Source organism: Oryctolagus cuniculus, chromosome 11, assembly GCF_051225735.1.
Source record: "Oryctolagus cuniculus isolate XC-2025 breed Fujian yellow rabbit chromosome 11, ASM5122573v1, whole genome shotgun sequence".
In the NCBI taxonomy this organism is placed as follows: Eukaryota; Metazoa; Chordata; class Mammalia; order Lagomorpha; family Leporidae; genus Oryctolagus; species Oryctolagus cuniculus.
The window spans coordinates 110,958,264-112,111,696 of NC_142877.1; the positions used below are offsets into that span (position 1 = coordinate 110,958,264).

At 47.5% G+C, this 1,153,433-nt stretch overlaps 5 protein-coding genes, 1 long non-coding RNA gene and 1 other non-coding gene across 13 annotated transcripts; 3 read left to right on the top strand and 4 right to left on the bottom strand.

The window, feature by feature from the left end:
* The first annotated feature begins 98,348 nt into the window (after positions 1–98,348).
* Positions 98,349–105,095, top strand: LOC100353258 (protein HP-25 homolog 1). The gene is made up of 3 exons (XM_008257100.5): positions 98,349–98,493; positions 102,936–103,082; positions 104,373–105,095. The coding sequence occupies exons 1-3, from the start codon at positions 98,451–98,453 to the stop codon at positions 104,813–104,815; spliced, it is 633 nt and encodes a 210-aa protein (XP_008255322.2). The 5' UTR covers positions 98,349–98,450; the 3' UTR covers positions 104,816–105,095.
* Positions 105,096–116,471: 11,376 nt separating this feature from the next.
* LOC100353009 (pleckstrin homology domain-containing family J member 1) lies at positions 116,472–117,126 on the bottom strand. The gene is given in 4 exon segments (XM_070053192.2): positions 116,472–116,634; positions 116,636–116,777; positions 116,780–116,854; positions 117,042–117,126. Coding segments are annotated over 4 exon segments (465 nt in total).
* A 2,410-nt stretch (positions 117,127–119,536) lies between these two features.
* LOC100352752 (protein HP-25 homolog 2) lies at positions 119,537–125,529 on the top strand. The gene is made up of 3 exons (XM_008257099.5): positions 119,537–119,629; positions 123,517–123,639; positions 124,801–125,529. The coding sequence occupies exons 1-3, from the start codon at positions 119,587–119,589 to the stop codon at positions 125,259–125,261; spliced, it is 627 nt and encodes a 208-aa protein (XP_008255321.2). The 5' UTR covers positions 119,537–119,586; the 3' UTR covers positions 125,262–125,529.
* A 25,239-nt stretch (positions 125,530–150,768) lies between these two features.
* Positions 150,769–184,120, bottom strand: LOC100352491 (protein HP-20 homolog). Of its 2 annotated transcripts, XM_089307591.1 has the most exons (4): positions 183,808–184,120; positions 163,718–163,819; positions 152,789–152,926; positions 150,769–151,728 (listed from the first exon to the last, which is right to left on the bottom strand). In XM_089307591.1, exons 2-4 carry the CDS (start codon positions 163,752–163,754, stop codon positions 151,298–151,300), a joined length of 606 nt encoding a protein of 201 aa, XP_089163717.1. In that variant the 5' UTR covers positions 163,755–163,819; positions 183,808–184,120; the 3' UTR covers positions 150,769–151,297. The 2 variants fall into 2 exon arrangements, with proteins under 2 accessions (XP_089163717.1, XP_008255320.2); XM_008257098.5 differs by lacking the exons at positions 163,718–163,819; positions 183,808–184,120 and adding an exon at positions 153,794–153,918.
* Positions 184,121–254,363: 70,243 nt separating this feature from the next.
* LARGE1 (LARGE xylosyl- and glucuronyltransferase 1) lies at positions 254,364–818,985 on the bottom strand. Of its 6 annotated transcripts, none has more exons than XM_051846588.3 (16): positions 816,533–817,079; positions 740,403–740,485; positions 664,215–664,402; positions 557,237–557,538; positions 541,792–541,874; positions 527,206–527,329; positions 485,493–485,664; positions 377,427–377,531; positions 342,277–342,389; positions 340,399–340,524; positions 309,703–309,858; positions 290,770–290,933; positions 282,213–282,491; positions 263,608–263,754; positions 257,452–257,647; positions 254,364–255,861 (listed from the first exon to the last, which is right to left on the bottom strand). In XM_051846588.3, the coding sequence occupies exons 2-16, from the start codon at positions 740,429–740,431 to the stop codon at positions 255,664–255,666; spliced, it is 2,382 nt and encodes a 793-aa protein (XP_051702548.3). In that variant the 5' UTR covers positions 740,432–740,485; positions 816,533–817,079; the 3' UTR covers positions 254,364–255,663. The 6 variants fall into 6 exon arrangements, with proteins under 6 accessions (XP_051702548.3, XP_051702549.3, XP_051702551.2 ...); XM_051846589.3 differs by lacking the exon at positions 816,533–817,079 and adding an exon at positions 766,238–766,464; XM_051846591.3 differs by lacking the exons at positions 740,403–740,485; positions 816,533–817,079 and adding an exon at positions 818,717–818,985.
* On the bottom strand, positions 609,649–609,784 carry LOC127491248 (small nucleolar RNA SNORA76). The gene has a single exon (XR_007919834.2). It is a non-coding gene; the product is annotated as a small nucleolar RNA SNORA76 (small nucleolar RNA).
* On the top strand, positions 817,894–822,203 carry LOC149123618 (uncharacterized). Its single transcript, XR_016216305.1, has 3 exons — positions 817,894–818,083; positions 819,171–819,314; positions 821,574–822,203. It is a non-coding gene; the product is annotated as an uncharacterized LOC149123618 (long non-coding RNA).
* The last annotated feature ends 331,230 nt before the right edge of the window (positions 822,204–1,153,433 follow it).

Sequence of the window (1,153,433 nt, forward strand, 5' to 3'; positions counted from 1 at the left end):
GGTGGTGATAGTGGTGATTGTAGTGTTTGAAAAGGGTGTTTATTTTTGAAAAGAATCCAGATCTGCTATTCTTAACAGTTCTAAAAAAAAATGAGCAAACCCTCTTGTATGTAAATTTTGTGATTTGCAAAGCACTTTCCCATAAATCCCTCATTTCATATGCACTTCCACGAGGTAGGAAGAACAGAAAGCATTCCCAGTTTTTAGATCACTATAATAATAATTATCACTCACTGAATTAATACTGCCAAATATACCAGCCCTATTAAGGACACATTATTAGCTCCATTTTACAGATAAAGAAACTGAGGCTTGTCCAAAGTCTTATAGATAATTATATATCTGGGGTGAGAATTTGAATTCAGCTGTGTCTGACAGTAGAGGCCATGTGTGCTTCTAACACTTCCTGTCATGTAACACACCTGGTGAGTGACAGAGCTGTTACTGGGACCCAGGTCCTAATTCAGGATGGTTTCCCTCTCATTCAGCTATGGCCAATCCATAACTTACCAACAAGGGCTAAGTCATTTCAGTTGTTCATCCATGGCAAGATAGGCTTTTAACAGTGTCCCCTAGCAATCGATCAAGATGCCTACAGTCTGCACAACTCAAGATGACTTGTTAGGTTTAGAAACTGATGGTGCAGGGCAGGTAGGACAAATGCCAAAATGCCTCGTGGGCTGAGATGCTGTTTCATTAGATGGACGAGTAAAGGGGTTCTGAGTCTGTCCAAAGGGCAACAATGAGGAAGGGAAAAGTAGGAGAACTTTTCAACTTCACTTGTTTCCTATTTGGATTTTTTTAAATTTTATTTTTATTTGAAAAGTTGAGTCATAGACAGTGAGAGAGAAAGGTCCCTTCTCCATTGGTTCATTCCCCCCCCCCCCCCGCCAATGGCTGCTACAGCTGGTGCGCTGCACCAATCCGAAGCCAGGAGCCAGGTGCTTCCTCCTGGTCCCCCATGTGGGTGCAGGGGCCCAAGCACTTGGGCCATCCTCCACTGCCTTCCCTGGCCACAGAAGAGAGCTGGACTGGAAGAGGAGCAACCATGACCAGAACCCGGTGCCCACATGGGATGCCGGCGCCACAGGCAGAGGATCAACCAAGCAAACCATGGCGCCAGACCCTCCTATTTGGATTTAAAACATCTTTTAAGAAGACAGGAAAATCAAGGACAGAACAAAGGAAGAATCTAAAACATTAATTCAATCCTCAACACAAGGCAATTCATTTCATCTCTGACTTCTGGAAGAAAGGGAGTGCTTAGCATTTCCTAATGTTTGTGGTTCTTTTCTAGAGTTCCTGAGTAAAGGCTCAGATGTAACATGGTCCAGTCTGGAGTTGAGGTGAATTCTGAGCTGAAGACTTCGGGTGGTTTTGGGCTTGCCCGTTTGTAGCACATTTTTGCTGACATTGCAACGGATTGTCATGGCAACCACAGAACTAAGTTTCCAAGTCCTTGGAGTCCCCTTAAAGGGAGGCAGATGTCAGTGGGTGTTTCTTTGTGATTGAGGGTGCTTGAGGGGTTTTATCTGTACATGTCACTCTCAAGGTGCCGTTCCAATACATCTGCCCGCAAGGCTTGCCCAGAAGCAGCCACAGTGAGGCAGAACAAGGAGCAGGTACCATGGAATGGGTGATGAAAACACTTTGACAGCAGTTCTCACAGCCCGGTGCATGCTGGTGTTACCCCGTGCTTAGCATGCGTGGAATCCTCACCCCCTCACACCCCAGTCCCATTCACAAGAACAGGGAGTGGGGCCAGGATACCCACAGGTGTATATTTTGTCAGCCTTCCAGATGACACTACAGTGCAGCCAAAGCTGCGGCTCCCTGAGCTGGGGTGAGAGTCCCAGATCCACAGCTTCTGGTCTTCCTGTGTGGTCTTGGGCCACCCTCGTGGCTTCACCAAGCGTTGGGTTCTTTCTTCACCTGTAAAGCAAGATAATTTAACTAGGCTTTCAGAACCACTGGGAAGCTTAGACACAAGAGTTCCTGGCAAATACCACAGCCTCAATATTAGTGCGTTTGTACTAACCCAGAGGCACTTTCTTTTGGATTGAAATCTTTCTAGCTCTCCACTGCCACTGTGGGTTCTCCTGAACTTTCAACACAGGGACACAGCCAAAATGCTAATGCCCCACTTGTCTTGTTCATTCCAGCCTAAATCTGTGTTTTCACCACTCTGCATATGTTGGTCTCCAGCTAGACTCCTGTCATTTCAACCAAGCTCAGTTGTCAGAGGAATAGCCAGGCAAGACTGAAATAGATTTCTTTACTCTGATCTACATGGACAGGCAAGTACTGTTGTGGTTAAGGCATGGAAGCCTGAATTAGGCTGTGTTTGAATCCTTGCTGTGATGTTTTTTACTTGTATGATGCAGGGCAAGGCCCTTGCCTCAGATTCCACGTATATAAAATGTGGCTGATAATAATAACTATTTCTGCGGTAGTCGTGAGGATGTCTGTTAAAACATACAAAGTTCGTAGAGTTGTGCCTGGAACATAATAAGTCCTTGTTATACATTTTACTTGCATCTAAATGATCAACTCCCTGATTTTCAAAAAAACTGAACACATACATCATATCATTTAAGACTCAGACAATGAGGACACCCCGAGAGACATTATGGGGGAGTGTGACTCAAAGTGTGGATCCCAGCCTTCCACATCCTGGTTTCTGTCCTACTCGTCCTAGGTCAAGGCTGTCACACTGGTGAGGGGCATGGGTTATACATCTACATTCGCCAAGTCTGGCATCTGCCAGGCTCCTCCCCTGCATCCCTGCAAGAAGCTCTAAGATAACAACATGCGTTCTTCTTGTTCCTCCATCTTCCACCTTTTTTCTCTTTGCTCCAACCGCTGTGTCCTTCCATCCACACTGGTCTTCCCTAACAGCCACACATATCCTAGGAAGGTCCCTTGGAAACCCTCAGAACCACAGGATCCATCACCATCATCTCCATCGTGGTGGCTGCTATGGAGGACTTACATTTCTGTGCTGAGCATTCTATAGTCATTTGTTCATTGATTCCTCCCGAGAAACCCGAGGGGTAGGCAGGTAGTATAGTCCCATTTCACAGATTGTGAGAACTGAGGTCTCAAGAGGTGCATCAACTTGCTGAGATCACAGGGCTATTACCTAAAGGACCAGGCACTTAAGTACATGACTCCATACCTCTGGCCACCACGGCCTCTATCTGGGTCCCTGTGCTATGGTTATCAGCCCTTCTCTCCTTTCCAGGGATCCAGGCCACGTTCCCTGCCTTTCATGCTGCACCTATTTTGTTTCCCTGATCCTTCTCTTGCCAGCTATGACTAGTGCACAAGGCTCACTCTCCCAATCTTCTCTGACAATAACCTCAACTCTCCGTGTTATTTCAGATAGGATAAACTCTGGTTACTTCAAAGTAACAAAGACTGGGAAGTCAGGCAACGTTTGGAATCCAACCAAGTCCCCATGTTTGAGCTGTAGCCTAGTAAGGAAAAGGAAAGGACTTTGAAACCAAGCAAACCTTTGTTTGGGTCTCAATTCTGAGAAGTTCAGTGCCTCAGCCACCTCATCACAATAGCTGTGTCTTGGGGTTGTTGGAAGATGAATTTGGCAGGGCTGAAGGGATCATTAGCCTGGTAACCCTCGGGATGAACTAGGTGGGGGCCTTTCTTCATTAGGGGTTGACTACACTCAGAGAAGTCCAATGTAGGATATTCCTTTATCATTTTCCAATACCAACCAGTCACTCAGTTTGATTAACTGATCTATTCTCTCCTTGTTTCTCTGAGCCAATTTTAAAAACCACCTTATATTGAGTATGCACTGTCAGTCTCTGCCAATGGACTTTTTTTTTTTTTTGGACAGGCAGAGTGGACAGTGAGAGAGAGAGAGAGAGACAGACAGACAGACAGAGAGAAAGGTCTTCCTTTTGCCGTTGGTTCACCCCCCAATGGCTGCTGCAGCTGGCACACCGCACTGATCTGACTCCAGGAGCCAGGTGCTTCTCCTGGTCTCCCATGCGGGTGCAGGGCCCAAGCACTTGGGCCATCTTCCACTGCACTCCTGGGCCACAGCAGAGAGCTGGACAGGAAGAGGAGCAACCGGGACAGAATCCGGCACCCCAACTGGGACTAGAACCCAGTGTGCCGGCGCTGCAGGTGGAGGATTAGCCTGTTGAGCCGTGGCGCCGGCCCAATGGCATTTTATATATTGTATCTCACAAAACCCTTTGAAGATGGCAGCCTTGGTGCTTGGACAAGTGAATCGGTGAACTTAACTGTTTACACTTCTTTGTTGGCTGAACTGATTAGTTAATGATTGCTTCTATGTTGCCCCTCTAAGACAGCATGTTGGTATTTCCCCAAGAGCCTTCAGGAGACAGTGTTTTACCCAAAGCAGGAGAGGACCCTCAGGCATGGCTGCAAGCTGACTGTGGTTGGGTTCTGAGTTGAGACTCTGAACATCTTTCATGTCCTTCAACATAAGTTTAACCATTCTGTGTATGATCTGTTTTCCAGACCCATCTGCCTCTGACATGCGGCATTATTGAATTAAGAAGATATCTTATCTTATTTCCTCTGCATGCGGGAGGAATCACTGGCAGGAGTAACCCTCAAGAGACCAACGTGCATCAGGAGAAAGGATGTGAGGCCATATTAACATTTTAACTGCTTATATCCTGTGACCCAGCTATCTTCCCTCCAGGAACCTCCCCTAATGATAGATTCACTCAAGTGCACAGTATAGCAATATCCACCCCAGCAATGCCTGAAGCCCTCTAACATTCATCAACAGGGAAATGGCCAGACTACAATGGCATATCTGGAATATCAGAAAACTACTGAGAAGGTGGCAGATCATCTGTGCTATAATGGCTAAACCACATTTCTGAGTGTGTCCATAACTTGAGGAAAAATGTGAGACACACATACACACACACTATAAGAGCACAGAAAGTACAACCCGTGGTGATCTTTAAGAGTAGCAAAGAGGATCTCACTTTATGTATGTTTGTGTGAGTGAGTTTCAAAGGAGATCTGTGGTTTTAGCTATAATAAATTTCTATGAAACTACATTGTTATTGATATAATTAAGACAATTGAAAACTCAGATTCTTGCATTTTCTTTTTGTTATTTGAACAATGCAGTAAAATACCCTTTTTCAGAGATTTATCTATCTATTTGGGACGTAGAGTTACAGAGAGACAGAGAGATAGAGAAATCTTCCATTCACTGGTTCACTCCCCAAATGGACACAACAGCCAGAGCTGGGCCAGTCCGAAGCCAGGAGCCAGGAGCTTTTCCCAGGTCTCCCACACGGGTGCAGGGAGCCAAGCACTTGGGCCATCTTCCACTGCTTTCCCAGGCCATAGCAGAGAGCTGGATCGGAAGAGGAGCCCATATGGATTGCCAGTGCTGCAGGTAGAAGCTTAGCCTACTACACCACAGTACCGGCCCCTAAATATTTTAAAACGGGAGATTTTTAGTTGGAAATCTGAAATGACGTTCCCTATTAGATGCTAAGCAGAAGGAAGAGAACTGTACTGGAAGTCCAGAGGTTTGGCCGTGTGACCTTTGGCGAGTCACTTCCATCTCTGGGTCTCTGTTCCTCCTGTGAGAATAAGGGGTTTGGAGCTGGTCCATGGTTTATAACAGTTCTTCACTGTGCATTCACTGTGTGGCAGGGAGTGAAGCTTGGGTAGATAGAGAGCTAGATAAAACAGAAATAGGAAAGAAGGGGGAGCACAGAGAGAAAGAGCACTAATTTTTTTAGAAGAAAAAAACATTGTATTGGGTATGATTGACATTCAAAAGAGAGAGAATTTCTAAGCTTCCATTCAGCTCAGCTATTTTAGGCACAGGCATGTAACAGCAGAAGCCAGCCTATTGGATTTACACTGTTAGTGTGTGTGTTGTGGGGGAGGTGGTGGAGAAGGTGGCTGGGGTGTTGCTAAGTTGTCATCAGCAAGATGGACTCAGCCAGTCATCTGGCCATGCATTAGGGCCTCTTTGCTGGGCTCTACATAAACCAAGGTTTCCAGGTCAGTATGAGGAGCAAAACAAACACGAAAGGAGGACCAGCCAACCGACCCTTCCTAAGCCTCTGGGAACCTGGACGCTGAGTTCCAACCACCCTGGGGATTTCTCCCCCTTGGGCTGGCTCCACTGCGCCGAGGAGGGAGCACCCTGTCTTGGATTTCAGACCCACGGGGGAGCAGCAGGGCTTAACTTCCAGAGGCAGAGAATCCCTTTCTTCAGATCCACCTTCACCTGGACATCAAGGGCGTGTGCCTCGCATTCAGTGAGAGAACTCAAGCGAAAGTGCTTCTAGGTCTGCAATGCTGTGTAGAAGTCAAGCATGGTTCTCACCAGCATCACACAAGAGCAGCTGTCAGAAGAATAGGTTCTTAACACTGTTCCTTTCAAAGGAGGAATAAAGTCATAGCAACAAGTTGCCTAGGTGTTACCAGAGTCCTGGATTCAAACTCCATCTTCACCAACTAAGTGGGGTGTGTGACCCTAAGCACTATGCACTGGCCTCTGTGCTGTTTACTCTCTGTTATCTTATTTATCTCTTTAGATGACATTGAGACAGATGCTAAGATACCCAGTTTGCAGACAGAGAAAACTGAGGCCCAGAGAAGCTAAGACACTGACTCCAAGTCATGCTCTATAGATGGCAGAGCCAGAAACTGGATTGGAATCTACATCACTTCAAAACCACTCCCCTTAGGCATTCTAAAGTTCTCCCTACGACGTGCTGAACTCCAGTTCTGTTTGGGGGCCCAATTGTGGAGACTGCCTGGAACACCCAGGATGTGGGAAGCTCATTTAAAAGTAGGTGGGGCAGAGGAAACGGCCATTTTTATCCCATATAGGGGGGAATCTTTTATTAGTGGGGCTGAAACACCTCTGTGCTTGTGATTCTTGTGATGTCACCTCAACATGGGTAGATGAGATTGTGCACGATTCCCTGAGACTGCACAAAAAGATTGTGTCACCTTCACAGTGGAAACTCCCTCTTCCCCAAAGGTCTCCATTAGGCTGCTCTACACAGGTTCTTCCAAAAATGCATGAAAACCTCATATTATGAAAAACTATGCATGAATTTCAAAAAAAGTCTGTACCCAAATGAACATGTTTTAATTATGTTTTGCTGCAAATTTTTTGAAGTGCCATCGTATTAGCAAGTTGGGAAAAGCACACCCTGGATGGGTGGAGTTAGGGACTCTGCAATGCCCTTCTCTGGCTGTGTTCACTACTCCCTGTGTGCATTTTTCTGCTCTCCACTCATTGCTCCTCTGGGAATGGCATCTCCAATGCTGTGTTGCCAGGCAACCAAACAACACTTGCATCAGGAGATGAAAAGACCAATCAAGACACTTGGAGAAGAAGCTTTACTTGGCTGGTCTCCAAGATGGAAAGAGGGCTGTACAGGTCAACTCAGGACCAGGGGTGCTGGAACTAACACGAGAGCTAAAGGGAACTTGGGAAGTTAGGAATCTCCAATTTTGGATGGCTGAGTGGCTGGGTAGGTGGGAAACCTTCAAGGTCATAAGGAACCTCTATGGAGGAGCCAAAAGGACAGGTTATAGATATGACGGTGCAGGTAGCTCTTTGAAACAGTAAATATGGACTCAACCAAGGTGTCCACCATCAGACGAAGGAATAAAGAAATGTGATACACATATATAATGAAACATTATTCAGCTATAAAAAGAATGAAGTTCTATCATTTGCATCTGGAGATCATGTTGAGTGAAATAATTTAGACACAGCAAACAAACGTTGTATGTTCTCCCTTATATGTGGGAGCTAAAAATTAAAAAAAAAAAGAAAATAAAGAAATTTCTGTGTATATCAGTTTTGTTGAAAATACTGTGTTTTTTTTTTAAAGGGGGTTTATTTATTTGAAAGGCAGAATTACAGAGAAGCAGAGGCAGAGAGAGACAGAGACAGAGACAGAAAGACACACAGAGAGAAACAGAGAGGTCTTCCATCTGCTGGTTTACTCTCCAAGTGGCCACAATGGCTGGAGCTGTGTCAATATGAAGCCAGGAGCCTGGAGCTTCTTCTGGGTCTCTCACATGGATGCAGGAGCCTAAGGACTTGGGTCATCTTCTACTGCTTTCCCAGGCACATTGGCAAGGACCTGGATGGGAAGTGGAGCAGCCAGAATTCAAACCAGCACCCATATGGTGGGTGTAGGTAGCAGCTTTACCTGCTATGCCAAAGCACTGGTCCCAAACACTATACTTTGTCAAACTTTTTAATCTTTGTCAAAAAATTTTTTAAGAAATCTATAGCTTTAATGATTTTGTGAGTATTTTAAAATTTATGTGAGTGAGGGGCCAGCGCTGTGGCACAGTAGGTTAATCCTCTGCCTGTGGCACTGGTATCCCATATGAGTGCCGGTTCTAATCCCAGCTGCTCCTCTTCCAGTCCAGCTCTCTGCTATGGCCTGGGAAAGCAGTAGAAGATGGTCCCACTCCTTGGGCCCCTGCACCCATGTGGGAGACCCTGCAGAAGCTCCTGGCTCCTGGCTTCAGATCGGCACAATTCTGGCCATTGCAGCCATTTGGGGAGTGAACCAACAGAAGGAAGACCTCTCTCCCTCTCTCTCTCTCACTGTCTGTAACTCTAACTCTCAAATAAAATAAATTAAAAAAATCTTTAAAAAAATAAAATAAAATTTATGTGCGTGAAGTTGAAAAGAAAAAAAAAAGGACAAGTTGGACGTCCTAATCCTAGCCTAGTGTCCCATCACAGCCATCATCTCAGGTGTGGTACCATTCTCGTGTCAGGCCTTCTGCTTGGGGATGTCGGGGTGACAATGGTGAGAGGTGATTCCTTACCTCCAACAGCTCCTGTCAAGTGGGACCAAGACATGTGCAGGACCTGTGACAATGAGAACACAGAGCGGAGGCACTTGAACAGCTGAGCCTTCCTGTGGAGGTGATGTCTGAGCCGAATCTTCAAGGATGCGTGCGAGCATTGCAGGTGAATTACAAGTATGCTGAGAGAAGTTGCAGGGCTTGGAGAACTACAGTGGAAGAAAACAGCATGAGCCAGGGCTTGCAAGAAGGAAGCTAAAGTGCAGGAGGGAGAGCGGGGAGCAGAGGCTTGGGTAAGAGATTGTTTTCAGCCATGTGAGTCAGAACATGGAACTTGTACATAATGTAGTCAGGCAAAATTCCCCAAAGTCTGTCTTCCTAACACTATTCCTCCAACATAGGCAGGGAGGGAAGGAAGGAAGGGAGAAAGGAGAGGAGAAACAGAGACAAATAGATGATGATCAAATAAGAATGAGAAAGCCATAATACCATCACCCACCCTTCTGGAGACTGACAAAGCATTTTTTTTTTTTGTCATACAGTCTCTGACAAGTCCTGCATTAAAGAAACTTGATTTATCTCATTCAATGTATTCTAGAGCTTTCAAAAGTATTCCATCATTAAGACATTTTTCCCAACACCTATCTACTAGATTGTGTAGTCTTCTGTTTGGGAAGAGGACCCACAGTTTAAAGGAGAACTTTTTATTGACTGTCTTTAAGAATACAATGAGTGGATTGTGTTTCAGGATTGTCCCTCCAGCCCTTGAGTGGAGGTAAACAGAGCAGGTAAGATGTATTTAATCTCAAAGTTTCATGTTATGATTGATTGACTCTTGTATGTCTACCCCACTAGAACCTGGACCCCTCATGGTAGGGAATATGTTTGTTAAGGATTTATCCCAGTGTAGCTCAGTCTGACAGATGATAGGCACTCACCACATCTGTTTTTCTTCTAATGACTGGATATTGTTTTTAGAGCTTGTGCAAGACAGTGAGGCAGAACAACCCAAGGGGCAGGCCCTGTTCTCACACAGTTCATAGATGAGCAAGCATATAGTAGGCTCTTTATACACACTTACGGACTGACTGAATGACTAGCATAAAAAAGAAGAAGGTGTTGAGGATCGGAAATGGGGCAGGGCCTGAGAATGTGTATTGTACTGCTATTTAATGTCTAGGGACCCCTCTTGGGGAACCAGTGTCCTGCTAATTACAGATGATGTCTCTTGGTGGCCAAACATGATGAAGCCTCAACCTTTGTGCCTGCCTTATTCTGGCTTCTTGCCACTTGATGGCTTTAAGTCACTGAGTTATCCACCTGCTCCTCCATACTGAGCTACAAATACTACAGTTCCTTTGTAGCCCTAACTCTGCTTGGAGCCATCGGAACCATCTCTCTCCTTCATGCTTAGTGGGACTCTTGCCTCTGATGTCTGCCTCCTTGCACTCACGACTCCCAGGGCTGTCACACCACATCCCAGGGTCTATAAGAGTCCTACTTTAAGACCTGCTTGAGGACATTAATACAGCAATGCATATTTGTGGTGTTTCCCTATTATATGTCTGCTGTGTCCACAGTAAAGCTCTGTTTGTCTTCAATGTGCAAACTGAAAAAGAAGAAGGCTGTGTGTAATTTTAAGAGAGACTGGAAGACTTTATTTTGTCCTGGACAGAATTTCCTGTGGATATTTTTAAAAAGTCCTTTCTGATTGACAAGAGTTTGTGGCAAGGAGAATCATTTTCTTAGATGACTGGTCAGAGAAAGGAGACATAGTCATGATTGACTTAACCTGTGGCTCTCACATTCTGGCTGGTAGATAAATTCCACTGGAATCATCCGAGAAGCTTATCAAATGTCATGCTCAGGCCTCAGTTGAGATATTTTGAATCTGAATCTCCAAGGGCAAAGTATAGGGATGTGTATTTCTAGAAATATTCCCTGGAGACACCGATCCACAGTCTGGATCTGGGGGGTGCTGGGCGAATGTGGATGGGTGGGTGACAGACCACTTCTCAGTTCGGCACCATCTCAACCTCTCATTAAAACAGCTCTGACTCCAACTGTACCAACTCTAAATCCAAGCTCAGCATTACCCTCCCAGGCACACGTCATAGCCCCAAGACACTTTCTCATCACTTCTTTGACCCAGCTCACACGGGTGAAGGTTTCTTACAGTTCTGGCTGTCAAATACTGGCCTATGAAACTCCAGACCTGGCCTCCACTCCATCTGAGAACACAGCACAGGCAGGCATTTCTGGGCAAGGGAGGAACCAATTTCTCCTGCAGCTGTCTCTAGGGATATACATTTCCTATCATTACAGTTCATAATTTTCCTGATTATAGAAACATCATGTCAACTCTCATCTAATTTAAAGAGGTCATCATCCTTTGACCAACATTTTTCTCCCATGGGGGGAATTGGGATAGTGGTAAAATGCCTCCTATTTCTGTTTAGAGAAAGACTAAAGATTTTGCTTTACTCCTTGTAAACTTCAATCTCAAAGTTTAAATAAACTTTGTTGACTTTTTCTCATTTGCCTCCAGCAACAACTCTTTAGCAGATTTTTTACATAGAATAAAAGGGCTGGCTTGTCCTAATCTCTGGCTGAAGTTCTACAGGTCAGTGTGCACTTACGTAACTCTGATTATTGGACCCTGGGCCAGTCTCTAAATACCCAAAGTCATATTTTAAGAAGTCCGATCTAAGGGGCTGGCATCGCGGTGCAGCAGATTAAGCCATTGCTTGAGATGCCAGGATCCACCCCCCCCCTTTTTTTTTGACAGGCAGAGTGGACAGTGAGAGAGAGACAGAAAGAAAGGTCTTCCTTTGCCATTGGTTCACCCTCCAATGGCTGCTGCGGCCGGCGCACCACGCTGATCCGAAGGCAGGAGCCAGGTGCCTCTCCTGGTCTCCCATGGGGTGCAGGGCCCAAGCACTTGGGCCATCCTCCACTGCACTCCCTGGCCATAGCAGAGAGCTGGCCTGCAAGAGGGGCAACCGGGACAGAATCCGGCGCCCTGACTGGGACTAGAACCCGGTGTGCTGGCGCCGCAAGGCGGAGGATTAGCCTAGTGAGCTGCGGCGCCGGCCCAGCATCCCTTTTCTGAGTGCTTGTTTGAGTCTGGCTGCTCAGCTTCCAACCCAACTCCCTGCTAACGTACTTTGGAAAGCAGAGGAGGATGGCCCAGGCGCTTGGGCCCCTGCCACTCACAGGGGATTCTGGAGATCCTGGCTTCTTGGATTCTGGCTTTGGCCCGCCTCAGTCTTGCCTGCTGCAACCATTTGGGGAGTGAACCAAGAGATGAAGGATGTCACTTGCTCGCTCTCTCTCCCCTTCTCTCTCTGTTTCTCCCTCTGTCACTCTGCCTCTCAAATAAATGAATGCTTAGTTTCAAAAGAAGTCCAAGATGGCAATGAGAAGAATTTTTAAAGAATTTTACATTATGGCTGGTTGTTTTGAAGACCAATAAAAAAGATCTGTTTTATAACCAAGATCAACTTTCAAAAATCCCCTCTAAGCTTCCCCTGCATCTTCTCTCACCTTGTGGATGCTCTCCCAGACGCTCCCTGACACCCAACCTCTGCAACTTTCATTATTTCCTCTTGACCTTTCTCTCTGAATGCACATTATTTTGAATTTATAACACAAAACCCAAATACCCTAAATACCAAACTGCACCTATTACTGAAAAAGGAAACAAAAAACTTTTAATGGGGATGGAGTAGAATATATGGAAACAAGAACATAAGCATGCTGATAAATCTACCACCCACATTCCAGATCACAGTCCTGCACACAGAAACTCTACTATATGCCTCCAACCCTCTCATGGGAACACAAGAGTGCCCAGACTTCCTGCCTCTCCTGATGAGAGATTTCTTCCTGGGTCTCTCTCTCCATCTCATCTTAAGCTCTTCCAGGCTATTAACTGTTCAATCTGGTGATTCATATTGTATTCCTACGCTCTAGACTGATGTCAACAGGAAATCAGGCTGACTGGGTTGAATCAGCTGAGTTCTAGCTTAGAATTTGCAAGTGTTAGGAGGAAGGCACATGTCTGAGTTTCATGTCTCTATTTTAGCCAGGGTCTTCTGCTCCTTCACCAAGACCCTTATTCACCTCTCATTCCCCTCCATAGAATTTGATTGCTTCATACTTTGTTATATTATATATAAAATAAAATAAAATATATTTTATAGGAATTCCCTCCATAATCCCGACTACAATATGAGCCATCATCTGAGCAAAGAATATCCTTAAGAAAAAAATAATAGACATGGGGTTGCACGACAAGCAGATCTACAGAGGGGAAAGGACCTATTGTTTAGTCTTACATCTGGAAGGTAAGTAAAAGGGGCATGTACTCTATGGGATGAGACTACTTTATGTCTGGTCCAGCATGTTCTCTGTATACATGACTTTTATTGAGCCCTGTTGTATTTCAGATACCATTCTAAATGCTTTACACCAATCAGCATTTTAATGATTGTAACTTATCAATGAGATAGTTATTCATATAATCTTTGCCTTAGTGATGAGGGATTCCAGGCTCAGAGGACTTAAGGAACTTGCCCACAGTCACACAAGTAATAAAGGATGGTACCAGCCCAGCCCATGGCTACAGCCTGCGCTATTAACCACTATGCGACACCTGCTTCTTATCTTGTAGTCCAAGTAGTTAACTGGATTCTTTATCACTGTGGAGTGATAACTACTATTCCAGTGAAAAAGCTGTATTTATTTATCTTGAAGAAGTGAAGGCTTTGGAAAGAGTGGTAGAGTAGCTAATAGGTGATAAAAATGGGCTTGAGGTCAGATTTGACTCCAAATACTATGGTCTTTTAACATTAGGATAGCTGAGGAATTTCATTTGTAGTGGGAAGGAAAATCCTTCTGTCTATAAAGATGATTTTTTGATCAAAAAATATTTTCCAACTCTTAGAAGGGTTAGTCACCTGTGTCTCATTTCCTCTGCTTCTGACTCCCTCTATTCTATACCATGTGTTGGAAAACTGTCTCAGTATTCCTCCTGATGCCCCAGTGAGGAGTCATAAGTAAAACAGTCTTCATTATACAGACGAGATGACTGAGGCTCTGAGAATATCAGTAATTTTCCATGATTACATAGCTAGTAGGTGGTAGAACCTGAATAATTGGTGAACAGATCTTGGAGGAGAAAGATTTATGGTGCTCCTTATTTATATCCATAGAGACTTCCTTGAAAAGCTTTGCACTATCATAATAAATATGGACTTGAATGATTAAATCCACATTTTCATCTCCCTTCACAAAATCACATTCTTTCCCATCCTCTCATAGCTGTTTTAATTGAATAGACTCAGGGAATCACAACAAATGGAAAGTTTTCCTTTCCTGAGCTCCAGGGACTATTCACCTAAAATGTGTCTTCCAGACAAGATGATGTCATCCAGATTAGACAAGTCCTTAGAGAATGATAACACGCTTACTGCGAGTGAGTCACCTTCCTCCGGGATGTCAGAATTAGGAAGTATCAAATCTAATAAGCATTGATAGGCCGGAAAGAATTCTAATGTATTCAATGAGGTTAAAGAAATTCAATGTCTAAGACAGGGGCAGTAATAACTTGGATCTGATTGTCCTCTATATAACCTTGAACATTATTTTTAACCCATACTTTTAAACACAGGATATAGTGAGTAATAGATATTAGGAAGTACATCTCCCTAGCTGACTAGATAAAGTATATCACTGGAATTTAAATCAGAGTCCCTGTTTTCCCCCCTTAACTTCTATTTAAGGAATCAACACAGTCATGTCACTGAAGGTATACACAATATTCTGTTTGATGGTGACAGTACACTTGAGATGGGATTCAATTATAAACAGGATAGCTCTAGGAACTTGGCTGTTAGCTTCAGCTATGCGGCCTTATGAATGCAATTTTCTCTCTCTGTTCCAGAGACTTGTGTTTGGTAATTTCTAGGACTCTTCCAAAGATATATACATATATATATATGTATATGTATATATATATAATTTATTTTATTTATTTGAAAGACAGAGTTACAGAGAGAGGTAGAGACAGAGAAAGAGGTCTTCCATCCGCTGGTTCACTCCCCCAGATGGCCTCAATGGCCGGAGCTGCGCCGATCCGAAGCCAGGAGCTAGGAGCTTCTTCCAGGTCTCCCATGTGGGTGCAGGGGCCCAAGGACTTGGGCCGTCTTCTACTGCTTTCCCAGGCCATAGCAGAGAGCTGGACTGGAAGAGGAGCAGCTGAGACTAGAACTGGCACCCATATGGGATGCTGGTGCTTCAGGCCAGGGCTTTAACCCACTGTGTCACCCTAGATATATTTTTTAAAGATTTACTTCTTTATTTGAAAGGCAGAGTCACAGAGAGGTAGAGGCAGAGAGACAGAGAGGTCTTCCATCCACTGGTTTACTTCCCAGATGGCTGCAACAGCCAGAGCTGTGCCGATCCGAAGCCAGGAGCCAGGAGCTTCCCCCAGGTCTCCCATGCAGGTGCATGGGCCCAAGGACCTGGGCCATCTTCCACTGCTTTCCCAGGCCACAGCAGAGACCTGGATTGGAAGTGGAGCAGCTGGGACTCAAACTGGCATCCATATGGGATGCCAGCATTGCAGGCAGTGGCTTCACCCGCCACACCACAATGCCAGCCCCATTCCTAAGATATTTTAAAACAACTAACTGGATGTGTGCATGTCTATTCTGACACACTAGATCTTCACAAATTATGAAAGGAATGAATTTCAGATGTGCTCCAATTGTCAAGGAATTTATCTGCTGTCCATGGTTCTGACTAATACAAGCCATTAGGATTCCAAATGTGATGCTTTCAGTGTGGGGGAGGGGAGAGGGTGAAAGAAACAAAATTATTTTGACCTAAAGATTGGGGAAATATTATTTATTCATATGCATATGTGCAAAAACCTTAAAAGAAATAGTTTACCTATAGAAATTATAATTTTGTGCAGGAGAGACTCTTTTTCTCTCTTAGACTTGTATCTCAAGCGCTGAATTATTATTTGGTCCAGAGTAGATTCTCAATGAATACTATTTTGAGTGAATGGTGAATAGATTCACCAACACTTCTTTAAGAAGTGAGTATAGATTTTTTTTTGACAGGCAGAGTGGATAGTGAGAGAGAGAGACAGAGAGAAAAGGTCTTCCTTTACTGTTGGTTCACCCTCCAATGGCTGCTGTGGCCGGTGCACCACACTGATCTGAAGCCAGGAGCCAGGTGCTTTTCCTGGTCTCCCATGTGGGTGCAGGGCCTAAGCACTTGGGCCATCCTCCACTGCACTCCCAGGCCACAGCAGAGAGCTGGCCTGGAAGAGGAGCAACCGAGACAGAATTCAGTGCCCCAACCAGGACTAGAACCCAGTTTGCCAGTGCCGCAGGTGGAGGATTAGCCTATTGAGCCGCAGTGCCAGCCAAGAAGTGAGTATAGAGATAAGGTTCAAGAGTGATGTCTCTACAATCAGACTGCCAGGGTCCCATCCTGATGTACTACTCCATAACTGTGTGTCTGTAGACAAGTTACTTTACTTCTACCCAAGAGGACAATCCTGAAGGGTTATTGTGAAGATCAAATGACTCATCATACAAAAGTCCTCAAAACTGAGCCTAAAACATTGAAAGTCCTACATATTATTATTACTGGTGCTTCTTCCCATTCCCTTTGTTAAAGAGATTTAATTTTTTGTGCAAAATTTTAAAATCTATGCATAATTTTTTTATTTAGTAAATATAAATTTCCAAAGTACAGTTTATGGATTACATTGGCTTTCCCCCCCCAATAAGTTCCCTCCCACTTGCACCCATCCCATCTCCCGCTCCCTCTCCCATTCCATTCACATCAAGATTCATTTTCAATTCTCTTTATATACAGAAGATCGATTCAGTATATATTAAGTAAAGATTTCATTAGTTTGCACCCACACAGAAACACAAAGTGTAAAAATACTGTTTCAGTACTAGTTATAGCACTACTTCACATTGGACAACACATTAAGGACAAATCCCACATGAGAAGTAAGTATACAGTGACTCCTGTTGTTGACTTAACAATTTGACACTCTTGTTTATGGCATCAGTAATCTCCCTAGGTTCTAGTCATGAGTTGCCAAGGCTATGGAAGCCTTTTGAGTTCACCAACTTCAATCTTATTCCGACAGGGTCATAGTCAAAGTGGAAGTTCTCTCCTCCCTTCAGAGAAAGGTACCTCCTTCTTTGATGTCCCCATTCTTTCCACTGGGATCTCACTCACAGAGATCTTTCATTTAGGTCTTTCTTTTTTTCCAGAGTGTCTTGGCTTTCCATGCCTCAAATACTCTCATGGGCTCTTCAGCCAGATCTGAATGCCTTAAGGGCTGATTCTGAGGCCAGAGTGCTATTTAGGACATCTACTATTCTATGAGTCTGCTGTGTATCCTGCTTCCCATGTTGGATCATTCTCTCCCTTTTTGATTCTATCAGTTAGTATTAGCAGACACTAGTCTTGTTTGTGTGATCCCTTTGACTCTTAGACCTATCAGTGTGATCAATTGTGAACTGAAATTGATCACTTGGACTAGTGGGATTGCATTGGTACATGCCACCTTGATGGGATTGAATTGGAATCCCCTAGCACGTTTCTAACTCCACCATTTGGGGCAAGTCCGATTGAGCATGTCCCAAATTGTAAATCTCCTCCCTCTCTTATTCCCACTCTTATATTTAACAGGGATCACTTTTCAGTTAAAATTTAAACACCTAAGAATAATTGTGTGCTAATTACAGAGTTCAACCAATAGTACCAGAACAAAAAAATACTAAAATGGATAAAGTATTACATTGTACATCAACAGTCAGGACAAGAGCTGATCAAGTCACTGTTTCTCATAGTGTCCATTTCACTTCAACAGGTTTCCCCTTTGGTGCTCAGTTAGCTGTCGCTGATCAGGGAGAACATATGACATTTGTCCCTTTGAGACTGGCTTAATTCACTCAGCATGATGTTTTCCAGATTCCTCCATCTTGTTGCAAATGAACGGATTTCATTGTTTTTGATTGCTGTATAGTATTCTATAGAGTACATGTCCCATAATTTCTTTATCCAGTCTACTCTTGATGGGCATTTGGGTTGGTTCCAGGTCTTAGCTATTGTGAATTGAGCTGCAATAAACATTAAGGTGCAGACAGCTTTTCTGTTTGCCAATTTAATTTCCTTTGGGTAAATTCCAAGGAGTGGGATGGCTGGGTTGAATGGTAGGGTTATATTCAGGTTTCTGAGGAATCTCCAGACTGACTTCCATAGTGGCTTAACCAGTTTGCATTCCCACCAACAGTGGGTTAGTGTCTCTTTTTGCCCACATCCTTGCCAGCATCTATTGTTGGTAGATTTCTGAATGTGAGCCATTCCAACTGGGGTGAGGTGAAACCTCACTGTGGTTTTGATTTGCATTTCCCTGATTGCTAGTGATGTTGAACATTTTTTCATGTGTCTGTTGGCCATTTGGATTTCCTCTTTTGAAAAATGTCTATTGAGGTCCTTGGCCCATCTCTTAAGTGGGTTGTTTGTTTTGATGTTGTGGAGTTTCTTGATTTCTTTGTAGATTCTGGTTATCAACCCTTTATCTGTTGGGTAGTTTGCAAATATTTTTTCCCACTCTGTCGGTTGCCTCTTCACTCTGCTGTTTCTTTTGCAGTACAGAAACTTCTCAATTTGATGCAATCCCAATAGTTAATTATGGCTTTGACTGCCTGTGCCTCCAGGGTCTTTTCTAGGAAGTATTTGCCAGTACCTATATCTTGCAGAGATTTATTAATAACATACAAAACTATGTAATAATAATTAAAATGTATGGAGTGCTTTTTTGTGAATATTAATTTCTTGCAACAGAAAATGCTATAGGTATAATTATTTCTATTATGAGGTGAGAAACCTCCTAGATGGAGTGCCTAAATAGATTCTTAGGGTCACATAGTAATTTTAGAATTCAGAGTTGTATGTAGACTGTCTAGAAACCTGGCTTGTATTTAGATTGCATAAATAAGACTAATAAGGCAAAATAATGTGACCCTTCATGGCTTCTCAATATTTGGTTTCTCCAATGCTTGTAGCATAAGGAGGAAGCTGGATATGAAAAGAGCTTTCTGTAGGTGATAAAGTAGTTACTCAAAGAGATTTTTTAACTCAAAGAGAGTTTTCTAACTCAAAGAGAATTTTTACGTTAAAGAATTTTCTCCAGTGTTGAGCCATAACTGCCTTATATAAAATAAAACAAATTACAATAATTTTAATCATTTTCCTTGAGGTAATAGGAAGGAAAGAGTGATTTGCTCATCCCTTTTCCAATTAGTACAATTTTCATACAGATTCCAAATATATGCAATGTATATTTTACCTGTGAATCTAGACACAAAGATTGGAACATTTTGTTTATTATCATTAACTAATTTTATCATTAAAATAATTTTGATAATTCTAAGGTTGTTTGGTCCATAATCTAAATCCAAATATTGGATATTCTCCACTTTCTTACACACTGAGTACAACTCTTTGGCTTGTGTCCAATGAGGATGAACACGTTGACCCACCATTGTTTTGTTTCCATTTCTTTTCAAAACTAGACTTCTTTTCAGAGAAATATGAATTGCATTTTTTGTTTTGCAATTTGCCACAGAAGACTGGCATAAAAGAATAATGAAAGCTGCATTATTATTGTCACAGAAAATAACTGGTAATGGTGTAATAAATTTTATCAGGGTTATTTCTTTTCTCCAGTTTTGACTGTTCTACCTTCACCCACCTGAATGGGAGAAACACTAAGCACATGCTGATTGCTGTTGGGCAGGGACTAAATTACCAAGAGCAGTGCAGCTTTACAGATAAATTGGTTTATGTCTTTCAGTCTGCCTGGTTGTCATCATTCAGCCATATTCATGTGGGGCTCTTTTCTCATTACTCAGTGATAGCCTGTCAGCGGTAGGCATAGCTGGAATACACCCTCAGTGAGAAGTCTGCCAGGAGGCTCTGACAAGGGGAGTTAACGTTTATTGAGGATTTACTATGTGCTAGCCCTTAGGCAGATTTTTTGCCACATTATCTTATTTAAACCATGCAACAACTCATTGCAACAGCCACTAGCATTAGCCCCATTTTGTAGATGAACAAATTTATGCACAAAAAAATGAAATAAAATGTCCCTGGTCCCATATGTTAAGAAAATTGCTGGCTGGAGTTCGAAGCTAGGCAGTCTAACTTCAGAGTCAATGTTCTTTGTCACTATATTCCACTATCTTCTATGTACCCACATTACTTAAACCATTAGAAGTCAACTTAGTAACAGTAAATTAGCTTTTGTTTTGTGTCACCAACTGTACAAGACACTGGTCTTGCTAAGATTATTAACACATAGTCTCTGTCCCTAAGGTCCCCAAGGCTGGATGTGAAATTTTTTGTAATAAAGGCAGAAAGGGTCAAAGGAGAGCAAGTGGCTGCCTCAAAGGGAAGGGTTGGAGGAGAGATTAGAGCAAGCTGCATGGGTAACAGGGCCCTTGGTTTAAGTTTTAAAACATCAGTGGAAACACCATGTGCAAACGCATGCAAGTGTGAAACTACAGAACACTTACAACAGGTGAGAGACAGCACAGCATAGTAATTAGCAGCAGGAATGCTGGAGCCAGCCTGCTCAAATTTGAATCCTGGCTGGACTGGTGACTGGAGGCAAGTTCCTTAGCTTCTTTGTGCTTCAGGTTCTTACCTACATAGTGGGGATGATAATACTAGTGACTCCCTGGGAGCATGGCTTGAGGATTAAATGATTAAGGAAATAAAGCCCTTAGATGCATTTAAGGTATGTGAAGCCCTGGCATATTATAAGTACCTAGCAATAGCTGGTTACTGCTCTTATTACCCACAACCTTTATCATTCTTTAAGCTTATTAATACCCCATTGTCATGTTGGAGTTACTATAGATGGGCCCATGCACTGTAATTTTCTTTCAAGCCTCTCTAAGCTTTCCAGAGGCATCCACAAGGTACCTCAGCTGCCTCACCAAGCAGCTGGCAAGAAATGGCCTTATCTGCACTTTCAGCATGAAGCGACCATGACATCTTGAGCTGCAAAGACTGCTTGGAACTTTCCCTAAAGGCAAAAAACTTTGTGCCCAAGAAAAAACAAGAGGAAACGGTGGGCAAGGCTTTTCTGTAGAGGAGAAACCCATGAACATGGATCACAATCCTTTTCTCTGACAATGGCATTGTTAGCCTGATGGGTGGTCCTGCTCTTGCATGTGTTCAAGGAACTACTCTTCCAGAGGCAGAACCAGAAATGACAGGCACGTGGCAATAAGGCTGATGCTGATCCCCACCCCCGCCGCCCCGAAGTGTTTGCTTGTAGATTTGGGAATAACGAAACACGATGAAAATCACAGTCCCAGTTGCAGTCCTAGTTTTGATGCTCATTGAGTAATAAACATTGCAAGCACTTACATGGTGCTTCCTGTGTGCCAGGCACTTTCTCAACATGTTACCTTCACCAACCCGTTCACCCCCTACAAGAGCTCAGTGAGGGTGTAGGTGCTCCTTAGCCAGGCCCACTAGGTTTTGCTGTGATAATCACCACCAAATCTCAGTGGTTGTATCTCATTCTGTCTAGTGGGGATCCATGGGCATTCTGTTCCATGCTGTCTTAACCTCAGGATCCAGGCTAATAGAATGACATCCATCTGGAATGTTTCAGATTTCATGTCAAGGAGAAGGAAAAAACAAGCCACATCTTGGTTCCTAAATGCTTCCACGTGGAGATGATGGTCACTGCAGCTCACCTTTTATATTTCATAGCCCTGCCTGATTGCAAGTGGGCTCAGGAAAGATGTCTTACTGTGTGCTTCGAAGGAAGAAAGCATGAATATTGCCGGATAGCTTTAATGGCTATCACAATAAACAATTAGCATCAGCACTTTACAGATGGGGCAACTGAAGAACACAGAGGTTAAGTAACTTCTCTAAAGTTCCATAACTTTTAATTGCCAAAGCTGGGATTTTCTGTTAGGTAGCTAGCTGCAGAGACAGATCTTAATTGTTTGCATAAATCTTTTCAAAGATATTGAACTGTCCATTTTCACATTCTCCAGCTGCAAAATGGAAAAAAGACCTCTTTCTGCTATACTTCACAGCAATTCACTTGGAAGTCAATCATCCATCCATCTACCTTTCCACCCACTCACCCATCCATCCATCCATCCATCCACCCACTTATCCATCCATTCTTGCAGGTATTGGCACACCCACTATGTGCCAGCTATTGTTGTAATTGTAATGAGTCAGTGGTGAATAAAACTAAGAACCTGTATAATGGAGGGGTCAGTCTACTGTGCCCCACAGACACAAGGGAATGAATCAATGAAGAAGATGGAAATAGTGCTCTGAGGCCTACAGAAGTTATTGCTATGGACTGAGCTGCAACCATCCAGAATTCACATACTGGAGCCCTAAACCCTATTGTGAGGTAAGTGGGGGCTTTGGGGGGTAATTAAAGTGAGATGAAGCCATAAGGGTGGGACCCTCGTGATGCTTAGCAGATGTCGAAGAGGAAGGGAGAGAGGTCTGATCTCCCGCTGCCGTGTGAGGACACAGTGCAGAGACAGCTGCCTCCACGTCAAGGAGAGGGCCCTATCAGGCACCTTCATCTCAGACTCCTCACCTCCAGAATGGTGAGATCAGTGTCTGCTGATTAAGCCGCCGAGCTTGTGCTGCAGCCCAGTGGAGTCTGTGCAGACTGAGACAGATCTGATAGAACGGGGCGGGGCAGAGTCTGTAGCCTGAGAGGTCAGGGAAGGGAAGGGACATTGAGCTGGGTTTATCATGTGCTGATCTAGAGAGCAGAGAGAATCACAAGGAAGGGACTCTGAGGCTGGGGTGGCCTTGGTGTGTTTGAGCAATGGAGAAGGTTAGGGTTGCTGAAGACAGAGAACTGAGAAGAGAGTCAGCAGATAATGAAGACACAGCGAGAGGCAAGGCCTAGATTACAAACAGAAAGATTGTAAACACCAGGGATTTTCAGCCTTTTTAAGGGGTTACAAACCCCTCTGAAAAGCTGCTGAAAGCCATGGTCATGTTCGCCAGAAATGACCACACCGATGCCATATTTTGCACAAAATATCAGTTTTCCAGCCCCATACCCTCATATCCAACCAGATCCTTAGATCAAGAACCTCTGACAAGAAATAAAGCTTGGAAGAGTTCGGAGGGAAAGTGATGGGAGAAATAAATGATCATTAGTTGCACGTTTTCTCTGTGTTTAGAACTTTGCCATTTATGATAAATTATTATTTAGCAGATTTCATAATCCCATGTTACAAATGATGAAACCAAGACTCAAGGAGGGTAAACAACACCCTTTTGGCTTAGCAGGTAATAAATGAGAAATGAAGAATTTGAATCAAGGTCGTCTTCACGGTAGAGATCTATTCATCACTATTATTGTTGGTGTAGGGACTGGTGTCTCCCTCCCAAGGTATTTGTATTATTAGGCGAAGGGTCTGCATTTTCAACAAGATGAAGCAGTACCCATTTCCTTCTCGTTGGCTCCAGTGGAGGACAGAGCAGCTTGGATTGCACATTTCCATCTCTCTCCTGCCCTGCTGATGAGAACATCAGCCTTCACTGCTCCCCGCAGAGCGGAGAAACTCAAGTGCTGCAACACTACCGATGAAGACAGCATCGGCTCCGTCCACACGTGTGGAGGTCAGCAGATCTGCTCCCTGACTTCCAGCGGTTTTGTATGCTGCACAAAGGAGTCATTTGCTGATCATCATCTTTCTTAATTGGGGATCTAATGCGTGCAGTCAGTCCTTGAAGGAGAGGAAGACGGAGGTGGAAAGGAGGCGTGAACATTCGCTTCAAGGTAATCAGCACTAAAGCTGCCTGACAACTCATATTGACTTCCTTGCGCCTGGCAAACCTCCTGAGAGAGGCTTCCGATCCAGCAGGCTGAGCAATCACTGTGTTTACTTATTCACTCCCTGTGCCAGGCCAGGAAATGGCCTGTGATGCAGCGAGCAGGGAACCACCTTCTCCGAAAAACCACATACACGAGGGTGACCGGAAGGCCCCTCCCAGATGTAAACAGAGCATGCACAGACAACTTCCAGTAAACTGCTCATAACCCACTTTCCTCCCCTCACAGCCTCAAGCAGAAGCTGATCCTTGCAGATGATCACCCTTTAGAGAGTATACTCTGTCTATACTATCTCCAGCATCAAAACACTCTCAGTTGTATCTCTTTCATGAGAAAATTAAGGCTCAGTGATGTTAAGTTACTTGACACAATGTTACAAGGAAAATAAATGCACGAACCAGGAAATAAAACCCATGTTGATGCAGGTCTGCAGTCTTGTTTTTTTCCTTTATACAAGGTTGCCTCTCTTTCCTAGATACAAATTTTCTTCCTCTGGCTTTGTATTTGCTGTGATTTTTGAACTCATTAAATCGGCATCATTCGGAGGTAAAGACCCTGCTGGAGGAACTTGGCTTCCTCGGGTGTCATATTCAGGTAGTTACAGGGTGAGGCCAAGCTCGATTACAGTTCCACCCACGGCCAGCAGAGGTCAACCTCTTCTCTAATGTGATTATTTGAAAGTACTCACTGAGCACCTGCTATGTGAAAGCTAGGGTTACAGTCATGAACAAGACAGTCTCTACCTCATAAAGCTTACATTTCAGTGGGAAAAGTCTGAGCTACAAAGAAATACATAATTTTACATCAGAGAGTGATCAGTGGAAGAAATAAATGCTGAAATGTAAGGCTTCAGCTCTGTGAAATGAACCAGCTAGTGTGTTTGAAATACGTTAGATGAGAAAGGCCTGTATCTAGTGGCATGAAAACATATAATATAAGAACTCCTTTTTTTGGACAGGAAGAGTGGACAGTGAGAGAGAGACAGACAGAAAGGTCTTCCTTTGCCGTTGGTTCACCCTCCAATGGCCGCCGCGGCCGGCGCGCTGCGGCCAGCGCACCGCACTGATCTGATGGCAGGAGCCAGGTACTTCTCCTGGTCTCCCATGGGGTGCGGGGCCCAAGCACTTGGGCCATCCTCCACTGCACTCCCTGGCCACAGCAGAGAGCTGGCCTGGAAGAGGGGCAACCGGGACAGAATCCAGTGCCCCGACCGGGACTAGAACCCGGTGTGCTGGCACGGCAAGGCGGAGGATTAGCCTAGTGAGCCATGGCACCGGCGAGAACTCCTTTCTTGAAAGAGGTCCTTACCACTGACTCTGTTCAGCCAACCACTAAAAATGATCATAGGTGGGGCTGGGGTTTGCCTAGGGACTGGGATGCTGCATAGCAAACCCACATCCTATATCAGAGTGCCTGGGTTTGCATCCCAGATCCACCCCCAATTCCAGGTCCCTTCTAATGAACACTCCGGGGGTTAGCAGTAACGGCTCAAGCAGTTGGGTCCCTGCCACCCATGTGGGAAAATTGGATTGAGTTCCTGGCTCCTGGCTTCAGGTTGGCTAGCCCCAGTTGTTGCAGGCAATTGGGGAGTAAACCAGTGGATGGGGGTGCTCTCTCTCTGTCTGGTTTTCAAATAAATAAATAGAAAAAAAAAATCCAGAAACTAGATTTGTTCTTTCACTCCCTCACTGAGGCATTCTGGAGAAGCAAAACATCCTGGAATTGAAGTTTGCAGGGTTTACTGCCCGAGCCTCCAACTTCAACCCTTCCCCATCCCCTCGAGAAGTCTCAATCCTAGAACTGTCTACTGGGTCCTTCCTGATCCAAGTTGTTCCCCAGCCTGAGCTCTGCCACATCCTCCCATACTCCACACCCTAGCAAATCAGAGATACTGTTGTTTCCCACTAGCAAACCAGAGATACCTTTGATTCTCCCACACGAGTAAACAACATCACTCCTCCAGGCCGCTGTCAATAACCATCACTCCATAGGGAAGTCATTTAACCATTTAATTTTTTTCATTTGCTTAATGCTTGCTTGTTTTAAAGACCAAATCCAGTTATTACCTCCTCTAAGAAGGCATCCTGTTTTCCCCACGCTGAGTTAAGTGCCCTTTCTGATACTTTTTCAACATCTTCTTACTTGGGTTCCACATTGTTTTTTGCAAGGGGCTGTTTTTGTGTTTAGTTTTCTTCTGGAGAGAAGGAACTGGGTCTTCTTTTTAAAAAATTATTTACTTGAGAAGCAGAGTTATAGATACGGAGAGAAAGAGACAGGGAGAGAAAGAGACATAGAGAAGCGGGTACCACAGCTCACTAGGCTAATCCTCAGCCTGTGGCACGGGCACCCTGGTTCTAGTCCCGGTTGGGGTGCTGGTTCTGTCCCAGTTGCTCCTCTTCCTGTCCAGCTCTCTGCTGTGGCCCGGGAGTGCAGTGGAGGATGGCCCAAGTGCTTGGGCCCTGCAACCACATGGGAGACCAGGAGGAAGCACCTGGCTCCTGGCTTCGGATCAGTGTGGTGCGCCGGCTGCAGCACGGTGGCCGCGGCGGCCATTGGAGGGTGAACCAAGGGCAAAAAAAAAAAAAAAAAAAAAAAAAAAAAGGAAGACCTTTCTCTCTGTCTCTCTCTCTCACTGTCCACTCTGCCTGTCAAAAAAATAAAAATAAAAAAAATCTATTCTTGATAAAAGTAGAATCAGATACCCAAACTGCTCCAAACACATTTAAAAGTTTTCTAGAAGCTGAATTAAGTAGCAAAGTGTTATTTTCATTTAATATTCAAGTGCACATTGATAAAATTCACTCAACAATTTTTAGAACAATTAACTGGACTTTGAAGCTAAAACGGGTTTGCTTGAAACGGATGGCTGTCTGTGGAGAATCCACCAACTCTCGTGTCAACTCAGTGTTAGCATGGGACTCGGAAGGATATTGCATAAATTAGAACATAGCCTTAAATTTACCAAAGCCAATAAAATGTTCTTCAACTTCTTGTGTTTTTGTGATCAGCCTACATAGTGCAGTCAATTAAAAGCTTCTGAAGACTGATTCCCATTTATTATAAAAATGAGTAACATTACCATTATTAATTTGTATCATGAAATTTTTAATTCCAGCAAATTCTCATACTGGTCTTACTTAATCAGAAATGAATTTTCCTTTTCTATTAAGCTTCAAATTAAGCCTGTTCATATGTGGTGTAATACCAGCTAGGAAGTGTTAATAACACTGCCATGTTTTTGTCATTAATTTAATGAGCTTTTTCTCAAGAAAATCTTAAAGTGAACAACACAGTAAATTTTTCTTAAACTGCCCCACAATTTGAAAAAAAACTACAAGATCATGAATTTCAATTGTCATCTCTTCTGTTCCATGGCACCATAAGCTGGCAGTAGTCCACATTTACATGTAAAGACTAAAGAATTTTAGCATTGTACACGGTACTTTTCTAGAATATGCTTTAGAAAACTGAGATCATTTTGATGGGTATCAGACAGCGAAATGAAGCCATGGAGACAGTACCAGTCTGTTGCTCAAAATTCCAACAAATATAGATGTTTTTAAAATATCTGAAATATATTGTTTACCAGGATAGAAACATTTCTTTCACAGCAAGTGAAATTCTTCTTTGACAGATGCACAAAATTTGAAAATATTTAATCCATATATTCCATGTCTCAGTGCATAGAATGAGTGACATTTTTTTTTCTTTTGGTAAATTCTGAGACAGCATGTACCTTAAGTATGATTGGGCAGTATCTCTATTATTTCTCACCTCACTTAAAACTGAAATAAAGTACTTGCAATTTTTCATATCTCAATGAATTATTCTTTGATGTCGCTAGAAAGGCCTTGCATTCCATTGTAATTGTTTCATGGCTTAATTGAAGGCCTTCTACTTTTCATAAAATGTGATGCTGTGGTATTTTATCATTTTGTAACAAAATTTTCCATAAATGAAATATGAGGGCATTTCAAAAACTTCCTGGGAAAATGGGATTAACAGATGTTTGTTTTGGTGCAAAAAAAAAAAATCTTGAAATTCATGAATAGCTTTTGTTAAAAAGCTCATGAGAATGTGTATTAATCATGCATGGATTTTAAAAATTGTTTTCACTAAGATAAACTTCTTTTAATTTCATTTTCTATGAGCTTTTTGAAGTGTCCTCTTAACTCATTTTACTATCTATCAAAAAATGGTCTGTACATCTCTGTGGGTATGTATAAGAATCTAATCACTGAATAGCTGGCCAGAATACAGGCTCAGATTCTGTTAAAAATCATTTAAATTTTTGATTAATGCTTAATTCTGATGTCAGGTGACCTATTTTGTCAGTTATTTTTGACTGTTGAAAAGGAAGTTATCAAATTCACTAAGTATTTGCTATAAAGTGAATGTCTCTCAATATTGACTTTTTTATAAATAGGGAGTATTTCTGTTTTGTTCTGATTCAGTGAACTGCAGTTATTATTCATTGCAAAATTCACAACATGCTTTCTCCCAGGGTCTAACTTTCTTTTCTATTTTAATCACCCTAGGTTCTGTATCTCCACTTAATTCTGCATCAGTAGTTTGCCTTCATTGAAACTGAAAAAAGTATCCATTTTTAACACTAAAATATGACTGAATTGTATTATAATTGAAACAATAGCAAGCACTTCAATTAAATTACCAATTAAGATTTACTTAGTTATCACAATAAATGGAGCTGTTAGAACAAAATAGTCAAAGATACATCTTGCAATGTTGCATTGCTGTGCAGAAAAAAAAAATCATTTTAACATAATCCATGGATCCTGCCTCGATTAGTGATCTGTTTGTATGTAAGAGTGTAGTTTATAAGTAAGTGTGTTCTCAACAAGTGCATTATTACACTATAGTTTTATCTTATGCAATATAAGGGTTACAGTGAAACAGTTGTACCAAAACAGTAAAGCTATGCTTAATAAAAAAATATTTGGTTGGAATGCAAATTAGTATGGCCATCATAGAGAACAATATGGGAATTCCTCAGAAAAGAAAAAATAGATTTGGCATATGAGCCAGCTCTCCTAGTTCTGGATATATACCTGAAGGAAATAGATATCAGCCTATCAAAGAAGGATAACAGCACTGCCGTATCACTGTGGCACTGTCACAACAGCCAAGATGTGCAGTGTACCTGGGAGTCTGTCAGCGAATGGCTGGATAACGTCACACACACACACACTCATTCACACGCGCATTCAGGAATATTAGCCATAAAGAGAGGACATCTGACATTTGCAGAAGCATAGATGGAAGTGGAAGCCATGTTAAGCGAAATAAGCCAGACACAGACAGACAAATACTCTATGTTCTCTCTCAAATGTGGCAGTTAAAAAAAATCGGAACTTAGAACAGTGTTTACTAGTGGCTGAGATGGGTGGTGGAAGGTCAAGTAGAGGCAAGGCTGGTTATGGGTATGTGAGAACCCAGTGAGCCGGGAATGTTAAACCCCAGTGTTCTGTAGCACAGTGGGCAACTACAGTTCACAATGATGCGTTTTATTCTGTGCAAAGAACTGGAAAAGGAGAGCCAGTAATCTTCAAGCATAAAGAAAAGCTAAGAAAGCAGAGATGATAATTGTCTGATTTGATCATCTTTTACTGTACACCTGTGCATACGGTACCCCCATGAAAATGAATGAGTATTATGCTAACAAAAACTTTAAATAAAACAAAGTGAGAGAAGAAAGATATCATATTCATTCCATTTTAACATTCAAATGAATAAAAATAAATAAAAAGTCAGGTCCTCAGTGATACTCACCATACGTATCTGGTCAATGGTCGCATGTATCTATGTGACTATGGTACCAGATAACACTGGCACAAGGCATTGTACACAGTAAACAGATAACCTGCGAATAAGAGGAGCCATCTACATGTCTGTCCCCCAGCTTCACATTTGGAGACTGGAAATTAAGACCCAAACGTGGTTATGTCACAGTCAACTCCTCTCCAACCCTACATCAATTACCCTGATTAAAAATCCCGTTTTAAATCAACTGGGGGGATATGAGAGGTTGCCGTGGTATAGACAGTGCAGCTGTGGAGAAAAGCCTCAGGCTACAGTTCGAATGGCCGGGGCTGGAGTCCCCACCGCAGAGCTCATTTGCTGAGATAGATTTCCCCCCTTCAACAGAGCCTGCTTATTGTACTTCACATGTTTGCTGTGAGGATGAAAGAAAAACATTTCTATTTGTAAGTTTAAAAACACAGTCCAAATGTTAGTGTTTCTCTCTCGTCTGTGCCAGTGGGAAATCTGTCTCAGGCTGAATGCCACACTGTTCGGAAAGTGTCCGTGTCACAGACAGCAGGCTGGCTTTGCTGTCTACTTAGGGAAGCCCTGGCAGAGCAGGTGTGGGCGCACACAGTCCAGAGAGACACCTTCCCGCCAGCCAGTCACAGCTTTACACAAAGGCCAGAGACCAGTGCTGGATCAGCCTTTCCTTCCTTCCTTTCTTCATATTTTAAGTTATGAAAATTTTCAATTAGTTTTTAACAGATTCAGTGTGCTTTGCAGTCACAATTCTAAGAACATTACAATATTCTCTTCCTACCTCCTTCCTTCTTTTTTTTTGTTTTTTAGTTTTTGAGATAACATATGCTAAATTTACACTACAGTAAAAAGGCTTAATACTTCACCAAATAAGAAGTTTAACAAGTAAAAGGCAAAAAGACCCTAGTGTAGTGGGGATCTAGAAGTTGATAGTTAAGAGTACAGGCTTGGGGCCAGTCTCCCTGGCTTGGAATGCCCAACTGCTGGGGGATTTAAGATTAAGGGTTTCACAGTTTTATGGCTTAGGGCACATTAATGAACTTGTCTTCCACATGTTTCTTTTCTGTGAAATGGAGATAATACTGGGTCCTATCTCTGGGGTTGGTGCAGTGCGTTAAGCCGCTGTCTGTAGTGCTGGCATCACCATGGGCAACGGTTGAAATCCTAGCTGCTCTACTTCTGATCCAGCTCCCTGCTAATGTGCCTGGGAAAGCAGCAGGAGGTGGCCCAAGTGCTTGGGCCCCTGAACCCACATGGGAGACCGGGAAGAAGGTCAAGAATCCTGGTTCGGCCTGGCTCAGCCCTGGCTGTTTTGGTCAATTGGATAGTGAACCAGTAGATGTAATCTCTGTCTCTCTCTCTCCTCTGTCTCTATAATTATGATTTTCAAATAAAATAAATAAATCTTTTAAAAAAATAGTGGGTCCTGGGGTGGGTGCTGTGGCATAGCAGGTAAAGCCGCTGCCTACAGTGCCGGCATTCCTTATGGGTGCCAGTTCGAGCCCTGGGTGCTCCACTTCCAATCCAGCTCTCTGCTGTGGCCTGGGAAAGCAGTAGAAGATGGCCCAACTCCTTGGGCCCCTGCACCCATGTGGGAGACCTGGAAGAAGCTCCTGGCTCCTGGCTTTGGATCAGTTCAGCTCCGGCCATTGCAGCCATTTGGGGAATGAACCAGGGGATGAAAGGCCTCCCCTCCCCCATCTCTGCCTCTCCTCTCTCTGTGTAACTCTGACTTTCAAATAAATAAATAAATCTTTAAAAAAATAGTGAGTCTTATCTCAAAGGATTGACTAAAGAGTGAGACAATCCTTGTATAGAGTATGAAAGCAGGCATCACGGATACTAATTGCTCAATAAAGGGTTTATGGTTATTAGCATCATGCTGTGGTCACCATGATGAAGCTCTGGTATTTGTCTTTCTGTGGTTTCTCTCCTTTTACTAACCCCTCTGTGCTTCACCAGGGTCCTGGTTCTTGCCTAGGACATCACAGTGCCTTGAGAGCCAGCTCTGCAGATGAAGTATCTGTTACAACAACCCCTCTTGCTGTCTTTGACCATCAAGTTCATCTCACAGGCAAGTTTGGATGTTCTATCATGCTTGGTTGTTTCTGTCTTTTCCTAGGCTTACCAAGTAGCCTCCTCTCAGGGGAGTGAGAATGAAAATAAACCTCATTCATTTATTCACTTACCCTTTCTACAAATATTTAATGAGGACTTAGTGTCAGATGCTGTTCGTGTACTTGAGAGTCAACTGTGGACAAAAAGATCAGAGTACTCCTGCCCTCATGTAGCTGAGTGGGGCAGACGCACATACAGGACAGCATAACAACAACAACAACAACAACAACAGCATAACCTTGTCTGTTAGGAAATTATATACAGAGTGTGAGACTTGTGCCGATTAAGGGGACTGGAGGTGTGGGTAATAATTTTAAAGGGAATTCTCAGGGCTGGTCTTATCAAGAATAGGGTCTTTGGGTCTATTGGAGGAAGTCAGGGATTTGACTGGAGGGTGATGGGGTGAAGAGGTGACAGCCACTGGGAAGGTCCTCAGGTGGGAACACAGCTGGACTACTCGGCACAGGAAGGGAAGAGGGGCAGAGACTGGCCATAGCACAGGGCCTTGGAGGGCATCATAAAGACCATGGCTCCTTCTTCTGCTTAAAGCTGCTTAAGGGCATATGATATAACTGCAGCTGGAGTTCCTGATCGCACAGTCATTTCCAGGCAGATTTGGGCAGGGCAACCACAGTATAAAATAGACCACAAAATGAGATTGAGCTGTCAGAGGAGCTGAGGTCTGCCTATCAGTCCTTGATTCCCTCCATAGCCTTGCTATCATATAGTCAAGTTTCCAGTTCTTAGCCATCCTGGGCACAAGGAGAGCTTTCTTCCCAAGCCAGCTCACCTCTCTGTCTCTGCCTGGGAGTAAAGTCTCCTTTTTATTGAGCTGACATCTGTCTGCCTGTCATTGCCACCCATCCATCATCGTTATTTCTAGCCTCTGGAGGCCTTTCAGGATAAGTGTAATCTCTTCTCCCCATGACAGCCTGTCAAATATTTGAAGATGGCAGCCATGTCCCTAGAGCTTTCTCCTCCCCAAGCTGATCGACTCCAGTTCCTGCTGTCATTTCTCATATGACAAATCTATCTAGCATCTGAGCTCTCTCCTCTGACTCTTCTCTGGGTATGTTTTTTTCATGCCAGAAGGAAACCAAAATGTGCCAACCTGGGAAAGATTAGGTCTGAATCATCCCATCTTTAGTCTGAGCCAGGTTCCAGACAGCGGTGGGGGAAAAGCTTTGGAATCAGATAAATAAGGATTCCGAGGCCAGATCTTTGGTGTTATGTGAGAGGTGGTTTTATCTTTTTCTATGTCTGTGAAGAGGACGTGGTAAGACAGACGTTGGAGAAATGTTGTGAGAGCTGAGGGACTCGATGTGTTTGCAGTTGCCTGGCACTTCGTGCAAGTTCAAAGTCCTTTCTTTCTCCAGGATGTGCCTGAGGTTTTTCCAGTCCTGTATCCTTTGCAGTACTCAGTTCACCCTGACTCCTTTAGCTTTAAATAGACATCTAGTGTTTCTGATACTAGAGTGCTCATAACTAATTCAGGACCTTCCTGTCAGTGAGTGTAGGAGTGTGGGAGTCCAGCTGGGGCCCTCATTCCCTAGGGCCATTGGATCCTGCCTTCCCTCAACAGTGTGGGGATTTTACTATGCAAATCTAGGCACAGGATAAATCTCTAGCCCATTCTGAAACAAACCTCCCCCAGCCAACCCTATGTTGCTCTGAGTTTTATTTCTTTACTTGTAAAGAGGAGATGATAACCAATTTCTCATGGTTGTTGAGATAATGAATGTGGAAGAAACTGATGAAGCGAATGTTAGTTATTTAGTATTCAAAATTCATTTTGACAAACACTCTATCTCTGTATTCTTACCCCATGGAGAATGAACTGGCAGCTTCTCCCATCAACAGGTACATCTTATCTCTTTATTACTTGACTATAACCTTGGCCTGTGATTTTTCATGGGCCAGTAAGATGGTGGAAAACATGATGTATGCACAGGTTGAAAGTACTTGGATATTGGTATTTGCCCTTGTGGCTCTTTCTTCAAAGTACTGGACGCCACTTTCTCTTTGGATAGTCCCAGGGTTCTGACTATCTTTGGAGTCCACGGGTTTCAGATGTTCTGTGCCTCACTGTTAGTGCCATATTCTCTTTTTTAATGGGTCTATTGCTTCAGACTATGCCATTACTGAGAAAATGAAAAATTGGCGATGGCTTGAGAACACTCTCTCTGAGACAAGGAGCACTTTGCATAGATAGTCTGCAAGAACAGCCTGAAACAGTGCCAAATTATGTACATTAATTAGATATACAACAGAGGTGCCATGGCTCTCAATTAACCTTGACTTAGAAAGAGATGTTAAAACTTTTTTGCAACTGATGCCCACAAAAGTCCCATGGAGCAGTATGGAGACTCTATTATCATTTATTTATAAAGAATTTATTTATTTGTAAAGAATAAAGGTCCTGAGTGCTACCTTTGACTTGCTCAAGGTCACACAGCTAGCTGGTATGTCAGTTTTTGCTAGGTAACACCACTCCAACTCTTAGTTTGAAACAATCATTTATATGCTGTGGGTTGGCAATTTGATTTGAGATCCCTGGGGTGGTTCTGCTCTGACCTGGTTCACTCTTGCAGCTGCTGTCAGCTGAGGACTGGTTGTTTAGGAGAGTCTCACTTATCTAACAGTTGGCATTAATTGTTGTCTGGGGGTGGTAGTGATGATTGAGCCAATAGTCTCCAGTAGACTAACCCAGATGTATTCACCTAATAGTTGCCACAAAGTTTCTAAGAGTCACCAGATCACTTATGTTCAAGCGATTTTTCAACCTGTGCTTACATTGTACTTCCTGCTCTTGCATTGGTCAATGCAAAGCATATGGCATATGGCCAAGGTTATAGTCAAAATATAAAAAAAGGAGCCTTTACCTCTCTATGAGAGGAGTTGAAATGTCACCTTACAAAAGAGAAAAGAATATGGGTGTTGGAATATTGGTGTCTATTTTTCCAACCTACTATATTAAGTGATAAATATGGAACAGGAACTAAAAATAACAACCTCTTGCTTTGGCAAGGATAAAATAATGAGCCTAATATATGCTCAGTTGATGAAGGTGTGTATCCCTCTCCCTCTCCCTCTCCTTCTATTCCTATTACTCGAGGTATTATAATCACAATTCCATGTTATGTGTATAGTACAAGTGCACAAACAGGTTTGTGTTTCAGTCTCTGCTGCACAAATGAGGGCTGGTTGTGAAGAGGAAGCATGAAAAGTGTAAGCTCACAGAAGGTTCAGTGACTCATCTATCTCAATTTAAGTCATTACATTTTTCTTGAGCCTCTATTATATGGCAGAGGTGTTTAGCTTATGATACAAAGATGATGAATAACTCCTGATCTAATTATTCAAGAAACTCTCAGAAGTCTCCTGAAAGACAAAAGCATTGAACAACACCAATGTGACAGTGAGGTAGGCAGAGAGACATGCATAGTTTTATGACTGCAGAGTGATTGATGGCTGTATTGGGAAGGAAAAACCAGAGACAGGGAGAACAATCGGGAGGCTATTGCCAGATAAGAGGTGATGACAGACCAAACTAGGGTACCACATGTGGGATTGGAAAAAAGATAACAAATTCGGAACTCTTTTAGAGGAGGACGTAGTGAATGATTGGGGATGACAGAGAGGGATGGAGACTTCAAGTTTCCTTTTTGGAAACTAAGCCAGCAGAAGCTGAGATAATGGAGACTGGCAGAGAAGCAGGCCACAGGAAGTGATGGAAGAACCCAGGAAGAGGAGGAGGAAGAAGATGGAGGGCAGCTCCAGGTTGCCATATTCCTTCGAGGGACCACTGAGGATCTCCAGAGAGACCAGCTAAGTAAGTCGCTGAATAGCCGGGCAGAAAGTCAGGAGGCAGATATGGGAAGGAGATGCCCAGCTGGAGATCATCCACATGTGGACGGAGAATTTGTAAGAATGTGAATGTGACTGATAGAAAGTTCACTCAAGCTAGCTCAAAACAAAGCAATCAGAGTCTGGGGTTCTGAATTCTGTTATCACTGGGAAGTTCCAAAATAGCCATGCTCCAGCACAGCTGGCCGCAGGGGTCCTGGGGCTGTCATCAGGGCGTTATCTCACTCTCCATCTCTTAGCTCAGCTTCCCTCTAAGCAGAACTCATCTCAGGGACACTTTCTTCCCTTTTATCTCAGCTGGTAGAAGCACACCCTCGGTTGATTCCATCCAGATGCAGAGGAGGTAGTTCGAGGACTTCTGCTGGGCAAAGCCACAGGCATCTCTAAGGGACTCTCTTGAAGTTTCTGTGCTCATTGTTTGGGAGCCCTCTGGAAGATCTGGAGGAGGCTAGTGTTGAAATTCTCTGAGTCCATTTAGTTCTATGCAAGCCACAGTTCTGCTTCTGAAGCAGGTTGGCTTTAGCTCTGTGCTGATAAGGTTGGGGTCTCTCCAAAGAAGTCTCCTGAGACGTCTGGGGCCAGGACTTCCAACAAAATGGAAGGAAGAGGGAGTGTATAGTTAAATGCTGCCCCTGAGCGACCTGAGTTCTTTGTGCCCCTCACCTTGGGCCCTTTTCCTTGTCTCCTGAGATGCCAGACGGATGTGACAAGCCACAGAGGGAGCCCAGCACCAGAGGACGTGATGGCCAAGGAGCATCCACATTCAAGGTGTCACCAAATAAAATAAAATAAAATAAAATAACAGCCAAAGCAAATGAGAGAAGTGAGAGGGTCTGGAGAAGAACCCATGCAAAGCTGCTTGACTTGCACTCCTTACAGAACAGCAGAATGATCACACATCCTCGTCTCCAGCTTTCTCCTCTGCCCTCTGGAGTCCTCTTTAGCAGACAGCTAATTTCTTTTAGAATGTTAAATACTCCACCAATTGTATAAACAGCTCCAAGGTGCACATCCAATACCTATTGTGCAGATTAAACTATTAATATTGTGGAAGGGAACAGCAAAAGAGACAATCAAATTCAATTCAATTTTTGTTTCTGGCCACGAAAAGCCTAAGTCAGTACACAGCATTGGATCTTAATAGCCTCTGAATAACCCAAGAGAAATAGCTCAAAATTTTCTCTGGATCTTTGCATGAGTAGCTCCAGCACCTCCTAAAAGGAGATCTTTGCTATCCTGATGATTTATAGTATGTCTAGAGCTAATTCAAGAATTAAGAGTTTAGGTCAAGTAAGAAAAGGCGCTAATGCTTTTTTTCTGATTGTCAGTTTCTTCATTTAAAATAATGGATATAATACCACAGTTCTCTCAATGTTGCAGAGAAAATTAAATGACATAGTGCTTGTCAAGCGCTTTTGGTGGTCCTGGTATATAACAAGAACTTGATTATCTGGTAGCCATTACTGTATAACTACAAACATGAAGCCATTGGAATGAATTTTCCATTTTTCTGTCCCTAGCACTTAGAATTTGCCTTCATGAAGCTTTTGTGGAAGTGAGACTACACACAAATGAGTGAAATATTTAGCATGTGGAGATCAAAGTACACCACCCAAAAATGTGTCACTTTGGCGTAAGGGTTATTTTGAAGGGAAGAAATTTATGATTCAACCGAGGCAGACACAGGCCTTCCTGGAGCTTCCGTTTTCAGCAGAAACTCCTGTGAAACGGGCACACCTCTCAGTCACATCTCCCAGGGAAGATTTACAGCCATGAACCTGAACCCACAAGCCTTACTCTACCAGTTTTCCCATATATTTACTTTCCCACTGATGCCCTTCTGGAAGTCTGAAACCTTTCCCGCTGTCTTATCTCCTATTTACACATTGATTATTCTTTGTTAAGATGGCACAGAAGCCCAAGTTTCTAACCACCCCTGGCTTTACTTATTATCAGGTTTCTCCTAGGTGTTAATAAATGCTATTTTTCTCTTGCTAATCTGTCTTTTGTCAGTCTAATTTGCAGGGCCCTAGCTGGAGAAGCTAAGGAAAAGGTTTTCTTTTCTTTTCCTTCCCTGCTCGCGTCAAATAGGATAAGACAAAATAAGGCTTGGGCAGTGGATAAGGGCTGTGAAGGGAGAGGCTGGACAGGAAGGCTCGTTCTTGGCAAACACTTCTCTCCTGTCATTTACGACTGAGGGCATCCCCAGACGGCTGCCAGTGAGCATGGTCGTAAAGCCAGAGAGGAGGCTACAGACGTGATTACAGGGGAGTGCACAGGCTGCTGGAGGAACATGTAATGGACCAGGCAGGCCACGAGATGGGTCAGGTCCCGGAGTGCCTTCTGGGCTGCATGCCTTACCCCCTTGGATGCTCTGGCCCAAGGCAGGAAACACAACATCCTTCACTGTGTTCCTTTAGCATGGCTGTTTTTGAGACTGGACTTTTTTTCCCCACAAGATTTTACAAAGGATCATTGAATTCTGGGGCCAGTATTGTGGCACCTCAGGTTAAGCTGCTGCCTGTGATACCAGCACCCACATATGGGCGCCAGTTTGAGTCCTGGCAGCTCCACCTTCAATCAAATCCCTGCTAATGTGCTCAGGAAAGCAGTGGAAGATGGTCCAAGTGGTTGGGCCCCTGCCGCCCACATGGGAGACCTGGATGGAGTTCCAGGCTCCAGGCTTTGGCATGGTCCAGCCCTGGCTGGTGCTGAAGTCATTTGTGGAGTGAACCAGTGGATGGGCAATCTCTCTCTTCTCCCTCTCTCTCTGTAACTCTGCCTTTCAATAAGTAAATAAATCTTCAACAAAAGGATTATTAGATTGAGAGGAAAAGCATAGGGGCACAGTAAATCTAGATTCTCTGCTGTCTGAAACCATAGCCATTCACTGCACGAGGCTGTTTAAATCTACATTATCAAAACTATATGCCGGCGCCGCGGCTCACTAGGCTAATCCTCCACCTTGCGGCACCGGCACACCGGGTTCTAGTCCTGGTTGGGGTGCCAGATTCTGTCCTGGTTGCCCCTCTTCCAGGCCAGCTCTCTGCTGTGGCCAGGGAGTGCAGTGGAGGATGGCCCAGGTACTTGGGCCCTGCACCCCATGGGAGACCAGGATAACTACCTGGCTCCTGCCTTCGGATCAGCGCGGTGCGCTGGCCGCAGTGCACCAGCTGCGGCAGCCATTGGAGGGTGAACCAACGGCAAAAGGAAGATCTTTCTCTCTGTCTCTCTCTCTCACTGTCCACTCTGCCTGTCAAAAAAAAAACTATATAAAATATCCACTTCTGTATGGCCCATGTGCTTAATAGCCACAAGTGGCCTAAGTGCTTAAAAACCACACATGGCTAGAGGTTACTGTACTGAATCATGCAGACACAGAACCCTTTCATTATTGCAGAATTCTGTTGGACAGCAGGGGCCGAGGTAATCTGGGTTAGAGTGGTGCGACTCAGAGTTTGATGTGATTATGAATTAATGGGCGATCTTGTTACAAAGCAGGTTTTGATTCATTAGGTCTGGGAGTGATGCCTAAGGTTCTGCATTTCTCAGAGGCTCCCCAGTAATATGACGCTGCTGGCTCATCAGGCACCCTTGAGTGTCAAGGACTTAAAGGTCACCACACATTCTCCTGTGCTTGTAGAAAGCAGGCGGTTCCAGGGAGCTCTTTCATTAACTCCTTCCTTATGTATTTTGAGTCTCAATTCAGTATAATCACCTCATTGCCTCTTACTAACGGTTCATAGCTTATGGTGAGTGTATGGCCTCAAGTACCTGAAATACCTCTGTTACATTCCTGGCTAAAAAAAATTTACTAACCTTGTGAATCTGAGCCATCAGTTAACCTATCTGTGCCTTGGCATCTATCATCAAAAGAGGGAAAAATAATAGAATCTTGTAATGTTCTTTGAAACTGTGCAATTTAAAGTTTAGTTGCTACATTTATTAATAAAAGAGGTTTGGTTGTGATACTCTTTAAAGGTTTGTTGTTATAGTTATTAATCAAATAGGGTTGGCTGCAAGGCTGTTTTTCTTTTCTATTCTTTTTGTGCAAGGCATGAGGGACTGCACAAAGGATCAAGTCACAGTCCTTGGCCTGGAAGGGTTCCCAGGTAAGATTCTAGATCTGTGGATAGGCATGGGTCTCTGGTGACGAGATCATATACATTGTGTTTAGTAAGCAGCACAGACATCTCACTCTGTTAGATGGCACATGTCTCTGAAGATGTCTGCTTCTCTTTGCACCTGCTGCTCTGTGTTTCTGGCTTACACAGGGCAACCTTGCTTAATTAGTAAGACAAAGTACCTACGTGTGCAGCCAGAAGATATGTCACGGGGTCCAGTCTCTGCATGTTGTCACATTTAAAGAGAGACAGCCCAGAAATAAACATTATTACAGGCAAATTTATGTTTTCACTGTCTTCTTTCAAAGAGCGTCCTTGGGGGATACAATTTGTAATTCAAAGTCGTGCTTCTTAAAATCTTTCCTTCCCTTTTACTCTGAATTTTCTTTCTCATTCTCATCCTCCCACCAGAGCCTGATACTTCCCTGCCTGTTCCCCACCTGTGCAGCAGTGCTGAGCTTCACCTCCCTCTTCCACCCACATCCTCGCTCAGCAGCTGGTTGCTGTCACTTCCTTTCCCCCCCTGCTGATGGTCACAGACCCCGCTGCCTTGCTAAACACCCATGCTCCTTCCTCTTTCCATAGCTTGTAACCTCCTGGGAGAGGAAGTGTGGCTCTCACTGTATCTGGTCGAAAAAAAAAATCTGCCCATTTTCCAGATACCAAGGACAAGTAAGAAAAATGCCTCTTCCCTCGACCGGAGGCTGGAGACTGGGAGGAAGAACTCTCAGACACCCCCTAGAATCCCCGTTCCTGGTGTGCACCCTGGCAGATCCCTGAGACTGTGAACATGACAGCCATCACATCTGTGTGTAATTGGGTTTGTATTTTTTAAATTTGTTTTTTGTTTATTTGAAAGTCAGAATTACAGAGAAAGAGGGAGAGACAGAGAAAGAGAGAGATCTATCTATTGGCTCACTTTCTAAATGGCTGCAGTGACCAGGGCTGGACCGGGAACCTGGAACTCCATCTGAGTGTCCATGTAGGTGGCAGGGGCTCAAGCACTTAGGTCAACTTCCACCACCTTCGTAGGCACATTAGCAGGGAGCTGAATCAGAAGTGGAGCAGCTGGGACTCGAACCAGGATTCGTATGGGACACCAGCATCTTAGGTGGCAGCTTTACCTGCTGCTCCACAACACTGGCCCCATGGCTGGGTTACATTATCATGTGACACATTCACTTGGAAAAAGAGAAATCATTCGAAGTGAGCTGGACTGCATCAGATGAACATCTTAGACGCAAAAAGTTTTCTCAACCAGTCACTGAGGAAGAAGTCAGAAATGAACTGTTGCTGGCCTAGAACTGCCCTTGGGGCCATACGGCAGGAAATGAGGGTGTCTTCTAGAAGGAAAGAGAAGCCCTGATGAAGAAATGGGACAACAGTCCTATAACCTGAAGGCACTGATGTTGATCAAAAACTCAGATGAGTTTGGAAGTGGGTTACTTTCCAGACTATCCAAAAAGTAACACAGCCTTGCTACTGATACTGTGATTTCTGTCCGGTGACACTGAGCAGAGGGCTCAGCCATGCTATGTCGCATCTATGACCCACAGAAGTACGTGTTGTTTGAAATCTTTCAGTTTGTAGCAATTTGTCCCCTGGAAGCAGGAGGTTAACACGGAGGGCCAGTGAAGACAGGTAGGATACGACAGCGCCGGCAGGAGTCCTTTCTGTTTTCCTTACAGCTGGACATATGATGAGTCACACAGAGCAAAGGTCAGGGGTTGACAGAGGACAACAGAAAGGGGTCCTGTGGTCTGGGGATAGTGGGAAATACCCGTATGAGAGATGGAACGTGTTCCAGGGACACATGGTAGGATGTGGGTGGTAGGATTTGGTAGCTGGAAGGAACACGGGGAGACTTTAGGGAAGGGGAGTGACTTACGCACAGAATTGGGAGCAGAAATAGGTGAGTTGTGTTCTAGGAAAGATGAGGAGGCTACTACAGGCCCACCACTCTGCAGCGGTCATTCCACACAAGTCCTTGAATGTATGATGCATTTGCACATGACCCTTCTTCTGCCTGTAACTCCTCTTCTCATTTCTCCACTTCTCCTTCAAGATCCAGCCCAAGGCTCTTTTCAGGCACACCCTACACTTCTCAGTGTCAGCATCCCAAGCCCAGGGTCTCATGGCTCCAACTGAAGCTGGGACCCCAATAGACTTGCTCTTTTTATTATTCCACATTATTAAAATTAAAAAAAAAAACCTCTTTGCCAAGTCAATAATCAACCTCAGATCCATCTGTTTGTCCTAATCCTCATGTCTAAACGTCAGATTTCCTTAAAGCAATGCCTCTGTCACCTGGCCGGCTAGCAGCCCCAGTTCTGCAGCTGCCCTTGCCTGTGGGTCTCCACGGAAGCTGAGGCTGAGAACTTCCCGAGGTCCCCTCAGAGAACGGAGGGCCCCAGGCTCTTCCCACAGATCCTTGATCCTGTTCTTGTTCCCTCCTCCAGAAACGTGGGGGCTAAAATAAGCCCAGAAGCTGAGGAAGGGGTGAGTCAGAGCCGTCAGGGTGGAGCAATCGCTGCTGCTCCTTGTAAGAAACACGCTGTGGAGCTGACTTGTTCATGCCAAGAGCTGTAAGCACAAAATGAGCTCTCCCAAGACAGGTTGGGAGTAGCCTCCCCTGCCTGGAGGTGGCACGGAGCTCCATAGCCTGGAGGCTCTCTCTGCCAGTGTGAAGGCAGGGGCACCATCCCTCAGGGGAGGGGAAGTCGGGACAATGCAGAGGGAGCCTGGCTGGAAGCCAGGTGAGAGGAGGCTTTGCCCCAGCGTCACCACCTGCAAATGAGGAAACACCCTCAACTGCTCTGTTTCCTTTTTCTCAGCTGGGAAGTGAAAATGTCTGCCCAGATGATTTTTGAGCTGCTCTCTGGCCCTGGCAATCTTTTTTTTCTGTATTTGAGGAGCTCCCCATGTGTCAGGTCCCCCAGCTCACTCCCAGGCTCTGGATGATGTGCGGTGTTGAGGGCAGAGGAAGGATCTGTGATGTGGCTTAGGGCAGCTGTCGCTCAACCAGGTCAAGTTCAATCAGCACTCGCTGATTGGACAGCTCCCCTGTGCCAGGGATCTGGAAAATGGCTGAGGACACAGAGGTGGAGAAGAGAACTTCAGTTGCCACTTGTGATGCCCACATCCCACAGCAGAGCGCTCCCAGTTCCAGCTTCTTTCTTACGTGCACCTGGGAGGCAGCAGGTGATGGCTCTATAGTGCTTGGATGTTTGCCACCCATGCAGGAATATGTGACTGTGTTTCTAACTCCTGGCTTCAGCCTGGTCCAGGCTCAGCTACTATGGCCATTTGGGAAGTGAACCAGCAGTTGGGAGATCTGTCTCTGTCTCTTCCCTGCCCCCCTGCCACCTGCTTCTCAAATAAATAAAATGAGTAAGTTAAAAAAAAAACCCTCACTATCCTGCAGGTGAGGGTATAGAGAATGTGGACAACAGAAACATGATCAGTAGCACGGGCTCCTGGAACAGACGTTCAGAGCAAGCAGCTCAGGATGAGCAGTGCCTACAGCAGTCCAGTTGAAGGGACCTTCAGCTGGGGATTTGATTCTGTTAACTCATTCCTCCACTTCTCACCAAAGTTTCATTGAGAAAAAGATCAGTGCAAAGCATCCAGAAAAATCAAATTCTTTTTTTTTCCAGAAAATGTAGCATTTTAATAGCTGCATGGCTTTCCACAGACAGCAGGAATGGCTCGGGTTGGATAGTATCTCACAGCTTCCCACGCTTGAGGAAGGGTCATTCACAGGGATGGGGCTGCTCAGCTGAAAAACTCCCAATGCCAAGAGCAAGAACAACTCCTACAGAGTTCAGGCTATGTCCTGATTGTGCTCTCTGCCTCCTAGATTTACCACAGCCACACTTCCAAAATCTCATTCAGCATCTCAGAATATCAATTCTCATGCTTGTGTTTTAAGTCACATTTAAAACAAACATTAAGATTTATTTTGAAATTTTTCAAATATCATTTGAAAAATGATCACTTAGTATTATGATTTTCTCATTGAGATTTTATTTTCACTTCAACTTTTTGGTTAGAATTAAGCAAGTGAAATTTGAGATATTGCATATACAGAAGATGAATAAAATAGTATATAGAGTAAACACTGGGCAACCATAACCACACATCAAGTTATATGGTCACATATATTCTCCTCCTTATCTAAACTCTTCTAAATTGCATTGTAATCATCACAGTAACAGAGTCCATTGAAATATCTAGGGTGATGGGACTGGTGTTGTGAGGTAGAAGGTAAAGCCACCACCTGGGATGCCAGCATCATACATGGGCTTTGGTTTGTGTCCTGGCTGCTCCACTTCTGATCCAGCTTCCCATTCTGGGCCTGGGAAAAAGCAGTGGGAGATGGCCCAAGTGTTTGGCCATCTTCATGTGGGAGTCCCAGATGAAACTCTTGGCTCCCAGCTTTGGCCTGGCGCTGTGCTGGCTGTTGCAGCCATCTGGGGAGTGAATCAAGAGTTAGAAGATATTTCTGTGTGTGTCTCCATCTCTCTAACTCTGACTTTCAAATAAATAAATATTTTTTTTTTAAAAAAGAAGTATCTATAGTGCTACCTGGCATACAGTTGGTGGCTAATAGATAGTCATTCTGATTATGATCCACGGGTTCACTCAAGAAATATCCACAGAGTTCATGTTAACCAAGAAATAAAGATGACCAGGATGTGGTGCCACATCCCAGAGCCACAAGGAAGCAGATGCATGCATGTGACCGAAATTGATTCTCATTCATGTTCACTGAGGACTTTGCCCCATGGCTCCGGGGCCCAGGGGAGAGAGTGATTTGTCCACAGGAGAAGGAGTTTGCCCATGAGGATAGTGGAAGGACAGGTGGTGTGGTTGTTGTAGCACAGGGGACCTCATGAGTCGAGTCCTGGAGGCAGGCCCGTGTGCACACTGGGGAGGGCAGGCTGACACACAGGTGAGGGTGGGTGGGATCAGGGAAGGGGTTGGGATTTTTCTTTGGGAAGAGTGGAGCCAACTGAGTCATAAGTGCCTCAGATCTAGGAGGTGTCGCAGTGGGGGTGGAAGTTTGGGGCTTGTGTAGAAATATCTTCCATCACTGCACGTGAGAACAACAACAGTAATAGTCGCTAGTATTTACAGTCTGTGAGCACTGTACATGCACTGTGCCATTTAAGCCCCTGGGATATCTGCTATTATAACTGAGGGGCAGTGCTGGTTCCACACTTAGTAAACACGTACTTTCAGGCAAGTCACTCAACCTTTCCAAGCCTCTGCTTTCTTATCTTTATAATGGATAATTAAAGAGGGGTTAATACAATGCACGTACGAGGTTCTACCTGTGCAGTGTTTAATGTCTGTCCAACACACGGTATTTAATGAGTGTCGTCTCATATCGACCCATTTCACAGGGGAGGAAGCTGGGACTTGGGGGTCCCCTTTGAAGGTCACATAGCCAGGAGGCTGGAACTTCCGGATTCCAACCCAGGAGGTCTAATTACGAACCCACGCTCTTCCCCAAACGAGCCAGTTTTGGTTGCTTGAGAGTGAGTTTCCTCTGGTAAGCTCCTGACTTTAGGCTCTCTCTCAAGCACTTTCTTACATCATCCTTTACCAAAAGCCCAGCTAGAAGGGGTGAGGAAACAGTCACCTATTTGGTTATTCCCACTTTTAGGAACTTGATCTGTTAGTTAATGGATTCATCAAAGATTCTTCACTTCCTGAGCCCCTACTAAGTGTCAAGCGAGGTGTTTTATTGTTTCAGACAAGTTCTCCCAGGCACTTTCCACCATAAATCTGTGTGTGTGGGTGGGTGGGAGAGAGAGAGAAGATGCCCATTTTACACATGGGAACACTGAGGCTCAGGGGAGTTGTACAACTTGTCCAAGAGCACACTACTGCTGTTGACTTCCCAGAGCCTACTCCACACCATCTGCAGGGGTCAGGGCCTGATTAGTCTGGGTCAATCAGGGAATTTGCACCCCAGGTCTCAGCTGGAGAACTGCAGCCTAACCTTGTTTGTGGCCACAGGGATTAGCTGAGAAATGAGCATAGACTTAAATCAAAAGTTGCAAGAGAAACGTTTCTGGGGCTTCTTCAAATACTGCTCTCCTCTTTAGAGAAAGCATCTCACCCTGTGACACGGTTGTGTGTAGATTAGAGGCCTGGGGACGCTGCCACCACCTGATCACTGGTCTGAGACCAATACTGAGGCAGGTGTGGGCCTGACCAAGGAGATAAGCCAATGCTGAAGCTTCCAGCTCTGTGGGCCAACCGATGTCCTCAGGGTTACAGCCAGTCTGGGGCTGATTCAGGAACACCCAGCACAGCAAGGCTGAGCTCCAGGCTCCAGGCCCAAAGTTGGGCTCTCCCCCAGTCCATGCCTTCCTACCAAGCCTGGCCACAGCTGGGATTCTTCCACTCTCCAACTGGCAGGCGGCTTTTTGGCATTCGGCTCTACTAGCAGATTTGGCCATCAGTCACGACGCCAAGCCGAGGGTGGTTTGAGTCATTGTTTCTCTGCAAGTCTGAGTCTTCCATAATAAATATGTATTGCTTAGATAATGAAAACAGCAAAGGGGAAAATTCCATGTGAGGCAGAGGTAAACAAAATGAGCTCTCCCGAGAAAGAAGGCTTAGAAAGGAACAAGCTGCACGATGCATGTTTCATGCTTTAAAGAACGTTGAACTGGATAGGGTCAAGGTCAGAGCAAGGCACGGAGCCGTCTGTCACGCCACTAGATGCTAGTAACCTTGGAGAGCTCGTGAGTAACTAGAAGAGTTGCTTGTGGTTATTACCAAACCTCTGTGATTCCCCCCAGTGAATGGGTGAGGAGGGATGGGGAGAGGTAGTGAGAGCCCTCTGAGGCCACTCTGGGTCCTGGTTTCTCGGGATTCCTGCATCTCTCATTGAACTCATTTCTGCTCCAGAGCAAGCCTCCCTCTGAGCCTCTGAATCCTCAGAACTGATCCGAGCGCCTCCTTGTTGCTAAGGATGTATCATCTTGCTGGACTTTGCCCCGGGCATTAATAAAACAGCTCCTGTGGTGATAGTCACAAATGTAGGCAGGGAAAAGACCCCGATTCTGAAAGCAGAATACCCACTTTCCTGCGGGAGCTGAATGCTTGACCTTCCCGCTCCCAAAGGCGTAGGCGTAGAGTCCTTTCCCCACATGGACTGGATGAATTTCAGCCTCATTGACGATCCTGGCTTCCAGCCATGTTCACCTGCTGCTGTCTGCAACCTCAAAAAAAACACATTGGCAACAAGACCCGGCGGAAAGACCACAGTGTCTGCTGTCAGATGGACATGCGCACTGCCATCTCAGCCCGTGCGGGAGATTGCTGACCGCAGGTTACTTAGGGTCAGCTTTCTCATCAGCCTCCTTGTGTGCAAGGGTTGAGATGAATTAAATGCTGCAACCAAACCTTTACAAATGCATGAGATTCCCTGGGAAGTTCACGTGCTTTTGAAGAAAGCATGGGGCAGAAGAGGAAGAGAATTTATATTCTCCCAGGGATGAAGGTGGAATGCAAGGAAGAGTGTTCTGGCTGAAGGAACAGACAGAGCAAGGCCCAGGGACAAAGGAAGTCCACAGGGCTAGGACATAAAACTTTAGTGGGGATGAAGGCTGGTGAGCTTAGGCTAACGCGTTTAAGGACTTAGCGCATCTTCATCAGGGAAACGAGGAGTCACTGAAGAGTTGTAGGCAAGGGACTACTTGGCTTATTTATGTTCCCGAAGCTTCACTTTGGCCACAGACGGACTAGATTGTGGAGAGCTGAGGGGTCCAGGCAGCCCAGCTAGGAGACTGTGAACTCGCCCAGGTGAGGGAGAGGAGCCTGCACCGTGCAGATGGAAGTGGGCTACAGAAGGGTGCTACTTGCTAGTGCTGTGACTTCAGGGAAGTTGCTCTACCTCAGTTGAGCTAGGTTAACCTTCCCTGCTTTCAACCTCCTTGTTGTAAATTATGTATGAAAGACAATTCCAGCCCTTGCATCCTGGAGTTTGTCGGTGGGGGGAAAGGCGAGGATGCAGGTAGAATGTGCAGCTCAGTAGCCGGGGCATACAGAGCACGGACGAGATGGGCACGGTTGTGGCCTCTCTCAGGGCAGCGGAAGCTGTGTCCATGCAGGGAAAGCCGCTTGAACGAATGAAATAACCGGACAGACCCGGGACACAAGCAGAAGTCACTTTCAAGAATGAAACCTTGGTGTGAAAGTACAAATAATGCAGGAGAGAAGAAAGCACGGCGGGAAGGCTTCTTGTCCGCAGAGGTGAACGTGAGCCCCCGGAAGGCACAGGGTGCTCCTGCGCGAAGGGCGGGCGGCTGGAGGAGGCGCAGGGCGCAGGAGCCGGCCAGCTGCGCCGGGTGCGTCCCGGCAGCCGGCAGAAGCACCGTCCCCACACCCCGATCGCCTGCCTTCCCTGCCAGGGAGCCAGTCATCATGTCAGGACGGCAGCTGTCAAAACTGGGGAGGTGGGGAGGGGGTGGAAATACACATCCGAGAGACAGAGCTGAAGAGAGGCGAGAGGGTGGCTCGCAGCACACCGAGTCCCAGACAAGTGCCGCGGGAGGACTGACTTCACGATGGGAGGCGCTTTCACCAGTTCTGAAGGTTTTAAAGGAATGTGTGCTCATTATGAAGCGCTCAGGCTGTCACCAGGGCCGAGTTTGGGCACTAACCACGTGGTAGGGACTTGGCCTAATATCTATGCACATATGTGTATCTGTGTCAGTTAGTTGCCACCCATTTTACAGTTGGTGAAACTGAGGTCAAGCGAGGATAATGGCTTGCCCAGGGTCAGGTAGCCAGTTCTGTGACTTGCTCATCTGGGAAAGTTACTGACTCTCCCTCAGCCTTGTTTGCTTCAGTTTATGGGAGATAACGATCCGAGTTCCAGGTCATTAGATGTGCGCAGACTCTGGAGCTGCATTCTACCTTCAATCCTGGGTGTTGGGCTTTTTCATTTGGGTTTATTTATTTATTTGAAAGGCAGACTTACAGAGAAGCAGAGGCAGAGAGAGAGAGAGAGAGAGAGAGAGAGAGAGATCTTCCATCAGCTGGTTCACTCCCCAGATGGCCGCAACTGGGCCAGTCCGATGCCAGGAGCCAGGAGCTTCTTCCTGGTCTTCCACATGGGTGCAGGTGCCCAGGCACGTGGGCTGTCCTCCACTGCTTTCCCAGGCACAACGGCAGGGAGCTGGACCAGAAGTGGAACAGTCAGGACTTGAACCAGCGCCTATATAGGATGCCAGCACTGAAGGTGGTAGCTTTACCCGCTATGCCACAGCACCGGCCCCTCAATCCTGGTTCTACATGTCACAAAGGCATGTACCTCAGTTTCTCTTCTGTAAGCTGGGGGGTCTTTGTGAAGATTGAATTACCTGATGCAGGCTAAGGACCTGGACTAGTACCTGGCAGGGAGGGACTTCCAGCTGAGGGTAACCTCACTGGCAGTAGTAGCACATCTATCTTGCTTTGCTAGGACTGCTTCTCTTACGCTCGCAGGATTTATTACAGGGAAAGGCATGAATTTTAAGGCAGGTGGATTCTGAGGATTGAAAGGAGCCCATGAAAGAGAACTTTGTGAGAAAGTAGTCAGCGTGCTTACACAGAAGTTCAGCTGTTATTATCTTGAGTTCTAGAGCGAGCTCTGAACTGAAATTTGCCCTTTGCTCACATGACATTATTATGCCCAAAGAATTCCATCATCCAGGGGTAGTGATTGTTCCTAGTTTTGTGTGTGTCCTTGCATGCTTCTGAAATGGCATGTACTTGCTTCTACGGGATATGCACTGTTGACCTTGGGTGAAGCACAATGATGTGAGTTCTGGCTTTGACTCCAAGTAGCCACTTAACTTCAGGGTGATTGCTTATCTTGTCTACATCTCAGTGTCTATCTGCAAAGTGGGAGCAAGAATATCCTGCATGCATAGAGTCGGGGTGAGGACGAAGTGTAACATTTTAAGGCCCATAGAACCTTGTCCCTTAGGTTTAAAAAGAAGTAGTGGTTTAAAATAGATATTCCAGGGGCACAGCAGAGTAAGCTGTTGCTTGGGATGCCTGCAGCCCTTATGGGAGTATTGGTTCGAGTCCTGGCTACTCCACTTCAGATTCAGCTTCCTTCTACTGCATCCTGGGAGGCAGCAGCTGATGGTTCAAATGCCTGGACTCGCGCTACACACCTGGGAAACTCCGATGGAGTTCTGGGCTCCTGGCTTTGGCCTGGCCCCAGGCCTGGGTGCTGTGGGCATTTGAAGAGTAAACAAGTAGCTGGAAGTGTTCTCTCTCTCTCTCTCTCAGCTTTTCAAGTAGATGAAAATAAGTAAATAAAACGTTAAAAAACAGATGTTCCACACAATAGCCAGAGTAAGCCTTATAAACTGAGGTTGTGCTGCTTTCTTGCTTAAACTCTCCAAATTTTTCCCATTGCATTCATAAGTAAATTAATATACTTTACCTTGGTTTACAAGAGTGTTTTTGATGGCCTGAAAAATGTATGTCTATGCCCTGAGTTAAGAGCAGAGGGACTGTTGATCAATGTTTGATAAATTTGCCTGGAGTACAAATTTGTGTGAGACAGCTGTGGCTATGTGCTCCAATCATCTCTGAAAAAGTTCAGATGTTGAAGCCCTAATCCTTACCGGGCCTTTAAAGAGATAATTCAGGCTCAGTGAGGTCATTGGGTGAGGCCCTAAATTTGTATAAGTGGGGTCTTTACAGGAAAAAAATGTTGAGGAATGTGCTCAAAAGGAAAGTCCATGCAAGGGCACGGCAGAAGGCAGCCATCTGCAGGCCACGGAGAGAGGCCTCAACAGAAAACAAACCTGCTCACGCCTCCATCTCAGACTTCCATCCTCCAGGGCTGTGAAGGAATACCTTGCTGTGACTGAAGTCACCCAGGCTGTTTCTACAGCAGCCACGGCAAAGGACCGTGGCAGGTGGGCCAGGATGGCACCTGAGAAATAATTCTATTTCCCAGGGTCAAAGGCAAGTTCAGAGGCTGCCTCTGTAGGGGCGTGGCCTTGTGGAGTCTACACAAGGAGGAGCAGAGAGTGTTTGCCTCCTGGTGTAGCCTGGATGCTAAAGAGGAGAGAGAGGAAAGACTAGGGGCTCAGTTCACACATTAAGAGGCATGCATTAGACGAGTCAGTACATCCCATGAGAAAGGATAAGGGAGAGACGGAGAGCCCAGACCTGTTACTCCACCCTTCATGCAGGCATGAGAGCTGGGATATGAATGTCCCTGGGAAGAACGCGTAAAGGCCTGGCATGATCTTCTTCTCGACGCTCTAACTTCATCTCACCTTCCCTGTCCTCGTCCTCCTCCAGGGCACACAGCTCACCTCAGGGCCTTTGCAATCCACCTGGAATGCGATTCTCATTTTCCTCCTTAAGGTCTCATCCCAGATGTCCCCTCCTCAATGGTATTGTTATGAACTAGTCTGGCACTCACAATGGTATGTGCTGATAAAAGCAATTTCAAAGAATGCCAATGAGCAGGCAAGCTTACTCTACGCCAGCAATGGAACAAGATAAAACAAGACCACAAAAAAAGTCACGTTTTCTGAGCTGTGTGAGTGACTGCTGCTTCTTTTCCAGTTATATCTTTGGCTTCTCTCCCTCTAGATGAGATTTAAGATTTTTCAAGTATAAAATAATTTCTAATTTCTAACTTTCTAATTCAGAGCGAAGTTCCACTTCTTAAAACCCTCCCCCAAGTCACTCAAACAAAGTCAAATCCTAGAAGTTTTTTCTGACACCCACTGACTGAGACCCAACAGTTCCCCGTATTGCTCATGGGAAGGAGCAAAAAACTCAACTTGTCCGATGGCAGGTGTCGTCCTGAAGAACACTGACAAAGTACGTTGGAAGCCCCAGAACTCAGCTAACTTCAGAACCATCTGGAGCTAGGGACCTAAACAATGTCAGGACACTTTATTTTTGTGATTTGAGCCAGGTTTTCTCTTTTAAAAAAATTTTATTTTGATTTTTAATTAGTTCTTAACAGATTCAATGTGCTTTGTAGGTACCATTCTAAGAACAAGAGGAAAGAAGGGACTACCGAGCTTCCTCTGATGTCGGCTTTTCTCCCAGATAGGATCTGTCACTCCAGCAGGTCAGATGGCCACTGGCACATCTAACCCTACACCCTTAATAGTCCATGATGCAAAAGGAGAACAGACATGCTGTTCCCCAGTGACCAACAATTGATACTGAAGATTTTCTTTTGGTTTCCCTGAATGGTTTAGGAGACAATTCCTGGGCTGACTGTTGTACTGGGAGGAGGGGTACAGTAACAGGCCAGGCTGAGTCACTAGGAGTGGACAAAGTGTTCTGTGGTTTTCAGTCCTGTGAGATTCACAGGGAGAGAGTGGACTGTTTCCTGTGTTGGAGCTTAGACAAGAGAATAAAAACACTGTTTTATGATTAGTAAATGCATTTAACGTAGAGAATTAGATGCCTATAAAACTAGAGTAAGAGGTAGAGGGAAAAATATCAAGGGAAGTCTCAACTAGATTTTAAGGAAGCAGGAAAGTGTTGGACTTCATCACACTGCTCGTAATGACCACAGGTGTCTTCAGAACTGTGTTGGGTGCATCACAGGAAAGTGCCTGTAAGATACTCAACATCTCACACCCCCTGAAATGTTGCTTTCATAAGAGCAATGGTTATCTGTCTATGTAGTCTACCTGCCTATCTACCATCTATCTACCACTTACCTTTCAACCTACTTATCTAATTCTGGTCTTCCAAATTTGTGTGAATTCCTTGCATTGGCAGACTCTAGATGACGGACTACTGGTTCACTCTACAGATTCCCATAATGGAGGAGTGAGTCTGGGCTGGACTGAAGCTGGCAGCTGTGAACTTAATCTGGGTCTCCCATGTGGGTTGCAGGGACTCAAGGGTGTTAGCCATCACCTGCCTCCCATGGTGCAGAGCAGTAGGAAGTTGGAATCAGGAGCAGAGCCAGAATTGAAACCAAGACATTCCAACAAGGGATACAGGCATTCAAGAGGTATCTTAATCACTGCACCATATGCCCACCTCCAGGGAAGAGGATAGAAAGGAGGGATGGTATTAAGCTGCCAACAGATAACCAGACGCAAATCCTCAGAGTAAGGGATATTAGATAAACGATCTACAGCAGTGCCTTTGGGTTTACACATTGTAAATAATTTTATCAAGATTAAAATGTAAGGACTGAAGGGAACTTGAATTGTTAGAATAGCTTTGGGGGTCTTAGAGGCATTGAGGAGACTGGGGATGGTCAGAATATAGGAAAATTTGATTTTCAAATCAACAAGGAAAATGGAAGTCACAAGCTTATTGAACTTAGTGAGCTTGGTGTAAATTTTGGGGGAGGTCAGATGAGAATATCAAGAAGATGGTATCTGAGGATTTTGAAAAAAATTCCAGTGCTCAGTGCTCACAAAGAGGCATGAGAGGTTCACTAGAATAAGTCATACCTAAACCACCTTGCTTATTTATTAAGGAATGATTGAGGGATTGCTGGAGACATAGATCATATGGATTTTTTTTTATTTTTTTTTTGATCATATGGATTTTAATATGACATTTACCAAAAATCTCATTATGTCCTTGTGAATAAATGGCAAAATATTGATGGCATTACTGCCCAGTGAATCATAACTGAATGCTGACTAATGGACCATGTGAACTTGGGGAAAAAAGCAATCCCTGTGAAGGAGTTCTGGCTTGGTTTTATGTGGTTAAGCATTTTTATCAATGTTTCCTAGGAGGGCAGTGATAGCTCCCTAATCAAATCTGAAAATGCACCAAGGCTGGAGGGAGAACAGATTGTATAATAACATCAGGAGTCACCAAACCATCAGTAGCCCAGCATGAAGGGCATAAAGGAGCAAGTTAAAATGTACTAGAAATAAATCCAGAGGAGCCATGTTGTGGCATAGCAGGTAAAGCCACAGCCTGTGATGCTGGCATCACATGTGGGGACTGATTGAGTCCTGGCTGCTTTACTGTGATCCAGCTCCCTGCTAATGGCTTGGGAAAAGCAGCAAAGATGGACCAAGTGTTTGGGCCCCTGCACCCACATAGGAGACCGAGATGAAGCTCCCGGCTCCTGGCCTTGGTCTGGCTCAGTACTGGCTGTTGTGGCCAGCTGGGGAGTAAACCAGTGGATGGAAGATTCTTTCTCTCTCTCTCTCTCTCTCTCTCTTGCTGTCTCTGTAACTCTTTCAAAATAAAATTTAAAAAACCTTAAAAAATAAAAGAAATAAGTCTAGAACATTACCTCTCAGACTTCCAAACAGTATATAGTCAAGGGGAGGGAGAGGGTTGGCTTAATAGCAGTGGCTTTGAAAAGAGACTAACATCTCATCTTTATAGTAATCAATTTTATACTCTTGGATCATATTAAATAGTCAAAATAATGAATTGATTCTTGAGGTTGAATTTACAGAATTGTTTCTAATACAGTAGTGCCAGGTACATCCTATATCCTCAACAGTTACTATTTAAAGTAGTGTACAAATTAATATTTTTTCCTGGAACTTTATGTTGAGTTACTCATTCATGCATTTATTAACCAAATATGTTTTAGGAACTAGATTCAGTCTCCGGTTAGGAGCTGGGTACACATAAATGAAGGAAACAGGCAAGATCTTGATCATTTATTGAGAATGCAGTATGTATCACACATTGTACTGAGAATGTGAAGACGAGTAGAGTCCCTGTATTCAAGTTCTTGTTAGTGGGACATACAATCACAACCCAGAAATGTTCTATACCTTTAATGCTTTAAAAGAGAGGGGGTACAGTTAACTCACTAGAGGATTGTACCTGGGAAGGAATTACAAATCAGACAAATCACCCTTATTTACTTGCTTGTTTATACCGTGGGTATAGGTGGATTGTTCTGTGTGTGTGATGAATAGGTATTTGCTTATAATTGGCACCTGCCTTTAACGGTTGCCCAGAGTAAGATAACAAGGATTGGAACCTGTATCATACCAGGTGATAGTGAGAGAATGTGGATTTTTTCTTTTAACCCGGACATGAGAAATCATAGGGTGGGAATGCTGAATGAGCATTTGCATGTTAAAAGTTGCTCTGTCAAATGTGCTGTGTGGCCACAAAGGATGTCCTTAGCATCTAGCTGGGAGTGTCAGGACAGCAGTTTCTGACAGAGCACTTTGGGAGCTGAATCATTTGTGAAGCAGGGGATTCCTTGTCGGGAAGCCACCCAAGCAGAGCGGGAGAGGCCCCTTTGAACCTGTGGTGAGGAATCACCCATCGCTTTGTTTCTTGGGCTGAACGGCCACTGAGATCATGTTAGCTCTGCAACCCCCCACCTTATGAACTTTCCTGGGTTGTAATTTTAGATTTGCATCATGCATTGCTATTCTGCTTTATGTGTGCGAATTGATGCTTATTTAATTTAATGATGGACGTCCCAAGAGCTGAGCAAATGGCTGCATGGTCAGTTGGAGAACTCATGGATCTGAAAACTTTCCAGCACCAGAGGCGGAATCTCTTTTGAGCAGGCTATTCATTTTCTCTGCCACTCAGCTTCCACGTCTGCAAAATGAACGTGATGAAAAACCTAACTCCTGTTGCATGACCGTGGCGGTCAGGATTAATGTGGGAGTGAAGCATCTTGCGTCTACCAGTGCAACAATGGCTGTGCATTTCATGATAGTTATATTCATTTAGTCCTCATGGCCTGCTCCCACTTTGGTACCTGGTATTGTAGAATGCACAGGCCAGTTGTGTCTCCAAAGGCACTTATTAGGTGAAAGCCAACTGCTTGCAACACTGCGGCCTAACGAATCAGAGAAGCCACGATCAGAGGATCGAGCTCTGTGTTCTCCGAGCTCTCCTGCTCCGTCTTTGTGCCATTCCTTCCCTGGCTCTCCAGGGCTTGCTTTAGCTCTTGAAGCTGCTCATGTTAGCATCAATGGATTCTCAGCACCCTCTAGAGACAGCAGAGGGATTTGTCTCACTTGTGAGAGATGGATTTTTCTCACCATGTAGTTGCTGGTGCAAGAGAAATGTGCCAGCAGCAAGTGAGATGTGGGGCAGGGGGGACAGGAAGGGAAAGTCTGGCTTCTCCTATCTAGCCCACCCCTCCCTGCCACTGGTCCTGTATGGCTTCCCTCTCCTTTCTGTCCAGTCCCTGGATGGCCCTGCAGGCACTGAGCCACCCAGGATTCAGGGAGATGATTTCCCTGTATTCCTGGTTATAGGCGGTCAGTTGAGACTAAGTTCCAACGGGAGCTTAATTGAAGATCTGGTGAATTCTCAACAGTTCAGTGACTCAGGGCAAGGGTTAAACTCACTAAATATGATACCTGACTTACCTCCTTTGACAATGCAGGCAATGTGTTCTGCTAACTCATCGGGGGGTGGGGAGAACTCACTGAAGCACAGGGACCCCCAGAAAACAATGTTTTTTCCAGATTTGTACTTATTTTATTTATTTGTAAGTTGGGGTGGGGGACACAAGCTCCCATCTACTGGTTTACCCCTTAAATGCCCACAGCAGCTGGTGCTGGGTCAGTGTGAAAACTGGAGCCTGGAACTCAGTCCAAGTCTCCCACAAGGTAGCAAGGACCCAACTACTTGAGCCATCACCTGCTGCCTCCCAGGGTCTGCACTAGCAAGAAGCTGGAACTGGGTATAGAGCTGGGACTTAAATGCAAACACTCTAATATGGTTGCAGGCACGTATACCTGCCTCAATCTACAGTGCTTTCTTTTACTCGATTCTTTTAAAGTTCTGTGCCACTCCTGTTCCTAAAGAAACTTAAGGAATAACTTTCCTGTTACTAATATAGAGAAGACAGTGAAGGCTAAGAGAATAGGGACTAGGGTGAGTCGTGTCTTGGATACTTACAAAAGTTATTGACTGACCAGCTGGAATATCAGGATGCTTATATTTGTTTTTGAAAGAAAATGATGCAATTTCCTGAAGTCACAAAGTAAGATATCATGAGAGAGAATTAGAACTTCTGATACTTGGAACCATGTTTTGTTTTTTTTTTTTTTCAGTCAGGAGATCACTCATGTGAATTCAGGCATGTGTGTAGTTTGCATGACTTACTGAGCAGTTAGAATGGGCTTGAGTTGTGATAAGTGTGCCCTACACAATTCTCATAAGAGTTACACAATAGGGACAGCATTGTGACTCAGCAGGTCCAGCCGCCACCTGCCAGGCCGGCTTTCCATATGAGCACCAGTTTGAATCCCAGCTGCTCTACCTCCAGTCAATCTCCCTAGTAACATGCCTGGGAAAACAGCAGAAGATAGTCCACATATCTGGGCCCCTGCCACCCACATGGGAGGCCCTGATGGCGTTCCAGACTCCAATCAGGCCCAGCCCTGGCCATTGCCGCCATCTGGAGTGTGAAGAAGTGGATAGAAGATCTTTCTTTCCCTTTTATGTGTGTGTGTGTGTCTCTCTCTCTGTAACTTTGCCTTTCAAATAAATATATAAAACTTAGAAAAAAACCAAAGTGAGCAAATGAGAGAGACAGAAACATAGCCGAGATTTGAATTCATGTCTTTCTGGTTCATATCACTTCACTTTAATTATTATGATGTATTAAAATGCACTGTATTAGACATGTCAGATGATAAAAAGAAGTAGACAACTCAATCCATACTCTCAAAGAGCATGACATCCATGTAGAGGGAATTGTGTTGTAGAAGGGAAATTAGTTTGAACAAACTGAGCAGGAGGCTTCTGAAGAAGAATCAGTGGAAAGAGCAGGAGACGATACTAGTTACATAATAAGAGCAGAAAACTCACGAGAGAATAATGTTAACCCATAATAGCTTGTCATATTGAATCATCAGGAATCTGTCAAAGAGACTAGAGTCATGCCAAAAAGGTTCAGAACGCAAATACAAGAAAGAGACTCAACCTGATCAAAGATGAATTAATTTGAACTTCAATAAGGACACAGCTGTCAATGAATTGAAAATCATGAATATATGTAAATCCATAATTAAATATTATCCAAATCAACCTAATTGATCACACTCAAAGGATGAGGGGAAATTAATTAATGAGCTTGAAAACTTGTAATAAGACAAAATAAACATTTAATCCTGATTTTCCTATGTGAACTTTACCATTATTTGAACAAATGGTAGATGAGAAGCATATGTTTATAGAATTATTCTGAATAATAGACCTAAAATAATAGAATATTCTCATTTTTAAGCTCCCAATAAGTTCATTAATCTATAGAAACTGAGGAAAGGGAAAAATACATTATATGCCACTTTTGAATACACTCCGCAGCAACTATAATTCTGGTAAAGGGATTGAACCTCCATTTGATAGAGTGTTTAGACCTAGCTGTCATTTTTACAGGAAATACAGAGGTAGGGGGAACATATTGAATTGTCATCCACAAAAACTAGACTACAGGAAACTATCAATCAACCAGCCTGAGTTCTTCAACTGAGTTAGGACAAGCCAAGAACAGGAGGAAGTGAGATCCTGTTGATTAGAAATGATGTAAAGGACATAGGCAAATGAAAACAAATCTCAGTAAAATAAAACTAGAGTGTGGGATGCAAACGTGGATGACCAAATCACAAGCAACACAGGAGAGTAATGACTATAAAATCAGTATCATACTTGATTCTGTCGGAGGAGGATGCAATAGAATTGGGATGGGGTAGGGGTAATTCAAGGGGCTTTTGAGATGGCTGACAAAGTTCAATCTCTTGACAAGTGGTAAATAAAAGGGTGTTTGCCCTTTAATGAAAATTTGAGTGTACACGTGAGTTTTTGCAGCTGTGTTTTTTCTGATAAAAAAAAAAGGCTAAAAATACAATGCCTTTCTCTTAATAAAGCTCACAGGAGAAGTCCAATGTAATTTTGTAGTGTGTTTGAAATAATTCCGCCTTTTATCTCTATAGTACACTGTTGTCTCTTTCAGCTATGCTTCCAAATTCCACTCAGTAAAGCCTGCTATAGTCCCGAATACCATAGGAGCGCCACTACTCAAATTTCCTCACCCAAAGTCTTAAGCTTGTCTTCTATGAGTTATTTGATAGTCTGGTTTATTCTGGGTAAGTCATTGCTATAAACCCATAGCTACAATCTCTAAATACAACCAATGAGATGAAATACTGACTTTGCTTTAAGAAAATGGTAGCGCCCCAATCACATCTCGAAAACCTTGCACTTACATTATTATGAATTCTTGAGCAATCCATGCTCCCATTGGCTTTAACCCACATCTAGTCTCAAAAGACCAGGTCTGATTGCCTTGCCATCAGTTTCTATTTCTAAATTTAGCAGGCAGCTCATTTTAAATATAAGTAAGCCTAGATTATAGTGGAAAATGCCTGGGTTAAGAGATTCTGCCCCCTTAATAGCTGAATTAAGTGATCTTGGGCATTTTAACTCATTCCTTTGGGACTCATTCTCCATTTGAAAATAGCTAAAATAAAATTTTCCCATAGTATTTTTATGGGTCTTAAAATGTTTTGGAAACAACAGCTATTAAACTAATAGCAAAATAATATGTCCCAGGTACTTTTGAAAATATCATTTACAATTTCATTATATGAAAGCATTTCGTTAAATAATTTCATTATCAAAATTGCATTTACAATTTCATTAATGCATTTACTAAATAGTATCACATATACATGCTGAATTAATAGTAGTTTCCCAATGACCTTGTGTGCACTGAGGGACAAGTTCCCAGTCCAGGACTGTTTGATCTATACTATGATTCCTCTCTGGGAAAAAAATTAAAGATTTTATTTATTTGAAAGAGCTATAGAGAGAGGCAGATACAGAGAGATAGAGAGATGCTCCATCCGTTGGTTCACTCCCCAGATGCCACAATGGCTGGAACTGCACCAATCCGAAGCCAGGAGCCAGGAGTCTCCTCTGGGTCTTCCACACGGGTGCAGGGACCCAAGGACTTGGGCCATCTTCTACTGCTTTCCCAGGCCATAGCAGCAGGCTCGGAAGAGGAGCAGCTGGGACTAGAACCAGTGCCCACATGGGATGCCAGCGCTTCAGGCCAGGACTTCAACCCAGTGTGCCACAGCGCAGGCCCCAGGGGAAAATGTTTTGTGTGACCTTGGATTAGACCTAGGAACTAAAGCCTTAGAAATGAAACTTAGTGGAGCTGCTACTGTGGTGGAATAGGTTAAGCCTCTGCCTATGGCATAGGCATCCCATACGGGTGCTGGTTAATGTCTCAGCGCTCCTCTTCTGATCCAGCTGTCTGCTAATGTCCTGGAAAAGCAGTGGGAGATGGTCCAAGTGCCTGGGCCCCTTTGTCCAGGTGGGACACCCAGAAGAAGCTCCAGGCTCCTGGCTTTGGATCAGCTCAGCTCCAGCCATTGTGGTCTTTTGGGGAGTGAGCCATTTGAGGGGTGAACTAGCAGATGAAAAATTTCTCTGTCTGTAACTCTGCCTCTGAAATAAACAAATAAATCTTAAAACAAAAAAGTGCAATGAAAGCTGAATTTTTATCTTCCTTTTTCTTTATAATTTGTATTAATATAAAGAGACGGCATTTCATGTCTTTCATAGGTACAGTTCTGAAAGCTGCCTTTTTATGGTTTGCTCTTCTCTGTGGCATCAGCTGCTGTCCCTGGTGGCCCAGACACCTGTGGTGCAGACAGAGCCAGGACACATGGCCTCAGTTGAGCGAGTGGTTGACTATTAACCTCCTTTGTGTCTCTGTTTAAACTGGAGGTAAATATTTGAAGAGGCAGTTTCATATCACTGAATAGTCTCTTCCTGGCATGAACCAGTGGTAATGAGCAAGTCTCAAGTTTGGCATTCTGCACACCAGAAAGCCTTCGTGCCGAGAATGTGCCCCACAGAGAAAAAAGACCTAGAAGCACAAGGTGGGAGGACAAAAGGCTGACGGGCATGGTAGGGGCCTGGTGCAGGCTGTGGGGCAGGTGGACGGCCTTCAGGAGAGGGGTGATCTCCCACTCCTAATCTAAGGATTGCTTTGAGGGCAATGTCCTTTCCATTCCCGTCTAGGTGGAAGGAAGCAATGCAGGGAATCTAGCCAGCCCAAGCTGCACCTTACACATTGCTTAAGTACAAAACTTGGCTGGGGAAGACAAACAGAAGAACCAAACTGGGCAGAGGTGGATATCCATGAGTTCATGCACTCCATTTGTTCAGTGAGTCAGTGGAAAAAGTAATTATTAAAACACAAATTGAATTAAGAGAGAAAAGATTTAAGACCTAGCTCTTTTTACTCTTACTAGCTTTTGAATGTTGTCAGCAAATAGAAAAACAAGTTTTCTTTTTGCTAATGAATATAAAATGAAATAATACTTCTAGCCTGCATATTTGAGGCAATACTTATTATCTTTCTTAATAATAATCAGAATAAACTTACATAAATATTTACATGCTATCAATACAGAGATGAATCAAGAATAGAGAAATACTCATAACTGATGTCTATTGCTAAGTATGTGCTAAGATGTAGGAATTAACAAAACACTAGAGCTCAATGAGGTTAACTTATTTGTTAACAATGGTTAATAAATGGGTTGCACTAAACCCAGATGTTCCTGACTCCAGAATCCATGTACTTCTGTCAATGAAGCTTCAACTCCCCACCTCGCATGCACCCACAAATAATTCCTCTTTGCTTTCTCATTTGAGAAATCAGAATACTGGTCACGTCTGTCCTAATGGCAGATGTCATCTTTGAGCAAGTAGTATGTGTCGGATTGCAGGGACCTCCTGGTTTACCAGGTGAGAAAGGTTTCTTTGCTCTAGGTCTTCATTTCCTATCCTTTTTCATTTTTGGGGGATTGAGGATTTCAAAACCATCATGGGCTTGGTAGCAAGTAAGGACTCAAAAGAATTTGGGAAGACAGATCTGTTGCAGGCTCCTTCAGAAGACAGACCAGGAGATGAAATTATCTTCCATTTACTGGTTCACTCCCCAGACAGTTGCAGTACCCTGGCTACTACCAGGACCAGTCCAAAGCCAGGAGCCTAAAACTCCATCCACATCTCCCACACACATGGGCCATCTTCTGGGGGCTTTCCCAGGCTCCTATCAGGGAGCTAGATCAAAACCAGAGCAGACAGTACTTGAACCAGGGCTCTGATAAGCAGTGCTGGCATCACAGGCGTTGGCTTAAACTGTTGCATTACTACACAGCTCTAAGATCTGGTCTGTTTCTGAGTCTCAGCCTAGAAGCCAGGGGTTGCATTCTGGTAACAGGAGGTGCTAGTAAGACTTGGAGGGTCACTATCATGGATCTGATGGTCTCAGACCTGGAGGAGGGAAAGGGGTCAGCATAACCGCAGTAGAATTTAGAGCCCAAGGAGAAAGAACAGGTGTGATCAGAAGGAGCAGACCAAGATCAGATGCTATGAGAAAGTAGGCACCCGGTAAGCACAGGGATACGCGAGTTCTCTTCTTCCTAGGGCCTTCTGATGCACTACTCAGGAGGTGCTGCCTGTCTGACAGGTAGGCATGGGATGAGATGATGCCCAGTAGGTGGGCTCAACGCATCAGTGCTTGGAGTTGCCTGAAGCTAGGCCCAGTCAGGCCTTTCCGAGGGGCTCACATCACACATTTTGCACACCGTCTTGTGGCTCCATTTGCATCCCTATCCTTAGATCAAATGTCCTCGGGTTTAGCGACTTTAAGGCTCACTAGACCACAGATTAAAGATGCAGGCTTTGTTTTCAATAACTACAATAATAATATTATTGCCTAAATGTGAGACCCACCTGAGTAAGGGGAAAATGAGTATTGTTCAGTAAAATGACAGCATGTGGTTCTGTTGCTGTATTTTCCCAGTTACGTTTTCCTAGAAATTCCCAGGGATCACAATGTATCTAGTCATGAAGTCAGAGACCACATTTTAATAAGATAATATTCATGTTTGCGTACTATATGCCAGGCTATGCTAAGAGTATTACACGTATTGTTCTATTTAAGCCTGACCACTGGCTAATGGGTGAGTGTTGTTATTGTCCCCGTTTTATGAATGAGGGAACAGAGGAAAGAAGTAACTTGAGTGGGATTACATGTTACAAATACAATGTGCATTCAATTTTGTTAAAAGCCAGAGCCAATCTCTAAATCATGATCTCATACTCTTAAAGTGGCATTTTGTTGATACTGGTCCTTACCATGGACCTAATATAGATTTATTGCCTTAAACACTGAATGACCTTCTGGGGAACAATGGGGAAAAGAGCATGGTGAGCAGAGTTGGAAGAATCCCTAGGGAAATGCAAAGACCTTGAGTAACAAAGCAGAGATACAGAACCTTGATGGGGGTCAAGAGAGTATAACTCACCCGTCACCAGTGGGTCAAGCACTCAGACCATGGGCCAACTGACAGAGGGGAATATCAGCAGATAGACTGAGGTATGGAAGAAAAACAGGACCAAGTGCACCACCACAGCACTGGTTATACCGAAGACTAGGAGCAGCTACTGGAGTACAGAAGGAAAACCTTAGCCGGCGCCGCAGCTCATTAGGCTAATCCTCCGCCTTGCGGTGCCGGCACACCAGGTTCTAGTCCCGGTCAGGGCGCCGGATTCTGTCCCGGTTGCCCCTCTTCCAGGCAGGCTCTCTGCTGTGGCCAGGGAGTGAAGTGGAGGATGGCCCAAGTACTTGGGCCCTGCACCCCATGGGAGACCAGGATAGGTACCTGGCTCCTGCCATCAGATCAGCGCGGTGTGCCGGCTGCAGCGCGCCAGCTGTGGTGGCCATTGGAGGGTGAACCAACGGCAAAGGAAGACCTTTCTCTCTGTCTCTCTCTCTCTCTCACTGTCCACTCTGCCTGTCAAAAAAAAAAAAAAAAGAAAACCTTAGTCAGCAGTGGCTCTCAAAGTCAACTTGTAAAATGATAGCATAATAAAATGCCCTTTAGACTGCCACTAAGGAATACTTTTCTAGTAACTGTTCTCCATGGTTTCTAGATCCTCAAGGGCATAAAGGGTATATGTATGTATATATATATAGATAGATAGATAGATGCGCTCGACTTTCTTTCCATTCATCCATTAAGAGGCATAAGTTGATTCCATATCTTGGCTATTGTAAATAACGCTGCAAAGAGTACAGGTATCTCTTTGACAAACTGATTTCAAATGCTTTGGTTAATACTCAGAAATGATATTGCTGGATCATGTGCTGATTCTGTTTTTAGTTTCTCAAGGGACCTCCATAGAGTTCTCCATAATGGTTGTACTAATTTATATTCCCATGAACAGTGTGCAAGTGTTCCGTTTTTTCCAAATCTTTGTCAACAGTGGATTCAGGAAGCTGTGTTACTTGAAGAACATCTTGGTTGCCTTGGAGAACATTCTTTTTTCCTATTTTCCAAACACCAGGCTAGAGATACCTTGAGGATACTTCCAGAAGTTTGTGGGGAATGGAATTAAAAGATAAGTTCACTTTGATGCAAAAAATTTGAAATCTATGCATATTTGTACATGGGTGTGAAACATTACCATTTACCATCACTCCAAATGTTCCATTTCTAGTTCAGTTCTCTCAGGGCGTAATTTTCCTAATAATTCTCTTTGTAATTTAAACTGGAAGTTCTGTCGAGCTCTTTTGCACATTTCAAGAGGGCTGGAGCAGCAGCAGAGCAGTCTAGCTATTTTGAAAATGAGTAAGCCAGCTCATTTGGACCAACCTTCCTTTTGCCACAACAGAAAGGGTGGCAATTATATTATATTGTTGAAATAGCAGCAGCTTCTGAAACAGATAAAAGCCCAACCTCAAGAGGCTAACAGAATTCTACTTGTTACTCACGTCAAGTTCAAATAAATGTTCATGATTGGAAGGTGAATCTCTTTGAAGAGATGATTCAGTGTCCCAGTCTCCTTCAATTTCTCATTCTGTTGTCTCCAGCATGTGGCATCTAAAGTGTTCACAATCAGGTCCGACGCTGTGGCGCAATGGGTTAACACCCTGGCCTGAAGCACTGGCATCCCATATGGGTGCCGGTTCAAGACCTGGCTGCTCTGCTTCCTGTCCAGCTCTCTGTTATGGCCTGGGAAAGCAGTAGAGGATGGCCCAAGTCCTTGGGCCCCGAAACCTGCGTGGGAGGCCTGGAGGAAGCTCCTGGCTCCTGACTTTGGATCAGCGCAGCTCTGGCCATTGCAGCCAATTGGGGAGTGAACCATTGGATGGAAGACACCTCTCTCTCTCTCTCTCTCTCTCTCTGCCTCTCCTCTGTTTGTATAACTCTGACTTTTAAGTAAAATATATAAATCTTTAAAAAAATAAAATAAAGTGTCCACAATCAAGCAAAAAGACTACACAGGAGTGACTACCATGGGAAAGATGTGCAATTACCACACAGGACTTCCATTTAATTCTACTGGGTAGAACTCAGTCATATGGGCATATGTCACCATAGGAAGCTGGAAAAGATGCATATGTGGCTACAGAAAATAGAAACAGTTTTGGTGAGCAGATAGAAAATTTACATGACAATTCCACATTTGTGCCAGGGGATTCCAATACAATCCCATCAAGGAGGCATGTACCAATGCCATCTCACTAGTCCAAGTGATCAATTTCAGTTCACAATTGATCACACTGATAGGTCTAAGAGTCAAAGGGATCACACAAACAAGACTAGTGTCTGCTAATACTAACTGATAGAATCAAAAATGGAGAGAACGATCCAACATGGGAAGCGGATACACAGCAGACTCATAGAATAGCAGATGTCCTAAATAGCACTCTGGCCTCAGAATCAGCCCTTAAGGCATTCAGATATGGCTGAGGAGCCCATGAGAGTATTTTAGGCATGGAAAGCCAAGACACTCTGTAAAAAAAAAAAAAAAAAAAAGGCCTAAATGAAAGATCTCTGTGAGTGAGATCCCAATGGAATGAATGGGGCCATCAAAGAAGGAGGTACCTTTCTCTGAAGGGAGGAGAGAACTTCCACTTTGACTATGACCCTGTCGGAGTAAGATCGAAGTTGGCGAACTCAACGTGGTGCGCCTGCTGCAGCACGCCAGCTGTGGTGGCCATTGGAGAGTGAACCAACGGCAAAGGAAGACCTTTGTCTCTCTCTCTCTCTCACTGTCCACTCTGCCTGTCAAAAAAAAAATCAACTCTATTAATCTTTATATTTTAATTGATGTATACAGTACACTTACATTGAATGTAATCACTGATATATTAGGATTTAAGGAATCTATTTTATTGTTTCTTCCCTTTGTTTTTTGTTGTTTGTTTCTCTGTTTCTCCTTTTCTGACTTCCTGTGAGTTACTGGAGCATATGTTTTAAAAAATTTATCTACATATTTATTTGAACGGCAAAATTAAAGAGAGAGAGAGAGGTTTTCCATCAGCTGGTTCTCTCTCTAAATGCATGAAAACAGCCAGGGCTGGGCCAAGCTGAAGCCAGGAGCCAGGAGCTCCATCTGAGTCTTCCACGTGGCTGCAGGGATCCAAGCACTTGCACTATCATCTGTAGCAGGAAGCTGATCACAAGCAGAGTAGCAGGGACTCTAATATGGGACAGAGTGTCAGTTTAATACATTGAGCCACAACACCAGACACTTGGACTTTTTTTTTTTTAATTTGACAGGTAGAGTTATAGGCAGTGAGAGAGAGACAGAGAGAAAGGTCTTTCTTCCATTGGTTCACTCCCCGTATGGCCACTATGGCCGGTGCTGCGCTGATCCGAAGCCAGGAGCCGGGTGCTTCCTCCCGGTCTCCCATGCGGGTGCAGGGCCCAAGCACTTGGGCCATCCTCCACTGCCCTCCCGGGCCACAGCAGAGAGCTGGACTGGAAGAGGAGCAACCGGGACTAATACCCGGTGCCCAAACCGGGGCTAGAACCCGGGGTGCCAGCGCTGCAGGCAGAGGATTAACCAAGTGAGCCACGGCGCCAGTCCACTTGGACATTTTTAACATTCCATTCTGCTTTATTCAAAGTGTTTTTGTCATGTTTTTAGTGGTTGCTCTAGGGATTACAGTTTCACTTATCATAGTCTATTGCTATTGATAATGGAACTTCATATGAAGTACAGGAATATCATCACCATTTATTTGCCTTTATTCTCCTCACCTTATAATTTGGCAGGAACAGTCAATTGGGCTCTCACAGCTGCCTCTAAGGCTCTGTTTTAGCACCAAGCTGGAGTCAGGAGCTGGAACCAGGTATTGACCACAGGCATTGGGTGTGGCATGTGAGTATCTGAATTGCTCGGCCAAATGCCTACACCTATTAGCAGGTTTTGAAGGTTATGTGTGTATTTGTCATCTGGGGCTGCTATAACAAAACACCATAGACTCGGTGGTTTAAATTTTTTTTATGTAATTCTGGGAGGCTGGAAAACCCATCATCAAGGTGCCAACCAACTGGGTTCCTGATGAGGAGTCTCCTGATCTGCAGATGGCTCCATCTCACGGTGTCCTTGCTGGCTTCCTCTTTTGACACTGTCTAATCAGATTAGGGTTGATATCATCCTGAAGATCCTGTCTCCAAATACAGTCACACTAGGGATTAGGACTTCAACAAAGCAATTGAGGGTGGGAGCTGCACGGTTCAACCCACAGCATTAAGCCCTGAGCTATGGCTTCCTTTAACTATACTTCCAGACCCTTCCCCTCTACCCAGGAACACAGCCTCCTATGAGCCGGGCTGATGGCAACCATACAATAATTGTTAGTCTTTAAGGAACATTTCTATTTTACCAGGGAAATCCATCTCCCTGGCTATGTCCTTGTTAATTCTGTGACGAGCAAGGCTGCAGCTTTCTGGAAGTAAGATTTCAAAATTGCTTTGCAGATTTCATAGGGACTTACTTGATGCTCCCAATCAAATTCTCTGGATCCCTGGAGCTTTTCTCTGAGTTCCTCCCACTCCCTCTCCCCGCCAGGGTCTGCTACAGCAGTACGCATTGGTTCCCATGCACATTAACTTAAATAATTTCTGTTTCTTGGATAAGAGTTAAACCTACATTTTTAAACTGGGCACACTAAATTTTATGGCCTTTCTCTCACTCGTTGATGTTGTAGAAAATGTGTGAGAGGGAAAATTTGCTCAATAATTCATACTTACAAGAAGAAGGCAGGAGGGGCTGGTGCTGTGGCACAGTACTGATTTAAGCCTCTGCCTGCAGCGCTGGTATCCCCTGTGGGTGCCAGTTCGTGTCCCAGCTGCCCCTCTTCCAGTCTAACTCTCTGCTTATGGCCTGGGAAAGCAGCAGAAGATGGCCCAAGTGCTTGGGTCCATGTACCTGCGTGGGGGACCTGGAAGAAACTCCTGTCTCCTAGCTTCAGATAGGCTCAGCTCTGGCCATTGGGGACATTTGAGGAGTGAACTGGCAGATGAAGGACCTCTCTCTCTCTCTCTGTCTCTCCCTTTTTCTGTCTGCAACTCCACTTCTCAAATAAATAAATATTTAAAAAAAGAAGGCAGGGCACAGCTAACTCCAACCCATCTTAATGTCTGTAGAGCAAATATCAGAACAGTTTCAGCAATGCCTTTACCACATTCTGTTTCATTCAGCTTGGATCATACCCATACTGTGTCCTCCTCCTCCAGGGACGCAGGGACAGTCCCTCAACACGTTTGTTGCTCTCTGTGTCTTGGATGTGCTTTGCTCTGACCTGGATGCCTTTCCTCACGAGTCCTATCTTCATAGATTTCTGAAAATGTCTGATGTCAAAGCAGAAACTGTGCACACCAGGGGTGGTGCACTTGAATGATCCAGGATCAGATTAAAGCGGGACGGCTGGTTATACAGGGATTCCTCGAAGGCATCGGGCTGAAAGGGCTTTGGGGGGCAGGAGTTCATTCAGCTTTGTGGCAAAGGCAGACTTTGGTGGGGATGGGCACTTCTCATGGATTCCAGGAAGCCTTCTGGAGTCCTGGTTCTCCTGCAACACCTGGAGGTTACTCCCTGGAGGTCCTACCCTCCAAGGCACACAGACAGAGGAAGGAGACGATCTGGACCCAGGCATTGTATGGTCAGCATAAAGCTTTCTCCCTCCCTTCCACTCACTTCTTTTAGTTCACCCTTAAAGGTTCAAATTAAATATTTTCCAGGATGTTCTTCGTGCCTACCACAGATAACTTCTCTCCACTGTGCTACAGAAACAGTGGCATCTGGATCTACTCTCATCACAATGATCTATAGTCCCTTCCTTGGTATCCTTGGTACTTGACTATATTTGTGCCTTCTTAAAGTTATACATTGGAGGTAACATGCAAAATGCATTTTCTGATTAAGTACAGATTGTTTTATTTAACACAGCTCACAGGCAGAGCCATATGCTTTCTTTGCTATAAACTCTGTAAGCAAAGGCCCCTTACTATAGGAATTATTAGAGGAAAGTGGAAAAAACCTCTGTGCTATTGTTAAAGACCGCAGATCAATGGCCCTGAACTCCACTTAGACCCAAAGTCCTCTGAAACATGGTCTTGCCTAACTCCATTTGTTCTGCATCAGAAGTCCTGGAGATGGGGCTCAGCAACCTTCCTGGCTGGTGATGTGTACAGGTTCATCTGATGGAAGTCACTGACCAAGGGGTCCATCTGGCCCTCAGTCGTCCAGCAAGCAGAGCAAGTGTTCAGAGTCAAATGGAGGTCTCTTGGTTCCTAGCTTATTGCTATCTGATGAGCAACTTATGACACACATACACATTGTGCACTGCCCTAGTGTAATTTTATGGACTTTTCTGTGATGTTGGAAGAGTTTTAATGTCATATTTATCATTGGCAGGGAGGAAAAATCGAGGTCCAGAAAAGGGAAGTTGTTGGGCCTCTTGAGAATACGAAACTTGTTCTGGAATATTCTTCCCCTGTTAAGTGATTTTTGCTTTTGTTTAATTATAGACTTGGCATCCATCATGGCTGGAAATTAGTGGAATACTTTATATATTCAGTCTAAAATATACTGACAGACAGATGCCCCCGCACAAATCAAACACACTCAAAGAACTGACATAAAAAAAAAAATTCAATACAGGCTACCCAGTATCATCAAAAAGGAAGTTTGTTCCTTTCTCAATATTATAGCATTGTCCTCAGCATATATTGAATTATATTACACCAACTAGAAAATAAAACCACCACTGAGTTTACTGTAGTGTGCTAGTAGAGATTGTTTTGCTTATCTTACTCACTGTTCCCATATGTATTCCTTGAATTTCTTCTTCCTGTCTGTATTGAAAATTCTTAAAGAAAATGCATTTCCCATGTGGACAATCTGAACTACATTTGAGGCCATGTTTTGCTTTGTCCCCTAGAAATCTCAGAATCAAATTTTCAACTAAAACTGAAAAGGAGCCAGTGCTGTGGTGCAGTGGGTTAACGCCCTGGCCTAAAGTGCCAGTATCCGATATGGGTGCTGGTTCTAGTCCTGGCTGCTCCTCTTCCCATCAAGCTCTCTGCTATGACCTGAGAAAGCAGTAGAAGATGGCCAAGTCCTTCAGCCCTTGCACCCACATGAGAGACTCATAAGAAGCTCTTGTCTCCTGGCTTCGGATCAGCACAGCTCTGACCGCTGTGGTCATCTGGGGAGTGAACCAGCAAATGCAAGACCTCTCTCTCTGTCTCTACCTCTCTCTGTAAATAAATAAATAAAATAAATCTTAAAAAAAACTGAAAAACTGAGCAGGTGTATTCACTTTCATTTTCACTGAACCATTTAATATGTTTTTTTGCTTTTATTTACTTTTTAACCTCCTTCTAACTCTTACCAGCTTCTATTTTCCTATTTATTTTATTAATTCATATAAGATACTTCAAATAGTCCAGAGATAAAGACAAAGAGCTAGAGCTAAAGAGTTAAGGGGAGGGAGAAGATAGTGGATAGTTAGAGAAATGACGACTGCATTATATTTGGTTTTTAAGTTGGATACAATAAATACAGCAAATAAGAAATCCTAATCTCTTATTGTACACGGTTAACTGGTGAGGGAGTACAGGAAAGAACAAATCGGGGTTAATGAAAATGTGTGGGGGAGGGAGAGAGAGAACAGAGAACCAAAAAAAGTATTAAAGGAGAAATAAATGAACAAGAGAAAACAGAAACACTCGGCTGGATAGTGGCGAAAAACAAATGGCAGAGCCAGCAGTGAATAAAGAGGGAGGGAAAGCGTCTTGGGAAGTGCTGAAAGGAATCCTGCCTCTGATTCAGACCACTGGCATCAGAGCATTAAATGGAACACACAGTATATTCCAAAACAATTTATGAGGACTGTTTCATTGTTGGCCTTTTTGTCACAGTCCCTCTATCCCAATGTGTATAACAGGAGTTAAATAGATTCCATTCCTACTCACTTTCAGCAGTGGAAAGGCAGGAATGAAATTTGTACCTTTAACAAATTTATGGGCAAATGGTCTCCCAGAGTTGGGGCCGGTGCTGTGGCACAGCGGGTTAATGCCCTGGCCTGAAGTGCCGGCTTCCCATATGGGCGCCGGTTTAAGACCCAGCTGCTCCACTTCCAATTCAGCTCTCTGCTGTGGCCTGGGATAGCAGTACAAGATGGCCCAAGTCCTTGGACCCCTGAACCTGGGTGGGAGAGCCAGAAGAAGCTCCTGGCTCCTGGCTTTGGATTGGTGCAGCTCCGACCATTGCAGCCAATTGGGGAGTGAACCATCGGATGGAAGACCTCTCACTCTCTCTGCCTTTCCTCTCTCTGTGTAACTCTGACTTTCAAATAAATAAATAAATAAATAAATAAATCTTTTTTTAAAAAAATGGTCTCTCAGAGTTAATAGAGTGATAACATATTATGCATCTAAAGGCAAAAGAAAGAACTATAAAAAATTATGAGAGGTTTAATTAAGAGTGGGTATACTTAGCAACCAAGAGCATAGCTTCCCCTCTGGGCCCAAAGATCATGGTGTTATGGGCAGAAGTCTACTGAAGATTGACTTCTCAGTTATCATGTATCTGTCTTACTTTAATGAATTTTGAAGCCTGAGATTGGATGAGTTGATTTCTTTAAATATTTGGTCTTCAGGTCTTTCTGGAGGCTAGTATCTGGTTAGATTTTGACCAGAGAAAAGTAACAGCAGATAGCACTCACTGTGAACCAATGCATCCATGTATTTCTGGCTGAGTTTACTTGGAGAGATCAACGCTCACCCTTTGGATACCCAGACATTCTCACTGAAGCTTTCAGAAATGGTTACTTCCTAACTCATCCAATGGACCTCACAGTCAATACTCCAGTTTCAACAAAATATCAGGAAACCAGGGCTGGACTGATAACAGAACCAGATTATGAATGGAGGACATGACTCAACTTGACAAAGACTTGGCCATACAACCTAAAATAAACAGTATACTTCTTGATAAAAAGCTGAATGTTTTCTCCCTAAGGTTGGGAACCAGGCGATAATGTCGCTTCTCACCACTCCTATTCAACATTTTACTGGACGTTCTATCTGGCACAATAAAGTAAGAAAGGAATAGAAAACGAGAGGGAAAAATAAAATTGTCATTGCAGATGACATGATAGCCTATGGAGAAATTTTTTTGAAAAATCAATGGGAAATATCTTATAAAATTCCTGGTGCTAATAAGTGAGTTTAGGAAGATTGTATAATGGCTGGTTGACATATGAATTCAATTGCTTTCCTATGTACCAGCAACAAAAAATTATAAATTGAAATTTTTAAAAATAGCATTTATAATAGCACTCAAAAACAAGATATGCAGGTATAAATCTAGCAAGATCTGTATAATATATACACAAGGAAAACTATATAGTACATTTCTAATGGAAAATCAAAGAAGATATGGATAAATGGAGATATATTCCATTCCCTTGGGTGGTAGGCTCAGTATTCTTCTCAACTTGATCTATAAATTCAGTACAATCTCAACTAAAATCTCTGCTACTATTTTGTGGTCTCAACAAATTGATCTAAGATATATAAGGGCAGGATAAAGGACTAGAATAGTCAATACAATACTGAAGAATGAGAATATGAAAAACAAAGTTGAGGGATGCAGATTAATTAAGTACAAGACTTACTATAACATTACAATAAATAAGGATGATATTAACAAGAGGATATAAAAATAGATCAATAGAATGGACTAAGGAACCCAGATATATATCCATATAAATGCAGTCAATTTATCCTTGGCAAATGAGCTAAGATAATTCAAGAAATTTACTATAATGATATATGTAGAGAATGAACCTAAACATAAGCATGTGCCTTTCACAAAGGTTAACTCAAAATGGATTATAGAAAATGAAAACTTAAAAAAATTCTAGAATAAGACATAGGAGCTAACATAAATGGCTATTGTTTTTGGTGAGTTTTTTTTGAAACATTTAATTATTTATTTATTTACTATAAGGGAAGAGTGACAGAGAAAGAGCGAGAGAAAGAGAAAAAGTTCTCCCATCCATTGGTTCACTCCTCACTTGGCAGCAATAGCCAGGTCAGGGTCAAGCTGAAACCAGAAGCCAGAAACTCCATCCTAATCTCCTATGTGCATGGCAGGGGCCCAAGTACTTGACCCATCATCTGCTGCTTTCTCAGGTGCATTAGCAGGAAGCTGGATCAAAAGCCTGGAGCAGCCAGGACTTGAACTGACAGTGTGAAATAGGATGCTGGTATTGTAAGCAGTGGTTTAATCTACCATGCTACAGTGCCACCCTAGCTTTTTTTATAGGCTTTAAAACAGTAGCAAAATCATAGGGCATGAAAGAAAAAAAATTACTAATCTGGATTTTATTAAAGTTAAAAACTGTCCCATGGAACATACATATTAAGTGAGTCAAAAGTTCATCCATAGACCAAGAGAAGCTGCTAGTAAAAGCACATATCTGGGTTGCCTGGATCCCCAAGATGTCAGCTTAACAACAGGATGGTCTGAGTCACAGGGGCAAAGTAGATAGTTAAAAAGGAGAGAAGATACATGCCAGAGACAGAGCCACAGGAAATTCATGACGAGAAGCCTAGGAGGCCAACACAGACCGGGCAGGTTCATGCTGAAAGAGCAAAACAGTAAGAGAAGCAGAGGAGATGCAGTGGAGGCGCAGGTTGGGGCAGCTGGTGCCGGCCCCCAAGAGACCAGGTTAGACTAGAAATTGTGGGTCCATGGAGCTGTGAATAGCAGTGTGTGGGGGATTTTAGTGAACTGCTTTTGAAGTTCCACGTAGCGAAAAAAAAGACAAGGTACAGAAATGTAAACAGAGAGGTCGGGCATTCCCCAGTCCATCTCCCTACCTTCTCCACCCAGACCTGCAGCTGGCTGAGAGAAGCCATCTTGAATGTTTACATTTTTGAAACTATGCCTTAGTGACCCAAGCACACATCCATCAATTGTGGGGGCCACCCCCCTATACCCCCTACCAAGGAACAAGACCTACAACATTTCAGAAGTATTTCTTTTCTACTATATAAGCTGTACAAGAAAAAGTCCTGAATAAAAAAAACTTGAGGCTGGCACTATGGCTCACTTGGCTAATCCTCCACCTGTGGCGCCGGCACCCCAGGTTCTAGTCCTGGTTGGGGTGCTGGATTCTGTCCCAGTTGCCCCTCTTCCAGAACAGCTCTCTGCTGTGGCTCAGGAAGGCAGTGGAGGATGGCCCAAGTGCTTGGGTCCTGCACCCGCGTGGGAGACCAGGAGAAGCACCTGGCTCCTGGCTTCAGATCGGCACAGTGTGCCGGCCGCAGCACACCGGTTGTAGCAGCCATTTGAGGGGTGAACCAATGGAAAAGGAAGACCTTTCTCTCTGTCTCTCTCACTGTCTAACTCTGCCTGTCAAAAAAAAATTTTAAAATAAAAAATAAGTAAATTAATAAAGAAAACTTGAGCCTAGTCCATCCACCATTAGAAGTGAACCAGGTCTCAGTAGGTGGGGCTAAGTGAACCAGAGTTCATACCTGCTTTCAGCATGATTGACAAGTGAGCAGGGCTCTAGGGGATGGCATTCTGTGCTTCTACTTGAAATGCACAAACATACAGCAGCTCAGAATAGATGAGACAGAAAAAAAGGTATAGAACTAGAAGACAAATTTCTGGAAATATTTTAGTCAGACCCCCCCCCAAAAAAAAAAACAAAGAAGAAGAAATTAGAAGACTTAAAAACACAGTTGGAATCTACAAGATACTATCAAGTGACCCAACACACAGATCCTAGGAGTTCCAGAAGGCATGAGAAGAGAGAAAGGATTGGAAGGCCTTCTTAATGAAATAATAACAGAAAATTTCCCCAATGTGTAGAAAAAAAGAGAAATCCAATTACAGGAGGCACACGAAACCCCCAGTAGACATGACCAGAAAATATCTTCACCCCGAAACACTGTAGTAAAATTTCCCACAATAAAACATAAAGAAAAGATCTTAAAATGTGCAGGAGAGAAATGCCAAATCACATTCAGAGGAAACCCAATTAGAGCCACTCCGGACTTCTCATCAGAAACCCTATGGGCAAGGAGAAAATAACGAAATATATTCCAAGTCTCAAGAGAAAAGAACTGTCAACCCAGAATATTGTACCCTGCAAAGCTCTCATTTATGAGTAAAGGAGAAATAAAGATCTACAACAAAAAGAAACTGAAAGAATTCAGAACTACTCACCCAGCCCTACAAAAGATGCTCAAGAATGTGATGACCCAGTAAAAGCACAAAGAAAACTCAAAACTCAAAATGTGAAATTATGACTATTTATGGAAACATGGCAGCACAAAGTTGGTACTTAACAATAGTCACCCTGAATGTAAATGGTATCAACTCTCCAGTTAAAAGACACAGACTGGCTTAATGGATTAAAAAAGAAAAAAAAAAAACCCAGAAACACATCTTACCAACAAAAATGCATACAGACTGAAAGTAAAAGGATGAAAAAGGTAATCCATGCCAACAGAAGCCAAAAAAGTGCTGGTATAGCCATCTGAATATCAGACAAAACAGACATTAACACAAAACTATTAAAAGAAACAAAGAAGGAACTATATAATGATTAAAGGATCAATTCAACAGGAAGATGTGACTATTATAAATGTATATGCACTTAATTACAGGGTACCTGGCTATCTAAAAGAAATGTTAATAGATTTAAATGGAGATACAGATTCAAATAAAATAGTAATGGGGATACTCCACTGTCAGTAATGGACAGATCAACTATACAGAAAATCAACAAGGAAACAGCAGAGTTAATCGACAATATAGAACAAATAGACTTAGCAGATATCTACAGAGCTTTCCACCCTACAGCCACAGAATACACATTTTTCTCCCCAGTGCATGGAACTTTCTCTAGGATTGACTACATGCTAGGCCATAAAACAAGTCTCAGCAAATTCAAAAAAATGGAAACTGTACCATGCATCTTCATGGACCATGATGTAAATGTAATGAAACTGGAAATCAGCAACTCAGGAAATCTCTAGAACATATACAAACACATGGAGACTGAACAACATACTCCTGAATGAACAGTGGGTCATAGAATAAGCCAAAATAGAAATAAAAAATTTCTGGAAACAAATGAAGATGACAATACAACATATCAAAACTTATGGGATACAGCAAAAGCAGTGCTAAGAGGAAAGTTTATAGCAATCAGTGCTGACATCAAGAAATTGGAAAGGCACCAAATAAATGAACCATCAATGCACCTCAGGCATCTAGAAAAACAACAACAAACCAAACCTAAAACAAGTAGGAAAATATAAATATTTAAAATTAGAGAAGAAATCAACAAAATTAAAAAAAATACAAAAGATCAGCAAAATGAAGAGCTGTTTTTTGAAAAAATAAACAAAATTGACATACCACTGGTCCAACTAACCAAAAAAAAGACAGAGAGAGAAGACCCAAGTCATTAAAATTAGAGATGAAAAAGGAAATGTAATGACACCATAGAAATAAAAAGAATCATTGGAAATTACTATGAAGAGCTGTATGCCAAGAAACTGGGAAACCTAGAAGATTCCTGAACACATACAACCTACATAATCTGAGCCATGAAGACATAGAAAACCTAAACAGACTCATTACTAAGAAGGAAATTGAATCAGTAATAAAGAGCCTCCCAACAAAGAAAAGCCCAGGACCAGAGGACTTTACCACTGAATTCTAACAGACTTTTAAAGAAGAACTAACTCCAATTCTTCTGAAGTTATTCAAAACAGTTGAAAGAGAGGAAATCCCCCCAAATTCTTTCTATGAAGCCAGCATCACCTTAATTCCTAAACCTGGAAAAGGTACAACAGAAGGAGAACTACAGACGAATTTCCCTGATTAACATAGATACAAAAGTCCTTAACAAATTCTGGCCAATCGAATCCAACAATACATCAGAAAGATCATCCATCTAGACGAAGTGGGATTGATCCCTGTTATGCAGGGAGGTACAACATTCACAAATCAATTAATATGATACATTTTATAAAATACAACACACTTCTGATGAAAACTCTAAGCAAATTGAGTTTAGAAGGAACATTCCTCAATACAATCAAGGCAATTTATGACAAATACATGGCTAGCATCCTACTGAATGGGAGAAAAGTTAGAAGTATTCCCATTGAGATCTGGTACGAGACAAGGATGCCCACTCTCACCATTGCTATTCAATAAAGTTCTGGAAGTTCTAGCCAGAGCCATTAGGTAAGAAAAAGAAATCAAAGGGATTCAAATTGGGAAAGAGGAAGGGAAATTATCCCTATCTGTAGATGACATGATTCTATATATAGGGGATCCAAAAGACTCTACCAAGAGACTATTGGAACTCATAGAAGAGTTTGGCAAAGTAGCAGGATATAAAATCAATACCCAAAAAGAACAGCATCTGTATACACAGACAATGCCACAGCTGAGAAAGAACTGTTAAGATCAATCCCATTCAAGGGCCGGCGCCGCGGCTCACTAGGCTAATCCTCCGCCTTGCGGCGCCGGCACACCGGGTTCTAGTCCTGGTTGGGGCACCGGATTCTGTCCCAGTTGCCCCTCTTCCAGGCCAGATCTCTGCTGTGGCCCAGGAGTGCAGTGGAGGATGGCCCAAGTCCTTGGGCCCTGCACCCCATGGGAGACCAGGATAAGTACCTGGCTCCTGCCATCGGATCAGCGTGGTGTGCCAGCCGTAGCGCGCCGACCGCGGCGGCCATTGGAGGATGAACCAACGGCAAAGGAAGACCTTTCTCTCTGTCTCTCTCTCTCACTGTCCACTCTGCCTGTCAAAAAAAAAAAATCAATCCCATTCACAATAGCTACCAAAGAACCAAGTACCTTGGAATAAACTTAATCAATGAGTCAAAGATCTCTATGATGAGAATTACAAAAAATTAAAGAGGAAAATAGAAGAAGATACAAAATACGGAAAAAACTTCCATGTCCATGGATTGGAAGAATCAATATAATCAAAATGTCCATTTTTCTGAAAGCAATTTATAGATTCAATGCAATACCAATCAAAAGATCAAAGACATTCTTCTAATATCTAGAAAAAATGCTGCTGAAATCCATTTGGAAACACAGGAGACCACTAATGGCTAAAACTATCATATACCACAAAAACAAAGCCAGAGGTATCACAATACCAGATTTTAAGACATACTACAAGGCAGTTATAATCAAACAGCCTGGTACTGGTTCAAAAACAGATGTATAGACCAATGGAACAGAATAAAAATGCCAGAAATCAATCCAAACATCTATAAATACCAACTTATATTTGACCGAGGAGCTAAAACCAATCCCTGGAGCAAAGACAGTCTCTTCAATAAATGGTTCTGGGAAAACCGGATTTCCACATGCAGAAGTATGAAGCAGGGCCCCTACCTTACACCTTACATAAAACTCCATTTAAAATGGATTAAAGACCTAAATCTATGACCTGATACCATCAAATTATTAGTGACTATTGGGGAAACCCAGCAAGGCACTGGCATAGGCAAAGGCTTCTTGGAAAAAAGTCCAGAGGGACATGCAATCAAAGACAAAATTCACGGGGTTGGTGCCATGGTGCAGTAGGTTAATCCTCCACCTGTGGCACTGGCATCCCATATGGCACTGGTTCTAGTCCCGGCTGCTCCTCTTCCAAATGTCTTTCATACAGAAATCAACAAACAATAAATGCTGGCAAAGATGTGGAGAAAAGGTGCCCTAATGACTGTTTGTGGGAATAATAACTGGTGGTTAAGACATTTGTATACCACATCAGAGTACTTGTGTTCAATGGCTAACTCCAATTCCTGACTCCAGCTTCTTGGTAATGCAAACCCTGGGAAGCAAGGGTGATGGCCCAAGTAATATGGTTCCTGGTCAGCATCTCTGGCTCTCCAGTTTCAACCAGGCCCTGCCTAGACCATTGCACACATCTGCAAAGTGAACCAGCAGATGGAGTTCTCTCTCTTTCTCTTGGTTTTCCCCTCTCAATAAACTAATTTATTTTTCACTTTTACATTTTTTTTTAACTTTTATTTAATGAATATACATTTCCAAAGTACGAATAATGGATTACTATGGCTTCCCCCCCATACCGTCCCTCCCACCCACAACCCTCCCCTTTCCCACTCCCTCTCCCCTTCCATTCACATCAAGATTCATTTTCGATTATCTTAATATACAGAAGATAAGCTTAGTATACATTAAGTAAGGATTTCAACAGTTTGCTCCCACACAGAAACATAAAGTGAAGAATAATAGATGATTTTTTTTTAATGATGATGAAATCAGATCAGACCTATTGTCATGTTTAATCCCAGTGAGAGTCAAGTTGGGAGTTGATAGTTTCTTTTCTTTTCTTTTCTTTTCTTTTTTTTCCTTTTTTTTTTTTTTTTACAGAGGATCAGTTTAGTATGCATTAAGTAAAGATTTCAACAGTTTGCACCCCCATAGAAACACAAAGTGAAATATATTATTTGAGTACTCGTTATAGCATTAAATCTCAATGCACAGCACATTAAGGACAGAGATCCTACATGAGGAGTAAGTGCACAGTGACTCCTGTTGTTGACTTTACCAATTGACACTCCTGTCTATGGCATCAGTAATCTCCCTATGCTCCAGTCATGAGTTTCCAAGGCTATGGAAGCCCCTTGAGTTCTCCAACTCTTATCTTGTTTAGACAAGGTCATAGTCAAAGTGGAGGTTCTCTCCTCCCTTCAGAGAAAGGTACCTCCTTCTTTGAAGACCTGTTCTTTCCACTGAGATCTCACTCACAGAGATCTTTTGCCAGAGTGTCTTGGCTTTCCATGCCTGAAATACTCTCATGGGCTTTTCAGCCAGATCTGAATGCCTTTAGGGCTGATTCTGAGGCCAGAGTGCTATTTAGGGCATCTGCCATTCTATGAGTCTGCTGAGTATCTCACTTCCCATGTTGGATCACTCTCCCCTTTATTTATTCTATCGGTTAGTGTTAGCAGGTACTAGACTTGCTTATGTGCTCCCTTTGACTCTTAGTCCTTTCATTATGATCAATTGCGAACTGAAATTGATCACTTGGACTAGTGAGATGGCATTGGTACAAGCCACCTTGATGGGATTAAATTGGAGTCCCCTGGTATGCTTCTAACTCTACCATTTGGGGCAAGTCAGCTTGAGCATGTCCCAAATTATATATCTCTTCCCTCTCTTATTCCTACTCTTATGTTTAACAGGGATCACATTTCAGTTAAATTTCAACACTTAAGAATAACTGTGTATTAATTACAGAATTAAACCAGTCATATTAAGTAGAACAGACAAAAAAACTACTAAGAAGGATAATGTATTAAGTTGTTCATTAACAGTCAGGGCTATGCTGATCAAGTCACCATTTCTCATAGTGTCCATTTCACTTCAGGAGGTTTCCTTTTTGGTGTTCAGTCAGTTGTCACCGATCAGGGAGAACATATGGTATTTGTCCCTTTGGGACTGGCTTATTTCACTCAGCATGATGTGTTCCAGATTCCTCCATTTTGTTGCAAATGACTGGATTTCGTTGTTTCTTACTGCGGTATAGTATTCTAAAGAGTACATATCCCATAATTTCTTTATCCAGTCTACCGTTGATGGGCATTTAGGTTGGTTCCAGGTCTTAGCTATTGTGAATTGTGCTGCAATAAACATTAGGCTGCAGACCGCTTTTTTGTTTGCCAATTTAAATTCCTTTGGGTAAATTCCAAGGAGTGGGATGGCTGGGTCGAACGGTAGGGTTATCTTCAGGTTTCTGAGGAATCTCCAGACTGACTTCCATAGTGGCTTGACCAGTTTGCATTCCCACCAACAGTGGGTTAGTGTCCCTTTTTCCCCACATCCTCGCCAGCATCTGTTGTTGGTAGATTTCTGAATGTGAGCCATTCTAACCGGGGTGAGGTGAAACCTCATTGTGGTTTTGATTTGCATTTCCCTGATTGCTAATGTGCCTGTTGGCCATTTGGATTTCCTCTTTTGAAAAACGTCTATTGAGGTCCTTGGCCCATCTCTTAAGTGGGTTGTTGGTTTTGTTTTTGTGGAGTTTCTTGATCTCTTTGTAGATTCTGGTTATTAACCCTTTATCTGTTGCATAGTTTGCAAATATTTTTTCCCATTCTGACGGTTGTCTCTTCACTCTCCTGACTGTTTCTTTTGCAGTACAGAAACTTCTCAATTTGATGCAATCCCAATAGTTAATTTTGGCTTTGACTGCCTGTGCCTCCCGGGTCTTTTCCAGAAACTCTTTGCCTGTGCCAATATCTTGAAGGGTTTCTCCAATGTTCTCTAGTAACTTGATGGTGTCAGGTCGTAGATTTAGGTCTTTAATCCATGTTGAGTGGATTTTTGTGTAAGGTGTAAGGTAGGGGTCTTGCTTCATGATTCTGCACGTGGAAATCCAATTTTCCCAGCACCATTTATTGAATAGACTGTCCTTGCTCAAGGAATTAGTTTTAGATCCTTGATCAAATATAAGTTGGCTGTAGATGTTTGGGTTGATTTCTGGTATTTCAATTCTGTTCCATTGGTCTATCCATCTGTTTCTGTACCAGTACCATGCTGTTTTGATTACAACTGCCCTGTAGTATGTCCTGAAATCTGGTATTGTGATGCCTCCGGCTTTGTTTTTGTTGTACAAGATTGCTTTAGCTATTCGAGGTCTCTTGTGCCTCCATATAAATTTCAGCACCAATTTTTCCAGATCTGAGAAGAAGGTCTTCGGTATCTTGATTGGTATTGCATTGAATCTGTAAATTGCTTTTGGGAGAATGGACATTTTGATGATATTGATTCTTCCAATCCATGAGCATGGAAGAGTTTTCCATTTCTTGGTATCCTCTTCTATTTCTTTCTTTAAGGTTTTGTAATTTTCATCGTAGAGATCTTTAACGTCCTTGGTTAAGTTTATTCCAAGGTATTTGATTGTTTTTGTAGCTATTGTGAATGGGATTGATCTTAGAAGTTCTTCCTCAGCCATGGCATTGTCTGTGTATACAAAGGCTGTTGATTTTTGTGCATTGATTTTATACCCTGCTACTTTGCCAAAATCTTCTATGAGTTCCAATAGTCTCTTGGTAGAGTTCTTTGGGTCCCCTAAATAAAGAATCATGTCATCTGCAAAGAGGGATAGTTTGAGTTCTTCCTTCCCAATTTGTATCCCTTTAATTTCTTTTTCTTGCCTAATAGCTCTGGCTAGAACCTCCAGAACTATATTGAATAGCAGTGGTGAGAGTTGACATCCCTGTCTGGTCCCAGATCTCAGTGGAAATGCTTCCAACTTTTCCCCATTCAATAGGATGTTGGCTGTGGGTTTTTCATAGATTGCTTTGATTGTATTGAGGAATGTTCCTTCCAAACCCAGTTTGCTTAGAGTTTTCATCATGAACGGGTGTTGTATTTTATCAAATGCTTTCTCGGCATCTATTGAGAGAATCATATGGTTTTTCTTCTGCAGTCTGTTAATGTGGTGTATCACATTGATTGTCTTGCACACATTAAACCATCCCTGCATACCAGGGATAAATCCCACTTGGTCTGGGTGGATGATCTTTCTGATGTGTTGTTGCATTCTATTGGCGAGAATTTTATTGAGGATTTTTGCATCTATGTTCATCAGGGATATTGGTCTGTAATTCTCTTTCAGTGCTGCATCTTTTCCCGGCTTAGGAATTAAGGTGATGTTGGCTTCATAGAAAGAATTTGGGAGGATTCCCTCTTCTTCAATTGTTCTGAATAGTTTGAGAAGAATTGGAGTTAGTTCTTCTTTAAATGTCTGGTAGAATTCAGCAGTGAATCCATCTGGTCCTGGGCTTTTCTTTGTTGGGAGGGCCTTTATTACTGTTTCAATTTCTGTCTCAGTTATGGGTCTGTTTAGGTTTTCGATGTCTTCCTGGTTCAATTTAGGTAGGTTGCATGTGTCCAGGAATCTATCCATTTCTGATAGGTTTCCCTGTTTGCTGGCATACAAGTCCTTGTAGTAATTTCTGATGATTCTTTTTATTTCTGTGGTGTCTGTTGTTACATTTCCTTTTTCATCTCTGATTTTATTGATTTGGGTCTTTTCTCTTCTTTTTTTAGTTAGTTGGGCCAATGGGGTGTCAATTTTGTTTATTTTTTCAAAAAACCAGCTCCTCGTTTGGCTGATTTTTTGTAATGTTTTTCTTGATTCAATCCTGTTGATTTCTTCTCTGATTTTAATTATTTCTCTTCTCCTACTAGATTTGGGTCTGGTTTGCTGTAGGTTTTCTAGATCCTTGAGGTGAATAGAAAGCTCATCTATTTGGTGCCTTTCCAATTTCTTGATGTAGGCACCTATTGATATAAACTTTCCTCTTAACACTGCTTTTGCTGCGTCCCATAAGTTTTGGTATGTTGTGCTGTTATCCTCATTTACTTCCAGAAAGTTTTTGATTTCTCTTTTGATTTCTTCTATGACCCATTGTTCATTCAGGAGCATGTTGTTCAATCTCCATGTGTTTGCGTATGCTCTAGGGATTCCTGAGTTGTTCATTTCCAACTTCATTCCTTTATGGTCTGAGAAGCTGCATGGTATGATTCTAATTCTTTTGAATTTGCTGAGACTTGCTTTATGGCCTAGTATGTGGTCAATCCTAGAGAAGGTTCCATGTACTGCTGAGAAGAATGTATAATCTTTAGCTGTAGGATTGAAAGTTCTGTATATATCTGTTAGATCCATTTGGGCTATAGTGTCGTTTAAATCTACTGTATCCTTGTTGATCTTCTGTCCTATTGATCTGTCTATTTCTGAGAGTGGAGTATTGAAGTCCCCCAGTACTATTGTATTGGGGTCTAAGTCTCCCTTTAAGTCCGTTAACAAATCTTTTAGATAAACCGGTGCCCTGTTGTTAGGTGCATATACATTGATAATTGTTATATCTTCCTGTTGAATTGATCCCTTAATCATTATGTAGTGTCCCTCTTTGTCTCTCTTAATGGTTTTTGTGGTAAAGTTTATGGTGTCTGATATTAAGATGGCTACGCCTGCTCTTTTTTCATTTCTGTTGGCATGGTATATCTTTTTCAGCCTTTCACTTTCAGTCTGTATGGATCTTTGTTGGAAAGATGTGTTTCTTGTAAGCAGCAAATAGATGGGTTTTGTTTTTTAACCCAATCAGCCAAACGGTGTCTTTTAACTGGACAGTTCAGGCCATTCACGTTCAATGTGACTAATGATAAGTGGTAACTTTGCCCTGCCATTTGCCAAAGATAAGTTCTAATATATGCTTTGAATTTCCTGTGATCTTTTGCTGTGAGCTTTCCTTCCTTGGTTTCCTTCCTTTACCTTCTTTCATATTGATGACCGTGTTTCTTTGTTTCTGTGTGTAACACATCTTTAAGCATCTTTTGCAGGGCTGGACGAGTGGCAACAAATTCTTTCAATTTCTGTTTGTTATGAAAAGTCTTTATTTCACCTTCATTCACAAATGATAGCTTTGCAGGATATAATATTCTGGGCTGGCAGTTGTTCTCTCTTAGTACCTGGGCTATATCTCGCCATTCCCTCCTAGCTTGTAGAGTTTCTGATGAGAAGTCAGCTGTGAGTCTGATTGGAGATCCTCTGAGAGTAATCTGACGTTTCTCTGTTGCACATTTTAGGATCTTTTCTTTATGTTTCACTGTGGAGAGTTTAATTACAACGTGTCGTGGTGAGGGTCTCTTTTGGTCGTGTTTATTAGGGGTTCTGTGAGCTTCCTGTACTAGGATTTCTCTGTCCTTCTCCAAACCTGGGAAATTTTCTGCTAATATCTCACTAAAAAGGCCTTCTAATCCTTTCTCCTTCTCCATGCCTTCAGGAACTCCTAGAACCCGAATGTTGGGTTTTTTAATAGTATCCTGAAGATTCCCGACAATATGTTTTAGATTTCTAATTTCCTCGTCTTTTCTTTGGTCTGACTGTATCCTTTCCTGTTCTCTGTCTTCTAAGTCCGATATTCTCTCTTCTGCTTCTCCCATTCTGTTTGTAAGGCTCTCTATCGTGTTTTTCATTTGATCTATTGAATTCTTCACTTCAGTCACTATCCCAGTTTCCTGTTGTACTAGTTGTTTCGTTTCATTTTGATTCCTCCTTAATATTTCATTTTCACGAGAGAGATTTTCTATCTTGTCCATTAAGGATTTTTGTAGTTCAAGAATTTGTTTTTGAGAACTTCTTAATGTTCTTATCAATTTTTTGAGATCTGCTTCTTGCATTTCTTCTAACTCATCATCCTCATAATCTTGAATTGGGGTGTCTTTTTCATTTGAGGGCTTCATGGTGACTTCCTTGTTTTTATTACCTTGGTTTTTGCGTTTGTTATTTGTCATATTGGAGATATTTGGTTTCTTCACTGTGGTGCTTTTTCTTGTTATACTATGACTCTAGATTAAGTGGACTATCTGTTTTTGATGGAGCCTTAGGGCTTGAGATGGGTGTGGCCTGAGAGCTCTGTTTGGTGTGCCAAAGGTGACACTCCCAGGTTAGGCATGGTAAACCTCTCTCTCTCTCTCTCTCTCTTTTTTTTTGATTCAACAGGGAAGTTATTCTGCACAGCTGAACGAAGTTGGAGGTAGTTAGCAGGCAAATGATATACCCACAGGAGCCAGAGATCAGAAGCTCTTTCCCAAGGACCACACAGGGAATCTGTTCGGCCCTTAGAGTGGGCTCAAATTCTCCTTCAGTCTCCCACTGGGTTGCCAAAGTTACAGAATTGTAGCGTCTCTGGAGAGTGCTCACGTGAATTCCGTGAGTTCTCTCCCCCACCGTCTCTTTTTTCACAGTCTCAGTTCAGTAGCACCATAAATTTACTAGGTCCTAATCTCCTGTTAATTCGCCCCACCCAGAGTCAGGTTTTACTGCTAGGCTCAGGGCCGGTGCAGACCTGAGGTCGCTCTGCTTATGACGTATGTCCAAGATGGCGCCTGCTCTTTGTCTTGCTCGCCCTTGAGAGGTGAGCGGAGAGAGAGAAACCCGTGTCCGTACCAGTCACCTTTTTTTTTTTCCCTCTCTCTCTCTTCCAGTTAGCTTGGTGAAGTCCCCCCCGCCCCGGGGGTCGTTCCCTCTAGTCTCCTCTCTCCGCTTGCCTGCCGGTGTCTCGGGTTATTGAGGTTCGGCTCACCTCGCGTTCCAGCGCTGGTGTGTTGAGTCTGCCGCTGGTGTCCCGAACTGTGGGCTCCCACGCTCTCCACGCAGGTCTGCTCCCCTTCCAGCGCTGATGTTTGGACTCGGAGCCCTGGACGTCCCAAGTCTCCCCGCTGTTGCACTCCCCTTCGAGCACTTGCGCGCAGACCCTGCAGCTTGCGCAGCTCAGTCCCGCGGCTCGGCTTCCGCGGCTCAGTCCCGCAGCTTGGTCCTGCGGCTGGGCTTTCGCGCGCGGTGGGCGACCTTGTTCTCCCAGTAGGTCCTCCGATTCACGCCCACTGGATCCAGAAGAGTTTTGTCTGCAATATTTTCCTGGTTCTTTTTTCTGAGGCTACCGTAACTCCCCTTTTATTAAACTAAATTTTCCCGGACTATCGGTGCGCGCCCTCACTATTCCGCCATCTTGGCTCCGCCCCCTCTTAGCCCCACTTTTACATTTTTAATACAACTGACAGATAACATTGAATGCATCTTTTGTATTTAATGTGATATTTTCAGGAATATAATCATTGTGGAATGGTAATGTAGTTAATTGACAAATGTATTCATTCAGATAGATGTCATTTTTATGGTGAGAGTCCTTTGCATCCACTTTCTATAATTTTCAAGAATATAATACTCATAGGCCAGCACCGTGGCTCACTAGGCTAATCCTCCACCTGTGGCGCCGGTACTCTGGGTTCTAGTCCTGGTTGGGGTGCAGGTTCTGTCTCGGTTGCTTCTCTTACAGTCCAGCTCTCTGCTGTGGCCCAGGAAGGCAGTGGAGGATGGCCCAAGTGCATGGGATACCTGCACCTGCATGGGAGACCAGGAAGAAGCACCTGGCTCCTGGCTTTGGATCAGCGCAGTGCACTGGCCTTAGCGGCCATTTGGGGGGTGAATCAACAGAAAGGAAGATCTCTCTCTCTCTCTCTCTCTCTCTAACTCTGCCTGTCAAAAAAAGATAATATAATACTCACATATCATCATTAACTAAACAACACCTTAGATCTTGAACTTATTCCTCCTCTCTACCTCTAATTGTGTATCCTCTGAGGATAGCAGCCACTAATGTCATCATAGACACTCTAGGATTGACTCACATGCTACAATCTTCCTGGTTTATGATTGGGAACTAGTCAGAGGAAGTGACCTCAAGTCTTTTTTTTAACAATTTATTTGAAAGGCAGAGTTACAGAGAGGTGGAGGAAGGGAGGGAGGGAAGGAGGGAGGGAGGGATTACCAATGTCTGTAAATTGTTCTTCATTCCTACCCCTATCTGAGTAAGCACTCCTGTGGTCTCCTGTTTTGAGGGCTGGCTAGTCAACGACAGGTAAGATCCCCTGGGGGGCCATCTAAGGCAGGCACAGCCGCATACGGAGACCACATGAAAACGGGGTCAACAATGGTATGGCCAAGAATCATGCCTCCCATTGCTCAAAAATAAACAAAAAGAGGGAAATGTGGTGGAAAGAGAAGGCCATGCCAAGATGGCCACTGGCAACAGAGCCTGCCTGGCAACAGGCTGTGACTGGATGGCTTTGGAAACCACATGGCAAAGGAGCCTGCCTGGTAACAGGCTGTGATTGGTTAGGGCATAAACCACCCCTTGACTGGATTGGCTGTCTTGGCTATATAAGCTGCTGTACCAACTGAAATAAATGAGTCTGCGGGCTGCTCGCCTCAGGCCTGCTTTCACCCGACTCCCCGGGTCTGTGTGGTGACTCTGCACCTCTTGCCCCCACCACGCTCCTCCTCTCAGAACGAATCCACAGCAACACACAAACACGTAAGACATATTCTTGTCTTCACACAGCAGCAGGAGGTGCGAGATGATCCAGAAGCTCAGCATCTGCAGCCATCACAGTGAACGCAGAGATGCCCCCACTTAGGATTTTGGTGGTCCCACTGGCTCCTTTCAGAAGCTGCTCATAGGTACATGCCTGCTGAACCAGGGCCAGGAGTTTCTTAGTGAAGTGGGTATCTGCAAGGGGGTAGGACTTTAGATTAATGTCAGCCTCAATCATGGATTTGGTTTCACAGGCTATTAACTGTTGAAGGACAGTTGCCAGCTTTCTTTATCCAGTCTCCTGTTGATTGACATTGTGTTGTTTCCAGGTAGGAACTCATGAACAAATCAGTTATGAACATGAGTGTGCAAGTCTTTGGGTGAATGTATGTTTTCATATCGGCTGCTCTGCTTTCAATACAACTCCCTGCTAATGCACCTGGGAAAGCAATGGATGGGTTTTCAAGTACTTGGGGCCCTGTCACTCACATGGGATACTAAGATGGAGTTCTAGACTCCTAACTTTGGCCTGCTCATCCCTGGCTCTTGTGGAAATTTGAAGAGTGTATCACTGGATGGAAGATCTCTCTCCCTCCTCCTGTTGCTCTGCCATTCAAATAAATAAATAAATCTCGAAAAAGAAGAGAATTCACAATGTTGAGCATAGACATGGCACATGAGTAATGATTGCAGTGTGGTGGATGATGACAGAGGAGTTAACAAAGGGTCAGTACAGAGTTTAATATGCTCAATTAGTTGCTGTCTGGTACCTGTCACTTGAACCCCTATGTACTGGGTTTCAGAGTGAATGTGATTTTAACAGACCAAGTTTCAGTTCACCAACACAGATTGCATGCACAAATAACTCCTCTTTGGTTTTGACCATAGATGTGTGGCGAGCGGCTATCTCTGTCCTCGTGGCAGTTATTTTCAGGGGGCAAGTCGGATGTTATGGACCCCCAGGGCCTCCTGGACTGCCAGTTCCTGTTAGCAAGAAAACCCTCACTTCTGCCTCTTTACTTCCCTCCCCTCTTTCTCTGTGGGTGTGTGTCATAATCATCATGGAATTGGCAGCCACTAGGAATGAAAGAACCCAGGGAAGTGTGTGCACTTAACAAGGGCTTCTTTGTCACAGGCTTCTTTGCCCAAATTGCGGATCCTATGAGGTTACAGCATCTGGCCTAGGGCCGGCCACAGGCAGCACTGCTCCATAAGGTTAAGAAAAGGAAGGGGAGACCCCAGAAGACTTATAGTTGCAGAGGTGGACTTGTGCACAGGATAGCATTTCTAGTAAAGGGGAGAGAAAGGGGCTATTTTTTTTTATAGAGTACTGTTTTAGTACTAGTTTTACTGTTAATTCACATAGTACAACACATGAAGGACAGAGATCCTACATGGAGAGTAAGTGCACAGTGACTCCCGTTGTTGATTTAACAATTGACACTCTTATTTATGACATCAGTAATCACCCAAGGCTCTTGTCATGAGCTGCCAAGGCTACGGAAGCCTCTTGAGTTCACCAACTCTGATCTTATTTAGACAAGGCCATATTCAAAATGGAAGTTCTCTCCTCCCTTCAGAGAAAGGTACCTCTTTCTTTGATGGCCTGTTCTGAGAAGATGATCATTTGACTATAAACACTGAGCAAATCCAGATATTATGAGCAGGTTGGTGCTTAGTGAGTGCTGGTTGGTCTGGTGTCATAGATTCACTGCAGATCCTTCTGATGGGGTGTGTGGGGCTCCTCATGGGCTGCCTGCCACTTCCAGGTAGGTTCATGATGGATGAGCCAGAGCCAAGGTTCTTCAGTTCTTCCAGTGTTGTTCACAAGCCAGCAGCATCAGCACCACCTGAGACATTCGCGTAAAATCGGATGACAGTCCCTTCAATTGATCCCCACTCTGAGAAGCCCTGGGGACAAGGAATCTCAGTGTTAGCAGGTTCCCCGTGTGGTTCTGATGCATGCTGAAGTTTAAGAGCTGCCCACAGTGGGGAAGACATCCTGCGTTGTGGTTTGCAGCTAAGTAATGAGAGGCCAAAAGGGCCCCTTGGAGAGTCTCCTATATTTTGAAAAGTTTCCTGTAGGATCATCATCATCCCTGAGCATCCATGGGTCTCTGTCCTAGGATCCAGTCATTCACTTGTCTTCAGAATAGGAGATCTAGACTCTCTGATTCAAGACTAGTGTCGTTAAGTAAACAGTAGAGCCACACAAGTGGAACAGAAAACGTTCACCAAATGAGGGCATGCAGATTTGTCAGTCCTTTTATTATTACATTTTCATAAAATTTCCCAAGCAGCCAAGATTGTAATTGCAGACTTAGAAGCCAGTAGTAATGATATACGTGCATCTGATCATGAACCCTGAGCCAAACACAGATATCACAGGACAGCTGGTGCTCAGTGACAGCAAACATAATATTGTATGCTAACTGTAGGCCAGGAACAGTTTCCCAGTTAGGGAACACTCTCGTGGTTTGATTTTTTTTTATTTGACAGGTAGAGTTATAGACAGTAAGAGAGGGAGACAGAGAGAAAGGTCTTCCTTCTGTTGGTTCACCCCCCAAATGGCTGCTATGGCCGGTGCTGCGCTGATCCGAAGCCAGGAGCCGGGAGCTTCTTCCTGGTCTCCCATGCAGGTGCAGGGGCCCAAGCACTTGGGCCATCCTCTCGTGGTTTGCTTTTATAGATGGTTATGAGAGCAGTGTTGTTTGAATGAGTTAATTGTCTGATTCTGATACCATCTTCAGGGCACTACGTTTTTTAATCCATATCCAGATGATATTGGTGGCCTAATATCTAAATGAAGAAAAACTAATACTTGCACTTTTTCTATTTTTCAGTGAATAGGAAAATGAATTATTCATCTTTATAATATCCATAATGCTGAAGTAATTTTATTTCCTACCATAATGTCTCTGAGTTAAATTCAAAAATTTTCTCTTTTAATTGACAAGTAATAACTGTATATATTTATGGGAAGCAATGTATACATTGCAGAATGATTATATCAAGCTGTATATATCCATCATATCATTACTTATATTTTTTGTGGTGAGAACATTGAAAATGGACTCAGCAATTTTGAAATATATTATTAATTATAGTAATTATGGCTGAATAGCATTCCATAGTGTATATATACCATATTTTCTTTTTAAAAAAATATTTATTTAGTTCTTTGAAAGTCAGAGTTACACAGATACAGAAGGAGAGGCAGAGAGAGAGAGAGTGTGTATGTGTGTGTGTGTGAGAGAGAGAGAGAGAGAGACAAAGTCTTCTGTCCATTGGTTCACTCCCTAATTGGCCACAACAGATAGAGCTGTGCAGATCCGAAGCCAGGAGCCAGGGGCTTCTTCCGGGTCTCCTGTGCAGGGGAAAGGCCATCTTCTACTGCTTTCCCAAGCCATAGCAGAGAGCTGGATTGGAAGTAGAGCATCCAGGACTCGAGCTGGTGCCCATATGGGATTTTGGCACTGCAGGCAGTGGCTTTACCCACTATGCCACAGCACCAGTCCCATAACATTTTTTTTTATCCAGTCAACAGTTGATGGACATCTGTGTTGATTCCACATCTTAGCTATTATGAATTGAGCTGCAATAAACACAGGAGTACAGATAACTCTTTCATGTGCTGACTTCATTTTCTTTGGGTAAATTCCCAGGAGTGGAAAGGCTGGGTCATATGGCAGACCTATTTTCTGCTTCCTGCAGAATCTCCATACCATCTTCCAGAGTGACTGTACTAGTTTGTATTCCCACCAACAGTGAATTGGGGCACACTTGACCCCACATCCTCATAAGCACTGATTGTTTTTTTATTTCTGTATGTGAGCCATTCTATCTGGGGTGAGGTGAAGCCTCATTATGATTTTTATTTGTGTTTCCCTGATGGCTAGTGATCCTGAGCATCTTTTCATGAGTCTGATGGCTCTTTGAATTTCATCTTTTGAAAAATGCCTGTTAAAGTTAGTGAAATAAGCCAGTCCCAAAAAGATAAATACCACATGCTTTCCATGATCTGTGGTAAATAATAGTTAAAAAAGGAATAATTATTTGTATTGAAATCTGCATAAAATTATTCCTATGCATAAACCATTGAGAGGAAATGGCTTAAAGTCTAAAGTTAGCAACTCAGGAATCTGTAGAGCATATGCAAACACATGGAGATTGAACAACATGCTCCTGAATGAACAATGGGTCATAGAAGAAATCAAAAGAGAAATCAAAAATTTTCTGGACGTAAATGAGGATAACAGCACAACATACCAAAACTTATGAGATGCAGCAAAAGCAGTGTGAAGAGGAAAGTTTATATCAATAGGTGCCTACATCAATAAATTGGAAAGGCACCAAATAGATGAGCTTTCAATGCATCTCAAGGATCTAGAAAATCTGCAGCAAACCAGACCCAAATCTAGTAGGAGAAGAGAAATAATTAAAATCAGAGAAGAAATCAACAGGATTGAATCAAAAAAAATTACAAAAAAATCAGCCAAACACGGAGCTGGTTTTTTGAAAAAATAAACAAAATTGACACTCCATTCGCCCAACTAACTAAAAAAAGAAAAGACCCAAATCAATAAAATCAGAGATGAAAAAGGAAACGTAACAACAGACACCACAGAAATAAAAAGAATCATCAGAAATTACTACAAGGACTTGTATGCCAGCAAACAGGGAAACCTATCAGAAATGGATAGATTCCTGGACACATGCAACCTACCTAAATTGAACCAGGAAGACATCGAAAACCTAAACAGACCCATAACTGAGACAGAAATTGAAACAGTAATAAAGGCCCTCCCAACAAAGAAAAGCCCAGGACCAGATGGATTCACTGCTGAATTCTACCAGACATTTAAAGAAGAACTAAACTCCAATTCTTCTCAAACTGTTCAGAACAATCGAAAAAGAGGGAATCCTCCCAAATTCTTTTTATGAAGCCAGCATCACCTTAATTCCTAAGCCAGAAAAAGATGCAGCATGGAAAGAGAATTACAGACCAATATCCCTGATGAACATAGATGCAAAAATCCTCAGTAAAATTCTGGCCAATAGAATGCAACAACACATCAGAAAGATCATCCACCCAGACCAAGTGGGATTTATCCCTGGTATGCAGGGATGGTTTAATGTGCGCAAGACAATCAACGTGATACACCACATTAACAGACTGCAGAAGAAAAACCATATGATTATCTCAATAGATGCCGAGAAAGCATTTGATAAAATACAACACACTTTTCTGATGAAAACTCTAAGCATATTGGCTATGGAAGGAACATTCCTCAATACAATCAAAGCAATTTATGAAAAACTCATGGCCAACATCCTATTGAATGGGGAAAAGTTGGAAGCATTTCCACTGAGATCTGGTACCAGACAGGGATGCCCACTCTCACCACTGCTATTCAATATAGTTCTGGAAGTTTTAGCCAGAGCTATTAGGCAAGAAAAAGAAATTAAAGGGATACAAATTGGGAAGGAAGAAGTCAAACTATCCCTCTTTGCAGATGATATGATTCTTCACTTAGGGGACCCAAAGAACTCTACTAAGAGACTATTGGAACTTATAGAAGAGTTTGGCAAAGTAGCAGGATATAAAATCAATGCACAAAAATCAACAGCCTTTGTATATACAGGCAATGCCACAGCTGAGGAAGAACTGCTAAGATCAATCCCATTCACAATAGCTACAAAAACAATCAAATACCTTGGAATAAACTTAACCAAGGACGTTAAAGATTTCTACAATGAAAATTACAAAACCTTAAAGAAAGAAATAGAAGAGTATACCAAAAAATGGAAAAATCTTCCATGCTCATGGATTGGAAGAATCAATATCATCAAAATGTCCATTCTCCCAAAAGCAATTTATACATTCAATGCAATACCAATCAAGATACTGAAGACCTTCTTCTCAGATCTGAACAAATGATGCTGAAATTCATATGGAGACAAAGGAGACCTCAAATAGCTAAAGCAATCTTGTACAACAAAAACAAAGCCGGAGGCATCACAATACCAGATTTCAGGACATACTACAGGGCAGTTGTTATCAAAACAGCATGGTACTGGTACAGAAACAGATGGATAGACCAATGGAACAGAATAGAAACACTACAAATCAATCCAAACATCTACAGCCAACTCATATTTGATCAAGGATCCAAAACCAATCCCTGGAGTAAGGACAGTCTATTCAATAAATGGTGCTGGGAAAACTGGATTTTCACGTGCAGAATCATGAAGCAAGACCCCTACCTTTCACCTTACACAAAAATTCACTCAACATGGATTAAAGACTTAAATCTATGACCCGACACCATTGACTGTATTTCTTTGAAAGATTTTATGAATGACTAATTGATAAAAAATCTATATACAGGTAAATGATTATTTTTTCATACAATTATTGTTAATAGCTGTTGTATAGAGTATTTTTGCTATTTACTTAAACTTCTTATTTGTCGAGGTATTAAGCATTTTTACTGCACTGTAGATTTAAAATACATTGCCTCAAAAAATAAAAAAAAAAGAAGAAAGGTAGAACGAGAGAGGGTAGGTGGGTGGGAGGGAGGGAGGAAGGGCATACCCTGTTCTTGGACTTGTATTATGAATCATTGTGGATCTGTTAAAACTTAATTAAAATAAAAAGGAAATTAACATTGGTATAAATTACTAGTTAAACTCAGGAACTTATTTAGATTTCAGTAATTTTTTTCTGTTGCAGGATCCAATCTAGGATATAAGTATAACATTTGTATTTATTTGTATTTATTTTTTTCTGTATTACAGCCTAAAAGACACTAGACTAGACTAGGATCAGTGGAGATAGAAGGAAGTAGATATATATTTTGAACCCAGCAACAACTGACAAGGTTAATGAATGGATATGAGCCACCATGCAAAGGAAATGGTTAAGAATAATTTATGCTTTCTGTTTGAGGAACTCTGGATGGTGGTGACTTTGACAAAGACCTGAAGACTTGAGATTGGGATGGGAACATGTTTAGAAGGAAAACCATGAGTTCCTTTCCAGAATTGTTAAGATTGGAGTATAATATCAATGTCAATAAAACATTTAGATGTAAATGCTTAACATGTAAATATTTAGATCAGTGACTGCTGCATACTGAGTTTTCAATAAATAATAGATCTTCCGGGTATCTGTACCCCCATATTCATTGCAGCTCTATTTACAATAGCTAAGATACGGAATCAACCTAGATGTCCATCAACTGAAGACTGGATAAACAAATTATGGTATATTACACTATGGAATACTACACAGCAGTAAAAATGAATTCCTGTCATTTGTAGCAAAATGAATGCAACTAAGTTAATTATACTCAGTGAAATAAGCTAGTCCCAAAAAGACAAGTAACCATATGCTCTCTGATCTGTGGTAACTAGTAGTATACCTAAAAGGTAATCTATAGGAGTGAAATTGACACTTTGTGATGCAATGATTTTGAGTAGCCCTTGTCTTAACAGTTGAGGAACAATACTTATTGTTTGTGTTCGTTTTATTCCTTTTTTCTTCATACTATTTGTTGAATTCTACTTAGTGTAGGGTTAATCTTATCATTATAAAGTTAACGAAGTAGATCTTTCTAAAAAGTATGCATGAGAATGGGAGAGGGAGGAGGAAGAAGGGTGGGAGTATAGGCAGGAGGGAGATGGGGTTCACTATGTTCCAAAATTTGTATATATGAAAAACATGAAGTTTGTATTCCTTAAATAAAATAAAAAATAAAAAGCTAGCTCTTCTGAGATACCCATTATCATTATCATAGCAATCCTTATAATCTGGGATGAAAGTGAGAATAAGGTGCTCCAAATTTTTGTTGCCATTCACAACCAATGAAAAACAGTAAAATATTTTACATCCTGCCATTTGCTTTATACAGAGAAAAATAACAGCAAATTAATCCAGCTGTGCTAAAAATGCAGGCCACCTCTGCTAGTATGAAACAAAAGCATGTATTAATAACACTATGGGACATTTTCTTTGTTTTGCACACAGCCAAAAGAAAGGACCCAGGCTTTGCCAGTTACATGATTTGAAAACTGCATGTTCCTACTAGCCTTTGTGTTGCTCTAAGCTATTCTGATTTGGGTTATGAGGCTTATATTTCTTCTTGTGGTGGGTTCATTCTTCAAGTGCCTTGAAAATCACGGAGGGACAACAGGCAGCTTTAATGTGGCATTGGATGTGAAACAGGAGGTGAATTGTAAACGTATCTGCTTCTCTTCACATACAGTGAAAATGGGTTAGACGGCCAACCATGTGATGGGAGGTGGCTACATTTCTGTTGGTAAAAGGAAATGAAACAAATGATCAACCACTCCTTCAAACTAGGAACATTCATTTATACTCTCCATATTTTCCCCGGGACTGGCATTATTGGGATAATATCTGTTATCTGGAATTATCTCACTGCACAGACACAGCTCCTGAGACTCACTTTTCTATAGATTACTGGTGAATGACACAGAAAGTACTGGAGCTGAATTCACTTGCACTTTTGTTTATGGTCTTACAATAGATTTGATCTCTTAGGGCCTTGTGTATGTCTTTTGTTTTGTCTGCTTCATACTTTATTATTCTGAGCAATGTACATGATAGGCTATAGAGAATAATAAATTAGTTTTAAAAGCATTCACAAAAAATTATAGTAATTCCACTATGCAGTAGATCACTGAAATTTATTTCCAGTCTAACTGAAACATTTTATCTTTGAGTAACATCTTTCTTTCCCATTCTGTCTTCAACCTCATTAAATATTTTACTCTCTCTGAGTATGACACTTTTTCTTATTTGAAAGGCAGATGTACACATACACACAAACCCGAGAGAGAGAGAGAGAGAGAGAGAGAGAGAGAAATTCTCATCTACTTATTCACTTCCCAAAAGCCTGGGAGCTAGGAACTGAATCCAGGTCTCCCCTACAGGTGGCAGGGACCCAATTACTTGAGCCATCACCTGCTGGTTCTTAGGAAGATGGACTTGAATCCAGGCACTTCGGTATGGAGAGCAGGCATCCAAAAGCCTGCCAGGAGTTACACTGTTTAGATTCCACATTTACATACTTAAGGGAGGTTGTGCAGTATTTGTTTATTACTTTTCTAAGCCTGGGGATTGCCCCAGCTTGGAATCAGTCACTATCAACCACCAATTGATCAGAGATTCTGCTTATCCGAGATCCAGGGCATTTCCAGCTCTACCTTTTCCGGTGCTTACAGACCATTGTATTCAGTCAGGAGTGACTTGGCACTGCTCTTTCTGGCTTTTCCTGAGCTTGAAAGAAGACTGTGCACAACCTTCAGATCACCCGGGATCAATAGGATTTATCAAAGCCCTTCAGTGTTCCATGGTCCTGCTTTCCCATTTAAATTCCTGGCTGCTCTAAAATCTCAGTCTAATTACCATGTTGGCCTGCCCTGGCCCTTTGCTATTTAGGACACTATTAACTGTGGCCATGCCTCTGGGCTTAGACTTGTACACTTTCTGTTCAAGATCAGGTCAGTCCCCTCTGCTGTCAGTCCTCCCAGGCTGCCCCAGCCTAGTAGAACTGTGCTGTCACGCAGCTGGAGGGTAAAGGAGAGGAACCTCAAATGAAGACAGCACAGATTTCTACAATTCTTACTGAGATTCATGGACTTTTTTTTTTTTTGGTAATTTTCAAAATGTACTAAATGTTTGTTTTGGGTATTTTGCCCAGTGTCATTGTTGCCTTTTGAGGAGAGGCTTGCCAAGCTCTTCGTTCAACCATTTTCAAAGTCTCACCCTCAATTAATTCCATTTTGATTAAGTGAGGCTCACCTTGGCAAGCACAGTGGGCCTGTGTGACACATGCAAAGGTGTCAGTGTGGGGCTGTTACAGTAAAGCACGAATACACTGGAAGATGGGGAGAAAAGCAGGAGAGAAATTCCCAGGCTCCAAGTTAGGGGAAATTTTTCATTGTCTTGTAGTTAACCCTAATTTGCTCAACTAAACTATTTCTTCTCCCTGGACTCCTGTTTCCAGCCTGTAATTATGGATTGGGGTTACGGGAAATGGGGTTTATTCCCTTCTTTACATTTCTCGTGCTCTGAACTAGTCAGAGATGGGGTCACAGGGTGATGTTGATGAAGTAACCAAGAGGGAGGGGACAACCCAACGAAAGTTTGTCAGCTTCAGAGGCCAGGGTTGGCCGCGATAATAAACAGTGGCTACCAGAGGGACCGTGAGCAGAACTGTTTCCGTTTGAATGTCACCACGTCAGCTTAGCATGTTTGAATGTTTAACTGCTGTGGTTAAAAGTTAACTTTGACTTCAGCCTTAGGAGACTGGAAAATGAAAAATTGAGAGAAATCAGCTTAATCAAACCAGCAGCACACAGTTTCAAAAACCAAGCAGATAGGAAGGAAGGAGCAGGTAAGGTGGTGATCCCTGAAGGACCATTTCGATGCCTGGGCCGCGAGGAAGAGTCCTCCCTGTGGGCACGGAGGGTAAGTTCTTTACAATGTCTATTGCAGTGAAATCCACCCACGGAGGCAGCACAAGGAACCTTCCAAAGCACTTCCTTCTCCCTGCATTAATTCTCTTTTTCATTTACATTTCTCATTACATTTTGCATTTACATTCACAATTTACATTTTTCATTACAACCATCCACAATACTGGACAAAAACAGAGACACCTGATTAACCTTATCAGTTGGCTACTGCAAACAGAAGGGAACAGGAAGAGTTGGAAGTCCAACGTGGGGCCTCACAACTCTTGCTTTCCATTTGGAAATAATGTCACACTTTCAAATTAAATCAGCATCATTGGGACATAACCAAATAAAAGTATGAATGTTAAACTCCTTTATATACAATTTACAATCAAATGTTTTATTGAACATTATGATGCTTAATGTTAGAGTGAACCAGTAGCACACTGCATTACTCTGCATGCTAAGTCTTCTCAGTGTCCTAGCCTTTCTTGGTATTTATCTCTGCTTCTGCCTTTTCTGTCTTGATTTTATCCCCAGATTTCTCTTACTGTAACTATCTCTGTGTTAACTGTTTATTCCCTTTGGTTCTGTTTTCTGTCCCTTTGCTATCTCTTCATTATTTTATGCTTTTTCAAATGCTGTATTCAACTTGTCTTACCTTCCTTACTACTTAGCCCTATCAACCATTAAGCAATCAGAGTAAATTCTTGGTAGTACTGACTGTCAATGATTATCGTTTGAAATGCCAAGTCAGTATTTTAGAAGTAATATGGTTGTTTGCTTTGTTGCCCCATCTACTATCTTGTAACTCTCTGTGATTCCACAGAGTATTTGAAGAAACATCCACATGACTTCATATACTATCATAACACAGTATAAGTAGACACGGGAGGATAGTTTATACACACACACACACACCTTACACTTCTTGTACAGCAAAGGCCAAACAAGTTGGCTAAATATAAAGACTAGAAGAAGTAAGATATAAGTATAAAGATAGATTTTGAAATTTGGATGAGAATTTGGATTTAAGCTTGGTATGAGACAACAAGGAAAAAAATATGGTCACTTACAGCATTTATACTTTCTGTGAATGTCAGACCTGCCTCTTTGGGGATTTTGACCTTGAGTCAACAGGAAACTTATGTCGACAGGAAACTATCCTGAATTATTTTATGGACACTGAGTAAGATAAACCACAAAGTTCTCATCTACTTTCCTGCAATAAATGGATTTCCTATGAAATTCAGTGTATTATTTTCACATAATATTTTGAGAATAATGCTGTTATTAGGTCAACAACAAACAAATTCCCTTTTCTATTACTAAGGACTCTCCATGAATACAGTTCTCTGTTTAGCCTTTGGTTATGTATTTGATGCTGTGTAGGTGAGTCTGCATGGGTATGAATGAATGCTGTGGGCAGGTGGACTAGGGTGAGGGAGCCAGAATGGGATCAGTGCTGGTGCTGTGGTGTGGTGGATTATGCAGCGCCGGCATCCCATATAGGCATTGTTCAAGTCCTGGCTGCTCCACTTCCCATGTGGCTCCCTGCTAATGCACTTGGAAAAGTGCTTGGGCCCCTGAACCTATGTCGGAGACTTGGATGAAGCTCCTGGCTCCTGTTTTTGGTCTGGCCCAACCCTGGCCAATGCGGCCATTTGGGGAACGAACCAATGCATGGAGGACTTTTTTTCTCTCTCTCTCTCTCTGCCTCTCGCTCTCTGTAACTCAGCCTTTCAAATAAATAAATAAATAAATCTTTTTGAAAAAAGAGAGAGAATAGGAACAAAAATTGTTGCTCACCCATTTCCACTGAGACACAGACGACCCAGCACCAGGCTTGTATAACAGCATGAACCATCTTAGAGTCTGGAGACATGGGTTTCATGTCAACCCTGGTTCTATCCTCAAAAGCAATATATAGAAAGGGCAGTCACTTTCTGCTCTGGGCCTCAGTTTGTCCTTTTCTGTAATGTTTTCTACAACACCACACCCCTCACTATTTTCTAGAGGAATTTGAGAAATATAAGCAACAGAATGTGCCAAAATGTTCAAAATATACTCACGATCATTTAAAAATTGCTTGGAGATAGATATGTCCTTGGTATTTATACGACAGATTATCAAAACTCTTGCAAATAACATTCTTTCCAGTATAAAAGTCAGAATAGCAGTTCCCTTAGATGGGAGAAAAAAGAATAAAAGTAGCAAGAAATAACTTTTCATGAAATAAAAAATATATGCTAGACATCCTTAAAATAATTTATATACATCATTTTTAAGATTTATTTAATATTTGAAAGGCAGAGTGAAAAAGAGAAAGCAAGAAAGGAAGGAGAGGAGTAGAAAGGAAGGAGAGAGAGAGAAAAAAAGAGAGGGGGAGAAAGAGGGAGAGAGAGGGAGAGGGAGGGAGGGGGGAGGGAAGGAGGGAGGGAGGGGGAGAGAGAGAGAGAGAGAGAGATTGAGATTGACTCCATTCTCAAATGGCCATAATGGCTAGGATTGGTCCAGGCTAAAGCCAGGAGGCCATTGCTTCATCTGGGTCTCCAAAGTTGGCCAGGGACCAACTACTTGGGCCATCTTCTGCTGTCTTCCCAGGTACATTCATTCGCTGGGAGCTGGATCAGAAACGGAGCAAGTGGGATTCAACCTTGTGCTGTGATATGGAATGCCACGCTGTAGGCGACAGCTGAGCACCACAATGTGGACCCCTATGTATATCATTTTTAAACAGTAAAACTATCAAGGTGACCCAGCACCATTATATAAGTGTGGCTGGAAGTCAGGTTACTTGATGAGATTACTCAAGTTGGAGGAGGCAAATTTAAGCTTTGAATCCACATCAACTGATTTTAAAAATATTCATTAATCAGTATTATATCCTTTCAGGTTTTCCCTTCGGCTTCAGAATGGCATCACTTGAAGCAGAAATTAGGGCAGATTTTATGCTCAAAAAACACTGTAATCAATCATGTAAAAATTGATTGTGTTTCTTGAGATGAATGGCTATAGTAGTAGTCTTTATTGTTTATTGTTAAAGGTGGACAGGAGAGCCATTGCTGACTTCAAGGATCTGATAGTCTCACCAAGGGGACAATAAAACAAGAGCATTAATAGGAGCAAGTACAATGAAAGTATATTGGGGCCGGCGCCGTGGCTCAATAGGCTAATTCTCCGCCTTGCCGCGCCGGCACACCGGGTTCTAGTCCCGGTTGGGGAGCCGGATTCTGTCCCGGTTGCCCCTCTTCCAGGCAAGCTCTCTGCTATGGCCCGGTAGTGCAGTGGGGGATGGCCCAAGTCCTTGGGCCCTGCACCCCATGGGAGACCAGGAGAAGCACCTGGTTCCTGGCTTCGGATCAGCGTGATGTGCCAGCTGCAGCGCGCTGGCCGCGGCGGCCATTGGAGAGTGAACCAACGGCAAAAGGAAGATCTTTCTCTCTGTCTCTCTCTCTCAGTGTCTACTCTGCCTGTCAAAAAAAAAAAAGTATATTGGTATGATTGGCTTGATACCTTAGAGTCAAGTGGAGGTCCCTATGCTAAATATGAGTCCTCAGGGCAGTGGAAGACAGCCTCTGGATAATTCAGTGTTGAAGTATTTATTGATTCATTCACTATCAAACACCTATTCATACAGATAAAGATGCAGCAATAGCAGTAAGATTTATAAAGAACAAAACACAGAGCACGGCAGGTGCCTAATCATCATATGTTACTTGACATTACTCAAGTCAATTGTTTAAAGATAACTCCTGGGCCAGCGCTGTGGCTCAATAGGCTAATCCTCCACCTGAGGCACCAGCACACTGGGTTCTAGTCCCGATCAGGACACCGGATTCTGTCCCGGTTGCCCCTCTTCTAGCCCAGCTCTCTGCTGTGGCCCGGGAGTGCAGTGGAGGATGGCCCAAGTGCTTGGGCCCTGCACCTGCATGGGAGACCAGGAGAAGCACCTGGCTCCCAGCTTCGGATCAGCACGGTGCACCAGCTGCAGTGGCCATTGGAGGGTGAACCAATGGTAAAGGAAGACCTTTCTCTCTCTGTCTCTCTCTCACTGTCCACTCTGCCTGTCAAAAAAAAAATAAAAAAATAAAGATAACTCCTAAACAGATAGCAGGAGGCTCCAAAAGCACAAGAAACAACCTCTAGAGCTGGCAAGAATTTGAGAAAAATTTTCTATTTTCAAATTGGATATTATTAGCTGCTTTTCTCAGATTTTTTTGGTGCCCAATTGGAAGGCATCTCAACTGAAAGTGACTCATAGCCTTCTCTGGGTGACTGACAGCACTGAGGCATGTGGCATTGGTTGGAACAAAATACCAACACAACATGGATTTCTTGAAATTGGGAAAGTGTGCTGCTACTTGGCAAAGCTGAGAATCCGATACCTTCAAGAAGAATGGCTGATCTGTCTTCTAATCCATTTGAAACTTTGTCCATTTCTTTCTACTCCAGGTTTCCAGATTTTGGCCCTCTTCACTCTGTTACTTGCAGCTGGTATCACATCTTCGCAAGATCCTAATCAATGTGGACCTCCAGGGCCTCCAGGAATTCCAGGGCCCCCAGGGCCTCCAGGGCCTCCAGGACCAATGGGTCCACCAGGTTGCAAAAAATTATATTTGTTCTTTTAGCCTTTTGTAGTTTCTTTTTGATTGAAGTGTTTCTAGGTTCAGTGAATTTTACCAAGTGATCTGCTGAGGGCCACTTGCTGAGTAAGCCATTTCCTGGTAACATGTGAGCATGGATTCTTTTCCTCAGCTCTGAATAACCATAAGCTATAGCTGCTAACTCAATTTCCAAATCCCAAGAAATCTATATGTTTAAAGAGTTTTTGTATACATTTGACATGTGGTCATAACTGAGACTTAGAACTGCGATTCCATCAGTGTGGCATCACACAATGAAAGTGTAAGTGGAAGTTCGCACAATAACGCTTAGGCACTTAGGTCAGCAGATCTGTGAGCCTCCCGCCCTCTCATCATTCTGCTGAGGGGTGTGTTGGATGAAGCTCAGATGCAGGCATAGTTCTGAACCCTTCACTTGAACCTCTAGGCAATGGCCTTCAACATGAATGAGACCAGCATCCCCCATGGAGTTGTTAAACATGTGTGGTCCTGAACTCCATTTTGAAGGTCCTGATACTAAAGGGCCTTACTGCAGCCTGACCCTGAGAGATCATCAAGTGGAGTGGGAATGGGGTGTGCAGAACCATGCATAATGAACAGCATGCTTGGCTCCCACTGCTCAAACTTCCAGTTACCTTCTGGAACAATGGGATCCCTGAATCTGGGCAAACTCCTCCCAATAGTGATCCCGCAACCTTACAGTGAAAGATGTTGGTGCATATTTGAAGATTAATTCACACAAGGGCTTTAAATTGCTCATGAAAAAATGATGTATATAAATAAGATTTTTGGCATCAAAATGCAATTTACCTTTTAACTCTATTCTTCCTTGAAACTTCTGAAGCACTCTCATATAGTCTCTCAATTATTCATTTACGGAATATACATATTGAGTGCTAATTTTGTAGCTGATGCTGAGGGTGACATTTAGAAAAAAAAGTTGAGGGAAACCTTGGTCTCTAGTTTAGACAAAGAAATGGCCACTTATGGAAAGATCATAATTCTAGTTTGTAATTCCTTGTAGCTATGGCAACAGTAAATACAGATTTGGTATTCTAAAGGAAAGAAATAAAATTCTTAAGACTGGAGTAGATAGGAGGGGGTTTTCAGAAGCAGTGGTGTCTAAATTCTGCCCTGGTGGCCAAGGAGAAAAGAGTTGAGTGGGGGATAAAGGCAGGAGAGAGAAAGAAACCCAGGTACAATAAATACAAAAAAAAAAAAAACTTGAAAATACAGGGTTGTGTTTTCTGTTTGTTTTGGAATCTAGGATTCATGGGTATACCTGGACCACCTGGGCTACCTGGGCGTGTTGAGAAGTGCCCACCAACATCCGCATTTTCTGTGAAGCTGAATGGGTCTTTCCCAGGACCCCTGCAGCCCATTGTCTTCCAGGAAGCTCTGTACAACCATCGGGGCCACTTCGACCTGGCCACTGGAGTGTTCACCTGCACTGTTCCTGGTTTATACCACTTTGGCTTCGACATTGCCCTGTTTCAGAATGCTGTAAAAGTGGCTCTCATGAAGAATGGCCTCCAGGTCAGGGACAAACAAGCGGAAGCCAAGGACAGCCACGAGCATGTGTCAGGAAGTTCCATCGTGCAGCTAGAGAAAGGGGACCGGGTCTGGCTGGAGTCTAAGCTGGACAAGGCAGAGTCTGAAAAAGGAGCCACGCCCACTGTCTTCTATGGGTTTTTGCTCTATAGTGATTAATAAGATCAGGAGTACCAGATGCTTCTCCACCTAAGGAGCTCAGAACTTAAGAAAAGCATCTTTCGATTAAAAAAAAAAAAACAAACAAAAACAAACAAACAAAAAAAAACAAACAGGGGAAGGCAGGTGTAATTTGTTGATTGCAATAAATACATGATGCTCTTATAAGATGTTAATAATGGGGGAATCTGGGTGTGGGCACCTAAGAACTCAATGTTATACAATTTTTGTTTTGTAATTTGAGACTATTATGAAATAAAAAAGATTACAAAGAAGAAAAGCAGCTGTTCCTCTCATTCTGAATTTTTCCTCTAAGTCCACTGAATGATGGACAACTCACAAAAATTAGTAATGGCCACGTTGAGCAAAATGAATATATTAGTGATGACAAAAATTTAAGAAACCAATCTAAACAGAGAATACTAACTACTAGATCTGGGAGGGGAGAGTCGAGATACCAAATGAGAATTCGATGGGAAGGAACAGCTCCTAATGTCACCTAGCGTGCAGCGCACAATAACCTAGTACATGCTTTGTGAAAAAGCAGAAAAAGGAGTTCTGAGCCTCCAATCACAGAGTAATGTCAAAGAAGGGAAAATGCTCACTGCTCATTCGATCAGTACCTATTGTTACAGGTGTTGAAATGTCACATAGACACTGTTATTAATAGTAAATTTCAAAATAATAATGATTACAATAATTTTAAAATAATTCCTTATTTGTCACCCTCAAGCTTCAGTACACCAAGGGGTAAAAGCGTGGAGAAAAAAACAAACTACCACCACAAACAGAACAAAGTGGGAAGCTACCCAGCCATTCTGCCCTTAATACACTGTGAATACTCCCCTTCCTTTATTAGCTTTCTCTCAAGGGAACAGAATCCTTGCTCAAACCCCTAAACCTGCTTTGGGAATTAAGTATATGGACACAGAAGTAAATATCTCTGCAGGAGGTAGCAAACTTGTTTAAAAGATCACATGAAAATGCTTCCCATTAGATGATTTCCCTAGAGAATTTCTGGATGGGAGGCAACCAGAGGCAGTAGGCTACTAACTTACCCACCCAATACTTACTTACCCAATATCCATTTTCCCCTTCTTCTACCTAATTTATATTCTCATTAATTTCTATTCGATTTCTAACTGGCAGATTCATTTGAGTTGTCGAAATGACCCCAGCCAAAATATGCAGTTTACCAAGTTCTATTTCATTCAATATGGCCATAAAAATTATCCTTTCCAGTGACATGTAAGTGAACGGTGCTCTCAGGATTTATATTTGAAGGAGGAAAACTCAATTGGCTTGTGTTTTCTCCTTTTGACCTCTGCCCTTTGCTTTCTCCAAATTTAGATGCAGTTGTTGATGCTTTAACGATCATCTTGCAGGCATTCAACTAACATCACAGAGTCCATGGTAGAGCAGGAGGATGGATCTGTCCAAAGTCTTTGATGATTGCCATGAGTGTCCAGGCCAACCTTATGTTACTTGTGACTGGACTCAAAAAGAAGGGTCTTAGCATATTTTTTAAATTATTGAAGTATACATTGAATTCAGAAAAGTGTACAAATCTATGGTGCAGGATCTGAAGAGTGTTTGCATAGTAGGCATATAGGCGTGGAGTTATCACCCAAGTCAATATGCAGAACATTTCTCTCACCCTAGAAGTTTCACCTGGGCCCTTCTGGTCTACAATTACATCTGTGAGATGTAAGCTGTCATCCTGACTTTCAACACAGCCAAGTATTTTTGCCTCTTCTCAAGCCTCATATGAATGATATCAAAATAAATTTTGTGTCTAGTACTATTTTCGTGTGTCTGTGAAATCTGTCTACACCGTTGTGTGTGACAGCAGCAGTAGAGAACTTTGTTATATGAAAATGTCTAGCATTCCATTGTGTGACTATATCACCATTTCTTTATTTACTATTTTGTTGGTGGCTAATTGAGCTTCTTCAGGGGTTGGCTCTCAACACCAAGGTGCTACATACCTTATTGTACGTGTCTTTTATAACAGACACTCTCCTTTCTTTCATGTATACAATGTCTGAGTGCAATTTGAGAGTCACTAGGTAGATACATATTTAAAATTGGTGAAATGGATTCAGACTTTGAGACAGTAATCCAATGTATAGCGCCAATGACAATACATGTCACATCCACACACACCTTGGTATTGTCAGTTTTTAATTTGAACCACTTTGGTGACTGTATTTGGTATAACTTGATATCAATTTTTCCTAGGTAGCCATTAAGGTTACAATGTTTAAAGTATTTTATTTGCAATAATTCTGACCACATAAAAGTTGCAGAATAGTAATGAGAGTTTCCACGTACCCTCACAACATCTCTCCACTGATGGTGTTTTACGTAAATTTAATGTAATTATCAAAACCAGAAAATTGACATTGGGAAAATACTGATCCAGTTACAGACCTTATTTTATTTTCATGTTTCCGCACACAATTTTTGGTGGATAGTCCTACGACATTTTATCACATACACATAGCTGCCATCAGAATCAGGATACAGGACTGTCTCATGATTCAGTAGAAAATCCCTCGTTCCAACCCACATAGTAGACCCCAATGTATCCCTGAATACCTCTAGTCTGCTCCCAGTCACTGTAACTTTGTCACTCTGAGAATTAATGCAGATGGAATGATACAGTATGTAACCCACTGCAATTGAGTTTTTCACTCAGCATAATAGACGGAAGATCCATCCAACTTATGTATCAGTAATTCTTTTCCTTTTGTTGCTCTGCAGTATGCCATCTTGTCGATAAAACAGTTTCTTCATGCCTTCAGTCAGTTGCTCCATATCCTTAATGCCATTTGGTTATATTAATATTATTTTAGCTATCCTAACAGGTGTGAAGACATGCTGTAATTTGCATTTCCCACTCTGACTAATGCTATTGAATATCTTTTCACGTATTTATTTACCGTATCTATATCCTCTGTGGTAAAATGTTTATCCAAGTCTTCTGCCCATTTTCCAATGGCATTGCTGGTCTTACTAAGGTTTGAGAATGATTTTCAACTACATTCTCAAGATAAGACCCTTGTCAGACATGTGATTTGCAAATCTTCTCTTCTGGTTTATGTCTTGATTTTCACTTTTTCTGTTTCACAGAGAAAATTTGTAAATTTTGCTAAAGCCCTCCATATTGCTTGTTTTCTTTTATGAAGTATGCTTTTGTGTTACTGTAAGATGAGCTCTTTGCCTAACCCGTGTTCAAAAATATTTTCTCCCAAAGTCTCACAGTATTACATTTTACATTTAGATCTGTATTAGCTTTCTATTGCTGCCATAACAAATTCATAGAAACTTGCTTTAAAAAACTAATTTATTGTTTCATGTTCTATAGGCCAAAGTTCATTCTTTCATTTTTTTTTTTTTTTTTGACAGGCAGAGTTATACAGTGAGAGAGAGACAGACAGAGAGAAAGGTCTTCCTTCCCTTGGTTCACCCCCCAGATGGCTGCTATGGTCGGTGCGCTGCACCCATCCAAAGCCAGGAGCCAGGTGCTTCCTCCTGGTCTGCCATGCAGGTGCAGGGTCCAAGTACTTAGGCCACCCTCCACTGCCTTCCCGGGCCACAGCAGAGAGCTGGACTGGTAGAGGAGCAACCAGGGCAGAACCGGCGCTCCAACCGGGACTAGAACCCGGGGTGCTGGCGCCGTAGGCAGAGGATTAGCCTAGTGAGCCGCGGTGCTGGCCCAAAGTTTTCATAAACTGAATTGGTTTCTTTGCTTTGGATTTCACAGAACTGTAATCCAGGTGTTAGCTGGCTGGACTCTTTTCAGAATATTCTGGGAAGAATAAAATTGCAAAAGAGACTTTGTGGAAGTGATTAAACTTCAGGTCTTTAACGTTTTTGGCAAAAGCCCTGGTCGTTTTGGTTGCAGGATGGAAGTCTCTCTGTCCTGGTTGGCCACTGATCAAAGGCACCTTTAGTTCCCAGAAGCCTCTCCAGACTTTGCACCTGGCCCCTGGATTTCAGACCTGCAACGGCTCATTGCATCTTTCTCATGCTTAGGATCTGTCTGAATTTCTCTTCTTCGGTACCTTTCTTCTGTCTTCTGCTTCTGCCGGTTATCTCTGACTTCAGCTAGAGAAAGTTCCGTGTTTTAAGAGCCCATGTGGTTAGATTGGCCCCACCTTGATAATCCAGGATTAAACTCCCCAGTGCCAAATTCATAAACATAATCATTTCTACAAAATCTCTTTTGTAATTTTTGCACAATTGAATTGCATATCTACAAGTTCCGGAGATTATGACATGAACATCTTTGGGGAGCTATCTTGCTTACTACAATACCTATCACTCATTTGAATTAGTTTTTGCATAAACTGTGAGGTTTAGGTCGCGTTTCCATTTTTCCTAGGGAAATCCAATTGTTTAAACACCATTCATTAAAAATACTGTTCTTTCTCTAATAAGTTGCTTTTGCACCTGGTAAAAAATCATTTGGTTTTTGTATTTATGAGGATTTGTTTCTGTTCTGTTCTATAGATATGTGCACATACCTCTTTGTCATGCCAGACTCTCTTGATTGAGATGGCTATATAATACGTCTTTCAATCCTGTAGTTTTATTTATCCAACTTTTTCCTTTTCTATCAAAATTGCTTTACCTAGCTTAGATCCTTTTCCTTTCAATAAAAATTTCATAATCAGCTTGTCTATATCTCAAAGAAATTCTGTTTCTATTTTGATAGGAAATGCAGTAAGCCTACAGACCAATTTAGGAACAGTTGACATCTTTACTGGGCTGAGTCTTCCAAAACATTAGGTATTTTACGTCCCTCCATTTACATTGGTCCTCTGATTTCTTTCACCAGCATCCTTGTGTTTTAGCATGTATTTCCTGGATAGGTTTTACTACACTTTTACATAAGGATTTTATTTTGGGGGAGGTAGAATATATGTGTTTTATTTCAATTCATAAATGCTCACTGCCAGTATATAGAAATATGATTCATGTGTGCGTGTGTGTGTGTGTGTGTTCGTTCTTGTTGATCTTACAGTAGTCTGGCCTAATTTACTTAGTTACAGGTAGGTTTTTGTAGCTCCCTTGAAATGTTAACACAATTATGTCATCTATTTTATTTCCCCTTTTCCAATATACATGACTTCCTTTTAATTGCTTTATTCCATTGGTTATGACATCACTGAATATGATATTAGCTTCAGGATTTTGTAGATACACTATCAGATTTAGAAAGTTTAATTTTATTCTTAGCTGTTAAAATATTTCATTATGAACAGGAGCTGAATTTAGTTGAATATTTTTGTGAATCTATTCAGATCACTCTGAGATTATCATCAAGCTGTTAATATAATTGATTTTTACATACTAAAATAAATTCACATTTCTACAGTTAACCCTATTTGATTATGGTGTTTTATACTGCTGATAGTCTGGTATTACTGGTTTGCAGTTTTTTCATTTTATATGTTTAAAAATTATTTGTCTAAAGAAAATAGATTTCACACATACAATTTTAAGCCCATAATACAACTTCCCTCCTTTTCGCTCTCCTTCCCTCCTTTTATATCTCTTTCCCTCTCTCCTCCTTCCATCCCCTTTTTTCTTTTAATTTGTACAATAACATACTTTTTTTTTCTTTTTGGACAGGCAGATTTAGACAGTGAGAGAGAGAGAGACAGACAGAGAGAAAGGTCTTCCTTCCCTTGGTTCACTCCCCAAATGGCCACCACGGCCAATGCGCTGCGGCCGGCGTGCTGCGCCGATCTGAAGCCGGGAGCCAGGTGCTTCCTCCTGGTCTCCCATGCAGGTGTAGGGCCCAAGCACTTGGGCCATCCTCCACTGCTTTCTCGGGCCACAGCAGAGAGCTGGACTGGTAGAGGAGCAACTGGGAGAGAATCTGGAGCCCCAACCGGGACTAGAACCTGGGGTGCCGGCGCCGCAGGCAGAGGATTAGCCAAGTGAGCCGTGGCGCTGGCCCACAATAAATACTTTCAAGTTACTTTATAGTTACAGCCTTAATTCTCCACTAAATAAAGAATTCAACAAGAATAAAGTAGGAAGACCACCGTTCTGCAGGAGTATAGAAAAGGGCTGTACATAATAACCAAATCTCACGATATCCATTCCACTCATATATGTTACTTTTTTGTACTCTATATATTAGCCACAAATCAGTGAAAACTTATGATACTTGTTTTTTAGGGTCTGGCTTATTTCACTAGGCTAATAGTCTTCAGTTGCATTCATTTTCTTGCAAAAGACAGGATTTCATTTTTTTAAAAAGACAAAGAGAAAGGTCTTCCATCTGCTGGTTCACTCCCCAAATTGCCACAACAGCCTGAGTTGGGCCGATCCAAAGCCAGGAGCTGAGAGCTTCTTCTCAGTCTCCCATGCAAGTGCAGGGGCCCAAGGACTTGGGCCATCCTCCAGTGCTTTCCCAGGCCATAGCAGAAAGCTGGATTGGAAGAGCAGCAGCAGGGACTTGAACCAGTGCCCATGTGGGATGGGGGCACCACAGGCAGAGGATTAACCTACTGCACCACAGCACCAGCCCCCGGACTGCATTATTTTTAAGTCTGAGTATCTACCTGATTTGGAAATCAGGGCAACGTTGGCATCAGGGTTGGGGAGGAGATGAGAAGTAAAGTGTTTCCTTGCCTACCTTCTGGAAGACTGTACAGTACTGTGTTTATTTCTTTCTTGGGCATCTGGTAACATTTGCCAGTGATATCATCTTGGCCTGGGGAAGTTAGTTTTTCAAGGGATTTTTAACTACAACTTCAACTTACTTAATGCCCTTGCAGACATTTAGGCATTGCCAACTCTGCCAGCTCTCGTCAATTTACAGAAACTGGGAAGTCTCCAGTCCAGGTAGTTTCCGTATTTTTATTTTTTATTTTTTTGACAGGCAGAGTGGACAGTGAGAGAGAGAGACAGAGAGAAAGGTCTTCCTTTTGCCATTGGTTCACCCTCCAATGGCCACGCAGCCAGTGCACTGCGGCCGGTGTGCCGCGCTGATCCGAAGGCAGGAGCCAGGTGCTTCTCCTGGTCTCCCATGGGGTGCAGGGCCCAAGCACTTGGGCCATCCTCCACTGCACTCCCTGGCCACAGCAGAGAGCTGGCCTGGAAGAGGGGCAACCGGGACAGAATCCGGTGCCCCGACCGGGACTAGAACCCGGTGTGCCAGTGCCGCAAGGCGAAGGATTAGCCTATTGAGCCATGGCGCCGGCCGGTAGTTTCCATATTAACACCAGTCATGGTGGGCAGAACAAGTCTTTCTCCAAGAAACAACCAGCTTGCATGCCTGCATCAGCTGCAAATTCACCACTGACTACAGTATCATTTCTTTTTTCTTTTTTCTTTTTTTTACAGGCAGAGTGGACAGTGAGAGAGAGAGAGAGAGAGACAGAGAGAAAGGTCTTCCTTTTCCGTTGGTTCACCCCCCCAATGGCTGATGCAGCTGGTGCACCACGCTGATCCGAAGCCAGGAGCCAGGTGCTTCTCCTGGTCTCCCATAGGGTGCAGGGCCCAAGGACTTGGGTCATCCTGCACTCCTGGGACACAGCAGAGAGCTGGACTGGAAGAGGAGCAACCGGGACAGAATCTGGTACCCCGACCGGGACTAGAACCCAGGGTGCCGGTGCCACAGGCGGAGGATTAGCCTAGTGAGCTGCGGTGCTGGCCTACAGTATCATTTCAATTAAGAGATTCCCCCAGGGGCTAGGGGCACACTGCCTGATGCCAGCTGGTTCTAGCCAAAATGCTCCTCTCATCTGGCCTGGACAGTATTTTCAAAAGAAAGCTCCACCTTTGCTCCATGACACATAGTGAGAGATTGCCTTAGCATTGTGGTGGCCACAAGAACTCACTGGTCCTGAAACACCAGCTCATGCTGAGACATGAGAAATGACAGGATCTCTGTGGTTTCAATGGTGAGCTGAATTCTCACCTATTGAAACAGAATTTTTATTGGGTATAAAATTTGCTAAGTATTGTCAAATGTTATGCTGGGTTTTATTTTAGTATTTTCAGTTTATCCTGAACTGTCACATGAATTTCATATTATCTATTGAGAATTGAGCTGTTACTCATATTATTTTTGCCTTAAATACAATTTAGATCCCTTGGAATAAATTTGATCAAGGAAGTGAAAGGTCTCTACATGAAAATTACAAAATAGTAAAGATAGAAATAAAAGAAGACACAAAAAAGGGAAGAATCTCCATGTTTCTGCATTGGAAGAATTAATATCTTTAAAATATCTATACAATCCAAACTAATTTACAAATTCAATGTGATACCAATCAAAATACCAATGGCATTCTTTTCAGATCTAGGGAAAAATGCTAAAATTCATATGGAAACACAAGCAATCCCAAATAGCTAAAGCAATCTTAAACAATAAAAACAAAGCTGGAGGCATTACAATTCCAGTTTCAAGACAACTACAGGGCAGGCAGTTATAATCAAAACAGCCTGGCACTGCACAAAAATAGACATGTAGACCAATGGAGCAGAATAGAAACTCTGGAAATCAATCCTTGATTCTACAACCAACTAGTGTTTGACAAAAGAGCTAAATCAATCCCTGGAGAAAGGACAGTCTCTTCAACAAATGGTGCTGGGAAACTTGGCTTTCCGCATGCGGAAGTATGAAACAAAACCTCCATCTTACACCTGATACCAAAATCAACTCAAACTGGATCAAAGATTAAATCTACAACTTGATACCATCAAATTACTAGAGGAGAATATTGGGTAAACTATACAAGACATTGGCATAGGCAAAGACTTCTTGGAAAAGACCCCAGAAGCACAGACAATTAAAGTAAAAATAATGCAGAAGCTTTCATAGGACAGTTTCTTTTTTAACTTTTATTTAATGAATATAAATTTCCAAAGTACAGAATATTGATTACAATGGCTTCCCCCCCATAACATCCCAACAACCCGCAACCCTCCCCTTTCCCACTCCCTCTCCCCTTCCATTCACATCAAGATTCATTTTCGATTCTCTTTATATACAGAAGATCAGTTTAGCATACATTAAGTAAAGATTTCAACAGTTTGCACCCACATAGAAATGCAAAGTGAAAAATACTGTTTGAGTACTAGTTATAGCATTAAATCACAATGTACAGCACACTAAGGACAAAGATCCTACATGAGGAGTAAGTGCACAGTGACTCCTGTTGTTGACTTAACAAATTGACACTCTTGTTTATGGCCTCAGTAATCACCCTAGGCTCTTGTCATGAGTTGCCAAGGCTATGGAAGCCCCCTGAGTTCACCGACTCTGATCATATTTAGACAAGGCCATGGTCAAAGTGGAAGTTCTCTCCTCCCTTCAGAGAAAGGTACCTCCTTCTTTGATGACCCATTCTTTCCACTGGGATCTCACTCGTGGAGATCTTTCATTAGGTTTTTTTTTTTTTTCTCAGAGTGCGTTGGCTTTCCATGTCTGAAATACTCTCATGGGCATTTCAGCCTGATGCACATGCCTTAAGGGCTGATTATGAGGCCAGAGTGCTGTTTAGGACATCTGCCATTCTATGGGTCTGTAGTGTATCTCACTTCCCATGTTGGATCATTCTCTCCCTTTTTGATTCTATCAGCTAGTATTTGCAGACACTATTCTTGTTTATGTGATCCCTTTGGTTCTTAGTCCTATCATTATGATCAATTGTGAACAGAAATTGATCACTGGGACTAGTGAGATGGCATTGGTACATGCCACCTTGATGGGATTGAATTGGAATCCCCTGGTATGTTTCTAACTCTACCATTTGAGGTAAGTCAGCTTGAGCATGTCCCGAATTGCACATCTCTTCCCTCTCTTATTCCCACTCTTATATTTAACAGCGATCACTTTTCAGTTAAGTTTCAGCACTTAAGAAGAATTGTGTATTGATTACAGTATTCAACCAAAAGTATTAAGTAGAACAAACAAAAAAATACTAAGAGGGATAACATATTAAGTTGCTCATCAACAGTCAGGGTGAGGGCTGATCAAGTCACCGTTTCTCATAGTGTTTATTTCACTTTTACAGGTTTCCTTTTTGGTGCTCAGTTATAAGATTTTCACTTTATCTTTGGTTTTCAGTAGTTTTCCTATCATGTGCCTGTGTATCGCATTCTCCAATTCAACCCTAATTCAGCTTCATTGAGCTTCTTGAATACATTGGTTGATAAATTTAATGATATTTGAGAAATTCCTGCCCACCATCACTTCATATGATTTTCTCCCATTCTTTAATTCTAAAAATACAGTGTTAAAAATAAATATCACATCCTATATACAGCATGTACTTTATTCTGTTGCTTTTCTTCTGTTAATTTGATCTATGTTTCAATTTGGTTGTTTTCCATTGAGTTGACTTTACGTCCATTAGCCCATTTTCTGCTTTTATTGTTCTGTCCTAAGAACCTCATATTTTGAAATTCTAGATATTTATCATAATGTTGTACATCTCTTCTATTTTCTTCTCCATATTGATCACAGAATTCCTTCTCAGCTAACAATCTACTTCCATTGAGTACTACTATTGAGTCCATTGGTCTAATTCCATTGAGTGTTTGTTAATTATCAATAATATTTTCTTGCTCCTTTGGATATCTGTTGGTCTTTTAACGCTACCAACATTGCAAGTGATATGTTATGAGTGATGTGGATTATATTTTTTTCTGAGCAATTCATTTTTCAAACAGCAGTAGTTAAATTACCAATGAAATACTGATCATTTCAAGGCTTAAAAAAAAAAGCATCATTGCAGTGAATTGATTATATTTTCCAATGAGTTAGCATTTAGCATAGTAGTTAAGATGTCCATGTCCCACACCAGAGTGCCGGGACTGAATCCTGGCTCCAGCTCCTGTATCCTACTAATGAAGACCCAGGGAGGCAGCAATGAAAACTCAAGTAGTTGTCTTGTAAGGAGATCTGGATTATGTCCCCAGCTCCTGGCTCTGGTCCCAGTCATGCCCTGGCCATTGTGGCTATTTGGGAGTGAACTAGTAGATGGTAGTACTTTCTCTCTAGTCTCTCAAATAAATATAAAACTTCCCCTTTCTTCATGAGGTGTTATTTTCTTTAAATGAGAAATACAACCCGTGTTTCTCAACATCAAGTCCAAGATTCTTCTCTTTCTGTGTGTATTATATATATAATATATATATTTTCAAATACATATATATTTGAAAGAGAGAGAGAGAGAGAGAGAGAGAGAGAGAGAGAGAGAGAATCACTTCCCAAATGCCCACAACAGCCAGGGCTGAGCCAGGCTTCCGTCAGAAGCCTAGAGCTCAATCCAGGTCTCCCATGTGGGTGGCAGGGACACAAGTACTTGAGGCATCACCTGCCGCCTACCAGGGTGAGCATTAGCAAGAAGCTGGATCAGGAGTGATTTTTTTTTTTTTTTTTTGAAAAGGTGGTCCCTTTATTGAGCACGGGGACCCTGGGGCCAGAGCATCTGGGCTCGCCTCGGCCCATTCACAGCATGGTCTAGCTCCGCTCCTACATTCAGCCTGTCCAGGACGGCCGGTGCCGCCAGGAGGGGGCCTCGCAGGGTGGGAACCCCCAGAGGGCAGCCCCTGCCTCAGGCCCTGACGCCTGTACGCCAGGAACCCCTCCCACGCGCACCCAGGCTCGGCCAGGCAGAGGTCAGCCCCGCGAGTCCAGCCCGGGCCCGGTGCCCGCCGGTCGCCCGTCGCCGGGCGCGCTGCTGAGCTGGAGGCGGGCCTCCGCGGAGATCCCGAACGGCTCCAGGGGGTCCTTGCCCCTCATCGTCTGGATCTCATTCCGGTAGAAGATGCGGCGCTCCGCAGCTGGCCCTGCGCAGCGCCTCCGTCCACTGCCGTCACTGCTTCTCGCTGCCGCCCCCCAACAGGTACTTCCTCTCCGGGCCCTCCAGGAAGCCGATGGAGGAGCCCCGCGCCTCCTCCTGGGCGACCCCGCAGCGCTCCAGCAGGGCTCGGCCTCGTCCGTGCGGAAGCAGAAGAGGAAATTCACCACCAGCTTTACCAGGCGCCGCTTCAGCACCGGGGCTCATCCCAAGCAGTCTGATATGCATGTGGTCATCCCCAGTGGTGTCTTAACTTCTGTGCAGATGCCAGCTCCATTCATGGAATACTTCTAGTATTACAGCACAGTATTTCTTCCCAGAGTGTGATCTTCTATGACCTAAATTAAGATCTCTCCATTTTCTCAGACACGGTTGGAACATTTCCTCACCCTCTGTGATGGCTGGAATGTCTCCCTTAGCTCTTATGGTCCTGGGAACAAATCTCTGTCGGCCTCCACATGCCTGAGCTGACATCACTTCTTAGTGAACCAGGAACTTGAGGAGGATATTTGCAGACAGAGATCCCTCTGTTTGACCTCCTATTCTTTGGCACTTGCCCTTCCAGTGCCAACTTCCTAATAATCTCCAACTTTAATCTGTTTTCTCGGACCAGAAAGCTCACCATTCTCCAAATTTTGCTGTGTTGCATTGTGATGTTGTCTTAGAAAAGCTCACAGGCACACATCTGAAATGGACATGTAGCCTGCATCTTGTCCTTCCCTACCAAAATCATAGTTTTGCACTGGTTGCTACCCAGTGCCTGCAAAGTGTTGCTTACTCTGTTTTATAAACTACTGTAGTTGTTAATGACAGAAGGTTAAATCCGATGTTAGCTAATCTCTAATAATCAGAGCCTTTGGACTTTTTGTTATAAGAAAAAAAGTAGACGCCAACATTGTGGCATAGCGGGTAAACTGCTGCCTGCAGTGTTGGCATCCCATATGGGTGCCAGTTTGAGTCCGGGCTGCTCCAGTTCCCATACAGCTCTCTGCTATGACCTGGGAAAGCAGTAGAAGGTGGTTCAAGTCCTTGGGCCTCTGCACCTGCGTGAGAGACCCAGAAAAAGCTCCTGGCTCCTGGCTTTGGATTAGCCCAGCTCAGGCTGTTGCGGACAGTTGGGGAATGATCCAGTGGATAGAAGACCTCTCTCTCTTTCTCTGCCTCTCCTTCTCTCTGTGTGTGACTCTGACTTTCAAATAAATAAATAAATCTTAAAAAAAAGAAAACAAGTAAATTTATTTTTTACTGCACTACCAACATCTTGTTGATGTTAAACAGAGGCCAATGCAACATTAACTAAAATACATCTTTGTTTATTCCTTTGTGGATGTGCATTCTCTGAGATCCATTACCCTTCCACTTTCTCCTGAAAAATTCCCCATCACTCTTCCTTCTTTCTTTCTTTCACCTATTCAAGGATTACAATAAACTATTTTGTTTTTGTTGGGTTATTTGGGTAATACTTATCTATAAAATGGTAAAACTGGGCTTTATATATACTTGCACATGTAAGATACACAGTTAGTATGGATTAGTCTTTAGTAACTATTTCGACATTTATCAAGTCAGAGACCAAAATCACCATATAATCATGGTAAAGACACTAAACCCATCTGTGCTTGATGGTTTCCACATAAAAAAGCCAAGATATTGACCCACTTCTGTTCCCAATCATCTTATTGAATCAGAATTTCTCTTTAGTCAATCTGCTATCTCCCATGTGACCTTTTCAAGATAAAAATCCTTTCATGCTTAAAATCCTTTAACAGCTTCCTATTTCCGTTCAGGTCAGATCTCGAAGTTCTGCATGACTTGCTCTGTTGTGCATGGCCTGGCCCCTCTATTTTCCTCTATTTGTATTCAAGTCTCTTCCTGGTAGTTTCAGCTCTAGCGAATCTGCCCTTTGGTCTGCAAATAAACATGCTTGTACCACCACAGTCCCATTGCACATTCGATTGACTTTGCATAAAATCACCTCCCCCACTTCTCTATACTCCCACCAACAATGCTGCGTTGTAGATGCTCTCAGAATGTCCTCCTTACAGAGACGATAGAGCTACCTTGTGACAATCCTCATTTCTTATATTATTAACACATTGGGATACTCTCCTTTAAATGCTAATCATAGCTTTAATCCTATAATTAAACCGACAGAAAATCTCATAGCAGTCAGAGAAAAATAATATATTACTTAAGTGAAAATATAATAGCTGATTTCTCAATATAAATCATGAAATATTGATTGAAGGCAATGGATTTGTATTTTGGAGTGCTGAAATAAAAATTTCCAACCTAGATTTGTATGTGCAGTAAAAATTATCCTGAAACATCAGGGTGAAGAAGGAAACTCAGTTTTCCATGAAGTAATGAAAAAGAGTACATTAGTAAAACAATATAAAATGTTCCTCATTTCATTACTTTAAAAGATGATTATTGCAAGAAACAAGACAATGTATTGTGACATTTAAAAGATGTGAGTAAAACATACACCAAAAATACAAAGAATGGAAGGAGATGAAATACTGATTCAATGTTTTTATCCACTCAGTGATGTGATATAATATCATTTGTAACTATAGAGTTTTAAATTGAAAATGTATAAGGATTACAACAATGTGCTAAAAGTATAGATAATGAACCAATAGTGGAAATGGCTTTTAATCACAAAAAATCCTGCTCAATCATTGCAAAAGAAGTGGATAAAATTTAAAAAAAGAAGAAATAACAAATGGAGCCTCTGTTTGAATATCAGTTGGTGTAAGTTTACTCTGGATAAAAACCAACTGAGGTAACTGGCCTTAGATAAGGAAAAAAACTAAACATTAAGAAAAATCAATTATAACGTTTCTCGTAGCTTTGAAAGACAAGCAGGGGAGAGAGGAACAGAAGAACTGAAGACACGTTCACCACAAAGACGCACATCTGCATTACAGGATGCCCGGGAAAGGAGGGAGATTTCTCTCGGTGGCCATGATAGGTACGTGCAATCCATCCTGGCTGATAAGGAATGGGGCCTCATCTGTTGGTACAGAGAAGAATCCAAAAGGCTGCCTCCTGTTGTCACTTGGCATTCGTTTTATCATCACAACAATCCTAAATACAATTTTTCTCTAACACTGGACAAAATGATAGATTGCATGTGAGCCTTCTTAAGAAGATATGCAGACAGGGGGAGATGGAAATTGAAGTCCAATGTGGGCCAAAGCCTTGTTGCCAATATGTACTTAGCACAAATAAAGCAGATGGGTAGAAAATGCAAAAATGACATACACGTGAGTATGGGATGTGTGTTCTATGTTAATGCTCTAACATATCACCAAACACTGATGTTCTGATCCCTATACTCAAATATGTCAACACCTGCAGAGTCTCTGGGCCTGTCTTTTTTCCCACCTGTTTTTCAGGCACTCCCTGTCTCTCTGCCCACCTAGAGTTGCTGGGATTCTCCCTGTGTCACTATCTCCTCTCTGATTTTATTTTCAATGTCTTCTGTCTGTGCCTTTCCCATAAATTCCTCTCACCATCTCCTGAAAATGGTCTGGTTTCTTTCACTAGCTAACCAATTATAATAGAGAATTAAAATCCAACTTCTGTAATATTTGTTGCAATACTAATTTCAATTTGAAGTTCTAGTCTTTGCCAAAAGAAAAACAGTTGTACCTATTTCATTTACAAACATACTTACTCTCTGCTGTGACTTTCTTCTTCCCGCTCATCCTTTGCTATGGAATATTCAAAATCATTTATGTGCAGCCATAATATATATTAGAAAAGTATTACTACATAAAAATTAGGAGTGAAGGAAATGAAAAGACAAATAACATAAATGCCCATGGTAGATTGGCAGGTTAAAATGTACTTGCAGTAACTAAATGACTCCTCTGTAGATCAATTTAAAGTTTTAGCTGAAAATTTGAATCTGAGATTCCCAGTGGTGAAACCATTCAAATCTTAGAGGGAAACAGAGAAATCTATGTAATTAACATTTTTCATAAAAGAAGGACAGACCAGTTACTTGAAGACCTTGAACTTAGAGCAAAGTTAAATTTTTCCCATTAAGTTTTCACTTAGGGGACTTGAGGTGGCATAATCAGCTTCCTCAATAAATGCCTATGACAGATTCAACATTAGGCTTCATATTACAGTTAAAGTGTCCCAAAAATATATGTTGAGTTCAATGTTATAAAATTTGCATGAAGTTGATGCGTTGGTTTTAGTGAGACCCTAATTGAATTCTGTTTTGTTTTAGGACTTTAATGGTCCGTGTGTGTGTGTGTGTGTGTGCGCGCGCGCGCATTAAGGAGAGTTGGAAAGAGGCTGATTTATGAGTTTGGATCTCCATTTGGACTCAGGCTCCCCAGTAATATTGAACAATTTTTTAAAAATCAATTAAGGGTCCAGAAAGTGAGTTTCCTACTTGGTTCCTTGAGACCTGACTGACTTGGGAGGAGTCCGGCCACTGCCCCTTGCTGGGTTTCTGATTCTTCTCTATAGGAATGAATATAACACCAATGTCTCCTCCTCTTTACAAGCTGTCACGGTTAATGGGATGAGGCAGATGAAGGGGACATGGAGACTCCACATTTTTCATATCTACCTTAAAACTATTCTGACAGGTGCTCTGGGTTGTCATGTTAGGGATCGTTAATATCTTGGGTCACAGCCTTTCTCTGTTAGAACTCTGTGTGGTCATGCAGGGAAAGGTAAGAAGAAGCGGGGGTGGGAAGCACTGATTACATTGAGAAAATACACCCTGTGTTCCAGCTACGGTGCTGACCCTTCCCACGCACCTACTGCACTGCCCTAGATGAGAGCCTAAGGGGAACGGAGGTGGTCTGGGCTAGAGCTATCAGAAAAGTAGCAGATCTATGATTTGAATTTTTGTAGTTCTCTCGGCAAGGCTTTGGAAAACATAAAAAATGAATGTGACTTTCTTCCTCATGACTTTTCTTCTCCTTTATTTAAAGCATCAGAAAAATCATCAGTCAGAGCCAGTTGGCTCTGCTGGTTTGCTGGTCTTCAGGAAGGAAAAAACATGGCTGTCTTGGTCTGGGAGTGGGAATGGGTGATGACCACAAATGGACATAGGAGGGAGACAGAAATAGTCTAAAACTGGATTATGCTGGTGGTGGTTCCACACATTTCAAAATGACTTAAAAATCACTGAATTGTACATTTACCTTGACAGAAGTTAATAATATGCAAAGCCAACCTCAATGAAGATTTTCCATAAAAATGATGTTGTTACCAATTAAAAGGTTAACATACCAATGAAAAGGTTAACAGTTGGAGGTCAATACTTACAGGAATTGTTTCATTATATTAGGGGACTATTTCCTACAGCATCTGTATACAATGGTCACTCATGAAGAGAGGTGCATGCATTCACAGATTTTACTCTCACATCTATATCGTACATAACTGCATGTTCCATTGCAAAGGAACTTTGAAAGACGTGTAGAAAAGTGGAATTAAAAAAAGGATTTATATTGGTGCACAAAGATACAGGAACACTGATTTGATGCTAAGGATGGGATGTGCTACCTTGAGAATCATTGAACCCCTACTGCTGATGTCAAACAGGCAGAGACCCATGCGTCGTATGAATTTCCATGAACTTTTTGAAAGTACCTTCACAACGTGAGTAAAGGAACTGTCATTCCATGGCAATACAGCATTTGTATATATTCTCAGTTATTCATGGCAAGTTTCCTTATACCCAACACTGTATCAAACACTTGCTGTAAATGATCACTGATGCTCACTACAACTTTTTTGGGCAACCTTTGCTTTCTTCATGACACAAGTCAGAAAAGAATGTTATTAGAAATTAACTAAATGACTCAAGTTCTGATATTTTTTGCTATACAATACTACCCATTTATCAATTTGTCACTTCAGCTTAGACTATATTTTCCATAACCTGGCATAACATTTGGAAATGAAGAATGATATGCCTTGACTAAAGTAGATAAATTAGCCAAACCCCAAATACCTATAGTTTCCAATTACCATCTTTTTATTTCAGCACTTCAGAGTAAAATAAATGTCTTTGGCACAAAAATAACTGAATGCTATACCACTGTATGTCATGAATTTGTTCACTGTGGGTAATTCACTTTACAGGTTCTACTTCCACCCACCTGGAAATAAGTACAACAGTAAGATTTAATATAAAATGCAATATGGATCAGTAGTTCCTTCTTTCCTGTCAAGTGGTTCATTGCCCCATTAAAGGGAGCAGACACATCTATAATTCAAACACCCTCCCATGTAGTAAATGTAACAGGAGGAGCAGATGAAGAGTTGAAGCAGAAGACACAGCACTCCCTTGAAGAATTGTCTGGGAGAATTCATTAAAAGGAGCGATGGTGCAACTCTTTCCTAATAAACGTGAAAAGAAGTTCACCATGCAATGATGAAGGCAATTTTTAGCAAGTGACGAGCTATGTTGAAACTCCTAAGTGGCTTGTTTGAGAGAATGCTCCATGCTAATTTGTGTGGGTCATGGAGCATCCCCCTCGTAAGAACAGCCCCACCTGCAGCACTCTCCTGAAGAGACAGGAGGCTTGAGTGTCCTAGAGAAAACCCCAGGGTGCCACGAAGGTCAGTTTTCAGTATGCAATCTTAACTTCAAACACAAGTGAATTATAGATCTCCTTTAGTACTGAATTTGTTCTATCAAGAAAGAAGATGGAGAGGGGGCCCGACATGACCAAGCTCATACTTAACTTTATGCCGCCGTGAGAATGTGCTGCCCTGTACGGTGTCAGGAACGTAATCTTAGCATGAGGAGTAGCAGAATCTTTTCACTTATGTCCATTTTTTTCTATTGATTCCCTGTTGTAAATGTCTGGATTTCAGCTTTGTCTCTTGTATCAGCTGTGGCTGATGTCGGCTCTCCAGAAATGTCAAAGTTCTGCAACAGACCAGGATTCCCAGGAATTCCAGGGATCCGAGGGCCGCCTGGTCCAGTTGGAGCACGAGGTGAGAAAATGTCTCCCTTCAGGTTGCACTGGTCATGCCTTGCTTCCCTTTTATTGAAATAGCCACAACCCCAGTGAAAACATATAGGTGCCACTAACCATCAGTAATGAATGAGACAAGAATTCTTTGGAGAAAAATTATCATGGATTCTCATTCCCAAGCACAGCTGTACCTGAAAATAGATGCTGAAGGTTTACTCCAGGGGAACTTCAAGAGTGTGTTCTGAAGAAGCCACTGCTTGAGGTTAACCTAATTGAAAAATGAGGGTGTGTTGAGATAACATTTAGGTGTATGTGCTCTTGAAATTGGCATAGTAGTTTTGTATAGTGCATAATTACCAGTGGTGCTAGGTGGGCTTCCAGTAAACCCAGTGAAAGCATGGTATCACAGGAAGCACCAGAAAACACAACATTAAGAGCTCACCCCTCAGTTCTGAGAGCTTCCATGGCTGCATGAGCCTCACTGGAAACAGCTCACCCACCTGATCCCTCACCTGTGCTTCCTAAACCAGTCTGTGCATCAGAGTCACCTGCATTCCCTTTTCAACCCATAGATGTCTGTACTTAGGTCCCCTGCCCCCAGTCTCTGATTCAGAAAGTCACAACCTTACTAGTCAGGCCACTGTAACACTCACGGACTTTTGATTGACTCTAACACAGTCTAGTTGAGAACACATTGCTCTAAATCCCCTTTGTCTCTGATACGACACACTTCCTCAATTACTGTCAATGCTTCCAAAGAGGAGTCCCTAACTGCCATCTGTGATAATAGACACATGTGATCCCTACATATGAAGTGAATTTGAAAGAGCAAGCTGGCAATTATTTATACAATCATCGCTTCAGAAAACGCACCATGAGTACCAACTCAATGCTGGACACTGAGGTGGCACTTTGGAAAGAAAATGAAATACGCACTGGCTCATAATATAGATAAGGACATGAAATAGACACTGACAGGAGAGATTACTATTCAGTGTGATAAGCATTGGGTTCTGCTGTTGATATGGCACCTAGGAGTGAAAGACATCCTTGGAAAAGGGATGCCTAAGATGGCCCTCGAAAGGCAGTTAATAAGAATAAGTAAAGTGAAAAGGAACCCATGTAAGAAGTGTGAACTTCAAATCTCTTATTTCTCCCTTCTCTTTACATGGATATTTAGGACTCCCTGGCTTTCTAGGCCTACCAGGCTTTCCAGGGGCTCCAGGAGACATCACAAAGTGTTCTTCACCCAAACCTGCCTTTGCAGTGAAGTTCAGAGATCTCCTCCCAGGCCCCTCCCAGCCCATCATCTTCAAGGAAGTGCTGCTTAACCATCAGGACCACTTCAACCTCACCACGGGAGTGTTCACCTGCACCCACGCTGGCGTGTATCACTTTGGCTTTGACATTGACTTGTTTCGGCAAGTTGTAAAGTTAGGGCTCATGAAAAATGGTATTGAAGTCCTTGAGAAGGAAGCCAGGGCTGAGGACAACAATGGGCATGTTTCTGGAAGTGTCATCTTGAAGCTGTTAGCAGGAGACAGGATCTGGTTGGAATCCAAGCTAGACACTACAGATACTGAGAAAGGATTGATTCAAAGTGTGTTCTTTGGGTATTTGCTCTATGAAAATGAGGAGTAAGAGCACACTTAGATTGCTCCAGTAGATAGAAATTTCAGAACAACCCTCCACCCCATCTTTCCCCCGAAGTCCAGTGAATGGCTATCATTTGGAAGAGCCCAATTTACCAATGTGAATGTACTCCTAAAAGCAGTAAAGATGCATAACCCATCAACTGGTCAACCATTTCTTATTGAAAGTCATCAAATTTCCAGTATTCTACTATAAAGGGACTCAAAAGCGTTTGTGCAAAAGTGTGATTAAAAGATACTTGTTTTTGTTCAAAAAAGCTTTGAAATTCACACGAGTTTTTCATAATATGTAGTTCCAGAAATTTAGAAGTCCTCTTGTGTATCTTAGAAACTATGGGGAGATAATACGCCAAGAAATCCCATCTGAGTGCAAACCCCACATAAGAACGTGAAGCCACATCACTTCTTTGCTAGATCATGGCTAAAACTTTCCTGAAGAGTAAAGGAAAAACTCTTGATAATAATCTTCAACAATTTCTTATGTTCAAATTTGGATTATAGTTAGGAAATCAAATATCCCTTGGAGATGTAGAAACTTTGCTTAAAGTCATACTAAGTTTTGAATACATGTGTTCACATGCATATTTTTGCACTGGGTACATAACATCTGTTTGAGCACAGTCTGAACAGGAAGAAGAATATGGTTTCGGGGAGCACTTGCTGTTGCTTACTCCTCCTCAGCTCCTCCTCTCTGGGTCCCAGACTTCGACCTCATTCTTCCATCTGGAGCAAATCCATTCCATCTGTCTGCACCCACAACCAGCTTCTTCCTGAGAGCCATCGTGTACCCACAAGCCCACTCCCAGTCTAGCTTAATAAAACTTCGCCTCTTTTGTAACTCAGAAAAGATGCTTCCAAGCCCACCTGTTTGTCTGGTGTATGCAATTTCAATGCCTCCTGTCTCCCACTGTACAGGTGACAGTGACCATCTTACCGAGATCTGTTTGTCAGAGTGTGCCCTACCCAGACTTGAAATGGCCACTGAAGTATGTTCTGAGTGGAGAACTTAGATCTATCCAGTGAGTCAAAACTGAGCTTTAAACAGTTTTTTCTTTTAAAATATGTCAGCAGGACAGATAGAAGTTTAACACATCTTAAAGTAGAAAGGGAAACATCAGAACTTTTTAATTTGACTGAGGTAGAAAATGAGGAGGAAGAGTGTAGTCTACAAGCGATTGAATTGCTTGGTGAAGTTCAATCATTTTTACCTGCAGAATCAAGTCCATTTGTCCATTAAACAATTCAATGAATGTCGGGTTCTCTTGGGACCAAAGCACCAATCTATTTAATGTTATTGGTAAAACTCTTACTTTTTTACTTGTATTAGTTCAATATAAAAACTAAATACAATGGGATAACTTCAAGATTTACACTCTGTAATTTAGAATACTAGAAAAAATAATACAAAGAAAGAGAGCTGGAAACATTACAATAGCTTTTAAATGGAGTCATGAAATATATGAAACAAAACGGGTCAAGAAAAATGGAACAGAGGAACATATAATAAATGAAAAAGAAAAAAAGCTAGCAAAATGGCAGACTAAATAAATACATAGAAATAATTACATTAAATGTAAGTAGAGCAAGCACTTAGAAGATATATCAAGTTGGATATAAGAAAGAAAACACCAAATATCAGCTGCCTAGGAGAGATACATTGTAAACACAGCAACACAAATAGTTTGAAAGTCAAAGAATAGATAAAATATAACAGGCAAGTAGTAGACACAACAATATGGTTTCAAAATTAACTGCAAATAAAACACAATCAAATTTTACTAGATGCAAAGATACCAATTTTACTAGATACAAAGCATGGCCCAGCCATGGTTGCTGTGGGCATTTGGGGAATGAACCAGTGCATGGAAGATCTCTCTCTCATTCTCGCTCTTTGTCTTTGACTCTTTGCTTTTCAATAAAAAAAGCTTTGATTGTGCACATTTACAGTATATAATTTGGGGATTTTATATACATATAGATTGTGAAATAATCATCACAATCAAGTGAATGAACAAAACTTTCACTTCATGGGGTTACCATGTCCCAGCCCCACCTCCTCCTCCCACTGAGGCAAGAATGCTTAAGATCTACCTTCTTAGCAAAATAAAATATCATTAACGATAGCCAATGCTGTATGCTAGATCTCTAGAACTTATTCCTCTCACTTAACTCAAAGTTTGTACCCCCTCCCTTTAAAAAAAAAGATCTATTTGAGACGGACGAGGCAAGATGGCGGAATAGGAAGGGAGCACACTGATAGTCCGGGGAGAGACAGTTTAATAAAAGTGGAGATACTGCAGATTCAAGGAAGAGTAGGGGAGGAAACAGCAGAAGAAACTCTTCCGGAACGCGTGATTCACAGTGGACCTGCGTGGAGAGCATGGGAGCCCACAGATCGGGACACCAGTGGCAGACTCAACACACCAGTGCTGGAATGTGAGGTGAGCTGAACCTCAATAGCCCGAGATACCGGCAGGCAACCAGAGAGAGGAGACTAGAGGGAACGACCCCCCGGAGGGGGGGAGTTCACCAGGCTAACTGGAAGAGAGAGAGAGAGAGAGAAAAAAAAGGTGACTGGTACGGACACGGGTTTCTCTCTTTCCGCTCACCTCTCAAGGGCGAGCAAGACAAAGAGCAGGCGCCATCTTGGACATACGTCATAAGCAGAGCGACCTCAGGTCTGCACCGGCCCTGAGCCTAGCAGAAAAACCTGACTCTGGGCGGGGCGAATTAACAGGAGATTAGGACCTAGTAAATTTGTGGTGCTACTGAACTAGACTGTGAAAAAAGAGATGGTGGGGGAGAGAACTCACGGAATTCACGTGAGCACTCTCCAGAGACGCTACAATTCCGTAACTTTGGCAACCCAGTGGGAGACTGAAGGAGAATCTGAGCCCACCCTGAGGGCAGAACAGATTCCCTGTGTGGTCCTTGGGAAAGAGCTTCTGATCTCTGGCTCCTGTGGGTGTATCATTTGCCTGCTAACTACCTCCAACTTCATTCAGCTGTGCGGAATTACTTCCGTTTTGAATCAAAAAAAGAAACAAAGAGAGAGAGAGAGGTTTACCACGCCTAACCTGTGTGTGTCACCTTTGGCACACCAAACAGAGCTCTCAGGCCACACCCATCTCAAGCCTCTAAGGCTTCATCAAAAACAGACAGTCCACTTAATCTAGAGTCATAGTATAACAAGAAAAAGCACCACAGTGAAGAAACCAAATATCTCCAATATGCCAAATAACAAACGCAAAAACCGAGGTAATAAAAACAAGGAAGTCACCATGACGCCCGCAAATGAAAAAGACACCCCAATTCAAGATTATGAAGATGATGAGTTAGAAGAAATGCAAGAAGCAGATCTCAAAAAATTGATAAGAACATTAAGAAGTTCTCAAAAACAAATTCTTGAACTACAGAAATCCTTAATGGACAAGATAGAAAATCTCTCTCGTGAAAATGAAATATTAAGGAGGAATCAAAATGAAACGAAACAACTAGTACAACAGGAAACTGGGATAGTGACGAGAAATCATAATGAAGTGAAGAATTCAATAGATCAAATGAAAAACACAATAGAGAGCCTTACAAACAGAATGGGTGAAGCAGAAGAGAGAATATCGGACTTAGAAGACAGAGAACAGGAAAGGATACAGTCAGACCAAAGAAAAGAAGAGGAAATTAGAAATCTAAAAAAGATTTTCAGGAATCTGCAGGATACTATTAAAAAAACCAACATTCGGGTTCTAGGAGTTCCTGAAGGCATGGAGAGGGAGAAAGGATTAGAAGGCCTTTTTAGTGAGATATTAGCAGAAAATTTCCCAGGTTTGGAGAAGGACAGAGAAACCCTAGTACAGGAAGCTCACAGAACCCCTAATAAACATGACCAAAAGAGATCCTCACCATGACACGTTGTAATTAAACTCTCCACAGTGAAACATAAAGAAAAGATCCTAAAATGTGCAAGAGAGAAACGTCAGATTACTCTCAGAGGATCTCCAATCAGACTCACAGCTGACTTCTCATCAGAAACCCTACAAGCTAGGAGGGAATGGCGAGATATAGCCCAGGTACTAAGAGAGAAAAACTGCCAGCCCAGAATATTATATCCTGTAAAGCTATCATTTGTGAATGAAGGTGAAATAAAGACTTTTCATAGCAAACAGAAATTGAAAGAAATTGTCACCACTCATCCGGCCCTGCAAAAGATGCTTAAAGATGTGTTACACACAGAAACACAGAAACACGGTCATCAATATGAAAGAAGGTAAAGGAAGGAAACCTCACAGCAAAAGATCACAGGGAATTCAAAGCATATATTAGAACTTATCTTTGGCAAATGGCAGGGCAAAGTTACCACTTATCATCAGTCACATTGAACGTAAATGGTCTGAATTCTTCAGTTAAAAGACACCGATTGGCTGATTGGGTTAAGGAACAAAATCCATCTATTTGCTGCTTAAAAGAAACACATCTTTCCAACAAAGATCCATACTGACTGAAAGTGAAAGGCTGGAAAAAGATACCATGCCAACATAAATGAAAAAAGAGCGGGCATAGCCATCTTAATATCAGACAACATAAACTTTACTACAAAAACTGTTAAGAGAGACAAAGAGGGACACTACATAATGATTAAGGGATCAATACAACAAGAAGATATAACAATTATCAATGTATATGCACCTAACTACAGGGCACCGGCTTATCTAAAAGATTTGTTAAGGGACTTAAAGGGAGACTTAGACCCCAATGCAATAGTACTGGGGGACTTCAATACTCCACTCTCAGAAATAGACAGATCAACAGGACAGAAGATCAACAAGGATACAGTAGATTTAAACGACACTATAGCCCAAATGGATCTAACAGATATATACAGAACTTTCAATCCTACAGCTAAAGATTTTACATTCTTCTCAGCAGTACATGGAACCTTCTCTAGGATTGACCACATACTAGGCCATAAAGCAAGTCTCAGCAAATTCAAAAGAATTAGAATCATGCCATGCAGCTTCTCAGACCATAAAGGAATGAAGTTGGAAATTAGCAACTCAGGAATCCCTAGAGCATACGCAAACACATGGAGATTGAACAACATGCTCCTGAATGAACAATGGGTCATAGAAGAAATTAGAAGAGAAATCAAAAATTTTCTGGAAGTAAATGAGGATAACAGCACAACATACCAAAACTTATGGGATGCAGCAAAAGCAGTGTTAAGAGGAAAGTTTATATCAATAGGTGCCTACATCAAGAAATTGGAAAGGCACCAAATAGATGAGCTTTCAATGCATCTCAAGGATCTAGAAAAACTGCAGCAAACCAGACCCAAATCTAGTAGGAGAAGAGAAATAATTAAAATCAGAGAAGAAATCAACAGGATTGAATCAAGAAAAACATTCCAAAAAATCAGCCAAACGAGGAGCTGGTTTTTTGAAAAAATAAACAAAATTGACACCCCATTGGCCCAACTAACTAAAAAAAGAAGAGAAAAGACCCAAATCAATAAAATCAGAGATGAAAAAGGAAATGTAACAACAGACACCACAGAAATAAAAAAAAATCATCAGAAATTACTACAAGGACTTGTATGCCAGCAAACAGGGAAACCTATCAGAAATGGATAGATTCCTGGACACATGCAACCTACATAACTGAACCAGGAAGACATCGAAAACCTAAACAGACTCATAACTGAGACAGAAATTGAAACAGTAATAAAGGCCCTCCCAACAAAGAAAAGCCCAGGACCAGATGGATTCACTGCTGAATTCTACCAGACATTTAAAGAACTAACTCCAATTCTTCTCAAACTATTCAGAACAATCGAAGAAGAGGGAATCCTCCCAAATTCTTTTTATGAAGCCAGCATCACCTTAATTCCTAAGCCGGAAAAAGATACAGCATTGAAAGAGAATTACAGACCAATATCCCTGATGAACATAGATGCAAAAATCCTCAATAAAATTCCCACCAATAGAATGCAATGACACATCAGAAAGATCATCCACCCAGACCAAGTGGGATTTATCCCTGGTATGCAGGGATGGTTTAATGTGCGCAAGACAATCAATGTGATACACCACATTAACAGACTGCAGAAGAAAAACCATATGATTCTCTCAATAGATGCCAAGAAAGCATTTGATAAAATACAACACCCGTTCATTATGAAAACTCTAAGCAAACTGGGTTTGGAAGGAACATTCCTCAATACAATCAAAGCAATCTATGAAAAACCCACAGCCTACATCCTATTGAATGGGGAAAAGTTGGAAGCATTTCCACTGAGATCTGGTACCAGACATGGATGCCCACTCTCACCACTGCTATTCAATATAGTTCTGGAAGTTTTAGCCAGAGCTATTAGGCAAGAAAAAGAAATTAAAGGGATACAAATTGGGAAGGAAGAAGTCAAACTATCCCTCTTTGCAGATGATACGATTCTTTATTTAGGGGACCCAAAGAACTCTACTAAGAGACTATTAGAACTCATGGAAGATTTTGGCAAAGTAGCAGGGTATAAAATCAATGCACAAAAATCAACAGCCTTTGTATACACAGACAATGCCATGGCTGAGGAAGAACTTCTAAGATCAATCCCATTCACAATAGCTACAAAAACAATCAAATACCTTGGAATAAACTTAACCAAGGACGTTAAAGATCTCTACGATGAAAATTACAAAACCTTAAAGAAAGAAATAGAAGAGGATACCAAGAAATGGAAAAATCTTCCATGCTCATGGATTGGAAGAATCAATATCATCAAAATGTCCATTCTCCCAAAAGCAATTTATACATTCAATGCAATATCAATCAAGATACCGAAGACCTTCCTCTCAGATCTAGAAAAAATGATGCTGAAATTTATATGGAGATACAGGAGACCTCGAATAGCTAAAGCAATCTTGTACAACAAAAACAAATCCAGAGGCATCACAATACCAGATATCAGGACATACTACAGGGCATTTGTAATCAAAACAGCATGGTACTGGTACAGAAACAGATGGATAGACCAATGGAACAGAATAGAAACACCAGAAATCAATCCAAACACCTACAGCCAACTCATATTTGATCAAGGGTCCAAAACCAATCCCTGGAGTAAGGACAGTCTATTCAATAAATGGTGCTGGGAAAATTGGATTTCCACGTGCAGAATCATGAAGCAAGACCCCTACCTTTCACCTTACACAAAAATTCACTCAACATTGATTAAAGACTTAAATCTATGACCTGACACCATCAAATTATTAGAGAGCATTGGAAAAACCCTGCAAGATATAGGTACCGGCAATGACTTCTTGGAAAAGACCCCGGAAGCACAGGCAGTCAAAGCCAAAATTAACATTTGGGATTGCATCAAATTGAGAAGTTTCTGTACTGCAAAAGAAACAGTCAGCAAAGTGAAGAGACAACCGACAGAATGAGAAAATATATTTGCAAACTATGCAACAGATAAAGGGTTAATAACCAGAATCTACAAAGAAATCAAGAAACTCCACAACATCAAAACAAACAACCCACTTAAGAGATGGGCCAAAGACCTCAATAGACATTTTTCAAAAGAGGAAATCCAAATGGCCAACAGGCACATGAAAAAATGTTCAAGATCACTAGCAATCAGGGAAATGCAAATCAAAACCACAATGAGGTTTCACCTCACCCCAGTTAGAATGGCTCACATGCAGAAATCTACCAACAATAGATGCTGGAGAGGATGTGGGCAAAATGGGACACTAACCCACTGTTGGTGGGAATGCAAACTGGTTAAGCCACTATGGAAATCAGTTTGGAGATTCCTCAGAAACCTGAATATTACCCTACCATTCAACCCAGCCATCCCACTCCTTGGAATTTACCCAAAGGAAATTAAATTGGCAAACAAAAAAGCAGTCTGCAACTTAATGTTTATTGCAGCTCAATTCACCATAGCTAAGACCTGGAACCAACACAAATGCCCATCAACAGTAGACTGGATAAAGAAATTATGGGACATGTACTCTATAGAATACTATACAGCAGTCAAAAACAACGAAACCCAGTCATTTGCAACAAGATGGAGGAATTTGGAAAACATCATGCTGAGTGAATTAAGCCAGTCCCAAAGGGACAAATATCGTATGTTCTCCCTGATTGGCGACAACTAACTGAGCACCAAAGGGGAAACTTGTTGAAGTGAAATGGACACTATGAGAAACAGTGACTTGATCAGCTCTTGTCCTGACGGTTGATGTACAATGTAATACTTTATCCATTTTAGTATTTTTTTTGTTCTAGTACTATTGGTTGAACTCTGTAATTAACACACAATTATTCTTAGGTGTTTAAATTTTAACTGAAAAGTGATCCCTGTTAGGAATTTGGAAAACATTATGTTGAGTGAAATAAGCCAATCCCAAAGGGACAAATACCACTTGTTCTCCTTGATAGGTGACAACTAACTGAGCACCAAAAAGGAAACCTGTTAAAGTGAAATGAACAGTATGAGATACGGTGACTTGATCAGCCCTCACCCTGACTGTTGATGAGCAGCTTAATATGTTATCCCTCTTAGTATTTTTTTGTTTGTTCTACTTAATACTTTTGGTTGAATACTGTAATCAATACACAATTCTTCTTAAGTGCTGAAACTTACCTGAAAAGTGATCGCTGTTAAATATAAGAGTGGGAATAAGAGAGGGAAGAGATATGCAATTCGGGACATGCTCAAGCTGACTTAGCTCAAACAGTAGAGTTAGAAACATACCAGGGGATTCCAATTCAATCCCATCGAGGTGGCATGTACCAATGCCATCTCACTAGTCCCAGTGATCAATTTCTGTTCACAATTGATCGTAATGATAGGACTAAGAACCAAAGGGATCACATAAACAAGACTAGTGTCTGCAAATACTAGCTGATAGAATCAAAAAGGGAGAGAATGATCCAACATGGGAAGTGAGATACACAGCAGACCCATAGAATGGCAAATGTCCTAACAGCACTCAGCCTCATGATCAGCCCTTAAGGCATGTGCATCAGGCTGAAATGCCCATGAGAGTATTTCAGGCATGGAAAGCCAAGACACTCTGGGGGAAAAAAAAACCTAAATGAAAGATCTCCACGATTGAGATCCCAGTGGAAAGAATGGGTCATCAAAGAAGGAGGTACCTTTCTCTGAAGGGAGGAGAGAACTTCCACTTTGACCATGGTCTTGTCTAAATATGATCAGAGTCAGTGAACTCAGGGGGCTTCCATAGCCTTGGCAACTCATGACAAGAGCCTAGGGTGATTACTGATGCCATAAACAAGAGTGTCAATTTGTTAAGTCAACAACAGGAGTCACTGTGCACTTATTCCTCATGTAGGATCTTTGTCCTTAGTGTGCTGTACATTTAGATTTAATGCTATAACTAGTACTCAAACAGTATTTTTCACTTTATGTTTCTGTGTGGGAGCAAACTGTTGAAATCTTTACTTAATGTATGCTAAACTGATCTTCTGTATATAAAGAGAATCGAAAGTGAATCTTGATGTGAATGGAAGGGGAGAGGGAGTGGGAAAGGGGAGGGTTGCGGGTTGTTGGGACGTTATGGGGGGGAAGCCATTGTAATCAATATTCTGTACTTTGGAAATTTATATTCATTAAATAAAAGTTAAAAAATGAAAAAAAGATCTATTTATTTGAAATGGAGTCAGAGTGCATGTGTGTGTGTGTGTGTGTGTGTGAGAGAGAGAGAGAGAGAGAGAGAGAGAGAGGCAGGCTGATCTTCCATCTGTTGGTGTATTCCCCAGATGGCCACAACAGCCAGAGCTGAGCCAGGCGGAAGCCAAAGTCAGAACTAAATCTGGGTCTCCGACATGGGTTGCAGGAATTCAAGTATTTAATCTATTATCTGCTGCCTTCCCAGGCATATTCACAAGGTGCTTGATTGGAAGAAGGGAAGGCAGGACTTGGACTGCCACTCCAATATGGGATGTGGGCACCCCAAGTGGAGGCTTAACCTGCTGTGCCACAATGCCCACCCCAGAAACTCTGTACCCCATTCATCACATCTTTCCATTTTTCCTCCTCTAGCCCCTCACAGCCACCATTCCACTCTGTTTCTATTAGTTTGACTATTTTAGATTCCACATACAAGGAGATCATAAAGTATTTGTCATTCTGCAATGGTCGATTCACATAGCATAATGTGTCATCCATGATGCTGCAAATTGCAAGATTTCCTTCTGTGATACAGCTAAATAATATCCCATTATCTGTGTGCATGTGTGTGTACATGTATATGTATGTATGCATAAATGCATATATATGTATGCATGTGTGTGTGCATGCATGTGGGTGCTAAGGTTTGTTCTGATCAACATTTACAGAGGCTTCTACTCCCCAGTGTGGCAGTGTCAGGGGGTGAGGCTTTGTGGGAAATGTTTCCTTTATGGGGGGTGGCCTCGTGAATGGGTGAGCTGCAGTGACTCTGGCCCCCTGTTCTCTCTTCCATGTCAGCTCATTTGCCTTCCACTATTTGGCCACATTAGGACACAGAATGGGGCCCTCACCAGATTTGAACTCTCAGCCTCTAGAACTGGATATATATGAATATGTGTATATAATGTAGTACTACATTACACATGTTTACTATAATATTAAAATATTATGCCATAGTTTTGTTAATTTCATGTATTTCATATATACAGATTTAGGAACACAGTGATACTTCCCTACCCTCCCACCCTTCCTCCTCCTGCCTTTCCTAGTCTCTCTTAATTTTTACAATGATCTACTTTATAATCATAAGATTATATGATTTACTTCATAATCATACTTACTTTATAATCATAAGGTCAACCCTACACTAAGTAAAGAGTTCAACAAATAGTAAGAAGAAAAAAAAAAACACTGTTAAGGGTTGTAAGCAATCATTGAAGCTCAAAATGTCAATTTCAGTCTTATACATTACATTTTTGGTACTCTGTTAGTTACCACGGATCAGGGAAAACATAAAGGATTTGTCTTTTGGGGACTGGCTTATTTCACTAAGTATAATGGTTTCCAGTTCCATCCATTTTGTTGCAAAAGACAGGATTTCATTTTTTTTTACAGCTGAGTCATATGCCATGGTGCATATACACCATAATTTCTTTATCCAGTGACCTGGTTAATTTTTAATCAGAAACAAATTGAAGGGGTTTAGGGTTGACTGTTAACCTGGGGCACATCTCCCTGAACCAGTGGTAGAGACCCAGAGCTAAGAACCAGGCTCAGATTCATGGTGGAATCTGGTTTTTTACCCTGTGGGCTTTGCTCTCAATATCCCATTGTCAAGGTTGCTCAGGTCTGGGGGAGGTTTAGATTTTTACTTCCACCTTTCAGATTTGTTGAGGGGAACCTAAGACCTGTGCTGGGAAAGGCATTTGGCCTGGGTTTACAGAGCTGGCAAAGCTTAGATGGAGGGTCCTCAGAAGGCTTCCTCTCTTCATTTACTTCCCATCCTCAAGTGCGCAGACACCCAGGGCATGCAGTTCTTTCTTTGTAGCTTTTTCCTCCAATATCTTTCAATTCCCTAGTCCATGTCCTTGTACTGCCAAAGACAACACTCTAATTTATGTATTCAATTAATGAACAGCTTTAGCCTATTAAGTTGAGATAGGGAACTAGCACGATGTTATTCTGTGCCCCAGTTCAAAGGCAAATTGTGGGGCCTCTTCTTCACATACTCCAGGCCAGTGAGAGAAATGAGCAGACACCAACTGTACCCATGGTGGAGATGGATGTAGTCTGCTTTGGAATGTAAATAGAACAATGTTGATTCTTGTAAAAGGTCTACTTTATGCATGGTAATCCAAGACACTGTGGCAAGAAAAATGACCTAAATGAAAGATCTCTGTGAGTGAAATCCCAGCGGAAAGAATGGGCAATCAAAGAAAGAGGTACCTTTCTCTGAAGGGAAGAGAGAACTTCCACTTTGATTATGGCCTTGTCTAAATAAGGTTGGAGTTTGTGAACTCAAGAGGCTTCCATAGCCTTGGCAACTCATGACAAGAGCCTAGGGTAATTACTGACTTCATAAATAAGAGTGTCGTTGTTAAATCAACAACGGGAGTCACTATGCACTTACTCCCCATGTAGGACCTCTGCCCTCAATGTGTTGTACTATGAGAATTAATGGTAAAACTACTACTCAAACAGTACTCTATACTTTGTGTGTCTTTGTAGGTGCAGCCTGTTGAAATCTTTAGTTTATACTAAGTTGATCTTCTTTATATAAAGATAATTGAAAATGAATCATGATGAAGAATGAGATGGGAAAGGGAGTGGGAGATGGGGTGGTTGCAGGTGGGAGGGAGGTTATAGGAGGAAGAGATGCTATGATCCAAAAGTTGTACTTTTAAAATTTATATTTATTAAAGTTTTTTTAAAAAGGTCTACTTTATGGATATGCTTGGGCTCATTTTAAGTTTCTTTCAATCTGCCCAGGCTACAGGTCTCTTCTGAAAATCCATTTAGGCAAACAGCCAGTAATTAAATAGGGCATTTCTTTAACTGGCTTTTAGAAAATCGACTTGTAGTGAGTTAGTCTGTCTCCAATTTCTTTTTCACATAGCTAACCTGTTTTAAGAGCACCTCTCTCTGATGTCTTGATAAAGGAGTGGACATAGCTCCCCAATGCCTACAATGGTTGAGTAGAACACAATTAGGAAGGGAAATCTAATTAATTAACTGCTATTACCCATGGAAACTCACTGAATAGGTACAAGCTATTTTCTTCCTATTTCTCAGTATTCATGCACTGACAAAAAGAAATAGAAATATTTTGATGAGGACACTCCAAAGTATGTGGGGAGGGAACTGGGACAGCACTAAGTGCTGTATTGCTCCAAGACTCTCATGACAGTTTAAATTCACCAGCTCCTAGGTCTCAAGTTGATGAGGAAGTCTTATCATTTCCACAACCCTAGGTCTGCCTTGTTTTCTACCCCAATATTAACTGCTTTCAGGATGGGATACTTTTTTTTCTAATTGTGGGCATATTTAAATTTTTTTAAATTTATTTGAAAGGCAGAATGACAAAGATTTTCCTTCTATTGGTCCACTCCCCAAATGCCTGCAACAGGTGAGGCTGGGCCAGCCAAAGCCAAGAGCCAGAAAGTCCATCCAGGTCTCCTACATGGGTGGCAGGGGCCCAAGTATTTGAACCATCACCTGCTGCCCCCAGGGTGGGCATTAAGCTGGAAGCTCAATCAGGAAGGAAGGTGGGACTTGAAATCAGGCACTCTGATATGGGATGCAGGTGTCCCAAGCAGTAACTTAAGCCTTTTCATCACGATGTCCACCCTTTAAGGACAACCCTACCACTAGTGTGGCGTGAGTTTCCTGATATCCCAAGAGCATGGTCACAGACTGTGTCATTAAACTGTTTCCAAATCTGAAATTTTTGTTCTTAAATGATACTTATTGTTGGGTTTCCTTGTTCTCAACCCAGTCTCCTGTTATGTTCTCCTCACCAACATCAAATAAAGATAAAACTTGTCCTGTGGACTGATCTTGGATGAGAATTCACATAAACTAAGCTATAGGGAAAAGACTACCTTTTTCTGAAATGATCCAGTTGTTCTAGTGTAGTAATTTTCATTATATAGGCCAAGTATCCCTCATTCAAAATGCTTGGGACCAGAAGTGATTTAAAGGTCAACATTTTTCAGATTTTGGGATATTTGATGTGCATGAGTTATCATGGAGAGGGGATCTAAGACTCAGCATTAAGTTCATTATGTTTCATGTTAATGAAGTCATATATACATAGCCTGAAGGTAATCTAAAACTTTGTGTTAGACACCTTCATTCTGACTGTGACTTGTCACATGAAGTCAGGCGTGAAATTTTCCACCAGTGGCATCAGATAGACTTTAGTAAATTTCAGACTTTGGAGAATCTTGGATTTCAGATTTTTGGGTTAGGGAAGCTCGAACTATTATTCATTTCCTCTCGGGTCATATATTATGCCATGGAAAAACCCTGTTCCAGTTTGAATACAAATACTAGGATGCTGTGTCACAAACTATTCAACATTCTCAAGAATTTTTGCTACCTTAATTAATCAACTTCTATCACTATTTTATTACAACCATTTGGATTCAAAGGGAGTATAGCATGTTGCTTAATGCAAAAAGGAATGTTTAACAGAAAGGGAATAGCAAGAAGGAAAAAGTAACAGGGACTTAGCAAGATCAAGGGACAGAAAGGGGATCAATGTTCCTGAAGCAGAGTCAGTGTGGTTGGCAGCAATGGAAGTGGAAGTCAAGACAGCATGGACCTGGGGCAGGGGAGAGGAGCAGAGACAGACTGTGCTAGCACCAGTGGGCAGCTGGGAGGTCTTCTGATGGTCAGTGAACAGGATGAAAAGGCAGTGAAGCTTTATAAGGAAAGTGTCATGACTTGAATTCTGCTTTAAAAGGATTATCAAGTTACAGTGATGGACATAGATTTAGTGTTAATATGAAAACAATGACACTCAATTTGGGGCTATTGACAATATTCCTTCCAGAAGTAATGATGGCTTACATCAAACTGCTAACAAGAACAGCAAGAAAACATTCATAAATAAACAACATGTTACTGAATGACCAATGGGTCATTGAAGAAATTAAAAAGCAAATAAAAAACTTTCTTGAAATAAATGAAAATGAAAATACAACATATTTTGCTGGAATATAACAAAAGCAATATTAAGAGGGAAGTTTATAGCATGACATTCAAAAAGAAGAATGTCTCAGATTAAAGATCTGAAGATGTATGTCAAAGACTTAGAAAAACAAGAACAAATCAAATTCAAAATCAGCAGGAGGCAAGAAATAATAAGGATCAGAGCAGAAATAAATGGAACTGAAACTAAAAAATATACTAATGATCAACAAGACAAAAAGTTGGTTTTTTGAGAAGATAAACAAAATAGAAAAACCTCTAGGCAAACTAACAAATAAAAAAAGAGAGAAAGCCCAAATAAATAAAATTAGAGATGAAAAAGGAGACATTACATTAAACAGCAATGAACAATTTGGGACATGCTCAATTGGACTTGCCCCAAATGGTGGAGTTAGAATCGTGCCAGGGGATTTCAATTCAATCCCATCAAGGTGGCATGTACCAATGCCATCTCACTAGTCCAAGTGATCATTTTCAGTTCACAGTTGATCACACTGATAGGTCTAAGAGTCAAAGGGATCACACAAACAAGACTAGTGTCTGCTAATACTAACTGATAGAATCAAAAAGGGAGAGAATGATCCAACATGGGAAGCGGGATACACAGCAGACTCATAGAATGGCATATGTCCTAAGTAACACTCTGGTCTCAGAATCAGCCCTTAAGGCATTTGGATATGGCTGAAGAGCCCATGCGAGTATTTGAGGCATGGAAAGCCAAAACACTCTGGCAAAAACAAACAAACAAACAAAAAAAAAAAAAAAAAAAAAACCTAAATGAAAGATCTCTGCGAGTGAGATCCCAGTAGAATGAATGGGGCCATCAAAGAAGGAGGTACTTTTCTCTGAAGGGAGGAGAGAACTTCCACTTTGACTACGACCCTGTCAGAGTAAGATCGAAGTTGGTGAACCCAAAAGGCTTCCATAGCCTTGGCAACTCATGACTAGAACCTAGGGAGATTACTGACGCCATAAACAAGAGTGTCAAATTGTTAAGTCAACAACAAGAGTCACTATGTACTTACTCCTCATGTGGGATCTGTCCTTAATGTGTTGTCCAATGTGAAGTAATGTTATAACTAGTACTGAAACAGTATTTTACACTTTGTGTTTCTGTGTGGGTGCAAACGGATGAAATCTTTACTTAATATATACTAAATCGATCTTCTGTATATGAAGATAATTGAAAATGAATCTTGATGTGAATGGAATGGGAGAGGGAGCGGGAGATGGGAGGGGTGCAAGTGGGAGGGAAGTTATTGGGGGGGGGGAGTCATTGCAATCCATAAACTATACTTTGGAAAAGCTACTATATAAAAGCTAAAGTTAATAAATTGGAAAACCTCAAAGAAATCAATAAATTCCTGTATACATATAACCTACAATGATTAAATCAGTAAGATATAGGCAATCTAAACAGATCCATAATAAGTACTGAGAAAGAAGCAGCAATCAATCCTTACATCAAGGAAAATCCAAGACCTGACCATTTTACTGTTGAATTCTACAAAGCATTCAACGAGGAAGTAGCTCCATACCTTGAAACTATTCCAAATATGGAACAGGACAGAACTCTGCCAAACTCTTTTTATGAGGCCAGCATTACTTTGATACCAAAAAATCAAGTAAAGACATAACATGAAAAGATTTCGCTCTAAAATGCGTTTAAGTGTTTTCTTTTTATAGTTTTATTTTTTAATTGACAAAAAATGGTGTGTATTTATGGTGTACAGCTGTGCACCACATGTATGCTCAAAGAAATCCATAACACCAACCAGCTAGATACACTGGTGGGAATGTACCAGCTAGAGGATGAAAAAGCTCCAGAGTTGCTCTTTTTCACTAGGAACCTTGAGCATACTGGAAACAGAGTTCCAGCCTGCTGATGGTTTATCCTAAGTGAATGTGTGATTGGTGAAGCATGGAAGTTGGCCATGTAAACATATGGCCAGGACACGGTGACTCTCGAAGTGCAAAACCTGAGACCCTCTCAAAAGTAAGCAGCTCTCCTGTCTTAACTTGTCCCACTCACACAGTTAGCAGGTGGAACCACCCTCTGAGATCTAACCACAGCTCAGTGTGGGAAAGGAGATCCAGTGAGCTACAGTTGATAAACTCAGGACCTGCCAGATCCCCATCGTGTTTTTGGTTGCTTCTTTTTTTAATTTTTACTTTTTATATTATTTATATAAGGTGAATCAATTTCATGTATTTCATATATGCTGATACTAATGGTACTTCCCACCCTACCCTCCACCCCACCTATGCTCTCACCTTACTGCCTCCTTCCTTTCTTATTCTTTAATTTTTACAGTGTCATACTTGCAGTTTATTTTATACTCATAAGCGTAACCCTCCACTAAGTATTCAACAAATAGTAAGAAGTAAAAAACACTGTTCCTCAACAGTGGAGACAAGGGCTGGAAACAATAGTCAAATCTCAAGATGTCAATTTTGCTCATATATATTATATTTTTTAGTACTCAGCACAGATCAGGGAAAAATATATGAAATCTGGCTTTGGGGGACTGGCTTATTTCACTAGGTATAATGATTGCTTCTTGTAAATGCTAGTGGCTTGGACAGAATTTGTAGATAATGTGGCAGAGTTTGACAACTCAGAACCGTAGAATCTGATGTCTAGAGATTTGGCCCAGAGATAGCCCACTGGGGACTGTTAGCATCTAGAAGTTATTTGAAGGGTAAGAGAGCATGTGTGGAATAAATGAATGCAGAGCAGTAAAGGAAACCTAAAAAAATAGAGCGTATCAACATTTCAAATATTTAAATACGAGATTCACTGAGGATAGTGAATAATCAGGCTGGATCCAAAATCCAAGCAAGGAAAAGGCCATTGGTCAATGATCAGATAAGTCAGGTCCTCTGCCGTCAAGAACGTGTGCATCTGCCCACCGGTGAGACTGAGACCAGATCTTTCGTTGGAGTGACAGGAAAAGTTCAAATGAAGTAGACTTAAGAGAAAATAAGAGACAACAAGTATAGACGAGTATAGTCATTTGCTAGCACCGACATTAAAAAGTACCATAGACTGAGTGGCTTGGCAACAGAAAAGTAATTTTTTCACAGTTGTGGAGGCTGGAAGTCCAGGATGGAAGTGTTTTCAGTGTCTGTTTCCTCTGAGTCCTCTCTTGGCTTACAGATGGCTTTTCCTCTGCACCTGTTTTCAAGTTTCCTCTTCCTATAAGGACACCAGACTGGATGAGACATCCTGATGACTTTAATTATGTCTTTAAGGTCTCTGTCTCCAAATACAGTCACATTTTGAGATACTGAAGTCTAGGATGTCAATTTATGCATTTCGAAGGGAGACAGTTCAGGACTTTAAGAAGAATTCAGGTAGAGAAGAATAAATCCCCCAGTGTCTGTTTGGTATCATGAGGACACGTTTTCTTTGAAGATGTGACAGCAATGTAGTTCTATACAACAGGAATAACTCATAGAAAACAATATAAAGCAGATGAGTGAAGGAAAGCTTACTAAAATATGTCCAAGAGTGGTTTAGGGAAACAGGACCAAGATACACAAGAGGCGTTCCTGCAGGGACAGGCAAACTGAGGAACAAGAAAGAGGGCACAGATGCTGACCTGCAGGGAAGTGGGGTGGAGGGGCTTTGAAAACTCACTTCTGGCTGGCGCCGTGGCTCACTAGGCTAATCCTCTGCCTGCAGCACCGGCACCCCGGGTTCTAGTCCCAGTTGGGGTGCTGGATTCTGTCCCAGTTGCTCCTCTTCCAGGCCAGCTCTCTGCTGTGGCCAGGGAAGGCAGTGGAGGATGGCCCAAGTGCTTGGGCCCTGCACCCGCATGGGAGACCAGGAGGAAGCACCTGGCTCCTGGCTTCGGATTGGCGCAGTGTCGGCCGTAGCGGCCATTTGAGGGGTGAACCAATGGAAGGAAGACCTTTCTCTCTGTCTCCCTCTCTCACTGTCTAACTCTGCCTGTTAAAAAAACAAACAAACAAACAAACAAAAAAACACAAAAAAACCTCACTTCTAATTGCTTCTTTTTTTTTTTTTCCTTGGCAAAACAGAAAATGTTAACAAGTGGAGTGTTGATGCTAGAGACTAGGGAGACAGGACGAGAGTGTAAAAGACTAAATGTGAATGCAGGAATATGGCATGGGGTTGCTAAGCAACATAAAGGGCATGATTTGACCAGTGCTCCTAACATTAGAGTGAAATCAGCATTGTTGCATGTGAAATTCTTTTTAAATTGTGAACAAATCACTCAGACCAAAAAAGGACAATGCAGTGAGTGAGCGATATAAACGATGATTAAAATAGCATACTGAGTAGACCATAGCACCTCCTTCAAGAACAAAAGGTCCTTTTGTGGAACTTATTTCCATCTTCATTTTAATTTCTGCACCTACACATGAGTCATCTTAAAATGTCACTTAGGTTTGCATGTTGATGAAATTTATAAAAATGGGGCCTGATGGTAAGTGCCTTCTATAAACATTACTCTCACTTCTATTATTTACAATCCACGTAGGCAACACTGATTGAATTTTACTATTGGGTCAGGACTATTTTTTTTCTATTTCACTCTAAAATGCTTCTAAGCGTTTTCTTTTTATAGTTTTATTTTTTAATTGACAAAAACCTGTGTGTATTTATGCTGTACAACCTGATGTTTGATACCTTGTAGAATGGCTACAGCAGCCTATCTATATGGATAAATTAACATATTTATTATCTCATGCATTTGTTCCTTTTTGTGGTGAGAACAGTTAAAATCTACTCTATCGGTTTTCAAGTATATAATAAATTGTTATTAACTGTAATCATCATGTCTTACCATGGAAGCCCTGAACTTATCCATCCTGTCTATTTGAAATGTTGGAACCTTAACCAACTTCTCCCATTTCTCTGGTCTGCCCCTCAACCCCTGGTAATCACCATTACACTCTCTGTTTCTATGAATTCAACATTTTTCTATTCTATATGAGTAGATCATGTGGTATTTGTCTTTCTGTGCTTAGCTTAATTCACTTGATATAATGTCTTCCAGTCTTATCCATGTTTCACAAATGACAAAATTTCCTTCTTTTAAAATGCTGAATAGTATTCAATATCTTTAGCCTGCCACCCACCAATAGATACTTAGGCTTCTTCTATATCTTGGCTATTGAGAATAATGTTGCAATGAACATGGGAGTGCAGATATCTTTTTGACACACTAATTTCATTTATTTTGGATGTATATCTAGTAGTGGGATTGATGAAACATATGTTATATAGTTATTTTTTTATTTTTTTACACCTCTACATACTGTATTCAGCTGAACAGCTTTTCCAGGTAAAGTATACTTTATCAGTCTTTTAAAAATATCTTAATATTTTGAATACATTATCCTACTCCCTCCTGGCATGTGATGTTTCTGTTGTCTGCTGCTAGCCATATGGTGACTACCTTGTAAGTGATATCTCTTGGTGCTTCCAAGATTATCTCTGGCATTAAATATTACAATTATAATGTATTTTGGAGTATTCTTTGGTTGATAGTTCTTGAGTCCTTTGAACTTCATTAATTTGGATGTTCATTTTCCTCTTGAGACTTGGGAAACTTTGTAGAAGAATTTCATTAATAAATTTTCTTCCCCTTTCTCTTTCTCTTCTTCTGGAATTTGTATAACCCACATATTCATATGCTTGGTGATGTCCAATTAGTCTCTTATGCTTTATTTCTGTTCCTCCAAATGGCTAAATTCAAATGACCTCTGAGTTTTTAAAATTCTTCTTCTGCATGATTGAGTCTTCTGTTAAAACTCTCTAGCAAATTCTTCAGTTCTGTCAATCTATTCATGAACTCTGGATTTCTGCTTGAATCTTTATGACTTATGTTTATTAAACGTCTTTTGTTCATGCATTGTTTTCTGAGTTTCATTTACGTGTCTGTGTTTTCTGTCATTTCATTAAGCTCATTTAAGATGATTATTTTGGGGCCGTTGCTGGGGCACAACAGCTTAACGCTATGGCCTGCAGCACTGGCATCCCTTATGAGTGCTAGTTCAGGTCCCAGCTGCTCCACTTCTGATCTAGCTCCCTGCTAACGTGCCTGGGAAAACAGAAAATGATAGTCCAGGCCCTTGGGCCCCTGTATCCGTGTGAGAGACCCAGAAGCAGCTCCTGGCTTTCTCCTGGCCCAGCCCAGTTATTGCAGCCATTTAGGGAGTGAACCAACAGATGGATGATCTCTCTCTCCCCCCAACTCTCCCTCTATCACTCTGCCTTTCAAGTAAACAAATAAATATTTTAAAACTGAATATTTTGAATTCATTCCTTTTCCCCATTCCTTTGGAGTCACTTGCTAAAGTTTTATTAGTTTCCTGTGATGCTGCCTTGTTTGCCTGACTCTTCACTATCTATGCAGCTTTGTATTGCTGTCCGTGAATTTGAATAAACAATCACTTCTTTCAGACTTTAAGAAGGGTTAAGACCTTCTGTTGGGTTCCAGGACTGATGGAGTTGTCTCCCAGATCTTGGTCAATGGGGTTAAAGCTGGGTCACATGACTTTTGCTGGCTATGCTATGGGTTTGTCATCAGCATGTCTATTATTTGGAACTCCAGGTAGCATGAATGCGGCCTGGTCCCAGAGTGGACAGGAGCATCCCCAGGACCTTGGCCCATAGGAATAGCACTGGGATAAGGGCCCATTTCAGGATCTGTCAAAGCAGGCCTGTTACCAGGTATGCAGAAGTGTGAGGTTCCCTCCAGGTCATGGGAGGGCTCCTGCTAGATTACTGGGTAGGTCTCTGGGCAGGCAGTGCTGCTCTTATCCACTGAGGCCATCAGTGAGTCTGAGGGCTGTCTTAGGGTCTACGCCCAAGACCTAAGTCTTTAGGATTGTTTATAAGGTCACAGTTGGCTAGATCTCCCTGTGGGCCACTGGGCAGGTAGGCCTGCTCTTAGATCAAAGTTGAGCAGTGAATTACAGAGCTGTTTCAAGATTCACAGTGGGACCAAATTCAGCAGGCAAGGCTGAAGGGGAACCCAGGGACTTGTCTCACTCAGGTCCCTGTGTGCCTGGACTGGTTTTACACTACCGCTAACGGTCTGGCGTCATTTCTCAGAGCTACTTCAGGATCTTCTGTGGAAACTGAGTCGCCTGGAGAAGGAAACACAGACAAACATGTATCCCTCCAGTTCCTGGGCATGTAGAACTGCTTTCTGCCCTCAGCTGGGGCTGAAAGCCAAACCTGCCCCAGGGACACCTATGAGTGTGACTCCCAGAAGGCCCCCAGCTCAGGACAGCTGCTCTGCATTTGCAGCCAGAAGGGGCTTGAACAAGCCAGAACGTTGTTGCAGGTGCACAGCTGAGAAGGTCGGTAGCTCTGTCTCCCAAGGCACTAAGGTGTGTGACTCCTCCCAGCCCTGCTGAAGAATGGCTTTGGGAGTCAATTATGGCCGAGAGGACAGTAGCCAAGCTACGATGTGGCCATTTCTGGAACTGGTTCTCCAAGATCATGGTCAGCAATCTTCCACCTGAGTGTGGGTCTGCCCTTTCTTTTTTATTTATTTATTTTACAGGCTGAGTGGACAGTGAGAGAGAGAGACAGAGAGAAAGATCTTCCTTTTGCCATTGGTTCACCCTCCAATGGCCACTGCGGCCGGCACACCGCACTGATCCGATGCCAGGAGCCAGGTGCTTCTCCTGGTTTCCCATGGGGTGCAGGGCCCAAGCACTTGGGCCATCCTCCACTGCACTCCCTGGCCACAGCAGAGAGCTGGCCTGGAAGAGGGGCCACCGGGACAGAATCCGGCGCCCCGACTGGGACTAGAACCCGGTGTGCCGGCGCTGCAAGGTGGAGGATTAGCCTAGTGAGCCGCGGCGCCGGCCTGGGGGGCGGGGGGTCTGCCCTTTCTAAGTGACTGCTTAACTCCTGGGCTCCAGAATTCCCAACTTGAATCCCAAGGCTCCCACAAAGCAACTTTTTCCATGGATGGCAACAAAAATACTGCTTCTGAGGGAATATAAATAGGGAAGATTTTATTCCATCACCTTGCTGATGTCACCATCCACCTGAGTTGGTTATGTTCCTTGACTGTGGTAAACATTCCTATTTTTCTGTTGAATATGTTACTTAAGGCCAAACTCTAAGCACAGTACATGCTTACAAACTCACACTCATCGTCTTTTTTCTTTGGAAATACATTGATTCTATAAGTCAATTTGGAGAAAATATTGAGTTTTCCATCCCTGAATACAGTTGTTCTTCATTTATTTTCTTAAAAATCTCTCGTACAATTTCATATTTTCCTTCATAATAGGCCTTGCAATCTCATTGGGTTTACCTCCAAATATATTGGATATTTCCTAAACTGTTTATGTGATACTGTTTTGTTTTATATTCTAATTGATTCTGACACATAAAATATAATTGGATTTCTTAGGTTGAATTTATATACAAGATATTAGTTATCATTAATTCAATAATTTATAAATGAGTTTTTTGGCTTGAATTCACACACTGATATAAAAAGCTTTTTATTGTTCCTTTCGAATTTTATGGTCTAATGTTTTCCCTGCATATAACATGGGCAAGGCCCTCCAGTACAGGGCTGATTAGGATTGATAGCAGGCACACTAGCCTTGTTTTCAACATGAAATTTTAGGTTTTCTGAGTGATATACTCTGCAGGTAATTTGGGGGAGGGGAATAATTCTATCAGGCTAGGAAAATTTCCTGCTGTTTTTTATAAGAGTTTTTTAAGGCAACCTGTAGAAGTGAAATTGACACTGAGAAGCAATGACTTTAAACATCCTTTCTCTTGACTGTTGAGGAACAGTGGGCTTTTTTGTTTTGTTTTGTTTTCTTTTCCTTTATCTTATTTTACTTATTATTATTTCATACGAATCCTAGAACTCCATACTTAACAGAGTTAACCACATGTGTATAGAGTTAATTGAGTAGATCTTAGCAAAAAAGAAGAGTGAGGATAAGAAAGGGAAGAGAATGGGGGGGGGAGGTTAGGAGTATGAATGGGAGGGCAGGCACGGTAGGAAGAATTGTCACCATCCTAAATTTGTAATTGTGAAATTCATGAAGTCTATAACTATAAAGCAGTATAGTTCTTCACACATTTCTATGGACTTACTTCTAAGGGTACAGTTTAAAAACTTACCATGGGACCCCAAATTCCCTTAAGCTGGGAGGTAAAAATAGCATTTCAAGTGTTAAAGGGATCACATGGATAGAATTAAGTGGTAAAGTGACTATATAGATAGGATCAATTGTTAAAGTGATCACATGAATAGCAATGTGTTTGGTAACAATAATAGAACTAAGAAGGAGTGAATGCTCCAACAAGCAGTCCATACAGCAGACTCATAGAATGACAATTGCCTTAAGTAGCACTCTGACCTCAGCATGAGCCCCTTAAGTATTATGGTCTGGCTGAAAAGCCCAGGGGAGCACTTCAGGCATAGAAATCTAGGGCATGTGGCAAAAAAAAATGTTCTACATGAAGGATCTCTGTGGATGAGACCCCAGTCGAAAGAAGCAGTCACCAAAGAAGGAAGTGGTTTTCTCTGAAGGGAGGTGAAAACTTCTGCTTTGCTTATGGCCTTGTCGAGTTAGTGGATCCAAAAGGCTTCCATAGCCTAGGCAGCTCATGTCAAGAGCCTCAGGTGATCACTGACATTATACATAAGAGTGTTAATTGTTAAACTAACAACAAGAATCACTGTGCACTCTCGTCTCATGCAGGACCTCTGTCCCCCAAAGAGTTGTATTTTGAGACTTACTAGTAAAACTTGTTCCCAAAGAATCATTTACTTTTAGTGTATTAAGCAGAGGATATTATGTTTTGTAAATTATAGTTATGTCTAAGAGCCCACAAAAGATGGATCTTTCTTGGTTCTTCTTTAAAGATAATTAAGTTTCTAAAAGGAAAGAGGGGAGAAGGAGTGAAGAAGAGGGAGAAGGGAAGGAAAAAAACAAAATTACTTTCGAGGTGCAATAACATTGAACAGCCTTTGTCTGGACTGTTGAGAAACAGGGTCTTTTTTTCCTCCTTTTTCTTCCTTTTCTTTTTCTCTCTCATACAAAGCGCTAAACTCTTTACCTAAAATAGAGTTAATCCTCTGTATATAAAGTTAAATGAAAATAGATCTTCGTAAAAAAAAACCAAGACAGGGAACAGGAGAGGGAAGAGGAAGCAGGGTGGGAGAGTCGGTGGGAGGGCAGGTACAGTGGGAAAAATCACTATGTTCCTAATGTTGTATTTATGAAATGCATGCAAATAAATTTAAAAATGTTTTTTATCATTGACAAGTTTTAATATTTTATAAAATGTTTTTATTTTTCCTTTTCCTTTTATTTTAAATATTCATTTATTTTCTTGAAAGGTAAAGTTACAGAGAGACAAGAAAGAGAGAGAAAGAGAGATCTTTCATTCAATGATTCGCCCTCCAAATAGCAGCAGAGACCAGGGCTGGGCCAGGCAGAAGCTGGAAGCCTAGAACTCCATCCAGGTCTCCCATGTGGATGCAGAGGCCCAAGCACTTAGACCATCTTCCCCTGCTTTCCCAGGGGCATAAGAGGGAGCTATATTGGAAGCAGAGCAGCTGAGACTTGAACTGGTGATCATTATGGGATGTTGCCATTGCAGATTATAGCTTAACCCAGCTACAACAACAAGCTGGCCTATATTTGCCCTTTTAAATTTAATTGTCTTATTTAATTTGCAAATGTGGTGAAGCCAATAATTGAGGTTTGAGAACAAGGAGAAAGAATGACCTTGGTAACTATGAGAAGAGTGATTTTTAAGTTAATAATTCCTTGATTTATTTTTTAAAATATTTATTTTCATATTATTTGAAAGACACAGATTGAGAAGCAGAGACGGAATGATAATTCGAGATCTTCCATCCACCAGTTCAGCCAGAATCACAGAGCTCAATCTGGGTCTCCCATGTTGGTGGCAGGGACCCAAGTATCTGAGCCATCACCAGCTGCCTCCTCGAGGGTGCATTATGAAGACGCTGAAATCAGAGGCAGATCCAGGACTTGAACCCAGGTACTCTGATGTAGGATGTGGGTGTCCCAGGCATCAGTTTAACTACTGCCCAAAACACCTGCCCTTTAACTCCTTAAAATAAAATTCTAAGACACAATTCCACCTGGACTACACCTGCTTGTTTGTTCATGGAAACATATGATTTATTTACCAAAATTCTGAGATCTCAAAATCCTAAGGCGAGTAGGCTTAAGAGGTCAAGATACGGTATACAGCAGCTATTTACTTGTTTGTTTTCCTATCTGTGTAAGCAGCAGAATCATAAGAGGCACATTTGTCTTATATGGAGACAAAACTATGTCAGGAAAGCAGAGAAGTAGACTGTAGCTCTTGCTTGGTCAGGATCCTCAGGTTCCACTTGTGCTTCTAGCCACACCTTCTCACCTATGCCTAGTGGCAGGATCAAGGTGCCAGCGAGGTTCCTGTACTCCTTGGTAGCGACCTGACGCTTTTCCAAGACTGCAGTGTGGTTCTTCTTCAGCCAGACAGTCACATTGCAGTGTTGAAGCTCCACGTCAAACTGGAAATGGTAATTTCCTGGGAGTCTGCAGGTGAAGACCCCAGTCTCCTCCTTTAAGTCCCCCTGGCCATTGTACAGCACCTCTGTGTAGGTGACAGGCTCAGCAGGCGAAGGCAGCTTGCCACTGAGCTTCACGGTGAAGGCAGACTTTGTGTCACATGGGCATTTTGTAGTCAGTCCTCGAGGTCCCCTCATTCCTGGTGCACCTGGCGGCCATTGGAAATTGGAGAAGTGTCAGCGGGGAGATCAAGAAGGCGATATTTCAGTTGCTCTGGGAAACTTCCCGAATTTTTGTTTAGATATCATGGCTAAGAGATGGACATTTGGTGTGTGATTCAAGTGGTTGCAAACCTGAAATTGACTGGCTATGTGGTCTTGCTAACGTCAGTTAACCTTGCTAGCACTGTGTTCCACACGTAAAGATCAGGGACTTCTCACATGATTATTGTGATGTGATGACGCAATGCACTCGGAACACTTAGCAAAGTGACTATCAAACATTAAAACATGACTAATGTGACCCAGTATTACTCTTGTTTGACAGGACCCTGTGCATCCTGATGTCCTTTAGGGAAAGTGTAGCAGTAAAGACAGAGCAAGGTGATTTCCTGACACTGTTTTAATGATATTGAGCCTATATTCCAGCCAGGTGGGACTCATTCTTACTAAAAGACCATAGTCTTGCCAAGTTTGATAAATCAGAGTCTGGATGTCTAGTTTTGGCGGTTGGAAAACCTTTGCATTGCCAGATCCAACCTTCACAGATACCACCCAATGCCAATTGCCCCTTGGGAGACAACAGGGAGTTGTGAGCTTCCCTGGGAGTCCCTTCTTGGTCCTGGGTGACCAGCAAAGGACCTACAAAGGACCTTGATGCCCCACATAGGTGTGCACTCTTTCCACTCTAAGTGTGGTTTGAGCCCCAACCCCAGTGAAATCTTGTTCTCTGTTGATGGTGAACTTACCTTATTCTCCTTTCTTGCTGTTTACTGGAGAGCCTACCTGCAGACACTGACTCTAAGTAGCACCTTCTCCCACCAGGCCACTCATGTGGACCACAGTTCCCTGGTCTAATCTAGAACCAGGAGGGTTTCCCTTAAGCCCTGAGATTTAGGCTTCTGTCCCCCTGCTGTGGGATCCAATTCTACATGGTCATTGCCTCCAGACTTTTTCTATCCATAATACCTGATGCTCCTGGGTGAGGACCAGGGCTTCCCCATGGAAAATACAGGAGCAAATAACAGGCAGAAGAGACACATTCCTCACCTGGGAAACCAGGAGGTCCCACTGGACCAACGGGTCCTCTTGGCCCAGGGGGTCCTTGGATTCCTGGAGGTCCAGCACAGAGTCCTTTCTCAAACACAGCAGTTGCCACCAGGATGCCGTTGACCAATAACCAGACACCTTATTAAGAAATCAACAAGGAAGTCAGGTTGCTCACTTGCTTCTATTTTGATAGGAAGGCTGCATTGGTAGAAATGAGACAAACTGAACTTTCGGCCCTGCCCTCCAAGCAAATTCAGGAAGTTGAACTCTGACCTACAGCAGTAGCAGGCAGTAAACCCACTTGCATCTCCACTTTTTATACAGCAAGAATCACTCAGCTAAATACATTTCTGCCCCTGCACTGACAGCTTTCTTTTTCATCCATCTTTGTGTCAAAAAAAAAAAAAAAAGCACATAGTAAGCCTTTGATAAGTTTCTTGAATGAGTAAACGGTTTGTTCTTCCTAAGGCCCTCTAAACACTGAGTGCTTACTAACTAAGCAAAAACATTGTGCAAGAAACACTAAATACTCAATACACCCGTACTGGATAAAGCTGTGTTCCACTGAACAGATTAGAACTTTGGGATTCAAATAAGTGGAATTATTTATTTCCAACTGGCTTGCTGGTTGGAGCCCGAGAGAGGATTCTAACTGTAAGTAACCATAAAAGTATTTTAAATTAGTCAATTAATTGTTCCCAGGCATCCCTGTCATCTCATTTCTGCAAACTCTCCCTCTGCCTCGGCCTTTGTTTGCTTTTCAGGTCAAGCCTTAACAGTCGAGCAGCCCACAAGAGGCAGTCTTGACCCAGGTAGCATTTTTTCTCTGCTTATTCCATTCCCCGCCCCCCCGAGCAGTAACCCCAGGGGACATAATGACAGAAAACTAACATCTGTGGCACCAGGATCTTAGTGCCTAAATCAATGAAATGATACCCTATCCCTCTTGCAAATATATGAACCAAGAGACCATCCATCTGCTCCCAAAATCTGTCAGTCTCTTACCAGCCATTCCCAGGACAAGTGTTTCTCCTCCTTGTAGGTGACCTCTCAGATTTCCTTATGAAAAGCCTAGTTGTGAAGCCCAAGGGTAGGACCCCTGTCACTGTTGGCTCTATCAGGCCCCTAACGAAATGGTACAGTTGTCTCTCCAAATATTAACATGTGGGTCAACCTGCTGACAACAGATTAATGTTTAGCCTCAAGCACCCCCTCTAGCTGGCTCTTGATTTCAGGCTGGGTAGGACTGTAGGCTACATCATAGGTTTTTCCAGGATTCTCTTCCAGCATGTCTTTTCCTGGAATAGCTGTCAATATAGGTAAGGCTCAAGTACAAAGGCCATCCCACCTCCTGCGCTGACTTCTTTTTTAATACTGATTGATTTATTTGAAAGGCAGAGTTACAGAGAGGCAGAGAGGCAGGGGGGTGGGGGGAGTCTTTCATCCACTGGTTCACTCCCCAGATGGCCACAACGGCCAGAGTTGTGCGGATCCAATCAAGGTCTTTCCTATCGGTGCAGGGGCTCAAGGATTTAAGCCATCTTCTACTACTTTCCCAGGCCATAGCAGAGAGCTGTATCGGAAGTGGAGCAGCTGGGACTTGAACCGGTTCCCACATGGGATGCCAGCACTGCAGGCAGCGGCTTTACCCATTAAGGCCCCTCTGACTTCTTTCTTATGTGAAAACTTACTCCACATAGCTTACCTTAGATTAGGAGTTATCACAAACCGCTTTCTGATCAGGATGTTCATTGTAAAGCAAACGTGTAGGATAGAGGGCTATTTCCAAGGAGAAAAAAATGTGGAAAGGAAAAGCAACAGTAAACGCTACACATTAAAATGAGCTAATAAACATAAAGCAGGTTGTGCTAACTAGGATGGATCAACTGATTTGAAAGGCAGAGTGACAGTACAAGAGGAAGAAATACAGAGAGAAAGAGATCTTCCATCTGCTCATTGACTTCCGAAATGTCTGCAACAGCCAGAGATGGGCAAGACCAAAGCTAGGAGCCAGGAGCACCATCTTAGTCTCCTGCTTGGGTGGCGAAGGCCCATGTACTCGGGTCATCGTCCACTGCCTTCCCAGGCACATCAGCAGGAAGCTGGATCAGAAGAGCAGCTGAATAGCATCTTACCTACCACACCACAACACCGGCCTGCTAGTCACTATTCTAACACACAACCACGTCTTTGAATGCTCACCACGATCACATAAGGACCATACCTGCATGTATGTTGCAGTTCATACCAGGGAAACTGTTTGCAAACACTCCATGGGCTTTTCCGTTGCCTTTATTTTGTTCTTCCTGCCTGGCATTCTTGAGTCCCTGATCTTTGATGAATCTATCCACTTCCCAAGGTCTAGGTCAAGCTTCTCATTCAGTCTCTACATCACATGTAGAGGAAGAGGTTTTACAAGAAGATCCGGTAAGCAAATCCTGAGTTGGGGCCATCATGGACTCAGTAATGAACACAGCAAAGCAAGTGAGCTGTAATTCAACCATGAACGATCCCTGGATCTTGTCCTAAAAACCTCCACTTGCCCACAGGACACAAGAAACACAGTGGTTTTCAAAGGGAAGAATACAATTGCCCAGCCCACCTCTGGGTTGTAACAGCTTAAGGAGCAACCTACAGCATGCAGGTGAACCAAGCCAATGAGTACATATCCAGACGATTTTTGTAAGCAAGTATAACTTGCCATTGAGATTAAAACCAAAACCAAACTTACCCCTTAACAAGGGGGAGATGTTTTTACTCTGTAGCAAAGTCACATGTAACTGAAGGTAGTCAGGTTTTCTTGTTCAAATACGGGTTGGACAAGATCTTGTATATAAGGCAGTGGGGAGATAGTTCATCTCCTTCTCATGGATAAGTCCTACAATTCTGCTTGTAGACAACATCACTTGTTAGGAGGAAAGCTTTGCTACGAACGTGTGTTTTGACGTGGGTTGCAGTCATTGCCAAGGCCACAGAGAAGACAGCTAAGTTAACATTTGAGTGTCAGACACGACATTCAGGCTGCTAAAATGACATTTTCTTAGGTTATTTTTTCCAACTAAATTTCATCTCTAAGTCCCAAAACTTAGTGAAGGAAGGAGAATCACTGAATACATAACCTAGAATTGTGAAAACGTCTTGAGGTTTTACATAGCATTGAGACACAGGATAGCCTCTTCTGAACTTCAGATCCCTGTCTCTTGAAGTCACTGCTAAGGTAACTGCCATGGCTCAAATGTTTGTGCTCCTTTAAAATTCCTGTGTTAGAATCCACCCACCGGTGTTACGGTATTGAAATGTGGTGTCTTTGAGATGATTAGATCATGAGATGAGATCAGCCCCCTGATAAGAGAGGTCTCAGACAGCAAGCTCACCCCTTCAACCATGAGAAGACGGTGAAAGGCGACATCTATGAATCAGGATATAGGCCCTCATCAGACACTGAATCCCCCAGTGCATTGATCTCTGCCGAGAAACCAGCTAAGCCTTGCTACACCCAGACTTCCAATCCTGGGAAATAAAGGAGTGCTGTTACACCTGCTGTCTCAGTCTGTTTTGTGTCTCTATACTAAAATACCCAAGGCTGGTACTTTATAAAGAAAAGAGGTGGGGCTGGCCCCATGACATAGCAGGTAACACTGCAGCCTGCAGTGGCGGCATCCCATAAGGGTGCTAGTTCGAGTCCTGGCTGCTCCACTTCTGATTCATCTCTCTGCTATGGCCTGAGAAAGCAGTAGAAGATGGCCCAAATGCTTGGGCTCCTGCACCCACATGGGAGACCTGGAAGGAGCTCCTGGCTCCTGGCTTAAGATCGGCCCAGCCCTGGCATTGTGGCCATTTGGGGAGTGAACCAGCAGATGGAAGACCTCTGTCTGTCTGTCTGTCTCTCTCTCTCTGCCTCTACCTCTCTGTATCTCTTTCAAATAAACAAATAAATATTTTAAAAATAAAAGAGGTTTGGTTAGCTCACAGTGCTGGAGATTCAAGAGCATGGCGCCTGCACCTGTTGGCTCTGATGAGGGCCTGACAATGAATGGTGTTACAGTTGACAGGCATGTGTGTATAAAGGCCACTTGGTGAGGTAGGAAGCAAGTGAGGGAGAGTGGAAAACACAGAACTCACTTTATAACCACTGATTCCTACAGGAGATGTTCCAGTATTACAAGACCTATGGTGTTCCTTTCCCGGGGTGATACCCCATGACCTACAGGCACATGGAGTGTCAGGGGACACACTCAAACCACACAGCTCATCAATATGTATGCATTCTCATGGGAGAAATCAAGACCCCCCACCCCACCCCCAGGACTTGCGGTTTCTTAGCTTTCCCATCAGCATGCTTTAACTCTTTAGCCTCTGTCCTGTGAATGTCAGGGCAAAACCCAAGCTGACCCAGTGAATGCCTCTGGTCCTATTCTAGAGGGGTAGGGCAAGCTAGGGGGATGTAGACCCCTACTCTGGAGCTGGGATTTGGCCGTAGGTGAGACTGAGGGCAGAACCTACTTCTTAAAACAGTTTAGATCCTGCTGTGCAGCCAGGGACTCATTCATTGGCCAGGGTGTGTGGAGCAAAGCGTCCCACTTGTAATACCCTCAATCTTTTCTGGAAAAACATTAACCAGGCTGTTTAACCTCAGGAGAGATAAGAATCCAAATATTTGTTGAAATCAATTAATCAACTCAGCCAAATGACATTTCAGAATGAAGCTCATGAGAAAGAAACAGGGACATCACAGAGGTTTGTGGTTGTGTAACTCAGGATACCTGGAGAAGGATGAATGATTCTATGCTAAATATTTAATTTATTTTTTATTATTTTGTTCCTATAATATTCAAGATAATTTACCATGCCACTAAAGGAATATATACACTTTTTGTAGAGTTGGTTATTCAGATAGAAGCTAAAGAAAATAATTGCAGATGTTTTAAAATATGTTATATAACCATTTATGAAGAAATAATAGTTGTAAAAATAATTTCAACAACACTAACAGCTAACATTTTTTGTGAATTCATTAAGTGCCAAGATTTAAATGTTTTTTTTAATTGAATATCACAATGAGCTAATGGTGTAGGCTACTAACATCTTTCTTAATTGAAAGACAATGGAACTGAGACTAAGAGATGTCCAGTAACTTGTCTGGAATTCAACTCTTGGTTTTGGAACAGGGGTTGTAACTCCAGGGTCCATACTTTTGTGTGTTATTTTTAGAGGTTTGTTTATTTATTTGGAAGTCAGAATTATAGAAAGAGAGGGAGAGAAAGAGAGAGGCATATCTTCCCTCTGCTGATTCACTCCCCCCAGATAGCCATAACAGCCAAGGCTGACCCAAGCTGAAGCCAGGAGCCAGGAGCTTTTGCTGGGTCTCCCACATGAGTGGCAGGGTCCACACATTTGGGCCATCTTCTACTGCTGTTCTCAGGCCATCAGCAGGGAGCTGTGTCAGAAGTAGAACAGCCAGGACACAAACCAACACCCATATGGGATGCTGGTACCATAGGCAACTTACCCAGAGGACCACAACACCATGCCCAGGGTCCACATTTTTAAATGATTCTGCTCTACTGATTTGTTTCTGTACTTATCTGTAGCTGCCATTTACTGTGCTCTGTTTAATCCATTTCTTGTGAAAGAGACAGATGTTTAGTGAAATTTCTATCTAAATCTATACATTCTCAGGGGCCAGTGTTGTGGCCCAGTGAGTTCAGTTGTTGCCTGCAACACTGCACCCCATATGAGCACTGGTTTGAGTGCTAGCTGTTCCCCTTCAGATACAGCTCCCTGCCAATGCACCTGAGAATATTCAAGTGGGAGATCTAGATGGAGTTCCAGGCTCCCGAGTTCAGCCTGGCCCAGCCCTGGCCTTTGCAGCCATTTAGGGAGTGAATCAGCAGATGGAAAAATGTGTCTCTCTCTCCCTCTCCCTCCCCCCCGTCTGTAACTCTTTCAAATAAATAAATCTTTAAAAAAGAAAAATCTCCATATGAATTTCAGTATCATTGTTTCCAGATCTGAGAAAAATGTCTTCAGTATTTTGATTGGTATCCCATTGAATCTATAAATTGCTTTTGGGAGAATGGACATTTTGATGATATTGATTCTTCCAATCCATGAGCATGGAAGATTTTTCAATTTTTTGGTATCCTCTTCTATTTCTTTCTTTAATGTTTTGTAATTCTCATGGTAGAGATCTTTAACGTCCTTCCTTAAGTTTATTGCAAGGTATTTGATTGTTGTTGTAACTATTGTGAATGGAGACACAGGAGACCTTGAATAGCTAAAGCAATCTTGTACAACAGAAACAAAGCCGGAGGCATCACAATACCAAATTTCAGGACATACTACAGGGCAGTTGTTATCAAAACAGCATGATACTGGTACAGAAACAGATGGATAGACAAATGGAACAGAATTGAAACACCAGAAATCAACCCAAACACCTACAGCTAACTTATATTTGATCAAGGATCCAAAACCAATCCCTGGAGTAAGGACAGTCTATTCAATAAATGGTGCTGGGAAAATTGGATTTCCACGTGCGGAACCATGAAGCAAGACCCCTACTTTTCACCTTACACAAAAATTCACTCAACATGGATTAAAGACTTAAATCCATGACCCGACACCATCAAATTATTAGAGAGCATTGGATAAACCCTGCAAGATATAGGTACCAGCAAAGACTTCTTGGAAAAGACCCTGGAAGCACAGGCAGTCAAAGCCAAAATTAACATTTGGGATTCCATCAAATTGAGAAGTTTCTGTACTGCAAAAGAAACAGTCAGGAAAGTGAAGAGACAACCGACAGAATGGGAAAATATATTTGCAAACTATGCAACAGATAAAAGGCTGATAACCAGAATCTACAAAGAGATCAAGAAACTCCACAACATCAAAACAAACAACCCACTTAAGAGATGGGCCAAGGACCTCAATAGACATTTTTCAAAAGAGTAAATCCAAATGGCCAACAGGCACATGAAAAAATGTTCAAGATCACTAGCAATCAGGGAAATGCAAATCAAAACCACAATGAGGTTTCACCTCACCCCAGTTAGAATGGCTCACATGCAGAAATCTACCAACAATAGATGCTGGAGAGGATGTGGGGAAAAAGGGACACTAGCCCACTGTTGGTGGGAATGCAAACTGGTTAAGCCACTATGGAAGTCAGTTTGGGGAGTCCTCAGAAACCTGAATATAACCCTACCATTCAACCCAGCCATCCCACTCCTTGGAATTTACCCAAAGGAAATTAAATTGGCAAACAAAAAAGCAGTCTGCACATTAATGTTTATTGCAGCTCAATTCACAATAGCTAAGACCTGGAACCAACCCAAATGCCCATCAACAGTAGACTGGATAAAGAAATTATGGGACATGTACTCTATAGAATACTACGGCAGTCAAAAACAATGAAATCCAGTCATTTGCAATAAAATGGAGGAATTTGGAAAACATCATGCTGAGTGAATTAAGCCAGTCCCAAAGGGACAAATATCATATGTTCTCCCTGATCGGTGACAACTAACTGAGCACCAAAGGGGAAACCTGTTAAAGTGAAATGGACACTATGAGAAACAGTGACTTGATCAGCTCTTGTCCTGACTGTTGATGTACAATGTAATACTTTATCCATTTTAGTATTTTTTTTGTTCTAGTACTATTGGTTGAACTCTGTAATTAACACACAATTATTCTTAGGTATTTAAATTTTAACTGAAAAGTTATCCCTGTTAAATTTAAGAGTGGGAATAAGAGAGGGAGGAGATATACAATTTGGGACATGCTCAATCGGACTTGCCCCAAATGGTGGAGTTAGAATCGTGCCAGAGGATTCCAATACAATCCCATCAAGGTGGCATGTACCAATGCCATCTCACTAGTCCAAGTGATCAATTTCAGTTCACAACTGATCATAATGATAGGACTAAGAGTCAAAGGGATCACACATACAAGACTAGTGTCTGCTAATACTAACCGATAGAATCAAAAAGGGAGAGAATTATCCAACACGGGAAGCAGGATACACAGTAGACTCATAGAATGGCAAATGTCCTCAACAGCACTCTGGCCTCAGAATCAGCCCTTAAGACATTCGGATCTGGCTGGAGAGCCCATGAGAGTATTTCAGGCATGGAAAGCCAAGACACTCTGGCAAAAAAAAAAAAAAAAAAAAAAAAAAAAAAAAAAAAAAAAAGAAAGAGAGAGAGAGAAGACAAAGAAGGAGGTACCTTTCTCTGAAGGGAGGGGAGAACTTGCACTTTGACTATGACCCTGTTGGAATAAGATTGAAGTCGGTGAACTGAAAAGGCTTCCATAGCCTTGGCAACACTTGACTAGAGCCTAGGGAGATTACCGACACCATAAACAAGAGTGTCAAATTGTTAAGCCTACAACAGGAGTCACTGTGTACTTACTCCTTATGTGGGATCTGTCCTTAATGTGTTGTCCAATGTGAAGTAATGCTACTAGTACTGAAACAGTATTTTACACTTTGTGTTTCTGTGTGGGTGCAAACTGATGAAATCTTTACTTAATATATAATAAATTGATCTTCTGTATATAAAGGGAATTGAAAAATGAATCTGATGTGAATGGAATGGGAAAGGGAGCGGGAGATGGGAGGTGTGTGAGTGGGAGGGAAGTTATGGGGGGGGAGCCACTGTAATCCATAAACTGTACTTTGGATATTTATATTTATTAAATAAAAGTTTAAAAAAGAAAAAGAAAAATCTGTAAATTATCATTAATTAATTTAACACAGACAACTCCAACCAAATTGATAATATCTGACTCAAATCTAATCTTGTTCCAGATTCTACTTCATGTTCCAAATACCTTCCAGCAAGGGACAATATACTACATTTGTCTTATATTCTCATGCATTAGCTTCATGCCATCCGAGGCCACATAAAAGCTGACATTTCTCAATGATCACCTGTAATAAACTTCCCAATCTAGTACTGTGGCATCAGCAGGATCCATTATTCCAAATGTTTAGACACTCATGGAAAACTCAAGACTCAGATGTTGTGTTGTCTTTGATGAACCATCATGTCTCCAATTCTTTCCCACACTGGGCAGTACCAGACTGAGTTTTGAGGCAATACTGTTCATGGATAATAGAGACAGGCACTAAGATTATGGCCTCCATTGCTGCAGATCAACAAACTCTCAACATAGTCTCTTGTGTTCTCTCTCTGTCTTAGTTATAAGGAACCACCCAAACTCCTTTCTCTTCCCTCAGACCACCATGCCTCACAAAAGTAAACCTCTCCTGGACTTTGATATGTAATTCTTGGACAAAGCCAGCAAGTGGAATTCAGCAAATACATCAATATCAAGTGGTATTTATTCCAAAAATGTGAAGCCAGTTCAACATTTAAAAATCAACAAATGCAATCCTTACATTAACAAAGTACAAGAAGAGATCCATACAACCCTCTCATCAAAAGTGTTCGCTATTGTCCAAAAGCCATTCTTCATTACAACTCTCAGAAAACTAGGGGCAGGCATTGGCACTGTGCTGAAGATGCTGAGTGGCATGCCCACATTTCATGTAACGATGCCTGGGTTTGAGTTCTGCTTCCACTCCTGACTTCAGTTTCCTACTAGTGAACACGTCAAAAGGCAGAAGATGATGATTTAACTAGTTGGATCTCTGCCACTCACGTGGGAGACTTGGATTGAATTCCAACAAACTGCTGGTTTTAGCCTGGCCCAGCCCCCGCTGTTGTAGGCATTTGGGAAGTGAATCAGTAGATAGAAGATCTCTGTCTGTCACTCTCTCTCTCTCTCATCTCTTTGTCTTTTCAGTAAAAAACGACTAGAAAAATCTTTCTGAAAACTAGCAATGAAACTTTCTGAATCAAATAGAGGCTATTTACAGAAATCTTATAGATAACCTCATCCTTACATATAGAATAGAGAACACTTTCCACTGATAAGCAGAGTCTGAAAAAAATTTGTAATATTCTCAATTCTAGTTAACATTATTTTGTCTACTGCAACAGGAAAATAAAAATAAGCATAAGGATTGAAAAGAAAAAAGTAAAATGTATGACAGATTATAAATACAGAAACTTCAGAATAACCTAGAAACAGAACTGATAATTAAATTTAGCAGAACTACTGGATATAATGCCAAATAACAAAAATATTGTACTGTCTCTAGCACCAATTTTTAAAATATTCATTGATTATTATATCATCAGAAAATATCAAATATGAGGCTGGATAAATCTACAGAGTGATTAACAAGATCGCAACCCTGAAAACCACAAAACATTTCTGAGAGAAACTGTACCATATTTCAGATATGTAAGATTCTATGCTACTGTAAACATCAATTTCACCAGAAATTGATCTGTACACTCAATGTGATCTTATCAATATCTGAAGCAATCCAATTCTAAAAGGACTTAGGAAAGTAAGAAGATCTAGCATAGTCAAAGAAATCCTAAGCAAGAAGAACAAAGATTGGAGAATCCACATTACTAAATATCACACATCTTATACAGTGTGGTGCCTGTGAACATTCTTTCTGCCTACCACAAGCTCACCTCCTATAACACAAGGATTGGAAGCTGCACAAATGGACCCATAACAAGGAAGTAGGAAAGCACAAGCAGATAAAAATCTGCAAAGGAGAAGATGCAAATATATTTAAAAATTAAAACACAAGAGAAAGCAAACAAATTAATATTTTCACTGAAGGCATTTATATGGCTTTCAGATTTGAACATTTGGACCTGAGATTCCTTATGATCAATGTAAACAGAGAGATGTACTAGAAAACTATTGGTACCAAAATACTGTAAAAACAATGATTCCCACCCCCAGGAAACTCTTGCCTACGAGAACAAGCATTTGTCCCCATGCTCATTGGTTTGCAGGCTGGACTTGGTTAACATTTGGTTAGCTTACCTTCAGTATATGAGCACGGCTTGGTGATGGTCCACATGCCTTAATTTGGGATCCACAATGAGGCAAAGCAACAAAGTAGAAAGGGAAACTCTTGAAAGACCACTGGAGCACAGCAAACAAGATCAACAATGTAAACATATTTTAAGCCTCTGTTCTAACTGCTAACATCCAAAGTATCAAAGCAAGTCTAAGATCAACCCTGCAGTGCCAAATTGTGAGTTAATCTGCTTATCATGAGACCATGGAAAGGGTATTGATGTATAATACCAACAGAGGAAAGAAGAGGATTGGAACCAATAACTAGGTCCATCTGCAGTCTACCATTTTAGCAAAAATTACTCAAGTCCCCTTCATTCTCAAAACAAAATCCTATCATCTAATCACAATATCAGAACATGCAGATCATTTTCATACAGTGATCTACAAATTAAAGACAAAATACCTTCATAAATGGCCTACCTATTATTGTAAAACACTGAAAGAATAACAGCAAAGAACTCTCATTTCAAAACAGGAGGAATGTGAAGTGCTTATCAACAGCTGGTCCAAAGCAGTTCTGAAGTCGTTCTGGGTGAGTGTTGTCATCCTTATTTGGTGGGCTTTGAGCATAGCTCTTCATGCCTCAGCTCCTCTTTCTGGGAGCCTCTTTTTCCATTCTTGCCCTTGAGATTTGGAAAATGTGAAGGGTTCTTAATGGGTGGAGGTGGGATGGTGTGAGCAGCCACTAAGTGTGAAAATGTTCAACTCAGAATTGCCCCCTTTCAGTTTCTGTTTATCTGCTGGTTCAGGATGATCTGCCTTACTTGGATCACCAGGGAAAAGAGAATTTCCAGGAAATATTGAAAAATGTCCATATATCAACAATGCATTGAAAAATACAGCTAAGTGAGCATCCATAGCCTTCTCCTCACCCACCATCTTCAAGGAAGCCATGCTTGGATTTGATTGTAAGAAGCACTAAAGGAAATCTTTCAGGATGAGCTTAAGTTATACCAGACAGTAATATTAATTCCCAGATGAAAAACAAAGAAAACAGATAAAGATAACTGTCTAGGTGTTGCAAAAACACAGTAGAATTGCATATACCTTCTCATTATACTCTTAACTAATTGTAAAAGTAATTGTGTAGTGTAACACCAACATAACTGGATCAGAGGGTCTCAAACATGCAGACATTTCTATAACATGAGGTCTTTAACATGTTCATTGAAAATGCTATTATGAGAAAATGATGGATGGATTTTACAAAATTTTTTGCACCAAAATACACATGTCCTTAATTGTTGTAACATGTCTTTTTAACTTTTATTTAATGAATATAAATTTCCAAAGTACAGCTTATGGATTACAATGGCTCCCCCCCCATAACTACCCTCCCACCCACAACCCTCCCATTTCCCGCTCCCTCTCCCCTTCCATCCACATCAAGATTCATTTTTAATTCTCTTTATATACAGAAGATCAGTTTAGCATACATTAAGTAAAGATTTCAACAGTTTGCACCCACATAGAAACACAAAGTGAAAAATACTGTTTGAGTACTAGTTATAGCATTAAATCTCAATGTACAGAACACTAAGGACAAAGATCCTACATGAGGAATAAGTGCACAGTGACTCCTGTTGTTGACTTAACAAATTGACACTCTTGTTTATGGCATCAGTAATCAACCTAGGCTCTTGTCATGAGTTGCCAAGGCTATGGAAGCCTTTTGAGTTCACCGACTCTGATCATATTTAGACAAGGTCGTAGTCAGAGTGGAAATTCTCTCCTCCCTTCAGAGAAAGGTATCTCCTTCTTTGATGGCCCCGTTCTTTCCACTGGGATCTCACTTGCGGAGATCTTTCATTTAGGTCATTTTTTTGCCAGAGTGTCTTGGCTTTCCATGCCTAAAATACTCTCATGGGCTTTTCAGCCTGATTCGAATGCCTTAAGGGCTGATTCTGAGGCCAGAGTGCTGTTTAGGACATCTGCCATTCTATGAGTCTGCAGTGTATCCCGCTTCCCATGTTGGATCATTCTCTCCCTTTTTTATTCTATCAGTTAGTGTTTGCAGACACTAGTCTTGTTTATGTGATCCCTTTGGCTCTTAGACCTATCATTATGATCAATTGTGAACAGAAATTGATCACTTGGACTAGTGAGATGGCATTGGTACATGCCGCCTTGATGGGATTGAATTGGAATCCCCTGGTATGTTTCTAATTCTACCATTTGGGGCAAGTCAGCTTGAGCATGTCCCAAATTGTAACATGTCTTAACAGGGTCTAGTTTGAGGCACAACAGTGGATAAAATACCAGTCAGAAGAGCTCCTATCAGAGAAGCATACATGCTGCTAAAATTGTCACAAGAGCCAACATCAGATTTCTGGTGAAAGGTGGCTGGAAACATGGGGATCTCACCTGCACTTGGATAGTGTAACAGGTACAATGCTCCTAAAGAAATAAGAGGTTTACCAGGGAATAACTCACTTTAAGAAGGGATGAGACGATGTTGAGGCCGAAGTCTAAAGCAGCAGACTATCCACATCAACTTGCAAGGAAAAAATTGATCATGTCTGTGCTCAAAGTGAAGGAAATCACATTTTTTTTTAAACAGAGCATTTTTTAGGATTCATTTATTTATTTGAAAGGCAGAGTTAAATAGAAGAAGAGATGGAGAGACAGAAATCTTCCACCTGCTGGTTCACTCCCCAAATGGCTGAGTCAAGCAGCACTAGGCCAGGTCAAAGCCAGGAGCCAGAAGCTTCATCCAGGTCTTCCACATGGGTGCAGGGGTCCAAGGACTTGAGTTATCTGCTGCTGCTTTCCCAGGTGTACCAGCAGAGAGCTGAATCAGAAGTGGAGTAGCCGGGACTCGAACCAGCACCCACATGGGATGCTGGCAGTACAGAAAGCAGTCTAACTTGCTGTGCCAAAGGACTGGTCCCATGGGAACCAACTATTTTTTAAAATATTTATTTATTTATTTGAAAGGCAGAGTTACAGAGAGGCAGAGCCAGAGAGAGAGAAAGAGAGAGAGAGAGAGAGAGAGAGTGAGAGAGAGAGGTCTTCCATCCACTGGTTCACTCCCCAGATGGCCGCAATGGCTGGAAATGCATCGATCCAAAGCCAGGAGCTTCTTCCAGGTCTCACACACAGGTGCAGGGGCCCTAGTACTTGGGCCATCTTCTACTGCTTTTCCAGGCCATAGCAGAGAGCTGGATTGGAAGTGGAGCAGCCAGGACTTGAACCAGCACCCTTATGGGATGCCAGCACTGCAGGCTGCAGCTTTACCCGCTACACCACAGCACCGGCCCCAGGAATCAACTTTTAACAGCAGAAACAATAGATATCTCAATTGGTTCAGCTTACACAATTCTGGCTGAAAAATTACAGTGAGCAAACTTTCTGCTGGGTGGGTGCCAAGACTGTTTCATCCAGATAAACCTCAGACAAGAGCATAGCTCTCAACAGCAATTTTAAACAAGCAAGCTCAGGATCCTGAAGCATTTCCTCAAAATCATGGCTTGACCAGTAGGATCCTGAAGACAAAGCATGGACAAAGCAGTGGCTACCGAGGGCAAATAATCCAGTCAAAGGGGAAGTGGACCTTTCGAGAGCAAAGGTTAAGGCAACAGTTTTGAGGATTTTTTTTTTTTTTTTGCAATGCTCAAGGCATTTTGTTTATAGTCTGTTGAGGTCCAAACAATGACATCATCTACTTATTGAGAGTATTTTGAGATAGTAGCCAAAGCTTTAGCAGCAAAATTCCCAAAAGAGCTTCAGCAGAGAGTTTTCCACTAGAACGATGCTCCTTCGAGCTCCTTCCATCAGAATGAAGGGGAAATTATGCAAGTTTTTAAAATTTTATTTTAGTTTTTAACAGACTCAATATAGTTTATAGATACAATCCCAAGAAAATAGTGATATCCCCTTCCTCCATCCCTCCCCTACCCTGGTTCACTCCTTTTCCCTTTCCCCTTCCTTCCCTCCTTCCTTAGTTCCTCTTTTCTTTTTTCTTTTGTTTTTTGAGATAATATAATTGAAATTGAAATTACAGTCAAAGGCCTAATGCTTCACTTAAGAAGAAGTTTAACAAGTAAAAAGCAAAAAGACCCTAGTTGCATGGGAATGTAAGGGCTGTAAATAATAATCAAATGTAAAGATGAGCATTTCACCCAAACATGGTAAATTTTAAAGCAATCGCAGATCAGAAGCTTCTGAGTGTGATGTAATCCATTCGCTTAGTTTTGCTTTTGTTCTCTGTCATTTGAGGGTCTTATCTAAGAAGCTGTTCCAGCAACTTCATAGTCCCAGATCTTAAATTAGATCTTGAATCCATCTTGGTTTGATTTTTGTATATAGTGAGAGTTATGGATCTAATTTCATTCTTCTATAAATGTACATCCATTTTTGCCAGCACCATTTGTTGAAGAGGTTCTCCTTTCTCCAACAAGAAATTGGAGGGGCCAGTGCTGTGGTATAGCAAGTAAAGCCTCTGCCTGCAGACCAGCATCCCATATGGGTGCCAGTTTGAGTCCCATTGCTCTACTTCCAATCCAGGTCTCTGCTATGGAAGCAGGGGATGGCCCAAGTCCTTGGGCCCCTGCACCCACATGGGAGACCTGGAAGAATTCCCAGGCTCCTGGCTTCGGATCAGCCCAGCTCTGGCCACTGTGCCATTTGGGGAGTGAACCAATGGATGGAAAACCTCTTTTTCAATGCCTTTGCTTCTCTGTACCTCTGCCTTTCAAATAAATAAATAAATCTTTTTTTAAAAAGAAAATGGAAAGGCATCAAATAAATGAGCTATCAATCTCAAGGACCTACCACAAATGTAATATATAAGAGTGAAATTGAAATTTGAGATTCAATGATTTTTTACAGACCTCGTCTACTGTTGAGGAACAGTGCTTTTTTTCTTATTACTATTTGTTGAACTCTTTACTTAGTGTAGTGTTACTTATTAATATAAGTAAACTGGAAGTAGATCATTATAAAAATTAAGAGAGGGAAAAAGAAAGGAAGGAGGAAGAAGGGTGGGAGTGTGGGCGGGAGAGAGGGTAGGGTGGGAAGTATCATTATGTTCCTAAATCTGAATATATAAAATTATATTTGTTTACCTTAAATAAAAAAATTAAGACATGAGTCACATTAACTAGACTTTAAAAGACAAACAGAAGGAGGCATAAGGGTTGACTACAGTCTCCATAAATATCACTATATATTTTCAAAAGGACAGAAAGAAATCAAGGGTCAGTTGTGGGATGAGTAGAAAAGTTGCTGTGTGGAGTCGGGGAAATTAAAATGTATGAATCTAAAATCTGGGTGTTTTTTCTTACTATTCATGTTTGTGTTTTCCTTTCTGACCTGTAGTAACAAGTCTCCTGGACTTGAAGAACATCCTGAAGGGCCCACTCAGTAAATGCCTAGTGATACAGAGACATGAACACAATGAAGACAGTAGGGGCCACGTGTGTCAGACCACTTAGACAACACACTAAAGTTCCAGAAGAAACAGGTGACCCAACACGATGTCTTACCAGCACTTCCCAGAGGATGTGTAGGATTCTACAGAGGCACAGCATGGTCTATACTGAAATACTCACTGTCCACTTTCCCACTGACTTGTCAAATACAATATTTATTTTCATATCTTTAGGAATCATAAATTAAATTTAGTTTAAAGATTCAACTGATAGAATAATGACAGTTTGAAAGCCATTGTACAGGAGTCTCCACCAAAAGCGGATGAAATAAGTTGTTTCGATTGGTACATCAGTGAGCTCAACTCATCTAAGATGAAAACTTGCTCTTTTCAGAAGTGGACACTTGGCACGGTGGTTAAGGTACCCGCATCCTGTAGTGGAATGCCTGGCTTCAAGTCCTGGCTTCACCCCAGTTACAGCTTCTTCCTCCTGTGCACCCTGGCAAGCATCAGTTTATAACTCAAATAGTTGGGTTTGACACAAGGAAACCTGGGTTGAGTTCCATGCTCCTGGATTTGCCTGGCTCTTGGGACATTTGGGATTTGAATCAGTCAATGGGATATCAATTCTAATTGTTTAGACTATATAAATATATATTATATTATACATATATAAATCTTTTAGAAGAAAACAAGGAGAATGTCTTTATAACTAGATGTAGACAAACATTTTGACGATAAGGCATAAAGTAACCATAAAACAAAACAAAATAATGATGACTTTATTAAAATTAAACTTGTTCCTGAGTAACAAATTCTGCAAATTATGGTGGCTTAGAACAACATGTTTTTTATCTCAGAGTTGCTACGAGTCAGGAACTTGGGCATGGTTTAAGTGAGTCCTCTTCTACAAGGTTTCTCGCAACTGCAATCAAGGAAGGAGATAGGCTGTAGTCATGTTTAGGCTTAACCACAGGAAACTTAAATGGTTACTGGCAAAATTAGGTTCTTCAAGCATTGTGTCCTCAGTAACTCATTGCTGGGGGTAGCATTCAGTTCCTTGCTATATGGATCACTCTAACATGGCAGCTCATTTCACCAAAGTATGCAACCATGAAGAAAACAGAGTTCAGCAAAGTCAAAGTCATGGAATTTTGGGAGTTAATCGTGGAAGCAATAGCCATTGCCTCTTCCATATTCTGGTTTCCGCTTTTGGTTAAAACAAGTCACTGGATTTAGCCTCTGTTCAAAGGAAGAGTTTATCTGAGTGAGAGTACCCCTCGGACACCATTTGAATAGGGAAATACTAGTTTTTAGAAGTTTCTATAGTTTGAAAGTGTGCCTCAAAGGCTCATCTGCTGGAATCTTGGTCCCCAATGTGGAACTTTTAAATAAGTGAGGCCCAGTGGAAGTAATTAGGACACATGTCCACACACCCCAGGGGGCATTAATGCAGGCCTCCAGGGTCTGGATTAATTTCAGAGAGAATGGGTTGTTACTATAGAGCCTGGCACCTGCCCGGTACCCCCCTACCACATGCACTGCTAGTCATTCTCACACATGCCTTTGTCATTGCAAAGAGGACCTCACCAGAGCCAAGTAGTGCTACACTCTTGAGCCTCCTGAACCATGCCCTAAATAAACCTCTTTTCACAATAAAATACCCTGGATCTGAACAGCAACAGTAACAAGACTGAGCAGATATGATAATAATATTGGGGTTATTTTTAAATAATAATTTTCTTCTTAAGTATATATATATAAATATGATAGCAACCTGGAATTAGCTCATAGTAACAAGAGAGATGAGTGGAAAGGATGAATATAAAGAAAAGGAAAACTTTTCCTTTTTTAAGATTTATTTATTTATTTATTTATTTGAGAGGCAGATTTACAGAGAGAGAGAGACAGACAGAGAGAGGTCTTCCATCCACTGGTTTACTCCCTAGATGGCTGCAACAGAGCTGGGCTGAACTGAAGCCAGGAGCCAGGAGCTTCTTCTGGGTCTCCCATGTGGGTACAGGGCCCAAGGACTTGGGCCAACTTTTACTGCTCCTCAGGCCATTAGCAGGGAGCTGGATCAGAAGTGGAGCAGCCAGGACTCGAATTGGCGCCCATATGGGATGCTGGTGAAACAGGTGGAGGTTTAACCTATTATACCACTGCGCCAGCCCCAGAAGACTTTTCATGAGTTGATAACTACAAACATGACTAGGATATAAAACTATCATTATAATAACTACTTTTCTCATGAATAACTATGGCATTTTCATTAAGACATCAAAAATGAAAGAATTGTCTCTTTTTCTGCCAGTGTCCACATAACATAATATAATCGCTGCTACTCAGAAAACTCACGGATTACAAAACATCTTTATTTATAATATACCACCCTCTCCCATCCCTTAAACATCTAGCTCCAAAGGATCTTCATGATGAAGAAATGGAATATTCAGGGTGGATATTTGGTGCAGCCATTAACTCACTCACTGCTTGATGACTGTATTCCATATTGAAGTGCTTGGTTCGAGTTACGGCTAACTCTGCTTCTGATCCAGCTTCCTGCTAATGTGCATCCTGGGAAGCAGCAAATGACAGCTCAAGTATTCAGGTCCCTATCACTCTGATGGAAGCCACATTGGATGGGATCAAATCCCAGTTTGATGCATTGCTTGCATCTTTGGAAGATTCTACATCCACACAGAGGAGACATGAACCCCTGAGGAACCAAGGGTCCGATGTCTTTTGCTTCTTTGATGTAGGTATCTGGATTCTGACCTTTCCTATGCTAATGGCTGCAATATGTTCCGGAGATCCTAGACCTTGTGAAATTCAAGGATTTTGAGGGCCTCCAGATACCCTAGGTTGTCGTCTTCTTAGTATTCTTGCTATTTGATATGAAGGTCCTTGGGTCCAGGGCAAACATGATGGACAACAATTGTCAACATAATCAATGGATAAAGGGATATGAAACTGGGGAGCTTCATCTTTTTCCTCATTGCCCTTAACCATGAATGCATATTTAAACACTTGAAAAACATTTTAAAAATATTTCTGAACCAAATCCCTACTGCTACTGTCATGAAAATGCTCACAATGAGCCAACCAAACACAAGAAGTCTAAATGAAAACCCATACAGTGGAATATTCTGATCTAAGTCTGCAGACCTGATAAAGTAGCTCAGCTGCAGAACTGCTGAGCCTGGATGGGCTTTAAACTGTCTTCCTTGTGTTCCCTTCTGGGGTCCACGACAAAAGAGCAATGGTGACCAGAAGTGTGTGTTTCTTTTGGTGAATCTAGAAGCTTAAGAGAATGAACCCAAGAGACCCCCGAAAGCCTATGTTTAGAACTCATACACCATTACTCTGTTCACACTGCCATGACCAAAACTTCATATGACCAAAGCAGCCGCAGTGTCCTGGAAATATATGCCACCCACTCTAGTGTACTTTGGGGTCACATGGTAGAGAAAAAGGAAAAGACTGAGATGAGAATGCATTCTGTGACTCAGATCAATTGAATCACTGTCTCTGAAAGTGCATCATAATCTCCATGTTTTTAGAAGACTCCAGACAAGCATCACTTTATTATTATCCATGAATTTAATGTCATAGAGGAAAAAATTATAAATTTTAACCTCCACATTTCATAAATAACAAAAAGAATTTGAGTGGATTGGCATGGCTGTAAGAATGTTTATAATGCATCTAGAGGTATAGTTTTTTCAAATGGAAAATTCCTTGTAAGGAAATTTTAGAAAGGAAAAGCAATATGTGATGTTGGCCAAAATATTACCTCAGCCTGTACTTGGGCCATGCTTTCCATAAGATAGATCATGTTACCCAATCTAATATATTTTATGATCCAGCCATAGAGTTCACATGATCTCATAGGCCTTTATATTAATCATATATAGGCAGTGAGGATCATGTCTTAGTACGGTTTATAAGCAGCACTACATGGTAAACACCAGTTCCCCTGATTTCTAGTCCAGTCTTGGAGAATGAGCATCAAAGTAGGGTACAAGTGCAAATCAGAGTAGTTCAAAAAGACCATGGAGAGGCCGGCACTGTGGCTCAGTAGGTTAATCCTCTGCTGTGGCGTCAGCATCCTATCTGGGCTCTGGTTTGAGTCTCAGCTGCTCCGCTTCTGATCCAGCTCTCTGCTGTGGCCTGGGAAAGCAGAAGAAGATGGCCCAGATACTTGGGCTCCTGCACCTGCGTAGGAGACCTGGAAGAAGCTCTTTGCTCTGGCTTCGGATCAGCTCAGTTCCAGCTGTTGTGGTTATCTGGGGAGTAAACCAGTGGATGGAAGACCTTTCTCTCTGTCTTTCCCTCTCACTGTCTGTAACTCTCTCTCTCTCAAATAAATAAATAAATAAAATCTTTTAAAAAAGATTATAGAAAATGTAAAGTATGAGTGTATTTTGGCACAAAAATTGAAACCCATGCATAATATTTTCATAATGTAAATTAGCTCCGTTATAAAAATTATATCAAAATTATTTTCACCACAGTAAACTCAACTTTTAATTCCAGTTTTCCAAGAACTTTTTGAAGTTCCCCTATAATTTACTACAGTAGATACCATATTCATAGTGCTTATTCTTACATTTAAATGTATGAGCTACATTTAACTATTTATAGGTTCTTTGAGTAAGTGTCATGGAAAGTACAGTCAGCCAGAAATCAAACCCTGCCATAAACAAGCTGTGTGATTTTAAGAAAATCACTTCACTAAATTATAACTTGCTTTCACATTTTAAAAATTGCAATTTCCACGAAGAAATCAACTACATGACAAAAATGAGCACTTGGATCTTCAAAATTTAAATCCAGAAACTGCAGATAAAGTTGTGTTTGTCGATCAAATTCTCTGAAAGGCTGCAATTTGCTCTGCTAATCTGCATTTATTCTATGAAGCTTGGGCTGCTTGTCTACTAGGGAAAATATGAAGATGTGGATGTTTATGCTCCCTAATGCTAAATTTAAGATTCACGAACAGCTGATCATACATAAGTTTCTAAGTTATTTTCTTATTCTCTTATGTACGTGCTCATTAGTTTTGTCCTGCTTACTTTCAGATTTACGAGGCAAAATATAAATTGTTGGATTTTAAAAATTCTACATAGTTTTTCTGGTATGGGCATGTTTTTCCAATATCAACTTATACTCCATAATAAGATGTAATGATGTAGGTCAATATTTCAAAGAATTACACAATATTCACTATATATATTCTATCTGACTCCTGAGAATCGCTGGCTTCAATAGATAATTAAAGCAATGCTTCCCTTAAAATTCCTATGACTCATATTTAAAATGCTAATTTTCTGACACTACTCCCAAAGATCCTGACTCCTCCAGTGTATGATAAACTTTTGCCACAATCATCTTTAACTCCCAGGGCTGCAGTAAGAAAATGAAAATTTCATAAAATAAAAACATTTCCTCCCTCTCGTCTTCCCTTCTACTCTGCTTTCAATCTTCTCTCATTCCTTCTCTTTCACCTTTTTTCCCATCTTTATCTTCTAGTTAGCAAACAGGTCATGGGTCATGATGTCCTGTGGCGGGCATTTGGCCTAATGGGTAAGAGGCCCAGTAAAGACACCCCTGTCCCACATCAGGGTATCCAGGGTTGACACCTGGCTCCAACTCTAGCTCCAGCTCCCTGCTAATGTATGCCTTGGGAGTCAGTGGTGATGACTCAAGCAGTTGGGTTCCTGCTACCCACATGAGAGACCTGGATTGAGTTCCTAGCTCTGACCTTTGGCCAAACCTAGTCCTTGTCATTGTGTGCATTTGGGCAATGAACTGACAGATGGGAGTGTGTTTTCTCTCTCTCCCCCCCCTCCCCATATCTCTAATAAATTATTTTAAAAAAATATGGGTTTGGTGTTGTGGTGCAGTGGTTTAAGTCGGTGCTTGCAATGCTGGCTTCTCATGTCAGAGGGCTGCTCCACTTCTGATCCAGCTCCTTGCTAATGCACCTGGGAAAGCAGTGGAAGACAGCCCAAGTGCCACCCATGCATGAGACTGAATGGAGCTCTTGGCTTTTGGCTGTCGCAACCATTTGGGGAGTGAACTATTGGATGGAAGATCTTTCTCTTTGTCTTCCTCTCCCTTCCTTAAGAGAGCCTAATTTGAAAACAGAATCTTCCTACTCCATACTACACTTTAAAACCAACCATTTCACGTGTGTGACCAAAATGAATGTTTTCATTCAGTTGTCAGCTATTTTCTGTTAACTGAAAATATGTTACATTAAAATATGTCCCCTGCCTCGAGAGTTTAACATAAAAGCCAGAATATTCCTTGTCTATAGCATACTTTAATAGTAATCACTGTAGGGGACGGCACTGTGGCACAGAAGGTTAAGCCACCACTTGCAACTCTAGTATCCCATGAGCGAGGGTTGCCACAATTCTGCCATACGGTATCAGAGAGCCAGTTGCAGTCCTGCTTGCAATCTACCTCCCTGCTCATGTGCCTGGGAAAGCAGAAGGTGGCCCAAGTATCTGGGTCCCTGCCACCCATGGAGGAGACCTCAATGGCGTTCCTGGCTCCTGGCTTCAGCCTGGCTGTTGTGGCCATTTGGAGAGTGAACCAGTAGATGGAAGATTGATCTCTCTCTCTTACTCTCTATCACTCTACCTTTCAAGTCAATAAATAAATCATTTTAATCTTGACTTGTTCCCACTTTAGGGCTATTCCAAACAGTACTGCTTCTAACATACATGTCCATGTCTTGTGGTTTATATAGGCATGATCTTCTAGTTCATCAATTTCTGTAAGTGGAATATGTCATGTTTAGTTTAGTTTCCATAGTCATAAATAATTTGTTTTATTGAGTAACACTCATTGTCAGACCATATATATGTATATGTACAACAATTTGCATCTCATATGACATGTGCTCTTTAGTTACCCACTGGAAAGTGAGCCTGTTAATATGGGAGGACCATGGCTTGATTAAGTAGAGTATTCGGATTACAGGAGGCCTTCAGTGAATGGTAATTTAAAGATGCCTTCATTCCTGTACTACCTACTTTACAGAGCTATATAAAATAAAAATCAGCTATTATTTGTGAAAACATAATAAACTGAAAAATAGTTTGAAAATGTACCATTTCATTGTTTTCGTCTTAAAAGTACAGGTATTCAAATCTCAAATTTTAGCTGCACTGCAGTGTGATTTGAGGCAAATTAATTTGCCTCTGTGAATTCATGTGGATCATCTTTCTCAACTTCGATTCTCAATGATGAAAATTTTGAGCTTTGGAGGTGCTAGGAATGCCAAAAATGATTGCTGTTATTGTCACAGCTGGAGGAAAAAGCATTCAACAATCAGGCCATTTTATTTTAGTTGTGGAGAACTTTGTGAAAGATTATCTTATATTGTGGTCATATAAGTGTAAAATCTACTTGTTTTGTATCTTTGTTTTCAAGGAAAGCAACATGAATGGTTTCTTTTGATTTAGTTTGTTTTTTAAAGCGTGCGACATTTGACTTAGTGTTCAAGTCACAGTGGCTGCTGTGGTCTGAAATTCCCCAAAACTCCTATGTTCGCGACAGTGACAGGGAAGGTATCGGGGGTGTGCTTTGGGGGAGGGGATTAGGTCCTGACAGTGGAGCTCTCCTGAATGGGCTCAGTGCCCTTAGCAAGAGGCCCGGGGGCCGCTACCACCTGAGAATGCAGGAAGTAGATGCCATCTATGGAGCAGTACAGTTGATCTTCTGTGTCCCTGGGTTCCTTGCCTGGGGATTCAACCAACTACAGATCAAAAATATAAACAAAAACCCCGTGTATGAACCATGTGTGAACCCTTCTTATCATTATTCTGTATATAACAATCATCTACATAGCATTTTCATTTTATTAGATATTGTAAATCTAGAGATGATTTTTAAAATATGGGATAATGAGTGTAGGTTTTTGGAAATGCTGCACTCTTTTGTGTAAGGGACTTGGATATGGACAGATTTTGGTATATGCAGAGTGTCCTGGAACCCATACCATATGGATACCAGGGGATGGTTACAAATAAGTGCACTATATAAAAATTAATTAAAAATTACAAATCACGGCCGGCGCCGTGGCTCACTAGGCTAATCCTCCGCCTTGCGGCGCTGGCACACCAGGTTCTAGTCCCGGTTGGAGCGCCGGATTCTGTCCCGGTTGCCCTCTTCCAGGCCAGCTCTCTGCTGTGGCCAGGGAGTGCAGTGGAGGATGGCCCAAGTGCTTGGGCCCTGCACTCCATGGGAGACCAGGAGAAGCACCTGGCTCCTGCCATCGGGAAAAAAAAAATTACAAATCACAACAAGATAGCACTTCCCTTCTAGTATGATGGTTCTATCAGAAAGAAAGACAATAACAGATTATGGCAAGGATGTGGAGAAGCTAGAATACCATTCCAGCATGTTGCTGGCGGGGTATAAAATGGCACAACCACGTTGGAGAGTATGTTGGCAGCTCCTCAAAAAGTTCAACATGCAGGTACCAAATCATTCCACAGTAGCACTAGGTATATACCAAGATGCTGAATACACACACAGTCCACACGAAAACTTGTCTTAGCCTATGCAAAATAGTAAAAAATTAGAAACAACCAAATATTCATCAACTGATAAATGGATAAACATACTGCGGTATCCATGCAATACAATAGTATTCAAACAACAGAAAGCATTAATACATGTTGCAACATGGGTGAGAACTGGAAGCATCATGCCAGTTGGAAGAAAGCAGGTACAAAAATCCCACATATTGTATGATTCAATTTATATAAAACCTCCGAACAGTCAAATCCATAGACAGAAAGTAAATCAGTGGTTTCCAGGGCTGAGTGAAGGAAGAATTTGGAGATGAGTTTCTACCCAGTACAGGGTTCCTTTTAGGGGAAATAAAAGTGGCCTGGAACTAGAAGTGATGGTCCCACAGCTTTACAAATATTCTAAAAACCACTGAATGAGTGCATTTATCATATAGACACTAGCTCAATGTTTTTTAAAGGTTATGATTCCTATGAAATAAAAGACAAAAGAATGGGTTAGGGGTATCTGGAGTGGATTGGATAAGAGGCTTGAAATTGTATTTATTTTCAAAAATATTTATTTGAAATGCAAGTTAGAGAGAGAGAGAGATAAAGAAAGAGAGAGAGACATCTTCCATCCACTGGTTCACTCCCTCAATAGCCACAGTGGCCAGTGGCCAGGCCCAAGCCAGGAGCCAGAAGCCAGGAGCCAGGAGCCAGGATCTTTCTCCAGGTCTCCCACGTGGTTGGCAGGGGCTTTCCCAGGACATCAGCAGGGAGCTGGATCAGAAGTGGAGCAGTCAGGGTTCAAACCAGTGCCCATATGGGACGCCCACATAGCAGGTAGTAACTTTTACCTGCTATACCACCACGCCTGCCTCCCAGGCTTGAAATTTTAAATAGATAGGGTGGAAAGTGTCATAACGTTCTTAAAACTGTGTATATGAAATTTATTCCCTTTATATAAACTTTTAAATTGGCATAAAAAGAGATATTTTAAAAAGAGCGGTCAAGATTGTTCTCATTGAGAACATGTAAACAAGAGTTCAGAAGAGGAATGCAGTATCCGTGCACTGTCACCTTGGAGAGGCATTGCAGGCCAAGCAGAGTGCCCAGCGGAGCAAACCCATGTTCTGCTGGGTACTGTAAGCAGGAACTTAGGCTTTTACCATGAATGAATGAATGAATGATTGAGGATCCTGAAGGGTTGAGCAAAGCAGTGGCCTGGTCTAGCTTACATTTTAGCTCTACAAGAAATTTATTCAAGTGACAGAGATAGAGAGGCACTGACAGACCAAGCTTCCGTTCACTGGCTCACTTCCTAAATGCCTGCAGTGGCTGAAGCAAGGAACCAGAACTCTATCCAGGTCTCCCACATGGATGGCAGGGACCCGAGTATTTGTACAATCAGTGCTGCCTTCTGATCTCTGCATTAGCAGGATGCTGGAACAGGAAGCAGAGCCAGGCCTTGAAGCAGGCACTGCAACATAGGGTGTGACATCTCACCAGGGTTGTAACCACTAGCCCAATGCCTGTCCCCAGCCTGTATTGTACAGGCTGGATCTGGCTGCCGTACCAGGAAGCATAGGAACTGTTGATACATTGGGTGCTGAGATCTGCTTATCCTGAAGCCCTGGGAGCCTGGAAGAGAACCTTACCCCCATTCCAGCCACTCCGTGTATACAAGCTGCCCTTTTTGTACTGCCTCCCATGGTATCAGGCGGAGTTTGTGCTGAGTTCCGTGAGAGTGGTGTGTCTCCTTGGCCCCCAGCAGTTCCTGGGAGGGACAAACGGTGGTGATCTCCTCCTCCCCCCAAAAAAATCAGAACCAGCCTGGAAACCATCAGCCAGTTTTACTTTCTTAATTTAAACAGACTTTAAAACAATAATTTCAGGCTGGCGCCGCGGCTCAATAGGCTAATCCTCCGCCTAGCGGCGCCGGCACACCGGGTTCTAGTCCCGGTCGGGGCGCCGGATTCTGTCCCGGTTGCCCCTCTTCCAGGCCAGCCCTCTGCTGTGGCCAGGGAGTGCAGTGGAGGTTGGCCCAGGTGCTTGGGCCCTGCACCCCATGGGAGACCAGGAAAAGCACCTGGCTCCTGGCTCCTGGCTCCTGCCATCGGATCAGCGTGGTGCGCCAGCCGCAGCGCGCCGGCCGCGGCGGCCATTGGAGGGTGAACCAACGGCAAAGGAAGACCTTTCTGTCTCTCTCTCTCACTGTCCACTCTGCCTGTCCAAAAAAAAAAAAAAAAAAAAACCAATAATTTCATTAATCTCTAAAAGAGCTATTATAAACTTATATTTTACCCTGAGCCAACAAAGGAGGTTGCAGAATTCCTTAGATTTAAAATAACATCCACCTGGGGAAACTTGTCAGAGAAACAGATGACCTGTTGAGAATGGGCAATTCATAGTGGCTGCTCAATAAGCAATAGTGCTGTGGTGCAGCAGGTTAAAGCCCCAGCCTGCAGCGCTGGGATCCTGTATGGGCACCGGTTCGAGTCCCAGCTGCTCTACTTCCTACACAGCTCTCTGCTATGGCCTGGGAAAGCAGTAGAAGATGGCCCAAGTCCTTGGGCCTCTGCACCCGTGTGGGAGACCCAGAAGAAGCTCCTGTCTCCTGGCTTCGGATCAGTGCAGCTCAGGCCATTGTGGCCAAATGGGGAGTGAACCAGCAGATGGAAGACCTCTCTCTCTGGCTCTACATCTCTCTCTCTAACTCTTTCAAATAAATAAAATAAATCTTTGAAATATGGAAGCCCCCAAATTCCTGATGCTTCATCAGTTCCTGCCATCTGACTGCCTTAGAGGCTAAGGGCCAGGGGCCTGCTGACCCTTCTCTTAAAGAAGAGCCAAGGGGCATTGTGGGAAGGAAAGGTAGCAGATAGGAACATGGTGTGGATGGGAGGGGATGTTCTTGGCCAGCGAGGCACTTAATAGGAACTGGCAAGTTCTTGTCCTCCTCCTGCTGGTGATGGTTCATTTCTATATGGTAGCCATGTAAAGTGGCTTCAAACAATAAGTCAGTCAAAGTCTAGGAAGGGATCTCTGAAGTTTATCAGACAAACTAGAACCTAGAAAAATAGACTCTAAACTGTGTGTGTGTGTGCGTGTGTGTGTATGTATGAGATGGGAGGGGGAAGGAGAGAGAAACAGAGACGGGGGGAAGGGGGAAAGGGTCGATAGAAAGAGAAAATGAAATGAGAGGGAAGACAAGACTGGTGATTCCAGGCCCTAATTGAGAAAGGCAAGCTCCCTCTCTCTCCTCCCCAAACAAAATTAGATTTTTCTGTATTTGTCTCACTTCAAGCTCATTTTATTTTCTACCCTCTCATTAAAATTCCGAGTGCACCACACACAATTTTACCCACTCCTGGGTCTGGATGATTACAGCCTCATCTCCCAGGAGGATGGTTGCTGAGAATCTGCCCTCAAAATCTGCCCTTCTCCTTGGTGGGTGGACAGCACCACCCAGCGTGCAGAGAACTGGACCCACTGAGCAGGGGTCCTTTCTCTGGGCTCCTCCACACCATGTGCAACCTACTCCCAGGTGTGTAACTTCATGCTGATTGGCTATGGCTGCAAAAGCTCCCACAGCTGTCATTGTTTTCTACTGGTGAATGGAGGAGTTGTTGATAGGAAGGAAAGAGTGGCATGAGAGAAAGCCAGAAAGACAAGCATGGGTGATGGCATGCATGCTAAGGCCAGACTCCCAGGGAATATTCCTTATTGTTTCTCTAACATTTCAAGCATTTTAGGTTTCTGTGGGTTTGTCCACACCGCGATCTCCTTCTAGAATGCTTTCTGCACCCTCTAGCTTGTGATGGTCTCTGCTGGTCTAGAGATTCTGCTGGAGTGGTGCTTTCTCTAGGAAGCCCTGCCTGATTGCCGCCCCCCTACCCCCACTTTGTAGAATCTAATATCCCCTTCTGCCCATCACACCTTTTGTCCCAAACCTCTTAAATGTGTCTCGATGTTTACCTTTATAGATACAGTATAGACCTGGTAGTGTGACCAACCTTGTCTTATTATTCTGTATGTGCCAGTGGGTTAACTGCAGGGAATCTTGCAATTAATATTGTTAGGAGCATGCATGCATGAGAGAATAAACTAACAAACTGAAAAGATTCACATGCCCTGTGGAACAATCAGGTTAAAACCTCCAAAGACAGAAAAATCAATGTCATTAAGAGGCAGAAATGAGGAGCTAAGGGCAGCTGAAGATGGACACACATTGTAAAAAGTGACTCATTTCACTGCCAGAGAAAAAGCTACTTAGTACTAAATAAGGGTGATTATGCTCATTATTTCACAGGCACGTGAGTCTCGGAACGGCACATGCTGGGATTAAAGCTCACAATTAAAATCACTGAAACCATCCAAGAGCCTCCCAGCCACACACTTCCAGGCAAAGTTTGGTTTGTTCCTTGAAAATGCCCCACTGAATGGACTCATCAGCTTCTGAAACCAGAAATCTTCAAGACAGCAAGCCTTCCTTTTCCCTAATTCCAGCATGCAACATATCATCTTTCCCCAGAACTGTCTTTTAAACGCAGCGGTCCCTGCCTATGCACCGTCAGCCCCTGGTTCACTCCTTCATCCCCAGGATGGTTTTCAAAGTCACCGCCGCTTGACTGCTTCCCAGTCCATCATGCACACTCTGCCAGAGTGCTCTTCCTAAAATAGCAAACCTGCAGCAGTCTCCGGGTGAAAATCCTCAAGCATCCACAAGATGAAGCCCAGATTCCTAGGGGTGCACAGGATGTCTATGAACTCCCCTTGGTCACACCTTGACCTCACGGTCCACCACTTTCCACCGTGGAGGGCATAGCGCTTAATTCAGTGCTCTCACCATCCACCCCTCTCCGACCCCCTCACCCTCCCACAGCTCCACACCTTTGAGCTTGCTCTTTCCTCTGCCAGGAACGTCCTTGCGTCCCTTTTCAAAGGTTAAATCAGAGTCTTGCTTCCAGATTCACCACCTCCTTACGGCAGAGTTCGCCGTTCCTCGACTGTGTTTCCTCTGTGCACTGAGGATACCCTTGTTCCGGTGTTTGCCCAAGCCTCTGTTACAGAGAAGGCTAGAGAATTCTATTGGGAATATCCTGCTCTGCTCTCCACGGAAAGCTACCTGAGGGAGGTACACAGTCTTCATTTCTAGCACAAGGATGAGCTGTAAGAAACTCTCAGACATGCTTATGGAATGAAGGAATAAATAATCAAAAACAAACTAATGGGCAAGTGTGAAGCAAATATTAAGGAGGAAAAGCAGAGACCAGTCTCTGTAGCTCCTGGTCACAACAGCATTTACTGGTCACTTCCCCAAGTTTTCCTACTTCCTCCATCTTTTCCCATTATTTCCAAGCAAAACATGACACATTCTTGAAGATCTAGCCAGCCTCCTTCAATCTCGGTCCATAATTAATTGAATTTCAGCCTTTGGCTTCTACACAATGTTCACATGACACTCGTCACGTTCTACATTGTATGAGAAATCAGCCATTTCCAAAAATTAAGGAACTGCTATGTGCCAATACTCATCAACACTGAGCATATAGAGTCAAACAAAATAGAAAATGTCTCTGTTCCCCTGAAGCTTCTATTTCAGTGGATGGAGTCAGACACAAAATAAACAGAGTTTCAGTTCTTTAAGGACAATGAAACTAGATAATGAAATCAGCTGGTGGAGTTCTTTAGTAGTCTCATTTGCAACCAGCTGAACTCAATTTCACAAAAGGGGGGATTTATTAAGCAATATGTGTTATTCAGCTTTTGTCACTATTACAAATGCCCAAGGGAAGCGACTTATGAAGGAAGATCTTAGCTCATGGTTCTGGAGGTTCACAGGCCACGGCTGGGTGGCCCCACTCGTCTGGTGTCAGCTGAAGGTGGGAAATGGCAGGGGAGAGAGGATCCTGTGGTGAGGCAGGCAGCAGAGAGAAGGGAGGACGCTCATCGCCATGTCCCTGGGTCTCTTTCTGAACACCCTCACATGCAGATCTGCAGAAAAGCACAGCCCAGTCAAAGGCACCCCTTCTCCTCCATCCTAACTCTCTTTGCATAACACTGCTTCTGTGTCTAGTATGAGACTTGCATAAGTAGCAACTGTTTATTCGGTTACAAAACAAAATGCTTTTGTTTTCTCCTACCAGTCTTCCAAGGGTGCTGTGGCCTCTTCCAGATCTCACAGGTGGTGTTAAAATGCCCAGGCCAGTCACCATGTCCAGCACGAAGCACCTCCTCTCTCCATGAGACCAGACCCACCTTGCACCTTGGGAAGCAGACCTATTTGCTTCTCTCTCCTGCCTCCTCCCCTTCCTCCTAATGCTTTGGACTTCCCCAAGATCAGAACCTGTGTCAGGAGCGGGAAGGGGCGGAGGAGGCGGTAGGGCTGTGCAATGGGAGGAGAGTGGAAACGCGTGTCTACTTGCAGGTGTTGATGAAGCTTCCTCCCTGGCCATGGTGACTTTCAAGTGAGGGACATATTTCAGTGTTCCTGAGTCCCTGGGGCCTCCCCACTGCACACCTCTCCGCTGGGGGACACCCCTTTGATTCGCTCTCCTCCAGCCGGCCCCGCCCACCTGCCCCAGGCAACATTCTCTGAGTACCTTACTACTGACTGCTGCTCCTCACCTGCTGGCCAGGTGAGAGGGAGGCGCACTGAGAAGAGGAGCTCAAAGCTGGCCGACTCCTGACATCCACGTGACCCACAGAAAACCCACAGTCCTTGCTGCACCGCAGAGAACATAGGTCCCCTTGCTCCCAGCTCCTCTCTGCCTCCTGCCATCACATTGTTCTATCTCCTGGTTTGTTTTTGTTTTCAATCTCAAGCAGACATGGAGGGAAGGCTGGCAAATCCCCTGCTCCAGCAGATATCGAGCCAGGCCAGAGGGATGCCCGGCTCGCCTCTCAAGGACACGAGCAATCTCTCCCAGCAGTCCCTTCAAAGCATCCTCTCCTTTGACCTGGGTGGAGGGTGAGCACCATGAAGGATGGGAGGGCGAGGGAAACAACAGCTTCTCTCCCCTGAAAGCAACGGCTCCATATTTGAACAAATGCCACTTAGTTGATGGTCTTCTCTTTGTCTAGTAAGGGTGGGTGTTGGCCGCAGTATGGGCCTGGCCACAGTGCACTGAGCCTGGAGAGGAGGCTGTCTTTCCCTTTATAGTGCAGAATGCTCAGGGCTGGAGCATTTGCTCCCAGTCTCACCAGCAAGGCTGTTGACCAACCTGCTAGGTTTGCTTACATGCAGGCGCTCTTAAAAAGACAGACAAGGGGCTGGCATTGTGGGGTAGTGGGTAAAGCTGCTGCCTGCTACACCAGCATCCCATATGGGTGCCAGTTTGAGTCCTGCCTGCTAATGTACCTAGAAAAACCATGGAAGTTGGCTCAAGTGCTTGGGCCCCTGTACCCACGTGGGAGACCTGGAAGAAGCTCCTGGCTCCTGGCTTTGACCTGGCCCAGCCCTGGCCATTGTTTTAGCTTAGTCACCTCTTTAAAACCCTATCTTGGCCGGCGCCACGGCTCACTAGGCTAATCCTCCACCTAGCAGCACCGGCACACCGGGTTCTAGTCCCGGTCGGGGCGCCGGATTCTATCCCGGTTGCCCCTCTTCCAGGCCAGCTCTCTGCTGTGGCCCGGGAGTGCAGTGGAGGATGGCCCAAGTGCTTGGGCCCTGCACCCCATGGGAGACCAGGAGAAGTACCTGGCTCCTGCCATCGGATCAGCGCGGTGCGCTGGCTGCAGCACGCCAGCCGCAGCAGCCATTGGAGGGTGAACCAACGGCAAAGGAAGACCTTTCTCTCTGTCTCTCTCTCTCACTGTCCACTCTGCCTGTCACTGGAGTGAACCAGGGAATGGAAGATCTCTCTCTTTTCTTTAAAAAAAAAAAAAAAAAAAAAAAAAAAAAAAACAGTGGAATGGAGGGTGAGGATCTTAGAAAACAAAGGCAAAGGCACCAAGCTGAAGAGCTCCCTCTATCTTCTCCTCCAGGAAAAGGACTTCTCTTTGCTTTTATCTCACAGATTTTAAATTTCAAGCAATCTAAGCTTGGAAACTGCTGGGTCTCTTAACAGTCAACAGGATAATTGCCTGGTAAGCACGCCAACAGACTGAAACAGGATTCTCTGATGCACTCGCTGCATGCCAAGCTTTCCAGTGTAACGGCCCCTGGAAGTCTACAAGCCTCCTGCTAGCAAAGCAGTAGCAAGCAAATCTACGGTTGCCTCTTTACAGCTTCCACGCCGAGGTAGCAGGAGGGGTACACAGCATTTTGTATCCACCACTGGAGCTCTTCAGAGAGGCTCCCACAGGGTCCTACATAAACCGGGTGCCTGGGACTGGGCATTTAGCCTAGGCGTTAAGACGCTGGTTAGGACACTTGCATTCCCTATTAGAGTACTGGATTTGCATCCCAGCTCTGCTCTCAATTCCAGATTCCTGCTAATGCAGACCCTGGGATATAGCAGCTGATAATTAAAGTGGTTAGGCTCTTGTCATTGATGTGAAGGATGTGGACTTAGTTCTCAAATCCCAGCTTCAGTCTGGCCCAGCCCCTGGTGTTGTAGGCATCTGAAGATTGAGGCAGAAGAGGAGAGCTAACAGTAAGTTAAAAAAAATTTTTTTTTAGTGGCTGCTTTGTGGACATGTTTCAAATTGAATTCAAATGTAGGAAAGTATGATGTGGTGGGGTTGGTTTTCCAAAATGCATCCCCTGCATTCCTTTATTATGGTTAAAACAAAAAAGCAAGCTCTCAGAGTGCATTTCACTTGCAAGTCAGTGGATAAATCCTTGTTCTGTGCACAGTGTCTGGATTCACAGTCACAGCCCACAGTCATGGCTCTCCATCATACCCCGAGCTCTTCATTCAAAGCTCAGGGTTGTGCAGCCAGCATTTCCTGAGGGTGGGGCCCAGGCATCAGCTGTTTAAAGCGTTCCAGATGTTTCCGGTCTGCAGCCACGTTGGGAAGGTCATTAAGAGCTGTGTGCCCAGGCTGCAGAGTCCGTCGCTTTTAACTCTTTCTCAGCATTGGTCTGTGAGGCCAGGATCCTTGCATCATGAGCCCCCACCCCAAGCACCCATAGGCCTCTGGGGAGCGGGGCCTGGTCCCCTTTGCCCTCTACGGATCACAGCTTTGGTGGAGATGGACGCCAGGGGTGGCACAAGGGTGACATCTAGTGGTTTTTTTTTTTTTAAATGAAGCTCTTTTCAGTCGTTCCAGTCCCTGAAAAATGGCACCGAGGGAGCCCTGTCTGTGTGCTCCTTGGTTTGGCTCAACCCAGGTCCTCTGTCTTGTATAACTGCCTTTGCTGCAAGATGATCGGGGGGCTGACCCGCATCCCAGGAGGCTTCCGAGGGGCAGGTTTTGATCTTCATTGAGCTTCGCCTTGGCCTTTGCGATGTTTAATTTGCTCTGCCAGAAACCCACTGAGGCAGGGTTCCGCCCTTTGTTTCCTGACAGATGTGGCCTTCTTCAGGCTTGCAACCCACTCCACACCTGCCTCACTCCTTGAAGACCCTGAGCAGCATCCGATGCCGGCACCCACACTGGCCACTCACCTGGCCAGGGCCCTCCAGCGGGCAGGTGGGCACTCTCTGACTCTCCCTGTGCCCTATTGCCTCACAGCACTGGTACTACTACTGCTCTCCCAAAATGTGCTGAGCGGATGCCCATGGTGGTTGCATTCCTTAGCTCTGCCTTCCATAACGAAGTGCCAGGGACTGCAGGCTTAAACAGCAGAGGTATATTTTCCTGTGGCTCTGGAGGCTGGAAGTCCAAGACCAAGGTGCATCAGGGGTGATTTCTTCCAAGCCCCTCTCATGGGCTTGTAGTTGGCCATCTTCTCCCTAGGTGTTCTCTGGGTCACCCTCTACAGGTGTCTTTGTCCTAATCTCTTTTGATGAGGATGTCAGTCATACTGGAATTGCCCCCCCCCCCCAAAGACCTTGTTTTAGCTTAGTCATCTCTTTAAAACCCTATCTCCAAATACAGTCACATTTGCAAGTGCTGGGGGTTAGACGGCCAAGATCAAGATCAAGTCTCGCCGGCGCCGCGGCTCACTAGGCTAATCCTCCGCCTAGCGGCGCCGGCACACCGGGTTCTAGTCCCGGTCGGGGCGCCGGATTCTGTCCCGGTTGCCCCTCTTCCAGGCCAGCCCTCTGCTGTGGCCCGGGAGTGCAGTGGAGGATGGCCCAGGTGCTTGGGCCCTGCACCCCATGGGAGACCAGGAAAAGCACCTGGCTCCTGGCTCCTGCCATCGGATCAGCGCGGGGCGCCGGCCGCAGCGCGCCGGCCGCGGCGGCCATTGGAGGGTGAACCAACGGCAAAAGGAAGACCTTTCTCTCTGTCTCTCTCTCTCACTGTCCACTCTGCCTGTCAAAAAAAAAAAAAAAAAAAAAAAAAAAAAAAAAAAAAAAGATCAAGTCTCCAGCATATGGTAAAGATCTTCTCTCTGCACCACTGCCTAGAAGCCAACAGGGCGAAAAGAGAAAGGACGGGCTATTTTTGCATTGTGAAAGAGATGAATCCCTTCTTCAAGGCCTTTTTATAATGGCATTAATCCATGCCTGAGAGGACGGTGCCCCCTCAGCCAGTTGCTGTGCGTGCGCACAAGGGCTTCAGCAGCTGCTGCTTATGCCCAAAGTGGCGCCCACCCTCTCTCAGCCAGGCACCGGGCACCACTGTGGGGAGGATGGAGGGAGAGAATTATGCCTGTTTTTACATCCACTGGGTCTGCAAGTGCCCTCTAGCCCCTAGGGCTCCAGGCCGGGCACACAGCACCCTCTCCCTCCAGCTATAACGCCATGGGTGCTGCAGTCTGCAGTCTAGTCTTACCTCCGCCTCCAAGCTGCTGCTCACTCCAGCTGCTACGGTTGTGTGCTGTGTTCCTATTTGTGTTTGTGCTACATGTCCACACCTTGCACACATGTCCACAGTGTTCCTTTTCCTTTTATAGAATTTCTAGCATGGTTTTATCGCTAATTCTCTCCTGAGAGTACACTTCCTACACTTTTTTTTTTTTTTTTTTTTTTTACTGTTTATCCCTAGCCTAGTTCAGTACATCGCTCCTTATTCTGCCATCTTGGGATCCCTTATGCCTCAAGCCTTATTTCTCAGCATAGTTGCACTTATGGTTAATTTTCCAACACGTGGATTTGGGAAGTCACAGTGAAACCATAGCACATGGTAGGATCAGTACAGGAGCAGGAAGACAGAACATGGTGCATGGTACAGAGAGCAGAACTAGACCCAGGCACATGCGGAAACTCAGCATACGACAGAGAGAGCACTGGGAGGCAGTGCAGAAGGAATGTTCTATAAAAGGCATAGAGACAACCGATCACCCATATGGAAAAAAAATAAAATTGGATCCTTTCCTTCCACCATTTAAATACCAATTCCAGTTGGATTAAAGATCTGAATTTTAGAAGCAAACAGAATACTCTATGACTTCATGTTATAGAAAGATGTTTTAAACAAGACCAAAAAATTGAGTCACCATTTCTTCTACATTGCATTTAAAATTTCTACTCAGGAGGACATCATTAAAAACTGGAAAGTTAAGCCATAAAACTGGGATGAAGTATTTTCCACATGTATAAATAATAAAGGGAAACATTCAGTTTATATAACTGTTACAAATTAAGAGAGAAACAACAAACATCCCAATAGAAAAATGGGCAAAAATAGAAGCACCTTGTTAGTGGAGAAAAAAAATTCATACAAGGTCTATAGCCAGGAAGATGGTGCTTTAGTCTGGGTTCCCTCATTAGCAGAACATGAAATAAGACATTGTGTGCAAGTTGCTTATCTAAAGGTGATGCCAAGAATCACTAGGAAATGCAGATAATAAGCCAGGAAAATGTAAAAACAAAAGAAAACAAAACAAAACAAAACACCTACAGAACAAGAGTTAATGATGAGTTTGCCACGGGGAAACGGGAAAAAGCGCCACTGAGACACTGCCATCCCACGTGGAACTCAAGGTTCTCACAAGAGGAGCCATGCCACCTGCTGGGCAAACCCCCCAGGGAGGAGAAGAGAAATGGATGCAGGTGATGACAGCGGAAGGCGTCAGAGCACTGGGACGTGTGAGAGGCCAGAGCCCAGTGCAGCTACGGCTTGGAGGCAGGGGGCATTTGCGTCAGGTGCTCAGTCTCATTAGTCCTCCGGGAAATGCAGATCACAAGGAACATGTCACAACCAACTAAGGCACCTGACAGTCCTCGGTGTTGGCAGGGAACAGGGAGCACTGGGGCCTCTTTAACGAAGGGTGGAGAGTAAGCAAAGCACAGGACATCGGTCGCTCATTAACAAGAGTGTGAACAAGCAGTGCCTCTCCCGCACGTATGCGTCTGAAAGCCAAGTAAAAACCTACCCATAGGGGCCGGCGCTGTGACGCAGTGGGTTAATGCCCTGGCCTGAAGCGCCAGCATCCCATATGGGCGCCGGTTCTAGTCCCGACTGCTCCTCTTCCCATCCAGCTCTCTGCTATGGTCCAGGAAAGCAGTAGAAGATGGCCCAAGTCCTTGGGCCCCTGCACCTCTGAGGGAGACCTGGAAGAAGCTCCTGGCTCCTTGCTTTGGATCAGTGCAGCTCCGGCCATTGTGGCCATCTGGGGAGTGAACCAGTGGATTGAAGGCCTCTCTCTCTGTCTCTACCTCTTTCTGTAACTGTCTTTCAAATAAATAAAATATTTTTTTAAAAAAACCTACCCATAGTAAGAGAGTAAGTCAATGAGGGGTGGCAGAGTCATATACAGGCACAGCAAAGAGGGACGATGAATGAGCAGCACCTCCCTGGAACTGTCAGCGCAGCATCACCTGGAACCTGACAAGAAATGTAAGTCCCCGAGACCTCCCGGGTCAGAAACCCCGGGGTGGAGTTCAGCAATTCATGTATTAACAAGTCCTCCAGGTAGATACCGAGGGGCTGGTGTGGTAGTGCAGTGGGTTAAACCCTGCTTGCAAGGCCTGCATCCAATCTGAATGTGGGTTTGAGTCCCGGCTGCTCTGTTTCTGATCCAGCTCCCTGCTAATGTCCCTGGGAAAGCAGCAGCAGATGGCCCAAGTGCTTGGACCCCTGTCACCTATGTGGGAGACCCGGATGGAGCTCCAGGTTCCTGACTTCAGCTAGCCCAGCTCCAGCAGCTGTGGTCAACAGGAATCAACAGATGGAAGTGCTCTCTCTCACTCTCTCGCTCTCTCTCTCTCTTTCTCTCTTTCTTTCTCTTTCCCTCTGTATCTCCCTCTCTGTAAATCTGCCTTTCAAATAAATAAATAAATCTTTAAAAAAAAAACAAGTAAACAATGAATTTTGAGAAACACTAAATTAGAACAACAGGAGCACACATGAGTCTCCCAAAAATAATACGGTCAAAGAAGCCAAAGCTACCACAATGCCTTCCTATGGCCCCATGAGATAAATGCTTACATATGCAGCAGTTCTGTAGGTAACAGGTCCCCACATCTCCCGTTCATCTAGGTGAACAGTCTTGAATGGAAACCGTCCTGGGCTTTTAACCATCAGAGAGAGAGAGAGAGAGAGAGAGAGAGAGAGGTAAAATAAAAGGAAATGCACAGCAGTGACCAACACCCGATAGAGGCTGGTGGTTTCCTCTGGGAGAATGAGCAGGCAGGAGTAAGATACACTGACCACAGGGACAGACACGGGACTTCAACTACATTTGATAATGTGCTGTTTCTTAAGTGGGTTCTCATCAATCTTGCTGATCTTTTCAAAATACCAACCCTTAGTTTTTTTATTTTTCTACAGTTTTTTCATTCTGCATTACATTTATACCTGCTCTCATTTTCGTTAGTATTTCCTTCTACTGGCTTTGGGTGTAGTCTCCTCTTTTGTCTAGTTCCTTGGCGTATGAAGTTCCATTGTTGATTTAAGGTATTTTTTCCTGAATAATGTAAGCATTTCCAGCTATAAACTTCCCTCTTAGCATTTGCTATATCCCACCAATGTATACATTTTAATTATTAAATATGAAAAACGCATAAGTTCATCCATCTTTGTTATTTCATTTGTTCCTCACAGAATGTCAATGAGGTAGAAAAGTTGAGAGCCTCTGGGGCAGAGTTGGCAAGAATTCTGCTCAGAGTTCAACACTCTTGTAAGGTTCTCAGGCCTAATGAGGTGGGTCCAGGATTCAAATCGACGACTGATTCAAAACCAAAGTTCCGCCCCCTCCACCGGGCAAGCCTGGAGAAAGCTCAAGTATTGCAACCTTTGAAGGTGTGGCCATCTGGAGTGATAATCTCGGTCTACACGTGGCCATCTGAGACCTCCTCATCTCTTGCCTGGACCTCTGTGGGGCTGCTCAAGAGGCCCTCACGCCTCCAGGTCGCCTCATGCCAGGTTAATGATCTTGAACCAAAGCTTTCTAACAGTTCTCCTTTATCCATAACTTCTTGCTTGGCTTCTTGAATTCTTCATCACTGATCTAACATTCAAATCTCCATCACTCACCTGTAGCCCAGTCTGTTCATTGTCCACTGCACATTCTTTGATGTTCTTCTCAGCCATGCCCTTACATTATACACCCACATGCACAAATCCTATCCATCCTTAAAAACCTAGTTCAGTCAATCCTTTGAAATCTTTGATTCCAATGTTTGCAAGTGGTCTCTCCCTCGTCTGAACACCGTGACACTCTAGCTTCTCCTCAGAGTTATAACATCCCATTACCTTGCTGTCTGTCCATGCCTTGAGCTTCTTGGCAACAGAGTTCATAATAAGAAATAATGCAGTATATTGGATACCTACTAAGTGCCAGGTAGTGTACACGTGTATGACAATTATTTGCTCCTATGACTATTTTGAGGTTGGTACTGTCAACTGTGTACATTAACAGTGAGATATAGAAAGCCTCAGAGACACAGCCAGGATGACACAGAATGGCACAGGCACATAGTAGCTGGGAAAATTTATCTTTTCCTTGACATAGTAAAGACTGGTGGCTTGGAGGTAGGTACCGGGGGTGACTATTTCACAGTCACCTTGCATCCAAATGGGGCAAGTGACTAGTTCTCACCTCTGAATCCAAGTGAGAGTGATGTGTGTTCCTTCCAGGCAAAGGGAGGAGGAGTCAGATGCGCCTTTCCCCCACTCTGCCTCCATCTGCTATCTGGGTGCCTGAAATTCTAAAGTGTAGACAGAAAAGGAACCCCCTAAGTCTCCTAACTATACTCAGCACCAGGAATATCCCCCTAGAACCACTACCTAAGAGAAAAACAAATCCACATGAAAACACTGACATTTTGGTTTTTACACAGCATCTGGCACTATCTTGAGGAATTCAAACAGCTCATAATAAATGGAACTAGAAGTCAGACCCAGTAAAGCTTATTTCACAGGCTTTGGTTTTGATTAAAGGAATAACATAAGGATACAAACCTGTATCCACAAAATGCAAAACTCTACACTTTGAATGATGAAGCCAGAATACCTCGTACTGCCAGCAAGGGTCACTTTTACAAGGAACAGTCTACTTGCCTGTAAAAGATGTAGACATAGGACCTATCCCAGGTCTTGTGAATTAAAATATTTTTTAAAAGATTTGTTTATTTACTTGAAATGCAGAATTACAGAGAGGCACAGAGAGAGAGAGAAAGAGAGAGAGAGAATCTTCTATCTACTGGTTCACCCCCCCAAATGGCCACAATGGCCAGAGCTGGGCTGATCTAAAGCCAGGAGCCAGGAGCTTCTTCTGGGTCTCCCATGCGGGTACAGGGGCCCAAGGACTTGGGCCATCTTCTACTGCTTTCCCAGGCCATAGCAGAGAGGTGGCTCGGAAGTGGAGCAGCTGGGTCTTGAACTGGTGCTCATATGGGATGCCAGCTCAGCAGGAGGCAGCTCTCTCCTTATGCCACGGTGACAGCTCAGCAGGAGGCAGCTCTCTCCTTATGCCACGGTGACAGCCCTAACATCTTTAGTCTTTGTGAAAAAAAAAAAAATATCTGCATTACTACTAAGTCCCCAGGAAAATCTAGAATATGCTAGATGTTGAGAAAACTTCTCTGAGCAATATTATCTCTCCCCTAATTGGTAGCATAGTGTTTTACACAGAACAGGAGGTTCAACTACGTTGCATAAATTAACAAACAAAAGCAGGAGCCAAAAAGGACATTTGTTTGAAAATGGACTCTCAAATCTTCAAACTTTCTGGGCTCTAACTCCTAAGTCCCATTGGATAGAATTCCTCAGCATTCCTCCCTGCTTTAGGAAGGCCCTGAGCCATGGTGAGAAGTGGCCTTCTACCCCTCTAGACTTGTGAGGTCATCTTTCAGGCCACCAGGATTCCAACTCCAAGCCTGGTAGACTTTTTGTCCCACCAGCCCAAGTGATCAGTCTGACACCTTGTGTGACAGCCAAGGTCAAACTCCCCCACTGTCACAAGGGACAGCTTGTTCCCAACAATCTCTCTCACAAAGGACCCAGCATCCTCTCGCTCAAATCACCGTATTCCTAGAAGAGAAAAAACATCTTTGAAATTACTTTCTATTAAAAGTCCACTGTAACCTTGATTTTTGTCGCAGCGTTGTACAGGGACTGATAACCGCTGGGATAATACAACTGATGGTGAATTGGATTCAATCCTGAATCGCACTGCAGTGGGCCCTGGGGAGGGCTGCTAACCTGTCTTAATGGACGAGGACAAAGAAAGGCCTCTTTGGATACGTGAAGTCACACCCTGCCCAGGCGGCCTGAAATTCATTGAGTTTGCTGCCAGCAGAGCCATTTTCTCAAAATGACCATCTCTCTGGGGAGAGGTACCATGCTAATACATTAGCAGTTCTGAAGTTAAGTTATTATAAAACAGCCTGTTTGTCATTCTGGCAACTTTGCTTTTTGGTTTTAACACTTTTTTGAAATATGAAAAAACTTGGAAGAAAAAACAACAGAAAATAATAAGAGGGATAAAGAAAGAAAAGGAAGCACCAGAATGAGAAAGAGCGGAGTAAATAGGCTGCTAAAGGAACAGGATAGAGTGAAAGGAAGAAAACTGGTCCCTGCCTCCCTCTTTTTCCACTTGAGACAGCGTGGCCATAAGCTCTTCACTTTCCTGACCCATAAAAATTGTCAGTGACCCTGTTTTTTTTCCTTCCTCTGAGCCAGGAACAGGTATTGAGGGATAATCTTAGAAAGTCTTAAACGCCCTGCGCACAGCACAGCGGCTGTGCAGAGATGCCTGTGAGCCTACAGCTGTTCCGCAGAGGAGGAAGCCACAGAAAAAGAACAATCTCTGGATCTTGTACGTTTTATCTGCTGTGGCTGGCTGCCCGCCTCCCGCTCCCACAGTCCCTGGAAAAGCTTCCGGCTGAGTCCTTCATACTTGGTCTTAGATAAGCAGCTGCCGGCTGTTTGGGAGACAGAGAGGCGGCCTCGCAGGGGTAGAACCAAGATTCTGGCTGTGATCGTCCCAGTTCTCCTCTCTCACTCCCACAGGAAGGCGTCCCCACGAAACTGGAAGGTCAGGGAAGACTTTGAGATGATCCCTGGATTCCCGTCACCACCCACAACATACACCTGGAAGCAGACGGGTAGGACACACAGGTCATCTTCATCCCATTCAGAAACATACAAGGGCCCTTTATAAAGTTCACAAGAATAGCATTTAAAGATAAGTTTATTTTGGTACAAGACAATTTGAAATCCAGGCATACTGAGGGTCTTCCAAAAGTTCATAGAAAATGCATATGATACACCAAAATAAAATATCCTTATTTTTCATTTAGCTTTATTTTTTAACACCAAAATAAGCTTATCTTTCAATTCCCTTTCCCATGAACATTTCTGAAGTTCCTTTGTTCAAAATTATAAGGTCTGTCTGCCCTCTGCTCAGTGCCTTCCCCTCATTTCTATGCTCTATTCTGGTGACAAATCGTGTGCTGTTCACATCTCTAGCAAGATTGATTATGAATGTCTAGAGGCGTAGGCATATGGCCTCTTCCTCGGTCCTCGCTCTCTCTCCCCTGCCCATCTTGATTATTCCACAAGGGGCTTCCCGATGAGTCAAGATCAGAGCATTGTTCTTAAGTCAACGTTTCCCTGCTTCTTTTCTATGAAACAGATGAATTATTCAAAAACCGATATACATCTTCAATGTTGCTATTGTAGGATAAAAACACCCAGCCAATGTTGATTCATCAAAGGAAGTTTGCATTTACCACTTCAATCACTGAGGGAAAAAGACTGAGGAGATGTAAGCCGGAGATCAGGTGGCTGTGTCCTCAACCCTGGGAGATCCGGCATCCCTGCCCCCAGGTCACAGCCTGTGGGAACCTGGAACCCTTCTCCCATGTCCTGCAAATTCTGGGGGTCCTCCTTCTCCACGCTGTCCTCTCTCCTCGACACTGACTCACCTGGAAGCCGCCTCTCTCCTGGGCATTGGGCTGACCTAGGTGTGAAACTCAGCACTTCCTGAAGTCACCAGCCCCCAAACAGATGCCAGCCCACCACTCATTTGAGAACACAGAGGGTTTCCTTAAGAGTTTGGAAAGGAAGGAAAAGTTGATACCCTAGCAGGTGGAACACCACAGCCCTCAACCTCCTCAAAATATCTCTGGGCTACCGAGCAACTAAACCTCTGTAGTGGCCGCCCGATGTGGTCCCCTGCTCTGCCGGCTCTTTGCCGCGTTTCCCCCTCACTCCCTATCTTTCCCTTCTCACCCCTTCCTGGAGTATTAAAATGCACTTGCCCTCCATGTCCACAAAACCTGGGTTTGAGCCAGCTCGTGGCATGCATGGCCAGGAAAGACTCATCTCACACATCACCTTCCAAATACATCTAAGAAAAAAAGGACCTTCCTGTGGCTCAGGGATGCAGCCTCTGCCAAGAGGAGGGACAGCTGGGGATAAGGGCGAGGGGTACAAGAGGAGGTTACCTGTATAAGCCTCGGGTCTGCACCCCCAGAAGGAAGAATCTACAGGGCATTTATCCTCCACTGTTCATGTTTTCATGTTGTGGTGTTTTGAATGGTGACCCTCAAACAGACCACATCCTAACCTCTAAAATCTAAGACTGTTCCCTTTGGACAAAGGGCCTCTGCAATGTAATTAGGCATTGCCACCCTCGGGACAGGCATCTGGAGCAGTGGTTAAGACACCACTTTGCAGGCCAGGATCCTGTATCAGAGTGCTCAGGTTCAAGTCCCAGGTTTGCTCTCCATCCTAGCTTCCTGCTAAGGTGCACCCTGGGAGGCAGCAGACGATGGCTCAAGTACTTGGGTCTTTCCCATCCATTTGGTAGATCTGCACTGAGTTCCAGGCCCCTGGCTTTGGCATGGCCCCAGCCCTGGCTCTTGCAGGCATTGAGTAAGTCAGCAGATAAAGATTCTCTCTCTTTCAAATTAATTATTTAATTTTTGAAAAACCAACTGTCTTAAATACAATAGATGACATCATCCTAAATTATCGAGGAGGGCCCTACATCCAACGGCAAGTGGTTTTGAAAGGGGCAGAAGAGGAGACACACGCAGAGGGGGAGAGAGCCATCTGTCTGTGGACAGACTAGAATGACACAGCCACAAGCCACACAATGCCCAGAGCCACCAGAAGCTGGAAGAGGCAAGGAGCAGGGCTTCCAAGGGGACTGTGGCCCTGCTCACACTTTGACTTGGGCCTCTGGCCTCTGGACGTGAGGTAGAACACACGCCTGGTGTCTTTAGCCACTGGTTTGCACTAACGTGCTGTAATAGTCCTAGGAAAGTAATTGACGTGTGCAGGCAGCTCTGTTGGAGTAACATTCCTGCTTTTCCCCCAGAGCTGCCATGGCCTACTCCAGAGTTTTCAGAGCCTCCCTGCCTCCTCTCTGTGGGATCTGCCTACCTGCAAACCTTCCGCCCCTGCTCTCCGCCACGCTGTGCAGGACCTGCCCCTATGGGGGAGACCTGTGAGGGGGAAGACATCGTGCAGTCTGCATGAAAAAATGTGCCTTATTCATGGTTAAATAGCAAGACTCCTGACCAAGACCCCTGGTCTGCTTTCCTCCAGTTCCTGCAGAAATAAAACCATCGGCTCTACCTGTCTGTGCAGAAAATCAATTGTGACTTGTTCACTTCCTAAAACTTGAAACCAATCCAAGGGGCAAGGCAGAGCGCCAGGAAGAGAAAGTGGGCCAAGACATTGATGGTGGGAAAATTCAGGTGAAAAGGAGCAGGGTGCCCGGTGCTTTTGCCAAAGGTGCCCCTTCAGCAAGGCATTTTATTTCCTTCTGCTGGACAGTGGTCACTGTATATAGAGTTCATTGACATTTGCCTGGAACCACCACAATTCAGGTACAAAACCTGCAATGTCCAAGTGAGAATGATGTTCTCCAGGGTTGTGTGGTACCCAAGCTGCCTACAGCCCATCAGCAAATGCTGGTGTCCTACACCCTATTAGGGGAAAGAGAGACACCCCTACATCAACAGTCAACAGAAGTCACCCCCACGTATGTCAATCCTCCAAAGGCTACCTGTTGGATTAGTCTTGCTCTACCTGTGACTCATTTTGGTCTCAAGGAATGATACTTTCTACATTGATCCAAACCCAAGTTCCATGTAAACTAGTTTCTAGCATTCCTATTTTAGGTCTCTCGTCCCAGGCCTTCTTTCTCAGAGCCACGAAGTCCCCATCCCTGCCGCTTGTGATATGCAAATGTTCTTGTCAAAGGCCTCCTGATCCCAGGACAACTCACAGCTGCTCCCCCTGCCCAGCTCCTGGCTAGCATCCTGTGTGCTCATCAACATTCCCGCCTTCTAGCTCAGCTGTGAGTGGCAGGTTGGGGCCATCAACCCCAGAGAGAAAACTCCAAATGCCATAATCGTGCATGCTGGAATCCCAAAGATCATAACCCCTAAAGTCTAAAATCCTAGAAGGCCAAAATCCCAAGAACATAATTCTGGAAAAAATAATTTAGATTTTGTTTGTAAAAATTAGATTAATATAAAGAGAGCCGATTTCATGTTTCATAGATGCAGTCCTAAGAAGATAACCAGACTTCCCTTTCCCTCCCCTTTCTCCCTTTCCTTCCTTTTATCTTTTAATTTTTGCAAAAATATGATTTAAATTTACTTTATAGTCACAGGCTTAAAGCACCACTAGCCATAATGTTCAACAAATAAAAAGTAGAAAGACCACTGTTCCACAGGAATATAGACCAAGGCTATAACAATAATCAAATCATAAGAAGTTCTTTAAGTATATTTACTTACATATTTTAAAAGGGATTTGTCTGATATACATATAAAAGCACAACAGATTACCTCATAAACCACTTTATGCAATAAAATAGGCAATCAGAACAGGCATAATGCTTAAGACATCCCTTGGATGCCTTCATGCAATATTGGAGTACCTGGTTGGAGTCCTGGTTTTATTTATTTATTTATTTTAAAGATTTATTTTATTTAATTGAAAGTCAGAGTTACACAGACAGAGGAAGAGAGGGAGAGAGGGAGAGAGAGAGGTCTTCCATCTGCTGGTTCACTTCCCAATTGGCTACAACGGCTGGAGCTGGACCAATCTGAAGCCAGGAACCAGGAGCTTCTTCCGGGTCTCCCACATGGGTGCAGGGGCCCAAGGACTTGGGCCATCTTCTACTGCTTTCCCAGGCCACAGCAGAGAGCTGGATCAGAAGTGTAGCAGCCGGGACTCGAATCAGCGCCCATATGGGATGCCAGTGCTTGAGGCAGTGGCTTTACTCACTACACCACAGCGCCAGTCCCATGAGTCCTGGTTCTAATCTCAATCCAGATTCCTGCTAAGGGACACCTTGGGAGGTGGAAAATGGTGGCTCCAATGCTTGAGTCCCTGCCACCCACATGAAACCCGGACTGTTTCTGGCTCCTGGCCTTGTGACCATGCACTTCTGCAGAGTTATGTGAGTGCAGATGTGTAGGGTGAATGGGAAATTTGTAAAACTCTGTACAATTTATGCTCCCAGGACTGGAAATGATGTAAAGATAAAAAATACAGCACAGCGTACTGTAACAAATAATGCTGGCATCCTTAAATAGTGTGGGAAAAAATAAGGCAAGGAAAACAAACTGAACAAAAAATTCAGCATGAAAAAGTGAATTACGGGGACAGATCATAGTCAACTGCATGGCTGTGGCCCATAGGAGCTGGGCAACTTTTGCAATCATTAACTATATTTTGAAGCTCGCACCACTACGTATTTCTGTGGGGCATGGCTCGTCTCGGTGGGTACATTTGCATTTGTCTTCTACATGACTCATGTAGAATTATGGAATTTGGAAATTCTATAATTTGATATATACTGACCTGAGCATTTCCTATTCCATTTCCCCCTTACTTCTGTGTCATTCTGGGTGTGGGGGAAGCCATGCTGCAGGCACTCACATCCAGACCACGCACATGGCAGAAATAGCTCTGGTGCCCCAACAGCACTGCTGCTGCCTTCTGGTCCTACTGTGCTCATCATTGCTTCCAAACCAGCCACTGATTTTGCTGCTTGATTCAGGCAAATGCGGCTTTTAAAAAAGTTAGTTATGCATTTACTTGCAAGGCAGAGAAAAAGATAGACTGTAGAAGACTGACAGATGATAGCTAGATAGACAGATGTAGATAGATACAGATGACAGAGATAATACACACATAGATAGGGATAGATGATAGATACATAGATAGGATGGAATGATGGAATGATGTATGGATGGATGGAAAGAAAGAAAGAAAGGTAGGTAGGTAGGTAGGTAAATAATGCCATTTAAGACATACAAATCCCATGTCAGAGTACCTGGGTTTGACATTTGAATATGCCTCCTAACTCCAGCTTCCTGCTACTGCAGACCCTGGGAGGGAGCAATGATGGCTTTAAAAATACTCTAAGAAAATGATTACACACAAGATCAAACATGTGGCCCAAAGCATACACGTTCAAAACTCCCCGCTGATGTTTATCTCTGAAAACCGAGTGACTGCCTTCTTTGTTGACAAATCCTTAGCTAACATGGACTCAGAGCCAGTCACTATCCCAATATTGGCTCTTTCAGTCTGGCACCTACTTTTATCCCCATCTGACAGATGAGAGCGCTGAGGCACAGAGCCTGGTCACACAGCACAGCAGGGTAAGATTTAACCCAGGTAGCCTGACTCTGCACTCAGTGCTGTAGCTGACAGTGGTCGCCTTCTGCACAGAGGGAGGGCCAGACCCTGAAACAAGCCCAAGCTCACCCAGTGGAGCCTTGGGGAAGAAACTGTTGGATGCATCCTCTCTTCCCACCATTACGGGCTCAGAAATACTGTAGTCCAGACATGGAACCCCTCCATGACTGACATGATTCAATCATTCTTCAGACCAGTCCGGCTGGAGGTTCTCTCTATTGTTCCTACTACAACTGAGAAAACTGAGGCACAGTAAGTAGTGAAGCTTAGATTTGATCCCAAACCTGTCTGACATTTTTTAAAAATTGGGCTCTCGGCCAGCGTCGTGGCTCACTTGGCTAATCCTCCGCCTGAGGCGCCGGCACCTTGGGTTCTAGTCCCGGTTGGGGCGCCAGATTCTGTCCCGGTTGCTCCTCTTCCAGTCTAGCTCTCTGCTGTGGCCTGGGAAGGCAGTAGAGGATGGCCAAGGTCTTTGGACCCTGCACCTGCATGGGAGACCAGGAGAAGAACCTGGCTCCTGGCTTTGGATCGGTGCAGTGTGGGCTGTAGTGGCCATTTGGGGGGTGAACCAATGGAAGGAAGACCTTTCTCTTTGTCTCTCTCACTGTCTAACTCTGCGTGTCAAAAAACAAAACAAAACAAAACAAAAAAAACCAAAAAACTGGGCTCTTTCCACCGTCCACAGATGTTGACAGGTAATGGCGTGCTCATTTACGTAAGCACGGGGGTGTGGCATCAGGACACCTGGATTTGCACACAGCTCCTCCATGGCCTGACCTTCACAATGGAACCTCCCGGATCCTCAAGTTCTCTGTTGTAAAGATGAAACGGGATCATGCATGTGAAGGATTGAGAGCAGCACCTGGCACGTAGGTAGGAGCTGAACTCATGTGAGTTGTTGGATTTATTATTACCAGTTGCTAACCATAACAATAGGGACCAGGGATACAAATAAGAGACAAATGTAGCATGGGCACGCTTCACATTAAACCAGTGCAGCTGCAAGCGCACCCTTCCCAGAAACATCACACAGGAGTAAGAACGTTCCCACCACGACAGCTCCGTTTCCTGACTAGTACCCAGGAATCAGAGCAGCGCTAAGGAAGCTTTGCTGATGTGGATCCTGCAACTTCTTTGAGCATTGGCTCTGTCTGAAAACTGAGCGCTTCCAACCCTGGTGAGGGCAGCTTCTGTGGGATAATCCAGCACACTGAGCCCACGTCACAGGGCTTTCTGAGTGCAAAACATATAGGCTAAATGCAAACCGGGGGGGAAAAATGACACACTGTCTTTCAAATCTCTGTGTTACTGCTTTGCCATTGCCCTTCATGGTCAGCTCAGAAGGAATAAAAAGAAATCCCTAAGTAGGAAATACTTCAAACATCCTGAAGCTGCAAATCTGGGCTGGAGTACAAGTAGGAGAAGCTGCGGCACTGGTCCCAGGAGTCACTGCTCGTACGTCCAGCTCCGACGATGCAGTGACTGGGATTCTTACAGCTGTGGGATGGGGTGAAATGAGACAGAGTACGGGCCCTTGACGGGAGCCTCGACGGACTATGGCATCGATTAAAAGGGGGAAAGCTTCCATCTCCAGCTCAGGGAAGATTCTACCTGTGAGTGAGAAAATGAAGTCACCATAAGAAAGAGAATCGTCAAGGCTGGAGGATGTTTGGTGGGTATCTGAACTCACAGTGTTGGCACAATTCAGAAAAGACCAAGTAAGAAATACAGGCAAAATCTATTGTGGATTTAACATGGATCACCAGGGTCTTAGCAGCTACTAACTCAAAACCACCTTGTAAGACAATTCCAAGACCTGTGGACCTCACACAGAAGAAACAACACTGTGAACATGAATGTCATTTCAAATTGTAAATTAAATTTAAAAATGAATCATCATGAAGGAAAGTCAGCAAGTAATAAAGTAGCACCTTGCAAAATACAAAAAAAGAGAACACTTCAAAAACATATAGTAGTAACACATAAAATAGACAACATGATAAAACAGAAGTCATAAAAAAGAAGTATGAAATAATAATATGTATATTTGAAAAAGAATCAAATTATGCTTTGAGGAATAGAAAACAGTCATGACAACTGAAAATAGCATGATGGATTTAAACAGCAAATTAGTCATAGGTGAAAAGAGAATCAATAAACCAGAAGACAAACATAAGGAAATAGAGAATGTCACAGGAAAATAAAATTATGATATTTGAAAATATGGACATAAGAAGGTACAAGGACCCATCTAATAGCAAAATCAGAAATACGGAATAGAAACATTTTAGAAGAAGAGAATAGAGAAGACGGAGGGGCTGGTGCTGTGGCCGCCGCCTGCAGTGCCACATCCCATATAGGCGTCGGTTCGAGACCCGGCTGCTCCACTTCTGATCCAGCTCCCTGCTGATGGTCTGGGAAAGCAGTGCAGTATGGCCCAAGTCCTTGGGCCCCTGCACCCACATGGGAGACCTGGAGGAGGTTCCAGGCCCCTAGCTTTGGATTGGCCAATTGCAGCCATTTGGGGAGTGACCCAGTTGATGGAAGACCTCTCTCTACCCTCTGCCTCTCTGTGGCTCTGCCTTTCAAATAAATCTTTTATAAAAAAAAAAAAAAGATGGAAAAGAGGTAACATTTTAGGAAATAATGGTTGATAATCTTTCTGAACTTGAAAAAGAGATGGCTTGAAAAAGTAAAGTGAGTTCTGAGAAGAAAAAAAACAAACCAAATCTTGACACATTATGGTAAAACTTCTGAACATCAAAGGCGAAAAATAAAACCTTAAAAGCAGCAAGAGATTAAAACAGATTACCAGCCGGCGCCGCGGCTCACTAGGCTAATCCTCCACCTAGCGGCACCGGCACACCGGGTTCTAGTCCCCGGTCAGGGCACCGGATTCTGTCCCGGTTGCCCCTCTTCCAGGCCAGCTCTCTGCTGTGGCCAGGGAGTGCAGTGGAGGATGGCCCAAGTGCTTGGGCCCTGCACCCCATGGGAGACCAGGAGAAGTACCTGGCTCCTGCCCTTGGATCAGTGCGGTGCGCCGGCTGCAGCGGCCATTGGAGGGTGAACCAACGACAAAAGGAAGACCTTTCTCTCTGTCTCTCTCTCTCACTGTCCACTCTGCCTGTCAAAAAAAAAAAAAAAACAGATTACCACACAAAAGAATCACATGGAGGTTGACAGTAGTCTCATAAACAGTGGAGTGCACAGAACTGTGGAACGCTTGGAATGAACCTTCTAAGAGCTGCACCCTAGCCCTAACCCTCCAGAGCAGTGTGAGCACTGCTTCCCAGAGTGACGAGAGGCTTTGCTCTCACAGCGCCGCAGGTGAAAAGGACCCTGAAGGTCGGAGCAGAAACCGACACTTAGAGACTTAGAACTTCCCATGGTACTGGGTCGTTTCACTTCTAGAAAAAGGAAGCTATTCATGGTGGATAAGTTTGGAGTAACTTTAGGTTCCTTTTCTAAAACTATTTATTTACCACAGGGGCAGAGTAAGACAAATAGAGAGGGAAATGGAGAGCAATCAGCCATCCAGCAGTTTACTCCCCAAATACCCTCGACAGGCAGAACTGGGGCAGGAGCTATGGACTCACCCCAGATCTCCCTTGTGGGACCCAACCTCTTGAGCCAGTACTGCTGCCTCCCAGACTGCATATTAGTGGAAGTTGGAACCTCGAGTGGAGCTAGGACTCCAACACAACTTTTCCAATACAGGATGTGGGCAACTGAACATTTGTGTCTTAACTGCTAAGCCAAACACCTGCCTTAGTTTTAAGTTCTTAACCTATGCCAACCTCCAAGAGCAAATCCTTCTGTAGACAGCCTGGGCTCTTTGTTTTTTTAAGATTTATTTATTTATTTGAAAGTCAGAGTTATACAGAAAAGGAGAGGCAGAGAGAGAGACAGAGGTCTTCCATCTGCTGGTTCACTCCCCAATTGGCCACGATGGCCGGAGCTTGGCCAATTGGAAGCCAGGAGCCAGGAGCTTCCTCCGGGTCTCCCACGTGGGTTCAGGAGCCCAAGGACTTGAGCCATCTTCTACTGCTTTCCCAGGCCATAGCAGAGAGCTGGATCAGAAGTAGAGCAGCTGGGACTTGAACCGGTGCCCATATGGGATGCTGGCACTGCCTGCAGTGGCTTTTTACAGCCCAAGCCTGGGCTCTTACAATGGAAAAGTGATAGGCCTCAGCCTGGGGAGCCGGAATGGAGAACAAACATGGTCACATGGATCTGGAGACCCTTGAAATTGCCACAGATCTCAGTGAGCTTACGAAAACCCAGGAAGGAGTTTAAGTTCATCATCAGTATGAGGAGCCAATGTGCTCTAAATGGTCTGTAGTTCAGACTTCATCAACATTCTAGTCTCCTCCCCACCATGCTCTGTCATAACGCCTCCAATGTACTTGTCCACTACTCCCAAACCATCCCTCTCCTAAAAATGGCTGGACTATTAACTATCTTTTGGAAATAAGTCACATTTTAAGAAATGGGTATTGTGTAAGTATCGGTTGGCTGTTTGATGAGCTGACTGCTTGAGTAAATAAAAGCATCTCATATCTCCTTATAGCATGACATACCAGCTGTGCCGAACAACTGTTGGCAGATTATGACACCAGATTGTACATAGAAACATAAATAATCTTCACTACCATAAAAGTCATGTGCCCTAACTTCCAGGTTGTGACAGCTTTCACTAGAGCACTGCCAATCTATAGCAGAGAAAGAGTTTCAAAACATTAATGTGTTTAATCAGGAATAGTGTTGCAATGAGGATACACATACCATAGTAAATTACATGAGGTTCAGATAAGTGGAGGTTTTTCTTTATTTATTTTTAGATTTTCATTTATTTATTTGGCAATGAGACAGGCAGACAGACAGAGTGCCCATTCACTAGTTCACTCCCCAAGGCCTGTGATGGCCAGGGCTGGATTGAGGTCAGGGCCAGAACCAGAAATACAATCCAGGTCACCCACGTGGGTGCAGGAACCTAACTGCTTGAACCATCAGCTCTGCTTCCTGGGGTCTGCATTAGTGGGAAGCTGGAGTTAGGAGGTGGCACCATGACTTGAACACAGTCACTCTGGGGTAGGACACAGGTCTTATCTGCTGGCTTAAATGCCTACTCCAGGGGCTGGCACTGTGGTGTAGTGGCCTGCAGGGCCAGCATCCCATATGGGTGCCGGTTTGAGTCCCAGTTACTCCAATTTTGACCCAGTTCTCTGCTAATATGCCTGGGAAAGCAGTGGATGATGGTCCAAGTCTTTGGACCCTGGAGCTTGGCCAATTGGAAGCCAGGAGCCAGGAGCTTCCTCCGGGTCTCCCATGTAGGTGCAGGGGCCCAAGGACTTGAGCCATCTTCTACTGCTTTCCCAGGCCATAGCAGAGGGCTGGATCAGAAGTGGAGCAGCCGGGACTTGAACCGGTGCCCATATGGGATGCTGGCACTGCCTGTGGTGGCTTTTTACAGCCCAAGCCTGGGCTCTTACAACTGAAAAGTGATAGGCCTCAGCCTGGGAGCTGGCTGAACATTTGTGTCTTAACTGCTAAGCCAAACACCTGCCCTGGTTTCAGGTTCTTAACCTATGCCAACCTCCAAGAGCAAGAGCTCAGTCCCCCATGAGGCATGGGAGACTCGGAAGAAGCCCCTGGCTCCTGGTTTTTTATTGGCCCGGCTCCAGCAATTGCAGCCATTTGGGGAGTAAACCAGTGGAAGGAAGATCAATTTCTCTCTTTCTTTCTGCCTCTGCCTTTCAAATAAATAAATAAATAAATCTTTTTTTTTAAAGGCCTTATCCCAAAGGTAGGTTTTAAGGGCAGAATATCCTCCATAAGATATTTTGAATTAAAAATCCTTGGCTTCAAAAATCAATCACGACCGGTGCCGCGGCTCACTCGGCTAATCCTCCGCCTAGCGGCGCCGGCACACAGGGTTCTAGTCCCGGTCAGGGCGCCGGATTCTGTCCAGGTTGCCCCTCTTCCAGGCCAGCTCTCTGCTGTGGCCCGGGAGTGCAGTGGAGGATGGCCCAAGTGCTTGGGCCCTGCATTCCATGGGAGACCAGGAAAAGCACCTGGCTCCTGGCTCCTGCCATTGGATCAGCGCGGTGCACCGGCCACAGCACGCCGGCCGCGGCGGCCATTGGAGGGTGAACTAATGGCAAAGGAAGACCTTTCTCTCTGTCTCGCTCTCTCTTTCACTGTCCACTCTGCCTGTCCAAAAAAAAAAAAAAAATCAATCACAAGACTGATATCAGTCTAAGATTCAGCAGGCAACTGGTGAGCAGATACCCTTGCTGTATTTTTTGGGTAAGTGGTGGTGGCCTTTGGTCTTTGTGCAAGGTTGTAGTTTGGACGGAGTCTTCTCTGATAGGTCTCGATATCAGGCATACTCATGATATCCCCTTCTTCCTAACTTTCCAGCTCTATTTATTTTTTTATTAAGGATTTGTGCAAGTGATGCCACTTTGATTCTGACAACTTTTGCTGCAGTATGTACACTACAGGAGTTTAGACACAAGCTTTGTCAGATCTCCTGAGTTCTAATTGTGATTCTGCAACTACCTTTATAACCTTGGGTAAGATACTAAACTTATTCATGCCTCAATACCTAACTATAGGAATAAAATCAAGATATATTTTATAGGGTAATTGCAAGAATTTAATGAAGCAATATGTGTAAAATTGAAATGTGTTTGATACGTAGCACATGCTCAGTATAAGTTTGCATGGATTGCTATTATCTTTAGTAGCAGTTAAATCACATAAAACAAGGAAGAAACATCTGCTATGCAAGGTAGATGTTACTGCAGGTAGGGAAGGGTCCAAATGAAGATTTGGAGAGGACCCCGGGCTAGGCCAGATAACCCAGGAGTCAATAGGTGATATCACCCAGGTGATCATACTGTAGGATGTGGACACAATGAAACAGCCTGACGATGCATTTCTCAGAACGTATAGCCATCAGTAAGCAACGCATGACTGTAGTACTCCTACTGTAATCTCTACTGTCACAACAATCACCCCTCTTACTGCAGCTGTGCCAGCCTCACTGCAAAAACCATTTATGATGCAACAACTTTGCCCCAGAGAGTAAAACAGCATTGCCTCTAATCATTACAACAACCCTGAAAGACGTGTGTTTTACAGATGACACAATCAATTGTTAACCAGTTGGCTCACCACTCACAACCAGAAAGCAGAAAGGTCAGGATTCCAACCGAGATCTGGTCCCCAAGACCATGCCTTTCTCTCTCCCCAGGCTCCCTCTCCGCCTAAAGCACATTTGACCACAATGCAACAGATTTTTTACCAAAGTTTACAGCTGTTTCTCTCAGTCTGCAAAACAGATTGCTCCCAGTGGTGGAGCCTGAAGCTCGGTGCCAATTTGTCAAAATGCCAGTAGTGTATTAATGATTTAGAAAAGCACAGGTCGATGGATAGCTTTTCTGCACCCAGCAGATGCCTCTGTTCTAAGAACTGGAACAGCATCAAAGGGGAGTGCACCCACTGACTTGCAATGTTTCCCACAAGTGACAGGGCCATGGACGTCATCTGGGGACCAGGAGAAGAGGAACAAAAACATGACCAAGAGAAAACCCCCATGAAGCTGGGAATCTGGCAGAAACTGAGCTGATCAGCTCACGATAAATCCCGCCTTCTTCCTGGTCTTTGGAAGACCTTGAACCTTCAGCTTCCTCGTGTGGGCTCCTCTGTTCCAGCTCTTGTCTGGATCATTTTGATGAAGTGTGTCCCTACTGAATGTCTCTCTGGAGCTCAGCTGGCAGCAATGAAAAGCAAAAGAGAGAAGAAGAAAGCTGCATATCACAGAAGCTGCAGATAAATGGCGCCTATTGGCAAGGCAGGGTGAAAAACGGGGGAGTAATGGCTACCATTTTGCAAGGTGCTTGACTTGCGGATGCATAAGTCTTTTAGACGTGGTGATTGCGCTTCAAAACGATGCAGAAAAATGAGCAAGTGACTGCACACCACATACAGCCCACCTTTCTGAGAACAGGGAGCAGGATCCCGCGCCCATGCCTCGTGTGATATTTCTGTGCACCATACATCAACCAGGCTGGGGCACTCAGCCCTCCAAAGCCACGGCAGAGCTTCAAAGGAAGAATGTGCTTTGAGTTCTGAGTTATTACAGCTCATTCAGATTCTCATTTTCCCAAGGACTGCTAAACCTCATTGGGAGGTTGTTTTTAAAGCAAGTGCAGACATCTGGGTGTGCAAGGAGAAAGACCGAGGCACCAGAGTGAGGGTGCTGGCGGGGAGGGCGGCAGCTGTTAGGTACAGAAAGTTGCGTAAGGGTGTTTACCATGATGACAATGATGACAATGACAATGACCATGATGATGATGATGATGATGAAATAATAGCAGCAGATACCACTTGCAGAGCACATAGTCTCTGCTAAGTCTGTGCTAAAAAGCCCTGTATGTGCACATGGCCTGTGTCTCCCGGGGACATGCTTGCTCCCTACCGTTCGTCACACCTCATGATTTTGACTGAATCCACCTGCCCCTTGTGTTTGGTCTCAGGATTGAAAAGTCCAGGCTGTGAGGGGGGCCTCAGACCATGGAGGATGCATGAGGAGGTTTCCTGAGACAGAGATACTGTTGAGAAGGTGAGAAAAGAGTTCCCAGGTGAAGACAAAGGGAGAAGTGACACCAAGCTTCGGCGCTGGTGAGAGTCCCCGGGGAAAGTGCCTTACAGCGTGGCACCCCCAACCCGAAGTGACTGTAGGCACTGGTCAGGGCTGCCATCACAAAGCACCACGGGCTGTGTGTGCTCATGCTGTCACGATGATGGAGGCTGAATGTCCAAGCTCGAGGCCTCAATGGGACTGGCTGCTTCTGGGGCCTCTCGCCCCGGCTTGTAGATGACCGTCTATCCCCTGTGTGTCCATGCAGTCTTTCTTTGTCCTTCATGATGTAATTTTAACTTAAGGGCTCTTAACAACCCTGTCTCAAAGTATAATTGAAATACAGTTGAGGTGCTGGGGGTTAGGACTTCAACACATGAGTTTTGGGGAAACACAATTCAGCCTCTTACAATGCCCTAAAGGAAAATGGGCATAAAAGACCACAACCAGTTTGACGAACAGAAAGGAAAAGATGGAGGTTTTGTGCCATCTTTGTTTCTCAAATCGCACAGCAAAGCAGCAAGGCCCCAGAGTAGAAGCAGCTGTGTGTCCTAACTATGCAGATGAGTGTGGGCTCACCTCTCAAAGCCGCGCCCTCTGTACCCAGACACAGCATAGACAGGCAGAGGATCTAAAGACTCACGTCATCAAGACAGGGGAAAGTGAAACAGTCACATGTTCCCTAAGAGCAGACACACACAAGGACATGACAGGCACAGTAGATGGCAACCAATCCTGCCAAACAGCATGCAATACTCGGTGAGTGTCAGGTGCTGTTATAACTATTTCATTCGAATTTAAATTGTTTAATTCTATCATCAACTGTACCTAACAGCTAGTATTGTTACCCTCATTTCAAAGATTAGAAAACCAAGTCATACGGAGAACTTGTCCAAGATCATAGGCTGGCAAATAGTGGATCCAAAGTTCAAACGTTAGGTTAGTCTCTTAATTGCAGCTAATATTCAATCACCACTCAATAATATATTCACATCGATAGCAAAACTATCAAAACACTTCAACACATGCTGGCATACAACTTCTGGTCCAAGCTTCTGGAATGTCCTCCCGCTGTCTATCTCCAAGGCCTCTTCTCTGTAACCCTCAGACTGGAATGCACAAACTGAAGGGTTAACTTTGGTCCCCCAAGCCCTTACAAGCTCCACCATTCAGATTGGTGTCTGTGTCATATTGCTTGTTAAATATTTTGAAAATTATGCCTGCCTAATTCGCTTACCTTATATTGACTTCTATAGACGACAAGGGCCCTCTGGCCCTAGGAAACATCATTCAAGGAGGCAGAGACAGACCCCACATCCAGCAGACTAATCTACAAGTCTTGGTGGTGCTACATGTTCAGGATGTGTTGCAAGGGGTCTCTGCTGGTTGTAGTCACTCAGGAGCCCAGAGGATAAAGCTTTCACTGTAATGTGTCTCTGTGCAGTGAGAATGCTAGCAGAATGAGCCTGTGTCATATCACACACCAGCTCCTGATACTCCTTCAGGTACTGACACATCACATCTGCTTACATCCCTTGACCAAGGTGAACACATGGTCATGCCTATCTCCAAAGGAGAAACGGCTGATGAAGAACACTGATGACCAATCACTTGCCTAGCACTTAGTGACAATGCCAAGGAATTTGAGAATCTCAAATGCTCAGCAACTGTGTCTATGACAGATAGGACTTATAATACAATCATAATAATTCCAATAAAATAAGTTAATTACAAAGACCCGAGTTTCTCATTTGAAATTTGTATATGCTATCTATAAATTATCTCTTCAAATAAACACAAAAAAATTTTGAAAGAAATATTTTACCCTCCATTTTATAGATGATGAAACAGCTCAGAGAGGTTAAGTAGCTTGTGTGAAGACACTAATAAATGCTACAGTTGAGATTAGAATACCTGTCTGCTTTTTTGTTATTGTTGTTATTTCTGAAGAGCACCAGACTTCCCAATCTTGGGGCCAGGGAGCTGACTCTCCCTTTTGCTCAAATGACTTTCCCCCCAATTATACACCTGGATGGAGCTGTCCTATCTCTACTCAGACTTTCAGCATGTGATCTCATCTTATAGCACCTGCAAAAGTAATTAGTTCCAGTCATGCTGGATTGGGTTGGGTCCTAGATGCAGTGACTGGTGTTCTTGTACGGCGCCCTGCAGCCATTCCCCCTCCTCTCCTCTCGCTGTCCCGCACGGGCCTGTGCAGACTCCACCCTACCCGACCTCACTCTGCCCCCACCCCGGGCTACATTCCCACCTTTCAGCCTGGCGACTGGGTTTATCCACAGTAAAATGAGGCTGCTCCGAAGCCACAGTGGAGCGGGCCCTACCAGGGGATACTGACCACCCCCACCGCGGCCAGGCTCAGAGGGCAGCCCTGGGCGACATTGTACTGCGGTAGAACGAGTGGCCTCCCCCTCGCAAAAGGCAACCCCACAGGACACCCCACCCCCGCTCCGGTGACACACTCACGAGGGGCGTCCACGAGGTGACTGTCGTGGGCAGTGTCCCCAGTACCTCCTCCTGTCCTCATAGTCCTAGACTCCTGTTTCCGCCCTGCAGAGTTCACCTATCCCAGAGGTCCTGCAGGAACGCATGACCCCCCATAGCTCAAGCCGTCTCATCTCCAGTATAGACACACACACACCCCCCCCCCCAAATCCTGGCTCCGGGTCTACACCCGCATCAGCAGGAAGTAGCCACTCAGTCAGGAGTGACGGCACGGGGGCACAGCCACAGCAAGGTGTGGAGCCCTGTGAAGATGGTGGCAGAGATCAGTCACTCACCTGTAACTCAAGGGATGCCAAGGGCTGCCGGTGACCACCAGGAGCTGGAAGAGAAGCACAGGACAGCATCTCCCAGGAACCCCACAGGAGCAACCAACCCTGCTACACCTCAACTTCAGATTTCTGGTCTCTAGAACTGTGAGGGAATAAACTTCTGTTGTTTTATGTTTTCAAGGTTGTGGTAATTTGTTATGGCAACCTAGGAAACGGATACGTTGGCAGAGAAATAAATCCCACCTTCTGTGATGGGAGTGTGTTAAGGTCACATTGTAGCAGAGAACAATGGGGGGGGGGGTACTGTTGGGGCCAGCTTTGGAACAGACCATCTGCTACCACTGTTAATAACTGTTATTGCTCCAAAAGCAATGGCAGCTTCGGTAGCTAGCAGCTTGCTTTTCTCCTCCTTTAGTAATTCACATGTTCTATTTCTATTTCTGACCCACACTCTGTGTGTGTGTGTGTGTGTGTGTGTGTGTGTGTGTGTGTGTTCTTTGCTGTAAGTCTCTATATATCTATCTTCCCTCTTTGGAAAGTGTTAGAGTGTGGACAAACCAACAACATTTTCCCCTGGGTTAGTAAGCTTGTACTTTCAGAGTAACTCCAAGTTCCCCTGATTGAATTTCAAACCTCTTTCTCCGCAGGATGTAAACACTGAGCTCAAGCGTTGACGATTTCTGGGCCTCCACTGTTGTTGAGATCAAGGTGTAATTAGTCACCAAGGTGGTAGTGGATGCTGCTGCTTCTGCTCCCACAAAGCACCCGGGCCAGTCCAACCCAAAGATCTACAACCAGAGTGACAGCTACGAAAGGCTCTCGAAAGACGAGGTCTGTCCCAAGCATGGGAAAGGGAGACTTAAACAGGTCTCCTGTGCCTTCTGACCACGCCTCAGGGAAGATGTTCTCCAACTGTTACAAACAAGAATCTGAGAGTTAAAGCTAGAAGCTTCAAGACCATTGTATTAGCGGCTTAACGGTGTCCTGTGAGACAGTGGATGGGGACAAGCTTTGAAAAACATAGCGAATATAAGACAGTAGAGATTGTCAGAGATGGTGGAGTTAGACCATGGTGGTCTTCAAGCTCAACACTTACAAAATCCTTCCAGCACATCCCTGGACATTATGTAGTTTGGCCTGAATCCTTCTACTCACAGAGAACTCATGATTGGGTGAACATGTTAACGGCCCAGCTATCAGGTTAAGCTTGCTATCTGTTCATAAAATTTAGTTGTAGGATGAAGAGTTTAAAATAAAATCATACCTAAAATACTAAAATCTTCGGCCTTCGCCATGCATGAATCTAAGAATGAGCCATATTACCAATCTGGTGAGAAATCCAAAGCTGAAAATCCAAAAATGAAATTAGTCCAAGATGACTGAAATGCCAGAATTCAAGGAAAAATATGGAAAAAAAAACCTGAAAAAAATCAGTGCAGAGGGGGACACTTGGGCCTAGTTGTCACAATACCTACAAAACCATACTAGAGTCTCGGCCGGCGCCGCGGCTCACTAGGCTAATCCTCCACCTAGCGGCGCCGGCACACCGGGTTCTAGTCCCGGTTCGGGCGCCGGATTCTGTCCCGGTTGCCCCTCTTCCAGGCCAGCTCTCTGCTGTGGCCAGGGAGTGCAGTGGAGGATGGCCCAGGTGCTTGGGCCCTGCACCCCATGGGAGACCAGGAAAAGCACCTGGCTCCTGGCTCCTGCCATCGGATCAGCGCGGTGTGCCGGCCGCAGCGCGCCGGCCGCGGCGGCCATTGGAGGGTGAACCAACGGCAAAGGAAGACCTTTCTCTCTGTCTCTCTCTCTCACTGTCCACTCTGCCTGTCAAAAAAATAAAAAATAAAAAATAAAAAATAAATAAATAAATAAATAAATAAAAACCATACTAGAGTCTCAGCTCTAGCTGCTGACTCGAGCATCTCACTAACGCAGGCTCTGGGAGGCAACCGTGATGGCTCCAGTGACTGGGCTCCGGCTCCTGCCCCCTGTGTGAGATGTGGATTGAGTTCCTGGCTCCTGGCTTTAGTCAGCCCAGCTCCAGTCATCACAGGTACTTGGGGAGTGAACCAGCAGATGGAAGTCAGCCTCTCTCGCTCTTTCTCTCCCTCTCTCTCTCTCTCGCTCTCTCTCACCCATGACCATTTCTACTTGTTTCCTGCTCAATCTGTGCCCCACCCCCTGTAACCGCCACTTGTCACCACTTAACCTCAGGTTTGCCCCAGTGCTATCCCTGTCTCCGAAGTTTCTTACTTCTCCTCTAATCACCAATGTGCACCTTAGCTCCGAGTTCTTGCCTTGTCTCCTTCTTCCTGGCTGAATGTAGCTCAGACCCTGCTCTCTATTAGGATCTCGGATGTGGCATCAAGACCATGTCCAGCTTCATTTCCAGATTCATCAAGATCATTCCCAGCTTTAGTGGGCTGCCATGGAGGGCACGCCTTGTACTCCCAGGAAGAGCTGCCTTGACAAGCCCCCAAGCAGTTCAACGTGGCATATAGCCCTTCAGATGGTCAGGCTCCTTCACACTTCTTTAGCTCCGTCACTAAAACCCACTGTCCTACATTGCGGACTCAGCCATAACGAGCCACACTCAGCTCCTGGAGCGCACATGCTCTCTTTCATCTCTGGACCTCTGCACGTGGTGTTACTGCTGCTCAAAACTATATGCTCCACTAGAGACACCCACCCTCCTTCCCAATCGCTAAGACGTCTGCCCTCCTTCTTCAGGGCTCCTGGCTGAGATGTCCCTCCCCTGTGCTCTCCTAAGGAGAGCTTGCAATTCCTCATAGTAGTGCTTTTCCATCCCACCCCTTAACGGCAGGGACTGGGTCTTTCTCATTGTTGAGTTTCCAGCATTTAGTACATCCCCTGGCACAGACAACAGTCTCCATCAATATGTGTTGAGTGAGTGGACAAATGAGAGCACATGTGGTCTGTCTGCTCAAAGGAATACCATTTGGCCCTTCAAAGGGGTGAAATCCTGCCATCTGCGGCAACGTGGGTGAACCTGGAGAAATTCACGCTGAGAGAGAGAAGCCAGGCACAGAAAGACGAGTACCACTTGATCTCACTTGCATGTGCACTCCTTAAAGGTGGGACTCAGAAGCAGACAGTAGAGTGATCACTTCTAGGAGCTGAGGGAGGGAGGGGGGATGAGAAGACAGCAGATGTTGAATGAGAGTTCCAAGTTTTATTCAGACAGGAGGAGCAGCTTTAGCGATCTATTGTGCGGAGTGATGACTACCATCAAGGAGAAGGCAGTGTCTATGTCAAAACTGCTAGAAGAGCATGCATCAGATGTTTTCACCGCAAAATAAATAAATAAATAAATAGGTGAAGTATGGATTTCTTGATTGGCATGATTTAGTTATTCCACATTGTAAGCACATGTAAAAACATCACATTGTACCCTCTTAAACATATCAATTATTGTCAATCAAAATAAAATTAAAAAAAAATGAGCAATGACTTTAAAAGTATGTCCATAGCATACTCAAAGGGAGTGGGAACTCTGACTCACTAAAGACCTCATGGTGGTTAGGTACCTGTGGTAGAGACAGGTGATTCATTCCACTCCCGGCACTTGCCAAAAATACCTCCTATCCAAATTCTATTTATATGAACCCACCTGTCTTCTAATCATAATGCACCTCTCCAAGTAGCTCTCTCAACTGGACCTGAACTGTGCGTGCTGCCTGGCACATTCTGGCTCTATTGGGCGACAGACTACACACTATAAATGAATATTTTGGCTCTATATATTTTTAAGCTCCCTCATATAATTTGGGTTAACATGGATACACTCTCAGAACTCCCTCTGGGAACTGAGAGAAGTTTTCCCCCTTTTTTTCATGTATACATTCTCCCAAGGGGGGCAATTCTTATTTCTAATGTTTTCCCCACAGTCCCTGATGATGTCCAATAACCACACGCTGAATTTGACAGTTAGTGAGGCTGAGAACTAAACTTTAGGGGAAAGATTAGTTTGCTAGGGTTTCAGGAATAATGTCCCATGCACTAGAGGGCTTGTCAGTATAAATGTACTGGAATATCCCAAAATGACTGTGGGAAAAGGAAATTAAAAGATAACACACATTTTCCTTTAACTTTCTGAAGAGCCCCTGCCCCTGTATTTTCTCATGGTGCTAGAGGGTAGAAATATGTAGTATTAGTAGAATAACTAACTCATCTATTTGTTCACTTTTCATAGTGCAGAATAACTCACTGAAGCATTTCATTATTCCTAGATATCATTTATTAAATGTTTTGAAATTATTCATCAAATACTTATTTTTTGCTAACAGTTTTCTACCTCTGGGAATTGGAGATGTTTTAAATGTATGAAAATTCCTTTAGTTTCTTCATTTCTTATTTAATGAAGTTGTGCTGAGGTAAACAATTGTGATTTGTGGAATTTTAAAATATGGTCCCTCCTCTGTAGCCAAATTCAAATGTCTGTGTTTTAAAGTTGTTAGATTTAGGGGCCAGCATTGCGGCACAGTGGATTGGTTAAACTGCCGCCTGCAGTGCCGGCATCCCATGAGAGAGCTGGTTCGAGTCTCAGCTGCTCTGCTTCTGATCCAGCTCCCCGCTAATGTGCCTGGGAAGGCAGCAGAGGCTGGCCCAAGTACCTGAGTGCCTGCCCCCCATGTGGGAGACCTGCATGGAGTTCCAGGCTCCTGTCTTGGCTATTGCAGCCATCTGGGGAGTGAACCAGCAGATGGAAGATCATTCTCTCTGTCTCTCCCTCTCTCTGTTAACTCTGCCTTTCAAATAAATGAATAGATCTTTTTAAAAGTGCTAGATTTAATAATAAATGTAAATTAGTGAGAGCATTCCCTGTTTGAAGGCCTCATTCAAACATAGCTATGATTTTGACTTCCTTGTTTAAATAAAAAGAATCTGTTACAGAAAACAAAACACAATTGGCCAGTGCTGCGCCTCACTAGGCTAATCCTCCGCCTGCAGCGCCGGCACCCCGGGTTCTAGTCCCAGTCGGGGCGCCGGTTCTGTCCTGGTTGCTCCTCTCTGCTGTGGCCCGGGAAGGCAGTGGAGGATGGCCCAAGTGCTTGGGCCCTGCACCCACATGGGAGACCAGGAGGAAGCTCCTGGCTCCTGGCATCAGATCGGTGCAGCGCCCTGGCTGTAGTGGCCATTTGTGGAGGTGAACCAACAGAAGGAAGACCTTTCTCTCTCTCTAACTTTCCTGTCAAAAAAAAAAAAAAAAAAACACAATTAAACAAGGATTAAAATTATAAAACAGAAATAAATGGTATCAGCAGAGCTGTTTCCTGTCGAGGGCTACGAGGAAGAATGTGATCTGTGGCTCCCTGCTCACGCCTGGTGACGTGTTGGCAATCGCTGGCACTTGGGGCTAACATCATCCTGCCCCTGCCTTCGTCTTCACATGACGTCCCCTCAGTGTGCTTGTCACTAGATCCACATTTCCCCCTTTCTTAGGGACATCGGTCATACTGGATGAGCCGGGCATGCTATTCCAACACGATCTCATCTGAACTGGCTAGTCATATCTGCAGTGATCCTAATTCCAAATAGTCACAATGTAAGGTACCAGGAATTAGGCTTTCACTATATGGACTTCGGGAAAAACCATTCCATGAATGGCAAGACAGAACTAACACTAGCAATTAAAAACTTCATAAAGGGTTTAGATCAAAATATAGTTATAAAATAAGCATTCTTTATATAGGATGTATATACAGCGTAAGAGTAGTTTGATGATCTTTGACAAATGTATAAAACTATTTAACTTCTTAGCTCTCAAGGTATAAAACATTTCAAGCACTCCAGCCATATGCCATTGCTTTCTAAGCCATTAGCAAGGAACTGGATTGGAAATGAAGCAGCCAGGACTTGAACCAGTGTCCATATGGGAAGCTGGCACTGCTGTAGCAGCTTAACCCACTGTGCCACAGGGCCAGCCCCAAGGTTGGGCTTTTTTTTCCCCTGTAAACATAATGTCTGTGAGATTTATCCATGTTATGTGTTTCAGTAATTTGCTCCTCTTATTATTGAACAGTATTTTATTTCATGCATATAACTGAATTTCTTCAAACATTTATTTGTTGATGGACAGTTGGGTTCCTTCCAGTTTTAAGCTTTTCTAAATAAACCACCTGTGAGTATTCACATGCTAGTACTTTGTGTGGCCATATGTTCTCATTCCTCTGGAATAAATATTTAAGAACAGAAGAGTTGGGTCACCCAAAAGCAGTTTTGAGATCATCTTTCTTGATTCTTCAAGCAGTAAAACCAGCCAAGCTCTTCCCTGGAGTTAGCAAATAACCATGGAGCCGCTTCACTTGCCAATTTCTAGATAAAAGTCCTGAAACGCACCCCAGGAAAAAGCACAGCTGTCTTAATTCCGGGAGGAAATGGTGACAGTCCTCTGAAATTGCATGGTGTTTTCATGTTCTGAAAGTTCTTTCACACTCATTTTCTAACTCAATACCTGTTACACAGTCCCAAAAAACACTTGTTTTGCATTCTAAGATACTTTCTACACATTCCAAAAAGACTTTGAGAACCAGCATCCCATATGGGCACCAGTCCGAGGCCTGGCTGCTCCACTTTAAATCCAGCTCCCTGATAATGTGCCTGGCAAAGCAGTGGAGGATGGCTCAAGTGCTTGGGCCCCTGCACTCACGTGGGAGACGCAGCTGAAGCTCCCAGCTCCCGGCTTCATCCTGGCTCAACTCCCAGCTGTTGCAGACATTTGGGGAGTGAAACAGCAAATGGAAGACCTCTCTTTCTCTGTCTCTCTCTCTGTCTCTCTCTGTAACTCTGCCTTTCAAATAAATAAAAGAAAATCTAAGAAAAAAGTTTCAACAGTTGTTTCATATTGGACTGATGCATCTGAAACTCAATTAGAAAAAGCTCAGACAGGTATGATAAAATAGGTAACCATCACAGAATACACTAAAATAGAAAGAAATGGAAAGGATAATAAAAGTAAATGGGCTGGTGCTATGGCTCACTTGGCTAACCCTCCACCTGCGGTGCCAGCACCCCAAGTTCTAGTCCCAGCTCTTCCAGTCCAGCTCTCTGCTGTGACCCAGGAAGGCAGTGGAGGATGGCCCAAGTGCTTGGGTCCCTGCACCCACATGGGAGACTGGGAGGAAGCACCTGGCTCCTGGCTTCAGATTGGCGCAGCGCCGGCCATAGCAGCCAATAAGGGGGTGCACCAATGGAAGGAAGACCTTTCTCTCTGTCTCTCTCATTGTCTATAACTCTACCTGTCAAATAAAAAAAAAAGTAATTGGGTCCTCAACATTACTAAATATTAGGGGAATGTAAATCAAATACACAATGAGATATGCTCTTATAGCCATTAAGATGGCTACTGCTCAAAGGAAAAACAGAAAATTATAATTGCTGACCAAGAAATGAAGAAATTAGAACTTTGGTCACTGTTGGTGTGAATGTAAAGTGATGCCACCACTATGGAAAACAATATGGTGATTCATCAGAGAATTAAAAATAAAATTATCATATATTCTACTAACTCCACTCCTGCGTACATATCCAAAAGAGTTGACAGTAGAGTTTCCAAGAGATGTTTATATACCTATGTTTACAGAAGCATTACTCACAATAGTCAAAAGGTAGAAGAAACCCAGTGTCCATTGGTGGGTGACAGGGTACAGAAAATAGGGTGTATACTCATATATAGTAGAATATTATTTGCGTTAAAAGGAAGACATTCTGACACATACTAGAATGTGGATGGATATTGAGGACAGCAGACTCAGTAAAATAATCCAGTCCAAAAGGCTAAACACTGTACAATTCCACTTATATGAAGTATCTAGAGTAGAATCTCAGACACAGGAAGCAGAATGGGGATTATCAGGGAGGGAAATGGGGAGTTGCGGTTCAGTGGGTACAGAGTTAGGTTTTGCAAGATGAAAACTTTCCAGGGAATTGTTGCACGTGTGAATGTGTTTAACACTGCTAAAGTGTACACTGACCAGTGGTTCAGATGATAAATTTTATGTTATGTGCATTTTACTATAATTTAAAATTTGAAAACTAAAATGACTGGGTTCTTGCTTCTGCCACTTCAGGAGTCTTTTTTCTGCAACTTTATGGCTGCTCTCTTGCTATAAAGCATCCAATGGCAAGAACCTCTAAAGGCACTAAATGCCATTATTGATCAGTAACACTTAGTTAAACAAAATCCTGTTTGGAGCTGAGGCCACCTGTCCTGTAGGCGATGAGAAACAGAGCTGTTCTCTGCACTAACACAAAATACATTGACTCCTTCTACACAACAGACTTTCAAAGCTGTAAAGAAAGGTTAGGTCTTCACTGAACTAAATACACAGGAATAACTTCTAAAATATTTGTAAGAGGATAATTTGCATATACATTTAGGCCCCTCCTACTAATAGAATATGAGATTTTTAATGCCCCAAATATGTTGATCCTCAATTTTATTCATTCATTCCTTGAACCAAACTTCATCAGTCCCCTTTTTTTCCACCCAGCTCTACCCAAGGTGCTAAGGGTAGAACAGTGACCAAAACAGCATGGTTCTGACCTGGGTAACCCAGTGGGATTAAGGACAACTAAACAAGCATTGGCAAGAAACTGAGATGAGTGACACAAAGCGTAAGCTACAGAAGTCAATGAGGACACAGAACTAGATCATCTAACCTTGTCTGAACTGGGGCAGAGAGCTGCAAAGACTTCCCCAGAGCCGTGACCTTAAAAGCAAGCCCATACCGGTAGGTAGCAGTTACCCAAAAGGAGGAGACAGAACCAAGCTCATGGGAGCACCAGGAAGATTCTACTGCGTGAATGAATTTAGGTGACTATTATCTTTATGCTGCCTTTTTGCCTTGTTGATTCAATTCATGGAGATTCTGTCATCACCTGTTAAGCTGCTTGCTGTGTAGCAGGCTCTGCACTGACTTCTAGTCTCCTCTAATTTTTTTTTTTTTTTGACAGGCAGAGTTAGAGAATGAGAGACAGAGAGAAAGGTCTTCCTTCCGTTGGTTCACTCCCCAAATGGTTGCCACGGCCGATGCGCTGCGCTGATCTGAAGCCAGGAAGCCAGGTGCTTCCTCGTGGTCTCCCATGTGGGTACAGGGGCCCAAGCACTTGGGCCATCCTCCACTGCTTTCCCAGGCCACAGCAGAGAGCTGGACTGCAAGAGGAGCAACCGGGACAGAATCCGGCTTCCCAACCAAGACCAGAATCCGGGGTGCCGGCGCTGCAGGCGGAGGATTAGCCAAGTGAGCCATGGCACCAGCCTTCATGAACTTTTTGACATACTCTGGCACATCTGAGATTTTGATCAAAACTACAGTGAAGTACTAATATCTCACTCCAGTTAGAATGTCTATTATCGGGCCGGCGCCGTGGCTCACTAGGCTTATCCTCCACCTAGCGGTGCCGGCACACTGGGTTCTAGTCCCGGTCGGGGCGCCGGATTCTGTCCCGGTTGCCCCTCTTCCAGGCCAGCCCTCTGCTGTGGCCAGGGAGTGCAGTGGAGGATGGCCCAGGTGCTTGGGCCCTGCACCCCATGGGAGACCAGGAAAAGCACCTGGCTCCTGGCTCCTGCCATCGGATCAGCGCGGTGCGCCGGCCGCAGTGCGCTGGCTGCGGCAGCCATTGGAGGGTGAACCAACGGCAAAGGAAGACCTTTCTCTCTGTCTCTCTCTCTCACTGTCCACTCTGCCTGTCAAAAAAAAAAAAAAAAAAAAAAAAAAAAAGAATGTCTATTATCAAAAAAATACAAAAAGTAACAAATACTGGAAAGGATGTGATGAAAAGGGAACCCAAAAACACGGCTGGTGGGAATGCCTATTATCTAGCCATTTTGGAGAACAGTAAGGAGATTCCTCAAAATGCTTAAAATATATATGCCATATGACCGAGCTATTCCACTTCTGGGAATATGTCCAAAAGAAATGAAATCAGCATTTCAAAGAACACAGCCTTTGCACTCTGGTGTTCATTGTAGTACAATTCACAAGAGCCAAGATGTAGACTCAACCTGGGCATCCACCGACAGATAAATGGATAAAGAAAACATAGTATCTACCCATAATGGCACGTCATTCAGCCGTTAAAATAAGAGAGATTCTGACATCTTCAGCAGCATAGACGGAGCTGGAGATTGCTAAGTGAAATAAGCCAAACACACGGACACAAATGTTGTATATTCTCCTCATGTGTGGAAGTTAAAAAGAGATGATCTGAACTTAGAACAGTGATTAATAGATGCTGGAAAATGGAGGAGATGGATGAGAAGGAGGTTAGGTAGTGGGTACCCAAACACAGCCAGTTACAGTAACAGCTCTAGTGTTCCACAGCATAGCAGAGTGGCTATCCTTCACAATAATGTACTATATTCCTTATATATAAAGAACTGAAAGACAGCAGCTGGCAGGCTCCAAAACTAGAGAAAATATAAGGAAATGGAAACACTTGTTGCCCAGTTTGATGGGTTTATGCAGGAATATATAGTTGAAGTATTGCACTGAACACCATAAAAATGCATAAGTATTATATGTTAACAAAAACTAAAGCAAACCAAAAAAAGGACAATAACTTTGCTTTAGTTCCTTTGTTCCTGCTCTGTCTGGGTGCAAGAGTCTGGAGCCACTGCCGGCTTTCGCCGTTCTTAAACTTCTACTGAAGACCTTGGTTGAAGTGAGATTAAATAACCTTCTCAGCCTCTATCAGGGGAGAGAACATAATTAAAACTTGCTGTCAGCCAGTGGGACTCGGTGGTCCAATCATGACTCGGGGTCCTTCCTTCTGCCCCAATTAGAAGTCTTCCTAAGATGACATGTTGACGCACTCCAGCCATATCCCATTCCATTCCATATCCTAACTTCATTATTTCCCACCCCATCACACCTACCTGTGTGCTGAAAGTACACCAGTTGCCTTGCAGGTAGCTTGGCAGTGTCAAGAATAACAGAAACAATTTTTCAGACATTTGAAATCAATTGGTATTATTTGTTTTTTTCAGATATCTCATTGTTTCTCAAAATCATTATATCCTTAAAAGCTTTGCACATATCACAGAGCCCTTAGGTAATATTTTGCATAATTAGTACCTGTTTTCAATTATTAAATTTCCATTTCTACAATGTTACTAGACTGTATTACGTTATGATCCAAAATGGTTTTTTAAAAATGTACTGCTGACTCAAAATAGTTCTTTGAAGCACAAAAGTAATGAAAACAGTAGTGATATTATAAATTGTGAAGAAGTCACCACACAACAGAGTGAAAAGTAAATCTTCTGCCAAGAAATGAAAAGTATAAATAAAAAGATAATAATAAGTATCTGAAAATGTGTTTTATTGAATTTCAATCCATTTGTTTCTCCTGTCCAGGGAACTGTAGAGCTTGAAAACTTCCAAATGCTGGCTTAGCCATAGAAATGCAGCATTTTCAAATAAAACACTGACTTCTTTGGAAATCCAGTCAAGTTTTTTCTCCTAGTCCTGATACCAAATAATGTTCCCAGTATGATTTGTGGATTTTATATCCACATGTATAGTCCAAAACCGCGAAGGCATTGTTCACAATGAACAGATCACACTAATGCTAACGGGCCTGTCAAACCCACCAAAAGGGTAAAGAAAAAACTTGGCAAACTGCATAGTCCAGCCACACTTTTGGATGGTATACACTATCAATTGTAAAAATGTACAGCAAGACCACCAAGTGTGAATTTCTGCCATCTATTTTGATTTACATTTGAAGGAGACCACTTATATGAAGACTGAATTAATTGGCTGAGTCTGTGTAGTACCTCTAGGACACAGCAGTACTCCACAACATTTTACCGTGGAAAGAAAGCCTGTTCCATAGGGAAAGTCTTCATTAGCTACAGCCCTTAGACAAGATAAAGAAATTATTAGGTTGGTGTGCTGGCAACTGTAGGGGCACTGGTTCTAATCCTTGCTGCTCTATTTCTGATCCAGCTCCTTGCTAATGCACCTGGGAAAGCAGCAGAGGATGGCCCAAGCGCTTGGGCTGCTGCACACACATGGGAGACCCAGAAGACACTCCTGGCTCCTGACTTTGAATGGGCTTAGCCCTGGACATTGTGTGTTATTTGGAGAGTGAACCAGCAGATGGAAGATCTCTTTTTCCATCTCTCTCTCCCTCTCTCTCTCTCTCTTTTTCTCTGTAACTCTGCCTTTCAAATAAATAAATACTTTTTTTAAGAAAACAAGCAAAGGAAAAGAAATTAAAGGGATACAAATGGGAAAGGAGGAAGTCAAATCACCGCTGTTTGCAAATGATATGATCCTATACATAGGTAAACCAAAATACTCCACTAAGACATTATTGGAACTCATAAGAGAGTTTGGCAAAGTTGCAGGTGTAAAATCAACACTCAAAAATCAATAGTCTTTGTACACACAAACAATGCCATGGCTGAGAAAGAACTTTTAAGATTAGTCCCAATCACAATAGCTACAAAAAATTTAAGTACCTTGGGATAAATTTAACTAAGGATGTGAAAGATCTCTACAATGACAACTACAAAATGCTAAGGAAATAAATAGAAGACACCAAAAAATTAAAAAAAAAATCTTCCATGTTCATGGATTGGAAGCATTAATATCATCAAAATGTCCATATCACCCAAAGCAACTTACAGATTCAATGCAATCCCAACCAAAATAGCAAAGACATTCTTATGAGATCTGGAAAAAATGACTAAAATTCACATGGAATCACAAGAGACCCCAAATAGCTAAAGCAATCCTAAACAAGAAAAATAAAGCCAGAGGCATCACCATACCTGCTTTCAAGACATATTACAGGGCAGGTATATCAAACCAGCTTTGTGATGGCACAAGAATAGACATGCTGACCAATGGAACAGACTAGAGACTCCAGAAATAAATCCACACACCTACCACCAGTTAATCATTGACAAACGGGCTGAAACCACTCCCTGGAGAAAGGACAGTCTCTTCAACAATTGGAGTTGGGAAAATCGGATCTGTGCATGCAGAAGTATGAAACACTATCCCTACCTTATACGCACTATACAATAATCAACTCACAATAGATCAGGGATCTAATTCTAAGACCTGAAACCATCAAATTACTAGAGGAAAACAAGATGTTGGCATAGGCAAAGACTTGTTGGACGAGACCTCAGCAGCACAGGCAATAAGCGAAAAGTAGACAAGGTTTCTGCACAACAAAGGAAACACTCAACAAAGAGGCAACTGACAGAATGGAGAAAATGTTAACAAACCATACATCTGATAAATGATTAATTTTCCAAATATATTAGGAGCTTAAGAAATTCAATAAGCGGCCAGGGCTGTGGCATAGCGGGTTAACACCCTGGCCAGAAGCTCCAGCATCCCTTATGGGTGCCAGTTCAAGACCCGGCTACTCCACTTCCCATCCAGCTCTCTGCTATGGCCTGGGAAAGCAGTAGAAGATGGCCCAAGTCCTTGGGCCCCTGCACCCATGTGGCAGATCCGGAAGAAGCTCCTGGCTTCGGATTGGCGCAGTTCTGGCCGTTGCGGCCATCTGGGGAGTGGACCAGCAGATGGAAGACCTCTCTCTCTCTGCCTCTCCTTTCTCTGTGTAAATCTGACTTTCAAATAAATAAATAAACCTTTAAAAAAAGAAATTCAATGAACAACAAAACAAGCAGCCCAATTAAGATATGGGCTAAGGATATGAACAGGCATTTTTCAAAGGATGAAATACAAATGGGCAGCAGACACATGAAAAGATGTTCAAGCTCACTAGCCATCAGGGAAATGCAAGTGAAAACCACAACTTTTCACCTCACCCCAGTTAGAATGGCTATTACCCAAAAATCAAAAAACAACAAATACTGGCAAGGATATGGAGAAAAAGGCACCCTGATATACTATTGGATGGGGACGTAAACTTGTACAAACCATATGGAAGACAGTATGGAGATTCCTCAAAAATATGAAAATAGATCTTCCATACAACCCAGCCATTCCACTCCTGGGAATTTACCCAAAGGAAATGAAATTAGCGTATGAGAGAGTTATCTGTATCCCATGTTTATAGCAGTTTAGCTGACAACAGCTAAGATACAAAATCAACCCAGCATACATAAACAATGGAGTACTATTCAGACATAAAAAAGAATGAACCCTGCATTTGAAACAAAGTGGATGTAACTGGAGACCATTATGCTTAGTGAAGTCAGCCAGTCTCCAAAAGACAAATACCATATGTTTCTCCCAATTTGTGGTAACACACAGAGTACAAGAAAAGAGAGAGGGAGGGTTTTACACTCTTAAAACTGTACACACAAAATACATGAAGTTTGTTTCCTTTTCATAAGTAAAAATTTTTAAAAAGTAGGATGCAATTATAAAACATTTATAATTATAAAATCATGAAGTTGTCAGAATTGCATCTATGAACTATATTGAATCTGTTGAAAGCTAAAAAACTAAATATAAATTTTTAAATGTTATCTCAAAAAAATAAATAAAACAGTTAAAAAAAAAGAAAAGATTACGATATAGCAGGGGATACTGATACTGACATGTGGGTAACTAAGAAAAGATACAATTGCAGAAATCCATCAATTTTACTAAATAATTATTTATTGACTTTCAAAAAATCGTATTTAATATAACATTAAAATGATTTTGCAAGCCTGAACAGGGTAGTACAAAATGTACTATGATCCATAGCAACTGTGCACACAGATTTTCTCAAATGTTTTATTCACAGGGAAAAATCAGTAGCCAACTGTTAGGAAACTGGCGCAGTTTTATCTATGGCGCAATCTACACCCTGATTTACATCCTATTCCCCGGCTCCCGCCACCATTGCTGAAAGCCAGGTAGGTAGCCACATGGCCCAACCACCAGTGTCAAGCTCCACCCCGGTCCTAATGGTATTCGCTGCTCCTGTTTCCCTGCCCGCCCTCCGGCAAAGTTTTAAAAGGGCCTGTTCCTGAACACGTGGCTCCCTCCTCTCGTCTCCCTTCTCTCTCCTCTCTGTCTCTCTCTCTCACAGTCTCCTTCTCTCTCTTTTGCCTTCTTCGCCCCTTCCCTCCAGCCTGCTGGCTTTTTCCCAATAAACCCTTTCCCTTACTCCAGTGTTTGGTGTGTTTTGTGATGGCCTAACAGAAATATATAACACCAACTATATGCCTCACCATCTTGTTCCAAAGTTGAAAGAAACTATGGAAATTTTTACTACACTTGAGTCACAGCCAGCTTATGCACATCTTTTCGGTGTACTGTGCTAAGAAAGAACATAAAACTCTCAATTTTTTCAGGCTGAGAAAAAGAGGTTCATAAAAAAAGTCTTTTGAAGTTGAAGGTAAAAAAGAAAACATTTCCTTGTGACTTGATTACTTCAATGACTTGGAATGGATTGATGCATTTCAAAATTGTAGTCAGTATCTTGAATAAATGGAATTCATTTTGTCTCCACTGAAATAGAGTCGCTAACATGTAGGACAAAATATTAAAAATTTCTTAAGCACACAGAGCGGTGAAGACCTTCAATCATTGTGGCCTATCCTATTCTCCCATTCTCAAAGAAAGAAACATGATATATTATTGATGTTGTTTGAAAGATCGCATTCAAATGCTGCCACCAATCACACAGAAATATTTTCCACAGACACATCCAGCCAAAGAATGGATTGAAATTCATCTTTCTTTTGAAAGATTAGTTTAAAGATAAAACGTTGCATACGACATGTTTATGTCTGTTGGAACATGGGAAATAATCTTCAGTGATAAATCTATTCTTTCTGAATCAATGTTTTATTTGAATAAATATTCTTATATAAGAATATATAAGAATATTCTAAATATTCTTATAGTTATGAACTAGACTCTTCCAGCTTAGAAGGAATGGGGGTAAGGAAAGATACTGACTGTGAAAGCTGTTTGATTGTCTCAAGCTACTTGTTATCTTTTTATTTTTTAAGTTTATTTATTTGTTTGAAAGGCAAAGTTACAGAGAGAAAGGAAGAGAAAGAGCAAGAAAGAGAGAGTGAGACAGAGAGAAAAATTGAGGATCAACAGATGGAGAGGTCTTCCATCCACTGGTTCACTCCCCAAATGGCCACAACAGCCAGGTCTGGGCCAGGGCAAAGCCGGGAGCCAGGACTGCATCCAGGTCTCCCAGGTAGGTGGCAGGGACCCAAGTACTTGGGTTACCCTCTGCTGCTTCCCAGGAACATTAGCAGAGAATTGGATCATAAACAGAGCAGCTGGGACTCAACCAGCACCCACATAGGTAACCTGCCATGTAGGTAACCTTGCAGGCAGTGGCTTAACCTGCTGCACCATAATGTTAGCCCCAAGATACTTGTTATCAAGCAGGGTATAAATAACCTAACAGGTGCCTTGTGTGCAAAAAATGCTCATGGAGTGGTCTGAAAATGCTCAAACACTGAGAAACATGGTGCTAAGTCAGACTAGGTTTCTCTCAAGGAATCCCCCCGAATCACAGACTGCTGACGGAGCTAACAGCAGTTCTAATTCCGGCCATTCCTTCTTCCCAAGATCAGAACTTCATTATTCTTTTTGACCCATGACTCAATCTGATTTCTTTTCAAGAGATTAACTGATTTATTTATTACTTGAAAGGCAGATAAATAGATGATGATATATTGATAGGTCGACTGAGAGACGGATGGATGGATGGATAGATACAGGTAGATCTTTCTTCCGCTGGTTGACTCCATAAATATTCAGAATAGCTTGGCTTGGGCCAGCCTGAAGCCAGGAGTCAGTAGCTAAATCCTGTGGGTGTGGCAGGGACTCAAGTACATCAGCAGGAAGCTGGAACGGAAAGCAGAACCAGACGAGAACCCAGGCACTCCAATATGGGCTGCAGGCATTCCAAGTGGCAGCTTAACTACTACACCAAATGCCTGTCCCAATTTCTTTTGATTTTTTTTTTGACAGGCAGTTAGACAGTGAGAGAGAGACAGAGAGAAAGGTCTTCCTTCCATTGGTTCACCCCCAAAATGGCCGCTGTGGCTGGCGCACTGCATTGATCCGAAGCCAGGAGCCAGGTGCTTCTCCTGGTCTCCCATGCGGGTGCAGGGCCCAAGCACTTGGGCCATCCTCCACTGCCTTCCCTGGCCACAGCAGAGAGCTGGCCTGGAAGAGGAGCAACTGGGACAGAATCCAGCACCCCAACCGGGACTAGAACCCGGGGTATGAGCGCCGCAGGTGGAAGATTAGCCTAGTGAGCCATGGCGCCGGCCCCGATTTCTTTTGATTTTAATGTTACACTTTTAGGATAGTTTTAACTTCACAGCACAGTTGAAAGGAAGGTTACAGAGATATTTTGCTTATGTCTTCTACCTCCCAACATGCCTAGACTTCCCCAATACCAACAGCCCCCACCAGAGTGATACATCAGGTACAACTGATGAACCTGCATTAATACCTCATAATCTCCCAAAACCCTTACATTATGTTAGGGTTCACTTGGTACTGTACTTTCTGAGTTTGGAAAAATATCTATGCATGTCTGTCCTTATAAAACCATGCAAGGGTACCAGAACTGTGGCATAGTGGGTTGGGCTGCCACCTGCAGTGCCGGCATCCCATATGGTGCTGGTTCGAGTCTTTGCTGCTCCACTTCCAATCCAGCTCTCTTCTATGGCCTGGGAAAGCAGCAGAAGATGGCCCAAGTCCTTGGGCTCCTGCACCCATGTGGGAGATCCATAGGAAGCTCCTGGCTCCTGGCTTTGGATTGGCACAGCTCTGGTGGTTGTGGCCAATTGGGGAGTGAACCAGCGGATAGAAGACATCTCTCTCTCTGCCTCACCTTCTCTGTGTTACTCCAACTTTCAAATAAACAAATCTTAAAAAAAAAAAAAAAAACATGCAAAATGACTTCACTGCACTGAAAATCCTCTGTGCTCTGCCTGCTCAACTCTTCCTGTCTCTCACCCCCATCTCTAGCACCAACTGATGTTAAGTTTGTTGATATAGCCACAGAATAACTTGGACTTTGATTTGAACTGTAGCAAAACTATAGAACAAATCTTGAAAATACTGAACCATGTTATCCAAGTAGAATATTCATTTATTTAGTTCTTTGATTTTATTTATACATATGTATTTCTTCTGTTTTTAGAGCTATTGGAAATGTATTTTTATTTTCATATCCCCATTTATCAATTGCTGTTACATTGACTTTTCCATATTAAGTTTGCAACCTTGCTATATCCCTTATTATGTCTAGAGGGTTTTTGTTGATTCTTTCAATTTTCTACAAAGATGACTATGTACCTTTGAACAATTTTTTCATTCCAATACGTATGCCTTTTCTTTTCTTGTCTTATTGCATTAGCTAGTATTTCCATTGTGATTTTGAAAAAGAGTTGCAAAAGGAGCTGTCTTTGCCTGGTTCCTGATATTAGCAGAAAACTTCTGAGTTTCTTACCATTAAGTCTGATGATAGCTCTAGGGTTATCATAAACTCTACCAAGCTTGTGAAGTTCCCATCTACTCCTAGTTTCCCGAGAGTTTTTTTTTAATCATGAATGGGCTTTGGATTTTGTGAAATGCCCTTTTTTATATACTAATATGATCATGTGATTTTTCTCCCTCCAGCCTGTAGATGTGACACATTACATTAATTGATTTTTGAACGTTGAGCCAGTCTCACATACTTGGGACAATTCCTAATTGCTTGTCATATAGTTCTTTTTATGTATTGCTGGATTCAATTTATCAATCTTTCTGAGAATTTTTGAGTGTATGTTTATGAAAGATATTGGTTTGCAATTTCTTTTACTTATAATGTTGTTGTCTGGTTTTGCATCAAGGTAACCCTAGCCTCATGGGATGACTTAGAAAGTATTCCTCTCCTGTCTTCCAAAGCAGACTGAAGAGAACTGATCGATTTTTCTCTAAATGGTTTGGAGTCAACCTGCTTTCTTACTGTTGCTCACTACATGGGCCTTTGATGCCTTGTTCCTCTTGCCTAGTGCCCACTGCTTCCAGCTTTGCTGGTGAGATGGACGACTGTTTCTTCCAACGTGGACCCCCTGTGCTCTCTGTGGAAGTCACTGTTAAGAAAGAAACCCTGGCCAGCACCGCAGCTCAATAGGCTAATCCTCCACCTAGCAGCGCCGGCACACCAGGTTCTAGTCCTGGTCGGGGCGCCAGATTCTGTCCTGGTTGCCCCTCTTCCAGGCCAGCTCTCTGCTGTGGCCAGGGAAGGCAGTGGAGGATGGCCTAGGTGCTTGGGCCCTGCACCCCATGGGAGACCAGGAGAAGCACCTGGCTCCTGCCTTCAGATCATCGCAGTGCGCAGGCTGCAGCGTGCCAGCCGTGGCGGCCATTGGAGGGTGAACCAACGACAAAAAGGAAGACCTTTCTCTCTGTCTCTATCTCACTATCCACTCTGCCTGTCAAAAAAAAAAAAAAAGAAAGAAAGAAAAGAAAAAAGAAAAAAGAAAAAGAAACCCTTTCTTTTACAGCTGATGGCTCCTTCCCTTGGGAGGTAGCTCTGCTGGTGATACATGTCTGGCCTTAACTATCCTTGTGCCTTGTGATCTATGAAGAAGAAACTGTAACCCAGTGCTTGGCTCCCCTGCTTCCTCTTGGGATCATGTCAAACACAGAACTGGGGTGGCTCTCACATGGGCAATCCGGCCATGGTCAAGCACTGCCTGGGACCAGGTGGAGAAATATGTCTAATTCTAGGGATCGGTATAAGGGCTTCACCTGGCTACAGATGTGCGTTCCTTGCCAACAGCAATGTCTCTCAGTAACGAAGTGGCTTCTTGGCTCTCCCTTTCCCTGTTATTTTCTTCTCTCTCACCCTTTTATAAATCAGGTTGGAAAATGGGGTGCTGCTATGTAGCTTTGGTCAAACCCCATCACAAGCTTCTAGTGCCCAATCACTTTTCTCTACTGCATCCCACCTTGGCAATGGGATTTGCAGCCTTTCTGGAAACGAGTCCTGGACCACAAAGAAGCCCCAACTATGCTATGACGGACAGTCACCAACCACTGTCGAGGGTGATTTACACAGTTACAAAGACATTCACCAGCTCCCAGTCAGTCCATACGCCTCCATCTCATCCAGTGCAACAGGCTTGCTGAAATCGAAGTGCATCCTTTTGCCCTAGCGGACCAGTGAACATCAGAAAAGAAAGTGAGGTGAGGCTTGTTCTGACTTTTTAGTACTTAATGCTACAGGATTGATGGTGGAGCTAAATCTTACGTATCTTTATAACCCCTGTGTCTTGCACATGTTACATACTCAATGAATGTTTTGATGAATGAAAAGTAAATTAGTCAGACTTTGCTAACTAATAATTACCGTCTTGAGTTATAAGTGTTTATAAACCACATTTTAATGGTAATGCCTTTATTTATCGTATTTCAATTCATTAATATATATTTTAGAATTCCCCCTTTTGACCTTGCTGGTAAAACAGATCAGCATTTCCCTTCCCCTGATTTTCCAGCCCAACTCTTTCTCCAGCCTTATTTAGTGAGTAGTGATGTTGTTTCCATCAGCATATAGGCCCTTTATTAATATTGTGTGTGCCTTGAGATGTAATTATCCTGGTACTGGGAATTTCAGTTCATTTAAAGCATAATAAATACTCTCTTATTATCATATTTTACCTTCGGGGAAGTCTATTCTTAAAGATAGATTTCCTGCCATTTATCTTTATGGATTACTCCCCCTGGCAGTGAATGAAGTAGGAATTGAGCCGTTTGCTTTTCTCTCTTTCATATGTTATCATTCTAATATCTGCCCAAAGAAGAGTTTCTTTCTTTCCTTTTGTGGTATCATTTACAGCTTTGTCAGCTTCTGTTCTTCCTGGTAAACATTCTTCTGGGTTGTCTCAGCCCAGCGTCTGCTGCTGTGCCAGGATAACTGAGACTGGGTCACTTATTAAAACAGAGATTCGGGGCTGGTGCTGGGGCGTAGCAGGTAAAGCTGCCACCTGCAGCGTCAGCATCCCATATGGGCACTGGTTCGAGTCCCTGCAACTCCACTTCCAATCCAGCTCCCTTCTATGGCCTGGGGGAAGCAGTGGAAAATGGCCCAAGTGCTTGGGACCCTGCCACCCATGTGGGAGACCCAGAAGAAGCTCCTGGCTTCTGGCTTCAGATCAGCCCAGCTCCAGCTACTGAGACCATTTGGGGAATAAACCAGCAGATGGAAGATCTCCATCTCTGTGTGAGTGTTCCTTTCAAATAAATACATATTTTTAAAAATGAAAAAGCACAGAGATTTCTTTGGCTCACGAGCAGGAAAGCACGCAAGGTAGACTAAACATTAGGTCACTTTTACAATAAGCCTACTCGTGATAACTACCCACTCCTGAGATAATGACATTAATCCATTCATGAGAGTACAGCCTGCATGATTTTTTTAAAAAGATTTATTTATTTATTGGAAAGTCAGAGTTACAGAGAGGGAGAGAGATACAGAGATAGAGAGATCTTCCATCTGCTGATTCACTCCATGGATGGTCTCAATGGCCAACCCTGGGCCTGGCTGAAGCCAGGAGCCAGGAGTCTCCTCCAGGTCTCCCATATGGGTGCAGGGGCCCAAACACCTGGGCCATTCTCTGCTGTCTTTCCCAGGCCATCAGCAGGGAGCTGGACCGGAAGGCGAGCAGCCTGGAGCACAGAGCAGAGCCCATGTGGGAAGCTGACGTCACAGGCAGTAGCTTTACCCGCTATAACACGACACGTGCCACAGAGCCATCATGATTTAACCTCCTTTCATTGGGCCTCTCCCCCAACTCTGTCACAGTAGAAATTAAGTTTGCAATAAATGAACTTCTAGGGTACACATTCAAACCATAGCAGACTTCTTACAATTAGGTATTATTTTTGGCTATGATTCCCTTTCATATTTTGTATTTATTTTCATGTTTAAAGAAGAGAGCCTGGGACACACTTTATGGGTGTCTGCTGGCAGTGACCATCTGTGTGACGTCATCATGCTCTTTGACCACAGCAGCTGGACAAGAGATAGACCTGTCAGGAATGAGACAGATCTCAATGCTTAGGAGCTGAGGCCGAATCACTGCTTCATTCTGGCTTAGTCATTGAATGGAGAGAGTGTGAGCTCAGAGGCTGAGGGGTGGGCATCACTGGACAGTACACAGTGAACCTGTGAGCAGGGAACTGAAAGAGGTGGTGGGTGAGGCAGGATGCCCTTTACAAACCTTAATGTACGCTCTCTCTACTCCTCCCTGCTTTTACCATGAGACGGGAGCTACACCTATCCCTTGGCTCCTGGTGCTGTGGGGAAGAAAGCAACAGCTCTTGGAAACCACACAGAGAAGCAGTGCAGAGCTGCCGGCAAGGGCAGCCGTTCTCCAGCCAGGCCATGTGTCCAGAAGCGTCCTCACTGTGTCACTTCCTGCCTGTGAGACCCTGGGAACGTTAATTAACCACTCTGTTCACCCATCTGTAAAATAAGGTACCTCAAAGGGTGTCTATGTCAATTAATTAAAAACATGGCATCCTTATAAATGCACATTATCATATCATTAATAGATGTGCAAGTATTTTCGTTAACCTTGTTTTTTTTTTCCCTCTAAAACCCTGACCTAATCATGGAATAGTGCAATGTGTCCCGGAGAGTTAGACAAGAGAAGGAGCACTCTGAGGCCATGAGTGTGCAGGGAAAAGGCAGATCAGGTAAAGAACAGAGAGTAGGGTGGCCTGCGGAAGCAGCAATTCAGCAACAACCTAAAGCTGTATCTGAGGGCAGATTCAGTTTAAATCCATTACTACCTCAAGACATTACCTAAGTTCTCTGAGGTTCAGTCTCCATTCCAGAATATGATAATAATAGCAACTACTGGACTGTGTGGTCAGAAGCAATGATGACACACAAAGCATTTAGGACGATCTTTTGCCTATGGTACTTGCTAAGTTTACTGATACTGTTCTTCTCTTCATCTATCTGTCTGTAACCCAAGAATCTTGGACCATCTTGGACCTTGAGGCACCATGATGAGACCATGGAGGAAGGAGGTGGTCAGGGAGCAGTGACATCCAAAGGAGATGTCCAGAGACCCTCTCAGCCCTGCATGGTTGACCTCTGGATATGCTTAGCTAGTTAACTAACTTGAGAGAGGGAGAGAGAGCAAGTAAGCGAGTGGGCACTGCCATTGGGTCAAGCCAAATCCAGAGCCCAGAACTCAATCCTAGTCTCCCACATGGGCGACAAGGACCCAACACCTTGAGCCATCCCCTGCGGCCTCCTCAGCAGAAAGCTGGAGTCAGGAATGGTGCCAGCTAGTGCGCCTAGGCGCTCTGATGAGGAACACCGCCATCTTGGGCTGCGTCCCTACTGCTGGGCCAAACGCCTGTCCCTCGGTAGTTTCTATGAGTGGGAAATAGGTTATTTTTTTAATTGAGTTTTTTTCTTTTTGTATTTTTACTTATTTTTTTTTTTAGAGATTACTTATTTGAAAGGCAGAGTTAAAGAGAGGCAAAGGCAGAGAGAGAGAAAGAGAGCTTCCATCTGCTGGTTCACCCCCCCACACACAAATGGCCACAACAACTGGAACTGGACTGATCCAAAGCTAGAAGCCAGGAGCTTCTTCCAGGTCTCCCTGGTGCAGGGGCCCAGGACTTGGGCCATCTTCTACAGCTTTCCCAGGCCATAGGAGAGAACTGGATTGGCAGTGGAGCAGCTGGGACTCGAACCGGTGCCTGTATGGGATGCTGGCACTGCAAACAGTGGCTTTACCCCTATGCCACAGCGCTGGCCCCAAGGGAAATAGGTTTTTATCTTAACCGAGCCATTGCTATTTTGTTTATAACTTTCACGAACAGACAAATCAAATCCTTTCTAATACAGGATTTGTAGGAAAGTAGCAAAGCCTCCAGATCCGAAATGCAGATCAGGACAGTGCAGAAAAATGGAACATTCTGGGAATGTGCTTGCTAGTTTTCATTACAAGTTCTTGCCCCTGCATGAGATAAGAATTCAAAGCAGAAGCGTAAGTAAAGTGCATAAATAAGAGCAAGATTTATTAAAAGTGAGAGAATGAGCATACACTCAGGTGGGAGAGCAGGTAAGCCCACAGAGGGACGCTTCGCATGAGAGGGCCAGAGATCCAGGCAGAAGGCAAAGCCAGAGCCCCAGGTCCAGCAGTCGCCCCTTTATGGGGTAGGGGGTGGTACCCTCATTGAATATGCAAATAGGGTGGAGTTTGGGTGGGGTTTAGTGTGTGTGAGGTCTCCATAGGGAGCTGAGCTTACGCATGCTCATCATGGTGCCCCCATCCCAGTCTTAAAAGAGATGCAGGTGCATCATGGGAAACTGGGTGTACTGGATTGACATGTAAGGGGGTGGAGCTAAGGTGCAGGGCTGGAGACAGAAATTGCGGAAGACTGTGCAGCCCATTATTCCTATCTCACTCCCTGTCTAATTCTGTGCCCTGCACCAGGGCAAGGGTGGAAACTCCCTGGACTGCTGACCCCAGTCCACAGAGGCCCCCTCTGCTCTGGGTCCCCCTTGGGGGATGAGGACATCCTGCAAACAACCACAACTCTGTATCACTCCAAGGAGCAGACACGGGAGAATTAAAGCCACGTGGAGTGCATTTCAAGAAAACAGACACGGAGCACTGCTCACATCTCTGAGTTTGCTGTTTGAGATTCACAGCCACTCACGAGGCTCAGCTGCCCTTGCGTTGGGTGCTTTATCCCGGAATCCTCTTTCTACATTCCTCTTTATTTGATTTTCTTAAGTTCATTCAAAGTGAATTTGTTATCTGCCCGCCAAAGGACCCTACCAGGAAACAGGCCCTCCCTGCGCAGCCACATCAATTTCTTTGATCTCTGGCTAGGAGCGTTTTATGTTGTGATGTCAGATTTCATTGTGGGGGTCCTGAAATGGCAGGTGAGGCATTTTGCAGGTTTGAAGAGTCAGTTTCTGGCATCATGTCCATTTCCCACCTCACTTTGGACATCTGCATTATCAAAGTTTACAGCCTGCAGGCTTCCTCTCATCCCCCCCTGCTGACTGCAGGTCCGTCTGCCTGCCTCCATCCCTTCCTGGCGTCAGCTCTTCCTTATTCATCTACATCAAGTCCACCAGCTGAGCAGGGAGCTGTCAGCGTGGCAAGGCACCAGCTGTAATTCTTCCAGCAGAATTATTCTACCTAGAGATGCGTAGCTCCTCGGGTCTTTCCATCATGGTTTTGCACATCTGGAGGCCAACAGGAGAGGTTCTTAGGTGCCGTGTGAATAATACCGAGGAGGACTGCCTTTGTTCTGGAAGCCACTCAGGGACCCAAGGCTCTTTGATATTTGTTGGCTGCTGAAACAAACTGAAACCACAGGCTGGAAAGAAGTAGTTGAAGGGAAATCAGAGAGACAGGAGCGCCTGGGTGGCGACACGCAAAACCACCAAGTCACTCTGCGGCTCTGGGCACACCCCTGTCACGGGCTGGGCTTTACTCTTCCCACCTGTAAAATGGGGATGCTTATCTATGGCTCTTGAAACGATCTGGTAGAGCACTTGGAAGCGTAATTCAATTTTCTTCAAATGTATTGTATTGTTACAACCTTCATGCACCCCAGATCCAAGCCTCTGAGTCCCACGTTCAAGTCCAGCCAGGAAAAAGGAAAGAGGGGAAAGGAAACCTGCATCTCTTCTGCTCCAAGTATGAGCCAAGCACGAGGATAAGGAAGTTACATGTGCATTTTTAATTTAAAAATCTATTTTTAAAAGTGTGTGCATGCATGCGTGCGCGCACACACACACAACACACAGGTGGAGAGATCCTGTCACTGCTAGTTCACTCCCCAAATGTTCCCAGTACAAAGGGCTGGGCGAGGCAGAAGCCATGAGCCTGGAACCCAATCGGGTCTGCCAGGTGGGTGGCAGGAACCCATGAATGTGAACCATCATCTGTTGCCTTCCTAGGGTGCACAGTAGCACACGTAGCACACGCTGGGTCGTAAATGGAGCTGGAAGTCAAACCAGGCACTCGGATACGGGACGCGGTGTCCCAAGCAGTGTCTTAACCAGCGTGAGTTTTCATGTAACCTTCACGCCAGCCTTGTACAATCTGAGTGGTTACTTCAGAAAGTTGTTGTTGGTTGAGGGGCAAGGGGGGGCAGCGCTGTGGTGCAGTAGGCTAAGCCTCTGCCTGTGGCATCAGCGTCCCATATGGGCACCGGCTGCTCCTCTTCAATAAAGCTCTCTGCTGTGGCCTGGGAAAGCAGTAGAAGATGGCCCAAGTCCTTGGGCCCTTGTACCCATGTGGGAGACTCAGAAGAACTCCTGGCTTTGGATTGGCACAGCTCCAACCATTGAAGCCATTTGAGGAGTGAACCAGCAGATGGAAGACTTTCTCTCTGTCTCCCTTTTTCTGTTTCTAACTCCCCCTCTCAAACAAATAATTTTTAAAACGTTGGTAGAAAATGGAATCCAAAGATTTGTTTTGGTGCAAGAGAATTTTGAAATACATGCCTAGTTTTCTCACATATTTTCCATTAACTTTTTCAAAATGCTTCATATGCATGGATTTCAAAATTTTTTACACCAAAGTAAGCTTATCTTTTTTTTTGTAGAGATAATGGGTGTAAAAATCATCAAATCTCAAATGTCAATTTTGCTCAAATACATTACATTTTTTGGTGTTCTAATAATCCTATCTTTTAATCCCATTTCCACCAACTTTTTAAAGTACTCTCATATATTCTTTTTAAATATTTTATTTATTATTTGAGAGGTAGAGTTACAGGGAGAGAGGGAGAGAGGGGGAGAAGGAGAGGGAGAGGGAGAGGGAGGAAGGGAGAGGGAGAGGGAGAGGGGGAGGGGGAGGGAGAGGGAGAGAGGGGGAGGGGGAGGGAGAGAGGGAGAGAGGGAGAGAGGGAGAGATGTTTCCATCTGCTGTTTTACTCTCCAAATAGCTGCAGCAGCTGGAGCTGGGCCTACCCAAAGCCAGCAGCCAGCTGCTTCTTCTGGGTCTCCCATGTGGGTGCAGGGGCCCAAACACTTGGGCCATCTTCTACTGTTTTCCCAGGCCATAGCAGAGAGCTGGATCAGAAGTGGAGCAGCCAGGACTAGAACCAGCACCTGTGTGGGATGCCAGCGCCCCAGGCAGAGGCTTTACCCGCTACGCCACAGCTCCAGCCCCGGTACTCTCATATATTATCACATATCTTTCTGTGCTAATTTTGCAGACAAGGCTTGGGGTGTTTCAGTGAATTCTTGCCCTGAATCTCATAGCTGGTGAATTCCAGAGACAACATTCAAACAAGTCTGAGTTTAATCCTGTGCTGGTGCACGTGTGCCTACGCCATACACACAGAAGCCACTGCCGAGGGAAGTGAGTGGCTGGAATTCCAAGTGGGTTGCAAGGAATCTTTCTTTCCTTGCTATCAGGAAATCCAAGATTTCCCCACAGGACACAGAAGGTCTTCAAACAGCCCTTGGCGGTATGGAAACTGTTCAGATCTTAGCAGTCAGCCCAACGAGGTCTCTCACAATGCAGACGAGCAAAGGGGAGGCTGAGAGATGATGGATGAGCAGCTGTGCACAGACGGACCCGAGAAGAGAGGTCACGTTCATTCAATTTACTAACCAGGCAAACACAAGGAGCCTTCAAAGCCTTCTCAGAAAGCGCCTATTACGAAAAAGCTATGCGTGGATTTCAAAATCTTTTTGCACCAAAATAAAATTTTAATTCCATTTTCCATGAAGCTTTTGAACTGTTCTTCTATCTTTGGGGGACCTGCTACCTATTGGGATCTTGGCCTATTCTGAAAACTGTTCTAGTTCTTGCCCACATTCAGAGCTGACAGCTTTCTTAAGGAGCAGTCATCCAAAAAACAGACTTGAACAAAAGTGTAATTCAGCAGCGACAGGTGTTCTGAGAAGTACGCGGCACTGCGAGGGCATGGAATGGGGGTTGCACCTGGACGGGGAGAGCCCTGAGTGCTCCTTTCAAGGACAGATGTTAAGGCTGAGGACTGGAGACTGAGAGGTGACCGGGCATTGTGGGCAGCGAGAGAGTAAGGTGTGAGGTGGGATGAGAGAAGGAGACGTCAGAGCCAGCCGCACAAAAACTGGATCCCAAGAAATGCTGCCAAGGTTTATCTGACTCCCAGTTCTATGCCTTGCTGTTAACTGCACTGAAAAATCATGTTAAGGACAGGTGATACAAAAGGCAGATTCGATTTCTACCTACAACATAGCTAGAGACACAAAGGACAAAAATGGGGGGAAAATTCCTTCAGTTCCTTGCCACACAGTAATTTTCTGGCAACCCAGGCAGACAAATGCCTGTCTGTGTGCAGGGTGATTTCTGTGTGCGTCATGGGTGTGTGCACGCTCATTCGGTGTGCACACACACAAATGCACACACTTCACCCTCGCCGACCGTGCCTTGGCATTCCTGATACAGGAATCACAGAGCTCATTCTGATTAATCTCGGTTGACTCCAATTAGTTACCCACTTGGGTCATGTGAGCTGCAATTCCTTGCTGTCAGGATGCTAATGACTTCCCTGAACAGAAGTAATACAATCAATAGGTCTCATCTGGTGTCAGGTGGAGTCCCAGGAGACCAGCGTGAGCCACTTTGGAAGGTCTATGAGGCAACCCATTGACCTCATTGAACGGTGTGCTCTATATTAATGTTGCATTTCTTACGCTTTTCCTTTGGGGTCTTGTTGGCCCGGGAGAGACTGCTCCTCCCGGGTTGGGCCAGCTTGCCCTCCATATGCAAATCAATCCATCCAAAGTCCACCCCCCACCCCTCCTTCACCTGCTTAATCATCTCAGGCTGGGTACGAGCCCAGCTTCACACCCAAGAGCCCACTGAAGCTATTCAACATGATGATCCTAACCCTGCTTACCCTGCCCACCTGTTCCTTCTCACAGACACCGAAGGCTCTGGCCCCCATGTCCGCCACTCTTCCATTGCCTCCCGTGGCCCTGCAAGGCACTGCTGCCCACTCCTCCAGGGAACTGTAACATACTCTTTTCAATCACCCCCTCATCTGAGGGTCTGACCTGAATGATGACACCAACATACCCTGCTTCCATTCCCTCCTGAGAAATCCCCCGATGAATGCCGCCGGTCTCCATGGCGAGTACTCACAGAAAGGCACAGCCCTCAGAGCCTGCCAAGACCTGCTGTCTCCTCCCCTCACCTGCTTGATGCCGACTCACTGGTCCTTAGCAGTGAGTAACCTAGCAGCCGCCTCCCAGGGCTGGCAGAGGATGAAATGATGGTGCAAGCCATGCGTGCAGGGCAGGACCTAGCACAGGGGTGCTACTTTACCCCTCCCCTCAGTAAGCTGACAGCCACCTTTGCCATCTGCGTCTGCCTGCCGGTTTGGCGGTGCAGCCATGCAGGCATCTTGAAGAAAATCTGAGGATGATTGATTGTAAGCTTTTCAACCTTTGCTTCCTTTATTTGTTAGCCTTCAGCCAGGCAGAGCCCTTCCTTTCCTGTCCTAAGCCCTGTACAGACGCGGGCAAGTTCTGAGAGTGTGCGTTCAATGGACTGGCGGGACCCAGCACTCACCTGAGCTGCTGTGTTGGGCCCATGCTCACCACAGGTGCTCCAGGGAGCCCAGCACTCAGGGCTGGGCTGAAGTTCAAGCTCTGGCTCTGCTTAACCCAGGAGCGCATTAGCTCTGGTTGATAATAGCAGCATAAAAATATGCACAATGCCACTATCTCCAGACGCTTTGTAAAGCAGAGGGGATGACGTAAGACGTAAGACATGTGATGCATGAAGCGATTCTGGCACCAGGGAGGACTGTAATAAGAGACACACTCGGGTAGTTGGGATTGGTCCCCCATCTTTCCTCTTCCATGTAGCTCCCACTTCCCTCTCTGATCCCAGTTCCCCTATCCACTGCCTCTATGTTCTCACTGCCAATTTCTCCTTTTCAACATTGTCCCTCTCCTACTGGTGGTCATTTCTCCTTCGCTAGTGGAACCATAGAAGAAACATCTGTGGAGGGGGTAAGAAACTACAGGGAAGGTAAAAGGAAAAGAATCACCATGCACATGTGTGTGTGTGTGTGTGTGTGTGTGCATGTACAGGCATACCGACCACAAGCCAGGGGCTCTCTCATGAGAACCTCTTAGCCATAGGAGGTACGGAGTCTTAGTGTGTTTGCTTAAAAATGAGAAAATGGGAGCTCAGAGAGGTAGAAGAATGAGCTAGGAAGTGGCCCACCCCAGATTCTAAACGAGTATGAGTTTGAACCTGCATTACGTATTTACTGAGCATCTACTATGTGCTGGACCCAAGGCTAGGCAGTGGGCGGTTTCCTGCTGAAGGAAACCACTTGGAAGGACCACCCTTGGGTCACATTGTGGGAACAATCCCATCTGGCCAATCAGAAGAAGGCAGACACCTGCCTCAGAGCCCGTTCTGTCCCTGTGCAGGGCGAGGATGGTTGCTCTGTGTTCATCCGCTGCACTCAACACTGAGTTTCTTCTCAATGTCTACAGAGCTGACGGCAGTGGGTGTGAAATGATCTCATAGAACGCGTGTTCTCAATGTCTACAGAGCTGACGGCAGTGGGTGCGAAATGATCTCATAGAACGCGTGTTTGCATTAAACAGAATGAGAAGGAATGTCTCACTCCCAAAGGAGAAAGAACACAGGAGAAGGAGAAAAGAGACGCTAAAAGACTAGTTGGGAGGATAGAATGGAGAGACTTTGCCTTTCAGAAGTGTCTGTGTTTTCTAAATGAAACAATTCACACCCGATGCATGCTGGTATCACGCCTGGTGCTGCCCAGAGGAGGAGCCAAGCCTGGCGTGGCTCCAAGCCAGAGTGGTGCCGCCTCTGGAACTTCTTGGACTTTCAGGCGACACTCGCTCAGCCCCTGTGTTCTGAGCGCCCCTTTGTGTGGGGTGGTGTGCAAGGGAAGAACAGGGAGCAATGAGCAAGCGGTACCCCGTGTAGGCTGCAGAGGGCGCAGTGCCGCAGTTGCGTGGTGGTTGCGATCCGAGGTCTCACCCCTTGCTGTGATACTCCTTAGTGATTTTCCTTAGTTTTACCTTCCACTGTGATGGAGGCTTTGCACTTTCCAGAGAACAACGAGAGCGGGGGCTTTGGGAGGGCTCTGGGGTTCGGCCTTAGACTCGTCTTTATCCACATTTGTCTTCAGAAGACCTCAGGCTGCTTCTGACCGAAGGCATTAGGGCCGGTTTGTGTGTGTGTGTGTGTCCCAAATTCAAACTGTAATTCCAAAGTGGCTTGCAGAAGGAGACAGTGCAAAACATCTTCTATGATACAAGTATGAAAAAGGAAAAATATGAATGAAAATCAAAGCTTAATACAAAACAAAATTAAAAAAAAATTTTTTTAATTTTTTAAAAAAATTGTAATTTTTAAAAAAAATTTTTTAAAACAGACACAAAGCAAGCCCCAAGCCAACACTAAATCCTGTAGTTGGTTCTAGAAGTCTGTCAGGGGATCCCATGCCTGAGTTCCTGAGGGGCGAGGACGTGAGCCCTGGAGTCAGAACACAGGGCCTGCTCCGCGTGTGATTTTGGGGATTAACCCTCCTGATGGCTGCAGGTTCCACGTCTCTGAAGGGATTTAGGGGTCCCCTCTGCATAGTCACGGGCGGCATGGCATGGCAGCCAGCAGCCTGCAGAAATGACAGTGCGTGCCCCCTGTCCGAGGTGTGTCACAGGCCAGACCGCCCAGCTCGCTGTGAGCGCATGCTGTGATGCCCACGTGGTGGCAAAATCGCCCAGCAGAGCATTGCTCAGAATGTCCCCTGTCAGCAAGTGACACGTGGCTGCATTACCGAGAATCACACGGCGCAGCCCTCGGCTGTGGCGCTGCCTGAGTGGTTTGCTTCAGCTCCTTGCACAAATGCCCCAGCGGAATCTCTCTTTCAGGGGCGTTCAGAGTAACTTCCCCTGGAGTGCCCTTTTCTCACACAGTGAGCACTGACCCGGAACTAGAGGTAAAACTTGGATCAAGAAAGAATTCTCTAGCAAGCAGTGCTCTACATTGATGGGATGCTTTAATTTTACCAAGTCTTTTTCTTTTTTTTTTTTTTTTTTTAAAGATTTACTTATTTATTTGAAAGTCAGAGTTACAGGGAGAGAGAAAGATTTCATCTTCTGGTTCACTCCCCTGATGGCCAGAATGGCCAGGGCTGGACCAGGCTGAAGCCAGGAGCCAGGAGCTGCTTCTGCATCTCCCCCATGGGTGCAGGGGCCCAAGCACTCACACCATCCTCCCCTGCTTTTCCCAGGCCATTATCAGAGAGCTTGATTGGAAGTAGAGCAGCTGGGACTCGAACCAGGGGCCATATGGGATGCCGGCACTGCAGACTGTGGCTTCATCCGCTATGCAACAACGTTGGGCCTCACAAAGTTTACAAATTAAACTCTTAGATGAACTCTTCTTTGAAAGAAATTTTCTTTGCGAGACAGAACTCCCATCTGCTGGTTCACTCCCCAGATGCCCTTACATCAGGGGCTGGACCAGGCCAAAGCCAGGAGCTGGGAAATCAATGCAGATTTCTTGAGCCATCACCGCTGCTGTGCAGGGTCTCCATCAGCAGGAAGCTGTAATCAGAAGCCAGCACTGAGAACTGAGGGACGAGGGCATCTTACCTAACTCCGTTAATCGTCTCAAAATCCGTAAGAGACAGGCAGGACTTGCTCTTGCTTGTTTCCTGGTTTTAATCATTGAGGCACTAACTGGTTCCTCACCCCATGACTCATTAGTGTTGGTGGAGCCTGGAGCTCAGGTTGCAGCCCAGAGCAGTCAGGGATGCAGACAGAGCCTGTGTGGCTTGGGACACCCAAAAAGAACTCCTGGGAATTCTCCCTTCTCCTTTGGTTTCAAACTCCTCCTGGGAAATAGGGGAGAGTGAGGACAATTGCATACTTTCCTGTCGGTCACTGCTGTGGTTGCTGGTGCCTGCACGGGTCCTTTACAGCCAGCAGGCGCACGCTGCAGGCGGCTCCAGCAGCTCTTTGGGGGCCCCCAAATCATTGCTCTGCCTGAGCCCTCTGATGCCTGTGCCATCTTGCTTCTGCGTGGACCATTCCCTCTGCTGGAAGGCTTGACGTCTTACCTGTTGCAGATGTCACCTCCCCTCCAGTGTCACCTCCATGCTCCTAGATTTCACACCTATCAGTCAGTATGAGAGCCAATTATTTTATTCTTTCTCAGGGCAGTGGGCTCAGTCTACAGAAATCGCTTCTTTGGTAGCAAATTCCTATGAGAATCCCCCTCCCTCTTGTGGCAAACAGAAATCTGAGAGGGTCCCCCAAATTTCCACTTTCTGGGGTGCAAGCCCTGTATAATCTCAAGACCTGGGACTATAATGGCCATCGCACCTGTGATCTTGTTATGTTATGCAAGACTGTCTCAGCAGGCTGAAGGAGCCACTCTGCAGGCTCAGAAGAAATAAACTGGGCACACGGTAGGAGTGGCTGTCCTTTGGGACCTGAGACGGGTCCTGGGCTGAAGCCAGCAAGGAAGTGGGGTTCTCAGTCCTAGACCTGCAATGAACTGAATTCTTCAGGAGGTGGGAGAGCCACAGCATGGCTGACGCAGTGCCTGCAGCCTTTTGAGACCTGAGCAGAGGACATAGGTAACTTGCCCCTGGACTCTGGATCCACGGGACCTCTGAGAATTAACTGTGTGTTGTTTTAAGCCATCTAGTTTGTGGTGGTTGATTATAAAGCAGTAGAAAACCAGCATACTCCCTCCCCGAAGAGACCAAATGTCCAGTGAGGGCTGTGTTCTCCTCGTGTGCCTCTTCATTCCCCACGAAAGAAGTAGTAGATCTCAGTGATTAAGGATGGGAATTTTAGGATAAAATTCCAGCTTTGCTACTTACTACGTGGCCTCCTTGGGCAAATTACTTAGCCTTTCTGTGTCTAATTTGCACCTCCCAACGGGTGTCATCATAGTAGCTACCTTAGCTTACCACTTGCACTTATTACATGGGAAACAGAGCCGTGAGTGAGGCACAGCAAGCACTAATCAAGGCTTTCCTAATGCACGCAGAATTATCAAACTGAAAAACGAACCTGGATTTGTGCTCACACACACGGATCAGCTGCCTCCCACTGCAGACCTGGAAACAGCTGCACAGAGATGAAGCGTCTCATTCAAGGCCAGATGGATAGCTCCAAGTCCACAAGCTGAATTTGCTCCCGAAGGTCAAAGCTTTCAGATTCCACGGGATAAGGGTCCTGTTTTAACTCATTCGTGGGGAAATCTGGCCTAACGCAAGGACAAGAAAGTCAAGGCAGTTTGAATGCCAGGCTTCTCTGCGCTGGTGGGATCTGGTTTGCTTGCTGGTTCGTAGCCCAGTGTCCGCTCTCTCACAGGTGTGACACCGTCTCTGCTTGTCCAGACTGTAGATTCTCTTCCACTCGGCCTCTGCTGGGCCCCGTCTCCAGCCCGTTGAGTCCAGCAGTAAGCAGGAATCTGCTAAGGCCGTTGAGGGAAGATCCCTGCCCCTTGATAACTGATCGGCTTCCTCACTCCCCGCCTTCGGGGTCCAAGTCCTCGGCCTGTCTTTAGTAGGAATCCTGCTACGTTCAAGCAGAGGTCTGTTGCACAGCGCAGGGCTGAGAGTCAATGGTGAGTCATCCTTCCCTCGGGAAATGCTAACAGGGGATGTTAAGTATCCTCACCACGAAAGAGCATGTAAATTAACCAGATTTAACCACTCCACACAGTATGTATACTTGAAAACATCATGTTGCACTTGATAAGCACAAGCAGTTTTACCTGTAAGTTAAAAAACATTTGAAAAAAAAAAATACTTCTGTTAAGTCATTCTAACAAGAAGTCTCCTAGGGCTGGCGTTGTGGTGTAGTGGGTAAAGCCATCGCCCAGGATGCCAGCATCCCATATGGGTGCCGGTTCCAGTCCTGGCTGCTCCACGTCCCATCCAGCTCCCTGCTGATGCACCTGGGAAGGTAGCAGAGGCTGGTCCAAGTCCTTGGGCCCCTGCACCCACAGGGAAACCTGGAAAAAGGTCTTGGCTTGGCCCAGTTGTTGTGGCCATTTGGAGAGTGAACCAGCAGATGGAAGCCTCCTCTCTCTCTATCTCTTTCAAATAAATAAATTCAGTCTTTAAAAAAAAGAATTCTCCTGTCCACGGCATCTCTTTCTCCTAATGCACCATCCTCTGGGCCCCTCACACTTGGGTTGGCTAGAAATGCCCAGCTGGCTTTGCTGTATGCAGAGTCGGACCCCATCGCTCCCAGCGTGGCGGTCTTGACACCGATCACAATAGTGATCATTTCATCATGTCCAAACCCTGCAGTGAGCAGCCCCCTACCGAGCTCCCACCACCTCTCCCTCTCTCCATCACCCTGATTGCTACTATTCACCCACCTGGCAGCCTTCCCCACAGCGTGGGGGTTTCACGAGGGTGAGGACTATGTCTTTGCTATTTTCAAATCACTACCAGCTGGACCTGCACACCACGCTCCACAAGTACTTGGAAATGAGCCGATTCCTCAAGGTGAGAAGACGCCACGTCACGTGTGCACAATGGACCCCCCCCCCCCCCCGCCTCCAGCCCCTGCATCCTAAGGGGGCTTCCTAGAAATGCAGAATCTCAGGCTGGACCCACCAGGTGGGATTTTATTCACATGCACAGGCACGCCAAAGCAAAGATAAATTCCTCAATGACCTGGCTTATAGGGGCCACCAAGTTTCTTTCAAAAGCAAGGCTTCTACAATCTTGTGTTTATCTGAATGCCAGGGAAACTGTGCGGAAGACTGAAAACTTGGGCGCTGCAGTCACAGAGGCCCACGTTTGTGTTTCAAGGCTTCCATTTAACCAGAGCGTCTGTTTTCTTGTTGTCAAACCGCACAGAATAGCTACATTCCACTTCCTATTGCTGATTACGTAGGAGAATACATGCTGTTCCGCTCTTTTCTGCTCCTTCCCGGTCCTGGACTTAGCACTGTCGGTGCCAGACAGAATGGTCTGTGACCAGCAAGCAGCCCAAGGACAGGGCTTAGACTCTGGGAAGGGAGCCCGCCCGTGGGGTCTGATGCAGGACGGGACGGGACACACCTGTAGACAAGCTGCCTCCCGTCTGCAGATCCGCCCCTCGCTCACTGCCTCATGCCCCCTGCGCATGTCACTGTCATTCACCAAGGCTGTAGAGAACAGTCCTGGAGTCAGAAAGTGTTGGACTTGTGACTCCACCAATGACGTCACCTCCCTGGGTCTCATTTTTCTTGTGTGTATTAAAACCATAATCCCTTCTCTCATAGGATTCCTATACCCAGCAGAAGTGACACATTCAGCATATTTAGTAGGTTGTAGTTGTGAAGCTCTGAACAATACGATGTCCAAAGCAGCTCTATTGTCAAAAGACAGGATTGAATACAAGTCTTCTATTATTTTTTTCTAAAGGATTAGACATGGGTTATGTTCAAATAACTGAGTTTATGAAACTCCCAAGCTCAGAATTTCCTTTAGTTTAGTACAACGGATTCTATATTGCCGAACAAATTCCTGAAGTAGGTGTTCCTAGGATTTTGGAATCAGTCACCAGGACATAGCCCTGTGTCAATGAAGAGGCCTCTTAGCCCCGCCACTTTCGGGGTGCTGGCAGTAGTGGGGTGAGGTAGTTTTCTTTCGCCTAGGTCTAGAGGATATTTATCTTCTTCTAAGGAAAAGAATACTAAACGTTGATCTTGATATTTGAGGGGGTAAGAAACAAAGTCACTCAGTTCTGCCCAAGAATTAAATCATTCTTGGGGGTGGTGGAGATTCAAAGCCGAAATGCTAATGGACTGGCTCAGGTGGGCCTGTCCACAATTCTCACGTTGCTGTTTGATCCCTTTTCCTTGTAGATTTGAGAAACTGAAAAGTTTCACGTTTATGTCCACACATAGCAAACATGCATCCCAGCACACAAACATTCAATTCAGGAGTGTATCTGAAAGGTTGCAGTGAACCTTTTACACAGGTAGGGATAAGGCAAATAACTAGCGATGCATCGCACTAAGTATGCATTGTCTTGGAGTCCCACCTATGGGGGTGGATCAACAATGCACACACACTCATGGGGAACCTTCTGAGTCTGGCTTCTTTCAGCAGCACCTGCCACAGTTTTGTCTTATGCTACTGAATATTAACAGACTCAACAGTTGCATGCACATTTGTGCTTGTTTTCTGCATTGCCACTTCTCATTCAAAAGACTAAACTAACAAAGAAACTGGTTTGTACTCTTCAAAAATATTGCCACGAGTGCTGGTTCATGTCCAGGCTGCTCCACTTCTTTTTTTTTTTTTTTTTAAGATTTATTTATTTTATTTGAAAGTCAGAGTTACACAGAGAGAGGAGAGGCAGGGGGAGAGAGAGGTCTTCCATCCAATGGTTCACTCCCCAGATGGCTGCAACGGCCGGAGCTGTGCCAATTCGAAGCCAGGAGCCAGGAGATTCTTCCAGGTCTCCCACACAGATGCAGGGTTCCAAGGACTTGGGCCATCTTCCACTGCTTTCCCAGGCCATAGCAGAGAGCTGGATTGGAAGTGAAGCAGCCGGGTCTGGAATTGGCACCCATATGGGACCAGGGGGTTAACCCGCTAAGCCACAGTGCCGGCCCCATCCACTTCTGATCCAGTTCCTTACTGTTGGCCTTGGAAGAGCAGTGGAGGATGGCCCAAGTGCTTGGGCCCCTGACACTTATATGGGAGACCCGGATGAAGCTCCTGGCTTCAGCCTTGCTCAGTTTTGGCCATTGTGGCTATGTTAGGGGTGAACTGGCCAATGAGAGATCTCTCCCCCTCTCTCAGTAATTCTGTCAAGTAAATAAATCAATGTTAAAAAATAAAACAAAAAACAAAAAATATTGCCATGAGACACAAAGGACCAAGGAATTTCTCCTGGTTAGAGACAACTACATGGACCATAGTAGGATGTGGATGGGATCCTGGTATTAGGGCAAAGTGGGCTGGGTTTGCCGTGGGAGTTACTGCCATACAGACATTGTGAGGACATCCAGAAAACGTTGACTGCAGACTACATAGTAAGTCACAGTATTGTATCAGGGCCAGTGTTCCCGAGTTTGACTACTGTGTTGTCCTCATAGGGAGCATCTTCAAAAAATTTCATGGAAAATGCGTAATATCAAAAAATATGCATGGATTTCAGAATCTGTTACACCAAAATAAGCTCATTCATGAATTCCATTCCCCACAGTCTTTGAGGTGCCTTGTGTGAGAGAATGTCAAGCTTTTATGAAATATAGATTAAAGCACTTCAGTTTCAAGGAGCAAGCCATGCACAGGTCACTCTCAAAATGTTTTGGGAAAAAAACAGAGGACTATGACTTGTTTGCAGGAAACTTACCTACCAATGCGTCAGTCTAAATGAAAGGCATATAAGAGAATTTTCATATCATTCCCACAATTCTTCCCTAAGTCGGGAAACTTAGAAATGAGTTTTAGGCTATATAAATGAAAAAAAAAAAGCTGCTGAGATGAATGTAGTAAGGTGAACCCTACCTTCGCATCATCTGTCTCCTGCTGTCTAGTTGTGCATTGCATGGAATTAGACTGCACCTGGTCTTCACAGTGTCTCTCAGTGGACCAGTGAGTTGTTTGTGGGGCTCAGAAAGATGCGACAAAGAGTGTAATTAAATGTTTGATGTCACCACAGCTCTTCTTTGGTACCACTGCAGCATAGCTTGCCTAGGAGTATGTCTCAGAGTTTTGCTCTGAGGGAGCACTGTCAATCAAATCGTGACATCATCCAGGCTCGCTGATCAGATGGCTTGGTACCACGCCTTGGGAAACATCTTCCCAGAACTGAGTGGCATTCTCTCCTTCCAAAAGACATTGTCTATTAAAACCACCTGAGTGTGTTGAAACAAACCAATGGCGGAGTTCACGAACTACTCACATTCAGAAATCCTGCATGTCTGTGGCTCCTGCATTATACCTCCTTTTAAATACCACCAGCCGTTTCTTGAAATCAAAGGACATTTACTGAGAACAGGTGTGTTAAAGATCATGCCCCTGAAGTCAGATTCTCTTCTGCTTGAAACCTTAGAATGTAGAAGGCAGATAACTGGCATTTCATGAACCTCAATGGCATTAAACTGAAAACTAAACCCTTGCAAAACTAAACCCTTATTAAAAAACAAAAACAAGAGGAAAACAAATCATATCACTATGAACTACGTAAAGATCAGACTGCAAAGGCCCAGTAGCCACACTTATTTCACTATCACATGGGCAAGCAAAAGCATGTGTTAGTGAGAAGATGTGGGTTTCTGAAGTTAGCCAGGTTTGCCTTCAAATTCTGGCACCTCCATGAACAACCTGTGTGATACCGGGCAAATCACGGAGGTTTTCTGACAGAGGCATTTCTATTAGTTAATAATAGGGATAATAATACTTTTCTTATAACATGGCTGTGAGGATCCATCGGCGCCAACCCCCATAGAAGACTCAGCTCAATAAATGGCAGTGCTTATTATCTTAACCAAGAGTGTGCAGAAGCTGTGTCTGAGAGGCGATTTTAATCACGTTTCTTCCACTGACACAGAGCTCCTGCAAAGCCTGGAGACCACAAATGAAGCCTTAACTGGAAGACAGTAGAGCCTTTGAGAGGAACAGAATTAAAGTAGGGTCTGTCCTTTCATGACGAGGCACAAAGAGGCTATTAGTCAACTCAGCAAATATGTGCTCTGTAAATCAGCGCGACACATTCGGAGAGGCCGCTTGGAAGCAGCACGCACATCCGGGTCCAAAGGGGCAGCTGAAAACACGGCCACTCTACCTGGGCAGTGTAATCTAGGAAACAACTCAGGAGTAGCACCCAGGGAGTCGCCTGCTCCCCAGGAGAGGAGCCCAGGAGTCTGAATACGGTTGCAGATTACCCAGGTCTATTTTTAGAAAGTCCCTGGGCATAGCAAGATTTGCAATATCTAGGACAGACTGCGCTTCGGCCTGGGTTGTTGGGCGGTTGTAGAGGGAGGAACATTAGGAATCGCGCGATCTTCCTCTAGAGGTTCAACTGCTCTTGTCTGCTTGCAGTCAGTATGTTTCTGTCTTTTTGGGGAAGCGAGCAGCATCGTGGGTCATGCAGCTTTGTATTCAAACCCGTAGGATCGGGCTTAATGTCTGCGACAGTCATATATTGACTGTGTGGCCTCGCCCGCTTCCCCTGCAGCAGTAACATCTGCTTTGCGGTTTTGCCCTGGGGTCTCCACGAGCTACAGCAGGCAGCAGGCTCTGGAGCATAGTAGTTACTCAACAAGCCTCAGCTCTCCTGGACACTGAATCTGATGGGGGCATCGATGAGAGAACCCATTCACCCTCCTTTCCAACTGAAAGCCGAGCTGCTATTGGCTTATTGAAGGATGAAGACATCAGTGTGACCCATTTACAAGCCTGGCTTACTCCCAGGGATCTGATTTGAAGGGATGAACGTAGTTTGTAGTGACTTCTACCCAAATGGCTGCAGCTCCCCTCACAGGAGCCGGGGCTGGCAGTGAGCTGCTGCTCCCAATGCAAGTCCCAGGAGTGCACACCACCGGCTACGCAGACCTCAGCTTCCAGTGGGCTGGCAGCCTCCGAGTTGAACTTGGGCACCAGCCAACGTCTGGGCGCGAGCCTTAAGTGAGATCTGCTTAGCGTGTCGGGTATCTGTCTTTGCGGAAAATAGGATTTTCCCTTGTTGGTAAGCAGTCTCAGTTCCTGGCTTTAGAAAATTCAGTGTGCACAAAGTGACTCAGCCCTCCAGTTCATACCTATTGTCTCAAAGCAATTCGCACCTTCTTTGTTTTGCAGAAGTGACCCAGTTTGGATGACAGATCATGTGGTCACTAGGCAGGCCCAGAAAAATGCAAAGTGAAAGCAAGGTGGCCAGGCATGATCCAGATGCCAAGAAAAATTAAACAAATGAAAAGCTTCAGGGCATTAAAAATTGATTTTCAACATGGAGGTACCTGGGCTACTGCAGATTTTCACTTGCCCCAAGCAGCTGGTAATAACTCAAGCACTGTTATCAATACATCGATTAGCAGTGGTCCTGCCCAGGGAAGGAAGAGAAATCCTGGGTGTCGGTGTGTATGTGTGTGTGCGTGTGCACACATGGGCAGAGAAAGAGGCAGTGATATGCAGCAACCAGCTCTCGAGGGGTAGCAGGGGATTCACTGGACACAGGAGCTGTCAAGAGGTTTGCACAGTAAGTTCTTGTGAGCCTGTAGGGGCTGGCTCCAGCACAGAACTGAAGAAATTGGACTTTAACATGTATTTTGTCTCATTTCTTTGACAGGCAGAGTTAGACAGTGAGAGAGAGAGACAGAGAGAAAGGTCTTCCTCCTGTTGGTTCACCCCCAAAATGGCCACTATGGCCGGCGCGCTGTGCCGATCCAAAGCCAGGAGCCAGGTGCTTCTCCTGGTCTCCCATGTGGGTGCAGGGCCCAAACACTTGGGCCATCCTCCACTGCCTTCCCAGGCCACAGCAGAGAGCTGGACTGGAAGAGGGGCAACTGGGACAGAATCTGGCACCCCGACCGGGACTAGAACCCGGGGTACCGGCGCTGCAGGCGGAGGATTAGCCTAGTGAGCCACAGTGTCGGCCTTAACATGTATTTTGAACATATTTTGTCATCTTTTGCTTTCTAATGATAAATGTAATATATGTGCTCAATATATAAGACATATTTATCTATATCTATGTGCATACTGGATTTATCTATAGTTGTAATTGTAACTTCCCTAATTTCGGTATAAATCTCAGCGATACGGCCACCTGACCATGTAACACATGGAGAGGTCTCACGGATGGGGTTACAGTGGGGTTCCAAGGAGCGACCACACCAACCACGTGGATGTTCACTGTCTTGTTCACCACCACGATTTACTTTGCTAGCCTGCATCTGGCCTCTGTGTTGAGATAGAAGTGAAATGAAAAATTAGAAAAATGGTTTTGGGGACAGAGGATGAAGTGAGATCTAAACTTAGGCAAAGAGAAGAAAAAAACCAAAGTGAAAATGCTGAGAAAAATAAAGTGGGAGAACAGAATGTGTGAAGTGGCTGTTTTTGGACTCTGATTTTGCTGTCTACACCCAAGTGCATTCTGGTAACTTCTCACAAGACTGGGAGGGGCACGGGGAAGAAACAGTCTGTACTTTCCTTTATTGGATGCAGCTTTCGCTGGTCACATCGCAACTCAATACAAACAGCCCAGCAGAGGGTAGGGCATGAACTCGCGTTCTTGTCAATGTAAACACAACATTAATATTGAAGATTAAAGAAAATGGGCGGAAAGTCCGGGGTCTCCTCACTCTGTTGACGGTGAAGGTGCTTGTCTACCCTTGGCCAGGTCCCGAGGGGAGGCTGAGGTTATCCCCTCTTCCCGTCCAGAGGGAAGCAGGCAGGGACGCACGGGAATCGGTACGTTGCTCCCGCATGGCTCCAGGTGGACACGCCAATCTTCGGAGCCGGGCTCCTGTGAGTTCCTGAAGTTCTCCTAAAAGCCTGCGAGGTCCGTAGCTTCCGGGAGCACTAAAATTGTTCCATCAAAGCCCTCTCCCCGTGAACCAGTCGCTGCCAACAGAAAACATGACAGGTGTACAGCCGTTGGCCCTCTGATTCCTGCAGTCCCCATCGTAGTCTCTGCATTCTGGAGAGTGGGGAATTCAACATCAGGGTATCCTTGGTGAGCATCCTGGAGGAAGCTGCCTACATTTAAACACTGGCTAGAGGCTCTGGTCCTCCTTGCTGGGCCACTGCGGATAGGGGGGATGTGGAGTGGGACAGCTGACTTTTCCTTTAGAATCTTAAAGGATCAGATTTTTTTATTTTTGATTGCCCAGACCCAAAGCAACCAAACAACCCCCCCCCCCAAAAAAAAATCAAAACCAAACAGGAGTGACTTTGAGAATAAAGAACCGATGAACCCTACCCAGCTACCTCCGGAGACATCTCATTGGTTCACATCATTGGTTTGTCTTCTTCTTGGATACATAGCTACACTGCAGGGCACAGAAGAAACCATCCACTGAGTGAAGAGACCATTTTGCTTTTATTTTCTGGGATGCCTATCCCCCAGCACCCTAATTTCCCTTTCTCCCCAGCCAGGTTGGGCCCCATAATTCTTAAAACACCACGAGAACATTCTAAAGCCCTGTGGCTTTGTGGTAAGTTGATAACCTTTTGACTTCCTCTCACCCCTCTGTCCCATTTGGAAGAGACAAAAATCGGTGGGTGATTTTACTCCGGGAACGCCAGGTCACCGGGCAGAAACAGACTGGCCGGATCCTTGTCCAGGACCTCAGTAGTCAGGGCAGCTTCGTTGGGCCATAGAGACAAATCAAAACAAACCAAAAAAGCATCGCTTGGTTTTGCATTTGGGCCCCAGGCAGCGAGTGGCTCTCCGCCTGCAGTGCGTGTCTCCCTCGTGGGTGCTTCCCGGTGCTAGCTGTTGTTCTCGGCCGTGAGATATTTCAGGGCGGCAAAGCCATAGCGGCGGGACATGTCCTGCTGAAACTCCTCCTTCAGGGTCTTGAGACAGATGCGGTATTGCTTGTTGGAACGGAACTTGGTGATGTCGAAGCTGGGCGCGTGCGGCATGTGGATCATGTAGGCGTTGGGCAGCACGATGAATTCGTATTCCTGGAAGAAGACAGGGGCCTTGTGAGATCTTGCCTGAGCCACCCCTGGAAATGCAAGGTGAAGGCCCTAGAAATGCCAGGTTCAATGCCTGGGGCAAAGAACCAACCGGGGAGTGACAGCAGCAAGTAGGGCAGCACATGGACTACACGCTAGCTTTGGACTGGGGCAGTTCAGGGCTGTCTCTGTGATGAAACTGGGCTTTTCTACGCCTTGGTTTTCTCATCTAGAAATCTCTACCTTGAAGGATGACCCTGAGACTGGAACAAAGGACGGCCGGTGCTGAGCCGAGCTCACACAAAAGTCGCTGTGAACTTACACCCATGTGGTCACTCTGGAGTGACACAAGCCATAGGATATTTTCTCGCTCAACCAACTGATGTCTGAGGACTGGATGAGATCTGACAGCTCAACCGATTAGTGCAGAAGAGGGGAGAAACAAAGCATGGAAGACAACACGGAAACAAAAATGTCGCAGTAAACTGGAGTTCACGGGAGACAAAGCTCTCTGCCGCACATCCTATCTCCCAGTCACATTATCAGGCAGGATGCTGCTCAGCCTGGCAGAGAAACAGCTAAAAAGACCAACAACCAAGGTCTCAGAACATACGAAAGAGGCAACACAAATTTAGGACTTGTAACTCAGAGGAGAACCCAGCCCACTTTTCACACAATCTGTTTATTCAGATTTTGGACAGAACGTCTGGGAAGCTTTGGTCATCTCATTGGCACACAGCAGATGAGAACAAAGTCCAAAAGGGGGAGGGAGGGGCTGGGAAAGGCAGCTGCCACAGATACAATACTGACAGCAGCAAGAAATGACAACAGTGGGTGCTGAGGAATGAGTGAGAAAATCCATGCAGACCTAGCAGCCCCCATGGGAGTGGCTATAGGACCTGTCAGGTGTACACTCATCAATTCCCTAAGTCATTGGCAAGGGTGAAACGATGCATGGTAGATGCCACGGGCAATGAAGGAAAATGTGCAACCTGTGTCCAAGTGTTCCATCAGGACTGTCTAAGACAGAGAAATCCTTGGTCTCGCTGCTGCAAACGTTAGCTTTCTTTAAACCAGTACATGTCCCAGAATATGAACTTGACATTTCTTTCAAACAAAAGCCGATATAGATAAGACATGGCTGCTGTCTGCGAGCGGTCCTGGGCTCCCTCCTCGCATTACTGAAAATGCGGACATGAAAGGCCGTGCTTTCTCCTGCTGCAGACAGACACTGTTCTAGAAACTTCCATCTGTCTCAGAGGTCCTCCGTTCCCGGGACTGCTCCCAAACACGTGGGGCAGCTCACCTGGTGGGAGGAGGCCAGCCCTGGGCATCTGCTCTCAGTGTTCCTGGATTTGGGGTGTTCTTGTTGAAAAGATGGGAACAAAATGTCACCCAAGAGTAGGGCAAAAGAGCAATGTTTGCGATCCCCAGCTCTGAGGATCACGATGGCCACATTCTTAGATTGCTGGACACATCTGGTTCCCTCTTAGCCCTGTGCTCCTCTGCTTTCCTGTCCCCATGGGCTTCTTCAGCGCTAAGACCTAGATCTCCGCACCCACCCCCAGCACCACGGGAGAGTTCTGCTCATCTCACCTGTGCATCCAGTTCCATGATATGAGCCACTTTGTTCCAGCCAAAGCCCACAAACCTCCGGTCGTACTCGGGGCAGTCACGTCTCACGACGACGTAGGGCTCGAAGTCAGCCTCCCACTCAACCCGGTAAGGCGTGGTGGCGGTCCGCCACTTGGCGAAGTTCGTGGGTGCATGGCCTTTCGTCCAGACGTGGTACCTGGGACACATGGATAAAAACCACTGGGTGGAGGGAAGGAAGCTGGGTCTTGCAAATGCTGCTGATTTGGGAGAAGAGGAAGAGTCCTTGTGGCAGGCTGAAGGTGCTCCTCTAAAAGCTACGCTCGAATTCTAGCCCCCAGTACCTACGAATGGGGCCTGTTTGGAAACAAGGTCTTTGCACAGGTAATCAAGTTAGGATGAGATCACAGTGGATTAGGGTAGCCCCTTGTGCAGTAACCGGTGTCCTTATATAAGGAGAGGAGTATTTGACTATAGAGACAGATGGGGAGAACATCACGTTGAGATGCAGGCAGAGACTGGAATGACAGATGTATGTGTCAAAGATTGCTGGCAGCCACCAGGAAGAAGGAGGAATTTCTCCCCAGAACCTATAGAGGAAGCATGGATGGCTGAAACCTTGATTTTGGATTCCGGCCTCCAGAACCATGAGGGAATAAGCTGCTGTGGTGTTGGGCTACCTAGTTTGTAGCATTTATTTTGTTCTGGCAACCCCGGGGAGCTAGGACAGCCTACTCTCCTCACCCTTCAATGACAGGGAGATTCTCCTAAGAAAAGGGCAAGCAGACGCCTGGAACAAGGTGCCCTATGTGGTTCCTATGGAGCCCACTGCAGGCCAATCTGCATCCTCACTGTTCCCAGCAGAGACCACTGTGATGGGCAGTTGTGTACGATGGCGATGCCCCTTGTCCTTGCAGCGTGTTTTCTCCCTTGAGACACAGCTTGTGTGACGTCACCATTGGGATTATATTGTAATACGGCAAAAAGGATTTCTGTAGATGAAATGAAGATGGCTAACAAGATGACCTTGGATTCATCAAAAGGCTGATGTGAGCCTGGCTTGGCTGTGTGGACCTGCAGATCTCAGTTCAAGAAGAAGCAAACAGCCATGCTGCGAGCTATCCCCAGGGGCCACAGGGCCAAGGCCTGGGCTGTAGGAGCTGACACTGGTCTCTGGCCTAAAGTCAGAGGCACTGGGGCTAGACTGTGGCACAGTAGGTTACTTTGCCATCTGTGATATTGGCATCCCATATGGGCACCTGTTTGAGTCTCAGCTGCTCTACGTCCGAACCAGCTCCCTACTAACACACCTGGGAAAACAGTGGAAGATGGACTTGGGCCACTTCTACCCACATGGGAGACCTGGATGGAGTTCCAGGTTTCCAGCTTCTGGCTTTGGTCTGGTCCAGCCCTGGCTGTTTGCAGCCATCTGGGAAATGAACCAGCAGATGGAAGACCTCTCTTTTTTTCCTCTTTCTCTCTCCCCAGTCCCCTTCTCTGTAACTCTCAACTCTGTAACTTTCAAATAAACAAATGTTAAAAAAAAAAAAAAAAACTGGCAGCAGGCAAGTGGGAGCCTCAGTACTACAACTGCAAGGCAAGGAATCCTGCCAATGATCAGGGAGTGGGGGAGAGGCCCACATGCACCCGAGAAGCACAGCTTTGCTGGCAACTTGATTTCAGCCCACAGAAGCCAGCAGAGGCCTCCAAGCCAGACATGGTGAGATGGCAAATGCGTGTGGTTTTAAGTGGCTATGTTTGTGGTGCTTTGTTACACAGCAATAGAAAATGCATACAACCACACAGTAAAAGGAAACTGATTACTAGTCAGGTATGGTGTAGCAAAACTATTGTAAAGACTGAGCATACTCATTATTTTAAACTCTCATAATATCAACAGTAAGTGGTAGAGCTGGGGTTCAAATCCAGGCTGCCCAGCTCAAGGGCAAGGATGCGCACCTGCTTGCTGAGTCACCTTTTTTTTTTATTATTATTATTTTATTGAAAGGCAGTGTAACAGAGGAAGGAGGGATGGGGGGAGGGAGAGGGAGAGGAAAAGAGATATTTTCTATCTGCTGGTTCACTCCCACAAATGGGCCTCAATTGCTAAGCTTGGGCCAAGCTGACAGCAGGAGCCAGAAACTCCATCTGGTCTACCACTTGGTGGCACGGGCCTAATTCCTTGGGCCATCTTCAGCTACTTTCCCAGGGAATTGGATGGGAAGTGTAACTGCCAGGAATTGAAGTGGCGCTCCGATGTGGGATGCCAATATTGCACGTGGCTGCTTAACTGATGGTACCGCAACAACAGCCCCCGGGTTACCTCCCTTCTATGTCATTGTCCCCAGCACACTCTAGCATGTAGAATGAGTACTCCCTGGCTTTTCTCCAAGTTGAATAAACCTTTGAACGAATGAGCCCTCTAAACATGCATGCGGTATCTTGAGCCAGAGCTGGTTAGAGGAGCGGGAACATGCCTGGTTAGAGAGGGAACATGCCTGGTTAGAGGAGCAGGAACATGCCTGGTTAGAGCGGGAACATGCCTGGTTAGAGGAGCGGGAACATGCCTTTGGGAGCTATGGGGAAATGGTGGAAGCTGGGAGTGTAGTGGGGCCTCAGACAGAGTCTGAGGGAAAGGGGGTAGGGAGAGTAATATCTAGAGCTAGAAAGAAAATCTCCATGAAGGGAAAAGACAGGAAGGGTGGTAACCCAACAGCTCAGCTACTGGGAGGAAGGCGCTGAGTGCCGGGTACCCCATCCTTCTCAGGGAAGCGTCTGTAATGCAAGGGAGCTGGAGGGGCTCTCCAGCAGGGACTGCGACGGCTTCCTCACTTTGCCCTTTCACCCCTCAGGTTGGTTGGACTTTCCTCGACCCCAGGGACCCATGCAGTGTGGCTGAACCGGCAGTGGCCAACGAGCGGACTTCCATCAGGTCGTGTTGTTGGGTGAGACGGCCAGGCTAGGGGAAGGCCATGCTGTCAGTGCAGCAACTCCCACCTACACGGAAGGGAAGGGAAGGGTGAGCAGTGTCACTGGAGTGGAATGTGGAAACGAGGGACGTTGCGGGAAACGTCGATCCCAAGTCTACTCCAGAAATTAGGCCAAGAAGCGGTTCATTTTTTCCATTCGTGAACTCACCGAACAGGCACTCTTGACACAACTGGCACAGCACACGCCAGGGCTGTGAACCTGCATTGGGTTCCAAGTATGGCATAGGCCTGGGTCCAGTCCCACTGCTCATCTCTGTCATGTAGGACCAGAGGACTCTGCACAACAGTCTTTAACTGGGCCTTAGTTCCTCTTGTGTCGGCTGGGGAAAAAGTCACACCTCTCTTGTTGAATTACTGTGGGGCTCCCCTGAGGAAATATATAGAGCTGGACATGATGCTGGCCCACGGGAGATTCACTAAGTGCAAAGGTCCCTGTTATGCAGCTTAACACTGTGGTGCAAAGCAACAAATCTGGAGGCAGCATGCCTGGGTTTGAGTTCTCATTCCACTGCACAGAGGAGTTCGCCACACTGCACCCTTGTTGCTTTCTCTTGAAGAAAGGGAGACAGCTGGAATACCTGCCTCATGGACACGATGGAGGCCTGAGCGCACGGAAAGCACTCAGGGGTGTATCCTTGAGAGATGAGAACATCCCCATTATTTCTCTGTGCTTCCCTAGATACGATGTCCACCCATGGTGGGCCTGCCCTCCGTGACAGTAATGTATTGGTACATTGTTAGCCATCTTCGTCTTCCATCTTTAGAATCTAAACTCACTGGACTTCAGCGCTTGCTGAGACCGGGAACCCCAGGTTGCCTTGCAGGAATAATAAGAAAAGAGAGATGAGCTCCTGAGAAAGGCCTCGTGAGCGCAGCTCCCAGGATGCTACTGAGAAGAGGTTGGCGCACTTTGCTTTCGGTAGCGCTCTCAAACTTGAGTGTGCATCAGAGTCGGCTGGGGAATTCCCTGCAGCTCCAGCGCCCCCCGAGGGAGGGGCTGGTGACTCTGCATTTCTAACTAGTTCCCAGGGGAGGCCGACATGCTGCGGGTCCAGGGACCACACTCTGAGAACCCGACTCCAGGAGGGCGGAAGGTGCAGGTGCTTTCTCGCTGCAGGTACAGCAAGAGGTAGGTGTCAGGCTCATTATTTGGGGAGCAGGCGACAGAAGCCAATTTCTTGCAAGGAAGGTCGGTAATGTAGCACTTGGCATGGTGGCTTGCAAACCATTGGCGACAGCAGCACTCACGGACATGGCAGGCCAGACCCCTGCTCTCCTGCCCCAAGATCATGGCCTCAAAGTGAGCTCTCCGATCACCTGGAGATGGAAGGAAGCCCACGATGGGAATGTGCCGCGAGGTCAGCCATCGGGCTTTGGCATCTGTAAGGAGACTCAAACCAAGGTTCTGCCCGCAAAGTCTGTTTCCAGGAGGCAGATTTTCTTTGCAACTTCAAACACTGGTAAGAAAATTTAGGACTTGGCAGTGGCCCCTCGGTATTTTAGTTATGAACAGGTTCTGTGATCCCTCGGGTCAGGGCTGCACCCAGGGTCTGCTTTGTGTCCCTGGGCAAGGAGCTGAACCCTCCCACTCAGAGCCTCAGAGTCTTTATCTGTGGAAGGGGACCACGGCATCTGCCTCACAGACTCGTGCTGATGATCACACACGCAAACACAGGGCCTGGCACAAGGTAATAAGCACTTGGAAGGTGTGGACTGTGGGGCATTAACTCTCTCAGGTCACTTGCCAGAATTCTAGGGAGCAGACAAGGACTGGAGCTTGAGTCCTGCCTCCCCCTGGAACTTCCTGCTCCTGCGTGTCTTCATCCATACAAAACGGGCGACATGAGCAGCGTGGGGCTGTTGGATGGATAACCCACCTCACAGAGGCATCGTCTCAGAAGAGTGTGAGAAGGCCTTCCAGGAACCTACAGTGGCAGGAAAACCTACCAAGACGACAATCTTCACAGAACAACTCAGATTGACTAGGAACATAGGCCTTGGCGCAAAGGAAGTGCTGGCCATTCTTACATTGGTCTCCCTTGAGAACAGAGGTAGGCAGGAGCAACAGCTCTTTGGAAATGCCTAATTAGGAGACCCTGGGACCAGCACTGTGGCACAGTGGGCTAAACTTCTGCCTGCGGTGCCGGCATCCCATATGGGCGCCAGTTCGTCTCCAGGCTGCTCCTCTTCTGATCCAGCTCTCTGCTATGGCCTAGAAAAGCAGTAGAAGATGGCCCAAGTGCTTGGGCTCCTGCATCCATGTGGAGACCCAGAAGAAGCTCCTGGTTCCTGATTTCGGATAGGCCCTGTTCCAGCCATTGCAGTCATTTGGGGAGTGAACCACCGGATGAAAGACCTCTGTCTCTCTCTGTCTCTGTCTCTCTCTGTAACTCTACCTCTCAAATGAATAAAATCTTACAAATAAAGAAATGAATAAAAATAAAAAATTAGGAGACCCAGTAGGACTCCTACCACCCCCCAAGTGCTATTGTTAACACAGCAATCTGTCCCCAGGACATGGAGCCCATTTGACCTGTGCATTTGCGTAGATTCCTGGGTCTCCCTGGTTGTTGAGTGACAGGGCAGCTCCCCTGCAGTGTTCCTGCAGGACTTGGGGGACTAGGAAAGGAGAAAAATGAGGATTTTGTTTGCAACTGTCATCCAGGGCACAGCCAGGTCGGCTGTCTGCCCTGTTGGGAGCAGCTCTGGAGTCATCTTGACGGTTTAAGTTGTTGAAGTGATAACCCAGGACAGAGGGGCTCAGAGAACCAGAAGAAAAAGGGAAGCCATCCAAGGTGCTCACAGAATGAAATGAATGAGTGGACAAGCACAGAAAAGAGAGATCAGAGCCAGGAGGGAAGGATCAGGAGCCCAACCTGAGTTTACAGAACAGTATGAAAAGAAGCAAGTGCAACCTTCTCAGCCAAACACGTCTCTCCTTCCAACTGGACACAAAGTATCTGTCATCCACCGGTAAAACCAAGTACAGCACACAGGCAGGGTGGGGGCAGAGAAGATTCCAAGGACTTCGTGGAGGGTGAGTGGTGCCCTTTTGGGACTTCAGTGGTCATGCTAGCAGCCAGGTTCTGGTTCCATGGCTCTGGGGTCTGGGCTTCCCAGGACAGAGAAGGTTTGGGGGTCCCCAGAGGACAGCATGAGGGCCACTCACCTGAACGTGAAGAGGGTCCCCATGTCCAGCATTGACAGCAGCTCGGCTTTCGACTTGGGGAAGGAGAGCCGGTAGCGCAGCGTCTCGAACGCGGGGACGATCATCGCCTTCTTGGTGTTGGCGAGGTCGAGCTGGATGACAGACTTCCTGGAAAGAGGGGGTGGCCAGAGAGAGCCAGCGTCCCTGTGATGCCCGGCCCAGAGCTAACCCCATAAGGAGCAGTGGCTGCTCCTTGCAGGCATGGAGAGAGCCCACACCAGCCTCTCAGTTCGAGACGGGAGAGACTGAAGCCCATGAAACCCAGGTAGGTGAAGCCGCTTCCCAGACCACTCAGGGAGCCACAGAGCTGAGCCTTCCTGGGGCATCAGCAGGCCCCAGCAGAGGGCCAGGAGCAGACTCAAGTGCAGAACAAAGATCTCAAAAGACTTCCCACTCTACTCCTCCTACTGCACCACCAGCCACACAGGAGCAGGTGGACATAAGCAGAGGAGATAATCGCCAACCTGGGCTTTTCCAGGCATCATTCCTGTGACTCCTCTACTTTCGAGTCCTCTGGACCCTGAGTCCTTAAAGGAAGCAGCCCCTTGGCTGAATACGACAGAGCTCAGACGGTGGAAAGTTTCCCACCCTCTCACGGGCTCCCACGTTGGAGACCGAGTTCCTGCCACTCCCCAATTCTATGGCCATCAGGTGGAAAGAAGGCTCAGGGAGGGCCACGGAGCCGAGGCTCTTAATGAACACAGACTGGATTTCAACCTGGCAATGTCACTTAATGAGTCTTGCCAGCCTAGCCAAGTCATTTAGTTGCTCGCTGCCGCGTGTTTCTCTCCCTAAAATGGTGGCAATAATTGTTACCTCCTGGAGCCGCTGTGAGGACTAAACGAGGTAATGCCATACTGCTTGGCACACCTGGCCCATGGCAGACATGCGGGGACAAATGGTCGCTGTCATACTGCAGTGCCAGCAGGACTCCCTGGTTGCATATTTCACCATTGTTTTTAGCCATGACCTTGGCACTTTATCTTGGCTACCTGCAGAGACCAGGGACCTTTAGGTCTTAATGCCATCACAAGCTGTCTGCGTCCCTCTCCCTAAGAGAGGAAGCAGCCTTCCTTGGGGTCACAGCAGGCATTAGAAGGCATTTAATAAAATCCTGGAAGAAGCAACCTCCTATAGTCACACAACTGCTTATTGTTGTATTGATAGAGCCACTTCCCTTGACACAACTTTGTGAAAAAGCACGGACTACGTAAAGCTGATCTTCTAACTAAATAAGTTAGCCCAGGCCAGAGGGGACCACAACAGAGGGGTGGTCCAAGAAGGACATGGGCAGGGCTTGGCCTGAGTGATGAATGGGCCACGGAGCAGGTCAGGATAAGGACATCCTGGTTAAAGGGTTTCCCGAGCTCCCAGTGGAGAGGGTGTGGTTGAGAGATGGATTGGAAATTCATTTTGGAACCTGTGACTATCATCTGTCGTCCACTCTTTATTATCAGGGTTAGGTGCACTATATACAGACGAGATACAGCCCTCTGTCACTATCTCATGAGAGGTCTGTAAAGGAGGTGAGCACCAGAATGTGGGGGAGCTCTCTGAGCCAGGCAGAGGGCCAGCGGTGTGGCCAGCCTGTCCTGATCTGCATTCCTCTCTGACTGCGGGCACAGCAGCACCGACTTCTACACACCCCAGGTTCCTTCCTCCAAGGCCAGGCATCTACTGTCAGCCAGCATTCTCTTTTATATCACTCCTGTAACAGATACAGCCAGTGCCTTATCTGTCCACGTTGGAGATGGGACATCTAGGCACAAAGAAATAGTTTGAGCAAGCTCCTGGATCCACAGGGACGTGGGATAAGGTGTCCTAGTACTCAGGAGTGCTCACTAGTCAGTCAACAATCACTGAGCACCTACTGTGTGCCAGGCACTTGGAGATACAGGGCTCTGCCTGGGTGGTGCTTATAGTCTTGTAAATGTTCCAGGGTGCTCAAAGCCTACTGGCAGGTGCCTCTCCACTGGGGTCTAAGATTGCATTTGGAGTGAATGATTTTAAGATGTGAATGCCATGCAGGGAGACAAGGAGAGTCAGAGGGTAATGAAGGGGATGGGAAAAATGTACACACACATACACACGACACACACATACATACATGACACACACATACATACATGACACAGATATCTATACACACAGAGGGCTCTTTCCACCTCAGTCTTTAATTATTACTGCAATCACAGTTATTGCAGTGGCTGATTTTGGAAGTGTCCTACTTGAAAGCAATTCCCTCTTCTATGACCCTAATACACAGGAGCAGCTCCCACAGCTCTGCCTGTCCCAAATAAACCCATGGCCAGGACGACTGTGTAGGGGTGGACACTTGAGCCAAGCTGGACAAATCAGTTCCTTGTCTTTAGAAATCTGAAAAGAAATATATAGAGACCAGGAAACCACAGAGCCGACTTGCACTGCTGTCGCACAATGTTCCAAAGACTTTGAACCCCACTGCAGGGGGCCCAGAAGCTGGTCCAGCCAACTGCAGTCTTAAACATTCATTTTTCCAAATCTTACTTTGATTCCATAAGATATACTAATCAGCTCCTTGTTCTGTTCTCCTCTGATATTTTTGGTATCTGAATTAAGCTACCTAGCATGGGTTTCTGTTGCTTGCAATCCAACAACCCTACCCCCTATACTGCAAGACCCAACATGAATATATAGCCCTGGGGATCAGCACGCCTTACAAATGCAGTCCCGGAAAGCCTTGTGGCCTTCTGCACAGACAGTGCTGGATCTGGGAGTGTTTTCTGCAACTTCCCTTTCGTCTCACTGAAACACAAGCTGCCACCAAGATGGGTGTGCCACCAGATGGGCCCCCTGCACACTCTGCTTATGGAGGCTTCGTTACTGATGTCTTGAATGGGCCTCATTATGAAGTTGTCTTCCATTGCAGAGTGGTTGCAGGGTACAGACCCTGAGCATGGCCATTTGTCAGGATTGCAATGGCCGCTGCAGCTTTTCTGCAGTGTGTTCTGCTGGTTCATACCAGCGTGGCTGCAGCTTGCTGCTGTAGGCTTGAGGAATGTGCTGCCATCACTCCTAGGCAATGGAGGGCTTCTGTGAGAAGGCTGGGCTGCGAGCCAAGAGACCCGAGTTCTGGCTCTTGTTTGACAAGCTGAGGGACTTTGGGTCAGTACCTTCACCTCGCTTACACGGCTGCAGCTAGGTGGCTACGATGGAAGCCTTGTGGATGGCAGTAGTGGCAGTGTGGTCATCAAGTGTGGCCTCTGCCTATCAGAGCTGTCAATGTGGGGAAGTTGCTGGCACCACTCTGAGGTTGACTTCATGCACCTGTAAAAGATGCTGACGAGCTAAAGCAGAAGGGCAGGTGGACGTGCTTGGGACAATGCCTGGCATGTGTGAGGCATGCAGTCCACAGTGACTGGGTCCTGTGCTGGCTAATCTCGTGTGCCCATTGGGCTAGGTAGCAGTGCCCGGTCGCTTAGTCAGACACCAGTCTGGATGTGAAGGCATTTTGGGGATGTGAGGACCATCCACGCTCAGCTGACTTGACGGAGACTGCCCTTGATTACGTGGGTGGGCTCATCAAATCAGGTCAAGGCTGAAGAGCAAAAATCTGAGCTTTGCCGGAAATGAAGGCATCTGCCTTAGGACTGTAAGACTGAAATCCTGCCTGAGTTTCCAGCTGGCTGGCCTGCCCTGTGGACTTCAGATTTGCCAACCCCTACGGCCATGTGAGCCAATTTCTCTCCATTTATCTCTCTCTATACACTGGAAATACACAGATACACACACACATCCAAACGAGGGCACAGTTTGTAGATAATGGAGCTGAAGACGTTTATTCTGGCGCAAACATTGTTTGAGCTCCAGGCATGCGAGGGGTCATTAAGAAATTCACAGAAAATGCACATTATGAAACAACTAAGCACAGAATTCCAAATTCTGTGCACCAGGCAATTTCCTTCTCCAAGAACTTTTTGAAGTCCCCTCATATACTGTCTATGGGTTCTATTTCTTTGGGTAGCCCTGACTCACACCCTGCCCTTGCTCCTTGACCGAGACCCCTGCAGAAACATTCGCAAAGTTACCAGAATATTCTAGGCTGAGGAAGTCTGAGGTATCTGCCTAACTCAGACCCCTGCCAATGCAATGGAGAGCCCCGCCACTCCATGTGACTTGGGGCCATTTATCCCTGGCTTCCAACCCTGCCTGCCCCTCTCTTCTGATCTCGGGGGACATACACAACTTCTTCCAGGCACAAGTTCCCCATCTGATGATGCAGTTCATGAATGATTAGGTCTCACAACCCAGAGTTCTCAAGCCTAACACAGAGCCTGACTCAGAATAACCAACACATGAGTCTCCCTTCCTCCTTTTAGGGTGGGCCCAGGGCCACAGAATGGGTGAGTGTGCGGAAGGATTCAGAAAAAGGCGATCAGGGGCCGGCGCTGTGGCTCACTTGGTTAATCCTCCACCTGCGGCGCCGGCATCCCATATGGGCACCGGGTTCTAGTCCTGGTTGCTCCTCTTCCAGTCCAGCTCTCTGCTGTGGCCCGGGAAGGCAGTACAGGATGGCCCAAGTGTTTGGGCCCTGCACCCACATGGGAGACTGGGAGAAAGCACCTGGCTCCTGGCTTCAGATTGGCATAGCTCTGGCCGTTGTGGCCATCTGGAGAGTGAACCAATGGAAGGAAGACCTTTCTCTCTCTCTCACTGTCTATAACTCTACCTGTCAAATAAATAAATAAAAATCTAAAAAAGAAAAGAAAAAGGCGACTAGCACAGTGCTCACAACCAGGTCGGCATTTTGGCCTGCCAGCCTGCCTGTGTGCGGGGACAGAGCATATGAGATCTCCATCTCCAGCCGGCCCTCTCTGACCCCTTCCTGCCATGAACAATGCCGGTGTTCCTGACAGAGCCAATGCAGCTCTTCCAGGCTGACGGAGCTGAGCAGAGGGGCACTGGCAGCTGGGCAGAGTTCATCTTCCAGGTCCCCAACCTCCTCTTCTCTCTCTTTTTGCCCCTCAGCCCCTCTTCTCAACTCACTCAAGTATGCAAAGAAGTCACAGCCCCTTCTGCTCCCACCTGGCCCAACTGGTGAGCAAGGGAGGGGCTGTGAAAGGACAGGGAGGGCAGAGACCACAGGCTCTCCTGGGGCTGCCATTGGCCACAAACAAACAAACATAGCAAAGGGCAGTGTTAGCTACAGGGGCTTCCTGGAGCTTTCTCTGTCTCATGCATGTTCACAAACATAACACTGCTTCCCCCCATCCCAGTCTCTTTTTAACCCCCTCCCAAGCCCTGGAAATAGGTTTTAGTTACCAGGGAAACCGCCCAGGGCTGTCGGGATAGCTGGTGGACAGCGTCTCAGAAGAAACAAGGGCCAGGCAGGTGTGCAAGTTCTCAGGACTCGCTCTCCTTGCGTCCCCATGCAGAAGGCGGAGCTCCGGACCCAGGCTGTGTGCGGTCACATCCTGGCTGCCTGATACCTAAGCTCTTTGCCCTGCAGGTTCCGAACTTGTGAAAGGGGCTGGGAAAACAGCATTCGGCTCAGAGGCCGTTTGCAGGAACGAATAAAGCCTGTAGAGTGCCTGGCAGATGGAAAGTGCTCAGGGCCAGCTGGCTGTTACAATGCCAGGTGCCTCCCCATCTTCTCACGTTGGCTCCTCTCGGGTTACAAGGGCAGACAACCAGTCCTGGCCTCGCCCCGCGGACCAAGGTCCAGCTAAGAGCTGACTTCACCACTTGGTTCTTTCATTTGTTGTTACATTCTGCAACGTGCCAGATACTCCAGCGTGATTAGCAAATTATATAGCACTGGATATGAGAAGGCAAGAGAGAACGGAGGAGGGAAGACTTCGGAAATGAGATGCGATTTTAAATAGGGTGGTCAGGGTTGGCCTCATGGAGAAGGGGGCTTTTAGGCAAATACTTGGGACTAGCTGAGAGAGCAGGACACGTGGTTCCCTGTGGGTCAGAGCATTCCAGGCTAAGGAAACACACAGTGCAAAGGCCACAAGGCCTTGCATGTGCTTAAGGAACAGCAAGGAGGCCAGTGTGACAAGAGCATAGTAACAGACAGGGACAGTACCTAGGGATAAGGGCAGAGGCAACGAGGGAGTGCTGCAGGTCTCAGAGGGTCTTACAGGTCCCTGAAGGTTGGGGCAGGTAGGACACTACTCCCCCAAAGATGTGCACATCCCAATCCCAGATTCTATCACCTGTTACGGCAATGTGGACTACACAGGCATGATTAAATTAAGGTTGCTGCGATGGGAGCTTTCATCTCAGATCATTAGGGTTGGCTGGATGTAGTCACTAGTGTCCTTATAAGAGGAGGGCAGGGCTGGCACCGCGGCTCAATAGGCTAATCCTCTGCCTTGCGGCGCCAGCACCTCGGGTTCTAGTCCCGGTTGCCCCTCTTCCAGGCCAGCCCTCTGCTATGGCCCGGGAGTGCAGTGGAGGATTGCCCAAGTGCTTGGGCCCTGCACCCCATGGGAGACCAGGAGAAGCACCTGGCTCCTGGCTTCGGATCAGCGCAATGCGCCGGCTGCAGCGGCCATTGGAAGGTGAACCAATGGCAAAAAAAAAACAAAAAAAAACCAACAAAAAAACACACAAACCTTTCTCTCTGTCTCTCCCTCTCTCACTGTCCACTCTGCCTGTCCAAAAAAAAAAAAAAAAAAAAAAAAAAAAGAGGAGGGCAGGAGGGTCTCAGTCAGGGAAGAAGGCAGGACACTGGAAGCAGAGGCTGGAGTGATTCAGCCCCCATGTAAAGAGTGCAGGTGGGACTCTAGAGGGTATGAAGATGGGGCCTCCACTTCAGTTTCCAGAGGGAACGTGGCCCTGTCAACACCTTCACTCGTAAGACCCACTGGGAATTCCTGACCTGCAGAACTGTAACAGAAGAAATTTGTGGTCATTTGTTACAGCATCCTTGGGAATTTGGTTGTAGTGTTGTGTGGGCCACTGGGGAACTCTGAGATAAGGAGTGAGACGATGGGTCTCCACAGGGAGAGGACCACTCTGGCTGCTGCGTTGAGCAGGGGTTGTGTGTTGCATGGACGGAGGCAGGGAGACCAACTAGGAGGCCCATGAGAGTGTACAGGTGGGACTTTTTGGAGCAGGATAATAACAACACAGGCGACAAGGTCTGCTTCTATTTCCTTATCCACTGGATGTGGGCTGTGAAGCGCAAAGGCTGCCTCGAGGCTTCTGGCTTCAGAACTGGGAAGGATGGAGCTGGTTTCCAGGGGAGACCAGGAATTGGGTTTGGAATAGCTCGGGTGAGCTGTCAATGAGACAGGAAGAAACAGAGGAGGCCGTTAGATACCTGAGTTCCATGGTCGAGAGAGAAGACAAGATCTCTGGGGGACTGGGGTAGACAGGTGGTACCAAATCCAGAGACCGAAAGTCATCCCCAAGGGAGTGGGGGAAGAGTGAAAACAGAAGGAAGCAGAGATGGGAAGCATTGGGAGGACCAATGAGGGCGAGCGACCACCAGGAGGCGGGACATCCCATTCACCTTCACGTGTGGGATCTGCGTTCAGGTTCAGCCAACTGCAGATTGAAAACACTCAGGAAAAAAAACTGCATTTGTACTGAGCATGTGCATAATGTTATTTCTTGTCATTATTCCTTAAAAATACAGGATGGAGACATGTACATAGCATTTCCAGTGTGGTAGGTATTGTAAGTAATCTAGAGCTGATTTAAGGTATAATAGAGGAGTGGGTTACATGCAAACGCTGTCATTTTACAGAAGCAAATTGAGCATCTACAGATCTTTGTGTTTCTGCAGGGGGTCAAGAAACCAACCTCCCATGGATACCAAGGGATGACTGTGTTTATAAACTAAAATGCACATCAAGGAAGAGGTATCAGTGGTTAAGTTAAGACGGGAGCTGAGGGTTGACCACTGGGCTTGGCCATGTGTAGGTCACTGGTGGCTTCCTCACTGATGGCTGGCACATGCAACAGTACCGGAAGCACCAGCCAAGACCAGGTAATGGGCAGCTGTGAGGCCACTGGCCATTTGGAGTGGCATCCCCCCAACTAAGTGACAAAAAACAAAACAAAACAAAACAGGCCAACATAGGGCAGGACTGGATCCCAAGTTAGGAACAAGACCTGTGTCACTATGTTGGTCCCTCATTTCCCATCCTGAATGCACACTGGTGGTCCGAGGTGGGCTGGCCACAGTGACCGAAGTGGGGTGTCTGAAGAGACCAAGATAACCAGTCCACAGTGGAGACCTCACCTATGGCAAAAACAAATAGACCTGTAACCAGGACTTTTGCAATGAAAACATTTCATTTCACCCTAAGTGACTGCAGGTTGGGAAAAAACTTAATCTATGTGGTTTATAGGGGAAGACAGAAGGAAAATCCCAGGACCAAAGCCTAACCCCTTCACAGTGAGCTAGGAGCCAAGAGCAGACCCACAATTTCCAATTAGACCCCTACTGGAGTTCTACAGGTGGTCATTCCATTGCTGAACGTGGGATTCAAGTTCCTTTGCAGTTCCACCAAAGAATGAAGACCCCAACTCCTGGCTCTCTACTTCTTTGCATTCCACTCTACTCAGCGTTCCCGAAACAAATTCTTCTCTCACAGAGGTCAGCTTAGGTACTGCAAATTCAATTCGATGTTATCTTTAGGAAAACAAAATTAGAAAACCAATCTGCCTCTTAGGTAAACCACAATGAGAAAGCCTGGTTGAGTTTAAACAGGAACAAGTGGCTTGGGAATTACTTCCTATTTGGGGACTGTCTATATCTGCAGGCAACAACCCAGGCAGAACGGCGGATGGTGGTGCACACCCGGCTTCAGCGCTAGGATAACCTGGGGAGCCCACACCCTGCAGAAAGGGGTGGCTGCTCTTCAGCTGAGTGCCTGAAGAGCCATATGGGACTGCAGTCATATATTCTGATATGTCAAGAGGAGCCACGTCCAGTGGTTTTCAGCATATCTGAGGCCTGGAGACCCTCAGGAGAGCTGCACAGTCAGGGAAAGAACATGATCTTTTAAGTCAGATGGAGATTCTATCTAACTCCCCCACTTCACTAATTGTGTAATCACAGGCAATTTTCTTAACTCTTGGGCTTTTGTTTCCTTATCTTGATAATGATAGATAGTTTATGGACTTGGTTATTAAGAAAACTAAGTGGGATCATATATTTGTTAATTAATGAGTACTAATGAAGCCAGACACACAGATATTGGGTATGGAGCTGAATGAGCAGATGTGATCTGTGTACAGAGCTCTGAGCACAGGGAAGGAGGAAGACAGAGGTGTGGGGTGCTCTGGTGCACAGTCACGGAGGCTCCCATCACGGAGCTGTGTCCTGAAGTTAGTCGGGAAACGGGACTCTAGGTATCTGCATGGTTCTGGAACCAATGGAGCATCCAGTGGCCCTCCCTTACGGTTTCACTTCCCACAGTTTCAGTTTACCTGTGCTCCCTGCGGTCATATTAAACGGAAAATTCCAGAAATGAACATTGCATTCTGTTCTAAGTAGCATGATAAAATCTTGTGCCACCCTGCTCTGTCCCAGCTGGAATGCAAATCATCCCTTGGTCCAATGTCTCTACGCTATCTAGACTACCCATCTGTTAGTCACTTAGTAGCTATTCTGATGATCAGATTGACTGATAGCACAGTGCTGGGTTTCAAGTAACCCTTATTTAGTGAACACTGGTCCCAATTCAGATATGCCAAAGAGAAGTAATAAAATACCCCCTGTAAGTGAAACAGTGATAAGGTACAAACAGAATTATATGTGAGGTTGCTAAGATCTGTGCTGAGAATGAACAAGTCTCCCCAGGAAACTGTGACGGAGGAAGGGAAATTCAGGCTAGTTTTCCTGTTACTGCAAAATTCATGGTCACAGAACCTAAGTGCTTGGCTACGATAGATGGAAAAGGCATCAAATGATAGGATTGGGTACACGTTTTACATTAGACATCCATGTGGACCCTAAAACAATGTCCCATGGATGAAGTGTGGCTACTGTATGGGGTTTGGGAGAAATGAATTCCTTGGACGACGGTTGGTTTTGTAGACGGGTTTTGAAGGTTGTCAATAAATGGTAATAAGAGCTCACGTGTATTCAGTATGCTTGAAACTCCAGCACTTCAGATGTGTTACTTCTCTAATCACTGCAACCCATGCCAAGGGTGCTAGCAGCTGGTCTACCAAGGAAGACTGCGGAGCTCTGAGAGGGTAGCAGGCACTGCACAGCGACGTCACCATCGCTGCATGAAGTTGGTCCCAGCTCAGACTGAATCAGCAAAGGGCAATCATTGCAGGATTTCTTGGAGCCGTGTCTGCTAAGGTGGTGACTGTGCCTTATCTTCCTGACCTTCCCAATGGAGCAATGGACTTCCTGGGGGTCATGGATCAAGGGAGCTGGTGGGCGAGTGGCAGGGAGCAGAGTGGGGAGAAAAAACAGGAGTCTACGGCCTGGGTAGTCAGGTTCCTTGAAAGGCAATCTCAGCCACGTGGCAGATCTCATCTGGCAGGAGCCACGTGGGGCCAAGACCAGGAAAGCAAGCAGTGCTGGGAGAGGTCAGGACAAGGGACCAACGTCTCTGCTGGCTGGGCCTCCTCTACTGGTTACCTCCTTTCCTTAATGCCCATGAGGTTCTTAAATAACGACCATCCATGTTTGATTCTGGGGACCTGGCCAGGGTCAGCCAGGTCCCCCTCACTGTCAAATCGACATAGCTGCCCATTCTCTCTCTTCTTGATTTCTCTCTGCATTTGGTTCTAAAGGCTACTCCCTCTGCTCAGAACCCTACAGTGCATCCTTCCGGTCATCTGCTGTGACCGGAGGGACCCTGGTGAGCTGGTCACCATTCAGGGGCCTCCTGTTGCCCCTGCTTTGGACAGGAGTAGAGGATGCTCCCTCTCTGCCCAGGCGAGCTTTCCTGCAACTGCACCAGCTGTGTTGATTTCCCTGTGCTGTTGTGATAAACAGCTGAGGCTGACAAGTGCCAAGTGTGAGGAATCACGGGGTTGCATGCACCAGGCTCCTGTCCGAATGTCAGGAGAGAACCAGGCTTGTCGGCTCTCAGAGCCCTGGGTCTCCCGAATTGAACGCGAGCTGTAAGGAGTCCAGGGACTCCTATGAAACTGATGTCAAAGACAGAGAGAAAGAGGGAGAGAAACTTCTGCTGGAGTGTGGCTCTGTCTCAGAAGCCCCGGGACAGCACTTCCTTCTCTCAAGGCTCTATGTGCAGCCAGTGAGCGGAGCTGGCCTCCCTGCACCCCACCGCCCCCTCCCCACCTCTGCTGGCTGTCTCCCGTTGTGCCCCCTCGATAATGGGCTTGCATGCCCTCAGGACTGGTTCACCGGGATTGTTCCATTCACTGGAGATGACTGTGGGCTTGTGTGTCCACCAGCCCTGCCAGGCTTGCAGCGAGGGCCAACCTCATTCGTGGTTATGTCTGTAGCTCCCGCACAGTGCCAGCCACGCAGGGGGCACTCAACAACCTGCAATTTTCCATCCGCATGGAAAATGCATACTGTGCAAAAATGAGGCATGGATTTCAAAAATAACCTTCTCCATTAATTCCATTTTGCCTCAACTTTCTCAAGTGCCCTCGTCTAGGAGATGAAGGACTCGGTCTGCTGTCACTGCTTATGGGGCAGAGGATGACGGTGTGAAGACGGCACTTGGGAAACGAGAAAGACCTGGGCTGATTTACAGTTCTGCCACTTACATGCATATGATCATCAAGCAACTTTACCTTCCGCGTTTTAATTTTCTCACTGGTTCAATGGGAATAAAAGGTTGTATTTGTGACAAGGTTGTCATAAAGAAAGATCATACTTGCTCAGAACCTAGTGCGGTGCCTGCTACACAGAGGGCACTGGTACACATTTGCTTCTTCCTTCCTGGGTCCCCGAGAGCTAGCTGTGCACGCAGATCCCCTGCTGAGTCTCCCAAGGGGGTAGTGGGAACATTTAGGTAACCCATTCAAGAGAAAGCAGAGGACAAATCTGAAATTCATAATCATTTTCAGGTTTCAGTTCATCACTTGGGAAAGCATGTGGGCATGGAGTGAACCGCAACGTAACAGTGAGTGCAGGTAGCAGAGCTAATGCAGCCCTAGGCACCATCAAGTAGTGAGAGGCGAAGCAGGGCAACTGTGCGTGTGTGTGAGATCCAGGGGGGACCATGAGAAGCCCCTCGTCTCCAGCTGTGCCCTACCCTCCTGTTAACAGCAAAACTTCAACACTGCTGGATGGGAGCGTGGTTTTCAGCCAGAGCGACAGGAAATCATCTCCGAGGTTTTATCAGTCTGCCTCTGGGTGAGACTCTATGGGCAGAGAGGAAGGAAGGAGCAGAGCTGAGCTGTGCTTATGACCTGCGCTGATCATGCTGGAGGCACACCTGCGCACCCGCGCAGCCCCCGATCTTGTCCCTTCTTCTTCGCATCCCTAAACGCAGAGGCCAGGTAATAGGGTTTGCTTGGAGGCTGTTACAGTTGCTTAGGAAATGAGATCCTGGCAGACAGGCTTCCGGGGGATGTGTGGGGACAACAGCAAGGACTTGCAAATGAAGGCGATAAGGCTGCCCACAGAGCCGGGCACCAGAGACAGACACAGAGTGAGGTCAGACGCAGGCACAGTCATCTGGGAGCCCAGGGACTCCTTAATTGATGGCATTAACATACCCAGAGGGAGACCTTGTCAGTCAGAGAGGGGTAGGTGAGACAGAGAAGCTGAGATGAGCTTTCAGGGACACATTTTAAAAGTAATGATAATAATGATAAAAAGATAGGCAGTGTGTTGAGCAGGGCTGGTGTTGAGATCCCTGCTGGCTGGGGGGTGACAGCAGGGGGCAGTTAGGGGCCAGTTCTGGGGCAAACCGCTTGGATTCAGACCCTATTCAGACATTCACCAGCTTGAACTCCTGAACAACTGCAAATGTGTGCCACACTTTTCTCCTGGGGGAGTTGGGGACAACAGTACTGCCTGTGTGCTCTGGGGTTTTTGTAAGGATTAAATGCATTATCTTATGCGGAGGTTAAGTCCTGGCGCATCGGATGCACTTGGTAAATGCAAGCCATGATGATGTTCCCGGCCTGGTGATGTTCCATGCTGGAGAGGAAGCCGGGCCCACCACACCAGTGGAGCACTTAGCACACAATGCACAGGACACCTATGGAGGTAAGCCAGGTGTGTCCCCCTGGGAGGCTGCCCCCTTCGGCATGCCATGAGCCTGAGCATCCTGAACTGTGGTGAGGTTCAATGGTAAACAAAGTATTTACGACCGTGCCTGGTACATACGAAGCGCTCAATAAATGTTAAAGGCTATGGCAGAATTAACACCATGGATGAACCCAAGGGAATGTCACCTGATACGGCCTCTGGCAGGCAGCCAATCAGCATCGCTGGGTGCCACCCTTACCTGGCTCCTGCACCTATCTGTACTCATTCACCAAGCATTCACAGAGCGGCCGCTGTGTGCCAGGGAGACTGTGACGGGGAGGGTGGCTGGCTGTCCTCTTGGGGAGAACAGATTGCGAATGATTTTCTCAGTGCTGGGCCCTGCAGAATACAGCATCCGCCCAGTGTGGCACATCCATCCCCTCGAAAGCAGAGGCAGAAAGGACAGGAGAGACACTTGGAGCTGCAGGCACTGGTCCAAAGTCAGAATTCTGCAGGCGAAGGTGAGAAAGAGACCGGAGACCTGCTCCTGTCTGAGATAAAGACAGTCACAGCGGAGCGAAGCTGTTGAGACATCCCACCTGCCAGGACTCTGTCACTCCGGAACTTTGGCCACACTACTGCTTCCGAATCCCTGCAACAGCCATGATACTAACCTCAGCCAGCTCCTCCTTTCAGGGTCTTCCCTGTCCACCCACACGGGGCCATTGCCTGTCAGTCTGGGCCCTGCTATCTTTTCTCTCCTTATCTGTCATGATAACAATATCCACACCAGTCGTGGGAGCAGCACCTACAGGTGCAGGATAAACCTCGCCAGGGCATGCACTTGCCTGTCACGATCACGGTTAGAGCTCCAGTGCCTACAGCAGTGCTTGGCCATGGCGGGACGTACACTGCACAGTCACGGTTTTGCCACGTGCTTTCCAAATAGTACTTCACCTGCCCAGGGCTTTTTGAGGGAAGAAATACTATGATTCCAATCTTACAGAAAAGAAAGGTTGGTGAGGTTATATCTTTCCCATGGACAAGTACATACGAAGGAGGAGAGATGTTGTCCCAATAGATGCACTATAAGTTGAAACAATCATGAAGTCCAAGTGCATTGAATACTCATAACCAGCCAAACGTCCCAGGTGAGCAACACAGCACATTGTAGAGTCCTGCTGCTGCCCTTCTCGATCCTGGGGCTGACCTATAGCATTGCCCGAGAGGGTCACGAGCACATCGCTAGCCCAGGAAAAGAGGAAGATTCAAAATTCAAATAAGTATGGTCTCTACTGAGTGCGCATCAGGTTTTTATCATCACAGATTTGAAAACATTACTGGGACACAGTCACTCAGGGACATGTGTGTATGGTTTCTTATGCTGTAACAGAAAGAACTGGAATGGTGACATGCGTGACCCATGTGGCAGGGGCTCCTGACAACAGAGGCCAATGCTGAGCCTTGTGAATGGGCCAACGGATGGAAAACGCACTCCTGCCAAGCGCCCACTGCAGCCTGCAAGAGGTTTGAGGAGCCCCTCTGTTAGCTGAGGACAAGGAAGAGGGGGAGACAAAGGGAGCTGCCCCACCCCAGGTCAAATACAGGGTCCCGGGGAATCTGGATTCAAATGCACCCTGCCAAGCCCTGCCGAATTCCACTTGACATTGTCTGGAACCAACAGTGAGAGCTGCATGGTTGTGAGTTCAGGCTTCAGGAGAAAGACATAAAGGGATTTTACAGAAAGAAACTTCAGTAAGGATCTCAGCTATGTCCACGTATAGAACTGATTGCATTATTTTTCAACCGATCTGTTTGTTTTTGCTATACCATTAGCTGGTTGCTAAGCAACTACTCAGACTATGAGGCTGAACTTTTCTTTGAGGGGAGGGGGCTGAGCAAGAACCCCCAAAAGGTTGATACAAATGTTTGGGGGGTGTGATCAAGGGGCTGCCAATCAGCCAGTATCTTGGGGGTCAAGAATGATCTGGCACCTTCTGCAAATGTGCTCTCTTATGGACATACTCGGGGGCCGTGGGCTGCTGGCCACCTTAGAACATGTGCCTCAGACAGGGATATACGCAGTACAGGCACTGAATGCTGACGGGGCTTCTCACACGTGGTAAGGGCTCAGGCAACTGTCACCATTTTCTAAAATTTTTATTTACTTATTCGAGATACACACACACACAGACACACACACACAGAGAGAACTAACAATCTCCACTGCTTCACTATTCAAATGCCCGTCATAGCTGGAACTGGGCCAGACCAAAGCCAGGAGAAAGCACTGAACCCAGGGCTCCCAGGTGGGAAGCAGGGAACCAGGTAGTTGAGCCATCACCACTATGTCCCAGGATCTGTCCTCTCAGGAAGCTGGAGTCATGGCCCAGGTGTTGAAACCAGGCACCTGCTACAGGATGCAGGTGTCCCAACCAGCAGCTTATGCAGTAGGGCAAACCCCTGCCCACATCACTTAGGTTTGCAGTATTTTCACAGTACTTGGACATGGCCTTTTGTTAAAAGTCAGTGTTACGAAGCCAGCCTGTAGCAAGGTCTGCTCATGGCGTAGGGCCCCACAGCAGGTGCAGCAAACAGCCCTTGAACTTCACCAACCCAGCGATGTGCTGCTGTCCACAAGGCAGATGCACTGACAATGCCTGGATCAGAAAAATGTGCAGCCCATTCACTAGGAAAACTTCTCCCTACACTGATGGTAAGTTGACGTGGTCATCCTCATCCGAAGACAGTGCACATTTATCAAATTCCTTTCTGTTTCCCAGAACTCTGGTGTCGGGGAATGCCCCGGGTCAAAGGTCACACACAGGCGGTCAGGGCTGGGCTGGGAAGGTCATTGTTTGGCTTGGCTCCACAGCATTTATTAAAAATATTTAAAATGAGTTTCTGGGGCAGGTACTTGGTGCAGTGGTTAAGATACCCACACCCCATATCAGAGAGCCTGGGTTCCAGTCCTGGCTCTGCTTCTGATTCCAGCTTCCTGCTAATGCAAGCAGCTCAAGTGCCTGGGTTCCTGCCATCCACACGGGAGACCCGGATTGAGTTGTGGCTCCTGGCTTCAGCCTGGCCCAGTCCTAGATGTTGTGGACAGTTGTGGAGTGAACCAGTAGATAGACGATCTCTCTCTCTCTCTCTCTCTCTCTCTAATACAATGCAAACAAGCAAGGAAAAAGTTTAAAAAAATTAGTTGTCAATATTAAAAACAAATCATCTTAAGCGAAAATCATATTCCTAGCATCCCTTGAAAAATACAAAGAGCGGACAAGCTTGGCCCCTTGTCCTAGAATGACAACACAGCAGAGTGGAGGTGGCTGCATAGACACGGGGAGCAGTTTCCCCGCTGAGTTGCACTCAGCACTGAGGAGCAAGGTCCATGAGCACAGAACAAGCTGCAGGAGGGGGCCAGGGGGACCAGGGGCACCCACGTGCCTTGGGTGATGAGGCAGCTGGGGCCCACCCAGACCTCACGCGTATGCAACACTAGGCAGCACGTCGCCTCATGTCCTGTAAGGTCCTGATGAGCAGTTCGTGGCGTCGATGAAGAGGGAGGGACAGCATCAACAAGCCTGTCCTCTGTCTTGTGTTTTTATGTGACGCCCTGGAGCTGAAGCAACATAGTTCTTGCATGGGAGAGGAGAGGCCACAGCCTTTGATCAAGGGGAACTTTCAACTAGTCAGGGTGAAAGACCTCAGGTGCTTCTGAAGAAGAACCCCAAAGCGGTGCCGGAGGGGCGGGGGTCCATTGTGAATCCCCCACCCCATCCCCGAATCTGTCTGTTCCTTCCTGAGCCCATCTTCCCGCAGCCACCCACGTTTCAGAATCTGCAAGGATCAGGGCCACATGGGGGCGCTCTCAGTCCACAGCTGGGACGGCCAAGGCTGAGCTGGAGCAGCAGCAGAGCTCCAGGCAGGTGGGGCTGCGAGTCGGGACTCCCAGGGCTGTGGACCCCAGCACCCTCCATCCTCATCCTCATCCTCCACGATGCAGGGTTAGGCAGTGCAGGGGCCGCTTACCCTACTGTGTGAGAAAGAGAGAGACAGAGAGAGGCTGGCAGGAGAGGGACTGATGCTATGAAACCTCAGGATGCTGGGAAGGAAACGCGACTCAGAGCTGCACGGCGAGCAGAGGCTGCCTTCCCCGGCCAGAGGGAGCGCAAGCAAGGGAGGCGCTCACCGAGGCTGCGCTGTGGCTGCTGTACAAAGGGTCTCGGCACTCTCAGGGGCTCTTTTCCAAGAAACAGTGACACTGGAGGAGTCACGTAGAGAGACACACACAGGCAGGCATGTGGGAGGAAGGAGTTAGAAGCCACCCTGTCTGGAACAGCCAGAAAGCCCTGGACAGCAAGACACTGGTCCAAACCCGGGCACGGGCTCTGAGAACCTGGGTGGGCTGTTTCTTCCCTGGGCTTCTCTCTTCCCTGCTGGAGATGAGGGTGAGCACGGCTGCCTCTGGGGCCTGAGGAGTGGATCCAAGCCTGACTACGCGCAATCCTCCTCTCACAGCAGCCGGCTCCAGGCCAGAACTCAGCAGTAGGGAGAACTCAGGACAAGACATGCGAGGCTTTGAAAACTGCTGTTGGACCAGGGACGCCTTGTGCTTTTAGTTTTCTTGTGTGTCAAATGGGACTTTTGTGCTATGTGCCTTCTCCAGCTCCTTTTAGTTCCTACTGCTCCTTATTCTGCGACAAATGCCATCCCCCCCACAGCGCTCCAAGCCTGCCATCAGCCAAGTGCATCCCCAGCAGGTGCACACCTGCCCCTCTAGGTGGCGGAGCTGCGGTGAGACGCCGGCGACCCCCAGAGGCCACTGCAAGGTGGAGTTCTGACCTCGGCTCCCCCTTTGCTGAGTGCGTAACGCTCCCGCACTTTCCCAGTTGGGAAACGGAGGTGGTGAAACCACTCGCAGCAGAGGCCATGGGGCAGGGAAGGAGACCTCGGAGCAGCGCCTGGCACCGAGCGAGCACCTCCGCTGAGGCTGGGCAGACATCACGCTGGGGTCTGTGTCAACAGCAGGCTGCGATCTCTCTACGGTGGTGCTCGGAGGGCTCCCTGATCCGAGGGGGGAAGTGGGGCGGCCCATTTTCACAGATGCCGTGGAAAGAGCATCAGAGAGACTTCCTAGAGCAAACTCACCTTCATTTCGCAAACTCGAGTTCCAGGATGTGGCTTGGGACAAGGAGGAAGCCAGACTGCCTAGGGCTGCTTTCCAAACCCCTGGGCTGGAGCTCCGTCTCTGGGTGGGCCTAGGCAGGTCCCTTCCCCTGCCTGGGTCTCCACTGCCCCAACTATTCAAGGAGAGGGCCGGACTAGAAGATGACCCTAGTGGCCTCGTGGTGCTGCCCCACCACCTACAGGGCCTGCTGGTCCCAGGAGCGGGAGTGGTGGTGGCTGGGCCCGGGGTTCTTACCTGAGGTACTCATAGAGCCCGTACATGGGCAGGAAGTCGATGTCAGACAGGAACATGTAGGGGGTGCCGATGTGCTTCATGGCCACGTTGCGCAGGAGGTTCACGGGGTAGAACTGGCCCTCCTTGTACACGATGTGGTAGCCCACGTTGTGGCGGCTCATGAGCACCTCGGAGCCCTGGGCGTAGCGGAGGAACTGCTGGGCCTCGGCGTCCGACAGGTAGAGGGCCAGGCTGATGGGCCCCTCCCAGTGCTTGCAGATGGCCTCCAGCATCTGGAGTCTGCGAGAGAAGGAGCGCTGAGCGCCGGGCACCTGCGCCCACCCTGCAGCTCTGCCTCCGCCCACAACCTCGCTGCAAACCCACGCCCCTGCCTGGGACATTCCACACTCAGCTCCTTTGCCTCCACCACGGGCATTGAGACACCCACGCTGCTGGTCCCGGTCCTCCTGGGCTTCTACCCCAGCAGGTGACAGCATCCCACGATAAAGCCTCAGTCTCCTCTTCAATGAGGGAGGCGTGAGGACACGAGCTGATCCACAAATCCCCTTCCAGCCCCAACCCAGTTCCTCTCTCAGCAAAGGCACAGAAAACAGCTCTCCTGATAAACTAATGCCCTCCAGGAGGCCTGGCCACAGACACAGAGACACCTAGGCCATGGAGTTATATCATGGAGTCCAACAAACAGTAAAAACAAGAGTTGGTTATTTATTTATTTATTTTTAACAAAGAACCCAAAGAGTTTGGAGGTTTCTAGGGTAAAGAAATGATCAAGACTTAAGGAGATGGGAATGCTAATTGCCCTGATTTCATCTCTTCATACATACAATTACTGTGTCAAAGAAAAAGAATAATACCAGAAGTAACAGTGACTCTGATTATGGATGCATTAGTGTGTGCCAGGTGCTGTCCAGAGTTCTCCCAGCACCCTCAGCACCCATTTCCCTCAGGAAGGCTCCAGATGCTACAGCTCCGACACACGTGAGCGGGTACCCTGATGGGGCCTCGGAGTTCACAGGAACAATAATCCTGGGAGCCCAGCAAAGGGAGTGAGAAGGAGGTGAGTGCTGGGAACCCAAGTGTCCCCCTGGTGACGCTGTCTGCATCTGTCTAGAGCTCTCTCTGTCCCCAGGCCCCCTCCCACTTTGCAAGGCCACCTGGGAGACCCTGAGCCAAGCACAGGGAAGAACAGAGGCGGTGAAAAATCAACAGGTGCTTCCAACAGAGGGTGTTCTGCAAGAACTGTTTGCAAAGAAGATACCCGTCCCACACACCCACCACCACCACCACCACCACCACCACCACCACCACCAAAAGACATCGAAGCACAGGCACATCAAACCTGTGGCTAAGAATCAACAAAGGCCACTTTCCCTCCAGTGAGAGGCAGGTGCTCAGCCGGTCAGAATGCCCACTTGATTAGCACAATTACCGGGAAATAGATTCCAGGTATTTCCACGCTTCTAGACAAAAGGAAATGCGAACCCCTATTTCCTTTCAGTGGCTTTTCAATGGGTGTCCAGAGTTCACGCTCGGTAATTCTGGGAATTAGCACTGCCCACGCTCCCTTCCTCTGTCAGTTCCGAGGATTTAGGTACTCACCAGGGTAAAATGCCTTCCATTTCTCATCCCTCACAATGCCTGCTAATCAAATTGCCCAGAGCCATTCTTTAAAAACATGCATTTAGTTAGTAATTTCAAAGGCACAGTTACATGGTGTCTGTGTGTGGGTGGGTGGTGGTGGTGGTGCTGGGGAATCTTGCAACCACTGGTTCAACTCTCCAAATGACCACAATGGCTGGGGCTGGGCCAGGCTGATGCCAGGAGCCTGGTGCTCCATCCAGGTCTCCACATGGGCGCAGAGGCCTAAGCACTTGGGCTGTCTTCTGCTGCCTTCCCAGGTGCACTAGCAGGGGGCTGGATGGGAAGAGGAATGCTCATGTTGCAAGCAGTGGCTTAATCTGCTGCACCACAATGCTGGCCTTTTATCTATTTATTTTTTCAAAGATTGATTGATTTATTTGAAAGTCAGCGTTACATAGAGAGAGGAGAGAGAGAAAGAGAGAGAGAGAGAGAGAGAGAGAGAGAGAGAGAGAGGTCTTCCATCTGCTGGCTCACTCTCCATTTGGCTGCAAAGGCTGGAGTTGTGCTGATCCAAAGCCAGGAGCCAGGAGCTTCCTCTGGGTCTCCCACATGGGTGCAGGGGTCCAAGGACTTGGGCCATCTTCCACTGCTTTCCCAGCCCATAGCAGGGGTATGGATCAGAAGTGGAGCAGCCGGGACTCGAACTGGCGTACATATGGGATGCCGGCACTGCAGGGGGCGGCTTTACCATACAGGCCACAGTGCTGGCCCTGGCTACAGTCCTTTTAAAGAGATACCACATTCTCCATGGTGTCAAATCTCACCCCTGCCACAGGGTGCACTCTCTCCTGGGCTTTCAGGGTCTGGTATTTTGAAATGATTCCCCCTTGCAGCTCAGTTTGATCTCTTGCAAAAGAGGCGACCCTGCACCTCCAGAGAGAGCCGTTAGTACTGATCCTTGCAGAACTGGAGAATAAAGGACAAGACTGGTTTCTAATCTGTAGATCTGAGAGCTGCTGGAGGGGATGGGGGTCAGAGCTGTGTCTCACTGGGCGTGCAGGGGACACAGGGAAGCTCTGGACCCTGCATTGACTTGGTTTCTGACTCAGTTTTCCAACCAGGGAGCAAGCCCCACCTGGTGCGGCTGTTCTTCCCAGCTCTGCTAAGAGTTTGTAGCAGGAACAGAGACAAAACGTTCACGTTCCCAGGAGAAAGGTGCTGCTGGTGTGAAAAACAAGTTGCGCTGCACAGGAAATGGTGCCGGATGTGCTGCAGAGCGTCCGAGAGTGAACCAGAGAGCAAATGATGGCGTGATCCACGACCGCTCTATGCCACCAGCTCCCTGAGTCTTCCTGCCAGGAGCTGGACAGCAGTGACAAACTGAGCCACAATGCCAATGCCTACATCTCTGCCTCTTACCTGCTGCTGGCCACGTGCCGGTCATGCTGTGACTGTGTTCATTGTGAGCAAGCATGATAACTTCAAAGAGGCGAGACTCTCATCACCAGGGGATGGAACGCAAGGAGGTGAAGCAAGTGACACCTTTATGTCATGCAGCTGGATTCGCACCCAGGTCCGTCTGATCCCAAACCCAGCATCTGTATGTGTTGGTGTCTGGTCGACAGCAATGTCCCCCAAATATCTTCCTCTCCTTGCTGTTTCCCCAAGCAAGTGCACGTCCCTCCCTTGATGCCAACCTCTCTTTTCCGCCACCTCTTCAGCCCTTCTTGGGATCCGCCCACAAGATGCACCATCCTCTGGCTGGTTCTAGGGGCTGTCTCCCCACACCTGCTGCTGAAGGGGTGCTTCATCCTGGGATGCTCTCACTGCTGCAGGGCTCTCTCTGATGAGTCTTTCTCTGCTCTCCAGAGAGAGCAGGAAGGGACCCCTGACCCGGCAAGCACTGGGTCACTGGGGAGTATTTCAAAAGACACAGATGAATTCTGAACCCACAGAGCTGGGACTCTGGGAAGAATCGGAGAGACTTACAGTGGTTAGATCCTGGGTACTGTGAAAGAGCTAAGAAGCTTTGGCGGCGGTGGTGCACCTTGCTCAAGAGCACGGGATGTCAGTGCATGTGACCCCTGAGTCCTGACTGTCCCATGCTCGCTTCCTGTTCCTGTGGAGCCTGCAGGGGCTCTGTGCTGGAGAGAGTGGGACTCAAGGCTTGGGACCAGCCACACAGATGCCTGGTGGGTCTGAAGATAGGCGGGAAGCCTCACAAACTCCCTGCAGTTATGAGGGAGCAGGCAGAGAGAGGGCCGAGGGAGATACCTGCAGGGCCAGGGCTGGCAAGGAATTCAAGCACCAGTGGTCCCAAGCAGCCCGGGCTGCCGACCACTCAGCCCCACCTGGGATGGGGAACTCCCAACCTACCGGGTGGCCCATCCTCACCTGGGCACTGCAGCTAGGCAGGCTCTGGGTGCCTCAGCACGGCTGGCAGCTGTGGGCTTTAGGGTCACACAGATCTGGATTTGCACTCTGGGCCATCCAGCTGTGATGGTTCTCTGAACTGTCATTTCCACACATGTAAGTTGGGGGTTAGCAACATCTTGGGTGGATTATGAAATTGCTACAAGTCACTCCTCTCCCTCTACCCGCACCCTTTGGTGATACTCATCCTCATTCATTCTGGGCTGGTCCATGGGGCATGAGCATACATATCACGTGATGGTAAAAAGTGCTTATGCAGGGGTGGGCACCCAGCCTGGTGTTTAGGATCCTGGTTAAGAAGTCCACATGCCATACCAGAGTACATGGGGTTCAATTCCTGGCTCCAGCTCCTGGTTCCAACTTTCTGCTCACAAAGACTCTGGGGACAGCAGCGATGGCTCATGCAATCAGGTTGCTGCCATCCACGTGGGAGACCCGGATTGTGTTCTTAGCTCCCGGCTTCAGCCCGGCCCAGCCCTGCCTGCTGCAGCCACTGGTGAGTAAACTACCGAATGGCTGAACTCGCTCTGTCTCTCCTGCTGCTCTGCAACCTGCGACTGCCACCTTGACCAGGCCAGTGCTGACTTTCCACATCATGAGCCATGTGGCCCAAGCGCTGCCTTTGTCCAGCTGACTGCCACCCAACCCCTGGGCAAGCCACGTAGCTGATGGCAGGCACAGGGATGAGCCCAGCTGAACCGCTAACGCACAGTATCGTGAACTCATTACGGTTTCTGTACTCAGCTGCTGAGGCTCGGGACTGCCTGTTAGGCAGCAATGGGTAACTGATACAATCTCTAGATTTGAGTGTTAGATGAGATAATTATATAAAAGAGGTCTCTAGCCCAAAGCTAGATATATGGCAGGTGTTCAGTGTGAGCGCTATCATTTTCCCATTAGTGCTGTTTCTCCCTTTTGAATGTGCATTCAATTCAACAAACTATTCACTGAGTACGTGCAGCGGGCCAGGTACGCCACACAGGACAAGTCACTGCATTCTGCAGCACGTGGGCAGAGACAAGTCCACAAACCACACGGTGACAAGTTCCAGATGGAACTGGGACTACCGGGGCTCAGGGCAGGGACACAGAACAGAATGGACCTGCGAGGGCTGGCCAGCGAAGGCTCCTCTGAAGGGGAGGAATGCTGAGATCCGGAGCTGTGGTCTGAATGTCTGTGCACCCCCCCGCCCCCATGGACTTCTAACCCTAAGGCGATGGTTTTAGGAGGCGGAGGCTTTGGGAGGTGATCAGGTCACAGGGGCAGAGCTGGGCCATCAGGAAGCCTTTAGAGAGGTCACTGGCCCCTCCCACCACACGAAGGTGTCATAAAAATAACCAAACCAGAGAGCGGCCCCTCGCCAGACACCACGTGGTCCAGAACTGTGGGAAATAAACATCTGCTGTTTGTAAGCCGCCTGGTGCACAGGTGTAAGCCGCCTACACAACAAGGAGGCTCCAGCTTTGTGGAAGTCTGGGGGAAAAGCTTTCTAAGAGGAGGAAACAGCTGTTGGGACAGAGATGGCGTCGGCAGGTTCAATCGACAGCAGCAGGACCGCTGTGGGTGGGGGCGGGTGAGTGAGGGGCTGAGGAGAAGGCGCCCCAGCGGTGGGCAGGTGCCATCTTATGAGCCTGGAAGGCCTTGGGAGTGGGGTGGATGCTGCCCTAAACACAATGAGAAAGTCATCCAGGGCTTTTAACAACGGAACCTGATTTGTATTTTGAAAAGATCCCTCTCATCTTACAGGGAGACAGAAATTCCTGGCACTTGATAAACCAGTCGGTGCTTAGGACATCCCCTGGGGAGCTTCAAGTGCAGGTTCTGCAGGCTGGCTTAGATTCTGGGTCAGGAGGGCCAGGTGGGGCCTGAGAACCTGTATTTCCAGTTCTTGCTGAAAGCAGAGAGGAGACTCCTTGGCCAGGTGATGCCCTGTAACTGAGTTAGTGCTCCCGCACCTTGGTCCATGGCACTCTATGAGCACGTCTCTCCCCAACCAGGTGTCCTCCCTCCCCAGCGCTCCCCTTCCACAACCCCACCCCCCACCCCCCTCACCCTCCCAGCACTCCCCTCTTCTGCTGGGGCGGGAGGAATGGGTGCAGCTGAGCAGGCTTCCCGGCCTAAGAGCTGCCTGCGGTGGCGGCACTGAAGGGAATTCTAGAGGGAGCCGGGCCCGGGAGCCCGGAGGCAGCTACCTAATTCCTTGTGGCATTCACGTAGGGCCTACTTCTGACTCGAAGGTTTACAAACACACCCGAAGTGTTTCTGAAATTAAAAATCAATCCAACAGGCCCCAGTCAGCACACGGCTTCGTAATTGACTGTTCAGGGATTTGGGGGGGCGGGGGAGTAGTTGCAGGAGTTTCTCCGTCGCCATCAGCTGGGGCTCCGCTTCGCAGCTTCCCGCTGTGTCCTGCTAAGCGGCTGTCTCCAGGCCTTGGTACTGCCTGGACGGCCACACTTGTCACCTTTCACTAGGGTGCCCTGTGTCTGCCATGCATGGGGGGCGGGCACCGTGAGGGCAGGTCCTCCCGGGGGCACCTGCAGCCCATGCCTGCAGGGTGCTTCCTGCTGGCTTCTGCTCTCTCTGTGTGCACACACACAGGCTGGGGTTGCTAATAACTCAAATCATTTTCCTTCTATGTGGTTACAAATCCAGATAGCAAATTCTAGAAGCTGGCATAGAGCTTCCCAAAATAAATAATAATTAAAGCCGGATGTGAAATATGGACCGTGGGCTTTCACAGGGTCTCTCATTTAACAAGGACCTTACACGGCATGGGAGAAATCCAGCCCCTAAGATGCCCCAGACCAGCTGAGGACTGAGGGAGCTGGTGGGGATTTTTCACCCAGAGCACCCTGTCCTCATGTCCAGGGCCTGCCACCCAGCACCCAGCACCCAGCACCCAGCAGAGACCATGTGCTGGGTTCAGGGAGCCTTTGAATGTATGCCAGGGCTAAGTACAGCACGGCGCCCGTATCCACCCATTTAATCTTTATAACCCTGGAGATAATTATGATGCAATTGTCATTCCCATCTTACAGATGAGGAAACTGAGGCTTAGGTGACTTGTCCAAAAGCCAAACCCACCCAAGAAGTGGCAAAGCCACAAAGAACCCACAGTGCCTGACTCTAGGGACCAGTTCTCGTTCACTGTTAGGCCAATCTACTCTGATTAGAAACCGCATCCGATTTCTTGGGTACCCACTGGCCGTTGACCTCGAGGCAGAACACCCTGCTGACGACTGAGAGTATTTTTAGGAGGTGTGGATACAGCAGAGGGGAGCCAGCAATGCTCACAGGGATGGGACCGTGGGTTTAGGCAGCACTCACTCACCTGTGAAAACTACAGTATCAGGCCCAGTCATGCTGCGTGCAGAAGAGATGCCCTCTCCATAGCATCACTCAGCACGACGTGGAGGATTAGATTTTACTTTCATGTTCCACGCCATGGAGGAGAAGGAGCAGACAGGGCTGCAATGAGGGTGGGTGTGGCCAGGTGACTTGCTGATGGGGCTGTTTGGTAGTGCAGGGAGCTTGGGCATCCAAACCCAAAGCGAGATGCCAAGGGGGACTTAATAACTTTGGGAGTATCTCCTTCTCTTTCTGTCTCTCTGTAACTTTGCCTTTGAAATAAAGTAATTAAGCATTTAAAACAAAATGAGATCTGGCATTGTGGTGCAGTGGGTTAAGCTACCACCTGCAAAGTTGGTATCCCATACAGGTGCAGGTTCAAGTCCAGCTCCCTGCTAATGCACCTGGGAAAGCAGTGGAGGGTGGCTTGAGTGCTTGGGCCCCTGAACCCACATGGGGACTCAGAAGAAGCTCCTGGCTCCTGGATTTGGCCCAGCTGTGGCCATTGCAGCCATTTGGGGAGTGAATCAGTACATGGAAGGTCTCTCTATCTTTCCCTCTCTCTATAACTCTGCTTTTCAAATAAAACAAATAAATATTTTTGTTTACAGTTTAGGGGTGATCCTGGGACACTGGTCTAGGCCAGGTCCCTTAGAGAGATACGAGCCAGAAAGGTCAGCCACCTTCCCTGGTTTCCCCAAGGTCCCCCTGTAATCCTCCCTGGCCAAGTTCATTGGTTCTCTTCTGCTCACTCCTGCCCCTGAAGCTCTGATCAGACCCTGGGCGTTCCCAACTGGGCCTGGTGTGCTCTCTACCCTGGGAGGCACCTGGTACTGTATGCCGCCTATGGGCAGGGCCAGGTCATCACTTCCGGTCATGCCCATGAATGGTTGTGTAAGGGAAGGACACAGCGGTCACTGTCCAGCGGCAGCTGTGGCTCCAGTCTCCTCATTTCCCTTCTTCCTTGGGTCATGTGAATATGGCTCTCCCTCTTCAGACCCAATTCTTCCCTTTATCCTCAAACAACAAGTCAAAAGCCCTTGGTTTTCAGTGCTGGGAGCAAATGAGACACAAGCCCTACCTTGCTGGATTCCAAAATCTGTGTGGCCCTCTCTCCCTTGCCCAGGAACCCTCCAGGCAAAGAGTGGCCGCGAGGGGGCGCTGTGTGGTGGGCGGGGCCCCCGTGCCATACCTGTCCATGGAGAGCTGGGCGACCAGGGTGACATCCGTGCTGTCGGCAGCAGGCTCATACTCGTAGTGCAGGAAGTAGAGGTGCGTGCGGTGGACGGTGAAGCGCTCTCGCCGGAACTCGTAGCACAGGTCGTCCTCGTCCAGCTCGGAGAGCTGCTTCTGGAGCTGGAAGGTAGGAAGCGGAGCCTGGGCCCAGGAAGAGCAGCTCACAGGGCTGGCTGGATGCCTGCCCAGTGCGCCCTGTCCCCCCACCCCCAGCTTATCACCTGCTGGGACGTTATTGATGGTCACCTGCAGACTCTGCAATTTGATCTGACTTCACTAAGGGTCAAGTGAGAGGCGGACGGCTCTGCCACCTGAGAATTAAGGCCCTCATGGCTAAGAATGATGGTGGCACTCAGTGACAAAACGGGTGGCCTTCCATAAACCTACAAATAAACAAGTGCTTTCTAAGACAGCTTAGCACAAGGATGTCACATCACACAGGGGAACCGCGGAAGGGGAGGGACAGCCAGGACAGGAAGGGCCTCGGTGGGACCTGATGCTTCTCTCTCTCTGCAGCTACAGATTTCCATCTTGGCACCAGGCATTGGAAACAAAACAGAACAAACGCATTGCCAGATCAGGAACTGCTTTCCTCCTGTTTCATCTAAGTTTAATCAGATTCTGATTTCTGAAAGTGTAATCAGAATCCCACCCTTCCTCCTTCCTCTGCCGTCCCCTGCCCTGCCCTCTCCTCTAAGTCCCTGGAGGTCTGACTTCAGTCTCCGCTGGTGAGCAGGAACCCGAGCCACTTCTCTCCTTCCTACCCCAACCAGTAGAAAAGGGCAGGCTAACCTGCTGATCGGGAACCGAGAACTCTGTACTTGCGATGCAGACACGGGTATCTGGGAGAACTTCAGAAAGTTCATGGAAACGTGCAAGCCAAAGATTCTTTTGGTGCAAAAACTTGTGACCTCTATACATAGTTTTTCCACGAACTTTTTGAAGATCTCTCGCATAGTTCTACAGGCCCAGGGCAGCCCAGTATTTTCCCATGCAAACCTCCTAATAACCCTAAGGGTGAGGCAGGACGATGCCTATTTCACAGGTGGAGAATTGAATTTAAGAAACCAGACAACTTGGGGCCAGTGTTGTGGCACAGCGGGTTATGATGCCAACATCCATATGATTGCTGGTTTAGGTCCTGGCTGTTCCATTGCCTATCCAGCTCCCTGCTAATGCACCTGAGAAGGCACTGGAAGATGGTCCAAGTACTTGGGACCTTGCACCCATGCAGATGACTCAGATGGAGTTCCAGGTTCCTGGCTTCTGCCCTGGCCATTGTGGTCATTTTGGGGAATGAACCAGTGGAGGGAAGATCTCTTTCTCTCTGTATCTCCCTTTTTCTCTGTAACTCTGCCCTTCAAATAAACACAGAAATATTTACCAAAAATAAAATAACTTGGAAAAAGTTAGATGGGAATGTGGCATTTGGGGATGAATGGACTGGGAACAGGCAGAACTTCTAGGATGATGGGAATGTCCCACATCATGATTGGAGTGATGGTGACACAGATGTGCACACACATGACAATTTGACAGGCTGAACAGGAGGGCTTAATCTGCGCAATTTGTGTTTTAAGAAAGTTAACTTAAAAAAAATAACTTGCAAGGGACCATGGTGCTGGTTCTAAATGTTTCTGGTTGCATCAGCCTTATCTATGGTACCATGCACTGCATATAAGTTTACATGGCTAACGTTACCAACCTGGCGGAATGTAATAGAACCCAGGATGATATATATTTTTAACTCTCCAAACCATAGCGTTGTAATCAGAAAGAAAAAAAAGAATTAGCTTTCTCTGCAAAGCCTTGTAACAGTTAAGGTCATTGCCTTAATAGACCATGCTAGGGCACTGTTTCTCAAGGTGTGTGTGAAGGCAGATGAAGGCATTGATTCACCACCACCACCTGCCCCGCCCCGCAGTGTCCTTCTCCTTCGAGGTGGCACCTACAGGAGGGGAAGTCTACCCTGCTGCTGGAGTCTGGGCTGGACCTGTGACTTTCTTTTGCTAACAGAACAGGTGGGCGGCAGGGCTGGTGGATCCCGAGGCTAGTCTCACAGAGTAGGTGTGCTCTGCACCTCTGCCACTGCCATGAGCAAACGCCTAGGCTAGCCTGCCCCAGCATGAGAGCCCTGGCCTGGGGCACATCCTCCACAATGGCCCAAGTCACGAGTGCGAACCCAGTCAAGACCAGCAGAGCTACCTCAAAAACACTTCTTGTAGGCCACTGAGGTTGTGTAGGGTTCAAGCAATAGATACCAGACAGAATGTTATTGGCATTTTGTATGGGGTACTTCCCCCGCCCCTTTTAAAAAAAAATAAAGATTTCTTTCTTTATTTGAAAGACAGAGTTACAGAGAGAGAGGGAGAAAGACAGAGAGAAAGAATTATCTTCCATTTGCTGGTTCACTCCTCCAAATGCCTGCAACGGCCAGGGCTGGAACAGGCTGAAGGCAGGGACCTGGGACTCCACCCCGGTCTTCCATTTGGGTAGCAGCAACCCAAGCACGTAGGCCATCTTCTTCTGCTTTCCCAGGTGCATTGGCAGGGAGCTGGACCGGAAGTGGAGCAGCTGGCACTCAAATTGGCACTCATATGTGATGCCGGCACTGCAGGAGGTGGTTTAACCTGCTACGCCACAGCACTGGCCCCTTCACTTTCTTACACAGCAAAGAACAGTAAGACCCCTGGGCCCCCAACCAGTAAATCCCTGCAGCATTCTCCAGACACACCCGCACACGTCCCAACGCTGCCTGGGGGATCGCTTGAGGTCCAGTGATCTATGAGACATCCTCAGCTGTCTCTAAAAATTTTATCTATCAATATCAAAGCCTGCAATCAGCGATATTCTTCAGCTTCTCAAGTGGGTTCTATGTCCTTGCCTATGTGACGACTGCCCCCGGGGCCAAGAGTTTAATTTACATAAGACCAGGAAACTGAACTTCTCTTTCCATCTAAGATCCCCTGAGCCAATGGACTCTTTTTTTTTTTTTTTTAAGATTTATTTATTTATTTGAGAGTCAGAGTTAGAGAGAGAAGGAGAGGCAGAGAGAGAGAGAGAGAGAGAGGTCTTCCATCCGCTGGTTCACTCCCCAATTGGCCGCAATGGCCAGAGCTGCGCCAATCTGAAGCCAGGAGCCAGGAGCTTCCTCCAGGTCTCCCATGTGGGTGTAGGGGCCCAGGGACTTGGACCATCTTCCACTGCTTTCCCACGCCATAGCAGAAAGCTGGATGGGAAGTGGAGCAGCCGGAATGTAACTGGTGCCCATATGGGATGCCGGCACTGCAGGAGGCAGTTTTATCCACTACGCCACAGCGCCAGCCCCAGTGGGCTCCTTCTAAGTGGCAGGATTCAACTCAGACGTCTTGTTCACGATCATGGACTGCTCTCCCTGGCCCATCACACCCACACGATCTTCTGCCCCCTCCCCAGTGATCTTCTCTCTGTTCCAAGCCTGCTTTTCCCTGCACACCTCCGAGGCTTTGTTCCACGGTGCCCTCTCTCCACTCGTCCCATTCTTCTCTCTCTGGGGAGCTGCTGTTTGCCTTGCAGGATTCACCCTGGATGCCGTGATGCGGTTCTGGCCCCACCGGGAAGAGCTGTGCTCCAAGAACACTCACTGTACTCAGTTGGCAGCTCCAGCGAAGCACTTGGTGCCTTGAGCTGCAATTACTTAAGGGCGGCTTCCCTGCTGAGACTGCGCCTCTTTACCATTGTCCCCGAGACTGTGCCTAGTGTGTTTCATGGGTGACAAATCCCAGCTGCACATGACAAGACTGTGATACTGCGAAAGCCCATCTTTCCAAGTGTCTCTGTGTCTTCCAATACATGCAGAGAAGGTGAGCGATACGTCCTTTCTGAAGCACCTTAGTGGCTCTGGTATTTGGAGTTCAGGGACTTGTGATGACTGAAAAAGATTGCTATAGCACACACAGCACAAGCCAGGCTCCCTGCAATGGGCGTGCATGATGCCAGCCTCCTCGGTGCTCCTTGGGGAGGTCTAAGCAGCCTCAGCCGAGAGCTGGCTGAGAAGGCAGTGTCCAGTCCTGGGGATACTCAGGGAGGTCAGACCTGGGGTGGTGTCCCCCTCCCCCACCCTGCCTCTCCAGCCAAGTCCTCCTTTGGCCGCAGGTGAAGATGGAGATGCGGCACAGTGGCTGCGGTGACTGGCTCTGTCCCTGTTCTGCCTGGATGACCCAGGGCCAACGGGGTGAATGACTTAGCCTCTCTGACCTTCCGTTACTGCCACTGTGACCCTGGGCACGGCAAGAGGATTCCAGGAGATGCTACATGGGAGGAGTAGAGCAATGGCAGTGGAGAAAGGACACAGCAGACACCACCAAGTATGATGGCTACAGGATCCCGATAGGATAGAGACACCTGGGACCCCAGCACTCCTGGTGCCCTCGGCGTCACCTGAAGGAGACGGTTTGGCAAAGGTTAGGTGGGCAGGGCTGGAGGAGCCAGAGTGGCCCTGCTGATTTCTGACTGTCACAGAGAGACCCTATGCCCTTCTCTTTGAGGAACTCAACTATACCTGGAAACCATAGGAGGAAATTTAACAAACAGATCATCCTCCTTCTCTTCCCTCACCCACTACATGTGAGTGTAAACCAGCGTTCCCCATCAGAGAGCTCATCCTCACCAGGTGAGAAAGACATCAATGACCCCATAAGAGGAGAAACACATGTGGGTATGGGGGTTCCTCTTCCTCTCTATACCCACACAGGGACATGTCCTTGAGTTGGCAAAAAGACGCAGGGCATATACAGGATCAATTTTAAATCATTGTCATTGATTTATTTATTTTAGAGCCAGAGACACAGAGACTCTCCCTGCCCCCCAAGAGCCTCCAATCACTCGTTTATTCCTGAAATGCCTGCACTAGCCAGGACTGCGGCCAAAGGTGGGAGCCGGAAACTCAGTGCAGGTCTCCCACATGGGTGGCAGCAACCCAGTGACTGTAGCCATCACCTGCTGCCTCCCTGGGTCTTCATCAGCAGGGCGCTGGAATTAGGAGCTGCAGCTGGTTCTCAATCCCAGGCCCCTGGGGCTGGCATTGTGGTGTGCTAGGTTCACCTGGCATCTCCGGCCATCCCATATGGGTACCGGCTCGAATCCCGAATGCTCCACTTCTGATCCAGCTCCCTGTTCATGCTCCTGGGAAAGCAGTGGAAGATGGCCCAAGTCCTTGGACCCTTGCACCCATGTGGGGGACCTACATGAAGCTCCTGGCTCCTGGCTTCTCTCTGGCCCAACCCTGGCTGTCATGGCCACTGGGGAGTGAACCAGTGGGTGGAAGATTCTCTCTTCTCTCCTTAAAATAAATAAATCTGTAAAACAAACAGACCCAGGCATTCTGATGTTGGCCATGGGCATTGTCACAGTGTCTCATGGGCAGCGTCTCAGCCGCTAGGCTAAACACCCAGGCTCCAGTAGGCATTTTTAAAGAACATTCCTAAGTGGGTTCCTAAAGGCAGGAGCTGACTCACTCTCATCGCTGACTCCCCTGAACCCAGGACATCTAGAGCATCGTGTGTGCTCAGCAAGCCTCTTCCGCGTAGCTCCCACCACGCATATTAAGGAGAGAGGCTGCAGCCAAGGAAAGCGTTCCAAGTGCAGCCTGTCCCAGCCGGGCAGGCTGACAAGCAGTCCTGGGAGATAAACAGCCTCCATCTGGGAGCTCCATGGTACCAGCACCGAGATTCACTGACATCCACATCCTAAAACTCACCTGTAGTGCTTAAGGGGTAGGTACAGTCTACAGAATGTCGCTGTCTGCCCACCATGCCGGGTACTGTGGGAAGCACATCAGGTATGCCACGGGCACAGCTGTCTCTGGAGCAATCTGAGGCCATCTCTGGGCTTTCGTGGTAGGTTTAACATCGCTGTGCTAGTTCACCTTACTTAGCTGATGTGGACTGAGCACCTACTGTGTGCTGACTGCAGTGCTAAGCGTTTTCAGGTGCCTCACTCCATGGATTGAATCTTTTCAGCACACAGAATGCTTCAACAAGCGGTCGGGTGCACAGATAAGGAGCCGCAGCCGGGGTTGGGAATCCAGTCTTTGGATCTCTAATCAGGGACATTTCAGAACACAGTGACTTCGTCCAGGGCATGGATGTGCGGATCAAGGGAGAGATGGAAGATAGAATGTTCCATAAACACAAGAGGACATAAAACAGATCTGCAGTATGGTCCCGATGCAGCCAGAAGACAAACAAACAAAAAAACCCACCAGAAAATGGATCGAAGGGAAGACATTACAATGTTAACAAAGATTTTTCTCTGAGTGGTAGACTCAGATGAATTTTATTGGCTTCTTTATACTTTTCTGTGGTTAACTAATTCCCTGCAATTTTCTCAAATGAGCTATTGCACGGATAAGGACTTTTGTAAACTGTAAAGTGCTACAAAAACCTAAGCAATGTGATTATGATGCTATTATGCACCTTTTCAAATTCTAATCGGGGCTCTCATTGCTGACTGCATGGCTGATGTTATCTCAAAGGGGAAACTCTGGCAGCTTCAAACAGCTTCCTTTTCTCCCAGGGCCTGGGGGATATCTCTGGGGAGACACCGGGCTGGAGGGAGAGCTTTCATGAACAGGGGCCAAATGCTGTTGTCCTGGGGAGGGGGACGGGGATGAGACATGGCGGGAGCAGGGGGCTCCTGAAAAGCAAGTCGGCAGACACAAAAGACAGATTTCTCCAGAGCTGGAATGCATTTGCTAAATTGCTTCTTAGGGCAGCCAGCTGAGGCACCGGAAGATTTGGACTCCAGGGAAAATGGCCCTTCAAGCAGTTTGCATTCATCCTCCCATCCCGCACCAGGACGGCCTTGGCTGACCCCTGAGCTGGCGGAAATGATGGCTGGTCATGCCTGAGGACCCCGACGGGGCGGAAGTGCGTCCCTGGGCTCCGGCCTAAGGGACCTCGGTTCACAGGCAGAGGACCACAGTGAGATTATGGGGACAACTGGAAGCTGAGACGTGGTCTCCTTGGCACTGATTTTTCTACGTAACCTTGAGCAAGTCACGGCTCTCAACGATAAGACCAAGAGTCAAATGACAAGTTCATAAAACAACTCCCAATGAGCAGACACCCACTGGGGCCATGTAGCATGCGGAGAGCTTTGCACTTTGTCCTGCCCATGCCACGGGTTAGGAACCACTATCAATCACGTTTCGAAAAGACATCTGCCATTGGAAAGGTTTACCTACTTGTTAAAGGCTATGCAATGGGTGAACAGAGCAGCTGAGATTCAAACCCAGACGTATTTCCACAGAGTTCCCATATATAACTAAGTCATTGCAATGCCTAGTCTTTCTAGTTCTAAGGCTAGATCATCCCATCACTCTAGAGCAGTGAGTGCATGTACCTACCAGGGTGGCAGAGACATCCTACATGCACCAATACTCATAGTCCCCTCTCTTCTTGGGCACATAGCTAGGGGGTTCAAGGGTGCTTCAAAAACTTTACATGGGGCCGGTAACATGGTGTGGCGGGTTAAGCTGCCACCTGCAATGCCAGCATCTCATGTGGGTGCCACTTCAAATCCCGTCTGCTTCTTCCAATCCAGCGCTCTGCTGTGGCCTGGGAAGTCAGCAGAAGATGGCTCAAGTGCTTGGGCCCTGCACCCCATGGGAGACATGGAGGAAGCTTCTGGCTCTTGGCTTTTGTCTGGCCCAGCGCTGGCCATTGCAGCTATTTGGGGGTGAATCAGTGGGTGGAATAGCGCGCGCTCTCTCTCTCTCTCTTTCTCTAACTCTGCCTTGCAAACAAATAAAATATCTTTTAAAAATCTTTATATAAAAATGGAATCAAGGCCGGCACCGCGGCTCAATAGCCTAATCCTCCGCCTAGCGGCACTGGCACACCAGGTTCTAGTCCTGGTCGGGGCGCCGGATTCTGTCCCGGTTGCCCCTCTTCCAGGCCAGCTCTCTGCTGTGGCCCGGGAGTGCAGTGGAGGATGGCCCAAGTGCTTGGGCCCTGCACCCCAAGGGAGACCAGGATAAGTACCTGGCTCCTGCCTTCGGATCAGTGTGGTGTGCCGGCTGCAGCACACTGGACGTGGCGGCCATTGGAGGGTGAACCAACGGCAAAAGGAAGACCTTTCTCTCTGTCTGTCTCTCTCACTGTCCACTCTGCCTGTTAAAAAAAAAAAAAAGGAATCAAAAGACAAGTATTTTGCTATTTTGCTGCAAATCTGAAGTCCATGCACAGCTTTTTCAGGAGATGCATCTTCCATGAACTTTTAGAAATCCCTCCCCGTGCACAGATTTCCAAGGGGAGCTCCGTGGCTGAGCTCTAGCCTGGGGAATCTGGCCAGGCCGAGGCTCGTCCAGGCAGCACTTTCAAGCCTCATTTGGGTGCAGTCCTCGCTTTCTCTTCTTTGGTGAGAGCCAGGGTAAGAAACTCCAGTTGAGGAGTCAAGGACATTGAGCAGGGCAGAGTCACGGGCTGGAAGGTGTCCAGAGAAAAACCACTCACCAATCAGGAGTGTCCATTTGGAGCTTATGTGAATAGCAGCCACCCAGCCTATGAAGCCATGGCCTAGCTCCTTGTGCTGCTTAACTAGCAGGCACACCCGAGCTTTCTGGACCCTAAGCGACAAAGGCAGTACCATGGAGCCTACGACGAGTCTCAGAGGCCACCTGTTTGTATCTTGTGAAATTCCTGCTACTGATGCCTTGGAGCAATGGGTAGAAACATCTCGAGGGTAACACTGAAGAACACCAGTTCACACCGGGACACTCCTCTGCTTTTCAGTGGCTTTTTTTTTTTTTTCTTTTTGACAGGCAGAGTGGACAGTGAGAGAGAGAGACAGAAAGGTCTTCCTTTGCCGTTGGTTCACCCTCCAATGGCCGCTGCGGCCAGCGCGCTGCAGCCGGCGCACCGCGCTGATCCGATGGCAGGAGCCAGGTACTTATCCTGGTCTCCCATGGGGTGCAGGGCCCAAGTACTTGGGCCGTCCTCCACTGCACTCCCGGGCCACAGCAGAGAGCTGGCCTGGAAGAGGGGCAACTGGGACAGAATCCGGCGCCCCGACAGGGACTAGAACCCGGTGTGCCGGCGCCGCAAGGCGGAGGATTAGCCTAGTGAGCCGCGGCGCCGGCCTTCAGTGGCTTTCATACCCACTATTTTATTTGTCCCACTCTAGTACCTAAGGAGACCAGCAGGGCTGTCCTTACTGCCTGTAGTTGACAGATAAGGAAGCCAGGGCCCCAGGGATTTGCTCAAAGAAGCTGGGGCTCTCATTCTTGCCTCCTGAAGTCTAATTCAGGGCTCTTCCCTGTGGTTTCCATACAACAGTGAAGTTTTATTAAACCACACAGACAGGGAGAGAAAGATCACAGGTCCACTGGTTGCCTGCTGTGTGTGTTAATCAAGTTTCCTAAAGCATTTTTCACTAAGGAAACCAAACCATGAGCCACGTTTATTCTTTTGTGGTAGGTAGAGGGGAAGCTGCATTTGATTCTGTTCTGCAAAGACTTTCCAAGGGTCTGCACAGCCTCAGCTTAGACTCAGAAGAGATAAAGAAAAGGGCATGGCTCCCCTTTCCCAAGTATCTGTATCAATTCATACACTGCACATAATTAATAGGCTCTTATTATACGCCTAGCCCTGTGCTAGGAGTGGGGAATGAACCCCAATTTCTGCACTTGTTCCTATAGTCTAAGACATGCAGAGCTCCAGGTGGGGGATTTTAACACAGTGTAATCATAACACAAATAAAACTTAATCTGGGGGGGGGGCATGTGCTCCATGCCATATTGTTCTAAGCTCCTAAATGAACCGAACTTATTTAGCTTCTTAAGTCTATCTTTCATTTCATAGATGAGAAAAAATCAAGGTACAGGGAGATGAGGTAGACTGTCTAAAGTCCCACAGCTGGTGTTCCAAAGTTTTGACATGAGATAGTCTTATTCCACAGCTGCTCTCTTATCTACGGCATAAATAGGACAGGCCACTCATCTGTGGAAGATTCAGCCCAAAGGAGGAGAGATCAGGATGATGAAGCTCAGTGAGCCCCTGGCCCTGGCACACAGATTGCAACTGGAGCCCACGAGGGCAAAGGATGGCTCTGGGCTACTTGGGTCTGGACAGGAAGCAGGCAGCCAGGTCACAAGGGTGAGCCTGGGGCCCAGATGTCCATCCACTGACTCTCACGGCCCTGTGACTCCTCCTCCCTGCATCTCTTTCCTCGTCTCCCAGGCCAACACTGTGATCCCTTAAGGCCCTGGAGCTTGGCACGCCCACAGAAGGCCAAAGGAAAGTGGCCTTGGATGGCCTGTCTTGGGGCTGTGGGCACTGTCCATCCTGAACCCTGCTGCCCGCTGTGTGATTAAAGAGTTGGTGACATGTGGCTGGCACACGAGAGCAGGGATGCATTCTGGTTTTTCTCTAGGGTTTATCTGGGATACAGCTGTTTCCACAGAGCCATCTGTTCCCTGGCATTGCTGTGCAGAGTGATGCAATACAGTGTTTATAGAATCTGCTTGTGTGTGTCTTATTTTTAACTTCTAATTGAGCCATGGTGATGCACTTGCCTTTTTCTTTTAGCGGGCTGAGGCTCGGGCAGTGTGGGTGTGGGCGGCCTGTCACCTCCCTAACACGAGGGCCTTGAGCTGGGAAGCCCTCTTCATTCAGAGGTGAGGCGGGGATCTCCCAACAGCAGGAAGGGAAAGGCATCCGACACAAGCTCTTCTCCTAACCAGAACTGCCCGCACACTGGACGCCTGAACCTCTTGCCTCTTGAACCCTCCTAAAACGGCTGGGGTTGGGTTTATTTAGTGATCGCTGTTCAGGTGGGAAAACTGAGTTTCATGCAAGCTCAAAGATCTCGTCCAGGACCACAATTTCTGATTGTAAGTACAAGGATCTTTCCAGTACATCACAGATACTTCACGTGGAAGACATGTTAGGGGCCATTGGCTCAACAAAATCTACTGGGCATGTAGCAGGCTGCCTTTCATAAGCATAAAGATAGGCTGATGAATTAAAAAATACATCAAAATCACTAAAGTCCCTAGGCTTCCATTCTAGTGGGGAAAGACATCATTAACGAAATACACAGGTCATGGACATACCGGTTGATGGTAAGTGTTGTGGAGCAAAATGAAGGAGCCCTGGAAGGTGGGGAATGCTGGGGGAGGGCTGGGTATTGCAATTCGAGATGGAAAGGGGTTTTCAGTATGTACGGAAAGACCACCCCACAGAGAAGCAGGGTCCCACACCACCTGCAGCTCTGCCACCAACCATTCGGTAACTTCAACCCCCCAAGCCGCCCTTTCCTCCTCCACACCAGGGAGCTGGTGCACACTGGCATGTGCAGTATGAAAAGCTATATGTGGCCGGCGCCGCGGCTCACTAGGCTAATCCTCTGTCTCGCGGCGCCGGCACACCGGGTTCTAGTCCCGGTCAGGGTGCTGGATTCTGTCCCGGTTGCCCCTCTTCCAGGCCAGCTCTCTGCTGTGGCCAGGGAGTGCAGTGGAGGATGGCCCAAGTGCTTGGGCCCTGCACCCCATGGGAGACCAGGATAAGTACCTGGCTCCTGCCATCGGATCAGCGCGGTGCGCCGGCCACAGCGCACCAGCCGTGGTGGCCATTGGAGGGTGAACCAACAGCAAAAAGAAGACCTTTCTCTCTGTCTCTCTCTCTCACTGTCCACTCTGCCTGTCAGAAAAAGAAAAAGAAAAAGAAAAAGAAAAAGAAAAAGAAAAAGAAAAAGAAAAAGAAAAAGAAAGAAAGGAAGAAAGAAAGGAAGAAAGAAAGAAAAGCTATATGAGAAAAACCAGGAGCCTCACTGCACCACTTGTGGCTGCCAGTTACTTCTAAACACACAGCCACATTCAGTGTGGAGGCAAGATCCTTGCTGAGTTGTTTTAGTGTTCGTCTGTTGTTTGTAACATCATTCACAGATCATACCAAATTATCAACTTAGCAGCCGGCGCTGTGATGTAGCAGGTAAAGCCGCCTCCTGCAGTGCCAGCATCCCATATGGGTGCCGGTTCAAGTCCCAGCTGCTCCACTTCCCATCCAGCTCTCTGCTATGGCCTGGGAAAGCAGTAGAAGATGGCCCAAGTCCTTGGGCCCCTGCACCCACATGAGAGACCCAGAAAAAGCTCCTGGCTCCTGGCTTTGGATCAGCGCTGCTCCAGCCATTGTGGCCAACTGGGGAGTGAACCAGCAGATGGAAGACCTCTCTCTCTCTGCCTCTCCTTCTCTCTCTGTGTAACTCTGACTTTCAAGTAAAATAAACAAATCTTTAAAAAAAAATTATCAACTTAAAAATTAGCCTGCTGTAGCGTTACTGAGTTTCAAGTCCCACCTGAAGTTGCCTTAGCAGGGCCAGACCAAACGATTCTGTGGGCATCTCAGGGCCTGCGGGCTGGACGCTCCCCAGCCCCGTCTTGGAGTTCAGGGGGCCTGGTTTCGCATCCTGGCCCCATTCAGCAAGGAGCTCATCTCTTCGAGCTCTGGTTTCCTTAGCTGTGAACCATGACTCACGATGTCCCTCTCCTGTTGTGGCTAGGATTCAAGCTGCACCTCCCCTACTCTTTCCCTGCAGGAAACCTCCAATCTCTAAAGGCTGGAGGAAAGCAGAGAAAGGTCATGGCATGGTGGCACAAAGAGCTGTGTTGATGCAGGAGGGACGAGAGCGCCGGACGCCAGCACAGGGATGCCCGGCAGGCCTCGGTTCCCGCATCACGGGCGGGAGACTGGTACGGACGCCCCAGGGGCTGGTCGTGGGTGGGTACGGCACGGTCTGCTGTGGGCACGGGATTAAGGAAGCTCTGAATCTGCACTGCCTGTTGACTTCCAATTCCATAGAAATCCACAGACTCACTGGTGTCTGTTTTTTTGCACTTTGTGGATGTTTGATAGGTTTCATAATTCAGCTTTCAACATAAACATGTTAACTCACTGGGTTTTTTTCTGCCCTTTTTTTTTTCTGGCTGCCATAGGCAGGATGAACAAGGAGGCGAGCCCAGACAGGGATGGTCTGACGCTGACAAACTGGAAGTGACAGCTGTCAGAACAAGCAGCACATCGTCTCAGGCCATTTCCTGCCAGGGCCAACAGCGTCTTCCTCCTCCGGCCAACCTCCCGCCCTCTGCAGCCTACACAATGCACCCTCAGTCACCAAAAACGGTAAACTGAGTTTAGTATCCTTTGGTTATTAAAAGGAGGGCATGTAGTTTAGCAAGATTCCCATCCAAATTGGTTAAAACCTAGCTCTCTGGGTGGTTTGGCATTTAAGAAAATGAGCTTCTCGGCTGGTGCCGTGGCTCACTAGGCTAATCCTCTGCCTTGCAGCACCAGCACACCGGGTTCTAGTCCCGGTCGGGGCGCCGGATTCTGTCCCGGTTGCCCCTCTTCCAGGCCAGCTCTCTGCTGTGGCCAGGGAGTGCAATGAAGGATGGCTAGCTATGAGTGCTGGGGGCTGCTGAGTAACACGCTGCTTCCAACCATTCTGCACACTCTGCCAGGCCTTCGGGGCAGGGAGGGGCCCTCAGTGTTTGTTGTCCCAGAGGAGAGGACGAAGATCAGTGGGTTCCTCACAGAGGGGAGGGCTTCGGCTCAACGAGGACTAGAATGGGTCAGCACCTGGACCTTGCCAGCAATGGAGTGAGATGCCTTAGGGGTGGTGAGCCCCCCGGCATCAGGAGCATCCCAGTCGAGGGCAGATGCAAGCCCACCAGGGATGCTGCAGGAGGGTTTTTAGATGGACAGCAGGGTGGAATGAACCCTCTGAAAGGTAGGGCTGGTGGGACATCTTTGCTCTTGCAGGTGCCACTCTTAAGGAATGAAGGCAGGCTTGTGGCCCTGCATTCATCCTCGTGAGCATGACTTACTCGGAGTGTACGAGCTGGATCCTGGATTGCCCTCTGCTCCCTGCCTTGAGATGTGGTCTCTCCTGGCACACATTCCCCCGAGCTTGGTGCTATCACCTGCACCTGCCATGCTGCCCTTGAACCTCCAGAACTGTGAGCGACACGAACGCTCTCCTTTACAAAGTCACCCACAGCCCCAGAGGTTCACAGTAGTAATGGAAAACAGAAGGATTCAGTTATCAGCACCAGAACCTCCTTGCTAGGGCAACACAGACGATACAAAATCAACAAACGCAGCCCCTTTTCACTTCTCATGCTGCCTTCATTGGATCTGAGACCCACAGTCCCTGAAGGCACCAGGCTATAGTCCCCTCTGGTCTCCACGGCTTGTTGCTGCTCTCTCCCTCCCACTGAATCCACCCTCCAGACCCCCTCATTCCTCTTACTTGTGGGGAGCAACCGGACTAGACTGAGTTACTGGAATTAAGACTTATTCTATGCATCTGCTCTCCCACAATATGGCGCTGGGAGAGAAGTAAACAGCTTCCGCACAGCTGCCTCCAGTTCAACCAATAAACTGTAGGACTTGCTCCTGATTGGAGAGCAGCGTACTCGGCGTGTGGGCAGCCGAGTTGGGATTGGCAGAGGAGGACTATAAAGGAGGAGAGAGACGGCATGTACTGGGAACATCTATGGGGAACATCTAAGGGAACCCGTGCAGCCCCCGAGAAGAGCCGGCCGGCGGTGTGCCGCTCCCCTGCGGAAGTGGGGAATGTGGCCAGGGGGAACTGCCCTTCCACGGAGGTGGAAGGGATAGTAGCCAACCCGGGAAGAACCAGCAGAAAACCCGGGGAGGGCCGAGCAGACGAAAGAACAGCGCAGGGTCCTGTGTTGCTCCTCCACGAAGAGGGGGAGCGACATAATGGTGCCGTGACTCGGATATGAAGCCTAGGCAGGGCTTAGTGTCGTTCCCCCACGAAGACGGGGAGTGACACTTACTCATCCTTTAAATCTCCCTTCCTCCAGGAAGCCTTCTCTGATATACCTTCTCTTCCCTAGGTGTTCCCAAAGTGCCACCACCATCCTGGCACTAAAAGACATTACTGTCCCTGCTCATCTGCACCTCTCACAAGACGAACACGACGGCTGGGCTTCAGTCTGCAGTGGCTCCCGCTGGGTCCTCACCACTGTGGCTGGCGACTGTTCTGCTGAACGCCTGCTGGGTGCACAGTGAGTCTTCAGGCTTAGCCGCTGCCTTCAAAGCATGCTCCCCTCCGGGCTCTGCGGCCCAGCGATGATGTTCCTGCCTTGCTTGCTTCCAATTCCACCGCCACGTGCACACTCATCACGGCGTGAATGGCCTGGGAGCCCAGATGTCCCCTTGCCCTCTCGTTGTGTTTCCTGCACAAGCTGTGGAGGACTGGGTGGCGGAGCTCTTTGAAGAGCTGCTGTGTCCACACAACCTCTGCTTGCCCCAGTGCCTGCCACGGCTGCCCGCCCTGCCAGGGGCGGCGCCGGCTGGAGCAGGGCGCAGGGGCCTGTTGTCTGGATTTACGAGTGCTATTTGCAGCTGCTCCCCTGTTCCTAGCAGCCACAAAACAATCCGTTCTCAGGGTGCCGCTCAAGGGCAGAGCCCCAGGACCGTGTTTTTGCCCGAGATGGGGCAACCACCTGGATGCTGGTCTCCTTGCCTCCCTTCTTACCCCTGTTGCTCTCTTCTCTATACTGATGGTTCTCAAGCATAAATCTGATTATGATTACAACCCTTTGGTTGGGGGCATGCACTGGGCCCAGGGGTTAACCTGCCAGGAGGGATGGCCACATCCCAAGTCGGTGTGGCTGGGCTTAGCACCTGTCTCCGGCTCCTGCCTCCAGCTTCCTGCTGGTGCAGACCCTGGAAAGCACTCAAGCCCTGGCTTCCTGCCACCTGTGCAGGAACCCTGGGTTGAGTTCCTGACACCTGGCTTCAGCTCTGTAGCCGCTGCAGGCTTTGGGAGAGGGATCCAGGGCATGGAGACTTTTGCTTTCTCTGTTTATCTGTCCCTCTGTCTTTGCCTCTCAGACAAAACCAAGTGGGACTGTTTGGTGACTCCTTACTGCTGAAAGAATAAAGTCCAAACTCCTAGGGTTTGTCTGGGTCCAAGCTCCAGCCACAGTCCTTTTCCGTCCGTTTCATTCTTTCCCCCATTCCTCTCGTGGCCACACTCCGGCTCATAAACACTCGGTGTGTTCTCTAACTCTTCATTTCTTCCCACGCCCTACCCTTTCCCTGGTACTTCACCCCTCTCTCTTAACTGCACATTTGTTCCCTAGATATTTCTTATGAGCTTGGTTCTGTGCTCAGGGAGGGAAGTGCAGAAGACAGAGCACAAAGTCTATAACCGGACCTTCTTCTGTTTTGGTCTTGCATTTGGGAAAAATAACCAGGCATGAACACAGGAAGCATCTAACAGAAGATGGACAGTCACAGGTGCACTGATGGGAACAGTATGGGGCACAGACAGGGACTGGAAGGGTTCCTTTAGTTACACACCTGGGGACTGGGCGCTCTGGGCAGTGGGTGTGGCTCGTGGAGGCCGGTCCAGGGCAGGGAGGCTGGGACGATGGCTGGGAGGCCTGTCTCTCTGTCCTGGATGGACATTTTCCCCAGCACCTCCAAGAGCTGCAGAGTGCAATGTAAGGTGTAGGGGCCGAGCTGTGCTCTGATTTCAAGCCCACGTGCCACATGCTGCCTGGCAAGATGCTGCCGGGGATTCCGAGACAGACCACTGAGGACGTCCTCCCCACGGTGGTGTACCCAGGGGACGGGTCCTGGAGAGAGGGAGGCCTGCGCCCCACGAGGCCGAGCAGCAGGCGGCAGAACTCGTGGCTGTGGGTGGTGCACGGACGGCTGCACCTGCTCGCCTCTCCAGCTGAGCTCCCTCCACAGCGGGGCGAAGACAGGAGAAGAGTGTTCACTGAGCCGTTGGGAGAAAGTGCCTAATGGACACTCGAACACTGAGGCCGTGAACTGAGCAAAGAGGCAGACAAGGCCCAGGAGGACCATGCTGGTCGAGCCTCCAAGTGCCTCCTGGCCTCTGCGGAGTTCAAGTGCTTAGTGGTGGTGCAGACAGCTGGACAATGCGAGGTGCCCAGTGCGAGGCGCAGAGGTGCCAGGGCTAGCAGGGACTCTGCTGTGACTGGGGACAGAACAGCAGCAGGCTGGGTGGCATGGCAGCTGGAATCATCCTGATATGTGGCCGGGTAGGTGCATGCCTGCAGGCCTCCAACAGGTGCCTCTGGTGCCCTTGGGAGCCTAAGAGAACTCTCATGACATCAGAACCAGCATAAAACCATAATAATCCTAACAAATCAAAGTTTGGACTCCACCCCTGCATATAGTCTCCTATCAACCTGGCTCCTGCCTACCGTGCCCCACTAGCCCCTGGGCACACTGGCCACCCTTCTGTCCTTCACAGCAAATCTTCCCTGCCCCAGGGCCTTTGCATCAACTGCATCCTCTACCTGGAAAGTGCTTCCTTAGCCCTTCTGCAGCTGGGTCTTCCTTGTTCTTTGTGCTCATAGGAGATTTCACCTCCTCATCGAAATCCTCCCTGATCTTCAAACCCCGGGAGCTGCTCATGAATCCATCCCTAGGTAGCCGCTGCCACAGGCTGCCCGCTTCCTAACAGCATCGTCCACTGGAATATAAGGACCCCGAGAACCGGGACCTCAATCCTTTCTCACCCATGCACGCTCAGAATAAGCAGGAAGCTCTCAGCCAAGGCCTGCGGGTGGAATGAATGCACCCATTACACCCATGTTTGATGCGCAGGGTCAAGGAGAGAGCAGGGAGAGAAGCATTCCCCGAGCACCCGACGTACAGCGGTCTCTGATCTGGGTGCCTCACCTGCAGCGTCTCCTGCCTCCCAGCACACACCTATAAACGTTGCGATGCCCTAGCACAGAGAGGCTGGGCGACTTGCCTGAGGTCACACAGACAGGAATGAATGAGAAGGCGTGAGAGTCCAATCCAGGTCAGCCTGGGTCTGCACGCCTGACTCTGCCTGCCGCAGGGCCTCGTCTCTGCAGCCGTGCGACCCAGAACCAGGCTCTGCTCTGCTCCTTGCTCGCCTTGTGTGACCATAGGCCACTTGCTTCACCTCTTTGTGCTTCAACCTCTTCAATCCTAAAAGGGGCTCTTTTTTTTTTTTTTTAAAATGAGCATCAAATAAGCTACATCATAGAAAAAAAACACACGGAGCAAAGCACCAGAAAGAAGAGCAGCTGACAGGTAGACCTGGGAGTGTGCACCTAACACCTCTGGCCCCAGGCTGACCCCTAAAGGATCCAGTGACTTGTGAGCACCCCTCTGGTACCACCCCTTGCACTGCCTTGGGCTAAAACCCAGGGTCTCCCATGTAGATGCCATGAGTCTGGGGTCTCCTGGCTGTGAGAGCCACTGGATCTGCTGCTTCTCTCCTGGATCTGCTCCCCCTGCCTGCAAATTTACTTCTTTTCATTATGATTGCTTTTTTAACTTCTTTATCTGAAAGGCAGAGACAGAGAGAAAGAGAAAGAGAGAGAGAGAGATCTTCCACCTGCTGGTTCACTTCCCAAATACCTACAGCAAAACCAGGGCTGGGTGAGGTCAGGCCAAAGCCAGGAGCTTGGAACTCCACCTGGGTCTCCCACGTGGGGAGCAAGGACCCAGGTCCCTGAGCCATCACCTGCTGCCTCCTAGGGTGTGCACCTACAGGGAGCTAGATTCAGAAGTAGAACAGAAACTCAAACCCAGGCACTGCCATAGAGATGTGGTGTCCCAAGCAGCACCTTAGCCAGTCCTGGAAACCCCTCTGATTTCAGCCGTGCTGGGCTAAGGGTGCCCTTCCAGCCCCCGCAGCAGCCATCCATCGGCACGCGGGTTATCTGCTCCCGCATCTGGGCACCCACGGATGGCGTCTTGTTCATCTCAGTCCTGCCTGGAGCCTGACCCACTCTGGGGTCCTCAACAGCCGAGTGGAGACAGCAGCTGTCCCCAGCCCGGCAGCCCCGCGAGCCACTTACGTTTTCGCTGTTGACGTCAGCTTCGCTGGGGCAGCCGAACAGCTCCCGCCTCAGGAGGTTGCCGTCGTACTCCAGGAAGGTCAGGTAGAGGTTGCGGAAGAACTCCACGTGCTTGTTCTTCACCCGCAGCTTCTTGGGAGAGTTCCAGTGAATGACCTGGTAGGGCAACAGGGCGGCAGGGAGGCAGGGGGGCACCCGGTACCGTCCCGGGTTACCTGTGCCTCTGCTCACTCACTCACTCACTCACTCACTCACTCACTCAACATCTGTGGAGGAAGGATCAAGAGCAAGGGCTACAAACCAGGCGCCTGGTTTCAGACCTGCACCTTGCGCTAGGAAGTCCTAATCTCGGGCAAGGCACTTAACATCAGCATACCTGCTTCCTCGTCTGTGCCAGGTATTAAATTACCCTCTTTGGCTCCTAACCTGCTTGCTGAGTCTGAGGCCAGGACTCTGCGCCCCCCCACTTCTCTCTCTCTGCTCGGCCGGCTGCTCCCTGGGAGCTGCTGGGGCCGGGAGGCTGCAGGAGGTGGAGACACCTGCTCCTCGCCGCTGCTGCCTCTTGCTGAGAGCGGAGCTGCACCCTGGTCCCCTTTCCTAGCCCCGGCAGGAGCACTGCCTTCCCCGAGCAGCAGCTGCACCCACTGTGCAGTGTCTCCGCACTCAGAACCAGCATCATTGTCTTCCTGTCTCTGCACGGCTGCTGCCTCTGCAACTGGCTCCCGACCAGCCTCTGAGGGCTGGGCCTCACCCCCCCATCTTCCCTCTGGTTCCTTCCTATTTCCTGTCATTTTCTATTTTCTTTTTTTTTTAAAGATTTATTTATTTAGAAGGTAGAGTGACACACACACACACACACAGAGAGAGAGAGAGAGAGAGAGAGAGAGAGAGAGAAGCGTCTATCACTCCCCAAATGGCTGCAATAATGGTACAATGGCCAACGTTGGCCTAGGCTGACTCCAGGAACCAGAAGGTTTATCTGGGTCTCCCACGTGGGTGGAGGGGCCCAAGCACTTAGGCCATCCTCTGCTGCTTTCCCAGGCACATTAGCAGGGAGCTGGATTGGAAGTGCAGCAGCTGAAATATGAACCAGTGCCCATACGGGATGCTGGCACCACATCCAGCCCCCAATTTTCATTTTTTAAGATACATTTTTGTGTTTCAACAGCTGGCATGGTTTCTCTCTCCAGCCAGGAGTCCGAGTGACACTGTCTCGTGGAGCTGCTGTGCAAAATAAACAAGCTAATATGTGAAATACACATCAATAGTGTAGAGCCCATGATAAGTGCTCAATAAATGCTGGCTTTTACTATTTAGCACCCACAGTATACTGGGCTGGGAGATGACCAGGGGCGGGTGGCACTGGGGCCTGGCCATGGCTTGCTCGGGGGCAGTGTGGAGGGGGTGTCCACCAGCAGTGACTACAGCGTAATCACAGCAGGAGGATGGGAGAGACGGTAGCTCTGGAATGCACAGAGGAGGGTCGCAGGGGATGCCCGTGCCAGGGCTCACAGGTGGGCAGGAGATCCTGGGGAGACAGGGCCCGGGGCAGAGGGGAGAGGTGTGAAGGCGAGTGTTACAGCTGGAGCACAGGGCACTGGAGCACTAAGCCAGGGCGAGGCTGTGGCCCACGAGGCCCATGTTCCTAATGCATGGGGCAGGCCCTGGGGTGTATTAAGCTCAGGCTGCTGGTCATGGAGGGGGCATGTGGGAGGGGTGAGAGAGGCAAAGCTGAAAGCAGAAATGCCATTCATGAGCCAGCTGTCATTCCCAGCTGAGAGCTGAGGCCTTGGGGACACAGTGTCTGATGTGTCTGGAGAGAAGACAGGCGTGGAAAAAGAAGATCCGGGGAAAATGAGTGATTATCTCAGTATTTGCTAAGATCTATTCTTAGGACTCCAGTTCTTTAATATTGAGTACTACTCATGATCAGAGTGAAGAATCCTTAATTATGACCACAGAAGAACTATTACTAATAAATAATGTGTATTTATTTACCACTGGTAACAAGTCCATAGGGGAAGCACTATTATCAGCCCCATTTTCCAGACGGGAAAATGGAGGCACAGACTCTGTGATTCGCAGACAGTGGGCAGAAAGAAGCAGGCTTGGAACCCTGATGGCCTGGAGGCCTGGCTCCCGAGTCCCTTGAACCTGAGGTCAGTGTTCAGGGCCCTGTATGGGCAGAAGTTTTGCAGATGTTCACAAAAGGCACAGATGACTGACAGATGGTCCCGTCAGCTGGGCTGTCACAGCAGGGAGCTAGATTGGAAGCGGGGCAGCCGGACACAAACGGGCACCCACATGGGATGCTGGTGTCACAGGCGGTGGCTTAACCTGCTATGCCACAGCGCCTGCCGCCAAGGCAGGGCCTGCAGAGGATGAGTGCCCAAGGCCAGGAGTGGTCCCTGCAGCAGATGGGGGCAAGTGCAAGCTGAGCCCACATAACAGCACAGGAGAAGCCAGGGTTCCGGAACTTTCTTTTTCACACACTCTCTGATTCTAACACTCTCACTGCCTCCTGCTGTGGGGATGGGAACCCAAGTCTAATGCAGGGAAGGCGCTGGGAGGTGGGGCCTTGGGAGTGATCAGGTGAAGGGGGCAGAGCCCTCCTGAATGGGGTGAGGGATCTTATTAAAAAAAAAATCACTTGGCACAGTGGTCAAGATGCCACTTGGGATGCCTGCGTCCCAGGTCTGAGACGCACTCTGCTTCCAGTCCCACTTCCTGCTGCTGATGCACAGCTTGGGAGGCAGCACACAGATGGCTCAAGCGGGTAGATGATCCCTCTGTCTATGTCTCTCGACCTTTTTTTTCTTTTTAAGATTTATTTATTTGGGGCCGGCACTGTGGCGCAGTGGGTTAATGCCCTGGCCTGAAGCACGGGAATCCCATATGGGTACGCTGGTTCAAGTCCCAGCTGCTCCACTTCCCGTCCAGCTTTCTGCTATGGCGTGGGAAAGCAGTGGAAGATGGCCCAAATCCTTGGGCCCCTACACCTACATGGGAGACCTGGAGGAAGCTCCTGGCTCCTGGCTTTGGATCGGTGCAGCTCCGGCCATTGCGGCCATCTGGGGAGTGAACCAGCAGATGGAAGACCCCTCTCTCTCTCTCTCTCTCTCTCCCTCTCCCTCTCTCTCTCTGCCTCTCCTCTCTCTGTGTAACTCTTTCAAATAAATAAATAAATCTTAAAAAAAATCTTAAAAATCTTAAAAAAAGATTTATTTATTTTACTTGAAAAGCAGAGCTACAGAAGAGAGGCAGAGGCAGAGAGGGAAGGAGGGAGAGGAGGGAGAGAGAGAGACCAACCTTCCATCTGCCTGTTCACTCCCCAAATGGCTACAATGGCTGGAGCTGGGCCAGGCCAAAACCAGGAACCAGAAGCTTCTTCCAGGTTTCCCATGTGGGTGCAGGAGCCCAAGACCTGGGCCATCTTGCACTGCTTTCCCAGGCACATTAGCAGGGAGCTGGATCAGAAGTGGAGCAGCTGGGACTTGAACCAGTGCCCATATGGGATGCTGGCACTGCAGGTGGCAGCTTAACCCACTACACCACAGTGCTGGCCCCCCTCTATCTTTTAAATACAATAAAAATAAATAAAAATTTTTTTTAAAAATGCCCAGAGCACCAAGGGCCCCCTTGAGCCACGCGAGGGCACAGTGACCCAGCAAGTGGGCCCTCACGGGCGCAGAATCTTCCAATGCTTTGACCTTTGACTTCCCAGCTCCCTAGCGGGGAGAAGTACATTTCTGTTTTACCTGGTTATGACACTTTGTTACAGCAGCCCAGATGGACTAGGACATCGAGAAAAGCAACAGGGTGTGCAGAGCTCCTCTCTCAGCCTCACTCTGCCGGGGCCCCAGGGCCTACCATGTAGAAAGATGTGCAGCACCCTGTCTCCTGGTGGGGGGATGAGCAGTGGCAATTCTCCCTGGAACCCGCTCAATACCAGTCTCCCAATCCAACTCTCTCTCTCGCAGCAGTGGGGGGAGCAAGACCCTGTGTGACCCGAACCACAGCCCCCACCGACGTCTCACAGCCAGCAATGGAACGGCAGCTGGAGCGGAGCCAGCAGCCTCAACAGAGCAGCCGTGGCTGGATTCCAGCTGTGCCCTTCACTGGCTGTGTGCGTCCTTGGGCAACTCAGTCCTCCCTTGGGAGCCTCAGCATCCTCAAGTGGACGGGGGGCAGTAAGCCTGACAAAGAGGCGAGAGGGCTACACCTAGGCCCAGCCCTGTGCTGCCAGGCACAGCTGGCACGGCCCAGCTAGGGCTGGGCCGTGCATCCCCTGCGGCAGGAGGCAGGCACCCGGCCTTCAGAGAGGAACCGCAGGCCTGCTTGGAAGGAGCCTGTGTGATGCTGCTGCTTGCAAGGGCGAGTTTGCAGGATGTGATTCTTTCCCCTGTGCCGTTCGAAGGGCATGAGAAAGGGAAGGCTGTCCTGAGAACACACCCACCTGAAACAAAAAATCCTGGGCTGTGCATTAAAATAATTGCATGTGGGCCACTGTCACTCACACTCTGCAAGGATCCTGTCTTCCTTGCGAAAGAGGGTGGTGCGTGCCAAGCGCTGAGCCAGCAGGAACGCGGATGGGGATCCGCCTGACTCCTCAGCACAGAGACGCTTAGACTTAGTGGAAATAAGTGGCTGTCTATACAGGGGGCCCTAGACAACACGGGGCAAGGTACACTGCATGGCTCTGCCGGGCTCTTTGGAGACAAATGAATCGGAGTCTCGCAGTCCACTCTGTGGAGACCGTACAGGACTAACCCACACCTCACGGCTAGTAAGTGCCGGGGTTGAGACCTGAAGTCAGCTCAAAGCCCTAATCTGAAGTTCTTGACTAACCCGTGTCTGGCACATTTTACAGGGGACAGTGTGAGCTGGTGCAGGGTCAGCGTTGGGACTAGGATCTGGGTTTCCCGGTGCCCGCCACCCACCCTACACATTCTCTTAGCCCATCATGGCTCGTTCTGTTGTGCACCTGTCTAGTGACCTGGGTTTATGCATTGACTGCAGGTAAATGCTGGGGTAGCAGCAAGGGATCAAGGAAGGTAGGGGGAGAGGATGACGGGGTTTCTAACAAGCCAAGAGGGTTTGGAAAAGCCTCTGCAATTCAGCTGCTCTCTGATAGGTAAACCTGTTCACGGTTGATTAAGGTATATACAGATTTACCTTTTGCACCTGAGTTTTTATTTTATTTTATTTTATTTTTGACAGGCAGAGTGGACAGTGAGAGAGACAGAGAGAAAGGTCTTCCTTTGCTGTTGGTTCACCCTCCAATGGCCGCCGCAGCCAGCGCGCTGTGGCTGGCGCACTGCACTGATCCGATGGCAGGAGCCAGGTACTTCTCCTGGTCTCCCATGGGGTGCAGGGCCCAAGCACTTGGGCCATCCTCCACTGCACTCGCTGGCCACAGCAGAGAGCTAGCCTGGAAGGGGACAGAATCCGGCGCCCTGACCAGGACTAGAACCCGGTGTGCCGGCGCTGCAAGGCGGAGGATTAGCTTAGTGAGCCGCAGCGCCGGCCTGCACCTGAGTTTTCAATCACTGGGCCATACAGTAGTCCACTGCCTTGTGCTGGCCTGCCATTCCTCTGATGCCAATGACCCTTTAGTATTAGGCCAGAATAGCTGTGTGTGTGTGTGCGCCCACATATATGTATGGTGTGTGTGTATACCTAACTCCTCGTGTCAGTATGCCCTCTCTACAACCATAATCATATTTAATCCACAGAACAATCTGGCAAGGTGGTTTTCTCTCCTTATCCGCATTTTTCAGATGAGAAATCCAAGGCTCCAACCTGCCCAGGGTCACTAGGCTAGTTAGAGGTCCAGGCCTAATAGAAAAGTAGGGGTCTCTTGCCCTAACTGTTTTTGTCTCCTGTGTCATGCACTCATTCAGCAAACGTTAAGAATGAGCACCAATGATGGGCCGGGCATTGACCTAGGGCGTGTGAGTGCAGACGTGAACATGACCTCAAGACTCTTTCTGGAACTTGCAGCTCCGAGGGAGAGGCAGGCGTTAAGTCATTCCCCCATTTTAAACTATGAGCATGAGCCATGCTTTCAAAGAGAGGACCTCTGTGATTTTCTCCCCCTAGGCTGGGTTATACTCTAATGCAGAGAAACCAAGGCCCAGAGTGGGACAGTGACTCGGCCAGAGTCACACAGCAGCGAGGGAGGTGTCACTAGCAGATAACATAAAACAGATGCTCCCTGCATGCTTCTGACCCTTCCGTGAAACCACAATACCGACCCCTGAACGCCGACTCGGGATGCGCACTGCTGACGCTTGTGACAGGTGCTTTCTGACTGGTGAGTAATGTCATTTCCTGGTCCCTCGAGGGTCCGGGCCACCCAGCACTGCCGGCTTGGGAGCAGCAAGCTGGCGGCGTAGCTCTCACATCAGAGAGGGGATGAAACGGAAAACGTGCCCGACGTGGATTTTCACGCCGAGCTGGGGAGCGTCTGCGGCTCCGTGTGATGAAGATCTATCACAGCGTCCTAAGCTGTCGCAGGCACGGTACCAAGGCGACGGCGAGATGATTCTTAGCAGCTGACACCTATTAGACGCCTACTGTGGGCCAAGCACTGTGCCAAACAATGACCTGCATTTACCCTTTCTACATGTCTAGGAGACAAATGACACTGTCATCATGCCACCATCCTGGAGAAGAAAGTTCAGCAAACTGCCCCAGGGGACACGACTAGAAAGCAGGAGAGGCAGGAATTGAACCCCAGCAGGTGGGGTACTGGGGGCCTGTGTCTGGGCTTCTCCCATGTCCACAATCACTAAATGACTGTTTATAGAAATGGACGTGAGACGTACAGAAGACGTGAGGACCACAGCTGATCCCCACTCTCTCCTCCCAACACCCACCCTTAGGGTACAAGGCTGCAGGTGATTAAGGATTCCCAGATGTGTGGGCCCAGCTCCCAGCCCAGCAGGAAGCAGACAGGCAGGCGTGGAGGCTGCGTGCCAGGTGGGTCTGACCTGATGGTTGTGAGTTGCCTACAAAGGCTGTGAAAATGACGGAAATGGATTATTGTCCAGGAAACAAACATCATCTGGGATGACGGCAGAAGTCGATAGGATGACAGGAGACACTCGAAATTCTATCTGCTACACAGAGTGCAGGCAAAAGCAGTTCAAAGACAGGCATGAGACCGTGGTCCGAGAACCAGGAAGAGGGAAGAGTCCAGCCACAGCTTGGGCTTATCAAGTCGCTGGTCCCCAGAGATCTCACAGAAGCAACTGACGGAGCAGAGCCTGGTGCAGACGCCAGGGCTTGAGAGTACAGATCTTGTCTCCTCCAGTAGCTGAGCTAAGTGGCATTGGAAATGGGTTTCTCTCTCTCGACCCCTGTGACTGCACGAACCACAGAGTAACAACCTTACTCCTTAACCTCACAGGTAAGCCTGCTGCAGTGGCTCCATCTCACACTGTCAGCTCCACTTCCAGGCTGAAAGAACTCCTGGTGTCTCCTGAACTTGTCTCTCAGGACCCCGTGCCCTTGCCTATGCATTCCCACTCCCTGCAGTGTCCTTGCTTTTCTGCTCTATGCTCCCGTGTGGCTGAGCTCAAACGCGCCTCTTCTGAACACTCGTGGCAGAAGCCTGCTTCCCAGCACATCTGCCTCTCTGTCCCATTCTTCCTTCCAAACAGAACACTGGTTTTGTTTATACCCGCAACGCCCCAGCCCCTATGAATCAGTCAGGGTTCATGCAAATCTAAGCAACAGATTAAGCTGCCGTCTGCTATGCCAGGATCCCGTATGGGCTCTAGTTTGAGTCCCGACTGCTCCACTTCCAAGCAGGTTCCTGCTGATGCACTTGGGGAAGCAGCAGAAGACGGCTCAAGTTCTTAGGTCCCTGAACCCACATGGCAGACCCGGATGGAGTTCCAGGCTCCTGGCTTCAGCCTGGCCATCCCCAGCTGTTGTAGCCATTTGGGGAGTGAACCAGCAGATAAGAGAAACCCTCCCCGCCGTAACTGTCTTTCAAATAAATAAATAAATCTTTTTTTAAAAAAAAAAATCGAAGCAGTTATCATGATTCTTGTCTGACTCCTCAGAATCCCTTGCAGCTAGCAGTGGCCATGTGACTCGGCCAGAACGTGACATGGGGCAGCATTTGCTTTCCTAATAAAAGGGTTCGGCTACGGTTAGTACCACCCTCCAACCGCTCCATCTGCTTTTCTGTCCTGAACAGAGATGTGGTGACTGGACCCAGGGCAAACAGCAGGTGTCCACGAGGGAGGGGCAGCACAATTGCTAAGCCTTCAGTCAATGTCCGTAGCTGCCCGCTCTGGACTTTTCTAGGGGAGCGGTTCAAACTCTGTTTTATCGGAGGCTACTGCAAACTGGGTTTCCTGATCCTTACTGTAAGCATTTCTGATGTAACATCCGAGGCGGCTGCTGAGTCCTTCTTCAGGGTCCCAGAGACGGACGCGGTTAACTCTATTAGAGAACTCACTGCATGCTCTTGTAATTATTTATTTACATGTCTGTACCTGACAGCACTGGAACGTGAATTTCCAGGCTGGCAGGGAGCGTGACTTATTATTCTTCCCGGGTGCCTGGTAGTTAGTATTCAATAGCTGTCCTCTGGTTCGAGAATGGAAATCTTGATGACATTCTCAATAATCCTCACATTCTGTCTGTCTACAGTAAATCAGTTATAAAAGCTCTATTAATGCGAGCTTTAGCATGGAGAAACATATTCCCCTTTTCTTTGTCTAAGGGCCAAATAGCTTGTCATTTCCTCTTGAAGGAGTTTAAGCCTCCTCTGTTATCCCCGTGTTTGATATTTCAAAGAGGACAATATTTTCCCCAGTCCCTTTCCTTGTCATCTTCAGGATTATGATCAGCGTGGCAGAAAAGGACGCAGACACGTCTCCCTGCCAGGCTCACCCCACCTCTCGCCAGCTGCACGAAGGTGCCTGCTGTGTATCACGGAGATAGCCCCGCATCCGTGAAAGGGATGCAACAGCAGCTGCTTTGCAGAGTTGTGGCCAAGGTCAGGACTGACCTTGTCATGGACAATGTCGTGGTTAACCCGAGGTGTCCGCCTGCTGGGATTAAGGATCAGCTAGACAGCTGGGGAGGGGGTTTTCAGAGAGGGCATGTGAGTAGGTAGAAGGACCGGGAAGATCTGCCCCCTGTGCGGTGGCCATTATTCAATAAGCCAGTGCCAGGCTAGAACAAACAGCCATCTCTGCTCTCTCCAGAGGCTGGGGTACGCTTGTCTCTCCTGTCCTGGACCACCAGAACTCCAGGCTCCAGGACCTTTGGACTCCAGGACTTAGTTCAGTGGCCCTTGTAGTCTTAGGCATTTGGCCTGAGACTGAGAATTACAACCTGGGCTCCTCTGGTTCTGAGGCCTTTGGACTTGGACTGGGCCACAGCACCATCTCTGTGTCTCCAGCTTGTACACGGCCTGTTGTGGGATTTCTCCACCTCCACGATCGCAGGAGCTCATTCACCTGATAAATTTCCTCTCATCTGTCTATCCATCCATCCAACCATCAATCTATCCATCCACCCATCTCCTCTTGGTTTTGTCTCTCTGGGAAACACTGAATAATACAGACATGAAGACGGATGGCTCGGGTTCATTCAATTATAAGAGAACAATCACCCGATAAACTAGGAAGGCTGCATATAAACACAATCTCTACGGGTGAAGGAGAAATAAGAAACAAGATTGTGAATCACGGACTGCAGATTGTCACGGGGCCTGACGGACAAGGGTAGGGAGGGTCAAGACGAGGGGGCCTGCAGAAGCCAGAGCTCTCCTGGCTAGACCCCAAGGACACACCTGCAGAGGGGACTGCTTAGGAAGACTGACCCCTAAGGTGGGCTTCACATGTCAGGCAGGGGAGCGAGAGCTTCATCTGGGAGAAGCTGGGTTCAAACTCCTCTCCCCAACTCTGCCACCCCATTAAATTCATGCTTTTGAATCTCTATTTTCCAATCTGCTAAAGGGAAATAATAATAACCTTTGCAGAGGATCAAGAAGACAAAAGATGCCAGGGGATTCTGAAAATGAATTTGATGTTCAAACTGGCTGGATCCCTAAGTGCCCAGCTACAGGATTAGGCATTTCTTTCTGGGTATGCCTGTGATGGTGTTTTCTGGTGACATTGGCATTTGAACGAGTGGACTCAGCAAAGCAGATGGCCCTGCCCAGTGGGGGCGGGCATCACCCAACCTCTTGGGGGGCGGGGATAATTCGCCCCTTCTTTTCTTGCCTCACTGTGTGAGCAGGGACCTCTGCCCTCTCCTGCCCTCAGACTGAGACTTGCACTAACCTACAGCTCCCCTCATTCTTGGGCTTCAGACTCGGGCTGAATGGGACCTCGGCCTTCAGACTGGCAGGGGCCAGCTCTTCATAACCCATCTCTATAGACAGACAGGCATACAGAGGCAGCTCCTGTTCGTTCTGCTTCTCCAAAGTACAGAATGCAGGAGGCCATGCTGGAGTGTGCAGCAGGTGTGTGCTCACTGCGTGTCAATCAAGTCTCTGCAACGGCCACACTCCACTCCCATGTGACGCTCTCCCGCAGGAAGGAGCAGCATCAGTGACAGCGATGCTGCCCAACGGCCTGCCAGTCGGATCCTTGAGTACAAGGCCTGCATCCCGTCCAGCAAAGCGAGGCCTGGCCAGCGCTCTGACTGCCACTGGGAGGCACCCCAGCTTTTTGAGCCTCCCCATCAACTGCTGCAGCTTCCAACCCATCTCTTTTCCATTCCACACCATCTGACATCCACAAATACTGCGGCACGGATCAATCCAGGTTCCAGGAATCGCGTCTCTGTTTCCAGTTACATGGATTCCTGCTGTCTCTTGGTTTTTAAAAGTCCAAGTCAGGGAAAAAAATCTTCCCAACATGCATCATTACTCAGGGAAGGGAAAAGAAAATAGACCAAATTCACTGATCAATTAGTCCACTCATCTGGAAAACACAGACCCTTATGCTGGGGCATGAATCTGAGGCCCTGTCCCACACCCCACTCACTTCAGTTCCCTCCTTCCTTCCTTCCTTCCTCCCTCCCTCTTTTTTTAAAAATATTTATTTATTTATTTATTTGAGAGGCAGAGTTACAGACAGAAAGGTCTTCCATCCGCTGGTTCACTCCACAAATGGCCGTAATGGTCGGAGCTGGGCTGATCCAAAACCAGGAGCCAGGAGCTTCTCCCAGGTCTCCCACACATGTATGCTTTCCCAGTCCATAAGCTGGATCAGAAGGGGAGCAGCTGGGACACGAACCCATGGTCATATGGGATGCTGGCACCACAGGTGGAGGCTTAACCTACTACACCACAGTGCTGGCCCCTGTACCCCATCATTTCTTACTCTGCCACCTGTAACGTGTCTTACCTTTCCCTGCCTCAGGTGGTAAAGGCTGGAGAGAGGAAAAGAAATGACAGCAGGAAAATTGCTACTTTCACAGCACTTGGGGCTGGGAGCACCAGGAATCCATGGGAAGACCCAGCTACATTCTCTAATGTTCATCGTGTTCAATGTTATGGGCTCCTTTTTGCTATGAAATGGTGGCAAAAGTCCATCTTGAAGTGGATTCCGTTAGGTCTGAAGAGTTCCTGATGAACCACGGACAGCAGGAAATGGACGGGGATGCAAGCCGCACCCAAATCCTTGGCCACCATCGTTTTGATGTCTCTGCAGACAGCCAGTAGAGGCCCTGAACGTGGGGACCAGCCCCCTGCTCTGTCTCCGTGGGATGAACTGCTAGGACTTCTCTCATTGCACAGAACCCACCAGCACGCTCCTGCAGAGTGTGTGGGCCAACCTGGGGACGGGCAGGGTTGGGGGAAGCAGACTGCACCCACAGACAGGTGTGGCATCTTTAGCTGAGGGATTTCTCAGGGTGGGTTGAGGAACAGGTGGGTGTCGAGTCCAGGGGATGTCATTGATCCAGCGGACTGTCAGTAACGCCCTCGAGGGTGGGCTCGGAAATTCCGGGAAGGAATTTGCTCCCTGGTTGCCAGCAGGCACCTGTCATGATTCAACATTGCTGTTCCACCTGCCCCACATCGCTTCCTTTGCACTGTGTGTGTGTGTGTGTGTGTTTGGGGGAGCTGCCTACTCCCTCTGCCCTAATGGACCAGCCAGCATCACGGGCTCAAGACGCAGACAAACCAGTGGGTCATTCCTGACAACCCCTCAGATCACTAGCATGGGCAAATGTCCCACTAAGGGTCACTATAGACTTCTCTCAAGTCACTGAGAAAACACAGGATCTCTCTGTTCAATCTGAGACCACAAGTTTGAGTCACCCTTAGCTTACCCTACTTAGATTTCTTCCTAGTTACTGCCTGAAATGACCAACTTGCTCATTTCTTTTCTTGCATGAGACCCATATTCTGCACTAGACCATGAATTCAAGGAGAGCAAAGGCCTGTACCATTTCATTTACTACTGGAGAACCAGTGCCCGGCTCATAGCAAGTGTGCGGTACGTGTTTGTTGAACTGCCGGCTGGGGGCCTCCAGAGTTGTACTCCCATCACAGAGAAAAGCCAAAGGAGACAAGGAGGAACTGGGGACAGGGCAGGAGAGGGGAGTTAGGAAGTCCTGCAGGTGGAAACCTGACAATTCGGGCCCCCAGCATTTCCCACACTCTCCTGTGCAGGGTAGACAGACCTTGCAGACTGCAGAGTACCTGGTGAGGCAGGTCCCTCGGAAGCCGACTGTAAGAAGCACTTTTACTGCTGGGCAAAGTGTGGGCTAGGAGGAGTGAGCAGATGTACTTTCTAGAGACTGAAAAAGACCATCAGCTCAGCTGAGCATGGGCTTGGACCTAGACAGACTGAGATTGTCACAGAGGAGACTAAGGAAAGAGGCATTCATGGAAAAATGGGGGAGAGGGGACAGAGGCCTGAGGTGGGTTAACAGCGATGTGCCGACACGAATTTATCAGCGTCAGCAGATTTGTTACTGCTGTGTGCTCGCATTTGGGGAAGGCACTGAGCCTGGTGGTTTGGATGCCCATGTTTGACTGCTGATTCCAGTTCTAGACTCCAGCTTCCTGTTACTGCAGGTGCCTGGGAGGTGTCACTCATGCCCCAAGCAGCTGGGTTCCTGCCATCCAAGAAGGAGACCTGGATTGCATTCTTGGCTCTTGGCTTCATGGGTGGCTCAGCCCCAGTCACTGTAGATATTTGGGGAAGGAACTTGCAGATGGAAGCTCTCTGTCTCTCCCACTCCCCCTTATTTTTTTCTCCATCTCTCCCTCTGCCTTTCAAAAACATAAAAATTTAAAGAACTATAAAAAAGATGTTAACTTTAGGAGACAATGAAACTGGATGAGGGGTGAATGGCAACTCTATAGAAGGATTCTTCTCAAGGCTTGTGGAAAACAGAATTAAAAGACAGGTTTATTTTGGTGCACAGAAATTTTGAAATCTGCAGCTTTGCTGTAAGTTGAAAATTCTTCCAAATAAAAGTTTATGTAAAACAAAAAAGGTTCTCCAAAGCAGCGGCTGTTTGAGAACAGCAGTAAGACCAGCTCACAGGAACAGCACGCAAACGGCTGAGTTGGCACTTCAGTTCCCAGGATCCACTCTGCCTGAGCTCCAGCACAAGTACAGTAATGAGGATGGCATTAGAACTGATGAGAAAGTGGCCAAAAAAAAAAAAAAAATTTGAATTCCCCAGACTATCTGGAAAATGGAATTACAACCACTATCGTTAAGGAAGAATGTCACACTGAGTGTGTATTATGCCTTGAGAAATTGCCCTATGTTAATACAAAGAAGTGTGATTAGCCAGGCATTAAAACCCAAGCACCCAACGGGAAGACAAGTCCCCGTCACTTTTGGCTGATGCTTCCAGCCTTGCGAGAGTCGATCTAGAACATTACAACGTTTCATCAAACTCCATGAAAAGACTTTAGAGGTCTCTCAGGAGATTTTTGTCATAGAAACAAAACATAATAAAGTCCAATAAGAGAAACACTTGTGTGGTTTTTTTTTTTTTTCCTTGCCTGGGCAAAAATGGCTGGAAAGAAAAATACAAAATGAATTCCTTTATCAGCGAATGCTGTGGGCAACGTGATAGAAAACAGTGTTGATGGCCCGAGGGAGCTAGTATCAGAGCAAATGACGTGGGAGATTTGTGGGAGAGTTCAGGCAGGGTACAGCAGGGTCTCCCACGTGTTGGCTCTGGCTATTAGCTGGATTCAGTTTAGATCATGAAGTACACGAGGAACAAGTCTTCTGCGGACACTGAAGGGAAAATGTCTTGGAGGAGTTATGTTCCAAACAGGAAGCTTCTTCGTTAACGATGAACATGGTTTGTAGAAAGGGCTTCTGTATGGTCCCTGGAGAGATAGCTGCTCGAACTGGAGTAGCAGAAGGATTCCAGGGTGAGGGCACAGGGCAGGCGCTCCACAGCGACTACTTTTCGCTTTTTAAAAAGATGTTTATTATTAATTTTTATTTATGTGAAAGGCAGAGGAAGGGAAGGAAGGTAAGAGAAACAGGGAGAGAGAGAGGGTGGGGAGGGGAGGGGAGGGGAGGGATGGGGAGGGGAGGGGAGGGGAGAGGAGAGATGAAAGAGAGAGACAGAGAGATCTTCCATCTGCTGGTCCACTCCCCAAATGCCTGCAATAGTCAGAGCTGGGCCAGGCTGAAACTAGGAGCCTAGAACTCCATCTGGTTCACTGAGATGGGTGACAGGGCTCAAGCCATCATCTGCTGCCTCTCAGGACCACTAGGAAGCTAAATCAGAAGCAGAGGACCTGGGATATCAACCAAGCACTCCTATGTGGACATGGGCATCCCACTTGCTGCACACTGCCCCTTCTGTCCCCAAAGGCAAATTCCCAACAATGGGAACTTGTCCCTGCACAAGTGCTACAGGAGGCCATTCACTTGGCTAATTTTATCAAGGCAAGACTAAAATATATAAATTAAAAAGATATTTTCCAGGGAAGGCGCTGTGATGTAGTGGGCAAAGCCGCCACCTGCAGTGCCAGCATCCCATATGGGCACCGGTTTGAGTCCCAGAAGCTCCACTTCCGATTCAGCTCTCTGCTATGGCCTGGGAAAGCAGTGGAAGATGGCCTAAGTGTTTGGGCCCCTGGGAGACCCAGAAGAAGCTCCTGGCTCCTGGCTTCAGATTGGCCCAGCTCCAGCTGTTATGGCCATTTGGGGAGTGAACCAGCAGATGGAAGACCTCTCTCTCTCTCTCTCTCTGCCTCTGCCTCTCTGTTAACTCTGCCTTTCAAATAAATCTTAAAAAAAAAAGGAAGAAGATAAATGGGAAAAAAAAGAATGCTTCAAATGGCTTCCATAATTATGGGATTATAAGGCCAAAAATGATGTAACCTACTAAAATCCTCATTTCCACGTACTTAAGTTTTAACTTTTAAAATTAACTTCCAAATAAATAATTACAACGAGTTTTGATGTGCTTATTAACAATATCAAGATGCTAAAAAATAGTTAAGAAATCAGTAAAAACAAATGATTGTTATCTAGAAAGAATTACCTAATGACTGAAAGCTACCAACACCTATATAATTTTTTAGACTGAAGAAATTTAATTAAGCACAGCCAATGATGTAATTTTTCAGTGTGGATCTGTGTATTTCACACAGAAAACTTTTTTTTTTTTTTTTTTTTTTTGCAATGACAGCCACTAAAGCCAAGTACTTTCCTAATATACCTCTAAAACTCTGGCTGTGGGGCCAGTGCTGTGGCGCAGCGGTTTAAGCCGTGAGCTGCACCACTGGCATCCCATATGGGCACTGGTTCAAGTGCTGGCTGCTGCACTTTGGTTCCAGTTCCCTGCTAATGCCAGGGAAGGAGATGACCCAAGTCCCTGGGTGCCCATGTGGGGAAAAAAAAAAAAAAAAAGCTGCAGCTGTGCAGCACTGTGACACAAAGTATCCAAGTAGCCTCACAAAAATCCAGCCCATCTGAGAATATTGCTACATCTAAAACACCACTACTACTCCTAACACTTTTCCCAAGAGTAACAGGGCCTATTATTGCTGAAATAACTTCACATCACTCAAACATGTAATAAGGTAAAATTCCTGCTTTCCAACATTTCCTAATGTCTTCATGAGCAGCTGTACTGATATACGTGTGTTCAAATAGGTCAGCTCTGAAGAACTTCAGCACCATGATCTACAGGTTCAAGTTCAAGCTCCTTGGCGTGGCGGCCCGAAGGCTCCACACAGCCGGAACTCTGCACCTACCTGTGTACCCTACGTTTCACACTCACTCGCTTGCTATGACGGGCTCACTGTGACGGACTAGCCTCGTTTCCAGAACCTCCGTTTCTTACAGGGACGCTTCTGAGCCGTGCTGCACTGCACTGTCCACATGAGGGAGAAAGACTGCAGACCTCACCGAGAGCGGAGTCGAGATGAACCTGTCTGTTCCTTCAACCTGGCAGGCTTGCCTATCCTCAGACCCTTCCCTGCGGCAGGCATTCGGTCCTGGGCAGCTGGCCACACTGATGTTTGCACTGCCGCTCTCTCCCCTGCAGTAGCTCTGATCCTCAAATGCCTTCCTGGATAAGCCGGCTGCCTGCCCACTTCACACCTGGGAAATTAAAGCAGGTTGTCCTGCCTGCCTCAGTCGCTTTTCTCTGCTCACTGCCTCGTACAAGCCCATGCTCCACTACGTTTATGGTCTTCTTCAGGCTCCGGAAAGTACATCTGCTCACTCCTCCTAGCCCACCCTTTGCTCAGCTGTAAAAGTGTTTCTTACAGTCGGCTTCCGAGGGACCTGTCTCACCAGGTACTCTGCAGTCTGCAAGGTCTGTCTACTCCCACACAGGACAATGTGGGAAATGCTGGGGGCCCCAACTGTCAGGTTTCCACCTGCAAGACTCCCTAACTCAGTGCTGGGGACATAGAACACCCCTCTCCTGCCCTGTCCTCAGTTTTCCCCTTTTTAAAGAAACCTCATTGACAGAACTTAGTGTGATTAGGGTAAATATTTGGAAATCTTCCAGGAGGATCCCTGAGCTTCTAGGGCCTTATTTAAGTTCCTGGGAACAACTGCATGTGAAGTTCATCAATTATGTGTAAGAAGGCCAGGGATGGTTGGATAACTTACATCAATAAAACACAAAGCAGCTACACCCTGAAAACTGCCAAACGAGCAAAGACTGGATAAATGCAGATGGGGGACAAAAGGCTAAGGCCAGTTGAAGTCCCATCTGCCCCAGTGCCGGTTTGCCAGCATCCAACACCGGGGCAAGGTAGGTACCTCTGTGATTACGCCAGCTGTGCCAACAACCCGTGCTCAACCTGGGACAAGCCGATTCCCGTCTTTGGCTCCCTATTTCCCCATCTGTGAAATGGAAGAGTTGGGACGAAGGAGTGAGAAGAGCTCTTGGTTACAAGTTTCTGCTCATGGAAAACTATGCTGAGGGAGGTAGAGATGGAGATGATGGAGATGGAGGCAGAGACAGAGACGGAGATAGAAAGGAGCACTAGAGATTTCTTACAGTCAGTCACTGATTTGCCCCCTCCTCTCACAGTCCCACCTGCCATGCTTGTAATGCTGACACCTCGGCAAAATGAGGACTACCATGCCACCGGCTTCCCCCCATGCTCAGAACAGGTCAAAGAACTTAGCAACAGCCCCATAGCCTGGCACAGGGTGAGAACTGCCCAAGGGAGGCTGGGTGAGCGCAAGATTCCAAACCCAAGCCGCAGCACCACAGCACCAAAGTCTGGTTCCTGGAGGAGGGGCCGACTGCCTTGTATTTACTCCTGAGGGCGCCTCCACTTTACCGGGCAAGGCAGCGTGCACAGGGATAGTAAAACACGTAGTGCCCGTGGACTAAGGTCACGCGAGGAAATTAAAGGTTGCCTGGCAGGATGTCAAGGGAGAAGAGGGCTGGCTGGAAGGTGGCAGTTCTGGGGTTTAAACCAACTGCTTCCTCTCCCCGTGTTCATCTGAATCCTCCAGAATCAGCGCCACCATTTGTCATTCTTATTACCCGCTCTCCGGGTCTCCTTGCGTCGTTTTTCACTGTAGTCTACAGAGCTGTGGCGTGTTCAATATGCTGACGCACGCGCGCCCTCATCTTCCTCAAAAGATGTGGAAACCGACACATCTCTAAGTGTTATAAAATGTTGGAGAGCTTGAGTTATGGGGCTACTCATTTCATGCAAATGCTACCGATTCCCCTTAGGAAAACAGATCGTTTCCCTGCGGAATGGCAAGTTTTCTCGTTCTCGTTCTCTCGCTCTCTTTTTCTCTCTCTTTTACTCTTCTGCTTTAGAATTTTTCTTCGAGGTCTATTTAATTCCCAATTTAGGAAATGAGGTTGAGGTTCAAAATTCAGCTACCGCATCCTTTTTTTTTTTTTTCCAGATTTATTTATTTGAAAGGTAGAATGAAAGAGAGAGACAGACAGACAGACATCTTCCATCTGCTGGTTCACTTCTCAAGTGGCTGCAATGGCCAGGGCTGGGCACGCACCCAGGTCTCCTATGCAGGCAAGGGTCCAGTACTTGGGCCATCGCCCACTGCTTTTGTGGGCATGTTAGTAGGGATCTGGATCAGAAGTGGAGCAGGTGGGACTTGAACCGGTGTCAAGGGAGGCAGTTTAACCTGCTACCAAAAAACTCCGGCTTCTGTATCTGTGTCTTAAAATTAAAATCTAAAAAATTCAAGGAGACAGTGTTACATTGAGGTCTAAGTTCTGCAGATATCTCTGAAGTCATTTAATCCAACAAGGGCTCATACAGAACAGCCCTATGGAATCACGACACCGGATACCAGGTTTTCCTGGGAAAACATCTCCAGGTAGAAATGCAGACCTGAGCCAGAGCAACAGGCTCTGGAGTTGGAGTGAGAGAAGTGAGCTGGGGTTTCAGCTTCACTGTGCTTAGCTGCATGACTCTGGACAAGCAAGGAACTTAGTCTGTGTGATCCTGAATTTTCTGACTTTCAAGACAAACCGGATGAGATTCTCCTTTGAGATTTCTGTAAGGATCTAGTGTAGTGAGCCAGGCCTGCAACAGATCCTCACCCACGCCATCCAGAAAACCCCTTTCTATATTTTGAGGTCTGAGATCCAGTGCTCACAGCTTGCTTCCTCTGAACTGCACTTGCTGTCAGCATCAGGAGAAGGTCCGGGCACCTGCACAAACGTTCCTGGAGCAGTGGCGCAGGCCCTGTTGCTTTGCTTGCCTGGCCAGCATCCACTTCACCATCCTGGCTCAAATGGGGCTTCCACTCTTCCACCCGCGCCAGCCACAGGGGCACAGGTGGCGATTTAGATGGGAGTGTTGGGGCTAGGGAGTGCTATGAGGGCAGAAGAAGAGGAATGAGTCAGAGTCAGGTGTCTGGGAGTTTGGATATCAGAACACAGCTAGAGTTTTCTATAGAAAACCCTCAAGGTCACCAAGGTCACAAACACCCAACCAGACAGGTGCCCACCTTGTGCTCTCCCTTACATCATAAGCACCCTGGCCATACTGGAATTTCTTTTTTTTTTTTTAAATATTTATTTATTTGAAAGTAAGTTACAGAGAGAGAGAGACAGAGACAGAGAGAAAAAGAGAGGTCTTCCATCTGCTGGTTCACTCCCCGGTTGGCTGCAATGGCCAGAGCTGTGCTGATCTGAAACCAGGAGCCAGGAGCTTCTTCTGGGTCTCCCACGTGGGTGCAGGGGCCCAAAGACTTGGGCCATCTTCTACTGCTTTCCCAGGCCATAGCAGAGAGCTGGATCAGAAGTGGAGCAGCTGGGACTCAAACCGGCACCCATACAGGATGCCAGCATTGCAGGCATTTTACCTGCTATGCCACAGTGCCGCCCCCCAGAATTTTTTTTACTCACCAGTTACTTTTTACTACACTATGGTTTTCCTGACAGCAAGGATCCATAGCTTACTCAGCTTCGGGGCTCCAATGCCACTTCCAGACCCAAGGACTGACCTTCTGTTTGTAGTATCCTGGCCATTAACAATGGTTCCTGGCCAGGGCTCCTCTTTCTTTCCCTTAAAAATAATTATGTTACTTAAAATTTATTTTCATTTTATTTGAAGTGGGGAGGCAGGCGGAGAGAGCAGAGGGAAGAGAGATCTTCCATTTGCTGGCTCGCTCTCTGAATGCCTGCAACAGCTAGACCTGGGATAGCCCAAAGTCAGGAGCCTGGAACACCATCAGGTCTCCCACGTGGCTGGCTCGGATTCAAGTACTTGAGCCATCATCTGCTGCCTCCCAGGGTGCACACACATCTGTAGTGTCGCTCCCCGTCTTTGTGGGGGAACGACACAGGACCCTGCGCTGTTCTTTCGTCTGCTCGGCCCTCCCCGGGTTTGCTGCTGGTTCTTCCCGGGTTGGCTACTATCCCTTCCACCTCCGTGGAAGGGCAGTTCCCCCTGGCCGCATTCCCCACTTCCGCAGGGGAGCGGCACACCGCCGGCCGGGTCTCTCGGGGGCTGCACGGGTGTTCCTTCAGCTAGATGTTCCCCATAGATGTTCCTGGTGCATGCCGTCTCTCTCCTCCTTTATAGTCCTCCTCCGCCAATCCCAACTCGGCTGCCCACACGCCGAGTACGCCGCTCTCCAATCAGGAGCAAGTCCTACAGTTAATTGGTTGAACTGGAGGCAGCTGTGCGAAAGCTGTTTACTTCTCTCCCAGCGCCATATTGTGGGAGAGCAGATGCATAGAATAAGTCCTAATTCGAGTAACTTAGTCTAGTCCGGATTGCTCCCCACACTGTAGGAAACTGGATCAGGAGCAGGGCAGGGACTAGAATCCAAAGGGATGTGGGCATCCCAAGTGGTATCGTAGCCACTGCTCCAGACACAGGCCCCAGGACTCCATTCTCTGCTGGTCCACTGAAGATGCCGGGACTGGAATCAAGTTTCACAGAATGCTTTTCATTCTCCCTTTCAGAACAGCGCACAGCCCTCGGCTGTTCTCCCAGGAGTCTGTGCTCCTGGTAAAGGGATAACAAGATGCTCCTTTAGGGCCCTCCCTGCCCCTTTTAATTTAAGATTCAGCCCAGGGAAGTCATCAAGCGTTAAGACCTAAGAGATAAAAACCAAGGGCTTTGAAACACAAAGGACAGAGGTAAAGTCAAGTGCATTCCCACAGAGCTCAAGGGGCCTGGCAGAGAATAATGGCTCCATTTTATGGAGAATGTAACTGAACCTGGGAGAAAGAGTATATGATTTACCCAAGTGCCCCAGCTGGTAAGAAGTAGAACTGTCATTGGAATTTACAGAGTTGCCTGGCTCCAAACACTGCCTGTCTTCAGTGCAGACACTGCTCCCACTGGCAGTTCTCTTAAGCAACATCTGGTTGGCACAAAGTTCTCCACTGACCCCCAGGGCAGGTGAGAGGCCCGAGGCTGTTACGCGAATCTGCTCCTACTTACTGAGCTCTGGGCTTCCCAGGAGTGAGCCTTTTTGTCCTGTTTCTAATAAAACTCTACCTGTATGACGATATGTAAGTACACAGAAGGCAAGCTAAATGCTGGACAGCAGCTTGATGAGAACGCGTCCCTAAACACGTCTGTCCTCACGTTAGGTGTGGGTGAACCCAGAGTGGGGGGATGGGGAGCCCTCGGGGCTGTCCTCTGCTGGCTTTGCAGGGGTCCTCACGCTCTTATTCCACCTTAAATAAAGGAAAGGGTTCTGAGAACCCTGAGGGAAGCATAATGATGGGGGCTGAGGCAGATAACATCCACAGGGCACTCAGTTGGCCCACCATAAAGACCTCGCCCGTAGGTGACAGACAAGGAGGTCACAGTTGGAGTGTTTCTATGATTCTGGCGTTCACTGACATGTGCAGTCAGCTGACTCGGCACGGGATGGGGGCAGCAAAATGGGAGAGGGTGCAACTTTTCCTGGTGACCGAGGCTCAGGAGGGCTTGCAGGGACACACAGACACACTGTGTTCCTGGACCAGCCCTCAGGGCTGCACAGCCATGTCCAAGCGCTGATAGGACCAGGATGACAGGGGCGCTGGCCTGCCAACCTCCCCCTCTCATCCCTTAGCCCTCACACATCGTCAGGGTAGCTCTTCTTTCCTACGTGGGTTATATGTATTGCTCTGTGTACGATTTTGTTAGATAAGGTACTGGTTGGTAGAGTGCCTATAGGCTCTTCCTTAGGTTTATCCAAGAAGTTCTAAGTTACACTTGGTTTGGCTCTTCTGTCTTCATGGTTTTGCCATTTCACAGACATTACTCTACTTGCACACAGAGTGGACTGCTGAAGGGAGTTCACAGATTACTGTGTTTGAGAACTTCAAAGTGACAACAATTAAGCCACCGCTAGCCAATGCCAGAAGGGGATCGCCATCTGCTACGTCAAAATGTTAAGCTCTTCATGAGCCATGACTTTGTTTTATTTCCCACAGCACCACAAGGGTCAGTAGCAGTGCCTGACACACAGCACACACTCCATAAATATGGGACCAAGGGGGGCTGGCACTGGGGCACAGTGGGTGAAGCCTCTGCCTGCAGTGCCAGCATCCAATATGGGCACCGGTTCGTGCCCTGGTTGCTCCACCTCCAATCCAGCTCCCTGCTAATGGCCTGGGAAAGCAGTGGAAGATGGCCCAAGTGCTTGGGCCTCTGCACCCACGTGGGAGACCCAGATGAAGTTACTGACTCAGCCCTGACTGTTGCAGCCACTTGGGGAGTGAACCAGTGGATAGAAGATTGATCTCTCAATCAATCTCTCGCTCTCTCTCTGTAATGGACTTTAAATAAATAAATACTTTAATAATAATAATAATATGGGAGCATGATTGGATTGGCACGTCCATAGTGGGCAGATGGGATGTGCTTCCAGGTGGAGACCCCGCTTCGTGGGCGCCTACAACACATCTGAGTCGAAGGGTCACAGTGCACTTCTCCTCTAACTCATGCTGCGTCTCCCTTTCCTTTTCGCACCTGCTAATGTGGAGGCACTCAGATACTACGTCAGACACCCTGGCTCACCAATCCCTGCTCTCCTTAACGGAGTCTCTGCCAGTCCTCCTAAGGGCACTCCTCCGGGTGAGACACCTGCTAAGATTTTTGTTTTTGTCTTTTTTCTTCCCAGCATTTAAAAAAAACACGTGGTTAAGAGGATACATAAAATTTACCACTTTCACCATGAGCATAATGTCTGTCCACGCGATAGCATGTGTCAGAATTTCATTCCTTTTCAAGGTCCGCCCAAGTTCTGGTTGTGCTGAGTTCTGCAGATGTCCTATGTTCCTATTTTAGACCTGAAACAATGCCTCCCGTACCTGCCCGGTCACGAGAGAAGTCATCGATGGCAAGGATGCAGGCTTTTCTGAGCATCGTGTCAACCTCTGCTGGTTCGTCCACGGACACCTGAACCTTCAGGGCTTCTCTCAGAAAGGCATCCACTTCTCAATGGCTGATCAATTAAATTCAAGCCTTCGGTTGCAAAATATGCACGACTTCAGTTTTATAGTAAATGCCAAAGTGCTTTCCAATTTGGCTGCATCCATGTACATCCTGGTGTGTGCACAGGAGAGCTCCCACTGGTCTCAACAGCAGCCCTCTGCCCGTCTGGGGCATGCAACGGTATCTGTGGTCTCAGTTTTCACTTCCCCAGTTAACAATGCGGGGTTTCTTTTCCCAAGTGTTTATTGCCTCTTTTCTTCGCAATAAAGTGAAAGAACTGCTTATACCTCGGACACATTTTTTTCTTACTAGTTGTAATAGCTGTGTATATATGTTTGCTATATTTTTGCTAGTTCTATGAATTAAAATCTTTTTCTTTTCTCCTTTGGATGCCCCTTTGATAGAGATATTAAGTTCAATGTAGTTGCATTTATTGATATTTTCACTTAGAACATCCTTCAAATGTATTGTGGAACAAATTTTTTTGCTATTCTGAAAACTTACGGCTAGGTTTCTTAAGGAAGGAAGGAAGGAAGGAAGGTAGGTAGGTAGTTTAATTACTTTTAAATCTCTAAAGCACTTGGAATAAGTTTTGTGCATGGTGTGAGAGGGATCCATTGTAAATTTTTTTCCATAAAATCATCTCAGCATCATTCATGGGGAATTTATTTATTTAAAAATTTTATTTATTTGAGAGAGAGAGAAAGAAAAAGAGAGAGATCTTATACTTGCTGGTTCACTCCACAAATAGCTGCAATGGTCAGGGGTGGGCCAGGCCAAAGCCAGGAGCCAGAAACTCCATCAGGGTCTCCCAGGTGGGCGGCAGGGTCCCAAGCACTTGGGGCATCCTCTGCTGCGTTCCCCAGTGCATAGCAGGGAGCTGGACTGGAAATGGATCAGCCAGCATTTGAACTGGTGCATTGAACTGGGATGTCAGTGGCGGCTTGACCCATTGCACCACATCACCGGCCCCCATTTGTGGGAAATTCAACACTTTCTTCAATGACTGGCAATGCTACCTCTTCCTGTATCGAATTCCATAAGTGTGTGCATGACCTTGGGCTTTCTACCTTTTGCTCTTAATTAATTGACCCATCCTCGAGCCAAGGCCCAGCCAGAGATTACTGTAGATTTTTAGTTGTTATTATTTATGATAGTTTTTTTCATGAATGAGTGTTTAACTTTATCAAATAGTGTTTCTGCATCTGTTTTGATGATTATATGGTGTTTTTCCTTTAATCTATTAACATGCTCAATGACACTGTGGGTTTTTCCGATGTTAAATCACCCTTGTCTTTCCTGGAATAAACTCGACTTGGCCATGATGCATTATCTATTTTCTACTTGGCTGGATTTGGTTTGCTAATATTTTGCTTAAACGTTTTGCATCTATATTCAAGAGTCAATGGCCTGCATTCTTCCTTTCTTTAACTCTCCTTGTCTAATTTTGATACCAAGGATACCCTGGACTTGCTGAAGGGTTAAAACCATGTTCCTTTCCCCCTAGTCTCTGGAGAAGTTTATTTAAAACTGGAACTATTCTTCAATTAAAACAAATTCTAGGCCTGCGCCACAGCTCACTAGGCTAATCCTCTGCCTGTGGCGCCAGTACCCCGGGTTCTAGTCCCGGCTGGGGTGCCGGATTCTCTCCCGGTTGCTCCTCTTCCAGGCCAGCTCTCTGCTGTGGCCTGGGAAGGCAGTGGAGGATGGCCCAGGTCCTTGGGCCCTGCACCCCATGGGAGACCAGGAGGAAGCACCTGGCTCCTGGCTTCGGACTGGTGCAGTGTGCCAGCTGCAACACGCCGGCCATAGTGGCCACTTGGAGGGTGAACCAAAGGATAAAGGAAGACCTTTCTCTCTGACTCTCTCTCTCTGTCTAACTCTGCCTGTCAAAACAAACAAACAAACAAAAAAACAAATTCCAGTGGCAGATGTGTCACAGCAGGTTAAGCTGCTGGGTGCAATGCCTGTATTCTGTATGAGCACCGGTTCGAGTCCCAGCTACTGTGCTTCTGATCCAGCTCCTTGCTAATGCTCCAGGGAAACCAGCAGAGGACTGTGGGGAGCAACTTGGACTAGACTAAGTTACTGGAATTAAGACTTATTCTATGCATCTGCTCTCCCACAATATGGCGCTGGGAGAGGAGAAAACAGCTTCTACGCAGCTGCCTCTTGCCAATTTGAGTGATGACCTGCAGGAGCTGAGCCTGCTCCTGATTGGAGGAGAGCAGCGTACTCGGCGTGTGGGTAGCAGAGTTGGGATTGGTGGAAGAGGACTATAAAGGAGGAGAGAGACAACATGCACCAGGAACACCTGAGGAACATCTGAGCAGCCCCCGAGAGAGCCGGCCGGCGGTGTGCCGCTCCCCCGCGGAAGTGGGGAAAGTGGCAGGGGGCACCGCCCTTCCACGGAGGTGGAAGGATCGGTAGCCAACCCGGGAAGAACCAACAGCAAACCCGGGGAGGGCCGAGCAGACAAAAGAACAGCGCAGGGTCCTGTGTCGTTCCTCTGCGAAGAGGGGGAGCGTCAGAGGACGGCCCCAATGCTTCAGCCTCTGCCACCCACATGGGAGCCCTGTATGGAGTTCCAGCTTCCTGGCTTCAGCTTGGACCACCTCCAGCTGGGGAGTGAACCAGCGGATAGAAGACCTCTCTCTCTGTTTGTCCCTTCCTCTCTCTGTAACTCTGCCTTTCAAATAAAAAAATCTTAAAACAAACTCTATTTACCATGTAGGGATGCTGTTTCTACATAAAGAACATTTAATGGCTAGGGGATAATCCAGACATTCTATTTCTCTCTGAAGTCAGTTGTGATAAATTATACACTTCTGGGAATGCATCGATTTCATAGACACTTTCAAATTTATTGATATAATGTTTTCATGTATTCTATTGTCACACCTCAAAGCAGTTTGTGGAGAGAATTCAAAGATCCTTTAGGGGTGGGTATTTGGTCTAGCTGCTGAAACACTGGTGGAGAGGCTCCCATCCCACATCGGAGTCCCTGGGCTGGATTCTCGGTGCCACTCCTGACCCCAGCTTCCTTTAACACAGACCCCGGGCAGCAGGTGAGGGTTCAAGTTGTTGGGTCTCTACTGCTCACATGGGAGACCTGGACTGAATCCCTGGGTGGCCCAGCCTTGGCCATTGGGTGCATTTGGAGAGTGAACCACTTGATGGGAACTCTCTCTAATCAATAAATAAAAATTTATATATAAAAAAGGTAAGTTGGTGCAAAAAATATTCAAATTGATGCATAGTTTTTCTACAACATATGTTTTTCATAAGCTTTCAGAAAACTCCCCATATCCATGGATTTCAAAATTTATTTATTTGCACAAAAATAAACATCTTTTAATTCGTTTCCACAAACATTAAAAAAATTTTGTTTAATCTATTTATGTTTATTTATTTGTGAGGCAGAGAGACCCAGAAAGAGATAGACAGAGGGCGTTCCCATCTGCTGGTTCGCTCCCTAAAATGCCTCCAGTAGCCAGGCTAGGCCAGGCTAAAGTTGAGAACCAAGAAATCGATCCTGGTCTCCTTCCTGGGCAGCAGGGATCCAGTTACTTGCCTCTCAGGGTACACATTAGCAGGAAACTGGAATTAGCGCAGAGGCAGGGACTCAAACCCAGGCCCTCTAATATGGGGTGGGGGGTGTCCCAATCAGCATCTTAACTGCTCGGCCAAATGCCTGCCCCTCCACAACTTTGAAGTACCCATGTATTATGGTCTAGGATTCTGCTTTAGCTATGCATGGAAAGTGCCATGAACTGACAGACGGTTTGCTTTAACTTTTGCTGTATATCTGGAACTCAGAAGAACCACTGGCTCAGAAAGATATGAAGAAATGAATCTAGACTCACGTGCCCCCTTAATTTCTCAGTGATTTCTCTCTTTTTCTTGGTAAATCCTTCCACGGTTTTGTCTATTTTATCAGCCCATTTCCAACCAACTTGTGATTTTATTGTACAATTTGTTTATCAATTTCTGCACTTATCTTCTTTATGGCCTATCTTTATTTTCCTTGAATTTGTTCTAATGCTCTTTATCTATCATCTTAAGTTGTAAACTTGGTTTATGAATTTTTAGCCTTTCTACTTTATAATGTAAACATTTCAGGCTATATATTTCCCTAATGTTTGCTAATCACACTAAATTTTGACATGTATAATTTTAATTTTCATTTAATCAAAATAGTTTCCAGTTTCAATTATGATTTCTATTTAGAACAATGAGTCCTCCATTTTAATCAAGTAGGTGTTTTAAATCTTTCTGTTATTGTCTTACAATTTAATTATACTTGTTCAGAAAACTATGGTATAATATAGATTCTTCAAAATGTACTGCGCTATTTGCTTTATGGTCTAGTACATGGTACACTTTCATAAACACTCCATGTGACCTTGAGAAGGATGTGTATTCTTTAAGTGTTAGGTGCAAGGTTCTTTATTTACCCAATAAATCAAGTGTGCTAACTGTACAGTTCAGATCGTCCATATGTTTATCAAGTTTTGACTGATCACTCAATCTTTGAAAAGGCTATGTTGAATTATTCCACTATGAAAGTAGTCTGTCCACTTCTCTCGGGAGTTCCCTCTGGAGCTGTGTGTGTATAAATATTTATGCATCTATATACATATTTATAAATACACATGCTACTGCAGAGCACAGATTAGAATTCTTGCATCTTCTTGGTGAACTTTTAAACGGTGACCGTCTCTATCCCTACCTGTGCTTTGTCTGATGTCAGCTTAGTCCTACCAGCTTCGGTCTGGTGGTCTTTCTCTGTAATTCTACTGTCGACCTTTTCAGGTTGTGAAGTTAGTTATTCCATGCTGGATTCCATTTTCTATTGAACCTGACAATCTGTCTTTGCAGTGCCAAAGTTAGTTTGCATGTATTTGATTGATGGTATATCTGGACTTATTTCGATCAGTTTGATTTCATGCTATTTCCTCTACTTTTCATGATTTCATTCTTTGTTTTTCTTGAATTATTTGTTTGTTTTTAAAATGATTTGCCTGGAACCAGAAACACAGATGAAATCTAGTGCTCACCACACCACACCTATCTTTACACTGGGCTCCCCCCACCATGGATCTGCAAGTCTCACAACATTTTAAAGTTTCTAGCCAGCAGTGGCAGGAGTCTTTTTTTTTTTTTTTTTTTTTTTTTTTTTTTTTTTTTTTTAAGCAGGGTGCGTTTTCTATTCCTACTCTCCAAGCTTCTTAGTCCACCACAATCTTTAAATACTCCTGTCTATTTCATCTATTTTCCTGAAATCTAGACAACTCCAGGATAAAGAGAAGCAGCAGACAGGGCCAGCACTGTGGAGCAGTGGGTTAAAGCCCTAGGCCTGCAGTGCCGGTATCCCATATGGGCACCAGTTCGAGTCCTGGCTGCTCGTCTTCTGATCCAGCTCTCTGCTAATGTGCATGGGAAAGCAGTGGAAGTCCTTGGGCTCCTGCACCCATAGGGGAGACCTGGAGGAAGCTCCTGGCTTCTGGTGGATTGGCTCAGTTCTGGCCATTGCGGCCATTTGGGAAGTAAACCAGCAAACAGAAGAACTCTCTCTGTCTCGTCTCTACCTCTCTCTGTAACTCTGTCTTTCAAATAAATAAAATAAATCTTAAAAAAAGCAAAAGCTGCAAGAAGCAGGAACAGTACACAGTTCTATCTTAACATTTTCTAATATTTTGCTGTGAACATTGCGTGTAATAAAATAAACAAAAATGTTCTTTCCCTCTGACTTTATGGTTTTACTCCTGGGAAGGGAAGCCACAGAAAAATTTTGAAGGAAGAAAAGAGCTTTATGGACAAAGCTGTCCACTAGAACACAATTTATATTAGTGAAAATATGAAAACAGCCAACATTAGGCTGGCTAAGTAATGGATTCTGATGTAACTGGGGTAAGATGCTTCTTACCACCATGTGGCTGACCCAGAAAATGCTCATGCTGTAAAACAAATGGAGGGGCAGGCGCTGTGGCGTAGCGGGTTAAACCACCACCTGCAGTGCCGGCATCCCATATGGGTGCTGGTTTGAGTCCCGGCTGCTCCACTTCCGATTCAGCTCTCTGCTATGGCCTGGGAAAGCAGTGGAAGATGACCCAAGTCCATGGGCCCCTGCACCCGCGTGGGAGACCCAGAAGAAGCTCCTGGATTTGGATTGGCGTAGTACTGGCCATTGCCGCCAACTGGGGAGTGAACCAGTGGATGGAAGATCTCTCTCTCTCTGCCTCTCCTTCTCTTTCTGTGTAACTCTAACTTTCAAATAAATGAGTAAAATAAAAAAAGGAAGGCAAAATACCAAATTCAGTGGGCACTATGACTGCAAATAGAGCAGAGCAGGTTACATGAACATGGGTCAGAGGAGCCCACTAGAAGAGACTAACTCATCAAGAAAGAAAGATACGCAGTTCTTTTTCCTTTTTAAAAGTTGTAGTTATTGTTATTGCAGTGTCACACACGGGCACTTGCTAGAACTTTCCAATGGAATAAACGTGCATCTACTCCTGGCCTGGTAACAGCCAGAGGCAAACACAGTGGGCGGCAGGCAGACCTGTGCTCCAACCCTTGCTCTCTTAACAGCCAGGGTCAGTTCTTCATTCCTCCCCTTGGACACACTCATGCTCTCTGGGCTCAGCCACATGTTATTCTGGCCAATGGGATAGCAGCAGCCATGAGTTGAGGTTTCTTTTTATACACTCCAGCTTCCTCTTCCACACAGCCCTTGCAAGGGGGACGCACCACTCTGGCCTGCAAACGGTTCAGTGGCAACACCGAAGGACAGCTGAGCTGCCCCAGCCACCAGCCATTCGGTGGGAGGCCGATCACAAGTCAGTGGAATCCAGAGAGCCAGCCAGCCAGCCAGACAGCCTGCAGACTTGCGGACTGCACTGACAGTCCCTGGTGAAGCCTTCGGGAGGACAGTTGGTTACACATTATCTCCAGCAGTCGCTAACCGTTACCCCATCTTCACCTTGCTACAGCCTGGTGCTACCACTGTGTCTGGATTAAGCGAATGGATTTGGGAGTTGAACCTGAAGAGCTGACAGCAGATGAGAAGAAAAGCCGCCTAGATTAGCTCTGATGCCAGGAGGCTCTCTGCTTTCCAGAAAGCTCAAACAAGCACAGGAAAAACAGCCAGCAACAACAAAAAGGGTATTGTTTCTGCTTGTGTGCGCCCTTATCTCTCTCAGCACACTGCACACAAGCTCGCCCGTGCCCTGGGAAGGTCTTCCCAACCGAGCTTCCCTCTGCCACTCCCCAGGAGCCTCCCCCTTGGCTCCCAGCACTGCCTGCCCCCGCCCTACCTTCAGATCGGACACGTCTCTGTAGCACTGCTCCGAGCGGGTGTGGTCCGACAGCTGCACATTCCAGAAGCAGGGGAGCTGATACACGAGGAAGGGGTTTTGTTTGATGACAGCGTTGAAGATGTCCTGGGAAATGAAAGCCAAGGACATGGTCAGGACAGCGAGGGGGGCTCTCTCGAGGCATCGCAGCTCCTGGGGCAGGGTTCTGCAGGAGCCGCCTGCTCTGAACACAGCCTGGCTCGTGCGACGGGACCTTCCTCTTGCCTGTCGTCTCCAGGAACCAAGCGATACTGATGGCACCGAGGCAGGAGGTGCCCCAGGCTGCTGTGAGCTTGCAGGCTCTGCTGGTCTCACATCGCACCTTCCAGCGAGCTCCCGTGGGGCAGCCAGGGGGCGCCTTTCCCACCCTAGCCAGCGCATAACTGATGAGGTTTCTTTGCCTCTCCTCATCCCACCTCGTGCAGAGCCCTGGGCTATCCATCCTGAGCCTCCTGGAGAGGAAAGCATGTGATGACAGGTGCTTCTGCTCATCCAGGGGGCTGAGACAAATGACAGCTCCTCCCTGCCGGCAGCTCCTCCCGGGGCTGATGGTGGATTCAGTGATGGATGCCCTGGGACTGCAGCAGGTCACAGAGCCCAGGGTATGCCTCTTCCCCCTCGAAACCCAGCCCTGACTCTCTGGGGAAGTTTCCCTTCCTTCGGGCTCCTCCCCAAGCCCTTGCACGGGGCCATGCTTATTACCTGGCTGCTGACAGCAGGTGCCGGCAGGTGAATTATGAGCCTTTGCACAGGAGACGGCTGAATAAACGACCCTCACTGGACACGGACACACAATTGCCAGCTATGGGGGACGCGCTCCAGTCAGTGGGATTCGACTTAAAATATGAGCGCGGCAGCCAATTTTCCCCTCAGCTCCCTGAGTGTTATTATTTTTTCAAAAAGGCATTCATTACGCTCTGTGTCATGTTTGCAAAGGAAATCAGGTTCTGGCTGCCTGGGAACTACCGAATAATAATGCATAAGAAACAGTCAAGTCACCCTAACTGAGTTCCGGGCTTTCTCTGTGTTGCAGAACTTCGCAGGGAGTTGACAGATGTGGCAATCGAACAGCGAACCGAGAGCTGGGGAGTGAGCTCCCTGTCTGAATGAAGGCGAAAGGGCAAAACGAAGGGGCTCAGAGGAGTTGTCATCCCGTGGCAAGCCGTCCACCAACACTGCAGCAAGATCAGCATCTCAAGAGGTGAGCTCCCTGCATGCCCCAGTTAGCATCAGAATCTATATATGTAAGTATGTATTTTATACACTGAGCATTGGCTAAGAGCTTGGTGGAGTGCTATGATTTTCCCACATTGCCTGGATGCAAAGGGGATTCTTGGAGCCACTTGGCTGGTCTTTTCCATTAAGTGTGTTTCTCCCGAATGCAGCGTCACAGGAGGGGACCCAGGCGAAAGGCTTTCCTTTAAAAGGCTCTGCTTCCCAGAGCTATGCTGTCTGGAAAATACTGGGTGGCTGGGATCTCAGGCAGCAGGCACAGTGCGTTCCCCAAGGCCCGTGAGGACGGGAGCTTCCTCTTACTGAATGTATCTGCTGCCATCTATTTATGAGTCTGCTTCAATAAACTCCAGGCTCTCTGAGGCCAAGTGCTGTGTCTTCTATTTATCTCTGTCTCCCTGTTTTCCCACTACACATGGTGATCCTGTGAAAGCCTACTAATGAACAATTGCAGGCACCGATGAGTCGAGCTGTTTTCCTGGACAGGCAAGTGTAAGGCAGTTCTACCTATGCACACAGAGGCACCCCGTGGGTAGCCAGCTTCCCAATTGGCAGAACCAGGGCACTCAGGAACAGTTGGCGGTTCCTTCCGCCCTGGCCACTCACCTGGTCAGCCAAGGACGTCGAGAGCATGCCCATGAGCTCCCTCTCTGCCGTCAGCCTCCACATCTGCTCCCACTTCATCTTCCGCAGCTTATCCAGAAGCAGCAGGATCACGCCTGGACCAGAGCACAGCACAGAGGAGCGGAGAACCACAGTGAGACAAGGGAGCCAGGCGCAGGCTCCCGGCAGTCACGGACTCTTAGGGACCATGTCTGGCCCAGAGAGGAGACCCAAGCACCGCGCGGCTGCTGGGTCCTCCTCGGAAGTTCTCTCAGCCAGCCCTCACCAGTGGGATCCACGTGAAGGCCATGGAGACCTGGGTTCAACTCCAGGCTCTGCCAGCTACTCAGCACCAGGCTGTAGACCAGGGGTGGGGAATCGTTTTCTCTGCCAAGGGCCATTTGGGTATTTATAAATCATTCACAGGCCATACAAAATCATCAACTTAAAAGTTAGCCTGCTATTGATTGATTGAATTTTGAGTCTTACCTGTGGTTACCATGGCAGGGCAAGACCAAATGATTTAATGGGCCTTGCATGGGACATATGAGTTAATGGGCCTATACAGAAACAGAGGTCTCTGAGGCTGTTGCATGGCTCATGTGGCATGGGCACAAGAGCCTGGCACAGTCTGGGTAGTGGTGATGGCTGCACGAAGTCATGTTTAAAATGGTAGATTTGTGTCACATATAAATATATATATATATTACAATAATATTAATAAAAGATTCTAGCTCTGCTTGGACACACAGTGTGCTGTCTAAGAGCAGTGGTTTCTCACCTGTGTTTTGCCCCAGAGAGAGACCTGGGTGAATGAGGGATGGCATCTGGAGTGAAATTTCCATTGCATAACCTCCTGTATTTTTCAAAATGTCAAAACAACTAAATGTATTGCTCAGGCAAAAAAAAAGAATATTAACACCTAAAGAGAAAAGTGTAAGAGTATTTCAAAATGTGGAAAAATGAAATTACAGGGCAAGTTTAGTGGTGGGTATCTGGGCAGTGGTCAAGACGCTAGCTGGGATGGCCACGTTCGAGTCGTGGCTCTACTCTGATTTCAGCTTCTGGTTAGTGTACACCTTGGGAGGCAGCAGGTGACAGCACACGTGGTTGAGTCCCTGCCCTGGCACAGGAGACCTAGACGGGGTTCCCGGCTTCCAGCTTCAGCCTGACCTGGCCATGTCGGTTGTGTGCACTTGGGGAGTGAGCCAGTACATGGGAGATCTCCTGTCTTTTTCTTTATTTCTTTGCCTTTCAAAAAAAGGTTGATTTAGGTGCAAAGATTTTTGAAATCTATGCACCTGGGGGTCTTCAAAACTTTCAAGGGAAATGTGTTTCACAGAAACTATGCATGGGCCTCAAAATGCTTGTGCACCCAACTAAGCTTATCTTCTAATTTCATTTTTTCCCCATGAACATTGCAAAGTACTCTCATATTTAGCCTGCCTGAATGGCAGAGGTCAGCTGTCTGCCACTGCGGCAGTCCGAGCATGCCGGGAAAGCCCACAGCCCAGCACACGGTGAGCCAGGGAAGTTCCCTGCAGGCCACTGCAGTCATGTGGTGGATGGGACTGTAACAGCCAGGGGCCTCCCAATCAATCCTGCCCAGGACGCTGAGCTCAGCAGAACGATCAGTGCAGAAACTCCAGGCAGTGAAGAACGATCTTAGTCGATGCATTGTACAACGTTTCTCAGATTCTTGGAAAGAAATGGAGTCCCTCAAGTCACACAATCGAGTGGCACATACTTGGCAAAAAAGTGTGTTCTCCATCTAGTTGATAGTGGGTCGGGATGAAAGGAAATGAAACAGATGCAATGGGAAGAACAGGAGGAGACAGAGCGATCTGAACTTGGAAGTCACAGGGGCCAGTTCACCTCCTGCGGAATCTCTGTGCTTTGTTGGATTTGCCCACAGATACCATTTTTCTGCAGGTGTGTTTCCCCATCATGCTGCCCAAGATCTCTACAACAGAGATTTTCCCATGCTTATTTTATAGGTGGGGAAGCTACGGGGCCGAGTCAGATACTTGTCTACTTCACGGTCAAAGGTACCTGTCCCAGATTCAGACTCCAACACGCTGGCCTCCACCCCAGCACCAAGACCAGAGCCTCAGCAGTGCCCCCTTTAGAGCCTGAGGACTCTTGGCAAGAGTTCCCTTTTTTTCCCCACTTCGCACTTTTTACATGCATCAAATGGGTCCTGTGAGGTTTTCCCTACATACTGTAGAGGGCCGCTGTGCCACCTCGTGGCAGGCTGTGACACTGAGCTTTCAGCTCTTGCTGGAGAGAAAGAAAACCCGATTTCTAGCACTTGCCAATTTCTGTGGTGTAAGTACTCCCATCACGGCTACCTGGAAGGCAGCAGCGTGACGCTACTGAACACCAAGCTGGGCACCGCAGAGCCAGCACAAGCTCATGTCAGCACCAAATTCACCACAAAATATTACGTCATTGCGTCTTTTGATGAGAAAAGGAAGGGATTTTTGTGAATTTAAAAATGAAGAGAACACAGCCAGGTGCGTCACTAGTGACTGATTCAAAAAAGAGACTGTCATCAAACGTGTGAAAAACCAGTTTCATTACATCTGACTGCAAAAAGGCATTCCAGTGAAGCTGGTCAGATGTCCAATATGTAAAAGAGATGGGGGTGGCTGGAGGCTATGAGCAATGATGAGGGGCCAGCGCTGTGGCGTAGAGGGTAAAGTCGCCACCTGCAGTGCCGGCATCCCATAAGGGTGCAGGTTCGAGTCCCAGTTGTGCCACTTCCGATCCAGCTCTCTCTGCTATGGCCTGGGAAAGCAGTAGAGGATGGCTCGTGCACCCGTGTGGGAGACCCAGAAGAAGCTCCTGGCTCCTGGCTTCAGATGGGCTCAGCTCTGGCAGTTGCAGCCAACTGGGTAGTGAACCAGTGGATGGAAGACCTCTCTCTCTGCCGTTCCTTCTCTCTGACTTTCAAATAAATAAATAAAATCTTGAAAAAAAAAAATGAAAGCCATGAACAAGTATTTTGAAGGCCCTGGAGGTGGACATGGCATTTCTATTGGACTCTGCAGACTGAGCTGAGAATCGAAGGTTTTCAATGGGGTGAAGGCTCATTGGGTCCTCAGCAGCAGGTGCGATCGGCACTGCCCGCCAGGCCGCTTGGAATGGTGGGAATATCCTGCCCAGAGGATGACATGCAGAAGTGCAAGACCACTCTCCAGGCATCTGGCCTGTTTTTTTGTGGGATTTTAATTAGGAACTATTCCCAACCACCAGAAACAAGCAGACAAAAGCAAATATCCACCACTTAGAAATAATATATACTTCTCTCTCACCACAATGGCTGTTTACAAAAAAGAGAGACATCTCTTGGAAGTTCCATCATCTCCTTCTACATCCTCTTCCTTAGAGGCAACCAGGAAGCATGGTGGTTGTGTTTCATTCCTGTGTATGTTTTTACATTTTTATTCTCTGTGTATATGATAAAAAACAATATATGTCGTGTATTTAGTGGTTAACTTGTCATGGTTCCTACTGTAACTTGCCTTTAAATCTACTGTTAAATTTTCAAGATCTAACCATATTTAGGGCCAGCATTCCAGCGTAGCAGGTAAAGCTTCAGTCAGCAATACCTGAATCTCAGGTGGGCACTGGTATGTTTCCCAGCTGCTCTGCTTCCAAGCTGCTCCAGTTCCTTGCTAATGGCCTGGGAAAAGCAATGGAAGATGGGCCCAAATTCTTGGGCCCTTGCTACCCATGTGGGAGACCTGGATGAAGCTCCTGGCGCCTAGCTTCAGCCTGGTCTAGCCCTGGCTATTGTAGCCATTTGGGGAGTAGATGGAAGTCTCTCTGTCTCTGTCTCTCCCTCTATCTCTGGAACTCTGACTTCCAAAAAAAAAATCCATATTAGTAGTTAAACATCTAATTTATTCATTATAATCATTTCTTTCACTTTATAGATATACCACCATTTATTTATGCATTGCCCCCACCAAAGTATTTTTTTGCTGTTGATGATGTTTTTGCTGTTATAAGACATGCTGCAACACACACCCTCATCCAGACTGACACCCCTATGGACACAGGAGTTGACAGTTGAGAAGGTCCTGCCTCCCAAGTTATCCAGGGACTGCTGTGTGGGTGGTATGGCTTGAACACCTTCAGCTGCTCCATCATCCATCAATGCCATTACTGAGTTTTATGGATCCTACATTTAAAAGAGCTTCTGCATCATTTATTTTACTCATTAGTTCAATAGCTACTTATTGAGCACCTACTATGTGTGAATGAACAGAAATAGACTTGTTTTTCTTTTTTTATATTCCCCAATGAGTGGAATTTGCTCAAAGTACTAACACAGCATATATCTACCAGGGTAGAACATTCCAGCTTTGTCAGACCCTGTTATGGAAACACAGAAAACAAGCACATCTATAAGACAGGTTTATGGTCGGCACCGCGGCTCACTAGGCTAATCCTCTACCTGCGGTGCCGGCACCCCGGGTTCTAGTCCCGGTTGGGGCACCGAATTCTCTCCCGGTTGCTCCTCTTCCAGTCCAGCTCTCTGCTGTGGCCCGGGGAAAGCAGTGGAGGATGGCCCAGGTGCTTGGGCCCTGCACCCACATGGGAGACCAGGAGAAGCACCTGGCTCCTGGCTTCGGATCAGCGCAGTACACCAGCCATTTAGGGGGTGAACCAACGTAAGGAAGACCTTTCTCTCTGTCTCTCTCACTGTCTAACTCTGCCTGTAAGAGAGACAGGTTTACAAAAAGAAATGTAATATTTATGAGTGAACTGACATTTTGAGATTTGATTATTGTTTATAGCCCTGGACTATACTCTTGAGGTTTTTCTACTTACCAGTTGCTGAATTCTTTATTTAGTGGAGGGCTAAGCTTGTGATTCTAAGGTAAATTGAAAGTAAAAAAAGAAAAATAAGGAAGGAGGAGGGAGGGTGGGAGTGAAGGAGGGAGGGACAGGAGGGTGGGAAGTATCATTACCTCTTAAAACTGTATATAGGAAATGCATGACTTGTGTCCATTATAAAAAAAGACATGTTTGCCACTATGATCCAACATGATGACTGCACACACTGAGAATGTGCACTGCTTAATAAGATTCAGAGGAGGGAAGCCTGTGTTAGCCTGGGCTAGGACCACCTCGTCCACCCAAGCTGGCTTCATGGTACTTTGCCAATCAGCCCCTTACCCAGTGCCTCTGCCAGGCAGATAGGGGGAGGGGGGCATCTCAGGTAGCCATAAGGACCAAGACACAGAGTGGGGAGACAGGGTAGCAAACCTGGGCTATGCAAGACCGGAGAGCGTGCTGGTGAGAAGGCCCACTTTGCTTACTTCAGGCAAATGGCAGGACATGGACCTGAGCAGCTGGGCAGAGACTGGGTGTGCAGGGGCTGGAGTCTCTGCGAAGCAGAGGTTTTCCAACCATGTTCATGACATCTCCCACACAGAAAATGATATTCCCCCTTTTTTAAAAAAGATTTTTTTATTTGAAAGGCAGGATGACAAACAGAGAGGGAGAGACAGACATCTTCTACCTGTTGGTTCACTCCCCAGATGCCCAAAACAACTGCCCAGGGGTTGGCCAGGCTGAAACCAGGAGCCGGGAACTCCTTGTGGATCTCCCATTTGGGTGGCAGGAGACCCCGTACCTGGGCCATCATCCGCTGTCTCCTGGATGCGTTAGCAGGAAGCTGACTCACAAGCAGAGTAGCTGGGGCTCAAACCAGGCACTCCAATGTGGGTGTCCCAAGCAGAGGCTTGGTCCACTGCACTGAAATGCCTGCCCCAGAAAACAATAGTCTTTTTTTTTTTTTTTTTTTTGACAGGCAGAGTGGACAGTGAGAGAAAGAGACAGAGAGAAAGGTCTTCCTTTGCCGTTGGTTCACCCTCCAATGGCCTCCGCGGCCAGTGTGCTGTGGCCGGCGCACCGCGCTGATCCGATGGCAGGAGCCAGGTACTTCTCCTGGTCTCCCATGGGGTGCAGGGACCAAGGACTTGGGCCATCCTCCACTGCACTCCCTGGCCACAGCAGAGAGCTGGCCTGGAAGAGGGGCAACCGGGACAGAATCCGGCGCCCCGACCGCGACTAGAACCCGGTGTGCCGGCGCTGCTAGGTGGAGGATTAGTCTATTGAGCCGCAGCGCCGGCCGAAAATGATATTCTGATAACCTACTGTGTGGGGAGCAGGGCCTGTCTCCCGCAACATGGCGAAGTAAGTATTGAGACTGCCGAGACTAGACTAGACCACTGAGACTATTAAGACTAACTCTATGCATCTGATCTCCCATCATATGGTGCTGAGAGAGAGTAAACAAATCTCACACAGCTGCCTCGTCAATTAGCTGATTCCTGGCCCAACCCCTTAAAAGGGGGAGAGAGACAACAAGTGTGGCCGCGCCCCCCTGAGAGAGTCGGTCGGAGAGCTTGCCGGTGCCGCTCCTCCGCGGAGGCAGGGGGAGCGGCAGCAAACCTGGGAAGGGCCCGGGGAAAGAGAACAGCGCAGGGTCCGGTGCCGCTCCTCTGCGAGTGGGGGAGCAACACTACTGGGCTGGAAAGAATTGACCTGCTTGTGGGCACAACGGCCAATTCAAGGGCTCCAGGTGTCCAAAGCCCCATGCACGTGTCCCAGGGCTGAGGGGGTGCTGTTGGGGCACTTGTCATCCACACACACAGTGCTTGGGAAGCTCAAGGGAAGGACTCCGAGCACGGGAGTGGCCATGGTGGACCTCTTTCAGAAAGGCCAAGCGAAAGTGCTGCTTTATCATGTCACGCTGTAAGAACAAAGGCCCCAGGACCTCCACGTGCTCTGAACAACACACCACGGCGCTTTGGTCATCGGCAGGCTTGTATGAGTCTTCCCTCCTTTTCATCAGAACATCTTTTCCAGCAAAACTGGCACAGTGGCCCTTTACCATTTAGCCCCTTACCGTCTGCTCCACGTCGGTGTTCTCTCTGGGGTCCCAGCAGGGTTGGTAAATATGCCACCCCGTGTTCCTTGATTCGCCCAAGACTTAGCATTCAAACCAGACCCAAAAATCTGTGAGCAGACAGCTTCCTGCGCCGCCTCTAACCTCGCTACAGTGAGAAGGGAGGCAGGTCAGGCATCCGGTGCCTTTGTGCCCATGCTGGGACTTGGACTTTTGTGCAGATGCGGGGACTCGGGCACTGAGAGGGGAGGCGCAGTTGCAGTGTCCCAGTGCTGGCCAGTGCTTCCTACTGCCCTGTCTAGAAGACCCTTCATCGTAGGACAGGAGAACTGATGAAGACCACGGCCTCCCACGCCAGCAGGGAGCACACAGCGGCTGCCCTTGGTGTCTTGGTGTTTGGAAAGCCTGTGCTTCTTGCCAAGCGAGACTGTTAGGTGTGTTCTTGGCCAACAGAGGCCAGCACGGGCTCATGGGAATGGGGGCTCCCAGGCCCCCCATCATGGTCATCTAACTATTCTTGACATGCTAAGCAGACTGCTGGGGGCCCTGCCTAGCCTTTCTTGCATTTAGAAGTGACCTGCAATTCATTTTAGAGACACTGTTTTGAGGGCCTCCTCCTTCTCCGGTTCTATTCACCGGGCTAAGTGTAGACTGGCAGCAGACTCCTGCTTCTGAGGAGGCAACACGCAGTGGGAAAGGATTATGGGAAATCAAGAAACTGCAAGGCACCATGGGAAGTGGCAGATGGGGAAGGAGTGCAGGAGCAGGGAAATTGACTGTGCTCTGGGGGGAATGCATTAGGGAAAAGCTTCCTGAAATCGATGATGTCTAACCTGAAACCTAACGACTGATGAAGGCCACGGGGTAAAAGACAGAGGAGTGAAGGTCAAGTCAGGCGAGCTTCTCCGTTCTGGGCAGTGGTTTCAGAGAAATGGCTGCTGAATGTCTAGCAGGCAGCAAATCTGAACAAGCAGAACTTAAAAGGTCAGGACTGACTTCTCAAAAAAAAAAAAAAAAAATCAAAAGGAGGCTGCATCAAGTTGTCGGAGAACATACCTGTCTTTGCTCATAAATCTATAGTTAACCACAGGTATGCATAGAATAAATACCAGCACGTCCCCAGCCGGTGCAGCAAAGGCAACCCTGGGAACACGGGTGTTCATTTCTTTGAGAGCTAGAGAGCCAGCCAGCCAGACGGACAGACGGTGAGTTCCCCATCTGCTGGCTCATTCCTCAGATGCCCACCACAGCTGGGCCTGGGCCAGGCCAAAGCCGGGAGCTGGAAATACCATGCAGGTGGCAGGAGCCCAGTCCCTTAGCCATCACCTGCTGCCTCCTGGGGTATGCATTAACGGGGAGCTGGAATTGGGAGCAGAACCAAGGCTCAACAGCTCAGGCACTGTTAACATAGGATGTGGGCGTCTTAAGCAGCACTATAACTTCTAGGATAAACACCCACTCCACAGAGGTGTTTCTGTAGCCACCCTAGAAGTGCAAGCTGCATTAAGATAGTACCTGCAGTGGGCTTGGAAAGCATAGCCTGGGTTGAGTCCTGATGTTGCCACCTACTGCCAATGAGATCCTGGAAAACAATCACTTGGGTTCTGAACCTCAGTTTATTATATTTAACATAGGGAGGACCCCACATTCACACCAGGAGGATCCCAAGGACTGAAAACCTTTATAAGTATCTTACATAGGAGCTGTATCTACAAATGCTAACTTAAGAATATTGACAATCAATGTCCAAACCTCGGAATTCTCTTAATAGCCTGGATCCACAGATAGTTCCAAAAATCTTCAACACCCTTGTGTGTGTGTGAGTGTGTGTGTATGACGCATTGGCCGCTTACAGTATCTGCGATGTTTTGTAATATTCCCAGGCCCGCGGCCAGCTCTACCTTCTGACCACTGCCAGCTCCCAGTGTCACAGCCTGTGGGGTTACTGCAAGGGGCGGCTGCAAGATACAACCGCAGAAGGAAAAAAGTAACAGAGGAAATAAAATCCACCACATGGAAAACCATGTGCACACATTATGTTCTTAAGCAGCCAAGGAGTCTGCTTTGGACACGAGATAAAATCAGAGGGCTTGGGGCCAGTGCTGTGGCGCAGTGGGTTAAAGCCCTAGCCTGAAGCACCGGCATCCCATATGGGCGCTGGTTCTAGTCCGGGCTGCTCCTCTTCTGATCCAGCTCTCTGCTATGACATGGGAAAGCAGTACAAGATGGTCCAAGTCCTTGGGCCCCTACACCCATGTGGAAGACCCAGGGGAGGCTCCTGGCTCCTGGCCTCAGATCGGTGCAGCTCTGGCTGTTGTGGCTATCTGGGGAGTGAACCAATGGATGGAAGACCTCTCTCTCTCTCTCTCTCTCTCTCTGCCTCTCCTCTCTCTGTGTAACTCTGACTTTCAAATAAACAAATCTTTTTTAAAAAATAAAATAAAATCAGAGGGCTTGAAGAAAGATGCAGAGGCAATCTGCCTGTTTTTCCCAAGGCGGGGTGTTTGCACACAGGTGGTCACAGAGCCAACAGGCTTTCCAAGGGAAACAGAACTCCATGTATTGACCTCACACCTGCGGTGCTGGGGAGATTTCTTGAAGAATGATTGCACAGGGCTTTCAAGATAGGAGGTGGTACACAAGGTCTTAATAAGTAGCAGTACAAAAGCTGTGCATTTCTGTACACTTGGTTATCACTCAGAGCCTGTGGAATTCCCACTAGAGATAACGCAAATTATGTGCATGCATGCAAACTGGGAACTTTTTCAGGGAACACTGGTAAAGGTTAAAATAATGCAAAGGGTTCCACCTGACAGGGACCCCTTCAGTCTGAACAATGCAGACTTGGCTTTGAAACGCACGCCCCAGCCCAGAGGTCCCCTGTCTTCCTTCAGGGGGAGGGTGGAGCCAAGAAGCTTGACTCTGGCCTTTGCATGACATTTGCTGCTGAATGATCTGCACATTTGCATTCCAGTTGGAGGGCGGGGCTGGGAGTGGGGAGTGAGCCCTTAGCCTCGGAGCGCCCAGTGTGCCTTACAGGTGCCAGGGACTCTCTACGGAGCTGGCTGGCATGTGCGGGACCCGCAGGGCTTTACCCCAGCTGTTGCGCTGGGAGCAGAAGAGACCTATGCTACATACATGAATAAATAAATTAAAAATCAAAGGCTTCTCCTGTGAACATCTGGTGAGGGGTAGAGCCGTTTCATCTGTGGATCAGAGGCCACTATTCCCTTTCCCTGTCTGGGTGTGCAACAGCGGCCAAGATGGCAAGGAGAGAAAGGCAGACGTCCATGCAGAGGGGAGAGAACACTGCTTTGTTGTTGCTGTTTGTTTTTATGAGCCAGATAGTGTCGCTTGCCAGTGTAACAGCACAAGGGAGGCTAGGCTAAAAATGACAATGATAACACCTATGATTCCTACCATTTATCAAGCAGCTTTTGTCTACCAGGGCAAGAGGCTTTACTTACATGACTTCCGATTCTTATAACAAACTTACAGAGTAGATGGAATTATTCCTATTTTACTCATGAAGAAACTCAGGCTCACGCTTGCTAGTAAGCGGCAAATTCTCACCCTTGTACTCACGCTCTTTCAACCACACCACAAATCCTCCCAGGGTGTGGATGGGTGTGTGTGTGTCCGCAGACGTGTTCATGACTATGTAATAGTGAGCTGTGGTTGGACCAGCCACTGAGAGTGGAGGCCAAACAGTAGTTTCTGGAGACTGGCGGAGTACATGTGGAGACGCTGATGAGAACACAGGCCACAAGCAGAAAGAAGCCCGGGGGAGGAAAGCCAGCTCTACACAGGTAAGACCAGGGAAGGGAGGGCAACCTGATACTGCACACCTGGGCGGGGCCTGATGGGCAGGATGGCTGGAGCCGCTAGAGTCACGTAAGGGCAGGCTTCCGAGGTCACTTAAAGTCAACTTTCCCTCCTGCACATCAGGGAGAGTCTCTGCTTTTGGCATCTGAGCCACTCAACCAACTTCTTAGCAGGCAAGAACACCTCCACCCTTTCTCAGCAAAGGGAGGCCGCTAGCTTGCATTATGGAAGCCTTCTAGCTGGGCCGCCACTGCCTCCTCCCTCCTCCCCTCTTTCTCTCTGTGCAGCCTGCTTTTGTTCTTTTTTTCTTTTTCTTTTTCTTTTCTTTCTTTCTTTTTTTTTTTTAAGACAGATAGACAGCGAGAGAGACTGAGAGAAAGGTCTTCCTTTGCCGTTGGTTCACTCTCCAAATGGCCACTATGGCCGGCGCTGCACCCATCCGAAGCCAGGAGCCAGATGCTTCTTCCAGGTCTCCCATGCAGGTGCAGAGGCCGAAGCACTTGGGCCATCCTCCACTGCCCTCCCGGGCCACAGCAGAGAGCTGGACTGGAAGAGGAGCAGCCGGGACTAGAACCTGGCGCCCATATGGGATGCTGGTGTCGCAGGCGGAGGATTAACCAAGTGAGCCACAGCGCCGGCCCAGCTTTTGTTCTTCAGCTCAGAACTGGCTTGGTCACTTTGGACCACGGAAGCTGTGGTCCGAGGTGGCTATAATGCTCCCTCAGTACAGGCCTAAGTGCTCACAAAAGACACCATTCTTGGATTCTTCTTTGAAGTTAACTTCCTCAAATATATACATATGTCAAACCTCAGAAAGGTTTATTTTTATTGAATTAAAAAGTATTTCTTTATTGTAAAAAGAATCCTGTTGGTATTCTATTGCACAGTAGGGTAATAACAGTTAACAATAACATACTGTACTTTTCTAAATAGCTAGAAGAAAGACTTCTGAATGTTCTCACTACAAAGAAACCTTGAATACATAAAGCAATGGATGCTAATTAACCTAATATGATCATTAAAATGTTTGCATGTATCAAAATATTACATTGTACCCCATAAATATATACACTTACTGTTTGTCAATAAATTTAAAAAAATAAGTAAGCTTCTTAATATGTGAGCGAGGGGTGCCATAAAGCCACCACTGAGTAAGGATTGATGCAGAGAAACTAACGACAATATTCATTCTTACTAATGTTCAAAAGATCATTGACACTGGGGCTGCCATTATGGCATAGTGGGTAAAACTGCCACTTGTGACATTGGCATCCCATACGAGTGCCAGTTCATGTCCGGCTCCCTGCCAATGGCCTGAGAAAAGCAGAGAAGATGGCCCAAGTGCTCAGGGCCCCTGCACCCACATGGGAGACCTGGATGAAGCTCCTGGTTCTTGACTTTGGCTTGGTCCATCCCTGGCCTTTGTGGCCATTTGGGGAGTGAACCAAATGTCCCTCTGTCTCTCTCTGCCTCAGCTTCTCTGCAACTCTTTCAAATAAAATAAATAAATCTTGCAAAAAAAGAGCATTGGTATTTTCAGCCCAGTGCTTCCTTTACTACCATGTTACAGAACAAAACCTGAACTCCTATCATTCTCCATGGCCCAGGAATCCGGTGATTCTCTCCCCATTTCAGCCGCAATCACTCTCCCCCTAGTCAGAGCCAGAACAGGCCATGCCAGTGCCCACGTCTGGGCTACTGTGCTCCTGTTTCCTGGTTAGGTACAGGAATATCTCAAGGCCACGCTTGAAGTCTTGGCTAAAATGTCACCTCTTTAGAGAGGTGTGTCCCTATCATTATCAGAGTCCTGGTTAATTACATCAGGGCAGGGGTGGGGAATATCCAGTCTTACAAAATCATTTGGTCAGGTCAGTGCTGTGGCATAGTGGGTAAAGCCACTTCCTGCAGTGCTGGCATCCCACATGGATGCCGGTTCAAGTCCCAGCTGCTCCTTTTCTAACCCAGCTCTCTGCTTTGGCCTTAGAAAGCAGTGGAAGATGGTCCAATTCTTGGGACCCTGCACCCTCATAGGAGACCCAGAAGGAGCTACAGACTCCCAGCTTCAGATAGGACCATCTCTGGCTGTTGCAGCCATTTGGGGAATGAACCAGTGGATGGAAGATCTTTCTGTCTCTCTCTGCCTCTGCCTCTCTGTAACTCTGCCTTTCAAGTAAAATAGGTAAATCTTTAAAAAAAAAAAAAAAACTCATTTGGTCTGGCATTGCCAAGGCCACCATAGGTGGGACTTGAAAATTCAATAAATCTATAGCAGGCTGATTTTTTGAGTTTATAATTTTGTTTGGTCCATGAATGATATTATCAATATCCAAAAGGCCTTTGGCAAAAAAAAAAAAAAAAAAAAAAATCCCTCCCCCTGCTTTAGGGAATCACCTGCCATTCCTTTCTCCTTCCTTTCCTCCCCTACAGGTGGGGCTTGATGATCACAACAGATCGCTTCCATCAAGAACTACTAGGCTATCAAGACAGAAAGATCTGCGTTCCAATCTTGGTTTTGCTGCCAAGTAATACATCATGTAATCCTCTTTACAAAGAATGTCCTAGGAATTAAGTGAGATAAACAGGAAAAGTCCTTAGCATAGGGCTTGGTGCAGGGGAATGAAAGTTGGTGATGTTAATACAGTACTAGACCCTTAATATGTACAAATCCCTTCCGCGGTCCCCTGGGAAGATAATGGTCCCTGTTTACTCATCTGTGGTTATGTTAATCCATTAGATTAAATGATAAAGGCCATTAAAGTCCAGCACAGTATCTTCAGAAAGATTCATAATTGCAATGGGAATGAACTGCCATTATCTGTACACACAGGAGTATCTTTCTTTGGCCTTGTTATCTAATCACTATGAAATGGGTGCAAAGAACTTCACAATCAGAAATCACCATGAAAGCCAGACTTAGGAAATATGTGCTTGGTTTAAACAGGGAAGGGATTCATCTCTAGGTGAGTCTGACTCCGCTCTCTCATCAGGCCTCCACACCTACAGCAGGTGGGTAGCGGCTCCTAATCATCTCAGGTCCACCTGCAGGCCTCCTTTGTGACCATGCACCCAGACATGTCTGGTCACTCTAGCTTCCATGGCTTGTCTGGAGTTCCCCGTTTTTCTTTCTTTCTTTCTTTTGACAGGCAGAGTGGACAGTGAGAGAGAGGGAGACAGAAGGTCTTCCTTTTCCATTGGTTCACCCCCAGTGGGCGGTGTGGCTGGCGCGCTGCGGCTGGTGTACTGCACTGATCCAAAGCGAGGAGCCAGGTGCTTCTCCTGGTCTCCCATGCGGGTGCAGGGACCCAAGCACTTGGGCCATCCTCCACTGCACTCCCGGGCCACAGCAGAGAGCTGGCCTGGAAGAGGGGCAACCGGGACAGAATCTGGTGCCCCGACCGGGACTAGAACCCCCGGGTGCTGGTGCTGCAGGTAGAGGATTAGCCTAGTGAGCCACAGCGCCAGCCCCCGTTTTTCAACAGTCCATTTTTCCACTTCCCTATAGCCCCATCCCATGAAGCTCCTCCCTAAATCTCGACTCCTGCCACTGTGCCAGATTTGCATCTTGGGATTCTTCTCCTATTCTCTCCATCTCAAGACCCTGCCAGAAAGTCCTGCTTACAATCATGCCAACAAGACAGGCGAAGCTGTCTTGAAACACCAGTGTTCCACCTGGAATGCGCATGCTCTCACTCACGTCCTACACCTTTCCTTCCTTTGGGATGCACAGGTGTCTGGCACACCTTGAATCTCATTTAGTCTTGGCAACCGCCCTATGAGATTTGCATTCTCTTTACCTGCATTTTTAGGTAAGGATGCAGGCACACAAGTGGGTGTGCCTAAGGTTATGAGACAGTACATGGAGAGGCAGAATTTGGGGCTTCCTTCTGGTTGTCTGATTTCACAGGTTAAGCATGTGACAACCAATGATTAGGAGGACTGAATGAGAAAGTGTATTCTTTCATTCAGTGATACTTCTTGGACCCCCACTATACACCAGGGAGTACTCTAAGTGCTGGGGAATAAAGAGTTGAGAGTGAAAAGACTGTGGATGGCCGGAGTGCCAGCGAATACACCGGTCCCATCTCCTGCCCTTTATTTTCTGCACACGTTTCCCCAGCTGGGGGTAGGATCAGGCCCCATGCAATCTACCCTTCTCTCAGTGCCTATGTAGAATATTATGCTGCATACGATTAAAGGAGGGGGAAGCAACCAATACTCCTTGTGCATTCCTACTGGTCCTAGATCACTGGGTATCCCACTGTTATATTCACAGCAGCTATTTAACCCTCATAACAGCCTTTCAACAATGTCTTCTTTCTCCCATTTACCTGGAGGAAAACCAAGTGGCCCAGGCCAGATCCTCAACCCAGGCTGCAGGACTCCCCAAACCATGTTGTTGCTGCTATGCCATCAAATGCAAAGGGCACACTTCTTTTAAAAGGGCCAGAGACTCTGCATTTTTGGCTTTGGCAATGAGTCAGCTTGTGCCATTGTATCCCAAAAGCAACCATAAACAAAAGCAAAAAGGGATGGTGTGGCTGCGAGACCAGGGGATTTTATTAACAGATACCAAAATTTGAATTCCAAATAATTTTTATGTGCCACAGAATATAATGGCCCTCTGATTTTTTTTTTTTCCTCCAGCTGAAAACACTAAAACCATTCCTAGCTTCAGGACATAGAGGCCAGGCAGGAGTCAGATCTGGTGAGTGCCGGCCCCTGCCGGGATCAGTGAAACACCCGTTAGGAAGATCCCAAGTACACTCTGAAAAAGACTAAGCACACCAGTGTTTTCCCAGGATATTTTCCTGGCCACTCCACGCTGAGCCTGGGTGTGACGCCAAGGGCCAGGTTTTCCAGATTTCCGCTTGCTTTTCTTGAGCCTGGTGCACCGTGCCGGGCACAAAATGTGCTTAGGGAGGAGAGCCACGCAGGCTGAGAGAGGGGCTGTTTCTCTTCGCCCACTGCCTCTGCTGAGGTCCCTGTGCTCGGGAGCAGTCCCATGGGTTCCAGTAACCAACTCAGGACTCAAATCCACCTGACTGCTGTGGCGAAATGTCCAATAGGCTCAAAAACGAGATCTGGCAACAGAGGGCTCAGGGGGACAAGGAGGACGGCTTAAGCATAATGGTGGCTGACAGGGGACAGCTCGCAGTAGACTGAGAGAGTCGGAGGCCGGTCCCTTCTTCTCGTGATGTCACTGGCATGCTAAGCTGGCTTCTGTCAGCCCTAAGGGAAAGCAGAGAAGGGGCTGGGATCCTGGCAAGCACTGCCCTGTGGGCTAGACTGCTGGTGCTATGTCCCCGCGGGACCCCTCTTCCCGGTGGCCCGGGAGCTTACTCTACTGGGCACTTGTGCATATATGAGGCTATCTCAGAAAGGTTGTGGGATCTTTGGAATAGCCAATTCCAGAGATTTTTAGTTCTTATTTTTGATGACTGGAGCCCTTAAGATGCATGATGAAATTGTGTTCTGCATTTTTTTTTTTCCATGGAAGGGGCAGAGTGAGGACCTGGAGCTGGAAGCTGGAGCAATGTCCTTGGAAGGATTCAGCAGGAGCAGACGGCAGACTTTTAAAGGGGAAAAGAGGGGCTTGTTTAAAATAGTAAATCATCAGTAAGTCACTTCTAAACGTAAAGAACACAAAAGCGGAGCTAAAGAATAAGTAGGTTTCCAATCGATTACTGCTGTTTTTCTTTGGAAAATTTATTTTTAAAACCTAAAATGTTTGCAGAAAATGGAATCAAAATAAGAAATTTTTTTAGGCAAAAAATACTGAGATCCAGGCACACTCACAGGGAGTCCCTTGCACCCATGAATTCAAACAACCTCAGACCAAAAATATTCAGAACACAAATGCATCTGCATAAAACATGTGCAGGCTTTGTTTTCCTTGTCGTGATTCTCGAAACAACGCAGCCTAACGACTGTTTACCCAGCACTTTACATTAGGTGATATCATAACCTAGAGATGATTGAAAGTCTACTGGAACATGCGCAGAGGTTATATGCACATTCCACACCACTGTATGAAATGGACAGGAGCACCTAGGGTATCCAAGTGGAGTCCCCGACCAATGGCCTCTGCACGCCGAGGGACAGCTGCAATTGCCTACAGTTGTCTGTAGGTCAGTCTTGGCTGCAGTTTGCCTCTGGGGTTATTTTTTCCACTGAAGCACAGGTGTGACATTTCCAACAGCTAATCGTAAATCTTTGCTGGATGAATGTACACTATGGAATCCGGGAGTCCAGTAAGAAGAAAGCAGGGTGCAGAGTTGGGAAAGACGCAGGCCCACCCAGGAGATGGGAGTCACCGGCCTGGGTGTACAAACTACTGATGGAAGAGTCTCACCCTGAGGCTCTGATTCAATTGGTCGGAGGTAAGCCCCGGAAGCTGTGAGTTTTAGAACCTTTCCCAGGGGACTGCAACAGGCAGCCGAGAATACAAGGTACGGTTCTAAATTTAGAGGATGGCACAGTGGTAGGAAGACAGCCCACAGCTCTCTAACCCTGCCGACTGGAGACAGGACTGGACAAAGAGACTGCTCTACCAGCCACTCCCAAGCACAGATGGCCCAAGAAAGGAAGATGGGCTTAGCACTGGGCTCTGTCATTTCCTGGCTCTGCTAACGTCGGGGATCATTCAAGCTGGCAGGGCCTCCATCCGCTCTTCTGTAAAACGGGGGTTACATGAGCTAATGCACCCGCAGATGTGAGTCAGATCTAAGAGGTCAGAACCGTGAACTTGAGAGGCCGTAGAGAAAGCAGACGCCTCTCCCCATCATGAATGTCTTCAAGGAAGCCATGTGTGGAACAAACACTAGGTTCCTTTACGGCAGGAAGATTCTTCCTTCTTTCCCCTGCTACTGCAAACCGAGCCACACAGGCTACACGGGCGTTCTGGGCGGTAGTTCCTCTAGGCTCTGCGGATGCTAGAGACCTGCAGGACTTACAGAGAAACCCTTGACCGAGCAACGGTCAGCAGACTGGGCACAAAGATGCTCAGGAATGGCCACCTTTGTGTCACAATGAGGCCAGGTCAGTTCACGCAGCGTGGGGATGAAACGCCAGAGTCAGGCACAGTGATCTAAGGCCAGAAACGACTCTGCCTCACTCGGCCTTCTGGCCACAGTGCCGCGCTACAGAGACCATCTGCCTAAACTCAGGAGGCTGAAGCTGGGCGCCTATTAAGTAGCTACTCTGCAAAATACTGATTCTTCTGCAGTGCACAGACTACATGCCCAGCACAGGAAACAAACAAGCAACACACACACACACACACACACACACACACACACACCCCGATTGCATTTTAAAATTGTTTACTTTAAAATATGATTTCTAGAGGTAGATGTTTGGCCTAGTGGTCAAGACGCTGGTTGGGATCCAGCATCTCATGTAGGAGTGCCTGGGTTCGAGTCTTGGCTGCACTCCTCTTCCATCTACCTGTTACCTGCACACCCTGGGAGGTAGCAGCAGATGGCTTAAGTAATTGGTTCCTGTCACTCATATAGGAGACCAGACTGGGTCCTAGGCTCCTGACAACAGCTCCTCCTCCCAGCTGTTGTGGGAATTTGGGGAGTGAACCAGCAGATGGGAGATCTTGCCTGTCTGCATTTTAAATAAACACATAAATAACTTTTAAAAATAAATAAAATATTATTTATAATGATTTTAACCAATATGTCATATTTAGAACTGTCTATCAAAATGTAAAATATCCATAGAATTTCAGGGTGGTATCATTTTTTATAATGATTTATTTATTTTTTTTTAATTTTGAGAGAGCTACAGAGACAGGGAGGGAGGAAGAGAGAGAGAGAGCGAGCGAGTGTGCTTCTATCCATTGGTTCACTCCCCAGATGGCTGCAATGGCCAGGTCTGGAGGGAGGGGCCAGGAGCTTCATCTGGGTCTCCCACACAGGTGGCAGGGGTTCAAACACTTGGGCCATCTTCCACTGTTTTTCCAAGGTCATCAGCAGAAGCCAAATTTGAATTAGAGCAGCCGGCACATGAACCGGCACCCAAATGGGATGTCGGCATTGCAGGCACTGGCTTTACCCGCTCTGCCACAGCACTGGCCCAGGTACCACTTCTGAGACTCCATTTTATCAATACTTGTATACGCAAACAGACATGAATAAGGATGTTGATTTTTTTTTTAAAGATTTATTTTATTTACAGAGAGAGGTAAAGCCAGAGATAGAGGGTTTTTTTTTTGTTTTTGTTTTTTTTTAAATTTTTGACAGGCAGAGTGGACAGTGAGAGAGAAAGAGAGAAAGGTCTTCCTTTGCCATTGGTTCACCCTCCAATGGCCGCCGCGGCCGGCGCACTGCTGCCGGCGCACTGCACTGATCCGAAGCCAGGAGCCAGGTACTTCTCCTGGTTTCCCATGGGGTGCAGGGCCCAAGCACTTGGGCCATCCTCCACTGCACTCCCTGGTCACAGCAGAGAGCTGGCCTGGAAGAGGGGCAACTGGGACAGAATCCAGCGCCCCAACAGGGACTAGAACCTGGTGTGCCGGTGCCGCTAGGCGGAGGATTAGCCTGTTGAGCCACGGCGCCAGCCAAGGATGCTGATTTTTGGTATTGTTTATAATCGGGGAAACTTAGGAAACTAAAATACCACTTCAGAGGAAATGAAACCAATTATGCTTTCTCTGCCACATGGAAATACTATGCAGTTCTTGCCAAGTCGAAAGACACACCTTTAAGTACTGATGCGGAAAGATGCTTGATGTTTTAAGCAGAGAGCATGCAACAATTCAGGAAGAAGATGTGTGGGTGGAGAGACACAGGTAATGACGCACCAGGAAGGCAGAGGGTCAAGAACGTCCCGCAGCTTGTGAAAGGCACTGGATTCTGTGGAGCGTGGCGGGGAGAAGGGATCCCGTAGCGGACTCTCAGTGGCGTGAGCTAACTGCTCCACAACTGGCTCCCCAGAAAGCAACAGAACCTTGACCAGAGTGTTTGCATAAATGCTCCCACCCTGGCTTATTGCAAGCCACCCACGCCATGCCCGTGGACAGAGGTAGGCAGAGATGTGCCACAGCACTGCACCGTATCTTCACCACACAGATACAGAGCTCAGGAAGTAAACTGATTGGAAGTAAAGAGTTTTGGGACTTCTGAGTATAGATTTACCTTTATTTTAAAAATTATTGGCTTAACTCTAAGTACATATGGGAGCATTTGCGTTATCATTTAATTCTGTTTTTTTTTTTTTCATAAACATTCTGAAGTACCCTCACATGATTTAATAATTGATAGTGATTCTGTTTAACAACTGGATCCCAGATTCCCTGAATATTTGGCAATAGGTTTTCACTAGCAGGTGCAAGCCCGGGTGCCAAGCACAACACTGTGTTTTTACACCGTTTGTCCTGTATAACAAATGAGAATACGGATTGTTGGTAAAATTGAAAAAGAAAAGCCCAGGGGGACGCAATGTGGTTAAGATGCCACTTGGGACACCCACAGCCCGTACTGCAGTGCCTGGGTATGGATTCTGGCTCTACTCCTGATTCCAGCACCCTGGGAGGCAGCGCACCACAGCCCAAGTACTTGGGTCCCTGCCACCTACATGGGAGACCTGGAAGGAGTTCCTGGCTCCTGGCTTCAGCTTGGTTTACCTACCCCCAGCTGTTCTGAGCATTTAAGGAGCAAACCACTGGATAGGACATCTCTGTTTTTCAAATAAATGAGTAAAAAATACAGATTTTTTTTTTTAAAGTCTAAAACTGAGAAAAAGATCCTGTTCTTCAACAGTAATTCCCAATCATAATCTAACAGATTCAAGAACACCTGACATGATCTACAACAGCACGTTAAAGCAATGTCGGCACTTTCTGAAGGGTCCATTGTGTTTCCTACATGCCTGCTGTGTGCCAGAATATGGACATTTTATACATGTACTGCACCCAGACACCTCATAATATCCCCACTTCTCCCCTGATGTGGGTCTTCCGGGTCTTTGGATACTGCTCCCGCCCTCTAAGCCATCAAGGCCTAGTGGGCTCCTGTCCAAGAAGGGTGAATGTCACCCACACAGTCACCAATGGCAAGATTTCCCTCTCTTTAAAGGCTAATATTCCATGGGGTGGATGTGCCAGTTTTCCTTATCGGTTCATCTACTGATCGACACACGGGTTATTTCTGTATTTTGCGGTGAATAGCGCTGGGTGTGCAGATGCATCTCTGAGAGCCTCATTTCAGTACTTTTGGATACAAGAGCATACACACTCAGAAGTGGGCCTGCTGAATCATGCAGAGTGCTAGACGGCTCCGTACTGCTGGCTTTCCATAGCGGCTGCACCGTGCTACATGACAGCCAACAGAATATCAGGGTCCCATTATGCTAAGTGTGCCAATTACAGAAGGACAAACACCTCAAGATTCCGCTTATATGAGTCTCTAAAACAGGTCGACACAGATGTAGAGAACAGAAGGGTAGTTGCCAGGGACTGGATCGGGGGAGGGGGAGAATGGGAACAAGGTTCTCAATGGGGGGAGTTTCTGTCACTCAACACAAATACATTCTAGAAATCTGTCATGCGAATACTCGTCATAGTACCTAGAACAACAGCAGCACAAGGGTACGTGCTGTATGCCCCACACAGACAAGGTGGACGGCTTGTGGGGACAATGAAAGGAACTGAGAGCAAGCGGGTAGTGAGTGGCTTGGCAATTCCTGCTCAGATGCGTGGAGACCCAGCTGCTGATCACGTCCCAGGGCTCATCGGTATTTGGGTCCCCAAGGGTCACTGCTTCCATTGCAGGGAAGGTAACTGCCAAGGTCCAAACGTCTGTATGTCTATAGTATGTATGTTGCAATCTGAGCCCCTACGGTGACAGTTGTAGGAGATGAGGCGTTGGGGAGGGGATGAGGTCAGCCCTCGTGAATGGGATGCAAGCTCTTACAGAAAAGACTTCATGGAGCTCATCCCTTGCCACCATCCAGCTCGTGAGGACACAGTGAGAACATGCCACCTGTGCACAAGGAGGCAGGTCCTCCCCAAGTGCCGAGTCAACATGATCTTGCACCCTCCAGCCTCCAGAATCCTGAGAAACGAGTTATCTGTTGTTGATAAACTACGCAGCATGTGGTATTTCATTATAGCTGCCCAACTGGACTACGACAGCGCTATCACTCTCAGCTCACAGGAGAGGCCACTGGGGCTTGGACGACCTCAAGGTTGAGACGCACAAGCGGTCTGGGCCAAGCCAGGAGGTGCACCCAGCACCCAGCACCCTGCGTGGCATTCTCCTGCCCAAGTGCAGGCGAGGCCGAGCTTAGTCGGAAGAGTTGTGCCTTTGTGGTCGTTTTGCTTTGTCTTCCTTCTATTCAGCATCCAGCACCCTGGGACTTAGCAGAGACAGGGGAAGCCATGAGGCTTTGTTGTTAGCATCGCTGATAGGGGAAACACTTCAGGAGAAAAGATCTCTTCTGTAAGAGCAGACTCCTTGCACTTCAGGTCAGATTCTGGAAGCCTTACACTAGAAACAGCTCTCTCCCACGAGGCCAGGCCTCAGGGAGGGAGGAAGCAGTGGTGGAGTAATTCTGCAGCATGGTGGTTTCTGTTGTCGGGGAGGAGCAGTGGAACTCTTGCCATTGTTTCAGGATGCAGCTGGAAACTCTTCAGTGCTTTGGTTTAACGAGAGGACTCTCCCGTACCAAGTCTGAAAGGACTGATAGGCTGCCTGGCCAGGGCACTTCAGAGAGCCGGTGAGGCTGAAGGGAACAGGTGCATTAACTGCCTGGGCTGGTGGATAGGTGCTCTGCAGGGTGTCTGAGCAGCCTGCAGCCACAGCCTTGAGAAATAAAGACTTGGCTCAGGGACAAGATATAAATGGAAGCCATAACAAGGGAAGAGGATGGAGGTGGCTTCTCTCCAGGGCTAGGAAGAAAGCGGCATTGTTTCAAAAGCTCCCAGGGCTGGATAAGGCTGAGATTTCAGACCTCAGAGCTGTCTAGCTTGCAGTCTCAGGTGCCGGGCAAGCACCTCCGATGGGCATGAGCCTCGAACACCACTGAGGGCTTGCTGTCTGCCAGGCACACGGTCTTTCCTGCAACCCCGTGGACCTGTACGGGTACTTCCTCCTGGCTGGTGAACTAAGTCAGCCCCACCCTCCACAACCACAAAATGATCCAGGGATTTGCTCAAAAGCCATTCCATGAGTCATGGAGAGGGGCCAGAGCCTGGGCTCTTCACAGCTCCCCACCTGCTGGGCGCACACTGTACAAATTACACCTTTGATTCAACTGCGTGCTCGTTCCTGGCCATGCCACGTACTGAGCCGGGGGTTTGCTGCTACTCTGGTGGCCTGGAAAATACACTCCATCTTCACCACCAGCAGTCCCACTTGCTCACAACCTGTCCTCTTTTGAAAATATTTATTTATTTATTGAGATAAAGGCATTGGGTGGGAAGGAAGTGGATGGGAGACAGGAAGCCAGAGAGAGAGAGAGAGACAGACAGACAGACAGACAGACACACAGCTCACCTGTTCATTCTCCTAATGCCTAAAGGCTCTCAGCTAGGACTCAAAGTAGGTTCCAGAAACTCAGTCCAGGTCTCTCAGGTGGGTGCTAGGAACCTATTGGTTGTCTCCCAGGGTCTGCGTGAGCAGGAGGGCTCTGCAGTCAGGAGCAGGCAGGTATCGGACCCAGGCACTGATTTGCAAAGCGGGCATCTTAATCAGTATCTGAACCACTAGGCCGAATGCCCATTCCTCTGGAACCCTTTCCAGCCTACTCACAGCGGTGTCCACCCCAACTCCTGGAAATGTGTACCTTCCCCTCCACCCCAGCACAGGCCCCGCTGAGGCTCGCTGTCCATCTCCTGATCTTTAATTCGACAGTGGGCAACCTTTGTGGAGGGCGGGGGTGGGGCAGAGCGGAGAAGGGCAGTGAACAGCAGTGCAAATGGAACTTCACATTTTCATAAGATTTTATTGCTTTATTTGAATGGCAGAGTTACAGAGAGAGAGAAGGAAAGATAGAGAGAGAGAAGGAAAGATAGAGAGAGATCTTCCATCTGTTGGTTCACTCTCCAAATGGTTGCAATAGCCAGGGCTGAGACAGGCCAAATCCAGGAGCCAGGTGCTTCCTCTGGGTCTCCCACATGGGTGCAGGGGCCCAAGCACTTGGGTCATCCTCTGCTGCTCTCCCAGGCACATTGGCAGGGAGCTAGACTGGAAGTACAGCAGCATCCCATAAGGGATGTCAGCACTACAGATGGAGGCTAAACCCGCTACGCCCCGATGCTGGCCCCTTCTCTTTATTTTTAATTTCTAGTCCTAGTGCAGGGTACATTGCATATATTCAGTCCCTGCTGGGCTCCTGCCTACTATATGAGCACACTATAGGACTGGGCACATCGAACGTTTCCCATAGCAAGTGTTCCAAGCCCTTCTGCATTGTCAGTCACCAGCAGGCCTCTCCCCTTTAGAGAAGAAGGCAGGAATGAAGGAGACTGGAATTCACTGATTTGTTCAGTACACACTGACAAGTGGGTTCCATGTCCTACTCAGGGACACAGAAGTAAACAAAAGAAGAGCCTTGCACTCATGGAGCTTACACTCCATTGCAGAAAGACAGCTTCCCACGGTTTCCCACTGCTGCCACAACCAACCGTCTAAGCAGCACCAAGGTGCACACATGGATTCTTTCACAGTTATGTAGAAGGGTCAGCAAACTTGGGTCCTCTGCTTAGAGCTGTCCGTCATCCTGGGCTCTCATCTGGAGGCTCCGGGCAGAAGAGCTTACTTCTGAGCACATTCGGGTTGCTAGTGGAATTCAGTTCTGGGAGGGGGTAGGACTGGAGTCCCTGCGTCCTTTCTGGGTCAGCTGGGAGCCCGTCTCGGCAACCCCAGGCCACCTGTGATGCTATGCCCTGTTACTCCTCCTACTTTCAAAGCAGCTGTGGCAGGGTGAGTCCTGCTCATTCTAAGCATTTCTGACTTCCCCTTCACTGTGGTTTGCACTGGATCTGGCTCCCAAAAGCATGCAGACTGTTTAAACCCTGGTCACACGATAATGGCACCAGGAGAGTGGAGATGTAGGATGTTTAGGAGGTGGGTCAAGAAGGAAGTCCTTGGCAGGCGCCACGGCTCAGTAGGCTAATATCCTCTGCCTGCGGCTCGAGCACCCTGGGTTCTAGTCCCGATTGGGGCGCCGGATTCTGTCCTGGTTGCTCCTCTTCCAGTCCAGCTCTCTGCTGTGGCCCGGGAAGGCAGTGGAGGATGGCCCAGGTGCTTGAGCCCTGCACCCGCATGGGAGACCAGGAGGAAGCACCTGGCTCCTGGCTTTGGATCAGCGCAGTGCACCGGCCGTAGCGGCCATTTGGGGGGTGAACCAACAGAAGGAAGACCTTTCTCTCTGTCTCTCTCTCTCACTGTCTAACTCTACCTGTAAAAAAAAAAAAGAGGGAAGTCCTTAGGCATTGTGGGTGCATCCCTGAAAGGCAGTTCTGGCTCCAAGGTTGGTTATAAAAGCCTGAGAGGGGCTCTGTCATTCTCTCTCTGCTTCCCAGCTTGCCATGAGCTTCTTCCTCTGCACATCAGAGGCCAAACCGATGGTGCTGCTGGATCTTGGCCTTGAACCTCTAGCGCTGAGATGCAAAATATAACACCTTCCATCCTAAACAGCATGTCTCAGTACTCAGCAATGAGAAGCTAACTAATATACCCTTTACCTCATTCTTCTGCATCCAGCTGGGGCAGTTCTCTGCTCTCAAGGGCTTCTATGATTTGACCGGGGCAACTGGAAAATCCAGGATTTGGAGGTCTGTAAGTGCGGCTGCAGTCTTGTCTGTGTAAAGCATCTCCATGTCTCCCAGCACTTACAGCAAGGACTTTTGTGGGGAGGCTAGGGGGCTGTCGGCCCACCATGGGTAGCTAGCTGTCCATCAGAAGCAGAATTCACATCTTTGATGGAAAATGCAAAGAAGTCAAATATGGATAAGTCTGAGTCAGGAGCTGGAGAGCACTGCTTTGGACACGATGGTTAGAGAGGCCCCCGGCATCAGAGGAAGTAGCAGATGGGCCAGGGAGCAGCTGACGGAGGAGCGGTCCAGGCAAAGTGCTTAGGTCCCTGGGGCAGGGATACGCCTGGGTTAACAGTCAGAAGGCCAGTGGGGCCTAACAGGAGAGCGGCCAGGAACCCAGAGAGCTGGCCAGCGCCAGTCCGGGCAGGTTTGCTTCCTCACAGCCTAGGATTTGACATTATTCCCCCTGGCTAGGGGTGATCTTTAGGAATGCTGGGGCTAAGGCAGGACAGCAAGAGTGTGTGTGCGGCTCCAAAGTGATTCAAATGTACCAGAGTTCACCGGGCGTGAAGGGCAGGGGGACAGGGCTGAGTCTGAGCCCCTGGAGAATATGACCAGATGTGGCCAGGGAGGGAAGTGTGCAGAGTCTGCTGTGTACGGACCGGTGCCAGGAGGGGATAACTGTCTAGGGCTTGGGCAAGGCTTGTTTGGTGTCTCACCCCAGGCCTGTGCACTTGGCGTTCTCTCTGTCTGGGCTGTTTGCACCGTAGCCCGCGGCATGGCTGCCAGCTTCCTTTCCTTCAAGTCTTTGGTTCAAATATCCTATCTTTTCAGAGCCACCCCCTACTCCCAAAGAAATGGCCTTGACCAGAAGAATTGAATGCCCGCAGAACATCATTTCATGCCAAGGTTTCCCAGCCCAGGCACTAGTGACATTTGGCCTGGATAGGGATTGTGCTGGGGTCTGCAGGATGGCTAACAGCATTGCCTGTAGAATCGTCCCAGTTGTAATGAGCAGAGATATCTCTGGATATTGCCAAAGTCCCTCACACAGTAAAATTTCCCACCCGACTCCCACAAGAACCACTGCTGTATGTGGTCTGAAACAGTTACCATCTTCCAAAATCAGCAACCAAAAAAAAAAAAAAAAAAACCCAAAACCCCACTAACTCAACAACTATTGTCAGGCATGATTCTAAGCACAGGAGGGAAAGCAAAGGAAAAAAGTAAAGAATTCTCATGGGAAGAGACAGAACCATAAGCTGAAAACGAGCAAAACGACAGCAGGTCAGATGGAGGTGAGAAAGGTCAGAGCAGCAAAGCCGTCGTTTGGAGGAGAAGGGGCTCAGGGTCTGAAGCAGGCGTGCCCCAGAACAGGCAGCGAGGAGGCCGTGGTGTGACTGCTAGGGCAAATCTGCCTCCTGGAGAATGACAGGTAATGGCTGCTATCTTTACCAGGCATCTGCTATGCACCAAACTGCATCCAATTACCTCGCTCACTTTTCACGACAGTCCTTTGTGCGGTGGGTACTATAACCATCGCACCTCACATATGGCTAAACTGAGACCCAGACACTAAGCCAGTGCAGGAATTCCTGGGCAGCGCAGGGGTGGGGGGATCTCCGAAGAGAAGTCCAGGCTGTACTGTTCACTTCCTTTCACCCAGGTACCTAAGGGGTTACAGGGCAGAGGCAGAAGTAGGTTTGTTCCGTGTGAACCCAGAAGGCAACAAGGAAGATTCCGGTTCAGGACTGGAAGTGGACAAGCTTTGGGCAAGGTCACTGAACTTAGATGAAGGTTGAGAGGAGAGAAGGAGCCACACAGCAATTCTGCTGAGCAGGCTTTCAGCTGGCTGACAGCCCCTGTGCACGGGGAGCAGCGGTTCTTCACGGACGTAAACCTCAAGAAAGATCTGAGCACATTTTGGCTGTGCACCTGCGTCGCCTGTTGAATGTGCTGTGACTTGGACTCATGATGGGCTCAAAGGGGCCATCACCACGTCACCACTTCCTAGCACAAGGAAGAATGCACCTGCATCCCACGTGGGTCCCATTGGACACTTGCATTCACAAGTATATATAATTTACCAATGGAGCCTGAAGCTAATAGTAAAGAAATAATTATTATTTAATCCATTCTTATTTCTTTGAGAGATGGAGATAGAGAGTTTCCATGTGCCCTGGTTCACTCTCCCCACATGCCCACAATAGCTGAGGCTGACGCCAGGAGCAGGAAACTCAAGCCAGGTCCCCTGTAAGCACTTGAACCACCACTTGCTGCCTCCCAGGGTGTGCATTACCAGGAATCTGGAATTGGGTGTGGAGCTGAGATGCAAACCTAGGCACTCTGGCATGCAGGCGTCCTAAATAGCATTTTAACCACCGTGCCAAGTGCCTACTCTGGAACTTTTTAAAAGTAGCTTTTTGCATAGTTTTACCAGACGTGGAGCTTGGACTAGCAGGCAAGGGAAGACAGCAGTCCCTGTTATCTGATAGTTTAACAAGAGCTGATCGGTACTTTGACAAAAAACTCTTCCAGAGGGCAAATCCCGCTCATGGAATCTGGACTGCCAGTACCACGTGAGTGCCATGTGCATTTGTTACAGCGAAGACGGTTCCAGTCATCGACGCACCTGCTCACTCCAGCAGGCTGTCAACTACTGTACAGCCTGAGCAGCCATGCAGTGAAGCAAATAGTATTTTACAATAAATTAATTTCCTTTTGCTCCTATCTTATATTGCATCCAAGGTGCTATATTTCTTTGTTTATTTGCAGATAGTATAAAATGGGTAATCCTTGAATTTTGCTCCAGGATTCTACAAGAGGCATTCAAAATAATTTTTTTTACAAAAATAGGGCAAGGGTATTGGCTGAATGAACAGAAGCCATTTTCACTATTTATGTGGGTGATCATAAATTGAGAACTGAAATAAAGCCTAATAAAATGGTACAAAAAATTGGCCTAAATCAGATAAAACTCACTGAAGGTAAACATAACATTTATACTTTAGGTTCGATAAATCTACAATGGGAGTACAGAATGGGGGACTGTTCAGCTGAACAGTCATGCATTGAGTATTTTAGTTGAACTCAAGTTCAATTTGAGCTTGAAGTGCAATGTGGCCGTAAAAGATGCAATAGGAGGCGGGCGGCAGAACCACATGGGGGAATGTGTTTACAATGGCAGTTACCCAGCTGCTCACCTCCAGTTTCAGATTCCCCTCCCTGGGTCAGGGCCTGGAGAGTGACATTTTAAACAGGCATTTTCAGTGACTCGGGACAGCGGGTTAAGTGTCCAGCTGAAGGACTCAACTGCTGCTGGCTTGATAACGGCCAGGACAGATCACTCAGGTGAGGGGATTTCCTCCAAAGACAGAAACTGGAGCTTTCTAGAAAGGTCTAGAAGCCATCTCACACAGCTTTCTACACAGGGACAGAAAGTTTTAGATGGGTGGGTGGTGGGTGACAGATGTGCAACGACACACAGTGTGCTGGTTAAGAAAGCACACCAGTATCATGTCCACTAGGGACCAAAATTCCTAATTCTGAAATCCTAACTCCTTAAGAGGTGGTAGCAGGAGCTGGGGCTGTGGCAGGTAGGTAAGCCATGTGGCTGGAATCTTCATGAATGGGATGAGTGTCCTTATAAACAGACACAGAGGCTAGCTCCCTTTTTGACCTCCACCATGTGATGATACAAGATAAGCCATCCACCTGCACACAACGAAGCAGGCCCTCCCCACAGACCTGAATGGCAGCCCCTTGATCTCAGACCCCCCAGACTCTAGGACTGAGTGATAAACATTTGCTGCTAAGCCTCCCACTCTGTGGCCTGTCTGTTACAACAGCAGCTATGTCCCTACTGTGGAAAGATGAATGAGAATTGCCGCATGAAACAGAGTAGACGTTTCTGTTGAGCGTAATGTCAGGCAGCTGTTCCTCCAGTGGAAAACACCTTTCAATAGGGTCATTCTACACATTCCATGGAAGCACTCCTGGGCTAAGAGCATCACCCCTGTCCTCAGAGTTAGGCTGGGGCAGTTTTCTCAAATGTGTTTCCTTAGCTCTAGATCAAACGCAAATGGCAAAGTCTTCCACTCTGTTCACTTCTATACTTCATGCAATCTAACACGCCAACATGCAACGGGAAGCTCCAAGGGAAGTCGATCCAGCAGGACTTCTTCATCTCACCTGTTCACAGTTTCTAAACACAGGTTGACACCTCTTGCCACATCTTCTGGAGTCAGTCTAGAAAATGCTGGCCCACGGTTATTACTGCAAGGCTGACATTCAACTCTGAATCTCATCCAGGCTAGAGGCTCAAGCTAAATTTATTTGTGGATACACAGACCCTCCTCTACTACACTGTAACCTTTTTGAAGAAAGATTCCTGACATGCATTTAAAAAGAAAAATCTCCTTCTACCAACCTGGCCAGAAGACTACCTATATAGTAACATGTACTGAATGAATATGAACTGTATGAATGAACCACATTTAAATCCAGCTTCTCTGGATGCGATTATTACTGAGAGAAACCAGCCAATCAAATAGGACGGAGTCTTCAAAGAGTTTGTGGGAATGTGTATTATGAAAAAACGATGCGAGGGATTTGAAATGTTATTTTGTACTAAAATAAACTTATCTTTCAATCCATGTTCCCATGAACTTGGGGAGTCCCCAGGTATTCCTGCAGAGCAGGGGAAGATCCTAACTTCATGGGGGAGATCTCAGCCGCAGAGGAATGAAGGAACTGGCCTAGAGTCGGGGAACACTGGGGGCCAGAGGCAGAGGTGTCAGCCTGCACCCCGTTTCTGCTACTCCCCCTAACGCGATCTGTGCAACATTCCTTTGGCAAACGGTCAAGTGTTCGCCTTCCCTTTGAGCTCCTGCCAGAGCATTCACAGCGTCCGATTTCACTGACCGCTTCTTCACGGCCCAGAGTTTGCTCCAACTCCAGAGGTGAGGCAGTCCTTGAGTGCTGTGATTTTGTTGTCCAGCAGATGAGGGTTCCTGGTCTCCATCTGCCTGTCCTGGCCTCACTGGAGGACTGAGAAGGGCACAATTGGTTTTATTTTTAAATTGTTTTTAAAAGTACATCCTCCAGCTAAGGCCATGCCCTTCATCTTGGGGAGGACCCATCTGCTTGCTGGGTAAACTCTGGGGTCCCAGGCTAACAGGTGTATCTGTCATGTGCTGGCTCCTTTCCGCTGGTTGCCTCCCTCACCTCTGTATCCAGCCTCTTGCTATTTTGGTCTTCCTTCCCTGTTTCTTCTTGGCTGGTGTTTGTTTTTAAGATATTCACCCATCAGCTTACAAGCCCAAGTGACATGAATCTTAATGAGCCTGTCAAAATCTTGGTTTTTGATTTTTTAAAAAAATAAGTCCCACTGACAGCTGAATGCTGGGTGAATGACAGCTTCTTGCACTGAGGACCTGGCGGGTGGACCGAGGGGTCGGAACCACCTCTCTGCAAAGATGTGGGAGGTGTCCTTCATTCCACCTGAACAGCTGCGGGCAGGGGCTTTGTGCTGGGGCTCGTCTGGCTACCTGCAGCTGCTGAGACTCCTTCGCTGCATTAAATGGAATTAAGCTGTAAACAGCTCCAGTGAGGGGGCGGGGAGGCGATAAGTGGGCCTTGGTAGAAGATCTTCCCCAGTCTTTTAGGGTTCTCTGGGCTTTGCAAAAACAGACCGGGAAAAACAAATAGAGAGGAAGAAGAACGTGGCTGGCCCTTTTAGGGGAATGTCCACCTTAGAAGGTAATTCTAGGATTAAGGAAGATCATATGCACGATCGTGCACCGTTATCACGCGATGGTGGCCAGCAGGATGCGTGGTGCACAGGAAGTGCTTAGTGACGGCAGCTGCGTTTGATCCCTGTGGCTGGGTCTCAATGACTTGGAAGCAGTTCCTCAGGCAGTAGCCAAGACAGATGAAAACGACAACCAGCTTACTAAAGTGCCTTGGTCTGCTGGGCACGTGCAGCTCCACCGCCACACTGGAGCCTCACGGGGGACCGAGGGTAGGGTTACCATCCTCAGTTTACAGAGCAGCCTGGAGCTCAGTGGGCTGGAGAGAGCTTTGCAAATAGCATAGATGTTACAAGCAACAAAGTCAGGTGAAGGCAGATCTTCCCACTCAAACATTGCATGCTTTCTCTTGGGGTGGCGGCGGTGGTGGTGGAGTTCAAAATAAAATAGTGAGAAAGCCGATAGGGGAACCAAAGTCATTTTTTCCTACAATAATATGAAAAGCTAACTTTTTCCCAGAAAGTGGAGAGGGATGAGAAAAACTATTAGGTGGCTGTCTTATGTATGGTGAAAAGTGCAAAACTTCCTGGTTCTTTCCAACCCGACAGCTTAGGACACCTGGACAAGCCCTTGTCAATCACATGACCACCACTATTACAACAGGTGGCTCTCATTCCCTCATCCGGTGAGTGGCAGGAAAACGCAAGAGGACCAAGACGAAGATTTACTGCATACAAGTATCCTGCCAGACACAACGCTAGGCGTAGGCAGCCGCTAATTCTCACACACCAGGTTCTGTTGTTATCCTGTTTTACAAGGCAGGGAACTAGGGTTCAAGGAGAAACTACATGGCCGGAATGCAGTTCTGACCCCAGCCTCAGGCTGAAGGCTCAAAAGGGGTGGCCCCTTGTGGCTGGGATTTGGGGCTGTGGGTTCCATCCAGTGCAGTCTTCAATTTCCACAAGAATCCATGTGTGTGGATGACTCATCCACTGATGTGTGGCACAGTCCTTGGTCTTCAAATAACAAATCCCCGCTGTGAATGCCCAAACCTTGCAATGTCGCATAAATCCTTGGAAAATGATTACTCGGTGTCTCTGGTTTATTTAAGCGGACATACCACTTCTAACAGGGTTTCCCCGATATGTGCATTTTCATACCAGCGAAGGCAGGGCCGGGGGTGGGGGGCCTCTCTGCCTTGGCACACCAAGGAAGGACAGGAGCTGGTTTAGACACTTGGGAGTCCCCTGACCCAATACTGGGTAGCAAACAGGGAAGGGAGGGAAGAGAGATGTGCCAAGTTGTCATCATAAATCCACCAGCACACTATGTTTTTCTTGTCCCTGCAAAGCCAGATTGATCGCCATTACATGCCGCGATGGTAGCCGTGACCCTGATGCGCCCTCCTTGAGCGATGCAGTCTGTCTGGATGTGACACTGTCTATTGTTGTATGTTGTGGCAGGCAGATGGGAAACGCACACACCGGGATTTATCTGAGACGTCCTTCCTGCCACCCAACAAAGGCGTCTCCAGCCCTACTGAGCCCTAAATGCCCAGAGACCAACACAGAGCAATTCTCTCTTCCCGAAGGAAAGCACGCAGAGCCCTCTCGTTGGTCTCTGTGGGTTCACAGAAGGACCCGGGACGCCTCCCTGGGGGAGCATGCTGGGATGAGGAGGAGTGCCTTGTTTTATCAGGGGAGGCCCCCAGGCGTTGGGCACCTGCCACCTCCTAGAGGCCTCTTGTAGGGCACCGTCCTAGGCCCTCCAAGGTCAGACTCTCCAAGGGCAGAGCCCATGTCCTCTATTTTTAAAAAAGTGTTTGATCCTGAAGCCATAAGAGTTCAAGCAAGGAAGGTTTGCAGCCTTCAACTCCCTAAGCCTCAGTTTCTTCTATAAAACCGAGATAAGCATAGCACCTGCCTCACGGGTTTAACGTGAGGATCAGATGAGATTAACACCTAGGATGCAGCTGGCACCACGCCTGGGTAAGACTCAGCTGGAATACAGAGGCACTGGCTCACACAGTATGGAAATGCAAAAATACTTCCCTACCTGCTAATATAGAGTTGCTGTACCATGCCCCTGGCCTCTCCTCCCCATCCCAGCACCTCCCCCGACTCCGCCTCGGCTGCTCAGACTTTCCTACCATCCAGCAACCAAACGGTTACTGCCCCTCCAGGGCAGGCTTTACCAAGCTCAGCTTCAGGTGGCACCATCCCCAGACACTTTGCTCCAACCAAGCAGATGTACAGGCCCTTGATATGGGGTCCCAGGGCTTTTTGGCCTGACCCACCCACCCCACTGCTCCCTGAGTCCCCAGTTCTCATCGTGACAAAGATCATGAGCAGGTGTCCTTCGAGAACAGGGCTCTGAGGCCGTGGCCAGGAGGGTCGGGGCGGGGTGGGGAGGGGGCGGTGGAAGGCTCCAGGGGCATTTAAAGGCCAGAGCTGAGCCTTAGGAGTGGGGCCTGCTGCGGTTTCAGCCCTGACACACCCCACAAGGTGTAAACCTGTGAGGAGGATAATGAGACGTGAGCCACTGAGAGGGGCCACACCACCCTCCTCGAGGGGTGACACCAAGGACCCGTTCTCCACCGAGACCCACCCAAGACCACCCACGCTGCGGTTTAACTTGTGATTAGAGTATCCTGATCAAATGGGAAGTCAGACTAGTTTGCAGCCACGTGCACAGGGAGCCCGAGGGGATGCAGCTCCCAGATGTCAATCACAAACAGCACTCATGTGCACCAAGGCCACCTCACCAGTCCACGGCTCTCGTACCTGAGGGATAAAAAGCCCCAAACCAGGAGAAAGAGTGCCACGTGCTCTCGACTGGTCTGTTCCTCCCTTGGAGGACGTACTTTAATAAACTTGCCTCCACTCTCCCCCTACTTTGGTCTCTCTGGACTGTAATTCATTACTCTGTCGGTGTGAAAAAGAATTGAAGCAAGCCAGCTGCCGCTGGTGCCACACGGAGTAAGCATTCAATAGACGGTTGCTGAAGAACAGGCGAATGAGACCAGTCACGGAGGAGCAGCAGGTCTGGGGTTGGTAGCAGGGTGGAGTGATGGGCTTGATCCACACCCACGGGGTCTGAAGGCAGTGGTACCCCGACGTGCCCATCGCCACGTCCTTCCTGCCTTTTCTGTTGCCGGGCATGTGGGAGGCTGTCCTTGGACCAGCCCTGGCCACACAACAAACACATGGGGCATGCAACTGAGTCACTTCTAAATGGGGACTTGTAGGAGAGGACTCGGCCTCTGCTACTTTCCCACCCAGCACTGGAAGGGAGCCGCCAGGTGAATCCTGAATACCTACAGTGGGCACGGATCCCCGGAGACTGCAAATGCATGAGGCCAAGGATGCAGAAAAAGACACTGCCTTTGTGTAAGAAACTGACCTGCTGGGGTTCTTTGTTATGGCAGAATGATCTCCAGCCCACAAGCATCACGTGGGCCAAGATGTCCAGTAGGACGTGGGCCTCAAGGTCAGGAGAGGGGCTTTCTGGGGGATATTGACAAAGACAGTCAAGGCACACTGGCTACTTTGCCTGTCTGTAGCGATGGCTTTAAAATAAAAAAAGGACTGGAAGCTCAGCTGCCCATGTGCCATCCACTGCCCAGTGCAGGCAGCCAGGCGACCTCTTCCTGTGCCCCCAACGCCAAAGTAATAATAATAATAATAGGATCTGACAATACAGAGTGGAATGACAAAATTCCAGTATGTCCTGATGGGTCTGACACAGGTCACTGTGGCAGCCATTTGGAAGCTACAAATTTCAAATTCTAATTGGGTTATATTAGAAATACATGCTTTAATTAAAAAAAAAAAAGAAAAGAAACTCCGCCCAGACAGCCTGGGTAGAGGGATGGAAGGTTTACCTGTGTTGTAGCCCCTGCCAAGGGCTGGCCACGGACGGTGATTTTTCCACAGGTTTCCAAGGTACCAGTCGCTCTGGTTCTCTACCAAGCCCAGGGCCTGCTGACCTGCAACATACAGAGAATGCAAACGGTGTCAACATGACAGCAAGCCACCTGGAGCAGCAGGCAATGTACACCGGATACGGTAACGGCAAAGCACGGTCCCAACAATGGCATCCACTTACTTCACTTGCATCCACCTCTGGCACTGGCAGCCCTGACCCAAGGATGTAACTTACACTAACACAGTTAATTCTCACCATTAAGCTGCCATATTTTTTTTTAAAAAAAGATTTATTTATTTATTTGAAAGTTATGGAGAGAAAGGGAGGGAGGAAGATTGGGAGAGGGGAGAGAGAGAGAGAAAGATCAATCTTCCATATGCTGGTTTACTCCCCAGACAGTCCCAACGTCTGGGACTGGGCAGGATGAAGCCAGGAGCCATGAGCTTCTTCCAGGTCTCCCACGTGAGTGCAGGGGCCCGAGCACTTGGGCCATCTTTTGCTGCTTTCCCAGGTGCATTAGCAGGGAGCTAGATCAGAAGTGGAGCAGCCAGGATGCGAACCAGTGCTCTTTTGGGATGCTGGCACTGCATGCTGAGGCTTTACCCACCACATCACCGCACTGGCTCCCAGGCTGCCATTTTTATTATCCCTTTTTTTTTTTTTTTTTTTTTTTTTTTTTTTTTTTAAAGAAAAGGAGGTTCTGAGCAGTTAATTAACTTACCCAAGGATATCTAGGTTAATCTTAGATAAAGTCAGAATCTGAAACCATCCATGCGCACACATTCCCTAACTCATGGGACTCATATTCATGGACTAATGCATTGCTCTTCCAATTCTAATATTTCCAACTATACACTAATTTCTGAGCATGGGCTAAGGGTGATGAGATGGGAGCCCGTAGAGAAGAGCCACCCCTTGGCCACTTTCTCTGAGTGTTTCTGCTCTCACACTCACTGCTTCCTCTGCATATCTCCATCTTATGTCAACAATCGTCCTGTCAACAGAGTGCTGCCTCGAGGAACACCTGTTCCTCTGCCCCCAGAGCTGGACTATGACACTGGCCTTGGTCTCAGGTGCACCGCAGCATCTCAGGTGAGTCAGGCTTGGAGCCAGTCTCTTAGGGCAGCGATGTCCCTGGGATGTGGGTAGAGGTGAGTCTCCAGACCTGCCACGTAGGGTATCAGACCCACCTGGTGTCCTTACACCACTCCATCCTGCCACCTGTGGGAGATGCCCTCTTGCACTCATCACCAACACCATTTTACAGATTAGGAAACTGAGGCTCACGAAGGACCAGGGATGGAGCCGGGACAGGAATCACATTCATCTGCCACCCAGATGCTTTCCAATGTCTCAAGGTGTCATTGCTTACTCTTATATCACATGTTTGAGGCAAGAGTCCCAAAGCCCTATTTTAAAGAAAGGGAAACGGAAGCTCAGAGAGTTTAGATAACTCGCTAAAGATCTCACCACTAATAACTGTCGCCTTCCACAGCAAACCATTACCTTCGGAGCTGAACTCCTTATGCTGTTGGCCAATCTGAGAAACAAGGTGCTTCCTGGCCAAATGAAAGCCCAGTGGCACGCTAAGAAACAGAGCAGTCCTCCTGGAACACAACGCCGGGTGATAGAGAACCTCCTTGGGATGGTGACAGCTCCCTGAAATGATGGTGTGTGGCTTTGGTGTAATTTATTTGATCAATTTATCGAGCTCCTATCTAAATCATCACCCTAGCACAAATACATAAATTAGAGGCATGGGAAAAATACTACCACACACTTTGTCATTGTATATGATCATATCCCAAACTTGTAGAATCCTTCAGGAAAAAAACAAAAAACTAAAAAACACATCACCCATTCGGAGAGTGCAAGAATCAATCAATTCCACAGGCAACAAGCTTGGGACATTTGTGCAAAAACAATTAGATCTGAGAGGCGTGCCCTCTGCAGAGGAAGCTGTGCACGGAGTCCCCATGCTGTGACCCAGCTGGAGGCTTCATTTAACAACCACACACTGAGGGCAAGTTGCAAAGGGGAAGTATTGTCCTTGGGGGAGATGGTTCACAATGACTGAAGACCTCCAGTTGGTGCCATAGTGTTTCCTGGCATGGCAAAGAGTGCCATAGACTCAGAATTGACAAAAGGGAGACCCATCATTCACTGACTGCACTACGGTGGTTCTCTGAATTTCAGGAAATCACCTTCAGATACCTGAAAGTCCAAATTTTGCTGTGTGTGATACCTCATGCATTTTATTTTGCCTCTATTTACCTCTTCAGACAAACTGCCCAATTGCCACACTCCTGATAAACAAAATGTAGGGTTCTGCTACTTGGGTTCCCGCCTGTGTCTTGCCCCTTGGCAGGCAGTGACCTTGTGTGCCCATATAACCCACCCCCAGCACGAAGCTTCCTATGAATAACCTCAAGTCTAAATCACGATCTCATCTTCACGCACATCTGATTGAAGACATCTCTATTTAGTACTTCCCATGGGTAGTTTTGCCATGAGCTGAATTATACCCTTTAAAGTGGATAGACTGGTGGGTATTCAGGCATCCTCAGATCCCACTAGGAAATATCCATGTCTTAGATTAGCCCCAGAGCAGGGAATATGTAATCTCTAACACACAGTAGGTGTTCAGTAAGTGTCTGCTAGGGATGCGCTGGGTGACTCTCTCCAGTGTGGGAGACTGGCCAATGTTGGTGTGTGCTGGAGTCCCGGATTCTGCAGTCAGAAATCATGTTACCTTCACCCTCCCCTCAGCTCTGGGAACTCAGGCATCTGCCTCCTTGCATGGAAATCTGCAAAGATGGTCAACAGCACTAAAGAGTTTCTTTTACATGGGCATCCTGCTGAAGGCTTGGCCCCAGGATCTTCATCTCCAGAGAAGGACTAACTGGTCTGATTAACCTTCAGTCACATTATCTCAAGGAATTCTACTCTGACTTCTTTTCTCTCAAATTGCACCTGGGCTGCATTTCAGCATGTGTGCCAAGCCATTAAAAAACAAAACAAAACAAAATAAGCAAACAAAACACACTTAAGAGAGTCCACACAACAGACTCATAGAATGACAATCACTTTAATTAACACTCTGACCTCAGAATCAGCCCTTAAGGCTTCCTGGTCTGGCTGAAAAGCCTGAGAGCATTTCAGGCATGGAAAACCAAGATGCTGTGGCAAAAAATGTTCTACATGAAGGATCTCTGTGAGTGAGACCCCAGCAGAAAGAAGGGGCCATCAAAGAAGGAGGTACTCTTCTCTAAAGGGAGGAGAGAACTTCCACTTTGCTTATGGCCTTGTCCAAATACTGCTGGAGTTTGTGGACTCAAAAGACTTCCCTAGCCTTGGCAGCTCATGTCAAGAGCCCCTGGTGGTCAATGATGTCATACATAAGAGTGCTGATTGTTAAATTAACAACAGGAGTCACTGTGCACTAACTCCCCATGCAGGCCTCTGTCCTCAAAGAGTTGTATTATGAGAGTTAACTGTAAAACTAGTTCTCATTTTGTGTGTGTGTGTGTGTGTGTGTGTGTGTACAAATTGTTGAAATCTTTACTTAGCACAGAACTGGTCTTCTGTGTACGAAGTTAATTGAAAATGAACCTTAATGGAGAATAGTACTGGCAAGGGGAGAGGGAGGAGGAAGAGGAGGGGTTGAAGTGTGGGTGGGAGGGCGAGTATGGTGGGAATAATCACTATACTCCTAAAGTTGTACTTATGAAACTTGTATTCCTTAAAAAACAAATTAAAAAAAGAAAGTAAAAAACAAAACTTAATGAGCAACATGATCGTAGTTATTTTAATATTCACTGGTTGAGAATAATACACAGCTCTGAAGACCTCAATTTGCCTTCTAGATGGATTGATAAGCTGCACTACCCATTACTAACATGTTAGCAAAGACAGGTACTTGGCTGAGATCCCTCCAACCATGCTGGGTTTTTCATGTGGGTCCCCTGAGCTCACACCATCCCCCCTCCCCACAATGGTCTGTGTTTGCACAAAGGGAACCAGGTGGCTGGTAGGAAACGCTGTGGACTGACTGATCTGACTGCTAGTTTCTTCTTCCTGGCCCTGCCACTTTGCAGCTGTGTAGCCTCTAAACAATGATTTCACTTCTCTCTGCCTTGCTATGCAGCTCCTCTGGCTGTTGGGACTTCACGTATTTAAATGACCTCATACATGTTAAGACTGGGGGCTAGAACATATGCAGCACTGCCTAAGTGCTCACTACTCGGAAGCCTCACTGCCCAGCCAGAAGCAGAGGGGGGCGCTGCCATGGGCTCTCCCTGCGGGGGTCACTGAGCATACCTGACCCATTTGGGACCTCGGTTGGTCAAGGTCAAGGTGTAGGCGGCTGAGGGCCAAGCGCTTCAGAAATCCCCGGGGTTCTCCTCGGAAGCGCAGGTTCCTAGGTTTGCACCATCACTGGCAGCTGCTTCCCTGACTTCAAGGGTTTCTAGAAGGCGAGGTTTCCTGACTTCTCAGCCCTGTGTTTCTCCTGCCCATGGGTGACTCTGAGAGAGATGTGAGTTTACATAGCTTAGCCTCTTCATCCTTCCTCCAGGAGCCCACATACTAGCCTTAAATTTGCTCTTCCATGCATTGAGTTTTACGGGGCAGGGTCCCTGCCGATGAGGCTGACCAGCACCCTGTGAGACTGGGTGGGAAAGTGGGATTCTGAGTTTTGGTGTTGGCAAGCCAAGTCCCCCAATTTCACCTTCATCTGTAAAACAAGGTGACCTTTTGCTCTCACTTCTTTATCTCTAAATTTTTAATATCTGGCTCTGATATCATATGCTAATTCCCTCACACCTCAACCCTTCTGAATATGACTTCTGGCCTTGGGGTCCACCCAGAGGCATTTAAAACCCCTACTCCCTACCTAATTCAGATATACGCCGAAGTTTGGGAATTAGTGATTGGAGTCTATAAGCTCTGTCTTTTACTCAGTCAGGGAAAGGGTCCACCTGCAGAGCCCCCGGCACAGGATAAACTCCCATGGTGTCTACACCCACCTTACAGACCAGCAGAGTTCAACGGTGCTCTGCAGTGACAGAGCCAGACTGCCCGGGTTCAAATCCAGGCTCCTCCACTTCCTAGCTGGGTACATCTCTAGAGCAGCGGCTTAACCTCTCTGTGTATGCGTCTTCGTTTATTTGTAAAACAGAGTTAACAAATCATATATACCACAGGGTCTGATCTGTTTTGTCTACACTCAGGTTCATCTGTTGAGAAAGAAGCCATGCTTTGCTTTTTCAAACATTACCACTCAGGGTGCCCAGAAAGAGTAAACACACGGAGCAGGTATTTTGTTCTTATTGTTACACCTATCTTCCACTGCATCTGCCTGAACCTCTAGTCTCTGCCATCTCCCCGCTTAGTCAGCTGACATGGCCCTAACTCTGCTAAGGAATCAAAAACAAATAAAGCATACTTCTTGCCCTAGAGGCAGCCAGAAGAGGATAAAGACAAACAGTTACGAAGCTGTGTGTTACCTGTAGTGACAGAAACACTGATACATCGGAGGCATGGCAAGCAGGGGATGGTTGATTAAACTGATTCCAGGGGGCAGCGGGTGATGCCTGCTCAACACAGGGTGCTCCCTAGAGTCCTCTGCCTCATCCCCTCCTGCACGGCAGGCAGCACTGCCCCTCTCCTGCAGAGCTGCACACTCCCAAGCCTCACCCAAAGCTTTTCCTTCTATTTTAATTTAAGATTTATTTATTTGAGGGGGTGAAGGGAGGGAGGGGGGAGGCAGAGAGAGAGAGAGAAAGAGAGAGAGAGAGAGAGAGCTCCTATCTGCTGGTTCATTCGTCAAATGCTCACAATAGCCAGGCCTGGGCCAAGCGGAAGTCAGGAGCCAGGAACTCCAACCAGGCCTCCCACAGGAGTAGCAAGAATGCAAGTACTTGAGTCATCTTCTGCTGCCTCCTACAGTGAAATTAGCAGGAAGCTGAAGTCTGGAGCAGAGTAGGCACTCTGACAGGAGATATGGGCATCCTAATTGGTATCTTAACTACTAGGCCAAAAATTGGTCTCTTCAAAACCTTTCTAGCAAGAGTGCTGTCTAGGGGCCGGTGCTATGGCATAGCAGGTAAAGCTGCCGCCTGCAGTGCTGGCACACCATATGGGCGCCAGTTTGACTCCTGGCTGATCCACTTTGGATCCAGCTCTCTGCTATGGCCTGGGAAAGAAGTAGAAGATGGCCCAAGTCCTTGGGCCTCTGCACCTGCATGGGAGACCCAGAAGAAATTCCTGGCTCCTGGCTTTGGATCAGCCCAGCTCCAGCCATTGCAGCCATTTGGGAAGTGAATTAGTAGATGGAAGACACCCCCAACCCCACCTCTGCCTTTCAAATAAATAAATAAATCTTTAAAAAAAAAGAGTGCTGTCCAGAAACATCCATCCAGGAGAGAGGTCTCCTCTATGCCCTACTGATGGCATGAGTGAGAGAGGTCACCTTTTCTAGCTCTGTAATCCCCGCTCATCAGTCTGGTGGCATCTCAATCCTGGTCTCCAGAGGACCAAGTCTAATACCTTAACCTTGACGGTGCAAACATCCTCAGCCTGCTATCTCATTCAGGACCAAAGTCCCAGGGGACCTTTCCTGGGGAGAAGACACGGGTGGCCACAGAGTGCTGACTCGCTCCGCATTCTGCATCACTGGCCTCGTCTTCTTAGGAGTTATTACAATAAAACACCGTGACTAACAGAAAAGGCTTTGTCATTGTTTTCTGTGCTGGCCCTGTGGTTATGATTAAGTGCACTGTTCTCCGTCTTCCTTACTCTAGGCACAAGTTAACTTATGAAAATGAAGCTGTCTTCTTTGCTTATTCATACATCACCACTAACAGCCAGACAAGAGTGAACAAGCTTGCTATTCTGCTGGGGCCCCGTTGTCGGTGTCACCAGCCAGCAGACAGATAGCTCCAGGCTGGGAACTCCCCTCTCCCTCCTTCTGCTGCTTTGGCTTGAGGTACAGCTCCTGCTGTTCAGGAGGTGAGAATCCAGGAGCAGAGACAGAAAGTATTTTCATGGGTGCATCTGGTGTGGAAAGGTCAGACCGAGTGTCTACTGGGTATGGGGAAGGTAGCATTTAGAAGGACAAAAGGGTGGCTTGACCAAGTTTCCCCACCATGAAAAGTTAATAATAAAATCTACCTCTAAGGACATATGTGCAGGCCAAATAAGACAGGCAAATATCCAGCTCATGATGGATATCAACTAACTTCATCTCTCTTCCTCCTGCTGTGACAGCCACTGTTCATCACGTCTAGGTTTTCCTAGCCAAGTGCTGACACTGATTGTGTAGACTGGATTCTGCACAACGCAGCCCTTTGGCTTTTTGTTTCTGTCTTGCTGTCCCTTGCTCCTCTGCCATCCCACCCTTTGGATGCCAGTAGCTTCTATGACCCCAAGATCCCTCTGAACACACTCTCTGCCGTCTTCATGTAGTTCTTCTCTCTGCCTTGCCTCAAATGATGGTGCTTTCTGACTTCCATCCTTGGTTTTTCTCTCTTCTTCTTGCTCTACGATTCATTCATGGATGACGGGAGCTACACTAATGGCTTCAATCACCATTGAGTATAGGAGAGTCACTGATCTCCATCCCTGGCTCAGGCTTCTTTCCAGAGCCTCTTAACCCTTAAATCCAGCTATCAGCTCACCACCTTCACTGGGCTGGTCCTTTAAGATCTTCAGCTCAAACTGAGCAAGACCAGATTCACAATCTGTATCTCCTAAGCATGTTGTGAGCTCTGTCCTTGTTCTGGTTGGAAGCATCAAGATCTAACTTGTCAATGAAGCCAGGAACCCTGGAGTCAACCTTGACACTTTCCCCTGTTCATTTCTCATGAACTCAGCACAACCAAACCCTACAGCTCTACCTAAGGCGTATGCTCTACCATGGCCTCATCACCTTGTTGTCTTTACTTTACCTTAGCAGATTTGTACCGGATCACCTTGCCCTCAGGGTAGCCACAGACATATTTTGAGAGTATAAATTTTGATGACTTTGCTTCCTCAATTAAAAAGCTTAAATGATTGGTGTGTTTAGGTGGGGTGGTATTGTGGCATAAGGGGTAAAGCTGCCACCTGTAACAACAGCTTCCTGTATGGACACCCTTTCGTGTCTTGGCTGCTCTACTTCCAATCCAGCTCCCTGCTAATGTGGCTGTGAAGGCAGTGGAAGATGGCCTGAGTACATGGGCCCCTGCACCCATGTGGGAGACCCAAATGAAGCTCCTAGCTCCGCATTTTGGCTTGGTCCAGCCCTGGCTGTTGTGGCCATTCTGGGAATGAACCAGTAGATGGAAGACCTCTCTTTCTGTATCTCCCTCTCTCTAACTCTTTCAAATAAATACATATTAAATAAGTAAATCTTTAATAAAAAATGTTCCTGGGGTCCAGTAGTGTAAGAACTGATGGATAGATGGATAGATGGATAAATGAATAGAAGAATGGATGAAAAATAAATTTTATGTACAAACCACCATCCTAGCATATCTGGAACCGGTAAGCTCCATCTGAATGGAGTGGAAGTAGAGGTGAACTAGTTTATCTCTCTGGGTACACTCCAGGAGCAGGTGGCTCTTAGCCGTCTGTCTCCCTTTTCCCAGGGTACACATCGGAAGTCTACCAACCACTGGCCATGCATTTCATTTCTGGCCATGCTCATACTAGGTGAGCATTAAAATGTGAAGGCCAGAGGCTGTCCTGAGTACCAGCAGGGAACCCAACAAGGCCTTCCCTACCTCATATTTATTCTAATAAGCTACTTTACAATAGAAAAGCCTCTAACAGTACCATCCAATGCGTGTCTGAGTGCAGGATGTCTATAAGCAGAAAAGCATACCGTATCACATTATCATTTACTAAAACATCCTGAAAGGACGGCTGCGTGGCCGCAGGTGTCCCTGGCTGGTGAGCTGGAGAATAACAACACATCTCTGGGAAGATGCACACAAGAGGGTATTCAAACAGCCCTGAAAAGGTCGAAAAGGGCTGCTTCTGAACTTGCAAACTCGCAGCTCTGATGTCTGCAGCTCAGCTCAGCTCAGCTCAGCTCAGTGCACTGTGGGATCTCAGACACGCAGCCTGCAGAGGGCTGAGTGATGATGTGGAACCACCTCATTCTACAGACGGCACTGACAAAGGGAGGGAGGTGCATACGGGTGCAGTCCGGGAGGAACTAGGGCTCCCACTCAGATGTTAAACTCGGGGTTTCTTCTGTGCACCTCAACTTTGAGTGGCTTCTTCTTTGAAATTTAACAAAATTCTCACCTGCTTTGAATTGTACACTAGCTAGGCGACCTGGGGTAAACTCTGAGTTCTTCACTGTCCCCATCTGTAAAATGGTAATGGCATGGACTTCATGGGGCTTTGCTTGGACTCTTTCTTTTAAAATGTATACATACATACATATGTATTTAATATTTTATTTATTTATTTGAAAGTCAGAGTTATATATAGAGAGATATAGAAAGATATCAATTTTCCATCTGCTGGTTTACTCCCCAGATGTTTGCAATGGCCAAGGCTACGCCAGGAGCCAGGAGCCTCATCCAGGTCTCCCATATGGGAGCAGGGCCCAAGCACTTGGGCCATCCTTCGCTGCTTTTCCCAGGCCATTAGCAGGAAGCTGCATCAGAAATGGAGCAGCTGGGACAGAAACTGGCACCCACATGGGATACTGGTATCATGGACGGAAGCTTTAACCACTACACTGCTATGCCAGCCCCTAAAAATGTTTTTTAATATTTATTTATTTTTATTTATCCAAAAGCACAGGAGAGAGAGAGAGAGAGACAGGGTAGGGGAGGAGAGAGAGAGAGATTGAGAGAGAAAGAGAGAGCGAGAGCAAGAGCGAGAGCGAGAGCGAGAGCTCTTCCATCTGCTGGTTCATTCCCCAAATGGTTTCAATAGCTGAGACAGGGTCAGGCTTACATAGGAGCCAGGAAATCCATCTGAGTCTGTTATGTGGGTACCAATATCCTGAGTGCTTGAGCCATCACCTGATGCCTTCCAGGACATATTAGTTAGGAAGCTAGACTGGCAGCAGAGGCAGGACTCTATCCCAGGCACTCCCATACAGAATGTGGACTTAACACACTGCACCACACTGCCTGGCCCTTGCTGGGACTCAACCAGGTATATGTATCCTGGGTTTCTACTGCAAGTCTCCAGGATGGAATCCAGGTACTTGCTCTGACTGTCTCTCGTTTTGTCCCCTGGGGTTTCAATTACTTGATGAAGTACCCCTACACCCCAGCTTATTCACTGTTCAGCTTTCACTTAAAGAATAAGTGTCATTTAAAGGGAGATAGACTTTGCTTACCCTAAGCCAGGCCATCGTGGCCTTTAGAGTTCATCACCATGGACATATGCTGCCTGGCAAGAGAGAAACTTCCAAGCACTGGAGGAGTCTCTGGGTTTACCCTGCATGCAGCAGAAACTCACTGGGTAAATTTACTGCTAGAGACACCACAGTGACGGAAACAGATTCGGCCTCTGCCCTTTCCGATGCTGTGAACTTTACCCAGAGCTTCTCCAGTGCTTTGTCTGCCACGGGCCAGGCCCCACCTCCAATCTGGACAAAGCAGATTCTCCCAGGGTGGGGCCCCCTCCACTCAGCTGCATGGCAGGTCGGGGAGTTCTGGGAGTGGGCAGGCACCAGGAGGTATGCCTGGGGAGGGGGATCCTACATGGAGCAGAACACAGAAATCGATAGCCTCACAGCTCCCCTCCAAGCTGTGTGTGAGACCTCAATGCCAACAACGAGTTCCCCCAACATCCTCGCGAGCTGGAGGGTCGCCCAGCCGTGTTCTGCCACTTGGGCTCTGCGTGTGGGCAGCGCCAGGCAGGGGGCCCTGCTTCTCTGGGACAGGAATTTTCCGTGCATCGTCTGACCTGAGCAGGTGGGTGCTGTGCTGACTTCTCTCCCCCAGAAGGATCTCCGGGCTCTAGCGAGACAAAGCCACTTGTGAGAGTGCAGTGGGAGCAAGTGCCCAAGAGGGGACTGCATGCCCATCTCTGCTGCAAAGGCCATGTTTCTACACCTACACTCACAGTTACGCACGATCTGCAGACGGTTTCTCTCCCCAGGGGAGGGGCTACAGCTCCAAACGACACAGAGGATGGGTAGCAAGGTTGGTGCGGCCATAATGGACCAGCCCCTCTGGCACCTGACCCCCAGTTCCTGTGTGCGTTGCCACATGGGGCTGTGGGTCAGGGTTCAGGGCGGCCCAGAGGTCCTCGGGGCCCACGAGGGCACTCTGGGTGTCATTTCCTTCATCACTAATCCCAGGGCACTGGGCTTTGAGCACAGCCTACCTGGGTCCCCAGGGACAACACAGGAGGAAGGCCTAAGACACAGAAGTGAGTCTGCGACCCAACAGAAGCCCAGATGATGACTCCAACTGCTGAGATGCAAGAGCAGGTGCCCCACTGCGGAGACACCCCAGGACGGGCCCGTGTCACCGCACTGACTTAATTTACAGTTTAAAAACCCCTGCTCCATCTCAAATAATGATTGTTCCCCTTCTTCCTTCTGTAATCTCTGGTCTTTAGAAATGGGAAAAACTACAAAGGAACGTGGAACCTCTGGGCTCCATTCCAAGGCAGCTTTTATCACACCCGACTCCCAGGACGCGTGGCTGCTGTCACCTCTCCGACGGGGCCTCTGTCAGGGAAGCAGAACTGGCCTGAGTTCAGTAGCAACCTCCACCCATATCTCTTTTGAAAGAACACAACTGGCTGGCATTTTTCAGATATGTACTTAGCTCACAGGCGCCTCTTTGACTCAGTGTTGAGTACTGAGGAGTAGCTCTGTTTTTCTACAGGGGTTGAAAAAATTGGCGCTTGTTTACAGGATTATAGGGATAACGTGTATATTCTGGGTTTTCTTATCAAGACTTGCACAAACCGAACAAACTGCTTGTGAGCTTTGAATTTTAATTCTTTATAAGAAATCACGACTTTCTATCCTAAAGGTTGCTTTTCAGAGCAGAATGGAATGTTGTTCACTTCTGAGCATCATCATTATTACCGAAACGTTCTGGGTCTTAAGTCATTCATTTCTTTCACTGTGTCTTTATTAATGGAAGGCTCAGATAAGCAGCTGCACAGAAAAAGCTGGGTTTCACTGTTCATGGCAAGTTCAAGTCCTGGGCATTGTGGGAGACTGGATGATGAACTCATAGGTAACACAGTGCTCCAACCACTGAGAAAGGCTGAGGTTTCATTCAGGAGACAAGTACCATGACCCAAGAGGCAGACTGAACCATGTGTTACAACAGAGGTGTGTTAACAAAACTCAGACTTAAACAGGATACTTAAATACCATATGAGTATGAGATACTTCAAAACTTTTGTGGAGCAATGGAATTAAAAGAGAAATTTATTTTGGTGCAAAATATTTGGAAATCTACACATATGTGAAATCTTCAAAAAGTTAGTGGAAGGGGTCTTGTGTTATGGCACAGTCTGGTTTAAGCCACTGCCAGTGATAATGGCATCCCATACCCAACTTCCTGCTAATACCCTTGGGAAGGTAGCAGTTGATGGCCCAAGTACTTAGGCCCCTGGGGAGACCCAGACAGGTTCCAGGTTCAGCTGTGTCCTGGCCCAGCCCCAGCCCTGGCGATTGTGACCATTTGGGGAGTGAACCAGTGGATTAAAGGTCACTCTGTGTCTCTCCCTCTACCACTCTGCCTTTCAGGTAAATCAAATAAATCTTAAAAAAAAAAAGCTCATGGAAAATATGAATTATAAAAAGAAACTGCATAGATCCTAAAATGTTTTGCACCAGAATAAACTGACCTTTTAATTCCATTTCTATGGACTTTTGAAGTACCCTCGCAGAAGGTCCTTAGAGGTTAAAAATATCACACTTCGCAAAGAGCCTTAGTAGACCTGACCAAGCCCACTCCTATGAGTCTACCACTGCTGAGAATTCTCTCTTCCCAAGCCAAGGAAACCCAGCTGTAACAGTGGGCTGGTGGCTCTCTCCTGGCACGGCAGTAGAGCGCCTGCAGAAACCACACACAAGACCTTGCTTTGAAATAGTCCTGACATCCTTTCTGATGGAGACTGAACCAAGACAGTCACGCTCAGGGCAGAAAACAATTCCGTCTGGCAAAGTCGCAGCGGTGGTGGGGGGCACCGGCTGGGCAGAGCAAGGGAAGGGGCATGACTGACCACGTGCATGGCTGGGACCCCTGCATACAGAAGGCTCAGCTGGAAAATTTCTCAGCAAGGAGCTGGACGCTGCCCGCGAATCCAAATTTGCTCATTTGTCCCTTGAGCCATTTTGCCTGTCTATCTACTTACTCCTTTATCCACTCATCCATTATGGAACGGTTATTTTTGGTTGATTATATGGCAGTGCTCTGAGTTCCACATCACACACACACACACACACACACACTCACACGAGCCTGTCTCATGGGTACTTTCATTCTAGGGAAATGGACCCAGAGTAAAATGCTAAGTGGCGATAAGAGATGGCACAAAATGTGACAGAGGGATGGAGAGCAGGGGGCTTGGGAACGCATAGCTGGGGTGACATTTGAGGAGAAAAGGGACATCTCCCCTTGCTCAGAGGCACATCAGCGAAAGCAGAAAGAGTGGCAGATGAGCCCAGAGGCTGTGGTGCTGAGGCCTCCGGGACAGGGGCTGACAGTGGTCTCGAGGTGCCTGTCCCAGGGGAGCTGGCCACAGAACAGGCTGCTGCGCAGAACGCATCAGCGACAAGTGGCAGGGAGCATCTGCCTGGGGTGACATTTATTCCTTGGCTAGGGCTCGAAGCCACTGGAGACCAAACAGGCTGGAAGTTGTCTGGGTAGGGGGTGGAGCTGCCAGAGTAACCATTCGCAGCCACCAGTGGGAGGAAGCAGTGCCCACTCGGGCAGAGAAAGAGGGGTGCAGACAAATGGCACTGCCCCTGGGCCCAAAGGTTTGGGAATTTACGTGGGATCTCCCTGAAGATGGTGGCAGCCTTCTCTCCCTCTCTCTCTCTCTTTCTCTTTTTCTTTTTTGAGTCAAGATGATCAGTGTTCTAACATGTATGAGAGCTCACAAAACACCCATTTCTTTTTGCTGTCAGACATTAACCATTGATGTCTTGACACAGGCCCAGGAGAGAGGAGCCCCACGGGCTGGGGACTGCAGGCTGAAGGGCACTGAGAAACCACAGGATGCTTGGCCCACACTGGCCTGGCCTCCAGCTCCCCCACAGGGCAGGCTGCTGAGCAGAAGTACTGCCTAAACCCTGACCGCACTGAGAGAGAGAGGAGGAGACATTAAGTCATCTTTCATCTGCTGGTTCTCTCCCCAAATGGCTACAACAGCAAGGGCTAGGCCAGGCCAAAGCCAAGAGCCTGGAGCTCCACCTGGGTCTCTCATGTGGGTACTCAGGCCATCCTCTGATGCTTTCTGGGCACATTAGCAGGGAGGTAGATTAGACACAGAGCAGCCAGGGCTGCAACCGGTGCTCCGATATGGGACGGTGGCAGGGGACAGCTTAGCTATGTCACAGTGCTGGGATTGCATAAACAAGGCTAGCGTCTACAAATACTAACTGACAGAATAAAAAAGGGAGAGAACGATCCAACATGGGAAGCGAGATACACAGCACTCATAGAATGGCGGATGTCCTAAACAGCACTCTGGCCTCAGAATCAGCCTTTAAGGCATTTGGATCTGGCTGAAGAGCCCATGAGAGTATTTTAGGCATGGAAAGCCAAGACTCTCTGGCAAAAAAAAACAAAACAAAACAAAAAACCAACAAACAAAAAACAAACACCTAAATGAAAGATCTCTGCGAGTGAGATCCCAGTAGAAAGAACAGGCCATCAAAAAAGGAGGTACCTTTCTCTGAAGGGAGGAGAGAACTTCCACTTTGACTATAACCTTGTTTAAATAAGATCAAAATCGGTGAACTCAAAAGGCTTCCATAGTCTTGGCAACTCATGACAAGAGCCTAGGGAGATTACTGATGCCATAAACAAGAGTGTCAATTTGTTAAGTCAACAACAGGAGTCACTGTGCACTTACTCCTCATGTAGGATCTCTGTCCTTAATGTGTTGTACATTGTGATTTAATGCTATAACTAGTACTCAAACAGTATTTTACACTTTATGTTCTGTGTGGGTGCAAACTGTTGAAATCTTTACTTAATATATACTAAATTGATCTTCTGTATATAAAGAGAATTGAAAATGAATCTTGATGTGAATGGAATGGGAAAGAGAGCGGGAGTTGGGAGGGTTGTGGGTGGGAGAGAAATTATGGGGGGGGGGAAGCCACTGTAATCCATAAGCTGTACTTTGGAAATTTATATTTACTGAATAAAAGTTAAAAAAAAAAGTGCTAGGCCAAAACTGTCTCATTTTCCAGGCTCTTAGTGGGTCAGGGACAAGTCGACTCCATTGTCACTGTAGCTAATTCCCAGACATGTTTTAATGGATGGCCAGATATTTCAGTCAGTCTTTCAGAAGCATCCAAACTGTCTCCCTACTGGTGGTGAGAATCTATAACACTACAACACACACACAGGAAGTCAACTCCGGCCAGGGAGAGCAGAGTCTGCCTGTACCACAGGGAGGCAGGCCCTGCACGTGAACCTGGGCCTGGAGCAGGTGCACCATTCTATCTCTGTCTCTGTCTGCCTCCCTGTCATGACTCCTGGTTTCTTCATGTAGTCCTGGCTAGCTTCACTGAGGCGTGGCTTTGTTCTGATTTCAGGTCCCTGCTACCATTCCCGTTGTTGTATCTTATTCTACAGAGGTCTGGGTCCTCTCCAAGATCTCTCAGAATCCCAAACCAGAAAGATTCACTTTTGGGAAAGGCAATAAGGCATTTTCTTCTTTTCCTGGTACTTACTGAACATCACCATGGACTGGACTGAGCCACACTGAACCCACATGAGGACGATGCAACTAGGACATCAAAACGGACCAGGTTCCTAAGCAGGGGCTCAGACCTAATATCAAGTGAGCATCAGGCTAGCCAGCGAAGTCGGCATCACAAATACCCATCCCCAACAACCTGACACACGGCCAAGTGTCCTAGCCCTGATTCAACGCGTGGAGTCTCAAAGCTGTGTGTGCCGTCATCAATTAGACCAAAGAGACTTATGCCAGCCATGAAGCATATCAGCTTTGCACTCTAACAATTACAACTGCTATTTTCCAGGGCGCCCACAAACCCACGGATGATAGAATGGTTTACCACAGTAATCCCGTTCAAACCAGGCACACGTTGCTTAGAGCAGTCAGTGGAGTAGGGCTGTCGCCTAGTAACAGCTACCTGTTGGCATGTTTTGAGGACTTTGCCAGGGCTCCCTGGGTTCCTAAAGGGAGGGAATGGACGCCACAGATTGAGGTCTTGCTGCCCCTGCTTCCTTTCTTTCCAGCAGTGCTTGAAGATTAACCAATGCACATGGCATGCAGACAGCTTGCTAGGAGCAGTGTTGCCCGTGTCTACATAGCTCTCCTGTCACCAAGCGGGCTGTGTGCTTACCAAGTGAGCTCTGGTTGCTCTCGCACCTGTTTGTGCCAGTTCTTGCTGTTGCTGCAATGAAGTGCTCTCAGTAAATATTATGTAAATCTATTAATTAGGAGTGTGGAAAGAGAGTCTTTTGTCTGAAAACAAAATGGAACGCTTTTTAAAAAATTATTTGAAAGGCAGAGTTACAGAGAGGCAGAGAGAGAAAGACAAAGGTCTTCCACCCGCTGGTTCACTCCCCAGTTGAACACAATGGCCAAAGCTGCGCCGATACAAAGCCAGGAGCCAGGAGCTTCTTCCAGGTCTCCCACGTGGGTGCAGGGGCCCGAGGACTTGGGCCATCTTCTGCTGCTTTCCCAGGCCATAGCAGAGAGCTGGATCGGAAGTGGAGCAGCTGGGTCTCGAACCAGAGCCCATATGGGATGCCAGCGCTGCAGGCAGCGGCTTTACCTGTTACGCACCAGCCCCACGAAATGGAACTCTTATGATGTGACAAGTGCAATTTACTAAAACACTGTTGCTGTGCGAGACAGCTGGGAAAGGGAACACAAAAATCTCATCCTGCTCTGCGTTCCTGTGCCTCGTCAGGTTTTTAGAACAGTGCTCTGCTGGCACCGCGGCTCACTAGGCTAATCCTCCGCCTGCGGCGCCGGTACTCCGGGTTCTAGTCCCGGTCAGGGCGCTGGATTCTGTCCCAGTTGCTCCTCTTCCAGTCCAGCTCTCTGCTGTGGCCCAGAAGGGCAGTGGAGGATGGCCCAGGTGCTTGGGCCCTGCACCCCATGGGAGACCAGGAGAAGCACCTGGCTTCTGGCTTTGGATCAGCGCAGCGCCGGCCATGGCAGCCATTTGGGGAGTGAACTAACGGAAGGAAGACCTTTCTCTCTGTCTCTCTCTCTCACCGTCTAACTCTGCCTGTCAAAAACAAACAAACAAACAAACAGACAACAGTGCCTAAGAAATTGCAAGTGCAGACGGCGCTCGAGGTGCAGGACACAGGACTTCTCTTCGGTGGAAATGGCCTGAAAGAAAAGGCTGCGTCCATCTCCAGCCGCTCGCTCTTCACACAGCAATGGTTCTCTCCCTACCAGGCCGGCTGCCTTGTGACAGTCTGAGCGACAGCTACAGGCGACATTGAACACAAGCAACAAAAATACCGGTTTGGAACCAGGCACAACTGCTTTGAGACAAATAATCCCCAAATACCCTTCGAGTTCTGACACGCTAGGATTCTGCGGCTTCCGATTATTTCCCAGCTGCTTAAAGCCTAGGCGCCACCCCCCACCCCAGCAGTACCCAGGATCCTCCCTGTGATTGGAGGGCTCTGACCTACTCTATTTGCTGAATCAACATATCCCATTTTGGGTACTCTGAAATATTTCCCTGACAGGCCGATTCTGGATATACCGTGGTCCTTAACAGTTGACAAGCAAAGTTTTTGTGTTTGTTTGTGGCTTCAGAATCTCCGCCTAATCAAAGCGCGAACCGATTCCACGCATCTTATAAAGTCCCTTTTGCTTTTTGCCTTTGTGCTTAATCTTTTGCATTTCAATTAACTTTCCACGGAACTGTCATTGCCTGAAAGACATCCCAGAAATGGCAGGAACCTGTTCTAAACGCCACCTTTTAGCTCCTGAGAGATTCTAATTCCCTTCCACTTATGCAATTCCTGACTGCTGCTGACCCAGTAACTGAGGGGCAAGGCTCCTCGTGAGGACTCATTTTCCAGAGCTTGTTCGCGAGGCCGCTGCAGCGCTGAGCTATCAGAACTCAACATGGCATCCAGGCACCTTCTGCAGTGGTGTGGTCACGCGCCAGGTATCAGTGGAAAAGTGGAAGAAGGGGGCCCTGATCACATCAAACACACTTCTGCCATGCTCAAAAGTTGACCGTGCACTAGCACCCCGATCTGCACTCCTGCAGTCTAGGGGTTCCGTGGCTGGGGTGACTGTGCGACAACTTTTCCCTCCACTGACAGATGGTGGTCACTTGTACAGCATTGCTCAAGAACGGGGACACAAGTGCCTGAAGACGGACTTGAGAACAAGCTTCTCTGTGTGATGGATGTTAATTCAATACACAACACACGAACCTCTGCAAAGTGGAACGCATGGCTCTCATTAAGTGAAAACTGACTGCAGTACAACTATTGACCTCAGAGACCTCACAGAAAAGTACAGGAGAGCCAAGTGGATGCCTAAGAGACATAAGATGGTATCAAGTATGCCAAGTACGCCAAGACCTGAGAGAGAGAGAGAGAGCGAGCGAGCGAGCGAGAGAGGCCCTTATCTGCTTGTTTACTCCCCAGATGTCTGCACTAGCCCCAGAGCTGCAGCTGGGCAAAGAAACTCAATCCAGGTCTTCCATGTGGGTGGCAGGAACGCAGCTCCTGGAGCCATCACCCACTGTCTCCCAGTTAGCACTAGCAGGAAGCTGGATTTGGGAGCAGGGCCAGGGCACACACCCAGGCATGTGGATATGGGATGTGGTATTTAACCTGGTATCCTCACTGCTATGTCAAACACTTGTCTCTGAATTGAGACCTTTTACTGCTACTATTAGGGACTAAAACTGAAAAGGAAGAAGGGCCTTAACCTATGGACACAGAAGCCCAATTTTGAGTCATAGGTCCCACTTGCTAAACAAGAATCATGAAAACAATCCTTGCTCCACTTATCCCTTGGGGTGTTTAAAGACCACAACAGCAACGAAAAAGATAATAAATAGTTAGGGCCAGCATTGTCGCATCCCAAGAGGGTGCCAGTTCCTGTCCCGGCTGGTCCATTTCTGATCCAGCTCCTTACTAAAGCCCTGGGATAAAGCAGTGGAAGACGGTCCACATGTCTGGGAGACATGGGAGACCCAGATGAAGCTCCTGGCTCCTGGCTCTGGCCTGGCTCAGCCCTGACCATTGTGGCCATTTGGGCAGTGAGCCAGCTGATGGAAGATCTTTTTTTCTCTTCCATTCTCTATCACTCTTTCAAATAAAAATATGAATAAAAATCTTAAAATAATAAATAGAAATATCTACTAGATACTGAGTATTACACAGGGCATGTATAAACATGGCTTCATATAATGTCTCCCAGTAACCCTGGAAGGCAGGCACTATTACCGCTTCTGCTGGTTCATTCCCCAAATGCCTGCAATAGCTGGGGCTGGGGCAGGCCAAAGGGAAAAGCCAGGAAGTATACCTGGGTCTCCCACATGGGTGGCAGAGACTCAAGTATTTATGCCATCGCCCACTCCCTCTCTGGGTAGCATTAGCAAGAAGCTATCAGAAGCTGGGAGCTGGGATTCTAACCAGGCAGTTAGACATGGGATGTGGGTATCTCAAGTGGCGGAAGCGGGATCTGACCTTCTTCTGAGACTTGTCTCCTGTACAGAGTTCTGCTTGCTGGTCTCTTCTCTATGGCACCTGCTGGCCCAGACTTAAATGCTCTGCCATAACACCAGTTCCTATGAATTCGAGTTTTTTAAAGAACTCCCTGGGCACTTTGGCATCAGACACTATGGAGGACAATAAGTCCTGGAAAACGGAACTCTGGCACAAATCAGCCTAAAAATGCTGGTTCCAAATACACACACGTACGTGCCTAAAAACACAGGGAACAGATGAGCAGGCAAGAACACAAGGCAAACCCTCAGTCCATAAAGACAGCGCTAAGACAGCCCTGGGAAGTCAGCAGACTGAACGCCATTCCTAATGAGGGAACCTGTCTATTGTGAGTCATGGGTTTGAAGGGGCCCAACACAGGCAAAGGAGACAAAGGACTGGGCAAGAGCACCCAGGAGAACAAATCATACATGTCCCACCCTTGGTGGTTGCTGTGGTATGGACAGTGGCTTGGGTTTCCCCAGAAGGTTCATGAATAAGGCCTTGGAGCAGGGTGGTAATGCTGGGAGGTTGGGCCTGGTAGGTGGTCCTCGGGCCAAAGGGGACACGCTCTCAGAAGGGACTGGACGATCCTGGTCTCCCTCCCTGTGTCTGGACTGAGATGGAATCATTTGCTCATTCCTGTATGCACTCTTGCCACTGCTATCTGCCTGATGTGATGCAATGAAGATCTGAGCTGGTGCCAATGGAACGCTCATGAACCTCCAAGACTGTGAACGCCTTTCCTCGTTACAAAGTTGGCTGCGTCGAGGAGTTCACTGTGACAATGCTAACCTACTGCAGTGAGTGCGTCACTAGTGGACTGTCCTATAGGAGTGGACAGGAAAGCTGTCTGCTCGGTCTGGGGTCTGGGAGAAAGACAGTGATCTCCACTGGTAATTCTCAACTCTGGGCCCTCACTCTCATGTGGCTGGGGGCCAGCCTTCACGGCTACTTCACTGGTCTGAAAACTACCGTGCACCTTGTTCTTGGCAGATGCAATCATACACCCTACCTGGAAGATAGCATTTCCAAACCTAGCCTCAAAGAATTCCCACAAATACATATCCAAGGAATGTGAGCTCACCATCCCACATGTGACAACAATAAACACCAATCAAAAGACACACACTGCACGTGTAACAGTGCTTGGACCTCCAAAGGTGGGTAACTTGAATTACTGTAGAGAGAAGGTAAGGGAAATCTATGCAATAGGATTTACAGAAATATTTATATTTCTGCAATAGGATTTATAGCAGGAAGTGGGCAGTGGCTTCCCAAGGGCAGGGAGTTCTCCCACTGAATGGCTCACAGCAGTGACTCATTTCTAATGAATGGAACAAGATAGCAATGATGCTATGAGACTCTGGAATTTAGGTAACAAAAAAGATAGAACCTGTGCTGGACACACTCTCTCATTGTTCACTCACTTAGGGAAAAGCCATACCCCATATTGTAAGGACAATCACAGTTGTGGAGAAGCCCAGGGAGAGGAAAGCTCTGTGGGCAAGCCACCTTGGAAGTCAATTATCCAGCCCATGCTGATGGATGACAGGGCTGGACACAGGATTCCCCATTGAGAATTGCCTTGCTGAGCCTCTTAAGAGCAGAAACCACAAGACACAGAAAATGACTCATTTTAAGCATCCAGGTTTTATTGTAATTTGTTAGGTGGGAATAGTTCACTATACAGGGTATAAAAAAAAGCCTGACAAAAGAACAAGAAAGCTGTCAAAAATGACTGGGTGCATTGAAAAGCAACCAAGTCAAAGTTGTGGAGATGAAGGAATGAGTGGCAGCTGACTTAGCAACAGGAACCATGTGAGCCTTGAGAGAGTGGAACGATGTGTTCGGTGTGCCGAGAGACAACAGCGTCGAACTACACCCTCCAGGACAGCAAAATACAGACATCCGTCAGAGAACCAGAATCACATCTTAGCAGCAAGGAGACATGTGCTAAGGGAACTTTAACAGACTTCGGGAACGAGGAAAATGACTCCAGAAGGCAAGTACGAAACGTGAGAGAGAACAGTGAGAAAAGAAAACATCAACTTCACCCACAAAGTTCATGAAACACGTCAATGGAGAGCCAACAGTGATATCCAATGAAAGAAATGAGGGGAAAACCAAGACAGAGCACGCGCGCTTTGACGAGCATGGGACCCGGGAGGAGGTGACAGCAGACCGGGGCGTTTTAAGTTCTCACATTGATTAGTAGGAGGAAAGGGAAGATAATACTTTCAGACTTTGTGTTAAATACGTGCATGAAGATTCCTAGTATATAACTTTAGGGTAAACTTGGGGTGAGAAATAAAAACTAAGCTCAGTGCAAAGAAGGTAAGAAAGACAGAGAGCCAGTGCGAGCGGAGCAAACAGAAAACATAGCATCCAATGGGAGAAACGGTCTAGCCACAACAGTCACAGCAATGCAGTAAACACATTCTCCTGCATGAAAGGGCTTCACATGGAAATTTTTAAAAAATATTTATATATATATATTTTTTTTCATATACTTGAAAGAGCCAAAGCGAGAGGGAGAGAAAGAGCTGCTCTCCACTGTTTCACCTCCCAAATGCCCACAACAGCCATGGGCGGGCTGGGTTGAACCCAGGTGTCTGGAACTCCATCTGGGTCAGACACAGGACGCGAGTGTCCCGAGCAGCAGTTCAGCCTCCTGTGCCACAAAAGTCCGCCTTCATACACAAATTTTTACAAAATGCAGCTTTAGGTTATTTAAAAGAAAAACCTTTAAAATAAAAAGATAGAAAAAGACAGAAAAGGCAAATGTAAATCAAAAGGAAACTCCTGTATTTGTATTAAAGACACAGATTTCAAAGTAAAACACATTACTAGATGATAGTGTTTAGTTAGAGGAAATCAAAACCTATTCATAAATAATTGAAATTAATAACAGAGTATAGATTTCTGGATGTAACACCAATATACAAAAGCTAATAGCTGTTTTCTTGAATACTATCAGTTGATAAAGAATACATTATTAAAACAACATTTGCAGGGCTAGAACTGTGGCATAGCAGGTATTTCTGCAATGTCGGCATCCCATATGGGCACCAGTTTGAGTCTTGGCTGCTCCACTTCCCATCCAGCTCTCGGCTATGGCCTGGGAAATCAGTAGAAGATGGCCCATGTCCTTGGGCTCCAGCCCCCGGCATGGGAGACCTGGAAGAAGCTCCTGGCTCCTGGTTTTGGATCAGTGCAGCTCTGGCTGTTGTGGCCAACTGGGGAGTGAACCAGCAGATGGAAGACCTCTCTCTGTCTTTCAAATAACTCTGTTTCTGTCTCTGCCTCTCTGTAACTCTACCTTTCAAATAAATTATATATATAATTATATATTATATAGTATATATACTACATATATGCTATATATAGTATATAATATTATATATTTATATATAATATATATTCCATACCCAGGAATACATATAATAAGAAATGCAAGACTTGTATGGGGAGTATTATAAAACATTACTGAAAGATGCTAAAGAACAACAAATTAAATTAAAATAGTGACAAACCATGTTGATGACTCATTACTATAAATATAACAATTCTCATCAAATGGATTCATAGGCAATAAAATCCCAATCCCAATCCCAGTGTATGTGTGTGTGCACTTTCATGTATGCACATATGCATGGAAGCTGCCACATTTATTCTAAACTACATATAATAAGAATAGTTGGGGCTGGGCATTGTGGCACAGTAGGAAAGCATAATAATCTAAAGATGATGTGGTATTCACATGAGGATACACACACAGACCAGTGGGATTTGTTCATGCACATACAGGTACTTGATTTCTGACAAATAAGTGAGGGAAACTGTAGGAGAGAGCTTGGCATCACTATACCACAATTATCTGACACAGGCCATGAAGAATAGAAGGTGTGTTTAGCTCACAGCTTTGGAGGTTCAAGGGCACAGCACCTGCATGGGTCAGTTCTGCAGAGGATCCTCTCTGTCTGCTGAGTCACATTAGACAGATCACCAGGGCAGGAACGCAAAGGACCATCACATGTTGAATAGGAAGCAGAGAGAGCAGGGGAGGCCAGGCTTGATCCTCCTTAGAAGAACCACCAACAGGTCCTATGAGAACTACCTCGCACTCCCAAAGACGAAGGACCGCCCACCAGGTCCCTCCTCTTAAAGGTACCAGCACTTCCCTGGGGACCAAGCCTCCAACAACACAGATACTTGAAGGACACCCAAGCCATATCCCAATCACACCAGAAAGGTGATGTGAAAAATTATCCTGGGGCAGTTACCACACAAAATAAACAAAAATAAAATAAAAAACAAATCAGTTTATCCATACCTCATAGAGGAATCAATCCCATATAAATAAAGGACTTCATTGTGAAGAGAAAAAAAGCTCTCAAAATCTCAAAATAAAATTTAGAGAGTATTTTTATGGTCCCAAGTTATAGGCTACTTTCTTAAACCAAAACCAAAAACTTGTAAACCATAAAGAAAACTACTTATAAATTCAACTACACTACAGTTCAGAACCTCAGTGTATGAAAAGACGACACCACAACAATGGAAACACATGCAATAAACTGGGGTGGTATTTGCTGCATAGGACACTGGTAGAGGCTAAATATCCAGAATATATAAAGAGTGGCTAAAAACAAATAAGGAAAAGATGACAGCACAGTATAAAAATGGGCAAAAGACAAATGTATCTCAGAATAGAACAGACAATCAACAAGTAAACCACGGTAGATACATACAAGCACAGTAGAAAGACAAAAATTCAAATGTCCTAGTTGGGTATCATTCTTCACTCCCTGGACTGGCAAATATGCTAAAAAGCACAGCCTTGAGTAAGTACTGGCTGAGACAGGCAGCAATCTCCATCACCAGGATCAGAGTGTGAGCTGGAACCACAACTTTGGGAAAACACTGACAATCACTAATAGAGCTGAGTACATGAGGGTACTTCAAAAGGGCTTTGGAAAATGGAATCCAAAGTTTACTTCGGTGCAAAAATTCATGAAATCTGTGCATATGAGGGGTCTTTAAAAAGTTCATGGAAAATGCCTATTATGAGAAAACTATATACGGTTTATAAATATTCTTGAACTAAAATTAACCTATCTTTTAACTGTATGTTCCACTAGCTTTTTGAAGTATTCAAGTACTTATTTTTTTTTCTGACACACTGCAGTGCTACATGTAACCTCTCAGGAAAACATGAGATATTTGTCCTAGGAGATATATAAATAAAACTCAGAGAAGTATTGCTGGGAATAGCATAGAATGGTAAACACAGTGCCAAGAGCATAACATGGATAAATACATTGTGACTTCTTCATGTGAAACAAATGATCTCAATTTACATGCTGCAACAATGATGCATTTCTCTAATGGAGGTTGCATAAAAAAAAGTCACAGAAGCATTAGTGCAGACTGCTTGTACTTACACAGAATTAAAAGAGGCAGAATAAATAATAATACATCATTTGGGAACATGATATTACAGTACAGAGAAGAGCAAAAGTGATAAAGACAAAATTCAGAATAAAGGTTCACTGCAGGGCAAAGAGCAAATAAGCTTCTGGGGTTTTGATGAGGGTTTGAGAGCAATATGATACATATGTGGATGTGAGGTTTGCTACTTTTTCTTTAAAAAGATTTATTTATTTATTTGAAAGTCGGCAATACAGAGACAGAGGGAGAGGCAGAGAAGTATCTTCCATCCAGGGGTTTGCTCCATAGATGGTTGCAACAGACAGGGCTTGGCCAGACCAAAACCAGCATTTAAGAGCTTCATCTGAGTCTCCCACGTGGCTGGCAGGGCCCAGGCACTTGGGCCATCTTCCACTGCTTTCCCAGGCCATTAGCAGGGCACTGGATTGGAAGGGGAGCAGACAGGACTTGAACATCTCCTTCTGAGATGCCAGGGTTGCAGGCGGCAGCTTCATCCACTATGCCAGAACGCCAGCCCCAGGTTTGTTATGCTTTAAACAGCATCTCTCTGTACACAACACATATCATGTTTTAAATATACAAACAAAAACAAAAATGATAATAAATGTCAATAAGCCAAACAAACTCAGGGGTTGTGAGTAAACTTTCCAGGGGATTCTACAGAGCATCTCCAGGTTGGTGTCAGTAGCTTCAGGTGTCTTGGGTGTTTATTGGCACATCTGCCTTCCTGTTTAGACCATGCACCCAGTAATTGGCCTGCACTGCTGGGTGACATGAACATTCACTGAAAGGATGGATAATGGGGACCGCCCCCCACTAGTGTTGCTCAATGTAGAAGCCGCAAGTCAACCCTGATTCGTCCCTCTCTCTTTTTTGTTCTCACCAACTGCATCCTAGGGAACTTCAAAGCCTGTCCCAGATCCTGCCCCTGACTCTGCTGGCTGCCTCCCATGCTGCCCTGCCTGTCTCCTCCAGTCCACTCTCTCCAATGCAGATTCCACCAGTCTCCTGCTTTAGAACTCCAACTGAACATGAAAAACCAGTCGTCATGACAGTGCACAGATCCTGAACCCTGCCCCCTGTCCTGCCTCATTGCCTTCACTGTACTCCTGCCAGGTTGGACTCTCACCTCTCCAGGGCCAGTTGCTCTCTGCCACTCAAGGCCAACACATATGCTGACGCACCCCCAGGCTCTTCCCAGGGTCAGCTTCTTGGTCCAGCCTCAATTTCTCCTCCTCCAAGAAGCCTTCCTTCATGTTCCTCTTTCCCAGTGGCTGTGGCCACCATGCCTTATTTTCTGTCTCTCCATTTTCTGCAGAGCCTTCACCACGTTTATAGTTTTTCCTTGCTGTCCTCTTTCCCTGTTTCACATTTGAGCACAGGTATTAAGGGAAGCCTATGACTTAGTGGTTACTCGATCTCTAGGACCCAGTGGCATCCGGAATATAGCAGGTGCTCAATGAATGTTGCGGGGGGTAAAAAGGAAGGCTAGAGTCAGGCTGAAGATGCTCCTTAGACAAGATGAGACCCTTGGCTGGGAGATATTTCTCCTTTTTCTGATTTCCTTACATCACTCAAACACCCACTTTGCCAAGGAAAGAACCCCTCCTTGTAGGAAGGAGAGCAGAGGCAGCAGGTCTGGCCCTGTTCCCCTCCGATTTTTCTCTGCTCTTCCTGTTCTGCATACATCCCCAACACTCCCCTCCTCAACATCCCCCACATATACCACACAACACATCCCAGTCCTCCCCCCAACTCCACGCACACACCGTAAGAGTTAGTTCCAGGGCTGGTATTGTAGCACAGCAGGTTAAGCCAATGCCTGCAACACTGGCATCTCATATGGGTGCCGGTTCAGACCCTGGTTGCTCCATTTCCCATCCAGCTTCCTGCTGATAAGCCTGGGAAGGCAGTGGGAGATGGCCCAAGTGCTTAGGCCCCTGCCTATGCCTATGAGAGACCCAGATGGAGCTTCAGGCTGCTGGCTTCGGCCTGGCCCCGTCGTGGAACCAACGGATGGAAGATCAATCTCTCTATCTCATCCTCTCTCACTCTCTGTGACACTCTGCCTTTTAAATAAATAAATACATAAAATCTTAAAATAAAAGTCTGTTCCACAAATGGCAAGAGAACACTCAGAAACAGCAAGGAGAAAAAAATGGACCTCAAAATTATTTAAAAAAAAACTTTCCTTATGCTGATTCGATTTGCCATCACTTCTAAAGGAAGCTTAGTCAGTCAACTGTCTCTTGCATTCTGCGTGGGGCAGGTATTGGACAGGTGTTAATTCCAAGGAAAAGCTTGGCAGGTGCCCTCTCTCTCTGCTCAGCCACCCCATGGCTGTCTAGTATCTGTACCCACTGATGAGTGCTTAGTGTTGAGACAGTCCTCAAAAGGAAATAATAATCCACAGGAAATGCTGCTGGCTGACAGGGGACTCAGTAATTACTGGCAAAATTTCTGCAGTCTTGTGAGTCATCGTCGTCAGTAATTCTACCCCCTTTCCTTTAACTGCTGTATATTGCAATGTTTTATTGTAACTCATTCATAGAGAGAGTCGAAAGAAAAGGTCTCCAGAGCTTTGTTCAAGGGATGCAAGTTTAAAAGCACACAGGTGAAGGATTCACAGAAGGTTCGAGTTTCATTAAGTAGACGTGTGGATGTTCCCGGAAAGTGAGGTACACAGGGCCGGGTCTCTCCATCCTCCAGAACATGCCATTGCCCATAATGAATTCTGCACAGCATTGCTTTCAACCCTGCGATATTTCATTCATTGATTTTATTGTCAAATGAAAAGGCACTGGTTCCAAGTGGCATTTAGTGAGACAGATGGGGGGTGACCCAGACTTCATTACTTGGCGTTTGCTCTCTGGATAATTTTAATGCAAAGCAATGGCGGTGCAGGGTTCTCTGGGTCTATCATCTGCAATTGCTTTGGTTGAGGTCCAAGTTACCGAAAGCCTCCCTCTCCTGTTCCATCTGCCTTCAGCGACAGTCAGCCTGGCCCAGTCTTCCCTGAATTCCAACGAAGAGCTGACCCCAGCTTCTCTCCTGTCTTCATGAGCCTTTGCAGGGATAACCTGCTCCTGCATCAGCTCTTGCTGGCTGTGGCAGGAGATGAGAAATCTGAAAGGTGCCCAGATCTTGATAGTGACACCTGGAAGGGTCCTATTGAGTGGTGCTAAGAGACCATTTCCGGAAAGGCGGAGTGCTGATGAGAACCTTGAACACAATGAGCTCGGCCCCTGATCTGGTCTTGTCATCCATCAGGCTGTTCATTTCCTTGCTGAGGCATCCACATATCAATGTTGCCAGGGCTACTCACTCCTCTATCAAACCACATCTGTGTTCCAACCCCACATCATCCACTAGACAGGACACCTCTACTAGGCTGCCACTCAAAGCCACTATGTCAGAAATCTAAACTCTGAATTGTTTTTTAAGACAGTCACACACTTTTTAAAAGATTTATTTATTTATTTATTTGAAAGGCAGAGTTACAGACAGTGTGAGGAGAGAGAAAGAGAGAGGTGATTCATCCACTGGCTCACTCTCCAAATGGCCACAATGGCTGGAGCTGGGCCGAACAAAAGCCAGGAGCCAGGAGCTTCTTCCTGGTCTTCAATGTGGGTGCAGGGGCCCAATCACTTGGGCCACCCTCAACTGCTTTCCCAGGCCATAAGCAGAGAGATGGATCTGAAAAGGAGCAGCTGGGACAAGAACCAGCGCCCATATAGGGTGCCAGTGCTGCAGGAGGAGGGTTAACCTAGTGCACCACAGCACCGGCCAGCACCAGCAACCAACAGTCACCATATTTAGGCAGCATTGCCTAAAATGCTTTTTTGGGGCATTTAATGACACTAACAAATCTGGATCAATATTTCCTTGGAAAAAAAGTACAAAAATCCATACCATTTATTGAGTACTTCCTGTAAACAGATACTCGGCATATATCATCCAATATCATTTCTCCCAGCAGCTCTCCGATGTATGTATCTTAGTCCCCATTTTCAAAATGAGGGAAATGAAGTTAAGAGCTTAGGCTATCAGTCCCAGGGAACACGGTAGACAGTGACAGAGCTGGGATTCAAACCCAGGAATGACTACAAAGCCGGGTTCTTTCCATTACTCAAAAAAAGCCTTCTGAAACCCTCATCTCTCATAACTCCTGCAGGGTCCTGGTCTCATTGACCAGTGTACACCACTGCCAGCTGAATCTTCCTGTGATACCACGCTCACTGAACCTTGGGAAATGCACCCCCCCCTTTTTTTTGACAGGCAGAGTTAGACAGTGAGAGAGAGACAGAGAGAAAGGTCTTCCTTCCGTTGGTTCACCCCCAAATGGCCACTACGGCAGGCACACTGTGCTGATCTGAAGCCAGGAGCCAGGTGCTTCCTCCTGGTCTCCCATGCGGGTACCGGGCCCAAGCACCTGGGCCATCCTCCACTGCCCTGCCGGGCCACAGCAGAGAGCTGGACTGGAGAGGAGCAACCGGGACAGAATCCAGCGCCCCAACTGGGACTAGAACCCGGGGTACTGGCGCCACAGGTGGAGGATTAGCCTAGTGAGCTGCAGCGCTGCCCACGGAAACACACCCTTTATCAGAGATCACAATATTATTAAGGACTCAGAAATGGAAGACAGCCTGGTTTGCTGTCTTTTTTCAAGCTTAAGCCCCTGGTTGGGGTGCTTGGCAATACAGGAGGTAGCTTAACCTACAGGCCACAATGCCAGCCCCAAAGATCTTACAGTCTATTCTCTCTGTTCCAAGCATTGCCATACAACCTTCAAGTGAACACCAATCAGGTTTGTACTAAGTTCTGACATCTATGTTCCAGGGACAGGGAATATAAACATGAACACATAAGACTCTGGCCCGAAAGATTGTTTGTTAAGGCTTAGTGTATTTTTTGAAAGGCAGTGTCAGAGAGAGAGATAGAAATAGAGATATAGAGAGATACAGAGATGGAGAGAGATAGAGGGAGAGAGAGGGAGGGGGGAGAGAGAGAGGAAGGCAGGAAGGGAAGGAGGAGGGGGAAGGGGGGGAGAGAGAGAGAGAGAGGAAGGGAGGGAGAGAGGGAGAATCTTTCATCTGATGGTTCATTCTCCAAAAGGCTGCAATGGCCAGCGCTGGGTCGGGCTGAAGCCAGGAACCCAGAACTCCATCTGGGTCTCCCTCATGAGTTGCAGGGGCACAAGCATGGGGGTCATCTTCTGTTTTTCCAGGCACATTAGCAGGGAGCTGGGTGGGAAGTGGAGCATCTAGGGCTTGAACGGGTACCCATATGGGATGCTGGCATCACAGGAGGCGGCTTAACCCGCTACGCCACAATGCCAGCCCTAAAGATCTCAAAGCCTATTCTTAGTGCTCCAAGCACACATCTCTGTCAAAGCAAACACAGAATCATCTCCTGGCCCATCACGTCTGGTGCTGTTACGGAAGCCAAGCCCACCAGCTCCCCACACAGACATGCCCTCTTGCTTACCTCCCAGGACCGCCCCTCACTCCTGCCCTCTATGAATCCTGCTCACACTGGGGCCGGCTGGAGTTCTGCTCCTTACACGGCTGGCGAGCACTCACTTCTCTAAATGCCAGCCTCCATTCTGGTTCAGCCCACGCAATCCAATGCCTCATGTCAATCCTGTTCTACAAACATCTCTGTGCAAAAAGAGTAAAACTTCACCACCACTGGACATGGGTCCATTATTTTCCCACTGTGGGAGCCTGGCCAAACCATCCAGTCTCCCTGAGCCTCAGCTTATTCTTCTGTAAAATGGGTACATGATGCAGGCTGTTGTGAGAACCACACATGATAAGGTTTATAACAATGACCTGTACCTGTAGTGACCCTGTAGGCCTTCTTCCAACCTCGTGACATTGATTCTGGAGTGTCCAAAAACAACCCCATCAAATATAAAAACGATCATTATCATTCTATCATGTTCTCATTTGGGTCCCTTTAATAATTTCTTACTGGTGTCTCTCCGATTACGACTTTCTGATGTCATCTTCATCTGGTTTACCACACTTAGGCTCACTTAAAACACCACTGTCAGGTACCATGTTGAACGACTAGATGGGACCAAACACAAGGCTGCTCTTCTACTCCGGGAGGTGTGGGTCTCAGCTTCTCTCCCTTATTGCCAGATCAGAGTACAGAAGGAGGTGGACAGCACTGAGCTGATTTCATGATCAATAAAAGATGACAAGTACAGCCATAGTGGAGAGCCAGGGGAAGCGATGGAAAAACCAGCCAATCCAGCCACTGACAGCACGGGCTGAGCAGACAGTCCTGATCGAGTGCCATGGGTCATTTTAGAGCTGATCCTTTTGGTGGGTTTTATCTTTTCCAGGCATACTTTAAGCTCTTTGCTGCCAAAGATGCTAGCAATCTGCAGACATTCTGAAACACTTTGCAGAATTCTATACACAGAGAAAATTTCAACAGTTCACAGCTGATGAAAAAGGGAGGGCAGGGTGAAGAAAGGGAGGGGAGAGAGGAGGAGAGAGAGGATGGAGGAGGAGGAGAATCTAAAGGGATGTGAGGGGCAGGTGTTTGGCCTGGCAGCTGAGACACTAGTTGGGTGACTCACATCCCACACGGCATTGCCCAGTTGCAATTCGCAGCTCTGGTTCCTAACTCCAGCTTCCTACTAATGCAGACTGGGGGGGAGGGGGCAGTGCTGAAGCTCTGAAGTAGCTGGATCGCTGCCTCTTATCTGGGAGACTTGGACTGGGTTCCCGGCTTGCAGTACTGGCTCCAGCTGGGGACCATTGTAGGCATTTGGGGAGTGAACCAGTGGATGGAAGGGCGCTCTCTCCCTCTCCTCTACCTCTGTCTTTCAAATAATTAAAAACAATGAAAGGATAATAAAGGACAGAGCTCTTCCTTAATTTTTCTGCAATATATCCTTCTTTTCAAGTACTAGTTCAGTGCCGTACTGATTCCTAGGAGGTATTTTGGAAAGCTGTGCAAGTGGTTATTTTGCTGTTGCTTTGACTGGAGGATGCCACTGGCCAAGTTGACAAAGTAAGGTCAAGGCATGATCAATATTCTGTAGTGTATTGACCGAGCTATTGTACACCGTAAGAAGTGTCTCTTGCCTCTTGAGACTTACAAAGGTCTCACTAGATATTCCTTGAAGTGAAAAAGATGCCAAAAAGCATCTGTGCATAAAATCTAAACCGTATTTTACATCTAGACTCCCAGTGTTTCCACACATTTTAATAAATGCTGCGTTTTCTAGCAACGCAACCGCCACGTGAATTGAGGGAAGATTGTACTCAATCTCCATTTTGTTAGGAGTTTGACCAAGAGGTGCTCATTATTCTCTAAAGCGATGCTACCCACGGCAGTGCTGCTTGGAGATTCTGAGTCACTGATGACGAAGGCCCGTTTCTTCTTGCATCCCGGCTCACACGTGCAGGAACGCTACCTGTGGACGCCAGGGCACAGCTACCTCCTCATCTCTCCCTGTGTGGTCGTTTTGGCATTAGGGTGGTCAACCATCGTGGCTTGCCTGGGAATGATGGGATTCCTGGACACTGGAGTTCTAAGCTCCAGGCAAACCAGAATGAGCTGGTCACCCACCCTACTAAGCATTAACACATTGAAATATGCTGTACTTTCAGTATCAGGCACTGTTTTTTAAAAATCTTTTTTTTTTTTTTTTTTGGACAGGCAGAGTGGACAGTGAGAGAGAGACAGAGAGAAAGGTCTTCCTTTGCCGTTGGTTCACCCTCCAATGGCCGCCGCGGCCGGTGCACCGCGCTGATCCGAAGGCAGGAGCCAGGAGCCAGGTGCTTTTCCTGGTCTCCCATGGGGTGCAGGGCCTAAGCACCTGGGCCATCCTCCACTGCACTCCCTGGCCACAGCAGAGAGCTGGCCTGGAAGAGGGGCAACCGGGACAGAATCCGGCGCCCCGACCGGGACTAGAACCCAGTGTGCTGGCGCCGCTAGGCGGAGGATTAGCCTAGTGAGCCGCGGCGCCGGTCCTAAAAATCTCTTCTTAAACACACATAGTGCTAGGCATATGGAAAGTGATGAAAAATTATTTGTTGAATAAACGAGTGGAGAGGGAGAAACAAACCAAAAAGAGGGCATTTTCCCGGAATTTCAGAAAATTCATTTCCTTCCATAGTCAGGCTCCTTTCTAGAAATGTGTGGCTGATGTTAAGGGACACCTGCCTGCCACCCTGTAATGTGAAGGTGGCACATCAGTAGTCAGTAGTAGCACAGTAGTTCTCCAGCCCAACTCAGGAGAGGGAAGCAGGTTGGACTAGCTGATGCAAAGCAACCACAATGTCACAGATCACAGATTTCAAGGTCATTAAACCTCAATAGTTGTTTTTTTTTTTTAACCCAAAGAGCCTCAGACGTATTCTGTTGGCCACTGTGTATAGCGTATCTTTCAGAGACAATACCATTGCCCAGGTGCCACCCTTAGTTACGATGCAGGAGACATAGCACCTGGCACCTAGCACCTCGGAGGCTTAGCATACTGATGCTGCCTGCCTCCCACCAGCATACCTATGAGTTTGAGAGCTGGCTCTCTCTGGGCAGAAATCCCCTGTGTATTTCTGATAAGCAGTCCTGAGGCTCACCTTGAACATCTGCTTTGAAACAATGGTTCTCTTTCTGATTCACTTCTGATCATAGGAGGAAACCAACCAACACTTAAGGGAAAAGAAGGATGCCAGAGAAGTGCAGGGTGCTGTGGGTTAGCTGGCGTCCCCAGAGAAAACTCAGCTGTCAGCAAGATGGTGAAGCTCCTGCAGCCAAAGCACAGCTGCTTATCTGCACTCTTGAAGCAATTCTGCTTGAGGGAGGGCGGGTTGAAAATGAAGGCAGTAGAACGGAAGTGGGGAGCTGGGAACATCTGACTCTGAAAACAACAGCGGGGTTTTCTGATGCCTCATGTGGTCTCGCGTCGAGGGGGACCTCTCTTTACCCTCATCCATCCTTGGGAATCACAAGGGGTACAGCCAGACGGGAATAAAAGGGCTGAATCTGGAGACAGGGGACAGCACAGTCTACTTTTGGAACACGGCTCTGGGGTGTTGTAACACAGCAGGTTTACACATTTTTGCAGGAATCTTGTCAAATTCAATACAGAACATGGGTTCTGGGCTTGGACTCCCAGGGTGTGAATCCCTGTAGCATCCCTTCCTGCTTGCATCATCTTACCTGCCAAAGTCAAGCTGCTCTCTCTGAGTCATGTCCTCATTTTTAATTAAGGGTGATGATAGTAGGACTTACATGACAGAGATGTTTTAAAGCCAAATGAGGAAGATTAATGAAGAGAAATTGTTTAGTCCTGATCCTGGTACCTACCAGGGTACCAAAGGTGACAGTGGATTGGGTCGGGAACAGTCAGGAGAATGCCCACCTGGAGCCTCGGATAGGCGACAGGTGCATGTACAGGTCCTTTCTGTGTGGTCAAGTCAGGAAGCAATCCACAGGCTGTAACCATGATGATTTAGTAAAAGTAAGGCAAGGCCAGAGGGTCCCTTCCCAGAGAGGGCTTGCTTGCCAGTTGTAAAGAAAGGGGGATTTTGCAGTTTCTACTGGGCTCCTGGTTGAAAGTTTCTATTTGACAATTCAACCTTTCAAAGACTCTTTGTCAAAAGCTCTTCTTTATTTAGAACCCATGCTTGCTTGTTATTTTGGGTTCCACCAAAAATTAGGAAGAAGGATTGGCTCATCATTATTCCAAGTACAGTAAATGAAAGCTGACTGCCTTCATGGAACCTTAATTTCATGTCTAAAAAAATTAGTCAAGGCAGATCCGGCGCCGCAGCTCACTAGGCTAATCCTCCGCCTGTGGCACCAGTACCCCAGGTTCTAACCCCGGTTTGGGCACCGGATTCTGTCCCGGTTGCTCCTCTTCCAGTCCAGCTCTCTGCTGTGGCCTGGGAAGGCAGTGGAGGATGGCCCAGGTCCTTGGGCCCTGCACCCGCATGGGAGACCAGGAGGAAGCACCTGGCTTCTGGCTTCACATCAGAGCAGTTCTGCCCATAGCAGCCACTTGGGGGGTGAACGAATGGAAGAAAGACCCTTCTCTCTGTCTTTCTCTCTATCTAACTCTGCCTGTCAAAGAAAAAAAAAATTAGTCAAGGGGTTTAGAACACCCACTAGATACTTGCCTGTGGTTAAACACAAGTCCCCCAGCCATGTGCCTACACCACAAGTATCAGTGAATTCCTCCTGTCCTACAGTTTCACAGAACAATTCCACCTTCAAGCAATGGGCTAGGAGCAGTATGGCTGTGACCTGGGGAGCCACAAGCATTGCAATGAAACCGTGATAAATGGAGAAGCAAGGCCTTTGACCATCCCCAGTCTTTCGAAATCCTGAAAAGTCCATTTTATTGCACTACCAATAGTTCAAAAGCTTCTAGGATCTTTGACCATCACAGACCTAAAACACTCACCCTGAATCCTCTCTATCTCCCACATACACAGCATCTCAACGTTCACCTCTGTCATAGGCTCAATCACTTTTTTTTTCTTGGAAGCTCTTCTTTAAGTTCATGGCTCTGACCTTTTTCGGGGTCATGGTCAAGTCCTAGTTCAGTTACCTGGACAGGCACTAATGAAGTTCTAATGATGACAAGTTCAGTGGACACTGGGTATAGGGAGGAGGGTAGGACACAATCTCTACACACACTGCAAAGGGAGCAAGCCAGGGACCACAGGTGCCAGAGTAGAAGCTCATTAAATACTTGTTAAATGAACAGTCTTTCCAAACCAGCTTTCTCGGGACACTGGAGTCCTGAGCCATGTGTATTTGTGTGCATCTTTCATAGCTTCCTCCATGCCTCACAACACCAGGAGGGATACTGGAGGTGACATGGAATTCCATACTTAACCAGTTTACCCCAGCTTTCCTCCTGTGTATTTAACCAGGGAGACTCCCCGGGATAGAACACCTACTCACACTTTGTGTTCTGCCAAACAGTCTGGGAAATAGCACTACATTTACAAGTAGAAAGAAATAACTTCCACGACAGAACTTCAAACAAAGTGCCAAGGGGCGAACCCTCCTCCATGCTGCTTTCCTAATTGGAGAAGGATGGGGAAGCCAAATAGTTGTGTTCGGGAACTCAGTTTTGCAGTGGGCTACCTGTGACCTGGGCCAAGGCAATTAACCTCTTGGAACCACAATTTCTTCATCGGTAGGAACATAATGAACTGCCACAGGATTTCTGTGAAAATTAAATGAGATAGCACAAGAAAGCACCTGGCACAATGCCTGGGAGGACTCTAACAGGTGCTCAATAAGAGTTTATTTCTTCCCCTCTTATTTTACTGCATTCCGACAGCAGGGACAGTTCATGTCATTGATTTGGCACTGTAGGAAGTTAGAGAGCATAGCTAGTTATCTTCTCTAGGGTACAGTCTTCCTAGGGCACAGACACTAGATATTATGGGATGCATACCTCCCATTTAACTCCCAGAATGGAGCAGGTGGCTCCATAGGCAGCTGACATCATGGATTTTACGATACAGCAGCAATTTCCTCAAAGAACCTTACCATTTACCAGTGTGTTCCTGGGAACAAGCCACCATTCTCTACCGACTTCTTAATGCCTGAATTCTGTGGCCAACTTCCCTCCCAGAAGCAGGAACTAGATAACAGGTTTCTCTGTGGCCAAGAAGGAAGTGGTCTGCAGCCGGGGGCAGAGGCATTGTCACGTACCCCCTTGGTGCCAGCCTGGGTTATGTCTGACATTGCATTTACTGGACAGCCTTGATGTTGTCTCATGTCCTTGATGGACCCAAAGGCCTTTCAGAATAGGATCAGGCTCTTGTGTATTGGTGTCTTATTTACAGCATGGTATGGTCCCTGGTCCCTGGTGAACACTCAACAAATGATGACTGGGTGGGTGGATGGATGATGAACAAGAAGAAGAAAGAAGGGAAAGGGGGGGGGGGTGAAGGGGAAGGGAAGGAGAGGGGAGGAAGGGGGGAGGGGTGGAAAGAGATCAGAATTGCTTTGTCTTCCCTCAGTTACTGCTGTAACCAGTGGACTAGACCACTGCAGATACTGTAGGAGAAACTGCATGATTTGCTGCAGGAACAGATCCAAGTCTGAATAAGCTAAGCCAAGCTAGCATTTGGAAAATTGGCTGTCAGTGATGACTACTCACTGACAAATCAAATTGCTCCACGATGACTCCCTGATCTGTGGGTTTCCTAAAATTATTAGGATGTTTTAATATCCATGCAAATCAAAATGAGTGGTGAGGGATACTATCAAAACTGGATGCATCCTAAGGCCAGGCAATGAACCACACTCAGGGACTATAGTGAAACATCGGCCCTGCCCCCCAGGAGTGACAAATTGATAGAAGTACCCCAAAACTGAGCAGAGAGGGTGCTGACGAAATGGGGAGAAGGAACAGGCAGCATCGGGCTGCAAAGCCAGGCAGCGCCACCCTGGTTCAAAACACAGAGAGTGACAGTATCAATTAATCCCTCCCTTCGTGATCCTAATGTCAGAAATGTAAGCCTTTTACGATGCCGTAAAACAATTTTTATGGGTTTTTCCATCCGTCTCATGTCTTGATGTATTTTTTAATCAAAAGGGATAAGAACAAGAAGTCAAGCGGGTATAAATCTCATGCTGCTCATTCCTCTGGTTCTCTGCCCAGCGAGGAGAGCGAGCCCCACGGGTACCCCGCGGCAGACTCTGCGGTGGCTCCAGGGGTGCTTTCTGGAAAGCAGCCTCCCTCTGGCACAGGCGTCCAGGCCTTGCCGTAGGTGACACACTGCATGGAAACGAATCTCCAAATCTCCGTCAGCCACATCGCGTGTCCCACACAGCTTCGTTTACACGCCGCCTTTGTCTCAGATGACAAAACAAAAGAGCATTCCTTTTGTGAATGCAAGGACCAGGGGAAAAACCCACAAAGACGAAAATAAACCTTACTTGCAATCTCATCACCAAGAGGTGATGTTGGAGTGGAATCTCGGACTTGTATTCCAGATTTAGATACACAGATGTATATTCTGGCTGAAATAGGGTAACAGAATTACTACCTCCTCACTTTTACAGCCCATCTATAAATATGCCACCAGCATTCTCTCACATTTTAGGCATGGGCTCCATATCACCAATGGAACTCTTTCTGAAAGCTGGGCAGGTTGTTAAAATTTTCCCATTGTAAGTAACGGCCAAAACTCCTTGTTCTCATCCTTTCATTTCCTAGAAGTGAAATCACTGATTCCTGACTCACCTACATTTTGCTTTCTTATGCAGTGGAATGTTTTCCATAGGTTAAATGGCTCCTTGCGTTTACTTCTTCAGTGAAGTACGCCCACATCCTTAGCTCTTTTTTTTTTTTTTATTGATTTGTTGAACATTTTACATACTGAAATACTGACCATAAATTTTTCATTTATGATGTATGTGTTCCCCGAGTGGTTTGCTACATAAGAATTTTTAAGGGTGTTTTGATCTCACAGTCATGTGTAGTTTCTCTGGTCTTCGTAGTTGTCAAACAGTAATTGGGAGAGCAACGCTTGGACTTATCTGTTACATAAGCAAAGGGGTGTTTGTCAAAGTGGATATTCCCTGCCCTCTGGAGCAACTGATAACCCAGGTAGAAGGTGGCAACTAATGCATACATTGTGGCTACCTTATTTAGGACCATAAACTTTTGAGTGACTTGGGGACCACGGACAGGATGAACACTCTGGGGCCAGGAAACCTCCATCAGCATTGCCTCCTCTTCTGCCTACCCACCAGCGAGGTCAGCCTCTTGATTCTCAGCTTTCTGTCCTGCTAGCAAATATACATAATAGTAGAATCCACCCCACTCCACAGACTAGCTCCTAAATCCAAATGAAAGCACTTCCCAAACTGCTAACTGTGTTCAGAATGATTACTACATTTTATTTCCCATTTGATTCAGGTATTAGATGGAATTATTCGGTCTGAAGTCAAAAGCAGAAATAAGTCTAGGATGTTGACTGCTAGGAAACGCTACAGCCCAGAAAAAAATCTGTGGAGAATCAAATCCCTTCTGTGAGGTGGTGGTGGCTGTGCTGTGGAGAAACGCAAGGTGTTGTCCCACCCTTGCTGTTCTCCTAAGCTTTCTTTCTTTCTTCTATTCTTCCTGTATTTCTCTTACATTAGTTCAGCATCAATATTCTGGTATCCTGTGCTGGGCCCTAAGCCAGCTCCTGGGAATTCAAGATTGTGCAAAATACGATAGCGATCCTTAAAGGGTTTGTAAGGGTAGGACTAATTCTACATTCAAGGTGGATTTCATTCAGACATCAATCAACAGGTCCATTCCCCTAAAGAACTCCTTCCCTAAAGATCCCTTCTCTTAACTGGGGATGGAGTAGCAAAATGGTAAAATGGCTCCATTGTTCTCAGCAGTGACTATGCCATGAGCTGGGCCGGTTCCAGGATCAAGGGAGAGATTTGGTGTCTTCTTTATGTGGTGCTGGGAACCACAAAAGCAGAGGTTGTATGCAAGAGATGACAGACTTACAAGGCTTCAAAACAAACCCACAAGTGACATGGGCAACTGCTACCATTCCCCTTCCTTAAGCTGTCGATAACGTTGGTTACTTCCTCCTCCCTTGTCATTGTCAAAGTCCAGCCTTCTGGAAAATCTTGGTCTGCTTTCCATTTGGTTTGTGTAAGAGCCACAGCTGCAGGCCTCAGTGGCATGAGACTGGGGGCCAGCAGAATGGCAGCCAAGAGAGAAAGACCCCAGAGCAGAAGGTCAAATCCTGCAGCCCGAGGGATGCTCTCCTGTCCAGCCCTCCTCCTCCTTAGAGAAGGCATTTTTCACTTCCAGAGCCACTCCAGAGAGCCTAGAGCCCATTGCATCAACACAAACACCTTCCCTCATAACCAACAGTCCAGCAAAGCTTGGGCACCTATTGATGTCAGGGCTGGGGTTTGCCATTCAAAGCTGGCCACTGAGTCCCCGCATCCAGAGGACCGAGAGAGCTTGAAGAGGAGGGTATAGGAAGGTCAAAGTCAAGAAGGAGGGGCACGGTGGATGCTGCGCCACAGAAGCTCTAGGCATTGAGCAAAGACAGAGACGGGTGAGAGTGGCCAGAGATACAGCCAGGGGGAACTCGGGAGGAGGGGCCGGGCAGGGATCCTGCATGCTGATAATGATCACTGATGCTCTTAATTATAACCAGGAGGCACCCGAGATCCTGCCTCATTAAAGGACGATTAAATTATCTTCACTCTGTTAAACTGATGGAGGCCGGGCAGTGGGCTTTTAGAATCTTCTCTGGAAAAGGCATGGTGCAGAAAAGCACAGCAGATCTGGAAGGGAGAGTGTGCTGGGGGAGAGAACGTGGGCACCCTTGCACCACTCCTTGTGCATTTCTGCAGGGCGCAGCCTGGTGGCTGGCACAGCCACTGCAGTGGTCTGGGAGGTGAGATGCAGGACCCAGCGGCTGGAGTTTACATTTGCTGGTAATCTCAGGGAACACGGATGCAAACTGGGGGGAGCAGTCATCTGGGCTGACGATATCACTGGCTCATTCCTACAAACACAGTGATCTACCTGCCCCGCCCATGTGACACCTTTCGAAAATACCCCTCACCCAAGCACACCAAGTAACCGGCATAATGGACACCCGGGGTGGCAGTGGACTCTGATATTCTATGTTTAAACAAAAGTATTTAGCTACAGTTCTAATGTTCTTCTCACTTTATCACACAACCTTTCGTAATAAAACCAATAAATATTTATGGGGCTAGGTGCTCCTGGTGATATGAAGAAAAATGAGCCCTGGTCCCTGACCTTGAGGAGTTTCAACTTAATGACTGTACAAGAATCTTTCTTTTCCTAAAGCCAATGTCATCATGATTTTAAATGCAAGCACAGGACTTATTCAATAAATCTCACTGTGAATCATTCTTTGGAAAGGGGATGACACTTCTGGAAAACAAGTGCTAAAGGGTGATGGATTTCCTCTCTCCCCATCTTCTCAGGGTTGCTCCACCTGAAAGGCGGGGCCTGAGGACCCTCGCCTATTAGAGAGAGGTGGGACGGGGTCCCAGCAGCGTACTGGGGAGCTGTGACTCTGCTACACACCAGGGCTGCAGAGTGGGGAGGAAGCAGGGACCCTGTCTTCCACGACAGCTGGAAGGTCTATAGAAGGGCAGTGGTTGGCTCCGCTCTCCTGCTGACTGCAAATTCAGAGCTGACCAATGGCTGCTGTTACCTTCTTTCTTGCGAATTCTCTTAGTACTGTCAACAGATGCAAGGAGAGGATGCAAGCCACCCCTCACCTGCTTGTCCTCGTCAGTCTTTCTCATCCCCTACCCTCCCTCTCACCTCTCATGCCCATTTCAGCAGGCTGTCATTTTACTATATTAAAATACCCTCACCCATAGAAATTGTTGCATTTTTTTAGATTGTGAACGGAATACATATTTCTTCATAGGAAATAAAAATAGACAACCTAGAAATAATTGTAATCCATTAAGCAGAGATTGGCATGGCTGATATTTCAGTGCATTTTCTATGACTTTGTGTCAAACTTTCTTGTCTTGATTTCTATCATAACTTTGAACGTGAGCTCTAAGTTAGACGCCACCACCCAAATTCAACCATCAGTTCAAGTGCCACACTATCGTGGGTGGTTGGCCATGGGCTAAGATGCTGGTTAGGACACCTGCATCCCTGGGTGTCTCCAGGTTTGACTTAGGGCCTGGATTGGACTCCCAGTGCCGACTCCTGATTCCAACTTCCTGCTAATGTGGACCCTGGGAGGCAGCAGTGATGGCTCAAGTATTGGGTTCCTGCCACACATTTTGGGGACCTGGCTTGGAGTTCCAGCTCCCAACTTCAGTCCCCTGATTGATACAGACACAGGGGAGTTACCCAGAAAATGAGAGTTTGCTCTGTGTTTCCTCACCTCTCAAATAAAGCAAAATCCGAATTCCACATACCAGCGAGGCCTCCCTGATCCGTATCTCCCATTTAACATAGCAAGCTGCTTCTCTGGCGTTGGCTTCCCAATCTCCCCTTCCTCTGTTTCACTGTCCATCAAGGTACACACATGCAACATCACACACACAGAAATCAAGCCACCACTTAAAATACACGTGCCCACACACAGAAATACATACCACTCTCCAATCTACACACACACGCACACACACACAACCATCTAACTCACACATACACACAGGGAAATACCATCTAACATACTCACAAAAACATATCAACACATATGTGCACACACAGAGAAATAAATAGCACTAACACAGACACATATACCTAACACACATACATATAAAGAAATAGTATCTAACACACATGTATATACACACAGAAATACTTTATCATCTAACACATAAGTGCATACACACAGAATTACAGACCACTAACATAAGCATACATATATACCACCACCTAAGACACAAATGCATACAAATACCATCTAACATATAGAAATACATGCTAATACACACAGAGAAATACCATCTAATACACATGTGTACACACACAGAAATACATATCATCTAACATACAAATGCATACACACAGAAAATACATGCTGCCGTCTAACACACAAACATATACACCACCATCTAACACGAGCATACACACAAACATACCACAAAACACACACACACAAAACACAAACAAAAGCACAGATACCACCACCTAACACACATACACATTGAGAAAGAGTATCTAACACACACATGTATACACACAAATACAGACCACCATCTAACACATACATACATACACACAGAAATACATACCACTAACACAAACACATGTGTACACCACCATCTAACACATATAAACACAGAGAAGTACCATCTACTACACATGTGCACCCACAGAAATACATCTAACATACAAGTGCATACACACAGAAATACATACCATCATCTAACACACAAACCCATATACCAGCATCTAACACATATATGCACACAAATACTATCTAACACACACATATATATACAAATACATGTCACCATCTAACATACAGAAATACATATCATCTAACACATATACGTGTATACGTAATTACATACCAGCACCTACCACATAGAAATATATACCACCACCAAAAACACATACACACAGAAAATACCAGCTAACACACACATACATACCACCATCTAACATACACACACACATACACATTTCTGTGTTTCTCCAGGGATAACAGAAGCACCATAACGACAGGAATTTGGGGCGGTTTTGTTTGCTGCTCTACCTAATGCCTGAGAATAAAGAAAGCTGAAGAGACAAGTCCTCATTATCTCCAGAAAAGCAAAAGCTTCTTGGCTGCAACAGCGATGGGTCATTAGCAACAGGACCACTGTGCAGGCCTGTGGCCTTGCGCACCTGCTTCTCGTACTTCTGTCGGCAAGGGGAAGATGAGAGCAGACCGGGGATGAGATGGCCAGGCTGGGCTGCCGGTGTCAGCTCCACCGCTAACTTTCTGGCTGATCCCGGGCACGTGGCTCGTCCACTCTGTCTCGGGTTCTTCATTTACATAAAGGAGGGGCTGGATGAAGGTGGCGCCCACATCTACCCCATCTCTTTGTTCCATCAGACAGACCCGATGGAGAAAACAGTATGATGGTCGCTGGGTTCTACAAAACAGGGTTGGACTGCTCACCCGACCCCTGCCACTGGCACAGTGCGCAATGTGCCTCCACTTAGATCATCTCAGGGATTTTATCTATGGGCAAATCAGCCCATGAATCTCACACAGAGCATCCAAACCAAGCATGGAGTGCAGCTCCAATGTCCTGGGCAGAGCCAGCAGGACTGAGCGTAAGAGGCAGGGAGAGACAGCCAGAGGAAGACGGAGGAAGGAATCCACAACTTCAGAGAGGGAGACAAACAGAACCCAAAGGCAGGCGGCCGATTTCCATGCAATTATCCCAAATCTTATTTAAATATTGCATCGGCAACCATCACGCTCCACCAGGGCACCGGGGCTTATACAAGCTGGTGCTGGTGCAGGCTTGGCCGCCCTGGTTTGCCCCTGGTGTCTCCTGTTCACCGCTGTGTGCAACGTGAACCTGAAGCCCACTGGGACAAGGTTCCGAAGCTCCCACTGCCCTCAGCGGGCTGGTGGCCCACGCCATCCTCAGACTGCAGATCCTCAGACTCCTGTCCCACGCTCAGGAAACCCAACTCCGTTCCTCCAGCTACGTGACTTCTGCCTTCTGGGCTTTCACTGAAAAGACCAGATCAGAACGCCAAACGTATATCTTCCTTTTTATTTTTTTAAAGATTTATTTATTTATTTGAAAGTCAGAGTTACACAGAGAAAGGAGAGGCAAACAAAGAGAGAGGTCTTCCATCTGCTGGTTCACTCCCCGAATGGCCACAATGGCCAGAGCTGCAACAATCCGAAGCCAGGAGCCAGGAGCTTCTTCCAGGCCCCCAACGTGGGTACAGGGGCCCAAGGACTTGGGCCATCTTCTACTGCTTTCCCAGGCCACAGCAGAGAGCTGGATGGGAAGTGGAGCAGCTGGGACTTGAACCGGCGCCTATATGGGATGCTGGCACTGCAGGCGGTGGCCACAGCGCTGTCTCTAGTCCTAGGTGCTGCTGGCCTGCAGGAGCAAGTATGTTTTTTGTTTTGTTTTGTCAAAGGTGGAGCACTTCAGGGCACCAGAAAGCCTCTCAGCTGACTCTCACCTGTTCCTCTGGCTGACGGGTAATCCTCTCCCCTGTGCTATCAACGCGATACTGATTCAGGTGGTGGGAGTGAAGCATCTCATTCAAACTGGGGTCAGCAAGCCTCTGACCTCATCACAGGGCTGCCGAGTGCCCCCTGGTCCTTGTGCCCGCCGCTGGTGGAGACCACTGACTCCCTCTGCTCTCACCTGTGTCTATCCAATGGGTTTCTCACGGTGGCTCAAGCTCCTTTGGCTGCTTTTCTGGCTTGAACGTCCCTCACGTGAGGACCTTCGGAGAAAGTTTTGGTTTTAGAGCCCTTTGTCTCCTGCTGTCAAGCTGGGTCATGTGCTGGCCGGGGCAGCACATGAATGAATGTGGGAGATGGGAGGATGCGGCTGCTGTTCAGAGATGCACTCCCAAGGGCTGGCGTTGTGGAGCAGCAGGTGAAGCCACCGGCTGCGACTTAGGCATCCCATACAACCACAGGTTCGAGTCCCAGCTGCTTCACTTTCCATCCAGCTCCCTGCTAATGCACCTGGGAAAGCAGCAGAAGATGGCCTAAGGGCTTGGGCCCTTACCACTCACATGGAAGACCCACATGGAGTTCCAGGCTCCTGGCTTTGGACTGGCCCAGCCCTGGTGTTTGTGGCCATATGGGGAGTGAACCAGCAGATGGAAGATCTCTCTCTCTCCCCTCTCCCCACCACCTCCATAACTCCACCCTTCAAATAAATAAATCTTTAACAACAACAACGGCAACAAGAACAAAAGATGACCTCACGGGGTAGAGAAAGAAGGGGGTAAAAGTCACTGAAAACCTAGAAAATTCTTGGCCTGGCATGCGGGAAGCAGTCACAGAGGCTCCGCTGCTCACTGGCTGCAAGACTCTCTTGGGCTCTTGATTTAAAACTGAGTTTCAGTTTCTCTATCTGCAAAACAGAGATAATGATATCTCCCCTACGCTCGCCACGAGGATTAAATAAATGCTTGCATTTACTGGGCGTTTATTACGGGCCAGGCAGTGTGTGAAGCACTTTAACACACAGGATCTTATTTAATCCAGTCACGCTGCTCATGTCAGGTGCTGGGCAAGGATGTCACCACTTCCGTTTCCAGGGAAGGTTTTCCTGGAGTGACGAGGGTAGAACTGGCCTTACACTTGTCACTGGTGCGCCACTGGTCACATTTCAGACAGAGTTCTCTCAGTTGTCTAGAGCTGGGCTGTCCACCGTGGTAGCCCCTAGGCACACGTGTCTGTTTACATCTGAACCAATCAAAATTCAACTTTTGCTTCCTTTGTGACACTGGTCACCTTTCAAATGCCCGATGCCCATCTGAAACTGGTGGTCATGACATCAAAGAGCAAAGGCACAGAATATTTCCAATTCTGTAGAAACTTCCACCAGACAGAGCTTGGGGAGGGGCGGAGAAATAAGAGAAAAATCAACAGCAGGTATGAAGGTCAAGTCTACAGAGGTTCAAGAAATGTCCCTGTGTGTTCAGGGCTAACAGAGTGCGGCTGGTCTCCGTTTGGGGAAGCTGTCCTGACAAAGTGCATTCCATAGCACTGGGATGGTTTTATGGTTTTGTGGAGACAGCTTTAGTAGCGATGGTTGCTAACAGTTCAGCACCATAAAATGGTATTAAATTTTCAGATCGTTTAATAACGGGCAAAAATAAAATAAAGACATTAAAAAGTAGAGCCGTGCAGACTGCACTCCTAGTAGCAAAACAGCTCCCTTTCTGCTCCCCTCGCAGTGGTAACTGGGCTAGCCCGGCATCAGCGAAGAACCTCCCAGCAGCAGGCTCTGCTCTGATCATCACGGCCCGGGAAACGCTCGTCCACGTTCTGGGACGCAGGATGTCGTCAGTCTAAGTGGAACCTGCCTGTCTGCCCGTGCTCTATCCTGCCCCCCGCCCCACCATGTTCTGAATACTGCACCACCTTCAGACACTTCACAAAGCACTCCACTCCCAGGAGATCTGGCAAAGCCTCTGGCTTGCGACAGCGTTCGCTTCACAACGCCCGCCCTGTTCTACTGCCCTACCTGCTGCTCTCCACTCCATTCCCCTGCCCTAGCCCCATCCATGCACTCACTCACTCATTCATTCAACAAATACAAGTATACATGGAGCACTATTACCACAGTAGAAGACAGGGACCCAGCAGTGAGGAAAACAGAAACCACGACCAAGCCCCCCCCCCCCCCCCACATAGAGCTTCCACTACAAGTAGTTCTTTAAGCTGCTCAGAATACAGAGTGACAGGTGCCACGGAGTCCCAACAATCAGCATGGGGGGAGGGCTGTCCCTGTGTTCCAACACTAAGTTATCTCCTGACACCCTGTGAAATGGGCGCTCCTTTACTCAATCACTTCTTACTGTTCTCTGTGCAGGCCAGTGGTCTGAGCGCAGGAGCAAGAACACTGAAAAGGACAGAAACCCAGGACGGAGGCAGCTCCCGTTCTAGAGGCGGGGGCTTGGGGGAGGGCATGAGGCACTGTAGGAGCTCAGAGGATTAAGTCAGAAGATTAAGTTCCACCATGGGAAGAATAACGCTGATGAACAGAAGGGAATACATGGATGGGAGTGGGGTGGGCGGGGCTGAGGGGTGCTCCTGTCCACTCAGAAGGACACGGTGGGTGGGCATGCAGCTGCTCCACACCCAAGTCCTGCCGTTTGCTGGAACACACTCTCTCCATCTTGTAAGTGTGGCCTTGGACACCTGCCCCACCTCCTCCTCGAAGCCCAGACTGCATTGGTACTTCCTTCCTGGAGGCTGGCTGATCCTCTCACACCTAATTACTTCTCTAATTAACTAAGTCCTCCCTGTACATTGTGCATACCTTGATTAATTGGGTATTGTGCAATATTACATCATATTTATGGGCTTGGGTTTATGCTACCCCTAGTGGGCTCACACACTGCTGAAGTGCTGGGGCCCTCTCTTATGCTTCATTTACTCAGTCCACGGACGAGGGCCTATCATGTGCTCAGCCTCCCTACCAGAGAATGAATGGGGGACCTTGTCATTGGGTCCTTGTTTGAAAAAGATTAGGCACTCTTTCCACCTCCTCATCTACCAGAAAGGATGGAGGTACATTCAAATGAAATAACACATGCAAAGTGTTTCAAAGGGCACCAAAAACACAAAGACAGCTCAACCGATAGGGGCTCTTGCTGTAACTACTACTGTTAATCTAAATTATGCCTTTTGCATTTACCACTTCTGACTAAGTTACTTATTACCCAGTGAATTATCTTTTCTCTTACTTCTGAGATTTATTTATTGATTTGAAAGGCAGAGGGACAGAGAGAGGAGGGGAGAGAGAGGTTTTCTATCCACTGGTTCACTCCCCAAATGCCTGTCATAGACGGGGTTGGGTCAGGCCAGAGGCAAGAGCCAGGAAGTCCATCCCGGCCTCCCACGTGGGTGGCAGGGACTCAAGCACATGTGATGTCATCTGCTGCCTCCCAGGTGCATCAGCAGGAAGCTGGACTGGAAACGCGGAGTAGCCAGGATTCTCACTGGCACTCCGCTATGGGATGTAGGCATCCCAGGTGGTGGCCTAATGGGCCGTGCCAGAACACCCAATCCTATCCGGAACATTACGGAAATGCTTCTGGCTTTAGTTCCCGATTCGCATAGGATGCAGCCTTAGGATGGCTTCTGGTCTACCTGCAGTGGGTGCTACACCACCTGGGGATCCAGGACAGCTTTTCTGCTCACGCAGGGGTGGCTCATATTGGCAGGCACTGTGCTGAGTGAGCGGTGGTTGCTGACCCTTCGTGTCATCTCCCACTCTCGAAAGTCAAACGTGATGGAGAAGCTTTGTGCTCAAAGCCAGGACAACTGCCGACAGTTGGGTAGCTTTTTGACCCTTCAACAAGCTCTTTGTCTCCAACACCTCCCCGAACTGCAGAGCTGTCCCCTGTCATGTTTCGCCTGCTGCTGAACTGTTGCCCATCCCCAGGGTCTCTGCCCTCTTACCCCCATGTTTCCCATCTCTCTCCTTTTATGATGTCTACATAGTTTCTGGAGAAAACAGACAGGACCTCAGCAGCTCAGCTAGATAAAACTGAGCCTGACTTCCAAACGTCCTACTTTGGTGGCCGTGGGACCACGTTGGCTAGAGGCATCTCTGGGTCTCCAAATCTCTTGGGAACCAGGGACACAGCGACCTGCTTTTGAGGCAGTGGGAGGACACACGTCTCGCACTGCGACAGTGTGGACACCTGGCATGCAGAACTGTCACCACTACCATTGTTCACTCTGCATACTGGGACCATTCCAGTGCTGCTGTGGGACAGCTGGTCACCCACTGCACATGACCATGAAAAAGGCAGCTCCAGAGCCGGCGCCGTGGTTCACTAGGCTAATCCTCCGCCTGCGGCGCCGGCACCCTGGGTTCTAGTCCCAGTCGGGGCGCCGGATTCTGTCCTGGTTGCTCCTCTTCCAGGCCAGCTCTCTGCTGTGGCCCCAGAGGGCAGTGGAGGATGGCCCAGGTGCTTGGGCCCTGCACCCGAATGGGAGACCAGGAGAAGCACCTGGCTCCTGGCTTCAGATCAGTGCAGTGTGCCAGCCTCAGCGTGCCGGTCGCAGCAGCCATTGGAGGGTGAACCAACAGCAAAAGGAAGACCTTTCTCTCTGTCTCTCTCTCACTGTCCACTCTGCCTGTGAAAGAAAGAAAGAAAGGAAAAGAAAAGAAAAGAAAAAAAGAAAGAAAGAGAGAGAGAGAAAGAGAGAGAGAAAGAAAGAGAGAGAGAGAAAGAAAGAGAGAGAGAAAGGAAGGGGGAAGGGAAGGGAAGGGAGAAGGGAAGGGGGAAGGGAAGGGGGAAGGGAAGGGGGAAGGGAAGGGGGAAGGGAAGGGAAAAGCAGCTCCAGAACAATGCATTAGTTAGCAGGAAGTTGTGCTTTCGTATACAACTGCATGTGGCCGGGAAGAGGTGAGGATTATTACACATCCATCGAGGGCCAGACAGAAGCTCTGACCAGGGTACTTAAAAAAGACAAATGCATATTCTCAACAGGGCTACTGGGGCCAGCCAGGACTCAGTCATGTAAACGACAGCACTGGACGCTCATTTCAAGGCGAGAGAAAATTCTGAACATGAAAGAATTTTCTCAAATCTTCCCTTTAATTAAAGTGGTGGTTGGCTGCACGTCTCCTGGGTCTTTGCTCTTTGCTTATGAAGGGAAAAGCACAAGGGGCTTTGCCTGGACAATTAGCCATTTAACCTGAAACTGGAGCTCAGTGTTTGGGGTTATTGGCCCTTTTTGGTGCCCAGCACTGGGTAGGTGCTAAAAGCCTTTGAACAGGGCGAATTCATCAGTCTTGTGGACTCATTCTACATGGCCAAAACCATACCCCAAATTGTCAAACTGTATCAGGAAAGAGGAATTCAAGATGTGGCCAAGTGACTCTGAAATGCAGACAAGGTCAGGGGCGACAGAAAACCACTGCAGAGTTTGCTGCCCCACACAAGGTCTGCAGAGATGGAGGCCGGCCCACGGATGGCGCTGCGTGGCTCCAACGAATGGTGGAACAGCTCAAAAGTGGGGAGCTGCCGAGGTGGCCGTGGCAGCCTGCTGCAGAGGAGGTGCCAGGCAACTGTGGGATGACTACGTGAGTGATGAGAGCAGAGAGGAAAGCCAGGTGGATACGCAGGTAACAGCAAGATGGATGGGGACCGGCCAGCGGCAGGCAGGCAACAGATGAGGCACTAAGGAAGAAACGAAGGAAAGGTGTCGAAGTACTCCAAGCTCTAAGTCCCAGCTCCTGTAGCCGAGAGGAACCGAGGGACAGGAGGCTGGGGCTGTAGGGCCCGAGACACGGAGAACACAGCAGGTTCACCTTGCTTCCTCAATGTCAAATACGGCCAAAGGAGCATGGGGGAATTATACTGGGCACCAAGCACCTGCTGGGGACTGTACTGTGCCTTTGTATAATACCACCTCCTCGAGCTGCTCCCTAAACCTTCTGCGGTGGGAAGCGATATCCTTTGATTTTCAGGAGAGGGAACCAAGCTTCTAAGCCACACATGAGCTTTAAAAAGTTTGTGGAAAATGTACGTCACAGAAAAAGCAGGCATGGATTTCATAGATTTTTTTTCTGCACCCAAATAAACTTTCTTCTTCTTCTTTTTATTTTTATTTATTTATTTATTTATTTTTGACAGGCAGAGTGGACAGTGAGAGAGAGAGAGAGAGAGAGAAAGGTCTTCCTTTGCCGTTGGTTCACCCTCCAATGGCTGCCGCGGCCGGCACGCTGTGGCTGGCACACTGCGCTGATCCGAAGGCAGGTGCTTCTCCTGGTCTCCCATGGGGTGCGGGGCCCAAGCACTTGGGCCATCCTCCACTGCACTCCCAGGCCACAGCAGAGAGCTGGCCTGGAAGAGGGGCAACCGGGACAGAATCCGGTGCCCCGACTGGGACTAGAACCCGGTGTGCCGGCACCGCAGGCAGAGCATTAGCCTAGTGAGCCGCGGCGCCGGCCTCAAATAAACTTATCTTTTAAATCCAATTTCTCGCCAGTTTCTTGAAATAGGCTCCGACTCCAGCTGCACAGCAAACAGGACACAGAGGCGGCACAGGTGTGTGTGAAGGCACTGCTTGAGCATTCTCAGAGCGATGCAAAGTCTGTCATGAGCACAATTCCTAAACAGCACTCGAGGAACACGCTCACAGCCCCAGTTAGCCTGCCAGTGAGCCAGTGATTTCTTCCAAGTCCCAGTTTTTATTTTAATCCTTTGTGCACATTTAAAGTTGCTCTTCCTACTATCCTTAGAAGAAAAGAAGTTTCAAGTCACTTACCATCGGGAAGGATATGTCATCCTTGTGCTGGAGTTTTTCAACAGTGCCCGTCGCAACAGCAAGAGTGCACAGAGAGAGGGCAGGGAATGCAGCACTGGGGGTGCAGGGAGGGTCTGGGGAGCCGGGGGTGCACCCTGTTCTGAAAGGCAGCATATTCCATCATGCTGCTGCCTCTTCAACAATCCATTTTCAGAGCAAAGTCCAAATCATGAGAGTAGCCAATTACAGCCGGAAAGGGGTTTAATGGTTGGGGAAGTGAGAACAGGATTAGAGCTCTGGCATGCAACTTGAGTGTTCTCTCTCAGACTCAGAAACCACCTGTCTATGCTGCCTTCCTATAAGAAACCATCTCTGTCCACGTGGATGTCCCTGAGAGCATGGTGCTTTCTGCATGCCCGTATCTGTCATCTGTAGAAGTGACAAGGCTGCTTAGCCCCACAGTGAAGACAGCTGAGCCTGAGTGCTGCTTCACGTACTGGCTAGCATAGCTGATTTACATGTACTGCTCCAATGAACACCTCTCAATGGCCCGCAGCTGGCAGTCTCTGCATACCCATTTCACAGGTAAGGAAACTGAAGAGAGGCTGAACCACTTCTTCAAAGTGACTCAGCTGGGACATCTGGGGGCTGGGATTCCTATCTAGACAGCTGAACTCAAGAGTCTCTATTTTCTTACAGCTCATTTATTTTTTATGTATTTGAAAGGCAGAGAGACAGAGAAACAGAGATCTTCCATCTGCTGTTTGGCTCACTCCTCAGATGCCTGCAACAGCGGGGGTTGGGCCACGCTGAAGCCAGGAACTAGGAACTCCATCTGGGTCTCTGTAAGGTGGCAGGAACCCAAGTTCTTGGGCCAGAATCTGCTGTCTCCCAAAGTGTGAATGAGTAGGAAGCTGGATTGCAAGGGGAGACGAGACTCAATCCTAGGGTCTCCAATACGGGACGTGGGCTTGGCAAGCAGCAGCTTAACCTGCTATGCCACGATGTGTGTCCCAAGAGCCTTTACTGTCAACAATGGCCCCAAGTACCCTGACTCCTTGGTCTCCCCTGAGCATGACACAAAGCTCACCAGTTTTGCTCTTTTCTTAGGCAAACAAAGTTACTTGATCTATGTCTCAGAGTCTTTATTATAACCTAAGGAGAGAAACAGCAAGCACTGCCTCGTGGTGACTGGTTCAGAGGAAAGAAGGTACCAGATACTGTAATTATTCTGCAAATGCCCACAGAGTCTTGTATGCTAACAGGAAAGAGTTACGTAAAATTACAGCCCGAAGTCTAAGGCTGTGATTTTGTTTTTCGATGTAACAAAACATGCAAGGTGTCCAGGACATGTTCAACAGTTGAGCACAATTCTTCTAGAGCAAGGCAGGGATATCAAATGCAATAGATCATTAATTTCTTCCAACTTGTCATGAGTGCATTGCTAAGGAACTGGGATTAATATCCTGGATACTGCAGAACGTTGGTGGAAAATGGAATTAGTTGCTAAGTATATTTTGATGTAAAACGTTTTGAAATCCATGCATACAAGTAACTATCAAATGTAAGTGATAAGCATCATCAATCACTTGAGTCTCCGTGTTTTGGAGGAACATTCACACACTGGATCTTAGTTCTACGTTGTACAAAGCAAGGTTTGCAGGGTGCGTGTGCGTTTTATAGGAGAGAAAGCTGGGTGTCGGAAATAGAACCGGGCTTGTATTCTGGCCCCATAGTGCCAGGGACATGACGGGGAATGGTAAATGCAACGTTCCTACCTGTTCACCTTTCCTTACACTTCAGATCTGGGTAACAGTCCTTCAAGCAGGATTGCTGGTTTAAAACAATCTCTAGCATACTTCAGAATGACTGGGTTGGAGAAAGCAAGCTGTGATTAGGATGTCTTTTCTGGTACAGGCGTGGATATTACCCACAGTGCTGTGGTTCAAGCTACTACTGCAGCCATCAAGCATCTAACAACTGCCCAGAGAGCCTAAAACATACTTGCTTGAACACCTAAAGCCTGGTGTACCTTTCCCTGGGAGAGCTGACTTAGTTTCTGGGAAAAGCAAGAACTCTTACGCACGTTCAAATCTTGTAAACAGGGTATAAAAGGAGGGTTAATGAGGGTTTTTTTTTTTTTTTTCCCAAATAAAACTGACTATAAAATGGAGAACTGTGTGGCTTTACAGGCAAGTTTTGTCTATAACTCGACATTTTGGATGACAGACACACAGAAAGGCCTCTTTGATACGGTGTTTCTCCTGCTGTCTTCCACAGGATCAGGCTGGTGGTCCATAGCAGGGTGGACTCTGGGGTCAGAGTAGACGCTGAGCCCAGAATGCAGTTTAAGTACCCAGGGTGGGGAGACAATGGGGGACCTGTGGCCACCTAACACTTGGAGCTTCCTCCGAGGCACTCTGTCATCTTCCATTCTGCGGCAGCTTCAGGTTGGACTGGACTCATTCCCGTTGTCTGAATAAGGCAGTCGTCATAATCCACTTACTTGACTGCAAGAGCTGAGTGCCAGCAGAGTAAGGCAAGAGCTCCTCTTTCCCTAGAGGTGAGGGAGGAAGCCTTCACTCCCAAGGGCCAAGGAGAATCACCTGCTACCAAAGAGGAGCCAGCCTGAGGACAGAGAGGAGGAAATCCTGGAGAAATGGGCCAGGGTCCACCTGCCACCTCCCCACTCGTGTTTCTGCTACAGGAAGCCATCAGTTCTGTGTTATTGAAACCAGTTTGGTACAGATTTTTTTTTTTTACTTACAAGCAGGAGTCCTAACTCTCCCGTGTATTTCCATATCACCTTACACAGTCATGTGCTGTAACTCAGGGCAGAGGCTTAAGGCTGATACATGATTTTACACTGTAAATATGAGGGTACTTCAAAAAGCCCATGGGAAATAAAATTAAGTTTTGGGGGCCAGTGCTGTGGTGCAGCAGGTTAACGCCCTGGCCTGAAGTGCCGGCATCCCATATGAGTGCCAGTTTGAGACCTGGCTGCTCCACTTCCGATCCAGCTCTCTGCTATGGCCTGGGGAAGCAGTAGAAGATGGCCCAGGTCTTTGGACCCCTGCACCCATGTGGGAGACCCAGAAGAAGCTCCTGGCTCCAGATCGGCACAGCTCTGGCTGCTGTGGCCAATTTGGGAGTGAACCATTGGATGGAAGACCTCTGTCTCTCTCTCTCTGCCTCTCCTCTCTCTGTGAAACTCTGACTTTCAAATAAATAAATAAATCTTTAAAAAAAAGCAAACTTGTTTCAGTGCACAAAAATTGAAATTATGCAGTTTTTTCATAACATGCATTTTCATGAATTTCTGAAGACCTGTCATATTATCACATCTATGTTAAAAAAACATGTATAAGACGCGGATGTAAGATAACACATATCATTGTTTAAACATTTCACTCTCTTTCTACATGAAAAAGCTTCTCCAGAGAGAACCATGGGTCTGATTCACTGTTCCAGTGCTTAGCACGGTGCTCTGCCAACAACGAGGTGCTAAGTGGGAGATGCTTCTCTCAAAAGACCCTTGGATTTCAACATCTTTTAGGCAGCAAAGGAATTAGCAAGGCACTTACTTCACCTCATTTGTAACAAAGCCTCATCTTACCTGTCCAATCACAGGTACAAACACTCTCTGAGAGCCAATTAATGGGAGGAGAAACATTATTAAAAGTGCATTAGCTCCCAAGGGCGACTATTTGGATATAAAAATTTGAGTGTGTTAAAGAAAAACACACCTCAGAGCGTCCTAGGTTAGGAGGGAGTAAAGTGATTGTTCCTGGCATCTACCTGCCTGATTGCAGAGACAGGACCTCTCCCTGTTGACTCTGGCCAAGCTACTTAAGCTCTCCAAGACTGTTGTGACATGACTGTTCCATGAGTAAGCTGATACACATGGAGCCATTAGTCTGACTAACGAATGGGATGCGTTACTATCAACATCACTGCTTCAGCATTGGGTAGCGCAGAACGGATCCAGCAGGTGGCTGAATGGAAATCCACAGCTAAACTCCAGGAGGAGTGGCCACGCTCAGACGGGCTGGAGGAGGACCAGCTGCTCCCAGCACAGGTGTGAGCGCAGGGGAAAGGGGCAGCCCGTTGTTACTGGACCAGCAGGAAGACTTCAGAGGCATCCAGGGGAGCCCGTGGAAGGCTTCCTGGCCCAGCCTCGGACCCTCCAAAGAGGAACTAAGAGTTGGGGGCAGGGGGACAGGCTGTCACACTTCAAAGAAGCTCCGGGCTGAATCTGAGAGGTGCAGGATTGAAAATGACACATGAAAGAGCCCCGCCACAGAAAGCGAGTGGATTAGAGTCTCTTTCTGAGTCAGGGACAGAGCTAATGAGGCTTTTCTTGTCACCATCTGTAAAAGTTTATTACTTATACTTCAAAGGCAGCGAGCAGCAGAGGGGCTGGGGAGAGGTGTTCCTCCAAAAAAAAAAAAAAAAAAAAAAAAAAAAGAAAAGAAAAAACACCAAAAACCAGAAGCAGAAGAAGTCAGGGGAGGTTGCCTGCATGTGTGCAGCCAAAGGAGCCCTGTCCCCAGGGGCTCACCTGTGGCGTCTGGCAGCTGGCAGTGGCACCAGCTGGGAGAGGGATGGATATGAGGAGGCTTGGTTAACTTGAAGACAGAGTAAGGGGTGGCTGGGTGCCCTGCTGCCAACCTTCCATTCTGACCTCACATGCTCTGCGTTTCCTCCCTGGAACGGGCAGGGAGTGCTCCACGTCTTTCTTACTGTCAGCCTGCTTAGCACCTGACTGCCCATCATCAGCTAAGTGAATGAGCCGGCATTCTGGAGTCCAGATGCCATGGCAGACGACTGCCCACTCACCTAGGCAATGACTTTCAATCACAAAATGCCATCGTGTGAACAATGACTTTCAATCACACACCATCTACTGGAGATGTGGATTTAAAAAAAAATATGATTTTGAAAGTCAGAGTTACAGAGAGCAAGCGAGAGACAGAGACAGAGAGAGATCCTCCACTGCTTTCCCAGCCCATTAGCAGGGACCTGGGTTGGAGGTGGAGCAGCCAGGACATGAACCGGCATCCCTATGGGATTCTGGTGTCCCAGGTGGTGGCTTTACCCATGATGCTACAACACTGGCCTGAGATGTGGATATGCACTATAGAATCATGCAAAAGCTATCTAATGTAAACCGACGGCTGCGGTAAGCACTATGTTGGGGGAGCACTCAGTGCTCGAGGAGGTATGAAAAAGGAGGAATCTACTTGGATGGGAGCGCTGTCCTGAGACAGTGAGGACAGAACTGAAGTTGGAAGAAGACATACGGATCAGCCGAGCAAGCAACAGTGGGGAGACTGGCTTAGGAAACCCAGGGAGACGTTTCCAGGATACGGGAAGAGCACATGTCAAGACCCTGCGTTTGAAGGAGAACAATTCACCCAAGAAGCACAAAGCATCAGTGTTACCAGAAGAAGCAGGCTGGGGAGGGAGAGTGTGGAGAGGTGAGGCCAGTGTGGTGATAAACTATCTCTCTCCATCCTCTTAATGAAGTTTTGTGTAGGCTCTGTCTACCTCTTCATCACCTACTATGTGTTTTTATGGTGCACAGTAGGGGTTCGAGTGGATGAAAGAGTACCCAGTGTGGCCTCATCCTTATGCCTGGCTTTCACACGCAGTATCACACTGAGCCCTGGCACCAGTCTATTTTGTTCAGAGAGAATAGCTGATGAGCCCAGGTCACACAGGTGACAAGTCCAGGAGTGGAGATTCTAACGAGACGCGGCTCAGAGGCGTACAAATGGCGTCCAAAGCCACCAGATGAGCTGCTGACTAGGATAACGAGGGAGGGGAGATCCACCCAGAACACCCAAGACATGATTTTTTTGACACAAATATGCAGACAAGAAGTGGCTAAGGAATGACACAGCTTGTTTGGAAAATGATTTGAGCCTTCTTCAACATGCTAAGCACAGAGCTACAGTGCGACCCAGGAATTCCACTCCTAGGTACATACCAGAAGAGGCGAAAATGCATATCCATGTAAAAACTGGCGAGTGAATGGGCGCAGCAGCATTGTTCACAATAGCCAGAAGAAAAGCGTAAATGTCCGTGCACTCATGAACGGGTAAGTGACATGTGTACAGCCATTGCAGCGGGATATTTCTTGTCCATAAGAATGCTGTAATAACTCGTGCTGCACTGTAGAGGAACCTTGGAAACACCACTCCCAAAGAAGCCAAACAGAAAAGGCCATGCAGGGTGCTTGGAGTGCAAAATTCCAGGAGACAGGTGAGCAGCTGCCCAGGGCTGGGGGGTTGGAGAAATGGCAGTGCCTGCTCATATGGCTCCTTTTAGAAGCAGTGGAAAGGTTCAACGCTGGACCGTGGTGATGGTCACACAGACTGCATACTACACGTGGGTGAATTTTCTGCCATGGGAAACCTATCTTTAAAAAGAAAGAATCTTGACTAAGCGTTCAAACCTTGGAGAGCGACAGAGTTTTGAATTCTGACTTTACTAACTGCTGAGCCAGCTGAATTGCTCTAAGCTGTTGCTTCCACATCTGTGTGACCACGACACCAACCCAGCACACGATGCGATGTTCACCGTGACCCACGAGCATCACATTGGCCATGAGCTATATTTAAACAAAAGTAAGCAGAGCTGTTAACAACTGACTATCTTAAGCAGATGAGTAATTTTTTTCAAAAGCACACTGGTAGGCAGTGTTCCGACACTCAAGTGTTGGCCATCTGTTCTGATTTGGAGGTGGAGACAGAAGAAAGGTGACCAACAGGAGAGAAGCGACACAGGCCAAAGGTGTCAGGTAGGCAGAAGCAATCCCATTTCTACAGCCTTGATACTCTAAGTGTAAAATGTTTCAGTAGGCGCTGGCGTTGTGGTGGAGTGGGTTAAGCCACAGCATGCGATGCTGGCTCTCAGCCGCTCTGCGTCCAGTCCAGCTTCCTGTTAATGTGCCTGGGCAGGCAGTAGAAGACGGCCCAAGTACCTGGTCTCTTCCCACCCCCAGGGGCACCAAATTCCCGGCTCCTGGCTTCCGCCTGGCCCAGACTTGGCTGTTGTGGCCATTTTGAGGGTGAACCATCTCACTCTCGCTCTCTCTTGCTCTCTCATTCTGCTTTTCAAATAAAATAGATGTTTAAAACATGCTCAGATCACTGAGGAATCCCCAGGGCCTGTACTGGGCAGACCTGTCAGCACTGACCAGGTGCACTGCTCGCCAGCCTGCCTCTTCCCTCTCCCCGTGTCCTACAGTGCACAGGGGACTCCCTGGGCTTGGGACAGGACTATGAGCAATAGAATAAAGTGTCTACCAGAGCCGCAATCCCTCCTGTAGCCCACCATGTGCTGGGGTGAGCTGAGGTGTGGGGCTACCATACCTCACTTTCCAAATGTGGGTCTGGCGTCCAACTGGAGCTATTGCTGATAGCTTTATCACAGTAGAGATGAGAGGGCTCAAATGGGCTTTCCTCACCCCCACGCAGCTCACCCGTCACCCACACCTACCATAGGAGGGCTGCAGGAATGGGAGTGGGCTTCCTTGGAAGAGCTTTTCCTCTTACAGCTGCCTCAGATGCTGCAGGAGGGGTTTATGCTGTGGAGTGAGGGGTAAAGCCGAGAACAAAGGGAGAAGTGCCAGGAGATCTGGGGAGGCACACGAAGAACTTTCAAAAGAGCTCTTGGGAGATGCCGGGAGCTGTCATGAGAAGCAGCGGGTTCCCCAGCACTGGCGGAAGAGGGAGCCCTGGCAGAGGAAGGTCTAGGCACAGGCTGCCTGGAGTCAGGCCGGGTAAGGTGAGCTCCACCCCAGGCTCTCAGGATTCCTTGTCACACAGACTCCATCTCTGGGTTCCTGCCACAGAGAATCAACTTCCGTTCCCTCTGCTCCCTCCTCAATGCTTCATAACACCTGCTCGCAGGGCACCCTGAGCTCTGCTCTACAAAGCACGGGGGAGTCCACACCAAACGCGGCCATCACGGAGTCTTCCTTACCAGGGAACGTGCAGTCATCCCGGCCACCCCACAGCCCTACGGACGAACGGCGGGTGCCAGCGTGCAGACCAGGGCAGCCGTACTCCCCATGGATCTTCCCTGAAGGAATAGCGCCCCTTTTCCAACCTTCCCCTCACATGATGTTTTGAATGTCTTTTTTTTTTTTTAATTTGAAAGGCAGAGTTACAGGGGCGGGGCGGGGTGGGGCATGGGGAAACCTATCCCATCTGCTGGTTCATCCCCCAAATGGCTGCAACAGCCAGTGCTGAGCCAGGCCAAAACCAGGAGCTTCTTCTGGGTCTCCCGCATGGGTGCAGGGGCCCAAGGACTTGGGCCGTCTTCTGCTGCTTTCCCAAGAGCATTAGCAGGGAGCTGGATGGGAAACGGAGCAACCAGGACTCGAACTGGTGCCTATATGGGATGCTGCCATTGCAGGCAGTGGCTTGACTTGTACGCCACAATGCTGTCTCCCACTCCCCATTTTTTTTTTTGGATTCAGAGAAAGGTACTTCCTTCTTGTTTAGGGCTGGTGCAGCACCCAGAACAGGGCTCTGGCAATTGGGACACCTAAGCGCTGCTGTGGCTTAGCGGGAAACACTTGGCTTCACCTAGGCTGACACCAGCTTGCAAAATTCTGCGTGGGGAGAGTTGGGAGATGTGGAGTTGGATAAAGAGACTGTGTGCTCACACGTGGATTTTCTTCCTTAGTTAAAATTCTGGTGGAATCCTAGCTAGTCTGGCCTCGGTTTAGCAAGTGGCCTGCCTCCTCTTTCTTTTTCTTTTCTTTTTTTTTTTTTAACAGGCAGAGTGGGCAGTGAGAGAGAGAGAGAGAGAAAGGTCTTCCTTTGCCATTGGTTCACCCTCCAACGGCCGCTGCGGCCGGCGCACTGCAGCCGGCGCACCGCGCTGATCTGAAGCCAGGAGCCAGGTGCTTCTCCTGGTCTCCCATAGGGTGCAGGGCCCAAGCACTTGGGCCATCCTCCACTGCACTCCCGGGCCACAGCAGAGAGCTGGCCTGGAAGAGGGACAACCGGGACAGAATCCGGCGCCCCGACCGGGACTAGAACCCGGTGTGCCGGTGCCGCAAGGCGGAGGATTAGCCTATTGAGCCGCGGCGCTGGCCAGTGGCCTGCCTCCTCTTAAAACCCATGAGGATTATGCAAGCAAAAAGGCACAGACTATGCACCAGGGCTTTAGCTCTGACATGCAGGAGACAGGACAGCAAGGCTGAGTCTGCCTTCCAGGCACTCAGGGGCTTATGGGATGAGGAGCAGAGAGGAAGGAGATTCAATGGTCATAGCAGTGTCACAAGCTGTGATCCCAGCACCTGCACACACACCCACCCCTGGCCATGGGGACAGCGAGGGAAGCCCCAAGGAAGAGTCGGAGTTTAGCAGGCTGAGGAGATGTGCATCGGGGCATAGGGATCAGTTTTTTCAAAGGCACAGAGAGAGCTCTGAGAGCCCGTGAGCCCTCTGGTTCAGGAAGTTGCAAACAAACCCAAGTTCCCTGTATGGGCACCTGGGGCTGGGAGTTACTACTGCAGAGAGGCACTGAGTGTTTGGCAAGGCTGTTGACAGTCTGTAAGTACCTGAAGGCTTTAAAAGGTTCAGGAAAATAGAATTAAAAGATAAGTTTATTTTGGGGCAAATATCCAAAGTCCATGAATCTGGGTATAGGCTCAGGGGACTAAAAGCCTGACACATGCTACCGTACAGATCACGCTGGGTGACATCGCTAGAATGATGAGCCATGAGCAGACACGTGGACCAATAACTGCACAGCTCCACATGCCTGGGGTACCTAGAACAGTCAAACGCCTGGCGACACAAAGTGGGATGGCACCTGCTGGGGGCTAGGGGACTGTGGAACTGTTTAAAGGGGATGGTGGTTCAGTGTCACTGGTGTCACTGAACGGTACACTTAAACATGGGTAAGGCAAAAGTTCCAGCACTTATATTTGGTCACGATGTATACACACACACACACACACACACACATATATATATATATTTAAATCTGTATTTTAAGGCGTATGTGCAGGAAGCATGACGTTCCGGCAGACACACGTCTTGGCCACTCTTCTCTAACCCATTAGGTCCAGGAGGCTCGGCTTGCTCTGCACTAGTGCGACACTGAATCAGACACCCCTGGGGCTGTGGCAGACTTACTCCTCGCACACGTTCTGGGGGCTTTAACTAGCTGTTGCCTCCTGAAAGAGGTGAACCCTGGAATCACACACCTCCTCCTCAAGCTTTGACACATGTTCCTAATTTTCTATCTTTGGGTTGACGGAAGAAAGGAGACAGTACAGGAACAGCCATGCTTCCCTTTGATAACTTGCTCCGTCTCCTAATTAACAAGACCCCACACAACTACACATCTGCCAGTTTCAAAACTGCTCACAGAGATGAGCTTTGATCACGGCGGAGCACACGCTGTCTACACAGAGACAGAATTTCATGCAGCCAAATCACACGGTGTTTCACTCGACTCCATTCAGTTCAGTCCAACATTCCGATGCCTACTGGTGAGTGTCACCCCGGGTAAGGCATGGGCCCACCGCAGGGAGCTGGCAACGAAGACACAAAAAGTTCCTGCAAAATGGAATTAAAAGACAAGATCTTTTTGGTCCAAAAAGTTTTGGGAACCCATGCATATTCTTCCCTGCCCCATAATATTAATTTTCCATGAACTTTTTGAAGATCCCCCTGTAAACATTGATTTCAAAATTCTGGGAACCAAACCGAGCTTATCTTTTAATTCCATTTTCTAGGAACTTTGAAAAGTATCCTAGTACAACCCCTTCCAACTGAAGGAGGACCATGGGACCCCAGGTAGCCCTGACACGCCCCCAATGCACATCATATACATGCAGTAATCAGATGAGAGGATCCTGTTGATTTAGTACTTGACAATTTCTGGGACGAGCTCTTCTCAATTCCCCATTTGGCAACTGAACACCAAGGGTAGCATACTTGACTTGCTCTCTGGAAATCCTCTTCTCTTGGGTTTTTGTTGCTCTCTCTGGTTCCGTTCCTACTTCAAAGCCGAGAGAACTGTCATTTGGTGATCTCATCCAACAACTCCTGTCATGCCTATAAATCATTTTGTGCTTCCTGGAGACAGTTACAATGTACATCGTGATATCACTATAGGAGTCATGCAGGTGCATCCAAAAGGCAGAGCCACAGCTTTTACAGAGGCCCCAACTGAACCAGCCCATCCCAGCAGGCACTAAAAAAGCACCAGCAGGTGTAACTTCACGTGACATCTGTCCGCAGGAAAGCCTCCATCCAACCCCACTAGTGTCTGCACGTAAAAGAAAAATATGGCAGGAAATGATGAAATAAAAAAAAAAAAAACTAGAGTAAATTCAAATAGGGAGAATGCCTTTGAACCACAACTGTTTCCCTCTCTAGAGTCATTAGTGCTAATTACTAACAACTACCCTGGTGACAAGTGCTGGCAGTTACTTAGCTGTTAATTGGCTTCAATTTACCGCTCTGATTGTGTGGTCACAGGTATATATTTGCTTAGGGAGTGAGGAAAAGGAGCAGGTAACATCAGGCCTTAGGCTGTCCTTCTGGGAGACACCAGAATGTTGAGCCTGAGATGCTCAACCCAACCCAGGGGTCTCAAGCTTTCCCATGGGGTCCACTGACTGGGGGACTTGTGGCAGGACAGGTGGCAAGGCCCCGCCCCCAGCATTACTGATGTACGAGGTCTGGCGTTGGTCCCGAGGGAGGTTGATGCTACTCTAGCATCCCAAAGCCACTTGTTGGGAGCTGTGGGCCTCATCCGTCTCTCAATCTCTCACTGCCTTAGCTGTCCCACTGCAATATATACAAGTGCCCCATGGGTCTCAAGTACATGCCCGGCAGTGAAATGGAACTATTTTTGGCATTAGAGGAAATCTACTGAAAGGAGGAGGTTTTAGAAATGAATGATTTTGGCTGGTGCCGTGGCTCACTAGGCTAATCCTCCGCCTGCAGCACTGGCACCGGTTTCTAGTCCCGGTCAGGGATTCTGTCCCGGTTGCCCCTCTTCCAGGCCAGCTCTCTGCTGTGGCCCAGGAGTGCAGTGGAGGATGGCCCAGGTGCTTGGGCCCTGCACCTGCATGGGAGACCAGGAGAAGCACCTGGCTCCTGGCTTCAGATCAGCGCGGTGCGCCGGCTGCAGCAGCCATTGAGGGGTGAACCAACGGCAAAGGAAGACCTTTCTCTCTGTCTCTCTCTCTCACTGTCCACTCTGCCTGTCAAAAAAAGAAAAAAAAAAAGAAATGATTTTGGGGCTGGTGCTATGGTATAACGGGTAAAGCCACCGCCTGCAGTGTCGGCATCCTATATGGGTGCCAGTTCGAGTCCTAGATGCTCCACTTGCGATCCAGCTCTCTGCTGTGGCCTGGGAAAGCAGTAGAAGATGGCCCAAGTGCTTCGGCCCCTGCACGCACATGGGAGACCTGGAAGAAGCTCCTGGCTCCTGACTTCGGATCGGCACAGCTCCGGCCATTGTGGCCAATTGAGAAGTAAACCAGCAGATAGAAGACCTCTCTCTCTCTCTCTACCTCTCCTTCTCTCTCTGTGTAATTCAGACTTTCAAATAAATAAATAAATCCTTACAACAACAACAACAACAACAGAAATGAATGATTTGTCAGCGTCTTCCCTAGACCTAGCTGGGCATTTTATCATCTCTCTCGTCTCCTTTTCATTGGGACAGAAACAAACCAGAGAGAGATTACGGGACAGGAATGGGGCATGTTCACCTGGGCTTCTCTGAGTCTGCTCATTCAGCACTGGGACGCAGGTCCCTGAGCCACTGCTGGCCTCGCCTCTGACCTTGCTTTTTCTCTGCACTTGGGATGTGAAGGCTAGAATGCATGAGTGCCATGATTGTAAAAATTCCAGCACCTACCTGATTAGAGAGTAAACCTGAGGAATACGTTCATTATTCTATAGCCAAACTGCGATAAGCAGGCAAGGTGCCAGGACTACGGATATAAATACAGCATAAGTGAGTTACTCTCACTTATCAAGGCCCGGCCTTGCACGAAGCAGTGTGAAGATGGTGGCTGCGATCCCCTTGGTCACCCGTCAGAGGTGCAGGTGACAGCAGTCAATATGGACGTGGTCCCCATAAGGCTCTGAGTCCTCAGCTAATACACGTTCATTCGATTAATTGCCAACAACCTAGCCAAGATTAGGAATTTTTAAATAAACATATTTATTTATTTATTTTATTTGAGAGGGGGAGTTACAGATAGAGTGAGAAAGAGATAGAGAGGGCCGGCGCCGCGGCTCACTAGGCTAATCCTCCGCCTAGTGGCGCCGGCACACCGGGTTCTAGTCCCGGTCGGGGCGCCGGATTCTGTCCCGGTTGCCCCTCTTCCAGGCCAGCTCTCTGCTGTGGCCAGGGAGTGCAGTGGAGGATGGCCCAGGTGCTTGGGCCCTGCACCCCATGGGAGACCAGGAGAAGTACCTGGCTCCTGCCATCGGATCAGCGCGGTGCGCCGGCCGCAGCGCGCTGGCCGCGGCGGCCATTGGAGGGTGAACCAACGGCAAAGGAAGACCTTTCTCTCTGTCTCTCTCTCTCTCACTGTCCACTCTGCCTGTCAAAAAAAAAAAAAAATAAATAAATTAATTTAAAAAAAAAAAAAAAAAAAAGAAAGAGATAGAGAGAAAGTTCTTCCATCCACTGGTTTACTCCCCAGATGGCCACAATGGCCAGAGCTGGGCAGGTTCAAGGCCAGAAGCCAGGAGTCAGGAGCTTCTTCCAGGTATCCCACATGGGTGCAGGGGCCCAAGCACTTGGGCCATCTGCTGCTGCTTTCCCAGGCCATAAGCAGGGAGCTGGGTCGGAAGTGGAACTGCTGGACTCGAACCAGTGTCCATATCGGATGCTGGCACCACAGCAGGAAGCTTCACCTACTATGCTATGGCGCTGACCCTAAGAGTTGGGAACTTTATAGAGGAGGAAACTGAGCCACAGAGAGGTTAAAGAACTTGGCGGCCAAGGTCATTCTGCTCATAAAAAGTGGAGGACGAACCTGAACCCGGGCGTCCTGGCTAGGGAGGATGTGAGGACGCTGTTACCTCTGCTGTGGGTGTGCTCAGCCATGCTTCCCTGGCGAGGAAACTGACCCCATAGAGACTAGACACAGACACAGAGTTTGCTTGTTTGTTGGAAATGGCAGAGTCTGATTCTAACGTTCTTGGGGAGAGGGCAGATACAAGTGAAGGTACCAAGATAAAGCTATAAGGTGAAGCACCAGCCACCCACCCACCCACACCCACACTGCCTTCCTCCCTGTTGTCCTGACGTGCTAACACCACCAGTCTGGGGCAGCCAGATTTTGCCCCTGTTTGGACAGAAGTTTCCACATGTGGCAGCTGTATCCGGGAATCTTTACACACAGCACTCCTTGCAGCTCCTGCTTTATGGAACCGACGCCACCTACACGACGTGTACCTGCGTACGTACGGCCTTATGCCTCCATGGGGAGTGATCCGGAAGCTTCATAGCTTCAGCAATAGTATTTATGGAGTATCCTTTACAAACTGTTCAGGAGACTTGGCGTCCCTGACCCAGCCAGCACAAGTGGAATTTCCCTGGCATTTAAGAGGTTTTCTACATGTTATCCATGTCGCTACTGCCAAGCATCAGGCTGGATTCAGCTTCGCACTTGCAGCTCCTCTTATCACAGTGCTCAGATGTTCTAAGGATTTAGGTGACCTAAGCGGTACCGTTACTGGGATTAATTCCACAAAGACAGCTTGACTACACTCTAGACAGTGGGACCCCGCCCCTGCGGCCCCATGCCTGCCCTTGGAAAGGAGCACAGTGCAGCCAGCACACGCAGGACGAGCCCCCTGTCTGTCTCCTCCCCTCTCACGGCCTCAATAGCCCGACGCATCTTTTAAAAATTTTTCCTTTCAGTCATTATTTTCATTGTGCTTATTTGTGTGATGCAGTGTGATAATCCCGTACAAGTCTACAATGTGTAATAACCAGGTTAGCATTTCTATTTCCTTCAGCATTAAAAAAAAAAAAAGACACTTAATAAGTGTGTGTATTTACGGTATGGTGTAGTATGCCATTTCGATAATCGTATGCAAGGTATACTGAGTGCATCAGGTGGCCAGCGTTTCTATGGAGCCTTGCAGCTCTTCTACTTCCTCATAAGCATATGTGGCAAGATCCCACGAACCAGTCAGCCACGGTGCTCGGCAATGCCGCCACTTCCTCCTTCTGCTGGAGTGTTCTGCCATCCTTGAGCCAGGCCCCTTCCACCGGCTCGGCCCCCACCCTCTCCTGCCTCTAGAAATCGCTATTCTGCGTTCTGACCGACTTCTTCTTGTGAGGCTGCCCTGGTGAGACAAGTGGGAGTAATGGCAGGGTTGCCTGGCTCCCGGGAGATAGGTGTCATTTTTCCACTTAGCCGCCAGCTTTTCCTTCCTCGGTGCTGTAAGTGGACTTGGCTTGGCTTATGTCAGAATGCCCAACTCCAACGTCCACCTGCACCCATGGCTGGCACCAAGGTGTACCCTCCCGTCTTAGCTCTCTATTTTATAGCTAGGAGAACGGAGGCCCAGAAAGGGAACCGTTTACTTGTGGGTTGCTAGTACTGATTCATTTTTAAGCCATTTTTAATAAAAATTATAATAAAAATTATATATAATATTTACATATATAATTATATATTATATAATAAAAATTATATAATAAAATTATAATAAAAATTTCTTTTTATTAAAAAGAAAAAAGTCCTGTAAAAGAAAAGTCAGTCATGGGAATCCCTCAATTACAGGTTAAAACATTATCTTTACCCTTTCTGGGATTCTCCCTGATCTCTCTGCACGCTCTGAAGTGGCACTTGGCTCTTAGCGAGAAAACTGACAAGGCAGATTCTTTAAAACCTTAAGAAAATTCAAATCCTTTGACCCAGAAATCACACTATGGTAATTTACACTAAAAAAATGAACCTTAAATTGGGAAGTCTGAATGCCCAAGAAGTCCAAAAAAGTCTTCATGAAATCTTCAAAGAAGTCAGAAACATCTTAACTGCTCCCAAATAGGACAATACCTTTAAAAAAAATGTTGATTTATCACCGAATCGAACACAATCCAGCAAACAAAAAGTGATATTTATGGAGATCAGTCATGTTAAGTGGAAATAAAAAGTAGGAACGATAGTACATGCAGGAAGGCAAGCTACTGTCTTTATAATGTACAGAGAAATAGAAGGAAGTAATCAAATAGTGGAGATTTCCTGACTGCTTTTCTAGTCTCCAACAAATCCTGCAATGCACACACACTTTCTAATAAGGAGGATGTCTATGCACCGGGGATTTTTTTAATGTTATATTTTAAGTGCCTGAGCCAGACGGGCCGCATCACCCTGCCCAAGGATTTTGCAAAAGGAGGCATCTAGCGCCCAAGGATTCCAAAAACTGCAACCTTTGCATCCAGATGGCTGTGCTGGGGAGACACAGGTGCGACAGGATGCCCTCTGGTGTGGCCATTCATCAAATGCTCAAATAAAAGGCAGGCTCGTAAAAGAAAGGCAACATAGAAGCTCTTTGGCAGATCTTATGCTGGCTAGGGGGGAAAAAAAAGATTTGTAACAAATGCAGCCAGTTAGTAAGATTAATGGAAGGAGAAACCTCTTTGCATGGTGGTCAATCTTCAATAATTTAGGGTAATCGAGACTAATTTCAAGGTAATAGGAAAAGCTACCCTTGTCTAAATTTTGGCTGAGATTTCCTGTGTGCTAAATGGGCGAAACCTTGTGAAATCCGTGTATTATTGAGCACAGAGTAACTCAAACATTTTTCTGGTTCCTATTTCAGACTGTTCTAAGGCTGAGGTCCTGAATCATACAAATGGCACTGGGGATGATGGCAACCAGCGGGAAAGAAACACACTGTCTGAGAAAAATCAGCAAGGGGCAGGCAGAAAAGCAGACAGGGGAGGGAGGTGCAACTCTCTGGAATAAACGGAGACAAAATAAACATATGCAAAAGAGGGAATGAAGTCAAATCTCCCTGGACTGCAGCAGAACCGACAGAACCCTCGAGTTGGAAGGCGCAGGCATTCATTTTTCTGATCCTGGAACACTCCCACACGTGTGAAAGAGCAGCACGTCCCTGGGGTGGGAACGCTGGCTTGGAAATTGCAGTGACAGGTGCAGAAAGCTGAGGGACTTTCAAGGCTGATGTCCTCGTTTCCATTTGTGTGTGTGTGTGTGTGTGTATCTACACAAATGATCATTCATATGTGTGTACGTGTAAGCTGAGGCATACATGTGTGTAACACACAAATATATGCATGTACATATGTACAGTACACACACACACACACACACACACCCCTACATCGGTCAGACAAAGGGCTCTGGGAAGTCCTGAACTCCAGAACTCACTTTCACTCTACAGAACACGGCCTGTCTCCCACGCATTTGACCCTAAGCGCTCCTAACACAGCAGCTGTTACGAGGCACTGGGGACAAGTGTGTTTTAGCACTCTCTGACTCAGCCACGCCTGCAGCCTCTTTCACTCCCAAGTCCCCTCATGGTTTCATGGTCATGGCTCTGAATCTTAGAAAAGGCACCCAGGGTGGCGCCAGCAGGCATGAGCAGGTAAAGCCAGAAGCCAGGCCTCTCACCCTCCGGCCTGCCTCCCCCACTTCTCCCGTCTCCGCCACTGTGGGCAAAGAGTACCCTGTCATGTGTACACCACAGACAGCCGTGCCAACAAGCACAGGGCCCTCTGTGAGCCTTTGCGAGCCAGGCATGAACACTGCTGCGGAGTTTCCCTGCAGGTTATAAACCGGAGTCCTCACTGCCAAGGGTGCAGGAGAGTGAGCGAGGGCCGCCCAGAGACAGATCCTTGCAGGCACGTCAACAGCGAGTCCACAGCCACCAGGCTGACCAAGGCCTGACCTGACAAAGGAAGAGCAGGGAACCTAGAGGGCTGCAGTGACGCGAGGGTGGGGTGGGTGAGAAGTTCATATCCCAGCGTCCCAGCGTCATGGAGCTGCAGTGACGCGAGGGTTGGGTGGGTGAGAAGTTCATATCCCAGCGTCCCAGCGTCATGGAATGGAAAAGGCTCCATGCTGAGAAACACCTAGCACAGCCGGATGAGCTGCTGCTTGCAACGTGTTGCACACTGGACTGCTGGTTCGAGTCCTGGTTGCTTTTCTTCCAACCCAGCTCTCTGCCAATGCACTTGGGAAAGCAGTAGAGGATGGCCGAAGTACTTGAGCCCCTGCCACCCACGTGGAAGACTCCGAATTCTGGCTTTGGCCAGGCCCAGCCCAGGCTGTTATGGCCATTTGAGGTGAACAGCAGAGGGACCATCTCTCTCCCTACCCCCATATGTTTCCATTGCTCTGTCTTTCAAATAAATAACTCTTTTAAAACAAACCTTCCATTTTGTTTAATGCTCTGTGGTCACGATTTTAACATTCACTATCATTTTTTTTTTTTTTTTTGAAAGGGTGGTGTCGCTCCCCCTCTTCACGGAGGAATGACACAGGACCCTGCACTGTTCTTTTGTCTGCTCGGCCCTTCCCGGGTTTGCTGCTGGTTCTTCCCGGGTTGGCTGCCGATCCTTCCACCTCTGTGGAAGGGCAGCTCCCCCTGCCACTTTCCCCACTTTCGTGGGGGAGCGGCACATCGCTGGCCGGCTCTCTCGGGGGCTGCTCAGATGTTATCTGGATGTTCCCTTTAGATGTTCCTGGTGCATGTTGTCTCTCTCCTCCTTTATAGTCCTCTTCCACCAATCCCAACTCTGCTACCCACACGCCGAGTACGCTGCTCTCCTCCAATCAGGAGCAGGATCAGCTCCTGCAGGTTGTTGGTCGAACTGGAGGCAGCTGTGTAGAAGCTGTTTCCTCCTCTCCCAGCGCCATATTGTGGGAGAGCAGATGCATAGAATAAGTCTTAATTCCAGTAACTTAGTCTAGTCCGAGTTGCTCCCCACAGGGTGGCCCATCTTTCACTTTGCACTGGTCCCAGATATTGTACAGCTACTTCGGCTTCATGCTGTCCCATTGAATAATGGTCAGGGACACCAACAAGAACAGCACCTGTACGCCTCGGGAAGCGTCCCCCACCTCCTCCTGTGTGAGCACCTTCATCCCTGTCCACTGGAGAATCCCACGGATGCACTTAGGAGGACATCACCATTTTCTTTATAAATGTTTACTGGAGCCTCAAAAGGAAATCAGGGGGCCGGCGCTGTGGTGTAGCGGGTAAAGCCAGTAAAGCTTCTGCCTGCAGTGCCAGCATCCCACGTGAGTGCCTATTTGGGTCCCAGCTGCTCCACTTCCGATCCAGCTCTCTGCTATGGCCTGGGAAAGCAGTAGAGGATGGCCCAAGTCCTTGAGCCCCTGCACCCGCGTGGGAAACATGGAGGAAGCTCCTGGCTCCTGGCTTTGGAACGGCTCAGCTGCAGCCGTTTGCAGCCATTTGGGGAGTGAACCAGCAGATGTAAGACTTCTCTGTCTCTCCCTCTGTCTGTAATTCTGCCTCTCAAGTAAATAACTAAATCTCAATAAAAACAAAAAAGGGAAATCAGAGGCTTTGTCCTGGGGCCTGGGTCTCCCAAATGCCAGGGACTCTTCATTCTCTCTCCTAACGATGAGGATCATGAATTATTCAAAAGAGCTGACGAAAATCCCCAGCTCTGGAAGGTGACGTGTGGCTGTTTTCTGCATTTCTCGTTAACCATGAGTAAGTATTAAATGCCAGTCTTGAGACCACACAACCTGAGTGGCGGCAAAGCTGACTGTAGACTGAAGACAAGCCATGGAAACCTGACAAATTGCAAAGGGGCTGCAAGCCAGGATCCCTCACCACCCTCTCCCCTGCCTGCCACCCATCACGTCAGAGACACAGTCCAAGCCCCAGGACAAATTCCTGCTAGGAAAAGGAGGGACTCTATGGAGTACACAAAGAATTCTGTGGAACTTCTGAGAAGGTCTCAGAACACCTGGAGTCTACCTATGGACCCCAGGAAAGAACCCCTGACTTGGGGGGAGGAGTGCACCACAATGGCCCAGCCACAGTGCACCCTAAAACAGAAGACGGGGCCATGGTAGGGTTTCATCTAGAAAACTTGGGCCCCAGTGAACAGGTCCTAGTGACTAGGAGAGGAAATAAACAGGGCCCAGGTTCAGCTTCCTTGCTGACTTGAGCTCACTTGGGGCTCTGCAGACTCTTCTGTGCTCTGCGGCTCCCTCTTTCCAAAGCCGTGGGGACTGGGATGGGGCTTGAGGAATGCAATGGGGAAGACAACCACCTGGCACCTTTAAGCCTGAAGCTAAGATACTGGAAGAACAGCGGACGCGGACAGAGGACGTTTTGCTGAGCACTGTATTAGACCCATGGCACAGGCTAATGCATTTCAGTCTCACACTAACCCTCTAAGTCAGGCCCTGTTCATCAGCCTCATTTTACCTAGGAGGAAACGGATTGAGCTCAATCACCTGTACTCACTATGGCCAGTAGGGGGCACTGTGACCTCTAAAACCCAGGCATGGATCCTCAGCCAGGTTGCCTGAGCCCACGAACGACCAGACACTGGCTACTCACACAGACACTCAGAGGCCATCTCCCCCACTCCTGATTTGGAGGAGGTCACTCCCAAATTTCACCAGAGAGAACACGCCGATGTCGCTCCCGCTGTGGGTTCTACATCCTCCACTGTTCTGTTCCAGCAAGTCTGTCCTGTATTTCACCGGAAGAGGAAACTTAGTACAGCTTGAGTATCCCTGGCCAATAAAGCCCAGGGGAGGAAGTGATCCAGAGCTCAGGTCTTGGGGCTATCTGCCTGGATTGTCACCACCCTTTGATCTGCAAGTCCGAAATCCTAAATGCTGGCAACTACAAAACTGGTTGAACATTTCAATTCAGGTTCTGGATTCTGGATCCTCAGCCTGTATTTTACAAGCTGAGAACACGTGGGAAGAACTCCATTTATTCTAGAGGTCTGATGCGGGCAGCTCCCCTGCCAGCCCACGTCTGTGCACCGTGTTGGTTCCAGGTTGTGTTCTTAAGGAAACTGCACGTGGGGTTCTTCTTGATATTTAAATAGCGTTTGCTTTTCCTTGGGATTAACAAGTTTGCTCTCCCTGGCTGCTTCCTGGAGACAGGCTAAGAGATAGTCCCTCCGTCTATATTGTGTGTGTGTGTGTGTGTGTGTGCCAGAGACGCACCTGGGCTGCGGTGAAAGTGCAGCTCCCTGGACCCCAGCGCCAGCAAGGAGGGGATGGCACAGCTCTGCATTGCTGAGAAGCACAGAGGCGCTCTGAGCAGTGGCACCAGCCTGGTGGCTTCTCCCCACCCCACGCCCTTGGCACACAGGCCCAGAGTTCAGCTGAGCATTCCCCAGAATGACCCCGTCAGGGTTTCTGTGACTCTGTCCTGGCCTGAGTAATGCTCCATAAAACACCATTTGATGGAAGTGCACAGAATTACTGTGCAAAACATTAGGTTTTTGTTTTTTAAACAAGATCTGTTTTATTCATTTGAAAGGCAGAATGACAAGGGTGGGGGAGAGAAGGAGGGAAGGAGGGGTGGACAGAGGGGAAAGGAGGGAGGGAGGGAGGGAGGGAGGGAGAGCGTCTATCCACTGGTTCACTCCCCAAATGGCTGCAATGGTCAGCGCTGGGCCAGGCTGAAACCAGGAGCCAGGAACTCCACCTGGGTGTCCCACGTGGGCGCAGGGGCCAAGCACTTGGGCCATCCTCCCCTGCTTTCCCAGGTGCATTAGCAGGGAGCTGGAAGAGAAGTGGAGCAGCCAGGCCTTAAACCAGTGCTCAGATATGCTGGTGTCACAAGCAGCAGCTTAGGTGGTTTAACTCACTGTACCCCAGCGCTGGTCTCTTAATTCTTCTGAGACGTGTCCTGTGGAGGCCTCTCATCCCTCAACAGTAAAAGGAAAGTACAGAGTTGCTAATGCCCCATTCCCTACCTGTGCAATTCCTTGGTGTGACACTTATGTCTGGCGCACTGGCCACCCTACCGAACAGTGCCTGAAATAGACCTATCCATTAATATTAACTAACAGCACTGCCTGTTCTCCCGCTTCCCTGGAGGGCAAGCTACTCGCAGCCTGAGCATCTGACTTTTGGTCCCTGGGGCTTGGCAAAGTGGAGCCTGGGTGAGGATTTGCTGGCACTACCTGCCCTGACTATGAAATGAGACGTCCTACCGATTTTGAACTAGGGGAGATCTCTGGATTCACTCCGGGGTCAGTGAAAATAGAACACGTAGTTCTTAGAAACCTTGTCCCCCAAGAAGCTCACCAATCAGCCCACACTGTGCTGTGCAGTGGCTTCACAGGGCTCTGTGTTTATAATTTTGAGATCAGCCCCTTTTCTCAGAACCTCTTCCTAAAGGTCGAGACTTCAGGCTGTGTGGCTGTCCCGGCTGGAATACTATGATTTGCTGGAAGCCTAGCAGACATGCTGTTACTTGTACTGCCCATCGTATCTTTCCTTTTGAACTGTAGGTTAAAAAAACACTTTATTGGGGCGGGTTAAAGCTGTGGCCTGCAGCATCAGCATCTCATATGGGTACTGGTTTGAGTCCCAGCTGCTCCACTTCTGATCCAGCTCCCTGCTGATGTGCCTGGGAAAACAGTGGAAGATAGCCCAAGGCCTTAGGCCCTTGCACTCATGTGGGAGACCCAGAAGAAGCTTCTGGCTCCTGGCTTTGGCCTGGCCCAGCCCTAGTCATTATGGCCATGTGAGAAGTCAACCAGTGGATGGAAGATCTCTGTTCCTCCTTCTTTCTAACTTTGCTTCTCAAATATTTTTTTTTAAAAAAACCTTTATTTTGAAATAGATGCTCACTAAGTTGTCACGAGTCATGTACAGAGGTCCCAAGCACCCTTCACTCCATCCGACAGCTGAGATAAGCACAGTGCAATACTGCACCCAGGAAACTGCCATCTGTATGACACGTGTGTACAGTCCTACGCTATTTTATCACACATGTAGACTCATGTATCTACAACACACATCAAGACACAGAGCTGGGGCTGGCGCTGTAACGCAGCAGGTTAAAGCCCCACTCTGCAGCATCAGCATCCCACATGGGCACCAGCTCATGTCCCAGCTGCTCCTCTTCCGATCCAGCTCTCTGCTATGGCCTGGGAAAGCAGTGGAAGCAGTCCTTGGGGCCCTTCACCCATGTGGGAGACCTGGAAGAAGCTCCTGGCTCCTGGCTTCTAATCAGTGTGGTTCTGACCATTGTTGCCATCTGGGGAGTGAACCAGTGGATGAAAGATCTCTCTCTCTTGCCTCTGCCTCTCTGTAACTCTGCCTTTCAAATAAATAAATCAATCTTAAAAAAAAAAAAAGACACAGAGCTGTCCCATTATCACAAAGATTCCTCCAATTCTACCTCTTTCAAAGCCACACCCATTCCCTCACCCTCACCTCACCACCATCCTTGAGTCCTGGAGATCACCAGTATTACTGCTTTTCTCACCTATTTGTCTTTCACCCTCTCATCATCATATGAAACACTCTCTGATGGTCGATGCAGGGATTGGATGCTACACTCATGCACCTGACTCCGTTCTGGACCTCACGGCATCTCACCTACCACCACTTTCCCGCATTCTCTCACTCTCTCTGAGCAGCTCTTTCATCCCAGGGGGACTTGCAGGCAGCCCTGTCTTCCCTGTTGCTGGTTGTCTGAACAACTGGTTGACCAAACTTGCCAGGGAAAGCTTAGAAGAACCTGAAGCCAAACAGAAGCAGGAGAAGCTCAGTCCACCAGGAGAAGGCACCGCAAAGCAAGCCCTTCCTCCACCATGTCTGTGCTGAATGTCTCCTTGGTCAGTAGGGACACACTATTGTGTCCAAGAAACATGGATGCTGGACCCTGGAGGAGCCAGTATCGTGGTGTAGTGGGTTAAGCTGCCACCTGCAATGCCTAGTAGCCCATATGGGCCCTGGGTCATATCCTGGCTGCTCCACTTCCCATCTGGCTCTCCTGCTAAAATGTGGGAGATGACACAAGTGTTTGGCCCCTGAACCTACATGGGAGACCCCCAAAGAAGCTCTTGGCTTCAGCCTGGCCCAGCCCAGGGTATTGTGACCATTTGGGGAGTGAAGCAGCGGATGGAAGTGCTCCCCCCCACCACTTTTTGTATCTCTTTTCAAACAAACAAACAAACAAACAAACAAACCAGGGCAGGGCAGAAAATGGACCCTGGAGAATTCTATATAAAATGCAGTAGGTCGCAACCACAGAGATGGTTCAGGACACAGACCTTAGGGTTTAGGAAGGTTCACACGTGCCATGTTTCAGTAAGAATCCTTCTGGGGCCAGTGCTGTGACATAGCAGGCTAAGCCTTTGCCTGTGGTGTTAGAATTCCATATGGGTGCTGGTTCAAGTCCCGGCTGCTCCTCTTCAGTGGAAGGTGGCCCAAGTGCTTGGGACCTTGCACTGGCATGGGAGACCCAGAGGAGGCTCCTGGCTCCTGGCTTTGCATTGGCTCACCTCTGGCCATGGTGGCCATCTGAGAAGTGAACCAGTAGATGGAAGACCTTTCTTTCTCTCCCTCTCTCTTTCTGTAACTCTACCTCTGAAATAAATAAATAAAATCTTTTTATAAAAAAATCTTTCCATCAGCCAGTGTGTTGATGGTATGAAGATGGGAGTCATATCTCACCAGAGATAAATGATAATTGCAGGGTGGGTTCGGGGGAGTTAAAACCGGCCTCATTCTGCAGATGGTCTGTTACCGAGAACAGAGTGCCCACCATCGTCCAGCAGGCTCAGCTTGATCCTTTGAGATTGGGGTCCAGAGAAAACACGTCTTCAGCAAAACTGCTTCCCATGCGAAGTCCATCGGACCCAGGTCCACGGCACCAGCACAGAAGGTGCAGTCGCCCATAAGCACTGGGCAGTGACAAAAATCCCGATTTTGACTCTTGGGCAAGGCAAGAGAAGTGGGAAATAGCCTCTCAGATAACTCTGCTGCACATCACTGGAAATACAGCAAAACAAATGCAAGTGATATTTGATCTATGATTAGGATGCAAGCCCTTGACATGAAAATGTATCTATTAAATATTGCCCAGCCTCTAGTTCGTGGCTAAACAGCTTCATCTGTTCCTAGGTGACCCCGAAGCCTTGGATGCTCTGTGCTTTTCCTCAGCACTCTGGACCAGTTCATTATCTCTGAATTGGTGCTCAGAGCAGCTACAGGGACCAGAAGATTCCACAGTTTTCTACCCCACATTCATCACCTGTGTCTCACCTGTCCGCTTAGCTGGCATTAAATAAAGACACAGGATATTGGTATTCTCAGCACATGGATAGCTAAGATACAAGCTTGCAAAAGGCACAGCCATTTGGAAAACAGCTTGCTGGTTCCTTATAATGATGAACATGGGGTTACCCTATGACCTGGCAGCTCTGCTCCTAGGTATACACCCAAGAGAAATGAACAGGGATGGCCACACAAAAACTATGTGCTTAAATATTCATAGCGACCTTATTCACGAGAGCCAAAGTGTAGAAACAACACAAACGTCCATCAGCTGGTGAAAACACTGACCGACATGGTACAGGGAGAATAAACCAGACACCTGACACCTGCTGCAACACGGATGACAGGTGGAGACGCCATCCTGGGTGACAGCAGTCAGCCACCCGGGCAGGATTCTCCTTCTACGACATGTGCGGAACAGGCAACAGGCAGAGCCTTCCAAGATGAGGTCCTGCGCTTCCTGGGAGGCAGAGCTGGCCTTGGGATCTGGCCATTCTGTGAATAATTTATTCTACAAAGACTCACTGTGTACAGCCCATGTGGAGGCCTCTGGCTTCAGGAGCCTGTAGTCTAACGAGGGGGAATCAGTACGAACAGGAGAATACATGGGCAGGTCCCTTAAACAGGGCTGTTGCATCCAGAGATGGCGCTTCAGTCGGGGAGAGATGGCCCCTGCTTGGCTGGCAGGCGACGGAAGTGACTTTGGAAGGAAGGTGATGTTCAGCCCAGACCCAGGCCTTTGGAGCAGTTTCTCAGGCAAATCTGCTCACATCTCCCCGGCCCCCCCCCCCCCCAGGGTGTGGCTTGAGGTTAAACCGCTGCAATGTTGGCACGGTGGGCATTTGCACGGCGGTTAAGGCGCTGCTCGGGATGCCCGTATCCCATCCTGGAGCACCTGGGCTCAGGTCCTGGTTTTATTCCTGAATCCAGCTTCCTGCTACTGTACACCCTGGGAGGCAGCAACCAATGGCTCAGGTCGTTAGGTCCTTACTGGGACATGGGAGAGCCACACTGAGATCTGGGCCAAGGACTTTGAGCTGGCCCAGCCCTGACTGTTGTGGGCTTCTGGGGGAGTGAGTAAACCAGAGGATGGAAGATTTCTGTGTGTCTCTCTGCCTTTCAAAAAATAAAATAAAAATATTTCTTTAAAAAAAAAATTCTGCAGCACACAGGGTCCAGAGAGTCCAGCGGCACTGTGTGGTCACGTGACTCAGGCAAGGGCCTGCACTGGGAAGAGTTCAGGGAGATGATAATGACCACACATCCAGCAACGGCAAAGACCCTCGGATCTTCCAGGGCATCTTGGCTTCATTGTTTCCTTTACTCTTAGCAAACTAGAACTTTCCATTTCCTGGTCCTCCTTCTGTTCCCTTTGAACATTAATCAAATAGTGAAGCTGTCATTCAACTAAAAAAAAGGACGCAGGTGAGATGTCAGGAATGCAAAGACACAGTCCCAGGTAAGTGCAGCGTCTCTCGAACGTGGCCAGAAGCGAGCATCGGCACCCCTGTGGGAACTGCTTAAAAACACGGACTCCGGTGATGGAATGCTCACAGGTTTGCAGAACCAGATTTTTTTTTTTTTTTTTTTTTTTGACAGGCAGAGTGGACAGTGAGAGAGAGAGACAGAGAGAAAGGTCTTCCTTTGCCGTTGGTTCACCCTCCAATGGCTGCTGCGGCTGGCGCACCACGCTGATCTGAAGGCAGGAGCCAGGTGCTTCTCCTGGTCTCCCATGGGGTGCAGGGCCCAAGCACTTGGGCCATCCTCCACTGCACTCCCTGGCCACAGCAGAGAGCTGGCCTGGAAGAGGGGCAAGTGGGACAGAATCCGGCGCCCCGACCGGGACTAGAACCCGGTGTGCCGGCGCCACAAGGTGGAGGATTAGCCTAGTGAGCCGCAGCGCCGGCCAACGGAACCAGATTTGAAATCTGCCTTGGCACGGGTGCCCCTGAGGCTCATGTGGCAGGGGAGCCTCAGATCACTGAGACAAGCATCACCAGGGCCAAAGACACACAGATCACGGCACTCACCCACGGCAGGTGCCCCAAGGGCCAGTCCCATGCGGCAGTCAGCGGGAGCACAGAGCAAGCACACTCAGACCTCTCTGCCCAGGAGACATGAACTCCGACACGGCAGCTGGCACTGTGCCGGGGAGCCGTCCAAGACGAGTGCCGACTTGAACCACCCTGCTCCACGCCCCCGTGCCAGGGATGCCACTGCCCCTCCGGAGTCTCATGTTCTCTGGCTTCTTCTTGGTGAAGGTACAAGCCACCACCCAGATGCTGACCCTGTTCACGGAAGGTGACAATGCAAACCGAGACTGGCTGGCCCTTGGCCCAGAAAACGGCAGTCACAAGAGGAAGAAGCTGGGGGAAGACAGGGCCTCGTGGACAGTGGGAGGGAGCGAACAGACGCTCCTGAGGATAAACCACTCCCGCTCCTTGGGCAAGGGCTCAGCTACAGGCAGGGGTGGATTTCCTCTAAGAGCAGAACGACTCTGGGGTCGTTGTATTTCTGGACTTGAGCAAGCAACTTAATTTTTATGGATCCTCTCCCTGCCCCAATTTTCTGCTCTCTAAAATCAGAATATCAATACGGTTCTCTAAGGCTTTTGGAAAGACTGAATAAGAAAAAATGAGTAAAATATTCTGGCAAGAGACTCTTGGACAATGTTGATGCATCCATTTTCTTCCACTTCAAACTATGAGTTTCATGGGCCAGTTGTAGCATAGCGGATAAAGCTGCCACTGCAACACGGGCATCCCATACGGGCGCCGATTCATGTCCTGGCTGCTCCACTTCCAATCAAGTTCCCTGCTAATGGCCACCACCACCACCACCACCATCATCACTGGCTTAAGTTACGGGCTTCTCGGGTCCTTCTGATATTTCTGCGACAAAACGTGCATACTAAAGATTGATCAGAATGAAAGACCTGAGCCCTAAGATCTTTGCTATAAATGTGCAAGAGTGTATGCTCATTCCTCGGTAACTGGAAAGCACACTGTTAGAAAATTCTTCTAGAAAATGTTTGGTTAGTAGGCTTGGCATTGTGGCATAGTGGGTAAAGCCATCCCCTGCAATTTTGCATCCCATAGGGGTACCAGATTGTATCCCAGCTGATCCACTTCCAATTCAGCTGCCCGATAATGGGCTAGAAAAGCAGCAGAAGATGGCCCAAGTGTTTGGGCTCCTGCTCCGACATGGGAGACCAAGATGAAGTTCCTGGCTCCTGGCTTCGGTCGGGCCAGCCCTGGCCGTTCCAGCCATCTGGGGAATGAACCAACAGATACAAGATCTCCCTCACTCTTTCTCTCCCTCTCTCTCTGTAATTCTACCTTTCAAATAAATAAATAAATAGTTAAAATAAATGTCCAGTTACCAATTCACTTGAAATGATCCCTGAGAATAGGAAGTGAGGCCCCAAAGAGTCAACACAGAGCAAGATATGTGACAGATTAGAGGTCTCAAGAGCTGCCTCCTGAATCCAAATGCCTGACTTCAAGGCCTTTAATTAGGAGAAATTAATAAATAATAAAATATCAAGAACGCCAAGAAAACATTTAAGCATTAGTATTTATAGTAGGGATCATTTTGTTTTTAAATTATTTGAGAGGGAGAGAGAAAAAAGAGAGCGGGGGAGGGAGGAAGGAGAAAGAAGCTGTCCAACTGCTGGTTCACTCTTCAAACACCCAGGACAGCCAGGACAGGGCGAAGCTGATGTGGGTGGCAGGGACCCAACTTCCTGAGCCATCATGGCTGCCTCCCAGCGGCTGCACTAGCAGGCAGCTGACATGGGGAGTGCAGCTGCGATGCGAGGCCAGGCGCTCCCACGCAGCATGCTGGGGTCCTAGCGGGTCTCAACCACTGAGCCAGATATCACCTGTAGGGAGAACTTTCCAGAAGGGGGCAGACGCTGAGCACCACACGAGCACCTGAGATGAGGGCGGTGTGCGAGGCCAGACATTAACCACGGGCCCAAGTCTTCGAGGAGCTAACAGATGTTCGTTTCATGGGCAAAGACAAGAGCTTTTTAGCTACCTGTGGAAATGTGGGTAATTGTAAGGCGCTCTAATAGCTGGCTGACAATTTTATTAATGCGTCAGCTGCCGGGTGGGCCTGTCCATGCCTGGAAGAACAAGTCCCCACTTGGGACGGCTCTGATCAGTGGAGTTCTAGTGAGAACACCTTCCTTTTTTCTCAATTAGCTGCACAGCGAAGAGGCTGGCTCCGCAGATGGCCTCGGAAATGGCGGTGGGCAGCCTCGGGCGGCACAAACTCCCCTTCTCCACGGCAAGGAGGCTGACGGGAGCTTAGGGATCAGCAGCATGGTCTAAAACTCAGCGTCCTCACACAGCAGACGCTCCAGGCCCAGACCCTGCGTCTGTGTTTGCACTGGCCTGTTTCTGCATTACCAAAACGAAATACCCGAGGCTGGGTAACTTTTTAAAGAAATGAGGTCCTTTCGGATCCCAGTCCTGGGGGATTCGATGCTGGTGCTAGAGGGGCTCTGATGAGGGGCTCTGTGGCAGGTGGGTGTCACAGCAGCAGGAGAGCATGAGTAGGGGAAGATCTTAGGGTCCAACAGGAGCCACTCAGCGGTCGGCTCAGGTTTTTGCACCAGTTTGCAAGAACTACCTTGATTCCTTCCCAGGGCACTCCACCCCTCTGCCCCCACCAATGGCCTACAGAGTTCCCACCAGACCCCACCACCTCTCACATCACCACACTGGGGACCACGCCACCAGCCATCAACTCCAGAGTGGGGAGAGACCACATCCAAACTACAGGTGTGTAGATTTCTCAGGAAAGAACAGAGAAGGGTGAACTGCCCAACCCTGTCTCCAGACTTAAGTCCGTTGGGTTTTTATTTTTTTTAAATTACCTAACACCTTTCCCTGTTCTGCAAGTTCCTTTTTTTTTTTTTTTTTTCAATGCAGGACAAGTCATGTTTTATGACCGAAGGAGCAGTTTCATCTCTGAGCCCATTCGCTTTGCATTTAGGGCTGGCCTTGAGCAAACAGTGGTAAAGTAAGTCAATGGGCTTTTGCTGGGTCCCTTAGGAACGCAGAAGACCCAGGAACCCCAGACAGAAGATGTCAGGAGCCTCAGTGGCACGCTGCTAACCAGGTATGCGGGGCTATGAAAGCGGAACCCCCAAGTACAGGTGCCAATGCCATTCCAAGGCCCAGTGCAGCAAAGCGAAGGAGCGAGGATCTTGGCAGGGACCCCCTAGAACCCGGACCCAGACCTCTGAGTTTGGGAAGAAGACGGACTGCAACTAGCACCAAGCGCACAGCCAGCTCTGTTGCGGGTGACCCTGACACCAACAGGAAGCAATGAGCCAAAGCACCCTCCCTCCCTCCCCCAAGCCTTCCTGAGCCTCCCTCCCTGTAGGACCAAAGTTCCTGGCAACGTTGAGCACAGCCCACATGTTAGCAGAGGCCCAGGATCTCAGAGTTCATTCCAGGAGGGTGAGAATGCTAACTCCAATGTTTTCCTAAGTGAGCACAGTTGGGCAGCCCAAACTTCAGTCCCAAACGTGTTTCCCTGGAGAGGACTCCTCGCACAGACACCTGGGGCTGAGCCTTCTGATTTCTAAGTCGAAGAGGGGGTGGGGGACCTTCCCTTCAAGGGTGCAAGCCTCCGATCGGTCTCCCCAGTTTTCCTCCAGCTCCCTGCAGTGACTGAGCTTGGCGTAGAGCCACCCTGATGCAGTGCACAAGAGAAAACCTCTGGTTTCCTGCCCGGCTGCCCGGGCTGGAGCCCGGCTGCCCAGACTGGAGGAGAGGCTAGGTGTTCCCACTGCTTCTTACACAGATCACTGGCCGGCCTTCGCATGGGCCTGGGACTCCATTCTACATGGCACTGAGGAGACCTAGAGGGTTCGTTGCTGAGCCCTGTCGAGGGTCCACAAAGCCAAACAGCCTGCCCCGCAGTGGGATGGCTGCTCTGAGATGTCACTTCCCACTGCCCCTCTGCAGCCTAGCCCCCAAATGTGCTGACACCCCTCTCCCCCCTCTTCTTCCATTACATCTTCTGTGATGCCTTTCCTGCCATGTTAAGTAGACTTGGTGGGGGGGGGGGGCGGAGCGGAGATGTTCAAGTTGCTGTGTTTCGTAATTCTCATTAAAAAAGAAAAAAAAAAAATATATATATATATATGGATGGATCACTTAAAACTCACGTGCAAGCCGAATTTATCCCCTGGCCATCAGCTCACAACATCTGCAAGGCATGACAATAATGCACTCTGAACAAGGGGGAAGCCAAAATAATTTGGGTCATTTTGCTTGGGAAGAGAAGGCTGAAGAACAAATTAATGGTAGAGAAGAGACTATTTGAGGACAGTCTGCAGCTGTTCCCTTGCTCTGAGAGCAGAATTAAAGGGCATGAGCATAAAAGTGCTACATGAGGGATTTCAGCCAGATATGAAAAAAATCATCTCTCGCTAGCATTACTGTGGTGGTCACACTGGACCCCCTTCTGGTAATCTCTCCCTCTACAAATGGCTTCCTGTTCTCCTCATGATTCGGAATCTCCACATATAGCAAAGTATGCATTTAATCATTTTATCAATTAATTATAGAAGGCTTAGCATGCTGCGCCATGCTATGCACCAGGGAGACAGAGATAAAGCAGATGGATGTGGTCCATCCCACTCAGCACTTAGAGCTTAGCCCGAACAAAGACAAGTCAACAAGCATCTTCAATAAAACCTAAATCCGATCTCTGATTACCTCTCTGGTCTCGTCTTTATCTACTTCCTTAAGCAACATGGGCTGCATGATGTGCCGTGCAGTTGGCTGGGCCCTGCGTTTACCTACAAACACACACACACACACACACACTACACACACAATCCTTGCTATACGTTTACCCTACGTGTTTGCTACTACACATACAACTGTCCCCTCTCCTCCCCAGTCACACACAAGGAAACAGAGGCTTAAACAGGGGAAATGCACGCCCATGGCCATTTAAAAGCAGTGTGTTAGTTTCTTATGGCTGATGGAACAGATCACTGCCCAAGTTCATTGTCCCGCAGGCCTGGCGGTGCGAGGGGTGAACTGAGGCTCTCTGGGCTCAGAGTCAGGCTGCTGGCAGGGCTGGTTTCTTTGGGAAGCGCTGAGGGGAGAATCCATCTCCTTGCCCTTTGAGGTTGCAGTGGCCGCCTGCACTCCCTGGCTGGGGGCCCTTCTTCTGGCTGTACAGCGTGTTGCTCCCACGACTGCTTCCAGCATCACATCGCTGCTTCTTCCCACAGCCAGATCACCCCCAGCTCCCTCCTGCAAGGACACTCAGTATAATCAGGGGTCACCATGCAGGACAAGACACTCTCTCCCTCCCAAGATCCTTCACCTAAGCACATACACAAAAAAAATCTCCTTGGCCTCAGAGGGTGATTTATTTCCTTCCTTCCTTCCTTCCTTCCTTCCTTCCTTCCTTCCTTCCTTCCTTCCTTCCTCCCTCCCTCCCTCCCTCCCTCCCTCCCTCCCTTCCTTTGTTGGACAGGCAGAGAGGACAGTGAGAGAGAGAGACAGAGAGAAAGGTCTTCCTTTTTCTGTTGGTTCACCCCCCAGTGGCCGCTGTGGCCGGTGCACTGTGGCCGGCACACCACACTGATCCGATGGCAGGAGCCAGGTACTTATCCTGGTCTCCCATGGGGTGCAGGACCCAAGCACTTGGGCCATCCTCTACTGCACTCCCTGGCCACAGCAGAGAGCTGGCCTGGAAGAGGGGCAACCGGGACAGAATCCAGCACCCCGACCGGGACTAGAACCCGGGGTGCCAGCACTGCAGGCGGAGGATTAGCCTATTGAGCCATGGCGCCGGCCTCAGAGGGTAATTTTCACAGGTTCCAGGGCATGGGTTAGGTTGGGCTATCTTTGGGAGCCACTATTCAGCCTATCACAGATGGAAAAAGCAGTTCCTGGGAGTCAGACCTCAGGCCCATGCCTCTGAGGCTGGGGGCTTCACACCTACACACCTGCTTCCTATGAACGCTGAGCTGTAGCCACGCCCACAGATCCCTGTGCCTCAAACATATCCTGCAGGATCATTCTCCATGCCTCTTCCAAGGCGCTCCTTTAGCCCGGAATCCTCTGCTCCCTGGACTCTCATTAATTTCCACCTCAATGGTGAAGCCCAGCTTGAGTGCTTCCCCAGGCAAAATAGGTTCTCCATCTCCCGAGTCTACAAAGCGCAGGGGCAAGCTCTCTGCACAAGCAACTACTGCACTGTTAGCGGCTGTTTCTGGGGCCTTGTTCCCCTTCTCATCTTAGGGTTACACAGAAGCTCCTTGGGGGCAGATACCCCTTCTCTCGTGTACATTATTCAGTCTTCCACGTCTGACACTGCCTGGCACACAGTAGGCATTCAACACAGAGTCCTGAATTGAACTGAAGCGAGCGCAAAAAGATGCACAGATTACAAAGGCAGATTGAGCAATCCTCCCGAAGGTTAATTTTAAAAGAGAATCCAATCACGCTGGTGTCCCCGCCTCCTCCATCAATTTTCTGAAGCCAAGGCTGAGCACGATACCAGAGAAGGCAACTGACCAAACGGCCGCTCCTAGCACACAGATTTCAGGAGCAGAGTTCACGATCGCCCCTCTGATGACTGGCCGTTCTGCTGAATTTCAGACTGCTTAATACGGAGTTGAAAGGCAGCTCAAGAGAAGGAGAGACAGAGAGAGAGAAAGAGAGAGAGAGAGAGAGAGTTCTTCCATCCACTGGTTCACTCCCCAATTGGCGCAACGGCTGGAGCTGTGCTGATTTGAAGCCAGGAGCCGGGTCTCCCACGCAGGTGCAGGGGCCCAAGGGCTTGGGCCATCTTCTACTGCTTTCCCAGGCCATAGCAGAGAACTGGATTGGAAGTGGAGCAGCCAGGTCTCAAACCAGTGCCCACATGGGATGCTGGCACTGCAGGCGGCAGCTTAACCTGCTACGCCACAGTGCCGGCCCTGTTGTGTTTTATTTGTCTCTGTTTTATAGCGTCTAGTACAGTACTCAGCATTGATGTGGGGGTAGGGATGGGGCAAACCAAGGCAATATAACACATGGCCCACATCACAGTGCCAGTTTAACTCCTGGCTGCTCTCCTTCTGATCCAGCTCCCTGTTATTGTGCCTGGGAAAGCAGGAGAGGACAGCCCAAGTACTTGGGCCCCTGCTACTCATTAGGGAGACAGGGAAGGAGTTCTAGGCTCCTGGCTTCGGCCTGGCCCAGCCCCTGGCCGTTGAGGCTGTTGGGGGAATGAAGCAACAATGGAAAATCTCCCTCCTCTCTTTCTAATTCTGCCTTTCAAACAGATAAGATAAATATTTCTAAAAACACACCCAGTAAACAAGAAAAGCAACATAAAAATTCCTAGAACATAGAATGGTTAAGTACTGCTTTATGCAAAAACTTCCAGTTGCATATCTACATGTGTCTACACACAGGTCTGTGTATCTAGGAAGAGATGAACATAAATTTATGCACACACGTATGCACACACACATGACTGCTTTTTTTGGATTGCAATGCAAACATCTATTTCTTACCATGGGATACAGCCCCTAAAGTGTGGGAAGCGTGGAAGGCCCCACATCTACACTTCACAGATTACAGAGAGCAGGTGGTAATGGAATTCTGCCAGCTCTCTTAATAAAAGGCCTCGCAGATAAACTCCCCATGCCCAGGGCACCTGCACTTCACACTCACTCTATCGCCAACTGCGAGGACTGGGAGGTCCTCTGATTAGAGGAGCCACGGGGTTCCACATGGACCCAGTGGGGGAAGCGACCTGCTCAGATATATCTTGTTCTCTTTTCCAGGCTGCTCTGCCCAACTCATGTAGAAATTGTCTTTAAATAGCCTACAATGGGATTTCCTTTGGCTTTTGTCACAATCGAGATTGGATCATTCAGAAACGGTCCCACTCCTGGTTCTTACAGCTCCACCTCTCACTGACCGTGTGTGACCTCAGACGCCCGCCTGGCCTCTGGCTCCCCATCTGATCCAAGGGCAGCAGGCCTGGTGCAAAGGGGCCAGTCCCTTCTACCCCACAGAGTCTCGCACAAAACAGGAGCTCGGTAAATATTAACACCTCCCGCCTTCCGCTCCCCTTCTCTTTCCACGAATATTTGCAGAGAAGTTAAAAAATAACCACATGCCAACTACACTAATGAGTCAAGAAGAACAACCGCTGAGAAAATGGCATTTCTCCTCCTTCGGCAAAAGCAACAGAGCCGCGTGAACCTCCATTCTGCGACCGGGGTGCCAAGCGGCTGGGCCCAGCCAAGTCCCCCCTGCTCCGCTCGCCAGCTCCGAGTCTGGAGTTGACCGAGTGCCAACCCCAGCTCTCGGCTGTGTGTGCTCGATCCCATGACCAGCCCGGCCCTGACCTTTTCTGGTATTTATGATGTCGGATTGGATTCTGATCGCTGTTTGAGCTCTTGACACAAAATAAACAGGCTGGCACTTTTCCCTGGAAGGCACAAGTGCCAGGATTTTAATCCTGTCTCCAAACACTTCTCCCAAATAGCACCCTGCCCACTACCCCATGGCCAAACAATCAGGACACAATGTTTTTTTTTGAGGCATTAGCCAGCCAGCCATGGGTCAGTGGCTCTAGGGTCTTAAGTCTTAGCCCTGGCTAAGGGGTTCTTAATAGCATGGATGGCTGCTGCCCACACCGGAGCTCACAACTGGGTGGTGCAGGGTCAACCTTGGCATCATCACCCCTCAGGAACACCACAGGTGCTTCTAACCTGAAGCCAGCAGCGAGCCCCCCCAGAGGAGGGATGGGAACAGAGAGGGTGTGATCTGATTCAGTACACAGTTCAGGCTGTGAGCCCTGGAAGGAAAGACTTTCAGATGTCCTATGAAGAAAACATGGCAGGGAGAGGTTAACTGGATCACATAAACAGGGCTGGAACATGAATCGAGGGCTGTTTTTTTGTAAACATGATGTTGCATGACTGAGCACAGAGCTGTGTGTGAGCGGTCTCTGGGTTGTGGCCTTACCATGTTTGAAAGACAGGATATTGTGCTGTTCTTCAGAATACCAAAACCAGGTGGGAACAGCCCAAGAATCCAGAACAGAATGCCTGAATAGACAAATACCATGGGGTACCACAGAGCATGAAAAAAATGACATCGTGCCTACGTAGGGTAAACAGCTGTGACATGTAGTTAAGCAGAAACAAATGAGTATACCAACAGCATTATAATATGATCCCAATTTTATATAAAAACAATCATATGCACAGGAAAGCATCTGAAACATTAACAACAGTCAACTCTAGGGAGTAGAAATATGCCGGAATTCCACTCTTTCACGTGTGACTATGGACATACAACAGTTCATTCACGGCACACACATACCACATGCATCCGTCTGTTGAACCTTACTGGTGTCCCTGACAAAGCCATCTATCCCTGGAGGAGTCTAGTGAGTGCTTGGTTTTGCTTCTGGATATGAATTTTCTTTGCCACTCTGCTAGTGGCTAGAGGGCATCTTTATGCTGACTGCCCCTGCTCTGTTTGAAGCTCTCTTCTTACTGTTCTACAAAGAACATAAATCCCCAGCGTCAACCACCACCGTCCCCACCGACAAAAAACAGAGCTAAAGTCAGAGATAGAAGGGTTTCTCCAAAAAACTCAAGTCAAAGAAACAAATATCTGGGGAGTGAGTATGCTGCTATGGCAATCATTTATGAGCTATCCACAATCCCAGTTCCCTCCTTGAAACCACTTCCAAGCCTGTCGCCAGAGATACAGAAACTAGCATAGGTTTGGAAGCCAACTGCTGTCACCATTCACTCTTCGGACATTTGAACTCTTGTACAAACCCTGGTTGGGTTAGATCACGTTGCATGCCTGGATAGACCTTCTCTTTCAAACATTAGAAAGCCACAGTCCTGACACTGTATGGGTGTCTGCAGATACTCTGAGCTCAACAGTGCAATGTCATGGCTACAGAAAGTCACACAGCCCAGAGTTCAAGTCTCAAGCCTGGCTATGTGATCCTGGATGATCCAGTTGACCTCCCCTAGCCACATTTTCCTTTGAGGCATCCATGTCACCTGTAATATGCCACCTTACAGGAGAAGGGACAACATACTTAAGAATCCAAAGAGCCACAGAGGCTGAAGACCTAATTTTGTTTGTTCAATGAGTATTTTTTGCATCTATGAGCCTTGGGTTGAGATGTGCCCTAAAGGCAGAGCCAGCAGGGTTTAATGGCAGATAAATGCAGGGTATAAAAGCAAGGGGCACATCCAGGGAACCCCTAGTTTGTTTGCTTTGGGCCCTGCCTTTGTGTGAATTCGTGTTAAGATACATCTTCTCTGGAAGGGATACTGAGATCACCTAGTCAAATTCGTTTATTCTTATACATCATGCATTCCTTCAACAGTCATTCAACAAATCATCATTGAACAGACGGCCTCAGATCAGCAAGAAAAAGGGACGTGCTTATGGCTGGGAATGTCAAAACACACGCCTGCTTCCAAGTTAAGTCCTCTTGCAAGGTGGCACCACACACATCAAAGACCGTCCCTCACCGTGGCGACAGAAAGCACTGAACTCATGATTTTGGAGATCCTTTGGGTTCCTGCTTTCTACATGCGAGTCCATCAGCAGGGCCCCTGCAGAACACCTCCTTTGTGTTCTGCTTCGATGCAAGTCTGGGAAGATGTTTCTCTTTCAGCATGTCCCTTTCCACTTTGACAAACGCTTATTTTTTAATTGACCTCCCAGTGAGGCCCACACCTAATCTGCCTGAATGATGACACAGCTAATTAGGGCAAACAAAGAAGAAAGCCAGGACGGCAAGCCCAAGGGGCAGGCACTCGCGACTTAGCAGGAGTAGAGGCCAATTTCTCCATGAAGACTAATTTGTAAGAGGAGCCATATTCAGCTAGGTCAGATTTTTAATTTAGGTCACTTTAGTGGATAAATAGGCTACAAAAACTACCTTTTCCATTTAAACAGGAGAGTCCTGTATAGTGCTAAAAGAATGCATTCAGACACCAAAATTTACCAATGACTGACGAGCTGAGCCCCACGCCAGGCAAGGGGTGTTAGCTCCTGCCAAAGAGGGGAATCCAGCAGGTTAAGAAGGGAAATGGTGATGGTGATGAGTGGAAAAGAAGTCAAAAGATGTCTTTTCTTTCTTTTTTAAAGACTGGGTTCTATTAGCCAGCATGCTGTTTAAGGTTGCAAGTGACAGAAACTTAAAGTGACTTCTGAAATTTTTTTAAAGAGGAGACTTTGCTTCAGGCACAGCTGACCTAGAGACACCACCACAATATAATCTGGAATCTGTCTCCTCTTTTCAAGCTCTCCACCTGCTCGGACCCTCAGAGAAAAGGGGCTGAGCAGCACAGCGGTCACCCTGCAGGCACGCGATGGCCGGTGTGCAACGCTGGCCCCTGCCTGGCGCCCGGGAAGTCAGGTTTCCCAGGTTTCTGCTACTCTCTGACAGTGGCTCCCTGTGACTAAGGTGTACATGCAAGGTGGTTTAGGATGAGCTCCTGCTCGCCTTCTGGGAGTCTGGAATTCTGGTCTAAGTGCTAGGGAGAGGGGCAGCTCCATGTCCAGTCCCCAGTAAACGTCTGGGGTGCTAAGTCTCTCATGAGATTCCCCGGTGGACAACATTCCACACACACGCATTGTCGCGGCTTGTTGCTGGGGCAACCCAGCTTGTCCTGGGTGACGACCCTGGGAGAAGATGCTTTGGGCCTGAGTCTGGTTTCCCTGTGCGGATTCTACATGGTGTCCTTGCACTGTCCTACCTCATATACACAAGTCTGACTACATGCTGAGTTCTGTGAGTCCTCCTGGCAAATCATTAAACCTAGAGGTGGTCTTTGGGGACCCCAACATGTCCAAATGATGGATGGTGATTCCCACCTTACTGCCCCATGGGCTAGCAACTGCAGTGGACAAAAAAGAAATGTCTTTCCAGTAATTCCAGCAGAAACCCTTGGTTTAATGCTCATTAATTCTGATTGGCTGACTGTGGATAACATACCTACCCTGAACCCATCACCAAATCAGGGAGATGTCTGTGGTCCCACTGCTGGCCAGGACAGGGACAGGATCAACACCCCTCATACGTAAAGCCAGTGGAGACCAGGGGAGACACTGTTTTCAAACGGCAGATAGACGTTTTGCTGATGCTAGAGGAAGGGGGCGATGGGTGCTGAGCAGGCAAAGCAGCGTCTTCTGCAATGGCGCAGTGTGTTTCGAGGAAGTGTTTGCTATAAACACCACCGCCACCACCGACAAAATCACAGAGACAGAAGAGACGAATTCATTACCTCATCCTACATCAGCACTTCCTTTTGTAGCCTCCTCCTAATCTGCTTCCCTGGGAAACTGGGGTCACCTACGCATCCTTCCTCTCATCTGGGCACTCACGCCCACTCTGCCAGTAAGTACTGGGCTCTGCTGCTGCACCTGACTGTCACGTGAGTTCAGGCAGTGATTCTTACTTGGATTGTCAGCCCAGCCTTCTGATGGGACTGTGTGTTGGTCTACACACTCCAACCCGTTTCCCCAGCTCGTGCGGCACAGTCACTTATCTACACTGAGACCGACGGGTCCAATGGGGGCACTCTTCTCCATAGGGACACAGTCAGCGGACTTCCATAGCTTCCAGAAAAATCCTAACTCCTTGGCACAGCATGTCTTGCCAAACCCGCCATGATCCGGCTCATTCCTGTCTACTCTTCAATCGTCTACCTGCTTCTAAACTAAGCCCCCTCGACCTGATTTTTGCACTACATTCCAACCAGAGAGAGCCTCCTGGAGTCCATGGCACAAGCCATGCCACATGGTTTTCCACCTGTGTGCCACTGGAGCATTCTTCTTCCTGTTGCGCATGGCCTGCCCTACTTTTTCCCATGTGACCTCCAGGCAGTCTACAAGGACTGACTGATCCAACGCTGTGGGTGACACCCTTCCTGCTCCCAAAGTTCATTACTGCCTCCATAGTGGTCTCACTATAGCTCCAGCCCTTGTCCTCACCAGAGTCCTTTACTCGTATTTGTTTGCCCTTCTGAATTCTCTCTCTCTCTCTCTTTTTTTTTTTTTTTTTGGACAGGCAGAGTGGACAGTGAGAGAGAGAGACAGAGAGAAAGGTCTCCCTTTTGCCGTTGGTTCACCCTCCAATGGCCGCTGTGGCTGGCGTGCTGCGGCCGGCGCACCGCGCTGATCTGATGGCAGGAGCCAGGTACTTCTCCTGGTCTCCCATGGGGTGCAGGGCCCAAGCACTTGGGCCATCCTCCACTGCACTCCCGGGCCACAGCAGAGAGCTGGCTTGGAAGAGGGGCAACCAGGACAGAGTCCAGCGCCCTGACCAGGACTAGAACCCGGTGTGCTGGCGCCACAAGGTGGAGGATTAGCCTAGTGAGCCGCGGCGCCGGCCTGCCCTTCTGAATTCTCACAGTGGGATCCCCATGAAGGCAGGTGGGCCACCTTCTCCACCTGGACAGATGCAGTGCACGTTCGAGACTGGCAGGGGCTGTGCTTAGAAACCTGGGGATAAATCAGTGAAGGGAAAGCAAGAGTACCTGTAACCTTGCAGCCGCCAATGACTAGTTAGATGGGTTGAGTGTGCCATTTAACCTATTTAAGCACTGGATTTTCTCTCTTGTAAAACTGGGATTGGATAATTCCTCTGCTAGGCTGCTCTAAGGATGAAAGGAGCTAACGTATGTAGGGCATCTAGCCTGCGTGCCGTCTGGACTGTACCGGGGTATGATAAAGCAAGTTCCCCAAGAAATGTACAAGACTAATGTCAGACACGAGTAAGGAAAGCCGAGTACAGGGCATGCCAGAATTCTCTATACTATCTCTCTCACTTTTTCTTTTTTTGTAATTCTAAAACTATTCCATAATAAAGAACACAAAAGATAGCCCATCACTGCCAACCCATTCTTCTCCCCTCCCCCACAGAAAGCAGGTGCGTCTAGGGATGCCTCTTTTTTATTTTTTAATATTCTAGGATTGCACCATCTCAAAATAAATTTTAATAAAAGGATTATCAGCTGGAAGCAGGGACTCCTCTCCTCTATCTTATAAGAAGCTTTGCTACCAAGGGATGAACCTGTGACCTTTTCTGACCTCTAAGCAGTGCAGAGGAGAAGCCCTAAATCACCATGTTGTCTGGGTCCCTAAGACTTAGCGAAAGGCAAGTGAGGAAATTAAATCCACAGCTGCCGTTTTCAATGGAGGATTAAAAAAAAAAAAAAAACCTTTTGCTTCTAGGGATGCAGCGACTCTGGGTGACAGGGCTCCTTTGAAAGGCCCCGCCCTCCATCTCACTGGGGACTCTGCTCACACAGCTCTGCCCACTGCTCTCTTGTAGACAGGCAAGCCCAGCGCACTCTGCAGAGAAGATGCCGGCATATTTATCTTCTTGACAGGCCATGTCCGTCCTTGTCACTCATTAGATACTGCTAATAATCTATGTTTATGCATTTAGAAGCGGGGGGTGGGGGGAGACCCAGTTACGTCCTCGGCACAGTCATGGAGTGGCCTAGCCTGATTTCTCCTCCTGGTGCATGCTCAGGTGAGGGGCATGCTGGGCCCCCCCTGGAATTTCAAGAGATGATCATACAGCCCAGCAAGTCCCCACCAACTCTGTGGCTTTCTGTGTACATGCACGCTTCTGCGTCTGGCTAATCAGGTCGTCCTGATATTGTGCATCCTTTTAGGGGCGGGGGAACGAAATCATTTATTTATCTTTTGAAAGAGGCCACCCACAAATGGCTGCTCAACTACTCGTGGCCTTGGAAGAGAACATTCACAGTTCAATCATATTTGGGGCTAGCGCTGAATACAAACAAGAATAGGAAAAACGTGCGAAGCACGTGCAATGGTCGCTTCAACACACAGCTAAACCAGAAAGAGCTATTCAAAGGGCACATGGATGTGGGTTTCTGAGCTGTGAACGGATAAATGAGCTGTACAACGTTCACACTCCTTTCCTCTTCCAGGGTCTGGTCATTAGCAACCACTTAAACCCACCATGACCATGACCACGACCATCACCCATCCTGGACTGATCTGACATGTTTCCATCACTAACCAGGGGACACTACAGAAATGGTTCTCAATGGGCAAGACCTGTTGGATATTTGTTCATGCTTGGGGACATTATTTCTGGTTGTCACGGCAGGGAGAAGGGAGGGGAGGGGTGGGAGCCACTGTCTTCTATAGAAGCCAGGGTTGCTATCACACATCCCGCAATGCACTAGACGGCTCCTGCTTCCCCAGCAACAAGGGGGTATCCAGCTGCAAACATCCAATGTGCCCAGGTGAAGAAACATTGCACTAAAGCAATCATTCTGCTATGGTTTGAGTTTGTCCTCCAAGGCCTCACTTTCTGGGGCCGGTCCTTGGTGTGCAAAGTGGGGACCTTTAAGAGGTCATCTACAGGGAGGGCACTGGGGATTGAACTCAGAATGGATTACGGCAGTTCTCAAGGAGTTCACAGTTAGACCTCAGCAGGGGGCTGCTATGAAAAGTCTGGCCTCTGCACCTGTCCAGATTCCTGTCTCTCGATGCCGCCTCTCCCTCTGGTACATGCTCCCACCGTGTGATCATGCAATGGGCGTTGAGGCAGACAGAGGGGCCCTCCGCAGAGCTGATGCCAAGAACCGTGAGCTAAGAAAGCCAACTGACAAGTGCCCAGCCTTGAGTGTTTTGTTGTCTTAGCAGAACACAACACAGACACAGAGCCTCCCGTCACTGGGGATGCACAGGCTCCTAGTGGATGCTGACCTGCTGAATGTGAAGAGCCCCAGATGGGTGATTCTGCTACTAAAGCCACTGTCACACCCGCTCCCTGGCAAAGGGACAGGTGATTGTGACGTCACCGCTCAGCTCTCACAGGAGTCTCAGAGTTTCTCAAAGAAGGATGAGCTGGTTCCATGAATTCCTAGACAGAGAGCATTACAGAGCATGACTTGCACACCTGGTACAAGTAGGCGCTCAATAAATATTTATTGAGTGTTTGAATGAGCAGAAACGAGTAAAAAATTGGGGGTCGGCTAAGGCAGGGTAGTAGTACAACTAACCTTCACGGGAGGTCACTCTTTGGCTCAGACCCTTGTAGACCAAACTCGGAAAGACATGGCTTTTTCTCTGAGTGTGGTTCTACAGGTGGACCTTGTCCCTGTCAATTCATTCACGCATTTGTTTTCTCCTCCAAGTATCTGCTTCCTGTCTGGTGCCTCTATTGGGCCCCAATTACCCCATCACCCTCTGGCCTCAGAATGGCCTAGGATGGCTGCATCCTCTCTGTGCGTCTACCATGGCTGCATTCATGATCACAATCTGCTTAGCTCAAGGCAGTGAATATCAATTGTTGGAAAAAGTAAGCTGGCTCAATAATTCACATCAATGGTGCATAACCCCATAATGTTCCCAGAAGTCTCAGAGTTTTTCAAAGAAGGATGAGCCAGTTGTGTGAATTCCTAATGGACAGAGAGCATTACAGAGCATGACTTGTGCATCTGGTACCAAGTAGGCGCTCAATAAATATTTATTGAATGTCTGAATGAGCAAAGAGGAGACTTCTGGCCAGCACAGCCTCCTGGAGTTCTTAATTTAATGCTGCTTGGTGTGTCAGTATTCCTTTCTGAAATTCTCAAAAATACCCACAATGCTTCTATTCGATGACTCGGGGTTGCATGACTTCCCCTCTCACCTTGCCTACAACCTGTACAGAGAGAAAACAGGTAGCTGATCTCCATCATGGGAGAGCTCCCCAAGCCGGAGACGGTAAATATTCCAACGTGTGAGGCGCGAGTGAGGTGTACGCCCCAAACAACAAGGGCAGAGATGGCCCCAGGTCCTGCGGTCCAATGACAAACGGCCACCCGGGAGCGCTCTCCCAAGAGCCTGAAATCCTTCTCTTTCACTGTTGGCAGCTCTCTCTTCTCCACTCCACAGCCCCACCACTCACAGACAGAAGGAAGAGTGAGGGAAATAATCCTCATCAAAATAATAACACCACATTTTGGGGATACTAAGAGGCCACTGATTGTAGGTTAGAACAAAACATTTTCCAGGAGGAAAAAAATGACCATCTGCCAAGCTGCTTCTTTCTAAGTCACACCTCAATTTCAAAAAAACGGTGAAATGTGGAAAATGGCATTACAGGATGGAGAGAGGAGAACAAATACCTGCAAAGTACCAGATGAATGGCATACCTTGCTCCCCAAATACTGTTAATCTTTGAGAAGTAGAAACTGAAGTGCTAAGTGCATGGAAGAGCTGAGCCTCACCCCCAAGTCCCTGGGGCTCTGCCACACACCAGCCTGGGCTCCCCCCGGTAAGATGCACAGCCAGGTCTTCTCAAGTAGGAAAATACTCCCGGTTCCGATGTCTACCCCGCCCTCTTCCCAGGCCTCCTTCTTCCATCTCAGTCTAGGTTACTCGGACTGTCCCAGAGGACTTGTAGGGTCTCCTCTTGTATCAAGCAGCTCCCCCACTGCGCATCTTTTAGATAAGGAGAGTGCAGCCTCACTGGGATGAAAGTAAAGGACTCCCCTATTCACAGAGGCGGCAGCCGACGCTGTGGGATACCAAGGACACGTACTCTGTGCCACACGTGGCACCGATGGCTTTATAAGCATCCTCGCACATTGTCCCCGGCTAACGCACTATGACTATCACTGTGCCCACTTTGTCCACGGGCAAGAGAGAGGTTCTGAGTGACGTCTCAAGGTTATGGAGATGACAAGAGGAGGCTGAGCATCCCCGAGGAAGACCCCTTGAGGGCTTTGTCCCATGTGACATCACTGCCTGAGAAGTGAACACCTGAACTGGGAAAGGGTTAGGGGGAAGACACACCTATAGCCAGAAATCCGTCTTTCCTGCCACGCAGGCTTCATGGTGCAGTGGCGGTGTGTGGCCAGAGCCGACGTCACTCACTGGATGTGGGCGGCAACACCAGGAGCTCAGGGCATCACGCCCGCATGTCCAGGGAACCTGAGAAAGTCTCTTCTGCATCCATCTGTCCCTCCTCCTCCTCCTCCTCCTCCTGTCTCATCACAGCATGCCAACGGCACCTGCCCAGCCCTTGTCCTCGCTGATTGCGCTCTGCCACCATTCATGTGGCCCTGTTAGAGACATCAGGCCCAGCCACTCTCCCTGTTGCACCAGGTGTCCCCTGGTCGGCACTCCTGGATTCTACACTGGAGTACACCTGGAAGCCCAGAAAAGGAAACTAGCATAGTCTGTCAAGAACATCTATTTTCATACCAGAAGTTCTATTTGCGTTCCATAAAGGGAATACCTAAAGATACCTCCAGCCCAGCTCTTCCTTGCAAGATTCAGACCTGTTTATCCACCTCTGCGTTCCCAGAATGCACTCATTACCCAGTGCCCCGCACTCTACTCCCCTCTTTCCCCAAGGCCAACATCCCGCCATGGGCCACTGCTTAGGCTGCAGCAGTAGCTGCTACCTGCTGCCGTCACCCTTGCAGGGAACTGGCTCCCTGCTTCACCTCTCACATCATTCCATGCTACAGCGAAGGACTCTCCACATCTGAAAACACGAGCCCAGGACGCTTTACTTGAGGCTCTATGTGGTGGAATGAGGAGGCCATGCCAAGATGGCCACTGGCAACGGAGCCTGCCTGGCAACAGGCTGTGATTGGATGGCTTTGGAAACTGCCTGGCAACAGGCTGTGATTGGCTAGGCATAGACTGCCCTTTGACCTGATTGGCTGCCTTGGCTATTTAAGCTGCTGAACCAACTGAAATAAACGAGTCTGCGGGCTGCTCACCTCTGGGCCTCTTTCACCCGACTCCCCAGGTGTGTGTGGTGACTCCGTGCCTCTTGCCCCCGCCAGGCTCCTCCTCTCAGAATGAATCCACTGCAACAGCTCTGAACTTTCAGTGAGCTTCGGCTGCACCCCGGAGCCACGAATTAAAGACCCTCCTGAGTCTTCTGCCTTATTCTCCACCACACGCTCCACCCAGAATCCTCTGCTTTCTCTGTTCATTTGCTCAACAAATATTGACTGAGCATTTCCTGAGTGCCAGGTGCTAGTCTAGGTGCTGGGAGACAAGGGGAGCGAAACAAAAATCCTGCTCTCTGGGAGCTCAGAGGAGAAGTACTGCCAAAAGTGTCTGGGAAATGGAATTAAATGAGAAGGACATTTTGGTGGAAATAAAAAAAAAAATCATCCATATAAGAGATCTCCAAAAAGTTCACGAGAAATGTGTATTATGATGAAACCAGACATGAGCTTCAAAAATTTCTGTACAAAAATATACTCATTTTTTTTTTTTTAAGATTTATTATCTGAGAGGCAGAGTTGGGCAAATTGGAAGCCAGGAGCCAGGAACTTCTTCCAGGTCTCCTGTGGAGGTACAGGGGCCCAAGCTCTCAGGCCACCTTCTGCTGCTTTCCCAGGCACATTAGCAGTGAGCTGGATCAGAAGTCGAGCAGCTAGGACTCACACCAGGGCCCATATAGGATGCCAGCATTGTAGGCAGTGGTTTAACCCATTATGTCACAAAGCAAGCCTCCCAAAATAAACCCATCTTTAAATTCTCTTTTCCATGACTTTGTGAAGTTTGAGTAAGGACGTATGATAATCAAGAAAAAAGCAGCTATATCCTGGGTGTGTAGCACCTTCTGGGTGGGGCAGAGTAACCTCTGGTAGTTGCACATGGGCGAGCAGGGTGAGTGAGCCGACAGTGGGTCCCAGGTAGCAGGATTCTGTGGGGCAGTCAGGAAAGTCTGGGGGAGAAGCTGTGATGTGAGCAAGGGCTTGATGGGATGTACGGCAGCAGGGGCAGGGAGGCACCTGTGTGACCACGATTCTGGGTGCTGCCCCATCTGCCAGAGCAGCAGACTTCAGTCTCCAGTGTGCACCATTCCCGCCCCACCCTCGGTCCAGGATTAATTAACGCACCCCAGCCTCTCCCTTCAGAGCCCCAGCCTCACTCACTCCCCACCATCCCCAGAGCAGCACTGAAACGCTGCTTCCAGGGGACTGTCCACACCGCCCTGTGACTGTGGGTTCTGATGGGCCAGAGGCAGCATGTGGCAGAGTGGGGTCAGAGGTCAGCCTGGCTTCAAGCCGGCTTCTGCCGCGAACGCAGGGGCTCCCGGTGAGACGCTCAGCACGTGGGCTTGTGTGAAGGGGAAATGTGGTCGCCCAGGACTTGACACAGAAAAAGCATGAAGTAGGTTTCTGCCCCACTGGGAGACGGGGCGGGGTCTCCTGTGTTTACTGTGTTATCCCCACGACCTGGGAGCTGGCCCAGGGGCTCCGAAGATCATGAATTCATGAAAGATGACAGGGTGAGAGAAGGAGAGAAAGGGAGGGAGGATTTGGGGTGTGGGGGGGGAGGCAGGGTTTTGTCCCTCCAACTCCCAGAAGGTTTAAGAATGAGAGGGGAGGAGCCGGTGCTGTGGCCTAGGGGTGAGGCTGCCGCCTGCAGTGCCAGCATCCTGAGTGGGCACCAGTTCAAGACCTGGCTGCTCCACTTCCCATCTAGCTCTCTGCTATGGCCTGGGAAAGCAGAAGAAGATGGCCCAAGTGCATGGGCCCCTGCACCCGTGTGGGAGACTGGGAAGAAGTTCCTGACTCCTGGCTTTGGATTAGCTCAGCTCCGGCTGTTCTGGCCAATCTGAAGAGTAAACCAGCGGATGGAAGACCTCTCTCTCTCTCTCTATGTCTCTCTCCCTCTCTAACTTATCTTTCAAATAAATAAAATAAATCTTAAAAAAAAAGAAAGGGTAGAAAAATCCCGAGTTGCAGACAGAAAGGAAGGGGCGTGTTGCTTATTAAGGACTGAGAGCTGTGCAACGCAAGGCCACTATGAGACGTCATCAACGCAAGGCAGCCTAGGGGGCAGCTCTTCGCGTGTCACTCCCCGGCTTTCAGAGAATAAGTAACAACAGAAGAGCTCGGAGAGGGTAAGTGGTCTACACTAAGCAAAGGCAGTCCCACATCAGAGTTAATACACAAATGTTTGCAACTCCTTCATCTGGTCGGCACTGTGGGCCCGGCTGCGCCCTCGGCTGCTCTCATCCTGCGTCTGAGTGCTGGGATCAAGTCCCTGCCTCTGCTTCCAACCCGACTTCCTGCTCTCGAGCAGTCTGGGAGGCAGCAGGTGATGGCTTAAGGACGTGGGGGTCCCACCCCTACCCATAGTGGCTGGAGCTCCTGGCTCCCGGCTTTGACCTGGACAAACCCTGGCTGTTGCAGGCATTTGGAGAGTAAAATGGGATGGGAGATTCCCTCTCAACCCCACCTCCGGGACTCTTTGTTGCCCTGCCTTTCGAAAGCAGAAAGATATGAAACAAACAAACAAAACCTTTTGACCAGTTCTGCCGGGAATACGATCTTTCCGGTTGCCCCAGTGGTACACGTCTCAGCTGACCCCGTGGAAGAACCATGAGCACTAAGGAGGAAATCAGAGCCGAGCTGGTGATTGTGCAAGCAGCCCGCACAAGAGGTGGGAAGCGAGCAGGAGCGCCTGGGAAGAGGAGAGGACGAGGGCGGGGATGCAAGAGGCCACTGAAACTCTCCTCGTGCACAATCAGCTCTCAGGTCTACACGGAGAACCAGAAGCAAACAATGAAAACCAGTGGTGAGGCTGACTCCCGCAGACACCTGCCGCGGAGGAGGTTTGCAGAAAACATGGGGCAGATGGAAAGGAAACGCCCCAGCCTCTTCACAGAACTGTGTGATTGAGGACAAAAAACACGGTCCAGCCTTGCTCTTTCCCAGCCGAATTCTCGTGCCTTCTGTGTAACAGCACATTGCCTATAGAGATCCTGGCTGCTGGTTTCACTCTACAGCACTTTGTTGGGTAATTTATATCTGCTTTCTTTTTTTTTTTTTTTAAAGAGTTGTTTATTTATTTGACAGGCAGAGAGAGTGAGAGAAAGAGACAGGGAGGGAGATCTTCCAACCACTGGTTGAATTCCCAAATGGCTTCAGAGGCTGGGGCTGGGCCAGGCAGAAGCCAGGAGCCAGCAAGTCCATCAGGATCTCCCAAGGGCTCAAGCACTTGGGCCGTTATCTGATGCCCACCCAGGAGCATTAGCGAGGAGCTGCACTGGAGGTGGAGTAGCAGGGACCAGAACCACTGCTCATGTGGGTATTTTTAAAATGTCTTTTATTTGTCCCTGCAGCAAGACAGTCTCTCCAGCCCTGAGTATCCCCCAGGCCCTAAGACCAGTGCATCACGACCCCCAAGCTCTCACCACGGCTGCAGGAAGAGCACAGGGCTTTCTTTCTTTCTACAGGTGCAGAAGACACGAGGTGAGGTTAGATGCCCTAGGGAAGCCTGCCTTGCCGAGGAGCGGACCAGCCAGGATTTGAGACTTGGTGTCTTCCGCTTATACCAATCGCCACCAGGGGACACAGGAGGGTGAAAATGAGACCTGCAGGGGCCAGTGTTGAGGCCTAGTAGGTAAAGCTGCCCCCTAGTGGTGCTGGCAGCCCATGTGGATGCCAGTTGAGTTTTGGCTGCTCCACTTCAGATCTAGCTCTCGGTTAAGCAGCGGAGGATGTCCCAATTCTGTGAGCCTCTGTACCCACATGGGAGACCTGGATGAAGCTCCTGGCTACTGGCTTTGGACTGGCTCAGCCCTGGCTGCTGCAGCCATCAGGGAAGTAAAACAGCAGATGGTGATCTCTCTCTCTCTAACTCTGCCTTCCAAATAAATAAATAACTCCTTCCCCCGCCCGCCCCCCCCCCCAAAAAAAAAAACAACCTGAAGAAAATTCAGAGAGCTACATTTCTTGAAGGCAACTGACTATAAACAAGAGTTCTACCAATGTCTTTTCGGAAGTTAATTCTCAGCATTCTTTGTGCTCAGCTCTTCTTTCACATTTACAGCCACCCCAGTCCTAATTTTTTTTTTTAAAAGGTTTATTTAATTTATTTGAAAGTCAGAGTTACAGAGAGAGAGAGAGGGAGAGACAAGGAGAGAACGCTTCCGTCCACTGGTTCACTCCCCCGAATGGCTACAACGGCTGGGGCTGGGACAGGCTGAAGCCAGGAGCCAGGAGCTTCTGCCAAGATGGTGCAGGGGCCCAAGCACTTGGGCCATCTTCCACTGCTTTCCCAGGAGTATCAGCAGGGAGCTGGATCAGAAGTGGAGCAGCCAGGACTTGAACCAGTGCCCATGAGGCACAGGCACTGTAGGCTGCTTTACTCCCTATGCCACAGTGCCACACCCTGTCCCACCCTCTGTCATGGCATCCAGGGTGAAGCCATGAGGTCATGGAGCAGACACACACTAAGGATCTCAGCCATTATCCCCCAGGCACTGACAGGCATCCTCAGAGCAAACGGAAGACCGAGGCACTTGAGTGAGTACCTTCTCATGGACCCCGTCAGCACGGTGCCTCAGTTCCTCGGGCCCCAAGGAGTGAGCAGTCTGCCCTGGGCTGGGTAACTCATGAACAGCAGGTGCTGCTCACAGACTGGGGGCTGGGAAGTTCAAGGCCACGGCCATGGCAGACGTGATGTCCCCTGAGGCTTCCCGTCTGCTTCACAGACTGTGCCCTCTGCATCCTGAACATGGCGGAAGCGGGGGACCAGTGGCCCGGGTGCAGCCTCTCCCACAAAGGCCCTCACCCCACCCACGGTGTCCTCGTGACCTCGTCACCGTCACAGGATTCCAGTGGGAATTAGGTTGCCACCAGTGAGTGGGAGGGGACATCAGCATTCCGACCACTGCACCTGGCCCACAGGTGAGCCCTGGCTCTGGGCTCTTCTGCTGGTCCATGCCCTGTCTGTGGCAATAGCTCTGGGGGCCCAGAGCTCCTGTCACCACAGTGTTGTGGGAAGTCACTTGCAATGTGTGCGGGCATGGAGGTTTCCTTTCTCAAACCCTGGAAGAATGCCATTTCGATGGCTCTCATTTTGCCTTCACTCTTTGTTCTCGGAATCCTGCCATCACCTTGGGCCTGTCTTCCACACGCGGGGTTGACAGTCACCTGCAGCTCCTGCGGGCTCTCACTTTGTCTCTCCAGACTCTCAGCTGCCCCCACATAACAACACTTTCTCGGACTCCACTTCTTGCAAGCACAGAGTGCAGGGTAAAGAAGACTGGATTGAAAGTCAGACTCTCTGAGTTCAAAGCCCCATTCCCCACCTTCAGCATCCCAGCTTAGCTGCTTGGTCTTCCTAGGAGGCCTCAGTTACCAAATCCTTAAACCAGGAATCTCATGGTAATTCCTTCATGTGGTGTGTGTGGGGGGGGGGGGGATTAAATGTTTGCCCATGAAGTGCTCGGCACAGCTGCTGGTGCAGACTTTCACGGTGCTGGCTGCCATTAGCCACAGTGAGTCTTCGAGGCCTGGGAAGACACCTGCTGGCCTGACGTAGCTGGGGCACCGGACAGGGAGGTGGGCACGACCTCACGGGCTGCATTCAGCGGCACTCGCTGGAGGGCCGGAACTGTGAAGTGCACTTGGACTCACGGATCAAAACATGATCTTGAATATTCAGCGTGGCTTTCTTCCACAAGCTCCAGTTTCAGAGTGTGCATTTATTATGTATGCTTTCATAACAGTCTCCCCAAACTGCTACAGCCAGCCTTCACTTCCAGTTTCTTTGTGCAGTTAAATCCCGCGCACTCTGGGGTCGTGGGCGACTCGTGAGGGGCAGTCCCTGCCTCCTGGGTGGGTGTGCCCCCTCCTCTGCTTCCTCCTGAAGAAACCAGGGGAGGCCACATGAGGTTTGGGGACAGGGGACAGACTTCAAAGGCAAAAGGTCTGGGGGTCAGCTTTGCTAGGCGACTGCTCTCTGAGCAGGAAAAGCAAATGTGGCCTCTCTCCAGCCCAGTTTATTTAACTTGCCGAAGCGCAGGGCCAGGAACAGAAGAACATTTAACAAGCAGCAGTCATCTGTCTTGCTTCACAAATACCCACTTCACCACCTGCCTCCTGACCCTCTTGGTGGGGGGCCCGCTTGGCACCTCACATTTAACCCGCCTCAAACCAACTTCACCACCTCCTCGGTCTCACAAAAGCCATCACCCAACCCCAGCCCCCACCAGTCATCTTGAGGTTGTCCTTGATGCCATTCTTCACGCCCCACCTGCAGTCTATGGAAATCCTCAAGATGAGAACTGCAAAATGAACCCTGTGGGTGACGACTCCTAGGACGTCCACTGCTCCTCCAGGGGTCTCAGCCCACAGTCCCTCTCACCTGGACTACTGTCAATGGCTTTCCTACTTCTTCCTCTTTGCAAGAGGGCACTGAGAATGATCCATCAAAAACATAAGTCGGATGAAGCCACGGGTCTGCCTGCAGCCGGCCAACTGTTCCCCAAGTTCCAGAGAGGAAAGGCAGCCTTCCGGTTTCCCTACAAACAAGGCCCCGGGAGTCTGATCTCATCTGCCCCCTCCCCGCCCCCACCCCCTCTTGGGCTCACTCTGCTCTTCCCCCAACTCCCCCGTCCTCAGCACAGCAGAGTTTACAAGGATTGTCCCTTGTGCCTGGGACACTATTCCACCCTCACCCTAGGAATGCACCTGCCGCTTCACTTCTCTCAGTCTGCTTAAATGCCCCCTTGCTGCGAAATCTTGCATCACTCCCATATTTGAATAAAGCAACACCAATAACAACAATGCACACGCATACACACAGAGGCATCCACTTCTTTCTCTCTTACCCTCAACAGCACCAATCACTGTCTAATATGCTACACATTCATTGTTTCTTTGTTTACTGTCTGTCTCCCTCCATTCAGACATAAAACTCACAGAGGTAGGGCCTGGCTTTTATTCTTGCAACAACCACAACAGTTAGAAATCCATTTGGCAACCAACGGGAGCCCGGCTTACAGGAGTGCAGGGCCAATTCCTGATGCTAGCCATTAACGGTCTACTCGATTCTTTGACAGAGAATTAATAGCTCTGATAGTCCTCCAGCAGCTGGCACAGGCTGGGTGAACGTGCAGGCCCCTGGGATGGGGAGAGGGGGACGGGCTGCGGAGGGCAAGAGCTCCTGGGGGCAGAGGTGGAGGCAGGGTCCGCGGGCTCAATAAAGACTCCTTATTAGATAAGCACATCGGGAGGCTTGGTACAGGGCGATGGCCTGCACAGCAACGTCACAGAATTAAATCCACGTGATCGGAACGCCAGAGCTATGCTTGCCCCGGAACACAAGCTGTTCCAAGACAGAGAAAAATGAACACGGCCCAACCACATCACTGTCACTCAAAATATCTGCAGTGAAAGACGTCAATGACAATTGCCTTTATGAGGCGTTGCGGGGTGGGGGTGGGGGTTTGCCCTCGTGGACTAGAACATTCTACATTTATGAGCCTGTCCTAGGAGCTTTCTTCATGTTCCAAGATCTGACTTCTAGCAGTTCCAGTTTAGAAAAAGAAAAAAAAAACAAAACAAGAAAACCCAGCTGTACAACAGAGAGGCGAGTGGAGGAGCGAAGGGCTTGCCGACTTTCCTTTCATTCCATGTTTTCCTAGAAAAACAAGGGTGAGCCTGGGAAAAGCTCTTCTACTCCTCGGCTGGTGAAGATAGAATCGTACCGCCCTCTGCCTGATGCATGAGCTGCTGGTGGGCAGGTGCTGTGCTCCCAGCAGTTTTGGGTACCAGGGATCTCCCAGGTTCCTGTGCACAGCGGGGGCCTGACAAATGCCAGAGATAAACCAAGAAGAGAACAAATACAATGCAGCTCATTAACTCAGCTCCTTGCATTCAACGTTCCCTATCCCTGGCCTGACCTTGGCCCTTACACTCAGCTCAGCCTCAGGAGTGCCTTGAATCTCAGGGTCCTACAAAGCCAGGTCCGCAGCCCAGCGAGGGGGAGCAGAACAAGCTCCGAAGGGCCCTCCCCTTTGCATGGATGTAAAAGCAGGATTCCTAGTGGTGTTTCTTGGCGAGAGAACCCCACTAGCACAGGGCCAAGTGTTAGCTGGAACAGAATCCTCCCATGTGATGTCCCAGCTACTGTGGTACAAGCTCAGATCACCTGCCCCAGTGATCTGGCAGAGTTACAGGTTACAGAAGGCAGACACAGGAGCTCCGTGCACACTGCAGGTGGCGGTTCCAGGAAGCAGTGTGCGACAGAAGTGGGCACACTTAAGGCTGGCTGGGGAGGGCTCTTGGGGACAGCACCGAGGGGAGGGAAAGGCACAACACAGGACCTGGCAGAGGAAGCCATGAGGCCATCTCCAGGGAGTGCTGCAGCTGACTCCACGGGCTCTCGGGCTCACCAGGCAGTCCACACGCAGGGCCCCAGGAAGGGGGTGGTGCCATGGGCCTGGGACTCCAGGGCCCTCCCTGAGCAGGCACGTTCCTAGTGGCTGGAGTATTAAGCCATTCCTTCCCCAAGAGGACTGTGGGTGTCCACTGCACACCACCCCTTCTCTCACCCAAGCAGATGCTTCCCCAGTGTTTCTCCAACCCCCTCAGGAGAGGGGACAGCTCTGACCCTGTCCCTGGCTCCTCCTCTCCTCACCTCCAGAGCCAGGCATCCTGCTTGACCTCCCCTGCAGGTAGGTGACAAGGGCCAGTGTCAGCAGGAAGATATGCATAAAACACTGCTTGATTACACAGCAACAACAACAACAAAACTGCCCCCATGAGCTCAAGGTGCTGAGAAAGAGAAAGCAAGTGGCAATGACAAGGGATTTGAAAGCAGCAGCAGAAGGAAGCCAAGGCCCAGGCATTCTCTTCTCAGCTCTGGGCCACAGGCTGCTTCCCCCAGGCTGCTGCTGGCTTATCTATGAGTGAAAGGGGAGCCCCAGCACCTGAGGGAGAAGAGCAGGTTGCATGTCTGCTCCCTCATAAGGCTTGGGCGAATGCTGTCTTTGTTACCGCCATGACTGGGCATGGACGAGGAGAGACTTTTTGGTCCTGGTCAGCCAAGTCCCGGGTGTCATGATGTCAGTCCCATGGCGTGCTGAGGAGGTTTTGCTTAAATTAGCCCAGAGCTAAGAAGGACCCTGAAGTGAGCAGGCAGTGGCAGCGGTGGGCACAGAATTCACTCTCCCTCCGCCGGCGGAAACAGAAATCAACAAGGATACCCTGGGATTTATGAAAATGCTGTGATTTAAAATCATTAAGTGTTATTTCCCCTGCTCAGGATAAGGAGCCGAGGGAAGAGGCATGAGGGATTTAAACACAGAAACATGAGTGCAATTTAACAAAGAAACCAAGAAAACACTGCAATCTCATGACCAAATTCTTCCCTCATTATATTTGTCCAATACAGAGAATTTTTAAAATAATGAAATTGTGAGAACATCAGGGAGAACAGTCCTAAAACAGCCTGAGATTTGTGCTAACTTGTCACTTCTCTCTTGTGTCCACAGCTGAGTTAAAGACACCTGCTGGCCTCGAGGTTTGCCATCAGAAATTCTCATAACCCCTCAGGTAATGACAAGAGCTACCGTAACAGCTAGGGAGAAAGTAAGCAGAGTAGATGGAAAGTCAAACACACACAGTTCCTTAACATGATCAGCCACAGCCTCTGATGAGAGCAGAAGCTCTGGGAACATCTTCCAACACTCTATAATCAATACTCATCTCCACTAGCTCCTAAGCTTTCTTCGCAATCAAAGTCTCATTGGAGAAAAAGAGAAAACCAGAGAGAAACACATGTCTCTACACAGGTACCTCAAGGTCCACTATCTGCCTGGGAAACACACACAGTTGACAGTCACCTGTTGCAGAGGATCCTAAACTGGGTTCCTTCACAAGACCACACGGCGTACCTCTTCATTTCCTACAGAAATGCAAACCGATTCCAGTTTCACTCTTTTCCCCTTTCCACGTAGAGCTAAAACGACACTCAGCGTTTGTCATGAGCTGCACCCTCTTGCTGATCTCCCTCTCTGAGCTGAAGTTACCACCATCTCTATTCTCTGCTCGCAGAAGCCTAGGAAGGAGCAGAAAGAGCGGGCTACGGTACCTTTGAACTTGTGGAACACAGCCCACAGCTCGGCGATGTCCGTGGCAAAGGTGATGTCTGTGTCGAGGACAATCACTCTCTCCAGGTTGGCAGGAAGGGTCTTGGTCAGGACGAGCTTCATGAGACCGTAAATTCCGGAGTAATGCTTGTTGGGGATCCAGGACACCTCAGACTGCAGAGGTCAGGCCGGAGGGCGAGTGGAAGAAAGGAGGAAAAAAAACATAAAGCAAAAACCACATTAATTTTATGCTTACACATTACAGTGCACAAGACCTAAAGAGTATCCAATAAAAAGTCACTGAATAAAAGAGTGAAGGTTTTCTTAGAGATTTGTCCATGGAACTGACATTTTGGTGCATGAAGACTTTTGCGAGAGAAGGCATTTGAATCAAAGGAGAGGAAAAATAACAGTTACTAAATAATTATCACATGTAAAGATTCAGGCTGCAAATTTTAAAAAAGTTTTATTATAAAAATTACACAAGTCCACTGGAGAAAAAAGATATGCAAAAGGAAGGTAAAAGAAGAAAAACTGAATCACACTGCATGTATTTTTTTAAAAAGATTTATTTTATTTATTTGAAAGAGTTACAGAGAGAGATAGAGTCAGAGAGAGACTGGTTCACTGGTTCACTCCCCAGATGGCCGCAACGGCCGGAGCTATGCCAATCTGAAGCCAGGAGCCAGGAGCTTCTTCCAGGTCACCCACATGGGTGCAGGGGCCCAAGGACTTGGGCCATCTTCCACTGCTTTCCCAGGCCATAGCAGAGAGCTGGATGGGAAGTGAAGCAGCCAGGACTAGAACCGGCACCCATATGGGATGCTGGTGCTTCAGGCCAGGGCTTTAACCCACTGAGCCACAGCACCGGCCCCACTGCATGTACTTTTACAATTGGTGCCTAATTGTTCTTAGTTAGGTACGTTTCTTTAAATCATATTTCCTTTCTACATTCTCAAAGATGGCACTGTGGCACAGCGGGTAAAGACATCCCACATGAGTGCCAGTTTGAGTCCCAGCTGCTCCACTTCCAATCCAGCTCCCTGCTAATGTGCCTGGGAAGGCAGTGGAAACCCAAGTGCTTGGGCCCCCGCTACCAGAGTGGGAGACCCAGATGGAGTTCCTGGCTCCTGGCTTTGGCCAGGAGTGAACCAGCAGGGGGAAGATCTCTCTTTCCTCTCTCTCTCTCCCTCTAGCTCTGTAACTCTGCCTTTCAATTACTACTTAATGGCACTGTTAAAGCTCACCCTTATCTACTGTTTTAAGCAGTAATCAAACACATCGGGACAGCTGCCTTCACTCTGTTCTTAGGTAAACACACAAGGGGACCCTGGTCAGAATCTCAGGAGCACTCTTCAACCACCAGCCACAGAGGATCCACACACAGGCACGAAATTGAAGAACCTTTTGGGTGCTGCTGTGGTAATCCACATGGGACACACAGAGACCAGGCCTGACCCAGGGTGAGCAAGGCTGGCAGCAAGGCACAGAGCTTGGTGCCACTCTGTAACCAAAGGTCAGGTTGACAACACTGCGTAACACCCACATGTCCACAGCTTTCCCAAGTGCAAGATCAGTTACGGGAGTCAGGAAGGGCAGAGGCCCATCTGAGCTACACTGGGGAGCTCCCACAGGAGCCAGTGCATAGCCCTTGTGTCCAAGAGATGGTCAATAGTTCTAGAAGCCTTCCATGAGGAATATGGCCAGTTGGTCAGGACAGGACTCCAAACAACATTCGTCACCCTAGCCCTTCAACTCCATTTTGAGGTCATGGTTCTTTAAAAACAAAACAAAACAAAACAAAACAAAAAAACAAAAAAACAAAAAAACAAAACAAAAAAAAAAAAAAACCAAAAACCTCATTTTAAAAAACGAAACAAAAAATTAAATTTGAAGCCCTAAGATGGTCATCAGCAAGTTATAAAATAAATGCAAACCATCCAAATGCTCCCAAACTGAACCGTTAGCTGAAACACGATGTACTTTCATCTCATGGAATTCTGTGCAATGGCTGAAAACAATGCAGATTAAGATGCAATAAAAAGAAATATGCACACGATGTTGAAAAAAGGCAAGTTCTAAAATTGCTGCTTTTGCTTATAACCGTTATGAGGACAATCAAACAACATGAAAACACATCCATACACTCCTTCCAGCACTCCCCCCCTCCCTCGTACCGCTCGCTCTCCCTAACTCCGCTTTTCAAATAAATAAATACATTTTAAGGAAAAAAAGGGTGGGCTGGCATTGTGGTATAGCAGGTTAAGCCAGTATCCTGGTTAGAAGTCGGCAGCTCTACTTCCAATCCAGCTCCCCTGTAATGTGTGTGGAAAAGTTGCAGAAGATAAGCCAAGTACTTGAGTCCCTGCCACCACGTGGGAAACCCAGATGGAGCTCCAGGATCCTGGCTTTGGCCTGGACCGGCCCCAGAACTGTTGCTATTTGGGGAGTGAACTGGTGGATGGAAGATGGATCTCTCTCTCTCTCTCTCTCCCTCCCTCTCCCTCTCCCTCTCCCTCTCTCTCTGCCTTTCACATAAGTAAACCAAGACATCCACACAAATATATGAAGAGAAAGGAGAAACCGAAGCAAGACATAAAATCATGATGGTGACTGCGTGGGGATGATGACTCTAACTACACAAACGTCTGTATACCGACACGCACTTAAATAAGCTATACTTTGCAACTCATCTAAATGAGCAGTGACTAGGGCTGGGAAGTTAAGCCCTGTGTTCTTTTTACACGTAATCGTGGGTCGGTGATGGTGGGCAAACAAGGCTCGAAGAAAGGACTTTCCATGACGCATCCACCTCTCAAACCCACGCCACACAATGCTTTTGTCTTCCTAGTTCACTTCAGGGCATCATTATAACTGCTTCTCAGTTATTCACTGGTCTTTACTGAAATAAGTACACTGAGATAAGAAGAAAGGAAACACACCAATGGGAAAGGAATCACCAACCGGTCCCCTGGCAGTGTACAAGGTGGAAGAAGAGGCTGGAGTTCAAATCCGGACTCCAGCCCTGCACACAGTGTTCGGTCTCTAAGCCTCTGTTCCTTTACCTGGAAGATGGAGAGGAAGCCCACACCACGCGTGATGTGAACATGAAGAAGACTGAAGGAGGCAAGTGCCTAGCACCTGAGAGTCACCCAGCAAACATCAGCCCCCACCCTTCTCCCTGACTCCCCTGCCTCTCTCCAACTACTGCCACCTCCTTAATTGTTTCACCTTGAAGGTAAGGGGCTCTGGCACATAGCAGATCACAAACCTTTGGGTTCTAGAGTTGGACACAACTGGATTCAGATTCCAGGATCATCACCTAATCCCACGTCACCTTGGAAACCTTGCTGGGATATCCTGAGCTTCTGCCACTAAAACACAGGGCATTCCTTCCAAGTGCTTACCTCACTGTAATCAGGCAGAGGGTGAGCAGAAACAGCACTCTGACCCAGGCAGCTGGCAGACAACTTAGCAATAAAAGGAGCAGGGAGCCCTGGCTGAAGTGTGTGCAGAACTGGGGGCACTAACAAGGGATGCACAGTACTCGGGGAGGGAAATTCTGGGGGGAGGGACAGGGAGTTGGGTGCCACCACTCCCAGGCTTGAAAGACCAAGGTCAGCAGTTGCTGGAATCTAGAAAAGTGGGTTGCACGAGGAAGGCCACCTGGCAGGAGCAGTGACTTTCAGCACAGGAATATGGGCGATCCATGGAAATCTACTGGATGGGAACAGGGAGAAGTCTCCCAGCCTCTCTCCTCCCCCACTGCTTCCTGAGCTCCTGGTAGGACGCCCCTCTTTCCAGTCCAAATGGAAGCCAGATGGATGCAACCTTCACGCATCAGCCTCCTGGGAGACAAAGAAGTAGGGAAGGGAGAGAGGGAATCAGGAGGAGCAAACCTAACACAACCAGCACAGCCACACGGTGCACACTAAGGCAGACACCAAAGTGCAATGGCAAGATCAAAGCACACGCCTTACAGATATTAGGTGCAAAGCACACTTCTGGAATGGATGAGTGGTGGGTGGATGGATGGATGGACACAGGCAGCCAAGGGATCTATCTATAATCCCACAGCAAGTAAGAATCCACCAGAGGAAGGTTTGAGTTCTTTCCCCAAATCATATTATCCTTGTTCTGGAGTTGGCTTTCTGATTAGCCATCACCTTGCAACCCAGGGACCCATGAGTCCCTCCCTCCAGCATACTGCAGGCAACCCTTCCTCACCAAAGTCCTGGCCTGGGCAACTGGGCTCCGTTCCTTCTCTCCCCTAAGAATCTGCCTGAACTGGAGCCTGGCAGTCAGCTGTCCACACTGCAGAGCAGGGCTACCGAATCAGACCTTTGATTAACTTACTCATCTATTTTGGTCACCATCAAAGCAGGAGACCTGGGTGAAGACTGAACACCAGAGCGTTGGGTTAAGCCATCTAATTAGATGGCCTTGACTCTCAGCTTTATTTTTAACACACATGCGAGGCTCTCAGATGCATCGCCGAACAGTAAGGCTACAGGAATAAATTAATCTCAACATGAGCCTGTGCCGGAACCGTCGCCCCAAGTCCCCAACTTAATACATAATCAATTAAGTCCAAGCGTTCAATTAGAGGTACAGGAAGCATTTGAATGAGCTTGTGTTCAGAATGAGAGCCCCAGGAAAGGCCAGATAACTACGGAATCTTGTGTGTGTGTGTGTGGGGGGGTGAGCTTATACACAGGCTCATCCTCTTAGGACCAGCACAGTTTCCCACAATCTCTTCCCCGCCTCCCATGCATTCTCCTCGGTCTTCAATTCTCAACCAAGAGATCCCTGTCTCCCAGGCACCACCGCCCCACTGGGGCAGGGCTCCCAAGCAAACTATTTTTCCCTTCTTGCACAACAAATATCAATCAAGCTGTGTTTAATTTTCTATGCCTCTCTCTTGCTCTTTACTGGAATTCCTTGAGGCAGGGACGATGTCTTTTTCGTTGCGGTAAATATTCAACATAATCATCCCTCAAAAACAGCCTGATGGATCAGCGTGACCATGGAATTAGTCAGGCCTGGGATCGATTCTGCCTGTCACACGTTCCTCAGCCAGGAGCACAAGTGCCCACAGCTGCTGAAGTGCAGCGCAGTGGCAGAGCCATAGAGTTAGAGCTAATTGCACTTCTGCCATGTGACCTTGGGCAAGTCATCAATCTGGATGAGCCTTAGTTTTCTCAGTTGCAAAATGGGCACATGCAGTATTTGCTTCTCGACATGGCTGGTAAAATGGTCAAGCATCCGTTCTAGTTCTGGGTGCACAAGGGGTCTCTGCAACGCCCAGTTTTCTTAACCTGCTGTCCACCCGTCAGTACTAGCAAAGCTTAATTGACTGGGGTTTTGAGCCTTTTTTTTTTTTTTTTTGAAAGGCAGAGTTAGACAGTGAGAGAGAGAGACAGAGACAGAGAAAAAGGTCTTCCCTCCATTGGTTCACCCCCCAAACGGCCGCTATGGCCAGCATGCTGTGCCGATCTGAAGCCAGGAGCCAGGTGCTTCCTCCTGGTCTCCCATGCTGGTGCAGGGCCAAGCACTTGGGCCATCCTCCACTGCCTTCCCAGGCCATAGCAGAGAGCTGGACTGGAAGAGGAGCAATCGGGGACAGAACCTGGCGACCCAACCGGCACCGCAGGTGGAGGATTAGCCAAGTGAGCCACGGTGCCGGCCTTTTTTTTTTTTTTTTCTTAAGATTTATTTATTCTAATTGAAAGTCAGAGTTACACAGAGGGAAAGAGAGACAGAGAGAGAGGTCTTTCATCCACTGGTTCACTCCCCAGATGGCCGCAACACCTGGAGCTGCACCAAGCCAAAGCTAGGAGCCAGAAGCCTCCTCTGGGTCTTCCATGCAGGTGCAGGGGCCCAAGCACTTGGGGCATCCTCCACTGCTTTCCCAGACCATAGCAGAGAGCTGGATCAGAAGTGGAGCAGCTGAGTCTTCCACCGGCACCCATATGGGAATGCAGGCACTACAGGCGGCGGCTTAACCTGCTACGCCACAGCGCCAGCCCCTAAAATAAATCTTTTAAAAATGAAGTTAACACAGGCACAAACTGAAATCTACTGGAAAATGCAAAGCCCATCAGGTAGCTGTCCCAATAGGACAGCAAAGTCTTGGTTTCAGGAAGAGGAAAGGCAGGTGAGGGTTGTCATCCCCGAAACCATTCTGGGCAGTCTCTTCCTGTCGCTTCTGCTAGGACTGATCACACCCCCACTCTGCAGCCAACTTCAGTCCAAGCGGACACGCTACGGTCCAGGGGTCCGTGGAGAGAAGGTCATCTTCAGAGGCAGGCTGAAGCAATCCAGAGGGCACCACGCAGCTCTACCCAACAGCGTCCCACCGAGATGACAACACCTGGCTGAGCCGTATCCCACCATGCTCTTCATCATTATGCACATGCCAGGGGCTTGGTGTAATTAAACCCATCATCAAAATGAAAGTTAGGCTTATTTTAATGGACAGACTATTATCCTTGCGATGGCTGTTAATAATTCCAAGCAGCATGGTCTAAGCTTTAATTAGCAAAACTGCAATCATGCCCAAGATCACCACCTAAACGCACTTACACCTAAAGGAGCATCAGCAATCTTGGGTTTTAAGAGTTTTCTGTAAATTATGAGTTGGGGGTGCTTTTTTGATTTTTTTTTAAAGATGTATTTATTTATTTGAAAGGCAGAGTACCAGGGGTAGGGTGGAGGAAAAGAGAGAGAGAGAGACAGAGACAGAGACAGAGACAGCCTGACATAGAGAGATCTTCCATCTGCTGATTCACTCCCAAGATGGAAGCCATAGCCAGGGCTGAGCAGGGTGAAGCCAGCCAAGAGCCATGTTCTCTGTCTGTGGGTCGCCCACAAGGGCAGCAGAGAACCAAACACCTGAGCCATCCTCTGCTGCTTTCCCAGCACAGTGGCAGGGAGCTGGGTTGGAAGGGAGCAGCTGGGACGTGACCTGGTGCCCATACGGGATGCTGGCATTGTAGGTAGGCAGCAGTTTAAGCTGCTGCAGGATGTGTTCTTAAGGGGGAACTTCACCTCCCTGAAGCTGCCAGTTACGTGGCAGACCCCACTGGGAGCGTCTAGAAAGAGCCATAAGCATTCTAGGGTCTGTCCCTCCGATGCTGGGTGGCCCAGGGAAGACGCGCTCAGAAAACCTGAGCAGAGAAGTGAGCGAGCTGAGCTGCAGGCAGAGGGTGGCACTGTGAACACAGGGTGAAGGGGCTCACACTCGGTGGGGAAGACTGGCGAAGAGGGCCGGTGTGCCGGGACACCAGGCCCTTGTGTCCCAGAAACGGTGGCTTCACGAGACACTGAGATGCCCAGGAGTGACAATGACAGAAAACACCCAGCATTTTCTAGGTGTCAGGCACAGTGGGAAGGGTGACCTATCTGGGCCACACTGCCTGTGACATCGACATATGTGGAAGTGCTGGTTTGAGTCCTCGCTTCTGATCCAGCTTCCTGGAAGGCAGCAGAAGATGGACCAAGTCCTTGGACGATGGACCACGTCCTTGGACAATGGACCACATCCTTGGAAGATGGACCAAGTCCTTGGAAGATGGACCACGTCCTTGGATGATGGACCACGTCCTTGGATGATAGACCATGTCCTTGGACCTCTGCCACCCACATGGGAGACAGGGATAGAGCTCCTGACTCCTGACTTCAGCCTGGTCCAGCCCCAGCTCTATGGCCACTTGGGGAGTTGTATCAGTGGATGGAAGATCTCTCTTTCTCGCTCTCTCTCTCCGTCACCATGCCTTTCAAATAAATAAATACTCTTCCAAGAGTGGGCTACCATCATCCTGGTCCCTCCAGCCCGGGGTATGAAGACTGAGTCCTTTTGCTCATAGCTACTCTCAGCCCCCAGCCCTAGCGACTCTGTTCTGGAACATTCAAAGTCTCTCTCCTCCTCCTCCTCCTTTCAGGAGGCCTAGACCTATTCCAACGGGGTTTTTGGCAGCCTCCACTACTGTTAGGTCAGCACCAAGCCCCTGCTCCACCAAGACAAATTTTCATTCACCAAGAAGCAGTTTTTTCAAGGAAACTAGGTATGAAAGCCCTAGAATTGGGCATTCCTGTCTTCTATATCTCTTTGACCCTTAATTTTCTCATCTGTAAGATAGGGATAACAGCGACATACCCCAATTCCTTCCCAGGGAGTTACTCTGTTTGTTGTGGGTAAGCTCGCCTCCAGCACACTGGAAATATTTATGGCTCAAAATTCTCATTCATATCAACCTTTTTCTGTGGATCACAAATCATCTTGACACATTTTTAAAAATTAAAAAAAAAAGGAAGTCATTGTAGTTACAGAATGTTTGAAGACTCATTTGCCTGTCATGGTGTTGCTGGGTGGTTGCCTTGGCAACCCACGTGTGTGTTCAGAGTGGATCTGCAGAGGGATGGAGGGTGCGGAGTCAGGTGGGGCGGGCCCTGGGCTCAGGAACCTGGCTGGGGGGATTCCAGTCCCAACCCCACCATGGCCAGAAGGGCAAGTTCACTCCTCTTAGCCTCCATCTCCTCACCCATACAACAGCAAAAAATATATACACACATCACAAGAGATCTGGTTTAGAACAGCACTGAGAGAGGAAGGGCAACCAACGCGTCTGGCACAGTGCTTGCCAGGTGGTAAGGGTCCCAGAACGGCTTTTAAAACGGTTACCACCATACACTCTGGAGACCGACTGCACAGGCTGAAATCACTGCACTCCCTTGACTGGGGCGCCCTGAGCAAGCAGTTCAACCTCGACGTGCCTCACTTTTTTCATCTATAAAATGGGGATCCTTCAGCACTCATGTCATAGGACTGTGAGAACCATACTGCTATTTATCAGCTTTGCTATTGCTGCTAATTGTTAAGGTTACCCGCAACGTTTGGAGCAACAGAAATAGTTCCCATTTGGGAGACAAAGCCTCTGCATTTGTAGTCACTCTTGCCTGCAAAAGAAGCGCCAGGTTAGCTCAGCTGAGATCATTTAAATATGCATTTATGGGAGGTTGGTACCTAAGGAGGGGAGTGTGGGCAGGGGCTGTGACGAGCGAAACGTGGTTGATGCTTTTAAGGAGCGTATGGCCTGGTGGACACCTTCCTCACTGCCACTCAACACGTCGCTTCAGGACGTAACAGCTGCAGACGTTTGCACAGGACTGGGCCCAAACTCACACGGACATGTAAACTCCAAAGTCCTATGGAATTGATTAGTGGGTGGATGGATTGAGAATAGGAATTAACCTGCTTACGGTGTCTAAAGGTGGGGCCTTGGAAAGGGACTGGAATAGGCTGCAGGGTGTAGTCCCATGACCAAGTCATGGTGGCTTTATAAAGACAGACGCATGGATGTGGACACAGAGCGAGCTCCCTGTGTCTCTCTGCCTCCTGGCTCACCCTGTGATCCTCCACACACACATTCCACCATTCACTGCCCTCGTCAGACACAAGAAGTTAGGGGCTGCCAGCTCTTGGGCTGTGAATTCCCAAAGCCAGACTGCAACAAATCCTCCTTTCTAAGAAGCACCCTTCTGGCATTTCAGGTAAAGGAACAAGAAGCTGCCAATCACTCTCTCACATGGTGTGTGTGTCAGCAACGCGGGGCACACTGGCCAACCGGCTCTGACTCTGGGTTTCTCCAGAAGCTGCAGGCCAGAAGTAGGCGGGGTCTGTAGTCCTCAGAATCCTCGCATCGGGTATGGAGTTCACTTGTGAGATGGCTCCCTCCTTCATGCCTGACAGCTAACGCTGGCTGTCAGCAGGAAGCCTCGGTTCCTGGCCATGTGAGCCAGCCACCCCAGAGGGCTCCTTGGGGGCTCTTACAACCTGGCAGCTGGCTTCCCCTAGAGGGAGTCAGTCTCTCAAGAGTGCAAAGGGGAAGCTGGGTTGTCTGCTAGGACTTGGCCTTGGAAGTCAGGTGGTACCATTCCTGCAGCGTCTTAATGGCTGCATAGGACGGCCTGTGCAACCGGAGCAGGGATTAGACTTGGGAATGATTAGCAGGTGACTTCGGGGGCCCCATGTGGAACTGAACTGAGAGACCACCTTCGCCAAACACATCACTCTGGGATGACAAAGGCACAGTGAACCGAGGGAGGTGTGACCCTGGATCTACAAACACCTCCCCCTCCTCTCAGCGGCACAGAACCCCTTCCTCTCCCACGGCCAGCAAGAAGGATCCTCAACTTCGCTTTGCGAAGCTTGAGGGGACTGGTCACTGGAGCATTTACAGATTGCCTGAGCCATCCCTCGGTAATTTATGTTATGAAATGGAGCACTTCAAGCTCTGGGAGTTCTGATTTGTGAACTGGACTTACAGTGGTTTAATTTCCTGAAATACAGCTGCCGTCTTAACTAATAGATTTTCCAATGCACTGAGGAGAAAACTGCATTAGCTCCTGCACAGACTGGACTTAATATTTTTAGAAGCTGCAGTTCTTATTACTGTGCACAGTATGTATTTGTGAATGTACACTTAGCACAGTCTCTGACACACGGAGGCACTCAGAGAATGGTGCTGAAACAAGACACTGACACAAACAACACTTCTAACAACTGTGCCTCCTGATGGGGGTGTACTGATGAAACTGATTCATTCACTCGCTGCTCATTCAATCATTCATTCACTCCACAAATATTCAGGAACTTCTAACTTCGAGGCTCAGTGCAAACTGACTGCTTCAAGGGAAGAGCATATTCAGGGGAAAATGACAAAAGACGTCAAGAAGCACTTGTCACAGGGTTCAGCACAGGGGTTTATCTCGTTGGTGGGTGGGGACAGGCAGGGAAAGCCAAGGATGGGACGGTGGCAATCCTGACGGCTTTGGTGAAACTCTGCCAGCTCTGAGTTAGACATCATGGTGTTTCACCAGCATATGCCACCGCCTATCTGCAGTTCTTACACACGTGTACACCACGCGTGTGCCATCTACAAGGGTATCACAGGTGACCTACAGAGAGGATAAGCTGGTTAGCATGACCCCTAACTCTGACTCTTGGACCAATGGAATCTAACAATGGGTCTTCCAAAAATTCATGAAAATGCATATTAAGGGAAAATACGCATGAATTTCAAAAATTTTCTGCACCAAAATAAACAGATCCTTTCATTCCATTGTCTATAATTCTTTGGAAACCTTGTAGATAACATGTGTATTCATATGATGTCTACTTTTTTTCTTTTTCTTTTTTTTATTTTTTTACAGGCAGAGTGGACAGTGAGAGAGAGAGAGAGAGAGAGAGAGAGAGAGAGAAAGGTCTTCCTTTGCCGTTGGTTCACCCTCCAATGGCCACTGCAGCTGGCGCACCGCGCCGATCCTAAGCCAGGAGCCAGGCGCTTCTCCTGGTCTCCCATGGGGTGCAGGGCCCAAGCACTTGGGCCATCCTCCACTGCACTCCCGGGCTATAGCAGAGAGCTGGCCTGGAAGAGGGGCAACCGAGACAGAATCCGGCGCCCCGATCGGGACTAGAACCCGGTGTGCCGGCGCCACAGGCGAAGGATTAGCCTATTGAGCCACGGCGCCGGCCATGATGTATATTTAAAAATCATATTTAATTCCTGTTCAAAGTGCTAAGAATAGGGGCTGGCATTGTGGCATAACCAGTAAAGCCAGTGCCGGGATCCCATATGGGCTCTGGTTCTAGTCCCAGTTGCTCTACTTCCAATCCAGTTCCCTGCTCATGCGCCTGGGAAAGCAACGGAGGATGGCCCATGTGCTAGGATTCCTGTGCCCATGTGGGAGACCAGGAAGAGGCTCTTGGCTTCTGGCTTGGCCTGGCCTAGCCCTGGCTGTTTTGGGGAGTGAACCAGTGAATGAAAGATCTCTCTTTCTCTAACTTTGTCTTTCAAATAAATAAAATATTTTTTTAAAAAAAAACAACAAAGTGCTAAGAATAAAGATAACTGCTCTGCTATTCAGTGCATGGGGAAACCGTGGGGCTGTTGTTTTCTCGTTACTATGAATTTACCGTAGGCATTCACAACAGGGGCAAAAGTTGGTTCTTGTAGGGTAAACAAAAAAATCTCAGTAGTCCAACATAAGTTCTGAAGTATCCAATTTGATATTAGAATCTTATGGCAAGAGGTTAATTAGGGAAAAGAAAACCTACAATGGCTTGTGGGAATGTAATAATTTTTTAAAAGGGGGTGAGAAATCCGTGCTCCCCAGGATCATACTACACCAGTATACAAGACAGAGAGGCACACTAAAGCACCCAAATGCACCCCAAACCTGGCTCCAGAAAGCAGCACCTGCCGAGCCCAACAGTCCTCCCCGCCTTCCGGAATGCGATCCGAGAAGAGAGGAGCCAGAAGCCACACTGCTCTGTTCTCGGGTTCCTCTGGAGGTTTGGGGTGAGGTTTGTCCCCTCACTTGCACCCCATCCTCTCTCACCCTCCGCTTCCCCAGGGAACCAGCTGAAGGGCAGCTACAAAGGCCACAGTTAGGCAGGTCCCATCCCGTTCTGCATTGACGAGGGGCTTTAGTTTCCAATTTCAGAGGGCTTTGCAGCCCTTCACAGGTGAAGCCCTCGCCTGGGACCGTCTGCTCCCAGCTTCAGCGATCCACTTGTGCGCAACTTTAATTCTAACCACACGGGAGGCAACTCGCAAACACCTAATGGAGGCTAAGGAGGACGGACAAGAGGCGCCACACCATTAACTTCCAGTTGGTTGGAACACTGCTTTCTTTCACCAGTCACAGAAGGCAAAACTCTCTCGGTGCAGTGAAAAGATACAAATATCTGTAACAGTCTGAATTTCCTTTGGCAAGCAACCAAAGTGACACTGCTCAGCGGTCACCTCTCCAAACCTGACGCCATCACTCAGCTCTTGTAATACATCTCACAAACATTAACCGAAGGTCTTATTATAATTGCAAATATTTCAACCTTGACCTTGAAGCCTTGCTTCTGAGGATTCAGACTGTGGTTATATTGACATTCACCCACCAACAATAGGTTCTTACTCTTTGTATGATGGTTGTCAAGGAAACAAGATATTGAGGATAGCTGTCTAACCTGGCTGGATTTAGAATTTATCATACATGAGGATTTGGAAAGGAAAAGAGTGTTACCATTAGAAAGTATTATAGAAGAGGGGACATAGAACAACATCATTCCATTACCTCTTTCCTTCCGCTAGCGCATTTGGTTACTGATCAAAGGAATTCCTAATGCCCTAAATCACTCTTTAAAAAAATCACCAAATTCTAAAAGGGGCTCATTTTTTCAAACATTCATTGTGTGTGCCCAATCTGTACCAGACACAAAGGAAAGAGCAGCAAATGTGGAATAGTCTTGTTTCTTAGGAGATCACAGTTAAAAGAGAGAGAAAATTATTATATTTATGATGACAGCATCACATTGTTGAATGCTTGCTATGTCACAGACACTATACTAATTTACAAATACTACCTTTTAATTCACACAATAACCCAATATAGTGACATCAAGAAAATTATACAGGTATAAAGAATTCTAGGAGCTGGGATGGAACATCAGATTTGCCTCATTCCGAAAGTCTTAATCATTTGGAAAACTGGTTCAATCAAGAAATTTAAATGATCGTTAGGCAGTGAAAGGTATATAAAAATTCTTACTATTAATCTTGGGATGGGGCAACCAACTGTAGCTGGAAAAGGAAATTAACATCAGAAAAAGATGAAGGCGACTCTGACTGGCGCTCACAGCGTTAGCCTGAATGGACACTCCATAGTCGTTATAGTCAGTACAGCCACCAGAGAGCCACAGACCTTCTCAGTACAAATGATGTTCCAATCTCTATGGGACCACAACGTTCTATCCAGAGACTGTTAACACCAAAATGAAAAACACATGTCCAGATCCAAGAGGATTGTTACAATGGCCTTTTTTTTTTTTTCAAAAAAAATTATTTATTTGAAAAGAAGAATGAGACAGAGAGTGAGACAGAGACAGAGGAGCCTGACTCCATCCGGGTCCCCCAAAGGGTTGGCAGGGGCCCAACTGCTGAAGCCATCACCCACTGGCTCCTGGGCGAATTAGCAGGAACTGTAGCAGAAGAGGACCAACAGCCCGGACTCCAGATGGTGTTCTGCTATGGGAGATCAGCATCACGGGTACTCACGACCACTGCGCCCAAACACCAGCCCCACAATGTATTCTTTTTTTTTTTTTTTTTTTTTTTTTTTTTTTACAGGCAGAGTGGACAGTGAGAGAGAGAGACAGAGAGAGAAAGGTCTTCCTTTGCCGTTGGTTCACCCTCCAATGGCCGCCGCTGCAGCCGGCGCACCGCGCTGATCCTGGCAGGAGCCAGGAGCCAGGTGCTTTTTCCTGGTCTCCCATGGGGTGCAGGGCCCAAGCACCTGGGCCATCCTCCACTGCACTCCCTGGCCATAGCAGAGAGCTGGCCTGGAAGAGGGGCAACCGGGACAGAATCCGGCGCCCCAACCGGGACTAGAACCCGGTGTGCCGGCGCCGCAAGGTGGAGGATTAGCCTATTGAGCCACAGCGCCGGCTCCCACAATGTATTCTTAACTTCTGTTCTTTACCAGCTGAGGAGTGTGCCACAGGAAAAAAAATCTCAGCTTCTGATGCTCACCCTTAGGAAAACAATGGTCACCATGCGAACTCTGCTATCAGGAGCCCAGAGCAGAAACCAGCTGGCGCCTGGGTGTCCTACTGCAGGACACGGATGAAAACCAGGTGGGGCCACCGACCCACACGGGCTGTGCACAGGAATTGCTGGGGCCCACATTTGGGCCTCCGTCAGGAAAACTAGATTAGGGTATTCAGTGGGGTGGCACGACACTGCTGCTTGTTTGGGCTGAACATTGCAAGTGATGCTAATGTGAAGTTGAGGGTAGCTCCAAATGCCACTTTTGGGTGTTATTTTATGTTACCAACACCTACTGAGTGATTCTTATGTGCCAGCAAGCCTGAGCTGCACACCAGCAGGGGAAACTCAACAGTCACCCAGTCTAACTTATACCTGGGGAAAATCAAGACCATACTGGGCCGGCGCCGCGGCTCACTAGGCTAATCCTCCGCCTTGTGGCGCCGGCACAACAGGTTCTAGTCCTGGTCGGAGCGCCGGATTCTGTCCCGGTTGCCCCTCTTCCAGGCCAGCTCTCTGCTATGGCCCGGGAGTGCAGTGGAGGATGGCCCAAGTGCTTGGGCCCTGCACCCCATGGGAGACCAGGAGAAGCACCTGGCTCCTGCCTTCGATCAGCGCGGTGCGCCGGCCGCAGCGCGCCGGCCGCAGCGGCCATTGGAGGGTGAATCAACGGCAAAGGAAGACCTTTCTCTCTGTCTCTCTCTCTCTCTCACTGTCCACTCTGCCTGTCAAATAAATAAAAAAACACCAAACAAACAAACAAAAAAAAACATACTGATGGCATAGCTCTGCAACTCTAAGTTATTTTTTTCTGTGTGTATGGTCTGCAGACATCATGGAATTCCTATCTTCATACATGGAGTCAATCAGTCTTGGATCAAAATTATTTGGAAGAAATACTGCATTTATATTGAGCATGTACAAACTTACCCCTAATTAATATGGTATAACCACTTTTCTTTTTTATGAAAATTAACCATTTTTAATAGAAAACTTTTATTTAATAAATACAAATTTCTAAAGTACAACTTTTGGATTATAGCAGTTCTTCCCACCATAACCACCTGCCCACCCGCAAACCATCCCATCTCCTATTCCCTCTCCCGTCCCATTCTTCATTAAGATTCATTTTCAACTATCTTTATATACAGAAGATCAACTCTACACTAAGTAAAAATTTTAACAGTTTGCACCCAGACACACAAAGAATAAAAATACTGTTTGAAGACTAGTTTTACCTTTACTTCTCATATTACAACCCATTAAGGACAGAGGTCCTACATGGGGAGCACGTGCACAGTGACTCCTGTTGTTAACAATTGACACCTTATTGATGACATCAGTGATCACCTGAGGCTCTTGTCATGCGCTGCCAAGGCTATGGAAGCCTCTTGAGTTCACAAACTCCAACCTTATTTAGACAAGGCAGTAATCAAAGTAGAAGTTCTCTCTTCTCTTCAGGGAAAGGTACCTCCTCCTTTGATGGCCCGTTCTTTCCGCTGGGATCTCTCTCACAGAGATTTTTCATTTAGGTCATTTCTTGCCACAGTGTCTTGGCTTTCCATGCCTAAGAAACTCTCCTGCGCTTTTTAGCCAGATCCAAATGCCTTAAGGGCTGATTCTGAGGCCAGAGTGCTGTTTAGGGCATTTGTCATTCTATGAGTCTGCTGTGTATCTCTCTTCTCATGTAATACAATCACTTTTCACACAGCATTTTCATTGTATTGTGGGTCCGCAGGTGGATATTTGCAGGTTACATGCAAATACTATGCTACTTTATAAATACTTAAGCACCCATGGTGCCAGGTTTCCTGTCACCAATCCCTGAGGGCACTGATTACAACTGTATATATTTTTATTTATTTATTTATTTATTTATTTATTTATTTTTTGGATAGGCAGAGTGGACAGTGAGAGAGAGAGACAGAGAGAAAGGTCTTCCTTTGCCGTTGGTTCACCCTCCAATGGCCACCACGGCCAGCGCGCTGCAGCCGGCGCACCGCCCTGATCCAAAGGCAGGAGCCAGGTGCTTCTCCTGGTCTCCCATGGGGTGCAGGGCCCAAGTACTTGGGCCATCCTCCACTGCACTCCCTGGCCACAGCAGAGAGCTGGCCTGGAAGAGGGGCAACCGGGACAGAATCCGGCGCCCCGACCGGGACTAGAACCCGGTGTGCCGGTGCCGCAAGGCGGAGGAGGATTAGCCTGTTGAGCCACGGCTCCAGCACAACTGTATATTTTTAAAATATGTAAGCATCCTTGTGCCAGAAGCAACATGGAATGATGAAATGAGCACTGTCCTCAGAGTTTGAAAACACAAGCTGGGGCCAGAACTGGGCATAGAAGATTACACCTTGGCCAGCAGTGCCAGCATCCCATAATGGACACTGGTTTGAGTCCTAGCTGCTCTGCTTCCAATCCAGCTCCTTACTGGAGTGAGTCTGGGAAAGCAGTGGAAGATGGCCCAAGTGCCTGGGCCCTTGCATCCATGTGGGAGACCCAGAAGAAGCTCCTGGTTCCTGGCTTTGGCCTGGCCCAACCCAGGCCATTGTGGCCATCTGGGGAGTGTACCAGTGGATGGAAGGGTGCTCTTACTCTCTCTCTCAGGCTCTCTCTCTCCTCCTCCTCCTCCTCTCTTTCTCCACCTTTCAAATAAAGTTTTTTTTAAAGGACACACAAGCTAAGGTGAAGTCAGTTCCCTTCTCTGAGACTCAGGTTCTTACATATGGAACAGAGACACACCACCTGCTTGCTCTGCGAGAAGGAAAACAGGACATGCACAAGGAGTGCCTAGCAGAGGGCCTAGGGGAATCTGCACTCCTGTGTGGGGGTTAATTCTGACTCCAGAAAGCAGGAACATTCTTGATATGACACATGGAACAAAGGCCTGATCCCTGTGAGGGAGCCCAGAGCGCCATTCGGTGACCACATCTGTCAGCTCCTACGAAGTCCCCTCTTGGCTTGCTAATGGCTGGTTTGGGAGGGCAGGGCTTATGTATTAAGTACATATAATGTGAAGTCAGCAAGCATGCCCTGGGACACAATGTACGCTAAGTAAAAAGAGTACGCCGGTAATAACGGGGGAGGAGAGAGGGGAGTTTCCACAGTGCTATTATGCCCGTGAATAAGATGTTGATCATCGCTTGCTATTTTCTCTTCAAACATATTATTTAGCCAGTAGCGAGCAGATTTAAAACCCACTGGGGTTCTTGAATTCAGCCTGACTGAGTGGTTAAATCCAATGAAAACATCCTGGTTAGAAGAGTTTATAGCCAGGGGAGTTGTGTACACACAAGGATCTTTAACAGGTCAGTCTGTGAACACATCTGTCCTGCAAAAACAATACCAAGGACGATGGTGATGACAATAATAGGAATAATGTATGTGCCCCACATTCCAGTTTACAAGGCAATTCTCCACCCTTTGTCTCACTGGGTTCTTGAAATAATTCTGTGAATTATGCAAGTAAGGGGCTTGTAGCTCCATTTTACTTTTGGGAAACTTAAGAACTAAAGATGGCATTGTCCAAAATTGCACAACTGTAAATGGTAGAGCTAAAATTCATCCCTTGTGACCTTTAGGAAAATCATTATTGTGAGGCTGAGGGCCTCTGACAGCATCACCACCCAGTAGTTTGACCTTGTTACAGGACAGATCTTACTAACAGGCTATGATTTTTTACTATGATTTTCAGAAACAAAGACACTCAGATTTTGATATCTACACGTGCCTTCTCCAAAAGTCAAAGTGGGTGACCTGGTACATGGAATGAAAAGTTGAAGTGTTTCCAAGTTTCAATAAGAAATGATTCAGGCTAGCATAACACGCCTCCATTAGAAATGAAAGAGAAATCTGCCCCCCCCCCATGGTTCCCAGTGTGGTGACTTACAAATGGAAACTACCTTGGGGTCCACAGACAATGTACCCAGCACTAGCACCATCTTACACTTCACTTGGTTGTAAACAGAGATGCAAACCCGTTAGACTGGTCTCCAGCCTCTCAGTGGTTTGACTTTTCCATCCCATCACCTTCATCGGAATCAAGTTGGCACCTGCCTGGACAGCAGAGCCATCTCCAATTTTGTGAGATCCTAATGCTTGGACAATTTTGCCCCCAGGAGCGTTTGGCAATGTTTGGAGACATCTGTGGTTGTTACAGCTTGCCGGGGGTGGTGGTGGTGGGGGAGGCTGCTGCTGGTATCCAGTGGGCAACAGCCAGGGCTGCTGTTTAACACCCTCAGACAGCACACTTCCCGCGAGAAAAACCAGCTGGCCCAGAACATCGATGGAGCGCAGGTGCAGGGAGCTGTTCAAGGGAACTACTGCACACTCAGAAAACCCCTTGTGGATGAAGTAGCACAGTCTTGATTGGATCCTGTACCAGAGTACAGGTTTGCCTTAGCCGTGACCTCATGGAGAAGACTGCATGTTCAAGGGAAAACAAATGACCCTCAAAGAGGAAGGAGGGAAAGTCTAAAGGGAAAGTGACAATCCATAACCCCTGGAAAGAAGAAGAGAACTGAATGAACATGAAATAAGAAAAAGAAATTCAGGACAGCAAACATGTCCACTGACTGATATGGGGAGGTGTCTCTCGGCTGGAGACAATGCGCTAGCTTTTGTCTGCCCCAAGAGGGGAGGCTACCCTTTGCACAGACCAAAACACATCATCTACCCAGCTGGTTATGCCTCACCCCAAACTCAACTGCACACCAAACCATGGGCTCCAAGCTCCTGGTGATGGTTGACCGGGGCTGCTTAGCACTCCCTAAACACCTGTACCTAAGTCCAGACTGCCTGGCATCTGAGCCACAAGTGTTAATTTCACCAGGTCAAGAGCACGCTCCAGCTTGCCTTACACAAAAGCAAGGGGAATGGGAAGCCCTTCAATTGGCTCACAGCTGCAGGATGTGCCTGGCTGTTGCTCTGCCCAGACACCTTGTTTGGAGGCGACCTCAGGAGTGGGGTGTCTGAGCCCTGGCTGGTCCTGACCATGCAGGTTTTTTTTTTTTTTTTAAAGATTTTCTTTTATTTATTTGAAAGACAGAGTTAAAGAGAGAGAGGCATAGATAAAGGTCTTCCATCTGCTGGTTCACTTCCCAAATGGCCACAATGGCCAGGGCTGGGCTGATCTGAAGCCAGGAGTCAGGAGCTTCCTCTGGGTCTCCCACATGGGTGCAGGAGCCCAAAGATTTGAGCCATCCTCCCTGCTTTCCTAGGCATATTAGCAGGCAGCTGGATCAGAAGTGCAGCAGCCGGGACTCAAACCAGCACCCATAAGGGATGCTGGCGCTTTAACCTGCTAAGCCAGGGCTTTAACCTGCTATGCCACAGCCATGCAGTTCTTACAGGAACAAAACAACACATTAAGTATGAACACTTCCTGGTGTTGGCTGACTCCAGCCACAAATTTATACTGCCACCCCGCCAGCTCTAAGTGGAGCTCTCGCTCTTCCTATAAAAGTCTGATCCGTCCTCAAGCCTCCATATTCTCACCTCTGTGCACTAAACAGCTTGATGTGGTCTTCTAGGAGCCAGACTCGATCCCTCTCTCCCACTGCCCCAGTCCACCCATCTGACACATCCCACGTGTCCAAACCCCATGAGGTCAGCAGTGGATGTCCATCTGTCCCTCCATGGAATCACCTGCAGAGCACGATGGGGCGCATGGAGGTGGCTTTTAAGCAAGAACACTCTGTGCCTTCTCTCTGGGAACTGTCATGGGGGTAAAACGCAAGTTTGAGGAAGCTGAACTACTTCCCTGATTTCCCACGCATCCACCCAGGATTCCTGTCCCAGGAGTCACACTGTCACTAAGTCACTTAACCTATGAATCCAAAGGTCAGGGGTCTGGAATAATTATCTCAGTCACAGCTCACAGGGCACGCACTTGGCATCTTGTTGCAAGCTGGCCAATAACCCAGCAAGATTACATCAACCCTATTTAACTTTTCTTTTCTGCCCTGAGCCCATGGAGTAGGTCAGGAACATTGATTTTCCAATGGATTCCCTATAAAATCAACATGCAATTTTCCAAACACAAGGCCAGTTAGGTCCTTACTCACCCATTACTATAATCCTGCTTCTCTGGCATGGTTAACTTCCAGGTTAACTCACTGGAATATGCGTATCTCTCCCCCACACCAGCATCCTTTGTGGTAAAGATTCGCCAGTTTCACCTGGGAAACTCTTCTGAGATGCCCATTGTTGCTTGTTTGCTTTTGATTAAAACGTGGACATGCTGACTGTATAGCTCCCTGAAGTCACTCAACTAACAACCCAGTTTTCCCCACATCGGCACCCTGGGCAGTCTTGAGTCATAGTGATCTGCGTTATGCATTCTCGCAACCATCAAACAGGTGTGCCCATCATACGTGAAAAACAGAAACGCCGACAGATCAAAGAAACGCATTTCTTTCTTTTCTGATGGAAAAAAAAAGTGCACCGATTAGGTTATTAACTTTTATAGCCAGCTCAGCAGATAATACTCAAGCGAAAAAAGCGTTTTGTTCGGGAAAAGGCATTCTCCTCCACGGGCAACAAAAGCCTTTCATTGCTCCACAGAGGTAGAGAAAAGCCTCTCCCGCCTTCTCACACCTCCTCCTCAGCTTCTGTGTTCTGCACCGTGAGGTCCTCCCAAGGGGGAACAGCCTCCTCTGCCCCGCCCCCAGTTCTGGAACTCACAGCAGCTCCTAAGGCCCACCCCGAAGCCTCACTCCTGGGAAGGCAACCCTCAGGACCCAGTGGCTATCTGCTTGGTCCTGCACTGATCCCTAGTTCGTTAACTCTCACTAAATTCTTGGAGAAGACAGATGCCTTCCTACATTGGAGTGCTCCTGGAAGAGTGTGCATTTAGTAAATCCTGACCTATGATTAATTTGTACCAACATTCAGATGTGAGTTGCTTCCTTGCCATCAGGTGAGAACTCAAGCTACTCATTAATAAGAGTTGGCATCAGATTTACTGGCTAGCCAGTCTGTTATAGAAAAAACAGAAACCCTACTACTGCTAGTCCACCTACCTTATGACTACCATAAGTGGTACCATATGTGATACCCTTCCCATATACGGACTAAGAGCCTTGCAAAATGGCAACAAAATTATCCAACCAAAACTCGAAACTGACTAACTTAGAAGTCACAGATTAAAAAGAGATCCGGAAAGGAGAACAAAAATTATATACATTTATTATCTCTGCTTCTTAAATAGGCTTTTTCTTGTCACAACAAACCTACAAATACAAGAGACTCTACTGGCTGCCTCCACAGAGAAAAAAATCCAATTACCTACTAAGAATATACATGCCACCCACAGAGAGCCATGCACACACTGAGATCAAGATCTTAGGCATACATGCCGCATGCATGATAAAGTCTTCCCCACAGACAAGACATGGGCCTTGGACACATCCCTGGCCAATGCACTCCTAAGAGGAAGTCTCCTAGGGGGTTTGGGGGAGAGAGAGGGAGAGGGAACAGGATATAGTATGAGAGGAAGGCTCTCTCTCTTCCTCCCTGCTGACTGTTGGGTTTACTAAGGCCACCAGTGACCATAAGGAGCCCGAAGATATGCCCATAACAACAACTAACTGCTGTCACCACTGCCAACCTCTGAGTTCTTGTTTTGTGAAAAAAATGAAAAAACTGATGTAGCCATTTACCTGGAATTATTTCCACTTTTTAAAACTGCATCCAAAAGCAAAGGAATTGGTATTAAGTCAACGAAGTAAAAGACAAGGGCCCTGACCATGGAGATAACGCAGCTAGGGGGAGGGGCTCTCTGTCATACTCCCCACGTGTCCCACACACACACTTCAGAGGATCTAAAGCAAAAAGGGTGGGCTTGCTAATGAGACTCCCAGCTCAGGCCCCAGTCACAGCCATGGTGGCGGGCTGACAGTTGTACTTCTGCACAGGCAGGCGGGGCCCCGTGGTCTCCATGCAATGCTGCTGTCTCACAGGGAAGACAAGGCTCCTATCCCTGTTACCTCTCCATCTGAAGTCAACACTTCTCTCTTTCTACCCATCCCCTTGTTCTTTTCAAAGCCTAGGAATTAATATTTTTAAAAGCTGTTGCTACTAAAGGGATTTTATAAAATATAACCAAGGAGGGAAAAAAAAATCGCTACACTACCTGTACCTATTAGACACTACCTGATCTTCTTCCACTTGATTCTATAACTAAATGGGCACCTTAAATTTTGGAGGGAAGTAGTTTCTTGACTGTTTTTTGACTTACTAATACACACAAGGATTTTCCCTTCTCATTTACTCAAGCAATTCTCAATCTTGTTATTATATCAATAGTTCTCTTACTTTAACAATAATTTTGAAAAGGTTCCACTACGCCAGTGCGATGATGGACACACATCTCTCCACCCTGGCAGCATTGTGAGATGTGTGCTCAGTCTCCTATTGACTCCCACAAACCAACAACATCGAGACAAACCCTCTGACTCCATCTTTCTCCCTAAGGGCCAAAGACTTCTGCATCACAGAGTTTGTACTTTTTTTTTTTTTTTTTTTTAAGATTTATTTACTTGAAAGTCAGAATTACAGACTGAGTGATGGGGGCGGGGGGCAGAAAGAAAGAGAGAATCTTCAGTCCACTGTTTCATTCCCCAATGGCTGCAGGGCTGGGCCAGGCTGAAACCAGGAGCCAGGAGTTTCATCTGGGTCTCCCATGTGGGTACAGGGGCCCAAACACTTGAACCATCTTCTGTTGCATTCCCAGGTGCATTAGCAGGGAGCTGTATCAGAGGGGGAGCAGCCGGGACTTGAAATGGCACTGATATGGAACGCCATTGCTGCAGGCGGTGGTTTATCCTGCTGCACCACAGACTGAACACGTCTTCAACAAACATGACAGACGGACCAAACCATTCAAAAGAAAGGATATCCTGATGTTCATTCACAACAGACACTTTGATGAGGGTTGGACCTCCTGGACACACGCCAATAATTACTATAGAACAGTACCTATGAAATACAGGCATCTATTCTCTTTATATTAATAAAAATTTAAAAAAGATTTTGCCATTTAGACATGTTACTTTTCTACTTCTTTATTTGTTATAGAACAATATATGTATATCTCTAAGTGCGTGTGCGTATTTACTAAGTACATTATTTTAAAATATTTTACTTGAAGGTCAGAGTTACGGAGAGAGAGAAAGAGAGAGAGAGAGAGAGTCAGAGTCAGAGTCAGAGAGATCTTTCATCCACTGGTTCACTCCCCAGGTGGCTGCAATGGCCAGAGCTGCGCCCATCCAAAGCCAGGAGCCAGGAATTTCCTTCAGGTCTTCCACACATGTGTAGGGGCCCAAGGACTTGGACCATCTTCTACTGCTTTCCCAGGCTACAACAGAGAGCTGGATGGGAAGTGGAGCAGCCGGGACTGGAACTGGTGCCCATATGGGATGCTGTCACTGCAGGAGGCAGCTTTACCCACTACATCACAGTGCCAGCCCCGCTAGGTACATTTCTTTCAATCTTATCCTTTACTCATTATTCAACTGCTGGATATTTCCTACTTATGTGTAAAGGATTTTTATATTTTATATGCCATATCTGCTTTGTGTCTATTTTTCCCAATTTATCATTGGCCATTTAATTTTGATGTAGTTCTTTAGTCTGGATTTGCCCTTTGATTTTTTTGAATCAAATCTACTGGAGTTTTAAGATTTTTGTTTTCATTTCTCTGGAGCATACAGAATCTTTAAGATGAAATTTTTCATATCTTACATATGTTTTAGTTTTATTTAATGGTTCATTTTTAAACTTCAGTCTTTGAGTTCACCTAAATTTTATATTTTATACTGGGTGCTATCTTAGCTCTTCCTTCCCCATATAATATTCAATGTTGACAATAATGCCTTCCGCTGGGGAATCCATGACTTCTGCACAGGTCGGAGATGCCGCTGAAGCAAGGACAGAGGGATACCTGCAACGTAAGTCATCACTCTTCCAACACTCAGCTGCAAATCAAAGTACGTGCTCCTAGGATCTTTCCTGCCTAGTCCAGGAAAAGTTTTGAAATCCTTACCGAGATGTCTTCATTCAAGCATTTAGTGAGTAGATTCTGAGCAAGCACAGACTGATAACAAGGATGCAGCAGGAAAGAGCAAGGGGTGCATCTACACGGAATTCATATTGCAGTGTGTGAGTCAGACGTGTAGGCAATATTGCCCATCAAAGATGTTCAACAAGTCAGCACCCAGTGACAAGTGTCATGAAGGTTAAAGCACAGGGTGCCCTGATAACCTATAGCAGGTGCACCAAAATATTAACACAACGTAGGGTAAGAATATTTCCCTTGAGTTTTAAATTGAGCTCAAAACAGCAAATGAGGAAGGAAGGAGAGAAGGAAGACTACTTCAGGTGATGTGGTAGACTTAATAACCCCCAAAGCACCTCTCAGTGAAAACTTTCTATAAAAGCTAAAGAAAATAACATATGGAGGTATTTGAAAACATTCAAGGAAAAACTGAATTGAAAGATGGATTTATTGCAGCTGGCACTGTGGTATAGCGGATAAAGCTGCCGCCTGCAGTGCTGGCATGCCGTATGGTTGCCAGTTCGAGTTCCAGTTGCTCCACTTCCAATCTAGCTCTGCTATGGCCTGGGGAAGCAGTAGAAGATGGCCCAAGTCCTTGGGCCCCTGCACCCACTTGAGAGACCCAGAAGAAGCTCCTGGCTCCTGGCTTCGGATCAGTGCAGCTCCAGCCATTGAAGCCATTTTGGGAGTGAACCAGCGGATAGAAGACCCCTCTCTCTCTGCCTCTGCCTCTCTGTAACTCTATCTTTCATATAAATAAATAAATCATTTTTTTAAAGGAAAGATGGATTTATTTTGGTGTAAACATTTCGCTGATATCCACACATGGTTTTTTCATAATATGCTTTTATGCACGGACTTACTGAAGCTCACATGCATGCAAGGATTTCATTACTTCCACTAATACAAACTCGATTGTTCCTGAATGTTTTGAGGCACTCCTGTGTATGTAGATGTGTGTATACATGTGTGTTTATGTGTGAGTGCTGTGTGTAGAAAACCTGAGCTGGCATGAAAACTACAGAAATCGAAAGCAAGTCCAAGTTGGAAAATTATAATATCGGCCATTCCTTCAAACAAGTTTGCTTTCGGAAGTAGCTCGTGAGCCTTGCTTTCACTGCTGTGAGGTACAGGGGACTGAATATAGGGCCCATGGCCTGGCTTAATAAGGAGTCAGAGAGAGGGCACTGCATAAAGGTAGGGCCCCGAATTCTGTACTTTCAGCTTAATGAAGACGTAGTAATAGATAACACCACTTGGAAAGGAATGGCCAGTAAGCACCCTGGTCTTGGGGGGTGGGAATGGGGGGAATCTCCCTAAAAACCAGCACCTTCAAGCTGCATCACACAAGGACGTGTGGTCTGGACTCAAGCTACCTGCTTGGTTTGCCAGATCTCAAATGCAGGACTGAATTCACAGTGACGAGGATTGAGAGTGCCACAGGCCACTGGCAGCAAAACATGCCAATATTCTTCCAGGCATACACGACATTGCACCTCAATGCTTTCATACGTTAGCATGGAATTTTACACAGCGTTCTGTCGTAGTAAGAGTTGAAAGCCTAGGCTCGGGCCCCAGGTTCTTAGCTAAGTCTTGCTCAAGATGTTCCCCACCTGCAAAACAGCATTCATGTCATGAGAAGTAAATGGGATTGTCCACCTTAAATGCTTCACACTGGATCCAGTCAAGATTCGTGCCACCGGCGCTGCGGCTCACTAGGCTAATCCTCCGCCTAGCGGCACCGGCACACCAGGTTCTAGTCCCGGTCGGGGCGCCGGATTCTGTCCCGGTTGCCCCTCTTCCAGGCCAGCTCTCTGCTGTGTGCAGTGGAGGATGGCCCAAGTGCTTGGGCCCTGCACCCCATGGGAGACCAGGAGAAGCACCTGGCTCCTGCCTTCGGATCAGCGCAGTGCGCTGGCCACGGCGGCCATTGGAGGGTGAACCAATGGCAAAAGGAAGACCTTTCTCTCTGTCTCTCTCTCTCTCTGTCCACTCTGCCTGTCAAAAAAAAAATATTCTTGCCAAATAAATGCTGGCTACCGTTTCATTGAATTTTTATGTACAGCGCCATATAGCATTGCGTTCAGTGTTTCACTTACTAATATGTTCTCCATTGATTATGAAATTCGCCAGAGGTTTGCCATTTTCTTACTCAGGAACTCAGTAATCAACAGGAGTGTGTTTAATTTTTTGTTTCTCATTCTGCTTCCTTCACAGACTTCTCCTGTCGAGTCTGATTCCTTTGTGCTTTCCTTAGGGCCACACAATCGCTCGTATTTCAATCACTAAATGGAACGGGAGGTTCATTTGTCATCATTGTTTCTGAATAATGAGAAAACTGAAAGCTATTAAAACATCTCCAGTGACAGCTCTGTATATGTACCATAAACTTCCATGTGAAATGTTCCATTTCTGCTACTTCCAAAATAAACCATAATTTTAGTTTTTATTTCCTTTCGGATTTAATGTGCATTCAGGAAGATTATTTACCCTCCCCTAATTTCCTCAGTCTCCTTATTTAAAAATCTGTTTTTGATATGTAGTTTTACAGCACTATGATCACGAGTGGGGAACATATAATCTTTAGGATTCAGAATTTAATGAGGCTTTTGTGTGCCTTATTGTCCCATCATTTATGAAATTTTCAAAATAAACATCTAAAACCCATTTTTATTCCACTTGATGCATATGAAGTTTGATATTGATCAAAGCCTATTATATGCATTTTAAAAAAAGATTTACTTATTTATTCAAAGGGCACAGTGACAAAGAGAGAGGGAAGGACAGAGAAAGCTTCCATCTACTGGTTCACTCCCCAAACAGACACAATGGCTAGGTCTGGGCTGGGCTGGGCTGCACCGGGCCAAAGCCAGGAGCATGGACTCCTTCTGGGTCTCCCACATTAGCAGCGTCCCAAGCATTTGGGCCATCTTCCTCTGCTTTCCCAGAAGAGAGTTGGATTTGACTATGCACGTATATGGGACTCAGCATCCCAGGGGCTGCTGAACCTGCTATACCGCTATGAGGGTCCAGGACTTCGCTGTCAATATTCTTGGCAGTATGTATAAGGCGGCACATCTTTTTCAGTGGCTAAAACTCTGCCAATACACGATGTATTTCTATCAATTTCTGTGTTCCGATTTGCCAGTTTTCTTCTTGGTAGAAAGATATATGGTAGAAGAAAGGGGGCCCAGTGCACGTGTTTTCTCCTGTGTAAGATCTAAGGTTCCAGTGTATTTGTTATTCTGTTTTTTTTTGCTTTCTGTTTTAGAACCTTATCCAGTAACAGCTCACACTGTATTTACAACTTTGCCAGTGTGCAAGTTTGAGCTCTGGAGACACATGTAACCTTTCTGCCCTGAGACACTTAATGTGAAGTTTTGTGTTAAGCGATATCAAAGGGGCTGGCACTGCAATGCATCAGGGTAAGCCACTGCTCGTAAAGTCAGCATTCCATATCAGAGTCCCCGTTCTAGTCCAGACTGCTCTACTTCTGACCAGGCTTCCTGCTAAAGTGCCTGGCAAGACGGTGGAACATGACCCAGGAGCCTGGGCCCCTGCCACCAGTGTGGGAGACCAAGACGTGTAGTTCCTGGCTCCTGGCTATTGTCTGCCCCAAACCTGGCTGTTGGCGGCCACTTAGGGGGCGAACTAGTGGGTGGAAACTCTCTTCTTCTCTCCCTGTCACTCTGACTTTCATTTACATACATTAGCTTTGAAAAGTCATAAAAAAGAACTTCAGAGTTACACCATAAAATAAAGCAATTGAGCAGCTGTCAAACTCAGTCCACACTCAGCATGTTTTAAATAACCATGATATGCTGGTTGTGTGTTTTCCAAAGCCTTGGTACACGCTTTCAACTTTTTAAGAGACTTAAATCAGTTACGTGAAGATCATCCTGGGTGCCACTTTGCTCGGGACACAACGCCTGCTCCTTTAGAACAAGTTCTCTTGGTTCCTGGATTTTCTTGTGGATGGCAATCACAGTGGAAGACATTTTGTAAGCTCTTAGACAGTCCGGCATTTATACATCGGCTGCCTTTATACATCGGAGAACTTGGTCACTATTCTTGCTGAAAACCCTGCAGATTTTATGTGGTCACTTGGTAAGACGGGGAGCAGCTGAGGAAGGACTGGTAGCCTTCTGAGACCATGTACACCTTCCCTGCCCATGCCTTGGGACCGCAGGGTGGTGTGAGTGGTCACGTTCCACACCTGGTCCAGAGCCATCAGCTCTATGTGGCTACTGAGCACCTGGCATGTGGCACACCTGAACTGAGATGCAGAGAAGATACACTGCATTTCAGAGTCTGTACGATGGGGGCAGTGTTGTGGTGCAGCAGGTTAAACTGATGCTTATGGCCACCTGCATCCCACATGATGCTGGTTTGAGTCCTGGCTGCCCAGCTTCCTATCCAGCTCCCTGCCAATGTGCCTGGGAAAGCAGCAGAAGACAGCCCAAGTGAAGTAGGCATGAGTCCTTGCTACCCATGTGAGAGACACAGATCAAGTTCCAGGCTCCTGGCCTCAGTTTAGCCCAGCCCATGGGGTATTGTGGCCATTTAGAGGGTAAACAAGTGGATGAAAGACCTCCCTCTCTCCCTCTCTCCCTCTCCCTCTCCCCCTCCCCCTCCCCCCCTCTTCCTTTCTCTAACTTTACCTTTCAGATAACTAAATCAATCTTTTAAAAAATGAAGATTTTCATATGAAAAACAGAATGTAAGATATTTCAATAATTTTAAAAAATACGGATCACATGTTGAAGCGATGACATTTTAGACATAGATAATAAAGTGGATTACTAAAATTTATTTTACTGGTTTCATCTTGCTTTTGGAAACACAACTACTAGAAAATGTAAAATGACACAGACAGCTTGCTGCTCTACTTCACTGGAGTCAGAATACTCGGCTTCATACCAGTCCCCCCGGCATCAGCTGAGTGACAGGAACAAGTCTTTTTTAAAAGCTTTAGTTCCCTCACCTGGAAATGAATGAAAACAATTATAGCCGGCTCACATAAGGCTAAAATAACATTATGGTGGGGGGGGGGGGGGTGGCAGGGCTGCCCTGTTGAAATCGGACAAGACCCCCTAAAATCTACACTGAAATGTGGCCCTTTAGAGTTCCCCAGCAATGCCATCTGGGGTGCCACATGCGCTGCCGGAATTTGGGGTGCCATACAATTTCACCATAAGCTTATTAATAAATCCCCAATATTAATAAGCCCGAGAGGGTTCTTGCCTAATATTTAGAGAAGAATTCTAAATACCGGCACAGATAAACGAAGCAGCATGGTGTGTTTCAAGCTTTTATTTAGTGAGAAAGATGCATAAGAGAGTGAGAGCTTATTTAGGAGAGAGAGGTGAATAGGGGTTCATACCAAGCACCAGAAACCAGCCACGTGGATGAGCATCGAGGCCTGTATCTGGGCCAGGAAGCCTAGAGCACATGGCCCCAAGGCCATGCACCCTGGTGGCGTGGGGCTACAGCAAGCCCCCTCCTGACAAGAGGCTAGGGCAGAAGAGCCAGCCAGGCCACACTGTGTCCCAGCTTTTAACCCACTTCCAAAGGGGAGTGGTTAATTAACCTGATTGGCTGGTGGGCACCCAGGTGTGGCCAGGTAGGGGAATGAGGCCACACAGGGGCGTGGCGAAGGCGTGGTCTTCCAGTTCACAAATCTAACAATCTTAGCCTGTATGGCTGCCTACTTCACTGTGGCATAGTAGGCTAAGCCTCTGTCTGTGGTGCTGGCATCCCATATGGGCACTGGATCATGTCCCAGCTCTCTGCTATGGCCTGCCAAAATGGTAGCTCAGGTGCTTGGGCCCCTGCACCCATATGGGACACCCAGAGGAAGCTCCTGGCTTCAGAGAGGCCCAGCTCCAGCCATTGTGGCCATTTAGGGAGTGAACCAGCAGATGGAAGACCTCTCTGTCTCTCCTTCTAACTCTGCCTCCTTCTGTTCAGGCCAGCTCTCCGCCCAAGCCAGCTAGGTAATGGAGGTCAACAAGTACCTTTCCTAAGGAGGGTCACACCGCCCTATGATGTCTCTTCTGGTACCCCACATGAAGAGACAGGTCTGGGCCTCATACCTAGCCAGACCTTAGGGCCCACCTGATTATTATCAGGCCCCTACTGTCAGTTTCTATTTGCTTCTCAATGGGAAAACTTGCTCATGGTTTAGACAACTTTTCTTAGGTCCTTGAATAAAGACTCTGTTCTTTGTTTTTGATCCTGTGAGTTTAATTTGCTTGTTGGATTTGTTTTCTCCAGACAGGAAACAGTGAAACTCTAGATGGTCGTGCACATGAAATCTCGGATGAAAGCAGTTTTTGGAAGCTGCCACTGCATCCCCGGGAGAAGCCACCTCCTGATTTGTCTTGACTGCTTTTCCCAATGATGCCCCTTTTTCAGTATGAAGCAGTCGGAGTGGTCACTGCCCAGTTCCCCTAACAGAAGTTAGGGTCCATTCTTCTGGGTGGAGGGCACGTGAGGTGTGGGATGGGTTAATAGGCAGCCAGTGGAAACTGAGGGTGCGAAATCTTTGGCAAGGTCAAAAGAGCCTGCCTGCCCACTCCTTGAAAGCTTCCAACCCTATCAAGAGGGAGAGGAGATTCCCACTGAACTCCCAGTTCATTGTAAAGTAAATTAAGTATCTCACCTTTCTGATGGCTCCTTTTGTTTTATCATGAGCAAGCCAGACAGGATAAAAGATTGCAAATCAGGTCTTCTGATGGGTTGTGTCCAGGCCTTGTAACTAAATGCCAATCTGATGGTCAAGTTTTTTCTTTTTTCTCCCAAAAAAAAATTGTGCTTAAAAACCCCACTGCCACTGGCTTCTTCAGGTTTTGCCTCTCTTGGAACCCCCTCCATGCCACTCTGTTCTCTGACTCTAATAAATCTTATTAAAAAAAAAAAAAAGATTATATCGGGTGGCTGTTGTTGGTCAGTGGGTTGAGGGGCTGCTTAGGATACCCCCATCCCCATATCCAAGTATCAGTTTAAGTCCCTGCTGCTCTGCTTCCAATCCAGCTTCCTGCTAATGTGCCTGGGAAGCAGTGGATGGTAGTCCAGCGCCTAAGTTCCTGCGACCCACATGGGAGACCTGGGTGGAATTCCTAGCTCCTGGCTTCAGCTTGCACCAGGATCAGCCGCTGCAGACATTTGGGGAGTAAGCAGCAGTAGAAGCAGGCTCTTGCTCTCTCTCCTTCCCTCCCTTCCTCTGCCATTCTGCCTTTAAAATAAGTCAATCTTTTAAAAAAATAATAAGATGATGTATGTTAAGTATATTAAGCTAGAAAATAATCAATTCTTATTCATGAGAATTAGCCTTCTCCTAAAGGAAAGACTTAATTTTAATCCCTGCAGTTCAACTGTTTTTCTACTTATTACTGATTTTATCTACATTGCAGAGGCCCCTTTTGATCTGCATGTATGCAATTCCTTTTAGCTCTCAACAATTTTATTTTTAATTTCATCATCTTATGGCTGAAACTTCCAACTTCTTGGCTTTTGAAGTACCTGGAGCCCCTCATTTTTATAAACTTTTCCCCACATCACCTCAGCCACTCCATCCCAGGATCCAACAGTGTACTCCCCAAATCCACTCTCTTCTCCTTGCAACACATTTCAACCAAGCCTGTCTCACTGTAAAAATCTCCTGGCCTCATTGTATTTTCCAGCTCACCCTGCCCATCAATTTTTCACTATCCACCAAACACCTGTAACAGGTGCCTTTCTTCCTCCTTCCTTCCCTTTTCAAACAATTCAGCTTGTCGGGGCCTGCGCTGTGGTGCAGCGGGTTAAAGCCCTGGCCTGGCAGCATCAGCATCCTGTACGCACACCGGTTTGAACCCTGGCTGCTCCAGTTCCCATCCAGATCCCTGCTAATGCACTTGGGAAAGCAGTGGAAGATGGCCCAAGTGCTTGGGCCCCTGCACCCATGACGGAGACCTGGAAGAAGCTCCTGGCTCCTGGTTTCGGACTGGCCCAGCTCTGGCCGTTGTGGCCATTTGAGGAGTGAACCAGCAGATGGACAATCTCTCTGGAACTCTGTCTTTCAAATAAATAAACTAAATCTTTAAGAAAGGTTCAGCTTACATTCCAAAGCCCATCCTTACAACAACAGTCTTGAGTCACTGAAACTGTTTGTCACTAGAGCAAAAATAACACTGCACTGAAAGCCAGAAGCAGTGCACTTGAACATCAGTCCTACTTCTTCTTCTTCTTCTTCTTCTTTTTTTTTTTTGACAGGCAGAGTGGACAGTGGTGGACAGTGAGAGAGAGAGACAGAGAGAAAGGTCTTCCTTTGCCATTGGTTCACCCTCCAATGGCCACCGTGGCCGGCACACTGCAGCCGGCGCACCATGCTGATCCGAAGGCAGGAGCCAGGTGCTTTTCCTGGTCTCCCATGCGGGTGCAGGGCCCAAGCATTTGGGCCATCCTCTGCTGCACTCCCGGGCCACAGCAGAGAGCTGGCCTGGAAGAGGGGAAACCGGGACAGAATCCGGCGCCCCGACCGGGACTAGAACCCGGTGTGCCTGCGCCGCAAGGCGGAAGATTAGCCTATTGAGCCGCGGCGCTGGCCCAAGTCCTACTTCTGATGAGCAGCATTCTGCTAACTCTTTTGGCAAATTCCTTGTTAATAAAGTAGGGAGGACATGCGGTTTATCCGTAGTGTGGGGTTCTTGTGAGGACACAAGGAGATCAGGTGCCTGGATGCATTTCCTTCTTTTTCAAGGTGAATGAGCTGCTACCAATGGTGCAAAGACCACAGCAAGTCAGAAGGAGGAGGATGCTAAGACAGGAAAGCGCCTGGGTAGAAGACACTTAATTGCTTTGCGTGAGTAAGTCTTCGAGCTCAGGACGATTACTATTCCAGGTGGGACAAGTCACCCCTGTGGATCTGAACAACAGCTGTAATTTGAAGAACCACAGAAAATGAAGATATGGGACAGAGACAAATGGAGCACAATCAAGCAAGACAGCAACCTGGAACCCAATTAGTACACAGACAAGTCAAGGACATACTTGAGCATCACCAAGGCTCCAAGCACTGTCATTTGGAACAAGGCTGAAGATGTGGGATGCTGACGCGTGAGAAAACGACAGGACTCAGTAGATATGCACAAGGTGTTCACACAACCGGCTGACTTGCTCTGTGCAGCTGCAAGGCACACATCCTGTGCACTGGCGGGGGACCAGGCTACAGACCAGCATTTGTCTTAAGAGATAAAGGTTACATCCCTGGCCCTCCAGGTTCTCAATCTAGTAGAGAAGGCAGATGGGGTCTGGCGGCTGTGGGGTGGCGGATAAAGCTGCCGCCTGCAGTGCCAGCATCCCATATGGGTGCTGGTTTGAGACCTGGCTGCTCCACTTCTGATCCAGCTCTCTGCTATGGCCTGGGAAAGCAGTAGAAGATGGCCCAAGTCCTTGGGCCCCTGCACCCATATGGGAGATGCGGAAGAAGCTCTTGGCTCCTGGCTTTGGATTAGCCCAGTTCTGGCTGTTGTGGCCAAATGGGGAATGAACCAACAGATGGAAGACCTCTTTCTCTCTCTCTCTCTCTCTCTCTCTCTCTCTCTCTGCCTCTCTCTCTCTCTCTGCCTCTCCTCTCTGTGTAACTCTGACTTTCAAATAAATAAATAGATCTTAAAAAAAAAAGAAGGCAGACGGGTTAACAGCACAATGATACACTTGCATGTGGTATTTATTAATGTTCAGGACCAGTGCAGGCAATTAAAAGAAGAGAATTTCAGAAAGGCAAAAGGTTGATATTTTTACTAGAGTTTTAACCAGGGAACAAGGTCCTTTGAGAGGTAATGATCTCTTATCTCTGGAAGTATTCAAAAGCAGATTAATGACCATTTGTACAGAAAATTATAGAACAAAGTGGCAGGTTACACAACAAGATTGCCAAGTTGCTTCCTAATTAAGATTCTACTATTTTCAAAAGGGGACAAGGGCCATTCACTCAAGGACTCCCTTATATAAAGAAAAATTTGCCTGTGTATAAAGTGAATTAAACAACTACTGGTAAACAGATTCATTCCTAATACAGATTACAATTTGGCTTTGTTGGCAAACAGTTTCCCACATCCGGCATTTAAAGTCAAAGACCCGTCTACTGAATACACGGATGGGGTTCTAATGTGTTACACCTGTTCATACCCATTCTGGGGGACCCTCCATTTACTCTCTTGAGAAAGGAGAGCTTGTGGCAAAGTCGGAGGCGCACTCCCAGCCTTCAGGAACCAGCTGTCACACCCAGAAACCACAGGCATCACCAGGGACCAGTCAAGCCACGAAGGAAATGGGACAGGTGTGCTCTTCCTAGACCTGCATGTGGCATACCACCTCCACCAGCACTCCCGCATGGCATGGGACCAAGGAAGAGAGCAGACACACGGGCACAAACCCATTACCTAATCCTGAAAAGCCAGTCAACATGTGTACCTTCTGGTACGCAAGTCAGCTGTGACCATATGAGAAGGGAGGTGGTGACAAGGTGGGCCTGGAAGACACATCTAAGACGGCAAAGACAGCCATCGTCAAGTGCACGAGAGACGTGGCTGAGGGTCTGCTGTGTGTCCAGCACAGTCCTTCCACTACAAGACCTCACTTCCCTGCTTGTAACTTTTCACCGAGAGATGATGAAGCCTGCTAATCTGTCAACTAGACGAGGGAGGGCCACACACACTGGATTGCACTTCTCATTCCTCTGCAGGGGCCCCTCGGGCAGATCACCCCCACCTAGAGACACAGCCCAGTTTTCTGTGCCAGTTCCCCTGGAGCTTATCTGAGCATAGTACCTGAAGCTTGACCACTGAACTAGAACCCAGGCCTGACAATCAGAAAACCCAGAGCCTTGGGTCAGTGTCAGAAAGAATTACATGCGAGACCCTGGGCTCCCTGCTTGTCCCTGTAATTGTAGCAAGACTCCCTTCTGACCCCGCGACACTGTGCATTCTTGTTCTTGTTGAAAATGACCTGCTCTCAGGTTGTGTCTCCCTAGAAAACCTACAAAGCACACGGTAATCAACTCCCTTCCCCACCCAACCCCAGGGAGAGGAACAACATAAGTTTGTCTGCCAGAGGAAGTTTCTTTTTAAGATTTTATTTTATTTATTTGAAAGCTGAGCTACAGAGAGAGGAAGGGGGAAAAGGAGAGAGGGAGAGAAGGAAAGAGGGAGAGGGAGAGGGGGAGAGAGGTGTTTTCCACCCACTGGTTCACTCCCCAGATGGCTCCAATGGCCAGAGCTGAGCTAATATGAAGCAAGGAGCCAGGAGCTTCTTCCAGGTCTTCCACGTGGGTGCAGGGGCCCGAGGACTTGGGCTCATCTTCACTGCTTTCCCAGGTGCAGGGAGCTGGATTGGAAGTGCAACAGCCAGGACTCAAACCAGTGCCTATATGGGATGCTGGTGCTGCAGGATGTTGCTTTAACCCACTATGCCACAGCGCCTGCCAGAGGAGGAAGTCTTCTAAAGAGACCTGCTGCCTCACTCCAGAGAGATCCGCACAAAGAACTAAGGATGAGCAGGAAGCCAATTTTTAAACTCAACCATCAATATTTTCTATAACTAAAGTCCCGGATCCACTTCACTATCTTTCTCACGTGGGTCAGGAGCAAGAATCAAAACCAAGAGAAATGGAGATAAAATTCAGGCTCCCAGCTAGGCAGGCAAATCAGAAACAGTCACTGTCCCAGCCATGTCCCTCAGTGAGCTTGGGATCTTCTGCACATGGGTGATGGCGGTACAGGGGGTGACTTTCTGGGCCAAATGGGGCAAGATCAAAGGCCGGGAGATACGCAGGGCCTTGTCTGTAAACTGGCGAGAAATGGTTCGCTGCTCTAAAGCAAACTCCGCAGTGCCGAGTGCTGTGTTTAGAGCCCGATCCTTGCAGGGGAGAGATGAGGCCAGCTCAGACCTCAGCAGCAACCTCAGAAGAGTTCACCTTCAGCCACAGCAGGAAGCTGTGTTCCCAGCAGAGGGTTCACCCTGAACGCATTTCCTCTTCAGGCACAGCTGGACAAGGACTCTCGGCGAGAGCCCAGGGGACCCTGGTCGAGCCACATTTACAGTATCTTACCTGCAACATGACAGAGGGGAGCAGGAGAAAGGGCATGGATGGCGTTGGGTTTGAGTCCTGGCTCCACCCCTGCCAACTACGTGATCTGGAATTAGAGACTTAGCTTCCTTACACCTCAGTTTCCTTACCTGTACAATGGGGATAATAATCAGACTTACTTCATAGAGCTGTTGTGAGCATGCATGAGACAATCATGCATCCCCTTCCAAGGGCCATTTGTGTATTTATGACATCATTCGTGGGCCATAGTATCAAGCTGAAAATTAGCCTGCTATAGATTTATTGAATTTTGAGTCTTGCTTGTGATTGCATTGGCAGGGCCAAACCAACTGATTTTCTTGGCCTTATGAGGCCCACAGCCCGGACGTTCCTTACCCCTCTTTATAAACCAGGAAATATTCCCTAAGTATCAGATGTTGGCCCCCAGCCTAGGGGGCCCAAAGTCCCGGAATTTTGAATTCACGTGGCACTTGAGTGGGAACTGCATTCCCCAGAGACTGTGGCTCATGGCTCTCTCCCTCCTTTCAGGGGCGTAACACATGAGCAGCCACTGAATTACACAATCCTCGGTCTCTTATTCCATTTCCAGAGGCAAAAATCGAATATCAGCCTTGCTACGTATTAGCTCATGGATCTTGGGCAACTCTGAGCCTTAGTTTGTGAATGATCTGAGATACAGGTTAGCAAACTCCTCTCTCCACCGCATTGGGCTGTAATAGTGAGTGAGTGACACACGCCGCCATCTATGAGCACTGCTCTAACTTAGTTCTGTCCCCCTCCTCTGTTGACACCTGGGGCAGTGCCCACTGAGCACAGCCAGGGGTACAGACCCTCCCTGGGGGCCTCAGTCCCCACAGCCTGCAGATACAGGGACTCAGAGGCTGGAATTCAATGAGTCGTGTAAACATCAGGAAGACCACGCATGTTTCCCAGGGTGCAGAGACAGGCAGGATGAGCAATCACTATTTGCAAATTCACACTAATTGGTCATTATGGAGAAGACAGCCCCGGTCCACCGTGGATTTCGTCTGTCCATTTTTTAATCAGGCGCCAAAACCCTCAAAAATTCCCTGTTCCCCCGTTACTCAGATATGATGATATAATCAGGCTCAGAGGAGCAAGTCTGAGAAACGTCGCGTCTGACAGCTGTACAGAGCGGTTCCCTGAGGCCCCACGCAGGGAGGCCAGCACCGTGTGTGTCAGCTGAGAGCAGCGTCTGGCCCGTGACGGGGTGGGATGTGTGTGCAGAGCACAGCCTGAGACCACTTCTCACCTGCTCGGCCTCTTCCCTAAGGCCATCACGTGGGGGCTGGCGCAGGCTGTTTCCTTCCTGCTGCACCTGTCACGGGCAGACACGCACTCACCTGTCCCGGGGTGGCCACTGGGACTGGGGCTGGTACAGACGGAGTTGATGTATCTATGCCCTCGAAGGGAACGGATAGGCGAATTCCTGGCTGCCCACCCGTGCCCAAGGCACAGCAGATCTTAGGAATGTGGTGACCTTGACATGACAAAGAAATCCTTATTATCAGCTGTATTACTCTCCAGGAGCCAGCTCTGAATTCACAGTGTACTGCTCAGGATTGATGAAAACTAGACATAATTCTGGCCCTTTCGGAGCGGGCAGTCTAAGGGGAGGGGCAGACATTCATCAGCTCGTGACACTAAGGCATAAAATAGTACACTCTGCGATGAGTCTACTGCACCCCCTCGACCACGTAACGAAGGCACCCCTATGAGATGACGCAGGCAGAGCAGGCTTGCCTCAGCCAACTTAGCTGAAGCAAAAGAACTCAGAACTAATTAGCCATGGGGTGAAGACAAGGAGGGTGGACAGGAGTCTGACAGAACAAACAACCTATGCAGAATTCTCCTGGCAGGAGGCAAGGAACAGAGCCACTGTAAAGTCCCTGGGCGAGCCATGAAGCAAAGGGTGCAGAATGAGGGAAGGGGGCAGCGGCAGAGTGGGCAGGGAGCTGGGACTCTGTTAAGGACACGGTCTCTCCCTTCAGGGCAGCGGGCATCCACGGCAGGTGTCACACAGAAGGCAGTGGGTGGCATGGAAAGCTGACCTTTGCCAGGGCTGTGTGGTATGTCTGGGAGAGGACAGGGAAGACTATTCCGGAAGCGAAGCTGCTGCAGGTGGTGGAGGGGTGAAGGCAGGCTAGTGTAACCACGCTACGGTGCCCCTTCCCCACTGCACATGCCAGCCCTGGGACCAGCCAGCCACTTGTGATTGGGAAAATTGCAGCTTGCTGTCCTTTTCAAATTGGCCGAAGCTAGCTGCTCGTGTTGTGGCCGATCAGAATGTGAGTTCAAGCAGATGGGGACCTAAAGCCGTGAGGAGCTGACCGCAGCGAGGCGGCCGCTGCAGATGCCAGACACGGGAGGAATGCCTGAGCACCAGCCCAGACAGCTGTCCCTGTCTATCAGAGAGGCCTGGAGGACCCTGGAAGCCTGTCTGACAACCGCCCCCAACTCTTCCCCCCAGCCTTTTCCTTTATAAGTCCTCTTGCTAACGTGGAAACTGGGGAGGGCACATTTGGACCAGAAGAGTGTGCCTTCCCCAGAATGCCACTTGAATGAACCTGCTTCTCACATCCACGCTCCTCTCCGGTGCAAATGCCCAGCATGGAGCAGCCAGCGCCAGACTTCAACTGCTAACCCCCGGGTGTGCATGGTTCGATGCAGGGTGAGGTCCAGGAACTCTCAGTTCCGGATGAGCCAATGTGTAGGCGGGGGTGTCACAGCCAGGAGGGGGCAGGGCTTCGGGGAATGGGTAGACTGGGGTTTGTGGTTTGTTGAGCTGGATTGTGTACACATTATTACTGCTGTTGTTATTGTGATGGAAAACTTCAGTCTTACAAAATGCTGTCAGCCTCTGGCTACAGCCTCAGGAGACAAAGGACCACAGGAGACAGATGTTTAACCAGCAGGGAAGCAACAGCGGGCGTTCAGGACCTTGTGCGGGGTGTTCAGTAGTAGAGGGTCCAGCTATAGGCCAGGGTAAGGGAGACAATACTGCTCTGACAATTTCATATAGTATCTTTTAAAATATCACTTCTTAAACCACAGAGCCTTTAGCAGATGGCTTAAAAAATCCAGTATGTAAAATAATGGACAACTGGTCTACCTGGAGAGACACAGCCATCAACAAATTGGAGCACCTTCTTGGCTTCCACTCAAGACATCACAGGAGCCCTGGGCCTCCCAAGAGCAGGATACAGCCCACAACTTACTCCTTCAACCTCCCAAATGCAGGGGGATTTCAAAACAGGCCACACTCTGGGGAGCACGTTAGGTTGTGCACAGTCTTAACTACAAAGAGAGTGGAGCATTTGCAAGAAGCTCCTATGTTGCAGGACTGCTGGGCCCTCACGTGGTTGAGCTCATTTCATTCCTTCCCGAGAGGCTGATGCAGTCTTCACCCATCCGACAGCCGATGGTTCTTCAGTTCAAGCCAGGATGTGAACTGGGAGAGGGGGCGGACGATGACAGCAGAGGCATCCTCTGTGCCAGCTGCTTTGCCTCCTCTCCCATTGCTTTTCCCCGCAAGCACTGGTACTAAGACCCTGGGAGACAGAGTGGCTTGCTTCCACCTTAATTAGTGCAGCAATTTGCTCAATTTTGTTTTGCCCCTTTTAAGAGTGTTAATCAATTTGAGCTCAGAATAGATTGGAATGGCACACAGATTGCTACGACAATCCCCAAATGCTAAATCCCGAACATCTCCATCAACCCCGAAGCCTGAGATCGGTGAAAATCAGAAACTCTGGCCGGCATCTCTGTGATCTATTTAAAATGTTTCAGCTCTGATATGGAAAGATAATGGCTTTATGAGGCTGGGAACAAGCAATTTGCCAGCATCAGCCTCACACCTAGGTGTCTGGTCCTTCCCAAGGTGACTGGAGACAGAGCATCAACATATTTCTGCAAAGTTCCACATTCATCTATCTACTGAGAACAATCTGTCAAATCTGTAAGCATCACAGGGCACCTGGTAGGCACCAGACACACAGAAAAGAGTAAGACATGCCTATTCCCCTCCCCCCTCCCCCGCCCAGTCCATGAAGAGGGGACCAGGAGATCTAGAAATGAATAGAACCCAGGGAAGGTTCTAAGAGGAGGCAGAACACAGTCCAGTCTGGAGTTGGACTAGACAGGTGGAAAGGGCACAGGAGATACAGGGAACAGAATGAGCGAAGGCTCAAACACAGCAGAGAGGGCGGAGCAAGCCCGGGTGTCCCCTGTTACTCAGAGTTGAGGAATCGGGAAAATCTGTAAGAATGACAAGAGGTGAGCCTGGAAGCAGAGCCAAGAGGCAGGCTATCCAGACCCTGTTAATCAGACCAGCTCTCAACTTTGATGCGAGCCAGGTGGCACTAACAGAAGGATGCTATGCGAGGGAGTGAGTTCACCAAACGGACGTTGTTTGGTTGAAATGCTCTGGCCCAATGTAATATTTATTCAGAACATCCACACACCTGTGTCTCATCTGAGCCTCTTAGCAAGCCCATGCGCTGTGAAGAAATCACCTTCCTCCCAATGAACACACAGGTCGGGCACAGGTGGGTAACTGACTTTGTGTCTTACAACCAGTAAATAGCATACAAATTCAAACCCAGGTCCACTGGACTCTTGAGTTCTTTCTTGCCTGACCGACAGAATTCTCTAGATAACAGACTGCATACCACTTTCAGACATGTACCAGGCCAACAGCCTCCAGCCTCTACAGAAAGCCTGGGTGGCCAGAACCACATGGACCAACATGGACTCCGTGGCCATGGAGCAGTGACGTTAACACTCTCCGTAAGAAATTAGGAGGCAAAAAGCCTCAGGCATCATAGCCCGGGCATCATTGTCAGGAGATGAGATCAGTGCCACCGCTACAGTCTACTAAAGCAGACACAGGAAAGCACCCAGCTAGAGCTGACGAGAGGCGCCGCTCTCCCTCCTGCCCATACCTTGAGCTCGTCGGCGTTGTAGAAGTCCACTCGCACGGCAGGCACCATCCAGGTCTGGAAGAGCGTGGCCAGGATCTGCTCTGCGATGGAGTCGGCAATGAGGTGGAAGTGGAGAGGGTTCCGCCTGTGGGAGCGAGAGGAGGAAGAGTCGGGTCGGGGGTGGGTTAAGACGGTTCAGTTGAAGCCTCAAACACCCTCTTCCCAGCTGCCAAGGCGCGCCCACTTTCCACCAGTGACTGCAGAGGTAACCACGAAGCGGTGCTTCCTGTGAACCATGTGGGGGTGGTAACAGAGGGAAGCATGTTGTCACCCAAGCTCGGCCCCTCGGGGAGGTGACACCCTCGCACCAGGCAGGGTCAACTCCTTGGCAACACCTATTCCAAGCCAAACATCTGTGTAGCTGTCCAGCCCTGTCCTATGTGCTGGCCATCTGCAGAGGCTCACAAAGTTTATGGGAAATGCATATAAAAAAAAAAAAAAAAAACTGCATGGATTTAAAAATGTTTGTACCAAAATAACCTTTTGTAAAAGTCTTCATGTGAAAGGCAGAGTGACAGAGATGGAGAAACAGAGAGAGGCAATGAGAAAGAGGGAACGAGATCTGCTCTCTACTGTTTCACCTCCTGAATGCTTGTAGCCAGGGACTCCTATGAGGGTGGCAGGAACTCAAATGTGCACCATCAGTCACTGCTTCCGAGGGTGTGCATACACAGAAGTAGGCACAGGACTCTACCCCAGCCCTTCTGACACGAGATGCAGGCCTAATTCACCATGCCACACTACTCCTGCATTTCCACAGCAAGCTGAATCCCAAGGTCACGGCGTCATATACATAACAACCTTTCTGGAGCACCCACGCACAGACCTTCCGTTTAGTTTCCCATATCTGCTGTGCTCTCTCTTCATCCTGGGCCTTTGCAGGCAACCCTCCTGCACTGGCTCACTCATAAACACTCGCTGAACACACCCTATATGCCAGTTCCTGAGACGGACGCTGTGAGAGCAGGGACAATGTGTCCCCAGAGTTCAGAGTCCTGCCCATTCACAACGTGCTCCTAGAGTCTTTTCCTGACCGCCCCTGTCTAGTTCGGGGACCCCTCCAAAGTGTCAGCTATCTCAGCACTAGGTGCTAAGGTACCCATTCTCCTGACAGGGTCACTCGTTTCCTGGTCTACATTGCTGCTTGCCTGCGAGCTCAAACAAAGTCAAGGATCATGTCAGATGTATCCACATGGATTGTCCCCCAAATCTGTAGCCCAATGCCTGGAAGGTGGAGGGAGTTTAATCAAGGAATTCAAGGGAGAGGTCAGTGGGGGACTGCGGACAGACAAGGGGGACAGGTGCAGACGTGCCGGCTAGGGGATTATCAGACGAGGCGGATGTGAAGTGCGGGCCTGATTAAAACATCTCAGAGCATCAAGGAAGCTGACTCTGGAAGGATTTCAGAAGAGATCTCGGTCACGGGAGAAAAAGGGAGAGGGGGAAGCAGGAAGCAGCACTGAGCCCCTGGCGCCGTCTGCAGGACTGGGCATACAACAAGCAGGGACAGTGAAGGGAGACGATGAGTTTGCAAAGAGCATTGGGTACACAGAGTCGAAGGTCGGGCAAGGCAAGGCCAAGTGGTGCTGCTGGACGGATGCGTCCAGATCTAAACACCTGCTATCCAAGGTCAGGCTGCTGGACACGGAACAGGTACTAGGACGACAACCTGAACACGTGAATAAGGAAGCGGTCAACACTGAAGATTTGCTCTGTGACCCACGGCTTAAAGACTGGCAAATTCCCCATTCCACCATCCACGCCTGGGGGGCAGGGCATGCTTCCCCTACAGCTTCCCTAAAAGCCCTATAAAAAAAACATTCCCTATCAGAAGCTGTCAGGGGGCCTTAGTGATGATTGTTGGCATGCAGGGACAATGACTTATCTGCCCATTGGCCAGTGACTCTCCTGAAGGCCAAGTCAGAGGAAGCTAGCTAAAACCACTGGAAAGTCAGACGGAACAATTAGCCCTCAGCACAGGGACAATTGTCCCCCAGTGCCGCAGGAGCCACGATGGAGCCCTGTTCACAGAGAATGGATACAGGTAAGCTTGTGAAGCCATCGACGATTAGTTGCCTCTGCAATGGAGGCACAGCTTAATAAGCCATGGGTGGTCACAGTCAGGGGACCATGCTTCCCACACGGCTGCATCTTGGCTTGTGTTGGTCCCTCTCCACGGACTGCCCTCCCCACCCTGGAGGCCCTGAGAATTCCTGTTCACCTTCCCAAATCCCCGCTGCATGTCAACCCTCTTAGAGCCCTTCCTTGTGTTGTTTCCCCTGGGAACTCTGCCCTCTGTCTGAGAGGTGACTCCACCATCTACAGCAAGGCACCGTGCTGCATGTTCCAAGCCCGGGCTCCTTGTCTCTGCTTGGAGCCCCTGAGGCTGGGAGCCAGCCTTTCACCCCATCCACAGAGCCCAGCAAAGAGCCTGGCAATTAACTGGGCCTTAGTAAACATTCCTGAGACAGAACAATGAAACCAATGGCCACCTTCCACATCGCCATCAACAGTACCGCGGCTAGGTTAAAGACCACAGACAGCACGCTCTTCCTCATTGACCAGTGCCGAGATGTCTGGGTCAGAACCCTGGTTGCATTTCTTACTGAGAGACCTTAAAAAATGTTACTTTGTGGCTGGCGCTGTGGTGTAGTAGGCTAAACACCGCTTGCAGTGCCGGCATCCCATACGGGTTCTGGTTCACTTCCGATCCAGCTCTCTCTGCTATGGCCTGGGAAAGCAGTGGAAGATGGCCCAAGTGCTTGGGCCGCTGCATGCATGTGGGAGACCCAGAAGAAGCTCCTGGCTCCTGGCTTCAGATCAGCTCAGCTCCAGCCGTTGCAGCCATTTGGGGAGTGAACCAGTGGATGAAAGACCTCTCTCTCTATCTCTCTGCCTCTGCCTCCCTGTAACTCTGCCTTTCAAATAAATAAATAAATCTTTAAAAAAATAAAAAAAAATTACTTCATATCTCTTAAGCCTCAGTGGGCTCTTCTTCAAGACAGGAATTTTAATGATATAATACTGATAATCCTAAGGATAAAGCAGGACCATGCAAGGGCACTTCAAAAAGTTCATGGAAAATATATATTATGGAAAAGAAAACTATACATGAATTTAAATAATTCTGTACCAAAATAAAATCATATATTTAATTCCATTTTTCTACAAACTTTCTGAAATACCCTTCAAGTGCTTGAAAGTAGCAGTACAAAGTAAGCTCTCAATAAATGGCAACTATTACCAGTATTAACTTATGAGACGACTATTTTCTCTACTACCTTTGTATCACCTTTCCAATAACGTCTTTTTCAATTAGCTCCTGCATCTACAGACCAGCAAAACAATGAGCTGCATGAATAAACAAACAGCAAACAGCTACTGAGCAGTAACCACACGGAAGGCACAAGAGGGATACTGGGAATGAACGCGCTAAGAGTTATCTCTCTAGGCAGCTGACAGTGCAGCACACGTGCAAAGAAAGACACACAACACTGGAATGTGCAAGTGCCACCAGTGGCCACCACCCACATGCGCAAGGACTGGAACCCTCTGTGTAGACAGTGAAGGGATCTCTTAGAGTTGGGTGGTGCACAGCCCGCGCAGGATGGCTTTGCAAGAAGCAGCAGAAGCTACAGGAGTTACGATATGGCCTGAGACCCCACCCAGGACGCCTGGACTCACGTCCCACCTCGGCTCCCACCTCCAGGTTCCTGCTAAGGCACAACACGGCAGCAGCAGCTGAAGGCTCAAGTCGCTGTGTCCCTGCCACCCATGTGGGAGACCTGGATGGAGTTCCTGGCTCTTGGTTTCAGCCTGGCTCGGCGCCGGCTGCCGCAGGCATTTGGAGAGTGAATCAGAAGTTGGAAGGAATGAACGAACTAAATCTCTCTCTCTTGTGCTTTCAAGTAAGTAAAACAAATAAATAAAGCTTAAAAAAAAAAAAAAAAACCTGCAAGACTATGAGGGTGAAAGAGACCACTTCTTGATGGAGAATCTAGGGTATCTCCATGGGTTTTGTAATAAAAATTAAACTGCACCTTGGGATGGGACAGGAGGGTATTCTGCAGAACACATCAGAGCAAGGAAGGAACAGAGGGAGGGAACGGCAGGGCCTGCATGAAAGAGCAGTGTTCTTATTTAGATGGCTCGCACAGCAACACTTACTGGGCATCTACTGTATGCCAGGATGAAAAGGAACAAAGGGAGACAATGTCTCGGGGGGTAGACCGGGCCACGATGTGTGAGCTCTTAAACCATGGATCCAGGCAAGGTAGGCGGCTCAGAGGCCAGCAGGTCAAAGCTGGGAGTCCAGGAAGTTACAATCTGGGGACAGAGCAGACGCTGAGCAGTAGCGGGTAAGGGGAACAGGCTCTCAGAGGCAGATGCTGCCAACAGCCCAGGAGGCACCTGTCTCCCCTGCTCCTCTTGCTCAGGCCCACGGGAGGCATCTCCTCGGCAGGGGGATTCAATCCAGAGAGCCACATGCTGGCTGCCTGCACTGAGCCGTCAGGGTGCCTGATGAGAAGAGGATCACAGGGCCCTGGCAGCTTGCTGGCTCCGCCCCTGCCAGGGGCAGCTTGTCTCTCACTCTGGCGGGGGGAGGCTCAGGGGAGTTCTACAGTTGCCCCACTCTGGGTACCATCATGAGAACATGGGGCCACCACAGACCATAGTTCCTGCAAACCGCACCTCCCCGCCATCTTTTAAGGTCCACCAGCTCTTCCTCGCTGGACAACCCTGCAAAGCCGAACGGTCCTTCAAAGATCTCATCGTGTCCACCTCACAGAGTCCTCAAGTCTGCACACGATGGGCTCCCGCTCTTCCCACAGGAGTAAACTCCAGGGCTACCTTCCCTTCCAAGGCCACTCCCTAAAGGAGCTCTGCCCCCCATCACTCTGCATCCTTCGGCGCCGCTGTTTCTTCTCAGTGCATACTGGTCACCAGCACTGGACACCTGCACATTGATCTGTAGGTCTGTCTCCTCCCTCCTCCAGAACGTGAGCCGTGGAGGGTCCGTCCGACCGCTCGCCTTTCAGTTAGCCATGCTCCTCTCCGCTAGAGGAAAGTACTTGGCCAGGACACAATTCCTGGGATGGCCCACATTCCACCACTGGTGCCCCTGCTGGTCCATCTTCCGGGCACTGGCACTTTGTCCTACGCATTGCTTTTCACCTTCTGTTTGCAGATTACGTACCATGGCTCCCAGGAAGCCATTCTGCCCTTCTGAGCAGCTCCTTTGGAATTCTGGGCTTGAAGTTTAGAATTTATCAAGCATCTCTTGACTGTTCACCTGTCTGTTCACTGCTGGATGACGTCTTGGCACTGGCAACTTTATTTACAGTTTTAATAATATTATCCCCAGATTTTCTTTTTTGTCTTTTTGCAGCTTCTTACAGTTATAATCACCAATGATTGTTTAATGAAAGGACAAATAAAGAGACAAATGAGTAATTACCCAAGAAATCCAAATGCCCTCATAGATTCACACAATTACCAAGAAATTATGTAGAGAGACACTTAGAAGGAAATGTAGGAGGAAATCTTTTAACCTTGGGTTAGGTAATTGCTTCTTAGACGTGACATCGAAGGCACAAACAATGGAAGAGCGAGCAGATGAAGTAGACTTCACTGAAATTTGAAAAGAAAAAACAGAAACGATGGGAGCTGTCTCTCTCTGACGTCTGCCCTGTGAAGACACTGCAGAGAGATGGGCATCGGCAACCCACGAAGAGGGCCCTCCCCTGGCCACACCAGCACCTGTCCTCCGACTCCCAGCCCCTGGAACCACACGAAATGTGTGACTACGTAAGCAAAACAGAGAGAGACAGAGAGAGACAGAGAGAGGAAAGATTATTGTGCTTCACAGGACATCCTCAAGAAGAGAACAAGATAGCCCCCAGAGCAGAGGAAAATGCTTGCAAGGCTCAGATCATCTCAGGGACTTGTAACCACATTACAGGAAGATCTTTTACAACTCAAACAATAAAACCACAAGCAAGCCAATTAAAAGTTATACAAAGGATCTGAATAGCAATTTCTCAAGATGACAGACAAATGGCCACTAAGTATGTGAAATGATGCTCAGATGCGCGACATCATTAATCGTCAGGGAAATGCAAATCGAAACCACACAATGAGACACCATCTCACACCCACTAGGGTGGCTAAAATAAAGAGAGAACAACAAGTACCGAGGGAGGAGGATTGTGGAGCCCCTGGCACCCTGCGCTGGGACTGGTGGGGCTGCAGAGTGATGCAGCTGTCTCGGGAAGCAGTTTGACAGTTTCTTGAAGAATTAAGCCTAAAGTCATCATTGCTGAGTTAGTGATTCTACTCGCAGTCAGACCCCCCAAAAAAGTATGGGAGCCAGGGTTGTGGTGCGGCGGAGAAAGGTTGCCTGAGATGCCGGCATCCCATATGGGCACCGGTTCATGTCCCTGCTGCTCCACTTCTGATCCAGCTCTCTACTAACGGCCTCTGGGAAAACAGCAGAAGATGGACCAAGTGCTTGGGCCCCTGTCACCCACGTGGGAGGCCCAGATGAAGCTGGAAGACCCAGATGAAGCCCGTGGCTCCACGTGTTGGCCTGGCTCAACCCCAGCTTATGTAGCCATTTGGGGAGTGAACCAGCGGATGGAAGATATCTCTCTCTCTCTCCTACAAATTGCCGAGGCAGCCAAAGTCTCCAAGCCTACATCCTATTCTCTTTTATTCAAAGGGCAGACAGGTGGTAGAGACGTGTTTACATCCAAGTGAACCTCACCAACTAAGGACCCAATGAGAAGGAATCATTTTCTCAACTGCCACAGTCAGTCTTATATCTGGGCAACTTCTGCGTGTTTTGGGAACATTGCTTTAGGCCCATGAGAATGGCTTCTCTGGGGGGGCAGAAGGCAGGGTTGCCTCCTAACACACAGCGGGCTCCACGCAGCTTGCCTGGGTGAGAGCGGCACAGGCTTGGCTGTAGGCATCAAGTGTGCTCCACCCACGGGCAGGCCACACTTCCACACAAAGGAAGAAGCAAAGCAAGTCCACGTGTGGGCCTCCTCCCCAGGAGAGCCTGCAGGCTTTGCTCTTAATGAGCAATGCTCCTGCTGCCTCCGTCGTCTTAACCATTCCCCTGTTCCAGGTCAGGAAACAATAAATACAGTTCCACAAAGAGGCAGGGATGATTAAACCATCGCTGTTCCCCTTGCTTCTCCTTCCTTATTTTGCCAGCAACGGGCCACAGTCCCCACGAGGCAATTCAGGGTCTGTCTCTCTTCAAATACACAAGGCCGTACGAGTGGAAGTAATCTTTAATTATTGAGTTTACAATGCAATGGCAATTTTAGCAGAAGGAAGCGCCCGAGACAGCGACGTGAATGCTCCGTGAATCTGTTACGCTTAGAGATTTAATAGAACTCATTTCAGGAACTCACAGCAGCCAGAATGAGGGCTGTTCAGAGAAAGCCCTTAGTTTCAGGGAGGCCGAATGGCCCTGATAACATGAGAAGATTCAAGGACAAGTCAGTGTCACGTCAGAAAAGCTCTTCACCGGAGAGGAACAGAGCAATTTTCTAGAAAATATAAAAGTCTTGCGGTGCAGTAAAAGTGGCTGGATTCTCGGGGTTGGCAGAGCCAAGGTTCGAACTTCTGACGCAACATGTATTCACCCACGTCTCTGAGTGAACAAGCTAACGAACCTCACCTAGCCTTCCTCTTCTGAAGGTTCTGTGGGGACAGGGCGGCTACTGCCCTCGATGGGGATGAAGTCCAGAGGCAACAGCCACACAAATGAGTTCTCTTGGGTTTCAGGCTGATGCGCGTAAGCCAATGGCACAGGCCTCTCACTCAGTCGCAGTTATAACCTGTCCGTGCTATTAGGCCTCAGAAACACAGAAGCTCAGGCTTAAATCACCCATTTATTCCAAGCTCAGAAGCTCAAAATGCATACCCGGGTGGGGTGGTGGGATACTGCTGACTACAGAGTTCATAGCAACAATAATGTCTACACTGTCACCCAGAATCATGGTTAAAAACTAAAAGCAAGGATGCTAACCATGGTAACTCCTTCCCAGTGCAGAGCTCAAATTGTGAGTTCTGGATACTGACGACATTCAAATCTGACTCAACCCATGCTTTCTCTGTGACCCTGGGCCATGACGTAACCTCTCGGCCCTCAGTTTCTTGGCCTGTAAAATGGGGACACTAGTACTGCCCACTTCATGTGGGGACTGAGGGGCTCAGTGAATCAATACACAGAAAACACTTAGCGGACAGAGGGAGAGCTGCATCAGGGTTTGTTCAATACGTGACTTACAGAGGCCACAGGCTCCCTTTCACATTCCAAGCAGGGCTCTCTGGTAGGCTGAGGGGCAAGTCGGTGCTCTGGGACATACAGACACACCACAGCCTGGACACTGCCTCCACCACCAGGTAAGCCTGAAGAAGCACTGAGACAACTGGAGGCAGAGAGCAGCTAGAAACATGCTTGTCCACTCTCCAGTCTTCAGGGCCACAAGGGAAGCTTAAAAAACCAAAACCAAACAAACAAAAAGAGGTGGCACCGGCATCCCATATGGGTGCCACTTTGAGTCCCGGCTGCTCCACTTCTGATCCAGCTCCCTGATGGCCTGGGAAAAGCAGCAGAAGATGGTCCAGGTACTTGGGTCCCTGAACCCACACGAGAGACCCAGATGAAGCTCCTGGCTCCTGGCTTTGGCCTGGCCCAGTCCTAGCCATTGCAGCCATGGGGGAGTGAACCAGCAGATGGAAGACCTCTCTCTTTGCATCTGCCTCACCCTCTCTGTAACCCTGACTTTCCGATGACTAAATAAACCTTAAAGTAATAATAATAATAATAATAATTTAAAAATAGTGATATGTGAAATATGAAACACAACCAGCCTTTCACTGGCAACAGGACTCTGGAGTGAGACTGAGATGCTGAGTGGATAACCCTAGCAAACAGAGATTAAATTCTTATAAATGAATCCTTCACCTCTCTGCCTAGGAGGTAAACACTTGGGTACCATATAAATATTTATTTTCTCTAGGAAAGAGGTTTCCTAGAAGCGGAACAACAGTTCTCAGTTGTTTGCAGCTGGGACTGGAGCTACAGGCGTTCTGCAAAGTTCTCTTTGAACGTCCCTACCTGGGTGCCAAGACTCCCAGGGCGCTATTCTCTGCCAGTCATACATCTTCCTCATATACCTTGTGTGTATGTTTCTCACCCACCTTTGCTCTTCACAGAAGTCGAACAAGGAAACAACTATAAATAAATATAACTCTAAAGAGAAACAAAAACAAGGTCACCTTTATTTCTACCAGCCAAACGCACCGATGTCAATGTCATTTCTGCTCATCCTTCACCCTCTCTGTTTTGGCCTCATATGTGTACACATGCAGTCCACATGTATGTGTGCGCACACTGGAACGCATGTTCCACATTCCATTTTGATGGTATTTTCACTTATTTATTTATATTATTATTTATACCTTTCAACTGAGGACACAGTTTACTATAGGAGGTTGTTCCATTATTTAATCCTATTGTTTGTAACTATTACCCAATTTTGTGATTATAAGTAGTATTTCATAAAAAGTTTTCTACAGTGAGGGACATGCTTTTGGGAGAAAAGTCTCTAAAGTGATTGTGAATGGGTCAAGGATTTTGGCACAATATTATTGAATTTCCTTGCAAAAGGTTACAGCAATTTTCAGAGCCTACACCAGGATACAAGAATGGACACATCACTATTTCACTATCTTTTAAAATGCAGTATGTTCACTGTCACCAAGCATACTGCAGAAGTAAAACTGATTTGATGTAACAAGGCAAGCCTTAGATGAAAATTTGCTGAAAATCTTGTCTGGAAAATAAATCTAATTACTGTAATTAACAGTGAACAGCAAAAGAAGCACCCTGCACCACTATTATTATATTATTATTATGAACATTGGGAAGGTACTCCATTTGTCAAAGTATTTTATAATCATGTTTTAGTTAATCCCCTTAATGTGCCTGGGAGGCAATGGAGCTATTTATAGCCGGACTTTCTGAGCTCAGAGTCTTTCAAAAGTCCTTTTGTCTTGATATCTCAACTCGTTATTCCCCCACATGTCAATTCACAAAATCCTAACTCTTACAACTTCAGGGCTGGGAGGGACTTCAGTGGTCATTTGCTCCAAGAGGATCAAGTTGTAATTGACATGGGATGCAGAATATGCTTAAAACAAAGAGCTTGCTTTCTTCCCACGGACCCTCACCACCAGGAGAGTGTGCCATGCCATCAGCAACTAAGGCACCACGGTTTCCTTTCTGAATGCAGCATCTTTGTGCTGTGCAGTCAGTGTAGGAGTGAAAGTTTACACTCAACAGGATTCTTGCAGTTTCAACAACTACCGGATTAGGTGATTTGTAGCTAAAGCAACAGGAATCATATTTACAGCCAACACAACACCAGAAGTTTTTATGCCCTTAAAATTTGCCATAATTGAGAAATAGCATAATTCAATATCTACAATCACGCAAATATCCTTTGCTAAAAAGTGGGCTTTTGGATTCAGGGAGGGACTTGAGTTCTTTAAAGAAGACAAGCAATATACACATGGAAGTCTGAGAAACACTCAGTTAGTTCCACGTTTAGGCTACAGAAGACCTGGCTGCCAGCATCGAGTGAGGCCTGTGGAGCCCCCAGGAGTCTCCAAGGCCACACAGCAGCTAAGGCATCTCACCTGGCGACGAAGACACGGGGCTGAGCCCCACCGTAGCCACTGCCATTCCCTCCTCGGACGAACACATAAAGTCAGAGTACCAACCAGATAGATGCACGGGGCAGAAGGAGCAGCCCCCCTTGCCAAGTGCCACTTGCTCACTTCCATACCCCCTAACCCCACTCCAGGAGGGCAGAGCACCCGTCATCCGGCTAACCTGCTGGCTGACGACAGCACGCAAGGGGACCCAGCATGAGAGCCATACGAGTGAGTTCAACAGAAACAACTGAGATAATACGTGAATGGTTTAGACCAAGTACGCGTGCCGATGAACTGGTTCACAGCAAAAGCTATCTGACACCGAAAGTGAAATCTGAAGATCGAGGAAGACGTGCCGAAACACAGTTGGCTAGACAGTGGCATGAACATGAACCTGAAGTAGACGCGGGCTGGATATCTAAGGTAACTGGATGAATAGATTTATCTCTAGTCTCTTTATTCATCAACACCCCACATTCCCTGGCTAAACAAGCAAGCATTTGCTGAGCACGTAATACATGACAGCTACTTTGCAGACAGTCCCAGGGATACAGGATAACAGCAATGGCTTCTGTCCCTAGAGGACCCACATTCTGCTGCAGTACACATATCACAGATATACAATAAATATAATGACAGAGCCAATGCACAGGGCATAGTGGTAGCAGAGGAGCCCTAAATCAGCCTGAGGGTGACAAGTGGGCTACCTGCTAGCAAATAATCTCTGTGAAGTCTTAAAAGGATAAGAGGAAGCAGCCCAGTTTGGGGATGGCAGAGGAGAAGGTAGGGAGAATGGGCAGATGGAGAAGTGTGATGAGACGGAATGGGCAGGACGCAGCATGGAGATGGTGGGGAGCAGAGGCAGGGCACACATGCTGGAACGTGAAGTCAGAGCCAGGAGAGGCAGAGAACTCTGGGAATGATGCCAGACCCCAGTGGTCCATGTGCCATAGCAGAGAGGTTGTCTCCTCTTCTCTCTCACCTCTCCTAAAAAGACCTATCTATCTACTTATTTGTTTGAAACAGCATGAAAGACAGAGTGAGACATCTTCGATCCGCTGGTTCACCCCCTCCAATGGCTGCAATGCCTGGGGCTAGGCCAGGCCAAAGTCAGGAGCCCAAACCCTACCCATGTCTCCCACACAGGTGGCAAAGCACCATGGCCTTCCTGGATGCATTAGCAGGGAGCTGGATCAGAGGTGGAGCAGCAGGACTCAAAGCAGCACTCTGATACAGGATGCTGGCATAACAGCTTGTGGCTTAGCCTGCTACTCTACAGCGCCAGCCCAGATTTCTTCCTGTTGAAGAGATGAAGCCACAGAAAGGTTTTAGGAGATCATATCTGCCCATCTGAAATATCATTCTGGGCTCCTGGAGAAGCAGAAAGTGGGGAGGCAGGAAGGACTCACGCAGATGAGAGAACAGGGAGACCTGGACCACGCCAGTCACAGTAGGGATGGGGAAGAAAAGAAAGAACTGAGAAACACTGAAGAGGGAAGACATCAAGGCATAGCTTAAAGATAGCCACCTGGGGGCTGAGAGAGAAGGCAGAATCCAGGATGAACCTGGTTCTTGCACAGAAAGTAGGTCTTGGGGGTCCACTAATTCTCTCCTTTTACAACAGTGGTAGCTATACTCGGGTGTAGAACTTGACATTCATCTCCGTTCGAGTGAACACTGAGAGCGTCTCATGACTGCTCCGGCTGCCAGGGACTCTCTGGATCCTCACTAGACCTCTCGATACAGTTCCACACTGTTGGCTATGGTGTGGGTACGTTTCATGCAAACCTATGGTGGCAATGCTATAGTGCAGCCAAGGGCATTCCAATCTGCACACGACCCTGACTATTTACAGATACCAATCAATCAATCAAAACAGTGAGGGGAGAGAAGGCAAGTCCCTCGAGAGAACAGGAGCTTAACTTGGAGAAGACACATTCCTCAGTGGAAGATCCATTCCAGGAGGCTGAGGAACCAACACTGTGAATGACTGGTTCAAGGGGTCGGGTGGGATCCACCAGGGCCATGGGATCCTCTGGGTTTGGGAAACGCAATTTAACATAAAGCAGGATTTTTTTCATCGATCACCAACTGTTTAAAAGTGGAACAGGCAACACCAAAACAGAGTAAGCCACCTGCACTAGACGGCTGGGCTGTTCAGGAAAAACACCGGGGCGGGCGGTTTAACAAGAAACCCATTTTCCCACAGCTCTGGAGGGTCAACGTCTGAGCACTGGGGAGGCCTCTCTCAGCGGCTGGCAGGGGCTGGCCAGTCTCTGCGCGTGCACACAGGGTCCTCCCCGCTTCCACGTCTGGCTCTGCAAATAGTTAAGTAGGGACCACACCAGCGACTGTATTTTAATTTTGATCATCTCTGTAAGCATCCTCTCTGCAGAGACAACCACATTCTGAAGAACCAGGGGTCAGGTCTTTAACGCAGCCATTTTTTTTTTTTTTTTTTTTTTTTTTGACAGGCAGAGTGGACAGTGAGAGAGAGAGACAGAGAGAGAAAGGTCTTCCTTTGCCGTTGGTTCACCCTCCAATGGCCGCCGCTGCAGCCGGCGCACCGCGCTGATCCTGGCAGGAGCCAGGAGCCAGGTGCTTTTTCCTGGTCTCCCATGGGGTGCAGGGCCCAAGCACCTGGGCCATCCTCCACTGCACTCCCTGGCCATAGCAGAGAGCTGGCCTGGAAGAGGGGCAACCGGGACAGAATCCGGCGCCCCAACCGGGACTAGAACCCGGTGTGCCGGCGCCGCAAGGTGGAGGATTAGCCTATTGAGCCACGGCGCCGGCTCTAACTCAGCCATTTTTACAGGGACACAGTTCCACCTGCTAACAGGCAGGTTAGGTGAGTACCCGGCAAGGAAGCTGAGGCAGAAACGCAAGCTCCAGAATTAGGATGCACTTGAAGGTCCCTTTGGGTATGAGAGCTACAATTCTAAACAAGGCAAGACAACACCTAATTGCTGTTACTGAACACTGTTATCAGGGACAGGTGTTGTGGTGCACCAGGTCAAGTCACTGCTTGGGGTGCCCATACCCCACATCAGAGGAGCCGCTTCAAGTCCTGGCTACTCCATGCTTCCAATCCAGTTTCTTGATAATGCATCTATCTGGGAAGCAGCAGATAAAAGCCCAAGTTCTTCTGCTCCCGCTACCCACATCGGAGATCTGGATGGAGTTCCAGCCTCCTGGCTATCCCTGTCAGTTGTGAGAACTGGGGAGTGAACCAGCAGATTGAAGTTCTTACTCTCATTCTGTATCTCCCTCTCTGTCACTCTACCTTCCAAATAAATAAGTAAATAAATCTAAAACAAACAAAAAAACCCAAAAAACAAAAACAGGAGCCAGCACTGTGATGCAGTGGCTTAAAGCCCTGGCCTAAAGCGCCAGCATCCCATATGGGTGCCAGTTCTAGTCCTGGCTGCTCCACTTCCAATCCAGCTCCCTGCTATGGCCTGGGAAAGCAGTGGAAGATGGCCCAAGTGCTTGGGCCCCTGCACCTGCATGGGAGACCTGAAAGAAGCTCCTGGCTTTGGATTGGCCCAGCTCCAGCTGTTTCGGCCATTTGGGGGAGTGAACCAGCAGATGGAAGACCTCTTTCTCTCTCTGTCTCTCCTTCTCACTGTCTGTAACTCTACCTCTCAAATAAATAAAATCTTCCCCAGGGTCTTGGACAAAAGCTACATTTTTGCAGCAGTCAGAAGGATGGCTGAGCAACTGTGCTGCTGCTTAACTCTTCCCCAAGGAAAAGTACAGGCACTGAGAGACACCCGTCAGCCTGCAGAGGACCAGCACCGCTCTTACCGATGAAACAGGACGGACTTGACCAAGGTGACGACGTCACGGCTGGCGTTGTATCCGGCACAGACGATAGCAACGTGGATGGTCTGGGAGGGAAAGAGCAGAGGGCAAAGAGTCAGACAGACGGAAGAAGCCCTGGCTGGGATTTCAGAGGACACCAGAAAGAAAAATCACTCTTGTTTCCCGTCGGGATCATTAAAAAACAAAGGGCACAGTCGGCAGCTATGGAAAATAACTGGAGACAGTTTTATTGAGGCCTTTTTAATCGGTTTATGGAGCCATCATCATTTGGAAGCCATTAAGGCTCTTTCAATTACATTTTGGGGATGAGAAAAATGGCGATTGGTTCAAATGGGCAAACAGTGAATCCCCTGCCACAAACTGACAGAGGATGACAGCTGGCGATCTCCGAGAAGAAACACACCCGCAAAGATGGGCCACGGTCAGGGACCTCAGAATGGGCAGCCATGGCTCCCAGAGGTTTTGTTCAAGGTTCTCACTGGGTGTCTTGGAGTCTACTTCTTAACAGGGCTGAAGGGTTCAAGGGACACCTGGGGACCCCACCATGGGTACCATCCAAAGAGCTAAAGTCAGCAGGAACTGGAGGGACCCTCTCAGGTCTTCATGTAGGCACTGAGGGGCATGCGCCCCAGACATGAACCCTGGCTCTCTCCTTTAGCCTCGAGTGGCCTTGAGACAGCTACTGGTCAGCAGACTCCCTGCCACTTAAGGGGGGGTGTCCCACATCTTCATGGAGTGAGGGGACAATGCAGCTCCCAACCCCAATCACAGCTTCCCAAAGATGGGTGCCTTGGAACCTTGACATGTTGTGGGTAGACTGTAGGTGACAGATACTCAACTCTGCCCACCCTCAAAGCTCCCAGGCATGGACCAGCACTGTGGCACAGCAGCCTAGGCTGCTGCCTGTGGTATCTCACAGGAGCGCTGGGTCAAGTCCTGGCTGCTCCTTCTGATCCAGCTCCCTGCGAATATGCCAGGGAAAGCAGCAGAAGATGGCTCAAGTGCTTGGGTCCTGTTAGCCACACAGAAGATCTGAACGGTGTTCCAGGCTCCTGGCTTTGGCTTGGCAGAGCCTTGGCTGTTCCTGCCATTTGGGGAGTGAACTAGCAGATGGAAGATACTACCCCTCCTCTGGCTCTCACTCTCACTCTGCCTTTCATACCTATCTATCCATCCATCCATCCATCTTTTTTAATAAAAGGCTCCCAGGCAAGGCTGGCACCCTGAGCTCGGCTGCCCTCTGCCAGCACCTTTCCTACTCACTCCCTGCACCACACACTTGCCATTCTCTACAGCAGGCACGGAGTGACGAAACGCTCTAGGGTCTCTCGGGAGGGAGCCATCCGGCCTCTCAGCCCATGCAGAGTCCACCTCTGCTGATTCTGTCCCTTCCACAGAAGCACACCCCTCCTTGCTTCCTGACATGCACTGCCACCATGTTCTGTCCCGGGAACAGTGCAGAAGAGTGACGTGGAAGGGAAGGTGCCCCAGACGCCTGTTCTTTCTCAGAACTGCTCACAGCCCTTGCTCCCGCGGCTTCAGGACCCTGGGGATCCTGCTCAGCCACTTCAAAACACAGTCTACATCCTGGCCACTCCCGCACAAGCTGCCATGACCATGACGCTGGTTCCCAGGCCCTCCTCAGCGCCCCCTGCTGACGTCGCCATGGGACGCTTACCCACGGAGGGTGAATCCATCCAACAAATGGTCCCCTGTCTGCTTTACCTACAATGACCTTCACCTCACCTTGATCATGCACAGCCAGATGCCAGACCTCAGCTTCACGTGGGATCTCATTTCCTGGTAAACTCTATAGTCACCTGCCTGCCACATTGCTTCTCACCCTCCGTGGAGAGGCCCGTGTTTCACAACCAGCCGGCCACACCACACCTGGCCTCCACCCCTGCCCATCTCAACCATCACCTCACTCACTCTGCTCGTGGCTCTCTGAACACCTGAAATGCCAATCCCCAACCCCAGAGGACAGCTGCAGCCTCCTCGCTCTCTCCCGTACCTGGGAACTATGAACCTGAGCTTAACACTTAATAGAGGTCACCAGATGTTAAGTCTCGCAGTGACAGGAGATACGTACGGTGTTATCCCTGCCGTATCAGAGACCAGAAAACACAGGCTCACAGAGCTGGGATGCGCATTCTGGAAGAAGTCTCAACCCTGGGGATACAACAAAGACACCCGAGGAGTTTAAAAACAGAAGCATATCCTGCTCTCCAGCCCTTGCTCAGACCAAGGATCTCACAATCTCTGACTTCCAGGACCTGAAAGGCAGGCTTTTTCTAAGATTTATCGATTTATTTCAAGGGGAGGATGGGGGGAGGGAAGGTGAGAGGGGATGATCTTCCATCCACATTCTCCAAATGACAGGAATGCCTGGGGTTAGTGTAGACTGAAGACAGGAGTCCAAAGCTCCATCCAGGTCTCCCATGTGGGTGGCAGGGCCCCCTCTGCTGCCTTCCCAGGCACACCAGCAGACAGCTGGATCAGAAGCAGAGCAGCCAGGACCTCAACCAGCATTGTGACATGGGATGTCAACTTGCCGGTGTCAGCCCGTTCACTGTGCCACAACGCCAGCCCCGTGGCAGTTCTTAGCCAGGGCATGCACCTCCCTCCCCACAACCCTTACAACAACTGGTCCTGTCTGGGGATGTGATTGGTTGTCACATTTGGTGCTGGGGTTACTACTGGCATCTAGTGAGTGGAAGCCACGCTATGATGCACAAGACAGCCCCACAATAAAATTACCCTGCCCTGAAGGTCAAGAGCACCTGTTGTTAGGCTCTATAATAATAATAAGAAAGAGGGTGCGGGAGAACAATTGCAGCTCAGGGGGGAAGCCCAGACCCTCTGGGTCCTACCTTTTCTCAGCCTAACTTCCCTATCTTACAATGAAGACGCCTTACTTATCTCTGGAAAGCGTCTCCTTAGGACTCAGGATGAAAGACAGTAAGGCAGGGGCCGGTGCCGTGGCTCACTTGGTTAATCCTCCACCTGCAGCCCCGGCACCCCATGTGGGTGCCGAGTTCTAGTCCCGGCTGCTCCTCTTCCAGTCCAGCCCTCTGCTGTGGCCCGGGAAGGCAGTGAAGGATGGCCCAAGTCCTTGGGCACCTGTGCCTGTGTGGGAGACCAGGGTGGGGGGCACCTGGCTCCTGGCTTTGGATGGGCATATCTCCAGCCATAGCGGCCATTTGGGGGGTGAACCAAAGGAAGGAAGACCTTTCTGTCTCTCTCTCACTGTCTAACTCTGTCAAATAAAAATAAAATAATAATAAAAAATAAAGACAGTCATGCAGATGTGACTGCCATCATTTAAATCAGGAAGGAAATGAATAGGAAGAGACTCCCTTGCACACAGGAGCCATAACCAGCAAGGGGATGAAGATGGGGAGAAACTTGCTAAATCAGGCTCTTCAGAATCACAAATATTGAAACGAGCAGCCTCGAAGACATCAAACTTGGTCTTGGTGTCAAGGTTCAGGGACTTTTCTAAATGGGCCCATCAAAACGGAAGCACAAGCGTGTACATTCTCAAACACTGTACCTAATGTTCCGATCTCTTTAGTCTCGTCCAATACACCTGCCACCATGAATGCACTCATCACTGGGAGCCGCAGAGCAAGGCCCTGCTACCCAGGAAAACAGCAGCTGGGGTGTCACTGAACAGGCCCCTGGAAGGGTGCAGGAGTGTGGGGCAGGTGTTGGGGTGGAAAGACGAAGGGCGAGTCCCACAAGTGGTCTCTGTGGGGCCGCTTTAGACTCAGAAGCTGTGCAGGCCAGCTTTGCAGGGTTCTCAGTAGGGTGGGCTAAAGAGAGCCACACACAGGGACGGGGTCTGAATGACAGACTGTGTGACTACAGGCCTCTCCCCAAGCCTTCCTCTCCACACGTGCAATTATGGATCAATACACACAGCCCAGACAGTGGTTTGGTGATCTCGTGGGGCCCTGCAAACTCACCCCTCCCCTTCCCTAACTCATTCAGTGTACGCACGGAGAGGCAGAACTGTGCAGATCAAATTAGGGGGCTCCCTCTGCCCCTGGCTGCTGGTAGAGGTTGGTCAATGGGAGGCATCAGCAGGATTGGAGAGGTCAGACACCCCAGCTCCTGCAGGGGCCTAGCCCACAGCTGCAGCTCTAAAAAAGGTTACCTTAGACCTCCCGCCTTCCGCCTCCCACTCTAGGCACAGTGCCTGGCACATCAGAGACTCCAAAATTCATGTCAAGAATCTCCTCTGCAGGTTGCAAAGCAAGGCTTGTAAGCCCTCCTTCCTGGGAGCGCTGTCTCTCCTGGTCAGCTCCCCCACTTCCTTTCACCCCTCGAGCGTGCCATTTGTACCCTGCCAGGATCTGATGGGCACCAGTGACCCTTCCTTCACATCCCACCAAGCCTGGAGGCTGGAAGGAAAGCCAAGACTTCCAGACTTTCACAGATACTCGCTGGTCCCTAAAGGGAAGGGCACAGGGCAACGCACCTGAGAATTTGTACATTTTATGTATGAATCATTAGGAGCATTACAAAGCTCTTAGAGCATGAGCCACAGAAGCTCTTTGCAAGGAAACCATCAAAGGCCTCCACTCTCTTCCCTTTACTCCAGGCAGAGTGCTCAGCACACGCGGAATCTCTGAGAGCCTCACCGGAAGATCTAGGTAAAGGAAGCGCCAGAGTCGCAAACCAGGGTTCATTTCCGACATCACAGGGTTACATGGTGACCTTGGTTTTACCACGTGCAGGAGGGATTCGTGACACGGGCGTTCTGGCGTGTCTAACATGCGAGGCAGTGCTCTGCACTCAGAGGATACACAGGGGAATCAGACAGTCTCTGCCTACTGGGGTCAACCAGGGAGACTGCAGGAGACAGAGGGGAAACCCACAGAGACGTGGGCCCCAGAGGAGCTGCGCCAAGGCAAACTCAGCCCACAGGTGTGTGGTAAAGAATGACTGCTCTCAGGCACAGGAGGCCTTTGGTTTCCCAAGCCAGGCACAGTCCACCTTATAATTTATCTGATTGCACTGGTCAGGTCCCTTGTCCTGGCCCTGTAATTAACCTCCCCTGTGCCTCTGCCCTCATTGGTCAAGTTCACATAGAATAGCCACCCACTGGGCTGCTGTGAGGATTAAACAAGTGAGTATAAGAAAGCGTGCCTTGGGCTCTGTGCTGTGGCATGGCAGGTAAAAGCCACCGCCTGCAGTGCCAGCATCCCATATGAGTGCCGGTTCAAGTCCCAGCTGCTCTACTTCCTATCCAGCTCTCTGCTATAGCCTGGGAAAGCAGTGGAAGATGACCCAAGAACTTGGGCCCCTGCACCCACGTGGGAGACCCAGAAGAAGCTCCTGGCTCCTGGCTTCGGATCTGCCCAGCTCCAGCCATTGAGGGAGAGCGAGGCCAGGTAGCATGGCCTACTTCTGGGCACAGAACTGCTCCGCTTCTGGGCACAGACATCCAAGGAGTGACGACAGGGTCTCACAGAGACACACATACACCGTGCTCACAGGTGTGACACCCAGGAAACAGGGGTAACCCAAGCCTCCATCAACAAGTGGGTAAACACACATGGCGCAGACATACAACTGAGCAGGGTGGCCTGAAAAGGCTGGGAATTCCATCATATGCTACACACACACACACACACAGATGAAGGTTGAGGACATCATGTGTGCTGTGTGACCCGGGCCAGAGACCCAAGGACAAGCGCGTACATGATGTATGAATGAACTCAAAGTCATGGAGAGAGAAGGGGAGGATGTTGGTTGCCAGGGGCTTACGGATAGGGAGCTGTTATCTAACGAGTACAGAGCTTCAGATTTTCAAGACGGAAAGTTCTAGAGACCCAGGACCCAACACCGCGAATACATTCAATGCTGCTGACCTGTGTGCTCAGGAGTGGTTAAGCTCGTGGATTTCACATTGCTGAACCACAACGTGGAAACTGCCCCGCCCTTCACTTCACCTGTCCAACCCTTTGCCGTGTTTCAAGACACAATTCCATCTCCTGGTTTCCTCATCTATAAAAGACAGGTAATGAACAGGCCAGCTCCTGGGGTTGCCGGGCAGAAGAACTGAGACCATGAGTGGAAAGGGCTCAGAGCGTGGCTCTTTGTAAGGACTGGATGTGCTTTGGCATCCGTTATTCTCAAGAGTAATCACCAGCCAGCGCCGTGGCTCACTAGGCTAATCCTCCGCCTGCAGTGGCAGCACCCCAGGTTCTAGTCCCAGTCGGAGCGCCGGATTCTGTCCCGGTTGCCCCTCTTCCAGGCCAGCTCTCTGCTATGGCCCAGGAGTGCAGTGGAGGATGGCTCAAGTGCTTGGGCCCTGCACCCCATGGGAGACCAGGAGGAAGAACCTGGCTCCTGCCATCGGATCAGCACAGTGCACCGGCCGCAGTGCATGGCTGCAGGGGCCATTGGAGGGTGAACCAAAGGAAAAAAGGAAGACCTTTCTCTCTGTCTCTCTCTCTCACTGTCCACACTGCCTGTCAAAAAAAAAAAAAAAAAAAAAAAAAGAGCAATCACCATCATAGACAGCATTTATCACCAGCTCCACAGGCAAGCTCTGAGCTTTTGGCAGCTCCACAGCTGGGCACCAGTGACTTTCCCTCTGCCCTCTCACTCCCACTCACATTCAAGGTTAGGGATAGCATTCCCCTGGCCGGGGAATGTTCTCCTCTCCCTACACACAAGGGCAAGGACACAGGGATGACGAGAAGGGACACTAAAATCCCCGTCTGGGCCGGGGCTCCACTTTGTAGCTTAGGCAAGACCCTGTCCTTCTCTCTGCTTCAACCCCACCATCTTTAAACTCAGAGGGCTGCATCTTTATTTGTTGTTCTCAAAGGCACATTTTTCTAAACAAATTTGAAAAGAGGGCATGATATACGAAGCAAATCAAGGCAAGGCTGCTTAGGGGCCAAGGCTCGATTTGGAGTGGACCAGGGGGTTACCAGAGATGTGGCCCCTGCCCTGGTCATGGTATAATAAGATGGTCCCCAAGACCCCTCTCACCTGCCACTCATGCCCCTGTGTCACCTCTCCTACACTGTATCAGGGTCAGCCTGTATGAGTAACAGAATCCAACAGAATGGCTGAAGACACCACGGCTAGGCACTGTAGCTCTGTCTCTCTTTAAATCATTGAAGAAAGCTCACAGCTTCTGTCCCAGGACACTCGGTTAGCCCTAAGGGACTGAGAACACCAGTAATACCCACGAGCTTTCCCGGAAGCAGACCCTGCAGCTCCGGCCAGGCCTTTGGAGGAGTGCAGGCCCATAGACGTCGTAAGTACAAGCTTATGAAAGACTCAGAGCCCCAACGAAGCTGCTTAGTGTCATCTCTTTGTATTTTTAACTGATAACAGACAAAGTACACTCATGCAAGGGCACCATGTCATGTTTCCATGCACACATGTGCTGTGCAGTATTCAAATCTGCGTAAACACACCTATCTACTCAAACAGTTGCCATTTCTTCATTTTGGAAACACTCAAAACCCTTTTTCATGCAGCTTTTAAAATACAGAGAGCAGGGCTGGTGCCACGGCTCAATAGGCTAATCCTCCGCCTTGCGGCGCTGGCACACCGGGTTCTAGGCCCGGTTGGGGCGCCGGATTCTGTCCCGGTTGCCCCTCTTCCAGGCCAGCTCTCTGCTGTGGCCAGGGAGTGCAGTGGAGGATGGCCCAAGTGCTTGGGCCCCGCAACCGCATGGGAGACCAGGAGAAGCACCTGGCTCCTGCCTTCGGATCAGCACGGTACACCGGCCGCAGCACACTGGCTGCGGCGGCCATTGGAGGGTGAACCAATGGCAAAGGAAGACCTTTCTGTCTGTCTCTCTCTCACTGTCCACTCTGCCTGTCAAAAAAAAAATATATATATATATACAGAGAGCACAATACCATGATCTGTTACCACTGCTGTATTGTGCAAAAAATACCAAAGCCATCTTCTCCCATCTATTAATTAGTACCCAATTATCAACCTTTCCCCCACACCTCCCAGCCTCTGGTATGGTGCTTGTCCTTCCACTCCTATCTTGCAAAACCTTGTTAGATTCCATGCATGTGTGACATCCTGCAGCACTTGCCTTCCCGTGCCTGGCTTACTTCACATAATGACTTCTAGTTCTAGCCATACTGTCACAAACGGCAGGGTTTTATCCTTTCTCGAGGCTGGATACTATGCCACTGTGCATCCGTATCACACATTCATCCATTCATCAGGGGATGGACCCTTGGGCTGCTTCCACTTCAACCCTCATGCGATACACACGCAGTGCAGATGTCTCTTCAGCATGCCCAGAAGAGGGACTGCTGGACCCCATGCTAGCCCTACTTTTAATTTTTTGAGGAATCTCCACACTGCCTTCCACAGTGTACTAATTCGCATTCCCACCAAGAGTGTGCAAAGGCTCCCTTCTCTCTGCATTCTTGCCAATGCGTGTTATCGTTTGTCTTTTTGATGACAGCCATTCCAACTGGGTGTCACGGAGGCTTCAATGTGCATCTTCAGATGATAAGTGATGCTGATTCTCCTCTCTTCCACCTGTTGGCCACTGGCACTTCTTCCTTTGAAAAAATGTCTGCTTAGATCTACTGCCTATTTCGTAACTGGATTATTTAGGTTTCTCCAAGTGGTTTTTTTGAGTTCCTTATATATTCTGGTTCTCAATCCCTTGTCAGATAAATAGCATGGAACGGTTTCCTGCTGTCTATGTTTGATAAGATGTAACATTTTACGAATATCTTGCTGTGTAGCAAAAAAAAAATAATAATAATTAATACACATGGGGAGGGTGCCAAGGACATCTCTGTACCTAGAGCTCCCTGAAAATTATTGTGCCAAATAATTGTGTTGGGTTTCTTCCAAATAAAATATTCTCTAATTCCAGAGCCTGACATTTAGGCAAAGTACTGTGTATCCCCAGAGAAGCCCCAAAGAAGACATATGATGCTAACAGAATATGAGACCCAATTCTGAAATAATGTCTTCCACCAGAAGTCTAGGATATGCGAAGCCTGTTGACAAATCGCTCTACTGTAGAGTTATTATGTAAAGTCCTTGAAGTTGAAGTTTTTTTAAAAAAAGTAGATCAAAATATACTGTGGGGTTAGTTAGGGGCCCAGAAAATACAAGTGAGAGATGTCAAGTTTTACAAACATAATGCCTCCAGCAAAATGTCAAACCTCCATGGAGCTAACACATGTAGCCACCATCTGGAAGGCAACTTGAACCAATCCAACTTCTTTTAAAAGAACAGGGAGATCCTTGCTTAGATCCACCAAGGAAGGATTACCCTCATGGGGCACGCTCTAACTCCCACACTGTGTAAGATGACCTTCATCATGGCCGTGACCCTGCAGCCTTTGGAGGTTACGCACCTGCCAGGCACACAGACAGGACTGGGGCTCAGCAGCTGACAAGAGTGTGGCTTCTGGAATCCTCAATTCACAGAGCTTTAGTGCAGCACTGAAAACGCAGGCGCCCATGTTTAGACTCAATCTCTACCTCTCCCTGGCTGTGCCACCTTGCAATATTTTTATGCTCTCTCAGCAGTGTTCTGATATGTAAAATGAAGAAGGTATGTTGTGTGGATTGAGTGAGATACTTTAAATCTTACCACAGCTTGTGGTATACTGCAGGGTAAATGTAACTTTTATTATTATGACACCACTACTGAGAAATGAAGTTCAAAGCAAGAAGCAAAAGGAAAGATGGATACTTCCTTAAGGGGTGTGGTCTGACATCACAGGGTCCCTTCATGGGACTTCCCATAATAACAATATCTACTGTGGCAATTTCAAAGTGGATACACGAATGATTTGACATTCAACCCATGGAGAGAGGGGATATGTGAAAGTAGGTGGGCATTTGCAATCACTTTAAGCCACAGCACGTGGGCAGAAGTGATACTATGTGATTTTTGAGGCTGGGCTACAAGCTGCACTCCCATGCTGGAAACCAGCATGTAAACTTTCAGCTGCCTGGAGCCGCCATGTTGGGAAGAAGATCAAGGTAGCTCGTGCAGAGACTACACAGAGAGGTGCTGAGTCTACATTGAGAGAGAGAGACAGACAGACAGAGGCAGGCAGGCTGGAACAGAATGCACCGCCCATCTTGCACCATTGCAGCTCCAGGCACCACCTGCTGCCACCTGACTGAGGAGCCCCAAACAAGAACCACACAGCTCTGCACTCCCTGAATCTCCAGCCCACAGAATCCATGTGAGCCCAGGGAACGCTCGGGGCTGTTTTAAGTCACTGAGTGTCAGGTGGTTTGTCCAACAGCTTGTCCACACTCATACCCAGCTAACCCCTCCCCTCCTGCTTCTGCCTCTTGATTGCAATGAAGGAAGATGCCTGCTCTCATTTGACACTGATGACAGAGATTCCAAGACAGAAATGGGAGTGTCCAAGGTCATGATCAGTGACGAAGGAAAGAGTCCTATTCAGAAATTCTGATTCCAGGTCCTATGATTTTTTTTTTAAAAGATTTATTCATTTAAAAGAGAGCTATAAACACAGACAGGGAGAAAGAGAGAGAGAGAGAGAGAGAGAGAAGAGAGAGAGATCTTCTACCCACTGGTTCACTCCCCAGGTGGTCACAACTTCCAGCGTTGAGCCAAGACAAAGCCAGGAGCTTCATCCAGGTCTCCCATGTTGGTGGCAGGAGCCCAAACACTTGGGCCATCTTCCGTTGTTTTTCCCAGGCCACTAGCAGTGAAGCAGCCGGGACATGAACTGGCACCTACATAGGATGCCGGCATCGCAGGCAGTGGCTTTACTGCCTATGCCACAAGGCTATCCCCAGTCCTATGATTCTGCTGCTGTGCCACAGCCGACTCTCAGGATAGACTCAAGACAGAAAGGCAAGAAAAAAAGACTCCAATCCATGCAGACACAGGCAGGAGAGGAGATCAAAGGGGATGTGTCTGATCCAACTTCCAAGGCACACACATGGAAACCAAGCCTTGGCCGAGGCAGCATCACCAGGGCAACAGAATTCTGCATGGATGAAATGTGCAGTGATGGCAAAGCCACATAATTAGGAAATGATAAGAGGGCAGCGGCCTGGGCCAGGGCCCACTGTCTCTACCACCACCCGGCTCAGCTGACAGCTTAGGATCATTATGGAGGAGTTTTCAGAAATACTTGTCATCCCCCAGAGAAGTTTCAGCACTACAACAGATGACGGTGATGTCCCCGGTTATGTGGCTGCACCCTGATCCTGTGTCAGAAAGAGCCTCAGCACTCAGCCAAAACATCCCGGGCAAAGGGACCTTTTATTTTTGACTCCAGTGACTGATATGTCCTGTTTGCTTCTACAGCTTTTACACTAAAACCCACCCCGAGTGATGGAGACGGCAGGGGAGCATTGCTAATGATGGTTAGGATGCCGGCATTGACACATCCATGCAACGCCCTTAGCAGACACGCAAATAAGATGGCAATGGATCGAGACTTGCAAATGCACCTGAGGACACTCTGAATGGGACCTGGGGTTCGCCACGGGAGAATTCCACCAGAAAGACCTTTTCACGGCTCTGCCAAGTAACATGATGAAGAAGCACAAAGAAAGAAAAAACGCAAATGAATAAAACCTAATTCTCAGGTGCAGGTCAAAAGATTGGAAAATAAAGCATAGAAATAGTGAACAAGTCCAAGGTCAGAATCTCTACACTGCTACATTTCTTTCAAAGCGCATACAAAGAGAATTCATGCTTCCTTTATGTGGTGCCTGAAATCCATGGTTATCAGTCTTCTCTATCGCAGAATCATAGATTTTTTTAATACCCATACGCTTGGGCCCTATTCCCAAGAATTCTTAATCAGTAGGTCTTTAGTTTCCATGAATATGCATTTTTAAAAAGGATTGCAATTCTTTTTCCTTAAAGTTTATTTATTTGAAAAGCAGTACAGCAGAGAAGGAGAGGGAGAGACAAAGAGATAGGGAAGGGGAGAGGGAGAAGGGGAGGGAGAGGGAGAAATAGATCCATCTTCCAACCACTCCCCACAGGGTCAACAACAGACAGGGCTGGACCAGGCCAAAGCCAGGACCCAGAACCCCACCCAGGTCTCCCATGTGGGTAGTGGGAACCCAAGTACTTGAGCCATCACTGTTGCCTCCTAGGGTGGACATTAGCAGGTAGCTGAACGAGAGGCAGAGGAGCTGGGACTGAATCCCAGACATGCTGGTATGGAATGCCAGCATCCCAAAGGACAGGAACTTGCCTTGCTGCACCCCAGGGCCCTCTAATGGGCCACCTCAGGGCACTCTAATGCATAATTAGGTTTGGGAGGCCGGCACGTTCATGCAACTATCGCAGCTAGCAGCATAAGTTCAAATTGCTAGGGAGAAACATGGTTTCCTTGAATACAGTCAGTCACTCCCAGGCTCCCTGGCAGTGAGGAGCAACCCCAAGACTATGCCCTGCCAATGGGATCTGAAAAGACCCAGGGGCTGAAGTCTCTGAGGGGTGTTCCTACAGGAAGACAATGCCACTTCCTCGTTCCTGCCAGCGGGAATGTGGACACCACAGTGGAAGCTCTGCTCCTCCTGGGCCATGAGATGACCGTGGGAATGTCCATCAAAGCAAACTGTGGGGACAGAGAGAGGACTCCAGCATCCTCAGTATGGACACCCCCATGCCATGGTCTCCAGATCTTGGTGAAGCTGCTGCTAGTTGAGATTTTTCAAAATCTAAGGCTAACACAAAGAACTGTCTCAGAGATCCCTTCAAGTCTTGACACCCATTGTTGCAACTGAAACAGCATGTTGTAGGAATTTTATTTTTTAAAAAATTTGAAAAACATTTATTTATTTGAAAGGCAGCATTACAGAGAAAGGGAGAGACAGAGAGAGATTTTTCCATCCTCCTGTTCACTCCACAAATGGTTGCAATGGCTGAGGCTGAGCCAGGCCGAACCCAGGAACCTGAAACTCCGTCTTCTTCTGCTTTCCCAGGCCCGTTAGCAGGGAGCTGTATGGGAAGTGGAGCAGCCAGGACTCGAACCAATGCCCACAGAGGATGCCAGCATTGCAGGCGGCAGCATACCTTTCTGCGCCACAACACTGACACCAGGAATTGTGTTTTAATCTGCAATCTGTAAGTGGGGAAACCAAGATACACAAAAAAGGGCAATACTTGCTCAAAGTCTTATAGCTACTAGGCTGGGGACACAGCCAGATTGTAGACGGGGACTCCCAAAGATGCGGCCTTTTGTAGAGGATCCAAGGCAGGAGCCCACTGCTGAAACGGAACACAGAATGCGTGCCTTTCAGAAAACTGAGCGGGGGGAGCCACTGGCTGTGCCCACCACAGCAGGAGGAGCGTTCGGCCACCACAGCCCCCCTCCTCCCTGCTGCGCTGGTGCCTCTCCTGTCTTCCTTTTCCAGGTTCTAGCTTTCACCTTCTTGACTCTCAGTTCTTTAGATGGGCCTGCGTCATAATAATCTGACTATACTTTGGAGAAAAAAAATCTTCTCTGGGTCATCTGACCTCATCAGCAGGGTTCCCATCCAAAACGAGCCTATTCTGCGGCAGGTGTTTAGCACGGCAGCTAAGATGCCACTTGGGATGCCAGCGTCCCAAAATCCCTGTGTCTCTGGCTCCCAATGCAGCTGCCTGCGAATGCATTCCTTGGGAGGCAGCAGGCGGTGGCTCCAGGACTTGCGTCTGTGACACCCACATGGAAGACTCAGACTGACTTCCTGGTTCTGGTTTCTCTCTGACCCTGTCCTGGCAACTGCAGGTATTTGGGGAGTAAAGCAGCAGAGGGAAGTTCTCTCTCCATTGTGTGTGTGTGTGTGTGTGTGTGTGTGTCTCTCTCTCTGCCTTTCACATAAAAGGAAAATAAACAGGCAAACAAAACAAACCTATTGTAAACAGACACCATGGCTGTGCCCTGGTAACAGAGGACCTGCCAGAAATCAGACAACCCTTCACTCAGGTAAGCATAGAAGTACCCCAGATTAGGACCCTTGCCACACCAGCCTGGACCGAGCCAATCTGTGAGCACTGCCGAGTTTTCACTTTAACAGCCATTAAGTGATACAAGCGTGCTTCCAAAGGCTCATGGGAAATGTGTACCATGAATAAAGATGCATGGATTTCAAAGTTGGTTGCACCAAAATAAACTTATATTTTAATTCCATTTTCTACTTTAAAAAAAATTATTTGAAAGGGAGAGAGACTGAGATATAGGCAGACAAAGCTCCCATCTTCTGGTCCACTCTCCAAATGCCTGTTCAGTAGCTCAAGCTGAGCCAGGCCAAAGCCTGAAGCTCAGGACTCAACCCAGATCTCCTACGTGGGGGGCAGGGATCCACGCACTTAGCTAGCACATGCCTCCCAGGGCGTGCACTAGCAGGAAGCTGGACTCTGGACTGGAGCTGGAGCCGGGACTAGCCCCAGGCACTTCAATACAGACACAGGTGTCTTAGCTGGCATCTACTAGGCCCTCCACGAAGGTTCTCACATCCATGTCTACAGGCCACTGGCGGCAGCTGTCTGAGATTAAAAGAGAGTGGGCCCGGCACAGGGTCGGCGCTCAACAAAGGGGCAGCACTTGTGACCTCCTGACGCTTCAGCTTCTCCACTGGTTCATCAGCTCTTCCCCTTTCTCGGGATGTAGGAACCAGAGGAGAACAAGGTGGGTCTTGTTTCTCTTCACTACTACTTCCCAGCCCACTGTGACGTACGTAACATATGTAGCATACGGAGCAGTGAATGCCTTGCTGAGTGAACGAGTGATGAAGACGGGGAAACGCTTTCTGACCAAGGCTCTCTGGGCTTGGCTGGGTGACCATCTCAGTCCTGAATTCTCTCCTGCTAAGGCCTACGTCACACATTTTCCCTACTCACATGATATTCCTCCTTGGGTAGCCCTCATTCACCTCTGTCCACCTCTTGGCCAAGCCATCCTGCAACCAGGCTTGAGAAACCCGGAGAGCTGGAGGGGGTGTGCCCATGTGTATATGCACATGTGTGTGTATACACGTGTGTATTCACGAGCATGGGCACAGGCATTTGAAGGTGGTGGGGCAGAGAGGAGGAGCGTGGGTAAGTTCCAGTGGTACTAAGCTTTAAAATTACAAGCTACTACTTCAGATGAGCAGCAGGTTCTTGGTCCAAACTTACAGACACTATTCATAGAATGAAGGGAAAACGAGGCACGAGGGGGCTACACGATAAAGCCACCAGGCCAAGTGTACCATGCACATTTTACAGTCTTAGTACCAGGCCCTGGGGAAGCCAAGTGGGCGGAGAAGCCCTGCACACATCCAAGTAAACCGCAAAGCAGCAAAGGGCCGGCTCTAGCTAACACCTCTGAGTCCAGGTGCCAGCTCCCTGCAGGCACCTGGCTGTGCTTCCCGTGGGTGCCCGCCCGCAAGGGCTGGTGAGGACGCGGGCCCCCGGGCTCTTTACCTCGCACTTCTCCACGACCGGCTGCTGCCCACACTCGGAGCTGTTGCCCGCCACGATGCCGGCCCGCAGGTTCTCGCTGTCCCCGGTTCCCTCCTCCATGGAGTAGGTCTTGGAGTGGTTGCCGCGGCGTGGGGCTGGGGCCCGGCCCTGGGCCAGGCTGAGCTGCCTGCGGAGCGCTTGGTTCTCCTCCTCCACCTCGCGCACACGCACCTCCAGGCTCTCGCGCTCCCGCTGGCTGGCGGCCGTGTACCTGGGGCTGTGCGCTTGGGACTCCAACGGAGACAGAGACACCGGCTTCCCATCTGCGGGTGGGAAAAACAAGGGAGGGTTAACCAGGAGTGAGCCACGCCCCAGTGCCCCCAAGCCCCCCCAGACATCCATGGCTGCACAGCCAGGCTCCCATCACTTCTCCGTTTTCAGAGAAAGCAGATGGAACGGGAGTCCCAGAGAAAAGCATCCAGATTGAACCGCGAACAAAGTTGCGAGCACAATGACTTATTATGGTAATAAAAACTAATATGCAGTTTAGAGAAGACAATCATAATATAATCGCTTCTAATTAAGTGCACTGCCTTCCTCTCCCGCCTGCCATGTTTTTAGGTAGACATTCTTAGCAATAAAGCGTGATGGATCGGAAGGAGGGGAGGTGGAGGTGGGGAGAAGGGAGGAGAGGAGTAGGAGGAGGAAGAGAACAAAAGAAGGAAGTCAAGATATAAAAAGGAGAAATAACAATCATGGCTAAGTTTATTGAGCTCCTTCTATGTGAACTCCTATTTAGCTCTCAAATCCCTGTTTAAAACCATTCACTCCAGGGGGAACCCTTTTCCATTTGCAGGTAAAATATCTTTCAGCAAAATTCAGCAGTCATCTGAAATATAGCACTATGAAAACATGTGTCTATCATGCTGCATTTGGGGAACTGTATTACAAGGTGGAATATTTTTTAAAAGATTATTTGAAAGTCAGAGAGAGAAGAGACAGAGACAGAGAGAGACAGAAACTTCCATCCAATGGTTCACTCCCCAGATGGCTGCAATGGCCAGAGCTGGGCCAGAATGAATCCAGGATACTGGAACTCCATTCTGGTCTCCCATTCGGGTGCAGGGGCCCAAATATTTGGGCCATTTTCTACTGCTTTCCCAGGCCATTAGCAGGGAACTGGATCAAAGTGGAACAGCTAAGACTCGAACCGGCACCCATATGGAATGCAGGTGTTGCAAGCGGTGGGTTTACCCACTGCGCCACAACACCCAACCCTAAAGGCAGAGTCTTAATTGTTTTTGTGGTCAGATAGACTATCTGATAAACATAGGGTTGGGGTTGGAGGAGAAACATGTATCAGTGCCAAGGATACAACCATGAAGAGCAAGAAGGAATAAGAGAACAGAAGCATGACCAGACCCATGGTTTTCCCAGACGGCCCGTTACCATTAAACAGAGAGCTAGCAACAAACACTCCATGGAACATCGACCCCACGATGGAAGCTGACACATAGAGGGAGATGCAGACCTCTGGACATCACACAGCAGCTCAGAATTCACAACCACTTGAACCTTCAAACAATGCAGGGTGCCAAAGACCACTTAAACATCAAAGGAAAACCCCATCACCCAAGGATACTTAGCACATCCCCTTGTATGCAACAGGTGCTCAATGCACAGTGAGGAGCTGCAGCAACACAACAGGTGCCCCCAGCTGTCACTTCTTGCTGTTCCCACCCAGCAGAAATTCCAGGATCCCACTACACGTGCAGCAGTCTCCGAGACCAATGGCAAAGAATGAAAATTACCCTCTCGGCTGCTTGTTTAAAAAAAGAAAGAAAATCCTTTCCTCTTTTTTCCATAGTCTGAATTTTTCTCCTTCCTGCCCAGATCCCACTGAGCTTCCAAACTGTCCCAGAGAGTCGCTGTGACTCACAAAACTTGAGGATCAAAGAATGTGATGAATCAGAGCCGGCGGGTTTCACCTGTGCTGCGCCGGCCTCTGCCCAGGGCTTTTTGATGTATCTCTGGGCCTTAACAAATGCAACTCCCTTTTTCCTCCTCTTAATCACCTTAGGGTTAAACGCCTGAGCTCTTGGTCCTCTCCATCAATGCAACAAATACGATTCATTGAATTCCACTGCTTGGGACCAGGCACCAAAGGCAGGGACAGGATCTGTGGGGGATGTGGAATCACAGGTTGACGAGGGTTGCTTTGTCCCCGAGACGGCCAATGACAAGCACTGACCCAAGCTTTTGAAACTCATCTCTCTGTTTGGTACAACCAAATTAGTTCTGGAGAGAAAGAAAAACAGTAGGCAGCTATTAGCAGCTGTGTTTTCTCAACGAACACTGACCCTGGAGCATCTAGCTTCCATCAGGGAGTAGAGAGTTCCGCTTCACGTCACTGCCTCCCCATGCTGCGTGGGTCATGCCAATGGCACCTTTGGTTAAGGTCACAGCACAAGGCAACAGCGCTCCCTTACACATGAGGAAACAGACTCTCAAGTGAAAACCAGGTTCTAAACCTGCTGCAGGAAACAAGCTCTCTGTGCCTTTGCACTTGGTCGTGCCATACTCTTCCACACGTGCTCTAGAATGGAACCCAGAAAGCTCGGGAAACTCAGTAGGATCCCAGGGACTGTGGATAACTAACAACAAAGGGGACCTATGTGTTTGTTTGGAGGTGTTGCATAAATGCTCTGAGGTTCAGTTTTCTCTCCTGTGAAATGGGGACACAATAAATGCTAACCTATAAGAGGAGGCTTAAGAAAGAAGCATGGAGCCTTCCATGGGGAGGCATTTGGTGTCAATGAGATGCTACAACCTCTTCCTAATGGGTGGGTGACATCATGGGTAAGATGAGTTGACAACGTAATTTCACATGTTCTGAACACAGGGCTGCCTGTGAGTGGCACGTGGGAGCAAGTAGCCCACAAACCCTTGGCTTCCTTTGAGCGGCACTTTGATATGTGGCATTTCTGATCCTCTCCCCGTCAGCCTTAGCTAGGTCAGGTTCTTCCACATGCAACACAGAGAAGGCGGGCTTCACACAAGGACTGCTCATGCTCCCCACCTCCTCCTTCCAAAGTCCCACACTTCACATGCTCGTACATTATATTTCATGTAGAATCAAATTCTCTGATTACGTGCTTTGGAAATGCTCTTCACACTCTGTGTCCATTTCCAAATGGTTTCACCCAAACTTAGTTCTCAAAGACTTGCAAATTTTCTCCTTTTAAGTCTACAGATTTGTCCCCAGCGATGACACACAACACAACACATGTCAGATCTCAATGAGAGAGAGGCTGATGCTGGAAAAAGCCAACATTCAAGCTGTGCCCAGCGCTGGCGAGGACGCCGTGCTTAGTGAAGGGCAGGATTGCAATTTCTTGGTGGCTGGCAGATGTGCTGGTTGTTCCTAAGGGCACGTTATCTTGGACTGGTCCCTGCCCTTTTCTCAATGACTCTCCTTTCCTGAGAGGGAGATCACTGGGAAGATGGTCAGAGGCCTCTCAGCTCCACCCTTCCACGGGCTCACTACACAGATGGCCCCTATCTCTCTGGCTGGGCTGTGTGACTCCAACACTTCATGACCACAAGTCTGTGTGGCAGGCCCTGTCATTTTGCCACCCCCATTCTTCAGCCTGGTTTTATTCCTCCTGACTCTTGCTTTTGCTCTGGGATCATACATCTCTCTAGCTCCAACCATTCTGTTCAGTCTTCTGCCCCTCTGAGAGCGAGGTGGGGGTAGAAGGTTAGGACAGTGGATGATCAGCCCCCTGAGATGTGGTATGTACTTCTCTGCTGGAAATTATAGGCTTTGGCCACTCCCCCAAGTACTCAAGTTTATGTACAGGTCATCAACATGAATGTGATGACTTCTATAAATTGTGCCCATACCCATATTTCTCAAACTTTCCGTACAGAATCAACCTGGGAAAAAAATCTGGCCCTGACACACACGGCTAATATAGAGCTTGCTTCATGCATAATTCATTGCTTGGATTCAACAAATTCATCTATAACTTGTTCATCAAGACAAGTCTGCTGATCACGGGCCTCAGAGCTGCCACAAAGCCAGTCATTCTAGATGTTTCTGAATGCCTAGCTTCAAGACACAGATACAGTGTGTTGCAGACCAGTAACGGCCTGGGGACTGTGACTGTTAACTGTATGCAGAGAGGTGACTGGGCCACAGGGTTCCCAGATGCTTGGTCCAGCATTAGTCTTGGTGCTTCTGTGCAGGTGTTTTTCGAAGAGATTAGCATTTAAGTTAGCAGACTTCAGGAAAGCACACAGCCTTCCCCAAGGTGATTAAGCTTTATCTAAACACTGCCTGCCTGCCTCTGAGCTGGGATGTAAGTTCATGCCTTTGGCCTCCAACTGAAACGTCAGCTCTTCCTGGGTCTCCAGTCTGACAGCACTAATAGAACTATGCCATTGGCACTGCCGGGCCTGCAGCCTGCCCACCCACTCCATAGTTCCCAGGACAGGTCAGCCCCATAATCACACATGGCAACTCCTTATAATAAACATACGTGCATGAAAACACAGGTGCTCAACAGACCCCTCGTCAACTGGAAACATCCTAAGTGGAAGACGCATTTGCTACACCTAACGTGCGGGCCTTCACCGCTGAGCAGCACCACACTGTCCAGCACTGGCTGCTTCCCCTTCCCTCCCACTAGGCTAACCAGGAGCTGAGGCTGCCGCCACTGCACAGGGTCACAAAAGAGGATTGTTTCCATATCTCTAGCCTGGGAAAGGATTAAAACTAAAAATTCAAAGTATGGATTCTACTGAATGTGTACCATGGTGAAGTCAGAAAATCATAAGATGGACCACCATTAAGTCATAAGGCATCTACACACACACACAGAGAGAGAGAGAGAGAGAGAGAGAGAGAGAGAGAGAACAAACCCTTACGAATACACAGGGACCAAGGATGATCTTTGGATTACATTCTGAATAATGACATGGTTTCTGCTACCCAGGTCTGGCACCCTGCTGGTTGGTAGCAAGTACTTGAAGAAGGGCCAAAGGGAAGGAGGGACATCTAGAACTAGAAATAAATAAGTCTAGCACCACCATCCATTAAAAATAATAGAGATCGCATTACAATATTAGATGCCAGGAGAGGAGGAGAGATCACAAAGAAAGGCACGCAACGCAAGCCTGTATCAAGAGCAGGGGATTGGGAAGAACAGGGAGCTGAGTTTGAATTCAGTCCTTTCACTTACTAATGAATAACCTTAGGCAAAGGACTTGATTTATCTGTGACTCCATGTCTCTGATACGGAAAACGGGGACATGTCTGTGTGTGTTGCCCTTGCAGAGTAGAAACTCAACTGTTCGCCCCAGCTCACTGTAGTGGGGGGCCAGGGAGCAGGCAGGCAGTAGTGGATAGGGTGTCTTTACCTTTCCATCTCTTTTACATTCCCCTGGGTCCCCCCCCCCCCTTTATTTTAGCTATATGAAGTCCATTTATGCACACAGTGCATCTGGCTATCATGTAGCAGGTCTACGTGCGGATCTGCAGCTCAGCCCACTGTTGAGTGGAAAATGTCAGACAAGACATTACTCAAAACCTTTGCTGGCAGCATCCTCCTTCTCCCTCCAAAACTTCCCACCAAACATGCATTCAGCACCGACTCTGAATCTCTGAAGCCACTCGAGATGAATGCTCTGAATTAAAAATCGACACATCAGAGGCTCAGAACAAAGGAGATAAATTGAAAATCAGCCTCTGTGCAGTGCAGTGACAGAGACCGGGGACCTGCCGTCCAGAACCTCAGCAGTGAGGGTCTCAGTCGGTTTGTGTGTGTGTATGTGTGTGCGTGTGTGTGTCGGTTATCTCTGGATCTCTCTGGAGTGCGGGCAGGCAGTGAGATGTGCCCACCGCTGTGGAGCTCAGGGCCTGGATTGGCCTCCCATGGGCTCAGACTCATCCCGCTCAAGTCTCAGTAAAATCCTGCTCTCATCGCCAGATTTCCGGACAGTTGTTCTCTTGCATCATCCAGCCCGTGATAAAGATGCTGCAGCCCTGACCTTTCTATGGCAAACTCCCTACATACCATCTGTCACCACGGCCTGCCAACTCCTCCTTCCTAGGGTTTCAAACACTGGCTCTCCTCATTTTAGTTCAAACATCCCAGCCCAAGCCAAGCCTAAAGCAGGGGTCATCAAACTTTCTCTGTGAACACCCAGAGAGTAAGTATGTTTCCCTGTGCAGGCCATGCCCTCTCCATGGCAAGCACTCAAGTCTGCCACTGTAGCATAAAGCAGCCCTAACACAAGGACATGGCTGTGCTACAGTAACACATACGGACAACACCAAGTGGCAGGACATGGTGCAACCTGGCTGTAGTTCATGGTCGCTTGCCCTGGAATCTTGCCTGGCCTCAGTGGTTATCTCCCTCTGTTCCCGGGTGCCATGGGCCATGGTCTAGTCCTTCTCCCGCTACATTTGCAAGTGTGACAATACAGACACATCTCCACTTGCTTCCAGTTCAGCTACCAAACTCAGCAAACACTCAGTTAAGTCCTACTAAGTACTACAAACATGTGGTTAAGTCCTACTGAGTATATACTGAGTACATGTTTGAATGTTCTGTGTCATCTCATTTTAATTGATACAATGTTCTAATGAAGTTGGTGTCCTCACCACTGTTACTCGACTAATGGGCATAAAAAATAAATAAAAAGAAGCACACACATGATTTAATACATTCAAGGCCATCTGACCAGCAAACGGCAGAGGGACAGTCTTTAACCAGGGCCATGGGTCCCAGATAAGTGCTTCTTATTGCACCAAACCAGAATGTCTCCCATTCACCCTTTACCACACAAGCCAAATCTAATTCATGGTTGCTGTTCATAGTTTGTCCCCGGGGCCCTTAGACCACTGGTTCTCAACCCTGGCTGCCATGTTATTCACTTGGGAAACTTTCCAAAGATACTGATGTGCACAGGCCCCACCCCAGAAAAATTAGTCCAGAGTTGGGTATTCGGTTATTGGTATCTTTACATGCAATCACTCCTATGGGACTCATTAGTGGAGTCAAGGTTGAGAAACGCCAGCTTAGGTATTTCCTAAGGCTCTGGCTTAGATGAGAGGAGGCCTTAGCACTATCGCATTTAACTGAAGTACTGCTCCAGTTCCCTTGTCTGTATCTCTATTGTCTTAGAGAGATTCCCATCATGCAATGCAGAACCTGACTTCCTCGTATCCCAGCTTTTCCAAGCTTAGGGGCTATCTTGCTCCTCTCCGTCTCCATCCTTCCTAGGAGGGAAGGGCCACGCTGTCACAGCTGCCCAGCTGTCTAGTGGCCCCTGGTTCCAGGCTTCCCTTCTCTTGGCAAAGAGTAGGTTGATTCATTAAAATGATTTTTCCAATTTCTCATTTTCCATATGAGGTTGTGTTCATGAAGTCAGTGTTTTGTTAAAAAACATCATTTTTAACACAATGCTCTCCTTTTAATTAACATAAAAATTCCACACCCTCGTTCCATGCCATTTGAAATTTCAAAACGAACTAGATTTCACAGCCAAAGCCAATATAGGAAAAAAAGCAGAAGGCTTGGTTTGGGCTTAAAAGCCTCACATGTAATTGTATTAGTTTGTCATTTGGATCTCGGGATGTCCACACGAGAGCGGCGTCACCTGACACTGTCCTCAGCTCTTCCACTCTGGGTGGAGCAGAAGTAGCGTAGGAGGCAGGTCAGAGGGAGCCACTTTCCCGAGTTCCTGAAACGCGGCATCACAGCTGCCGTGGGAGGCACATGGCAGTGAGGACCAGGAAGGCTGCTCACTTGTGACGGGGAAACGGGGATATTTTACTCAAAGATTCCCCGAGGCAGTTTTTTGGAAGTTCTCTCTGGCAACCAAAGGCGACTTGAGTTCCAGCGAGGGCCTTGGAGAGCTTCTGGCAAAGACGGAAACACAGTCATAAAATAGCTCCTTGCAAGATTCTATGTCAACTCTGCAACCACAATTGCAGGGAAAGCAGCCCAGATCCGCCCCACCACGATCACCGCGTGAGATCCGACTTTCTTCCTCCACGGGACGATGTGCAGAACCTTGTCTTTTACAGAGCTTCATTAAGTCAAGAAAATGGAGACATTTTTAGCACCAATTTGCTGTATCCATAGCTGAGTTTGGGCTATAAATGCGCAGAGTGTGTCCTCATGAGCAATGATACCAGCTTCTGCTTCTGAAACTTCAGGCTCGATGATTTCAAAGCTTCGCTTCTTTTTTCTTTTTTTTTTTTTTCTTCCTTCCTTCCTTTTTTTTCCCCCCCAAATATCCTAAGTTCTGAAAGTCTGAAGCACTTGATCCTTGAACTATGTTCTCAGAGCAGGGAAAGTGAGTTTTTTTTTTGCTTTGAAATCTGGCAAATTCTATTTCTCTTTGATGTCCAAGATGTTCACGTATGGACAAAAGGGTGAGTAGCATTCAAATCTGTGCCAAACGAGACAAAGACTAATGCATTTTTTATGATTTATTTATTATGAAAGTCAGTTACAAAGAGAGAGGGAGAGACAGACAGACACACACACACACAGATCTTCTATCCTAGATGCTCACAACAGTCGGTACTGGGCCAACGGGAAACCAGGAGCTTCTTCTGTATTTCTCATGTGGGTGGCAGGGAACCAAACACGTGAGTCATCTTCTGCTGCTTTTCCCAGGCCGTTAGCAGGGAGCTGGATTGGAAGTGGAGCAGCCAGCACCCATATGTGATGCTGGCTTTGCAGGCAATGCTTTACCTGCTACCCCACAATGCCAGCCCCGAGGGTAATGTATTTCATGTTGTATCTCATGTATTACTTTAATGGCGTGAGAGCAGTCCGGTCTTCTAGTAGAGCTCCAAGGGTTCAGAAAACAGTTATGGCAGGAGAACACTACTGTGCATTCTGGACGACTTGAGTAGCTATTCACCCCGAAGGCTGTGTGAGAGCACCGTGTGTGAGATCATGGGAAATCCACACTCCAACCAGCTTCGGGCATCCACATCCTCCACCCAGTGCCTTCCCTCCAACTCCTTCTACACGGTTTCAGAGACACCGGCAGCCTCTGCGGTGATCCCCAGCGGAGGCGTTTGAGAAAGCATCTTTCTTCCTTCCACTGCTCCTTGTGTTCCTACACAACCGCTGAGCACGACCCGAGGACTGGCATTCCCCCCCTCCCCGCCCCGAGCCATCACTGTGGCTCCTGACTACAGAACCAGATGTAGAAACATTCTAGAATTTCTTAGTTTTCTTTTTATCAGCACTCAGGATGAAAGATTTCACAAGTGTCTTCCCAATGATCTAGTTTTTTTAAAAAAAAATCTTTGCAATAAATGTGTTATTTTATATGAAATATTCACAGCCCTTATAAAATCCCACTGATGCATTCCATGTGCAGAGGAGGACAATATTGTACAGTTAAAAATCATTAATGAGGCTGGGTTTATTGGGGGAGGGGAGTAGCCAAAATTTTGTTCAGATCTACAGAACCATGTATTGCATCTTCATCAAAGGCGTTCAATTTTATTTTACATTTATCACACTAAGGGTGTTGAAAATGATCCTTTTCTCCAAGGGGACCCTCATTTGCCATCAACTTAAAATTCGCATTCCTGGTGGCCATGTTCATTGGCCAGGGGAGTACTGACCACAATGTATGCTTTAGCTGACAGAGGCTGAGAAGTTTCAGTGGCAGGCAGCACCATCTCAGGACACCACACAAGTGTGCAAAGCCCAGGCCCCGCCTACCCCTGCCTGGGGCATCCTCTAGGGCCTCCAGAGCTATAAGAATACTATTCTGGCCAGCGCCGCGGCTCACAGGCTAATCCTCCGCCTTGTGGCACCGGCACACCGGTTCTAGTCCCGGTCAGGGCGCCGGATTCTGTCCCGGTTGCCCCTCTTCCAGGCCAGCTCTCTGCTGTGGCCCGGGAGTGCAGTGGAGGATAGCCCAAGTGCTTGAGCCCTGTACCCCATGGGAGACCAGAGAAGCACCTGGCTCCTGCCTTCGGATCAGCGCGGTGCGCCGGCAGTAGCGCACCGGCTGCGGCGGCCATTGGAGGGTGAACCAACGGCAAAAAGGAAGACCTTTCTCTCTGTCTCTGTCTCTCTCTCATTGTCCACTCTGCCTGTCAAAAAAAAAAAAAAAAAAATATATATATATATATATACACACTATTCCAGGGCCCAAACACCTGAGTGAAATTTAGATCTATCCAAAAAGTTTAAAGAATTTTATATACATTAAATAAAAATATGCTTTTTTTATTTATTTGACAGGTAGAGTTACAGTGAGAGAGAGAGACAATGAGAAAGGTCTTCCTTCCGTTGGTTCACCCCCCCCAAATTGCCGCTACAGCTGGAGCTGCGCTGATCCGAAGCCAGAATCCAGGAGCTTCTTCCTGGTCTCCCATGCGAGTGCAGGGGCCCAAGCACCTGGGCCATCCTCTACTGCCTTCCCGGGCCACAGCGGAGAGCTGGACTGGAAAAGGAGCAACAGGGACTAGAACTGGAGCCCATGTGGGATGCCAGCGCCACAGGTGGAGGATTAACCAAGTGAGCCATGGTGCCGGCCCAAAAAAATATGCTTATTAAAGAAAAATCTTATCATATTGTATCTTTCACTGACTACATCAGAATTCAACTACAGTGACCTGGGCTCCTGGGGAAGTAGACTACCAATTAACCCACAGGGACTTCAAAATCTTTCCATGTAGGTGGGGGTCAGTAACCTTGAGAATACCCAGAGCAGGGCAGAGCTTTCGCCCAGCAGTGAAGATGCCTATGGCCCACACCAGAGCATCTGGGTTAGAGTCACACCTGCCACCCAAGCGGGAGACCTGGATTGAGTTCCTGGCTCCTAGCGTTGGCCCCACTCAAGAACTGTTCTGGGCATTTGAGGGATGAACCAGTGGTTGGGGAGGGAATTCACGCAAGTGTGTATGTATATTCTTGTGCTCTCTCTCTCTTTCTCAACCTCTCAAATAAATATTTAAAAAGAATACCCTAGGCCCCTAAGAGGAAAACTGAACATGTGACAGAACCAAAAGTCCAGAGACTATTCTTGATGCTGCATGTCAGTCACGGTGGTCGGTTTGCTTATCTGACGACTGCATCTAAAACTATGCCAAAACTGAGCCAAAGTTCACTTCCTCTACACTGCACACAAACAGGAACTGCCACGGGGGAAACTCCTTGTCCCCTCTCTGAACCTTTCAGGTGCCCTGGCATCAGCAAGGACTGATGGCTGTGCCACTTTCTCCAGGCCCTCTGCATCTTCACGTCCTCAACGGTCAACAGGCCTTGAGGCAGAGCCTCTGCCCCTCACCCAGCCTCCCACTCCCGGCCCGCCCTTCTGAGGACGCCGTTCTCTGCAGGCCACGCTTTTCTAGGGGAGTCCGACTCTGAGCTGCGGTGTTCTCTCTAGACATGGACCACGAGAGACACCCAAAGCAAACAGTCAGAAACAGTGATTGAAAGAGGCAGTTATCCAAGACACAGAGGGCTCTAGATTTGCATTTGTTAATGTGAGCAAGGGCCATGGAGCCAACCTACACCACGAGGAGCTGCCAGGCAGAACATTCTAACATATTTCAGAAAGAAATGGCAGCAGGTGTATCTGTGAACGTGGCTGATCCCATCCATAGCATCTCACTGCTCTAAACCGCCACATTGCCTACATCAGTGCCATCCTCCACAGCTCAATTGTAAATTAAAAACAAGAGGATACAGGCAAAAGCCTGCCCAGACATCCCTTTGCCTCTAAATGACTGTCCATCTTTTCCCTACATTCTTTTCTCTTCTTCACAGTCACCAAGCTCCCTTTATCAGTTTGACTTAGATTAAAGTGAAATTCCAGTTCCCGCAAGGATCTTCATCAGGAAGAGAAAACAGACTAGAGAAAAAAACTATCATCCTTTTATTTTCTACCCATTCCTGACAAATCCAAATCACGTCTTAGGAGGAAATCAGAAATCAAAGTGAGGTTTTATTAGGATGGACTGGAGAGGGGGGTGGCTAGAAGATTTTATCAAGAGTTCAGCTTAACAAAAGTAATACTTTATCAGGATGGGCACCTGGCAATGGTGATGCATTAACAAGAGCAAGATAGAAGACTGGGCAAAATAGTTTGCTAATACCTAGAGAGCTCAAAACCTGCCACATCCACTTCTGATGGACCGGTATTTACTTACGAGACCTACTCCCAGGATTATTTTACAAGGTGTTTCCAACAGTTTTACAAAAGGCAGAAGAATAAAAGTGAGGACCCTCAACTCAACTCCACTGCAAGGATTCTCCTCTGCATGCTGAAAGAAAGCATGGGTTTGGGAGGAAGAAGCATGAGCAAACAGAGGGGACCAAAGGGATGCCTCTGACAATGGTGCCTCCAGGACAGGATCCCAGTTCCTGGCCCCATGTAGAACTGGGGCTCACCTGTGGGAGTGACCGCAGTCGGTGTCAGGATCCGTGGGTGATGGGGCAGATGTGTCAGGAAGAGATCCTGGTCCGAGCCTTTCTGGATTCTATTGAAATCCTATGCACTTTATGATTCTATCTTCTGGCTCCTTGGTAAACCAGTGAGTCTCAATAACAAGGATTTCCCTACACACAGAAACCCAGCTCTAAGTTCCTGGGTGCCGGAATGGCAATGAGAGTAAGCAGAGTGTCGGTGCTCTGCAGGTGTTAGTCACTTGCTGAACTAACACTGATCTTCCGATTCCAGGCTCAAAAAGCACTTCAGGGAAACCCTATTCAACCTTCTCAACCAGGGTGCATTGCCACCTCCATCGCTCTCCCTGTCACTGGACTCCCTGTTACTCTGCACAATACACATGGAGGTAGTGGCACCGACTACATGGACAATGGCTGTTTTGCCAACCTGCTCCTCACTGTGACTACGCATCCCCTCACCATACACAAAAGAAACATGTGTTTGGGGCAGACACCATGCTGGCAAGAGCCAGTGCCATACAGTGTGATGTGTGTGAGCAGCAAGTGTGCACATGTGGCCACCAGCTCACTCTTTAATCTCTTCTCTCACGTCCTTTGTGCACTGCGTTAGCAACTAGATGAATGTTGGCTCTACCTTTAAAGTAGACCCTGAGGATAAACTCTTCTAATGGCCCCAAGCACTGCTCCCCCAATCTCACCCCTACCACCTCTCACCTGTATGCAAACCCCAGCTACCAAACAGGTTAACCTGCTTCAGTGGGTTGACTTGCCATGCACAGCCAGATGCTTAAAAAGATAATCATCAGGAGAAAGTGTCTGCTGCAGCAGCGAAGATACTGCTTGGGACGCCCACATCCCACACTGGACAGCTTGGGTTTGAGCCCCAGCTCTGCTTCCAGTCCCAGGTTCCTGCCAATGCACACCCCGGGTGGCAGCAGGTGATGGCTCAAAGGTTGGGTCCTCTCTACCCGTGTGGGCGACATAGATTGTGTTCCAGGCTCTTGCTTCACCCTAGTCCAGTCCGAGCTATTGTGAACAGTGGGGAAGCAAACCAGCACATGCAGTAGCTCTCTTTTTGCTGTTCAAAGGAAGGAAGAATGGGAGGGAAGAAGGAAGGAACAAAAATGGTCTTCTGATCACAGTATTGTCCTCCTCAGCTGTCCCCTCCTACACCTTTCCAGGAAACAAAACCCGAAAACCTGACGGGGTCTTCCAAGGCTCCCCTCGGCCTCCGCCACAGTTATCCCTCCGACCTGGACACACGCCTGTGCCTCTGCTGATCCGGCCTTCCAGAAGCTTCCCTCAGGGCTTCTGCACCTGCTGTTGGCTCTCACCCCCTTAAGAACCTGCATTAATGCTGCCAGTCTTCAGAGAAGCTGCCGTAAACCAGCCTCTAACACCCATCCCTGTCCACCCCGAAGGCTCAGGGTTTCTCCCACTCGGTCCCTGGCTTATTCTTCTCTGTTGCAAACATGCCAACTCTCTCCCCAAGTATGAAGTTCTTTGTCCCCTGCCTGTTTGCCTGCCTCTGCCTCTGGAGTGTAAGTTCAATGGTAGCAGGGTCTGTTGTGGACCTCCTCAGTGCCTGATGATATGCCCAGGGACTAGAAGCACACACACAATCGTCACTCAGGAAACAGGTCTTGAGTAAGTGCATCCAGGAAGTGAGTAGGGCAGCTGAAAACAGCACTGGTGTCTCCAAGGAGGATCACGGTTACAGCTCCCTAGGACCCTGGCCTTTGAGCCTCACACGCTATCGCATTTCATCATTGCAATTCTCTGAGCTGGGTTTTAGTGTCCCCATCTTAAAGAAGTAGGAAGAGGGGCCAGGGCTGTAGCGTAGTGGGTAGTAAAGCCACTGCCTGCAGTGCAGGCATCCCATATGGGCACCGGTTCTAGTCCCTGCTGCTCCACTTCTGATCCAGCTCTCTGCTATGGCCTGGGAAAGCAGTAGAAGATGGCCCAAGACCTTGGGCCCCTGCACCCATGTGGGAGACCCAGAAGAAGCTCCTGGCTCCTGGCTTTGGATCAGCTCAGCTTCTGCCATTACAGCAATTTGGGGAATGAACCAGCGGACGGAAGACCTCTCTCTGTCTCTCTCTAGTTCTACCTCTCTCTGTAACTCTTTCAAATAAATAAAATAAATATTTAAAAAATAATAAAGAAGAAGAAGCAGGAAGAGGTTCATTCAGTTTAAGTAACTTGCTAAGACTTAAGGTAAAAGAAAATAAAAATTGGGGCTGGGGCTGTGGCGTAGTAGGTTAAAGCCTCCAACTGCCGTGCTGGCATCCCATATAGGCATGAGTTCCAGCTGCTTCACTTCTGATCCAGCTCCCTGCTAATGCACCTGGGAAAGCAGTGGAAGGTGGCCCAAGTGCTTGGGCCCCTGCACCCACATGGGAGACCCACAAAAGGTTCCTGGCTCCTGGCTTCAGATTGGCCCAGCTCCACCACTTCGGCCATCTAGGGAGTGAACCAGTGGATGGAAGACCTCCCTCTCTGTCTCTCCTCCTGTCTGTAACTCTGCCTCTCAAATAAATAAATAAATCTTTTTTTTTAAAAAAAAGGTAAAAATTAAAACTGAGATCTAAGAGACTTCAGAAAACCTGTTTTCCATTCTACCTTCTACCTTTCAATAGCTCCTTCTGGGAAATCCAGGTGGTATTCCCATGTACTGAGGTGCGGGGTGCCCCTCACCACACAGTTAAGTCATAGAATCAGGACAGGCTGTGCAAGCCTCAGGAAAGTGAGGGACTTCCTGCAGGAAGAGGAACCCTGGGACCATCCAAAGGAACCCTTGCCTACCAGCGCCCCCCCAGGACACAGAGGGAAGCGCAGATGCAGAAGAATGAAGAGGACCCACAGGAAGGAGGCAGGTGCCCACTGTCCTGTGCTACTCACCCGGGGCACCCTGCTTTGGAAAGGACGCCATCAGTTGCCTGAGCTGCAGGGACTCCACAGGGCCATTATTTCTAGAGCTGTGGGCAAGCCTGCTGCTGCAAATAGAGACGGATCTGGTCTGCCTCCCACAGCCCATAAGACAGACGTGGTGTGGGGGTGGAGGATGATGGGCAGTAGCGAGCAGCAGGTCAGGGAGATGCAAAGGGTGGGGGTCTGGGAACTTTGTCTGCCACCACAGGCTGGTCCCCAGCAGCAGGCTCCAGCGGGGGTCTAGAAACGGTTAACTCAGAGTGTCTCTCCTGATGAGTAGCTTCAGCTGCTCATCAATAGAATCTCCAGCTGATAATTATTAAGTGAAACTTGGGGCTGGCATTTGCATATGTAAAGCGCGCTTCCCTGCAAAGCCACAATGGGAGGGAGAATGGGCTTCCTGATTGTACAGCCCTGGGGAGCGGAGCGCTGGGTGGGGTGGGGTTCCAGCCTGTTTTGCTTGAGCTGCTCCATGCTAATCAAGCCAGATATTCAGCAGAAACAAACCCCACATCCCAAAATATGCCGTTTGTCGAAATCCAGAGCACACATTAGAGACCTCTTTCTCTCTCTCTCTCTCCAGAACCGAGGATGGGTTCCAACACAGTAAGCGTATAGAAGGGTTGTGATTATCCAGCCTGGCGCACATGTGCAGGTGCCCACGCACACACCCTTGCATACACGCACACCTGGGCTGTTTCTATCCCAAGACAGAACAATTACGAGTTTCTCCAGAAAGAAGGCTTCTATGCTGCTCACTTCTTCCTGACACTTTGCAGGCTTTGCACCTGTTTCAGCCCCAAAGAACAAATGAGACGGATGCATCAAGTTCCAAGTATCTGATGTCTTATCTCTGTGGTGGCATTTCTCTTGGCTTGTGAGGACAACTCTCCTCCCATGGGAGAGGATGGCTAAGCAGAGAAACGCCCTCACTCCCAGCAGGATGGTGAGGACATAGTGCTTAGCCTGGCTTGAAAAATCTGGGACTTCAGAATGCCAAGGTCAGCTGTGCATGCCACAGCCTGATTTTAACCACAACAACAAAAGCTGCTGTCTATAATTATATCTATGGCATTCTAAAGACAGAAGCAGACAACGGATACCAATGATAATTCTTCACTCTGGCTCTCTCCATCCTTGATTATCCTCAAGGTGCCTCACTGTTCTCATCTGGAGAATGGGGATAACAACTGAGCAGGAATCCTCTAATCCAGCACCAACAGGGCTGACTTCAGTTCTCAATGCAAGCTTGAATTCACCTGAAAATCTTTTCCCAACAGGGAAAAGGCCTTTCCTGCAAGGAGGTGCCCGCTGTCTGAAATTCTACATTGCCCATCTTGCATAAACCACAAAGAAACTGCCAAATGCTTGCAGCCTGAGTTTAAGTACACAGGGATCTTGAAAGACATCTGTAAGTGAATCAGTGCAGAATCCCTGTCATATTTTTATCTTTTCCCCAGCTTGTAGTAATCTTGCCTATCTTTGACAACTGTTTTTCAGCCAATTTGCCTTAACACGCAACTTAATTTTTATAGGAGTATTTCTTCTTGCACTTAACTTTCATTGCTTTATAGAATCATTATATTATTTAATGACAGGGCAGAGGTAATAGGCTTGATCCCATATTGAAGTGACTTTTGCTCAGCATGTGAGTGTACAGGTGGGGTCAGCAATGCTTAACAGTATAGGAAAGTAGGCCAGCAGCCGGGAGGTCCTGTCTGCAACGCACTGACCAGGGCCTTGACAGAAGGGGTGGGGGCACCTGTGCTTATTGGAGGTGTTCTGAAGCCCAGATGAGATAAGAATCATCCCCCAAGCACTCACCTGCTGATGCCCTGGAGGCCAGCAGAGAAGCCACTGTAACTGTCCACACTACATGAAGCACATGAGATCCAGAGATGCACAGGCACTAGCCAACTGTCTCCAGGAATGCTGGGAGCAGAAGCCAAAGGAGAAGCAATTCCACCACTCACCCCCACCCTCCACGCTGTTTTCTAAAAATACATTTCCCTTTTGTTTAAGATCTATTTATTTGAAAGTCAAAGTTAGATAAACAGAGGGAGAGGCAGAGAGAGAGAAAGAGAGATCTTCTATCTGTTGGTTCACTCCCCAGATGGTTGCAACAGCCATCACTGGGCCAGGCCAAAGTCAGGAGCCAGGAGTTTCATCTGGGCCTCCCACGTGGGTGCAGGGGCCCGAGGACATGGGCCATCCTCTGCTGCTTTCCCAGGTGCATTAGCAGGGAGCTGGATGGGAAGCAGAGCATACAGGATGCCAGCACTGCAGGCGGTGGCTTTACCCACTACACCAGAGTGCTGGCTTCATGCTATTTCACATTCCCTGAACTTGCTTCAAGTACTCCTTTTGCTGCTCCTTACCACTCTTAACACTCGGCAGCAGTATCAGTATGTAATGGTGTGAAAAGATAATGGAAACAGATCTTTTCCCTCAATAAAGAAAGGTCAAGAGAGAGTAGATTTTAAGCAGCTATGCAGACCTTCATCTTTCCACGGGTAACGGTTCAGCTAACCTTGAGTCTTTCCGAAGCCACAAGCTGTGTGGCTAAGGGCTGCAACACCCACGCAGGTGCAGCCCGGGTGAAAGCAGACTCCCATACAGCAACCGAGCCGCTACAGACAAGGACACAGAAGGGTTACAGGATGCGTTGGCCTTGGGCAAGCAGTTCAATGCCTCTGAGCCTTGATTGACTGGGAACAAACTGTCCTACCTCCCAGGTTATTCTGAAAATGCATTTTTAAAATATTTTATTTATTTGAAAGTCAAAGTTATAGAGAGACAGGGAGATATAGAGAGATTCTTCCATCCACTGGTTCACTGCCCAGATGGCCACAATGTCCAGGGCTGGGTCAAGCCAAAGCCAGGAGATAGGAGCTTCTTCCACATCTCCCACATGGGTACATGGGCCCAAGCACTTGGGCCATCTTCCACTGCTTTCCCGGGGAACATTAGCAGTGAGAGCTGGATGGGAAGTGGAGCAGCTGGGCCATGCACTGGTCCTTTATGGGATGCCAGTGCTGCAGGCGGAGGCTTAAAATGCACATGTTTAAAAGCCCACGGCAAAGGCCTGGGTAAAGAAATCTTACACGCATGGGACATGATGTTCTTCACTGGAAACACATAGGACCTTTAGTGGGATGAGTATTACTGTTATTAGCCAATGTTCCTGTTCCTTGTTGTTGAATTTGGTAATAAAAAACAGCCACCTGTGGTGAAATATAGCATCATCATCTTCATACAATGAAGATAAAGCAAAATTGAAGCAAAGCATTATGCACAGAGCTCAGGAAAGCCATCTGAGTGATTTTAGCTTGGTGGGGGAAATGGCCATCCCTCTTCCACGATGTCCATTATATCAGAAGAAGCTGCTGATGTTATATTAGTTCCAGAAACACACAGAACCAGTGCACAGGCACCTGGCCAGCCACCATCTGCTAGTTGAGGCCTACAGAGACCCTGCCCACCTGCTGTGGTATAAGACCCAAGTTCTGTTCTCCCTGGTAGGACCTATGGCATGGTCCCCAAGGCTCCATCATGTCTAGATTAAATAACTGCAGCACAAGCGAATTTTCTATCATGCTACAGTGTGCTAGGAGATTGAGCCATCAGGCCACTTAATATATTTCCCTCTAAAGGAAGGACCAAACACATCTGAAGCAGGTTACACCTACAATTTCTGAACCAAAGAGATGGCATAAGGGTCAGTGTCTCACAACATGAATAAATGCAAAAGGATTGAAATGACCTCTACGGCTAATACTACTGTATTGTAATTCATGAGGCCCTGTGCCGTGAGCAGGGAGGGCTGCAATATGCAGCCAAGGAGCATATACGGTCACAGGACACAGAGACACTGCACGCCCCTGAGGTCAGGCTTCTACAAACGACATTCATCCACAAAGGAGAAGAGCCGGCACTTGCGCATCTCTCGGATTGGTACTATTTTCTCCAGTCAGCAAACTCAGTCTGAGCAAGATCTGATCATATGCACTCAGTCGTCAAATTCCTATTCCTAGGGGCAGGCCTGTGGCTTAGCAGTTCAGATGCTGGGTGAGATGCATCCACCTGAGGACCCCTGGTTCCAGTTCCTGATTCCAGCTTCCCACCAGTGCAGACCCTGGGAGGTTACAGGCAGTAGCTCAAGTGGTAGGGTTCCTGCCAATCGGGTGTAAGACCTGGATGGAGTTCCTGGCTCCAGTCCACTCCTCCAGCCATTGCGGGAATTTGTAGAGTAAACCAGGAGATGGGAGCTGTCTGTCAGCCTGTCTCCCTCTCTGTGCCTCTCAAATAAGTAAATAAATTCATACATTTACGCAGCAACTACAATATGGCACTCGCTACTCAGTCCCGATCCCTCAAAGAACTTAAAGCCCAGTGGGGGACACGAGAAACAAAGATGACATCAGAGTGTGAAGGGACAACACGGTAGGGCTAATGACAATGTACCAAGAAAGCACACGGAAGAACCTCCTACCTCAGTCTTCAAGGTTAAGGGAGAATTTCAAGTTTGTGTGAGCCTGGCAAGATGAGCTTACACAGAGCAAAAAGTATGTGCTAACACTGAGAACCATGGTTCCCAAACCGTGTGCCAAGGTACCCAAAGCTGCCAGCTCCGCACAGGCACCAACATATTTCCATGAAAATCAGGCAAAGCCGAGCAAGTCTCAGTATCTGGCACAAATGACTCCAACCCCAACTACTAGCCAAGGTAGTTCAGAGTTGTGACACTAAACTGCATTAAATCCTACTGAAGCTGTACCTTTTGTAAAGCCGAATTTTCAAAGTCGATATGAGAAAAAGAAATAATTGCATGAAAATCGATGTACACCAGCTTGTCCAGCCTGATTCCAAGATCTGAGAGCTTGTGTAACAGGTGCACACATTCCATAAGGAAATAATTGCAGTTGAGTGAAATAACAATATTTTTTCTTCCATTTCTCTGTGTTCTTTTTTTTTTTCCAAAATACTACAAAGTTATTAGGACACAAAGATGCAATAAATCAAACAGGTATTTCATTTGGCCTATGGGCACTGTGAAAAAATTACTAAGATATGAAAGGCCCCAGAAAATAAGACATTGTGGGAGCCTATGATTGAGGACCAGAAGGAGTAATGCTTATGGTAAGGATATAACTCCTCGATATGACTAAGGCGCAGGAGGTGAGGTAGGGACCAATGAAAGAAAATGCTAGAAAGATAGATGGAGCAGATCAGAGAGAGCCTTGTAAGCACATTACAACGCTCAGGTTCCCACTGAAGCCAGTGGGAGCCATGGAAGCGCTTCCCACTTCCTTCCTTGTTGGAGGGAGTGCAGCGCCAGCTGAGTCTGCCGCATTTGGCCACAGTCTCAGAGTGGCTGCATTGCACAACCCATTGTGTAGGCGAGTCCACACCAGGCAAGAAGAAAGTCATTACGAGGTCTCTACCAAATGGCTTGCAATTGCACATGATCCATTGCACCGAAATAACAGCTAGCTCTATGTAAAATATGGAAATGCTTTTCAAAGGAAATTTATCAAGACCTAGCATTTACATTTGTGTGTTACATATTCCATAATTAGTTCGCCTACAGCCAAGTCCTGCCTGAGCCCTCCCATGGCAGGCTGTCAATGTCTCCTTTCTTTATTCTTTATGACTGCCCACACATAGGCGAGGTATAACTAGAATCTCTTATTTTCTAATTCCTAAAGCAAGTTTCAGATACAAAGAGAAAGAGGTGCGTGGTGAAATCTGAGTTGCTTCATTCATGAAAAGTTTGATTTGCTCAGCAAGCAGGAACAAAGCACATTGTCATTTCTCTGAAGCCTCGTTTAAGATTTTGAAGAATGCTGACTACTCTTGCCTGTATGTGTGACATACGGGACAGTGAAGAATCCTGAAGACCTGGCTCCTAAAACGTCTCACATGAAAGTATTTCCTTTCAAGTGTGACGTTTGGAGCAGGTGTTTGGCCTAGCAGATAAGATGCTAATTAGGATGTCCACATCCCATATCAGAGTACCTGGGCTGGATTCCTGGCTCTGACTCCTGACTCCAGCATCCTAGCAATGCAGACTCTGCTAGGCAGCAGGTGATAGGTTCCTGCCACCCATGTAGGGGAACTGGATTGACCTCTCCCTCTCCCCTTCCCCCCTCCCCCTCAAATACATAAAATGAAGTGAAATTAAAAAAATAAATAAATACCTAGTTACTGAGGAGCAAGTGGAACTAAGTTCAGCTCTTTTCCCTATTGAAGTAGTTACTGAGTAAAGTCAAGAAGTAGTGAGGAGGAGGAGGAGGAGGAGGAAGGGGAGAGGTAGAGGGAAGGGAAGCAAAGATAGAAGAGGAGGAGGAAGAGGAGAAGAGTGAGCTCATTGTGACTACAACTAAACAGGCGAGGTACCTAACCCTGTAGAAGGGAGAGCATCCTCGATTTCATGGTTTTGTGGTTCAAGTCCATCACCAGGAGGCCTCACTGGCTGGCCATCAGGTGTCTGCATCTGGCAGACTGCTGGCCACTGGCAGAGGAAGACTCACGTGTTGACCCAGGAAGCAGAGAAACTGGTTGGGCCCAACTTGGACTTTTATAGCAACCTTCTCCCCTGGTAACCAACTTCCAAAGGTAAGCCCCCAGTGACCCAGGAACTTCCCACAGGGCCCTGTCTCCTGAAAGTCCCACTAGTGCCATGCTAGGGACCAAGTGTTTCACAAGGCCCTTTGTGGAACATACAGCATCCAAACTCATATCCAAACCACAATACTTGGCACAACAAGATCTTATCAGCTTAAAGCTCCACTAACTACATCACTTGCTATGGTTTGCATATGGCTTGGCCCCAGAAGGTTCCTGTGCTAGAAGCCTGCTCCTCAATGTAATGGTTTGAGAGGTGGTAGAACCTTTAAGAGGTAGGGGCAGTGGGAAGTGATTATAGGTCACTGCATTTGGAAGGGATTAATGCCCACATCACAGAAGTGGCTTAGGTCTCACAGGGGCTAGACTGGATGTCCAAAATGAGTCTGGTTTTCTCAGCCTGCTCTCTTGCTTCCTTTCTTATCACAGAATAACTCTTTCTTTCATCTATATTTGGGCCTATATAACTGTTTCCTGAAACTTTTGTTTTGGGTCAATGAGTGTGCATACAGGTATGTGTTAGGTCATGATGTAAAAATTGTCCTGCATAGTCTGTCTCTCTTTCTCCAGCCCCCTTACCTTCCTCCCTCCCTCCCTGTCTCCCTCTCATGTTCTTTCACATACACTAGCTTCCCCTTTCTGCTTCTCCACCATGAATTCAGCCACCATGAGGCCCTCGGCAGAAGCTAAGCAGATGCCGGCACCATGTTTTTGGATGTCCCTGACTCCCACAGCCTCTTTCCTCTATAAAACAGACTAAAGACCTAACCCAGTTTATCTGGCAGATCCAAAAGTTAGAAAATACTTGAGAAGCAGGTGATCAAAAACCACCACATTCACTCTGGGTCCTTAAATAGCAGAAAAACTAAGAGAAATGTTATAAAGGCTGCCCCAGATGAGCCCACAAAATAGGAGACAGGTGCCCTACCCTGCATCTCGTGCTCAGTTTAGACTTGACAGAAAATGGTCCAGAGACTTTGGCTTCCACCAAGATTCCCTCCCTGAAAAATCTACATCTCTGAAAAGTGCAGCACAAAAATCTATCTGATTTACACATAACAACTCTTCCACCTCATTCTTCAGCTTTCCAGGAGGAACAAGTTCTCCCAAAGCAACACGCCAGTCCTCTCAACCACACTCCTTCTCAGGGAAGTGGAGCAACACAGTTGAGCGCCAAGTACGTGTGAGGACTGAGCATTCTTGCTGGCCCTGCTTCCCTGGTCTTTCCTGGTCTGTCCACTGCAGCTGGCCATGTCTCTGAAAAATGACCTGATGTTGTCCGGTCTAACTGGGCAAGGAAACAAGTCTACATGGTTTGAACAAAAGTGGTATTCTGGTACCCTTCTGTTTGCATTGTAGACACAGAAGGAGGAGGTATTATTTATTGCTCCCTAAGACCTCAAGGCTAAACATCAGCTTTAGAATCAAGTCAGTGAGTGGAAAGGCAGGAATGGTAAACTGCAAGTCATGCCCCTTTCACAAGTATCTATGGAGTTTCTGTTGTGTTCAAGGCAGTACACCAGGTAATGGGGATGCTGAAGAAGGCAAATGCAGCCTCTGCTTCTGTGCTATTTATAGTTCATTAGGAAGCTCATCAAATGCCCAATTAATTAGTTATAAGTGTTGAAAGTCACAGTGTTGTGAGAGATTGAACTAAGTTGCTCTGTCTTGATCAGTGGTCCCACCAGCCAGACAAGCATGGACCCATGGCTACCACAGCATGCCCTCTTCCCAAACTGCCCCACAGCTCAGCCAACATGCAGGCCTAGCTAGTCTTCCTCCCCAAAGCCCCTTAACGTAACTGTATTTTCTAAACTTCTACCAGCACCTTCACATCCCTCACTCTTTGTAGATCTCTCTCACTGACTGCTACAAGCAGCTGTCAGTGTTTTTTCCTGAGCCCATCTTTCTTTTTAAAGTTAATTTGAACTGTGGTCAAACACAAGACCATGAAGTTTACCACCTACACCATTTTAACTGACATCCATCTCCAGAAGTCTTTTCATCTTCTTAGACTAAAACTTGAACACATTAAATAATAACTCTCCCTCAACCCCTCCTCCGAGGCCTTGGCAAACACCATTTTACTTCCTGCCTCCATGAATCTGGCCATCCTAGGACTCTCACCTAAGTGGAACCATGCAGGATTTGTGTTTTGGGGCCTGACTTATTACATTTGGCATCACATCCTTACCCTGCATGCCTTCTTGTCCCCAATCCATCCTCCACAGGGGATTCTGTTCTAAAAGATAATCTGACCATGTAACTCCTCCACTGAAGATCCCTCAGTGGCTTTAATTTCTCAAGGGACAGAGACACAACTGCATGGGGCCAACAGCCATGCCTATCAGTGTCCAATGACACCCCTGGTGCAGCACGTCTACCCTCACTCTTCTAGGTCCAGTAAACTGTCCTACCTTTTTCTCCAGCACCAGGCTTTGGCTCATGCTATTCCCACTGTATGGGTCACTGTCCTGGGATCTGTCTCACTCTTGTTCATCGGAAGCAGTTGGGCCTTGGAAGCAATAAGAGCCAAGACTCATCATCAGACTCTGGCAAGCCCCAAGGCATCTAATTCATTGAGTGTGAGCTGGCTCTCAAGGCAGGTGGGCTGGGGGTCTGCAGAACTCCATCACAGAGGAATCCAGGTCTACCTGCATCATTGCAATCCTTCTCTCTCCTGCTGACTGCAAGTTCCACACAAGGAGAGGTGGTGCAGTTTTTGATTTCCATTTTATCTGCAGCACACAGTGTACTTACCGGCATGTGGTAGGGACTCAGAAAGAAGTTTTGTTTGTTGTTTAGAATAGGATCACCATAGAGCCTGACCAAGACTGGTTCAGGAAAGGCCTGAGAAAGTGAGAACTGAATCAAGAACTGAAGAATAAGAAGGAACTAACCGGGCCAAAGTGGGAAAGGTGGAACAGGTAAGACAGAAAGGTAAGATATGAAAGCCCTAAGATAAGGGTGAGGCTGATATATTTGGGAAACTGGAAGATAAACAAACACACGAAGTCCAAACAAAGCAGACGTCCATATGCGTTGAGCAGAGTGAACACGGAGGGGGTCCAGGTGATGGGTATCTGATGTGGCAGAATCTAAAGGTGATGGCAAGCAGGTGCCCGCTGAAGACTTTTTTTTTAAAAGATTGATTTATTTCTTTGAAAGTCAGAGTTACACAGAGAGAGGAGAGGCAGAGGCAGAGGCAGAGAGAGAGAGAGAGAGAGAGAGGTCTTCCATCTGATGGTTCATTCTCCAATTGGCCACAACGACCGGAGCTGCGCCAATCCAAAGCCAGGAGATTCTTCTGGGTCTCCCACGTGGGTGCAGGGGTGCAAGGACTTGGGCCATCTTCCACTGCTTCCCCAGGCCATAGCAGAGAGCTGGATCAGAAGTGGAGCAGCTGGGTCTCAAACCAACACCCATATGGGATGCCGGTGCTTCAGGCCAGGGTGTTAACCCGCTGCGCCACAGTGCCAGCCCCTGATGAAGACTTCTGATCATTGGAGGTTCCATTACAAACGGTACCGTAATTGTGAGGGACTTTGCAGAGAAACTATCTCTAAAAGATCCTTCGAGACCCCACTCCCCTCAAGCAAGGACTGCAGGTAGGGCAATGGCCCTAACTGCTGTATATGCATCATCCCAACTAATCCGCTCACCAGCTCTCTGCAGTAGGTATTCGTTCCAATTTGGAGGCCAGTAAACTAAAGCTAAGAGAAGTTGAATAATGGCCCACGGCAATAAGCTGGTAAATGAAGAGGGTCTGATGTATGGACAAAAATCTGTCTCAAATCCATATTCCCACCAAATCATGGCTCCTGTACAGCCTGGAGTTTTGTTTTGTTTTGAGTGCTTATTCCAAAAGACAGTTCAATGTTTTTATGCATTACAGACACTAGCAGTATAAGTTGTAGGGTGATATTTTGGCAACAAAGGATATTTTTGCACAAAACATCAGAAAATGGCTTATGCAGATTCACTGCTCTCTCCAGTGGCTGCTGAGAAGTCCCGAGTCACAGCTCTGAGCTTCCCCACTGGGGCCAGCGTTTGGAGATGAAACTCGGAAAGCAGGAACCACTCAGTCACAGGTTTGAAAATCCTTTTAGAGATATCCCCAGCCACAGTGAACTCTCTGCATATGACAGACTGTGCCAAGTGGGTTAAACCTGCACACCACATGGAGAAGAGTCTATGGAAAGGGGGGAAAAAACAGCTGGATAACTAAAAATGTTTTATAGCAACCGTAAAAGAGAACTAAGAATGACATAAAACATATCAGAAAAGCCAAAATAGCTATCAAAGACCCAAGAGAGCTACATGATAAGATAAAAAAATAAAAAGAAACCTAAAGTCTACAATAATAGGCAATACGTATGATAGCTGGCATTTTATTAGCTCCCACCAAGATTGCAAGATTGTTGAATGGAGGTAAAACCTTTCCTTTAAAGGTGTAAACACTACATCTTTTAGGCTTTGTGTGCCAACATGATTTCTGTTGCAACTACCACCGGGTGCTCCTGAAAGAGCTACAGTCAATACATAAATAAACAGCGCCTGGGTTCCAATAAAACGTCATTTACAGAAACATTATTTACCTGCATGTCATAATTTGCCAGCCCTTCCTTAAAGGTCAAGGCCAAGCCTTCACATATCCCTCAAAGCAGTAACACAGAGCTTAGAGATCACACAAGGAAGGAAAGGCGAATGTTTCCTAAGGCTGTAATTTTTATAAAGCTCTACTCTGGAGCTAGCATTGTGGTGTGGTGCGTCTGGGTCCTGGTTGCTCCACTTCTAATCCAGCTTCCTGCTAATGGCCTGGGAGAAGCAGCAGATGGCCCAAGCGTTTGGACCCCTGTACCCACGACCCAGATGAAGCTCCTGGCTCTGGGGGCTTCAGCCTGGCTCAGCCCTGACTGTTGTGGCCATCTGGGAAATGAACCAGTGGATGGAAGACCTCTCTCTTTCTCTATGTGTCTCCCTCCCTCTCTGTAATCAGATTTTCAAAATCAATCAATCAATCTTTTTAAAAAAACACACACCTCTACTCTGGGAAGCACATATCATGTATCTGTATCTTACAAATGAAGAAATGGAGGCTTGGGGACCTTAATCCTTGGCACAGGGTCACCCAGCTTGTTAGCACGAGCAGAGCCTGAACTGGGACCCAGGTTTGCTGGGCTCTTAATGCCCAGGACTCTTGTCACTATGCCCTGTGGCTAGCTGGTTAGAGATGGAGACACAGCCCCTTGTGAAAAGAACAGGGGGAGGTGATGGCACAGGACTGGAGCCGTGCAGCCACAAGCCAGGCAATTATCAGAAGCTGAGACTCGGGTGGGAGGAGGGACACACGGCAGTTAGGTGACAGGCACTCACACTCAGACAGACATTAATAGGCTCCAGTGTTCCCCAGCACAGTGGATGGCCACAGTTCCAAACGATATGTCACACACTAGGAGAAGACCTGGAAGAACGGAGCTCATAGGTTGACAAACATAAAGGTCAGAGAACGGGGCCAGTGCTTTGGCTCGGTGGGTGAAGCTGCTGCCTGCAGCCCTGGCATTCCATATGGGTGCTGCTTAGAGTCCCAGCCACGCCTCTTCCATTCCAGCTCCCTGACAACATGCCTAGGAAAGCAGAGGAGGATCGCACAAGTCCTTGGGCCCCTGCACCCACATGGGAGACCTGGAGGAAGCTCCCGGCTCCTGACTTCAGCTTGGCCCAGCTCTGGCTGTTGTGGCCATTTGGGGAGTGAACAAGTAGACGAAAAATACCTCTCTCTCCCTCTTTCTAACTTCTTCAAATAAATAAATTTTTGTAAAAGATCAGAAGCGGCAATGTGAATTGTCTTATGTGATTTGTTTACAGTGTATATGTATACTGAATAGTACAAGTATCCCACAAAAATGGATGAGTTTTCCCTATTAATTTTTATAAGATTTTAATAAAGAAAAAGTCTGGTTGTGCCAACACCGAGTGCCACTGTGGCACCTCCAAAGCAGGGTGCAGTGCACCACTATTGCTTAAGCCGCTGTGTTTCCGGCACTTTGTGACGGCAGCCTCAGCACAGTCCTGGCACAGGGGCTGAACATGGAGGAACATCCCAGCACAAAGCTGCTCAGGGTCCCCATTTGGGCCACAGGACACCCACACGGCAGGCCAAGTGTCTGGATGTAAAAAGACAAAGAGTTCCCGTGAAGTCTCTAAATACAGAGACAGGGTGTTACTGATAGAGTCAGCGGACAGGTGGGTGGGGTGACAGGCGCTACTCAGGGGAATGTCAGGGCGCAGGTGTGCTGACAACAAAGTCTGTCCCTGCTGACTGGCCTGCATCTCACTAATGTTGGAACACGGGGTGGCGGGGCGGGCGCAGGAGACGCTGGAAACAGAAGTCTATAGTGATGAAGCCTGAGTTTTACAGGAACTCCTGGTCGACACAGCAAACTCTCGGAAAGGTCGTGACCAACAGCATGAACAGTTGCACCGGCGGGCAGACGCGGCTGCGGGAAAGGCTGGAGTCCACCCCTGCGAGGGGGAGATGCAGATGTTCCCTGCGTCTTGCACAGAGAATCCTGCCTGTCACATGTGTCACGGAGACATCACCCAGAAGGCGGGCCATCATTTCAGCTCCAATGTCTTTGCAGAATACCCCCTTGTCATCTGCTTTCCAAAGGAGAACTGAAAAGATGATGTTGTTGGCAACGGCAGCTGCCTGTTACAGAAGTGAAATCCAAGCGCTCTTTCTGGTGTATGTGACTATGGCTGTGCTAGAGACCCAGGGTACAAAGCTGCCTCGTTATCAGCTGCGGGAGCCAGCAAAGACAGATTCAGATTTCGTAATTTCACCCATTATTTTTTTTTCTTGTTAATTTAAAAATACCACGGTCTTTTAATTGCACTCAATTTAATGTACTATACCTGCCAGTTCCAACACACTTCATTATTTATATTGCTGGAAAAGCACTTAAAAATCAAATTGCATAATTTGTACTTGTACATCTTTAAGGTAAATTTATATCTGAAACTGTCAAAGAGCTGTGGCAGCACCGCTCTGAATATTAAATTTTTTAACAAGCTGTCACACCCCCCCCAAACACTTGCAGAGAATAATGCAAATGGGTCATTAGTTATTTGTGTAGGAAGCTATTAAAACAGGAGTTAAAATGTTAATTCGTGCCCTTCAGTTGTTAGGAGAATGGGATCCAGGGCCAGATTGCCAGGGTCCACGTCTCAGCTCTGCCATCCACAAGCCTTGTGTCCTTCCACTCAGGAGTTAAACAACTTCCTAGGCCTTATCTTTCTCCTCTGTTAAGCGGGTTTCCTAGTGATACCTGCCTTATGGGGGTGCGGTGAAGACTAAATCAGATAACATATATAAAGATTCTGTAAGCACAATTAAAGCGGTAGCCAGAGTATCTTCTATAGAACAGAATCATTACCATCATTTGTACAGTAATCGTCACGGCTCTGCACTCTACGTATATGATTTGGTTAACCAGACTGCCCCCCAAATTTTCCCTTTTTCATTCCTATTTTGCAAGTCTAACAGTGCCACCTTGGAGTGCAGCCAATGCACCTCAGCTCATGGTCACATGAGTCCCAGGTTGTGCCCACTGCCTTAACTGGCCTAGCTGAATAAGGACAGAGAAGGGCTCGATACATTAGTGATGCAGCTACACCAAGCACAGGCCTTGAATCTCTGGCTGGAACAGAGGAAAGGAAAAGGAGCCATGAGGTGGCGTATGGGCTCCCCACACTGCACTGACCCTCCCCTCTCCATGCTGGGGAGGGACACAGCATCACCTGACTCATCAAAACACCGATTTGAACTTGGTCAGCTTTTCAGGTCTGTCAGAACTTACAGTACACATCTGGTACCTTGAGTACTTTATTCAAGCTATTTCTATACAGAGGTTGCAACAAGTTCCAACTGACATGAAAATAACGTCTGTGAAAAACATGTGCTTTGCAAAAGGGAAGGCAAGTTACTAAAGCTGAAGGAACCGAATGCAAACGTCCTCTGATCTGGCCCTGGCCTCTCCCCTTCTCCGTCCCACTCCTCCCACCCCTTACCTTTCACCACAGCATCCCCGTGGTCTTTCCTGTAGCTGGGGCTTCCACCATTACCCGAAGCAGGAAACTCCTACTCAACTCTGCGGTCCCCTTCAACACACAATGCATGTGAAGTCTTCCTGACTCCTACAGGCAGAAGTCAGCTCTTGATGGGTTCCGCCACTCTCAGAGAGTCTTCATTTCAGCAACTCTCTGTGTGTGAAATCCTTTCTCCTCACATCTGTGTTTTGGGAAACAGTGGAAACCTTGGAATCAAGGACCACACATCTTTGAACTACTGGTGAAGACACGTTGGTGACTGTACCACCTACTACGGGCCATGCACCTGCCTTGTGCTTGCTCCTGTGTTTTCTGAACCCAAGGGAACACCTTTTACTGAAGCTCAGCATCCTAATCCTTAGCCTAAGGCCACTCCGACAGTAGCAAGCTGAGCCAGCAGTTCCATCCAGTTTCCTGGCCCCAAACCACTGCCGCAGTGAAAACAACGACGCTGATAATCGTGATAGAAATAATCCCATGTAACATACGCGAGGGTTTCTGACACGACAAGTATTGTTCTAGGCACCCTGCATTTTTCATTTATTCTTATCATCCTCACTCCATAGGATACAGATGGATATTATGCACTATGATGATAAGTGTTATGTGTCAACCTGACTGTGGTATGGAGCACCCAGATGTCTGCTCCCTCATTATCCTGGGCATATCGGTCCGTAAGAGTGTTTTTGGATGAGATTAACATTTGAGTTGACAGACCAAGCAGACTGCCCTCCTTAACGTGAGTCAGCCGGTCTGCCCGACTGCCTTGCGTTGGAACACTGGTCATTCCCTGCCCTTGGAGTTAAACTGAGACAGAGGTCTCCTTGGCTCTTAAGCCAGCTGCCTTTCAGACCAGACGACACCATCAGCTCACTTGGGACTTCTCAGCCTCCAAGGTCACATGGGCCAATTCCTTATCATAAACCCCTTTCTATATCATATATAACAGAACCGACAGGATATATACACGAGATTAGACAGGCAAATGCTCTTTCCCGGGAGAACACTAAATAGCATGTCCTCATTTTCAGAGGTAAGAGCAACTAAGGAACAGAATGGTTCACCAATGCACCCAGAGTTACAGCCGCTAAATGGTGGAGAGGGTATCAGAACCCTACCAATCTGGATCCATGTATTCTCTTCCCAGCAGGTTGACTACATACCACCAGGGGCACGGAGGACTGTTCTAGAGTCCTTGATGGAAAACCCACGCCTGGGTTGAGAAGTACCAGAATGGAGCCAGTAGTACAGGGGAGGCACCAGAGGCCGGTCCACGGTAGCTATCTTAACAACACCAGCAGTGGCATTAACAGCGGTCACAGCAGTATAACTGCTGTAACCTGAGGACCGTACTTGGCATAGTAGCCAGTGGGGTGGAGAGGATCTCAAGTTCTAACAGAACCATTTTACAGGGAGCAGCTCTTTAGTGAGATATGAAGAGACATTTAGTATCAAGTGTGTGTGCCCTTAAGTCAGCAGCATGGGGAATCATGGCAGGGTGCACACTGGGGTAGTGAGTGTGGGAGGTGTGAGGGGACAGGGGGTGTACCACACTTCCTTCTGGATCCTTCTCACTGGTTATGTGCTCCCCACCACCAACACCTTGACAACTAATTTGTAGGTAACATAGAGGACAATCATACAATTATCAATGCCAATGGGCGACAAGGACATGAACTCGGGCCATAGAATCTGTGACTTTTAAATCCTTCACCCGCCTTGCACCCAGAGGCCATGATCTGGTTACAGGAACCAAGACTGATAAAAGATACAGGCTGCCCTGAGAATCCTTTCATTGATTAACAAATCTTGTGTTTCACTGCCTTCCTAATCAGCACTGCTTTCTAACAAGGGGAGAACCCATGTAGGACCAGTTAGTGGCTGCCTACAACTCTTTAAGGAACTGTGGAATTCCCGACCCCAGCTCGTCAGGGGTCACTGTGTGCACAACAGAAAGTTCCAAGGAAGAAGGGGGAAGAAGGGGACTGTCATAAAGCTGAAGTGTCGCTGAGAACTCCTTGCATAACCCGGACCCCTCCTCCCTGTGGTCTCCCACACACACTCCCAGGATGCCATGCGACTCCCATTGGCCTTCCCACGGGGACGGCTGTTCTTTTTGCTCCTGGCTTTTCCACTAAGGTTCTGAACTTTTTACTCGACTTCTTCAAGGTGCCAGGCCGTATCTGCACCTTGATTTCAAGGGCTTGCAGGTGTCTGGGTGGAACCCTCAGGCAGAGATCCATTGTACCGCCCAAAGCTCTTTATACCAGGGGCTTCCGGGCACCCAGATGGAGCCCACCAGACCCCATCCGAAATGATGCACGCTAGAGAGAGTGACACTGTAGGTCTAGAGAGCATCTGAGGGCAACTGGCACAGGTGATGAGAAGGGTGGGGAGAAGGCAGCACGACAGGGACAAGAAAGCCCCAGGTGCCGGGTGAAGGCAGGGCCACCGTGGGGGTGTATGAATATGCACGAGAAACAGCGATTTCAGGCCGCAGTGCTGAATGCAGCTCTGCCTGGAGGCATCTATTACAGCAGTGGAAATCCCTAAAAATATGGGTCTGAGTAACACATGCCATCATACCGCACTCACGCTCACATACTGATACCCATGACGGGATCAGGCATTCGAGGGACAAGGGGTTTCTATGTTGGTCCTAATTGAGGCCAAGTCATGCAGCCCTTCCTAAAGCAGACAGAAGAATAATGGCACCCCAATCAACTGTGGTTTTGTCAAGATGCAAATTCTCTCAGCTACACGCCAGTCTGCCTGAATCAGAACCCCAAGCAGAAGGCTCAGGGGGAGTCTTTGCTTAACAGATTCCCCTCTCCCCCCCGTTGGCTTCTACTCCCACTGCTGTCTGAGAACACTGCTGTAGAAAGTTCTAGAATCAGACAGAACTGGGTTCTACTTCTGGCATTTCAGATTAAGATGGCTTTGCAAGATGTTACCGCACCTAAACAACACCCCTGCCGAGGGCTGAAGGTGGCTGGGTAGATTTTCTGCCCATGAACTTTAGGAAGCAAAGACACACCCTTGACATCACAGAGCAAAGAGTATGCGTGTCACATGCTGGCTGAGCCTCCATTCCCTCAGCTGGTGATCACAGATCAACCCCACCTGGTTGTGTGCGGCTCCAAGAACAGACAGACGTGGAGAGCAATTAGCAGAGGGTCTGGCACCGGCTAAGTGCTCAGAAGATGATGGATTCATTCATGATCGTACCAATCGGTTCATCCATCTATGCAGAGTGCATATAAATTTACTGAGTGCAAAAACAAATGCAGTAAAAGGTAGCAAATTAATTCAGCCTGCTTTCTGGCCTCGCCGGTACCTGAATCATTAACACACCAAGAAGCATATGGGGTGGGCTCACATATATAATTGGCAACTTGGTACACAGGCAACCAGACCCTGAGACAACTCAATCTTTCCTCCCTAGATCCAGCTCTGCCCAACACCCCCCGCTTTCCCTGGCATATCCAAGCCATCACCAAGTCCCATGGGAATCACAACACATCCTGAACCCCAACATCGCTCAGCACCTCCACTTCCGGCACCACAGCCTGGACCCGCAGTCTCCTTCCCCAGCCCCTGATGGCACGCCTCCTTCCAGGCAACACTCTCTGCACAGCAGACCCTGCTCTGAGCCTGCCAATGAGGGGTAGCCAGACTTGCAACTAAAGATTGGATGCCCAATTCTATCCACACTAAACAATTATCTGTGGTTTGTCTGCAATGCTAACTTAAATGGCCATCTTCTAGTTTATCTGACAACCCTGTGTCAATGGAACCAAACTCTACCTCCTTCGCAGCATCTATGAGCCCACCATAACCAGCATCGCCCCAAGTCTCTGTCTCTTCCCTGCCTGACTCTGGAGAAGGTCCATCTTCTCAGTCTCAGGATCGCTGTAACTGCTGTTCCCTCCATCAGGAATGCAGTTCCCTCTACCTGGAACACTCCCTTCCCAGGGTCTCCGCTTCGCTCCTCCTCTGCTCCAAGAAGGCTTCAAAAAAGCCACACTCAAACCTTACTCCCCACCCACCCCAGAGTCCTTCTCTTTACTTTGTTTATCATTATATCCAATAACACTCACCAACACTCTGCACCCACTTTCCTTATTGGAAAGTCAATTCTATCAGGGCCAAGCCTGTACCTATCTAAGTCACTGATGCCTCCCCGGAGCTGAGAACGAGGGTGTAGCAGGTGCGTCACAACATCTGCTGAAGCGGTGCGTGTGCACAGAGACGCCACACACCAGGAGCTGTGCCAGCAGGTGGCGTTCACTTTGCAGGCACATCTTGTGCTGGGAGGGTGTGGCGAGATGGGAGGGGGAGAGGGACAAGTAGGGCCAAACTGCCTCTCACACAGAGGATGGGGGGGGGGGGGAGGCAGGAGGAAGAGAATCTGTTGCCTGTCAGGTAGGCCCAGTGCCAACCCCAGTGCTGTCCAACTGACAAACTGCAAACATCCCAATACCAATCTTTGTGGTGTTCTTCCTCTAACAGGGGCCCTCACTCACCTCCTCTCGTGATGGTAAACCTACATCACACCTATGGAGAACTCCCTGTGCTTGCCAATACGCACCGCAAGCACACAAGGAAGGTGCTCCTGTCCTCGATGTCCTAGGGCGGAAGTCAAGGCTGGGAAAGGTTAAGAAACTTGCCCAACTGAACACAGGCAGCAGGAAACAGAGGAGGCAGCTGCAGCAAAACCCAGCTACTTCAGTGTTGCAGACACCCTGGGGTGACGTCCCAGCCTTCCTGCCCTCTCAACCTCAGCGTGCACCTACCAGGCAGAGACGAGAGCAAGAACAGCACCTGCAGGACGGAAGGGGTGCTTGCTGCCTTGCTGGGAACTGTACCCGCCCAAGGAGCAGCGTTCATCAGCACGTTTGCACCTTCCGCCTCAGTGCCTGCCCCCAGCTCCCCACCCCTCCTGGATCTTGGCGGCCTGGTCTGCAAGTAGAGGATGGCAGCCTTGCTGGACATGAAGCCCCCTCCCCTGGCCCACTGGGCTGCCCGTGATTTCTTAGCGCCTCCCGACCGGCCACACTGGCCCCAGTCCACCTGCCTTTTTCACCACCCCCGAACCCTCGCTAGGGTGACTTTTCCCAGCATCGGCCCGAGCACTGCCAAGTTTTATGTCCTTTCTGAGCACACATCCAAAGGTAAAAAACACTACATTAAGCACCAAGCCCTGGGTTAGAGCTTCAAGCCAGTAAATTAAAAATTATAGTTCCCACAGTAACCATCTCTCTTCCTACTGTGCCCATAGTTAGAACGGTGTGTTCCTGGATGGGCTGACAAATTTACTGCGTTAGCGTGAGTGTGAGTGTGTGTGTGTGTGTGTGTTATAAAGAAGGGAAAAATTCCATCTCAGAACTTTTCTGATTCCAGGAGGCGACATTCTGCACAGTAGCCTTGCATCAGTGACAACTCCCCCACCCCGGAGGTGGTACATCTGCTCCAACAAGAATAACTGACCACACACCACATCCTCCATAGCTGTACACCCTGGAGCGGGAGGTCCCAGGCCAGCAGGACCCCCTGTGCTTGGGCTGTGCTGTGTCAGCTGCCGACTACAACCTTTGCTGCAGTTTGGGGACTGGGTTTGGCAAGAATCGGGACAAATGGAAACCGAGGGAAGTGAGACAGACGGGGAAGGCGGATAAAGTAAACCGCCTCCACCACTGGGCACGGAGCAGAGCGAGAGGAGATGTGCAGAACACAGAAAGACCAAACCGGAACAGGGTTTCAAGAAGGAAGAATCCAGCAAGGAGATAAAACATAGTCAAGAAAGGAGATAAGGGGCTGGTGCTGTGGTGTAGTAGGCTAAGCCTCGGAGCTGGCATCCCCTAGGGGCGCTGGTTCCAGTCCCGGCTGCTCCACTTCCAATCCAGCTCCTTGCTGTGGCCTGGGAAAGCAGCAGGAGATGGTCCAAGTGCTTGGGCTCCTGCACCCACGTGGGAGACCCAGAGGCAGCTCCTGGCTTTGGATCGGCCCAGCTCTGGCCATTGAGGCCATTTGGGGAGTGAACCAGCAGATGGAAGAACTCTCTCTCTGTTTCTCTCTTTCTCTGTCTGTAACTATACCCCTCAAATAAATATATAATATCTTAAAAAAAAAGAGGAAAGCTGAGTGAAATCCCCCAAAGAAGGAATAAGCAGAGCATAAGGAGAAGGAAAAGAGAAATTTGCAAATACTTGATCTTTTCAATACCATCCATGTGCGTCTTCCACAACGTACGCTAAAGTCCTCGCCCACAGCTGTTCTGCAAACATCAGTCCCTCGTGTCCCTGGGCCGGCCGCCTCCCTGGGCCACGTGGGCATGGTGTGCAGGGCGGCACAACCTCTGGGGCCGGGCGGCACCAGGACCAAACACTGGCATCACCACGGAACAGACAGGCACCCCTCATCAAGCTGGCCAACCCCTCCAGGCCTGGGGTGCCCCACCTGTAAACGGAAGAGAGTGGTTTGCACTCCGTGAGCAGTACTGGGACTCCCTGTATAGAGCCAGCAGGTGCTATGCTGACAGTTGAGTGATGGCTGTTACTCTCTCTTTTGTTTTTGAAGATTTATTTTATTTATTTGAAAGGTAGAGTGATAGAGAGAGGGAGAGATTGGGGGTGAGGAGGGTGGGGAGAAAGAGTGGGTTGCCGGGGAGGGAGAGAAAGAGACAGAGACAGAGAGAAATTGATTTACATTCACTGTTTTACTTCCCAAACAGCCTCAACAGCTGGGGCTGGCCCAGCCCAAAGCCAGGAGCCTAAGCACTTGGGCCATCTTCTGCTACTTCTCCAGGCACATCAGCAGGGAGCTGGGAGCTGAAGCAGCCAGAATTCGAACCAATGCTCAGACATGGGATGTGAGCATTGCAAGTGGCGGCCTAACCCCCTGCCCCACAGTGGCGACTGCACACGCATTTCCAGCCCCACCGCCAGCCCCAGATGTAGGCCTCTGCATGCCCAAGCGGCCCTTGGAGAAGCTGGGACCCAAAGCCACACACCTGATCCCCTCCCAGGAGGCAGAACCCAAACACATCCCAAGTTCCTTCCACCTGGGACCACGGTGGGAAAGGAGGAGGAAGTGGATCGTGGAAATGAGGGCACAAAAGTCAGGGAGAAGGACCCTTCCCGTAAGGAGAGAACAGAAACAGTGAGAAGGGCAAAAGGACCAGCGACAAAAAAATAAATAAATAGAGAGAGAAAAGGGAAGAAGAGACTGAGCTCCTAAGGCCTCCACAACCAGGGCAGCCACGGTGGAGGCTGTAGGGCCACCTGCACCAGGGCAGCCACGCAGAGGCTGTGGGGCCACCTGCACCTGGTATCATGCGCCCCTCGAGCGGGCAAGGCAAGCTCTTGGGAGCCAGTGCTGCCACCTCCAACGGTCCCTTCATGGCTCTTCTGTCCCCATAGCACTCAGCCATCACTGCATCCAGTGCTCTCTGGGCTCACCCAGCGCTACACAGCCAACCACAGCTGCACGAAGCAAGTGCGGGCACAGACCCTGCCTTGGGCTTTCCACAAGCTCCTTCCGAGCCTTGGAACCTGCAGCAGTGTCCTCCCCACAGGAGGGCCCCAGCGGGCCAGGGCAGCCCTGCCAGGAGCACAAGGCCTGCTTGTGCCAGAGAGCAGTGCAGATTTGCCATGGGCATCCATGAAAAAAAAAAGAAACCTCGGAAGCCCAAGAAGGCTGCAGGGCACAGCCACACGCTGTGGGCAGAGGCAGCCCTGGCAGCAAAATGTCGATCTAACTGGCGTAGGGGTGGAGGAGGTGGGGGGCCAGAAGGAGAGGCCTGCTGGCCAGAAGAGGGGGTGCACAATTGCTAAAAGATGGGGAGGAAGAAGGGAATTGGAAATAGATCTGCTGCCGCTCTGACGTAACAAGCCGTGCACACAACACTGATCACAGGAGACCTAGCAGGCCGGGTACTGGACAGGACAGTCCCAGGAAGGCTGCTTGCTCACCAGCAAGACTGACTGTGCAGGAACACACCTTGGGGGCCCCAGACTGGGCGGCCAGCACACACGCTGCACCCCCTGTTCTCATCCATACCTCTCCGTACACACTCAAACTTCAACATCTGCTCAGCCCCGTCAGTCTCCCCTAATGTCCCAGCATGCCCTGGGCCATCGTGGCTGACTTCAAAGCTCACAGCTCCTGTGAGCAGTTGAGCCTCCTCCTCCATCTGGACCCAGTTCCTTCAAAGGTTCTGTGTGAGGATGATTGGAGGACCCCCGAGGCATGAGCTGGGGACCCAGAATTTTCTCCAGGCAGCCCGGTGGCCTCCAGGGGGCACTCTCTCTCTCTCTGCCTCTGCACCCAAACCCCTTCCCCTCTTCCAGGTGAGGACTGACAGAGGATCAGGAAGAGACCTTAAAAGACAAGCATCTCCCTTGTTACTGTGAGAATCTGTGTCTGAAAACAAGATGCTTTGTGCTGAAAAGCTAACATAGAACCAATTTCCCACTCTTTCCATGGAAAAGAAATTGTAATTGAAATTATAAATTACAATTAAAAATGGCAATGCCTCATGTGCCAAGCCAACTGTCTTCTCCCAATTTCAGGAAAATGAAAAGAAGACATCATAAAATACCTGTACGTACATGACAGCTGCTCTTGTTAGCGTGTGAAGTGTTTAAACACCGGCTCCTGATCACAGCACTGCTCGCAGCGCTGTCAGGGAACAGTCGGCAGGTGCACAGTCGTGCGGCTGTGCTCAGTACCCAAAGCGTCTTAGTCCCTCTTCTGGTTCTCAATGATGCTTGGGCTTTTACCAAAATAACCGTTTTTGCATGGTCTACCAACCGCATGGGCCCATAATGCAGTGCTGATCACAACGCATCAGGGGGGTAAAAGCACAAAGTTTGGCAATACAAACTTAGAGTTCCCCTTTTTGAATATGACCCTAAACACATTGTACAGTTTATGAAATCTGGCTAGGAAAGCCACTAGAGGCACAAGCATTACTCCCAGAGGTCAGAAGGTGGAAAAAAAATCCGAATGTCCACGCACAGATGACTCAAGCACAGGCAACACACACACAAGACCAGCCACAGCCTTCCACCTGCTCCAACACACATGAACCTTCAAAGCATGATGCCAAGAGAAAAGGAACCAACACAAAAGGACACTGCGGATTTTACATACACGAGGTCTCTAGAGTAGTAAAATTCAGAGAAACAGACCGCAACACAGAGGTTCCCGGGGCTGGGAGGAGTAGTAGGGGGCGGTATTATTTTATGGGAGGAGTTAGGTTTTATGTTACGTATACTTTGCCACCAGTAAAACAGCCAGACAAGTTGCTCTCCTTGGAAGATCTCAACCCAGAATCACCCTGTGGGGTGGGCCCCCGACTCATAGGAGACACTGCAGCATGAGGATAATCTACTCATGCTATAGGACAAAGGGGTGGAGCCAGCTACAGTGGACCAGGGGGACCCCCCCTCCCCAAACCTTGACAGCACCTTGGGTTATCACTGCCTTGATCCAGGCCAGACAATCTAGCAGCTGATGAACGTTAGTGAAGAGCTCTCGACCTTGGCGAGACAGGGCGCTTGCAAACTGTGACCTGGTCATAATATTTTAGCAATACCCCCCGCCTTTCCGCAACCTACAGGGAAAATGTACAGAGGTTGACATCAGATTGACATGCACACGTCCAGAGAGGGGTGTGAGGGGCCCCACAATGCCCTGTTTTCAGCTCTCGCTACGAGGAATTCTGCCTGTTTGCTGCCAACTCTCCAGGTGACAGCAATGACCTCTACATAACAGCCGCACCTGCCTGGCTTTCTGCAAGACCGGCTCAGAGCACCTGAAAGGTCAGAGGTCACAGACGTTTTTAAAAATCATCTTACTTTTCTTTGACCCTTCATGAGAGTCTTGTACAACTTTTGCTTCGCATGAGATAATTGCACATATTTAGGTGTGATATTTCGAGACGCTTTTTCAGTTGCTTGAATTATTTTGTGCCTACTAATCAATGTTGGTTCAATAAAAGTCACTGTGTATAGCAGCATCGAGCCCAGGAATTCTTTTTCACATGTTAGTGGCCATGTGGTGTGATCAATACCATAACCTACAAAATCAGCTAAGAGTTGTGCATGATGAAATTCACCAAGAAAGAAAGGCAAGGAAGGAAAGAGGTGGGGAGGGGAGAAGAGAGAAAGCGGATCCTGGTGTGGCAAGGTTCTCTCCAAGTATAAAAGTTGTCATCAAAGCCACTGCTCATGTCTCTGCAAAACAAACATGAACTTGGGGGTGGGCTTAGGGGCAAGGATGAAGAGACATCGGGAGAAACAGTTCCTGGGCATCTTCAGTGGACGGGTACTCTATCCACACTGCACCCCAGTCCCAGCTGCCTCAGCCACCCATGTTTTAAGCTCTACACACTCTACCCAGTTCAGCAAAAACCACCTTGCTGTTTCCTGTTATGGGATTCAACAGTATCATTACACATATTAGCTGCCTGTTTCTAGTTATCGCTGCTATTAACATAACACAAGCTACTTCTCCATCCTCTATCAGTGCACAGCTTGGGGTGCCTTGAGATTGGAGGACAGCTACAGCCAGATGGGCAGGGTCAGAGGGTGGGCGTCTCTCCAGCTCTACAAGGAGGCCCCAGAGCGTTCTTCCCAGGGGCCACGCCACTCCCTCTGCAAGGGTCCCAAGAGACAGTGATGGCTGTGCTGTGCCATTGCCAACACTTGATGCTGTCAGTCTTGCTTCTGAATGTTAGCCACTGTGCTGGGTTAGCAGTGGCATCTCCTGGTGGGCTTTCCTGCCTTCCTGTGGAACATTCGGACGCTGCTTCAAAGTCCATCCTCACTGGCCTACAGTGCTTATAGCACCTTTCTTTGTGTAACATTCTGAACAACTGACAAGACATACGAATAACTGGACACGAATCACGACATGGCATGCACAACCACACTAGGGCTGACATCGTACGGATTCTCGACAACTTAGCCCCTTGCATCCTGCTCTTCTCCCTTTTATGACAGATTTACCTTAAGTCTTTCCCAACATGCACTGAGAGCCACAATACACATTTTCCAAGCTCCCTCCTGTCCGGGACTCCTGCTGTGACACTTAGTGCATACAAGCAGTCACACCTGCATGGCATTAGAGAGGGAGTGCAGCAGCAGGGGGCAGAGGCCAGGCTGGTGCCACCTTCTGCTATTTCCTGGCAAGCATGAGCAAGGCAGCTTAATTTTTTTCTTTCTCAGACAACTACATTGAAAACCTGCAGGCCGGCGCCGCGGCTCACTAGGCTAATCCTCCGCCTTGCGGCGATGGCACACCAGGTTCTAGTCCCAGTCGGAGTGCCGGATTCTGTCCTGGTTGCCCCTCTTCCAGGCCAGCTCTCGGCTGTGGCCCGGGAAGGCAGTGGAGGATGGCCCAAGTGCTTGGGCCCTGCACCCCATGGGAGACCAGGATAAGCACCTGGCTCCTGCCTTCAGATCAGCGTGGTGTGCTGGCCACAGTGTGCCGGCCGCGGTGGCCATTGGAGGGTGAACCAACGGCAAAGGAAGACCTTTCTCTCTGTCTCTCTCTCTCTCTCACTGTCCACTCTGCCTGTCAAAAAAAAAGAAAAAGAAAAAGAAAAAGAAAAAGAAAAAGAAAAAGAAAAAGAAAAGAAAAGAAAAGAAAAGAAAAGAAAAGAAAAGAAAACCTGCACCCAGTCCCGAACTTCTCAAGTGTCCAGGACCGTGGTGGCCATGCTGCCATCACAGGTGCCCCCAGCAGACGCGGCGAGGTCCCCGGCTTCCTAACCACACACAGTCTCCTTGGTGGTCTGGTTCTGGTAGCTGCTTCTGGCAGCTCCAGCTGGATCCTGTGAGGCACTTAATTCACAGCAATAAACCCTTTTCTGTTTAAACTCATGCATCCTCTTGTCTGCAACTGAACTCTAATGGGTACAGTCCCGGGGCTAATTACTGGCAGAGCTGGGATCAAAACCCAGCCCTCCACTTTCTTCCATGAGCTGCCGGAGTCCTTGTGCTGACAACGCTCTTCAAAGAAGAGAGAGTTGAAAGCCCCGTGTTCTATTCTGAGAACACGCGCAGGGAATGAAAACGTCTGTATTCCGCTCTCACTCCTTTCACCCCACACGTGTGGTTATGTTTGCTGGGTTGGTTAAGCTGCTGCCCAGGAGTCAGATGCTGTGGGGACCTCGCAGGAGGCACAACGGAACCAGCGATGAGCATCGTCTTCTGCCGGGCCTTGCGCCTGGAGCTGAATTCATTAAGACATTTTGTCCTTTTTTTTGTTTTGTTTTTTTATTTTAAAGAATTTTATTTATTTATTTGAGAGGAAGAGTTACAGACAGTGAGAGGGAGAGACAGAGAGAGAGGTCTTCTATTTGATGGTTCACTCCCCACATGGCTGCAATGGCCAGAGCTGTGCCAATCCAAAGCCAGGAGCTTCTTCAGGGTCTCCCACGCAGGTGCAGGGACCCAAGCACTGGGCCATCTTCCACTGCTTTCCCAGGCCACAGCAGAGAGCTGGATAGGAAGTGGAGCAGCCAGGACCTGAACCAGCGCCCATATGGGATGCCGGCACTGCAGGCAATGGCTTTACCGACTATGCCACAGCACCAGCCCTGCCATTTTGTTCTTAAAAGATAACACTCACGGCAGTCCACAAGGATGCGTGCAAACTCTAGCGGCTTCTCATACGTACCTGCAGGTGGAAAAACCTTCGACTTGGAACTCAGACTCAGAAATTCCAGCTCAGTCACCTCCCTCACTGGGGCATTTATTACACTTTTCTTGAGCCTCCACTCTTCTGGCAAAACTGGCTTCCACACTGTTCTACAAACAAGACAAGCGCACTCCTACCCCAGGGCCTTTGCACTTGTGCCACCCTCTGGATGGTGCATGCCTGGCCTTCACACTAATGGCTACTCAAAAGCCTTCCTGGAAACCTCACACACGTTTGCATTTTTTCCCATAGCACCTACATGATGCGATCTTACATGCCAATTTCTGTGACCATCCCCAAGGAGAAGGCTGATTCCAGTATCCCCAGTACCTAGAATGTGACTGGCACACAGAATGAATGCCATCAATACTCAAGGGTGAAGGAATGCTTGCCTGCCTACATGTTCAAGGGCAACCCAGGATCCTCCTCTATCAAACTGACTCCCAGGGCTGATGCTGTTGTGTGGCAGGTGAGGGCCCCACTATGCGGCACCAGCGTCCCATGTGGGTGCTGGGTCATGTTCCAGCTGCTCCACTTCTGATCTAGCTCCCTGCTGGTGTCCCTGAGAAGGCAGCCGAGGATGGCCTAAGTCCTTGGGCCCCTGCACCCATGTGGTAGACCCAGAACAAGCTCCTGGCTCCTGGCTTTGGATCAGCTCAGCTCCAGCCACTGCGGCCATCTTGGGACGGAACCAGAGGATGGAAAGAGGACCTCGCTATCTCTACCTCTCTCCGTAACTCTGTCTTTCAAATCAATAAAATATATCTTGAAAAAAAAAACAAAACTGACTCCCACTGGAGTAAACAGGAAGTAGGGTGGGTTACGGGAGAACCCTTGACAATAGAGACAAGTGCTTCACACAGCAGGGGTGGTTTGTGTTTTTTTTTGGACAGGCTGAGTTAGCCAGTGAGAGAGAGAGAGACAGAGAGAAAGGTCTTCCTTCCATTGGTTCCCCAAATGGTCCCAAAGCAGAGCTGCACCGATCTGAAGCCAGGAGCCAGGTGCTTCCTCCTGGTCTCCCATGCAGGTGCAGGGCCCAAGCACTTGGGCCATCCTCCACTGCCTTCCCAGGCCATGGCAGAGAGCTGGACAGGAAGAGGAGCAACCAGGACAGAACCAGCACCCCAACAGGGACTAGAACCTGGAGTACTGGCGCCACAGGCAGAGGATTAGCCTAGTGAGCCACGGTGCCGGCCACCGGGGGTGTTTTTAAAGGACTACTGATTCTACGACAAGTTCCTCTCACATTCTGATGGCTCTGCAGTCGAGAAGCACTCAGTGAATGTGGAGGGAGGACCACATGGCCGTGGTCACACAAATGCCACAGGTGGCACATTCAGGGATCCCAAAGAGTGGGTGTCAGTGGCCTTGATGGAGATCCGAGACAGTGGAGGGGACAACTTTTTTTTTTTTTTTTTTTTTTGACAGGCAGAGTGGACAGTGAGAGAGAGACAGAGAGAAAGGTCTTCCTTTGCCGTTGGTTCACCCTCCAATGGCCGCCGCTGCAACCGGCGCACCGCACTGATCCGATGGCAGGAGCCAGGATCCAGGTGCTTTTCCTGGTCTCCCATGGGGTGCAGGGCCCAAGCACTTGGGCCATCCTCCACTGCACTCCCTGGCCATAGCAGAGAGCTGGCCTTGAAGAGGGGCAACCGGGACAGAATCCGGCGCCCCAACCGGGACTAGAACCCGGTGTGCCGGCGCCGCAAGGTGGAGGATTAGCCTATTGAGCCACGGCGCCGGCTCTTTTTTTTTTTTTAAGATTTATTTATTTGCTTGAAAGTCAGAGTTACACAAAGAGAGAGGTCTTCCATCCATTGGTTCACTCCCCAACTGGCCACAAAGGCCAGAGCCAGGAGCTTCTTCTGGGTCTCCCACGTGGGTACAGGGGCCCAAGCACTTGGGCCATCCTCCACTGCTTTCCCAGGTCAGCAGAGAGCTGGATCAGAAGTGGAGCAGCCGGGACTCGAACCGGTGCTCATATGGGATGCCAATATTGCAGGTGGCAGCTTTACCTGCTACACCATAGCACCAGCCCCTGGGGGACCACTTTTGCAACCAGTATGAACCAAAGGGCTGGGGGGAAGGACAGGATGGGACAGAGACTCAGATGTGTCAGTGCCATTCCCACAAGAGGTGCCAGGAGGAGGGCAGCTCCAGATAGCTCCAAGGTGCATCTCGGGGACTTCATTGCCTCTCGGGAGAAACACAGCGTGCTCGCTGTGGTGCAGCGGATGCGGCACAGTGTGGGAACCACGGGCGCAGGGCATGCTGAGTGAGACTCAAAGTGAAGATGTAGGCGCTGGCACCGTGGCACCGTGGCACCATGGGCTGAGCCGCTGCTTGCACCCCCAGGTGTCCCATATGAGCGCCGGTTTGAGTCCCGGCTGCTCCATTTCTGATCCAGCTCCCTGCTAATGCACCTGGGAAGGCATCAGAACACGGCCCAAGTGCTCGGGCCCCTGCACCCACGTAGAAGACTGGGATGGAGTTTCTGGCTCCTGGTGCAGCTCCAGCCCTTGCAGCCATTTAGGGAGTGAACCAGCAGATGGAAGATCTCTGTCTCTCTCTTTCTCATTGTTTGTCTTTTCCCCTCTGTCACCTTGATGTTCAAATAAATAAATCTGTAATAAAAATTTCTTCTAAGAAACTTAAGAGGGTTTTGTAATGTCTAATTCAACATACTTTTTGTGTTTCCCTTCTATACAGGCGTCAGGGCAAATATTATAAAACCTTATCTAATTAAGTCTAAAAGGGTTCTTTTAGGAAGTGCAAAGGGATTCAAAGGGATCAGAAAGCATTGTGCTGTGGTTTAATTAAAAGCCTTTTAAAATGTATTGGCATTACATAAAACAATAATATATCTTACAATCTGCATCTAAGATTAGGTCAAACTGGGAATTTGTTTGAAAAAAAAAAAAAATTGGAAGCAAGGCTCCAAGCACCCTTGACCTCTGAGACTCCTCTAGAGGTTCATGCATTGGCTGAGTTTCCCTGAGCATAAGTGCCATGCCTGATGCCTGTGAGCTGGTTTAAATGACATGCAGGTTCCCTGGGGGACAGAGCAACAAATGCATGCATTCCTTCAGGGGCTACACCTGGGGACTTGTTAGAAATCCCCAGGCCCGAGTACACTGGAAGTTGTGGGAGAGGAGGACAGGGGTCATCTAACAAGCCCCAGGGAACCCTGATGGTCAGTGGAGTCTGAAAACCATGGCTCCAAGAGTAACACCTGCTCCACAGGCCCTCAGCTGGATTTCCCTGCTCACTGGTTTCACTGGCCCTTCCTGGCATTCTCCCCGCAACAGACGCCTTCTGTGCCAGGGGCCAAAGGCTTCCTCACATTCAATGCAGAAGCGATGCAGGCAAGTCGGGGGAGGGAGGGGCAGAACAGAGAGGCAGGGGACACGGCCAGCACCCAGGGTGCAAGCTGCAACCTGGAAACCCCACCCAAGCCACACTTCGTGCAAACACAGCTGCCAGGGTTTGTGCAGGCTAGAAAAATCCAAGGTGGCTGCAGGCTGGCTCCCTGTGGGGACCTTTAGGTCAGTATAATGTCACTGTAATACAGTTATCATGGTCAGCACACCCACTCCCATCAAGCCAGGTCACCTCTGAGACTTCCCAAACAAAAGCCACCTAAGTGTATGGCACTCAAGCCCCGCCCCAGACTCCTGTCCTTCAAATACTCAAAGCCCCGCCTCAGACACCACGTCCATCCCCACTCACATAAATTGCTGCTCCTTCTCTTTGAGTTTGCCTACACTCATTTCTTGAATGCCTACTTTTCCTTATTTTTTTTTTAAGATTTGTTTATTTATTTGAAAGAGTTACAGAGAGAGAAGGAGAGGCAGAGAGAGAGAGGTCTTCCATCTGCTGGTTCACTCCCCAACTGGCCCCAATGGCTGGAGCTGCAGAGATCCGAAACCAAGAGCCAGGAGCTTCTTCCGGGTCTCCCTCACAGGTGCAGGGGCCCAAGGACTTGGGCCATCTCCTACTGCTATCCCAGGCCATAGCAGAGAGCTGGATCAGAAGAGGAGCAGCCGGGACTAGAACTTGCACCCATATGGGATGCCGGCGCCACTGGCGGTGGCTTTCCCTGCTATGCCACAGTGCCGGCCCCTCCTACTTTTCCTTTCAATGGATCTTGCCTTCCTGCTCTCCTTCATCCTGTTCTTGAATTCTTTCCCCCATGGAGATGAGAACCTGCACCATGCTTACCCAGCATCCTCCCACAGAACACAAATGCACATGTAAAGACAAAATAAGGGAGTCGGCTGTGGCATTGGGTAAAGCTGCCACCTGCTCTGCCGGCACCCCATATAGGCCCTGGTTCCTGTCCTGCTGCTCCACTGCTGATCCAGCTCCCTGCTAACAGCCTGGGAAACCAGTGGAAGACGGCGTAAGTGCTTGGACCTCTGCCACTCACATGGGAGACCCAAAAGAAGCTCCTGGCACAGCCCAGGCCTTTGCTGGGGAGTGAACCAACAGATGGAAGATTCCCTCTCTCCTCTGTGTCCCTCTCTCTCTGTAATTCTGCCTTTCAAATAACTAAATACATAAATAAATAGACTTAATGAGGTACCAAAGAGAATGACATGTGGGCTGCCTGAAGTATACCGAAACCATGCTTGCTGTTTAAAAGGTGCAGGACTGGGGCCAGCACCGTGGCTCACTTGGTTAATCCTCCACCTGCGGCACCGGCATCCCATATGGGTGCTGGGTTCTAGTCCCGGTTGTTCCTCTTCCAGTCCAGCTCTCTGCTGTGGCCCAGGAGGGCAGTGGAGGATAGCCCAAGTGCTTGGGCCCCTGCACCCACACGGGAGACCAGGAAGAAGCACCTGGCTCCTGGCTTTGGATCAGCGCAGCTCCAGCCGTGGTGGCCATTTGGGGAGTGAACCAACGGAAGGAACATCTTTCTCTCTGTCTCTCTCTCACTGTCTAACTCTATCTGTCAAATAAAAATAAAATAAAATAAAATAAAATAAAATAAAATAAAATAAAATAAAATAAAATAAAAATAAAAAGATGCAGGACCGGTTCTGGTCTGAGAGACCTGGTGGACTTCCCAGAGGAGGTGGTAGCGGAGGTGCACCCTACACTAGAAGGAGGTGGACAGATCTACTGTGATGGAGGAGATACATTTATGAGCTAGTGACACCAAAGCACACAGATTCCACGACCTCTGAGCCTGAGGGGCCATCACCAGGCCCCTCTGGGGAACCTGAGTAATTAGGGTCCTCCCCTTTTAAAGTCCTGACCACGCTTCTTCCTTGCAGCAAGGATGCCACGTGGCCACCCCACCTCCATGCTGCTTGTTCTGCCTACATCTGGGAGAGCCAAGCCGCGGAGAAGGGACCGCATCTCCCGGGCTCCAGGGCAGCTGGGCACAGCAGCGGGGGACTTCAGAGAAGCCATTCCCAGCTTCCCCATCCAGACGCGTGTCCATGCAGCCTTCTCCCTGCTGCTTCTGGAGTGCTGGCCCACACCAAGAGTGTTGATGCTCCAGGGCTGTACTGGATGCAGAGGTGTGGCAGCCTAGAGCCGAGGCCGGCAAGGCGGCAAGACAGGACTTGGGGGAACTGAACGACACCAGCAAACCACCTCTGCCACCCTGCCGACCTCTGACTTCTCGGATGTGACAGAGGCAAGCATCCCTCTGGCTTGAGCCACCGTCACTGAGGACTTATCATACATAACCGATAAACCAGAGGTCATGAAATCCACGCCTCTGAGGGGTCTTCGCAAACCCTATGGAAAACACGTATTATGAAAACACTGTGCCTGGACCTCAGCATTTTTGCACCCAAACTTCTCTTTCGTTTCCTTTTTCCAGGAGCTTTTTGAACAAGTGCCCTCGGACTCCCATCGGCCCCCTCTTCACTCCAGGTGCCTCCTCCATTTTGCCTCTTTCGCTCCGATCCCCCAGTTCCTTTCCCCATCCACTGTTCAGCCCTGAGAACTCCCTCACGGCCCCTCTCAGCCACTGAGCCCAACACTGAGTAACACCATGACATCACCTCCCAGCAGCACCTGCATCCCCTTCGACACTCTCCCTCCCCTGGGAGTCCCTGAAAAAGCCAAAGTCAAGGCCACCACCCCAGGCCCATCAGCCAGAGCCTGCATTAAGATAAGATTCTGGGAGGCGCCTGTGCCCACTACAGACTGGGAAATGCCGCCGTCCATGACCTCATCCTCACCTCCAGGGTGTGGGTAGTGCACACCGTCTTCTGACTACTGTCCCGTCCAGCCTTCCGTCCTTCCCGTCTCTGGCTCTCTGCCCACCCTTCCTCCAGCCTTAAACGTTCCTGCATTGCTCCTCAGTCTCCCCTGAACAAAATACTGACGTTCACACCTCCCTGCCTTTGTCTGCGTTACTCCCTCTGCCTTTTGGTGCCAGCTCAGACATGACCTCCAGACCATGAGCATTTGTGGGCAGGGTCTCCACCAACAAGGCAGAATGGCAGTGGGTGGGGGAGCCCCTCCCACTCACTGCAGCGTGACCTTGAACCTGAGAAGCCCCAGTTGCTTCCTCTAGAAAACTGACACCACCAATGGTGCCTTGTATTTCACAGGGCTGTTGGAGAAGTCAAGGAGATCATAAAATTAAAGCACTTGGAACAATGCTTGCAGCACGTATTATATGTTTGGCACGTCGTAACCACTTAATAGACGCTAGATATTAGTTCTGCACACTGAGAGCTGGCATGGGAGCAGTCACAGAGCGGGCACTCACTCTGCATTTCCTGGATCTCACTTGCAGTTTCTGCACTGACCTTTAGGTCTGATTTTTTTTTTTTTCCTCCGCCTGAGCTCATGAGTCCATCACACTCACTCTTCTCCCAAAGCCTGGCAAAAAGCTGGACTCCAGCACCCAGCAGGGACCATTATGTAGATGAAAGAATGCTTTCCACGGCAGCCCCATGTCTGGAGAGGCTCGCCAAGAGAGGGAAAAGAAAAGCAATATAAATGTTAATAGGAAATTGTCTATGCGCTTTTACTTAGGCTAATCCATTGCAGCCCAACAAAGAGGGAATTAGACAGCTGAAGGGACAGGAAAACATGGGACCTTGACAGGTTGAAGCCCAGAGGACTGCAGTTCCCAGGAGAAAGGCAATTCTGGGCCCACAAGGTGACACGGAGATCAGGACCAAGGGCTTCTCCTCGGTGGGGCTGAGGTGCCCATCCAGGGTGTCCATCAGACAATGCCCAGAGTCCATCTCAGGGGCTAGACAGTGATTCCCACACACCTCTGTCCCCAAGGATCAAACCTCTAATTATGATACAGCTGGGGAGTCAGGCTACCAGAGGCCTGGGCTCCAGGAGGTAGGTAAGCAGGAAAAAAACACCCGACAGGCAGGAGAGGGAAAGCCCAGAAAAGTCTCCTTGTAGGGAAGAAGCTGACGCTGGATTCTGAGAGCCGAACAGGCCTTGCCCTGGCAAAGATGGAAGGAAAACGTACTCCCCAGGCAACGAACACACTAGGAATCAGGCCTCAGCAACTGCATCTTGGTGGGCTAAATGTCCATGTGATGATGGCTGGGCTGGTGAGTGCTGCATTCTGTGGAAAAGGGGCTTTGTAGACAACGGTTAAAGCTCCTGGTGTGGGGAGAGTGCCTAGCTCACCCGGCTGGGCTTGATGTTATTACCAGGGTCTCCATGTAAGAGGGTGCAGAAGGGTGAGGGGAAGGGGGTGTGGTGACGGGCAGGTGGGACAGGGAAGGGAGGGTGACGGGCAGGTGGGACAGGGAAGGGGGGGTGACGGGCAGGTGGGAGCAGGGCAGGTGGGTGTGATGGACAGGTGGGACAGGGAAGGGGGTGTGACAGGCAGGTGGGACAGGGAAGGGGGTGTGGTGATGGATGGGTGGGACAGGGAAGGTGGGTGTGGTGATAGGTGGGAGCAGGGAAAGTGGGTGTGATGGACAGGTGGGACAGGGAAGAGGGGTGTGGTAATGGACAGGTGGGAGCAGGGCAGGTGGGTGTGATGGACAGGTGGGACAGGGAAGAGGGTGTGATGGACAGGTGGGACAGGGAAGGGAGTGTGATGGGCAGGTGGGAACAGGGAAGAGGGTGTGGTGATGGACAGGTGGGAGTAGGAAGGTGGGTGTGATGGACAGGTGGGACAGGGAAGAGGGGGTGATGGACAGGTAGGACAGGCGAGGGGGGTGTGGTGATGGAGCAGGTTGGAATCAGAGGATTCGGTATGATGGTGGAGCAGAGACTCAAGGGAACTCTAGGAAGACTGAAGTGATGAGAAGCCAAGGGATGCACAGGGCAGCTGAAGCTGAGAGCAGCCTGGACACGGATGTTCCCCTCAAGCTTCCCAGAGAAGCTGGCCCCGCTGACAACCTGCTGCCCAGTGCACTGGTCTTGGACTTCCAACCTGCAGACCCACGGAACAGTCAGCAAGTGATCTCTGAGGCCATGAAACGTGTGCTCATCTGTAACACATGATACATGCATGTTGTCAAGGGAGGCCTTCAGGAATGAGGAAGAAAAGTGAAACTGAGGACGCAGACTGAGGCCACACCGCAAAAGCCACAGCAGGAGGACACTGGTGAGGGGCTAGAATAAGACCACCCTTGCTAAAGCGCAGAATCGTCAAACGTTTAGGTCTTCAATCTTAGGAGTTGACCCCACATCTAATTCTTCATTTTATTGACTCCCATTTCTCTCATAACAGACTGTAATCACATTATGAAAAGAGGGTATAGGCTGGTGCCGCGGCTCACTAGGCTAATCCTCCGCCTTGTGGTGCCAGCACACCGGGTTCTAGTCCCAGTCGGGGCACTGGATTCTGTCCCGGTTGCCCCTCTTCCAGGCCAGCTCTCTGCTGTGGCCAGGGAGTGCAGCGGAGGATGGCCCAAGTACTTGGGCCCTGCACCCCATGGGAGACCAGGAAAAGCATCTGGCTCCTGTCATGGGATCAGCGCGGTGCGCTGGCCGCAGCGCGCCGGCCGCAGCGGCCATTGGAGGGTGAACCAACAGCAAAAGGAAGACCTTTCTCTCTGTCTCTCTCTCTCACTGTCCACTCTGCCTGTCAAAAAAAAAAAAAAAAAAAAAAAAGAGGGTATAACCTACTGGAATATGTGACCCCATCGTCCCTCCATGTCCCCCTCTCATGTTCTCAGTGACGCACACATGGATCTGTGAGCAATGACCAGGTATGCACGTGTGTGCATGTGTGTGTGTGTGTGTGTGTGTGGTGAGCACAGGGACTGTGCTGGATACTGGGAATTGCCCCCCTAATACTCTGAGCCACAGGCTTAAACGGGCCTCACTCAAGTGCCTCCCCCCACCCCACCCCACCCCAAATCCAGAGATGAGAAGGCAATCAACACTCCCTGAGTACACTGAGTCCCCAGGTATTGTGAAGATCCCCCTTCACGGGGGTCTCCCACCATCCTCCTGGGCAGGACAAGACCCTCAGCATCAGGGAGGCCCACGCAGGCAGCCATTCACCTGCCTCAGGTCCCCAGGACCTCGGCCTCGTGGCTGCCCACTATAGAAAACCCTTTAGGGGTCAAAGTCCCAGGCCTTCCTCCCACTCGTGGCCTCACATCCCACCTGCCAGTCACGCCCCTGGCTCAGTGTCGCTTGCCGCCAAAGGGATCGCTCAGGTGCATCCAAGCAACCCCGGATCTGAACAAGCTGGGTGTGCTCTGGCACTGCCGCTAGACCCCGAGGCTACCGGACAGGCACAACAGAGGTTCCGAGGCAGTGCCCTGGCTGGAGTGCCCGAGGGACAGACGTCGGCACTGACACCCGGAAGCTGTGCAACCTGGGCAGGGCCCTCGGCCCTCGGCCACACAGCAGGCTGGAAACTTCGTCATCGCTCACTTTCCCCTCCTCAAGATGCCCACAATTCCTGAGGCCACAGAGGGCTCTGTGGAGGGAAGACACGGCGGGACCAACAGCACGGGGCACCGGCGGGGTTCTCACTTCGGGTTAACAGGCAGAGCGACGGGCCGTGCACGTTTCCATTGCTTGTGATGAACTAGCTAGCGCTCACTCTCCTGAAGAGCGGTGGTGGTCGCCGTGGTCAGCAGCAAGTCAGATACAACAGACACTGAGGGCCTCGCCCCCTCCCTTATACTCCAGCCCTGAGCAGGCATTTGCCTTGCATTCTCTTCTTTCATTACCACACAACAGTGTACGACGCTCAGGTAGCCTCGTTTGATGGTTGATAGTAAAATCACGTGAAACGGACTTGCCCAGGACAGTGCATTCTGAGACAGGATTGGCCAAAGAATCTACGTCTGGAATCTTCTAGGTCCTCTGCGGCTGCTGAATTAGTCAGCTCTTTGAGTTATCCCGCGGCTATGCCAACAGCTTTCATCTGTTACAGGGGACCACAGGCAGGTCTTACCCTGGACAGTGTCTTGTTTTCACCATGGTATCCGTGCAAGTCAAGGAACCAAGAATGACCACACTGAGATCACTGACCTTCCTACCAGCGAGCACGTGGCATGTGCAAGGCATTGCACAAAGTGCTTTGCACTCATCCATTGTCTTAACTTCCACAAATCTGCATGCCAGCAGTTGCATGCTTGGTTTACTGATGCAGTAAATGGAGCTCAGTGAAGACACCCACTCCTCCCCTAGCAGGAGTCCCATGTCGATCCCTGAAAATAGGCATCAACACAGGGCTGCCCCAGGAGTTAACCCCACACCAGGGGGACGGCGAGAGCAGAGGACCCTAGAGAGGACGCTAAGACAAGCCCACGCTGCACATTAGTGTGTCTTCCGTGCGGTGTGCTGGCGGTGTGTGGCGTGATCAGAGCTGCGTGGCTCTCAGCGCCATGAGACTGGTTGCATGCAAACCCCCATAGCTCTCCTCTGAGCGCTGCTTCCCGTTATAGCAAGCGCGGATGGCAAGGCTCAGCCCACACCCTAGTGCAGGCTGCCAGCCGACGCCTCCGGGGGCTCAGAGGGAGGAGGGGAGGCTCCCTTCTGTGGGCAGGATGGCGGTGGAGGGGAGGAAAGGTGAGAGTGCCTAGAAAGCAGCAGCACAGCTCGCCTAGGGGGAGGAGCCGCAGGCCGGGGGAGGGGCCGCGGGCCGGGGGAGGGGCTGCGGGCCGGGGGAGGAGCCGCGGGCCGGGGGAGGGGCCGCGGGCCGGGGGAGGGGCTGCAGGCCGGGGGAGGGGCTGCGGGCCGGGGGAGGAGCCGCGGGTCGGGGGAGGGGCCGCGGGCCGGGGGAGGGGCCGCGGGCCGGGGGAGGAGCCGCGGGCCGGGGGAGGGGCCGCGGGCCGGGGGAGGGGCCGCGGGTCGGGGGAGGAGCCGCGGGCCGGGGGAGGGGCCGCGGGCCGGGGGAGGAGCCGCGGGCTGGGGGAGGGGCCGCAGGTGCCAGGGCCGCCCATCCAGACCTGCGTGAGTGACCTGGCCCGAGTCAGCCTTGGCCCTGTGAAGGCGAATGCAATCATTAAAGGAGAAACCTCTGCACATCTTTTCAGGTTCTCCCCTGGAGGAGCTAAGGGATATTCTTGTGAAGACAGACTGAACAGCTTTTAAGAACGGAAGTGATTCAGCAAACCAAGACAGAAGATATCTGGGCCCCGGGTCATTTGCATAGCTAACCTCCCATCTTAGAAGTTCTTTTTTTGCAAAATGCACAGGACGGAATGCTCTGGATGGGCCTGTTTCTGCCACCCCAGCTTCTCCCGCTAGCAGCTCCCATCCCAGGACCACTGCAAGATGAAAGCAGCTAAAAAGAAGTCATGGCCCCATGGGGCCGGCGCTGTGGCGCAGCGGGTTAACGCCCTGGCCTGAAGCGCCAGCATCCCACATAGGCGCTGGTTCTAGTCCCGGCTGCTCCTCTTCTGATCCAGCTCTCTGCTATGGCCTGGGATAGCGGCGAAAGATGGCCCAAGTCCTTGGGACCCTGCACCCATGTGGGAGACCCACAAGAAGCTCCTGGCTCCAGGCTTTGGATCGGCGCAGCTCCGGCCGTTGCGGTCATCTGGGGAGTGAACCAGCGGATGAAAGACCTCTCTCTCTGTCTCTACCTCTCTCTGTAACTCTTTCAAATAAATAAAAATAAAATCTTTTTATCTTTAAAACAAAATCCCTCATTATGGAAGATTCTGTCATCTCCAGGAGATGGCATGAGACCAGCTGGAGCGGAGCAAGGCTACGGTTGATAAAGAATGTGAGGAGGAAGCAGCAATCAGCCTGGCTCCCCCTCCGCTCACCGCCCTGACCTTGGCCAGATCCGACGGCTGCTGCGGGAAGCCCCCCGGGGCCCCTGCCTGCTCTCTGCCATAGGCAGGGTAGCTGTCATTTTCCTACGTACCCATCAGTAACATACAGGGAGTGCGCAGGTGAGCAGGAAAAACACCCAAACCACACACAGCAAAAGCCTGGCCAAGGCTCCTCTTTGCCTGGTAACTTAGGAAGTCTGTAGGTGCTGACAGCTCAAAGCGGGCACAGAACTGCTCCTGCTGGGGCTCATGGCCATGCTGGCCAGGCACGGCCAAGGTCTCTCCAGCACACTGGACTCCAGGCACACATGCATCGGGCCTCTCTCAGTACCCAGTGACTCTGGGTACCCAGCCTGCCTCACTGCCTGTTCCCAGCTCTTTGGAATCAAAGGACTTAAAAAAAAAAAAAAAAAAAAAAGGAAGGAAGGGAGGGAGGGAGGGAGGAAAGACAGAGAGAGAGAGAGAGAGAGAAGGAAAGGAAAGGAAAGAGAGAGAAGAAAAGAAAAAAGAAAAAAGAAAGAAAAGAAAAAGAAAGAAATAAAGGGAGAAAGAAAACAAGCAAGCAAGCTGCATTAGGAAGCACTGGGAAATCTGTACATTCCCCACTTGGCTCTGTCTACCTGCAAAGCTGCAGATAAGTCCAGCGGAAGTGAAAGAAGAGGATTTTGTATCTCTTTCTAATTTCCAGATGGAGCTGCCTCCCACTGGCGACCCACACGCCCAAGTGGCTGATGTCACTGCTGTAATCTCTATGGTTCTGAAAGGGCCTTGGGGGTGAGTACCCCCATCAAAATCAACAACAGGGAGCGGAGCTGAAGAAGCCAGAGACACAGACAAGGCCAGCACCAATGTGTACTTAGCTGTGGCAATGCCTGCTGAATCGCCACCCAGAGACCCGGCCAGTGGACACGTGGGCATACGTGCTGACCAGACTAAGCCAGGGTCTCGGAGAGAGGCGGCGACACCCAGCCAAGATGACAACGTCTGAGGCACAGAGAATGCTGCTGCCCCAGAGAGCACCCACGAGGAGCCTTGAGGAATGTCCCTGGACTGTTCTGTAGGGTGTTGGGCTCGTGGAAAGACATCAGGTACGCGGGCGGGAGGAGAGGTGAGCTTTCCACCAAGCCAGGCACTGTCACCTGTCGGGTCTCCACAGACGGAGGAAAGGAGCTGACACTCAGTGGAGAGGCCGTTAAAACAAAACAAAAGGGGTCAGCGCTGTGGTGTAGTGGGTAAAGCCACCACCTGCAGTGCCGGCATCCCATATGGGCGCCAGTTCTAGTCCCAGCTGCTCTACTTCCCATCTAGCTCTCTGCTGTGGCCTGGGAAAGCAGTAGAAGATGGCCCAAGTCCTTGGACCCCTGCACCAGCGTGGGAGAACCAGAAGAAGCTTGTGGCTCCTGGCTTCAGATTGGCACAACTCTGGCCGCTGCAGCCAACCAGGGAGTGAACCAGTGGATGGAAGATGTCTCTCTCTCTCTCTCTGGCTCTCCTTCTCTCTCTGTGTAACTCTGACTTTCAAATAAATAAATAAATCTTCAAAAAAAAAAAAAAAACAAAAAACAGAATATTTGACATCCAAGACTGTGCACCAGGCACTGAGCCTGCCCACAGGGAAAGAGCACCGTGCAAGTGGCCATGGTTGGAAACATGTATCCAGAGACCCGAGTGGAGACAGGGTTCCCTCCCACGTGCCACACACCAAGACACAGATGTCACCTGCCTCCGAGTGCCGCCTCTCCCCCTCAGGTGACAGTCACGTTATCTGCAGGGGACACCATCACAAAGGACCATCACCAAGCAGCTTAAACAACAGAGGTTAATTTCTCCCAGGTCTGGAGGCAGCAGGTCCAAGTTGAAGGTGTCAGCAGGATTGACATCTTCTCCCCTTGAGCTGCCCTTGGCCGTCCTCTCTCTGTGTCTTCCCCCAAGCACACCCATGTCCTCAACCCCTCTCCTGGTAGGTATTCCAGCTACACTCTAAGAGGGCCTGTCCTAGAGACCTGATTCTAACCCAGCAACCTCTGTGACGACCCTACCTCCCAACACACTCACGCTGCAGTCAACTTGGGGTTAGGACTTCAATTCATGAACACGAAGGGGCAGAGCGTTTGTAACCCAGGCCACAGCAGCCATCTCCGCCTTCACAGACCCACCCCAGTGTCATGCGGCAAAGCCAGGGATCCAGCCCAGATCCCCAAGACCCTGACACCACGGACCTGTCCCTCTGCAAAGCTGCCCTGGACCTGTGGGGTAGCTGGGTCAGAGGCCGATTCAGAGACCAGGCTGCTGAGGCCCAGGCAGGTGAAGTCACAGAGCAGAGGGTGGCAGGCCTGGAAAGAGCACGGGACACATGTCAGGATCTGTCTAGCTGTACCCCAAAGTGGCCATTTGTTCTGAGCACACCAAGACTGCCCCTGGATGGAAACCACACCATGCACAGGCAGCAGCAAAACCCCACCGTGGCACCTCAGTCTCCTCTGTAAGGCCAGCTAAGGTACCACCTAGCCACTTCGTGACGCCGAGCTACTCAGTCTTTATTTAAATTCTTTAATTCCCAAGTTCTTAAATCTCACCACTTTTTTAGAAAGGTGTTTAAAATGCTTCATGAAAGGGCCATTCAACTGCACGATCACAAAGATCTTCAGTGAGCCCCATTCGATCCATACCTGTGCTCCCACCGAGATCTCCTGGTGATGCTCATATAGAACCTTGCACACGCGTGGTTTCCCGATCACCAGGGAGGGAGCGACAGATGCGTGGATGGGTGCATGCATGCATGGACATACAGTGATGACGGGAACCTCAAAAGGCCTTTCCCATCTTTAAGTTCCAAGATTCTGCTCCAGGAGCAGACACGGTGGGAACACTGCTTAGCAGCTGAGGATTTCAACAGACCCAAACCAGGGCCCTTCTTCTCTGCAGTGTCACCTGGTACCACCCAGCCAGCATGTCAGGGCGGCATCACCAACTAGAACTAAGCAGTGATACGGAGCGTCCCTTGAGAGTAATGGACTGTTCCCTTTACCGAATGATGCAAAGTTCCTGAAGCCAATTAAGCTCTCCCCTTATAATTAATGCCCACACTAATCTGACATCCTTTACTCTCTCATCAGACCTTTGCCAGGTGGAGAAAAGGGAAAAACTTCACCATCATTATTAACTCCACTGCCCCTGTTGTCTACGTTTCTACTTAGAAAATGCCATTCTCGTTCAACAAATGTCTACACTAACAAAAAACCACCCTGGGCAGTTTCCAAAGAAGCAGAAGACAATAGCTCATAACAGCAGAGCACTGACAAGCAATTCAGGGAGATAAAAAAATATTCAAGAATGCAGAGTAATGTAATAACAAATTGTATTAATAAGTGTTAGGCCTTTGAAGAATAGTTCAGTAATCAGTCCGGGGATAAGGTTTTAAACAATAAAGGCTTCTTAGAACAGACTACGGATTTCAGTGCAACGAAGGATCAAATGAGAAACTAAAACTGGAAGCCTTCAGGCGGGCTCTGGAAAACAGCTATGAGCATGGGCATGAACCCATCAAGGTACTGGGTGCATCAGAAACAACAGTGGCACCCATCAAAGACCCACAAGCCATACAGTCTGTGTGAAGGGAAAAGGGACCAGAGGGAGATGGGCTGGCCACAGGAGGGGCGCGACAGCGGCAGGGGGTTCGGGGTGTTCCTGGAGGACCAGAGATGCCCTTGTTTGGACTGAGGGATTTAGACTGATACCGTGGGCACCAGGAGCCCATCCATGCGATTCTCCGGAGCAGAGGAATGAAACCATGCACGTCTCCGTGAAATTAATAGCACTGCAGCAGCACTCGCTTGACTGGAGTAGAGTGACCCAAGGAAGGACCCTTTTGGCAAATGCCATGACCCCAGTCCAGCAGGAGGTCCTATCAATGAGAGAGAGGGACACAGCAAAGACCCTTTGAAGACCAGGGCACATTTCAACAGGAGGTCATTATCTTGACAAAGGGGCATCACCAGAGTGCAAGGGAAGTGTTCTATGAAGTCTTTCTCAGAAGACGTGTTAAACTTGTTAGAAATTTCCAAAGCAACAAACCACAGAGCTGGAAAAGACCTTTGATAGCAGAGGGTTCCAAATACTCGGTTTAGGAAGAAGTTCACACATTACTGATCGTGCCCCTACTGTGTACAAGGCACTGTGCAAGAACGTGGGTGTACACGAGAGGGCCAAGGGTTGCAAGGAGACGCATCTTCGTCCCACAGGTGAACAAGGAGAAGCAAGGCAATAGAGAGAAGAGCCCTCTCTCTATGCTAAGGCCAGGGCTGCGCAAGGGCAAGGTACAGCCAGGGCGTTCCCAGACACTGCAAACCACTGAAGCCAAGGGTTCAAGAGGAACAGGGGCAGGATAGGAGAAAGGGCAGAATGGGAGATTCTGCACTCAGACTGGATCGATCTCTTTCCAGGGTTCTACTTTGCTGTGCCATGTCCCAGTCTTTTTTTTTTTTTTTTTTTTTTTGACAGGTAGAGTTATAAACAGTGGGAGAGAGACAGAGACAAAGAGACAGAGAGAAAGATCTTCCTTCCGTTGGTTCACCCCCCAAATGGTCACCACGGCCGGAGCCAGGAGCCAGGTGCTTCTTCCTGGTCTCCCATGCGGGTGCAGGAGCCCAAGCTCCTGGGTCATCCTCCACTGCCTTCCCGGGCCACAGCAGAGAGCTGGACTGGAAGAGGAGCAACCGGGACTAGAACCTACCACCCATATGGGATGCTAGCGCCACAGGTGAAGGATTAACCAAGTGAGCCACAGCACTGGCCCCTGATGTCCCAGTCTTGAACATTCCCTGCTTTTATTTAAATATGTCCTAAAATTCTGAAGGCCGACACAGGACATAATGTGTGTTGCCCACCACCAAGTGCTATGAGCAGAAACAAGACCAAGCAGAAAGAACAGCAGGTCAGGGAAAGAAAGGACAGAGGTTTTAAACAGGGGTTGCATCCTCCGTATTTCAGAAAATAAAGGTCGGAGCAAATGCTTGCTACATGTGCAATGGTGTGCCATTTTAGAGATGTGGAAACTGAAGTCCAGGGGAGTGGAGAAACGTGTCCCAAGTCACCCAACCAGTAGAAGCACACGCTAAGATTCAACCCCAGGCCGACTGACTCTAGAACTTTAACTGCTACCGTTGGGTACAGCCCTGCAGGGTGAAGAATGCAACAGCAGACGCTGCCTCGAAGGGAAGCTGAGGATCTACAGACACTGCATCAGCAGGGACTGCCACCTCGCCTCGCACACATAGCCCTTCCCTGGGCGTGCACGCCCTCTTGGGGCAGTCGGGGTCAGATGGGTCAGGGGACTCCTTCAAGGTGAGGACAGAGGGGGGTGCTCAGCGAGCAGCCCCTGGACAACAGCCTGAGTCACACCCTGCACTCCAGCAGCTCTGGAAAATCACCAGGAAACCCCGACACGGCTCCATGTGCAGTCACCAGACAGAGAGGAACAGGTGGAGACGTGGAGGACACCAACAGGACTCAGGGTCACAGCAACAGGGGGCGGGGAGGGGTGGACAGAGAGCATGGGTGTTGCACCGTGCATCACAGGTAGGCAGCCTGCACCCGGCCAGTCAGCAAGGAGAGCTGCTAACCTGCTGGACTCTGAAAGGGAAGTAGAGGCAACAGCAGGACGGAGAAGAGCCAGGAGTCTTGGTCCTCTGCACGTTTCAACTGCTCAGGCAGAGTGAAATTTAAATTATGTTTCCACAGCACAGGCTCTGCTGCCTTCAGGAATTTGCCTCGCACTGCGGTTGCACTCACAGCAGGTGCATTATAATAAAGATCTGTGGATGGCGACAATGACAGCTTCTCATTGGAAGACACCTAAACTGCCTCCACTGTGGTTAATTGGCTTGTGTTTGTTCTCAGAATCTCCCCTTCATAGAGCCAGTCCATCCTGAGAGAGCGGTGACATCACTGAGGGCTGAGGTGGGCTAAGGAGCTCAGCGCTTCATTTCCCATCCTTTCTCTCACCCTGAGTCAGTGTCATTTACAAAGGAGGAAGGGGATGGACAGCACAGGTGCAGGGGGAAAGGACACAGTGCACAGAACGGCTATGCTCAACACCACTGGATGGATTGGTGGTTTCGGATGATTGTTTAGGAAGTGGATGGAGGCCAAGCACCATGGCTCAACAGGCTAATCCTCCGCCTTGCGGCGCCGGCACACCGGGTCCTAGTCCTGGTCGGGGCGCCGGATTCTGTCCCGGTTGCCCCTCTTCCAGGCCAGCTCTCTGCTGTGGCCAGGGAGTGCAGTGGAGGATGACCCAAGTGCTTGGGCCCTGCACCCCATGGGAGACCAGGAGAAGCACCTGGCTCCTGCCTTCAGATCAGCGTGGTGCGCCGGCCACAGCGGCCATTGGAGGGTGAACCAACGGCAAAAGGAAGACCTTTCTCTCTGTCTCTGTCTCTCACTGTCCACTCTGCCTGTCAAAAAAATTTAAAAAAAAAAGGAAGTGGACGGAGCTGATTTTAAAGAAAGGTCCGGAGCTGATTTTAAAGAAAGGTCCCAGCTTTTCTCTGCTTCCCTAGAATGATAAAGAGAATAAGAGGAATCTCCCCAGGCCCTCCAAGAACCATATTAAAATGTAGAACCCACCCCCACCCCAGCCTCTGGCTGAAAATCCTCCCCCAACCCCTTTCTCTGGGAAATAAATGCAGGGAACCATCTCTGGCGACTGGAAGCACATCAATTATGGTTTGGGTCCCCTGAGTCACAGTCATTGTTAAAACACACAAGCCAGCATGCACAGCGGGACACCGCACACCAGGTAGAGATCCTTTGTCATCTAATTGGTAGTTTTATTTTTTTAAGATTTAGTTACTTATTTGAAAGTCAGAGTTACAGAGAAAGAGAGGAAGATGTGTGCGTGCGTGTGCGTGCGTGTGTGTGTTTCTGTGGAAGAGAGAGAGACAGAGGTTTTCCACCCAATGGTTCACTTCCAAAATGGCTACAACAGCCAGAGCTGGGCCAAGCCAAAGCCAGGAGCCTCATCTAGGTCTCCCTTGTGGGTGCAGGGGCCCAAACACTTGGGCCGTCTTCTGCTGCTTTCCCAGGCACTTTAGCAGGGAGCTGGATCAGAACTGAAGCAGCCAGGACTTGAACTTGCACCCACATGGGATGCCGGCATCACATGTGGCTTAATCCACTGTGCCACAGCACCACAGCACCACAGTGCCGGCCCAGTAGTTTTATTTAAGGCAACTTTTTTCCAGGTTAAGGTGTCTTAAGCCATAACTGACCACTCCATGTATTTGTTTACTCTTCCTCCTTGATAGTTAGCATTTACAGATGAAGCTCCAGCCACTGCCAGTGATGAATCAGATCATCTTGGAAATCGGTCTATGCTGACTGGCACCTGTGTGGCTCCTAGGGTTAGAAGTCCCCACTCTGTCCAGGGTGGTGACTGCCAGGCCAGAAAAGCTTTCTCAGTTCCATCAGAGACAGGATCATCTGAGAAAAGCACCAGAGAAGAGCCCGCTGTTGCCAGGAAAAAATGAGGACCCCTTTGTTCAGAGCACGGACTCGCATCGCAAGAGCACGGGCATCAGGAGCCCCTCTCCGGAGGCAGACAAAGCTGGGTCTGCACCTGGCTTCTGTGCTGTACCTCTCACTGGGCAAGGCCCTTACCCACATGCAGCCCGTGCCTCGTCTGTGAGATGAGGGAAACAATGACACCTGCTTCATAGCATTACAGGAGCCAAAATCAAAGTCTAGACAAGGGACACCACCCATGCGCTGGGGACAGTGACAAGGAATGACTGCTGGAATCACATCAATGCTGAGCTGGGAACTGAAGACAGGGGCCTGCTCTCACGCAGCGCCCATGATGTCAGCAGCCCATGAGAGTACCGCTTCGAGTCTCAGCTGCTCTGCTTCCAATGCAACTCCCTGCTAATGTGCCTGGGAAGGCAGTGGAGGGTGGCCCAAACACGGGCCCCTGCCACCCCTGTGGGACATCAGGATGGAGCTCCAGGACCCTGGTTTCACTGCAGTCATTGGGAAGTGAACCAGTGGATGGAAGATCTGTCTCTCCCTTTCTCGTTCAATAACAAAAAATAATCTTAAAAAAAAGAAGAACTGAAAGACAAATCTGCTGTGGTAGGAAATCAATTAAAGAAAAGAAAAAGAGAGAGAGACTGGCAACATAATCTGCAAAGCCTGGGCAGCACTACCTGTGATGTCATCTGACATTGCTACCAGACTGGCTGCCACCCAGCCTGCAGCCCCCCAGGACCTGACCTGCCTTGTGCAGCAACAACCACCCACACACAGGTCTTGAGGCCACGTCCCAGCCCTCACCGCACCCGGACTTCCTGCCTAAGCCACCGCAGACCATGGACAGATGGCAGGGGATCCCAGCACCGGGACTGAAGGCAGCCAGGAGGCCTTACCTGCTCAGCTGGCTCCAGGATGCCAAGGCAGCCTCCTCTCTTACCCCTCAGGGAGGCAGGCGTGCTGCCTCCAGGAAGCTGGCAGGAGGTGGAGAGAAACGAGGAAGGAGAAGACAGAGTCTGGCTGGGAAGCCTGGAGACTGAACTCCACTCTCAACGGAGAGAAGGCTCTCCAGCTTCCACCATCTTCCTCACGTGCACAAGAAACTGGGGCTGTTCCCTGGGATTCCTCACTTTTCTTTCTTCCTTCCTTCCTTCCTTCCTTCCTTCCTTCCTTCCTTCCTTTCTTTCTTTCTTTCTTTTTTTTTGATAGGCAGAGTTAGAAAGTGAAAGCAAGAGAAAGGTCTTCCTTTCATTGGTTCACTCCCCAAATTGCCACCATGGCCGGTGCTGTGCCTATCCAAAGCCAGGAGCCAGATGCTTCCTCCTGGTCTCCCATGGGGTGCAGGGCTCAAGCACTTGGGCCATCCTCCACTGCCTTCCCGGGCCACAGCAGAGAGCTGGACTGGAAGAGGAGCAACCGGGACAGAATCTGGCGCCCCAACTGGGACTAGAACCCGGGGTGCCAGCACCACAGGCAGAGGATTAGCCTATTGAGCCACAGCGCCGACCAGAAATTGATGTCCAGAGAAACACCAAGCAGTTGGATGAAGTCACCGGGCAAGGCACTGGCAGGTCTGGGCCAGAACCTAGGAATCTGCCCGTCATCCATGTCCCACGCCTTACCATGGCCACTCAGGTCACCACCAGTCTCCTGGGCTCTGCCACAGCCTTGCAGGTGCAGCTCACTCCAGGCATCTCGCTGCTTTGAGCTCATGATCGTAGGGCCGGCTGCTCAGGGGCTTTGGGGCTGAGGCCTGGCTGACTCCCCCCATGTGAGCAAACCTCTGCCGGCTGCACACTCATCCCCCAGACTAAGGCCTCATAGTGCAAGGCGAGCTTCCCTGTGCAGCGGTGCGCTGGCTGGGGCACCAGTTCCCAAACTTAGTGGGCGTCACAGGCACCAGGAGGGCCAGTTACAATGAAGACCACCAGGTCCCACAGCCCTGGCGCCTCTGCCTCGATGAGTCTGCAGGAGAGCCCAGGCGTGTGTGCTTCTGGCCCTCAGCAGCCACCGCTGTGCAAGTCCCTTGTCTAAAGCGGCCCCGTATCCATACAGCCTCCCGTACACTGTAAAGCAGCACTAGAGAACTTACGATGTCTGATGCCGTGTGAATGTCACACACACACACGGCTGTCACGCGGTATCGGCTGGAAATGATGGCAAGTAAAGAAGTCCACGTGTGTCCAGTACACATGCAGTTATTTTCCTTTTGGTACTGTGGAGCCCTGCGACCCGTCAAGACTGAGGGCCCACTTTATTTCAATCCAGTTCCCTACAAAATTCAGCTCTCCCTAACGCTTCAATCCAATCACACGTGGTGAGGATCCCAATCAGACAACTCTCCTATGGGCGACTCCAGCAGCACGGGCACACCAGGAGCAAGGGGCCAATCTCCTGGATGATCCCAGGCCCCAGTGCCAAGCCCTTGACTCCTCCTGTTGTGCTGAAACCAGTATGATGATAAAGTCTCCCTAAAGAGTCACAAGCCCTCCACAAGTTTATTTAATTTTGAGTTAATTCCCCATCACTAACTACTAATTCCAATTTCATGTTTCCCTCTAGATAGATTGTTCCAACTCTTTGCACAATCTACATTCATTTCTATCATGCCCCAGATGTTTACCTGTGATCAAAACACGGGGCCCTCACTTTGTGAAAGAGGCACAAACCTTCAACTCTATTTCTATAAAGTGACTCCTATATCTTAACAGCTGTCAGATGTAGCAAATAGAGAAAAAAGAGATGCCCAGTTCATTTGAATTCCACATGAACAACAGTAACAATTTTACTCTAAGTGTGTCCTGTGCAATATTTAGCTGATACTTACACTTAAAAAAAAAAAAAAAGTCAGATGCTTATCTGAAATTCAGTGTGGCAAGGAAGCCTACATTCTATCTGCAATCAATTGGTATCATTCAAAAAGTATCTACCATCGATCCTCTAACTACGTCTCCCTTGCTGCAGATACAAGACATACAGGTATGCTGGCAGATGTTTAAGAATCAGCTCCTGGGGAAGTTTTTACTGTTGGCTGCTGCACTAAGATCCTGGAGTCGTTTTGCAAACAAAAGGAGAAGGTGAAAACACCCACAGAATGGAGCATCTGGAGCAGGGATTCTGCTGGGCCACAAAACCAGTGTCAACAACCACCAGGCAGCCACTGACTTAGACAAATAAACTCTGATCTCATAGCTTATTTGTTGCTGCTGTTACCAGTATCAAATGATCCTCAGCTGATGTTCGCAAAGGACACTCCCCTGGCTGGGTATGTTATTTCTGCCTCTCCAGACAGACCAAACAGTTCCGTCTGTTTGGGAGCCTGTTGCTGGTTCCTCCGTTCCTTCTGCTTCATTCACCTACTCCCCCATCCATCCGTCCTTCTTCCCTGCCTCCCGATGCACTACGTATCTATTTGTTCAGCCATTCATTCTATTGTGAATAGACTGGCCTAGCACTCTGAGCCACTGGAAGGCATCCCGATTGGTGCATGTCCCCAGCGCTCTGCGGTCAGTCACCAATGCCGGTCCCCAGGACTCTTCCAGCAGTGCAGTCTACAAATGTGCTCTCGGCTTTGATCACAGAGCAAGAGCTCTATTCTGCTAGGGCCCCAGACTCCCTCCTAACCCAGATCTTCCCCTCACTGACTCACTACTTGCTTGAGGGGTTGGCTTACAACTCTGCAGAAACCCTGAAAGTCACAGAAGAGCCCTAGTAGATAAATAAATCCACCCCTAGGCTCTCAGGCACCTGCAGCGGGACCCAGATGCCCTGGTCCAGCTCGCCCAAGAAGATTCTGAACCAGCAAATGTTTCTTTCATGAACATCTTTCATGAACAACCTCAAGAACCACTGAATGTACCTGAGAAACCTCCTGTGCACCAGGCCTAAAAAATACCAAAACCATCCACGGAACCACTTAACCAGCCAAGCACTGCAATTTCATTTCAGACACATTTCATGAAAATCACTCAGTGCCCAAAAGTCGGAGTATCCATTCCTCTTCCAGCCCTCTGAGTCCATCGGCCATTTAATTTCTACCCTTGAGAGGTCCTGTCATCGTCATCGTCACTCTGTTACATTCCTCCCGTCTCAGCTCTAAAGCTCTTTGTCATCTCTAGGTCCCTGCAACCTTTGAAGATAAACCACTGGGAGAGGTTCAACCCAACACCACAGGGCACGCGATCTCTTCTGTCTGCTTGCAGAAAACCTAGCCCTTGTCTACGCGCGCCCCCTTCAGCCATGTCCAGTGTGCCCTCATGGTGAGCTCATGGTCCATTAACACAAGGACTAAACTATCCAGAGAGCAAATGCTCAAGATCGTGACTCCTGGCTAAACGTGGCCCACTGGAGCCACGGCTGGCTCACTGAAGACAACACTGCGCAGAGCCAAACCATGTGCTCGAGAGAAATCAAAGGCTGTGACCAATCCATGAGAGGCGCTCGACTGGACACACTGAAAGGCACAGAATGAGGTGGAGAAAAACAAACAGGTTTGGGGTGCAGGGTGGTTGGAGGAAATCTGCCCACAATGAGGCAACGGATGCAGGTACTGCCTACACTGCCGAGGTTGTCACAGAAGCTGAAGCTACAATGACGTTCAGCCGACCGAGGGGCTCAGTGGTAGACACTGGCGTCAGTGGCAGCTGCCTGGCCGCAAGGCCAGTGGGCTGAGCTCTTTCCATCCTGACCCACGGTTACCTGACTGCGAGTGAAGCACTTCCCATTTCCCAGCTCTAGTTCACCATCACGCTTTGCCTAGGACCACGTTTAGAACGAGAGGAGAGTCCTCTTATCTCTGAGCCCCCAAGACAAGCCCACTGTGGCCTGTGTGTCCCAGCCTGGTGCTGCCTCCCTCAGTGCCAATGATCCCGTCTGCAGACTCCTCATCCCAATCAGGGGGCTGGGGGCTTCAACCAGCAGCACCAAGCCGATAACATTTCTTCCTGCAGAAATGTTGACCAAGACACACATGCAATCAGAGGTCCTGACTGATGGCAGGTGCTCAAGCTCACAGATCATAGAGTTGGGGCTGGGAGGAACACACTGGGTTATGCGAAAGCGGAGCAGTAGGATAAGGGAAACACCGGAGATGCACGACTGGAGGCAGACAATGAGAGCACCTGGGTGGAGGAGCAACAGTCAGGGGAAGACAAACAGGTTGACCACCAGAGGAGAAAGAGGGGGAGATCAGACAAGCAGACAGACCCTGTGGTCACTCTGGAGGCGACAGACTCAGTTTCCAAATGCCCAGGTCAAAACCTGCTGTCCCTGGGTCTTTATGCATGTACCAAGATGTCACATATAAAACCGCTTTCCCCCTTTGTACACCTGGGCAGATCTGCATGCCCGGCACCGGGACTACTCAGGATTAGAACTTGCATTTGCATTACTCTTCTAGAGCTAAGTTCAACGGTTACTGTCTTTTTAAGCTTAAAAAAAAAAAAAAAAAAAAAAAAAAGGCGTTCATTCAACAAACATTTCTTGAGCATATTTGTGTCTTTGACCCAGTACTTAGTGCTGAGCTCAGGAAACAGGACACAGCTTGTACCCACCCACCCACAGGTGCAGGGAACAGAAGGAAGGTGTCCAAGTGCACACAGTGACATCACAGTGGGGTGAGTGACGCTTAGAAGCAATGACACAAAGTGGACATGTGAGAATACAGAGCTCTGGCAGCCAGGGAAGTGCCGGGCGCTTGTCAAAAAAGTCTTCCTGGAGGAAGCAAGATCTGAACCAATTCCCACAACCAAGAATCAACTAGAAAAAGAAAGAAGCAGGAGCACTTCAGGCAGGTGGGAGAGCTTGGGCCACAGAAATGGACACACACTATGGAAGTACTACAAATACCTTTGGATTTGCTTTGCTTTTCTGAAGAGCAGTGTATCAGGGCACAACTGGAGGCCCAAGAACCAGGGCTGGACGTGTTCTGTGGTTGCATAAGGTTGGAACACAAGGTGTCACAGAGGAACTAGCCACAGAGTGGACAGCGGCCACACTAAGCACACCCAAAGGGTTTAGACTCCCCTAAGTCACTGGGGTCGTAAGTAAAGGCATGAGACGGGTGTCTGTGTGATCCAGCTGCAGGGCAGAAGATGGGTGCTAAGAGGGATGGGGCCGGCACTGTGGCACAGCAGGTAAAGCCACCACCTGCAGTACCAGCATCCCATAAGGGAGCCGTTTGGAGTCCTGGCTGCTCCACTTCCGATGCAGCTCTCTGCTGTGATCTGGGAAAGCAGTGGAAGATGACACAAGTCCTGCACACGCATGGGAAACCTGGAAAAAGCTCCTGGCTTCAGATGGGCACAGCTCTGGCCGTTGTGGCCACCTGGGGAGTGAACCAGCAGATGGAAGACCTCTCTCTCTCTTTCTCTCTGCCTCTGCCTCTCTGTAACTCTGCCTTTCAAATAAATAAATAAATCTTTAAAAAAAGAGAGGGAGGGGAGAGAGGGGACAGGAGGGGACAGGAGGGGAGGGAGGCAACGAAGTGGAGATGTGCTGGAAGAACCACCCGCCCATCTCCAGGAATATCATGCCCAGGCAGGGCCAGAGAAGCCAGGAGTGCTGGGTCTTCATGTCAGTGTGCTTTCCTGGAGGACTGCAAAGAAGCCAGACACTCAGATAATCAAAGCCAAGCCATAGAGGAAATACGAATGCGGCAAAAGGCAGTGGAATTCCGCAGCATAGTGTCAACCCAGCCTTGGAGCTGGGCTTTGTTACTTGCATGAGGAAGCGAGGCCACCTACCTAAGGAAAAGTGACTTTAGAATCAAGTGTCACGCAGGGGACAAGGACTGGGCTTGCCATCACTAGAGCACTACGGAGACCTCGGCTACACTGTGAGATCTTGGGCCGTCATTCAGCCATAGTGAAGCACACATTCTTCTGGAGCCCACTGCTCTAGTGGAATGTGGGCCACGTGAGCTGTTTCTACAGGTCCATCATGAGAGTAGGGCGAGAAACCGCACACGCGAGTCCCTTAAAGGGACAATGCTGGATGATCACGGGAGACCGTCAGCACTCACCAAGTTCCCTGCTTCCCTCAAAGGTCTGGAGGAAGTAGAGAAGCCAGGAGCAAGAAAGGGCACGGATCTGCAGCACCCAGAGCACCTGCTCACAAGACAGCAGCAAGTGTCTTTTTGCTAAGCAATTATTTTTTTCTCTCGCTGGTTTCTTATCATTTTAGGTATTTGAATTAATTTATTTTTGTTTGTTTGAAAGGCAGAAGAGAGCGACAGCAAAAGAAAGACTGAGAGCTATCTTTCACCCACTGGTCAGTCCCCAAATGCCCGCTAGCGCTGGGCCAGGTTGAACCCAGGATCCTGGACCTCCATTCAGGTGTCCCATGGGGGTGGCAGGGACCCAGGGGACTCGAGCCACCTCCTGCTGCTCCCCAGGGTATACACTAGCAGGAAGTGGCATCAGCAGCAGAGGCAGGACTTGCCGGCAGGCACTCTGATACGGGATGCGGGCGCCCCTGGCAGCAGTCTAACTCACTGTGCCACAGCACCCTAACCAGGAAGTCTGTAAGGCTCATCTCCTCAGTCGAGCCCAGGGCTCTCTCTGAGGAGCAGCGCACACCTCTGTCAGACGAAGAAACCGAGCGGCCACGGGTTCAGCCTCAGCTCTCTGGGAGGTGCAGGTTCAAGGTAAGATGGAAAACTGTCAGCGGCTTGCAAAGGAAAACAAACTCCCCTTCCAACGGCTGCCCCGGATCCCCCCTCCCCTCAGCCCAGGAAACTGTGGAGCATCTGTCCTGCACGGTGTCTTTTTCCTCGGTACTAAACAGGGACACGAAATCCTTATGTGCAGCCCTCACATGGTGCTGTCTCTGCGTTTCCACCTTCTGGCTTATTGCTTCACAGCCAGCTGTCAGAACTCGGACGGAGATCGTGGAGAAGAAATGACTCCGCCAGCTCTATGTCACTATGAAGGCGAAGACATCAGTGCAAAGACAAAAATCACAGTAAATGGCGCCCAAAGGCAACACTCCAACTCAATGAAGGTGCACTCGGCCCCTGTGACGTGCATGGAACCCAGCTGGACATCAGTGGCGTACACCACCCCTGTCCTTAGAAATGAATGGGCCAGGGGCTGGCGCTGAGGTGTAGTGGGTAAAGCCACTGCCTGCAGTGCCGGCGTTCCATATGGGCGCTGATTCGAGTCCCTGCTGCTCCACTTCCAATCCAGCTATCTGCTATGGCCTGGGAAAGCAGTAGAAGATGGTCCAACTCCCACCCACGTGGGAGACCCAGAAGAAGCTCCTGGCTCCTGGCTTCGGATTGGTGCAGCTCCAGCCATTGCAGCCAATTGAGGAGCAAACCAGCAGATGGAAGACCTCTCTCTCTGCCTCTCCTCTCTGTAACTGCCTTTCAAGTGAATAAATAAAATCTTAAAAAAAAAAAAAAAAGTAAAAAGAAATGAATGGGCCAGCTTGGACCCCTGCTACCCACATGGGAGACCTGGAAGAAGCTCCTGGCTTCAGCCTGGCCCAGCCCTGGCCACTGTGGCCATCTGGGGAAGATATTATATTCTCTTTCCCTCTCTGTCTCACACACACCCTGATTTTCAAATAAATACATCAATTAAAAAAAAAAAAGGCACATTAAGAGTCTAGCCATGGAAGGGAATACAACGGCCAAACCAAAGAAGGCAAGGACAGAGGTGATCTCTACACCAAGGAGGAGAGGGCCTGAGAGGGAGCAGGGACACTGGGTGAGCGCCGTCACAGGGCACAAAGGACAACAAGTGCAGGGGGAGCCAGCTCCGGAGGCCACGGCAGGCGCGTGCAGGCGACCGGGCTCAGGGCTGGGGTAGGTGGGCCAGGTGAGCTCTTTGGATAAATCTGCAAAGGGGAACAAGAGCAAGATCCCGGAGAGCAGCGAATGTGCCCCTACAAGCCCTGGCCCTACTCTCTGGTTCCCTAGGCAGCAGGGAGCCTCTGAGGGCCTCTGAGGAAGATCCCTCGGGGAATCCCGGGAGAGGACCGAGGGAATAGTCGGGGCAGAAGGAAAAGGGAGAGGTCAGGGAAGAGCTCGAGGTGGCCACTGAGGCCATCAGAGGCCAGGAAGGCTCACATTTAAAACTTCACAAAGCTCTTATAAAGAGGAGACGCATTCGTCGACTTCCATGATGGCTGCGAAGCAAGCCTGGAGTTGTACCCACACTGGATGAGCACAGCTACGGAGTCCGAGGAGAAAGGCCACCCCTGGACCTCCCGAGACATAATCTGAGGATGTTAGAAAAGTGTAAGGCAACTGCACAGTCGGGCCCAGCCTCGTGGTGTAGCAGGTAAAGCCGCCACCTGCAATACCAGCATCCCTCATGGGCTCTGGTTCACGCCCCAGCTGTTCCATTTCTGATCCAGCTCCCTGCTGATGGCCTGGGAAAAGCAGCAGAGAGTGGCCCAAGTGCTCAGGGCCCTGCAACCCACATAGGGGACCTGTAAGAGGCTTCTCACTGCTGACTTCAGCCTTGCTTGGTTTCAGCCACTGTGCCCATCTAGGAAGCGAACCAGCAGATGGAAGATGTCTCCCTCCCTCCCTCTCTCTCTCCCTCTCCCTGTAACTCTGACTTTCCAACAAATAAGTAAATCTTAAAAAAATGAATAAAATCAAATAAAAGGACTGCAAAGTCAGCTCGTGTCTGTGGAAGCTGTTGGCAACCCTGCTGTGTACAGGGAGGCACTGGAAGGTGTTAAGATAGAAAACAGGATTGGAAAAGGCATGGGCAGATTCCACGACCCTCGCCCACAGATGGACACATTCCAATACCAGGCAGATCTGAGTTCAGGACGAGTGAGGACTCATCAAGGAATCACGGTAAATGGAGACCAGAGCATGGAGTTGGAAGAACGGCTAAGACAGCCTTGGAAGACACACTGGTGCTGAACTGGCACAACAGATCCTGTCCTCCGGGACCCTCTAAGCCCCTGTCTTCTTCTTCCACTCCCCACGTGTGACACATTCCCCTGGGCACCTCGTTCCTTGGCACAGCTCCCAACACCAGCTTGAGTCTGAGAAAGGCCCAGTCCCTGCCAGCAATCCAGCTGGGATTCCTCACTGTAGACAGAGGGAAGGGAAGGAGGGAGTTGGGGAATACCACAGTGCAAACGAGGAGCCAGCACAGACCAGAGGAGCTCCCTGCTTTGCAAAAGTGGCATGAAGCTGCAACGTCAGCTGAAGACGGCTGCACAGCCTGCAAGGGGGTGAGTGAACGGAAGCTCAGGGCAGAGGAGGTGTCAGTAGGGAGGGCGGATGGGTGGGACGCCGAGCGAGATTGACAGAGGCCAGCCAAGTGCAAGTGTGCAAAGAAACACGGGCTGAGCATGGGAGGCCCGTGGGTGATGGAGCATGCCCAAATGACAGGAGATGCAGCACAGGCTGCTGAGGGGGAGACAGCCAGGAGAGGAGTGACAATGATGCGACCCGTCTCTTCTCCCCTTTTAACAATTCAGCAGGCACCAGACAAGAGGAGTGAAAGGAGACAGTAGGAGAGGGGCGTGAGTCAGGCAGAGGGAGCAGGGAGCGTCCCGGTGCTGGGGCTCAGAACATGATGATGCTACGGGTTCCGACGTCTCCATGTGGATGGCTGAGTCGCAGCTACAGAGTTCTACACGGGTCACCTTCCATGCCCTCATCCACACGCTCAGGTGGGCTCATGAACCAGGAGAGAATCCTCCCAAGGAGGAGGAGGGAAGAGTTGCAATCACACAGACCTAAGTCTCCCTGAGCAGGCTTGGTGGAAAATGGGACGGGACACCCATCGTTCCCAGGGAACGGTGAACAGAAGCTCTACACACACCGGGCAACCTTGTCGTGTGACAGCTCCTCCCTCCATTCACCCACTCGCTCACTCACCAATTATTATTATTGTGTGCCCAGGACAAGCCAGGCCCTCCTGCGGACACTCAACAAGACCAACAGCACACCTGTGCTCAGGGAGCTTCCATTCTGGTGGAACACACGCCATCCACAACCTCAACAGTAACCACAGACAGGGGTGTGGTAGGAAGAGTTGCGGAGGACGTAAGAGGAAGGTGGGGTGGGGAGAAGGAGGAGAGCTGTTTCATCAAGGGCTCTGTGGGAAGCGTCCCTTGGATGGTGACGATGACATGTGAACAAAGACCTACAGAAAGAGCCAGGTGGCAGCCACGGAGGGAGAGCAGTCCCAGAAGGGGCCGGCAGGGGGCACAGCAAGGATGGAGTGGAGGTAGGAGGAAAGGGAGTGAAGGGTGGGCTTTTAGCTACAACAAAGACATTCCAGGGGAAAGCTATAGAAAGCTTCCTGGGCTGCTCAGCTCTGCACCCCTGCCACCCACCTCCCACCAACTCAGGCCTCTACACCTCCTACCCTGGGAGGTGTAGAGAGCTGGGTTTTGCTCAATGTGGGATAGTCACAGTTCAGACAGCAAAGTGCAGGTTTGGGCAAAGGCCCGCTCGCTGGTGGACAGCAGGACCACAAGGAGAACCAGGAAGCGAGAGAGAGACTGGCCCCAAATTCAGGCTTCTATAGCCTCCCTCCAAGGGCATACCCCCAGTGACCCAGGGACCTCCACTGGGCCCAAACTCCCAAATGCCGTAATGGAGTAAGTCTCCATCCTTTTATCCTTAACTCACAACTTTGGGGTTTAAAGTCCTGCACGAGTTAGGTCAAATCCTATTCAAACCATAGCCTTGAGCAGAAAGGGTGGGTAGGAGGAGCAGAGGCCTGAGCTGGTGGGAGGTAGGTGGCAGGGGTGCAGAGCTCAGCAGCTCAGGAAGCTCTTGGGAGGCCAAGGGGCAGGTTGTCTCGAAGGCTCTGAGCTTTGGGAGGTGGCTGCTGTGTGATGCAAGGGAAGAAGCAGTCAGAAGCTGAGAGGGCTGGGGCGAGGTGGCATTGATCCGCCTGCTGCGTGCGGCTGGCATTTGGAATGCCAAGACAACAGAGCAAGGACACAATGGTGTCTGCCTTTCAAGGAGCCACAGCTGATTCAGGGACAGGCTCTCCCAGCCCGGGGCTTATCAGGAACCAGAGAACCCACCACAAGCTCATTAGCTCTCCCTATGGACACTCTGACAGTGATCCAAGGTAGGGGATGAGGAGAGCAGAGGGTGCCCCCTCCCCCACCCCGGGGAGAAGGCCAGGAGTGGGTAAATGTCCTCTCAGGTCTACCTGGCTGTGGTCCCTCTGCTATAGTTAGATCAGCACAAAACGTTCAAAGCACCCTTGGAAGCCTTCGCACAAGTGTGTGACAACCACACCCCAGCATAACCTCCGAGAGGACAGGAACAGTGGGTTTCGAGGCCTCATTTGTCTCCCGGGGCTCAGTGCCTGGTCCTGTGCACAGCAGGCACTAATATTTGTTAGATAAATAATGCAGAATCGTCATTATTCATGCATTTGATAATATTTAAAGACGGTGCTGACATCACCCCCGCATTTCTCAGCGAGGGCAATGTGGCTTCCTGGGGACATCTGGGGACACTTGTGACGTCAACGCTGGCTGCAGGGATGCTACTGGCATCCAGAGGGTCGAGAAAGCCGCCACACACCATACGGTGCACAGGACAGCATCCCACAACGAGCTCTCCAACTCAGAACGTCTGGTGCGGAGGCTAAGACACTGCGCACTGACTCCTCGGCCAACTTCTTTCCCAGCTGTTGATCCCTGCCGAAGAGATCACAGGGAATAACACCCTCAACTGCAAGATGCCAGCAAGGGAAGGTGGCTCACAGGGAAACAGATGGACAGGCAGAGTGCTGCCGACAGGCAGGCGGGGTCGAACAGAAACGGGAAAATCGAGAAATAGGGAAAAGAACCGGGGACGGGACTGAAAGTAGCTTTAAACCAAGCTCTGCTTAAAGCCAACGTGAGAACCTGGGTCTCTCACCCTGACCCCCATGTGCTCCGAGCTGCAGTGCCCACAATGGTGAGATCACAGAGGGGAAGCTGATGACTCACTTTCAGCTTTCTTATTTTTAGGATGAGTTTTTGTCTGCAGCTGAAAGACCAGCCTGGTATCAACGTTCAAGAAGGCAAGGCAATGCTTACCATACACATTCTTTTTTTTTTTTTTTTTTTTTTTTAGATTTATTTATTTGAAAAGCAGAGTTACTGGAAAAAGGAAGAGATAGAGAGAGAGAGATCTTCCATCTGCTGGTTCACTGCCCAGATGGTGGCAATGGCCAGGGCCCAGCCGGGCCAACGCCAGGAGCTTGGAGCTTCTTCCAGGTCTCCCATTCAAGCACCTGGGCTATCTGCTGCTGCTTTCCCAGGCACATTAGCAGGGAGCTGGATTGGAAGTGGAGCAGCCGGGACTCGAACCGGCACCATCATATAGGAGGCTGATGCTGCAGAAAGCGGCTTTACCTGCTACACCACAGCACCGGCCCCTTGCCACACACATTCTGAACCCCTTCCCCCTACCTCAGCAAAGGCAGGAAGTGCCCAAGACCTTATCACACCCTCCCCTTCTTCTTCCTTCCAGAAATAGCTGTCAACATCCACCGTGGGCCAAGCATGGTACTAGGGATGGAACTATGTGAACCCCAGATGCACAATTTCTCTCTAAACCTGTGCCTCTGCAGAGTGCTCATGACCTGGCCAGGCCCAAGGTGGGCAATTTCCCCACAACACAGAGACTGGGGTGCCTCCCAGGGACTGCACCTGACCGGCTGTGGAAGCTGCACGCAGGCCTGGGGGCTGCAGGCTGTGCAGAATTCCCTTCCCACTTGGATCAAGCTTCCCTGCCTCTGTCAATATTTACCTCTCCGCTCAATAAATCCTGATGTTCATCTTAATAGAAATCAATACCTACTTAATGGCAGAGGGACGGGAAATTAAGGCAATATGGGTGAGGGAAAGAGGTTTTGCAAAGCGATGTGAGTGGAATCAGCAAGGCAATGTAGGGAGAATCGGTTGCCACAGCAAACACAGACAGGTAAATGCTGGTGGTAGAAACAAGGGTATTTGAAGGTCAAGGTGACTCGTGGCAGCCAGGAGGTGTCGGGAGGTGGCTCTGTGTGGACTGGGGACTAGCCCCCAAAGAGAACAGTGTTTTCCAGTTCTTATGACAATATTGTTAGGCAGTTGTTAACAAGAATCACAAAATGTCAGGCTGTGCAAAGGGATTACGTCCAATAATGGAGCTGGGGCTGGTTTGATTAAACCATTTAATTAGCAACTCTTCTGGGCTGGGTGCTGGGCTAGAAGTGAGACATTCACTGTCGAATTCAATACTCTTATTAAAGGAAGCAGTTGATAGTACCAACATTATACAAACACACACACAGCAGTGAGAAACCAAGGCTCATAATGGGGTACAGCACTTAGCTAACCCAAGTCAAGGCAGAGAAAAAGCCAGCATTGAAATCTGAGTGCTCCTTGGGCCCTGACTGTCCTCCCACGCCACAGTAACAGTAGAGGAGTCAGACAATGGGATGATACCCAGCCTCGCTACTTGTCTGGTAATCTTTACTAAATAGATCAAGAAGCTCATGGCTTTAATTGTCATAGAAAAAAAGCAATTTTTTGAAATGACCTTCTATTTCAGAAAGCACCCAATTTAGGCAGTGTGATCTAACAACGTATACTGATGACACGGGAATTGTGGCAGGGTGACAGGCATTCTCACTGCATGTACGATATAAGCTGTATGTACAGAGCCGGTGCTGTGGTGCAGCAGGTTAACGCCCCGGCCTGAAGTGCCGGCATCCCATGTGGGTACCGGTTCAAGACCTGGCTGCTTCACTTCTGATCCAGCTCTCTGTTATGGTCTGGGAAAGCAGTAGAAAATGGCCCAAGTCTTTGGGCCCCTGCACCCGTATGGGAGACCCGGAAGAAGCTCCTGGCTCCTGTCTTTGGATTGGCACAGCTCCGGCCGTTGCAGCCATCTGGGGAGTGAACCAGCAGATAGATGACCTCCCTCCCTCTCTCTCTCTCTCTCTCTCTCTCTGCCTCTCCTCTCTCTGTGTAACTCTTTCAAATAAATAAACAGATCTTTAAATAAAAAAAAGCTGCATTTATAACAGAACAAATAGAGAGTGGCTGGGACACTGAATTAGAGAGACGTGGCTGGGACATTACACACAGAAATAAGTAAGATGGTGAGAGCTGAGATAAACCTGGGCATTGGAGGGGGAAGAAAAATCCAGAAAAGGAATATCTAATATTCATCAAGGTTTCGGCACAAAAATAAAAAAGCAAAATTGGTAATTTGCAGAGAGTGGAATAAAAGAGAAAGATTGAGGGGCTGGGGGGGGGGCAACAAAGAGGCATTAGTCAAAGAGTACGCCCTTGTAGTTACGCAAGATGAGTGAGTCCTAGAGACGCACGGCACACTTGCTGTGTGCAAAGTCCACCATAATTGACAACGTGTACTGAACATCTGAACGTTTGCTAAGAAGGTAGACGGTAAGCATTCTTATCACAAGATGACGATGACAACAAGGGCGGGCACTGGGAGAGCAGCTAAGCCACCACGCGGGATGCCCATCGTGGGGGCTCCAGTTCAAGTGCCAGCTACTCTGCTTCTGACCCAGCTTCCTGCTAATACATCCTGGGAGGCAGCAGATGATGGCTCAGTGCTTGGTCCCCTGGCACTCTTGTGGGAGACTCAGAAGGAGCTCTGGGCTCCTGGCTTTGGCCTGGCCCGGCCCTGGCTGTTATGGGCATCTGGAGAACGAACCAGCAGATAGAAGATCTCCATCTCTCCCTGTGTGCTGCTCTGCCTTTCAAGTAGATGAATATAAACACACACACACACACACACACACACAATCTGCCATCTGGGACTCCGGCATGGGATCCAGTCTCTCCTCTCCCGCTGCTTCTGACCTAGCTTCCTGCTAATGGGCCTGAGAAACAGCAGACAATGGCTCAAGTCCTTTAGTCCCTGCCACCTTTGTGGGAGACCCGGGTGAAATTTCTGGTTCCTGGCTTCAGCCCCAGCTGTTGCAGACATGTGGGGTGTGAGCCAGCAGATGGAAGATGTATCTCATTTGTGTTGATAGTTTCAAGGCTATATACTTACCTTCGAACTCATCAACTCATATTGCTAAATAAATACAGCTTTTTGTATGTTGGTCATACCCTGATAAAGTAGTTTAAAAAACAAACAAGGCAGCTTTAGCAATAACTGTGGAATTAGTAAGTAATGTACTTAAAGGTCTTTGCATCTGGTCCCTATTTATCTACAGAAAAATAATGACAATTAAGCATGAAGAATGCTTTTTTTGTTCAGCCATACAGCTTGAACACTTCCACTCTTAATCTCAAAATCTACAGGGCAAATGCAAAGCTTTTTATTTTTTTTAAAGATTTATGTTATTTATTTGCAAGACAGAGTTACAGAGGGAAGTAGAGACAGAGAGAGAGAGAGAGAGAGAGAGAGAGAGAGAGAGAGAGAGATATCTTCCATCTACAATGGCCAGAGCTGAGCTGATCCAAAGCCAGGAGCTTCCTCCAGGTCTCCCTCGCAGGTGCAGGGGCCCAAGGACTTGGGTCATCTTTTATTGCTTTCCCAGGCCATAGCAGAGAGCTGGATCGGAAGTGGAGCAGCTGAGATTTGAACCGGTGCCCATATGGGATGCCCAAGCTGCAGGCTGAGGCTTTAAACCCTCTGTGCCACAGTGCAGGCCCCTACAATGAAAGCTTTTAAGAGCTGAAATGATGCCACAGGTAGAAAATCCCACACCAGGTACACTAAAATAGTGCATAAAATTACCTTCAGGCTATGTGTTTAAGGTGCATGCAAAACTCAAGTGAATTCATGTTTCCACCTCAGTCTCCTTCCCAAGACATCTCATGTATATGCAAATATCCTAAAATTAAAAAAAAAAAAAAAATCCAAAATCTGAAAAATGTCTTCTCCCAAGCACTTTGGAGAGAACACGCTCAGCCTGCACTACATGGGAACAAATTCCCTTTGTCTACACATCAGTGCACTTGTTGCAGAAGAAAAGGACAGAGTTGGAACTGAGCACTTTGGGAGCCCAGGGTCGGTGAGAGCAGAGCACAGCCGACCGCCGGGCTCTGCGTGGCCCCGGGACGGAGGGGCCTGGGGATGAGCAGCAGAACTGCACCGAAGGACCTGTGGTCATCGCTGCTTCACCCCTCCTGCCCACAGAGAAGAGGCCTGGAAGAAACCCTCGACCATCCTCTCTCCCCTCTTGAGCATCTCCTGCCCCGGTCCTTCCACCAGGACGCTGGGGGCCAGGGCCTGAGGAGGCCCCCCACACAGAGGAGGCTGTGGGCAGAGAGCAGGGTGCAGAAGGAGAAGTACATCTGGGAGTGAATAGAATGTATCCAGCATCCAGTGCAAAGGCCCTGAGGCAGGAGTAGGCTCCAGGAGTGCAGTGAACTCCTGGGGTTGGCACAGAACACGAGGCCTCCTCACTAGACAGAAGCTGCCGAAGGCTTGTTTGGCTCATTGACATGTGCTCGGTACTTGGCATAGTGCCCAAGTCTGTGTTCCAGACGCAGATTAACAGGTGAGTGGGTAGGTGAGTGTTGAAAGGCTAAACAAGCCAATCTTTTGCAAATGGGAAAAAAAAAAAAAACAATGCTATTCGTAGTTGCATTTAGAATAAGTGCCTTGGAATCTGAATCCCAACAACTGCAGGCACCTTCAACGTTTTCACTATCTCAGGCCATGTGGTGTCTGCCACGCTGTCCTTTTCCTAGGAATATCTCTGCCTGTGGGTCCTTGTCCAGGCCTCAGGCCCCTTTCTTATGCTTTTCTCTGTGTGTGGAACACCTTCCACCCCTTCATTTGTGGGCAGGCAAATCACCTGCTGCATCACTATCACCTCTGGTACCAAGCTTTTCCCGACACCCAACGTTGGGGCATGGGTGCCCCTTTTCTATGCCCACACAGGGCCCTGTGCTAACATCCTCCATCTCACTTCTAATCCTGCACCTGAGTTTGGCTTCATTCATCTCTCACCCCCTTCCTGGGCCCCATGACTACGAGGCAAGAGCCAGTTTCCCGTACCTGCACACACCTCACACTCAACAGAGCTCATGGCACCAAGTTGGCACACAGAGCTTCGTCGGGTGCCCACAGGGATGAATCAGTAAAAGCCACACCACATTAAGCAGCAGGCCCTGGCAACGTAATTCCCGGTCCAGGGCTCTTTGACAGAAATAACTCTTCTATTTTTAATGTGCCCCACATCCTTGAAGATGACACTCCAGCAGAACTACAGAAATGTGATGAAGAGCTTACAACCTGCAACTCATTCAGCAGCTCAAAATGACAACATTAATTTAATGAACTTAAACACTGGTGAACTTTCTAACACATCCAGAGTTGTTTACACTGGGAAAGGCATGACTATGACTGCTTGCCAAAGAGGGACTCACATGGAGATGACACATCTATCTTTCAAATGTTAATTTCTTTTTAAACTTTGGGCCTTGATGCAAGTTGGCTTTTCTCTTTTGGAATCAGGAAATCAAGATATCCATGCAGACCTTCTGACCCAGCCACCCATGCACCCATCCAGCCTCCCTCCCTTCCTTAGTGGCAGGTACCACACCAAGCCTTAGGAATGCAAAGTGAGAAGCCCTAACTACCACAGTCTATTTAAGAGAAACAGAAGCAATGTAGTGTGCTACATATGATACTCAAAGGACAACAAGCTAGGGGCCACAGAAGAAGTGAATGGCTTCATACAGAGGAGTAGAAAAACCAGTCTACAGCCTAGTGCTGTGGTGTAGTAGGTTAAGCATCTGCCTGCAATGCCGGCATCCCATATAGGTGCCAGTTCGAGTCCTGGCTGCTCTGCTTCCGATCCAGCTCTCTGCTATGGCCTGGGAAAGCAATGAAAAATGGCCCAAGTGTTTGGCCCCCTGCACCCGTGTAGGAGACCCAGAAGAAGCTGGCTCTTGACTTTGGATTGGCCCGGCTCCAGCCGTTGTGGCCATTTGGAGAGTCAACCAGCAGATGGGAAGATCCCTCTCTCTGTCTGTAATTCCGCCTTTCAAATAAATAAATAAACCTTGAAGAAAAGAAAAATCAGAGTCTTGAGGGAGGTGGTACGGCTGGCATGGCAAAGTCCTGCAAACTAGGCGGCTTACACAACAGTGTCTATCACCTCACCATTCTAGAAGGCTCAAGTCCAAGGGCTGTCGGCTGGACTGGCTCCTGAAGATGGCGACAGTGACAGCTCCACGCCCTCCCCAGCTTCAGGTGCTGCTTGGCCCTGAACCTGCCACGTGACCTGTGCCTTCTCATCATCTTCCCTACCCCCAGGTCTCTCTGTCCACACCGCCCCCCCTTCCTCTTAAGGGAAAGCAGGATTAGGGCCACCCCAATGACCTCAACCCACAGGGGCCATCTGCAAAGACCCGATCTCCACACGAGGTCTCACTCACAGTTGTGGCTTCAACATTCTGTTGTGGAGGATAAGGACAAACATAAGCTTGCCAAAGGGCAGTGGCGTGGTTAAAGGAGTGGAGGGCAGAGGCCGTGGGACTGGCCAGCCTGCTGGAGAGGCTGGGCATGGGCGTGGAAGATGGAGTCAGGATTCCATCCTTCACTGATGAAAATGAAACACTGAAGGGCCAAACGAGAGTGCTGTTCTCCGAAAGCCTCCTCTGGCCACCTGCAAGTTACCTTCTTACGTTGCTCCCTCTGTTCCTAGGAATAGCAGGAAAGCCCCATTCCACCTTCACCTGCCAGTGAGGCAAGGGAGTCTGGGATCCCTGCCTCCTTTTCAACCAGACTGCAGCACAGGACGGATCTGTAACTCACACAGCTGGTCATCACAGCCACCTTCGCCAGCTCCTGTCTATGCTGGGACCCCGGGGGCCACGGACCTCCACCTTCAGCAGCCAGGGGTCCACTGGAAAGGGATACCTTCCCTGCTTCCCACGGCACCCATGTGACAAGGAGGCCCCAGAGACACAGGACAGCCAGGCCAGAAGGACCTTCTGGCCCCAACCCCCCACCCTCACCCCCACCCCCAAAAACTGTGACCCCTGGAACTCCAGCGGCTCTGAAGACCAGAATCCGCCACCCTCCCTCAGATCCACAGAACCTTGACATAAGGACTACTTTGAGTTGAAGAAACAGAACAAAGTTCTCTCCCCTCCCTGCGTTGGCCTAAAAGGAAAACACACATTTGCAAAGGTGAAGCTGCCCCCTGCCAAGAGGGAAGACCAAGGCTGATCACAGAAGAACCTGGAGCCCCTTCCCAGCCTGGATAAAGTACCAAAGGAATCTGCCCAATGAGTCTGCACGCGGGGTACCTGCGGAGCCACACGCTGTCCCCTCTGCAGGCTTAACCTTTGTTTACTCTCGTCCCTAAAAACTGTCCGTTGTCGGCTGCAGATGCGATAGAGCAGCCTCTCCGTATCCAGGACGGACGTGGCCCAGGACCCACCGAGGATGTGAGGAACCTCAAGCAACACCAAACCCTCTGCACACAGGCATGCACCACATAGCCAGCGACGGACAGCAGGTGTGACAGTGGCCCCACAAGAGAAGGCTGCCAGGCAAGGCTGCAGCTGCTCATGTCAGCACACGCTGGGAGGCTGGCGTGGCAAAATCACCCCAGGACACGGCCCTCAACACATTAAAACGATGGGTGATTATATATTTGTGGTCTCTACACACAAACCTATGCTACACATGCACCTTTTCATGTAAAGGAAGCACTTTATGGCTTCTCTTTGGAGTATCCCAATTGCCAAAACCACTACTCTTGCATTTTAGGGTAAGTAAAACAAGGGTTACTTATCAAAGCACTGGGAGACCACAACAATCTGATAACCCACATGGCTACTGAGTCATTAACGGGCAGGCTGTGTATACAGCTCGGATGCACAGGCCACAGGGACCCCTCACACCCTGGGCAGGACGGAGTGCGGCCGCGTGAGCTTCCATCACACTGCTCAGAAAAACTTGCAATTGAAGACTTAGGAATTGCTGACTTCTGGAGTTTTCCATGTAATAGTTTCAGACTTCAGCTGACCTTGGGTGAGTGAAAAAGTGAACCTGGACTGGGGCAGGGGGAGGCTGGGGCTACTGCATATGTTGAATTTTTAAGCCACCTCTTTGGGCATTACCCATTCTCTGGGTGTCTCCCACTCTGAAGGGAAAATGCCATTAAAAAGCAGTGAGCAAGGGGCAGCACTGTGGCACAGTGGGTGAAGCTGTTGCTTGAGATGCCAGCCTCTCGTATCGGAGTATGGGTTCAAGTCCCAGTCACTCTTCTTTCTGTCCAGCTCCCTGCTAATGCTTCTGGGAAGGCAGTGAAAGATGGCCCGGGCACCTGGGCCCCTGCACCCGTGTGGGAGACCGAGATGGAGTTTCTGGCTCCCAGGAGTGACTACTGTGGGCATCTGGGGAGTGAACCAGCAGATGAAAAGAGCTCTCGCTCGCTCGCCCTCTCTGTGTTTGGGTGGGGAAGGTCTCTGGCACTGTGCCTTATAAGCAAATAAATAGCATATATATATAAAAAGTTAATGTGCATTTTCCACAAACATTTTGAAAATATCACACGTGAACTACATAGTTTAATAAATTTGCTTGACTCTGCCTTGTTATATTTGAATACACATGTCTGAATATTTTCATGAGGGCTGTCTCAGCTAAGAACTAAGCCATAGAAAGAAAATTACTTTGGGGGCTGGCGCTATGGCGTAGCAGGTAAAGCTGCCGCCTGCAATGCCAGCATCCTACATGGGGATGAGTGCAGCCTTTTCTTTACTTCTGATCTAGCTCCCTGCTAATGGCCTGGGAATAGCTGCAGAAGATGGACCAAGTATGTGGTTTCCTGCCACCCCGATGAAGCTCCTGGCTCCTGGCTTTGGCCTGGACCATCTGGGGAGTGAACCAGTGGATGGATGATGTCACACTCACTCACTCTCTCTCTCTCTCTCTCTAAGATTTATTTATCTATTTGAAAGAGCTACACACACACACATGCACAGAGAAAGAGAGAGAGAGAGAGAGAGGAAGGGAGGGCCTGGTGCTGTGGTGCAGCAGGTTAACACCCTGGCCTGAAGCGCCAGCACCCCACATGGGCGCCAGTTCGAGACCCGGCTGCTCCACTTCCGATCCTGCACTCTAGTGGGAGACCCGGAAGAAGTTCCTGGCTCCTTTAGATCGGCACAGCTACAACCATTGCAGCCAACTGGGGAGCAAACCAGCAGATGGAAGACCTCTCTCTCTCTCTCTCTGCCTCTCCTCTCTCTGTGTAACTCTTTCAAATAAATAAATAAATCTTAAAAAAAAAAAAAAAGAGAGAGAGAGAGAGAAAGAGCAAATCATTTTTTTTCCCTCTGCCAAAAAAGCATCTCAGGCAGCACCATGGAGCGGGGGAGGGTTAGATGCCCCTGGAAGACAGAACAGATGAGGGCGTTCAAATCTCCTGTCCTATTTTATGTTCAGCAGCTCCATTTTTATGTTTTTTAATAATGCCATCATTGAAGTAGAATTCACAGATCATAAAATTCACGTTTATTGTATACACGTCAATGATGCTTAGTGCACGGAGAGTTGGTCAGCCATCACCCCTAACTCCAGAGTGTTTGAACCACTCCTCAAAGAAACCCCGCCGACCTCTGCTGCTGCTCCCCCACAGTCCCCTCCCTCCATCCCAGGGATTCCCTCCTCTGCCTGCTCTCTGCGGACTGGCCCTGGGACCTTTCCCACAAAGGCAGCCATGCCTGGCCTTTCACATCTGTCTTCCTCCACTTAACACCAAGTCTTCAGACTTCACTCCCATGACGGCATGTGTCAGCACGGCACTCCTGCAGCATACGGCCGGCTGTACCCCCTTCTGCTTACCCATTCATTCAGTGATGGGCATTTGGGTCGTTTCCACATTGGGGTTATTACGGATACTGAGCTATGAATATTTTGTACCTTTTTTTTCTAAGTACCTGTTTCCACTGCTCTTGGGCGTACACTGGGAGAACTGCTGGGTCAGGAGATAACCCTCTGTTTAACTTCTGGAGTCGCCAAAAGGTTTCCCAAGGTGGCTGCTCCATTTTTACATTCCCAGAGCAACCTAGAAGGGCTCCAATTTCCCCATCACCTCCCAGACACTCCTTTTCTTTTTTTCTTTCTTTTTTTTTTCTTTTTTTTTTTTTTTGGTTAACAGCCACCCTAGAGGGAGTGAAGTGGGGTCCCGTTGTGGTTCTGATTGGCATTTCCCCATTGACAGAGGAATGCTGAGTGTCTTTCCAGGAGCTTACTGGCTACTTGTCTTCTTTGTAGAAATGTCTCTATCTCCTTTGCCCATTTTCTAATTAGGTTATTTGTCTTTCCGTTGTTAAGCAGCTGTAAGTGCTCCTCATCTCTTCTGGACGCCAGTCCCTTATCCCATACTCCCATATGATTGCAAGTATTTTCTCCGATTTTGTTGTATTTCCACTGTCTTGATGACATCCTTTGAAACACAAAAGATTTTAATTTTGATAAAGTCCAATTTATCTATTTTCTCTGTTGTTAGCCATGCTCTTGGTGTCATATCTAAGAAAAAGTTGCTTAATCCTAAATCCCAAAGACGTATTCCCATGTTTTCTTCTAAGAGCCTTACAGCGGCAGCTCTGATAGGTTGCCCTACGATCCACGTTAAGTTGATTTTCATTTATCCTTTTCAGAGGATAGCCATCAGTGTAATTCCCCCAGCCCCATGGGACCTTGTTTCAGACTCTAGAAAGGAGGAATAACTTGCACTCGGTATCCAGTGAGTCTTGGGCATGGCCAGGCCTGGATGCAAACACAGGTTCTCTGCCTCAGTGTGCACAGAGGCCCGGCCCCTGAAGAGCTGCGCAGGCCAACCTCACACACTCAAGTGCCCAGTGCCACGTGGATCACAAGGGACATCCCTCCTCTTCATGGGAGGCGGTGGTGCCTGCACCCAACACCCAGACTCCGATCTGCAGCTGCCTGCACGCACCCCGAGTCCCCTGCCCTTCTCTGTTTCAGGATCACTTCTTTTTAGTCTCAGCTCCCACTATGAGCAGCCAACGCCCCGGGCAGCTCCAAAGACTTCACTTTGTCTCATTTCTACTTCCAGATCCCCAAGCTTCCGAAGTGCCTGATGTCCCCCAATGTCGGTTTTCTGATGTTTCAGTTAAGTCTGGGGAGAGATGCAGTCACCACCCGCCTGACCTTGCCCAGACCCTAGTTCAGGGACAACACCTGCGCAGCTGAGTCACAAGTGTCCCCAGAGTCACCCTTCACCTCATTTCAACGCTGAGCTCTCTGCCCCAGGAGGAGCGTAAGTCTTATTACCATAACGCGCTCTATACCTGAACTATGTGTGCCTGCATGAGTCTGTGCCCACCGCCACATGTGATTGGGAAAACGACTCCTTCATAGCAATTTCTCTTTGCTCAGAGAGTCATCACTTTAGCAATGTTTCCCCATGCTTGTCCTCTTCTTCTTGTGAAAGATTTACTGAGAGAGGGAAGAGAGACAGGGAGGGAGAGACAGATGCATCTTCTACCCACAGGTTCACTCCCCCAATGGCCAGAGCTGGCCCAGGCCAAAGCAAGAATTTATAGAGAGAAATAAAGACAGAGACACACATGTTGGGGGGGGGGGGGAGGAGAGAGGAAAAGAGAGAGAGAGAAAGTCCCAGCTGCTCTGCTTCCAATTCAGCTTCCAACTGGTGCACGTGTGAAGGCAGTGGAGGATGACCCAAGTACTGGGCCACTGCCACACACACAGGAGACCTGGGTGAAGCTCTGGGCTCCTAGCTTCAGCTTGGTCCAGCCAAGGTTGTTGTCATTTGGGGAGTGAACCAGTGAATGGACAATATCTCTCTCTCTCTCCCCCTCCCTCTCTCCCTCTCCTCTCTCCTCTCCCTCTCCCTCTCCCTCTCCTCTCTCTCTGACCTGGGTGAAGCTCTGGGTTCCTGGCTTCAGCTTGGTCCAGCCAAGGTTGTTGTCATTTGGGGAGTGAACCAGCAGCTGGACGATCTCTCTCTCTCTCTCTCTCTCCCCCTCCCTCCCTCCCTCTCTCTCTCTCTCCCTCTCCTCTCTCTCTCTCTCTCTCTCTCGCTATTACTCTGCCTTTCAAGTTAATAAATCTCAAAACAACAAAATAAAGACCCAGCAAATTACATGGGGAAAACACACACACATTTGCCCTGTACTAACAAGCAATGTTATCAACAAGGTGTGTCTTCGAGACAATCTGGCCAAAACAAACAAACAAAAAACCTAAATAAAAAAAAAAACACCATTGCCTACCAATAGCAGGAACCCGCTGGGCATTAGGGTCTGATCTGGCTGTGGGGAGGTGGAGACGAGGCTCTTTCAGCCCTTACATTAATACTTGTATTTCAGGTAATTGAATTTGGTTCTTAGCACTAATGTCATTTTCTGCTAATTTAATGTTCCCGGGATCCTTCAGAGAAAGAAGGTTGCTAGTGGAATGCAAATAGGGCCCATCCTGGGAAGGAGAACCACTTCCCCAGCCCAGCTGTGCTCCCAGGGTGAATGGAGGCCAGGCCTGCTGTGCACAGGAAGCTAAAAGACCCTGGGAGGTGGGCCAGGTACAGAGGCCGCCTGCTGGTGCTTACTTCGGGTTCCTGCTTGTGAAAGCAAACTCATCAGGCTCTCCCACACCAGGCATCTGGGGAGCCAGCAGGGCACCTGGGCGCCCAGGATGACTCAGGTGGAAGAGAGGGGTGCAGGGAAGCGAGGAAGAGGGGGCACCACTCCTGGCGCCAGCTCCAGTGCCCAACAGAGCGGCGGCGGGGGCGGGGGGTGGGGGGGTCCCTCTGCTTCCAGTTGTGGTGGAATAAGAGAAGAGGAAGGATCCTGGGTCACCCTGGACCACGCCCACTATGTGTCTGCTGTCCTGACATAGCTGTTTTCAAAATCTCAGTTAGGAAGGCAGATTCTACATTCTAGGGGCCGGCACTGTGGCACAGTGAGTAAAGCCGCCACATGCAGTGCCGGCATCCCCTGTGGGCACCAGTTCGAGTCCCAGCTGCTCCACTTCTGACCCAGCTCCCTGCTAATGCACCTAGGAAAGCAGCAGAGGATGGCTCAAGTGCTTGGGCCCCTGCAGCTGTGATGTGGGAGATCCGGATAACGCTCCTGGTTCCTAACTTTTGCCTGGTCCAGTGCTAGCTGTTGCAGCCAACTAGGGAGTGAACTGGAGGATGGAAGATCTTTCTCTCCCCCTCTCTGTGTAAAACTTTCAAATAAATAAATATATCTTTAAAAAGATTCTACATCCTCAACACTGTGAGTGGAGTCTGATGGGAACAGGCAGGAAAGCTCAGGTAGGACTTGCTTCCTTCTGTACAGGCTGTGCAATGCCTGCAAATGCCCTTACCCTCTCGGGCCTCAGTTTTCTCATCTGAAAAATGGAGTAACATCTGTGTGTCAACAATGTTTATGGGAAAGGATTACATGAGACATCATGTGTGATGTGTGGAGCCAGCACAGCACCTGGCACAGGTAGAAGCTCGGTGATCTTGCTGGTTCACAGAGGCAGGGCCAGCCTGGGGTGCCCACTCCCCTCCATCCTCCTTCTGTGATGAATCCTCGGGCCTCCCTGCCTCCTTCCTGCCTGGGGCCGCAGGGGGCTCCAGCATCCTTGGTTCACAGCTAATCACAGAAACACGGTGTGGAAAAGGCACCTGCGGCCCGCCATACTTTGGCAAGGCTGGATGGGATTTCACAGACCAAAAATCCCCCAGCTTCCAGCAGAGAAGCGGCCCAGGGTCTAATTCACCCAGCAGCAGTGGCACACAGAGAAGCTGGGAATTTCTATTTGCAGGAGCAGTCCCCGCCCCTGCCTCCCTCGCGTGTGCGCTCTCCTGACTGTGGTCTTCAATTACAACAGCAGCAGCAGCTCAGCCCTGGCTGCAGGAGGCTCAGAGCAGCAGTCAGAGAAGCAAGCTCGCCGAAACGCACCGGCGGAAGCACGTGGCTGGGCGTCCCACGGACACTCGTGAAGCCGCCAGGTTCCACGCGGGCTGCAGAGACGGCAGGGAGAAGAGCAGAAAGAAACCTCGGCTCCTCCCTGAGCCTGGTGAAGACTAACCTCCTCTCCTTCCCGGTGAGATGAGGCGGCTTCATCGTGGCTGTTAATGCAGAGAGCCAAGGACACCTGTGCAGGGAGGTCCAAGAGAGGTGACAGCATCTCCCATGTGGGGGGGGGGGGGTGCAAGTGCACAGAGGGACCCCCGAGCGACGGAAGACCCCGCTGATTCCCGCAAAGCTGAAAAGTGCATGCACAAGCTGCCAGCCGGGCTGCCGGATGATAGGACCGCTGTTCTAGAATTGCCGTGGCCTGGCCTGCCTCCCTCACCTGGCCGGCTTGGCTACACACGCTGCTCTCTCAGACCACATCCGCGATCATTCCGAGATCTCAGCCAGACCTTGCACTTCGCCTGCTCATCACGCCCAGCAAAGGCCCTGACTCCTTTCTCCCTGGCCTGTTCCTCACCGGGCCTCAAGATTCAGCACATGCAGCACCTTGCTCAGCTGCCTCTGCGGCTCCAGGGCCACCAGCCTCCTCCTGCACCCCGTCCTCCTGCTGCACCCCATCCTCCTCCTGCACCCCGTCTTCCTCCTGCACTCCACCCTCCTGCTGCACCCCGTCTTCCTCCCACCCTGACGCTGAAACACGCCTGGGGGCACTTGCTTTCAAACTTTCAGGGAGACATGGAATTAAAGGATAAGCTTACTTTGCTGCAAATTTTTCTGGAACCCAGGTATAGTTTATTCAGGTTACACATTCTCCATGAGGGTTTGAGTGGTCCTTGTCCACTGGGTACACAGTAAGCAAGAGAAACAAGAGGGGGAGGGGGAGGAGTACAGAATCCAAAACCTCTGCCTCCAAGAGGGGAGGGGCGAGGGCAAAGCCACGTAAACACACCAGGGGCCCTTGGCCACACACACTCAGACACTCATGTACGCACATACACTCACATACACACTCAGACACTCATAGACACAGTTACATACACACACAAATACATACAGTCACATACTCTAACACACTCATAGACTCACAGTCACATTCACAAGCACAAATACACATACTCCCTCACAATTCACACACTCATATACTCACATACACACAAGTACACACTCTCTCACACACTCATGTACTCAGTCACAAACACATACTCACAAATACACACACTCTCACAAATATACACACACTCCCTCATAGTCACTCTCAAACATTCATAAAGTCAGGTACATAGTCACACACACAAATACATACACACTCATACAAATACACACTCACACACATGCACATGTACACACATACACAAATGCACTCACTCACTGACACACATATACTCACATACACTCACCCATACATACATCCATACAGATACTGCACACACATATACACATACACTCACGCACATGCTCATACACACTCATATACTCACATACACAGTAACACAGCCTCACACAGACTAATAATCACTCACACACACATACTCACACAAATACACTCTCATATATTCCCACACACACAAATATATGTGTACACACAAATACACTCACACACACCCATACTCATAATCACACTCATACACACCCATATATTCATACACACACATTCCTGCACTCACACATTCATACACACACACTCAGATACACACACACACACACACACACACAGAGGCAAAAGGAGTTAAGGCAACCCAAACCCAATCCCCTGCCATTCCTTCCTCACTGAAGCTGTCAGTGAATTTTCACGTCAAATACACTCACGGTTCCTCCGTCCCCAAATCCCTCGGCATCGGACATCGGGGTCTACAGGTCTGGACCACGTGCAACCGGCACGGGAGAATCCCGAAGGCCCGGCCTGTGCGCAGCAACAGGCTTCATAGGACAAACTGCAGCCATTTCATTAGACACATGAAAAGTGCCAGCTTGGGATCCCTCAGTATCGGACAAGCAGGCATCAGCTGGCATCGGTAGGAAGACTGGCTCGCTGGCATGCCAGCCACACACATGTGCAGCATCACAGCACTAAGCCTCTTTTCACCAGAGTGCAGTCTTGCCGGTAGATCATGCAGTAACAGATACGCCTCCCTCAGGTCGGCTACAAACACAAATTAACAAAGGGTCTGAGACACAAATGTCACCTAACTGCCGAATGCATGCCCAATCCCTACAAAGCACAGCAGGGAGTTTAAAGAGGCCCAAGAGCCAGTCTAATCCCATTCCAGGCACTTAGCGTTTAATAAGAATATAAATATCGACAGAAAAGCCAGCCACGGAAAGATCAAATATGATTCACCTGCACGGGCTGCAAACATCTCCAGTGGAGGGAGACTCCTGAAAGGCCAAGTGTGCTCGAGCCAAGCGTAGAAACACAGGGCCAGCAACCACACCCAGCTCCGCTGGGCTCCCAGTCCCCAGAGCAGCAGTGTTCCGGCGGACGCTGACAGACCACCTGCATGCACCCATGGCTGCAAATTCCAATGAAGCCACAGGCAGGGGCAGGGCAACCAGAGGGCCGCAGGAGAACAGAGACGCTCGGGTGGCATGGCCAGAGGGCCTGGAAGTGCAGCTAGCTGTTAGGGAGCCACAGCACCACAGGCCCACGGCAGCCTTCAGAGAACCAAAGCCCAGGGCCGGGAGGAATGTGCAAGGGAAGGAATAGAGGGGCTGGAGCTGTGGCAAAAAAGTTAAGCTGCCACCTGCTGGTTTGAGTCCTGGCTGCTCTGCTTCCAATCCAGCTCCCTGCTAACGCACCTGGGAAAGCAGCAGAGGATGGTCCACGTGCTTGGGCCCCTGCACCCACGTGGGAGACCCGGAAGAAGCTCCTGACACCTGGCTTCAGTCTGGCAATTTACTGAGTGCTTAATCTACACCAGGTGCCTCCATAAAGTTGTCTCATCAGACCTTTGAATGCAGCTGTAGGGCAGGTAATATGGTTTCTATCTATACATGAGAAAGACTAAAGAGAGGAGCCCATCATCACACAGCACAGAATCGGCTCAGACGGGTTTGAATCTCTGAGAAGCCTGCACCCATTCCAACTCTGCTCTCCTGACATCGCAGGTGGCGGTGCCTCCCGGACGGCAGGGAGAACGCTCAGCACTCACAGGACGCCTTCCGTCGCCTCCCCTCGCCCAGCACGCTTCGGTCCTCTGTGTCTTCCCGAGTGACAACAAGCTCTCTCCCGGGTCCCCAGGATGACTTTTCCAGACTGAGCCCAAGGATCTCCTTCCCCATGAAGTCCGTGTCCAATTTCTGGCCACACTCTGCATTCTCAAGGCGCCAGCTGCACGATTCGACCTCTGGCCTGCTACGCCATCCCCAGCCTCAGGAACACTACCTCATGGGTCTCTGTTCTCTTCTGATCAGTACAGTGCTCACCGAGGAGGAGGAGCTGCACACAGACTACGGGTCCCAGAGGAAGAGAGAGAGGGCAGCAAGAGGCAGTGCACATAGCGGGCAAGGGGCTGGCTGGCTGTGACCCAGGCCCAGTGTCTCAACACCCTGCACTCCCACTTATCTCCACAAGGGGTGGTGCTAGCGCCTACCCATGAGGGATGCTGCAAAAAGGCAATGCAAGCTCACCCAAGACTGCACTTGGCAAAGGTTCTGAGTGTCGGCGCTCACCATCCTTCATCAGGACGCAAGGAGGGGACAGCCTCTGTGCCTGAAAGAGCAGGCAGTTGCACCCTGGAACTAACTGGACAAGAGGAAAAGCCAAGAAATATGCAACGCAAAGGCCTCTCCCTGCTGACGATCAGCCACACAAGCATCCAGGAAGCAATGCAGAGACTGCTGGGGCAGAGGGCAGCCTACAGGGCAAACAGACAACTTCCAGCCCATCACACAGCCACCAGGAAGGGTGTGAGTTAATAGAGAGACCGGTGAGAGCCAGATACGAAAACTGTGTCAATGGCCCCAGAGACTCAACTCAAGTGTTTATCCACAACACAAAATTTAAGCCATAGCTGAGAGGCCCGCCTCTTGCCAGATCTGTCTCCTGCCCCTGCACCTGCCAACCCCGGTGTCCAAAGGAGCTCAGGTTCATTCCTGGACTGTGGATGAGACAAGTCCAGGAACACCGCTGCCCCACGCTGCTCCACCATGAGCCAAGCACAGCATTCTGGGAAGCACAAATCCCAAGTGGGACTCCTTGGAAGGGCAAGGCAAGGCCTTGGCTATCTGTACTGCTCGGGGCAGGCCGGCCCTTGTTAGCCCCTCAAGACGGGGTCCACTCATCATCAGGGCAGAGGCAGCCAGCCCACACTCAGGGAATGCAGGCAGGATAACCCAAGTAAGAGGACTTATCCCAGGGTGGATGCTTTGGACAATCCATTTTCGCAGGATGGGTGGAAGTTGATTCACACGCAGAGAGATGAGCTGCCTGTCCCAATCTGTACAAGACCTAAGCAGGAGGAGAAAGAGGCCAAGAATCACATGCATGAAAGGGTAGAATGAACCCTGGAAAGGCCACCTGACAGCTGGGCTTCAATCACAGCTCTGTGACTTTCTAGTTCTCAAAACTTGAGCACATCATTGAACTCTGGGCCTTGGTTCCCCCACTTATAAAACGGGAATATTGGCCGGCGCCACAGCTCAATAGGCTAATCCTCTACCTTGCGGCGCTGGCACACTGGGTTCTAGTCCCGGTCAGGGCACCGCATTCTGTCCCGGTTGCCCCTCTTCCAGGCCAGCTCTCTGGTATGGCCCGGGAGTGCAGTGGAGGATGGCCCAAGTACTTGGGCCCTGCACCCCATGGGAGACCAGGAAAAGCACCTGGCTCCTGGCTTCAGATCAGCACAGTGCGCCAGCCGCAGCATGCTGCCCGCAGCAGCCACTGGGGGGGGTCAACCAACTGAAAAGGAAGACCTTTCTCTCTCTCTCACTGTCCACTCTGCCTGTCCCAAAAAAAAAAAAAAAAAAAAAAGGGAATAATAAAATCTACTGTAACAGGACAATCAAAACGAGTTAATCAAGTGAAGGATGGGTATTGGGCTGAATGCCTGAGAAATGCTACATAAAGAGTAACTGCTCTCATCTTGGTTCTGATTCTTCAACACCAACTAGGCATCTGCTCTACTCCCCAGGTACTGCACCAAAGACTAAGAAATCAGAGATGAATGAGGAAAGCCGAGTCTCCATCACCCCAGTGGGTGGAATCAGACTGGATAATGACAACAACTGAATCAGCCCTTCTGATGTGCCAGGTGCTTTTCTTACCTACAGATGCCAGTATCCCAGTCTACCTGCGAGCCAGGCCCGCCCAGGCCGCCCCACCAGTACAGCACATCCCACTCCCCTTCCTCATGGAGCCCATGGCCTGGCCACCAGCGCTATTAACTCACCCTGCTTTCTCTTCTTTTGTTGCTTTAGGTGCTTCCACTCAGCAGGGTGTGACTTTGCCCATTAATCATCTCTGCCCCTCCAACGGAAAGGAAGCTCCCTGAGGGGAGGGGATATGCTTGTGTGGTGCACAGCTCTACCCCGGTGCCCCGGAACAGTGCCCGTGTTTGCTGAATGAATGAATAACCTGGACTGATCTGCCTCCCGGCTCTGCAGCTCGGTGACCGCATCTAAAAGGGATCCCTTCCTTCCCTAGTGGGGCTGTGGGAGGATCCCTTAAACAGATGCAAGAAAAGCCTGGTTCACCCTAGCTGCTACCAACAGCAGCTATGTGGCCGCTTTGAGCTGGGACCCACTGTCAGCTCCAGCGCCCCTCACAGGTTCTGGGAAACGGGGCAAGGGGTGCCCTCTGCTGGAGCAAGAAGGCCAAATATCCGGGACCGAAAGGTTGCCAGCATCCCACCAAGGAAAACCATGTTAGCACTGCCAGGTGCTTCCTGCCAACGCAGCTTCCAGCCTGCAACTGTGGGCTCCTGGGCTGACTCTACGGCTTCCTGGAGCACAGGGACCCTCCCCATAGAGGCCTCCAAACCAGCCCTCAGCGGGGCACCACAGGTCCCTTTCCCCAGCCACAAAGGCCCATCAAGCAGCTAGGAGAGGTGGGCGGCCCAGCTGAGAACACATACAACGTTTAACAGGAGGTCTGGGGTGGGGGTGGACTGAGCCACCGCCTGCAACTCAAGCATCCCACATAGGTACTGGTTCGAGTCCTGGCTACTCCACTTCCAATCCAGCTCTCTGCTAATACATCTGAGAAAGTAACAGAAGATGACCCAGGTAACTGAGCCTCTGAGATACATGTGGGAGACCCAGATGAAGCGCCTGGCTCCTGGACTTTAACTGGACCATCCCTGGTCATTGTGGCCATTTGGGGAGTGAACCAGCGGAGGGAAGACCTCTCTCTCTCTCTCTCTCTGCCTCTCCTCTGTGTAATTCTGACTTTCAAATAAATAATCTTTACAAAAATATATGAATAAGAAATAAAGGAAGATCTGGGGATCAGAGACAGGTCACTGCCCAAGGAGGGCCCTGATGTGACAGGGGGCTCCAGATGTGATTCCACTTTACATCAACAGGGGGCACTTTCCGTTCGTTCTTTAAAGCTCTCCCAACAGCTTGCTTACGTGGAGTCATAGTCACTTCAGCTGGAGACATGGCCCCGTGTCCACGACAAGCTGCAGGTGCACTGACGACCTTGGCTCCACTGTGCCTTGGAGCCTCCCTGCCCCTTTCTAATGCCCCTATCCAGGGCTGCAGATGTCTGGAAACACACGAGAGCAATGAGGGAAAGCGGCAGTCACCTGTTTTGCCTTGACTACAGGCTGGGAGTTCCTAACCCAAACTGCTTGGAACGAGAAGGGCTTCCCAATACAGATTTTTGCAGATTTTGGAATACTCGCATATACAGGGTGAGAATCTTAAGGATGGGACCCAAGTCTAAACAAGAAATCCACTTGTTCCACACATACCTTAATGCATAGCTTGAGGGTAATTTTATAACTTTTTTTTAAATAATGTTGTCAATGGTGTGAAACTTTCCATTTGTGGCATCACATGGAGACTGAAAAAGTTTCAGTTTGGAGCCTCTACAGTATATGGGAGTGTTTCAGATGTTCACCTTGTCTTACTACACAATAATGAAACCCTGCGTTACTAAACTGATAAGGAAGAGGCTGACCAGAGCAGCGAATCAAGTGGAGACGGAGACCATCTGGCAAGGAGTTCCAAGCCTCGGGTGGAGGCTGCACTGAGACAGATCCCAGCCCTCTGTGTCTCGGTGGCCTTTTTTTTTGGACCAGGTGGGTGACCTTTTCCATTCCTGCCAGGACATCCTGAATTCTGGGAAAATACGAGAAGGAGAAGAGAAAGGAACACTGCTTGGGTGACTACCATGGCTTAGCAGGTAGACCAGTTAGCCTTTCCAGCAAATGGCTGAGCTACAGATTATGTCTCCTGCTAATGGAAAACAAATAGACCTGCAGGGACGTGAATTACAGCCTGTCTAATCCACTCCGTGATTTAAATAGCACTGCATGTCCTTTGGGGATACGGTCCCCCACCATCCACCCTCACCCTGTGTCAAGTCCTTGGGCTTTATCAGCAAGGTTGGATGCCTGCCTGGATGACTCCTCGCGTCCATTCCTGCTCCTTGCTGTGTGAGTCTATGGCAGAAGCAAAAGCAAATAGCATTAGAGGACTAGCCAAACTTTCTGCTTCCACTGGCTTACGCTAAACCTCCTGGCCACAGAACACGGTTTACCTTCTCGTCCATCGCCTGACTCAGGACTCGTCTTTTCCTTGTTGAGAACTGAAGCACGCTGCCTTGGAAGAGCCAGGTTTCTGTACCTGCAAGTCCTCAGGCGCCTACCACACACAGGACCGTTCCAGAGAGGGCCACTTTCCTATCCTTGCGAGCTGGATGGCCGTGGCCAAACAGATGGACATCTCTGAGCCTCGGCTTCCTCATCTGTACAATGGGACAGTGTGTAGTTGTTTGGAGGGGAATAAATGAGAAAATGTATGAGCCCTAGCCCAGGAGAATAAGACAAAAGGCTCAAAGTCCAACTGAGCCAGACAAGGGCAACAAACAGCATCCGCAGGACAGCACACGCTCTCTCAATTCTGCTCTTTGCAAAACCACAGTGCAGGGATGACAGGGGCGTCACCAGGGATGGATGGAGCCTGTGACAAACGAACACGCACGCGCTGTGCCAAGGGACTGCTCAGCCCCCGCCGATGGCGGCTGGGATGAAACCAGGGCCTGATTTCGCTGAATCGTTGCTTTTTTTAAAAAAAAAAAAAAAAAAGAAAGCCAAAAATTATGACTCCTGCACACAGTCTCCCAATTTTAACCATTAGTGGCAAATTCAAACAGGGCAAAATCAGTGGGGACACTGAACCCAGCACAACTGCAGGTCAGACGCAGCCCATCTTCGACAAGCGATAGAGCAACGATCACTGTCATTTCCATTATGGTGGCAGTTTAGGTAGTGCATTTCCTCTTCATTTCTGTATCTTCCACAATACAGTAATAAAAGGCTCTTTGAGGTGAGCCCTGCGGCACAGTGGGTTACACCACAGCATGGGATGCCCTCATCCCATATCAGCGTGCCAGTTTGAGTCCCAGCTACAGGGACTCTGATTCAGCTCCTTGTTAACGGGCCTGGGAAACAGCAGGTGGCGGCTCAAGCACTTGAGGCCCTGTCACCCACGCTGGGGAAGCAGGCAGAGATCCTGCCTCCTGGCTTTGGCCTGGCCCACACCCAGCTTTTGCATGCCTTTGGGGAGTAAGCCAGCAAATGGAAGATCTATCTCTGACTCACTCATCCTCTCCCTCTCTCCCTCTACTTTTCAAATAATTTATGAATAAATAAAAGAAGGAAGCTTTCCTTCTTTTACAAATATCAGAGCATTATGAAGACACATGTTTAATGACTAGTACAGATACGACTGCGATCTAATGCATCAACATGGGGCAATGATATTGTTTTAATATTAACTGTAGCTATGTCCTTGCTAAAGTGCAGGTGGGAATATTGGTCTGTTACAAGCTGATAAAACCACTCCTTCAGAATTAGGGTTTGGGAGCAAATTTCAGAACCTGAAGCCAGCGCTGTGATCAGTCCCTCATCAGGTGAATCTCTGTCCACACGGTGAGGTGTATCAGGAAGGAAAAAAGGAAATGTGGTTAAATGGAAGTGTTAAACATGGATCCCCAAAGAAAAGCCGCATGTTGAAAAGGCATTTGAATTTCAAAGTTAAACACGGTGACATAGATTCATGAATCCCAAAGGTTAGTAAAATTCTCCTCGCAGAAGAATGTTAAACTCACAAAACCACTTCAAATGCAGCTAGCTACTTATTAAACTACAAGATTTGCACTGCTTTTGAAAAAAAAATACAATAGCATCTACAGGAAAGTGAACAAATCATAGACTGAATATTTGGTGAATTTCACAAGGTAAACACACTTACATAACCACTGGGCATGTTAAAAATTCAATTATTCACAGTACCCAAAGACTCCCTTATGCCGGGTCCCAGTCTTCAGTCCACCTGTCTCCACTGCCTCTCCCTAAGTTAGCTACTATCTAGCTTGCTAAAGGCCAACCTTAATTTTTGCCCATTTTTGAACTTTACATGATTAGAATACCTATTATATTTTGTCTGTCTACTCTGGCTCAAGGCTGCGAGGACCTCCGTTTTCCTGGCTGCATAGTAGCACACTCTTATTTACTGATTTGACTGTTGGGGGGCATTTGTGGTTTGCTGTCTGGCACTGCGGTAAGTAAGGCTGGTCCAAACCTTCCAGTACAAATCTGTGTGCAGGAACATGTGCTTCTCCTTGGTGCACAGCCAGGAGGGAACGGAAGCTCGGGGCCCGTGCTCAGCTTTGTCAGAAATCAGAGTCTTCCAAAGTAGCTACACTAGTGGTGAGCTTTATTTGAAGTTGTCAGAGTTACCTCATTGTCAATATGTCTCTCTGAATCAACTACTCATTCCCTCACCTTTTGTAAAAGAAAAAAGAAAAGCTCAGTAACTGAAATAAAATATAAATGCTAACTGCTTTAAACCCAAGACCTCCCTGTCCCCGCCCACACCCAAAAGCAGTAGTTCTGAGCCTCTTTTCAGAAGACCTTAACCCATCACCATGGGTCACTAATTAAACACCCACAGTAGACAAATTATTATGGCTTAAAATTGTTCAAACAATTCATGCCAATACATCCGAATACAATGCCTTTTATATGTGCTATAACCCTTGCTGAATATTAAAATACCCAGGTAAAAGTAAAGAACTCAAAACTCCTAAGGCGTGACAAGACCAAGATATAAGAAAGTGGGTGGCACAGTATCTCTTCATTCTGTTTCTGGCAGTAAGAAGAGGATGGAGAGGATGCAGGAGAACAGGACAGAACGGGGGAGGCCAAATAAAGTGTGCCCCAAGATGGCCGTGGCGTCCCAAAGCCCGGAACCTGTGAATGTGCCACTTGACGTGGCTACGAGAACTTTGCAGGTGTGAGGAAGTTAGCCTTGAACTGGGACCATGACCCTGGGTGGTCTGGGTAATCCCAGTGTGATCCCAGTGTGATCCCAGCGGGGTTTCCAAGAGGACAGCAGGAGTCAGAGGAGGAGACAGGACCAGGAAGGCAGACCAAGAGGTCGGAGGTTCAGAGGCCTCGGAGGAGGTGGAGGGAGGGGCCAGTACCCAGGAGAACAGGCAGCTTGTGGAGTCCAAAAAAAGGCCAGAGACGGGTTCCTCCCCAGGGCCTCCAGAAGACAGCAGCCCTGCCAACATTTGACCCCCAGAACCGTCAATAAGAAATGTGTGCTTTTTTGAGCCGCTAAACGGGTGGTGATTGGTTACAGCAGCGATAGGTAACTGAGTCTGAGTAGACTCCGGGCTTCCAGGAAGCCAGGTTTCCTGACGCTCCGACTGAGGCTCTTGATTTGAGCTTTTCCAGGAGAGGCAGCCAACTGGTACGTGAGGCCGTGTGCCCCACCCTGGTAGACTGGCCAAGGCTATTTTAAGATCAAAGGCCAGCGGGGTGGAGGGAGGTTGCCAGTGTTTGGCCTAATGGTAAAACAGGTACTGGGACACCCCCGCCCCCCGTCCTGGAGTGGCCCGGTTCAAGTCCCAGCTCTGCTTCAGACTGCAGCTTCCTGAACGTGCAGCACGAGAGGCAGCGGGTGACGCCGGGGTGTCCGTTACCCAGATGGGAGACCCAGGTGGAGCTCGGGGCCCCTGGCTTTGGCTATTACAGGCTAGGAGGAGTGAAACAGCAGTGGGAACTCTCTGTCTCTTGAGTCCAATAAAATCAATAAATAAAGTGTTTAAAAGCTCCTAGGCTGAGAGTATAGGAAAAGCAGATGTCATCTTTACGACCACCTCACAACCCAGTAACATTGCGATGGACTCCAGCACCCTCCCAGGTACGAAGGCCTTAAAGAGATTTTTTTTTTTTTTGCCCAAAGATTAAGAACCACAGGCACCTGCAACCGCATCACGGTCCCGTGGCCTGGGCACCACTGACGCCACTCACTCCGTGTGCACTCTTAGTAAGCTTCTGCTCACATCCAGCACTGGCAGCTATTAAACACTGCTAGGAAACTCCTCATTTTTGAATCATTAAAAAAAAAATCAATATGTCTGCTGTATTATTCTCTTCATGTCAGTTTGCACTTAGCATCCTACATTCTTATACCCCATAATATCCTTATTAAGTGACACACTTGAGCCACTGGCAGGAAGGCAAAATTGGGCTGTGCTGCCACCCCAGGTGCCACAGAACCTGGCCTTAGGGACAGTAATGGCCTAGCCAACGGCTCACCAGCATCTTGGATGGGGTTAGGTCACAAAACTCCTGGCACATTCTCCAGACTGAAGACTGGGAGGTGCGTTTGAGGCTGGAGAATCAGATGTGTCTGGACAAGTCCTCCTTGGATAAGATAAATCCCCCCATCTCCCTTATCCCACAGCACTTGAGCCCCAAGACACCTTCCCCTCCACACTGAGTAAAACAGCAAAGAAACAATTTTAACTTACGGCTCTCTGGCTCCCTCCTAAATGGTCAAGTGTCAGGACCTCATTTCTATCCATTGAGATTTACTGTGGTGTTTCTCAACCACATTCATGCAGGAGGAGTTGGTGTTCATAAGAGCAGCAGGAGGGGCTGGTGCTGCGGTATAGGGGTGAGAGCCGCCGCCCACAGTGCCAGCATCCCATCTGGGCACAAGTTCGAGTCCCGGCTGCTCCACTTCCAATCCAGCTCTCTGCTATGGCCTGGGATAGTAGTAGAAGATGGCCCAAGTGCTTGGGCCCCTACACCCGTGTGGGAGACCCGGAAGAAGCTCCTGGCTCCTAGCTTCAGATCGGCACAGCTCCAGCCGTTGTGGCCATCTGGGGAGTGAACCAGTTGATGGAAGACCTCTCTCTCTCTCTGCCCCAGCCTTTCTGTAACTCTGCCTTCCAAACAGATAAATAAATCTAAGAGAGAAAGAGAGAAAGAGAGAAAGAGAGAAAGAGAGAAAGAGAGAAAGAGAGAGAGAGAGAGAGAGAAAGAAAGAAAGAAAGAAAGAAAGAAAGAGAAAAAGAAAAAGGAAAAAAGTGCAGCAGGAACAGTGAACCAAAGCATTATGACAAAACACAGGCAAGGGCTGAAATCAGTTCCAAAATTAATATCCTAAGCCTGTTCTGACCTGACAGTCTCTGAAGATACTGGCTCTTAAAGAACTCCCACCACAGCCTCACAGGCCTGCCTCCCAGACCAAGGAAGCTCCTGCATCAAGCTGGCTGTGCAGGCTCAAAGGGCGGCCTGTGTGAGCGACTTCCTGAAGGGCTCGCAGCTCAGTCACACCGAAACACCTCTCCCTGACGGGCCACAGAGAACCACATCCCGCAACTAGAACCCACCACGGCCATGAGAAGAGGTGACGCTCGTGGGAAATAACAGGCGTCGTCGCTGTTCAAATGGAGCCGTGGCTGTGCCGAATATGACACAGGGGCGAGATGAACATCCTCACCAAATACAGGGGGGCCCACGGAGCCAGGCTCTCTGCACCGAGAACTCTTCCCTAACACCGGCTCCTGATTCTCTCCGGCAGGAGGAAAGAATGCCCACAGGCTACATTTGGAGGAAGAGTCCGCTCCAGGATCCTTTTTTTTTTTTTTTTAACAGGCAGAGTGGACAGTGAGAGAGAGAGACAGAGAGAAAGGTCTTCCTTTTTGCCGTTGGTTCACCCTCCAATGGCCGCTGCAGGCGGGGCATTGCGCTGATCCAAAGGCAGGAGCCAGGTGCTTCTCCTGGTCTCCCATGTGGGTGCAGGGCCCTAGCACTTGGGCCATCCTTCACTGCACTCCCGGGCCACAGCAGAGAGCTGGCCTGGAAGAGGGGCAACCGGGACAGAATCCAGTGCCCCGACCATGACTAGAACCCGGTGTGCCGGCGCCGCTAGGTGGAGGATTAGCCTAGTGAGCCGCGGTGCCGGCCCCAGGATCCATTTTTAATACCCACTAGCAGTGCGTGTTTGGTTAGACACTGGGAGGGCGGGGATGAATCAGAGTCCCTGTATCAGGAAACTCACAGGTGAGTGCTTAGAAAGACGTCGAACAAGCCGCGTATCACTTGGAGGATGCTGGCCTCAGAAGTCTCCACGTGGGATCAGACATTAGGGGGAAATGACACTGACCAGGAGCGCGGAAGGTGTTTGCTGGGAGGAAGGGTTGTGAGCAGAAGGAACACAACAGCAAAAATTAAGACGCAGGAGAATAGATGTTTACCTAGGGAATTTAACAACTGCACTAGAACCTACGTAAAGGCTGAAATTACTGGGTAAAGGAAGGGGATGAGAAGTTGCCAAAGACCCCAGAATGACAGGGAGGGGTCCAGAGGCCATCCAGGAGGCAGGGAGAGCTGCTGCCACTCACAGCCAGAGAACACCACATCTGTTGGCTCATGCATTCATTCATTCATTCAGCAAACATCAGGGGGCCAACTCCGCTCCAGGCCCCACAGCAGGTGCTAGAGATGGACGCATGAACAGAAGAGAATTACTCCCTTCCCTTGCGGCGCCTGGAAACCAGCGGGGCAGACAGGCGATAATGACGGCAGCAAGAACAAAGAAACGCCAGGAGCATGAAGGGGAAGTGCAAGGACTCTGGGGAAGATGAAGCCGAGGATGCCAGCTGAGGGCCAGGTGCAGACATGGGGTGTTGAGGCCGAGGGTCCCATTCAGCCAGGGGACGAGGGAAAGGGAACAAAGAAAGGGCCCCAGGGAGATGCAATAGCACCCAGGAAGGGCAGAGACCACAAGGGCCATTTACATAGGATCCCAAGGACCCAGTGTGGCCGGGCAGAGGATGTGAGGGGGACATTAGGAGATGGCTCTGTGGCATCATCAAGGCGCCTGGCTCGTCGACGCAGGCGGGAACAGACACGGGAACACGGAGGCTGATCACCAAGGAAGCAGGGCAAAGCCAGCATAGCCGCAGTGGTCAAAGACGGGAAGCAAAAGGTGCAGCCGTAAGAGGCCACGAGCAAACTCAACAGGAGGTGGCACCTGACAGCGGGAAGGCAGCCGACGGGAGAGAGACAATAACCACACCAAGGCTTACCGCTTGGAGGGCTTGCACCTGGGAAGGTTAACCGAGGTGGCAGAGGAAGGCAGGTGGATGGGGAAGAGATGAAGAAGTTGGGTTTAGGAACTCAGTGCTTACAAAACACCCTGTTTAATGTCTTTCACCGATGGTCCCGTGGGCTGCGACAAATGGCTCTGGGAACAGGAATCTGTTTCTCTTCCAGGAGGTAAACTCCACGCCCTACACTCCGATGGTGAGAAGAGAACTGATGCTAACAACCATGGTTCCACACTCAGGAACAAAGCACAACCAGCCTGCTCCCTCTTGCGTTCTACTTCCCATTAACTGGGGAGGGTTCTGCTTGTTTCCAGTTCGCATACACCAAAGGCTTAGAATTCTGAACTTGTCTGTAGAACATGTGTGTCCCAAAGGTGGGCTTCGTTGTGACAACTTCTCTTCTTTGGAAGAAACGAAGGTCTAGAAAGGGGAGCAACTGTGCCCCAAACCAGCCGGCTCCTCTGGCTGAGCTGATGTGAGACCCTGTGACACCTGCCGCTGTCCAGCGCTCACTCAATGCGCCGAGCCGCTGCGTGGACTCAACTTCAGGATGCATGATGCCAGCATCTGCATCTTGGACAGAGTTCCTGGCTCTGCTCTCAGAAGATCGATTGGCATTAAACCAGGGTGGAAAGCAAATGGACTCACATAAAATATGAATAGCATTTCCAAGAATACACGGAGCAACTCTGTGCCTTCTTTTTGGCTTCACTTGTCATGAAACCAAAAACTCAAAGGGGCCGATAAAGGGACTGCAGCGTGTGAAGTGTAACTACAGAGAGGAGGATGTCTCCGCGGGCCCCTCTGGAAAAGCACGGGTGGCTGCAGCCACTGGCAGGGGTCACCTTTTGTCTTCTGATAAAAACCCAGCCAAGTGTCTTGGGGCCTCGGGGTCAGGCAGGTCACCTTGTCCAATTGCCCCGGTGCTCCACACCCTTCTTGGACACTGCACTGCTGTGTGTGCATCTCTCCTACTGAGGCGTTCACTACCTTCTGAGCAGGTCCTCCCAGGGCTGGGCAGGAGGAGCCTCATGATGATGAACTTGACACCGACTCCCTGCCACCACATCCCTCTGCAGATTGAGGGGCCATGGGACCAAGCCTCATCTCTTCAGGTGACAGCCCTTGGACGGCTGGTGCTGTGTTTGGGCGCCCTGAGCCATAGGGTCCCCATTTCTTTTCACACTTTCTTAGGCAACCAGGTTTACATGGGCACTGGCGTCCCCAGGCATCCCCCTACATCTGCTGACTTTTCTAGATTCGTCTTACGGTGCAGAGCCCAGAAACAGGTGCTGCTGTGTTGCAGCTGTGGACTCACTGAGCTGTGGTACATCTGTGGCCTTTGCCATTCTAGCCAGAATGTGTATGTTAACGTACCCACATCACCTAGCCCCTGCCTAATGCCGTATAGAGCTTGGTCCCAAGAGTAGGGCATTTCATTCTTAAACATCACATCCACAGAGAAGACGCTTGTACCCAGTGTCACTTGATGCCATGCATTTTCTCGACCCTCCCAGTTTTCCCATAATTGATAAAGCAAGAAGCGCTCAAACTCAACAATCACAATCACTCCCCTGGCCAGGGCTGCGCCTGGTAGCAAACGGCCTCAAAGCAGCCGTCCCACCACAGGCACAGTCAGTCACACCCTCTCCACACCCTACGATTCATGCTGGGTCTTTCCCCTTTGGGAGTCCACACCATGTTCCTTCAGGGCCACCCCTCCCTCAATCTCACCCCATGTGTTGCAGAACACACTCTGTGACAGGGCACAGAAGACACCAGACTCAAGGTTAGCTAAAAAGAGCAGTTTGGGGATGGGCACTCAGCCAAGCCGTTAAGACCGTAGTCAGGATAATGGTGCCCACCCCCTCTATTACAGCTGTTCCAGCGCAGGTACCCTCTGCCTTCTGTGGTAAGCACTCCTCCATCACCTCTGGGAAATTCTTCATCTTCCCAAGGACCAGCATCAACTCACCTTCCTGTTTCTGATCCCCTTGCCAAAAACCCACGCGCCGTCTACTGCCCTGGCTCCTAATTAAAAGGTAGCCTTGAGCTGTCAATAAAATTATGCAAAAAATAAATGTTTAAAAACACAGTAGTGATTTCCTTGAGACAGATTTTTCACTTTTTTTTTTTAGCTAGTTCAAGTGCAGGGGTGAACAGAGACAGCATGAGCTTCACCACCGCTACTCCCTGCACCCCTGGAGCTTGGAAAGCCATCTTAGAAACACACAATGTCGCACTGCAGCTGAGGTTGCTGGAAGAGCAAATGGCAAGTCTTGTCTGTTCTGTCTGGAGAGTGGCAGGGATGATCATTTGTTTTTCTTAGTGTGGGGAGGGCAATTCTTCACTGCATCCCCAAGACCAGCCCATCAGGATGACTGATCACCTTTCATCCACAGCCCAGGTCTGACAGCTCCAACAAACCTCCCTGCCAGCACCCTGCCTTCCTCCATCAAGACACGCACCGCCAAGTGCAACAATCATCCGTCCACTCACCCATCTTCTCTGCTAGGCTGAGACCGTCCACACCTGTTACACCCTACGCTCAGCACCAGGCTTAGTGCAGCCACCACTCCTCCATGCCCAGACAAAACACCTACTGTGGGAACGGCTGAATGAACACATAGACTAAGAGAGGGAACATCGGGCCCCAGGAACAGCTAAGGACTTCCCCAAGGCCCAACATTTCCCCATTACCGACACGTGGCTCAACTTCACTTGTGCGGCCACCATCATGCGAATGCATCAGGTGCACCTTATCCTGCTCTAGTTTTCCTTCTCACAATACCAACTGCCTCTGACTACCCTTGAAACACTAAGCAAGTCATTTCCTGTGACAAGGCATCCATATCCCATTGTTCTGCAAAATGAAAACTTAGCACCCAACAGCTCTGAGAAGCCTCTTGGAGTCTGTGACAACCAGAGTTCCTCACGTCCCCTCCTTTCCTTACCTTCAAAGCTCCCAGCAAACAAGTAAATCCAGGTGACAGCCGGAATGCAGAGCAGAGTCAAAGAGGCAGCCAGGAATTTCCGTCTCCCTCTGCAGATTCCCAGCATCCTCTCGGAGGTGGCAATCCCTAATCCCAGCGCCGCGTCTCTGTCCGGAGCATGGAGTCCTCGGCCTCCCTCATAATACTTTCTGAAAGGAAGAGCAGAGAGGAAGGGCTGAGTTCTTTCTTAGCACTGGAGATGGATGCGAAAGGCAGAAGACAAACACCTCCTCCAGGGTGCTGAGGGCATTCACCTGCCCTGTGCCTTCTGGTTCCTTTAATCCCAAGAGACGACGGCGCAGCCCTGCAGCCTAGCAAAACTGACACTCAGTAAATATTACAGTCTGAAAAACCTGAAGGAGTCACATACACACACTTTCTAAAAACATTTATTTATTTGAAAGGAATAGTAAAAGAGTATTAGTCCATCCATTGGTTCACTCCCCCAGAGAGCTGCAACCATGGGTCTGGGTCAGGCTGAAGCCAGCAGCCTGGAGCTCCGTCCAGGTCTCCGATGGGGTGGCAGGGACCCACATACGTAAGTTGCTTTCGCAGGCACATTAGCAGGGAGCTGGATCAGAAGCTGAGTAGCTGAAACTTGAACCAGCACTGTAATATGAGATGCTAGCATTACACGTGGTGGTTTGACCCACTGCACCACGATGCCTTACCCCCGCACGCGCACACACACACACATTTTACCAAACAAGTTAGCTTTAAGGCCTGAGCTAATATTCTTGCAGGGCATTTAGTTGGCACCTTTTACATACAAAGCACAAACCAGATGCTGTGTTTAAAAAAAAAAAATGAGAACACAGGTTGGCTTCAAAATGCACACCCGCATCTCCTAACAAACAGGCTGCTAGCCTGAGTGCTGGCTACTCTGCTTCTGATCCAGAGTCATGCTAATGCACCCTGGGAGACAGCAGATGATGGCTCATGTGCTTGGACCCCTGACACCCACGGGGAAGACCCAGCTAGAGTTCCCGGCTCCTGGCTTCTGTCTGGCCCAATCCTTGATATGCAGGCATTTTGGGAATGAACCAGTGGATAGAAATTATCATTGTCTCTATCACTCTGAAAAGAAAAATAAACATAAAAAAAGAACGCATTGTCCCTGAGAGAGACAAAACACCTGTAGGGTCCCCAAGAATGTGACAACTGAGAGGTGCTGAGACCCAGTGAAAAGACAGTCACAGTTGCTGACTGATTCGTGTGTGGTCAAGTTCACAGACGAGCTCCTGTGTTCCAGGCAGAAGAGACTGCAAAAGGCACTTGGGTCAGACTGAAAAGGACACACAAGGGAGAGGAGGCTGGACAGGCCATGGCAGCTACCTGCAGCCACACCCCAGTGACATCTGAAGCCCAACAGCACTCAACAGGGACGGTCTTGAGAGCATCGATCTTCAACATGCAGAAGACATCTGGAAACATCAAAGAGTATCGACAGGAACAAACAGGCAACAGACCAGCAGCCTGGACAGGGGCAATCTGTTGACCATGGCAGAAGACTGCACACTGATATGCTAAAAGATGAAGTCCCAAGCCCACAAACATTCGCCTGAATTTCTGATCAGAAAGGCATGCGACTTACAAAGACACAACGGACATACAGCCCCAACTGACCACTGGGTCTCATCGCTACACACCCCTAACATGATGTCGCTGGCAAAGTCCCCGGAGGCCTCTCCACAGAGCAGAATTCACCTGTTGCAGACGATTCCCGAGGAATGGATGCCCAATGACATGGGTGGCTTGGGTCTCTCTTTCTGTACCCCCAGAGTGCATCCTTCCCTCTCTCAGAACTCACAGGCACCCTGAGGTGGGGGCCTGGATGAGCTGTGACAGTCTCAGAAGGTAGGGACCTACCCCAACTGATCCACTTGGCTTTCCCCAGGACTTAGCATACTGCCTGTCACCCACAAGTGCCTGATAATTGTCTGTAAAAAGAATAAATGGAGGGGCCAGCACTGTGGCATAGTGGGTAAAGCTGATGCCTGCAGTGCCTGCATCCCATCTGGGGTGCTGGTATAAGTCCCGGCTGCTCCACTTCTGATCCAGCTCTCTGCTCTGGCCTGAGAAAGCTGTAGAAGATGGCCCAAGTCCTTGGGCCCCTGTACCCTCATGGGAGACCCAGAGGAAGTTCCAGGCTCCTGGCTTTTCTGGGCATTGCAGCCATTTCGGGAGTGAACCAGCAGATAAAAAACCCCTCTCTTGCCTCTCTGCCTCTCAGTAAAAACTCTGCTTTTCAAATCAATAAATAAATCTTAAAAAAAAAAAAAAGAATAAATGGAATCAGAGTCTAACCAAAGGCGACCCTCTGGGGCTTCAGGAGTTTGCATTCTGCAAGTTGCTGGCAGTAAACACCTAACGGAGCCCATCTCAACTATCAGGGCTGGGCTCTCTTCGGTGACTGCTCTGACAGGATGTTCTAAGTGGCCTTCTTCTCAAACAGTTCTAAGACCACAGGGCTGCAGGGTGTGGGCTAGAAGTAAAACAGAAAAAGCAAAATCCTGCTGAACAGAGTGTTCAACTGAGAACAGTGTCATCCCCACCACCCCCACCCCCACCCCCACATCTCTACACACTGAAGACCAAGCCCCGGGAACCTTTCAGGGGAAGGGAGTGTCGGGGAGGGAGAGAAGGCTGTGCAGTTCCGCACATCTGGGTTCAAATCCAGGTGCTGCACTGACTGTGACCTGGCCATGCCCCGCCTCCAGGGAAGTCTCCTGTCATTCACCTGGAAATAGAAGCAATGCCTTCTATCTTGAAGGGTTATACGGCTCAAATGAGAGAGGCCTTGAGTGAGTGATCAGCAAAGATTTATCAGGTTCATTTCAGAGGTGATGGCCATCTTGAGCACACCCTTACTTACCCTGCTGTCTCTCCCCATGCCCACACTCCCACACTCTCCCGCCCCGCAAGGTTGGGCAGAAACAGGTTCCAACAAAGAAGCAGCAACTGACAAACCAAATGGGTGACTGAAACCTGCAGGATCCACCTATTCTATTCTTCATCACATTAAAAATCTAGATTTTTTTTTACAGTTCATTTATAATAGTCAAGACAACCAACAATAAGCACCTGTGGTTTTTTTTTCCCCATACATCTGCTTGTATAATTCTCAACATCACCTACAAGTTAAGTACTATTTTTCGTTTCCACTGTGGAGATGAGAAAACTCAAGTCTAGATTCACTCATTAACTGCCCAAAGGTTCCGCATTTAGGAAGAGGCAACACCCCAGGCTCTGCTCTCCCTGTTAACGAATTCTAGCAATGTCTGCCAAAGGCCATCCTTCTTTTGATCTAACCTGTTTCATCCTGAATCCTATGCTTATTTCATTCCAAGGATCAATTATGTTGTAACAGGTCTCCTTCTTCCCCTAACAGTGCCCCACCCCCACCTCCAAATACAATGACAGAAGTTGGAAAGCTACAAACAGGTTTAGACTTCAGGGGAAAGTCGGATAGAAACTGAACTCAACTGGCATTAATATTTAAATAATATTTTTAAAACGCTTTAAAATGCTTATTCTTCCCTCTCTCCACCTGCAGAAGTTAATTCCAACTTGGGTAATTTGTACAAAGCTTTAAAACAGTGGAGGGTGGTTTACCTTTTATGATAACATTGGCATCGGAAATTAAACCCAGCAGGTAAAAAATATTCCTTCATGGATTTGACTTTTAAATGACACCTCTGTGCACTCAAAACACATTTCAAACGGAAAAAAAAATCTCACTTTCTATCAGAAGTTACTCCAGGAAGTCAATATAGGAATCTACACAAGAAGAATGGAAGGAAGAAAAAGGAGGTGGGCTGGAAATTACCTCCTAAATAAATGCAAACACTGATGTGCTGGCTACCAACACCAGCCTCAAAGCTGCTTTCCCTCCCTCCGGGCAGGGCTGCCTAGGGAAGGGGGACCTACAACCGGGCCCCATTCACTCAGGGGTCTCCCAGTCCTCCCTCCATGCCAACACCCCATCCCAGGGCTCAACATCCACTCCCATCTGTCTTCACCATTGCAACTCACATAGATAAGGAACCTGTATGAGCCAGAAAAACCATCTTGACTTGCTAAGCCACAAAAGCTTAGGATTCAAAGCTGAATGTTTAATGGGATCAGAAGTGTCCTACAGTAGAGCCCAAAGCAATAAATGCTGCACACCTGGGCAAATACTTATATATCTATAAAAGTTTGTGGAAAAGTGTGAGTTCATTTTGGTGCAAAAACAACACTGAAATCCATGCACAGTTTTGTAATAATGCTCACTGCCTGTATATTATTTTTAAAAAGAGGCACCATAAAAAAGGTTTTTTGCACCAAAATAGACTTACACTTTCCATTTTCCTGGACTTTTTGAAGAATCCTCATATGTATGAAAAAAGGCTCCACTGTACCAAATTAGCTCAGGATGTAACAGGAATAATTTTAATGTATATGAACATATATTTTGCCAAATTTTATACAAGAAAGGTAGTTTGCTATTATAATTTTAAAACCACTCACAAGCATAAATCATTCTATCTTCTTATTGTGTTGCTTGCAATTCAAACACCTCAGCATGAAAAGCACAGTACACTGGGAGATGTGTTTTGGCTTTCACTTACGCGCTGGGTGCGGTGAGTTAACATCTGTGGTTTCCTAATTGGGAATGCACCCTCCAGGGCCGGAAGGTTCCCCATGAAACACACCAGTCAGAAGCTCACAAGCCCACACCACACATGCCTGCTCCAGCTACCTCCAGTCAACACCAGGGGCTATCTTTTAATTAACATCATGAAGCTTAGAGATGATTTTTCGAGACTGTTCACAATGAGTGATTTGTCTAAAATGACACTGCATACAAAGACGGAATACGCATCTAAGGAACAACACATTCCTAAACATAAAAACCTAAGGAACACAACGGCCCAAACCCTTCAGAATCGCTTAGGACCCCAGACGGATCCAAGGTGCATTTAAGAACCGGAGGATTTGGGCCACTTGTTCTAACTACAGATTGGCTGCCAGTCACACATTGTCACCTCCGTTCCAAGCGAGCGCTCCAGCAAGGCCCTGTCACAGTGCCCCAGAGGACTCTATTACCCTGCAGGTCCTACAGCACACACAGACCCTCAACACATGTCAGCGTTTATTACCAGGACTTGTGATCCTGCACTGCTCGCCTGCACCCCAGGCATCCTCCCTCGTCCTGACCAAGGCCTGGAAAGTCGCTTCTCCTCCCTGGACCTCCCCAGCACCTCGTAGCCACACTGCTTCTGCAGGGCCTCTCAGGCCAGTCCATCAGAAACACTTCATCCTCTTGGAATCACTTCCTGAGCATTAGTTGTCCTTCTTTCAACTAAAACCCCTAAAGGGCAAAGGATCCAGGTTCTGTGTTGGTGTGACGTCTCCCCGTGAGTCGGGCATGTACGAGGGAGGAGGACCTGCGCTCTCCCATCTCAGCAGAGCCCACTGCGTCAGCATCAGCTGAAATCGTTAGAAAATGCAGTCTCAGACCTCACCCCAGCCCCGCTACTCTGGATCAGACCCTGAGTGACTCATGCACACACTCGGGTTTTTGAGAAGCGGGTCCTGAAGCCCTTAGAGTACATAACCCATTAACAACACTGACCTCCTACCACTCCTCCCCTTCCCAGGGCAGGGACAGGCCAGCGCAACAAGGAGAACTCTTCCCATCCTATGCTTTTTTGATTACTTATTTTTTAAAGATATATTTTATTTATTTGAAAGAGTTACAGAGAGAGGTAGAGACAGAGAGAGAGAGGTCTTCCATCCACTAGTTCACTCCTCAGATGGCCACAACGGTCAGAGCTGCGCTGATCCAAAGCCAGGAGCTTCTTCCAGGTCTCCCACATCGGTTCTGGGGCCCAAGGACGTGGGCCATCTTCTATTGCATTCCCAGGCCATAGCACAGAGCTGGATCAGAAGAGGAGCAGCCAGGACTCGAACCAGCGCCCATATGGGATGCCGGCACTGCAGGCCAGGGCTTTAACCCACTGCACCACAGCGCCGGCCCCATGATTGCTTATTTTTGACATCAGCTTGCTGACAGATGGAAGCAGTTTCTAGAAGAAACAGCACCTTTTTCTAGTGAAGCAAAAGTGTCTACGCACATCTCATCCGAAAACGCCTCCCACATTTGGATCAGGATGGGATGAACACCGTCGCTCAGGGCTTCACGATCTCCATCCTACAGAACAGAAAGCCAAGACTAGGGAGGTGAAGGACCCCACGTAAACTCTGGTGCTACCCTGCGTGGAAACAAAGTCAGCAGGACATACAGCCGGTCCGCTCTCTCCACAATCTGACCCTGAGTGACAGAGGGCAGAGACCTCGTCCACTTCGTCCATTCCTGCTGGGTCTCTTACTAGAACCGTATCTGGCATGAGGGAGCTGATCAGAACATATTTATTAATGGATCAAGGACTGAACATGTCAGCCACAGCCTGCTTCTCCTTGCATGTTCGCTCTCCTACAAACTTACACCCATCACACAAACCCTGGCAGCAACCCCCTGCTGCCGAGTCCAGCTATGGAATCCCGTGGAACTTCCATGTAATCAGCCAACACCTATGCATCCTCAACTTGCTCTCACTCTTCACCCCCTGCTCTTAGGTAAAAATACAGCTGTCCCCTAAGCCACTTTAGGAGATCAAAGGAAAGATGCTCCCTCTACCCCCAATCTACAATGCATGAACCTCAGGGCTAGGAAATGGGTCTTCCTCATCCTGGCTCCCAGCCTTCCCCTCCCCCATGCCCAGTATCACTGCCCTTCTGTCTTCTGCGGGAACCTTGCCATCCTTCTTGCTGTCCCTATCACCGCTGGTCACTGCTCTTGAAGACTGAAGCCCCAGAACATTCTCACACTCTTCCTCCATGAGCTGAAACCATCTGGCATTTCACTTGGGCCGGGTGTTCTAGAACTTGCTGTCACCCTAAGCAGCCCAACCTCCAAAATTCCCAACATCAACACCCACCCCCGTGCCCCTCTTAGCCCTCCCACTGCCATGACAAGGACCCTGTTCATCGGTGTTGTCAGGAGCTCATTTCTCAGGTCCCCGTGCACTACCCAGCCAGGTCTGCATGTCGTTCTGTTCTCTGCTGCTCAGCTTAGATAGCGTGGCTCACAATCCCAACCTCCCTCTACAAGCACTCACACCTCCCTCGGCCCTCCTTCCTTCCGACTATTCTGGGAAAATCCAAGGCTTCAGACAAAAGCATCCACATTCATTCTCATGGCAAAGCCCAAAGGGATAGGAAAATCACAGAACCAGGCATGTGCTGTAATCACTTCTCATTCACATGGGCACTCAACTACCGCTCAGGAACTCCACTACCTTTCTCCAGGAAATTCACTCTGCAGCCTCAGAGATACTCACTCCCACATTTCTTGTCTCCTCGACCCTCCCCTCTCCTCAATGCTAAACGCCAGGTGAGTCCCAGGATGCACAGTGGGCCCCACACAAGAGACCTCCCATGCCAATGGCTTGTGCAACTATCTCCAGGCTGAGGACTCTCACGTTTGCATCTCCAGCGCTGGCCTCTCTGAGCTCCAGATTCATACAAACCCACGGAGAGATTCACGCCTGCCTCAGACCTCAACTCCAAACCTAGATCTTCTCACCTCCATAAATGGCAGCAGCATCTACTGCACTACTCAAGTCACATCCTTGGGGCCCTTCTCAATTCCCCACTCACCCATCTCACCAGGTCTAAGGTCTGCACACTGAAATCTAGCCATTTTTACTTCTAAAACATTCCTCCTCTGCCTTCACCTTTACTACCCCAAAATGACAGTGTCATCTCATGCTTATGGCTACTGCATTGGCCATCTAACTCACATCCCACTTGAAATTACTCAATGGTTCTCACAAGCTCTTTTTTTTTTTTTTAAACAGGCAGAGTGGACAGTGAGAGAGAGAGAGAGAGTGAGAGAGAGAGAGAGAGAGAGAGAGAGAGAAAGTCTTCCTTTTCCATTGGTTCACCCCCTAAATGGCTGCTACGGCCGGCACACCACACTGATCTGAAACCAGGAGCCAGGTGCTTCTCCTGGTCTCCCATGCTGGGGCAGGGCCCAAGCACTTGGGCCATCCTCCACTGCACTCCCGGGCCACAGCAGAGAGCTGGCCTGGAAGAGGGGCAACCGGGACAGAATCCGGCACCCAGACCGGGACTAGAACCCGCTGTGCCGGTGCCGCAAGGCAGAGGATTAGCCTATTGAGCCGCGGCGCCAGTCTCTCACAAGCTCTCAAGATGAATTCTAATCTCCTTGCCACATACTAGGTCCTACCTGACTCGACCTCCATCTCTCGGGCCAGTCTCTCCTTAGCTTTGCATTCCTCCAGCTCCACTGGCCCCTTCATTTTAGGGCAACACCTCAGGCGCATTCACAAGTGTGTTCCTGATATTAGAACACTCACCAGCCTGGTCTTGCACTGGCTCAGTCCTTTTTCTCTTTGCAGCCCAGATCTTTTAAGATTTTTACTTTATTTGAGTGATGATGGGTTGCAATGAGAGAGGGAAAGACAGAGACAAAGTTCTTCTATACACTGGTTACTCCCTCCATGGCTGACACAGCTAGGTTGTGCCAGGCTGAGACTCCCACATGAGTGGCAGGGCCCAAAGACATGAGCCATCTTTCACTGCTTTCCCAGGTGCATTAGCAGGGAATTGGATTGGAAGTGGAGCAGCCGGGACTCAAACCAGCACTTATATGGGATGGCTGGAATCTCCAGTAGAGGCTTAACCTGCTGTGCCACAAAGCTAATCCCAAGAGCCTCGATCTTGAAGGCAATCAACCTAAGTAACTCTTCTCAGACACACGAACACCTAAGTAGTGCCTTCCCTATTCTATCTACCACCATGCTGTCACTGTTTCCTCCATCGCACTCTTCAATTTTCAAAAGTATACACTTGGTTGATTGATTACGTGCTTAATGGGTGCCACACTTGCAAGATTTTAATCTCCACTTGGGCAAAAACCATCACTGCTTTATATTTGATGTAGACCCCAGGCACGCAGGGAGTGTTCAACGGCCATCTTTTAAATGAATAAAAGAACACAAGAATGAGAGGCCCATGTGCCAACAGGTACTTCCAATCACTTTGCTTTGGTAAGCCTTTTTTAAACAAAGGCCTGCCAACAAGCTGTCACACCACACAACATTGGCAACAGGAAAAGCAAAATCCTCACGGCGTCTTAGTGGGCCCCTGCACCCCTGCAAGGGTCATTTCTAAAACTTTATTTGCAGCCCAGCAGAGGGACACACACAGAAGCACGTGGTGCCTCTCCTGGGGCCGGCGGCCACACGCAGGTGCATCTGTACGTGAGTGTCCCTCCCGCCGTACCCCAAAGCATGATCTCTTGGCCTGTCAAACTCTGTCAAACTGACATCCCTGATTCCTTTTTACCTTTTTTTTTTTTTTTTTAATTTGGAGAATGGCATTGGGCCTTACAAGCACTGTTTTTTAAAAATCGATCATATGAACCCAAAGAGTCAAAGCCACCCGTGATACTCTTTGGAACATGAAATAACCTGGAGTTCACTGTGTTGTAAGGACCAAAGGGCCCGTTCTCACCAACTCGCTGTGTCTTGATCCCGCCGTGAAGTCAAATGCCCTGGCCGCAAGGAAACATGTCCTTTTGCCCTCGGAACCACGGTGATGTCACAGATCAAAGCAGAGGCCTCCCTAGGGCCTACTACAGGGTCTTCAGCCACCCATGCTCACACAGCTCTGCAGTGAGGACGTGTTAATTGCTGCCTGGAAGTTCTGTCCATCTTGCCTCTGTTATATGCAAAGCCACCCCGAGGCACCGTCCATACTGCACATCAGCATCCATAAAGCCACGCAGGGCAGGAGACCTGGGCTCGGGGATCAGCTCTGCACAGGCCGGCTGCAGGAGCTGGGCACTCCTTCTGTATCCTGGAGCCTCTGCACGTTGCTGTGTGAAAGCCGTGGAACGATGTTGTTGCAGAAGAGCAGGTGAGCCAGCGGCTAAGCTGCCCACTTCCCGTATCAGAATTGTGGGGAGCAACCCAGACTGGACTGAGTTACTGGAATTAAGACTTATTCTATGCATCTGCTCTCCCACAATATGGTGCTGGGAGAGGAGGAAACAGCTTCTACACAGCTGCCTCTTGTCAACTTGAGTGATGACCTGCAGGAGCTGATCCTGCTCCTGATTGGAGGAGAGCAGCGTACTCGGCGTATGGGTAGCCGAGTTGGGATTGGCGGAAGAGGACTATAAAGGAGGAGAGAGACAACATGCACCAGGAACATCTATCTGAAGGAACACCTGTGCAGCCCCCGAGAGAGCCGGCCGGCGGTGTGCCGCTCCCCCGCGGAAGTGGGGAATGTGGCAGGGGGAACCGCCCTTCCACGGAGGTGGAAGGGACAGTAGCCAACCCGGGAAGAACCAGCAGCAAACCCAGGGAGGGCCGAGCAGACGAAAGAACAGCGCAGGGTCCTGTGTCGTTCCTCCACCAAGAGGGGGAGCGACAAGAATGCCTGGGTTCCATTCCCCTCTCAGCATCCTGCCAATGGAGACGGCGGTGACGACTCAAGTTACTGGGTTCCTGCCACCCACATGGGAGACCTGGACTGAGTTCCTGGTTCCAATCCCAGCCTAGCACCAGCTAGCGTGAGCATTCGGGGAATGAACCAGCAGGTGAGAGATTCCTCTCTCTCCTTCTGCTTTCTCAAATAAATAAATAAGTTTAAAATCATTTTTTAAAAAGGAGTTGTTGCAAGGATTGAGGAGGATCAAATAAAATCCAAACACGAGTACACAACAACTGTAAGAGGTGCTACAGTATTATCAATAAGATTAAAGTGAATTGATGGCACTTCAGCCGCTTGGCCAATCACTTTTTTTTTTTTTTTTTTTTGACAGGCAGAGTGAACAGTGAGAGAGAGAGACAGAGAGAAAGGTCTTCCTTTGCCGTTGGTTCACCCTCCAATGGCCGCCACAGCCGGCGCACCGCGCTGATCCGATGGCAGGAGCCAGGTACTTATCCTGGTCTCCCATGGGGTGCGGGGCCCAAGCACTTGGGCCATCCTCCACTGCACTCCCTGGCCACAGCAGAGAGCTGGACTGAAAGAGGGGCAACCGGGACAGAATCCGGCGCCCCGACCAGGACTAGAACCCGGTGTGCTGGCGCCGCTAGGTGGAGGATTAGCCTAGTGAGCCGCGGCGCCGGCCCCACTCAAATTCTTAAGACAGTAGCGCAGAGTCTACTGTCTCCTTGCTTTGACATCCATAAGCAGGGTGCGATTAGGGGAGGGAACTAACGAACAGGTGTGAGCTCTGGGTCTTCTCAGGCCCTGTATTTTGGTAAAGGGGGCACTACTAAAAAAGAAAGAACATTCTTACATCTACTTAGAGGAGGAGACTCTGAGCACATTGGTCATTGTTACAGCCCCCCCTTTTTTTTATTTATTAATTTGAGAGGTAGAGTTACAGACAGTGAGAGAGACAGAGAGAAAGATCTTCCATCCCCTGGTTCACTTCCCAAATGGCCATAATGGCTGGAGCCAGGCTGATCCGAAGCCAGGAGTCAGGAGCTTCTTCCAGGTCTCCCACATGGGTGCAGGGGCCCAAGGACTTGGGCCATCTTCCACTGCTTCCCCAGGTCATAGCAGAGAGCTGGATCAGAAGAGGAGCAGACAGGACATGATCCGGTGCCCACAGGGGATGCTGGCGCCGTAGGCAGAGGCTTAGCCTACTATGCCACAGTGCTGCTGCCCCTGCTACTGTTCTAAGGAGATCATATCCATTCTTTAAAAAGGCAGAGCCCCATGAGAGAAACTGCACCTCCAAACCTAGTACCAGGAAATCATACTTTCCTGAAGAGCCAGTAAAGTCCCCGGAGAGCAAACAACTATTCTTACAAAACTCATCTGTTCTGTATACTTGCCTTTAACTGGAGAAATTAATTTTAATCTTATATTTTATTTAGCCTAGTATGTCCAAACTATTAGCATTTCACATGTAAGCAGAAGGACACACTATCCATGAGATACATGGTATTCTTTTTTTAAGATTTTATTTATTTATCTGAGAGGTAGAGTTACAGCGAGAGGGAGAAACAGAGAAAAAGGTCTTCCCTCCGATGGTTCACTCCCCAGAAGGCCACAACGTCCGGAGCTGTGCCGATCCAAAGCCAGGAGCCAGGAGCTTCCTCCTGTTCTCCCATGTGGATGCAGGGGCCCAAGCACTTAGGTCATCCTCTACTGCTTTCCCAGGCCAGAGCAGAGAGCTGGATGGGAAGAGGAGCTGCCAGGACTAGAACCGGCGCCCACATGGGATGCCAGCTCTGTAGGCGGAGGATTAACCTACTGCACCACAACGCAGGCCCCCACGGCATTCTTTGTTCTCACACTCAGTCACTGAAACGAGAGTGCATCTTAAGGAGCAAGAGTGTCGACACAAGCGGCCACAGTGCTGGACAGCGCAGGAGTAAATTCTCTCCAAGGCTTCAGACTGCACTGTTTAGGAAGTAGTGCAGTTAAAGGGTGGAGTTAAAGCAGAACTCCTACAGTAATACAGGCTGGATAGATAGCAGCAGAATCAGAGAGAACTGAATGTGAGTAGACGTGGCAACGCTTAACGAGAGAAGAAAACATTTATTGAGGCAAGTGGGCTGCCCAGATTCCACTCGAATACTTCTCATGGCCTTAACCCATGCAGTCTTTGCAACCCACCTGCTAGACTCCACGTCACTCAGGAGGGCCCTGAGGCTCAAAGAGGTTAAGAGACTCAGGTCAGGCCAGCACTTAGGCTCACTAGGCTAATCCTCTGCCTGCGGCACCGGCACCCCGTGTTCTAGTCCCGGTTGGGGCGCCGGATTCCATCCCGGTCGCTCCTCTTCCAGTCCAGCTCTCTGCTGTAGCCCGGAAGGGCAGTGGAGGATGGCCCAGGTCCTTGGGCCCTGCACCCGCATGGGAGACCAGGAGGAAGCACCTGGCTCCTGGCTTCGGATCGGCGCAGCGGCCATTTAGAGAGTGAACCAATGGAAGGAGGACCTTTCTCTCTGTCTCTCTCTGTCACTCACTGTCTAACTCTGCCTGTTAAAAAAAAAAAAAAAAAAAAAGAGAGAGAGAGAGAGAGAGACTCAGGTCACACAGCTGCCAAGAGGGGACACCGGGAACAGCCCTGGGACGTCAGCCTTCGAGTCCAGCATGCTTTCCCCAACACAGTAGCAAAGGCCTCCCAAATCTGGCCCCTGCTGCCTTCACCTCTCCAGCCTTGGAGCCTGGTCCAAGCCACACCTACTCCAAGAACACCTTCCAGACGAAGGATCCAGGTGCTTCTTACTCCCCTGCCTTTCCACAGTCACCACCTCTGCCTGCTGGCCCTTCTCCACATTAGCCTCTAGCCAGCTGTTCCTGCAAGGGGGATCTGGCCCCCTTCCCCAGGGCACATTTAGCAAGGACTGCAGGCAATTTGGTTGTCAAGAGGGGAGGGAAGGAGAATGGGTGAGTTCCTACTACAGTCTGCTGGGTGGAGGCTGACAAACATCTGACAAAGCCGGGGACAGTCCACACTAAACACTGATGCAGTGGTGCAGCGGGTTAAGCCACCACTTGCAATGCTGGCATCCCAAATGGACGCCGGTTCAAGTCCTGGTTACTCCACCTGTGATCCAGCTCCCTGCTAATGGCCTCGGAGGGCAACGGAGGGATGGCCCAAGTGTTTAGGCCCCTGCCACCCACTTGGGAGACCTGGATGAAGCTTCTGGCTCCTGGCTTGGCTTTGGTCTGGCCTATCTGGGGAGTGAACCAGCAGGTGGAAGACCTCTCTTTTTCTCTCTGTCTCGCGTCTCTCCAACTCTGCCTTTCAAATAAGTAAATGAATCTTAGAGAGAGGGAGAGAGAGCCATTCAGCCCCACATGACAACATGACCGAGCTGGACAAAGCCTGGGCTATGAAGGCATCAGGAAGACCCAGCCCTCACTGAAGGACTCAAACAGTGCTATAAGTGCAGGGAAACCTGCAGGTTCACTGTGGTCACCCCCATCCTCCTGCCAGGCCACCTCCCTTGGGCTGGGGCAGTGAGGCACATCCATCCTCATCCCTGGCTGACTTCTCAGCTCCCACCACCTGTACTGCACCCCACAACCGGCTTCTGTGAGAAGGGCAGGGGCTCGGGTGTAACAGAGTCACAGTAGGCGGGTGGTGTAACAGTGTGTCTAGCACAGGGCTCTCTGGGGTGCCACAGGTCAAGAAGCAAAAAGGAGAAAAGAAGGGGAAAGGAATAAAAAAGTCCCACTTCGGAAGGTCGCCTCTCTCACCAACCGTATCTTTCCCGAGGACAGACGGCTCTTCTTGTCTGAGGACAGCTGTGGGAAGGCTGATTCTGATGTTCTTCTGAATGCTAAGTCAGAAGCCTTACCCCACGCATGAGGCGACCCCTGAAGGCACCCGTTGGAGTGGCTTCCGCTTTGCATTCTGGAAAGGGCTGATTCAAGCAGCCAGGCTTCGCGTTCTCATTCTGCTTGAGCAAAAAGGCCTAAGACTTTAACAAGGGCCCAGGCTGCCAATGGGCTTGAGCATTCCTGGCTGCAGAGCCCGCCCAGCTCACACAGTCTTTTGTTCCTCCTGCTTTGCAGCCTACTTCACGTGAGTATCTCTGGTGGCAGAGGCTTCCGAGGCAGCCCCAACTTCTCTACCCCTTGCCATCTGTTCTCAGCCAGGAGATGAAGCTTTCGTGGGTGTACCCTATTTCAGGACCCAGGGCTCGGGATGATGGCTAACGATGGATATGACAGGGTCCCTGCTCCTGAAGACAGCATCAGAGACAGAAAGACAGAAGCACACACAAGTCAGGGGTAGTGATGACGAGACAACACCTGTGCTGAGCCGGGGAAGACGGTGCAACTTCAAAGGGCTGCTAAGGACAGAGCAGGCACTCCCAGCAGAGGACAGACAGGTCACAAGGCTGACAGGTGGAGGGGCAAGGGACTGGGACGGACCTTGAAGGCTAAAGGAAGAATTTGAACTTTGCTCTACAGCTCCCTGGGGAGCTACTGAAGATTCCTGAGCAGGAGTGAGGGCACCTGTGTTTTGGGGAGACCCGGCTGCAGGCCCTTTCCAGAGCTGTGCCTTGTCTGCGGGACATCGTCGTGTTAACACAGCCCTGGTCCAGACCACAGCTCGGGCAGCGCTGTCCCGGGGCACGGGGCCTCGAGCTGCAGGAGACCAATCAGGACCAGCCCGAGTTACAGCAATGCCACTCTCCTTTGCTAGGGACTGGTTTGAGGATGACCTGTAGCCCAGCACCAGTCATGCACGGTGTCTCCGATGCCACAGAGAGGGAGAAGGAGAGGAGGAGGAAGAGAGATGGGAGGAAAATTCTCCTTCCAGACAGACAGCTGCATTCCTCATGGGCCTCAGAGTGCAGAAAAAGTCTAAGTGTAACACGCATACGCCAAAGGGTGTCTCTGAATTACAGTTCAGTGACGGCTTCCGAGAGTGGAACCCTTTAGCCCTTCTTTCAATGTTCCCCTGATCTGGGCCCCACAAATATCCTTGTGAGAACCGTTTTTGATTGAGGGAAAATTCACATAGCCTAAAAGTAACCATTTAACATAACCACTGTTTTCTAGGTCCAGGAAAATGTCATTACTACGAGAGAAAAACCACTGTCATTTCCCAATTTTCCCTACCCCTAGTTTCTGGCAATTTCACCCAAGTGGAATCACACAGTGTGTGGCCTTTTCTGTGTGGCCACCTCCACCGAGCCTTCTGGAAGGTTCATCCCTGCTCCAGCAACCATTCACACAGCACAGCACTGCATACGTACACACTGTCTACCCACCCCTGTGGTGACCTTGTGTTTGGATTGCTTCCACCTTTTGTCTACTGTGAACAGAGCTTCTTTGAACACTCGTGCACAAGTACTTGTTTGACAATGGTTTGTCTCAAGGTTATCCAAATGCCTTGCACACTTTTTTTAATTATTATTGATGATTTTAAGATGCTAGGATCTAGTACACATAAGCTCAGGCAATAGTAACTATTTAGTACTGACTATCTCCCTGGCTTTATGTTGGCTTGATTAACAATGACATCTCATTTAAGCCACTCAGAACTCCCAATATTTGTGTGGCATTATGCTACCAGGCAAGTACAAAAACATGGCTCAGTGTAGGTTAATGGTATGGGGTAGACCTAAGATTAAACACAGTAGGAAAATGACACGTGGGCTATCCAGCACACAGCAGCTGAATAATGAGCATTAATTAAGCAAGTACCTAAAGAAAAAAATTGAAGGGAGGGGTTCAGAAGGCACAGTCAACTTTCATCCCCACCCCTCTATAAACTAACTGCAGGTTCACAGTGAACGATTCGTAGTCTAAGCTGCTGTAATGAAGTGCTACGGCTGGATGGCTCGAACGGCAGGGGTTTGCTTCAGTTCTAGAGGCCACAAGTTCAAGATCACGGTGAGGACACAGCACACTCCTTTGGAAGGCGATAATGGAGGATCTGTCCCAGGTTTCTCTCTCAGCTTCTGGTAGTCCCGTGCACTGTGGTAACATAACCTCAGTCTTTGCAGGGCAGCCTCCTCTGAATATAAAGATACCCAACATTTTGGATTAGGGGCCCCATTTGATCCAGTATGATCTCATCTTACACCTGCAGCAACCTTAGTCCCAAATAAGGTCACACTGTGAGGATCTGAGGGTGCATATAAGCCAACCCACAACAGTAACCTGCACCTTCTCAAGACAGGAAACCACCACGAGGCAGGGGAAGAGGCATTTCAGTTCCATGGCGGGGGGGGAGGGGGGGGAGGACCAGGTCAGAGATTCCCAGTCCCCAGAGACCACGGGACTAACCCAGCACGCTGGGGAGTGGACAGGATGGCCTTGAATGTGGCCACAGGTCTCAACATTCTAAAGGTTGTGGAAGAAAGAGCGTAAAACCAAGAGTGAAGAAATCGCAGCCTGCAACTGGTCTGACCCAGCAGGTTCAGTCACTGGTCCTGTCACCCCTAAAACACAGCATCTGCTCATTGACTGCAAAATCCGCCAGTGGATAATGAATTCGTCCTCTGGAGCAGGGCAGAACTGATCACGGCTGAGAACAAGCCCCTGCTTTTTCAGCACTGGGTGAGAACTTCCGCTGCCACCTTCCGAATTAGAGATTAAGTCTGGGCATCCAGGCTTCCATACAAAATCACCCTGGTCACATCTATCTCACTCACACGACCCGTTAGACAGATGCGGCACATAAAGTAAACAGTCTGCTTAATGAGCACGAGTTCATTAGTTGTGGGGCTGTCAGTGGGGCCCGACGGATGTGATAACACACAAAGCTGCCCCCGTCTTGGAAGTCAGGCTAACTGCTCTCCGGTTTTATCACCCAATTCATAACCCTGCTGGCTGGCTTCAAGAATCAATAGCCTGGTGGTTTTGGTATCCAATAAATTCGTCTTCGTTTGGACGTTTTTCATTTCCCATGCCACTTGGAGAGAGCAGGATAAGGTAAATCGCTCCGCGCACAGCATTTGTTTTTCCAAATCTATAATTTCACACTGACATGTTCCAGCAACCACTGAAGGCAAAGAGGGAAAGGAAGCAGAAAGCAGAGGCCCCATCTGAAGATCAAGGAATTTTTCCACTGGCATCATTTGGGACAAGTCATTGAACAAGTGTCAACTGGTCTACCCAGAAGGACCCATCCTTCACCCAGCAAAAAAACTCAGCCAGCATTTACTCTGAGCCAAGCCCTGCGCTAGGTAACTGACATACATCAGCTCATTAATCCTCACGCATGGACCACATGGAAAAATGCCCATGTTGTTATAGTACATGCAAAAAAATATGCTTATTTACCTATTTTTATGTTTCCATTGGACGCTGAAACTAAGTGGACAAAGGAAAACAAGAGGAGACATAGGGAACCAGCATGTGCTGAAAGCAAATCAACACAGGTACGAGTACAGACCCAAGATCACCGGGCTGGAGGTAGCTTGGGGAGGGGGTTTGGAGAGGTGACTGTTTCCTGATAGACTACAGATTACCCCGAGTGGGGTGCTGGCACCCCAGCAGAGGAAGGGCACGTCCTGAGTTCCTACTCAGTTACAGAACGAAGTCTAGAATCAGATTCCCTGTCTTCTTGACCTGCTGCTTCTATTTATCTTCTTCATCACCACCAAATCTACCGGAATTTTTAAAAATGTTCGAAGGACCAAACTATGGAAAGAGTCATGATTTGAAAGCCCTCAAGAGGGAAGGCAGAGAAACAATGGAAAGCCAAGTCCAAATCCATAGAGAAAGAAGCTGGTTACCTGGGACCAGGGGAAGAGGAGGGGCAGTGACTGCTGATAAGCAGAGAGTTGCTTTCCGGAAAGGAACATTCTGGAATCAGATGACGGTGACAGTCCACCGCCTGTGAATATACTAACAACTGCCCACTTGCACACCCTGCAAAGGTGAGACTTAAGAGTTATTCCTCAATTAAAAAAAAAAATTAGTGAAGCAACAGAGCTTCACAGCACAAAATTCACCACTACCAAAATAAAGAAATCAATTTTAACAAAAATAAAAGGGGGCTGGGTGGATTTTATGACTCCTGAGCCATTTCCAGACCTAAGCGCATCAGGCAGCAAACCTCATGCGTTGGCCTGGCTCCATCCACACAACAGTCCTATGATATTAATGCTATGGTCCCAGTTTGCAGATGAAAAGATGTCTCCAAAGATCAGGAGATTCCCTGAGAATCAAGGAAGTGGTCTCCTAGCTCTCCTATCACAGCACTTAAACTATATTTTAGTTCACTGGGTCTGGATCTCATCACAGAGTGAGTTGCTTTAAGCCAAGACTATGGTTTTTTTTTTTTTTCAAGAAAAGAACAATTTTGGAAGAGCAATTTGAGACTCACTGGCAAGAAGATTGGAGTCAGGTTATGGGAAAGAGGACTTAAGTATGAAAAAATGGCCTGAGCAGTTTCCAGGAAAGGAAAAAGTGTCGAAGTCTTTACTAGAAGTACCGAAGCAGAGGGTGTTTTTGTCTGCTTATTTGACCAAGAAAATACCCATTGTGGCCTACCAGGGATCAGAAATTGGTCTTGCGACCTGACTGGGGGCAGAGGGCATGATTGCAGAACGAGACAAAGGCAGTGCGAGTGCCACTGCATGCTTCTGCCATCTGTGCTAAATGAGGGCTCTAAGTCCCTGGGGTTACTGATCACCAGGCTCTGCTGGAAACAGCGTCCAAGGAGGGGATAGGGAAGGGGATTAGAGTCTCACCAATAGATCATAAAGAGGAGCTAGGTAACTTTGACCTTGGTGAAACCAATCAATACTGAACTACAAAGACAATCTCTCTCCTCTACCTTCCCTCTTTTTTGTGCATGATGCATTCATGGTTCATGATGGATACATGCCAACTTCATGACATTCATGACGACTATATGGCAAAGGTGTGACTGATGCATGCTGGTCCCATGCAATACATGACAAATTCATGACAGACATGTGGTAGCTTCATGGTGTGCGAATGCTGGACACATAATGGATGTATGACAGAAACATAGTGGCACAAGAAGCAAGTAACAGGCATGGCAGGCACATGGTAGTTTTATGACAGCACATGACAGATTCACAAAAGACGCATAGTGGATGCATGGACACACAGCAGACTTGCAAGACACAACACAGCACATGGAAGACTCATGATCAATGCATGATGGACTCATGACTGGTGTGATAGATGTGTGATGGCTTCATGATGTTCTTGTGTACACATGATTGATTCCCCATGGACTCAGGATGGACATGAGATATGTGTGAGAGGCACAACACATGATGGCTTCATGATTCATGATGGATGGATGTAGGGTACATGATGGGTACATGACAACTGTCCCTCAGGGCCAGCTCCTTGGCAAAGTTGGCCTAGGCACTTTTGATCTCCTATTAGACTGCAAAAATCAGAAACCTTATGTTTTGTTTAACAATCATAATGACTTTGATGATCATAAAATCATAACATTACTGGCTGATTTTTTTCTATCATAAATGAACAGGGTCTTTCTGCCAAGCTCTATATTATTATTTGTTAATTTATTTTATTTGAGAGGTAGAGTTACAGACAGTGAGAGGGAAAGACAGAGAGAAAGGTCTTCCTTCTGTTGGTTCACTCTCCAAATGGCCACAACGGCCAGAACTGTGCCCATCCAAAGCCAGGAGCCAGGGGCTCTTCCCAGTCTCCCATGCGGGTGCAGGGCCCAAGAACTTGGGCCATCTTCTACTGCTCTCCCAGGCCATAGCAGAGAGCTGGGTTGGAAGAGGAGCAGCCGGGACTAGAACTGGTACCCATATGGGATGCTGGCGCCAGAGGCAGAGGATTAACCTACTGCGCCATGGCGCCGGCCCCCAAGCTCTCTATTATATTCTAAGTGCTTTACATACTTGTCTTACTGAAATCCAACCTTGTAAATGAGGTAGTACCGTCCTCATGTTACAGAAGGGAAATAGAGCAACTTAGCCAAAGTCAAACCATCAGTTAGAAATAGTCCAAGAAAGCAAACCCAGCAATCTGACTCCAGAATGTCTGTTTTCCCCCACACCAGCTGCTTATAAAGCAGGAACAGTTGTTAACTACAGAATTACTAAATTCTAACTTAAATGTGAGGGAGCAGAAATTGAAGGCACAGATTCCTAACACCATATCTTTTTTTTAAAAAAACTACTTTCAGAGTTGAGGTACTCCAATGCAAGATTACATAATACATTGAAAGGCGGAATCAACGCGATAGTGTATCCTCAAAGAAGTCAGTCTTGCTTTCAGAAGACAGAAGGTATGAATAAGCAGAAATTAAATCTTTAATTTAGACACACACACACAGTCTTTCCTCAGTATCTATATGGCTCCAGAACTCCGCCATGGGGTACAAAACCCAGGGACACCTGGGTCCCTCATAGGAGATATAAATGCAAACCTTCCTCGCAAGTCTTTCCCTATCCCTTCCATCATCTCTAGAGCACTTACCTAGTTCAATATAAATGCTATATAACTAGGTGTGATAGTGCACTGCTTAGGTATTCATGACAATGTCTGTGCGCGTTCCGTACAGATGCAATTATTTTTCCCAAATATTTCCGGGTGGCTGAATCCACGGATTCAGAACTGAAGGATATGAAGGAACAACTGCATATAATACATATGCACATATAAACAGCATTTAGACTGCATATACTCACGCCACAGATATGCACATGCAGCATTGGCATAGGTAAGTTAGCCATTCATCTTAGGAATTAGTAAACTCCAGCAAACAGATGCTAAAGGACTTACAAAGTGACTTGATAAGAAACTGGTCAAAAGGCATCTCAAAGCCAGGCCAGCCTGTTCTACCTACCTGCTTCCAAGACCCTACACCAATGAATTCTAGAGTGGCCACTGGTGCCAGCAACCCAACTGAGACAACTTAAAAAGTCACCAATACATAAAGAAACTCAGGGCTTCCCTGCTACAAACCACTGGCCAGTTGAAAAATAAAAACAGAAACTCTAAAACCCAAGTGTGCAGATCAGAGGTATCAACTGGGAAGAGAAAAAAAGAAAACAACTTGTTCTTGTTTACAAATACTTGTAAGCTGTTTGTGCAGCTGAATGAGGCTGTCTGCCAGATGAGCTCAGAAATTCCCAAGTTCATTAACAGCTAATGAACAGAAAGGGTCACCTGGCATTTTAATCATTTGGCCCTGACTCTTGTCAAAAGCACTTAAAAAAAAAAATCCATGCTGTCAAAGAGAGAATGGAAATGCTATTTGATCTCATTTATGCACTATTTCTGTGCAAACAAGGAACAGATATTTACAGACATGTTGCATTAAGTCACCACTAGCAGGGCAGGGTGGTGAAAGAAACAGAAGAAAGGACAGGCAGCAGGACTGCTTAAAATGCACCTGCTGGAAGCCACAGGCAGCAATAAATTGCCTGGAGGCCACATCAGACAGCCTCTTTATTATTGTTACTTTTTTAATCCTGTGGGTAGCAAAAACATGCCTTTAAATTATAAGAATCAGGATCATTACCAAGTGAGGAATCCCTCAAGGAGCCCATCACTTTGGGGGCACAGGCAGGGTGCTCTGTTCAGTTGCAGAGGATCCAGGGAAGACGGCCTTCCAAAAACTACCAGAGCCCTTGTTACGAGAGAAATGCTCTTCTGACTATCACGTTTACTTCATAATGCAAAGGAACCCCAGGGGCTTCATCAAGGATATTAACTGGAATGAAAAAGCATCCCAATACTTCTCTCCCAAGTACGCTACTAGGAGCTGTCACGGTGAGGCTGAACTTCGGTGCTCCCAACCCAGAGGGGCCCCCATTCAGAGGAATCCCTTACATCAGAGCGCTTGGATTTCCATATCCAGAGCTGGCAGAACCATCCAGGGGAGGGTGGGTTCTGCTTTCCAGGAGATAGGAAGTGGTGTGAAATATTCCGGCAGACAGAGCATCTCCCCACACCCGCCCTCCGGAGGGTCTCAGCCTTCCCCTCCTGTATCCCTGGACGGGGTCTGTGGGTCTCAGTCAGCTCAGGAGAGCCTCCTTTAGGACCAAGCACCTGTCTTCCCTCTACACCAGGGCATGGTTGCCACTGTCTTTTTTTTTTTTTTTTTTTTTTTTGACAGGCAGAGTGGACAGTGAGAGAGAGAGACAGAGAGAAAGGTCTTCCTTTGCCATTGGTTCACCCTCCAATGGCCGCCGCGGCCGGCGTGCTGCTGCCAGTGAAGGCAGGAGCCAGGTGCTTCTCCTGGTCTCCCATGGGGTGCGGGGCCCAAGCACTTGAGCCATCCTCCACTGCACTCCCTGGCCACAGCAGAGGGCTGGCCTGGAAGAGGGGCAACCGGGACAGAATCTGGCACCCCGACCGGGACTAGAACCTGGTGTGCTGGCGCCGCAGGCAGAGGATTAGCCTGGTGAGCCCCGGCGCCGGCCTGCCACTGTCTTTCTTCCTGTCTACAGCGTAAGCCCCCGGAAGGCCAGGGCTTGCTCCTTTCTAGGTACTATGAGTGACACGCTGGACTGTCAATACTTGGCTGAGAGTACTGTCGGTCTCAAACACGAACTACAGAACTGAGATCTTCGACTGCTCCACCCACATCTCTGGCAAAGCGCTGAAGAGCAAGACAAGGACTACGGTGCCCCCTTAATCCGAGCGGCGGTAGCTTCCTCCACAGCAGGCAGCAAAGGCACCTGTCCCCCGTTCTCCCTCGAGGCGGGTTTTCACGGCGAAATCTCAATACTTCTCTGAAATGGCTTTTAATTTTGAGAATTTCACACTTGCACATTCGACACTGAATATAAAATAATGTACATTTCAAAACCCAATGAGAGCGATTTTTGCAACAGTCTCCCTTCAAATTACCTTCCAGGTCAACTCTTCCGACCTCACTCAAGAAGGGGTCCCCTGTGAAGCCTGCACCATCACGCAGAGCTCAGCTCCTTCAGAAGGGGAAAATCGGGTGTTTAAATCCATTTTTAAAAGTCTTCGCGTCTCAGTTCAAAAGGACTTACTGAGGAAGTTGCCTCCTCCCTTTGAACTACTCCAGGGGTTTCCAAGACTGCTTAGTGCGGGGCTAGTATCCTCCTGCACCCACCAACCATCTACAGGGGAACTGAGAGCTCCCATTCCAAGAGCTTCCAGCTGGCACCACCCAGTGAGACGTTAACAGGGTTTGGCTGCTTTGGTTCTCTGCTGTCCACAGAGAGCGGCATACAGTTCTGATTACTGTAAATGTGTTAAAGTAAAGAACAAGATCTTAAGAAGACATGACCAAACGCTGGAAGGGAAGATGGGGGTGACAAGAGGTCATGAAACCCTGGCACAGCAGCCACACAGCAACTATCTGTAGAGGGAAATGACTCCACCTGCACCTAGGACCCAGCAGGAGGGTAAGCCAAGGCTTTTTACTCTAACGCCAAAACATTCTCAACTTTTGGACTCTAAACTACTTCAAAAATGGGGAAAAAAAATCCATGCAGTGAATAACAAAAGAAAACCACTATGGTTCCTTTTCCACGGGGTACTGATCACTCAACAGAGATTCTTATAATTTTCCCACCCAGAGATGATTCCCCGTCTATCTTTTTGCCTTCAAAAACGGGATAAAAGATCAAGCTATGCCTCTCTGTATCCAGACCAAAGGTTGACTGTGTCCTCTCTTTCACACAGATTGAAAACTCTACGTACAGAGCATCTACTAAGCCGCCATGCCAACTTCCCAAGCTCATCAACAACATAAGATACAGTAGAGGCTGGCGCCGCGGCTCACTAGGCTAATCCTCTGCCTTGCGGCGCAGGCACCCCGGGCTCTAGTCCCGATCGGGGCGCCGGATTCTGTCCCGGTTGCCCCTCTTCCAGGCCAGCTCTCTGCTGTGGCCAGGGAGTGCAGTGGAGGATGGCCCAAGTGCTTGGGCCCTGCACCCCATGGGAGACCAGGAGAAGCACCTGGCTCCTGCCATCAGATCAGCGCAGTGTGCCAGCCGCAGCGCACCAGCCATTGGAGGATGAACCAATGGCAAAAGGAGGACCTTTCTCTCTGTCTCTCTCTCACTGTACACTCTGCCTGTCAAAAAAAAAGATACAATGGACACGTAGTTCCAAAGGCTTCTGAGTTTGTCTTCATAGCAATGCATATCCAGAATATGTATTCCGATGACTTCAGAAGTTTCAGTTCTTTATTTATTTTTAAATACCCAAAAGTGCGCGTCCTTTCTAAGTAAAGATCAGCTAAATCCTACCAAAGACAAATGCAGAGGCTTTTTATGCACCACAAACATTCCTGAACCAGAACATAAAGGGCAGAACCACTGCTGCATAACTTACATGAGTCACAATAGAAGGGCTTCCAAGTGAAGGAGGAGACCATTTTTCTAGAAGTAAATGGCAAATGCCCACAGGTAAGGAAAGATACAGCTAAAACATCTGTCTGCTGTATATGGAAAAGGCCGTAGCCACCTTTGCAATTTTGACTAAGAAATTTAGGTGTGGTGAGAAAAGCCGGACACTACAATGATAGAAAAAGAAAGTACAATAAAAAGGAGTTACAAGAACAGCGAAAGTGGGGTGGGCAGCTGGCACAGGGGTTGAGACATCCACCTGCCAAAGCACAGTGCTGGGGTGCCAGGCCTTGCTTGGCTCCAGATTCCAGCCAACTGCTAGTGTGACCCTGGGGGGCAGCAGGCGATGGCTCACCAGGGAGACCTGGACTGAGTTCACAGCTCCAGGCTTTGGTGGGGCCCTACCCTGGCTGTGGTGAGCACAGAGGGAATAAACCAGTGGATGGGAGATCTCTCCCTCCCCCACCACCCACCCCTCTTCCACCTTCAAGTAAGTAAAATTTTCAAAAAAGAGCAACCAAAGCTAATGGATCGGGGTCCCTTTCCCTTGGGGTAAACTTTTTCACACCTCAGGGATTTCCAGGAACCACAGGACAGCACAAAAGGGGACCGTGTCCCAGCATGAAAAGTTTAAGTAATATTCCGCCTTTTCTGTCTGGGAAAGACAAAACACAGCAGGTCGGAAAATTCTGCATAAAATCACTTAGTGTCTTTGGCTTTTCTTTGCACTTGGCAACGTGGCTGCTTAAAGGGAACAGAGTTGTCTCATTGGAAAGGTCACCTGTACGGAGCAGTTCACCGCTAACCACAACTTACCATTCGGTTACTGGGCACTCTATGGATAAGTTTCTTTCTTTGTTTTATTTCCATGGTGTAGTTTATTTAACCCAATATAATCTAAATGCTGTTTCAATATGCAATCAATTTTTTAACATTTTTTTCTTTTATTTAATATAAATTTCGAAAGTACAACTTTTGGATTGTAGTGGTTTTCTCCCCCCATAACTTCCCTCCCAACCACAAACCATCCCATCTCCTACTCCCTCCCCCATCCCATTCTTCATTAAGATTCATTTTTAATTATCTTTATATACAGAAGATCTACTTAGTATATGCTAAGTAAAGATTTCAACAGTTTACACCCACACAGATACACAAAGTATAAAGTACTGTTTGATTACTAATTTTACCATTAATTCGCATAGTACGACACATTAAGGACAGAGGTCCTACATGGGGAGTAAGTGCACAGTGACTCCTGTTGTTGATTTACCAACTGACATTCTTATTTATGACGTCAGTAATCACCTGAGGTTCTTGTCATGAGCTGCCAAGGCTATGGAAGCCTCTTGAGTTCACAAACTCTAGCCTTCAGAGAAAGGTACCTCCTTTGATGGCCCATTCTTTCCACTGGGATCTCACTCACAGAGATCTTTCATTTAGGTCTTTTTTTTTTTTTTTTTTTTTTGAGTTATAGAGTTATAGACAGTGAGAGGGAGAGACAGAGAGAAAGGTCTTCCTTCCGTTGGCTCACTCCCCAAATGGCTGCCATGGCCGGTGCTGTGCCGATCCGAAGCCAGGAGCCAGGTGCTTCCTCCTGGTCTCCCATGCAGGTGCAGAGGCCTAAGCACTTGGGCCATCCTCCACTGCCCTCCTGGGCCACAGCAGAGAGCTGGACTAGAAGAGGAGCAACTGGGACTAGAACACGGCGCCCATATGGGATGCCGGCGCCGCAGGCGGAGGATTAACGAAGTGAGCCATTGCGCTGGGCCTAGGTTATTTCTTCGCCACAGTGTCTTGGCTTTCCATGCCTGAGAAATTCTCATGGGCTTTTTAGCCAGATCTATGGATAAGTTTCGATAGGAAGAATCCTGCTAGATAACAAAGATGACCACATAGAAATTGCAGTGTGCTTTCACGTGGAAACCAAGCCAAAGGGTTACTCCCTGCTGCCACTACCGCCAGCACCAGCACCACTACTAACCAGAACTAGGACTAGTACTCCTAGGACTAGTACTGCCAGTATGACTACTGCTGTTACTAACAACTACCTCCATCTTTCTAGGAAAAATTCTATGGGGTGATTAAAAAGGGTCAGGGAAATGGAATTAAAAGATAAGTCTATTTTGTTGCAAAAGTGTTTGAAACTCTTGCGTATGAAGGGCCCTTACAAAGTCCATATAAATATGCATTATGAAAAACAGCATGGATTGTAAATTTTTTTTGCGCTAAAACAAACATCTTCTAGTTTCATTTTCCACGAACTCTTTGGAATGACTTAGTATAAGCCTTATTTGTGTTTAAGAGAAAAGAATTTTATATCTGGTTTGTTAAGGGCCTGCTACAGGCTAGGATAGGCACCTGCTGATATCTCATATCTCACAACACCTGTAACTGGCAGTTTTTATCATCTGTCCTTTTTTTTTTTTTTTTGAAAGTTTTATTTGTACTTTTTGTTTACTTGAAAAGGCAAAATGACACTGAGAGAGAGAGAGGGAAACAGAGACAGAGAGAGAGAGACTCTCTCCTCTGCTTGTTCACTCTCCAAATACACACAACAGCCAGGGCTGGGCCGGGCCAAAGCCAAAAGCCTGGAACTCATGTGAGAGGAATCCAAGTACTTCAGCCGTCACTGCTGCCTCCCAGTGTGTGCATCAGCAGGAAGGTAGACTGGAAGCAGAGCCAGGACTTCAACACGTATTTTGAACTAATTAAAGTCACAAGAAGATAGGAAAATAGGAGAGGTGCTTCCTTCCTCTAGTACCCCCCTCCCACAGTCAACATCTTACAGAAAACAAGTCAGTATCAAAACTGGGAAACAAACATCAGCCCAATGAGTGAGGCTACAAATCCCACTCAGGGATTTGTAGATTGGAAGAAGAGCCAGGACTTCAACACGTATTTTGAACCCAGGTACTTCAACACGATGTGGGCATCCCCAGTGGCCGCTTGACCACTGCACCAGATGACTGCCCCCTCACCTGTCCTTTTTCAGTCTGCGGGCTGGGTGTGAAGCCCAGAGAGCCTGTGTTCAGACTTGGATCAGCTCCTAAGCTGGTATTAACATCACTCTGTGTCAAAAACACAGCACAGCTGTAGACATCTGGGAATGGCATTATGAGGAGTGCAAAGGTGTGAGCAGGGAAAAGTAACCACAGAGAAATTCCTCAGGAGGGAGGTGTTGGGGGGATGAGAAGGAACAAATGTCCCCTCCCAAACTCATGGTGAAATTTGTCATCGTCAAGGTACTAAGAGACGTGACCACTAAGAAGTGAGAAGTATCCGAGGGCATAGATGCCCTGACCAAGGGAATAAGTGTCTGATAAAAAAGATGAGCTGGGCTCAATTTTGTGCACTTGCTTGCCTGTCCACTGTGGGACGGAGCAGGATGAAGGCTCTCGCCAGATGTGGGTGGCCCTTTAATCTTGGACTTCCCCACCTCCAAAACCGTGAGCCAAGCCAACTCCTGTGGTTTGCGACTGACCCCGTGTGGAATCCGTTACAGCGACAGAAAGCAAACTAACTGCACCTTTCACTTCCAAAGGCATCCTTACACACCAGAAAAAAGAAAATCACACATCCAAAAACAAAAATGCCCCAGCACACCCACAGCCGTGTGAAACCAAGAATTCCTGAGCACTCTGAGCGCACCACCCACATCATCCCCTCTCACCCCCTTCCCTGGCTAATGTTTTCCAATTTCCAAGGAGAACACAGACGCTTTCTCCCACTTGTGTTCAGGGACTTCCCCAGAGCCCCACCTGTAAGGAAAGAACAAAGGAAAAGGGAAAAGGTGGGCGGGGAGGTGGACGGGCAAAGACATGGCCACTGGTCATCTGGTTTGTGCCCAGTCCCGTTTTCTTTACTAATCACAAGCAGTTTTGTCAGCAGCATCAGAAGTCCCCAGCACATGCCCAGAGGAGGAGACAGAGGTGGGGACCCCCGGAACTGGCCGCACCATCTCCAGCACTGCCACGAAGATTTACGAGATGGTTACCACGCTCGTCACACATCGCCAAGATAAGGCACTATTATGCACATTAGGAGTTGGAACACTTGCCCAGAAACTTTAAAGCACCCCTCTCTCTTGCTCTCTCTTCTCGCCTCTCCTCTCTCCTCTCTCTCTCTCTCTCTCTCTCTCTCTCTCTCACACACACACACACACACACACACCCCACCCGGGATCACTCCCAGAGCTCTCAATTCCACAACCATCACGGCTAGGGGAGAAAAGGGAGCCGCCAACCCCAGCCACTATATAGGATACAGGATGCTACTCTTCTCCAGGAAGGACAGGAGCAGGCTTAGCTGCTGCCCAGCCCACACAAACTCCCAGCCCCTGCTCAACAGGGGCTGCCAGCTTCCAACAGCTCCCCCCTATTTATTACCTAAATTCCATGTCTATAGAATCATTTTATTCAAAGAAAGAAAAAGGCTCCACTGCCTAATGCCCATTCCAAAGCCTGCAGCCCAGCACAGGCTGTGGGAAGGGAGGAAGTCCACTCCTCTCCCGAGAGCAGTTTCGACTCTGGAATACAGACGGCTGCTGTCGCTCTCATTGCCTCGCGCCTCCCCCCAGAACACAGGGGGACAAAGTCCTTCCCCCAAATAGAACTTTCTGTAGCGCCCGCCTCATCCGTGTGGCGTGTTTGCATTATCTCCTCATCACAGTAGATCTCTGCCTTCTTCAATAACAGTCTTCCCCCCATTTTTCTCGAGAATCTGTTCTTTTTCTGCCTCTCTGTCATACTCATAAGAAGAGGGGGTGGTGTGAGAATCTCTGGCTTTCATGCAAACGGATCTAAAAATAAAGAGAAACTAATAAGAAGGAACTGATAGCGGTAGCTTTTTTTTTTTTTTTTTTTGGCAATAGAATATATTTTGGTCCCTAAGTTTCCTATAAAATCGCTCTTTCTCCTAAAACCTTAGGGAAACTGAAGTTGACTGATGCTGATGGAAAAACAGGGCTGGGATATTAAAAGGGTGCAAGCATGATGATGACAGTTTAATCCTTATTGGACATCCACGCTCTACATGCACAGGACCCACATCCAGCCCATGAAGTGTGCGACAGAGCCCTCCGTGCGTTTGCATGCCATCTGTGAATGCTGAAGGAGTCTGCATAGCTGTCTTTCCAGATACTAAAGATGGTCGCTCAGTCTCATTCTTCTCTGCTGGGTGGAAGCGAGGAAACACGGGAGGGAAGGAGGGAGGAAGCCAAAAGCCTTCCCTTGGGCAGCTCCATCCTGGTGGGGTCCCGAGTGCCGCACTGCGGCCGGGACTGGCTCTGCCCATGGACCTCGTGTTTGCATGAGGAGTGCCCTCAGAAAGAAGGCAGCACACCTCAAGGAGCCAGGAGGCTGGAAGTTAAGAGCTCGGCCCCTTCAGGCAGCGACACCAGAGTTGAAACTCCCGTCCACCTCTGACTGCCGGAGGGCCTTGGGCAACTTGCGCAAATTCTCTGAATTCGGTCTCTTCACGTGCTCCACTCCCTGCAGTGGGCCAATCCCGAGAATGCTCAGATCATCGCTCACATCACCTGAGGCCGAAACACGCCAGAGGACGGCTGAGCGAGGGCCAGGTGGTCCCCCAGGGGCCACATCTACGTGAACAGAAATGCAAGTGGGAAGGACGATGGGTCCAGTCTGTGGCTATCGCAGTGCTCACTGCGTACCGGGCGTTTGTGCTGGGGACGGACGTATCCCACACCGAGCTTGCGACAGCCCCACACCTTAGAACCACGGCTTCCCCACCTTCCAGGCAAAGAAGATGTGTTCCAGACTACATAATCCCCACCAGATCACACAGTCTGTAAACTGGGGCCATATCAAACCTCTTGAAAGACCAGTTCTCCGACAAGAGGATCAGCAGCACCTCTTCACTGGGCCCCACGACATGCTAACCAAAGGCCGAGAAACACACTTCTCACGCTGTCTTATTCGTACACCCATTGACGTGTGCATGGAGCTGGGAAGGCTTTTGCAATTTTTATTTGCTTATCTGAGAGGCAGCCAGATACAGAGTGCAGAGAGAGGCAGAGAAAAAGAGAGAGCGAGCAAGCGAGAAAGCTCCCATTCACTAATTCATTTCCCAGATGTCCACGACACTGGGGCTTGGCCAAGGCCAAAGGCCAAGAGGCGGGAACTTAATCCAGGTGTCCCACGTGAGTGTCAGGAACCCAGTAACTGGAACCATCACCGCTGCCAGCCAGGTCTGCATCAGCAGGATGCAGGCATCTTAACCATCACACACATAGAGCTTAGTAAGAGTGAGTGTGAATGGGACAGGGACAGTGGCCAAGAATGTGAACTCCAGAGCCAGAGACTGCCCAGGTTTCAATCCTGCCTCTGTCACCCTGGGTTGTGTGACCTTCCTTAATTCAACCGGCCTCTCCGGGCCTGTTTCCTTATCCTTTAAACACGAGGATCACTGTGCATACCTCATAGGGCTTCTGTGAGGTTTGAATACCCGAGTCTTTGTACAATGACTAGGACATACTAAATATGCACACATCACACAGGTGTACATTCACACGCCTATGCACCCAAATTAGCTCACTCAATGTAATACATTAGCAGGGGGGTTTCTAAGAGTTGGTTTCCATGGGGACCGGAACATGGACAGCCAGGAATCCAGAATTTCATAAAAGGAGGAGGCAGACAAAAGCCAGGAGGACGCCGACTCTGGCTGCCTCCTCCTTCAGACTGGAAGGACACTGCACAAAGTCGCCCAAGAAACTAACATCTTTGGAGTCACCTCTAGCCCCACATCTCTAGGAAAAAGAGAGCGAGAAATACCAAAATAACCCCAAAATCTTATAAAAGCAGCAAAATAAACCTTTGATATAATAAATCAAAGAAGGTGCAGAGTCAGGAACAGTATTTTCCAAGTAAAATTACCATACCAAAGAAGCACACAATAAAAGAAACCCAGGAGAGAAAAGAGCAAAATTCCTCTCCTGGAAGGCCCTGGAAAACGCACAGAACAGGGACAGTGGAAGAGGGAGGGACAGTTACTTCCAAGGCGGTGAGTGCTAAGAGCATTTCCTGGGCCAGCGCTGTGGTGTAGTGGATGGAGCTGCCACCTGCAGCACCAGCATCCCATGTAGGCACCAGTTCATGTCCCGGCTGCTCCACTTCCAATCCAGCTCCCTGCTAACGGCCTGGAAAAAACTGCAGGTGATGACCTAAGTGTCTGGGCCCCTGCTGTGGGGAGCAGCCCGGACTGGACTGAGTTACTGGAATTAAGACTTATTCTATGCATCTGCTCTCCCACAATATGGCGCTGGGAGAGAAGTAAACAGCTTCCGCACAGCTGCCTCCAGTTCAACCAATAAACTGTAGGACTTGCTACTGATTGGAGGAGGGCAGCGTACTCGGCGTGTGGGCAGCCGAGTTAGGATTGGCGGAGGAGGACTATAAAGGAGGAGAGAGACAGCATGCACCAGGAACATCTAAGGGGAACATCTAAGGGAACACCTGTGCAGCCCCCGAGAAAGCCGGCCGGCGGTGTGCCGCTCCCCTGCGGAAGTGGGGAAAGCGGCCAGGGGGAACTGCCCTTCCACGGAGGTGGAAGGGATAGTAGCCAACCCGGGAAGAACCAGCAACAAACCCGGGGAGGGCCGAGCAGACGAAAGAACAGCGCAGGGTCCTGTGTCGTTCCTCCACGAAGAGGGGGAGCGACATAATGGTGCCGTGACTCGGATATGAAGCCTAGGCAGGGTTTTGTGTCGTTCCTCCATGAAAAGGGGGAGCGACACCTGCCATCCACATGGGACACCCCGAAGAAGCTCCTGGCTCTTGGCTTCAGAATGGCCCAGCTCCAGACATGGTGGCCATTTGGGAAGTGAACCAGCAGATGGAAGACTTCTCTGTCTCTCTCTCTCTATGCCAGATCGCTTGCCTTCCCAACCTGAATCCCCGACCTCCTCAGCTCCCCTTCTCTCTCCGACAAGGCCCCACAGCCCCCAGCCCCCACCCCCTAATTGCAGGTGAGTTCTCAGGCCCTTGGACTCTGTTCCATTTTCTCCTCTTTCCTCTTTCCCAGAGACCAGCTTACCCACCAGGATGGACTTGGGGAGGAATCTCACACTTGAGACTTTACAGACAGCTCCAAGCAACCCAAACAAGCAGCAAAACCAAAATCCCCTCACCACAGTGACGGATTTGCAGTGGGCGTGAGCCCGAGTTGCTCTGATTAAGGAAGGCAGAGTGGATGGTGGGTGTTTGGAGGAAGAACCACATGGAAGATGGAGACAGGTGAGAGCCGGCTCAGTCTCCCCAGAAGCCGGCTCTGCCTTTGGGATTTTCACTTCTGACAAACGTCTATTCTATTCCCTCACTGCCTCCACAGTCTGTCCATTCTGCTCCTCACAGCCAAGGGCATCTTGACTGACACAGGGACTCCGGGTCTGGGATCCTCCCTTTGTATGAATGGTTCTGACAATAAACTGCAAACACCAGCTCTGAAGATAAACTCAGTCTGATATCCACCTTGCCATTTATAACCGTGATCCTCCTAAAGTTAGCCGACCACTCTTCCCCACCCCTGCTCTCATTTTATTCTGCTGACCTCTAAAACGGGGTCATAACCCTAATGCACATGGCTGTTGCATGAATTATATGAAGCAATAGATGGTAAGGCATCCACATATCAGAGCACCCAGTAACTTCCGAAACAGTGAGTATAAGTACTGTGCACACACATACACTGCATTTCTCTCCGAATGAACACGTGAATTGCATGATAAAAGGGATGTCAAAAGGAGTCCAGTGGAAGCTTGCAGGTGTCCCTGCAGATTGGAGGGAGAACCGACAGAGGGAAGGGCTCGGCGGATGACAGTCTGCCTCCTTTCCTCCACTCTTTGCCGCATGAGGCTTCTGTGCGTCAGGAATGGTCCACGTGGGCACCGCTGCTCCCAAGGCTAGACACAGGACCTTGACACACTTTTTCAAAGGTCTAAACTGAAGGCGCTGACGTAATGATTCAGGTCCCTGCCACCTCAAGCTCCTTTAAGCACCGCAGGAATGTGCACAAAGGCGAAGTGGCAGTCGGCCAGCAGCATTTGGTCTGCAAATGCAGACGCCATGACACTCAGCCTAAAGCCTCTGTTGGAAGAACTGTCCAGGAGGGCTTTCCACTCTGCTCTGAAGTGGAGTGCAGGCTCCTGAGAGGGGAGCCACAGACATCCTGCGTTGGGAGGACCCTTCAGGCTCAGGCATTACAACATCCCACCCAACATCCATGCATTCAATGCAAACAACAGTGTGGACGTCTGTCCTCTACGGCAGTGATGGCGGCTTCTGGTCTACCTGGATGGTTGGGCACCTCTACACAGTACTATGCTTCCATGTGCCTGGACTTGGCCTCTTCTCCAGGAAATTAAGGATAGCAACTGAATCCATCCCAGGACAGAGAGCCCGCCACATGCCTGGTACCTCACAGAATGTCCTCAGTGCTAGAGCGCCACGCCAGAGAGGCCCCAGCAATCCTGTGGACAGAGACAAGCCTATCCACACAGGGTTAGGCTAAGCACCTGCGGGGAGGCTGACACCGCCACCTGTCTTCTCACCCGAGAAAGACACCTCTGTGGCAACCCCCCAGCCAGGCGCTGCTGCAGCTGAGAAAACAAAGGCATAATCCGTTCAGAGACACAAATGAGTAGATGACTAACTCCCGAACAAAAAAGGGTACTTGTTTTTGTAAACACATAGGAAAGCAAATTTCTGAGAAACGCAAGCCGAGAGCAGCTGGGTGAAATGGGGGGAGTTAGGGGATACAGGGCAAGCATGTTCTTTGTGCTGGTACCAGGGAATAGCTGGTCCCAGGAAGAATGGAAGAGAGACCTCTCCCGAGGTGCCATCCTCCTGGGGCCGGGATCTGAAGGATGTGTGTGTGCTCCCACACGCAGGTGGAGCACCATGGAAAGGAGGACAGCCCCACTGCCCACACCTTTCCTGCCTACTCTTTAAGACTTATTTGAAAAGCAGAGTTGAGAGAGAGAGAGAGAGCGAGAAAGAGAGGGGAAGACACAAAGAGATCTTTGATCTGCTGGTTCACTCCCTAAATGGTCACAACAGCCAGGACTTGGTCAGCCCAAAACCAGGAGCTTCTTCCAGCGTGTGTGTGCAGGAGTCCAAGCACTCGGGCCATCTTCCACTGCTTTCCCACGTGAGTCAACAGGGAGCTGGAGCTGGATAGCAAGTGGAGCAGCCGGGACTCGAACCAGCGCCCACGTAGGATGCCGGCGACACAAGCAGTGGCTTTATCTGCTACGCCACAGCACAGGCCCCACCTTGCCTCATTTTAAGATCCCTGGCTCTGTGCAGGTGACCTTCGTGCTATGCCCTGACTCGTGTGTTTCAAAATCCTGCCGACCCAATAGTACACTTCCTGCAGACCAGGACGACATCAAAGGCTTTCAATGCTGACTCTGTTCTTCCACACATTTACCTGCACATGTATTTTCAACTAATTAAAGTCACAAGAAGATAGGAAAATAGGAGAGGTGCTGGGTATCCTTCCTCCAGTACCCCCCTCCCACAGTCAACATCTGACAAAAAACAAGTCGGTATCAAAACTGGGAAACAAACATCAGCCCAATGAGTGAGGCTACAAATCCCATTCAGGTTTTACTAGCTTTTGCTCGTACTCAGGGATTTGTCTCTGTATTCAGTTCTATGAAACTGTATCACAAGTGCGGAGTTCTGTAGCCAATATCGTGGTCAAGACGCAAAACAGCTCCATGACCCCAAAGAAACTCCCTGTGACCCCAGCATCCTCGCACCCAGCACCAGACTCTGGCCACCGCCCATCTGTTCCTGTGCTCTGCACGCCTGTCCTTTAGAGAACGCTTTATATATGTACCCTTCTCAGACTGCTTTGTTCATTCAGTACCACGTCCTTAAAGATACTTCTCAGCTGTCGCAGGCATCAAGTTCATTACTTTGGCAGAGGATTCCGTTGCAAGGATGGACAACACTTTGTTTAATCGTTCATCTTTGGAAGACATTTGGGTTCTTGTTTTTGCACGGCTTTGAGCTACTACAAATCAAGCTGCTACGAAGATTTGTGTACAGGGGTTCGTATAAGCACAAGTTCTCATGTTCTGAGGGTGACTGTCCAGGCGTCATGGATCCACGGATGCTGGAGTCCTGTGCTCTGAACCAGATAACAAGCATGTATTTAACTGTTTAAGACATCATCAAATCGATCTCCAGGATGGCCACACCACCACCACAACTGCAGTTTGTCTGCATCCCCACCAACACTGGGTATGGCCTGTGGGTTTTTGCAGTTTTTATTTTAGTTTATTCATTCTGGTTGTGTGCAGGGACAGCCGATTCGGACTTGAATTTTTATTTCTGTGATGCAGTTGAACACGTTTCCAGTGTCGGTTTACCCCCCAAATGGCCACTGCGGCCGGCGCACTGCGCTGATCTGAAGCCAGGAGCCAGGTGCTTCTCCTGGTCTCCCATGGGGAGCAGGGCCCAAGCACTTGGGCCATCCTCCACTGCACTCCCTGGCCACAGCAGAGAGCTGGACTGGAAGAGGAGCAACCAGGACTAGAATCCAGGGTGCCGGCGCCACAAGCAGAGGATTAGCCTAGTGAGCCGCAGCGCCGGCCTTTTATTTATTTGTTTATTTTTGTTTTTCAAGTAGACCTCTTTGTCTCTCACTATTGAGTCTGCAGAGAGGTTTGTGTGTTCTGGATACGTGTCTTTGGCCGAACACCTGATCTGCCCCATTCTCTCCTCGTATCTTTTCACCCTCTGCAGAGATTCTTCCAGTTTAAACAGTAAGTCCAGCTTAGCCATTTTGTTTTGTTTTATGAATTGTGTTTTTATTCTCTCACTTTTTTTAATCTAAGATTTGGGTGGCGACTCAGGGAAGTTACATAAATCCTGATGGCTCCATCTCCTCAGAGGTTAAACAGGAGAACTACTTTCAGCACCGACCTCATCGGATGTTGCAGGAACTGAAGGAGTTAAACCACAAAAGCGCTCAGGACAGGCCTGACCCACCGCACCTTGTCTGTTGCGCTCGTTTTCTTCACTCGTGAAAATAATACCTTCTTTTGCTCAGGCTACCTTACAAATGTCCTAAGAGAAAAAACAAAGTCTGATTGTTGAAAAACAGGAGTTAACAAACACATGCAAAGGGAGAATTTAGTGAGAGGGAGGTGGCCAGTGAATGCTCTGAACACAGAAGATCAGGGCAAACTTCTCAAATGGTAGATCACAAAGAACAGGAAGCCGAGCCTGGCTTCAGGCAAAGCCAAAAGAAAGAGAAATGACCACCTGGCTCCTGCACCTCAGATCTGCTGGCCGCATAACCACTAACCCCACTGCAAAAGGCTCCAAGTGCAAGGGGGCACGTGGGAGGGAGGGGCTGCAGCCCACTGGAGTTGAGAGAGGAGCCCGTAGGCCTGCTGGATGCTCCAGACTTCTCCGTTAGGCTGCCTTCCTTTGATTACACCAGCAGGTGAACGAGGGTAATTGTCACTTGCCTTTGGGAATAGTTAAGTCCCCAGTCATGTATTAAAGGTTGCTCGGAGTCATCTTACAGCCAAATGAAAAGAATATTTTAAATTAACCTTCAGGGAACTCCCACAGGAGTAGGTTTTCTTCCCTTTCCTTTACTTAAATGCCACCAAGGCAGGGAAAGAACACAGCCCGCGCACTGGGCCCCATGTTTATGTAATCTCCTGGGACCCACGGTGTGTGCACTGGGCATGCGTACCTAGGTGACACCAGAGACACGGACACACGTCACTTCTCAGCTGGAAATAAATATCAGCCCCCACGTCTGCTCCCCAGGGCTCCAGGGCTGAGAGCATTGCTTGACATACAGTCAAAGCTCACCAAGGTAACGTACTGCCTGGCCAGGCAAAACCGACGGGTGAGCGAGTGGGCAGAGGGACAATCGGATGGATGGAAAGATGGACGGATGGATGGACTGACTGATGGAAACGAGAAGAATGAGATACCAGGGAAGAGCAAAGAATTCTTTCTCCACACCACCAATGTCTACCAATGCCTTAAAGTCACTTCTGTAACGTCCCCCATGGCAACAGTGTAATGTCCCGAATGAAAACCCTTGCATATGGGAGCAGTAGAGCACTTCATGCCCCCCTAGAGTCCTACGGGTCCTGCTTTTATACATCTCATATTTATTTTCTCTCTCAAACAAAATTTATCAGTCCAGGCTCAACCACCTCTGTGACTCCCTCATTTGCCTGAAACCAGGAAATGCCTCACGAACAGGTTACCCAAGGAAGTCCGTGATGCTGTGCCGCAGTGTCTGAGCTACATCGTACTGGAGATCTGGTGGTTTACAGGTGTGTCCCACACAATAGGGTCCCAGGAAATGCTAATGGCATTTATAGGTCACCAGGGTCATGGGATGGAATGCTTAACAAAGGCAAAAAAGTGCCCTCAACCAGCCCCTATCGAAAATGCCAGGCTCTGTGTTTCACTAAGAAAACTCAAACTCATCACAGATGTGTTGATGGCTATGACTTAGAGCCAAAGGACACAAGGTGAAACCCACAAAGGGAAAAGGTACACGGGGTGGCATGTTTAGGAAACCAGGCTCATGGTTCAAGAATCCTCTCCCTGGGCCAGCACCATGGCATAGCGGGTAAAGCCACCACCTGCTGTACAGGCATCCCATATGGGCACCAGTTCAAGTCCTGGCTGCTCCACTTCCGATCCAGCTCTCTGCTATGGCCTGGGAAAGCAGTGGAAGATGGCCCAAGTCCACGGCTCCTGTACCCGTGTGGGAGACCCGAAAAAAGCTCCTGGCTCCTGGCTTAGCCTGGCTCAGCCCTGGCTGTTGTGGACATCTAGGGAGTGAACCAGCAGATGGAAGATCTTTCTGCTTCTCCTTCTCTCTTTGTAACTCTTTCAAATAAACAAATAAATCTTTAAAACAAAAAAGAGAGCCCTCTCCCAGTGGATCACAGAAGTCAGACTGAGTTATCCTATCAGTGAACGGTGACCACACATATGCAGCTCTATCTGCCACACAAGCTCCTCAGAGGTCACATTCAATGCCCCCAGTCATGGCAGTGACCACATATGTTCAACCATGCCTGCCATTAGAGGACCAGCAGGTCACCAGGGACAGGTCGGGTTGGCACCCTTTGCCTATCACACACCAAAACTGCAGAGTCCCAGGAGGAAAACAAGGGCTCAGTATACACTGTTGTTTGCATAAGCAGCTGAGGCACAGTCAGCTAGTCTGACCCACTCTGGGAATGGTAGGGATCCTCCTGCCACCCACGTTCCTACATGCAAGCCAAGGGCAACCTTGCTGCAGCCCTGCAGAAGGACAGCAGTCAGGCCCTCTACCCAACTCTTCTGCACCAGGAGACTTAGCCTCGAGGACTGTAGCCAGAGAGGTCTCACGGGAAGTTATTTGCTGACTCCAATCACTCTGTGTTCACAACAGTTTCAAAGAACTACCTTCAAAGCCCCCATTTATCCAAACTGTGCTCAGGCTTCAACCCTTGAAGGTAGACACTGTAACAACCAAAGTATGTGCAAGCTTCCCAGTTTCAAACCACAAGTCAACAACTGCAGAAGGAAGCTACATCTTTCCCGCATGTCTTCAGGCACACAGAGCAAGGGCCGTTCATCCATTCACTTCACAAGCATGTATTCTGCACCTCTGGAATACCAGAGAATTTGTAGGTCACCTGCTTGATAGATAGATATAGATATAGATATAGATATAGATATAGATATAGATAGTGAGAAAAATGGACCTGCAGCCCAGCTCTCTACTGCTCTGTGCAATAAACACTTTATACAAACACGGCTGGCCCCACTTCCCACAGAACACTCTGCAGAGCGCCTCTGTGGTCGTGGCATCTGGTTTTGTTTTGTTTTGTTTTTGTTTTTAAGAGTTATTTACTTATTTGAAGGGCAGTTACAGGAGACAGAAAGAGAAAATCTTGCCCATTAGAGTAAATGGAAAGCCCTGCCATCCTAGTGCTCAAATAAGAAACCAGATTCACCACTGACTCCGAACTTTCTGTCAGTCTCCACACCCAACAGATCGGCCAGTTCTGCTGAATCTACCTGGAGAAGACGCCTAAATGCTGTTCGCTTCCCAACACTCCGAGCCCCACAATTCCAGTCCCAGCCGCCAGCATCTCTCACCAGCCTGCGTTCAGATCAGCGCGGTGCGCCGGCCACAGCGCGCCGGCCGCGGCGGCCATTGGAGGGTGAACCAACGGCAAAAAGGAAGACCTTTCTCTCTGTCTCTCTCTCTCTCACTGTCCACTCTGCCTGTCAAAAAAAAAAAAAAAAAAAGAACCTCATTTCCTGATGAGTCTCCCTACTTGGACCCTCATCCCCAAAGTCTTCTCCAAGTAGCCGGTGAGATCTTTGCAAACAGAAGCCAGGGCCTCTCTCAGCCCCTGCAAAGACTCCTCAATTTCCCTCCCTCACTTCAGCTCCTAGCAGGGTCAGTGCACCGATGCGCACTATGCCCCAAACAAGGGGACTGGACAGATGGGGCTGAAATCCAGGGGCCGCTCCTCCCAGGAAGCTTTGAACTCCTGGGGCTGTGCCTCCAGAATCTGTCACTCTCAACTTGTGGAAAAGCAGCCCTGTCTTCCTTCTCCTCGTTCACAGGGATGGATGGACAGACATCCGACTCCTTGCCGAGCTGAACCCTCCGCCTGGACGCTCCTGCTCTCTCCTTCCTTCAGCCTCCCTCAGACTTCTCAGTCTTGGGGACAACCTGTCATTAGACCTGGCGGGCCCCATCTCCTTTCCCTTCCTTCCACTGGAAAGTTTTTCGCTATTATATACTTCACTTAATGCCTCTCTCTCATCACTAAAACTTTTTTTAAACTATTTTTGAAGATGAAATTCATATAACAAAATTATTTTAAACAAGCCAATGGCATTTTATGCACGCGCCATGATATGTTAACCACATCCAATTCCAAAACTTCTCCCTCCAAAATAAAGCCATTAGGCAATTTCTGGCCATTGCTCAACTCCCCCCAGCCCCTGGAAATGACCGATCTGTGTTCTGTCTCTATAGCTTTCTTTATTCCAGATACACCTTATACTTCACGTTCAAACACTGTGTGACTTTTGCATCCGACTTGCTTCATTGCACTTTGCTAGCATTTAAGATTATGACAAAAAAGCAAGCATTTGTTAATGAATAGAGAGGTGGTAAATGGAGGATGGATGGACAGATGGATGGATGGATGGATGGGTGGATGGACAAATGGACAGACAGATAGATGGAAGGACGGACTGCTGGATGCATTCATGTGTGATTAACAAATTCCAGAAAGGAGGAGGAGGGAAGCAACTATGCGAGGTTCACAGGGGTTGGTGGCAGAACCAGGCTCGGAGGTCACAACCAGGCATGGCTGCAGCAAAGCTGAGCAGGTGACACATGGCAGCCGGTGCTCAGAGTCTGGCCTCCAGGACAGCTTGGAACTCCCAAAGGATGAGGCTGGCCCACTAGCCAGATGCGGCACTCACAGAACCATCAGCACATCCGGGAAGAGGACAAAGCCCTCCCCAAACACACCTGTCAGGCATGTGGCTGTGTCACTACACTGAAATCACCTGGAATGTAACATCTCCCCAGTGACAAGCTCCTTGCAAACAGAACAAGGGCATGTCGCCCAGCGCAGTGGCCAGGCTGTGATGCTTAGTGATGCCAGCTGTGCTGCTCAGAGGGAGTCGAGTCTCGGAGGTGCCTTGAAACCCTTCTCCACACACATTCACACAATGCGACTTCCAGAAACACGGTTTGATGGGCAGGCAGTAAGACCAAAGTCCTGGAGACAACACACACGGGTCCAACGCACCTTCAAGGTACATGACCCAGGGTAGATTTCTTCTTTACATTCAGCTTTATGACCTGCCAAACCATGATGAAGTCACAGCACCTACCTCATAGGACTGTTTGTAAATCAGTTAACCCATGTAAAGTGTTCAGAATGGGGACCAGTACACAGTGACGCTCCAACAGCATGAGAGAGAGAGAGAGAGAGAGAGAGGGAGAGGGTGAGGGGAAGGGGGAGGGGGAGGGGGAGACGCCTTCCATCTGCTGGTTTACTCCCCAAATGCATAACAATGACCAGAGCTGTGCCAATCAGAAGCCAGGAGCTTCTTCCAGGTCTCCCACGCCACGCGGGTGCAGGGGCCCAAGCACTTGGGCCATCTTCTACTGCTTTCCCAAGCCATAGCAGAGAGCCGGATAGGAAGTGAAGCAGCCGGGACTCACACTGGTGCCCATAGGCAGGCGGCAGCTTCACCCTCTACACCACAGCGCTGGCCCCAGCATCCACTTTCATGACCAGGTCTTTACTCTTTTATTTGACTTCATTTTTTTTTTTCCTCTTAGAACGGTTCTGCAATCACAGCGTAACTGAGAAGGCACACAGAGCTCCCTATCCTGCCTGCTCCCGTACACGCACATCTTCTTCATTACCAACATCTCCCACCACCGCGGTGAATCTGCACTGACACATCATTATCCTCGCAAGTGCACAGTTTACTCGAGGGTTCACTCCTGATGCGCATCCCCCTGGTTTTGACAAATGCACAATGACACCATGCACCATTAGAGTACCATCCGGAGGAGTCCCACTGCCCTAAAGCCCAGTGTGCTCCAGCTACCCCACCCCTCCCTCTCCCCCACCCATGGCATCTGATCTTCCTACTGTCACTGTAGTTTTGCCTTTTCCAGAATGTCACACCATTGAAACCCTACAGTGTGCAGCCTTTTCAGATTGGCCTCTTTCACTGGGTAATATGCATTTACGTTTCCTCTGTCTTTTCATGGCTTCATAGCTCAACTCTTTTTAGCACTGAATAATATGTATTGTGTGGCATCCAGTCACCTACGGGAAGCAATTCTGAGTAAAACTGCTCTCAACATCCAAGTGGAGATTTTTGTGTGAACATAGTTTTCAACTCCCCTGGGTGAACACTGAGTTGCGGGAGTCTGTGGCCTATGCTAAGAGACTGTTTAACTTTGTACGAAACTGCCAAACGGTCTCTCAGGTGGCTGTGCTGTTTTGTATCCCCCCAGAAATCAGCGGCGGTGCCTGCTGTTCCGTACCCTTGCCAGCATTTGGTAGTGTCGGTTTTCCAGATCCTGGCCATTTGAATAGGGATCTGCATGTTCCTGATGCTACAGGACACGGAGCTTCTTTTCATCTGCTCTCTGCCATCTGTGTATCTTCCTGGGTGAGGTGTCTCCTCGTTCTGGGCCATTTCTTCTTGCTGAGTCTGGGCCTCTCCTAAGTTCCTCAAGGAAAGATGAAGATTGGCCAGGGAGTGAGGAGGAGACAGCAGGAGGCACCTGCCTCCCTGCCCGCCCCCCACCACATACACGCTTGGCACAAATGGGGCTTGCAGATAACAAGTCTTCCCCAGTAACGGAAGAGTCCACTTGGCCGATACATGGCGAGTGAGGCATTTGCCTAACTCTGGGATCACAACCATGAGCGTGACCCGGCACACCCCCTCCTGAGGAGGCTTCTGATCCAGCGTCAGAGATGGGTCGACCCCAAGCACTAGGTGCCTCAGCCGCACTTGGCTGGAGACAGAGCAAAAGGATCAGAGTCGCACATATTTCCAAGAGACCATCCTCTTTGTGCTTTTCCCTGAAATGTGCTTTTCCCTGAAAACACAGTATGGGAACTTCAAGAAGCCTCGGTCAAGAGCAGCTCAGGGGTGACTACAGCTTCAGATTCCGGGGGGCGGGATCTTCACTATGTCTGCAACCTCCGTCTCCAAATCCCAGACACCCCTCCACCCAGCCCCTTCTCCCTTCCTTTAGATCTCGGCAAATCCTTCCCTAACCCCACCCAGGCGATGCATGGGAAGTCCAGGTCCTGTGTGACCTCCCCCGCGAGCCTCCTAGATGTTTCACACAGCGCGACACCTGCTAGTCCTGCCCATGCGCAGCTACCGGAGGAGCCCCCAGCCCTCTACTACCTAAGTATGGAGCTCAGAGAACGCATCTGCTGTGATCAGCGCTGGCTCCCAAGAGCTCTGCACAGCACCTGACTCATGAGGTTGTCAGTAAACTTATTCTGATTGGATGGAGGGACAGATGGATGGACAACAGACGAACACTCAATCCAAAATCCCAGTGAGACAAGGGCATCCCATACTTTGTATCTCTAAATCAGCACTGCTCAGTTAAGCATTGGGCTAGTCACATGTGTGCTTTTCAACTGTCTAGCAGCCACATTAAAAAAAAAGTAAAAACAAGTGTAACAATGTTTCAAAATACTATCATTTAAACACATCATCAATATAATTTTAATGAAATGTTTTACATACTATTCAAAACTGTATGCTTCTTAAATACTATATGTGCATCTCAGCTTGGATGCTAAATTCTCATTGAATAAAGTGAAATGGAGGTCTTCCAAAATAAATTTGTATTTAAAGGAAAATCTTTGACAAAGCTTTAGCTTTTAAATGTAAATCAGGATCAAATAATCCCACTACTGGGTACATATCCAAAAGAGATGAAGTTTGTCACGAAAGATATCTGCATCCCCATGTCTATTGAGCTGAATTACTCACAACAGGCAAGATAGGAATCAACCTAAGCATCCATCAATGGATGGATAAAGAAACTGACACTCTTATACAATGGGATACTCGGCTACCAAAAACCAGAAAAACGAAACCTTGTCATTGGTGACAACATCGATGAACCCAAAGGACATTATGTTAAGTGACATAAGCCAGGCACAGAAAGACACGCACCTGATTCCCATGAGAAACCTAAAAAGTGAATTTCCTAACAGTACAGAGAAAAATGGTAGAAACCAGGGCCCAGAGGAGTAGGAGGCAGGGGGGTTGGTCAAAGGTCACAGAATTACAGTTACACAGGAAAAATCAATGTCCGGCGATCTCGGGTGTTTCCTGCAGCAGTTAGGATACCTCTTGGGATGCCTCCTGGGTTAGAGTCCTGGCTCCACTGGGCTCCTAATCCCAGCTTCCTGCTCATGCAGACTTTGGGAGGCAACAGGTGATGGCTCCCATCGCTGGGTTCCTGCCACCCACGTGGGAGATGTGGATTGAGTTACCAGCTCTGGCGCACCTCAGCTGTTGCAGGCATTGGTGGAATGAACTTGCATATGGGAGATCTAACAAATTTTCTTTAAATTTTTTAATTAGAGATCTATGATACAGCAAGATGGCAACAGTTAATGATGATACAGTATATGCTTGAAAAATATAAAGAGTGTGACATGGCTTGAACATGCTTTGTCCCCACTAAAAGGGTGAAATTTGATTCCCAAGGTGGCAGTGTGGGGAGGTGGGCTTTTACAGAGTTTAATAGGTCAGGGGCCGTCATCCTCACGAGTGGATGAACGTCCTCCCCTAGACACTGGGTTAAGGTCCCACAAAGTGGGTTTGTTCTAGTGGCACCTCTGCTCAACCTCTCGCACCCATGTGTCCCTTCCACACACTGCACACTTCGCTTTCCTGCCCTACAGCAGCAGCAAGTGGTCTACTCTGGGAGCTGACCACGTGTGGTCACTCGATCTTAGACTTCCAGAATCATGAATCAAAACGAGCCTCTTCTCTTTATAAACACCCGGGCTCAGGGATTCTGCTACAGTGACAGAAAGCAGACTGAAGACTGGATGCTCCCAGCCCAAAAATAACTACGGGAAATACCACAGGGGTAATTAACCAGACTTAGCCCTTCCAGGATGTACTCGGAGACCAAAATGTCACCACACTTGACCCGACAGAAACATACGTTATCTGCCGATTTAAAAATATTTCTCATTAAACAATTTAACAAATAAGATTAAATAAAATTTGAAATTCAGTTGCTCAATCACACCAGCCACATTTGAAGCATTCACTAGTCACACAAGCACACGTGCGGCTGTGGCTACTCCACAGATCCGAGCTACAACTGGCTGAACACAACACACGCATGAGAACTCTCACTCGAGATCCAGCACGGGGAGGGAAGGAAGAGAGCCAACCTTTACGGAAAACTGTGATGCTTTCCAATCCATCGGCTCACCGCCTGCTGAGCAATGGTAGATAACAGGTATTACTGTTTTGATGTTGCAGATGAAGCGATGGGTTGGGCTTTGAAGTTGACCACCAGTGAGTGGTGGATCTGAAACACAGACTGACGGAGTTAGGCGCCCCATGGCCAGACTACACAGCAGACTCAAGCGGTAGTATTGACATCGCCTTACTGACCACCTGGAACCCAATCAAAGAAGGAACTACACCATGGCACAGGGGTTCTCAAGCTATTTGTAAACACCAGTTCTGTAGCACTGAGCACATCAGCAGGGAACGTACCGACACAGAGACATCACTGGGACTTTCTCGTGCTAATAAGACCACCATTGGCCAAAAGGTGACTTTCAGAGCCAGCGTGTACCCTGTTCTTTCTGTTACGATGGCCAGCAAGGGCCCTGGGAAAGACTACTCATCATTCAGGATCCCAGAATGGAGACAACACGGAACAGAACCACAGGTGGACCTGTGACGGACATGCAGTATGGGAGGGCTGTCCCTTGAGCCCAGCTTTGCCTCGTAACTGACACACAGAGGGTTAACCAAGGAGCAGAAGACAGGTGGAGCCTAAGTGGCTAACTGAGCTCCTTCTGGTGGAGACTACAAGAATCCTGCAGGCTGCTCCTCCCTACAGTCAGCCAAAGGGCTATTATCCCACCAGCTGCGGCAGGGTCCGCTTCATTCCTCCCGGTGCTACTGTATTTCTTACAAATAGCTCATTAAGGCAATTATCAGTCATTAGCACAGAAGCCTGAGCATCAGTACCATCACACACATTAATAAAACACAATTTAGCAGAGCGAGCAAAGACGTGAGCGAAGACGGCTCGCTGGTGGGGCACTCGGGCTCGAGCTGGAGAGGATTCCCTCTCTACTGCAGCCACGGCCTCGTGGGAAGCTTGCCCGTCTCAGCATCTCCCTCGCAATCGTTTGCATGCGAGTCGGCTCAACCAACACAACCTGAGTCTTGAGAGATATGTGGAAAACGTTAATAGGCTTCCCAAGGAAAAACAAACAAACAAAAAAATCCCACATCTTGGAGACATGGAAGAACATGTTAGATTTTGTGAGTGGTAAATCACAATTTAGTGCAAGAGCACTTCAAAAGATTCATGGAAAAACGGAATTAAAGGGCCAGCATTGCAGTGCTTGGATTAAGCCACCACTTGCAATCCTGGCATCCTATATCTGAGTGCCAGTCTGGGTCCTGGCTGCCCTGCTTCCAATTCTGCTCCCTGTTAATGTGCCTGAGAAAGCAGTAGATGATGGCCCAAGTACTTACGTCCCTGGTACTCATGTGGGAGACAAGATGTAGCTCCTAGCTCCTAGCTTTGCCAGCCACTTGGAGAATGAACCAGCAGATGGTCACTCTCTTTCTCTGTCACTCTGCCTTTCAAGTCAATAAATACATTTTCATGAATCCTGATGTGAATGGAAGGGGAGAGGGAGTGGATAAGGGGAGGGTTGCGGGTTGGAGGGACGTTATGGGGGGGAAGCCATTGTAATCCATACTCTGTACTTTGGAAATTTATATTCATTAAATAAAAGTTAAAAAAATGAAATAAATACATTTTCAAAGCAAAAATAGAATTAAAAGCTAAGTTTATTATGATGCAAAAAATTGTGAAATCCATGCGCTGTTTTTCATAACAAGCATTTTCCATGAACTTTTTGAAGACCTGTGGTATCCAGGCATAGGGCCCACGGCAAGGACAGAAGCCTGCAGCCCAGCTGGAAAATCTTTATTAGAGCAGGGTAAGGTTTTCTGCTTCTAGAGGCCATGGGGAAAGATCAGAGGCAGGAACTGACACAAGCTGCTCTGAGCTTTAGCAAACCACTCTGGCAATGAGAAAGTAACAGAAGATTGGGAAGGGAGAGACGAGGCCACAGCCAGGGCAACACTCCGGGGCAGGGATGGAGGGAAGCGGCTCAGAGCTGGGACAGACGGAGATGGAAACGCCAGCAGCAGGCAGCGGGATGAAATGGACTATCCAGGGCCTATTACTTGATTGGGCTGACAAAAGAAGAAGAGAAATTACAGAAGGAAAATTGTTAGAGATTTCAACCTGGGATACCTAATGGTGTCCTTAAGACAAACTGTGATGCTTCAGCTGGGTGGGCAAATCAGGAAACCGCCAGCAACACACACAACTCATTTTGGGAGCAGGTGTTAAGCCTAAGGGTTAAGACTCCGGTGTCCAAAAATCAGCGTACCTGGGCTTGATTCCCAGCCTTGGCTCCTGACTCCAGCTTCCTGACAATGCAGGCCCTCGGAGGCAGGCAGAGACGGCTCAAGTAACGGGGTTCCTGCCTCCCACATAGGAGATGGGGATGGAATCTTCAGACCTGTCTTACCCACAGCCATTTATGGAGTAAGCCAGTGCACGGATGTGTCTGTCTGTCTCTCTCTCTGTGAATGCTTCTCAATTAAAATATAAAAACCTGCTCATTTGTTTTCCCACTCATGAGGAACAATTATTAGCTCAGTTCCAATGCAAGGATCAAGGGCTGGGCCACAAGGCTAAGGCTATGCTAAGCGCCAATGATGCTCTGAAAGGCATTGAGAACTGTGCTTGGCATCGCACCTGCCCATAACTTGTGACAGTCACCCAGTTTCATTCTGGACAAGGATCTTTGGGAATGCAATGTCTTCCCAGATTCATTCCTTCACCCAGAAGGGCTCTCTCTTTGCACACCAGGGTGCCTTTTTTCTCTATCCTAGTCTCCAAAATTCAACCCAGAGCCTCCCAATCTTACACTTCCCAGACAAGGTGCATTGTCACTGATGAGACCCCACTCAATCACACTCTCAAGTCTGATCTGCAGGAACAGAAGCACAGATGGCGCAGGCCTCACCAGGCCACCCTGTCTATCCTCTGGGATGGGACCCTTGGGGTTCTGGCCCACTGCTGAGTTTCTCTGTGCAGGGAGTATTTCACTCTATAAGTACAGTCAAGCCTCAACAGCTGTCTGAACCAACAGCACGACATGGATCAGGAAGTATCTTCACAGTTCATTTGCTTGTCCAACAAACACATCCCACACCCTGACGACAAACCACGTCCTGTGCTAGAAGCACACAGATGAGAGGAAAGCCATCTGTCCTTCAAGAGCTTTGCAACCCCCTCAAGGAGACAAGTCAAAAGATGAAATAAAGACACTTTTTAATGGAACTGATGCTGTTTGTATTTTGATTTTTCTCCCATGAGATGATAAAAAATTAGTATACACCTTCCTTTAGTGTTGGTTTAAATGGCCAACAAGTCTACTGCATTAAGAAGCAAGAGGCCCACACACGTAAGACTGCCATGCTGTAGTCCTAAGAGACTTATCTCTGAGGGCTGAGTACCCCAGGACCAGAAACAAAACAGAGGTGCCAACAATGCCCTTGGACCCAACCATCAGGAAAGAACACACAGCTCTCAGCCTGCGTGGCAAAGCTCTGCTTTATGACGTTCCGCTCTAGAGACCTCAGGGTGACCAGCATATGCTCCCCGTGAGCACAGGGGGCCCAGGTACTGACGTCCATCCTTTCCTTCATCTCCTCTGCTAGTTCCATTTTCACCAGACTGCTTTGCGTTCTCTAATGCTCCTCACTTCTTCTGACTCAGACCCATTACAGAAACTCTCCACCAACATCTCATTACAAAACTCAAAACAACACATGCACAAGGAGCGAAAGAATTATCCACTGAGTGATTAGAACCTACCAGATACATTCCACGTTCTTGCAACTAACCTAAAAGACAAGCATTAGTTTTTCCAAGTTTAGAGGGAAAAAAAACAAAAACAGCATCCATGAGGTGGTTACTTACCTAGGTTAGGGGTAGGTAAGAAGGCATACTGAAGCCAAGAATCTCAGTGAGGTGTATCTGACCTTCACAATTAACATCCTGTGTACAACACAGGGTTCACTCTCACAAGATCATTTCAGATTCCAGAATGATCGCTGGGAAAGGCTAGTCTGATGGCCTGCCAACCTGCTCCAAGTGCCTCCATCACTCACGTCATTCTCCTCAACCTGACCTTACCTACCACCATCTGTCCCTGGAGTTAAGACATGGTTGCCTGTTGGGCCAGCAAATGATACTTTTCCAAGAGTCCCCAACAGAGCCAAATACAGGGCTTGGTTGCTGACACATCAATAACAATACTGATGACTCTGACGGCCATTTTTCTGTGTAAATGTTCCTAGGCTATAGTGCCCGGTCATTTACTCGGACACCAGTGCAGGTGTTGCTGTTGTGGGAGAGGTGAGCACCCACGGTCATCAGTTTGGAAGAACAGGGTATTGCCCTCAATGGCACTGGCGGGCCTAATCCTAGCAAAGGCAGGCCTAAGGAGTGGAATTCTAACTTTTCTAGAGAAGAAGAAAATCTCCCTTAAGACTAAAGCCTTGGGCAGGTAGTTGTTGCAGCAGTTAAAAGATGACCTGAGAAGCCTGCATCCCATATCGGAGTGCCTGGGTTTTCATCCTGGCTCCATTCTTTTTTTTTTTTTTTTTTTTTTTTTTGACAGGCAGAGTTAGACAGAGAGAAAGGTCTTCCTTTTCACATTGGTTCACCCCACAAATGGCTGCCATGGCCAGCGCATTGCGCCAATCCAAAGCCAGGAGCCAGGTGCTTCCTCCTGGTCTCCCATGTGGGTGCAGGGCCCAAGCACTTGGGCCATCCTCCACTGCACTCCAGGGCCATAGCAGAGAGCTGGACTGGAAGAGGGACAACCGGGACAGACTCCAGCGCCCCGACCAGGACTAGAACCCGGTGTGCCTGCGCCGTAGGCAGATGATTAGCCTAGTGAGCCGCGGCGCTGACCCTGGCTCCATTCTTGATTCCAGCTTCCTGATATTGTACACCATGGGAGGCAGCGGGTGATGAGTCCCTGCCACCAGGTGGGAGACCAGGATAGAGTTCCTGGCTCCTGATTTCAGCCTGGCCCAGCCCCAGCTATTGCAGGCAATCTGGGAATAAATCAGCAGGTGCAAGATAACCTCTCCCTCTCTCTCCCCTTTCAAATATGTATATATTTTAAAGACTGTAGCATCCACTACTGCCTGAGTTTTCAGTCTGCTGGCTTGACCCAGATTACAAATCTGTCAAATCTCACAACCTCAAGAGCCAATCCCTTAAAAAAAATAAAAATAAAAAAGGCTTCCATCCTGTACGTGTGTGTGTGTGTGTGTGTGTGTATATATCTCCATCTTCCTACCAGTTCTGTCTCTCTGCAACCCTGACCGCTCAATGACCAGCCTGTGCAGGACACAGTTTCATGTACACAAGTCCTCTGATCATTCACAACAGTTACCCAATACGAGAACCAATAAATGGCAGGGCTACAATCTGCATCCAGACTTCTGGAGTCAAAACGCTATGCTGCCTTCCCCAAGATACACTGCCCCCAGAAGTCACCATCACCCCCACCAGAGCACATTTGCCATGGGCTACAGTTGGGGGCCCGGCCCAACCTGCGAGCCTCACCAGTCCGGTGCTCCTTCTCCAGGTTCACAGTCTCCCAGGACTGAACAAGAACCAAAAAGGGATCAGGGAGGCAGAACTGCACTTGGTCACCATCCCCCTGTCAAAGCCATGGGCCTCACGGGCCGCCCCCTTATCAAGCCGTCCAGCCGTTCAACATGAACGTTAAAATCATTGTTCTTCATTAATTCACTGGAAGCCGTCCTGTAAACCTCATTAACGGGCACAGTAATTGCTCTGTGAATACTGCCCATTTTCCAATTATGTTCCCTTCCTCATGCTGGGAGAATCGGTCATTGGAGAAAAAGCACTATGCTGCCTTCATCTGTTTGACGACAAATGGGTGAGTGATTGGTTTCTGACAGGGCCTTCTGCAACCCAAAAGGACTCTTCTCATCCAAGACCCAACCTTGGGAATTCAAGGGAGTACAAAGTGCAGGCAGCCGTCCGTCAGTCCCGCCCAGGGACTCACACGCGGAAGAGACTCGCTGGATGTGAACAACAAAGTTTGAAAAGAGAGCTGGATCCGAACGGCTCTGCCTTCCCGTGAAACTACAGTGGACGTCGTGGGAAGGTGCGTGTGTGCACATGTCCCCATCCACAGGAACGCCCAAGTGCAGCCCTGTGCGAGTTCAGACCACACTTCTGCGGAGGCAAACTTCAGGGGGAGGGGCTCGGGAGGGGAGGGATTCGTGTGCGAAAGCATTTGTAGATCATCATAAGCACTTCTTATGAGACTATCAACTGCACATCACCTCCAAAAAACAAGCCATCCTCCGGAGTCCAATTATCTCCAAACTTCTCCTCTCTTGCATTCCTTTTTCTCATTAAATGAGCACACGGAGATGCGGCCTGGTGTTCAGACGCCTGTGCCTTCTTCATAAATAGAACGGATCTAAGCGGTGGGAGCTCAAGGCCTGGCTCAGCGAGCGCCCCCTGTGGCCTCTGGCCTGTGGCGGGGGTGGGGGGGATAAGGAGCACAGGATGTGGGAATGCAGCAGCGCGGCATCTGGATCTGCATGCCTGGTTTCATCCTCAATAGGGAGTTTGGCTTCTCAATAGACAGATCGATAGTATCTCAGGCCACTTGGGCTGCAGTAATAAAATACCATGAATGAGGTGGATTACAAACACTGGAAATTCGTTTCTCACAGAGGGGAAGTCCAAGCCCACGGTGCCTACAGAGCTACCATCTCAGGAGGGCCCGTTTCTCCCCAATGAGGCTCTCTCGGGTTTTTTTTTTTTTTTTTTTTTTTTTGACAGGCAGAGTGGACAGTGAGAGAGAGAGACAGAGAGAAAGGTCTTCCTTTGCCGTTGGTTCACCCTCCAATGGCCGCCGCCGCCGGCGCGCTGCAGCCGGCGCGCTGCGGCCGGCGCACCGCGCTGATCTGATGGCAGGAGCCAGGTGCTTCTCCTGGTCTCCCATGGGGTGCAGGGCCCAAGCACTTGGGCCATCCTCCACTGCACTCCCTGGCCACAGCAGAGAGCTGGCCTGGAAGAGGGGCAACCGGGACAGGATCCGGTGCCCCAACCGGGACTAGAACCCGGTGTGCCAGTGCCGCTAGGCGGAGGATTAGCCTAGTGAGCCACGGGGCCGGCCTCTCTCGGGTCTTTAAAAGGCCACTGATCCTGTTCATGGGAGCTCACCCTCACGACCAGATCACCTCCCCACAGTGATCCCAGTGCCATCATCACTCTAGAGGTTCAGTTTCTTTTTTTTTTTCTTTTTACTTATTTGACAGGTAAAGTTAGACAGTGAGAGTGAGAGTGAGAGAGAGAGAGAGAGAGAGAGAGAGAAAGGTCTTCCTTCCGTTGGTTCACCCCGCAAATGGCTGCCACAGCCAGCACGCTGCGCCGACCCAAAGCCAGTAGCCAGGTGCTTCCTCCTGGTCTCCCACACGGGTGCAGGGGCCTAATCACCTGGGCCATCCTCCACTGCCCTCCTGGGCCACAGCAGAGAGCTAGACTGGAAGAGGAGCAACAGGGACTAGAACCCGGTGCCCATATGGGATGCCAGCGCCGCAGGCGGAGGATTAACCAAGTGAGCCATGGTGCTGGCCCCAAGAGTTTCAGTTTGAACATATGAACTGTGAGTGGGAGAGGAGAGGAGGGACACCAACATTTAGAACGTGATAAGTAGGTAGACATTCCTCCGAAATGAACACACTTCCCAGAACACAGGGGTCACGTGTCCTGATCAATCTCGCATTCCAGAACACTCTCTGGGAAAGGCCCCAGGTGCCTCTGTGTATCATTCCAGTTCTACTCCTCATCCCGACCCGACCCACCATGATCTGTCCCTAGAGGTGAGATACTGGGTGAGTGATGAAGATACAACCTATAAATACAAGCACATATCTACAGCGCTTGTGTATCATTAGACGCTATTGAAGCCCTTAACATATATCATTTCATGCGCTAAGTACCCCTATAAGGCTGACATTATTCCAACTACGTGACAGCTACAGAGAAATGAAATAATTCACCAAAGTTCCAACAGTCGGAAAGCGGCAGGTGCACTGAGGAGTTCAAGTTCTTGACCCCAGGCTGGGCCACCTCTGGAACTCCACCTGAGCTGCAGCCCCCTCTCCTTCCTCCCACCAGAGCTAAGGAGCGCCCACAACCCACAGGTGGGGTGTGCATCTGAGGCCTCAGCACTCCTCACTCACGGGTCATTCACTGGTCTCTCTCCTCCCTTGAAGCCAAGAGACCCCCCAGGGATAGACCTCACTTTCTATAGCTGCCAAGCCTAATCAACAATACAAAAGAGCTTCCAGGTCATCACAGGACCACTAAGTCCACATAAACAGGGACCACAGAAAGGTAGCAGAGCAGAAAGAGGCACAGAGGGTTAGCGGCTGGAACTGAACACAGTGCCCTGCTGAGCTGGGGAAGAGGAGGAATCACTCCTGCTAAACACCTGCCTGATGCATCAGCCCTCCCACCCGGACGGGCCTCGTCCTATCAGCATCCAGGAGCACACTTCCTACTGGCAAATGCTGCACTGTCATTTCTACTGGGTACACCTCACAACTGGTGCACTGTCATTTTTACTGGGCACGCCTCACAACTGGCCTGCTAGTCAGAGTGATCAAGGGGTCAGCGGTGAAGCAGGACAAAATCATTGCCACTTTTAGCACAGAGAAGCTGGAGTGGGGAAAGGAAACCGGGCAGCATGGTGGTGGACGCGGCTTCATACAATGGACATTCAGGGCCTTTCCAGGCAGAAGGCATGAGTTCAGACACCGCTCCAGACAAAGTTGAGACCTTAGGAGTTTCCCACCTACCTATAGATATGGAGATGGGTCCAGGGTTGTGGCTTAGCAGATAAAGCTGCCACCTGCAGTGCCGGCATCTCATATGGGCACAGGTTTGAGTCCTGGCTGCTCCACTTCCAATCCAGCTCTCTGCTATGGCCTGGGAAAGCAGTAGAAGATGGCCCAAGTCCCTTGGGCCCCTGCACCACTGTGGGAGACCCAGAAGAAGCTCCTGGCTCCTGGCTTTGGATTAGCACAGCTCTGGCCTTTGTGGCCACTTGGAGGAATGAACCAGCAGATGGAAGACCTCTCTCTCTCTCTGCCTCTGCCTCTCTGTAACTTTGCCTTTCAAATAAATCAATCAATCAAAACAGAAAGAAAAAAAAAAAAAAAGGAAGGGAGGGAGATGGTTCAGGTCTCGGCCCCTGACCTTGGTCCTCCAGAGTGAGGTGCTGGCTCTCGCTCCCTCCACTGGACTCAGACCTTCCTGCAGAGTTGTGTCGCTCACACAACACTCTGCCACCCAGCTGCTCTCAGGGTATCCCAGGCAAGTGCACAGACCTGAAATCATCAGGTCTGTTTACTTGTTTACAGCCTGTCACTCCAAAAGGAACACACGTCCCGTGGGGACACGGGCTCTGTCAACTCACTCAGGGCTGTCTCTCTCCAGAGCCTGATAAATCGTAGGTGTCCAATAAATGTGTTATGAATCAACAACGGAGCAGGGAGAAGAGAAAGCATCGGAGGGAGAAGGAGAAGTAGGGAGGGGTGGGGGCTGATGCACTGGAGGGCAGCTGAATCCAGGCCAGGCAGGGCTGCCCGTGGCTACAGCCCTCAGGAAAGAGCCTTGCGCAGAGGAGACGGCCCGTCACCCTGTGCTGGCCGCCCGCCGGCCTTGCTTTTCCCCCTGCCTGCAGCACCTCGTTCCTTCTGCTTCAAGAGGGCAGCAGTGCCACACCCCACCTTTCTGTGCCCCATGGACCTCAACAGATGGCACCTGGCAAAAACACACTGGAAAATGAAGGCAAAGCACATTTGCTGGGGAGTTTTCATGGATTCTTAGAAGGACAAGACACTCAAGGATCAGCAAGCAGTGAGCTGCCCAAGGGTCACAGAACTGGCGAGGTGAGAATCCAGGCCTCCCCTCCTTTCAGGAACGGTGTGCACTGTGGATCCCTCGGGGGTGGGGTCAGCTGTTTCATGAGCCCCTCCCCCTCCAAAACTAGAGTCTGGCTACAGCTGCAGAGTATTCTTCGCTCCTAAGAACAAGCTTGGGCATACCATAGGTGCTCAATAAATGCTCACTGACAGGTCGATATTCACGCTCCAACACTACTGGAAAGAACGAGGCTGAGTGCTTTCGCCAGACTCCAGTCATCCAACATCTGCTGCAGGAGTCCCACAAGCTCCTGTGGTCTCTGTGAGCCCAAAGGATCAGCCACAACAGGCGATTTCTTCCTGTGCCATTGCCACACCTGTCTCTTCTGCCTGTGGCATGTGAGTGCAAGCTCTCACTGGTCTCACATTTCACAGAGTGCATGCTAGAGACAGATAAAAAGCATGAAGCGCACCACATGCATGCATGCTCTGGTTGGCTTTCTTCACATTCACATAATTCTGTTTGTTTCAGAAGCAGAGGAACACAGCCATAAGCTGGTTCACTCTCCAAATGCCTGCAACAGCCCTGGCAGGGGACACAGCCTGGAGCCAGGAACTCAATCCAGGTCTCCCACACAGATGGCAGAGACTCAACCGCTGGCACCATCCCCACTGCCTGCCAGGCTCCGCATTAGCAGAAAGCTGGAGCAGGAGCTGGAGCAAGCACTGAACCCAGTCAATGCGGCACAGGAAGTGGGCATCTCAACCCCTAACTGCTGGCTTAGATGCGTGCCCCGGGATGACTTTTTGAAGTTCAGACTTCCGAAAACAAACTGTGCTGACCTCTAACAAGTCTCCAGTTCCCCTCCCTTCCCAACGCTACGCCCACATCCAGAGCAACTCCAGCAGGCCTGGGGCTGTGCATCCACCACTGGGTTGCCCACTCCTTCTGACGCCAATGACTTTCACACCCAAATTTCTTCGCTCCAGCCCCAACTTGAGGCTATCTAAGGGCTGAAGTCAACCCCCAGGACTTCAAATATCTCTCCTCTGTTAAATATTTAATCACTTTAATCAACTGTTTAATTCTGCTAAATCCATTTTATTTATCCTGCACCTCCCCATCTACCCTTCTCCATCCTCCATGGCAACAAAGACCCACCTACATGTCAATCTTGCCTATACGTGAATCTAAGAAACTCAGTTCCTTCACCTTCAGACCGTCTGCGGAGAGTGGTGAGCTGTGTTCCAAACCTGGAGGCACACCGAGACGTGTCCACACCTCCAGGCTTGGGTGAGACCATGTGACTAATTCCTAACCAGTGGGGCATGGGCAGCAATGATGTGCGTCCAATTCTCACTGCTCACACCCCTGCCCTCTGCTGGAGGGACATCAGCCTAGGTCCCTGGGTCACTGTACAGAGCAGACACACACATTCATCCTGAATGCAATAAATATCTTGAGTGACTGTATATTCATGGGTCTATCTAGCCTGCTCTATCTAGTGTATTATTCTTCCTTACTAATGGGATGGTTATGATGCCTAAATAATAAAAATCTGCCAAACACCCAGTATAGGACTGAGCACAGAGCCTGACAATATAATCGGTATTTGATTAATTTTTTACCCCCACCACAGTTAGTACATTTTACCCATGTTCATCATTGTTTATTATTATTAATTATAAAGAGCCAATATTTACATGTTAACTTCTCCACTTGCAGCATTTTTTAATGTTTATTTTATTTGCAAGGCAAAGTGACAGACAGTCAGAGAGCAAGAGAGAGATCATCCACTGGTTGGCTCACTCCTCACATGCCTGCAACCACTTGGGCTGGGCTGGGCCAAAGGCAGGAGCCAGAAATTCCATCCAGGTCTCCAAAACGGTGGCAGGGACCCAAGTACTTGAGCCCTCACCTGCTGCCTCCCAGAGTGCAGATCAGTAGGCAGCTGGATCAGAAGCACAAGTGGGACTCAAATCCAGGCACGCTGATGTGGGACACAGGTTTCCCAAGCAGCAGCCGCAACACCTGCCCCCAAACACACAACTTCACTTCACCCATGTATGGGGTAGGCACGATGTAGTATTACAGGAATCGTAAGGTTCAGTAGGGTGCAGTAGTCTGTCCAAGGTCAGAAAACCTAACAAACAGTAAGACCAGGGCTTGAACTCAGAACAGACGTTCTCACTCCACAGTGGATGCTCTCCTCCTGCCTGAACCAGGGTTTCCTTTTCTCCCAAATCTGGTCCTCCCCGAGCCCACCTGCCTACTCGCTGAAGCCAGGGATGGGCAGGTCCTGCCAGACCCCAACACCCTTAACGCTCCCAAGCACTGTCTTCCCATGGCACTGCTACTGTCTGCTTTTGCTCCTTTCTTATTCTTTATGGCACCTTGACCAGGCTTGCTACCTCCACATCTCCATGCAGCTGAAGACAGAAACGCTGGATGAGCAACCCCAACGATGCTGCACCTTGGCTGAAAACCTCACCGACTGTTTGGGAGGCACCCTCTTCTGCTCTACCCCACTGTGTCACCCTGCTCCCCTCACCATGACACCTGCTGCCAAGGTGGTACATTTACCTGTCAGTGTCTCAGCCCTGGACTGTAAACTGCTTGAGGACAGGGGCCTCTCTGTGTCTGTGTATCTACGTGCCATCTGCTGTAGGGCTCTCTCATTGCTTCGTGTTGGCTGGCAGATTGCGGCAAGAGCAGAGAGTGGCTTCATATGCAACGCAGAAGCATGATGAAGTGGCTATCTTCTCCAAGGATCAATGTCCTCATCATATAGTACAAAAATACAGCAGCAACTGAGGCCATTGTACCTGACACATGAAGGAGATGAGAGCTAAAGCTTGCAACTATGTTCAGCACACAGCACAAATATTAGTTTATCTCTGCAAACTCTCAGAGTAGAGGAGCCGTACCTTACACTTCTCTTCCCCCGCCATGCCTTTGAAGATCTTAACCACATCTCACAAATGTCTGACCAAGAAAGTAAACTAAAGAGATGGAGAAAACCTTTGCAGCCACGTCAAGTGCCCAAGAGCATGCTCAGAAAGAGAGCGGAGAACCAGGTAAGACCGCTCCAAAGATCTTGCACCCTCGCCAGCGCTCTGAGCACTGATCTGCTTACTGAAGCCCTTATTTCTCTTGGCACAAAGATGTGTGTGTGTGTGTGTGTGTGTGTGTGTATCTTATCAGAGGAGCTCAAAATTTCTCAATGATCACAGCTTGATGAACAAGAAACACGAAGAGCAGGGGAGTTAGCCTGAACGGCCCGCCCCGATGATCAAGCGCTTACGGACTGCACAGGAAGGAAATAAACACCGAAAACAGCAGCAGCCCAACTATCTAGGTTTCCATCTAAGTGGCTTTTTTTTTAAGGTAACAAAAGGCATACTATTTTCACCATCAAAATGCTTAGTTTTAGCTAAGCGAAAAGGCACCACTTCTATGATCTGCTAAACAATATAATATGTTCTAAAATTTTCTTAACGATCCTGGTTAATTATGTAAACCCAAACTCGGCATGGTGCCTGGCAAAGGCACCGTGTGGCGCTCCATTTGACTGAGCTGCAGTGGTGCTGTGTGTGCCCTTGGGAGCGCTACAGGTGTCTGGACAAGCAACGCCAAGTCACGGCTCCGCTGTGCTGCAGCCCGAGAGCTTGCAGTGGGTAGACAAGGCTTTCTCATGCGAGGCAGACTGCCGCTTCTTTTCCGTGATTCTGGCCGCCTTCTGAATGCCCTGCTTGGTTGAGCTCCTACAGCCTCAGAGTTCACATATGAGGCTCCCCAGAAAGATGGGGGAGTTACTGATGCTATCAGGAGTTCTCTGGTCCCCAACCTTCCAGGCACAGGTAGGACCCACGCCCCTCAGCTACTGGAAATGACAGGGGCACATGACTTGCTTTGGCCAACGAACTCCCCCAGTTCCAACCTCCTCTGGCCACATTCCAGGTATGGGACTCACCTGCACCCGAGACTGTGAGTGATACAGGACAGGAAACCCCCTACACACACACACACACACACACACACACACAGAGAGAGAGAGAGAACACGCAATAGCAGATGAATGTGCTGCTTAGGTAGGAACTGAATCTTTATGATGTAAGCCACAGTATCAGGGTCATTCATACAAACAGCACAGCCCAATCCATCCTGACAAATATACATGGCATCCCGTGGAGAATACCAGCCTGTGAGCCCCTCATCAAGGGGCCTTCCAGAAAGACTCGGAAGCTTGTAACTCAGACCACAATACACACCTGGGCTGCCAAAAGACCCTGTGTGCGTGTGCATATGCGCATGTGTGCAAATGCCCCCACTGCGTCACAGTACACCTGTCATAGCTTGCTCCCTTGCCTGTGTCTACAGGAGTCATAAATGGCCCTAAGGACAGAAGCCAGCTCTTTTCCTCCTGTCCTCTGGGACCCTACTCCTGTGCCTGGTACAGAGAGGAGATCAGTAAACACTCATCAAAGTTACCCACCCTGCTGTACATCAGTGAGTGAGGGACAGGCTCACACGGAACTGGGAACTCCAAGACGGAACGGGCCGTCCTCCCAGACCAGAGCCTCACCCACCCGGGCAGACAGGCCCGGCAACGTGATGTGGTCCTCGTCCTTGCCCTCCGCGTCTGAGGACATAGTCCATGACTCATCCCTACAGCCAGGGTAACTGTGGACAGATGCATCAGCACACAGCCAATGGCTGCCTCTGTCCACTATGCCTTCCCCCAGGGAGGAATTTTCCAGCCAGGCCCAACTGTGGACAGAGCTCTCTCTGCTGCCCTTTGGGGGCAAGATCTCCTTGTTACTACGGAGTCATCTGCACTTCACAGCTCCGTGCTACTGTGTGTCCAGGGGAGATCTCTGCAGTTACCCCAAAGCACCCGACTCCACCCAGTGACGGTTCACTCCTCATCTGCCCTCTTACGTGTACAAGAGCTAAGAATAAATGCTGCCATCTATTGAGTGTTCACTGACTTCAAAGCATCACGTTGCGCAATGGATTAGCTACTTCATTTATATTATTATCCCCTTTAATCCTTGGAGCAATCCTCGGACGTAGATATCATTATGCTCATTTTATAGATGAGAAAATGACAGACTCAAATAAGATGCCACCTGCCCCAGTTAAACACGAGTTAGGCCCCAGATTTAGCTAACATTTTATTGATCAACATTTCCTAATTACAGGCATTTTCCTGAACCCATAACTTACCTATGCAGGTATTTATTCCTTCCACCTATAAACATTTATTGAGGGCCTGTGTTCAGGCCACAATCCCCATTTTACACAGGTGGTTTAAATTTAACTGGCAAATGATGGCTCTCGAATTTAAAAGTCTATCCAATTATAATGTCTAAATGCTTTCAAATAAGCCACAGCTCTACAAAGAGACCTAATTTATACAAAAGTGACTTCTGAGTTAGCCCACGTAAGAGAAAATAAGAAGGTCAAGAGCCCTGGCCCGAGCTCAGTCCTGGACAACATAAGCTCTGCAGTGGGGGACAGGGACCGGATCAGGGCTGTTCCTTGAGGAGCTGACACCATGGTGTGTGCAGCCGATGGGAGCAGGGAGCTCTCAGTCAGGCAGAGAGGGGAGCACCCCTAGCAGCCGGAGAGCTTGTGGGTCCTGCTCCCAGAGTTGCAGATTCTGTAGGTCTAGGGCACGGTCAAGGCTCTCCACATCTCAGTGTCCAGGTGGTGGTCCTGAGGACAACCCCGCGAGGTCATTGTGCTAGGAAGGATTTGGCCAGGCCAGGACCCAGGGGAGGGTGGAGAGCAGTGGAAACCCAACCAGAAATCTGCGTATCAGAGGCAGTTTTTGGAGAATTCCTAGGATGTGGACAGATGAAGGAATGGAGTGGCAGAAGGGGACAAAGGTGCCGCGGATGGAAAGAAGACAAGCGAGTGTGAGGGGTTGTGGGGAGCAACTCCGACTAGACTAAGTTACTGGAATTAAGACTTATTCTATGCATCTGCTCTCCCACAATATGGCGCTGGGAGAGAAGAAAACAGCTTCTACACAGCTGCCTCCAGTTCAGCCAATAAACTGTAGGACTTGCTCCTGATTGGAGGAGAGCAGCGTACTCGGCGTGTGGGCAGCCGAGTTGGGATTGGAGGAGGAGGACTATAAAGGAGGAGAGAGACGGCATGCACCAGGAACATCTAAGAGGAACATCTAAGGGGAACACCTGTGCAGCCCCCGAGAGAGCTGGCCGGCGGTGTGCCGCTCCCCTGCAGAAGTGGGGAAAGTGGCCAGGGGGAACCGCCCTTCCACGGAGGTGGAAGGGACGGCAGCCAACCCAGGAAGAACCAGCAGCAAACCCGGGAAGGGCCGAGCAGACGAAAGAACAGTGCAGGGTTCAGTGTCGCTCCTCCATGAAGAGGGGGAGCGACAAGGGGTGATCCTTAGGAAGAAGCAAACGACACAGTCTGCACCCAACATCCTGCACGTGAAGATGCCAGCAGAATAGTGAGTGAGTTCATCAATGGGAAGAAACCACAGAGCCTGTCTCTGAAGGGCAGGGGGAGAAACTGGACGGGCGTGCTCGCAGAGCCAGGCGGTCCCCCGGGAGGGCCCTTCAGAACGGGCAGGGAGGGAGGCAGGCAGGCTTCTGCAGATGTCAACAGCAGGAGATGCTCCCGCGGAGTCCAGAAAGGCTCATGCGCAGGAGGGGTGCGCAGATCTGACGACCAGGTCACCACACACAGCAGCGGATGCAAGAGAAGCCAGACTCTCAGAGCCAGGCCAAGAAGGGTGGAAACCTGAGCCATCGGCTCCTCTTCGGAGGCTGGTGGTGATGCAGGAAAGTGTTGTTGGGAAAGACAGCGCTGGGGGCACCTTCAATGCCAACGCCTGGGATCCAGGTGTTGCCCCAAAAGGAGCCCAGTTGCATCTAAGTCCCCAGTTTCTGGAGCAGCACCTGACACCCATGGCACCCTCACTAAAGGATTACCAGACAGATGGACGGATGGATGCACATGCAACGATGAGAAAAGGAAAAAAAAAAAAAAAAACTCTGCACACAACTTGGGATAAACATCTCCCCGCCGGAGCCCCCTTGTTGATCAGAGGCCTCAGTTAGGGTGCATGCACCTGCTGCTCCCGCTTTGTCCCATTAATCTAGGTATGTGGGGAGCAACTCGGACTAGACTAAGTTACTGGAATTAAGACTTATTCTATGCATCTGCTCTCCCACAATATGGCACTGGGAGAGGAGTAAACAACTTCTACACAGCTGCCTCCAGTTCTACCAATAACCTGCAGGAACTGATCCTGCTCCTGATTGGAGGAGAGCAGCGTACTCGGCGTGTGGGTAGCAGAGTTGGGACTGGTGGAAGAGGACTATAAAGGAGGAGAGAGACAACATGCACCAGGAACATCTAAGGGGAACATCCGGATAACATCTGAGCAGCCCCTGAGAGAGCCGGCCGGCGGTGTGCTGCTCCCCCGCGGAAGTGGGGAAAGTGGCAGGGGGCACCGCCCTTCCACGGAGGTGGAAGGGTCGGTAGCCTACCCAGGAAGGACCAGCAGCAAACCCGGGAAGGGCCGAGCAGACGAAAGAACAGCGCAGGGTTTAGTGTCGTTCCTCCGCGAATAGGGGGAGCGACATACGTAGCCTGCTTCCTCAACGCATCTAGAACCAGATCAAGCACTACGGTCCCAGAGAGTGTTCTCTTAACCTCTTTCCAACACAGCAACAGCCCCTCCTCAGCCAGGGCCCAGTCGGCATCTGCCGCCTTGTTCTGTGAGCCCGCTTTACGTCCCCTTCTCAGAAGCTCATGTCACCTGACACATTCCACACACAGGGGGCTGCTCGCTGGAATGTAGGGTCCACGGGTGGAGGCAGGGCACAGCTGGGTTTGCTCATGCCTGCATGCCCAGGACCTGACATACTGGTAGATGCTCAGTATGTATTGCTTAAATGAAAACATCCTGTGCTTTTCCTCTGGGATTCTCCCAGCCTTAACACTGCCTTCAAGTGCTCCTGGAGGACTTTTCTTGACTACTGGGAGGGGTGGAGAGTACTGAAAACCTCCTCCCTTCTCCTCCTCCTCCTCTTCTCCCTCCTCCTCCTCGCACCTGCACTGCAATCAGATGAAAACTGATGACTGGCAGAAAATTCCAGCCACCATCTGGCTGTTCAAGGACCCCCTCCCAGGTGCTGACAGCATTGTCATTCAAGATAATGAAGATGAAAGCCAACAGTGATCCAAGGGGACAGGTTCTCAGGAGGCAGCCTGGCTGGACTTAACCCGTTCCCAGCCAATGAGCTTCCAGACATCCAAAGAGACGGCCCTTCCCCGTAAGATGAAGGCAGGAGGCAGGCGAGGTGTTGGCACGATGACTCCTCCAAGGCAAGGATGAGGTGGAGAAACACCAGGCCAGGAGTGCTCTGCTAAGACGACAGCTGTGGGGAGGCGAGGAACTTGAGCGCGATGACGGGTGTAACGTGTCACCTGCCATCAGTCAACAAAGCCCGACAAGCCAGCAGCCCACCGGGCTTCCGACTCATTCATTAAAGCAAGGTGTGGGCTCCGGCACTCAAGGCCCAAGACCCAGGGCCACTCTGCCTTCCATCTCTGATAGAATCTCTTTCCACCAGCCAGCGCTGACCGCAACTGATTATCACACAAAACCTAGGGGAGCTCAAGGGAGGGAAGGAAACTGACATCAAGCACAGGCCGAGGCCGACGGACCAGGCCGCTGCCAGGGTCTTCTCCTTCCCAGCTCCCAGGTGAGGCAGCTGTAGGGGACGAGAGGCCGGAAGGGGCTGGAAGCTCACTCTACGCCAGACTGCTTGGTTTCGCGTTCCAGCTCTGCACAGGTCAGCTGTGTGACCTTGGCCAACCTACTGAACATCTCCATGTTCCTCAATGGTAGAATGAGGATCACAACAAGCAACTCATTCCCAGGGTCAGAGAATCAAAGTAAATGAGCTCATATGTGCGAAGCATGCAGAACAAGGGCTGGTACATGCCAGCATTACACAGGCAGGAGATGACGGAGATGACAATGATGATGACGATGATGACGGCTGTCCAGGTCCACTCACGCTTCTCTAACAGAACTCCACAGACCGGGTGGCTTATAAACAACAGAAATTCACTGCACACAGTTCTGGAGGCTTGGACATCCAAGTTGAAGGGCCAGCTGAGGGCTCTCTTCCAAGTTCACGGACGGCATCTTCCAGCTGTGACGTCACACGATGGAAGGAGCCGGCGAGCTCCCTGGGGTCTCTCTTATAAGAGCACTAATCCCACCAATTCAACCTCGTGGCCTAACCACTTCCCAAAGGCCCTGCCTGGGATAATGACAGCCTTAGCTCAGGGGTCAGGTTCCAGCCTAACTTGGAGGGTTGCGAGCATCAGTCCACAGCAAGGGTGACGACGGCAACAGTGGGGACACCGATGATTTGCTCGTGTGTTGGCAGAGATTCCGAGAGCACACGGAGCAAAGCAGTGACAAACACCTCACTAACAGGAGTTCTTTCAAAATCCCTGATTTTATCCTGCGTCTGGGGCATGTGTGCAGCGTTCCTCTGCTTCCGCCTTCCCGTTCCTCCAGCAACACATCTGAAGGTGTCAAGGCTGAGAGGCCTGGGAGACGCCAGCAGGCGTGGGCAAGGCTGCTGCGAGGGTGTGGCAGGAAGCGGATTCCTCTTCCCTGCTGCACAGGGACCAGATGGGGCCCAAGCTCCCCGGCGGCTCCTCGAGCCCACAGAGGCACTGTCAGAGCTGACAGTGGCCACCCAGAGCCAGCTGTTGGAAAACATCTTTAAAATTTAAAAAAAAAAAAAAAGACACCAAGTAAGAACTTGCTGGGATGTCTCTCTCCTCCTAGTAGCTTCTTGCCCAGTTCTCCAACTCTCACAGTCAGGTTCACTGTCAGACACAGACATGCCACTAGGGAAAAGTGGAAGCTACAGGGTGGAGTCCCCCAACTTACACAAACACACAGGCAAGCATGCACACAGACGAAAGCCCTCAAATAGGATAACAGTCAAGCCGCTTGGCTTTGCACACAAGCCCCTCCCAAATCATAATCCCTAGCCAACCACTTCCAACTTTGCAAATCTCAGGGGTTCAGACATTTGCAGCCACAGCCATTTCACACACCTCCCGGGGGTCCTCGGGTTTCTGCACCTGCAGCTCCCACTGTCCACAAGGCGCCCCCCCATTCGTTGACCAGGCTATATCCAACGCACGTGTGAGATTTGGAATTGAGCCCCTCCCCGTGGAATTCCCTCACCAATGACCCTTTTCTGGGAGCCCTAAGACCCCAACACTGTGCTTTCCCTACTGGAGTGACTCCCACATCTGTTAGGGCCAAGGACCGTTGAGTTCCAGCACCTTCCATGATGCTCAGACTCCCAGGGAGCCAGACACGCAAACGCGCACGGAACTCCAGCGCACAGGAAGACACCCAGCTATCTCCTCCACCCACCGTCCACACACAGAGTCCGGTCTCATGGATGCAGGGTTCCAGAGAGCAAACATAGAGCCCAGCCTACCTGGAGAGACAAGAGGGATCATCAACCAAACTGAAAGGGTCAGAGGCCCAGAGAGCAGAAACACAAGCAGAGGGACCGTGACAAACTCACAGCTCAAGTGGGCTCAGTCACCGAAGGAGCCAGGACCCTGAGCCTCCAGGGTCAGACCTTTGGCCAGAGAACTCAACACACTGCAAGTCAGGAAGGACCACTCCAAGCAGGGCAACCCTGGAGGGAGGGCAAAGGCCGGCCCCACACAATGGACATAGATTAGGTAAGAGCCGTCCTGACCTGGTACTAGCCAGGGCTTCCAGGTGCCACCAGCAGGGCAACTTCCCAGGGACCCAGCGGAGTCCCGTAGATAAGAGCATGGGGACGGCCAGACATGCAGAGCTCAGCGAGTTCTGGCTCTAGAACCAGACTGGTAGCAGCAGACTCCCTGGTTCAAACACCAACTCCGGCACGTGCCGTGTAATCCTGGGGAAGCTAAAACTCAATGGAGGCCCACGTAGAACTGTGTCCGGCACACGGTAAACACTCAACAATGCTAAATGTGATTAGACTGCTACTATTGGACGTGGCCACACAGGGCCTGGCAGGAATCACTAAGTGTCCTAGGAGTGGCCCCTGCCCTCAGGTGGATAAACACCGCCCACTGTGACTCAGTGAGCCCCAGAGCACCCAGGTACCTTCAACAGGAAAACACGCTCCAGAAAATTCCATTACGCTCCACTGCAGGGAAGCACCCCAAACTACCTTGTATATGGATATACTGCCCTGTTGCACCAGTTGGCTTTATGTTGACCATCCCTTGCGTTATCTCCTCAATCAGCATTTAAATCCGCCAGCAGCACTTGAACAATCCAAATAGTCACTTTACAATCACAAAGTACTAGAACATCAGTGGCCCTGTGCTGGGGACTGAACCACATCCCCTCTAAAACCCGTACGCTGCAGTTCTAAACCCCAGCACCTAGGAACGTGAAGAATGGGTCTTTACAGGGAAATGAAGGTAAAATGAGGTCACTATGGCGTGAGCCATAATCCCAGCTGACTGGGTCCTCATACAAAGAGACTGGGACACAGACACACTCGGTGGTGACCTCGGGAGGCACAGGGAGCAGAATCCCTGCCCGACACCTGACCTCAGATCTCTTCCCTCCACATCAGAGAGAACGCATCTCTACTGGTCATGCCCCGGATTTCTGGCACTTTGCAATGCAGCCTGAGCAAATCAGTACCCCAGGTCAGGTCTGTCTTGGTGTGCAGCCACGAGCATCGGACCATGAAAACACCAGCTTTCCAAGAAATGGGATAATCCTCCAACGTGGCTCAGCCACTGCGTGGCAAAGCTGGGCTTCACGACAACGCAGCCGGCTCCTTCTGCTGCTTCCCAAGGATCTGACACGCACCCAGCAAATATTTACTCAGCATCTACTTAGTGCTAAGATCTCTGTAAGGTGCTAAGAATACCATAGCCACCAGCAGAGACAAAGTCCCTTCCCTAATGAAGCTTGCAGACAAACGGGGAAGAAAAATAACCGCAATCAAGCCAATAGAAGATATATATTTTTTTATTTCAGAAATAACTGGAGTGTGCCAGAAATGGAAATGATTTATATTTTTTCTCATTCCATTCAATACTGTTAACTAGAAACAGTTAAGCTAATCAAAGCTTTAAAAAATTTAAAAAGCCATACCGTAAAAGTGATTATTTGAGGGCAAATTGCTACAGAATAAAAACATTGCCCATTCAATGTTCTTGAAAAAAAAAAAAAAAAATTCAGACAGGGTCAAGTCCAAAGCCCTCGGTCAGCGTCTCCCCATGTTGATGTGCCTCAGCGACAAGCGATGGCTTTCGAAAGGAGGGTTGGCTCTGGTCATGCAGGATGGTTTTTTTTCCTCTAACACTGGAGAGGCCGCAGCTATTTCAGCGAACGACCCGACTGAGGGAGTGGATCTTTGTTTTGCTTCACACGGGCTGGCACACTCCACCAGGGAAAAACTGACAAAACCGGACGGTGCTGAGGTTCACTCTACAGCTAGAGCGGATGCAGCAATTACTGTTACACGTTGAAAAGGCTTCGTGCTGGTACATTTTACTGCCAGAGAAGCAGTCACATGGTAGGATATCTTTCAGTGCCTTCCTGGACAGTGGGGCACATTGGGGTCTGTAATGACAGGCACGCCCACCCCCGCGATGGCCTCTGATCTGCCATCCCCTGGATGGCTGGGTGCTGGCGCAGCAGAGAGAAACTGCACCACCACCTGTGAGGGAGGCTGTGGTCTCAGCACAGTTCTAGAACCCTCCAAGAGCGACAGGCGTGTTCACACTCACATTAATTAATGCTCAGGATGGCATTCAAGAGAAAACCAGAAATTCAACAGCGTTCCCCAGGCTTGAGGACCTGGGCTGTCCCACCAAGACAGGTGAGAAATGACATTCGAGGGCCTGGCAACACCGACCAGCGTTCATTTATTCATGCTAAAAACATGCTGGCACCAGCGGCAGCTCCGCTACTTTGAGAGTCATTATCTAAGAGCTAAGTGAGAAGCCAAGTTCTACAGCTCACCTGGCACGGAGAAATGCATCAAGCTCCAAGCTCCATTTTATCATCTTTAAAATAGGAGGAATTACAGTCCCCACAGCACAGGGTTTACAGGAACCCCGAAACAATGTAAGGCATATCAGTCCTCTGGCCAGGACCTGCCACACACCGACACCTGAGTTACGATAACTTCCGGATGAACAACGTCACCCCTAACTGGCGAGAAAGATCCGATGAGGGGAGCAGTTAGTAATCCCACTCCTTTCCTCCTCCTCCCAGCTGATCAGCCCTGGTGCTGCCTGACTTTCAGCCAAGGTCAGAAACAGGGCTCCAGACCCACTGGTGGGATTCAATAATGCCCAGGATTCTGCAGGTAAAACCGTCTGTGTGTGCACACATGTCACATACAAGTGCTCTGAGGGAACAGGCCACGCTCCAGCAGGCTCTCATGGGGACCCAGTGTGGACCTGCTCAGCCTGCTTCGTGCAGAGGCGAAATGCTTGCATACAGTGGCAGACGATCCAAAGGGCCCAACCCTGGCTCTGGCCCCTACCCACAGGTGACTCCAGCTGTCTGAGCACAGCACCTCCTCTGTGACTGGGCACAAGGCCTCCTGCTCGCAGAGATACCTGGGAAATTGAAAACAGTACCAACTGCATGGCACACAGTGGTGTCACCTAAGGTTCAATCTCTCCATTCAGTCCTTGCAGCAAACATGGACATTCCCCCTGGGCCAAGTTCAAGTCTCTGGTACTTCTCATTCATTTGCCTCTGCTTATACACCATGAAGCCCGGCTGCCTCCATGCCCCCTGCACCAGTCCAGACCCAACAGCACTTTGGCTAGACCTGTCTCTGTCTATAATTCAACGTTCCCTCCACTCCCACCAAGTTCCACGGCTGAGTGTCCCAGCTGCACTCCTGGGTTTCAAGCAGCAGCCCAAGGTAGTAAAAAGTCTGAGCACCAGAAATCAAGATGCCTGGGCTCAAATCTCAAATGACCTCAGACTTCCTGGCTGGTGACCTAGGACAGTAACTGAACCTTTCGTGACTCAGGTTCTCACTCTGTAAAATGGGGAGTGGATCTTAGTTATCTACCCTACTAGAAAAAAAATTAATAATTAATACATGGTAAGTATCAGGACAGGCTTGGGACTTGAGTCTGGGTTATCATCACAAACTGACCTCAACACACTGAGAACAATAAAAAGAGAAGGACTCTTGTGTGAACCCCAGAATAGCAACTCCAGTAAAATCAAGCCATAGAGAGCCTGTAGCCAGAACCAGGGAACACCAGAGGAAGTGAGCACAACCCACTGACTCAGCTGTAGCCTGTCTTCCCCATCCCAACCCAAACAGCTGTTTTCTGTCTTCTGGCCAAGCCAAGTGAACTTGCACTTTCACACTGCAGACCTGACTTCATCACCACCTTCAGGCTCTCCCTCTCCTGCGAAGCCTTCCCTAACCACCCTGGTCTTTGCCTTCTTTATTTTATTTTATTTTATTATTAATTTTTTGACAGGCAGAGTTAGACAATGAGAGAGACAGAAAGTTCTTCCTTTTTCCATTGTTTTGCCCCTCAAGTTGGCGCGTTGCAGCCGGCGCGCTGGGCTGATCCGAAGCCAGGAGCCAGGTGCTTATCCTGGTCTCCCATGGGGTGCAGGGCCCAAGCACTTGGGCTATCCTCCACTGTACTCCCTGGCCATAGCAGAGAGCTGGCCTGGAAGAGGAGCAACCAGGACAGAATCCGGCATCCTGACTGGGACTAGAACCCGGGGTGCCAGTGCCACAGGCGGAGGATTAGCCTAGTGAGCCGTGGCACCGGCCAACCCTTGCCTTCTACCGTCTACTCTCTATCCCCTCAATCTGGACCATTTCCTTCAAAGCACTTGTCTTCTTTCAAAAATTATTTTCTGGAGGCCAGCAGTGTGGCATAGCAGGTAAGGCCGCCGCCTGCAATGCCGGCATGCCATATGGATACCAGTTCCAGTCCCACCTGCTCCACTTCCAATCCAGCTCCCTATTAACGTGCCTGGAAAGCAGCGGAGGATGGCCCAAGTGCTTGGGCCCCTGCCACCCACATGGGAGACCCAGACGAAGCTCCTGGCTGTGGTCTGGCCCAGCCCCAGCTGTTGCAACCATTTGTGGAATAAACCAGCAGATGGAGGATTTCTCTGTCCCTCCCTCTCTCTGTGTGTAACTCTGTCGTTCACATGAATGAAATACACCTTTACAAAACATGACTTTCTGCACTATTTTACTGGGGAATACAATCTCTAAGAAGGCTGGGACCTTTTTGTCTCTTTCCCCACTTCCATCAGAGTGCCTCAGACAGGGCGTGGACACCAGAATTACTTGGCAAATGGCTGATTTTCTCTGTGATCATCTTTTCTAGCTACTAAGTGGTTAATTTCCCCTATATTTCTTGTTAAGAATCTCAAAGATGCAAGGATCCCACCACTATTTTAACATTAGGGTTCAGGTTCTCAGGCTAGCCCAGGCTTTTTTTTTTTAACATTAGGGTTCAGGTTCTCAGGCTAGCCCAGGCTTTTTTTTTTTAACATTAGGGTTCAGGTTCTCAGGCTAGCCCAGGCTTTTTTTTTTTTAAACATTAGGGTTCAGGTTCTCGGGCTAGCCCACGGCAAAGTCTGGACTGACCACAGTGTATCAACTGCCCACCCCTAAGTCAATGAGTACAGTGCCCAGGATGTCCATACCAGCAAGAGGAAGGCGACTTCTAGTGGGCATTGAGGCTGGGGGTGAGGCTGGAGGGAGCAGGTTAGCCAATCTCACGACGGCCACGTCAAAGGACAGGGTCTTTGTAGTCCTTATTCCACAGAGACAGGAATCCTGTTTTCCCAACAACATTATCAATATTTTAACAACAAATACTTTCAGACCTGCCCATAACACGAACAAGAACGGAAAATTCATTACTGTCGTACAGGGGGTTTAAGCCGCTGCTTGCAATGCTGGCATCCCATACGAGCACTAGTTCAAGTCCTGGCTACTTTAATCCAGCTCCCTGCCAATTTGCCCAAGAAAGCAGAAAAAGATGGTCCGGCTGGCGCCGCGGCTCACTAGGCTAATCCTCCACCTGTGGCGCTGGCACACCGGGTTCTAGTCCCGGTCGGGGCGCCAGATTCTGTCCCGGTTGCCCCTCTTCCAGGCCAGCTCTCTGCTGTGGCCCGGGAGTGCAGTGGAGGATGGCCCGGGTGCTTGGGCCCTGCATCCTATGGGAAACCAGGAGAAGCACCTGGCTCCTGCCTTCAGATCAGTGCAGTGCGCCGGCCGTGGGGGCATTGGAGGGTGAACCAACGGCAAAGGAAGACCTTTCTCTCTGTCTCTCTCTCTCTCTCTCACACTGTCCACTCTGCCTGTCAAAAAAAAAAAAAAAAAAAGATGGTCCAAGAACACGGCCCCTGAAACTCACAGGGGAGACCCGCAGGGAGTTCCAGATTCCTGGCTTCAGCCTGGCCTAGCTGTGGCCGCTGCCGCCATTTGGGGGCACCTCCCCTCACTCTCGCTCTCACTCTCTCCCTCCCTCCTTCCCTCTCTCTAACTCTGCCTTTCAAATAAATAAATAAATAAAATCTTTTTTAAAAGTTTTTTTTTTTTTTTAATGAATGGCCAATTCAAATGGAGGGACCAGAATCAAATGGCTTGTTAAAGACAAAAAATAGTGATCGCGGAACAAAGAACACAGAGCAGCTCAGGTGAGAGTCGGTCATGCAGTCTGCTGTGAACACCCAAGTCCGCGCGAGGCCGGGACGAGAACTCCACGAGCAGCGGCACACGGCACCGAGGCGGCCGCCAGCAGGTCTCCGAGACCTTCCTAGAAGCTGCACTACAACCGAGTTCCAGGTGTGCTGAGGCCTCGCCTTCCGCCCCGGGCCTGCAGGGCATCGTCCATTCATCCCAGTGTGCTGGACAAACAGCAGCATTTGCCCACGAGGCTGCAGGCTGGGAAGGTTCGGGAAACTCTGCTCGAGAACAGGGAGGTCAGCAAACTTTTCCTGTAAAAGACGAGCTGGTGAGTCTTCAAAGCCACATCATCGCTGGGGCCTCCACTCAACCCCCACTGTACAGGGGGCGTGAAAGCAACCGCAGCTGACGGCGAAGCAACGGGCTCAGCTGTGCGCCAACTTCCGCGGTGGAGGCCGAGGCTGCAACTGCGCTTGATTTTCACTTGCCATGGAACAGCATTCTTCTTTGAACTGTGCTGGACCATTGAAAAGTCGGGGCCAGCGCTGTGCCACAGTGGGCTCAGCCTCCACCTGCGTTGCCGGCATCCCATATGGGCACAGTCCTGGCTGCTCCACTTCCGATCCAGCTCTCTGCTATGGCCTGGGAAAGCAGTGGAAGATGGCCCAAGTGCTTGGGCCCCTGCACCCACGTGGAAGACCCAGAAGAAGCTCCTGGCTTAGGATTGGCCCAGCTCCAGCCACTGTGGCCATTTGGGGTGTGAACCAATGGAAGGAAGACCTTTCTCTCTGTCTCTCTCTCTGTTTGTAGCGCTCTCAAATAAATAAATAAATCTTTTAAAAATATAGACCTGTCATTCTTTGCCCACGTGCTGTATGGAGACAAGCTGATCCACGGTGCCCCAGCTCCTGCTGACCGTCGTCAAGGACCCCATCCAACTCTCCCGTGTGGCCTGAACTGCACAGCTCTCCTGCTGTTCCATGTGGGGACCACGACTGAGAGGTCCTCTACTCAATCCTCAGGGACTCAGAGAACCAGCAGGAACTCACACAATGCTTCTCAGAAATTGCCCGTCTGGGGTGGGCATTTAGTCTGGCAGGGAAGTCGCCAGTTAGGGCGCCTGCATCCCACAGCACAGCGGCCGGATTCTGCATTCGCAGCTCCAGCTCCTGACGGCGGCTGCCTGCTGGTGCAGACCCTGGATTGAGTTCCCGGACCTGGCTGCAGCCCCGGCCCAGCCCCCGCTGGTATGGGCACTTGGGAGTGAACCAGCAGACAGGAGTGTCTCTCTCCCTCTTCCTCTCTCTCAAATTAAATTAATTTAAAATTGTCCTTTGACCTCCAGCGAAAACTGGCTGGCAGTGGATCTCAAGTGCTTCCTGAAACAGGCCATGCCTGTGACAGAGGCCTCCAGCTGTTCCAAGTTCTTCCTGGCTGGCTTCCAGCCCCTGCTACTCCCTGTCCCCCTGATGCTGTCTGCAGGATGACCCAGTCCACCTTCCCCATGACAACTCTACTTCTTATCTGTGTCAGGGAAGGAAAACATGAAAGGAATGGGCTACACCCAGGAGAGGGAAAAAAAAAACCCATGCCAAGAGGGTTCAGAATGGACAGACTGTCTGGTGGAAAATACCACCTTTCCTTAAACAGCAGCTTTCACACACTGTTCTGCAGAGACCTCCCAAGAGGTCACGAGGCCAGCAAGGAGAAGAAAAGAGATTGTCCCCTCCACACCTGGCAGAGACGACCCCCAGGGTGGCCCAGGAGATGAATGAGCTGAGAAGTGCCCTGGTTTATAACACACCAACGGGCACATCCTCACCCACAGACCACGAAGACAGCACACTGAGTGATTCAGCAGCCTAAACAATTAAAATATGAATGCCCTGGGGACCAACTGATTCTTTAATAAAACTTTTAATTTCCCTGGAGCCAGACTGCTGCCTTAGAATAACACATTTTTACAAATAAAAAAAAAAATTAGGGAAATGGGTTCCCGACGACCTCCTCCATGTGAGGTGCGCTCGTGCATCCTGCCGTGTAACCCTCAGGACAAAGCCAGCACAGAGAACCAGGGTCCTCCCTGCCCCAGATAACGTCACTCCGGGAGGAAGGGGTTCCAGGCTGCAAACCCAGAGCTGTCCTGCCTTAAAGGCCAGGCACTTCCTGCTGCACGACACCTAAAACTGCAGTCATTCAACTTACTTAGGGGTTATGAAATCATTGTGAAATGACCTAGAGACCAGGACAGGACAGAAAATGCCTCCGAATTGAAGCAGGTAAGAAATGATGTAAATCAACACAGGAAAAATAAATGTGGGAAACACACACCCATACTGATGAGGTTTTGGATTCTGTCCTACTCGCCTGATTAAAACAATACCATATGGGGGGCTGGCACTGTGGCGTAGCAGGTAAAGCTGCCACCTGCAGTGCCAGCATCCCATAGGGTGCTGGTTCTAGTCCTGGCTGCTCCACTTCTGATCAAGCTCTCTGCTATGGCCTGGGAAAGCAATAGAAGATGACCCAATGTCTTGGGCCCCTGTACCTGCATGGGAGACCCGGAAGAAGCTCCTGGCCCCTGGCTTCAGATTGGGCCAGCTCTGGCCATTACAGCTATTTGGAGAGTGAACCAGTAGATAGAAGACCTCTGTCTGTCTGTCTCTCTCTCTCTCTCTCTGCCTCTGCCTCTCTGTAATTCTGCCTTTCAAATAAATAAATATTTCTTAAAAAAAAATACCACACACAGAACATTGCAGCATTAAATAGGCACCACCCCCACTCCCGCCCGCTGGATATCCCCACTTAAAAATCCAGGAAAACAGAAGCCATAAACACCAAAAAGTCGTCTAGTTTAAGATACCAAAAGTGGATCTAAAAATAAATAAGGAATCATGTTTCACTTTTTACTTCCAGCTCCTAAGAACTTCTTATACATATATTCATTCAAAACTATTTTTGGAGACCAACTCGTTTTGCAAGATACAGAGAGTGGTAGAACATGGTTTAATCTCTTCCATTAGCTTTGATCTGTGAAGCTAAGTTGTTGCTCTCTTTCTAACAAGAGGAGTCAAACTTTGGTCGGAAAAGAGCATCTCCTCCCCTGCAAACATTGAATGTCTACCCCTTGTGAAATGCCGTTGGTTATGTCACACCTTTACAACAGCCCGAGGCAACAGCCAAACACTACTGCTCCCATTTTTCCATTTTACAAATGTGCAAAAAATGGTCCACAAAGATCATAAGACAGCTTCCCTACAAAAGGGACAGAAAATCCAATGCAAACCAGTCTATGCAAAACAGAGGACTTAATGGTTTACTCCCTTAATGGTTTACTCCAAGGTGACAGCCACACTCAGGTCAAGTTCCATCAAGGCCGAGCAGATGATGCGGTCTCTACACCTTTCAGATCTGCTCTTGCCATTCTGACGTCGCTCTCCAATGCCGTGCAGTGCTGACAGCTGCTACGTAGGATGTGCAGAGTCATACCCTCCCAGTTTCAAGGCCGATGGAAGAGAGCACAGGTACTTCACTCAACAACCCCTAGGGCGGTCTCTCTGCAGGCTGACGGCTCTGGCGAGGACAGGTGCCTGCCCCCAGCCAATCACTGAGTTACGGAGGTTACTTACTTGTCGCATCCTGATACCCACAATCGCATCTTCACTGGAGTTCATGGGCTAACAGGCGCGTGCGGGACTCTCTCAGAGGAACACTGTGCAGGGAGAACAAACACTATGCTATTGACTACAGTCACAGAGACCCTAAGAGACAAAAACCAGAACCCAAGCAGAGCAAGTCTTCCGGGACCAAGTACAGTCACAGGTCCCTCCCTACCAGTGCTTTTCTTTCCTTGGCTTCAGTTATCCACAATCAACCACAGCCCAAAAATATTGCATGGACCATTCTAGAAATAAACCAGTTAGAAGTTGTAAATAATTTGTACTCTAGTATAGTGCCATTCTGTTTTCATAGTTGTAACGGTCAATCTCTTGATGTGCCTAATTTATGAATGTAACATTATCATAGACATGTATATGTGGGAAAAGATACAAAGTATAGAGTTCCACTCTATCTGAGGTTTTGGACAAATACCAGGAGTCCTGGAGCACATCCCTCAGGTACAAGGGGAGAAGGACTGGGGCTGGCCTCGTGGCATAGACGGTAAAGCCACCGCCTGCAATGCCAGCATCCCTTATGGGTGCTAGTTTGTATCTTGGCTGCTCCACTCCTGATGGAGCTCTCTGCTATCGGCATGGAGAAAACGCAGCAGAAAATGTCCAAGTGTTTGGGCACCTGCTCCCCACATGGAGACCTGGAAGAAGCTCCAGGCTTTGGCCTGGCCCAACCCTGACCATTGCAGACATCTGGGAAGTGAACCAGCAGAGGGAAGATTTTTCTCTCTCTCTGTCTTCCTCTCCCTCTGTCTCTCCTTCCCTCTCTGTCTCTCTCTAACTTGAATTTCAAATAAAAAAATAAATCTTTAAAAAACAAAAAGTGAGGGGGACTCCAGGTACTCCAAAAATAATGGCAAAGAGTTTTTTTGAAATACAAAAGTAAATCACAAAACGTCCTCCCCACTCAATCTCCTGGCCACAAATAACAATCTAAAACATCTGACAACTGAGCCTATGCACTTCAAAGAAAGCCAGGTTCCTTGTACAAAATACCATGTTGGTGAAATTAAACAAGGCTACCGTTATCTAAATCAAAATCCCTTTATAGCCTCTAAATGGTTCCTCGCCATCTGGAGAGTCAGAACATTGTACTCAGAAGTAAAAAGGAGCGGCTTTTTGACCTATTTTTGTCCCTACGATAATGTAAAGCGCCAAATGCTATTTATTAAAGCACCTTCCACGGAGGCTATTGCCCCGGCTATTTGCAATTCAAAAATGACACCTATTATTTGTTAGAGATTAGAATCTCAAGCAGTAAGGTGTTTTTAATAAAAAATAAAATTAAAAATAGATTCGCCATGGCCTTTTTAATGAAACCAGTAGCTCTGCTGGCTTAGAGGGAAAATGACATCTTTCTTGGGGTTTTTATATATTGATCTGAGCAGCGCTAAGGGAGGAAAAAAGTCACCAACCTTCCTATCTTGAACAACTGTACACTGCTTCTCCACTCACCGCAGAGTCTACCTCCCCAGTCTGCCGCCCTGACTCTCCTACCGAAACAGAAGAAATCCTCTGAAACCTGACACAGGCGGGGCCCACAGAACACCAGGTGCAGCCTGCCAGTCGGGTGCCAAGGAAGACAATGACTCAGCCCTGCCCTGGCCCACAGAACATTCTGGAAGATGTGCTCGACGGCTATCCATGCTCTCCAACGTGGTGGCCGCTTGCTGCACATGGCTGTTGAGACTCAGAACCAGAGATCTAATTTTATTTAATAATTTATTTACAGTATCCACACGCAGCTATCAGCCCCTGAGGAGAGAGACAGCTCGGATGTGGTCCTTGAGAATTCTCCTGTGTGTCTGCTCCCTCTCTCGCCCACACTTCCTGCCCCAACCCAAACCACCCGCTGCAGATCTCGAAACTGTGGCTCTGAGCCGCTGCACATGCTGTTCCTCTGGCCCTGCTCTCCTACACTCCCTTCCTGCCCCACAGTCCTTGTCATCCCCAAACCCGGCCAGGCACCACCTCTTCCAAGGAGCCTTCGATGGTTTTCCCTCCTGTCCTGCACACGCATGAGCTCACCCTGCCTCCTCCACCACCTCTGTGCGTTCACCCATTCCCGCAGCTGTGTCCACTGTAGTGCAGTGGATCTTCAGTCCATCCTTTCATGGGGGAAGACAGCAGAGTACGGGCAGAAGACCGAGCACCCTGGACACAGCTGTCTGCGTCAAATCCCGTCTCTACCACCCACGACCTCAGCCAAGTTCCATGATCTCTCTGAGCCTCGGCGTCCATCTATACAATGGAGCTATTGTCAGCAACTCTCCCAGATGGTGGTCTGAGGATTCAATGGCCGAACACAGGCAAGCATTCGCAGGGAAGAAGCAGAGGTTCAATAAAATCGATCTCTGCTGTATCCATTTTCATTAAATTATCAGACTGTGTACTGCTGAGTATGGGCCACGTCTTGGCCATGCCTCTAAGCCAGATCACAGCACACATTCATTGAAGATTAAAATAACAAATGACGACTCCAGGGTACGGACATCACTCGTGAGCTTACTTCTAAGTATTCTTCACAGTGCTAAATAGCCTTGCCCAAAAGGTTCACCTGAGAGGCTCAAGAGATCTCCACACTGGTAAGCAGGCCAAGAGGGGCGGGGTCTCAGCTAGACTCAAGACCTAATGAGGACTTAAACTGCACTCAAACCCTCCCCCCACCAAACTCCCCACCACCACTCCAAACCCTGCCCCCAACCTGGCCAAATCTCTACCCAAATGACACTGATGAAAATAAGCCTTACCTGGAAGGCTTAGGTGCACTACAGTAAGTTTAAGGACCAGGGATCAAACATTAGCATAAAAAAAGGCAGGCACAACTCAGCTTCAACAGTCTGTTCAGGCCCTTCTGTACAGACTGATGTACCCACTGCCTTCTTTTTTTGACAGGCTGAGTGGACAGTGAGAGAGAGACAGACAGAAAGGTCTTCCTTTGCCGTTGGTTCACCCTCCAATGGCCACCACGGCCGGCGCGCTGCGGCCGCTGATCCGATGGCAGGAGCCAGGTACTTCTCCTGGTCTCCCATGGGGTGCAGGGCCCAAGCACCTGGGCCATCCTCCACTGCACTCCTGGGCCACAGCAGAGAGCTGGCCTGGAAGAGGGGCAACAGGGACAGAATCCAGTGCCACAACCGGGACTAGAACCCGGTGTGCCGGCGCCACAAGGCGGACGATTAGCCTAGTGAGCCGCGGCGCCGGCCTCCCACCGCCTTCTTGCCTGGAAGGGCTGGGGGGTACTGTAACTTACAGAAACAGCCCTCATTCTAGCTGGGCTCTACCACTGCCCCCGGCCCTCAAAGATGGGTTCTCTGGAGACCCCGCAGTCTCCTTGGTGTTACTGAAGATGAGCAGCAGGTGCAACAAGCATTAACAATGACTCAGGGCTCAGGATACAGGCTTTCCAGCCCGCCTACAGCCCAACCCTAGAGGCTGCTCTTCTCCCAAATTCAAGGTCTTCCTCCTGGCACACGCGTGTGGCCAGGAGGCTGGTGCAAGATCAAGGTGGGAGCTCGGAGCACACAGTAAGGGTGCGGTCAGCGGGGCTTTCAGGCTGGAGCCCGGCAGGCAGAGAGCGGCTCCATCCCGGCTGGATGAATGCAGGCAGGAGCTCTATCTTCCTGGGAAACCCAGGCTAACCACTGGAGAGTGGCATACCAGAGTGGAGCAAGGAACGTGTGGAATTGGTCGCTGGCTTCCTCCAACTTAACGACTTTATGCCAAATGAAATCTTACGGGGAAACTCCAAGATACAAAGCACAGAGGGGAAGCAGCCCTGACTGACATGCAAGTGCAGGGTTTTGAAATCCCATTCACCTAAGCCTCCCTCTCTCACCTGTCCCCGCCCTTGGACAGACTCCTAGAACTTAGGAGAATGGCATAAGGAAATCATAGCTTCTTTTTTTTTTTTTTTTTTCTTTTGACAGGCAGAGTGGACAGTGAGAGAGAGAGACAGAGAGAGACAGAGAGAAAGGTCTTCCTTTTGCCGTTGGTTCACCCTCCAATGGCCGCCGCGGCCAGCACACTGCAGCTGGCGCACCGCGCTGATCTGAAGCCAGGAGCCAGGCACTTCTCCTGGTCTCCCATGGGGTGCAGGGCCCAAGCACTTGGGCCATCCTCCACTGCACTCCCTGGCCACAACAGAGAGCTGGCTTGGAAGAGGGGCAACCGGGACAGAATCCGGCACCCCGACCGGGACTAGAACCCGGTGTGCCGGCGCCGCTAGTTGGAGGATTAGCCTGTTGAGCCACGGCACTGGTCACATAGCTTCTTTCTATCACAACATCAAGCTGGAGAATTTCAGGATGCCCTCTACAATGGACTCTCCACCACCTAGCTCTAAGGAGGGGCTGAGAAACAGGGTGGATTTTTTCCTTTAGGTGGTTATTAGGTGGCAGGCACTTGGCAAGCGGTTAAGTCACCACTTAGGATGCCTGTGTCCCATCCTGGAGTGCCTCGTGCCCTTCCAGCTAATGTACATGCTGGGAGGAGGCAGTGGTGATGGTTCAAGTATGGAGGTCCTTGCCAACCACATGGGAGACCCCCATGGAGTTCTAGGCTCCTTGTGGGCAATTGAGCACTGAACCGGGGGATAGAAGATCTCTGTTTCTTTGCCTTTCAAGTAAAACAAAAATATTTTTAATTACTCATTATAAAAAATCTCAAATATATTCATAAGAGGAATGAGTCCCGATACTTGTATATGCATGACCCAGTGTCAACAATCATCAAGTCACACACAATCTCTCGTTTTCTTGCTTCCCAGTCCCCCTCCCCCAACGCCCTGGATTGCTCTGGAGCAAGTCTCCAGAAAACCATTATCATCTCAGTCACAAATCTTTCAAAATACCTTTAAAAAAAAAAAAAGACTTTTAAAAACTAAGTCTCAATGTCAGTATTGCACTAAAAGTCATCATCACCATCTGTGGCCAGCATTGTGGTGTAACAGGTTAAGGAGGTTCATATCCCAGCTGCTGCACTTCTGGTCCAGCTCCTCGCTAACGCGCCTGGGAAAGCAGCAGAGGATGGCCCACGGGCTTGGGTCCCTGCCATGCATATGGGAGACCTAGAAGCAGCTCTTGGCTCCTGGCTTCAGCAGTGAAGCCAACAGATGAAAGATCTCTTCCTCTCTGTCTCTCCCACTCTCGTTGTAACTCTGCCTTTCAAATAAATAAATCCCTATAATAATAATCTGAGATCCAGAGGCCACTGGCTCCTGCATTTTTAGCCTCTTTTCATCTACTCAATGAAGAACTTGAGCTGACTTTGTAGAGTTCTCTCTCCACTGTTAAGAATCTTCCTGGGGACCAGCGCTGTGGCATAGCAGCTAAAGTCGTCGCCTGCAGTGCCGCCACCCCATGTGGGCACCAGTTCAAGTCCTGGCTGCTCCACTTCTGATCCAGCTCTCTGCTATGGCCTAGGAAAACAGTAGAAGATGGCCCAAATCCTGCACTCGTGTGGGAAACCCAGAAGAAGCTCCTGGCTCCTGGCTTCAGATCAGCATAGCTACGGCCATTGCAGTCCTTTGGGGAGTGAACCAGCAGATGGAAGACCTCTCTCTTCTCTGCCTCTGCCTCTCTGTTTAACTTTCACTTTCAAATAAGTAAATAAATCTTAAAAAAAAAAAAATCTTCCTGATTGCATTTCTGTTTGTCATTTGACAGGTGCCTCTGCCCTCTGTACTTCCTGTGAACTCACAGCTGGGTCCAGGGTCCTGACCAGATTCAAGTCCTATCAGGATGTAAGGAAAATCCGGAAGTTTCTTTCTTGGCATTCTTGGTGGCCACTCATAACCATTGTCTATGTGAAGACTGTCTTTTCTAGTTTGTAACATCTTTCAAAAGGTTTCATGGGTATGCAAATACATAAAGGTCTACCTCCTTATTTTTACCCAGGTTACATTACACCTTTCACTTAACAATGTGAGATCAGTACTTTTTAAAATCAGAATTACGTAAGAGTCACTTCATGTTAACAACACTGAATGCAGCTTGAATTCTAAGAATCCAGAAGAGAGGACAGTTGTCCAAATCATGTTTTAAACATAGCAGGTGGGTAACAGCTACAGAACGCATAGCCAGCATTTAAATTCAGCCCACTTCTGAGAAGGACGCAGTGACATGACTCACACAGAGAGCCCACCTCAGACCCACGTCTTCCGAAAAGACCCAAACATCTTTTTTCTCAGATTACAGACGACGACAAAGCCAAACAATTCCAGCTTCCACCATTTCACATTTTGTCTGTTTTTTTTTTTTTTTAAGTGACTGCCTCAAAACCTAGCACAACTCCATCTTCCGCTGCCTTCGCTCACTCACTGGCTCATCAGCTTTCTCCTTCCTCCAAACAGCTGAAATACAAGCCAGAGCCCCGGATCAATCATCAAACCCATCACTCCTGCCACCCCCACGGACGCTAAGTGACGGTTACAAAGCTGGACCCCAAAATGATCAATGCCACCATTTTGCTTCACAAAACTGTGTGAGAAGCAGAGACTCCCCACCGCCAATTAATACCCGTTCTGTGAAAGCAGCCAGAACATGAGTAATCACAAGTAAATCAGGCAACACAGTCGTGGGGGGTTTATAAAGTCCTCTGCAGGTTTCTTTTTTTCTCTTTTTTACTAACATGACACTCCTCAAGTGGCCCTCTATTGCCAAAGCTCCAAATACAAACAAGTCAGTGCTTATTAGAAGAAATACTAATGAGAAATCTCCCAGCCTCCCCAACATTCTTCCTTCTTAGTGTGTTTATACCTAAAGCACACAGAGCCTCGGAATGAAAACAAGGTGGTGGCTGAGTGGTTTCTACACTGGGCTCCTGAGCCCAAGGGGGAGGTGCTGTGAGAAAGCCAGCAGCTCTGTTCCCCACCCCCACCCCCACCGGCCCGCCTGCATAACTCCAACTAAACCATTCCCTCCAGCACTGAGGAACACAAGCAAAGAGGCTCCAGGTGACCTGTCCACACAGCAGGAGCCCAACCCAGGCTGACCCAGGCTCTGTCTTAGCCAAAGAAAAAGAGACAGGTCTCAAATGCCCCATGCACCCTCCACATGGCCCAGTACTGGCCCCCCCCCAAATCCCAGTGGTTTCACCAAAGGGATGCCTATCCCCCCACCAAGGAGCCCTCATTCTGAGTATGCCTGGGATTCAGTTAAGTACTCCTAGCAAGTCCCCTTGTTATCCAGAGACGTTGAGGCAGAGGCGCCTGGATCTTGTACCTCAACAAATACCTGTTCTGTGACATCTCTTCTGGCTCACCAACTGGAGGATCCGGTTCCCTGCCTCCAGGGCTTGGAAACCCAATAAAGGCAAATTCCTCTCCCCTGCACCCCACCCCACCAGCTTTTCACTTTCTCTGCTTCCACGCTGCCCACCTGCCTACTCAGCCTGCTCTACCTGCACCCAATCACCGAGGACCAGCCCCAGCTCATTCACTCAGCAGGCACCTGCTCTGTCACTGGGGACCAGGCACAGAAAGATGAGCAGTTCAGGACCCCTACACCTTGTGCCACTTCTGGTCCAGGGATAACAGTGTGTCTTCAGTTCCACTGCAAAGCAACAGTTTTGCCATCCTGAGTTCCACCTCCCAGATGTATCCACGCAAACCTGTTCCCTAAACCCCATGTCCAAAAGACACACACAGGTCCACCTGGGCAGCCTCGGCAAGCCTAGCCACCTGGGCAGCCTGGGCAAGCAAATGTTACTTTTTCACGAATCAAAGCCCACTTCCCAGCACCCCCACACACACACCTTACATTATCTTCCACATCACCCATGTATCCTGGAGGACAGGGGCCCAAGGGGGTGAGGGCAGGAGCTTATGCACTGCAAGAGCTACGACCTTCAAACAAAGGATGGATTGCACTGTTAACAAGCAGCATTTACTGAGAACTTCCTACCTATGAGGCACCAAGCTAAGAATTTTAAGTACATTAATTCCTTTAGTTCTTACTACACCCCACGGAACAGACACGACTGTTGTCCCAATTTTCCACATGAGAAGACACAAAGGCACAGAGAGATTAAAGACCAAGTCCCCGGCACATGGTTAGTGGGGAAGGAAAGAGGTGAAGACAGGCAGTGTGGCTCTGTGGCCTGAGATCCTCCTCAACTACAAAGCAAAAGGGAGACAGAAAACCCACCACGGCCAACCGCAGCCACATGCATTTCAATTCATCAGAAGAAAAGTCATCTGAACTCTCAGGACAGAGGATGGAGAGGGTCTCCGGCTCCTTCAACCTCTGTTCTCCCCTGTGCAGACTGACTGTCCTAGCCACAGCTCTCACAGGCTGCGATCACTGCTAAGGAAACCAGGGAACCAGTCTCCTAGCACTTCAGCACTAGGCTGTGGGACCTGCTGGCTGGTGACTCAGGGTGGCTGACTTAGCCTCCCTCTGCCTCCACTTCTTGGTGTGTGGGATAGCAATGACTTTGTTCCAACTCCTAAATGAGGTAAACGCAGGCAAAGGGTGAATACAGTATCTGGCATTTAACAAACACCCCATCAATGTCATGCGTTGCTATTATGATGATCTGAAATTCCACAGAAGGAAATCCTACCTCCTTTCACACAGGTAGACTCTGCAACCTTATTTGGAAACACGATTGGCTGAACAAATTTCCCATTTAAATCCTTGAACAACTAAGTCTGACTCAGAGTGGAGGGGGCTAGGGTAGACGGTGTAACAATGGCAGCTGGGTTTTGGAGCCCTCAGCAGACAGGGGAGGGGTCTTGTTGGGTCTTATTATAATCCCAACTCTGTTTCTAGCATGTGCCCCACCACCAGCACCAAACTCCTGTACCCAAAACTGTACATGTAACCTGAAGGGCCTTTGAAGAAATATACCACCTGAGCAAGTCTACATCCACTGAATGATAATGATAAGGTTCCTATGGCAACCCTTATTTCTAAAGTTTGGGTAGCAGGAAGAGAGAGGGATCAGTTAGCACCTGGCTGACGGGTGAAATGCCATCTGACCGCATGTGCATTTTGCTCTCCGCAATTCAGGCAAGGCCTCGCACCTTTACCGCACATGGCAGATGATAGGATGTTCTCAGATGGGGTGCCTACTATGTGAGCTGAGGAGAGATCCTTGACCTCTGTTTTTCACAAATTAAAAATCTTGGGCGTCAGTTCGTGCCCCAGCTGCTCCTCTTCCAATCCAGCTCTCCGCATTGAAGGCAGTGGAAGATGGCCCAAGTGCTTGGGCCCCTGCAACCACATAGGAGACTCGGAAGAAGCTCCTGGCTCCTGGCTTCAGATTGGCCCAGCTCTGGCCATTGCAGCCATTTGGGGAGTGAACCAGCATATGGAAGACCTCTCTCAATGTTTCTCCCTCTGTCTATAACTCTCTCTCAAATAAATAAATGAAATCTTTTTTAAAAAATCTAACAATGGAATTCTTAAGAGCTACTATGTGGCAAAACCAGGATAACTCTTGGGTCCCCTAACTCCCACACCACCAATCAGGTCTCCCAGAGTCCTGCCTGCTCCTCTCCGTCACTCCATCCTACATGGCTTCTTGGTTCTCAACTCCCATTCCTTGAAGGGTATATATCCCAACCCTTGCATTTTTACCTTCCATCGGGATAACCATAAGCAGATGTATAACTTAGCTCTCCAATTAAATGGGGTACCCTTTCATGCAGGCTTCATGCTAAACGTTTTAAGGCACCAGTTGAACGTCAATCACGTCTGTTGGTTAGTGTTAACAGTTTGAGCTTGGCAGTCACAGAGGCCAAGGTCTGAATTCCAGGGCTGCCTCTTTCTAGCTGTGTGATCTTAGGAGAGTTACGTAACCTCTCTCAGAGTCTTCATTTCCCACGTATTCAATGGCGAGATAGCACTTGCAGTGTCACTGTGGGAATTAATGAGAGCTTGAGTCACAGCATGCACAGTGAGGCCTTGGAAATTTCATGCTATGATTGTGGCTAACATTATTTATCAATATCATTAGTCATCATCACCACACTTTCATAATAAGCTTAAGGATTGGTGTGTTTCCCAGGTCCATACATCAAGAAAGTGCTACAGCTCAGGAGGAGATTCCAAGACGCACCTTCTACCTCCACAGTCCCTACCTTTATACAATGCAGTAAGGCCTCGTACTATTCAGGAGTTACACAGGGTGGAAACTGTGAAGATATTTGGCCAAGCCCTCTTTCCCCTCATTTTGCAGATCAGAAAATTCAAGCTCAGAGGATACACCTCTTTTCAACATCACTTAGCTAGCAATAATAACGTACACACTTCTGTAGCGATGCCTGCTACAAAGCCTTACTCACCAGGAGACTACGCTCCAAAGACCACTGGGTTGGTGGGCATCTGGCCGCACCTGCATCCCACATGCACCTGCATACCTGGCTTTCTTTCCCAGCTCCAGCGCCCGACTCCAGCTTCCTGCTAATGCAGATCCTGGGTGGGAGTGGTGATGGCTCAAGCAGTTGGATTGTGCCACCCACACAGAAGATCTGCATTGAAATCCCAGGTCCTAGCTTTGGCCTGGCTAGTCACTGGCTATTGTAGGTATTTGGGGAATGAACCATTGATGAGAGCTCTGTCTCTGTCTCTGAACTAAAGACACAGTAATTTTTAAAAAGACCACTAGGAACACACCTGTAGTCCAAGTTGGGTTTACTGGCTCACTGCAAAAAGGCAGACCCCAGCCTATAGAGACTCATGGGTATCTCAGTAACCTGCCACTAGGAGGAGCTTGTCTTAGGGTTAACACTACATTCAGCCAGCAAGGTATGGTTTTGTTCTGGATTGGACGCGGTTATAAAGCAAGAACTCTGTTACCAAGCATCATAATTTGTTACCTGGAGGCCAGAGCAGATCCAATGGTGTAACAGGGCAGGAGACAGCAGAAGCAGAGACAGAGGCGTGCGGTCATGCTTATGGACTGCACGCGTTCTTATTTGATCTGTGCTCAGTGTTCAGCATCAGGGGGTCTTGTCCGTGTCCTGTTCTAACAACAACGCAGACTGACCCTGTCACACATCAGGATTCTGGGGCACTGTTTCCGTCCAGTGAAAGAACACCGGGACCTAGCTATCAAAGCCAGGCCGGCGCCAAGCCCACAGCAGTCAGAAGCTGGGTTTTTCTTTCTACTCCACACCTCCTGCAGCCATTCACAATACCTGCTTGTGTAAGGCAATTTCAAGGAAATCTAGGTGCAAAATACATACAGCTCCTGTCCCATACTGAGGTTACATTCCAATGAGGGTAGTATCTGTCTTGTGCTTATGGAAAATAAATATAAGTGTAGAAAAGCAAAGTGTGTTAGCAGGTAATAAGAGCTAGGAATTCAAAGAAAAGGCACAGCCGGGTAAAGGAGACTGGGAATGCTAGGTGAGGGTCACGGTGATAAACCGTGTGGCCAGGCCACCACAGGAAACTTGAAAGGTCCTCAAGGAAGCAAGGGAGGAGGCCAGGACGAAGGGAAAGCTGTACTGTGGGCTCATTTCAGAAACGTGGAAACCGAGACTTGGAGGGGCCACGGGAGCTGTCTCAGACCGCACGCCTCGGTGGCAGACACAGGCAGAACCTCACACGGTCTCCAGATTCTCTGCCGAAAGCCGCCTTTCCCAGAGCACTCCGGACACAGGTCATCCTGACGTAGGACTGACCCCAGAAAGGCCTCCAGACGCGGGGCCGGAAGTGTGAGCTCGGAAATCAGAAAGGGCCTCTGCTGTCCGAGCCACACTCAGGTGTCCGGGATGTCTGTGCATCCAACCAACCGCACTCAACGTGAACGGCTGACAGGAGGCCACCCCTTGGGCTCATTCAACCGTGAGGGGACGTGAAGCTGTTTAAGTCCCTGGTGCAGCATCTAGAAGGCTAAAAAGGCAAAATCTCAGACACGGGCTGCATCATTTCATCTCATCGCTCTAAGTGTTATGCAGAACGCCCCACACCAGTATGGTATTCACGGACACACGTGTGTCTCTGTATTTACAGGTATATGATCCCTAATAATATCTACCTCACAGATAGCCTCACAGAGAGGCTTCCGTAACTATGCCTACACATGCCAAAGACAGCTGGAATGTGCAGAAACTACCAGGTCCTTTCCCATATGTGCTGATTTGGAAAGAGCTCGGTGCCTGCCTGCTGAGAACATGTCCACGCGGACAAGGATTTTGTCTCTGTGCTCAGAACTGCCTTGGGCAGGCACTGACTCTTCACTGAATGGTGCTTGCGAGTCCTGCCTTCTGCTCTCTGCTCTCAACACCCGAGGGATCCCCAAGAACACTTCTCGGTTCAGCTGTGGACAAGAGGCAGCAGCAAGTGTGAAACTGAAACTGCTCTCGGGAGGGCTCAGCTGAGCCTCCCACGGGCAGTGGGGCAGGTGGTCAGACGGCTGCCCAGCCCCGCCTCGCTGGACACTCCTGGTGGACGCTGAGCAGAAGATTAAGCTGTCTCTTCAGGATTCAGAAATCTACCAAGGCCCTCTAGAATTGATCCAAAACCCATCTGTACCCCCCCCCCCAAAAAAAAAGAGTATCACACTCAAGGAGCTAACATACCACAAAGTCAGTGCTGATGCATGCAGTTATGAACGTGCTTACCAAGAAACCAACCTTGCCCTGGGCACAGAAGAAGACAAGCCACCAGGGACCAGACAGGAAGCTGTGTTAACTACAGAACAAATTCTAGGACAAAAGTGACTGCTAATGACTTTAGCCGTGAATGCAAAATTATAACCACACGTCTTGTCCTAGGAGCACTTTTTTTTTTTTTTTCCAGGTCTCAGCACAGAGGCTACTCTTGACTACTCCAGGGCTGACCTTTGCCCGTCTGTTCCCACGAGCCCTCTCCCTCAGGCTCACTGTTTTTCAAAAAACATACAGTAAATCCCCCAGCGCTCTCATAACGCTCCCTTAGTCTCTGGAAACGTAACCTTCACAGCAGAGAGCCACTTGATGAATTCCAGGAAAGTGAAAAGAACGCATAATGAAAATGAGAGTCGAATCATCAAGGCTAATTACAAAGGGAGAATAAATCACTTTTCCTTCCAAGTATCCCTGGTTTATTAAAGGAAAAAAAAAAAAAGCCAACGTAATAAAGATGTCGTAGGTAACTGTGCAGGAACAGGAGCAACCTTGGGAGACACAGCTGCTACTTACACGGATAAACCAATCACCATGCAGAAATCTACTGGTGACATATTTAAGTTGAGCGTGCCTAACCTGAATATCCAAGTCGGAAATGTGCTGAGCGCCAACTTCATGCCACAAGTGCAGCATTCCACCCCTGACCTCCAGTGACAGGCTGCAGGCAACACTAAAAACACTACATAAAGTCACCCTCAGGCAACGTGCATCCGGCATACGTGAAATCTAAACGAATTTCCATCCCCAAGATGGAAATAAACATATGCAAATATTCAAGAATCAAAAAAATAATCGTTGGAAATCTAGAATACCTCCAGCGCCAAGCATTCTGGACAAGTGATCTGAAAACTTGCAGAGGTGATGTGCCTTCCAGAAGCAAGAGCTCAGGAGAGGCGCAGAGCAGCCCAGAAGGCTCCGCCCACCACAGGCTCACGGCTGATGTGCCGAGTCCTCGTGGAAACAGCACAGGGTACTTCAGTCTCTTTCCCTGTCACACATTTTTCAGAGACGAGAAAGCGGAAGCATGAAAGGTTAAGCGAACACCCACTGGGGCCAGCGCTGTGATGTAGGAGGTAAAGCCACCACCGTATAGGCACAGACACAAGTCCCAGCTGCACCACTTCTGATCCAGCTCCCTGTTAATGGGCCTGGGAAAGCAGCAGAAGATGGACCAAGCACTGGGTCCTTGCACCCACATGGGAGACTCAGGAAGCTCCTGGCTCCTGGCTCCTGGCCTTGGATCCACCCAGTTGCAGCTGCTGCAGCCATTTGGGGAGTGAAACAGCAGATGGAAGATCTCTTTTTCAAATAAATAAAACATATATTAAATTAAAAAAAAAAAAAAACAGCAGTCTGATCTGTGAAGAAGCAGCTGCATCGTTTGGCCAATCAGCACAGAGCCAGAGCCCGGATGAGGACCCTTCAGCTGTGTGACGGCAGGGAAGTTCCCGTGGCACAGGACACCAGCGGGGAACTGGTCACCTGCCAAGATTTCCACACGGATTTAATAAAGCGGCTTGGAGAATGCTTCCTATCTTATCTGGCACATGACAGGTGCTCTCCAAGCAGCTGATTCACCTGAATTTGTCTGTTAACTTAGGTTCAGAAAAATAGACAGGGCTCCTTTAAGGCTAGCAGTCAGAAGGAACTTGTCTATCATTATCTCCCTTGGCTGGTAGGTTTTTTCTTTTTTTTTCCTTTCTTTTTTTTTTTTTTTTTTTTTTTTTTTGGCTAGCCTGGAGCAAACAGAAGCTAAAATGACATCTTAAAAGTCAAAGTTCACAGCTGGCGTCCTGGAGCTCACCTCACTGCTTGCAGGCCTCTTTCAGCGCAAGCCAGAGCTGCCGACACCCAAACAGCAAAGCAGCCCCCAGAGGCCAGAATTCTAGAGACGGGAGCCACTGATATCCCTACCGGGCACGCACGCAACTGTAAGAAACCAGGCAGCCAGAGACTGCTGAGGCCAACTCAAGTGTTGAGCTGCAGTTGGTTTTCTAGGGAAGGCACTTAGGAGACTCGTAAGTTTTTCTTACAATTTTATAGGCAAATGCTAGCAATCAGTAAACAGTGCCCTTCGAGGTCTAACAATATGCTTTTTACGTGGTAAATGGCAATTGGCTGGATGGGACAGAGTTTCAGGCATAGCACACATGAGCTCTCACCTTCCACACATCAGCCCCATGTATCTCTCTCTCTCTCTCTCTCTCTAACTATTGACTTTCAAATAAATACATAAATCTTTAGAAGTTTCTCCACTTTGCAACATCACAAGCGTTGTGTAAACTGGCTGTACAACAAGGCGCAGGTACTTAACCCTACAGAACAATGTACTTGAAATGGTCAAGATGGAACAGGTAACGTTATGTGTATTCCAAGACTGAAAGTGCACAATTTTTTTAAAAATGTATTAAATCAAGAAAAGGATACATTACCCCCAGGGTTTAAAACAAGATTTAGATAAGATAATATGTATCATCTCCACACAGGGCCTGGCACACAGCTGGTGCTGAAGCAAAGCTGTGGCCCAGAGCCGCGAAGTGCCTGGAGGAGCCACCCCAGCAGTTAAGAAGTGTGCAGTCGCAGTGTGGTGATGCACAGCCGACTTCGCCGCCGCAAGCCAGGGAGGAGTCATCCACCTCTCTGGCACCTGGTACCTGCTGAGCTGGGAAGAGGCGGCAGGATCCCTCACATCTCACAGGCGCCCTTCCGAGGATGAATGCATGTCGAGTGCTTGGGAAAGGGCCTGGCGCACTCATGCAGCCTCCGTGGTATCACCAGGACAAAACCAACATAGCCAGACCTGCTGAGCCAACCAGAGGCTCCAGCTGCCCACAGGGACCAGAATGGTGCAGGAGCCTGGACAATGGGACCCTTGAGCTGTAACAGCCAGTAGCCTCTCTGCCAACCCAGGGCACGGCCACCATGGCACAACCCACACCCCCGGAGCAAGGCCCCTGGACGGGGAGACCTGCAGCGCTGGACACTGGGCCTCGGACGCTTCATCCTGAGTCTCGAGGGTGTTGAGACTCCAAAGCCCCCCCAGCCTGAGAAAGCCCAGAGAAGCATCGTGTCCCAGGCAGCCGCAACTTCGGACGCCTTTCCTCCGTCCTCCTTGCCTTCCACCCTCCTTGTTCCTACCTGCACAGTCAGGACAGTGAGCACAGCCTGGTCTTGCTGGTCTCACCCCAACCGCACGTTCGGGGAAATGTGACAGCCACAGAGATGACAGCCAACCTGCCTCTACCCCCCTCAAATGCAGCCACCATGGACTAACGATGCCAACCTGCACCTTCATTATCAACCACTCTGCAAAAGGAACCAAAACCTGCAACCTGTTAGCAGGTTCCATATGCTGACTCTCCCTCCCTCCCTCCCTCTCTCTCTCTCTCTCTCACACACACACACACACACACACACGGAACTACAACAACCAGGAAGAGTGAGTGACAGCATATCTTAGTGGACCTGGATCCCAGCTGAGTGAACGCAAGCATACGATCAAGCTCACTAAGCCACAGGCTCTTCACCTGCAGAATGGGCACATGGCTGGTCTCTAGGTGCCACTCTGGGGATCACTGGCCACCAGGTCCAGAGCCTTCGACCTGGCATCTGGTGCCACTGCCCGATCTTCCCCCAACACCTTGCTCTGACCACCGTGGCTCTTGCCCCAACAAATAAATGTATGAGCTGAGTTCTGCAACTCACTGCTGCTCACCACCCGTCATCCAGATATAGCACATGGCCCTGCCTCATGCCAAAGGGGCAGGGGAGGGCAGCCTTCCCATGTGCCCAGAAGAAAATCAGATTTGGAGGAGAACCGGAAGCTTCTAACACAGACAAGCCTCTGTCCTCCAGGGCTGCTGGCGAATGGAGAGCACCCCTCCCTACCCCTAGGGAGAAGACATCACAGACACAGTTCCAGCAGGAGCTCCCACAACACACAACGGGAGCAAGGGAAGACTCTGCACTTGGCCCTGGGTATCCAAGGGGGATTCGTTCCAGGACCCCCAGGGACAGCAGAGCCACCGTGAGGCTCAAGTCCCTTAGAGAAAATGGTGCCAGTGCTTGCGTGGAGCCTGCCTTCTCCTGTGTACTTAAAATCGACTCTGGGCTACTTACAAACACAAATGCAATAGGAATGCTGTATGAATAGTTGTTATGCTGTGTGGTGAAGGGGATAATGACAGAAAGTCAGCTCGTGGTCAGTAGAGACACAATACTGTTTTCTGAGTATTTTTGATCCAAGGTGGGTTGAATCCACAGATGCAGAACCCAGGGATACACAGAGCTGACTGAGCTAGTTACGCCTGGGAGCCTGAAGGAGAAGGCAGTACGTCATTGAGAAGGCTTCCCAGGGGAGACGACCTCTGAACTTTGTCATGTACCAAACAGAGGACTGCAGGGAAGGGCATGACAGCCATCACTCAGCAGTCACCTGGAGACGACATAAAGCCTTGCATTGTTTACCTGGTGCCGTGAGTGCCCAGGCAGCATCACTAGGACCACAGGTAACAAAGGTGATGCCCAGCCACACACCTGCGTCCCAGGAGAGGCACTATGGGGACAGACAGGACTGGGTTCAAGCCACAGCTCCATGACGCCCCTGTGGGGGCCACCAAGATGCTGTAAAATAGAAGCCCTTTTTACAACTCTATTAATGAAGAGGGGTAGCCCATGGTCAAAATCGTTACTAGAAATAAAAGCAGCCAAAACAATGCTGATGATAAACATTACCCTTACAGCTACATATCACATTAAAGGTAACAGGTACCCTGTGCCAGGCTTTACCTGAATAATCTCCTTTAATCCCTATTAATCCTGCAAGATATTACTATTATCATCCTATTATCCTCACATAGATGAGAAAAGTAAGGCACAGGAGTGGATTATGTTGCTCAAGATCACGGGAGTGCATTCCAGAAAGCGGATCCCTCCACACAGGAAGCCTGGACAGGGTCTCTACTGTGCCCACCAAAGCCCACAACTGCACCAGGGCCCGGGGGGACACGGGCGGCACTGCTCTCAGAAGGGGGGCATTACATGTGGTAAAGTGTGGCAATGAGCGTGATGAAATGCCCCAAACCACACACAGACAAAACGAGCACACACGATAAAGACGGGAAGTAAAGAAACCGATCCAAGCTTCAGGTTCCCGGAGAAGCTACTCAGACAGGACGCTCTCGGCTCTGGAGCACACAGCATCCAGGCTTCCCTTTGCTGGCTTCAGAAACATCCGTCCACACGTGTGAGCACCTCCAGAGAGAGGGGCAATGTCCTGTTCACCATACACTATCACACCTAGACTCTGATGATAGATGGATGGACTAAAGGGCTGATTCTAGAAGCTGCACGACTGCCCCGAGACAGCAGTGGGCAGAGGAGTGTGCATTTAACAGGTCCAAGTACAGGAATAAGCTTTCTCCAGAGGCCTGCAGCCACACATTATCTCCCTATTCTTGGATCCGAGGTGCTCGTGCAGAGTCACTGCCTCTATGCGGATGGTGCCCCCGATGTGGTCTCATCCTCTGCACCTCTCCTCTCGCCCCTGTGTCTGCCTTGATCTTTAACCAGCTGTGCTCCTCACCAGGATTGCAGGGCGGTCCACAGCTACTGAAGCTGACCTGTCCGTGCCTCCACTGCTAGGCAGCACAACACCCCCTCTGCTCTGCCCCGCGTAACCCCAGGCATGACACAGAACCTACTCACACTCACCCACCCTGGAGGGGACAGCGCAGCTGGGAACAAGAAAACACCACCATCCCTACCACCTGTCCCCTCCAGCAAGACTGCAGGTCACTGCAGCTGGCCCTCACCTCCCTCCCACCCCAGCCGCAAAATATTCTCACCACCACGCTCAGAGGCAGGGTTTGTTTCATGTGCTTGTTTTCATTCAGAATGTGCTGGTGAGGAAAACTGCGTGTTTTTTTTTTTTCCCCAAAGTGAAACTGACACAATTTCACCCATGCGAACACCTGCTTTCCAGCCAACTGAGTCACCTGATGGAAACAGTGAGTTCTCAAGCCTGCATATGGACTGATCCCTTTACCAGAAAGTGTAGTGGGTAACACGGTGTCTGGGGCTGAAAAACCCTTGGAACAACCAGATCGCCTTTTTCATGGTGCTGTCCACTGCTGTATGGGTGGAAAACTGGGAGAAAAAGAGACACAGCTGAAAACTCTGGGGTCTCGCAGAGCCCTACCTGGAAAGGATACTCCCCACCCCTCCCCCAATACTGCTGCTTGCTGTAAAGAGGCACTTCCCCTCTGACCCTTGTTAATCCATTTGTGGATGTGAGCATTAACTCATTTATTTGAAAAATGCTCTGCATATAATAAACACTCAATTAATGTTGGCTGTTATCATTTAGTGATAGCATAGTAGGGAGTTGGGCTCTTCAGGGGGGTAGCACCAGCCACATGGGGCAATTTAAGTTTAAATTGCTTAAATGAGATGGGAAATTCAGCTCCTCAGGCACCACAGCCACATTTCAAGTACTCAACAGCTACCTGTGGCCAGCGGCTCCCCTACAGGTCAGTGCACTACAGAGCATCCCCTGCCTATTGACAAACAGCACTGGCATAGAGCTAAAGAGAAGGCTTCCAGCTCCAGGGTCTGTGTGACCCTGGACCAGTCCCTTCGCCTCTCTGTGCATTTCCTCATCTGTGAGATAAAGACCACAGGAGCTACTTCAGTGAGGTCATGGGGAGGATTCTCAGCTATGCAAGTGCTTGCAACAATGTTGACAATAACGGTGAGCTCACCAGATGGTTCCCTAAGGGAGCCACTGACACACCATGGTGCGGCTGGATGGCTGGAAAAGCACCTCCCACAGGGCCTAACACACAGCCGACACTTAACTCCACTCAGGAATTTATTTCAACAAACATTCACAGAGCACCTACTATGTGCTGGGCATTCTTCTAGGCACCAGAGACATGAAAACAAACAAACCTCTTTAAAAAAAAAAAAAATAAGAATTTATTTGAAAGTTACACAGAGAGAGGAGAGGCAGAGAGAGTCTTCCATCCGCTGGTTCACTCCCCAATTGGCCACAACGGCCGGAGCTGCACCAATCCAAAGCCAGGAGCCAGGAGCTTCTTCCGGGTCTCCCACGTGGGTGCAGGGGCCCAAGGACTTGGCCCATCTTCTACTGCTTTCCCAGGCCATAGCAGAGAGCTAGAAGGGAAGTGGAGCAGCCTAGACTCGAACCGGCGTCCATATAGGATGCCAGAGCTTCAAGCCAGGGAGTTAGCCCGCTGCACCACAGCAACAGCCCCACAAACAAACCTCTTATCCTCAGGGAGGCCATGGTCTCCATCAAGGAGGCTACTGCTGCTGATGGGAAAGGGAACAGCAACGCGTCCCTCCCTACCACATATTCATGACTCCCAGCAGTGAAAAAGAAATTCCAAACATAAAGCTGCCCACAGAGGCAGTGCCTAAGAAAAGGGCTCTTATGAATGAACACACAGATAAATGAATGAATGAATGGATGAACTAACGATGCAGTCGGGACGAGGCTGTGGGCTCTGGGTGGATCCAACGTTCATTACCCCGTGGTGGATGGATGTGGCTAACTCAGGGAGCCGTTGCCAGGAGACACTAATAAATGATCATAGAGCAGTCTGCAAACACTGTTCTGTGTGAGTGCTTAATCATCCTGCCCGGCAATCTTAAAACCCAAACGCCTGGGACAGAGATGGCCTTTGCGCACATGCCCTCTGGCTTCTATTCTGGGCTCTGCTCTGACTCACCCTGCCAGCTGAGGCTGCTCCCTCAGCCCAGGGACCAAACCGCCTTTCATTGGGCCTGGATAAACAGCTCCAGTCGGATGCATCCCACTGCCCAGAACACCCCCACCCATCCCTGAGGCTGGCCTGAGCAACTCCTCTTCTGCTGCTGTTCCCAGTAGGCGGCCAGGGGCACCACACCTCTGCGTGTTTCTACTGCTAATCACAAGCGCTCCTTTCGGTAGGTTTGCAGCTCCCCAGCACAGGCCAATGTCATGGGATGGGCTATGCTGAATCACTGGGTCTACTTCTTACCAGCAGGGACGGGCTCAGCAAGGTATTTCAAGTCCTCCAGTCCCAGCTCAATAAGTAAAAGCAGTGCATCACAAAACTGTCAGCGGGATTATGTGAAATAACTTGAATAACGGGCCCAAGTATTTGGAAAAGCTAGCTTATGTCTTACCTGGTATGATAAGATGGGTGGACAAGAAGAAAAGATGTTAAGTCCCACATGCTGTCACTATTGATATTGATCAGGGCCACCTGGTCTACCTGCTCTTCATTAAAAAGAGGAACTGCTAGGGTTTGAATACGGTTTGTCCTCTCTGAAATTCAATGTTGAGATGTGAAGAGGCAGGAGCAAGAAGGGGTGGTGAGGGGTTGGCTCTTAACAATGGATTAATCAATGAATGAATGAGTTAATGACTTATCTCAAGGGTGGCTCTGCTGTGCAAGGCATCGTGGCCAGGTCTCTTGTCGTGTGATGTCCTGTGTTGCCTCTCAGAACTCTGTCATGAAGAATGGACCACCAGGGGTAGGCACTGTGGAGCAGCAGGTTAAGCTGCTACATGGGATGTGGGTATCCTGTATCAAATCACAGTGTCGGTTCAAGTCCTGGCTGCTCTGTTTCCAACCCATCCAGCTTCCTGCAGATACATCCTCGGAGGCTTGGGCCCCTGCCACCCACATGGGAGACCTGGATAGAATTCCTGGCTCTGGCCTGGCCCTGCTCTGGTTATTGAAGGTATCTGTGGAGTAAACTAGTATATGGAAGATTGCTCACTCTCTCTCTCTCTCTCTCTCCCTCCCTCCCTCCCTTACAAATCTTTCCAGTAGATGAAAATAAGCAAAACATGGAAAGAAGAAACAAAAGGAATCAGATTCAGCCTCTCAACCTTGAACATCCACAACTATCATGCAACACAAACCGATTTTCTTTGTAACTTACTCAGTCACTGTGTTATTAGCAACAGAAAACAGGCTAGGACTGGGGCCAAACCCAACTGGTACTGCAGTCTCTTGCACTCCACCTTCCCAATCTTATCACAACCAAGGGGCTTATCAATCTGCTGAAAAGAACGCAAAGCAGATGGAAATGCAGACGGGGAATCCACACACCAGCGACCTCTTGCATGTGCAGAAGCCTCACTCCCAAAGAGTTAGGAGGGGATGCTCTCTCACTGCAGCTCTCACAATCTGTGGGTGCACTGAACCCCACCCTGTAATGTGGGGTGCTGTGCAGGCCACTCACCCTATGTAGGAATACCTGAGACATGGCAGTAGGTCAGTCATCAGTGGCTTAGATACGCATACCAAAATAGGCCACCAACTACTGATGTACAAACATTGTTCTTGAATATCATTCTTCCCGACACACAAGACTTGATGGTGTGCAAGTCTGTCCTCTGTCTACAGCTCTCTAATGATTCCTGCTGGGAGCTGGCCTGGCCAAGAGGTCAGGGCCAACGTGTGGTCCACGGCTTCCTGCCTCTCATCGCACCCAGCTCTCACCAAGGCCTCCTCATTTCTGTGGCCCACATGGCAGGTGCACAACAGAACTACAGGCCTTGTCTGCCCCTCATCCAGGTGGGCTCTTCCCAACAGATGCGGCTCAGAATACTGCATTAGATGCACTCCTTCAACCCCCCTTTCTAGGGGCGGGCTTACCCATCCCGGGGCCGGCTCATCACACAGATTTGACAAGGACTGTGGTTCACCAAACTAAACACAGACTGCGGGCACCCGAACTAATCTTGAAACAGAATGAGCGGCTACAAAGACTTCCAACGAAGCATAAAAGATGCGAGTTTACAGCAGGAGTGGCTGATTCCACAGGTAGGGACGTGGGAAAAAGGACCTTGAACTGGGCTCCAAAAATGTGCAGAATTTACCCAGGGAGAATGAGGGGGCAGGGCAGGGAGAACCCTGCATTCAAACTACTGCTCCCTTTATTTATTTGTTTGTTTGTTTGTTGATATGAAGGGACTGGAGTTCTTATATTTCATACATACAGTTTTATTTTTCTTTGAATTTCTGCAATGACATAATTTCAATCTACTTTATAATCCTAAATCAAGCTGCTCCTTGCTGATCAATGCTCATGGCTGCAGCCCCTCTCCCAGACCCGCGTTCCCCGTAGGGCAAGCCCCTTCAGCTCCCTCGGGATTCCTGCTGCTTTGTCTTGCTGTTGGCCACTCTGGGCTTGATCTGACCTCTTCGGTCTGTGCACCTTCCACATTCCCTGGGCCCTGACCCAAAACAGCACTCTCCGAGCTGGCATGAAGTACGGCAAGGCTAAAATTAGGACAGTTTCCATAGATATCTAGACTTCTCCTAGCAAATCTGTTTGGCTCTCAGGGCTGGCAGGGGAGAGGCGGGGGGGACATATTTTTTTCCATTCTGACTGCAAAGCGATCCAGGGGGTCTGGAAAATCCAAGCCTGCTCACATCTGGAGGCACCTGTGAGCCTTCCTGCGTCCTTGGGGAGGGAGAGGGGACCTGTGTCCGGTCTGAGCAGCAGCCCAGGCTGGGGTACTACAAAAGCCGAGTATCCCCCACCAGGCTACAGGGCAGCAAGCAGAAGAGGCAGGACAGCAATCCTGGAGGTGCCCAAGGGCCCAGGTCTACAGCACACACGTGGCCTTGCTTCGTCCTGGGAAGGTGGCCCCTACAGGAGGCGGCTCTCCTTCCCCATCTCCGAGACGAAGCAATGGAGTCTCAGCCATCTGTTAATAGAGAGGAAACTGCAGCTCAGAGATGCCTGGAGAATAGCCTGTGGCCCCCGTGAGGGGCAGCACGGTAACGACAAGGGAGCAAGGTCAGGCCCCGCTCAGGTCTGTCTGCCCTGTTTTGTGCTAAGCTCTGTGCTCAAAGCCTCTCCCCAAACAATGGGTAGATGCCCTAACCCCCAGTTTGTAACCTTATTTGGGAACAGGATCCCTGCTGATGTCACTTGGATGAGGTCACAGTGGAGCAGGGTGGGCCCTTAACCCAAAGTGACTGCCAGCCTTGTAAGACAGCCACATGGAGAGTCCAGACATGGAGGGGGAGGGAAGGGTGTACCACGTGACGACAGAGGCTCAGCGCGAGGCATCGACAAGCCAAGCAGAGCCCACGACTGCCTGCAGACACCCAGACGCCAGCAAGAGCCGAGGAGGACGCCCCTTCAGGCTTCAGAGGACATGTGGCCCTGCTGACGCTGGACTCCAGCCATAGGACATGCGACAACGGATGTCCACTGCCTGTAGTCACCCTGAATGTGGTATTTAGCTATGGCAGCCTCAGGAATCCAATACAGATCACAATGCTCCTGAAGACTCAGGCCTGACACAGGTGGATGTTAGAGGACCCCCGGAGCTTCCCTGACAGCAGATAACAGCATCAGAAAATACTTACACAGCACTATGTGTCACACAGTCGCTCAGTGAATCCCTGTGACAACCACATGAGACTGTCCCGCGAGACACAGAAAGGTTAAGTCATTTGTCTGAGGTCACACAGCTCATACATACATAGACACCCAGATTCAGGATTCACACCCAGACCCAGAACCTGTGCTCTTCCCCCCTGGAATCCCCCAAAGCTGGAAGGTAGTGTCTGTCAGACATGGATGGACCCCAGGTGCTGTGGTATCAACGCCTACATCCTCCGCCATGTTTTCAATGCTGAATCCCACCTGCCACCATAATGCGCCACACTCAGGGGCACCTTAGGGGCGTCATCCAACACACAAATTAATTAAACGGGCAGCAGCTTCCGCATTTATGTGCATTTGAAAGACTGACTCAGGTCCGACAGGGCGACAGGAATCAGGGAAGAAATCAGCAGCATGTCCAGAGTAGCAGGGAAGCAGCGTGAAACAAAGCTCCAGTCTCACAGAGCGCTGAAGTCCTAGGTCATCTCTGAACATCTAATGAGCACCTAGCCTGTGGCGGCAGTGCGTGGGGGAGGGGAGCCCACAAGACACAGCCTCAGCCCAGGAGGCACGCAGTCAGGACACAGATAAGGCCAATTTACCCAGTATCCTGGTAAGTACCAGGAGCGACGTCCAAGCACAGGTGCTGCTGGGGGGAGAGGACGGGAGCCACATCTGCCCAGGTAAACAGCGGGTGGCTGTGCAGCATGCAGTGTAGAACTTCACTTCGAGATTATCTGAATGCTAATTTAAACCTCTCCCTTCTCCCCTCTCCCCTCTCCCCTCTCACTCCCTCTAGACAGATTTGTTCACTGCATGAACCACACCCTGTGACCTAATTACTAATCCATACTGAAGACACCCGAGTAAACGGATACCTTCCAAAAGGAAACCTTTAAGGCCAGATCCTGGAAGAACTAAAGTTAACACATAACCTGTAACGGTTATCCAGGTTTAATTCAGCTAAGCTACCACAGTGCCAAGATGTCAGTTCTACATGTAACTCAACAAATGGAAGTAACAGAGCACTGGGGTACGGGCAAGCAGGGCTGCGGTGGGTGAGAGGGGGCCAGAGAGGAAGACACTTCCAGAAAAGGAGGCACCCGTCCCCCACCTTTCAGGCAGCCACTCACCCAGAGGGGGTCACCCCACAGACAGCAAACTGGCTGGACCATCAGGCAGCCGTGTGGCTCTGCCTCCACCACTTACTCTCTGAAATGGGCACGTTAGTGACTGTCCTACGGAGTCACTCTCAGATCAAGGCTACTAGAAGTGCTCAGAACCTCACCAGGCACAGAGCACACACCCAGTAAATGCTGTCCACAACTATTATTAATACAGTCTTCACCGCCAAAGAATTTAACACAGTGCCTGGGATGGCAAGCAGCAGCTCTGCTCTCCTCCTCTTCCTCCTCTTCCTCCTCTTCCTCCTCCTCCTCCTCCATCATCATCATCATCATCGCCTAGCACCAGGAGCAGCAAGCACACAGGTTGTGAGCAAGTCACTTAGGCCCTTGAACCTGACCTGAGTGTCCACATCTACAAAGTACATTCTCACGGAACTTAAGGACATGAAGCACAGGGCACCAGGAGGCTGGCCCCAGCTCAGCCTGGAGCCGGCACGCAGGCTGAGCTGGGAACAGGGGAGACTTGGGGACATGGTCAGGAGCCACACAGAACTGTCTTAGGCAGGAAAACCAACAGCTTGCAAAGTGGATCCTTTTAACAGCAAACAAAGCCCACTCACCTCTGCCCTAGGCAACAGGGAGGCCTCTGGGGGAGGGCGGGGGCTTGGCCGCCTCTCCTGGCTGCTCTGAGATGATCGTGGTAGGAGCACACAGCCTGACTCCTGAAGGCCTTGACTTCTCGTCTGGCTTTATGAGTTCTGCCCTTGGATTGGGCGTGTGTATTCTTTTTTTAACCCCCTGGCACGAGCAGCCCAGGGGGAGGCACGCCTTGATGAGTGCGAGCCGTTCCCGGACCAGCGAGCCACGCTGTGCAGGTTATTTGTGTAACCCGCTCTGAACAGCGTCAGGGCACGCCCCACTCCCGCCTGAAGGCACTGAAAGCCAGGGTGCTTTGTGGGCACCCACCCGGGGAACTCGGAGCTAGGAGGGCCAGGCACAGTGGGCCTGAGGCCAGGGTCCTGACCCACAGCAGATGCCGTCCCCAGTAGATGCTCCGTCTCCCAGATTGGAGGGAGACGGAGCACCAAGCGCCACCTGCTTGGCTGTACCGGAGGTGGCAGGGATGGCATCTGCTGTGGGTCAGGACTCTATAAAACCAGGAGGCACTGGACCAGGAGCCAGGGACCTGCCACTGGCCAGCTGTGTGACTGACAGCGGACCTCCATCTGCCTGGTGGCGACACTCTCGGGTGAATCAATTCTGGCACCAGTAACTGATGCCTCATCACATTCACGGGCATCCGTCACCCTCCTACAGCCTGCTGTCCCCATCTCACACCCCTGCTCCTTTCCTCCTCCCCCCTCTCTCCTCCTCCCCACCGGGCCCGAGCTCTGCCTCCCACACTGGTCCTGCCGCACAAAAGGCCAAGTGCCAGTCACCGATTCACCTTCCCCTGCCTCTGCTCCACCCCAGCCACTCCCCTCCCACTCCTGACGTCTTCTCCCCTCCAGACCTCACTGTATTTTTATCCCTGTCTCCTTCCTCCTCACCACCCCCACCCCAACCCCCCAAACCTGGTCCTCCTATTTGCCTGCCTCCCCTGAGTGAACTTACGTAAGAAACTGTTGCCTGCTATTTCCAGTCTGCGCTGTGCCATCCTAACTTTGTCAGACTGGAAGCCTCCCCTCTCCTGGAGGGCTTAGCCCATCACAGCCCGTGTGGACCTGAGGGCTGGCCAGAGGAGAGGCGGAAGGTTAAAGGGACCAGGGCGCTGGGCCAGGGCAGACGAAGATCGGACAGGGGGTCTTGTGTCTGCTCCACGCCTCTGCTGCCCAGGGCCCTCTCAAGTCATGCCTCTCCTCTTTCAGAAGCAAAAACTCCCTCCCCTACGCTGCAAAGGGCAGGACCTAAACACTAAGGCAATGTAAACGGGCAGCTGAAATGGAGCAATTCACTCAACACACATTAGCCATGCTTATTACTTTTAATGGATTATAAAATAAATGGTGTTTGTCCTATTTTTACTGGAAGGTTTTTTTGGGGGGGGAGATAGTTGTCTTTTCCAAAGGCAGGAGCCAGGTGCTTCTCCTGGTCTCCCATGGGGTGCAGGGCCCAAGCACTTGGGCCATCCTCCACTGCACTCCCTGGCCACAGCAGAGAGCTGGCCTGGAAGAGGGGCAACCGGGACAGAATCTGGCGCCCCGACCGGGACTAGAACCCGGTGTGCCGGCGCCGCAAGGCAGAGATTAGCCTAGTGAGCCGGGGCGCCGGCTGATAGTTGTCTTTTCAATTTTTGTTTATTTGAAAGGCAGACAGAGAGGAAGATCTCTTACCTACTGGCTCACCTCCCAAATGCCCACAACAGCTGGGGCTGAGCCAGGAGCCTAGAATTCAATCTGGGTCGCCCACATGGGTATCAGTGACCCAAGTACTTGAGCCATCACCTGCTACCTCCAAGGGTGCATGGGAATAGGAAGTTGGAATCCAAAATTATATTTGGGACTCAAACCCAGGCACTCCAGGTATGGAGTGCTACTGTCCCAAGTAGACCTTAAGGGCCACATCAAACACCTGCCCCTTAAAAATAAATGTAACCTACAGTGATAAATCCTGGGCAAGCCACTGACGGTTTTACCTGCCATTCCCTGCAAAGCCTGTCTCTGGCTCAAATCCCTCCTCACTACCTATTGGCTATGCCCACTGCATGCCAGGAACTCAGCCTGCCTAGGCCTGTTTCCTCCTCTAGAAATAATTAACTGCCAGGATGCTCAGAACACTCTAACCAAGTCCACGTGCCTGTTGACTGGGCCTTCAACAAGTCAGCCAGTATCCCAAGTGCTTTACACGGAGTAGGAAACTCACACATGGACCCCAGGAGGGAGGGGCTGCTGCCATCCCCATTTCACCGAGGGGCAGAGGGGTCAAGGAACTTGGTCAGGGTCACAGAGAAGATGCAGGACCCGCCCCCAGGCAGTGCGGCTCCAAATAACCCTATAAATTCCACGGCCCATGAGTGGCCAGCAAGGAGGAAGCTGCCCAACAGCACACTCGCTAGGATTCTTCTAACACTGGCGATGCTTTTGCCAGATCCGTGGTCTCTGGAAGGGCGGCTGTGTTTTCCCTGTTTGAGTCCTAGGGGCAGGGAGCCTAGTGACACTGCCCACCACCCACCCCTTGTCATTCTGGAGACAAGACCAGGCGGGAGCAAGTGCCTGCCTGGAGCTTTATGGCTCAAGCTGCAGTCTCTCGACCGAAGAGGCTAGGAGGCACCTCCACTCCAGAATCCTTGGCAAAGCTCTCTGTGGCCAGGGCCAACTGCAGAATGACAGCCGCCACCTGTCCCTCCTGACTGGGGAACTGTGGGGGCAGAGGGCCGTGGAGGCATGCTGCCTCCAACCACTGCAAGGGGAGTGGCTGCCCTCACCAGCGGCCTCGCTTGCTGCGCCCTGGGCATTGGCCGGAGCTCAAAGTCAAGGCAATTCACAGGCAGCAGCCCCAGCCACGCCCCCTGGGCCTCGAAACCGGGGAATTTAGCTCCACACCTGGCAGCAGAGTATTTCCACTTTCGTACGAGTGGGCTCTCTGCCTGGCCACCACCTGACAGCGTGTAGCAGCCTCCAGCAAGGTGGGCAGCACGCGGCAATGAGGAACTCACCTGCCCCACACTCTGAAGGCAGCCCCCCCAGGACGCCCCCCATCACCTCCAGGTGCAATGCAGACTTTAGCCTGCACCTGGGCTCTGCAACTCAATGGCTGGGTCCCTCCCTCCACAGAGCCACAGCAGACACTCCCAGCTGCTGTTCTGACCAAAGATCCCAACCTAAACACCCTGATCTTGAGATTTAAGAAAAAAAAAAAGAGAGAGAGAGAGAGAGAGAGAGAGAGAGAGAGAAGAAGGTGCAAGTGACAGCAGCACAGGTTTCGGAGCACCACAGCTCCAGATCTGTTCTCTGGCCACGAGACCTGAGCCTCAGTTTCTTTTTTTTTTTTTTTTTTTTAAGGTTTATTTGAAATTCAAAGTTACACAGAGAGAGTAGAGGCGGCAGAGAGAGAGAGAGGTCTTCCATCCGATGGTTCACTCCCCAGATGGCCGCAATGGCCAGAGCTACACCAACCTGAAGCCAGGAGCTTCTTCTGGGTTTGCCACGTGGGTGCAGGGGACCAAGGACTTGGGCCATCTTCCACTGCTTTCCCAGGCCATAGCAGAGAGCTGGATCGGAAGAGGAGCAGCCGGGACTTGAACCAGTGCCCATATGGAATGCCAGTGCTACAGGCGGAGGATTAATCTACTGTGCCATGGCGCCGGCCCCATTCTCTCTCTGTTTACTTTCATCTTTAATATTTGTGTATTATCTACTTATATGGGATGCTGGCACTGCAGGCAGTGGCTTTACCCGCTATGCCACAGCGCCGGCCCCAAGCCAAAGTTTCTTATCCGGGCCATGGACATGGGAACCAGTGTACTGAGAACTTGAGACAATCAGAGATGCAGGACTGAATCAGACCAGACCCCACATCAGTCCCCGTAACAACTCCAACCACAAGGGTCTGTTTGAGAGTGTGGGTTTTCAAAAGCAACCAACAGAGCCAGAAGTGAGGGAAACAGGTACCCGTGGGATGGCCAAGGGGGTGGTGAAGGGGCCTCTGGGGGTGATGCTAAGGGAGAATTTCTTGACCTGGGATCTGGCTGAACAGCTGTGCTGCCTTAGTGAGATCCATGCAGCTGCACCCTGACATTGAGTGCACAAGGCTGCTGGGGCACATACAATACGCTTTTTAATACAAAACTTATTGGGGAAAAAACACACGAGAAAAAATCTGGTGTGGGACATACAGACTGGCCTTTGTGACTGTCCTCTCAGATCAAGAGCTCTGGCTGCAAACTCGCAGGTCATCTGGTCACGCCGGCCTGCTTAGCCCAGGGCTGGATTTCCAAGACCACTGTGGACCAGTGTTGTGGGTCTACAGGTTCCTCGGCAGACACATGGGGCATGGGGATCCCAGGGCGGTGCTGCTGACTTCACAGACTTTTACTGAGCATGCACTGTGTGGCAGCCGTGGACCTAGATGTGAGCACCACCAAGAAAGGCCCTTTGTCTCAAAAGCTGATTCTGCCGGCCTGGGGAGAAGGGACTAAAGATCACTTCCTGCACCGCCACTGTGTGAAGAAATGGTGCCTGGGGTGGCACGTCCACCGTGTAATCTAATTTCAACAACATTCCAAGATTCAGGCCAGGGACCAGCTCTGTGGCACAGCCTGCGACAGTTCAAGTCCTGGCTGCCCCACTTCCGATCCAGCTCCCTACTAAGGCACCTGAGAAATCAGGAGACGATGGCCCAAGTGCTTGGGCCCCCATCATCCACATGGGAGACCAGGATGGAGTTTCTGGCTCCTGGCTTCGGCCTGGTCCGATCCCAGCCTTTGCAGCCATTTGGGGATGAAAGATGGATCTCTCTCTAAGTCACTCTGTTGTTCAAATAAAATCAATCTTTAAAATAAAAAAACCTAGGCCAGTTCAGATGCTCCTTGGGCCTTCCCACCCAAGCCTTCTACTGCAAACTACCCAGCCCACCAGCTGGAAGGGCAAAGACTCCTCTGAGATTCTGTTTCCCAGGAGCAAAGCAAGGCTGCAGGCACAGATGACCTTGGTTCCAACCTAAGCTGAGCAGCCTTGGGCAGGTTTCTTAACTTCTCTGTGTCTCAGTTTCCCCGTTTTCAAAATGAGAGACGTAATCCTTCCCAGGGTCTGATGGGATCCCATAGAGCAATCCAGGCAAATGCTCAGAATAGCATAGCACCTGACACACAGTAAGTGCTGGGTACACGTTAGCTGCTGCCATGTTCAGGATTTCTATGAACTCCTAGCCAGTCGCCTCTCTCTGTGTGTGTCCTTCTCGGAAATGCATCCTGGTCTTCATTTTCTACAACATCCATGAAGGAAGCATCCGCTGTAGTCTCCACCGGGGTTTTAGCCTCCCATCCCATTAAGAACAGACAAGAGAAGGGGGGAGGGAAAGAGCGAGGGAGAGAGGAGGAAGAGAGGCCTTGTACAGCTCCTTCCTGACTCCAGCTCTACCAGGACTTAGGCACCTGGGGGCCCTGGGGACACAGGAAATGTGGCAGGTCAACACAGAACCGTGCTACAACTTAAAACACACCAGCCTTCAGAGACTTACTAGGAAATCAAGAAGGTAAAATACCAATGTTCTCTATGTATTTTGGTTCTACCGAGTTAAATACAACATCCTACTAAAATAAATTTCATCTGTTTCTTTGAGCTTTTTTCTAAATGTGACTACCGAAAGATTTTAAATTATGTATGTGGCTTCTATTACATTTCTATCACACAGCACCGTTCCAGCTTCCCTCCAAGTCCCTTCCCTCAAAGGAATTTTCATCTCCCTGTTCTTAAAATAATATGTCACATTTCAATAAATAAACACATTAACTGCACTTTATGGGCGTAGAAACGAGGCCCAGCTGGGACGAAGTGGCTTGCTTAAACGCGCAAGGCTAACACAGGGGAAAGCCAGAATCTGACCTCAGCTCCAACTACACTGAGCTGGGCTCTTCCCAAAACATGGAACTGATTCACCAACTGGGGCCTCCCCACGTCATCACCCTGGCAAAGAGGGAAGAACTGCAGGCAATCACGCGTCACCTGGACCACCTGTGTTTCACAGGGCAAGACTGATATCCCAAGGAGAGACACAGCTTGAAGGCAGCTTGAACAGGGTGTGGGTAAATGTTTGCAGAGATAACATCAGTGTGTGTGTGTGTGTGTGTGTGTGTGTATGTGTGTGATATTCAGAATCCTGGAATGCCTGGCCCCAGGCCTCAGCTCCTCCTTCTCCAAGGCACAGCAAGGAAGCCAGGACACCCCAGGGCTCCAACGGCTCAGGTACAGTCTCCATGTGCCCCGCACATGGTGCCCTACGTGAAGTGACACAGAATCATCCCACTACCCCACAAGATCGGGATTCTTTATCCTCAGTTCACAGATGAGGAAACCAACTCCCAGGAAGACTCAATGACTTGCCCACAGCCAGAGCAGCAGGATGAGAATTCAAGCCCAGTCTACGCACGTGGAGCTCCTAGTTAATAACTGCAAGTTCACCCTTCACTTGGCTCCCCAGTCCCCTGAGCCTTTTCCTACCAACTCACCCTGCAAGGTCGGGCTCAAGCCACCTTTCTTGGTAAAGTCAACGCTGATCTCTCCCTTTTCATAAAAGCCACCACTCTTTCCTTTGCTCACCCTGAACTCTAAGCACCAGCTACACTGCACTCACCACGGTATCTCAGAACTCGCAGCTTCCGTGTCTATGCACGTCTTCCTAGGAAGGCTCTGCCCATGTCTCTGGGGCCCCCAGCACAGCAACAGGCACGTAGGAATTACTCAGTAAAAGTGCGCTGATGAGGCCGGCGCCGCGGCTCACTAGGCTAATCCTCCGCCTAGCGGCGCCGGCACACCGGGTTCTAGTCCCGGTCGGGGCGCCGGATTCTGTCCCGGTTGCCCCTCTTCCAGGCCAGCTCTCTGCTGTGGCCAGGGAGTGCAGTGGAGGATGGCCCAGGTGCTTGGGCCCTGCACCCCATGGGAGACCAGGAGAAGCACCTGGCTCCTGCCATCGGATCAGCGCGGTGCGCCGGCCGCAGCGCGCCGGCCGCGGCGGCCATTGGAGGGTGAACCAACGGCAAAGGAAGACCTTTCTCTCTGTCTCTCTCTCTCACTGTCCACTCTGCCTGTCAAAAAAAAAAAAATAATAATAATAATAATAATAATAAAATAAAAAAAAAAGTGCGCTGATGCAATGAATGAAATAATCACCCAACCAACCAACCCACGGTGACATCCTGTTTTTGCTCTATCTTCCCAACCAGCTTCCCTGTTCTGCATGTTGATGTTCCTCCCCATGGGTGGCCTCTCCACCAATCTGTGTGCATGGAGAAGGGCCAAGTGCAGCGCTTTCAACTGCAGCTAGGTAACACCAATTGTCACCTCTCCATTTTTATTAATTGCTGGGTTAATCAAGCACTCCAAATCGTGTCCACCCACGTCCAGCGTTTCTGAATGGCCAAGAGAAGAGGCTAAAGCTGGAGGGAAAGGAATCCCACAGCCCTTGCTACCCCGCTTGACTACCGTATTAGCTAGAATATTCCGGCTCAAGTCAGATCGGACAGAAGAAGGGTCTTGACCACATTCTCAACCACCCACGGCTTCAGTGGAGCAAACGGCAGAGTCAACCCTGGTGCAAGGTCTCACTCGAGCCCCTCAGGCGTTCCCGGGACTGCAATCAACAAGGTCACTTCCACGCCAAGACACTGAGGCTCTACTGAGAAATCCACCACAACCCAACCCAAAAACTAGAAATCCAAAATGCTCCAAATTCCAAAACATTTTGAGTGTTGACGTAACACCACAAGCAAGCACATTCCACCCGTGAAACTCTGATTCAGGCGCAAAATTGTTAAAAATATCATAACTTCCATGAAACAAATGATTTTTGTGTTTACACATGGGCCCCTTCCCCAAGATGTCTTACCTTGGTCATGCAGATATTCTAAATCCCAAAAGTTGGGTTCCAAGCATTTCAAACAAGGAATAATCAATCTTCACAAGTCCGCGCAGACTCCCAGATCCAGACCTGTTCCTTGTCCTGGCACAAGTCATACCCCGTCCCCAGCACGTAGCCCTAAGAGCATAGCCTTGCGTCTTCCCTGGGGCCTGACCACTGCCCCTGACTTCCCAGCTGCGTCTTCACTGGGATGAACCAGGCCACGCCCTGCATTTTCTTTCCCTTGGAAAAGCTGTACCCACTTCCCGCCCCCAACAGATAGAAATGCATCCCCCTGGATCCTGCTTTAAATTCTGGAAACGCTTTTCTTATGCACATTTGTGTTCTCTTGGCTTCTCTCACTGATGACACAGATGTTGCCATGCGTTCCCTCTCACACCTCTCTGTGGACAGTAAACACAGAAGCAGGAGGAAAGCAAGGAGAACGGTTTCAGACGTGTCTGCTTTTGATTCGAGTGTATTTCATACGTTCAATGGACTTCACACTGTGTGTTCGTGTTCACCTTGGCCGTCTGATTGCAAAAAATAAATGTTACCCTTCCAAAATTCTCCCTCGACTTCACAACTTTTTAATTTTACCTACTGGCTATTTAACTTAATATTTTATTATTTTCCAAGATACTATTTTTAATTTATATTATAGTCAACGCGTTAATGCTCCGATAAAGAGAGAGGTCAACAAATTAAAAAAAAAAAAGGACCACACTCCAGCAGGAAAATTGGCAAAGGTTATAAATAATAATCAAATAGGGGCCGGCGCTGTGGCGCAGCGGGTTAATGCCCTGGCCTGAAGCTCCAGCATCCCATATGGGCGCTGGTTCAAGACCCGGCTGCTCCTCTTCCAATCCAGCTCTCTGCTATGGCCTGGGAAAGCAGTAGAAGATGGCACAAGTCCTTGAGTCCCCGCATTCGTGTGGGAAACCCAGAAGAAGCTCCTGGCTCCTGACTTCAGATCGGCAGAGCTTCGGCCGTTGTGGCTAATTGGGGAGTGAACCATCGGATGGAAGACCTCTCCTATCTCTTTGGAACTCTGACTTCCAAATAAATAAATCTTTAAAAAAAAAACAATAATCAGATAAAAGAGGTCCAACTTCACTCAGATAAATTTCCAAATAATCACAAGAACATTCAAACTACAGTAGCATGTAACTCCTATCAATTTGACAAAGATTTAAAACAAAGTCTGACAAACACTGTATCTGCAGCAGAACTTATTCACACAGGTTTTTTCTGTTTAATTCTTTAATATGTCAATTTATTTAATTTTGACTTTCAATCAAGATGCCAGGGAGGCTGCTAGGCTCCAATGCACGGACATCTCCCATATGGAGAGTCTGACGGCCCAGAGGCCCGCCCACACACAGGGCTCTCCGGAGCACAGTTACAAGCCCCCTGGACACAGGGCAGGCTGCATGGCTTAGTGTCCGACCTCCGGAGCAAACTGGGACCCTGCAGCCCCCAGTGGTCCCCGCGCTGAGTCTCCAGGTTAAGCCACCCCAGCTCTGCACGTGAGCAGGTGGAGAAAGCAACAGAAAAGGTGAACCCCTGTGCGGGAAGGCTGCTCTCGCTCTCACCACACTGGGAGGCTTCTGAGAAACCAGAAGCAAAAATGTCGGCGCTCTAACCAAGCTTCTCAAACATGAATAATAATTGGCTCTATCAGAGGCAGGGGGTGCTGGCTACAAAGCACAGGCCTTACCTTACGGAAATAATTCTAAATGATAGCAAAGAATCATGCTGTTTATTTTTTTAAACTTAAGAAGCAGGGAGACAACAAGGCAGAGAGAAACAGAGAATCTTCCATCTGCTGGTTTACTCCGATGTCCGCAGAGGCCAAGGCTGGGCCAGGCCAAAGCCAACAGCCAGAAATTCAACACAGGTCTCCCACATGGGTGGCAGGGAGCTAAGTACATCACGGCTGTCTCCCAGGGTCTGCATCAGCAGAGAGCTGGAGTCAGGAGCCAGAGCCAAGACCCAAACCCGGGCACTCTGATACAGGATGCAGTCCTAACCAGTATCCTAACCACGAGGCCAAACGCCAGCGTCACCAAAATAGAAACCAGCAAGGTAAATAGTTCTGCTTAAAGAGCAGCTCTCTCCCTAGAACAGACAGAATATAAAGCAGTAGACTTCATTTTCATAAAGACCCATCCACAGAGAACACTTCACCCAGGGTAAGCCTGGGGCAGGGCACAGAAACAAATCACAAAGGACAAGGCGACAAGGGACCCAAGAGGCAAGTGACAGGTGCACAGTGAGACGCAGCTGGGGCTTGTTCTCAGCACTGGAGGCTGAGGCTGCAAAAGCCTGTAGGGCAGGCCCACTCCCAGGAGCAGGTACCACTACCCTCCCCACAGCGGCGAAACAGCCCCATTGTCCTGCTAAGCGAGAAAGGCCAGGGACGAATGAAATGTCTGTTTCCAGCCAGTCCAGGTGACATCCAAACCACGCTATGTGGCCCCACGTCCGTGGCCCCTTGGCAATCATAAGGAGGCAGTGAGAGGAAGCTCAGACCAGCCTGGGACATCCCAGCAGCAGGTGGGGCTAACATTAGGAAAAATCGCCAGGGACCAAACTCAGCCAGAAAAGCTGGGGCTCCTTTGGCAGGAAAACCCCACGGCAGTGCAGACCTCTGTCACATACAGTGAGACTGGGAACCAGGCAGTTAATAAATAAATCTTCCAATTCCCACAGAGCGATAAAACGTACCTAATTCCCTGACTTCAGCATTGTGGGACGACCCCCGGGGTCCCACCATGGGCCAACAGGTAGCCATGTCCACAGACAGAACCCGACAGGTAAGGCCATTTCCTCCTGTTGCCTTTCCCACCTCCCTTGCTACCATCACCTTCAACTCCAAGAGCCCTGGAATATGCGGATTTCAATACACCGATGGGGCACTCTTACTTTTATACCCATAATCCCATTTCCCTCACACTGGACCATGAATCACCCTGCTCCTCCAAGATCCACAGTGACGCACGCTGAATGATGTTTAATGGGAAAAACCCATCAGCGTGGGCGGCAGATTTTGTTCGGGCAACACTGGAAGGTTGGGTTAGAGCATTCCTAAAACTCTCCTTGGCCTTCACCACCAGAGGAGCCCCTGCAACGGGAAGCCGTGTTCCCTTTATGCTCCAGCCTCCAGGGGTTTAAGGCCATTCCCCTTCCCTGCAATCTGCTAGGGGACAGGGGGTGTCCACTGTGCTACCTGCAGTGCATGGCTACCCCCTCGCATCCACCCTGGGAATTCTCATCTTATTATCTCCACCACAGAGTTGAGCAAATTAATATGCAATGAGACAAAGTCACTCATCCAGGAGAGACTGGACTCACCCCTTCCTCGCGGCCTCCCACCCCTCCGCCCTGGCACCCTCATCTCCTGCCAAAATAGGAAGTCAGCTCAGGGGTCTCTCCTATGACCTCCATGCCCTTGAGACCCAAAACAACTGGGCCTCTGTTCCTCCCCAACACCACCTCCCCTACTGCCCTGGGGGCTGGCGCCCTTCCAGACACAGGACTCCCTTCGGGGTACACAAGCAGCAACTGGGTGATGACCTCAGGGCCTTTGTACACAGCTCAGCCTTGGATCCTTCCCCAGACATCCCAGGACTCATCCCTCCACCTCTGTGAGGCGTCTGTTCAACCTGACAATGGCAAACCCTACAGCCCCTCTCCCATCTGCACCTCCACTGTCTCTGTGGCCCACATCACTGCAGTGGGCAAACCACATACTCCTGGTTTTGCTTGTTCCTCTTCCTCAACCAGCTCCAGGAGGACAGGGACTGTAACTCACAGGGCTCAGAACAGCGCTCGCCCCATAGCCGTGGAACAAATCAGTGAAGGACACGAAGCTCTGAACCCAGACTGGCCACTGGCTGGCCTCTGCCGGCCACACCGCCTCCCTCACCCTCATCTACAAAGTCGGCCTGCTCAGGGCGGCAGCCACGGCCATGCAGCTGGCCTCAGTCGACACCGGCACCCCCTGCACACGCATCATTGCGGAGCTGTCCCTCCAGGCTGCTTTCAACAACTGTCTACTTGCAGGCGATGTCACGTCTCTTCCCTCTGACAGCACTGCAGGCACACGGGGTGAGTCAGCCTGGGAGACGCTGCCCACTTACCAACAGCCCCCCCCCAACGACAGTGTGCCCGTCCAAGCAAAGGGCTTGACACGGAAGGCACGTGCCACAGCCAAGCAACTGTGAATTTGGCTGGGATGTCTCAACTGCACGGGGGACTCAGCGGGAGAAGGGGCTGGGCCAGATTTGGGGAGGCCCTGAAAGGCCAGATGCCACCGTCCTGCAGAGTCGCCAGATTCGCGAGGTCACTGCTCCCACCGCGAGGGCTGGCAACGTGGCCTCTGATCTGCCCGCCCAGGGAAGGAGGCCCCGCCCCTCCTGCGAACCACCGGCTTAGTGGTGCGCCTGCACTCGTTCCAAAAGTCAACCTTCGCCTCCAAGGGACAATGACAGGGCAACCCCGGACTTCCTGACTTCTCAAATCAACCTCACCTCCTACTCTCTGAAGCCAAAGCGTCCTGCGGTGTTTGCGATGCCTGCCAAGCACAAAGGCAGTCACCCAGAGCAGGCAACGCTACCAACGACACATGTACTTGTGAGGCTTTCTGCAGGGGGAAAAAATGTTTAATAAAAGGGCAGGTAAGACTTTCACAGGAAGAAGAGTAGTAACTGGAAAGCATTGAGAACTAACTGAGCTGCACGGTTTTTATATAAATATCCTAATGCATTCAGGAAATATTATGCGCCCCATCTTACCCAGGCAGAAACTGAGGCTCAGATTCTAAGAAATCTCCCTGATCCAGGAAGCAACCTGGCTTGCTCTCAAAGCCAGCTGTGCAAGGCCACAGGGGGTGGGCGTGGGCTCCTCTGAAGGCAACTGCACTTCAGGGCCCTGTCTGTATATCCCGTACGTTACTGAGCAGAAGGGGCAGCTACAACTCCAGCCCTGGAGACCGGAGCCCTGGCAGCCGGGAGCACAGTGAAGAAAGATCGCATGTGGCAGCCACATGGCTCGGTGAAGTCGCAGGCCCCACGTTCACATCAACCCTAAGCCTCAGTCTGTTCATTTGCAAGACGGGAACATTATTCCACATCTACATCACAAGGCTGCTGTTAAGGACTTTTTGCTTGGGCCCTGCACCCACATGGGAGACCAGGATAAGTACCTGGCTCCTGGCTTTGGATCGGCGCAGCGCCAGCTGTGGCGGCCATATGGGGGATGAACCAACAGAAGGAAGACCTTTCTCTCTGTCTCTCTCTCTCACTGCCTAAAGAAAGAAAGAAAGAGAGAGAGAGAGAGAGAGAGAGAGAGAGAGAGAGAGAGAAACAAACAAACAAACAAACAGAGCAGCTGGGACCTGACCTGGAGCTCTGATACGGGATGCCAGCATTGCCATAGCCCACTGGCGCCACAGAGCAGACTCCAAGACAAGAATTTAACATGACAGGCAGCACTGCCCCAGACCCTGACCACCACTTCCCAGAGGGAACCAGGCTCACCTGCTCAGACTGGCCAGATTCTCATGAGGATGGGCCCCAGCCTGTGCATGGAGCCCATTGTATTACTGGAAATTCTGTGGAAACACCAGAGGTCACGTCCATAGCCAGAGACTCTGTCCTCCTCCTTAGTTTCCCTCAGCTCAACAGGTGTCACTGGCACCACAGCCATGGCTCACAGTGTCAGCACAGGACCAATATTCAGTAACAGATGGTCACACAGATGAGCCAAAGATACACATATTAATTTTAGATAGCATCCAAATACCCATTTTAGAGAATTAAACAAAAATAATACAAATAAAAACAAAGTCTCAGAGAACATCTTCAAGGTCTTGGAGGCACAATGTTGAAGAAACTAACTCCTGCAGCAGAGGCTTGGCCTAGCAGTTAAGACACTGGTTAAGACATCAGCAGCCATATCAGAAGACCGGGGTTCAAATCCCAGCCCCGCTCCTGCAAATGTAGGCTCTAGGGGGCAGCAGCAATGGCTCAAGTACTTGGGCTCCTGCCACCCACATGGGAGACATGGAGCTCCTGGCTTTGGCCCAGCACCAGCCACTGCAGGCATTTGAGGGGGGAAATCAGCAGACAGAAGCTCTGTCTCCCTCTTTCTCTGCCTCTCAACATTTTAAAAAGGGGGTGTGGGAGTGGTGCTGTGGTGCTGCGGGTTTAAAGCCCCAGCCTGCAGTGCTGGCATCCCATATGGGCACTGGTTCGAGTCCTAGCTGCTCCACTTCCAATCCAGGTCTCTGCTATGGCCTGGGAAAGCAATAGAAGATGGCCCAAGTCCTGGGGTCCCTGCTCCCACACAGGAGACCAGAAGAAGCTCCTGGCTCCTGGCTTCTGATCAGCTAAACTCTGGCTGTTGTGGTCATCTGGGGAGTGAACTAGCAGATGGAAGACCTCCCTCCCTCTCCCTCTCTCTCTGGCTCTCTCTCTGGCTCTACCTCTCTGTAACTATGTCTTTCAAATGAAAATAAATAAATCTTTAAAAAATAAATCAAATTCCTTCTTCCCTTCTATCTTGTCAAAATTCCAATGATTTCAGAAAAATCCCTCTCTGCTGCATTTCCTTTCCCATCAAAGAAATGCTGTGTGCATGGCAGAAAACCGTATGAATCATGACTGTGAGAGAGATCATGTGTCTACCAGGTGCGAGGAGCTGGCAAACCTGTCAGGCCCTCACGGGCCACAGATGACACTGCTTCCAAATGTCCATGGGGAAGAGAATTAAAAGCTCATTTTGATGCCAAAAAATTGTAAAATGTTTTGCAGACTTACTTTCATTTATTTATTTATTTGAAAGATAGAGTTGGGGCAGGTACTGTGGCATAGCAGGTAAAGCCACCGCCTGCAGTGCCAGCACCCGATATAGGTACCAGTTCATGTCCCAGCTGCTCCACTTCCCATCCAGCTCTCTGCTATGGCCTGGGAAAGCAGTAGAGGATGGCCCAAGTCCTTGGGCCCCTGCACCTGCGTGGGAGACCCAGAAGAAGCTCCTGGCTTTGGATCGGTGCAGCTCTGATCATTGCGGCCAACTGGGGAGTGAACCAGCGGATGAAGACCTCTCTCTCTCTGCCTCTCCTTCTTTCAAAAAAAAAAAAAAAAAAAAGAGAGAGAGAGAGAGAGAGACACTAAGCTACATTATGAATTTAAAAAAAAAAGAAAAAGAGTTACAGAAAGGCAGAGGCAAAAAGAGTTCTTCCACCTGCTGGTTCACTCCCCAAACAGCCACAACTCCAGGGCTGGGCAGGGCAGAAGCCAGCAGCCAAAGGCTTCATCCAGGTCTCCCACGTGGGTGCAGGGGCCCAAGGACTTTGGCCATCTTCTGCTGCTTTCCCAAGTACATTAGCAGGGAGCTGGATTGGAATGAACAACTGGGACTTGAACTGGCACCCATATGGGATGCTGACGCTGCAGGTGGTGGCTTTACCTTCTAGGCCACAGAACTGACCCTGCATAGTTCCTTTTTAATATGCATTTCTCCATGAAGATTCTGAAGGCTCCTCTTCTACCCTTACACAATCCTCACAGGAGTCTTATAAAACAGCTTATCCGTTTTAGCGATGAGAAGGCTGCTTAAAGTCAGTCACACATGATGAGTGCCTGACTGTAATCAAAGTAGACCCCAAAAAGCTTGAGCTCCATCCGGGACTTCCACCCCCACTTCCTCAAAAGAGAACCACACCAGCTCAAGTGGAGATTAGCACAACGGACAACAGGTGCCTCTGCTTCTCAAAATCTTGCCCAGCTCCCTTCTGCAGGGCCATTGTTCCCCCTTCTCATTGTATGAGCTTCTGCCCAAGCCCCCTGACTCAGGATGAATGGAAGCGACTGGGCTGCAGTGGTATTGTCTCCCATTCTAACTGTCCCCTTGGCAAGTGTAGCTGAAGATTTCCATGGCAAAGGCCCAGGCGTTCGGCTCCCTCCTGGGAGGACTTCTGTGTATGACAGCACTGCTGGTGACATCTTTCTCAATGGGAGTGAAGGAAGCAAACCCTTTGGAGTCCATCCATTCATGAGTTAGAGATTTTGCAGCTAGAATAATGCGTATTTGGAAAGGTGACTCACTGCTCCCCTTAAATAAGCCTTTTTTTCTGGTCCCCTAGCAGAGGTCTGGAGTCTGACTTGTCCCATGAGGCTTCTGTTCCACTAGCTCATGTCAAGATCATTGATTGACAGTACCCAACAGAGGGAGGTGGGCTCTGGGTCTGCTGTTTGCAGGGGGTCCCCACATTTGTGACATCTGGGAGGGAAGGGGAACCAAACCCTGCTCACAGAGGCGCCCTGATTTTTATACCCCTTTGTTTTCATTTCATACGTTTTTAATGGATACATTTGATGCCAGCGTGACAGACCCAAGCTGCAGAAGATGGGATCATCTGAACTGGGGTTACCACGGAGAGTGGTCCGGATCAGGGTGGGGACAAGTGAATGGAAACGTGTTCATTCATACATCTGTTCATTCACTGTCTCCTGAGTGCTCAGCATGGAGGAGTAAGCTCTGTGCCAGGGATGCAGGCAGAGGGCTGGGGACACCAGCGGTGGTCCCTGCCCTTGTGTAGTGTGGGATCTCATGGGAGACAGCACCCGCTCTGTGTAAGGCACCATGCTATGAGCTAATGAAACACAACTGAGTGGAGGGCTGGCGTTGTGGGGCAATGGAAAGCTCACACTTGTGATGCCAGCATCCCACATCGGAGTGCTGGTTGGAGACCCAGATTCCAATCCAGCTTCCCAGGAAGGCAGCCAGTGGTGGCCAAGTGCTTGGGTCCCTGCAGCCACGTGGGAGACCCAGATGGAGCTCCTGACTCCCGGCTTTGGGCTGGCACAGCCCTGGTTAGTGCAACCATTTGGGTAGTGAACTTGTGGATGGTGTTTCTCTCTCACTCACTCACTCTCGCTCTTTCAAATAAATAATTTTTAAAAAATGGAAGGATGTCAAGCTAATGGCAAGGGCAGGTACAGGTTGGGAAATGCGACTGTGGTATCACTGCATGACTTCAGCAAGCAACCTACCCTTTCTGGCACAATTATTTACCTGGAAAATGGACACAGCATTAGTATCTAAAATTAAGATGATAAAGAGGATTATACAAGACAACACCTATACACTGCTTTAAAAATGCATCCTCAAGAAACAGTAGGTATACCAGATACGTGTTGGCTAAAGTTCTTCGTGATGAGCACTGTAATATTGGTTATTATCAAAGGAGGATGTTGCTCTCTGACATCAATTGAGCTTTAAGAGTTTTAAAGGAAGACCTTTCTCTGTCTCTCTCTCTCTCTCACTGTCCACTCTGCCTGTCAAAAAAAAAAAAAAAAAAAAAGAGCATAGTGGTGGACGTGGCATCTCATATCTGAATGCCAGTTCGAGTCCCAGCTGCTCAACTTCCAACCCAGCTCCCCACTAATGTGCCTCGGAAGCCAGCAAAGGATGACCCAAGTGCTTGGGTCCCTGCCATCCACACAGGAGACCAGGACGGAGCTCCTGGCTCCTGGCCTTGGCTATTTTGGCCACTTAGGGAGTGAACCAGCAGAAGGAAGATCTCTCACCCTCTGTGTCACTGTCTTTCAGATAAATAAATAAATCAGAGTCGGGGGGGGGGGGCAGTGAAAGCAAAGACATTAAATATTTAATGGGAAATTGGCACCGAAACACTGACTCTGATGAGAAGTCAACTTTGAAATAACTCCTAACACATCTGTAACTCAGCTTCCTAGTCCGTCTTCCCCTACTCCGGACTTGGTTAAGGCTTACCGGTCTTGACAATCTCCTCACCTTTCCCCAGCAGACTCTCCTTACTCACAAGTCCCTTTACTGAGTCCCCCTTGGGGCCTTCACACCTTCTCCACCATGTGTGACAGCTGGCCCGCCCACCACCATCACCAAATTCCAAGACTTCCTTGTACAGGACCCACGCCTGAGTCTCCCTAACAGCCCCCCCTCCCCAGCAGTCACCTGTCACACCAGTCACACTGCAGCCCAACACACCATTGCCCACACTCGCGCATCTGCAGATTGCCTGGGACTCGGCTGAACTTGGTTTCTCTCGCAACGCCCTCAGGCTTACTGGGTGGCTCTGTTCCAATCCTGCTCCCTCTTGGACCAGCGGGCTGCAGGACATGCCCTTCTTGTCGGGGGTGAGGGGGGAGCATGGCAAAGACACAGACACAGAAATGTTCAGTCATTCCAGGTGCTCCATCACATCCAGTGCATACTGCAGGTCAAAGCAGGTCACCTGGTCGGGTCCAAAGTCTGAAGTCAGGGCCACTGGGTAAGGACTCGGAAAGGCGTGAGGCACTGAGGCCTCCACCACCCTGGGTCCTCACACATCGAAGAGACGGGGCAACGAATGAAGGGACAAACAAAGACTGAGTGCCCTGCAGGGCGATGGCAGGACACGTGCCAATTCACCAGCAGCCACTGCAGATCTAAATGCAACAGGAGCACTCTTGTTAAATATTAGCTTGCTACAGGCCCCTAGACTCCACTGTATTCTCACTCAAGAGGGAGCAGGTCAAAAACCTGCATGCTCACGGTGCTATCTGTTTTAAAAGATTTATTTATTTATTTGAAAGGCAGAGTTACAGAGAAGCAAGGCAGAGAGAGAGAAGTCTCCCATCAAATGGCTGTAATGGTTAGAGCTGCTCCAGGAGCCAGGAGCTTCCTCTGGGTCTCCCACGTGGGTGCAGGGGCCCAAGGACTTGAGCCATCTTCTACTGCTTTCCCAGGCCATAGCAGAGAGCTAGATCAGAAGTAGAGCAGCCAGGACTCAAACTGGCACCCATATGGGATGCCAGCGCTGCAGGCGGAGACTTAGCCCACCACGCTCCAACGCAATGCTATTTTTTTACACGTCTGATTGTGAAATAAATCCATATCCCCATTCACCCTGGGGGAGCCTGAGTATGCACACACCACACCCTCTCACCAAAAGGAACCAAAAAGGTGACACCATTTTGCACACACGGGGTGAGGAAAGGGATCAAAGGGGAGAAGGTGGAAAGCTGACTTTGAACCCAATCTAGGGTGGTTAATTTTCACTTAACCACCCACTCGAGACTAGAAACTCAACACAAGCACGGAGATTCCCTGAACTTATGAAATGATACATTATTGAAGCCACAGCAGGGGAAAGGGCTTGGATTAGAAGACATAAAAGCCTGTAGCCAACAGAAGTGCCATTTTCCATTACAAGATAAGTACTAAAAAAACAAAACAAACCACACTTTAATTGAGAAAGAAGACACCCGCTGCAGAAAGACAGATGAAGCAAAATTAACCCACAGTGCTCCATTCTATCGCCCCAGTAATTCTGCAGTCCCTCCCCGAAGTCAACCAAAGAACAAACCTTAGATCACCCTGTCTCCCTCTGGTCCCCCTGACGGCAGGACATGCTGCTTCTGTTCTTTCACTCAACGGGCATGAGAGCCTCGTGCGCCTAGAGCAAAAGGAGGCAGAAGCCCCAGCTGCCAGCACCTGCTTACACTCAAGTCAATGACACAGCACTATCAACAACCATGACACAGCACTATCAACAACCATGACACAGCACTGTCAACAACCCTGACACAGCACCATCAACAACCATGACACAGCACTATCAACAAACATGACACAGCACTGTCAACAACCCTGACACAGCACCATCAACAACCATGACACAGCACTATCAACAAACATGACACAGCACTGTCAACAACCGTGACACAACACTGTCAACACCATGACACAGCAATGTCAACAACCGTGACACAGCACCGTCAACAACCGTGACACAGCACCGTCAACACCGTGACACAGCACTGTCAACACCGTGACACAGCAACATCAACAAACGTGACACAGCACCGTCAACAACCATGACACAGCACCGTCAACAACCATGACACAGCACTGTCAACAACCCTGACACAGCACTGTCAACCGTGACACAGCACTGTCAACAACCCTGACACAGCACCGTCAACAACCGTGACACAGCACCGTCAACACCGTGACACAGCACTGTCAACACCGTGACACAGCAACACCAACAAACGTGACACAGCACCGTCAACAACCATGACACAGCACCGTCAACAACCATGACACAGCACTGTCAACACCGTGACACAGCACCGTCAACAACCGTGACACAGCACCGTCAACAACCGTGACACAGCACTGTCAACAACCCTGACACAGCACTGTCAACAACCGTGACACAGCACTGTCAACACCGTGACACAGCAACGTCAACAAACGTGACACAGCACCATCAACAACCGTGACACAGCACCGTCAACACCGTGACACAGCACCATCAACAACCGTGACACAGCACTGTCAACAACCCTGACACAGCACTGTCAACAACCGTGACACAGCACTGTCAACACCGTGACACAGCACTGTCAACAAACATGATGCTGCAGGAAAAGATCCAGTGGGCGCAAGAAGGCAGGGTAGGGGTTCACAGAGAGTTGCAAGTTTAAACACCAAGTGGGCGTGGCTGCTCTGTGCTTTCACTTCCAAAGGCTGTTGACATCGACCAGAGCTGTCCAAAGCTTCCACAATGGGTAAATTATCACGACATCCACGCTAGCAGATGCACACAGCGGTCTCCACCCACCAGGTGTTTGCAACCTCTCATCGAAAGGGGCTCAGGGAATTCGAGAAAGCTGCCAACCCCCAGACTGAGCTCCAGGCAATGGCGAAAAGCGGTCAACACGGCAAGAACAGCTGACTCATTGAGGCCCGTTGGACGTGCAAGGGTACTTCAAAAAGTCTGCGGAGAAATGAGATCAAACGTTTATTCCGGGGGCAGGCGTGTGGTTCAGCTGATCAAGCGCCTGCTCTGGATGCCCTCGTCCCATTTCAGAGCACTGGGCTGGAGTCCTGGCTCCAATGCAAGTTCTGCTAATACACCTGGGAAGGCAGATGATGGCCCGGGCGCTTCGGTCCCTGCCACCTGGATGGAGTCCCTGGCTCCTGGCTTCCACCTGGCCCAGTCAGGGCTGTGGCAAAACTCTGGGGAATGAACCAACAGATGGACGATATCGCTCGCTCTCTCCCCTCCCCGCCTCTGTTTCTATATCACTTTCAAATAAACAAACCTTCTTTTAAAGTTCTGATGCAAAACTTTTTTGAAACCCATGCCCAGTTTTTTTCATAACATACATTATTCATCAACTTTTTGAAGACCCCTCTATCATGGATTTCAAAATATTTGTGCCAGTGTGAACTTATCTTTCAACTCCATTTTTATGAATTTTCTGAAATCCCTTCTATGTACCAAACCCCAAAGGGCACCCCTGGCCCTTTCACTGCACGTCAAGCAGGAAGTGGGCTGAAGGCACTAAGGAAGCAAAGATCCATCAATTCCTTGGGAAAAGCATAAGCGTCCCTCACTGAGCCCCAAAGGGGGCGCCTCGAAGCCGGCCCTGCAGGCTCAGGCTCCAAGTCTAAGGTTACAAGCCTTCTAAATGGGGAGAGGTGGAGCAAGCATTTAGTCCAGCTCAGGGGTGGGGAACCTTGCTGCTTCCAAAAAGCGTTTGGATATTTATAACATCATTCGTGGGCCATGCAGAATCATCAACTTGAAAAATCACCCTGCTTCCGATGTATTCAACTTTGAGTCCCACCTGCAGCTGCCTTGGCAGGGCCAGACCAAACGATGTCCTGGGCCTTAGACGGCCCCCCTGGCCCATCATTCTCCACCCCAGGCAGCAGGTAAGACACCCACAGCCCTCATAGGAGGACCTGGGGCCAATAACCACTGCTGGCTCCTGATCCCAGCTTCCTGCCAGTGCAGTGGGGGTGGCTCAAGTGGTTCACTTCCTGCCCGCTACGTGGGAGGCCTGCACCGAGTTCCCACCTCCCAGCTGTTGCAAGCATTTGGGGAGTAATCAGAGATGAGACCTCTTCTCTCCCCCCTCCACCCCCAGTCACTCTGCCTCTCAAATGAATTTTCATAATAATTTCAAAAATGAAACAAAGAAGAATTCTGGCCACAGCCTCGCCTTTACTGCTGTTATCTTTTTTTTTTTTTTTTAAGATTTATTTATTTGAAAGGCAGAGTTACAGAGAGAAGCAGGGAGAGAGACAGAGAGGTTCTTTCATCTGCTGGTTCACTCCTCAATTGGCCACAACAGCCGGAGCTGCGTTGATCCAAAGCCAGGAGCCAGGAGCTTCTTCTGGGTCTCCCATGTGGGTACAGGGGCCCAAGGACTTGGGCCACCTTCCACTGCTTTCCCAGGCCATGGCAGAGCTGTCTGGAAGTGGAGCAGTCTGGACTCGAACCAGCACCCATATGGGATGCTTTACCCACTATGCCACAGACCCATATGGGATGCTTTACCCACTATGCCACAGCGCCGGCGCCTCTTCTTACTATCAACCTCCCTTACTATGGAGGTCCAGCTTCCTGGGGCTCTGACTCCAAGGTACACCCAGCCCAGGTGACTGGGCATGTCTGGGGTGGAAGCCAGGCACCAGAGTTTGCCAAAGCTTCCTGGAGGAATCATGTGGGTAGAAGCCAAGGCCAGGGGCACCTGCGCTCCTCACTTTCCGTACCAGGGAGCTGTCTTCCAGCTAGCCCCTCTGCTCCAGAACACCAGGTCTCCCTCCTTACCTGGATCTGAGTCTTCAGCTGTGCTCCGGGCCCCAGCAGTGAACTTTCCCAAACCTCCAGGGGGCCTCTGTGTGCAGCAACTGAATTTTCCAAGCAAAACTGGGACACGGGTCTGAAAGAAACACCACTGGGGTCTGCGGAGACAGGAAGCCCAGGCAAGCGAGAGCACAGCTTTGGAGTTCTAATCCTGGTTTGGCCGCCTCTGAGCTCCAGATGACGAGGAAATGAACCTCACTGAAGCTCAGTATGCCCATCTGTAAATTGGGCAACATGACAACAACCTCATTAGGGCTGCTGGGAAAACACAATGAGAATCATTAATCAAGTGTTGGACATACAGCAGGTGCTGGGGGAAAAATGACAGTGGCTGTTTAATTTGTTGCATGGGAGGGAATCCAGTAAGAACTTAGAAACCAAAACAGAATTTCTGGGACTTCATAGTTTATGGGACAACCAATGAGATACAGTATTTGAAATCAGAGCTACCCTGGAAAACCTGACCACCTGTATTTTGCATTGTGATCATTGCAATGGAGAAGCAGGATATGGGTTAGGCCACTGCCCACAGGAGGAGGGCTCACCGGCAGAGAGCTGGGCAAGCTGGCACCCCAAGTCTCTGGACGGAACACACAAACTAGAAACTGGAAGACCGCAGGGAGGAACCAGCAGGGTGAACCGGCACTAGCCATGTACGCATCTGAGCACAAACAGAAAGGCAGGCCATCCACACACCCCAGAGCACAAGTAGAAAAGACGAAAGGCCTGAGCCAACCAGACAGGAAAACGAGAATGAAACAGATTCAGGCAAGACACCTGAAATGCTGTGTATTAGTTATGCACCGCGGTGTAACAAATTACGGCAAGGTCAGTGGCTTAAAGCAGCATAGCCACACCTTGCAACAGAGGCATCCCATATGGGAGCTGGTTTGAGTCCCAGCTGCTCTGCTTCTGATCCAGCTTCCAGCTAATGCACCTGGGAAGACAACAGAAGATGGCCCAAGTCCCTGGGCCCCTGACATCCATGTGGGAGACGCAGGTGGAGTTCCTGGCTCCTGGTTTCAGCAGGACCCAGACCTTGCTTTTGCAGCCATTCAGGGAGTGAACCAATGGATGTAAGATATGTCTGTTTCTTTCTGTCACTCTTTCAACAGCACACATTTATGCTCTGTTACTGTAGCTCAGGCATGAGTCTGGGCATGGCAAGGCTGGATCCTTGGCTGCAAGTGTCCCCAGGCGGCGTTCACGTACTGAGGCAGTGGGAAGAATCCACCTGGAAGCTCACTCTGGTGCCTGCTGGCCCTGCCTTCTTGCTGTCAGCTGGGGCCACCCTCTGCTCCTTGCAGCTGCCTGCATGAACTTCTCCAACAGGTCAACTTCCTCAAGCCAGCAAGGGGGCCTCCAAGACGGAGTCTTACAGGACAGACGGTGACCCCAGGAGGGCAGCCCATCACCTCAGCCAGGGTCACAAGTCCCTCTACCAGGGTCACAAGTCCCTGGCACAGCAAGCAGACGGGAGGCTACAAGAGCATCAACTTCAGGAGGTGGAGTTCCAGGGCATCACCAGAGTCTGCCGGCCTTGGATGCTTTACGTTCCCTATGGCAAAACAGACGAAACTCAGACTTTACCAGCCCAGGGGAATTAAGTATATTCCCAGGAATGTGCAAGCATCACCACTACCCACTGCCACAACTTCAGCTCCCCACGCTGAAGCTCAATCCACACTAACTCCCGAGCGCGCCTCTCCAAGCCTCTGACTACCACCATTCTGCAAGCCTTCTCTGTGAGTCTACCCCAGGAAGCTCAGGTAAGTACAGTAAGAAATATCCATCCTTCAGTCACTGGCTTACCCACTTAGCATCCTCAGAGTTCCCGCATGGGGTAGCCCGGGGCAGGACTTCCTTCCTGTTTATGGCTGGAAGACTTTCCACTGTAGGGACACAATGTGGTCATCCACGCATCCACGGATGGACAACCCGAGCTGCTGCCACCTGTTACCTCTGACTTTTGCTGCTAATTCTGCATGTTCAAGGAGCCCTTGGTTGTCATGCTGTAGGAGAGACCCACTGGTCCGCTTCCGGGCTTCAGTATGAAAGCAATGGTGTCTCCAGTTATGCCACAGGGCCACATGGGAGATGTGCTTTGTGGACCAGACGTGACAGCAGAACACCGGGAGAGGTAGGTAGTCCAAGAGTGGAAACTCGGGAGCAGCAAAGAGATGGAGCTCTTTTCCCCACCACCTGCTCCAGGGTTTGCTTCCTGCTGTTCTCCGCACAGACCTTACAGCAGGTTGGGGACAGCTCTGCGTGGAGACAACTCCTCGAAGGAGATCCAAGCAGAGCTTCTGCCTCCCTCCCTTCATCAAAAACCCAGGAAGAAACTGAACTGAAAACCTCAGGTTGATGCACAACTGTTCCAGCAGACACACCCTTCCTGGCTAAGCAGCTGGCGACCACAATCAAGCTCATTCTTTGAGAAGCCTCACATCCCCACTCCTCTGCTTTTATTTTTGCTTACCCACAACGCTGCAAGCAGCGAACTCTCACTGGTGACGTAGGCAAGCAAAGTTCTGCGGCTCCTTCCGGAACTGCTTTTAAGGCCCCGGTTGAGGGGGATTAAGTACACTCCTATCACTGCGCAACCACCACCAATACCCAATTTCAGAACTTTTCCATTTTCTCAAGCTGTATCTGTCGCTGCTTGCCCCAAAGTAGCACAGAATGAAAGAGGGCGGCAGGCCGGGCCCGGAAGGCCAGGGAGTGAGCCTGGTGACAGGGTGGCACGATGGGAATACGCGAGGGAGGCAGAGAACTCATATCTGGGTCCCTCCCATGTGGGCCAGTGAAGGTGACATCACCGGCAATGTCAATGAAACCGGCCCAACTTCCAGACACCCAGGACGTGGAGGGTGCTTTATTATACAGTCTAAGTGACTGCAGAAAGGCCATTATCAAATCCGCCGTGACAAAGCCCCGGGTGGAGAGGACGAATAGAAACAAGCACATTAAGTAGATAAATCACAGAGGACCGTCACTGGGACCCATTCTCCCTGGGGGACGACAGGCTGCTTCCAGCTACGGGCTCTGGGCTTTCCCCCTTCTTGTTTCAATATTGCAGCCATCACTCTCTGTGCCACAAGGTACCTGCTGTTCCTCAGTAGTTCTGGGTGGCAAGGGCATGATTTGTTTTATGATTTGCTTGGGAGGGTAGCTGCTTAGTATGCATCTTTCAAAGATACATTCAGGCCGGCGCCGCGGCTCACTAGGCTAATCCTCCGCCTTGTGGTGCCAGCACACCGGGTGCTAGTCCCGGTCGGGGCACCGGATTCTGTCCCGGTTGCCCCTCTTCCAGGCCAGCTCTCTGCTGTGGCCAGGGAGTGCAGTGGAGGATGGCCCAAGTGCTTGGGCCCTGCACCCCATGGGAGACCAGGAGAAGCATCTAGCTCCTGCCTTCGGATCAGCGCGGTGTGCTGGCCGCAGCATGCCAGCCGCGGCGGCCATTGGAGGGTGACCCAACGGCAAAGGAAGACCTTTCTCTCTGCCTCTCTCTCTCACTGTCCACTTTGCCTATCAAAAACAAACAAACAAACAAACAAAAAAGATACATTCAATAACCACAGCAAGGAGACCCTGCTTTAAAATCAACATCCGGTCCTGTCACTTCTTCCAGCATCGCTGTGGCCCCAGTCACCCATGAAACACTCAGCCATTACCAGGGCCACACCTAACAGCTTTCATCATGCTTCCAAGAGCCACTGTAGCATGTGGATGGCAGCCTGGGCTGGAGAGAGACAGCAAGAGGCTGGACATCAGGGTGACCACAGACAGGGCCCCTGTAGGCCTATGTCTTCCCAACCACAAAATAAACCAACTGAGCCGTATGCCTCTTTGCAGCTCTGAAAAATCTGTATCTAGCATGCAGGACAGGGGCAAAGTGCTTTAAGCCAGGTACGAATACTTACATGTTTACAAGAAAACCTCAAAATGTGCATTTGAAAATTGATTGTGGTGCAAAAAAATTCTGAAATCCATGCACAGCTTTTCCATAATGTGCATTTTCCATGACCTTTCTGAAGACCTCTCGTATTTCCTCCTCTCTCTCAACAAAACCCTGACAAGAGTCATCTTAAGACAAAGCCAACCAGCACCAACGTCATGGCGTAGTAGGTTAACCTACCACCTGCAGTGCCGGCATTCCCATATGGGCACCAGTTTGAGTCCCAGCTGCTCCACTTGCGACCTAGCTCCCTGCTAATGGCCTGGGAAAGCAGTAGAAGATGACCCAAGTGCCTGGGCCCCTGAACCCATATGGGGAGACCCGGAAGAAGCTTCTGGCTCCTGGCTTCAGCGTGGCCCAGCCCCATTTGGAGACTGAACCAGCAGGTGGAAGATCTCTCTCTCTAACTCTGACTTTCAAATAAATAAGTCTCAAAGAAAAGACAAAGCCAATCCTTATGCACTCACCCAAGACGGCTTCTACCAGCTCCTCCTCCTCTCCCTGCAGCAACTTTCCCTCCTGCCTTCTCACCACTTGTCACATTGTTTTTCAAGACAGCTCATTACAGATTCTGTCAGCAAGTCCTCTCCCAGCCAGGAAGTGACCTGAAGGACAGGGACTTGGGGACAGAGCCGGGCCAAACCACCACGGCCGGAGGCCAATGACCGTCCTGCCCATCAGCAGTGATCACACAACAGATGCCCCCGCCCCCCAGCTCCACTCTTCTGCATTCTGCAACATGGCTGCCGACACCTGCACCTGGCATGGAGACATCACCATCCTTGCAGGCCTTCCCACATCAGTGACTACAGCTAAATCTCACTATGAAAAGAACGCTTGCGAGGTGGTGCTTCCAAGGGTGGTACTGGGTGAGGCCACGGTTTGACAACAACTCATCCCAGAACAGCGTCGTCCATCCGAGAGGTACGGACATAAAATCTGCGTGACGGTGCCCAAGTCTCAAAACGCCCTGTAAAAGACTCAAATTCAGAAACGACAACAAGCCATGAGCTCTCCCATGTTAGAAATGGAGCTCTGTTTTACAAATCATCAAAGCCCGTCCAGCACCCTCTTGGGAACGGAATAAAGATTTCTCTTAACCGAGTCATGCCTCTAGCTTTGCAAAATTTTGTGTAACAACCCAGTAAATAGCGAGTGGAGTTAGATCTATGGTACCTTTAGCCAAGAACTGCAGGTGGCAAGTGGCAAAGGAGATCTCTCAGCTTGGAAACATGACCACCAGGGGACAATCTAACCCAGTCGCCGCCAGGCAGGCTGCCCACAGTGACAGCTTCCTGTAAGCAGGAACTCTGTCGTGTTCTCCCCATTCCCAGTGCCCCGCACAATGCCTGGCACATAGCAGCTGCTCACTATGTTAGTCCATTTCCTGTTCCTAGAACCAAATACCTGAGCCCGGGGACTTTTAACACACACGCTTAGGTAGCGCACCGTTCTGGAGGTTTGAAGGCAGGGTGCTAGCCCAGCTCTAGTGAAGGCCTCATGACATCACAACGGCAGGAGCGCATGCAAGAGGGAGAGACCTCATGGACAGAGAGGAAACCAGGCAGGGATTCAGGACACCAGGCTCTCTCTTTTACATTAGGAGATCCATCCCAGGGGCCCAGTTCCCCAGTGACCTTATTGTTTCCCACTAGGCTGCATCTCTTAAAGGTCCACCACCTCCCAAAATTGCTACACAGAGGCCCAGATGCTCCACACACCCCCAAACCGCAGCAGCCAACAACTGTGTATTAAATGGATGTATCTGAGCAAGGCAGCATCAGTGACCTTCAACCCTTAGAAGTTCTGATGCAGTTGATGGGAATAACGCGAAGACTTACTTAACAAAGGCATGGGGGTTCACATATTCAGACGACAATCCACACTATGCTGCCTATTTAAGGAAGTAAAAGCCGCGACTCCTTTAAGTATCAGCATGAGGGCTCTAAGGGTTGTTTTTGGTGTATCTGTTTTGCAGATTCTCTTCCATGCCATTGCAAGTGATTAGGAAGAAGCAAAAGAGAAATGCAGTCTGAAAACACTCTTAGCCTCTGCCCCAAGTGAACCTCTTATGAATATCAAAACACAGCTCAGGAAAACAAACCAATAAAACGAGAATACATTCCCACGCGCTCCATGAAAGATTCAAGAGTTGGGACAGTTCTGAGTTTTACATCCAAACTGGACCACTGGGCAGCAGTGAGCGGCCTGCAAGTCACAACACGGCAGGGACTCAGCGGCCCAACACTTAAGGGGCACACTTCCATAAGCAGGTGCCACTCCCCCGACAAGTCTGGCGCCAACTCACTTTGATTTTCCACCAAGCATACAGCTCAGACCAAACGTTCACACTCCCTGAAGGACTTCACATTGCAAAAACTTACAGACATGTCATGTGTCAGACCCAAGTGCTCACTGGATATCGCATATGTGGAATGAGGGCATCCAGTCATCACCCAGAGGCTACACACAAATGTTCCTTGACTTGCAATGGGGTTATATCCCAGGAAACCCGTCGTAAGCTAAAGATATCATAAGCTAAATATGCATCTGGTAGGGGCCGGCGCCATGGCTCGCTTGGCTAATCCTCCGCCAGCAGCGCCAGCATCCCATATGGACGCCGGTTCTGGTCCTGGTTGCTCCTCTTCCAGTCCAGCTCTCTGCTGTGGCCCAGGAGTGCAGTGGAGGATGGCCCAAGTGCTTGGGCCCTGCACCCCATGGGAGACCAGGAGGAGGCACCTGGCTGCTGGTTTCGGATCGGTGCAGCGCCATCTGTGGCGGCCATTTGGGGAGTAAACCAATGGAGGGGGGACCTTTCTCTCTGTCTCTCTCTCTCTCACTGTCTAGAACTCTACCTGTCAAACCCATCAACCATACTCTATCAGAACTTCTCCATGGAGGGTCCTACTCTCTCGGGTGCTGAGAGCTGCTCTCCACAGATGTTTTCCCAGTTAACACACTCCACATTGGCACACGAAGGGGTGACCGCAGGTGGGCGGCGTCATCTCTCCATCCTCTTGCCATGAATGACAGGTGCCCTATAACCACGTCCTGTAGCAGGCTGCTTTCCAAAGTGCCAGGTATTGAAATTTCTGGATGGCAGGAATACAGAATTGGGGGTGGGGGGGATTGGGGGTTTCTGACATGAAAAGACGACAACTTGACAAGCTGTTACCTACTCCCCAGATCTTTCCAGCAACGATGTTCCATCAGAAGCACAGACAGGCCAGACAATGAACACACGAGGCGCACGGAAACAATAATTAATACCGGAGCGAGAACAATGACAACTTCTTGGCAAAGTGGAATAACGGACGTGTTTGTCATCTGCAGAGCTTAAAGATGAGCTCTGAGTGTGAATGGAAATCCTTCTCCCAGGGCGGCAGCCCTCCTCCGACTCAGGACAAACCAAGTCATAAAATCCTCAGCTGCCGGGCCAGCTCTGTGGCGCACTAGGTTAATCCTCTGCCTGCAGTGCCGGCATCCCCTATGGGCGCCGGTTCTAGTCCCGGCTGCTCCTCTTCCAATCCAACTCTCTGCTATGGCCTGGGAAAACAGTAAAGGATGGCCCAAGTCCTCTGCACCCACGTGGGAGACCAGGAGGAAGCTCCTGGCTCCTGGCTTCAGATCGGTGCAGTTCCGACCCTTGCAGCCATTTGGGGAGTGAACCAGCGGAGGGAAGACCTTTCTCTCTGTCTCTCCCTCTCACTGTCTGTAACTCTACCTCTCCAATAATTAAAAAAAAAAAAAAAAAAAAATCTCAACGGCAAGCATCATTTCCTAAGACTCACGCTCACACATGCTCACACACACACACACACACACAGAGGATGAGAAGATTCTCCCACGCACTCCAGTGCTGACCCCACGGGAGCTCTGCAGAGCTCAGCATCAGACAATCTGCTGCTCCGTAGAAAAGAGCTCCAACGGGGGCTTCTGGAGTCCAGCATTAGCACTGCCTCAACCCCTTTCTCCAGAATGCTCTAAAACTCTCTTTGCAACCAAAGTCCCCCCGAGAGTATAGTTTTTTAAAGATTTATTTATTTATTTGTAAGTCAGAGTTACACAGAGAGAGGAGAGGCAGAGAGAGAGAGAGGTCTTCCATCCGATGGTTCACTCCCCAGTTGGCCGCAACGGCCAGAGCTGCGCCGATCCGAAGCCAGGAGCCAGGAGCTTCTTCCGGGTCTCCCACGTGGGTGCAGGGGCCCAAGGACTTGGGCCATCTTCTACTGCTCTCCCAGGCCATAGCAGAGAGCTGGATTGGAAGTGGAGCAGCCGGGTCTTGAACTGGAGTCCATATGGGATGCCTGCGCTTCAGGCCAGGGTGTTAACCTGCTGTGCCACAGTGCCAGTCCCAACCCTGAGAGTATTTCAAGGGATGCTATTACCTGCAGCAACAGGGTGGTTCCAACAAGGCAGCCCTGGGCCTAAGAAGAAAGGTTCAGACCCACCACTGGACCCCAAGCATTTCTGAAAAACCCACAACCAGTCCTCATGTCTACATTTTGTCATGACACAGGGCCAAGGGGTCTCTTCTAGAACATTCTCCTCCCCTCCTGTGCTTCCATTCCACACGGCAGCCAGTGCTTTTGCCATTGTGACAGCTGTCTGCTCTTGATGGAGTGATGTCTACATTGTCATCTCTCTACTCCTGGTAAAGGGGTAAATGTATCCCGATCACAGATCCTGCGACAAACCTCCCCTGCAACGGTTTGTTTGCATTTGTACAGGTGACTCCGTGATGTTGTGATGTTGCTTCCAACAACATGTACACAACTATTTTTCAAAGTGCAATGAAAAACATAAAAGCATCGGAAAGAGAGATGGTGCTATGGGCCGAGCTGAGGCACTGAAGTCCTAACCCCCAGGACCAGAGAATGCGACTGTACTCAGAGATGCATTTAGGAGGAGGCTATCCTACTGTCACAGAGAGAATCATGGTAAAAAGAGGAAATTGGAATAGGCCCTAATGGGGGATGCCTGGTGTTCACGGAAGGGGACCAGGGCTAGAGACACACGCAGAGGGAGACCACGTGAAGACACAGGATAAAGAGGGCACCTGGGGCCGGCGTTGTGGCGCAGCGGGTTAACGCCCTGGCCTGAAGCACCAGCATCCCGTATGGGCGCTGGTTCAAGTCCCGGCTACTCCACTTCCAATCCAGCCCTCTGCTGTGGCCTGGGAAAGCAAAAGATGGCCCTGTGCCTGTGTGGGAGACCCAGAGGAAGCTCCTGGCTCCAGATCGGCGCAGCTCCCAACTGGGAGGGTGAACCATCGGATGGAAGACCTCTCTCTCTCTCTCTCTCTCTCTCTCTGCCTCTCCTCTCTCTGTGTAACTCTGAATTTCAAATAAATAAATAAATCTTTAAAAAAAGAAAAAGGGGGCACCTGCAAGCCACAAGGCCTAGGAAGCCACTTTTCCACGAAGGCAGCCTTGAGATTCGAAAGGATATAAATTCTTGTACACCAGCCTATGGTACTCAGCTGGGGCAGCCCGAGCAGACCAACACCGACGGATTCGCCATTCTGAATTTCTTTTTGAAGTGAATAAAATCACATTATTCATGGTCTTTAAAAAAGTCAGTCACAAAGTACAGCTTGGTGGGGAAGGGGGTGGGCATTGTGGCACAGCAGGCTAAGCTGTCAGTTGGGACCCACGCGTCCTATATCAGAGTGCTGGTTTGAGTCCCAGCTGCTCCACTTTGACTCACCTCCCCACTAATGCAGGAAGGCAGAAGGTGGCGCACGTGCCTGGGGCAAACGCCACCCACATGGGAGACCTAGATGGAACTCTGGGCTCCCGGCTTCCGCCTGGCCCAACCCTGGCTGTTGTGGGCATTTGGAGAGTGAACCAGTGGATGCAATCCCTGTGTGTGTGGTAGTCTGTGCTTATTCACTCTGCCTTCCAAATAAACACTTAAACACACAATCAGCAATCATTTGTCACTCCTTTAAAAGTCTTGAGCCCAACACCAGGAGCACACGTTATTCTGGACATAACAGGCAGACAGGTGTCACAATGGCAAAAGCACTGGCTGCCGTGTGGAGTGGAAGCACAGGAGGGGAGGAGAATGTTCTAGAAGAGACCCCTGTGGACCTGTGTCACATGACTCCAACACCTTAGGGTCATCCTCCTACTGAGCATTCTGGGGTACTGCTTAATCACGCCTTCCCCATCCCCTCACCAGCTCCAGGCACGTGATGGAGGTTCTTCTAAACAGATCCCCACCAGGGCGTTCACTGCACACACTGGGGGGAAGACGCTGGCCGTCAGGTGCTCGCCCTGGGGGGAGGCTGCAACAGTGAGAAGGCAGGTGGGATGCAGACCTCAGGGTCCTGGGGACCACCTTTGCCATCCCAACGTGGAACAAGACAACCTCCAAGAGACAGAGCAACAGAGTCAGGGAAGCACTGAGGGCCTAGATCCTGCTCTGCCTGACGCTTCTACCTCTCAGTTACTTGAACAAAGTCGAATTGCATTGCTGAGCTCCAGGATGAATTTTCTTTTCTTTTCTTTTCTTTTCTTTTTTTTTATATATTTTGTCGCAAAGCACACCAGACACCAGAGTAAGAGAAAGGGTTTATTGGGGAACACCCTACAGACCAGAGTGAAGGGGCGGTGAAGGAAAAAGAGAGAAGGAGACTGTGAGAGAGAGAGACAGAGGAGGGAGAAGAGAGATGAGAGGAGGAGAGAAGCCAAGAGAGGCCAAGAGAGCGCAGGAGAGAAGGATCAAGAGCCAAGAGACCAAAGGAGGAGGCTGGAGAGAGGAACCGAGAGAGAGCAGGAGAGAGGGGGCAAGAGCCAGGATGAATTTTCTATCACTCATGTTTGAAATCGCCCTCACTCAAGCCCTCTGCTACACACAACCACATGTCCAGCTACAGGTATAAAAGCTTCAAGGCTTAAAGTGTATTTACATTTCCCTAAAGCCCCAATGCCAAGGGTGCTTAATCAGGAGGGTACAATGCATTAGGAGACACAAACATCCCTGAACTTCTATGGGTGAAAAAAAGCATCTAGGAGCTAACAGTCGATGGCGGAAACCACTGCAAACTTCAATATCTTAAAGGAAAACTGTAGCACAATGGTTGTACAATGATCTCCAAGCTATTTTTTTTAATTCGAAAATATGAAAAACTTACAGCACCATGCCCATGATAAGGCTAACATGTGGGGCCGGCGCTGTGGTGCAGCGGGTTAAAGCTCTGGCCTGAGGCACCAGCATCCTATATGGGCACTGGTTCTGGTCCGGCTGCTCCGATCCAGCTCTCTGCTATGGCCTGGGAAAGCAGTGGAAGATGGCCCAAGTGCTTGGGCCCCCGCACCCACACGGGAGACCCAGAAGAAGCTCCTGGCTCCTGGATTCGGATTGGCCCAGATACAGCTGTTGCTACCATCTGGGGAGTGAATCAGTGGATGGAAGCCCTCTCTCTCTGTCTCTACCTTTCTCTAACTCTTTCAAATAAATAAAATAAATCTTAAAAAAAAAAAAAAAGGAAAAAAGGCTAACATCTAAGGTTTTCATCATACACTACAGTACTTCTAAGGATGTAATTTCCAGCATGTTGTAAACATTAACATTTTAAAATAAACCTTTCGTATCGCATATTTATACACAATCTAGCAATGCAACATTCATTATTCATTTTTGTAAGTTCAAGCACAAGCTAGTCTAACAATCAAAAATGTTTGTATCATTTCTTAGCATGAGAAAGGGACCCAAAAGCCTTGCTTTTAGCACCACGTTAAACAGGTAAGGGGCCGGCATTGTGTCACAGCATGTTAAGTCACTGCTTGAGATGCCAGCATCCCATATAGGAGTGCCTGTTCAAGTCCCAGCTGCACCGCTTACAACCAGGCTTCCTGCCAGTGCACCTGGTAAAGCAGCAAAAAATGGCCCAAGTGCTTGGGGCCATGCCACCCATGTGGGAGACCTGACCGGAGTTCCTGGCTCTTTGGGCAATGAACCAGCAATGAGTCTTGGCAATGAACCTTCTCCCCTCTTCTCTCCCTCTGCCGTGCTGTCTTTTAAATAAGTAAAATAAATAACCTTAAAGAGGAAGGGGGCTAGAAGGTTGGGGAAAAGAAGAAGGTTCTCACGTGTAGATTTTAAATGGTCTCCTTGCATGGTGCCCCTTGTGGTTTTCATAACCAGAAGAGCACACCACTGTAAGATTAGTTTTTCTTAAGTGATAAAACTTTAGGAGTATGCACCATGGCACAGTAGGTTAAGCCACTGCCTGAGGCACCGGCATCCCATATGGGCACTGGTTCAGGTTCCACCTCCTGCACTTCTGATCCAACTCCCTGCTATTGTGCCTAGGAAAGCAGCAGAAGATGGCCCAGATGCTTGGGCCCCTGCAGCCACGTGGGAGAGACCTGGGGCAAGCTCCTGGCTCCTGGCTTCAGATCAGCCCAGCTCTGGTCATTGCAGCCATGTGGCAAATGAACCAGCGGATGGAAGGCCTCTTTCTCTGTCTCTCCCTTTCTGTGTCTGTAACTCTACCTCTCAAATAAATAAATAAATCCTTAAAAAAAAAAAAAAAAACTTTTTAAGATGGGGAAGGATAGCCATGAAAGGAAAAGTGAGAGAACAAGCATGGACCAGGCCGATCCATTTCAGGGAAGGGCACAGACGTGTGCTTACGGATCTGGAAGCCGAGATGCCTAACACGATCCACACCTGCATACCAGTGGGTCTCACCTATCCCCACGGATACCGACATCCCAGCACCAAGACTATGTCTTGGTGGATTACAGAACAAAGACTCCAAGCAAGTTCACTGGAGACAGAACCGGTTCTCAGCCTGAGATGTACCCACACCATCAAATAACCACCTGTCTGGACCTTAGTTTCCTGTCCACTAAACCACACTGCTCAGCTCAGGGGGTTGCAGCAAGGACCAACAGGCTGTACGTATCTACAGCCCATCTCCTGAGCACAGGAGAAGCACACAACCCAAGGTAGTTCTAGTAACCATCATCACTAACACTGCCTTAAAAATTTTTTTATTTGAAAGGCAGGGTGATAGAGACTTACAGAAAAGAGAGATCTTCCATCATCTGCTGGTTCACTCCCCATATGGCCACAACAGCTAGGGCTGGGTCAGGCTGAAGCCAGGAGCCCAAAACTCTATTCTGGTTTCCCACATGGGTGGCAGGGGTCCAAGCACTTGGGTCACCTTCTGCTGCCTTCCCAAGGGCATTAGCAGGGAGCTGGATGGAAAGCAGAGGAGCCAGGACTTGAACCAGCTCTCCAGTATGGGAGACCGGTGTCACAGGAAGTGGCTTAACTCACTGCACCATAGCACTGGCCCATGGCTGCTATTTTAAAGGCTGTTCACCATAACATGCTAAGGGCCATTTCTTAGGCCATGCAATGGCTCTCATCTGTCTTACCAAAGTCCCAATCTGTATGACAGAAAAGAGCAAAGCAGACCACCCCCCCACACAAAAAAAATCTCCTGAGTAATGGCTTTAGGATTAACAGGCAACGGTGTGCTATTTATTTCAAGGCTTCTGCAAATTTCCCAAGACCCGAAGCAGACTAAAGACAAAATGCAGCCTCCGCCCCGCCCCCCAGGAGCCTTCTGCGGTCTTATTTCACCCAGCACAACCACCAGGAGGAGGCCAGGCAAGAAGCACGTGGGGGCGGGGAAGAGGAGCAGCTCTAAATAACAGCAATGATTACATTAGCAGATCCTTACTGAGTGCTTTGCATGTAGGAGCCCAGTCCCAAACATTACACACACATTATCAGACTTAATGAGCTCAAAAATGCTCTGTCTCAGAAAGAGTTAGAGACAAAGCTGAGTAGAACAGCAAAGAAACGTGGCAAAAGCTCCACCCCAGAGAAAGCATCCCTCGGGGCGGATCAGATCAGCCCACTACCAGAAAAGCAGTGGGGCTGCATGAACCCTAAAAACCAACACTCCTTGCCAAGCACAAGTTCAAGTTCATAAACTGGCTCATGCCTGGATCACACAAGCCATCTGACAAGCCCGGGGCTCCTCTGTCACTCTTTCACGATGTGCTAAGCAAACCTAATCGTGCAGCACCCATGCCTGGCTTACAAGGGCAGTGCACAAATACCCGCAACAATACTAAGTATCCCACATCAGCACCTGCTCCTGGGGAGGAGAGTCTGCAGGCGCTACTGCTGAGCTTCTGCAGGAGGTAAGCCAACATCCCCTCTCCACTCCCGCCGCTGACTGCTAAGTTCTCAATCAATGACAACTGCCATTCTTCAGCTGGTCCTTTAAAGAAAGCGGAATGGTACAGACACTAGAGAACAGGGCCACGGCCAGTGTTTGCATGGGCATCCAGGGACCAAGAGCAGAGGCAGAAAGAATCAAACACTGAGGGAGAGGCAGCCATAAAAGGCACAAAGGGTGGGGCCCGGCACTGCGGCTTAGAGGGTAAAGCCGCCACCTGCAACGCCAGAACCCAAGTAGACACTGGTTTGTGTCCTGGCTGCTCCACTTCTGATCCAGCTCCCTACTGATGGCCTGGGAAAGCAGCAGAAGACAGCCCAAATGCTTGGACCGCTGCACCCATGTGGGAGACCTGGATGAAGCTCCTGGCTCCTGGCTTCAGCCTGGCCCAGCTCTGGCCATTGTGGCCATCTGAGGAGTGAACCAGCAGATAGAAGGTTGATGGATCTCTCTCTCTCTCTCCAAGTCTGACTTTCAAAAATATAAATAGATCCTTAGGAAAAAAAAAAAAGGGTCTTCGAATCCCCCTGCCTCTCAGCTTTGAAGGACTTAAGCGAGACACTTGCAGGTGTGGAGAAAAGCTACAGACCCTTTCTCCGCCTCCACCTCCACCAGGATTCCCAGGAAGACTCAGGAGCCATGGAGGCATGCATTCCTTCAGCTCAGCATGGTGCAGGCGCAGAGCAAAACCCCAGAGATCCCCATTCCGAAGATGTACTCCTTCCTGGAAGGATCCTGCTGCTCCCTGCCAAGAGCGCCAGTTTACAGCACTGAGGCCAGCAGACACGGCAGAGAATGGGCCACACCGAGAGCCGGCGTTAACATGCAAGTGGCCAGCATCTGAAGAGGTGTGGGAGAAGGCTTGCCTGAGTTGAGTTTTGAAGGAAAAAGAGAGAGAGAGAGAAGCGCTAACCAGGCAGAAGGAGAGGTCTGTGCACAGCTGGGCAGTGTGCGAGAAAAACCACAAGACAGGAAGAACAGGAATGAGTTAGGGATTGATGATGCAAGAAATGGGGAGGTCGGAGCGACCACAGGGATGCAGAGAAAAGCAGAGGTCAGTGCATCACACGGTTTGTGTGTCTGATATGAAAGGTGGGTATATTCCAGTAGCTGAGGATAAGTACACAGAACCTTCTAGAAGAACCTCCATTTGTTACAGATTAAAAATACTTTACCTAAGCTGGCACCGCGGCTCACTAGGCTAATCCTCCGCCTGCAGCACCGGCACACCAGGTTCTAGTCCCGGTTGGGGCACTGGATTCTGTCCTGGTTGCCCCTCTTCCAGGCCAGCTCTCTGCTGTGGCCCGGGAGTACAGTGGAGGATGGCCCAAGTGCTTGGGCCCTGCACCCCATGGGAGACCAGGAGAAGTACCTGGCTCCTGCCATCGAATCAGCACGGTGCGCCGGCCGCAGCGGCCATTGGAGGGTGAACCAATGGCAAAGGAAGTCCTTTCTCTCTGTCTCTCTCTCTCTGTCCACTCTGCCTGTCAAAATATATATATATATATACTTTACCTAAAAGGAACTGGATATCCATTCTATGTGAAGCATCCTGTTATCCAGAACAGCTTACTCCCGACTTCTCACAAGCGAGAGCTGCAGCCTCCCGCGGGCGCCTCTGGAGGCCCAGAGCCCGCGGCACAGGGAGGCCCAGAGCCCGCGGCACAGGGAGGCCCAGGTTCAAGAGCTTCGAGCACTGCGCTCTCAACTCTGCCTGCAGCTGCTTTAGGAGCCACCCGTGAGGAAAAGAAGAATTTTCTCTATCACGTCCTTTCCTGGGTGCCGTCCAAGGCTAGGAAAAAGGTGGTTCTATACCCTGGGCCCCTTTAAACAAACCCCGAGTGGTAAGAGAGGCGTGTGACCCTCCCCAAAGCCCTGTCCCCAGCCAAGCACGGGAGAACGCCGCAGGTGTCACAAACGGACAATGAGGCCTCTCCGCAGTGGCCAGTGAAGGCCACCTCAGACTTCGATACCAAGCAAACGTTCCTGAGTCAATGACTGACGTCAGAGACATTAGAAACTCCACATTCAGCTTCCACTCTACTCTCTCGATCCCAGCCCTGTGGTCTTTAGGACATCACGTATGAACTGAGCAGAGGAGTGCCAGGGACCTCCCAGCCCACTTCTTCCCGCTCCAATCCACGTCGAGCAGTGCAGGTGCATCTTCCTAAAACTTTCTCCCAGGCCGGCGCCGCGGCTCACTAGGCTAATCCTCCGCCTAGCGGCGCCGGCACACCGGGTTCTAGTCCCGGTCGGGGCGCCGGATTCTGTCCCGGTTGCCCCTCTTCCAGGCCAGCTCTCTGCTGTGGCCAGGGAGTGCAGTGGAGGATGGCCCAGGTGCTTGGGCCCTGCACCCCATGGGAGACCAGGAAAAGCACCTGGCTCCTGGCTCCTGTCATCGGATCAGCGCGGTGCGCCGGCCGCAGCGCGCGGCAGCCATTGGAGGGTGAACCAACGGCAAAGGAAGACCTTTCTCTCTGTCTCTCTCTCTCACTGTCCACTCTGCCTGTAAAAAAAAAAAAAAAAAACTTTCTCCCGATCAGAAGTCACCCCATCTTCCAAGCCCCACGGCCAAAACCCAGCTCCCAACTTCATCCCTAACTCCCTGCTGACAGACACTCAAGCTGGCTTATTCTCTAACCCAGAAAAACCTGTGTGCTTTCGCCAACCTAACCTAACCCCTTTTTGTCTCTTTAATCCTTCTATGCAGATTTCCTTTATGGTATGTCCAAAGACCCAAATCCAATCCTCCCTCCACTGAGTTTAGGAAGTCTTCTTCCCCACTCTGATTCCCCGTCACCTTCAGCCTCAACACTGCAACACTCATTGTAGGGCTGTAGCCTGTCTATTGCTGCTCCGAACTTTTCATTTACATCTTCTGTTGTTGCTTTCATTTATCACTTTTTTCTTCCAACCTCTCCAGTTATGTTCTTGAGGACACGGACAGAGGCTCTCCGTTTAATTTAGTAAATGTTTACTGGAGCAAATGTTTACTGGAGCACTCCTCAGTGCTTGGCAGGATGCTCTCATGGATACAATGAGTGTAACACAGTCACAGCCCTAGGGAGCTGATACCTAAGTGAGGGAATAAGAAAAGTATCTAGTGCCAAGCAAAAGACGCCAAGCCCAAAGCATCGTCTCGTTTGTTTTGGTTCCTGGAAAGCCCTCCTCTCACCCCGTCTCCCCATCTCCTATTCGCTAAGACCCAAATCTAATATTCTTTTCGAGGGTTTTTTTTGTTTTTGTTTTTTAATTCTTCAAACAAAATTCTACCAATACACCATCCCCAGTGCCCCTTGCCTTCCATGCACACCTTTATTAGCCTTTGCCTCCCGTACCAAGACAAGGCTACTGGACGGACAGTAAGTGATTACCGGTCTCTGAGTCCCTGCTGTCAAACTGGGACCTGCCCACGACACAAGCTTGATGAATGTTGGCCAAGCCCAGTGAAGGAAACACCAACAGACAGAGGGCCACAGAGCCTAAGGCAGAGAGGGGAGACTCCATTCAGACAGAGACAGGAGAGAAGATGGGGATTTGACCCAGCAAAGGGATCGGCAACAGCAGTTCACCCAAGTGAGAGAACTAGGGGCATTTTAGTTAACAGCCAGTGGGGAAGACCTGGGGGAGTCCCAGCGAATCCTGCAAAGCTAGAGGGGCAGGGAGCTGGGGGACAGGAAACCCGACAAGGCTGGAAGGACAGCAGTGCCGGGGCGAGGTCACCCCTCAGACAACCCACCTGAGGAGTCTGAGCATCTCAGAGCCAGGTGCGGGTGCCATGCTACTTGGCTGCATCAGCTGGGCAAGCCTGGGTGCCCACATCTGTAAGGTAAGACTCACACTCCATAGGGCTTTTCTAGGGACAAAATGATGAAAAATGACCAAGTGGAGTTGTGTCTGGCCACAAAGGAAGCCCCTGAACAAAGTGCTTTTGGGTGTGAAACAGACAGGAGTAGAACCTGCAGCTGAGGAGGGAGGGGCCAGGACAGAAGTCTAGAAGGTATGGGTGTGAGAAGGCAGGGACACAGGTGGCACTGGGTAGCCAGGGAGCCCGGGCTCCAGTCCTGCCTCCTCCTCTCTGGATAACTCGCTTTTCCTCCCTAGCTTGTTTCCTGTTGCGGCTGTAGAAGGAAGAGTGGTTGAGTAGGGCTCAAAAGCGTCTTCCAGCCCTGGTGTTCTCTCAAACAGCAGCTCTGCCTCACACAGAGATGGCATCAGTGAGCTTGGAGAAGACCGGGGAGAACGAGCGAAGACACAAAGATGGCAAAGGGGAACTTCTCCTCCTGCAGACACAGGGACTCCCTCCATTCTCCCAAGTCCACTCCTTCCCCCACCACAGCAGCCATGGCCCCCTGTACATCTACGTCATCTCATAGTCACAGCCAGCATCCCCAGAAATGTTACCAACAACAACCACCCTAGGGTTTGCACTGAAAATGCTTCTCAAGGCACTTTCAAGGCGACTGGGCATGCCAGTTTCAACAAGCTTGCCAGGTCTTCTCATTCCAGATAAGCAGAAATCCCTGCAGATTCAGTGGAAAGAAACCAACCACAGGACACATTTCGGCATTGTACTTTCCTTCACTCTTGACAAAGCCATCAATGTTCGAGCCACAACAATGGTTTCTAAGAGAATTCATTTTGCTGATCTGAAACTTCCTTCAGATTTTTAAAGTAAAAGCTTTCGGGGGTGACCTCAAGGAGTCCCAGCTGATGTCATCACCATGTAGGTCTACTGTCACTCACTCACCTCTCTCACCCACCCCAACCCCGAAACCACACCATTCATTCAGTCACTAAATTAACCATCCAGTGTGGACACATAACTACTTACTCAGGGAGACCTACTAAGCACCAGGCAGGCACCACTTCTAGAGGCAGGAAAAGCCCTACCCACCTCATCACTCTGGCTGCTCGTCCCTTAGCTCCTGGAGCAGCCATTACATGCCGTTCCCAGATCTGAGAGCAGTCACAAATAGTGATGGCATATTAAGAATCTACACAACCTTGGCCAGCGCCGCGCCTCAATAGGCTAATCCTCCACCTAGCAGCGCCAGCACCCTGGGTTCTAGTCCCGGTCGGGGCACCGGATTCTTTCCCCGTTGCCCCTCTTCCAGGCCAGCTCTCTGCTGTGGCCAGGGAAGGCAGTGGAGGATGGCCCAAGTGTTAGGGCCCTGCACCCCATGGGAGACCAGGAGAGGCATCTGGCTCCTGCCTTTGGATCAGCGCGGTGTGCCGGCCGCAGCGCGCCAGCCGTGGCAACCATTGGAGGGTGAACCAACGGCACAAAGGAAGACCTTTCTCTCTGTCTCTCTCTCTCACTGTCCACTCTGCCTGTTAAAAAAAAAAAAAAAAAAAAAAAAGGAATCTACACAACCAATCTGGAAACAAAAAAGGGGGGGATAGCTTCCAGTTAGCCACAGCAATGCTAACCTCACTAGGTAATAACAAACATGCTTTCCATCGACCCCAGGTAGCTGCCACATTCTCTGGCCACAAAGTAACACTCAAGAGCCCATGATTCCTTGGTCAGGTTAAAAAAAAAAAAAAAAAAAAAAAGACAAAACATAGCGGGAGGGGAGGTGCAGGGAGAAAGCCATCCACACAAGCTCCTGTCCTGCTACAAATCCTCCTGAAATGTAGTGCAACCACGCAGAGCTGAAAGATGGGCCAGGCCTTCTTCCCCCTGGGCCTTGGGAGTTGAGAAAAGGACTAGGAGGAGAGCAAAGCTCTCTTGGAGGTCAAGGCTCCACCCCCATCCTGTTCTGCGCCTATCTGAAGCTCAGTGCCATCAAGTGACCACACAGAGGCTCCAAGGATGGCCGAGCCTGCATCTTCAATGGCAGCCCCTGCCCATGACTACCTACGGCTCCAGCCTGCCCAAAATCACTTCCCCCGCCTTCGACACCTCGCCTCAGGTTCCATTCCCGTGACAAATCTCTTCTTGGAAATTTTCTTAAGAGAGAAAGGATCAAAAATACAACAAAAACAACAAGAGGCCCTGGACAGTTCCGGTGCTGTGAAGGCAGAGCCAGGAGTCAAACATGACTTGGGATTTTTTTTTTTTGCCCCAGCATCTCACACACACCACCCCTACTGCACACGCAGACTGAACAAGACGAACTCTGTCTCTGTGATCACGGGCACTCAGAACCCCGGAAACGCTTACCTAACTCATTGTACTTAAACCACTTTTATTCTGAGAGGTAGGGTGCAAGGGTGGTTAAGGAGCTCACGGAGGTGGGTGGAGTTAGGAGTGGTATCTCCAGAAGAACTGTGCTTAAAGAAGCAATCCGTCAAGAATGAGTAAGTTAGGAGGTAGGTTAGTGGCGATGACAGTTCATGTGAGAATCATACTCCGTTCTGTAACAGAGTTGGACATGTAGCTTCATGGAAGGCAAACCTAGTGGGTTACTGGCTAAAATACTGAAGTTTCTGCTTGAAAAGTCCTTGGTTTCACCTAACAAGTGATGCTCCCCCAAGTGTCCATCATGATTATGCTAATCAAATACTTTCAAATACAATAAAGGAACTGGCCGTGAAAAGATTTCCCTTGAACTCCCTTCATAAAATAAACACCCCTCCATAGCCTAAACAATTACTTATCTTAAATTAGTTGGTTTAAAGGAAGGCCAGATTTTATATACCAATTTCTCCTAAAATATGAAGCACTCCTGCTCAACTTCAGTGTTTGAAATAACAATGTCACCAAACGCCTATTCAGACTTGCACTTGCTTCAGATCTCCTTCTCATAAGCAACACGAAGGTGAGTGAGGAACCTTCTTCCCAGCAACCCACAAACTGGAAGGCATACAAACAAGCCGGTTTGTATTTTTCCTAATTTCTCCACTGCATTTTTCTTCAAAAGATCCCTCCGTTCATATTCACGGGGCAGTTCCCTTACAAGGTACAGCCCAGGCTTGGCCAAGTCATGAAGGGTCAACTCAGCTTTCACCCACTAAAACGTTAAACAATTGAAATTTTCAGTATTTTTTTTTTCTTTAATCACAAAGCACTTGGATCTACGACAGCAGGCAAGGAGGAGTGCAACACTCCAGGTCCAACAGGTCTGCACGACGCCTGGGAAGCAAGGAGGCAAGTTCAGCTGCCTACGTGAGAACAGCCTGACAGAGGAGAGCAAGGCAAAAACTTCATGCAAGTAGAATTAAAGGGCAACCTTACTTTGCCTCCTCCCCATAGCCATGCATAGCTATTCTCAGAATATGCATCTTCCATGAACTTTCTGAAGACCCGTTGTATCAAGAGGAGCCCACATGCAGTCTGCGTCGTGCAGAAGCCGTGATCACAGCGAAGACGGTGTGAGTTTTGTCTTCTGTGTTGAACACTCGCAGTATTTTCCATTTTGAGTATACCTTTCAACTGGCCAGGGCTCTTTCTACCTCACAGCAAGAAAGCTTAAAAATAAATAAATAAATCCTGGAACAGTATGAGCTTTGCCGTTAACTAGCTCACGCAAGCCCCCTTTGCCTCCCTGGGCCTCTAAATCCCAACTTACAAGACAGACAATGCACTTTTGTAAAGGAGACAGTGCCTGAAGCGCAGAAATGTCAAGCATTATAATTTCACAGGCAAGTTAGCACAGGAAGACACAAGGTGGGGGTGGGACCCAGGATCTCCTGGTTGTACTTAAGCCACCAGGTCTTCCTGTGAGCCACAGCGACGGCCCCCTTGCCCTGCACTTTTACAAACCACGTATTCTTGGTCCTGGAGATCACTGTTGAAACTGATTTTTTTCCAGTCTCTCCAATATCCTCCATGATGTTACACTGTTGCTCTGCTTCCTTCCCCTATAGTTTTCTCAATCTAACACACACATACACACACAGGTATTTCAGAAGTTCATGGAAAATGCAATTCAATATGGCAGTATCCCATATCACAGAACCTAGGTTACAGTATCTGCTGCTCCCAATCCCAGCTTCCTGAAAAGGCACAAGCTTGGAGGCAGCAGCTGATGGCTCAAGTAGTTGGGTTCCTGTCACCTATCTGGGACATCACATTGAGTTCCTAGCTTCTAGCCTCCATCTGGCTTAGCCCCAATGTTGTGAGCATCTGGCAAGTGGACTGGTAGATGGGAAATCTCTCATTGTCTGCCTGTGCCTTTCAAAGAAACAATGAATTTTTTTTTTTAAATAAAATACATATCTTTAAAAAATAAAAGTAAGCTTACTGGGGTACAAAAAAGATTATTGAGAGGTGGGCTTTTAACAGAGCAGCTAAGAAGTCACCTGAGATGCCTGAATCTCACATTAGAATGCCTAGTGGAAGTCCTGGCTCTGCTTCCAATCCGGCTTCCTGCTAATGTGCACCCTCAGAAGGCAGCAGAGGATGGCTCAAGTAACTGGGTCCCTGTCTCCCACATGGAGACCTGGAAGGACTTCCTGGTTTTGACCTGGCCAAGCCCTGGATGTCACAGGTATTTGGGGAGTGAACCAGTGGATAGAAGCTCTCTATCTGTATGCGTGTGTGTGTGTCTATACCTTTCAAATTAAATGAAAACAAAAGTTCTAAAAAATATTTTGTAATTCATGCATTTAAGATCTATTTATTTGAAAGGCAAAGTGAGGCAGAAAGGGAGAGAGAGAGATATTCCATCCACTGGTTCACTCCCTAAATGGCCACAACAGGCAGGGCTGGGTCAGGTAGAAGCCAGGAGCCAGGAGCTTCTTCTGGGTCTCTCATGCAGGTGCGCTTGGATCACCTTCCAGTGCTTTGCCAGGTACATTAGCAGCGAACTGGATTTAAAGTGGAACAGCCGGGACTCAAACCAGTGCTCCTGCATGGATTGCTGGAATTGCAAATGGTGGCGTAAACACTGGCTGTGGCACAACGCAGTCCTGATACTTTTTCAAGACCTCTTACATGCATGGATCTCAAAAATTTTCTGTGCCAAAATAGCTATCTTTAACAAAAAATATTTATTCGAAAGGCCGAGTGACAGTGTGTGTGTGTGTGATAGAGAGAGAGAATATCTTCCATCCAACAGGTGGAGTGGGCCAGGCTGAAGGCAGGAGCCAGGCCCTCCATCCAGGTCTCCCTCGTAGGTAGCCAGGAACTCAGAGCCATCATCTGCTGCTCCCCAGGTACTTTAGTGAGAAGGTGGATTGGAAGCTCAATAGCCAGGACTTGAACCAGCACCCTGACACGGGATACAGGCATCCCAAGCAGCAGCTTAACCCACTGTATCGCGATGCCTGCCCGAATAAACTAATCTTTTAATGTCACCTCCCGCTTACTTTTTGAAATGCCCTCAGTATGCACACACATGTGCACACACTCCCGTTCTCAGTATTACAAAACCCTTCTTTTTCCAACAGCAAGGAAAGTTTTGGCCAGAAATGAAATGATTATAATAGAAGAACCTCGTTTAAGTGTTAAATATGACCATAACTCTACCCAGAAGCAAATCTGACAAAATGGAATTGGTTCTTACAGAGAAGGGTTTTTTTTTCATACTATATCATTTGTCAAGTAACATTGTCATTTTTCCCACTGCTGCATAATCACATAATGAAAGCCCCAGATGTAATTCATGTACACAAGAGGGCAGGCTTAGGGTTGATAAGGGACCCTTTCTTTATTTGCATTGCTAATAGGTTTTTAAAGAACAGGCAAAATGCTGTATGTGGAAGGATAATGGACAAAACAGAAAATTTCTTTTTCTGTTTTTAATAACGACGTGGGATAATCAACTCTTCTTGGGTCTTATCCAGCAGCCATTCTTGCCACCACGTGAATCCACAGAGCAGGCAGCTGGGACCAATCCTTAGCACAGACTCCTATGAAATGATTTCCCCTCTGATCCCACGCTTCTTTCTGCCAGCATGGCTCACCCTCCAGCCACACGAAGTACCGTGATCCCGCCAGACACAATACATACCTTCAGACGCCCATGCAGCTCTGTCTGCCTGGGACTCCCCTTGCTATTCTCCTGACAAGCCCAAACCCATCCTCAGAACAATCAGAAGGGCAGTAAACAGCTGCTGGGAACAGCTGGGCGTTCACCTCTGCACCAGCCAGTAAACTAAACGCAGAGGCTCCATAACCTTAGCACAGGTGGGGCACCTGCCATAGATGGCCAACTACTATTTGTCCCACTAGAAGAAAAGTCATTCAATTGAAATTGTACTCCACTGGCCACTGTCTGCAGACATCAGTAGGACAGGGAAAAGCTAAGAACTTCTCCATGCCCAATTAACCCAGCGTGGAACAGCCATGTCTGATCAATAGCAGCAGATTCTGAGAAGTGGCTGCATCCCCAAAGGGTGTCAACGGTAGGTGCTTGAGAGTCTTAGACCCTCTGCCCAGTACATTCCCTCTTCTCTGAAACTCTCTGGCCACAGACACCTTCACCTTGTTCATGAGCCCTAAGGAGAACCTGCCTCCTGCCTCAACATACCCCTCTACCTCTGCCATCTGACTTTCTTCAAAATTGCAAGACTTCATCCATGCCTCAAGACCACAGGATCAGCTGGTAGAAGTGCGGGCTCATAGATGTTGATATCCGGCTGTAATGTATAGATAGATATACCTACAGTCGGGGGGATGTTCTGACAACTCCTGCTGATGGCATACACAGTCAGAAGAGCTTGGAGTGGCAAAAGTGATGGTATTTTCATGTTTCAGTCTCTTACCCCTTGGCTGAGCCATGAGAATCAATCTATAAAACTTTAAGAGTAGAAATAAAACTTTATGCTGACCATTCTTGCCATGGACCTCAATAATAACTCCCCTTATAATACCAAAATACACACTACACATATGGGCAAAGGGTCACAAATGTGGTCTACCAGACCCCGAAGTTCAAGGACGCATAAAAACACATGTAAAAAGGTGTATAGGTGCAGAGAGCATAGTCTAATTCCACAGGCTGAACTGGGCCTTTCAGAACCCAGGTAAGACCTAAATCTCGGTGGCATTTGCCTGTTGTGTGTGTGAGGGTGCACCACAGTATTCTGAAACGGGCTGTCTCTTCTCCCTCTCAGCCCTCCTGTCTTCCCATCACCACAGTCAGCTCTGACAAGACTTGGCTATTGTGGGTATCATGGGCCTGGACAACCAGGCTTTGCTCTGAAACAGAATCATCTTCTAATTCTGCAGGAAGAATTCCAGATACTAATGATGTAATACTTGACCATGCGGAGGGTATCTGAGATGCAAGTGTGACCATCGTCCAGTGCCACGTTCACATCCATGTGAGGTACATGCTGTCGAGGGGATAGGAGTTCATCCAGAGAGGTTATGATGTGGTGTGAGTTTACCAGGACGGCGTGGGGTGTGCAATCCAAAAACCAAAAGGAGAAGTTTCAGTTACAAACTGCTAAAGAATTGCAAGCTGGCATGGTCTAATGTCCAAAGGGTACAGTTGACGGGAGAGTCTGTTCATTCCAAATGTAGAATCCTTATACTCCTCGAGATTTTAACTGGATCTCTTCAGCATTGCACTTGCCTGTCAATGGGATCAGCACTGTCGAAAGAACACTTCAGGGGTGAGCAGGCCGATCACTTGGGCACGCGGAATCCACATTACCACAAGCACACACTGGGTACCAAAAGGTAGTTTCACGATTCCCGAAGATAAACCACGGTGCTTGTGTTTTGGGCATCGTTGGTGGAACAGAAAACTAGTCCCCCTAGTGCCCTGCCGCTGTAGGTGGCTGAACCATGCAGGCACCACAGGATGCATCCGCTGGAGAGCAGAGCTCAGGAATCCAGAAGCAGAGCAAACCTCCACAACCTTGCCGAGCGCGGAAGCGCTGGGGGACAACGAGCTCTCCCTTCCTTCCCAAGGCCCTTGCAGTTACGGTGCAAACGCCAGGAGAACCTGCAACAGCTCACATCACAAAGGCGAGCCACAACCCAGCACGCTTGGCTGAGTGGCACGCTTCAGCCGCAGCCCCGGTCTGGGGCAGAGTGATGGCATCTTTCTAACACCTCCCAATCCTACCGACCGACTCTGCATCTTGTCCTCACCTCTCTCGAAAACCCGCTTAGATCTCAATCCTGATGACTTTTTCCTGTCTGCTCCACTCCATTTTCTCCCTGGCTTGGTATTAACAGGGCCAGGCTCAGACAACGCTGTGTTCTCCTCAAACAATTTTCACCGGAGTAAAAGCACTCTTGAAAAAGAAAGGCCGGCTAAGAGATGTGTGAAACCTTAAAGCGCTTGGGATGTGTTAATTTTTTTTCTTGCAGTGAGGACCCAACACACAGCTGAGTAATTCATTCACGTCACCCATTTGCAGGCAAGGGGAAGAGGAACCACCACTTGTGCCCCCCACCCCCCCAATTCAGAAGCTTCCTTATCTCAAGTCTAGCAGAGCCGACTTCTGGAAGACAGGAGAGGGAGAGAGAAATGCACGAGGTGACCGCTCCACGGAGTGATACTGGGGGCCTCCAGCTGTGTCCGAGGGAGAAGCCCCACCACCACCACCCCTCCCACTCCCCCCGAAGGAAACAGAAGGCTCCATGCTCGCTCAGGGCACTTACATAAGACCCTGGAAAACTTCCTGTGACATTCACGGAAAATGTAACCAGCTATTCTGCTCCCTCAGGAGATCATTTTAATGGACTGAGTGGCAAAATTCACGGATTCGAAATTCAGCAGAAACCTGCTCAGGCGAGGTACATCAGCACAGGGACGAGAAAAATCCATCCCCATTAAACAGGGTCACCCGGGGGGGACCGATTCAGCGTGCGGGAGACAACCTGCTCCCTCCGAGGTGACCCATTTAAAATGGGACTGTTCCGGGGGAAGCTGCTGGCTCTAATACATCTCAGACAGGCAAGAACTGGGGCTTCCGGGGAAGAACGTTTAAAAGCAGACAATATGGCAACGCACAAAACACCTTCAGGGTGCACAAACTTCGGAGTCGTGGCTCCAACCCTCTGAAGCCTGGATCCGGACACGGAGGTTGGACTCCAGCAGCCTTGTCTAAAGGGAGGGACCCGCTGGTGGGGCTGGTTCCCTCCCCGCCACCCTCAAACACACACAGCCGCTGAGCAGCCACTTTATCCTGAAGAGGGACTTGCAAACAGTGGCTGCTCACCCCCAAACCGGCCACTGCGCAACAAGGAGCAAAGAAAAGTTCTCCAGAGAACCACGCCGGGAAAGGCAGGTGACACCCGCCCAGAAGGGCCTCTCCAGTCACAACAGGGCCCCCTAAAGCAAGGTGCACACAGCTAGCGGGGCGGGGGGCCGGCCAGGAGCGCGCCAAGGTGCGTGCCCTTCTCCTCCCAGGGCTAACGGGAAACTCCGCCTGGCTCGCTCCCTGGCAGCAGCCGGTGCGCCTAGGAGCCGGGCAGGCTCGGTCCCGGGGACGTAGGAGACTCGGGGACGCACCCGCCAGCCTCCACTGGACTCCCCGCCCGCGCACCCTCCCCCTCGGCCGGCATCCTGAGCACAGGAGTCCCAGCCAACAGGTTCGGAGAACTTGTCCGGCGCTGGTCCCACGGAACCCCAGGCTCTTACCTCGGCCGTGATCGCCGCCGAGCAGACGGAGACCGCGCACGAGCTGGGCGGCGCGGCCGCGGCCGCGGAGCCTACGAGGAGCTGCGGCTCCGGGTCCGGGTCCGGGCGGGCGCTGCCCCAGGCAGCGCGCGGGCGCCACGCGCAGACTTCGGGGCGGACCCCGGTTCCAGACGCCGCAGGGAGGGCCCGGGTGGCCCCGGATGACCACTGTCCCTTCTTCCTCTTCCTCTAGCTCGGCTGCCTGCAGCTGCTCCCCGACCTACGGGCTCCCCCGAGCCAGGGGCGCCCCGCATGAGCAGGGGCCGGGGTCCGCCTCGGGGTGGCTCCAGCGAGCGGCCCCCCGGGAGCAGCTCCACCTCCCGTGCTCCTCGCCGCTTCGCCCCTTCAGGGCAGGGCCTGCCCGCAGCCGGCCCGGCGAGGCGAGCGCCGCCGCGCCCCCAGCTTCAGGCGCCCGGGCTCCGGCGCGGCGGCGGGGCAGGGGCAGCCCGGCCGGGCCAGGCGCCGAGCGCGGCCGCGGTTGCGGCCGGGTTCCTGAGGGGGGGCAGCTGCAGCGTTCGCGGCGCCCCCTCCCCCCGGGCCTGCGCCGCCCGCCCGCCCGCCCGCGGCTCCGCGGGAAGGAGGCGCTGGAGTGGGCCTCGCCCCGGCCTGGGGCGCGGGGCCGGGGGCGCGGGGGCCGGGGGAGGCGCCCCGGGAAGGTCACCGGAGCCGAGGCGCGGCGAACCGAGCGCAGCGCGGTGGGTGCGGGGAGCCGAGGCGGGCGGCCCCAGGCGCCGCGAGCGCTTGCCGGCCTCGGCAGCCGCCGCCTCCGAGACGCGCCGAGCCGGCTTTCCGGAGCGCCAGGCGCTCGGTGCCGGGCGGCCGCTGCAGCCGCCTCCGGCCGCCGGGCGCCGCTGGCCGGAGCCGGCGCGCGATCCCCGCCTCCCGCGCCCCGCCGGGCGGGGGCCGCGGCGCTGGGCTGGCGGGAGGGGCGGGCGGGTGGTGCCGGGGTCCGGGCTCTGGGCTGGCCCCGCCGCCGCGTGCCCCGCGCGCCGGGCTCTCTCAGCAGCTGCAGTGACTGTGTGTCTGTGTCATGTCTGTGCGGCCGGGGGGGACCGCGAGCCGGGGCCGGGCTGCGAGCGGGGGCGGGGCCGGCGCCCGCCTGGGTGCCCGCCCCCGGCCCCGTGACCGCGCGGCCGGCCAATGGTGAGCGCCGCAGCCGCGCGGACGCGGGCCCGCGCCGCCTCCGCCCCGCCCCCCGCCGGGCCCCGCCCCCACACCGCCCAGCTCGCCGGCTCGAAGGCGGCTGCAACACCCGGAACGCGGAGCCCGGGCCGGGTCGCGAGGACAGGGTAGCCGGCCCGGCGCTGCCCGCCTTCCTCCCGCCCCCGGCCGCTCCCGGGCGCCTGGGGCTGGGCGTGCGGCGCTCGGAGAGGGGGGGGAAGGGAAGCGGGTTGGGCCCGCAGCTGCCGCCGTGGGGACGCCTGCCCACCCGCTCCTAGCAAAGCGGCCGTCGTGGGGAGTGGGAAGTTTCCCTGCCTCCACCTCCGGCTCGCGGCGCCGCTCCTCTCGGAGGTGGGCAGGGTTCGGGGCAGTCCGAGGCTGCCGGGAGCCCGGCTGAAGGGCTCGGACAGAGTCCTCCCGGTTCCCAGAATCCTGTCCCGGGATATCAAACTGAATTTCTGCGCCCCCCGCACCACACCACGCGCCCTCCCCGCCCGGGTCGCGGTCCCGTGCCTTCCTCCCTGGCTGGAGGACCCCCGCGCGCAGCACCCCCCCATACGGAACGGACCTCCAGCCCCGGGCCCGGGAGCTTGGGCTGAGACGCGCGCCCGGGCTCCAGAGCCTGGGGAGAAACCCGCGGGAGGCGGCGGCGGCGGCGGGGAAAGGGCGCGCGGGGACCCGCAGCTCGCATGGGGCTCAGGGACGGGCTCCGGCGCGCAATCCAGCTCCCGGGTTTTCCGCAGCGCGGTCCCAGGGTTTCTGGGGTCCCCTTTCCCACCCCCACCAAGGTCCCCACCTGTCCCCAGCCAGGCGGGCCGCGGGGCTCTCCGAGCTGCGGGACTCCGCCGCCCGAGTTCCCTGGCAGCGGAGACAAGGCCTCCGAGCTGGGGCGGCGCGCCGACCGCGCTCCCGGGGGTCGGGCTGGGCGCCGGGGGCTTGGGGCGCACCCACCGCCGCCAACCCGGGCTCCCGAGCGCTGTTTACCTAGTCCCGTGCCGGCCGCGGCGAGGCAAGCGCGCCGAGAAGGCCGGCGGCCGGGAGCCGCGCGCGGGACGGCTCAGCTGCGGCGCTGGGGTCCCGCCGTCTGGGCGCGCACGTTGCGGGCACAGCAGGTCCTATCTGGCCTGGATGCCATCGCCGCGCCAAGGGAGAACGCGGGATGACAGACTCGGACCTGATACCCGGGCCACCATGCCAGAGCCAAAGTTGAGCGCCAAGCCGCTTAGCCCGAAGACCGCTCGGCTCCGCCTGGGGCGCGCGGCTCTGCTCCGGAGCGCGCTGAGAACAAGGGGATCGTTTTTATTTTTTTTTATTTTTTTTTTTTTGCCGCCCCAACCTCCTTCCTCCCGACTCCCTGCCTGCTCCCGCACCCCTCCCCAACCCCTCCCCGGAACCGGGTAAAGTTAAAGCGAGAATGTGCGCTTTCTGTTTCGTGTAGGGCTTTGCTCCCCTTCGTTCGCGGTAGCAAATGCTTTAGTGCAATACATTAGCATGTTAATTCGAGTAACCTGACAGGAAGGGAAGAGGGACCCGAGATTGACAGGCACAGGAAAAAGAATCCAACAGCATCAGAAACTAAAAGGTAAGTATGTGGGAAACCTTGTTGTGACCCGAGCGCGGTCCACTCCCTCGCTTGGATCTTAGGAAGATGGGACCGTGGCGGGGGAGCCAGCAGTGGCCACGCTGGGGAGTGGCATAGGCTGAAGATAGAATTCATTATTAGGGGATTTGGCGAATTTTATTTGCATTAGTCAGTAAGCACCTTAACGGTGGAAAAGCTTTGCTGCATCAGTTCGGAGTTGCATTTTTAATTTAGCTCTCAAAGATAGGGAGGTTGTCAGACTGAACCCTTGGCCAGCTAGCATCGTGTCAGGCCCCACACTTAGGAATTTCTGTGGAAAGTTGGGAAGCTCCAGAGCACCCCAGTTCAATCCGCGTAGGTTTATGGAAACACCTAAGGTTGGAAGCACTTCCCTAGGAGTTATAGCCCTTTGACACAAACCAAGATATAAATGTCTTGAAGGGATTTCAGGGATGACATAATATAGTATGAGGAATGCAGGGTGAAATATGTAAGGTAATATATCTGTTATTTCTAAAGCAGCAGCACAGCTCTCGCTAAGCACCAAGAAATGAAAAAATATTGAGCCCTCTAAACCAACTATTATCTATTTATCTCCACCCAGCTATTGCACCTGTCAAGAAGGAGATTCAGAAAGGGCTCTCCTGTTTTATTAGGGTCAAGGAGACCTAATCCTAGGAATCCCGAGGTCTTAAAACAGCCACTAGGGGGCCCTAAAAGCATCTCAGAGAGGGAGAAGGAAAACAGGCTCTCACCTCCTGTTTCTCTGGATCTCTTGTTCTCCGCGGCTGGTGGAACTAGAATCTAAAATCAAGAACGTGGCTTCGAGACGGATCGGACTTATATGTTTTAAAAGACCTGCGTTCAGTTTTGAATGAGTCAAGAATTCGGCTTCCCAATTTTTTTCTCTCCTACCCCCACCCCAAATACAACCCCCCAAAAAGCAACATTGTATCCATCAAGACAATGGCAATGGTAGATGTCTTAAAGTCAATCCAATTAATTTTACTGTACCCAAGGAGGCACACTCCCTGAGATTTGGTGGGTGTTCTCTGGATCTTCCACGTGTTCTTCAAGAGCTAAGGAGCAAGATGATTGAGTCCTCTCGCAGGGAGAATATTTAAAATCTAAGTAAGGGATCGGCATTAAGGGGACATTGGAACACCTGGGTTTGAGTCCCACCTCCAGCTCTTGATTCCAACTTCCTGATCATGCAGACCCTGGGAGGCACCAGATGATGGTTCACTATTTCAGTCTGGGTCCCACCTGGTAGACTGAGTTTCTAGCTCCCAGCTCCCACCTGGCTCAGCCCCAGCCATTGCAGGCACCTGGGGAGTGAACCAGCAGATGAGAGCGCTCTCTGGGAACACTAGCATTAGAACAGAGTCTAGGCCAGGGGTTAAGTCTTCAGTGCTGGGCTCCAGTGAAACGGTGAAGGGGTGGCCCCTGGAGGCAGGGCAATGGCAGCTGGGCTAATGATAAAGGATAGAATGCGAGTAAGTACTGCAGGGGCTCCTTACCAGCCAGCATGGAAACATGGCAGTATCATAACAAGAAATGTTTCGTTTGTCAAAACCACTAAATATCAGATCTGATCCTGCAGAAATCCGCCCTCAGTTTTTTTTTTTTTTGGGGGGGTGGTAGGCTTCAATATCTGACAATCATGTTTTTAGGGTCTCCAGATCCTTAGCAGTCATGTAGTATGCTTCCCACATCTTTCCAGTAGGTAAGGTTGAAATGTCCTTTATGAGGGTCAGGAATCAAATGGCACTCAGATGGCACAGGTGTAGAGAAGTCTCATTGTCCCTTCAGCCAGTGCTGAGGGATTATCTGCAGAAGATGTTCCATGCAGATACTTCTCAAGTGGAAATTTAAGCACCAGACATGAAACGTTTCTCTGTCATTTAGGCCAATAAAATGCCTCCATGAAGGCTAAGCAGAGGAAGAAGCCACTCGCCAGCTGAAGAATTAAAGCACATTGCAAAAGCCACCAAATGAACACTAATGGGAGTGTGATGGGAACATAATTTAACTAAAAACAGCAAGTCCAGAATTGAGACATGAGACAGGGAATGGGAATAAAGTCTTTCTTTGTAGGATGAAAAATATTTTATGTTCCCTCATCATGTTCATTAAGCAGGCAAGATGCAGGTATTCTCAAAATAGCATTATTAACTTCCGGAAGATTTGCCACTGCAAACCTCAGAGCCAGCTAATTAGAACAAACTTGGCTCTAAATGGAGAATCCATTGTCTTTAGGAGAGACGGTTTATTCACTCACCGGCTGTGCAAGTCCATCAGAGTAAAGCCTCCTCAGGTGTAGAGCTGGCGCCCTGATCACCTAATGATAAAATGCTGAATCAGGGAGCCACAGCGCCTCTGGAGACAGGAAGGAAACATCAGAGCTGAAGAGGCCAACAGGGTAAGAGTTTCTCCTCTGTGAAGGAGTTGGGGGGTGGGGGGGCTCAGTCTAGGAAGACCCTCAAGACAAAAATGAAAAAAGAAAAAAAAATCACATATTGGTAAAGGCACCAAAGACCTGATGGTATGGTATATATATTTTTGGAGATCTTAAACAAGAAGTCCTAAGGGCAGTTGTAGTTATATAGATATATTTTATCAATTTCTGTTCCACCCCTTACCCCCTCCCCATTTAAGAGAACTGTAGGCCAGCGCCGCGGCTCACTAGGCTAATCCTCCACCTTGCGGCGCCGGCACACCGGGTTCTAGTCCCGGTTGGGGCACCAGATTCTGTCCCGGTTGCCCCTCTTCCAGGCCAGCTCTCTGCTGTGGCCCGGGAAGGCAGTGGAGGATGGCCCAAGTGCTTGGGCCCTGCACCCCATGGGAGACCAGGAGAAGCACCTGGCTCCTGGCTTCGGATCAGCGCGATGTGCCGGCCGTAGCGCGCCGGCTGCAGCAGCCATTGGAGGGTGAACCAATGGCAAAAAGGAAGACCTTTCTGTCTCTCTCACTGTCCACTCTGCCTGTCAAAAAAAAAAAAAAAAAACTGTAGAGCAAGACATCTCAAACTCATGCGCAAACACATCACCAGGGAATCTTGTTAAAATGCAGGTACTGATTCAGTAGGTAGGTCTGGACTGGGGACCTGGATTCTGCTTCTCTACCAAGCTTCTGTCCATGAGCCAAGGATGTGAAAGACATTTGTTGGTTCTGGACAACATCCTTTCATGCTTCTAAGAGTATGGTGTCAGGATTCCTAAGAAGGCAAGCCCTGAGGCAAGGATTTGATACTAGAAGGTTATGTGGGAACTGATTCCAGAAAGTGGAGGGAGTGGTATGATTTGTTTGTCCCCCAAAATTCACATGTTGAAACAATCTCCAATAGGACAACAAATCAAGAGGACAGAGACCCCCTAGATGAGATTAAGGCTTTTATCAAAGGTTGAGGGAGGGGGTTCATGTCCACCATGTGAGGGCATAGCACTCACCCCTTTTGCCATAGGATGATACATCAGGAAGGCCCTCACCAGACCCTGAATGTGCTGGTACCTTGACCTTGGACTTCCCCACCCCAGAACTTTCTGTTGCTTATAAATACCCTCATCTCTAATATTTTGTTAGGGCAGCACGCACAGACTGAGGCTACGAGGAAATGAAATGGGGAAGGAAGGAAGGCTCTAATGGGTGAGCTAACTAGTGGTCAGTGGGTTCTCTAAGAGACGGCAGCAGAGAGCTGTCCAAAAGAGCTTCCCATGCAGTGGAACTGCCCCTGTCTCTGCAACGTCCAGTATGATAGCCACTGGCCCCATGTGACTTGTAACAAGCCTGGGAACTGAAGTTTTTAACTGTACTTGTTAATTAAATCACAATGGTTACCAGCTACTGTGCTGGACACTGAAGTTGTAGAACATTACTCAGAATGTCCCACTAGGTCAGGAAGCCTAGAGGAGTATTTGTCCATCAGATCCCTTCATTTGTGAGGGTTGCTTCTGGAAACTGACCAACTCCTAGTAACCTTAGGTTACAGGTATTTAAGTCATGAAGCCTTCAGTGCGAATGGGAGCTGCCCGTCAATGGGGGAGGTAATCCCAGGAGATTTCAGCAACACACTGAGAGTATTGGCTAAAAGAATTCCAATTTTATCTGCAACCTGATCTATTCTCAGTTCCAGGAGGAATTTAATCTATTAGCATAAGCTAATCAATGCATTCCATATTCCTGACTGCTATCATGGACACAAGCATGAGTAGACAACTGCAAGGCGAATCTCAGGTCTCTGAGCTTTGGGATGCTGGTTGCTAAATGTGATCCTTCACCCTCTGGACAATGCGGTGCCCAGATACACACAGATTAGCACCGCTGCAGCTCTTTCGCCACCCACCAAAGATAAAACGAACTCTGAGGATGACAGAGCTCCTAGAGACAGAAAACCCAATCTATCACTTAGAAATCCTTTCAGCTGCAAAGAACAGATTACCCAGCTCACCTCAAATATTCATTATCTCCTAGAATGGGATGTCACAAGGCAGTTAAGTCCAGGTTTGGTGCAGCAGCTCAGCATTGTCATGAAGGACTCAAGGTCTTTCCGGTCTGCTGCTCTGCCATCCTTAGCTCATGGACTTGCCATATTTCCTCATGGCCGTGCTATGGCTGTGATAGCTCCGGACATCATGTTCTCAAAGCAGAAGGAGAAGTGCCCACAGAAGGAGCCTTCTCTTTCACTAGTGTATGTCGCTTTGTGATTGTCTTAGGCTAGTCAGGCACAACCTTCTGGAGATGAAACATTTGGGGGTTTTGATGGCAAAGAAGTGGCTCTTGGGTTCCAACTAATAGTGTTTGCTCTAGGACACTAGTCTTGGAAAGAAACCAACCCAGACATTTGCCCTAACTCTGAACTCCTCATTTATGTGAGTCAATAAACCTGCCTTTGTGTAAGTTTTAGTTGGGTTATCGCTTATTCGGATTCAGACTCTGCAGTTCTTATCCTCGCTCATCATCACTGCACAGTAAGGAGCTCCCTGTCCTCCAGGGAGTGCAATGGAGCTTGGAAATCCTGTGCTATGTTAGCTTTGGTGTAGTAGAGACCTTGGTGTGAGTAGAGGCCCCATGAGTATCAAACTGCTGCTCCCACCCTGCACCCAAGGCCCCTCACCAGCACTTTTGCCCTGTTCCCTGCAGTCTGGGGTCAAATCCTGAGACCATGCTGGCTTGCTTGGTTCTTCATCCACCCTCACTCCTGCCCCATGACTTCTGCCAGTATTTCTGTCATGGCAGCTGGGGCCTGACTTCTAACGCCTTGCTTGAACCTTGGTAAATCCACGTTGTGGCAAGACCCTGATCTGAGAACAGCTGATGACCTCAAGTTCCTGTAACAGCTCCTTTTTCACCATTTGACAATTGGAACTTTGATTTCTGTATGTTTAGGCTTGAGTGCACTGAACTAGGGGATTCGGATTATCACCTCTATGTGGATGGGACAAGTCATTGTGTCCAAGGAAAGTTCCCAAACTCAAGCCTTAAATAGATCTCTATCATGGGAGGCAAGACCATGCCTGGAAACCAGGGAGGGGCTGTTTCTGAGTTTTTCACCCAATCTTGTTCGAAAGTCACAGATTTCCCATATTAAGTGATATTTTTTAAAAAAACAGATCACTTAAAATATTTTTAGAGCATAACCTGTGTGTTTAGAATCACATGGTCCCTGGTTTGCTGGGCAGCTACTATTCACATGCTAGCGTGCTAGAGCTTGGTAAGGTGTGAGTCGAACGGAGGGTGGGCTGAAAGAAATGGCATGTGGTTCCTACACTTGAGAGGGTCCAAATCCAGTTCACACAAAGCATTGATATTGATGAGTCAAATGACTTTGCAAGAATTAGATCAATGTAAAGAGTTATCATGAGAGTCCTTGAGAGGTGCAGCCACCGTGCCTTGAACCTGGGAGAGAGATCGCTGCGGTTCCCCTTGCCTCTGGAAGATATGGAGAAGGAGGAGGTTCTTGTTGGCCTTTGAAGATGTGTTAAGATGTGGCCATGTGTTAAGAGAAGGAGTTCAAGCTTGGAGAAACTGTGAAAATGTTAAACAGACAATGTGATTGGCTAAGGTAAAGCATTTATTGGAGGGATCAGAGGTCGGAAGTCTAAGTTACATCTTGAGTTATTTGACAGATTCTATCTGAACCCCTGCTGTGTGTCAGTTAATATACTGTTACTAAGAATTTTAATAAAACCAAAGTCAGTTTCTCTTTCCTTTAGCAGCTCACAGTCAAGTAGGTAGAGAAAAAAAAAAAACATAAAAAGGTAATGAGTTAAATTATCAATGATTCATGGACTTTATCCTTTGTTTTTCCTTAGTAACCAATCCCTGTCCATTTTATCCTCAAAATATCTTTCAAATTCATTCCCTCTGCTTCACCCAAACTGTTAGCACCTTAGTAAACATCTGTATCTGTCATCTATAATATTGCAAGCCCACCTGCCAATCTTCAGCCACCTACTACTTTTTTTTTAACTTTTATTTAATGAATATAAATTTCCAAAATACAGCTTATGGATTACAATGGCTTTTCCCCCGCATAACTTCCCTCCCACCTGCAACCCTTCCCGCTCCCGCTCCTTCTCCCCTTCCATTCACATCAAGATTCATTTTTGATTATTTTTATATACAGAAGATCAATGTAGCATATATTAAGTAAAGCTTTCAACAGTTTGCACCCATACAGAAACACAAAGTGAAAAATACTGTTTGAGTACTAGTTATAGCATTAAATCACGATGTACAGCACATTAAGGACAGAGATCCTACATGAGGAGTAAGTGCACAGTGACTCCTATTGTTGACTTAACAAATTGACACTCTTGTTTAAGGCGTCAGTAATCTCCCTAGGCTCTTGTCATGAGTTGCCAAGGCTGTGGAGGCCTTTTGTGTTCGCCGACTCTTATCATATTTAGACAAGGTCATAGTCAAAGTGGAAGTTCTGTCTTCCCTTCAGAGAAAGGTACCTCCTTCATTGATGACCTGTTCTTTCCACTGGGATCTCACTTGCAGAGATCTTTCATTTAGGGTGGTTTTTTTTTTGTTTTTTTTTTTTTTTTTTGCCACAATGTTTGGCTTTCTATGCCTGAAATACTCTCATGGGCTTTTCAGCTAGATCTGAATGCCTTAAGGGCTGATTCTGAGGCCAGAGTGCTGTTTAAGATATCTACCATTCTATGAGTCTGCTGTGTATCCTGCTTCCCATGTTGGATCATTCGCTCCTTTTTTTTTTTTTATTCTATCAGTTAATATTTGCAGACACTAGTCTTGTTTTTGTGATCCCTTTGACTCTTAGACCTATCAGTGTGATCAATTGTGAACTGAAGTTGATCACTTGGACTAGTGAGATGGCATTGGTACATGCCACCTTGATGGGATTGAATTGGAATCCCCTGGCAGGTTTCTAACTCTACCATTTGGGGCAAGTCCAATTGAGCATATCCCAAATTGCACATCTCTTCCCTCTCCTATTCCCACTCTTATATTTAACAGGGATCACTTTTCAGTTAAGTTTCAACACTTAAGAATAATTGTGTATTAATTACAGAGTTCAGCCACTCGTATTAAGTAGAACAAAAAAATACTAAAAGGAATAAAGTATTAAGTTGTTCATCAACAGTCAGGGCAAGGGCTGATCAAGTCACTGTTTCTCATAGTGTCCATTTCACTTCAACAGTTTCCTTTTTGGTGCTCGGTTAGTTGTCACAGATCAGGGAGAACATATGATATTTGTCCCTTTGAGACTCAGCCACCTACTACTAAGTCCCAACCAAACTGCCTCCACGAAGTGAATCTGAGCGTATGTCTTACCAGCCTCTGTTTGCTTCTTTCCTCCTTATTCTACTTCTTTACAAAAATATTGATCATTCTAGTTTGAATTCCCTATGTCGGGATCTAAGGCCCTGGACCCAGATTGGGGTTTGGGGTGTGTCTAAGAGGAAGGGATAGGATTTTTCCCTGGAATCCAGGAAGTAGAGCTATGAAAGAACAGAGTCTAGAGCTGCACTTAAAAGCCTTAAATCAAGTGTTAACCCTGAAATGCTAAATGAGGTTGAGTAGAGAGGAAGAAGCCAAGGACAATGCCAAACACCTAAGAAATGGTTTGCCATGAAGTTGTAAACTGCTAGGCACAATAGAAGGCACATTCCTGCTCAGTTAGCTCATTTAACCATGATAAGCCCTGTGCAGTAGTTAATGTTGTTATCATCATCACCACCATTCAATAGATTAGCAAACCAGTACCTGAAGCAGTCAGATAACTTTACCAAAAGTTACACAGTTAGAAATACAACAGTTTTTTGCAGAGTTTCTTAACCACCATGCCAAACTGCCTCTGTAAAGTGTGAGAGATGGATTTGGAGAAATAGCTCTGAGCCACCTGACCAAAGCTTGAGGGGCCTTATCACGCCTGTTCCAAACATTGACGACTTGTTCACGAGAGAATGGATGAAGATACAGCCTAGTTCCTTATGTTGTTTTTGTCTGTATGTCTGATACAGATATCATTCAAATTTAACCCCCAGTCATTGATACACACACACACACACACACACACACACCCATTCTGTGAAGGCTGCCTCAGTTCATCCTCCTCCTCACTGATCCAAGGCTCCACATCTTCAATTATTCTCTTTACTGCTTTGTTATAGACTTTACTTTTTCTATTTCTATGACATCTTTCTTTCTGCTTCTTCCAACCTTATATGTGTCACCTGTCTCCCTTTTAACTTCATTTTCTTTGTCTTGACAGCTCACCCTTTATCCTCCAATTCTATCAATGTCAAACATTCTAAAGGCTTACTTTAGTTTTTATAGTAAATCATTTTGAGAAAATTTCTTTAAGTCTTTAGGATATTCTTTTCTTTCTCTTATTCTGCAGTGTTTTCCCTTGGCTTCTATGGTTGTTGTTTCCTACTCATTTATCCTCACAGAGGAACAAATCCATCTATACCCAGTGTTTACCTACTCACTGGGTTGGTGGATTTCCCTTATCCCAACTATCAGAATGGTAGTTTTGAACTATTTTTCAGATTTATAGCTAGACAGAAGCTTGGTATGCACAAATAGTTCCTGCTCTAAAATCCCTTCCCTAGCCAAGTTCATCTGGTGTGTCTTTGCTGAATTGAGAATGAAACTTCTGTCTCGCTGCCACCTGGCTCACTGATTCCCAGAGCAAGTAGAAAGTGTAGAACTACAATTCCCAGTCATTCCTCTCACTGTGCTTTCCTGGTTCGCTTTTCCTGTCAGGACTCCAGGATTCAGAAGGTGGTGAGTCAAGACCAAGGGTTTCTCCAACGGACAGGTGGTCAGAGTTGTGTTGAGGTCTCTATCTCTGGGTGATAGGCTCCTGCTGCTTCCCATGGCCCAATAGGTGACCTGTGACTGTGAACTTCTCCATTGCACCAGTAGCCTTGTGGCTGGTGGAAGTAATGACTCCACTGACAAGCCCATTTGGATGTGTTGGGTTGTGCAGCCTCCTCCTTTTCTGTGATTGCATGATATTTTACCTTACATTGGGAAATGCAATGTGTGATTGGCCAAAGCTACGTAACACTCATGAGGGGAAGCCATGGTTTTTGGAACTTTGTCTCTGAGCATGTTTCTGAAGGATGTGCCTGATGCCATAATTTTGGTAAAGAAGAAAATTCTGCAACTTCTCAGCAGAAGCCGCTCGGATTGGACATAGGATGGGAACTCAGGTGCTGCTTCTCCTCTTGAGGACAACTGTCAGCTCCAACAGAGCCTCCGAAGACATACTTGGGACAGGGAGACCACCTAAGTCTACTAGATTAGTCTAACCAAAGTGTTACTCCCATTGAGACAAATATGGCAAGGGGTTAGCTCACCATAAGTCAAGTCCATACCAAAAGGTAGTGGAACATGTCTGAAATGGAAAAATTAGAGTTTAAGAGATCCTGTTCTTCTAGACTGGCATCAATAATGAGCAGAACAGACATGGGCTTTCTCCATGAAAAAATATTCTCTAGTAGGAAAGAGAAACATTAAGAAAAGAAACACAAATACATCCTTAGTTGTTTCCTAGGACCAAATGCTACAAGGCCAATGATGGAAGCACTACAGTAAAGCAGCAAAGGTAATGTTCAGTATTCTAAAGAAGGGACGTTGAGGCTGAACCATCAAGTAGGAGTTATTCAGGCAATTTGTGAGAACCAAGTGTGTTCCAGCTGGAAGGAACAGCATGTGCAAAGCAATGAGGCAGTGGGACTTGGCATGACTAAGCAACTAAATGAAGACCAGTGTAGCTGGAGCTTAGTGAGTAGGAGGGAAAGTCTTGAAGAGAATAGGACGTGAACATCTGTTGAGGGTATTTAGGGGAATCAACAAGAGATGAATAAATGGATTGCCAAGTAGCAGTGTGGTCCCATTGAACTTCGCACAAATTAATACTGAGCCAAGACAGCACAGTTCTGGGACTCTTTCCAGCGATAGTCTATCACTCCGTCTTTCAGTTCTGCCTTGGTTAAGAGACAAGAAACTCAGCTTAACCTTTTACAATGACCTGTAAGGTACTCTTACCCCTGCATTTCTCTAATCCTCGCTGAGCGACCTACTTAACCTCTTCCTGCGGCCTGACCTTAAACCATATTCTGGGAACACCCTGTTCTAAACAGCAGGGCTATTTGAAAACTTCCAGTGCTTCTTTGACTCCAAATTAAGTTGGTTCATGCTATTCTTAATACCATCCCCTTCCATCTCCTTCCTGGTGGGAATGTGATGTCCTTTCAATAATTGTGGACTTGCTGCTGGGACCACTCCAATCAGCTGCCTGGCTCTGAGCTTCAATTCTGGAAAACACATGGCCCATCCTAGTTTGCTTTCAGAATAAAAACCATGATTCTGTTTTATAAGCCGCTAGCCTTTTTCTATCCAAAGCATCCACCTGGACTCCCCATTCCGGAAGGCTCCAACTGTCAACACGGCAGCATCTACATGTGACATCATTAATCCTTCCAACAGAGGATGTGGAGGTGTATTTTAGGGTTAACCTAATCTCTTCCAGCTGCACTTGGAACTAATTTCCTATTGTTCAGACCTTGGTAGAAAACAGACAATTTGTTCACAATCCTCTCTATCAAGGCAATATTCCAGTTACAAAAAATAATTAAATCATCCTGTGCAGCCTTCCTTTTGCCAAACTCATTTAAATACCTTGCACCTTTATTTTCTTTAGGTCACATATTTAGACCTTATATACTTAAAGAGTTTTCAAGGGCAACTCTTATTATTTATCAGGGTAAGAGCTTTCCAAAAACAATAACGGCCGCAAGGACAACAATACCTTGCAACATTATGGCACTGAACGTCTTTCCCAAGTGCTTTATTTTACACATACATTATCTTATTTTGTCCACTTAATGACTCTGTGCATTAGGGAGGGTAGATGTTATTTTCTCCCTGGGGAAAAAATAAAATGAAACTCAGCCTTGATATACTCAGGTGGGAGTTTCAGATCAAGTTAGAGCAGCACGAGGCTTCGGCCACAGCACTGCAAGTCTCCCTCGGAGCCCACAGCTGACTTGCTCCTCTATGGAATGCCTTTGCCTTTTTTCAAAGGTCACTCAAGGATAATAATAGCCAACCTTCCTTGAACATTTAATATATTTCAGACACTGTGCTCCCTAAGTGCTTTATATGCATTTCATCTTTCAACCCACATGACAAAGGAGATGGTTCTATTATTATCCTCGCTGTTCGGATGAGCTGAAACCCAGAGAGGTTAAGGGACTGCCCTGGACCCCACAGCTTGAGTGGCAGAAGCTTCAGACCCTGTGTTCTTCAGTACGTTGCTCTGCTGCCCCACCAACCAGCGAAATGAATCTCACCTCGGTTCGTTGTGAAACTCTTGGTGAAGGCATTGTCTGTCACCCTGCAAAATGTTCTAATTCCTCTTTTCAGAAAAATGCTCTCACATTTTACCACAGAGAGTCATGTGCTTTCTTGGAATAAAGGGTTTGTTGTTGCTATTGTTGTGTTTTTCGTTTTGTGTTGTGTTTCTCTTTCCAGTTCATGAAAAGGTGTGCCACAGCGGAAGGCAACAAAAGCAGAATTAGGTCTGTTCTGCAGTGCTTGCTGGCAATCAGAAATTGAGGGTTTCAGCTGCAGCTCTGCTGCGTGCGTGTGTGGTTTCACAAAGTTGCTTTATCTCTCTGAGCCTTTATTTATTTGCTTTTACAATGGGCAGAGCAAGTTTAGGAGTCATTGCGAGTGTTAGAGACAATGTGTGAGTATGTTAACATGCTGCTGCAGTAGTGACGTATTAGTATTATTTGGCCACCCAGAGTCTGAACACCACTCCTGTTTAGGGGGAACTTCTCATTATTTTGGTTCTAGTGGAAGGCAGGGCCCTGACTTCTGACGTGCAAAGTGAAGTACAATGTACATTATCAGCCAGGGCTACTAACTGTGATCAACACAGACTTACTCTGGGTGAGCTGGCAGAAGAGAGCCGTGCACAGAATCCTTGAGAGAGGGCTGAAGACAGAGAGATCGGGGGCCACGTGCAGAACCACGCTGGGGCACGGGCTCGACAGATTGCTGTGCTGTGATAGGGTCCTGGAGCCTGGACTTGCACCCCTCTTAGGAACTTGACCTGTAGTCATGGTGCAGTTGCCTCTGCTACATGAGAAACGTGACCTTGCCTAGAAACTTCACAAAATAGGTACTTTACACAGAGCCTGCCTGGGCCAAGGCTGCAAAGGAAGCTGGAGAAATACAGCTTCAGATCTCTGTTTTTGGAAAGGAACTGGATTATCTGGACACTACAATGTGTTCAAAAGGCGCAAAGCATCCAGAAAACTTGACGAATAACCTAGCACCTCTTCCAGGGCAGCTATCCCATCTTTGCACACTCGGGCAGCCGAAGCGTGAGCGTGCAACCCAGGCTGACCTTATCAAGTATCTCCATCAAGGACCTGGACATTTGAGGGGGCAAAGCAAGCATACAAGGTCAATTAGAAATTGTTTCTGGTGGCCACGGTGCCATTAAGAATCTGGGTCAGCAGCAGTGACTTTGCAAGGATGTCAGTAACCGTGGTGGCATGCTAGCCAGTCTCTTCTTAGCTTCCTTTCATTTCCACGTTTGTCTTGAGCCTGATTTTTTTTTTATCTTTTTGTTATATTCCATGAGCAATGCAATAACCTTCTGATAAAACAATTTTCTGTCTGATGTTTGCAATCAAGAACATTCATTGGTACAGAAATTGGTACTGGTGAGTAAGTTGCAGGCAATGGTAGACTCTGAGGGTAAAAAGGAACAACCTGTAATTGTTTCTGGCCTATTCAGGACTGTGAGAATTGGCAGACTAAAGTATGAAGTAGTCATATAGTTAATTAAATCAATGTGTTTGATCACCATGAATGCAGCGCTCATTTTAGGCGCGGTGATTATTCACTGCGATAGAACAGGCTGAAAGGCATGATTGAAATAGTGCAAGATTTGATTTGAATGAAAAACCCAGCAGTCAAAATTGTATTATTTATTTATTACTTCAACATATGTATGATAAAGAGAGGACTACCAATAAAAGCCTCATGGTTTATCAAAGCAACTTCACAAGTGTTTGTAGCCTTAATAAAGGCAAGGACATTGGGGCCGGCGCTGTGGGCGCTGGTTCTAGTCCCGGCTGCTCCTCTTCCAATCCAGCTCTCTGCTATGGCCTGGTAAAGCAGTAGAAGATGGCCCAAGTCCTTGGGCCCCTGCACCCACATGGGAGACCAGGAAGAAGCTCCTGGCTCCTGGCTTCAGACTGGCACATCTCTGGCCGTTGTGGCCATTTGGGGAGTGAACCAACTGATGGAAGACCTCTCTCTCTCTGTCTCTCCCTCTCACTGTCTGTAACTCTACCTCTCAAATAAATAAAATATTTAAAATAAAATAAATAAAGGCAAGGACACCACTCTATACACAGTTTGACATTCAGGCAGCAAGCACTTAAAATAGCACAGAAAATTTCATCTTTCTTCGTGGCTAAAGGTAACTTTTTCAGGCCACTGAAACATCTCAAATCTGAGTGTTGTGTAGGACTCTTGTTAAGAAAATATATGTGCCCATGAAGCATCATCACATAAAATCACAACTGCTTTCCTACAGCTGAAGGGAAAGAGTAAACATTTATTTCTGTATAATTTTTTTGAGATATCTTTTGTCGCATTTTAGAAGGGGCTGCAACGTCCAGCTACGTAGTGAATCCCAACCATCAGCAATGAAGAAGAACAGGCTGTGTGGCTTAAAACTTAACAATATGGAAAAGAGAAGGGCAGAAAGAAAATGTTAACAATTGTCAGAACATGTCTTATTTTATAAGAAGAACATGCAGAATTCAAGGACTGAGGGTGAAAACTTAAACAGAATGACATCTTCAAATCTCTAAAATGTTGGCCCCAAACTCAGAAACCAGGGGCTGTCAGTGACTATAGTCAAATCATCTGTTATCTATTACAGTGGAAAACCAAAAGCAAGATTTGATCCTGTGGATTGTCAAAGCAATTCCTGTTGAATTTATAGCATCGCTAAATGTCTTTTGTATAAACTAGGTTACTCAGGGGAAGAGCGTGGGCCCTCCAGAGTTGGAATGAGGACATACAAGGGATTTAGAGCACTGGGAACTCCCAACCCTTTGTCATTGTCCCACTGACAGTTACATGAAGCGGCCTTCCTCCACATGTTTGCTGGGGATGTTTTTCTCTTGTTGGAAGGCGATTCCCTTCACTTCTTTGAAGAAGAAGTGACTTCTATTTATGAGCTCCATACCTATAAATAGACTTACATCCCAGCATGTCTGAGCTGGGAGTCCAATTACAAACTCAAGACTTAATGGGAAAGGATCGGTCACAAGATAATTTCGATGCGAGTACACCTACCGAATTCGGTGCATTTACTCAAACACTCGTGAGCAGCTCTAATTGATAACCTTGGCTGGTTGAATAAGAGGCATCCATACAAACATACCCACCAAAAACTGGCCCAAATAAATCGCATCCGTGCTATGCTTCAGCTCCAAGTACATTTATTCCTTCCAGTTTGTAGCTCATCTCTCCTTCCACAATGATGACTTGTTGGGATTTTGCGGTGACAGAGGAAGAAACGATTTGAGTTAGGTGTCACTGAGTCTGCACTGTGTCTGTGGAAACTGAGACGATGGTCCTACTCATGGTTGGTCTTGCAGGAGAGCAATCCCACCATGGACAGTGTTCTGAGAACACTTTCTTCCCTGGGAGTTTAAGCACAAGGTGCACATTTTCAGTTGTGTTCCTCTTGAAAACTCTTCAGTCTCTCCCTGCATCTCAAGAATGCCTTGACTACAGTAGCACTTTAAAATGTTTGTGGAAAAATGGATTTAAAAGACGTTTATTTTGGTGCACATTTTTTTAAAAAATCCATGCATAGTTGCTTCATAATATACACTTTCTGCTGGCGCCGTGGCTCACTAGGCTAATCCTCCGCCTTGTGGCACCAGCACACCGGGTTCTAGTCCCGGTCGGGCGCCGGATTCTATCCCGGTTGCCCCTCTTCCAGGCCAGCTCTCTGCTGTGGCCCGGGAGTGCAGTGGAGGATGGCCCAAGTGCTTGGGCCCTGCACCCCATAGGAGACCAGGAGAAGCACCTGGCTCCTGCTTTCAGATCAGCGCGGTGCGCCGGCTGTGGCAGCCATTGGAGGGTGACCCAACGGCAAAGGAAGACCTTCCTCTCTGTCTCTCTCACTGTCCACTCTGCCTGTCAAAAAAAAAATACACACTTTCCACAGATTTCTTGAAGACCCTTTCTATCTCTCCCCCTCCTTGTCCCTGTAACCCCCTCCTCTTTAGTCTCCCCAAGGTATCAGTTAGAGAGAAGGAAGGCAGGGTCTCCTTGTCGTGGCTGTTTTGGTTGTTTGGGTTCATTTGGGTTCATTTTCACGCAGGACAAATGTCTTACCGCCCATCCTTACTACATTTGCAGCACAACTGACTCCTCCAGTCATGTGGTGGAATGAGGAGGTGAAAAGGTCAGGCCAAGATGGCCACTGAGGTGAAAAGGTCATGACAAGATGGCTGCTGACAACAGAAACTGCCTGGCAACAGGCCGTTATTGGATGGCTTTGGAAACCACATGACAACAGAGGAAACCACATGACAACAGGCCGACTGACAGCAGGCCGTGATTGGATGGTTTCAGAAACTGCCTGGCAACAAGAGCCTGACTGGCAAACAGGCTGTGATTGGATGGCTTTGGGAACTGCCTGGCAACAGGCTGTGATTGGTTAGGGCATAGAACACCCCTTGACTGGATTGGCTGCCTTGGCTATATAAGCAGCTGTAGCAACTGAAATAAATGAGTCTGCCGGCTGCTTGCCTCAGGCCTGCTTTCACCCGACTCCCAGGGTCTGTGTGGTGACTCCGCCTTGACCCCACCACGCTCCTCCTCTCAGAACGAATCCTCTCAGAAGAAATCCACCTCAACACAGCCAGGGAGGTCTTACGGGGAAATGTGGAGTGCCCTCAGTCCATGGAATTTTGCTCAGTTGCCATAAATGCACATTCAACAGGAAGTAGCCTGAGGCAATGTTCCCGAAAACCTTTCTCTTATCACCTGTGGTCCAGAACACCAGGTCTCTGTTAAATACACATACATGCACATGGATTTTAATAAAACAATCCTAACCTCTGCATACCCTTGCACTGAAAGAAATCCCAGGAGCCTGGTTATTCTCTACTCTCCAAAACGAAGCAACCAGTCTGCAAAACTACTGGCTGTGCAGTAATCCCAGCATATACACGGTGTGCATTGCCTACTGCCAAAGCCCTCGCCCTTCATCCTAGCTGCCAAAGTCTCCAGCTCCATGGGGGAATTCTAAGGAGTCTAAGTCTATCATTAGGGCATGTCCCCCTTGCCAGGATTCAGGTTAGAAATATCACTTCATGTAGTTCTGGCTGATGAGATATGAGAAAGATGCTGAAGCCTTGAGGAATAGATTTCAATATTTCAATAGTGACAAAAAAAAAAAAACCACAACAGTGCAATAGGTAGCCCTTTCCCTCCCTTGGACATTGTGATGTGTGCATGCAATGTTCGGAATGGCAGCGGCTGTCCTGTGATGATGGTTTCACCAAGAGCAAAGCCTACGAAGCTAGTGCTATAGTGTAATGGCAGATCAGAAGAAATGTGGGTCCTCGATGATGTTACTGGATCCTGAATGAATCAGGATGCCACCTGGCTTCGTAATGCTGACAACTTGAAATTCTAACATTGAACTTGAATTTTAACATTGAACTGTGTGGATTAGGTGAGTCAGTGTTTTCTGTTAACCTGTAGCTGAATGCATCCAAACATGTGTTTCTCAAGAGCCATTCATCCAGCTTCCCAATTCCCTGATATTTGGGTTGTAGCGATCAATTTCGTGGTTTTTTCATATTCTACTCTTTGAAGCATGTATGAAAGAGTTCTTTCTTGGTAGCTCTCTGTGATCACCAGCCCAGCTCTCAAGCATTTCTGGTAATACCAGAAACACTATCATCAAGGTCTTAACAGGAGATACAGGGGGATTCATTCCTAGCAATAATAATAGTAACAATAGTAACAGTAACGAACACTTAGATGTGTTTGCTGAGCTCCAAGTATGATTCTAGGTGCTTTGCATCATGTGTTTTGAGAAGTTTTGCTCTTCAGAGATAAACACAACGGTAGGTCAAGATCAAGGAAGGGTTTTTTTTTTTTTATCAATGGGACTCATATCTTTTTTTAATATACTTTTTTTAAAAAAGATTTATTTATTTGAAAATCAGAGTTACACAGAGGAGAGGCAGAGGGAGAGAGATCTTCCATCTGCTGGTTCACTCCCCAGTTGGCCACAACGGCCAGAGCTGAGTTGATGTGAAGCCAGGAGGCAGGAGCTTCTTCTGGGTCTGCCACGCAGAGGGGCCCAAGGTCTTGGGCCATCTTCTACTGCTTTCCCAGGCCATAGCAGAAAGCTGGATCAGAAGCAGAGCAGCCGGGAGTTGAACCGGCACCCATATGGGGTGCTGACACTGCAGGTGGCAGCTTTACCTGCTATGCCACAATGCCAGCCCCTCGACTCATATCTTACTATCAGCCCAACAACCGCAAAGTGTAAGGATACATCAGTTGTCAGTTCTCAGATTGTGTACTCCAAGCAAAATTGTGTTCTAAAAGCCCAGCCCTTAGTCTAAACTCATTTATGATTGTCAAAAGCTATAGCAGAAAACCATTAGTATCTGAGGGCAAATGTGTAGACACAGAGAACAATCTTCCTTGGTTAAGCCTAGCAAAGAGGCTGTGGTTTGGACTTGAGTTGAGTGTGTTCTCAAGAGGTTTGCGTTCTGGAAGCTTGGTCCTCACTGTAGTGGTATTGTGGTAGTGGAGCCTTTAAGAGGCGGGGTTTTGTGGAAAGTGGTTAGGTCATGGAGGCCCCACCCTGAGAAGGGATTAGCACTGATCTTGCAGAATGAGTTGGTTTCTGTGAGAGCAGGTTGTTACAAAAAGGGTGAGCTTGGTCTCTCTGCCCTCTTGCTTTCCATGGGCCTCTCTCTCTCTCTCTTCCATACATGCTGCTCATCCTCTGTCACCTGCTGTCACCAAGATGCCATCCATCATGTTGTCACCCAGTCAAGGGGCCCTCACCAGGGATCACCTGATGTGGCTGCCAAACTTGGACTTCCAGTCCCCAAAACCAAGAGCTAAATAACCCTCTTTTCTTTATGCATTAACCAGTTTTTTTAATAGTGATAAAAAACAGACTAGGACACAAGATGACAGTCATTCTGAGCAGAACAAAATACAAATAATTCTGAATTTAAAGTCCACTGAGGGGCCAGCGCTGTGGCAATACAGGTTAGCTGCTACCTGCAGTGCCAGTTTGAGTCGTGGCTGCTCTACTTCCAATTCAACTCCCTGCTGATGTGCCTGGGAAGACAACAGAGGATGGCAGCAAAAGATGGCACAAGTTTTTGGGCCCCTGCACCCACATGGGAGACCCAGAGGAGGCCCCTGGCTTCTAGCTTGAGTCTGGCCCAGCTCTGGCCATTGTAGCTATTTGGGGAGTGAACCAGCAGGTGATTCTCTCTCTCTCTCTCTCTCTCTCTCTCTCTCTGCCTCTCTCTCTCTCTTTTTCTCTCTTTCTTTCTCTATCTCTTTCTCTTTCTCCAACACTGACTTTCAAATACAATTAATGAATCTTAAAAGAAAAACAAAACTCCATTGAGAGAAATCTCCCATTAATTTGGGCATTATCCATGTAGTCTACCTAGGAAGGAGGACTTGACTTACGCATCCATTTACTACTTAGGCAGGAAATCAAATCTCTTTGCTAAGAGTGGGCACTTCAGATGTGTTTGCCATCTTAAGACATTGAGAAATATTTGTTGGCTCTATTTCCAAGTTTTCTCCCCCCGTCACTCCTCAAACCACTCCAGCAAATCTTCTGATGCTACTACTTCATGAGAAATGGCTCTTGCTATCCTCCATCTTGGTGAATCCAATTCTCATTTTACAAGACCTCGTAAACAGTACGAATGCTACCTACTTAAGTATTCTTGGTGCCAATTCTAGTCTCTGACACGTAAGAGGTACTCAGTAAACATTTAGGAATGAACGAATAAAGTTTTGTGCTCTCTCTCACACACTGTACTGGAGACACATTCTGATCTAGAATCCAGAGTGCAGAGTTCTTGCTTATGAAGCAAAGCTTAACAGAGCTTCACAGAGTAACAGAGTAACTTCACAGAGTAACACTGTGTTGTATATTTTTTACATGTTCTAAAGAGAAACAAAAGCTATGCTTTTGCTTCCTCACTTTTATAAACAGCTAAATTTAGGAATACATTGAGACTAGGAGTCACTTCCCTTTTCAAACACCCTTCTCCAAACAACTCCATTGCCCACCAAGCAGGCGCATGATGGAATGTCCTCAGAAAATTTATCGCACAGACTTCAATTTCGCTCTGTTTCCACCCCACCCCTAACTCTCCCAAGGATGCTCTGAAATACTCATTAAGCTTTGAATTTTGGACTAGAGGGCAGGAAAAAAATCTTTGTGAAAACTGTTATCTATCATATAAACTGCCATCTAATTATAGCAGTGTACCAAATAGCCAGAAGTGATAAGTATCCTTTGTAGATATGGCTTCAATGGACAAGAAGAACTGCTCAAATGCAAGCCACAATATGTACATGAATTCCAAATTTACCATTTGGCAGATCGTGGTTTTACACAAAACTTCATAAAATTCTAGATGGAGATAAAGGTAGGAGATCACAGCTTATTTTGTAGGGCAGGCATTGCTTATCTTGATGGGAAAGAAATGTTAGATGATTCTTAAGAATAATTTTGCATTGCCCTTTTAAAAATGGAGGTGCCTGGCTAGTGGCCTGTCTCAAAGGAGAACTGGGGAACGCATTTATCCCAAGCGTCCAGAGGCAGAGTGGCCAGAGAGGGCTTCTGAACACCAGGAAGAATCACGGGTGCAGAGAGGGGCTGAGCATTCTTGGGCCTTCCACATGGATCAAGGTCATTAACTGGAAAAGAAGTCATGGGCTTCGAGGCCTGGGGAACTGTGACCTAGCTGGGATGCAGCATGGTGAGTAGTGGGCCTGGGAGAAGGGACCAGACAGGTGACAGGTGATATTCAAGGTCTAGGTTGATGAATGACAGATGGGTTTTTGCAGAGCTATATGGCTTTTTGCACTCAGAAATGTTTCCTTTTCACATCCTGAGGCATTGGCAGGGCACTTTTATGCAGTCCACAACACCTGGCCCACTCACCTTGGCAAACTTTGATTGACTTCAAAACCAACAGAGGAAGATAACCTTGTGCCAGCTCAGTTATCACTAGCCATGAGTCCTGGTTGCCTGAGAATACAACAAAACTGTGTCTGATACTTGCAGGTGACATTTTGCCTTTGTGGGGGGTCATTTATTTCTGATGTACCCTAAAACAGATTTCTTTAAATCTGCTACATTCTGTAAACACTAGGACAGCTATGTAATAGCCAAAATGGATATTACAAAGTTGAAATTTAGGGTAACAAAGTAGGACATCTCAAAATCAGAGATCTTCCAAATTAATAACCTACTTTTGGTGATGATTTTTTATGGTGACCTCTCTAAGTTCATATTATATGTTTTATATTAAAGCAGAGACTTTGGGTCAACCTAAACACCCACATTTAATACAGAATAATATAGTTCATGGTTTTGAAATTCTCAAGGAACAGAAAATCCCAGGAGTTCCCATGATCATGGTGGATCAGGAACTCAGAAGGAGCTGCTGATGGCGCTATGGCTGAATGCATGGTGTCACTTAGTAGGACCAGGCGAGATGCGAGAGAGGTGAAAGGGCTAAAGTAATCCCATCTGGGAGGAAGGACAACTCCTAATCTCCAGTGTTCTGGTTTCCAGTGACCACGCTAGTACTCAGGATTCGCAACAGGTGGGTGGAGGCCAGCCTCCAGAGTTCCACACACGGCCATGGCTAGATAGCCAAGCAGACTACTGCTTTCAGCAAGGTCCCTGGCAGACAGTCAGCCCCAGGCACAAGGTGGGGCTCAAGGGCAGGCTTGTATTTCCATTCGTTTTGGGATCCCCAGAGGATGTTTGTGATTGGACCGTGATGGTTGGCAGGGAAAAAAATGCAGTGCAGGCTACGTCCTGTGAAAGGCTGGGAAGGAGATAGTAGGCAGATTATTGGAACAAAAGGCAGTCACGGGGGACAAAGGGTGGCCTTAGTGTCTCTATAGCAGGTCAATTGGTAGGGAATAAAGCTCTGGAAGAGGGCTGAAGCCCAGTCATACAACCCATGCCATCCATCAAGTCAGACGTGCAGCAAATGGGCTCAATGCCAACCTCCCGTCTGCAGCCCCAGCACACTCCTGGAAACGCACTACCAAGAGGCTGCAGCCATGAGACGGTTCTGAGCCCCAAAGCCCCTGGTTTGTGCAGGGATCTATCTGCCTCTCCCTCTTTCACATTTCTCTCTCTCTCTCTCTCTCTCTCTCTCTCTCTAATGTCCATCTAATTCTCTCTCCTCAGTCAAAGCTTCCAATCACTAAGACTGCTCTTAGACAGAGTTTTATCTTTTTAAAGAGCTCAAAGATCCACAGGCTTAAGTCTCCCAGGGGCTAATATTCAGAAACACACCAGTCAGCTATACAGTTTCAGTCTTAAAGTGTCCGTACTGGTTGGTACAGAGCTGCTGGGCTGAGACCCCTGTGTGCCTGTGGCAGTATCCTGACCACCCCAGCTTCTCCGCTGGAGCCCTTGGACTGCTCTATGAGCCCGCAAACACAGGAGTGGTGATTTCTGGCACAGATGTATGGGGCTGGAGCTGTTCTGCAGGGAAGGGGAGGCTGTACCAGGCAGGTTGTTAAAGTTTTGTGTTTTTTTTTTTTTTTTATAAGATTTTTGTTTATTTCTTTCAAAGTCAGAGTTACAGAGAGAGAAAGGGAGAGCGAGAGTGAGAGCGCGCGCGAGAGACCATCCATGCAGTGGCTTACCCACCCAGTGGCTGCAACAGCCAGGACTGGGCCAGGCTGAAGCCAGGAGCCAGGAGATTCTTTCAGGTCTCCCATGTGCGTAGCAAGGGCTCAAGTACTTGGGTCTTCTTCTGCTGCCTTTCCAGGCACATTAACAGGGAGCTGGATTGGAAGTGGAGCAACAGGGACATGAACCAGTGCCCATATCAGGTGCCAGGGTTGCAGGCAGCAGCTTTACCCACTACGTCACAATGCTGACCCCCTGTTAAAGCTTTTTAATATCAAATATGTGTACATTCATCTCTAAGTTAAAACTAACCACAGGATCACCAATGGTTTGAGGGTGTGTGCAAGAAAATGTTATGTTGGAAGGCTTATGAGGATGCTGGGTAAATGGCTGCCAGTTTCCTTTTCCCTACACTGAATGCAGACCAGCGCAGTAAGGAACACATCACTGAACAGCCTCAAGCACCCATGACTCCTCGCCCTTTTCTCAGAGCTGCTTGTCACCTGGGAACCCGAAGAAGCACATTTGTGTCTTGGGCCAAAGAGTGTTGAAGCAGGCACTCAATTCTGGAAGGCTGAGCTTGTAGGGACTAACCAAACCAACAGGGGATGGTGGCTGCGTTTTTGTCTTTATTTTCCTTCTGTCTGGCTCTAGACTCACTTTTCACAGTGTCCTGCTCATCCACCCTTGCAGATGGACACGTGACTCTCTCGAGGTCAACCAGGTTTTCTCTAAGAGGAATGTGGGACGCAAAATTGCATCCTACTGGGCCCCCCAGGAAGTATGATGTCCCTATTTCTGACGTGCTCAGAGTTGCCCTGGTTTCTGTCTGATTATTTGGCTCCTTCTGTGACTTGATGAGTGACCTCATTGTCCCCCTAATAAAGCCCCTTCCCCTTGTTCTTGCTGCTTACACCCTTAGAATTCTGATGTGCATCCAGATAGTAAGAGGATAAGTTTGCAGGAAGAAGACATCAAGGATGCTGTCATTAAAAACCACACACTCGCACACACCCACACACTCATACACACTCACACACACATACACTCACACACACTCACTCACACACACGCACACATACACTCGCACACACCCACACACTCACACATACACATACACCCACACACTCACACACATACACTCACACACACTCGCACACACCCACACACTCATACACACTCACACACACTCACATACACTCACACACACTCACATACACTCACTCACGTTCACACACACACTCACCCTCACACACGCACACACACATACAATCACACACACACTCACACACACCCTCACACACACACACTCACACACACTCACACACACGCACACACTCACACACACGTGCACACACAGTTATTTTATTCTGGTGCGGACATAGAGACATAGAACCAGTCAATAGTTTTGTTCATTGGATTTCAACTTCAGAAACTGTGGAAATGAGTATTCCTGCATCCAAAATACTGTCGTCTGATTATGCCTTAAATACAGTCACACTGAAAATTAGCTTGACTTCTATGCTGTGCTGCCATTGTCTCTTTGTCACTTGGCAGAACCCTAGGAAAAGAACAAGACGGGGTGTTATTGAAAGACTGAATGCTGATGGACTGGGCCACAATGAGCCAGCCCCTGTCTGACATCTTTCAGGGAATGCTGATTATTTAGTAATTCATTTCCTGCGGGAGCAATTTGCTTCTAGCTTTTCTCTCATCCTCAGAAGAATTTAGAGGTGACAAGCACCTTCTGAGATAACTCTAGGAGCTCAGATCAGGAAAATAAAATCTCTGGAACAGCAGTGGGAGAAATTAGCAAGGGTGAATAACTCAAGTTTACAAAACAGTAAATGGAGAAACCAGCGATTTGGGATGCTGATCATTTATTTTGACAGGTGTAGTTTATCTCTGCTCATTTATAATAATTATACATTGTGGAGACTCATTATCCTGCCCCCTCCTGTCTCAGTGCTGCGAGCAGTTAAAAGTAAATTTGGCAAGTCTGTAGGGGGAGTGAGATAATGGGTGTTAATGACCAAACGGGAAATCTATACTTGAGCCACCTACCAGGAGGGTGGCACACGGTTCATTGAAGGCTTTGAAATAACATTTCTAAACTCTTGGAGCTGTTTTCACTCCCTCAATGGAGTTGAACACATTCATAGATTCCCTCTCTTGGTTCTTACTCTCTCACTCCTAAGAACACAGAGTTCATCTATGGGGGTGCAAACTGTTGAAATCTTTACTTAATGTATACTAAACTGATCTTCTGTAAAAAAAAAAAAAAAAAAAGAAGAAATTATCAATTCCCAACTTGACTCTCACTGGGATTAAACATGACAATAGGTCTGATCTGATTTCATCATCATTTAAAAAATCATCTATTATTTTTCACTTTATGTTTGTGTGGGAGCAAACTGTTGAAATCTTTACTTAATGTATGCTAAACTGATCTTCTGTATATAAAGAAAATTGAAAATGAATCCTCATGTGAATGGAAGGGGAGAGGGAGTGGGAAAGGGGAGGGATGCGGGTGGGAGAGACGATATGGGGGGGAAGCCATTGTAATCCATAAGCCGTACTTTGGAAATTTATATTCATTAAATAAAAGTTAAAAAAAAAAGAACACAGAGTTCAGCATAATTTTGGGTTTTGGATACATTTAATACAGATTATTTGGAAGATCTTGGTATATTGATTATTTTTTCCAAAGAACTTGGGGAAGCAGCAGAAGTTACTGGTTAACCACATGGAAGCTGGGGTCATAAAGGTTATAAGCTCTGCTCCTTACACAACGTGTTTCTTGGGAGTATGCATGGATTTCTTTCTTTCTTTTTTTTTGGCAAGTTATCTTCTAATTCCATTTTCCATGATTTTTGGAGTATCCTTTAACAACTCAGTTTTACTATTGGTTTCATGGGGATAATAACAGTAGCTACCTCAAAGGGTGATTAGGAGGGTAAATGTAGTTAATATAAGTAAAAGAAAAGTGACTGGCATGTATTAAGCATTATGTACATATATTAATTGTTATTTGTAAAAGGGGATAATAGCAGTATCTATCTTACAGAATATATTGTGAAAATTACATAATTCAAAGACAGTTTATTTTCTTCTTTTTTTTTTTTTTTTTTTTTTTTTTTTTTGACAGGCAGAGTGGACAGTGAGAAAGAGAGAGAGACAGAGAGAAAGGTCTTCCTTTACCGTTGGTTCACCCTCCAATGGCCGCTGTGGCCGGCACGCTGCGGCCAGCACACGTGCTGTTCCAAAGCTGGGAGCTAGATGCTTTTCCTGGTCTCCCATGCAGGTGCAGGGCCCAAGCACTTGGGCCATCCTCCACTGTACTCCCGGGCCATAGCAGAGAGCTGGCCTGGAAGAGGGGCAACCGGGACAGAATCCAGCGCTCCGATTGGGACTAAAACCCGGTGTGCTGGTACTGCAAGGCAGAGGATTAGCCTACTGAGCCACGGCACTGGCCAAGACAGTTAATTTTTAAAAAAATTTCTGTAAAATACATACATAGTTTTTTTTCATAATAGACATTGTCCATGAGGTATTTTAGACGCCCCTCATATCCACACCTTTCAACATTTTTGTCACTCACATAAGCTCACCTTTGAATTCCACATTCTACACCCTCTCTGAAGTACCCGTGAATAGAACTCTCAATAAAGGTTGCTTATGCTTAGTATCTATTCTGGTGCTGCTGTATTAAAATTCCAAGTTCAGAATTATCTGAGAACTCAAACTTCACATTGTTCCGTGTGGCATTTTGGACAGCGTTGGTCAACAAGTATGTTCTGAGTGTCCGCCCTTGCTAAGCCCTGGAATAGAAAGATGACTAAGACTGTGGGCCTACCCCTCAGAGTGGGGAGGGAAACGTGAGAGCAGACACACGACTCAGGCTGGAAGATCCCCAGGGAGATCCTCCACTCCACCCCACTAGAACTGAAGACAAAACAGCATGAGATGTCTTCTGTGGGAAGACTTCCTGAAGAAGGTGCTCTCAGGACATTCGGATAACTGGGACTGGTTCCCCACTTTCCATCTGAATCTCTCTTCCCATGAGTGGGACTCAGGTCCTCTGTTCTTTTGTGGATGAAGAGGAAGTACTGTGGTGCCTCTTGAACTCCTACTCTGATTTTGCTTTCAAGTGTATTTACTCCGGACTGCAGCTGCCCTCGAGGTATCTTTGTTTGCATTAGAGTAAGACGTCCCTTGCTTTGCTGCAGAACAACTCACAGCTACGTGTGAAAGCCCAAGGCCCTCCCCTTCAGAGCTTGTCGAGTTGACCTCTGAACTCTGGTTAAACTCTGCAAACTGAGATATCCTTTGAAATCTCACCATTTAAGAACCACCTCTGCTCTAGAGCAGCTTTTAAAAGAGACAAATCACATAATTAGTATTTTATTTATTGTCCAAGAGAAGAGAATATTTTTATGAACAGTTGGTTATCAGAGCCATGGCCTGTGAGTTTCGTGCCCTCTGCCCTCCTCCATCTGTGATGATGCAGTGAGGCGACTTCATGCCTAGGTCCAAATTTGTGACTCAGAGGCTCTGCACCTGTATCTCCTCATGGAGGCCACTTTTAGGGATCCTTAAGGTGGGTTCTCTTCCCTCTGCTTCTTCTGCCATCTGTTAGCCACTCTGTAGCCTACTGGAAGGAGCCCTGTGGCCATCAGCTGTGACATCGTAGGAGGCCCAGATCTGTGCAGGGGCACAGTGACTCAACTCTTTCCAAATTGCCAGTTCTTGGCTGTGGGGGTTCTGTGCAGAGGTATGGAGAGGCAGCCCATAACATAACCCACCATAATACTCAAGGAGGCCCCAAAAATCTATGAACTCTTGGTGAGATCATCACCATCTGCCTTCTCACAACAAGCTACCCACTAGGCCAATTCCTAAAAGGAGTCCATGGTGTAAACTGCAAACTCACCTTCTGCAAGACACCTGGTGCCAATCCCATTATGCCTTCCAGCCTCAATACCTGTGTCTCAGACCCCTCTGACCATGCCTGCACACCTGGACGCATCCCTAGATGGCTTAGTACATCCAGACTTGACCCAATTTTATACCCATTTGTTCTATTCTCTCTTTCTCTCTCTCTCTCTCAGCCTCAGCCTCTGCCTCTCTGTAACTCTGCCTTTCAAATACATAAATAAATATTTTAAAAAAAGAAAAACAAAATAGAGAAAGATGTGTGTGACTGAGTGAATGGGGCAGGTAGACAGCAATGATGGAATCCTAAGAGAAATCCAGTCTGATAGGGTGTGAGGTGTGCAGACATCAGAGGACAGCAATGCACAGAGTCTGGGAGCAACAGCGTCACATCCAAATGATCACATTCCTTCCTGAGCACCAAGCGTCTTTTCGCACAGCTCTGTCCTAGACTTTGTCATCAGTAATAGCTGCGCTAACTCTAAGTTCCTAATGGAAGTATCCAACTCGCTTTGATCCCCACTCTCCGTTTTTCCAGTTCATTTACTTAATGACAACCCCCAACCCAACAAAACACTTCTTCCACATCATGGAAGTCTCCACCGACCCTAACACTGTTTTACTATTTATTCCTTTCCCTCTTTGCTAGGCTTAGACAATTTCTTGCATCTTTTCATGAACAGTTGTCCTTCTGTATCCATGGGTTCCACATTCTTGGATTCAACCAACTATGACAAAAATCAAATTGTGCTTGTTGTGAACATATATAGAGTTTTTCTTGTCATTATTCCCTAATAAGACAGCATATCAACTATTTATATAGCATCTCCCTTGTACTAGGTATTATAAGTAATCTAGGGGCCGGCACCGTGGCACACCAGGTTAACGCCCTGGCTTGAAGCACCGGCATCTCATATGGGCGCCAGTTCGAGATCCGGATGCTCCACTTCCAGTCCAGCTCTCTGCTTTGGCCTGGGAAAGCAGTGGAGGATGGTCCAAGTCCTTGGGCCCCTGCACCTTCGTGGGAGACCCGGAAGAAGCCCCTGGTTCCTGGTTTTGGATCAGCACAGCTCTAGCCATTGCAGCTAATTGGGGAGTGAAACATCGAATGGAAGACCTCTCTCTCTCTCTCTTTGTCTCTGTCTCTCTCTTTGTGTAACTCTGACTTTCAAATAAATAAATAATTTTTAAAAAAAAGTAATCAGGTGATTTTAAGTGTAGGGGAGGATGTGCATGGTTATATTCAAACACTATGCTGTTGTATATAACAGAGTTGAACACCTATGAGTTGTGGTATATACATTATGGGGAAGGTCCTGGAATCAATTCCTGCAGATACCAGGGGAAAATAGAACCTTGTTTTCTTTACTTCTTAGTTCTTCTCCACCAGAAAAAGTATACTAGGCCCCCGTGTACTTTGTTTGCCACATATTCTGATTCTAAACCTAAGTAGCGGATCACACACCCTGGCTGACGACCTCACTTTAAATTATAATAAAAACCCATAGTAGGTCCCAGTGCTGTAGTGCAGTGGGTTAATGCCCTGTCCTGAAGCGCCGGCATCCCACATGGGTGCCAGTTTTAGTTCCGGCTGCTCCACTTCCCATCCAGCTCTCTGCTGTGGCCTGGGAAAGCAGTGGAGGATGGCCCAAGTCCTTGGGCCCCTGCACCTGCGTGGGAGACCAGGAAGAGGCTCCTGGCTCCTGGCTTTGGATCAGTGCAGCTCCGGCCATTGCGGTCAGTTAGGGAGTGAACCATCAGATGGAAGACTCTCTCTCTCTCTGCGTAACTATGACTTTCAAATAAATAAATAAATCTTTAAAAAAAAAAAAAAACAACACCCATAGATAGACTTTAGTACTGCTTAGAATCCCTATTGGATTCCCTCAACCACCCACTCTCCTACCCTTTTTTTTTTTTTTTTTTTTTGGACAGGTAGAGTTACAGACAGTAAGAGAGAGACAGAGAGAAAGGTCTTCCTTCCATTAGTTCACTCCCCAAATGGCCGCTACAGCCGGTGCTGCACCGATCCGAAACCAGGAGCCAGGTGCTTCCTCCTGGTCTCCCATGTGGGTGCAGGGGCCCAAGCACTTGGGCCATCCTCCACCACCCTCCTGGGCCACAGCAGAGAGCTGGACTGGAAGAGGAGCAACAGGGACTAGAACCGGTGCCCATATGGGATGCCGGCACCACAGGCGGAAGATTAACCTAGTGCTCCACGATGCCAGCCCTAACACCCTCCTACTCTTAAAACAACTGTTTCATGACTCTTCTCTCCTCACACTTCCAACACTGCTCCAGCGGATGACCTCATGTCTTTCTTCACTGAGAGAGTGGTATCAACCAGAAGAGAAATACAATTACCTCAATCTCTCTCTTCCTAATCTACCTCCTCACTCCCCACTTCCATCTCTTTCCCTACACTGCTGAGACTGTGGGTCAGGCCAGTCCATCCCTGGTGTGCAATGGATCTCATCCTGCACCTCAAATTTCAGATTTTGCAGCTCCTTTGCTTTTCAAGCATCAATTTCTTGCATGATCCATGTCTCCTTTTCTACTGACTCATTTCCACTGATATAAACACAGGTGAGAAACATCTGCATATTTATACAAAATTAAACGAACTATCCTTAGACTTGCTTTTCCTTTTCAGGTCTGAGTAATGTCTGTTCCTCTTTAAACTAAAAATCGTAAAGAATTCTTTTTGTATTGGTTGTTTGCAGTCTACTCAATCCAGCAGCTCTAAATCTCTTTCTCAACTTAGCCACTGAGCATCCCCCTCCCGCATCCCCACTAACTAGTGTCTGCGCTGGAATTGCTCTTTTCAAGGTTACCAATGACTTCCAGCTGAACGTCATGGCCAATTTTTGACATTTGTCTCACTTAGCCGCTCAGGAATACTGAACACAGGGGACAACACTCTATTCCAAATACTTTCTTCCCCTGGCTCTCGGGCCACTCTTCTAGGTATTCTCTTCTTGATCTGATGATTGTTCCTTCTCAACATCTTTTTTTTTTTTTTTTTTTTTTTTTTTTTTTTTTTTTTTGACAGGCAGAGTGGACAGTGAGAGAGAGAGACAGAGAGAAAGGTCTTCCTTTGCTGTTGGTTCACCCTCCAATGGCCGCCGTGGCCGGCACACCACGCTGATCAGATGGCAGGAGCCAGGCACTTATCCTGATCTCCCATGGGGTGCAAGGCCCAAGGACTTGGGCCATCCTCCACTGCACTCCCTGGCCACAGCAGAGAGCTGGCCTGGAAGAGGGGCAACCAGGACAGAATCCGGCGCCCCGACCAGGACTAGAACCCGGTGTGCCGGCGCCGCTAGGTGGAGGATTAGCCTATTGAGCCACAGCGCCGGCCCTCAACATCTTTAACTGTTCTTTCCCTCTCTACCGGACTCTACGTACATTGGGATTTCCGAGTATATTGTTATATTTATTAATATTCCCTCTGTGTACTCACCTCGCCCCATGGAATTAAAGTCATGACTCCAGTTTTTTTCTCCTCTCTCACCTTACCCCTGAGCTCCAGAATCGTATATCCAGCCATCTGTTTTTGATATCTATTGTGATTTATCCTAGAGGTGAATGTCTAAATTTCAAAAGCAGATCCTTTGGTGCTCTCTCCCAATCTACTTCTTTCTCATCAGTAAATGGTACCACCATCTACCCTCATAGATTCGTTATCCTTAACACCAAATGAAACACAATAGCGGGTTCTATTGACCCCCAAATAGGTAACTTTTACGACTTCATCCATTTCCATTCGGATCCAGGACTCTGTAATCTCTTGTGGAATAATAAAAGAATCTCGATTCACGTCTCCATTCCACCTTTGCCACCTAAGTTTAATTCTCCAGACAACAGCTGGGATGACCTTTTAAAAATTATTAATTGGGCCGGCGCCGCGGCTCAATAGGCTAATCCTCCACCTAGCGGTGCCGGCACACCGGATTCTAGTCCCGGTCGGGGCGCCGGATTCTGTCCCGGTTGCCCCTCTTCCAGGCCAGCTCTCTGCTGTGGCCAGGGAGTGCAGTGGAGAATGGCCCAAGTGCTTGGGCCCTGCACCCCATGGGAGACCAGGAGAAGCACCTGGCTCCTGCCTTCAGATTAATGCAGTGCACCGGCCACAGCGCGCTGGCAGTGGCAGCCATTGGAGGGTGAACCAACGGCAAAAGGAAGACCTTTCTCTCTGTCTCTCTCTCTCACTATCCACTCTGCCTGTCAAAAAATAAAAAATAAGTAAAAATAAATAAATAAAAATAAAAATTATTAATTGGTTGATGGTACTCTTTTGCTTAAAATCTACTAATGATTTCAGATGCATAAAATGAAATCCCCAACTCCTTACCTTGGGCCTCATGTGGTCAGTCTCTGGTTATCTCTTCAAACCCACCTGCTACTCTATGATATCTGGAGTGCTATTTCCTTTATGTTCTAGCATAGCCTGCTTTCATGATTCATTTCTGTCTCTACTCAAATGTTTTCTCTCCAGAGACACCTTCCTTGTCCACTCTTTTTGAAAATAGCATACCCGCCGGCGCCGCGGCTCACTAGGCTAATCCTCTGCCTTGCGGCACCGGCACAGCAGGTTCTAGTCCCGGTCTGGGTGCCGGATTCTGTCCCAGTTGCCCCTCTTCCAGGCCAGCTCTCTGCTGTGGCCAGGGAGTGCAGTGGAGGATGGCCCAAGTGCTTGGGTCCTGCACCCCATCGGAGACCAGGATAAGTACCTGGTTCCTGCCATCGGATCAGCGCGGTGCGCCGGCCGCAGCGCGCCAGCCGTGGCAGCCATTGGAGGGTGAACCAACGGCAAAAAGGAAGACCTTTCTCTCTGTCTCTCTCTCTCACTGTCCACTCTGCCGGTCAAAAAAAAAAAAAAAAAAATAGCACACCCCATTATTTTTCCCCCTATAACTTGTCTTCATTTATAGCATTTATTCTACAACTTCTTTATAACTGTGCTTAAATAGTCATTGTAATTCCTAATATTAAGAGACTAAAGAAGAAAAGTCACATGCTATGCTGTGAATGATTGTATCTTCTGCAAAGTGCATGTTGAAACTTCAAAGGCAACAGTAGGAAGAGATGAGGTCTCTGAGTGGTGGTTGAGTCGTGGGGGCCCTGTGAGGATTAACACTCTGATAAGAGGCTCAGGGTTGAAAGCCACGGCCTGCTGCCTCCCCACCCCATCCACCAGGTGCGGAACAGCATTCTGCACATCCAGAGGATGCCGCAGTGAAGCACCATCTGTTTATTTATTTATTTATTTATATTTTTGACAGGCAGAGTGGACAGTGAGAGAGAAAGACAGAGAGAAAGGTCTTCCTTTGCCGTTGGGTCACCCTCCAATGGACGCCACGGCCGGCGCACTGCACTGATCCGAAGCCAGGAGCCAGGTGCTTCTCCTGGTCTCCCATGGGGTGCAGGACCCAAGCACCTGGGCCATCCTCCACTGCACTCCCTGGCCACAGCAGAGAGCTGGCCTGGAAGAGGGGCAACCGGGACAGAATCCGGTGCCCCGACCAGGACTAGAACCCGGTGTGCCGGCGCTGCTAGGCGGAGGATTAGCCTTGTGAGCCACAGCGCTGGCCGTGAAGCACCATCTGAAACACAGAAAGCAACCCTCACCCAACCCCGGTCCAGCCAGGACCTTGATCTTGGACCTGCCAGCCTCCAGAGCTGTGAGTAAGGTTTTCCTTTTGTTTATAAATTACTCACTCTGTAATGCTGAGTTGTACTGGCACAAAAGGACTAAGCTACCGTATGATGATTTCCATAGATGCAAAAATACATTTGGCAAAATTCAGTGCCTCATCATGGTAAAATCTCTCAGCAAACTGGTAACAGAATGACACTTCCTCAACCTGCTAAAGAATATCTATAAAGAACTTACATATACACCACAATTAATAGTAAAATATTGAGTATTTTCTCCAAAGATCAGGAAAAAGACAAGGATACCCACTGTCACCACTCTATTTAATATTGTACTGATGTCTTAACCTTTGTAATAAGGCAAGATAAAGAAATTAAAGGCATAAAGATCAGAAAGGAAGAAGTAAAATTGTATTTGTAGATATAATTATTTACGCAGAAATCCCAAGAAACCCACCAAATGACTATTTTAACTAGTAAGTGAATTTAACAGGTTTTATGGTAAAGTTAATAAAAAAAATCCAACTTCTTTCATTAGCAGTAAGCTATTGGAAGATGAAATTTAAAAATTCTATTTCCAACAGCTTTAAGAAACAAAACTCTCAAAACTAAATTTGGGGACCGGCACTGTGGTGTAGTGGGCTAAGCCTCCGCCTGTAGCGCCGGCATCCCATATGGGCACCGATTCATGTCCCAGCTGCTCCTCTTCCGATCCAGCTCTCTGCTATGGCCTGGGAAGGCAGTGGAGGATGGCCCAAGTGCTTGGGCCCCTGCACCCCATGGGAGACCCGGAGGAGGCTCCTGACTCCTGGCTTCAGATCAGTCTAGCTCTGGCTATTGTGGCCATTTAGGGAGTGAACTAGCAGATGGAAGACCTCTCTCTCTCTCTCTCTCTCTCTCTCTCTTTCTTTCTCTGTAGTTCTACCTCTTAAATAAATATATAAATCTTTAAAATATAAAAAAGCTAAATTTAACAAAAGTCAATATACACACACTAAAAATTATAAAACACTGCTAAGAGAGATAAAATAAATACATAGAAACATATACCACAGGATGAAAACACTCAAACTTTTGTATTTTTCTGTATATGCTTGCTGTCTATATCTCCCACTCAACTGTAAGGTCTTTGAGGGCAGGGATTTTTTTGTTTCATTTCCATATACAGCTCAGTGACAATTAATGGTGTCTGGCACACAGTCATTGCTCATTAAATGTTTAGGCCCCAAAGCAGTTTTGATTTTGCTCAATTTCATGGCATTTCCCATGGGAAAAAAAAAAATCTGTCTTGTTCCTCTAGTCTTCTAGTCAAAGGACCAAAGCCAGATTACACGGTCAGTCAGATAGAAAACATTGCTTCCCAAATCTTTACTGCTTCTTCTGTCTCCAGTTCCCTGCACGAATTCAGTTCTCTGCCACTAGTTGCTAAACAGAAGCAACCAGAGTAAATAAAACTCACAGGTGATTTGCCAGACAAAAATACATCATTAGAGCAGGCACTGCCTGACAAGGCCAGAGAGAAATAGATTCAGGTCTAGGAGCAGAGTTTGGTAGGGCTGAGTAATTACCCTGATCCAACCCGGAGCCCCAAATCTGGTCATAAAGTATGAAGTTAAACTCTGTAACAGTTCCCAAGGGAAGGGCGCAGATTACAGATGGGATATTTAAAAAAAAGAAAGAAAAAGTGGAAGTTGAGTAGATTTTTAATGGGGTAGGAACAGAGAACATAGGAAGAATACTGGAATCTCATTCTGGTCTTTCTTCTGGGAGCAAATATGACAATGACTAAAGATAAACCATTGAAGTCCCAAAGGACATGAAGTCAAATACAGGTTTAAAACCCAGTCGCATACATGGGAAAACTGCTTGCTTTCCTTGAAGCTTAGCTTCTTTCTCAATAAAATATAAACATTCTGCCATGCCCATCTTATCATATCATTGCGATGAACAATGAGATAAGAAGGTCCATGGAGAAATTACTATTATCTATTAGCCTGCCTTATCATGGTTAAGATTCTGAAGAATACCCAGAGTTAAGTTTTTATGGTTCATTATTCCATTTGAAGTAGATTTCCCTGATATGAGATCTTACATACTCACAAATATAAAATCCATTGTTTGCTACAGAATATACGATTGTAAGGAAGATAATTCATGCCTTTGCTGACCTGCAGTAATGTGCAGAACTGCTGATGATGACATCATCTTCTTATATAATTGAAAACTAGTTCTTCCAACTCCCTTTCTTTAATTCCGCACCTGCGCTTGTTTTCCAGCTACATAATCCCTGTCAGGGCTCTTTCTTTTTTTTTAATAAACTATCCATATTCTTAACAAGACATAAGCACAAAATGAATACAAGATTCCAACAAAGAAGCACCAATACCTGGAATGGAGACAGAATTAAATCAGACTGAACGCAGACATCTCCTGTTTAAAATCTCAACATCAGTTTACCTCCAACCACAACGTTGGTTAAGTAGTCAGAGCACGTTCAGCTTGGGCTCGTGATGAAGTGTCCCTGGAAAACTCAATTATTAAGCAAAAAAGGTCTCCTGGCTCATTTGATAACGAGCACAAAATAACTAGAAAGCATCATTAAAACTAACCATACAGTGTGCAGAAATAGCCTATTTAACAGGATTGAGTTCCCTGCCATTTATCGCATACAAGTAGGTCTAACCAAAGACAGGAAGTCACATCACTCCAGAGCCTCCCAGATGGGAATCATTGTTTTCTTAGCAGATTTACCTGACTTTAGATTACTCCGCACCTTCGCCTACAACTGTAAAAAGCGATTCTCACCATACAGTTTTCCAGGGACTGTTAACCCTAAGCCATAGTTTCTGTGGAGCTGAAGGGTAGAAATGGGAGACGTAGACGTGTGCGTGAGAGGAAGGACTGCTTCTACCTCATCCGGGTTCTAAATGCTGCTTAAGCACGAGCCAGATGGCCACAGCCTCAAAACTCGGAAACGGCCAAGCTGGGATTTCAACTCAAGTCTGATTCTAAACATTGTTCTTTTTTATAGGAACAGCAGTCTCTTGTGGGAAAAAAAGCACATAATGGTTATAAAGGGCTTGGGTAGAAAGTAGTGACAACCAGAAGTGATAGAAAAAAGCCATTTTGTACAATGGTTTGAAATATTCCATCCCCATTTGATACAGGGATTTGTGATGCCCTTCGTGACCCTTCACGTCAGCGACAAAAATAACCATTGGCCCAATTGCTTAGAGCTTGAAATAAATCAGAGAAATGCAATCAATCAGTCAAATATTTTTTGAGTGCCTTCTGTTTGTTCAACACTATACTAGACTCTGTGGGAAATGATAGCTCACACATCAAAGTTCTTTGGAAGCAGGAATTGAATGTAAAATGTATTATTAGAGAAAAACTACACAAAGTGATCCAGCCTCACAAGATTTAAACTCTTGATGTGGGCAAGGAGGGTCGTGCATAACAATAGACCCTCATTATCATAAACATCACTAGAAAGGTTCTTAATTGGTGATCAGAACAAGGGCCAACAAACTTTTATTATAAAAGGGCCAGATAGTAGATGTTTTAGGTTTTATGAACCATATTTTTTTCTGCTGTAACCTCTCAATTCTGATTATAGCCACTGGCAAAGACCTAAAGGAAGAAGAATGACTTGTGTCTTAATAAAACTTTATTTACAAAAACAGGTAGCCAACTGGATTTGATCCATATGCTGTCATTTGCTCTGTCTAAACTCTGCCCTCTATTCTGTGACCACCTGATAGGTCATCCGATATTCCCCAGCCATCACATATCTTAGAGAACATGGAAGCTGAGTTGTATGGACAACCCCATTGCACAATCCAAGGCTCAGAACTCACAAAAAACACGATGGCTCCTTGGAGCACTGGTTCTTATACTGCTGCATTTTATAATCTTCTGGGAATTTTCTAAATTCCTGATGCCCACACTACACCCCATACCACTTTAATCAGAATCACCAGGGGCAAGTTGTAGGCACTATAATTTTTGAAATGTTCCAGGTGATTCTAAAGTTCAGCTAAGTTTGAAAGCCACTTCCCCAAAACAGGATGTGTGTCATGTAGGAGGGCATTTTAAAAAGTTCATAGAAAATGGAATTAAAAGATAATTTTGGTGGAAAATGTTTTAAAATCTAAGCACAGTTTTTTCATGATATGCATTTCCAAAGAATTTTCTGAGGGGCTGGCATAGCAGGTAAAGCCATCACCTGCAATGCCAGCATCTCATATGGTCACCGGTTCGAGTCTCAGCTCCTCCACTTCCTATCCAGCTTCTTGCTAAAGCACCTGGGAAAGCAGCGGAGAATTGCCCAAGTGCTTGGGCCCCGTACCCACATGGGAGACAGGGAAGAAGCTCCTGGCTCCCAGCTTCGCACTGGCCCAGCTCCACCATTGTGGCTATTTAGGGAGTGAACCACTGATGGAAGATTCTCTCTCTCTCTCTCTCTCTCTCTCTATACACAAGAAGGAGAGGCAGAAAGAGAGAGAGGCCTTGCATCCTCTGGTTCACTCCCCAATTGGCCACAACTGCCGAAGCTGAGCGGATCTGAAGCCAGGAGCCAGGAGCTTCTTTTAGGTCTCCCACATGGGTGCAGGGCCCAAGCACTTGGGCCATCTTCTACTGCTTTCCCAGGCCATTAGCAGGGAGGGGGATCGGAAGTGGACTTGAACTGGCGCCCCGTGAGGTTTCAGTGCCGCAGGCCGGGGCTTTCCCCTGCTGAACCACAGTGCCAGCCCCACACAAAATAGTTGTAAAACACCTTCTTGAGGTCAGGTACTGCCGTAGGCCCTACATTCCTACATGGAATGGAACCAGCTAACTACAGAAGAGTCTAAAACACACCCTTGATTATGGCAAATTATGTTGTATTTCTTGAATTTTCTTTATTTTCTTCTGCTCTGTGCTAGGATTTAACAGCAGCTTTTGAAAATTCCAGTGTCTTCTCTGTGCTAATGGAAAGCACTTTCCCCCACATGCCACTTATATAATAGCATAGCTGACATTTAATGAATACCTATCATCCTGCAAAGGTGTGTATGTGTGATGTTGCACAGCTCTGTGGCTGTGTTTACCATATTCATTCCTGGTTTATACATGGCTAAGCTGCCCCAGTGGGTTGCCCAGGTTGCTTGGAGGGTTAGGACAAAGATAAAAACTATATTGGGATCTCCTTGATAAAGGTTGACCCTCTATTGAAATAATGAATGAGTAAATGAGAGAAGAACTTTTCTTTGGAGCCAGACTACTAATTGTGGCGAAAAAGTGTCCCCTTGGGCATGATGTAGGGGTGACATTGGAAAATAATGGAGAAAAATTTAGAGAATTCTTTTGATTTGCAACCTCTTGCTCACCTGGAGGACTTTCCAGAATTTTTCGCCATTCAAATCCTGAAATCTACATTTGGATTAAAAAACAAAGCTGTTTCATTAAAAGCCACACCTTGAGTGATGTGCAGAGCCTGGGTGGATGGAGAGGATGTCTCCAGATTAAAATGCTGCCATATCTGAGAATCCCTTTTCCTTGCCACTTCCTCACCCACATGAGACAAAATGAGTATATCCCTCCTCTCGAAGTCCAGAGCACTTTACTCCTACCCAGGGATAACGTTCTCAGCACAGCTATTTCAGATTAAGACGATGATTCCTCACTTCTCTGCTTTTCCTTACGCTTCCATCTCACTGCGGGCTGATACTGTATTAACCTGTGTTATCACTAGTGTGTGCTCAGCCTGTCATAAAAGCAGGCAAACGGTAGATGATCAATCAGAGGTTTTTGTCTTCCAGGGCTTATACTTTGAACATCTAATAATAATGCCTTCTAGTTTCTAAGTGCCAACTATGTTCTAGGCATTGCAATATATTTTCAAAGACTTAATTCCTTCATTCTCACAACAACGTTGCTGTATTTTGTGTCACTCTTCCTATCGGAATGAACATTTGCTGTGTTTGCCCACTTGTCCTTTCCCGGAACAGGTCTGTGTGCACCGTCACAGTGGAGGTAATATCTGCACCCAGTGATCGAGATTGAAGAGGCTTCCTGTATTCTGAAAGAGCTGGCATAGCGTGTGAGTGACAAGTGACCTATCAGTCACAACGCAGAGCTTCATGCGACAACCAAGAGGCCCAGCAAGTGATAAGTTGGAGGCTGTATTCGCGCCAGCAGCATGGATGGCCTCTCACCAGATTATTGCTGCTGTGTGGTCTTCCTGTGGTTTTCTCTGCCTGGCACACTGGCGTCTTCCCCAGCCTGTATGACTTCCCCAAACCAGTCTTCCTCCAGTCTCTCAGGGACTTTGTGAGTACCCCAGTACTTAGCATGCTTTCCTGCATTAGGATTGCCCAGCCTGTACATGTGGATTGCAGCCATGAGCCTTGCTGGACTCACCTGTCGTGGAGACGAGAGAGTACGTTGTTTTCCCATGGCCACACGGGGGATTTGAGCAGCTTTCTCCGTTTAAAGCTCATGCTCTCTCTGTCCACCACACTGCTCTGCACACAGAGGGGCTCAATGTGTTTGCTGTTTATGATGCTGCTGGTGATATCCCCGAGTAAGTAGTCTTCTGTTTCCTCAGTTCAGGAGCCACTTAATTCTGCATTGCTTCAGTATGAGGGGCATTCAAAAAAGGTCATGAAAATGCAGAGTATGAACAAAGTATACATGGATTTCAAGTTTTGTGCCAACCTAAACCTACCTTCCAATTTCCTTTTGCTTCAAACATGTTGAAGAATCCCTAGAGTTTCCATGAGTAGGTGCCTTAGTCTAATGTCCGATGCTCAATACGTCCTTACGTATAGCAGTGCGATTATTATTTTGTCTATTGATTTCTAAGCTTTGTTAAGTGCTCGGTATGTGAGCCTCATGGTGCTAAGTACGCTTTATCTGCATTACCTGATTTATCTCTCCAACAATCTTATGAAATTATCTTGTAATTATCTCCACTTTCCAGATGAATACATAGGGATGCAGAAATTTATGGATCCTTTCCAAAAGTCGTGCCATTGAAGTGTTGGGCCCAGGATTCCACCCAAGAACTGCCTCCCAAATGGGTGTTTTAACTTCTAGACTTTTTGGAATTACTACATTTGATCTAGAAAACCATCATTCACGATATTTCCAGATTAAAAGGAAACCTAGGATTTTCACCAATGCAAATATTCAGCTCACGCCTCTCTGTCACTCACTCAACAAGGTCTGGGTTGATAACTGTAACTGCAGGTCAAGAGCTGGAAGAATTTCCTTTTGGACAAGTAAAGCTGTGAGTAAATGGGTGTTTCTCCTCTGGAATAGAATCAATGAGGAGAGAAAAGCACTGTGCAATCATATTTTATATATCATTTTATCTATGGATTAGCTTCTTGATGGTGTTTTTAATTATTTAAACATATTGAGGAAAAAAAGTACAAAATGACAGGTTTTTCTTTTCTCCTGCTGGTTTCTGTCTGTTGCAGGCTGTCCATTAAGGTCACTCAGGTCTGGTTACCTAGGAAATGGCTGGCAGACTGGGGCTCAGATTGATCACCGGAGTCAGGGCAGGAAGCCGAGTCATGTGATGTGAATTTAGCTGCTTCTAAGTGGGAGAGTAGAAGTTGCTGAGCATTGCAAAGAGCTACTGGAACTCCCCTCCCCCTGCTCACTCCTTGATTTTAAAGATGAAACGAATGATTTTCTTTCAGGAAGTCACGCGCATCTAGGTTTCTCTCCAGGGAAGGGGAATCTGTGGAGTTCATGACCATCTCAGTCTTCATGGCTATAAGGAGACCCGGTATGCAAGCTGTGTGTGTATACACATATGCACGTATACACATATGCACGCATGTGTGCAGTAGGAGCAAACTCAGCTACCTCTTAAGTTAATGAATGGTCATGTGTTTCCTGCTTTCTTCACAGAGCTGGGGATTAAATTCTATGCATCGTGTTGAGCTCCTGTGAAAAGCACCATGGCTCCATTCACACAGCATGTCATTGTTAAAGAATCTTTAAAACAGAAGAGGATATTTAGTAAGACCAGCTCAGGAGCTAACCCTCTGTTATCCATAGGATAAACAGAGGCATTACAATTCATCAGAATGAAAAGAACTGATCAAATTTCAAGTTTCTTAATGAAAAAAAAAAAAGGCCAGGTTCTTTTAAAAATGTGTGTGTATAAAAAAAACCTAACATTTGCCAACTAGTAACATGAGCTAGGTACTTTTATTTTATATCTCATTTAATCCTAGAAAGAAAAAGATTAATATTAGTCTAATAACGTGTAGAATTTTGTTCCACAAATGTTTATTGAGCGCTTTATAAGTGTCTGCACCATGGAGAAGATAAATAACTTGCCCAGGATTACAATTCGTTTCTATTCTGCCTCAAAAGCTGGGCTTTCCCTGCTCAGTGTGTTACTTTCCTCTCGGATATTTCTATTTCAGAAAAGAAACACAGAAAGTCAAACAGCTAATCTGGAAATACAATGATAAGAAGTGACTTCATTTGCAAAGCTCAGATATTCATGCACACACACACCTGACTTCTTTGTTTCAAGAATTCCTAAGACAGGCCTTGAAAATTGCCTTCTGTCTTGGATTTGCTTAGAAGGCCATGGGAATGATGATTTGTAATTGTAGCAAGCTTTTATTAACCATTTAAGTGTGTTAGGCACCGAGTCGCCTTTAGTCCTAACGCAATCCCATGAGGATGGTAACCCCCACATCACAGGCGACGGCAGCTAAGTGACTTGTCCAGAGTCACAGAGCAGTAAGTGACAGTCTCATTTTGTTCATTTTTTGAATCCAGGTGGGTATCTCCATAGTGCTTGCTCATAAATGCTCCCATATCTGCCTCCTCTTTGAGCCAGAACTGATTTTCTTACCCAGCAAAAGGTAATGGATGTCCAAAGTTTTAAGTCAAGATTATGGGAGGCAAATGGAAAATCCTCTGTGTTAACATGTTTCCCCCTGCACACTAGAAATTAGCGTTATGCAGTTGATTGGGAGAACACCTCCACTCGGAGATACAAAGCGCTTCTCGGCAACAAGGTCTGGAAATCAACTTCAGAGTAGAATTTTGGGGTTATATTCAGGTCCCCGGGAGGTGCCAGGGCAGGTACCACTCACAGAGCAGGGGGAGTGCTTGCTGTGAGGACTAACCAGGTCAAGACTCGGGTGAAGGTGAACCTCTGACATGGTAACGCTCCATGTGACAAGCACAACCATTTCGTGTATTGTAATTCACTTATGTAATCATGGTATACACAGCCTTACTCATTTTAAGACTAATTATGAGCATGTCTCCCCTAGGAAAAAACCAACCACCCTCAAAGCTTTAGTCCTCTTCCTTTCGGCTTGGATGCTGTCTAAAGTGCACCTGGTCCTGAGGTTGTCAGTGACGGATGTACCCCAGAGCAAAGAAGGACTCCAGGCTTTCCCTGAGAGGGAGTCACTGTGGAATGTCAGAGCTGGGCGGGAGAACAGTCTCACCTCCCCATCACCTGATGCAGGGAGGAACGGGGGTATTGAGGATATGTGCCTGATCTTTCCTCTTAACGTGTTCCCCGCTCCCCTCCACAGGCAGGGGATAAGGGCGGGGGAGAACACCAGCTACCTGGGGAGTGTCCCAGTCACTAATCCTCCACAGTACCCACCTGGTACTGAGTGATATAAACAAGGACCCCTTTGTTAACCTCACAGATTATACGTGGGCCAGGAATTCAGGCAGGGAACAAAGGGACGGGCTTGTCTCTGCTCTAAAGCATGTAGGGCATGTCTGGAGGCACTCAGATTGCTGATGGTGGCTCAGACACCTTGGGGGCTGGGACATCTGGAGGCTTCTTCCCTCACAGGGCATCTAAGCATGGGTGGCCTTTCTGGGTGGCATGGCCTTGCCACAGCAGGTGGCTCACTTCTGAAAGGGTCCATGCAAACTAGGTGGGGCCTGCCTGGCCTGCTTGGATCTAGTCTTAGAAGCCAGAGTCATTTCTGCGTCATTCTATTGCACAAGTAAGTCTGGAGATCCCCTGGGATTCAAGGGAGAGGAATCAGCTCCTACTTCTAGAGGGAAGAGTGTCAGGCAAGAGAAGAGCATGTGGGATGGGAGATGTTGGTGCCAGCATATTTGAAAAATACAATCTGCAATTCCTTGCTTTTCCAGTAAACCTTAAAAACATGTATTTCTAGTCTCAAGGTGCCTAGCTCTCTCTTTAGGCATCTTCAGTTCTGGCTCCCAGAGGAGAGAAGTGAGCTCATAAACTCCCAAAACCTCCCATTTAAGCCTGGCTTCTAAGAGAGACACATTCCTTCCTGCAGCAGGTTCCCAGGGAGGACCAGGTGGCTCTGCAGAGCCCCCAGCAAGCCCATAGGACCCTGGCGGGAGCCTTGACCCAGCACAGATAGGATGCGGAAATTTGTGGCAGTGGGAAGGATCCTGAGGCTGAAATAGAGTGAAGGCTTAACATTGTTGTCAGCTGGAAGAAAGTAAAATTGTTTACAGAAGCCTGAGTGTGTGTGTGTGTGTGTGTGTATGTGTGTGAGTGTTGTGAGTGTGTGTGCGTGTGTGTGTGTGTGTGTGTGTGTGTGGTGGGGGAGGGTATGTGTTGCGGAGGCTGGGAGTAGGGGAGGAGAAACCCCCAGAGAAATGAAAGGTACAGGAATCAGGAAAGCAGCAAAGGAGAATCCTAGAAGACCCTTTGCCTGGACTGAACCTTCCCAGGTAAGCATGCCTTCCACACAGGAACAAAACTACTAGGTGTCGGATGCTCTACTACTTACTTTCCCACATTTTCTTATTTAATTCTCTCAACACATTGACAAAGTTGGAAGTGTTAGTAGCCTCCCTTTCCATCAGGGCAAACTTGAACTAGGTCACACAGACCTAAGTGTCAGATTCTGGTTATGAGATGTTTCTTGGGAGTTGAGGGCCTGTGATCTTGTCACTAAAACAAATTCTTTAAAAGTCAATGAAGTGTTCTCTTTATTGAAAACTTTACATGAAAACAATAACAGAAACAAAAAGGAATAGTTATGGTTGAAGCAGAGGTGGGTGATTAGAGATCCACACAGCTGATCTTGCTTTGGAGAGGAAAATCCAAGTGGTAGCCCCCGAAAGTTCTTGGGAACACTGGGCCTCGTGGGGCAACTGTTTGAAAATCCAGCTTGCTAGGAATTCCTCTAGCTGAAACCAGACATCAAGGTTGACTTTACAGGGTCAATATTCCTATGCTGAATCCACCTGGGGGGGTTCCTCTCTCTCCATCTCCCAAATCTTGTTGCTCCTTCTCTGCCATCCCTCCTGGGATGCCCTCAGCTTTATTTGCTGTCTCTATACTTACTCTCTGGCAAGCTACAGTAATTCCACTAGCCCACTTACCTTCATGTAATACTGACTCTCTGATTTATAATATCAGTTCATCATTTGGGACATCTCCGTTGGGCTCCTGACCGTGTATCTCCAGTTCTACTGGACATCTTCACACCAGCGTGGAGTACACACGTAAAATGACCTAAATAGAACACTTGCTTCCCCCTCTTCCCATCCTTCCCACAAGAGGAAATCTCGTCCTTGTAAAGGGTACCATTCTCCTTCCTGACCATCTCCAGATGGATTCCAAGCCCCACGCCTCATGAGAGTAGCCAAATGTTATTCTGGTCATTCTCTAAGATCAAATAGTAGTGATGGGGGGAGGGTGTGGATAATTTTTCAGCTTGCGGTGGATTGTGGAGATGATAGGGTTATCAATAATTAAAGCAAGACCAAGACAGTCCTTCCTCTTCTGGCAGGTTAGCTTCCTAGTGCTATAGGGAAATCCCAGGAACCACAAGACTCCGACACCATGTTCTCTCTGACATACTGGGGAGAATTCCTGAGAACCCTTTGGCCTGTGCTCCCTGTAACACAGGAAACGTGAGTTGCATATGTCATGACCTGGTTTATTTTTTTTTAATTATAGTACAATTTTTTTAACCTAGAAACCTTTTATTTAAGGTATTAAGTTTATTCTTGGATTGAATATGGACTCCCAACTTGATTTAAGCTTCTGGTGTTTGGAGGTCATATCATAGTCACCCTATCATCCACTCTGAGGCCTTGCAAATTCTTTCTATAAATGAGACTGACTTGATCACATAGGGACTATAAAGAATTTACTAACAAAGCTAGTGTGTTAAGATAACTTCATATTTATGTATAAAATCATTGTCTTAAAAGAAACAACATCTAAAAAGACTGAACAGTTTGTATCAACAGAGCTCAAAGTTCTATACCCTGGTGTGTTGCTTATTCCTTGTCCATATGGTGTCATCATAAGGAAGAGGAAGAGAAAAGAAGCCATAGTTTATTAGGCACATCCTCCTTGATGAAGTGATTTATACGTGTCATTTCATTTCACTCTCACTAAAGTCCATTGATGAAAGCAAAGCCAGTGAATGTCTAACAACCTTTAAAGTTCACCTCGCAAGTAGGGAGAGGGCAAGGACTAGAATCTAGATCTAGTTGGCTCCAATTTATAGGTGAAGAAACTAAAGTTCAGACAGTTAGCAATGTCTTCTAGTTCAAGGCTAAGATGTATGTTCAGATCTGCTTCCTAAGTCTATGCCCATTCCACTGGGGAACACCTCCCTTTAATGCCAACCTTCTCTGCAATAATGTCGAACCTGGTTGGATGAACAGTATAAGAAGAATTGGATCCAGCTCTCCTGAACCAGTGGAGAAACCTGAGAATGAATGTCCTGTGACATCTCCCAGGAAGACTGACATCTCCTAGGGGAATGCTAAACATGGAATATTGATGAAAGACTTGGTAAGCACCTACTATAATGTGCCTAACGTTTACACCTCCTCTTAGTTACCTTCTTGCTGGAAATAAACAGTGTTGTTCTGAGTTACTGAAGGAAATGTTTTTACAGTAGAAATATCAATTTATTTTCATAATAGAAAATTGACTATGTTATTGATCGACAGTCCCATCTGCCAAGTCCTCCTAATTATAAAATTGAAAGGTGTACCTGGTAGCATAGTAACTGTCAAACAATTATTGATGGAAAGCTGTTGTTATAAGACTTGATATGAATTCTTGTAATGACAAACTGACATGGAGTGAGATACCAAATTAAATGTTTCATTCGCTAAGTAAAATGCTTTGTCCAAATCCCTCTCCTAAGAGTTGATTAACAAAATAATCCTGTGAACTATTCACTCCTCAAGAGATGTTGCCAGCCTTAAACCATGCTTGCAAATTGATATCTCCTATCTCAGATTAATGTTGTTTTAATTTAATAAACGGACCACTTTATGTGGCTCTTTATTTGTGTTATCTGGTCAGAGATTCTTAAAATCCTCATTTCACTTGACTTTATGAATAATAATTTTCTTCTTAAATGCCAATATCTCCAATAATGTTATCTAAACAGATTGCTACATGAGTTTTTTAGCATTTTTCATGTTTTATATGCAATTAAAAAAAATCTCAAGATGGTTCCTTATCTTGATTTCCCTTCTAATTTGGCAGGAATTAAAGCTTCAGCCTGTCGCAGGCCAAGACTGTGTCAAAGTGGATGGACTTCTAATGAACACACACTGTTGAGGCTAATAAACTCTAATTGCACCACAGGCCTCCTCTGAAATGGGCATTTCCAATTCCATACACCACAAATACTGGCCCAGAATCAAAGATGAATTTAAACTGATTATTTTATTGAATTCAGATAACAGATAAGTTCCATCAAAGACAAAAGAGACAAGACGCTAGATCCACGGTAATGGGTGTAGCATCCGTGTTAGGGGTGAGGTTAGGAGCCCAATTACCTCTGAGTACTTCACTTGCTAGGAGCCCAAATTCAGAGGGTCAAAATGCTGTCTGGCTTAGTCATTCTTAAGCCCTTTAAAGATGAAGTCTTGTGTCTTTAGTTCTAGGAAAGGTCTCTACATTCGGTTTATTATTATTTGCCTTGTATTTTCTCCATTCTCTCTTCTAGAATTCTGATTTTAAGATGATTTGGTGGGGTTGACACTTTGGCATAGTGGGTAAAGCCATGGCCTGCAGTGCTGGCATCCCATATGGGTGTTGGTTTAAGTCCTGGCTGCTCCACTTCTGATCCAGCTCTCTGCTATAGCCTGGGAAAGTGGTGGAGGATGGCCGAAGTGCTTGGGCTCCTTCACCCATGTGGGAGACCTGGAGGAAGCACCTGGCTCCTGGCTTTGTATTGGCCCAGCTTTGGCCATTGCAGGCATATGGGGAATGAACCAGTGAATGGAAGACCTTTCTCTCTCTGCCTCTCTGCAACTTTGTCTTTCAAATGAAAAAAAAAAAAAAAAGAAGGAAAGAAAGATGCTTTGGCCTTTCCAGTTATTTCTTTATATGGATCCTTCTTACTTTCTATCCTCTTACACTTTGAAAAGCATTTTGGGAAAATTTCTAGGCTCCCTCCATCAATTTCTTACATTGTTCTCCATGTGGGCAAGATCCATCTTGCTGTTCGAACTATCCGTTGTTTTGAATTTAGGATTCAGTTGTCTATTTTGCTAATGTATCTATTTATTTTTAAGATTTGTTCATTTATTTGAAAGGCAGAGTTACAGGGAGACAGGGAGAGATAGAGGGAGAAAGACACCTTCCATCTGCTGGTTCACGCCCTAATGGCCACAACCGCTGGGGTTCAGCTGGGGTTGGGCTGCGTTTGGGCTGGGGTTGGGCTGGGGGTGGGCTGCGTTTGGGCTGGGGTTGGGCTGGGGCTGGGCTGGGGTTCGGCTGGGGTTCGGCTGGGGCTGTGCCACTACTCTGGGCCCCAGATCTTATTTCCTTAGAGCCTGTTCTTACTTTGTCAATATCTTCCCTTGAACCTGTGGAACATTTACTTTTCGTTCTTTTGAAGTCTTTTCACTTTCTTTTTTTCTGTTTTAACTTCTATATTCCAGGGGAAAAGTTCTTCCCTCTGTCGAGCTTGGTGTTTCCCTCTTCAGTTGGTTTTCTAGGGAGGTTGTAACAAATGACCACAAAACATGTGGCTTAAAATAACAGGAACGCATTCTCTCTCAGTCCTGGAGTCCAGATGTCCAAACTCAAGACGTCAGCAGGGTTTTTGCTCTCCCTTAAGGCACAGCAGAAGCACCCGTTTTCTTTTTCTATTGTATTAAAAACCATATGACACAAAATCTACCTTCTTCCCAACTTGTATGTGTACAGTACGATATTCCAGTACAGCAGAGCTCTAGAAGGGATTGATTTTGCAAAGCTGAGGCCACCCATTGGAAGTAACTCCCCGTAACCCCTTCTCCCCAGCCCCTGAAAATCACCACTGCACATTTTGTTTCTAGACAGTTTGACTACTTTAGATATCTCACATGTCTAAATGGAATCCTGTAATATTTGTCCTTGTGTGGACGGCTGATGACACGTAGCATGATAATCTCAAGTTTCTTCCATGTTGTGGCCTGCAACAGGAGCTCCTACTCTTAAAAGACTAAAATGTGCACGTTGTCTTGTTTTGTTTTTGACGATGGTCGTCGTGATAGAAGTGATGAGTTATCTCATTGTGTTTTTGATTTGCATTTCGTCATGATTAGTGATGTTGAGCATCTTTGTGTAAACGTGTTGACCATTTGTATGTCTTCTTTGGAGAAAGATCTGTTTAAATCTTTTGTCCACTTTAAAGTCTAGGTCTTCCTCTTCATCATCATCTTTTTCTAGTTTTTGAAGTAGGAGTTCTTTGTAAATTTTGGATCTTAAACTCTTACCAGATATATGGTTTGCAACTATTTTCTCCAATTTTATTCATCATCTGTTAAGCCAGTTGATTATTTCCTTTATTGAGCAAAAGTTTTTTGGTTTGGTGTTGTCGTAGTTGTCTACTTTTACCTTAGTAGCCTGCTTTGGGTGTAATATCTACACATATCATTGCCAAGACTGATGTTCTCAAGATTGTGAAATGGACACTATAAGAAACAGTGACTTGATCAGCCCTTGTCCTGACTGTTGATGTACAACTTAATACTTTATCCCTTTTAGTATTTTTTTTGTTCTACTTAATACTACTGGTTGAACTCTGTAATTAACACACAATTATTCTTCAGTGTTGAAACTTAACTCAAAAGTGATCCCTGTTAAATATAAGAGTGGGAATAAGAGAGGGAGGAGATGTACAATTTGGGACATGCTCAATTGGACTTGCCCCAAATGGTAGAGTTAGAAACCTGTCAGGAGATTCCAATTCAATCCCATCAAGGTGGCATGTACCAATGCCATCTCACTAGTCCCAGTGATCAATTTCTGTTCACAATTGATCATAATGATAGGACTAAGAACCAAAGGGATCACATAAACAAGAATAGTGTCTGCTAATACTATCTGATAGAATAAAAAAGGGAGAGAACGATCCAACATGGGAAGTGAGATACACAGCAGACCCATAGAATGGTAGATGTCCTAAACAGCACTCTGGCCTCAGAATCAGCCCTTAAGGCATTCGGATCTGGCTGAGGAGCCCATGAGAGTATTTTAGGCCGGCGCTACGGCTCACTAGGCTAATCCTCCGCCTTGCAGCACCAGCACACCGGGTTCTAGTCCCGGTCGGGGCGCCAGATTCTGTCCTGGTTGCCCCTCTTCCAGGCCAGCTCTCTGCTATGGCCAGGGAGTGCAGTGGAGGATGGCCCAAGTCCTTGGGCCCTGCACCCCATGGGAGACCAGGATAAGTACCGGGCTCCTGCCATCGGATCAGCGCAGTGTGCCGGCTGCAGCGCGCCGGCCGTGGCAGCCATTGGAGGGTGAACCAACGGCTAAGGAAGACCTTTCTCTCTGTCTCTCCCTCACTGTCCACTCTGCCTGTCAAAAAAAAAAAAAAAAAAAAAAAAAAAAAAGGAGAGAGAGAGAGTATTTTAGGCATGGAAAGCCAAGACACTCTGGAAAAAAAAAAAAAAATCTCTGCAAGTGAGATCCCAGTGGAAAGAATGGGCCATCAAAGAAGGAGGTACCTTTCTCTGAAGGGAGGAGAGAACTTCCACTTTGACTATGACCTTGTCTAAATAAGATCAAAGTCGGCGAACTCAAAAGGCTTCCATAGCCTTGGCAACTCATGACAAGAGCCTAGGGATATTACTGATGCCATAAACAAGAGTGTCAATTTGTTAAGTCAAAAACAGGAGTCACTGTGCACTTACTCCTCATGTAGGATCTCTGTCCTTAATGTGTTGTTCAATGTGAATTAATGCTATAAATAGTACTGAAACAGTATTTTACACTTTGTATTTCTGTCTGGGTGCAAACTGTTGAAAGCTTTACTTAATATATACTAAATCGATCTTCTGTATATAAAGAGAATTGAAAATGAATCTTGATGTGAATGGAATGGGAAAGGGAGCGTGAGATGGGAGAGTTGCAGGTGGGAGGGAAGTTATGAGAGGGAAAAAGCCATTGTAATTCATAGCTGTGCTTTGGAAATTTATATTTATTAAAAAAAGTTAAAAAAGATTGTTTTTATGTTTTACTCTAAGAGTCTTATACTTTCAGGTCTTATGTTTCAGTCTAAAACATTTTGAATTGATTCTGTATATAGTGTGAGATAAGACTATATGTGTGTGTACATATTTTCATTCATTGCACATGTGGATATTCACTTCTGCCATCATTTGTTAAATACATTATGCTTTTCCTATTATGTAGTCTTAGCACTCTTGTGGAAGGTAATTGAGCCACATGTTTGTGATTGTATTTTTGGCTCTCTATTTTCTATTAGTCTATACCTATATCTGGCTTTGTGCCAGTATGATACATACTGTTTTGATTACTGTAGTTTTGTGATATATATTTTTTAAAGATTTATTTTACTTATTTAAAAGACAGTAACACAGAGAGGGAGAGAGACAGAGATCTTCCATCTGCTGGTTCACTCTCCTAATGGCTGCAATGACCAGAGCTGGGCCAGGCCAAAGCCAGGAGCCAGGAGCTTCATTTGGGTCTCCCACATGTGTGGGGGCCCAAGGATTTGGACCATCTTCTGTTGCTTTTCCAAGCACATTCGCAGGGAGCTGGATTGGGAGTGGAGCAGCTGAGACTCAAACCAGTGTCTATATGTGATGCCAGCATTGCAGACAGTGACTTAACCCGTTACGACACAGCACCAGCTCATTGTAGTATATTTTGAAGTCAGGAAGTATAGTTCTTCAATTTTGTCTTCCCAAAGATGGTTTTAACTATTTAGGGTCCTTTTGGCTCTATATGAATTTTAGAATTTTTTTTTTTTGTCAAAAATGCAACTATTGAAAGGAATGGAATTGCCTATGTATTGTTTTGGGTTGTAAGGACATTTTAACAATATTAAGTCTTCTATATTAGTTCATTTTGTGTCACTGTACCAAAATACCTGAAGTTGGGTGATTTGGAAAATAAAAAGAGGCTTGTTTATCTCACAGTCCTGGAGATCCAAGAGCATGGTGCCAGCACCTGCTCAGCGGCAGGGATGGCCTTCTGGCTGCAACACAGCATGGCAGATGACATGACAGCAGGAGCACAGATGAGGGCAGACAGCTCGCAGTGCGGCGGGAACGGAGAACCCAGGGGGAGGCCTGGCTCCCTGTTTTTATAACAGCGATTCTTCCCCGAGTTAATTCTCTCCTATGAGACCCTTCCCATCCAACCCATTCTGTGAAACAGCATCAGTCTGCACAAGTGGGTGGAGCTCCCCCGACCTAATTATGTTTCTCTGAGTTCCACCTCCTGTAGGTTCTACCATTCCAGCACTGCCACACTCAGGCTTCAGCTCCCAGTACATGAATCTTTCACACTTAAATCATATCATCTTCTTTTTAAAATAAGGACTTATTTTTTATTTATTTGAAAGCCAAACTCACAGAGAAAGAGAGAGGGAGGGAGAAAAAGAGAGAGAGAGAGAGAGAGAAATCTTTCATCTGCTGGTTCACTCCCCAAATGGCCATAATGGCCAGGGCCGGGCCAGGCCAAAGCCAGGAACCAGCAGTTTCTTCCAGGTCTCCCATGCAAGTGCAGGAGTCCAAGCACTTAGGTCATCTTCCACTGTCTTCCCAGGTGCACTAGCAGGAAGCTGGATGAGAAGTGGAGCAGCCGGGTCTCGGATTGGCGGCCATATGGGATGCCAGCATCGCAGGCAGTGGCATACCGACTACACCACAATGCCAGCCCTGCCTATATCAGCTTTTAATCCATGAGCATGAGATGTCTGTCCACTTATCTGTGTCTGTTTTAAAATCTTTCAGCAGTGTTTTGGAGCTTTCAATATGTAAGTTGTTGAGATCCTTGGTTATGTTTATTCCTTAGTATTTTGTTCCGTTGGATGCAATTGTAGGAAGAATACTCTCTCACCTCTGCCCACATTCTGGGCACTGCTGGTGATCTCTGGCATTCCTTAACTGGGAGCTGCGTTGCTCTGACCTCTCCTTCCTCCTCCCTGTGGCCTGTTCTCTCATGGGGGAGAGTGTTGCCTGTGTCCGAATCGCCTCTTACTGCCAGGACCTCGCGTTCACAGCATCTTCACCAGGATTAGATTCCATCGCAGACACCACTTCCTCTGCTCAACCCTAAGAACCAACTCCTCATCCACTCAAGCTTCATCATGAGATTGCAGCAGCTCAGTCACATCTTCAGGCTCCACTTCCATTTTTCTTGCTCTTTGCCCCACATCTCCACTTACTTCCTCCACTGAAGCCTTGAATGCCTCAAAGTCATCCATGAGGGGTGGAGTCAACTTCCAGGCTTCTATGAATGTTTAATTTGGACTTCCAAATCACAAATGAAGAATCCTTTCCAAAAGGATTTGAATTTACCTTCCCAAGATCCGTCAGAGGAATCACTATCTATGGCAGCTATGACCTGACAAAATGCATTTTTTTTTTTTTGACAGGCAGAGTGGACAGTGAGAGAGAGAGACAGAGAGAAAGGTCTTCCTTTGCCGTTGGTTCACCCTCCCATGGCTGCCGCGGCCGGCGTGCTGCGGCCAGCGCACCGCGCTGATCCGATGGCAGGAGCCAGGTACTTATCCTGGTCTCCCATGGGGTGCAGGGCCCAAGGATTTGGGCCATCCTCCACTGCACTCCCTGGCCACAGCAAAGGGCTGGCCTGGAAGAGGGGCAACCGGGACAGAATCCGGCGCCCCGACCGGGACTAGAACCCGGTGTGCCGGCGCCGCTAGGCGGAGGATTAGCCTAGTGAGCCACGGCGCCGGCCCCAAAATGCATTTCTTATGTGATTTGACTTGAAAGTCAAAATCACTCTTGAACCTTGGGCCAAAAAGTGGATGCCGTGTTGGTGGGCATGAAAATAAAACGAATGTCTAACAGTGCTCCTGAGTGACCAGGTGCATTGTCCGTAAGCAGTAACAATTTGAAAGGAATCTTTTTTTTTTTTTTTTTTTTTTGCCCGTGGCCTGGCCTTAAAACATTTAGCAAATCATGTGGTAAACACATATGCTGTTATCCAGGCTTTGTTAAATCATTCAAAGAATAACCAGAGTGGATTTAGTTTAATTCTCAAGGACCCTAGGATTGCCAGGATGGTCAATGAACACCAGCTTCAACTGGAAGTCACCAGTCGCATTGTGCCCAACAAAGAGTCGTTCTACTATCCTGGGAAGCTTTGAAGCCAGACATTGAAGTCTCCCCTATGAGATTCTAGATGGCATGTCTTTTCAACACACGGCTATTTTGTCCACTTTGAAAATCTGTCGTTTTAGTGCAGCACCCCCCCCCCATTTATCTTAGCTCCATTTTCTGGGTACCTGGGTGTGGCTTCCCCTTGCACTTTAATGTTACAGAGATGACTTCTCTCCTTGAAACCCATGCACCAGCCTCTGCTAGCTTCAGACTTTTCTTCTGCAGCTTCCTCACTTCCGTCAGCCTTCAAGGAGTTGCAGAGAGATAGAGCCTTGACCTGAATGATGAATGAGGCTTTGCTGCCCTAACGGAATGCTGTGCCTGGTTTGATCGCCTACCACATTACAGCTTTATACCACCAGTAAGGCTGTTTTGCTTTCTTATCAGTCATGTGTTAGCTAGAGTAGCACTTTCAATTTTTCTCAAGAACTTTCCTTTTGCATTCACAAGCTGAGGGCTGGCTTTGCGATTGTCTCGGCTTTTGACATGACTTCCCTAGCAAGCGTAATCATTTCAGGCTTTTGATTTAAAGTAAGAGTGTGGGGCTCTTTGTTTCACTTGAGCATTTGGAGGCCTTTTTAGGGTCATTAGCTGGCCTAATTTCTTTCTTTCTTTTTTGAAGATTTATTTATTTATTTGAAAGAGTCATGGTGAAGGAGAGGCAGACAAAGAGAAAGATCTTCTGTCTGCTGGTTCACTCCCCAAGTGGCTGTAATGGCTGGAAGCTGACCTAATTTCAATTTTGTGCTGTTTCAGGGTATAGAGGGACCCCAGGAACGAGGTAGAGGACCTCAGGCTGGCGGAGCAGTCAGAACACACAACATTTACTGACCAAGTTCACCGTCACGTGGGCGTGGTTCACGGCACTTCAAAGTGATGACAACAGAAACATCAAAGATTGCTGATCACTTATCACCATGAAAAATATAATGAAAGATTTGAAATATAAGGAGAATTATCAGGACGAGGCACCGAGACATAAAAGGGGCACTTGCTGTTGGAAAAACGTCACCCAGAGAACTTGTTCCATGCAGGGTTGCCAAAAACCTCCCATGTATAAAACAAAGCAAAACCCCACACTAGCTGTGAAGTGCAATGAGAGGAGGCAGGCCTGTATTTGAAGGTCTTTTTGCCTGCCAGTGACTTCCGTGTGTCCCTTCTCGGTAGTCCCTAACGGCTGCAGGCAAACTACGAACGTGACTCTAAGAGGGCCTTTTGCTGACTTTTTTCCTTCAATATGTGGGGACTCACTGCTCTTCCTTTGTGGTTTCTTGGTGTTGGTTCATTAGGCGAAACAGCCACACTCCTAATGCTCCCTGGCTGAGCCGAGGGATAGAAAACGCCACACACAGTGCCTGCCTGGCGTAGGACGATAGAGAGGGCTTGAATGAAATGCCTGGTTGCTTGCAACATGATTTCCCCAAACGCTCACCTTGGGTTTGCTCTGGAGCCCTTTGCTGCTTCCTGCACGCGCTACCTCTAATCTTGGCGCATCCCGGACCTGGGAGACGCAGGAGGTGTGTTAGGCCGTGTCTTCCTCCATCAGCCTGGTCTTACTTATCTTCTGTCTTTCAGATATTCCTCTGATCCACTTGTCTTCCATTGACTTTTTTTTGTTGAGATTTATTTATTTGAAAGACAGAGTTACAGCGAGAGGTAGAGCCAGAGAGAGAGAAAGGTCTTCCATCCGCTGGTTCACTCCCCAAATGACTGCAATGGCCAGAACTGAGCAGATCCAAAGCCAGGAGCCAGGAGCTTCTTCCAGGTCTCCCACATGGGTGCAGGGGCCCAGGGACTTGGGCCATCTTCTACTGCTTTCCCAGGCCATAGCTGAGAGCTGGATTAGAAGTTTAGCAGCCAGGACCTGGCCCCCTTCCATTGACTTTTAAAAAGTTTTTATCTATTTATTTATTTTCATCCAATTTGAAAGAGAGAGAGAGAGAGAGAAGCAGAGACAGAGACAGATTTTCCATTCACTGGTTCATTCCCCAAATGTCTGCCACTCTGGGGCTGGGCCTATCCTGTGCAGGTGTCTTAAGCAGTGACCTAAGCTGCTGGGCCAAATGCATGCCCTTGGAAAACTTTTACTGTGAAGGGAAAATAGTAAGTATTTGAGCAAATGATTTAGGCTTTTTGTGTCACATGGTTTGGTTGTCACTACTCACCCCTGCTGTAGTATAAAAGCAGCCACAGACAACATGTACCTAAATGTGCATGGCTATGTTCTAATAAAACTTTATTTGGTAAATAGCTGTGGGCCATAACTTGCCAACCTCTGATTCAGAGAAGTGCAGAGACACCAGCCCTGACATTGTGGAGATTTCCTGTTTATGTGTGAAAAGATAAATCCCCATGGTTTAAGGCACTAGGAATGGATTTTCCTGTGATTCGTGGCTGAAAGCAACCTAATGGATCCTTGAAAGATGGAATCAGTAGGCCAGTTAGAATTAATAGCCTTTTCTCCTCAAAACACTGTGGCTGTTACAAATATTAACACAGAGATCTTATAATGATCACCAGAAGATGAGTACCATCCGATGAGAAACAATTGTTTTATAAATATGAACACTTACAACCACCATCTTGTGTCTGATCCATTGAGGAGGAAATTGGAGGCAAAAATAATAATAAAAGGACAACAAATAAAGTGTTCTAGGTCACATAGCTAACAGGCAATGCAATCCAGACCTCCCGAACCCCAAATCATTCAGAAATCCTTGTGAGTCACCTCCTACACATCAGGGACCACTTGGTGTGCTTGATGAGAGCAGTGAGCAGAAACAGAGATCCCCACCATCGAGGAGTTCACTCTCTGGGGAGTGGGGAGTGGATCATAAGCAACTTGCAGGAGCTAGGAGAAGGCTTACAAGATAAAGGACAAAGTCAGGCCGGAATCTCCCCACTGTGCTGTCTGCCTCTCTCTACCTCTTTGAGTTCTGCCTACAAGGGAAGACAAGAGTGTGAGTGCATTTCCCCCTGGACAGCAGCCTCTGGGCGAGGACGGCCTGTGAGGCACTGATCTTAACACAGCTGCAGCCGAAGAAGCCTTCAGTGCTTGTTGGGAGAAACGCAATCAAATTCACTTTGGCATCAGCTGTTATGTTGGAGGCTGCCCAAGAAACATATGGCTCTCCTAAAGGGTAAGTTCAGTTCAAAGGTTCAGCAAATATTTTGCGGAGTGACCCAGTCATTGCCAGCCACCATGCTGGGCTCAGGGCTCCCAGGAGATGCTGGTCTGTGCACGGAGACATATGTCTGGGCAAGCACCCAGCTTGCCGGCGGCAGGAGAAACGGGCCAGGGCTCTGCAGCTTGAGCTAAGACTGCTGGGACAAACCCTTCGAGGGGGGAGACCTCGCCAGGCACTGCCAGGTAGGAACAGCTGGGGCTGCCCTCCTAACTGGCATGTTCACTCTCCTCTCCGTGATGCTGCTTCCTGGGCTGGGGCTGGGAGCCCGGGTGTGTGTGTGTGTTGGGGGGGGGAGTGTGTGTGTGTTTAAGATAACACCTCTGCTGGCAAACCCCACGTGCTTGTTGCTGGTGAGTGGCTGGTGGGCTCTAAGGAGATCGCCCGAAAGACCCTGGCTGGCCCCAGCCGTGCAGCAGAGCGGGGGTGACGAGAGATGAGAGAGGAGCTATCCCTGGGTCCTGAGACTTGAGGCCAGGACTGCTTCTGCTCGGTCCCCTGCTCAAAGACCAGTGCCGAAGCAGAGTGTTCTTAGGGTGCATTCCTGTACTCCCTTCCTGTTCCAGATGAAAATCTCTTCACGAAGGCCTGTGGGGGTGAGGATACCCGTTCTTATAGCTTAGAGGGGCGCTTTATTGGCTAGAAGGATGCAATGGAGAAACCTGGCTCTGCTTTTTAGGCATTCGAAATGGTTAATATTCAAGTGAATCTCTGTGATACAGCTGGATCCTGAAATCGGCTCTGGGGCCGTCACTGTAGGTTAAACGGACCACACAGGTGACTGGTCCCCGGGCCTGGTGTTTGGGCGTTCACATCTGCCGAGACTCAGTTTTCTCTTTTGTAAAAAAAAAAGGGGGGGGGGGCTGGACTAAATTCTCTGCAAGCACCTGCCAGCTTGGTCGTTTTAGGATTTGCACGGATTCGGGTTGACAAGCACTCAAGGGTTCCTACCTCCTCACATGCATCAGGAGCCTCTGAAGAGTGTGTTACAAAGGAAAGATCCTTGAACCCAAGCCTGGAGGTTCTGTTTCAGTTGGTTTACATTAGGGCCTAGAAGTAAGTAGTAGTAGTAGTATTTTCTAACCAGGTTTGGGTGATTCTGCACGGCCCGTGCTCAGCCTGGCTGGCATTTGAGGACCACCCACAAGAGGCACTGAAAGCCCTTTGCAGCCAGTGCACATCTGAGTCATTGTTCTTGTTTCAAAAGCTCTCATTGGATAAAAACCCTGGCCTCTTCCCAGCGGCCCCAGCTCCCGTCGTGGATTCCGGGCTTTGAAACCAACCTGTTTTTTTTTTTTTTTTTTTTTTGACTGGCAGAGTGGACAGTGAGAGAGAGAGAGAGAGAGACAGAGAGAAAGGTCTTCCTTTGCCGTTGGTTCACCCTCCAATGGCCGCCGCGGCCGGCACGCTGCAGCTGGCGCACCGCGCTGATCCGATGGCAGGAGCCAGGTGCTTCTCCTGGTCTCCCATGGGGTGCAGGGCCCAAGCACTTGGGCCATCCTCCACTGCACTCCCTGGCCACAGCAGAGAGCTGGCCTGGAAGAGGGGCAACCGGGACAGAATCCGGCACCCTGACCGGGACTAGAACCCGGTGTGCCAGTGCTGCAAGGTGGAGGATTAGCCTAGTGAGCCATGGTGCCGGCACCAACCTGTATTTGTAAACAGCTCCCGGCTGCATTGTTGACTCATCTAGGGGCAGACAGAGGCTTTTGCATGTTTTGGAGTTCCTTTTGTGGGAATCCAGTCCCACCGAGGCAGCAGGGTTTAGAGAAGGGGCAACCCGCCCCCCCCCCCCCCCAAGTCGGACTTGACTGCCCGTGTGACTCTGGGCCAGGGGCTTAGCCGAGCACCAGGTCTGGAAAATGAGAGGAAGGCGCGGCCCGTCACATGTGTCACATGCATCAGACGCCTCACAAGCCACTGGCACAATTTTTTTAGAGCTCACAGATGCTCCGAGGATTAATAAGGTGCTTGGGAAAAGGGCAGTTTCTAAAAACGTGGTGTTTGGATTCAACATTGACGGAGAGCCAGCAGGGCCGGGTGTGCTGGAGAGAGCACAGAATGAGAGCTGATCGGATTTGATGCCAGCAGATTCTGGTGCCTAGATGCAGAAGCCCACTGAGAGGGGCATGGGCGGAGGGACAGGTGTCTTTTCAACCCTGGGAGCGTGAGGAAGGAGGTGGACCTGGGAGGCGTGAGGGATGCAGGAGAGGCATCCCGCACTGCAGGAGAAGGACTGGAGTAGGGGAGTCAGGCAGGAGGGTCGGGGAGGGCAAGGGTCCCTGGGCTTTGGACGGACGTGAATTTAAGGAGAATGTGGTCGGCTTGCCAGGGTCTGTGTTCCCAGCCACCTCCAACTTCCTGGGGCGCAGGCCCTGAGAAGGCTGTGTTGGAGCTGGCCGGCCGGGGTTTGGGTTTTGCCAGATTGATTGGAGGAAGTGCAGGCAAGGGAGCTTCTGGACTAAGTGAGGAAGTGCCTCCAGATGGGAGAGGGGGAGGTTTGTTCTTGCCAAGGAGACGGAGGAGAAAGGGGCTGGGCCACCAAGTTACCGTGTGGTGAAATCGCTTGGCCCCTCACAGGGAGGACAGAGGCAGGAGAGTCCGGCCCTCACGGCACGGGCACTGCTGATGCAGGCAACGGCCGCCCCTTTCCCCGTCCAACGGAGCTCCTGGAAGTGGGTGCCGGCAGCATTGCAGGGCAGGGAGCCTCATCCAAGTGGCAAAACCCTGAGAGCCGTCTCCGTTCAGAACCACATTAATGCACGAGCTGCACATGTGCACGAGCGGAACCTCAAAAGGTTGGGCAAGAATGGAATGAAAAGATCAGCTTATTTCAGTTCAAAATGTTTGAAATCCATGCATATTTTCCCTTAATACACAGTTTCAATGAGCCTTATGTGTGTAGAGCCCTCCTGTACAAGTTCAAATTTTTAAAAACGTAGATTTATTTATGTATTTGAAAGGCAGGGTTAGAGAGAGAGAGAGGGACCTAGAGAGATCTTCCCTCTTCTGATTCACTCCCCAAGTGACTACGACGGCCCCAGGGCTGGGCCAGGCTGAAGCCGGGAACCTAGATCTCCATTTGGGTCTCCCATGTGGTGCAGGGGCCCAAGCACTGCTGCTGCCCCAGGCACACCTGCAGGCAGCTGGATCAGAAGTGGAGCCGCCAGGACTAGAACCGGCGCCCATGTGGGAGGCCAGTGTCGTAGGGCAGCTAAACTGCTGCACAACAAGCAGCCCCTCAACTTTTTTTTTTTTCTTTTTTATCAGAAAATTCACTAGCCTCTGCTTCTATGAGGATCACCTGTGGGGCTGAACGTGCATCGTCTGATTCCGCCTCAGGTGGGGGTACTAGATTCTGTTTTTCTAACCATTCCCGGGGGAAGCCAGTGCTGCTGCTCCAGGGCCATGCATGGGGCAGAAAAGCTGAGTTCAGGCTGCAGAGAGCAGTAGCGGAAAAGAAGTGAGGAAAGGGACCCAACCTGTTCGGGCCCCAGTTTTATAACTGTGTTACCTGGTTAATAAGAAGAAATCTCTAGTGCAATCTGCCAGTGTGTCCATTTCACAGATGACAATCTTGAGGCTCAATGAGATTAAAATGTACCTGAGTTTGTACAGAAAATAAGTACAGAATAACAAACATCAACTCAGATCTGCTTTCATAACAAAATGAAATACATGTATAGGGGCCAGCACTGTGGTGCAGCAGGTTAAAGCCCTGGCCTGAAGCGCCAGCATCCCATATGGGCGCCAGTTCGAGACCCTGCTGCTCCACTTCCATTCCTGCTCTCTGCTATAGCCTGGGAAAGCAGTAGAAGATAGCCCAAGTCCTTGGGCCCCTGCACCCGTATGGGAGACCTGGAAGAAGTTCCTGGCTCCTGGCTTCAGATCGGTGCAGCTCCAGCTATTGCAGCCAGCTGGGGAGTGAACCATTAGATGGAAGACCTCTCTCTCTCTCTCTCTCTCTCTCTCTGCCTCTCCTCTGTGTAACTCTGACTTTCAAGTAAAATAAATAAATAAAAAAAGACATGTGTAGTGTAAAAAATTCATAAAGGCACACAGAATAAAAATAAACTCCTTCATATTCTCAACACCAGAGATCACTGCTACTAACACCTTGCTTTTAGTTTGCTTTTTTTTTTTTTTTTTTGACAAAAAACTATCTTTTTGTGTGTGACTTACAGATCTGACCTTGACTCTTGGCTGCATCCCATATAAATAAGACTTTAGACAGGTCTGTCCCTCCTGTTTTTTCCATTCATAAAATGGGGATAACAATAGCAACACAATAGAGTTATTATGGCAGTAAAGGAAGTTTTATGTAAAGTGCCTGAACCACTCCCTGGCAGATCAAAAGGGTTAATGAATATCAGTGCCTGTGAATTTTATTACTATGCCTATCAAAAAGGAGGAGAAATGCCTCCTGTGAAACCTTTACAGGTCGGATGGAGCAGGTGCCAGCAATCCTCAGGCTGGAAGCTGCTGGCTCACCAGTCGGTGGTCCTGTATGTGGCTTCTCCACCCTTCCCTCTGCAGGTTCTGATTCCCTAGGTAGGGGTCAGGGAGCAGGAATCTGGAATCTGCATTTGAAATAAGCTCCCCCAGGTTGCTGGGTGGCTGGTGGCCTGGGGACCAGATTTGGAGGGGAGCTGGTTGTTCAGGTCCCAAGTTTCCTGTGAAGGCTGTGTGGGTGGCCCTTCCACTGGTGTGGCCCTTCTCTCTATGCAGTTGATACAAAGTCTGGGCTCTGGTGTCTAAATTACCATTGTGTTGCTGTTTATCTTGGCCAGGTGGTTTGAATTCACCTGGCCAGAATCTCTCTCTTTGTACAGCTGCCACACTGTGACTGAGCTCTGCCTAGCTCCCAGAACAGAGGGCTCCCTGCCTTGACCAACCAGGGCTGAGTGTGGCTGTGGCGGTGGCGTGCCCAGGGCGTGCGTCGTCGCTGGGCAGGGCAGACTGTGCCTGCGTGCTGTGAGAGACCCGCCTCTCTCACAGCAGACATGCAACAGACGCCTGCAGGATGAATGCACTGAGTTGCATTAAATCACTTGCACAAAATGACCTTCTCTGTACAAAGCGCACCACGTGTGGTAAACTAATCCACCCTGCACACCTTGTGTTCGAACGTGGGTCAGAAACTACGGCCCTGAAGACAGTTTTCAGAAGCCCAAACCCATTTGTATATACCCTTTGATTCTGGAAGGAGAGGTCTCGGCTAGGAGAGAGACTGGTACACTACAGGGATGCGGTCAAGGCCAATGTCTCCCCCTCACTCCCAGCCAAAAAGATGCAGTGTGTTGGGGCTCCGCTTTGGGACAGCTCTGGAGTCCGAGGTCTGCTTACAGAAGAGGAAACTGATTTGGGCCAGGGAGTTAGGTAGGAAGAAATGAAGCTGGAAGAACTGTTTTTTTTTTTTTTCTTAATTTCTGGACATCTCTGCATTGTAACTCTACCCGTTACCTGTCCAACCAGTATGCCCATGTAAACATGGTGCACTTCTAGCTCATCTGGGACCAGGAAGGAGGAGACACTCTGATGGCCACGTGGAAGTTAAATTCCATGTGGTGGCGCTGTGCAGCGCCCAGACAGCCTTGTGCTGTCTCCACCCTGTCTGAATTTTTGGCTAGGGTACCACTCTCTGTCCCTAACAGTGTGGGAGGGGCCCTGCTTCTGCTCTTTGCTTCTGGGTCAGGCTGATGCATCCTCCTCTGACCTCACTCCCCGCCCCCACCCTCCTCTCAGGCAGCTCTCTAGCCCACGCATGAGCCCTGTCTGTCCCTGTAGGGTGGCCCACACCCAGACACCAATGTAGAGTCATCTCTCTCCTTATAAGTTCTGTGTTTATGCCTTGGCTTTGAATCCTTATCTCTGTGTGGCCAAGAACTTGAAATAAAAATTCAAATACTAGGGCCAAGGCTGTGGTGTAGCAGGTAAAGCCACTGCCTGCAGTGCCAGCATCCCATATGGGCACCGGTTCGAGTCCCAGCTGCTCTACTTCTGATCCAGCTCTCTACTATGGCCTGGGAAAGCAGAAGAAGATGGCCCAAGTCCTTGGGCCCCTGCACCCACGTGGGAGACCTGAAAGAAGCTTCTAGCACTGCAAGCAACGGCTTTACCAGCTATGTCACAGCGCCAGCCTCTCTTTTTTGTTTCAATCAGTTCTCAGAAGTTGACTACTTAGCCGCTTGTATCAAAATCATACCTGCAGCTTGCTAAATGCAGAGGCATGAACTCCCCTCTGAAATCAGACCTTTGTGGGATAGAGACTTGGGAATCTATGTTTCTAGTAAATCAAGCAGGTGAATTGGATACGCAGTAACACGCTAACATCACTAGTTAACAAAGGAGATCTTTTTTTTTTTAAGATTTATTTATTTATTTGAAAGTCAGAGTTACGCAGACAGAGGAGAGGCATAGAGAGAGAGAGAGAGAGAGGTCCTCCATCTGCTGGTTCACTCCCCAACTGGCCACAGCAGCTAGATCTGCACCGATCCAAAGCCAGGAGCCAGAAGTTTCTCCAGGTTTCCCACGTGCGTGCAGGGGCCCAAGGACTTGGGCCATCTTCTACTGCTTTCCCAGGCCATATCAGAGAGCTGGATCTGAAGAGGAGCAGCTGGGACTAGAACTGCTGCCCATGTGGGATGCCAGCGCTTCAGGCCAGGGCGTTAACCCGCTGCACCACAGCGCTGGCCACACAAAGGAGATCTTTAAATTAACCTCAGGAAGGATCAGATTCTGAACTCCACCCAATCTTCTTTGTTTTTTTTTTTTTTTTTTCTTAAGATGATTTATTTTGAATGTCAGAGTTAGAGAAATAGAGAGAGAGAGAGAGAGAGAGAGAGAGAGAATCTTCCATCCACTAGTTCACTCCCCTGAGGGCCACAACAGCCGGTCCTGGGCCAGGCTAAAGCTGGGAGCCAGGAGCTCCACCTGGGTCTCCCACATGGGCCAGGTTCTTGTAAGAGCCCTGCCATGTTGCTTAAATTCAGACCCTGGCATTGTTGACTATCAGGATGGATTCTTGGAGGAAGCCGGGGGGCATGGATTAAATCATGCATTTTTAATAGGGTGAACTGGAAGCTGGCATCCCCGGTGAGCTATCCCTGGGAGAGAACAGGCGTTCCAGGGATACTGTGGACAGCCAGCCCATGCTGGGGCTAACAGGCAAGGACATAGCACTCCCTGTTCTCGCAATAACCCTGCACCTGCAGTTTAGCTAACAGTGTCTCTGGGGCTTCTGTTGCTATCAAATTTATGCCTTATGAAATGTCAAAAGGGAAACGCTGCTTCCCTAATACAGCAAGAAATTTCTTTCTTTTTCCTTCTTTAAAATTTCCCTTTATGTAATGCCTTCCTGGAGGATTTTTGCAACCCTGGATAAATATTTCTCTGTCAATGCAAACAGAAAAGAGCTTAGAACGTCTCAAGGAGAGACACCCTTGCCTCTTTCTGAGACTGGTTTGCAAAGCAGATGAGGCGGGGCGTCCCAGTGTGTGCCGGGAACTGGGCATTTGCACGGGTTGCACGTTCCTTCACCGGATGGAGTTACCTGGAGAAGAAAGAGCATACATCGCTGTTATTAAGCGGGCAGGGGTTCTGGATTTTGCGTGCAGCTCAGCAGCCTGACAATACAGAAGAATCAAGCGACCTCTCAAAGCTTGCACTCAACCCATCTCTGAGTCCAGTCCATGCTCCCTAGGTCCCACTCCTCCAGGAAGTCTGCTGGGATTCCTTTAGCTGAATGACCACTTTCACAGGGACGCTTATTCGTCTTGAGCTCCTACCTTGCTTTATAGACATTATTTCCTTTACTCCTCTAGGAAACCCAGGGAGGTGGGTTTATAAAGCCACTTTATAAAGGGGGAAGTTGAAGCCCTAAGTTTTGGTTGAGAGGTTAAACAGATACAAAATGCAATTCACCTCCCCCACTGTTTATTTAGCTGGGTGATATTAGGTCTTAGCTAGCATTGTTTCCTCATCTATACAATGAATCTCATACTGCATTTTCAGGTTCGTGGGAATTAGTTGTTGCCATGATGTATACATAGGGCTTAGCGCTGTGCCTGGCTTAGGGATGCACTTACTAGCATTGGTGTTACTCCGGGAAGGTATCAAAGCAGAGAGGGCCAGGGCGGGAATTGGGGCCCAGGTCTGTGAGGCTCCAGAGCTTGGGACTTCCTGGTTGTGCCATTGATGTCTGCATCTAGGAAGCCTCATGTTGTCAGACTTGATACTCTTCTGTTCTCTGTTCTGCCTGTCTGAAGACATGGCCATGGAACAGACTTCTGTGGCTTCTGGCTCCAGGGTCGGAGTCAGCTTCCCAGGCATTGGCATCAAAGCGGCGAACCTTGGAGATAGATCTATGTTACCTTGAACATTTAAAGCAAAGATTAAAAGTGGATCAGGAAAGAAGGAAAACATGCATAGATAAAGCACATTAAATAAGATTAAGTTTATGATGAAGTTCTTGGGGCAGAACACCCCCCCCCCCCCATGGCCATGCTGACTGTCCGAGGTCTATGTTGAAAAGCCCTCCCCAACACACTCACTGAGTCCCAGAAAGAAGCTAAACCAACGTGGACTGTATAGAATTTCCCTGTGTTTGAAGCCGGCGCCCGGCTCACTAGGCTAGTCCTCTGCCTGCGGCGCCGGCACACCGGTTCTAGTCCTGATCGGGGCACTGGATTCTGTCCCGGCTGCCCCTCTTCCAGGCCAGCTCTCTGCTGTGGCCAGGGAGTGCAGTGGAGGATGGCCCAAGTGCTTGGGCCCTGCACCCCATGGGAGACCAGGAAAAGCACCTGGCTCCTGGCTTCACATTAGCACGGTGCGCCGGCCGCAGCGGCCATTGGAGGGTGAACCAACGGCAAAAGGAAGACCTTTCTCTCTGTCTCTCTCTCTCTCTCTCACTGTCCACTTTACCTGTCAAAAAATAAAAAAAAAAGAAAAGAAAAGAATTTCCCTGTGTTTGGATCCCACTCCGGCTTGCTTTTCCCATTTTCTTATTTGGGAAAAACCCACCCTCTCCTGAAAAGTGACAGACAAGGAACCCAAATTGCTACTTGGTGATGCCACACTTGGTCTTAAAAACCTTTTAATGTGCAAAGAGACAGTAGCCCTGAAAGCAAGAGTTCTGGAGCCTCAGGATGAAGTCCAGGGCTGAAATCAAGGTATTGGCTAGGGCTGCACTTTTTATCGGAGGTGTGAGGTCCTCTTCCAAGCTTGTGGGTTGTTGGGAGAATTGATTTCCTTGTAATTGTAGAAGGGAGGCCCCGTTTTCCAGAGGGCTGCTGGCTGTGGATTACTTTCAGCTCCTGGAGACTGCCTGGGGCTGTGTGCTGGGTCACCACTACAGGTAGCTCACAACACCACTCTGCTGTCCTGTAGACCCACGAGATTCTCTGTCTCCTTTTCCTTGTGACTGCTTGACCCCTCGTGAAGAGCACGTGTCATTAGGACGGGCCCACTCTGGGAATCTCCCTTTTGGTTAACTCAACTGATTAGGCACATGCATCACGTTGGTCAATTTCTATTTCACCATAGAATGTAACAATCACAGGTATTGGTATCCCATCCTCCCCGTAGGGCTTGCCTGTGCTCTGGGGGAGAACCTGAGACCTGGACAGTCCTGTGAGAATTCTGCCCAACACGTTCCTTGTAGAAGGAAAATAGGAATGGTGTGTGCCTTTGGCGGATCACAGAGCATGCCATAAAGACCTGTCACAGAATAAGTGCTGGGTAAATGTTAGCCATTAGACTCTCAGAGGAGTCTCATGTGAGTCTCTGGAGTGCATGTCCAGAGTAGGACCCGCCCTCTGGACTTAAGGACTACAGAGCCTCCTCCGAAAGCATCATGTCCTGATAAGCCCATTACAAGCTCAAATACCGTAAGTCAGAAATGCACCTGATACCCCCAGCTTGCCCCACACCCTGCTCAGCCCCCCAGCCCGCTGTGGAGCTGCAGGCATTTCTCAATGATCAGGGGCTGACTGGGAGCTGTGGCTCTTGGCCACTTCCCAGTGCTGCTGAAGGGGGGATGATAGCATGTCTTGTTAGCCCAGGAAAAGACCAAAATTCAAACCTGACCTATGATTTCTAGCGAGTGCATACTGCTTTTGTATTACAGCAAAGTAAAAAATCAGAAGTTGAAGCATCGGAGGCCCTGCACCATGTACAGTTGGATTCAGTGATGCAACAGCAACCCCATTTCAGTTTTGGTTTCTTTATTTAGCAGTTGTATTGCTCCTCAAACTTTCTCCAATGTTTTAGGCCCAACAGCTTGCAAACTCACTCTGCTGAATCTGAGGTGCAGCCAAAGGAGCCAGCACTACTTGAAAGTCTTATGTTGAACTTTAAACTTAAAATATATCACATCGTATTTAACTCCTATATGTATTTTATTGATAATAACTAGTCTTCCTCCATCTGGAAAAATCTCTATACAAAATGTGTCAAACTCTTCTTTGGGGCAGTGCTGTGGTGTAGTGGGTAAAGCCATTGCCTGCAGTGCCGGCATCCCATATGGACGCTGATTCTAGTCCGGGCCGCTCCACTTCTGATCCAGCTCTCTGCTATGGCCTGGGAAAGCAGTCGAAGGTAGCCCAAGTCCTTAGGCCCCTGCATCTGTGTGGGAGCGCAGCTCCAGCCATTGAGGCCAGCTGGGAAGTGAACCAGTAGATGGAAGAACTCTCTCTCTCTCTCTCTCTCTCTCTCTGCCTCTCCTTTTCTCTTTATGTACCTCTGACTTTCAAACAAATAAATAAATCTTAAGAAAAGTCTTCTTCTTCACTATCCATTTGTTTACTTAAAAGACAGAGGCAATTCTTCCCATCCAGTTATTCCCTGCTCAAATGCCCATAATATCTAGGACTGGCTTAGGCCATAGCCAGGAGCCAGGAATTCTATCCACGTCTCCCATGTGGGTGGCAGGGAGCCAAGTACTTGGGCCGTCACTGCTGCCTCCCAGTGTGCACATTAGCAGGAAGCTGGGTTCAGTGCAGAGCTGGGACTTGAACCCAGGCGCTCTGATAGGGGATACAGGTGTCCCAAGCAGCCTCAGCTGCTGTGCCAAACGCCCGTCTGTCTGTGCTTCTCAAGTGCCCAGGGCCATTGGTGTGCTCAAGTGTCCCCGTTGAGAAACACAGCCCTGAAGAAGACTTCACAGTCTTTATCCACCTTATTGATACAACCAAGAAAAATTTCTGAGCACTTACATCAATACGGGGGTGCTTCATAAAGTGTGTGGGGAAATGGAATTAAAAGATGTTTCTTAGATATAAAAAATTTTGGAATCCATGGATAGATTTTTAATAATACACATTTCCATGAACTTTTTGAAGTTCATTTGTGTATATATAGTTATGATAAACTATATGCATGTACTACAATTTATATACTAAATACATGATGTATCAAAAATAGAAATTATTCAAGATTTATTTATTTATTGTTTTATTTGAAAGAGTTAGAGAGGGAGGGAGAAAGAGAGAGAGAGAAAGAGCAGGAGCGCAGACTCTTCCGTCATCTCTGTTGCTTTTCCTAGACCATTAGCAGGGAACTGGATGGTAAGTGGAGCAGCTGGGACTCGAACTTGTGCCCATATGGAATGCTGTTGTGGCAGGCAGTGGCTTTACCCACTGTGCTGCACCACCAGCCCCTCAAAATAGAAACTTTTTTTTTTTTGACAGGCAAAGTGGACAGTGAGAGAGAGAGAGAGAGAGAGAAAGGTCTTCCTTTGCCGTTGGTTCACCCTCCAATGGCCGCTGTGGCTGGCACACTGTGCTGATCCGATGGCAGGAGCCAGGTGCCTCTCCTGGTCTCCCATGGGGTGCAGGGCCCAAGGACTTGGGCCATCCTCCACTGCACTCCCTGGCCATCGCAGAGAGCTGGCCTGGAAGAGGGGCAACCAGGACAGAATCCGGCGCCCCGACTGGGACTAGAACCCGGTGTGCCGGCGCCGCAAGGTGGAGGATTAGCCTAGTGAGCCGCGGCGCCGGACCAAAATAGAAACTTTAAAAGGAAGAGGTGAAAGGCAAGGGTGAATGAATGGATGTTTCAAAGTTTCGTCCCTGGACTCCAGGGGTCATTGGGTAAAACCCTTGGTGCAGACACAGTGCTGTGAAGGTCACTAACCTAAAGGGAATGCCGTAGTTGGCGCTGGCCATCACCTACTTCCTGCCCCATCCGCTCCTTAGGAAGGCACCTTGGAGTCGAGTCGGACAAGGGCACAAAGAGCTGTAAGGGAACCTCCTCTCTTTAGTCCCTTCTCAGTGCAGGAAGCAAAGCCTTTGAGGAGAGGGAGCCCAGGAATCGCTGCCTCTCAGTCTCTCTTTCTCAGTCGCTCCCTCCACCTTTTTGTCTCTCACTTTCTCCTTGTCTCTCTCTGTCTCCCTTTCAATCTTCCTCTTTCTTCCTCTCTTCCTTTCCCTCTCCCTGTTGCTTTGTTGAAGGGAGGAACTCAGCACTGGCCGAGCGCTCACTGTGTGTAGCTGCAGCGCTCCGAGCTGGCCGAGTCCCTGAGTCCTTGTGTGATGGGCGGAGCAGAGTCCAGCTCTGCACGCGGATTTACCGGTTCTCCTATTTCATCCCAGTCCTGATGTTTGATGAGAGTTTGTTTGTGTATTTGGGTCCTGTTAAGGACGCAGACTCTGTGTGTGAGAGGAAGGATGAGATTATGTGGTGTAAACTCTGGGAGTCCTTTTACAGACAGGTAGGGATGTTAAGGATACTCCGCTCTCCCGCTATAGTTTGTGGGTTGAGATGGAGTCCCCAGAGGCTCCTGTTCAAAGGTCATCAGAAATCACCTGGGTCTGTGGGTGACGATCGATGGCTTGCAGGCCCAGTGCAGGCTCGCTCGTGTGCATTTCGTCCATGGCGGCTTTCCTGCAGCAAGAGTTGAGCTGGGTGGTGTGGACAGAGGCCATGTGACTCCAAACCTAACATGTTTATGCTGTGACTTCTTACAGGACAAGCTTGCTGGCTCCGATCTGGTCCAGAGGCCACATTTTGATGTGTACTCCTATTAGTTAAAAAAGTTAACCATGCATCCTCTAACCTATATATTTGTTTTATTTATAAAGCATTTAATAGCACTACTATCCTAATATATCTTTTCCATCATCAAACATTTACCCCAAATTGAAATTTAAAAATGATTTGAGAATAAGTTCAATGTTGAGAATTTTCTCTCAGTGCCCCTAAGGGTTAGTCTCCTCCTTCTGTGGTCTAGAGATACAGAGACCGATGTAGACAGTGATTTCTCCATGATGCCTCTAGACGAGTCACAGATGTTCTATAATTAATGAAAGGATGGCTCTCCACCAACGTGGGGTTCAATTCCGTGAAACTCCAAATTTCTCACTTCCACCCCTCTGCTCTATCATGTTTATGTGACAGATTTCACCCCAACGGAGAATTTTGTTGCTAAACAGTGTTTCAAAACGGGCCAGAATCCTGCTTCCAGTCATGATGGAGTGAGAGGGCCTGGACTGTTCCTCTCACGGTGAACTCCTAGGAAACAAGACAACACGCGTGGACCTTCTATGAAACTGTTTGCAGACTTTGGACAACAGGAAGCCCGAGACATGAGCTCTGTCATGATCCTGGCTTCCAGCCCGCGGCAGTAGCCTGTTTGAGTAGCAGGGGGCCCTTGCCGAGAGGAAGAGATGGGGGGTTGGAGTTCAGGAAGGCTGTGGGGATGCAGCCAGCAAGGAGGGGGAGATGCAGAGAGCTCCAGAAATCTATGTAGGAATCCCTTTAAGTCAGTTGCTGAGTACTGAGCTGGATGCCTTAGGTGCAACCCCATGAGAATGATTTGTGAATTACAGGCTGAAGAATTCTCAGAGCTCCCAGGGGGCTGGAGACAGTGGGGGTGCGACCACACAGAGGGAGAGAGCTCATGGACACTCAGTGCATTCTGTAGCGACCCAGAGGGTCACGCTCAGTACTGGTGCTGGAGTAACCCTGGAGTAGATGTTATTGAATATCTTCCATGTTGTTGGTTCAATCCATAGACAGGGAAACCCTGGATACAGGGGGCAGGCGGTGCATACAAAACACATGGAAGAGCAGTTGGCTCATAGGAGTGTGATATAAACATTAGTTTGTATTATTGTGTAGTTTTCCACTAAGTCTGTGCTGAACAAGGACAATGGTTCATTTCTCTGCTGTATTGATCAGCAATCTTGGAGGCAATTGACAAAAACAACTCAGGTTGGCTTAGGCCAACTTGGAATTCAAGGGTGGATCAAGCTTCAAGCATATTTTGCTCAGAGTAATATCTAGAGGCCGGCGCTGTGGTGTATCGGGTAAACCCACTGTCTGCAGTGCTGGCATCCCATATGGGAGCCAGTTTGAGTCCCGGTTGCTCCACTTCCGATCCAGCTCTCTGCTAATGTGCCTGGGGAAACAGTGGGAGATGGCCCAAGTCCTTGGGCCTCTGCACCCACGTGGGAAACCTAGAAGAAGCTCCAGGCTCCTAGCTTTGGATTGGCCCAGCTCTACCCATTACAGCCATTTAGGGAGTGAACCAGCAGATGGGAGACCTCTCTCTCTCTGCCTCTGCCTCTGTAACTCCTCCTTTCAAATAAATAAATAATCTTTTTTTTAAGACTAACATCTAACAAGTACAGATGTGAAGCAAAATCCAAGGAGAGGGGCCGGTGCCGTGGTTCATTTGGTTAATCCTCTGCCTGTGGTGCTGGCATCCCATATGGGTGCCGGGTTCTAATTCCGGTTGCTTCTCTTCCAGTCCAGCTCTCTGTTGTGGTGCCCAAGTGCTTGGGCCCCTGCACCCACACGGGAGACCAGGAAGAGGCTCCTGGCTTCAGATCGGTGCAGCGCCAGCCGTAGCAGCCATTTGGGGAGCAAACCAATGGAAGGAAGACCTTTCTCTCTGTCTTTCCCTCTCACTGTCTATAACTCTACCTGTCAAATAAATAAATAAATAAAAGATTAAAAAAATCCAAGGAGAACTGAATGAAAAGCCTCATCAGAGACTTTTAAGAACTTAAATATTGGATGATTCTACTTTCTGAGGCATAGTCTTTTGGGGAATAATATTTCCTAATGTTCAGATATATTTGGAAACCTAACAAGAAACAAATAAACTTCTATTCATTTGTTCACTCAGCAAATATTGACTGAGCACCCGATATGTGTCAGTCTGTTTGGGATCCAGGGAATCCAGCACTGAGACAGAGAGCCAGACAGAGAGCCCTGGCTTTATGGAGCTTGTCTGTGCATGGTAGGAGGTAGGGAGTTTGTTAAGAAGATGAAAGAATGCTTAACAGAATCTGTTAAGAGGAGGTTGGAACTATAAGGGATGATAAGGCAGGTGGCATTTGGTGAGTGTTGGGATGTACTCATGGACACAGACCCTTTAAGAATTACTCATGGCATGGGATGGGTACGAGAGGGTACTTTCTAGGCTGGAAACCAGCTTCATGCTCAGGAATGGGTGGAAGTCACACACACACAGTGCAGGGTTGTGAGGGGTCTTGGACTTGTGAGTACTTCCACAACTGCTCTTCATGGTGGCACCACTCAGGGTGCAAGAGACCCTAATGATGTGGCAAGGCAAAGGGGCACCTGCAGGGAGGTGAGGGAGGGGTGAGTGACAGGAGTGAGCATGACACTCTCATGTCACCGTGCCCAGTATGACAGGCAGAACCGAGAGGGAAGCCACCTGCATGACAGGCATGAGTGGGAGGCGACCCAGGTGCTGCAGCCTGAATTCCCTGAGAACTGTTGCCTGAAGACGTCGGCTGGATGCACTGCTGAAGACAGGGAGGCCATGCAGGGACTGTGCTCACTGAGGCTGGTGTCGGAAGCAAGGTAGAAAGCACCGTTTGGCTCTGGGAGAAGCACGTTCCTTCTCCCAGCGGCACGTGTCCAGTCCTGTAAGTCATGAGAATGGAAAAACCAATATGGAGTTACTCATCCCGGTGTTTGAGGTCCAGCACACCCACTGGGCTATGCTTTTCTCACTAAAGCAATGTTACTGCAGTGACAATGGCAGGGACCCCAATGTCCCCACTGCCATAGTTCATTTTTTGTTTTGCTCTAGCAAAATAACTGAGGCTGGGTACTTTATAATGAAACGAATCTTAACTCACAGTTTTGGAAGCTCCAAGTCCAAGATTGGGTGGTCTGTCTGGTTTCTGGGGAGGACCCCTGTGCCTATCACATTACAAACAGCATCATGGCGGGAGCGTGCAAAAGAAGAGACCACTTGACAATACAGGAAGCCAGAGAAGTTCAGGGGCCAGCCTCATTCTATGATAGAGTGAACTCACTCTGCGAGACCAGCATTAATCCCTTCCAAAGGCAATGCCCCATGACAATTATCTTGTGTCAGATCCCACCTCTTATGGGTTCCGTCACCTCCCAACTGAGTTACACCAAGAACTACGTTGCAAGCACACAAACCAGTGTAGGGGGCACACCAGATCACACCCAGACCATAGCACCCAGCCCCCTATCTACATGGCTGTGTGGCTAGGTGGACTTTGGGACAGTCTTTGGAAGTCAGTGCTCCCTCTCCCTCCCCTCCTCCTCTCCTTCCCTCTCCCCCTCGCTCTCTCCCCTCCCCCCTCCACTCCCTCTCCTTTCCTCCTCCTCTTCCCCTTCTCCGTGCCTACCTGCCTGCATGAGCACGTTCATCAAGAGTCGGAAGGCGGTGGGATCCTGGGGCCTCGTGTCTGAGCCACGCACTCGCAGCTTCCCTGCGAGTGATACATCACTCCACTGTGATGTATCAGCTCATGGGAGGCTCCAGATGAAGCGCAGCCTTGACAACCGGCCTGCTATTGTTCTCCTATGGGAGCCGGAGAGATGGCTGCTGGGTCAGGGCTGGAGCAGTCTTGCCTGCCTCACACCCCACTGCTAAGAGACACGATTTAGAGGTGGAGGGAGGGGCTCTACCGTACTAGAAGAGACCGGTGGATGCATGATGTTCTGCAGCCAGGCAGGAATGGGTGCAGGCCCACCTAGCGTGTGAGTTACTTGATCTGAATCTCCTTCTCTGTGTAACAAGAACAATAGGACTTCTCATGCCCAGCAGTTGTGGTACAATTGGGTGATCTAAAAAAATTGCTTAACTTACTTTACTTGAGATCTATGTGTGTGTGTGTGTGGGGGTGGAGAGAGAGAGAGAGAGAGAGAAATTTCACATCTGCTGGTTCACTCCCCAAATGCTTGCAACAGCCAGTACTAGGCCAGGCCAAGCTAGGAGCTGGGAACTCCATCTGGGTCTCCTGCATAGATGACAGAGACCCAAGTACTTGAGCCATTGTCAAGTGCATCCTGGGATATACATGACCAAGAAGCTGGGATTGGGAGTGGCTCTGAGGCCCAGGTGCTCCAACAGGGGATGTGGGTATCCTGAGAGGTGTCTTAACCTTCATGTCAAGTTCCCACACCATGGCTTTATTTACACACATAAAATATATATATATGTATATATAAAATAATATATTATTCATGCATATAAAATCAAACACAACATATGCGGTCCATGGGTTGCAAAAGCTATTGTAAGAGTAATAACAACAAGACCAATATTTTTACTGAGCTTTGAGTTATGAATCAGGGAAGGTGCTCACGCCTCCTGCCTGGAGCCCTGTCAGTTAAAGGCCTTGCTGTGGATGCTCCATGACAGAAATCCTGGTGGCGTTTGCTATGCAGCAAGGCAGTGTTGAGCAGTGGGAGGGCCACTGGATTTAGAATCGCAGTCTGAACTGAAGCTCCAGCCAGCTCTGCCACAGACCAATTTTGTATCCCTGAGCAAATAAGCTGCATCTTAAAAATTTGATATAACAGATTCACACATGAAAATAAACACCTAGAATAGAACTGCAATGCATCAGGAAGAAGAAATTAGGCACTGCCACCAGGCCGTCACCACCAGCACTGCCGAAGACCCCTGCAGCTCTTCTTCCATCTCATGTCCCTCCCCCTCTGCTCACTTCCTCTGCACTCACTTCCTCTTCCTCTCCTCCTCTCCCTCTCCTCCCGTGTCTTAAATTCATTTCTCCTTAATTTCTCATGCATTTGTTAAGTTTGAGTGAACCTGGTAGGTGGACAGTGCAATGCAGTTGGCTGTCTTGTTTAGAACTACCATCATTATGTTGCTACACACTGGAGATCTGATGCCCAATCATGCCTTTTTTTTTTTTTTTCCAGCAAGATACCCCATTTCAACAGTCAGGTGCATTTTATCTTCCTGCTCTGTGCCTCATTGTTGGGTAGTAACTCCTGTGAATTCCATTTATTCGTTCTGGCTTGAGCAACTGGATCAGTCAAACTCGCTGAAATTATGTATGGAGTGAGCTGGCTCTCATTCAGCCCCACGTGTCCTGCCTTCAAGTAAAGGACACAAACTTCATCGCCTGCATGTATAGATCTTTATTTCAGGGTTCAGAGGGCTTCTGTTCATTCCTCAGGTTAGGGCTGTGGGTTCGGGGCAGGGCTTTCTGATGTCGAATTTTTCTTAGACCATCATCCCTTTCGCTCATGCAACAAACCCTTATGTGTGCTGAATCTGTTGAGAATAGAGTGGCTTTTGAAGGACGGTTTATTTTTCCTCAAGGAGCTTCTGTTTTTGTGGGGCGGAGGTGGGGTGGGGTGGGTACAAGGCCAAGTACACCACGCAGACTCTGTGCTTTGAGAAAGAATGCCCAGAGCTTGGGGACAGGAGGGGAAGTAAAGTCCAGTGGTCAGGGAATGCTTCCCAGAATAAGTGACACCGGATCTGGGTTCCAAGGGTAGAGTCGGAGTCTGCTGGGAAAGGCATGGGAGGCTGAGTGAACACGACACACAAAGGTGTACCCCTGCAGTGGGACAGCGAGAGCCTCCTCTATCCTCCTTACCTTGGCACGGGTGCTTTTATCCAGGGAGGCCCCCTTAGCCTTGTGGCTTCCTTCATGTGCCTCATCAACCCATCTCACACCCAGTCATGCTGTCTCCCACGGAGCTCTCAGAATTTGCCCTTCTTTGCACATCAGTGTGCACCTGTTCTTGTCCAGCTACTCTCCTGCCTGGACTTCTGGAATCTCCCTCTAGTTGCTCCACTCAAACCCACTCCTGCTCCTGCTGGACCTATTTCCCCATCACCTGGAGTGAACATTTCTTCCACACCCTCCTGCTTTAGCCCTCAAAGGCCTCCTGTAGTCCTCAACACAAACTCCTAGCACCTGTGCCTTGGTCTTTGACCCCTCACCTGGACGTCCTCTGCTCTGTCTTCCTGCCCACTTCCTGCCTCCCTCCCTGTGCTCACTCCCAGAAGCCATGCTGGCCCTCGTCTCTGGCTTCGTTCCAGATTTTCTCTTTGTCTGGTTCTCGTATCATGCTGGCAGTTTCCAAAGCCGTTGAGCCACGTTCCTTTCTCAGGGCCTTAGCACATGCTACGTGCTCCGCTCCCACTTGTTGTCTGGCCAGGTCATACTTATCTTTTGAATCTCAGCTTAATTATAAATTCCTCAGCAAATTCTTCTGGGATCTTCCAGGACTTAAAACTTTCTTCTTCCAACACACCTTTTTCCCCCATCACAGTTTGCAAGTTAAGCAACTACATATTTGTTAGTGGGTTTTCCAACACATTCCAAGTTCCAAGAAGGCAAGGACTATGTGTCATTTACTTCTCAAAACTCCATTTCTATCATACTGTGTAGCATATAGTAGGTCTTACTACAAGGGTCCTTCAAAAATTTGCTGAAAAATCAGATTAAAACATAAATTTACTTTGCTACAAAAAAAGTTTGCAATCCATGTGTATGAAGGATCTTCACTAAGTTCTCCAAAAATGAGTACATGAGTATTATGAAAAACTAGGCATGAATTTCAAATTTTTTGCACCAAAATGGACTTACTTTTAAATTCCATTTACCATAAACTTTTTGAATCCCTACATATTTATAAGTAGGATGAATGTATAAAAAAAAGAAGAATCCCCAAGGAAAACACAAACATTGGGCTAGAATAGTCAGAGGAGGTTTTCTATTCATGCATAGCTAATTACCAAAAACGTAGTAGCAGAAAACAGCCTACATTTGTTACCTTTGGAATCTTGGCATAGCTCAGATGAATCCTCTGTGCAGACCTCAAAGCACTACAGTCAAGATGTTGGTCGCACCAAAGTTCTCATCTGGAGCTGGGGTTTGCTGTGGTTTGAAGGTGTTTAGCCACAGTTTGTGTGTTGGAAACTTTATCCCCACCTTCCAGTGTTTGTGGTGTTTGGAGGTGGGGCTTCTCGGGATGGGGGCTAATGAGGATTAGATGAGGTTATGACAGTAGGCCCCCATGATGGCGTGAGGGGCTTTGCAAGACCCCAGCTCGCATACTTGCTCTGTATTGCCATAGGATGCCCTCCACCATGCTTAGATGACAAGATCCAAGAACTGAACCATCATTTGTCACTCCCCATGTATGACTGTATTCTTTCCAGGAAGCCCATATTGAAAGCTGAGTCTGGATGGTGCCGCGGCTCACTAGGCTAATCCTCCACCTTGCGGCGCCGGCACACCAGGTTCTAGTCCCGGTCGGGGCGCCGGATTCTGTCCCGGTTGCCCTTCTTCCAGTCCAGCTCTCTGCTGTGGCCCAGGAGTGCAGTGGAGGATGGCCCAAGTCCTTGGGCCCTGCACCCCATGGGAGACCAGGAGAAACACCTGGTTCCTGGCTTTGGATCAGCGCAGCGCACCGGCTGCAGTGGCCATTGAGGGGTGAACCAACGGAAAAGGAAGACCTTTCTGTCTCTCTCTCTCTCACTGTCCACTCTGAAGAAAGCTGAGTCTGGACTCCTACCAGGAGATATGGGATGTGGGTGTCCCAGATGGCTTCCCCCATCACCATTACTGTGAATTCTCTGACAACTGCATCGTATCTGAGTCTGGCTCTGGTGACTGCCTTGTCTGTGCTGACTGGTCCCTCGCCCCGGCTTGTCATCGTTTTGTTGAAGGCCACCCAAGTCAGGTAACAGGTGCAGGTAAAAAGCCCTTAGTGTAAGCATTTCTGTTAACCTGGCTGGAAGCTGGGCTGTGTTTAATGTTTGCTGTCACTCTTGGTGCCAGGGAGGCTTCTGGTGTCTCTGGCATCTCTGATGTCTTGATTTGTGTCTCCCTTCTTGACTGTTGACAAAGTGTTCCTCCCCAGAGGGGGTCTTCCTCTTGCAGCCCTTTCACTTGTGAATTATCTTCCTGAAGCCCTAGTGAGGTGGTGGCAAGATACGAGGGAAGGGAAACAGTCTACAACCTTTCAGCTCAGCCTCAATCCTTTAGAGGGCTTGTGTCCCGTGAAGATGAGCGTAGCTCGCTCCCTCTGCATCCACGGGTTCCACATCCATGGATTCAACCAACCACAGGTCAAAAAGATTTGGGGAATAAAACTGCATTGCACATGAACATACTTTCCCCCCTCTTCCTTGTTGTTATTCCCTGAGTCATATAACAACTATTTATATAACATTTATATTTTATTAGATATTAAAAGAAGTCTGAAGATTATTTCAAGTATGTGGGAGAGTATGCATATGGTATATGCAAATACCAGCCCACTTCAAATAAGGAACTTGAGCATCCACGGATGCTGGTATTGGCAGGGATGCCGGAAGCAAACCCCTGGAGATACCAAGGTGATAGAGCTTCCTGTGCGTAGTGCTCCCCGCTTCCTTGACACCCTCACCCTCGCCGACAGTGTCTTTCCTCCCCTTTGGTGAGACAGCTGTGCTGAAGAGGACCCTGGGAAAGCGCTCGTGAATACTAGCTGTTTGTTATGGGAAAGGACCTGGGCTTGTTTCCAAGTGATTGTTCCTCCTCTCCTGCTCCCAGAGCCATATGGGATCTCTCTGGACTCTTTACCACGTGAACTTCTCAGGGCTCCCGGAAGAAAGTCCACCAAAATATAGAGGTCCTCCTAGGACTTTGGTCCCCAGAGATGTCCCACCTACATGATGGTCCATACCTAGACTCAAGCGCTTTGTCAACACTTCCTCCTGAGCCTTCCTGTGACTCCTAGGTTACCTCTTCCAGGTAAGGGGCTCTCAGCTCACCCTTCGGGTAAGACCGTCTCTGCAGATTTCAGTGCAGTGTGTTACTACATGTTCAATTCTCCCCTGGGTCCAAAAAAAGCATTAATTTTCAGGTTGTCCATTTTCTTAGCGTAAGGATGGAAATGACAATTTCCAGCCCTTTTATGTGTCTGAGCTGAGACCAATGCCCTGTATTAACTCCTTTTACAATCTCACCTGATTAGGTCAAGCACACTAAGAATAAACACTCTTTGTATAAAGCTAGGCCCAGGAGGGATATTTCACTGCACTTGTGAGTCCTTTCTAGACTTGCAGGGAGAGGATTACATAAGATGAGTGCGCCCTAGGGAATGAACCTTGGGGGCTGAGAATTCTGTCTACAGCAGCTTACTGCAGGAGGTGATCCTTGAACTTTGTTCCAAAGGACGAGGGGAGGGAGTCAACCTAGAGGATGGGAAGAGAATGCAAGGCAGAAGGATCAGCAGGTGCAAACAAGAGAGAACATAGAATGTTCTAAGACCTGGAGGCTATGTGCAAGCTCATCAAATTGTGTACACCAGGCAGATGCTTTTTTAAAATTTTTTTTTACCTTGAGATAAGTTCCTCTAGGAGCTCCCTTTGCAGGGTCAGTAGACAAAGTAAAGCATGAAGAAGTGTCCTCGTTGACCAAGAGCATCTTGGATTATTGGTTTTGAGTGCCTGGATGTTGAGGTCACCTGAGGGATGTTCTGGGTGAGCACTCGCCTTGTCCTGGGGGTGCTGTGCTGATGGGTGTGGTTGTTCCCCTCTGAAATGCTCTCCCCTTAGCTCTAACGAACTACGGCTTTAATGAACAAGGTCTTGGCACACAAGTGTTGTTGTCTTCAATTTTGTCTTGTTAAGCAAATCTTTTCCTTCTTTCTTTCCTCTGGACAAAAACGGTTACAATTCAACACCTCAAACTCTCCCTATACCTTCCCTTTTTTACATCTGGAGAAAGGAGACTTGGGCTAATTACAGTTTCCCCTTTTAATTACACAAATGCCATTCGTCACTTGCATTGTCCTTTTACTGGACATTTGTATCGGAGATGTTTACATTTCTGCAACACATCCGGAACAAACCAAGCAGACGTTCTGCAGGGAAATGGCATTGATGGTTGCCATGGGGACCGTGTGAAGTCACAGCAAGCAGATTATCTCATAATGCATTACCTGGTGTCAGAAACAGGCAGGCCTGCTAGAGAACAAACAGCCAATTAGCGAGTGACGATCCGGGGCTCGCGAATAGCAGCAGATACAAGGCTGCCACTGAAAGGTCATGTTCAAGCTAATTTATGGTTATTTTATTCTCCCCAAACCAATTTTTCTGATTGTCCCCCCCCCATATACACCTATTTTAACCAGTTCAGACTTCTGTAGGAGGAAAATCCAGAAAAGTAGAATTTCATATTTTAGAGAAAACATTCGGGATTAGTTTCGAAAAAAAAAATTCTTTGGTTCAATAAGATTTTAAAAATTAAATTGATTTCTTGCTGCTGAGCTTCTGTGGGAGGTGGTGAGCGTCATGATTAAGGGTATGAGTTCTGTATCAAACTGCTCAGGTAGGAATTTCAGCTTTGCCTCTTCTTAGTTTTTTGGTTTTGCACCTAAAGCTTTAATTCTCCAAGCCTTAACTTGCTCATCTGTAAAATGGGACTAATGATAGCATCTGCGTCTGCAATGAGAGTTTCTACATCATGGGCTTGGGGTGTGGATTAAATGAAACACTCTGAGCAAAGTGCTCAGCGGAACGCGTCCTCGCTTCGGTGTCCACTGTATTTAGCGGTGTTTGTCTAGACAAAGTGTCCCGATGTTTTTACTAAAAATAAGACCTGTTCTTGCAAAGATGTCAGGAATTCAAAGAAAGCCCATCTTGTTAGAGAGAGAGAGAACTAAAAGGCAAACCTGTGTTGATCAAAAATTCTAATTTGGGCCATCATCAAAATCCCCTAAAGTGCTTTCCTGAATCATAGATTTTTCGAGTCTGTTTAGAATCTTCTACTAGGGGCCTCAGCTACCTACATTCTAAATCACCTCCCGAGTGAGTCTAATTCATTTCATCCAGCCCAAGCATCGCCAGTGCTCACCAGAGTCATTTTTGTGTGTGCGTGGGATGCAGTTGCCTAAATCTCCTTTCCTGAGTTTGCCAGGATGGGTGGGTGGTGCTGGGGTGATGAGTGCTTCTAGAAACTTCTCAGGGGAGTCTGCTGCAGGCTGGGCAGGCGCACACTTGGAGTCTCTCCAGGCCCTTCCTGCACTCAACCCAACCCCCCGACATGGGAGAGGGGGTTCCCTACTGTCCACAGCTGCTCGTGAGGATGGATGGAGCTTTTAATGGAAGTAACAAAGAGGCTAAAACCCCTTTATCCCATGGACAAGCTGCTCTCCCCTCTGTCTCTCCCATGGCCCAGACTGTTTCCCGATTGGCAGATTCTCCTTGCCTTTTCTCTGTCTCCCTGGCACATCAATTAGAAACCAGGCTGGGGCCTTGGGCAGGAAGCCTTTGAGGAGTGGCTTAGTCCATTCCCTTTGGACTTGTTTTTCCACGTTTCCTGCAGGTACTGGAATTTAGGGGGTCAAGGAGGAGATGTTCTGGGGTAACCACTGGCTCTCAGGGAAAGCATGTCCCGATTTGTAGGACTTGCTGGTTCCTGTGGTGCAAACACTTCCCCCGTGGCCGGCGTTCAGCTCCCTGCACAAGGTTGTTGAATGAGGTCCGTGCACAATCTGTTCTCAGAAGCCAGTGCAGGCCAGCTCCAGGACAGGTGACAGGATCACGGGGTGCGTGGTCACGGGGGAGATCAGACACTTGGCTGCAGTCTAGCCTTGGCACTGAGCCAGAGGGACACACAGTGGTGCTTGTGCCCCAGCACACTGGGGCAGAAGACCACATGGCCATGGCAGGGTAAGTGACTGGCTGTGCAAGTGTGGACTTCAGGAGGTTGGTAGCTGCTGCCTGAGGTGCTGTGTGGAGAGGACTTTGAGGTGGCTCTCTGTGATTTGTCAGTGAGGTCTGAAATGGACATGAGAGAGGAGTGAAGGCTCATTCATGTGTGATTAATGATGTGGAGATTCCATTCATTCACTCAGAAAGTATTGAATTTCCATTGAGTTCCGGGCACTGATGATAGAACTTTGAGAAAAATAAAAACCTTACATCCTTTAGATGAGAGAGAGAGAGATAGATGATAGATAGATAGATAGATAAACAAATTCATCTCAATTATGTCAGATGGTATTGATGTGAAGAAGTCGTGTGGGTTAAGGGCACAGAGTGTTAAGGTGAGAAATGCTGTCTGAGATCATGTGGTCTGGAATAGCATCTTGATAAGGTGACATTCAAGCTATGACTTGAAGGATGTGAGACAACTTATTTTTATGGAAGAGAGACCCAGGCAGGTGCAAAGGCCCTGTGGTAGGAATATTACAGGTTTGTCCAAGGAGCAGCAAGGAAGCCATTGTCACTGGACTGAAAGAGAGGGATAGGAAATTAGGTCGGAGTGGTACCTTGGGTCAAGATCATGTAGATACTTGAAATTTGGACCCAAAGGCCTAATTAGCAATAACATGAGAATATGGTTCCCAAACCTAAATAGGCAGTTTTCCCAGAATGCAAGGGTCTTATTCAAATGTCTGAGCAATGAATACATCTGAGACTTGCTCAGGAACCCTCTCTGGAAGTGGGCAAAGGCAATGGGGCTCCGAGTGTCTGGGAGGGATGAGGTCACCCTACTGCTGAAGAAGTCCAGGATACTCCCTCCTCAGCACGGAGTGGATGGGCAAGCAGCGTAGTGACTATTCAGTTTGGGGCATTCCCACGTCTGCATCTTCACACCCAGGGGTTGTTTCTGTAGACAGAGACATGGCTTTTGGAGACCAGCAGGAATGGAGTTCAGTTTTCCCTTTCCCATGTCCGTTGTTTTCCTTCAGCAAATGTGGGCGGAAGGCCTGTTTCCCGCCAGGTCCTCTGTGTGCCACCCGGAAGCTTGAAGGTGAAGAAGACCATGCCCTTCCTTGGAGAGCTCCCAGCCCATTTGAGTGCTGTGTGAGTAACTTAAGGTGAGAGGGGCAGCCTCCCTGACGTAATAAGGGGGTGCTAGATAAATCCACTTCTGTATTCTTCTAACAACACTCTTGAAGGGCATGGAGGATTCAATGAGATGCGGCTGAACAGTAAGATCAGTGCCCAGAGCCACCCAGCACACACACACCAGTTTGTTTGTCCATTGTCTGTCTCGTGTTTCTTCTAAAGTCCGTGGAGGTTAGGGCCCCCCACGCCACATCTTTCACCCCCTCCTCTAACCTGCTATAAATGAAAAGCAAGAGCAGCTCTGAGGTTTGGAAAAGGGCACCACGAGGTTGTGGGGGCAGACTCGGTGCTGAAGGATTTTCTCATTTACTTCATCTACGTACAGATTCACATTACCTTGACGGCCACAAGTCTTACCCTAAAAACACATGCATGTATCCGTTGCTTAGGACTTAACATGCTTCCTTCAAAGTGAAGAGATTTTAAATGGGCAACTCACAAAGACACTTTAAGTCAACTTGAAATTCCAGCTAAGTCACAGGCTCCGGAGGGCGCTTGAACTCCAGGCTTCCACAAAGGCTGAGTCCTCGGAGGATACGCAGCTGACATGCAAGGAGCAGGGTGGAGGCACCGTCTGCAGAAGCTCAGATCAGCCGACTACCAGTGGAAAAACAGAGCAACCATCGAGAGGTTGCCCCCCGAGAAGGGTCCCACTTCCTGCTGTCTTGTGACTGTTTCAAAGCCCATTCTCTTCCTTCATATTCTTGCTCGGTCACTTGTCAGCTGATTGGATCCTACGGAAGTAGAATAGTGTTGGGAAGCTGGCGGGAGCAGGGAGAGAAAGTGATGGAAAGGGTGGGAAAGGGGCAGGTGTGTGTGTTTGGGATGGGGTAGGGGCTTGGGTTACCAAACATCAAGGAAGGCATTTGCACGGAATTTCATCTCCACCGCATACAGACAGTGAATGTGGGGGGTGATGAAATTTTGAATTGTTCCCCTGCCTTCTAACACCACACGCAAAAAGAGCAAATTGTAGGTTGCTCTGTGCCTGTCTCATGGGCTCTGAAGATTTTTAGCTGGCTGTGTGCACGCATGCATTTAGGTGCTCTGAGCCTGTATTCAGAGAAGACCAATGTCTCTGTACTCCAAAGCCTTGATTTATTTATTTGCACATGACATATTTAATTCCAAGATGCTTAAGGCATTTTGCAAACATTAAATTAACTGTTAATCCTCTCCATGTCTCTATAAAGCACTGGGAAAAAAAGGCTTTTATTCTAAAACATTATGAACTAAATCTGAAAAATAGACTTACAAGGAATAAGGATAAGCAGGAGGGATGAAAAGGGAAAATATGGAGCAAGGACGAGAAGAAAGGGCGAAAGATGAAAAGAAACGTCTCGCGGCTCCCAGCCAAGTGCGGAAATCTCCGGCAGATTCTCTCTCCAGCTGCGTCCCAGACCAGCTGTCCAGCGTTCCAGGCGGTAACTCTAGATGTTGCCACTTCTCTCTCCGCCTTATTAGCTAGAAAATGTTGAGTAAGGAGCATCGCCACTAGCAGGCCAACTTGGCCAGTTGTGAAAGAGGAGTTACAGGGTAGTTACTGCAGACATGTATTGTGGAGGACACGTAGTAGGTTTGTGTTAAGGTCATTATCATTGTCATCATCGCCACCACCATCTCTACCTGTCACGCAGTTCTCTATGTTGGTCTCTGTTGGGAAGGGGATTATTTTGCCCAGCCTAATCTGTGTCTGACAGTTCCCCATGATTACAGAAATGCTGCCAGCTCTCACACCTTCCTATACCGATTCCTTAACAGTGTGGCTGCTTTTCAGGTCCTCCCATTATGTGGATTCTACCTACCCATCTGTTGAATCTGGGCTGGTTTTCTACCTTGCCTTGACCCGTAGAATACAGAGGTGACATTGCTGCAGCTCTGAGTCTAGACCTCAAGCTACTGTGTATGCTTCTATCTGTTCTCATGGCAACTTGTCATGGCACCATGAGAACAAGTTCAGGCTAGCCTGCTGGGTGATGAGAGACAAGTGATCCAGGGGTTCTCGTGGGCTCAGCTGGCACTCATCCTCACAGACCAGACACCTGAGTGAGGCCAGCTGATACAGGCCGCGCCTGGCCTGCGTCAGCAGAACCACTCATCTTACCTGTGGATTCATGGACAGTGAAGCATCATTGTTTTAAGCCCCTACGTTTCAAGAGTGCTTGTTATGCAGCAATAGCTAACTGCTAAAGCCTTCTTTTCAGGTTTATTTTTCATTAATTTTAACAGAATATCTCCTTGTTTCTTCTTCTTTTTTTTTTAATAAGGGCAGTCATTTTTTCTTTCTCTTTTTTTAGAGGACAATTTTGTAATATTTTATTTTTTAAATAGAAAATTTTAATAAATATAAATTTAGAAAGTACAACTTTTGGGTTATAGCAGTTCTTCCCCCATAACCACCCTCTTACCTGCAAACCATCCCATCTCCTACTCCCTCTCCCATCCCATTCTTAATTAAGATTCATTTTTAATATTTTTATCTTTTTTATATTTTTATAAAAAATTTGTATATTTTTTATATTTTATATTTTTTATCTTTATATACAGAAGATCAACTCTATACTAAATAAAGATTTCAACAGTTTACACCCACACAGACACACAAAGTATAATGTACTGTTTGAAGACTAGTTTTACCATTAATTCTCATAGTACAACACATTAAGGACAGAGGTCCTACATGGGGAGCAAGTGCACAGTGACTCCTGTTGTTTATTTAACAATTGACACTCTTATTTATAACGTCAGTAATCACCCAAGGCTCTTGTCAGGGGAGGCATTTTTTTTTTCAAGATTTATTTTATTTATTTGAAAGAGAGAGAGAGAATCAATCTTCCATTCACTGGTTCACTCCCCACATGGCTGCAACAGCCAGGGCTGGGCCAGGCTGAAGCCAGGAGCCAGGGGCTCCATCTGAGTCTCCAATGTGAGTGCAGGGGCCCTAGCACTTGGGCCATCTTCCACTGCTTTCCCAGGTGCATTAGCAGGGAGCTGGATCAGAAGAGGAACAGCCAGGACTCGAACCAGTGCCCATATGGAATGCTAGCATTTCAGGTTGCAGCTTTACCTGCTGTGCCACAATGCTGGCCGCCAAGAATATTTCTTAACTTATGAAGATCAATGCATCCCATGAATGTATTTATTTAAGGCTAACTCTGAGCAGCATCAGTCAGAATCCCAACAATCCAGAAGCAACAATCTGGTTGAGTTGGTCCAGCGTGGCAGATAGATAAACATAATGGAGGGTGAAAATCATGAAGTCCATGAAAGTAAGGGATAAAGAAAAAAATGGCATTCTGAGAGGAACAAAAAAGTTATTTTTGACCTGGAGTTCAGGTGGGATGTGAAGGTTGGTGGAAATCGCATAGTGAAGTTTCTCCAGTATCTCCAAAATCTGTTCCGCTATGGACTGGAGCTGTTCCTCCAAATTCAGATGCTGGGACTTGGTTGTCGACGTGGAAGTGTGAAGAAGTTGGGTGGGGCTCTCATGGATGGAGTTAGCACCTTATAAAGGGTTTAAAGTGGCGGGAGGTCGTTCCTTTTTGGCTTTCACCTTCGCTCATGAGGGGACACGGCATTCACGCCTTCTGCCATGTAAGGTTGTGTTCAGATAAAAGACCCCATCTTGGGTGTTTTGTCACGGCAGCACACAGGGACTGAGACAGATGATACCTGTTTCTCTTGGTCCATTCGGGTGGCTACAATAAAGTACTGCAGCCTTGGAGACTTATAAGCAACAGAAATTTGATTTTCACAGTTCTTGAGGTTGGGGAATCTTAAGATCAAGGCTCTGGAACAAGGAGAGGTGGGAGATGGAAAGGATGGAAGGGTGTGGGTGTGTGTTTGGAGTGGGAGGACTTGGATTACCACACACTGAGGAAGCCAATTGAATTGACTTTTATCTTCTCTACATGCAGATAGCTAATGTGGTGAGCAATGCAATTTTGACTTGCGGCTCTGCCTCCGAATGCCACATGTGAAAGAGCAAATTGTAGGGCCTCTCTAAGCCCATCTAGTGGCATCTGGAGGTTTTCAACTGGCTGTGTGCATGCATTTAGGTGCTCTGAGCGTTTGATTCAGGGAAGGCTGTTGGCCCTATACCCTAAAGCCTTTATCTATTTATTTGTTCTGGTGAGGATTCACTTTGTGATTCACAGATGGCCATTTCTCATGGAGTCTTCACATGATGGGATAGGGAGCCCTCTGTAGTCATTATTAAAATAAGGTACTAATCCTATTCATTAGGACTCCACCCTCATACCTCATAATGGTATTAGGCCTTACCTTCTAATACCATCCCACTGGGGATCAGCTTCCAACATCTGAGTTCGGGAGATGCAGTTAATGCGTGGCACTTTCTCTCTACCTCCACTTCTCCAATCTGACTTCTCACCACGTTGCATCAGCCTTCTAATTTGTCTCCCTCTTCTGGTATTGCCCTCCTTCCACGATAGTCCCTGCCCAACTCCAATCCATTCTACTGTCAGAAATACTCATTTTTAAAAAGATTTGTATATTTATTTGAAAGTCAGAGTTACCAAGAAGGAGAGGCAGAGGCAGAGAGAGAGAGAGAGATTGATTGATTGATCTTCCATTTGCTGGTTTACTTCCCAAATGGGAGCAACAGTCAGGGCTGGGCCAAGCTGAAGCCAGGAGCCAGAAATTTCACCTGGGTCTCCCATGTGGGTGCAGGAGCCCAAACATTTGATCCATCTTCCACTGCTTTCCTAGATGCATTAGCAGGAAGCTGGATTGGAAGTGGAGCAGCTGGGTCTAGAACTGGTGCTCATAAGGGATCCTGGTGCTGCAGGTGGGTGCTTTACCCACAATGCAACAGCACCAGCCCCAGGAATACTCTTTCTGAAATGCAAGACTTCTTATGGTGCCCCCACACTTTAAATCCCTTGCCCTTATGATAAAGCCAAAACTCCATGACATGGGACACAGCATTTCCCCCTGGTCCATTTTTCCCTGTTTCCCAGCCCAGTTTTATGTTTTATATCTGCCTAAGCTTCTGACTTGCCCACTTGTTACCCAAAATCTAGGTGTGGTTCCTGGAGTCTCCAAAGAGCCAGAACAGTATTATCCTTCCTTTTCTGGGTTTTGACCAAGTTGGGGAAAACAACTCAAAGGAGTCGGAATTCCAAAATATCATTCTTTACACTGCTTAAGAATAAGGAAGATGACATAATTTGTATACATGACATGATTATATTTGCTGAATCCCTTGAATGAGGGGAGTTATCTATCCAGCCACATGGGGTATAGACCTAGGGAGGCTTAAACCAGTAGCAAGAACTCCTGCTCCGTGCATGCAAGTTGCTCCCAACAAAATAAAGAGAGATCTATTCTATTCTTTCCAAATCTACCAATCACATAGGTCAGTCCCTCTCTCTTGGAATGGATGGAGTGGGTAAAGGAGTAGAGAAAGGCCATCTAGAAGACATTAGGAGAAGGGAAGACATATTCCATTAACTTCTGAGTGACTCATATGGACCTCTACATCTGTGTTCTGCTTCTGCTGGAACACTTCTGTCTGCACCCCCCTTGTGTAGCCCAATTTTTCTGACCTACTGTAACTTGATCTTCAAAATTAGTCTCAGGGAAATTAAACGAGATGTCAGACATGAACCTTCTAGAGAGAGTCTGGACATTAAGAGTGGTTATAGAATAAACAGAAGTCATATTTGGCCTTAGCTTTGACAAAAGGGTGGGCTCTGGACAGGGTAGCTTAGAGAGAGTAGAGGCTTGAAGGATGACTCAGACAGAGGGTCTCTCTAGCACACATACTTTTTGTGGTATGTAGGGTGGTTTTGCTAAAACTCAGACTATACAAAGAGATGTGTTGAGATGTCTACTTAGAAACGTTGATTGAGTCTAGATTGTAAAGGGCCTTGGATATCGGCATAAACATTTTGGTAGACAGTAAGGAGCCATTGTGGGATTGAGCTGTTAGTGCAATCAATACTACATTCCTGACACCTGGGCCGACAGTCCTTTGCTTCGCCAATTGGACTCTAGTGCCTAATTTTTTCTTAACCTATTGAAATTAGTTTTAGTTACTTCCCTATATAATTTTTCTCAGCACAGAAACTTGACTTGCTAATAATTTATTTCAAATAATTTTCACATAAAAAGAGGTAGGAAGAATAGTAGAGAAACAGATGCATGAGAAATCTCTGTAATTCAAAATAGACAACTTTTTTTTTGCTTTCTCTGTGGGTGTCCTGGGAAAAGCACCAGGCTTATCTTTTATTTGGTGCTGAATAAATGTAAGTCTTCAACCTTGGTGAAGAAAAATAAATAGCAGTTTGTTTGAACTCTCCAGGTTTAAACTGTAAGCTTCCAAGGAAAAAGTCCAGATGAAAAATTTTTTCCAGTTGACTGAGAGCTTGGAAATGAACTTTCTTGACCCATAGCCCTACTTCAGGATGTTGTGAGAAGATCTCAAGCTGAAATTGTGATGGTTTCTGAAGACCACAGCTGCCCTTTCGAGCTAGTAGATTAGTGATGAGGATAACCCTATAGAAGTCAAGGGGAAGAATACAAAGCAACAAGACATACCAGAGACCAGTGTGGTACAGTAATTCTATTAATGCCCAATTCTTGATCTGTCCCATATCCATGCAGTAGCCCCCTAACTTAGCAGTACCTTCCCTTTCTGCCCTGATATTAGGTTTAGCCACTTGATTTGTTTTGGCCAATCAAATGCTAGGTAATATCACTCAGGTCAAGACTTTTAATGTTTATACCTTGGCTATCATCATGACAACTTTAGCTTGTGGGAGCATAAGAAAAATATGATTACCTATTGTTTCCAACCAGGACCATCCTAGATTAGCTGACAAGGAGGCAGCATTTACCCTTGTTTGTAAGTCCAGCTGGGACTAGAAGAGCCACACAGCTGAGCCTAGCCAGAATCAGAATAGCCTTGCTGAATACTCCAGAGGTGTGAATGATAAATACTATTATTGTATATACTGAGGCTTTGTGGTTGTGTGTTACAAGCCATTATTGTGATAGCTGATAATTGGTAACACTCAACAAATGTACATCATATGGGAAAAGAATACTTGCTGAGTTGGGAATAGCCACTGTTCTTGTGCCTCTCTGCTTCGGCATTCATTCCTTAATAGGTCTCTCCACTTCCCTTCTTGACTTATTATAATGGATAATTATTGTCCTTTTCCCTTAAGTTTCAATTTTTAAAATTAAAGCTATATTTTTGCTAAAGCTGAGAAGTCATGTAGCATAGTATATATTTTGGGATTAATAAATAGAATTTGTGGGATGTATACCTTAGAGTATATCCAATACTCTATTTTTCTTTTTACTAATCTCTCCCCAAATCTACATTTACCCATGAATGTAGGCAGTGAACTACAGTTGTATTGGCAGTACCTGAAAGACCTTGTTACAATAGAAATTGATATTTTTATACTGCATTAGAGTGATTGCTCATGGTGCCTTTGGAATTATGGTAGATTTAAGGTCCATGACTGAATGTTGCTGTGTAATGTGATAACAAACACATGTATTGTCATAGTACATTATGCAGTATTTTTTTTTAAAAGATTTACTTATTTATTTGAAAGTCAGAGTTACACAGGGAGAGGAGAGGCAGAGAGAGAGGTATTCCATCCGATGGTTCACTCCCCAATTGGCCGCAACGGCCAGAGCTGCGCTGATCTGAAGATCCGAAGCCAGGAGCCTCCTCCGGGTCTCCCACATGGGTGCAGGGGGCCCAAGGACTTGGGCCATCTTCTACTGCTTTCCTAGGCAATAGCAGAGAGCTGGATCAGAAGTAGAGCAGCCAGGTCCAAACCGGTGCCCATATGGGATGCCAGTGCTTCAGGCCAGGGTGTTAACCTGCTGTGCCACAGTGCCAGCCTCCATTGTGCAGTATTTTAATAGCTGTTTAGGTAAAATTTGTTCCTACTGTAATTCTTTGTATTTTTTAAGTATTTAAAATGAAGGGGTCCCCAGGCTTCACCAGGATGCCAAAGGGGTCAATGAATTAGAAAAAATTAAACTCTTTGAATAGCTTTTGCCTAATGCATGCAGATAGCTTAGGATAGTAAGTACATGGCTTATTGTGAGTATACTATACTTTTAGTTCTAGTAAATATTATTTGTGCATATTGTTTAATGGGTAAGACAATTACACCAGGTTTGTTACATAAAACATCACCTTTCTACCCCTTTTGTTCAGTTTTTCCTTCCCCCAAAACAATAGATTTAATTTCTTTAAAATGGGTTAAATGATAATTTTGATACTTGTTTCTATATATCCAAAGCACCAGATTTTCTTACTCCTTGTTGATTTTTCAGTTTTAAATTTTATCCAAGAATTGGATGCACATTCTCATCACACTCTCATCCTTCTCATCTTCCTAAACATCAAATTTTATTTAGGCCAGTTACAGTGACTACATAAATGTTATTCATAGCAGAATAATGTAGTAAATTATGATTATTTTCCTTTTCTGCATGATTTTGTTTCTCTAGAGCTATTAGTTGTTTTTCCTTCCACCTAGATATTTATGTTCAACCCAGAGCATTTTTCATTTTTCTAAATCTCTTTTCTTAAGATGTTGAGTTTTTTTTTAAGGTTTGTTTACTTATTTGAAAGGCAGTGTTACAGAGAGAGAGAGAAGGATAGAGATCTTCCATCCATGGTTCATTCCAGAGATAGCTGAAATACCCAGGGCTGGACCAGGTTGAAACCAGGAGCCAGGAGTTTCTTCTGGATCTCCCATGTGGTTGAAGGGTCCAAGCACTTGGGCCATCTTCTGCTGCTTTTCCAGACTCTTTAGCAGGGAGAAGGATTGGAAGTGGAGCAGGTGGAATTCAAACTGGTGCCCATATGGGATGCTGGCATTTCAGCTGGCAGCTTAATCCAGTATGCCACAACACCATCACCAAGATGTAGAGATAAGTTTTTCAATTTCTGTTTCTATTTAATGTTTGTGATTAATAGGTCTGATCCATCTTAGATTATTAGTTATTTTACGACTAGAGACCAGATCTCATCTTGTAATCTTCCTTAACAGTCTTTCTGGGGATTTTTTTTTTTTTTTTTTGCCTCTTTCCTGGGAACTATTTCCTATTTCTAACATCCCATTTATTCTTGATTGATTGTTCATTACTTCTTCTTGGTAATATTCTCAAGTAGCCTACTGAGAAAGAAGTCATAGAAACAAAAAAATACCTTGCATATCTTAAAAATTAACTTGTTGGGACCGGCGCTGTGGCACAGTGGGTTATTGCCCTGGCCTGAAGCGCCGGCATCCCATATGGGCACTGGTTCTAATCCCAGCTGCTCCACTTCTGATCCAGCTCTCTGCTATGGCCTGGGGAAGTAGTAGAAGATGGACCAAGTCCTTGGGCCCCTGCACCCACGTGGAAAGCCCAGAAGAAGCTCCTGGCTCCTGGCTTCAGATCAGTGCAGTTCTGGCCATTGTGGCCAATTGGGGAGTGAGCCATCGGATGGAGGACCTCTCTCTCTCTGCCTCTCCTTCTCTCTCTCTGTAACTCTGACTTTCAAGTAAATAAATAAATCTTTTTTAAAAAAATTATTAACTTGCTTTGGACCTTGACTGATAGTTTAGCTAAGTATAAAATTCTAGCTTGGTTATGAATTTCCTTCTGAGTTCCAAAAACATTTCCTCAATGCCTTCTAGTTTCTGAAACATTTTTGATTGCTTGTCCTTTACATCTTCTTTCTAGAGAGTTTAAAGGATCTCTTAATTCCTAGTTCCCTGAAATGTCATGATATTAGTTGATCTGGGTTTATTTTCATCCACTGTACTTGAAATTCAGCACATTTTCATGTCAATAAAGTCATGCTGTTTCGTGTATTCTTGGATTATTTATGATTCCTCCATTTAACTTTCTTTGTTGTCTTTTCCAGATAAAGGGTTAATAACCAGAATCTACAAAGAGATCAAGAAACTCCACAACAACAAAACCAACAACCCACTTAAGAGATGGGCCAAGGACCTCAATAGACATTTTTCAAAAGAGGAAATCCAAATGGCCAACAGGCACATGAAAAAATGTTCAAGGTCATTAGCAATCAGGGAAATGCAAATCAAAACCACAATGAGGTTTCACCTCACCCTGGTTAGAATGGCTTACATGCAGAAATCTACCAACAACAGATGCTGGCGAGGATGTGGGGAAAAAGGGACACTAACCCACTGTTGGTGGGAATGCAAACTGGTCAAGCCACTATGGAAGTCAGTCTGGAGATTCCTCAGAAACCTGAAGATAACCCTACCGTTCGACCCAGCCATCCCACTCCTTGGAATTTACCCAAAGGAATTTAAATTGGCAAACAAAAAAGAGGTCTGCACCCTAATGTTTATTGCAGCTCAATTCACAATAGCTAAGACCTGGAACCAACCTAAATGCCCATCAACGATAGACTGGATAAAGATATTATGGGATATGTACTCTTTAGAATACTATACCGCAGTAAGAAACAACGAAATCCAGTCATTTGCAACAAAATGGAGGAATCTGGAACACATCATGCTGAGTGAAATAAGCCAGTCCCAAAGGGACAAATACCATATGTTCTCCCTGATCGGTGATGACTGACTGAACACCAAGAGGGAAACCTGTTGGAGTGAGGTGGACACTATGGGAAACGGTGGCTTGATCAGCATAGCCCTGACTGTTAATGAACAACTTAATACATTATCCCTCTTAGTAGTTTTTTTGTCTGTTCTACTTAATATGACTGGTTTAGTTCTGTAATTGATGCACAGTTATTCTTAAGTGTTGAAAATTAACTGAAATGTGATCCCTGTTGAACATGGGAGTGGGAATGGGAGAGGGAAGAGATGTATAATTTGGGACATGCTCAGGCTGACTTGCCCCAAGTGGTGGAGTTGGAAGCATACCAGGGGATTCCAATTCAATCCCATCAAGGTGGCATGTACCAATGCCATCTCACTGTTCCAGGTGATCAATTTCAGTTCACAGTTGGTCATGGTGGAGGGACTGGGAGTCAAAGGGAGCACATAGACAAGTCTAGTACCTGCTAACGCTAACCGATGGAGTAAATAAAGGGGAGAGTGATCCAACATGGGAAGTGAGATACTCAGCAGACTCATAGAATGGCAGATGTCCTAAATAGCACTCTGGCCTCAGAATCAGCCCTAAAGGCATTCAGAGCTGGCTGAAAAGCTCATGAGAGTATTTCAGGCATGGAAAGCCAAGACACTCTGGCAAAAGATCTCTGTGAGTGAGATCCCAGTGGAAAGAACAGGTCTTCAAAGAAGGAGGTACCTTTTTCTGAAGGGAGGAGAGAACCTCCACTTTGACTATGACCTTGTCTAAACAAGGTAAGAGTCGGAGAACTCAGAGGGCTTCCATAGCCTTGGAAACTCATGACTGGAGCATAGGGAGATTACTGATGCCATAGACAGGAGTGTCAATTGGTAAAGTCAACAACAGGAGTCACTGTGCACTTACTCCTCATGTAGGCTCTCTATCCTTAATGTGCTGTACATTGAGATTTAATGCTATAACGAGTACTCAAACAATATATTTCACTTTGTGTTTCTATGGGGGTGCAAACTGTTGAAATCCTTACTTAATGCATACTAAACTGATCCTCTGTAAAAAAAAAAAAAAGAAATTATCAATTCCCAACTTGACTCTCACTGGGATTAAACATGACAATAGGTCTGCTCTGATTTCATCATCATTTAAAAAAAAATCATCTATTATTTCTCACTTTATGTTTCTGTGTGGGAGCAAACTGTTGAAATCCATACTTAATGTATACTAAGCTGATCTTCTGTATATTAAGATAATCGAAAATGAATCTTGATGTGAATGGAAGGGGAGAGGGAGTGGGAAAGGGGAGGGTTGTGGGTGGGAGGGACGGTATGGGGGGGAAGCCATTGTAATCCATAAGTCGTACTTTGGAAATTTATATTCATTAAATAAAAGTAAAAAAAAAATTAAATGTCATTACCATATAGTATGTGCCTAATGTTATAATCATGACTTTTTGACATGGTTTTGATAACCTTGGTAATTAAAAACAGTTATGTATTTTTATTGTGTGAATTTAATGTGTACAACATGCTATTTTATTTTACATTTATATGATGAAATGATTATTAGAGGTAAGCAATTTGACATATCCTTAATCTCATTTGGTTATTCTTTTTTTGTGGTAAGAGCATTCAAATTCTAATCTGTTAGTATAATTATCATGTAATCCCTTGAATATCTATGTTTATTCATTAAACATGATTACATTGTTTAACCCTTACACCTACATCTCCATTCCCTCTTCATACCTCTTAACCATCATTCTTCTCTCTCTTTCTGTATTTTAATTTCTATATTTTAATTTCATATCGAAGAGATTTTATGCAATATTTTTCTTTCTCTGTTTGGTTCATTTCACTTAATTTAATGTCCACCACGTTCTTGCATGCTGTCCCACACAGTGGCCTTTCCTCTTTTAAAGCTGTATAATCTTTCATTGTATAGACAGTAGACGTCTCTATCTATGGGAGTACTCCCCGGTGAATTCCCAAAACTATACATAGTACTGAATCCTAAATTTGTTATATTTTGCATATACAAATGTATGTATGATTAAGTTTAATTATAAATTTGGTTTTTAAAACCCAATTCTTAATTTTGTTGACTTTTCTATAGTTTTTTTTTTTTCTATTTTACAGTTGATTTACTGTGACTTCACTGTTTATTTCCCACCCCTATGCCCCACTACCTTTGGGCCTATTTGTTTGCTTTTTCCTGATTGACATATAGTGCTATGCTGTTTACTTGAAATGTTTCTTCTTTTCTAATGTGGCAGTTATTGCTATAAATTTTCCTCTTAGAACTGCTTTTGCTCCATCATATAGGTTTTGGTGTATTGTGCTTCCATTTTAGTTTGTCTTAGAATACTTTAACGTTTCCCTTTTGTTTTTTTTCTTTGACCCATTGGTCATTCGGGAGCATGTTGTTTAACAATAAAAAGTTCTATGACCTGGATGTGGAAGCTTCAGAAATGATACTTAATATGTTAAAGAATTTTAAACTTTTCTTTCCTTTTTTACTCTGAAAGCCTCTTGTAGAAGATACTAATGCCGCCATTCTGAAATTGGTGAAGGGGAGTAGATTTAAGATTTTCATCTCTAACATACCTGTGTTCATTTACTCTTCCAGGACTTAGTTTGAAAGCCCTGCCCTCAAATGGACCAGACCAGAGTTTCTAAGACCAGAGTCCCTGTACTTTACTCCTTCCAGAGAAACAAAATTGGAGGGAGATCACTCAATGTGTGGCATGAGGAAGTGATCTGCATCTCTGAAAACTTCAGCATATTTTAAAAAAATATTTCCTGCTTTGATTATCTTTTCTCCTACTTACATATTGTCTAACTTCTCCAATTTCTGATTCAAGTTGGTCTCAGATTTCTCTGCTTCCAACAGATGAATTTGCTCAGTGATTTGTCACTTGTTCACATGACTTCCAACTTTCAGAATTTTGTTATTCCATTGTAGTTCCCATTATCTCATCATATGCCTTAAAACGAAACATATTTATGATAATTTTAGTGGAGTTTCAAGAGGGAAAGAAAACAGATTGTGTGTGTGTGTGTGTGTGTGTGTGTGTGTGTGAAACTCATTGAGTTTGCTCAAAATCCTTATGATATAGACGTCACATAGGAGTCAGAATGAAATTCAGAAAAGTGAACCAGAAAAAAGAAACACAACATGGCTTTTAATTCTTATAATTAATGAAAATTCTTTACTGTGGCATGGTATGACCTGGTGTCTTCGTATCTACCTAACCTCATGCTCACATATGCTTGTGTGTCTGCCTTCCATAGTGGGTTTCTCTTTGGCATCATCTACCTCTGCTGTTTTCCTGTGGGTGGCCCAGCCTTGGCTATTGGTGGCCATTTGGAGGAGTGAACCAGCAGATGGAAGATCTCTCTTTTCTCTCTCTGTCTCTCCCTCTCTTTTCTGTAACTCTGCCTTTCAGATAAATAAATAAACCTTAAAAACCCAGATTTTAAAAATTATTTAAAAGTTTTAACACCTCCAATTTTTTCCTCTTTCATCTCTTCATTGGCTTACCAGTAGTCTCAAATGGTTTTGCTTATTCTGTTTGTAGGTAAGTTTGAAAAATAACTTGCCCTTTAATAGTTTTTGAAATAACATCTAAAATTTTCATCTTAAGTTGAAATAATTCCCAAGAATGCAAGTTTCAGTGAATTATCAATATTGACATTTTAAAATAAAGCTGCCACATTGTGGTTAAATGTAGCTGTTAAAATCTGATAATTAAAAACTCACCATCATATATTAAAACATATCGAAATAATTTGTTTTTCAATAACTGGAGATTTTAAGTTCTAAATATTGCTATGGATAAAATATTGCATTTTCTAACACTGGGATTTGCCCTTATCAAACATATTTATAGGAAAGTTAGCCCTCTGATTTGACATAGCTTTCTAGAGTTCTGTGTTTCAACTAGACCCTTTAGTGTTTCATATCCCTAGGTAAGACATGGTAATATTTGAGACAAGTGAGATGTATAAACTAAAAGGAGGTGATTACTGCGGAGAAGGTGGGAAGAGCCAACCTCTGCAGGTACCTTTTCAGGTACATGATTTTAGGAAAGAATACACTTAGGTGGCAAATATTAGGATGTCGATTCCTTTAAAACTATGCACGCTCAATGTTCCTTGCAAAGATTTCATCCCTAGGGGCACAAGCACTCAACCTCAGAGGCTGTATTCTTCATGAAAGGGCCCTCTCCTGGAAGCACTCCTACCTCTGGCTATGCCTCTTCATTCTCCTCCTGGCATCCTTGTCTCTTACCTTGTCCTTAAATGCTTTTATGACCCAGGGCTCCATTCATGGTAGGAATTCCTTCTTGGTGTATAATTTCCTTTGAGAAGCTCATCCATACCTTGCATTTGCTGATAAACTTCAAGTCTGTATTTTCAGACCTGACCTCACTTCCGAGCTCCGGGTCCATTTAGACAAATTGTTGAAGAAAAACCTCCCTTCCCATGTTCTCAGGATCACTGCCACTCTGATCAGTGTGGTCCCTTACTCTTTCCTATGCATTTGATCCACTATCAATATCCAGGCACTTAAAGTTGCCTCTGGAAACTGTGCTTGTCCATATACCTCTCTATCTGTGCATGCTTTTGTGTAACTTAATCTGTGCAACTCACCCTGTGTCAGCCTAGACATGACTTCCCAGTGACACTTGCTCTACTGTCCCAAGCAGACTCATTCCTGAATATTCTTCTCATACTCTGTCTTCACCACCTGTTCAAAGCTGTCATATTTTTGTTTTATAGTTACTTATTTGTATAATTTAGTTTTTTTTCCCACAGGCAGAGTTAGTGCGAGAGAGAGACAGAAAGGTCTTCCTTCCATTGGTTCACCCCCAAAATGGCCACTATGGCCAGTGTGCTGTGGCTGGTGCGCTGCACTGATTTGAAGCCAGGAGCCAGTTGCTTCTCCTGGTCTCCCATGCGGGTGCAGGGCCCAAGCACTTGGGCCATCCTCCACTGCACTCCCGGGCCACAGCAGAGAGCTGGACTGGAAGAGGAGCAACCAGGACAGAATCCGGCGCCCCAACCGGGACTAGAACCAGGGGTGCCGGCGCTGCAGGCGGAGGATTAGTCTAGTGAGCCGCGGCGCCAGCCTCTAATTTAGTTTTATTCATCCATTTGGCATAGATACACTAAATATTCAACGTATACTCAGTAATCTTTTAGGTCTTAGAAGAAGAAAGACAAAAAGAGCACCCATCTCAAGGGGCTTATGCTTGTATACAGACAAGCTCTCAAGAGTAAATCAATGGACCTAAGCTATGGGCTGTGGAACTTCTGGGGGTATGTTGATACTGAAGCTGTAGATATGGGGAGGGACCTTGCTAGTGCTGACTGGCCACAAAGGATTCCTGGCCTCACTCAGAGTAGTGAGAAGGGTGGTTCATTTTTGTGTGTGCTGTCGCTCCCCCATTCGCGGAGGAACGACACAGGACCCTGCGCTGTTCTTTTGTCTGCTCGGCCCTTCCTGGGTTTGCTGCTGGTCCTTCCCGGGTTGGCTGCCAATCCTTCCACCTCCGTGGAAGGGTGGCTCCCCCTGCCACTTTCCCCACTTCCGTGGGGGAGCGGCACACCGCTGGCCGGCTCTCTCGGGGGCTGCTCAGATGTTATCCGGATGTTCCCCTTAGATGTTCCTGGTGCATGTTGTCTCTCTCCTCCTTTATAGTCCTCTTCCACCAATCCCAACTCTGCTACCCACACGCCGAGTACGCTGCTCTCCTCCAATCAGGAGCAGGATCAGTTCCTGCAGGTTATTGGTCGAACTGGAGGCAGCTGTGTAAAAGTTGTTTACTCCTCCCAGTGCCATACTGTGGGAGAGCAGATGCATAGAATAAGTCTTAATTCCAGTAACTTAGTCTAGTCCGAGTTGCTCCCCACATGTGCGTGTGTGTTTATAAACTATTTGAGTTTTATTCCCCAGCTCAGGGAATCAAGAATACTTCTTAAACATGAAGTTATTTTTAAATGATGTCAGGAGTCTGTGTTTTCTCTCTGACAATTTGTGTTCTTCAACTGCAGCCTGTTTCTTTCATGCCACCTAGCACCCTCTGTCTTTGTGTCTCCCCATCACTCCCTGTTCTGTTTATGTATTCCCCTGCTTGGTCTTGCATTTCTCACAGAGATTGGACAGGAAGTACTGCATTAAAAGGAAAGAAAGGGCCGGTGCTGTGGCTCACTTGGTTGATCCTCTGCCTGAGGCACTGGCATCCCATATGGGCACTGAGTTCTAGTCCTGGTTGCTCCTCTTCCAGTCCAGCTCTCTGCTGTGGCCTGGGAAGGCAGTGGAGGATGGCCCAGGTGCCTGGGTCCTGCACCTGCATGGGAAACCAGGAGGAAGCACCTGGCTCCTGGCTTTGGATCAGCGCAGCACGCTGGCCGTAGCAGCCATTTGGGGGTTGAACCAACAGAAGGAAGACCTTTCTCTCTGTCTCTCTCTCTCACTGTCTACTCTGCCTGTCAAATAGAAAAAAAAAAAAAAGGAAAGAAAAAAGGAAAAGAAAGAGGATATTCCAAGGCATTGACTTTTCAGAACCATGGATAGAGGTGTGCCCCAACTGTTTTAGTGATGATGTTTGTAGGTTCTGGGTTTGAGTCCGATCAGGGGGATACATGAGGAAGGATGATAAAGTGGACTAAAATCATTGATGGAAGAATGAAGAGTATGTGAAGGTGAGATACTGACAAGTTCTGAGGGAGCTGGAACATGCCATGGATTCTTCAGTGTTATCTAAATGCTGACGAGCACCCTCATTCCAGAATTTATGCTGATGCCAGGCCTTCGGTAATGGTAAAAACAGGGGAGAAGAACACAGCACAGCATTTTCCTAATTAAGATTTCCTAGGGCTAGGATTTAAGCAAAATGGACAATGGATAGAGAGGCAACAGTGGCCAATAGCATACTGTTTGGTGAATAAGAAGCATTTGAAAATGGATTTGCAAAGGACAAGCCACACCCAGTGAATCAAAACAGGGCATAGAGTTTAATGCAAAAAGAGTTTTAGATCCTGTGTAAGCTGTATTTGTAGGGTTGCTATTGGAATTTGGGTAGTGCCTGAGATCAAATGAACAGAGATGAAATGGAGACATATTGAAGCAATCTTTACAACCAGTTTTTCCCTCTCCACCCATCTGAATGCTAAGCTGATTTTTCAACCAACCTATTTGGGGTAACATAATAATAAGTAATTATGATACTTAAGTGCATAGAGGTCAAAAGCACACAGTTAGATGTCAGTTCCTGGATTTAAGGAATTGATCTACTGTTTGCTTTCCAGATAACCTTGGGCAAATTATTAAAGTTCCCTAGAGTCCCAGTCCTATCGAATCTTTGTGAACTGAAACCCAAGGGTTGGGCAATATGTTGCCCTCCTCAGCTGCATATGGCTCTCTGAAGCCTCATCCTCTCACCTGAAAATGGGGACAACGTCTTCCTCATGGCCATGTTTAGAGAGTTAAGTTGGTTAATGCAACAAATTGCTTATCTTGATAGCTGAAATGGAGTCAGTGTGCAGTAACCATTGGTTATTAATATAACCACATTCCAGGGATTTTATAGGATTATTGAATTTAATCTCCACAACAATTCTATGAAATAGATCTTGCCCAAGGCTCCCAAACTAGCAACTGAAACATCTTGGATACAATTTAGGCTTTCTAAGTCCAGAGCCTGTGCTCTTAACCAGAGTGTGAATAACCTGCATTTCCTTCTTTGTCCCCTCACTATCTTCCTCCCTCCCTGTTCTGTCTCACCCTCTACTCTATCTCTCTATCATCTATCTATACATTTTTCATCTATCTTAATCTTCATCATCATCATCTTTGTATTCTTTATTTGTCTATTTACAAATTGCTATCAGTCAGGTAACTTTCCGTCATCCATCAATTTACACAAGTATTTGTGTCCATGTAGTTAGCTAAAAAAGAGAAGTGAGGCTCAGAGAACTTAGCAGACCCCAGATAACAAAGCTGATTTTCTAGTCTAGAACTGTCTGACTCCAAAACTTGTGCTAAATTTTTTTTACTACATCAAAGTTGTGATTAATTGTAGTCTGAAATTCTTTTTCAGTACAATTACTTTAAATTTTCCTGTTAGGAAAAATATAAAAGTATCAAGTCCATTCCTTACCACTTGTACTCGTAGCAAATAAGGAAGCAGATTTTAATAAGAGGGATCAGAGCTGACATTTGAGGATGGAGAGTGTACGTTTTCAGGAATTAGGCTGGCGTATTCCTCACTCACACGCTGTCAAAGCCCTCATGGCTTCATGTCTGGCAGTGCTGCCCTTCTTCATCACAAATGCTACTACTGTTTTAAAAGCAATGAGCTGGCCTGAAGACAAGTGGTGCCCAGGAAAAGTGTGACACGTCCTGTACATTTATAAATAGAGACACTCCATGGAGCCAACACAGTTGTAGAGGAGAGCTGGTTGGCAGCATGTAAATCCAGAGCAGCAGGCAGTCCTCAGATCAAAACGTTTAGCTTTGGGATGCACGGAATTAATCGGGATAATTTTGCATCTGATTAACTTTCCTGATAATCTTTGCGCAAGCCAGCGTGACCTGGTCCGCATCTCTCCCAGAATGTATAAATCCTGCTGCAGTAGCTCTCAGTAATTTGGGAGCTGGCTCCTAGTTGGTGCCCTTTCCCGACTTTGTGTCCATTGCTCTAGGTCATCGTCTCTCTTCCCAACGCACTGGCTTCCTCCTACACTGCTGCTCCCCAACAGGAGACTTTGCTTAAACCTCCCCATGAAAATGGAGACCTGCAGCTGTTACTTAATTCTCCTTCTCTCACATGCTTCTCCAAAAGATATCTAAGCAAGCACATGTCATCGTTTTCCTGGAAATCTCCAATCTTATTTATTCTGTCCTGTTTTCCCAGTGGAAATCTATGGAATTTCCCCTAGAAATCCTTGGAGATGCCAATATTTTTGAATCCAACATAAACTTTTCTGGATTGTTTCTCTTGCACTCCAAATGGTACAAACTGCTCTGTGTGGTTAAAAAAACATAGGCGCTATGTTAAGATACTTGGTGAAAAAATGTAGGCACTCTCCCAAATGTATTATTTTTCTTTCCTCTCTCGAAGGAAGAAGTGCTCCTTTCCCAAATAAACCATTCTTCCAAGTTCTGGATCCTCTTTCCTTTCAGGAGACAATGCCAATCCTTGTTTTCTTCTCTCATCAAGTTCTTTTATCTGCTGGCCTCTTCCATTAGCTTTCAAAGTTGCTTTAGTGGTCTCTATACAAAAATAAAAACAAAAACAGAAAGAAAGAAAAAATTTCTGGAACTCATTGTTTCCCTTAAGCCGTTACCTGAATTTTCTCCTTCTCATTGATTCCTGTTTCTTCTTTCACTCATTACCCAGCCTGCTGCCATCTTTCTTTTGCTTTCTCTTTCCACTGCCAGTACATGTTGTAAAAACAACAAACTACATCAGAGGGTTTTAGTTTTTTGATATCTCTCTCTCTAGAATTCTCTCTCACTAGATTTTCTGCTCTTTGAGGCCAAGGAGCCTTATTAACTCTGTTTCAGAATTCAACAGAGAGCCTGACAAGCTATTTCTCAACTACCATCTGTAGAAGGAGTGGACTCTGGAGCCTTCTCATGTCGCTCCAGTGGTTTCCTGAGATGCATTGATTGTTTTCTGACCATCCGTCCTCCTTGAAATTCTCACACATTTGGATTCCAGAACATAGCTTCTCTTTCCTTTTCACCCCAGTCCGAATGGAATGAACAAGCTCTTAGTCATCCTTGCATTCCTAGCAACTTACACGGTCAAAATAAATGGAATGGGCGACTGACTCACTGTGGATATGTAAGAATTTTCTGTACTCTGCTTTTATCCAAAGGCAGGTATTTCCTAACTAAGGTTTCAGTTTCCAGAAACTTCCGGTTTTTCCAGTATGCTTTAGTTTGAAATCTATCTGATTTATATCCATGGATTGTAAAATCCTTGCTGATAATAAATATGGAATACTCTCTATATTTAACCTCAAATTATTTTTTTTCAGATAAGTAGCCTAAAGAAGATTTAAATCTAGTTTCAACTAAAAAATTTGTTTGAAGGTCAAGTGTGCCTTATCTCTTTCTCAAGAAGAAGTAATAAATGTGCCTACAGTTACCTACTAGATGAGTGGTTAATATGAAATTAAAAGCTAGACTCATTGCCCCAAAGACAATGTGATACAGTGATTTAAAATTTCAATTATTTATACCTTTCTGTATCCTTGCCCTTTGTAATGTGTTTTTTTTTTTTTTTCAGTGACTTCCCACCTCCTGCCATTGATTCTTGAATAAACTTGACTTGCTTTGGCCTGTTGAATGAGGAATAAGTAACTGTGTACCAATTTCCAATTTCAGCCAAGTCTCAGCCCCTCAGACTTTCATTGCTTCTTCTAGAATTCCACCATCCCCAGACCAGCTCATTGGAGCAGGAAGCACATGCGAGACAGGGTGAATCACCCCAGCCAAGACCATTCCAACCAGCCAACTTGCAGTTTACTGTAGACACACAAGTATGAGCAGGCCCAGCCAAGATCGGCCAGTTTCAGCCCAGCCCAGCCCAGCCCAGCACAGCACAGCAGTACCAGCATGTGGGTCTATGGTTGATATTCTAAGACATTATGGTTTTGGATGTTTAGCATAACTAAAGGCTGGGTTTATCTGATTGGAGAATCTGACCATCTAATGATAAAATCTTAAGGCTGAACCAGGTAATTATCTTGATGAACTGTAAAGGCAGTTTTGTTGAATTATAATTCATATACCATCCAGTTCATCTATTTGAAGTATATAATTCAATGGCTTTTAGCATGTAAAGAGTTAGCAACCATCACTTTAGAATACTTTATAGTGCACCTAAGAACATCTACACCCAGTAGCAGTTACTCTTCACTTCTCATCCTCTCTCTGGAGTACTAGGAAATCACTAATCTATTTTCTTTTTCTATGGCCTGTTGTGAAAATATACATATTAAATCTACAATCTGTGGTCATTTGTCACTGGCTTATTTCACTGAATGTAATTCTTTTAGGGCTTATCCACATTGTAGCATCCATCGTTACTTGATTTCATTACTGGAAAACATTTCAGTATTTGATACCACATGTCATTTATTAATTCATCAGTTGAGGGACATTTGGGTTGTTTCCATGTTTTGGCTTTGTGATGAATGATGCTATGACTATTTGTGTACAAGATTTTGTGTGGACACACATTTACTTTCTTGCTGTATTTATGGGGGTACTTCAAAATGTTTGTGGGGAATGGAATTAAAAGATAAGTTTATTTTGATGCAGAATCATTTTGAAACCCATGCATGGTGTGTCTGAAATATACATTTTAATGAATTTTGATGACCTCTCATATGCATGGATTTAAAAAATGTTTTGCACCAAAATAAACTTATTGTTAATTCCTTTTCCATGAACTTCTGAAGTTATCTTTGCATGCCTAAGAGTGGAATTTTCTGGTCAGATATTAACTCTATTTAACATTTTGAAGAGCCATCAGACTGTTTCCTATAGTGGCCGCACCATTTCTGATTCCCACAGCAGTGGGAATTTCTCTGCCTCCTTGCCAAAATTTGTTATCTTCTATATTCTCGATTATAACCATCTTGATGGGTATTAACTGGCCTATTATTGTTTTAATTTACAAGTCTCTGATCATTAATGATGTTGAGGTCTTTTCTCTCTTTTTTTGCCATTTGTACATCTTCTTTGGAAATATGACCACTTGGACACTTTGTCTATTTTTAAAAAATTTATTCGTGTTTTTGTTATTGCGACAAAGCTTAGTTGATATTAGCTGTGTGCAAAGCTAAGATTTCAGTTGAAATACAGTTGCCTATGTCTTTGACTATATCTTTAGGTGAATAACCATGAATGATCATCAGATATAAAAGGGAAGGCCTTTATCAACATAAAATGTTGAACCCTATCTTTAAAAATCCAATCCAATAAGGAAGGAGAAGTTTGGGAATTTATACTTAAATACCCAGGTGGTATTATCCATCAGCTACTTTTGGAATTACTGCCTTGGCCCACATATTCCTAAGTGAAGTAATACTGAGATAAGGGGAGTGAGTTGGAAATCAGGGATGGAGTAAAAAAGAGTTCCGTCTTTCCACCCTGGTATATTCTTTTCACCAGATAGGTGGCCGTGGTCAATGCTGCATTCAGACAGCAACAGTGATCAAGAGGATGCGTGGGCTCAACCGGAACACCTTGTGAGCTGCTCCTGCAAAGCATGCTCCACTCCCCGTGGGTTATAACACACAGGCCCCAGAGGAGTAAATTCACAAGGATTCAACGGAAAAAAACAAATGCATTCCATCCCCAGGCTGCATAGCAGTTGTCTAAGAGAGCACCGTCTGTGGGATGGGGATGGAGGCCTTGGCAGACAGTGGAGGTCACAGGCACGCCGAGGTGGGGTGCAGAGGAATGTCCTAGTCAAGCCATGTCAGCTGCCACTTTAAAGATTCAGATTCTAGGGGTGGGAGTAGGGAATCTCTGTTAGTCCCCATCACTAAAGGGCCCAGATGAACTCCGGTTCAGGGATCAGGCACCATTACTAGCAAGTAATAAATGCACTTGACATCTCTGCTTTGCAAGAATTCTATACAAAGAGAATTATAGCAGACTTAATTATATAACCAGTCTCCTTAAAAGCAGAATGTAAATTTGTATGTAAACTATGATCAGACTTGTTTAAATAAGGATGGAAGAAAGTCTGGAGAGAGCAAACTAAAAGATAACCATTTTGAAGCTTACAGTTTTTCCAAAATCAGATGAAATTGCTTGTAAAAAATAATGGAATCAGGACCCAGGCTGCCTGGGTTTGCATCCCAGCTGAGCTCCTATTAGCCATGTGATCATGGGGAGATTAATATCCCCTTATGTGTCTTAATCTCATCTTGGAGATAACAGTAGGTCATTCCTCATAAACCTAATGTGAGGATAAGTTGGCTAATCTTTAAAGAGCTTACTATGTATTCCTAGTGTCTGGTAATAACTGTACATGCACATGACATTACTATTGTCATGGTTTTCACTTCATTTAGTTTTGGCTTATTCATTCATTTATTCACTTGAACATGCTTGAGCATTTCCCATGGGTCAAGCCCTAAGCTGGACGTTAATTCTAGAGAGAGAAGAAGGTTGGGTTCTTGTTCTCAAACTCAAGGAGCTTGCAGCATTGGCCACTCTTGTTCTGTCTCACTTTGGGTGGGGTAGCCATGGCCTGAGGCTGTGCCACCCTGGAAGACCCACAGGGCTGGTGTTGTGCCCATTTCTCACTGCCTCTGTTTCCTCGATGTTCACTGGCAGTAGTACCTTCCATGCACTGTGCACCTCTAACAGGCCGGGCCCCTTGCTGATTGCTGTCCAGACATCCCAGCATCTGACTTAGTTTGCCTCCAAGGGAAAGTATCCTGATTTCTTCTAAGGATGAGGAAGTAACCAGTCTTTGAGAGATCAAGTAATCTGGCCAAGTATACAGAACTACTAACTATGTTACCCAAAGCAGGAACTATTAATGACTACATGTTTTTCCTTCTTAAAAAAAATTTGGGAGGCAGAGAGGATGAGAGAGTGGGAGAACGAGTGTGAGAGATTTTTGTTCTGCTGGTCTACCCACCAAATGCCCATAGCAGCTGCAGCTGGGTCAAGCGAAAGCCAGGAGCTGGAACTGAATCTGTGGTTCTCATGTGGATAGCAAGAATCCAAGAGCTTGAGCCATCACCTACTTCCTTCCAAACTGCACATCAGCCAGAAGCTGGGGTCAGGAGCAGAGCTGGAGCTCGAACCAGGCAGTGTGTGTGCAGACGTCTCAAGCGAAGTCTCGCCCACTTTGCTAAACACCTGCTCCTGATTTTCCTTCCTAAGTCCCAGTTCATGCTTAATGGAAGAAGCACTTTCAACAACATGTCCAGATCGATCCTGGTAGATTTGCTGCTTAGTTTCACTTGGACTCAGGTTGAGAGTGTGGATATCCAGGAGGTATCTGAGCCTGAGAGAAGTGTTCCTCCAGTGACCCACAATTTGCAGCCCCAGAAATGTAGTCAAAATTCCTCACCAACTGAATCAAATTCTGATGAATCAGAGTCTTGCATCTTTCCAGCCCTTTCTATTTCCCCAAACTCTAAAGTAATAAAGCTTTTAGATGAAATTCAGTATTCTTTCAAGTATGAGGCAGGACATGTGCTTTTGTAGAAGTATAGACTGAGATTTTTTTGAAGAAACATGGGCTGACAAAGCCATTGTAAATTTAATTCTCCTCACCCTGGGAGATAAATATCATTTCTTATGTTCAAGTTTAACCCTAGTCAAGCTAGTGTTTCTAGCCAAACCACTTTGAAAGACTGCTGATTGCTTTTAGCTTCTGAAACACAAAGGGTTAAAGCTACAGCCTAAATTTTTTTATGTAGAAAACTCATTTTTATTGTGTGTTTATTGAATGAAAAGTTGGAGAAGGTGAAGAGGAAGAGCTTCTTTCTGCTCTTTTATCTCAGTGTATTCAGTTCCAACGTTCAACACCTGTAGAAATATTTAACACTTGACACCTGTTGGTGTTATCTTCTGGCTATTACATTGCCATGGAAATTGGAAACTGTAATGAAGGAAACAAAAAAGTACCTTGACTCACATCACAGAGTCCATATTCTTACTCTTTGCATCTCTTTGTGCATTAATTACTGAATCCATTTGGCACTGCTTTCCTGCAGTCATGTAAGTTCTGAAGAGCAGATCTGCTGGAGTCAAGTTCAAGTCCATACATACAGTTCTCTGCACTTGTCAACCTAGCCTGAACCCCTGGGAAAATTGTGCTATAGCAGGAATTATCACTTATTGTTCTATCTCTCGTACTTGTTCTATTGGCACCAAGGTATACTCTTGTGTCTATCATTCTTGTGGACTTGGAAAGTGATGACGTTAGCTGGTAAAAATTTAAGATTTAGCCTTTCAATAAAGCTTGTTTAAAATAAACATTTATAGAAGACTTTCTGATGGTGTGACAAGTCATGATGTTACTGTTACCTGGTTCATGCCATCTATGGTGATGGAAAACAGTTCTAGTGAATCAGGTTTGTAACTTAAATATGATGTTTCTAAAAGAAGTAGTGATCATTGTTTCAGGTTATGAAGTTTTAAAGGTCTAAGGCTCTGGAGTCAAACTGTGGATGGAATGTTGGACAGGGATGTCTGCTGGGTTTTGAGCTTCTGCCAGTCCCCAGAGTTTCCAGATGGGATGTGAGAATTAGGAAGATGAGGACATTCTTTCTATCTTGCTCCAAAATCTTCCTAGCTCTAAGACCAGGAGAGAAGGTTGAAGAGAAAGAATCAAAAAGAACTGAAGCCTAACTTAGTAACTTGCCTGTCTTATTACCTTTAGTAGTACACATGCATTTATTCCCTCAAATATCTCCTAAAAATAATAGATTCATAGAGCGAGGCCATGTTACTGGTTCCAGGTTCCAAAGCTAGTAGTTGGCAGACTGGGCTCAAATCCAGGCCATCTAGTAATTTGAAGGAGATACAAAGTTTAGAGGTAAAGTTATCCTAATTAGATAACATATCTATGTAAATAGTTGATGTATGCATTACCATAAATAAATGTAATGAACCACTCTTTCTGGTATTCCAGATGATGTCATGGAGAGATCTAGTTAAACATGAGAACTGCTAGAGTTGCATATAAACTCCCAGAACATGGGCCGGCGCTGTGGCGTAGTAGGTAAAGCCATCACTTACAGTGCCAGCATCCCATATGGGTGCTGGTTCGAGACCTGGCTGCTCCACTTCCGATCCAGCTCTCTGCTATGGCCTAGGAAAACAGTACAAGATGGCCCAGGTCCTTGGGCCCCTGCACCAGCTGGGGGGGACCCGGAGGAAGCTCCTAGCTCCTGCGCAGATTAGCACAGCTCTGGCCATTATGGCCATTTGGGGAATGAACCAGTGGATGAAAGACTCTCACTCTCTCTCTCTCTCTCTCTCTCTCTCTCTTTCTCGCTCTCTGCATCTCCTCCTCTCTCTGTGTAACTCTTTCAAATAAATAAATAAATCTTTAAAAAAATCCTCCCAGAACATCTCACTCAATTATTTCATTTCATAGACTTAGATAGACTTAAAAATAATTGGGAGGCAGAGAACAGAAGTGATCCACCCTACCCAATTAATGAGATGCCAGAGTAGAGGTTTTCCATCTCCAGTGTGGTGCAACCCACAGGGGTTTCCAGAGCCAACACATGAAATAACTTCAGTGTAATGCTGAAGCCCAAATTGTGTTAGAATATGCATGCTACAAACAGCCTTGGATATAAAAACGGGGTCATTTGGGAGAATGTTGAAGAACTGGCAAATGACTCTTCTTGGAATGTGAGTTAAAAATGAGTAACATTTTGCCTAAAATAGCAGAGATGCTATCATCCACCCACCCATTCTATTTGTCTCTTCCTTCCCTCTTCCTTCTCTCCCTCTAGCCAATCATTCATATATCCATCCATCCATCCTCTTACCTGTTTATCCATTACCCATCCTTCCATCCATCCCTTCTTCCTTCCTTCCTTCCTTCCTTCCTTCCCTCCCTCTGTCCATTCATTTATCCATTCATCCCCTGCATTGCTTCCTTTCCCTCTCCTTCCACACCCAGTCACCAAATTCATTTGTATACTTTTCACCTCTTTAATACATGTTGCATCAACTCACTCACCTCCATGACCACTGTGTCCACCCACAGCCCCCAACCCTCCACCAGGTCAGGGCAGAATATCCCTTCCCCCATTCACCTGCTACATCCTATCTTGTCTCTCTGCCTCCTGACTATCTATCCCATCAGTATGATGATATTACTCCCTTGATTAAAATCCTTCTAGACTTTGTCAAAGTTTCAAGACACTTCCAAGTCCCTCTTTTTTTTTTAAAGATTTATTTATTTGCTTGAAAGACAGAGTTACAGAGAGGCAGAGGCAGAGGCAGAGGCAGAGAGAGAGAAAGAGAGAGAGGTCTTCCATCCGCTGGTTCACTCCCCAAATGGCTTCGATGGCTGGAGCTGTGCCTATCCAAAGCCAGGAGCCGGGAGCTTCTTCTGGTTCTCCCACGTGGATGCAGGGGCCCAAGGACTTGAGCCATCTTCTGTTGCTTTCCCAGGCCATAGAAGAGAGCTGGATCAGAAGTGGAGCAGCCGGGACTCTAACTGGTGCCCACATGGGATGCTGGCACCCCAGGCAGCGGCTTTACCCACTACACCACAGTGCTGGCCCTTCCAGGTCCCTCTTTTTAGCACAGGAGGCTTTACGTGATCTCCTCTGTAGACCTGACTTGATCTTTGCAGCCTGATTTCCTTATTTCCTCTACTGTCCCTGCCTCCCACTCCCACCTCTTCTTATCAGTGGGGAACACATCTGATAGACACACTATCCATAAATGTTTGCCCAAAGAGTGAATGGATGACACAGCAATTCTTACACCCTTCTTGGAACATGTCATTTTCCCAAGAACGTAATAACAATATTAGAAGTGATAGCAAAGGCAGCTCATTGAGTGTTTCTATTAGGCCAGGAAGTGTTTGGATCATCTCATTTAATCTTCTTATTCTGTATGAAGTAGGGTCTGTTATTTCTCTCTCTCTCCACACGAGGGGACTGAGGTAACTAGTGCACTAGGTAACGCTCCATCTGGGAAGTGTGAAGCTGACTGATGACTCCCTGTTCTGACACCAGAGCCCCCTCGGTGCTCTTTTTCATGATGCTCCTCTGTTCCATCCCTTAGAATGTACTTTCTCCAGTGCTTGAAATGTGATTCTCCGTTTCTACCTGGGTCCACCAAACTCTCACCTTTTAATTCCCAGGCCAAACATCACCTCCTGGGAACACCCTATGTCTTCCCTCTGTTTCAACCTGTAGGAGGTTCCCTTCTTCTGGTTTCTGAACACCAATTTACAAGCAATACATCCCTATAAAATTGCTCCAATCTCCTCTCTATGGCAACGAGGGAACCAAGGCTCAGAGCAGGGAAGGAACTAGCCTGTGAACTCACACCAAGTGAGAAGCAGGTTCAAGTTTCAACCTCTCCTCCTAAAGCCCATTCCACTTTACCTCTATGGAGAACTTCTTCATGTTCAGAATACTGGACAAAGTTCTTTTATGTAGTAGTTTGTGACTTTGGGCAAGATCTTAAACTCCCTGAGCCTCACTGTCTTTATTGGAAATTGTATATAATAAAATTGCTTATAGAAAGCTTTTTTTTAATGGATATTGAGATAATCCATTTAAGTTGTTAGGTGCAATTTTGGCACCTATATGAGTCCACTATATTACATAACTACAGTGGCACTATTTTCATTATATTCCTACATGATTGTCCTGTTTAGTAAATAATCCTTGTTGGAACAAGCATTTACCCTAGGAAGTGTTAAAAAAAAAAAAAAAGATGCTCACATCCCATATCAGAATGCCTGGGTTCAATTCTCAGCTCTGACTCCTGAGTCCAACTCCAGCTTCCTGCTAATGCAGACCCTGGGAGGCAGCGGTTATGGCTCAAGTGACTGGGTTCCTGCCACCCACATATGAAACTAGGATTGTGCTCACATGATCCAGGCTTTGGTGTGGCCCAACCCCATTGTAGTCATTTGGAGAGTAAACCAGAGGATGGGAACTCCCTTGGGTACTCTCTCTCCTTCACAAGTAAATAAATGAAAACTTAAAAACCGTATGTGCTATCATTATTTTTCTCTTTTTAAGAGGGCCATCTGTCTCCCATTTATCTCCTTGCCCAGGTTTTTTCTCCTTGTGACTTCTCATTCCCTGTATGAAGCTGGAAGCCCCGTGAGCTGGGGGAGCTGTCCAAGTGTACTCTCCTGAGTTCTGATCAGCAACCTGGTGAAAACAACAATCAAACTGGTGTTTTTACCCTTGGGTCACCTGGCAAAACTGACCAGGACTTTGTAGTCTATGTGTATTCCCTGTACATCTACTGAATGAAAAAGGCAGTGGAAATTCAGCAATCCCGAACTGATGAGAGAAATACAATGTCAGATGACTTCCAAATTTAAAGGGTAAATGCTATATAGAAGAATCTCTTTATGAGGTTGTTTTTTCATTCAGAACAGTTTGCTGACCCATTCACCTGGGAAGTCATTGGAGAAGTGTTGAGGATGAGGGTGACAGTCTTAGGTTTGGAGGACTTCTTAGTATTTGTGCTTTAGGATTAGCCAATAGGAAGGTACTTCAAACAGCATGTAAAATGGAATTAAAAGATAAATTCATTTTAGTGTGAGCAAATTTAGTAATTCATGCATAGTAGGAATCTTCAAAAAGTTGACAGAAAATGTGTATTATGAAAACAGTACACATGGATTCTGAAAGTTTTTTGCACCAAAATAAACTCACCTTTTCATTCCATTTTCCTGCAAACTTTCTGAAGCATTTTTGTATTTTGAACCTGTATTCTAAGAGTTTTGGAGCTGGGATGGAGAGCTGTTGGTGACTGGCTGATACAGCTGGAAAGCACATGGTCGTGACAAGATTTGGGCTCCATCTGGATTCCTTCCTGCTGGTGTCACGTTGTACAAATTAGCTGGCTCCTCTAAGGCTCCAGCTCGTCATCTGTAAAATTGGATTGTTGACCTATGTTAGAGGATCGATCATTCATTAATAGGTAAATATTTATTGAGCACTTGCCCTAGCTGTGTGGTGTGCACGTCCTAGGTGTTTGGTTGCCATTACTGAACAAGACAACGAAGAATCAAGTGAGGTAACGTGAGGCAAACACTTCCCTCAGTGCCTGGCATGCATTAAAGTGTGCAACAAATGCCAGCTGTTGGTATCACATTTTCTTTATGCTGAACAGAACCACGATGTACAGTCTGCTTGTTTTGAAGGCTGTTCCTATCCCATGGGTGATTTGTAGAATTTTTCTAATTTAAATATTTTCCATGATCCATTGAATTAGAATACAGCGGAAGGGAAGGAATCCAGGCACCAAAATGCGGAGCTGAGGGTCGCAAGATATGAAAAAATTTCAAGGGGATGACAGGAAGATTTCTGCTGAAGCACACTTATCTGAGTTAGGGATGAAGGTCTTGGTAGCAAGCCGATTCCTTCCATCTGTCAGTATCTTTTGTATTTCATTTTTATTTTGTATGTTGGAGAAGAGTTAAAATGGGAATGGAACCAGACAGTAAGGAGGAAAGGGTTTTTCCTCATTTTTTAAGTCAACCTTTGTCAAAGAGTCCATTTTCTTTCTATCTATTTTTAATATCTATCATCTATCTATGTCCTCTATCTACCCATATCATCAATCTATCCATGTATCTCTTCTATCTATCTATCTTGATTTATCTTATCTTATCTATCTATTTATCTATCATCTATCCATTTTGAAAGGCAGAGAGACAGAGGGAAAGACACATGCTGATTCACTCCCCAAATGCCTATGACAACCAGGGCTAAGCCAGACTGAAGCTAGGACCCCAGATCTCAGTCTGGGTCTCCCTCTTAAGTGGCAGGGCCCCAACTGTCAGAGTTGTCACCTGATGCCTCCCAGGTTGCACACTGTTAGGAAGCTGGAATTTTGAATAGAGCCAGGATGCAAAACCAAGTTCTCGTATAAGGGATGTAGTAGAATCTTAACCACTACACAAAATATCACCTGACCCTCCCTCCAGACCACCACAAAATCTCTTTTCTAAAATTTAGTTTGGAAATGTAAATTCTACAATTTATCTATTTCTATGATACCCCAGTAGAGACAAGTTTCTCCAGGTCCCTAAGGGCTGGGCTCCCGTGTAAGAAATCCTGATGTCAGAGGTGGAAAGCATTAAAGACACTGAATGCCTATCTCAGAGTTGCATTTCAGAGTGAGAAGAAGAAGAGAGAGCTCACATGGCATATGCCCCTGGTACTAGAGGCTGGGGATAGCAGGGTGATGATAAGACAGGCAATGTCTCTGAGCTCATGGAAACCACAGTCAGGTGCAGGGCACCATAAAGACATAAACATGGCAAATAGAGACTGCAAAAAGTTCAAATAAAATAGAATTGAGAAAACTTAATTCAGTGCAAAAATTTTTGAAACCCACACATGGTTTTCTCATAACATGGATTTTACATGAACTTTTTTACAAACCCCCTGTAATTATAAATTGTGTCTGCCACATGAAGAGGAAACCACTGTAAATGGGGTAATCAAGAAAGCTTCTCTGAGTACAGGCTTTTAAAGCTGAGCCCTAAAGCTCAAGGAGAAGCAATGTAAAAAACAACAGAGGGGTCCCCAGAGGTGGGAAGGATTCTGCAGCTTGGTGTTTCTGGGAAGTGGGAGAAAGCCACAGTGGATGGAGTGTGGGGAGTAAGGAAGGGTATCACAGTGTGGTCTATGGGGGGGCAGGCTCTGTAAGGGTTCGGAATCAACATCTGTGCCCAAAGGGTTGAAAAACATAATTTTTGAAATAATTTTAGATTTGGAGAGGCATTGTGGGGCTAGAACAGAGAATTTCCTTTACTTCATTTGCCCAGTTTCCATTAATGTTAATATCTCACCTATCCGCAGTACATTTATCAGAATGTAGGCATGAACACTGGAACATTATTTTTTTTTTAATTTTTATTTATTTTTTATTTTTTCCCAAAGAAACCTTTTATTTAAGACTTCATGCATTTCATAAGTACAACTTTAGGAATATAGGGATTCTTCCCACCATACCCACCCTCCCACCCACTCTCCCAACCCTCCACCTCCTCCCTCTCCCATTCCCAGTCCCATTCTCCACTAAGATCCATTTTTGATGAACTTGATACACAGAAGACCAACTCTATACTAAGTAAGGAGTTCAACAGTTTTCACACACACACACACAAATATCTGTTCCTCAACAGTTGAGACAAGGGATGTTCAAAGTCATTGTATCTTGAAGTTCATTTCACATTTTTTAGAAACTTAATTAACTTTAGAGAAGCACCCAAGAATGATACATCTTTTGTAAGCACCTAGACATAATTATAATACAACTCTTTGAGGACAGAGGTCCTGCATGGGGAGCTAGTGCACAGTGACTCCTTTTGTTAATTTATCAATTAAAACTCTTATGTATGACATCAGTGATCACCCAAGGCTCTTGACATGAGCTGGCTAGCTATGCAAGCCTTTTGAATCCACAAATTCCATCAGTAGTTAGACAAGGCCATAAGTGAAGTGGAAATTCTCTCCTCCCTTCAGTGAAGAGTACCTCCTTCTTTGATGACTACTTCTTTCTACTGGGGTCTCACCCACAGAGGTCTTCCATGTAGGACTATTTTTTGCCCAGTGTCTTTGATTTCCATGCCTGAAGTGCTCTTGTGGGCTTTTCAGCCAGACCAGAATGCCTTAAGGGCTGATTCTGAGGTCAGAGTGGCACATTATTTTTAATTTAAATGCAGATCATTGGAGGATTCCAAGCAAGGAGGCAACTCACTTTATAATACAAGTAGTAGCCTGAGCTGCTGAGAAGGAATGAATTAGAGTGGGCTACAACTGAAAATGGAAGACCAGTGAGAAAGCCATGGAAGTGAAGCAGGGAAGAGTTGCTGGAGTGTTGTGCTGGTGATGAGAATGAAGAAAATGAATGGGTTCAGGATCCAGGGTTGGATAGGAAGCAAGGAGAGGGTGAGAGAAAGGCTTTGGAGAGATGTCCCCTAAATACCTGGCCTGAGCAATGGGGTGGGTAGAAGTGATAGTGGCTGAGTTGGGGAAGACTGGCAAGGGTGGGAGAGCATCAAGGGGAAATCCAAGACTCACTTTGGAATACGCAGTTAACTGTGAGATGGATTTAATTCTATAAATGATAACATTCTATATAAATATGAAATCAATTATACCACTGGAAGAGAGCATCTGTTGTGGCATATCTGGGTTTGGTACCCCTTTCCAACACTTTAATTTTACCCTCTTAACTAGGAGGGAGCAATAGCATCCAGCATTATTGAAAAGTCAAAAGCTAGAGTAGATTCCTGTTAATTAGATTCCATTAATTGGACTCAATTCCTCAATAAGATGGATGGGTTTTGGCATTGGAAAAGATGTTTTAGTATGGACAATAGTTGAAAGGACGAGTGCTCTGGTTGCATCTTCAAAAGGTAAGTCAAACAATGACATACAAATCACAGTCCCAGAAGCAAGCAGCCAGCCAGACTCTTTGGGGCTGTGTTTCATACTCACTGGAGGGTTTTGGGCTCAGTTTCCTTATCTGTAGCGTTAAGACATCTTTTGGGATTGTTGTGCCTATTAAATGATGTGACGCACATAAATATTGGTTCTTTTATCCCCTTCTAGAAGATTTCCTTTGTTAACAACAGCAATTTCTTGCATCTTAAAAATACTTTATAATTTTTGAAGTGCTTATGTGTACAGCCTAATTTTCTCAGAAATCGGAATAAAATAGGCGAATTTTTTCCTCTTCAAAGGGAGAAAACTTGAGAACATAGCTAATTAAATGATCTGAATTGACTTAATTTAGCACGGAATTAAGGACTCTCAGCATGGGCTGATATCCCTGACCGTCACATTAACCTGCACAGCCTCAGAATCTAATGCTCCCAACACTTCAGTGCCCAGGCATCTTAATGTCCTCGGCGACCTTTCGCAGTGAACCCTTCCTGTTTATTTCACCATCAATTAGTGGCTTCTCATCTGCTGTGTGCAGAATGTGGTGCAGGCAGTGTTAGGTGCTCTCCGCTCAGCCTTTATTCCTGGGGGTGCTACCACTGCCCCAGGACGGGGCTGCTCCTTCCACTTCCCGCTGAGTCTTCTCTGCCCTTCTGGCCATCTCCCCGCCCCCCCCCCCCGCCCATACCATCCAAGAACAAAGCTGTGTAGGTCCGCTTTGTCACCTGTGCACACCTTGGATGATTGCCTGCCTTGGTTGACCCTCACTAAACTCTTCTTGTCTCTGGAGCGTGCATTTCCAAATAGGCACTACCCTGCCTACTTGCTTCCATCCTATCCCTAGTCTTCAGGAATACACTGAAAGCGATAGGCACTCGGCTCCTGGCTGGTATTTCCTTGGTTGGGGACATAGCAACAAATCCCCAAAGGTTTGGGGTTGTCTCCATTTCCTTCCCCTCCCTGCCTCCAGTGCAATCATGATCTAGAGTGCAATTGAATAGGCTGCAGTGAGGGCTTAGATATCATCTCTGTACCCCATCCTGTCTTAGAGATGAGGAAATGGAGTCCCAGAGGAGGAGGTCAGCTCCTTGATGCCGTGTTAGATACCCGTGCCATCGAGTCAGATAGGCTCTACAGCCTCGCTCTGCAAATCCCTAGCTCTGTGTCCTTGGCCAAGTGACAAACTCTGAACCCCCTTTCTCTTTAAAAATGGGATCATAGTACCTAACTTGCAGAATTGTTTTGGAGTTCTTGAGAGTACATGCAAACAGCCTCACTCGTTCTATTCTGAATAGTAGTTGCTCAATAAATGCCCTCTATTCTTAGTTGAGATCCAAACACAGAAAGCCAAGTTCTTAGTCCTGCACTCGTCCATCACCCTGAGCCGGTGCATACTCACTCGATGAAGCTTAACTATAGGATCTTCCTTCTGCAGAGCTTTCCATCATCTTTTCCTTTCTTTGTGGATCATAGGATTGCCTTATTGCTCCTATTTTGGGCATTCATTTCCTTATTATAGGTGCCTGTGTGTGCCCTGTTTCCTTTCCTAGATTTCATGCACTGAGTACCTACAAATTTTTCTATCTCTTTAGTGCAGTAATCCTCAAACTCTAGAGGATTAAAATCACTAGGGAGGTTTGTTAAAAATGCAAATTAATCAACCCTAATCTCAAAGATTCCAACTTAATAGGACTAGTCCATGAATATGGATTTTAGACATGTAATCTGAGTGGTTCTGATGCAGGTGAATGACAGCACTCTGGGAATTATAACTTATATACCTATGTTGGTGACTTGCACATAGTAGGTGCTCCATAAAGAGTCACAAGTGGATTATAATAAGGTGTGCGGTATCATGTATCTATTTTTATACAACAAACCATTCCCCCACATTCAACTGGAGGGTTTTCAGAGTGGGAATGGCATATTCTAATTGAAAGGTCACTCTGGCTGCTATAGGAAGCTTAGCTAATGGTGGCAAGAATAGAAAGCCAAGCATCAGTTAGGAGGCTATTGCAGCAACCTTGGCCAGAGGGTGTGTGAGAGGTGACACAGGCTTCACAGAGGTAGTGGCAGTGGAGAAGGAGTAAGGCAACAGTGATTTATTGTTTTCATGATTCTGTGGGTTGTCCGTCTGAGTGGCTCTTCTGGGCTCACCAGGACCCATCATGTGGCTGCATTCAGCCAGAGGGCCAGCTGGACCAGCTGAGCTTCTCTCCAGGGTGCCTCCCATCCTTGAACAGGCTGTACCATGCACCCTCTCGTGGCAGCAGAGGCATCCCAAGAGACTGCTATTATGGTGTGGATAGTGGTTTGGGTGTTCCTCAAAGGCCAATGTGTTATAGACTTGATCCCCAGGTTCTTATGTTACTGGATTAAGACTGGAAATTAATTCAGTTACGGTGTCTGAAAGGGGCTCCTTGACAATGACTGGATGTGATTAGGTGCTGGGGTGGCCCTCCCATGATAGAACCAAGGGCGGTGTTATGGAGACACCCAGACGTGGAGGACGAAGGTGCTCCCTGTCCCTGTTCCTGGCCCCATGATTCTCCTCCTCATGCCTTCTACCATCCACTTCCCTCATCAGATGCCAGACCAAGGGGTTGCCCAACATTGGATAGAGAACCCCTAAAGCTGTGAGCCCAAAAAAACTTTTCTAAACAGCTCTCTTCACGTCTTTTTTTTTTTTTTTCAAGATTTATTTATTTATTTGAAAGTCAGAGTTACACAGAGAGGAGAGGTAGAGAGAGAGAGAGAGAGAGAGAGAGAGAGAGAGGTCTTCCATCCGATGGCTCACTCCTCAAACGGCCGCAATGGCCAGAGCTGCACCAGTCAGAAGCCAGGAGCCAGGAGCTGCCTCTGGGACTCCCATGCAGGTGCAGGGGCCCAAGCACTTGGGCCATCTTCCACTGCTTTCCCAGGCCATAGCAGAGAGCTGTATGGGAAGTGGAGCAGCCGGGGCTCGAACCAGCGTCCATATGGGATGCTGGCGCTTCAGGCCAGGGATTTAACCTGCTGTGCTGCAGCACCAGCCGCATCTTCACATCTTTCTCATAGTTATTAAAAGAAAGGCTAATAATGAAAACTGGTGCCAGAGAAATGGGGTCATTGTTATAATTATACCCTGAAGATATGGAGGAGCCTCAGAATGGGTTTATGGGTAAAGTCTGTCAGCATTTGGAGGGTTTGTCAGCAGAGCATTGTGGGTGATCTCGATGATGGCATAGAGTCCCAGAGTGCTGACGTCAATGAGGACGGTAACGAGGGTGCTGATGAGGTTTCAGGTGGAAATGACGGCCACCCTTGGGACACTGTGACCAAAGACCTGGCTGTGTCACGTCCCTGTGCTAAGACTTTGTAGAAGATTGAACATAAAGACTGGTGGACTTGTTTATTTGGCAGAGGAGGTTTAAAGGCAGCAAATCATCAATGCTGCAGCAGGGGTGTTGTCGCTGCTGATGGTGAGTTTCACAGTGAGAAGCAGGAGCACATCAGGATCCCCTCACAGGCCTAGAAGCACAAATTTGGTTCAAATTTCCTCCAGGTCTTCCAGGGCAGAATCCTTTCAGGAGAGAGCCACAGGGCATCCTGCTTGTCCAGGGAAGCTCCGGATTCTAGCTCTCTGGGAAGTCCTCTGGGGCTGCTGCAACCCTGGTTCAAGCAGAGGCAGAGGCTGGCAGCTGACCTTGGCACTTCTCAGGTGACGCTGGTTTTACAGGTGCACAGAATGCAAGGGTTATGGGGTCATGGTAGATTGCACGGAGACTACAAAGGAAAGTCCAGGCAGCCAGAGTCGTGTTGCAGGTTGGAATCCCTGCATGGAGCCCCTCTTGGGGTGATGCCCAGTTGAGTTGTGGGAGTGCAACTGCAGTGGAGACCCTAGAAAGGTAGGAGTGCCAGCAGTGTGAAACACCTTCCAGGGGAAGCTACAGGCAGAGTGTCAGCTAAGACTTGGAAAGCCGCTGACATCATGCAATCTCAGAAGTAGCCATGTGGGTAGAGACCAACAGAGTGGAGTCATGGAGACCGCCATCTAGATCTTAAAGACAGACAGAGAGAGAGAGAGAGACCTGGCACAGTGGCAGAGCCTCTGCAGAGAAAGTCTTACTAGGTCAAGGCCAAGTGGAAATGTGAGGTTGAAGCTGCCACTGAGGATACCCAGCAGGGTAGTGCAAAGTGGAACTGCAGAGGCCGGACTCTAACCTGTGAGAACTGGAGCACTGGTTGCAGTCAGCAAAGCTGTAGGCGTGTAACTGCCCGAGTCACTGGGAGCCAGCTCTCATCACAGTGTGCCCAGGATGCCAAACATGGAACGTTAGGATTTAATGTTTGCCCTGCTGGATTTTGTTTTTTCTTTGGTCTGGTTAATCCTTTCTATTGCTCTGAATCACCTTTTTTGGAATGGAAGTGTGTACCGTGTGCCTCTGAATATTAGAAGAATGTTACTTGTTTTTGATTTACAAGGGCTCTTAACTTTAGGCATTTGTCTTGAGTTTCAGAAGAAACCTTGGACTTTCAAACAATGCTTATTAAAGATAATGATAAAGAGACAGAGATACAGAAAAAGAGAGACAGCTCCTATCTATTGGTTCTCTCTCCAAATGCCCATAATAGCCAGGGTTGGGCCAGACCAAAGCAGGGAGCCAGGAACTCAATCCAGATCTCCCACTTGGGTGGAAGGAACTGAATCATTTGACCATCACTTTGTCTCCCAGGGAGATGGTCAGAAGTAGAGCTACACATGAAACCTAGGTGCCTTAATGTGGGACGCAGGCATCTTAACCCTTGTCTTAACCCCTAGGCCGAATACCAACCCCTGAAACTCTGGACTTTGGGGCAATGCTGGAGCAGTAAGATTTTGGGACTTTGGGGGATGGAATGCATACATTTTGCATTGTGAGATAAGCATAAGCCTTTGGGGTTCAGGGCAGAGTGTTATGGTTTGGGTAATAATTTGGGTATCCTCCAAAGACCAAGTTAGTGGATAAGGATGGAGATTAATTATGTTGTCTGAAGTTGGGGTCTCAGAAGAAGGCAGTTAGGTTGGCTTGGGCTGTTAGAGTGGAGCTCCTGTGACCAAATCATTATGGCTTGTAAAGAAAGTTGCAGAAACATGCATTAGTGTGCTCCCTGTCCCCCTCTGCTCCCTGTTGCCTTGTACCCTACCTCCATGTGCATTCTACCATCTAACACTCTCATCAGACACCAGATCAACTGAGTCCTCTGATCTTAGGCTGCAAACCTCCAACACTATGGTCAAAAGGAAACGCTTTTTATTAAGTTAATTGCTTTTGGGTATTTTAGTTGTGGTTAGGAAAACCAGCGAATACCACTGGCCTCCCTGAACAGGCATCTGTCAAGTCTTTGTGCCTGTGTTCCATTTGCTGACACCTCATTGGCCAAAGCATGTCCCATGTCAGAGGAAATATAACTACTGGAAGAGAGGATACATTGGTAGGATTGCCATATAAAACAGTACACCCAATTAAATTTGAATTTGAAAAAAGTGAAGAATATACGTTGTAGTATAAATATGTCTGTGAAATATTTGAGATAAACTAAAACTTATTTTTTTGTTTATGTGAATTGAAAATTTAATTGTTCAGCCTATATATATATATTATTTATTTGGCAGATAGAGTTAGACAGTGAGAGAGAGAGACAGAGAGAAAGGTCTTCCTTCCGTTGGTTCACCCCCCAAATGGCTGCTGCAGTTGGCGTGCTGCACTGATCCGAAGCCAGGAGCCAGGTGCTTCCTCCTGGTCTCCCATGTAGGTGCAGGGCCCAAGCATTTGGGCCATCCTCCACTGCCTTCCCAGGCCACAGCAGAGAGCTAGACTGGAAGAGAAGCAACTGGGACTAGAACCTGGTGCCCATATGGGATGTCGGCGCTGCAGTTGGACGATTAGCCAAGTGAGCCCCGGTGCCGGCCCCCCAGCCTGTATTTTTTATTTGCTAAATCTAGTGCTCCATTATAAGGATCACTAAGATAATCTGTTTTCAGCACTGTTGTCTTTTTTTTTTTTTTAACTTTTATTTAATGCATATAAATTTCCAAAGTACGACTTATGGATTACAATGGCTTCCCCCTATACCGTCCCTCCCACCCACAACCCTCCCCTTTCCCACTCCCTCTCCCCTTCCATTCACATCAAGATTCATTTTCGATTATCTTAATATACAGAAGATCAGTTTAGTATACATTAAGTATGGATTTCAACAGTTTGCTCCCACACAGAAACATAAAGTGAAAAATAATAGATGATTTTTTTAAATGATGATGAAATCAGAGCAGACCTATTGTCATGTTTAATCCCAGTGAGAGTCAAGTTGGGAATTGATAATTTCTTTTTTTTTTTGTTTTTGGTTTTTTTTTTTTTTTTTTTTTTTACAGAGGATCAGTTTAGTATGCATTAAGTAAGGATTTCAACAGTTTGCACCCCCATAGAAACACAAAGTGAAATATATTGTTTGAGTACTCGTTATAGCATTAAATCTCAATGTACAGCACATTAAGGATAGAGATCCTACATGAGGAGTAAGTGCACAGTGACTCCTGTTGTTGACTTTACCAATTGACACTCCTGTCTATGGCATCAGTAATCTCCCTATGCTCCAGTCATGAGTTTCCAAGGCTATGGAAGCCCTCTGAGTTCTCCGACTCTTATCTTGTTTAGACAAGGTCATAGTCAAAGTGGAGGTTCTCTCCTCCTTTCAGAGAAAGGTACCTCCTTCTTTGATGACCTGTTCTTTCCACTGGGATCTCACTCGCAGAGATCTTTTGCCAGAGTGTCTTGGCTTTCCATGCCTGAAATACTCTCATGAGCTTTTCAGCCAGCTCCGAATGCCTTTAGGGCTGATTCTGAGGCCAGAGTGCTATTTAGGACATCTGCCATTCTATGAGTCTGCTGAGTATCTCACTTCCCATGTTGGATCACTCTCCCCTTTATTTACTCCATCAGTTAGCGTTAGCAGGTACTAGACATGTCTATGTGCTCCCTTTGACTCCCAGTCCCTTCACCATGACCAACTGTGATCTGAAACTGATCACCTGGAACAGTGAGATGGCATTGGTACATGCCACCTCGATGGGATTGAGTTGGAATCCCCTGGTATGCTTCCAACTCCACCACTTGGGGAAAGTCAGCCTGAGCATGTCCCAAATTATACTTCTCTTCCCTCTCCCATTCCCACCACCATGTTCAACAGGGATCACATTTCAGTTAATTTTCAACACTTAAGAATAACTGTGCATCAATTACAGATCTAAACCAGTCATATTAAGTAGAACAGATAAAAAAACTACTAAGAGGGATAATGTATTTAGTTGTTCATTAACAGTCAGGGCTATGCTGATCAAGCCACCATTTCCCATAGTGTCCACCTCACTCCAACAGGTTTCCCTCTTGGTGTTCAGTCAGTCGTCACCGATCAGGGAGAACATATGGTATTTGTCCCTTTGGGACTGGCTTATTTCACTCAGCATGATGTGTTCCAGATTCCTCCATTTTGTTGCAAATGACTGGATTTCATTGTTTCTTACTGCGCTATAGTATTCTAAAGAGTACATATCCCATAATTTCTTTATCCAGTCTATCATTGATGGGCATTTAGGTTGGTTCCAGGTCTTAGCTATTGTGAATTGAGCTGCAATAAACATTAGGGTGCAGACCTCTTTTTTGTTTGCCAACTTAAATTCCTTTGGGTAAATTCCAAGGAGTGGGATGGCTGGGTCCAACGGTAGGGTTATCTTCAGGTTTCTGAGGAATCTCCAGACTGACTTCCATAGTGGCTTGACCAGTTTGCATTCCCACCAACAGGGGGTTAGTGTCCCTTTTTCCCCACATCCTCGCCAGCATCTGTTGTTGGTAGATTTCTGCACGTGAGCCATTCTGACCGGGGTGAGGTGAAACCTCATTGTGGTTTTGATTTGCATTTCCCTGATTGCTAATGACCTTGAACATTTTTTCATGTGCCTGTTGGCCATTTGGATTTCCTCTTTTGAAAAATGTCTATTGAGGTCCTTGGCCCATCTCTTAAGTGGGTTGTTGGTTTTGTTTTTGTGGAGTTTCTTGATCTCTTTGTAGATTCTGGTTATTAACCCTTTGTCTGTTGCATAGTTTGCAAATATTTTTTCCCATTCTGTCGGTTGTCTCTTCACTCTCCTGACTGTTTCTTTTGCAGTACAGAAACTTCTCAATTTGATGCAATCCCAATAGTTGATTTTGGCTTTGACTGCCTGTGCCTCCCGGGTCTTTTCCAGAAATTCTTTGCCTGTGCCAATATCTTGAAGGGTTTCTCCAATGTTCTCTAGTAACTTGATGGTGTCAGGTCGTAGATTTAGGTCTTTAATCCATGTTGAGTGGATTTTTGTGTAAGGTGTAAGGTAGGGGTCTTGCTTCATGATTCTGCACGTGGAAATCCAATTTTCCCAGCACCATTTATTGAATAGACTGTCCTTGCTCCAGGAATTAGTTTTAGATCCTTGATCAAATATAAGTTGGCTGTAGATGTTTGGGTTGATTTCTGGTGTTTCAATTCTGTTCCATTGGTCTATCCATCTGTTTCTGTACCAGTACCATGCTGTTTTAATTACAACTGCCCTGTAGTATGTCCTGAAATCTGGTATTGTGATGCCTCCGGCTTTGTTTTTGTTGTACAAGATTGCTTTAGCTATTCGAGGTCTCTTGTGCCTCCATATAAATTTCAGCACCATTTTTTCCAGATCTGAGAAGAAGGTCTTCGGTATCTTGATTGGTATTGCATTGAATCTGTAAATTGCTTTTGGGAGAATGGACATTTTGATGATATTGATTCTTCCAATCCATGAGCATGGAAGATTTTTCCATTTCTTGGTATCCTCTTCTATTTCTTTCTTTAAGGTTTTGTAATTTTCATCGTAGAGATCTTTAACGTCTTTGGTTAAGTTTATTCCAAGGTATTTGATTGTTTTTGTAGCTATTGTGAATGGGATTGATCTTAGAAGTTCTTCCTCAGCCATGGCATTGTCTGTGTATACAAAGGCTGTTGATTTTTGTGCATTGATTTTATACCCTGCTACTTTGCCAAAATCTTCTATGAGTTCCAATAGTCTCTTAGTAGAGTTCTTTGGGTCCCCTAAATACAGAATCATGTCATCTGCAAAGAGGGATAGTTTGAGTTCTTCCTTCCCAATTTGTATCCCTTTAATTTCTTTTTCTTGCCTAATAGCTCTGGCTAGAACCTCCAGAACTATATTGAATAGCAGTGGTGAGAGTGGGCATCCCTGTCTGGTTCCAGATCTCAGTGGAAATGCTTCCAACTTTTCCCCATTCAATAGGATGTTGGCTGTGGGTTTTTCATAGATTGCTTTGATTGTATTGAGGAATGTTCCTTCAAACCCAGTTTGCTTAGAGTTTTCATCATGAACGGGTGTTGTATTTTATCAAATGCTTTCTCGGCATCTATTGAGATAATCATATGGTTTTTCTTCTGCAGTCTGTTAATGTGGTGTATCACATTGATTGTCTTGCGCACATTAAACCATCCCTGCATACCAGGGATAAATCCCACTTGGTCTGGGTGGATGATCTTTCTGATGTGTTGTTGCATTCTATTGGCGAGAATTTTATTGAGGATTTTTGCATCTATGTTCATCAGGGATATTGGTCTGTAATTCTCTTTCAGTGCTGCATCTTTTTCTGGCTTAGGAATTAAGGTGATGCTGGCTTCATAGAAAGAATTTGGGAGGACTCCCTCTTCTTCGATTGTTCTGAATAGTTTGAGAAGAATTGGAGTTAGTTCTTCTTTAAACGTCTGGTAGAATTCAGCAGTGAATCCATCTGGTCCTGGGCTTTTCTTTGTTGGGAGGGCCTTTATTACTGTTTCAATTTCTGTCTCAGTTATGGGTCTATTTAGGTTTTCGATGTCTTCCTGGTTCAATTTAGGTAGATTGCATGTGTCCAGGAATCTATCCATTTCTGATAGGTTTCCCTGTTTGCTGGCATACAAGTCCTTGTAGTAATTTCTGATGATTCTTTTTATTTCTGTGGTGTCTGTTGTTACATTTCCTTTTTCATCTCTGATTTTATTGATTTGGGTCTTTTCTCTTCTTTTTTTAGTTAGTTGGGCCAATGGGGTGTCAATTTTGTTTATTTTTTCAAAAAACCAGCTCTTCGTTTGGCTGATTTTTTGTAATGTTTTTCTTGATTCAATCCTGTTGATTTCTTCTCTGATTTTAATTATTTCTCTTCTCCTACTAGATTTGGGTCTGATTTGCTGTAGGTTTTCTAGATCCTTGAGGTGAATTGAAAGCTCATCTATTTGGTGTCTTTCCAATTTCTTGATGTAGGCACCTATTGATATAAACTTTCCTCTCAACACTGCTTTTGCTGTGTCCCATAAGTTTTGGTATGTTGTGCTTTTATCCTCATTTACTTCCAGAAAGTTTTTGATTTCTCTTTTGATTTCTTCTATGACCCATTGTTCATTCAGGAGCATGTTGTTCAATCTCCATGTGTTTGCGTATGCTCTAGGGATTCCTGAGTTGCTAATTTCCAACTTCATTCCTTTATGGTCTGAGAAGCTGCATGGTATGATTCTAATTCTTTTGAATTTGCTGAGACTTGCTTTATGGCCTAGTATGTGGTCAATCCTAGAGAAGCTTCCATGTACTGCTGAGAAGAATGTAAAATCTTTAGCTGTAGGATTGAAAGTTCTGTATATATCTGTTAGATCCATTTGGGCTATAGTGTCATTTAAATCTACTGTATCCTTGTTGATCTTCTGACCGGATGATCTGTCTATTTCTGAGAGTGGAGTATTGAAGTCCCCCAGTACTACTGTATTGTGGTCTAAGTCTCCCTTTAAGTCCGTTAATAAATCTTTTAGATAAACTGGTGCCCTGTAGTTAGGTGCATATACATTGATAATTGTTATATCTTCCTGTTGAATTGATCCCTTAATCATGATATAGTGTCCCTCTTTGTCTCTCTTAACAGTTTTTGTGGTAAAGTTTATGTTGTCCGATATTAAGATGGCTACGCCCGCTCTTTTTTCATTTCTGTTGGCATGGTATATCTTTTTCCAGCCTTTCACTTTCAGTCTGTACGGATCTTTGTTGGAAAGATGTGTTTCTTGTAAGCAGCAAATAGATGGGTTTTGTTCCTTAACCCAATCAGCCAATCGGTGTCTTTTAACTGGACAGTTCAGGCCATTCACGTTCAAAGTGACTAATGATAAGTGGTAACTTTGCCCTGCCATTTGCCAAAGATAAGTTCTAATATATGCTTTGAATTCCCTGTGATCTTTTGCTGTGAGGTTTCCTTCCTTGGTTTCCTTCCTTTACCTTCTTTCATATTGATGACCGTGTTTCTGTGTTTCTGTGTGTAACACATCTTTAAGCATCTTTTGCAGGGCTGGACGAGTGGCAACAAATTCTTTCAATTTCTGTTTGCAATGAAAAGTCTTTATTTCACCTTCATTCACAAATGATAGCTTTGCAGGATATAATATTCTGGGCTGGCAGTTGTTCTCTCTTAGTACCTGGGCTATATCTCGCCATTCCCTCCTAGCTTTTAGAGTTTCTGATGAGAAGTCAGCTGTGAGTCTGATTGGAGATCCTCTGAGAGTAATCTGACGTTTCTCTCTTGCACATTTTAGGATCTTTTCTTTATGTTTCACGGTGGAGAGTTTAATTACAACGTGTCGTGGTGAGGATCTCTTTTGGTCGTGTTTATTAGGGGTTCTGTGGGCTTCCTGTACTAGGATTTCTCTGTCCTTCTCCAAACCTGGGAAATTTTCTGCTAATATCTCACTAAAAAGGCCTTCTAATCCTTTCTCCCTCTCCATGCCTTCAGGAACTCCTAGAACCCGAATGTTAGGTTTTTTAATAGTATCCTGAAGATTCCCGACAATATGTTTCAGATTTCTAATTTCCTCTTCTTTTCTTTGGTCTGACTGTATCCTTTCCTGTTCTCTGTCTTCTAAGTCCGATATTCTTTCTTCTGCTTCACCCATTCTGTTTGTAAGGCTCTCTATTGTGTTTTTCATTTGATCTATTGAATTCTTCACTTCAGTCACTATCACAGTTTCCTGTTGTACTAGTTGTTTCGTTTCATTTTGATTCCTCCTTAATATTTCATTTTCACGAGAGAGATTTTCTATCTTGTCCATTAAGGATTTCTGTAGTTCCAGAATTTGTTTTTGAGAACTTCTTAATGTTCTTATCAATTTTTTGAGATCTGCTTCTTGCATTTCTTCTATGTCATCATCTTCATAATCTTGAATTGGGGTGTCTTTTTCATTTGAGGGCGTCATGGTGACTTCCTTGTTTTTATTACCTCGGTTTTTGCGTTTGTTATTTGTCATATTGGAGATATTTGGTTTCTTCACTGTGGTGCTTTTTCTTGTTATACTATGACTCTAGATTAAGTGGACTATCTGTTTTTGATGGAGCCTTAGGGCTTGAGATGGGTGTGGCCTGAGAGCTCTGTTTGGTGTGCCAAAGGTGACACTCCCAGGTTAGGCGTGGTAAATCTCTCTCTCTCTCTCTCTCTTTTTTTTTTTTGATTCAAAAGGGAAGTAATTCCGCACAGCTGAACGAAGTTGGAGGTAGTTAGCAGGCAAATGATATACCCACAGGAGCCAGAGATCAGAAGCTCTTTCCCAAGATCCCCACAGGGAATCTGTTCGGCCCTCAGAGTGGGCTCAAATTCTCCTTCAGCCTCCCACTGGGTTGCCAAAGTTACGGAATTGTAGCGTCTCTGGAGAGTGCTCACGTGAATTCCGTGAGTTCTCTCCCCCACCGTCTCTTTTTTCACAGTCTCAGTTCAGTAGCACCACAAATTTACTAGCTCCTAATCTCCTGTTAATTCGCCCCACCCAGAGTCAGGTTTTTCTGCTAGGCTCAGGGCCGGTGCAGACCTGAGGTCGCTCTGCTTATGACGTATGTCCAAGATGGCGCCTGCTCTTTGTCTTGCTCGCCCTTGAGAGGTGAGCGGAGAGAGAGAAACCCGTGTCCGTACCAGTCACCCTTTTTTCTCTCTCTCTCTCTCTTCCAGTTAGCCTTGTGAACTTCCCCCCCCCGGGGGTCGTTCCCTCTAGTCTCCTCTCTCCGCTTGCCTGCCGGTGTCTCGGGCTATTGAGGTTCGGCTCACCTCGCGTTCCAGCGCTGGTGTGTTGAGTCTGCCGCTGATGTCCCGAACTGTGGGCTCCCACGCTCTCCACGCAGGTCCGCTGTGAGTCACGCGTTCCGGAAGAGTTTCTTCTGCTGTTTCCTCCCCTACTCTTCCTTGAACCTGCAGTATCTCCACTTTTATTAAACTATCTCTCCCCAGACTATCAGTGTGCTCCCTTCCTATTCCGCCATCTTGCCGGACCCCGCCTTTTCATATGTTTTTAAAACAAAGTTTGACAAACAATATTTGCAGCAAACTGATATACACAGGCATTTCCTCCTTTGTAGCACTGTTGTCTTTTTAACCCTTAGTATGAAATTGCTACTTCAGGCTTTTCTGCCTCGGTCTACTAAAAAACAAAATAAGACGGAGGCGGGCTTTGTGTCACAGTGAGTTAAGCTGCCTCTTGGAACACCTACATCCTACATCGGAGTGCCTGCTTTGAGTCCTAGCTGCTCCACTTGTGTTACAACTTCCTGCTGGTGTTTCCTGGGAAGGCACTGGGATATGATCCAAGTGCTTGGGTCACTGCCTCCCATGGGGAAGACCCAGATGGAGTTCCTGGCTCTTGCCTTTGACTTGGCCCAACCCTGGCTGCTGTGGGCATTTGAGGAATGATCCAACAGCTGGAAGTGTTTTCTCTCTCTCTCTCTCTCTTTCTCTCTCTCTCTCTCATTGCCTTTCAAGTGTATGAAAATAAATAAATATTTTTAAACAAATGGGTATTTGTTTCTTTCCTGCCACTGGGTACCAAGAAGTATAATATTTTGAGTTCAATGGTTGATTTTTTTTTCACTTTCTGAGGCACAGTATCCATTTCATTCTGTTCTTCTCATGTGTGGCATAACACTATGGACCCCTTCTCCAAATAATCCTTTTAAACTGACAAAATATAACACAAAGGAGTGTCAAGAAGTATCCTGAAATTCAGTTATCAAAATATGTATAAAAACAAAGCAAACCAAGAGTGATATATAATAATTTCATATGCTTCCTTAATAATGCCTTAAATAATAAGATCAGGAAGAAGATCTCCTTTGAAGGAAGTGAGTGCATGGAATATTTTCAGATCTCTGCAACAATTCTAATATGATACAAAACCATCTGTGATTTCTCTTGGTGACAGAGTCAAAGGCACACAAGAAAATGCCAGATATCAGATGTTAGAGAAAATATAAATGAAAAACATTTTCTTTCATCAGACTTCCTAGACCCCTGAATATATCCCCAGCTGCCCTGTGAGGGGTCCAGTGAGGAATCCCTCACCCAGATCTGTCTGAATCAATCCTGCGATTCTCTTTTGCCACCTATAGTAGAAGCATCTTGTGTTACTTTGACATTATAGCTGTGTAGTTACAGCTGAAATCATTGCAGAGCAATTATAAGTCATGCATTAAGCATTTTCTTTTTAAATTAATGGGCAATTCAGAGACCTTATTCAAAGAATGGAGTCTCCCACAATATTTCGCATGCAGTTAGTCTCTATCTGTTGTCAGGATGAGGCTTTCTAGATTAAGCTCTCAAAATTAATTCCAACTATGATCTGTGATTTTAGCTTCTAATTACTGCTTGAACCAACATTTTGTTCTGCCCGATAGGGTTATTGATTATCACATATTTATTTACCCAAAATCATTTCCTTTGAGAGCATTTCCTTTCTCTTTGGAGATCATATCACAGATCAAATGTCCTTCCAGAGGGGGTAATTGATTTAGGCTTTGCTAGTCTCATCCGTTCAAGTGCTGGACTTTTCTTGGCTCAGGATACGATACTCTCTTGTGTTCACTGCCACTTCACTAGCTTTGTCATTGTCTTCTGCTGATATATTATGCTAGACCTGATTTCAAAATAATGGGATACCCTTGGGCTCAGTCCAGGCTCCTTTTCTCATTTGCACCCTTTTCTCCCATGATCTCGTGCACGCAAGCCTCTGTAAACTCTATTTGCTGCTGCTGATACAATTATTATCTCTGATCTTGACCGTCATCTGGTCCAGACTCTCACATCCATCTGTCTGTTTCGTATCTCACGGGCATCTCACAGGCAAAGTTACCACGTTCATTCTCCAACCCTGATGCTCTTTCAGGTATTCCCATCTCAACAAGTGTCCTCATAATCCACTTGGTAGCTCAAGCCCAAACAACTAGAAGTCATTCTCAGTTTTTTTATATTCTCAATTTAAGGAAACTTAGCTTCCTGCAGTGACAAATCCTGTAGACTAAGCCTTCTCCCTCATCTGATAGCAGCTCACTGTGGGGAGCAACTCGGACTAGACTAAGTTACTGGAATTAAGACTTATTCTATGCATCTGCTCTCCCACAATATGGCGCTGGGAGAGAAGAAAACAGCTTCTACACAGCTGCCTCCAGTTCAGCCAATAAACTGTAGGACTTGCTCCTGATTGGAGGAGAGCAGCGTACTCGGCGTGTGGGCAGCTGAGTTAGGATTGGCAGAGGAGGACTATAAAGGAGGAGAGAGACGGCATGCACCAGGAACATCTAAGAGGGAACATCTAAGGGGAACACCTGTGCAGCCCCCGAGAGAGCCGGCCAGCAGAGTGCCGCTCCCCTGCGGAAGTGGGGAAAGTGGCCAGGGGGAACCGCCCTTCCACGGAGGTGGAAGGGACAGTAGCCAACCCAGGAAGAACCAGCAGCAAACCCGGGGAGGGCCGAGCAGACGAAAGAACAGCGCAGGGTCCTGTGTCGTTCCTCCACGAAGAGGGGGAGCGACAGCTCACCATCTCCACTGCCACTACCACACTGAGGCTCCTTCGCGCCTCTCTTTCTCTTACCTGGATTGCTACAACAGCCTCCTGTTGATTGTTCTTTTCCTCTTGCCTCTACTACCCACTCTATATAGCAGTCAGAGCAATCTGTCAATTAGATTATGCCCTGCCCATGCTTAAAACCCTCCAATCACTTCCCATGACTCTTAGAATAAAACCCAAACCCCTGGGGCCAACACTGTGGTATGGAGGGTGCTGCACCCCATAGGAACTCCAGTTTGAGTCATGGATGCTCCACTTGCAATCCAGCTCTCATTATGGCCTGGGAAAACAGTGGAAGATGGCCCAAATCCTTCAGCCCTGCACCCACATGGAAGACCTGGAAGAAGCTCCTGGCTCCTGGCTTTGGATTGGTGCAACTCTGGCTGAAGCAGCCAATTGGGGAATGAACCAGTGGATGGAAAACTAACTATCTCTCTCTCTCTCCCTCTCTCTCTCTCTCTCTCTCTCTCTCTCCCTGCCTCTTTGTAACTCTGCCTTTCAAATAAATAAATAAATCTTAAAAACAAAAACTCTACCCCTTGCTGGACTATAACATTCTACATCACTGATTCTTGAAGGCCTCTCTGGCTTCAGCAGCTGCCATTCCTCCCTGAGTTCCAGCCACACTGGCCACCTTTCCGTCTTTGAATGCCTCAAATGCAGCATCCACGTGGGGATTTTGCATTTGCCATCGCATCTTCCTGGAAGCTGAGGCTGTCGAGGTTTTGCCTTGCCAGTTCTTGTCGCTATTCAGGACTCGGGCCGGATGTCACTTCCCCAGTCATGTCTTGATCTTGGGGTTGCCTTCTCAGTCACTCACCATTCTGTAATTTAGTGTGGTTCCTGTAGAGCACTTAACACTACCTTGAATTCTGCTGTTGGTTCACTGCTCACCTGTCTTCCGATGGTCTCCTCTCCAGAATGCAACCTCAGTAACAGCAGGTTTTTGTGAAGCATATTGGCCCTTGAATATCCAGCTACAATGATGTTTGACACATAGTAATGCTCGATAAATAATCATTGACCAATCTGAGGAAATTATTGGACAACTATGTTTATGCTCTTTTCTCTGGATACCCTTAGTGATTGAACATCAGCATTAATGTGGAGGCTAGGGATCTCATCACTGGCCAAGGCATAGGACAGTGTGCTTGAGACCACGGATTAATGGACTGCAAATCCTTGTCTTGTAATTTTGTGCTCATTTGTGCCATAGTCTACCCATCAAAGAATCCAGGAAAAGACTGTGTATTTAGAGGTCACTCATTCTCTAATTTGCTGATTCACTTTCCTTTTAAACTCAACCTTTATTCTTCTGTTCCAGCCACTGGGAGAAAATAGGGCAATATTTACCCACATAGACTACTGCTTTGGGAAGAGGACAAGGAAAGCCAGGTTGTTGGGTTTGGAATCCACTCTAAAGAGGGCTTTAGGGGAAGCAGTGGTGGGCAGAGTTGCACTGAAGTGTTGTATCTGATCTACCACAAGACATGTTATTTTACCCCCAAAACTTTGCATTGTTTCCAACTACTGCCCACAACCATCCTGGTCCAGATCATTCCACGCTTGCTTGGGAAGCAATGGCCCCTCTGCCAGTGTTCCTGCTTCTGCTCTCCTCCTCTGCGTATCATTTTGCCACAAAGCAGCCAGATAGATATCTAAAAAATGCAGAACTGATGATGGTGTACAGCCCTCTCCAGGCATCTTCACAGCACCACAATGCCTACCCCCCTTTCCAAGCTGTAGACCTCCCATTCCTTTGATTTCTAGAACTCTTTTTATACCTTCCCATCTCAAGGTTTTTGCATATGTCATTCCATATACCTGCAACATTTCGTCTCCATCTCTATCTGGTTATTTCTTACCCAACCTTCAGAGCCCAGCATGAATGTCTCTTGGTCCACAAGGCCCATAGTAATCTATTCCCCCATTAACACACACACACACACACACACACACACACACACACCACCCCCCATGCACACACAAATACAGACAACAGTTGTGGTCAAATCCTCCCATTATATATTCTAACAAAACTTGGTACCACTGTACATAAAAAAAAAGTTTTTGTCATTATTTTTATACTTTCTTGTTCCTGTGCTAGGTCCCTTGAGGACTGGGACCTTGGTTTCTCTTTATTCTCAATAGTTAGCAAAGTACTATTTGTATGGGGAACTTGGGAAATTTTTAAGTGGAAGAAGGAGATACAGGCTTTTCCTTCATGTTGATCGCTATTCAGTAGTGTAGACACTTTGATTCACATAACTGTCCTGTGTGCTGACTCACCTGCAGATTCTTGTCCTTTGTCTCTGTAGGTTCTGAGTCAGCAGTCCTGGGCTCATAGCTGGGCACCTAAAGTTTTAGCAGAATTCACAGGGAAATCTCCAAGGACTGCACTCGCATGAAAGGAGTAGACGGAGCCTTCAAAGATATGGAAACTGTGTATGATTTCTTGGCACCTCCAGTAAATAGTTTTGATGCCCTTGCTATGCCTCTGGGTGCGTGAAAGATGGGCAGGTCATGAATCCAACCTTCAGGGACCTTAATTTAACTTGGAAGCCAAATTTTCTTCCATGCAATTTTTAAGCGGATGGTCTATGGTAAATCCAAAGAGCCTTCTTTTCTTAAAAGGAGAAGAGATACAAGGGAGTGGGAGAAAGCAAAGCTTTTAATAGGTTACATTTTTGCTTGAGGCTTGGGAAGGAATTTGGCCTACTATAAAGATTGGCACTGGCTTGGGAGTCTCTATGGTTGTGAATTCCATCTCCTGAACTAACTCTGGCTTTTTTTTTTTTTAATTTTTGAGCCTTAGTTTCTTCATTCATAAAATGGAAATGCTGACAAACAGAGAATCCCTATCTTATAATACTGTGTGAATATCAGAGATATGGGTAGCGTACTTAGACTTTTGGTGAGTGCTCAAATAGTTGAGCTGTAGATTACCGTTGCCCTGCCTAATTTAATTCTAGGCTTCAGTGGGAGAAGAGCTTACATGAGCAAGGAGAGGGGAATGGGGGTTGAATGTTCACACTCCATTTGATAGTTGTGTGACTTTCAGCATTTGGTTTACTTTCTGAGTCTCAGCTTGTTCAGCTAAGCTGGGGTTGAAACTATCTACCACACGTTCTCATAACCCCACTTAAGCTAAGTAAAACCAAGTGTTGTGCCTGAACATATTATGTGGTCCAAAAATACTTATCCATGTCCAGCATTAGAATTAATGATGGAGCACTCTAAAGAATACCTATCCACTGTCTACAAAGGGTGCATAGGGATCACAGGAATAAAGAAACCAATATCGACCAACAACCGCATCTGAGAAATTTGTGTGAATCCGGGAACTTTGTCAACTAAAATACAGGTTTGTTTTGTTGCAAGAGATACAAAACCAAACTGTAACTTGCTTCAGGAAAAAAAAAGCCTAAAAGAGGTAATATCATTTGTTCTGAAGTAGGGATGGTTTCAGGCATGGATGTACACAGAGACTCAAACCGTCCTCTGGAAGCGTCTGTGTTATTCCAACTGCTTTTCCCTGTTGAGTCCCTTGGCAGCCTCCCTCCCCAGCAGTCATGGCAAAATATCTTTCATCCACTTTCTCCTCAATCTGGGCACTAGGAGCATTCATTCCTCCTCCCTGAGCACCTCAGCACCAGTCCTCATGGTAACTGGACTGCCCTGGGCCATCTGTCCATCTCTGAGCCCCTTGGGTGGAATGCCATGACTGGTACTATCCTGGCTATGTGTTTGTCCCTGAATCTGGTGTGGTTGAAGCCAGAACCCAGCGACTGGGAGTTAAGGGGTGGTGGATCCTCCCGCTCCAAATGTGCGATAATCAGAAGGGAAAACGGATGTTAGATAATTGAAAACAACACATTCCCCTGTATTCATCTCCCTTCATGTGCTATTTTCATCCACTCCTGTCTGTTTCCACATCCCTAAACCCTAGGAATAAAAAGACTATGTGCTTGTTTTCCACAATGAAAATTGGGAGCCAGGACTGCATCCTAATCTGAAACCAGCCTTTGGTGAGAGACGAAGTCTGAAAAACAGAGGAAGTCCTGGTGGCTGGGATGAGGAACAGAAAGCAGGATTAACCCCTAGTGGCTGTCAGAAGGCAAAAAGGACCCACGGCGAGTCTGCCTGGGAGAAATGGACCGACTTCAACCAGCACGGCTCCCGGATGCTGACAATACCATTCAGTCTGTCCCCTCCAAATCTGATTCTCATCAGAAAACGCTGCCTGCTGGTCAGCACAGCACAGCCTGGCCCAAGTCGCTCCTTGTGGGTCATCTGCCAGAGGACAAGCATCCTTGTCTGAGACATGGCTGTACCCATTGGGTGGCACATTGCGCTGTGCCCTACAGGGGTCAGAGTTATGAAAATAGAATCCATTTTCAGGAATGTAGCAAAACACATCACCCAGATTCTGCCTCCGAAGCAGTGGCAGGAGCCAGGCTTCTACAGCGGCTCCCTGCACTCAGCATTTTCCGCGTAGCGAGTGGGATCACTAAGTGGCTTTCCACATCCGTCTTTCATCTGCCACCCCGAGATCCCGGGCTGCCTCTGCCAGCGGATGCATTTACTTCGTCTCTGTTCACATCCATTCTTTTTCTTGTCATGGACAGAGACTTAACAAAACACTCACATGAATAATTTGGATCCCCTGTAAGTGGCCAGATTCCCCAGAGAGACCCTTTGCCCCTCTGTCCACGTTGTCTCCTCCCATCCCCCTCCCTCACTGTCACGCAGCCACATCACTGCAGGTTGCTATCAGTTCTGAGCGCGGCACTCACTGGTAGCTCCATACGTTCTGGCTCCCCAGTTATTAATCACCCCCTTCTGAAGGTGCTGAAGAGGTTTCTAACTGGGGGCTTATGTTTCCAAACAATGCTAATGATTTCTTAAAGGAGCAACTTTGTCAACTTATCAGGGAGCTAACCACAAAGCAGAGGTCACCTGCAGTGACTTAGAAGCTTGGAATGATTGTGGCTCTGGGTGAAAGCTTGCTGTTGTATTTTCAGATCCAAGGGGGAGAATTTTAAGCCACCCAGTCCAGTGTCGTTCGACCAGGGCTAATTCTCTCTCTCTTCCCCCTTCCAGGGGCATTAGGCAGTGTCTTGGACGATTTTGGTTGGCACAGTTTGGTGAGTGCAGGTGCAGGCGTGCTGCCGGTGTCAGGAAGTAGAAATCAGGATTGTGGCTCAACACTTGAAACACACAGGATAGCCACCCTCCTTAACCAAGAATTTTCCAGCACCTGGCTTTGGCCTGGCTGTTGTGGGCATCTGGGGCATGAACCACTAGATGGGAGGTCTTTTCTGTATCTGGCTGTCTGCCTCTCCTTGTGCCTCTCTGCCTTTTAAACAAACAATCTAATGTTGAAAAAGATGGAGCAGAAGAGGGCCTGGCATGGGCAGGAGCTGTGTGAGTTGGGGTCACGGAAGGCCTCCTGAGAGCCAGCATTTGATCTGAGGCCCGAAAGGAAGGCAGCATGTGGAAACCTCAAGGAACAGGGTTTCGGGTGGTGAGAATGGCGAGTGCAGAGGCCCTGCGGGCAGGAAAAGCTGGGTGCACGTGAGGAAGAGATGGAAGATCAACATGCCTGGAGGAAGGAGAGCAGGGGAGATTAGGAAGGAAAGTGGGCCAGGCCTGTCCGTGAGAGCAGGGGCCAGCAAGCTGGTTCCGTGATGGGCCACATGGCACACCCACTCTCAGAAGTCTGAGCCTCTCTGTCTGTGGCAGCTACTCCACTTTCCCTTTGTAGTACAAGCAGCCATCGATGATACACGTGTGCATGGCTGTGTTCAAGTGTCGTTTGCTGACTGTTGGCCATAGTTTGCTGACTCCTGGGCTAAGACCTTGTTGGCAGGCCAGCACTGTGGCAAAGCAGGTAAAGCCGCCCCCTGCAGTGCCGGCATCCCATAGGGGCGCCGGTTCGAGTCCCGGCTGCTCCACTTCTGATCCAGCTCTCTGCCATGGCCTGGGAAAGCACTGGAAGATGGCCCAGGTCCTCGGGCCCCTGCATTCTCATGGAAGACCCAGAAGAAGGTCCTGGCTCCTGGCTTTGGACCCCCTCAGCTCCAGCCATTGTGGCCATTTGGGGAGTAAACCACTGGATGGAAGATCTCTCTCTCTCTCTCCCTCTCCCCCTCCCCCTTCCCCTCTCCCTCTCCCTCTCCCTCTCCCTCTCTCTGCCTTTCAAATAAATAAATAAATCTTAAAAAAAAAAAAAAAACAAGACCTGTGAGACATGGGATGGGTTCTGAATTTTAAGTACCCAAAGACAGTTTTCAAGCAAGGGAATAACAATTTCAGTTTTATTTTATTTTTCTTATTTATTTATTTAATACAAAGAGGACAAATTTAATTCAGAGATAAAATTCTAAATTATAATTGCCTTCCTTCCTCCCTCTCTCTTCCTTCTTTCCTTCTTTCTCTCTTTTTAATTTTTAAGATAATATTTTAAATTTACATGATAGTCAAAAGTTTAATCCTTCACTAAATAAAGAGTTCTACAAGTAAAAAGTAAAATGACTGTAGTTCAACAGGAAGCCTGGAAAAGGCTACAAGCAATAATCTAATGAAAATATGTCCATTTCACTCTTGTACAATGCATTTTTAAAATAATCACAGGTTGTGAAAATTTTAGTAGTATATGAACCTTAACTATTTGTTGGACAAAAGATGTAAAACAAAGTTTGACTAAGCTGTATTTGCAGCAGTACTGATACACTCAGGCATTCCTTACTCCTTGTTTTTTTCTTTTTAAATTTGAGCTCCCACAAACGAGGGAAGACTTGTGGTATTCGTCTTTCAGCGTCTGGCTTATTTCACAGTTCTGATTGTGGCTCACAAGAATGACTCTGCCACTGGCTCTATGAGCTCAGGTATATTATTTCATCTTTCTGGGCCATGTGTCTTCGTTTCGAAAACAAAATTGGTCATCCCTCTTCGAGACTGACGCCAGGATTGGGCAACACAGCTGGAAGGAGAGAAGTGCGGTTTGCAAATGTGAGTTACCGTGGCTGTGGAAGTGTTTCCATCTGAGGGGGCCCCAGCGCCCCTCCGCAGATGTCCGCAGCCTTCTTGGGTGAGGATGGCTCTGCTTCAGGGATGCAGGGACTTCCAGAAACTCCAGGAAGCAAAGCTACTCACTTGTGATCCATAAGGCATAAGCGTTTGTGTTTGGGCTCCTGGCCCGCTGGGCTGCGTGTTTTCCAGCTCAAATATAGACTCTGTGCTCACTGCCTCTTGGGTGCTGCCTCTCCCTGGTGAGCCTGTCTGCTTTGCAACAAAGTTGTTTCTCTATGCAGAAGCAACTTCCTTGGCTTCGCTTATCCTTGGCAAGTGCACCCGTGTGGTCTGGCTGGTCAATGCCCAGAAGGAGCTCAGATCAAATGAACTGGGCAGGCAACAGCCAGGTAGGAGCTGGGTGCTAGAAGCTCACGGATCTGTAAGCAAAGAGCAGGCTGTTGGGAAGTGATAGGAGAGGTCCCATCTGCCTTGGAGACTAAGCAGTGTTAGGAGCTCCCTGTGTCCTCGAACTGAAAGAACTTGCCACGCCCCTCTGGCTCCTGAGTATCTCCCCACCTCCCATCTCACCGCTGTTCCACTCCTCGCTCATCATATTCCAGCCACAGTGCTCCCCAAGTGGGCCAAGACAAGCTCAGCTCTGGGCTCTTACACAGGTTGTTCCTTTTGTCCAAGTCACATTTCCCCCACCTCTTTCTTGGCTTGTGACTTCACCTTGTCTCTGCACTGACGTCACATCCTCAAGGTGGTCTTCCCAGACCAGCTCATTTGAAGTGCACCGCAATCTACCCATCCCATTCTTCCCCTTTATTCTGCTTTATTTCTTTATCTCATAGCACAAATTCCCATCTGGTATTGTATTCTATGCCTTTGTGTTTTTCTCTCCACTGTCTGTCCCATTCGTGTATAAGCTTTGTGAAGGCAGGGGTCCATCATGAATGCCCACTTCCCTGTCTACTGTCCAGTGCATCACATGTGTTATGACTACAAGAACTTGTGCCAGGGCAGGACAGGTGCAGGTGCTGAGGGCACCTGCTCATTAGTTTGTACATCTGGTGGAAGGTGACCTCTTTGGCACGAGGCAGGAATCCAGCCGTATGAGACCTGATAATACTAGCAGATAACACTAGTGTAACACTAGCTGCTGAAACAAACCAACCCACATTTCTGTGACTTAAGACCATCTTCCTTTCTCATTCATCTAACAGTCTATTGTGGATTTTCCTATTAATGGGATGTGATTTAGGAACCCAGGCTCCTCCAGTTTCGTGGTGCTGCTGTGTCTAAAGACTGTGAATTCCTCTGCCTCTGGTTAGTGGATGGGGGAAGCAAGTGTGGAGAAGGCAATCCCACTTCTCACACGTGGTGGCTCGATGGAGATCCTTGCCACTCCTGCTCTATTCCGTTGGTGAGAGCTGATCACACACCCCCACGTAGCTGCAAGGGAGGCTGGGTGTGAGTAGGGTTGATTGCTTCAGATGACTCTGAGGGAGAATCCTTTCCATGCACTTCTAGTGGCTCCTGGGGGCTCCAGGAATTCTTGACATTCCATGGCTGGCAAATACATTGCCCTAATGGCCACCTGCATCTTCACTGGGTAACTCCTTCCCGAGACAGTTTTATCCCCCGGCCCCAAATACTCTAGGGTCAGGCATTAGACACAGCGATGTAGATGCCAGTGGGATGCCCACATACCATATCAGAGTGTCTGGATCTGAGTCCTAACTGCTTCTGATCCAGCTTCCAGATAAAAATGTATACTATGGGAAGCAGCAAGGCTCAATTACCTTGTTCCCTGGCCCAGCCCTAGCTGTTGTGGGCATTTGGGGAGTAAACTAGTAAGTGGAAGATCTCTGTCTCTCTCTATTTGCCTTCCAAATAAAAATGAAAATAAGTAAATATAAAGCAAGAAAGAGATATTATGTACTCTGTACCTCAAAGGCTAGTGAACATTTGGCTGTCTGTGAGATGGTCTAGCTTTTTTGATTTCTTTGCCTTCTCCTACATTGACAATCTTGCTCTAGCCCTAGTTCCTAGAAACAGTGTGTAGATGCACTCATGTTTCTCACGCTGCAAATTCTTTCTCAGAACTCTAAGCAATTTCTAGCTACTGTCATTGTCACCTTCTTTCTTCCACCATTGCCAAACTTCTTGAAAGAATCCTCTGCTCATCTCATTTTCCCACGCACTACTTAATCCTCAACTTACTGAAACTTCCAGCTCACAATCACCAGTGACCTTCTTGTTAAATCTGATATCCTCTCCTGGGTCTCTGAGACTCTGCAAAATTGGACACTACAGAGCCCAGCTTCCTGCGTGGGGCACACATCTTTCCAAGCCTACACTCTCAATTCTCATCTTACCTCATTGACTGCCCTTTCTGAGTCTCCGATCTGTTTTCTACCCCGTGTCATTGTCACCTGACTTCTGTCCTTGGATCTCACTTCCCTCCACATATTGAGAAACGCATTCCATGGCTGACGTTTTCTATAGTAGTTTCCTAGGGCTGCCGTAACAAATGATCACAATAACAGAAATTGATTCTCAAAGTTTTTGGAGGTCAGAAGCTAAAATTCACAGTGTTGAGTAGGATGAATTGGCTTTAGGAGAGTCTGAGGGAGAATTCCTTCTGAGTACTCCCTGTGGCTTCTGGGGGCTCCAGCTATTCTTGGCATTCCTTGGCATTTCATCACTCCAGTGGCCACTTCCATCGTCTTGCGGATTTCATTTTTTGTTGTCTCTACGACTCAAAAGAGCGCCTTTTCCTTAAAAGTATATCAGTGAATGAATGTAGGGCTTACTCTACATCGAGGATGATCCAATTTCAAGATCCTTAACTTAGTTGCATCTGCAAAGACTATTTTTTTTTTTTGACAGGCAGAGTGGACAGTGAGAGAGAGAGACAGAGAGAAAGGTCTTCCTTTTGCTGTTGGTTCACCCTCCAATGGCTGGCATGGCCGGCGCGCTGGGGCTGGCGCGCTGCGGCTGGCACGCTGCAGCCGGCGCATCACGCTGATCCGAAGCCAGGAGCCAGGTGCTTTTTCCTGGTCTCCTATGCAGGTGCAGGGCCCAAGCACCTGGGCCATCCTCCACTGCACTCCCTGGCCACAGCAGAGAGCTGGCCTGGAAGAGGGGCAACTGGGACAGAATCCGGCACTCTGACCGGGACTAGAATCCGGTGTGCCAGCACCGCAAGGTGGAGGATTAGCCTATTGAGCCATGGCACCGGCCTGCAAAGACTATTTCTAAATAAGGGTAGGACTTGGACATAACTTTCTGAAGACCATTTTTCAACCCACCATGTCTCCCAAATATGTGCCTCTGTCACCGACTTCCCCACTGGGCTTCAGACCCACATTTCCCACCCCTGAGCACATGTGTCCAACCACAGATGCAGAGCAACTTCCCGTGGACCTGTCCAAACTGGCAGTGAGACATTTTCTTCTTGATCCTCATCACTCTCGATTTTCTCCCACGGGGGATGCTCACCATCTGTCCACTCGTACACGCTGGGAGCATAAGATGCATCCCGGGCTGCTTCCTCTGCCTCCCACCTCCAATCAGGCACTGCATCGTGCTGATCTGCTGGGAAGCATCCTCCAAACCCCTCCATTTCCAGCTTTTCCAGCTGGGTGGAGCTCTCAGGATTTTGCACCACGAGAGTGAAATGTAGAATGTTCCCATGAAGTTGGATAAAGCCCATAGCAGCTTTCTGGAAGTTCAGTTCTTGTTGGCTACCACATGTGTTTGTGCCAAACTTAGGAAATAACATTCAGTTGTTGGTTTTTAAACTTTTGAGAGTACAGATAATGGGTTTGTGGACTTCTCTTTATTGAAACTTCTCTTGGAAGGTTTGAAAACTAACACCTTGCCGTGGGTCTCTCATCTGCAGGATGTCATGTTTTTCAACACCCAGAATGGAACGCCTTTAGGAGGAACAGACATCCAACTCTTCATCAGGCTGCACAGGTCTCTCCCACCTCATAGTACCTTCATAACCCACCACTTCACACATTCACATTTCTTTCCATTTCCCTCTCGGTAGTTGACCTTGAATAGCCTGGTCTATGAGCTAACAGCCACGTGCAGCGTAGGGTACGAGGTTCCGCAAGACAGAGTCCCAGGTTCCTTCCCCTGGATCACCTCTCCTCCTTCCCTCTTGTCTCCCTCAACTTCCTGCCCACTCTGGCCGTATCATTTTGTCCAGGTAAGTGGAAACTGGATTGTTAGAGCTGTGTGCCTCAGCATATGCTTTTTTTTTTTTTTTTTTTTTTTTTTTTAATTTTTTTTTTTATTATTTTTTTTTTTTTTGACAGGCAGAGTGGACAGTGAGAGAGAGAGACAGAGAGAAAGGTCTTCCTTTGCCGTTGGTTCACCCTCCAATGGCCGCCGCGGCCGGCGCGCTGCGGCCGGCGCACCGCGCTGATCCGATGGCAGGAGCCAGGAGCCAGGTGCTTTTCCTGGTCTCCCATGGGGTGCAGGGCCCAAGCACCTGGGCCATCCTCCACTGCACTCCCTGGCCACAGCAGAGGGCTGGCCTGGAAGAGGGGCAACCGGGACAGAATCCGGCGCCCCGACCGGGACTAGAACCCGGTGTGCCGGCGCCGCTAGGCGGAGGATTAGCCTAGTGAGCCGCGGCGCCGGCCCAGCATATGCTTTTGTGTCTGCCTAACACACAAGAACACTTCAAAAAGTTTATGTAAAATGGAATTAAATGATGCTTCTTTTGGGTAAAATTTTTGAAATCCATGCATAGTTTTTCATAACAGGAATTTCTGATGAATTTTTGAAGATCCCTTGTACTCTTCCCACTATATTTGTCAAAAACAAAGTTCATTCATTCCTCAAGTATCTATGAAACTCCTATTCCCCAGTAACTAATCTGCATCTGGTGATACAGCAGAGAACAAGACAGACCAGTCTGCCTTCACAGAGCCTACATAACCTACCAAGCTGTCTGGACACTCTTCCCTTGTCTGGAATTCCTTCCTGCTAATCTATGTGGCTTATTCTTTCTTATCATTCAGACCTCAGTTTAGAAATCACCGTCTTTTCAGCCCAGTCTATTACAATTCCTTCCGCATTCCCTTGGATCAGGAGGTTGGCAGACTACAGACCCTGGGCCTTCCACCGCTTTCTGTAAATAACATTGATTTCTCCTTCCTTCTGTATTGTCTTTGTCTGTTTTCTTCTTACAGCAGGAGGGGTTGCTGAGTTCGGGGTCATGATGGCCCACAATGTCGCTCCCCCTCTTCGTGGAGGAGCAACACTGAACCCTGCGCTGTTCTTTCGTCTGCTCGGCCCTCCCCGGGTTTGCTGCTGGTTCTTCCCGGGTTGGCTACTATCCCTTCCACCTCCGTGGAAGGGCAGTTCCCCCTGGCCACATTCCCCACTTCCGCAGGGGAGTGGCACACCGCCGGCCGGCTTTCTCGGGGGCTGCACAGGTGTTCCCTTAGATGTTCCCCTTAGATGTTCCTGGTGCATGCCGTCTCTCTCCTCCTTTATAGTCCTCCTCTGCCAATCCCAACTCGGCTGCCCACACGCCGAGTACGCTGCTCTCCTCCAATCAGGAGCGAGTCCTACAGTTTATTGGTTGAACTGGAGGCAGCTGTGCAGAAGCTGTTTACTTCTCTCCCAGCGCCATATTGTGGGAGAGCAGATGCATAGAATAAGTCTTAATTCCAGTAACTCAGTCCAGTCCGGATTGCTCCCCACACCACAAGGCAAAAAATACTTTCTGGTTCTTTACAGGGAAGTTTTCCAGGCCCTGCCCTGAGTCAATCTAGAGCAATCAATTCATTATCTTTTCTTTACTACACTGCTTTATGGCATTATCTTGCACACCATTTTAGCCCATCCTTTCTTTTGGAATAGAGATTCCATGTGAATAGGGACCTTGTCTTTGTCTTGCTCATGGCTTTAACAGCAGAACATTAGGAAGTTTCAGTAATATATTTTGGGTTGGTGCCGTGGCTCACTTGGCTAATCCTCCGCCTGCAGCGCTGGCACTCCAGGTTCTAGTCCCGCTTGTGGTGCCAGATTCTGTCCCGGTTGCTCCTCTTCCAGTCCAGCTCTCTGCTGTGGCCTGGGAGTGCAGTGGAGGATGGCCCAAGTGCTTGGGTTCTGCACCCGCATGGGAGACCAGGAGGAAGCACCTGGCTCCCAGCTTTGGATCTGCGCAGTGCGCCAGCCGTAGCGGCCATGTGGGTGGTGAACCGACGGAAGGAGGACTTTTCTCTCTGTCTCTCTTTCTCACTGTCTAACTCTGCCTGTCAAAAAAAATAATAATAATATATTTTGTCTGAATGTCTGAACAATGGGTGTAAGGATGCCTTGTGAGTAAAATCAATCCCATAACCTTGGGAGGGGCCCCACCTACCAAACGTGCAGCAGCAGGGGAGGGAAGGGGAGGCTCAGGGGATGGGTGCATTTTCCATCTTCAGACTTTGGGGCTTAGAGTAAGCAGCCACTCAGCCTCCACCCCCTATCCATCACTTGAACCATGTCTTAGCCTGGTTTCTGCTGCTCTAACAGGATACCTAAACTGGGTGATGTAAAAAGGACAGAGATTTAGTTTTTAGAGTCTTGTAGGCTGGGGAGTCCAAATGATCAAGGCACCGGCAGGTTTGGTGTCTGGTCTTTCTGGAAGCTGCATTGAATGTTCGGGAACAATGTCCATCACGTGGCAGAAGAACCAAGAAACAGCATGCGTGGTTGAGAAAGGGAGAGAGGAGCCGGGGGTGGAGGTGGCATGCAAAATAGGAACAAATTCATTCTTTTATCAGGAAGCCACTCGTGGGAGAATGAACCTTGGTTCACTCAACTTTGCCCTCGTGGTCTAATGCCCCCTTATTAGGCCCAACATTTCAACAGTGTTGCCTTGGGGATCAAGTTTCTAACACATGCTTTGTGGAGGCCGCATTAAAATCATAACATTAACCATGAAGATACAGTGCAAGAAATCAACTTCGTAGCTCATAGGGTTTAATGATGGGTTGTCTGCAACCGGCTCCGCTAATGAGGCTCTCAACTTTCGCAAAGAGCTTTAGCAGCCACGAGGTAAAAAGCTGTGCAATTGGCTCAGGCCACACCCCCTCCCCCAAAGATACTAAATCCATTCCAAAGTCAGCCCTTGATTAAAATGTTGCTGTACTGAACACTGCCCCGGCATTGCCGACTCGTGTAATGCTTTACCACCTCTTAAATGCGATTGTTTTAGATGGAAGTCATAATCCTGAAAGAAGTACTTTCCTGGGAGGAAATTACGCTTATTAAAAAAAAAAAAAAAAAAGCAAACTAAGGGTACGCTTTTGAGACAGGTGGTTAAGATGGTGGGATGCTGGCATCACATACAGGAGTGCCTGGGTTCACAGCCCAGCTCTGCTTCTCATCTGACTTCTTGCTAATGTGCACCCTATAAGGCAGCAGATGATGGCTCAAGTACTTAAAGTCCCTGTCACCCATGTGGGAGACCAGGATTGAGTGTTTCTAGCTTCCGCCCAAAGTGGGTATGTGGGAAGTGAACATACAGATGGGAATTTCTCTCCATCTGTTCCCCTCTTTTCCAAATAAATAACTTTTTAAAAATGGTTAAAAAATTAAAAAAAAAAAGTGGTGCCAGTGCCATGGCTCACTTGGTTGATCCTCTGCCTGCAGCACTGGCAAACCATATGGGCACCGGTTTCTAGTCCTGGTTGGGGTGCCAGTTCTGTCTCAGTTGCTCTTCTTCCAGTCCAGCTCTCTGCTGTGGCCAGGGAGTGCAGTGGAGGATGGCCCAAGTGCTTGGGGCCCTGCACCCCATGGAGACCAGGAGGAAGCACCTGGCTCCCAGCTTGGAAGTAAGCCAATGGAAGGAAGACCTTTCTGTCTCTCTCACTGTCTAACTCTATCTGTCTAATAAAAGTGAATCAGCTCCTCCCAAAACGTATTTTTCTGGATAAACCAACAGCAATGACTTCCAGGCTCAGTCTGTGCTTCTAAAGAGGGAAAGATGCGGGAGGTGGGTGAAGGCAGGTTGAGGAGTAGGAAGAGGGCAGTGCATGGAGCTCAATAGACTCCACACACACATGTCTGCTTTATGTGGAAGTGAGAAGTGGATGTGGGCCCCTCGCCAGGACTCTGAGTCATGGGCATGTGTTGTGTTATCTTAGACATCCTGAGCAACCCATGCCACTCTTGACTCTTGACTTTCCTCACCCTGTGCACCCAGGCCATCACTAAGTTCTGCAGGTGTCGCCCCTGACAACCGTATGAATCTCACCCCTGCCTCATTATCCTGCACCTGCCACCAGCAACCCACACTGAGACTCATTCAGTGGCTTCCCAGTGGTTTTCCTGTGTCTAGTCCTGCTATAGTTCCAAAAGCCATCCATCTTACCTCAGCCCGAGTGATCCCCAACACAAGACAATTTTGTCATTCCTCTAAATCCCCCTGATGCCCTTACCATGGCCTGTGAGGTCCAAACAATGTGAGCCTTCGTGCTATGGTCTGAATGTTGGTTCCCCAAACCCATGTGTTGCCATCTGACCCCAAGTGCAATACACTGCAAGGCAGAGTGTGTAAGAGGCAACTGAGTCAAGAGGGCTGCACCCTCATGAGTGGGATTTGGGTCCTTATAAAAGGACACAGCTTGCATTTCCCGCCATATGGGGTTGCAGCAACAGGGGCCATCTGTGGAGGAGAGTACGCCCTCATCAGAGAGTGAACTTGGACTTCCCAGATGCAGAACTGCTTATAAAACACCCACTCTAGAGTATTTTGTTACAGCAGCCCAAATGGACTAACACACCTTGCACGGTCTCTGAGCTCATCTCCAACCTTTCTTCACGCCTGAGGAATCCCTGGCTCCTTGTCACACTTCCAAATGCTAAGTGGGTTCCTGTTGACATGCCTGCTCCTGGATGTCCATTGTTCTTGGCTCAGATTGGCTGATCTCTCCTGCCGGCTGCTTCTGCTCACTCAGGTCTCTGCTCACATATCACCTGCTCAGAGAGGCCACCGGATCCGTTGACTTCCCATGACTTTCCTTCACATCCTTTCGTGTTCTTGTTGTCATTGCACTCACCACTCTTTCTGATTTATCTGTTTATTTCTGCACTTGCTCCTTGTTCATTGCATTCGCTCTAGGGCCTCAAATTATATGGTCATGGAGATAAACTTCAGAAATATCTATTGACGGTCTAGTACCTTCTATTGAAAAACTGAGCACATGTTGATCATTCATTTATTCAGTAAACTCGCTGAGTGCCTGATCAGTGTTGGCCACTCTGTTAGATGCTGCAGATAAAGATAGGAAGACAGCCCTGTGGGAAGCGGGCCAGATACTGGAGGCAGGCAGAGGTTTCAGCCTGGCAAATGAAGAGCAGAGCTGTAGTCAACAACTGAAGTCCTGCAGGACCATGGGGGCACAGGTGGTTTTAATCCCTTGATGGTGTGGAGAAGATTTCAACAAGAGGGTAGCATTTCAGTTGCATTTTGAAGGACCGTCAGGAGGTTGTTAGATGTAAAGGGGGAAGGAGGAGAGATATCACTTGGTCAAAAATCAATTTATCTTAAGTGGATATAACATAGGAAGACTAAGGGGGAGTTGATGGGTTCTGCGAAGCTTTGATCCCATGATCTTCCCAGCAATGAGGCAGAAGGAGAGAGGGAGGGCCCAGGGTGGGAAAAGGGGGTGTGATAGTCATCCTGAACCCTCCATCATTCCCTTCAAGTATCCTGGTCTGTGAAGCTCTTTCTCTTTCAGTTAGTTTACTCAACAAACGTTAAGCACCTGTCTGTGAGGTGCACCAGGTGCTAGGGACATAGAAGTGGACAAGACAGGTGGTTTTCCACTCTTGGGAGTCTCTATTGCATTGCAGGACAAATTTGTCTACAGGAAGTCTAGTGTGGATGTCGTCCATCTTGCCAATGTTCTATCTGAAAGACTGGTCCCTCTCCATGCTAGCAGACACAATACAATGGTTAAATGCACAGGGCCTGGAATCTGACCTCTGAGAATAATTAGATGTGTGATCCTGGAGTGCCGAATTTCCTCCTGGAGAAAGCTCGTTTCTCTGTTTTCTCTCAGGTAGCCAAAGAAGGCTCATAATCTGCTCCTGTTATGGGAAAATGGCGGTGGAGAAATCATTACTACTGTTATTACCTTGGTTCTTTGTCTCACATGGAAGAAGGATTTCCAAGCAGACAAGCAGAGAGATTTAAAAAGATTTATTATAGTCAAAGACCTCCAGCCACAGTAGGGTGGAGGGGGGCTTCCAAGAGAGGAAAAAACCCAAAAGGCCCCGTAGCACTGGGGTTTTACGTACAATTTCAGAGGAAAACAACTTGACAATCAGGTTGGCATTGTTACCAAGTGGGGACAAAACCCACCCTTCTTTAGCTCCTGGGGTACATTGGCAGGAGACTAGCTTGGAAGCAGAGGAGCCTGAACTGGTATTCTAATGTGAGATGTGGGTGTCCTAAGTAGCAGCTTAACGGTTACACCACAATGCCTGTCTAAGATGTAATATTATTATATTAGTTACAGCTTACAGGAGGAGACGCTAAGTGGGGAAGCTAAGTAACTTTCTCAAGGTCGTATAACCAGGAGGTCATTCCAGAGATGGGAGACTCCAGAGCACTCCAACCAGTGCATCCTGGGTCCAGTCTGAACATCTAATTTGAACTCTTTTACTTAGTGTAGGGTTAACCTTAGGATCATTAAGTAAACTGAAAGTGAGTCTTTGTAAAAATGAAGAGTGGGAGTGAGAGAGGGAGGAGGAAGACGGGTTGGAGCAAGGGCGGGAAGGAGAGTAGGGTAGGAAGTGTCACTATGTTCCTAAATCTGTATATATGGAATACATGAAACTTGTGTAACAAATAAAATTTTTTAAAAAGGAGCTGATGTGACATCAGCCCAGGTAGTGCCTGAGATCTTGTACCTGTTGGCTGTTGCCTCAGGCCTCTGATTTGCCTTAGTCGGAGCCTCCAATTCCCTCTCTGTAAATGGACCAGAGCAGCCTTGCAATTCTGAGTCCTCTGTGTGTCACTGAAATGGGCAACCATGTGAAGCTCCCTGGAGGCCACCCCTGAAAGTCTGAGCATTTTAGCAGGAGGCCCTTGCTATCACCTTTGCAATTCACCCCTTGCTTCAGGGGGAAAGCTCTCTTTGGGCTCTGCTCTCCACCCCAGGGCATACTTGTTTCAGAATTGCTCCTACTGACTGTGGGGTTATCAGGCCAGTGTTTGTCTTCAGGACAGAGAGGAAGCCTGGCTCTGTGTTTGCAGTGGGCAGCAGACACCTTCACAAGCAGGAGTATTGAGGGAAGACACATTTTTCCCTTCCATTTGAACTGATTGCACTCAGCTGGGGTCCACCTCAGTGAGCACAGTTGTCTTCCTGTGTGCATGGATAGGACCCAAAGAATACACTGGGCTGCCTTTGACCACTGAGTTTGACCTCAGGTGGAAGGACGTGGGTTCTAGTTCCAGCTCTTCCATTGCCGACTGGCTGGCCTTGGAGAAGGCGCCTGGTTTCTCTGAGGCTCAGCTGCCCATCTGTGAGATGGAGAGGAACACTTTCCTTGCAGAGTACTTGTGAGAAATTTACAGTGAGAGCAGGTGAAGGCTTCAACAGATGCTCCCTGGAGTCTCACAGGTGTTCACTCACGTGGGGGCAATGAGGGAGGGCTGTGTAGAGGATTTAGGCTCAATGGAGGGAAGATCCTTGTAGGAGTCAGACATCCCTGGTCAGACTCTTCTGGCTTCAAACTCACCAGAACACATTTGCGCGTTGAGATTGAGGAAGGCCATCTCTTGGACCCGAGAGGAAGTTTCTCTACTTGGTTGCTCACTGCTCCATTTCCAGTGTCCAAAAGATAGTAATAGGTGCTCAAAAAATGGTTGTTGAGTGAGTCAATGATTTGGCAGAATAGACTGAGGCCTGGTATAGGGCAGAGGCTTGGACTAGGTGGTCATTAAATTTGCTTTCAGTTCTGAAACTTTATGAGACTTTAAACTTTATGTGGGGAGCAATCCGGACTAGACTGAGTTACTGGAATTAAGACTTATTCTATGCATCTGCTCCCCCACAATATGGCGCTGGGAGAGAAGAAAACAGCTTCTGCACAGCTGCCTCCAGTTCAACCAATAAACTGTAGGACCTGCTCCTGATTGGAGGAGAGCAGCGTACTCGGCGTGTGGGCAGCCGAGTTAGGATTGGCGGAGGAGGACTATAAAGGAGGAGAGAGACGGCATTCACAGGGAACATCTAAGGGGAACATCTGAAGGAACGCCTGTGCAGCCCCCGAGAGAGCCGGCCGGCGGTGTGCCGCTCCCCTGCAGAAGTGGGGAATGCGGTCAGGGGGAACTGCCCTTCCACGGAGGTGGAAGGGATAGTAGCCAACCCGGGAGGAACCAGCAGCAAACCCGGGGAGGGCCGAGCAGACGAAAGAACAGCGCAGGGTCCTGTGTCGTTCCTCCACGAAGAGGGGGAGCGACATAATGGTGCCGTGACTCGGATATGAAGCCTAGGCAGGGTTTAGTGTCGTTCCTCCACGAAGAGGGGGAGCGACATAATGGTGCCGTGACTCGGATATGAAGCCTAGGCAGGGTTCAGTGTCGCTCCTCCACGAAGACGGGGAGCGACATAATGGTGCCGTGACTCGGATATGAAGCCTAGGCAGGGTTTAGTGTTGCTCCTCCACGAAGAGGGGGAGCGACATAATGGTGCCGTGACTCGGATACGGACTACGGGGGGAAGCTGGGAGAAATCTCTAAGGTCGAAAGCGAAAGTGAAAGCTAGAACAAACAGACTCGGATGCGGACTGTGGGGAGAGGCCAGGAGAAATGAGGGAGGAGTATTGTTGGAGGAAAGCTTGGGGAAACATACCGGGTAGAGAAAAATGTTAGGGAAATTGAAGCCGCGGGGGGCAGGCCGAGGCGGAAACGAAAGCCACTTTGGGATTCTCAAGTTAGCCCAGGAATAGGGGGCGAAAAGTTGAAACCAGAAGCTGAAACGTAAGCCAGATTGGGATCCGTCTGATTAGCCCGGGGAGCAAAGGACGGGAAGCCAAACCGTGGGGCGGAGACATAAGCTGGGTTGAATTCGCCAGGCTAGCCCGGGGAACTTGGATTGAATGCTAGTGGTGGAGACGCAAGCTACGCTGTGTGACTCGCGGAAGCCGCCGCGTGCAGAGAGAGCACGGGGCGTGAATAGATAGGGAACGGGGCTGGCGCGAGGCCGTGGTGCAGACGCGAAAGGCGTGGAGACCGCGGAGTGTGCGCGCGAAGCCGAGCCGCGCAGAGCCGGGAGCCCGCCGGCGGGGCGAGGCGCCGGGAAGCCGCGCGGAGCCGTGAAGCTGCCTCGGGGCGTGCGCCGGGAGGCCGCGGGGATAAGAGAAACAGAAGTTTAGAAGTAAAATGAGAGAAATAGGAATGCTGGAAGATAGAAGTAAAATGGGAGAAATAGGAATGCCCGGAGATAGAGAAGTAGAGAAATAGAAAGGCCTCCCCACAACACTGCAATGTGAGAGCTTGGATTCGGTCTGCCTGATTAAGTGAGGCGATGAGCACCTGCGGGCGGCTAGCAGCTTATGCGTCGCAGGTCACCGAAGACAGGCACGAATTAACATCAGTAAGACCTCCCCACAATACAGCAATTAGGAGGCTTGGATTCGGTCTGCCTGATTAAGGCGGTAAGCACCAGCAAGCAGCTTGACCAGAGTATGAGCTGCAGGTCACCGAAGATAGGCACGAACCAACACTAATAAGTCTCCCCCACAATACGGCAATGAGAAGGCTTGGATTCGGTTTGCCTGATTGTTAGGGCTTGTAAGCCCCTGCGGGCAGAGCAGAGCATGCGCTGCAGGGCACCGAATACAGGCACGCATCAGCGCCTAAAAACCTCCTCACAACATGGCGAAGAGAGGACCCGGATTCGGTTTGCCTGATTGATAGGACTTGTAAGAACCTGTGGCAACTCTAGCAAGCAGAGCAGAGTGTGTGCCACGGGGCACCGAAGACAGGCGCGTATCAACGCCAAAAATAAAAAGAAAGGGGGATCTGTGGGGAGCAATCCGGACTAGACTGAGTTACTGGAATTAAGACTTATTCTATGCATCTGCTCCCCCACAATATGGCGCTGGGAGAGAAGAAAACAGCTTCTGCACAGCTGCCTCCAGTTCAACCAATAAACTGTAGGACCTGCTCCTGATTGGAGGAGAGCAGCGTACTCGGCGTGTGGGCAGCCGAGTTAGGATTGGCGGAGGAGGACTATAAAGGAGGAGAGAGACGGCATTCACAGGGAACATCTAAGGGGAACATCTGAAGGAACGCCTGTGCAGCCCCCGAGAGAGCCGGCCGGCGGTGTGCCGCTCCCCTGCGGAAGTGGGGAATGCGGTCAGGGGGAACTGCCCTTCCACGGAGGTGGAAGGGATAGTAGCCAACCCGGGAGGAACCAGCAGCAAACCCGGGGAGGGCCGAGCAGACGAAAGAACAGCGCAGGGTCCTCTGTCGTTCCTCCACGAAGAGGGGGAGCGACAACTTTACACGCACTTCAGGCATACTCTCTGCTTTAATGAGTTAACAGCTGACCAGCCTCAGCCATCTCAGGCAAATGCTAGTCCAAGGGAGAAAGTCAAAGAACATCTTTCTTTGGGTTAATTAGAAAAGGTCTTTGGAGAAGTTAGTAAGGCTGGTTTTGGAAGGAATTCTCTGTTCCAACCTGTGTGTCACGTCTTCCCTCACTTCTGAGTAACTTGGCCCAGGACAGGAGGAGGAGAGGATATTTTCTGTTCAAAACACCTGGCCCTCTGCTTTAAATGACTTAGCTTTCTGAGTCTATTGAACTAGCTTCAATCATTCTGCACAGCCGGCGCTCACATCCTCGTAGAGAGAATGTGGTAGGAGAGATTAGAGGGAGGAGATGCAGACAGGGACGGCTAACAAGTCCCTGCTCACTTCTACATAGCAGAGTGACGTCCAGCCAGCATCCACCTCCAGACGCCTCAGTGTCCCCAGGTCCTGTCCCCAGCCGCCAACTCTGCTTATCTTCATTTCTTCAGGCCTGGGGAGGAGCTGAGAAGGGAGAGCCGTAAACTATCCTGTCAAATTGGAGAGCGCCAGAAAGTGGGAAGGAGATGAGAGAGCCAGGGTCTCCGCCAATGGCAGCCAGTTGAAAACAGTTTATAAATAAGGCATGGGGGCCAGCGTTTGAACACTCTGCCCTTGACATTTGTTCACAAGATCCATATTTTTGGCAGCCAGCCAATGGTCTATCTCTACAGATTTATTTCTTAACTCGGGCTGGTCTTCTAAGCTTGTCCTTTTTATTTTTTTCCCACGTGGTCAGAGAAGATGAACTGTGTTTTGTATTGAGCGTGAATCCCATCCTACAACGTTCACATGTGAAGCCATGTCCCTAGTGGATAGTATTCAGACCTGGGGGCTTTGGGAGATTGGATTTAGAGGGAGTCATGAGGTTGGGGTCCTCATGTGATGGGATTAGTGTCCTAATAGAAATCAAAGGGACCAGAGCTTGCTCTCTGCCTGCCATGTGAGGACACAGCAAGAAAGGGTCCCTAACCAGACGCTGCACCTGCTGACACCTTGATCTTCAACTTCCCAGACTGCAGGCTGGGGAGAGAGAAATGCCTGTTGTTGAAGCCACCTGGGCTATAGTACTTTTGCTGTAACAGCCAGAATCGATGAAGACAACCTGCAAGTGCCCACTAGATCATGAGCTCCACTGGGTCTGACCGATCCTGGAAACGTGCTGTGTCTAGCCCAGTGCTTCGCACAGTGTGCTAACACAACAAATTCTTACAAAACAGAAGAGGGAGCAAATACCATTGTTGAGGCAATTTCCTGTCCCTAGGACCATCTTTATCTCCAGATTGTTCTTGATCTTCCCTTGCTTTATGTAAGCTGAATATGTAAACATGCATATGGCTGCAAGTGCAGGAAAACCTGGCCAGCAGTGGATGCAAGCACATCAACATTGAACATTTTCGTAGGAGAGCAGGCGTCTCAGGGTCAGTTTATTGTCTCATTCTCTTCCTTGTGTTTTGCTACCCACTACACATCACCTGTGACTCTGGGTGGCTTTTTTTAATTTTTTATTTTTTTATTTTTTGACAAGCAGAGTGGACAGTGAGAGAGAGAGACAGAGAGAAAGGTCTTCCTTTGCCGTTGGTTCACCCTCCAATGGACGCCGCGGCCAGCACGCTGCGGCCGGCGCACCGCGCTGATCCGATGGCAGGAGCCAGGAGCCAGGTGCTTTTCCTGGTCTCCCATGGGGTGCAGGGCCCAAGCACCTGGGCCATCCTCCACTGCACTCCCTGGCCACAGCAGAGAGCTGGCCTGGAAGAGGGGCAACCAGGACAGAATCCGGCGCCCCAACCGGGACTAGAACCCGGTGTGCCGGCGCTGCTAGGCAGAGGATTAGCCTAGTGAGCCACAGCGCCGGCCTTCTGGGTGGCTTTTATATGAAATTTCTCTGCTGCCCATGCAGATTTTTTGGAATGGAGACCAGCCTGCACTGTAAACTGATAGCTTCATGGCATGTTTGTTTAGCTTGAAATATTTTTTTTTAATTTTAAATGAGTCTTCAACATTGAAATTGTGGAATATTTTACATAAAATTCCAGATTGTTGAGTTCTCTTTAAGATCACAAGATCTGGAAGCTCTGTGTGGCTGCACAAGCAAGAGCTGATGGTGTTTCTGCTCTTTAGATGGGGTGTGTGGCATCCAGTTCTCCAGTGTTCACACCTTTCCCGGTTGGTTACACTCCATCGGTTTCGCTCATTCAAGTCACTTAGAGAGCCCTGGCAGATAACTGAGTTTGGACGCTACTTTGAAGATGGCTCACCCTTGGCCTGTGGTTTCAGGCCATTTCAGATACTTTTTCCCTATGTTGCCAGATTGAGTCACCCAGGATTCAACTGTTGGTTCTTTCTGGATCCCACCCATTGTCTACGGGAGTCTCCAACATGCTCCCACCCCTGTGAAGTGAAGCGAAGCCTGCCCTTTAGGAAAAACAAACCGCACAGTATCTGGTGCTCTTTGGACCTTTCACAATGAATATGTAAGACCCAGTGCCATTCTGAAATTTCCAGACGTGGAATCACACTATGAGATTTTGAGTTCATCCAACTCAGTGATGCATACTCCTTCATATTCCTGCCGAAATGGAAACTTGGAGCTGCCGTGAGACTGGACTTAGGTCTGCTCCAGGTACTCTGCGTACTCAGTAGTAAACGTCATCCTTTTAAATCCAGAACAACAAAATAAACAAAATCCTCTCATTCAAGTATTGAAACAGCATTAAGGATTTTTGTGTGTGAGAGAATATAAGCTGGTATACTAGCATTCTCATAGATTCAGAAGGTACAGGGTAGTCTACAGCAGTGAGAACGAATCACCATCCCACCACTCGGTTAACCCTGTTAACACGTGGGGATGTGTATGATTTTGGGCGGGGCACTTACTGTATCAAAGACTCTGTTCAAAGTGCTCCTGTGTGTGATTGCATTCACCCCTCCCAACAACCTTGTTGTTGTTAGTCTTATCTTCCATTTACAAATGAGAAAATTGAATCATAAATCTAAGTGTTTGAAGGACACCCAACTAACACACATTGAAGTCTTGGTTTAAATCTAAGCAGTCTGGCTCTGGGGTGGAAAACGTTGAAAATGCTACCCCACTACTGAGAAGGTGCCTACCTGTGCATTTTGTGTGTAGTTTGCTAGAGGTACATCAGCCTCTCCAGGAAACAGTGTTCTGAAAATTCCCCAAGAACACCTGTTGCTGGGGCTGGTCCCACTCACTGTTCTACTTCGATTGCACTTCCCTTTTAGCTTTCTCCTGGATGACCAGACTCCTTTTTCTAGAAGACTCAAGGGGTCCAGGCACTGGCAAAGCAGGTCTTTCCACCTTTGTTGTTTCTTAATAGTAATGAGGAGCTGATCGCTTTTCATGAACCAGAGTTGGGGAAAAGAAGTAAAGGAAAAGAACTTCTGTATCAGAGGGACTGTATGTTGGGTACTTGCTACACCTTAGCTCACCATGCTCTATGCAAATGTGCATCCTCCCCCCCCCCCCTTCATTCTTGGGAAGAAAGAACGGTGGAGGTGGAGTTACACAACTAGGAGCACACAAGAGCAGATTGGAATTTGAACCTTTGTGGAACCAACTTCAGGGTCTGTCTTCAGGATTCCATACCCTGGCTTTATTGGACAACGTTACTAATCATAATTGAGAGAGAAGCCAACACCTGGTGTTGTCAGGAGAATTGGGAGTTATTTGAGAATGCTGTGTGCCCTTTCTTCAGAGCGTCACGGGGAACTATGTGTTGTAATATGCATTGATTGATTTAAGACAACACTCATTTTGTAGCACTGAACTGCCCTTGAAAAGGCTGTGTAAGTTAAAGTTTTGGAAATGGAATAGCTTTGAAGTATATTTCAGGAGAATCAATACAGAAGAGGAACCCTGATGTGTTCTGAATCAATATAAGGGAGGAACCCTGTTGTATTCCTTAGCAATACTGGTAGTGTGGTTGCTCTGTCAGCTTTTTGTGTGTGAACAATTGGACTTTCTTCAAGGGAGTGCCTTGCTATGATGACGTGTGACTCACAGGTATACCAGTGTAGACCTAATCCTCTTAAATAATTCTCTCCCAAATTTCACAGCACCAGCATAGCACCATTATAAGTCTTACATTATTATTTTTTGACAGAGTAGACAGTGAGAGAGAGACAGAGAGAAAGGTCTTCCTTTGCTGTTGGTTCACCCCCCAAATGGCCGCTATGGCCGGCACACTGTGCTGATCTGAAGCCAGGAGCCAGGTGCTTCTCCTGGTCTCCCATGCAGGTGCAGGGCAAGCACGTGGGCCATCCTCCACTGCCCTCCCGGGCCACAGCAGAGAGCTGGATTGGAAGAGGAGCAACTGGGACAGAATCCGGCGCCCCAACCAGGACTAGAATCTGGGGTGCCGGCGCTGCAGGTGGAGGATTAGCCTAGTGAGCCGCGGCGCCGGCCAAGTCTTACATTATTTAATACCTAGTTTTAAAGTATGCAAGGCCCTAAATAAATGTATTTTAAATGAATGAATTTAGTGAGCAGATGCTATGGGATAGGAGTGTGCTAGAATAAGAAGGTTCTGAATGAGATGAATAAGAACTAGTTCTTGCTTTTAGGGGTGCACAGTCTGAAGGGAAGAAAAAATGGGTGTCAGTAGGTATATGCAATAGTGTGATTAATGCAACCAAAGAAATGTTCTTTTTAAATTAATTATTTGAACGGCGGAGTTACAGAGGAGAAGGAGGGAGGACAGATTTTCCGTTGTTGGTTCACTCCCCAAATGGCCACAACAGCCAGGGCTATTATGACAGGCTGAAGCCAGGAACTCCATCCGGGTCTCCCGTGTAGGTACAGCAGCCCCAGTACTTGAGTCGGCCTCTGCTGCTTTCCTAGGCCCATCAGTAGGAAACTAGATTGGAAATGGAGCAGTCAGGACTCGAACCAGCACCCGTGTGGGATGCTGGCATTGCAGGTGGCAGATTAACCCACTGTGCCACAGCCCTAAGCTCAGTAACGTTCTTTTATTTTCTATCATCTATTTTTTCAAAAGTGGTTAATATTTAGCTCAGATCATGTGCCATTCTGTGATCCAAGGACTGAATACATAGTGTAAGCAAAAGAAATCTATGTGCCTAGCTCCCTTCAAGCTTATCATTTTCCCACACATTATTATACAGGAGGGGGCATATTACAATGTCTAAGTGCACTGGGTCTAGGCCCACGCTGTTCAGATTAAAATTATCCCACTTGCCAGCTTAGGACTTTGAGTGAGTTATTTAACATTTCTTTGCCTTTGTAACTTCTGTCTTATGGACCTAAAAATAGTATAGTCCCTTCCTCATAGAGTTGCGATAGGGATCAAATGAATTAATATTTGAAAACAGTTAGATTAATGATCCTCTCATAGCAAAGACAGATGGTATTCATCAATTAGGCATATAGAATGGTATGTAATGAACTGAATTCTAATTTTTGCCACGTCTACCTTCCACCTGCACTAGTATCTTTAAATTCACACATTTTTAACTTCGATGTTTATCAATGTGCTACCAAGCATTGCAAGCATACCCCGTGCTGCCACAGGGCTCATAATTGCAGAGGGCACTTGGTCTGTGGGACCCTTGTTCTCCCCCTGGCCAGATCAGCACCCCCTCTTCTGTGCTTCCACGCCGGATTCCAGTGGGTGCTCCTCCACAGGCCTGGGGTCCGGTCTTCCCCTTTACCTGCTGGGCCAACAGGAGGTTGATGACTTGATTGGCCCTGACCCTGTAAGCTCAGGCCTGTAAAAATGGAGAATTGGAAAAAATCCACCTGTTAAGTTAGGGGAAGTACTTAGGAAAAGTTCTTTGCACAAAGCACCCAGTAATTGGCAGGCATTATTAGGTGTGCATTGGTGAACTTGGGCATCCATCAAGAACTGCTGAATTGACTTTTTTTTTTTAGAATTATTTTTATTTCTTTGAAAGACAAAGTTACAGAGAGGTAGAGCCGGAGAGAGAGAGGTATTGCATTCCGCTGGTTCATTCCCCACATGACTGCAATGGCCAGAGCTGAACTGATACAGAGCCAGGAGCCAGGAACTTATCCTGAGTCTGCCACATGGGACTTCGGCCATTTTCTACTGCTTTCCCAGGCCACAGCAGAAAGCTGGATTGGAAGTGGAGCAGCTGGGACTAGAATTCATATGGGATGCCATTGCTGCAGGCTGGCACTTTAACCTACTATGCCACACACTGGCCCTGAATTATTTTTTTATGGTATTATTTATTTACTTGAGAGGTATAATTAGAGGGGGAGGTGGGAGAGAGAAGGGTGTCCCATCCACTGGTTTATACCTCAAATGACTGCAACAGCCAGAGCTGGGCTGATCCGAAACCAGGAGCCAGGATATTCTTCCTGGTCTCCCACATGGATATAGGGGCCCAAGGACTTAGGCCACCTTCACCTGCATTGTCAGGCCATTAGCAGGGAGCTGGATTGCAAGAGGAGCAGCCGGGACACGAATTGTTGCCCATATGGGATTACAGTGCTGTGGGCGGAGGCTTAGCCCACTGCACCACAGCGCCGGCCCACAGTGAATTGACTCTTATCGGATAGGGAGCATGGCCGCCTGAGCTTGAGCGAGTTCTGAACAGCTGGGGAAGGGAGTGTCCGGAGTGGCCGAGGAACAAGGAGCCATGTTCTGAAGCTGTTTCTGATTCTCCCTCTTAATAAGAGAGGGAGGAGAGGAACAGGAGCTCACGTATTCTGCCCAGATGGCCAAGAGTTGGGGCCAAACCCAAAGAGGTTGCCTCAGGAGAGGGGAAACCAATTTCATCTGGGTGGGGGCCTGGAAGGGGTCATGTCTGTTTATTTTGAAGGATACAGGAAGGCGTCCACCAGGCAGTGATGACCATTCATTTTAGGCAGGGAGGCCAGCATAGAAACCAAGGCACCCATGGCATGAAATAGTTGGTTAATCACCTACAGTTTGACCAGGCTTAAATGGAGCTGATCTCCTAAAGAGCTGTGAGCACAAAGCACAGAGGTGGCAGGGAAGCCGGTGACCTGGCATCTTGCATATTTCTAGAAGGTTAAAAAAACGAAAACTTGGCCATGCTGGACCACTATTGCTGACTACATTCTTTTTATCTTTAATTTTCCAAAAAATTTATTTGAAAGGCTGAGATACAGAGAGACAGATCTTCTGCCCACTGGTTCACTCCCCAAATGGCTGCAACAGCCAGAGCTGGGCCAAAGCCAGGTGTCAGGAGCTTCTGTGTCTTGCATGTAGGTACAAGTGCCCAGGCACTCAAACCATCCTCTGCTGCTTCCCCAGAAATGTTAGCAGGCAGCTGGATCAGAAGTAGAGCAGCTGGGACTTGAACTGGTGCCCATCTGGGATGCCGGCACTGCAGGCGGAGGCTTAGCCTTCAACACCACAGTGCTGCCTTGAGTGCATTCTGATAGAGCTCCGCTCCCACCCTCTCCCCCCCAAAAAAAAGACCCACACCAATGTTCTTTTTTGATAGTGTGTTATAACCAATCTTAAACATTTGTAGCTTTTAATGTCATATTCTTAACTACCCCACTGCAGCGAAGTATCTGAAATTGTTTCTCAATTGTTAGAAAAAAATACTCCTTTTACATTGAGAATGAGTTTTTTAAACATTATCCTTTACACGGATCATCTTTCTGGACCCAAGTGACTGTGGGTGGTGGTGTGAAGTGGTCTGATTAGAGAAGCCACCGTCTCTCTTGCAAGTCCCACCTCCGCTTGGATGCAGACATTTTTTTGGCTGGGTAAGTGCCCTGGAAGCTTGCGACACGTGCACCCCTCAGCATGTGGAAGGACGATCCATGATCTGCCAGGCTGCCTCTGTGTAACCAGCCTGGTGAACGGTTTTGCAAAGCCTTTCGCCACAATGTAGCATAGCTCATCGGATCTGAAGGAGTTCATGCACGTCTGTGAAAGTCATGGCTTCTGCAATCTTCCTCGAGCAAATCCGTGTCCCTGAACAGCTTCCTGGGGTAAGCAAACTGCTCATGGGTTAAGAGGAGAGAAAAGAAGACCACACTCAAGGGGGAGTGTCTCAGGTTCTGTTCTGGCCCGGGACCACTGTGCCCCTTTGCTGCCACACCCCCTCCTGGAAGTACTCTCCGCCTCCTACACCCTGCCCTGGCCCTGGCTCTTGGTACTCACTGAGCCTTCTCTCCCTTGAGTGCATGTAGTAATTTGATGTGATCGTTTGCATTTTAGCTGTTGAGTGTCTGTTGCCTTGATGTCTCTGTCACTGTCCTCATCACCTCCTTTGTAGGAGTAGGACCACAAGGACCTTGCCATTCAAGCATCCAGAAGTGCTTCTCTGTCTCCTGGAATGTGCCGTGATCTCCCCCTAGCAGGACTGCACTACACTCCTGCTCCTTGGACTGTCCATTCCTTTCCTTGGTTACTAGACTGAGCTAATCAGCTTGGGCTACTGTGACACGGTACCATCGATTGGGTGGCTTAGACAGCAAACATGCATTTTTCACACTGCTGGAGAACGCAGATCTCAAGATCAAGCTGCCAAGAGATTTGGTGCCTGACGAGGGACCTCTTCCTGGCTTGCAGACGGCCAGCTCTTTTTCACTGCATCCATGTTGGGGAGGGGGAGGGAGGGAGAGGGAGAAAGGGAGGGGGAGAGGAAGGAAAAGGAGATGAAGAGGAATAAAAGGAGGGAAGATGAAAAGGAGAGAGAGAGAATAGATGGAGAGAAAGAGGGAAAGGGAGATAAGTAGAGGGAGAGGACAGCAAGAGGGGGAAGGAGAAAAGAGGAGACACAGTGAGGACGCATGAGCTTTCTCTTTGTCTAAAACCCCTATCCCATCATGAAGTTCCCACCCGCATATCTGATGTAACTCTAATCACCCCCTCCCCACCCCCCACCAAGGCCCCATCTTCAGTGCCAGCACTTTGGGGGACAGGGTAGGGCTTTAACATGTGTTTCAAGAGGACACGATTCAGTCCATAGCACAGACCACTCTTCCTTGTCCTTCAAAACTTGGTTCAGGGGTCAGTTTCACCAGCAGGTCTTTCCCGGAGTCGGTCAACAGGAGTCGAGGTCTGTCTCTGCAAATTCCTCTGATCACAGCACACAGGAAAGCGTCCCACTGTAGACCCTGTGCCCATCTTTGTCCCCCGCCCCCTGTCAGATTGTGAGCCTCCTGGGGGGGGGGGTGCTCCTTGCCTGTCCCCAGGGTACACTGTGTGTAGCAGCTGTTCACCAGAGGAGTCAAAGGAATAGGGGACAAGCAGTTACTTTTGGAAGAGGGGAATAGTAGGTGGACTTCTTGTCCACCCCTTGAATGGGCACTACCCAAGCAGATCACGCTTGTCTGTTGATAATCCAGACCTCATGGAGGCAGCTTCTGCTGGGGCCTGCCAGTTAATTAACCACCTCTCTAGGCTAGGAGAAGGAAAACAGCTCTGACCGCTGTTCACTGGGATCCTGGGTTTTCAGCTACTACGTTCGTTTTCATCCTTGTTGGATCACTTTTTACAAGATTCTTTAAGTCTAAGTGCACTTCTGAATCCCGGGAAGCAGACCCTGGGAGGAGAGTCTCCCTGAGCAAATGCCCGGAGGGTAGGATGGGAGCATCCTTCTCTCCGTCAGTCCCCTGCAGTGAGCAACTTTCTCTAATCATCGTAGACCTACAAGCAGTGTGGGTGCTTCCAACACACCGGGAGGAAAACTCAAACACACTGAGGGGGAGAGGAGAGAACGAGAAGTGTTCTGTGTACTGCTTTGTCCTGTGCATGGTAACTACTAGAGCATACTTGGTGCATGGATAAACAACGAGATATTTCCTCCCTACATTTCTTTCCTTTAGATTTTGGTTCCTCTTCCCCAAGAATGTTCCAGCCTCTGCAGGAGTCTCTCTTACTGCATAGCATGTGGTGTCAGGCAGCTTACTGAACCACATGTTTTAGGCTTGAACCATTTTTTCCCTTGGGAATGGCACATTCTATTAGACACCTGGTGGATGCTCGTCTCCTTTATCAGGAAGCCAAATCCTTGTTCACCTGGTTGCCTGCAGGATCCCACAGTCCTAATGTTTTAGAATCCATAGACTTCTAGATTGTTCTGGCTGTGCCCTCTCTGCACCTTTGCCACAGCTACACCACAAGGGTCCATCCAAGAGCCGAATCCTGGAACTCCTCAATGTCAGCCACCCCTCCCCAGTCAACACACTGTGGCTCCCTAGGGCCTCTCATGCTCTCCGGAGGGAGGAAGAGGAAGCAATGCTCAATTTCCCCCTTGGACTCTTGACTCTGATTCTTGCCTGGTCAAACCTCATCAGGCTCTTGTGTCTCTTGTTCCATCACTGTGCATGTGTGTGTGCGCGCGTGCCCCTGTAAGTCCCCCGTGGGCTACAGCAGTGGTTCTCAACCCTGGTTATACATTAGTCACCATGGAACCCTTACAAAATTCCATGATTCCTAGACTGCAACTGACACCAATTAAATCAGAACTTCTGGCGAAGGAGATCAGGAGTGGGGGTGCTGCACGATGTATGGCCTGTGGTCCTGCAGTGAGCATCACTCAGCTTTCAGAATGTACATTCATGGATCCCAGTCTAGATCTACTAATTCAGAGTCAGGCACTAGGAGAGAAAAATGGGACCACTGGGCTCTGGGTTGGCTCTATGGCATATCCCAATCTATGGTGCTCTACTTCTTCTATGCACATGAAATTTAAGGCAGAGTGCCACGCCTACGGATCCTGAGCAGAGCAGTGGGTTTTCTGCCACTTGCTGTGTTTTCCTATGCAGCAGAGTGTTCTTTCAGGTCCTGTTAGTGCAGTCTGCTATTATACACTTGCTTCTGCAGTCTCTGTTATACCTATGTGGCACTAGTTAGTTTGAATCTGTGAAAACTTGTTCTACAGTTAGTTGCATGTTGAGGCAGACCTTTGTCCTAGGAGTTACAATGCCCATGGCCCACGCTGGAGAAACTGGGTTTGATGCTTGGCTCTGTGCCCGATTCCAGCTTCCTCTTAATACACACCCTGGGAGGCAGCAGCGTTGGCTCCAGTGATTGGGTGACCTGGATTGAGTTCTTGGCTTTGGCTGTGGCCAGGTCCTATGGGAATACAGGGGAGAATACAAATGAATAGGATCTCTGTCCCTTTGTCTATCTCTTTAAATTTTTTATTCATTTGAAAGGCATAGTTACAGAGAGGCAGAGAAAGAGAGAGAGAGAGGGGTCTTCCATCTGCTGGTTTACTCCCCAAATGGCTGTGATGGCAGGAGCTTGGGCTAGCCAAAGATAGGAGCCAGGATCTTCTTCTGGGTTTCTCATGAGGATTCAGGAGCCCAAGGTTTTGGGCCATCTTCTTCTGCTTTCCCAGACCATTAGCAGGGAGCTGGATTGGATGTAGAGCAGCCGGGACTTGAACCAGCACCCATATGGGATGCCAGCACTGAAGGCGGAGGCTTTATCCACTACGCCACAGTGCTGGCCCCTCTCTCTCTCTCTCAATCATTGAATGAAAGCTGTGCATGAAGTAATGCTTCCTGATCACCTCCTTGCCCCCAACGCAAAATGGGTGGTCAAGAGTCCTATACGAATGCGAAAACAGGGAAGGCCCAGTGGCATCAGTTACGATAGCACTGTGGACATGCACTGGGAGTGTATTCTTCTGCTACAGAGAAATGACTCAACATCAACTGGAATCCTTTGGTCTCCCCAGTTGAAAGGCTCCAGGGGGTGGTTCGAGGACAGGTATGAATCCCTTCCTTCCGGCTGGCTGGAGTACAGCATGTATTGGGTAGGGGCATAATCTATTTCCAGAGCAGAACAGATCTGAGCAGGCTGACCTCTGTGCACAGCAGGGAAGGAGGACTTTCCTCCTCGTGCCCCACCAGCCGCCGCCTTCTGAGGACTCGCCTCCATAGCCTCTGCTCATCGCTTATCTCTCAGCATTGGGATAGCAACCTTCAGATGGCTTGGCTTTTTTTCCAGTTCAGTTGTTGGCATCCCAGGACGGCAGGTACATGCTATGCACAGATTCTTGGGAATCCTGGACCAGATGCCCCGTGGATAAAGGAGTTGCACATTGTCCAGTACTATTGTGATCATCCATGTGAATCTGCCCCACCAAGGGGGTCCAATTCAATACCCGAAGTTCAGTTCTTTTTTTTTTTTTTGGACAGGCAGAGTGGACAGAGAGAGAGAAAAGTCTTCCTTTTCCATTGGTTCACCCCCTAATGGCCGCTGCAGCCGGCACACTGCAGCCAGCACACCGCGCTGATCCGAAGGCAGGAGCCAGGTGCTTCCCCTGGTCTCCCATGCGGGTGCAGGGCCCAAGCACTTGGGCCATCCTCCACTGCACTCCTGGGCCACAGCAGAGGGCTGGCCTGGAAGAGGGGTAACCGGGACAGAATCCGGCGCCCCAACTGGGACTAGAGCCCGGGGTGCTGGCGCCGCAGGCGGAGAATTAGCCTAGTGAGCTGTGGTGCTGGCCTGAAGTTCAGTTCCTTAAACCCTTTCCTTAGCTTTTAGAAAGAATGAATGTTCGGAGTTCTGCCCTCCTGCTTCTCTGAATACTGGGATCTAAGAGAAAGTGCATGTCTCATGGAATCTTTTAAGGATGTAGTGAAGAGAAGGGAGACAGAGCCTCTGAATTCATCTCAAAATCTTGGGAACTTTATTGGTGATTACTGCAGTGTGGCTGCCAGAGTATCGGTGGATGTGCAGACTCCTGAAACATTCTCATTCGATATCATCTGTTTTGTTTTTTAACAACTTTCATATAAGAATAGTTTCTGATCTGCACAGTTATTACGAAGATAGTACAGGGAGTTCCCATGTACTTTGTATATAGTCTGCATTAATATTAAAAGATTATTAATATCTCCCATTAGTATGGTACATTGATCAGAATTAATGACCCAATATTGATGCATTATTATTGGTTACAGTCTGTACTTTATTCGGACTCCCTAAGTTTTTCCCTATGTCTCTCTCTGTTCTAAAATCCCACCTGGCACATTCTAGTGCATTGAGTCATCGTGCCTCCTTAGGTGAATCTTGGCTGTGATGTTCTCCCTCTCACCTTGCTCTGAAGACCTTGAAAGACGGGAGGAGTACTGGACAGATGTTTTGTAGACTATTCCTCAGTTGGTATGTGTCTGATGTTTTTTCTCATAAGATTGCAGATATGGGGCTGCCGCCTGCAGTGCCGGCATCCCACATGAGTGCTGGTTTGTGCCCCGGCTGCTCCACTTCTGATCCAGTTCTCTGCTGTGGCCTGGGAGGGCAGTGGAGGATGGCCCAGGTCCTTGGGCCTCTACACCCATGTGAGGGCCCAGGATGAGGCTCTTGGCTTTGGATCTGCTCAGCTGAGGCCATTGTGGCCATCTGGGGAGTGAACCATCAGATGGCAGACACCTTTCTCTCTCTTTTCCTCTGCCTCTGCCTCTCCATGGCTCTGCCTTTCAAATAAATAAATTTAAAAAATCTAAAGACTGCAGTTTTGGGTTCAGGGGAAGAAGATCACAGAGGTAAAGTGCCATTTTTATACACACATCAAAGGTACATGGTATAAATGTGACTTCTCACTGTTGATATTGATCTTGAATGACCTGTAAAGTAATCCCCTGCTTTGATCCTGTAAGTTTAGGGAGGAAGTCGCTTTCCTAGCCCATTGTTGAGAAGTGGGAAGCTATCCTTTGCCTTCTTGAAGGTGAAATATTTGCAAATATTATTTGGAATTTTGCATAGATTTGTGTCATCTTGGCCCTTTATTCTTCCAGCCATTTATATCAATACGGACTTACAGATATTTGGTTTATACTGTGGGTTATAATCCAGTATTATTTTCTAAATAAATGGCTTAAATTGTCCAAGGTTGGCCATTAGGAGTTCTTTGAGTTGGTTGCCGTATCCCTTGAGCACTCCCTCTGGGTGTGGGATGGCTTTTTTTCTTGGTATTGTCTATCTCTTACAGATTGATAAGGGTGATGGAGCCTGTGGCCTTGGCTATTGGTTTCTGTGGTCACTTTACCTTTAGACTTCTGCATTTCTGCCATTTCCCGTGATCTGTGTCACCCCGCTGGAGTATGGAAGGTTCCGGGTCCTTTGGCCCCGGTGCAGCTCCTGGGGTCCCTGGTTACTTCCTCCATCTCCTCTAACTACCGCTCCCATGATCATGTCGGCAGCTTTGTCTATGCTCCCTGCGTGTGACATGGAGCTGAAGGCTGGCACGGGAGGTTGCTGTAGCATCTCCATCACGTCGCTCTTCCACTCTTCCTCAGCTAACTCCGTAAAGGAGACACACGCGCTGATGTTCCCCCTTCCCTCACACTCTCTTTATTAAACTGTCTCATGGCAAGGTCTCCAAAGAACTGCAGGCTGCTAAAGCCAGTGAACCTTTTCAGTGTGCAGGTGGCTTGATCCTACAGCAGTTTTCAGTTTTGGCTGACAGAACTCTCTGCCTTCTTCTGTCTCTTGGGACACACACACTTCCGCTCTTTGTCCCACCCTCCTGGAAGCTGCACCCTAGTGTTCCTTCCCGATACACCCTTCTCCACTGAGGCCTAAGACGTCGGAGAGCCTCAAGGTGTGATCCTAGACCTTCTCCCATGGTGCTTCCCCTCTGCAGCCTGCTCTACACCTGTCTACTAACTCACCAAGCCTTCAGTACGATTTTGTAGAAGTTAGTTGTGAGTGGATTTCTTTTGCTAACAAATGGAGCAAGCAGGTGACTTTCTTACCAAAGATTTGTGCTTGGAACACAGATACTCAGTGGGCATGGAAGATGCGAACCAAAAGGAACTAGAAGGAAATTTCACGGTATTTTGGGGCTTCTCTAGGCCATGATAATGGAAATTTTGAGGCAATCCCACCTAGATACCAAGAATTGGGATCCAGCTGCTCCACTGTGTTGACGATGTAATGTTGGGTGAGGTATGGCAAGGCCAAAATCGGATCAGGAGAGAGAAACTGGCGTTTTACGTTTTTGTTAGGGTTCCCTGCTAAGAAACGGCACCCACGCCAGGCCACTGCGGGAAGCCACAGAGCAGTGAAGGGGCAGAGGGAATGAGGTAAACTGAGCAGGAGTGTTGGTTGTGGTTTCCACAGGAGCGACAGTTAAGGCAGAACCAACAGGCTGGGCTTGTGTCATTCAAATGATTTCAGTGACTTCTGGGGCCTGGAGGCTGTCCTGGTTGTCTGTTGCCTGGTCCCAGAGCAATTAGGATATAGCGAGTGGCCCAGACTGTGAGCTCCACGGTGGGGCGGGGAGGGGGGAATGGAGTGTGTTCTAAATTGGGTGCTCAGGAAGGGGAGCTGACCAGTGCCAGACCAGGGCCTCAAAACTGGGTCTTCACAATACTTTAAACACTACGTAATAAACTGTCCCCTATCATACCTACACAGTATCCCACCCTGGGGAAATACAGGCCTGTGGGGGTGGGCATACTAATGACCTCTTTCCTGTTAATTGGTCTAGTGTGAGAACCTGCAATAGTACATTGCTCAGTGTTGTTGAGTATGCACGCACTGATGGTTGAAAGAATTAGAATTAAATTCAATTAAAAATGGAATGAATTCAATGAGAAAATGTAGATACCTTAAGAAATTCATGGGCAGATCTCTGATGAGACAGTGGTCAAATTCAAACAGACAGCATCTGTGTGTAAGAAAAGCTCACGCAATCAAGGGCTCCTTATATATCCCGAACAACACAAAAATGACTGTCTCGACATTATTTGAAGCAAGGAAAAGGAAAGCTAAGTACTTGAGAAAATTAGCATCATGTTAAAATATTGGAAATGAGCTGGAGAGCCGTTCAGTGCCGAGTTGGCCCCACTGAGATCAGCATGGAAGATTTATTAGGGCCATCTGATCCCCCCCCCTCCGCTCTTCTATTTTTTAATCCATTTCACAAGACATTGGATAAAGACTGGGCTTGCTCAGGCCCATTATGCCAGCATCACGCACAAACCAGGTGAGACAGGGTCAGAGCTAAAAGATGGAGACTTGCATTTACATTAATCGATAAAGGCATTTTTTTCCTAATTTGGGTTTTAAGTCTGTTTTACCTTTTAAAAGAAAGGCCTTGTGCCTAATTCAGGTATGAAGATACAATTGCAGCCATACACAGGTGACGTTAGTGAGGGGAGGGCCAGGTACTGCTTCTAACTGAGGCCAAGTTTTTTAATTAAAGTTTTTTTATTTTATTTTAAAGTTTCTTTTTTCTTTAAAGTTTCTCTATGCCTTTCAGATAAATATAAAGAAATAGAGAGCGAGAGCGAGAGAGAGAGGGAGAGGGAGAGAGAGAAATAGAGATTGTCCATCCTCTGGTTAACTCCTTCATTGCCTCCCAACAGCTGGGACTGGGCCAGCCTGAAGCCAGGAGCAGGAAGTCCATCCATGTCTGCTGTGTGGACGGCAGGAGCCCCGGTACTTGAGCCATCGGCTGTTGCATCTCGGGGTGTGCACCAGCAGGAAGCAGAGGTGGACCTCGATCTCGGGCACCCAGACAGGGAGTGTGGGTGATTCAAGCTATGCCTTAACCAGCTGTGCCACAGCTTCCTGGCAGATGGCATCCCAGGGTGCCAGCGCCTGAGTCACTGATCCTAGAGAAAATCCCGAGAGTTGTAGAGGGATGGAGGCACAGGCACTGCGTGTTCTATCCACATGTGCACTCAAGTGGACCCTTGATACTTGAGTGCTAAACTTCACTCACTTGTGTTAGTCCCAGTAGAGATAATAGACAGATGGTTTACAGACATTTAGGAAGAACACATCACTTGGGGCTAATGTGCATTCACATTTGTTAAATTCAGGGGTTTTCTTTAAACAGTAGGGTTGTGTAACTGGCAGATAGTGAAATGCCTCAGGTACAATAGCAGATAATAAGGAAACTTCACAAGGACAGATCCCTCTCCGCTCTTGCTCAGACCCTGTCCCTGCACACAGAACACTGTTTACGTGTAATGGGTGATTGCTACACATTTCTTGAGCAAATTAATAACAATTGCCTCTTTACTGAAGATTGTGTGTAGAAAAATATATGGAGATTAAATTTATTAAAATGACCAATAAAGGTTGTAACAACAACCCTGAGCAAACTGTGCTGGGTACCATTCTAAAATATTTTACATCTGTTAACCTCATTAAATGGTGCAGGCTTAACTGTGTCCCTTCCCACAATTCACATGTTGAAGCCAGAACCCTCATCATGGGACTGTTATTTGAAATAGGGCCTTTTAAAGAGGGAATTAGGTAAAATTAGGTCCTTAGTAGACCCTAATCCAATATGGCTGATGTTCTTGCAGGCAGAGATGAGATCAGAAACGCAAGAGGAGACCCTGTGAGGAACAGTGAGAAAGCAGCTGTCTGTAAGTCAACGAGGGAGATTGCAGAAGAAATCAATTCTTGACACATAGCTCTTGGACCTCTAACCTCTAGAACTGTAAGAAAATAAATTGTGTTGTCTAGGTCACCCAGTCTCCAGTATGAAGTTTCCGGTAACTCGAGCAAAATAATACATTAGGCTGAGCAGCCACCAGGGAGTCTAATCTGGGTTTGTAATCCTGACCACTGCATGATGCCGACTGCATGCAAAAGTAGCCAGTGTGGAGCAGTAGCTGCCCAGGGGCAAGGTAGCTGCCTTTAGATTTTAATCTCACAGAATCTGTTCATGCGTCTTCTAAAATCGCCTTCGTCATTTTGCACCCACTTTTATTGCTCGCCCAGCCTGCCATGTCTTGATCTCTCTTGAATTTGCTGCCAGGTACAAAGTGCTTGCCCTTGGTCTGCCATACTCGGTATTCCAGAAAAGACCCCTGGGTTGCTGCCTGGGATCTCATAGAATCCCATGGGGACTTATCCTCCTCTCAGGGTGATCATTTGGCCAACAACACATCAGAGAGGGTAATGAACGTACAGATCGTTTATTCGGTCAACAAACTGACTTGCCAGGTTTTTACCATGTGCCAGACTGAGCACAGACTGAAGTTCACACTGAGGGGGATGAAGCGAAAGAGCTGGTGCAGCCTCACAGGTCGCTGTGGCGTGCAGCTCTGCCTCTCCTAGTGGGGTGAACGTGCGATTCCTGCCTTCTGCACAGGGCTGTTGTGAAGGTGGTTAAAGTGGCAGGTAACAAAGTGCTGAGCACAGGCAGTGACCAAGATGGCCGTATTTCCCCCCACAGCTTGACCAGACTTCAGACCGACTGCTCTCTGCTCTGGGTCCCTCCCTGTTTTTTCAGAACATTTTAAAAGAACTGTAGTGGCCAGGTCTTACCTCCGCCCTTTTGAGTTTTACATCTTTTCTTTATTTATTTGACAGGCAGAGTTGAGAGAGAAAGAGACAGAGAAAGGTCTTCCTTCCGTTGGTTCACTTTCCAAATGGCCGCTATGGCTGGCACACTGCGCTGATCTGAAGCCAGGAGCCAGGTGCTTCTCCTGGTCTCCCATGCGGGTGCAGGGCCCAAGCACTTGGACCATCCTCCACTGCACTCCTGGGCCACAGCAGAGAGCTGGACTGGAAGAGGAGCAACCAGGACAGAATCCGGCGCCTCAGGCGGAGGATTAACCCAGTGAGCCACGGCTATGTAAATCTTTTCAAAAGCTTCTGGCCAGTGAAGGACCCAACAAAGTCTTTCTCAAGAACCTGGGAGCTTGCCCTTTGAAATGCCATCCTGGGGGAAGACAATGCTCCTATCTCCAAGTCCCCTTGGGAAGGGGGTAGGAGCCTAACTTCCAGTGAGCTCCTTGCCTCAAGTCGTAGAGCCACTTCCAGCCTTGGAGATGCAGGAGAATTCACTTGGAGATGCAGGAGAATTCACTTTGCCTTGGAATAAAGCCAATTGGTCTGCAATCCCCCCAGTCCTGGCTCCCAGAGGTCCCCCACCCTTTGTTTCAGGGTAGTTTGAGTTCTGAACTCTGTGCCCTGTGGCCATAGCTCTGAAAAATGCCTTCCTTGCCTATTCCACTTGACTCTTGCAATATTGGCTTTGAAGCATACATTAAGTGCTCAATGAATGCTGTGTATTAAGCCTATTGTTATGCTGTACTGCCTGATGTCAAGAACTGGTTGTAGACAGGTGAGTAGTGTGGGAAGTGACCCAGGCTCTTCAGGGATCGATCAACTCTGATTTCCCCTACATTGTACGCATGGGTATGTAAGATGGCACTTCAAAAAGTCTGTGGGAAATGGAATTTAAAAATGTTTATTTTGGTGCAATTTTGAGAATCCCTGCATATTAGTGGTCTTCAGAAAGTGCAGGGAAAAAGTGTATGATGAAAAAATTATTCATAAATTTAAAATTGTTTGCTACGGGAGTGAACTTAGCTTTTAATTCCAATTCCCACCAACTTTTTGAAGTATTCTCATAGTCACAGGAATACAGAGGTGTGTAAGACATGATTAGCGCCATCTGTGAGTTTAGAATCACAAAGGCTTGGACTTAAATGTGATCTACCATCATCTACTAAGGGTCAGCTGAGGTTTATGACGAGCTACAGGAACACACAGGGAGTGGGAAACTCAGCCTGGAGGCTGGTGAAGCGCTCACATTTTACCCAAGAGGAAGCGACAGGAAGAGGAGGAAGAAGGACAGAGAAACAGGCAGGCAGGAAAGCAGAGGAAGCAGAGAGCAGCTTTGGAAGGCGTGGGACAACAAGGGCAGGCCCACCAGGCCCCCCAACCCCACCCCCCCGCCTTTTATTCACTTCCAAAGGGGAGTGGTTACATAGCTGATGGGCAGGTAGGGGCACGGGATCACAAAAGGGGACATGGGGAAGGCGTGGTCTTCCGGCTCACAAAACTAATCGATTTAGTCCTATCTGCCTGCTACAACAAGGGGACACGCACAGTGCTTTTTACAGAGATCAATGCTAATGGTGTGTAGGTTAGATGGGAGGGTGAGGGGACATCAGGAGCAGGAGGTTCGCCAGGGGATTATTGCAACTGTAGAGAAACGAGGGATTTATAGTAGCTGTGGAGGTGGAGATGGGTGTGAGATACGTAAATGACTGGCTGGAAGAAGGTGGAGTTTAAGGTGCAAGAGGGGGTCAAAGAGGGTTGGGAACTTTAGTAGATCAGTGACATTAACCAGAATGGAGGAGGAGAGACTGCTGGAGGTAGGAGGAAGGGAGGGAGAGGGAGATAGAGGGAGAGGGAGAGGGAGATAGAGGGAGAGGGAGAGGGAGAGAGATGGAGGGAGAGGGAGAGGGAGAGAGATGTAGGGAGAGGGAGAGGGAGGTAGAGGGAGAGGGAGATAGAGGGAGAGGGAGAGGGAGAGGGAGGGGGAGGGAGAGGGAGGGGGAGATAGAGGGAGAGGGAGAGGGAGAGAGATGGAGGGAGAGAGATGGAGGGAGAGAGAGAGAGGATGAATTTGGTTGTGGACTTCGTGCGCTTGATGTGTTTGTCCTATATCAAGGTGAAGTTGACAGTTAATCCTTTGAGTCCCAGGAAAGTCTGAAGATAAAGGCCTGGGATTGGCTCGTGTTTGGCAGCGGAATTCACAGATATGACTGAGATTGTCAAGAGGTAGCATGAAGAGCGTGAAGAAGAAAAGGCTACGGGTGGGGCCTGGACGGACACCAGGAATCTGTTTGATTCCGTGTCCTCGTGATTGGAAGCATTGCTAGTGATTATTCTTTGAAAAGAAATTGAATAATACTTAATTGTTATTTCTAAATTGCTTGGATTGCAGGGAGAGAGAGGGGGAGAGAGAGGGAGAGACAGGGGGAGAGAGGGAGATCCTACCTGTGGGTTCACTTCCCAAATGCTTGTAAAACAAGGATCCAGAAACTCAATCCAGGTCTCACATGGGTGTCAAGGACCCAATTACCTGAGCCATTTTCTGCTGCCTCCCAGGGTGTGCACTGACAGGAAGCTGAAATTGAGGGCAGAACCGGGACTCAAACCCAAGTACCGTTAGATGGGCTGCAGTATTTAAGTCTCCAAGCCAAACATCTGCCAACCTCACCCCTTTAAGAAAGAATGTTTAGAAAGCAAAGGTGGGCAAAGGACACAGAGTCCTTTCGGCTGGAAGCTCCATGAGGTCAGCCATCAGGTCTGCCCCCGGGCACAGCACAGAGCTTGACACACAGAAATCCACCCCCCTCTCCTGGCTGTGCTGTGGATGAATGAATAGTCATTGTTGTTTGAAGAGGAGGCAAAGGGAGACTTGATGGTTGACCTCAAAGATGTGAAGGGCTGAGTGGACATAGCAAGATGCTTACCGGTTTGAAAGTTCATGGTCTTTGATACAAAGATGCCAGACTCAGCTATAAAGAGGTAAATTACATCGAAGAACTTCTTAGTATGAAAAATCAAGGACTGACGAGTAAGTCATGAGCGTGATGTCTTCGGCGGGGATGAAGCCTGCAGCTGGGTGGTGTTGCTTCAGGAAGCTTGGATGGAGGCTCTGTTGCCTGGGTCTTGGGGTAAGTCCCTCTGAAATCCCGTTTGCCCCCAGTTGAGAGGCAGCTTGCAGATGAATGAAAAGTTTTGCATATTGGGATGAAGTTCACTGGTGTTCGCCTATGAGGTGGGTGACCTTGGGGCTGTGTGATCTTGGGCACGTTATTTACTCTTCCTTGGGTTCATTAATGCCAGGGTTAACTTCTATTCTAAAGGACTTGGCTTTGCTACTAATCTCACAAAAGCCCGGAGACCACCACTTGGTTGAAATAGGGGTGAATTTGTTTCTCCCATGCATCTCCCCTGGCATGGGCTGGTGTGGCAGCCACGTCTTCCTTTGTGCTACGCCATCCACGTGGTGCCTCAGGGTTCAGAGTGTCCCTGGGGGATCATGTTCACATCTGGGCTGCAGGAACTGTGGGGGCGGAGGTGGGGGAAGGTTATAATACAGGTGTACAGCCCTGCTGAGGCTTTCCCTTCTGCTTCCTTCTGATTGGCCACAGCTCAGTCCCATGGCCACAACCGACTGCTAGGGAGGCTGGGAAATGTTCTCTTTACATCCCTTCTTCTAGATTCTCGATTGACTAAAGGAGAGTAGAGTGGAATCTGTAGCAATGACTCTGTCTGCTCTTTCCCCCAGCAGAGTTCCATGAGGGTGAAAGACATGCTTTATGCTAAGTGCTGGAGCCTAGAAGATGTTCTTTAAGTAGCCATTATTTTCTTATTTTACATTAATTTGTGAGGAGATGGAACTTCAATATGACAATAGCCAAGGACTAGATTACCCTTGGGGACTCCGGATTCCGGATACTCAAGAGGATTCTTTATAAGGAAGATAGAAAGAATTTTAACGTCCACTAATGAGAGTGTTAGAAAACAGGGAGAAATAAGAAGGTAATTATTGTTGGGCCAGGCACCCTGCTCAGGGCTTGGCCTTTGTTATCTTAGAAAATTTTCCCAGTCATCTTGTGAGATAAATGCTGTATTTTGTCCTACTTCAAGGAAAGCAAATGGGACCTTGAGCAGTTAATTGTCTTGCCTGTGGTCAGGTCATTACTAAATTTTCACTCTGGGATTCACAAAGATGTATGAAGCTTTAAAGTCAGTGATTCTAACCACTAAGCTATATCACTCAGGCATTCATTCGCTCCTGCAAGTATTCCTCCAAACCAGGCATTGGTTTGGAGCCTGGGGGTAGAGAGGTGAGCGATACCACAGGGGGTTTGTGTCAGTAGACTTACATGTTAGGGGAAGAAATAAGAAATGGTGAGTGTGGCTGTAACGCATCACTCGGGAAAAATAAGTCAAAGGAAATGCAGATGGTGATGATAGCCACAGAGGGAGTAGAAGGAACAAGATGACTTGGCTCAGGGGGGAGCGGTTTGTTTTGGTAGGAGCCTGCAAGGCCTTTCTGAGTTGGCCACTCAGTGGTCAGAGCAAATGAGCGACGATTTGAGGCAGAGGGAGCAGCCAAGGGAACCTGTGAGGGATGAGGGATGCGGCTGAAGCCAAGCCTTAGGGTCAACTGTTGCAGCAGTGCCTGAGGTCAGAGCTTTAGTCGTTACAGAAGAAAGGACTCCAGGTTTGGGTTAGACTCTGCCTGGGAGGGAGCAGTGAGCTGCAGAAACGGAGCAGGAGAGTTCATCCATCAAGCGAGGCACTTCTTATTTTTTGACGTTTTTATTTACAATTTTTGCTTTTCAGTGTTGAGTCACGGTCACCCACGTGATGAGCCCCTTTCTCTGTTGAGGAGTCTGTCTGGTCATCAGTGCCCCAGGGGGGCCTTTTCCTCTTCCCAGGGTGGAGATGAGCGAATGCAGGGGACGGGCGGGCAGTCAGCCGGGATGACTGAACCCGCCCTGACCCTGGGATGACACTGGGATGAAGGTGCAGGTGTGAGGAGGTGGTCAGACCCTTAGCGCCCCCAGCGTTGGTGCTGGTTGAAACCCACTGGGGGAGCCTGTCCAGGGCACAGCCACAGTTTACACGTGGCCGCTGCAGCGTGTAAACCTCCATGGGTGACCTGGGAAGCCCAGGGAATGGGTGATGCCACTTTGGCTTAGCAGACAGGATTAAGGCAGTGAGGTACTCCAGGGTCCAGGGCCCAGGACGAGAGGATGTGGCGAGTGAGGGATGTGGCCCAGGATGTCCAGTGAGGCACAGCAGACAATGAAATCTGGTGTGTGACATGATGGCCTGGCACCCCAGGCCAGCCTTGAAAACCTGCTGGATGGGGCTGGGCTGGAGTGGTGGGAGCTCCACGCTGAGGCTGAGAGTGGGGGGCTGCGGAAGGAAGCCACGTGCTCCTCCCAGAGCCATCTCCTCTGCCGCTGACCCCTTGACCCCCTCACAACCCATTCTTCTTGAGTGCTAAACGATGGACGACAGACAATTAAGCCGGAGCCCCAAGTGCTTCATCTGCCGTTGGCTTGCTTAATTGTATTCCCTACACATTCTTTATAAATAGATTTAAAGAAGACGCTATGTTCTCTAAATTGTGCGTTTCTGTTGTTATGGAAACGGCTGCTTTTATTTCTGCCAGCCCTCCCCGCCCCCCTTCAGCTTAGCCATAGGAAGAAGTTAGCACCACCTGTTTCTTTCAGACAGGTGAATTATCTGCTAATCCTTGCCTTCTAAGGTCTCTGCGAGTGGGTCATAATAACCTGCAGATGGCCCCTCTTTGAAGAAACACATCAGACAAGCAGCTGTGGTTTTTCGGGAGGCCTGGTCCATCCTTGCTAACCTTTCAAATGATAAGTGACTCACTCCACAAATTGGTAGACGACTGGACCCAGAGAAGAATCTCTAAAGAGATAATCCCCATTGCAATAACTTCTAATCACCTTCCAGCGTGCGTTCAATGTGTTAATTAGTCTCTGAAGGAACTCTGAAATTAAATCATTTGTTCTGAAACATGTATTGAACACCAGTGCTGAGCTGGGGCAGACACAGGTAATAATCCCAAAGCGTTGCATGGTGCCTGTCACACGGAAAGCTCTCGGCAGATCATTGTGAATGAATAAGGCAGCCCTCCCTCCAGGCTAGTGGGAGAGCTGGACATTTAACCAGTCACAGGGTCCTGTGTCACATGCTTGGGTATGAGGGGCACAGTTTCCTGGGAGCAGAAAAGAACCTCTCCATTGCCTTTTTTTTTTTTTTTTTTTGCAAAGGGTGAGAAGATGAAAAGCGGAGGATTAGAAGGGAAGCTCCTGCCAACATTGCAAGGCTTTTAGTGGAGGAACAGATCTATGACCCAGGATTTCTGAACCCTAGTCAGATAGCCTTTTCTTAGATCACACCGGCTGTAACAGTACTTCTAAGACTTCACTGGGCATAGGAACCATCTGGTGTTGTGGGCGGAATGTGGGTCCCTTCTCCCCATAACTCATGATATTCAAGCCCTGACTCCCAATGTGATGGTGCTAGGAGGCCTTTGGGAGGCGATGAGGTCACAAGTGTGGCGCCATCACGAATGGGATTCCTGCCTTCTAAGAGGTACCAGACTCCATGGCTTCTTGTGCCACCGGAAACTGAGTCTGCCGGCACCTGCACCTTGGGCCCCTCCCCCCTCATCCCCCATGTAGTTCAAGCCCACAGCTATTGGAAAGGCTGGGGCAGTTATGTCATCTCAGCCCAAAGGGATTAAGACACCCGGGAAGCTTGTTAAATGCAGATTGAGATCCAGTGGGTCTGGGGTGGGGGTTGAGGTCCTTCGTTCCTGACAATCGTCCAGGTGATGTTGAGGCTGTTGATTTAAGACCACATTCTCATGAGCAAGGCTGACATGTGGTTTTCAGTCTTTGGAGGCACCAATACCAGGCTCCTTTGAGAGTCTATTATAGCCTCTGGATTGCTTTAGGTTATTTGGTGGATAACAACAGAAATTTTTACATATATATATATAATCATAGCCTCATAGCACACATAACAATATAATATAATTATTCTTAATATGCCATGGTGCATCTGAATTTATATACGCATGTATGTTTTTGGATGTATATATGATAGTCCACAGAGGAAAAGCAGACCTGGATGTTATGGGAAAGGAAGGAATCAAAGCTGGGGCTGACTGGTGGAACTCCTAGGTAGCCCCCAGGGGACAGCTGTCAGGGAGAATAATGAATGACATCTGTCACTCTACTGCAGCGAGAGTTTTCCAGGGAAGAGAGCATCACTGACCTGGCTGAGATCCGGAGCCGACTCCTCCTCAGCCTGGAGCAGCTCCGGAACTCTGGAGGGCAGTGCTGTGCAGGCTGCATCCAGGGTGGTCAGGTGCCAGCTGGCGGCTGGGGAGTCCAAGGCCAAGGTGCCGGCACACTCCGCACCTGGTGAGGGCTCCCTTTCACAGATGTTGCCTTCTCACCGTGCGCTCATGTGGCAATGGGGGTAACGGAGTTCTCTAGCCACAAATACAAAGTGGAGATGCTTTGTCCAGAGGAAGGGTGGAAGGGCTGCATGCCGGAGCGGAGCGTCAGGAGAAACAATGACTAATACAGATGGCCCAGAGACACACCCATGCGTCCACACCCAGCCCACCAGCAGCCACCCTTTTCATCATTGCCATTGCCGCCTGCTCAGCCCAGGGCACCCTCCCTCACCTGGATCGCTTGTTTCTTCCCACGTTGTCTCCTGCCCCACGTCGTTCACTTCTGTCTGTTCTGCATGTGGCAATTTGAGAGAGCCTGGTAAAACCCGAGTCGGGCCATGGTTTACTGGGCTCTCACTGTCCCGTGCTATGTGACCTTCCCTCTCCTGCCATTCACGCTGATGCTCTTTGCACACCAGCCATACTGGTCTCCCTCCTGTTTGCCTGTTTGTGTCTGGGTGGTCTCATTCCAGGATCTGCAGCCCCCCTCCCTTCTGTGTCACCTGGCAAAGCTACCTGCCAGCCTGGTCATTCTCTCTCTTGCCTTGATTAGTCACAGAAATTTGAGTTTGTTGCTTGTCAGGCTGAAATGGGAGATGTGCAAGGGTTTCCTTTATCAACTCAGGAGCCCTGGAAGGAGTTGGCGTTAGTAGGTGTTGTGAAAAGAAGGAATGAGCCTGTGTCTATGTTTAGCACATGCAATTTTGCTTGTGGTTCTAGGGGATTTTTGGGTCCTCTGAAGCTTGGGGGTCTGTATCTTGGTTTATTTACTTATGCTATGATCCATGTATCTCTGACCTTGAATGAAAAGAGTCCCAGTGCGTCAGGAACTCTCTCCTCTTCCTCCTCCTTCCCAAGCTGGCTTGGATGAGTTGGGCAATGCTCTTCCATCTTGTATTCTTGGGTAACAAAATTGGAACTGTAAAAGAGTCATGGTTTAATCCAGGGCACATCATGTAATCTGTTACATACAAGGGACCCATAATATTAATACAATAGCTGAATAGAATTTCAATTCAATTAAACAATTATTGGCTAAGCACTCACTATGTGCCAGTCTGCTTTGTGCTGGGGATGGCAGTGAACAAAAATGGCACTGGGTGGGTGGGTGTGTGGTGTGGTGAGTTAAGTTGTCACTCGGGAGTCTCATATCCCATATATCAGGCTGCTTGGCTTGAGTCCTGACTCCTCCATACTTCTGCCCCTGCTTCCTGTTACTGCGCTTGAGAGGTGGCAACGGTGGCCCAAGTACCTGACTTCCTGGCACCCACATGGGAGACCTGGATGGAGCTCTTGGCTTCAGGAACAAACTAGGCTAGGCCAGGCATTGGGGGAGTGAACCTAGAGGGCGGAAGATTGCTCTTTCTCTCTCTCTCCCTCTGTCACTCTGCTTTAGAATAAATTTAAAAAAACTTTTAGAGGACAACAGCACAAACTCATGGAACTTATACTCAAGAACAGTTGAGCAGACAATATAATAAAACTGGTTATGATGACCAGAGATGCATGACAAGGAGAAAAGGCTGCAGAGAAATAAAACTAAAGAAGTAGAATATGCAGTGTCATTGATGGGATGTCATAAATAGGATTTGTAGAAAAGGCATCCCTATTGGGATAAGAGGTTTGGGAGAGGACAGTGAAGGAAGTGTGGGAGGATAAGAAGATATAAGGGGAAGAGAGTTTGAGTATGAGGAAATCCAGAGGCTAAGAGCACGAGTCTTATTACCCACAGCTGGCAGGTGCACAAGGCTGAATGGAGGAGCAGTGAGAAAGGAGAAGGAAATGTGCTCAGACCAGAACCTGTAGCAATGTTAGCTTGGACCTGGAGCATGAATTCTTTGGAATTCCATGAATAGAACTGTGACATGAGATGACTCTCCTTTGAATACAATCATACTGGTTGCTGTTTCAAGAGTAAAGTGTAGGGCAGGCGCCGCGGCTCACTAGGCTAATCCTCCGCCTAGAGGCGCCGGCACACCGGGTTCTAGTCCCGGTCGGGGTGCCGGATTCTGTCCCGGTTGCCCCTCTTCCAGGCCAGCTCTCTGCTGTGGCCAGGGAGTGCAGTGGAGGATGGCCCAGGTGCTTGGGCCCTGCACCCCATGGGAGACCAGGAAAAGCACCTGGCTCCTGGCTCCTGCCATCGGATCAGCACGGTGCGCCGGCCGCAGCGCGCTGGCCTCGGCGGCCATTGGAGGGTGAACCACCGGCAAAGGAAGACCTTTCTCTCTGTCTCTCTCTCTCACTGTCCACTCTGCCTGTCACAAAAAAAAAAAAAAATTAAAAAAAATTAAAAAAAAAAAGAGTAAAGTGTAGGGGGAAGGCAAGGGAACAAGAACACCACTGGGAACAACAAAGGTCATCCTCAGACAATGAAATGGACCTGCCCGGTGAATCGCCCCTACAGCCAATATCACGGAATGTGGAAAGAAATGGATCTATTCTGACAATAACATGCATACGTTAAACATTCACTTGTTAGGTAAATGTGTTCTCTCTCTCTCTCTCTCTCCCCCCTCCCCCTCCCTCTCCCCTTCCCCCTTTTGCTTTCTCACTTTCTCTTTCTTTTGTTCTCTCTCTCTCTCTCCCTTTTTTTCCATTAACCTGCGGATAAATTCTAGAGACAGAGACCTGCAGAGATCTTAAATGATAAGACCTCTTAAGTACCATACAGTGAACTTATTCTTTAAAAGATTCATTTATTTGGCCGGTGCCGCGGCTCACTAGGCTAATCCTCCGCCTGCGGTGCCAGCACCCTGGGTTCTAGTCCCGGTCAGGGCGCCGGTTCTGTCCTGGTTGCTCCTCTTCCAATCCAGCTCTCTGCTGTGCCCGGGAAGGCAGTGGAGGATGGCTCAGGTGCTTGGGCCCTGCACACGCATGGGAGACCAGGAGGAAGCACCTGGCTCCTGCCTTCGGATCAGCGCAGCGTGCCGACCATAGCGGCCATTTGGGGGGTAAACCAATGGAAGGAAGACCTTTCTCTTTGTCTCTCTCACTGTCTAACTCTGCGTGTCAAAAAAAAATTTTTTTAAATATTTATTTATTAGAAAGGCGAATCAGGAAGAGAGCAAGCAAAACCTTTCATCTGCTGGCTCACTCCCCAAATGGCTGCAAGGGCTGCAGCTTGGCTAATTGAAGACCAGGAGCCTAGAACTTCATCCAAGTCTCTCATGTGGGTGCAGGGGCCCTAAGTACTTGGGCCATCTTGCACTGCTTCCCCAGGAACATTAGCAGGGAGCTGGATCAGAAGTGGAGCAGCTGGGACTTGAACTGGCACCTCAGACCACAGCCTTACTATGCCATAGCACCGGCTCCAATCACCTGATTTTACCAATCCATAAATTGAGGCTCAAAGAGAAAACACCCCCAAATTGAGTGGCTGCTGCAGTAGAGTTTCACTTCTCTAACCCCACAAGAGCAGTGAGGGAGCGCAGGGGTTCTACTCTGGAGGATCACCCAGGAGCCCAGGTTCTCATCCTTTGGCTCCTCTCCTCTGTGGGCTCCCAGAAACACCCATCTCTCTGTAGAAAGCGTGAGGACTGTGGCCAGGGGGTCTTGGTGTTTGGATCTTGAAGAGGAGTGCATTTCTAGCTCACATTCCACTGGCCAGAATTCAGCATCATGGCCCTAACTGGGAAATGCTGTTTAGCCATGTGCCCCTGAAGAAGAGAACATAGACACCGGTTAGCACCAATCACGGCGCCAAAATCACACAGGTAGTAGGAAGCAGAGCCAGACCAGAGAAAATAAGAGAAATGCCTAAAGCCTTGGGTACCTGTTTGATTCTGCTTTTCTCTTTCCTTTCCTTCCTCTTCTCTCCATCCCATGGCTGCTTCTTCCTCTCTCACTCTGTTATTTACTCCTTTATCTTGCTTTTTCCTCTTTTTAAAAGATTAATTTATTTGAAAGGCAAAAATAGAGATCTTCCATCTGCTGGTTCACTTCCCAGATGGCCCTAATGGCTGGAGCTGGGCCAAGCTGAAGTCAGGAGCTTCTTCCGGGTCTCCCTCGTGGGTGCAAGGGCCAAGCGCTTGGGCCATCCTCTACTGCTTCCCCAGGCTCATTAGTGGGGAGCTGGATTGGAAGTGGAGAGGCTGGGACTCGAACTGGTGCCCATGTGGGATCCCAGCCCTGCAAGTGGAGGCTTAACCTGCTACTCCACAGTGCCGGCCCTATCTCTCTTTCACAAGTATCTGGCAGCATCTGCTAGATGCCAGGAGAGAGTGTGGTTGAAGCAGGCATGAACCCCAAGACTTGCTGGAGTAATTTAAAGGAGAGAAATGGACATGAGTACTTAGAACTGAGGTAGAAGTGATGAAAGCCACATCCATGGCCAGCTGCTATGTGGGGAGAACATGAGGTGAGGAGCAGAGCAGCATGGGTAGAACGCCAGTGGTATCGGGTGCCAGCTCTCTGATCTGGACATACTTCTCAAGTCCATTTTCTCACTGTAAAATGGAGACAGTGAGATCCTTCAGGGTGGTGGTTGGATGGGAGGAGCTTTCGGAAGAGGGTGCTGGCGTGTGTTGGTACGCTCCAGGCATGTTGGTCCTCTAGTCTTTGGTCAAGAGGGAGCCAGAGCTGCCCAGTGGGGAGGGGGAGAAGGCTGATGATCAGGGGCACCTGAGCTGGATCCTGAAGGCCAGCTCGCCGCTGTAATTAGAAGCCGAGGGTCAGCTCTGGGTTGATGGAAACATTCTGTCTCTGGATGCCTGTGGGTTGGGCCACGGTGCATTGGCTTCTTATTTCTACTGTAACAAGTTACCACAAACACACATAAACAACATAAACAACACACATTTCTGATTTTATTTAAAAAATTATTTATTTGAAGGCAGAGTTACACACAGAGGGAGGGAGAGACAGAGATAGAAAATGATCTTCCATCCACTGGTTCATTCCCCAAATGGCCACGATGGTTAGAGCTGGGCCAGGCCAAAGCCAGGAGCCCAGAGCGTCTTTCAGCTCTTCTCAGGGTGCAGGAGCCCAAGGACTTGGGTCCACTGCTTTCCCAGGTGCATTAGCAGGGAGCTGGATTGGAAGTGGAGCAGCCAGGGCTCAAGATGGGTGCTCTATTATGGGATGCTGTTGTTGCCAGAGGTGGTTTAACCCACTGTGCCACAGTGCCAGCCTTAAAATTGTTTATCTTTTAATGCTTTGTTCTGGATGTCTGAAATGGGTTTCACTGATATAAAAATCAAGGCATCAGCAGGACTGTGATCCTCTAGAGAATCCAGTCCCACACCTGTCCCAGGTCCTGGAATCTCCTTGGGTTCACTGTGCAGCTTAGGAGTCATCAACACAGTGCTGAAATTCTCTGGCTTCTCTTTCTCCTTCTAGAACCCTTTGACTATGTTAGCTGCCTGCAGCAGCCAGGATAATCTCATCTCTGCAAAGACCCATCTGCCCCGTAAGGGTTCAGATCCACAGGTTCTGGGGATTAAGCTATGGACACCGTGGTTGTAGAGGGGGCCCTTATTCTTTGTCCTTCACAAGGTGAAGTGGTTTCCTGGGGAGTTCTCACCCTGTGCAGTGCCTCACACTGACTTGGGACGAGGGGAGGAACTCACGCCTTGCCCATTTTCTGCAGACTCTGCTGGGTGCTGCATCTGTGCCGTGCAAGACAACACTGTTCCCCTAACTTCCCAGGAGCATGACGGAGAAGAGGCACACAGTCTTGCTCCCTGCCAAGCATTCCTCCCCCAATTAATTACTCCTGGGAATTCCACCTAGCAACTCGGTATTCTTTTAATTTAAGGCTTTGGATCTTTTTAAAAGAATACGTGGGAGAAAATAAGGAGTGGTGGAGGAGTCACGTTATTAGCTGTGACCAGTTATTCGACTTTCAGTATGAATTGGCTTTTTGATTGTTGAGAAAAAAAAATCATAGAAGATAAGGAAGGGGGCGAAGGATGTCTCTTGTTTCTTTGCATAGAGGGAGTGGGATCCATGACAGTGTGAGGGGGTGGGCGGGGTAGGACTAGGAGCTAGGAAAAGAGCTTAAAATGTGATGCAGAGGCTGACGATGATGGATTACCTTCCAGCAGTCGTGTGGTCTCCACCCAGCAGTCTGGCTCTGTGGCTTTTCTAGGCTGCTTTGGCCAGCATTTTCTTGGTGCTTACCTAAAATTAATGTTTCTTTCCCTGGAGTCTCACGAGGTGGGGCTCTTCCTGCTATGCCCTTCCCCGCTGGGAGCCCTCTAGTGGTAGGACCTACACAACTCCAAAAACCACCCTGATGGGATGCCCAGGTCTCTGGATCTCTGCTCTGGATGGAAGAGGATCCTTGGCGGCCGGGGGGAGACCCTCTCCTTTGACTATGATGATGCTTGCGAGGGCCCCTGGCCTCCTCTACTGCACCTCTCAGGATTCTTACGTGTCTGCCGCTGTTGGTGACACAGCTTCAGGGCTGCCTGGAATGGCAACAGGACACAGATGAGTGAGCTGGTTCTGCAGGGCTAGGGCAATGGAGGGCTGCAGGCTGGAGAGGAAATTAGACTATGGGCAGTATTTTCTTTCATCAGCACAAAGAGGAGTCATAAGTCGGTATAGACTTGTTGCTTTTGTTGTGTTAGAACTTAGTGTCCAGTGTGCAGAGCAGAGGATGTCTTTGGATAAGCAGTGGAAAGTGGCCCAAAGGAGAGAAGTGATCACTGTTTTTACCCCAGATAAACAGGAAGCACCAGGGACTGTCTTGGTTTTCTCAGGCTGCTGCAACAAGATGTCAGACTGCGTGGCTTAGGGGATAGGAGCCTATGTTCTCGAAGCTCTGGAGGTTACAGGTCCGAGACAAGGCAGGGTTGGCTTCTCACAAGGCCTCTCTCTCTCCAGGCCCTGCAGATGGCCACCCTCTGCTGCTGTCCGCAGGTGCTGCTGCTTCTGTGTGCAGGCCTTCTTGGCATCTCTCCCTCTCTCTTTACAAGGCTGACAGTCATGTTGGGCCAGAGCACCCCCACTTACCATCTCATTTAACCTTAATCACCATGTGAAGGCCCTATCTCCAAATGTAATATTATGGGTGAGAATTTCAAGATGTGAATTGGGGGGAGACACAATTCAGTCCCTAACAGGAACTGTGCCCCTTGGGGGAAAAGCATGAGACTTGTAGGAAAAATGCCTGCTTGGAAAAACAGCCGTGGGAGACAAATCTCATTCTGGAAAATACGTCATGCAAGCATACACTGTCTAGCAAAAATACACTAGGTTGGACTGTCGCTAAAAATCCTCTCTAGGAAAAAAATATTCTGTTTCTTGCGAAAATGCTCTCTATACAAATGTTTACTAGAGGTGTCCATTGGAAAAGTCATTGAAGAAAGATGTTGGGGTGGTGGCTCTCTGGAGTAATACTGGAAGAAAAATGAGAGGAAAAAGAACCATTCGAACAGTATACACAGGGGAAAATATATACTGGAAAAAAATCACACCTATAGGGAGTCTCCACAAAGTTAATGGAAAATAGGTGTTATGGAAACACTGAGTTTCAAAAATTGTTTGGCATCAAATAAGCTTCTTTTTTAAAAGGATTTATTTATTTATTTATTTATTTGAGAGGCAGAGTTACAGAGAGAGGAAGAGACACACAGAAATGTCTCCTTTCTGCTGGTTCATTCCCTGAATGGCCAGAGCTGGGCAGACCAGAAGCCAGGAACTTTTTCTGGGTTTCCCACATGGGTATAGGGGACCCAGGGACTTGGGCCATCTTCTACTGCTTTCCCAGGCCGTAAGTATAAAGCTGGATCAGGAGAACAGCCAGCACATGAACCGGCACCCACATGGATGCCGGCACTGCAGGTGGAGACTTAGCCTACTATGCCACAGCACTGGTCTGCTCAAATAAACTTTTTTTTTTTTTTTTTGACAGGCAGAGTGGACAGTGAGAAAGAGACATAGAGAAAGGTCTTCCTTTTGCCGTTGGTTCACCCTCCAATGGCTGCTGCGGCCAGCGCACTGCGGCCGGTGCACCGCACTGATCTGAAGCCAGGAGCCAGGTGCTTCTCCTGGTCTTCCATGGGGTGCAGGGCCCAAACACTTGGGCCATCCTCCACTGCACTCCCAGGCCACAGCAGAGAGCTGGCCTGGAAGGGGGGCAACCGAGACAGAATCCAGCACCCCAACCAGGACTAGAACCCAGTGTGCCGGCGCTGCAAGGCGGAGGATTAGCCTATTGAGCCACGGCGCCGGCCCAAATAAACTTTTAATTCCACCTTTTCCATGAACTTTTTGAAGTACCTTCATAGAACGAAAAATACATAAACTTACCTTGGGGGGGACAAATCCCCCCTGGGAAAATATGCAGGGAAAATTAATCAAGAAAATGGTCTTTGACTTACATACACTGAGAGAATTGGGAAACTATCATTTGTTTTGTGTGCACCAGGTGTCATGCATTCTTCTAAGAGTTTCCTCCCTATTAACTCAGTTATTCCTGCCGAGAGGAGTATGAAGCAGGTACTAGGGTGTGCTCTGCGCTTGTTTTACATGTGGGGAAACTGACACAGAGGAGAGTTGGGTGACTGGTATGAAGTTGCCCAGGAAGTAAATGACAGCTCCAACTCAGATCTCAAATAATGATTCATTCATCCAACATTTATTGAGTACCTTCTAGCTGTGAAGGGCTGTGCTGGGTCATGGGATCTAAGACTGAATGAAGCATAGGCCCTCTTCAAAGAAATTAACATGGGAAACAGACTGATAAGCACACAATGCAACTATAGGGGAGTGAGACTTTCTACATTCATTTCCACGTTGGGAAGAAAAGCAGTCCAGATTCCTTGGCGTGTGTTTGAAGGAAGCTGACATCCTGGGCCTGTGGCTAACCACAGCTCCTCTGGGAATAACAACCACTGGGAAAACATAAATACTCAGGAGAACGCTCATCCGTGTGTGGGCAAAGCACAATTCCAGGGGAAAGTATTCATCAAAACGGGTCCCTGTGTGGGCTCTCGTCGGGAGCCGAATCTGGCAGGAGGTCTCTCTCCACAGCCCGGTTCACGTCTTCACCCTTGGCCATGTGAGCCCACCTGGAGATGGCCAAGGCACGCAGTATCCCCATCAATGAAGCGGGCTGCGGGAGCCTTGTTGCAGTAGGAAGTTGGATGGAATCTGATGCAAGTTCTGAGTTCTGATCTTTCAAAAACCTGAGATTGTTTCTGATCTAAGCCCATTCCGGTATGAGTGCCACGGGAGCTCCATGGACCCTGCCTAGATAGTTCAGTTCTGCATCCCCAGTGCTTAGACAAACTGGCACTGCATACGTGTTTCCAGGAGAATGTTGGCCATTGTTGTGGCTGCTAGACTCCGGTGACCTAACGACCCCCAGCTCTGCCGTTTCCCAGGTGTGTAGCTCTGGCTGGAACACTGGTTAACCCACCTGTGCAGAGGGGACAGCAGTACCTTTTCTCCCGTGGTTCCTGGGAGGATTAGATGAAGTAATATCCATCAAGGACTCACTGACCCGACGTGTGATGTTTGGTCAAGACATTATAGGAACTAGTCCCTTCATGAGGCTAGTAGTTAGGGTGGTTTATTGTCAGATGTGCCATCCCCCAGCTTCCAACCTCCCTCTAGAAATCCAAATTGGAGGCCGAAAGGCTGATTATTTAGTCCAGAATCTGCAATTCTGGTTTTGCTTCTCCTCTGTTGTCTCTGGAGATCAAGGGTTCTGTAGGGTTCCATCTGCTTCTGTAATAAAACCATAAATTATTAAAACCATGAAATATTGATGACCTGTTTTATAAAACAGAGGGACTTTAATGTATTGATTATGAATTGAGAACACCTTAATGAGTTTCAGGAGGAGCAATAATTGGGCAATGACGCTGGTTTTATTCCTTCTGGGCCCCTGCAGCTACGAGAGGAAGTTCCTCTGGTCCTGTGTGGGTCCTTGTCATGTTGCATTTGTGCTATGGTGCATTTAAGCTCTGGGCTTACATTCAATGGACATTAAAAGCCAATGTGGGAGAGGGAGATGATTTGCTTGTTAAAGATCAACGTGGTGTTTGGGGTGGAGACATCCTTGGTTGTATTTGATTCTCCGGTGACTCCCGCAGATTCTGGGAAACTGGTGGTTAACATTGCAGCAAGTTCTCTTTCAGGCAATCCACACAACAAGTTTCTGTCATTGGCATTTAGGAGAAACGTCTCTATTGCTTTCCTTTTAGGAGGAAGTTCCCAAGAGACTGAAGGGAACGAGTAATGAGGCCAGCGATACTCCCATTTTACAGACTGGGAAACTAAGGCCCACAGAGAGGGGGTGTCTTGTCTAAGGTATCACGGTTGCTTGGAAGTAAGACTTGGCCTGGGCCGGCGCCGTGGCTCAATAGGCTAATCGTCTGCCTGTGGCGCCAGCACCCCGGGTTCTAGTCCCAGTCAGGGCGCCAGATTCTGTCCCAGTTGCCCCTCTTCCAGGCAAGCTCTCTGCCGTGGCCTGGGAGTGCAGGGCCCTGCACCCGCATGGGTGACCAGGAGAAAGCACCTGGCTCCTGGTTTCGGATCAGCGCGGTGCACTGGCCACAGCGGCCCTTGAGGGGTGAACCAGCAGAAAAGGAAGACCTTCTCTCTGTCTCTCTCTCTCTCTCACTGTTCATTCTGCCTGTCAAAAAAAAAAAAAAAAAAAGAAAGAAAAAAAGACTTGGCCTGGCACCCAGGTGCCCCTGACTCTGGTCCTGGAGATCCTTCTACTTTGACACATTTAAAGGGGATTTTCAGATAGTGAGATCTGTTGCAAACTATTCCAATGTGAAACAGGGTTTGGGGGTTAATTTTGGTGAAAGTGGGGAAGCAGAGGCCGGTTGACTTCTCAAACTCTCAGAAGGCACATGACTGGGAGATCTGAAATTCCACAGAGTGACGCAGTCGCTTGGTCAGTTATCTACACCTGGCCCGTGCCTGCTGCTCTTCAAAATGCCCCAGGTGAGGTTCCGGCTGGCAGCCTTAGAACCGTGCTATGACCCTCAGGGATATCCACATGCACATGCCCCCCGTTCCTGGTAAAGTCCTCACAGCCCCTCCCTGCACGGGACAGGAAGCGCTGATGAGGCTTGAGGAGGCGAATGAGTCGCCTGGGTTCCCCACAGCCACGTGGCAGAATCGAGAGGTAGAAGCATTATCTTTGGAGAACTAGGTCCTTGTTCCTGTACCAAGTCCCTACTGCTGCTTTTCAGTTATGTTGGAGGAATTCCCTGCAAGAACAGGAGTGATGTGTTCGCAATCAACCTGCTGAGTGGAGGGCTTTGTTGCTTACTTTACCTTGCGTCCACATATGTTAGGTGTGATTCTGGCCAGGAAAGTCGGCAGGAAGGGCCCTGTGATAATTGCAGAAAATACTTACTGAAAGTTTTCCGTGAGCCAGGTAACTATGCCGAGCACTTGACTCCAGGAGTTCATTTCTCTTTGAGCACAGCCTTTGAGATAGGGAGCATTACCAGCCCACTTGACAGAGGGAGCAACTGAGGCCCTGAAGGTTTAATTGAGTTAGAGAGTGAGGCGAGCATTTGAGGCCCAAGAGACAGCAATGGTTGTGAACACCATTTTCGTCGTCTGGAATCCCTCTGCTTCACTGGATACCGTTGTTTCTTCTTGGAGGTGTTGCTCTGTTGGTGCCAATGCTCACTTCCTGGTCTGTATCACTGACTCCCTACCGCCAGCCCTCTGTGACTTTCCAGCTTCTGGGTCCTGAATGTGTCTCCTGCAACCCAGGTGTTGGGGGTGTTCAGGTCACATGGGTCAGGATCATGGGAGTGACTTTGATGTGGAAGGGAGCTTTGGGCCACACGATGCCGTCTGCCGTGTTCTGAAGAAGCAACAAGGCCCTCACCACACCAGGGCCTTGGTCTGGGACTTCCCTGCCTCCAGGACTGTGGATTGAACAGATTCTGAATCATTATAAGTGATCCAGTCTGGTTTTCTGTTACATCAGGATAAAAGGGACTAAGACACCAGTGCCATGGGCCCCAGGTAGTTATTGTTTTGCATTTATGTTAATTGTATTTGGAAGGGGAGGAGATGAGAGAGAGGGAGGGAGAGTGGGAGAGAGTGGGGGGAGGAGAGAAAGAGAGAGATTTTCTATCTACTGGTTCACTCCTCAAATGTCCATGACATCCTGGGCTGGGCCAGGCTGAAGCCAAGAGATGGAACTCCATCCCAGTCTCTTACATGGCTGGCAGGAACCCAAGTACCTAAGCCATGACCTGCTGTCTCCCCACGGTGTGCATTAGCAGGAGGCTGGACCAGAAGCAGAGTAGCTGGGACTCAAACCAGACACTGATGTCAGATGCTAGCATTGCGAGTAGTGGCCTAATCCACTGTGCCGCAGTGCCAGCTTTGCTTTCTTTTTAGTTTCTTAAGGTGAAAACTTAGATTACTGATGAGATAGTTCTTCTTTTCTAATAAAAATGTTTGGTATCATAATGAACCCTCTAAGCACTGTTTTAGCAGTAACTCACACATTTGATATGTTATATTTTTATTCAGTTCCCTATATCTTATAATTTCTTTTATCTATTGGTTATTTAGGAGTGTGTTAGTAGCAAGTGTATTGGGACTTTTTTTAGAGTTCTTGCTATTTGCTATTATTTAGTTCCATGATAGTTAAAAAACATAATTCTTTTTATCTCTTAATATTGATCTTGTGGCTTAGAATGGGGTCTACCTTGGTGAATATCCTTTGCACTGAAAAAAAGTGCATTCTTTTGTTGTGTGGAGTGTTCTATAATCATCCATTAGATCCACTTGTTCATGCTGTTGTTGAGTTCTTTGATATCCTGCTGTTTTTCATGTGTTGGTTCTGTTTATTACTGAGTTTCCAAATGTCAGACTATAGCTGTAGATTTGTTGAAGCACTGTCAGCGTCACTACATGTGTTTTGAAACTTGTTAGTTTGTAACACATTGTGGATTTGTTGCTTAATCAATCCTTTTATCATTCTACACTATTCCTGTTTATTTCTGGTAACTTTCTTTACTCTGAAGTCCCTGTAGTATAGCAAATCCCACTTTCTTTTTGTCAGTGTTTGAATGGTATGTCATTTTTAAAAAAGAATTATTTATTTGATTGAAAGAGTTAAGCAGAGAGAGGAGGAGAGGCAGAGAGAATCTTCCATCCACTGGTTCACTCCCCAATTGGCCACAATGGGCAGAGCTGTGCTAATCTGAAACCAGGAGCCAGAAGCTTCTTCCAGGTCTCCCATGCTGGTGCAGGGGCCCAAGGACTTGGGCCATCTTCTGCTTTCGCAGGCCATAGCAGAGAGCTGGATCGGAAGTGGAGCAGCCAGGACTCAAACCGGTGCCCATATGGGATGCTGGCACTGTAGGCAGAGGCTTTTCCTGCCACACCACAGCGCAGGCCCCTATATATAATTTTATTTTTTACTTTAAACCTGACTTCATCATTATCAAAATGAGTTTATTATGCACAGCAAGGAGTTGTCATGTGTTTTTATTCCATTCTGAAAATCTCTTCTATTTTGTGTACTCAGACCATTTACATCAAATGCAATTACTGATAGTTTTGATTTAGGTTTATCATTTTATTTTTCATTTTCTGCAGCCTTTAATTTTATTCCCCTATTTCCCTTTTCCTGCCATTTTTGGATTATTTAAATTTTGTTAGTAGTATGTTTCATCTGTTTAGTCTCTGACTATATCTCTTTTTCTAATAATTTTAGTGGTAAACAAATGGATTACTATATATATATGCAATTTATATATAACATATGCATATATCTTTATTCAACCTAGCGAACTACTTAAAAATCTATACTTCATCAACACTCAGCATAGCACCTGAGACGTGACTTGGAATGCCCGCGTATCCTGTTAGAGAGCCTGGTTCAAGTTCTGATTCCAGCTTCCTGCTACTGCGCACTCTGATAGGCAGCAAGTGACGGGGTTCTTGCTGCCCACGAGGGACTCTGATAATATACACACCGGATGTTTTGTTATAGAACCACAGGTGTCTAAGGGTTTGCTTGTGGAGTTTTCCCCTGAACCCCTTTTTCTCTGTTTTTCAGGTTGATAACACCTATTAGCACACCTTCAAGTTGACTCAGGAGTACTTCCTCTGTTACCTGCAGGTCCTCTGAGTGCTTCATCTGCCATCTTCAATCTGCATCTGAGACCACCCAGTGAGTTTTAAAGTTTTTTTGGCTTTGTATTTTTTGATTTGTTTGATTTTTAATATAGCTTCTATTTCTTTAATGAGACAATTGATGTTCCATTGATTGCAAGATCATTTATGGTTGTTAGTTGAAGCATTTGTGTAATGACTGTTTTAGAGTTTTTCCATTGTCTGGATGTGGTCATCTGTGGATGGTTTTTCCCAGGGGAGTTATGAGTTTACTGGGCCTTAGTATGCTAAGTGATGCTGGACTTGATTTTGGACATTTTGAATAGTGTATCATGCAACTCCAAGCCTTATTGTATGCCTATAGGAAATGTTGACATCTTCCTTTTAGCAGGCAATAAATCTGGTCAGCTTCAGGTGGCAAATCCCAACCCTACTTGTATAGACTCCTCTCCCAACCTCAGTTTAGCTTTCACACTTTGAGGTATACCAGATGTCTGTACTACCCAGTGGTCTGTCTGAGGACACAGAATTTCTTGTGTGTGTTACGTTACTTCTGGGAGTATGAAGCATTCTGATTAGGATCAGCTCCATGTATGTGCAACTTGGCTGTGAACACAGGAATTCATAGACCACAGTGTGCTGTCACTTCCCCAAGTCCCTCTGCTCCCATTTGTTGCTGGAACTTTGTTAGGCTGGGCTCCCCTCTTCCTCTCTTTGACTGTAACACTGGGGCTGCAGTCACCTTGCTGTGCCAAGCACTTGACTGTGCCTGTGTCCGGGAGCCAGGTGCAGGAGCACAGAAAAGGGGGGCTAAGACGCTGACAGTCGCAGACACTGGGTGGTGCATGTGAACTCTGCGATCATCACAACTTTTCTGTAGCTCTGCACCTGTTTTACATGAAAAAAGGCTGTTTAAAAAGCCACCAGTGTTTGCTCCACCCTCTTGGGATCACAGATACATGGACAGCCAGCCAGCTCCCCTTCCTTAGCGTTTTGGCTCCTGGGGTCTCCTTTGGGGGCCTCTGCCATAGAAATCACTGGGATTTCTCAGGAACCTGGTGGGAGAGGACAGAAGTAGAAAACGGGGGTTTCCACTCCTCTCCGAATGTTGGCGGTTCCCTTCTCTGTGTCAGGAACCAGGGCTAAGAGTTGCCTTCCAGGGTTCTTCCTGTTCTTGTTGATGCTCTCTTCAACCTGCTTTGCCTTCAGGCTGCAGGAAAAACAGTGGAAAACTCCTCTGGGGGTGGCTTAAATCCCTGAATTCCCCAATCCACCTGCTGTGATTTACTTCTTAGAATCCTTCAATAGCTGCTCCCTGCATTCTGCATTTGATGGGAGGGGAAGAGGGGAAAGGGGGCATGTCTTCTTGAAACTTCTTATGAAATGTAATAGACCTAAATGTACATAAGGTATAAGTGTACAGTTAAATGAATAGAAACTAAAACCTAGGAAGCAACCACCTAGGTTCAAAAATCATCCCTAGCCTCAAAGCCTCAAGCAAAACGGACTCGCTTCCTGCCCTGCCAGGAGTATCCATTATTGCCTGGCTTGATGGTAGCTATTTCCTGACTTATTTTTTATTATTTATTATCTATGCCATACCATGATTTACTTACATCTTTTTTTTTTGGAGTTGCTTAAAAATTGTTTCATACTTTTTGGGTTCTTTTACATCTGGCCTCTTTTGTTTAATGTGGTGATATATAGATGTTGGGTGTAGCTGCCATTAATTAATTTTTATTTCTACATTTCTTTTTTTATAAATGCATAAATTTGGTTATCCATTTAAATGTTGATGGGCATTTGGGTTGCCTCCAGTTTGAGGTTATCACAAACAACTTTTCTGTACCATTCTTATACATTTATCTGAGACCATAGGTACCTGGCACTCTGGAATATATACCTACAATTGGAGCTGCTGGGTCATGGACTGTGTATTGTTAGCTTTGATAATAACTGCAAACTGTTTTCTCGAGTGTTGTTCCAATTTACACTCTCACCAGCAGTCTATGAGAATCCCTATGGCTCCATGGGGCCGCGTCTTAGTCATGTTTGTAGCTATCATGCATGACACAAATGATGTTCAGTCTACGTTTGTTAAGCCATTGAACTGACAGCTGGCTGTGACTGCGTTACGTGTGACTGAGATGAAATCCTTTTGTTGGAATTCTGAAAAGCCTTGGGTTGCGTTCCACTTTCATTAGAAAGGAATTGAGGAAATGTCACAACAATTATCTCCAGTGAAAAATGTGCTAAAAAAGCTAATGGTGATTTGTGAAGGGGAGCAGAGAGACTTTTTCCTTTGAAGACTACACTGGTATTTCCTTTGGAGGGGGAGAGGGCTGGTGGGAGGCTCTGGGCAGGGGGCTGAAGGTACTATAAAAGTGCCACAGACAAGAGCCACAGGACAGAAGGAAAGAATAACGGGGAAAAGAACTGAGGAATACCCCGTGAGTCATTTGTTGTTTGTCAAGAATTATAATCCACTCTGTCAGCACTACAAGGGGAGAATTCAAGCTATGTGGTCTGAGAACAGATGACCCTACCCTGGGTCTGGATACCCCTGTGCGGGGTCCTGATTTCATCCCATTTAAAGAGAACCGAGAACGTTTCAACACATCGCAGGTAGAGAGTTTAGTTTGTAGAAATGATCTCGTGATTGTACAAGGGTATGTTAGGAATTTCATAAAATCCTCTCAATCTAGTGCAGATGAAAAAGTTGCTATGCAAAGTAAGACACTATGAATTGAGTGAAAATTATGGTACACACTCCCAGAAAAGATCAGTTTTTGAACAGCAAAATAAAAACCATTCAGCACTACAACTGGACTGAACAATAAGAGTAAACATTTATTAGTGTTGCATTTATTTTATACGCGAAGCCCTAGGCTTTCTCAGTTAATCCTCACAAAAACTGCAAGGCAGAAAATATTATCCCTATTTAACAAACTGGAAAAGTGAGGCAAAGAGATTTCAGTTACTTGCTCAAGGCCACACAGCCAATAAGAGCTCCAGCTGGGGACTGACTATTGGGCAGAGACCTCAGTCTCCAGGCTGCTTTCTGTTCTGCTGTCTGAGACTTCCATAGAGTAAGTTCATTTCTTGGTGTGTGGTTCTGTGGGTTTTCACGCACGCATGGGTTTGTGGGACCCCAGGGGCAATGATGACACAGAACAGCCTCATCATTTCAAACTCAGCAGGTTCCCGTGCAGTTGCCCCCAGAGTTCGGCGGTCACAATCGTTCGGTCTTTTCCAGAATGCCCTATAAATGGGATCATGCAGTGTGCAACCTCTCCAGACTGATTCTTTGACTCATGCCTTTGGGATTCATGCAAATTGTGACCATCAACCGTGGGTTCCTCTTCACTGATGCCTGGAGTTCTAGTGTATGGATGCGCCAATTTGCTTCTCCCTCCTCCTGCAGAACATTTTTCATTTCTCCAGTTTGGGGTGATTTTGAATAGAACAGCTATGAGTATGCATGTACAGGTTTTTGGAACGTTTGCATTCCTCTAGGGTAAATACAAAGCATGCAATTTCTTGGTCATGTATGTTTGAAACCTTGTAACAAATTCCCCAAATGCTTTCTGGAGTGGCTGTGTCATTTTACATTCCCTCAGCCCTGCATCCAGTTCTTTCATGTCCTCACCAGCACTTAGTAGTGTCACTGAAGAAGCAATTTTATCCATTCTGATGAGCTTGGAAGGAGTCCCTCCTAATTTTAACTGGCATTTTTCTAATAAATAATTTGATTATTTTTCCATTATTAGTAATTAATAATTATTTCCCATAATTAATTGCTATCTAAATGGTTTCTTTGGTGAAGTGTCGGTTCAAATATTTGGTCTAATTTTTATTAGTTTTTCAGAATTTTGGATATATTTGCCAATATTTTCTCCTAGTCTCCACCCTGTCCTTTCATTCTTCTAAAATTTCCTCCAACAGAGCTCAAGCTTTTAATTTTAGTGAGATTTAATTCATAAATCTGTTATGTTATGGATTATGCTCTCCTGTCATGTTTGAGAACTTTTTGCCCAGGTTCCAGTGTGGGGATATGGTGGCGTAAGCCACTGCTTGCAATGCAAGCATCCCATGTTGGATTTCTGGTTCATATCTTGGCTGCTTGGTTTTTGATCCAGCTTCCTGATAGTGCACCTGTGAAGGCAGTGGATGATGGCCCAGTTATGTGGGAGACCTGGATGGAGTTCCTGGCTCCTGGCTTTGGTCTGGCCCAGACTTTGCTGTTGTGGCCATTTGGAGGGTGAGTCAGGAGGTAGAAGCTGGCTCTTGCTCTCTTTCAAATAGATAAATAAATACTTTTAAAAATAGAAGTTTTCGCCTAACCAAGGCAGCGATAGTTATCTCCAGATTTTATATTATATTTTCAGTTTATTTGCTTTGAGTTATTTTTGATCAAGTGTGAGATACAGATCAATGTTTATATTCTTCCATGTGGCTACTCAACTGTTCCAACACCATTTGCTGAAAACGCCATCATTTGAATTGTCGTTGCAACTCTGTTGAAATCAATTCACCATGCTTATGTGGGTATATTTCTGAACAGAGGCTGGCAAAGTGATTATTTTTTTCTTAGTTAAGAAATATATTTATTGACTTAGAAATACATGCATATACTACATAAAAATAGGACATTATACATTTTTTTTTGAGAGGCAGAAGGACAGAAAGAGAAGGAAAGAGACAGAGATAGAGAAGAAACTCCCTTCTACTGGTTCACTCCCCAAATGCCTTCAATGAACTCGGATGAAACAGACCAAAGCTAGTAGCAAGGAATTCAATCCTGGCCTCCCACAGGGGTAGTAGGAACCAATTACTAGGGCCATGACCACTGCCTCTCACGATGTGTATTAGCAGGATGCTGGAATTGGAAGTAGAACTTGAACTCAGGCATTCTGATATGGGATGGAGGTATCCGAACTGGTGGCTTAACCCCTCGGCCAGGTGCTCATCCCCTATAAATGTTTCTTTGATAATTAAATGTGTGGGTGTTGGTGGGACAGAGCAGATACCTTGATTCTTTTATATTTTTGTCATCGGTATTTGTATGTATTTATAGAATATAGTATAACAATTTGATACAGCTGTATAATGAGTAACGATCAGATGGGACTAATTAATGTTTCCATTTCCTTAAACATTAATCACTTTTATGTTTCAGGAACCTTCAATCTTCCCTTGTTACATTGAAATATGTCATAGATTGTCATAGAGTATGGTCATCTTACTAGGCTATGGAATACTAGAACAAATCCTCCTGTCAAACCATGTTTTGCTGCCCCTTATCCAGCATCACTCCACTACCTTCCTCCTGTCCTCACCTTTGCCATCCCTGATGACCACTCTTCTACTGTTTTTGCTATGATGTCAGTGTTTTCATTTCTAGAAATGAGAAAACATACAGTATTTGTCTCTCTGTGCCTGGCTTATTTCATTTACCACACATCTTCCAGTTCCATCTACTTCACTGCAAATGCCAGGATTTCATTCTTTTTTATGACTGGGTAGTATTCCATTATGTATATATACCATATTTCCTTTATTCACTCATCCTTGATTAATCCCATGTCTTGGCCATTGTGAACAATGCTTTAATGAACATAGGAGTGGAGGTATCTCTGATAGAATGGTTTCATTTCCTTCGGTTATTTGCCCAGTAGCGGGATTGCTGGACCATATGGCAGGTTTACTTTTAGCTTTTTGAGGAATGTCCACACTGTGCTTCTTCGTGTTCCCACCAACAGTGTGGAAGAGTCCCTGTTTCTCTGCACCCTCACCAGCGTCTGCTGTCTTGTGTCTTTTTGGTAATGTAATTTGTGCAAATGGGGTCAGATGACACCTTATTGTGGCTTTGATTTGTATGTCCCTGGTGATTAGTGACACTGGGCATCTTCTTTAAAAATAATTTCTGATTTATGTAAACTGAGCAGGTTTTAGGTATTTCATATATATATACATTAGGAGCATAGGCATACTTTCCACTCTCCCCTCCCACCCTCCCTCCTTCTTCCTTTCTTATTCTTTTAAGTTTTACAAGAACATGCTTTCAGTTTATTTTATAATCATAAGCTTAACTCTACCCTAAGTAAAGAATTCAACAAATAGTAAGAAAAACAAAATGAACTACTGTTCCTCAACAGTAGAGAGAAGGGTTGTAAATGGTAATCAAATCTGAAAATGTCAAGTTTGCTCATATACATTAAAATTTTTGTACTCTATTAGTTACCAGATTAGGGAAAACATATACTATTTGTCTTTTGGGGACTGGATTATTTCATTAAGTATAATGGTTTCCCGTCACATCCATTTTGTTGCAAAAAACAAATTTCATTCTTTGCTTCCTTTCTTCCCCTCTGCCTCCCTCTGCCTCCCTCTGCCTCCCTCTGCCTCCCTCTCCCCTCCCTCTCTCCTCCCTCTGCCTCCTTCTCCCCTCCCTCTGCCTCCCTCTCCCCTCCCTTTCCCCTCCCTCTCCCCTCTCTCTCCTCTCCCTCTCCCCCCTTCTCCCCTCCCTCTGCCTCCCTCTCCCCTCCCTTTCCCCTCCCTCTCCTCTCCCTCTCTCCTCCCTCCCTCCCTTCCTTCTTCTTCTTTCTTTTCTTTCTTTTTTTTTTTTTTTTTTTTTAGCAGCTGTGTGGTATTCCATAGTGTATGTATGTACCAAGAAACACAACTGCTAGACTCCATGGGTAAGGACTGTGTGTTAATGATGTTTTGTGCCCACAGCACATAACACTGACTGGCATACAAGTGTTCAGAAAATGAATGAGACAGTGTAAGTAATTTTACCTTTTTTAGTGAGAGTGAGTATAAGGGACTGAGAAGGAGGAGGTGCAGGTGCTGCTGTTCATGTTGGAGAAAGGCATAGAACACATATGACAATTGGAACCCTGAGCAAGACTGGGGGTAATCAAACACTTGTTTCAGGTTGAGGCTATGGAGGTTGAAGCTGGAATCTGAACAAGCACCAGTTCCTAGCTGGGTGGCTGAGGAGGCCAGCTTCTCTCTACCTCTGGCTTCTCCCATCTATAGAATGGAGGAATAATTTCTACCCCTCTGAATTGTATAAGACAAAATCGTGGTGATGCACCAAGCACCCATCACTTGTCCTGTCCCAGAGTGGATGTTTGAGAAATGGTAGCTCTCTCCGTGGTTGGAAAGCCAGCCAGTTCGGGTGCAATGGCAGGAGGCTGGCGTGTGGCACCGTCTAAGGTTTGCTCTGCTTCTAGGATTGCAGCAGACTCTGCAGTACCAGGTACAAGCTGCTAACATTAATAATGAAAACAATAATGCTTCCTAATAGTATCTAATGTTAATATAGTGCTTGCTATATATGCCAGGCACTGTTCCAAAAGCCTTATATATTGGCTCTCAAACCACTCTGGGAGACAGATTGCCTTATACTCCCAGTTTTACAAATGATGAAACTAAGGCACAGAGAGGGTAAGAGACTTCATCAAAATGGTACATTGAGTAATAGGTGGAGCTGGGATTTTAACTTTTTTAAAACGTGTTTAGCCATGAGGGGTCTGCATCTTGACGAGTGTGCCTCTCAGCACTTAAGCTAATATAGTGCAATGTAGGCATTAGAGTTGGCATGGCAATTTTAGGTGTGCCTTTGATTTGAGCATTGTTAAGTGGGGAAGGGGAAGAATGTTACAAGTATCTCCATGGCTGGTGTGTTCTCTCCACTCTATCCTGTTCCTTGCTATTTCACCCCAGGTTTTATTAGGCAGGGACTGAGACCTGCAGAGGCGAGAAAGATATGGCCTCTACCCACAGAGAGGGTGGAAGGAGTGAACACGTACACCAAGGACTGCAGTGGATGGGTTGCTGAGGCCATGGTGTGTGGGAGACACCTAGGGAAGATGGTCACTCATATCGAGGATATCCAGATGTGTTCTTCAAGGAGGCTACCACGAGGCGGGCATCTCCAGTGCCACCCTCCTTCTCTGTCATTGAAATTGCCCTCTGAGCCTCTTCATCTTTTCCCAAAGGAGAACAGTTAGAATAAGAGATTACAGCTAGAACGTGTCAATATGTAAGAGGATAGCATGGGACTTATTGGTGTTTGCACAAAGCATTTGCCTCCTGTCCATTCCTCGCTGTTTATTTGAAAAGTTGCTTTGAGGAATGTCAGGTTCTGTTAGGAACTGCAAGGAGTAAGATTGAGATGCTCAGGCTTCCCCGGGCGCCTCTTGGGTTATTTGTGGATGTGGGAAATGCAGGAATCCAATGAAAGGTCTTTTGTTTTAAATGGGTCTGTTTATGTGCCTGAATTGATGAATTATCCTGCTGCCTTACTACAGACGCAATCTGTACACTTCACTCACACAGCCCTGGTGGTGTTTCCTTTACCATAGAAGACGCTCGGCAGGCAGACAGAAGGAAGGGGGGACTGAACCCTGTTAGGGGGATATCTTTTCTCTACTGACGTTTTCTTGACAGGGAGTTCAAGCAACCCTTCCCCATCCTTGACCCTCCCACCTCTAGAATGCTGGAATGAACAATCCAATTGGTGCTGCACAGTTCTGTGTGTAATTACATGGCAAGCAGGATGGAACTGGCCTCTCTCCTTTCTCCTCCACATGAGCAACAGGAGGCGCTGGCCATCATTTGTGTGTGTTCTGATGGACAGAGACCTGTGTGTGTTTCCCAAGGCCTCCCCTGTGTAGTCCCCAGGAACCTCCTCTGTGCTCTCTGAGGTCAGGGACAGTGGAAATTCCTGCATCTTTATCCCGCCAGTGCCTACAGTTCAATGTGTAGTTAAGAATCTGGCTTGGCAGGTGCCACGGCTCGCTAGGCTAATCCTCCGCCTGCGGTGCCAGCACCCCAGGTTCTAGTCCCGGTTGGGGCGCCGGATTCTGTCCCAGTTGCTCTTCTTCCAGTCCAGCTCTCTGCTGTGGCCAGGGAGTGCAGTGGAGGATGGCGCAAGTGCTTGGTTCCCTGCACCTGCATGGGAGACCAGGAGGAAGCACCTGGCTCCTGGCTTCGGATTGGCACAGCACGCTGGCCATAGCAGCCATTTGGGGGGTGAACCAACGGAAGGAAGACCTTTCTCTCTAACTCTGCCTGTCAAAAAAAAAAAAAAAGAATCTGGCTGTTTGCTTTCCCTGGCCGTCTCTCCTCTCCTTATTTGTCATTTGAAAGCCTCCTCCATCACTGTGTGTGACCTCTGGGCATTCGTGCTTCTCTGGGTTGGGGACATAGCCTTCCATCTTGCACCAGGAGCCACTCCCGCTTAGTTAGCCAGAAGCAGTTTGCTGACACCGTGGTCCTAATTTGTTTCCAGCACTTCATCTAAGGACCATCTCCAATATACTGACAGGCTGCCAGAGTTTTCCTTAAAAAACAATTTGAAAAATGTACCGCCCTGCGTAGACAGCCTTTTACCCTTTGGCTTCTATGGGGCAGCCCCATCACTCGCTGTACATAATATCCGTCAAGGTCTGGCCCTCAAGAACACTTCCCAGTGAGCAGCACTGCCTGCTCTCCCCACGCGTGCTCCGTCCATTAAGGGCACCCTGGCTTTTCCTTGCGGCCCACACAAAACATGGGCTTTGATGATTTCCTGACTTTGTAGCTGCAGCTTCGCCCCTACCCATGCCCTTCTTCTCTGCTTGGTGAGCTCCTGGGCTCTGAGGTTCCCTCCTCTGTGATGCGTCTCTAACGCCCCAGGCAGGGAAGCTAAGCTGGCCCGCTGTGTTCTCACAGCACTTGTCTGCGACTCTTCCAGCGCACAGCTCACTGTTGAGTTGCCTCTCTGTTGCTCTGCCTGACTCCTCCACTGTCTGCAAACTGCTGGGGGCCAGGGTTTCGCGGTTTAGTTATCAATGCACCCGGATGCTGACCATGGTGCCATTGTGATCAAGAATTGAGGTTTTGGATTTGAATTTAAAGCCTGATTCTAGTTTACGCTCACTGGCTCTGAAACCAAAGTTACTTCTTTTCTTATTTTAAAGAAAATATTCACAGTAGTACCTATTTACATGATACTAGGTGAGATAGCCCATACTGCACCCTGTGTACCCTTAATAAATATTACCTGTAATTATTATCTTTTATAACAAACAGGACATACCAAACATGAGTTCATTGAATCTCAAAGCAGTTTATTAGGTAGACATTCTTATTCCCTTCTTTTTTTTATATATAACTTTTTTTTTTTTTGACAGGCAGAGTGGACAGTGAGAGAGAGACAGAGAGAAAGGTCTTCCTTTGCCGTTGGTTCACTCTCCAATGGCCGCCATGGCCAGTGTGCTGCAGCCGGCTCACTGCGCTGATCCGAAGCCAGGAGCCAGGTGCTTCTCCTGGTCTCCCATGGGGTGCAGGGCCCAAGCACTTGGGCCATCCTCCACTGCCTTCCCAGGCCACAGCAGAGAGCTGGCCTGGAAGAGGGACAACTGGGACAGAATCCGGTGCCCCGACCGGGACTAGAACCCGGTGTGCCGGCGCCGCAAGGCAGAGGATTGATTAGCCTAGTGAGCTGTGGCGCTGGCTTTATTCCCTTCTTGAGCTAGGGACACTGTGCCTGGAAAAGCCCAAGGAGCTGTCCCGGGTTTATGCGGCTGGCATATGGTGGAGCATCCAACGTGGGATGCTTGTTGGGAAGCTCAGTACAAGCGTGTGGTGCCTGTTTAAGGGCTCGTTCAGCCTGTGTTCTCTCTGGTCACCAATCCACACATCGGATCCCTCCTTCCCTGGAGTCGGAGTTCAGCCTTGAGAGGGCTTGCCCATGTTCCTCCACCGCAGCTTCCAGGATGTTCAGACTCCGAGCCAGGCTGCTCGGGGGCTGCTTGGCTTGTTTGTGACTCCGTAGTGAAGACGTTTGCAGCCCCATTCTGAGGTCAGCACACACGCTCCTTCCATCTGCCTTCCAATTACGATTCAAAAGCAGGCAGCAAGTAAATCCCTCCCTGTGCACTGATTCCAATCGGTGATTATGTTCTTAATGACCAGCTAATAATGAATTCACAAAAGCAAACCACACTATTAAATACAGAATTGTATTGATGCAGACCTGTTGGGAGCACTTTCTGTTCCTCTTGCAGAACCATGTCTGAGAACACAGATATAATTCTCCTTCCCTGGACTTTTTTGTTTTCCATTTTAAGTAGAGGCATCTCTAAAATAAAGACTTGTAAGGAGGCATCCATGGCCCAGAAGCCATTAAAAGTCCACATCATGTTTCCTTTGGGTTGTTCGAATGTGATGAGACTCTCCATTCTGCCCATCCACACATCAGCCCATCAGCAGACCTCGAACCCACAGATGAGTTCAGATGAGCCGAGGCTCATGTCAGTGCACTACAGGGAAATGGATGAAGACCTTGAAAACTGAAGATTCTTATGCCCTTGTTGAACACTTAGGAAGGGTCACCCTCTTTTCTGTGATCTTTGTGCACATGATCTCCACGGGACCTGGGAGGATTCCTGGGAGGGAGTCACTGCTAGTGTTCCCATTTTACAGATGAGCAGGGATCAGAGAGCTGGCTTAACTAAGGTCACCGAATGATGGCCTAGGGATGTGCACACAGGTGTGTCTGATTCCCAGACCTTGACTGCAAGCCACAGCCTCACAAAAGAAGAACCCATAGTCCCCAGGATGTGGTGATGGGGACACTGTGCCTATACTTGGGCTGGGGATGTCCCAGGCATGGGTATGTAGTGCTCTTGAGAACATTAGACTCATTTAGCCTGGCCACCAGATGCTTGGGCAGGTGTCTTCCATCTTTCTTGTTTTGGTGACCCAACGCATAGGTAGAACGGCCTATCGCTTGTCACTCTAGGCGACAGTGCCTCTCATGGAAGGTGACGGAGGCTGAGCACAACACAGTTTCTGCTCCTTTGTGGGATAAAGGGAGTGGTGATTATCAGCTTCCTTTACTGAGGTGGAGTTTCCATTTGGAAAAGACCCATTGGAAATAAACTCACTCTCCACTCCTTCCTACTGGGCTTAGTGGCCTGGGGAACAACTGCCAAGAGACTATTCAAATTTGCTAGAGTTTCATTACACGTACCACAGACAGAGTGGCTTAGCAATGAAGATTTATTTTCCCGTGATTCTCCAGGCTGGACATCTGAGGTCAAGCTAATGGCAGCGTTGGTTTCTTCCAAGGCCTCTCTCTCTGGCTGGTTTATTCTCCCTGTGCCTTTACATTGTCTTCCTTCTGTGCATGTTTCTTCGTATAAAGATGCCAGTCGTAATGGATTAGGGCCCACCTCGACAGGCTCCTTTTAATCTAATTACTCCTTAAAAAAACAAAAACAAAAACAAAAACAAACAAAATGCTGTCTCCAAAATTAGTTAAGGCTGAGTTACTAGGGTCTAGGACTGCAACCTGAATTTTGAGATGAGATATAACCCAGGCTGGAAAATATCCAGGAGTTTTTGCCCATAGACTCATCAAACATGTATAGCTTGATTTTCAATAATCCCACATGGGGAAAACTTCCAAACCTGTTCACTCCTAAGGTTGCACATCTCAGAAGCTGGCAGGTGGTTGCAACACAACATGGAACAATACATTTTAAACACACGGCTACGTAGGTGCTCAAAGCGTGGGTTCCTACAATTGCTCTGCAAACTCTCCCCACGACACCACAGCTGTGGGTAAGTCCTGATTCTATTCTCAAAAACATTTCTGGCTGCTCTGTGGTTGCTTAAAGGCTAGGGTCAAAAGTCTTTCATTTGGGGGAAAATGTAGCTTAAATTCATGGCAGTGAGCTTTTTCTTGCCTACTGTCTCTGTACTGTATGTTTATAGTGGTAGAGAAAACATTAAGGTTTTATAAAACCTTGTTTTATATCCCTCTTCCTGTGCATGCCATTGGATTACAGTTCCCAACCACTCTACAGGAAGGGTAGGGATATGTGACTGGGCCCTATCCAGTAATATATACCAGGAAGTGGTGTAATCTACTTCCAGGTCATGCCGATGTTATTTTAGAGTAATTTTTTACTTATAAAAAGTCACAAAGACAGGTCCCCAGCTTCCCCTGATGTCAGCGTCTTACAGAGTCATGGCACATGGGTCAAAACTGAGCCATTAGCGTTGGTCTATTACCCTGTACTATGCCACAGACTGGATCCAGATTGCACCTGTTGCTCTGTGATACCCCGTTTTTCACATTGCAGAACCCAGTTCAGCGTATCCCATTGCATTTGGTGGGCATGTGTGCTTTGGGTTCTCCAGTTTATGACATTTTTCATCCTTCCCTTGTATGCCCTGGCTTTGACAGTTTCAGAGAGAACCAGTCATATTTTATAAGCCGTCCCTCAATTGAGTTCTGCTGTTTTCATTATTATTGAACTGGGATTATGAGATTTGGGGAGGAAACCACTCAGTGATAGTGTCCTCCTGATGGTGTTGTATTGGGGGTACCTGAGTGACATCCGTGTGACTTGGCCCTGCCGTGTCCACCTGGGTAACTTGGGAGGGTGCTGTCTGTCAGTGCTCTCCGCTTTATGGGGGCCGTTTCCCCCTTCCCATAATTTGTTCTTTGGAAATGCACGCATAAGTCCAAACCACACTCCAGTGTTCTAGCTTTCTTTCTCCTTGCTTATTTTAAATTTCTTCCTCAGGTAGTAATCATAGTAAACTATGATTTATTTACTTACATGTGTAGCCCTAGAATGGAGTCAAGTGCCATGTTTTCAAAGTAAAGTCTGTTCCCTTCTCGTCTCCTCCTATTAGGAAGGCTATATGATAGATGTGTTGTACAGCTAGGTTGATTTTCACAGCATATTTTCTGTCTTGAGATCCTACTTTTTTATTTCTATTTTTATTTATTTTTTAAATTTTACTGCTGCTTTCCCAGGCACATTTTCAGGGAGCTGGATTGGAAGTGGAGCAGCCGGACACGAACTGGCACCCATATTCTGGCATTGCAGGCAGCTGCTTTACCAGCTGTGCCACAGTGTTCCCCCTGCCACCACCCCACTGGCTTTGAAAAAGTTCGCATACTGGACAGAGCTGTGGCGTAGCAAGTTAAGCCATGGACTGTAGCACCAGTGTCCCATATAGATGTGGTTTGAGTCTTGGCTGCTGCACTTCGGATCCAGCCCTTGCTAATGCACCTGGGAAAGCTGTGGAAGATGACCTGCACCCACTGGGAGACCTGGATTGAACTCCTGGCTTCGGCCTGGCCCGGCACTGGCTGTTGCAGCCATTTATGGAATGAAGTAGCAGATGGAAGATATTCCTCCCTGTCACTCCCTCTCTGTATCTCTGCCTTTCAAATAAATAAATAATCTTTAACAAAAGGATTGAGTTTTCACATCTACCGCTTACTGTCATCTACTCTCCTGATCTCTTTCTCATTTGGATAGCAGAGATGATGCTTAGCCCTTGACTGTGTCCTGAGGGTGAAATAAGATAACAGGAGGCTGGTGCTGTGGTGTAGCAGGTAAAGCTGCTGTCTGCAGCACCGGCATCCCAGGCGGCCTCTGGTTCAATCCTGGATACTCCACTTCCGATCCGGTTCCTTGCTAATGCACCTGGGAAAGCAGTGGAAGATGGCCCAAGTCCTTGGGTCCCTGTACCCACAAGGGAGACCTAGAAGAAGCTCCTGGCTTCAGTCTGGCCAAACCCTAGCTTTTGAGGCCATTTGGGGAGTAAACCAGCAGATGGAAGACTTGCCTTGTGGGGAGCAATTCGGACTAGACTAAGTTACTCGAATTAGGACTTATTCTATGCATCTGCTCTCCCACAATATGGCGCTGGGAGAGAAGTAAACAGCTTCCGCACAGCTGCCTCCAGTTCAACTAATAAACTGTAGGACTTGCTCCTGATTGGAGGAGAGCAGCGTACTCGGCGTGTGGGCAGCCGAGTTGGGATTGGCGGAGGAGGACTATAAAGGAGGAGAGAGACGGCATGCACCAGGAACATCTATGGGGAACATCTAGCTGAAGGAACACCTGTGCAGCCCCCCAGAGAACCGGCCGGCGGTGTGCCGCTCCCCTGCGGAAGTGGGGAATGTGGCCAGGGGGAACTGCCCTTCCACGGAGGTGGAAGGGATAGTAGCCAACCCGGGAAGAACCAGCAGCAAACCCGGGGAGGGCCGAGCAGACGAAAGAACAGCGCAGGGTCCTGTGTCGTTCCTCCACGAAGAGGGGGAGCGACATAATGGTGCCGTGACTCGGATAGGAAACCTGACTCGGATAGGAAACCTAGCTTGGATAGGAAACATAGGAGGGAAGAAACGGGAAGAACTAGGGAAAATATCGGAGAGAGAAACTAGCAAAGAGCCTAGGGAAATTACCGGAGAGAGAGACTAGCAAACAGCCTAGGGAAAAGCCGGACGAAAAGGGTGCCGGAAGAAGCTATTGAAAGCCTAGGCATAGACTCGAAACAGCCTAGGGAAAAGCCGGACGAAAAAGGAGCCGGAAGAAGCTATTGAAAGCCTAGGCATAGACTCGGATACGGACTACGGGGGGAAGCTGGGAGAAATCTCTAAGGTCGAAAGCGAAAGTGAAAGCTAGAACAAACAGACTCAGACGCGGACTGTGGGGAGAGGCCAGGAGAAATGAGGGAGGAGTATTGTTGGAGGAAAGCTTGGGGAAATATACCGGGTAGAGAAAAATGTTAGGGAAAATGAAGCCGCGAGTGCAGGCCGAGGCGGATACGAAAGCCACTTTGGGATTCTCAAGTTAGCCCAGGAATAGGGGGCGAAAAGTTGAAACCAGAAGCTGAGACGTAAGCCAGATTGGGATCCGTCTGATTAGCCCGGGGAGCAAAGGACGGGAAGCCAAACCGTGGGGCGGAGACGTACGCTGGGTTGAATTCGCCAGGCTAGCCCGGGGAACTTAGATTGAATGCTAGTGGTGGACACGTAAGCTACGCTGTGTTACTCGCGGAAGCCGCCGCGTGCAGAGAGAGCACGGGGCGTGAATAGATAGGGAACGGGGCTGGCGTAGGCCGTGGTTCAGACGCGAAAGGGTTAAGCGTGGAGACCGCGGAGCGCGTGAAGCCGAGCCGCGCAAAGCCGGGAAGCTGCGCAGATGAGAGAGGCGCGCGGGCTGAAGCGGCGCAGAGCCAGGAACCCGCCGGCGGGGCGAGGTGCCAGAAAGCCGCAGGGATAAGAGAAAGTGAGAAAAATAGGAATGCTGGAAGATAGAAGTAAAATGGGAGAAATAGGAATGCCCGGAGATAGAGAAATAGAGAAATAAAAAGGCCTCCCTACAACACTGCAATGTGAGAGCTTGGATTCGGTCTGCCTAATCAAGTGAGGCGATGAGCACCTGCGGGCAGCTAGCAGCTTATGCGCCGCAGGTCACCGAAGACAGGCACGAATTAACATCAGTAAGGCTTCCCCACAATACAACAATATTAAGCTTGGATTCGGTCTGCCTGATTTAAGGCGGTAAGCGCCAGCAAGCAGCTCGACCAGAGTATGAGCTGCAGGTCACCGAAGATAGGCACGAACCAACACTAATAAGTCTCCCCCACAATACGGCAATGAGAAGGCTTGGATTCGGTTTGCCTGATAGGTTTTGTAAACACCTGCAGGCAGTTCTAGCAGAGCAGAGCATGCGCTGCAGGGCACCGAACACAGGCACGCATCAGCGCCTAAAAACCTCCTCACAATGGCGAAGAGAGGACCCGGATTCGGTTTTCCTGATTGATAGGACTTGTAAGAGCCTGTGGCAACTCTAGCAAGTAGAGCAGAGTGTGTGCCGCGGGACACCGAAGACAGGCGCGTATCAACGCTAAAAAATAAAAAGAAAGGGGGATCTGTGGGGAGCAATTCGGACTAGACTAAGTTACTCGAATTAGGACTTATTCTATGCATCTGCTCTCCCACAATATGGCGCTGGGAGAGAAGTAAACAGCTTCCGCACAGCTGCCTCCAGTTCAACTAATAAACTGTAGGACTTGCTCCTGATTGGAGGAGAGCAGCGTACTCGGCGTGTGGGCAGCCGAGTTGGGATTGGCGGAGGAGGACTATAAAGGAGGAGAGAGACGGCATGCACCAGGAACATCTATGGGGAACATCTAGCTGAAGGAACACCTGTGCAGCCCCCCAGAGAACCGGCCGGCGGTGTGCCGCTCCCCTGCGGAAGTGGGGAATGTGGCCAGGGGGAACTGCCCTTCCACAGAGGTGGAAGGGATAGTAGCCAACCCGGGAAGAACCAGCAGCAAACCCGGGGAGGGCCGAGCAGACGAAAGAACAGCGCAGGGTCCTGTGTCGTTCCTCCACGAAGAGGGGGAGCGACATTGCCTCTCTTTGTCTCTGCCTCTCTCCCTCTCTGTAACTCTGCCTTTCTGTAAATAAATATTCTTAAATAGTTTGCATACTGTAAATTTTACCCCATGAGCATTATGACAAATGCAGAGACTCACCTATCCACCACATCAGAGTCACGTGGAAAGTTCCGCCTCCCTACCAATTCCCAAATGAACACTTCGGAGCCACCTTTCCTCCTCTCCCAACATCTGGGAGCTACGGATCTGCTTTCTGTTCTATTGCTTGGCCTTTTCTGCTATGTAACATAACAGGACCAGAATCGTATACTGTGAAGCCTGTGGTGTCTGGGCCCTTCCCACTTAGCAAAGTATGTTTAAGATGTATCTGTGTTGCTGTTGAATAAATAACTTCTAATTTTTGTTGTTGAGTAGTCTTCCATTGTATGGATATACCACCCATTATGCGTTCACTAAAATTTTGGATTTTTTTTCTGCCCAGTTAAAGCATTGTTATAGTTGTTATTATAAAGATCCCTTTAGCATCTTTGTTATTGCTTTTTGCTAACCTTGTAATAGGATTCAGTACCTCTTTCTAGCCTTCTCACCACCCCAAATCTTTTGAAAGAATCAATGACAAATGCTTATTTTGCTGTAGATTTGTAGAGGGAATTTAGAAGAGTTTTGCATGGTACACACTACAATAAACTGGTCTTTTGGGTATTTACAGGTGTACCATCAATCGCACATGTGTTCATTCATGTGACATGAATGTGAACACGTGTGTGCACATAAGCATGTGTGTGCATGCGTATACATATATGTGTGTGTGTGTCTTCTCCAACTTGCAGGTTTTACTTTCCAGCTCCTACACCTCCCTCTTCCTTTCATTCCATCACTCTCCTTCATTCCCTCTCCTCCAATGATAGAGAATAATTTGGTTCTGCCAAGGTCGCATCCTTGCTGCTGTCACTCCACTCAGCAAGCAGAAAATCCTGTAGTCTCCAGAATTTGTCTTTCTCCACGAGTAATGCCTGTGTTCTCAATCATAATTTATTTTTATTTATTTGAAAGATAGAGCTACAGAGAGAGAGGGAGAGAGAGAGGGAGAGTGTCTTCCATTTGCTGGTTCATTATCCAGATGGCTGCAACAGGCTGGGCTGGTTCCCAGGCTGAAGCCAGAGCCAGGACCTTCTTCTGCTCACACTGGTGCATGGGCTTAAACACTTGGGCCATCCTCCCTTGCTTTCCCAGGTGCACAAGCAGTGAGCTGGATCAGAAGTAGAGCAGCTGAGACTTGAACTGGCACCCATATGGGATGCTGGTGCTGCAGGTGGTAGCTTAACTCATTAGGCCACAAGGCTGGCACCCTTTTCTAATTTTATACCATTCATCTGAGGGCTATGTGATAAATGAGATAATGTATATGAAACCCCCTTCCCAGTACCTGGAATATAATGCAATGCTCAATAAATGATATAAATGATAGTGTTTGCTTTTTTTATTATTACTACTCCTGGTATGAGATGGCTACTCTAGGAAGCTATCAAAGAATGTGTCGTCACTTAGAGCTTGCATGACGTGGTTTGCTGTTGACAAGGAAAGAGACTTCTGGAAGCAGATGTTCAAGGTTGAAGTTCAGAAAGACTCCAGAAACCCAGAACACCTGCCTCCAAAGCCAGTTCTTGAAAGCCCTGATCAAAATGGTTATTGATTTGCTCTCTGCAGGTGCCCACCCCAGGGGTGGATGCTGCCTGCTTACTTAGGGCAAAACCTGCTGACCACCAGCCTTGTTAGACACTGTGACTTTCCTGGAGAGATTTCCTGGCAAAGCTTGGGGAGCAGGAACGCTCCCATCTGTCAGGGAGTTTTCAGGCCCAGTGCAGCCTGAAGGCCGGAGCCAGGTATGTGACCTTGGAATGGGCCCTTCCTCTTGTTTCCACTTTTCTGATACTCACAGTCTGTTTCTAGACTCTGGTTTGCTTACCATGCAGCTGGATGGTACAAAGTGTATTGTTGGTATTTCCTGATCAAAGTTGTGGGGCGTTGTGGCACAGTGGGTCTGGGCGCCTCCTGCAGTGCTGGCATCCCATATGGGCACCTGTTCAAGTCTCTGCTGCTCCGCTTCCAATACAGCTCCCTGCTAATGGCTGGAGAAAGCAGTGGAAGATGGCCTGGGTGCCACCCACATGGCAGATCCCAAAGAAGCTCCTGGCCGTGGCCTGGCCCAGCACTTGCCATCGCGGCCATTTCTCTGTCTCTCCTTCTCTGTCTATAACTCTTTCAAAATAGATCAATACATTTTGAAAACACCAAAGCTGTTATCTTCCCCTTCAACAACCGCCTTCCTGTGTTCATGCCCCCCTTCTTGGCACCACTCACACAGGCATCCCTCGAAGCCTCCTTGAATCTCCCCCTCCCTGGCTCCTGAATTCATTTTCCCAGTCCTGTGGATTCTGCTACCCCCACAGCCTCTGGCCCTGGTTTTGCTTTTCATCAACTGGTGTCTGGGCTGTTGTAAGCCCAGGCTTTACTCTTCTCTCACTCTGGCTAAAAGCAAAGCAAAACCTAAATGGCTCCCTCTATCTGTCATATTGGGCCGTGCTTTTGAGAAACCAGAAACAACTCCCGAACTTCCGAGGCACCGAGCAGGCAAGGTTTATTTCTGGCATGCACACTACGTATTCGTCACTGCTGTCTGTGTCTCTGCTCCACGTTGATCCAGGAACTACATCTTCAGTGCAATGGAGCAGTTTCTGAATCAATGATGGTCTTCCTGTCCAACCAAAGGAAGGGGATGTCCTGGAAGTAACACAAGTAACTCTTCATCATATTTAATTGACCAAAGCAGATTTGACAAGCCTGATTCAATGGGGTTTGGAATTATTATCCTCCTCAAGGGTGGCGGGTCTGATGCTGGTGAGCAGTTAGTCAGTCTGATGTACTTTGTTATTTGAGGGCCTTAGCCTGGCAGTAATTGATGCCCATTGAACTTTTACATTGGATCTGGACTAAAATCCTCCACCAGTTGAATATTATTCACTCGTTCACAACTCCATTCGTCTGTTGATGAATTTATGCACCCAGCATGTTTTCAGCCAATGCCTGTGTGAAGGACTGGGTCTCCAGGGAGAACTAGGACACAAATGTTGCCTATGAGAAGTTCACATATGAGGAGATATAAAAAGTAAATCTACTAACACCATCTTACAGAAACTATGGCCATATACATGTATGAATAAAATAGTGTGGTGAGCTCCTTTGGATCCATCATTCAGCCTCAACAGTCTTTTTCCAACACCATCAATCTTTGTCTATACCTACACAGTACCCCATTACTGATTTCATTAGAATTTATGAGATAACTGTATCCATATGAGGTCATAAGAAATGATAGAGATATGTGTATCCTTTGTCTAGTTTATCCCAATACCAGCTTCTTGTAAAACCCTAGTACAGTATCAACCAGAATATTGAATTGATAGAATCTAACAATTATTTCAATGCAGAGTTCATCAGTTCTACCTGTATTCTTATACTTGCATCTGGTATATTTAATCTATATTATTTTGAAGTACACTGACACATTATATGATTGCCCCTAGATATGATAGTATAGAATTATAAATAATACTATTATTTTATCTTAAAAAGTTAGCAATTCTTTAATACCTCAAACATTAAGTTATGCAAAATTTTTTCATAAATATTCCTTTATAGTAATTTATTTGAATAAGGTCCACACCTGGTGACTGGTTAACATGTATTTAAAGACTCTTGAAGGGGCTGGTGTTGTGTAATCCTGGGTTAAGCTGCTGCCTGCAATGCCAGCATCCCATGTAGGTGCAGGACTATGTTCTAGCTGCTCCACTTCCAATCCAGCTGCCTGCTATGGCCCGGGAAAGCAGCAGAAGATGGTCCAAGTGCTTGGACCCCTGCACCCACGTGGGAGACCTGGGTGAAGCTCCTGGCTCCTGGCTTCAACCTGACCCAGCACTGGCTATTGGAACCATTTAGGGAGTGAACCAGGGGATGAGAGATCTGTCTCTTCATCTATCTCTGGTCCCTTATAGCTTTCTGTAGTCTGTATTTGGGTGCTTGTGCCCACATGCTGTATTTAAAACTGTTTCTCTGTCCTTTGTGTTTCCTGTAAATTAAAAGTTGAATGTCAAGGCATGAAAGACCCTGATTCAGCTTTATTTGTGGTGGGATTCTTCCAAAGAAGGCACATAATGTCTGGCTGTCTCTTTTTGTAATGTTGTTAACCGTGGTCAATGCCTGAATTTGTTAATTAATTAAGGGTTGCAAGATGGCAACATTCTAATCTGTTACTCCTTTTTAAATTACTGAGTTATTGATTTGATGCAAAACTATCAATTCTAGAAAAATCAACTTCTTGCTTCTAGTATTTGCTTTCCCAGAAGTAAGTGAAGGCAGGCATTTAAAATAGTAAATTAAATTCTCTAATATCTTCTTTTAGTGACCAGTTAGTCTGAAAGTCTTAAACATTTTTATGCATTTGGGGATACAATTGAACTTGATGTATTTTACTTCATTGAATTTTTCATTCAATTACTTGATCAGTTTTTCAATTGATGTTCAAAATGCCTCGCTTTTGGTTAATGATTGTCTTTTCTAATTGGCTCCTGATTTTTTGACATTACTCTAGTAGAGTTGGATCAGTTCCTAGGAAATCTGGTATAGCGATATGTTAGGCTCACCTTGTCTATCTCCTGCTCCTGACATAGAATCCGTCATTTCTCCAGGGAGTCCCGATATTTTTTAAAACTGGAAAATGTTATTTCAAGACTATAATCCATTCTGTAGGGATTCTCATTTCTATAAGGGTTTTCATTGTCTTAGATCTTTTCAGTGGACAGAACTAAGAAATATATTTTAAGAAATAAACTGCCTTGTGAATTTATACTGCTATTTCCAATCCAGTGCCAGTATTATGGGGTTTCTCCTTAATCTCTTCTATATTACATCTGATCTTCTTTCTTTTACTCTGAGCTGCTTGGTCTCATGAAAACTTTAAAAAGTAGAATTAGAGTATCACAGAAATTTGATTTATAATGAGAAATCACACAAAATAATACCAACACCGTCCTTAATAATGTGATTACTGAAAATAGGTAAATTTTATTTTGCATTTAAAAATATCTTTTGCATATAACCCACCAGGGATTTACACTTAAAACTGCTGTGTTTTGAAGTTACTTGGGATAATTCCTCTCTGGGATAATACTACCACCATTAGGATACACACTTAGGGTTTATTATTGTTAAATTTAGTTTGAGATTTTAGTCCTTATTTAGGACTATTTCATTTCATTTTGTAATTACATAATATAGTTTATGATTATAAATCAAATGTACAAAGCACAATACAATCAGATAAGTCCATCTTCAATCTCTGTGTCTCTTTGCTCTTTCCCTCCTTATGGGTAACCATGAAAACATTTTTCGTTTATTTTGCACTGTATATTACTTAAAGTGGAGATGTAGATGTGCTGAACACCCGTTTCTTAATAAGCAAGAGCATACTACATGTGCTTTTCTTTTTTTTTGACAGGCAGAGTGGACAGTGAGAGAGAGAAACAGAGAGAAAGGTCTTCCTTTGCCGTTGGTTCACCCTCTTCCTTTGCCGTTGGTTCACCCTCCAATGGCCGCCGCAGCTGGCGCGCTGCGGCCGGCGCACCGCACTGATCCAATGGCAGGAGCCAGGTACTTCTCCTGGTCTCCCATGGGGTGCAGGGCCCAAGCACTTGGGCCATCCTCCACTGCACTCCCGGGCCACAGCAGAGAGCTGGCCTGGAAGAGGGGCAACCGGGACAGAATCCGGCGCCCTGACCGGGACTAGAAACCGGTGTGCCGGCGCCGCTAGGCTGAGGATTAGCCTAGTGAGCTGCGGTGCTGGCCTGTGCTTTTCTGTATTTCTTCTTTTCTCTTAAACATCTCGAGACTCACTCCCTAGCAGGTAGAGAGAGATTCTTCATTCACTGGCTAACTGCATACTCACCGTTCATGGAATACCCCAGTCCCTTCATTCTGGATATGGTCTATTGATGCTTACTGTGAGCTGCAGTGAAATCAGTGGAAAACTTCTTTTTGTTCCTCCTCTCCTTCCCACAGTTAACAATTTTAACATCTCGGTTAACACTTATATATCAACTAGCTTAATTTAATTCTCGTGTGCTTCCTTCATTTTCCCACCTGTTTTGAAAATTGTGCTGTATCAATTTTGTGAGAACATAGACTCATGACATACTGTCATCTCTCCCTTAGGATGGTTGTAGCTCTACACGTGTGTATGTGCGTGTGGTAGATTGTGTTTACGTCTTTGTTTTTGCTTTATGTACAGTAACTTCAGCCATCTGAGGTTCCACCCACCCACCCAAGTAGAAACTCAAGAAGAGGTCATGAGAACAACATTCCTTGAATACTTTCTGGGTGGGAACAATAGATGAGTAATCTTAAACTGCTTTTCCAGGCCATTAGCAGGAAGCTGGATTGGAAGTGGAGCAGCCACGATGCTGGCCCCAGAAAATATGCTTTTAAAAATACCTTTTCAAATTTAAAACAACACTTCAGGATAGTCATTTTTGATTATAATTTTATGATATCTTCTGTTCCTTCAATTCTCCTTCTCGCACATTAATTCTGCATGTATTGGATCTTGGATTATCTTCTAAGTTGGTCACTTCCTCTTTTAATATTCTTTTTTCTTTAAAATTGCTTTTTATTTTCTGTTTTTGAGGCTTTATCTGTTATTGATTGCCTGTTATATTTCTTTTATTTTTATTATTTTTTTTTAATAGGCAGAGCTAGACAGTGAGAGAGACAGAGATAGACAGTGAGAGAGGTCTTCCTTCGATTGGTTCACTCCCCTAATGACTGTTATGGCTGGCGCTGAGCCAATCTGAAGCCAGGATCCAGATGCTTCCTCCCGGTCTCCCATGCGGGTGCAGGGGCCCAAGCACTTGGGTCATCCTCCACTGCCCTCCCGGGCCACAGCAGAGAGCTGGACTGGAAGAGGAGCAACTGGGACTAGTACCCGGTGCTCCAACCAGGACTAGAACCCGGGGTGTCAGCGCCGCAGGCAGAGGATTAGCCAAGTGAGCCACAGCGCTGGCTCTGTCATATTTTTTTAATTTTTCTTTCTGAAGTGCTGTTTTTGTTTAGTTTCTAATTTTCTTGAATTTTATTATCCCATTTTTAGTGTATTATTTTCTCACAGTATCCATTGTTGCTCATAATTCCTTCTAGTTCCTTCTAGTTAATTTTGAAGTATTAGGTTGTAAGTCTATTTCCTAAATAAATTTAAAAAAAAAACCCTTGATAATGCTTTCAACATATGTCAAGGTGTTATCTTGGTCTTAAATCACTATTTTCCTAATAATCATGTATGTGAGATTTAAATGTAATCCTTTTCTGAGGCAGATGTCCACGGAGAACATATTTCCTGTACTTTTTTTGGGAGGGGATGGTGAATCACAATGCATTTTCTAGCTTTAGGGTTCTAGAGTTTTCTGTTTTTGTGAAGTGCTAAAAAAGTCAACATCTGGTCAGGCATTTGTCCCAGTGGGTGGGATGCTGGTGTACGGCCACATCTCATGTTGCAGTGCCTGGGTGTGATCCTTATCTCTGCCGCACACGCACCACATGCGCCTCCACCCCACCCCCACCCCCAACTCCAGCCTCTTGCTGATTGAGACTTGAGAGGAGGAGTGATGGCTTAAGTGATTGGGTCCCTGCCACCCAATGGGAGACCTGGATTAAGTTTCTGTCTTCTGGTTTCAGCCTAAGCTTGGCTGTAGTGGGCATCTGGGAGAGTTAAGAGCATTCTCTTTCTCTCTGTATATCAATATTTAAAAAAAAAATCTAGGACTTTGGAATTCTGAGATTTCCTGGCTGTTTTCTTCTGCTTGGATCTGGATGTCTTTGCTTTTTGCCCCTATTGTTTCTGACCTCTCCCTTTCACCTCTACACCGCATATCTGTTCAGTATGAGACTTGATATTAAAGGGGTATCACAAGGTAGTTTTGAGTTTTCCTAGAGCATAAACTCCTTCAGCCCCTCCAGGTCTTGAGTGAATTCTCTCGTACTCACTGGCAAATCATGCAATCAGTTGCTATTGTCAACTTGACTTGCTGCGCCTCTTAGTGAATCTGTGATGCTATTTTAGGGGTTCTTCTCCTAGTCTGCCTGCTACCCTGCTGATCCCCTCTCCGATCTTACACATGGGAGCCAGTGACCTGTAGGAGGGAGAGAAAGCAATAGTTGACCGTCACTGGATTTTATTCCAGTTCGTGTGGATCTCTTGTCATTTGTCATAGATATTCTCTTGAGGAATTTGGGGTTTGCTATCCTGGTTGCTGTATGTGTTTTTATGAGTGGGGAGTCAAGACTACTGTAGCACAGGAACCATCTCTCCATGGCTGTGAAATGCGGTTTCACAAGTACTAAAGGAGCTTCAGGCACGAGTGGCCCTTGTAGTACAGAGAAACGGGAGAGGCGTGTGGTGTGGAGGTCAGGGAAGGTTATCCAGAGGAAGTTAGGAGTTAGTTGGGTCCAGGTTGTGAGAGAGAGCCGGCTATCCAGACAACTGGTACAGTGAATCTCAGGTCCGTGCTGTGTGGTGGGCTGGGGGCCGTGAGAGGCCCTTGGACTTGCTAGGTGCTGGAGAGCGTGATAGGGGTGGAGGAGTTCCACCTCTGCACCCTTGCTCTGGGTGTAAGCCTGTTAGCCTTGTTTGCCAGGATGGATTGGTTTTTATATATTGCTAGTTCTCACCTTTCTGGTCCCTGTGTAATTCTCATCATTTATTGCTATTTACAATCCTCTCAATTGAGAGCCATCTGTGAAGTTAATTTCGGTGCTGTTTACTCTTTTCTCCCAAATCATTAATGAAGATAAAATGTTCAATGAAAGCGAGCTTTGCAGCCACTTCTGGGAAATGCCGCCGAGGCCACTCTTGTACTGGGTAAATCATCTTTGAACCAAACACGTTGTCACCCCTTTGGTTAGTTGTTCCTGGCAATATTGGGTTTAAGTTCGTGTTCATTTAAATTCAGTTTTTCAGACTCTATTATTAGGTAACCCAGCTCTAGTTCCCAACAAAACAACAAAAAAGGTTTAATCTCACTAGTAATCAAAGATATGCAAATTAATGCATTATTGAGTTTGTGGCTTTACTGATAGAATTTGTAACCATTTTAAAAGTTAGCTCTCATTGTTGGTGAAGTGTGTTGAAATTAGTATTTCTAAATGCTTTGAGAAATCAGTATGATAATTAAGCATAAGACCCACAAGAGGGTTTATCTTTTTTTTTTTTTTGTATACCAGTATTGAGAATTTATCTTGAGGAAATAATTCTAGACAAAAGAAAACATTTGCATAACAATGGGTGTTGAGTATTGATCTTTGTTATAAAATGAGAACAGCAAAAATTCTCTATCAATATGAGAATTATTAAATAAATTAAGGTGCCTCAACCAAATTAATGGAATGTGATAGATACTTAGAGCAGTCCCAACAATTGCAGGCTGCTATTATTACCATCTTTGTTTCTCTGACCCTACAAATCAGTCGCTTTGTCCCCCACAGCACTACCACTGCAACTCTGGTTTACTCATGAGAATACATTTTGTCTACTGAAATCATTCTCAGGAAATAAAGTACCATCATACCTTGCATCAGAACCCTTCAGCTGATGATGGTTGTGTGTATACATGTGATGGTGGTCCCCTAACACTGAGGTGGAGCTGAAAAATTCTTATCACCCATAATGTCCTAACTGTTACAATGTGACCTGTTTGTGGTGATGCTGGTATAAACAAACTTACTGCGCTGTCATAGAAAAGTACAACCTATACCATCATGTACAATTAGGCATAATCTTGGTAATGATAATAAAAGACTGCGTTACTGGTTTAAGTGATGACTATGCTATACTTTTAATCCCTATTTTAGAGTTTACTGCTTTTTTTTAAATAAATGGCATAGTGTAAAACTGTGTGACGTGTTATACTGGCAACAGTTCGTTCAGCTCCTGTCAACCGCATTGCTTCAGTGCTTCATTTGCCCTTCCATTTGACTCAGCCTCATGGTGTTTTGTTCATCACACCTATACATATAATACGCACACATGCACACATATGTTCTTGCACTGCTGAATATACAAGATCTATACACACTATATATCCTGCATGTACTGTAGACTGTACCATCCAGATTGGTGTAAACACATTCTATGATGTTTGCAAAGTGACAAACTTACCTATAGCATTTCTCAGAAAATATGCCGTTGTTAAGCAATATGTGACTCTAAGGACTGATCATGGCGATTTAGGAAGTGCTAGAACATGGTTTACTATGAATTAAAAACTTGGTAATGAAACACTTAAAAGGTGGACTAAAGTATGAATGCTTATAGCAGTATCATTTATCATACTCCCAACCTGGAGTCAGCTCAAATGTCTATCAATCAATGAGTGGAAAAATAAAATGTGGCATACCCAAACAATGGAATATTATTTGGTAATAGTACTTGGCATTAATTTCAGGCATGGAAAGATAGGACTGCATGACAAAAAAAAAAATCCTACACGGAGGATCTCTTTGAGACCTCAGAGGAAAGAAAGGGTCATCAAAGAAGGAGACACTCTTCTCTGAAGGGAGAAGAGAACATTCACTTTGCTATGGCCGTGTCCAAATACCGATGGAGTCTATGAACACAAAAGGCTTCCACAGCCTTGGCAGCCCATGGCAAGAGCCTTGGATGATCACTGATGTCATAAAAAGAATTTTAATTGTTAAAGGAACAACAGTAGTCACTGTGTACTTGCTCCCCAGGTAGGACCTCTGTCCCTGTTGAATGAGAATCGACTGCAAATTCTCTCCCCAAACTGTACTCTGTATGTTGTATGTGGGTGTGGGGGAAAATTGTTGAAATCTATGATTAGCGTAGAGATGGTCCTCTATATATAAAGTCATGCTAAAAATGATCCATAATGAAGAAGGAGATGGGAGAGGGAATGGGAAGTGGGATGGGAGCGGGGTGGGGGGTATGAGGGGAAGAATCACTATATCCCTAAAGTTTTATCTATGAAAAATGCATTCATTAAATAAAAAAGTACTTGGCAATAAAAGGATGTAAGCTGCAACACCGATGAGCTTCAAAAGCTTTATACTACGTGAAATTTATATTAAATGTCCAGGATGAACAAAATCACGGGGTAGAAAGTGGATTACTGATTTCTCAGAGCTGGGGTAGGGGCTGGGAGAATAGAGAGCGACTCCTAAAGGGTGTGGTAGTTCTTTTCTGGTGATATTTTATAAAAGTGGTGGTGGTGGTTGCCGTAACTCCAAGTACACTGAAAACCATTGAACTGCTCACTTGAATGTGGTGAATTGAATGGGGCTAAATTACACCCTCAATAAAGCTGTTGGTAAAAAAAAAATGAAATAAACTGCATAAAGCCCAATTATTTAACTAATTCCATAATAAGCAAGGATTCTACCTGAGAGATACAATGCCTCAATAGCAAGGTAAATAATTCTTTCATAACAAAATTCCAATTCTTAGCTATTCCATAGTTTAGCACAACTCTAATTTTTAACTTTCCCTCATTTTTATAATTGTAGGCAATAAACTCAGATTTTAGTAATTTGTAAAATGCTGATAAACCCTCTAAAGATTTAAAACTGTTAGCATTTCTAAACTTACAGAGACCTATCAGTTAAAATTAGATAGAAACCTTACGCGATAATTAGAAACTAGATGGGTAGAAGTTCATGTTCCCATCAATGTAAATATTGATCATCTAAGGCAGACAAGGTGGTTGCGTGGTCACTCAGGACCCAGATCATTACATTTTATTTTATTTTTTTTTTTATTTTTTATTTTTTTTTGACAGGCAGAGTGGACAGTGAGAGAGAGACAGAGAGAGAAAGGTCTTCCTTTGCCGTTGGTTCACCCTCCAATGGCCGCCGCTGCAGCCGGCGCACCGCGCTGATCCGATGGCAGGAGCCAGGATCCAGGTGCTTTTCCTGGTCTCCCATGGGGTGCAGGGCCCAAGCACCTGGGCCATCCTCCACTGCACTCCCTGGCCATAGCAGAGAGCTGGCCTGGAAGAGGGGCAACCGGGACAGAATCCGGCGCCCTGACCGGGACTAGAACCCGGTGTGCCGGCGCCGCAAGGTGGAGGATTAGCCTATTGAGCCACGGCGCCGGCCCCAGATCATTACATTTTAAAGCTCATTCCACGCTTTCAAAATAGCAGTCACCAGTATCCTTGGTGGCTGCTCAGGTCTTGCCAACGTATCAGCATTCCAGTGGGCAGTAAAACAGAGACGGGCACAGTTCCTTCATGGTGGTTTATTCTGGAAATTGGATGCAACATCTGCTTAAGTCTCTTTGCTATCACATTGTCGTATGCCATCATGAGCTGCCCGGGAAACTATGAAATGTTCTTATTTTGAGTGACCATGTGCCTAGCAAAAATTTGAAGGGAAGAATGCATTCTTGGTGATGAGAATTTGCTGATACCAAAGTGTTTCTGTTCCTAATTTTTCATGTGCTTCCTTCAGCTGTAGTGGAAAATGTATTCATAATTCTTGGATTTGAATCCAAACTCTGTCCTGGAAACCAACCTCTGTGAAATTGTTTCCTCTCCTACAAAGTGAGAAAGCGTTCTGATTTCATTAGATTCTGGGGAAGGTTCAACACGTTAATGTATGTTCAAAGGGCTCTATCAACAAGACTACAATACACACAAGATGAATTTAATTTAATAAAGTATACTTAAGTAGGATATAATAGCTGCTTTAAAATGTCTGAAGTGCTTACTAGGGAAGACAGTGAATTTTTTAAAAAATTCTCTTGTCCCAGAGAGCAAAACTGGGATCCATAGGGAAAGTTACCGGGCAGCAGCACTGAATTTGCCTTCTCTAAGAACTAAGGCTGGTCAAATAAGAGAGTGGTTCCTGTTTGAAGGAGTGGACCCTGGTCCTCCTCATCCTTCAATGGAAGGCTGTGGCCAGCTGTTGGAGAGGAAGGGTGCTGGTGTGATCCCATCCAGCTGTGCATCAGGCAAGACAATGTTCCCATCTCAGAACCACTCTCTGGATACCCCTTTCTTGTAGTTTGGCTTCCTTTTTCTCTTTTCTCTGCATCAAGGATCCCTAGTAGACAGGTTAGATGGTCTGCTGGGGTGCACGATACCCAGGTCGGAAAGTGGAGTGGGAATGGAATAACTGACAGGTGAACTTGGAAGCTTGGGCATATACTGTGGTCAGTACCTGTCTCGTATTCACTTTTCCTTATTCCAATGAAAACACCATGATTTTTTTTTTAAGATTTATTTATTTATTTGAAAGTTAAAGAAGAGAACATGGGCTTTGGCCCAAGACCAGACATCTCCTTCACATTCCTCAAAGGTAGATCTCACATCTTACTTCAGTTTGGATCCCTAGCAGCCTCACCTGGGTCAGGAACAAAGAATGTGCTCAGGGATGCCCTGGTGAGGTTAACATTGACTTCCTATGAGACCCACATCACTTCACTTTTGTGTACGTCAGAGATGACAATACTTGTGTTCAAAGGTAGGAGGACTGCACGGGGTGGGACATTGTGAGGGCCTTAATTCATCACAGCAGCTTCAGGGAAATTAATAAACACACACTTGGGGTCTTAGAGCAGAAATTTGTGTTCTTCCGGTTCCGGAGGTCAGAAGGGCTGCATCTCCTTTTGAGGTCCCAGGGAGCACTCGCCTGTCTCTTCCGGCTTCTGGGGGCTCCCATGTGCCTTTGCTTGGGATCACAGCACTTCAGTCTCTGTCTCTGCTTTGCCATCACCTCCTGCTCTTCTCTGCATCTTGTCTTTCTGTTTTAGGACACCATTACTGGAGGGTTTTTTGTTTGTGTTTGTGTTTTCATTATTGGATTTTAATCTCACTAGTAATCCAGGGATGTCTTATGATCCTTAACATAATGGCAAATGCAAAGAACCCCTTTCCAAGTGAGAGAACATCTCAGATTGTATGGATTTGGATTGACTTGTCTTTTGGGGCAGGGGACCAACATACACCCCCCTAGAGTTGATTTCCTCAGCTTTCCCTTCTCAGCAGTTTGGCAATCCAAGAAGCTTTCTATGGAGCTGTTCACTCTAACACTCACACAACTTAGAGTACTGATACGGCTCTCTCATGAAACAATCCTTTAGTCATCTGTGTCAAGAGCTGTGCTGGTTCATCCTGGGATAGAGATGAAGGAGGCTCATTCTACTTAGACCCTCAATCCGGGGGAATGAGTTCATACATCTTCTGATTATGTTCTAGAAAATCTGCAGATGAATAACATATGTGTTGCTATGGAAACCTTAACAATTCACTTACTGGTGAATTCTCCAAACAATTTTCCATTGCCTCTATGGACCAGGCTCTCTGCTAAGCTTTACAGGAGATCCAAAGGTAGCCAAACATAGTTTCTATCTTCAAGAAGCTTACAACAGAGGGAGGGATTTGAAATGTATTAAAACACTGCTTGCTCATAGTCAAAAGATGAAATGAGGCTCAATAGGCTAATCCTCCACCTGTGGCGCCAGCACACGGGGTTCTAGTCCCGGTCGGGATGCCAGATTCTGTCCCAGTTGCTCCTCTTCCAGTCCAGCTCTCTGCTGTGGCCCAGGAGTGCAGTGGAGGATGGCCCAAGTGCTTGGGCCCTGCACCTGCATGGGAGACTAGGAGAAGCACCTGGCTCCTGGCTTCGGATCAGCGTGGTGCGCCGGCCACAGCAGCCATTAGAGGGTGAACCAACGGTAAAGAAAGACCTTTCTCTCTGTCTCTCTCTCACTGTCCACTCTGCCTGTCACAAAAAAAAAAAAAAAAATGAAATGAGGTGAGGCTTTAGATTCATATGCAATGAAAAGAACACGCAAACCCTGGAAATAAAGATTCCTTAAGTTTATAACTTCTTAAATATACCACACAGTTTTAAAAATATTAATTTAAGCAAATACCCTTTGCTCAAATGCAATTCAGGGAGGCCTCATTCTTGAGAGTGTAGTTCTCAGGTTGTTTTGAGAAAGTGAATGGTTTTAAGGAGGAGGTTGAAGTTGAAGTGTAGTTGGAGACTGAAGAAAGGAAAGGTGTAGAAATATACCAGTTGTATTATTAATAAAATTGATTCAGACTAGGAGGAATTACATCAGTAAGACAGATGGTCTCTCCAGTAACCTTGAACTCAGTATTGATAGAAGAGTGAATGGAGAGATTTTAAGAATCAATGAAACACTCTAAAATCTAAAGGTGATTGATTGGAGGAGAGTAAGGAAAACAAGCAAAAACACAGGGTTAGACTTTCATCTTGCAAATGAGGCCACACTGTTGATCACCTGCTCTTAAAATTGGCCTCTGAACACCATCTTCAGGAGGAATAAAAGGGTGTCATGGAGTCTGAAAATAGGTTAGGCTGCTCCGTTGTATTTATAGGAAAAGAATGATCTAGTTCATGTATTCTAAGTAGTTCAACTTTTATGTATGAAATCCAGTCAGCCTCATTCAGGATGGTAGACGCTTTACTTCTATCTTCTTAGTACCCATCCCATAGTTCCTCTCGTGTGAAAAGGGGAAATGAAAATGTTCCATCAGAACATTCTGGGGCTAAAATGAAACACACTATGGAGTGTGGTGTAGCAGGGCTTCCCCTGTGGTAGCTCCTGTTTTTCCTCCAAAAGCCGCGCATTCACTTTTGAACTCTAAGCCAAGACTTGATGTAGCCCTAGACCTTAACCCCTGTCAACTTCAAGTCTTTCCTACACGTACATTATTTAACAAACCTAGTGTTTTGGATGAGTTATCAAAATGTTGGACTTTGTTTCTGTGGTACATCTTATTTATTGGAATTCTCAGAAAATAGGTTGAATTATTAATATAGGGTATTTTCAAATGGGCATATACTGTGGTTAGAACCTGTCTAATTCACTTTTCCTTATTCCAATGAAAGCACCATGATTTTTTTTAAAAAATTTATTTATTTATTTGAAAGAGTTACACAGAGAGAGAGGAGAGGTGTGTGTGTGGGGGGGGGGGAGGGTCCTTCCAACTGGTGGTTCACTCCCCAGTTGGCCACAATAGCCGGAGCTGCACCAATCCAAAGCCAGGAGCCAGGAGCTTCTTCTGGATCTCCCACGCGGGTGCAGGGGCCCAAGGACTTGCGCTATCTTTGACTGCTTTCCCAGGCCATAGCAGAGAGCTGGATTGGAAGTGGAGTAGCCAGGTCTTGAACCAGTGCCCATATGGGATGCCAGTGTTTCCGGCCAGGGCGTTAACCTGCTGCGCCACAGCGCCAGCCTCAGCATGATTATTTTTTTAAACAGCATCCATCCTGCACTACAAGTTTGTTATTTCCTTCAACAAATATTTACTGAGCTCCTACCACATGCTTGGTACCATTTAGGCAGTGGGGACTTAGTGGTGGGCCGGACAGACAAGATTCCTATCCCTGTGGAGTCTGCATGCTAGTAAGAGAAATAGGAAATACTGAAATATATGTAAAATTCATGGAAGACATAAACACGATAGAGAAAATTAAGTATAGGATTTGACCAGGAAAGACTAGAAAAGAGAGAAGTTCTGTGTTGGAAAAGTTTTCCTTAGAGAATCTCTCTAGTGTAGAAAACTGGATAAAGTGAGGTAGTAAGCCCTGTACTAGCTCTGAGGGGTGAGCGTTCCTGGCTGAGGGAGAAGCAAGTGCAAGTGTCCCTGGGTTGCATCTTCAAGGAAGAGCAGGATGAGCAGTGTTGCTGAAGAAGACTGAGCAAGGTTGCATAGAATGAGATGGGGTCGGCCGGCACCGCGGCTCACTAGGCTAATGCTCCGTCTGCAGGGCCAGTACTCCGGGTTCTAGTCCCGGTTGGGGTGCCGGATTCTCTCCCAGTTGCTGCTCTTCCAGTCCAGCTCTCTGCTGTGGCCCGGTAAGGCAGTGGAGGATGGCCCAAGTGCTTGGGCCCTGCACCCCATGGGAGACCAAGAGGAAGCACCTGGCTCCTGGCTTTGGATCTGCGCATCATACCAGCCATGGCAGCCATTTGGGTAGTGAACCAACAGAAAGAAGACCTTTCTCTCTGTCTCTCTCTCTCACTGTCTAACTCTGCCTGTCCAAAAGAAAAAAAAAAAAAAAATGAGATGAGGACAGAGAGGTCAAGTTGGGGACTATAACATATAGAACCTGTGTGCTATATTGTGGACATTATTCTGAATGAGTATATGTATATTAGGGGAGATATTTGAGTGGAAGGCACTTTTTAAAGATAACTTGAATTGCTATTTGGAAAATATATGATAAAACCGAAGAGAAATATAAGAGTTCAGTCAGGAGGATGCGACACAGCGAGAAGTGGTTTGATATGGGGTATGTTTCAAAGGAGGAACTAAACAGTCATGTGACAGGTGGGTCTTGGACGAATTGAGGATGATCCTAAGATTCTGTCTTGAGTGATTTGATGGATGATGGTGATGTTTAATGAAATGGGGAAATAGGGAAGAGCAGACTTGGAGCAGAAAATCAAGAATTCTATTTTTAAAAACTTGAATTTGACATGAACAAGAGACATGTGTGTATGGTTATCTAGAAGAGGTGGTTCAGTAATAAATCTGGAGTTCATGAGAGAAGTCAGAGCTACAGATACCTAGTGGGACATGACCGATGTTTGGAGCTAGGAGATCAGATGAAATCATCTACAGAGGAAATGAAGTCAGAAAAGAGTACCAAGAATAAAGCCCAGAACTCCTCCATGAAGTTCAAGGCTTGCTGACTTAACCTCCAGCTGCAGGTATATTTGTGTCTCCTCTGTTAGAGGAATCTCTTGACTTCTGGGGTTATTGAGAGAAATACCCTCTCTTGGCTGAATTTTAGCTCACTTGTATTAAGTTTGGGTGTCTGGGGGCTATCGGTTCAAGACGACCCATCTGAAAATGAAGTCAACACAAAGAAATAGAGACAATAGATGGAAAGAAGCATTTCCGATTCTATCACCCAAGGTCCTGAGTGTAGCCATATATGAAACTCAGTTTACTCAGATTTTCTTCTGTTGTTTGGGTCAATAGGATTCCTTTTTATTGAAGCCAGTTTGAGATGGGCTTTGTGTCTCCAAAAACTCTGTATACCATCCCACCATGCAACCTAGCAGGGGAATCAACATGTCTACATTTGCAGTGACAGTGTCACAGCTGGGGTCAACCCCAAGCCTCTTGATGAGAAGCCCAACGTTCCCTTTCATCCCATCTTCCTACCTGTATCACTCCCTGTCATGTGGGTCTTCCAGTTTCTGCATAAGCCTCATCTAGGTGCCTTTTTGCTTGTGTGGCATAGTGTGTATATGTGTGTGTGTGCGTGCATGTATTATATGACTGGACACTTCTCCCAAACTTGTCTAAGTGTAGGACTGCCAACCAAAGTCACTTTGCTATGGGCTGAATTGTGTCCTGCTAAAATCTAGTTGAAGTCATAAGCCCCCTATCTCAGAAAGTAACCATGTTTGGAGATGAGGTCTTAAATAAAATTAAAATGATACCTCTATCAGGAACCACAATGCAGTATGAGTGGTAGCCTCTTATGATGAGAAAATTTGGAAACAGACATTTACACACACAGGAAAGATGTGTGAAGACACAGTGGGAAGGCAGCTACTTACCTACAAACCAAGGAGAGAGACCTCTGAAGAAACTCACCTTGCCCTACGTTGGTCTTGGCTTTCTGGCTTCTGGAACTGAGAGAAATAAATGTGTGTTGCTTTAGCTACCCTGTCAGTGGCAGTTTGTTATGGCAGCTCTGGAAGACCAATGCACACTCAGAGAGGAACCCAGGAACAGAGAAAGTTCCCGATGGCCACCTCCAGCATGTCGGTCACCATAAGTGGTCCTAGCTACATACACCGAGGCCAAATTCTGGGACCTCTGCTCTGAGCAGAAGCATGTGTAGGGCAGGAGATCAATTTTCTGAGGCCCAAATTCTTAGTCTTGGACCCAATATCTCACTGATGTAAAGGCTTCCATGTAGACAGCCAATGAGTTGCAGCCCCACCGGCATCCTGTGCTGGGCCTCCCATTTTGCATGTGGAAGGCAAGTTCTCCAAGACTCGGATCTCTCGCATCTACCAACCATTCACTAGGTGCCATCCAGGTTCCACAGATGAAGCTGGGTCCTGGGGATGTCAACAAGGCTGGGAGCCCTTCCTGCAGAGGCTCACGCCCTAATATGGAAGCAAAACACAGACCTCAAGGAGGAACTTGATGGCAGCGTTGGGGACAAAGTGCTGAGGTGAGCAAGGGGAGGCAGGTGGTTCTTGACTAGCTGATTGGGGCTCTACTTGATACTGGGCCTACAAATTAGATGCAGGACAACAGGGAGAGGAGAGGCATTGTTTGGCTGAAGTATGTTTCTCTAATCCAAAGACATTCAGATTAAACCTTCCAATGAACATTGTGCTGGCAAAATAAACCCTCATCTGCAGAATGCTCTGTGTTGCATTTCCCATCTCTGTCTTTGCTTTTTTTAAATTCATTTATTTATTTTATTTTTTTGACAGGCAGAGTGGACAGTGAGAGAGAGAAAGGTCTTCCTTTACCGTTGGTTCACCCTCCAATGGCCGCTGTGGCCGGTGCACAGCGCTGATCCGAAGCCAGGAGCCAGGTGCTTCTCCTGGTCTCCCATGCAGGTGCAGGGCCCAAGCACTTGGGCCATCCTCCACTGCACTCCCTGGCCACAGCAGAGAGCTGGCCTGGAAGAGGGGCAACCGGGACGGAATCCGACGCCCTGACCAGGACTAGAACCTGGTGTGCCAGTGCTACAAGGCGGAGGATTAGCCTATTGAGCCACGGCGCCCGCCTCATCTCTGTCTTTGAACCAGGAAGAATTCTCCAGGCAGACAAGACAAACAAGCAGGGTCTCCTAAACCTTGCAGGCTGAGGCCCAGCATGGCATGGTAGGAAGATTTCTCTCCACCACTGTCTCCTTGCCCGGATCCTGATTCTTCTTTTTAAACAACTCTATCTGCTTACCTGAAAGAGGCAGCCAGCTAGCCAGTAACAGACAAACCTCCGGTGCTCTAGATCACTCTACAAATGGCAGCAACAGCTGGGTCTAGGCCAGGTAAAAATCAGGAGGCGGGAACACAGTCTGAGTCTCCCATTCCCAACTACTTGAGCCATCACCTGGTGCCTCCCTGGGATGTGCCTTAGCAGGAAGCTAGAATTGGGAGTAGAGCAAGGATTTAAACCCAGGCACCCCACTATGGGATGCGGGTGTCCCCAAGTGGTGTCGCAGCCACTGTGCCTGACCCCTGCCCTGACTCTTCTCCCATAGATTATCTCCATTCATTCTGGACCTTCTGCCTGCTTTGGTGTCACTTACCTCATTGTTCAAATTTTGCCATAACTCTGTGCCCTCTGCCCCAAGTCGTGGCTTCAGTTACACTCTGTGCATTTACTCAGACCTCAGCTTGCCTGCCTTGTTAAACTGCCTCCTCTGGCTTTTGAATCTGACTCAATTACATTGCAGATTCACAGAGTGATCCTGAATGTAGGTTTTTGCTTGTCACTCACTAGCTGTGTAGCTTTGGGGAAATGTGTACCTATTATTCAAAAAGTTTGTGGACAGAGAATTTAAAGATCAGTTTATTTTGATGCCAAAAAAATTGGAATCTTTGCCTAGTGTTTTCATAATAGGCCTTTTCCTTGAACTTTTATAGAGTACTCTTATGCATTGATTTTAAACATTTTTGAACCAAAACACTTTTATCTTTTAATTCCATTTTTGTGATCGTTTTGCAGCACCTGGTGTACTTTATTCTGAGTCTGATTATTAAATGAGTATAATACACCATATTTTGTCTAATTTATATAAAAGCACGTGGTGTGTTGTCTAGCCCACGCAAGAGGTCTTCAGAAAGTTCCTGGAAAATGTGTGTTACGGAAATGGCACGCATGGATTTCAAAATGTTCTCGCCTAAATGAACTGCTACTTTAATTTTGTCTACCATGAAGGTCTTGCAATGTCTGCTGGCATGGCGTTAGCTCACAGGACATACCTGGACATGGCAGTATCATCTGCCTTCCCAAACAAGGTCTTGTTCAGGTTCCTAACTTTGCCTGCACATGATTCTGGAGCTGCCCTGGGTTTTCCTGTTCCCCTGGGGCAGCTGCTTCCGACCTGCCCCAGTTCTAGGCCTCCAGACAGCCTTAGCTTGCTGGGTGTTGCTTCCTTCCACACATGCACCCTGTCTGCTTCCACTCTGCCTGGTGCTGCCAGGGACAGCTGGTTGAGGATGAAATAAGGGCCCTTTGATCGGCATCAGGACCTGGTCAGTGTGTGCTCAGCTCTGAAAGGCGCGAGCTCTGATCATCCTGTTCAGACAAAAGAACTCCATGTTCCCCCCTGTGGATGCTCTAGGTGTGTCCCCAGAGCTGTTGACACACTGACAAATACGAGTCTCCACAGGCCACACGGCATCCCGGGCATCAGATTTCAGAGGGAGCTGGTGAACTTCTCAAGTCACTCCCTGCTGCCTCCTCATGTACCGCACCCCCTCCAGGGCTCCCTAATGGCCCGGAAATGCATGGTGTCTCCTGTCAGGTTGCTTAATTAAAATTCAGCTGAGTTCGATACCATCACAATTAAGAGGCCTTTTGCGGTCCTTTCTCCTGCCATCATTTTGGACCCCTGATTGCGATGCTTCCTTGCCGAATCTGGACATTGAAAACATTTCTATGGGCAGTGTGTGAGGGCCTGGCCGTGGTCAAGTTCTTAAAGGAATCTGGGAGATTGAACCAGCAGATGTGAGATCTGCTATAGTGTCTATGTTCTATTCCGAGTACACCAAGTGGCATTTTCTGTGAGTGACCTCATTGGGTGTCTGCTTGGCAAGTCACAATATCTTCATGCATTCTGAGAGCTGAGGTTCAGAGAGAGAAGGCAGGTTGCAATAGGCTGCACAGCTTAACTCGGTGACAAGGAAGTGAAAATCTGGAGTCAGCTGTCTTATGTCATGGGGAGAATTCCAAAGGAGAGTGAAGTAGCCTGATGCATATCCCCTCACGGGGCCGGCACTGTGGCCACCACCTGTAACCCTGACATCCCAGGTGCGCCAGTTCAAGTCCCGGCTGCTCTACTTCCGATCCAGCTCCCTGCTAGTGCACCTGGGAAAGCAGTAGAAGATGGCCCAAGTGCTTGGTCCTCTGCCACCCGTGTAGGAGACCTGGAAGGAGTTCATTCAGGCTTCCTGGCTTCAGGCTGGTCCAACCCTGGCTGTTGGAGACATCTGGGGAGTGAACCAGTGGGTGGAAGAGTGCGCTCTGTCTCCCCCTATCTGTAACTCTGCTTTTCAAAGAAACCTAAAAACAAAGAAAAGAGAAAGCAATGCACATCTCTTCATGGAAGGTCAGTGCTTACAAGTCTGAAGGTTTTGGGGAGAAATTAACCAATGATGACTGGATCATGACTCGCAACCTTTCACCTTTTTGAGAAGTAGTGGAAGAACTGACTTCATCTGCTTCTCTTACCTCTGCATCCAGGGCGGGTCATCACGGCAGGGTCCAGAGCTCTGCGCCCCAAGCATTATAGAGGTCTCTGTTCAACACTTGTTCAATCAAAAAAAATACATAGTAATTTGCAGCAGTCCTGACTTGAGAGTCAGCATCTCAAAGGCGCCTGAGATGAGTGCCTGCCTGCGAAGCCCCGGCTTCTGTCCTCAGCAGGATGCTCAGAAGCCCAGCTCTGACCACTCTGTCTTGGAGTTGGCATCCAGGACTTACAAAGATGATTTACTTGAACCAGCTGCTTCTCTGTCTGCAATTCCAATGCTAAGTGAGGGTTGATCTGGCTCCCTTCCCACCCCCTCCCAGCGCAATTATCTCCCCAATTAAAGAGCAACGGAGGGACAGAGGAACCCGGGGAGGTGCGGCTGAATTGCAAGGCATTGCGCAGCTGAGGGCTCTCGCTCAGCTTTGATCTCTTATCGCTCTGCACACACAGCCACTCTCCGTGAGCCCGGCTGTTCTCAGCATCACTGTGTCTAATCACACGTGTCGCACCTCCACTGAGGTAAATTGGGTTTATTGGAGAAGGGAAATTAAATTAAGTCTGTTTAGGAATTAATTGTGACTGTCTAGGCTTAATCTATCATATTATCCCAATGTGCTGCATCGGGATCAAAATCCGCTGACCCAGTTTAAAAAATAATACAGCCGTCATAGCTAGGAAATAGAGTGTTGGGGGAACAAAAATAGCAGAATAATGAAAACTTGCCATTAAAAGGCATAGGATCCCAGGATATCAGCTGATTCAGCTTAGAAGAGAACGTAAAACTTATGTACATGAAGACATGGTGACTGGTGTATAGAAGGCGCACAATAAATAATTAATGGAGAAATGAATTAATGAACAGGTGAATTGTCAACACTTTTACTGAGTCACCAGTAAGCCGGGTTACATGGTAGTTACTCTCCATTCAAATGTACAGCAAGTATTGGTCAGGGGCCTATCATGTACTAAGAATCCAACTACCTGATGGGAATATACGACAGCTCGAGCTCCTCCGTCACCTACCATATGGTTAAGGGACACAACAACACCAGTAGTCTGTGTTCCAAGGCTTTGGAATTTCACGGAAGCAAATACGGATTGAGCATTCCTAATCCAAAAAAATACAAGATCTGGAATATTTCAAATTCCAAGTCTTCTTGAGCATGAATACGATACCACAAGTGGAAAATTCTGTGTTTGGAACTGTGTTTCATGTATGAAATTGTTACTCTTATTGTACAATATTACCTTCAGACCATGTGTGCAAGGTGTATAGGAAATAGAAGGATTTAAGAGCATAGTGGGCGGGAGCCCCCAGCCAGGGATTTCAGAAGGTTAAGTGTAAATGGTGGCTACAGGTCAGGGATGATCTGAGGAAGAAATCTCGGGCCAAATAAACTCTAGGCATTGAGAAGGGCAAATTCCAAAGTGCATCCCTGGTCTTCACTTCTAGAACGTTGAAACCTGTATTTGGTGGCAGTCTTCATACAGTATGGTGTGGGTCTTTGTTCTTTATTTCCAAATAGGGCAAGAGGAAGAACAAGCAGGTGGGAGGCATTAGGTCACTGGTCCATGGAGACCTACAATCTGGGCTTGGGTGAGCTTTCATTGGCCTTTTCATTTCATTTCATTTCAAGGCAAGGAAGGATGCCTACAAAATACAGGTAGTTAGGAACTCCTTGTAATGCTTCCCCCAGCTGGAAGCCAGTGAGTGATGGAGCTCCAGTAAAGAAGACAGAGCACCTAATTAGACTAAGTGGTAATTCCTTCTGGAACACGAAAATGTCAAGAATCAGGTAGACATAAATTTTTTTCAGCAGCATTTTAAGCGAGATAAATGCATTTATCATCTTAGTACAATCATAAAATTTCCATTACAAAATGAAACATCAATATTTCTTTCACAAAAAGGGAAACAAGAGAAAAATCTCATCCCTGACACATGACTGCACAGAGGAGTGAAGCAATATTCATGGAGTAGAGAAGGAAGAAATTGAGACAGAAACCGAGATCTCTAAAGATGAATTTGTAGGTCGGATGCAGTATCATCTCCTGATGAACCAATCTGTGCTCCTCCCAGATTTTTTTCCCTTCCACCCACTATAATCATCATTATCAATGGCTGCTGAAATTGTTAGTCTTCCAATAGTTCAAAATGGGAAGATTCATTGAAAACAGACGGACTGTTAGTGTAACCCATTTGCAATTTCAAGTTGACTTCAATTTAATCCTTTGAAGACACACTGGAGTGCGGGCAGTGTTGTGGCATAGCAGGTTAAACCATGGCCTGCAATGCTGGCATCCTGTGTGGGCACCAGCTCATGTTCTGGCTGCTCCACTTCCTATCGATGTCCCTGCTAATGTGCCCATAAGCAGTGGAAGATGGCCCAAGTGTTTAGGCCCCCACTACCCATGTGAGAGACAAGGGTGAAGCTTCTGGCTCCTGGCTTTTGTCTGGCCCAGCCCTGGCTGTTGCCACCATTTGGAGAGAGAACCAGTGGATGGAAGATCTCTCTCTCTCTTTGACTATCTTTTGAATAAATAAATAAATCTTTCAAAAAATAAAGGATACCCTGGAACTTTGTTTGAGTTAATTTGCTGAAGAGCTGGAACTTTGTGAGGGGTAGAATCTTTCTTTGTAGTCATTCATTCATTAACTGTACTCGACAAAGTTTTTTTAACAAAAAAAAATTCATCTATTTTTCTTAATTTGAGAAGCAGATAGAAAGAGATGAAAGTACTTGATGGAGCCAGAATCTAGGAACTCAGTCCAGGTTTTCCACATGGGTGACAGAGACCCAACTCCTTAACCCACCACCAGCTATTTTCCAGACTCTGCGTTTGCGAGAAGCTGGAATCAGGGATGAGCCTGGACTCGTGTCCTAAGCCACATCTGAACCACTGTACCATGTACCTGACCCTCAACAAACATTTGTAGGGTACATGATGATATGCAGGTGGCAGAAATTAGGATGTGCTTCCTAACCCCCAATTGCTGTCCAGGCAGGTGTCTAGCCTAGTGGTTAAGACATTCATTCAGATGATTGTGCCCCACACCAAGGGCTTCAGCTTGATCGCTGTCTCCTGACTCCAGATTCCTGCTTTTGTAGACCATGAAAAGCAGTGGTGGTGGCTCAAGTGGGTTCCTGCCACCCTCGTGAGAGACCTAGACTGAGTTGCTAGTTCTTGGTCTTGGTCTTGGCCTGACTCAGTGCTGGCTGGGCATTTGGAGAGTGAACCAGTGGATGGGAGCTTATTTGCTCTTTCAGAAAACAAAAACAAAAAACCTCTGTCTAGAAGAGTAGAGGGACAATTAGATGATTCTAGACAACTGTGTTGAATATGTAACAACAGAAATATGCAGAATGTGACACAGTGGAGGGCTAGCAAAGGAGGGTATCAGGCAGCAAGGGAGCTGCCATTCCAGGGGGAATCAGTAGGGAGCAGAGCAGTAATGGCAAGAAACTGCACGGCGTGGAAGAAACGCATATTAGGCCAGCATCTTAGATAGGCGTCTGAAGACATAGGGAGAGTCCAGTCTCAGGATGTCTTTAGGACTTGGGTTTTATCTAAAGTTAAACCCAAGTGACAGCGAGGACCTCATCCAGAACAGCAGTGGGAGGCACAGAAAGAAATGAAGAGATTTCTTGACTATGTCAGCCCCAAGCATCCCTGCTCAGAGCACCTCATTACAGAATTGCCTTTGCTTTACAGCCATAGGAGGGCTAACCTCCCAGGAACAACCTAGTTCCAAACCCCAGGCTCAAGAATTCTGTTCCCAAAGATCACCACCCCCTGACACCATGGGTCTGAACTCCTTGCCAACTATCCATATTCCTTCCCGGGACTTGGCTCCTGGAGGACAGATGACCTGCATTGTAAAAACTCAAATCGCTAAACTCCAGCTTTCAGCTGTTGCTGACCACACGCTGTGGTTCTTTCATTTTCACAGGCCAAGCATCCATATTTCTTATTGAATGAGCACGGTGCATGTGGCTGAAACCTTGGTGCCTGTGTACTTTTGGAAAGTACAAATAAAGCAAAGGTGCTAAATAATTTACAACTGTCCTAAATTTTTCCAGCTGTCTCTCTTCTTCCATCTCTCCCAGGGATGCAAACCACAGACTGTAGCACTCCAAAATGTTCCTATGTCTAGAAGCTTTGGGAGAAAAGGAGAAAAACTGTGAATGTTCCCTCATTAACTACGCCTTGTGTCATATGTTGCTTCCTCATACCCCATGGTGGCAAGTAATAGCCACAATTTAGAGACAAACGTGGCCCTATGAGAAGTCCTTGCATTTTTTTTTTGTCGTGGTTTCATGGGACTGTAGACTGTCAGAGCTGAAACTTGGATTTAAAGGCAATCTACCTCGGAGATGGAGAACAGCTGGCATGCCTGCTGTAATTCTCCTTGCCCATGTCCAAGGCAGACATTGCCAATCCATCATGGTAGTCCTCACCCATGTCCATGGCAGACATTGCCAATCCATCACGGTAGTGCTTTTCTTTGAGCCCAGGTGTAGCCTCCAATCCTTGTCAGTAGCATGCTTAAGTGACTGCTTCCTGATTGGAGCCGGCACACAGAAAGAAGCCCATTCATCACCCATGATCTAGTCCCAGCTGTACAGGTGCAAGTGACCCCATACCACCTCATCAGCAGGTGTTGATGCTCGCACCAGCACAGGTACAGCCTTTTACTCCTGGGTTTGACTCTGTCTCCTCTGTGCCTCTATGTCTGTGCCTCTCTACCCCCGGCTCCCATCTCTGTGTCTGTCTTTCAATCTCTGAGAGCCTCACTTCTTTCCCATTGCCTTTGAGCCACTGTCTGTTGGCCCACAGCTATGTAGCTTTGGGACTATGCCCTCTTGACTGCCATATGCAAATTGGGAGGCATGGCACCTGCCCCATACTGGAAGATTTTGAGAGTCTCTTTACTTGCTGTGATGGAAAAGAGGGAGTTAAAAACACCTGGCCATAGAGAAAGTTTACTGGACGATAAAATAATTGATTTGTGATCACTGGGGAGAAAGGTTTTTCTGGGCCAATGGAAATATTGAAGCATATTTGCACACAGATAGCTTCCTTTTAATTAGCAGCAGGACAAAGTCCCCAGGGGAGGAGAATGGGGAAGCCAAAGGGATGGGGACGCAATGGGAGTGCACTGTGTTTAGAGGCAGGAGGTGATTCCTGCAGGTTTCTTGCCTTCTCTTTCTGGCTGGTTGGTGGGGGTGGGGAAGCACTTTCTCATCCACAGGTAGAGGACAAGAGTGCAGTGCTCGAAGAGGAGGATCCCTGGGCCCTACCCACCTTCAAGCTTGAATTCATGTCATGGGCTCAAGAGAGATTTCTAATAAAAATACGTAAGCTTTAGCTCCTAACTCTTACTTGGTTTCTTTCTTCTTAAAGATTTATTTATTTGAGAGGCAGAGTTACAGAGAGAGGGAGAGACAGAGAGAAAGGTCTTCCATCTGCTGGTTCACTCCCCAGATGGCCTCAATGGCTGGAGCTGAACAGATCTGAAACCAGGAGCCAGGAGCTGCTTCCAGGTCTCCCACGTGGGTGCAGGGGCCCAAGGACTTGGGCCATTCTCCACAGCTTTCCAAGGCCATAGCAGAGAGCTTGATCCGAAGAGGAGCAGCAAGGATATGAACCAGTGCACATATGGGATGCTGGTGCCCTGGGCAGAGGCTTAACCTACCATACCACAGTGTGGCCCCCTCTTACTTGGATTATAGCTGAGGACCCACCTTAGTATTTGACCCATGCACCTCTCTTCAGACAATGAGCTGGTTTTTCCAGGTATAGTTTGCTCAAGGCTGAGGGGACAAGCTCAACATCTGTTGCCTAAACAGAGGAGTCACCTTATTTTGTAATGGATGTGTCTTTAGATTTGTTTCTTTTTCTCCAGCTTTATGCTGTATGATTGACAAATAAAAATTACTTGCATTTTTAGATGGCTTTTATGTAATACCAATTTATATGTACAGCTTTTAGGAATATAGTGTTTCTTCCCCCCATTCTTGCCCTCCCACCCCCACTCTCATCCCACCTCCTTCTCCCTCTCCCATCCCATTCTCCATTAAGATTCATTTTTAATTGACTTTATATACAGAAGACCAACTCTATACTAAGTAAAATTTTCAACAGTGTGCACCCAGACACACAAAGTATAAAGTACTATTTGAAGACAAGTTTTACCGCTAATTCTCATGGTATAACTCATTAAGGACAGAGATCCTACATGGGGAGTAAGTGCACAGTGACTCCTGTTGTTGATTCAATAATTGACACTCTTACTATTGAAGTCAGTGACCACCAAGGATCTTGACATGAGCTGCCAAGACTATGGAAGCCTTTTGAATCCACAAACTCTGTCGGTATTTAGACAGGGCCATATGCAAAGTGGAAGTTCTCTCCTCCCTTTAGAGAAAAGTACATCCTTCTTTGGTGGCCCCTTCTTTCCACTGGGCCACACTCACAGAGATCCTTTACGTAGAAATTTTTTGCCACTATGTCTTGGCTTTCCATGCCTGAAATGCTCTCACGGGCTTTTCAGCCAGATTCGAATGCCTTAGGGGTTGATTCTGAGGTCAGAGTGCTATTTAGGGCATTTGTCATTCTATGAGTCTGCTATGTAGACTGCTTCCTGTGTTGTAACTTTCTCTTCTTTTTAATTCTATCTGTTGTTATTACCAGACACTTGATCTTACTTATGTGATCCCTTTGATTCTTAATTCTATCTATATGGTCATTTTCACACTTAATATGATCACTTTATCATGTAAGATGAAAATTACCTACATTTAAAGTGTATAATATGATTTTTAAAAAAGAATTAATGCTACAACTAGTACTCAAACAGTATTTTACACTTTATGTTCTGTGTGAGTGCTAACTGTTGAAATCTTTACTTAATATATACTAAATTGATCTTCTGTATATAAAGATAATTGAAAATGAAAAGAAAAGATTTATTTATTTGAAAGAGCTACACAGAGAAGAAGAGTCAGGGGGAGAGAGAGAGAGAAAGAGAGAGAGAGAAAGAGAGAGAGAGAGAGAATCTTCCTTCCGCTGGTTCACCCCCCAATTGGCCATAATGGTTGGAGCTGCACTGATCCAAAGCCAGGAGCCTCTTCTGGGTCTCCCATGTGGTTGCAGGGGCCCAAGGAGTTGGGCCATCTTCTACTGCTTTCCCAGGCCATAAAGCATAGAGCTGGATCAGAAGTGGAGTAGCCGGGACTCGAATTGGTACTCACATGGGATGCCAGCACTCAAGGCAGCAGCTTTACCTGCTATGCCACAGTGCTGGCCCCTAATATGATATTTTGATGTATGTATACATTCTGAAATCATTGCCATACTCCAGCTAATTCATGTAGCTTTTTCATAATGTATATACTCCATGGACTTTTTGAAAGTGTCTCATATTTATGAATATTAATTTCAAATTTCTGCCTGTGTTTCTTCCATGAAGTTTCCTAACCTCTGCTCTGTTCCCAACTCTGGCACAGCCCACCAGTTTCCTCCTTTGGATTGCTTTTATAACTTCTACCAAAACGGGAGCTCAAAGTGTCCCATTACTGCTTGAATCATCTGTAAATTCAAGCTTGGGATGCAATCAGCTCTGCAATCGCTAACAAGTAAGAGGCAGATGGTACAGCTATTGGCCAACTTGCATGCTTTCGGAACATCTGGATTTACTACTACAGTACCACACTGGGGGCGTGCTGACAGTGGGAAAAGGGACACTCTCATGGAGTTAGGGATCTACGTATCAGTGAAGACGAAGATGCATATGGAGTGGAAAAAATACGCCTTTATCTTCCCCTAAAAGAAATTCCCTGCCTCTGATTCACACGGAGAAGCAGCTGATTCCCAGATATAAAGGCTCACCTGCAAGAAAAAAGAGTCCAGGGGATGCACGAGATCACTTAAAATGGCAAATGCCAGGTTGATGCTTGTGTGTACCTGCACTTGAACTTGGAACACACTTGAGGAATGCTACAAAGTCATGTAGCCTCTGAGCCTTCATCTTAGCCTCTGGAAAATGGGTTTCATGAAGCCTACCTAACAAAACTACCTTGCAGATTAAATTATGAATTGAAAATGTATTGTACCTATCAGGTTAGTCTTACTTCCAGAGTTCTACAAGTTTGCAGGGAAGTATAATTTTAAAAAAAACCATCGGTTAAAAATTTAGTAAGAACATGAATGAGCAATTTGTTGAAGAAAAATATATGGAGCCAGAAAGCAAAGGAAATTTAATACCAGTGGTAATCAAAATATTTCAGCTGGTTCTTTCATACCACACTAATGGGTGTATAAATTGATTTAGTATTTCTGGAGAGCTACTTGGCAAAATCACGAACCTTCAAAAAGCTTTTTTAAGCCACTAATGCTGTTTATCTGATCTATCTTAAAGACTAAACAGAGTTGTTTATATGCGTTGATCTCTATGTTATTTATAATAGTGAAAAATGGAAATAATTGGATTACTCAAAATATGTGACTAGTTAAGCGAACTGTAATACATTTTTAAAATCTAATAATGTACTTATTAAATTTATTAAGATTATCTACTGACATAGGAAATTTTTCTTGGTAAGCAAAAGAGCAAGATAACAAATTTTGTATCATAAAATTATATCATAATCTTGTTTAAAAAATATGTAATGGGTGGAGGTTTGGCCTAGTGGTTAAGAAACAATTTAGGACACTTGCATCCCATAAGGGGGTACCTAGGTTTGAGTCTTGGTTCCACTCCCAATTTTGGCTTCCTGCTAATGTTGATCCCTAGGGGCAGCAGGTGATGGTTCAACCAGTTTGTTCCCTGACACTCATGTGAGATACCTACACTGAGTTTCCAGCTCCTGGCTTCAGCCTGACGCAGCCATAGCTGATGGGGGCTTTTGGGGAGTGAGTCGGTGGGAGATGGTCTCTCTCTCTCTTTCTGTCTTGTGTGTGACTCTTTCTCCACCTCATATGTATGGCATGTTATCTATTGGACTGAGCCAATGGATGGAAGATCTCTTTCTTTCACATATATATATGTGTGTGTATATGATATATATGTGTGTGTATGGTATATATATATGTGTGTGTATATAATATATACTATATATATATATGCACACACATATTTATCTGTTGAGATGCTTATATTTTAGTAGTAACAGACAGTGGTTCAAAGTGGCTTAAAGACTAAGGAAAATGTATAAGGTTATATTATAGAAAATATCCAAAAACATGGGAGACTTCAAAATTGATGATGTGTCCAGGATAACATTTTCATCAAGGATCCAGGTTCCTTGTAAATCACTCTGCCATCATTGGTGTTGCCTTCATTCTTAGGCTAAAGAAGTCTTAGCTAAACCCAGTAATGTGCAGAGAAGAAAAGAAATCACTCTTCTGTCTCTGTCTGTCTGCCCCCCACCCCCGCTTTGCTTTTATGCATACTGGCGCTCCTATTAGTCCCTCCCTGTTTCTCTACTTTCCCTTTCCCCACCTCTTTCTTTAATTAGGAGTAAAAAATTTTCTTGGAAGCACACTTGCAGAATTCCTCTCATATTTTAAGACAATGAATTTGATTGTGCCAGTACCTGAACCAGCTCAGGGCAATAAGACTACATTTAGACAATTGAGATCCATTTCTGAACACAGGGGGCTGAATTTCCTGAGCCTGCGCCCAAGGCTTGTAGAGCAGGGATGACGTCACTCGACAATTGGTGCAAGCAACCGATTGTGTACCCTAGGGGTATGCATCAGTCCATCGTGGAAAAATACCCAAAAGACACAGAGATTTTAGGTCCCATTCTTGGTGCTAACATTTTAAAGTCTGATCCATGTGGAACCCAGAGTTCATTACAAAGGAAAGTTAAGTGCAAGGGTGTGACCCCTGATGACAGGCACCTGTGGGGGGGGGGCAGCGCTGTGTTATGGGTTCTTCTATTCTTTCTGCATGGCGTGCCTGTGCTTGTCAGGGGATGTGGCTGAACCTGGTGACTGGAGTGGGAGTGAAACAGCAGGAGCCTGAGGTGACGGAGGAGGAGCAGGATGTGTTGTGACTTCGATGAGCTGCAGTTAACATTGGCCTGGTGAGGCAGGCTGCGGGTATTCATGGTCTTGTGTCGCTCCCCCTCTTCGTGGAGGAACGACACTAAACCCTGCCTAGGCTTCATATCCGAGTCACGGCACCATTATGTCGCTCCCCCTCTTCGTGGGGGAACGACACAGGACCCTGCGCTGTTCTTTCGTCTGCTCGGCCCTCCCCGGGTTTGCTGTTGGTTCTTCCCGGGTTGGCTACTATCCCTTCCACCTCCATGGAAGGGCAGTTCCCCCTGGCCACATTCCCCACTTCCGCAGGGGAGCGGCACACCACCGGCCGGCTCTCTCGGGGGCTGCACAGGTGTTCCTTCAGCTAGATGTTCCCCTTAGATGTTCCTGGTGCATGCCGTCTCTCTCCTCCTTTATAGTCCTCCTCCGCCAATCCTAACTCGGCTGCCCACACGCCGAGTACGCTGCTCTCCTCCAATCAGGAGCAAGTCCTACAGTTTATTGGTTGAACTGGAGGCAGCTGTGCGGAAGCTGTTTACTTCTCTCCCAGCGCCATATTGTGGGAGAGCAGATGCATAGAATAAGTCTTAATTCCAGTAACTCAGTCCAGTCCGGTTTGCTCCCCACAGTCTTGTTCCCAGGAAGCCAGGACAAGGGTCCCAGTGCAATCTCCCGATTCGCTGTGTGAATCCTCTTCGTTCCGCAGGCTCCCGAAGGGCCCCAGGAGCTTCCATATGAAGTGCATGCATTTCCTCCTGTATTCAACAGGCACCGTAACCACGTAATAACAGTGATAACTCACAGGATTCGTCTCGTGCAGTTGCATAACCAAGTGCCATCAACTGGGTGGGCAGTTTGTAAAAACAACAGAAATGTATCGCCTCACTCTTCTGGAGGCTGGAAATCCGAATCAAGGTTCCAGGACCTTGCACTGCTTCTGCAGGATTCAGGCAGAGGATCCTTGTCTCTTCCTAGCTTCTGGTGTTAACGGCAACACTTGCATCGCTGTGGTCTCTTCCTCAGCCTTCCCAGCCTTCTGCCTCTGTCTGCAGTGCATCTCTGCTCTGTTTCCTCTCTGTCTAACCTCCCTCCCCTTCCCTGTAAGTTGTACGGTGCTCAAGCCCTCTGTGGTGACATCATTCAACTTGCTGACATCTGCAAAGACCCTTTCCAAGTAAAATCACATTGGCAGATCCCAAGGATTAGGTTTGGAACACAATTCAACCTATAACCCTAATAATGCTATGGACAGATACTGGTCTCAGTGCCTTGTATATGTGTGCTGATATAAGGCTCACAAAAGCTCTATGAGACAAGTTACTCTCACTGTAGAGGTCAAGCACTTGAACCTTGAAGTTGTCACCAGTGCAAGGTCACACAGTTAATAAACGACAGTTCTGGAATTAAAACCCAGCAGTCTTAGTTCAGAGCCTGCGATCCCTAACTATCCCATGTGGTCTTTGTCAAGTGAGATAGAGCGTGTACTTGCTTACTGTGTGAAGTGCGCTGTGTGTGCCATGGTCATGGAGCCAAATGAGACCTAGGTAGGTGGCAACCACAGATAAGTGGTCCATGTAGGCTCACAGAAAAGAGAAAGAGAAAAGGGCAGAAGAAAGATAGGACTTCACTATCACTCAGTTATTCGATTATTTGTCTAGAAAATATGTGCTGGACAAATACCAGACATGAAGATGGAGAATGAATTAGAAAATGTTTCACTGGGCAGACATGGTGTGGCAGTTAAGGTGCTTCTTGGGACGTCTGCATCCCATATCTCTCTGGGAGTCCTAGCTCCTCTCCCAACTGTCACTGCTGATGCAGACCCTGGGAGGCAGTAGGTGATGGCTAGGGCAGTTGGCTCCATATCAGCTATATGGGAGACCTGGATTGAGTTTCTGGCTACTGGCTTTGGCCTGGCCCAGCCCCAGCTGTTGCCAGCATTTGAAAATCCATCAGTAGATGACAGGTCTCTCTCTGTCTCCTCCTCTCTGTTTCACCACCTTTCAAATAAATTAAGTGAATTAATAAAAAAAATTAATTTTCTACCTAAGGGGCCTGCAAATGAAATAAAATACATTTTAGAAGAAAACCTCCATTCGGCTATTTGATACAAATGAATATATTTGTGTTAGTGTTTGCCATCCCTCAAAATAATGATACATTGTGCCAATGAGGCTTTGCTTTTAAGGGACTCCATATTGTAGTAGGAGAGGGAGAGAGATTTGCAGAAAATATCTGCATAAATATGTTCTAAATAACGGCCCATGTGTCATGGGTTTACACCAGAACCATCTCTGATGGCTGGTGGTCCTCTGAGGCGGAACCCCGTTATTCCCATCTCACTAAAGGAAGCAGAGTCACACTGGGCAGGATACGCCCGAGGTCATGTGGCTGCTACTCAGCAGGCTCAGGACTGCTTGGCTCCAAGTCTAACACCCTTCCCCTTCCTGTACAGCAGTGAGGGATGGATGTGGTAGAGGAGACGCAAAAAGAGCCTCTCACACGATCTTATTGGCTGCTTCGAGGGAACAGACAGGACTTTGGGTAACACATGGTGACGGTGGAGCAAGAGGAACATTCTGGACTAGAGATAGTCATCAGTGGCCACCTCGCGGAATGGGGCAAGGGATCCACAGCGCAAAAGATAGAGGGATACAAGAAGAGGGATGAGAACAAAACGTGAATACTTAGCACCTACGATACCTGAAGCATTGTGCAGTTGCATTGCATCTGCGATGACTTATCTTTATAATGACCTGGAAATTTGATTTTATTTCTCTTTGATCAAGGAAACATTAAGGTTATAGAAGGCTCACAGCTACCAGGTAAGAGTTGTGACCAAACTTAGCCTCTCCAGATGGCACCATGAGCTGCATTCATACCAGAAGTGCCCTCGCTCCTGTCCCATCACCATGAACCATGCACCCATGCACAGTATCGTCATGGTAACAGTCACCCTACATAAAAGGGCATGAAGTATCAGCATTTAATGGTGTTCAGAGTGGTTATAAATCCAGACCCTGTGGCCTGCTCAGGGGATGATATGATCAAAGACAGAAAAGTGGCATGAATTATTTGGTAGGGATTTGGTCCCAAATCCCAGGATTGGCATCTAGTAAGGTGAGCTGGGTCGTGTAGGTCAGGGGTCAGCAAGCTTTTTCAGTAAGGGAAAGAGCAGTGAATTGTTAAGACTTACAGGCGTATGGTCTCTGTTGCAAATACTCACTCTGCCTCTGGAGCTCAAAAACACCCCAGACAATGTGCAAATGAGTGCTTTGGCAGGGTTCCAATAAAACTTTATTTGCAAAGACAAGCTTTGGGCTCAGTTTGGCTCAAAGACTGACTCTTGAAGCAAACGCTTCTGTTTCTTTCCTAAAAAGCCAGCTTAGCAACCAAAACCATAACAACAAATTGCCACATCTCTGAAGCTCAGACCAGAGCATCAGATGTGCCGTTGCATTGAGATACAGCTCCCCTCCAGCTTGGGAGAATAAGGTACCAGGGAGACAGAGGAGAAAGCTTTGGCCCCCAAACCTGGAATTTCCAGCCCTAGTTTTCTTTCTTTCTTTCTTTCTTTCTTTCTTTCTTTCTTTCTTTCTTGACAGGCAGAGTGGACAGAGAGAGAGACAGAGAGAGAGGTCTTTCTTTTGCCATTGGTTCACCCTCCAATGGCCGCCGCAGCCAGCGCGCTGTGGCCGGCACAAAGCACTGGGCCAAAGGCAGGAGCCAGGTGCTTCTCCTGGTCTCCCATGGGGTGCAGGGCCCAAACACTTGAGCCATCCTCCACTGCTCTCCCGGGCCACAGCAGAGAGCTGGCCTGGAAGAGGGGCAACCGGGACAGAACCCGGCGCCCCGGCGCTGCAGGCGGAGGATTAGCCTATTGAGCCACAGCACTGGCCCCTAATGTTCTTTAACCAGGACCAGCAGACACAAGGAGAGAGAAAGAGAAGTAGAACCAGCACATCTATGCCTTAGAAGGCACAGTTCAGTTTGCATCTTGAACTCTAATTTACCAACTTGGCACTCGTCCTTTCGAGGGAGGGTGGAGCATGGAAATATCTGTCTTAGAACCTGACTGATCCTCAAAGAGCAAAAAGAGGTGGCAGGGGTAGAAGTGCTTTGAGCTCTCCTTAAAAGTCAACACATGTGTTCTCTCATGTAACGTTTACAGCACTCCTGGCAGGTAGGTATTGTTTTACAGATTAGAATACGGAGACTGAGGAGAGACTATGTACACTTCCCAAAGTCACCTGACTTCTAGCTGGGGATCTGGTATTAGAATCAATGCCTCCAAAGCATTCGGCCTTTTGAATAAGCAAGCAAGCATGAATGCTCCACTCAGTAGGAGAGGGTGATTGACTTTCCCCTGCCGTGTTTAAAGCCACGCTGGCTCTTAACAAACCTGAGTCCCCACTGTTCCTTCTTTAGAGGATCCCAGCTGCTGAGGGGTGAGGCCAGCGCTGGGGCCGACAGTCTCTGACCCAGGAGGAATCGGATGCACTAAAGAAAAGAGAAGTAGGTCGCCCTCTTAGCTCAGTCTCCAGATCTGCTTCAAAGATCACTGTGCTGATAGCTTGCTGCATTTCCATGTTTGGTGCTGGGAGTTGTACTCAGTGGCTGGAGCTCAGATATGGGTCTGGGGATCCCTTAGGAGTCTGCAGACACATTAAGAGTTTTCAAGTCCTAAGAGGGAAATGCAGGCAGAGGAGGGGCAGAGCAGAACACAGAAGGATTGGAGGAAGAGATGTGAGGGCAAATGGGGTACCACTGGGGTCTTTGCTAACAGAAGAACTCAAAAGTAGAGCTCCCAATGCTGGCTGCATTTGTCAGTACACACTCCCATGCTCTCTTCATCTGCCGTTAGCTCCTCTTCCTATAATCTCTCCATACAACTAAGTAGGGGATGATCCTATCCCACCCTGGTCCAGCAATGGGCATGTGAGGCTGTCCTGGCCAAGCACTGCCATGCCCCTGGCACAAATGATTGGTTCGAGTTTGAACACCAGATTTTAAATTGGCCCAGTCAGCATGAATTTCCTCTGTGTGTGAGATGGGGAGCCATGGCTCTTATTCCACAGGGAATATTACCTGTAAAGACGGCTGAAGCTTGGACATCTAAGATCCTCCATGTGAGGAAGGTAAAGCCAAGAGACAGGAGACAGGGGAATAGGAAGAGAGAGAGGCAGAGATGGAGCAAGAGGTGACAGAGAAACAAAGAGAGGCCATTGCTTAAGCAGTTGGATCCAGCACGATTTAATTCAGCCAACCACCCTTTCAGTTACCTTTTCAGTGGATGGAGATTTCTTGTCCTTTGCTCCTGAAAAAGCCCTGAGGTTTGCTGAACATGTGAAGTGTTTTAGCCTGTCTATGCTGATATAATGAAGCGCTATAGACGAGGTGGATTATCAACACAAAAATCTATGTCACAGCTCACAAGGCTGGGAAGTCCAAGTTCAACTTACAGGCAGATTCAGTGCCTGGTCAGGACCCACGTCCTAGCTTGTAGACAGTGTCTGCTGTCTGTGTTCTCACATGGAAGAAGGGGGAGGGAACTCTCTAGGGTCTCTCTAGGGCTTCTAGTCCCTTTCAGGGTGGTGCCAGCCTTGTGATTCAGTCATCTGAGGGCCTCATTTCCTGACGCCACTACACTGGGGAGTAGGTTTCAACGTATGATCCTAGGGAGACATAGACCTTTAGTTTTTAGCACATGGTTTGTGAGAACAGCATGCCAGGGGTCAGTTCTTTAGCTTTTTTTTTTTTTTAAAGTTTATTTATTTGAAAGGTAGAGCAAGACAGAGAGGGAGAAGCAAAGAGAGTGATCTTCCATTCACTGGTTCACCCCCCAAATGTCTGCAAGAGCCAGGGCTGGGCCAGGTTGAAGCCAGGAGCCAAGAACCACATCCAAGTCTCCATTGTAGATGTCAGGGGCCCAAGTACTTGGGCTATCTCCCACTGCATTGGCAGGGAGCTGAATCAAAAACAGTAACTGGGACTTGAACCAGCACTCTGATAAGGGATGCCCAAGCTGCAAGTGGAGGATTAACCCGCTGCACCACAACACTGGCCCCAGGTCAGATCTTTGTCAATATGTGTGACGTTTGTCAGGTCTCTCTACCTGTGTACTTCATTTCCACATTGCTAAAATAAAGAATAATTGATATTCAAGAGTACCTCTTTTATGCATATTTTTTAAAAAAGGATTTATTTATTTGAAAGAATTACACAGAGAGGAAGAGAGGCAGAGAGAGGTCTTCCATCTGCTGGTTCACTCCCCAGATGACTGCAATCACTGGAGCTGAGCCGATCTGAAGCCAGGAGCTTCTTCCAGGCCTCCTGTACGGGTGCAGGAACCAAAGGACTTGGGCCATCTTCTTCTGCTATCTCAGGCCATAGCAGGGAGCTGGATCAGAAGTGGGTCAAGGCCGGCGCCGCGGCTCACTAGGCTAATCCTCCGCCTAGCGGCGCCGGCAAACCGGGTTCTAGTCCCGGTCGGGGCGCCGGATTCTGTCCCGGTAGCCCCTCTTCCAGGCCAGCCCTCTGCTGTGGCCAGGGAATGCAGTGGAGGATGGCCCAGGTGCTTGGGCCCTGCACCCCATGGGAGACCAGGAGAAGCACCTGGCTCCTGGCTCCTGGCTCCTGCCATCGGATCAGCGCGGTGTGCCGGCCGCAGCGCGCTGGCCGCGGCGGCCATTGGAGGGTGAACCAACGGCAAAGGAAGACCTTTCTCTCTGTCTCTCTCTCTCACTGTCCACTCTGCCTGTCAAAAAAAAAAAAAAATAAATAAAAAAAAAAAAAAAAGAAGAAGTGGGTCAGCTGGGACTTGAACCAGCACCCATGTGGAATGCCAGCACTGTAGGAAGTGGCTTTACCCACTATGCCACAGCACTGGCCCCTTATGCATAATTTCTAATGTGCATTGAACACTGGCTATATTCCCAGTAGTATTTTAAAATCTTTATGGTGTTTGCTCCTCATAACTATCTTATGGGGCTGGATATTGTTGTTATCCCCATTTCACAGATTAGTAACCTGAGATGCAGCCAGGCAAGTAATGCTCTCAGGATTAGCATTGGTAAGTAGCTTAGCTCAGATATGGGCTCAGAGGTCTGTCCCCTACCCAATACTGCCGGCCGTATTTTGTTTACGTGAGAGCAAAACATTTGGCAGAAGGACAGGAGAGGGTGGGCTGGAAAGTTCTGCGTGAGAAGAGGAGACCCATATTTTAGTCTTGACTCTTTTGCTAAGTTGTTCAACACTGGACTCGGTACCTCCATTTTCAGGGCCTGGCTTATTTTCCTTTGTTCAAATGAGGGAACTAAAGCAGGTGGTCTTTGAGATTCTTTCTAGTCTTCTGTGATTCGGTGATTGAAAATGCTGCCTGCATCACATGTGCAGTCCTGTCCTGACAGCAGATGCATTCGGAACACAGGCTATGGGGCCCGGAGCTGTTCCCAGGCAGACTACCGTTTGCAACAATGCAACTCACAAGCACTTTTGCCATATGAACTTACTTCTTTCAAGACTTAGGTCATTCATGCTTTCTCATGGCTGTTTTCTTAAATTCAGGCCAGTGGCACTCGCTATTCCATAGCCATAGGCACTGTTGTAAGAAAACGAATGGAACCAGTGAGGGGATTGGCTGCAAACCACAGAAATAAATACTGGATTTTTTCCCCTACTCTTTTTGTTAAATTTTGTAAAACATTTTGCTATATTTGTTTCATATGTATTATATACAAACATGCATATACTTTTTTTTTGAAAGCATGGATGGATGCTAATATCACAGAACATGGATTTATGGTAAGGGTCAAAAAGTGAAGAAAGATGGGTAAAATTCAGTGAAGACAACACTTATATACCACATACTATTCACACATTTCCAAACCTTATGTTTGTATACTTCGACATTTGAGAGAAAACATGGGCTTGTATTTTGCTATCTGGTTGATTTCACTTAGCCTGGCAACCTCCAGTGAAATGGGGACTTGTTGCAAGAATGTGGGGAACTCACAGATCTAAGGGAGGCCAGGGAGGGGGCTGGGCAGGAAACTCAGAGGAGCTGGGAGAGCTCAGGGGCCTCTCGGTAGGAGCTCCAACCCTGGCTTCCAACAGTGAGTCGGGCATGCACACCCTTCCTGTGATGAGTGAGGACACCTCCTTCCCTCGCTCCTGGGATCCTGGAGATAGCGGCCACGTGGTCATTTTGCTTCACAAGTCCACCTGTGGCCGTATTGCAGCAGGGGCTAGGGAATCCTGCAGTGAGAGGGTTCCTGTATTGGGAGGGTCTGGCCAGTCTTCCCCAAGACCCCCAGGGAGCAGTGCTTTTAAAAACCCTAAAGCAAGTTAGAAGTAATATAAACATGGAACAAAAATCAGAGCTCTTCCTTACATCCCCTCTCCTTTTATCTTTCCTTTTCTTTTTCCTGTGCATCATCCAGTGTTTTCTTGATTCCACTCTACAGATGGATATATTGTGTCTAGTCTCTAGAGCTAGACGCCCTGGATTTGAACCCTGGCTCCACCTCTACTCCGTTATGCAACTTTATATCATGTGTTAGACCTTGCTGGGTCTCAGCTTCTCCCCGTGATACAGAGTAAGCATCCTGCAATATTCAAATGTGGTTATTGGCATCACAGAATCACACAAGGAGTAGGATGGAAAGCTTGCCTTCTAGGAAGGCCTAGGGGAGGAGACAGAACTGCGTTGATGGCTATTTCAGTCCTCCTGCTCTCTGAAAACACTATAGAGATGGCAGTGGTACCTTCGCCAGGCATGCATTTTTTGCTCACACATCTGTTGGATTGACTAGGTTTGGCTGGTCCAGATTAGACTGGGCTTGACTTCCAGCTATAACTTAGGTGCAAACCTTATTATCTTCTTTGGACCAACGTCTACCCTCAGAACATTCTCTTGGCAAAAGGCAGAAATACAAGAGGGCAGGCTCAACTATGCACATACATTTTACACTTCTACTATTGCATGCCCCAACAATCTCATTGGTCAAAGCAAGTCACATATCTAAGTTCAAAGGCACGTATTTTTGACCATGCCAAGAGTGTGAATACATAATATTACACACAGGGGAGTAAAATATTTGGGCTGGTAATTCAACGTACCTCATGTTCATTTAATACCAAGAAGAAAGTCAGGGGTGTAGTTAGAGGTATATAAATGAGTAAAAAATAAAAGCACTCTCTTCTAGTCGGTTGAGAGTTTAAGGGAAATATTGTGGAAAAGCAATAGGGATTGAGTTGAATCTCGCAAATAGGCTAGACTTGGATAGCCAGGCATTAGGAAAGAGAAGGAAAATATAGGCAGGGAAAAAAAATGTATCAACAAAGGCATGAAAGCAGCAGTATATCCAGAGATAGTAAGAAATTTGGACCAAGTTCATAAATGAAAATCATGGTTATTTGGAAAGATTGGGACCAGAGAGAGACCCAACTTGTGTTGCTAATTGAATAAGGCCCGAGGGTTCCTTTAAACGTTCAGGAGTAAGTGGTCATCAATATCTTTTACCAGTGAGGGAAAACTTGATTGATGAGCCACACAGCTACCAGTAAGATGGCAGCTCCTTAAGAACAAAGTATTGTTATGTGTAGCCCTCAGCAAGGCTGGCAACCGCATTAACCATCTGGGCGGCCAGCAGTGGGGGCTGCAGGCTGAACAGCTCTTGGAAAGAAAGAATGATAAAGTAAACCTATCTATTTCACTGGCCCTGCAGAGGCAGGTGCCCTTCTTGGTTTAGGACACATAGTCGATGAAGTTCGCTGATGTAACAGGCATTAGAAAGATGGTGAGATTTAGCGTCAGACCTTGGAGTAGATGTTTGGCACAGCAGTTAAGGCATCACTTGGGAGACCTGCAGTGCCTGAGTGTGTCTCGGCTATGCCCTGATTCCAGCTTCATATTAATGTGCACCCTGGGAGGCAGTAGATGCTGGCCCAGCAGTTGGGTCCCTGCCACCAGTATGGGAGACTTGGATTGGATTCTCACCTTGCTGACTTTGGTTTGGCCCAGTCTTGGCTGTTGCAGGCATTTGGAGAGTGAACCAGCAGACAGGAGATCTTTGTCATTCTCTGTCTCTTTCAAATGAATGAAATAGGTTTTAAAAATACAGTCGGATCTTAAGTCAGACTTAAGTCTCAGTCTCACCATCTATTGGCTAGGAGACCTGAGACACATTATTTTGCCTTTTTTGGATCTCAGTGTCCTTGTCCTCAAAATGAGGGTTAATAAAACCTAAAACCTGTGACTGTCATAATCAAACATGAAATACATGACACAGGGTTACACAAATGCTTATGGGAGGCCCACAGGTTGGAGAAAGGGAGTCAAGGGAATCAGTGTTTGCAGTAGATAAGCATTGATGGAGTACAGCAGGAAAGAGAAGAAAGTTGGGCCATCTCTCCTCCAACTTCCATGCCATGTGCTTTTCCATACTTGACAGTGTGGAAATCTAAAAACTGCCTTCTCGGTTGGAGATATGGCTTTTGATGTGAGATTCTCCCAATTAGACACGTGTGAGACTTGGATTCATAATCCGAGATGAGAGGAAAGAAGCCACACCTTTTAACTGTTTATTTTGCTAGTGCCTAGACTTAGCCTGTAAGAGGCCAGCATTCTGATAGCGGCTTCCTGATCTGCAAACTCCCCTAGAGGCGAATCACTCCTGGATCCAGCAGCTGTGGCATTGGGCTCCTGAGGTCTGGAATGTGGTTCACATGATGAGCTCCCGGGAGTGGCAGTTAGAGCACTGGCTTTCTGCTTGCCTAGCAGCTCAGTGCTCGCAGATTCTCCGGGTTAGCCAGTCCTGGGGGGCTCCTCCAGAGTCATTCCCGATGATTGCCTACCTAGAACTACTGCTGCAGCCTTTATAATGATTTTATAAACCGTTGATCCTCTGCCTCAGACACCCCTTTTGAGAAAACAAAAATGTTTAAAATTGCGCCCACGTTCTGTTTTTCTGCATTCTCATTGGCTCACTGGAGTAGCACCAAGGCTCCCATCTTGCTTGGTCATTCTCTGACCTCAGGGTTCCAACTTCTAATCACTTCCTGGGTGCTTTGGATCTTCTGCTGTTGCCAGTGGTTTGCCTGTGCAGTGCTTAGTTGTATGTGTTGACTTTACTGTTCCAAGGAATGTCCTACAGCTGGTAAAGCATTGCTTGTGGGAGTGTCTAGGAGGTTGTGGTGGTGGGAGAGGTTGGCGTTTGCCTTGACAGACTGAATAAAGATATTTGTCTCCCCAGTGGAGGGGGTTACAATCCAATCTACTGGGCAGAGCAAAGTCTGATTCTCACTGTGCTTGATCTTGGTACTCCTGGTTCTCAGGACTTCAGGCCCAGACTGGAATCTGCACCACGGGCCATCCAGCTTTCAGGCCTCTGAGCTCTTCCCCTGGATTCCTGAGGCTCTTTCTTGTGGGTGGCGGATTGGGGGATGTAGCCTTATGATAAACCCCTCCCCCCGCTATCTCTCTATCTAGATGGTCCCTAACTACTCTTGATCTGTCAACTTTATGATGGTGCAAACGTGCTTTAACACGTATGCATTCAGTAGGAACTGTACTTTGAATTTTGAGCTTTTTCCAGGAATATGTATATTTTATATATGTATGTGAGTGTGTGTGTGTGTGTGTGTATTTTTCACAATGCTGAACAGCTCTCAGCCACACAAGCATGAAAGTATACAATTGATACTCTATAGTGTATGGTGTTGCCAGTGTTTTTTGTATACAGGTATTTAATATATTACATGAAATATTTAACCCCTTATTATAAAATAGGCTTTGTGTAAAATGTCCAACTGTAGGGTAATATTAAGTGTTCTGGACATGTTGAGGTAGGGTAGACAAAGCTGGGTTTTGGTGGGTTAAGTGTATTAGCTGACACTTTCAGCTTGGAAGGAGTTGCTTGGACACGGCCCCGTGGTAGTCAGGGACATCTCTACGTAGCCATATGACTGCTTGTTCTGCCTCTCTGGAGAGCTCTAATACACCCTGCCTCTTGCTGCATACTGCGATCAGACTGTCTTCTTAAAAGGGAATTGCCAAGTATATTCTTTTTTTAATTTTTAAAAAAATTTATTTGACAGAGTTAGAGAGAGAAAGGTCTTCCTTATGTTGGTTCACCCCTCAAATGGCTGCCATGGCTGGAACTATGCGGATCTGAAGGCAGGAGCCAGGTGCTTCTCCTGGCTCCCATGCGGGTGCAGGGCCCAAGCACTTGGGCCATCCTCCACTGCACTCCCGGGCCACAGCAGAGAGCTGGCCTGGAAGAGGGGCAACCAGGACAGAACCGGCGCCCCGACCGGGACTAGAACCCGGTGTGCCAGCACCACAGGTGGAGGATTAGCCTATTGAGCCGCAGCACCGGCCTGTAACATAGATTTTAAAGGACATACTTTCTTACCATTTTATAAAACCCCTCAAAAAATCACCTTCATAAAACGAGGCCATAAGTAGACATACAAGGGTCATAGAACATGAGGTGGGAAAACAAAAGGAGTTTAAATATCAGCTGGGGAAGCTCAGCAAGAGAAGAGAATGATGGAAAAGCAAACTTACAGGGATGAAGGTTTTCTACTGGAAGACGCACAAACACGGAAGGCGTGACTGAAAGCAGTCATTGTGGAAGGCGGGAGAAAGAAGAGCTATCTAAATAAAATAGACAAGCATAGAGGATTAAAATGTATTTGAAAAAAATAGTAGCAATGAAGGGTGGATAATGAGTACCAAGACACACATAATGGATGTTTCTACTTTTTCTTTAGGCGTATTAGTAAAGACATCTTTTAGAATCAGATAGAAAAATAATCAAAATATAATTTACTAAGAATACACAGAGAGAGAGAGAGAGACAGAGAGAGAGAGAGAGAGAGACACCTTAAAGGGATATGCAGAGCCGTCGCCGTGGCTCAATAGGCTAGTCCTCTGCCTTGCGGCACCGGCACACCAGGTTCTAGTTCCGGTCGGGACGCTGGATTCTGTCCCGGTTGCCCCTCTTCCAGGCCAGCTCTCTGCTGTGGCCTGGGAGTGCAGTGGAAGATGGCCCAAGTGCTTGGGCCCTGCACCCGCATGGGAGACCAGGAGAAGCACCTGGCTCCTGGCTTCAGATCAGCACGATGCGCCGGCTGCAGCACGCCGGCCCCGGCGGCCATTGGAGGGTGAACCAACGGCAAAGGAAGACCTTCCTCTCTGTCTCTCTCTCTCACTGTCCACTCTGCCTGTCAAAAATAAAAATAAAAAAAATTTAAAAAAGGGATATGCAGGCCGTGCAGACTTTGGCCTGTAATGATCAACTGTGAGACAAATATTGGTGAGGTTTACTGGCAATCAAAGCTAGGAATCAATGGTTTACGTGAACAGGAAAGTATCAAATCACTTGAAAGAGCTCCAACTACTGCCTGGCAATTTTCAGAGATACAAAGTAGTAGGACAACACTCATACAATATGCAAGAAAATGTGCTGGAAGAATCTTTTTTTGTCACAGCTGAGCTTTTGCCTGTAATGGCAGAGAGCCGATATCCTTGAGCGTGCGATTGCCCAGAGAACGTATCTCCCAGGAGGCCCGAAGAAGCCTCTAGAGCTGCCTCTTGAGCTTCAGGATGGAAGGAATGGGCTCCTCATGAGCCTCCACCTAACCGCGGGCCTTTGAATAAAGCAAGTGTGGGCGCTAGACTGGCAGATCAAAACCTCGGAGCTCTCCCAAAGTGGGAATGAGCGAATTAACAGCAACTGCAAGGAGAAGAGAGAATAAAACGGTGGAAGATGCTGTTCCATACACTGCCTCCCTAGCCTTTCATAATCAGAGGTTAAAAGATACCATATAAAGCTGATAACCACATAACAGAGATATATTTACAAATATAGTAATCAAAATTAGTGGCCATGAAAAAGAAGCAGATGTGTGGGGAAGGGAACATACACGCATTTCATCATGGTTTCTAGGAGGGAGTTGATGAACAGGAACTAGAGAATGAGGAAGTAGCAGATACTTACAGTTAAACAGCCACAGAAAGTAATCACATCTTCCAAGACACTGGAAGAAAACCACACCCAGGCAATTAAAGAAATGGAAATAAGACTTTGTAATATGGGATGTAAAGGCTTAAGTGATAAGGACAGAATGTATTTTTGAAAGATGTATTTACTTATTTGAAATGCAGAGCACGTTGTGGGTGAGGGAGAGGGAGAGGGAGAGGGAGATGTATCTGCTGGTTGCTGATTCACTCCCCAAGTGGCTACAGCAGCCAGGGCTGGGCCAGGCAATGTCCAGGAGCCAGGAACTTCATCCAGGTCTCCCACACGGATGGCAGAGACCAAAGCACTTGTGCCATCATCCACTGCCTTCCCAGGCACCTTAGCAGCAAGCTGATTGGAAGTGGAACAGCTGGGACTCAAATGGGCCTGGAACTGGCACTCCTCTATGGGATGCCAGTATCAGCAGCAGCCTAAACTGCTGCACCATCATGCTGGCTCCTAAAATAATACAAAATATCATTGTCTGGGGCTGATTTTCCAGTTTCCAATGTTTCCTTTCGTGTGGAAGGAGCTCTTTTCTTCCAGTTGGGGCCTTTCTGCCTCTCTAGGCACTTTGCCCTAGGGGAGGTGAAGTGATTTGCCTATTTGGTAAATTTAACAGAAGTAAGGACATTAACTCAACTCAGGTCTTCCTGTTTCTCCTTGAAAATGGATTGCCCTTAGGGCAAATGACTTCTAAGCGGCTCCTGGAGGCAGTGAGTTTTATGTCTACACAACACATCCTGGCAGGGCTGCCTGTGTCTGAGAGGGGACGTCTCTTACATTCTGAAGTTCAGTATGAGAGGACTCACATGTCTACAAATAGAACTCATGCATTCCAATCTAGTTTCTCTTAGTAATAAATGGTGATATTTCTGGTGATATTCTTGTCTGCAAAATGTTTAGTGTCCAGGTGTGGGAGAGGGGTGTCATTTGTTGAACCCTAAATCATGAATGAGCAATGATAAGTCGGGGCCTGATTCAATGAGCAGATATTTGGACTGCCTTAGAACTGGCACATGGTAGGTACTTCTTAAGTGCAGTTAAAAGCCAGAGAGGCAGGATTTGAGTATTTCAGAGAAAAATGACACCTGGTCATTTCTGATGCGGCTGAAAGTGAGGGAACGGACATGCCCAAGTGTAGAGCAGCCATCTCACTTTGTGCACAGAGCAACGAGAATGCTATTCTGCAGAGATAACAATGCAGAGTTCAGCAGAAATGAGCGGCCCTGGGATCCAGAGGAGACTGGGTTGCGGTAGTCTCATCTCCTGGGACTTCCCAGTGTCGAGTCCCAGACCCTAGTGGGGCTCTGCGTGCCCTGTTGCTTTGGGTTCAGGGAGACACCCGTGCGTCCTCATAAATCACTCCTACTTCAAGCTGTTCCTGCTTAAGCTAATGGAAAGTGCGTTGATTGTATCTGCAGTCGGAGACTCTGGGCTAAGGATTGAGATGCTGAAGTCTGGAGCAGTTGGAGGTTGCTGTCTAAGTTTACAAATTTTTGAGAATTTTGAGTCTGGGCTAAGGGCACATTCTTAGCAAAGAAATAACCACTGGATTTTCTTCAGCTGAGTGTAGTGAGTGGGTCTGAGGCTAAACTATCATAGGGCCTATCAGACTTGGAGATAAGCCATGGGTAGGTAGGAGTATTTTTGAAAAAAAAAATGCAAAAGCTAATAGAAAGCAGCTAAAAATCCCCAGTTGCCTACCTATGAATCATCTGCCAAGTGTGGAGCTCCTGAATGCTAACCAGTCGGGTATTACATTAGTTCTACCCTGTAATTCCCTGAATCCTACCAGCCTCTCACATGGAGTCCAACACAAAATAACAGCTTGCTCCTTTGTGAGTCAAGTTCTTGTTTGCCTCTGCCTTGCTTTCCCAAGATCCCGGGGTGATTGATGGTAGACCCTGGATTTCCATGGGCTTAAACCAAAAGGTAGGCGTGCATGCACCCCGGACTGGGGATAAGTAGGAAGACAGCAGTGGAGTGGGAGGAACATTCCCTGTGCCAGTTGGGACTAGTTGGGCTTCTGTATTCTAATTCATAAGCAGAACCAATCCTATTAGGAATAAAGTGATGGATAGCCCCAGCACACACACCCATGTTGGGCACACAGCAAAGGTACGATCATTATTTGTTGATTATTGAATAGTCTGCTGAACCTGTCTTACTTGCTTTTACATTACAAATTTCTCTTTGGTGGCCTTTATTACAGAAATAATCTTCACTAAGTTATTTGACTAATGCCCATCTTTTTTTTTTTTTAAGATTTTATTTTATTTGAGAGAGACAGTGAGAGGGAGAGACAGAGAAAGGTCTTCCTTCCGTTGGTTCACTCCCCAAATGGCCACAACGGCCAGAGCTGGGTCAATCTGAAGCCAGGAGCCAGGTACCTCCTCCCCCAGTCTCCCACTTGGGTGCAAGGCCCCAAGCACCTGGACTATCCTCTACTGCCTTCCCAGGCCATAGCAGAGAGCTGGACTGCAAGTGGAGCAGCCGGGACTAGAACCGGTGCCCATATGGGATGCCGGTGCCATAGGTGGAGGATTAACCTACTGTGCCATAGCGCCGGCCCCAGTGTCCATCTTTACAACTAGAGCAGCTTCTCAGTCCATTGTTGCTGCTGGAACAAAACACCCGAGACCAGGTGATTCCTAAGCAATGGAGATTTGTTTCTTACAGTTCTGGAGGCTTGGAAGTGTAGAATCAAGGTGCCGGCAGGTTCAGTGTCTGCTGAGGGCCTGGTCTCTGCTTCCACCATGATGCCTTGAAGCTGTATCCTTTAGAAGGAATGAACACTATCCACACAGGGTAGAGGTGGCTGAGCCAATGAGACCAGCTGTTTCCCTCGAGCTCTTTAATCAGGTCATTACTTCCATCCATGAGGACAGAGCCCTCATATCCTAATCGCCTCCTAAAGGCTCTGCCGCTTGGTACGGTTGCATTCAGAATTGGTTCTCAACATAAATTTTAGATGGAACACAAATACTCAAACCAAAACAGATCATGTTTATTTTTGCTAATGGTTTTTTACCTAGTGCTTAGCACAGAATCCGTGTATTATCTTAATAGTCATTTGCTAGATGAATACATACTATTGGATTCAGAAGGCTAAGCCTTTAATACGGATGAAGGTCACTGTCTTTGTCTATGGCTGTTGGAATGAGCTCTTGGCAAGGCCATGTGTTTCCTCCCCTCTCTCCTGCTGGAATGCGAAGGCACTGGCTCCCTAGTGTTTGGCTTATTCCTTCTCTTCTCACTGGAATGAAAAGGGTTACTCTCTATCAAATCAGATCTGCCACAGCTAAATGTTGCAACTCCGGCTGTCTGTCACTTCAAGCAGAGAAGTTGTATTATGTAAGACCGAAGGGTTGGGTTTGGTAGGAACAGAACAGGAGTCACTGTTCATAATGCTGTCTTGCATACGCTCTTGGCTCTAGGGACATCCCCTCTTCCTGTCACTCTTAGGGGCCACTGGTCTGTCCTTGAGCCTCTTCAGTGAAGGTGGAGAAGGAAATGAAAGGCTGTGATTCTGCTCAAGAAAACTGCAGCCCAGAACTAGCCATGGGATCCTTTTCTGGGCAGGCTTGGATAAAGCTTCCACTGCAGCTCAAGAGGGGTTCGCTGCCACCTTCTTCGGCTTCTAGGTTGCTCCCGTTCTTCACTCTCGTTTGAGAGGGGATGCCTCAGCATAAGCTGACATCGAATGTATGCTCTGAAAGCAATCACTATCTGCAAGAGCAAGGCCTTCCGACTTGCTGGTGTTTGTCCTGCGTCTAGATGAGACTTGAGGGTGCAGATCATAGGGTGAGACGTGGGACGGGCCTTTCTGGTCTGAACACAAAGGACAGTATCGGGATCTAATGGGTATCATTGGGGAAAGTGGTAGGACCACCAGATGGGCGAGTGACAGGTCCTAGACTTTCAGTTGATCATGGAGACAAGGATCAGCCCTGACTGGCAGGTGGCTTAGGTTCATCAGGACTCTGATTTGCATGCTGCAGAAAACTTCATTCAGAAAAGTTTAGGAAAGAGAAATAAGCAGGAATTTTGTGGCGTTTTCTAGATTTTGTGGAAGTCCCGTGGTTAAGGAAGCAGTTAGGCATAACCAGATCCAGGTGCTCAGGGATCACCCTCAGGAGCCAGTCTTGATCTCTTGGATCTGCTTTCTTCCACAGTGACTGTGTTCTCAGGAAGGCTTTCTCTACAAGTAGAGAAGCAGGCTACTGGTAGTTCAAAACTAGTGCAATAGAATTGCCAGACTTAGCACATAAAAGTAAAGGATGCTCAGTTAAATTGAATTTTAGGTACAACTGGTATCTTTGTTAGTTTAAGTATGTCCCATGTAGTAACTGTTGTATGTCTCAAATACTACTATAACAGCAGCTACCACTATTACACCACAAACTGCTTTGAACATTCTGTGTTGTAGCTGGCAAAATCCTGACATCATCCTTGCTGCTGATAGCTTCAGAAAAAAAAAAAAAAAAAAAAAAAGAGCGTGACTCCCTCTCCAATGTGTTCTTCAAATGATCCTGACAGGTCAGCTTGGGTCACATACTCATGCCTGTGGTTGCTGACCCCTGGTGGGGAGGGACAGTTCAGCCAGTCACTGAGTCTTTCTTAAATACTTCTGTTCTAGGTGCTGGAGATTCAGCCATGGATGAGACAGGAAGATGCCCTGGCTGTGAAGAGCACACTTTCTAGCTGTGGGTGGAGGTGGCAGACAATACGTGTGTTCTCTTGTACACAAGTTGAGTGGGAGTGCATCCGAGTGGTTAGGATTCCCATTCCCTACTTAGAGTACCTGGGGGTGACAGCCTGGCTGTGGCTCCCAGCTCGAGCTTCCTGCCACTGCAGACCCTGAGAGGCCTCAGTGATGGCTCAAGTAATTGGATTATTGCCACCCATGTGGGAGACTTAGATTGTACTCCTGGCTTCTGGTCCCAGCCCTTGCCTGGCCCTATCTGATACAGGTGTTTGGGGAGTGAACTAGCAGATGTAAGTAAACACACACTCTTCCACTCTCCCCTCAAATTATAAAAAAGTAGGATGACTTCTTTTATAAAATATTTATTTACAGGGGCTGGTGCTGTGGCATAGAAGGTTAATCCACTGTCTGCAGTGCTAGCATCCCATATGGTCACTGGTTCATGTCTTGGCTGCTCCACTTCCAATCGAGCTCCCTGCTAACATGCCTGAAAAGCAGGGGCAGATGGCCCACGTCCTTGGTCCCCTGCCACCCATGTTGGGGACCCAGAAGAAGCTCCACGGTCCTGGCCTCGGCCTGGCCCAGCCCCAGCTTTTGCAGCCATTTGAGAAGTGAACCAGAGGATGGAAGATATTGCTCTCTCTCTTTCCTCCCCCTCCTCCTCTCTCTCTGTAACTCTGCCTTTCAAATACATGAATAAATATGAATAAAGAGATCTTCCCTCCCCAAATGTCCTCAATGGTCACGACTGAAGCAGGCTGAAGCCAGGAGCTCCACTCTTGTCTCCCATGTGGGTGCAGGAGCCCAAGCACTTGGGCCATCATCTGCTTGCTTTCCCAGGCACATTGGCAGGGAACTGGATTTTAAGCAGAACGGCCAGGATGGCTCTCCAGTATGGGATAGCAGCTTAACCCATTGCAGCAAAATGTTGTTCCCTGGGTAACCTCTTCTACTGAAAAATGCCATGAGACGATAAAGTAGGGTACCGTGGTGGGAAGTGTATGGTGCTATTGTGTGTGGCTTGACCTGTGTCCTCCACAAAAAGATGTCATCCAGCTTGTAGTCATTTGTTTTAGCAGCTCCAGAAAAGCTAAATAGGGATGGGGGGGTAGGAAGGATGGTCGAGAGGAAGCATCACTTGAGATAGGTGAGCCCTGCGGGTTGAGGAAGGCACAGTTGTGGTGACATCAGGAGGAAGGTTACTTAAGGAAGAAGGAAGAGCAAGTGCAGAGCCCTGGGAGTGGACGTAGCAGCGTGTGTGGGCAGCATGGGAGAAGCACAGAGGAACTGGAATAGCAGAGCAGCCGAGCACAGGAGGGTTAGGTGGGTCCCCCAGGGACGGCACCTGTTGGAAGAGGCTCTTGTTGCAGCAGCAAAAGCCACAGGTGCATCCCAGCTCCTCTGCTTCCTTGTGTAATCTTGTTTCTTAACCTCTTGGAATACAGACTTGAGTTTCTTTGAATATAAGGTGTCCATGGAGATGCTCCTGAATGTATAGAGTTGGCTCCTAGGCCTTCTTGGTTCGTTATTTCTGGGCCCTTAGATTTCCTATGCAATTTGCCTCCATTCTAAACCCACTTGGAATTCCTGTGCGCTGAGTGATCCTTCACGATCTATCTTGATTTTACCCCCTCAAACAGTTTCACTTCATAGAGGAGTGTTCTGTCTGGTTCTCTTGGCCTCTGACGATACCCCTGTCCATTCCTGGTTTTGCTTTTACTGGCCCCTTTGGGACTCTGTGACTCTGAGACTGGCTCCAGTGTTGAAGTAATTTAGGGCTGTGAGTTAGCCTTGAGGAGGGAACAGATTTGCCTGGGGTCAGCCGTGGTTCTCTCAGGACAGGTGCACAAACGTTCAGCTGAGGGGATCCTGCATGTAGAGCAGAACACCACTGACCTTGACACATGAACTTGTTCCTGTGACCTTGTACTCCCACATCACATTGTACCCAACTGTGTGACTCATGGAACAAACTGTTCTCTGATATTGAATGTGTTTTCTGTAACTCAGTGATTCTCAAACTTGTAGGAATCGCCTGTAGGGCTTGGTATAGCAAATATTCCTATTGCTCACTCTCAGAATTTTGCATAGAGCTGGTCTGAGGAAGGGCCTGAGTACTTGCATCTCTACCAAGTTCCTGTGTGGTGCTGAAACAGCTCATCTGGGGACCACACTTCGAGAACCACTGCCCTGAACTAAGAGGAAGAGGATGAAAACCAGAAAACTCTCTAACCAACGATGGGGTGAAAACAGGCTGGAGGCGGGTCTCCTGGAAGATGCTTCCTTCTTGTTGGAAAGCAAGTCTTGATTGGGAAATTGACACACACCAGTCTTGAGATGCTTATAACTTAGAAGACAGAGTGGAGAGAAGAATGGTGAAAGGCTTTGTGTTATATATTAATGTTAGCCGTCGCAAAATACACCGAACACCGGAGTAAGGGAAAGGGTTTATTGGGGAACACCCTACAGACCGTAGTGAAGGGGCGGCGAAGGAAAAAAAGAGAAAGAGTATAAGAGAGAGAAACGGAGAGGAGAGGAGCTAGCAAGGAGAAAAGATAGAGCAGAGAAGAGGAGAGCAGAGCCAAGAGAGAAGAACCAAGAGCCAAGAGAGAGGAGAGAGCCCAGGAGAAAAGAACCAAGAGAGCACGTGTGCAGGACCAGGCCCTTTTAAAACTTCACCTGAGGGCGGGCAGGGAAGCAGGAGCAGCAAATCGATTAGGATGGGGGTGGAGCCTGGCTCAGGTAGCTGGGCAATGCAGCCACCTGGCCAAAACTGCCCCAGTTTCCTAATACTTTGACAAGAGACAATGTTTCGATCAGAGAGATGCAGGTGGGAATGGATGGGGAAAGACATTTCACGTGCAGGGATCAGAGTAGGTGAAGATGTAGAGGCAAAGAAGCACAAGGGACTAATTGCAGGTCCTCTGGTTTGGCCAGAAGAGAGGGTTTTGTACATTCTGACCACAAGCCAAGGAAAACATTGTGCCCTCCATGCTCAGCACTGCGTTCTTTTCCTCCGCTCGCCTGTGTCCATTTACGTGTATCTGCAACAAGCCTTCATGGAACAGTGCATGCAGGGCACCCTGGATCTTCTATTCCACCCAGTTCTAGTACGAAAAGACAGGATAGCAGAGTGGTTAGAGGCATGGCCTCTGACTCCTTGGCTGCCTGGGTTCAGGCCTGGTTTTAACCACTTTGTTCTGGGCCCCACCGTCCTCATCCGGGAAACAGAAATGCCAACAATGTCTTAGGAGCAGCGTGAGAGGCAGGTGAGTCTATGTAATGTAGTTAGAACAGAGTCTGCTATAGAGGCAAAGCCCTGTCAGTGGTTGTTTTCTGTATAGAAATTTCACTTAAAAATGGTGGTCACCATGTGCTCAGTTGATTTTAGGACCGCCTTGATGAGCTACCGCTGTGGCCGGAAGACCTGGACCAGAGGTGCAGAAATGGGGTGACGGCATGGGCAGATGTGGTTTGGACCTGCACTAGGGAGGCTCTGAGTCTCAGGGCAAGGACTCTGGGTTTCCTCACTCAGGGCTGGGTTTGGACACAGCATTGAGATCCAGGCTGCCCTGAGGTTTGTTAACCTGCCTGCAGTGTGAAAGCTGTATGGGAATGGACAGCCCAGTGGTCAGCCCAGAGGCGTCCTGTTGTTCGGCCAGAGGTGAGGTTGGCTCCCATGAAGGCAGAGCAGTGGGAGCGAAGGGGAATGAGCCCAGTACTGACAACCTCCACGCCGAAGCCCTGTGGTCTGCAGAGTTGGCAAGCAAGGAACCAAGATGCCCTTGCTCTGTCGTCTCTCTTTCCACTTGAAGCCAGCGTCTGAAGAAATTTCCTAAGTCAACCCCAACGGAGAGAAGAGAGAAGCTCAAGTGGGGGGGGGGGGGCATTACCTTCTCTGAAAGTGCAAACAGCCTGGGAAGGCAGACTCACACGCAGAGGAGTTCTTTTTAGTTAAAGCTGCATCTGTGACCAAACCTTCACAAAAGATCCTCAGCCTAATCCTCCGCCTGCGGCGCCGGCACACCGGGTTCTAGTCCCAGTCGGGGCGCCGGATTCTGTCCCGGTTGCCCCTCTTCCAGGCCAGCTCTCTGCTGTGGCCAGGGAGTGCAGTGGAGGATGGCCCAGGTGCTTGGGCGCTGCACCCCATGGGAGACAAGGAGAAGCACCTGGCTCCTGCCATCAGATCAGCATGGTGCGCTGGCCGCAGTGCACCGGCTGGAGCGGCCATTGGAGGGTGAACCAACAGCAAAGGAAGACCTTTCTCTCTGTCTCTCTCTCACTGTCCACTCTGCCTGTCAAAAAAAAAAAAAAAAAATCCTCAGCCTGAATTCAAGTTGCTAATTAGGTCCTTGTTTATGATGTTAGATTCTTTCAGAGGCTTCATGGGGGGTGGGGAACTGAGTGGGGGTGGGGACTGATAACTAAAAAAGTAGGTAATCAATCTTCTTCAGGCTTAATCACATCCTGACGATTTAAATGCTTACATGAGTTTCAAGTTGGTCTTTTCAGGAACTGGTGACGTGCCATTATGGTACAAACCCTGAACTGGGCAGAGCAAATGTCAAGTATTTATTTGCCCAGGCCGTCTGTGCCTTGGGGGTTCTGCAGTGGTTTTGTTCGATCTCTCTGGAACCTTTGAGGGGACTGTGGCAGGGGCCAGAGTGGGGGTACTGGCTGGCAAGGGCATCGCACCCCTGCAGCTCTCTGTCCAAGGAGACAGCTCCGTGTAACCTCCTTGAAGTCTTCTTATTTGTTCTCCCGTGGGTACCTGTTCATTCTTCACTATGAATAGCCATTCAAGCAGCAAAGATTGGGGCCCACGTTGTAGCGTGGAGGGTTCAACCTCCACCCGCAGTACCAGCATCCCCTGTGGGCACCAGTTTGAGGCCTGGCTGCTCCTCTTCAGGTCTGGCTCTCTGCTGGTGCACCTGAGAGGGCAGCTGAAGAGGACCCAAGTGGTGCTTGGGTCTCTGCACACACATGGGAGACCTGGAGGAGGCTCCTGGCTCCTAGCCTTTGTGTAGCCCAGCTATGGCTGTTGTGGCCATTTGGGGAGTGAACCAGTAGATGGAAGATTCATTCTCTCTCTTTTCTTTCTCTGTATCTCTGCCTTTGAAAAAACCAAAGCAAAGACTGAGTCTTTACTATGGACCTAGTTCTTTCCCAGTTTCTCTACCATTGTCTTACTCCATTTTCTGTTGCTGCAATAAAGCAGACTTTATTAAGATTAAATTTATTAAAGGGTAATTCAGTAAAGGAGGTTAGTTTGGCTCATAGTTCTGGAAGTCAAGGAGCATGGTGCCAGCATCAGCTTAGGTTCTGGCCAGGGTCTTACGGCAGAAGGCAGAGCACAGGCTGGTATGATGGAAGAAAGGGAGAAGGCCAAGGAGATGATGTGTTTCATAGCAACTGCTCTCAGGAGAGCTGATCCACTCCTGTGAGAACTAATCCAGTCTCATGAGAGAGACAATAGTCTCTTAAAGGCTCCTCCTTCCATCACTGTTACTTTGGCAACCGGCGCTGAATATGAGTTTTGGTGGGGACAGATCACACTCAAACCATAGCAACTGTGTGACCTCATTCCTGGTTCAGAACAGCCCTGTGATTGCATTCCTCTATCCTATTCCATCTCAATGAGGAGGCATTGCACAGTCTATGGGCTTTTCCTAAGGTCTCAGAACATTCACCTGGTGCATCTGGGGCCCAGAGTCAGGTAGCCTGACTGTAGAGCCTACAGTTTTACCTGCCAGAAGCTGTCTCAATGAGGACACAGAAACTCAATGTACTCTTCATCTTCTCTAGACTGAACATTGCACTGTCCCTGTTCAGGTCCCCTACTGCTCGACCGCTTTACCCCACAGGTGAGAGGGTGATGATTGTGCACCTGTAGGTGTCAATATCACCTGAGGACGTAACTCCAGGCCTGATCCAATGGAGCCTCACTCCCCTCTGAGAATCACAGGGTTTATCTTCCAACCTGGCTTCATCCTCAGAGTCAGCAGCAAATCCTCCCGGTGAACTGAAGTTGGGAATTATTGAAAAGTCTCCATGGATGATGTTTTTAAAGATTTATTTATTTTATTTGAAAGGCAGAGTTACAGAGAGGCAGAGAGAGAGGTCTTCCATCCACTGGTTCACTCCCCAAATGGCTGCAACAGCCGGAGCTGCGCCAATCTGAAGCCAGGAACCAGGAGCTTCTTCGTGGTTTCTCATGCGGGTGCAGGGGTCCAATGACTTGGGCAGTCTTCCACTGTTTTCCCAGGCTAAAACAGAGAGCTGGATTGGAAGTGGAGCAGCCGGGACTCTAATCTGCGCCCATATGGGATGCTGGCACTGCTATGCCATAGCCCTGGCCCTGATGGTTTCAAATTGAATAGACAAGTAAAATTTACATGATTGTAATCCACACAAAAAACATAGGGTATTCCAAGCAACCTCTAAAGAGGACCTACAGACCTAGAAAATCTCATTCATTTATTTGTATATTGAGCACACATTTATTTAGCATTTAAAATTTCTGCTCTTTATGGTGCTTGTTGTCTAAAGGGGAGACAGTGTAAAAAATGAATACATGTAAAATTAAAAATTGTGCCAAGCACAATGCAGTAGCATTTTCCATTGTTAATAATGGTGAATCATTTTTTGGCCTTATTAAGAAAGTAGAGGGTTCATACTGGCATATTTTCTGTTAAGTTCACTAAGGTTGCTGTCATTCAAATTGATTCAAAATACTTCCAAAATGTCTAATTAATACATAAAATGATAAGTTTCCAGGAGTAGGCCCAGTGGTTCATGATTCCAAACTCAAGGCAACTGTGGTCACTCAGCAGCAGGTGGTAAAGTGAGTGCCTTCCTCAGGGCCTCCCTGCACAGTCTCTCTGTGACATATACGCGGCAGACAAGCTCTCAGAAGGCACTTGTGCACGCCACACTCTTCTCAGCACTATCAGGTGTCTCGTGTATCTTCATGGAAGCCTGAGACAGAGGCATATTTTCTCCATCTAATGGTTTGGGATTTTAAGATGTGAATTTTCCCAAGTTGTACAGCTAGAAAATAAAAGCAGGATAAAACAATTTAGATCTTCCTAACAGAAAAAGGTAATGTTATGTTATGTTATGGATTTCGCTCTTCATTGGAGAAGAAAATACAGAAGAAGAGCATGGAACTAAGCCATCTGGCGTTCTGAGTATGAGGAGCACTGCACAGGTGCAGGGCTGTTTCATAGGGTGGGTGTGAGGGGCTGTCATCTGTGTTCTGTTCTCTGCTTGACAGCTGATCTCCAGTTATATAATCCATCAGATCATATTGATCATATTGGGGTGTATTGTCTTGCATTAAAGCTCACTCTGTTCCATTCCTTTCCACATTATTCTAGCTCTGCCGCTACTGTTCCACTCCATCCCACACCACTCTGCTCCAAATCACTCCATCTCATCTCCTTCTGTCCCACTCCCTTCCGTTCTTTCCCATTCCATTCTATTCAATTTCTCTTTCTGTTCTTTAGCGTTATATTCTTCAATCCCATGCATTCTACTGCAAACAACATGATGGTATTAGCAGTAGCATTATCATTGTACAGAAAGTTTGTTGAACAGAGTCAGAAAATGAGTATTCTTGTCCTGCTGGTAACATTATGTGAAAACCTTGAGCAATTCATTTCTTTGTACCACACTCCTCAAGTCTACATATGGCTTTGGTTACATTTATGATTCCATCATTGGCTGCATGTTAGAACCACTTGGAAAACTTGAACAGATACTTGTACAGAGCCTTGTCCCTCTCAAGACCTTGGACTTAATCTAAGACAGATCAGGTTTTTAAAAAACACCCAAGATTAATCTAGAGCCAAAGTTGAGAATCACTGGAATAGTGATGACCGTATTTCGTTACTTTTATGTTCAACAAATATTTCTTGTGCACTAACTTCATAACTGGTGTTATGCTAGGGTTTGTGGAGATTCAGGCTGAACTATAAAGATCTTGTCCATAAAGTCTTTTTGTCTAGTGGATAAGGACACCAAAAAGGAAATACAATGTGGAAAATCACAAGTTCAGAAAGAGGCTCAGCTACGGTATATCATTACATGATGCAGTGATATTCTTGGTCTCTATTTTGGAAGCCATTTAATATCCCTGGATCCCTCTTTCCTTATCTTCAAGGTGGAAATGGTATTTGCTCTTCCAAATAGATCTTGGGTTAGCTGGAATAATAAGCAAGAACCCCCATGCTGAATTGCGGGATAAGTGGTTTAATTCACTAAAATAAAATTATCATTTGATTCCTGTTTCCACAAACTTTTGGAAGTACCCTTGTATGTATGTATGCATGTAACTATCTGCCTATCTACTTATCTATTTATGAATTATTTGGGAGAAAATTACAGTTTGATATCCCTTTACACACATATTTCAGGGTGTATTTCCTTAAAACAAAAACATTCTCTTATCTACCCTTGGTGCGATGATAAAGATCAGGGAATTACCATTGGTTTAATGATATCTAATCTATAGACTTTATTCAAATTTTAGCAATTATATTATAGCAATAATGTGCTTTACCACAAAAGTTATCTAGAACCTCATCTAGAATCTTGTGATACATTAAGTTGCTGATATCCTTTTAGTGTCTTCTAATTTGCAATCCTGTCTTAATTTGCAATTAATTTGTCTTAATCCAGTGTCTTAATTTGCAATTCAGGTGTCCTCTTTGTCATTCATGACCTTGTTATCATTGAAGAGTACTGGCCAGTTTGTTGAATATCCTTCAATTTAAGTTTGTCTGATGGTTTCTCATGATTACCCCGGGGTTAGGAATTTTTGTAGGACCACCACTGAAGTGATGTTTATGCCATTGTTCCAGTAGTGGAGGCAGACATCTTTTTTTTTTTTCATGACCCACATTTTTATTCATTTAGAAGGATAGACTTTATACAGATAATTCTTACTGGCCTAACTCCATTTTCTTTCCTAGCACAACAAGCAGCAACAGAAGCAGTGCACACAGTTTTGCGATCAGCAATGCTAATAATTTGACTTTGGCTTTTTTTTAAATTCATTTATTTATTTGGAAGTCAGAGTTATACAGAGAGAAGGAGAGACAGAGAGAGAGGTCTTCCATCCGCTGGTTCACTCCCCAGTTGGCCGCAATGGCCAGAGCTGTGCCCATCTGAAGCCAGGACCTTCTTCCGGGTCTCCCACATGGGTGCAGGGGCCCAAGGACTTGGGCCATCTTTTACTGCTTTCCCAGGCCACAGCAGAGGGCAGCTGGGTCTCGAACCAGCGCCCATGTGGGATGCCGGCACTGCAGGTGCCAGCTTTACCTGCTATGCCACAACGCTGGCCTCTTGGCTTTCTTAGAATATTAATTCCAGTTCATAACCAAGACATAAACATCGTGTGTCCTTTGTCTTCTGATGTGGGATAATCACAAAAAAACTTCTCTGGGATTGCTCCTCTTGCTCTGCCTACCTGATGCTAAGGTAAGACTCATACGAGATGGTCAGTGAGAGGGTGGATCTGCACTGCAACAGGGGACAGAAATCCCAGGGACTCTGATTGTGGTAAGAATTTGTCGATCTCGCCAGCACCGCGGCTCACTAGGCTAATCCTCCGCTTACGGCACCAGCACACCGGGTTCTAGTCCCGGTCAGGGCACCGGATCCTGTCCCGGTTGCCCCTCTTCCAGGCCAGCTCTCTGCTGTGGCCAGGGAGTGCAGTGGAGGATGGCCCAAGTGCTTGGGCCCTGCACCCCATGGGAGACCAGGAAAAGCACCTGGCTCCTGCCATCGGATCAGCACGGTGCGCCGGCCGCAGCGCGCCGGCCGTGGTGGCCACTGGAGGGTGAACCAACGGCAAAGGAAGACCTTTTTCTCTGTCTCTCTCTCTCACTGTCCACTCTGCCTGTCAAAAAAAAAAAAAAAAAAAAAAAAAGAATTCATCATTTCTCTGGGAAAAGGACTTTCAGGCAGATGAGAGTTAATTTCATAAGTCAAATAGGCTGCATCATGGAATGCCCAGGTCCGTTATCTCCGGGCGTGTCTGTGAGGATGTTGATGGGAAAGCTGAGCAGTTAAGTTAGTAGATTGGGGAAAGGGGATTGGGATGCCTTCCCTGATGAGGACGGACATCATCTAACCCGATGAGGGTCTGAACAGAAGAAAAGGTAGAGGAGGGGAGTCTCTGTTCTCTCTCTCTCTCTCTCTCTCTAAATACTGATTCTGTTTCTCTAGAAAGCTCTGACTAATGGAGAGAACTGAGAGCTTCCACTGAGACATATTTAGGGCTCTGTACCCCAGAGGAAAAATCTATTTTACTTCCTTTCTTGAGATGCTTAGTTGATCTCTCTTTCCGCCTAGGCTCCTGGAAGTTCCCAAACTTCTGGAGAGGATTCTCCATCCATCCTTGCTTCATCTCCACCCGCCCTGGGAGCTTGGCTGAGTCAGCAAGGTTCTCGGCTCGCTCTCTGTACGCGTGTCCAGGTTGTTAATACAGCTGCATGCACTGTGGGCTGTTGGCCTCTGAGTGCCGGAGGGCATGAAAATATTAACTTCTGTTCATGCAGAGAATTTGCTATGAACTCCAATGCTTCATTTAAAAAAAAATCACTCACAAAAACCTGACAAGATTCTTCCAGCTTATCAACCAGATTCAAGTATCTTAAAGGTTATTTTAGCTTTCTCCATCCTGTACTTACAGGATTCTTTTCAAATAGATTTTTGTTTCCTGATTAAAAACAAATCATTCTCTGGTGAAATATTTGGAAAGATCAGAAAAGTTTAAAGAAGAAGATAGTTCCCCAGATTTTAAGCCCTTGAAGCATTTACCCTCAACCTTTTTTAAATTTATTTTTAAAGTCAGAGTTACAGAGAGAGAGGGAGAGACAGAGAATGAAAGAGATCTTCCATATGCTGGTTCACTCCCCAGATGGCCACAATGGCCAACACTGGGCCAGGCTGGAGCCAGGAGCTCCATCAAGGTCTCTCATGTGGGTGACAGGGGGCAAAACACCTGGGCCATCTTCTGTTGTCTTTCCCAGGCCATTAACAGGGAGATAGATGGGGAATTGGGCAGCTGGGACACAAGCCAGTGCCCATGCTGGATGCCGGCAGTGTAGACAGCGGCTTAACCCACTGTACCACAACATAGGCCCAACTCAATCTTTTTGTATAGGTGATTCTAGTCTTTTCTTCACTGCATTTTTTTTTTTAACAATTTAGACTATTTTCAATCTTGATTGGTCTTTTTATCAGTTAATTTTCCAGCACTTCATGCAGTCTGGCAAGTCTGTGTTCATCTGCGTTACCTGCTGGCCACACCCCAAACACCTGGAAGATGAGCAGTAACGTTACTGTTAGCCCAGACTGAAGGGAACTTGCTTTCTGTGTTGGTGAGCTTATAAATGGCACAATAGGAAGCAAATACGAGGGAGCAGGCAATTTGGAATGAGACATTTTTGTGTTAGAATCCCTGTCACTCTCCTTACTAGTTTTTTGAAGTTGGCTAGAAGTTGTGAAATGCTCCAAGTCTTGTTTCTGTGTTAAATGATAAAATAAGGATTATGATAGCTACCTCTGCATTTGTTGTATAGATTAAAAAGAACTCACAATGCATGAGTAAGTTTGCAATTAATGGTAGTTCAAGAACTTCCCTTATCTGAGGAAGACATCTGTTTTTCTTTCATTTTTTTTTCTTTAAGACAGAATTACAGGCAGGGAGAGACAAAGAGGTCTTCCATCCACTGGTTCACTCCCCAAATGGCCCAAATGGCCGCAACAGCTGGAGCTGCACCAATCTAAAGCCAGAAGCCAGGATCCTCCTCCAGGTCTCCCACAAGGGTGCAGGGGCCCAAGGACTTGGGTCATCCTCCACTGCCTTCCCTGGGCCATAGCAGAGAGCTGGATCAGAAGTGGAGCTATCGGGACTTGAATTGGTGCCCATATGGGATGCCAGCACTACAGGCCAGGGCTTTAACCCACTGTGCCACAGTGCCACCCCCTGTCTGTCTTTCTTTCCAGGGACCTATAGCCTCCTGTTTATAATAGTATTCAGATATTTGGGGACGAACCCCTAGCACACCTAAGCATGTGGTTCAGGTAGGAGATGACTTTAACCCCAGCTCGGGAGCTTGGCCATCCACAATGTGACCTCCCTTTCTTCACAGTGATTGGTTCAGCATGGGCATGTGACCCACTCTGGGAGCCAATGAGACACAATCATAGAGCTTCTGTTGTGACTTTTCGCAAAGAGACGCTCTCTTTACACTTACCTTCAAGTTGGGATCCCATAAGCGTGGAGCTTGTGGGGGCTTCTGCCTTCCACCCTGGCTGCTCCTGCAGGGTTGGGGGAGACTTGGCTGAAAATGAAGCTCACACCATGGAAAGCACAGCTGAGGGACACAGAGTGACAGGTTTCTGTCAACACTCTTGGGCCCCCTGGATCCAGCCTTGCCTATCGCTGGAGTACAGGACTTCTCCTTGGAGCCAGAGGCAGTCCTCCCTGCACCCTTTCAAATGATGCCATGGGTTGGATTCTGTCATTTGCATTCAAAAGAGATTTAATCAAGACACTTTTCTGTCCTCAGCTTTTAAAAAAGATGAGGGCACTGTGAATCCTTCCTCTGAGCACATTAACCTGTGTGCACACTGGCTCATTAGGAGGCCTCACGGGTCAAGTGGCTGATACTCCCTGGGAGCACCTTGCAGCCTGCAGCTCCACGTGCGTCTTTACCACACGGGGAGAAGCAGGCAGGGTGCTTGAAAACTCCCGGGGCAAGTTAGCATTGACAGCCGGGTCTGCAGGCTTGAAGGAACGAAAGTTAATGGTCAATGAGCACTTTGACTTTGCTTCTTACTGTGTGTTCCTAATTAGCATTTAAGGGATCTTTTGACTTGCCAAGAACATTCTTGCTGGCGTGGGCATTTGCTGCGGTGGATCAGACATGGCTTGGGTAGCCTGCATCCCATTCTGAATGCCTGCGTCCGAGTCCTGGCTCTGCTCCCCACTCCTGCTTCCTACTGATGTGCACTCTAGGAGGCAGCTGGTGATGGTTCAAGTAGTTGAGTCCCTGCTACTCATATGGGGGACCTGGGTTGAGTTCCCAGCTCCGTGCTTTGGTTTGGTCCAGCCCTGCTGTTGGAGGCATTTGGGGAGTGAACCAGCAAATGGGAGATCTCTATCTGCCATTCTGCCTTTGAAAATAAAGTGATAAGGAAGTCAACAAATAACCATAAAAAGAATGCTCCTGCAATTCTCTCACTTTAAGATGCACAGGTCTTCTGTTCCCCCCCCCTTTTTTTTTAATTATAGTGAGAACACTTCACATGAGATCTAGTCTCTAAATACAATATTTGTGGTTATAGGCAGATCACTAGCACTTAGGCGTCTTGCATAACTTAAACTTTATAGCTGCTCAGTGGTAACACCCCAATTGCTCTCTTCCCATAGCCACCTGCTACATATTCATCTAGGTAGAATCATATAATATTTTCTTTGCATGATATCCTCAATATTCATGCATCTTGGTATATATTACAAGATTTCCTTTTTTTCAAAGACAGTAATATTCCATTATGTGTATGTATCATATTTATTTGTCCATCCATCCACTAATGGACATTTAAGGTTTTTTTTCCCCCTGTTTTGGCTACTGGGAATATTACTACAGTGGATATGGCAAATAAATATTGAGAATCTGATTTCAATTCTTTTGGATAAATATCAAGCAGAATTGGTGGTAATTCTATTTTCCATATTTTGAGGAACCTCCATACTCTCTTCCATTTCAGCTGCAGTAGTTTGCATCTTCACAGATGGTATACAGTATGTTAATTCTCACCTCCTCACCAACATTCGTTACCCTTTGGTTGCTAATGGCCATCCTAACAGGGGACATGCTATCTCATAGGTACTGATTAGTATTTCCCTGATGACTAGTAACTTCGACCATCCTTTCATGCTTTGGGCCACATTTCTGTGTGTTGGGAGAAATGTGTATTCAAGTCTTTTACCCATTTTTTTCATTGGGTTTTTAAAATTTGTTCGCTTATTTTTGCTTTCAAGTTATAGGAATTCCTTACATATTTTGGAAATTAACTCCCTATTAGATATATTGTTTGCAAATATTTTCTACCAAATCACTCTGTGAATTTTTGCCTTTCACTCTGTTAATTGTTTTGCAAAAGCTTTTAGCTTGATGCAGCCCCATTTACTTGTTCTTGCTTTTGCTGCCTGCATATGTTTTATATAAGGAATCCTTGTCATCAGTTTCATGAAGCTTCCTCCCATATCTTCTTCTAGAAGTTTCAAAATTTCAGATCTTCTTTTTATGTCTTCAATGCATTTAAATTTGATTCATTTGTGTGGTGTAGGGAAAAAGTCAGTTTCCTTGCCTTGTACGTGGATATCCGCTTTTCCAATAGTAGAAAAGGCTACTTTTTCCCTATTGTGTGTTCTTAGCACCTCTGTCATAGATGAGTTGATGGTGGATTATGTGTGTTTATTCCTATTTGTTCCATTGGTCAGATGGCTAGTTTCAGGTTCACACATCATGACCACATGGGATTTATTTCTGGAATGCAAGTATGGTTCAACATATGAAAATCAATTAATGAGATATGTCCTATAACAGAAGAGATGATAAATCACATGGTCATCCCAACAGGTACAGAAAAACATTGGACTAAATTCAATGCTTTGAATCAACTAGGAATATAAGGCAATATATAAACATGATAAATATATGAAAAGCTCACATTAACATCACATGCAATGGTGAAAAACAAAGTTTTTCATCTAAGATAGAGGACAAGACCAGAAAGCCCATTCTGATCATTTCTATTCAACCTAGTACTAGGATCCTGGTTAGAACAATTAGGCAAGAAATAGAAATAACAAGGCATTCAAACTGGAAAGGAGGAAGTCAAAGCACATGTGTTTGCAGATAACATAAACATACTTGTAGAAAACCCTAAAAGCTTCACATAGAAGCGGAACCTGCTAGAACTGGTAAGTTCAGTAATACTGGAAGATACAAAAGCAACACACAAAAACAAGTCGTCCTAGTGGACAGAGCTGCCACCTGCAATGCTGGCATCCCTTTGTGTACTAGTTCGTGTCCCAGCTGCGCCACTTCTGATCCAGCTCCCTGTTGATGGCCTGGGAAAGCAACAGAAGATGCCTGAGTACCTCAGCCCCTGCGACCCACGTGGGAGACCTGGAAGAAGTTCCTGGCTCCTGTGTTGTGGACATTTGGGGAGTGAATCAGCAGATGGAAGCTCTCTGTCTCTCATCTCCCTTTGTAATTCTTTCAAATAAGATAAATAAATCCTTTAAAAAGTTGTATTTATATACACTGATAATGAACTACCCAAATAGCAAATTAAAGAAACAATTCCATTTAAGATATCACCGAAAGAATAAAATACTTAGGAATAAACTTCACTAAGGAGGAAAAAGATTTGTACACTAAACACCATAAAACACTGATGAAAAATAAAATAAAATGAAAATAAATGTAAATATATCTCATATTTATAAATTTAAAGAATGAATATTGTTAAGATGTCCATGTGATATATAGCCAAATTGATATACAGATTCAATGCAATACCTATCAAAATTCGCATGCTATTTTTTTTATAAAACTAGAAATAACTCCTAAACATATTTGGAACCACAAAGGAGTCCACATAGCCCAAATCATTTTGAAAAGAGGAACAAAGCTGGAGGCATTACTATCCCAGATTTCAAAATGCATTACAAAGGTGCTCTAATGAAAGCTATTTAATTTTGTCTTTTCTTGTTAGAACAGACATGCTAAGGTAAGACACGACTTCACCTATTCTAGTGAACCTTTGTGATATGGTTTTTTTTTTTTCCAGTCAGCCACGTTTCTTTTATGAAAATTTTATTTATTATGAAAGCCAAGGTGATAGAGATCTAGAGATAAAGAGATGGAGAGAGAGAAAGGGGGAGAGAGAGATGGAGAGCTCTAAATCCTACATCCTCTCAATTACTCACCAAACGGCGCAGGTGGAAGCCAGGAACCAGGAACTCCATCCTGGTCTCCCACGGGCCATCTCCCACTGCTTTTCCATGTACGTTAGCTGGGAACTGGATTGGAAGTGGAGCAGTAGGGAGCGCCACAATCCCGGCCCCTAGACCCACTTTTTCAAATGACTTGTTCTTTTCATTCAAGGTAGTCTCATTACATAGAAGCTAATTTTCACAATCAGATTATTACAGATATGTATTCTTCCTAAGAATAAAAGTATTCCACAGAGACCTTGTTTTCCCATCTTAGTATAGAGTTGACAGCTTTATATCAGTTTCTTTTGTATCACTGATACAATATACTTAAACGGGCAACTGGACAAGGGAGAAGCCATTTCACTCTAAAATAGAGTAGCGTCGGTGGAAGTCTACTGGGGGATGGACATTATTACTTAGAAATGTTTTCACTTGCAAACAACATTACATTTAAGCCAGGATTAAATGATACCTACTGTCCCCTGATTAAGGAGTTTGCTGTTACTGGTCTGGTTGCTGAATAACACCAGGCAAGACTGTCTGCTCTACTACCCTTCCTAGGTTGGTTTTGCATAATTATACTTACTACCTAATAAATGCAAAGTGGCCGCTGCAGCTCCAGATACCTCATCCCTGTTCAGAGGAAGAGAAGAGGGAAGGAAGAGCTCTAGAAAAACAAACCCTTTCTGAAAAGTTTTCACGTCTTTGGAAGAAAAAGATCATATGGCAAGAAAAAGAAACTAAACCATCATGATTCCTATACTGGGGACGGACATGGTGCTGCCTAGAATAAAACTGGATTCTGTTAGGAAGACAAAGTGGGGAAGGGTGGCTGTGGAGTGACAGCCAGTGTCTGCCTCCAGGACTGATTTCTGAAACAAGTTCCACTTCGAAGCGCTAGCGGTATATAAATGCCTTTCTGTATTCTTTTGCACCATTCAATATAAATATAAATATTTCCCAGTGAATGGATACAGGCTAAGTGCTAAGAACAGTGCCTATGACTTGGTGGGTGAAAGGTTTACAATCTGTTTTCATTACTTAGGTGTCTAGACGTTGATATGGATAGACAGGCACCGGGATCCAGGAGGGCAATGGGGAGAAGCGGATCATGATGCAGGCCAACCCACTGGTTCCAGAGCTGCCCTTGGTGTCGTAGGCACTTTCAGGACCCCTCTGTCCAGTGCGGGTGACTGTCCTGTGCGAGTCCACAGCTGAGGGCCCCACTGCCAGCTGCCGCATGCGGCGCCTGCTCTCAGCACTGACCTCTATTCCAACTCCTAGACTGTTGCTAAGGACACCTCCTCACCAGGGACCAACTCCATGGTTCCAGATCGCGACAGCACTCCGCAGCTTCCGCAAACCCACGGGAGACTCTTCGTTCTTTTTTTTTTTTTTTTTTTTTTTTTTTTTTTGACAGGCAGAGTGGACAGTGAGAGAGAGAGACAGAGAGAGAAAGGTCTTCCTTTTGCCGTTGGTTCACCCTCCAATGGCCGCCGCTGCAGCCGGCGCACCACGCTGATCCGATGGCAGGAGCCAGGAGCCAGGTGCTTTTCCTGGTCTCCCATGGGGTGCAGGGCCCAAGCACCTGGGCCATCCTCCACTGCACTCCCTGGCCATAGCAGAGAGCTGGCCTGGAAGAGGGGCAACCGGGACAGAATCCGGCGCCCCAACCGGGACTAGAACCCGGTGTGCCGGCGCCGCAAGGTGGAGGATTAGCCTATTGAGCCACGGCGCCGGCTGAGACTCTTCGTTCTTAGGGTAACGATGACAGGGCATCCTGTGTTGCTGCTTCTCCATTGCCCTGGCATTTCTCCCCATTGTCTTCTTCCTCTGCTCAAACAGGCATTGACCAGGGGCAGATCAGAAAGTGTGCTGTTGTCAGTGTCACGGAACCAAAGAACGGAGTGCTAGACACCCATCTGGCCTGTACAACCAGCCTCTACTGGTGTTGCCCTGGAGTTCCTTGTCTTGGAGTGAAGAGTGACTCCTGTCTTTCCCCTGGGGGAGGAGAGGGAAACACAGTCTTGTGAGGCTGTCTGTCTGACAGCCTTGCCTTCCGACCCTTCCCCAAGGCATTCATCCACTGATGGAGAGTAGAGGCTTGGAGACGCCGCTCCCCTGGACACCTCAAGGGCGTCTGTACTTTACCCCGCGTTCTCAGTCGCCCCTAGAATGTGGGTTACTAGAGGCCACTTTGCCATTTGCTTTAGCGAATTCTGGGTCAACCATAAAATCTCAGATGCAGGTAAAGTGATTGCTACTCTTGTTACTTTAACCTAATTAAATATTACGTAAGTTGATAAAATGTGCATAGGAGAGGAAATAGAGCAGCTAAGCTAAATTAGTTGGAAATCTCAACCACCACATTATTTAAAAAATGCTCTTCCGTCAGATGTTTGTGAGGCCATCCAGGGTGGCTGGAAAACAATCGTGAACATGGAGCGTGAGTCACCACTCAGATTGCTTCGTGTGCATCTCTGCATCTTCATCCCGTTTTGAAAGATTCGAGACTAGAAATGAAATACCAGAAGGCTGCGATATCCAATTTGCAGGTTTGCACTCAAAGGATGCTCCGAGTCCTATTGCAAAAAGCAAGCAAATAGGCAGTAGTAGATTTTAGATTGAAACAAAATCTTCAAGGTGCACACATTTTTTAAAATGAGTTCCCCTCCTCACATGTCTTTTCAGCTAGCCGGTTCTCACCGTTGTGGGTAACGGGGCTTTTCTGGCAGCTCCTGGTTCTCCCCAGAGCCGGCAGGTGCCCTTGGAGACAGTGCTCAGCAGGCCAGCAGCGCAGAGCAGACTCCTGTCTTTATCCAGAGCTCTCCAGCAGCTCTCGCTTCCTGCCTCTGTCCGGCCCCCATTTCCCAGACTGCCACTCTTTCCTGGCTGTCATGAGGTCTCCAGCCTACCTGCGCACCTCAGGGTTCCTGTTTTGTGGCTGGAGAGGAGAGATGGAAAACCGGGAGGATGAAATGGAGTGAGGGAAAAGCAGGAACCATCTGCCCTGTGTGCAGTGTGCCTTCTTGACTTTTTATCCTCCTGTTTTTCTTTGATAGCCTGGAGTGGTTTTAAAAATCAAAAGTCAGATGAAAGATGTCTGTTGTGCTGAGAGTCCTCACCAAGGCTATCTGGAAGATTCTATCTTTCACACTAATGCAATGTTTTAATCTGAGAGTGCTGCGTATCCTCCCTGCCCTACAAAGACCTTTGTATTAACTTTGAAATCACCTTGCCCAATTATACTTTTGAAATCATTAGTTTTAATCTCCTTTCCGCAGGGCACAGGGAGATAGAATCCTGTCTACTACTTACCAAGCTAGCTGCCCACATCTGCCCATCTATTATCCACCCATGCATCCACCCACCAACTCGCCCATCTTCTATAAAATGTTATTCCCAGGGCCGGCATTGTGAAGTATCAGGTAAAGTCAATGTCTGCAATACTGGCATCCCATATAGGTGCTGGTTGGAGTCCTGGCTTCTCCACTTCCCATCCAGCTCCCTGCTAATGCTCTTGGGAAACCCAGAAACAGCTCCTAGCTCCTGAGTTTGGCCTGGCCTAGCTCTGGCAGTTGCTGTCATTTGAGGAGTGATCCAGTGGACAGAAAATTCTCTCTCCTCTTCTCCTCTCTCTGCAACTCAACTTTTAAATAAAAAAATAGATCTTAAAGGTGTGCCTGGCACATTGGGAATGCCTGAAAAATGCCTGTTGTTGTTATTATCAGCAGTGAACAGTGTAATTTTCAATAGCTGATAATGTTTCCTAACCTCTTGCTGAAGTTTTGTTATTTGGCCAACTTCAACTATTTTTTTTAAGGTTAACTCATTTCTAATCTGTCATGTCTTCAGGCACCCAAATCAGCAAATTAAAAGGGCAGTTATGTCTGGTTTCTTCCTTGAAGAGAGAGGTGACGGGTGGAGGGGAGGGTGGGAGAGCTCCAACTTCAACTTCTGATGTTTTCCTGCCCTTGGCTCTGTCTCCTATCATAGACCCTAACTCCAGGCCTGCTCTGACCTTGGACCTTGATGAATTCCTTTTTTTGTTACTTTGGATTCACCGAGAGACAACCATTCCTGGGATTTGCTCTGAATCTGAACAAAAATGAACAAACTGACCTGTCCATTCTGCCTCCTTCTCCCATTCCTCTACTCTCTAGTTTAGCAAGAAAGATTTGGGGGTGCCGGTGCTGTGGCATAGTGGGTAAAGCTGCCACCTGCAGTGCAGGCATCCTGTATGGGCACCAGTTTGAGACCCGGCTGCTTCACTTCGGTTTTTTTTTTTTTTTTTTTTAATTTTATGTTTGATAGATTGGAACTGGACAGTAGTTTCTTTCTTTTTTTTTTAAATTAATTTATTTATTTGAAAGTCAGAGTTACACAGAGAGAAAAGAAAAGGCAGAGAGACAGAGAGGTCTTCCATCAGATGGTTCACTCCCCAAATGGCCACAACGTCCGGAGCTGTGCTGATCCGAAGCCAGGAGCTTCCTCCAGGTCTCCTACATGAGTGCGGGGACCCAAGGACCTGGGCCATCTTCTACTGCTTTCCCAGGCCATAGCAAAGAGTGGGATGCCAGCGCTTCAGGCCAGGGCGTTAACCCACTGAGCCACAGTGCCAGCCCCTGCTCCACTTCCAATCCAGCTCTCTGCTGTGGTCTGGGAAAGCAGTAGAAGATGGCCCAAGTCTTTGGGCTCTTGTACTCACATGGGAGACTGGCTGTTCCTAGCCATCTAGGGAGTAAACCAGTGGATGGAAGACCTCTCTCTCTAACTCTGCCCTTTAGATAAATACATAAATCTTCCAAACACTTGCGACAAAGTATACATTTTTTAAAACTTTATAAAAGTATAATTTGTATGTGAGAATATGAGCAAAAGTTCATGGAAAATACATATTATAAAATGGCATGGATTTAAAAATATTTTACTAAAAAATAAGCTTTATCTTTAAATTCTGTTTTCCCATGCACTTTTTGAAGTACCCTTGTAGCTGTGAGAAGTGTTAACAATAGCATCTACCTGGGACGGACAATGGACCATGCTTGTATGTAGTGAGGATGTTAGTGACAATAGGAAGTTTAAAACTGCTTCTAGGCCGGCGCCGCGGCTCACTAGGCTAATCCTCCGCCTAGCGGCGCCGGCACACCGGGTTCTAGTCCCGGTCGGGGCGCCGGATTCTGTCCCGGTTGCCCCTCTTCCAGGCCAGCCCTCTGCTGTGGCCAGGGAGTGCAGTGGAGGATGGCCCAGGTGCTTGGGCCCTGCACCCCATGGGAGACCAGGAAAAGCACCTGGCTCCTGGCTCCTGCCATCGGATCAGTGCGGTGCGCCGGCCGCAGCGCGCCGGCCGCGGCAGCCATTGGAGGGTGAACCAACGGCAAAGGAAGACCTTTCTCTCTGTCTCTCTCTCTCACTGTCCACTCTGCCTGTCAAAAAAAAAAAAAAAAAAAAAAAACTGCTTCTATCCAATCAATCTGGTTTCTTCTTCAATGGCCCTGAACACCCACTTCTGGTTCACAAAGGCTGGCTTTCTGTCTACTTCTTGACTGAACTCACTTTGTGGTTTTTTTAGACTGCTACTATGTTTTTTGTTTTGTTTTGTTTTGTTTTTTTGTTAGAAGGCTCTTGGGCTTCAAAGAGTAGTGATGGTGGATGTTTTAGGTTTGGTATCACCTGGTGCCAGGACCAGTCCTAACCATGAGATGAGTAAGGGTTTTCCCAATTCCTGGACACATGTGATTCTGGTGCTCAACTTTATACCACCAAAGATGCAAAGGCGACACGGTGTCCTGGGCCCCTACCTGGCAGTACAAGTGAACCTAGTATGGCCCACCGAGTTCTCGCATGCTCTGGTGTCCCCGCCTACCCTCCCATCTGTAACTCTTAACCTTTCTCACTCCACCCCTCACAGCCCAATTCCTTGCCCACTGCATCACACTCCAGCAACAAAGAATTTCCTGCAGGTCTCAGACAAATCTTGTCTCTTGCATTAGCGTTGTCTTTCTGCCTGTCATGCTCACCTTTCTCCCAATGCACCTTCTTATCCCATTCCAGATCACCTGGGCCTCAAAGGTCCAGCTTACTCTTCACGTCTCAATTTTCCCGTAAATCCTTTCCTACTCCTGAAGGAATTAAATACCTGCCTAGACATCCTGTTTTGTTCAAAGCATCTTTCACATCATCCCATGATAGTTGCTAATCTTTTCAACTGCTTCATTGGTTCCTCCCATTAGATAATAATTTCCATGAAATTGGGAACCGCATTTATCATTCTAATGCCATTGCACATGTGAGGGACACAATAAAAGTTCATGCAATACTGACCATGAGTGAATGAGAAACCAAAGCTAAACCGGAAGGAGGCTCTTGTTGGTCACCCAGCTTGTTAGATCCAATCCAGTAGCAGGTGCACTGTACTGCCCATGAGAGGACTTGCTAAGTCCATTCAGAGGGCACCCTTCAGCTCAGCAAAGCTGTTTAAGGAGAAGCTGTCCATCCAGGGCATTTACCTGCCCTTGATAGGGTCCAAGGCAAGGACCAAGCAAGTGCCTTCCTGGTGACCACTGCCTGGATTTAGCACTCTAATGAGAAGAGTGGGGAGGAAACAGACTTCATCACTACAAGGGTATTAGGCTTCAAGACAGCAAGTTTTAGGGAATTAAGAAATCTAATCAGCCTGGTGCACGGAGAGGAAATCTGTAAACTCCCAGGTGTGGAAGAAAGCCCCAGGATCCGGAGGGAGATCCTAATTAAAGTGCAGCCGCTTACCATTCCTCTGAAAACGGAAAATGAAAGGACTAAGAAACATCTGCTGTGGATTCATGAAGGACTGCTCAAGGATGCAGGGTGAGAAAAAGAAATTCTCGACAGGATGGAAGAGGCACAGAGCTTATCTGTTCTCTGCAGGGCAAAGCTGGGAGAGGGGAAGGATCCTGCAACAGAAAGGCCAAGGTTTAGGACTGGTTTAGCCAGTGGGGCCAAGCAGGAGAGCCCAAGGTTTGGAAGACAAGAAAGGGAATGGGGCCAAGGCTCCCCGTCCAGACAGGACTCTATGATCCCCTTACCTGAGGTCTCTCTGGTGGGAGGGGCTATATCTGACATCCACTCCCAAATTTCAGGTTCCAGAGATTCTCAGGTCATCAGCCTTGGTGAGCCCCGGTTCCTTTAAATATCTGGTACTCAGGCTCAGCCTGCTTCATTCCTAAGTCTAAAACGTTTACTTCCCAGGTTGCTTTCTTTTAAAGATTTATTTATTATTTATTTGATAGTCAGAGTTACACAGAGAGAAGAAGAGGCAGAGATAGAGAGAGAGGTCTTCCATCACTGGTTCACTCCGCGGTTGGCCGCGACGGCCGGAGTTGCACTGATCCAAAGCCAGGAGCCAGCAGCTTCTTCCAGGTCTCCCTCACAGGTCCAGGGGCCCAAGGACTTGGCCCATCCTCCACTGCTTTCCCAGGCCACAGCAGAGAGCTGGATCAGAAGTGGAGCAGCCGGGACTTGAACTGGCGCCCATGTGGGTTGCAAGCACTGCAGGCGGCAGCTTTACCTGCTACCCCACAGCGCCGGCCCCTCACCCCCAGGTTGCTTTCATGCTCAGCGCATACAGAGGCAGAGCAGCAGATGGGCTCCTTCCCTTCCCTGGAGCCCAGAGGTTGTGCCGAGTGCTCTGAGCCCAGCACCCTGGCTGCAGGATGCGGATCACAGGAGATTCCTGATCCTGTTGCCCTTAGACCTGTGCATCAAATGAGTTCCTAGTGTTTACCATAGGTCTTATCTCTGATAAACCCAAGCAAGACATTCAGATCTGATTAGAGATAGTGTTCAGATATCCTACAGGTAATCTTGGACTCACTGGGTGGGAGGAGAACTCAGAGAGCATATACCACAACCTCCCACAAACACAGGGAAATGTAAAAAGCAAAGCCCAGGTAGGTTTAGGCAATTTTAGGCAACAGCCATGTTAGAATTTCCAAGGTCGGTATAGGAGGTAAGTGTTATTGGTATGCAGAGAAGGAACTGTTGGCTGTGGCCTTCAAGAACCTCGGGAAGCAGCAGAGATGGGTCCACATCCTAAAGGCAGGGTTGCAGTGGTGACAGGAGCCAGACAGGCACTCTGAGAAAGAGAAGGACAGGGCGGGAGAGCTCTAAGGGTCACCTGGAGAGAGACGCTCTTAGATCATGCCAGAGCTTGCCTTGAATGCTGTGACGATGTCTCCAAGGATCCAATCACCTGATACCTTCTAACAAGATACCCAAAATGCAGTCACCAGAACTCGGTGCCTCAAGACTATTGTTCAGGAATCCTGACGGGGCTCAGATGGGTGATTCCTTTGCTCCACATTACAGCAAGGAGAGCCGTTCGTGGTATTTGGTTGCTGGTTGAGCTGGCTTGCATCCTTGATGGGGTGATGGGAAGGCTGGTGTCAGCGAGGCCACTTGGGGCCTCTCCGTACCTCTCAGGCAGAGCAGCGTGGCTTCTATTGCTTCCCAGGACTTGTGGTCTGTGTGTGCCAAGAGACCCAAGGAGAAACTCGGATTTTTCATGTCCTAGCTTCAGAAATACCCCGATGTCAATAATGCCAAAATCTGTAAGTCATTAAATCACTAAGACCGGTATAGCTTCAGTTAGACTGTCCTCTCCAGCACTCATTTCTGTAAGAAATGTCCATAGAACATCTACCCTAGTCAAGCCTTTGCAAAGTGGATGATTTGTGATGGTGCTGTTCTGGGGGAGCTATGGGGGCAGATGTGTACACTGACACTATCCATATGGCGTGAAAAGGTAGGAACTAAATAGCAAAAGAGCCTAGAGAAAAGGTAGCCTGTTTTAGGGGTTGACCAACTAAAGCCTGTAGGGCAAATGCAGCCTGCTCTGTTCTTTTTGTAAATAAATAAATACTTGTTGGAATGCAATCATTCTGATTTACCTGTTTATTGCCTGTGGCTGACTTTGCTTTCCAATGGAAGATTTGAGTATTGGCAGCAGGGATCATATCACTGGCAAGACCTACAACATTTTCTCTCTGGTCCTCCATAGAAACAGTTTGTTGATTCTGGAACTCCTTTAATAGATGTGATTGAGATTTAGGGCCTGTAAATCCAAATTTGTCAGTTCAGAATTTTTTTAGTATACTTATGTATTGACATTTTCCACAGTTTTGCTTCATTTTCTGTTTTGATTTTTCTCTAATTTCAATACAATATTGTACATATTGTATATTATCTGTAATACCTAAGATCTTATTTGTCCAAAGCATTCTCTCTGCCAGCTTTGTATTAGGTCTTGCCTGTTCAGGATGTATATTTTGGTAGTGGAAAAGTCAAGGGTAAAACACCTATTCCATGAGACAAAATACTAGGCATAAGGAAAAAGAACAAGATTCATACCAGCTGTGTGCCACGTGTATATTATTCATTTAAATCCCACAATAACCTTATAAGGTAGATATTAGTAAGTCATTCTACAAATTCAGAAAACTAACACTCAGAGAAATAAAGTTGTTAAAAAAAAAAAAAGCTGGTCAGTAAAATGAGATTTATTTACAGATCTACCATTTAACCTCTCAGCTGAGGTCTTTTTCCTGTTATGGTGTTTTCCATGTTTACAACTTCTTTGTGGTTCTTCCTCACATCTGTTGACAATTTTTTTCATACCGTTACAATGTTACTCTTTATTACTTTTTCTTTTCGAATATTCTGAAGACACTTAAGTTGGAAGCCCTATTTCCAATCTATCTTTGGCTTCGAACATGTCAGCCTACTGGTTAAAATGGCTAGAAAGAGAGATGCATTTCACTAAATCGGAATGACCATGTTCGAGGCATAGTGCTGTTGAGTTTTCAGGCGTTCATGACTCGTGGTGTGTGTCTCTGGTGTTTGCTATGTCTTACAGCCCTCACTGCTGTTCAGTCATCACATACTTAGTGATTTTTTACTAAAGATCAGTTGTAGTGTGTTTTCTTTTGTACTTTCTATATGTCCTGAAATATGAAGACGTTCTATTGAGTAATTTAGCATTTGCCTGTATGGAGGACTTAGAGAATTTGCCTGTTCTGGACCAAGATTTTTGCACAGTTTCCACTTTGGGGTTCCTTCACGGACAGTGTTGATTTGGATTCCAAACTTCATGGCACAGGTCCCTCAGGGACGACTTTCTCTTCACCCTGCTCAGATGATCGGCTTGCTTTGTAAGCAGTAAAAGGGTGTAAAAATAATGGTTTAGTTTTTGTTTTTAATTTCTGTAATTTATGTCATCTTGTGCCACCTCTGAATTGAGATTTTTCATTTTTTGCTATCGCTGTTAAAGTGATTATTTCTATTCCTTAGTCTTTATTCTGAAAGTTCTAAGGTATGTATTTAAATAAATCTAAAGTTTATTTTCTTGAATAATGAAGATACTATGCTGCTAATCTTCAAATAATAAGTGATATCTATTTTCTAGTTACTTTTTTAAAAAGGTTTGTTTATTTACTTGAAAGTCAGAGTTACACAGAGAGAGAAGGAAAGGCAGAGAGAGAGGTCTACTGTCTGCTGGTTCACTCCCCAGTTGGCCACAATGGCCAGAGCTGTACAGATCTGAAGCCAGGAGCCAGGAGCTTCCTCCATGTTCCCCACACAAGTGCAGGGGCCCAAGGACTTGGGCCATCTTCTACTGCTTTCCTAGGCCATAGCAGAGAGCTGGATCGGAAGTGCAGCTGCCAGGACTCGAACTGGTATCCATATGGGATGCTGGCACTGCAGGCAGTGGCTTTACCTGCTATGCCATAGAACCAGCCCCTCCAGTTACTTTTAAGAAAGATTTTTAGTTTTTATTTATTTGAAAGAGTGTCAGAGAGAGAGAGAGAGAGAGAGAGAGAGATCGTCCATCAGCTGGTTCACTCTCCCCAGGGCTGTTGCCAAGCTGAAGGCAGGAGCCAGGAGTTTCTTCCTGGCTTCCCAAGTGGGTGCAGGAGCCCAAGCACTTGGGCCATCTTCTGCTGCTTTCCCAAGCTCATTATCAGGGAGCTGGATCAGGAGAATCAGAAGTGGAGCAGCCAGCTCTCAAAGCAGGGCAGATATAGGATGCTGGCATTGCAAGTAGCAGCTTAACCTGCTATGCCACAGCACCAGCTCCTCTAGTTAGTTTTTTTCTGCCTTTTTAAATATAAGATGAACAAATTTCACATACTTCATATGTACAGATTTAGGAGCAAAATACTTCCCACCCTATCCTCTCTCCCGCCCACAATCCCACCCTTCTTCATCCTTTCTTTCTTATTCTTTAATTTTTACGATGACATATTTTCACCATATTCTATAATCAAAAGATGAACCTTCCACTAAGTAAATAGTAAATATAAAAAAGCACTGTGCCTCAATAGTAGAGACAAGGGCTGTAAACAAGTAGTTTTCGAACTTGCGTCTTCACTTTGCTGAGTGTTTCCTTAGCAGTGTAGAAGCTTCTCGGCTTGATGTAATCCCATTTGTGAATTTTGGCTTTGATTTCCTGTGCTTCTGGAGTTTTTTCCAAGAACTATTTCCCTATGCCGATGTCTTCTAGGGTTTTCCCAACGTTGTCTAGTGATTTGATGGTATCAGGTTGTAGATTTAGATCTTTTGTCTATTGTGAGTGGATTTTTGCGTAAGCTGTAAGATAGGGGTCTTGTTTCATACTTCTGCATGCAGAGATCCAATTTTCTCAGCACCATTTGTTGAAGCGACTGTCCTAGCTCCAGTTGTTCATTTAGCTAATTTGTCAAAGATAAGTTGGTTTTGTAGACATGTGGAAACACTTGTTGGTTTTCTCCACTGATAGGTCTTATCTTTGAACTTTGCCTCTGTGGCTTAGTAGAGTGTCTGCTCCTTGAGTGAATACCCAGATTTGTGTGCCAAGGAGCACTGGCCAGTGCTCAAGGGAGGGATGAGAATCCAGGTGACACCCAAGATGAGTGGGATAGCTCTTTTCTATTGTCATCTCAAGATGAGTGGGGTAGCTCTCTTCTATTGTCATCTCAAGATGAGTGGGGTAGCTCTCTTCTATTGTCATCTCAAGATGAGTGGGGTAGCTCTCTTCTATTGTCATCTCAAGATGAGTGGGATAGCTCTCTTCTATTGTCATCTCAAGATGAGTGGGGTAGCTCTCTTCTATTGTCATCTCAAGATGAGTGGGGTAGCTCTCTTCTATTGTCACCTCTGTTGGTGTAATCACACCCACACCTCCTCCCTTCCCAGGTGATCAGTGGTTTAGCCCACAGTGGGTACAGCCCTCACCTGTGCTGGCACACAGGAACCACACAAAGGATCTGTGTAGACCTCAATTGGAGCATGAATCCTTCTGCAGTGACCCACCCCAGGCAATCAGAGAGTTCTGAGTTTCTGACACCAGACACAGTGGTTGCCCAGAGACCCAGCTACACCCCACGCCCTATCATGCAGTCACAGAATTCCCACAGTTTTAGCACGCAAGGCTCCCACAGTCATGGATGCAGAGGATCCCCTCTGAGCCCAATGAGCCTGCCCCATCCACAGAGAGCAGAGATGTTCCCAGGTCCAGCTGTCTATGGGTGATATACCTTGGCAGTCTGAGCCCCAGAACCTGTGATAGGTTGAGAGGATGGGAGCACCTCACAAACCTAAGTGGGTGCCCAGCGCCCTGTCACCCCTTCCAGCCTCACTCAAAGTCAGTGGTAAAATCCCCTGGTCATGCCCATGGGAGCCATTGCATCCTCTACTGGTTTCAGGATGCCCCCCAGCCCTTTTCCCAGCACCCTAGTGTGGGAATGTGGAGAAGTAAATGAGCATTTCCTTCAGTGGACCAGAAGGTGGGTACTTTGCCCCTGTTAGGGCTTCAGGCCAGACTCTGATTCAGTGTGGTGCTCAAGAATGTCCCTCATGCAACATCAGCAGTGGCACAGGCTGCTGCAACCTGCTCTCACCTCACCTCTGAAGCTGGGGTCTCCTCCAGCCCCTGGCTGTGGGAATCGTGTGCGTCCCCACTCACTGCTCCACAGCGTCCCTCTTCTTTCTGTAGAATTTCCACTGTACCAGCCCTCCAGCTGTCCCCTGGGAATATACTTCTGCTTTTCTTCTGCCATCTTCCCCTGGTCAAAGTCAGCACATCTTTTCCCTATGCAGCCATCTTGGAATCTTCCTCTAGTTAGATTTTTTTTTTTTTAAGATTTATTTGTTTATTTGAAAGAGTTACACAGAGAGAGAAGGAAAGGCGAGAGAGAGAGAGAGAGGTCTTCCATCCACTCCCCAATTGGCCACAACGGCTGGAGCTGTGCCGATCTGAAACCAGGAGCCAGGAGCTTCTTCCAGGTCTCCCACATGGGTGCAGGGGCCCAAAGACTTGGGCCATCTTCTACTGCTTTCCCAGGGCATAGCAGAGAGCCTGATTGGAAGTGGAGCAGCCAGGCTTCAAACCAGTGCCCATATGGGATGCCGGCCCTTCAGGCAATGGCTTTACCCGATATGCTCCCTAGTTAGTTTTTAACATCACAATTAACATATAATTTTATTGCTTTGCACATCCAAGGTTGCTTAAATTAATCTACATCTGTATTTTTATTTTTTGAGTCACCATCTCTCCTTAATCTTATGCCTTTTTAAGTTTATTTTTCTTTTTGAAGTATAAGTTTTATGAAAGTCTGTTGGTATTGACATGATGTTTCTTGTTTCAAAATGTTATAAATTCACTTTTCTTCCTGAAAGTTGGTTTCTCCAAATACATGTGTTTTAGATTGATGATGATTTTCCTATTACTACTTTTGTTTTTAAAAGATTTACTTATTTATTTGAAAGGTGGGGTTACGGAGGCAGAGGCAGAGAGATGTCCTCCATCTGCTGGTTCACTCCCCAAATGGCTGCATTGGCCAGAACTGGGACAAACAGAAGCCAGGAACCTGGAGCTTCTTCCAGGTCTCCAGCACGGTTATAGTGGCCCAAGTACTTGGGCCATCTTCCACTGCTTTCCTAGGCCATAGCAGAGAGCTGGATCAGAAGTAGAGCAGACAGGACCTAAACTGGTGTCCATGTGGAATGCCAGAACTGAAGGTGGCAGCTTCACCCACTATGCCACAGAACTGGCCACTCTCTTACTACTTTAAAGATATTATTTCACCGTCTTCCAGGTTACATTTTTGTGTATGAGAAGTCGACTGTTTGTCTATAGCCACTTTGATGGTAATGTGCATTTTGTCTTCTGGGATCCATTAGATTTCTTGTATCTATAGAATAGTGCCTTTCTGTGGTTCCTTTTTTTTTTTTTTTTTTTGACAGGCAGAGTTAGACAGTGAGAGAGAGAGGTCTTCCTTTTTCCATTGGTTCACCCCCCAAGTGGCTGCCATGGCCAGCGCGTTGTGGCCGGCACACTGTGCCGACCCGAAGCCAGGAGCCAGGTGCTTCTCCTGGTCTCCCATGCGGGTGCAGGGCCCAAGCACTTGGACCATCCTCCACTGCACTCCCGGGCCACAGCAGAGAGCTGGCCTGGAAGAGGAGCAACGGACAGAATCCGGTGCCCCGACCGGGACTGGAACCCGGGGTGCCAGCACCGCAAGGCGGAGGATTAGCCTAGTGAGCCGCAGCACTGTCCACTCTTATTTTTAATTTTAATCATAGTGACTTGGTTCAACATATTATGTAATTGGTTGCTGTTGAGTGCATTTTTCTTGGACTGTTTTTCAAGTTATTCTTTAGAGAGCTAAGTCAAAAGTGAGTCCTTCAAAGGGCTTTTTTCCTGAACTACCACAATGTTGGGCTACTTTCAACTACATTTTGGTTTGGACAGTTTTTGGTTTACAAATCCCATGTGAACTCTGAACACATGCTCATGTGCAGATGGGTCTGCGGGTAGAGATTTTTGGGGAGAGCTCAAGCTGCAAAACCCAGAGATAAGTGAACATTCCATCCTTGCTTTCTGGAGAACATGTTTGTTTCACTTAACCTTCATCACTCATGACTATCTTATCTTTATTTATGGGTTCCTGATTTACCCTCCCCGCCCCGCACTGAGCCCTGATTTTTGTCTGCATTGCCTACGTGTATGGTTTGTTAAAACCTAAGTTCTAGGTCACCAGGAATTGGCAGATATTCCTAGAGAAAATAATTATTTTCCTTTTAGACTGTATTTCCCATCTTTCCAGTTTTTTTGTTCTTATTCTTTAAGATTTATTTATTTATTTTAAATAGTTAGAGGTAGAGGGAGAGGTGTAAATAGAGACTGAGAAAGAGGTCTTCCATCCACTGGTTCACTCCCCAGATGGCTGCAGTGGCCCGGGATTGGCCAGGACAAAGCCTGGAGCCAGGAGTCTTACCTGGGTCCCCCATGTGGGTGGCAGGGGCCCAAGCACTTGGGCTGTATTCTGTTACTTTCCCAGGTCATTATGAGGGAGCTGTATCAGAAGTGGAGCAGTCGGGACTTGAACCGGTGTCCATGCAGCATGTAGGGGTTCCAGGCAGCAGCTTTATACACTATGCCACAACACTGGCCCTGAGTTCCTTATTTTTTATATTTTATGAGGAGTTTTTATGAATTCTATGCCTGGAAAGTTTAATCTTGTCATCATTTTCCTATGGAAGTAGACATGGTGATTTGTCTTTATAATCCCTGGTGTAACAGACAGCCAGCAATTTAGAGCGTTTTCTTTAGGCAGAGAGAATACAGTTCCAGGGTCTGCCTTAAGTCGGTCTGAGGTCTCAGTCCCCGTTCTTTGGGTATCAAAATCCCAGTCCCCATTCCTAATGCCAAATTGGATCTTTATCCCAGTCTCTATTCAGCTCTTTGTCTAACTTTATTCTTTGCGACACTTTAGAATTATCCCTTCTTGCCTGCAAATTGCAACTGTGCTTTGGTTTTGTTGTCATTGGCTTTATCTAACAGTGGAGCATAATTGTTATAGGCATAGTCCCTCAAGCTGGACTTCCAGGCTATCTTATTTAAAAAAAAAAAAAACAACCTTAATTTTAATTAGTTTTTAACAGATTCAGTGTGATCTATAGATATGACTCTTACGAATGTAATGACATTCCTTTCCTCCGCCCCCTCTCTCCCTGCCTTCCTCCTTCCTCCTCCCTTTTTTTTTTTTTTTAGTTTTTGAGATAATACATTTTAAATTTACATTACAGTAAAAAGGCTGAATAGTTCGCTGAATAAGAAATTTAACAAGTAGAAAGCAAAAAGATCCTAGTTTAGTGGGAATACAGACAATGGCTATAAACAATAATTGAGCAGAAAAATGACCATTTTGCCCATATACAGTAAATTTTTAAGTAACCACAGATCATTAAAACTGTAGTAGTATAACATTCTTAACTCTTGGCTTAAGAAAAGTATAAAACAAAGTTTTGCGAAACTGTATTTACAGCGATAGTAATACATGCAGACATTTCCTTTTTCTTTCTTTTTTTTGTTTATTTTAAAAATTTTGGCTCCCACATATAAGGGAGAACATGCGGCGTTTGCCTTTCTGGATCCAGCTTATTTCAGTCAACATGATGTCCTCTAGCAGTGTCCATTTTGCTGCAAATGGTAGGATTTCATTCTTTTATAGCGGAATAATACTCCATTGTGTACATATACCACTTTTCTTTATCCATTCATCTGATGATGGACACTGGGTTGATCCCAAATTCTGTCTATTGTGAACAATGCTGCTGTAAACATGTAAACAGATATCTCCGACACATTGGGTTTAAGTCTTTTGGGTCTACACCCAGGAGTGGGACTGCTGGATCATACGGCAAGCCTATTGCTAGTTTTTTGAGAACCCTCCACACTGTTTTCCTCAGTGGCTGCACCAACAGTGTGTAAGTGTTCCCCTTCGTCCACACCCTCATCCAGGCTGTCTTGACTCCACTACTCTCTATCTGTGCCACATTGGACAGGTAATTTGAACTCTGTACCTTAGATATCCTCGTTAATAAAGCAGTTGTAATAACCATCATAATAACCATGCCCACCTCTTGGAGTTTCTATGAGGATTCATTTAGTCAATCCAAGGAAGGCACTCAGATAGTCCCTGGCACAGGATCTGTACCATGTTAGAGTTAACTGGTATCCACAGAGTATCTTTAAACTAAGAGTCTTCCAGTTCTGCTCAGGTTTTCCCAAGCAGATCCAGCTCCCGCCAAGTCCATGTTCTTTCCATAATACCATTAAGACCTACCCAGGCATAGGAAAGGCTTAAGCCAGGAGCTATGTGAGAGTTGGTGGGATAAGAGGTATTTACTTCATTAATTTGGGATCTAAGTAGAGGCTTGATTGTTGATATAAGGCAAAATTCCATTTCATATAACCAGGGAATTACAAGCTAAAGTAAGGAGCTGCATAAGTTTGGAGAGTAATAAAAATTGGTCTCTAAGCTTATGGCACGATAGACCAGTTGGTAGGTGTTGATTGGTCCCTAAGTTCAGGTCAGAGGAGGGCAGAATCTAAACAATTCAACATATGTTTGTTTGTATCCTTAGGGAAGATTGGCAGTGTATCACATAGCGTGTTAGCTCAGTGAGTAATGTCAATCAAATATTAAATATGATTTGAATCTTTTCCAGAGGATAGAAAATATTTTTTTCTACACTCAGGTTCTTAACAAGAACACAGTCACACCTAGATAAACTTTCCTGTGAAATTCACTTGAGTGTGAAAAAGAACTCTGCTACTCAATTTCCTTGATACCTACTATGTGGGAAATCTAAACTTAGATGTGTTGAACAGCAAGGTATCTAGTGAGGAGATGATTTCTGGTTGAGTGACGCCAAGGAGGCACTGGGTAATAATCTATTTTAGAATTTAATTAATTATCTGGAAGTGGGATTCGAGAGTGTGGTAGAGGCACTAGCAGGTGTTCTTCCAGGTGGTATGCCAAATGCCACTGAGAAGCAATGGGAGAAAAGGGATGGAGCCGTCCCCACGGTGGGACTGACAGCCAATAGGAGAAGTGAGACAGCTGCCCTCTACAGCTGTGGTCAACACATGGCTGGCCCTTGATCAGTTAGGACCCAGTGCCGTGGAGTCTGGTTTCTATTTTTATTATTAACTTTTTCTTTATAAAACAGGGACCAATTTCATGTATTTCATATATACAGTTTTAAGAGCATAGTGTTATCGCTCTCCCTCTGTTCTTAACTTTGAGTCTTGTTTCTTCAAGACATCTTGTCTGCCAGTTGCTCCAAGCATTTTGAACAGACTCGATGTGTCAGCCTCACCCAGTTAGCAGGGCACCTGCATCATCGTACGCATCACTCAGTGCTTAAGGACAAATACTCAGAATCAGCAAGCTGGGTTCAAATCACAGCTCTGTCAGGGTCATAATTGTGAAGAAGCTACACCCTCTGTGACCTTCTCATCTGTACATTGGTGATGATCAGGGCAGGATGAGGCTGTGGGGATTCAAGAGGCCAGGGTGCGAAGTTTAAGGAGGTGTCTGTTCTCTTGGTTGTGTCGGGGCAGCAGTCCCATTGGCATCACCCTGAGCATGAGTACTTCCTAGAGCGTTTAGGGGCAAGCGTTTGGCCTAGTGGGGATGCTGCTTGTGATGCCTGCATCCTGATTCGCAGTACCAGGGTTCGAGTCCTGGCTCTGCTCCTGATTGTATACCTGCTAATGTACACCTTGAGAGTGGCAGGTGCTGGCCCAAGTGCTTCGATCCCTTTCTCCAAGGTGGGAAACCTGAATTGGGTTCCCAGTTCAAGGCATTGGCCTGGCCCGGCCCCAGCCATGGCAGGCATTTGGAGATTGAACAGTGGATGGGAACTCTGTCTTTATCTCTAAACTAAAGTAAGATTTTTAGCTCTAAGCACCTCACTTGCCTCTGCAGAGCACTCCAGTCCTCATGGTGGGTCTCTCCAGGTATAGGAACAGCACGCCTGATGCACAGGGACCTGGCATAGCCAGTACTCGCCTTTCTCATCCTCTATTCTGTCCCTGAACACGGATGTGTCACCAGCCTGCAACAAGGTGAATCAAGGAATTCTGAAGATTAAAAAAAATGATTTAGAGATAACAGATCCCTGATCTTCTAAGCCAAAATGAAACTAGGCATGAAGTATGGGCCCTCTGGATAGCTGATATTTTAAAACAGTGATATACATTGTTAGATATATAAATGGGATATTGTATTAAATATTTTTACATAATAGTAACTCATTGCAGGACACACTGATTGCTCCTGGTGAGAAACCATTCTTTTCTCTCTCCTTCCTTTTGGAAGAGACCACCTTTCCCAACAGAAATGGAAAATGAGAAATTCTTAATTTCTCAGACTCCCTTGCAGCTATGGCAAGAGAATATAAATTATTGAGCCAACAGAGAGGAAGTTTTAGGGTGTTTCTGGGAAGAATTTTCCTCCTTAATAAATAGGTAGGAGGCCAGCACTGTGGTGTATCGGGTAAAGCCTCTGCCTGCAGTATCAGCATCCCATATGGGCGCCAGTTCAAGTCCTGGTTGCTCCACTTCCAATCCAGCTCTCTGCTATGGCCTGGGAAAGCAGCAGAAGATGGCCCAAGTCCTTGGGCCCCTGTGCCTGCATAGGAGACTCTGAAGAAGTTCCTGGATCCTGGCTTCAGATTGGCTCAGCTCTAAGCATTGCAGCCATTTGGGAGAGTGAACCAGTGGATGGAAGACCTCTCTGTCTCTCTGTCTCTCTCTCTGTAACTCTGCCTCTCAAATAAATAAATAAGCTTTAAAAAAAATCAGTAGGTAGGATATTTCAGTATCACTCAGTTTGGGAATGGTTCTGATATCTGTTTGGTAACCACCACACCTGTAAATATAAGGCAGTCTTATTCTGTGCTTGGCAGGAACTTTTGAATTTCTGAGTTTAGCTAACTTAGAAGCTGAACATTATCCCACCTCGGAAGCAAAACTGATTCATAGCTTCTTTGAATTTATAATTCTTGCTTGCTTTATTCCTTCCATGGTTTCTGAATTCTTCCTAAAGGGACTTTTGTTTCACCAGACCTAGTAAAGATAGAGAGGAGTTTTGACAGCTGATGAAGGGCATGGTTTTACCTACAAGAGACCAGCCAGGTCTGGAATCAGCAGGAAGATACAGAGTGGGAACCAACAAACAAGGGGTTGGTCCCTGCCAAGTCTCTCTCCTTACTGTCAATCAGTGTGAGGTTGGTGGTGTTTCTCTGATCTAGAGGCTAGCAGGGGGCTGTCCGCACGTTTCAGCAGGCAAGGCTTGGCAGCAGCATCCAGCGAGTACTGAGGAGTTCATCTGCAGGAACTCACCTGGAAGCAACCAGGGGACACCTGCAAAGTGACACCATGAGAGATGATGCAAATGAATAGCACGATGCCTCTTTCTGGGGTGCCAGGAGAGCAATGAAAGAGAAAAATGCACAGGGCCTGGGCTGAGTGAGATCACTTACGTAAGGTCAAGTGGAAGAGGGCAGCTTGCAGCTGGGAACCCAGAAAATCACAGAATGAGCTTGATGCAGGAAGGGCTTTTGGCAGTCATCATGTCTCATGCATTCCAATCCAAATGACACTTCAGAGGTAGGCAAACCTTTTCCTTACAGGACCGAGTAGCCAATACTTTTGACTTTGTGGAACATCAGTCTCCTTATAACCACTCAGCTCTGCCCCTGGAGTGTAAAAGAAGTCATGGATGATGTCGTAATGATTTGGCATGGCTGTGTTCTAATAAAACTTTATTGAAAAGTAGATGGTGGGGCAGACTTGTCTGCAGACGGGTTTACAACCCATGTTTAAAGTCTTGAGAAGACAGAAATACAGCATCTTCTACATGCCAGATACTGTCCAAACTTGGGAAAATAAGGATGAAAAAAGTCACTGACATTCTTTTCTTGGATTTTATGATTTCTGCCCTCTTTGTTGTTGTTGTTGTTTTTTTTTTTTAATTTGACAGGTAGAGTTATAGACAATGAGAGTGTAACAGAGAGAAAGGCCTTCCTTCCGTTGGTTCACTCCCATAATGGCTGCTATGGCTGGTGCTGTGCCGATCCAAAGCCAGGAGCTGGGTGCTTCTTCCCGGTCTCCCATGCGGGTGCAGGGACCCAAGCACTTGGACCATCCTCTGCTGCCCTCCCAGGCCACAGCAGAGAGCTGGACTGGAAGGGGAGCAACTGGGACTAGAACCCGGGTTGCCGGCACTGCAGGTGGAGGATTAGCCAAGTGAGCCACGGCGCTGGCCCTGCCCTCTCTGTTTTCTTACTCTTTCTTTTCATCTCAGTTCCCATTGCCACCAGCCCTCTTCACTGAGCACCTTCTTTGGGTCAGATCCTCTATTCTACAAGGTTACTGACCAAGGAAGTCAGGGCTTCAACTTATCCAAAAATCTGGATCTTCTCGGTGCTGGCTGGGATATAAGCCTACATTGTGCCTGCTTATGCTAAGAGGAATTGTAGATTCTGAAGAGGTAACCCAGAAAGATGGATGGAACTGAACTCTGATGCTGTGGGTTTGGGCAGCTCATTTAATTTCTCTGTGCCTTCTTTTCTTCATCTCTAAATGGGGACATAAAAGTAAATGATGATATAATTGGCCACTATAAATAAAATTCCTAAGCATTCTACAATGTACAAGGTAGTGCCCTCACTACAACAAAGAATTCATCTGCCTTGCATGGTAATAGTAGCAAGGTTTAGGACATTGTGATATTTTGAACAGCGTGAAGGACCAGGTACAGTAGGAAGTGATGTGTCTGCTCTCAAGTTATTTAGGGGCAGAGTTAGTTAGCACAGGAATGCATATGTTTAGAGTTCATGTCCTGAGATTTACCCCCAACTTTGCTTCAGGGACAGCTGTACAGTGAACGGTAGCAGTGATTCAGATCGTGAGAAGGGCGCATGCAAAGAGCCTGGAATGGCAGAGGAGAGAAGGGTGCAAACTTCTGTCTGGGAGGGTTGTTAAAGATTTTCTGGGAGGGTTGTTAAAGATCATTAAAAAAAAAACCTGTTTTTGCAAATGCAATATTAGTGTTTAAGTAGAGAGGAGGGGCGAGCCCTTGCTGCTCAGTGCTACCAAGGCAAGTTATAGGCTGCCACTCAGGGAGCAGAGGGAGGCCAGGGTAATCCCTCAGATCCATGGACAGTGGTGGGTGCCTCTGAGTCGATTCAATCCCGTGTGTTTCCTTGTGACTCCGTTTCTAGAACTAGGCTATTCTTTAAAGAAAAACACTAATAGTGATAATAATAAGAATTGTAATACTAGAAGTTTATTGAACACCTGCTATATCTTAGGAAGTATGCTAAATATTTTATATTAACATTTTCTCTAATGCTGTAACTCAGGGGCAGAGTAAGCAGTAGGAACTATATTTCCCACATGAGAATTTTGGGATGAAAAAGCCTTAAAATCTCACTACATAATGGGCTAAATGCTTAAATGAATGTTATATCCAAAGGCTGGAAACACTAAGTAAATACCAACATTTATTAAAACGCTCTAAATGTGCCAGGTACTACTGTTGTAATTTCTTTCCTGGTAAGAGACTCATTTATTTTTCATGAAACACTATGATGTGGTTACTGTAACCCCCATTATACAGGTAAGGAAAAGGAGACACAGGGGAGGTGGTTAGATAGAAGCCATCTCATCTCCCAGCTGAGGAGGTGGGAACCTGGGTTGGAAGGGTTCTGTGCTGAGAATAAAGGCTAGCTTTCCTCTGTAGCAGGTGCTTCTCCTTGTGACCCTAGGAGGAAGGCAGGCAGGGAGAGAGGAAGGACAAAGGGAGGGTGTCTCAGAAAAGGAGAGGTCATCTTAGTCAAAAGTGAAGCATTTCAAAAAAACGGGTCACCAACCATGTAAGACACCACAGAATTCTGCTTTAGGATTCAGCTGCACAGGGACTTTCTCACATAAATCGTGTTGTATGGACTTGTCAAGGTCAACCTATGAGGGACAGGTCCAGGGCTTGGACTCCAGTGTCTCATTCCCAAAAGTCTGTTCCTACCCACTGTGCATCTTCCTGTCACCTCTCAGCATTTTCCTTTGGTTCCCAAGCTTCACCTTGGACATCCCTTGAGCATCTGTGCGTCCATGCCCTTCATTTCCTGGGATCCTCACCCTCCACTATGTATGTTTGGTCAAAGATTTTGTGGTTGTTCATGGGATAGATCTTCCCTGATGAAGTTCCATCTGATTCTTCCCAGCTCTAAGTCATCACGTTTTTTTCTCTTTTTGTTTATAATTTTCTTGTAACACTCTTCTCATTTTGCTTTGTACTTCACAACTAACTGTCTGGTGTTGTTTTGATCAACTTGTGGCCCTTTAGGGCAGGTTAAAGCTCTTCATCTTTATGCCCCACGACACTTAGCGTGTGGCTTTCAAGCAAGCATGGGAACAGTAACACTTGCTAAATTGAGATAAGACAAAAACAGCATGTATGCCCCTATCTGTTACTTCCAAACTGGTCTTCAGACATTCCTGTTGTTTATAGACCAAAAATTTGTGTAGAATTTAAAGAAGAATCTAAAAATACTTTTGGATAAAAAGAAAAGTATCTTAAAGTGTTGAAAAAACCTAAAAGTAGATCAATTGGACAGTAGTTAAATAAACATTGGGATAGTCATAGTTATAGCAAGGAGTATGTTTATAAACAGCTACATGGTGAGCTCCAGATCAGGGATATTCTGGACTAAAATAAGTAAATTAGGCAAAGTGGAGAAAACTGTGTATAATTTAAGAAAAGGAGAGTGAAGGTCTAAATTATAGATGTGTGTATATGTAGGGGGCCTCCAAGAAGTTTATGGATAAATGGAATTTCAATCCATTTACAGTTTTTTTTTTTTTAATTAGAGTTTCCATCAGGAACATTTATTTGAAGGCAGAGTGACAGAAAGAAAGGAAAAGACAAAGAGTTCTTCCATCCACTGGTTCAGTCCCCAAACGGCCACAACAGCCAGGCTGAGCCAGACTGAAGCCAGGAGCTAGGAACTCCATCTGGGTCTCTCATGTGGGTGGCAGGGGTCCAAAGACCCAAGCCATCTTTTGCTGCTTTCCCAGTCAAATTAACAGAGACAGGGATCAGAAGTGGAGCAGGGAGAACTTGAAGCAGTGCTCCAGAATGGGATGCCTGTGTTGAAAGCAGGTGTTTAACCCTTTATGCCACAATGCCTGCCCCAACCACTACACACCTTATATACACACTGTATGTGTGCACATGGTATATTTCCATTTATGATGAGAAGATAAAAACACAACAGGTTATACATCTTTATAAGATGAGTGTAGAAACAAAATGGGAGGGAAATAAGAGAAGCTAAAACTCTCTGAATCTACCTTGCTCTATAGATTCAGCTCTGGAACCAGGAAGACGTTTCATGTAATTACAAAACAAATCAAATTTACAAAAAAGCAATTTCTAAAAAATTGGAATCACAGTAAAATAAATGAACATAAAATTGTATAGGGATTATGGCACAAGCAAAATAGAGAACCATTTGATCATATCTCTAGTGGAAGGTACCCTATGGATAAGCATATCTATAAAAGAAATTTCAACATCTGCAATAATTAGTGTTGCTGTATTGCTATTCTGTTGATCGTTCTGAGATGTTTTTGGGTAAATAGGTGGCTAAATTAAATTAGTACTTCTACCTTTGAGAATTAGGGTTTTTAATGAGGGGGCAAGGATAGAAAGGTGTCACATGGAATAGATTAAGTCCAAGCACTATAGTCTTGAGCTGGAGTTGGCAATCATTGTAGGACTCATAATGCATTCCTTCTTTTCTTTTTTAAAGATTTTATTATTTGACAGGTAGAGTTACAGTGAGAGGGAGAGACAGAGAAGACAGAGAGAAAGGGCTTCTTCCCATTGGTTCACTCCCTAAATGGCTGCAAAGGCTGCAGTTGTGCCGATCTGAAGCCAGGAGCCAGGTGCTTCTTCCCGGTCCTCCATGCAGGTGCAGTGGCCCAAGGACTTGGGCCATTTTCTACTGCTTTCCCAGGACATAGCAGAGAGCTGGATTGGAAGAGGGGCAGCCAGGACTAGAACTGGCGCTCATGTGGGATGCTGGTGCCACAGGTGGAGGATTAACCTACTGTGCCACGGAGCCAGCCCCTGCATTCCTTCTTTTAAAACAATGAAACAACCCTTTCTGTATGGTGCAGCCCATGTGACAATGGCCAATCCTGGAGCAGTGAGCTTCCCAAACAACGATTGTGTAGCCTCTAAATATCATGTCCATGAAAAAAACAGAAGATCTCTGGAGAAACGCGTGTTTTCTCTGGGGCAGACAAAAATCATGAGATGAACCCGGTGCCATCTCCCTGGAACCCAGAAAACTTTTACAACATCATGGGAATGTGTCAAAAAGACAGAGGTCAGCTGGATGAGACTTGTGTGTGTTAAAAGGGAATGACTGCAAAGCACGTTGAAATCTGAGTTCATAATAATACTTGAACCCAACTATGGCTCATTTTTAACTGTGATGGAAGAACTATGGATTAACCCTTCCTTTGTAAACAGTTGGAAAATTGGACAAAATATGTAGGGAAAAAAACATGATTTCCAGACAATGGGCAATAGGTAGTACAACTTCTTCTTCTTCTTCTTCTTCTTCTTCTTCTTCTTCTTCTTCTTCTTCTTCTTCTTTTTTTTTTTTTTTTGACAGGCAGAGTGGACAGTGAGAGAGAGAAAGGTCTTCCTTTGCCGTTGGTTCACCCTCCAATGGCCACCGCGGCTGGCACACCACGCTGATCCGAAGGCAGGAGCCAGGTGCTTCTCCTGGTCTCCCATGGGGTGCAGGGCCCAAGGACTTGGGCCATCCTCCACTGCACTCCCTGGCCACAGCAGAGAGCTGGCCTGGAAGAGGGGCAACCAGGACAGAATAGCGAGTTCCATTGGCCCTAGTTTCTGACAGGAAGCATCTTTCTGAGTCTGGCTCAATAAAGGGGATTTCAGGCAAAGCGTGGTGGTTTTGCTGAGCTGAAAAAAACAAAGATTCGAGTCAGAGGAGCTGCAGTGGCTGAATTTGCAGAGTAGGGAAGCAGGAGGATGGGCTATGAGCCGGCAGATCCCTAGCAATGTGCACACAGGCTTTCCCCCACCTGCTGCTGGGTGCAAAGGATGTAACTACAAAGTTGGGCAAAGAATAAGTGAGGAGTCATACGTTAATTCCCAGATCCTGTACTGGGCTGGAGGTGCTAGTGTTCTGCCCAGCCCGATTGGAGAGTCCTTCTTGAACACTGGGCATTCAGTAGTGACTACAGAAGGGTCATACATTATTAGTAGGGATCAACTAGCCCAGATTAAAGGCTATTATAAACTCAGTAAAGCTTCAAGAAGATCAAGTCAGCATCCAGTAACCCCAACACTCTTTGAAGGAATACAGTCTTTGGAGGAAGACCATAGGACTACATGGGAGAAAGTTATCAAACTGTATTCTTATGTATGTGCTATTTGTATGATAATAATACCACAATAAAGTTGTAAAAATGTGTCAACAATTTGTACAGACTGTTCTAAAGGGAACATGAATGAATGGCCAGGAGGCACTGAAAAATGTTCAATATCCTTAGTGATGAAGAGAAGGAAAATAAAAACCAAGTGACATACCACTACAAACTAACAGAATGGATAAAATAGGAAAGACTGACCAACACCAGCTGTTGGCAAGGATGTGAACCAGCTAGCACTTGTATGGTGCCAGTAAGAATAGAACGTAGTACAATCACTTTGGAAATGGGTGGGTTTTTTTAAACCTAAGCATCTGCCACCCTTGCATCCTTCTGCTAGATATCTTCCCAAGAGGAACACAAACCAGGCCCACACAAAAACTTGCAAGTGAATGATCCTAGAAGCTCTGTTTATAATAGCTCAAAACTAGGGACAGTCCCACTGCCCATGCACTGCTAACATCTACATGAGTCAGCCTCTACCCATACCATGGTACTAGGTAGCATTAAGGTAACCACTGATATATGCATTGAAAAGGATGAATCTCACAAACATCATGCTGAGGAAAAGACATCAGACAGAGAAGGACTCCTACCAGGTAATTCCATTTCCATTAAATGCCAGTCTTATCAACAGCAACAGAAAATAGGTCAGTGATGACCTGGGGACAGGTGTGTGGGTCAATTGATCATTTTTTTAAAAGATTTATTTATTTGAAAGAGTTACACAGAGAGAAGAGAGGCAGAGAGAGAGAGAGGTAGAGAGAGAGGTAGAGAGAGAGGTCTTCCCTCTGCTGGCTCACTCCCCAATTGGCCTCAATGGCCGGAGCTGCACCGATAAGAAGCCAGGAGCTTCTTCTGGATCTCCCACACAAGTGCAGGGGCCCAAGGACTTGGGCCATCTCTTACTGCTTTCCCATGCCATAGCAGACAGCTGGATCAGAAGAGGAGCAGCTGGGTCTCAAACTGGCGCCCATATGGAATGCCGGCACTTCAGGCCAGGGCATTAACCCGTTACAGTATTCTCTCATTACCTCACTTTCCTCACCACCTCTCCTACCACATTCTGAGCAAAGTCATAATTATTTCTCTTCTATATTTAACTTACTATAACTACTATATTTAACTTACTATAACTTCTATATATAACTTACTAATTTGTTCCCTGTTTCTCCCAGTTTCCACCTTGACCCTACTTCAGTGTGTTTTCATAAAAAAGGTAACAATTTAATTAAAGCAAGTCAATCAAGTCACTCCTCTATTCAAAACTCTGCCACTGGTCCCTTATTCACTCCAAGTAAAAGTAAGACTTTTTTTTTATAAAACTATACAGTTTGGGACTGGCATTGTGGTACCATGGGTTAAGTCATTGCTTATGATGCCAGCATCCCATATGAGCACCGGTTCAAGTCCCCACTGCTCCACTTCCAATCCAGCTCCCTGCTAATGTGTTCTGGAAGGCAGGAAAAGATAGTCCAAGTGCTTGGGCTCCTGCCACCCACTTGGGAGACCTAGATGGAGTTCCAGGCTCCTGGCTTTGGCCTGGCCCAGCCATGAGTGTTACAGCCATTTGGGGAGTGAACCAGTGGATGGAAGATCCTCTCTCTTTCTTTTTAAAAAATGCACATAAAATCGCAGTGTCAGGGTCCCTGTTAATTCTCCGCAGTCGTCTCCTGCCATTCTCCTGTGCCTGTGCTTTGGTCACACTGGCCTCATTTCTCGTGACTGCACATGCAGGGCCACTCTGACCTAGAGGCTTTGCACTGGATGTTCCCCGTCCTGGAATGCGCGTCCTGCAGCTATGCACATGGGCCACCTGCTCACTTCCTGCAGGCATAGGTGAGCATATTCATTTCCCAAGTCTGCCATAACAAAGCACCACAAACCAGGCAGCCTAAAACAAAACCAACGTCTCTCTGAAGGCTCCAGGAAAGGTTCCGCTGCCATTCTTGATGCTCCTCCACCTGCAGCTGCTCCCCCACACCGCCCCCAGCCTCTGCCTGGCCCTTCATCTGTGTGTGTGTCCCTCTCTCTGTCTTCACATGACATCCTCTTCTCTGCATTCTTGTCAAATCTCCCTCTTCTTCTGAGAACACTCGTGGTTGGATTAGAACTCGGTGCCCTCATCTTGGTTACAACTGTAAGACTATTTTCAAACATTATCATTCACAGGGAATGAGGATCAGGACTTGAGCACATCTTCTGGGGCACTCAATTCTGCCCACTACAGTCACTTAAAATGTTGGGGGGAGGAGGGAGGCAGACAGAGTTCTCATCCTCTAGTTCCTCCCCAAAATACCTATAACAGTTGGGTCTCAGCCAAGCCAAAGGTGGGAGTTGGGGACCCAATCCAGGTCTCCCATGTGAATGCCCTACCACTTGAGCCAACACTTGCTGCCTCCCAGGTGCACGTTAGTGGGAGCTGGAATTGGGAACGGAGGTAGGACATGAACCTGGAGCCTGGACTCAGACCTGACCCGCCATTGTGTGATGGGGGCATCATAATTGGTGATTTAAGTCCTAGGACAAATTCCCGCCCCTTTAGTCACTTTTAAGTAAGACTTTGGCCATTCACTCAAACTTGAAGCCACTCCCCTACCACCTCTGCCATTTTTGTCCTCATTTTCTTAACACTGACCATCATCTAGCTTATTATACATTTTATGTGTTAGGTTTCTTTTGCCTTTTCCCACTGAAATATGAGCTCAGAGAAGGCAGGGGATTTTGTCTCTGATTTACTGAGTTCGTTCTAGCTCTGCTAGGCACTCAGTAAGTATTGTTGAATGAATAATTATTGAATAGTTGTTGAATATTGGGAACAGCTAGGTAGTTTAGGTGTACAACTTAAGATCCGACGCTTGTGCGTTCATATTTTGACCTAAGCACAGTTTCTCCCACACGAGAAACGACGTTGTTTGTTACAAACCTGAGAGCCCTCAGAAATAGCTGAAATCATCTCATTCTACCCTTCTCCCAGGTTGGTGGGTTTTGTTTCTGCCTGGATACCATTCCCGTCCTCGCTTCCTTTTCTCCATCTTTGAGGACCCGGGACTTCTGTCCCTTGAGAGGAACAGAATGATCACTCCGGAGGAGGGGGAGGGGATCTCGCCAGGCCACCCCTCTGAGCTGGGGCTGTCACTGCCTCTCGCGGCAAGAGAAAGGGCCCAGGGTGCTGCGTCTGCTCTGCCTTTACCCTGCCACCCCCTTCCAGTTCCTGGTCACCAGTTGACTTTGAAATCCATTAGCGGGTAGGAAAAACCCTTCTGGGATGTGACCGGGATGCTTAAAACTATGATAGAAGAGTAGAAGTTACTCAAATTGTGTCATGTACTTTCAGTAATTGGTGCTTTCTGGAAAATTTGTTTAGGGTAAGTGTGTATGTTTATGGGTATGTGTGTTGAGTCTTGATGTAGAAAATGTTTGTATATAGACATTCCGTCCTCTGTTCTTCCATCCCTCCCTCCCTCCCTCCCGCCCTACATCCCTCCCTCCATTTCTCACTTCCTCCCTCCCTCTGTTCTCTCCCCTCCTCCCTTCTTCCCTCCCTCCATCCCTCTTCCTATTTTCTTTTTTGTCTCTTCTTCTCCCCCTCCTTCTCCTTTCTGAATCCCTGGAAGCAGTTGTTAAGAATGAACATTTTGGACACTCTGATACCTCACTTCTTAAACCCCATAAGGGTGCTTTTGGCAGTTATAGCGCAAGCCGGCACTGGGCTTTACACATCCTTGTGCCCAAGGCATGTCTGTCTGGGGAGGTTCCAGGGCCCCACCCACCGGAGGCACACTTGCTCAGCAGGGCTGTGTCCAGTCTCTCAGCATCCGCTTTGCTCGCCGGCTCCCTGAAGATTCAAGCGTAGCAGCAACAACCATGATGAACAAATAGCCAGGTGGCAGGGGCAGCAGCTGGGTCACCATAGGCGTTGAGGGACGCCTAGTAGCTATACCTGGCTTCTTCAGTGTTACCCACTCTCACTGGGGACCACACATAACTTGAGGTTCACAAACTGACTGTTGAGGACATGAGGCTTTGCATAAAGGCAGCAGCTTCTTTGTATTTACTGACTCATTATTTCTCCTCCTCTTTTATGGAAATCTCACTTGTGCTGGCTTAGAGAGGTCTCCTCTCCAGGTTTTCTTCCATAATAACGCCAGCATGGCTCTGCCTTCCAAGATTTTGTGTTGTTGGAATGGCCAGGGGTTTTTCAGGAATCTGATAAACATCTTGTGAAATGCAGAGCCCAAGAACTACATGGCAGATTTTATCAGGAGTATGAGATGTGAACATCTGGGCACTGCACAGGCATGTCCTAAGTTTTTTTTTTTTTTTTTCTGTACTGAGAAGTTGATTCTAATAATAAAGTAAGGCTCCAATGTTGCAAACAATCATCTTCCCATATTTATATTTAGAACTTTGCAGAACCTGGGGTAGGGCTGGCTGAGACAATAGCTAGGAATACACCCAGGTCCTTAAAAGAAAATGCCACACGAATACCTTATATAGTAACTTTGAATATACTACCTCTGTTTCACTGCCTCATAGTCTAATTAATGTCCTGAAATCTCCCACATCTTTTATTAATGATTGCTTATTTATAGATATGCATTGCCGCTCAAGGCATAGGCAGTGACAAGTGTGCAGCATTGACTAAGACTCATCTTGGATATCAAACAATGGACACACATATGGCTCATTTTAATATATGCCAGACACCATCATAAGCAAATCACACACATTGACTCATACCATTCCCCATAACCACAGGAGTGAGTATTGTTACCATTTTAAGGCCAAAGGGAATTGAGTTTAGTGAGGTCAGTCACTTAAAACCCCAGGACCTGTATTTTTTTTTTAACTTTTATTTAATGAATATAAATTTCCAAAGTACGATTTATGGATTACAATGGCTTCCCCCACATACCATCCCTCCCACCCACTACCCTCCCCTTTCCCACTCCCTCTCCCCTTCCATTCACATCAAGATTCATTTTCGATTATCTTAATATACAGAAGATCAGCTTAGTATACATTAAGTAAGGATTTCAACAGTTTGCTCCCACACAGAAACATAAAGTGAAAAATAATAGATGATTTTTTTTTAAATGATGATGAAATCAGATCAGACCTATTGTCATGTTTAATCCCAGTGAGAGTCAAGTTGGGAGTTGATAAGGACCTGTATTTGTGAGACTTAAACTTAGCTGGTCTGACTTCGAATACTGTGCAATTAACCACTATGCTACATTTGCTCTCAAAGAAGTTTATAGTCTAGTTAGAGCAGGGGGGAGACTTTCCTCTGGAGGAAATAAAGAAGTGAACTTTTTTTTTATAATGGAGGAAGGAGAGGGATGACCCTGCATGTAACCCATCAATCTTAGGTTTTCCAATTAGAATATGTCTAATTGCCTCCAATTATAGTACCTTATTGATAAGGTGGTTAATGATAGATCACAGCTGCCTAGTGATGGGTCAGTTTTTGCTTGCGTTTCTGATGGGTGGAGCCTTTGGACTGACGGACTCGGTGAAGCTCAGTTGGGAAGCTGGCTGCAGGCTGGCTGGTTCTGAGTGACCTCACTCCACAGGTCTGGTGTTGGCCAGCTAGGAGCTACGGAGGTGAGTGCGACAGGCCTATCACATTGCAGCAGACCAGCTCAGCCCTCCTCACGCGGCAGGCTTGTCTGGGTACGCTCAAATGATGGCAAGTTCCAAAAGAAGCAAGAGAGGGTAAAACCCAGTGTTGAAGGCTTCTTAAGAAGAATCTACTATAGTCTACCCTCTGCAAAATTGTTTACGCTCTACACACATGCAAAATATGCTTCTTGTCCTATCACGTGAGCCACCAAAACAGCACCAGGGTTGAAGTCTAGGATCCCCTGACCTACATCAGCTCCATATGGGGCTCCTCAGTGGTGGTTCTTTGAATGTGGGCTTTCTTAACCTAGAGACTTGAAACTAAAAAGAGACATCTGACCCTCCCCCACCAATACCCAACATATCATAATAAGTCAGGGAAGGAGAAAAAAGTGAAGAGAACAGGAGACATGTAAGAATCATGGTCCACAGCAAGTCTGCAAAGCCCCAGGCCACTGTTGCCTTGCTATGAATGTTTACTTGATCAGGACCCAGGTTAACTTCTTGACTGGGACTCTGGCTGTTGTCTGCTAGGGTCCATTACCTTGACTATTAATGCTACCTTTGAACTGTCTTTCCTTTTTTCTTTTTGTAAGAAATCACATGTGTGTTGGTAATTGTCAGGTTTTATGTCTGGTTGGTGCCTACATGAAGTTGGGGGCTCAGAGTTCCTTTTGCAGTTGGAGAATTTCAAACGCATCCAGTTGAAGCTGATGGCTTATATATATTTGACAGATCTAGACAGTGTGAGAGAGAGACAGAGAGAAAGGTCTTCCTTCTGTTGGTTCACCCCCCAAATGGCCACCACAGCTGGAGCTTCACCGATCCGAAGCCAGGAGCTGGGTGCTGGAGCTACACTGATCCGAAGCCAGGAGCCGGGTGCTCCTGGTCTCCCATGCAGGTGCAGGGCCCAAGCACTTGGGCCATCCTCCACTGCCTTCCCGGGCCACAGCAGAGAGCTAGACTGGAAGAGGAGCCACCGGGACTAGAACCCGGCGCCCATATGGATAAAGCTGATGGCTTTTTAAAATAACTGATACAAGTCTCTGACCACTTCATGGGGTTTCTATGTATCTAATTCTAAGTTGACTCCATTTCACCAAAGCCTCTGTATTCTAGGACAGAATCCAAAATTCTTGCCGAGTCTTTTTATCTGGCTAAGAATGAGCAGCAGCTTATTAAACCTTTCAGGGGTCTTCACAGAGTATCTTAGAATCACATCCTTGATTCATGTCTTCCTTGAGGTCATTACTTGCTTTGAGAATCTTATATTGGTCCAAGAGCTTGGGATTAAGAAACAATTTTAAGAAATTTAAGTCATGATCCATCACGTCCTGACTTGTCTGTTCCTTTTTTTTTTTTTTTTTTTTTTTTTTTTACAGGCAGAGTGGACAGGGAGAGAGAGAGACAGTGAAAGATCTTCCTTTGCCGTCGGTTCACCCTCCAATGGCCGCCGCGGCCGGCAACCGCGCTGATCCAAAGGCAGGAGCCAGGTGCTTCTCCTGGTCTCCCATGGGGCGCAGGGCCCAAGCACTTGGGCCATCCTCCACTGCACTCCCGGGCCACAGCAGAGGGCTGGCCTGGAAGAGGGGCAACCGGGACAGAATCCGGTGCCCCGACCGGGACTAGAACCCGGTGTGCCGGCGCCGCAAGGCGGAGGATTAGCCTAGTGAGCCACGGCGCCGGCCTGTCTGTTCCTTCTAAAGTCTGCTTGTGAACTGAACTATTCCTGATTCATTTACCCTTCCTTTGTCCGAATTGTATCCTCAGCACATAAATAAGGCAACCGATTCCTTCAACACCAAGGCTGGAGAGAGCGAGTGAATTTGCTACCCTTCCAGCTATCACAGATGGTAGTGTTGCTACTTGTTCTACCCTATGTATCACAGGTCAGCATTTCTCATATTTCCATAACCATTTCATGCTTTCTAGTTCCCACTGGGAATTTGCTCACCACTTTTCAAGTGTTTACTAGCACTTTCCTTGCCACTTCTCAAGGCACATGTTTTCGTATTTTGATTATAGAAGCATTCTTCAGTTTCTGTACCAGTTTGACTTTATGGTGCAATATTCTACTCCAAAGCATACTGGCTTAAAACAGCATCCATTTGTTGCTCTGATTCTGTGGTCAGTTCATTTTAGTGGTTTGGGTCAGCTTGGCTGATCTTGGCTGGGCTTGCGCATGAGTGCATTGTCAACTGGCAGACCAGCCAGTGACAGGGTCATCTGTAGGCTCTCTCACCCACCTGGCAGGCATCTGAGATACCAGGAGCATGCCTTGCTTTATCCTGCATGTTAGACTGAGTTTCCTCACATGACAGCAGAGTTTTAAGGACACATAGAGCTAGCTCCAATACATAAGCACATTTCGAGTCTGTATTGCATTTTCTGTCATCCCACTGAGCAGTTAAATCATATGGCCAAATCCAGAGTCAGTGAAGGTAAGACCTACCTAAACACACGATTAGAAGGAAGTCAACCACAGTGGCCAGCTTTGCAGAACATCTACCGCAGATATTAAAATGAAAAGGAGCTGGCGCCGTGGCTCAATAGGCTAATCCTCCGCCTGTGACGCCGGCACCCCGGGTTCTAGTCCCGGTCAGGGCACTGGATTCTGTCCCAGTTGCTCTTCTTCCAGTCCAGCTCTCTGCTATGGCCAGGGAGTGCAGTGGAGGATGGCCCAGGTGCTTGGGCCCTGCACCCCATGGGAGACCAGGAGAAGCACCTGGCTCCTACCTTCGGATCACCACGGTGCACCGGCCACGGCGGCCATTGGAGGGTGAACCAATGGCAAAGGAAGACCTTTCTCTTTGTCTCTCTCTCTCTCACTGTCCACTCTGCCTGTCAAAAAAAAATAAATGAAAAAGAGAGAAGATGGGAGCATTTACTTAAAATTCTATGTGAAGGACATTGTCATTGCCAGATATTTATCTTGGTGCCTAACTGGAGGTAAACAGCTTGAAGAAGGTGAAAGCTTTGGAATTTTGTTCCATTAGCTGAGCAGTGGCGTCGTTTGCTTTTGGAGGATAAGGTATACAAAGCAGTGGAACTCTGAGATTCCACCTGAGATTTATCACTGACTTTTGAGTATGCAATACTGAGTTAATCCTCTGAAGGGCTGACCTGGAAAGGGTTACTTCTTAAGTTGATAGCTCTCTTACATACATAGTTTGGTTTGTACAGAAGGGTTGAAAGTTGTCGTCATTTGGATAGCGTGTCTAAGGTGTCCACTTGCAGAGGACGAAAGTTGATGGGGATAGTGGAGGCAGAGGTCATGTGTTCGTGGCCAAGGCTATAATGCGACCCCCTAGCACGCAGATCTGGGTGTGGGAATGTACTTCCTTACTGGTGCAGCATAAGAAATTTGTGCTCTAGAGTAAGTGAAACTGAAATCAGCACTCTACCTAAAATATATTGAAAAGTTAACAGATATTGGGGCTGGGTAAAGGCGCTACTCTCTCCGATTCCTACAAATAATTATAAACGTTTCTCCAGGTAAATGCATTCTCTGTTCCAAATGAAAAACTAACTCTTAGGTTGAATAGGCTTCTAAATTCATGAAAGTCTGTCCTTAAATGTTCTTCTCCTAAGGAATGGAATATTAAATTGTTCCTCTCCTAAACAATGGAATGCCTAATTATTTCTCTCCCAAATAGTTTCACGCTCAATTGTTCTTCTCTCAAGCAATGGAACATTCAATCAGTCCTCTCCCAAACAATGAAGTACACTGAATTGTTCCTCTCCCAACAGTTGAATGCTCAATTGTTCCTCTCCCAAGCAACGAACCATTCAATTATCCAGGTGAACACAGTTGAAAAGTTTCCATTTCGTGACATTTAAAGTCATGCTGTGGCTAGCACAATATTTTGGGTCCAGCTTGCTAAGTTAGGGCAGGCACGATCATTATCATGATCCCTTGGGATAATATCGAATCTTCTTGAATACGAGGTTTTGTTGTCTCCTCATCAAATGACCTATTGGGTCTTTGCATCCTCTTGTCAGCCATGCACGGTAGAAAAGGATGCTCTCTCGACTTAACAGAGGAGCTTGTATATAGCTCGTGTATACCATTAGGAAAGTGTCACTAAACAAAATGTTTTTTTTTTTAATCTAATGTGTATTAATTGGGCCCCTGTGGCAGAGCTGGGGGAGCAGTACTATTCCTGTGCTCAGGAAGCTCATATTCTGGTTGTACAAGGAATTACACAAGAGAGAAACAGTTGGGTGCTTGCCAACTTCTCTCCACCTGTAGAATTGGAAGGGCTGCCCAAAGATGGGTGAGTCACTGGGCACTGAACTAACAGGAGGTAATTTGACAAAGGCAGGAGAAGAGGAAGGATATGTTTAGGTAGAAATAACAGCAAAAACACACTGAAAAGGTCCACTGCATGGGGTAGGGGGGAGCTGATAGCCTGCCATCCTTGTGGATATAGGACACCAGGACCCCAAGGCTGAGAGGACCTGAAGTGACATTTTCTGGAGTTTCACGTTTCTTTTTGGAGACCCTCCAATTCCACAAGAGGCAGGCGTTGAGATGATGGACAGTAGGCAGCTCAGAGGTTGGTACGGTCTCGGAGACATCTGACGAGGACCTGCGTGAATTCTCTCATGTCACTGGAACTGACTGCTCCCCCACAGAGGTGCAGGTCTCTCCACTCCTGACAGGTGCCAACTTTCCTGCTGACTCTTGTCTCCTCGGAGTTCCAGCTCATGTGTCTCCTTTGGTTCTCAAAATTCTTCTGAATGTGCAATGCGAAACAAATGTGCCAAGGACTGCCCTGATGAGAGAGACCCCACATCTGTGCCAGGCACGTGAGTCAAATTCCTGGGGAATATAAACCTTGTCTGGAAAGGGCATGCAGGTGGTCTTGTCTGGAAAGACAAAGGCACCGCCCATGAATAGGGAAGTATAAGCAGGATACTGGGCTCCCCTGAAACACCTAAGATCATCACAAGGGGTGTGGTTGACAAAAATAACACATATCTTTGTCAAAGTCAAAAAAGAATCAGAAAGGCATTAAGACAAATAAACATCACTCAGAACTCACTAGGTTACCGTGTTGTTGCTCTTGACTGTATTCTTCCTTCACGATACAGAGCTATAGATGGATCTAATTTTAAGCAGAATCAGAATTTTGCTGGTAGTGCGTGGTTTTGTGCTCTGCATTTTAATTTAACCTTCTCACATGAGTATCTGTATGTGTTAATATCCTTTGAAAATGTGTGAGATCGTTATTCCTGAAACACATATCACTTGCATCGTGCAGACTCTGCGGTGCACTGCAGTTTGGTGTTTTGCATACAGGCGCTCGAAGAAACTAGGAGGTAGGCGGGATTTTTTCATTTTTTTTATTATGGTGAAATGTAACATAAAATTGACAATTGATACCATTTTTTAGTGTACAGTTCAGTGGCTTTCAGTACGTTTGTACTCTCGTTCACTCATCCCCACCTTCCACCTCCGGAACTTTCTCACCTGGAACTCTACCCATGAGAAAAACAACTCCCGGTTTGCCTATCCCTCAGCCCCTGGCACCCACTCTTCTACTCGGTCTCTGTGAAGTTGGGTGCTCTCCGAGCCACATGTAATTGGAATTACACAACATTTGTCCTTTCGTGCCTGGCTTATTTCACTTAGCATAATGTTCTCAAGGTTCGTTAAAGTTGGGCCAAAAGTCAGCGCTCTTGGCTGTAGTACCATATTGAATGCATTCAAGTATATGTAGGCCCTTTCTGCACGATGTGAAGCATCTAAGTTCAGTGTGCTTTTCAACATCAACAACAGCACTGCCTCAAACAGCATTGTATATGTATATGCATTTTTTTAAAGATTTTATTTGTTTATGTGAGAGGTAGAGTTACAGACAGAGACAGGGAGGGACGGAGAGAAGTTCTCTCTCCAAATGGCCACTACAATGGCTGGAGCTGGGTCAACCCCAAGCCAGGAGCCAGGAGCCAGGAGCTTCTTCGGGGTCTCCCACATAAGGGCAGGGACTCAAACAGTTGGGCCACTTTCTACTGCTTTCCCAGGCCATAGCAGAGAGCTTGACCAGAAGAAGAGCAACTGAGACTAAAATCTGCATCCATATGGGTGCCAGGGCTACAGGTGGGGGCTTAGCCCACTATGCCACAGCACTGGCCCCATGTATGTACATTTACATGGTTGCATTAATGTTAATTTTTAATCAGAATGGAGAAGGGGGCTTGTACATTTTAAGGGTCTTCATATGGATGATATTGTGATGTCATTCCCTACAACAGTTTTTTGAATTAATCTCCACCAGCTGTCATTGGTGGCACATACCTCACTATGCCCTCATCAACCCTGAGTGTTTGACATTTCCAAGTGTGATTAACAATTTGATAGGCTAATATGATTTTAATTTTCATCCTTTCAATTATTAGTTAAGTTAAACATTGCCTTCCATTACTGGAGAGAGGTAAAGCTCTGGGGTTTGGATGAATTGACTCCCCTTTATTTTCCTAAATGACTTCTGAGCTTTCAGGAAGCCCCTGGGTGCAGTGACTTCCTTGTCGGTGAATTACAAAGGAAAATACAAGGCAGCTTCTGGCACTGAGCCCCTATGTCCAGCTCACCTCCGTGATGACCTTCAATCACTGGTCAGAGGACAGGTGTGTTAAGTGCACTGTGGCTTGGAATTGTCTAGACCAGCACTACTCAAGGTGTGGTCTGTGGACCAGCAGCCACACAGCAGAGAGCTGGTTACAAATGCAGATTGCACTGGAAAGCATCTTCGGGAGAGTGGGAGAAGGTGTGGAATCCAGGACTAGATCTGGGTTTTTAACAAACTCTCCAAATACTACTCTGGGAGGGAAAAAAAAAGGAGTGATCTCATGACATATGCTATGTTAAAGATGAACCTGAAAAGCATTATGTTATGTGAAAGATGCCAGACATAAGAGACAGCACATTGTACGATTCCATTTATGTGCAATGTCCCGAAAAGGCAAATTTATGGAAGCAGAGACTAGATTAGTGATTGCCTGGGACCAGAGATGGGAATGAGAATTAACTGTAAATGGATATGAGGGATCTTCCTGGGGGATGAAAGTGCTCTAACATTGATGCATGGTGCTATTCAGTAAGTGTACACTTAAAATAGTCAAGCCTTGTGATATGTAAAATCTGCCTCAATAAAACTGTTTAAAAAAGGAGGCAGGGAGCACTGTAAGTGGTTCTGATTGCCACTGATGGAGACGCTGTGTTGTCGAACCCAGACTTCCTTGAATGCTTGAACAAACCAAAACAGATCCCTGGGCTCCAGCCTACACCTACTGTTTTATAATTTCCACTGAGTATCATCCATTGAGTATTATTTGAGGAGCACTGGAGAGAACTTAAAACAGTTCTCTATTTTCGCCATATGGTACAGCCCTGGAAGCTTTAAAAAAATATGAATGCACACCCAAGATATGTCTTCTGGGGTACTGGGAGTTTTCAGTGTTGCCCAGGTGATTCTAATGGTCATCTAAATGGAGATCAGGAGAGCTACTGGTCACTACTTCCCAAACTTTCTGGTCTTCATATCTGCTAAGCCTGGCATGTGAATGGCTAATCAGTCCTCAAGGACTAGGACATCCGCTTCAATTCCAGCTGTCATGTCCATGCTTCAGGAAATAGAAGAGAGGAAGGAAAGACGAGAGTCAGACAGATCCTTTTGCTTGCAGGGGCATTTTCTGGAAATCTCATTTTCTCTCTTCCCTTTTACGTCTTCATAAGACAGAACTTAGACACAGGGTCATTCTTTTCTTCAAGGGAAATTGGAAAGCTGATGTAGCCTTGTTAGATAAAGGATAGGCAGCCAGGCAAATTTGAATTTCCAGTGAACAATATATATTTCTCAGCATAATTACATCCCAGATAATGCAGGCTGAAGCCAGGAGTCAGGAACTCCATCTGGGTTTCCCATGTGAGCTGCAGCGGTCCAGGAGCTTGATCCATCTTCTGCTGCCTCCCCAGATGCACTAGGGAGCTGGATTGGAAGCAGAGTATCCAGGTCTCAAACTGGCGCTCTGATAGGAAATGTTGGATAAAGCATGGGGCAGACTTATTAAAAATTACTCATTGTTTATCTGAAATTCAAATTTAACTAAACTTCCTGAGTTTCTATTCACTAAATCTGTTAATCCTAAACTAGAGTCACTTTGTTAAGACCATTTCTCAATGGCAAAGATGGACTAGAACTTGAGTCTGTTTTACTCCGGAGGCAGGGCTCTCAGCCTTCATGTTGTAAGTAATGCTTGTCCTGCTGTATAATTTTAAACATGCATTCAGCCTCCTGACCTCTTTGTTTTCTCCTCCTCTTCCTCCTCTGAGAGAGATTATTAGCCACCTTTTATAAGTGGGAAACCAAGGCTTGAAGGATGTGGGGCAATTCTAGCTCCATTACTTATCAGCTGTTTAACCATGGAAAAATTAGAAATTGATTAACTCCTTTGTATTGACATTTCTCATCTGGAAAAAAAAGAGTGAAGTGCTAATAATGATAACAATAGTTCTTGGGGTTGGCATTGTGGTGCCGTGTGTTAAGCTGCCACCCATGATGCTAATATATCAGAGTGCCAGTTTGAGTCTTGGATACTCTTCTTCCAATCTGGCTCCCTGCTAATGCACCTGGAAAGGCAACAGAAGATGGATCAAGTGCCTGGACTCCTGCCACTCGCATAGGAGACACAGGTGGAGTTCTTGGCTCCTGGCCTCAGCCTGGCCCAGCCCTGGCAGATGTAGCCATTTGGGGAGCAAATCAGTGGGTAAAAGATCTCTCTGTTTCTCTCTCCCTACCCTCTCTGTCATTCTGTCTTTCAAATCAATAAATCTTGATAAAACAATTCTTACGTTATAGTCTTATTTTAAGGATTATGTGAATACAGTTCTAAGTTTTTAGATATGGGGCTAACCTTCATTAAATTTTAGGGCAATTGATTTTGTTCCCCCTGGTCCTGCTGTTGCGATGTTATGTATATACACATATGATTATAGACACTCTTAAGGAGAGCAAGAGTTCAGTCACTGTATAAATTGTTGCAGTAAGTGAAGTTTAATTCCCCTTCCAAGCTTCCATTTCTAGGATAATCCGCTATATCACTTGGCAGGTGTCTCTTCATTTCTGTGTGCTGGCGTCTGTGGTTCTCTTCCTTTTTCCTGGATCAAGTACTGCCAAGGGTTTGTTAAATGCATTAATCCTTTTCTTAAAGTTTATTTATGCATTTTAATTTCTTTTAAAGGCAGAGTAACAGAGAGAGTGAGAGAGAGAGAGAGAGATGGGGGAGGTATTCTATCAATGGATCCACTGGATCACTTCCCAAATGACCATGACTGTCAGGGCTAGGCCAGGCCAGAGTCAAGAGCCAGGAACTCCATCTAGGTCTCACATGTGGGTGGCAGGGAGCCTAGTACCTGAGCCATTATATGCTGTCTCCAAGAGTGTGTGTTAGCAGGAAGCTGGGTTAGAAGTGGAGGTAGCCGGCGCCGCGGCTCAATAGGCTAATCCTCTGCCTTGCGGCGCCAGCACACCGGGTTCTAGTCCCAGTCGGGGCGCCGGATTCTGTCCTGGTTGCTCCTCTTCCAGGCCAGCTCTCTGCTGTGGCCAGGGAGTGCAGTGGAGGATGGCCCAAGTGCTTGGGCCCTGCACCCCATGGGAGACCAGGAGAAGCACCTGGCTCCTGCCTTCAGATCAGCGTGGTGCGCAGGCCACAGTGTGCCGGCAGCGGCGGCCATTGGAGGGTGAACCAACGGCAAAGGAAGACCTTTCTCTCTGTCTCTCTCACTGTACACTCTGCCTGTCAAAAAAAAAAAAAAAAAAAAAAAAAAAAAGAAGTGGAGGTAGAACTTGGTCTCAAGCAGTCTACTATGGGATGTAGGCAATTCAAGCTGTGGCTTAACCCATGGTGCTACAATGCTGGCCCCAGTGTTAATCTTGTAAAATAACTAGCTTTTAAAAATTTTGTGTAAAGAGGGCAGGTTTCACATATTTCATACATACAATTCTAAGCCCATGGCGGTACTTTCCATCACCCCTCCCTCCTGCCTTTCTTTGTACTTTTTATTCTGTTTAATGTTTGCAATCACATACTTTCAATTTAATTTTAATCACGGGTTTAAACCTCCACTAGATAAAGAATTTGGTAAGTAGAAAGATCTCTGTTCTGCAGGAGTATAGACAACACTATAAATAATAATCAAACCTCAAGAGGTCAATTTCATGCATATACATTACATTTTTGTCTATATTAGTTACCACAAATCAAAGAAAACTTTATTTGTTTTGTTTTATGTGTTTTGGGGTTGGTTTAATTCATTATGGTAATAGTCTCTAGTTTGCATTGTTTTGTTGCAAAATGAAGGATTTCATTTTTTACAGGTGACTAGTATTCCATACTATATATACAGCACAATTTTTTACCCTGTCATCAGATGATGGACATCTGGGCTGATTCCATATCTTAGCTATTGTGAGTTGAGCTGCTATAAACTTGGGGGAGGGGCAGATAACTCTTTAACATGTTGATTTAATTTCCTTTCAGTAAATTCCCAGGAGTGGAATGGCTAGGTCATATAGTAGGTCCATTTTCAGATTTCTGAGGAATCTCCATCTGTCTTCCATGATGTTTTTACAAGTTTGCATTCCCAGTGGTGTATGAGGGAACAATTTTCTTCACATCCTCACCAGCATTTGTTATTTTTTGACTTTTGGATGAGAGCCCTTCTAACTGGGGAAAGTTGAAACATCCTGTGGTTTTTATTTGCATTTCCCGGATGGATAGTGATGTGAGCATTTTCACATGTCTATTGACCATTTATATTTCATCCTTTGAAAAATGCCTGTTCATTGCCTTTGCCCATGTCTTAACTTGATTGTTTATTTTGCTGTTACTGAGTTTCTTGAGCTTTTTATATATTTGATACTAATCCTTTATCAGATGAATAGTTAGCAAATACTTTATACCATTCTGTTGGTTGCCTCTTCATTTTTTGAGTGTTTCTTTTGATGTACAGAAGCTTCTTAGCTTCATGTAATCCCATTTGTTTATTTTTGTTATTATGGCCTGTATTCCTCAGGTCTTACCCAAGAAGTCTTTGCCTATGCCAGTGTCTTGCAGTGTTTCCCCTGTTTTCCTGTAGCAATTTGGTGATCTCAGGTCTTAGATTTAGATCCTTGATCCATTGTCAGTCGCTTGTTGTAAAGGATGTGAGGTAGAGGTCTTGTTCATATTTCTGCATGCAGAGATCCGGTTTTCCCAACACCATTTCTTGAAAAGACTGTCCTTTCTGCAGGAAGTGATTTTAGCTTGTTTGTCAGAGATTAGTTCATTCTATATGTGTAGATTAATTACTGGGGTTTCTAATTTGTTTCATTAGTCCACCTGTTTGTTTTGGTGCCAGTACCAAACTGTTTTGATTACAGTTACCCTGTAACATATCTTGAAACCTGATATTGTGATGCCTCTGGATTTGTTTCTGTTGTTTACGATTGCTTTAACTATTCAGGGGGTCCTTCATAAAAAAATAGCTTTTTTTAAATAAAGATTTTATTTACTTATTTGAATGACAGAGAGAGAGAGAGATCTTCCATCTACTGGTTAAGTCCCCATATGACCACAATGGGTGGGGCTGGGCCTGGCAGAAGCCAGGAGCCACGAGCTTCTTCCAGGTCTCACAAGTGGATGCAGGGACCATCATCCATTGCTTTTCCAGACACATAAGTGGGGAGCTGGGTGGATGTGGAACAGCCAGAACTTGAACCAGCACCCAAACGGGAGGCTGCTGTTACAGGTGGTAGCTTAACTTGCTGTGCCACAATGCCGGCCATGCTAGCTTTTGCTTTTAATACTCATCTTACAATTTCTTATCCTGTTTTTGTGATTCCTATTATTTTCTATATTGTTTCATCCTTTCTTTCTCAAATTTAACCATTAACTTCTTTTGCCTAACTTCCATTTACTAATTTTCAGCATATCTCCTTTTATGCCAAAATTGTTTTTAAAGTTTTATACCAATTCCATTACACACATACACTTACACAGCAGGTGGAAGACTTCTCTTCTCTCAACCCCCCTCCATAATTCTGCCTTTCAAACAAATAAATCTTTTTTAAAAGAAGCTTCTTGCTGTTGTTTGATTTATACACATGGGATTATAATTTACAATTGTTCATGTATCTTAATTTTCTCACTTGGTAATGACTTTTTGAAAATCCTTCCAGATCCTCACACAGCTCCATTTGTTTTCTGTGATGGACTACATACTGTTCCATGGCATGAAGGCTTCATCATGTACTCATCCATCTCTCTGCTGAGGGTCACTAAATTGTATATCTGATTCGTTGCCACTTTGAACAGTTCTGAAACAAACATCATATTTTTATGTTCTTATGTATTCTTTTCTTTCCATTGGACACACACCCTGATCTGAAATGGCTGGATTGAAAAATACATATTACTAATTTTACTAGGTATTGGACAAATCGTTTTCCATAAACACTGCAGCCTTTACATTTCCACCAGCAACTGTGAAAGTATGCTCTCATTTTATCCCCATCAGCAAGGATGTATTGATTCATTTTTAGAAGTTTGCCTCCCCCAACTCTCCTTCATGACGGATACTCAAGGCATTTTTTTCTTTCACACGGTATTTTGTGTATAGGGATGGCACTTGTCAGTGCAGTAGGATGGCGAATCTAAACACCAATCCCAAACCATTTGAGAAGTTTAATTTGTGGAATAATATTTAAATGGTTTTTTAAAAGATTTATGTATGTATTTGAAAGAGTCACAGAGAAAGAGGTCTTCCACCTACTGTTGCCATCCCCAGCTGGGCACAGTGGCCAGGGTGTAGCCAGGCTGAAGTCAGGAGCTTCATCCAAGTCTTCCACATGTTTGCAGGGGCCCATGCATTTGGGCCGTCTTCCACTGCTTTCCCAGGCCATAGCAGAGACCTGGATTGCAAGTGGAGCACCTGGGTCTCTGGCACCCATATGGATGCTGGCATCATAGGCAAAGGCTTTACTTGCTGAACCACAGCACAAGCCCCTAAAAGGTTATTTGAAGGAGATGCATCATGTACCTGGAATAAAATCAAATGAATGTCCACAGCACACTCTTAGTGTGCTCCACGGCCATAGCAAACCACTGTATGCAAACTGAGTGTTTTCAACAACTGAGATTTACTTATTTTTCTGTAGGCCAGGAAGCCTAAAAGTCAAGGTGCTAGCAGGGCTCTTCCTGGTGAGGGTTCTTTTCCTGGTCTAGAGAGGGCCATGTTCTCTCTGAACGTGTCCTGAACTGGTAGAGAAAGCAGGCTCTCTGATGTGTCTGCCTTAAAGAACACAGATCCCCCAGTTTCAGTCTTGAGTTATTTCCTTGTAAATCCTATTTCCAAATACAATGACATTAGGGATTAGGGCTTCAGCATGGAAATTTTGGAGGGGACACAATTCAGTCCACAGCATATGATGCATACGAGAATAAGTATGTTTAGATTAAAGATTCAAGTATATTGAAATGATTGAATAAAATCTTATAAAATATTCAAAGAAACACATGTGCAGCCTGAGACCCTGAGATGTTGGGTGGTTAGACCTTGCTAACCATAACTAGAGAGCCAGAAACTGTAAAACAAAGGATTGACGTGTTTGCATAAAAATTTAAAACTCTGTATGAGAAAAGATACCATAAAACAGAATCACTGGATAAAATCAATAAGTAAAAGATTTGCAAAAAAGTGATGTTGTTAGTCGATCAAGAGATAATATCCACAACGTCGAAATGTGCTTACAATTTGATGAGGGAGAGATAATAAAATAGGAAAATGGATTTGAAAGGGCTGTTTAGTCTTTCTCTGTGTTTGGATTGAGATCTAACTCGCACACAGTGAAGAGGTGAGTGAATGTGGGTGTATACAACTGTTCACTACCATGCTGATCAAAATGTAGACAACCAGCTATATTGCAAAGGTTCCCTCTGCCCTACTCTAGCCAAGCCTCAGAGGTAACTTAAGTTCTGACGTCTGTCACCATTGCTTCTAATTTTCTGCTCCTGTACTTGAGTGAATGGGATCACTCAGGGTCTGATCAAAAGATGGAATCTACCAACTTTGGTTGCTCAACTTAGTATCAATCAGATTCATGTCATTGCACATGTTCATGGTTTGTGCAGTATTCCATATCGAATATACCAAATTTTATGTTTTTTGTTGGGTATTCGTAGCATTTCTAGGACTTGGTTAAAATAAATTGTGATGAAAATTCTGTATGTATCTCTTGCAGACACATCCACTTTGTTATATACACTACACATAGGAGTGGGATTGCTTGACTTTGCCCAAAATTGGAAGTGTCTATATAGTTTTACTATTCTGATAGGTATAAAGTACTATCCCATTGTGATTTTTATGTGTATTTTTCAATGTTGAGCAACTTTACAAATGCTTACTGGGACATGTTTGGGGTATCTTACATGAAGTGCCTGTTCAAATCTGTTGCTTATTTTTAATCGGGTTCTTGAAGCTTTAAAAATGTTTCCTGGATATAGGTCCTTGTCAGAGACACATTTTGAGACTTTCTGCTAGTCTGGAGTTTGCCTGTGTACTTTTTTTTAATCACTTCAGTTGATGAATAGTAGTTCTTAATTTTAATTTGCACTTAAAGAAATGCAAGTTCTCATTTTTTTTCATTTATAATGTTTTATGTGTCCTGTTTAGTAAATGTTCTCATTTCTCTCCAAGGTCATAAAGATACCCTGCTGTGTTTGCTTCTTGAAATTTAATATTTTTGCTTTTTACATTTAATATATGTGTCCCATCATGAATTAATTTTTGATATGAGACAAGTCAAGGTAATGTTTTCTCCTATGAGCAGCTACTTGCTTCAGAATCCTGCATTGAAAACATGACTCAAGAATAATGCATTGAATAGTTCAAAATGACCAAAAAGATTAGATTTTAAATGCTCTCACCACAAGGAAATGATGGATGCGAGTTAAGGGACATGTTAATCAGCACAATTGAATCATTCCACAGTCTATACATATGAAATCACACTGTATTCCACAAGCATATGTGGGGAGCAACTGGGAGCAACTCGGACTAGACTAAGTTACTGGAATTAAGACTTATTCTATGCATCTGCTCTCCCACAATATGGCGCTGAGAAGGGAGAAACAGCTTCTACACAGCTGCCTCCAGTTCAACCAATAAACTGTAGGACCTACTCCTGATTGGAGGAGAGCAGCGTACTCGGCGTGTGGGTAGCAGAGTTGGGATTGTTGGAAGAGGACTATAAAAGAGGAGAGAGACAACATGCACCAGGAACATCTAAGGGGAACATCTATCTGAAGGAACACCTGTGCAGCCCCCGAGAGAGCCGGCCGGCGGTGTGCCGCTCCCCCGTGGAAGTGGGGAATGTGGCAGGGGGAACCGCCCTTCCACGGAGGTGGAAGGGACAGTAGCCTACCCGGGAAGAACCAGCAGCAAACCCGGGGAGGGCCGAGCAGACAGAAGAACAGCGCAGGGTCCTGTGTCGTTCCTCCACGAAGACGGGGAGCGACAGCATATATATTGTTTACCAATTAAAAATAAAATGTAAGAAATGTAATACACTGGAAAAAGAAAAGACCATTCTTCCCCTGCTGACTGGCACTGGAGCTCATGCAATAAATCAAGTGACAAAGTGTGTGAATAGCTATTTCTGAATCACTGTTGTCTTTTATTTTTCTATTTATCAATCATCAAACCGATACATCCTATTTATTGTTATTTAATAAGAAGTGTAAGAATCTGACAAAGTCCTCTGAATTTATTCTCTAAGATTTTATTAACCACTCCAGGTCCTTTCTGTTTTCTTAAAAATGTTAAGATTAGTTTGTCAATTTACATACACACATATACCTCTCTGTTCCGGGCTTTTAAAGCGGATTGGATTAATATATACATTAATTTGGGGCTGGTGCTGTGGCACAGTAGGTTAATCCTCTGCCTGCAGTGCTGGCATCCCATATGAGTGCCGGTTCTAGTCCCGGTTGCTCCTCTCCAAGCAAGCTCTTGGAAGGAAAACCTCTCTTTCTGTCTCTCCCTCTCACTGTCTGTAACTCTACCTCTCAAAAAATAAATAAAATCTTTTAAAAAAGATAATGTTAATATATATGTATACATACATTAATTGGGAAAAATTGAAATCTTTTAGTATAGACTCTTCAAAAATTCATGGAAAATATAATTAAAAGATAAATTACTTCAGTGTAACATTTTTGAAATCTGTAGTTTTAATTATTTGAGAGAGAGACAGACTCAGAGAAAGAAAACTCCCATCTGCTGGTTCACTCCCCAGTGGTTGCAAGAACAAAGGCAGGACCAGGCCAAAACCAGGAGCCAAGAACTTAATCTAGGTCTCCTGTGTGGCTGGCAGTGACCCCACAACTGGAGCCATCCATCACCTGCTGCCTTCAAAGATACAGACTAATAGGAAGTGGGAATTGGGAGCAGAGCTGGGACTTGAACCCACCAGGCACGCACTGTGGGTGTCCCAGCCAGTGTCTGAACACCCAGGTCAGATCTCCGCCCTCTAGTTCAGTGTTACAGGTAGGAAATTCTGCTTAAATGGCATCCCTTGGCTATAGGAGCTAATTGCAGGTTTGGTGGAGTCTAAACAGCTAGGTAAGTAGTTTCAAGGGATTCTGTTTCTCTTCCCACTCACCTTGTTAGCTACCAGAGGCCTCCGTTTTTTCAAGCTCTCCCTGGATAATGCTAAAGTATGTTAGTGGGTTTTGTTTTATTTGTCTCCATTGGGCTTTCTCCTCTGCAGGTACTTCTCTCTCATCTTTGTTTTATTTGTTAAGTTGGCTCCATTTTGCAAAATTGTGCTCTCATTCCTCAACTGATGTTAGCTCTCCTGCTCTTTTTACTTTCTGGGTTTATACTGTCTTAATTCTATAGCAAATATCATACTGGTAAAATCTAGGAAGGCAATGGAAATGGATGGTGTTTAGACTGAAGAGTACTTTAAATTTTTAATTTCTGCATTCTTAATTTCTGAAAGTCATTATTCATTTTTTTTTTTAAGTTTTTCTTTGGGGCCGGCGCTGTGACGTAGTGGGTTAAGCTGCCACCTGCAATGCCAGCATCACATATGGACACGGGTTCAAGTCCCAGCTGCTACGCTTTCGACCCAGTTCTCTGCTGTGGCCTGGGAAAGCAGTGGAAGATGGTCCAAGTACTTTGGCCCCTGCACCCATGTCGGAGACCTGGAAGAAGCTCCTAGCTTTGGATCAGCTCAGCTTCAGCCATTGCAGCCATGTGAGGAGTGAACAAGCAGATGGAAGACCTCTTTCTCTGCCTCTGCCTCTCTCTCTGCCTCTGCCTTTCAAATGAATAAATAAATCTTAAAAATTTTTTTTCTTTGTTTTTTGCCCCATAGAGTTCTGTCTTTTCATGTGGTTCCTATCCTTTCATTGGATCTCTTTACTCCCTTTAAACCTTAATTATCACTTTACAGTCTCAAACATATGGTTCTCCCATTGCAAGTTCTTGTGGGTGCTAAATCTCTTGGTGGCTATGTCTTCTCAATCACCGGCAAGGTGGATCAATGCAACAGTTTGCAGTTATTTATCTGGGAGCTCATCATCGAAAGGTATTGGGTTTTTACTGGATAGTTCAATGACACCGTGGTTCTAGAAATTGCTCCTGAAAGAGGTTTTGCGTGAGTTTTGACTATGTTCTCTCAAAATATGTATCACTGTCGGGTCAACTTGGAGATCAATTTCTTGAATTGAGGATTCTTATACCTTGGGGAGGCTAAATGAGGAAACTTCAGAAAGTGTGTGGAAAATGCACATTTTCTTTTGATCCTACTTTCCCATGAATTTTTGACGCCCTCTTATATATTCAGGCTCTGTATTTACATATAGTTCACATATGGGATTTTTTTGGGTTCTCTCAGGGAATATTTTTCCCTCTCTGTCAGGCATCAGTGCAGAAATAAGATTCTTTATTCTAGCTGGTGGAAATTTTAAATTCTTTCTCCGAGGGCCTATGTTCTTCAAGAAGTGTAGCTATCTCAGTCCCAGATTAAAGCCTTGGGTGGACAAGACTGCCGTGGTATCTCTGGCCCTTTCATTTCAGGCTACTGTCATGCCAGGGCACCTCAAAAAAAGTTTGTGGAAATGGCATTAAATGTTAAGTGCATTCAGGTACAAATTTTAAAAAAATATTTGAGAGGCAAGAGAAAGATCTGCCATCCACTGGTGTATTCTCCAAATACCTGCAACAGCTGGGGCTGGGACAGGAACCGGGAACTCAAACCAGGTCTCTCATGAGGATGTCATGACCCAACTATGTAAGCCATCACTTGTGTCCTCAGAGGGTGCTCATTAGCAAGAAGCTGGAGTTGGGTGCAGAGCTGGGACTTGACCCCAGGCACAGTGTCCCAACCAGCATCTTGATCACTATGCCAAACACCTACCCCTGGTGCAAACATTTTTGAAATACCTGCACAGATTTTTCAAAATACAGTTTACATGAATTTTCTGAAGATTCAGAATCTTTAAAACAAACCCTTTAAAATCTCATTTTCCATAAACATGTTGAAGCACCCTTGTACAGTCTGTAACCTTGTAGGAGCTGGAGTCCCTAGCTTGCTAAATGCTGGTTCCGCTTCTGTACTCTGGCTGCTTGCCTGCCTGCTGTGCTCCCCTGGAATTTATGACCTCCTGCCCCCCCACCAGCTCCCCTGGGATTTATGGCCTGATGCTTCCCGCCAGTGCTTCCCGTACCATCCCCTTTGTGTGGCCTTCCCGCCACATAACCTGTACGTTTAAATGAACCAATGAACACGTTGGGTCCCAATACCTTGCCATATAGAGAGTAAGAAGGTAACCTACCTAGGAGATGACCTGCACCCTTCTAAGTGTGAGGCTATAAAAACCTCTCTTATGCAAACGAGAGGGCCTTTTGCCTGTGCACTGCTAAATGGCTGTGTGCAGGTGGGGTAGGGGGGTAGGGGGTCCCAACCGGCTGGTAACAATAAACCTCTGCTTTTGCATCCGGGACTGTGCCTTGTGCATTGATTGGGAAAGTCGGACACAACAACTTAACCCACCATCTTTAAATTTCCTCTTTCCTTTTTGAACTTGATTATCTTTCTTTTAAAAGATAGCCCTTAGAGTGGTAGATGGGAGGGTTGCGGGTGGGAGGGAAGTTGGCGGGGGGGGGGGGGGGGGAGCCACTGTAATCCAAAAGCTGTACTTTGGAAATTTATATTTATTAAATAAAAGTTAAAAAAAAAAAGATAGCCCTTAGTAGGGTGAATACACAGTAGCTGTGGATTTTGGATGGCCAGGGGGCATAATTGGGGAAGGAGTAATATTTTATCCAAAGTAGCCCATTACACACATTAGATACACTGTTGAGGATTTAGCCATTGCCCTACTTGGTTGTTCATGGCTTTTTGCTATCATAAACACTATTACAACAAAGGTTATTTCATGTTCCTTGTTTAAAAGAGAGAGGAGAATTGCTGAGTCAAATAATATGTGCCACTGTATTTTGAGATTTTGTAGATACTTTGACAAAATAAATAGAGCTGTAACATCCTTTGTCCTCAGGGGAAAATATGACCTCTCTATTGTGGGTTCTTCCTGAGAATCATCCATTGGAATAGGTGTCTGGTGCCCTCAGGCAGGTGATTGACTTGAGAAGAGAGAGAATGGTGGGCTCTTGGGAAGTAACTAATCTGTTTGGAGCAGAAAACAATGAGTTTTAAAACCAGAGGTTGTTCCTTCAAAATCTGAAATAAAACCAAGCCTCCGGAAGTACCCTAGATTTGTAAGGAGATGCCTTCCCTGGACTTTGGCAGAGCGCTGGGTGGATTTCAAGGACAAGCCTGTACCATGGCCTCGCGCGCGATAGCCTCTGTCCCCAGCTCAGACCCAGCCCTCAACCAGCGTTTGCCTATCTCTGGGCAGCATTTTCTGTCCCTGGTGAGTTGGGGGTCAAAGAGGGCTTCCCAGAGGGAGGCAGAGGATTTTCTTGTGCTCTGTGCTCAGGAGATCAGCAGGGTATTTGTTTGCCTTTTTGAAATGCAGATAAGCCCTGTAGTAGACGGAGATGAAACTTCTCTGGGTGGTAGGTAGGAAGCCTACCTGCGGCTTCCAGGTAGGAGAGAAGAATGGGCTCCTAGGACTATCCCACAATCTGTGGTTATCATTTGAATGGAGGTGTTTGGAAAATGCTGTTTCAGCCTTCCTCATGTAGGGCTGTCCCCTGAGGGGGAAGGGAGCCTCAGAGGTCAACTTTCTTTATGGTCTCTGGGTGTGGAGGTTGTGACTCCTTGCAAGCTGGAAGACTTAGGTCCTTGGTTGAAGTTTTCAGGATGCTTGCTTTGCATCTCAGCCTACTTCCTACCAGTTACAGGATCTTAGGGATGCTTTTTACATTTCTCCAATTTCTGTTGTTTCCTCAGCTGTTTTTTAGGGATACCAATAGTATCTTCCCGATGGTTTGGGTGACTGGAAAGGTTAAATACAATAACAAAGGGGATGTATTTGCAAAGCCCTTGGGTGCTTATTGCAGTAGCTGTTGTATTTCCCTGAGTGTTAATAATGATAGCCAGCTGTCATGGTTGTAGTTGTTATCCTTATTCTCCTGTAATTCTAGAGTTGTAGCTACATGTCAAAATTGAGGAAGCAGGATGCTGAGTGTGATGTATTCCAAGTTTATCAAAGCACCCTTGGTTGATTTGGCACTCACCTGGAGAGCTAACAGAGTGGCTAACTAGACTAAATCCACACTATCTCTAACTCTCACTTACCAGAGTCTACAGCCATTCAACTTCAGATGAGGATTGGGAGTGAAAAAGCCAGTCTGCAGAATAGAGTGGGGGCCTTGCTTCTGCAGAGGGGTCTTTCCTTTACTGCTTCTCCAAAATAACAAAGGAGAGAGAGAGTCTAAAGAGAATGACCCTTGTTTTGATATACCTGCATCAATGCCCCTTGTCCTTATGGGTCCCTTATACCAAATCTCCTAGGAATTTCTCCATGCTTAGTGATGTTGTTTCATATTCTACAGTTTGGCATGGGTATGCTGTAGGTATTTCCTATGGATTAGAAAGAAACCCCAGAAGATAGTTGCACTTACTGTTTTGCTAAATTTCTACTCAGAATTGAGAATTAGATGAAGAGAATGCAGCCAAAAGAGTTTACATGGTGTATTAGCTACAGCAGGGGTTGGGAGGCTGGCAGAAAGACCAGCTTCAGCTAGGAGTCCCATTCTTGAAAACTGTATGCGTTTGGGGTTTGGAAGTCACTAATAAAAAAAAATGTATTCCACAGGAGAGTCATTATTTGGATGACTGTTAACACAAAGAATTCTTAAGCTATCATTATCAACATTCCGAGGCTATTAATAGAAAAGCACCCACCAGTTCACCATGACAGGTGCCTTCCTGTAATCCCTCTTCTGCCTCCCTTGTTCTGCCAGCCAGGAAACTCATGGAGGAGGAGAGGTGAATAGAGCACCACCCACCCCGTCCCACCAGTAATTTAGGCATCTCTGGAGCAGGAAGGGTTTTGGAATGCGATAAGACATTAAACATGAAAATAAAGCAGTGAAACAGTGGTAGACTGGGGCCAAGAAGCTGTTAGGAGACCTATTGTAAAGGGGCAAGGAGCTTTAGAATGATTCAGTTGGGATGTCCACTTCTGGTATATGCGTTTGTCCAGATGAAGGTTCTCTCCAAGAACAAGCTAAAAGGCTGGGAAGAATGGAAACAAAGTCTGCAGAACGGGGAGCTAAGAAAGCAGCTTAAGCTTAAGGGGGTCAGTGTTCCAGGGCGGGTGAACCTGACTTGGGTTGCTAGTTCCTGCTTTAAGATATTTGCTGAAAAGACTAAAAAGATGAGCAGAATGTGATGGCTGAAAGACGAGGGAAACAGCAGATCGCCACCGGAAACACAGGTTTGGAGGGAAAATAATTGGACTTCAAGGTTCCATCAAGGAGGTGGCGCAAGGGTAGGAATCTCAGGATTTCAACAGGAAACACTGAAGGGGTGACTACTAGTAGCAAGGGCAAAGTGGAAACAGATCAGATGTGAAAACCTCTATAAAGTCAACAGTGGAGGTGATTATCGCTACATTTATTTCCAGTTAAAAACAAAAGGAAAATAATGTTTTCCAGGCCTTATTAAAGCAACTGTTGGTGTAGGTGTTTGCTGCAGTGGTAAGATGTGGCTTCTGCATTCTGTACTGGAAGGTCTGGTTGGATTCTGACCACCTACACAGAACGCTTCGAGTTCCCGACTCTGGGCTGTAGCCTGGCCCAGCCCAGGCTATTGAGAGAATTTTGGAGAATGAACCAGTAGAAAGAAGATCACACTCTTTCTGTCTCTTTCTTAGTGTTTACCTTTCAAATACAATGAAAATAAAAGAATAAAGATTTTAAAAAATTGTCTTGAAAAATAACTAACAATCAATAAAAAGATAATGAAGTCTACCAGGAGACAAGACCCCACTCACAGAAAACAAAATAGGAGGGAATCCAGCAATGAAAAGATACTAACAAGAGATGTAGATACTAAAATCATCATAAATGAACTTCAGAACATATTAATATGCTCAAAGAATTAGATGAGTTAGAAATTTTCCCCATGGGACAAGAAACTAAAACAAATGAAAATTTTTGAATAGAAAAATAAAGTTTATAATTTAATTACTTGATTGAGCTGCAAACTCAAGTAATGAACTGGGAGATTGATTTGAACAAAGTGTTCAGATGAGTATGAAGAGAAAAATTAACATAGTATTCAGAAAAGTGCAAAATACACAACACTGGAGTGAAAAAACTAGCATGAATGAGGCTAATCACAGTAGATAAGTGAGAAAGAAGGAGGCAGAAGCAATGCTTGAAGAGACATTAGCCAGAAATTTCACCAAACTGAAAGGCAAACTCACATCATGCATTATAGATGTTTAACAAATATCTTCATGGATAGCGGAATGAACATTATCTATCTATAAATACAGTAACTCAGTTGGAAGCAAAAGACAAGTAGAAAAAACGCAAGGCATTCTGAGTGAGAAGGCTAGAAATAAGCAACACTAAGACACTAAGGTACTTCAAAAATTTCACGGATAAATGGAAATAAAAGAAATTTATGTTGATAAAACACTGTTTGAAAGATTGGAAGCATTCTTCACAGCACACATTGCTCTGAACTTTTTAAAGACTTCTTGTGTGCTTGGATTTCAAAATTGTTTGCACCAGAATATATCTATCTTTTCATTCCATTTTCCATGAACTTTCAGAAATCACCTCATAGCTGTGTCTCAATAGAAAATGAGTGAGTTCAGGAGATAATATAAAGAAATTTTGAAATAGTAGCAGCCGACTTAAAATTCTGCTCAGGGGGCTGGCCTTGCTGTGCAGCA

Excerpts from the sequence above, each read along its gene's own strand:
- LOC100352491 (XM_089307591.1), bottom strand. The coding sequence starts at position 163,754 with ATGTGGACCATCACCAAGCCGTGCTCATATACTGAAG. Across the intron at positions 152,927-163,717 it reads GCCGTGCTCATATACTGAAG|GTGTCTGGTTATTGGTCAAC; the intron begins GTAAGCTAACCA and ends TTTCTTAATAAG. Across the intron at positions 151,729-152,788 it reads GGGACCTCCTGGTTTCCCAG|GTGCACCAGGAATGAGGGGA; the intron begins GTGAGGAATGTG and ends AATGGCCGCCAG.
- LOC100353258 (XM_008257100.5), top strand. The coding sequence starts at position 98,451 with ATGCCTGGGCCGCGAGGAAGAGTCCTCCCTGTGGGCACGGAGG. Across the intron at positions 98,494-102,935 it reads CCTCCCTGTGGGCACGGAGG|GTTTCCAGATTTTGGCCCTC; the intron begins GTAAGTTCTTTA and ends TTTCTACTCCAG. Across the intron at positions 103,083-104,372 it reads AGGACCAATGGGTCCACCAG|GATTCATGGGTATACCTGGA; the intron begins GTTGCAAAAAAT and ends TTTGGAATCTAG.
- LARGE1 (XM_051846588.3), bottom strand. The coding sequence starts at position 740,431 with ATGCGATTGTGGGTATCAGGATGCGACAA. Across the intron at positions 541,875-557,236 it reads CGGTCGTGGAGAAGTGCGAG|ACCATCCACGTTGCTATCGT; the intron begins GTAAAGAGCCCG and ends TTTCCCTCCCAG. Across the intron at positions 309,859-340,398 it reads GAGACGTGTCCGATCTGAAG|GTCATTCACTGGAACTCTCC; the intron begins GTAGGGCGGGGG and ends TTGCCCTACCAG.
- LOC100352752 (XM_008257099.5), top strand. The coding sequence starts at position 119,587 with ATGCCCGGGAAAGGAGGGAGATTTCTCTCGGTGGCCATGATAG. Across the intron at positions 119,630-123,516 it reads TCTCTCGGTGGCCATGATAG|CTTTGTCTCTTGTATCAGCT; the intron begins GTACGTGCAATC and ends TCTGGATTTCAG. Across the intron at positions 123,640-124,800 it reads TGGTCCAGTTGGAGCACGAG|GACTCCCTGGCTTTCTAGGC; the intron begins GTGAGAAAATGT and ends ATGGATATTTAG.